This window comes from Panthera tigris, chromosome C1, assembly GCF_018350195.1.
Source record: "Panthera tigris isolate Pti1 chromosome C1, P.tigris_Pti1_mat1.1, whole genome shotgun sequence".
NCBI classification, from domain to species: domain Eukaryota; kingdom Metazoa; phylum Chordata; class Mammalia; order Carnivora; family Felidae; genus Panthera; species Panthera tigris.
The window spans coordinates 194,317,958-195,447,343 of record NC_056667.1 but is presented as its reverse complement, the minus strand read 5'-3'; the positions used below and the strand labels follow the sequence as shown (position 1 = coordinate 195,447,343).

The 1,129,386-nt window shown below is 34.7% G+C and overlaps 1 protein-coding gene, 2 long non-coding RNA genes and 1 pseudogene across 3 annotated transcripts; 3 read left to right on the top strand and 1 right to left on the bottom strand.

Annotated features, from left to right (window-relative positions):
• Window positions 1-182,394: 182,394 nt before the first annotated feature.
• Window positions 182,395-892,647, top strand: ERBB4 (erb-b2 receptor tyrosine kinase 4). Its single transcript, XM_042993912.1, has 28 exons — window positions 182,395-182,404; window positions 183,152-183,303; window positions 364,687-364,873; window positions 516,794-516,928; window positions 545,727-545,792; window positions 581,469-581,587; window positions 584,386-584,527; window positions 588,037-588,150; window positions 589,541-589,667; window positions 597,367-597,440; window positions 598,356-598,446; window positions 600,650-600,849; window positions 623,142-623,274; window positions 628,204-628,297; window positions 634,050-634,204; window positions 641,178-641,252; window positions 677,798-677,930; window positions 682,400-682,522; window positions 686,474-686,572; window positions 725,216-725,401; window positions 846,071-846,226; window positions 849,223-849,298; window positions 853,133-853,279; window positions 855,441-855,538; window positions 857,079-857,249; window positions 887,753-887,800; window positions 888,587-888,884; window positions 891,895-892,647. The coding sequence occupies exons 1-28, from the start codon at window positions 182,395-182,397 to the stop codon at window positions 892,338-892,340; spliced, it is 3,855 nt and encodes a 1,284-aa protein (XP_042849846.1). The 3' UTR covers window positions 892,341-892,647.
• On the bottom strand, window positions 234,790-261,474 carry LOC122241014. The gene is made up of 4 exons (XR_006220921.1): window positions 261,380-261,474; window positions 259,963-260,070; window positions 259,223-259,358; window positions 234,790-234,944 (listed from the first exon to the last, which is right to left on the bottom strand). It is a non-coding gene; the product is annotated as an uncharacterized LOC122241014 (long non-coding RNA).
• On the top strand, window positions 771,798-771,912 carry LOC122241802 (annotated as a pseudogene).
• A 184,014-nt stretch (window positions 892,648-1,076,661) lies between the features above and the next one.
• Window positions 1,076,662-1,083,225, top strand: LOC122241497. The gene is made up of 4 exons (XR_006221662.1): window positions 1,076,662-1,076,819; window positions 1,081,648-1,081,762; window positions 1,082,635-1,082,888; window positions 1,083,163-1,083,225. It is a non-coding gene; the product is annotated as an uncharacterized LOC122241497 (long non-coding RNA).
• Window positions 1,083,226-1,129,386: the final 46,161 nt, after the last annotated feature.

The window sequence follows — 1,129,386 nt, the reverse complement described above, 5'->3', positions numbered from 1 at the left end:
CTCTCTTTTTCCTTATTCATTTTGTTTCTTAAATTCCACATATGAGTGAAATCCTATGGTATTTGTCTTTCTCTGACTAACTCATTTCACTTAGCATTATACTCTTTAGCTCCATCCATTTTGTTAAAAATGGCAAGATTTCATTCTTTTGTATGGCTGAAAAATACTCCATTTTATGCATATGTCCCATTTTCTACATGTCACATTTTCTTTATCCATTCATCTATAGATGGACACTTGGACTGCATCCATAATTTAGCTATTGTAAATAGTGCAGCAGTAAACATCAGGGTACATGTATCCCTTTGAATTAGTGTTTTTGTATTTTGGGGGTAAATACCCAGCAATGGAATAACTAGATCATAGGGTAGTTATATTTTTAATTTTTAAGGAACCTGCATACTGTCTTCCACTGTGGCTATACCAGTTCGCATTCCCACCAACAGTGTGTGAAGCTTTCTTTTTCCCCACATCCGTGTTTACACTTGATATTTCTTGTGGTTTTTTTTTTCTTATTTTAGCCAATCTAACAGGTGTGAGATGATATCTTATTGTAGTCTTGATTTGCATTTCCCTGATGATGAGTGATTCGAAGCATTTTTTCATGTGTCTGTTGGCCATCTGTGTATTTTCTTTAGAGAAATGTCAATGTCTTCACCGGTTTTTTAATTGGATTATTTGGTTTGGGTGTTGAGTTTTATTAGCTCTTTGTATATTTTGGATACTAATCCTTTATCAGATACATCATTTGCAAATATCTTCTCCCGTTCAGCAGGTTGCATTTTAGATTTGTTGGTTGTTTCCTTCACTGTGCAGAAACCTTTTATTTTGATGTAGTCCCAACACTGCATTTTTGCTTTTATTCCCCTTGCCTCAGGAGACATATTTAGAAAAAAAAAATGATGCTATGGTTAATGTCAAAGAAATTACTGCCTGTGCTCTCTTTTAGGATTTTTATGGTTTCAGGTGTCATATTTAGATCTTTAATCCATTTTGAGTTTATTTTTGTGTATGGTGCAAGAAAGTGATCCAGTTTCATTCTTTTACTTGTAGCCCTCCAGTTTTCCCAGCACAATGTGTCAAAGACACTGTCTTTTTTCCCATTGCATATTCTTTCCTCCTTTGTTGAAGTTAATTGACCAAATAATTTATTTCTGGATTTTCTATTGTGTTCCATTGATCTATGTGTTTATTTTTTTGTCAGTATCATACTGTTTTGATTACTACAGCTTTATAATATAACTTGAAGTCAGGAATTGTGATGCCACCAGCTTTTTGTTTCTTTATTGCTTTGGCTATTTGAGGTCTTTTGTGGTGCCAAACAAATTTTAGGATTGTTTGTTCTAGTTCTGTGAAAAATGCTATTGGTATTTTGATGTGGATTGCATTAAATGTGTAGATTGCTTTCGATAGTATGGATGTTTTAACAATATTTGTTCTTCTAATCCACGATCATAGAATGTCTCTCCATTTCTTTGTGTCCTTCTCAGTTTCTTTCATCAGTGTTTTATAGTTTTCAGAGTACAGGTCTTTCACCTCTGGATAGGTTTATTCCTAGGTATCTTATTATTTTCGTTGTAGTTGTAACTGGGGTTGTTTTCTTAAGTTCTTTCTTTGCTGCTCCATTATTATTATATAGAAATGCAACAGATTTCTGTACATTGATTTTGTATCCTGCAACTTTACTGAATTCATTAATCAGTTCTAGTATTTTTTTTTCTCATGGAATCTTTTGGGTTTTCTACATACAGTACCATGTCATCTGCAAATTGTGAAAGTTTTACTTCTTCCTTACCATTTTGGATGCCTTTCTTTTTTTCCTGATTGTTGGTTAGGACTTTCAGTACTATATTGACTAAAAATAGTGAGAGTGGACATTTTGTCTTGTTTTCTTTCAGAAATTTTGAAGTTGGCCCTTCTTGAAATAACAAATATATGGTTATTTTAATATTCCTTTTTTCCCTTTCTATACTGCAAGTAAAGTAGAAAATTTGTTGATGATACATAAGTAAACTTTCAAAATAATCATAATGATGTTTTAACTGTTTATGTTTTTATAGAATACCACAAACTTTGATATAAACCTCTTGGGGTACACTTTAGGATGCTGTAACTTGCCAGTGGTGGGTGTTTAAAGAAAGAGTACTTGAAAATGTATTTAAAAAATGTGCTGGAAAAAAATCCATAAAAAGTAACCAAATTTAAGCAAGGTTAGACAAAGACAGCTTGAAATCTTTTTATTTGTATGAAAACTGAGTACAATATTTTCAATTCAATGCTTTTCAAAACATTCTTGGAAAAATGATCTAAATTAAGTTTGAAAATAATTTGATTACATGCTTTCATAATTCAGTGTTTTAGTAATTGAATATTTTAAGAAACTACCTAATTCAGCCAACTTATCTTGAACTGTGATTTCACTTATATATAGGACCCTGTAGTCTTAAAACTAATTTGATTATATGTTTTACTCTTAAGGTAGGTATCTGGAAGTGGATTTGGAAATTGTAGATAATTTAAATTGAGGTGGGGGGAGATAGCCACAAATGGAAATTGATTCATGCTGAAAAGTTCCTCAAGAACTTTGAGATCCTATCTTAATACGTTAATGATTTAGTAGAAGAGATTGAACAGAAGTTAATGAAATTTATAAATGGATTCTAAACTTGTATATGTTAGCAGAGGTTATTAAGAATAAATATTTTTTTTATGAGACACTAACCAAGGTAATTTAAAAATCCCTTAAATGAATAATCCTAGAAAACAAAAACTAAATTTAAATCCTAATTTTAAATCCTAGAAAACAAAACTAAATTCTGATGTGTAGGGATGGTGTTATCCTAAGCAATTTTATAATATTCACAAGGTGACACATTAATTATGCTTTTATACAGATGGGATAGAAGAACACAGCATTGATTCACATTCTGATATATTCTTTTAAATTGAGGCATTTTATGCTTTGGATTCTGTTTCTCTGTGTCCCTCCCCCACACTCACTCACACACATACTCTCTCTCTCTCCCTCCATCTCTCAAAAATAAATGATTAAACATTAAAAAATTAAATTGAGGAATTTTAATATCAAAATGTATATGTTGCATAGTATCAATAACGTGAGGTAGTTAACAGTAAAAAAAAAAAGATAGTGAGGCTAGAGTATATTGACTTGGCATATGCTGAGGTATATAAAATATATGACAAATTATGAAAAGGAAAAAAATCAAGTGTCACAAAATGAACCCACAAGGGAATAATTTATTAATTTCTTAAAAATTAGTTGTGAGAGCTCTAGTTTGGTATCATTCATTAGCCATAATTGATATTAGGGACAGTTTATACTTTTAAACTTAACTGAGATCAATTTTGTAAAGTATGTTTTGAAAAGCATTGAATTGAAAATATACTTAGGTTCATATGAATAAAGACTTTTTCAAACTGTCTTTGTTTATTCTTGCTTCAATTTTGTTGATTTTTAAGGATTTTTTTCCAAGACTCATTTCAAAACTGTGATGAGTAACAGCATCCCAAAGTATATGCCAGGAGGTTTAGATCAAAGTTTGTGGTATTATCTGAAAAAGAGATGTTACATTTTGATAATCTGGAATGTCTATCAGTTATTTACAGGTTTTGTTATTTTTATTTATTAAAAAAAATTAAGTTTATTTATTTACTTTGAGAGAGACAGAGACAGCCTGAGCAGGGGAGGGACAGAGATAGAAGAAGAGAGAATCCCAAGCAGGCTCCATGCTGCCAGTGCAGAGCCATACGTGGGGTTCAAACTCAAAAAACTGTGAGATCATGACCTGAGCAGAAACCTGAGCAGAGTTGGATGCTCAACTGACTGACCCAGCTAGGTGCCCCTCTTTCCAGTTTTTAAATTGTGTTAGTAATAACATTTAAGCATCAGCTAAAAAATATGTCATATACTGGTTTGTAAATGGGGAACACTTTGGTACATACAATTGATCAAAAAAGTTGGTGTCCAACAGAAATATATTTCTGGAATATATTTTTACTAATTTCTTTTTTACTAATTTCTAAATTGTCTAGATTGTTCATTGTTTCTACCATATGAAAATAAGCTTATCCAAATGTTTCCAGCATTCTTTACTGTACTTTGAATGTTGAAGAAAGTCATTATCTAATTTTTATTAATAAATGTTTTTGTAGTTATGAGATACAATCATAATAACTTTCCAAAGCCTATTTATTTAATTTATGAAATTTCACAATTGAAATAACTTTAGTAATGTTTCTTTATAAACTTGGTATTGTTTAGTTTCTGCTTTGGCTTCTACTGTATTTCACTTTATTATAGGATGTGTTAAAAATGTGAAAGAGAAAATGTGTTTAATTCATTTGTTGGAATTATCTATATCTATGCAATTGTCAGAAAAATATTTGCTCCTGCATTGAGCTGGAATGAATGATAAGAAATTGGAATTATCTTCTTCTTTAGAAACAATCTACTGCCTAAGATTTAATTAATAAATAAAAGAAGAAGGAGGTGGAAGAGAATGAGAAGGAAGAAAAGAACAGAAGCAAAGGAGAAAAGAAGAAGAGGGAAAAAGGGAAGGGAGAAAGAGAAAAAAAAGTTTAGAGTTTTCTACTCACTTTAAAGCTGTTCAGTTTAACATAGTCACAGATATTTTTGCTGTTTGCAAGCTTAATCACTTCCATAGTAAAGAAGAGATAAGAACTATTTTTGTATATATCTGAATTCCATCTTACCTATTAAAGAACTACATATACTTTTTACATACTTAAAAGTAGTTATTTAGAGTAGGTTTACTCTTAATTTGATCATTTACTCATATAATTTAGAGACAGTACCTGCCAACAATTAACATCAGTAATTTTTTTCCAACAAACATTTAATGAGCACCAACTCAAACGTTTGTGTATAAAACATTCTTATTTCTTGGAACTTATAGTAGGGAGGCAGGTAATAAATTCATGGACCAACAGACACATCATTTCTAATTCAGTGACTCTTGAAATTTTACCACCAAAAAGTCTCACAAAATAAGAATAATTATTCAAGGGTATATGGTACAAAACAGGAATTGCTTCATTTTACAGTGCTCGTATTTGAGAAGACAAATTAAGTTTGAATCCCCCTGTTTCACTAAATCAGCAAAATCTTTTTTGGTCTCAGGCTACTCCAGTGCAATTCCTTGAAGGGGAAAGAATCAAGGGAAATTTCCCTCCGGTATCCCTCTCCAACCCATCTGCACTTAAGATATGAAGTAAAGATTCTGAGAGAGACTTCAGGACTCTGCCTATCCAGGAAGGATCTTTACTTTCTTCAGGGTCCAACTGGGTGGTTTTTACCTGAAGACAAAATACTGATAAATGGGTTGAAGAGTTGAGCTGTTTTCAGAGTTGGACTGAAAGTCTTTAAATCATGATCCTGACGATTGCTCCAGGGCATCCTCTGTCTTTCTGTACTTGTTTACCAGAGCTTAGGTTTATGAATTCTTAGATTTGCTCTTATCTTCCCAACAGGTTTCTCTTGTGTGCATTTTAACATGGATGTGAGTGTGGCTTTTCTGCATTTGTCATTTTTGTCCCGTCTAATGCTTCCCACTAAGCAATTCCTCATTGTTTCTTGTCAACCAATAGAATCCTTTTTATTTCCAAATTTGTTATGGATACATTCTTTAAAAACTATTTGTCTTATTTGTGGTTTTAAAAAGATTTCAAACTAGAGGAAAGATTATGTGATCAGTTCACTTTATTGATAGAATAGGGACACTCTCTCCTTTTCTAAGAACTTCATACTTGTTTGCACAAACAGACCTGTGAGTATGTTTCAGTAGAGATAAGAAAATAAAATAGCTCTATTTTGTGACTGTATTTGGTGTTTACAGTTTTGGTGCCTATAGTTTTTATTAATTAGCTGTGTAGGGGATATGACACTGCTCAGGGGAGACAGGGGGATTTAGACCACTCATTGTGAAAGAGGAGACTCTAAAATTTTTAATACAGAGGAGATTATAGTCTGAATGTGGATGTTTAAAGAAACAAATTAATTTAGCCTTTACAAGTAAAAATGACCAGTGGTAAACACAGTGAATTATTGAGATTTATATTTGTCATGGACATTCGCTAGAGGGCCCATTCTTCTCTAAAATACAACAATGTGATGAGAGTTACTCAAACATTGAAGATAGGTACCATTAACAGTGGCTGAAATTCTGCTTCATCCTTCCATATGTATTCTTTTTTTTTTCTATCCTGTTCTACACTTCCTTTGCTTCAAAAGACTTATTAACAAGAAAACAATATAAAATATCTCTTTAATAATTTTATACTGATTACATGTTTTATATAATGTTTTGGATATACTGAGTTAAATAAAATTTATTAGTTAAATTAGTTTCACATTTTTGTTTTACTTGTTTTAAAAAAAAATCTTTTTTTGTTTAACATTTATTCATTTTTGAAAGGCAGAGAGAGACAGAGCGCGAATGGGGGAGGGGCAGAGAGAGAGAGGGAGACAGAAACAGAAGCAGGCTCCAGGCTCCAGGCCCCAGGGTCCAAGCTATCAGCACAGAGCCCAACGTAGGGCTCAAACTCACAGACCAAGAGATCATGACCTGAGCTGAAGTCGGCCACTTAACCGACTGAGCCACCCAGGCGCCCTTGTTTGTTTTACTTTTTAATTTGGCTACTAGAAAATTTAAATTGCATATGTTGCTCATTGTATATTTCTATTGGGCAGTGCTACTCTGTAACCTGTATAGTTAATGCATATCTGCTAATTTTCATGGTAAAAAGTGAACTGTTTAATTTCCTTTTTGAAAATGGGTTTTTCATTTAATTTTTCTCCCAATTTTTTGTTTAGTTTGCAAGAAACTTCAGAACTCTTTTTTTTTTGATAGAGAAACTCAAACATGGAGGCATTAGATGATTTACCTAAGATTACTTAGACATACATAGTAAATGCTAGACATAATAAATAAGTGAAATCTCATGGTTCAAACAAATGTCTGTGTATACTAAGCCAGAAAGAGTAACAAGTATTGGCTGTATGAAAAATAAAAACAAACATTCTCTTACGATTTTAGAAAAGTAGCATAGGTTAATTAGGTGAATGTTTTAGCCAATTTCCTCAAACTCTCCCACAAAGGCAGGCTGCATATTGCTTTTGTCAGTTTCTCTGCTGATGCCACTATTAACTGGCATAAATGTGATGTCCTCAACAATACAGTATAATTAACAGTGTTCAGTGTGATACTGTTTGAATAAATGAAAATGCAAATTGAAAAGATATTAAAATAGTGCCAGTATTAATAATTGTGGTTATAACAGGGATAATGGTGAATTTTAATTTTAGATGTGATGAAATGATTAAAAATAAATACAGTAGTCCCTGTAAGAGACTTTAAGACAATGAGCTGACATTTAACTGAAGAGAAGTTTATTGTACAAATCAGTTTGCTGACAAAGAAAAATGTTTCCACTTCCATGGTATCAGCCACATTTTGCCTTAATGTCTAGAAAGTTAGAATTGTAAGGTTTATGGGACTCTAACCTTTATTTATTTTTTATTTTTTATTTTTTTTTAATTTTTTTTTAATTTTTTTTTAACGTTTATTTATTTTTGAGACAGAGAGACAGAGCATGAATGGGGGAGGGTCAGAGAGAGAGGGAGACACAGAATCTGAAACAGGCTCCAGGCTCTGAGCTGTCAGCACAGAGCCCAACGCAGGGCTCAAACTCACGGACCACGAGATCATGACCTGAGCCGAAATCGGACGCTTAACCGACCGAGCCACGCAGGCGCCCCTTAAATTTTTTTTTTTTTAACGTTTATTTATTTTTGAGACAGAGAGAGACAGAGCATGAACGGGGGAGGGGCAGAGAGAGAGGGAGACACAGAATCAGAAATAGGCTCCAGGCTCTGAGCCATCAGCCCAGAGCTTGACGCGGGGCTTGAACTCACGGACCGCGAGATCGTGACCTGAGCCGAAGTCGGACGCTTAACCGACTGAGCCACCCAGGCGCCCCGGGACTCTAACCTTTAAAACATTGCCCAATATATTGATTTACTTGTATTTTACATTTTTTTTCTTTTTATTATATAGGATGATAAAATCTTTTGAGATTAAATATACTATATAAGTTTTTAGATTTCTCACTTTTCGTTGTTACTAACAATGAAACTCATAAGTTGAAGAATTAAAGTCCTCTGATTTTGAAAAAAAAAAATTCTCAAAGCTTATAGTGGCATTGGAAGTTGTGACACAGATAAATACTGAACATGAGTTGCAAATGTATATAACTAATCTGAAGTGCCTTTCATTATTCTTTGGTTATCGAATTAGTTAACTCATCTTAAATTACTATTACCACTGGAAAGTACATCTTAAAAGTACTCATTGATGGCAACTGGACATATCATGTGGATCATTTCATAGTTATAAAAATTTTAAGTTTATTTATTTTGAGAGAGAGAAGGAGAGGGAGAGAGGGGAGAGAGGCAGAGAAAGAGGGAGAGAGAGAGAGAATCCCAAGCAGGGCCAGTGCAGAGCCTGATGCAGGGCTCAATGCCACAAGCTGTGAAATCATGACCTGAACTGAAATCAAGGGTCAGACACTTAACTAACTGAGCCATCCAGCTGCCCCAATAATGTATAAAAATTTTAAACCCCTGTGATGTACACCTAAAGTTAATAGGGTATTGTATGTCAGTTATACTGTGATTAAAATAAGACAAAACAAAACTATTGAGGTGAATAAATATTTATTTGAAATTAGAAACAAACAAAAAGAATACTCATTCTCTCCCTATACCAGAGAATGATCACAAATTTATTGAGTGCCAGCTATGTACCACTCATGATACTAGATACTTTTATAAATATCTCATTCTAATCCTTTAACACTCATGATAATCTAACAAAGTAATTGTTCTTGTGTATCTTAAAGGTAAAAAAGAACTAAAACTGAAACTGTCTCATTTGTCTTTGCTAAAGTTCCAGGCAATATTTATTTCATAGTAAGTATTCAATAAGTAATTATCAAATATGCTAAAGGATATATTATGCATTTCTTAAGGATTAGATCTTCTATGTGTTTCCACTTTTAGATGATTGGAATGTCAGAACAGAATAACAGTGTTGATAGTTTTATATTTCCTTGGAACACATAAATTAATAAAAGTTCTCAAATCAGTGGGCATTAAATTAATTTTCAGGGGATTTTTAAATATTTTTTTAATGTTTATTTTTGAGAGAGAGAGAAGAAGAGACAGAGCACAAATGGGGAAGGGGCAGAGAGAGATGGAGACACAGATTCCGAAGCAGGTTCCAGGCTCTGAGCAGTCAGCACAGAGCCTGACACGAGGCTCAAACTCATGAACTGTGAGATCGTGACCTGAGCTGAGGTTGGACACTTAGCAGGCTGAGCCACCAGGCACCACCAGGGGATTTTTTTTTTCTAATGGTCATAGTTTTTGTTTTGTTTTGTTTTGTTTTTTTCCCCTCTGTATTTCTTCATATACTGTTCATCTAGGTGAACTCTCTTATAAATTAATATTCTGTGATGCTCATTCTAAGTTTACTAGACCAGAGTCTCCACCCACAGATTGAGTAATTTTTGCTATTTTACATATGTTAAATTGAAAAGGACATCAGGTAGATTACTTGTTTTCTGCTAGGGAGATTTATACCCAGTATTGTTATAGACCCAAATAATGCCTTTAAGTAACTCTTCTAATACAATTTCCCCAACATGCAGTTTTCTTTGACTACCAAAATGATGATCATCTAGCTTAGCAAAATTACAGAACTATAAATCTGTTGATGTTGAACATTGTTTCAACTCATTTAATTAACTTTATCCTCAAAGAAATATATGCCTGAGTTTCATGACCCAGTATCCTGTATGGAGAACTGGCATGAATTAGGCTCACAGCTTTATTCCTACTCATCATTGCTAACCTTTATCTCTTTAACTGAGGAGAGGAGAGAGTTGAAGGGAAGAAATTTTATCAGTATTTATTGATCAGCCTTTGATATTTTAGACAGAAGATGTCTAGGGGTCAAACTGTATGACTTTAAAACACCTTCTGGTATTTTAGTGCCCCTTCAGAGTCTTTTATAGAAATATCATTTAGAGAATGAATGTAGGTAGGAATGAGATGTTTGATAAAGAAAATGCCAACTCTAAATGTTATAAACAAAACTGTTTTCTCAGACTCATTCATTTATAACTGGTGTTTAAAACATGATAGAGTTTTTGGTGTCCAGGATCCTTGATCTCCTCTACAATGCATGACTGAGTAAAGGAGAAAAGGAAATTTCTCTTGAATGCTTTATAACTATCTCATTACTTATAAAAATAATTCTGGATATACTGTAATTTGGCTAGTAACATTCAGAAAGAGGAGTTCAGATTTAGTTAACATTCAGTGCCTTTTATTTGTCAGAGACTGTGCTTATGTTTCTTCAACTATTGTCATTTATATCAAAATCAACAACCAAGTATTTTTTTAAATGTTTATTTTTGAGAGAGAGAGAGAAAGAGCGAGAGAGAGACAGAGCATGAGCGGGGGAGGGGCAGAGAGAGGGGAAGACACAGAATCTGACAGCACAGGGCCCTAAGTGGAGAGCTTGTACTCACAACTGTGAGATCATGACCTAAGCTGAAGTTGGACATTTAACCGACTTGAGCCACCCAGGTGCCCCGACAACCAAGTGTTTTTATTAAGCAATTCTCATCTGGACTGCATTCAACTAGGTGTCATTATTCTATGGGAATTGTGGGGGATATATATGCACACGTTTGGTTGAAATAAAGATAGAAAAAATAGCAGCTGTTTTTCAAAATTTCAAAACAAGTTACCTCTTTCTTCATTATGAAGCAGGGTTTGGGGACTTTCATCTTTTATGTGTTTGAACATTTGAGAACACGTAAAGCTATTGTTCGGAAGTCTTAAGCAGCCTGTATTCCTTGAGAATACTTTGAATCAAGGGGTGATTGGTGGCCTTTTTGGGGTCAAGGAGATAAGTTGAGTGTTTTTATTATCAAGAGAAAATATTAACTTTGCCTCATATCACCTGCTATTTGAAGCAAACATTTAAAATCCCTGTATTTTAGACACTAGCCTGTGACCTCAATCTCATATTATGTATATGATAGCAAAAATCTCTCAGATTGTTATTTGAAAGAATCAGTCCTAGAAACATACTAAGCATTTTTTCAACCTTTAATTCTGTGTGCTCCTCATTCAGGTGAATGACTGGAAAGCAACAAACTTGGTCTATATTACTTAAAAATCTCCTGGGGCGCCTGGGTGGCGCAGTCGGTTAAGTGTCCGACTTCAGCCAGGTCACGATCTCGCGGTCCGTGAGTTCGAGGCCCGCGTCAGGCTCTGGGCTGATGGCTCGGAGCCTGGAGCCTGTTTCCGGTTCTGTGTCTCCCTCTCTCTCTGCCCCTCCCCCGTTCATGCTCTGTCTCTCTCTGTCCCAAAAATAAATAAAAAACGTTGAAAAAAAAAAAATTTAAAAAAAAAAAAAAATCTCCTGGAATGCCTTTTAGGAGAGCAATTTAACATTGTGTTCTTGGGAGAGATAAGACAAGGCTAAATGGTAATTATGCATGCTTTTTTTAATAACTGTCATTGAATATATTTTATTATGTAATTCAAAGTACCACTGTAAAATAGTTGTGAAGAAAAAAGTTTGTTTCTGCCAGTATTCAGCGTGATTTATTTTTGAAGTCAGGCAGTAGTAGCTGTGAACCTCTCAGTGGTTCCCCTTTTTTGCCGGGAGTTTTAAGAACTAATTGTATTTAGTCAGAGAAGCTGTTCTGCTTTCAGTTGAACTGTATGTTTCCCCTCATCTCTTCTTTTCTCATTAAAATAATAGAGATTTTAGAACTAATGGGGACCTGGGAGGTCATGTGATCCAACTCCTTGGTTAGCAAAAGGAGAAACTGAGAATTTGAGAGTCTAAATGATGGAGCCAAGTACACACAGGTAATAAGTAACTGAGTTTTCATAATAAATTGGACCATAAGCCTTCTGGCTTCAAGTTTGAAATACATTTTATTGCTAAGTCTGTTCTCTTACTCATTTTAGTGATTTAGTGATATGATTCAATAATATTTAGGTCTTCCATCTTAAACTATCTCTAGTGGTTTTTAGAAAAATTTTGGAGTAATAAATTGTGGAAACCAAAATAATTTTTAGTCAATTGAAAATGTTATCCAGAGGAGCCCCTGGGTGGCTCAGTCAGTTGAGCGTCCAACTTTGGCTCAGGTCATGATTTCACAGTCCGTGAGTTCGAGCCCCGCTTTGGGTTCTGTGTCTCCCTCTCTCTCTGCCCTTCCCCCGCTCATGCTCTGTCTCTCTCTGTCTCAAAAAAAACGTTAAAAAGAAATAAAAAAAAAGAAAATGTCATCCAGAAATATCTACCATTAAACCTTATTTACATTTACAGAAGACATAAAGGATTTTAATTGCCTTTTAAAAAATTATTTTAAGTCAAATAATAATTACTAGATAAGTAAATTTGTAAGCAAGAATTCATAACAAATTTTTTAAAAGTGATACAAGAAATGTATCTAAACTTTAAGAATTAAATTTGAGTGTTACTATAAAAATGTGATCATACTACTAGGATATAAATTTATTCAGAAACTGGACTGCTTTTACCAGTCAGGGAAATCAGGACATGGGGCTTAATAAATATTGAATAAAATAAGGAAGAAATGTGAATTTGATGAAGTTTGCTGGCAATTAGAGCAATTTATTTCACTATTAACATGACAAGCTCTAAATGGAAATCAGCTATGAATGTAAATGCAGTTTTATTGCCTGGTATTCCCAATGCCATGTAATTAAATAAAGAATGGGGTAGAGGGGGAAAGAGGTGTCCATGCCTGACCGTTGCGGCAAGGCCACCATCCATCATGCACGAGCTTACTGCTGTCACAGTGCTGAGATGGGGATTATTTGTGAGTTTGTATATACTCAGGGAGAGTTTTAATTACAGAGTTTTTTTTCCTGTTTGAAATATTGTATCTCAAATGGAAGGAAAACAATAGTCTTTCTGGGTGTAAAATGGAAGTACAATTAAATGGTGTAGTTTTGCGGGGGAAGGGAGCAGCTATGAGAGAATTTTTACTTTTTTTTAAATTTTTTATTTATTTTTTTTAACGTTTATTTATTTTTGAGACAGAGAGAGACAGAGCATGAACGGGGGAGGGTCAGAGAGAGGGAGACACAGAATCTTAAACAGGCTCCAGGCTCTGACCGTCAGCACAGAGCCAGACGCGGGGCTCAAACTCAGGGACCGCGAGATGGTGACCTGAGCCGAAGTCGGCCGCTTAACCGAATGAGCCACCCAGGCGCCTCGAGAATTTTTACTTCTTATTATTAAAATCAAACTTGACCCGAATGCTACTCCATAGTATCTACTATTGCACATAAATAGTGCAATTTTATGCTGTTATCTTTTTAAAGCATTGAGTTGGGATGTTGTATGTGTGTGTGTGAATAAATATACACCCACAACTTAATTATCTGTTTGTGGATAAGCAGCCTAGGTAAATATTTCATGTTTAGCGTATTTACTTACACAAATATCAGTAGGTTCGCTTTCTTCCCATTTCTCCACTCTCAGTGTTTTCATAGGACATGTTTCAACAGACATTTCTTCTTCCTGTGCTTCTTCCCTAAATCAAATAAATTAAAAATCAGCTATCTCAGGGAAAACATGGCTTCCTGAAGCAAGAACATGGCTGGTAGCAAAGGCTGGCTCTTTTTTTTTTCCCCAAACATCTGTCTTTATTTTAAAGCTCCTCAGCTTAATTTTCAGTTACTGACCAGTAATCTTTAGTTTGCACTCATCAAAACTAATGACACTTTTGGGAAATGTAGTCACGTGGTAAAATATAGTACCCTATGAATTCTATTTCAAAATCAAACTGGAATTCTAAGATATATTTAATATTCGGAGAGATCCTTATGAGACTGATTCCTTCTTTACAACCATTAGAGCTTAAGCAATATTAAGCATGTGCTAAGTAAATACAGCTTGGTGTACAAAAACCAAATGTCAGTGGAACAAATTTCCTTGTAATTTGTGAACTTAAGCCTGGTTGAAAGAAATGAATATCTTTATACCAGTGGATAAAGAACCATACCTATATTTGCATGATCAAGCGGAAGCTATAGTCAAATATAAATAATTAGAGTGTTTTGTGAAGAAATCCTGACCATCTCTCCTGTCTGAAGCTCTATAAACCACAAAGCACTAGAGTTGGCAGTGGGGAGAAATGTTCCTTTTTGCTTGGAAAGCACTACTTCTCCTGTTCATTGTAGCAGTTGCTAAGTGATTATGGGATACATTCAGGGTGGTTTTTCTGTCTGATTTTGGTCCACTTACACCTTGGAATGAAAATATAAATCTTCCTCCTGATAATGAAGGAAAATAAAAATGTAAGTGTCTATCTTTCTCCCTCCATTCCTCATCCTTTCCCTTTCCTTCCTTATCCCCACTTTCTCCTCTTCTCCCTGCTTCCTTATTCCCTCTCCCTTCGCCCCCTCCTTCTTTTCTTCCTAAAGGCCTTTCCTGGAGCAAATCCCCTCTGTTATTCTTTGTCATAAACAGTTGTTTATGTACATGCATGGGAATAATAGCTTCAAAATCAAGGGAAGATTGTTCATTTAAATGGAAATAAAAGAAAATAACATAGTCATGTGCACATGTCTGCTTTCTTAACAACAATGGTAAATGCCGCGTTAAAAAAATCCTGCTAATTACTTAGACAAAGCTAAAATATTTATTCATGTTTTATAGGAGGTCATAATGTTTTTATCCTTTTGGAAATTCACAAGAGCCATTCATCTCTTTCTTCAATTACATAAGTTATTTGACTTTTGAGATACTACTTACCTAATAAAAATAAAGAAGGTGATTGCTTAGGAAATCCTCAAACTCATATTTTGCTAATCCTTTATTATACTGCAATTATATGGAGTAATAAAATGGAATCTAATTCACCCTTATTTTGATGGCTCATAAATTTAAACACGTGGAACTGTGGAATAAAAGTTGTTATGTTACAAAGTTGATTTTATTATACCAAACAGACATAAAGTAAGCTGAAATGGGAAGATTTTGTAGAAATAATTTACATCTACCTAAAGACAAACATACTATTAAATATGTGTATTAAATTTATTATCTTTTGTTCAGCATATATCTAATAACTCCAAGGGAAGGTAGAAATAAATGATGGCTCTTTAGTTTTGTGGGTGCCAGATGACTTATACATTATAACCTAGTGAACAATCCCTTGATGTAGGTGGTAGTGGGTTCCCATTACAATTGGAGAAACTGAGGTTTAGAACACTTAACTAATTTACCCAAGATCACATCTCTAGTAAGCAGTGGAATCTGTCTGTCCAAGTTCAAATCAGGTGCTCCTTCAACAACCCCACATTAGGTAATGGTGATAATGAGAGGGTTATCAAAAGCAGCAAGGCACAATTATACTCAAAAAATGTCCACTCATATCCCTGGTGACAGAGGATAGAGATAGAGCATCCTTACTAATAGCATTACATTTTATTCAGATCTTATATTTTATTTTAAAACTTGTGTATGGCTTTTCTATTTTATGTTTTATGTAAAGCAAATATGATGTAGTTTTATTTACCATGCCTCAACATCATCCTTACCCTGTGATTTCAAATGCTTTCTGATCCACATTATCCATTTTTGAGAAGCAAAGAATTAGAACAACATGTAAGTATTAGGGCACTTAAGGGAAGTTGTACAGATGGGCTTATTAATATTGTCTGTGGGAATGATGATGCCTGGACTTCCATGGCATATAATCTCTGAACTCATATTCATCATCCCTGAGTATGTAACAATTTTTATTACAAAAATTACTAAACTTTCAGGGATTCCAAATTTATCATGTTTACTGAGGTATGTCTAACACCTAGCATGTTACCTAGTCAAAACAGGTATTTAATTAATGTTAGTTGTATGAATGAATCATTTTTGAGACACGTAATGTGGTATAGGCTAAGAAAATTTTGTGAGATATGTATCTCACAAATGTGTTTCTTTACAATAAGTTGAGAAATATTTCTTTATCATTTTTCTTTAGATGGAATATATTGGTCTCTGATTTTTTTGGGGGGAGGCATAGGGAGAGAGAGAGAGCACATGCTCTGGGAAGGGGGAAAAGGAGAGGAAGAGAGAGAATCTTAAGCAGGTTCCATGCCCAGTGTGGAGCCCCACATGGGGCTCCAGCTCAGGGTCATGAGATCATGACCTGAGCCAAAATCAAGAGTCAGACACTTAACCAACTGAGCCGCCCAGGTATCCATAGTCTCTGATGTTTAAATCAATTCATTTTATTCTATTTAGAGCTTTAAGACTATACGTTATAGGGAATTGGAATGGCACCTAAGGAAGACAAGTGATGCTTAAGCTAAACTTTATTCAACATTGTAAAAAAAAAAAATGTAGGCAAAAAGAACACTTAGGAATATTATTATAATATTTGAGGGTTTTCAGACAGGGTATCAACATGATAGGGGAAACTATGATAAGGAAAGTACAAGACATGGAATCAGGGAAGGAAAAGTTTACAATATTTTGAAAATATTATAAAAACATAGCAATATATACTATCTAATAATAATGATCTAGCTAGAGATTAACAGTGGAACTGTCCAAATATTTTACCAAAATTTCTAAGAAACATTTTAAATGAATAATTTTTCTGGCTTAATAAATAAAATCAGAGAAGAATTCTTTCTTTATTTTCTAGCCATCGTTTTGAACGAAATCTATTATGTTAGGAATTAAGGGCCTTTGCTTTCTAGAGACCAAAGTTAAGCACATGCACAAGTGATAGTACATTTTTCTAAAATTTATCTTTATGATGTCTGAGTGAAATAGAAGTAGTTATATTTGCACATTGGAGAAATATGTTTGTCCATGGGTCAAAAGCATTTCTAAGATTAGAACCCAGATTCTCTAAGTCCATTTGTAATGGTTCATCTGAAGAAAATATAAGTTATTATATTTGCTATATGTTTTGATCATCTCATAAGATAACCAAGTGGGTATATTGTTTAACTCTGGCACCTGGTCTGCAATTATTAAGTGGTTTCCTTCACAAGCCCTTATCTCCTTGTTCTATCCCATTTTATACCTTCCTTATTAGTCACTATTAAAAACAATTTTATAGAGCAAAGTTGACCTGTGTGTGTGTGTGTGGGGGGGGGGGGTTAGGATTCTTTTGAAATCTAATCAAAGCTGTGGTCATTCTCACAAGAAAAATGCAGATATGCTATTATACTCAAAATTTTTAGTCAGTTTCATAAAGCTCCTAGTTAAAGAGCAAACAAAAAATGAGCAAACCCTATATAACAACATAAATGTTTTATTTAGTAATCCTATTTATACTAGACTGCTTACATTGCTTTTATGTAATTGTTAAGTAAAATTGAGAGTGTTTTAAAATGCTAAAGCCAAGAGCATGTGAATATGGGTCACACACACACAAAGATGAAACGAAGCATAATGTGCAAGTAGATATTCTCAGGAGACCTGTTCAGCAGAAGGGCATAGTGTTAGATGTAATTTGTTTATTGACAATCTCCGACAATGGTGCAGTGAACCAGCAAACACCACAAAAGTAATGAATCCTTTCCTTTTTTAAGTAATTATATTTGAACAGTTCAAATTAACCTGTGGTTTGAGGCTACTGCTTGGGTGAACTAATTCGCTGATGTAATGACTTTTCTTATTTTTGCTCCAATGATTTAGGTAAGAAAGGAGGATAAATGAAAATATGGGGCCATAAGTTTATACCTTAATGGAAAAAAAAAGCAAAAAAAAAACTGCTGTTTACTGCAAGTCACATATGAAGACTGTCTCTAGCTGATCTAATGTAGGACATGATAGTTAAAATGTCAAACTAAAAACAAACAAAATTTCTGCCATGCTATGTGGCAATACTGTGAATAAAATGAGCTGAATTGAAAGAGATAGATAGTTTGTGAAAACTATTATAAAGATTCACCAATCTTTTCAAACCACAGACTGCTGTTCTGTTGGCTATCACTGCTCATTAGTGCTTGAAATCTAAGTTTGCAGGGGCTGCTGCTTATCCTGATGCCTAGGATGGTGATACCATGCTGGCATTATTGGGGCTATTATTTCTAAATAATGCTATATCATTACCTCTATGTCCCTGTCATTATTATACATAGATATTCAGTAATGAGACTCAAAGTAAAATCTCAGGGGAACTTAGGCAAGCTTTCATAGCACCTAGGACAGGTGTCACTATTGATTGTCACTCAATAAATATTAGTGGAGGTGCCTGGGTAGCTCAGTAGGTTAAGCGTCCGACTTTGGCTCAGGTTATGAACTTGCGGTCTGTGAGTTCAAGCCCCGTGTCGGGCTCTGTGCTGACAGCTCAGAGCCTGGAGCCTGCTTTGGTTTCTGTATCTCCCTCTCTCTCTCTGCCCCTCCCCCACTCATGCTCTGTCTCTGTCTCTCTCTGTCAAAAATAAATAAACATTAAAAAAAATTAAAAGTAAATAAATATTAGTGTAGGAAATAATTCCACTTAAGAATGCATACATGTTGTCTAAAACAAGAGTATTTCATACATCACTTTTTATATTACATACTTGTAAATAATTTAGAGTTTTCCATTAATTATTGTCTTAAAAATGAGACAGTAACCATTGCTTTCTTCAAAAAGGACTGGCTAGCATTAATATCAATATTAAGATTCAATGGCCCATAAATGATTCCTCAATTGATGGCATAAATAATTGATGTCCTTATGAGTATGATCTCCTGCCTTTTTGTAATATAGACAAGCAGTATAGCATAGTGGTTTGACTTGTTAGGTTTGTTTCTTGTATTAATGGCTGTGTGTGATCTAGAAAATGTTGTTATGTCCTGCTTTCAAGTTTGTAATATGGGGCCAACAATTATCATACCTACCTCACAGATTGTTGAGGATTAAATGAGGTTATCTGTGTAAAGCCTTTAACCCAGTGGATAGCACTGAACAACCGAGCTCACAATAATGTTATCTATTATTAGGGTAATTATTATCATGTGAAGAAAAGTATTTCATAGTGAAAGGGAAATTTGGTACAGAATACATAGACTAATATGTCATCCAGGATGAAGAAAATGACATCTGTTCCTTTGAAGCAATCATTTAGGAGCTGGCAATCTAATTTCCAGGACTTAAGCATTGGTTGATCTGACATCTATATCCATAGGTGCTCCCTACCTAATTTCCATCTAAACAATCATCATTTTGCTATATGTCTGACTTTTCTGTATGTTGTAAAGGAAGCTCCCCAAAAGAGCATGTTCTTTAAATCCTTAATTGGAGCTCTTAGTTAATCGTCTTACATATGGGAAGGCTTCATTGAGGATCATGAACAAGTTTAAGGATGGCAGTGTCCTAAATATATGAGATAGGAGTTCCAGGGAGAGGGGCGTCTGGATGGCTCAGTCCCTTCAGCATCCGACTCTTGATTTCAGCTCAGCTCATGATCTCATGGTTTGTGAGATCGAGCTATCAGCATGGAGCCTGCTTGGGATATTCTCTCTCTCTCTCTCTTTCTCTCTCTCTCTCTCTCTCTCTCTCTTTCTCTCTTTCTCTCTTTCTCTCTTTCTCTCTTTTTCTCTTTCTCTCTCAGCCCCTAACCTGCTTGTGCTCACTTTTTCTCTCTCTCAAAATAAACAAATACATATTTTTAAAAAAAGGGGGGCAGGGTTGCCAGGGAGTATATTTTATTTTACCTACACAGAGATTCTTTAATTTTTTTTAATGTTTATTTATTTTTGAGAGAGAGAGATACAGAGTGTGAGTAGGGGAGGAGCAGAGAGAGAGGGAGATACAGAATCTGATGCAGGATCCAGGCTCTGAGCTGTCAGAACAGAGCCCCAGGGGAGGCTCAAACTCACAAACCGTGAGAACATGACCTGAGCTGAAGTCTAATGCTTAACCCACTGAACCACCCAGGCCCCCTACCTACACAGAGATTCTTTACAAGACTCTATAGACTTGGCGGGGGACTGAGGAACTAGTTAAAATAGTTCCTTAAGGAAACATACCTCCAATAAGGAAAACTAGTCCTGAGTTTCTCTTTCTACCAAAATAAAACTCTTTTGTCATAGACATAGAATACTGTTTTCTAATTCCTGACAGGAAAGTTAGAGACTAGCAAATGTCCAATTTTTATCTTCTGAATTAGATTACACAGAAATATAAGTGAACCTGTGATATATTCTTCCATGATGTGAAGCTTATGTAAAACATTTTACTCTATGTAGGAAATGATCTCTTTTACCAGGTGGTAAAGAATAAGATTGATTTTCAAGCACAGAAAATGGTGAGTAATAATAAAATAGTGTCCTGTCTACAGCAGTCAAGAAATTCAAAACTATATCTAGACTTACAGAACTGGACCACATTGTCTTTTAATTAAGTTCTTTTGAAATGTTAATTTCCCAAAAGATTTGCCTCTTAAAATATGTTTGTGAGAATGAGTTATAGTAAGATAATGATACATTTCCCCCAATAGTTTACATTTAAAACAAGCATAATTAAGGCACCAGATTTCAGTACAGTTTTCTAGCTTCAGATAAAGATATATTTTGGTTTATTTGCTATTTCATTATTTTTTGTGGCTAAGATCAAATGGCCTTGTTTCAAAATTCAAATATTTTCACATTGAATTTACATTGATCTGTTTTTTTTTAAGTTTATTTATTTTGAGAGACAAAGCATAGGCAGGGGAGGGGCAGAGAGAAAGAGAGAGAGAGAATCCCAAGCAGGCTCCATCCTGCCAGCCACTGAGCCTGACTTGGGGCTTGAACTCACAAACTGCAAGATCATGATGTGAGTTGGACATTTAACCAACTGAGCCACCCAGGCACCTCTACATTGATTTGTATTCTTATATAGTATTTTAAGGATGTTTGATCACACAAATACCTTTAAAATAAGTAATGGAGAGGTGCCTGGGTAGCTCAGTCATTTGACATCTGACTTCGACTCAGGTCATGATCTCCCGGTTCATGGGTTCCAGCCCCACATTGAGCTCTGTGCTGACAGCTCAGAGCCTGGAGCCTGCTTCAAGTTCTGTGTCTCCCTCTCTCTCTCTGCCCCTCCCCTGCTTTTACTCTATCTGTGTCTCTCAAAAAATAAACATTAAAAAAATCTTTAAATAAGAAATGGAATCATTGCTAGTGACCATTCTATATATAATATATATTGTGTGTGCGTATATATAATTACATTTAATTTAAAATTATATTTGAGTGAACATTATGTATACTTTCCTTTCATCATCTTTCTGTTTTTTTCTGGAAACTTTTTATACTTTATTTGAAATATTATAATATTAAATATGTTTATTAAAAACCTATAAATAAAAGTTATTTTTAAATACCTAGTGACAGATAATGTTTCAGTTGATCTTTCAAGTCTTTTTAATGTCTATTTCAGTTAGGTTTCCCTTTTACAAAATGAAAGTATTGGTTTTAGATATATCATTCCTTTAGCAAAAACATAAGTATCTTGGGCCTGGTGGCTCAGTTGGTTAAGCATCCAACTTCAGCTCAGGTCATGATCTCACGGTTGGTGGATTCCAGCCCCACATTTGGGTTCTGTGCTGACAGCTCAGAGCCTGGAGCCTGCTTCAGATTCTGTGTCTCCCTCTCTCTCTGCCCCCTCCCCTGCTCACATTCTCTCTCTCTCTCTCTCTCTCTCTCTCTCTCTCTCTCTGTCTCAAAAAAAAAACCACTAAAAATTTAATTTAAAAAATGTATCTTTTAGTGTTATAAAATTTGTGACACAATTAATTATAAATTGATAGCTGTTAAGAAACAGGTAAAATGGGATCACACTTATACTATGGAATTGATCTGTTTCGATCACAGAAGTTTCATTAGTGTTTAAAAATGTCATTTTGGGTAGGATAAGAAGTCAAATCCAAGAGCAGACGATTTTTGTTTCAATAAAATGGTTTTTGTGCACATATGTCACATACATATTTATTGTAAGTGAAAGCTAAAACAGATTTATTTCATAATCTAAAATAGAATATGTATTACCACCAATTAATTTTAAGGCTGCTTTTTATATATAAATAATGATGCTTTCAGTCTATGGCCATACCACCCTGAATGTGCCCGATCTTGTCTGATCTCGGAAGCTAAGCAGGGTCGGACCTGGTTAGTACTTGGATGGGAGATTATGTATTGCTACCAATTAATTTTAAGGCTGTTTTTTATATGTAAATAATGATGCTTCCAAACATCCATTTACTCAAGAAATGACAACAGTTCTAAATATGTATTCAGATATGAATAACAACATACTTGTAAGCTGACTTAAAATTGAAATGATGCTTGTGAGAGTCAGTGTAGAAAAGAGAATTGAATGTGAAGAGGTGTGAGCCAGGAAGAGAATGGATAAGGGATGGTGCAGCAAAAATGAGCTACATTAGTGAATATGACTACTCTTAGGGTATGCTACAGAAAACCAAAGAGAACTGGAATCATCAGGGAGATCCTGTCTTGAAGGAGGTATACTTGTTATGGATGCAGACTTGGTACCAAAGATGGGGTGGATGAGTGTGGTTAGTACTTGAAAGTGAGTTCCTCCTTAAATTTCACAATGTGGGCACCTCATTTTACCTCATCCTGGTCCAAGTCTTAGTGAATACTTGCAAGTTTCTGTCCTCTTGCTCTCCAAACTCCTCCCAAAGATTTTCTGATTGTTCACATTAAGATGAAAACCAGTGGCAAACAAGATGGAGTCTCAGCCTCCTTGGGTAGAGAGTAGAGTAGAGAATGGCTTGGGGAGGGGCAAAGGTGCATATTATCTAGTATGAGGACAGAGAGAAAAAAGGATGAAGAGGGTATACACATTTCATTTTGTTCCTTTGAATATACTTATTTTGATATTCCTCCAAGTTCTTGTACATGACCTTGAAATATTTGTGCATGTTACTGAAGAGTTGTTACATATGGCATTTCAGATTGAACATATCGATGTCTTTTTTTCTGGATTTGAAGCAGATGGAATTCCCTTATTGGAAAACATTAGTCCTCTCCTTTCCCCTTGATTAACTTTCTTGTTCTATAATTATCCTACATTGTCATAGGGATATATACTGGTGAGTAGAAATTGATAGAAAGCTGCAAAGGGCCTCTCTAATGCTTTGGCCTTGATCAAGTGTAACTGCAGTCTAAATGCTGGGGATCGTGGTGATCCCCATGGTTACTAATATATTATTATAGCTTAAAATTGTAATAACACTTATAAAGTACCTAATATGCAGATGTTCACATACTGAATGCTCAATGAATAATAGCTGTTAATTGAGTTGTCTTGTCTAGTGATTATCGCAGAATTTGTATACAGTGGCAACAGAGCTTGGGCCATCCATGGATCATCTGATTAAGAGAACTTCAAGCAATAAATTAAAAAGTAAAAATATTGAGTTGATGCATGACATTTGATGATGAATTTTATGAATAGTTAGCAAAAGTTTTAGGGCTAATCAGTCTGAGTTTTATGTTTTGTGGTCTCTGACTAAAATTCATACATTTACTCTGATTAGAAACATTACACTTTTTTTAAAGGTTATTTATTTTCAGAGAGTGTGTGTGAGAGCGAGTGGGGGAAGGGCAGAGAGAGAAGGAGAGAGAGAATGTTACGTAGGTTTCATGATGCCCAGTGCCGAACTCAGTGCGGGGCTTCATCTCATGAACCATGAGATTATGACCTGAGCCAAAATCAAGAGTCCGACACTTAGCCAACTGAGCTACCCAGGTGCCCCTGGAAACAATATACCACATTTATTTCAAAGACTGTGCAAATGTGTCATTTCCCTACATCACAGTAATACAGCTGTCATTTACTGCACAACTACTATGTTCTAGTTATTTTACATATAATTGTTAACCCTTGCCATTTCACTGCAGCACCACTGACATTCGTAGATTAGCTTGTAGAATGCCATAGAACTAGTAAGTGACAGAACAGGGATTTGATCTCATGTTTACCTACCCCTGAAACCCATGTTATATCTACTAGATTGTGGTGTGGTGGTAGACCATAATTTGAGTATATATGTACACACACACATGTACGGCCATACTACTATATGGATTTTCTCATGTGCAACATAGAAATGCATGAAAATAATACAGTGAAAATTCTCTTAAGTTGTACATTTTAAAGTTAAGATCTATGTCATTTGGACACTCAGGAATCTCACCACAGCTGTGCAATCAAGGAATCTGTCTTTCCTTTTTTTTTTTTTTAATGTTCTAAGTTGCATTTCTTAATGTGCTGATTTGTTTATGGGTTCTTCCAGTAATTTTTTATTAGGTAAAGATAGATATTTAAAAGGATTTTGTTATGTAAATAGTGATACTTTAAAAGCAAGGAGTCACCCATGCATTGAGGACATCAATATATCAGACTTTTAATTGACAACTTGCAAGACCTGCTTGTGATTTATAGCTCGATTACAAACTCACTCTTCCCCCTCTGCCAATGGAATTGGCAGTATTTTTTCAGCCCAGATGGTACATTAGCCTTGGCCAGCTGGTTCTCCCCATGCTGCCTCATCACAGGACCATACAGCAAATATCGCCACGTATGACCCAGTTCAATAGGTAACACATGAAGGCTTCATGCCTGGCTTTGCCCTTAGGGCATATGGAAGTGAACCTGAATGAGATTTATGCATCCAAATTTTTACACTCTATCAAGCTACCCACAGTCATTCACTTTTCTGACCTGACTTTTGAAGCTATTTAGAGTAGACATATAGAGCTATATTATTCAGTTCTAAAATTTGGTTGTATTGTACAATTCTTAATTTTCACATTTCAGTTATTTTGTTGACTAAAAGGCAATACTTTTAAAGATCTTAAGCAGTAATAGATATGTTGGAATTATAAATGCCTATTTTAAGGAGTTTTAAATGTTGTAAATACAGTTTCAATAGCATCCATAAAAATAAGTGTTAGGAGAATATGTTTTGACATATTTCAAAGTCACAATTTTTAATAGAGATATTGGGTACAAACAATAGCTACCACATATTAAACTTTATGGATTGAAATGAATATATATATATCTATATATATGAATGAATATACATGAAATGAATATATATATGAATGAATATGTATAAAATGAATGTATATATATATGAATGAATATATATATTAATATATATATATTTTATACTAATTACTGTAATTCTAAGATTTAAGATTATGAATATTGAGAGGAAGTGAGATGGAGGAAAAAAAGGCTATTTACTACCAAAAAAAAAAAAAAATCATCTCCTGAATATATTTTAGATTATGTAAGTATAGAGGCACAAACTTCACACTTTTAGGGTACTTTCAGTTTTCTCCCTAATAGTTTTCTATTTCAAATAAAATGTGTAGGTAATTCATAAATCATTTTCCATGATAGATCATTCTACATAGTTTTTCCATTGGATTGAATTGGATAATAAAACCTTGAATAGGCTCCATATTTGTATGTTTGCAATAGGAAAATGAAATAATACCAAATGATATCCTTAGAAATGTAGTTTTATTTAGTTTGTTTTATTCATATAGTTGTTACAGTGACTGTGCTTATAAAGGATTATCTCTATATTAACTTGGTAAATTCGGTTTTACTGTTGAAGGAAATACATTTTTTGTGTGTTCAATATCAATTCTGATTCTGATTTTCTAAGGGAACTGGAAAAGGAAAATAGTTTTTAGTATCTAAAATAGTATATATATGGGTGTGGTGTGTGTGCATACATATCATCTTATATCATGCATTATGTATATGTGTCATATGACTTTTTCTTAACCCATTGAGTTAATTTTAATTTAAATCTGAAAAAATTATGTATGATAATGGTTCTTTGCATAAATTTTTAATAAAGTTTGCTGTCTGCATCAGTTTGACAAGCTTTTTAAAAAGTTATTTGGAGCTATTTTTCAATATTGAGAGCTACATTAAATTAAAAAAATAATAATGTTTATTTTTGAGAGTGACAGAGCCCAAGTAGAGGAGGGGCAGAGAGAGAGGGAGACAGAATCCAAAGCAGGTCCTAGGCTTTGAGCTGACAGCACAGAGGACCCAAACCCACAAACCCCAAGATCATGACCTCAAAGTCAGAAGCTAAACCAACTGAGCCACCCAGGCTCCCTGAGAACTACAGTAAGTTTTAAAGTAATGAGATTTTTTTTTTATTATGGAGTAGTTTTTTAAAATTATTTTTTAAAATTTATTTTTGAGAGAAAGAGAGAGGCGAGCACAAGTGGAGAAGGGGCAGAGAGAGAGGGAGACACAGAATCTGAATCAGGCTCCAGGCTCTGAGCTACCAGCACAGAGCCTGACTCTGGGCTGGAACCCAGGAACTGCGAGATCATGACCTCATGACCTGAGCTGAAGTCAGACGCTTAACCAGCAGAGCCATCCAGGTGCCCCTAGGGAGTAATTTTTTTAAATAAATCTTTTGGGGAGCCTGGGTGGCTCAGTTCGTTGAACATCTGACTCTTGATTTCAGGTCAGATCATGATCCCAGGGTCATGGGATCGAGCCCCACATTGGACTCCACACTCCATGCTGGGAATCAGTCTCCTCTCTCTCTCTCTCTCCCAAAATATTTTTTTTTTTTTTCTGGAATTCTTATAATAAGAGTTCTTGAGCCTTTTTCTAGTTTGCTGTTTTGATTTCCATTCACTAACTTGCATTAAAAAATGAAAGTGAAGGCAATCTTTTCTGAGTTTTAAACATACTTTTACTTAACATATTCATTACATTTATAGATATATATATTATAAATTTAAGTCCTTATTAACCTTTTGGTTTCATACAAAAGGGTAAAATGTTTATAAACTTTTGACTGCCCTCTTTTCTTTTTTCTATAAACACCATAATACTGTTGCATCAATTGTCACTGATATCATCAATAATCTAAATTGTTTACTACCATGTATTTACAATTAAACATATTTAAAAAATACCTGATTATATTTGTCTCAATTTTTTCAGGTTGGTTGATTTTAAGTCTAAGCTAATTCGAATAGGGGAATCGTCATGCTTGATTATATCATTACTATTTTTTACCTATGATATCTCTCATAGAAATTAACATCACAGTTAATATTAATCCTAGCAATTGGTGGAATATTCAGAAATCACTGAACTACTACTGGTAAGAATTAAGTTCTAGTTACATTTCTGCCACTAAGAAATTCTATTAAGCGCTCTTTTACTTTCTGAAACTTATTCTTTATTTATAAAGTTGGAAGGTTGGAGAAGATCCTTTCAAAATTTATTTCCAATTATAAAATGAAAGTATGATTTTAAACTATGCTTTAAAAGTCTTTGAGTAAGAAATCTTTAAGTCAGAGACATTTTTTAGTAGCTGGGAATCAAGTAGAAGTCAGAAGAGGCATTTGGTAAGTGAAAAAGTTGGATTTTTTGAATTCAAAATTGTTTATTTTCAAACAAACAAAAAACCTAAATTATCTTTTTTCAAAAATTTCTTCCCAGAATTATAGCCAAAGATATTAAAGATTATAGTACTTCAACCTCCTTTTCCTCATCTGTAAAACAAATACTGTTTCATAAAGTGTTGTGATGACAAATTCTATAACAAGTCAAATATTTGGCCCCAGTAAATTTAGTTATATTAATGTTTTCTATAATTATAAATAAAGGCATTCCAGAAAACACACAGGAAATTTTATTGTAACAGTCCACAGAAAAACTACAAACTATTTTCCTTTTTCCTTTTCTCACTGAACTAGTTCTGAAGGAGCCTAGTAAAATACATTTGAAAAGTAGAGTTAAGCATCCTGAACCTATTTACGGTGTTATGAGGAGAATGCTTGTTAAGAATTTGCTATATAGTCCGTTAAATTTGATTTCTCTTTTTAACTAGGTATTCAAATTAAGTTACAAGTTATGTATATACTAAAACTATTCAGACTTTGTAACTCAGATTAAAAAAAAACAAACAACTAAATAGCACCTGTGATTCAACCACACATTTAAAAAATATTTTATCATTCTTGTACAAATGGGCCTAACTTACCATTATCAATGAAATTAGCTTAATTTTAACGCAAATTGTTCACTTTCCATAGGGAAAAAAAAAAAAATCCAGTATAAAGCCTTTATAAAACACAGGATAGGATTATGTTAAAGCTGATTAAAATACATGCAGGATTATACTCCTAAATGTTCCTTAGCATCGTCTGTGTCTCTGTGTTCTCTTTTATTATTTTGTACAGTCTGTAGGAAGTGTTGTTGCCATGGGCTGTGTAAAAGCTGTTTCAATCTTAAACATGCTTGGACAGATAAGGGTATTATACAACTACTCAGGTCTAAATGGCTGGAGCTCTCTTTCCCATAATAGGTTTCCTGCTCCATCAGGCAGTGCAGTTTGGTAGAGGTAATATTTGGAAGAAGTAGCCACAGAAAACACCAGAATATATGGAAACAATTGTCTTTTCTCTGGGGTCTCTTACAGACTTCAACTAGAGTAATCATTTGTACACATGAAAACATATACTCTCATTGTGCTTGCGTTTTTCAGTCTTGCTCTATTAGACTCTAAGCTCCATGAAAATAGTTTTTCTTTTTTGTTTTTTTGTGTATACCCTGCCTGGCATACTGCCTACTACATAGTATATGTTGAGTATTTTCTTTGTCAGCTTTATCATTCCACTGATATACCTTCACTCCGAACATGTACACAAAGACATACACATAAGAAAAGAAACATAGCATAGCATGTAAAATGTGACTGTCACATTTTACAATTGGTGGTCTGTCATTATGGAAAAAGCATCTCACTAGTAAGAGATCTTGCCTCTTTGGAACTCTTCTAATTACTTGTGTGCCCTAAGGAGCCTCTCTTCCCTGAGGCACAGATTCCATAGCTATTAAACAAGAGAGGTGATTTCTAGGCTCTGTTCCCACTGAATCCTATGAATCTAGAATTTTTAATTTACATTCTGGATTTAAAATTTTCATTCCTTTTACTTAATAATTTTACATGGTAAAGACCATTTACAGTCATATCAAACAATGCCTATAGTATTATGTCTATATGCATGCATTTGTATATATAATGGTAGCTGCAAGGTTACTGATCAGACGTATAGTGCTGATTTTGGGGGGTGAGAGAAGAGGAGAGCAGGACTATGTGTGCATGTTAAAATCGACTTTGCTTTCTTCTCCTTTCCTCTGCATTTAGGATACACACACATACCCACACACAAATATACTGCTTAAGTCATTTTAAAAATACAAATATGAGAGTAAAAAGGCTGAAACATGCTAATATGGTGTGGGGAAATAGGTATTTGCTATATTCCTTTTTTATAATTAAAAAAAAGACTGCTAATTAGGTTATATGAATTGTTGGCTCTTAAACTTACATGTGACATTTTTATAGTTAAGGATTTGGATATATGCTAGAGATAGGGGAGATATTTCCCCTCTACTTACATACTGCCTTTTGCAAGGCTGACAGGTTTAGTCTCAGTTAAATCTTCTATAGAATTTGTATGATAGAGAATCTGGATTATATTCAAAACTCGTAGGTTAAAATTCTAATTTCAGGATGCCATCATTTGAGCTAGTCTCTCCAATTAAGCTTTTGTTTGTTTATTTTTTAATCAAAATAATTCTACTTGGAAAAAGTGAGGAAACAAAAAAGCCCCTATAATACTGCCACTTGCTTTGTTCCTTCAAACTTTGTTGTAGTAGTTAAATCCCTAGTTAGTAACTGCCCTTCCAGTAGACTAAATTCTGCCCTCAAATACTCAGACAGAACTCCCATTGGGCCCAATTCTGCTGTCCTCCTTCAGGCAAGAAGTCCCTTTGAATTTAAATAGTCTCACTCAGGTACTATATTAATAGGCACCAAACATGCACAAAGAAAGACAGTAAAGGGGAACTTTCTTGTGTAAGCATGGCTGACTCAGCATCTTGAGGTATTCCAACAAATAATCTGTAAAGAATTTGGGCAATTACAAATTTTCCATCAGATATTCACTAACTCAGAGAATTTTTCATGAATTGTTTCTGTTCTGCTGAATGCAACTTCTATTAAAGTAACTATCACGTATCCAAAGATACTGTAGGCACCACCTTTTAAGAACCCAGAAGTTTACTACTTAGAAAAATGCTATCTATTAGATTGTCTGACTGTTCTAAAACAATCAAAATAAACAAGTGAAGGCAGATTTCAAAGTTAGTAAATTGTTTTTAAGAAAACACATTTTTCAAATTAGTTTAGTGGAAAGCAATATTTCAAATCACCCTCATTTTATTTAAAGGGCATGATGAATTATATAGCTAAGGCTGGCCTTAAGCATAATTGGAGATTCAGTAGTTTTTATCTTCAGTTTCTGTCCTTTCCTTCCCTTCCCTGTGTTCTGCTCAGCTATATAGGAGGCTCCTTGGGTTTCCCAAGGCTCTCAGCCTAGTGGTTCCCTGAGGTCTCCCATACTTTATTCTTTCTGATATCTAAGCTTTCTCCTTCTTACCTTTCTGTATAACATCTGCTTTTAGAAACAGTCCTTCCATTTGATAACCCAGTAGAATAAATGAAATACAAACTGCAAATGAAAGGAGATCTGGTGAAAGCCTCCTTGTAGGTGGGAAGGTCTTTCCCAGAGCCTCAAATCAAGACCTAGAAGAAGCTATAGAGTTACAGTTAACAGTGGAATTAATAAGTTCATAGTTCTTCAAACACATTGACACTTATCTTACACAGAGCTTTTGTGATATTTTCTCTGCCTGAAGCTCTGGTCTATCCCCATTTTATTCTACTATTGTCTTCTGTACCTTTAAATTAGAGTGCATGGGTTGTGTATGATTGAAACCTAGTCTAACCTAAGCAAAGATATTCTGTTAGATCACAAAAATAGGAAGTCCGGAAATGATTTAGTCTTATTTTTTTTTAATTTTATTTTTTTGAGAGTGAGCAGGGGAGGGGCAGAGAGATAGAGGATCTGAATCAGGCTCTGTGCTGACAGCAGAGAGCCTGATGCAGGGCTGGAACTTACAAACCCACGAACCCTAAGATCCTGACCTGAGGTGAAGGCAGACGGTTAACTGACTGAGTTACCCAGGGGCCCAGTGTTTTTAAGCACACATAGATCCAGGGATGCGATCATGTTATTAGGACACCGTCTCACCATCTTACTGTCTCAGCTCTAGTTTTCTCTCTTCTGGCTTTATTCTTAGTCAGACTTTCCCCAAATTGTGATTAAAAAGGGCTCAAAGCAGTTCTGTTCTCCTGTTGTTTTCATAGTTGCGCTCTTACTGCAAAGAACATGTCTCTTGTCAGATAGCCCCCATCACTGTGAATAGGGAAATAAGGTCACATCATTGAGGATGAATCATATGGTTGTTCATGTCATAGGTAGGCAGAGGAATAAGTTTACAAGAATTCTTTAGAACAAATTCACTTTAAAAATGAATTTTTAAAATCCCATTAATAGGGGAGAGGGTAAAAGGAAAAACATGTTGAAGAGACAAAACTATGACCATCACTGTTCATGATAGAGCTTATCAAAAGTTGTAACTATGTATGGGTTTTGGCTGTCTTCTTCACTACAATTCTGTGAGAAATAGAGATTGTTCGCTACTACGTACCAGTGCCTATTACAATTCATTATTTGTATTAAGAAATCAGCAAATATTGGGGTGCCCGGTTGGTCAGCTGGTTAAGTGTCCAACTTCAGCTCAGATCATGATCTCACGGTTCATGAGTTCCAGCCCCATATTGGCAACTGTGCTGACAGCTCAGATTCTGTGTCTGCCTCTCTCTCTCTGCCCCTCTCCCACTTGTACTCTGTCTCTCTCTCTCTCTCTCAAAAATAAACAAAACACTAAACAGCAAATATTTGTTTCTGTAATTGACTCATTTAATCTTAAATATTTTCTTCATCTTAAAATTGGAAACAGAGGCTCAGACAAGTTATGTAACCCATCTTTAGAGATTATATGTTGTGACTTTATATAGCATACAGATTCTTAAAAATTAATAATGTTTTTTGTAAATGTTACAGGTAATATAGAAACCAGTATAGATTTAGAAACTTTGTGTGTTTAGTAAGTTTCAGATAAAAAAAAAATTAATGTTTATTTTTGAGAGAGAGAGAGAGAGATGGAGTATGTGAGCAGGGGAGGGACAGAGAGGAGGAGACACAGAATCAGAAGTAGGCTCCAGGCTCTGAGCTATCAGCACAGAGCGGAACGTGGGGCTCAAACTCACAAGCCATGGGTTCATGACCTGAGCCAAAGTCAGGCGCTTAACCAACTGAGCCACCCAGGCACCCCCAAATTTTTTAACATACTTAGTATGAATCACTTATGTTTCTTCTAGGCCCCCTTAAAATATTAGCACAGCTTTAACAAAATAATTTCCTTTTGAAGTTAGTCACATTTTACAATAATAATGTTAATATTTGAGAAAAGCTTTTGTAAACCGCAAGAACCAAAGTGATACTTCTCAGTTGCCCATTTTGGAAACAAGTTACACTAAACTAATATGTGCCTTTCCCTTAGAAGTATCGGTCTCAGTTAAATTTAAAATCGTCATAAGGGAACAACCAAGGGGACAAACTCATGTCATCCATTATGAATTATTTGAATATGTCAAACCTGAATTAAATGTCCTTAATACTATGAAATGTGAAGAAAAGCAGTCATGTAAAACTTACACATATATGATAAAGCCATTAACCCACATGGAAACATGTAGAAAGAAATAAGGAGTCTACCATTTAGGAAAATTGTTTTTACATACATGCCTGGTTATTTTTGAGCCTAAATATTAAGACTTTGCATTTGTGTGGTATCTACTTCAAAAGCTGAATATTGTAAATGTGAGTGGGCATTGATGCAAAGTCTTACATGATAAATCCATTTCTGATGCTCATTGTTTTGTAATTTTTATGCTCTTAACATAAACCATTTAGTTTAAGTACTTAGCTGATTTTTGTTTTGCATTTATTATAAGCTAAGTGTCTGTTAATAAGTATTCACTGTACATTCCATATATTTGTCAAAATCATTTCCATGATTGTTTTGATTCTTAATCTAGGTTGACTCTATAACTAGTATTTGAGACCATAGATATTTTGATTCCTATACAAATAGCTGTGGCTTAACGCCTAACCCATTACCTATTCAGTCTCCTCGTGGATTTTTGTTGTCATGGCAAAAAAAGCTGTGTGAAATTACTAACAATTTTGGCTACAGTCTCTTTTGGAATGTTTGTTGTCCTTAGAGACTCACAGCAGGCAAAGAAATCACAGTCCCCGTCAACAACCTGTGCTTTCCTGAAATATTGGCTTTGACAAGCCTGCAGGGGTGAGAAATAATTTTGTGTGTGAGGGTTTGCACTTCATGGGTGTCTTTCTGAGTTTATTACCAGGAGGAAATGGAAAAAAAGCCATTCTCACCCTTACCTTAAACCAATAATTACATGACCATGGTGCTGAATGATTGACTCAGCTCTGGGGAAAGTGTATACTGAGCCCTCTTAGATAGAAGCTAGTACCTGGAACTCATCTGATTGATTATATTGATATAAATATCAGCAACTCTAATAATTGGCTACCCTGTCTTCCTAGAACTTCTATCTCTTATGTCTTGTTTTTCTTGTTTTGGACTATCAACTTAGAGCCACATTATGAGAGGAACCAGATTGTCAATATCTAGTTGCTATCACATGTGCTACATGTCTTACTCCTCTTCAGAAAACTCATCAGGAAACACCAAGGATTATTGAAATTCTGTGCTGTTGTTTAATATTCAAAAAGAGCTCTTTCCAGAGGGATCTGCAAGCTATCCTGATCTTTGTAAACACCTTCATGTAGTCTTTTGAAAATAATGTGGTCAGATTACCAAGGAGAAAATAAACTAAAGGGGGAAAATACAATTTCACATATGTCTAGGTATAAGTAAATTATTTTTTTTCCAAGGACAAGAAGCAAGTAACATTTGTGTATGTTTGCTATGGAATACAGAGGTTGAAAGATACTCATATACTCTGTCAAATACTTTGAACAAGTGAGCTGCTAAGCTTAATGCAGACAGAATATTTGAAGTAGACTACAAATTGCAATGCCCCAGAAATCTTTTATCAATTGGGCCTTATGTTCACTCTTGTAATAAAGAGGCTTTTGGAGTTTATATGCCACAGTCTAATAGGTGACTGTTTAATGGGATTTACATTCACTCAAACAAAATTAGGCTGGTAAAAGACAATGCAACATGCTGTAATGTAAATGGACTGACGGCAGAATTAAATGTTTGTGGAAACAGGGCAGCAGATCTATCAAGAGCTAATTAGACAGAGTTCAGAGGCAGACTTGGAAGTAAACAGTATCAACAAAGAAAGAAAGAGAGCAAGAATGGAGGGGAAAAAAAGACCTTTTGTGAGGGGAAGAAAAGGAACTATACAAAAGTTATTTAATTAGATACTCAGATGGAGTCTCTCCCATGAGAAAAACTTATATTGTTATCTGAACCTGTTGATAATATTAAGTTGAATAATAACTTAGATAAATCATTATGTGTCTGAGTAGTTCTTTGTTATAATTGGTATTTGAATATTTGGCTTTAATAGCACTCTTCACACGGTGACTTTCCTAGCTATGTTCAATCTATCCGGAAAAAAAAATTTTTTGGATATCTTTGTGTAACTTTGAAGTTTTTCTAACAGAAAGAATATCTTTGAAGTTTTTCTAATAGAAAGAATAACACTAAGACAAAGAAGTTTGGGGCTTTATTTAGTAAGGAAGGACGAAGGGCTAAATTGGCAATAAACAATAAAAATAAAGAATAACAACTTTGGATTTGAGTTTCAATTAGCATGTGGATAAATATAATATTTTTTAAATTTAAAATTTTTTAAACAAACTCTTTTCATAGTATTTCACTATAGTCACTATTTTTCAGCTGAGCCATTGTATAGGGAAAATAATCCAGCCTTTGGTATAGTTGAGAAACTGCTTTTATGAAATAAATCAGGATCTATATGCTTGATATTTAAAGTAGTAAGGCCTAATTCCTTGATTCACTTTCTTTTTAAATCTCATATTCAGCATTTAAATTAGCATTACATAAATCGTTTTTCATTAAAAAAAGAATTTAATGAATGTGTTAGGGTTTAAAATTATTTTTATGGAGTGTAAGGGGTGGTATATATCTTGTTTTGCATGAAACCAAAAGTAAATCAGATATACCTCAAGATATTTGCATTCTATTAGAATATATTTTAATTATAATCTTTCAATTTGTTTAGAATTGCTCTGTACTTCATGCTCTGTTGCAAGTATCAAGTGGGTTAATATATGTGAAAGTGCTTTGAAAATGATGGAGTACTGTTCACATTGTGTGATATCATTAACGGAGAATCTCTAAGCATTTATGAGATACTATTGCTATGCTGATGGGCATATGGATTTGTAAATGACAAATGTTCTATTGAGTAATTAAACCCAATAGTTCAAGTCAGACCGATTGCTTTTTTGCCTCCTGTACTACACAAACAAGAATTGTTCTGTGGACATGTTCTAGATTGTTTGTGGTTTGGTTAATCCGTAAAATCCATGATCTGCATTACTGTCAGCAGTTAATGCCCTGAGATTGCTTTATTCTTTAATGAAAAGATCAGTAAGATTAGGATTGTTTTGTCCTTGCCATGGAAATAGACCAAGTACGAATGCCCAGTTTCTCTTGGTGGAGTTCCAATCTGTCTCTGACCCAGAAATATAGGTGGTATTTGGCAGTTTTTCTACCCACTTGTGACAAAGACATCTATCTCGCTTATTTATAAAATAGAGAAACTGGATTGGGTCAATTTTAACAGTAGGTGCATTTTCTTTCTAAACATTCTAAAGTTGTAAGGCAGGATCCTCTTAACTTTCAGCGGTATTGCCAGTGTTCCCAAATCTTGGCTAATTATCAAAATCACCTGGGGAGCCACTTAAAAATACAAATTCCCAGGCGCCTTCCTTGGAGATTCTGATTCAGTGGGTCTGGGGCGGAGCCAGAAAAATCTCAAGTGACTCTAATGATTAGCGAAGTTAGCCAAGTTAGGAAAACACTCATGGAATGGAATAAAATATATTCCACTTACATTGGTTCATAATAAATAACAAACATATAATTTACCCTAACTTGCCTTGAAATGTTTCTGAAATAATGTAATGGACAGACTCAAGGTATGCATGTGACTGCATACTAGCTACAGCATCTCCCAGAGCCCGTGTCCTTCCATTATTAATTAGGGTGATAACACCACATCACAGGATGTTGTTATGAGAAAGAGAGATTTTGGAAAAAGAAAGTGGTTTCAAGAGCTCAAAGAGCTGCTTTAGCACTGGTGGTTAGTAATAACTGTGACTGGTATTTGGGAGACGGTTCTAGTCCCAGCCGTGTCACTTGAGTCGCTTTGTGACCAATTTTACAATCATTTTAGCTTTCAGAATTTCACTTCCCTTATCTATAAAATGAGGGGATTTGAAAAAAAAAATACCCCTGAAGTCCTGCCAGGTTAATTTATATAGACAGCATTGAGTTCTGCAACATATTCCAAATGGTAGAAGAGAACTTCAGGGCTATTTAGTGAGCATCAGTGAACATTATGATTACCTGAGAGATTGGACATTGTCCAAAATGTAACTTATAAATGATCAAATTATTCATTATAACTTTGGGTATGACGTCAAATGATTCTTAAATATAATTTTACACCTTGATAAATAATGCATGAATATATGTTATATATACATATATGATTTCTTTGGACTTGTGGTTTTATAAATTCATCATGTACTCAAATTGTATATTTTTTATAGTCTTTTTAGACAATTGATTTTACTATAGCACTTTATGCCACATTGTAGCAGAGTTGCACAAACTACACTTGTTGCTATTTACTAGGCCTAAAATTCTATGCCACACATACAGGCACAGAATTTAAGTGAAGAGAAAGATACTATTTGAGCAATGATGGAAAATTGATACACTAATTTAAGCTCTGTGGTATTTAATGAACCACATAATGTGCCATAGAGACTTCAGAGCTTTAAATGTAGAAATTCTCTAGAAACAATGCACTGCCTTGTAAGGAGAGAACAAGATGGCAAAGAGCTGAAAGAAACCAGAGTGATCCAGATGGCTGGAACACGGAGAGCTTGAGCAAGTGGTATGAATGAAATGGGTAAGTCTGACTAATACAAATAATTTTTTTTAATGTATGATTACAGAGGAACCAATGGTGAGATGGATAATTTGCTTTTCCCAAATACCTATATTTGTCTGGGTTATCACATTCATTTAGAAGGAAATCTTTTAGTCTGATTAACAGATTTTACATCTTTAAAGAAAAAATTTCACCTGTTGTGTGTCTTTTAAACTAGACACTAATTCCTATAACATCTCACAATTACATTTTACAAATAATGTAATTCACATACTACTTTAAATATTGTGGGAAGAGGGAGGCAAATTCACCAGGATCTTTTAGAGAAAATCAGTTAATGAAACTAGCAAACTAATTAGAGGAGGGAAAAGGAAAAATTGAGATCTATGACTCTTTCAAGTGATTTTCAAAATTACAACTGTGCTTGTTAGAACAAGAAAAATGAGGGGCCATTGATATTACTTAGAGGGAATGGGAAGAACAGTTTTAATAAATAATTCCTGAAGGGATGTGATTTTTTCCCATTTTTCATTACCATTCCTCCCCTCAATTTCATTGTTTGAGGGTCAAGCACGTTTAGATTACAGTTTTGAATATGTCAAGTCTACTGTCCAGTTCTGATTCTTTTGATCATGAGAAGCATAACTTCTCCAGCCCCTGTTTCTGATACCTTAAATGAAAGCTTTGGATGAATAGATTTCCAGGGCCCCTCCTCAATTCTAAACATCTATTTCCAAGTCTTCAGTCTATCTTTCAGCTTAATTCCATTCAGTGTGCTTTCATTATATGTTCTGCATGTTTTCCCACTTTGCTTTGCTCCTTTCTATCATCTAATTGCATTGTTCTGAAGTTGACTCTGGGATAAATAAAGTTACCTGACTGACACATTCCAGATGGAAAATGTTGCTCACTTCAGGAAAAAAAAAATGTATAGAAGATATTTAAGGCATGTTTAGGAGCAACTTTTTGTAAGTTTAAAAAGTGGTCAAACTTTGGCCTAATTTATTATAAAAATTTCTGACATTGAATATTGATTTTTTTCGTGTCATTGAGGAAAACTGTTTATGAATCACTTCATTCTTCATCAAACTTCCAGCATCTGTTAAGATTTTTTGTTTCTTTCCCTCATACATTTGTAGTAAATTGGCCATTCTGAGGGGACACCATGTACCCTTACATAAGGGACTTGGTTTTGACAGAATGGATTTTCATGTCTGACCTTAGAAATAGGTTGGTTGCTATAAGATAAATTAATGAACATGTGCTCCTAGAAAGAAAAAATGGCTGTATATCCAACAACTACTACATTTGTGGAAGCAAACTGGATGCCTAGTATTTAAACAGGTAATGAGGTACACCTTTCATTGTTTATTCAGTCTGTGCTGGCATCACATGGTCATTTAGGACCTTATTTTATTTTCAAATAATTTATTTCCCATCTGCTGAGGCAGATTTTCAGGTTCTTTTTAAAGAACATTGCTTTCCATTGTAATTCGGTTACAGACACCACAATTATTTTAATGTTGTTTGATCTTTGTTAAAAATGAATAAGTTCTGTTAGGAGATCATTCTTTTCTAAAACTTTGGAATATAATTACATTACTCTTTTACAATTAAGCATTTTTAGCCTATTCATGCAAGGACTTTTTATACCCTTTACTGGATTAAAGTGTTCTCCTTAATTTAAGTACTCTCTTTAGAAACTAATGACCTGAACATTCATAAGATTCCAATTTAACTTTAAAGGAAAAAGTTTGCATTTCAACACAAATAATAAAACTGATTAAGTTTCATCAACTTTTGAAAGAAAAGCAAGTGTCTTGCATTGGCATATTTGTTGAGAGAGGATGATCTTATACATACTTTGATTAATTAGCAAAATAAAAGTTACCTCATGAAACTAATATGAAGGCAGATTTTGAGAAAAATTGATAGGATGAGGAGGAACGGCAATAAAATATGATTGTCGTAGGATTAGCCTTTGAATCATTATGAACACTTACTGCTTTGATGATAATAATTATGACATAAATGTGCAGCTGATTTTCTTTAATAAAATAGGATCATTAAGTTACAGAATTATGAAATATAAACTGTATCTCCCCTTTCATCCTCTCTCACATTCCCATCACAAATAGAAATCAGCAACATTCTATTAGTTGAATGAAGTTTCAATATTTTCCTCATGAAATTTTAATAATGCAGATGTATAAACCTAAATGGAGAGCTGAAAGAGGTAGGTTTGATGGCAAGTATCAAATCTGATATTTTACAGATTTTTTAATTATTATCTGCAAAAGTTCTAGAAAGCAAAGGAAATTTAGTTTACATGGAGACATTCAGTGTAGAGAAAATTTGATTAATTATCCCATTCTCTTCCACCCTGGTAACATTATTTGTAAAATATTTATTTAATAATTCATCTCTTTATGTCACACTAAAATGTACACAAACTCACATTAAATGGGTTATGTTTAATTGTTCTGATATACTTAAAAAAAAAAAAAACCTTTCCTCAGAGAGGGATGAATTTATAATCTGTAAAGTATATGCAAAAGGAATCATCCAAAATTTTTATGATCCCTGAAGTATAGTTATATCCTGTGTCTCTGACATAGATCCAGAATAGAGCTCCAAAATCCAAACAAATGCTATGCGTGATTAATTTTCTGTATGGATATGAATGTTAATTGGGTTTTTTAAGTGAACAATTATGCTAGGAAGTGTGGCAAATCAACACTTTTTTTCAAATATTGATATATTAATTTTATTAATTTGTTTTTGTAAGGAAAGTTTGCTTTTTTACTTCCATTGTCAAATAACAGCTGCCAGATGTGCCTAACTTTTAATTCTTTCATTTTTAAGGTGTAGTAAAAGAATAGAAAAATTGTTCTGTGTGATTTGCAGATTTCAGCTAGACTGTGTTTTTGCATAGAAGAGTCGTCAAATATGGAATGATAACAAATCAGAATTTAAATGTACAAAGCCATTATGTGACTGGTGTGACCTAAAATGAATCAGGTCCACTTGAGTCAATGTGGTTTTTCTACGTAAAACCCAGAAGCTGTGCTGCTTTTCCCCATCCCTGGAAAGTCCATAAGGCTTTCATTGTGTAAAGATAGAATTGTATCCATCCATCTCCATTTTAGCAGAAGTATAAATTCAATTACATTTGGTAAAGTTAAAAAGAAATCTTCAAATTGTCCATTACACAAAAATAAAATAAAGGACCCTTGTGCTGACTAGTTGGCCCATGAGCAGAAATAAAATGTCACTTACATTATGGCAATTTCTATAGATTGAAGTACTACTATTTTATGTGGTGGATTTTATATAGACATAGGATAGACAAAGTTCCAACAAGAAAAACACACTGCTGTTTTCCCTCTGTATTTCTTGTTGCAGTGTTTAAAGTACAGAACAGGTCATGGCTTAAGAAGCCTTGTCATATTTAACAACATTAATGGCAACTGCTGAAAAGGGCTGAGATTTTTAAAAATAAACAATCAAGAATGGATTATAGTGTTACTGATTTTATCACAATGAAGTCCTTATTGAAGAGTAGTCATCAGATTTTTCAGCTTGTTTCTACTGATAGCATGATGATTTAAAAGTATATATTTTCCAGAATATACCTTGAAGCATAATAGCCATCACTCCTTTGTTTATTAATTTGTACAATCCATTCAATAAGCAACTCTTCTTTCATTCATTTGAAATGAAATGAACCTACCCATGTTTCGTTCCAGGTTTTGTGTCTACGTTGGCATATAAAGGGAAACAGGAAAGACAAGGGACCTTGAGTCTAGGGAGGAAAATCAAGTAATAAACATGTAGGCAGGACACAAAAAACTTCGTTATGGTGGGCATTCTTTTTGATGGGGTGATCAGGGAAGACCTCTCTGTGGAGGTGATGTATGAATGGAGACCTAACGAACAGGACGCAGCCAGCCATAAAAAGATCTGGTGATTTATTAGCACCAAAATATTTCAGGCTTTAGAGTAGGCCCTGGAAATGCAGTGAGGAATGAAATGAGATAATGCCTTCAAGGAGCTCACAAAGAATATATTTTTCTTACTTATTTGGGGATGAGATCATTTGGGATCCATTGCAGTCACAAAGTCCCATTTGTTCAATAAACACACATTAAAACATATTAAATGAATAAACTGGCATCAGTTTAAAACTTGGCATTTACTATTACTCTTGTCATATGTATTGCTTATTAACATGATGTATGATTTTATGTTTTACTTATCAAGGATGCTTCATAGTACTGGAAATGCTTCTCTGGATCTTTTTAGTCAAAGTGTATTTGCAGCCCACTGCCCTTAAATCTCTCTGCCAACTTACTTCTAATATACCTCATTCCCCCTTGCTTGCTGACTATTCTCTCACGTGATAAATAACTCTGCCTTATCAAGGTCAGTTGGAAAGGCCCCTTTTACATATCTCATAAATTTTAGCCAGGTGCCACTGATGTGAGATTAATGTAATGGCACCATGGCAAGCACTCAGGCTTGTCTTAATTATGCTAAGGTTGCTGGTTCACGGTTTCTCTTCATCTGTCTCCTGCTTTAGGGAACACTAAACACTATGTCATTAGATTGTCTGTTCCACAACATTGGCTCTTTGCATTTACAAAGTCATCAGATGGCTTATGACATAGCTTTTCTAAGAAATTAAATTAAACAAATAGTGAAAACAAAAATTAGGGGGAAAGTGCCTGAAAAAGAGGTTTTGAGTTAAAATCAGAAGAGTAAAAAAGAAAAAAAAAATCCTGTGTTCCATAGTGATTTTCCTCTGAGCAATGAGTTTTATACACTTGATCACAGGGAAACTTTTGGCTCTGGGTGATCTCAAGTATGAATAATTATGAGGTTTCTTTACGTTTAAGAATGAAGACTCCTCATGTGTGCTATTGGCCAAGATCCATGTGCACATTCTCAGAAACCTTTCTCTCTATCCTCCCTTCCCTTTGTGAATGACTAGTTTCCAGGGGGAAGCTATCTCTAAGCCATATGTCCTACATGGGTGTTTAATTACCTCATCTATTTTTGCTTAAAGTCCCCATCTACATTCCAAATGGCATTCCAGTTTAGTCTCTTGTTGAATTTGGAATAAAAACAGTTCATTTCCCTGTTTTTGTTAAATCTATGATGATTTGTTTTGAATTTTCTCTCCAGATATTAATATGCTTTTTTATGAGGGAACAGATATCTAAACTGGCATCTTCCCTTGATTTTTTTAAATTCAAGTAAAAATCTTTTTTGAATGGCTGCTATGTTCTAAGGGCTCTGCTCAGTATAGGTAGTTTTATGAATAAAAAGCAGCCAAACTCAAGATACTTGGGATAAAGATAATCTTTTGTATGCAATGAAATAATTTGAGAGAATAATGGTTTGATTAATTATATGGACCCTGGAACCACATTTCTTAGGTATAAATCCTGCCCCCACCATTTGCTTAGTTATATGGTCTCTGATAAGTTAGTTCACTTTTTCATGCTTCAATTCCTCATCTTTAAAATATACGTAATAATATTACTGACCTGCTGAAGTTATTTTAAGGATATTGGAAGAATGTAAAAGCATATGGGTCAATAGTTGATTCGTACTAAATGCTGTATAGGGTATTTGCTATTCCTGTCCGGACTCTTCTTAAGCCACTAGGTCACAATTCACTTCTGTGTGTTTGCTTTTGCAAACATTTTGAACCTTGGAATTCAAAAACTCAATGTATCAAATATGTAGCATTACAGATTTGCTATTTATTTTATGAAAGAATGAGAGATGACTATAAGAATAGGTATGATTATAAGACCACCAATTGGATAATAAGAAAAGTTTAATACACCATATGATAGTCTTATAACTAGGTAAAAATGAATACTAATAAAACTTTCTCATGTCTCTGTAATAAGCCACTTGTTATTGAATCTGGAGTGGAGAATCATATTTTTCTTTCTTTTTCCAGAAATGGTAAAGGAATACCATGAAGGGATACTGTGTTGGCTAGAAATCCACATATATAAAAGTGTAATAATGGCCCTCACTATTCAATGAATATATGTAAATATTTCAGTAAGCAACATACACATTAGTGTAGACATATAGTCCATAATAACTTGCCAAGTAATTCAAATGTATACCTTTTAAGTTGATGCCTTTATTTGATAATTTATATATATATATATATATATATATACATACATATATATATTTGATAGCTGAGTTGTAAATAAAAACATTATTTTCAAATCTCATTTTGTATTTTTGAAAAAAAATTATAAATTCTAAGTTCAATGGAGTTTTAGCTTAGCTTCATATAGAGATGTAGAGAATATTAATGTATAATTCTAAAAACTTGGAATTATTTCCACCCAACCAAAAAAAAATTATCTCATAGTATCATAGGGTATTGAATCAAATTTTAAAACTTAAATTCCTAGTCCTAGTGTCATTTGTGGTGATTACTGCAAACTGACCCATCTGTCAACACATGTATTCCTAGTGGTTTAATCCAATAAAAGTTTTTTTTTTTTTTCTTTTTTACTTTGTAGTTTGATGATGGTCAGGTGACTCTCAATCACCCTGGGGCTACAGGTGTAACACATGACTCTAAGGTTGTTGTAGGAGAGAAAAGTAAAGCTATGGGGAACCACTTCTTTGAGACTGGAAGAGACCACGTCACATCTGCTCACAGTTCACTGGCCACAACTTAATCATATGATCCAACCTCTAACTTTATGGAAGAGTGAAAAACAAAGTCTTCTTGTGTGCCTAACAAGAGGAAAAAGAAATAGAATTTGCTGAACACTTATCTTCTACTTTAAGATCCTTTAACTTTTGTCAATTACTCTTTTTTCTTTTTTTTTAAATTTTATTTTAACTCCAGAATTAAACGCAGTGTTGTATTAGTTTCTGTTGTACAATATAGTGATTCAACAATTGCATATACATCACCTAGTACTTATTATTTTTTTAAAGTTTAAAACGATCCAGATACTGTAGCTACATGTCAGAATCAAATTCAACATCTTTTTGGCAAAGTGTGTATATGTCTGGGGATAGACACACACAAACATATATACATATACATATATGTATGTATATATGTATATGTATATATGTATATGTATATATGTACATACATATGTACATATGTATATGTATATACGTACATATGTATATATATATATATATTAATGTTTAATATGCATGAGTGGGGGAGAGGCAGAAAGAGAGATTGGGGGAGATACATGCTCACAGAGAGAGAGAGAGAGATCCCAATCAGGCTCTGCAATGTTAGCATAGAGCTCGGTACGGGGCTCAGTCTCAGGAACTGTGATACCATGACCTGAGCTGAAATCGAGAGTCTTACCCAGATGGGTAAGGCTCAGCTTTTCACATTCTGTATTTTCTGCTTTGACCATAGGCCTTTTAAAAAAATGGTAATGGGGAATTAGTTAATCTTAAATCTTATAAAGAACTGGACTCTTAAATTTGCCAAATAACCTCAGGAGGAGATTTATCTGAGTGAAACTTTTAGAACATCTGGCCTTTGCGTCTCTTGACTTGGCTTCTGTTCCCTCTAAAGGAGAATGTGGATATCTATCAACCTGGAAGCACTCTCCACAAACATTTGATAGTATTATTACTGAGTGTACCTGGAAGAATTCCAAATCTAAATGTGCAGTTCATATTTGTGAGATAAAAGGAATAGGCTTTTGTCAGGAAAAGTCTATTGGGAAGTGTCTCTTTGATTCCCACTTGCTTATTAGACAAGAAAGAGCACTATAGGAAAGGAAGGTGCACGGACAATTGTAAAAAAATAACATTTTAGAAGGAATGCAGAGCTCATAGAGATGATTTTCAATTACTGAGACTATGCTGTTGTTTTGTGATTTTGGAAAATTAATTTAAAGAGGTAAGAACATAAGTACAGATACTGTGAGGAATCTTTAAGTATGTAACCATGAATTATGAGAACTTTTGGAATCATTTTCAAAAAAAGATATTCTGAAAGTAGCAGATGAAAGAAAGTACTACTAAAATGATTTAGAAAAGATCACATATGAAAAAAATACTTTTCTAACCTATTTTCTACCAACCTGAGTATCACTTGTGTAATAAGCATGGTAAAATGGTTGATTACCAAAAAAGAGCCAGCATTACTAATAATCAAATCACCTCCCTCTCTTCCTTTAACACATAATAATTCATTTTCAGACATTATAATAATACTGAAAGTCTAAATCAGATAGTGATTCTGCCTTCACAGGTTTCTCCACTCTATAAATAGATAGGCACTAGATAAATAAATTAACAGATTTTAAAGTATTAATAACATATAATAACTGCTCATGGAAATAAATAGGATACTGGAATATAGAAAGAATTCTGGTTATCCATTTCTGCATAGCAAACTAATGCAAAAATTGGCTTAAAACAGTTTATAATATGTTTTTTCTTAATTATCCAGGACATGATATTGAGCAAGACACAGTGGGGATGGCTTGTCTCTGCTCTACAATGCCTTGGACCTCAGCGGGAATGACTGTTCACTCTCTCTCTTGCCTTTTCCTCCCTCTTTCCTGCCTTCCACCTTTCCTTCTCTAAGACTGTTCAAATGGCTACCTTAAGCTTCCTCAAAACATGACACCCTCAGGGATATCAGACTTCTTACCTGTTATTTAGGACTCCAAGAGCAAATATTTCAAGAGAAAGAAAAGTGGAAAGTTCCAGTCTTCTTAAAAGTTAGGCCAGAACTGACATAGTGTCATTTCTGACAGCGTGTCATTTACCACCAGTAAACATGGTCACAGTACAACCCAGATTCAAAGGGAATCTCCTTCCATACTTCTCAATGGGAGGAGCAAATGACCCAACTCAGCCAACTAGGAGAATTTCTGATAAAGAATAGTGCCTTAATCTCTATTCTATAGTCACTAAGATAAAAAACAAACAAACAAACAACAGCAACAGCAACAACAACAACAACAGCAACAATAACAACAAACACCCTGAAGAGGAAACAGAAAAAAATTATTGTATTGTTGTTGATATTTTACGTGATACTTAGAGGTATTTGGTGTTATGATACTCCGTTATGGATAAAGAAATCAGTATTTATGCCACAGAAGTGGAAAACAAAGCAAAGAGTAAGTTATGAATTAGTGAACCATCATAGTTGGGCTGAGCATGTATAAAAATTTGGTATTTCTTCCAAAAAGGTTCCATGAGTCAGAGAGAAACTGGTATTAGACATTAGAATGTGTGACTGGTTCCTTGAATCTCATGTTAACACTGAGACAAAAACTTAAAATTTCTGGGCCCATGTTTATTTGCATTGCCCCAGCTATCTCCAAGTAGTTAATCTAATCATCCCATTGAATTAAATTGAGTACCTATCATTAAATGCACAAATAATTTCTAATGGCAAAAAAAAAAAAATCTAAACTATGTACTACAAGACTCAAATATCAGTTGACAGTATATCTGCATGTTTTTAATGGATGTAGATCATGCAGGTTGGCTGGCTTGCTTTAGACATAAATATGTGTGAACATGAATGGCTACAGCTACCTCCCAATTTTATAAATCCTGAAGGTGTGAATTGAGCATACCCATCATAAAGCAAGTTCCTTGGTCTACTCTTATTTCAGCTTCTGATTTCTTCCTGGCATCCTGTTTTCTGGGGATGTGGGCAAATGGCATTTAGGTTGGTGAGTAGTCACTGTAATTTCCAACTGCATAGCTAAATTGCAGGCACATTGAAAAGGCAAGTGACTTTTATGAACTGTAGAAACTCAGGTGGTGATATGGTGACAGATCCCTATAGTTTTGTGTGCTATTTTGCTCTTTCTTTTGAATACCTGTTTATATTGACTCTTTAGTGTTAATTATGTACATTATATAACAGAAAGGATTTTAAAATCACATACATTTTTCTTTTTGCCCACATTTTAAATACTTTCATTATTGTAAGAACAGAAGTGCTAATGGCTTGTTCAATGGGTGTTTAAATCTTTGTATAAGACCGTCAGAAAACAGAAGAGTCAGTACAAATTAGATAAATTGAGCTGATTTCATCTCTGAATGAGAGATTTAAGACAATAAGTTAGGCTTTCTATGATTTTTTTTTTCAAGTTTTCATTTAATTTCTAATTAGTTAACACATAGTGTAATCTTGGTGTCAGGAGTAGAATTTAGTGATTTATCACTTATGTGTAACACCCAGTGCACAAGGGTTACCTTTTCTACACATCCTCACCAACACTTGTTATTGTTTGTCTTTTTGATAGTACCCATTTTAACAGATGTAAAGTGATATCTTATTGTGTTTTTTATTTGCATTTACCTGATGATTAGTGATGTTGAACACCCTTTCATGTACCTGTTGTCCATATGTATGTCTTCTTTGGAAAAAATATCTATTCAGATCCTCTACTCATTTTAATAAGATGATTATTATCATTTTTGCTAAGGAATTATATGAATTCTTTATATATTTTTATCTTAACCTCTTTTCAGATAATTTGAAAGTATTTCTCCCATTCAGTAGGTTTCCTTTTCATTTTTTATAGTTTTCTTTACTGCACAAAAGCCTGTTGGTTTGACGTAGCCCAACTTGTTTATTTTTGTTTTTATTGCCTTTGATTTTGGTGTCAAGTCCAAAAACTTACTGCCAAGATAAGTGTCGAGGTTACCGCCTATGTTTTCTTTCAGTAGCTTTATGGTTTCATGTCTTACATTTAAGTTTTTAATCTGAGTTAAGTTTTGTATACAGTGTAAAATAGTGTTTGAGTTTCATTCTTTTGCATGTTGCTGTTTAGCTTTCCTAGTGCCATTTATTGAAGAGACTGTCTTTTCCCCATTGTGCATTCTTGGATCTTTTGTCATAAATTAATTGACCATGTCTGCATGAGTTTATTTCTGGGCTCTCTATTCTGTTCTGTTATTCTGTGTGTCTGTTTTTATTGTAGTACTATAATGTTTTGATTACAATAGCTCTCTAATACAATTTGAAATAAGGAAACTTTATTCTTCATTCTCAAGATTGGCTATTTGGAGTCTTTTGTGGCTCCATATAAATTTTAGAATTGTTTGTTTATTCTATTTCTGTGAAAAATGCCATTGGAATTTTGATAGGGCTTACATTAAATCTGTAGATTCTTTTGGGTAGTATGGCATTTTAACAGTCTTCTTCCAGTTCTTGAGCATGGTATATCGTTCTGTTTATTTGTGTTTTCTTCAATTTCTTTCATCAGTGTTTTACAGTTTTCAGTGTACAGATCTTTCACCTCCTTGGTTAAATTTATTCTTAGTTATTTTATTCCTTTTGATGAAATTATAAATGATTTTTTTTCTTAATTTCTCTTTTTTATCGTTTGTTATTAGTGTCTAGAAATGCAACACACTTTTATATATTGATTTTGTGTCCTGCAGCTTTAAGGAATTCATTTATTAACTCTTAACAGTTTTTTGGTGGAGTCTTCAGGATTTTCTCTATGTAGCATCATGTCATCTCCAAATAATGGCAGTTTTAGTTCTTCCTTTCCAATTTGGATAACTTTTACTTTTCTTGCCTAATTATTTTCTTGCAATACTATGCTGTATTTAAGGGGTAAGAATGGGCATTTTTGTTTTGTTCACTATCTTGAGGGAAAAGCTTTCAGCTTTTTACCATTGAGTATAATGGTAGCTGGGGGCTTGTCATACATGGCTTTTATTTTGTTGAGTTACATTCTCTCTATACGCACTTTGTTGAAAGTTTTTATCATGAATGGATCTTGAATTCTGTCAAATGCTTTTTTTTCCATTTTTCAGATGATCAAGATTTTTATCCTTCATTTTGTTAATATGGTTTATCACATTGATTGATTTGTGAATGCTTAACCATCCTTGCTTCTGGAATAAATCCCACTTGATCATAGTTTATGATCCTCATAATGTATTGTTGCATTCAATTTGCATATATTTCGTTGATGATTTTTGTGTCTATGTTCATCAAGGATATTGGCCTGTAATCTTTTAATCTTTTTTTTTCCTTTTTTTCCCCTTGTGGTGTCCTTGTATGTTTTTGGTATCAGGGTGATGCTGGCCTTATGAAGTGAATTTAAAAGTGTCCCCACTTCTGTTTTTTGGAAGTGTTTGGAAGGAGTGGTATTCATCTTTGAACATTTGGCAGAATTACCAGTTAAGCCATCAGTCCTAGACTTTAGTTTGTAAGGAGTTTTTAAATTCCTAATTTAAACTTTTTTTTTTTTTTTTTTTTTTTTTGCTAATAATTGTTCTGTGCAGTTTTTCTGTTTGTTCATGGTTTAGTCTTGGAAGGTTGTATGTTTCTTAGATTTTATCCTTTCATCTAGGTTGCTCAACATATTGGTGTGTAATTGTTCATTGTAGTCTCCTATGATCCTTTGTATATCTGTGGTATCATTTATAAGGTCTCTTTCATTTCCAATTGTATTTACTTGAGCCTATTGAAAATCTCTCTGTCTTTTTTTCTTGGCAAGTCTAGCTAAAGATTTCTCAATTTTGTTTATCTTCTCCAGGAACCAGCTCTTGGTTTCATTCATTGATCTTCCCTGTTGTCTTTTTAGTTTCTGTTTTATTTATTTCTGCTTTGATCTTTATTATTTTCTTCCTTCTACTAACCATGGGCTTAATTTCTTTCCCCTGGATCCTGAGGTATAAATTTAGGTTGTTTATTTGAGACTTCTCTTTTTTCTTGAGGTAGGCATTAAGTTCCTTCTTAGAATTGCTTTTGTTGCATCCCATAAATTTTGGTATGTTGTACTTCCATTTTCATTTGTCTCAGTGTATTTATTGATTTTGCTTTTGATTTCTTCATTAACTCATTGGTTGTTCAGTTTTTGTAAACTAAAGTTTTATTGGAAAATGGCCACACTCATTTGATTATGTATTATCAGTAACTGCTTTCATGCTACCACACAGAATTGAGCAGGTGAGTCAGGTGTGCAGCTTTGTGCCTGCAAAGCTTAAATACTTGATTTAGTATATGACCTTTAGCATAACAGTTTTTTGGTCCCAAAATTGGAGAACTAAATGCATATATGAATTAACTCAAACAATGGTAGTAGCTATTATTATTTCAAAAAAACCCACAAATCTTTAATTAAATATGTCCCTGCATATTTTTGTAGATGTACATAGATATTTACATACGTACATTGTACTGTACTGCACCAATGTGAGTGTATCATATAATAAAGTTAATGTTACAAAGAGCTGCAAGGAGTTTAACATGACTTTGTTTCCTATGAGATCTTGATTTTTGTGATATTAAATTTTATCCCATTGTTCTGAAAATGTCATTTTCATCCTATCAAATTAAAGGATCAAGGTTGTTAGTGTAATCAAACAATTTCTTTTCTCACCAATTTCAAGATGTTGTACCAAAACTTCTAGTGAAATTCCTTGGCTATTTGATAACTTTAAGCACACTATTCTACATACTCCATAAATCATCTACTGTGAGATAACCTTTATGGTTTCCACCCTCTCCTAGAGCATGCTAAGTAGAAATTGCATTTGAGAATTGATATGATGGTGATGTTTCAAGCCCTTTCTGCTGGAAAGATTAATTTTACATTGGGCATAGTACACTGTTGATTTTCAGATAATTATAAGTAGTAATTTACAATATTTATAATAAAAGCCCTATATTTTGACATGGTTATCACAAAATATATCCCTGACCGACTAACAATTCTCTAAGATGATCATTAAATTGCTACTGGGCTATAATTATATTCTTCTGTGGGATCTAATGGTGTCAGGTATAGGAATGAAAATGAATAAGAATATTGTGTTTTGGAGTTTTTTTTTTGGGGGGGTGTATTTTATTGAAATATCGGTGAAAATCTGTTATTCAAATCCTGAGTTTCTCTACTAAAACAACCACCTGGAGTTTATACATTGTAAGCTAAGGTAAACTGGCAACGTAGAGCTATTCAACTATGGGTTCCTAAGGTTTTGTTTTTTTGTTTTTAACTTCTATATAAAATCTGGGAACTTTGTTACCTATCAGTTTGCTTTTATCATTATGCATATGTATGCAGTAATATTTACTAAATTTGTATTTGAAATATAATAAATGGGTAATTTTCATGGGGAATTATTTTCTTTTTAGTGATATCTTCTTTCTCCATGTTCTGATTTCACAAACATTATGGTTTATTGAAATGCATGTTCACAAAGCAGCTCTTCAATTTAGCTTTTCCCATTTGATTAAGGCTTGTTGAGCAAGAGGCAACCGAATTTGGTGTTGTGTGATATTTTGACATTTTTATACCCAGTATGTGCACAGCTGTAATTTAGAACAGCTCTGACTAGTGTTTAATCATCTACACTGAATATTTAGGCATTTGTTTATCTGTTAAATCTGGATTTCAAAGTCTCCAAACTTCAGGTAGACACTAGGTACAAAACTATGTGTTAGTACAGGTTTTTTTCATTAAGTTTGGCAGAAACAAACCAAAATTAAAAGTTTTATGGGAATAATATCTGATGCTATGCAAATGAAACTGATATAATTTTGCTTCCTTTTTTCTTTTCTTTTTCTTTCTTTCTTTCTTTCTTTCTTTCTTTCTCTTTCTTTCTTTCTTTCTTTCTTTCTCTTTCTTTCTTTCTTTCTTTCTTTTCTTTCCCTCTCTCTTTCTTTCTTTCTTTCTTTCCCTCTTTTTCTTTCTTTCTTTCTTTCTTTCTTTCTTTCTTTCTTTCTTTCTTTCTTTCTTTCTTTCTTTCTTTCTTTCTTTCTTTTCTTTCCCTCTCTTTTTCTCTTTCTTTCTTTCTTTCACCATTTTCAGTTTAAATTAAAGCCCAATTTCTACTTTTATCTACTTTAGCTGTGGTTTTAACTTCAAACCTAGTTGACAGGTATTCTCTTTTAAATCGTTTTTGTTAGCATGAAGAAGTGTTCTGAAAATATTCCACTAATAATAATAATACTGTCACCAATTTTACTCTTCATTTGGAGAAGGAGGCCTTTTCTTTTCTGCACTTTTCATTCATCTCTAGGATGATCTCCTAGTACAGGAGGCAGTGAGGTTCCATTTGGAAGTGGCATCAGCAGCAGTAGTGAGAGATTAGTAGTTTCCATAGGTAACTGTCTTGAGATCTCACTTTACAAAATCGCAAGTCTCTTTAGAACCCACTGAGCAAGGCCCAAGAAAGAACCGGCAAGTTACCCTGGAACTTGTTCCGGCGTTCCCTTTTGTAACAACGGTTCTTGTATGATTTTTAGTGGAGACTTTTTCCTGGTAGAACTGTCCTGGTTCAAAGGGGAATCTTTTCTGCCTCAGGGCAGAAATATCTGATTAAAAATCATTCCCTTTGGATGGTTATATCTTAATCTTAAAGGAAAGGTAATTGAGAAAAGAAATATTCCTTTAATGTGTTCTATAACAATATCCTTCCTCCTAGTATTAGTTTTCAGGGGGAAAAATGAAAGGAATTTCATCTCTAGGCATAAAGTTAAGGGCAAAGGAAGGAGAAAGGAGAGAGACAGAGGAAGAGAGGGGGTGTATGCAATTGAAACGGAGGCTCTAAGTCACTCAAACCATGATATGATTATTTTTGAAGCACTGGTGTTCTCTTAAAGGGTATTGGAGTTCAAAATGAAAATTGCTTTTGCAGCAAAGTGCACCATCAGGTCTGTGGGGACCGATTAGCAGAGTGGCTCTCTGTGTCCTATATACTATATGCCGCTTCAGTGGTTACTGTAACACATGGGACATGGAGAAGTGAAAACTTTGATTCATAAAAGAACCTCATGTGACTCTCTGCTGGCTTTATATTTAAAATGTGTTTGATCATTTACCACCTACTTTTAAACTAATTCACAAAGACTAAGTAATTGATGGATTAGGTACAGTCTGTTGGTTTGCAGTTTAAGCAGAGAAAAGTTTTCTTGCATCGTGGAGTATACTTTGCAAATTCAGTTTTCAGTCCCTGTCTTTTAAGTTATATTAATAAGTTTTAGGATCTACTCATATATTTTCTGAAGTTTATTTTTTATGTTTGAAAGAGAGAAAGGGAATGAGAGCAAGCAGAAGAGGGGCAGAGGGAGAGAGAAAGAGAGAGAGGGAGAGACAATCTTAAGCAGGCTCCATGCTCAGTGCAGAGCCTGAAGTAGGGCCTCCATCTCAGGACCATGAGATCATGACCTGAGCTGAAATCAAGAGACACTTAACTGACTGAGCCACCCAGGTGCCCCTCGTTATAATTTTTTTTATGCTGAATGAAATTCAGAGGATGATGTCATCTTTGAGCAGTGAGGAGAGGAATATATATATATATATATTATATATATATATATACATATATATTATACATATATATACGTATATATTATATATATACGTATATATATAATATATATATTATAAATGTATGAGTATATTTTAAAGAAACATCAGAAACCCTACAGCCAGTGAGATAGACCCTGCATTTTTCTTACACTGTGTTGCAAGTAAGCTGCTGGGATAGGACCCATAAATATATTTCTTAGGACATGCATTCTCTGTTTTACTATTATTATATCTAGAAAGATGATAATAGATATCCTGATATCTACTCAGATTACTTTCTTTAGGATCCCTGTCTAAGACCTTTTATTGATTAATTTATTTTTGTATCACCTGGTACTAGTCTTCCTACTAGAAAGTGACTGCAATTATAGATCTATATTCACAATTGATATGTAAAAGATTTTAAACTGAGAATAAAGAAGTGCATTATTAAACTGATGAAAGATAAGGCAAAAGTATTTATCATAGTCTTATCTTTTAATACAAAAACATTATAAGAGGGAAAATGCTTTAATTGGCTAGCTCTTGTCATAGAATACTCTGCTTGGAACATCAAGAGCATTTTATTGTAAAAGAATAGCTCTTTTGAATAACAGAAGTGGTGGGAAATCCCATGTTTGGCCATCCAGGGTGGCTCAAGAGATAGTAAGGCCTATCTGTATCCCTGCCCCAATTTCTTTACGAACTATGAACTTGCTGAAACCAAATCTTTGTGTCTTATGTCATCCTGGTGGTTAAAATGGGAGAGCAGTGGGTAGCCGTGCTTCACTGTATACATCTATACTCTGAAATATAATAAAAGTTCTTCTTATATCTACTTGCCAAAATATATGTGAACATGTTATACTATTTTGTCGGAGCATTTTTCTAGTAAAATTTCCTTAAAAATGATATAGCCAACTGGTGTGTACCTGTTAATTTGAATATTATAGAAAGCAGCATTTTAAAAATGTAAATCAGGCATATTATAGGAGATATCTGTATATATACAGATACCTCCTTGATGACAGTTTCCATGACCTTTTGGACATTGAAAATCATTGTCTCTTTTGTCTGTTTATCTCTATTGCACTCCCATGGTGCCCAACATGTGCATGGCATGGGACAGAGACCATGGAAAATACATATGATATATATTAGGTCTTGTCCTCTAGATTTTGAGCTTCTCAAGGGCAGAGGCATGGTATTTTTGATCTTTGTTTTACTGATCTAAATGAACTGTCCTGAGCACTGAATATGTGTTGACAGAATGAACCAGTGAGAGCACACATTTACGCTGTGCCTCTTCTGCAGAATCAACCTTCAATGCCCCCACCCAATGGCGATACTCAGGGGAAGCCTAGACCAATAGGAATTAGCCAAAACTGGGGCGCCTGGGTGGCGCAGTCGGTTAAGCGTCCGACTTCAGCCAGGTCACGATCTCGCGGTCTGTGAGTTCGAGCCCCGCGTCAGGCTCTGGGCTGATGGCTCGGAGCCTGGAGCCTGGAGCCTGTTTCCGATTCTGTGTCTCCCTCTCTCTCTGCCCCTCCCCCGTTCATGCTCTGTCTCTCTCTGTCCCAAAAATAAATTAAAAAAAAAAACGTTGAAAAAAAAAATTAAAAAAAAAAAAGGAATTAGCCAAAACTAATCCAGTTTCACCTTATTGCTAAATAGAAACATGATGGAGGGAACATTACCACCAGGAGCTACCCAGAGTTTGTTTGAGACAAAGAGTTTATAAGGAGCCTGTAGACACCATTTTATTGTTTATTCATATAGTGATTTACTGAGGCTACTTTTCTATTGTCTATTTTTATTTAATGCACTAAAGTTTCATTCAGAAAGTTTCTAAATAATAAAAGTATTTGGAGTTGTTTTATTCATTTCAGATTGATGCATAAAATGCAAGATGAGAGAAAGAGGGTTAATTACTATTTCCTAACATTTATGGGTTTAATAATTTAAAAAACCTTCTTGTATAAAATCAGGATGTTTTAAAACAAAATGAAACTGCATAGTGGTAAGACTGTCTTGACAATTGTGACCAGGGACTCTGTGGAAATTGTCCATGGGAGAGTTGCTGAGGGACACAGACTCCTTGACCATAGAGCACACTGCGGGATTCTCCTTCCAGGAATATACAGTGCGTGTGCTTGGGACAGTTCCACTTGGCCCAATCGCATTTTCCAGGCCAGTGAGCATAATGACAGGGTAGAAATGAGATGTGTCTATGTGCCTTTGGTAATTACTGAATATATGTTAATGAAGAGCTTTTCCTTGGCCTTGCACCAGCACAGTTAAATATGACCAACTAGAGCTTTTCCTTGATGAAAGGAAAGCCACTAGCACAGCTATAGAACTCCATGTAAACAAATTGCATATAGATTTAATTTTGAACTAACATGAATGCAAATCTTCTCAAATGGATTGCTCCATTTGAACTGTAGTTCTTTACAGTTGAAGGAATTCTGAAAGTGAGTGCCCTTCTGTGGAGACATCACATTATTGTTGGTGTAATAAATTTGCCTCCAGGTAGTAAGCATCTATAGTATACATAAGACATGTATACTAGGCATTGTGAGCAAAGAAAAAGTTGCACAGGACCTGGCCACTGCACTCTATGACATTAACATTTAGCAGGGTGGACAAGCCATAGATACTCACTAACCAATGAAAAGGTTTAGCAATTACATGGGCATCTCAGAAGTGATAATTAAGATACTGTTAAATTCTTGAAAAGCAAAGTAAAAAAGGAGAATGTGAGGGAATATAATTACCGAAGAAAAAGAAGAAATGTGATTCCAGTGATCAAGTATTATGTTTATTGGTTTCTCTTCCCACGATGGCCAGTTAACATGGTATTTGGCACTTATTTATTATGGCACGTTAAACGATTTTGAAAATCAGAGAATGATATCAAGTCAGGCATCATATTTTATTATAATGTTTGGTAATATTTCTCATAGAAAAGGAATTTACAGAGTTGTTAACTTTTCCCAGAAACAACACATTAGTCACTTTCCTATTTGATATTCAGTTGCTTAAACATTTAACTTTAGGAGGACTGAGGAAACACAATTTAGAGCATGGCCGTACTCTGTGAAGTGTTTTTGCTATATCCTGAGAGGAACCCCTTTATTCTATGGGTGTTTAGACCCATATAAACATACAATTCACACATCTATTGTCATGGTAACCATCTTGGAGATGTTTCTAGGTAGAGATAGTATATTGGTTTCTTGGTGATAACATAAAAAAGTTACCACCAACTGAATGACTTGAAACAACAAAAATTTATTCTCTCAGTTTTGGAAACCAGAAGTCCCAAATCAAGGTATCAGTAGGGTTGGTTCCTTTGGAAGCTCTCAGGTAGATACTGCCCCACGCTTTTCTTCCAGTTTCTGGTGGTTGTTGGCAATCATAGGCATTACTTGGCTTGTAGATGCATTTTTTCAGTTTCTTTTTTTTTTTTTTAATTTTTTAAAATATTTATTTATTTTTTGAAGGAGAGAGAGATACAGCGTGAGCGGGGAGGGGCAGACACAGAATCTGAAGTAGGCTTCAGGCTCTGAGCTGTCAGTACAGAGCCCATCGGGGGGCTTGAACCCACAAACTGAGATCATGACCTCAGCTGAATTCCGACACTCAACCGACTGAGCCATCCAGGCACCCCAGCATTGTTTCAGTTTCTGCTTCCATTTTCACATTGCCTTCTTGTCTGCATCTCTGTGTCTTTTCCTTTTTTCTTTCTTATAAAACACTCTCACTGGATTTAGGACCCACCCTAATCCACTATGTTCTTATCTGGATCTCTACCTTAATACAATCCGCAACAAAGCTTATTTTAAATAAGGTCACATGATTTTAGAGAGGACAGTATTCAACCCGTTGCAGGTTGTAATTGTGAATAGGTATGATTACCCAGGACATTTCTGAAGTACTAATTTATTTCTTCTTTGATGAGAATTTAAGGTTTCTGACATGCCTTTAGATATAAGTAATAACTAACATATACTCCTTATTACTTTTGTTCCATAGAGTTATCCAGAGAAAATTGAGGCCAAAATATATGATTCTATGTATCCAACTTTATATTTGCACTTCACACTTACTCTTATATAGTTCTAAAATCGAATTTGTTTTTTACTCTATTTCTTATCCTACCTAAAGCTACTTGTATTCAGAGGCAAGTTGATTTTGACAGTAAACTGTTTGGGCTAGTTTCTTTCAAAGCCTTGGGAGGGGCTTTAGCAATGGGTTTACAAAATTATGCTTTTTTTTTTTTTTTAACTTAGCAATGGGTTTACAAAATTATGCTTTTTTTTTTTTTAATTTAGCAATGGGTTTACAAAATTATGCTTTTTTTTTTTAATTTTTTTTTTAATTTGCAGTAGAAAGATAATTTAACTATAGTTAGGTAACATTGATCTCACTTTCTATTCTGATTTTTCTTCCAAAACATTTCTCTATATACTACAGAAATACAAGGCCAAACGTGGTAGAAAGTTACTCATATGCATAATGGAGCCTTGCTATGGATATATGTGGGCAGTGGAGAAGAAACAAGACTTGAAATGTGTGGAGCAGAAGCTATTCTGTGGGAAATTCTGAATCATACAGCTCATATGGAAAAAATCTTGATAGATATTTTTCCAAGGTTGACAGCAATTCTAACAATTTTCATGGCATTACCAATAATACGTTGTGAAGTTAAAAGAAACTACAGGAGAAAGGAAAATCTGAATTATCCCTTTAGATTTTCTATAGAAAAATAGTTTTGCAAAATCTTTGTCATATGAAGAGGTGATCAGACTACACAGCCAAAAATAGGAAAAAAATATTATCTTTTTTTTAAGTTTATTTATTTATTTTGAGAGAGAGAGAGCATGAGAGAGAGAGAGGATACCAAGCAGGCTTTGCGCTGTTAGTGCAGAGCCCAATGTGGGCCTCAAACTCACGAACCATGAGATCATGACCCGAGCTGAAATCAAGAGTCAACTGCTTAACCAAATGAGCTCCCCAGATGCCCCGGAAAGAAAGTTATTATAGAGTTGTATCCATCAGTAATCAAAGATCTACCAGTTGGAATATATGTTTTTGGCATTTGTTGGATTTATAAAATAAGTGATTTGATGGGATTTACACTGTCCTTAAAAATAAATATATACATTTGTCCCTTATTTTGTAAATTTAATTTTATCCTCTTAAAGAGTCCCTCCCAGGGGCACCTGGGTGGCTCCGTCGGTTAAGCTTCCGACTTTGGCTCAGGTCATGATCTCGTGGTCCGTGAGTTCGAGCCCCGTGTCGGGCTCTGTGCTGACAGCTCAGAGCCTGGAGCCTGTTTCAGATTCTGTATCTCCCTCTCTCTGACCCTCCCCTGTTCATGCTCTGTCTCTCCCTGTCTCAAAAAGAAATAAAACGTTAAAAAAAATTTTTAAAAAAGAGTCCCTCCCTAATTTTACAAGCTTCAAGTCCCCCCCAAAAAACAGATTCCATCTTTGCTTTTATCTTTTATTCTATAAAAAAAAAATCCCACTTACCAAAATACAAGAGTTTTTTTAAATAACTTTGTCTCTTGAAAAATAAGATTAAAATGCAAAGCTTTAGGAAGTTGTGCTTTTATTACTACCCTTCTTTGCTGAATCATTAAAACATCTAAATGTTGAGCAGCTATTTGTCCCTCAAAAATTAAGTCATCATATGTAGTTTGTTTTTGCCTCTTAATTCTTTTCTTCAGATAGTCTTTGACTAGAATCATTGGACAGTATTTTAATGTCTTTAATACAAAGAAAACATTAATTTGGATTCTATTGGGGATTTCTTTTGTCAAAGGGAGTACCTACTTCCTGAATTGTCATAGTTTTATAGATTATTTTATTAGGTATATAGAGATGACACAGATTAACATATTTTTGACCTTATCTCTGTGTTTAAGCTGCCTTTATGCAATTTTAGCTAAGAATAATCTTCATAAATTGTTCATTACCATGTGGATTTTAACCCATCAAGAATATCTCATTTCCTTTTCATTTGATTCCTGTCTTTTATTTTTTTTCCATTATCTCTTCATATAATCAAATATATCCATTTATATAATCTCTCTCTCTCTCTCTGTCTCTCTCTTAGAGATGATCTCTGTGTATAAGCAAGCAGCATCTTGGCCATAAAAAAATGTTCCAGATATTCTGGTACATAGAAAACTGAAATTTTACATGCAGAAAGGCTCGATGAGAATATTCAGATGGAACAACTCATTTTGCAGAGATGGAAGTAGTTTTAAACAAGATATTTTGCTTTATGCAAGCAAAGTCAGGATTGGAACCTAGGTTTTCTCGTGTTGAGTCCAAATTTAGTATGCTTTAATATTTACTACAGATACTTGCAATGTACTCACATCCATATGTGGGCCTTAATTTTCAATTTCTACTTTTTCCAAAATAATAATTTCCCATTTCTCTGTCACCTTTTCTTCAAATAACCACTTAAAGCCAATTGTATAAACACTTAAGAGGAGACTCTACCTTCGTAATCCCTGTCATTACTTAACAAACTGTTGCTGGCACTATGGACATGTTAAGGTAAACTAATGATATAGATTGATTTTTTTTGTCCACTGTGAGTTTGTATAAAACTTTGATTTAAACTTTAATTTAATGTTTTTCCTAAGTCCAATAATCTGTAGTCCTTCAGGTGTGAAACCCTGCTAACTTTAAATAGCAGTACCAAATTAAGCCTATCTTATTTTCTCCAATGTTCTGCTCTTTCATTTCTTGTTTCTACTCTACAAGTATTCTTTCAGTCTCCTAATTCTCTAGTTTTCTCTAGCATACCTCATTTCCCCACTTCCTTTTCTAGATAGTTTCACTTAAAAACAAAAATTTAATTTTATGTCTTTTAAGATGGACATTCTAATATGGCACATTTTTTTCATATATGTGTAGAAGAAGTTGATTTCTTACTCTGTACTGTTATTCTTCCCATTAATTCAAATTATAACATTTAAACATAAGAACTTACAGTACAGAAATAGTAGTATTGATTTTGCACAATTAAACAAAAGGTGACTAAATTTAAAACCTGAAACACTGTCTTTATTTATTTAGTAATTTCTATAAACTGGAACTCACTAAATATTTAAATTGTTAATTAATGAAGACATTTTAAAAGAGTTTCTTTTGGTTCACACAATATATATTGTATTTTTTAAAGTCCATATTTGGACTTCTAATATTTAATATGTCCATATTTGTGTCCTAGTTTCTTTTTTCCAATAATTATATTCACATGGTTGACTCATTAATTTCAGTAAGAGGAATAAAAGTCATTGTTTAAACAAGGCCTGCTTTCTTAGGTTTGGGTCAGAGCATTTAATGGGCTGTACCTGGAATTTCTCGAGTGTGTGTGTGTGTGTGTGTGTGTGTGTGCGCGCACGTGTGTGCCCGCATTGGGAGGGAGGCCCACTGGCTTTCCAAGTACTTGTCTCAGAATAAATTTTAAAGTATAATTTATAAGGTGCAGAGAGGAAATGTTGTTTATAGATTTTAAACCTCTTTTTTTACTATTTTAATACCCCATGTTCAAAGACAGTAACACATACTTTGTCATGGTAGTATTGGCATTCATATATTACAAAGTTTAATGATCTGATAAAGAACATGAATTGAGTTCTATTTTTCCAACATTTTATCATGGAAGTTTTTACGTATACACAAAAGTTGAAAGAATTTTGCAGTAAATGCCTATGTACACACTTTCTAAATGCTACTACAGTTGGCATTGTTCACTATTCGTCTATAAATACATCTTTTGTTCTTTTGATGCGTTTCACTGCAAGGTGTAAATGTCAGTAGACTTCCAACTCTGATTTTGTTTCTTGATTTTCTTGACTTTCCTCATGACTTTCCTCTCAGACAATCATTGTTTGAGGCATAGATATGTAATAAATGGAAGATATAAATGCTTTTAGTATTCATCAAAATTGTATATCCCAACTCATGAGTTTTATAATGCCCTCCAAAAAAAAAAAAAGGTGCTAGAAACGCAGGCTGTAGCATTCTTTGTGTACAAGCTAAATAATTTCCAGAAACACTTATCTTAACTAGATGATACTACTTAAGGCACTTTTAACTAAGTAGTTTCAAACCGAATTACTTTTAAGATTTTTTTTTATGTTTATTTATTTTTTAGAGCGAGAGATAGAGGGCGAGCAGGGGAGGGGCAGAGAGAGAGGGAAACGCAGAATCCAAAGCAGGCTCCAGGCTCTGAGCTGCCAGAACAGAGCCTGAGGCAGGCCTCAAACTCACCAATCCTGAGATCATTACCTGAGCCAAAGTCGGACGCTTAACCCACTGAGCCACCCAGGCACCCCTCATTTATTTATATTTTGAAGTTTGGGGAAAAAGTGGTATGATTACAGAGTAAATATAGAAGACATTCAGGGAACTAGAGACTATACTTTTTCAGTTATTAAATAATCTACAGATATATATGTTGTAAAGATTTTCAGAATATTTATTTTTCCCCTTTAAAATATAAGCTATTTATCATTTAATACTCAATTCTTCCTGAGATGGTGGGTTGTATTTTTCATTATTGTTAAAATTCTATGATATGGTTTTGTTTAGGTAAACAAATTTTGAATCTGTTAACAGGTATTTATTCAAATTCTTTGGCTTTTACTAACATAATTAAGGAGGAGTCCTCAATAAGAAAGTTTTAAAAAGAGTAAAACAAAAATATTATTTTGCAACTAGTATATGAAGTTACCCAAGGCTTACGTATTTGAAACCCTTAAAATTTAAATTTTTATTTAAATGTTTATTTATTTTTGAGAGAGACAGCACGAGTGTCAGAGGGACACTCTGAGTGAGGGAAACACAAATCCGAAGCAAGCTCCAGGCTCTGAGCTGTCAGTACTGAGCCAAAGTCTGACGCCCAACCAACTGAGCCAACAAGGTACCCCTGAAACCCTTAAAATTTAAAAAGAAATCTATTTTTTTACTAAGAATAGGAAACAAATCATAACTGTATACTTATTTTTTGCATTTGTATTGATACTAACATTCCTATAAAACAATTTTGTACACAACTAATAATTTATATGCTAGTATATTGAAATATTTTCAAGCACATTCTGAATACTAGAATTATTTGTTATTTTTTTTTCTGCTTTTCTGTCTGTCTGTCTCTCTTTCTAGTAGAATGAATTGAGGTTTTATGGAATAGTGAGGATATTTTCTCAAGGACAAATACCTGAGTTAGTGAAAGATTAGGGACCGTTTTTATTGACTGACAGTCCAGTCCATTAATTACCAGACCATGTTTTCTTCTCATTTCTTCTACATATTCATGCATTTAATGAGATTATGTTTATAACTAGGAACTTAATGTATTTTTCCTTAGATTACCACAGTAGATAATATGTGCACAGTACAAAGTGCAGAGAAATTTGTGTGCTTCATTAAGAGAATTTCATTTTATGTTCGAAGCATGACATTGCATTTAGAGTGAATTCATAACAATTCACTGATTGTTTATGCAACTTTGAGCCAAGGTGGCTAAACTCTGGGTCTTAGTGTTTATGGTACTGAAGTTTTTGTAAATTTTATTTCTTGAATAAAACCTTTTTTCAGGGATATAAAGAAAAAATATACTTACAAAGAACCTGAAACTGAAAACTGATGTTTGGTTTCTAAATTAGAGAAACTAAATTCTAAACAGTGAAAGTATTAAACAATAGAAAATCTGGGTCTCGACCTCAACTGGGAAAAACACTAATTACTTCATACTTATGAAACAATAGAAGTAAAGTGACCATGAAGTCCAAACTTATCTACGATTGCATATCATAGATAACAAAATAAATCTAGATCTTTAGCTAACTGGAAGCAAAATTATTCTGGTTTAGAGTTTCTGGCATCCAGCTTTGTATTTAAGGTGTTAGAATACAGATTGCTACAGATCCCCATTTTCTACACACAAATGTAATATTTTGTGGTGTTTGTATAGGCTGTTATAACATTTTATCTGCAAAATTTGCTAACTTTCTTAGATCCTCCCTTTTTTCAAGTTGTGGGAAATGTTTAAGTTTTGAAGTCATGTGAATCCAGGTTGGAGTCCTGGTTCTGTCTCTAGCCCAGAGGATAATGGGACAATGTGACAATGTGAGGATAAGAATAGCTACCTCATGGCATTACTAGGTAAACTAAATGAAACATATAGTATAGTGCTTAATATATGTAGGTCCTCAATAATGGTTAATAATAGCTTACTGCTATTCCAACCCTGGAAGAGATTTTCAAAGGAAACACATAATTTTTTTTCCTTTTTTTATTCCCATGTTGTTGACACTCCTTTTTTTTTAATTTAAATTTTAGTTATATACAGTAAAATATTGGTTTCAGGAGTAGAATACATTGATTCATCACCTACATACAACACCCAGTGCTCATCATAAGTGCCATACTTAATACCCATCATCCACATATCCCTTCCCCACCCACCTCCCTCCATCCACCCTCAGTTTTCTCTCTATTGTTAAGAGTCTCTGGTGGTTTGTTTCTCTTTCTTCTTTCCCCTCCCTTCCCATATGTTCATCTGTTTTCTTTCTTCAGTTCTACATATAAGTGAAATCATTTGATATTTGTCTTTCTCTGATTAACTTCTTTTGCATAATACATTCTAGCTCTATCCATGTCATTTACACTCTTACCTACAATCCTTTTTTTGTTTCTGACAGTCCAATTAATTTTTGTTTGACTTAACCAACAACAACTAGGCAACTGATTTGACTATCCAACAACAAAGGGCAACTGATAATTTCCTTAAATAATAATATGGTGATGATGATGATGATGGTGATGGTGATGATAACGACAACGATGATGATGATTGCCGTGATGGCAATAAGACAAATGATTTGACTCAGCAAACCAAAAATAATAACACTTTGTATGTTAATAGAAATTGCTAGTTACCAAAGCAATTTTTATGAAGGCAGTTGTGAAAAACCAATGAGATAATATATGGGAAAGAAGTCAAGGATCTCTTTAGCAAAATAAACACCATCTACTTTAAATGTCACAAAATATTCTATATATGCATACCCAGTGATGTGAAAGAGTTAATATATTCTTAAATATTCTTTCCTCAAGAGCTGACAGTGTATTTTGATTTAATACTACAAATGTACTCATTCATATATTTACTCTAGATTTCTTATTTGTACATTAGAGATAATTGGCAGATTAAGTAAACTGTGCCTTTTATAGCATCATATTATGGGGGGTGGAGAATGGAATTGTATTAGTTAAAAAATGAAAATTTGCTGAATTAGCTACTTTATTAAATGGTGAATAACTCTTTTCTTTACCCTCAACAGAATGATTGACTTTCTTGTAGTGTGTGTGTGTGTGTGTGTATGTGTGTATATATACACATACACACACACACACACAATCTACTGGAGAACGGTCTTTTTGGTCATTGGGGTAAAATACTTTTATTTATGTTAATCTTAATGATGATAATTAGTTATATGGTCATTTTCATGAATACACATAATGTAAAACAATGAGAAAGATGTCCTTAATATAAAGTATTATAAAATATTGAACTCTTTATTTCACCTCATTTAATGCCATAAATAAATTATATGTGTGTATGTTTGTTATGTGTGTTATGTATGTGTATAGGTGTGTATGTATGTGTGTGTAAAGGTAGATTAAGGTGTAGCCATATAACTATTAAATTATCTAAGGTAGAATGGATTCCTCTTTGCTGCACTCTTAAATAGCATCTGAACATTCTAATAAAATTAGACTTTTTTAGAGAGCACCTCTCTCACTAACAACATATGACAAAATATTTACTGTACTGTCTGTTACTTGCATCTGAAATTGTGAAGGTGATTTATAGGAACTAGCCCTCTGGACTGACAATTCTTTTGAAATTGGACCTTTATGACCTGCTCCTTATCCTCTTTTAATACATAAACACTGTGTGTCCTGAGTTTTGACAATATTTCAGAGAAATCTTATTGCTTTATGAAAGCAGGTTAGAAAAATTTCCCATATTCAGTATGCTATATTTTTCCTATGCTGTGCTTTTAATATACATAAACAAAATTACAAATTCATGGGGAATCAAGTTAGGAGCTCTTCTGAGACAGCGCTGGCTGCCTGGATATTGCTGCCCTGAGGGGGTTTGTTCAAATGATTGTGATCCCACAGTAGAGCAGATTGAGCCAGTCTAACCTGGCAAGTGGGAGCAGGTGTGGGAAAACCGCACAGCAGAGTCATAACAAAGCGTTTATTGCCACTTACAGGATTGCAATTTTAAATAATGCTATTTGTTTTGTTTGTTCCCTGTGCAGTGTGATTCAGTGTCGGATCCAACATAGATGTCTGCATTTTAACTTAATCTCTCTTCCTTTGATTTTGTTATTTAATGAGTGGATTGGTGTGAAATTAGGCTCTGTGCTGCAGGTAATAATCTGGTAAATAACATAAGGAGTAAGTTTTTTGCATTGAGGGATTCTTACAAATTTTGTTTGTTTTTAATTAGAGGCTGTAACATTTTAAGGAGGCTTTGGAATTGTATGTTTACATTGATATTCTTTTCCAGAAACATATATATATATATATATATATATATATATATACACACATATATATATATATACACACACATATATATGTGTATATATATGTGTATATATATATATATGTATATATATATATGTATCTATAATCAACTAGATAAAATATATTTTTTAATTCTATTTAATTCTGTTTTTTAAAAGGAAGGTCAAATAATCAAGCATGGAATAACTAAGTTATTGTCTTGACTTCTGTGGAAATGCCAAAAGACATAGTGGAGTAACATCCTTGTTACTCCAAATGTGCTCTGCTGACCTGTAGCATGGGCATAACATGAGACCTTGTTAGAACTGCAAAATAATAAAATCCTAGGTAATTACTGTGTACGTAAACATGTGAAAAGCATTGATTTCAAAGGAGAAGAGAAGCAAATTTACTTATTCTTGATTTTTTTAATGTGTATAATGGAAGAACTAATGAGGAAGAATGCATTAGAATCTGGTCATGGCTTTCAGTCTGTCACAGACAACGACCTAAATAGAATTTGGAGATGTTCATTCAATTTTTATTTACTTGAGCATTTTTAAATATTTATTTTTTTCTTTAAAGTGACAGCTCCTATCCTACCTCACTTTTAGAGTTTTCTTGGATCATACCCAAAATAAGAAGACTAATAGGATACTTGTACCCAGTTTTAATTAAACATATTAGTAATTGGGTTACAGATTATGTGGTATCTATGATTTTGGCAACTCCTATCACATGAAGTTTATTCACATTAAATAGAGTAAATCTGCAGGCGTTTTGCTTCTAAGAAGAGTAAGCTAGTGAAGCATGTAATATATAACTGAAGACTTTTTTCAGTGAAAATGTAGGATGTACATGTCACACTGTCATGGATATTAGAAAAAAATGTAAATGATATTATGCAGATTGTCTTCCAAGATGCTCACTTGTGTTAACATATTTTTTGATTACATATTTGAGTGTCTAGTATCTTTAGATAACACCCTAAGAAAATGTGACACTTCTCAAATTTTCCTTTTTTACAATGTACTTATCTGTGTTGGAACAGATATTCTCACCATCACACCTACACACTGTCTGTCATCTGTGCCCCTACTTGCAAAAACATGGGCTTTTCATGCTTCTGATCTAGCCGTCTTATGCCATCTACCCTCACTTTATCCTAAAGACATTGGCCTAACAATTCTCTCCTGTTTGATGTATCATCAGAAAACAAGGATATTATTATTTCTCCTATCTCTAAAAACTTTTTTTTTTTTGGACCCTGCTTTTTCCTCTGGCTACCGCCCTTATTTCTCCTTCCTTTACCAGGAAAATACTTACAAGTACACAACATTTTGCTATCTATAATTTTCCTCCTTCATCTTTTTTTGAAACCATCCCGGTCAGGTATTTGAACTTGCTATCTTCCAAAAACAGCTCTTATAAAGGTCAAAAATAACTCCCATGTTTTGTGTTCAGTTTTAGTTTTCATCTTATCTAATCTATCAACAGTATTTCACATAGAGGGTCATTTTCTTTTCCTTGAAACATTTTCTTAACTTGGCTTTCATAACAACACAATTCTTCCTACTTCTGGTTTTCTCATTTTCTTTTGTTCATTTGCCCTCCCTTCCTCTACTTCCAAATTTGGAGTGCACCCTAGGGCTGAGTTTTTGGACACCTTTTTGTGTATCTACATTAATGTCCTTCTTCATGATGTACTTAATGCAATATGTTGATGACTCAAATTTAGACCTTATCTCGGTAAAGATAAGGTCTAAATTTGGGTGCACATCCAAACACCAAAAATTCTGAGGTTTCTATCTTCAACATATATCTAGAATCCAGTGACATATTAACATCTGCAGTGTTGCACACTTGAAAGAGCCATTCTTTCTCTTCCTTGGATTATTGTGATGACCTTATGTCTAGTCTTCTTTCTTCTACCTATACCCCTCATTAGTCTGTTCTTAATAAAAAAGCCAGAGTATTAAATGTAAATCAGACCATGATACTCTGCTCTAAACTTGATGGCTTCCAAAAAGTCAACATTGCATCTACAAGGAACTACATGGCCCACTTATCACTTTTCTAACTGCATCTCTTACCATTTCTCCGTCACTTTCTTCTCACCTGCTACAGTGACATTTTTATATCTAGAACATATCAGGCACACCCCTGCCTCAGGACTTTTGCACTGGCTGCTCTTTTCTGCCTGTGTACATTCCTTCCATAGTCTGAATGGTGCTGTCTCTCATTTTCTTCACATAGTTTTTCAAAATCCAAACAAGTTCTTGTCTTGACCATCCAGTCAAAAATGGTAACTTCCTGGATATAACTCATTTTCTTGGCATTTTTCCCTATTCTTTACTAGTGTCAAACATATATTTTATTTGCTTATCTTGTCTTTCTCTCCTCATTAGGATATGAGGAATTTGAGAGCAGGGTTTTTGCTTTTGTTTTTGTTTCTCCCCTGCCCCTGGCTGTTCTCTAAGTGGATATCTGGTTCAAATAAGTACGCAGTAAATATTTATCAAATGCTAGTATTCTAGTTTTCAATAAATTTCTACCAAAAAACTCTTTTGAAAATAAAACAGTAAACTGTATCTGTAATTCTTCCTAAACAGAAATTGAGTTCCTTACTGGAATTAAAAATATAAAGAGATTTAAAATAGAGTCACACATACTCTCTCTGTAATAACAACTCTTGAACTTAGAATACTTGGAAGAACTTTATATCCATCAACTTGAAGCTGAACTGCTATTGCCAGGCATAGACTATATTTGATATAGAAACTAACTTTATAATTTGGGCTAGAGTTTTAGAAATTCTATTTCAAAATCTCTCAAAATCTGAAGACTACACAACTGTTTATTTGTCAACATCTTTTTAAAGTTTGTGTTTAAGTTTGTATTAATATTTAATTTTCAGGGTGTCTGCATGACTCAGTTGGTTAAGTGTCTGACTCTTGGTTTTGGCCCAGGTCATCATCTCACAGTTCATGGGTTTGAGCCCCATGTCAGGCTCCAGGCTGGCAGCGTGGAGCCTGCTTGGGGATTTTCTGGCTCCCTCTCTTTCTCTCTGCCCCTCCCCTGCTCGCTCGCTCTCTCTCTCAATAAATAAATAAGCATTAAAAAGTAATATTTAATTTTGAGGAATGGAAATGAGAGAGCAGGGGTAGTAAGTTTTTTTCTCTTTTACTTCAAGCATTTCTGAACGGATATTTTGACACTATAAGGTTATTATTCTTTTGAATAAAAACAAAAACAAAACAAAACAAAAAACAAGGCTGCTTATGTGTGCTTGGCCAGAACATGAAGAGAAGATGATTGAATTAATTCAGATATTGATGTGTAATAAAGAATAAATAAATGCATGAATTTAGATCGAATGTTATATGAATACTACCAGTTCAGATTGTATCATTTTAAATTTGTCTAATGTTTCCTGAAACTAATCATGGTTCTCCCAAATTCAGTATATAATTCTACTACACAATAGGCTGACATTTAAATATCTGGCAATCTTAGCCATCTAGAACATACTATGAATAAAGAAGCAAATTAGGAGTCTCCTGAGCATTCAAAATTGATATCAGAAAGTCACTGAGAGAAATCTCAAGCACTGGATAGTTCCAACAGTTCCCTTAGAGCTAATTTACACATTTTTTTTTTACAATTACAAAAAGCTTCAAACTTCATACACATTTGGAAGTGTAAATTAATAGACATGTAAAGAATTATCTTTTATAGATAGAAACATTGATAGCTAAGACAAATGTCAGCTGGCAGCAAATGATGAAATAGAAAACCCCTAACACGTATACTTGTAATAATAAAAAAGAAAAGAAAAGAAAATATACCTTAGAGTCATTTATATGGGAAGAATGACTTATAAACTCAGAAGTTCCAAAAACATCATTGTGTTACTATACCAAAGAATTATTCCTGTTCCTTATGGTCATCATCAGTTGTCAAGCTATCAAGGAGAGGTTGGATTGTGTTCAGTACATTGTGTTTAAGAAGGCAGGAGAGGGGTGCCTGGGTGGTTCAGTCAGTTGAGCGTCAGACTTCAGTTCAGGTCATGATCTCACGGTTCGTGAGTTCGGGCCCGCATGGGGCTTTGTGCTGACCTCTCAGAGCCTGGAGCCTGCTTCGGATTCCGTGTTCCCCTCTCTCTCTGCCCCTCCCCAACTTGTGCTCTGTCTCTCTCTGCCTCTCAAAAATAGAAAACTAACAAAAAAAACCCTAAAAACTAATAAAAGAAAACTAATAAAATTAAAAAAAGAAGGCAGGAGACCATCCCAAATGTTTTTTCTTTTTTCTTTTTTTCTTTTTTTTATGTTTATTTATTTCTGGGACAGAGAGAGACTGAGCGTGAGCAGGGGAGGGGCAGAGAGAGAGGGAGACACAGAATCAGAAGCAGGCTCCAGGCTCTGAGCTGTCAGCACAGAGCCTGAAGCGGGGCTTGAGCTTGAACTCAACAGACTGCAAGTTCATGACCTGAGCTGAAGCCGGACGCTCAACTGACTGAGCCACCCAGGCGCCCCCCAATTTTTAAAAAAAAAAATGTCGTGTTGAAATAATTAAACTCTTAGCAACTAAATAGATTATTGTATGCGGTTGTTGGCCAGAGGTTAGATGCAATGATTAAATAGATAGTAATATGCATATTCGTCTGGAACTATATAACACCAGATGGACTTTTAGGTTGTGCAACTGATTTCAGTTGCCTGTTAATTGCAAGTCAGCTCTTTGAAATTGTCAGACTTCTTGGCTATATGCATATGCATAAATCAGTGTTCAATTTGCTGTAAATAAAAAATACATCTTAGCAAATCAATTCCCTTTTATATGCAGTGGTGCTTGTGGTCATATCTGTTGGCAAGCACAATAAAATGTTTACGTTCTTTAGTTTGTAGATTAACCCATAAATGGGTTCTGAGCTTCTGTGAAGTTTCAGTTCTTTGATCCCCAGTTGGAGGCAGCAACTTTTATAGCTAAGTTTCCTCTGATTAAAACATTCTTGTAGCGCCTAAGTTTCTGTTTTGCTTTTAGTAAAGTTTTCTCCTTAGGAATGTCATCAATTCCATTTGTTGCCTTATTGTTCTCACCCTAAAATGACACAAAGCTAAAAGAAACAAATAGAAATTGAGCTAAGTGTATGTCTCCACCTTTCTTCTCCATGTCATAGGTGATGATTTCCCCTTTGGTTGTCAGAATCTCTTCCAAAATATGAATTTAATTATGGGGAGTCTTTCTACTTCTTAAGTTCTTTCCAGTCTCTGTTTTTATATGAATAGACACACACATGTATGTATGTATGTATGTATGTATGTATGTATGTATTTATGATGCACAAATGTATTTACATATAATCTGTCTTACAGAACTACCTTAGTAACATATGATGGATTTGTACATATCTTGCTTTTCTGGGCAGGAGATCAAAATACACTAATATTTTAATGGTCATCGACAATGCAGTTGATTTACTTAATTATTATGCTTTATTGTAAACAATAAGCTAGGTCAATGAGTGTTAGCAGAGAGTAAATGATATTCAGTTGCTGGCTTAGTCTCTGTTAAAATAGCGGCTCATACAATTCATTTTTGTTTATTCACATTGTAGAAATCAGGTGTTTGACTATGCAATAGAATGCCCCACTCCCAGATTATATGCATAGTTCATTTAATTTGAAGATAAAGATAAATGTATCCAAGACATTATGGAGAAACAACAACAACAACCAAGTATTTAATGGCTGGTAGCAGAGACCACTTATAGTGGTCTTTTCTGTCTGAGACACTTTTTCTCCTGATCATCCCAAGGCTGGATCTTTCTTGTTTTTAAGTGCTCAGTTTAAATGCCAAGTCCTTCAATACAAACTAATTCTCATCATTACCTGATCTTTGTTGTTGTTGTTGTTATGTTTATTATCTTTACCCATCTCCCAAATTGAATGAAAATCGCATGAGAACAGAGCCTTCTCTGTTTCATTCATTACAGAGGACCCACACTTTTCATAGCCTGTGCTCAGTAAATATGCCAGGTAGATATATACAAATTTTGTTCTTGGCCTTAAATCTAGGGTTTAAAAAAAAGTACATTACAGTTATTTATGTCACTCCTTGTTAGTATAGTCGTATGTGTTTTGTTTTCACTATTATATTTTCTTCACAAAAATTTGGAGACGTGGCTCCAGTTTCATTGATTTAAGGGGATCAAGAGGAGAATATAATTTTGCCACACTAATGTCTATTTCTTTTAAAAAATGCTATAAATAATGACAACATTATTTAGAAACTTTCAACCACAGTCCTCTTAAACCCCGGGATGGGAGAAAATATTTTGAAATGTTAATAGTTTAATCAAAAAACACTAATATTTGATAAGAGAAATGCAAACAACATTCCATTAGAAATGACGATTATGACATACAGGTGAAATCCCAAATGTTTTCTACGGCAGAATCCTTTAGTTTAGACTCCAATCATAGGTTGTGGAGAAATGTCAGATAGTAACTGGAAGATAGGATAGATCATACCTTTTCAGAATTTAAATGAACAGTAGTGGCCCAATAATTATCTTTATTTTCTCTTTTCTCAAACTATGAATCTTTGGTTTCCAGGAATTTATTGATGTGTAAAATTCTTTGACTAAGTATTTGCTAGACAATTTAACCAAAATGATTTTTAAGTGACTTAGATTTTTTGGAGTTTGAGCCGGAAGAAAATTTATAAATCATCTATCAGTTTCTTTCAGTTAAGAAAACTGAGGCCTAGGGAATTTAGGCAGTAAATCTTGTGAAAACTTACCAAGCACCTGCAGAAATCTAGTTACACAGAAAGTAAAGAAACAAGTTGCTGCTACATTTACCCTGAAGATTTCCTTCCTTGTTGCTTTTCTTCCTTTTTCTCTTCCTGTGCTCTTCATTCTCAGCTTCACTTTCCTAATTCCATTCAAGACCCAGTTCAAATACCACTCACTTTTCAAGGCCCTTTCTGATTCCAGAACCGTCATTTGTCATCCTCTGCACACCAGTCACTTTTTAGCTATGTCTCCTATGACATCTCTCTCTATCTTGTATTTTATCTGTAGTCTCTGTGTTCTGACACTAACTTTACGCTGCTACTTAAAGGCAGTGGTTATTACCTCATTCATGTTTTCATCTCCTATAAACTTAACTGAGTCATTTAATTGTATTCAATACATATTTATTGAATAAGTATATGGGATGTGGTGTTGATTTCTGATATTCAAATGTAGATAACATCCCTGTTAATTTTTTTTTCCTTAGGACAGATAGTACACTCAATGAATATATTTCACCTCATGAACATTTATTAGTCATGTAGCCACATTCAAGCTGCTTAAAATGAAATATTAATCTAATTAATTTGAGCTTTTAAAACAAAGTAATTTGCAGTTCTCTTCTTTGCCGAAATGGCCTTATGAACATAAATTAGTCCTTTTATGTTAAACTTCTTTGAGTAGTGTATTGCAGGTACATGTGAACTGGCATTTCCATATTCAGAGAATGGGATTTAGAGAAGACCTAGAGAGGTCATTTAATCTACATTTGCAGAGCTCTTTGAGACAGCCCACACCTAAGCCAGCTCTGATAGAGGATCATCTCTCCAATCTTAAAGGCTCTTCTGAGGTTTGCAAAGGAACACTGACAGATGCAAAGCCTGTTGACTCTGAATGCCTGTATCCTATAAAAATCACAGCCGTATAGCCTTTCGCTTGACCATATACTATCTTCCTCTCAATTTTTCTCCCACCTCCCTTTTGTAAATAGTCAGAAGGAGGGGAAAGTATCTCAGAGAGTAGGAGAAGATGAGAAGGCTTTCTGCACTGTTTCTCTTTCTTTGACAAGCTGGTATTATTAGGTTGAGATGAGGGTGTAAATTAAAGGGCCTGGTTATAAGATTGGTGGCATCATCTAGATTTATCCCGAGATAGGAGTCGTGGTGGTTGTGTCCTTAAACTCTTAGAAACAACAATCGTCAGATTTCATACCATCCTTGGGATGCTTTTGCATAATAGGAAACTTGTGTTTCTACAATAAAATTTCACTTTTTATGGTGGAATTAAATCTAAGGTAAAAAATCACAAAACGAATGGAAGTGATACTACCAAGTATAGTTATCTGAAGGAGGTTTTTTTTTTTTTTCTTTTAAGGTTCAGGCATGATTTTTTTCTTGTTGCTATTGTCATAGATTTTAAGTTGTAAGAGATTATATCAGATATGGACTTCATTATTAGTGGTGTTGTCAATATTCCAAAATATTTTTCCAAACTATTTTCAGTAACACTGGAATGAAACTATAGAGAAAGACCACTTACAAGTTTTGATGTATTCATGTACCATGATGGTAAGATAACTTCTATGCAATTGTTAAAAAAATATATATATTTCAAAACTATTGAAAACCAAGGTAATATTAAAGATACACAGGATACATTTTGGCATGTGTACATCCACAGCAAAACACCCAAAAGGAAATACACTTTCATAGTTCTGGTGAAAAGACTTATAAATGACTTTTATATTTTTAATCTTATATACTTTTCAAAATTTTCTTTAATAAGCATGTATTTATTTTATAAGAGCAAAATGTTATTTTTAAAAGACAATACAGGGCCTCTGTTTTTAAATTATATTTTTACTGAAATAACTTCTAGACTTCTGAGGTCTCAGTGGACCTTTTATATATCATGAAAGTAACAGTATCAATAAGCTATGGGGTCATTTGTAATACATTTAACAATAGCATACACATGCATATATAGAATGTTTTATAATGCCTCTTACCTTTTATCTTCGTAAGAATCTTATCACACAATGAAAAAGGGAAATATATTGAGAAGTTAGGTCACTTGACAAATTCTGTGCCAGTAGTAAATGAGAGACTCAACACAAGTCAGCCTGATAACATTTTCATGTATAGCAATGTTTTGTTGAACCCCAGCACAAAGCTGAACTTAGTAGTTACATACAGACTTTACTTGATTTCTCATGATCTAATAAATATTTTAAAATCCCTGATTACATTTAAAATTTTATGTAGTTTTATGATATCTTGTGAGAATTTATTCATCTTCTTTTAATTTACTTGTATCCCTTCTATGTTGAGCTCAAGAAGAGTGACTATTTGGTTGAAGTTATGATTTTGCCATTTTCAGCCACTGTAATAATTTCCAACTTTGTCTCTCTGTATAAACTTTAGATTTATAATTCTTAATCACCTGTACCAAGCTTTCTATTTTGGTAAAATAGAAAATTGTAATGTTCACATCATGGAACCATTACTGTATAGATAAATATCTTTTAACTCCCAACACTCAACTGTTGGCAAGCAGCCAGCGATTTCATAGGAAAGCCAAATGCTGGTTTGCAGCTCGCATAGGAAAATATAATTTTGGAGTATGAAAGTGGTAAGGATTGTTAATGTCACAGGTACAAAAGCACACATTGTATGAAAGTCTAATATAGGAAAGTCACAGCTTACCTTTGTGCCATGTTATAAATTTTCTTTAATAAGATTAAGCATTTATATTAATGTAGCTTAAGTTCTCAAATCAGCAACTCTGTGGCTGACAGGAATAGGAGCTATCCCGGGTCATCTCTAGTTTCTTGACTAAGATTTGGAATTGAGGGATGCCTGGGTGGCTTAGCCAATTAAGCCTCTGACTCTTGATTTGGCTCAGGTCATGATCTCACATTTCTTGAGATTGAGGTTCCTGAGTTCGAGCCCTGCATCTGGCTCCACACTGACAGTGGGAGCCTGTTTGGGATTCTCTCTCTCCCCCTCTCTCTCTCTCCCTCTCTCTCTCTGCCCTTACCCAGCTCATGTGCATGCTCTCTCTCTCTCTCTCTCTCTTTCTCAAAAATAAATAAACTTAAAAAAAGAAGATTTGGAACTGAGCTCCTAGTTTGTCTTTGAAATATTTAGGCCATTTTAAACATGTGAAAGATGTCATTTTGGTGGGACTTTTCTTGCAGTATAGTTAGTATATGTTTCATGATGGCTCTGGAGTCAAGTGACCTCAGTTCAGTTCCTGGCTCCAGAACTCATTGTCTAACTTTGAGCAAGTCCCTTAACATCTATAGAACGGAGATAATAACAATCCAACTATATTGGGTTGTTGTGAAGATTATATGAGGAAAAATATGTAAATCACTTATAACAGTGAGTGCCTGATACGTAGTAAGTACTTAATTAATTTTAGCTAGAACATAATTATTGTAATATAGGTGAGAGAGCCCAGGCACAGAAATTGGAAGCACTCACATAACAATGCAACCTTGAAAATGATTAAGTAGCACCAATAAACAGTGGTATAGGTATAGGAAATCACATGGAGAGAGGTTATTGAGATCCTCAAGAAATGTTGTGGAAGAGTTTGAAAAGATAGTTTTCTCTGACTTTGACTCAAGGTGAGAGGAATGTTAGCACCTGAGGGAAGTGTACAGGTTGAGAAAGGAAATTTACCAGGGTTAAATAAAAGATATTAGGGCGAAGTATGATTCCCTGGGAAACACCTGTTCTCATGATCCTCTCTTTTATCAGAGCTTGAAAGTGAAAACAGGTTAGAATGAGTGTGGTCACCATAAAGCAGAAACTAAGTGGAAATTATTTTCTCAATGCCCCCCCCTTCCTAATCTTTATCTTCTTAGTCAATTTTGATCTCAGATTTAGTCTTGTGGAGTTTTCAAGGGCAAAATCACAGCCGTATGTCTTCTCAGATGCTTCAGACATGACCTCTGGACTCCATTCTATGTTAACTTCTGGAGTAAAACCCATAGTCTTTTGGCTGAGACTTCTTAAATGTTGCCTTTGAAAACTGGTGGAAAAGGGATGGATTTGTGATGTTGACATACAGTGGGGGAAAACAGGTATTTTATTATTAAATTCTTTTCTTCCATGTACTTCATGAACTTCTAGCATATAATGCAAAACTGTTTTTATAAATGTGCTGATTTTTCATGAATTACACCATTCTCCTTTTTCCCTCCTATATTTCTTTTATTATATTGTTAGAACCATAAGCTTTTACATTGCTAGTACTCCCCTGAAGAGTGTATACATAATCAATATTAAGTATATAGTGCAAAATACTGATCTTAGGACACCTACGTTAAATTAGCTTGAATTACGTTTTCCATTCTTATGTTTTCAAAGCACATCTTTCATTATACATACATGGGTCTTGCTAACTGTAATGAGGTTGATAAAGAAGCCACTTGAAAGAGCCAGAGATCATTAAGTTCATTTTTAAAATTGCTTATTGAATTCCAGTTACTAATGAGAATTCCTGGGCTTTCCTTCCCCCTGTCTTTTATTCTTCTTTTTCTTACTTGTACCTGGGGTATCTTGCTCTATAGACATTATTTCATTCCCTAGATAGCAAAAACATTTGATATTTATAGTATTTTTACCTTAATTCCAGAGCCCAAACGTAATTGATTTGTGTATAACTACACACCAGAACTGAAATTCATAGAGTGACTACTAGAGTAATCCCAGAGTACCTGAAGACTACAATACTCTATAATGGAAAAATAATAATCTTAGAAATCTATTCATTATGGTGGGATTTGAAGAGACATGAAGTCCCTCTGGTTCATCCTATGAATTGATTCTGATGGATATCACTTAATCTATTTCTGGCTTTCAATTTGCTTTACAATTATCACTTTATTTTTCTTTTCATTTTTTGAAATACAATTTGAACATGCACTTATTTATATGTGTTTGAGTATTTGTTACCAACATCATGACATCTGGGTTGTTAGTTCCAACATGCAAGTCCTATTCTATAGTATATTTATTCTAAAACACATCACCCAGTCATAAAGTGTAACTGCGGTAGAATCAGTTGCTTTCATATGTCTTTTGTACATTGATGTTCATACCACTAAGACTAATAGAAAGCTTAAAGTTCACAAACATTGTAAGGTTTTTTTCTTCCTTACAAGGGGATATAAGGCCATTAAGAAAGACATGAGTTTGTTATGACAAAAAAAACCAAAAACCCTCTTATTTCACAGAATTACCCTCACTGTCCTGCTAGAAATCAGAACATCCAAATATGGTTCTTAATCTTTTTTTTTTAAAATAAACACTTTCACCTTTGTATCAGTTGAATGCTTCCTAAGTGGCTACAGTCTGCCAGATGTATGGCTTGCCAATCTGGTCACTGCTCTTTTAAATTTTTTTTTTTTTTTGAATACTGGAAAAAAAAAAAAAAGAACTACATTAGCTGCTAAGGAGGAGCCCGTTCTGTGCCATTGATTAATTGGCATTGATAAATAAGCCACTTTAGTATTACAAGAAAATGGCATAACAGATTGATGTCAACTCAAGCTCTCTAGGAATAAAGCTGAAGAGAACTCAGCACACCATCTGGAAGAGACAATGAAAGGTGGCAAATTTCATGCAATGGGGAAAAGGGGAGGGTGCTTTTCAGATGCCACATATCTGAACTGACACTTTGATATGTTCAAGTGCAATCTCCCCTGTCAAAATATTTCTTTCTCTAGCTGTACTCGGTCTAATGCAATCAGACCGCAATGTGGAAGGCTGCCATATCCTCTTAGGTGAGATTTGTCTTGGAGTAACAAGCCGCTCAGCTTCCAAATTATAGTGCCACCATTTAAATTATAAAAAGAAAACAAAAAATATCCAGTAGCAGCTTCTGTTAAAATTTACAACCTGCTATGCCATCGTTAATAATTTGAAAATTCAATGTAAAACACTCAAGTTTTTTTAATCATAGTAAGATTTTATAAATGAATGGGGATTATGTTATTTTAAATTTATAAAACATATAAATATATAATCAGTTATTTTATCCACTTCATATTAATCTATCTTCCCATTAGAAACTTCTAATAAGAACAAGTTTATAGACTAATTGTCTTGATTTATTAATGGAGAAACTACCTTCTTGAGATGAGGGATTATACAGATAGAACTCATGACAACTTGATCAGATCAATAATACTGTACATATTATATTTACCAGTGCTTTCTGTTCTTTAACAAATGTTTTACTTAATGTAACCAGAGAAATTTGTCTGCTTTGAATCTGATCCAAATAAGGTATGCAGAATTTTAATGTTTTTGGCCAAACATCTTATTAAATTGAGGTCAAAGTTTGTTACTTGGAAATTTAAGATCAATATGATGATAATTTACATTTTAATCGGTAGCATATAAAATTTATTGATGTAAAAATGTTTATGGCTTCATAATCACAAACATTTTTTCTATTCATTCACAGAATTCTGATCTCATTCCTAGTAGACTCATTCATATTGGTCAACTTTTGACCTTTAGTGCTTATATAATATCTTTGAATATCTTATTTTAAATAGTAGTTTCAGTCTGCTGACACACAACACATGAAAACACATATACATATTAAATGAAAACATGATAAAATAAAATGACTAATCTACACACTGCATCCATTTTCTTTGGGGAGATTTAAATGGAAAATATAAATAATCATCGATAGATTCACCAATGTAATGCAATTACTCTACTGATTTATTTTAGACAATATGTCAAATACCTTAAAGGAATGATTGCAAATGTTGAAAATACTCTAGTAAAAAAATTACCAAGGGGAAAATCCCACACCAAAGCAAGTCATAGGAAAAAAACACACAGTTTATATTGGAATTTTTTATAGTTCTCTGTGTATAGAAACAGTGTTAGTATCAGTGTCTAAGATAGAAGTTGATATTAATAACCAGATAAAATTAGACAATGTAGATATTATCCATACTACATATTTCTTAATTAAAGTATGGGTAAGTCAGTAAAATCTTAGAACTGCTCACATATATATCCTATACAACTTAAGATAATTTTGCTGATGTTGTTACCCATTTATACATAACTAGGTAAAAAATTTATAGATGGACATTAAACCTGTCTGTATTTGGTGACATGCATAGTGAAAGTCTGGAATTTTTTAATTTATCCTGTAATGAATATAAAGACTTGAAAATTTAATGTTTAAACAAGGGATTATTCAAATTTACTGTGGACTGGTCAACTCATGCTTTTTTAAAAAATTTTAAATCACTTTATTGGGGTATTATTGACATATAAAAAGGTATACATATTTAATATATGCTATTTGATGAGTTTGGAGATCATTATACACTGATCTCCATTTGATGAGTTTGAATTTGGAGATCATTATACACTGGCAAAACCATCAATACAATCTTTGCTGTAAACATAACCAGCACCTCCATCAATTTCATTCTTATTAATTATTTTTATTCCTCAATAATCATATTAATAATTTGAGATAAGAACACTTCACACAGATCTATCCTCTTAGCAACTTTTCAAGTGTATAATACAGTATTATTAAGCATTAGCTCTATGCTATACAGTATATCTCTAGGATTTTTCATCTTGCATAACTAAAATTTTGTACCCTTTGACTAATATCTTCTTGTTTCTCTGTTGCCCTAGCTCCTAGATCCTGGCAACCACTATTCTATTCCCTGCTTTTATGAGTTTCACTATTTTAGGTTTCTGTATAAGTGAGATCATGTAGTTTTGTCCTTCTGTGTCTAGCTTGTTTTGCTTAGAAAATTGTCCTCCAGGTTCATCCACGTTGTCTCAAATGGCAAGATTGCTTTCTTTTTAAAGGCTGAATGATATTTCACTTCTCACATTTTCTTTATCCGCTCATCTATCAAGAGTCTTAGGGTGTTTTGATGTCTTGACTATTGTGAATAATGCTGCAACAAACATGGGAGTGCAAGTATTTCTATGAGATCTTGATTTCAATTCATTTGGATATATGTCCAGAAGTGGGATTGCTGGATCATGTGGTAGTTCTATTTCTAATTTATTGAGGAACCTCTGTACTGTTTGCCATAGAAACTGTACTAATCTGTGTTCCTGCCAACAGTGTGCAAGGGCTCTCTTTCTCCACATCCTTGTAAAGAACACTTGTTATCTTTTATTATTTTGATAACAGCTATCCTAGAAGATGCGAGATAATATTTCATTGTGGTTTTTGATTTACATTTTCCTGATGATTAGTGATGTTAAGCACTTTTTTATATACTGGTTGATGATTTTTTGTCATCTTTGTAGAATATTTATTCAATTTCTTTGCCCATTTTTAAATTGGGTTATTTGTTGTTGTTAAATTATATGAATCTCTTATGTATCTTGGATATTAACCCTTTATCAGATAAATGGTTTATAAGTAATTTCTTTCATAGTTCACCCTTTTATTTTCTTGATTCTTTCTTTTGCTGTGCAGAAGCTTTTAAATTTGATGTCTCATCCGTTGTTGTTTTCTTTTGTTGCCTCTTCTTTGAGAATTATTATCCAAGAAATCATTGCCAAAAACAATGTCAAGAAGCTTTTTTCCCTATGTTTTCTTGGAGTTTTATGGTTTCAGATCTTATGTTTTGATGTGCTCTATTGATGTGGCCACTGTTTTAAGAGCGATTTTTGACACAGGAGTTTGTCTAAAGAGAGGATCTGGGATGGTTTAGGCACCTGATACCTGGTCTTCAGAAGAATAATTTTAAAAAGTGCAGTATTTATCTTTGAGGGAGAAAATCCAGGGAGAAGAAAGTATCTTCAAATATATACAGTCTGTCATATGCAAAAGGGAAGGGAAAGTTCTTTGAAAATTCCATAAGGGTGGAAGTTGTAGAGAAACAGAGTTTGCTAGTAATAGGAGGGAGTTAATTAATTAATTAATTTCTGTTTAACTGCCTGAATCTAATATGGCCTACTGTGAAAGTGGCAAATTCCTGATCACTGAAGATGGTTGTAAAAAGGTGAGATAGCCTCTTGTTAGGCAATCTGTGGGCTAACTGAATGACGTTTCCTGCCAAACCTAGAATCTGTTCTCCTAAAAATGCTATGACCATCTGTATATTTGTCATAAACAATGAAAAATACAGATTTTTAGATTTTGCTCACATCCTTGCTACACTGTGATAGCATTATGAAATCCCAAGTTTTTCTGCTCCCTACTGTTTGAATACTTTAATTTCATTAATTATCTGGAAATAAATGTAATTGCTAATAATTTCCTGGAAATACAATTACATTTTTATATATGATTTCAAGAAAACACTCAAATCCCCATTGCCAGTTTTTGTAATGGTTAGGTGATAGTTTTTAAAAGCAAACATTCATGTCCTATGTTTGTTCTTACTCTACCTCCATGGAAGAACAATTAAGACTTTAATTTGCTGAGAGCATCAAATCAAGATTTTGTGATAAACAATTGAGCAAGACTAAGGTATCTGACTATGGCCACAAAGCTATCAAGGTGGACATTTTAATCTAAAGTTTGGATTTTAGAACCTCTGATTAGATGATTTTGCTGCTTCCCCATTTTATTTCTTTATGTATTACTTTGCTTCTTAATGTGTAACAATGTTTTCCATTTAACTTGATTTTCCTCCCCTGAAAAGCTTGTTATTCAATCCCTTTAGGATTAGAGTTCTGGCAGATAAAAACATTTTTATCTTTCACTTGTTTTTTGTATTTGTATATTAGCATAATTTTCTATTTCATATCTCTTTATGTTTGAAGGAATGTGCCACATTATCATTATAAAAACCTCCTGATAAAGTTGAATTGTGTTTTAAAGTGGAGTGAAAACCTGAGGTTATGAATAAAAGGAAGCCTCCTCAGCAAATACTTTGGAGCTCAACCAGATAGCTTGAAAATAACAAGTAGCAGAGGGACAGGAAGAGACTTTTAGGATATCTTACTAGTTAAGGTGAAGACAATGGAAACTGCCTTCAGAAGTAGCTTTGGGAACCTGACTGAGGTAGAAATAACTTTCTTGATATTTTGGATGGTGATTTACCCCCTACAAAACACTTTGATGTAAATTGTAACGTAACCATGTCAGAAATGTAGAACATTTTTGTCATATTCCTATTTACATGTAAAGAAATTAAATCTCTAAGAAGTTAAGTAATTTAATAAAGACCATTAATTAATAAGTTCTTAAACTGATAACGCACTTGAAGCCCAGACCGCAAATTCAATTTTCTTTGCATTATTCTTCTTATGAAGATTTTTGTGGCTGGGCGGTGGGGGGGGGGGGGGTGATTTTGCTTCGCACTCTATACAAGACTGAAATGTTACATTTTGGCTTCTTTAAGCCATTATATTTCACGTGAATTATGGGAAAACTAGAAGGGAAAAACTGCAAATGTAACAGTCTTGATTATAGTTGTATGATTTACCATTGAAATTATTAAAAACCCCTTGCTTAAAATTTTCTTAAAAAGAAGATTGAAGCATTTACCAAATTTTAAAAGAAAAATAAAGAGAAAAGTAAGTAGAAAAATAAGCTAAATTAATTTTACTCTAGTTGATTGAAAGATTTGTTCAAATAAATAAATGAATGCCATGATTAGTTGTATTTGTGCAGAAAGGATAAAACCTATCAGGAGAATAAACAGTATATATAATGCTGGATGGTATCTAATTAATTTTTATCATATACTTTTGTGAGAACTAATATGTATGAAGTGTGAATAAACATAAGGAAAATATCCACACCATGGACCATTTCCCTTTTCCAGAATAAACCTTGGCAGGCCATGTTATCCATGTAATTGCCATTTCCTGATGAAAACAGAGGTTTCTTCGAAGACATTTAACAAGAGCCAAATTTTTAATGCTTCTTCTGGCACCTACCTATGGTATCTAGGCACTTTGCCATTTCAATCTGAAATAATGAAAGATGTAAGGAAAAGATCTTCTTTTTTAAGTTCCAGGCCTCTGTAGGTATAAGCACATCGGGAATCCAGACAAATGATTCATAACTGGTTGAAGATCAAAGTGAAAAGGTTTGCAACTTGTTTTTTTTTTTTTTTTTTTGGTCTATTTAGAATGAGTGAATTTTTTTCTTGATTCTTAGTGTGAAATCATTCCTTCAAAAGCTCTCCATAATCTAATGCTCAATTATCTTTGATTTTCTGTAAAATTAGATGAAAATATTGGAGGAACAGAAAAGTGAAGTTAATTTTGGAAGATTAAATCATTGAAATAAGGTATCTTGGTAAGCTTCCCTAGTTTTGTTGATATCCACATCCTAACTGTTTCTAAAGTAGATGAAGAAAAAGAAATCAATTTCTTAAATTTGGGAAAAATTGGCAGTCTTTTGTGAAATTTTTTAAGTATTAGTGAATGAAAATAAACCCCAGTGATTAGTTTACTTGCTGGTATTAATTCTATGCATAATCTCATTTAAAGACTCTATAGTAAATTCATTATTCCCTTTTAATTGCTAGGATGTCACTGCTTACAGGCTTTTGAGACTCCAGAGTCTTTATCATGCTCACCTTTAGTGACAAATTTTTATATAATGATTCCTCACCTTAGATAATTAGGTAAGTAGATAGATAAAAAGATAACCTAAATGAGTATGCATAATTCATATTATTAAGACATAAGATTTGCAGAATAAGTTCAGCAAACTGTATGTACTGTATTCAGCTAGCAGAGCTTAAGAGCTATGTGCATTTGTATGTTACATGTTTTCTGTTTAAGTATTTAAAAACAGTAATTATCCTGAAGATGGTATGTGCTTGATGATTTGTGCGATGGTGTTCAATAATGAGCTTAGCAATTTAAACCAAAAGATATTTTACCTCAATTGCCTCTGAAAGGCAATAAGCTGGATTTTGAATTTAAATTTTGCTTATCTTAGAACATAAAATCCATTGGAAATCAATTAAGTAAGTTAGTAGAAACTGCATGTTTTATTTTGGGTAAAGTATTTTTCGTCTCCTATCTACATTCAGACTTCTTTTTATGTTGTAACCTATATTGGTATGTATTCATTCTGTGGGCTCTATCACACTGTATTTGGGCTTTGGCCAAGCATTATAATCTTCCTCCAGCCATAATCTTAACTTCTTTCTCTACCTTCCATATCATATTAATGAGCTACTGTCCAACCAATGGCTTCAGCCAGGCATATGGTACTCACTTGTCAGCTCTTTTTCTTTTATCCCCACATGAAATCAAACACTATATCCCATTAATTTACTTTACACATTTAACAGGAAGCTCTCCCCTCCTTTCCCTTCCATTCCACTCATTATTCCTTAGATTCTCATTATTTATCACCTGGATAATTGTAACAATCCTAAACATACCTCCTTGTTTTTGGTCTTAACATTTTCTTACACAGACCAAAGAGAGCTCTCTCATTTTAGTGTCACTTGAGTGTGACACTCATCTGCTCCAGTGTGATTACCTCCTTTACCTTCACTGTAAAATACAAAGTTGAGCTTGATTGACTGGCCCTCTGCTATCTCTCTGGTCACTTTTCTTTCCACACTCTGGCCCCACTCTGAAGTGTCCCAAATGGAACAGGCCATGGTATAATTTAACTGTGCGTTTTGCATATGTATGTGGCTCCTTACACTCAGGGCACCTTGCTGTCCTTAGCACACTATCCCCAGTCTTTTCTCAGTTCTAAATATAATCCACCCAGACTCCACTGAGGCATCACTTTTTATTTGAAAAGATGATTCCTGAGCTCCTCTTTCACCTTTTTTTTTTTTTTCCCTTTGAGTTAGTTGATATCATCACATGTTTCTATCGGAATTTCTGCTTCCCTCTTTCCTAATTGATCATCCTATATTATGATTAGTGACGTTTTCCTCATTATGCATTGCACATCAGATTATGTGTTTGTAACTAAAACACTGTACATTATACACCTCTTTTTCACACAAATGTACATATATTCTCTCTCTCCCTCCCTTTCTCTCCACCTTTCCATGAGTTCATGCTGGTATCTCCAATTCCAAACCAACACACAGGTTATTCTACTTTTCTCCTTGGGCATTTGTCAATATTGTTCACTCCAGAGATTCTAAGTCTTTTAAGATACGTATTACAGACTTACCAGCAAACCTCACTTGCACATACAATTTGGCTTAGTTGATACAATTAGTTGAAATGTATTGTCTAGACATTTCTAAACTTTACAGGAAAAAAATGAACAATTTGAAAGCTTTTGTGCATATGGCAATTTGCCATTGTATATATCACCATCTGGTTGGTTGTCTAGATTTGTATTTATTTGTCCAGATGTCTGGTGCTAGATAGAGAGATTCATTGCCACTGTACCATAACACCTAGGTGGGGTGTATTGGGGTCTTTGCTTGATATTCTCATTAGCTACCATCTCACACACATGATAGGCTCTGAAGAATGAAAATTCCATTTTCTGCTTCTTCCTCCTTCCAGTATTGTAATTCTGGGCAGTGCTATGAATACGATAGCCTCATAAAAATGTTCTTGCTGAATGAATGTGTGAATTAAAGTATCCATTGAAGATCATGAAGGCTCATTGGTCTATTGAAAATATGTGACTTTAATTATAAATTATTTCCTTTCCTCTGCTATATTGTACTTGAACATACATCATAACTAAAGGTGCACACACAGATGAGTTTTCTGAGGCGGCCTCACCACTTTATCATGTTTAGGTCCTCTAAGTTAGGTTTAGTGTTTGGAAATCGTCCACAGATATTTACCCTGGTTTTGTTGTCTTCTTCCAAATTGCACGTCACAAGTTTTTTAGATGATTGCCTATGCTTCTTGCTTTTAAGTAAATACGAATGTTAACCAACACTGATTTATTTAAAATATGGGGATTTCTATGGGGCGCGTGGGTGGCTCAGTCAGTTGAGTGCCGACTTCAGCTCAGGTCAGGATCTCGCGGTTCGTGGGTTTGAGCCCTGTGTTGGGCTCTGTGCTACAGCTCAGAGCCTGGACCCTGCTTTGGATTCTGTCTCCCTCTCGCTCTGCTCCTCCCCCATTCACACTCTGTGTCTCTCTCTCAAAAATAAATAAACATTAAAAAAATTAAATATGGGGATTTCTGCTTTTATATTTAAGAAACCAACAGAATGAGCTTCACATAAATTAAAGAGGTGATGTGAAAGGGAATGTTTTTTATTGTTTGGTAGAATATTAAAACAAGTTAGGGATATCTGTTTCTCTTTTGTGTAATCTTTTCTTTTGGGTAACATGATCCAAACAGTGTGACATGCCCTTTAAGCTCAGCTTGATTGGCAGAAAGCCACAAATTCTCCTTGTCTCTGACAGCACAATGCCAAGCATACTGTCTCATCACTACAAATCTCATTATTATTTATGCTATGTGAGTGTGCATTGATTTTCATTCAGAGTAAATTCCCATAAGATTTATATATATATATATATATATATATATACACATACACACACACACATAAATATATACTGGAGAGTAATCTACTGAGTTTTATTTAAACTCTCTCTCTTGTCCACAAGCTTTAATTATATAAGAATCCAAGTTGATAAAAAACAATTTTTTTATAGCTAAAGGCAAGGAAATAGTTTTCCCTGCATAGCACCATTCAAAGACTTGATTACTTGTCATGTATTTCTTTATTTTCATTTTATGGTTTTCTGCAGCTTCTGGATACTCAATTAATGATCATTGGTTATGAGAGGAAAAAAATAGTAAAATAAAACTATTATTTTTAAGGGATTGGTTCACAATATATAAAGTGACTTTTCAAATTAACCATTGATTGTCTATAAGCTGGGAGAAATATTGAGATAGACATGTATTTAGCAAAACTTAGTTCAATGGTGATTAACCTGTGATGGTACAGAGATCATCGTATATTCCCTTTTCTCAGCAAGAAAGACAGTCACTACTTTCTCAAGTTTTGAGCCAGCTATTCAAGTTGATAATGCTACTACTTGCTGTTTGTAATCTTCATTTTGCTATATGAAAATATATTCTTAGAAGCCATTTCCAGTTTCCATGTGGAAACTAGTTTCCCTCATACTTATGGAGATCCCAAAGTGACCTAAAGGAAGTGTGTGAGATTCCTGTCATTCCTGCATGTGTCTGAGTCCCGATAGGACTGATAGGAATTCCAACCTCTCTGATCTTACAAACTTGATTTTTCTGAATTAAACTTTTTTGGTGTTCCATTCACTTTTTTTAGTGTGGGTGTAATCCAATAAAATTTATGAAATAAAGTAGATAATAAAAATAGGTTTATGTTCTACACAACATAGATTGATGTGGTATATTGCAAAATATTAGTAGTTAGACTGATACAAAGAAGTAGTATGAAGTTACAGCTGTCATTCAGCAAATGTTTATCAGTGATTATGTTTTTCATTGGTGAAATTTCAATAAATTTAATAAATTTTCTTAAAATGACATAATTATGTTTCCTTCAGTAGAGAATAATTTTTCCTTTGACTCCGATAAAGTCCTTGGACTGTATTAATCTTCCATTCCCGTGTAACAAATTACCACATACTTAATGACTCAAACAACATACATTTATTATGTCAGTTCCTGTGGGTTGGAAGTACAGGCACAGCATGTCTGTTCAGAGTCTCATAAGGCTGAAATAAAGATACCAGCTAGTGTTGAATTCTCATCTGGAGATTGCTATCCTCTTCCAAACTCATTAAGGTTGTTGGAAGAATTCAAGTTCTTACAGGGCCGGAACAAGATCCTTGTTTTCTTGGGGGCCATCAGCCTACCGTTGATTTCAGAACCTGCAGACTACCATCAAGTCCTAGCCAAGTAGCTTCCTCCATAGGCAGTTGATAACATGGCTGTCTCTTTGGAACCAGACCAGCTTTGAACTGCTCTGACTTGTAGGGGTTCACCTAATTAGGTGAGGCCCACCCCAAATAATCTCCCTTTTTATTAATTCAAAGTCAACTGCATAGAGATATTAGTTACATCTGCAAAATCTCTTTGTCAGCAGCAAAAAGAACATAATTATGAGAGTGAAGTTATAGTTATATGATTATGCACATTCAGGGGGTTCCACCATGGGGCAGAATTTTGGGGTCCGTCTTAATAAGGACCATGTAACTTTGGGAATAGTTTGAAACTAGAAAGAAAGAAATAGGAGGAAGTAAGAGAGGGGGGAATAGAGAGAGAAAAGTATCTTATAGGAAAATATTCAATGTAAAATTCTCAGGGTGGTGAAATGCATATGGATTGATTCATTCAATCTCTTTTATAGAGCTATACATTAAATACATTGTTTTAAGTAAGTCCTAATTACATATACAGGGTAGCTATTTTCATATCATGTGACAAAATATTATAGTGACTTTTGTTTGCTTTTTATTTGTCACATTGGGAATGTTCTTAGTTTTGGCTGACAATGCAGTATTCCATAGTTCAATGTATCATGAATAGTGATGATAGAATGAATCTTTTCAGATTACATCCAAATACTCTATTTCAACCTCATGTAAATGTTAGCAGTGAAGAAATTACATCTCCAAAAGATGAGAAATTATTCTGTTTTTAAAAATATACTGAGTTGTATAGACTTATAAGTTAACATATTCTTAAATAACTAGTAACAAAAATTACTTCAATTACTTAAGTTTGTCACTTAAGGTGGTACTTGGAATTAGTAATAGAACTATTACATTTTTTCCAAAAATTAAAGCTGTAAAAAATGTGTGAATAAATAAGTTTTTACATGTTAAAATCCTATGAGGGAAAGAGGAACAGAAAAGTTTTGCATGACTTCTGAAAGATACCTACAGTAAGTGAAATGACATCCAATAAATCTAATAAAAATGATTCAGAAAAATTGAATTTTGATTGACTTTGATTAGTGTAATTAGTGCAGAATTCTTTTCGACATGACAAAGAACAAGGGCAATATAACCCAAATTCTTACAATTTAAAATGCAAATACAAAATATTGTTTCAAATATCAAAAGGCTTGTTCTTGTGGTAAACTCCATTATATCATTTTGCTACCCCATTTTTTACATCTTATACAAATTCCCATTAAAATAAGGTAGTAACACTAAGTCCATTACTTCTTTGTTTTTTAAAGCCTTATTAAACTGCATGTTGTTTGACTGCCATTCTGTGTGTGTGTGTGTGTGTGTGTGTGTGTGTGTGCACGCACGTGCACGCACGCCTGTGAGGGGAGGTTAATTGTTTACTTGGAGCTGTTGCCAGGATATTGTCAAGAGGTGTTTAATAACCCCACCTTTTTGTTTTGTGTTGGCTTGTTTTTGTGGGTGTGGAGGGTAAAAGAGTAAGCAGAAGAGTAATACACAGGTCTCTCTTTTCCTATTTTTGCTTAGCTGGAAACAGAAGTTAATTTAGTTTCATTTTTGTTTACACCAGCAAACTTGGCTTTATTATGTCCACCGCCCACCTGAAATAAATATAACATAGCTCTGGTGATCCCACCCAAGTTGTTCCTAGGTGTCAAACTCATTATCGTAATGAAAATTCCTTTATTTGATAACTATAGAATAGCAAATATGAAGTCACAGTATGTTGATTTGGCTTCACTTAAGAGATTTAACTTCAACTTTACACACCTTTGAACAATGAAGTTCATATAGGTGAGAAGAGGAGAAACATTGGCTATCATTCTTGAACTGGTGTTTTAATTTGACATAAATTTATATTTAAATAATTCACACACATGTATGTACATATAAATATATTCCTCATATATATTTCTGTTTGTTTATTTTGTAAAAGTATGGCCCAATTATCGTAACTTTAACCCTTTAAGAGTGATTTTAAATTGGGGGCAGGGCTTAGGCACCGGGGGCAGGAGTTGGGAGAAAGCATATCAGAGGAATAAATAATGCCAAGAGTGAATCTAACTGTAAACTATGGACTTTAGGTGATAATGGTGGGCCATTGTAGGTCCATCAGTTGTAACAAATGTACCACTCTGGTGGGAGAGATTGATAATTGAGAAGGCCATGAATGAGGAGGGGCAAGAGGTACATGGGATATCTTTGTATTCTGCCCAATTTTGCTGTGAAACTAAAATTTCTCTTTAAAAAAGTCTACTTAAAAACAAACACAAAACAGAAAAGCATCTTTGCTTTGGATGTTTTGAAGATACTACAAGAAATTTGACCATTTATTTATGCAACAATCATTAAACAAATATTCTTCAGTTATGTGCAAGGTCCTTCTGAACAAAATAGACATAGTATCTCCTCTGCTGGAGATTATAGTCTACTGTGGATGGAGTAGGGGTATCAAACACACAACTACTCAAGAAAATATACAATGTTAGAAAATATTAATCACAACTATGAAAGTGAACTGAAGGATTTTACTAAAGAGGAAAATGCAAATTAGGTAGGAACATCAGGCAAGATTTAGAAGTGACATTTAAGCTGGGCCTAGAAGGGGAAAAAGTGGAAATATGAGGGTAAGAAAAAGCCAAGAGAATATGGTGTCGTGAAAGCCAGGAGACTATATAGCATATCAAGAAGAATGTGTTTGTATTATATATTGCTAAAAATAGTTTATAGGAGTTGAAAGTATCCAGTGAATTTGACAATGAGGAAATCATTGCTGACTTCAGCAAGAGCAGAGTTAGAGCTAAAACCAGACTGCAACGAGTTGATTTTTTAATTTTTTTCCAATATGTTAGGTATTTTTTAAATTATAATCCATAGGGGTGCCTGGGTGTTTCAGTCAGTTAAGCATCCAACTTTGGGTCAGGTCATAATCTCATGGTTTGTAGGTTTGAGCCCCAAGTTGCACTCTCTGCTGTCAGCACAGAGCCCACTTTAGATCCTCTGCCCACCCCCCTCTCTCTCTGCCCCTCCCCTGCTCACGCTCATGTGCACGTGCTCTCTCAAAATATAAACATTAAAAAGTGATTAAAAGAACTTAAGAAAAGAATTTGTAACCTTTGTAATGTTTTAAAAATGTGAATGGGAGGTTTACTGAAGCAGAATGTATGGATGGTAATTATGTAGAAATGTTGAAAATGTTTCCTAGTGGTTTTGACCATTAACTTACACCTCCCTTTCCTGGTTGTGAATGTCCCTGTTGATAAAGAATTAATGTTAATAGCAACAGAAGGTCATAGTTTAGTCATTCAGAACTGCAGGAATATAAAAATAGTGAAACCACTGCACACATGAAAATCCCACAAAACAATTCACTTAAGCACTAAACAAACATTTCTTTTATATGATAATTTTTTAAGGCTGTTATCACAAGTATTTGTTTACTTAATTTACTAACAAATATTTATCAGAGGCTTATTTGTTCTGGACACTAGATATGGGTACCATTGATGTGGCTACTGTGAACAAGAGAGTTAAGCTATCCTTATCTTCACAATTTGTATGTCATATAATATTTTTACAGATATTAAAAGATAGACAACCAACTTTTTTGAAGGAGTCCACGTAATAGATCAGGCATAAGTGAGGTATAATTAAATGTTGATGCTGGGAGGAGGGTCATGGATTACTTAGGAATAGTAGCAATGAGTCTCTCCTGTTGAGGAGGAAAAACTAAGGAAGTAGGGGACTTTAGAAGAAAATTTAATAATAAATTATTTTTTCAGGAATATTTTTAATGGTTCTTTGCATTTTGACAGCTACAGATTGTTTTTCCTTCTTTGTTCAGCAAGTATGAATGGATACTGGGAGAGCGCCTTTACGTGTGAAAGTTAAATGATAGAGTCTGTGTGTCCATGTGTCTTTGGTATAAATGAAGCTATTGAAAGAGACTGTTTTCACCTTTTTGAGGCTCACTGAGATGCTTGTATTCTAAAACCTGACTGTGCTACATTATTAAGTGGCTGACCTCTTATCCATATCTATGATTTTATATTGTTTTTGTGGATTTGCCGAAAGGCAAACATAATATTTTTTTTTAGTAAATTTTAACCAAAGATAGTCTTGTTATAAAAGGAATGGCTTATGTATCAACTGAAGTTACATATTCATTTTATGCTTAGTAGTTATCTGAGTCTCTTGAGTACATGCTCTTTTATATCATTTCAAACAGCTGACACCTGATTGCTGTTACAGATCTATGGTCCCCCTGACCCCATCAACTCAAAGAAGTTCCATTTTTATGCCTAAGTGTATATATTAACAAAATGGAAAGTGCCATTCAAAAATGGCTCCTATTTCCTGATCCATGGTTCAATCAGAACATGAGGTATAATTGTTCCTTCTGTTATTAACAAGTAAAGAGGTAATGTTGGAGTCTACTATAAACTAGATTCAGGATTGGATCATTAATATTTTTTCAAAACAATTGTATGAAATACTTTTTTTTTTTTTTTTTTTTAGTATTACATCCTTTGCTGGAAACAAGATATGCAAAATCAGCAAAAATAAACATGATCCTTGTCTTCATGAGGCTTATATCATAGTGGGGAGTGAAATATGAATTGACCAATCAAACCAATAACAATAGGGTAAATACAGAGGTAGAGTACCTAATTAGGGGATCTGACCTGATAAAGGAGGTCAGAAAGGCTTTTCCCCACAAATTACTACTTGCACAGTGAAGGATAAGAAAGCGCTGATTGGATTTGATGGCAGGGGGGCAGGGATGGGGAGAAATACCTTTCAACAGAAGGAAAAGTGTGTGCAAAAACCTTTTGGCAAAAGGGGTTGATCATTGTTCACACATTCTTTGTTGCTGTCTCAAACAGGGCAGGGGCAAGAGATATACTAGGGAATTTGGAAGGCACGTTGTATGTATTTTCCCAGGAAAAGAGATCTAGGGAACAGTATATCCCTATTTATTATTCTCTGCTGAAGTATCTCTGGGTTAACTGAACAGAGCCAAATCTCTAGTTTTTATAACTAGAGCAAACCATTGCTAGATATTCAGAATGGTGTTCAAAAAGTTTTTCTTTGTGTATGTTTGTGTCTACTTGGCAGTGTGTTGTTTAGACTTAATTTGTCTTCCAGCCCCTTGTGACATTGAAGAATTTTTAGCAAATATGAAATATAGTAGGCAAAAAGGACTCAGTGAATGTATGTATTTATATACTCAAAAATACTGATCCAGTTATAAAAGGAGAAAAATATTTTACCATAGTTCTCATTGTTTGAGGACTTTACATTCGGTGACTAAATTCTGTTTTGATAAGCAAGTTTCTTATTCTTTGAAATGTTACAAAAGTGATTTATTATCCAAAATTAACACTATTTTCTTAAGGTAGTGTAATAGTTGAAATAAATTTTCTACTTCTTTTGTTATAGAAGGTTCCTTGACCTCTGGCAATGCTGATGAAAAATCCATTTTGTTTTTTTGCAAGTGGATAAAAAATATTTTTTTCATTCCTGAATTAAATATTGTATAAAAATAAAAGTTTATTTTTGAAGTTATAAAACAATCACTTTATAATAAAAGGCTATTCTCGGTGCGCCTGGGTGACTTAGCTGGTTGAACATCTGACTTTAGTTCAGGTCATGATCTTGTGGCTCGTGGGTTCAAGCACCATGTCAGGCTCTGTGCTGACAGCTCTGAGCCTGGAGACTGCTTCAGATTCTGTGTCTCCCTCTCTCTGTGTCCCTCTCCCACTTATGCTCTGTCTCTCTCTCTCTCTCTAAAAATGAATACACATTTAAAAAAATTTTAATACAAGGCTATCCTCACTGACACAACTAGAGGCTTTCTACTGGCTTCTATTTTGTTCCTAAGAATGTTTCATATTATCAGTTTAGATACACACCCAATTTACACTAAGGTATAGCCGTGAAGGATACATACTTTCAGAAATGGAAGACAAGGACAAAGGAGATATGTGATATAAGTGCCCATTGGCTCTTAATAGCTTCTAGGGAAGCTCAGTAAGTAGTGGAAGAATGCTTCAGGCAGGGCTAGTATGAATAATTTAATTAAATTGTTAACTTTTCCCCTCAAACATTGCTGTTAGAAATTTAACCAACAAAAGTGGATAAAGGTGATCAAAAGTGAGCTGTTTGGGATCAAAATGTATCTTAATCTCAAGCAGAAGGACTTGCTTAAGAAATATTCTTGATTTTATTGAAGAATATCTATTGAGGAATATTGAAGAATGCTATAATTTAGATCTTTTTGACATGCTTGTCCAGCAGTCTTATTGTGTGAACATGTGTGCATCAGAATTACAGTATGAAGGTGACATTCACCTCTTTATTGATTGCTATGGGAAGGTTTCATGAAAACCTTAGCCCACCAGGTGTAGTTTATATGTATATACTTCTCAGAAGTATAATAATGGTTAGAGGACAAAATAAGAAATAGTCTCAGCTCTCCACTGACTGTTTAAAGTCCTAATTTCTTTGAGTCTCATTCTTTTTGTTTTTAACTTTTGAGGGTTGGGCTATATAGTCTCTAAACTCTGACACTTCATGATTTTGTGATTGTACTAAATCTCCCTTTCTTCCTTAAAATCATAAAATAATACTATTTTATAACATTTTTGATATCACAAAAAGGAATGGGTTCTGGCAGGAATCACACGGTGTGCTTTTTTCACGCCATGGGGAAAACGTGTGTGTCTGTTTTAAATTGTTACTTTTGAGTAGCTAAAAAAAGTGATGTACAACATTGCAGAATAAAAGTTCATGGAGATATGATGAACTTTAAAAAAAGGTGTCATGGTTTTAAAAATGATAAACATGGCTGTTTGGGGGAATTTTACATATTGGGCGTAAATTGAGAGATTTGTGTGGATCTCTCATCTCTTGGAGGCCCCTAAGCCTAGATTACCAGGGTAAATACCGTAATACTAACTTATGCCAGCATGAGCCATTGGCATACTGTGCCAGATGGCTGGCAACCTTGAGCGAGAAAGGAGTAGTGTATATTCCCTCTTGCCCATGTGAAATTCCTTATTTAACTAAAATGGAATGGCAGTATTTAGAATAATGATGAACATTGTTGAAGGTAATTAGCTGGTTGACTAACTCCAGGTTCACGTGGTATTAATTCGAGATGTTCTTTCACAGACTTAAATCTCTTCAGAACATGGCCTGACTTTGCCCTCTATATTCTTACTGGCTTACTACCTCAGTGTCCTTATAAATGAATAAGCAAACGTACAAAACAAAATGATGAATGCTGTAGCCAGGATATTTTACTCTTTGAAGGCCAGAGTTAGGATATTGTTTACAATTTTTTTTTCATATATTATGGAGGATTGAATTGCCTCTGATTTTCTGGATAAGCCCTCCCAATAGAAAAGTTTAATTTGTGCTTCAGATGTTATTAATTAAAGACATGCAAAAATGAAATACTTACCAACTGAAACTCAAAGTAAGTCCTGTAATTATATACAACTTAAAAAAAAAGGTTTTATGCCAATATTTGTAAAGCAGTTCTTCTTAGCAATGCAGTTTGAGATCACAGCAACCAACTGTTTGATTTCTCTAATATTGATTTTGATAATAATCATGTCACATGATGTCACAGAGGCAAACTGATATAATTAAGCATTCAGTAAATTGAGTTATAAATTTTTTTCTTAGCCCATTTACAAAGAGATCTTAATCTTTTTGTATGTGTAGTCATGATGCATATTGGCTCAAAATTCTGACTTAGGTTATAAATGCATCAAATGGAGTCTACTTTTATTGAGCATTTATTATATTCTAGGACCTTAGTGCCTTATGCATATTGTCTCATTCAGTCTTCACAAAAATACTAGTAGTATCATTTTATAGACTAAGATATGGAAGTGTAAGTATATTAAGAAAATTATCTGGGCTCAGCAACATGACAAGTGTCTTAAATTTAAAACTAGTTCTTTATGATTCTGAAGCTTGCGTTTTATTTTTTAGGTTTATTTTTGAGAGAGAGCAAGAGTGGGTACAGGTGCAGGCATGGGTGGGGGAGGGGCAGAGAGAGAGAGGGAGAGAGAGACTCCCAAGCAGGCTCCACGCTGTTAGCATGGACCCCAATGCAGGGTTTGATCTCAAGAACAAGGAGATCATGACCTGAGCGGAACCAGGAGTTGGATACTTAACCCACTGAGCCAGCCAGGTACCCGCTGAAGCCCATTTTTTAATGGCTCTGTTAAACTACTCCCAAACCTAATTGATGTGTTGATAGCAACGTGGTTGTCACTGTGAGAATTGGAATAGTTCCTTCTTTTTCCTTTGGAAATTTATACTCGGATGTGTGTTGTCTGCTTAGCATTTCCCTGGCCACCCTCTATAGACATGTTTTACAATACCATCATATTATCCACATTTTGATTCAAATTAAATTGCCTGCTCTTTTATATGAGGATGGAGTTCTCTGTCTTATTTTCCTCCTGTATTCCTAATACGGGATACCTGACTCAATAAATATTTGTTGAATGAGTGAACACATTTAAGCTGAGTTTTAAAGGTTAGATAACAATTGGCTTTGCAAGGATGTCAAGGAGCTTTGATGAGTGGTGACAGATGTTAGAGATGTGTATTTTGAGTTTGGCTCTCTCAACTCCAGAGAGGGCCCCTTTGTCTTTAGATAAATTAAAATATAGATCTTGTCCTTCTCAGGCTGTTGCATAATAGAGCTAGTATCCATTGCCTTTCTTTCTGTCAAAGTCAAGAGTCAGTGCAAATTATATTCTATCATCCGAAGTAAGAATACAACTATGCTTTAATTTTCCTCAAGCCATTGATTGCTAATTGTCTGATGTTACCTATCTCTTTAGTGTGTGTTCATTGTGCTATGGAACAGATGTTTCGATATGCAGTGTCTTAACATATACAGGAGAGGAGTGTTGCATGGCATGTTTAAAAGTAAAAGAAAGAAATCTGTGGTTACTTTTTAAAACGTAGAGGAGGTATAAGGTTATAATAGTGTGAACTCTTGCTTTCATGCATTTTGATTGCTTTACTTGTGTAAAAAACTAAATGATAGGACTTTTTGATAGCTGAGAATTTTATAAATGTTGTGGATCATATCTGAGTGAGCCCAGAAAATCATATAGTACATGCAATCTGTTATATTGCAATAAGGAAAAATGAGAACCATTATGGTAGAGACAGCTTCATAGGAAGAATAGCAATAAATAGAAGTTTAACAGCCTTATTTGAGTTCCTATACAACCTACTTTTCACCTTTTTACATTCATTCAAATACCTAATTCTGAATGGAGATACTAATTCTCCTGAAGGGATAAATCTTTCATGGCTTCTTTGATTCATAATGTTAAAAACAATTAGATCAATTGTTTTTTAAGACTAGTTTAATGAATGCATTGGAAGATAAAAAATCAACCCACTCTCCTTATAGGATTGGCAATAGTACATGAAGAAATAACATACATCATTCTAAAGAAAATTATTACATTAATAGTAAATTAATGAAAATGTTCTCATGCATAAAATGAATAATATAAACAAATTCACTATTGGTACATCTTATAAATACTGAATTTTTACATCTCACACACACAAACACACACACATATACACAAAATCTGAGGTAATAGGTAATAAACTTTTACTTATGGAGTCCTTGGATTCTGTTGTGAAAAGGATGAGTTGAATAATTCACATCAATAAAAAGGAGGAAAAGATATTATACATAAAGATTATCATAAAATAATATTCTCATTGCTTTATCTATCTGAGATCTATATATGATACAACTGTAACAGTCTTCCACAAATGAAGTGGAAACTTACAACACAAGTATTTTGACCATAACACCAGAGCAAATCTTTTTTTATTAACTGAGTTGAACTTTAAAATTATGTTATGACCAAAAATCAATAAAGAGAAACTGATTTAAGTTCATCCAAGTGTGAAGGGGTTTATTACTAGTGCTACATCACTCTAATGATGTTCTCTTAAAAATTTGTTTTTGTGATATATTGCATCTATTATTGCTAAAAGGATAAAACTGCAAAGCAACCTTGGACATTAATAAATCAATTTAAGAAAAGTAGGCAAATAGCCAAAGGAAAAGTAAAAAATCAGTATAGAGGTTTTAAATGTTAGGTAGTTATAATATATGCAAAGTATGCCATATCAAATTACTAATGAGGATTTCCTTCACAGGAATTTAAGTAACAAAGTATTGTCCTTATTAGTGACTTCACAGCATGCAGATAGGTAATACTTCTAAAGCTTGTTTTCCTTTATAACCTTCAAGGTAAAAAAAAAAAACAAAAAACAAAAACAAAAAAACTGCTATATATAAAAAGTAAAAAAACCAGAACAAAACCCTACTATATAAAAAAAAGCAACTAATGTTGTGTGAGCTGAATTTCAGAAATTATTATTCCTCATGTTCTTAGTCCTATCCATACTATTTAGAATAGTACAGGCTTTGTTAAAAATATTAAGAAATCATAACTCACTTTTTACATTTTGTAAAAAGTGAACCTTACACTACAGAGAGCTTATATGATGAAAAAATGGCAATTTTAGTCCTTGCTAAAATAATTCCCTTAGGCTTTTCATCCTTTATCTTTTCTCAGTAATTTTTTTCCACGTATATATTTATTTACTCACTTTCTCCTAATGGATATTTGGACTGTGACATATACATACATATATATATATATATGTATGTGTGTATATATATGTATATATATATATATGTATGTGTGTATATATATGTATATATATATATATATGTATATATGTATATATATATATACATAAATATATATATATCTTATATAATAGAATGCTTAGGGTAAATGTGATTATTGATTTCACGTATCACATACAAAGAGAAGATTGTTCAAATCCTAAGTATTCATCTCTGTGAATTTCCACAAACTAGGCACACTATCTAATCACCTCCCAAATCAGGTAAACAAAATATACAAACACTGCAAAGTCTTGTCTTACACCCACCACCACACTCCTCTTTTCCCCCAAAGTAACCATAACCTGACTTTAACACCAAATGTTAATTTTGCTTGTTTGGACAAAATATGGATTCATAAAATATGTATTCTTTTGTTTCTGGATTAATTCACTCAGCAGTATATTTGTGAGATTCAATAGTTATTTCAGTAATTTCCCTTGGTGTATAGCCTCGTTTATGTGACTATGTCGTAATTTATTTATTGATTGCACTGTTGCTGAACATGGAATGGTGGCCAGTACAAACACAAGTAGAGCAATGAACATTTTGCATATGCTTTTTGGTGCACATATGTGGCATTTCTATTGGGATTAGATGTCAGAGTAGAATTCCTGAGTTACAGGTTTGCTCATCTTTAGTAGGAAAATGTCTTTGTTAAAGACTTTTCCAAAGTGGTGATATAAATTTACACTTCTACCAACAGTGCACAGGAATTCCAGTTGTTCTTATTGTACATTTTGGCCAACCCCTGATATCATCAGGTTTTGTTGTTGTTGTTGTTTTCTTTATTTGTTTCTTTTATGTCGGGGGGTATGTTTATTTAATATCCACCATTTTGTGGATATGTAGTGATATCTCATTGTGGTTTTAAAATATATTTTCATAGTTATTAATGAAATTTAGAAATCTCTATATACTTACTGGCCACTTGTATATCTTTTATGAAACATCATGATACACACACACACACACACACACAATGAGGAATAAATAGATAAAGTAAGTCAGGTGAAAATAAGAATAGGAAAACCTAATTCAAAGCCAATGGCAAATTTATTATCAATGACTACTCACTTTTAAAGGATGGGCTACAAATTTGTATTAAGCTTCCTAGAAGTCAGAAAGAAAGGAGAGATATACAATAAATTATTCATTTCATGCCTTTTCTTGGACGAAGTCCTATGAAAAATTTATTTCATGGATTTTTATAAAGGTGAAACTATAAACAACATTCTCAACAACATTCCTGAAACAAGCAAAATGGCAAGTTCAATTAATTAATTCTCTTAGTATTCTTCCATGCAAGTGCATGGAAGAAATATTACTTGCATTAAGTTTTGTATACATAGTTATGTAGGTCTCTAGACAGCCATTGAGATATGAGCATATGGACTTATGCAAAAAAGACTATATTCCTAAATATCATGTTATTACTATAAATATCAGTTAGCAATCTTACAATAATGTACATAAGTACAGCAACTATATAAGACAATTTAGTCTATGTCTCTAATTATATTTAAAAACTGTGCTGACCAACAGAGTAGCCACTAACCACATGTAATTATTTAAGTTTAATTTAGTTAAAATTAGATAAAACTAAAAATTTAGTTTCTTAGTTGCATTAGACATAATTCAATTGTCACTAGCCACAGGTAGCTTTTGTGACTATACTAGGCAGCACATAAATAAAACATTTCAATTATCACAGAGAGATCTATTGAATAACATTATTTTAAAGCTTTAAAAGAATGTTTCTTATAATTTACAAAAATGCTGTGTTAATTGGAACATTTAACTTAAACAATCTATTATCTGTTGGTACCAGATAAAATGTGTCATGTATCTAATTGGAAGGATTAAGAATTAAAAGGTTTATGTGATTGAAAGATTGCTCTTGGATCAGAAAACCTCAATTTTAGTCTCAGCCCTGTCTTTACATTGGCTCTGTGATTTAAGGAAAATCCTCAGTGTCAATCAAATTTAGTCTTACCTTTTGTATAACAAATGGATTAACCTACAGACTCCAAAAGAAATCTGAATTCTCTGAATTTCTTTTATCATAATCTTGCATCCAAATGAATGACAGCATAAAGATCATTTAAGGAATTCTGATGCTTTCGATAGAAAAAAAAATCCTCTGAGTTTAAAGACAGAGTCCATCAAGTCTTAAAGATAACAAACAGCAGGGTTCTTAGGAGAAAGAGGCATTCTTCTTGCAGTTAAAACAACACTGTTGAAATATTAGTTGGTTCTTTCAGATATTACAATTTTACCCATTTAAGAATACCTGACAAAGATATTAAGAACATGAAAGAGTTTATTTCAATCTGACTCCAAACTGTAATCTGAAGGTGAGATCAACTGTACACATTTCAACAAAAACATTTTGTCTCCAGATTCAATTATATTCATCTTAAAGATATTAGTTCTGAGATTTAAAAATAATGAAAACGGGCGCCTGAGTGGCTCAGTCAGTTGAGGATCTGACTCTTGATTTCGGCTCAGGTCATAATCTCACATTTGTGAGATCAAGTCCCATGTCTGGCTCTGCACTGAGCACAGAGCCTGTTTGGGATTCTCTCTTTCCCTCCCTCTCTGCCCCTCACCCTCTCATGCTCTCTCACAATAAATAAATAAACTTATTAAAAAATAAAATAATGAAAACAGTGATTTTGGTATATTTCATAACTGAAGCTTTTTAATGATATAAATTTTTATTTTGCTGACTTATTGACAACATTGCTGAAAGTGATGTGGAAACAAAAGCTTTGACTAATGATATGAAACCATTCTATTATATTCAGGTATGCTCTCTCTATTTAGTCAGCGTTACTGAAGTATAATTGATATATAAAATAGTAAGATATTTAAAGCATACATCATGGTGATTTCATATATGTATATATTGTGAAAAGATTCTCCCAATCTAGTTAAAACATCCATCACCTCACATATTTATCATTTTTGTGCATATGTGAGAACATTTAAGTTTTACTCTCTTGGCAGATTTCAGCCATACCATACAATCTTATCAACTATTGTCACATGAGGCCCTCAGACCTTACTTATTTAAAAGTGTGTACACTTTTATCAACTTCTGTTTCTCTCACCCTCCAGCCTCTTGCAACAATTTTTCTACTCTCTATTTCTTAGAATCTGATTTTTTAAAAATAAATTCTACCTATAAGGCGGGGTGCCAAGGTGGTACATTCGGTTAAGTGTCCGACTTCTGCTCAGGTCATGATCTCTCGGTTCGTGAACTCAAGCCCCGTATCGGGCCTGTGCTGACAGCTTGGAACCTGGAGCCTGCTTCAGATTCTGTGTCTCACTCTCTGTCTGCCCCTGCCCTGCTCACACTCTGTCTCTCTCTCTCAAAAAGTGAATAAACATTAAAAAAATATTTTAATAAAGACTACATATAGGCAACACCATGCATATTGTCTTTGTCTGGCTTATTTCACTTAGCATAATGCCTTCATGGTCTATCCATGTTGTTGTAAATGGCAGGATCCCCTTCTTTCTCATGGCTGAATGATATTGTGTAACATATGCACCACATTTTCTTTATCCATTCATCCATTGATTGACATTTAGGTTATTTTCATATCTTGGCTATTGGGAATGCTGCTGCACTGAACATGGGAATGTGGATATTCTTCAATAATCTGTTTTCATTTCCTTAGGATATATAGCCAGAGGTAGGATTGTTGGACCATATGGTAGTTCTATTTTTAATATTGTGAGGAATCTTCTTCTTGTTTTTCATACAGGCTATACCAATTTATTTTCCTACCAACAGTCCACAAGGTATCCTTTTTCTCTACATTTTTAGCAATATCTGTTATCTCTTTCCTTTTTAATGATAATCATTCTAAGATGTAAAATGATATCTTAACATTTTATTTTATTTTTTGAGAGATAGAGTGTGAGCAGGGGAAGGGCAGAGAAAGAGGGAGACACAGAAACCAAAGCAGGTTCCAGGCTCTGAGCTGTATCAGCACAGAGCCGGGTGTGGGGCTAGAACCCATGAATGCGAGATCATGACCGGAGATGAAGTGGGATGCTCAACTGACTGAGCCACCTGAGTGCCCCAATGTAAAGTGATATTGCGATTTTGATTTGCATTTCCCTGATGAATGATGATGCCATATGCTTCCTCTTGGCTGGCCAGGTCTGAAATAACCTGAGTTCTCTTCTCACAAAAAGGTGTCACAGTTGTCTCTTTATGTAGAAGCTGGATAGGTGAGCGATGTCTTCAACAGTCAAGTGCATACTTGACTGTGGGCGGACAACCACAGCAGTGAAAGAGCGTTTTCCACAAAGACGAAGAAAAAAAAGGCTTAAAATGTCATAGTAGAAATGTTACCCTGAAGAATTCTCAGTAGACCTTGGGAGGGCAAATTTAGTTTTCATGGTGTCACTTGCCCCTGAATAAGAAAGAGTTCTGGCTATCTGCAAATTGCCAATTTTTGTTCTTCATCAGATGAGATTATGTTATGTTGATTTCATGCATTTGGCACAGATGCTGCCAGGCCAGCCCCCAAGACTCAAGACTGGGGCTGAGTTAAGTGGGAGTTGTTGTGAGATGGGATAAGTGCTCTCTGCAAGCAGAACTTCCCCTCTGCTCTGCACAACAACTTCTGATGGTGCCTGCCTCCTTCACTCACACACGGTGGAGTTCCCAGAGAGAAGATGGAGCCCTGCTACGTGTTGTAGAAGGGAATCTCCAGGCCTAGCTTGTCCATGAAGAGTTGGATGGTGTCATCACACTTCCCATGGAGATTTAGGGCAGCCCAGTCATCCTTCAAGGTCTACTGCAAGTTCACAACACAGAGTGTGGACCTCCAGCTGGGGAGCTTTATCACATACCAGAAGCAAGAATACTTTTTATTTTAAAATGTTTATTTATTTTTGTAAGAGAGGTGAGGAGGGGCAGAGAGAGGGAAACAGAGACTCCCAAGTACGTTACACACTGTCAGTGCAGAGCCTGATGCCAGGCTCAACTCATGAACTACTAGATCATGACCTGAGCTGAAACCAAGAGTTGGACGCTCAACCGACTAAGCGACCCAGGCACCCCAAGGATACTGTTTTAGAACACTTAAGGTAGAACCTAAACACAGGATTGTGTCTGTTTTGGTGGCAGCTACAATGGCCACCTCCCAATTCAGAAGCTTCCCCAAAATCTCCCTCCCCCAGAAGGCACAATATTGTCCCATTGCTGGGTCCCTCACTTGTCACAGACCGTCAGTGCAGATCAGTGCCAAACTGAGTATAGAGGGAACAGACCTCAGCGTAATAATAAAATAAATCTACCTTAAGACTGTAACATATAAACTCTGCATAAGTTGCCGTCTGTACCAATCCTTCCCAAACTCTTCCAGAAAATTCAAGAGGAAGGAACACTCCCAAACTCGTTTTACAGGGCCAGTATGACTCTGTTACCAAAACCAGACAAGGATCCTACAAGAAAAGAAAATTACAGGTCAATATCCCTTATAAACGTAGACACAAAAATCCTCAACAAGAGATTAAAACCACATTCAACAATACATGAAGGGATTATGGTCCTTTAAATTAAATTACCATGATCTAGTGGAATTTATTCAAGGGAAGCAAGGATGGTTCAACATATGCAAGTTAATCAACAGCATAGATTACATTAACAAAATGGAGGATAAAAAACCTGTATGTCCATCTCAATAGATGCAGAAAAAGCATTTGACAAAATGCAACCTTCATTCATAATAAAAATTCACAACAAACTGAATTCTCTGTTTGTTGATGGGCTGCTCTCATGGCCTTTTGGCTAGAAACCTTATTTGAAATCCTGAGGAATATAGCTAAAACTCAAAATGAAACACAATTAAATAGCCTGTAGACTTTACTAAATGTGGTTACAGAGTTACCATACCACAGACTTGGAGTCTAGTGATTATGTCCATCACCCTACTTTAAGGAAATCTTAACTATTTGTTCCATAAAATTATTTTTACTTCAGAAATTGAATGAGTACATTTATATTTGTAGTTTTCATACAGTTACTCTAGCCTCTTAATCCTATTGATTGCATAAGAAAATATAAACATTTTCAATTATGTAGGTCCTATATTAGTCTTTGGGATGATGTAAGAGGGCTTTTCAATTATTCTAATATCTTTAAACTGCTCTTCTAGATAAAATCTAATTTTTAAAATAAAATCTACTTTTAGAACTGTTCTCATTACACGCATGCAATTAAAGCAAGTTCCTATTAAATGTCTACTAACATCTAAGACAACTGTTTACCACTAAGCCTTCCTAAATAAAACATGGATCTACCTACTATTTATGCCCCAACTCTCCTCTGCAAGGAGGTTTTGTTAAATCATTCAATATTATGCATACTATATTATATTATAAAATATCAACTATATGCCTGGCTCTGAGTTAATAACTAAGGACACAGTGATCAGGAAGATACAGTCAGTTTTCAGGGAAGGCTGATATTGTCACTGAGTAAGTCAAGTGTTCTGCAGCACAAGGGCCTATGTAAAATATTATTAACAGGAGCATCTGCCCGTCAGCGTGTGTGCATGTGTGTGTGTGTGTGCATGTGTACATGTGTGTGTTCATTCCCTCTCCAGTGAAAGCTTTTTTTGCAGAAATAGTGCTTAAATGGATACTTGAGGGTTGAGTGGAAGTTAAGACTGAGAAGCAGAGATACTCATGAAAGCTACAGTAGTACAAGCATATTAGAATAAAAAAGTAAATGATATGTTTAAGGTGTAGAATTTATAGCACATAATGAGTAATTAGATTAGGGAAGTTGGGAGAGGAGTCAAGGATGACCATCACTTTGTTGATTTGGAAAACAGAGTGGGTGGAGATGCTAGTCATTGAAAGAAGGATCACATAAGGAGAAAAAAAAATAGGTTGAAAGTAAGAAGCAAGTGACACACTTTGCTTTGGACCTGATGAAAGAGAAGGAGAGTGCTTGAGGGTACGTGTGCATGTGGTGAGAGAGAGAGAAAGAGAGCGAGTGCAAGCTCTCTACTGCTGCTTCTTATAAGGACACAAATCCTGTGGGAGGAAAGGCCCACCCAATGACCTCATTTAATGTCACTTTCTTATACTTCTGATAGGCTCTGTCCCTAAATAAAATCACTTTGGGGGTTTAATATATGAGTTTGGGGATGGGGGGCACAATTCAGTCCATTGCACCACTAATAAGTGAGAAGGTCAGAATTTTAACCCACACAGTTATAATACTAGCATGCAGTCTCTGAACCTCTAGTATCTGTTTTGTATCCTTAAAAGTAAACCAACAAAAGTACTTAGTATAGAATGTTGGAGAAATATCATAAGATACTGTTTTCTCTAAAGTAGCAGAACAAACATTATATTAAAATTTACCTAGACATATAATCAAAGTAGCCATTTTCATTATGACTTGGTAACTTAATTTCTTTTGATATCAAATAAATAGCATGTATACACTGAGATAAAAAAGTAATATGCATTTAAAAATGGTTATGATTCATGTCTGGGTATGTAGTCTGTATTGCCATTAAATTAGAAGAATGTTTCATTACAGAAAATTCAGTTACACAGAGTTCGTCTGAGTTGGACATTTCAAATGTCTGTGGCAACAATTTTATTTCCATAGAAGGGTTTATGAATTTTTATGTAAAGAAATTATGGGGTCAGGAAATCTCCAATATAGCACAGATGCTATCACAGTTGAGAAAATGAAAAGGATATAAAATGTTTCTTGTATATTCTGATATACATGTAGACCTAAATTTAACCTAATAAAATACATAGGAATTAATTGGGAATATTTTTTCTGTGTTCAAAATTATTTTGAAACTTTATTTGCAAAGTTTTCTGACGTATAATAGGATCAGAGAGAATAAAGATCTTTAAGCTATGTATTTATAAATAAAGGTATTTTTCATCTAAATTATGAAATAAGAAGGATAGGTACATTTTTCCCCTTTATATGAGCAGTTATCTATTTAATGCCAGAAGTGTTACAGTATTGTTCAAAGTGATGCGGTTGCTCTTGGCATATTTTGTCAGTTTGTCTTTTTAATTTTTTTTTAAGTTTATTTATTCTTGAGAGAGAGAGGGAGACAGAGCACGAATGGGGAAGGGGCAGAAAGAGAGGCCGGAACAGAATCTGAAGCAGGCTCTAGGCTCTGAGCTGTCAGCACAGAGCTCGACATGGGGCTCGAACTCACAACCCACGAGATCATGACCTGAGCAGAAGTTGGATGCTTAGAACCACCCAAGCACCCCGTCAGTTTCTCTTTTAAGGTATCTATCTCCCTTCCTTAAAAGTTCAGTAGGCAGTAAAGCTCATCTTCCTAGCGTTTTGAATTCTCACTGCCTCCAAACATCCGTTAACATCCTCAAAAACTTCATACTAAATCTCTCTATCTTATGTTGCATTTCAAGACGAGTGAAGTCTCTTTCTTAACATTGTAATTCTCTTCCTTGGGTTCTAAATATCAATTATATCCTATTCCAATATAATCTTTTGTCTTAGGCATTTTTAGGCATTTCACAATTTATCTCTCCTTTATGTTTATTTCTTTCTATGAAATCTTCCACCAAGACAAGTAAGATTTTATATGTTATACTAATATGTTCTAAGGAGAAAAACCAATGAGAGAGGATATGGACTGAAATTTTAGATAAAGTGATACATGAAAGTCTTCACTGGGAAAATGGATTTGGAGTAAAAACCTAAAAAAAGAGAAGGAATTAGCCTTGTAAGTGCGAGAGGGAAGCACAATCCAGGAAGAGGAACAGTGAATGAAAATTCTACAACAGAAATGTGCCAGGCATATGCAAGAAACTGATCATTAATCAGTTCTTTTTTCGGTTCTAAGCTTCATAAATATTCCTTAAATAAGGGGAATATAAATCCTAAGAAAAAAGAAATCACATAAAATAAAATAAGCAAATATTAAATCCTTTGATCAAGTAGTTGCTTTTTAGGAAATACTGTTTACAGTAATATATATTATCCTCTGAAGGTCAATTTAAAGAAGTGTATGACTCTAATTGGTACAATGTGATTTAATTTTACATCTAATTGTTTAAATTTCATTTAAAAAGTAATACTATTCAGGGGCAACTGCATGGCTCAGTTGGTATAGGGTCCGACTCTTGATTTTGGCTCAGGTCATGATCTCATGGTTCCTGAGTTTGAGCCCCACGTTGGGTTCTGTGCTGACAGTGCAGAGCCTGCTTGGGATTCTCTCTCTCCCTCTTTCTGCCCTTTCCCCACTTGCACACACTCATGAACACACTCTCTCTCTCTCTCTCTCTCTAAATAAATAAGTAAACATTAAAAAAAAATTAAGGGTGTCCAGGTGGCTCAGTTAAGTGGCTGACTTCAGCTCAGACCATGATCTCATGTTTGGGGTGTTCCAGCCCTACATAGGGCTCTCTGCTGACAATGCACAGTCTGCTTGGGATTCTCTCTCTCTCTCTCTCTCTCTGTGTCTGTACCCCTCCCTTCCACTCTCCCTCTCAAAATAAATAAACCTTGAAAATAAGTAAAACTGTTCATAAACTCCTATACTTTTTAGAAAAGAATGGCAAGGTAAAAGAAAGGAACTTGACTATATAACACTAAGTTAAATCCAGTCTAAATTCTTTAAGTAGATGATCTCTATTAGGTAAAAATTCCATCTCTACTAAAGCAGGTAAAACCCTATGCATTTCATAGGAGGTTTGATGTAGAGATTTTTAGTAACTTGTCCAAGATCAGTAAAGTAATAAATTGCAAGCCTAAATCTATCATATTACAAAGTCTGTGCTATTTCATAAGCATGTAATTTGTTTATGGTATTATGTGCCAGCAATCTTATCCCAAATGATCCCTAAGAAATGTGTCAATTCTTGTTCTTGATAGCCTGTATTTAATGTAGCATTGGATAACATTAACAAATTTAGATCCAATTCCACTTCAGTTGAAATAATGTTTCGTTATTTTTTGAGTTCACAATTTTTATCCTTTATAGCACATGGTTAAAGAAAAATTAATTCCCCTTTTGTATATTATCATATAAAAACAGATGACACTGCTTCCCAATACATAGGATTATTCACAGGAAAACAAATAGATAATTCTGTTAGTTGAAAAGTCTTATATAAATAATGATCCATTATCATTGTTTGTATTGACTCCACTTATGTTTCTCTCTTTACTGTGACTGAACTGGCTGCATTTCTCTTATTCTAGCTTTCATCAGAAGGATTTTTATGACATTTTTTATTATTGACAAAAGGTTTTATGTACAATCACTGTTAATTTTAATAGGAACAAAATTAAAGAATTTGAGAAGATGATTTCTTTAGAATATGTTTCTGTCCAGCTCCAGTTTAGGAATCCATGCAGAACAGACATTTATAAACATGACTCTGTTTAATTATATTTCTGAAAAGCTTATTAAGAGTTCCTGTTTCAATACTTGTCAGAAAAAGAAACACTGTGAATTACAAACCATAGAATTCATGATCATGCTACTTACAATCCGTTAAAACTATGATAAAGTATAACTTTTAAAAAAATTTTGAGAGAGACAGAGGGAGAGAGAAAATGAGGGATAAGGGCAGAGGGAGAGAGTGGGAGAGAGAGAGAGAGAGAGAGAGAGAGAGAGAATCAGAGAATCTTCAGCAGGCTCCACACTCAGCACAGAGCCTGACTCAGGGCTCACTCTCATGACTATGAGATGATGACCTGAGCCAAAATCAAGAGTCAATGCTTACCTGACTGAACCACCCAGATGCTCCCAAAACCAATAGTTTTAACTGGTATTACTGACTACTCATCTTGGTTAAAAATATGTGCCTGCTATGGGCGCCTGAGTGGCTCAGTCTGTTGGGCGTCAGTCAGACTTCAGCCAAGGTCATGATCTCATGATTCCTGGGTTTGAGCCCATGATAGGCTCTGTGCTGACAGCTTGGATCCTGGAGCCTGCTTCAGATTCTGTGTCTCCCTCTCTCTCTCTACCCCTCCCCTGCGCATGCTCTGTCTCTCAAAACTAAACAAATGTTAAAAAAAAAATATGTGCCTGCTTCATATTTCAGAATTAGATTTCCAACCGAGATCTTGCCTGTAGTGAAGGCAGCCTTATTACTGTTACTTCATTATGTTTATCTGCATGGTACTGTTAAGATGAAATTAATGCATGTATTTAAATATTTCAGCGTCAAAACATAGCCTCAGTCCCTATTATATGTGAGATATATAGCAGGTCCTCAATAAATATTTATTGAATAAATTAATGAATGAATATAGAAGTGATAAATGTACACTTTTGAGAAAATCCAATGAAAATTAACATCCCTAATAAAAGCACCATTTTAAATAAATTAAATTCCCATTTAAATGAAGGGGGGTAGAATCATTTACTTCCTTAAATGGGTTTATCACGTGGTCGCTGGGGTGGCTTAGTTGGTTGAGCGTCCAACTCTTGGTTTCAGGTGATTTCATTATCCCCGTGGGATTGAGCCCTGAATCTGGCTCCATGCTGAGTATGGATTCTTTCTCTCTCCCTCTGCCCTTCCCCCACTCATGCATTTGCTCTCTCTCACTCTCTCTCTCTCTCTCTCTCTCAAAAACAGAGGTTTATCACATTTCAAATGCAGTTTATACCACAATTCTAGCTTTGTAATCAAAGGAGTATTAATTTGACAAACATTTCTTGAGTGTTGCTATCTCCATTCAGAATATAGGATGAATACAGTAGTCTTTCCCCCATGATCTTCCTTCCAATCCTCCACCTTCTCTCTCTCCCATACATACATGTAAACACAAATAGGCACACATACCCACACATTATAAGTGCCAGCAACAAAAAAAAGGGTAGTAAGGATATATGATTGTAAACATTGGTACACATGACAGTTTGACAAGAGTCAACCACTCAAATAAAACCTTGCTTTCTGGACAGCAAACCAAATGTATAGGAAAATTCTATCGATTGGTTTAGCATGGTGTCAGAGAGGACAAAATAAAGGATGCATAAGAAAAATAACTCCCTTTAGATGAATTTTAATATATGGAATGTGCTTTAGTAATTCTGATTTAAAGAAAATTTGAAGAAAATTCAAAGAAAGTATTTTGACAGAGTTATCTTCTAAATGAAGCAATATTATTATAAGAACATTAGAGATGAAAATCTAAGTTTAGCCAGCTAAGAGTCTTATATTTTTCTCATCACTTCTGAAAATATTTATTGATTAATCAACACTGAAAAAGTTAAATCTATCCCAAATGCACCTTATTGTAACAGTCCAGAATGCCAACCAGTACTCCACTCAACAGGTTCAACCAGCCTGAGCTGTGTTAGAGTTGGGCTAAAAGAAATACTCCCAAAATCCGTTAAACTATTCTAATATATTTGAAATGGATTTCATATAGTGTAAAGAGGAAAACAGTATGCTCCACTTATTTTTATATTTTTTAAGGTAATTTAACATAGTTATGGTTGCATGCTAATATGCTCATAGAAAAGAGAGAAAATAATCAACAAATATGGGGTAATTAAACACCAGGGTAAGTTATACAAGAAGGAAAACTTGGAGAATTAAATTTTAAATGAACTTCCTCAGTATTTAACTGATGAATTCTGAGAAAAAATAAATGTAATGTATATGCATCTGTATTTTTGTTGGTTTTCCTTCCCACATGAATTCAAAGGAGTTGGCATTTTTATAAATTCCTCCTGGAAACATTTGACAAGTATGGCTTTTAGACTCAGAAACAAATACCACCCTACTGACTGACTGATTCCTCAGGCCAGGTTTATAAAATCACTGTGGTAGGGACCATATTTAACACTTTCTAATTATAGGTATGTGAAATACTAATTAAGTAGTCATGTGATACTAATTAGTTAGCACCCCTCAATTGTCTTAAGTGAAAATACATCTTTTTGGAGCTTCCTACAGAGGAAATGTGGTATTGTCTTTTAGGAAGAGAATATTAGTAATTCAAAAACAGTTTTGAATTTGATTTGCTTCTAACACCAACAAACTCTCTTTGACCAACAACTATTGCAGAGTTACTAGCCGTGTGGTCTCATTAACACTGTTACATTTAGTCAAACACTTTTAAGCTAGACAGTGTTCCAAACTCTTTACAAATATTAGCTTATCAAAGTCTCATCATAACTCTACAGTGTAGGTACTATTACTAACTTTAATTAATACAACTTTCTTATCAAGTAGTCTTGAAACTTATTTATACTGTAAATAAAAATAACCAATAGCATTGGCAGTTTTTCCATTTTAACTTACTGGAAAATTTCACAGAAATTTTCAGATGAAAATGCTCAGATGAAACTTTTCTGTAAAGATATATTTAGAGCCAAATACTAGGAAGGGCTATAATACAGACTTTATTATTGAGATATTAGTTTACATATGTTACTTTATTTGTCTACACATTCCTTTTCCCTTATGTCCCTTAATGTTATTGGTTGATTTTTTACTGAGTGTATCTGTGTACATTAACCTCCTCAAAGCAGAGTGAAATTAAATAGATCTTTCCTATTTTATGTGGTCTGGAAGAAGGGGGCCTTGGTTAAACTGAGGCTGTCACCCATGTCTGAGGAGAAATTAATGTTCTATAATCACCAGTTGCCATGCTCTTTTACAAAATTTTAAGCAAGGAGAGTGCACAAAGCCAAAACCTTCAATAAATTTTTTACTTTGCTAAAAATTCTTCAGTTTCAATCATCTATTACATTAACATGTCTGCAGATAGTTGACTATACAAATTAGTATTTGGCCATGTCCCAGATGTCAACTAATGTCTTTTCTTATTTAACTGGCCTGACACTATGCTAGGGACATAGATCAGACTGGCATTCAGTGAATTCTGATTGGTTTGTTGTCTGTCTCTGACAGAAAATAGGTAAATAGTCCTTTTTTTTTTTTTTGTTTTGTTTTTTTTGTTTGTTAGGGAGTGCTAACTATCCATTCCTAATTGAAAATGAAAAGTTTCTGATTGGCATATGCATGAACAGTGTTGAAGAAGCCTACAAATCTGAGGTATAAGGATGGACTGAAGAAGTAGGCCAGACTCTCTATAATGCTTTATGGCCTTAAAGGTCATCATGTATATATTTGTAGGTAGGTTAAGAATACCATATTTTCTGAGTAATTTCAGTTTATGTGTTCTTTCCTCCTCTGTGATGATAAGCATGAGTCTCAAAAGCACCAGAGAGTCCAAAGTTTATCATATATCCACTTCAATTTGTATTAAATAATTAAGTCCTGGGGGTGGCTGGGTGGCTCAGTTGGGTAAGCATCTGACTTTGGCTCAGGTCATGATCTCACAGTTCATGAGCTGGGGCCCAGGGTCAGGCTCTGTGCTGACAGCCTAGAGCCTGGAACCTGCTTTGGATTCTGTGTCTCCCTCTGTCTCTGCCCCTCCCCTGCTTGCACTCAGTCTCTCTCAGTCTCTCAAAAATGAATAAACATTAAAAAAATAATAATTATGTCCTGAGACTCTGGGTAAGTTACTTAACCCTTCCGTATAATATGTAAGGTCTCTAATGAGATTTGTTTATTTATTCAGATTTTAAGGAGCTGCTACCATTATTCTGACATAATAGACATGGCATAATATTCAAGAAGTAAAAACAAAATGATGAACAGAATAATGTATAAGAAGGTAAACAGAAAATTAAAATACTTATCTGTTATCAGTAATGAGTTGGTAGCTAAATAGTTTGGGGTTTCTGGATAATGTGAAATTATAAAAGTTGAGCATTTTCAAACAGATGTTGGTGAAGATATGGAGAAATTGGAATCCTTGTGCATTTTTTTTTAGAGAGAGAGCATGAATGGGGAAGAAAGAAAGAGGGGGAGGGAATACTTGTTTTTTCTTGAGTTTATTTATTTTGAGAGAGAGAGGGAACTGGGGAGGGGCAAGGAGAGGAGAGAGAATCCACTGAGAGCATGAAGCCTGACATGAGGCTTGAATCCATGAACTGTGAGATCATGACCTTAGTGGAAATCAAGTGTCAGATATTTAACCGACTGAGCCACCTAGAACCCTTGTGCATTCTGGTGGGAATTTAAAATGTTATAGCTACTGTGGAAAACAATGTGGTGGGTCATGGGCAATTCTCCAAATAATTCTTGGTGCTATAGACAGAATGCTCACGATGAAACTAATACTCTGTATTTATGATACTAGCCTTATAATTTTGGGTAAGATATTTATCAGTGTTAACCTTCAGTTTCCTTGTATATAAGTTGATAACAACATTACCTTTCTAATAGGTGTGTACTTAGGATTAAATGAGAAAACCCAGATCCACAGTTACTCCCCAAATCTACAATGTTCTGAAAGTTAACAGTTTTTTTCTTTAAGTTGAATCCAAAATTCACTTAGCAAAAAAACAAAACAAAACAAAAAAACCAAAAAAAAAAAAAACAAAACTCTTACATAAATGGATTTAAGACTCTTTTTAGTCTTTATTGATCCCACTTATTGTGACTTTTTTATGTTTTACTGAGAATTACTAAAGTGATTGAATACGGGTGCTGTTCAGCCCAGGGTGGAATCTAACATGATACATGGTAAATGCACTAAATTACCCATCTAAAACTCTGAACATGTCTGGCTCCAGGGATTTGGGTTAAGGGGTTGTGAAAATATATATAGAAAGCATTTAAAATACTTCACACATATTCAGCACTTCATTTAGCTATTATAATTATTAACTTGGGCACATAATTATTAATTTGAAGTTAAAAAGAAACCAAACTGTTTCGTTTAAGATGTAGTCAGAAGAGTCACTTAAATTGATGTAATTTTTTTCCAAATCAGTAAACAAGCATTACTTTATAAGGATTAGCACTTTTTCTTATGAGATACCTGCTTCCTTCCTTACCTTCTAAACTATAAAATTGTCTTGCATCATTTAAATGTTTCAGGCCAAATTATTACAAATTACTACATTAAAATTGCTTGTATCCTTCTCACTAGACACTGACCTTTTTCAAAATAAATTGATATTGTGCATTTCTGGCCATGCGTGATGGACTGCTTTACAAGAAAACAAAACAAAACAAAACAAACAAAAACACTTTCCATTTGTCAGGCTCACCCTTCCTTCTAAGTTGTGGCATAAAGAAAAGAATACTGGCTAGAGGACCAGAAAAGAACACTGGCTTATAGGTTTGGTCAGTGTAATGTTTCCTTGATTATTTACAACACGGAACTTAAACATTTCTGAAAAGTTCTTGAAGTACATTTTTTATGGGCACATGGTTGGCTCAGTCAGTTAAGCGTCAGTCTCTTGATTTTAGCTCACTCAGGTCGTGATCTCATGGCTCCTGAGATCAAGCCCCACATTGGGTTCCACACTGGTAGTGTGGAGCCTGCTTGGGATTCTCTCTCCTCTCTCTCTGCCCCTCCCCCAGCTCATACATGCTCTGCCTCTCTTTCTCTAAAAATAAATAAATAAACTTAAAAATATAAAGAAATCCAGTTTTAAATTTTGATTTATACAGGTGAAGTATGGGGTATGTTAAGCCATCTGTATGTTGTTTATTTTTTTTAAGTTTATTTATTTTGAGAGAGAGAAAGAGAGAGAGAGAGACAGAGTGAGAGCAGGGGAGGCACAGAGAGAGAGAGGGAGAGAGAGAATCCCAAGCAGGCTCCATGCCATCAGTGCAGAGCCCAATGCCAGGCTCAAACTCACAAACTGTGAGATCATGACCTGAGCCCACATCAGGAGTTGGATGCTTAACCAACTGAGCCACCCAGGTGCCCCTCTATGTTGTTTATTTTTATTTTATAAAGACAGTGTTCACAAAAACAATAATGAGCTCATAAATTATATTTGTGTCATATAAAAAATTATGCCCCATTGCATTTTTATTATCTACTATAACCAAGTCTATTTTTTTCTTAATTATGAATCTCAAAATGATTTATGTATTTTTATGAGAACCCCAATTAATTTTTTAAAGCTGTGTATTTTATTTAATTAATTTAACATAAAAATAGCCTTATTTTGAAAAATGTAACTTTGACTATGTAAGTTGTTATGTGATAAACTATTAGCAGTAAACTAAAAATATATTTTTTCAATTCTTTTTTTTTTTCTGAATCTTAGAATATGTCTTTATTTAATTTTCTTAGAAAGTGGCACTTTGAGTAACTATCAGCTGTCTAAGGCAACTTACAAGTCATAACAATTGCTATTCAGAATCTTTTCAAACATTGGTAAGCTGATATCTTCAAAAGAGGAGGAAAAAAATTATACTACCAAATTTATAATGTATTCTGACAAATGAGGACTCTAGTAATACCTACAATGACATGATACTAGTTACATTAATGGTAAATTTATCCAAACATTTTTTATACACTATATACACTTTTAAAATCTTATTTGTATTTTACTGCAATTTAACATACTACATTTTTTCTGCTTCTCAAAATAGTGTGTGGAAAATCCCTGAACTTCCTGTGTTTAATTCTTATGCATTTTTATTTTAATATATCTCAGGTAATCATGACTCCTGTAGGTGAAAAATAAACAATTGTGGTTTATTTTTTCCTCTTAATAATTTAGAATCTCTATACTACTAAAACTCTTTTCCATATGGCTTACTAGATGGAAGTTTATCATTTTGATATTCCTTTTGAGAATGATTACTTTTCTTTCTAAAATCTGAATATGAAATTTTTGGAAGCCTTCAGACATTAATTAGTATATTAATTTTGAAACAGCTGTCTGGAGGATCACAACTTTAATTTTTCAGCCACATGTAACAATTAGATCTGTGCAAGTTAACTTAAACAATGAGCACTTCCAATTGATTAGTATATTATAAGCAACTGCTACCCAGTTGTATGATCCTAGTGAACAAGCCTTGTTGTATGGTCAGCACATATTTGACATGAATGGAATATTATTACATTAGAGAAACAGTAACATGTTACACAGTACTGCTGCTAGAACAGAATCTCCTACTTAATGCTCCAGTCATTTAAAAGAAAATATTTTCTTGACCTTTATATTCATAAAAGATCAATTACAGCCTGTCTTATGAACCAAAATCAAACTGATTATTTTTGAAAGGAAACAAAGTATCCATATATATACACACATGTACATAATTTCCCTTCACTTCTGCCCTGAAAATTTCTTTCCTTTTTCCCTAACACTTTCCTTTCACAGCTTACCTTTGTTCTTTTCTTTCCATCTTATAGATATGTTCTGATAAATCTTCAACATTTTTTAACTTTTATTACTTTGCATGGTTATAAAAAGTTAATAACAGATTTATATTTTTATTAGCATTTATGCTGCAAATACAGGAGACATCTTAAATTCTAATTTAATGCACCTTTAAAGTCATTTTTATTAGCCCGTTAAGCTGTACTGTTTTATTGAAATGTGCACTGCATTTGTGCCATAGTCAAAACAGTTGTATGGATCTAGAATTGTAAAGAAAAAAAATATCTCTAGTAGTTGGATAAAGTACGTACTCAACAGTCTTGAAAGCCTACCATAAACATTACTGGCTCATTGAAGCTATAACAGTAATGACATATCTTTTAGTATTATAAATAAAGTATTCCTCATATTCGTAAATCCATAGGTAGGAGATTTTTATTGGTAGGTAAAGTAAGACATCTATTATTGATGACAATTCTTAAATTCTATTTTAAATACGAATTTTTATGATACAGTTTCAGAAATATGTATGCCTAAAAATCTAGATTCATGTATGAATAATAAGATGACTTGAGAACTAGAATTGTACTGTTCTAAGAGTTCTCATGCATCTCATATGAATGAAAACTTTTGGGTTTGTTTTAATGTAATAAGAAAATATGCATTTGCGATGTTCAATGGCCAACCTAATTTTACTATTTCTCCTACCAGAGCTCAGAAACCATATTCTGCCTTCCTATTTGTATTCCATGTGTGACCCAGTAGGTGTCAAGTTAGAGAAGATTGGAGAAACAGATAGTCCATCTCTAATTAAATACCTAACTCTTCCCCACCATTTTTATGTGCATTACCCCAAATGGAAAAGCATATGGTATCACTTGAGCTTATGTAGCGACAACCTCCTTTTTAAATTTCTACTGAAATGGAAAAGTGGGGACACTGCCAATTCAGCTGTTACAGCTCATTCTCATAATGGACATGATGGCAAATTAGTTGGGAGGGAGTTAGAGCACCCTGGGGGTATAAATATAAGTCATCTTCACTGCCACTGCATCAGTCCGGTCATATCCAAACCCAGGGGGAAAAAACATGCGAGTCTAGCTTTATTTTGTACATAGCAGGAGCTGGCAGTAAAGTTACATGGTAAAATAGATTTCCAACATTTTCCCTGCCGTTAATTGTAATTTTCCAAGGTTTCCTCTGTGACAGAGTTTACAAAAGGGAGCTTTAGTAAACTATCATTAGCTTCATGGATCAATACGGTTTAGGGAATACAAAACAACTTCAGTTGTTTAAAAATAGGAAGTATCAGAGGGTGTCCGTCTCCTCCCCATGGATATCAAATCACACTATTGATCAGTCAACAGTGTAACAGTGAAAAATTTTCAGATACCAGGTGGACTAGCTGGGAATATAAATAAAGCCAGCCTACTAGCAAGTATGGTATATGGCTCCTGAGAGACCTCCTGAGTGTCCCAGTATGAATTCTTCTCTAAAAGATGTGGCTTCTGTCTATGATAAGACCATGGAAAATAAGAAAGTCTTAAGACCAAAGGCATCATTGTTCTATTTTCCCCCCTATTTGTTCTCTTCTCCTATATATTTAACCATTTGTCCAGTGGCTTTTATCAAGTAATTCTGAAAAACAGATAATGAAAAAATGGAAAAATGTTTATGGAAAACCACATAAAATAAAACAGATTGAAATATAATCTCCACATACATGGGATGGTAGTATGGTTACAATGTTTAGAAGAAAAAAAAATTGAAATAAATAATTACAAAAATCAAAGATGTATTGCCTGAAATGCTCAAATCAATATGAAGGATTAGCAAACTTCTATTTCGGTTTGGAATAATGTCTTGCTCAGCTGATAGAATACATATACCTACAAATAGACTGTAAAATTTTCTATTTCTCAATATACTTTATATTTAAAAAAATAAAGTCAAGTTCATTTGTGGCGACAGAAAAATAGGATGATTCCTTAAATAAGTGAATTTCAAAGTGTGGTCTCCAGACCAACAGAATCAGCATTATCTAGGGAATTACTTGAAATGTAAATTTTTTGAGCAGACCTACAGAATCAGAAAATGGGGATAAGACTCAGCTATCTGTATAAGTCCTTGACATGGTTTTTATGCAGTCCAAAATTTGAGAATCACTTCCTTAGGCCTTTATTTTATGGAGCTGCCTTTACTGGTGAAATTAAATAGTTACTAATAAAATTGGTAAGGGGGCACCTGGGTGGCTCAGTTGGTTAAGCATCCGACTTCAGCTCAGGTCATGATCTCACAGTTTGTGAGTTTGAGTCCTGCACCCGGGTCTGTGCTGACAGCCCAGAGCCTGGAGCCTGCTTCAGATTCTGTGTCTTCATCTTTCTCTGTCCCTTTCCTGCTCGTGCTCTTTGTCTCTGTCTCTCTGTTTCTCTCAAAAATAAATAAACATAAAAAAGATTAAAAAATAATAAAATAAAATTGGTAGTTATACAGAAGTATATATTAACTTAATTTTTAACTGCCCTTATTCCTATGTTGATTGATATTTTGATCTTTAAGGAGGGGCAGTGAAATTTAGGGAAATTTGTAGTTATCTAAATCAGCCTAATTCAGATGTGTTTGGCTATTTGGTATGTTGTTGTGTCTATATGCATTTGTTTAATACAAGTCTTAAAATGTTTTCAGAACGAATGGGAACCAGGTTTGGTTTCTTAGTTTTTAAAACAATATCCAGTTATGAATGAGCCATACCAATTTGATAAAAATAGAATAACTTTAATTATCCAATCTATTTTTGTTTAAGATAAAGGTTTTCATCACCAAGATATGACACTGAGTGAATTTTATTTTCTCAGGTTTGTTTAGGTGTCTAGATTTTAGCTGGTTGAAATTGACTTTACAGGCTGCAACATTCATTGCAAAGGATCGGATGGCTGTATTAACAATGGTCCAAAACGTACTTGACTTAAATGTATTGAAGTACGATAGTCCCCAGATCCTTAAAAGATAGAACCTATTCAAGTAGGTCTAACCATTTAAATGAATCTCTAATGAAAGTGCTAGGTCTAGATAATAATTTCATATTTGAAATTTTAAAATCTTTCTGGTTCAGTATATAAGGCTTTTTAGAATGCAAAGCTATCAGTGGCTAGAAGAGAACAGCATTCAAGAATTCTCACTTAGAACGGAGTTACTCTTATGAATATTTTATTATGTTGTATCAATATAAACTTTGCTATCCAAAAGAAATGCTTCCATTAACCTTACCAAGACATGTTCCAATATTATATGTAATATTGTATCTAAAATAGTTTTGCTAGCAGTTAAGATGATCCTATGATAGGGGCGCCTGGGTGGCTCAGTCAGTTGAGCTTCCAACTTCGGCTCAGGTCGTGATCTCACAGTCTGTGAGTTCGAGCCCTGCATTGGGCTCTTGCTAACAGCTCAGAGTGTGGAGCCTGCTTCAGATTCTGTGTCTCCCTCTCTCTCTGACCGCCCCCCCCCCGCCCCCCGTTCATGCTCTGTCTCTTGCTCTCTGTCTCAAAAATAAATAAAAACATTAAAAAAATTAAGATGATCTTATGATATAATTAGTTTACCTCCTTTGGTTCCTGCCAACATAATGTTTTCAACCTGTTCAAGTCAGATTTTAAAATGTTAGCAGGTATGTTACGAGACTGAGAAATTGCATATGATCTAATTATTTAAGGGTGTTATAAATCAATGTGAATCTTCTGTACCTTAATAATAGTGCTTGGATATTTAAGGTAAAAGACCTATAATGGGAGAAGAAACTTTTTCTTTAAATTAGGTTACAGTAGGACACACTTATTTTACCTAATATTTTTGTAGTATGTATCATGTTCCTGTAACATATTTAGTGCACTACACTAGACACTTTTTGGAATATAAACTTGTTTGTAAATTAGGACATTGAAGATTATTATGAGCCGTTGTTATGCCACTCTCAAGAAAGAAACTTGCAGGATGTACCAAGGTTTTTGGAAGATTTAAAATTTTTAACCTGTAATCATGAAGAAAAGAGGTTGACAGAGGTCTTGAAATAAAATGACAGGACAGTTAAGGTGGGGGAGATAAGCAGAAGACATGGCAGAAATAGAGATCTGGATATTTGGAGAGGAAAGAGAACCATCTTTGATAAAATAATCAGAATATCCACAACAGCAAGAATTGGGAACCATGTATATATAGAAAAATAAGTCATTTATGTATCTCTTCAGCTCTCATAATGTTCAACATGCATTTAATAAGAACCCATATGTCAGGCACAGTGGGACAAGTATTGTCTCTATCCCCACGTAGTTTATGTTCTAACGGGGAAGCCAAACAATGAACACATTGCAAGGATGAGTGAGTGGAAGACTGTAGCAGGTAGAATTCACCTAGCAGGGAAAATTAAGCTTAATACTCAAGCTGAGATCTGAAGGATCCAGATAAAGAGAGGAAAAAAGCTTTTTCTAGGTAAAATAAACAGCTAGGCAAAATATGATTCCAATCTATTGAACAAGGACAAAAGTGGCATTAGATGAAACTGAAGAGGTAGGTAGAAGCCAAATTGTCTTAGTCTTTGTGAGGAAGGCCATGAATTGGGACTAGAATTCAAACAGTAAGAGGAAGTGGTGGGAGAGGGGAAGAGGGACTGAGAATGGAGGAGAGAGGAGAGCTATTTGCAAGGGAGGGTTGACAGGATTTGGGGTTTGCCATGAAAAGCTCCTCATCTCTGACCAGAGTAACTGAGTTGATGTGGGCAATATCTACCAAGATACGGACTTCTGGAGGTATGGGGATGAGTGGTGAATTCCTAGGTGAAGATTTTCTTTGTAGTCTATGTGAGATATTGTAAGAGTACATCACTAAAGAATAATATAAGATTGAAATTAGATGTCTTATTTCTAGAGGTTGTTAACTGTCAATGCACTAAAATTAGACTTTAATGGGTGAGAACATATTGCCATATATCAGAACATTAGGAGCTCTCAGTCACATTATTTGTATTTCATAATGTCACTTCTAATATTTCACCTTGAAGATCATTCATGCCTCTGAGAATAATTTGTATCTGCCTTTGCATTATTATTTGCTCTCCTTTACAACACTGGCTAAGCCTCTGAGAGGAATTTATGATATTATCTCAAGTTGGAGTCACTTAAATGTCTCTTCTCCTTTGGAGTTACATGCCCTTAATTTTACAAAATAGTAACAGATTGAGAATTATATATTTCAAAGTCCTCTTTTTAAAAATTGTAACAGGTCTAAGACAGATATTCTGGCTGTCAAATTTATGTTGGTGTATTTCAACATAAGCTATCTTAATGATTCCACATTGTGGAGTATTTACTGACAACACATTTTATAAAGAATAACTTTTTTTCTGGTTGAAATTTTTGGGGAAATGACCAACTCACATACTAGTGATTATAGTATTTTATGTAAAAGCTTCACCATTATCAATAATAATCAAATGTTTCTTGCAACATTAAAGCATAGCACTGTTGTGATTCTGTGTTTATTGTCTGGATGGTAGCATCATCATGTTCCTCTGTGCCGCCTTTTAACATTAGAGTCCAGTAAGCTCCAGCTATTTTTGATCTTAGGGTTCAGCCTCTGAGCAAAACCTAAAATCTGATCTTAGTCTGTAGAAGAGAGAATAATGCAAACCTTACAATTATATATTTAAATTTGATTTTAAGGAGAAATGCTATTTAAAAAGTATACACACATTTAAAAGTAATAATTGCAAATAATGATAAAATAATCCTTGTGAATCCTCACATTTTTTTTAGCTTGTGAAGCCAGGAGACTAGATGCTTTCATAGGAATGTGAAAAGGAAATAGAGCAGGTCAAGTCTGAATTTCTTAGGGTTCTTGAAAGAACCACCATAATGTAAAGAAGTAGCAAACTTTTGTTGTGTGTTATTTGGTTGCACATTTCCATCATTCAGTATTGTTTTGAATATAATGTTAAGTATGTTGAGTTAGGGGGGGAAAAAACCAGAACAAATCTCTCCTTGGATTTCCTTATGAATTCTTGTTGGCTCATATAATCCCTGTTTTATTCTTTGACTCTTCAGTTTGTTCTGCCTAAAGAAACAGCAGAGGGAAAGGAGGCTTATTTAAGACCTTTAAGGATAGGAACATAGACAGTCTCTTGCTCAGGGTGAGAAGGTTGAGTAAAATTTGATAAAAATCAGGGCTGAACAATTTAGTGAGATTAGGGAAGAACCTGATTTATACGTTGTCTCTTCACACCCACACTTGTTTTAGTCTTTTAATTGTCTTTACCAGTGAAGTAAAGCCAAAAATGAGCTAAGTCAGATGAACACCTACATAGTTTGACTGATTTAACTGGGAGATGTCTTACTGAGTAGATGGATTATCTGACACTCGTGACTAGCTAAATCAGACAGAGCGGTTAAACCAGTGTTTAGGCAGACACATAGTTAATGTGGGCAGCCAAGAACTGGGATTGCTTAACAAAGATGGCACAAGGTAGTTAGCCATATGTTTGAAATGATTTAAGTGAAGCTTGCCAGAAGCTGGAATGGACTAAATGACCTCTGGGAGGCACTTCCCAGTCCTATGTTTCTCATTTAATCTAATTGTAATATTTAAATCTATATGGAGGATACGAACCTATTTTATTTCAAAATGCCGTGAGTTTAGTTAGGTGACAAACAATTCGAAAGGAATGTATTTCTTTATAAGCAAGCATTTGAATTCAGTGCTAACATAGCTGTTTTGATCAAACACCAATTACTTTAAGTTGTAGGATAATTAACTTTACTGTTTAAACATTCATTAGACAACTGCCTGAGAAATTTTTATGTATTTATTTGCATTTTTAGAACAATGAAACATATTTATAAAATATTGAAATATGTACTTTATATGCACAAAGAGAAATAGAACTTTTCCAAAATATGCTTATAATTTGAAAATTAACCTACTTTCTTCTCCTCTGTCCCCCATACCTATTCAGTAGCTGAGAAAAAAAAATAGCTACTTTTTAGTTTTCCTTATGTCCCCTGTTAGCCAACTTTCTCCCCACTTCTGTCATTGCTTGTTTTTTCTCCATCCAGTCAGGAACCAGACGGGTCTCATTTCCCCAGCATTTAGACTATGGATTCTTTTTAAGATTTCTTCCCCCTGAGCACCCCACCTTTGTGACCATGGCCATTATGAGTTATGCAGAGCTGGCCGTCACTCTACGGAAGATCTGAAGCACTTATATGTTAGTAGATTAAAACAAAAAAATGAACAAAACAAAATGAAACAAACAAAAATAACAAGAAAACACAATTTCTTTGAGGGATATTTGTATTTTAATTGAGCATGACTTCTAAAAATTTTTTGTTTATTTATTTATTTTGAGAAAGAAAGAGACAGCATGAGTAGGGGAGGGGCAGAGAGAGGGAGGGAGAGAGAGAGAGAATCCCAAGCAGGCTCCACACCGTCAGCACAGAGCCCGATGTGGGACTTGAACTCACTAAACTGAGACATCATGACCTGAGCCAAAATCAAGAGTCGGATGCTTAACTGACTAAGCCACGTAGGCACCCCAAGCACAGCTTCTAAATAGCCAAAAGATTGAAAACCTCAGGTAAAATGGTAGTCTTTGAGTAGTTCCTAGCAGAAGTAGCTCTTTTGTATCTGAGGCTACCAAACACATTCTTGGAGAATAAGTAACTGTGATCTGTGGATATGTGTGTGTGTGTGTGTGTGTGTGAACAAAGACAGCATTCCATGGGCGAAGTTTTCGCTGTATTGGTCCTTGTAAATCCTCACATTTTGTTAGCTTGTGAAGCCAGGAGACTAGATGCTTAAATCAATCAATCAATCAATCAATCATTCCCTGTGAACCTGTCTTTAAGAACACCAAATGAAACTGATTCTCGGGCCTGGCATTAAATTAAGAAAGAATTAATTTGGGGACATTTGTGAAAATGTCCTGGAATTTGAATATCACTTTCTAAAATTGCAATGCTATATTTTACTGTTACTTCCAAACCTATCTAAAATTGTAAAAATCTTTTCAGTGCAGTGAGATTGTATGATTGGTAAAGCAAATGGACAAAAACAAACAAAAACCTGGTTCATTTGTACTCAGTCTATTAAGTCTATTAAGCTGTTAGTGAGCATTTACTAGGTGCTCCAAACTGACAAAACAGATGTTAAGTATTTGTGCTTGAAGGTGTCAAGAGTAAAGAATTTAGGAAGTTATATACGACATAAGCCTCACCTACTGGAATTTACAATTTGTTAGTTAAATGACACCAGCATAACTAAAACACAGTCAAACAATTTAAAACCTTATATGAATAAATATTAGTGTGTGGTATAGCTCTGAGTACTTAGAGTTAGAGGCAGGAAGGGGATAGTTAATGATAGTTGAAATAGTCTAGAAGAAAGGATCTTCTGCTGGGTCTTACAAGTTAAGGTTTCATGAGGGAAAGAGGACCAGGTCATTTCAGGAAAGCATCAAGATTTAAGCAAAGTTCTGGAAATGGGGATTAGCCCCAGGCAATAGCACACTACACCAAGAACCATGCCCCTTGATTCAGTCCATTTCTTACTCTGTGACGCATAAAATGTTTTATTTCATTTTAAAATGTTCAGTCCACTAATGACCTAAGGCAGGAGAAAAGCAGTTATCAAAATTGCTAGTGATGTGTATGGTCACTTCATAAATATGATTTAATGACTTTGAAAACAGACCGAATAGAAACAGAGCATGCTGAAAGCAGTAATAAGGCATTTCTGAAAAGTGTCAGGTTTTTAAATCATAAATCCAAAATGAGAAAGAACAGACCTTTCTCCTATGGTTAATCTGTAAAAATATCTTTGGAAAAATAGAAAAGTAGCTTATTTTCTGATTGTTCTTGACCAGTAGTAGTAAAATTATGCATAAGTGAATTTCATGGTCATTTGGTTTTAGGGATTTTCCTGTTGAAAGAATTTTAATTTCTTTGTCCTCAAAGAATGTCCTTTCATATTTTATATAATGGATTTTAAAAATATTGTATAGTGTACTTTTATAAATTAGCTAAAAATCTAGCAAAAAAAAGTCTCCATAGTATAGTATTTCAGTGCACTTAAAAAGAAAGTAGAAAGCTATATAAAAAGAGATGGCAACCATTAAATTCTTTTAAAAACTCAGGATTAGTTTTGTTTGAAGAATAAAGTTTAAATTTGATATGTTTTATGTCAACTAATTTAGTCATATCTTTTATAACTGAAATAGTTTTTGCTATATATGTACATCTTCAAGGATAATATTCTTGTTTGAACACCAATAACTATAATGTTACCTGCTAGTTAAAAGTTACATAGCAAGTTATCTAGACTACCCATAGTACTACCCACTACTTCTAATACTACAACATGAAGATATGCATGAAGATATAAAACCTACTGAAGTTTAAAGTGTTATGACAATAAAATTGCAATCCTTTGTCTTTCATATCTAGAGTACACATATGTGTTTAAAGAAAGAACTAAAAGACGTTTTGTAAATGAAAAAAATTTTAAATGAAAAAAATTTTTTTAAAGAACCCAATGTCTTATTTCTTTTTTCTAATTACAATCTCAGGTCTCTGTGCTGAGACAACACCTTAGGGTTTCTTTATCAAATTCTGTACTATAGCATTTCTAAAGGGCATATTTTGTGAACATGTCTGTATTATAAAAAATCTTAAATCACACCTAAAATATCATTTTAACATATATATGTGTAATAATTTACTTGAATTTTGTAGCAGATTCTGAATTGGAACTGGTAATGTTTTACAATTTAGATTTTGTCTGTATCATTTCTGAGCAAAGGGCTAAATTGTGTGGTCAGGGTTTGAAGTATGGTTGCCCAAACAAAACCTGTTCTCCCCTTTTTAAAATTTACTAGTCAAAAACATTCATTTTACAAATCAATAAGAAACACACCTACAGCAGAATTTTTACCTGGCCAAAGAATATGAATAGTCCGTGGCCATGATACATGGGGATAGGCTTTTAAGAGGCTTTCCAAAACAGAACAAAAGCAAACAAAGCTAGTTTCTGTCACATGCTGTTTTCCAACATGTAAACACTCCTACCCATGTTCCATTTCACTACCAACTTGATGCCACTGAAGGTGGAGATGGGAAGAGATACTCAAACCCTGTGCAAGCTGGCTTTAGGACACCACTAATTAAAATATGCTCAATCTCACTAGTAAAAAATGTAAATTAAAACAACGGTTCAAAACATCATTTTTCACCTACAAGCCTCACAAAGATGAATGTATATGCCCTTTGTTCCAGCATTTATACCTCTAGGAAGTTTATCCCAAGAAAATAATAGGACAAGTTCAAAATAGTGTGCAGCTCATTGTAACATTATTTGAAATGATGCAAAATTAGAAATAAAGTAAATGTTTATAAATAGGATGGGCAAAAAAACAGTCTGGAATAGTGGTCAAGAATGACAGCTGTGGAGTGACATCACTTGTGTTCAAGTACCATCCTTAATAATTACTGTATGACTTTGGCCAAGTTATTTAACTTGCCCGGTGCTTATCATTAAAATGGGAATAATAATAGTGCTGATTTAATAGTGTTATTATAAGAATTAAGTGAGTTAATAGATATTAAGGATTTAGAATATTTCTGGCATGTAGTGAGTATTTGGGGAATGTTAACTGTTATTGTTATGGTACATCTATTCATTTAAGGACTGTTTCAGTTATTAAGTTAATTTAGTTTTCCATGTGATTAGGTAATTACAGGCCAAATATCAAAATGTGGTAAGGATACCACATAAATAATTGCTAATCTTGTAGTGTTTTTCATAGCATATTCGTTATCTCACAAAAGTGTTTCTAACCTACGTAGAGGAAACAGCTGTGCTAACCATGATTTTCTTTGTTGGTTAGTGCCTCTTTACAGGTAGGGGGAAATTTGAAGAAGAAAAAGCTGAATAGATTTCTCCTTTCCCTTAGAAACCTGAAGACTCATGAATGTTGATTCTAATTGGAAATTGAGTCTCTTGCTTTTATAGGTCTTTTCATAAAACTCTCTCCTAGTTCATTAAATCATTAAATGAATGTAGCAGGTATTGGTTTTGATTTTTATTAATTGTGACTTGTTTTTCATTATGAGATAATTGTCAGTCATGAAACATAACTGCTGCACATTGGAGCAAAAGCAGATTTCTGCTGGATGGATGTAGAACTGTGCAAAATCAGCTGAAATTCTGGGTGGTAACCATATGTGTATGATCAGTAGTAACAATATGTGTTATTATTCATATGTGTTACTATTCATGATCAGTATGATCGATAATAAAAGAGATCACTTAACAGGTTTCCAAGAGTAACTGATAAGGAGGTCTACATTTTGCATGTGTTATTTAATCTTGTCATTTATCAACCTCTCAGAAATATATATGTAATATATACACACAATATATATATTTCCTATATCTAATATTTAATACCTATCAGTCTGGCAGAAAAGAATATATTTGTGATGGCAATTTGATGTGGATAGAACTAAACATTTGAAAAACAGAAAAGCAAATTTATATAAAACCAAGAATTAAACTTTATCCTAAATCAAGTCAAGTTATAGGAGAGTAGTTTAAAGGTATGGTCAAAAACAAATGATCTGGAGAAAGCCTGCCTGTATTCCAATTCTGATTCTACTACCTCATGGCTACATGACCTTGGGCAAGTTGGTTAACCACTCTGGATCTCAATGTACTTGTCTGTAGAACTGAAATAGGAGTTCTGACCTTATAGCTATAGTTATTGTGAGAAAGGATTTATTATATGTGAGGCACCTAGAACTGAATCTAGTTCATAGAATAAACACACTCAATAAATATTAATATTTAGTATAATAAAGTTATTAGAGTACATCTAGAAAGGGCACGATGATTCTGCTGCCATAAGAACTTATTAGCATCAGGGTGCCTGGGTGGCTCAGTTGGTTAAGCATCCGACTTTAGTTCGGGTCATGATCTCACGGTTTGTGGGTTCAAGCCCCGCGTCAGGCTCAGTGCTGATAGCTTGAGCCTGCTTCAGATTCTCTGTCTCTGCCGCTACCCCACTCATGCTCTGTCTCTCTCTCAAAAATAAATAAACACACAAAAAATAAAAAAAAAATTGTTAGCATCATGTACTAAATGTCTCTAGGAGTACAGTCAAAGAATTTAGGCAATATACAGTTGAATTTTCAGTTGAGGCAGAAGATGATGTAATTAGACATATGTGTTTCTAAATACATTGTGTGGTATTAGGAAATGATAAATTGGAAGTGTGCTAATCATGAGTTAAAGAATTGGTGACATTAGAGAAAATGTTCTAGAGGATAGGAATTCATCCTGTGTTTTAATAGGAATCTCCCATTGCAAATATCATATACAGCATAATATTTTGGTTTTGACTAATAAGGTTTTAGACAGAGAGTAAGAAATCTGTGATGGGTGATCTATGAAAATAACCCTGTCACATGGAATGTAATGGTTTTAAAGGCAAATGAGATGGTATATTACAGCTGAGTTGGAAGGGATAGGCATTATTGCCCCTGAAAATTCTTGAGGAGAACGTTTGCTGTCTCAGTAGCCTTGTTTCTTAGATCCTGTATCCACTGATTATAATTTTGCAGTCCTGAGATAATCCAGGTGTTTCACTCGCCAGCCATCTGTCCAAGGAAAAATATGCTTATCCCGAATTGACAGGATATCACATGTATTTAGTGAAGTTTATCTTCACAGTTGGGCAAGAACAAATAAAACAGCAGTGTAGCCCCTGTGAGGAAACACTCTATGCTTCAATTATTGGTCCATTATATCAGAGGCAGATGTTACATTTCAGAACCTAATAGGAAACTTTTTTGATCAGCAAAACCAATATTTTGGTGTGCTCTGGCAGTTATCACCACCATTCTCCTTCAAAGGATGCTACATGCCTTTATAGTACCAATTTTAGATATAAAATTTTACAGGAGTATATGTAAAATAAGTTTTACCCCAATGGGCCAGTTTTCTAGGTACCATTCAGTGAGATTTACGTCTCATTACCTGTCATTTGCTTTCTCATCACATTTATGCCAACAGCATCCCATTCTAAAGGGTTTTCTCAGTATCATAAAAAACAAATATTTTGAGAAATATGTGCAGATTTAGGAGACCATTCTCTATAATGCAACTGGATCGACCTAATGAAATATTTCATCAGAATGTTTGTTTATAATTGGTGCATTTTCCATAGAGAGGAGCTTTCTAGCTCAAACATCTATCATCTTTGATTTATAACAACTCGACTTAAAATAATTTTCACTTACATCCATATTAGCACTTGTAAACGGCAGCTCACAAATTAATGTAAGTCATCATTCACTTTTGAGGAAATGAGTCTGGGCACAAATGCAGCCCAAGGGCCAGCAACGTGATCTCTAATTCCCAACCCATCAGCCCAAGGTAATCTTTCCCGCTTCTGTCTGACTACATTTCATTGTTATTCTTTTCTCCTAGAATCTGTCTACCCTGTTCTTTTTTTTCTCTCTCTTCTTTTTTTTTTCTCTTACTAATTTTAGAATATACTATTTTTAAATCTAAGAACTGTAGCTTACTCTTTGCTCTTTTTGTTTCTTTGAGTACCCTCGATGCTTAGCCCATTACATGCAAAAACAACAACAACAACAACAAAAAGCTCTCAATGTTTGTTGGATTGGACTGTAATGCCACAGGGATGTTTAAATCAGAAAGGAAAATAGGAAAAAAAATTTTACTCCTTAAAAAGTCACCAAGTAGCCCTGTATCTCCTCCAAAATGTCCTCAGTGATGGTAAAACAGGCTCTCTACATTTTGTAGCTCTGAAATTTCCTGTCTTTAGTTACCAAATATAATATTTTACTTATATTTTCATTAATTTGAATGTAATTTAAGAAGTACTGTACTATAAAGGATCATTATGTTATATTTGATTAACTGTGGTGTTTTTTATCATTTCTATAAAAAGGTGAGACTCAAATCTTTTTTTAAATTTTTAAAATTTTTTTAATGTTTATTTTTGAGAGAGAGAGAAACATGTGGGGAGGCACAGAGAGAGAGAGGGAGACACAAAATCCAAAGCAGGCTCCAAGTTCTGAGCTGTCAGCACAGAGCCTGACTTGGAGCTGAACCCAAGAGCTGTGAGATCATGACCTGAACTAAAGTTGGATGCTAAACCAACTGAGCCACCCAGGTGCCCCATTGAGACTCAAATCTTGGTTCAGAAAACTACTTTCTTACAATAGGATTTCTATGGAAAAGTCAGATTTAGTTTACAATCCTGTTGTCTGTAGTATAATTTGTCGTAATTGAAAGGATTGCTTACATGTTTTTTTTTAAATTATTGGCTGGTGTTAGCAAGGGAAGAAGGGTGCCAGCATCAAACAAATAAATGTAAACACCTGTCTTATCTTCAAATCTCTGATTATCAATAACAATGCATAATAGTGACCAGAATTAAAGATTAAAGTTCAGTACTTATTTAACAATATTAGAGTGTTACACTCCCACTTTTTTCTTAAAATGAATTTCATGACATGTATTTTGTTTTCATCCATATAGTGCAGGAATATTTGAGCCCAGGGTTTTTAATACCTACTTCTTTAAGTTTTTCTAGTTTTATTGAGACATAAATTAACATATAACATCATATTCATTTAAGATGTACAACATAATGATTAGATATATGTACATATTGTGAATTTATTACCACAGTAAATTTAATTAACCTCCATCACTTCACATTTTATATGTTTTTTTCATGTAAGGAGATTTACTCTCTGTAACTTTCAAGTATAAAATATCCTATTGCTAACTATAGTCACCCTATTGTATATTGCCTCTCCAGAATTTATTCATCAATTTATGATTGGAAAATTTACTTGTTTATTTATGATTGGAAATTTGTAAGTTTAACTCTCACCCATTTCCTGCACCCCCCACTCCCCTGCCTTTGGCAACACCAAGCATAAAGACATTTCTGTGTCTCTATGAAGTGTTGTTTTTTTTTTAATTCCATGATTTCCTTTTCTCTTTCTTCACCCCTTCCTAACCAAAAAACATAAATAAAGATTCTGCTTAGTTATGTTCCAGGTAATTGGGGTAATATTTTATTGGATTTAGTGCTGAAGTTATCTGTGCTAGGACCCCAACATTTTGAAAGATATTTGGATTCTCTATTTTTGCCTTCATACTGTTGTTAGAAAATACAGTTCATGATAATAAGGTGTTAGATATTTTTTTATGATCATAACTACCCTCAAGACATATACATGTGCATTCACATGAATATACATCTCTACATACACACACACAGAAAAAGAAAGAGAAGATTTAGCTGCACAAATAGGCTTTCTGGTATTGTATAGACCTAGGGTATGTGTTAATTTTTTCATCAATGGAATTAAGTGAGCTTCGTTCATTTTACATTTATTGCCTACTTATTATCTGCTAGGCATTATCCTAACTCCTGGTAGTAAGTTCATATAAAGGTGAAAAGACATTGTTTCTAAAACTGAAAGAGAGAGTGAATAATTCTGTCTGTGACATTAGAGAAAGGCTTTATACACAATATGGTGACATTTACACTGGATCTTGAAGAAAGAGTGAGAACCATCCAGACAGAAAAAATGGAACTGGCATTCTTGGCAAAGAAACAGCAAATGCATTTGTCTTTAGAAATGTTAGACCAATTTGATGTGACTGTAGTTTTGGATGATATGAGTAGAATGGCAAGAGATGAACCTAGAAAAAGTAGATTGGGACCAAATTACTAAGGACTTTGTATGCCATGCTAAGGATTTTGTAACTTAGTCAACAGGAACAATTCAAAGATTTTTTAACAAGAGAGTGATGGTGGGAATTCAGAGGTTCTGTTTATAATATTCCTTTCCCCTCCCCAAGTTCAGAACCACCTGAAAGATGTACACAAATGGAGATCAAAATTATTACCCAATTTAATATGTAGACAAAATGACTTCATAATACTTCACCCCAGAATTGGACTTAGCCCCTCACTAAAAGATAAGTCCCCTTCTTTCAGAAATAAACTTCAAATACTATATGGAGAAACTTCAAATACAGAATAAAGGGCAACCTTAGAGAGACAGAGGAAGAGGCCAATGTGATTTTTCTTTCCTTTTTTCCTTCCAAAGTCTTAATCAATAAATTACCCTTTCCAGAAAGGTAATAAGAACTTAAGTCTTGCTTGGAAGCCTCCATGTGGAAACAGGAAGCTAGGGAATTAGGTGCCCTCTCTGGGGAATTAATATAATATTTACAGAATGGGTGATAAAAACAAACTAGATATAGTTATGTCTAGATATGTAGTATATATATACATATACTATACATATACATATACTATATGTATATAGTATATACTATCTATACACACACACACACACACACACACACACACACACACACACACACACGGGAAACCAACACAGTGGATGAGAAAGAGAAAGAAGACAAAGGGGTCAGGATAGAAAGTAACAGATGCATACAAAGAACTTTGAGAAGTAGAATCGAAAGAGCATAATGACAAGTTAGAAGGAGGTATGTGAAGAATGGGAAGTGTGTGACATTATGAAGATGATCACTTAGTTTGTGCATTGGGCATCCAAAGAGACATGGGGTTTGTCATTCAAGCTGTAATAATGCAGGAGAAAGAACAGACTGCAACAGAGGGGACAGAATGAATGTGGTTTGGGGCAAGAATATATTCCTGAACCTAAATACGAAGCCTGCAGCTATAGACTGGGAGTTATTAGAATAGAATGAGAGCTAAAATTGGATAAGATCATTCAGGGGGAGGAAAAGAGGAGAATTTAGGACAAAACCCTGGAGAATAGTGACATTTAGGGGGCAAGAATGATCATCTAGGAAACAAGATTGAGGAAAACAAATATGAAGAGAGCCAGGAAAGCATTTTCTCTGTGGAAAAAAGTTGATTTTCAGGATGGAATTGATGGTCAACAGTATCTTATAGAAAGGGAAATTCTGTAAAACAGTCTGTGATGACATTTAAACTTATCCATAACAGTGTGTAACTTATTAAAGAAATATATATATATATATATATATATATATATATATATATATACACACACATACATAGACATTGTCTTACATCTATGAAGAGAAACAGATTATACTATGGATTTATAAAAAATCTTTTATAGTGTTAATAAAGTATATTTTAATTCATTTGCTGAGCTTCTCAGGAGAGGAAAATCTGCATTTGAAAATGAAAAAAAAATTGATATTTAGGTAAAGGAATAGTGAAATGAATTTTATTAAAAAAGTCTTACCCAAGTCTTTTTTTTTTAATAATTTTACTGTGATATTTTGGTAACCCAGAGCAATAACAAAACTGATTATAATCTTCATGAAATATGTGTTTAAATATTTTATTGTGTATATATATATGAAATATATGACTACATATATTAATTTTTTTAATTTTTTTAATGTTCATTTATTTTTGAGAGATAGAGATGGAGCATAAGTGGGGAGGGGCAGAGAGAGAGGGAGACACAGAATCTGAAGCAGGCTCCAGGCTCTAAGCTGTCAGCACAGAGAATAATGCGGGGCTCAAACCCACAAACCGTGAGATCATGACCTGAGCTGAAGTCAGATGCTTAACCAACTAAGCCACCCAAGTGCCCCATGACTACATATATTTTTACATTATTATCCATGTACACATTTAGAAATCTTTTGGAAGAAAATGCTCTTCTTAATGGAATAACCGTAGGTATATGGATGCTAATATAATGTAGAATATAATATTTTCTCTAATTTTGAAAAGATTTTTTATGGAACGAATTTGATTTAAAGTTTTGAACAAATAGCATAATTCAGTTAAACAGAAACAATATTTTAATATTCTTACTCCTATGACGTATAGACATCTTTAGCATTTTCCTATAGGAATAAGAAGCCTACTACCAGAGCAGTTCACTCTCCCAATCTGGTGCTTTTTATGACCAAAAGTAGATTCAGAAGAGTATTTGGACAGGGCTCATAGGAAAATATGGCTTTAGAAGATAAAATAGTCTTTGTGCAAAGATTAACTAGAATGTATCCAAAAATGTGGTCTTTTGATCCTTGTAATCAAATAGAATATCTAACATGTATCTTCCAAGAGGAATAATGTGTAAGAGATAAGAGTTTCCTAAGTATCATAAGGCTTTTAAGAGTGCCATGTTTTTGTTTTTTAAGCCGAAAGTAAATAAAAGGGAATGTTGGTTGATTGGTGCTATTTCATATAAAGTTGGTCCTGGGAAGTTTCACCTTGTTCTGAAATCCTTATGTTAACTTATGTTAATATGTATGTATCAGTTCTTATGACTATTGATTATAAGAGCAATTTAAAGAATGTTCTCAGAACTTTCATCAGATATACAGTTGACTCTTGAACAAAGAAGAGGTTAGGGGTACTAACCCCCCCCCAAAGTAAAAAATCTGCATATAACTTTTTCTCATCCAAAGTCTACTGTTGACTAATAGCCTACCGTTGACTGGAAGCTTTACCAATAACATAAAGTCAATTAACACATATTTTATATGTTATATGTATTATATACTGTCTTCTTACAATAAAGTAGCCTGAGAAAATAAATGTTATTAAGAAAATCATAAGGAAGAGTAAATGCATTTACAGTACTGTACTGTATTTATCAAAAAAAAACTTGCATGTAAGTGGACCCTCAAGTTCAAACCTGTGTTGTTCAAGGATCAGCTGTATTATAGAAAATAGAAACTGTACACACTTAACAATAAATATCTTCTATAATTGAAGCCATGGCTTTAGCATTAAATAGCAAAATATTAAGTGTGCACAGTATGAAAATCCAAAATTGTCAAATTTTAAAATAGTCAAATCATATAAATCCTTTTTCTCCTTGCCTCTGAAAAATTTCTCCTAAGTGTTTTTGACATACATGTCTTCCCTCTAATTTTTATCCGTACCTGCAGTTTTCTATCAGTTCAGCTACAGCAGGAATCTGTCTACTTGCAGACCTTTACTGAGACAGACAGTTAATGGGAACAGTAGCAGCCCTGAGGTGTGTTTATACAGTCAGACTCACTTCCTTACTTGTGTGATATATGAACTACTTCGGAAGTTTCCCAGCTGTTTCGGTGGATAAATCATGGCAGTAGGAGCTCATATTTAACCTTCACTGTACTGACTCAATACTTTGTAGTCCTCTTCTTTCATCTCTTTGACTATCTGGAAGAGATTTCAAACAGGCTTGTCCATGCGCAAACGGCATTGTTCTCTCCCTGTGCCCCCTCCCACCTTCTTTCAGCCAGCCCAGGGAAACTGAATCTCTTCTTGTGATTTGCCTTTGTGTCAGTCAAAATAAAATCAACGCTACTAAAGGTCAAGTGGTTTATGGATTCATTTCCCGACATAAAGCAAGATACTTTTGTGTGTGCACATTTAGTGGAAGCCTCCGTTAATGTGGTAGCCATTGTTACAGACAAGATACTGTCTATTGTTTTAGGCAGCTACGGCCACAATCAGTGTACATTTTTTGGCAATAACGGACTGTGACTTCCTATCACCTTTCCCCTGGTTTACTGTCCCTTCACACCCACCTTCTGTTTGTTACTGGATAGTGACTCAGGGCCTTTCCCCTTGCTATTTCCTCAGTTTACTCTACCCAAAGATATTTTCACAGCTCCGTGGCTTACTTCATCCTGGTCTCTGCTAAATGTTACTTTTCCAGAGTAGCCTACAGGCTACGCTTTATTTAACATAGTATCCATTATCTCCTTCTCCTATTGTTTCTGTCACCATGATTAATTCCAATTTGTAATTATCTTGTGTATTTATTTACTTTCCTGTCTAGAAAAGAAATTCCATGAACACAGGGATTTTTCTGTTTTGTTCTCTATGGTTTCACTAGCATATAGAACCATATCTGATATATAGTAACAACTCAATTTTTTAAGGAAATAAAAATTATGTGTATATACACTTATGTAGAGAAAGATTTAAAAAATTACACATGGATCTATACTACATATACAGTTCTGCAGCTGGTCTTTTCCACAAAATAATATATGTCAATTTTGTGTATTAGTAATTATAGACCTTTTAAAAATATCTGAATATTATTATATGGTCATGCCCTAATTTATTAACTGGAATTGCTATTGATGGGTAGGCAAGGTTTCCCTTCTTTTCCCTAAATACATCTTTGTCAGAGTAAATATTTTTGTATGCATATCTTTATATATTCATGCTAGTATTTCTGTAGAATAAATTCCAAAAGTTGGAAATGCTGAGTTTAAAGCATATATGAATTTAAAATCTTAGAGGTACTGAAAATTTTCCCCTAAAGTGGAAGCAATGGTTTGCATATTCTCCAGGCATGAAAGAGTGTACCTGTTTCCTCACAGTTTTACCATCACTGAGTGTTATCAAGTTTTCAATCTTTTACCTGATAGGTGAAATTGTATATGTCATTTTAGTTTTTAAAAAATAAGACTGTAACTGAAAGCTAAAACCTTTAGTTACTTTTATTTGAGTAAAATACAAAAACCCTTAGTCTGACATCTAAGTTACTTTAGAGTAATTCTCAACTCTACCATTCTTTACACAGATTCTCTGTTTCAGGTATGGGCCTTATTAACGGTACAGGTCCACTTTATCATTTCTATACTCTGCAGTTTTCTCTCACTGAAATACCATGTATACTTCATTCTCCAGTTTTTTGAAATCTCAAGTGCATCCGACCTTCCCTGCTAATACTTCTTATATTCATTTACTTTCCCTCCATATGGTACCTGTATTATGATTTGCCTGTATACCTAATTTTTCTTGCCAGATTTTACGGTCATCAAGAATCTGAAATTATGAAATGTACGTCTTTCTCTCCCACAGCTCTTAGCATGGTGCCTTCCATTAGAAACTGTCTGTTGAAAGAATGAATGCATGCATGCATGTCTAACGCTGCCCAGTGCATAAATAAGCACCAGTGAGGAAACAAAGATGCCATGCCAGGAGAACAATTCTAATGAAAACAAATTGGTGTGCATCTTATATAACATAACGCATGCTAAACTCATTGAAATCTGCAATGGGACAGAATTTTGTTCCTTATTCTTGAAAGAGTCATGCCTAAAGTTATCCCAGTGCATTCCTCAAAATTTTTAGATTTCTTTTTTCAGAAATGAAAGATGTCATTTATAAAAAAGAAAGCAGACTAAGTGGCTGCTGCTTCAGTGGAAGTAATCTTAAAGATTTGATTTTCACCAAGTTGTTCTAGCAGTAGAGATTTAAAAGACAAATGAGACAATCTTTGTGGAAGTATTTTGCAAATGTGAAGTACCAAACAAATAAAATGTTACTGTATTCTTTCTACCTGCAGTCAACCAACCACATTAGTTTGAGATGTTCCCATCTACTTCTGTAGTGATAAGAATGTCCTCAAGAATTTCCAGATAGCTAAAGTAAGATACTTTATAAGATAGCTTTGAGCTTAGTACCAAGGAGTGATCACATTTGATCTGTAGGATGCCAAAGGGCAAAGACTGTATTTTCTTTAAAATGGTTAATTTAGTACCCAAAAGAGTGGTTTAGTCAATATTTGTCAAACTGAATTAAATTATGGAAAGAACTGAACAGAATTTGGATCTAGGAAAGTAGAAGTGATCTTATCAGAGAACAGTTTCCCGAAATTTAAATAAGAACAATGTAGTCAAGAAGGGAAATAATAGATGTATATTTATATACATACATATGTACATACATATAGAAAGAGTTGTGAAATAATTCCCATTTTGCAGGCACAATTTATAATTAGAGCAGAAATTAAAGTTTTATCAACAAAAACTGTTTTAAAATAAGTAAGGATTTAATTTGTCTATCTGTATTAATTGGTATTGTGTTTGGCTTTAAGTAAAGGAAAACCTACCTACAGAGGTTTAAAGTTGTTTTTCACCAACAAGTATACAGTGTAGGGCTGGTACCATTGCTCATAGCTGATTGTAGGGAGTTACCTTTTAATATTTCTGTTTCTCCATCCTTAGCTCATTGGATATTTTCCCCATATGGTTGAGAAATGGTTGTTGCATATTCAGAATGATATCAATATTGATGATAGGAAGATACAGAAGGATGAAATGGAGTTAGAGAATGTGCCAGCCAATTCTGACACATTTTATCAGGAAAAGGAGGAGAAAATAAAATAGCTTTCTCAGAAGCTATAATGATTAGTCCACTTTTTCGATTTCATTGGCCACAGGAATGTCATTGCTCTGATTTGTTATGATGAGTCAATATTTATTCATTGTGGACATAAAAGAATTTATTCTCCCTTCAAACAGATTTGTATTCTTATTTTTTTATCACCTGCTGAGCTAGGATTATGGTGAGGTTAGTGATCTATTCACCTCTGATGCAGAATTTATGTGGATGCCAAAAAACTCAGTAGTTAACAAAAATACCTAATGCAACAATAAAAAAAAAAATCATTGACTCAAAATATATGCCTAATTAACAAAATGTGACATTTTTAAATGGGGAAAGGATCCTAATCTATTTACATAAATTATAAGAGATTTGTAATAGGCAGAGAACTGTTATGGTCATTCCCTTAATTACTCAGGATGATAGAAGAAGGGATTATTTATCTAAAAACCAAAAAAATAAAAAATAAAAAGCAATTAGATCAGAGATACCTGACAGATGGTAGAATTAAAAGTAGAAAGAAATAGGATTGATTGGTTGGTTGACTTTAAAGGAAAGAAAAAATTGTTATTTACTCAGAGTAAGGAAACAGGCTCAAAAATATGTAAAATGAAAATATTGATAAATACAAATCAAAGCCAAGATTTTTGGTATGTTAGTGAATTTTGGTGCTTTAGTGAAACATAATTCATCAAATCTTATTTCTTTCCCTTCCTTTTTGTTCTTGTACAGTATTTCAAAATCAAACTGTTGTCTTATGTTTAGATAAAAAATAATTTCTGCCTGGTGACTGATTTCTATATAAGTGCTTTCATTAAAAGTATGAGAGCCACACATGTAACTTTAAATTTCCTGCCAGCCTCACTAAAAAATAATCCAGAGATTGTAAGGGTTAAATTGTAGTGTAGGGCTAATGCTTAGCTTGAAAAATAACAGCTTTGTGTTGACACTGAAGGTTAAGAGATAACAGCCTTGCTTTGCTCTGGTAAACTACGCCTCATACCCTTGTAAATTAGGCTTCACCAATTAAGGAAACAAAAGTTCAAAGAAAAGAGCATCAGAGGCAGGGTCAAGGAGATCCACTGGTTGCAACTTAGAGGCAGAAAGTCTAAAGTAAACACCTCATTAGGCAACTGTTAACTCATCTGAAACCTGTTTCTTTGTTTTGTTCCCAGGTGATGATAAAACGATGTGATTGGTTATAAAAACTCTGTCCCCCGGCTGTTCGGGGCCGCACTCTTATCAAGAGTGTTGGTCCCGATCGGTCGGCCTTGCCTCTCATTGTAATAAACTTTGTTGTGACTGTCACTGGTGCCCGTAGCATTCTGTTTCAGGAGTCGTGTGGATGCAACAAGATGACATTAATTTAATAATATACTTTAATTAAATATACCCAAAACATTATCATTTTAATATGCAATCAAAGTAAAGTTATTAATGACATATCTTAAAAAAAACATAGCTTCAAAATCTGGTGTGTATTTTACACTTACCAGCACATGTTAATTCAGACTAGCTATATACCAAATGCTCAGTAGTGGGTAGTGTCCACTGTATTATACAGTACAGCTCTCTATGTATCTAGCTTTTACCTTTTATATATATCTAATATTAATTTAATATTAAAAATTGCTCAGTTTGAAAAGAAAATTGCTCAGTTTGTCTTGTACCAAAGGTCTTTTCTAAAAATACTGAGCCAAAGAGCCACAAGTTCTAGAAAAGCATCATTATATCATTTGTGTGACTAGCTTTTAATGGAAGAACTCCAGTGACAAGACAGGCACAATGCTGCATTGTTGGGGTTTTTTCTATGAACCACTTCAAATTATATCAGTGTATATAATTCCTTTGTACTATTATTCTTTGGGTTATCATAAATTTTTTGTAGACTAACCAGTAATATTCTAATCACAAGAGAGTCAATTGTTATCACTTGTTTTAATTGTTTTTAAATGTCAATCTCTTATCTGTATGTTAGATTAAGAGTTGAGTTCCAGGGGTGCCTGGGTGGCTCAGTCGGTTAAGTATCCGACTTTGCCTCAGGTCATGATCTCACAGTCTGTGAGTTTGAGCCCCGTGTCGGGCTCTGTGCTGACAGCTTGGAGCCTGGATCCTGCTTCAGATTCCGTGTCTCCCTCTCTCTGACCCTCCCCCATTCACGCTCTGTCTTTGTCTCAAAAATAAATAAGTACTAAAAAAAGAAAAAGAGTTGAATTCCAAACTTTGTTTTTTAATGTTCATTTATTTTTTTGATAGAGTGTGAGTTGGGGAGGGACAGAGAGAGGGAGACAACAGAATTTGAAGCAGGCTCAAGGCTCTGAGCTGTCAGCACAGAGCCCGATGAGGGGCTTGAGCTCAAGAACTGTGAGATCATGACCTGAGTCGAAGTTGGACACTTAACGGACTGAGCCACCCAGGTGCCCTGAGTTGCAAACCCTTAGAACACCAGCAAAATACTGTGGGCTTTGCAGCAGTTGCTAAGTTAAATTAATGGAACATGTTTTATTTAGTGTTCCTCCTTATTAATGAGTGGTGTCTTTACATCATTTGCTTTTTTAAAATTGTCATAATTATAAAAAGAAAAAAACAGGAAAAACCAGTTATAGGATGATGGAGTAACTAAAAGAGAAAGAATATTAACATGAAATATTAGTATATGTAGAGTATTTAAGGCTAAATTTATTTCTCAGCATGCTGATGTTAAATTTGTGGGAAAAGAAAAGGCACAGCAGAAAATATTCCATAAAATTGGCTTTGGTTCTTTCTTATAGATAAGAGATTCTTGTTCTCAGATTCTAACAGAAGGAGATAAAATGACTTATTGCCTATTTTGCAAATTGTTTTCAGAAGAATGCTGATGTCAGTAAAAAGGTTTGGCATTCCTGCCCTCCAATACTCCCAAAAGGAAACAAAAGAGAAACTTTTGTGAAAGCCACGGGAATTACAAAAGAGTTATTGTCTTGTTGTCACTATAGAATTGTTTTACCTGAAATTTAAAAGTATTGATTCCTTCATTTGTATGATTAGAAGAAAAATAACACTGCTATTTTCTCTAAGATTTATTATGAAAATCATCAAACAGAGCATACTTGAAAGACTGTATACACACCAGTTATATATTACCATTAACATTTTAGCATACTTGCATTATCACGTTTCTATCCATTGCATTTCAAAATGAATAGTAGAAATCAGTCATCCCCCAAATATACCAGCATGCCTACTATGTAAATAGAGTTCAGTATCGGCTTACAGTATTTTCCCTTTTAATATAAAATTAATATGCAATGAATTGTACAATTTTAAGTGTACATTCACTGTTTATCAAATGGATACAACTGGGTAATGCAAATTCTTTTCAAGATATAGACATTACTATTATTCTAAAAAAGTTCTCTCACGTCCCTTCCCAGTGTATCTCACCCCTGCCTCCAGAGGCAAACACTGCTCTTACTTCCTTACACTGCAGATTAGTCTTGCCTCTTCTAGAATTTTGTTTGAAGTCATATCATACACTATATATAAAAAAGCAGTTGATGAAAAAAGATTAGGAGGGTGACCCTTTAAAAACTGTAGATTTTTACCAACATGAGACCTCAGAGGTAGAAATGCTCTCACATCAAGACACAAACTCCTAATACAATAGAATTTAGAATTTAACAGAATACTTTTCCTAGTCTTTTTTTTAATTTATTTTATTTTATTTTTTTTAATATATGAAATTTATTGTCAAATTGGTTTCCATACAACACCCAGTGCTCATCCCAAAAGGTGCCCTCCCCAATACCCATCACCCATCCCTCCCTTCCCTCCCACCCCCCATCAACCCTCAGTTTGTTCTCAGTTTTTAACAGTCTCTTATGCTTTGGCTCTCTCCCACTCTAACCTCTTTTCTAGTCTTTTTTTTTTAAATATGTGTGTCAAACTGTGAGAGAAAAGGAGGCACGAACATAGGGGGACTATCCTGATGTTACACAGGTGTAAGGAAGCAAAAATGAATGACAGTTCAGGCAGATGGGTGTGGTAGTAATTTCTACTAAATTGTTAGTATTAAGATCTGTCATGGGAAAGTATTAATAAGTAAAATATCATCAAAAATATCTGTTTTTACTCAGTGAGTATTAAATATAATAAGTAAGTGAAGGAGACTCTACAGATATATTTTGATGTGATCTTTTAATTGCACAGCAGATGGAGATTAAAGAAATTTTTGGTTATTATTATTATTTTGGTTCCTATTTTAAGCATACTTCAATCTCTTAATGCTAAAACTCCGGTATTACAGTCTTTTGGATGTGGCATATATATGAATAATTATGAGATATTAAACATATTATGTACCTGCAATGCATGTTGTTCCTCTTATTTTACTTCACTCTTGGCTTTCTTTGTTAGTATTTGCAGTGCCTCTTTGGAATTTTGTTGCCTATCTTTTGAGTTTGTATTTACAAATATACAAACAGTAATATTTGCTTCTGAAATCAAGTACTTCCTCCTCCCCAATATACTTCCAGTTAGGGCTGTTTGTGTAGACATCTCATAAAAGTTGAGGTTATCAGTTAAGAAGAGGTCTTCAGTATGTCAAAAGGTCTTAGGCCTCAGTAGGAAACAGCTGAGTAACTTGATTAAGAAAATTTATGAACAATCTAAGTCTCTGAACAAAGAAAAGCCTTCAGGCCTAGACCCATGAATTTCCAGTAGAATTCAGGATTTTGATATGTATCTGTCTTCTCTTATGTGGAAAATATAGCATGCTGAAATGTAACCACACCATGATTATAATGTAACAAAACTGTGCATTAGATACTAAAGGAACATAGAGAAGTTATTATATTTTTCAATTCCTCATCCACATTCATATACATTTATAAGACCTATTTGTGTGTGATATGTACAGATTTTAAAAAAATGTTTCATTTTACTACAGAAGAATCATATGGATGAGGAACCAACCCTCTTTATTAGGAAATAAGAAAAGTGAGTGGGAGAGGGTCGCAATTATGAATGATTATAAATCAGTATTTTTATTAATTCTGAGTATGAGTTGGCCATGTCCATCTTCCTCAGTGGTTCCCTATCTGAGTTTATAGCTGTCACATAGGCTCCTGAAAGCTTGGGGAGGAGCCTGAAGCACCCAGCCCAAGGTCCCTTATGCTTGGCATGACACAAACTGGTTCTTTCTTATTTGAATTAATTGAACCCAAAGTACATAAGAAGTATCTACTCTGCTGAGGAAAGGGTGATGATAAAATCAAGAGTAGGGGTTCAGCTGGAGGAAAGAATGATTAATGAAAACAAGAGAAATGGAGAAGTATGAAGACAATGTATTTGGACCTACTATTTGTCTTTGGGAAGCCTGTAGTAAAGGAAAGAGTTGAGGTAAGGCTTCAGATATAGAGTAACCCTAAAAATAATGTCTTTCCTTTTTCATTATTTTGTTAATGTTCAGTTTGCCAGGTTAGATAGAGTAATTAAGAAAAGTATGTTAGCTGTTCATTACATTTTTAATGATAAGTTTGGCTCTGAGTATGTTAAGATTCTTGAATATGGATGTGCACAGCATTTTGGAGTAGTTCCAGCAATTACTGTATTGGAAACTAGTGCAGTAAAATGATTTTAATTTCATCTACTTGTTTAAACTGGTTGTCTTGCCTTCTTCAAGCAGTATAATCTTTTCTTTATTGTGCAGCCTTTCATTAATGCACCGGTGAGGATGATAGAAAACAATTCATTGATGTAATTGCAACTAGCCTGTCATATACAACTTGGGAAAGCAGCAAATCCCACAGCATGGGGTCCACATTATGCAGCTGGGCTGGCATTCAGATGAGTTCCTTTTCATTGAAAATATATTAACTCTAATCCATTTAAGAGTATAAGTAATACATGTGTAAATCTACATTGTACAAATGTAAAATCTGTTTTCTAACCCCAGTAGTTTAGTTAAGAAGTAAATCTACAGTAGCAATTAATTTGCCATTTTAGACACTAAGAAAAGTGTAGGGTCAAGAATATGGAAATCCTTGAAAGATCATGAGATCATAGAATTATGTAATATATAGGACTCAAGTCGGTAGTAGTTATTTGTCTATTTCTGTGTAGAAAAAATTATTCTGAGATTTAGCACCTTAAAACAGCAAACACTGGTGATCTCAAAGATTGTGAGGGTCACATTAATAGAGTAGCTTAGGAATCATTCTAACTGACTGTCTCTGCAGAGGTTGCTGTTTGCTGGGGCTGTGGTCCCTTCTAGGCATGACCAGGGCTGGAGAATACACTTTCAAGCTCACTCACATTGTTAGGTGGAGACCTGCTTTACTTATTATTGGAACACTGCCAGAGTCTACTGCCTCCATAACCTGGCAACTTGCTTCCCCCAGAGTGAGTCTGAAGGAACAAGGGGAAGAAAGAGAGAACATTCACTAGAGAGCAAGAGTGCACCCAAAATGGAAGCCTCATGCCTCAGTCTTCTTACATACTTTTTAACATTTTATTTAAAAATTTTAACGCTTATTTATTTTTGAGAGAGAGTGCTAGTAGGGAAGGGGCAGAGAATGCTTAACCAACTGAGCCACTCAGGTGCCCCATCAGTCTTTTTACTTTCTAATCACAGAATTGTCATTATTTCTACCATATTCTTTTTGTTAGAAGTGAGTCATGAAGTCTAGCCCACACTCAAGTAAAGGTGAACTCAGCTATACCTCTTAAGAAGTATTTAAGAATTTGTGGATATGTTGTGTAAACTACCACATGGACTTGGAATTTTAAACACAGACATGAATTACTCCCATATATTTTCTTAGATGAGAAACTCAAGGCCCTGTGAAAGGGTTTTGTGCAAAGACCAGTAGATATAAGAGATAGAGCTAATGTCTCCCAACTACCTGCTCTTTGAAAAGTAGATGTTTCTATGGGCACATTTGTAAGCAGACCTCATTTATATAAAAATCATCAAGGAATACTTAATTTTCTGAATAACTGATACTCTTTTAAATAACAAAATTGATTCTAGATATAAAATGCATTTTTCTGCCTCCTCAAAAATGCTATGTTGACCATAATTCACCAATGATTCATTCATCATGCAGAGTCATCATTAAGAATATAATGTATACCATCACATGAGCAAACAGTGATATAGTCCTGGTCTATTTTTGCCTTACGTTAATATGCCAGGAGGGGGACATGCTAAGGCTGTAAATGTAAAGCTAGGATCTGATCATGGTCTTGATATGCTGTGTTTAGAAGTATGGCATATACCCTGAGGGCATTGGGATTCCATGGATGTGTTTTCGCAGGAGAGTGATGTTAAGACTTACATTTAAAAGGGCATTATTCTGATGAACATATGGAGAAAAGAGTGAAGAAACAAGCAAGATTAAAACCTAGGAGACCAGTTAGGAATCCATTCCTATAATTTTAGCTAAAATAATGATGGTCTGAACTAACCTAGTAACAATGGGCCTGAGGGAAGTGGATTATTTTCAGGGATATTAGGGAGATATTAGGGACTTAGTGATCTGTTTGGTGAAGGAGGGAAAGGATGTCTTCAGGTCTCTGTCTTGGACAAGAGATTAGAAAGGAGGTATCATTAATTAAGCCAAGAAATTAGAAGAGAATCATATTTAGAGATGAAAATATTCCACTAGTGAAATGTGATAAAATACAAAAACTTATTTGCTTACTTTTACCAAAAAGGCAAACAATTAGATAAGATGCACAATCAACACTGATTTTTCTTTGGTCTTATATCGAAAATAATATTCTGTAGTTTGAAATATTTGAATACTGAATACAATTATAGGCTCGGTTGGGTATGTGTGCTTTCCCCACCACAGGCTGACAGTTTTGATGTCTGTGCTGACTGAGACAATTTAGAGGGATGGACTGAATTATTTTCCTATCCACCACTTCTATTTATACAGAAATTACACTTGACTGTAGTGACACTAATCATGGCAGAACTGATCAAATTCAGCTCCCCTGCTGATGAACTCAGCCAATAAGCCATTCATAACTGACAGGTGTTCCTGTCTCCTTTGCTTTTTTCCCCCCACTCTTAAACACATTGGCATTTTATAAGCCACCTTCTTTTAAGCTCCCACTTCTATGTCCGTTCAGAGGAAATGCCAGGGAGGGTTTGTTGGAGTCAGAGACACAGCTTACATTTAGCTCTCTTCCCTTTTTCCTTCTCTTTCTGCAGAAATACAAGGCCCAGGAGGACTGGGACAGGGGTTCTTGACCTTTGTGTGTTTCATGGACACTTTTGTTCATCTCATAGAGCCTGTGGACACCACTCAGAAATATGTTTTTAAATATATCAACAAAATACATAGAGTGACAAAGGCAATCAGCTATATTGAGACACTATTATCAAAATATTACTTAAAATATTCTGATGTTGTAATACATGTACTAATTTCATCATTCATTAAATTAAAAGCTCTAGCAGTGATAATTTCAAAGTAGGAATAAATGTCAATAATATTTTTAGATATCTATAACCACTGTAATATAATAGGAAAATATCTCTGATTTTTATTGGTGATAACTCACAGATACTTTAAAACTGTGATTTGTTGACTACATTCAAAATCGAAGGGAACCCTAAATTTCAGTTAGAATTCAGTGAAAATTAAGGACCCTTTTTTCCATCTCAACTTCATAGACCCCTGAGTTCTATGGCTTCCAGTTTAAGAACCTCTGATACAGCACATTGCTTCTGAAGTTCTAGTGTGCATGAGAATTATCTGGAGGTCTTGTTAAAACACAAACTCCTCCCAAGAGATGCTGACTCAGGAGGTCTGGGGTGGGGTCCAGGAATGTAAATTTTAAACACATACTCAATGTATTTCTCACATATCAAGTTCAAAACTTATCTTCTGAGAAATAAAACGTTAGGATATAGAACAATATTTGTTAAGACGTTGGGATGGAGTGTAGCTATTGGTAGGTCATAACCCTGTGTCAACATTCCAGCTTTTGAGTATTTTTCTGTAGAGTAATTATATAATTATTATTCATGTTATTATAAAAAATGTATATATAGAAATTTTATATAGGATATTTAGGATATGTATAGAGTATATTACACATTGAAATTATTATTTGTTGCATCATTTTCCCTGAAAGATACAATTTTTTTTTTTACAGACAAGCTTTAAGATACCTAACAAAATATCACTAAAGCATAGCGAGGGGTAATAATCATAAATGCAATGCAGTGCAGTCCTGTGACATTGAAATCATTTCAGTAATTTTACAGTACATTTGAATTGCGGCACCAATTCATCCGCTGAGTTTCCATTAACTTTGCTTAAAATCTCTCTGTCCACAAAGAAGCACAAGTGTCAAGTTTCTCCTTCATGCTCCGGGACCTGGCCTGAATAACAATGCTGCAGAAGATAATTGTTATTAATTAAAACATTCCTATCAGGCTGTGTTTTGTTTTAATGCATATTGAACATGTTCATAACCTCTGCTGTATCCATTATTGGAAAAGAAAAATAAGAGAGTACTGTTCTTTGACTCTCTCCATCTCTCCTGGGGTTTTCCCTGGTGTCATTGAACAGCCTTTTTGATTGGCTGATACCTTTAAAAAAAGTAGGGGCGCAATATTATAACACATTGCAAAGCAGGCTCATTATTGTCAAATTAGGTTCACTGACCTTCACTGCCATTTACCAGGAAGAGACAAGCAGCATATCAAGGACGGTTTGCAGCGAGTAAATCCACACTAAGTGCCACTCAACTGTAACTAGCCTAGACATACCTTTATGTTGTTTTAACATGTGAGCTTTTTAACTTGTAACATGGTCAATGCTATGATTACCTAGGGTTAAGTGAGTAATGTATACAGCATTCTATGCACATAAGTTTTTATTTTTGAAATAAATTTCATTCCAAGGAGCAGACCCCAACACACACACACACACACACACACACACACACACACACACACACACACACAAAATGAGCATCTGTAGGTGAAATCCACAGCTTCCTTAGTTTATAAAAGAGATCAATAGCTTCCACATGCATTAAAGTAGGACTGGTGTGCTCATTTGTGGTTCAGTTAAAAACATCCTTTAAGCCATGGAAATAATTTTCCTTCCTTTCTATTTACAAATTTTTTACCTTTTAACTCAGTGTAGGGGCGCCTGGGTGGCTCAGTGGGTTAAGCGTCCGACTTCAGCTCAGGTCACCATCTCGCGGTCCGTGAGTTCAAGCCCCGCGTCGGGCTCTGGGCTAATGGCTCAGAGCCTGGAGCCTGCTTCCGATTCTGTGTCTCCCTCTCTCTCTGCCCCTCCCCCGTTCATGCTCTGTCTCTCTCTGTCTCAAAAATAAAAAAAAAAAAATTAAAAAAAAAACGTTAAAAAAATTAACTCAGTGTTGAGACTGAAGACAATACCCATGGTAAAATTGCCATTACTGAGGGAATTCATTCATTCATTCATTCATTCATCCATTCATCCATTCATCCATTCGTGCACCCATCATATATTTTTCTGGGACTAATAAATGCCAGAAACTGCTCTAGAAATATATTCTAAAAACATCTCTTTCTGACTACTGTATATAGGAGAGGGCATATACTAGATATGTTATGCTAGATGTTTAAAACAATAGGGCATTAATAATTCTTAAATATTAAATGACTGTGTTTAAAAATGAATATTTTCTGCATGTGCTTACCTTCGTGAGTCAGGGTTCATAATTACGGCTTTACAATCTGCATAATTTTATTGGGATAGAATCACCTGTTCCACTCTAGCTTTCTTCCACCTTATAATCCCTTTATTATGACCACCTGGAGGAAAGATGATCTATGATACTTTCTTCTAAGGTATGGAAAATTTATTATTTTTCTTTTCCCTATCATTTTATTTTTGTTTTTATGGTGATTTTGCAAATTTCAGTGTATGACAGTGTTCTTTAATCTAACACCCCCTACAGGAGAAGACTAAAGAAGGGTACAAAATGTGACCTTTTAATATTTAATTTCTAGGTATCATTCCCTTAAAGAATAGTATATTGAAAGAAATCCCAAACCAAAAGTTCCCAAATTCAGGGATTTCTTTGACCAATCTCTCCATCCCTATGTTCTGTAAGTAATATAGGATATGTATGTATACTATATGTATAGTACATATACACATGCATACATATATATGAAAATATATATACACACATATGCATGAAAAATATATATTCATATGGTTTTATGAAAAACTAATTATATTGTCTTTATTTTCCAGCACTATCAGGGATACACATTTGAGAGACACTGTGGTCTCAGTTGCCTGTATCTATCAAAATAACTTAGACGATGCTAAAATATAAATTCCTGGGTTCCTTTGAGATCCAGTAATCATCGTCTTTTTAATACACATTCTAGGTGATATTTTGGGGTACCGGTTTTGAGAACCACTTAAAAGGTTACACAAAAATCTTAGCTCCCTTCATTAATAATACAGTTTGGTTATTAAGAGTCTGGACTGCAGGGTCTCACTATTTTTTGTATTGTAAGGATTTATGCAATATTTATTGCATAAATGTATGCAAATGTACAAATGACATAAAATCTACCTACAAGCTTACTAGTAATGTGACATACGCAAGTTACCTAAGCTCAGTTTCCTCATCTGAAAATGGGAAAAATAGTAGTCGTGTCTACTTGGGGTTGTAATGATTAAATGGAATAGTTTCTGTGACGTGCTCGGCAAAAGCTGGGCACGTAGAAGAGTTCAATAAATGTTAGCTATTGTTGCTGCTTTAAAAGCCATTTTGACTTATTTTCTTTATCAGTAAAATGTGTTGATTAGTATCTATTTTTCCTACTTGGAGGAAAACTGCAAAGTTTCATATATAAGAATGGGTGTGATCACTCTTTATGAACTGGAAGGTTCCACAAAAATATATGGTATTAGTAAAAACAAGATGTCAGGTTTTACCGTATCATCCATGTGCATTAATTATAATGGTTGAATTTAAAAGGAATATAAAGTAACAGATATAGCATGCACATTATATTTTCCTTTGATAGGATTTAGGATACTCCAGATAAAAATTTGTTAGAGTCCTACTTCTACATCAGTTCTGTACCTTTCCAACAGCCTGGACTGTCCTGAAGGTCAGTAAGTAGCCACTGAAGGAAGTTTCCAGGGGTTCTGTTTGACAGGCTTGTAAAAGGCCTTTGTCCACTGGCAGCCTCTATTCTGTCTTACTTTTGGAAGCAGATGCTTCAATTTTAGGCAGAGGGAGTTTTAGCTATGGACTTAATGTATGGGAAATCTAGAAGAGAAAAAAAAAAAGGAAGGAAAAGAAAAGAAAGAAAGATAAAAAAGAAAAACGGTGAATTTTACCAAGATTTATTTTTGGAAAAGAGACAGATGAAGCTTAAGATTTTTGGTAGGCTACTCTATCAGTTAACCTTTTCCACAGTAATGCAGCATAACAATACCAGAACTCAGTGGCTTGAAACAACTATTTTATTCTGCATCATATGTCTGTGGATTAGCTGGTCTAATGTGGCTTGGTTCCAAGTTGCAGGTTTTCCCCCCAGTTGTCTGCCATCCTCCAAGGGAAGTGTTCTTTGCATGGGAATGGAAGAAGCAAAAGATGAGGACATTAGAACACGCGATGCCTCTTAATGCCTGTGTTTGGAACGAGCACAGTCTCACTTCTACACATATTTTGCTGGCCAGATCATGTCACATGGCCAAACCCAGTATCAGTTGGGTGGGGAAATACACACTACCTTTAGTGAGAGGAAGTACAGAATCACAAGCAAAAGGCATGGATCCCCTGGGGGAAGGGGCAAGAGGCAGTTGGCAGTCAGGATGGAAGAATTAGGAACAAAAATGCAATCCACAGCAGCTCATACCCTAATTTACTGGAACAAGAGGAGTCAGGAATCTGGGAGAGGGAAGTGTGGAATATATTTGGTTGAGCTATGCTGTATTCATTATCTCCTAGAAAGCAAAAACAGTGTGACAGTACAAACCCGTAGGATGAATTGAGGGAAGGTTAGAAACTACAGAGACTACATATGTTCTAGGATTTCTTTGCCCCCACCCCAAAAAAAGAAGGTGAGTTTCCTAACATCCGTGTAAGAATCTGAAATCTCCCTTTTAAAGTTTGTATTTTGCTAGTGGATTTTCAAGTGAATTTAAACAAAAAATTGCTAATGATCTATATAATTTTTTTACACTGGCAGAAAATGAAATTGCCAAATATTGTATGTCCTAAAATGTTGCAGGAGTAAAGAAAAAAATAATGTAAAAAGTCTTCTTGATATTGGGAGAATATAATTAAGAATCTATCCGATGTTACAGTCATTAGGGACATGCCTCTAAAAAGTTTATCTTTGTAGAGATAGATGTTTTTTGTACCTCTTGCTATGCTGGGGACTAAAAAACATTCATCAGCTTATGCTTATTGTATTTTCACAAACTGGTGGAATATGCTGGAACATGTCATCATGTATTTCCTCTTTCAAATCAATATGTGCTTTTTTTCACACCTGGTACTTCCTTCTATAAACTCTAACTTGCCAGGTAACTCTGACTTTGATAAACACACACACACACACACACACACACAAACACACACACATATATTTCATGTGGAATTTGGACAATGGAAAGCATTCTATTGAATTTACAATATATCATTATTCTTGAAAACATTTTTTCAGTGCAGCAAATCACCCTGCAGCATTTAGTGTCCTCAGTGGGACTCAGGAACTCTAACAATAGATTTTGCTTTTTAAAAATATTTCCCCCATCAGCTGAGACCCAAAGATTATGTTAGAAGTTAGTTTAGTGAAGAAGGGGTAGAAATAATAGTGTCCCTGCAGTGAGAAAACTGTCAGTCCAGAAGGTCGGAGAAACTAAGAGAAGTTTGGTTTGGCTGGAGTGAAGGGTGCTAATGGAGCAAGGATGGACTGGGGGTAGGTGATGCTGAATGATAGGCTAGACAGGTAAAGGAGAGGCTAGATGATGCATGACCTTTTAAGTCTTTCATCTCAGAAGTTCAAGGAATCTATTGACAGATTTAAGTAGGAGGTGCTACATGATCAGATTTATGTTAAAAAAAAATCTTACAGCAGTATGTGAAATGGTGTGGATGAATTGTTTAGATGGATGCTATAGTAATCTGGACAAAAGATGCTTAGGGGTATAGATGAGGGTAGAAACAGTGGGATTGCAGGGGAAAAAAGATAGTAGAAGCTATTTTAGATGTGGAATCACAATGACTTGGTGATGTATTTTATGTGGGGCCAGGGAGAAAACTGAGTGGAAAATAACTCAGCCTCCAGCTGGAAGTGGTGAGGTGCTGTTGGTGGTCATTCACCAAACAAGGAAACACAGGAGGAAGAGAAGCTCATTTTGATGGAAGGACACGTTTAATTTTACATCAGTTCATTTTGAAGTGCCTTTAGACTTCTAGGTAGAGATGTGCAATAAGCAGTTAAATGTATGGGTGAGAAGCTCAGAAAAAGTGATGTGGGCTGGATAGAAATATGGGCACCTTCAGTGAATAGGTAAATGCTAATGTAAGCCACTGGGTGGGGGAAGGGATTATTCAAGGAGAGAATAGAGAGATTGTAGAATAGGAGAAGAGAGCTGAAGTTCTGCAGGCAAATATTTAGGTGGAAGACAATGAAGAGTCTCTTTCAAAGAAGACTGAAAGGAAAGCCCAAAGAGAAAGAAGAATACCAGGAGAGTCAACAAATGAGTGCAGTAGGAAGTTATTCAATAAGCTGAATTATTGACCACTACCATTTATTTGAGCCCTAGGATGTGCTAGGCAGTATGTATGGCTAATGCTTTATGTGGGTCATTTTATGTAGTCATCAGAGGAACTCAAGAAGGTTTTATTACTAACTCTCTTTTATAGGAGAAACTGGGTCAGAGCAAAGTTAAGTAATTAGCCCAAGGTCATAAAAGCAGTAAGTAATGGAAAAAAAAAATTGGCTACAGGAAGTCTGATTCAGGAGCCAGCACTCCTAACTACATTTTATTAAAAAGTTGAGTTTCTCAGGATCCACATAAGAGTGAACACATATGGTATCTGTCTTTCTCCGTATGACTTATTTCACTTAGCATAACACTCTCCAGTTCCATCCAGGTTGCTACAAAAGGCCATATTTAATTCTTTCTCATTGCCAAGTAGTATTCCATTGTATATAAACCACAATTTCTTTATCCATTCATCAGTTGATGGACATTTAGGCTTTTTCCATAATTTGGCTATTGTTGAAAGTGCTGCTATAAACATTGGGGTACAAGTGCCTCTATGCATCAGCACTCCTGTATCCCTTGGGTCAATTCCTAGCAGTGCTATTGCTGGGTCATAGGGTAGGTCTATTTTTAATTTTTTGAGGAACCTCCACACTGTTTTCCAGAGTGGCTGCACCAGTTTGCATTCCCACCAACAGTGCAAGAGGGTTCCCCTTTCTCCACATCCTCTCCAGTGTCTATAGTCTCCTGATTTGTTCATTTTAGCCACTCTGACTGGCATGAGGTGGTATCTCAGTGTGGTTTTGATTTGTATTTCCCTGATGAGGAGTGACGGTGAGCATCTTTTCATGTGCCTGTTGGCCATCTGGATGTCTTCTTTAGAGAAGTGTCTATTCATGTTTTATGCCCATTTCTTCACTGGATTATTTGTTTAATGGGTGTGTATTTTGGTGAGGTCTTTATAGATTTTGGATACTAGCCCTTTGTCTGATATGTCATTTGCAAATATCTTTTCCCATTCCATCGGTTGCCTTTTAGTTTTGTTGATTGTTTCCTTTGCAGTGCAGAAGGTTTTTATCTTCACTCTTATGTGGATCCTGAGTAACAGAAGACCATGGGGAAGGGGAAGGGAAAAGAAAAAAAAAAGTTAGAGAGGGAGGGAGCCAAACCATAAGAGACTCTTAAAAACTGAGAATAAACTGAGGGTTGATGGGGGGGGGGGTGGTGGGAGGAAGGGGAAAGTGGGTGATGGGCATTGAGGAGGGTACCTGATGGGATGAGCACTAGGTGTTGTATGGAAACCAATTTGACAATAAATTTCATATAAAAAAAAAAGTTGAGAATTCCAAAAAGTCTAAATGTCCAAAAACCAATACGGCCATGTGATTTATTTAAAAAATGCTTATTTTCTATTTTGTTTTATGCATTTTAACATGAAAAAAAGTAATATATATACCTTTAATTAAAAAATCATACTACAAAGCAGTTTGTAATATGGGATCTCCACTCAGATATATGTGAATGAAGCAACTGAGAATGCCTAGAATGGGAGTGGATTTTCAGACTTGCAAAATTAGTAACACTGACACTTTTAGTGAATGTTAAAGTAGCTATTTCTGGATGGTGTGATTATGCATCATTCTTATTTTTATCACTTTATAATTCCTGAGTTTTCTAAAATTAATATTTATTACTTATATAGTAAAAATATAATTTTTAAAGTTAATTTATTTTGAGAGAGAAAGAGAGCATGAGCAGGGAGGGGCAGAGAGAGACAGAGAGACAGAGAATCCCAAGCAAGCTCCCTGCTCTCAGTACAGAGCCCGACACAGGGCTCGAACTCATGAACCATGAGATCATGACCTGAGCCGAAATCAAGAGTCATATGCTTAACGGACTGAGCCACCCAGGTGCCCCTAAAAATATTAATTTTTAATGGCCACCTAGTTAAACTCCTGGGAAACTTAAATGAGGTGGTGTGCATGGAGTGGAAGAGAAGGGGTAACACACCTATTAGATGTTGGATACAGTTGCTGATTTTATATCACATTGCCATACTGTATTGCTTTAAAAATGGGTAAAAGTAATTCCAAAAAATATATGAAAGCAGAACATAGAAAACTTATGTATTGTTATATGTTAACAATATTAAAAAAAAACTCTACAGCTATACAATTTATCAGAAGATTCAAATGTATTTGTTAAACAACAATATTATGGGCTTTCTATTCTGAACCCATGTATGTTCCCAGTCAGGAGAACAATTGCAAATTAGAAAGCTTAAAAATGTTGAATAAAATATTCCATTTTCATTCATACTTAATAGATGAAATATTGATTTTATTTAATCCAGACTTGATTGCAATAACCTTTCAAAAGGTTGGTACCACGTTATGGAACCAATATTTCTGTTGGAGAAGGTTAGGGTTATGGCCAATATACCTGTCATTATTTTTCAATGGCAGAGACAGCCATTCTTCCTGAGCAACCCACTATGAAGACCAAGCATGCATGAAGAGAGTTTAGTGCCATAATCAAATGAAACTTACACTGAAGGTTATCTCACATGAATTTAATGATATGCATAATTGTTATTCTACTGCATGATAATTAGGCATGAATGTAAGCAGCTCTTATAAATGATGGTAATTTGTATGACTTCAGCACAGCCAAAGCAAGCACAAGTGGAATGAGTATAGCAAAATAATGGGCTATCTCAAGAGGTGAGAAGTAGAACGGGAATCTGTGTTCCTCAGTAGAGTCTCAAAGTGACTCATTTTAGAGGAAGGAAGGTAGGCCAAGGGGGGATGAGGGGAAGAGTAAAAGTGTAGAAGAGAAGAAAATTACTGTTACTAGTTTCTTTGGGTTGACTTGTGTTCCCTAAAAAGATATGTTGAAGGTGTAACTGCCAGTACCTGAGAATGTGCCTTATTTGGAAATAGATCATTGCAAAGATAGTTAAAATTGAGGTCATACCAGAGTATGTAGACTCCTGATCCAAAACGAGTGGTGCCCTTATGAGAAGACAGTCACATAAGGGCAGTGACATAGGGAGAAAGCCATGCAAAGATGGAAAAAGGAAGTGGAGTTATGCTGCCACAGCCAGGGAATATGCCTGGGGCACCGAGATGCTGGAATTGTCAAGGAGGATCCTTCCCTAAAGTCTTTGAGGGGATGATGGGCCTGCCATCGCCTTGATTTTGAAACTCTAGCTTCCAGAACTGTGAGGATAAACTTCTGGCACTCAGTTTGCCATGCTTTATTACGGCAGCCCTAGGAAACTAATAGACTACTTTTGCAAGTTTTATCTCCAGCTCTGATTCGGGGCAAATTTGGGCACTTTATGCACAAACGAGTATTTGTTAAGTGCATTCTGCTTGCCTGGTATTTCTTTAGCTACTGAAGTTAAACATTGCTGAACAAGAGAAACAGTCCCTGCCCTGAAGGGACTTATTGTCTGTGACTTCCGTGTTCCTGTCTCTATGGTACTTCGTGTTGTACCGAAACAACTGTCAAATTGTATTGGAACAATTGATTGCCAGGTTTGTCTCCTCCACAAAATAATGAAATCTTAAGGGCAGGGCATAATAAGTGCTAAAAATGAATGCTTACTGAATTTTTTAAAAAAGAAAGAAAGAAAATGAATGAATGAAGGAATTCTGTGTGAGGGTGAAAGAAGAAAGCTTTTGTTGTTAGTGGAGAAGCAGAGATAATAGAAGGGTGTGTGTGTGTGTGTGTGTGTGTGCATGTTTTGTTATTTTTAGGTATACAAACATGTTGGCCTATTTGTCCATCAAGAATAAGGACATATGAAACATTTCAATTGCATATAGTACTGGGTAGCTGTTTCTGTCTGGAAGTTAGCAAAGTATTTTCCCCCTTTGGTGATATTGCTGACTTTGTTGCTTCAAGTATTACTGGATTTTATCAGTTGTTTATTTTCATGTAAAATTTACAACACCTTTTAACTTTTCATGACCCATTTCATTTTATGAATGCATAAAAAACAATATTTTTTAAAAGAGAAAGAATTCATGTAATTTAAACCTGATGGTTTAAAAGTTCCATGTGGATGTATGTAAACTTTTAAAGATACTTCAGGTAGCAATTAAGGCATGAAAAGGCAAACTCTTGATAAACTCTGCTTTCCATATATTATTCACATGAATTTAAGAAATCAAAATTAAAGATAAAACATAATAGTTTATTTACTATTTATCAAATTGTGGTATGTTCGATTTATCAATTCTTTAAAGAAGTCAAACTTATTCTCCTTATCTTGGAGTTTTCCCTCCTTCTTGAGGTCTCCACCCTTCCTTCAGACCCAGCATTTTGCAGAGTACTTTGTATTTCTTATTGTACATTGTATTTCTTATGTTTCCTTCTTTTGATAGCAATGAAAATGGTGCTATTTGATATGTGTATCTGTCATATTTCTTTTCAAACTGCAAGGGAATTCTGCAAATGATAACTTCATTCTTCTTGTACTTCATAGAGCTAACACATGCACACACACACACGCGCACACACACACACACACACACATACGCACACACACACGCGCACACACACAAAACTCCCTTTTGGGATTATGCTGGAGATACCAACATGCATATTCCTCTTTTTAGATATAATTCTCTGCATCCAGCTAGTTTTTAGTCTACATTCATTGCAGGAAAAAATTGAATAATGCTGTGTATACCTGAAGCTGTAATAAAGTCTGGCACCAATTATGCCATTGTAACTAACTTTTTTCTCTATCCCAGAGTCAAAAGAATGTTCTTTGGGAATGGTGCTGCCCCCTGGTGATGAATGGAGTAATAGAATAGAAACTTCATGTTTAGCAACACATATTATTCATGAATAAGTGCAAACTCTAACACAAAATCTGCAAAAAAAAAAAAATAAAATAAAATTCAGTACAAACTGTAAATGCTATAACTTAATTATCTGATATTACAATAACCATTGTAATAATCATTTGATATAACCTAGAAATGGAAGGACAGGGCAAGAAAGATAAATCACAATAGACAATAGACAGACAATAGACCTGAGGACATTAAGATTAAGATTAAGGATGTCACCCCCTCACCATTGCGGGTGTGAAGAAGTCACTTCCTCCAAGGGAGGGTTACTGGCAAGCTTCATGCAGAAGAGGACAGCAAAACAAAACTTTACCTTATTTTTCAAGCTAACAGGACTTTATTTTAGTGGATTTGATTTTATTTCTGAGAAGTCTTATACCTGGAAGAAGATTGTGAATACATACATCCTCAGTGTCTATAATTCTGCTGGAGAATATGTGTCTTTTCTGTTTTTCTCAGATGTTTACAGAGATTTTTAGAGTTGTGTCCTGTGGCAGTGAGAGAGAGGTGGATACTTCTTTTTTTATCTATGAGTTGCCTTCTTTGAGTTTTATGCTATGTGTTTTAGGAATAATAATCCTCAGTTGATGTCCTGTTATTGGAGTGATATGTAGAGGCTCTCTAGATGATTTTGAACATGAAACTTAGAACTGACAGTGACCTTAGAGATCATCTTATCTGACTCATAAATAACTCTAGGGTGTTTAAGCCCTAGTACTGTATTATGGAGAAATCCAATTATTTCACAATTATAATTATTGTTTCAAAAGTGTGCAAACCATAGCAAACAGGGCTTTTCTGTATCAACAGATATATTTTCCCCAGAAATGCCTGTCTTTTATTCTGTCCTCATATCAGTTTATCCTATTTTAACTAATGTCTTCTTGAATAACGATCCTCAGGTTATGAGGGAGAATTGGAGTGGGGAAGGGAAGTCTGGCAGTATTCTGCTGCTGCATTTCCAAATCTATTGAGAAAGCAAATCCGGGGAAGTGCACAAACTTCACTGCACACACAGAATTGTTGTTTGTGCAATGTTAATTAAAAAACATTAAATAGAGTGAATGCTTGCAGTAGTTAGGGACCTCTCTGCAAAAAGCCCCCTAGCTGTTCACAGATAAATAATGTAGGAGTCGTAGAGAAGTTTAAGTGTTGCTGGCGTTGCTATGGAATTTCACTGCTTTGAGCCAACACGATGCTTTATGCAAGTTAAAGTCCCCGGGTGACACTTGGCCCTCAAGTGTGCTGACTTTTCAAAGAAGAAGGAATGGTACATATTTTCAAATGAAGAATCATTACTTAGCTAAGAATTTTTTTTCTACTCATTTAGTACCATATGCTTCTAGAGTTCTTTGTCAAATGATTTTTGGCACTCCTGTGTTCAGCTGTTTATTAAATGTTGAAGTTGAAAACAGGGTGATACCCATACAAGGCAGAGAAATGAGTAAAACCCAACAGGCAGTTCCCAGTCTGTGACTATAGATAATAAGAGACATGGTGTGCATTAGTGTTATTAATGAGCCTAGTCTAAAAATAGAACTGACACTAGACTGAATAATTAATTCTTTACCTTAGATAAATTTTTAGCCTGAATGCTGGAGATACTGGCCAGAGCAAATTTCAACAATACTACTAAAATACTAGAGTAATGTCATGCTAAATGAAACTGCAAGCTTCCATCAGACCTCCTTTATGAGAGAAGCATCCATATCCTGGACCCCTAGTGGAAACACACTAGGAAGCATATATGTGCTGTGCCCCTTGAGCCCTTGGAGGGTCAGGGGTATAGACTGGGAGCAAGTTTATCAAGCCTGAGTGAGGATAGGGTCAATTCAAGCAGAGTTTTCCAGAGCAGTGCTGTGAAAGGGAGACCGATCCATACAAGGGGAGTGGATTTTAAGGATGAATGATGTGGGGGCGGCAGGGGTGAGATGATCAGAAGCCTGAGAGTTCTGAAACAGGTTGGCAAAGTGAAGAAATAAGAAAATAATGGACTAGAAAGTATCAGAGAAGGAACTCTGGTGTCTTTTTCTTGTATGCTGGCTGTACCGCTCAGGGCTCTGTGGACTGAGTCAAGCTGGTACACTTGACTGTTGAGTTTCAGGTGTCAGCTGTATTGGGTAGCAAGGCAGAGAGTAAGTGGACTGGGTAACTCCGAAGTTAACTGGTCTGTAGCAATGTTTTGTTTTGTTTTGTTTTGTTTTGTTTTGTTTTGTTTTGTTTTAGCACAGGAAGCCTATATAGCAATGTGTAGAAAAGGCTCAGAATCATTTTTAAACATCTCCCTGCATTTATCTTTAGTCCTTATAAAGGTAAGATGATTCTAGTAGGATATGTGAAAGACTTTTGATACTGGAAGAATGTTATTTTTATACTGACCAGCCCTGGTGTTTACAACAATTGGTACCAAAAATAGTATTCATTGAGGAATATGATGGTATAATCATGAGGTAAAAGGAGGCTGTAATAGCAGATGAATGAACAGTAGTTATGCAATCACTAGTCTGGCTATGTCTGGGATATAAAAATACCATTCAGACTGTATGAGTCAGAGGACTGTGGCTTGAGAAAACCTTCCTATAAAACTTCCTTTAGTGTCTGGCATTCCAAATGATTTTTTTGTTTGCTATTACCACAATTTTTAAACTTAGTATGCCTGGGTGATATAAACATATTTATGCTTGTACTCATGTAGTTTTCAGAAGCATTGCAAAAGTTTTGGTATATGCTTACAAAAACCAAATGCCCTTAAATATAGAAGGTTTCTGAGTGAACATTCAATGAGAAAACAACTTTTTTAACTCCACAAAAGTGGTATATGGATTTGAGCTATTGACTGTTAAGTATTTCCAGAGAAATACTAAAACTAGAAATAAAAAAAAAATACTCTGAATTTTAGGGTATATTAAATGCAATGTCTTACTTTGTATTATTTTGCCTCTTAATTTTGTTATTACTTTCAGCTCTACCTGGGTCACAGTAAGCTGGCCTAGGTTTAAATCTGAAAGCCTTTGGAGTGTGTGAGGTACTATATCTGGCTTCCCTAGCTAGAAATAATAGAACACAGAATTTAAGGTCTCTATGAGCTAGCTTACTGTGTAGGGGAAATTGAGGCACATATACTAGAAACAAGAATAAAATATGCATGCATTTGAAAATGGAAAAATCTTTGTATATAAATTTTAGGGAAATGTAAATTCAGTGAATGGTTTAAATGTTTTCAGAAAGAAGAACACTCTCTAGGTAAATTTTGGGGATAATGATGAGTATGATTTTTGTCAAGGACTTTGGGAGTTTTCATGGTAAAGTGAAAGGAATGAGTTAAAAAATTAAACAGACAGTTGTGGGTGAGTTGAATGATGGATGGCAATAAACCATCTTTTGATTTATTTTAGAAAATTCTTTGGAGAAGACAATTTAGGATTAAGATTATCCAAATCTAAAGATATATTATAGTAGGATTCTATTCATGAAAAATCCTTAATGTCAAGCAGGTAATGAGGATTTGATTCAACAGGTAATGAAGAATTAGTAATATTAAACATAATCTCCAAAGAAGAAAGTCATATGTGTACAGATGGTAGTAAAACATATTAGATAATTCATGTTCAAAGTAAAATCATGATTCTGAAAAAATACATAGCATGTATCTAACAAAATCCTCAAAGCAAGCTTCTTCTTAAATAAACCAGGGTTGCAGTGGTGGTCAAATCCATTTCCCAGCACAGATCTATTTCTAGTTAACTTTCCTATGTCTAATTAACTTCTATTTGACAAAGTGCAAAGAGGAGGAAACTGACTCATAATGGAGTCAGTTGAGGATCTTAATTATTTACTCCCACTTTTTCCATAGATATAGAAAAAACTATAACCAATCCATTTTTACTTAACCAATTTCTTCTATTCTTTCTCTGTGAGTTACTCATAATATTAAGGTAAAGATAACTAGTTTTGTGGAAATTTTTATCAGCTTATTTCTACATTAAAAAAAAATTCGGAATGTCTCTTAGAAGTTCCTTTTTTCCAGGGTACCCAAAATTTGAATTCCTGGCAATTAATCTAACAATTTTGGCTCTTATAAACATATCTTAAATAATTTAGGGTCAAAGAAGTTAATATGAATAAAACTGCTTTGAGAATTATGCAATCTTTTATAAATGTTATCAACTATAATAATAGCTCTAATAATAATTTAATATTCTAATCCACTGACATTAAACTGTCATACAATTGTTTGGGATAAGTGCAGGTGTGCGTATATTTAAGCAAACATGATCTTAGAAATCCCAATTTATAAAACAGTCCAATTAAGAAATGATTATTTCCATTACAAAAAGATTTTTTGTTTACAAAATGGTCTTTGTGAGGTTCTTTTAAAGGCAAATTTCAATATTACATTAAAAGTATGACTTAGGGGCACCTGGGTGGCTTAGTCAGTTAAGCGTCTGACTTCAGCTCAAGTCATGATCTTGCAGTTGGTGAGTTCAAGCCCTGCGTTGGGCTGTGTAGTGACAATGCGGAGACTGCTTGGGATATTCTCTCTCCTTCTCTCTCTGCCCCTCTCCTGCTTGCTCTCTCCATGTATTTATTCAACAATTATTGACTGAAAGTCTACAGTGTGCCTGCTCTTTTAGGTGTTGAGCAGACTAACCTTGCCTCCTATGGAGCTTGCACTGTAATATAGAGACATAGAGTAAACAAGTAAGGAAGCAAAATGTATAATGCAATCTCAGATGCAGTAAAACGAAAATAAAGGAGGCAAAGAAGACAGAGCATGAAGGCTGGGAACCACCTACTGGTGGTCAGAGAAGGCTATTTTGAAGGAGTGACATTTGAGCAAAGACCTGAATACAGTTTCTTACAGGCCGTGTTGAAAAGTTTGGATTTTATAAGTATGATTAGAAGCCAAAGAGTTTTAAGGATGCCTGGGTGGTTCAGTCAGCTAACCATCTGATTTTTGTTCAGGTCATGATCTCGTGGTTCACAAGGTTGAGCCCTGAGTCCAGCTTAGAGCTTGGAGCCTGCTTTGGATTCTGTGTGTCCTTCTCTCTGCCCCTGCCCACTCACACTCTGTCTCTTGAAGATAAATAAACATTAAAAAAGAAAGGATGACTTAAAATACATAATTTGACTATAATTCTTTGAAGAATATGTTTATCATGTAATACTGGTTATTTTCAGTATTCATATGGTGCATCCTCTTGTTTAACAGATTAAAAAGAAAAGAACAGCAACAACTTTCCTTTTGCCAAGCTACATTGAACTTCATTTAACCAGGATTTGAAAACAGAAAAAATAAAAGAAAAAAGATGTTGGTAGGGCTTTACTTTCCAATTACATAATCTACTAGTGCTAGTTAGCCAAATTTCATGATATAGTTTTCCTACTGACAGCAAAGCATGATGCTGGGGAATTTTTTCCATAAAGCTGGACAATTTTGTGAAGTCTTCTGTTTAACAGGAGACACTGTGCCCATGTGGATATAGCCCTGAATTAAGAGTCCTACTTCATTTCTGCCCCTGGCCAGCTGTTTGACCTTTGTTGAACACTTTTTTTGTTTTTACATTGGTCTTTGTTATCTCATCTACCTGTATGAACTGGACTTGATGATCCCGAAAGATCTTTGCGGTTCCAACATTCTGAGAATCAAAACTAGCATTCAGGTTATATGTGAGCTGGGAATTCTAGAGAGAATCCTATTACTTCCACAGCCACCTGCCCACCCATCCATTCATCCACTCATTATATACTTAATAGGTGTCTACTATGGGTAAAGCACTTGTAAATGTAAGAAATATAGCTGTGAATAAAATAGAATTCCTGCCCTCATGAAGTTTATATTCTAAATAAAGACAGAAAAAGTGGGTGATGATGAGTGTTATAAAGTGTAACATTTTCAAATATCGCCGCTCAAAGTGCTATACGCAGACCAGTGCTAGTTTGTTTCTGCTGCACAGATAAATTCATAAACTGATAATAAGCATTTAGAAACTTTCATAAATTTATTCAAAGACAAGCAAGATAGTCCTGTGTCAGATCTTAGGAAGTAAAATAAAACATTATGGGAGTTGATATCAGAAAAGTAGCAGAGGTTCAAATTGTATCAGGGCCTTAGGGAGCAAGATAAGGACTTTTATTTTATTCTGATTGACATGAGAAACCAGTGAAGATATTTGAACAAAGGAAATAAATGATCAGATTTAAAAGATAAATCATGTTTTACATAAAATGTCAATGTTTTATAAAATTATAAGATTATCAAAAGTATTGATTTTGAATTCGCAAGCACATTCCTATGAAAGAAATGGTATAGCATAGAGTGGATATCTTGCCTTTCTCAGATTAAAAAAAAAAAGTTTCATGAAAATAAAATTCAATTTTAATCTACAAAGATGCTTATAACTTTTATAAATTTACAAATGACAGGTAAAGGAAAGAAAAGAAAAGAAAAATAAATGTTACTCAGGAATCTTCTGATCAGAGAAAAAACATTTGCAACACATTATTGTATTTCCCGACTAATATTTTTATACACATGTGCATATACATGTATACATATATTCTTTAAAAGTATCTTTGAAAAATAATAGATTTTGAGGTATTTATTTTATTTTTTCACAATCATAACAATAAAAAATGATACAACTGTATGAGACTTGTCCTTCAAAAAGTAATGCATTTTAAAAACAGATTCTTTGATCATTATTTGATTTCTATTGTCTTTATAAATTATAATCAGGTGGTAAATACATCTGAAAACTGAGCATTTGCAAAGAATGATAACAGAGAGTTGATTCTTTATCTTGGCAGAAAATGTCAGTAGAAACTTGAATTCTGTAATGAAAAGATACTTATTTATATAATTTATCCCAATATACATATTAATTTTTGTGTCAGGAAATAGAAATTAATCATATTCAGAAAAGGCTGCTTCACATTTAAAAAAATGATCAAATTTGTGTTGTACTGTAACAAGATTAAAAATAGTAGTGAATATGTACTTCCGTTCCACCTGTATCTCTAGGTAAACAGTGATTTAATCTAAATTTTTATTGACCTTCTAGGAAATATCTGTGTACGTATGAACCCCGCCATTTATATAGTATAATAATTTTATTTATACAACATAGAGATGTTGTGTTTATCTGCACAGGCTCCCAAAGATTCACATTAAACTAAGAATGACAATGCAAATATTAAGAGATTTTAAATCTGTAATTTAGGATTTCTCTTCTTTATTACTAATTTCAGTTTATATAAAGAAAGGAAATCGTAGATCATTCTCTACTTTTAAAATTGGATTCAATGCTATGAAACTATGTGTTATTTTGATACCTGTATTACCAAATTGGTTCAGATAAAGTAAAATAAATTAAGGAAACTTATAACACACTTCAGGTTTTATTCTTTTATTATTATTGCCTGAACGCTTTTGACAAAACCACAGCAAAGATAAAAGACTTAAAATGTGTTATCACTATCTAGCAAATATCCTATATATAGTTATATTTAAAATGTATATATATTTAAAGTATTTCACTTAAATGTAAAAGATATTTCTGAGGTCATGTCCCATAATAAAACGAATTTGTTAAATGTCACATTGGCTCTTTATGTGACATATTGAATGATGCAGATTCCATTAAAAATTTGAACATTTACATTGGTTCTAATAGATTTTGCTACTTACTGCTCCATTTTAATAAAGCCTGTAAGTAGGATATCATATTTTTAAAAATTAATTTAATTTTTCCAGCTGTATTGAGATATGATTGACATATAATATTCTGTAAGTTTAAGGTGTACAGTGTGTTGATTTGATATACTTAGATATTGCAAAATAATTATAACCATTTCTCTTTTGTGGAGAGAACATTTAAGATCTGCTCTCTTGACAACTTTGAAGTATGTTATACAATATGATTTACTATAATCACCATGCTATACGTTAGTTCCCCAGAATTTATTCATCTTATAACTGAACATTTGTACTCTTTGATCAACATTTCCCCATTTTTCCCTCCTTGCCCCTGGTAATCCCAGTCTACTCTCTGTTGCAGAAAATAGTATGGAAGTTCTTCCAAAATTTAAAAATAGAACTATCATATAATCCAGTAATCCCACATGTGGATATAGATATAGCCAAAGGAAATAAAAACAAGATCTGGAATTCTGTATCTTTAAATCCAAAGATTAGTGAAACTTTCATAGGAACGCATTCCACATTAAGTGACTGTCCCTGTAGTTTGGGGTCTCATGCCCCTTTAATCCATGAGATTGTGGAATTAATAAGGAAGTTGCTCGTGATACCAGTAGTGGAATGTCTTGGTTAATATCTCAAAATTATGACATCACATTTCTGAATTAAATAAAATGAAATAAAATGAATTAAATAAAATGAAAGAAAAAAAAACTATGATATGTTCATAGAGTTATTAAGTCATATAGAATGGGACTGGATTGAAAATCAGCCTTAAGTATAACATATAGCTAGACAAATATGTCTAGCCTGTCTGTGTCAAAGCAGTTTCACTTTTTCCTCTTTGACAAGCGAAGGAGGACCTAGGAGGGATATGTACATGAACCTGACTAGGTGGATAAAATGTTTGTGAGGTGTGGTATTTCTTCAGATGTAGATGATACTGATTTTTTTGGTAACAGCATTTCCTAACTATTACAGAGAAAGACTTCCCCAAAAATTTCTTCTCACAAGTGATGTCCACCTTTTATAACACAAAAAATATGTGTATATATGTATACATATAAACACATATATATTATAAATACATGTATACACATAAATTTTTTCTGCTTCATACTGTATTGTACATAAGATGAATTTTGACTTTGTGAATCTCATTGATTCACAGTGAATCAAAATCAGAAAAAAATTTCTTTAAAACAGCTTATCTAAATTTATATACTAGTATCATTTCTAAAACCTTTTACAGAGGATTTCTATGAGAGTGTAAATGTTATAAATTTGAGACACAGATCTTATTTCCTTCTTATTCCTTTCACACTTAGCTCAAAGTCCATATATTGTGGTTCCCCAATTAACATTCGTTGAATAAATGCATGACAGGATAAATGAATGAATGGCAGATATTGTCCTAGTGATGACTATCTCCTTATCAAACACCTAATTACAATTAGTATTTGAAGTTGATTACGTTGTAAAAATAACCACACAGTGCTAATCTGAATCTTTCACAGAGACCAGCCTACTGGAGATTATAGAATCTGGTTTCTAGAAAAATAAATTTGGGGTTATTAGAAAATAGTCTCAAATAAATTATAAGGTGACATTTTATTATGTAGTCTATATCCATCTCAGATGGGTATTTTGCTTGTCAGTTTGTTTTTCATCCAAGAGGGTTATGTGACTAAGAACTGGCTTCTAGAACTTTCAAACATTTTGTTAGAAGGTGATCTTAAATTTGGTTTTACATGTAGATTATCTGAAGATACAGTAAAAAATGTCATCCGCTGCACCCCTTCCTCTCACAAGTCTAACTTTAGCACACTTTTTTTTAAAAGTGATTGTTACTTTTTAGACACATTACCTTGACACAAACATTACCTTGAATAAGCAAGTTTGGATGGAGGACCCAGGACAGTGGAGTGGGCCAGAACTTTTTTCTATAGTTACGCAGGTTCATCACTGCAAATAGGCACATGGACTAGGGTAAAAATGGGAGTGAAACACTGCCCACATTCTTATCACATAGGCAAAGGTGTGTCCTAGTGTGGAGTTTAATCCACCCAGAAGAGAGGTATCTTTCTTCATTTGAGCAAAGACATCTATTGCCCTAGAGCAGCTCTGAGTTGGGGAATGCCTTAGAGGAAGAACCACCTTAAAAAGGAGTGTGTATGTAACAACAATACCGTGTTTCACCCTTGCTATTTCTCAGTTTTGCCAACTGCTTATATAGTTTGATTGAAAATCTTTAGAAAGCACTTATATCCATGTTATCAGCCAAGTAAACATTTGCCAGTGGAGAGAATGGAAACAAAGTTTCACTCTGCAACCAATGCAATACAAAGGCCATAGGGTATTTCTTAATGTACATCTTTATTAATGCTTAAGAAACCAGACTTAATATGTGAGCATAGCTTCACAGTAGGAACAACTAGTCTAATTCCTTCTTTTAAATAGTTCTAATAGGAAAAAATCCGACAAACTCCACTTTAATTACAATGAATGGCAAAGGTCTCATAGTGATAAGGCATCACAAACAGGCTGGTTTTTATTACACACAAGGGGATGGTCGTAGGCATGATAATCTAGGGAAGAAAGACGGTTGCTAATGTTTACATACTTAGCTCCCACTGGCATTTCACCAGCTTGGAGGTTTGCACTGTCCCTCTTAATCTGAGAGAGTGCATCCAGATTCACAGCAAGACCTCAAGGAGAGCCAGATGATGGGGCAGATGGCAGATGACTAATTTGGCAAGCCTTGATGAGTGGAAATTGTTTGCTTTAATTGCTTGTCAAGTCCAGTATGTACATTAAAGTTAAGGACCTAGCCCTTTCACAGAAAATGAAATACTACAAAGTAAATAAGAAGGACTATGTGTAGAGGAGTGGTAAGGGGTGGGAAGAATGATTAGAAAAAAAAAAGGCTGGAGAGATTTGTGGCAAAACAGTGGTAGGGGGAATATTATTTTATCCAAGAATAGATGACATAAATGCAATTTCTAACTCTGTAAAGTCTTTCTATAATGTTTTTTTTTCACTTTGAACATGGGAATTTTATGAAATGTAATTTAAGAAAAAAATACAATGAAATATTTAAAGACAGGAAACAATCAAGAACAGGAACTAAGAATTATATACAAGCAGTTACAAGTCAGATTTTGATGATATATATAATGCATTTAAATTCATTTGTAATGTTTTAAATTTACTAGGCTAATTTTTGAAATATAAAATGGAAAAAAAGAATTAGACCCATAAAAGAATAACCTATTGAGAAGACTGAATTCGAGTAGACAACTTACAAAACATATCATTCATAAACAGGAGACAATCATGTATAATTTTATATCTATCATTTTTTGGTCATTGCCAATGAGATTATTTCTCTTTGCAACATAATTTAGCAGTTTAAACATCTCTGAGGACATTTAGAGACTATTGTGGGTTAACAAAAGTGGGAAAATACAGATCAATTACATTTTAGATGGACCAACATGTAACAGTATACATAGTTTATGGACTTGCCTTTCATCAGTCTGTGCTATAGAATGCCTGTCTTTCCTAGCTACAGCTCTATTAGTGAAGGTCTACAATGCCAAGTGCCCTTTTAATTTGGCTCAAACATCATTTAGAAAATGTTTTGTTAATTTCAGCAGATCCCGTGCTTTGTTATTTTGGGAGTCAATAAAATAGTGATAGAAAATGGATTCAGAGAATACACTAGAAGGTCACTTACTTTTTTAAAAGGATACCAATTTCTACATCAAAAAATATTTTATTTACAGTGTGTGTAATGTAAATTACAAATCAGAACTATAAACCTGTTTTCTTTATTTATCATTTTGGGCATAATTATTCATAAAAGGACCAAAGAAAGCATAAAATACCTGGAAAACAATATAATAAAAATGTTTCATTAATTTCATACAGGAGCATATTTAACTCCATTAGATATACAAGCCAACTTGTGTGTTTTGATTTCCACACAGTAAAATTTAGTAATTTTTTGTTATATAGTTCTCTGAGTTTTAACTGTAGAGATCTATGTAATCACTACCATGGTCAGTATGCAGAATTGTTCTGCTATCTCTCGAAGTTCCCTGGTGATCCTTTTGTCAAACCCTCACTATCCCTCCTCTCCATCCCCTAGCAACCACTGGTTGGTCCTCCATCCTAGTAGTTTTGTTGTTTTACAAAATGGTGTATCCATAGAATCATATGTAGCCTTTTGAGCCTGGTTTCTTTCAGTCAGATAATGCCTTTGAGAAGTTTCCATGTTGATACATCAATCATCTGTTCGTTTTTATAGCTGAATAGATAGATATTAATGGAATATATATACCATAGTTTATCATTTTGCCCATCAAAACACATTTGAGTTGTTTCCAATTTTTTTTGTGAATTTGAGTAGAGCTCCTATAAACATTCCTATACACATTTTTATGTGAACATAATTATTTATCTAGGGACCTACAAATGGGATTGCTGGGTCATTTGATAAGTGTATGCTTAATTTAATTTTTTTAAATATTTATTTTTTATAGAGACAGAGCACAAGTGGGGTAGGTGCAGAGAGAGAAGGAGACACATAATCCGAAGCAGGCTCCAGGCTCCGAGCTGTCAGCACAGAGCCCGACACAGGGCTCCAACTCACAAATTGCGAGGTCATGACCTGAGCCGAAGTCAGACACTCAACCAACTGAGCCAGTGTAGAGTAGGTTTTAAGTAAATACTTTAGAAATAAATTAAATCACAGAATTTCTTAGCTGAGGGGAAACATAAAGATATCCTATTTGAGAAAAGAGAAAGTTGGAACAAATGAGAACAGAATAATTGTTCAAATTTATGTGGCTAGAAAGTGTTGGAGTGATGGAGTCCCAACCCCTACTTTCTTTGCCCAGTATTCATTCCTTTAGATCAGATTTATTGAGTACATCACCTATGCAAGTCTTATATTTTAATTGGATTTAATATATTGAATAATGTGCACATGCTATATACTACATATTTTGATAAATGACAGTAGGTAACATTGAGCTCTGTCAATGAATCAAACATTGTGCAAAGCAAGTTACCCATTTAGACTCACCTAATCCTCACAATAGCCTATTAGATGGTAGTTGTTATTATGTCCATTTTACAGAAGAGGAAATAGAATGACAGAGTCTAAATTGCTCAAGATTACATTGTAGGCCAGTGATTGAGCTAGATTTTTGTGCTGGACATCTGGCTCTAGGCCCTGTGTTCTTAACCTCTAAACTGAGTTTATTGCTAAAAAATACTTAGCACAAAATCCTACTTTGTAGATACAGAAACAGAGACTCTAAAAATGGTGAAATTATTTACTCAAGTTCATTCAGCTTTTAAAAAATGGAAGAACCAGCATATTTGATCCTGGCTCAGTTATGGTTCTCAGTGACTCCAAAGTCCATTCATTTATTCAATAAGTATTGACTGAGAGTCTGTGTGCCTGCTCTTTTAGGTGTTGAGCAGACTAAGCTTGCCTCCTATGGAGCTTGTACTGTAATATAGAAACATAGAGTAAATAAGCAAGCAAAATGTATAATGCAATCTCGGATAGCAGTAAAAAAATAAATAAATAAAGGAGGCAAACAAGACAGGCATGAAGTCTGTGAACCAGCTATTTATTTTAGAGAAGGTGGTCAAAGAAGTCTATTCTGAAGGAGTGATGTTCGAGCAAAGACCTGAATACATTTCTTATTAAATACAGTTTCTTACATGCCATGTTGAAATGCTTGGATTTTATAAGTGTGATTAGAAGCCAATGAGAGTTTTAGGGGCACCTGGGTGGTTCAGTCAGTTAAGCATCTGACTTTGGCTCAGGTCATGATCTTGCTGTTCACAAGTTTGAGCCCTGCATCCGATTCTGTGCTGACAGTTCAGAGCCTGGAACACGCTTTGGATTTTGTGTCTTCCTCTCTCTCTGCACCTCCCCTGCTTGCTCTCTCTCTCTCTCTCTCTCTCTCTCTCTCCCTCAAAAATAAGTAAACACTACAGGCAACTGGGTGGCTCAGTCAGTTAAGCATCCAACTTTGGCTCAAGTCATGATATCATGGTTTATGGGGTTCGAGCCCCATATGGGGCTCTGTGCTGACAGCTCAGACATTTTCAGATTCTGTGTCTCCCTTTCTCTCTGCCCCTCCCTGGCTCTTGGTCTGTCTCTCTCTCTCTCAAGAATAAAATAAACATGTAAAATAAATAAACAAACTAACATTAAAAACAAAAAGAAAACTCCAAGAAGAGTTTTCATGAGGGGAGTGGTGTGAACGATTTATGTTTTTTACAAAGATCATTCTGGACCCTGTGTGGAGAATGAATTAATCAGGACACATAAGGAATCCAGGAAATCAGACAGGAGCCTACTGTCAAGTCAAGGGGAAAGATTGCAATAATTTGTTTTAAATGACGATAGTAGGAGAAGTGGCAATTTTGGCCTCATTTGGGGATATATTTTGAACATAGGGCTGCAGTCTCTGTGTGACTGTAATAGCATTCAGTAATAGTCACTGAAAATGTTTGCTACTCTTTTGTGCCTTTTTAAAATTAATTTATTTTTTCCTCTCTCCTGTTTATTTATTATTATTTTTTTAATTAAATTCAAGTTAGTTATTATATACCATTATATACGGTTAGTAATATACCGTGTATTCTTGGTTTCGGGAGTAGAACCCAGTGATTGATCTTTTACATATGGCACCTAGTGCTCATCCCAACAAGTGCCCACCTTAATGCCTATCACCCATTTAGCCCTTCCCCCCTCTACCTCCCCTCTAGCAACCCTTGGTTTGTTCTCTGTATTTAAGAGTGTCTTATGGTTTGCCTCCCTCTGTGTTTTTATCTTATTTTACCTTCCCTTTCCCTATGTTCACCTGTTGTGTTCCTCAAACACACGAGTTTGACATATGAGTGAAATCATAGGATATCTTTCTCTGGACGACTAATTTTGCTTAGCATAATAAACTCTAGTTCCATCTATTTTGTTGCAAATGGCAAGATTTCATTCTTTTTCATTGCTTGTGTGTGTGTGTGTGTATATATATACGTATATATATATATATATATATATATATATATATGTGTGTGTGTATATATATATATGTATATATATACACACACACACACACACACACATATATATATATATATATATATATATATATATATATATGTATATATATACCTCATCTTCTTTATCTATTCATCAGGTCAGTGGACATTTGGGCTGTTTCCATGGTTTGGCTATTGTTGATAGCCCTGCTATAAACATTGGGGTGCTTGTGCCCTTTGGAATAAGCATTTTTGGATCCTTTGGATAAATAGCTGTAGTACAATTCCTGGGTTGTAGGGGAGTTCTATTTTTATTTTTTTGTGGAACCTCTATACTGTTTTCCAGAGTGACTGCACTTGTTTGCATTCCCACCAGCAGTGCAAAGGGTTCCTCCTCTTTCTCTGTATCCTCACCAATATATGTTGTTTCCTGAGTTGTTAATTTTAGCCATTCTGACCCATGTACGATGGTATCTCATTGTGGTTTTGATTTGTATTTCCCTGATGATGTGTGCTTAAGTATTTTATTTTTGGAGATTTACTATAGCTCCAGATTTTTAAATGCCCAATAATGTGCATTCAACTAAAGCATATTTGTTATGTTCATATTTCTGAGTACTTATTATTAAATCAGATAGAAAAATTAGAGAATTTATTGGGTTACCAAGTATATACATATATTTTTATGCAGATTGTCTCTGAATTATGCACACAATATATGCATGGTTTATGTGTATCACTCAATTGCTTCTTTACAATGTACCTTGTACAAACACATTTAATATATATTTTTTTCCATGATATTGGGTCAACAGTAAGATGCTAAATAAATAATTATTAATTTCTTAATTCATATCTCATATAGGCATTTGATATGAAAGTAAGGGAAAAATTTGATTTTTTTAAGCCCTCTTGTTATCTTTGTTATGTAAACAAATGGAGGGCTGGTTTCCACAGTTATAACATGCCTGGAGGCAGTAATTGATTTTTGGTATTCAAATGGATAATGTTAATGTTTCTTCATTCCACTTCAAATAAATTTTCCCCATGAATCAAACAGATAATTTTGTTAACCTGCCTTTGCGTATTGTTACAAACTCCTAATTATATTCCTATTTTTTTACTGAAGGAGGATTATGTAGTTCACTCACTGTTGGAAAATAAATCTTGTCAAGAAGAATAAAAAGCCCATGTTTGCAACTATAGCTACATTTGTAACAGAATCAATACCAAATAGAAAAATTGGTGATTTTATTAAGGCCTCACATACAACTTTACTGCTGGAGTTACAATTGGAATGAAAACTGTAGGAAGCACAGGCAAATTCAGGATTTTTGAAGCTTGAAGAATTATAAGCTTATAGTTTAAGGACTTCATAATAGTGTTGGCAAAGGGGACTGAATTTTGTTAAACTTGTTTTGGCTGGTAAGGAAAATTTTTCAATTCTGTTTGATAAACAACTTTGTGAAATCAATGAAACTTGATGGTTTAAACATTGTCTTGTATACATTGCCTGATGGTAAAATCAATTGACAAATGGAAGTTGTGAGGCATTCAGTGAAGGCTTCATGAAGAGAAATACAAATGATTTTAATGCATTTATCCAAACTCGTTCTTTTCAGATCAAGTCTGTCTTTCAAGATAAAAGTTAAGAAGAGTATAATAGTCATTATAGACAGCAGTTTGGATCAAAAATAAATATATAGGAAAGCCTCACTGAAACAAAAATATTTCCTAAATTGAACTGTGTGTAGTAAAACCTCCAAAGACCAGAATGTTTGGACAATATTCTAATTAATCAGATTTCCTGTTTATTGGAGGAGTTTGTTGTTGTTGTTGAAAAATATTTCTAAGCATACTCATTCCAATTTTGTTTTCATATGGTATATACAAAACACAGCTGATCATTTATTAAACAATGGAAAATTTTCTGAATTGAGGGTTATTTTATGAATCCCAGTTATAATTGTTTTTATAGAGAGTAAATGAATATTATTAAATGATAATTTCTTACAAAGCACTATGCTATATAGTTCAGCCAATACAAAAGAAAAAAAAAAGAAAAGAAAAAGGGGCACCCGGGTGGCTAAGTGGGTTGAGCATTCTTCTTTTGATCTCAACTCAGTTCTTTTTTTTTTTTTTTTTTTTTTTTACTTTATTTTTATTTGAGAGAGAGGTAGAGAACAAACAGGTAAGGGACAGAGAGAGAGGGAGACAGAATCCCAAGCAGGCTCCCCACTGCCAGCACAGATCCTGATATGGGGCTTAAACTCATGAACTGTAAGATCATAACCTGAGCTGAAATCAAGAGATGGATGCTGAACCGACCAAGCCACCCAGGTGCCGTAATCTCAGCTCACTTCTTGGTCTCAGCGTTGTGAGTTCAAGCCCCAGGTTGGGCTCCATATTGGGCATGGAGCCTACTTTAAAAAAAAAAAAAAATTGTACTGTTTTCAGAGTTTACAGCCTTTGTGGCTTTCTTATATAAAGAGATGATTATAATAGTTAATAACCATAGTAATTTATAGTATATACTTTTTTCATATATTCAGGATGAGAAATATGGAAAAATGCTTAGTGATTACAATTCTATGAATAAATGTTTCTCCCCAAATTCATTCAGGTTTCTATCCAAAAGGTCAGAGTGCAGTCAATATTTTAGAAAACTTTTCATTTAGATGTTTACATATTGACTTTTATATAGTGATATTAAAGTACAGGTTTTATTTCCAATTGAAATAAACTTGTGCAACATAAGTTGTATATAAATTTCAGTGTGGCATTGCATATATTTTAGAAATAGTGCAGCAAGTTTATTAATCGATGTATAATTTCCCCATCAGTAGTTGTATTAAAATATAAGCTTGTTCTCATTGGAATGTAAAATAATGGAAATCTATATTTCATAAACCCATATCATAGTACCTTTCTCAACAGACATTTTACAAGTTTATAAAGATTTTGGTATAAATTTTCTAGGAGCAATAAAAATAAGTATTGTGGATTAAAGGTGTTTCTTAGTCTCTAGAGTATATTGGCAAAAAATTAAAAAAATAGACTTTGATATTGGCTGTTAAGGATCATGTACATGAATCAATCACTTTTGTTCACCTGCTGTGTTGAAATTATTGTACTTATCAACAGAAATTAATTTTTCTTAATGTCTGTTACTTTTAATAAGTAAACCTTCCACAGAACCCGTAAAAATGCTCAAATGGTCAAGAATAACTTTGTTTTTTCTTCAGAAACAGACTCTTAACTACAGAGAACAAACTGAGGGTTACCAGAGGAGAGGTGGGCAGGGGATGGGTTATATAGGTGATAGGGATTAAGAAGGGCACTTGTCGTGATGAGCACCAGGTGTTGTATGTAAATATCGAATCACTAAATTCCACAGGTGAAACTAATATTATACTATATTAACTAACTGGAATTTACATAAAAATTTAAAAAAATAATGGTTTTGTAATTTCATTCTGAATTGAATTTTATTTAGTCAAACAATGTAATGGAATAGTAAAAATTACTTAAGGTCAAAAGCGTATAACTTAACTAGAATTTAGAACTTGCTATGTATAATATTTTAGCAGTCATTAACAAAATTCACCATTATCTTTATGTTAATGATAATAAAACAATGTAAAATCTTAATTGTTTGAAAACCATGCTTACTTTTAGCTTATTTCTCAACAAATATCTAGGATGTGTCCCTAGGTCTTATGGTCCAAGATGGTGGATCAAGGTTTAGCCATCCCATTCCCATTCCAGACAGCATAAGGAAGGTGTGAAGAAGAAAAGAGACAATGTTGACTCCAATCATGTTTTAAATGAAATTCTGGCAAGATAGCATACAACGTTACCTCCAAGAGCAGCAATGAGAAATGTAATCTTTTATTGGGGTGGCCATATGCCCAGATAAAGTTGTGTAGTTATTTACTATGAACGAAGAAGAGAATGGGTATTGAAGATTCAAGAAGTCTTTGCCTCCATCCCTAGCATTCTACAAAAGCTGCATTCTCAAAGGGAACAAATGAATTCCAGCATGGCATGTGAGAGACTCAGCAAGGGAGAACGCAGGGGAGTAGCTTGGAGGTGATAGGGTGACAGGACCCTGGAGAGAGGAAATGAAATTTAACAGTTCTTTAGATGTTAGATTTCAGAAACAGTCTAAATATTATGTATTGGTTTTCTAGACATGCTCTAACAAAGTACCACAAACCATAGAACAATAGCAGTTTATTCCTTCACAGTTCTGGAGGCTAAAAGTCTAATACCAAGGTGTCGGCAGGGTCTCTGAGACTGGGTAGAATCTTCCCTTGGCTCTTCCTAGCTTCTGGTAGTGGCCATCAATTATTGACATTCCTTGGCATACAGCTGCATCTCACTCACATCTTTGAGAGTTAAAGATGTTACATTTTTTTTTGCCCTCCCCGCCCACCATCTATCTTTGTAGTCACATGATGTTTTCCTCTTCTTAGAAGGCCTTTATCATGTTGGGTTTAGGGCCTACCTAATGTCTTCATCTTAACTTGATTACATCTACAAAGACCCTGTTTCCGAACAAGGTGATAGTCACAGATACCAGGGTCTTAGCCTTCAACATATCTTTTAGAGGGACATAATTTCACTTATAAAATAATATTTCTATAAAATATACTGTTTGATAAACTTTAGACATCCAGATGAGGAAAGTTTGTGTCTTGTTTTTATTTTAGCAGTGAACTTCCACTATGGTTAAAGGTCTACATTATCATTCAGTACTTTTAAATTTAGATTTTTGTCATTTTTGATATATCAGTAGGCAACAATAGTTGTTAAGGTGGTCTTAATTATTGGAATGTATCCATCTGGATTTTTTTTTCCTTTGTGTACAGAAACCCATTCCCTTGAATACCACTAAAGCATTATGACTTGTCATTTCTGTGTGCATAACATACAGCTGTTTATGTGACTTTATTACGCAGCTCTGTTTCCAGTGTCTTCAAAGTTTACACTTTATATCTTGCCTTAAGTTGCTGTATATTATGTAACTTACTCAAAGAAGATAAGTTCATATCCTTTTTTTAGACTTTGCATACTATTATTACAAGATTCATAATACAGTTTTTTTCAGGCAATTGAAGATTTGAATTGGTACATTAAATGATAAAGATCTTGTACAGGCAGGTGTACAAACCATGAGAAGTAATAACTAAAACTCTGACTTCTGGAAGATAGGGAAAATATCAACACAGAAAACAAAACAAAACAAAACAAAAACATGTATGTACCCTCAGTGCTCATCTATGAACAGACTCATGATCCATGCCCTCAAAGAAGGCATATGAGATCCTTTACTGTCAGTCTGTTATACCTTAGAATACTCATGAATATGCTAATGAATATACCTTAGAATACTAATGAATGACCCAGTTGATATCAATAAAAACTCATATTTTACAACATATTCTATTTCTAGTATATGTTTACGAATATATCAATCTAAATTGCTTAACATTTGTATTTTATTTTTTTTAATTTTTTTAATGTGAAATTTATTGTCAAATTGGTTTCCATACAACAGCCAGTGCTCATCCCAACAGGTGCCCTCCTCAATGCCCATCACCCACCCTCCCCACCCTCCCACCCCCCCATCAACCCTCAGTTCTCAGTTTTTAAGAGTCTCTTATGTTTTGGCTCCCTCCCTCTCTAACCTTTTTTTTTCCTTCCCCTCCCCCATGGTCTTCTGTTAAGTTTCTCAGGATCCACATAAGAGTGAACACATATGGTATCTGTCTTTCTCTGTATGACTTATTTCACTTAGCATAACACTCTCCAGTTCCATCCACGTTGTTACAAAAGGCCATATTTCATTCTTTCTCATTGCCAAGTAGTATTCCATTGTATATATAAACCACAATTTCTTTGTCCATTCATCAGTTGATGGGCATTTAAGCTCCTTCCATAATTTGGCTATCGTTGAAAGTGTTGCTATAAACATTGGGGTACAAGTGCCCCTATGCATCAGCACTCCTGTATCCCTTGGGTCAATTCCTAGCAGTACTACTGCTGGGTCATAGGATAGATCTATTTTTAATTTTTTGAGGAACATCAACACTGTTTTCCAGAACCAGTTTGCATTCCTACCAACAGTGCAAGAGGGTTCCCGTTTCTCCATAAATTCTCAAGCATCTATAGTCTGATTTGTTCATTTTAGCCACTCTGACTGGTGTGAGGTGGTATCTGAGTGTGGTTTTGATTTGTATTTCCCTGATGAGGAGCGACATTGAGCATCTTTTCATGTGCCTGTTGGCCGTCTGGATGTTTTCTTTAGAGAAGTGTCTATTCATGTTTTATGCCCATTTCTTCACTGGATTATTTGTTTATTGGGTGTGGAGTTTGGTGAGCCCTTTATAGATTTTGGATACTAGCCCTTTGTCTGATATGTCATTTGCAAATATCTTTTCCCATTCCATCGGTTGCCTTTTAGTTTTGTTGATTGTTTCCTTTGCTGTGCAGAAGCTTTTTATCTTCATGAGATCCCAATAGTTCATTTTTGGTTTTAATTTCCTTGCCTTTGGGGATGTGTCAAGTAAGAAATTGCTGTGGCTGAGGTCAGAGAAGTTTTTTCCTGCTTTCTCCTCTAGGGTTTTGATGGTTTCCTGTCTCACATTCAGGTTCTTTATCCATTTTGAGTTTATTTTTGTGAATGGTGTAAGAAAGTGGTCTAGTTTCATCCTTCTGCATGTTGCTGTCCAGTTCTCCCAGCACCATTTGTTAAAGAGACTGTCTTTTTTCCATTGGATGTTCTTTCCTGCTTTGTCAAAGATGAGTTGGCCATACTTTCGTGGGTCTAGTTCTGGGGTTTCTATTCTACTCCATTGGTCTGTGTGTCTGTTTTTGTGCCCATACCATGCTGTCTTGATGATTACAGCTTTGTAGTAGAGGCTAAAGTCTGGGATTGTGATGCCTCCTGTTTTGGTCTTCTTCTTCAATATTACTTTGGCTATTCAGGGTCTTTTGGGGTTCCATACAAATTTTAGGATTGCTTGTTCTAGCTTTGAGAAGAATGCTGGTGCAATTTTGATTGGGATTGAATTGAATGTGTAGATAGCTTTGGGGAGTATTGACATTTTAACAATATTTATTCTTCCAATCCATGAGGACGGAATGTTTTTCCATTTCTTTGTATCTTCTTCAATTTCCTTCATAAGCTTTCTATAGTTTTCAGCATACAGGTCTTTTACATCTTTGGTTAGGTTTATTCCTAGGTATTTTATGTGTCTTGGTACAATTGTGAATGGGATCAGTTTCTTTATTTGTCTTTCTGTTGCTTCATTATTAGTGTATAAGAATGCAACTGATTTCTGTACATTGATTTTTTATCCTGTGACTTTGCTGAATTCATGTATCAGTTCTAGCAGACTTTTGGTGGAGCCTGTCGGGTTTTCCACGTATAATATCACGTCATCTGCAAAAAGTGAGAGCTTGACTTCATCTTTGCCAGTTTTGATGCCTTTTATTTCCTTTTGTTGTCTGATTGCTGATGCTAGAACATTTGTATTTTTAAGTGTAGTATTTGAGGGCTTAGAGGCACAAATTTAAATTATGTAAAATTTTACTTAAGAGTGGCTTATTTAGCAATAGAAAAATATTATTTTTAAGAATAAAATTGTTAGCATTTATATTTTGATTTTTTACTTATGTAGGTTTATTCTTTTAGGAAATATAGTAAATTATAAGTTCTAAAGAAAATCTTGTTTAAATGAAATTAATGTATTTACATGCTTTATGTGTCACTACAAATGTGATTGTTTTAATTTCCCTCTTTGCTCTGTTTCTTTGGGACCCATGCCTTCTTATCCTCTGTCCTTAGAACATGCAGTTTAGTAATAGAAAACCATAATATCACTTATATGTCTTATCTAAAAAAGCTGAATGCATAAAACAGAGAGTAGAGTGTTAGCTACCTGGGGCTTTGGGGGAGATTACCAATCAAAGGGTACAGACTTCCAGTTATAAGATGAGCAAATTCTGAGGCTCTAACATACAGCATGGTGACTATAATTAACAATACTATATTATATACTTGAAAGTTGCTTACAGAATAGATCTTAAATGTCACTGTAAAAAAGAAATGGCGATTATGGGGTTCCTGGGTGGCTCGGTTAAGTATCTGACTTTGGCTCAGGTCATGATCTCACAATTCGTGAGTTTGAGCCCCTCATCAGGCTCTTTGCACTTAGCACAGAGCCCGCTTCATATCCTCTGTCTCCCTCTCTCTACCCATCCCCTTCAAAAATAAATGAGAAATTTAAAAAAAATGGTGATTATGGGACCTAAACGAGGGTGTTAGCTAATGCTATGATGATAATCATTTTTCAACAGGCAAGTGTATCAAATACATACATTGTATACCTTGTATATGTATCAATTATATCTCCTTATAGCTGGGGAAAAATAAAAGTGAGGATGTGTATCAGTGTGTGGTTTATGTGGATTAATGAGATTCAAAATAGTTTTTAGTTCAGGGAATCGGAGTAGAGCATGTGGAGTCAAGAGTTGAGGGAGACTTCTTCACTGTGCATGGCATAGAAAGGTTATATAACTTCCTGTGTATCTTCTTGTCTTGGCAGTGTGTGCAGGAACAGAGAACAAGCTGAGCTCTCTCTCTGACCTGGAGCAGCAGTATCGAGCCTTGCGCAAATACTATGAGAACTGTGAGGTGGTCATGGGCAACCTGGAGATAACCAGCATCGAGCACAACCGGGACCTCTCCTTTCTGCGGGTAAAACTCTTTCTTTCTCTTCTCTTCTCTGTGAGTGGACGGTGGTGTCGCGATGCGTAAAGACAGACCATCTTGCTTCAACTTGATGGCTATGCTCTTTTGCCTGGCAGGGACCATGACCGTAGGCAGAAGACATATTGAGGCATGCCTCGTAAAAGAACAAGAGAAACAATGCTGTCATGACTGAAACCCTGAGTTTAGAGCAGTTACTGTTATCCTAAGAGAGTTGAAAGATTCTGTCAGGGTGTTGTACATGATATCTAGTAAGTCTGCCTTTTTCTGAATTGCATGCAAGAGGAAATGTGTTAGGCTGGGAACTAGAAGAGTCAAAGGACCAATCAGATAAGAATTGGTAACTTTAGTAATCTCACTTTCTGTCCCTTTTCTGTCATTTTGGAAATTTCAGGCTATTCTATATTACCATAATAAGACTAATACTATTATCTGTAGGAGTAAAATGACATTCATTTTTCAAACCTACAAATTAGTAAAATTAGATACAGGGAATTATAAGTACTTATATAGGTTGATATATGCATGTACATAAATGCAGGTGTGTATATAAAAAGTTACTCAGAGACAACCAGTCCTTTTACAAACTTGTTTTGGCTCTCATTTTTACATCCTTAGTCTGCTTAACAGACTATCATTGCTTAATGCCTTCAGTTTCTTATGTTTTGCTTTAACCAGAATAGATATAGGAATATCTGAACTTGAAAGAGATATTATCTTCGCACCTATGAATTTATTCTTTTTACAAGAACTAATAAGATGTATTTTAAATAACAGCATCCCTTTAATTTACTTGAGTTTTTTCAATAATATTTACACATTTCTCAGGAGTACTGTCTTATGTAAATCTAGACAAAAGTGTTTCAAAAACTGATACAGTAAACTATTCAGGAGATAGTGAATTATTTAAAGAACTACGATAATTTAAATAATTCCGTACCTAAATAAGTAGTAACAAAAAGAAGCAATGATCTTTAAATACTTTGAATATTTACTTTAAATACTTTGAAAACTTGAATAAATATATCTAGAAGGGTAACAACTACAGAAAATAAACCACCTCAAAACTTAAACAGCACTATAAAGCTGACAATACATGTAAGCTTAGTAATGACCCATGAACATACCTTTATTCTCATCTATTTATTTAAAGGTAATACTATTTTTTTCTTACTAAAAGCAACATTTTGGTTGTTAGTTCACTTATCTGTTGTTCCTTTGGAAAGTAACTATTTCTAATTGTGACATTTATTTATTCAGTCAACAAATAGTCTTAGCCCAAGAATATAATAGCAAGTAATCTATTGTCCTTGACTTCAACAATCTTGCAGTCTTGTAGAGGGTTACAGGCGTGTGATACATTAAGTATTGTGTATATGTGTGTGTATATGTGTATGTGTGTGTATATAATGTATACAGTATGTATATATGCATATATAAAAATTTTATAGTTGCTAAGAGAGAAATAAGATACCAAAATCTGAATGAAGGTATGGTCTTTTGTTAATAGTAGATGTGGGTGCTGGGCAAAGAAAGGAGTGGCTAATTCTGAAGGATTCAGGAAAGATCTCATCAAAGAAATGCTTAAATTGAATCATGAGAAACGAATAGGGACTTAAAAGGTGAGTGGGTGGAAAAGAAAGGCATTCTGATGGAAGTAATGTAAGGGAAGGTTTAGAAAGAAGGCTCTAAGTCAGAGTTAATACAAGTGTACTTAATGTTTACGGCTTTAGATATTAGACCTTTGCATGTAAGTAAATAACACATCATTCTCACCTTCATGGAAATTGTAGTGTAGAGTGGATGAAGAGAAACTTGTCATGGAATAAAATATTAAATTGGAGAGGTAGAGAACCTTGTACCAAAGATAGGTATCCAGGGGACATCAGCATCCAAATTAACTACTTAACATTTGGGGCTTAGAAAAAATCATCAAGGGGGATTGAAAAGAATTAGACCAAAAAGTAGACCAAGGACTGAACTCTCCACATGCCCCATTCTCTGTTTTTAGGTGAGTTCAGTGTTATAAGTACTTTTTTTGAATGACCCCTTAAAACAGGGACTATGAGCTGAAGTCTCCATTATGCTACTGTATTGGATGAGCCACTCTAACTGTACCTTAGAAAATCCTGAAAGTTCTCCATTTCCAGGTTTTCTCTGTTATTCAAAACTTCGCTTTATGTCACTTCACTGTTATGTAAAACCTATAATACTACGTGTTTTTGCTAACCAAAAGAAATCTGAAGAGGATTTTCGCGTTTACAAAATGATCATTGCTTCTTTGCTTCACACCACTTCAAAGTAGGAAGGGTTTCATAGGAACACTCTTCTTTCAGATAGCAGGGGAAAACTGTAATACAAAAATTTCTCTCTTTAGAACTACATTATGGTTCATTTGTGTTCTTTGTGGTTTCCCTCCAAAGTACCTAATTTGTCCAATATTGGCACATTACAATAAGGTCAGTGCGTGTAAAGGAAATCTCGTGATTTTACATTATGCTATCATGTTCAATAAGTTTTGAATTGTATCAGCAAGTAGTAATCTTACATTAATCTATTCTATTTATTACATAAGCTTCATATATATTTATGTAAGTGTAATTCACTGAGCAACTTCTTACACAGGTGTGCAATTTCCCCTCCTCTAAGAATGACTCAAACCTATAATGTGTTCAGAGAGACATTAATTCTGGAATTAATTTCTTTCTTTAAGAACATAAGAAATTACTTTTGTTTTTAAAAGATATTCCATCTTCATTTTTCTTCTCTAAGTAGTGAGTTCATAGTATTTTGTTTTATTATTTGTTTTGTATGAAACCACTCAAATTTCTATAATTTACGAGAACAACTTAGCTCAGTATCCTGTCTACCTCTTTCACTATCTGAATAGTCAATGTCTAGGACAGTGCCTAAAATATCATGAGCTTTCATTAAGTATTTGTCTGATGGACAAATAAATGAATACAATTTCATAAAACTTAATACTTTATAGATTCCTATTTTGTATATTATATGTTCTCTAGATGAATATGTTCATCTCACCCTTATGTTATTTCTTCATGACACCACCAAAGGTCAGGTGTGTGGGCATAGACACAGACTAGGTCAATCAGAATCTCTTCCCGTGAGTTTCTATACTAGTTTCTTGATTGATATGGGTACATAGTTTCTTGACTATTTGCATACCAGAATACAGTCATCTTTTTTCTTGTGGTTGGAATGTCAGAGAAGGCTGTGCAGACAGCAGAATGGAGCCAACACCCTGAAACAGAGAGCAGAGAGGATGACCATTCACCCCAGATTACTGGTGAGGGAATCATTCATTTCCACATTCCAGTCTGCTTCTCATGACTGGTTGCATTACAGCCAGTGAGTCCAAAAGATACCCCTGGAACTTGAGAGTAACTTTGAAGTGATTTTCCTTTTTATTTTTTTTTCCCTTAAACTAGATGGGTTTTCTATCACTATAACTAAAATATCCCATCTACTCCTATCTCTCAAGATATTAAGAACACAGAAAAAGTAGGCTTTTGAAATGGAATATGTGCTTATATATTATAAATGTAAACAAAAAAAATCAGAAAAAAGATAAAAACACCCTAAAATGTTTTGGAGTTACTTCCTTAATCTCTGTTAGATGTATTTTATTGAAATACTTTGAAATGCATTACTTTCACGATGCTTTTATTACATCAACCTTAGAGTTTATCGCTGTAAGCACCTTTTCACCCAGCTGTGTTGTAACCTCCAAGTTTTTGCATTTCTCTTACGGGGAAAAAAAAATTTAGTTGACAATAGTTAGCATTAGACCCCCGAGACACCACATAGTTGGCTAGAAAAAGGCCCTAAAACTTATTTACTATGTACTTTATCACCATCACAAGGTTAAGACATAATAGAAAACAGCGAGGCATAAAAATCATAGATTTTGTGTTATTGTCTTACACTTTGTGAACTCTCTCAAACGAGGTGAAATATAGCGAATGATGGGAATGAACTTTTAGACCTTTTACCATCATTAGAATTCTCAAGAGTTTTTTCTCTTTTGTCATTCCATTGGACCTCTTTGCTATTGCTGGTATTCAGTAACTCAGCTTTTATAATTTACATTTATTTTCTTTATTTGATATATTCATTTTAAGCAAATAAGTATTATGTGTCAACTAAGTGTAAGACAGTGTGGTATATAAAGTGGAGTATATATGAGGAGTATTAATGACTATTCTTAACAGGCATAGTTATATCAGGTATAATATAATAGGCATATAATTTTTATATAACAGGTAACAATTTTTAATTTTGACTTGTATTTAGTTGAGTGAAACTTGTTTTGGACATAGTTATTTTTAGGATTATGAAGAGCTAAATTTATTTTAGTGGTTGATCCATTGACCTGAGATATTAAAAACATTAGTAATTCATTGAACCTGTCTACACTGTAGTGTAGGAGCCTTAAATCTTGATTATAGATGTCTTTATTACTGAAAGTGAACAAAAATAAATTAATATCTTATATTAATAAATAGCAACATTAATATTTTGTTATTGATAGCAAAAGGCACTGTGTTTGAAAAAGTCAGAAAGTATAGTTTTATAAAGCAAAAATACTTTAAACATATCTTCTCTCAGATGATGAATAACACATGTTGTTATGGGAAAGTAAATTTTATGAGAAAACATTTTTTTTGAAAAAATAGCTGGTTTTTTTTGTATTCTTGGCACAAAGCTATAGGGAATTTTTTGTATATATAAGAAATAATGCCATCTAAAACTTTATTTTTAAAAATAAAACTCCAATATATTTCTTGATAGAAACCATATAGTTCATTTTTCTTTACCATAGAAAATATTTTATTTTTAATTTCAGATATTATCTTTGTCTTTTAGTTAATAATTAACATCTTATAATGCTATGGAACTATCATCCTTCTTTATTAGGATATATATGGGATTTTTATGTTTGAGGTTGTTGCTTTTCAACCAGTCTCCATCGGACATGAAATTTGTGTTGCTTTTCCAGTGCTAGTAATGGACCTATATTATTTCATTTTATACTCACACATTGTTCCTTTTCTGAGTAAGGACGCATATTTGTAGGAAGGCAGATGAAGCTGTAACTCAGAGACTGCAAGATGCTGTCTGGCTTGCTCCCTGGAACTTAAGACCTTGGCTTCATTAGCATGTTTCTGTTACAATGTAATCAGGGATGCTGCCTGGCAGTAATGAGTTTCAAGTTGTAACAAGTAACTCTGCTTTCACCTATTCCTTAGCTGTTTTCAGTAACTAGTCAGGCTTAATATAAAATTCTGAAATATTTGCTTTTCAACCTACTTCTAGCTTCAGGGTCTACCTTATTGTCCTCTGGCAATTCAAAGCAGATGACCAGAATTAAATCCAACAATATAGGGAGTGGTTTTTATATTTACATTTCTTTCCTATATCTTTCTTCCCCATTTAACTCTATCTATGCCTGGGTAAAGCTGTCTTCTGCATAGCATGATTTATCAAAATGCTATGTGGAATAATTCATATTAAAAAAAATAGGTAATTTAGGGACACCTGGGGGGCTCAGTCAGATGAGCGTCCCACACTTGATTTCAGCTCAGGTCATGATCCCAGGGTCGTGGGATTGAGCCCCATGTTGGGTGCCATGCTGAGTGTGGAGCTTGCTTAAGATATATTCTCTCTCTCTCTCTCTCTCTCTCTCTCTCTCTCTCTCTCTCTCTCTCTCTCTCGATGTCTCTCCACCCCCCACCCCCCCATCCCTTCCTCTGCTGGAGCTCTCTCACTCTAAAAATGAATTAAGTGATAGATAAATAAATAAATAAATAAATAGGTATATGAAGTACTTTATTCCTTTGGGTTAGAAAATAATTTACTGAATAGTTTGTTTAAATAATGGTGACCATTGCCTCTGTCTGGTTTTAGCTTATTAAATACTGGATAGAACAACTTGTGTGAGAGAGATTGTGTTGAAAAGATTGATTAGAATCAGGATGTGAAAACTAGTCATATTTTAGAATCATAAAAGAAATTGAAGAGCAAAATACCATTTAGATGAAACATCTATGACATAATAAGGTAGATCCATATGTATATTTTCACATTTGCCTGAAAGATGACATAAATGCACTATTTTCTAATACAGCACATTTATTTCAGCTGTGCACAGAATTTGATTGGACTGCATAGTAAGGGAGAACGAGCCTCAATTTAAGTTTCCCTGAATAACTTTGTAGCATAAATAAGCCATATATTTATTTGTAGGGTGCCTAGGAGGCTCAGTTGGTTAAATGTGCAACTTTGGCTTAGGTACTTATCTCATTGTGTGAGTTCAAGCCGCACATAGGGCTCTAAGCTGTCAGCGCAGAGCCTGCTTTGGATCCTGTCTCCCTCTGTCTCTGACCCTCCCCGGTTTGCATTCTTCCTCTTTCTCTTAAAAACAGACATTAAAAGATAAATAAATAAATAAATAAATAAATAAATAAATAAATAAATAAATAAATAAGTAAATAAATGTGGTATATTAGTAACTCTATCAAATAGTAGATAAGTAAATAGGATTCCTATGTCAAGGGTTGATTTTCTTTGTTTACTCACTGAGCATAGAAGTTTTTCTTCCACGCCACTAACTGGAATAGGTAGCAAGAAAGGACCATGAAATTCAATATCTAAAATACTTAGAATGAATCATCATTAGGTTAAAAGAAACTGCACCTTTAAGCAAGCAGTAGACTAAGGGTATTTCAACTTTTTACTTAATTTTATCTTTCTGTCTGAATTCCATGTAAACTACATATGTGCTGTATTTAGATGATGAAAACTTAGCTGATTGAGATGGGGAATAGCAAAAAGGAAGTAGACTAATATTTAAACGTGTCTGTTGGGCCAAAACAGATATTCTGGGTTAAATGGAATTTTCAAAGCTATGATAGTTTCTGAAAGCTGTTTCTAAGACTGTTAAATATAATACATATGCAATTTTGTATGTATGTATTTACAGCTGGCTTTTAAATTGAAATTTGATTTTGTACTAAGTCTAATCATAGAAGTTGTATTGCATTTTAAAAAGCTATGCAATTTGCACTTGGCCTAGGGAAAAAACAAAATTTCCTCAAAGGTTAAATACCGTTTAATCTGAAAATATACATGACTCAAAATCCTGATGCTCTTCAGCAATCTTACATGATAAATGATGAAAATGTCTATATTTTTGCTTAGGCAGTGATATAAGCATATTTTTCAAACTTTCTTCTTAATCCTTTAAATCAAATACTAAATAAAAAAGATTGACACTCTTCTCTACATGTTAAAAACAAAAAAAAAAAATTAGTAGTGCCTAGAAAAAGATATACATTTAGTAGAAAATAAACATTTGAAGGAGTATTGGAAAGAAGGATAGTAATAAAAATAGATCAGTATAATGTATAATTCTATTATATATGTATAACAAATATAAATTAGTGACTAGTGACTATATATATTATGTGATATATAATATATTATATGTATATAATATATATATTTAACCATTTTCTACGACTGAGTCAAATTACTGTGAAATATTAAACCTATATGTTTCTAAGAGACTATTACTAAAAACTGCTTAGAATAAGTTTTTAAGTCCCTAAATTGTAATGCATTTTCTAGAAAAAAAATGCCCTTGTTGCAAATATACTTAAAAATGAATTTATTAGGATGCTGAGCAGATGCAAAGCATTCCTTTATATCTCTGGGGGCTGTACTATTTAAATTTGGCTTAAATGGTGAGTATAATGAGTTTACAGGCTTATCTTAACCTTAATTAGAGAAATATGCAAGTAACAAACCCATTTCACTCTATGATTCTCAGATACTCTTTTCCCAGGGGAATTGAGTATATACAGGTTATTTATTTACCTCTTTTATTTGTAAGTAGCAAAGATCTTGGCTTGAAGAGAGAACAAATGATATTTATGTGAGTTTTTAAGACTAACTTGAAGCATTTTGACAATGGGCTGCCTTTTAATTCTAAAATCCAAATAGTAGAATATAACCAAATAAAACCTTTAAAAATTTTACAACTGTGTGTATTTTCATTAGCTTTATTTTTCTCTGACTCTTAACATGGAACACTGTTTTCTTCAAAAAAGGGAAGATGAACAATTTTTGTATGAGACCAAATCAATTTTAAAGGTCTCTCTTGAGTCACATAGAGTGTAATTTAAAGTTCAAAAGTGTAAAAATAAAACGTGAAGACGGTTCCATTTAGAGCCACTATAATTATTTCTCCTGATCCCTAATTTGAACCCATTTAACTGTAAAATATTATATTAAAATGTATAATGAAAGTGATAAAATTAAGGCATCTGTTTTAGTAAATATAAGCCTCATTGAAGTAATTTCTATTCAATCTCTACATGGAAATCAGAATATGTAATTGAATGTTGGAGTAAATCCTCTTAAGCAATTTGGTGCCACATGTATTTCTGAAAATAAAAGTACCTATCAGCATGCTTGTCACCTGGTAGCCCATTAGTAAGAGGCAACTCTATCCAACCCTATTGGGTTTCTTTCTTTCTTCTTTCATTCCCTACGCAGCAACTATTGAGCCATACTCTGAAGACCTGACAATAAATTTTTACAAAGTGTTTTTAGAAGTTTTGGATGGTGTGATTTTGTATTTTCAGAGAGGTGAAACTGCAAGTCAAACACTTGGTTGTAAGAAGGAATCAATAGCTAAATATGTACAAGCTCTCTACATAGTGAGTGAGAGTTGGTTCAGCAATCTAAAAGACATCCTGTGGGGCGCCTGGGTGGCTCAGTCAGTTAACTGTCCAACTTCAGCTCAGATCATGATCTCACAGTCCGTGAGTTCGAGCCCTGTGTTGGGCTCTGTGCTGACAGCTTGGAGCCTGGAGCCTGTTTCCGATTCTGTGTCTCCCTGTCTCTCTGCCCCTCCCCTGCTCATGCTCTGTCTCTCTCTGTCTCAAAAATAAATAAAAACATTTAATTAAAAATAAAATAAAATAAAATAAAATAAAATAAAATAAAATAAAATAAAATAAAATAAAAATAAAAGACATCCTCTGATGGAATCATTGGAAGCATTCATGAAAGGAATTGATAAGGCATCAATGAAGCATTGGGAAGAATTCATGAAAGGAAAATAGGTAAAAAAGTATAAGCAAATCAGACTATATGGTATATTATAATACTTTCTTAAAATTTCCCTCCTCTGAGAACAATGGCCAGAATTCTTATTAAGTTCCTATATTATCTGGCCCCTACCTTGTCCTCCACTATTGCTGATGACACTAAAATTCATGGCTATCTTTCAGTATTAGCCAACTTCCTTTGTATATCAAGTTCTCTGTAACGTGATTGCCCTTCCGTTCATTTTCAGACGTTCTCCCCGCCGACAAACATAAATACATACACTTATTCCTGTCTAAGTTCTGTTTAATTTTCAAATCTGCTTTTAAAAATCGTTTCTCCAGCGAAGCTTTACTTACTCTCATATGTTACTGAATTCTTCCCATTATTACATTCATAGCACTCTATGCTTCTTTGTAGGACTTCCTTCATAGCAATTATTTAAGTATTTGCTTAATTTCTGCCTACTCTTCTAAATAATGAATACCTTGAGGGCAAGGGCCATGCCTAGTTCACTGTAAAATTCTAGCACATAATAGAGTGTCTCTCATATAGTGGCTGTTCAGCAAATATTTGTGGAATGAATAAATGAGTAAATTGAATAACAATAAGAATGAATTCTAGTACTCTTTATAACTTTTTTAGTCGGAAAAAAAAATGATTGTACTGGCATTTTTTTAAACATTATTTTTCACTTTTCTAATTGAATCTCCTCTCCCTAGTGCTTCGTAGAACAATGGTGTCTTATTTATGTTTCATGAACTGATTTGTTTTATAATAAATAATATGCTACCTATAGTGGAAACATGGGAAACTAAACTTACATACTTAACATTAATACATTAAAAACCTAATGGGTGGCTAAGTAGTCTATTTTGTGGACTCAGTTGTGTGAAGATCAAAGCCATGTTGAGGGGACTGGGGTGTGTCAGTAGGTTAAGTGTCCAACTCAAGTCGACTCTTGATTTTGGCTCAGGTCATGACCTCATGCTTGGCTGAAGCCTGCTTAAGATTCTTTCTCTCTCCCTCTGCCCCTCTCTCCCACACACATACTCTCTCTCTCAAATAAAAAAAATAAAAGAAAAATCTTTAAAGAAAAAAGTCATGAAACCTTCACAACTTTAAATATCCTCTTCTTTGGACTGCCTTGAATACCTGAGTTTCTGCCCATTAACATGATCTCCGATATCCAGTTACTCTTTTTATTTTTTTTTAATGTTTATTTACTTATTTTGAGAGAGAGAGAGAGAGAGAGAGAGAGAGAGAGAGAGAGAACGCACACACACACACACACACACAAGCCAGGGAGGGACAGAGAAGGAGAAAGAGAGAATCCCAAGGAGGCTCTGAACTGTCAGCACAGAGCTCAATGTGGGGCTTGATCCCACAAACCATGAGATCATGACCTGAGCCCAAACCGAGAGTCAGACACTTAACCAACTTAGCCCCCCAGGTACCCCTATATCTAGTTACTCTTTATAAACTAAGGTTTCTATGCTTTTGTTTTGTTTTGTTTTGTTTTTTTCTTTCATGGTGAATTCCTTTTTAAAATTTTTTAATTTTTATTTTTGAGAAAAAGACAGAGACAGAGTGCAAGTGAGGGAGGGGCAGAGAGAGAGGGAGACACAGAATCCAAAGCAGGTTCCAGGCTCCGAACTGTCAGCACAGAACCCAATGCAGGGCTTGAGCCCTTGGACCATGTTAACTGACTGAGCCACCCAGGCACCCCTGGTCTCTATGCTTTTGTATGTCATTTCCCCCCTCTCTGGAATGCCTTTCCACTCTTCTCATTTTGGAAAATCCTCAGACCTTAACATGTTCCCCAAGTTCAATCTGTATCCCCAACCCTGCCCCCACCACCAAGCCAACCAAAATTCATGTTTTCCATATACTTAGTATATGTCTGTGTGATATCGTATGTCACTCTGTGTAGGAATGTGTTGGACTGTGGGATGTACTTTGCATTCTCATCAATTTATATATATATATATATATATATATATATATATATATACATACATATATACACACACACACACACACACATACACACACACACATATATTGTGTAGAGCAAATGAGAGTAAATGTACAGTCAACTTTTGTTCTTTGAGCAGATAAACTGGCTTAAGTGGTTTTCTCCCAGTGAACTTTGTTATACTGTAGTTGTATTCTCTGTAATAAGAAACACTCTGTATAGGCACTTTTAGAGTAACCTTTGGGTTGTCACAGACTAATACCTGGTAAATATCATTTGTTGAGATAGATGCAAGGCACTGTGCTGATTCTGTTTTCCACTCCTTATGACAATCTTATGTGTAAGTGTCATTGTACTTCTTTTTTATAAGTGATGAAACTTAGGCTATGATAAATCGAGTGACTTTCTCAGAACTGCACTGCTAACGGGCAAAGCAAACACTTTAACCCAGTTCTTTCACTTCATAGTGCAGACACTTTTATTTTTCCTTACTATTGCCCACTATTTGTCAATGACCCATGTATTACTTAGAGCAGGTTTTTAGGGAAATTGATACAAGGCAACTATTTTGCATGTATATGCCAGAGGATCAGGGCAGATAACTCTGAGGGTTAAAAAATTCAGGAGGGCCCAGTCATGGGAGCTCCCACAATAATGGTGAGATTTACTTCCAGGAACTTGAGTAGTTAATTGTCTACTGTAAATATCCTGAGAAAAATCCCCACAGGCTTCTACAGGGGGAGGAGAAAAGGAACCATTTTGAAATGCATTCTTTTCTTCTTTTTTAAACTTAAAAAAAAGTTTATTTATTTTTTGAGACAGACAGAGCATGAGCAGAGGAGGAGCAGAGAGAGAGACACAGAATCTGAAGCAGGCTCCAGACTCTGAGCTGTTAGCACAGAGCCCGACGTGGGGCCCTCAGTCACGAACCACCAGATCATGACCTGAGCTGAAGTTGGATACTTAACCAACTGAGCCACCCAGGCACCCTGTCCTTTCTTCTTAACAAAGGCCTGTCCTCAGTAGAAATTAGTAAGCCAGAGCCTAAGCTAGATATCTGAGTTTAATGACATGGGGAAGGGAAATACCCAACCCCAGCCTAATCTAGCCACCATGTTCCACCTAAGAGGGGGAGGGAAACAAAAACAAAATCACAAACACAAAACCCTGAGAAACGCTTGTGATAGTCACAGTCCAAGAGGCATAGACTTACTAAAAGCCTGAGATCTAATTATAAGGCTATAGAATGCTTCCCCTTCCCCTATAACTTACCACCACATAACTAAAGGCTTATTTACAACAGTTTTTTTTTCCCCATCTTGTCTGGTTATTAAAAAAAAAAATTACAAGGCATACCAAAAGGCAAAAAAAAAAAAAAAGCCACAATTTGAAGAGACAGATAAAGCATCACAACAAGACATGGTAGGTTTGTTAGAATTATCAGACTGGGAATTTAACACAACTATGGTTAATATGCTCAGAGCTTTAATTGATAAAGTACAAAGTATGCAAGAACAGATGGGCAAGAGGGATCTCTCTAAACAGAGAGATAGGAATCCTAAGAAAGAGCCAAACAGAAATGCTACAGATTAAAAAACAAAACAAAATACTAACAAAGCTGAAGAATACTTTTGATGTGCTTATTAATAGACTGAACATGGCTGAGGAAAGAATCTCTGAACTAGAGGATATCTCAATAGGATTTTTCAAAACTGAAAAGTAAAGAGAACCTAGACTGGAAAGAAACAAACAAACCAACAAAAATAGAATAGAATAAATGATGTCTGTGGGACAGCTAGAGAAGGTGTCACAGTCACATAATGGAAATACCAAAAGGAGAAGAAGGCAATAGAAGAAATATTTGATACAAATAGGACTGAGAATTTCCTCAAATTAACGTCATATACCAAACCACAAATCTAGGAATCTCAGATAACACCGAATAGGAATAAATGCCAAAAAAATTGCACCTGACATATCATTTCCAAATCACAGAAAATTGAAGATAAGAAAAAGTCGTGAAAGAACCAGGAGAAACACATTACCTGCAGACAAATAAAGATAGGAATTACATCTGACTTCTCAGAAACCATGAAAACAAGAAGAACATGGAGTAAAATATGTGTTGAGAGAAAAAACCAAACCAAAACAAACAAACAAACAAACAAACCACTAACCTAGAATTATGTACCCTGATAAAAGTGAAAGAGAAATAGAATTTCTCAGACAAACAAAATTTGTGGGAATTTGTTGCCAGGAGACCTGCCTTGCAAGAAATTTTAAAAGAAGTTCTTTAAAGAGAGGGAAACTAATATAGGTAAGATCTACCTAAAGAAAGGAAGAATACTGAAGAAGAAGGGATAAATGAAGGTAAAATAAAAACTTTTATTTTATTATTCTTAATTGATTTAACAGATATCAGCTCATTCAAAATAAATAGAAATAATATATTCAATTACATATGCTTAAAACACACACACATGTGTGGATTCACTTCACACACACACGTGTGTGTGTGCATAAGTGAAATGAATGACACCAATAATACAAAGGAACATGGGGGAGGAATTGGATTATTTTGTTATTAGAAGGTATTCACACTACCTGGGTCACCTGGGTGGCTCAGTCAGTTAAGCATCTGACTTCAGCTGAGGTCATGATCTCACAGTTCATGAGTTCAAGCCCTGCATTGGGCTGTCTGCTCTCAGTGCAGAATTCACTTCAGATCCTCTGTCTCCTCACTTTCTCTGCCCCTTCCCTCTTGTTCTCTCTCTGTCTCTCAAAAATAAATACACATTTTTAAGAAAAGTACTCACACTACCCATGAAGTGACATGTGTTATTTGAAACTGAACTTGGATTCATTGTAAATTTATATTGCAAACTTCAGGGCAACCACTTAAAAAAAAAAGATACCTGATATGCTAAGAAAGGAGAGAGAATAGAAGAGAATAGAACCATATAAAATTTTAATTAAAAGCACAAATGTAGTAAAAGAGTAGAAGACAAAAGTAGGAAGAAAGAACAAGGGCAACAATTCTATAAGAGTAATGATATTAATCATTAATCCAACTATATCAATAATTATTTTAAATGTAAATGGTCCAAACATACCAATTAAAAGACAGAGATTCCCAGAGTGGATCAAAAAGTATAACTCAACCATACGTTGCCTAGAAGAAACCCATTCTAAATGTAAAGACACATTTAGATTCAAAGTAAATTTATGGAGAAAAAAATACCATGCTAACACTAATCAAAAGAAAACAAGAATACCAATGTTGATCAGACAGAATAGGCTTCAAAGTGAGGAAAGTTACCAGGGAGAAAGAAGGGCATTACATAATGTTAAGGGGTGACTTCTCCAAGAAGACATAATAATTCTCAACGTGTATATAACAGCTAACAATAGGCATCAAACCACATGAGGCAGAAACAGAACTTCAAGGAGAAATAGATCAATCTACCTATCATAGTTGGAGACTTTAACACTCTCTCAGAAATGAACAGATTCAGCAGCAGAAAATCAGTAAGGACATCGTTGAACTTAACAACATCATCAATCAGCTGGCTGTCATTGGCATCTATAGACTACTTTATATAACTCCAGCAAAATTCACATTTTTCTCAAGCTCACATGGGACATTCACAAGATGGATCACATTCTGGGCCATAAAACATACCTTAAGAAATTTAAAAGAATAGAAATCATGCAATGTCTGTGTCAGACCTCAATGGAATTAAACTAGGAATCAATAACAGAAAGACAGCTGGAAAAATCCCAAAATATGTGGAGATTGAACCATATATTTCTAAACAATGAATGAGTCAAAAAAATTCTCAAGAGAAATTAAAAACTAGTTTGAACTATCTGAAAATGAAAACATAACTTAGTCAGAATTTACAGGCTGCAACAAAAGAGTGCTTCAAAAGTTTTTAATAGCATTGAATATATGTATTAGAAAAGAAGGAAGATCTAAAATCAATAATCTGGGATGTCTGGCTAGCTCAGTCAGTAGAGCATGTGACTCTTGATCTCAAGATTGTAAATTCGAGCCCCACGTTGGGTGTAGAGATTATTTAAAAATAAAATCTTTTAAAATAATAATAAAAGTAAATAATCTAGGTTTCTACCTTAGGTAACTAGAGAAAAACAACAAACTAAATCCAAAGTAAGTAGTAGAAAAGAAATAATGAGAATTAGAGCTGAAATCAATGAAATTGAAAACAGGAAATCAATAGAGAAAATAAATACACAAACCGGTGCCTTGAAAAAGTCAGTAAAATCGATAAGCCTTTATCCAGGCTAACTAAGAAAAAAAGTGGGCACAAATTAGGAATATCAGAAATGAAAAAGGGAACATCACTGCAGATATCATGGAAATTAAAAAGATATTAAAGGAGAGCTATGAACAATTCTATGCCCACAAATTTGATAACGTAAATGAAGTGAACCATTTCCTTGAAGGGCAAACTCTACCATAACTCACACAAGAAGAAACAGGTGATCTGAATAGGCTTATTTCTATTGAATAAGTTGAATAATAATAGTAATCTTTTAAAACAGAAACTGTCAGGCCCAGATGAATTCATTGGTGAATTCTACCAAACTTTTAACAAAAAAATATACCAATTCTCTACAGTCTCTTTCAGAGGACAGAAGCAGAGGGAATACTTCCTAACTCATTCTGAACCCTGCAATACCCTAATAGTAAAACCAAACAAAGATATTCTACAGAAAGAAAACTACAACTAGTATCTTTCATGAACATAGATGTAAAAATCCTCAACAATATATTTACAAGTCAAATTCAAAGAGGTATAAAAAGGGTTACGTATCATGACCAAGTGGGATTCATTTGAAAATCAATTAATGTAATCCATCACATCAACAGACAAAAAAATCACATGATCATACCAATAAATGCAAAAAAAAAAACATCTGACAAAATCCAACACCTATTCATGATGAGAACTCACCAATTCATTATAAAACCTGGGAATAGGAAAGGACTTTCTCAAGTTAATAAAGACAAAGACTCTCTACAAAAAACATGTAGCTGACATCATACCTAGTGAAGAGAAACTTGAAGCTCTTCCAGTGAGATCAGGTACAATGCCAGCCACACTGAAAGATAGTTTGGTGATTTTGTACTAACCTATATACTCTTACCATATGATTCACCAACTGTGTTCCTTAGTATTTATCCAAAGGAGTTGAAAACCTACGTCCACACGGAAACCTACACAGGGATGTTTATAGCAGCGATTCTTAATTACCAAAGCTTGAAAGCAACAAAGATATTTTTCAGTAGGTGAATGGATAAATAAATTGTGGTACATTCAGATAATAAAATATATTTAAGTGCTTAAAAGAAATGAGCTATGAAGCTGTGAAAGGAAAGACATGGAGCAATCTTAAATTCATATTAGTAAGTGAAGGAAGCCAAACTTAAAAGGCTGAATAACGTATGATTCCACTTATATGACATTCTGGAAAAGGCAAAACTATGGAGATAATAAATACATCAGTTGTTTCTTGGTGGGCAAGATGGAGAGGCAGAGAGAGATGAATAGGCAGATCACAGAGGATTTTTAGGGAAGTGAAAATAGAATAATAGAAATATATCATTATACTTTGGTCCAAACTCATAGAACGTATAGCACCAAGAGTGAACTCTAAGGTAAACCATAGACTTTGGGAGATTTTGATGTACAGGTTTATCCTTGCTTCAAAAAAAAAATTTAGCAGGGGCACCTAGGTGTCTCAGTGGGTTAAACGTCCGACTTCGTCTCGGGTCATGATCTCACAGTTTGTGGGTTCGAGTCCCATGTCAGGCTGTATGCTGACAGCTCAAAGCCTGGAACCTGCTTCAGATTCTGTGTCTCCCTCTCTCTCTCTCTCTCTGCCCCTCTGCACTCACACTCTGTCTCTCACTCTCTCTCAAAAATAAATAAACATCAAAAAAATTTTTTTTGAAAAGTAGCATTTTGGTGAGTGCTATTGATAATGGGAGAGGCTATGTATGTGTGCAGGCAACGGTCTTGAGAAATCTCTATCTTCCTCTCAATTTTGTTGTAAACCTAAACTCTAATAAATAGATACATAAATAATAAAGTGTTTTGAAAATTGCATAGAAAAAATAAAGCTTAAGTTGTGAAAAAAAATGAGGATTATTAGAGAACAGAGAAAAGGGAGAAGGAATTCTTGGTGTTCTTTCACTTGGAATCTCCGTATTTTACTCACTATACAGATGTGCAGGCAAGAAAAGACAAAAAAAAAAGGAAGGATTAATTTGAGGCATGGGGCAGAGTTGAGATGCAAGAGAAACAAGGAAGTGGTAGCCCATTAAGGCAAAAACCAGAAGTCAGAGCCAAACTGGTGAGCTTTTAAGATCTGACAGGTTATTCATATGAAAAGATTATTTGGGGAATTACATCTTATGGGACTATGGGCCTGTTTTAATATCCAAGACATTAGGTTAGTGAAAGCCTGGAAACAGTTGGTCACAGTGACAGTTGAAGGCATGAGATGCATTTAATAATCATTGTAAACAAAGCTTTAATATGGCTTAATGGCTAACTGCATGTAGAAGCTGTGGGTGAAGAAGTAGACAAAAAAATATGTCAAAACTGGGCATTTGGATACATGCATTTTCCTGGTTTAAAAAGGGACGAAGGGAGAAGGCCCAATTGTTTTCAAACAACTAGAGTTTCAGATTTTCAGGAAGACCCTCTCAATGAAAATGTGCTTTGCACAGGTGCACTGTCAAAGCATAGGCAAATGTGGGGTAGGAAGGTAGCCAGAGAATAGAGGAGTTAGCAAAGCATTTATCAGTATAACTTTTACTTACAAGGACTGGACGACTGCTGAAGTTTTCTTTTTTCTTTTTTCTTTTTTTTTTTTTAATTCTTATAGACGTTCAGCAGACAAAGTTAGGCTCCAGCAAATGATTGGTTGTGCTTAAGCCTAATTTTCTTTTAAGGGATGTAATTCCCTGGAAAGCTTGGCTTTTTGTTTGCTGAAGGTAGTTTCAACATATTTACAATCAAGACAGGGAGCTGCATTTTTATTGCAGGAACTAAACTGAAAGCAGTTCTGGTAACAAAATTCACAGATAACTGTGCTCTGAAAAAGTCCCATTTGGATTTTCCTCCTTATTAGTTAAAGGATTTATCGGATGTCACTGGAGTCTGACTCAGTTGGGCTTTTTGTCTCAAGTTCTCATTTTATTTTGGTGACGCAGTACCAACAGTGTTTGCTTTATTAGTCCCCATGAAGGAGGTTGGTGGGAAGGTGTTAGCGCTCATGGGGCTGCAATCTAATATCCTTCCTAAGGAGGCAAAAGGCACAAGTTAACTAACATGTGACACAAATAAAGAGGAATATGGAAAAGAAAAGAAGTTGCATCCTTTAGAAAGGGATAGGGCATGTTTAAAAGCTTAGAAGAAAAGAGAAGCAAATAATACCTAAAAATCTGCGTACAGGATGGGTATGGGTGAGCTGAGAGGAAGCCAAGAGTGCAAGAATATGCTAATAAATAAAGGATGTGTAAAATGGACTCCACAGTGCTTTCCAAATTGCTTAGATTTTTAATCTTTTGAGTGGGAGAGCTTCACCTTAAAAACCTCTGACTCTTCTATTCAAGATTTATAAGGCACCTTTTGCCTCGGTATCTTCGTGTTTATGCACAATTTGTCTTTTTAATTGAGCGCTTCTCACTATCCCTGTGAAGTAGTGGGACAATTTCATTTTGCTGATGAGGGCGTTGAGGCACAGAAAGGTTAACTGACTTGCTCAGGGTCATGCATCAGTCGTTGACAGAACTTAAACTCAGAACATTCTGAAGAGACTTACTTAAGAACTTATAACAAAGTTTAGCTTTACAGATAATTAAGCCCAATTAATGCCCTCTACATCTTCGTTATGGAATTCTTACTATATCTGTGGTTAACTGAAAGGGAAACTTCACAGCAAATTGTTGCAATATGTTTTCCAACAGAAAAAGAACTAGTCTCTATTGATATTTGTTTAATTATATCTTGTGTGACAGACCCACGCCCTGCCCCATGCTCAAATACATGTGAAGAAATCACATATCCTCCTAGCATGAATGCTGCTGAAAGGATAGTCTAACTCACTGGCCAGTAAGCTGCTCAGCACAGATTCAACAGCTTTTTTCAGACTCTATTTGGACTATTATATTCAGATAAAGACCTTACATTTAAAGAGAGAATTGACTGATTTGGATTGTGTTTATAATAGGCAATTGGGACAGTGTGTTTCCAGAAAGCCAAGTCTCAAAAGAAACAGTTTGAAAGAAGTGGGTGTGTTGACCCTGATGAGGAGGGTACTAAAGAAAGGGAAACATGGTAATTGTTTTCAGATATTTAAGGGGCTCTCATAGAAAAGGGAGTGGCCTAGTTTTGAGTTGTTCCAGAACACAGAATTAGGCAGAAGTTAAAAGAAGGCAGATTTTGGCTTAAAATAAAAATGTTGCTAACAATTAGAGCACTCTAACAACATAATGGGGTGCCTTGTTAGATGGGGAAAATAGACGGGAACTCTTAATTGAACACCTTGTGTTTTCCAGGCACTGGGCCATTAGCACCATAAAGCAGCTAAAAAAAAAAAAAAAAAAAAAAAAAAAAAAAAAGAAAGAAAGAAAAGAAAATATGAATTTAAAGAGCTGAGCATATTATAAGCTCCCACTTTTAATGTTCTCTTCCTTTCCCTGAATATTTCTTCAATATATTCACAACAATCCAATGACATTGTTGTTACTGTCAATGTTTTTCAGAAAAGACAATTTGCCAAAGTCAAACAAGCAAGAAAGGGGGTATAGCTAGGACTTGAATCCAGATCTCTCTATGTCCAAATCTTACATCCCTTCTGCTGTGCATTGATGTCTCTGCCATAAAATTTTGCTCTCTTTCTACTGTGGATGCTCAGTTGAGAGACATCAAGAAAGGAGGGACATAACTTTGTGCATTTGATAGGAAATTGGTAAAAGACTTCTAGTCTTTTTATGCTTTATTTTTTTGACTCTTCCATTTTCTTGAGGAGTTATGCTACTTCCCTGGCATATGCTCTGGGTTGTTCAATTATAGGTTGACTTCTCAAAAGACAGATAGTAACATTTTTAACCTTTCAATGATAGATTTAGCAAGCTGTTTAGAAATAGCTGGTGCACTTCTGGGGAATCACAAAAGTTCCTTCTGATTTTCCTCTATAACTTTACTCATTTACGACATTTTTTATGTAGGTTATAACAGGGCTTTGGAGAGTGTTAAGGTATAGCAAGGCCCCTGAGCATACTTGTTATCTTACTTTAAAACTTCATTCCTTTGGTATTGAATCTTTTTCACTTTTCAGTCCTTTATTAAAATGTTCCGACACTGGGGTGGTTTGTCTTGGGAGGGTTAAGACTTATTAATCACCATCTTAGCTATTAGATCTCATCTTGGCTGGAGTTCATTGGCATTTTGTGATCATTCTTGACCAACAGTTTTGTTTGTTGAATGATGTCACAGAAAGCGTCTAGATCTATTTGTTGAGCTGAGCTATTTTTTGAGTACCCTCCATGTTAAGTCTCATGTCACTCTTGCTTTCATTATGTCTTTATACTTTCCTGCCTAACATTTACATATCCATGACTCCTTTCTGCCACAGTGCTAGTTTCGAATAGTTAATGGAAAAACAGAAAACTAGCTTTTTAAACTCTCTGATGGTTTGATATAGTGCAAATTATTGAACTCTCAGAGTTTCTTGTTTCTCCTTTGTAAAATGAAACTATTAGATTAGGATAGTATTTTATAGCTTTAGTCAATATTAAGATGTCTTCATAATTTTTGTCCTACCCACATAAAACTGTATTCTTATTTTCATTAAATTTTTTATTGAATCATTATTCTACATAATTAAATATTATTTTAAAGTTAAATTCAAAATTACTACCAAAAATGAAACTCCAATATCTCCAACATAAGTATAAAATAATAAAACATTAATGCTAAGAAAAGCATGACTGCCAAAGACTTGGAGCCTAAGGCTTTCTTTTTCTCTCCTATAGGAAAGGAGAATGGAAAGAGTTAGAGTATTAAAGATATAGAGACACCACACTAATACTTTCTCTTTGGTGTAATCAGAGGGAAGAAGTTTCACACAATGTGATTTAGTGCTGTTTAATGTACTCTATACACCTGAAATTATCTTGTTTACCACCTTTGGGAAACACTGCACTCAAATATCTGCAATGACCTAGATATGGTCTCTAAGCTTAGAGACCATGATCTGGCAAACTAATTTATACTGATGTTTCAACAGTTGGAGACTCAATGTTTTGTTTTATTTTATTTTGTTTTGTTTTGTTTCAGATTAGAGTTTCCCCATAAACATTAAGCTTTAGGGAATTCTACTGAAGGAGCTATTTTGGAACTAGTGGCGTTTCCAGAAGTCATCTGATCTTATTTCTTAGGTAATTTCCTAATGGAGTCCTCCAGTCCCCAGTTACTTTGAGAAATAGTATCTTTTTGAAAGATAAAGGATTTTGGTGACAGTGACAGCATGGAGCCTGCTTGGGATTCTTCTGTCTCTCCCTCTCTTTTGCCTCTCCTCTGCTCACACATGCTCTCTAAATAAATAAATAAATAAATAAACAAACCTAGAAAAAGTTGTATATCTATTTAGAATTATTTTTATCTTTTTATTACAGAATGCAGAAGTCTGCTGGTCAAAATCTAGATATGCTATAATTATAAAATATGCACAGGATTTTGAAGACTTAAACAAAAAAGAATTAAAAAATCTCATGGATAATTTTTATATCAATCACATATTTAAAAGATAATTTTGATATACCAGAATCATATATATATTATTAAAATTAATTTTACCTAATTCTTTATTTAAATATAAATATGAGAAATTTTTAACTTACATATGCAGCTTGCAGTAAATACACTCACATTATATTCATTGGACAATGCTGATCTAGAAGGTAGAGAAAGACTTAACATGCACGTCATTTCAGCTTAGCTGAAAGTGAAGAATAGAGTAATGAACATACCCGACAGAAGTAACAGAATTTGTAAAGCCTCACGGCAGGAAGAAGCCAGACAGTTTCTGGTAATTAAAAGTAATTGAGTATTTAATATGGCTAAAGCTTCTGGAAGAGAAAGACTACTAGGAAGTTCTATTTATCATATATTGAAATGGATGGATGGATGGATGGATGGATGGATGGATGGATGGATGAGTAAGTGGGTGGGTGAGCTCATAAATAGATAGATTGATAAAGAGAGACAGATATAACATTGTTATGTGGAGAATAGGGTACAGATGGTCCCTAACCTATCATGATTCAATTTATAATTTTTAAAAATTTTATGATAGTGTACAAGTCATAGACAGTAGAAATCATACTTCACATTTTGAATTTTTATTTTTACCCTGGCTGGCAATATGTGGTATAATACTCTCTCATGGTGCTGGGCAATGACAAAGTCACAGCTCCCAGCCAGCCATGTGATCATGAGGGTAACCAAACAATAAATTTATGACCATTCTATACCCATGCTACCATTCTTTTTCTCACTTTCAGTACATATTCAATATATTACATGAGATAGTCAATACTTTATTATAAATAACCTTTGTATTAGCTAACTTTGCCTAGCTGTGGGGTAATGTAAGTGTCCTGAGCACATTTAAGGTAGGCTAGATGAAGCTATGATGTTCAGTAGGTTAGGTTTATTAAAGGCATTTGACTTACGTTATGGTCAACTTGCAATGGGTTTATCAAAATGTAGCTCCCTTAAAAGTTGAGGAAGATATGTGCCAAAGTAGAGAGGAACAAAAGTTGAAGTGGAAATACTGGTTAGTTTATGGTAGATATCTATGTAAGAGATAATAGTGGCTTGGATAATAAAAGTCATTGGAAAGGAGTAAACACATTTGAAACATGGTTGGGAGACAATAGTATTTGCTGTTGAGTGTGGATATTGAGGATGAAGAATAAGATAGAAGGGCAGTCTGGTGGAAGAGGTTTCACTGACACTGAATTGGAATTGATGGCAGAGATACATAGTTCAATTTAGGAAATGTTATATTTGAGATTTCAGTGAAACTCTCAAAGTGATATATATGTCAAGTTGCTTTTGGTATTATTATCTATGATGTCTAAATCATGCCCATATTATGACTAATGGTTTAGCCATATGCTCATGGTTACAGTGTTTATTAATTGACTAAACAATCACATGGTGTTTTAGAAGGAACATGCGTAAACATAAAAGAAACAAGAGGAGAAAGTCTCTTTTGAAAAAAAAAAACATTTTTGTTGTTGTTATAAATGAAATTTTCCCTGGAGATGAAAATGACCTATGGAATTGAAGCAAACACTAAAGCTGTGTTTAAGCTATGAACACCTTATAGTCAAAGAGATGAATGAAATAAAATGACTAATGTTAATCAAATTTATTGAAATCCAAATGAGTTAATTTTGGAAGCAAATTGATTGGATTTTTAATCAGCACAAGTAAGAAAATGAAAAATCACTGAATAAATGAATGATCAGAAAGTAAAATAGTTGCAAAGATCAGATATATATAAAATAAAATTATGAAAATGACCAGTAGTAAGGAGCAAAGAAATATATTTTAGAGGAAGACAGAATTAATAAAATAAATTAAGCTGAAATTTTTGGACTTCCAAAATTTACTCTAGTTTCTCCAAGAAGACAAGAAATAAGGCAAGTTCAAAGTGCAGAATTCTATACATGTAATTGATTTGAAAAGGAATTATCATAACCTGGGAAAACTATAGTGAGAACTAAAATCATGGCAACAAAGAGAAATCTGTGACTCAAAAAAGGTAAATTTAACCCCAAGCAAAAGGGTGGGGGTGGGGATTATGGGGTTGTGGTGAGGATAGAGGGTTGCAAGGTGCCTGACTAAGCTTCTAGGAGCTCTTTACAGCTTTTTTTGTGATTGTTGCAAACATATTTATGAAAGACAGTCTAGGAGTGAAATTATAATCATGGACAATGAGCAGTGTTTGAGTATGAGTTAAAACAAATTTCTGACTTGACTAACCTTCCTTTGCAATATATTATTTCCAGTTTCAGGTAACAGGAGCATTTCAACTTATTTTGGTTTTTTTCAGTTTTAATTCTTACAGCTCTGGAATCATTTGGATAGTGTTTCTCTAGATAGATTGGTTATTTTTGTGGTATGCATGTTTTCATCACTGATTTCACATTGCCTAATACTTTCTCTCTCAAAATCTTGCAAATCTTTGACCCAAAAATTAAAAAAAGAAGAGAAATACTTTAAAGTTTTGTTTTTATGTTAAAAGTAATTTGAATATAAATGAATTTTATCTTGATCCAGACACAAAGCATTTTTAAGAGTAGCCATGTATAATTTTATGCTTAAATTTATTCATTCAGTAATTATATTTCAAATGCCTACTATGTGCCACACACTGGAATATTATCTTTTTAAAATTCATTTTGGTACATTGTACATCTGACTATTAATGCTATTAAAGCAAGCTCATAAGTTACCTCTTCACATTTAAGTTTCATGTGTTGAAGATCCTGATTTCCTAACAGTCTCAGCAATCAGAGACCAGTCCCTTGGCTCTCCCCAAATCTATATAAACAAATAATTATTAAAAATTGACTAACCCACACATCTCATACACAACAACACTAAAATGTCAGCAGATTTTGAAATAAGATGATTAGCAATGCAAATTTATCTACTTACCTGTGGCTTACAATAAGCAGAATAAACAAAAACCTAAATCTCTGGAGAATAGCAGCCCTCCAGAACTCTGCTTTAATGACTCTACAGGACTCAAGACCAATCTAAATGCTTGAAAGGTTCTTTGCATTTGATCAGGACTTCTCTTTTCTGTAAGACCTTCCCCACACCCACTCAAGCAGAATGATTGCTTCTTCCTTAGGATCCCTCTATTCCCATATCCTCTTCCTTTAATTTATCATACCATATCACAATTACATATTTATTTGGCCATTCTCTTGAGGTAAAGGATTGTGAATTGAGATTTATTTGTATTTTGTATCCTGCACCTTAGCGTTGTGCCTAGCACCTAGTGTGGGCATTTGTGGTTTATGAAACTGATTTACTCTGATTGTTTAAGAAGGGCACTCCTATAAATATTTATACACACACACTAGTAGGAAGGGAAACTATCGGTGAGAATGACATAATTAAAGCTGAACCATCCCATCAGTTTATAAAACCAGTAGTAAATAATAATAATGGGGTTTTTTTGTTTGTTTTGGTTTTGTTGTTGCTGCTGTTGTTTTTTTATCAGATATAGTCATAAGGGAGAGGAATTTGTCTTCAAAAACTGTGGCAGCATCTGGGTCTCAGTCATAGGGATGGAACTCTGCTTAGCTTTCTTTCCCCCCACCCACTCTTCATTACCTTACTTTCCACTTTTAGTTGTGGTTTTCTTTTGAAATAAATGTTGATGTCTATAATTGAGGCCAGGATAAGGTCCATTGATGTAACAAACCATTAGCTGAAAACAGCCATCCTGTCAATTAGATCTATTGCAGGCTGTCGATTTACCCTGGGGTTAAATCAAAACAAAACAAAGCAAAACTGTATTCTAATAGTCAGTAATGACTGGAAAACCATTGATACACAATCCCATGTCAGCAGTTCACTTTAATATGGAAATAATCATTCAATCTCAATGACACAGCTTTCTTAAAGCTACCGTATATCCATCATTTATCTCACCTGCATGCATAGATTTGATAGAAGTGGTTGTGTGATGACCAGTGTTATCTTTAAAATAGAATCAGCATGCTTTAGATATCTCACTAACTCTAGATAACCCTTCTAATCCCTACTATCCCCAATACAGGTAACTTTATGGCAGGGGAAAGAAAAAGGATGAATTTAAAGAATGTAATTAAAATCATCCAAGAAAAAAAAAACTTCCCTAAATAAAGCTCTATAGAGCTGACTTCTGAAAGTGGACTAGTAGAATTATAAATTGGCATTGTGCAAGAGCCAAGCTAAAGCTTTGAGATAAGGTAGAGCTTGTAAGAAAGCAAGGACAATGTATTTTTATACCTCAAGGGAAATCATTTCATATCTGTGCCTGTTGCATGTGAATTGGAGATGTGTAGTTAATTGTGCCTTGCTATCAAGGCCATCAAAGTAAAACTATGGCAAGGAATACCTGGATTATTAGTAGTTCAGAAAACACATTCATCAAAATGCAGTGTAGCTATTGTAAGTAGAGAGACATGGCTGTTATTTTTACTACTTAAAAGGTCCTGATATATTTTTTTTATTCTTATAAAATTTCTTGTAACTAGATAGTATGTGACTTACTATTTAATACCATAAACTACATATTATATCCTTATATCTCAAGAGGAAGTTCATGACATAGAATTTATTTCATCAGTAGCTTCTTAATATGCATAGCCAAATGTTTATAAGTATGCACAGTTATGAGTATTACAGTAAGTAGACAGAAAGTGGTTCTCTGCCCATCCCCAGTTTTTCTGTTATTTCATATATCTGGATACACCTGAGTCTTTAATTGTGCATTTGAACCATTTATAGGATATCAATCTTAGGTAAGTGAGTTTTAGTTAAATTCAAATTTTCTTATGTAAATATTAACATCTAGCATATTTTATTGGATATGTTTTAAATGCATCTGTATATCACCTTTCAAAACAAATTTTATAATGTCCATAAGAGACTGGACAAGAAAAGAAAAATCTATTTTTTTTCCCCAAAACATCCTTCAAGGGGCTGACAAGGTCTTTAAAAAAAACGACACTCCATTTCCAATTGCCTGTTAAATAATCAATTTTCATCAAAGTGGAGGTTTCATTTCATCAAAGTCTGTCAACGATTGAACTGCATACTTTTACATTTCCAGTACATTGATAAACCCTAGATAAACATTCAGTTTCTCATTGGCATTTCTAGAAACTGGAGTACCTAAAGTAGAATTTTTCTCAAATCTGGCCTCACTGCCTTTCTCCAACAAATTATCTATATAAAATATTTCTTCTTAGAGCTAGAAGAAAAATCGCCCTTTAGATCCAAGGTTAGTAACTATCCCTAGGTGTTACCTCTTTATAGAGATATTCCCTGCCCTCTTACATTTAAAGGACATAATTTTCCTATTTCTTTAGTGGAACATCCTGTGTGTACTATTACAACAATAATCAGTTATAATTGTTGATTCTTCTGTTGTCTCTATACCCCAAACCTAGCCTCTAAACTGTGATTTTCTGATGGGAACAATATTTGTCTTTTATCTCTGCATCCCCAGTACTTAGCACAGTGCCTCAGTGTGTTAAGGGGACACTAAATAGACATTTGTTAAATTACTTCATCAGGCTGTGTGTAAGTGGGATGAAACTGTCTAAAGGTCACCCTTAAGAACTTCTTGTATATCATTTATATGTATCTGTGTGTGTGTGTATACACACACACACACACACACACACACACACACACACACACAGATACATATAAATATATTTTTTCCCTTAAACATTAACTGAGTAGGAAAGTAAGTAGATACTGGGCATAGTAATGGAGAAATGGAATCAGGATCAATATAGGAGAGAGGTAGGCAAAATGGAAGTTGCTTTGAATAGTAAAGTATTCAAGATTCCAGCAAATGCCCATCATATGATGCTCCAATTTATCTAAGCGCCTTCATCCCACATTTTCCTGTCTTTCTCTGGCCTGTTGGTTGCCCTTGGTTTACAAAGATTGAGCAGATAATTCAAACCAGAGATTTATTTTTCACTATGCTAAAATTATGAGCTGACAAATAGCAACAATAAAATGTTTAATGTGAAAAGGTCACTGCATTTTTGAAAATGAATGAAATGTGTACTATGTGAGTTTCAATGGCTTACTCATTGAGGCAAACTTTAAGAAATCTGAAACCTCGAGTAATCCACCACCTTTATTTGACTTTGAGGAACAGAACGGTCCTTTAAGCTTTGTTTTCATTACTGAGATGAACACAACAGATGTGTCCAAATAAATAACATATGAAATATGTTATTTAACATTTTCACCAAATTCTTTGAGGATGTTCTATAGTTACTATGGTGTTTCTTTTGTTTTCTTTCCATCTCTCCCCCTCTCTCTCTCTTTTTTTTTTTTTTTTCAGTATTTCAACTTTAAACTTGTAACTTGACTCATATAGAGGCTACACTGTTACTAGTCTGCTAAAGTTTTAAAATCTAGGATTTTCTTTTTAATAGTGTCTCAGATTTTGCTTCCTCTATAGTAATTTGTTAACTGACCTCCTAAACCCCTCCTCTTCAATTCATGCCCAAACCTGAATTTCTCCCTCTAAAGCACAATTCACATTTTCCTTTCCTAAATTATTTTTTTTCAAACCACAACATCATTTGCAGTCAGTGTCGTCTTTTTTTTTTTCTCTCTATGAGTATTTCCAATTTTGTCAAAATATTGAGACATGTAGAGAATAGCTCTGGTTTCTTGTGAAAATCTGCCATTGTACATCAAGCTTCCTTCCTTTTGAGAAGTTTAGTCATAAATTCTCTGCATTCTGACACACAATTTCAAACTAAAACTGCATTAATAATTGAGTCACAAGCCTTTTTTTCTCCTTTCTTTGATTTGTATCGCAAAACAATTAATATTCTGTTGCTTTTTATATCTTCCTAGCACTAATTCCAAAACATTTATATAACTTGGATGTTTTCTCTAGGGTTTTATGCAAACTTTGGGGATTTTATTAGAATCTGAGAACTTTCTGAAATGTACCCATCAAAAGTTATCACCTCCATTATGAATTCTTTAGAAATAGATCCCAGGAGAAAGCTTGGCATATAGCAAATCAGCCAGGAACAAGTTTAATAAAATCAATTTAATAAGTAGGGGAATAACACACAAGAGTTGTTTTGATAACTACATGCCTCTGGTGCATAGAGTAACACAAAGCCAAATGCCAATTGCTTTCAGTATCTTAAAACGTATCTTAAATTAGAACTCAGGAAATGCCTCACAATTGCTTTTTCTCAGGCAAGTTCTTATAATGCAGTATTCAAGGCGACAAAGGCAGTGAGGTGTGGGGAGTGCTCTGGGGCAAAGGCAGTCTTCTTCCCCCAGTAACAGTACTTCTGGTGTTTTTGTAGAAAAACAACAATAACAACAGCATACTCTCAGAATCTTAGGAATCATGCAGGAGAATTCCCATATACAGCTAAGCCCTATTTTCTGCTGTTTTAATGAAGGAAAAATACACACAATGCATTTATATCATAAACATTTAAATTTAATGATTAATCTTTCTGATATATGTATGCCTATCATCTCACTAACACAGTTTATGAAGGTGTCTAGTTTTTAAAATGCTCATTTGTGATTGGATCAAGTTATCTCGCTGTGTGTAATAGTGCCTAAATTAGATAGTTTCTTTCTCTGGAAATACATATCCATTTTTTTCCTGATATATCAGAGAATTAAAGTGTGTATTTTTTTTGCCAGTAATCACTAATGGCAACTCATTTCTCACATAAAAGCAATCAAAGGTCATAATAATAAGAGAAAATATGTACATATTTATAATGTTATGCTGATCACTGATTATATGACTCAGTTCTAAGGACTTTATATAGGTTAACTCATATTATCATTGTAACACCATAAGGTCAAATTAACAATTTCCCCATTTTGCACAGGAGAAGACTGAAAAGGTTGTGTAACGTAGGTAAACTGATTTCAGTTCATTAATGGCAGAGCCAAGATTCAAACTCAGGCAGACAGGCTTCATTGTCTTTACTCTTAATTTCTTTGCTATTATTCTTTGCAATATAATTTTTTTGAGATATACTTCTCTCACACCATGGAGTTATAGATGCCAAATGGGACCCAAAACTTTGGTTAGAACATTCTGGGTTTCATTTCTTGTTCCTTTTCCCTACAAGCTTGAAAAAACAATTATTCTTTAACCTTTTTTACATGTATAAAAGGACAGTAATAAAACCCACTTCATAGACATTTCATGAAGTTTCAATGACCTACTATATTTAAAAGCACTTAGCAGTGATAAGTACTTGATAAGTGAAATCAAAAGTGTTATATTTTTATTTTATTATCACATAGGACCTTCTCTGGACATAGTTTCCCTTCGGGTTATACCGTGGTATACCTCAGAGAGTCTGTTCTAGAGTTGTGGTGCCCACTTTCTGGAACAGATAAAATATGGAGGGATTTTTCCATGTGGAGAAAAAGAGAGGAAACACTACAAAACTCAAAATTTGGCGACTGAACAAACTGAGCAGACCAAACATACTAAGTAAGCTTGAATTTGTCTTAATAGAGTTTACCTTTGTATCTCTAATGACTAATTTTGTTGTTGTTGTTGTTAATTTTATTTTTTAATTTACATCAAATTAGTTAGCATATAGTGCTCTAATGACTAATTTTATTGTATATTAATAGCCTAAAATTATTTCCACCAACTAATCCCACTTCATTCAACATATATAACCTGTTCAATCAACATACATAGCCTATTATGTTAGTCATAGAGGAATACAATAGAAGGCAGACTAGATTGGTGTTATTCAAATATTTATATATTCGAATATATGTTGAAATTCTCTTCCTAGGAACAATATAGTTTCTCTCACCCTCATGAGTCTTTACTTCCTGATCTATTAAGAGGCATACAGGTCAGAAAAATTTCAGTGGCTCTTACCTCTTTCAACTTCTTGCCTCACCAGCTTTTGTTAATGTGAACTTGATTATAATATAATAATGATATAAACACTGGTGCATTTCCAATCTCCAGGAAACAGCAATGTTTCTTTTTAAAGTCTCTAAATTTTAATTTCTGAATACTAAGCAAGAGCAGTATTAAATCAATGTGATTGCTAACATATAAATAAGACTTTAATATTATGTGAAAAGTCTATCTTTGTTCTACAACTCTGATAACTATGTATAATTCTCTAATGGCATTTAAGTGGAGCTATTTAACATGTTTTTCACAAAATACTTGAAAATTATGTATATGCAATGATCATAATCAGTTTTAGGAATGAAATTTGCTTCCCTTTGGATATCACTAATAACTGTCTACTTGTGACCTAGAGCTGTAATCATTTTTCCAAGGTCACAGAGGTTGCTTAAATGAAATGGAACTAGAAAGAATATCATACGTGGGAACTTTGAACAGTTAGAAAGAAAACACTGAGAGGAATGAGCTTGCCAACCAGCGTACTGTTTTACTAATTTAAAGAATAGTGGGATACCTGGGTGGTTCACTCTGTTAAGCATCCGACTCTTGATTTAGGCTCAAGTCATGATCTCATGCTTCATGAGTTTGAGCCCTTCATGGGCTCTGTGTAGGTAGCACAGAGCCTGCTTGGGATTTTCTCTCCCTCTCTCCGTCCCTCCCCTGCTTGTGTTCTCTCTCTCTCTTTCTCTCTCTCAAAATAAACAAACAAACAAACAAACATTAAAGAATTTAAAAAATAAAAGAGTGAGACCACTGCTCTAAGTACTGAATTAATCATAAATAAGTTTTTCATCCTTTATTAACTTTTAAAATATGCATTAATAAAATGTTTTCTTGTCATAAAATTAAAAAAAAAAACTTTTGTTAGAAAATATGGGTAAGCAAGACAACAAACACCTTTTTTTTTTAAATTACATGATCTACCAATCTACAATTAGCCACTGTTATTAGCATTGTATTTATATCTTTTTCATTCTTCTTTTTTTTTTTCCCTATGCATATATAAATAAGTGGGATAATACTTTGGGACTTTTAATCAATTTTTGGTCCAGTAGTATTTCTTTAAACCCTTTGTCTACTCCCTCTTCCAGCTTCTAATGGTTCTGAACCTGGGATTGTATCTCACTCTACAAGGGTCATGTAAAAATCTGCAGGAGTATTTGGTGATTTGGAGGGTAAGGAGAGGTGGTTACAATACTGAGAGTATATATACTGCACTTCAATTCCTGATAGTTTCTTTAAGTTTCATGGAAATTAGGTAAAGCTTTAAGGTAAAGTCAGTGAAGTGGGTGTGGGTAATTACCTAATTATTTGAGATTTTAGTTTTTCGTGTTTTTTTAATGTTTATTTTTGAGAGAGAGAGAGAGAGAGAGAGCATGAGCAGGGGAGGGGCAAAGAGAGAGAGAGAGAGCATGAGCAGAGGAGGGGCAAAGAGAGAGAGAGAGAGAGAGCATGAGCAGGGGAGAGGCAAAGAGAGAGAGAGAGAGAGAGGGAGGGAGGGAGAGAGACCGAAAGAATCCATACTGTCAGTATGCAGCCTGATGTGGGGTTCAGACTCACAAACCATGAGATTGTGACCTGAGGCCAAAATCCAGAGTCGGATGCCTAACTGACTGAGCCACCCAGGCGCTCCTGAGATTTTAGTTTTTTTGACTAGTGGGAAAAAGGGCTTTTAAAATAGAACTTAAGTTTAGGTTAAGATGACTTCAGTTTATTTCAAAAACTGAAGTTGTAATGTCTTCCTTACTCTAATTTTGGAAAGAATTTGTGTCAGCCACATCAATCAACTTTATCTTTCTACACCTTCTTTACCTCTTTCCTGCTCTCCCATTTCCCTCCGCCTCTCTCTTACCACAAAAGAAATACAATTATTCCTCATATCCTATTTTTCTTAGTTTTAGATACTTGCGTCATTTTCAATAAGGATATATTTGTCAGTTTTGGGGAAAATGTTAGTTATAAATTCATGCTGGGAACCAAGTGGCTGCTTTTTTTTTTTTTTTTAAATTTTTTTTTTTTAATGTTTATTTATTTTTGAGACAGAGAGAGACAGAGCATGAACAGGGGAGGGTCAGAGAGAGAGGGAGACACAGAATCTGAAGCAGGCTCCAGGCTCTGAGCTGTCAGCACAGAGCCTGACGCGGGGCTGGAACTCAAGGACCGTGAGATCATGACCTGAGCCGAAGTCGGATGCTTAACCGAATGAGCCACCCAGGCGCCCCCAAGTGGCTGCTTTTAAAGCCAAATTAAAAATTCACATCAAAAGGGTGAAGATGACCAAGACAATGTAAGATAGACAGAATTGGTTGGGGTGATGTCAGAGAAGAGAAACATATACATCTGCTACCTCAGTAGTTTAGTTTTCACAGCTGAAGGAAATCATCAAAGATTATGGAGAGAAGAAACAGAGGAAACAAATAAGACTCCTACAATCAGTGTTCCCTAATAGTAAATCATTGTTTTAATTATTAATCTCTTGAGATTCTGGTGAAGATATTGTTACTTTGATGGGACATTTTTTTAAAACATCTATAGTGGACAGACACCAGAAGATTTAAATCAGAGTCTCTAGGGGGGTGAGGGGGGTGTGGCCTGTGCATCAGTGTTTTGTTTTGTTTTTAGGCTCTGAATATGATTATAATGTGCACCTAAGATTGAGAACTGTGGAACAAACATGTGTGAGTGAACAGCCAGTTACAATACTTCAAGGACAGACCAAGAAAGTCAGTTTTCAGGAGTTTCAGGCTCTGGGACAAACTTCCAAGATTAGCCGCTTCTACAGGCTAGACCAACTTGAGCTCACTGTCACTAAAACCTCAGGGTGCGGAGGCTGTATAACACCGCAAAGCTAGGGAGAAATAGAGCTTTGGAAGTTTCCAACTAAGTTGGGCGTAAGGGGAGATTATCAAAATTGTTACAAGTCAAAGAGGTTTCAAGGAATAAAGTATAAGCATTGAATAGCTGATGTAATAACAGTGATTACAAATAATGAGCTTAATCTTTTTAAATTTTGGTTTTAAATTGTATCAAATGTTTAAGTTTGCCGAAGGGTGTTATGTTTATTATTCTCTTGTGAAGACTTCATAGAGTTTATTTTCAGAGGAATAAATTAAGATGTCACAACTGCTGGATTGAGTGTCTGCTGACCAGCCATGTGTTCTGATGGCATCATTCATCAGATGCCAGTTTCTGAAAAACTAACAGGTGCAAATAGAGCTAACGCATCTGGCCAGGAAAGACATCTGACTAGGAAGTGATTGCACTTTGTTGTGATGTCCACAGACCTTTAGTAGTTAAAGCTTTGTAGAAGCTTATAAGCAAACCTTGTACTAGGTTGCTCTAACCAGCTTGTTTTTTCTAAAAGAAAGAGATTTCACGATAATTAAAATACTCACTAGGCACAAATTATATAAGATGTATCTTTTATGTAATATGGATGAAACCAACAAATAAAAGGTAAAGAAAATATTCCCAAGATTACAAATGTGCAATTAAGCCAGGAAGACTAAATAAAGTCTAATACGAACCACCATTTTAAAAGTTTCTTAAATTTTTATTGGAACTTTTCTTCCCTATAATGTAAAGTGCAATCTCTAAAAATCCATTTTATTTGTAATTTTTACTTTATAATTTAAAATTCATAAGTTTTTTATAGAGTCACTCCGAAAAATGGGTATATTTTAAATAATGTAAAATGTGAAATCAGGTTGACATTTTCAGTCTTTTTTCTAGCTTTACTGAGGTATAATTGACAAGATATTTTTAAACAGTCTTATATTAGCTTATAATTTATTTTTCTATTTGTTTTTCTTTGCTAATAATTACCAAAATTAGCATTTACACATATTGATAGTAGATGTAGTAGCCGGTCTTCTTATTATTTGATAATTCTATTTTCAATTGAACAGATTCAGGACTCAAAAGAATGGTTGAGTTTTGTTTTTTTCCTTTTGTTTTGTTTTCCTGAACTGAATCACTAGCAGTACATAACAGCTCAGATTGCTCATTATTATTATGAATCAGACAGAATTTATTATAAAGGCCACACACAAAAATGATTTTTGTTTGACTTATTGTTTACTTAAAATAAACAATAATATACTATTGTTAGAGCATTGCTTCTTATATGTTTATTAGTATAGTATTGTTTACAGCATATACTGATCCTGTGCAGTCTAGTACATGTAAGTGGTGGCAGTGAACAGTTTTACTAAAGGAAATAATCACTTTTGATGTTTTTTTTAAATATAATTAAAACAGCAAGAGCTTTCTAATTAATCACCCATTTACATTTAAAATTGAGTGATGGATTTATCAGAGAGTCCCTTATTCTATGGTTTCCATAAGTATGAGCTAACCTGGTAATCATAAATGTGGTTGGCATCCAGTTATTAACATATTTGTTATACAACTCATCATTTTCCATTTTAGACCCAAGTGTGTATGATATATGAAAAATGAATATGTTTATTCATCGGTTCATATAACAGATGTATGTTAAATATTTCCTATCTACAAGGTATGCTACACTGAGGTTATAGCAGTGACCAAACGTGGCTGGATACCTGCTCATAGAAGCACAAATTCTAGGTTAAGGTGAGGGGGACCAGAAAATACAGAAACAAAACCAAATATGTAAAGAGGAAAAAAGTTTTAGAGCCACAATTGTTATGCAAAGAATTAAAATGAAAGTAATAGGTGTAAATGGTTCTAGCTAATTAGATTGAGGGGTCAAGAAAGGGCTCTAATGAAAGTGCAATTTAAGGTGCAGTCTGAATGCCAAGAAGCCAGTTGTGTGACGATCAAGTTATCATTTCATACAGAGGGATGTTATTTAACATAAGAGCTCAGATGAAAGCCCTGACCTGGATTAAATTTGGCTTGGGGTTGGAGAGATAGGTGAGGATACAGTTGACTTGAGTGTGAAATGTGTAACATGAATAACAGAAAACCTTAGGATATTACAGTAGGAAAGGAAAATAATTAAATATATGCTCTAAAAAGGTAATTCTGGCTGCTGTGAATGGATTGAGGAGGAGCAGGAATGGAGCAGGGACACCATTGCAATAGCTGGAGAGAGATGGTGGTGACTTAGATGCTTGAAATTATAAAAGAAATCTGGTCAAACGTGTGGAACACAGGATCACATTTTATAGAATGCTCTATGAAACTCCCATCTACTATGTACCTAGGGCTTTGGGTCAAATGATTAACTCAATGAATATAAAATAGAAACAAACAAAAACTGGGAATGCTAGGCAGGTTTTTTTTTTAATATTAGTCATTTCAGTCTACTTATAGGTAAAACGAGGATCATATAACCAGATGATCTCCAAAGTAATCTTCTGCTTTGTATACAAGATGAATGCAATAAAAATTTAAAGAAAAGAAAGAGAAAAGTCAGTGAAGCATAGAAGAATCACAGAAGGGTTTCTGAAAAAAATGAGACTTAATTTGGAGTTTTAAATATTTGTAAGAATTCAACAAGTTTTTGGTTATGAAACGAAGTACAGAAAATAAGCCATTATCTTCCCTCCCTGTTGCCCCTTTATGATCAGCCCCATCAGGAAAAACAAAAATTCTATCATCTTGCCTTCTCAATGTATTATATTGTTTGTTAAAGTCATTTAGATCTGAGTTATTCATTTGCATAGAAAGGATGCACTGATTAATTTTAGGAGAATGAATACCTCATTTGAAAACAACATACTGGATACTGCATGATTGGCTACAAAAGAGAGAATCTGTTAAAACCAAATTCATATTCTGGCATGGTGGAGAGTTAGAGTAATTGGTTTTAAAGTGAGGGCAGTTTGCTTGCTCAAACATTCATAGAAGGTGATTATTCAGCTGCTCTAAAAGAAGTTCATTGGATATACACATATGAACTGACTACAGCACCCTAAAATTCTTTGGGAGCCCCCAAAGCACATTCTCTCTGAAAGATACTCTACCAGAGTTCAAGCTGTATTACAAAGCTGTAATCATCCAAGACAGTATGGTACTGGAACAAAAACAGACACTCAGATCAATAGAACAGAATAGAGAACCCAGAAATGGACCCACAAACATATGGCCAAGTAATCTTTGACAAAGCAGGAAAGAATATCCAATGGAACAAAGATAGTCTCTTCAGCAAGTGGTGCTGGGAAAATTGGACAGTGACATGTAGAAAAATGAACCTGGACCACTTTCTTACATGATACACAAAAATAAGCTCAAAATGGATGAAAGACCTAAATGTAAGACAGGAAGCCATCAAAATCCTCGAGGAGAAAGCAGGCAAAAACCTCTTTGACCTTGGCCGCAGCAACTTCTTACTGAACACATCTCTGGAGGCAAAGGAAACAAAATCAAAAGTGAACTATTGGGACCTCATCAAAATAAAAAGCTTCTGCACAACAAAGGAAACAATCAGCAAAACTGAAAGGCAACCGATGGAATGGGAGAAGATATTTGCAAACAACATATCAGATAAAGGGTTAGTATCCAAAATCTATAAAGAACTTATCAAACTCAACACCTGAAAAAACAAATAATCCAGTGAAAAGGTGGGCAAAAGACCTGAATAGACACTTCTCCAAAGAAGACATCCAGATGGCCAACCAACACATGAAAAAATGCTCAACATCACTCACCATCAGGGAAATACAAATCAAAACCACAAGGAGATACCACATCACAGCTGTCAGAATGGCAACATTAACAACTCAGGCAACAACAGATGTTGGCAAGGATGTGGAGAAATAGGATCTCTTTTGCACTGCTGGTGGGAATGCCAACTGGTGCAGCCACTCTGGAAAACAGTCTGGATGTTCCTCAAAAAATTAAAAATAGAACTACCTTACAACCAAGCAATTGAACTACTAAGTATTTATCCAAGGAACACAGGTATGGTGTTTTGAAGGGACACATGTACCCCAATGTTTATAGCAGCACTATCAACAATAGGCAAAATATGGCAACAACCCAAATATCCATTCGTGGATGAATGGATAAAGAAGATGAAGTATTACTCAGCAATGAAAAAGAATGAAATCTTGCCATTTGCAACTACATGGATAGAACTAGAGGGTATTATGCTAAGTGAAATTAGTCAGTCAGAGAAAGACAAATATCATATGACTTCCCTCATATGAGGACTTTAAGATACAAAACCGATGAACATAAGGGAAAGGAGGCAAAAATAATATAAAAACAGGGAGGGGGACAAAACATAAGAGACTCTTAAATATAGAGAACAAACAGAGGGTTACTGGAGGGGTTGTGGGAAGGGGGATAGGCTAAATGGGTAAGGGACGTTAAGGAATCTACTCCTGAAATCATTGTTGCACTATATGCTAACTAACGTGGCTGTAAATTAAAAAAAAATAATAAAATAAATAAATTAAAATAAATAAACATAAAATAATCTTAATAATAAATTTTTTAAATAAATAAAAAATAAAAGATAATCTACAAATGTTTTAAAAGTTGAGTAATTTTACTTTTGCATTATTAATTAGATCTTTTTCCAAACCAGGAATTTGAAGAATTCTAAGATTTTTTTTTTCTCCCTCTACCTACCATCTAGGTCCTGTTTCCTAGGACCTAGATATTTTCACTGGGTCTGCAACAAGCAGAATGTGTTCTCATCATTAGTCCTTAATCAATATGCATTCATAATGATTAAATTCCTTGCATTGCTTTACTTAAAGTATATCTTTCAGTGAAGCTTGTTATGTTTAGAGATTACGTATTTGTTCCTATAGTTTGTATGTTGAACTTAATAACAATGGCATATCTGTTATTTCCAGTAATAAGTTTAAATCAGAAATGCAGTTTTATTCTTTCTTTTTACATGACAAGTATCACACAAGATAGACATATTTGAATGATTCAAAGTATATGGTACAAATTCACTAAACTTAACTGGAAAATATTTTACAATTATTCTTAAAAATTTCCAGGTACTTTTTTGTTTTAAAAATAATTCTTAAATATTCTTACTCAGCTATATTTACCTGAAAAGAGATCCCATAGGAAAGATGGGGCTCTAATAAAAGGGAGGACAGTAGTGGATTATTTCCTTCAGAGCTTTTTTTGACAATTTTAATTATTTCCTAGAAGATGTTCTAAGACTATGAAAAAAGAAAAGTTAATATGTTTTCAAACAAACATTCTTTTAAAAAAAACTTTATTTATTTTGAGACAGACAGAAGCACTAGAAGCAGGGAATGGACAGAGAGAGGGAGAGAGAGAGAGAATCCCAAGCAGGCTCTCTCACTGTCAGAGCATAACCCACTGTGGGGCTTGAACTCAGGAACCATGAGATCATGACCTCAGCTGAAGTCAGATGCTTAACTGACTGAGCCACCCAGGTGCCCCTAAAGACATTTTTGCTAGGTATTTAGGTAATTCCTATCAAGTATGTGCCTTTTCATGTGTTAGATGCCAAGGTTCCTGATCATAAGCACCATGTTAGTTGCTTCCTTGCAGCAATAGTGTTTCTTGAGGTAGAACCATACTAGCCAGAGAAAGCAGGTGATTGGACACTGACATTCTTAGCCATTCCCTTAGGGAACTGCCAGCCAGGGTTTGGGTCTCACTTTTGCCAGTCACTAGTTCGTTGACATCTGTAAGTTTGCTGCACATCCAAGTCTTCGCTCTCTCATATGATGCTCTTGTGTGAATATCAGATTTGTTATGATGGTTGTATCTAGGAAGAGATAGATGAATACATCCTTTATTCAACCCTTCTTCCACAAAGTGCTTCCAGCACTGATGTTTAATCCTTAAAGTCTGTGTCTTTCTTTAATAAACATAATCATTCTAGCCTCCTTTAATATAAGTTAGAATTTCATTTATGCCCTACTTTAAAATAAGATGATACCTGCAATAGAAAATTTCTGTTTATTAGACTGTTCAAAGACTACACAGTTCAATAACACTTTGATGCTGTTACTTGATTTGTCCTTTATGTATTAGAGCTGCAGGGTTTAGTCTCCTTGATGACCTTTTCCCACTAAATTCTGATTAGATGAAGAAATCTCCACTTGTTCCTGGCTCAGAAAGGAGAGCAGATAAATAACAACAAGAACAAATGAACAATACTAGTAACAATAATACCAAGTAATGATTTTTGAGCTGTTAGTGTCAGACACTGTGCCTAGTGCTTTATACACATTATTTCAATTGACTCCCATAACAGTTCTATAAAGTAAATATTATTCCTGTTTAACAGAAGAAAAAACCTAAAATCTAGAGAAGTTAAGTAAATTGCCTGAGGTCACAAATAAATGGTAAAGCTAGGATTCTCACCCTTTTCTGCTTTGAAAATGTACCCATGGCATCTTCCTTGTCATTAAAAAAAAACTTAGAATGTTATTAGAATTTAGCTCTTAGAAATATTTAAAGCAGTAGACATGTTTTATAGATGAGGAAAGTTAATGCCAGTGTCTAGATAGATCTAAGAATCTCTTCCCCTGGCCTCCTGTTTAGAACTATCTTCGCTAGAGTGCATATTTTCACCTCTCAAGCTGTTTGGGCTGTGTAGAGTGCTGAGCGGCTGGAAGTGTCACAGAGAAACCCAGCAGGGTGAGGATTGTTAATAGATTTTATTAATTCACCAAACATTTGTTAAACAGTTACTACGTGCCAGGAACCATGATGATGTGGTATGGAAACAAAGACTGATGACAAAATTATAGCTATAGGGTGTAGCTGATATTGATGACATTAGTAATGTTATTATAAGTTGTATTCGTTGACTTGCATAAATTTATACATACATTCTATTTATCACAGTAAAATTATTTTTACTTCTGTTATTGTTTGCTTTGTGGAAATGTCCTTTAGTCTCTAAGCAATATAAGCAAAAAAACAATGTTGTGTACTCGTTATTTAATGAAGTGTATTGCATCAATGGGTTTTAGAGATTTTGTGTATGTGTTAAAACCTTCTTGTTTATGGCCACATTTTCCATATAGAGGGTTACACTAGTAAAAGTTGATGGGTGATCTCTTTAAGGCACCATTGGTCCCTATCACTGATGCACATTTACTAGTATCTTTCTTAGAAGATACAAGTTGATGTGATTAGGTGAAACAAATTTTAGGGTAGGAGTAAAGTCCCTGGCAGGGTGTATTTGAGACTGTTGGAAGCCTGCCAGTAGTCTTATCTTGAATGTGAACATTTTGTTTGGCTCTTGGAGTTCAGGAGTTTTATCTTTAGAAAAAATATTCCTACCCATGTACTTTGAATGAGAAGGTTTACAGAATCTTCTCATATGATTGAAGAAACAGAACAGATGAACATAGAAGGGGCATAAAAAGGAGAGAGGCAAACCATAAAACATAGTTTTAACTAAAGAGAACAAACTGTGGGTTACTGGAGGGGTGGTGGGCCGGGGCATGGGGTTAAATTGGGTGATGGTTATAAGGAGGATACTTGTGATGAGCACTGGGTGTTGTATGTAAGTGATGAATTACTAAATCCTACTCCTGAAACTAATATTACACTGTATGTTAACTAACTGAAATTTAAATAAAAACTTGAAACTAAAACAAATGTTTTTAAAATAAATAACTATATACAAAAAAAAGAATCTTCTCATATGACTTGTACATATCATCTGGCCATGATCTCTCTTCTCAACATTGCTGGATTTGGAAGAGCAGGGCAAGTTGTTGCTTTAATGTGTTAGCCTTGTCCCTTCCCTCTTCCTCTCTCTATCTGCCCAATACAAGGGACAGCTGCTGTATTAGAAATTCTGTAAAATTAAGATGTGATTAAATACTTAAATCTATCTTATTTGCAGTTTCATGTCTGCAATTTAAAAGTTGTATGATATTGGGCAAGTAATTTAGCTATTCTGGGGCTTTGTTACCTCATCCATAAAATTAAGTGGTTAGACCTAAAGTAGCTTAGGCAAAAAGGGAATTTATGATAGTAATATAAATTTATTTCATAAAACCCAAGGACAATTTTTTTTTTCTTTTTATTGGGGGGCGGGCAGTAGAGCCTCAGGAAACATGGGAATCCTAAATATAAAGACTATCTGAATACTGTATCCATTCCTCATCTCTGTTTCTGAGAATTGACTTCATTTTTTTTTCTTCCAACACTTATGTCATCTGCTTCTCTTACCTACATAGTGGAAAATATGACTACCAACTACTCCTGTGCTGATAGCTCTCAATCGAGATACCCAAAATAAGAATGAATTTTTGTTTGTTTGTTTCCTTTTAATAATTAATTTCAGGGAAGGAGTCTGATTGACCCCTGGCCATGTTAACAGAGGCCAGATGACAGCAACTCCCAACATAATCATGGCAATGAATTATGAAGACAGGACTGGAGAAATTCTCAGAATTGGCATTCTGGACAGACATAATGTGTATCTATTTGATCACCTTTAATAGTTTTTCATGAAAAAAAATAGTGTTCCTATCCCTTATTATCTGTGGAAACAGGTGACCCTGATATAAAGATATTGAAGGCAATACAATAATGCTAATGACAGCTATGTTTATTGGCATCATATTATATCTCAGATACTGTTCTAAATTCTTTACATAGACTTCTTTAGTTATCAAAAGTTTATGAACAAGGTACAATTATTATTTTTCACATAAGTGTTTATAACTATTAGATAATATTGGGATTTTTTTAGAATATAAAATTATTTGCATTACTATAGGTGTAACATGTATGTGCCCATGGACATACATGTACATTCTACATTAATACATACAATGATACATTTTTATTATAATTATCTATTTGCTTATATGTGGAGAGAGAAAAGGGAAAAACTGGGATAAAAATAGCACAAAAATGTTAATAGTGGCTAATATTGTCTTTTTTCCATGTCTATTCTTTATTTGCCAATTCTGTGCAATGAATATGTATGCTTTTATTACTAGAAAACTAAAATCCTTTATATTTTCCATTGAGCAATGGCATCATTTAGTTTAGTGTCTTGGACTATCTTAGCTACTATTGAAACAGCAAGTTGACATAGTAAAAGATGGTAAAAATTCTTACACATAAACATATGGCTTCTGTGTTATGAAAGACTGGAAATAAGAGCCCTCTGTATGTCCCATTGAGCTAAGTGCCACCCCCTTATGCTATCATAACCCCCAAATACATATCTATCTCACTACACTTATCACATCATGTTATAATCTCCTCTGCATTTTTTTCTTCCTTAGTAGGCCTTCTGAAGGGAAGAAACCATGCTTTGATTATCACTGTATTCCCAGTACCTACCACAGTACCTGGAAAATAACCTGGTGCTCAATAATCATTTTCAATTCAGAAATGTTCAAGAAATACAGAGGGGGTCCTTCTTTCTCTTCTGAGGTCCCTAGTGGTGGAAACTCCTTGGAATTGATTCACTCTCAGAGCAGACTCTTTTTCTCAACATTCATTCTATTCTTTTAACGATATGGCTTACATACTCCTGGAGATGGAAAACCACTACTCTGAGAGATAACTCATTCTACCATTGCTCACCTGGATTTATTAGAAAGGTTATATTTCCAGGTAATTGAAATGTTTTCTGTTTAATAAGTGTTTTAACTCAATGGAACAAAACAGTGGGGAAAGTATTGGGTTTTGGAGGAGGGAGGGAGGCACATCTTCCTTTATGAAGAAAGGAACTTGCTGAAGAAATGGTGAAGGCATGGTACTGTATTTAAAGGACATTAATAAAATAAATTTCCTGAGAAGAGGGAATTTCTGCTCTTACAGTTCCCAGTTTTATTTTTAATATACTTCTATTACTTTATAGTTTTTCCTGTGAAGATAACCTACAACTGTCAAAAATAAATATGTAAAGAAGATGACCTAAGCCCAGCTGTCTATTTCCTCACTCTTCAGTCAGATGTCAGGCTCCCCATACTCTGCCAAACTGAAAGGGTCAGGGATGAGCAGAAGGAGGTTGTGTATATGCCTAATTGTCATCTATTAGAAAGCTTTTATTCGTCACCCGTTTGTATTCAGTGATGAAAGACTGAGCGATATAAATATAGCCTCCATCTCTGTGATTTCACAAAACAAAGACAACACATGTAGGAATACTTAAGCTAATAATATGTAATCTTTCCTTAATGTAACGCTCTGAACTAGAGTAATTTCAAATATATTATTTGGTAATTTTTAAACTATGAAAATTTGAAAAAGAAAACATAAACAAGATATAGTTTCTACCCAAAATTGAGTTTGGGTGTCAAGACTGATGATGTCAAATATGCCTGCCATAAGAGAGATGTGCATTAAAGGAAATAAAACAAACAGATAGTGAAAGTAGGTATTGGGTGGGGAAAGATACAGATGAGGATAAAGGAAGATAAATATTTTTTTCTGTATCCACTGTATATCCTTTCCTGTGCCTTATCATCTACTGACCTGTAGTTTTGTAAATTGGAACTATGAGATTCAGGCTGTAAATAAATTACCTAAGTCATATAATTTGTAGGTGGGGAAGTAGTAGTCACTCTTAACACTTTATGATCAGATATCATGCTCTTTCTACCATCTTTCCTTCCAATTAGGGATGACAGTTAAAAAAAAAAAAACAAGTTTGTAATATGGGAAGCATAGGCATTTTTGTATATATTTCAAAACCAAATGTGACTTTTTCCCACTATTTACTATTTATTATTCCACTCTTTAACATTTCAGTGAGTGCCTATTTTCTCATTTAACACATTTGTGAATTAAGTTAAATTTATTATCTCTATTTTTCAGATGTGGAGCTTTTATCACATTCATACATATTATATAAGTGGCAGAGCCAATATTCAAACCTAGGTCTATCTAATTTCAAAAATCACTGTGATTTTCACTAATATCTTCTAATTTGGATTTTTTTTTTTACCCATGGGTAATCAAGACTTGGTTCTTAAGTCGTTAAGAAATAGTTCTACAACAAAAGTCTAAGTCAAAATTGTTAACAATACTTAGGCAATAATATTTTCTCTGAATCATAGTTTTCTTTATCTGAGAATTAGAGTAGGAGGGAAACTGTTCTTATCCCATGAAAAGAATTCCTCTCCTCTTGTAGATTTTCAGCCTAAAACTAGGTGTTGCCCATGTAACACCACTCATGGCTGTCAAATGGACTCAATGGGTTAGCTCATTTAATTGACTCTCATAAGTGGATAGCTTTATTGCCTTTATCATTTTTGTTTCAGTGCTCTGAATTCCCTCTAATTTGTTGAGTTATCCAATAGAAGGGGATAAAGTGGAGTAAAGTAATAATCTTCTCATGGAAGTCATTTGTCTTCCTATTTATCTTTCCTTATATGTGTGTACAATCGACTCTCAATTATTTGCACAGATAAAGAGGGAGCACTGTGCCATTGATAATCCAAAAGTCATTTACAAAAGGTTTACCTTCGTGATTATCTTTTGTGTAGGTGATATTCCCTACATACATTTCACCTGCACTCATGAGGGAAGAGAAGACCTGTAAGTGTGCTCAGTGTCAAAGAATAGTCAAATTATAGTGCCTTTTTTTTCTGCAGATAATCTATATGAAGAAAAATAGAGAATGGAATATGTAAAGTCACTCTTTAAGGATATATATTATCCTATTTGGAGTACCATATCGAACATCAGAATTTGAGTTAAACTATAATCCAAGACTCCTTTCCATTTATAAATCTGTCAAAATTGAGACATGCATCAGAATCTGTGCATACTTATTTAAAGGAGTTTCCATAATGCATTACTTACGGGATTGTGCTCACTTACTTTGTTAACCTGTTTTGCCAGGTTTGTCTGGCTTTGTTTGCTTATAATAAATCCAAACTCTCTTTTAACATACACTTGCCTTTTTAGCATGGGCAGTCTTTTGTATAGTCCCTTTTTATGTTCCCACTTGCATCTTCTTGACTATTTTACTGTTCCTATGTTTATGGTGCCTTCCAATTTACTGTTGTTTTCAAATTTCATTTGTGTGTTGTTTATTCCATATTGCATGTTAGTAATGAAGATACTGAAACCCAAGACCTAAATCAACCTTAGTGACAGTTCACTCCTCCTCTCAGCTCTGTCTTTTGCCATTTATCATTACCCCTTGTTTACAGCTCTTTAAATGGTTTTCAAACCATCTGAGAATAATCATCTCCAGGCCAATTTGAATTAATTTTGTAAGTCAGAGCTTATGAAACATTGAATTAAATACTCTGTGAAAACCCAAATATATTACTTGTACTGCACTCCCTTTATTCATTAATTTTGTACTTCTATCAGAAAAAGCAATCAGGTTTGTCTGTCATGATTTGTTCTTTATATAACCATACTGCTCATTTATTACTCATGGGCCTTCCCTTATCTTTTTCCTTGTACAGATGCTTTATCTTAATGGCTTCTATTAGTAAAAACAAATGATACTAGGTTACTTCTTGTATGATCAATCATAGAGGTGTTTGACTCATTCATTTTTTTCATTAGTAGATGTTGAGGACCTACTGGATGAATTTCTAATGCAAATTTTCATAGGACAAATGAGCATGCTTCAAGTAACACATATTTGGTTGGTCAAGATCAGAGAAGGGATTTCCGACATGTGGTTTCCTTTTTTTTAGTGTATGATACTAATTCCAACATATATTTATAACTGCATGTACATGTATATTAAGTATATATTTTTCACTTTTTTGCTATGTTACTACTTTTTCCTGAGACATTGCTTCACATATGTTTCTCTAACACTTTAAGGACACCATTAATTTTTCATAATCTTCCTAAATCACTGTCAAGAAAATGTCCCTTTCAGGTTTTTAAGACTAAATGTTATTTGAATCTACTTTATGAAAATGGCTATTCTTATAGAAAGTCAGAAATATTTTGAAAAACTGCAACTGTTTTCTTTTATAATGATAGTCTTTAATTAAAAAAAGGAAAGAAACCTCTATACTAATACTCACATATGCCATTTTACTATGCCAACATATGCAAATGCTCTCATAAAATATTATTTTATAGTCATCTTTATTTCTCAATTTCTTTGCTCAGAATCTGCATTTATTACTTTAATTTTAACATAATTCGAACAATACTGCCACATTTAACAAGCAAATAAAAATCTCCTTGAATTTTCTCCTTGTTTTTTAAAAATTAAAATATGCAAGATATTTTAAGAGAAATATTTTATATGAATATAAATATTTAATAGTTTATAATTAATTGAATTAATTGCTACATATATAGTTTAAGTCTATCACCAAAAGTTGTAAACATCTGCATTTCTACATAAATGTGAATGTGTTCTCCTTACATGATTAAATTCTTCCTTTCAAGAGATCATTGGACTTACAGTAGCTCATCCAGTAGAACGTCACTTATAACATTTTTTTCATAAATATGAAAAATTACCTTGTTTTATTTTCTAGTTAGTCTTTCTTTAATATAATTGTTCATTGGAACCTTTATAAGGCAGTTATATAGCCAATTTTTGACCATAGTTTAACTCTCAAAAGTAAAAAACAAAATATCTCAAGTGTAATGAAGGCCGAAATTTGCCAAGTGGACTGCTTTATGATTATCTCATGATTGCTGCCTGTAAGAATTAATGTCACATATGGAAAACTCAGAACTGACATCCCCTTAAATACATACACATATTCTTAATTTTTTCACTGGAAATGCAATATTTTATTCAGTTTTAAGCATACAAGTCATGCAAATGTTTATAGATTCAGCTTCAATCAATGACCATTTGAAAAGAATTACCCAAAATGGTACATCCTGTTGGGTTAGGATGTTAGAAGCAGGGAAATGAGGATATATGTGTAGCTTTTGGATGAGCCTCTCCATAAAGACTTGCATCATTTGAATCAATGAATTTGTTGAAGCTCAAGCAGAGAAGGAGCTCTCATTGACATGTTTAACATTAACACCAGTCAGATGGCAAAAGAAGCATTATGATTTTGATTGATGCCATATGATTTGTACCTTTGATATTGAGTGATGTCTTTGCATGATTATTCCTGTACTGTCCTAAAGAAAAAGTGTTTTTTAAACAAAAAATACTGTTTTCTCTTTCTTGTTTCTCAATGCCCCAATGGAAAAACTCTTTCTCATTTTTGTATGACATGCAAATATTGGAGGAGATTCTAGAACATCTAGAAAAGCATTACATCCCAAGATGTTCAATTGCATTTTATCCCCATAACCTGCATGTTGAATGCAGGAGGCAAAAAACTCCTGCCTTCTTCACCACCTCACTTTTTGTTTGCTTCAGCAATCTGTTGTAGGAGATGTCTCTTCTTAACATAACCTTCTGCAGTTCTTTGAAACCCTTGTTGTATGAGTTATGAATGTCACAAACATAACTTTGTATGAGGAGATCTGTCTTATTGACAGAAAAAAATGAAAAGTTATAGTAGACATACAATGTCCAATACTAACATTAGACTACCAGTTGATACATTTGTTCTAAACTGGGAAAGACAGACTGTAAAGAATGTTTCAAAGAATATTTTTAGAAACACCTTTAAATGACCTATTAAATGATGATGAAACATCTAGAAATAATATTCAGTTTAAGAAGGTGCTTCAAAGCATCTTGGAGATCTTTTCCACATAGTATATTTCACCGTTTTGTCATTTCAGAGGTGACATAGAAAGGGAGCCAGTGCAAAGGGTATGAATAGTTTAAACAATTAAGAAGAAACGTTCAAAAGCAATTCCTAAAAACTTACCATGTAAACCCTTAGAAAACTTTTGAATGTAAGGAATTACTTTTTACTATTTACCATATATCATAAAATGAGATAAACCCTACTGAGGACTCATTTGCTAAATTTTGACCCATGGAGTGTTTCTAGCATATTTTCAGTTGAACTGAATTGGTGAACTCTGAGGCTGTAGGTGCTTTTAAAAAGGAAAACATGCAAATTTACATTTAAAAATATAGTCTTCAAAAGAAATACATTCATAATGCATGGCAAACTTAAGACTGAGTAACCATTACTTGAAAAACAATTTTATTATAGAACTTAACCTTAAAAGATTTATTAAGCCACCCCCTCAAATGTATTATCTTTTCTTGCCTATTTTCTTTAAATTAAAGGATGCCAGATCTGTGTAAAATTCCCATTATGTAAGGAGTTGGTACTCTTTATGATTGATGAGCTGAATAGAAAGTGATTATTGTTTTACAAGTCTACAGGATTTAGAACAATAATCAATGAAAAATCTGTATAATCGTCAGATACTTAGTTATTGGGCTGGAACTATATATATATATATAGTTCCATATATATATATATATAATATATATATATATATGGAACAAGACTCAGGAAATCTGAACCCAGTTGTGAAAGAGTAGCAAAAATGTTCTCTGCATGTGTATATGTTTTTTTCCTCTGATTTATATACTTTGTAAAAATGCACTTAGCAAGTACAAAGATGCATTACCTAACCTGAAATTTCCATGATGATGTGTATTTGTTTTATGATTTATAATAGTGCTGTATAAGTTTCTTCATAATATCCTTACAATTAACTTTCTGTAATGAAGGTTATCAGAAGACTATGGGAGTTGTTACACAGAGAAATAAAGTATAGTCAATATTTTTACAGCACAAAACTTAATTATTAAGGGCATGAACACCTCAAGTTGCTTTCTTAGCAACACAACTGACAGTTTTGGTAGGATTCATCTTTGCTCTTATGTCTCAGCTAGTTTATTTCTCTAGATTTGTTAGTTGTATCAGTGAGGCCATAGGCTTTTAGAAATATATAGAGAGAGCTATTAAGAATACAGATAATAGTGGCTATTGCTGGCAAGCATAAAGGGAATAAAAATAGATATAATATTGGGGGCTAGAATTTGGCAATATCTCTTAGTAATGAGATCTTTAAATTATTTTTTAAAGTTTATTATTTATTTTTGAGAGAGAGAGAGAGAGAGAGCATGCACAAGCGGAGAGGGGCAGAGAGAAGGAGAGACAGAATCCAAAGTAGCCTCCACACCATCAGTGCAGAGCCCAATATGGGGTTCAAACCCATGAACTGTGAGATCATCACCTAAGCTGAGATCAAGAGTAGGACGCTTAACCCACTGCAGCACCCAGGATCCAGGTCTTTAAATTCTTTAAATTCTTGACCTAATGTTTCAACTTGCCCTTCACCACCCCCAAACACACACACACACACACACACACACACACACCCCACACATGTTTATTATAGCATTATATTTAATAGTAAAAAAGGAAAGAGCACAATGGTTGATCAATAAAAGATGGTCAAATAAGTTGTGCTCTGCATACATAGGGAGAAAAATGAAATAGTAAAAAAGAATGGAGTGATCTATAAATATCTACACAGAAAGATGACCGTGTATTAAGTGAAAAAATAAGTTATAGAGCAATATGTATATTGCTCTATTTGTAAAAAATTAATAGTAATAATGCTAGTAGTTTAAAATATATTGGTTTTAGTATATTCCTATTTGTACATCTACAATTGTTTATAAACAAATCAAAAATACAGTTGTAGTAATGTGCACCTAATGTAAATGGTAGTTGTCTGTAGAGACTGAGCTCTTAGTGAACTTTTATGTTTCATGTTCTGCATTTCAATGTAATTGAAAGGGGTACAATGAACTCATATTATCACTTTAAAAAAAATAACATTTATTTATTTTCAAGAGACAGAGAGAGATAAAGTGCGAGAGGGAAGGTGCAGAGAGAGAGGGAGACACAGAATCTGAAGCAGGCTCCAGGCTCTGAGCTGTCAGCACAGAGCCCGATGTGGGGCTCGAACCCACCAACAGTGAGATCATGCATGACCTGGGCTGAAGCCAGACGCTCAACTGACTGAGCCACGAAGTCATCCCTAGTCATTCTAAGCAAAAAAAAAAAAAAAAAAAAAAGAGACCACCAAATAAATTGTATATATGCATATGTATGTTTTAACATGCTTTCTGATCTTTCTTCTTCCCAAAGATTTTTTAGTTGAGTAATTTTTTTCTTGTATTATTACTTTTATGATTAATCTGTGTAAATATTCATTTAAGCTTTTTTTGTTCAATAATAGAGAATGATCTGCACTGTTTCATTTAAGATACTCATAGCTGTCTCCGTTTTGAAAGATAGCATACAACACACTCACATACACAGAATCACACACGCACACACACAAACACACACACACACACACACACACACACACACACACACCTGGTCAGGACTGGATATAGTTTATGCCAGTAGAACCAAGGCCAATGGAGAAAAATACTTTTATGCTATTAGAGAATTATAGATTTAATCTTATTTTTTGGTAATATAAAATTATAACCTCAGTCAGCTATAATGCATTGAGGTTTATTTTATTTACCTTATTTTATTTTATTTTAATTTATTTATTTATTTTAGTTGTGAAGTTTTGCTGCCAGTTTGTTACACCAGATGCAAACTCTGGTATCTAATTTTTGTTAGAGGATTTATTTCCTCCTTATTGAAGTGTCAGGAAATCTACCTTTTTCTAACTAAATTACAGGATGTCCTTAGAATGAATAAATTTATATCTACCATTAAAATGACAAGAGTAGGAACCTAGGAACTTGAGGTTTCTTTGTTCGTTTATTTTTGAACTTGAGGTTTAGAATCAACCCATGTGGATTTGAATCTTCCCTTGGTAGCCTAAAAGCTGTGGGAGTTTCTGCAAAGTATTTAAACTCTCCAGGCCTTGAGTTCCTCACCTGAAAAAATGACAGAGAGAGTTAGTTAGCCCTTACCATATTGACATTGTATGAATGCTAAGATATTAATACACGCAAAATATTTAGAAAGAAGATATGGTATAAATGTACAATGGAATATTACTCAGCCATCTAAAAAAATGAAATCTTCCATTTGCAATGACGTGAATGGACCTAGAGAGCATTATGCTGAGTAAAATAAGACAGAGAAAGACAAATATATGATTTCATTCATATGTGGAATTTAAGAAATAAAACAGATGAACATATGGGGAGGAGAAGGAAAAGACAAGAAAGGGCAACAAACCACAAGAGATTCTTAATGATAGAGAACAACCTGAGGGTTGATAAAGGAAGGTAGGTGGAGGATGGGCTAGATAGGTGATGGGTATTAAGGAGAGCAATTATCGTGATGAGCACTGAGTGTTGTATGTAAGTGATGAATCACTGAATTCCACTTCTGAAATCAATATTGCACTGTACATTAACTAAAATTTAAATTAAAATATGGTGTTGTTAAAAAATAAAATACTTAGAATTCTGGCTGGGATATAGGAAACATTCATTAAATGTAATTATTACAGATGCATAAAATTATAAATGCAACATATATGCTTATATGTAACATACACATATATAACATAATATATATCATATATATAGTCATACACATGCATATATATATATATACATATGTAATCATATATATGTATATATATAATCTGTAGAATCAAATAGTACCTAGTGTATAGAAACACTCAATAAATATTAATGATTTATTGTTGCAATATTGTTATTGTTATTACTTATTAAAAGATGTGGAAAAATATAAGATCTAGGAAAAAATACACCACCACCAAAATACCCAGGAAGCAGAATAAAAGTCCAAAAGAGGAAAAACTGTGTCTGAATGGAATCATGAAGTTCCCTGAGCATCAGGGAGCATGAAACATTCAAAGAAAAGAAACAGTTTGGTAAGAGAGGTGCAAGGAGATAGCCAGGAAAAACATACAGAGAACGGTGATTTCAGAATGGTTGACAGGAAGCAACTAAAATACAAACCCAGGGATCTATGGCTTGTGAAATGCTATAGAATTCTCATGTTCAGAGAGACCTATAGGAATATCGTACTGTTGTAAGTTTGCTTACAGTGCTGCAGTACTAATGAAGAAATGTGGAATTGCTAGTAGGTTTAAACACTACATTTAAACTAAATTATAGCTTGGGGCACTTGGGTGGCTCATTTGGTTAAGCACCCGATCTTGGTTTCAGCTCAGGTCCTGATCTCACAGTTCGTGAGTTTGTGAGTTCAAGCCTCACGTCAGGCTCTCTGTTGACTGTGCAGATCCTGCTTGGGATTCTCTCTCTGCTTCTTAATGCTCCTCCCCTGGTCTCTCTCTCTCTCTCTCTCTCTCTCTCTCTCTCTCTCTCTCTTTCTCAGAACAAATAAATAAACTTAAAAATTAAAAAAATTGTAAAATCAATTACAACTTAATCATATTGAAATGTGTATTGCATTATTCTCAAGTAAGTAACATACAAAATTGAAAAGAACTGAATTCAGGGCTGATTTTATCAATCATATGTCACTAAGCTCCTGTTCATGTAAAATTTCTGAAACTATAGAGAAAGTACAGCATCAAAACAAAAAGTGAGGTTAAAGAGCTACTGAGACAAACAGGAAATTCACTTCATCAAAATGAGGTCCCAGGGGGGCGCCTGGGTGGCTCAGTCGGTTGAGCCTCTGACTTCGGCTCAGGTCACGATCTCATGGTCTGTGGGTTCGAGCCCCGCGTCGGGCTCTGGGCTGACGGCTCAGAGCCTGGAGCCCGCTTCGGATTCTGTGTCTCCCTCTCTCTCTGACCCTCCCCCGTTCACGCTCTGTCTCTCTCTGTCTCAAAAATAAATAAACATCAAAAAAAAAAAATTAAAAAAAAAAATGAGGTCCCAGGTCTGTATCTGAGATGAAAAGTGTAGTATATTTGTAATACATTTTCAAATAATTAACTTTTAAATAATTGATAATGCTATTTTCCTGTAATATGATTTTCTCTAATTGTTAAGGGAATCTTCAACTTCTCTTGGAATTACAGTCCTTTCTTTCTTGGTAGACTATGTCTTACTTTATCCTTAGTCAAGAGTGCAATGATTTGAGTTATTGCCATTTTAATTTTATAATTTAGTAACTGCTGAGTGCCAACAGAATAATAGCTTCCTTCCAAGTCAAAAGCAGAAAATGCTCAGCACATTAATATTTTCAGAAATAAAAAAATGTCATTATTGAAAGATGAGAATTATTGAAAGATGGGAAAGACAAGTCTGAAGTATTATTCTTCCTTTTATAAATAAGTATGAAATATAAGAAATATACAGAAATACATACTAAGTAAAAATGTACAATTCATGAATTACAAAAAAGTGGACACTCCCTTAACCCCCAGTACCTGTCAAGAAGTTTAACATTGCTTTCTATATGTCCCCTGAATGCCATTCCCAATCGCTGTCCTATTTCCTTTCCAAAATAACTACTACCTTGACTTATAACATTATAGTTTAATTTTGTCTGTTGTTGACATTTATGTAAATGGAATCGTATTGTATGTATTCTTCATGTGATCCTTATTTGCTGTTTTTATTATGATTTCTATTCATGTTTTTTATGAAACCTTAGTTTAAAAAAAAAGAATTCAATGCCGTAGAGTATTGTTATACTTATTTCTACTGTGGATGAACATGTGCATTGTTTACAAATGTTGTCTGTTATAACTAACAGGGCTATCACCATTTCTGTACATATCTTGCGATGTTTATGTCTTGTTAAGTATGTATCTAAGAGTTGAATTACTGGATCCTAGAGTATGCATAAGCTAAACTTTGGTAGACAATGACAGTTTTACTCAATTTGATAGTACTGATACATACTTATAGGCATAAGCATATCTTTGCTAACTTGCTATTGTAGATAATTTCTTTTCTTTTTTTTTCTTTTAATGTGTATTTATTTTTGAGAGAAACAGAGTGCAAGCCGGGGAGGGGCAGAGAGAGAGAGGGAGACACAGAATCTGAAGCAGGCTCCAGGCTCAGAGCTGTCAGCACAGAGTGTGACACAGGGCTTGAACTCATGAACCTCGATATCATGACCTGAGCCAAAGTCAGACGCTTAACCGACTGAGCCAAGGGGCCCCTGTAGGTCATTTTAATTGTAGATAATATTAGGTATGTATCTCATTGTGATTTTATTTTTCATTTCTCTGATTTTTAATTAGGTTGCACACATTTTCATATATTAAATGGCCATTTGGATATCCTATTTTTTGACATGTTCATTTAGGACTTTTGACTATTTTTAATTGGATTGATCCTCTTTTCCTTATTCAACTATAAAACTAATTTAAATACTTTGCCTACAAGCCTTTACAGGTTACATGTGTTACAACTGTATGTTCCTTGTCTGTGGCTTGCATTTTCAGTCTTTTAAGCAGTCTTTTGATGAATGAACATTTTGAAGTGTGAATGTTAATCTTATTTCTTAGATGCAAACTGTTTTCCACAAGCCATTCTTCAATGAGCAATTTGTGTTCTGTGACTTTGCACATAGAGATCCCTTTTACCAAAATAATCTGGTTCTTGATCTCACTGCTCCTTATACTTCACCAGTCTATGAACTATCTTATTTCTCTCAAGGCGTTTAGTTTCTCCTTACACTTTGACTTCATTTGAAAATATATATATATTTCTGTTTCTAAATTTTTAGAGTTTTATTTTTATTTATTTTGAGAAAAAGAGAGCAAATGAGGGAGGGGCAGAGAGAGAGGGAGACAGAATCCCAAGCAGGCTTCACGCTGTCAGTGCAGAGCCCAAACTGGGGCTCGAACTCATAAACCTTGATATTATGACCTGAGCCAAAATCGAGTCAGGCGCTTAACCTACTGAGGCACCCAGGTACCCCCAAAATATATATATTTCAACTAGATCACCTATCATACTTTATTCTTTTTTTTTTAATTTTGTTAACATTTATTTATTTTTGAGACAGAGAGAGACAGAGCATGAACGGGGGAGGGTCAGAGAGAGAGGGAGACACAGAATCCGAAACAGACTCCAGGCTCTGAGCTGTTAGCACAGAGCCTGACATGGGGCTCGAACTCACAGACCATGAGGTCATGACCTTAGCCGAAGTCAGACACTTAACCGACTGAGCCACCCAGGTGCCCCCTGTATTCTTTTTTTTAATGTTTATATTTATTTTTGAGTCAGAGAGAAACAGAGCTTGAGCAGGGGAGGGGCAGAGAGAGAGGGAGACACAGAATCTGAAGCAGGCTCCAAGCTGTCAGCACAGAGCCCGACATGGGGCTCGAACCCACTGACTGTGAGATCATGACCTGAGCTGAAGTCAGACACTCAACCAACTGAGCCACGCAGGCGCCCCTCATACTGTATTCTAATTATTTGTTTACCTTTCTGTCTCCCTCACTAAGCCACAGGGTATCTCATGGGCAGGAAATTCTGTTTTATTCATTTTTTGATGTCTAGCCTAGTTTAGTTATTGCTTAAAATAGGCACTTAATAATACTGTTGCATCAAATTGAATTGATTCAGTTTCCTTTATCATGCAGTAAAATCAAATAGGGCAAAGCATCTGTCTTATTCATTTTTATTTCTTTTATGATCTAACGCTTTCCTTTTTACATGGAAGACACTTATCAAATAAATAATTAATGGATTATCTAAAAAGTTGAAGTAATTAAAAGTCTGAAATATAGAATATTTTAAAATGTTTTTTAATTCAAATATAAACTATGATTTAATTAGGTTAATATGGACTAATTAGATACAGCCCTTCAGAAATATTTTTAAATGTCTTAATTAAATTAGATAATAGATTCATCATTAATATACCAATTGATGTGAATATAAAAATTTTCATTCTTTTGGTGTTTGTTTTCTTGGTTGTTTAGTTATTCTAAATTCTTATTTTGCTTAAATATTTTAATAGAATAAGTTACAGCTCTCTGGTTAAAATCATGAGCGAATGAAGACATATTCCTGGCTACTAGATTCTAAATGGATATGGTTATCATAAATATAACAGTAGAAGAAATCAGAATGTCTGAAACTTTAGTTTTTAGCCATAACAAATTTATTTGTGTTCTTTTCCATTTTGAAGAGAACATTTCACATATAATCTTGGCATTAAAATTCAAAAGTATATGAAATTACATTGAAAATGTCTTCTTAGTATGCCCCATGACTGCTATTTCAATAATTTGTCTTTCAATTCATTTAACTCTGATGAATAATATATAAACAAAAAGTAATATATTTCTCTACATCAAGAAATTTATAAACTATGTAACTGTTTAAAGAGTAGAGAATGTGGAGCGCCTAGGTGACTCAGTCAACCGGTTAACATCAGACTTCAGCCCAGGTCATGATCTCGCGGTTCATGGGTTTGTGCCCCGCATCAAGCTCTGTGCTGACAGCTCAGAGCCTGAAGCCTGTTTCAGATTCTGTGTCTCCCTCTCTCTCTCTGCCCCTCCCCTTCTGGTGCTCTGTCTCAAAAATAAATAAACCTAAAAGAAAATTTTACAAAATAAATAGAGTAGAGAACTCAATTTCTTGTCTTTTTCTATTCATATGTAAAGTTACATGAGATTTTTTGCTTTTATTTTTTTCTGACCCTTTGGCTCTGAGAAATACCACCCAAAATGAAATATACTACCCACAGAGATAAGTCTAGTGTACAGTTCCTTTTAGATACCCCAGTCGTTATGAGAAATGCTTAAGGTTATTTAATAAGAATGTTTAATATAAAATTAATTCAATGATTATATAATTTTATTCTTGTTTTCATCCAAGTTATACCATACCATTAGAATACATATATTAAGTATTATATTTAATGTCTTAAGATAGTTAGTGCATGAAACCCTCGATAGCCTGTACCAATTAAAGCATTTTTACAAAATAAATATAGCTTGTCTTGAATGAAAATTGGATTAACTAAAGCCATTAATTAATACTTCTTTTAAAAATCCTCCAGAAAAATTTTCTAAGGCATAACACTTTAGTATTCTATGTGCTTTAATTTTCAGAAAAAAAATCTTAACTTGTTTATGCTCATTTTTCATTATGTGTAAAGAGACGAAAAGATGTATAATGGTGAAAAGAGCCCTCTAATGAAAACTAAGACTTGGGTTTGAATGTTACTTTTGTAGTTTAGCTGTGAACTTGGACGAGTTAACATGGTCCTGAGATGTTCTGGAATGCCTCTAGAAATTGGCAGTAGCTCGTGACTAGTAAGTTTTAAACAAGGTTTTGAGGATTATTTGGTGAAAGAAGAGGAGTCTAAAGCACTCGGTGGATGGCCGTGCTAGGACCAAATTGTAGAACCCAGCACCCCCTTAGAATCGCCTGTAAGCTGCTGACAAATAAATACAAGTTCCTCCACAGAACCACGAAATCAGTGTCTGAGAGAATCTGAACTTGAAAAACAAGATCAAACGACTCTAAAACATCTCTTGAATTCTAATGCCCTTGGATTCTATGAGTATTAGTCACCTTGTAAAATACAGGTAATTGTTACCTGCCTAGACTGTTGTGAAATTTTATTAAGGTGGTATTTGACAAAGTATCTAGTTACTTGCTAAGCACTATACAGACATAGGTATACATGTTTTTAGCACTGATTCAACTTCTAAATATATACTTGTTTGTTTAATTGTTTGATGAAACCCTATGCCCCCCTAATAAATTCAGGCTTCACAAAAATAGAGGCTTTCATTTTTCTCACCTTTGGATCTCAGGTGCCTAGCCCAGGCTTGACACTTAGTAAGCACTTAAACATCCCTTCAGTGGAGGAACTGAAATGACCAATTAGGCACAGCAGCAAAAGCTAGGAATGGGGTCTAATGCTAAGTAGCGGTGCGAGTTCATGTAAAGCTCTGCATAATTTTTGTTATAATAAGATTTGTGTAGCACATCTAAAACAATCTGCAATATTCTAATGGAATAAATTCTTACTGTCAAGCCCTCTCACTTGCTTTGGTAAGCATGCATCTTTCTCCAGGGAACTCATTCCAGAAGAATTGTCCTGTTTGTCCCTTCTACACTCAGAGGTCTACTCTATGTCATAACAGATGGAGCTGTCAGAGGGACAATACACTGTGGATTCAGAAAGATTAAGTTTTGAGAATTTGTGAATTTAGGCATTTCAATATGGAGAATTATCATTCTGCTACACTTCCTATCACTGCCTTGCCACCATGATAGCTAGAGTCTGGTGACTTGGACTGTTTCAAAGAAATAACACAATATCCCCCTGAGACAAGAATTGCAAAAGTAGGGGTAATAATATCCTCTTTTAGTTTAAAAGAAATTTAATGTTTATTCATTTTTTGAGAGAGAGGGAGAGACAGAGCATGAGTGGGGAGAGAGAGAGGGAGGCACAGAATCTGAAGCAACCTCCAGGCTCTGAGCTGTCAGCACAGAGCCCAATATAGGGTTCAAACTCATGTACCATGAAATCATGACTTGAGCCAAAGTCAGACACTTAACCAACTGAGCCACCCAGGCACCCCTACCCTCTTAAAAAAATCCTCTTAATCTCAGGTGAGGACAATGTTGTCTGTCACATTCAACAAAATTTGATTGGAGCTGCAACTTCTATACTCACTTATTGTCCTTTGGCCTCAATGCAAACATTTGGAAGTTACTATCTAGAAAAATACAATGAACAGAACAAAATTTGGAGTCAGAACTAATTTGTATCTAAGCCTTCCTATTCTGCTAGCTGTGTGACATGGACAGGGTATTTAATTCCCTCACTTCTCAGTTTCCTCTTCTATAAAACTAGAGTATCAGTATCAACTTTGTAATGTTATTGGGGCAATTAAATATAACAATAGACAAAGAGCAACTGTCATGGATAGCATTCAATAGCTGTCTATTGTCTTCACTAACATACTCCAACAAAGTGAAATGACTTACCCACTCTAGAAAAGTAGATGTGCCTTTCCAACTATGAATCATTTGGGGAAAGAATATTTAGCCAATGTCACAATTACTTCAAATGTCATATGTTTCATCATAATAACCTTATAACAACAGCAAATTGCTTTAATGACAAAAAACAAGAAAAATGACATATTTTGTGAGTCTATTGTTAAGGTATTCTTTCTCATGAGTAAATATTTTGATTGAACATTATCTAAAACTACATACTTCAATGCAGCAGTTTATAGCTTTTAATGATTTCAACAGTGATGGAAGATTATTGTCTTTTGTACTCAAACATTGCATTCATGAAGCTTCTACTACCTTATTATGCAAATGTTCCTAAAGAACTTGAGACTGCATTACCTTGTAAATGTATTATCTCTTTGATTAGTGTCTAGATGGCCACTTCTTTTAGGAACTTCTTTCTTTATTGCACTTTGAATTTAGTGTCCCAGAAATCAATGAATATTGATTTAAACTGTGTTTCAGGCTTTTTTTTTTCTTTTTAAGTTCTTCTGTTTGCTTTAATTGAACTTGTTTCACATCCATGCAAAAATTAGTGGTAGCTTAGAAATATAGGTATGGATCAATTCATGGAGATCTTTATTCAACAAATATTTTTATATTTCAACTGCCTTTATATGTGCCAAGATACAACCAACATTGTAAAGTTACAGATTCCCAAAGAAAATATATCTAGTGGGTCTTGGTCAACAGCTCTTTAATGTCATTCAGAGACGTTAAGGTAAATGACATGTCCAAGGTGCAGAGTTTATTGATTAACTCCTATGTTTTCTTCTAAGTGTTTTATAATTTGAACTCTTACATATATATGTCTTTGATCCATTTTGAGATGTTTTGTTTGTTTGTTTGGATATTGTGAAGTAGGGTCTAGCTTCATTTTTTTTTGCATGTAAATACACATTTATCCCTGCACTGTTTGTTAGAAAGACTGTTCTTTTCCCATTGAACTGTCTTAGCAGTTAACCATAGTGCATGGGTTTATTTCTGGATTCTCAATTCTGCTCCATTGATCTAAATGTCTATTATATTATGTCAGTCCCACACTGTTTTACTTACTATAGCTTTTTGGCAAGTTGTGAATCTTGAGTCTTCCAACTTTGCTCTTTTTAAAGATTGTTCTGACTATTCTGGGTCCCTTGAGTTTCTATATGAATCTTAATAGCAGCTTGTCAGTTTTACAAGAAAGCAACCTGGAATTTTGATAGGGATTATACTGTGTCTATAGATCGATTTGAGAAGTACTGCCATCTTACCAATTAGTCTTCCAGTTCAAGAACATGAGTTTTTTTTTTCTTTCATTTATTTAGCTCTTCATTTTTTCAACAATATATTATAGTGTAATTTTCAGTTTAGAAGTCCTGAGCTTCCTTTTAAAAATGTATTCCTAAGTAATTCTTTTTGATGCTATTATAAATGGAATTATTTTCTTAGTTTCATTCTTGGATTTTGTATTGTTTGTGAAAGAAATACAATTGTTTTGGTATATTGTCTTGTATCTTGATATCGTGCCAACTTCTTTAGTTCCAATAGTTGTATATGTGCATGTGTGTGTATTATGTAGGATTGTTTGCATGTAAGATCATATCATCTGCAAATGGAGATAGTTTTCTTCTTCATTTCCAGTATGAATGAATGCTTTAAAAAATACCTAGTTGCACTGACTAGAACCTTAGTTCTAGTACAATAGTTCTAGTACAATATTTCATTGAAGTGGCAAGAGTGGACATATTTGACATAATTCTGATTGTAGAGGGAATCATTCAGTTTTTCATCATTAAGTATAATTTGCTGTGGATTTTTCAAAGATTTCCTTTTCAGATTGAGTTGGCCCAATTGTAATCATAGTTGTTTAGCATTTTTTATCATAACAGAGTGTTGGATTTAGTCAAATGCTTTTTCTGTGTCAATTAAGTTAATTATATGTTTTTAATCCTTTATTAATATGATGTATTACATTAGTTAACTTTTGGATGTTAAACCAACCTTGTATTTCTGGGACCAATCACACTTGGTCATGGTGAATAATCCTATTTATAGATTGCTGGGTATGGCTTGCTAATATTTTGTTAAGGACTTTTGCATCTATACACATAAGGGATATTGCACTGGTTTTTACTTGTTTGTTTGTTCGTTTTTGTTTTTTCTTGTGATATTTCATTTGGTTAACATTGGCCTCAAAGAATAACTGGGAAGTGATCCTACTTTATTTATATTTTGGAAGGCTTATTGGTACTAGTTCTTCCATGAATATTTGGTACAGTTTACCAGTGAAGCCAGCTGGGTCTGGATTTTCCTTTGTGGGAGATTTTTTAAATTACTTAATCCTTTGTTATATGTCTATTCAGAATTTGTATTTTTTCATGAGTTGGTTTTAGTAATTTGAGTCTTTCTAGGACTTTTTATTGTCTAAGTTATCTTACTCTGATTATATAGTTAGTTCTTTATATAATCCTCTTAGTTAATTTGTATTCCTATAAGATTAGTAATGGTATTCATTCTTTCTGATTGTGGTAATTTGAGTCTCCTCATTTTTATTTTGGACAGTCTAGCTAAAGGTTTATCAATTCTGCTATTTTTTTGAGAGATATGAAATATGATTTTATTTTTTTAACCTATTATTTTTTTAATTTACATTCAAGTTAGTTATCATATAGTGTAACAATGATTTTAGGAGTAGATTCCTTAATGCCCCTTACCCATTTAGCCTATCCCCCCTCCCACAACCCCTCCAGTAACCCTCTGTTTGTTCTCCATATTTAAGAGTCTCTTATGTTTTGTCCCCCTCCCTGTTTTTATGTTATTTTTGCCTCCCTTCCCTTATGTTCATCGGTTTTGTATCTTAAAGGCTTCATATGAGCAAAGTCATAGGATATTTGTCTTTCTCTGACTGACTAATTTCACTTAGCATAATACCCTCTAGTTCTATCTATGTGGTTGCAAATGGCAAGATTTCATTCTTTTTGATTACTGAGTAATACTCCATCTTCTTTATCTATTCATCCATGGATGGACATTTGGGCTCTTTCCATACTTTGCCTATTGTTGATAGTGCTGCTATAAACATTGGGATGCATGTGTCCCTTTGAAACAGCACACCTGTATCCCTTGGATAAATACCTAGTAGTGCAATTGGTGGGTTGTAGGGTAGTTGTTTTTAATTTTTTGAGGAACCTTCAGACTGTTTTCCAAAGTGGCTGCACCAGTTGGCATTCCCACCAGCAGTGCAAAAGAGATCCTATTTCTCCACATCCTCGCCAACATTTGTTGTTGCCTGAGTTGTTAATGTTAGCCATCCTGACAGGTGGGAGGTGTATCTCCTTGTGGTTTTGATTTGTATTTCCCTGATGATGAGATTTGTTGAGCATTTTTTTATGTGTTGGTTGGCCATCTGGATGTCTTCTTTGGAGAAATGTCCATTCATGTCTTTTGTGCATTTCTTCACTGGATTATTTGTTTTTTTGGGTGCTGAGTTTGATAAGTTCTTTATAGATTTTGGATACTAACCTTTTATCTGATATGTCATTTGCAAATATCTTCTCCCATTCTGTTGGTTGTCTTTTAGTTTTGCTAATTGCTTCCTTTGCTGTGCAGAAGTTTTTATTTTGATGAGGTCCCAATAGTTCATTTTTGCTTTTGTTTCCCTTGCTGCCGGTGACGTGTTGAGTAGGAAGATGCTGTGGCTAGGGTCAAAGAGGTTTTTGCCTGCTTTCTCCTCAAGGATTTTGATGGTTTTCTGTCTTACATTTAGGTCTTTCATCCATTTTTGAGTTAATTTTTGTGTATGGAATAAGAAAGTGGTCCAGGTTCATTCTTCTACATGTCACTGTCCAGGTTTCCCAGAACCACTTGCTAAAGAGACTATCTTTGTTCCATTGGATATTCTTTCCTGCTTTGTCAGAGATTAGTTGGCCATATGTTTGCGGGTCCATTTCTGGGTTCTCTCTTCTGTTCCATTTATCTGAGTGTCTGTTTTGTGTCATCAATTCTGCTATTCTAATCAAAGAAGCAACTTTTGGTTTTGTTGATTTACCTACTTTTTTATTATTTATTTTATTTATTTCCACTTTATTTGTTCCTTCCTCATGCTTGCCGTGGGTTTACTGGTTTTTTGTTTTTGTTTGTTGTTTTGTTTTTTCTAGTTTGTTTAGGTGGAAGCTTAGGCTATTGATTTGAAATTTTTCTTTCTTACTATACGTGCTGAACTCTGCTTCAGTTAAATGTCTTAAGTTTTTATCTTTTGTGTTTTTGTTTTTATTCATATTGATATACTTTCTGATTTCATTGGTGATTTCTTCTTTTTTGACCCATTGGTTATTTGAGTATTTTATTAATTTACACATATTTGTGAATTTCTCAGATTTCCTTCTATCATTGATTACTAAGTTCATTCCATTCTGGTCAGAAAACCCACTTTGGATGTTTTTAATCCTATTAAATTTATTGAGGATTACATGTGATTTATCCTAGAGAATGCTCTATCCACACGAGGAAAAGGTGTATTCTGCTGTTGTGTGGAATGTAGATGTGTAAATTTAGTTGTTTTAAGTGTTGTTCATGTTCTGTATTTCCTTGTTAATCTTCTGCCTAGTTGTTTTATCTACCACTGTAAGTGGAGAATTAACTTTCCCAACTATTATTGTTGAATTATGGTTTTTTCCCCATGACCCTGAGAGGATTCTTGTTGGCTGTATCTACTCCTCCTCAATCTTCTAAACTTCTGGATGTTCTTCTGTATTGCTTATATCAGACCTACCAATCTTCCTTAGGCAGGGAGTTCTCCACTCTCCTTCCAAAGGCAGACTTGCAGAGCTCTTTATCCTAAAGTTCTCTTTGCAGAATCCCTGTACCACTGCACAGGAGCTAGAGATGGGTATCTGCTTTTCTAGGAGTGACACTCTACCCTGAGTGGGCAAATGAAAGGAGACTACCAAACCCTAGTCTTGCTTTGCCCTCCCTGACATGAAACCCTGTCCTGGGCGGGAGGGTGGTTAGGCCCCAGTATTCTTGGTCTCCTGTACTTGTAGTAGAACGTCTGCTATATCATTGAGGACCTCGGTGAGGGAAAAAAGACTTGGACCTCTTGTCTATAACTGTCTGAAACAGAGCCTCTGCAACTTGGGATAGAGTGAGGTGAGAAGATGATAATGTCATAGTCTGTCCCTCCTCAGGTAAAATTGTAGCCCCAGGCTGGAAGCTGGGATAACAGGAGCTGAGCATGCTTTTGTCATAACTTCCATAACACAGAGCGCTGGGGTGCAGGTGGTGAAGCTGGACATGGCTCAAATTCCATAGGCACTTTCTGTTCTTCTAGAGATATGGTAGATTTTCTTATATAAATGTCTCTCCATTCGCTCTGTGCCCATAGGAGAGTATCCATATATTCTAAATGATGGTGTGTTTTAATGATTTTCACCAGTTATATTGTTGTTTTCCTGAACTCCTTACTCCATCATTTGCAAAGTCTCACCTCCTAGAGGATTGTGGAATAATTTTTCAACATTTTATTTTTTACTCAAAAATTGGTTTTGTTTGGGGCACCTGGTTGGCTCAGTCAGTTAAGCATCTGATTCTGGCTCAGGTCATGATCTTGCGGTTTGTGGGTTTGAGCTCTACGCTGGGCTCTGTGCTGACAGCTCAGAGCTTGGAGCCTGCTTCAGATTCTGTGTCCCCTCTCTCCCTGTCCCTCCCCTGCTCATGCTCTGTCTCTCTGTCTCTCAAAAATAAATACACATTAAAAAATTATTAAAAAAATTTGTCTTGTTTGCCAACTCATGCAATAGTAAGTTAAAAACTCTTGTTTTGACAGTTGGTTGCAACATGATTAATTCATTTTAATGAAGAATGACATACTGGGTGATAGCTCCTATTGGACAGAAGTTAAGGACTCTGTAGCAAATTGTAGTATATCAGAACTTGTCTTATTCTTAATTTTTCAAGATTATATGGAACTTTTAAAAATGATGTACTTAATGAAATTTTAACTCCATCTACTGCAAGTATCCTTTTCCTGCCATTTCTAATTATTCACTATTATGTAGTAGTAAAAATGTTTGATTGGAATTAGGAAACCTGGAATTAATCCCAGCTCTGCCTCTCACGAGCTTTTGACCTTGGAAAACCCATTTAACCTTTGTGTCTTTACTTTCTTTATCTGTAAAATTCAGTTGATCAACTAGATGATCCTAAGTCTCCATTCAACTCTGCAATGATTCTAAGATTCAGGTGGGTATCTTTGATAGTTCTGGATTTTCACTGCCTACATTCTTTAAATTTTTTTTTGGTTTACTGTTTATTTATATTTGAGACAGACAGAGTGTGAGCGGGGCAGGGGCAGGGAGAGAGGGAGACACAGAACCTTAAGTAGGCTCCAGGCTCTAAGCTGTCAGCACCAAACCCAATGTGGGGCTCGAACTCACCAAATACAAGATCATGACCTGAGCCATCGGTGTTGGATGAGTAACTGACTGAACCAACCAGGGGCCCCTCACTGCCTACATTCTTAAATCCACACGATTAGACTTCATTCCTAGCTACCATCTTGCTGCTAATCTCTCAAATGTGAGTTTACAGTGCAAAAGAATTGCATGGTTGCTTGGGCCTCATTTTTCTTGGCATTTCTGTAGCTTTTGATAATATCGATTTACTCTAATTCTTGAAACTGCGTCATGGAGAGTTTCAATGACTTCTCAGTAGTCACAGAAATGAAATTATGACATTAATTTCTGAATACCAGACCGGTGTTTTTTCCTTTGATACAGAATGCCAAAGGCAAGATGACACTTGGCTGTATTTCACATTTGTACCCTCTTGGAAATGAAGCAGAATACAGCAAAAGCCAGTAATGCTAAGAATGGATCAAATATGCTTCTCAAAAACGTTTTGATGCATCGATGCGTTCACATATTCATTTTTTTGCTCCATGATTACTGTAATGACAGAGAGACTATTGTGATCAAAATCAGAAATTATTTTTTCCAATATGAAATTTATTGCCAAATCGGTTTCCATACAACACCCAGTGCTCATCCCAACAGGTGCCCTCCTCAATGCCCATCACCCACCCTCCCCTGCCTCCCACCCTCCATCAACCCTCAGTTTATTCTCAGTTTTTAAGAGTCTCTTATGCTTTGGCTCTCTCCCTCTATAACTTTTTTTTTTCCTTCCCTTCCCCCATAGTCTTCTGTTAAGTTTCTCAGGATCCACAGGAATACTACGTGGCAATGAGAAAGAGTGAAATATGGCCTTTTGTAGCAAAATCAGAAATTATTAAAGGGCCTTTGTGTCTTCATTGGAGTAACTTCCTTCCTGGATCAAGGACAGTACCTTCTTCCCAGTGCATACATTAAGATTGTCAGACAGCACATTGCTGGGGTTATGCTATTTTTGCTGGAAATCTGAGATCCATACATGTATGCCTGATCTTCTACAGAATAACATGAATACTTTTCCCCCTTTATTTACCAGTTGTCCTCCCTGTTAAAGCAAGACCATTTTTGTTTTCTCCTACGTAAGGCTGTGAGGCTGAGGTTTGTTAAGTGGCTGTGGAAAGCCACCAAGTTATTGTACTTCCTCAAAACCCCTCTTCATCTATAATATACTTTTTGGAGGATTTTAGGGCCGACGCCAGAGCCAGCCAAAGGGCTTCAAATTTGTTCCTGTTACTCCACATCCAGAGTAAGAGCCTTTTAAGACCTAATCAAATGAGTAATAGTGGCTACTTTCATCTCGAATATTCTTTTTTGCCTTTTGTTAAGGTAAAGAGAAGTCTGTTCAGCAGTCACTTTGTAACTAGTCATTAGAGTTCTTTTTCTGGCGTGATGTTAAACTCAAACTGAGGGAAAATTGCCTAACATTCCTTGGAGACCAATTGCTTCCAACCAGACTGCTTATTAAATAATTCCAGTTCAGACCTACGATTGTTATATGTACCTTCATCCTCAATTCACTGAGAACAAGCACATTTTTATTTCAACTAAGCATTAAATTCTGTAAATTAATCCTGGTTCTATGGGGTTGGATAATAGTTCTTAGAAAGTGACTACACTCTGCTCCCTGACTTTCACTGATGAGCAGTGAACACCTTCACTTATTTTGACCTTGACATCCCAGAGGGATCCTAACGATATATAATCTGTTTAAGTCATTATAGACATTTTCAGTTTCCACTTCCTCTCCCTTTCTCACATCTTGCCAAATATATCCAGTTGCTTTTTAAGAACAAATTTGACACTGAATCAGAGAATTATATAGAAAATAAAACAGTAATCTGTCTTTGAAAAGGAATCTGGATGTTAATATAGATGTTTATAAATCTGCTTGATTAATGCATTGAAATATGGCATATCAAATATATTAGATAATTATAAATAATATTTATTTGACTAAATTGTGAAAAAATAAAATCATTTTCATTTCCATTAGGTTTAGCAAACAAAATTGCTCTTTTTTATAGGCAATTTTATATGGTTTCCTCTACTATATTCAAAGATTTAGACACATAAACTGGAATTCCTTAGCTTATAAAGGAAAATGTTAGTAGTGAAATTAACTCCTCAGTGCTCAGACACTACTTTTAAAATATTCATGGGGCGCCTGGATGGCTCAGTCCATGAAGCAGCAGACTCTTGGTTTTGGCTCAGGTCATGATCTCACAATTGTGAGATCCAGCCCTGCGTCAGGCTCTGCATTGGGGTTCTGTCTCTCTCTCTCTGCTCCTCCCCTGCTCATGTTCTCTCTCTCAAAATAAATAAGTAAACTTCATTTAAAAAATATTCATTTATCAAATTTACATAATTTTCTTCTTATAAGAGGTAGTCACTAGTGCAAAGTACTTTCCAGAGAGGATCTGTCTTAACATATCTCTTTGCAGATACTAAGCAAATAAATACTTGTCTCTAAAGTCCTGATGAAGAACCACTTTTTAGGGGTTTGTCTAGAAGGGGGAATTAGTAATATCATCTAGAGGATTAAGCGAACTGGCTTCTATCATGTCAGCGAAAGAACATAAGACAAATTGAAAGAAAATTAAAAAAAGATACTATGTAGGGAAACCTATAGTTTAAAAAAGAGTTAGACACATGAGGCAATCACAATGCTTATATAACTTTGTATCTGAAATCAAACAATTAACAACCAATCACAAAAACAGCAAAAATCAGGGAAATTTCAATATTAACAGGATATTTATTATTAAGGTTATAGTATTTTTTTTTCTTTTTGTTTTCTCCTCCTCCCTTATCTCCCCCTCCTTTACCTCTTCTTCCACCTTCTTCTGTCTCAGTGCCTTTGCTTGTGCTATTCCTTCTTCTCTCTTCCCTTTCTCTACCAAATCACTTTGCACTCAATCTCTGCCTATGTGCCAAGCCTATTTCAAATAGCATTTTCTCTAGTGTCCTTTTGTTCTCCAGTTTGTGGAAGTAAACACTGTATCCTCACTCATTTATCTATCTGCATCTCTTTCTAATACTGTAGTTACACATGCATGTATATCACACAGACACTCATACAGTTTTAGACTATACTTACTATTTACAAGCTGCATGTTACATACAAGGAGCTCACTGGCATAGGATATGGGAATTATTCCTTTGTGAAATCCATACAGAAATTAGTCTTATGTGTAGTTTAACTGATTATTTTAATGCTGGTTACGTAGAGTTTTGTTTTGTTTTGTTTTTGGTAGAATGGTTGTAAGCGTATCCCATCTGGGGAATCTAAGTTTATTTAGGGAATTGGGAATTCATATGTGTCAGTATAATAAATGCATAAAAATTAGACCTACACAAAGTGCAAAGAGGACAATGGGAAGGAAGACATGGGTTCCAACATGGGACTCAAAAAGTCTACTAGAATATTTCAGCAGAATCTTGAAGGAAAGATTCTTTTTTTTAATGTCTAAACTCTTTCCTCTTCTCCATCCTTCAAGCGGCCACTAAGATTACTTTTTAAAGTTCATTTACTTATTTATTTTGAGAGATAGAGAGGGAAAGTACATGCAGCGTGAGTGGGGAAGGGACAGAGAGAGAAAGAGAGAGAATTCCAAGCGGTTTCCTTGCTGTCAGCACACAGAGTCTGACGCAGGGCTTGATCCCACAAACAGTGAGATCATGACCTGGGCTGAAATCAAGAGTAGGATGCTTAACAGCACCTGGGCAGCTCAGTCCGTTAAGTGTCTGACTTAGGCTCAGGTTATGATCTCATGGTTCATAAGTTTGAGCCTCACATTGGGCTGTCTGCTGTCAGCACAGAGCCCACTTGATATCCTCTGTCCCGCTCTCCCTCTCTCTTTGCCCTTCCCCTGCTTGTGCTCGCTCTCTCTCTCTCTCTCAAAAATAAATGAACATTAAAAAAAAAAAAAAGTAGGACACTTAACTGACTGAGCCACCAAGGCACCCCTAAGTTTCCTTTTTAAAACGCTAGCCTCATAACATTAGCACTTTATTGTAAAAATTTTCTGCATCAACCATAAATAGGATTAAAATTATTTAGCATGGCACACACATATTTATTTAGCATGTGACACACATTTGAAACTTCATTTAACACCATTAATACTCTGTGAACTTCAGTTGTGCCTAATGCCTTACAATATGCTGGACTTCCCTTTCTGTATTGTGCCTCAGGCATTTGTATAGGATGTTTGTTGTTTTTGTTTTTGGTTTATGTTTTTGCCTGGAATCCCCCTGTGATTTAGAGGAATTAATACTGATCCTTCTGAGTTGAGCCTGGAGTGCCCCCTCCTCAGCAAAGATTTCTTTGCCCTCCTTGTTCTCCAAATAAAGAGGGAGGGGTTTTGTTTTGTTTTCTTTTCTTTTGTTTTGTTTTAACCTGTTCTTACTAGTCTTGTACATATCTTTGTTAATAGTGATTTAACTTCATCAAGTCTTAGTTATTTTGTCTGTAAATGCAGACAGTAAACCAGGATAATCTCTAAAGTCACCTCTGTCTTTAATGTTCCTTAACAGCCACTACTCCTGAGGAAGGCGATTTAAGCCCTATTCAAAGCAGTGGTACAGATAGATGGAATCCTCTGCCAAATTGTAATTGAGTCACAACTAACAATACTTTCTGAATTAATCCCTAGCTCCTGTGTTTTTGCAACAGTCATGTGTATACTCTTTTTTTGTTTGTTTGTTTCTGTGTTTAGCCTATTTATGGCTTTTAAAAGTTTTAGTTCATTGATTTTAGTGGGGTTTTGTTTTAATTTTGTTTGTTTTCCCATTATGAATTTTTAATTATTATGTTCTCAATTTTATAATTTTCCCTCTGTGATTGTGGGTTTAATATCATGCTTTAAATGGTGATAAAATCTCTGGACTATAAAAATATGCATCTACATTTTTTCTTGTATTTAAATGTTTCCTCTTTTTATATACTATATTTTAACATCTGAAATGTTTCTTTGTTTAACAAGTGAAATAGGAACCTTGATTTTTTCCTCAAATGGCTAGCCAGTTGTCCCAGAATTATTTATTGAATATACCATTTGTACCTCAAATATTTCAGATAACATGCACATACACACACGCGCACACACACACACACACACACACACACACTTAAATTCATGAGTTTATTTCCATGTTACTAATAATTTCTTAAAATTTATTTTGTTATTCTAAATCATTTGCTTTGGTTCTAGTAGAAAACATCATCCCTACACTAATGTTTTTGCTCTTTTTTAAAGTTCAATGGGAATAAATTATTATGTCTGGTAGCGAGCTTCCTCGTTTGGATGGAAAAAATAAACAAAGTTCCATTTTTGCTTAAAATAGTGTATCAGAGGCATATTAAGTAGGTATCCTCTGTATACATGTGATCACTTCCATTTTGTTAGGCAATGTGCTAAATAATTTATATATTTTATCTCATTTAATCCTCACAATAACTCTGTGAGATCGATGCTATAATCCTGTTTTACATACGAGGACACTGACACTTCTAATAGTTAACTAATTTGCCTATGGAGCTGGTAAATGGTGGAGACCATATCATACACTGAACAGTCTGTTCCAAAGCCAGGGTCCCCTTATAATATTTCATTTAATCTTTTTGTCTACCTGACCTAGGACTCCTATAGTTATACTGGACAGTTGACTCCATCTGAGATACTGAGTTTTCTTCCTTAAAAAATTGAGAAGACCAGGAGAAAGAAGGGAAATCTAGAGGGAGACTACTGTTAGCAGAATTAAGAGACTTAATTAATTAAGAGAATTAAACTAGCACCTTTAGTCTCACTTTTAAATTTACTGACATGTAAATATGGATGTGTAGAAAAGCAGTCTTTTCTACATCCTACTCAATTAATGTACATATAGGTGTTTGAGAAAAAGCAGATTATGTCCTTTATACTATTCTTATAAGAAAATCAAAATTTGTAGCATAAAAACACTTAGAATAGATTCTGATTATTCCTCATAATGAGCACATCTAAAACAAAGTATGTATACGTAATTTTGGCAGATGGGATTCTTTTTAACTGTATAAAGGAAACGATCCAATGTGGTATTCAGGGACCATTTCGTAGGTCCACCTCATGCTTTCCACCCATATCAACCCCCACTCCTCACAAAATTGTCTCTACAATGACTAATTTTAGGGATGGTGTGATGGATATTAAAATGGTTATTGAAGTATAAAGAATGCTAAAAAGCACAAAAGATGGCCTAAAGAAAACACATGTGTTGTTTCTCTTTGTCTGTTTAACATTTATTTGGTGGCGTTGTCTACTGGCCCTGGGTGGGACTTGGGCAGGGTAACCAGGACTTTTCTGCTTACTCTGAGATATGCAATTCCACAGTCACCATTAAGTGACTGTCTCAATTGATAGCATGTATTCCAAGATACTCATTAATACTTTAATCTTCATTCAGAGGTAAAATTCACCCCTCCCTCTGCCAACTGACACCATTGCCATCCCACTGTCATCTAGAAAGGGAGTACAAGAGCTCTTTTTCTTAGGAGCTCTGCCTCAACAGCTTGCTTGCTACAGCTTTAGCCCCTCTAGAACTGCCATTTGAGATGGAAGAAGGAAAAGTGGAAGCTCTTAAGTTTCTTCCTTGGGGATAGCCTGAGGCCTGCCAGCAGAAGCCCTCTATCCTGAATTCTTCAATATTCATATCACTAGATTCCTTTCCAATGGAAACTTGCTTGATGCTCAGGATGCTTCTCAGTCCTTGGGTTATTTAGTCCTTCCAACCTGTTTTGATGATGACTCACTCCATCCAGTCTCCTGCATGAGAATCCTTCTCCCTCCCAAGTTTTCCTCTGAAACAGGACTTGAAATGGCTCTGGACCTCTTCTTTCTATCCTGTATGGCCCATATCTGACCCAGGGAAAATGTTACCATAGAACCAGAAAGTAGAACGGTGGTTGCCAGGAGATAGAAGGAGGGGGGAATGAGGAGTTGTTGGTCATGGAGTGCAAGTTTTAGTTATGCAAGGTGAATATGTTGTATTTATATAACAAAAGATGTAACATACAAGAGATCTGATGTACAACTTAATTGTAGTTAAGGTACTGAAGTACTACACTGTATACTTAAAATTTGCTGAAAGACTATGCCTGTGTTCTCACCACACACACACACACACACACACACACACACACACACACACACAGTAACTATGATGATGTATATATTAGCTTGATTTGGTGATTATTTTACAATGCATATGTATATTAAATCATCAAGTTTGTATCCCTTAAAAATATGCAATTTCTCATTGTCCCTTATGCTGTAATAGATTCCTGTTTTCTTACAACTGGATGTGAATCTAAATTATCCCAAAATAAGAGGTTTAAAAAATAAGTATTTTTGAATGAAAAAAAAATAGTAATTCTTAGATCCTTTTTTCAGACACAGATCAAAGAAGGCAGAGTATTCCCACCACAAAAGCAGTTATCCTGTTTCTACCCTATTAATTGCTTGCATGGGGGTTATACTATCTTTTTCTCTTCCATCCAGTTACATGGATCATATAATAAACTCTGCCATAGCACAGTGTAAACCTACCTTACTTGATGTGAAAGAAGGAGAGGGAGGTTACTGTATGGCTTGCTCTCTAGACATCATGTCTCAAAATTCCCATTTTCTTCCGCCCCGGCCTATTTTCTCCCAGCTTCCCTCCTGTCCACCTCTATACTCTATTGGGGGAAAGTGAGTTTTTAATTGTAATTTGAGGACTCTTCATTCAGAATGCAATGTTAATTTTAGGCTACACTTGGTATTGTAAAACGCCTGTTGAATAAGTAATACTTGCAACCTGAACATGAGTACGATTTAGCCAGGAAGAGAAGAAGTGAGTCTTCCAGGCAGAGAATAGACCTGAGCTATAACTTGAGGAGTAAGGGAATTAACTGTGAGACAAACAATGCAAGAGATGAGAGGAGGAGGAAGCAGGGACAGTCATAGGGTGCCCAATGAGCCTTTTAAGGAGCTTGTTTCCATCCCAAGAGCAAAGGGAAGTCTTTGAAGGTTTATAAGTTGAGAAGTGACATGACACATAGTTTTTTGTGTTTTTTGTTTTTGTTTTTGTTTTTGTTTTTTAATTACTATGGCTTCAGACTGGAGAATGGATATGCGAGGAGCAAGGTGAGAGGCAGCAAGACCAGTTAAGAGGGTAAAGAGCAGTTTGTGTGAAATGCCTGGCCTGGACTGGGGAGGCCTCAGTGGGGGTGGGGAAGAGTATCTTTTGAGATATTATCAGAATGAACATTATCAGACCTGGTGACTGGATGTTTAAATTGGGCCAGTGGGAATTGATCATAATTTAATCTTTTTTTAAAATTTTTTAATGTTTATTTATTTTTGAGAGAGAGAGACAGAGTGTGAGCAGGGGGGAGGGTCAGAGAGAGAGGGAGACACAGAATCTGAAGCAGGCTCCTGGCTCTGAGCTGTCAGCACAGAGCCCAATGTGGGGCTCAAACTCAAAAACGGTGAGATCAGACCTGAACCAAAGTCAGACACCCAACTGACTGAGCCACTCAGGCACCCCAGCCATAATTTAATCTTCTTTGAAAATGTAATGTTTTTGCCCCTTACTAAAAATAGGCATTTTGGGGGAGGTACAAGTTTGGAAAGGGAAATGATATGTACAGTTTTAGAAAAGCTAAGTTGGAGGAAACATTTAAACATTCACTACAATCCTATTAGGTATTATTCCTATTGTATATGTAAGAAAACTGAAGCCACAAATTTTGCAAGTGCTAAGGTTAGAATGTGACCCTCGGTCTGACTCTGGCCCAAATTAATATATTGTAGCTATGTGTTGTTTTGTAGTACTCAAACATCATGGTATTTTAGAAATGGTTAAATATATATAACAATAAGGATATTATGATTATAATAACCACAATGGGTAATAGTATTTAAGATGTCTTAAAATTTAGGGGGCACCTGGGTGGCTCAGTTGGCTAAGTGTCCAACTTTGTCTCAGGTCATGGTCTCGTGGTTCATGAGTTCACGCCCCCGCCCTGGTCCAGCTCTGTGCTGACAGCTCAGAGCCTGGAGCCTGCTTTGGATTCTGTGTCTCCTTCTCTCTCTGCCCCTCCCCCGCTCATGCTCTGTCTCTGTCTCTTTCTCTCAAAAATAAATAAACATTAAACATTTTTTTGAAAAAGTCTTAAAATTTAGATTAATATAAAACTTCACCTTGCAAATAAATAGGAAATAGCGAGTAAAAGAAATAGAAGATCATAGAGAAGGAATAAGGAAGAAGTGAAAGGAAGGTGATCATATTATAGTTTAAGATGTGGTTGTTTTGTTTTTAAATTTTCTTTAGGTTGAGTGTTATATACCAATCCTCATGCTTCCATGATTACTGTAAGAGGGTATTTTTGTTTTCAATAGAGGAATTCAGAAGCTTTCTCACTTGAGCTGCTATAAGAAATTATATCATGCAAAAGATGAAAGTAACCTCAGTTTTAAGTACACTATGAAAATTGTTGAAAATATTATTTAAATGTATATGTAGGAGCGTTAAAAAAATAAAAGCTTTTGTGACTACTATGTGATTCGCTCTATTTAAAGAAAACTCAGTTGATAACAATTTGTCCTCATGCCTCACTTTTAATCCTTACATCTAAAGTTATTTTACATGTTTAATACCTAGAGCACCTAAATAAATTACTTAAAGAGTAATTCAAAGAAATTACCTTAAAATACTTAAAGAAATGAAATGATTTGTATGTCAATGCGAATTCAGAAGCAGAACAAAGAAATAGAATGCTAGGCTCTGACACAACCCAAATATTACCTTTCAAAGCTTAGCCGATCTCCTTTTTACTTTCTGAATAAGAGGTGTAGGCATTCTTTCTCAAAATGTCTGTAGATTTGGGGGAATGTTGGCAAAGAGCAAACACTTGGACTCCTTGTGGCAGTGCCTTTGTTCCCTGGAAGACAGATTGCTATTCCAGTTACAATATTGGTTTGTACAGAAAGGCTGCTGTTCCTTTACATTTCCTGGTTGTCTATTACAGAAGCTTGCAGATGTACCTGCTGTTGCAAGTAAGCCAGAAATTCCCATTATTTGGAGGTGGCTTGGGAGTGGTAGTAGTGGATTATTTTTGCCTGCTTTATTTAAGGATCTAATATTAAAAAAAAAAAAAAACAGAAAACAACTACAGGGTTCTTAGTTATCAGAGCAAAAGAAAATTTAAAAAAAGAGCCAAAAGTGAATGAGAAATCACCCTCATCACAATTGCAGTCCATTTATTTTCCATACTAGCTCAGATAACTAAGAGAGTAATACTTAATTTTACAGTGAAATTTGGTAAGATTAGTTCCCACTTAATTATTTACTCTAGAAGTAATTTCAACAGAAGAGCGTTAATGTCATTTTATTTGTTTATTTTTCTAAGTTTTTGTTTAAATTCCAGATAGTTAATATACAGTATAATATTAGTTCCAGGTATAGAATTTAGTGATTCGTCAATACCATTTTAAACATTCTACCTTTGTTTTATTTTTCAAATGCTATTCTACCCAGTACTGTACCAGAAAGATCATTTAAGTCCGAAGGAGCAAAACCAGAATCAAATCAGGAGGACTATGGCAAGTGGGGAGGAGTGTTAAAGCATTCCATCCTTTTATCACCTGGCGTGTCTGCAAACATGAGGAAAAAGTAAATTTTCTTACAAAGGAATTTAAAGTAATAAAGCGATTATATTAGAGATGTGTGTTAAGATGTATGCATTTAGAAAGTGGGTATATATACAAAAATCTCTTTAAATACCCTAAATCTAGATTTTATGCCAGGAAGTTTTCAGACCTAAGAACTTGACTTAGTCACAAAGTTATTCAGGTAATGGTACCTGCCCTGGCTCAGACAGTACATTAGAGCACACACTACAAAAAGGAGGGGGTAGGGGAAAACAGAGTAAAAACATGAAAAATACATTTTAAAGATTTAAATACTTGAAACTTGATATTTGCAGGAATGTGTTATCAGAATTCCTCCTGTTTTTCTTGAAAAAGTGACCCTGGTTTATGTTTCTCCCCTACTCCCTTCTGGTATTGTATTTCTCACTGTTCTTATCTGTAAGTTTTCTCAAACTTTTAACTCAATTGCCACTACTGGAAAAAAAAATCAAAACACATACGCTTTATTAATGGGTCAGTAAATTATATGTGGAGTGTAGACTTAGAAAGTAGTAGATAACGTATCCCATAGTTCTGATTTGTGAAGTGAGGTGCAATAATTCTGTCTGAAGCCCACACAGGTTTCTCTGACTCAATAGAGTCACCTGAGGGACAAAAACCATTTGAGACAAAGACATCACTTCCTATAAAGCAATTTTGCCTAGTGAGAGCTTTCAGTGAAGAGAACTTTTCAAAATAAGGTAAAAATCAACAGTCAATTGATGTTCTTATAATATTCTCTCCTCCTTTAAACTCACACTCTATTTTTCTGATAGCTTCAAATACTGAGAGATACACAGAAAAAAAATCTAAAATATCACTGTTCTAACTATATAGAGACAATACAAGTAAGCATGATTCTCTACTTTCCCAATTCAAAACATACTAGGATACACAAATACACAGTTGGGTACCAGTATCAGACTTGCATACAAATAGCAATAATAACAAAAAATAATAGGGGAAACAAAACTATAAAAAATAGATCTGAAAAACAATCAGAAGTACCTCTGTATAAATTCAATTATCTTTATGTCAGTAAAAAGTTGAACAAACATTAATATCCCTTAAATATGTCATACATTTTATATTTGATGTTCCCAAAGGTGACTTTAATTTAACAGAGATGCCATAATTATGGTTTGTAGTCTGTGTTTAAGAAATAATGGAAATGAAGAAAGACTTCTACCCCAAATCAAAAACTAGATTTATTTATTTATTTTTATTGCTACATAACCAATTACTACAACTTAAAACAAATTTATTATCTTACAGTTTCTGTTTGGTCATGAATCTGGGTACAGGTTAGCTCAGTCTTCTGCTAAAGACCTCAAGGTGTCTGCCTGGATTGCACTCTCATATCAGGCTCTGGGTTCTCTTCCAAGTCATTGGTTGTTGGCAGAATTCCATGCCTTGTGGTTGTAGAACTGAAGTCTTCATTCTCTTGCATGTTATTGGCTGAGAACTCTCAAACTTTAAGGGTCCACCTTTAGATTCTTGTCACAAAGCTCCATAACAGATTCACAACATGATCATTTGCTTCTTTAAGAAAAAGATGAAATCTCTCTCTGGCTTTAATTCTATCCTCTTTTAAGGACTCATTTAATTAGGGTGAGCTTACCCAGTTCAATCTCCACTTTGATTAAGTCAAAGTCAATTGATAAGGCCTTTACTTACATCTTCAGAATCCACTCCTTCATATAAAGTAACATAAGCATGGAGTGATATCTCATTATATTAAACTCCTTTATACTCAAGGAGGGAGGATTATGCAGGGCATATACACAAGGGGGTGGGAATCTTGGGGCCATCTAAGATTTTTGCTTACTACACTAGGTTTTAGATCTTGAAAGAGTAAATTTCACCTAGCAGCATTGCTCACTATAGAGAAAAGGTCATAGCAACATAAGTGTTCCTTGACCGGTGAATAAGCAAAATGTAGTATATACATACATGGAAATATTATTCAGCCTTAAAAAGGAAGAGAATTCTGACCTGTGCTACAACATGGATGAATCTTGAGGACATTGTGCTAAGTGAAATAAGCCAATCACAAAACACAAATACCATGTCATCCTCCTATATGATATGCTTAGAGTAGCAAATCCATACAGACAGAAGGTACCATGGATTGTTGCCAGGGGCTGAGGGTAGGGAAGAATGGGGATTGTCATTTAATTGGTACAGAGGTTCAATTGTGTAAAATAAAAAGCATTCTGGAGATTGGCTGTACAACAGTGTGAATGTACTTAACACTTCTGAGCTCTATGCTTAAAAATGGTTAAGATCTTGTACATTTTATGTCATATGTGTTTTATCACAGTTAAAAATAAAAGAAGAAAATCAAGTTTCAGCATCAAAAAAATTCAGAGATGTAATAATTCTTTCTCTTTCTGTTCTAAATCATCTGCTAAAAAAACCCACAAAAAGAAACAGTGAAAAAGTGTATCATGGGCTACAGTCATCAAGGGAAGCTTTGTGGAGACTGTAGTTCTGAACTTAGTTTTTTTTTTTTTTTTTTTTTTTTTTTTTTTTTTTTAAAGTAAATAGTGTTTGGATACTTAGAAAAACAGAATAAATGGGACAAACTTGCCAAGACATAGAGTTGTTCAGAAGAGGGAGTTCCTAGCCAGAGTTATATAGAGACAAAGTGGAGGTTTTCGAAGAAAGTTGAGGTGAGAATGTAAAGGGTTTTTAAATGCTAAACTAAAGGAAATGGGTGTTAGTTTATAGTTTGTGAGGAAATATTGAAAATAGTATAATGTATTCTATGATACTGTTGTCTAGGAGTCCTTGTCATATGCCTCAGCTTATACATTCCTGGAGGAAACAGAATGTGACAGCAAGATGTGTGGTTAACAGATTAATAATTATTATTTGTTTTTCTGATAAAATGTTTCCCTATCACATGCAAAATGCAAAACGGTTATCTTTGTTCAAGGAATCTGTTGCACTAAAGAATCAATTACTGATATTGAATAATCTGTATGATTGACACTAAGGCAAAGAACATGTCTTAATTTATCTTTGTATCTTTCTCTAAGTCTTAAACCAGTGCCTTGCATATAGTGATTGTTGAGTTAAAGTAGTATGCTGAAGAATGTAAGTGTTCTGTCCTGAAAATTACATCTATAGAACCTTGCATCTGTAATCCAAATAGACAGCAAAATATAGTGGTAATTCTTGCTAGGCAGTGTAACCTCACAATTCTTCCCAAGTAATTCCATTTGAGACTGACTTTCAATACCGAACACTGGTAATGAAATTGACTATTCAAAAAAGATGAAAAAAAACTTTATTAAGAGAGTATACATATTATTTTAAGAAAAAAAGTTAAATGAAATCTCCAATATTTCAGGGAGAAATCTTCTTAGACATTAAAAGATAACTCAGCTTCTTTGCATTGTTTTCACTCATCCATTGGGTCAACTCAATTTTGAGTTAAACCTTTTTTCTTTTTTTAAAAGACAGACAACACTGGTGGGTCTACATAAATGCACAAAATGAGGGAGTCTGGTTGGTAATTGATTACCTAAATATTAGTTTTGCATTATCTTTAAAATCAAGGCATAGACATGTGCTCATAGATTCTAAGTAAACCACTTTCCTTATTTTATAAAGAATATAATACATGAATTGTGAAATCTACAGAGTATTGAGTGTGAGAAGAATTTATAAAACATATTTGATGAGCTGATATTTACAATCAGTTTATCCAAAGATTCACAGACTGACCACTCTATTCTATACCAAAAAGGTAATATTTTGTCTTATAATTTCAAATAATTTTATCTGTTCATCCATGAGAACTTCTCTTGCAATGTCTTCTGTTCCCCATCATCCTCAACCCTAACCCACTTATTGGAAGCAAATGAGATAAATGTCCATTTCTTGTACTAAAAATGACATGAAGGGGTGCCTGGGTGGCGCAGTCGGTTAAGCGTCCGACTTCAGCCAGGTCACGATCTCGCGGTCCGTGAGTTCGAGCCCCGCGTCAGGCTCTGGGCTGATGGCTCGGAGCCTGGAGCCTGTTTCCGATTCTGTGTCTCCCTCTCTCTCTGCCCCTCCCCCGTTCATGCTCTGTCTCTCTCTGTCTCAAAAATAAATAAAAAACGTTGAAAATTTTTTTTTTTTTTAAATGACATGAATATAAGCATACACATATTTGGGTTACTTAGTTTTTAAATTAATAGCAAAAGCTAGTATATTTTAGGTCAGAAAAACTAAATAATGCCATTTATTTGTAAGTTCTTTGTAGCTAGAATTGATTATACAATATCCTGAATTGTCAACAAAGACAATTTAAAGTCAAGGGTGTTAGGTGATGTAATGAAGTTCTTCAATATAGATTTTCTATAGTTCTTCAATATAGATTTCTGTTGAGTAAATTTTGAGAATGATCAACCCAAACAACTGTGTGGTAGTATATCTTGTGTTTTTTGTTTTGTTTTGTTTTGTTTTGCTTTGTTATTTAGATGACATATAGCATTATATTAGTTTCAGGTATAAAACGTGCTTTGAAATTTATATATATTGTGAAACAATCACCAGAATAAGTCTAGTTAACATTCATCACCAAACACAGTTACAATTTTTTGTGTGTGTGTGTTGAGAACTTTTAAGATGTACTCTCTTAGCAGCTCTCAAATATATAGTACAGTATTTTTAGCACTGGTCACCATTCTGTATGTTACCTAACCTATTATTTTATAGCTGGGCGTTTGATAACAGCTATTCCAATAGGTGTGAGGTGATATCTTACTGTGGTTTTGATTTGCATTTCCCTGATGATTATTGATGTTGAACACCTTTCCAGGTACCTATTGGCCATCCGTGTGTCTTCTTTGGAAAAATGTCTATTCAGCTCCACTGCCCATGTTATAATAGAATCATTTTTTTTTATATTGAGGTCTATGAGTTTTTATGTATTTTGGATATTAACTCCTTATCAGATGTATGATTTGCAAATATTTTTCTCCCAGTCAGGAGGTTGCCTTTTCATTGTGTTAATGATATCCTTTGCTGTTGAGAAGCTTTTTGCTTTGATGTTGTCCTACTTATTTATTTTTTGCTTTTGTTGTCTTTGCTTTTGTGTCAGATCCAAATTATCATCATCATGAAGCTTACTGCTTTTGTGTTCTAGGTAACTACTTTCTTCTTTTTGGTATTTTTTCATATTAAATTTTCCTTATTTTTCCTTAAACTAAAGTAATGTAACAAATTTGGAGAAAAAGTTTATTTTTTAAATGTATGCACAACAGTTACTGCCTTAATAAGAAAAGGAATATGTTTTAGAAGCACTGAAGATACATGTATATAGTATAATTTAGAGTCAAAATTGGGGAGAGGTTTAGTGATGGGGGAATACTTAGAGAAACTCTTAAGGCAAGGTTGTTTATATGAAGCCTCAACAAATTAGGCAGAAAGTATGGAATTGAAAGGTAACTGCTGGGTCACACTTCCCAGTCTCTTTGGTAGAAGAATAAATATGAGAGGAAAACCCTGTAAAACGTTATGTTTCTTGAGGACAGATCCCATACTTGATCGAATGTCCTGTGTAATTAGACCACAGGTGTGACATTTCTACCTGTATCTGTTTTGCTCTTCATGGCCAAGTTTTATAAAAGGGCCACACTCACCAACTGTCCCCATTTTCAAATTCTGCATTTGCTCTCCAACTGTGTAACTCCAGCTCCTGCTTTTATCACCTGACCAGAAATGTCCTTTTTTTGGTAACTGTTTGCTTACCTCTTGCCAAAGCCATTGGGAATTACTTTGGGCGTTATCTTACTTGATATCCATTATGGAAATTTACATTATTTCTTAACTTTATTTTTCTTAAAAAAATTCTCACTATATGTATGTATACATAAATCTTCAGTTAAAAATTCAGAAATATCTAGAAATCAATAGATTATAAACAATACCTGCAACTTACTGCCCCTCCCCAATTCATTGGTATAAGTCTGTTTCTCTCACACATGCAAGTTATAATGTATATTCAGAGAAGCTTACTAATTTTCTTAATTAAGCTTCATATTATAAATATTTCTTCATGCCCTTAAAAATTTTTCAAGCATCTATAATGACTGTATAATATTCTAGTCTATAGATGCACCTAATTCCAACATTTTACTTAAATATATTTCAAACTTTCACAATTACAAATAATGTTGGGAAAACATCCTTGGGTATAAAATTCTTTATATCTACTGTTGAATATTTTCTAGGATATATTTGAGGAAGTGTAATTACCAAAGCAAAAGATATGGCCATTTGTAAGGTTCTGGATACATGAAGTTAATTTGTTTTCCAGAGAGGTGCTGAAATTTTTTTTTTGCCAGGACTGAGAAAATATCCATTATATCACACACTCGCTAAACTTTTTCCAATTGGGTAAAAACATGATACTGGTTTTATTTTGTATTTCTATAAGGTGTGTAATATAGAGTGCAATCTAGATAATTATCTCCAAACCTTTAAAAGTTTTCTTCTCTAATGTTTTTTAATTAAATCATCTATGATTTTTCTTAATTTTTTATGGAATTGCAAAATTCTCTTCTTGATTATGTTACTCTTGGGGGCCTTATCTTTATAGTCTGATTCTCTCACTTCAATTAATTAATTCATTTTATTGTGTTGCTTCATCATCCCACATGGGCTTTTCTTATTTTATATCTAACAAAACATGATGTCAAAACATATTCCATATTTCCATTAGAAGTACCAACTAAAAAGATTATATATACATTGCACTAACTTACAGGAGACGCATGTGATGCACTTACCCTGCTAAGAGATTTATATTTATATTGTTTTTGTCTGATTTGGGAAAATGCCTTTACTTTTTATTCAGAGGATTAAGGAAGTTAAGAAGAAAGGTGTCAAATACGTATTTTAACAGTGTTATTTAAGAGCTATAGTTAATAATATATTTTCATAAAACTAGTTTCATTTTTCTTCTCATACTTAAAATTGTTAAAATTTGAGGAAGTAATACATATTTCATTATCAAAAAAAAGTTAATTGCATAAAATAACAATGATGTAGTCTCACAAAAAATGTATTTAATTCAGTACAATAGGAAAAGGAGAGTTGCTGTTTCAGACTTTTCCATGTCTTAAGAGACGAAGCAAAATCATTGGTGCCATCAGTGTTCACATTTAAATAATCAGAATGGAATACCTGAATAGTTATTGTATTCATCGACTGACAGAAATTCTAGTTGATGGAAAAACATAATTCTCCAGGTAATTACTTTTTTGTTAGACTCTGAAAGCTCCTCTGAATGTGTGAGACTCTCTGACCCAACCATACTAGATAAGCCTACAAGGACTTAGCCCATTTTTCATCCTTTAACAGGTAGAATAGTGCTTCTAATAAAATAAAAGGTCTGCATCCCTTTAAGCACACTGATGAATTTGCTCACACACAAGGAGGCATGAGGGTGAATTTGAATACTGTGTTTAGAGACAGTTGAGTGAGAAGGGTGTAATCTTCAAAAGATGGAAATGTTAGGGTTGGGTGGAGAAGACAAACTAGAAGGGGATAATGAAGATGAAGATATGGAGAGAGATGGGGTGCCTGGGTGGTTCAGTCAGTTGAGCATCTGACTCCTGATTTTGGCTCAGGTCATGATTCCGGGGTTGTGGGATGGAGCCCTGCATTAGGCTCTGCTCTGAGGGTGGGGACTGTGGTGTGGGACTCTCTCTCTCTCCCTCTCTCTCTTTCTCTCTCTCCCTCCCTCGGCCCTTCTCCCCCATTTGCAAACTCTCTCTGTCTCTTAAAAATAAATGGAAGGAGGAGCTAGTGAAACTCCAGCTCTACAGGCTAGAGACGGTAGAACTACTTAGTATAAAGTACCAAGGAAAAAAATCTCTGGGGGAAAGGTTTGCAGATAGCCTTCAAGAAACACATGGGTAGTCAGTAAGGAGGGGTGTGTTCTTTGTCTGTGTTTTACATACGTGTGTGCGTTTATTTTGGCCAAATAATTCACTTGGTATGTGAATACTTATGGCACATGTGTTTATACATACACATCTTTACACATATTTATTGAACCCTTATTTGCATTTGTATATATGTGATGTATTTAAATATACGTAAGAAACATTGTTTTTTCTACTTTAACTATGCCATTATTTTTTTCTAAGAAAATATACTAAACAGCTTCAGTTTCCTTTACTGGAACCTTTTCCTCTTCTTCTTTTCTGCATTTTGAAGTGTCCCAGATGTATTTTATTTTCTGTCAACATACTTACCTTAGACGATGTCATTCAGTCCTGTGGTTTAGGTGTCTGCTGTGATTCCTAAATATACTTCTCCATCCCTGTCAACTCCCTTCAACTCTAGATTTAAATGTGTCACTGCTTCTGTGACATCTTCATGTTGGTATGAAATATGGATCTCAAAATTTATATAGTGAAAACAGAATTCTTAACTTCCATCTTCCCACTGCCAACTAATTATTCCCTAGTTTCCTCTACTTCCTCTAGATTATGGCACTTCTGCCAGCTCAATTGCTTAAGCCAAATATCTAGAGATTATCTTTTATTTCTATCTTCTCCTCACCCACTGTTATGCAAACTGTCAGCCAGTGCCATTGATTTCCCCCCCCCAGACATGTCCTAATCATGTGTACTTGTTCCCAGCTCTCCTACAAGCACCCTGGTCCAAACCACATGGGCCACTATCCTAGTTTCCATACTTTCCAGCCACAACTTTTACAATCCTTACTTTACACAACTGTTACTAAGATTAAAATAGTGACATAAAGGACATAGTGCCATCACACCATTACTTAAATACTCAACATTCCCATTGTATTTAAAGTCCAAATTCTGTACCCTTTTGTAAAATAATGAAATTGTACAGGATTTCATTCTGCTCTTCCTTAACCATGTTGCTCTAGCTTTTTGGCACTCTCTGTATTCCTGTCCTGGGAACTTTGAAAAGTAGTTACTTTATTTTCCTGAATTTTTTTCGTTTCTGATTTTATATGCATCACATCTTTCCTGTCAGGTTAGGGCTCAGCTTAAGTATCATCTCTCAGAGAGACTTTCATGAGCACCCAATAAAACATAACCCCCTTTCCACACATCAACCCCATTATGTTACTTTGTTTTAATTCTCTGCAGAAACCTATCATGCTTTACTTATTATATACTTATGTTTACTATCAGAACACTATAAACTCAGAACACTATAAACAGGGACATACTATCTTAGAACTATCACATATCAAGCTTCCTGTAAATATTTGTTTAAAAAAATAATATTGTGAGGGGTGTCTGGATGGCTTAGTCAGTTAAGCTTCCAAAAAAAAAAAAAAAAAGAGAGAGAGAGAGAGAGAGAGAGACTTGATTTTGGCTTAGATCATGATCTCACAGTTCATGAGATTGAGCCCCGCATCAGGCTTTGCCCTGATAGTGCAGAGCCTGCTTGGGTACTCTCTCTCCCTCTCTTTCTGCCCCTTCCCAAGTGTCTTTCTCTCTCAAAATAAATAAATAAACATTAAAAAAAAAAAACCATTGTGGAGAATCTTCGAGCATGGGCAGACGGAAAGGATGAGAAGATTAAGGTTCTTTTCCATTCTTGAAAAATCCTATGATTTTTGTGAAATGCATTTTATACTTTTGTCCTGCCCAAATCCATTTTAGGTGAGCTATTGAAACTAAAGAGAATATTTAGTATTTTTGGTTTGATTAGTCAATTGATAGATGTATGTTATTCAACGTAAGTAAATATTGAGCTTTAACAATACTGGGTGATTTGGAAATGTAGGTAGATTTTGTTTCGGTTTAAGGAATGTTAGAGGTATGCAATTAAGCATATTTTCTATTTTACTGTAGGAAAACACTAAAATATGCAGTTAAAGCTTAAACGTAAATTTTCTCTTTCCTTAAAATTATGTGTTTGTTTTGAGAAGAATTGTTACGTGGAACAGAGAACCAGAAAAGGGGCTTTATATATGGATTATTTTGCATTGAGGTTTTGTGCTTATTTATTTCTATGATAGGTTTCTAAAGCAAAAGGGAGATAGCTTATAACTAGTACATGAAAGGTATATGAACTCCTGAGAATATGCAACATTCTGTGATGTTAGGCAGAATAAAAGTTGTACATGTTTGGAACGCTTATTTACCCAGAACTTTTGGAAGAAAACACTATTTTCCCATGAAAACGAGCAAATAGAAAATGTTTCATGACTCTTTTAAGATGAAATATCACTCTTTAAAGAAATTTCTCTGTTGGACCTTACAAATTTGTGCCATGATCTCCAAATTTCCTGTCTGTGGAATTTCCCACTGCTTTGCAACGTCCAATAGGTGATTTGATGGAAAAAATATAAGAATCACTGGTCTGTAATACAAAATCTTTCTTTATAGTGCAATCATACTAATTCGCAAAAATGATAATAAATGATAAAAAAAATATCAGCAGTATTTCCAGGTACTATTAAATGCATAAAAGGGAATTTATGTAGGAGTCATTAAGTGTCAGATCTAGACCCTCTTATATGTTTAACTTTTTTATTTTCAAAACTGCACACATTTAATTATAAATAGCAAAATACTCCCTTACTGGTTTAGTTATTGCTTTAGGGTCAGAAAACTGAACTCCCAGCTGTCCTACCATTTACTATGTGGCAAATGTGGTTAATGGCATTCACCTCTCTGAGCCTCAGTTCCTTCCTCCCTAAAAGGAGGGAGTTAATTTGTTCTGTTAGGGCTCTTGCAACACTGATCTGCTGTGATTCTGTTTCCTTTTTTTTTTTTTTTTTCCACATCATGTCTCATAAAAAGTAGGTATCTCCATCTTTTAGACCTTCCATATCTCTATTCAAAACTACCCTTCTTAGGTTCTCTCCTCTATCTCACATGTCTGGAAAACATGATGTGCATTGGGGCGTTTTATCTTTAGTTATTTATCCAAATCTTTTTCAGAGGCAAACTGTAGATGGTGAGATGTGGTAGCTGAGATCAGAGAATCCCTGAATACCACAAAGTCTACAATTATTCATTCCATAGAGTGTATCGATGATGCAGAGTATAAGAGTTTGACATCTCTGTTCATGGCTAGTAAAGTAGCCACAAGTACTCATCTCTGTCTGAAAAATACTACTGGACATTTGTAAATGAAGCATCAGAGAACGTGAAGTTCCCTTTTGAAGTTAAGAGCTGATTGTCACTCTTGGTTATTTCAGCAGACTGCTTTGATTGTAAAAGCTATTCTTGGATGCAGCAGTGGTTCATCTATAAGAGAGACAGGCACCTTTCATGTTCATCTGTCAACCCTAACTCTTATCTGCCTTCCACATTGGCACTGTCAAGTCACATTTCCAGGTACTCTCCACTCTTACTTAACCCTGCCTGAGGCCAGATCTTCAGTAGTAGCTTGGATCTTCTGAAGATGCTTCTTGGGATGGGATTTGGAAACTGAATGAGGGCCATACTACTTACCATGCTTTGGATGGCTATTATGTTACTATTATTACATAACTGGTAACAACAAAATATGAAGACTTATTTAAAAAAATAATGTTTATTTTTGAGAGAGAAAGAGTAAGAGAGAGTGAGAGCGAGAGAGTGGGGAAGGGGCAGAGAGAGAGGGAGACACAGAATCCGGAGCAGGCTCCAGGTGCCGAGCTGTCAGCACAGAACTCGATGCAGGGCTCCAACCCATGAACCATGAGATCATGACCTGAGCCCAAGTCAGACACTTAACTGACCGAGCCACCCACATGCCCTGAAGAAGGCGTATTATTAGATCTTTGACCACATTGCTGCCAGAAACTGTTGATTTTTAATTCCTATCTACTTTGGAGAGCCTTGTCAATCTCTGTAGCTTCCCACCCAAACAGGTAACAGTTGGTACTGGCAAGAAAGGAGGAAAGAAAAAAAATATATATAGTGTTACCAGCTTCATTTGGGAGCATCTGTGTTTCCTGTTTCTATTATTAGGCTTTAGGGATATGAGAGTTTTTCTTAACCATAAGAGCATCAGTTTTAGGGGATATGGAAACAAGTTCCTCCAGATAGCAATAGCAAATCATAAGTATTGCATTTATTTTTGAAGTATTGAATGCTACCATCAAAAGTTTTATGATTAGGGGTTGAAGATTTATGTAGTCTTCAAGAGAATGTGGAAGAGAATTTTCAAAGCCAGTAGATGTTAAAGTTTATTGTGATATAAGAACATCAATTTGGAATATAGCAGAATAAATTCCAGAAGCATTACTTTCATTGTGAAAGTAATAATGGTGCTGTCTGTTTAAAAGTGGGACAGTTCAGTAGACTAGCAAAGAGAACTTCCGTGATGAAGGGTGGCAGAAAAATTGGTATGGAAAATAGAAATTGTGTTTTCTTATATAGAACAAAATTAACTTGTTGATATTATATCTTGAAGAATTAATTACAAGAGCCCAAATGAGCTACAAGTGATTATAAAATTCAAATTTTGGTTCAGGTTGTAATTTTTGTTTATGATTAAAATATGTTTTTTTAAAGACTATCACCAATTATGCATATTTCACAGAACTCTTAAATAAAGTACTGGCAGTGGGGGCACTGCACATAGCACTAACTTGGGCACTAATTAAATGTATGTCCCTAGAAAGTGCCCATAAAACACTTGGATTAAAAACAATTACAATCTTTTCCATATAAAATGTTTTATGAGAAATCATAGCACCTGATGATTATAAACTTTGTATGAGGTGTTTTCCAAAGAAGAGAAAGAAAAATAACCTTTAAGCTGATAATAGCGAATAATGATACTATTTAATATTTATTGAGTGATTACATTATGCTAGGCACTGTGCTAAGTGCTTTACATTAAATTTCTCATTTTATCCTTCCAGTAACCTTACAAGATTGGTACTGCTGTTATTTTATAGCTGCAAAATAGGCTTACGAAGATTAAATAATTTGTTCAAGGTCACACAGGTAGTAAGTGTTGGAGCAGGGCCCGATTCAAAGTTTAGCTACTTCTGCTTTTAACATATGTACTAAGAACCCTATTTATGAGAACTGAAAATAGTAGACATTTTTACTGCATAAATTATTAAAATCAATATAAGATTCTTATCTACAATGTATTAATAAATTTGGAGTGAGAGTCTCAGGTCATTCTAGCTAGCATTCTATCTAAAATCCTGAATGAGTTAGTCTTGATTGCATTTTGATACCTTTTGAACTTTAATATCTGTCACTAGACCAAGTTATATTTGATATAAAGTACAGCCTACCTCTAGTTAGATAACTTTTTTTTCCCCATAACAGAATTCAAAAACAAATGGCAGTACTCACACAGTTTGTCAGAGGTTGACACATCATTTTTGACCAAAAGCAAAATAAACAATGAACCTCTATAAAGTATGAGTCTTTTTCAGTTTAAAAATACCAAATTACGGTTAAGGACTTTGAACATCACAGGATTATCACTGAAGCAGTTGTCACTTAAGTAAGAACTAAATCATTTGCCTGTATCAAGACAGAGGTAACTTGCTTATCATTACTTTTCAAGTATATTGATACTAATAATCCTAAATAGCATTCTGAAGTTAGCAGGGCCCATCTGGTGGCTTTTCTTGGTGAAGAGGCAAGTTCCCGCATATGAGACTGGTGTATTCGATAGATTGTCCTCTGCCTCATGGCTAAGGAAACTAAACTGAGACAACAAAAGTCATTTTATTGAAAGAGGCCGTGCTTTTAAAATGAATTCCACTTTTCTTTCATAGCTCATAATGTTACTCCAAAGTCATTATCTAAGAAAGATTTAGTTCTCATATAAAATATGAACCACACGACAACTGAGCTAGTGTGCCATATAGATGCAGCAAGCCATCGCAGTGATTAAACCATGTGGACACCAAGTATGTTGGAGCCATTAAAATTGTAGTCCAATTAGTTCTAAAGTTTATTGGGGCTAAAATAATTCTTCAGTCAAGGAGAGAGATCTGTTTTCTCATAGGAAACTTACCAAGACAAAGACTAAAATCACAAAGACGGATCATGAGCACATAAGGGAAAACTTATTTAGTGCCTGTTGGATAAGTCAGAAGGATAGATGATTTATTATTATTATTATTATTATTATTATTATTATTATTATTTTATACATGGCATAAACACATGCAAAGAGAAAAAAGAAGGAATCAGTGAATCAGATACCTGGTTGCTTTCACTGGGCAGCATGCTGTTATAGTCAGTTATACCTGACTTTATTATATGATTCATGATTTTATTATATGTTCACCTCTTTAAAGCTCAATTTGAATTATTTACAAAATAATTCAAGAAGGTTCTATTTCAGATAGAATTTAATACAGTTTAGACAGTTATCTTCTAAATTATAGAGAATTTTATTTTTTTAAATAACAAGTGAAAAAAATCGGTATTTAGAAAGAATGACCCTGCAGTGTTTTATTGTGTTATACAGATTTGCAATTCTTTCTATCATAGAAAGAAAATGAAAATAATTTTAAACTTGTCTGTAATGCCAATTTAGTTCTTCGACCAACACCGACTTGAGCACTTACCCATTCTGAATTTGAAATCAAAATGCTTTGAATGCAGCTTATGAGCCTCTTTGTTTTGGGGGAAAAGAACCACTAAAGCAAACTGTAGAGAAAGAGGAGATAATAGAGCTTGGAAGCAACCTCTTGGCAAAGAAGAACAAGAGCAGTGGAATAATTTAATTGCTCATCAGCTAATTATACGGTATTATAATGTTAATGTGTCTTCATCATGACAATGTAATAGGTATAGATTGAAGCATATGAAAAAGAAAGTGTTGATGCAGTAATTATAAGTAAGAGTGGAACTGTTAGAGTAATTATAACGCTTCATCGGATAATTAACGTATTGTTCAACTTGAGATGGGGAACAAAGAGTGAAAAAGTTAAATATTGAAGGACATGCCTTTGACACTCCAGAGATGTCTTTGAGCCTTTGTACAGAATAGGATATTCTGGGTTGATACAGTTATTTCCTGGTTCCCTTTTCCATAATTTATTATTGTTCAGTCACATATGCTACGGAAGAACATAGTAATTTGCATGTGAGATGCTACTGGTGGTTAATTTTTTTTATGTAATATGATCCATGTTGCTATTTCTTTTTTAGTTTTGTCTCATTTTGTATCCGTTATGTCATTAAATAAGCTAAAGACTTTAAAGTCATGCGAGCTTAAAATGAAATAATGCATGTGAACAATTCTATAAACTGAAGAGGGTGATAATTATTCTTTAGCATACCTGAGTAGTTCCTTCTGAGAGTGTTTTGACAGATCCCTTTTATTTTAATATCAGTGAGTAACCTAATTTTTTTTCAAAATTCATTAGCTTGAAAATATCCATTTACTATAAGGCCCTTTGAATGAATTATAAAGAAAAACAGCAACAAGTAAATACCAGCAACAAGTGAAACTGACAACAAATGGTAGGCAGCTACGGTTTTGTATCCCATTTGACATTTTGTTTTGATACTAGCTCAGTGACCACCTATGTGCCACACTGTTCTGAACATGTTATGGATATTAACACATCACTTTTCATTTTATTTCTATTGTTATCCATACATTTTACAGAAAGGATACCTAGCAGAACAGAGGTTAAGTATCTTGGCCAAAATCGCATATCTCTTAGTGGTACAGCTGGGATGTGAGGCCAAGTAGTCTGGTGGTATCAGTCTCTGCTAACCTAACACTGCTCCCAGTTGTTGATTCAGGACGATGTTACGAGACTTGTGAAAGGTTTCTGTATTCCAATTAGAATAGGGTAGGCAAGCAAGATTTAAAGAGCTGATAGTGGAGGATACATAGAGTCTGGTGTGAAGGAGAGAAGACAGCAATCAGATATGAAAAATCTAAAGATGGCAAAGACAGATCAATCTGGTTGCAGTGGAAGGTCCATAAAGAGGAGCCCCAGGAGAATAGACTACAAACTTACATAAGATCCCAGTGACAAGGCCAAAATGAATAGCTCACAGAGAAGCTCATTAACTTATCCTACTCAATGGAGTTTGACCCGATACCTATGATCAGCACATGTAGGAGCTACCATGATAGATATGGAGGTGAATGCAGGACAGTTAGCAGAGGAATTAGAAATAGTGATGCCCTATTATTTTAAGTTATCTTCAAATGAACAAAAAAGGGTTAAGTTTCTAAGACTATAATCCCTGCTGAAATTGTATAGTGTTATTTTGAGATAGGCTGCAAAGCCAATCGATATTAAAGCTTTTATACATTCTTTATAAAGAACTATATTTTTTAAATCTGTTTTCTTACAAATGTTCACATCAAATTGTGTTATGGGATAAATAAACCACATGACTGAGATAAATGTGCAAGCAATTCCTTTTTAAAATCAGTAGGAGGCCGGGGGTGCCTGGGTAGCTCAGTCAGTTGAGCATCCAACTCTCGATTTCAGCTCAGGTCATGATCCCAGTGTTATATGACTGAGCCCATGTCAAGCTCTGCTGTGAGTGTGGAGTCTGCTTAAGATTGTCTCTCTCAGGGCACCTGGATGGCTCAGTCAGTTAAGCGTCTGACTTTGGCTCAGGTCATAATCTCACAGTTTGTGGGTTCAAGCCCTGCATAGGGGCTCTGTGCTAACTGTATTCTGTGTCTCCGTCTCTCTCTGCCCCTCCCCTGCTCTCTCTCTCTCTCTCTTTTTAATTAAAAACAATTTTAAAAAAAGGTTATCTCTCTCTTTCTCTCTGCCCCGCCCTACCCCTCTGTTTCTCTCTCCTAAAATAAAAAATATAAATAAAATAAATAATTAAAAAATCAGTAGGAGGTGAAAAAAATGCAGCTATAATGTTTCAATTTAACAAATAATTGTGTTTTACTTTACATCAGCAACAATTATACTTTAATATAAACTGTTAAAAAAGCAATGCAAGGGCTCCTGGGTAGCTCAGTCAGTTAAGCATCCAACTCTTGGTTTTGAGTCAGGTCATGATCTCATTGTTCATGGGTTTGAGCCTCCCATCAGGCTCTGTGTTGATGGTGCAGAGCCTGCTGGGGATTCTCTCTCTTGGTCTCGCTCTCGCTCTCTTCCCCTCCCCAGCTCATGCTCGCTCTCTCTCTCTCTCTCTCTCTCAAAATAAATGTTTAATAAAGCAATGCACATTTTAAAATAAGCAGAATTTGGGTAAAATACTCATGATGTAGGATAGTTCTGACTTAAAAAACGTTTAAAACAGTGGGTCCTCAAACTGGCATGCACTTTGAAGGTGTGTACTTTCTAATTTCTATGTCCTATTTAGCTTCTTAAAATTAAAAAACAAAACAAGTTAGTTCACTTAACTTTGGTAAACCGCATACTTCAGCAGTTTTGGCAACATAATTTGATCAGAGGTGGAAGATGGCAGGATATGTTTTGCTGTTTAGATGTACAGCTAAAAACATAATATTGAGTCTATAGTTGGAACGACATGGATTCTTTTGGGGGATTTCTGGGGTGACAAGTCTATAGTAGAAGGAGCACAGGCTCTGGAGGCAGAATGATCTTAGCAATTGACTCAATTAACCTCTCTGAACCTTACTTTCCCTATTGTGAGAGAGGTAATAATAATTTCTGTCTTGCAGAATTGTTAGGAAATTAAAAATGCATATAAAATGACTATCACAGAAGCTGGCACATGCTAATTGTTCACTTAAAACTGGCTATGATTATTGCTATTCAGCATAAGAGAGTTACTGAACAATGCTAAGCAGTCTTTAATAAGAAGTTCTTAAAAGTTTAAAACAAATCCATGAAATTATGTTGTGACTTTCTTTTAAGATATTAATTATAGTTGTTCTCAATCTGTAATGAAAGAGGTACTAAGGTTAAAAAAGCAAAATGTAGTCATGTAAAATATCCTGTCGTCAAGACCCTTCACAAAAGATGGAGAATTACAATTGTCAGAGGTTAGTTTAACTAAATAAGAAGGAAACTACTGCTGTTTCTACCTCTTCAGAAAGGTTTTGTTTGTAATAATTCCAAGATAATAAATATAAGGTATATAGTCAGCATTCTTCATAGCACAGTTATAGCCTCTATAACACACACACACACACACAAATACAAATATATGAATGACTTGTAGAATGCATCACATTATAGTTACACATATATTTATCGCAAAAATACATATTGAATATTCACTGATTTCCCATGCTAGGTGTTTCCTCTGCTAGACTGTGAGTATCATGAAAGCAAGAATTATTTATTTCATTTTTATGTCTTCCAAAAATTAACATAGCACTTGGAACATAATAAGTACTTAATACATATTTACTAAATAAATAAGCAAATTTTTTTAAGTTTTTTATTTATTTTTGAGACAGAGAGAGACAGAGCATGAGCAGGGGAGGGGCAGAGACAGAGCGAGACACAGAATCTGAAGCAGGCTCCAAGCTGTCAGCACAGAGCCTGACGTGGGGCTCGAACCCACTGACTGTGAGATCATGACCTGAGCTGAAGTCAGATGCTCAACCGACTAAGCCACCGAGGCACTCCGATAAGCAAATAATTTAACTTTTGTTTTGAAATAGAGTCAGAGTTAAAAAGTTGTTAACTACTTAAGTTTACTACAATTCACAAACCACCAATTTATTTCTTTCTTTAAACTAAAAATGTATCACAATGGTAACAATAAATACACACACATATTTATATTATATTTAATTTTACTTGCCTTCCCTTCCTCTGACCATTTTCTAGAGGAAATGTTTGTGTCAAGTGAAAGAAAGAAAAAAAGATTAAGAGAGCATTTGGTCACTTTTTAAATAACTGAGAACACAATATATTCTGACTCTTATGTTTATCTCAGTCCTCACTTAACTGAGCAATATTACCCATAAATATAACAAAATTGACCTTCTCATCTGTAAGTTGAACATCATGGCTTCTTGATAGGTGAAATAGGAAGGAACCCTGATAATCCAATCATTCCCTTAGTTGAAGCAGAAGAAAAATGCTTGAAAAATATTTCTCTTTTTTCCTTATGGAGGAGAAAAAAAATGCATGAGCAACTCATAATAGTTGTGAGAACTGGAACATTCAATGGAAGACAAAAAAGTCTCAGGAAGAGGTATTTTAGAAAATCATATTTTTGAACTCTTATTCTCTTTATTTCAGTTACATATTTTGTTGGCAGCTTAGCTGGACAGCTTAGTTATAGTGAAAAGCATAGGAGAAGCCTAAATGTAAGGCTATTTTGACTCAACTTAAAGAATTGTTAAATTTTTAACACTTAATCCAATTATTCATAAAATAACCAACCAATGATATTTATATTTAGTTTTTCTCTTCTACATATTTTTCTATGAGGAAAGGTAATTCCCACCGACCAATAATGCAAATATAAGTCATATTCTAGAATAATCAATTTTATGTTGTGTTCATAAAAGGAAATACAGGGGCGCCTGGGTGGCGCAGTCGGTTGGGCGTCCAACTTCAGCCAGGTCACGATCTCGCGGTCCGTGAGTTCGAGCCCCGCGTCAGGCTCTGAGCCATCAGCCCAGAGCCTGGAGCCTGTTTCCGATTCTGTGTCTCCCTCTCTCTCTGCCCCTCCCCCGTTCATGCTCTGTCTCTCTCTGTCCCAAAAATAAATAAATGTTGAAAAAAAAAAAAAAAAAAAAAAAAGGAAATACAAAAAAAAGGTTTCCACATTTTTTTTTTAAGTTTATTAACTTATTTTTAGAGAAAGAGAGAGAAAGCAGGTGGGGAAGTGGCAGAGAGAGAGAGTCCCAAGCAGGCTCTGCACTGTCAGTGGGCAGAACCTGATGTGGGGGTCGAACTCACCAACCACAAGATCATGACCTAAGCTGAAATCAAGAGTCAGACACTTAACTGACTGAGCCACACAGGTGCTCCAGTCTACATTTTCTAAGAGAAATATTACACCTTTCTATCTACTTGAAAGTTATTTTAAAATTGTATATTTCATAACCATTTTGAAAGTGATATGTGGAATATGAATACTTTACATACATGAGAATGATATAATCAAAGAATAGTACTTCCTAAAAATAATTAAATGCAGAGAAATTCAATCTCTGAGATTCTAAGAGTCATTCCCTTGCTGTGGTGCCCTTTGAACCAATGTATTAGAAAATATTTTGGTCTCATTTCCTTAGGTCTATCTAAGCTTTATTATTTGACCTAGATGTTTTTCATCCAGGTTAGAATTTCAAGTGGTTATCTCCATTCTATGAAATTTACCATATCCCTTGGAAAAGTTTAGTTTCCACAGAATCAGGCTGCATGCAAGAAGTTTATGTCAAAATACAAATACATAGTTCTTACCAAGAGAATACTAATTTTTATCCAGATATTAAGCCTGTGACATTTTTCTGTATTTTTTTGCAAAGGAAAATTCAATGTGTTCATTTAAATTTTAGTGGGACATAGAAAGACATACAAAAATCTGAATGTCATTTTTCAAAAATTTTTTAAATGTTTATTTTTGAGAGAGAGAGAGAGAGAGCACGCACACAAGTGGTGGGAGGGGCGGAGTGGGAGGGAGACACAGAATCCCAAGCATGCTCCAGGCTCTGAGCTGTCAGCACAGAGTCCAATGTGGGGCTCGCACTCATGAACTACGAGAACATGACCTGAGCCAAGGTCGGACACTTAACCAACTAAGCCACTCAGGTGCCCCAAAAATCTGAATGTCATTCGCAGTGGAAATAGTTACACTTTTATGTTTCATTAACTAAGTATTTTTTGTACAGTTTGGAATATATTTTTAATGCATTTATAAGTCATTAAAAATAAAAGTTTTGGTGGTGTTTTTGAGAGGCTGTAATTATGTTTTATTGCTAACTCTTATCTACTTGCCACCTTCCTTAGGCCAAGCCTCCTTTCATATATATATTCTCCCAGATATGTTCATTCTCAACTCCCAGATATGTTCACTTTCTGATGTAGGGGCTCCATATTGTTTTAGGACTTGGAAACTTGAAACCGGAGAGGGTCAAGATGGGTGCCAACTTCCACCTGCATTTCGCTAATCTTTCCCAAAGTGAAATGGGTCGTTGTATTAAAAGCAAAATAAAAATGAAACAAAACTTAAAACAACAACAACAAACACAAACAACTAAGAAAAACCCTCATGTTTGACTCTAACCAATAACTGATTATCTGTGATAATAAAAAGGAAAGACATGATAGCCGAAGAAGGTTCTCTACCATGACCTCTATTTCTTTTTCCTGGAAATAGCTGCAAAGTGTCCTTGATCATTTCCAAAATAAAGGGAGGCTAAAAAGGTACTCTGTACTTTCACATCAGGAACAACTACAACTTTCACAGTGTCCATAACTACACAAGAGCTCGAACTAGGATTTAATAGGGTTTGGTTTTGTTTGTTTTTGTGTTGTTTATAAAATAAATCATGACTGGGGGCATTCACACAATTCAGGACAAAGCTTTGCAAAGGAACTCTCAGGGGCTGTAGGCTAGCATTCTTTTCAGTGTGTACAAGTGAACAGTGATGAGGTTGAAAGAGGGGAATCGTCCATATTAGTTTTGTTTGATTTGTGACTGATACAAAGATTTAGCACATTGACTAATTGTTGATGTATAATATGTAGAAAATTTACTTACATTATAAATGAGGAATTGGGAGCACGTTCATAAAATGTTTACCCATGTATGTCCCAGGTAAAGTGTATAACTACAATCATTAAGAAATCAAAAGCATAGTAATAATGAATCTTCCATTTAGGATCTGTTCCATTTGGCCACTTTTTTATTATATGACTATTTGCTTCAGGTACACTGCCAGGAAATTGGAATAAGATCAACTCATTCAATTACCTATCCAGTGAAGTATTTATTTTATGTACCAAGAGCATACATACTACATGCCAAGAACTATTAGATTCTGAAGAGACAGTATTCAATGAAATAATATTTTTGCTCTCAAGTATCTCACATTCTAATGAGAGAGTACAACACATCTTTGCCCTCAAAGAAGCTGCCAAATACACAAATAGGAACATAAGAATGTGATGACAAAGGAGCGAAATGTATTTTGTTATGACATTATTACAGGGCTGGGTGAGAAGGTCAATCCTATCTGGAGACATCAGAAGTGGCTTTGTAAGGTAATGACCTTGAGCTGAGTCCTGAGGGTTGGATATTTTTTAGACGGAGGTCTAGTTATGAGGAGACATCTTAGAAAGAAGGACAAACAGATACAAGCCCTAGCCTTATAAAGCAGTGTGGTATGTGAAAGTAACTAAAAGCTATTTGACATTAATTCACATTAAGTGGGGGTTGAGTGGGGACAGTGGAAGTAGGTAAGAACGTTTACATAGGTAGGATCAAATTATTCTAAGAAGTATGGACTTTATTCTGTTGGAACTGGGAAGCCATTCATGGTTTTAGACAAAATATTAACATGGTCAGGTTTGAGTTTTGGAAAGATCGTTCTTTTAGCAGAGTTGCTCAGAGAGGAATTTAATTCTGTTATTAAATTAGTAACATCTGAATTAGCATTTAGATAATACCTTCATCTGAGCTAGTTTCTAAGGTATTTTTTTCTATTGCTTATCAGCAGGAAATTATTAGATGGGAAAGAATATAAAATAACTTAGTTTTTAAGTATTCATTTCTTACAAAGCATAGAACTGAGTTTTGAAAAAAGGTAAAAATTTAGTTTGTTCTAGTAAAATTGTCCCTTGCCCAAGCATTTTTCATGAGATTTCTTAGAGTAAAATGAGCATAAAATGAATGGGTCTTTTCCAAGTTATTTATATTCGTATAATTTGTCATGATTGTGAAATAAGAGAAAAAGTCTCTAACATTTTGATTATGTTGATAAAAAGTTTAACATTTGATAAAGTATTTTCCCAAAATGTTTTCGTTTATTTATTTTTTTAATGTTTATTTATTTTTGAGAGAGACAGAGACAGAATGGGAGTGGGTTAGGGGCAGAGAAAGAGGGAGACACAGAATCGGAAGCAGGCTCCAGGCTCTGAGCTGTCAGCACAGAGCCCAATGTGGGGCTTGAACCCATGAGCCGTGAGATCATGACCTGAGCTGAAGTCGGATGCTCAGCCAACTGAGCCACAAAGGCGCCCCAAAATGTTTTCATTTCTTAATCTGTACACCTAATTTAACTTATACTTTTAAGTTTATATACTCCCATTCTCTACTACTGTAAATAAATATTTGCCTGTACATTTACTTCCTTTCTGAAGTAGGATATAAGTAAAGTACATTATGCTAATCACTTTGATTCCTTTTCCCTATTAATCATTATCTCTAAAGGATAGCTTTCAGTTGGCTAGATAGCTAAGAATCATAACCATCATCCTTTTCTTATCCCTTTTATGTTAAGGAACTAAAGAAAACATCTGTCAGCTAATGAAGCCATTTTACTTAATAGATATTTATTTCTTATCCTTTTACTTTGTCTGTAAGAATAGCCTAATAGTTAAAAGCAAGTTAATTGTTTGCTTTATCTGGTACCACCATAAAGTAGAAAACTAAAGAAGAAGCAAATAATATGTAAAAGTAGGGGAAATGTACAATTGGTATTTCCTATAGAGTAGTCTCTCTGGATAGTCATGTAAAAGAGAGAAGAAAGAGATGAGTAGCCTGACACAAATAGCTTCTTTAATATGTGGGTGATTATCTTTATTATGGATATAACCAGTGGGAAACATGTTATCTTCAGAGTAGGGCAATCGCTTGTTTGCTCATAACCCTTACTTATTTTAAGAGACACAAAATAAGATTTTTTTTACCATTTCATTAAATCTACAATTGTTTAAGTTTTGTTTCTTTCTGTAGTCAAATGAGGGTACACGCTGATTCATTATTAATTATGATTCATTGAGATTTCTTTTTTTATAGTTTTGTGTCAGTGAGTACTTATTCATTACAGAATCTTCACAAACTTCATTTGGTATTAATATTCCCATTTTACACATGAGTAAACTCAAGGTCAGAGATGCTAAATAATTTACCAAAGATCAAAATAGCTAATAAGTGGCAGAGATGATAGTAAAGTTTCTATGACTTTAGAGCCTTTATGTCTTTTGTGCTACAGTTCTAAGCTATTACTGCTGATAGTGCCCATATTGTAAATGTTACCCCTTGGTATGCACAGTTTTTATCATTCCTTGGACCAAAATTAATATGACAAAGTGAATTTTTAAAACATAGTTAATTTATAAATTTTAAGAACCGTATTGTAAAGATTACATGATTTTCTTGTGCATTTACATAGAAATCTCAGGCAAGGTTTATGCTTTTGGCATTTTAATATCTAGACTCTAAAAATGGATAAGAAGTTTTTGTCTTAATCGTTTTTCATTGGTTTTAATATTCTGATATGATATTGTTTTGGTTGCCTTGAGCTGCATTAGTAAATTTAATAAAATATTATTTAATAATACAAACGACTGGCTGCACACCCAGCTTCTCTGAGCTCCCAAGGGTCCTCTACTACCTCATTAGAGAAGGAATCTTGACATCACTAATTTATTTGTTTTAATTACCCATCTAGAAAGGTATGAAAAATAAATTAAAGATTTGGGAATAGAAACCAGTCCCCTAACATTATCATACATTTCCAAATATACTAAAATGGAATATTTTTCAATGTTTACAAGCTGGTGCTTCCTCCTACCATTTATTTAGTTGTAAACTGTTACAGATCGGGCCAAGTGAGCACACTTCATATTAGTTATTCCTCCAATATACTTCCTGGTCTCCAAATGGAAGTGAAATTAGTCACTCTTGCTCTGAGGCTTTGTTGTTGTTATTGTTGTTTTCAGTCCATTCTTCCTCCATTTCTTTGTTACCCCTTTATTTTTTGGAGAAAAATAAAATGAAATGAACTTCCCTCCTTTATTATACCTTCTATCTCATATCCATATTTCTTCCTGACGCTTCTTATTCCAAAAACCATTTTCTAGCCTATCTACTTCTTTATCTCTGAAGTCAGGAATCAGTTCTATTTCGAAACCTGTAGGAAGAGGGATAGTAACAATATCCTCTCCCCTGCCCTCTCCCTCAAATCAAGTGCTACTAGTAAACAAGTACTTTCTTTTCCATCCATAATTTATTGTGAATAAAGAGAAATCGGATTTTCTCTAAAGACTATTTTCTGAAGAGTATGTATATATCTAAAATATTCCATCTGGTAGAAAACAGATGCTTATCCACATACTTATAAAATGTGGTGAAGGTGCTATAGTAAACTGGTCTCTGTATCTGTTTATATTTGTTAGAATTTAAAGCTATGAAGCTAGGTTTGTGTGTGTGTGTGTGTGTGTGTGTGTGTGTGTGTGTGTGTGTTTTGTTTTTTTGTTTGTTTGTTTGTTTTTTTGTAGCCTGTAAGCTGATTTCAACCATGTGTTGGTCTATTGTCAATTTTTATTAAAATAGCTTGCTAAATTGTTCTCTTAAAATTATGCCACTACTGAATGTATATATTGGCATTCCCATTTTTATAATAATATATCAAAGTAAACAGTCCCAGTCCTGAATTTAGGGGGGAAAAATCACTGCCTTGCAATATTCATTTATCTCCTCTTTTCAAACTTTCAGTAAGGGTGGAATAAAATAATTTTTGTACATTAACAAATTGTTCAAAGTGCTTGGATGTTAAAAACCATAATCAGCAGAATCCATATATGGCATTTCCATAATGCTTTCTAACATCTTGAGTTTATTAGTGGGAGATTTAATTTGTGCTAATCAGCCTGAGGCAAAAGAAGTGCAAAATGAACTTGACACATATATTAGATGTTTTTTAGTATTTCTCAGTTTTGCACTGCGACCACAACGTGGCACCCCAGAATAAACACACAGGTCTGCACTGTCACTTCCAATTACCACATTACTGTAAAGGGCTGTAACTCACTGAAAAGCCAGCCGCAATTCATTATCTTGTTGGTTTTATCTGAGAAGGCATGCAACAACACTGCTTATGAAACGGCATGTTTGAAAATTCCAAACTTTTATTAATGGTCTAAATCTTGATTTACAGTCTCTTTTCTAAAATGAACTTTGGCAATTGTAATGTACTTAGCAGCGCCATTCTTGTTCAGGCTCAAAGGAGGGACCAAAAGAAGTAAAAGTTCTTTGCCTTTCCAGAATCTCTCTTCATTCCTATTCTACCTTCACCAGGAATTGGTGCAACAGGAAACAGGTCAGTGAGTAGGGAAATTTCCATAATAATCTTCATCATCACTTCTGTGTCTTTCTATGAGTCTTCTCTGCTATATGATTTAACATACAGTGTCAGAGAATAACTACTCTAAATATTTTGAGATACATATATTCAACCATCATTTCTTCTAAAGGACAGTGTTCTCAAATAAATAGGTCTCCATAAGTAGGGTGACCATTTTTTTTTTTTTCAAATGGAGACACTTTTGATAGTGAAAGAAGTCACTATTGATAATTATATCATGAGAACAGGTATAAATAGAAATCATCCTATCATACCTGGGGATTTGGTCATCCTGCCATGGACTGCTGTAAAGAGAATAATTTCATGCGTTTGTTCATAATTCTAGGTTCTTGGAGCCCAACTACTGAATCAGAATCTCTGGGTTTATAGTCTGGGATCTGCATTAAATTTTTTTTTAATCGTTATTTATTTTTAAGAGAGAGAGAGGGAGAGAGAGACAGTGTGAGCAAGGGATCACAGAATCCGAAGCAGGCTCCAGGCTCTGAGCTGCCAGCACAGAGCTCGATTCAGGGCTCAAACTCACGCTCGTGAGATCATGACCTGAGCCGAAGTCAGACGCTTAACCGGCTGGGCCACCCAGCCGCCCCTGGGGATCTGCATTTTTAGCAAGATTTCTAGGTGGTTTGTGACTGTATTAAGTATCCAATAATAGACAAATATTATGGCTACCATGTACCTGGCACTCTCCTAAAGTCTAATACATATCATTCCTTTCATTCTCACAACCACTACCTCTGAATGATAGAATGATATATGAATCTTTCAAGTATAAAAAGGCACATTTCTCAGAAATGTGGCCACTTGGAAATATTTGGATGATTGATCAAAAGATTTGCATCAATATAGCTTTTTTGGCTCCATGAAGGACACAGCCAAAATTTGATAATCTGCAATCTTGATAAGGAATTAAAAACTTGAGCGGAAAGGCCTTAGTGAAGAAGCAACATTTCATCTGGTTCCTAATGACTCTGGGCGGCAAAGAATGAGGCCAGAAAAAATAAGATGGGTGTAGTCATGCAATTATGAAAATATCTATCATGTCTGAGAAAAGTGAGAAGCGTCATGTGGCAGGATCTGGGTAGCTGGTTAGAGTGTGAAAAATGATGAGTCTAGAAAGGTAGCCTGGTGTTCACCATGAAAGGATTACAGATGCTGTTGGATGTGTGCTCCCTTTTGCCCTCCCATGTCTTCTCAGTACAATGTTGTGGCAATTTTAAACTGCCTCCTCCTGCAATTCTCGCTTAATAGTTTTGCCCCCTGGAACCTGCTGTGGCTATAGTTGGGAGATGCTGGCAAACTAACCCCTTAAGGAGTAGCCCACAACCAATTACCAAGTTTGGTGGTAATACTTCCACTTCCCTCATCTAACCAAGAGACTGAGAAGTGTTACATTACAGCCAGAAAACCAGCAGCAGTAAGGAGAGACCAGCCAGGGAGAAAGTGGTGGTAGGTTGACAAGCTAGTTAGAAGGCAATTGTAGGATGATGTTAGAAGGACCTATAGTGAAATAAGAAAAGGAAAAAGAGGAAGCAGTTTTTGAAGTAGATTGGATAGGATTAAGTGATTGATTGAATATGGGATGAAGAGGGAAATGATTTGTATAAAACAGTAAGTCAAAATTTGGGGTTTGGCAATCTGGGTATATAGTATCTAGGGATACCTCTACCTACAGCCATGATGCAGATTATTCTCTGCACAAGCCCAGCAACTGCTATTTAAATGAAATATTCACAGCCTAGTATACATGAATGGCATCCCTTGGTAGTACAGTGTGACATAGAAATGCAGATTAAGGTAAGGAATGTAGGAGGTGAATGAGAAGGCTTGTTGGAGGGGAAATTGTAGAATTTGATTTAAAATTTTGTCACATCATTTCTGATAGGGTATAGATCAAACACTGTATTATGCTGAGCATTAAATATGTAGGTGAGCTTAAAAATGTGTTTAAGACACATTAATGAAACCTCAGAAATATGAATACAAATAAAATTTAAAAAATAGAAATCGTCTTTTGGAAGACTCTATTAAAGATGAATGCATCTAAATTAAGCCAGCATTCTTGTCTTTTAAAATCTATAACCTAGACTTGCAAATTGTAGAAAGCATGATATCATGAATATTCAAAATTCATCCCTTTGTACATGCTGATTGCCTTAGGAAGTTAAGCCCCAAATAAAATCTTGAATCATATTTTAAATGTGACTCCTAGGAAAATCTTGCCCTTTGTAATTTAAACATTAGAAGTCAGTTATGTTTGTGTGTTATTCAAAATTGCTACTAAATATAAGTGTAGGAATTTGCCACTATGATCTTACTCTAGGATGTCCCTCTCCCATCCGCTTGCTTTTTGTAGTAAAAATTTCACATTTACGTACAAATTTCTGTGGTTGTCTCCTTGGCTCATATAAAAGTGACTGTTCTTAAGAATGGTGACTTCCATAAAGGAGGTGTTGAGAAGGAATTGAGTATGTTGTGATTTTAAAGTGTGAGGAAAGGAAGAAAGGGCAAAAATTGTGGAGATGAGGGAACTAAAGACAGTGTCACAGTTTCGCTAATGCCATCCATCCCTGCATGTAGCCTTTTAGCTTTAATACAAAGTAGCTCTTAAAGTAGTGGTGACCAACCCTTGAAGCCAGTTGAGTTCCCCCTGCCTAGAATGGAAAATAACAAATTGTTTTTGTAATTTTAAACCCAACTGAGAAGGCTTTTTGTAGTTTCCATGGCATTATTTCTGAGAAAATTTGTGTGTCCTAAATTTAAAAGTCAGGGTTCTTTTTGAAAACTACAGAAGGAAGAAACCATAATTGTTTTTGTGCCTCTAACACTGCCAAACAGGGATACTTACAATAAAGGTGAGGCCAAGTATGACCATTTAGTTTACTTTAATATAGTGAGTTGGTTAGTTGTGGGCGTATTTGCGAAGAGTTTGGCTTAACACTTCCTCAGTTCAAAGATTTGGGGAAAGAAGGAATTCAGAGGAACCAAACTTGTCAGATGCCTGATGTCACAGTAATGCCCCCAATTTCGAATCCAAGAGACCACCAAGGAGCCGATTCCGATGCAAACACACGAGGGTTTATTTGCAAGCTCGAGCTTGGGCCCAAGTATACCTGACACAGCGGAGCAGGGACTTGGACCCCTAGCTTAAGAGGCGTAGCAGTTTTATAGGGGCCAGTGGCCAATGAGATTGTAGCACACACAGAAAGTTGCATAGTCATGCCAGTCCACACGCAGGTAGCCAATTGAATTACAATTTACCCTATAGTAACTGTTTGAACTAGCCTATCACTCTGGTCAGAATTGGCGTGCAAGTTTGGCGGGCAAAAGGCGGGGTTTACATTCTTTGGGGGTTAGGGGTTCCGCATTCCTATATGAGCCAGTTTCCAGTAAGGCTGTGCTCAGCGGCTTGACTAGGGTGGGGGAGTGTCTTAAGCAATAAGTAGGTCACGTGGGGGTTATACACGAGATGGTGGGTGTAGCACAAAATGGAGTTAGCCTTGCTCTGCTTGTCCAGGGGTAGGGGATTTTTGTTAAATTCCTTGGATCCCACAGTCACAAGACTGTACTTTTCTTACTGATGTGACAGCACATCACAGAACATGCAGAGCTTAAAGCTGAAAAAGAAACCAGGGGGAACTGCTGATTAATTGAAGGAAGTATTGGTATTCACAAGCAAATCAAGTTTCTATCTGCTAGTTGCTGGAGAGCAACTGATAACTTGTCTAATTTCCTGTTGTGGAACTTTTCCTGGGCTCTTTGCAATTATAGATTTTGATTTGCAGAGCCTCCCTGGATTCTGATGGCTGTGAGTCATACACTGAGTCCCCACATCTGCCCTTGGAGTACAATATTCCAAATGCTCTACAACTATGGAAGTTTCTGCTTAATCCACATGACTCAGACATAAGAAACATTAAAAGGAGAGAGAAAAAGAGGGACAGGAAGGAAGACTGAGCTGAAAGCTGACTATGTTCAGCAAGAAACAGAATAACTACAATTCTGAGGATAATTATGCAAACCCAAAATCTATCCCAGATTTTTCTGGTCAACGATCCAAACTCTGGAAAATGTGTACCTATAACTATCACATGAAAGTATGTTCTCTTTTCAGCCAGTTGATTAAATGGAAACTGACAGTTCAAGAAGGATAGAAACCGAAGCCAAATTAGAATTGAGATATCAAAGTCACCTCTTGTTCTCAAAACTTCTCCTTAATTATCCACATTCTCATTGATTTACAGAATTGTTCAGGGATGAACCGTGTGCTTGTATCTCTTACCTTTGTACTAAATATATATATATATTAATATATATATATTATATATATAAATATATATATATTATATAATATATATATCACTCTTGTATACAGCAAAAGCCTATAATTAAATAGATAAAGGCCTAAATTCTCCCACTGCTATGAAATTAAAAACAAATGAACAAACAAAACAAAACTAATTTGACTTTTGCATCTTTGAATTTCTGGTCCTGTGACACACCACTAAAAACCCCGAAGTCTGTTATTATATCAGTGAGTATATGCACTAACACATACCAACAATGTCACCAACATTGTATTCTCCATGGCTAAATTAAATAAAAACTTAAAATATGATTTTGTATGCATCTATGTGAGTGTTATGCATAATTAACCTCAATGTATAGATGAATAAACTGTAGCTCAGATGATTAAATAGTGCAGTTATTGCCTTCCATTTATAGATGAATAAACTGGGCATAATGCCTTGCACTATATACCTTATGTTGATGTGACTTAAATGAGATGTTGATGTATGGCACAAAATTTGCAAGTATGAATACTAGAAATTATAGCTAGTATTAGTTTTCATTAGTATTAGTTAAATATTGTAACATTATTAACTGTATTGTTTCTAATGGAAATGTAATTTTGCTCGCTTATTGTAATGAATGCATCCTTCTTTACCTTGTTGGAAAAAATAGCTTGGAAAATACTAGGAAGACTTATTTGTAGCTTCATTTGCATTGAAACAGGTTATACTGTTTGAAATAGTTGAAACAGGTCGAAAATAATTTCCTAAAAGATTACCTGAGATTGCATAAACGAACTGAATTTCGGCCAGTGGCATGCATGTTGCCTCTAGAAGAGTTAGTGCAAGCACATGACTAAAACAACAATATCAAAAACTGTATGTTTCAATAATCTGAGAGGAGAGTAATATTTAGTTTTGAAAGACTATACTCACCTTTTGGTCATGTACACAACATGTCACTGGTTTTCAATACATTTTAAATGGTGTGCTTACAGGGGTCCCTGGGTGGCTCAGTCAGTTAAGCATCCAACTTTGGCTCAGGTCATGATCACATGGTTCATGAGTTTTAGCCCTGCGTTGGGCTCTGTGCTGACAGCTCAGAGCCTGGAGCCGGCTTTGGATTCTGTGTCTCCCTCTCTGTCTCTGTCCCTTCCCCGCTCATGTTCTGCCTCTCAAAAATACATAAAAATTAATTTTTTTAAACATAATGATATGCCCCGATTTGAGAGACCCCCGGAAAACAATCCACCAGAGTCCAGAGTCAAAGCCAAGCGGCAAGGGTCATTTATTGCAGGTTCGAACCCGGTCCTCCGGGCACTCGTTGCCGGTGACGCTAAGAGGCCCCAAGCTAGGATCTTACAGCTTCTTTTATAGACAGGCACAAACAAGTTAGGGATTTTTTTGCGGTTACAGAGCTGTTATTGGTTGACATTTAAATTTGAACACTCAGCAGAACTTGATTGGTTCCCGCCTTTTTTTTCAAACCACTCAGCAGAACTTGATTGGTTCCCACCTTTAGGTCAGACCACAACTGGGCACGCCCTGGCTGGTTCCGGGAAGGGGGCGGTGGGGGGGGGGGGGGAGGGGGGGGGTCTTTTCTTTGCAGTTGTGAGTACACCTGGTAATTTTTCTCTTAGTCTCTCAAAAATAAATAAATGGTGTGTTTACAGTAAGTTACTACTAATGTAGTTACTGACAAATTAGTAGGTTTAAAATGCCTTTTCCTACATTAAGATTGTTATGAATATGAAAATTTGCCCATCAGCTCATTCAGTATTCTTTACACAAACAGTTACAGAGACTAGTGTCTATGTATAAAATAGTGTACTGTGGAGCTCAAAAGTGAATGCTGTACTTATAATTTTAAATAAAAATATCAAGACAATATTCAACACCTAACCTTTACTTTCAGGACCCATTAAGATGACTGGAAAACATTTTGGTATTTTCATTCATGTATGTTTCTTACTGATCCACTTATGAATATTCACTCATGCTTTTATCCAATAAATATTTATTAAGCATGTGTTATGTTATAAAGGCCTATTTTTTGCCTTTATTTATTTATTTAATTTCCCCCATCATCACGTTTCATCTTAGGACTATTGCTTGTTCTGGCTTACGTATCCATTTATTTTTAATATTGATAATATTATTTGTAACCTGTGTTATTTATTTTGATCCCCACTGAAATTTTATGGGAGAGTCAGTGAAGTTACTCTTTAAAAAAAAGTTTATTTACTTATTTATTTTGAGAGAGGGCGAGAGAAAGAGAGAATCCTAAGCAGAGAGCAGAGCCTAATGTGGAGCTTGAACTCACAAACCTCACAAATAATAAACAGTGAAATCATGACCTGAGGTGAAATCAAGAGTTGGATGTTAACTGACTGAGCCACCCAGGTGCCCCAGGGCAGTTATTCCCATTTCGTTCTCATAAACAAGAGAATGGATTAAGTTTCAGAGAGGTTCAGAGATTTGCTCCAAATTCCACAAAGAGTAGCAACTTGTATGTACTTTGTTTTCTAGGGTGGCCTTTCAAAAAGTATAACTCTAATTGTGTTTTGAATAAAAGAAGAATTTCTGTGAATTTTGACTCATGGACACACCTTAGGGATTCTTTCGTAGGTGACCAAGACCTGTCCTAGGAAATAAAGAGGAATATTAGTACACTCACTAGTTGTCAGTTTGAATATTTTTCTCATGGAAGCTTTGATTGCCTAAACTGTGAATTTCTTGATAAGTTAATACATTCAAGCATGTGATATAATTAAGTCTACAGACTTAGGAATATAACTGAATGATTTTATGTCAATTAGAAAAGAAAACAATCTTACAGACTCAAATGAACTATTCACATTTTCTAGTGATATGATGGGCAAGGAAAATTATCTGCATTTTTCAGGAGTGTATTTTCAGGATCTGCATTTTTAAAAACAATTTCCCTTTAGATAAGACTTTCTACTTCTTTTATGCATCTATTAATACAGGCACACAGAAAGTAATATGGCAAAATAATTTTCTAATTTCATTTCTTGGCACTATAAGAATAATACTTTAAAATATGTTTTGGTGGTTCTCAGGTAGTGGCCTATAAATTGAGTGATTATCAGAGCACTTTTCAAATGCCTTCCATAATTAGCATGATACTAGAAATGATTATAATTTACTAACTACACCAATTCATAGAAATGCCCTCCTCATTTTCCTGTATAAATTCTTTTTTTTAAGTTTATTTACTGATTTTGGAGAAAGAGAGAGCACAAGCAGGGGAGGGGCAGAAAGAGAGAGGGAGAGAGACAGAATTCCAGGCAGGCTCTGGGCTGTCAGTGCAAAGCCCAGTGTGGGGCTTGAACTCACAAACTGTGAGATGGTGACCTGACCCGAAATCAAGAGTTGATGCTTAACTGACTGAGCCACTCAGGCACCCCTCTCCTTTATAAATTTGATTCATTTTTCAAGGATTTACCATGTATCAATATATGCCAGTATGTTTATTGTGACTGACTCCCCTTAATCTACACTAATTAAATACTAGTAATATTAAATGTCATTTGTGAGGCATATACTATATTCTTACATTAATGTTACATGTTTGCCTTAGAAGAACTCTTACAGAAGGTATCATTAACCCTTTATTAAAATGGAGATCGCCTAGGGAGCTTAATAATTTGTTTAGTGTCACACAGCAATTTGAACCTAAATTTTCCTGAGTCTGAGGTCTTTGGTTACTGTAACACCTTGACCATTCTGCACATAGCAGTATATGTATGATAGGGGACTCCATCTCGAATCTTGTTCTTTAGAGTGCAGATATTAGGACTGGTGTTAGTCCAGATGCTCAGTAAACCCTTTCTGTCTGAAGGCTTGACTCTTGTTCCTTTCCATGTGGTTGAACATGTCACTTAATTTATTCACAGATATGGAGGCCAACTCATAGACAGAGTTAGACAGGAGTGGGAAGCGGTAGGTGTTGTTAGATTGTCAGGAAAAGACTAGCCCTAATCATAAAAAGAAAAAGAAAAAGAAGAAATAATTTTGGAGACAGAAACAGAACCTTTTGATCTGGCTCCTTTTGAATGTCAAAATGACACAAGAAATTTGGCAAGGGATTCTAAGAAGTCTGAAGATCTAACGCACAACTTGAGTCCATTTCTGTCTTAGAACTTGTGTGCAAATGTATGTTATGGTTAAATGAAGGATTTTTGTGTATGTTCATTGCTTAGTATGATTGACTTTCTGGGGGAGAGGGTCTCATAAATAAAGCAGATATTTTTACTGGCAATCTTTTAAATATAAAGTTAAGAGGGTTCTTTTTATTTTTAGTATACTTTTCAAAAAGTTATTTTGAAGAACCATAATTTATTTGGAAATAAAAACAGAACTGAAAGGAGGAAAGGAGTGTAGAAGAAAGAGCTATAAAAAATCTGTAGATATTTTGCTTAGAATCTCTTGGCAGTTGTGTCATTTGGGCTAAGTCGTGTTCATGAACAAGAATGAAATATTCTGTGTCTACTTATGCTTGATCGTGCAATTTGAAATATGAAGAGTTAAATTGCCCCACACCTAAAATATCCTGAATCTGGAGTATGTGTACATGTGAGAGATGAGGGGAGAGGAGAAGGGAAAAGAGCAAATATGAAAACTAATTAGAATTTTAGGGATGAAGGGTAAATGAAAGCTAATCATGCTATAAAGGGAGACACCTGTTTTGATTATTTCAGTTATAATTGATGTGCTTTACCTAAACAAAGCCAGGATATTTGTGTGTCTAGTATCATCCCAGAGCTATCTTCATTCCCTAAGTATTATTAAGAAGCTATATATCCTTCTCAGTTACTGGGAATTAACTATTCAGACAATAAAGCTGTATATCCTTCTCAGTTACTGGAAATTGTCCTATTAGACAATAAAGTGTTTTGTTTTTTTTTTCAAGAGAAAAAAATGGAAGTAGCAGAAACAGTATTGATATTATTCATTTTAGTAAATTCTGCTTGTTTTATTTTATGTTTGAAAATGCTTAATAAGTAGAGAATGAGAGAACAATTGCATTGATTTTTAGCATTTTATTGATTTGTCTATTTTTAAATTAATTTTTATAAACACTTTTATTAAACTGATCCTGAGTGGACTCCTTTCTATACTTGAGCAATCCCCACCTACCATTTGAAGTTTCTTCAAATTAATAAATTAATTAATTTTCGTTGGTTATTATGGATTTGGATCTGCTTCCCACTGGTTATTAAGTTTTTCCTATGCTGAACCTGTTCCTTTTTTTTTAAATTTTTTTTTTAATGTTTATTTATTTTTGAGACAGAGAGAGACAGAGCATGAATGGGGGAGGGGCAGAGAGAGAGGGAGACACAGAATCTGAAGCAGGCTCCAGGCTCTGAGCCATCAGCCCAGAGCCAATGCTGAACCTGTTTCTATCTGTTTATCCAAGGGTTCCCCTGATGTGAACCTGATGAAAACCATGTAGGGGGCATACAAACTGAAAAAAAAAAAAAAAAGTTAAAAAAAATATGTCAAGCCATTGTTGAAAGAAAAAAAACTGTTTAGCAACTATCAACACTTGCATTTTGTATTGTCTAATATGTTATTTCTGGTCCCAGTTCATTGGAAGTTATTATTGTTATTATTTTAATTAGAAGATGAAATGCAAATTCAGAGGTTCTGGCTTTTAAAATCTAAACATAGATATTCCTTTTTACTTAGGGAATGCTCTATTTTGGTACTAAACAGACAGAGGTAGCCAGCTATTTAAAAATGGTTGTGTTATCATTAGATGTGTGAAATCCAGAAGGATTATCTCACAGCCCAGTGACCTTGTATTCCAGAACTATTCAAAACCAGGGAAGCCAAGGTCAAAGGGGCTCTTGTAATAGCATTTGGAAGGTTAATGTAAGAGGAGAGGGATCATCCTCTGTTGGAAATGTTAGACACTGGAGTGGAGGTAGAGAGTGAGGTGGAATTTAATATTAATATTGATAATTGTGGGCATTCCCCTCATTTGAGTTGGTGGATTGAGAGATATTCAAGGAACTCGAAATTATGTGAGGAAGACAGACACAAACGATTACAAAGAAATTTGAAAAGTATTGGTATTATTGCCAAATGCTGGCTGGAAAGACTCCAAGAAAGGAGCAGAGGTAAGGGCAATTTAGTGTAAGGGGCCCAAGCCCCAAAGTTGTGAGACGTAAATGTGTATAAAAGTTGGTTATTCATCTTGTAAAGCCTTTCTTGTTTTTCTTGAAATCCCCAGTCTGGGTTCAGACTCTATCCCCAGGGCAATAGACAGACATTGAATACTGAAGACAAAAAACATATTTGCATTTTAGAAAAAAATCTCTCTTGGCAGTGAATTGGAGGGGGAAGAAAAATATTTAAATAAAGAGCAAGTTATAAGGTATGAGTAGATATAAATAAAGGTTGCAGAAGAAAACAATATTTTAGTCACTTATTTACTCAACATTCAGTGATAGTTTATTAAATGCCAGCTACATGTTTAAGAATTAAGTTCAGTTATTTCTTGTTGATTATTTTTTTCAAAACAGAAAGAATAGTTGGAGGGTACAGGATTTATTTGGTGAGACCAAAACACTGTTGTCTCCATGTTCAAATGAGATGGTGTAGGAGGTGAGTGTGAGAAGCATTAGACAGCAGTGATAGGATCATGAACTCTATAGCTGGATTGCTTGTGTTGATCTTGGCTTCTCAACTTACTAGCTGTGTGTCCTTGGACAAGTAACTTACCCATTCTGTGTTTTAGTTTCTTCATTAATCAAATAGTAATAATGATAGTACCTATTTTGAAGTTCTTTTAAAAATTAAATGAATTAAGATATGTTGAATGATCATGTTGTATAACACTCATATTAATTGCTTTGTGAAAGTGTTAGTCATTATTTTTCGAGCAGGCAAGAAGTTTTCCTTTAAAAATACCATTCACACTTGTCCCATATCATTAGAAATAAAGGATTACTTTTGAAAACAGGTAACTATACTGTTTCGTTAATCAAAAAATATTAAGGATTTTATATGTTTATAGAATCCTAATATATTGAGGACATTTTTATAAGCCTCTGAAGTGATTGAAAACAATTATCAAAATTACATGTCATTTAATTATACACATTTTACAATCTTTTTTTTTAATGTTTATTTATTTTTGAGATAGAGACAGAGCATGAATGGGGGAGGGTCAGAGAGAGAGAGGGAGACACAGAATCTGAAGCAGGCTCCAGGCTCTGAGCTGTCAGAACAGAGCCCAACACGGAGCTCGAACTCATGGACCGTGAGATCATGACCTGAGCCAAAGTCGGACGCTTAACCGACTGAGCCACCCAGGCGCCCCCATTTTACAATCTTAATAAAAGAAAGTAAGTAATAGTAACTGCTTATTTGTGTGAGAAATTTAAAAATATAGGTTTTTTTAAAAACCTACAAAACATTAAGAAATTCAGATTAGTTGAATTTTCTAAATGGTATAGGTTTCCATTTCCATTTATAGAAAATATACTATGTAACAGACATCGATTGAGAGCCTACCAGGGATTAAAAAGATTAAGCCCCTATCTTTGACATCTGGAAATTTACAGTTTTAGGAGGCAAAAAAATGCAGAAATGCATACTTACAGGCTGTGTGACTTTAGGTAAATTACTTAATGACTGGTGTAAGTTTTTTCATCTGATTAAATGAAATTTAAATATGTATACACGTATGTATAAGTCCATTATATATAACATTTGTAGTATGCCTGTGTAGGTGTTCTATAAATCATAACATTTTGTGTGTGGAATATTACTAATATAATTCACAGAATATATCATTAAAAGTTTTATTAATAATGCACAATACAAATGTGTCAAAAGTATTTAAAGGGACGACTATACAAGGAATGTAACCTGTAATGGAAAACAGGAGGTTTTGAGTACATCTAGAAGAGTACTAATGGAGGAGAGTAAATTCATCAAGTGAAGAAGAGAAGGGGGATTCTCACTAAGGAATAAAATGTGCAGAGGTATGTAGAAAGAAAAAAGGTCAATATGATTTGTACCTGAGTTTGAAAGAGAAAACAGCTGATTTTCGATATTTATTATTAGGAAAGTATGTATCTTTACATCTATCTGATTTATAAGTTTTACAAGAATCAGGAGTTAATTTTAATCAGGAAAGGAATAAAAAAATAATGATAGAATAGATTTTCTGTGACCCTTAAGCTGAGTGTTACACTTCCTCAGGCAATTTCTTTCACCTTTGAATTGTTCTGAACTGCATACATCACACCCTTTGTATTCTTCAGATTCTTTTGAGGGGAGGAGAGGGTAGTGGGTAGAGAAAAGCTTCTAGTTCAAACATCCTAATTTAATGGAGTCAAATAAAAAAAAATAATGTATAGATTTGATCAATGTAACCATCCTCTACAGATAACAGATGTCTTAAAGTTTGTCATTGACCCTCTGTTTATAGTGGAATAAAGCATACATCCTACCATTTTTTTCCTATGGCATCCATATGCAGATCTCTGTGTTGCATCTTGAATAATACAGATTTAATTTTCCAATTTCATTGTATCACTTTTACATAGCATATTTCTATTTGAAGACAGATGTTTATTGAATGGTTTTATTTTAAAGTGAGTTGTTTTGAACTGTATTCCAAGTAGGTAAGAGTTTGCAGTGGATTTGTACTTGAGCGGCATTAGTGGGTGCCAATATAATAATAGTTTTGAGATGGGTCACATGAAAACCCAAGCTCATTAAAATCAGTGTAGCAGGAATGGCTGGATGCATATTCACTATTTTGCTGGCTTTAAACATTTCCTTGGCATTATAGTTTGCTTGTGGGAGATGATGAAAACCTAGTTTCACCAAAGGAGCTTTTACATGGATGAAAACTTCAAAAAGAATAAAGTTTTATATATAAAAGCAAGTTTACTTTTTTAGTTTCTAAATGCCCTTTGCTATTATTGAATGCATTTATTTTTGAAAACGTTTTCTTGCCTTTCATCACCATTTGTGTTTCATTTTTCATGAAAGCAAAATAACTTTTACTATTTAAAAAACATATGTAATATACACACAAATATATTGTTAAAAAATAAAATTTAGGTACATTTATCTTAATCTGCTGGTGTAAAGAACTTCAGAATTAGAGGCATGAATTCTACCTATTCTATTATTTCCCTAAATTAAAGATTAGAATTCAGTCTTTTTTTTTTTCTTTTCCTACTGAATTTTCAGTAAAGATTTCAGCAGTAGGTTAATAGGGAGAATTATTTATCAGGATTGAATTATGTGGTTGATGACCTCATGTTAATAACTGTCCTTGAGTTTTCAGATATTTTCCTCTAACTTGGGGATAATTAACCTATGAAGTCCCTGGTGAAATATTGCCTCCTCTGTGAAGCCTTCCTCATTCTTCCATTTTTTACGTACACCCATTTCTTTCCTAACAACTACCCTTTCAAGTGTCCAAAGCTACTTAAAGACTAATTCATCTCCTTGGAGAAAAATATGTCAGGAACCTTGGATTCAATGAGTCTTATCTTCAAGATCAGGCTTCTTTCTTTCTATTACTTGAACCATTTGCTTTATCTTTATTCCTAGGGCTAAGGCCTTTGGCTTAGGTGTCTCACTCTTACTGACATCAGCTCTCCTAGGTCCTCAGTCTTTTATTGTATACAACTACTTAATGGGGTTTTCAGTGGAGCTTATACTAATTTGAGGGATGCGGACATGGAAGCGTAAGCTTTAACTGCTTCCCTCTTCACTTTTTTATTTTTTTAATTTTTTTTAACATTTTTATTTTTGAGACAGGGAGAGACAGAGCATGAACAGGGGAGGGTCAGAGAGAGGGAGACACAGAATCCGAAACAGGCTCCAGGCTCTGAGCCGTCAGCACAGAGCCCGACGCGGGGCTCGAACTCACAGACCGTGAGATCATGACCTGAGCCGAAGGCGGCCGCTTAACTGACTGAGCCACCCAGGCGCCCCCCGTCTTCACTTTTAATAGAGAGGTTCTTCATCACAGATGTGTCATATTAGTTCCCACATCCATAATATTAAACCAAACTTGATATTTTCAGGTAGAATTCAGAGGGGGCAGTAGATGAGAAAGGACTAGAGATCCATTTACACATGTAATTAGAGGTTACATGGAAATTATAAAATGCCTTGATATAATGAAATAGCCTTTTAAAATTCCCTCTGTGTTTTATAGCAACATGGATGGAGCTAGAGAGTATAATGCTAAGTGAAATAAATCAGAGACAGACAAATACCATATGATTTCACTCATACGTGGGATTTAAGAAACAAAACAAATGAGCAAAGGAAAGAGAGACATAAACCAAGAAATAGGCTCTATTTATTTATTTATTTATTATTTAGTTAGTTATTTATTATTTATTTAGTTATTTTTGAGAGACTGAGAGAGACAGAGTGCAAGCTGGGGAGGGGCAGAAAGAGAGGGGGACACAGAATCCAAAGCAGGCTCCAGGCTCTGAGAGGTCAGCACAGAGCCCAACGTGGGGATTAAACTCAGGAATCCTTAGATCATAACCTGAGTTGAAGTTCACTGACTGAGCCACACAGGTGCCCCTGGATTCTTAATTATAGAGAACAAACTGATGGTTATCAGAGGGGAGGTGGGTGGGGTTGAGTGAAATAGGTGATGGGGATTAAAGGGTACGCTTATCATGATGAGCACTAAGTAATATATAGAATGTTGACACCTGAAACTAATATAACACTGTATGTTAACTATACTGGAATTAAAATGAAAAACTTTATATAAAAAAATAAAATTTCTTCTGCCCTTAACCCAGCCTCTCACACATACTTCAGTTGAGACAATTTAGGGAAGCAGAAAATCCAAAGATGGCATAAAGCATGCTTCACATTCTGTTACTCACTTTCACTAGGTTCTAAACCTTAGTACTACCAGATGATGAGGTTTTTTTGGGGTGACAGTGGGGTTCATGGGGTCTGGAGTTGACGACCAAGAGAGAATTCTTGAAGACATCTTCGGTGCAAAAAAAAATGATTTTATTAGAGCATGGGACAGGACCCGTGAGCAGAAAGAGTTGCCTGGGACCATGAGGAGAGACTGTTTTTTATACTATGGGGTTGGGGGAGGTAAAGTTCAGGGAAAGTTTCCAGTGAGATTTTCATATGCTAAAAAAGACTCACAGGATACTGGAGGCCTAGCTATTGTCACGCTAACGTTCTTTTTCCCTCTAGCAAAGCATTAGCATTAAGACAGTAGGGAGTTCCTGGAGAAACATTTTACTCTTCCTGTCTCAAGTATTTGTCAATGGGCTGCAGGTTATAAGGCAATTTAGTTCTATGTGCCATTTCCTTTCACCTTTGTTTCCCACCTTACTATGGAGGGGTGATGGAGACTTAGGTCCTGCAGGACTATACTGTCTATCAGTTAACCATTTGTTTTCCCCCCTTTCTTTGTTCTTGGGGAGCCAGGAGTGCTGGAGGGGTATCACACATATCCCACTTGGTTGGAGGTGGGGGTGTGTGTGGCCTATAAGCTTGCCTTATGCTCCCTCATCACCAGAATAGTGTAATATTCCCTGAATAAGCCAAGGTTTCTCATATTTGCAAACATGACAAACTCTGTAATGTCCCATCATAGAAAACTTCTACATAGTAAATTTTCAGACAGCAGTTCACATATCACTTCTGAGAGGTCTTCTTCGACAGTTATAGATGGTCTCTTGTATTTCCAAAGCACTTAGTGCATATCTTTTATCAAATTTAATCAAACATTATTTGTTCACATGTCTGCTTCATCAACTAGATAGTGAATCCTCTGACAAAAGAACATATTTCTTTTTGTATTTCAAAAATTCTTCCCCTTCCCCTGACTTGTGGCATGCAGAAGATTCTCGTAAAATATCTATTGAATTAACTAATAGCACACTTATGAAATGAGAATTGTCCTTTAAAGATAATTTCTTTCATGTTGGCAACTATTTTGTGTTCTCTTTCGTCATGTGAATAATGAAACAAACAAGTCAACATTTATTGAATGCCAACAATGTACTAAACCTGCTTTTTACTAGACAAAGAGTATTAATATAGTGTTGTTGAAAATGATGAGCTCTTTGTTCTCACTCAGATGTGCTTAACTAAGATGTATAGCTCTCAAAAATCTCATCCACTTACTCTTGGTAGAGCCCAGAGATGTGTCACATAGGCTGTGTGTGTGTTAACATTATTTTGTAATCTTCCACTCTGACCTTCTCTTGTTAATGTTGGCTGTTCTTGAAACCACTTGAGAATCCCATCAAACAACTGCTATTTTGGCCAGCATCCATAGTACAATGCTGAGTCTGGGTCAAGAGAGCTTTTTCTGTAATGTTCCCAAGGTTACAGATCTTTAAGTCCCATGGCATTAAATCTAAGTTGTGTTCCACACAGAAATGGGTGTGGGGGGAGTCCCTTCTCCACCCTCTATCACATTTAGTTACTGGATTCATTCCCTAAGGCCACTGTAACAAAGTACCACAAACTGGTTGCCTCAAAGCAATAAAACTTTATTCTCTAGAATAAAGAATGGCCAGCAGAAAGAGGGGATGTTTCATATATGAGAGATGTTGTATGTCTAAGGAGTAGGGAAGGATAGAAGGGTAAAGATTAAAAACAAAACAAAACAAAACAAAACAAAACAAAACAAAACAAAAACATTTAGGAGCAACAGGATGTCAAAGAGATGGAGATGGGAAAGTGTCTCACTCAGTTAAAGCTCCCAAATTGGGAACTTATTGACATGATGAAACCACTCACTGGGACATCTTGAAGTTTAATTCAAATCCTACACACCATCCATTAAATCTCATTTAAGTAATACTCTGACAACCAACTTTCAACTCCCTTATGTCAATGAAAATAGACTTTTGAAATGTTTTTATTTGGCAGCTGTATTAGTTTCCTTTGCCTGTTGTAACAAAGCACCTCAAACTTGATGGCTAAAAACCACAATCACTTGTTCCCTTACAGTTCTGGAGGCCAGAAGTCTGAAACCAAGTTGCTGCTCTCTCTAAAGGCTCTAGAGGAGAATCCTTTCTTGTCACTTCTAACATCTGGTTCCCTAGGTGTTGCTTGGCTTATGGCTGCATACATTCAATCTCTCCCTCTATCTTCACATGGCTTTCTTCTCTATATTTCGAATCTCCCTCTGCTTTTCTCTTATAAGGATACTTGTCTCTGAATTTAGGGCCTGCTGGATAATCCAGGATGATTTTTATCTCAACATCCTTAATTTAACTACATCTGCAAAGACCATTTCCAAATAGTCATATTCACAGATTCCAGGTGGACATATCCTTTGAGGGGTTTATCATTTAACACACACACACACTACGGTAGTAGCTAAAGTAAGAAAGTTTTAATTATTTTTATGTTGATGAACATGTAACTACAATTTTAGCTCAGGAAAACTCGTAAGGTTTTGTTTCTTAGACATTCTCTTCCAAATCGCCAAAAAGAGCCATGGTCAGTATAAACCAAATCATGTCAGCTCTCTCCCTAAGAGTTAAGATAAATGTCATGTCAAGCATGAAGCTTGTGCTCTGAGTAAGTGGGAGCAGCTGCTGATTTCTGTGCCTGTGACTGAATGACTAAATAGAGGGATTCTAAGGGCAAATACAGACTTTCGAATCCTGTCAGTTTCCTAATTTTCTCTTGGGAAATGATTCTGTTCACACTCATGACAACTTTGAAGTACTGTGCACCCCTATTAAAGTTCTAATATTTTAGATGGCACTAAATATGCTCCTATGAAATTAATCTAATTTAGCCAGCAGAATCCATGAACCTGTTAGTCATTTTAAGATACCAGGTTTCATGAATAGACTACAGCGCTGTGAACTGTTAAAATGAATGTAGTCTCTGCCTTTTTATCTCTGTTTGTAAATGCAGTGATTGAAAATACACTGCTTTCTAAATGTTTATATTCATTTGGTCATTCAACAAACCTGTATTAAACACCTACTATGAGCTACTCAAAGATAAGACACATATTTTATTCATCTTCATATTCTCAGAGTCTAACGTAATGGAAATCAGAACACATTTGGTCACCGAGTGATTGCTTCAATGAATAAATGAGTCTTGACTAAGTGATGGGGTATTTAAAAAAAAAAAATGATGCTCTCTTAAACTCAATGTGCTGATTTTAACATAAATTTTAAGATATAATTATTTACATTTTATAACTTTTCAAGACCTTCTTAAGACTGATAAAAAAAAATAATGCTAACTAAAAAGTAAATAAATACAATTAAAGTTAGTGTTGTTCTTCTTTGCATAGTTGCAACAATACAATTAACTACAAATATCTTTCAAATAAAAAGATATTGAAAAGTTTTTGAAAATGACATGCATGAACACATATTTTTTCATTCATTTATTCATTCATCTAATCATTCATCAATATTTTCTACATATTCAGTATATGTAAGATCTTTTACCAGGAGCGCTGTTGTGAGCATGTTGTGAAATATTTTGTGTTAAGAAATAATGCCATTTTTTTTTAATTAAGAAAGGCTTTTAGCTTAGTTTTTTTAATGACATTTATAAAGAAAACTTGGAAATGTCTATGTGTAATGTCAAATACCAATAAAATTGATCAAGAGGCTATTTTAGTAATTATGTTCCTTATCAATATCTTTGACTAAGTGACTTAAAATTATCACAGATGTAAGCATAAATTTTATTTGATTAGAACTGTACAGAGTTTAAAGATTAGATAAGTAAATTATGAATACGGGGAATATTAATAACAGAGCTTCTATTTATGTCTGATACTGTAAAATCATTAACAAAATAAGAAAATATTTCTAAAAAATTATTTCTAGAAGGTAGTTATATGGGGGATGACTAGTATTAAATATTTTTTTCAAATATAGCAGATTATTTTCTCTATTAATTAAAAAAATATAAAAAGATTTATATTAGATATAATATATTGATACTTGATGTATAATTATATTTAGATATAAATGGTAAGAAGGTAATTTACTATAAGAAGAATTGACAGTATATGGTCATTGTTTTATATTGTAATGAACAATAGAGTAAAAAATAAAGAACACATGTTGATTGATATTTTTTTTTTTTTTTGGTGACTTGGATAATTTTAAGATGGAGTAGTACAGTTAGTACAAGTATCTTCCTGATCAAATTTAAAAAGATTTTTCTTCTGCAAATGAAAATGGAATCTGAATTCCAGAAGTAATCAAATAGATTTATTGCCAGTTCGACCACACTTTCATTAACTTCTTTCTTCACTGAAGTTTTTAAGGAATAAATTATTTAATACAAATAATATAACCAAGGAGCGTCTGGTACATTGAGACCAATCAATGAATGTTAGGTACTTACTAGTTATTACTGTTAACATTATTAATATTAACAGTCATGGTAGTATAACAATATTTCAGTAGATCTGAAGCCATTCGTTTTAAGTTGAATTGTTACTTTAGGTAATAAAGAAAAACTCTGTTAATTAAACTATGACACAATGCTTTCTTATCAATTTTAGTAATGCATCCCAATATTCACAAAGTTAAAATATGAAGGGATGTTCAGATTAGAGTTGACAAAATGAATACATTGGCAGTGGAATTCTTTTTTATACTGGTAAGGTATGTAATCCTAGAGGATTACTATGACAAGATAGTGTCATAGTCAATACAGAGTCAATACAGAGACATTGGGTACACTGAGCGTATTGATGTTTCTGAACCACAAACTATAAGCCAGGGGATAACCAGTGTTCTATCAAGGAATTTATTTGACTGCCTTTTAGGCTTTAGGATTTTTTTTTTTTTTTTCAATTTTCAGGTTAAACTTTATGCCCTTTGGCAGGTCAAAGTTTTCAGGATAATGTACAGATATCACAAATCTCCCTACCATGTTTGGGGGGGTTAGATTGTTTTTCCTAGGTATATCTATAATAGGAGCCATATTAAGTGAATCTTTTAGTGCTGTCAGGGGAGATTATAACTAGAAAAGTATTTATATACTTGAACATTATCTCATATTTTTGAATTAAAATGAATCTTGATTTGAAATTTATTAATTTAGATTTTTTTAAAAAAATACATAGCATTATATAGAGAAGTGCTTTAAATTTTTTTTAAATGTTTATTTAGTTTTGACAGAGAGAGAGAGAGAGAGAGAGAGAGAGAGAGCATGAGCTGGGGGAGGGGCAGAGAGAGAGGGAGACATAGAATGGGAAGCAGGCTCCGGGCTCCAAGCTGTCAGCACAGAGCCCGACAAGGGGCTCAAACTCACAGACTGAAGATCATGACCTGAGCCAAAGTCGGACGCTCAACCGACTGAGCCATCCAGGCGCCCCTAGAGAAGTGCTTTATGAAAAATTTTACAGGTGTAACTTAATGAGACAGATAAATGTTCAAGTTTAAATGTTTAAAGTTTAAAAGTTTAAATGTTTAAATGTTCAAGTTATGGGGCACCTGAGTGGCTCAGTTAGTTGAGGTTTCAACTCTTGGTATCAGCTCAGGCTATGATCCCAGAGTGATGGGATCGAGCCCCGTGTCCTCCTGCTTGGGATTCTTTCTCTCTCTCTCTCTCTCTCTCTCTCTCTCTCTCTCTCTCTCTTCCCCTTTGCTCCTCTCCCCCATTTGTGCTCTCTCTCTAAAATAAAATAAAATAATAAAAATAAGATAAGATAAAATAAAATAAAATAACATGTTCAATTTAGTCTTCCTGGAATAGAGAATGGTTTAAAAGATTCTGGAATTTACAGTCTTCTAAATATCTCCAAATACTATCTTATCACAACACTATGAGGTAATATTTTCTATGGAACGTTAGTTGGGTGATAATTTTTGAACATTCGTTGTAGTACTTGAGTCAGTTTATGCTTGTACAGATGTAAATAAAGTTAACATTTTTTTCTTTCTCTTTTCTTTTCAGAGGCAGAATGTAGTTTTATAGAAGCACTTTTTTTTTAATCCTACCCCAATATGTAATTTTTAGTCTAACACATGGAAAAAAACATAAAAAATGGTTGGCTTGATAATCTGCAAAACCTTCTTTAATGCCTATTTTAAGATTATTTATATATATTTCTCCCTTTAAATCCATCAGATATTGTTGTTATAAGGAGCTTTTCTGAACTTCATGTGGTATTCCTACAGTATCATCCACCTTCTTAAGTATCTGTTGCTCTTATGGTTTGGAACATTCCCCCCAAATCCCTTGTGGACTAATTTATACCCAGTTTAGTTAACACCTCCTCCAGGAAGCCTCCTTTAATCTTCTAAGGCACCTCTTATGTATTCCCTGTACCTACCCACTATTATGGAATATTATATTATAATGTAATTTGTTTTTTATAGTCATTGATCATACATAGTCTATATTATTATTATCATCATTATGTGTACTAGAACTTTGCATATGTGCAATAAAAATGTATGTGATTGTAGAGGTGAATGGTTTTAGTACTCAGTTCTCTATTACTGTGCTCTAAAATGTGGTGCTTTAGATGTACCAGGTCTGCCCTCTGGAGGTCATGCTATAAGGATTCAAATTCTGCCCTTTTTTTTTTTTTTTTTTTCAAACTCCAGGTAATGAGCATGACTTTGACAGAGATGTTCAAAAGGATTTTGTGCTTTGCAAATCTTTTTCTTTTTCTTTTTCTTTTTCTTTTTTCTTTTTCTTTTTCATGTTTAACTCAAAGAACCATATGTTTAATGTCTACGGCATATTTTATTTATGGAGTTGAAAGCAGATTATAGTTGACAATTTTGTTTTTTTTAAATATGAAATTTATCATCAAATTGGTTTCCATACGACACCCAGTGCTCATCCCAACAGGTGCCCTCCTCAATACCCATCACCCACCCTTCCCTCCCTCCCACTCCCCATCAATCCTCAGTTTGTTCTCAGTTTTTAAGAGTCTCTTATGTTTTGGCTCTCTCCCACTCTAAACTCTTTTTTTTTTCCCTTCCCCTCCCCCATGGTCTTCTGGTAAGTTTCTCAGGACCCACATATGAGTGAAAACATATGGTATCTCTTTCTCTGCCTGACTTATTTCACTTAGCATAACATTCTCCATTTCCATCCACGTTGCTACGAAAGGCCATATTTCATTCTTTCTCATTGCCACGTAGTATTCCATTGTGTATATAAACCACAATTTCTTTATCCATTCATCAGTTGATGGACATTTAGGCTCTTTCCATAATTTGGCTATTGTTGAAAGTGCTGCTGTAAGCATTGGGGTACAAGTGCCCCTATGCATCAGCATTCCTGTATCCCTTGGGTAAATTCCTAATGTATACCTATTGAAAATTCAATTGCATAGTCAATATTAAGATAGCTTATATCAGAGAAACAGCAATTAGGAAATCTTCAAATGAAGTACTAAGTAAGGACCTGTGAGAAGTAGGACAAAAGATAATTAATGAAAAGATGTTGTGAACATCAACTTTACTGAAATAATTAAATATGAAGTTTGGTTAAATAATTCAATCTCAGTAGGAAAAAAAATGTATATGTAGAATATCAGCTGGGCTCAAATGGGAATGGTGTTAGAATACAAATCAAATTTTAGTAGATTCTTTGAGCTGTATGGTAACATTCAAGAAAATTTTAACTGATTAACACATCTGTATGGTGCAAATAGAAATATGTCTTTCTTCAACTATGTGCCCATGGCTCATTTGGTTTGGCCAAGGCAGATGTGAGAAATTTACCTCAAAATTTCATATATATATATATATATATATATATATATATATATATATATATATATATATATTTTACTCCAGTGCCAGCTAAATGGAAATCTCAGCATCCTGAAATTAATCAGTCAATTTGTTAAACATATAAATAAATTTAGGAGACTGGCTTAGAAATAATTCCTTAGAAATGAGTCAGCAGGGTTATTGAAAACCCAATTGGCAGGGACAGGGAATCATTCAGAGATGAGAGAATTTCACAGTTCAAGATTTGAAAGGACTTTAAGTGTCTGTAGGAGTCAGGATGCATAGGATGTCTAAGTGGTTCAAACTAACATATTTACTCACTTTGGGAGAGGCAAATGAGATTTCTTTCTAGAATTTCATAGGTGTCTTATCTGGTGATAGCTGGTGTATTTCTAAAAGTAGGCTCATGAATTTGCAGGATAGCAGAGTTAACTTGGTAACTCAGGATACTGGCTGAAAGATAAAGATTCAAAATCTATTGTCTGTTAATACATAGAAAAATTTATGAATGGTTTCCTTTTATCATTTTAGCTCTACAAATGTCTCTTATAGTTTTCATTTCCCTACTGTAATATTGATACTGCTAGAGTCCATTTTTATCTGGATTATTAAACAATACTATGAATAATTTTACTTGTGGTAAACAAGTACAACTTAGTTAACATTTATCAAGGACTCACAACAGATCTAAAGTGTACACACTACCTGCTCTACATATACTATCAGTTTAGTTTTCACCGTGATCCTAGGATGTAGTGACTTCTATTGTCATCTATATTGAGGGGACTGAGGCTCACTCAGAGAGTGTACAACCCACCCATGTTACCTGGCCAGTGAGTGGAAGAGTTGGAATAAGAATCCTAGTCTTTTTGGCTAGGAACTCTGTATGGTGGACCCCTCTGCCTTATCATGAAAGCACTCTGGACTGGACTGTGGCAGGGGGAAATTAATATGTCAGTCATTCACATTCAATTGTTTGAGTGTATAAAACTAAATTACTGATCTTTGCAATTTACTGCAGCTCTGTGTTTGTAGTTAAATTATAATGTTGCTGATTTGACTTGATTTGTTAAAAATTGACCTCAGCATAGTAACAGCTGCCTCTTCCTTGTCTTCATTGTCATTTAGCTTCTCTGCTAGGATAGTAAACCTAGAACCAAAGGGGGAAAAATCAAGTATCATAAATCTGCCAAACATTGTGGTTCATTGGTTCTAATGTCCTTATTCGTCAAAAAATTATGCCTAGATTAAAAATAGAAATACAATAAAATACTTACCTGTTACTCTTCACTGATGAACCAAGAATTTAAGTATCTGTTTGCTGAGATTTAATCAATGTGATAGAAGATATGGATTTAATTATTAGTGGTTTGCACAGAATGGTGGTAATTAAAGATGCATTCTAGGACTGAACTTTAAAGTGAAAAAGAACCCATGTCAAGGCTACTTGAGTTTTCCAAGTCTTTAAATTTTTAATTGCTTTAAGTTTTATTGGATTTCTTGACAACTTATGTAATATAATACATTTTGGAAATTTTTGATCCATGCTTCTTTCTTTAATTTTTAATTTAAATTCAAGTTAGTTAACAAACAGTGTAGTATTGGTTTCAGGGGTAGAACCCAGTGATTCATCACTTATATGTAACACCGTGCTCATTCCAGCAAGTGCCCTTCTTAATGCCCATCACCCATTTATCCATCCTCCACCCACCTTCTCTCTAGCAACCCTCAGTTTGTTCTCTGTATTTAAGAGTCTCTTATGGTTTGCCTCCCTTTCTCATTTTATATTATTTTTCCTTCCCTTCCTCTATGTTCATCTGATGTGTTTCTTAAATCATATGATATTATCTTTCTCTGCCTGACTTATTTCACTTAGCATAATATACTCTAGTTCCAACTATGTTGTTGCAAATGGCAAGATTTCATTCTTTTTGATTGCTGGGTAGTGTTCCATTGTGAATATATATATATATATGTGTGTGTGTGTGTGTGTGTGTATACATATACATATGTGTGTGTGTGTGTGTGTGTGTGTACACATATACACCACATCTGTTTTATCCATTGATCATTTGATGGACATTTGGGCTCTTTCCATACTTTGGCTATTGCTGATAGCTCTGCTATAAACATTGGGGTGCATGTCCCCCTTCAAATCAACATTTTTGTATCCTTTGGATAAATACCTAGTAGTGCAGTTGCTGGATCATAGAGTAGTTCTATTTTTAATTTTTTGAGGAAAAATTTTTCCAGAGGGGCTGCACCAGTTCCCCTTTCTCTGCATCCTTGCCAACATCTGTTGTTGCCTGAGTTGTTAATTTTAGCCATTCTGACAAGTGTGAGGTGGTATCTCATTGTGGTTTTGATTTGTATTTCCCTGATGATGAGTGAGGTTGAGCATCCTTTCCTGTGTCTGTTAGCCATCTGGATGTCTTCTTTGGAAAAGTATCTATTCATGCCTTCTGCCCATTTCTTCACTGGATTATTTGGTTTTGGGTATTGATTTTGATAAATTCTTTATAGATTTTATATACTAATCCTTTATCTGATATGTCATTTGCAAATATCTTCTCCCATTCCATCAGTTGCCTTTTAGTTTTGCTGATTGTTTCCTTCATTGTGCAGAAATTTTTTATCTTGATGAGGTCCCAATAGTTCATTTTTTTTTTTTTTTTTGTTTCCCTTGCCTCTTGAGACATGTCTAGTAAGAAGTTGCTACAGCTAAGGTCAGAGAGGTTGCTGCCTGTTTTCTCCTCTAGGATTTTGATGATTTCCTGTCTCACATTTAGGTCTTTCATCCATTTTGAATTTGTTTTTGTGTATGGTGTAAGCAAGTGGTCTGGTTTCATTCTTCTGCATTCTGCATTCTTCTGTCCAGTTTTCCCAGCACCATTTGCTGAAGAGACTCTCTTTTTTTTTTTCCATTGCATACTCTTTCCTGCTTTGTCAAAGATTAGTTGGCCATACATTTGTGGGTCCTTTTCTGGGTTCTCTATTCATTCTTCTTTCTAATCTCTCCTTTTTATGGAATTACCATTCTCCTACCTAATCAACTTAAAAATGTTGATGATACCTTTTTTTTATTTCCAACGTTTTCACTGTCTCTCTAACTCCACATCTAATTACCTACCTTTAAAACATTTCATCTCTCAATATTTTCCCCCTCCTTCTCATTCTTGTTTTTTTTTTTCTTGAGTCTGTCTGCCTCATGCCTGGATTCCTATTTTGTTTGTAAACGATCTCTCTTTTTCTAAAAAGATATTCTGCAAAGCATAAGTTATTTGTCCCTAAATGTTTTGGCCATTTCTCTCCCCTCTTCACATTCCTGTACTAACTCACCATGCAGCGTGATGATAAAACCCAACTTTCTTTGAGGTAGGATTCAAAATCCTCCATAATCTACTTCAGAGATACTTTTCCAGCAGTATGTCCTGCTAATATTTACAATTCAATTTCATTTATTATTTTTTAAATTTAAAATATTTCTCAGTCTTGTGCTAGTACTAAACACTTGTGGTTTGCTAAATCATGATTATTTTTATCTTAAAAATAATGATGACAGCAGTCAATGTGTATGAGAAGTGAAATAAATATACAAACATTTTTATCCCTCACTAGCTCTTCATTCCTTTCTCGTTTATATTTTTTTAAGAACAGCAGTTTGTTAAAGTTTATGTTAAGTATGAATTTAGCTTCTTTCAATTAAAATAATTTATTTTAGGGGCACCTGGTGGCTCAGTCGGTTGAGCGTACGACTCTTTATTTCAGCTCAGGTCATGATCCCAGGGTCTTGAGATCAGGCCCTGTGTTGGGTTCTGTCCTGGCTGTGAAGTCTGCTTAAGATTCTCTCTCTCTCTCTCTCTCTCTCTCTCTCTCTCTCTCTGCTCCTTCACCCTGCTCTCTCTCTCTCTCTCTCAAAAACACAAAAAACAAAAAAAATAATAATGTGCTTTATTGTCTTTCTAGCATAGTGATTTATTTATTCCAAAGTCTGTTTTAATTTATTAAATGTCATCTATTTATTTTTGCCTTGTGATGTTATTCTCCCTCAAGCATTTTGTAATTTGTTCAATTTATTTTCTTATTACCTTTTAATTTGTTTCTATTTTCTTTATCACAAAAAAGCACATGCTAGTTGTAAAAAGTATATATGTGTAAGAACATAGAGTAAAAGTTGAATGTATCCAATTCCCTATTTTGTCGGTCCCATTCCACTTCCCATTTAGGACTTTAGGCTTAGATTTTAACATATGCATTAGCACATACTTTGACTTAATCGAAAGTTCCATTTGTTTCTTCTATTAAAAGATGATATGTACTGGGAGATATACTTTATTACTTAATTAAAAAAGAATTGTTTAAGAATGTCCTTATTTTGCTGTCCTATTTGAATATTATTTTGTCTAGATTTAGGATTTGGAGTTCAAAGCCATTCCCAAGTTTTACTAATATCGTCCCTCTATCTTTTAGCATATGGCCCTGAAACTTGATAGCAATCATAAATATGTTTCCAGAAAACAACAGAATAATAGTGGATAAAAATATAGACTCTAAAATTAGTATGCTTCTGCTGAAATTCCTTTTCCACAACTTTTTTGCTTATGACTTTGCTAAAATTAATTAGTTGCTTTGTTTTCAGTTTCTTCAATTGTAAAATGAAAACAATATGATAATACTGTAGTCATTGTATAAGGTTAAGTATTATACTACACAACACCCAATATACACAGTAAACTCTGTAATATTAGGTAGTTGTACCTGTGATTTTTTAATTATAGTTAAGATTTCTCTTTGAGGCCTTAAGATTTTTTTCTTTGTAATTAGTATTATGTTAAATCTAATTGTGGCTCTTTTTTATTTCATATTTCATTCTGCATTGAGTTGTAAACATACAAACAAACCACCTTTTTAAGCTCCATTTCGAAGTTTATTAGTACTTATGGGTCTATTCTCCAGATCTGCTTTGCTCATATTGTTTTATTTCCTTACCTCATCATATTGTGTTATAGGAGAATACTTTAGCTCAATCTTCCCAGTTACTATTTGCTTTATGATTGCACCTTAATTTGACCTTCAGCTGCTCAACTGAGATTTCTGGGGTGTGTGTGTGTGTGTGTGTGTGTGTGTGTGTATACATTTTTTGTTTAATTTCCAATATTTTTATTTTTTCTTTACAACATATTGTAATTACTTTATGGAAATGCAACATTCTCTTGACTCTCCCCAAAACTATTTATTTTAAACTTATTTGTATTATTATCTCTGTTTCTCTTGATGTCAGTTCTATTTGTTGGTTATCTGCCTTATAAAGGTTACTTTTTCTGAAATATCTGCTATGCTGTATGTTCATTTTATCTTTAGAATTTTTTTTTGTTGTTATAATTTGCCATTGAGTCTCAGCTTATCTCAGGACAAGCTTGGCTATTTTCTTCTGCTCATCTCAAGTGTATGGGCCTGAGAAAAGAATGATAATAGTGAGGCTACACTGATTACAGTACAGTGAGTCATTCTGGGGAAACTTATTACACTAACCTCTGTTCCTTGTATTGGTTGATTCATCTTGTAGCAACCTTGTACTACTGTCACCTTTGGAACCCTGGGCTTATTTTAAGGTCTGGCTTTCTTAGATCTTTCAATACAATTGATTTCATCTGCTTTCTGGTTTCTAGAAACTTTTGGTATATTTTTTTCTTTGTCAATACCAGTCCTAACTTAGACTTATTTATTTACCTTAGCATCTTTTGGGGGATCATATAGTGGAAAATGAAAGTGGAAGAGAGGAAACAATTATACACAGTCTACCATCTTGATACAATATTATTTTTGATCACATTTGTTTTCTTTCCCTAGCATCTGTAGAGTAGTCAGATCTTTAGAAACTGATACATCAGTTTCACAAAATTATCAGTGACAAATTCCAAGATACTACTGAGAATGCAATATGTAATGGTCACCATGCTAATGTGAGACCAAGTTTTTATTTGCTTTTTTATTGGAACTTTTTAAGTGCATTTTTTTTCTGAGATGGAGAGTCTGTTTCCTTAGAAGATAATGATAATTCTTGGATGAAGCAATTTGTACATATTAATTTGAATGCTTCATAAAGTCTCTTTTATAACAAGAGATGCTATTTCATCTTGTCATGCTTCTTCTCCACCCCACCCCACCCCCCACTGCATCACTTTGGAGTTTATTTTACAGGGCTGAGATCTGTCAGGGAAGGATAGACAACTAACTTTTTTTTTTAATGTTGTTTTTATTTAACATGCTGTGCATGGCACATCTTCCTGTGGTAATGAGCTGTTAAGGATTGCACTAATAGCAGTTTAGTAGCTGTAGCTAAGGATTTCCCTACCAATAAATACAATTTCCTTGACTATTAGGCAGAAAACCTTGCATAGCCTCTTAGCACAAGTGGCATTGATTAATGACCATGGAAAATAAGTATTGTACTCAGGGAACAAACATAGCAACCTATGAAACAATTCAAATCTAAGGCAGAAAATATAGAATTCTAATATATTTGCAAAAGATACAGGAATCTTAGGAGATGTGAGCAAGAAAGATAAAGAATTGAACTTAAAGAAATTTAAAAAGTTTAGGAATACCTCCTATTGGTATGAAGTGAAGCAGTAAGCCTTTTTCTTCAACAACCACAACCCATATCTAGAATTTAGAATAATACCCTGAAACAATCATTGCTTACAAAAAAAAGTTAATAACTCTTTAAATCTAGTAGAGGACATTTATAAAGATTTAAATTAGTATTCAGAAACCTAAATTTTAAAAATAATTTAATCTAGGGAACATTGAAAGCAAAATTTATCTGTTTGAAACTCATATTTAATATAAAAACAAATAAGGCATCTTCAAAAGTTTATATGTTTATGTAGTATTTATTTTCCACTGAAACATACAATATAAAAATGAGAGATGCCAAAATATTCTGCCTTCAGTGTGAGTTTGTGCTCAGTGTATAATTTGTTTTTCCTCTTACATTTAGGATACACATACATTTTCTGTTCTTTGTAATGTCAGGATTAATACTGCAAAATGTTTATCACCTTGTAGTTTCATATAAGTGAATATATGTTATGAACTATATATGCATATGTAATTCTATTTATATATAAGTTTTCATAGTTGTTTTTGGTTTTGTTTTTCTGATCTTATTAACCATATTGCCATGGTTTTATGAACTGTTTTTAATTTAGAATTTGAGTCAATTTAAAATTTAGCTTTAGAAGGATTGTCCACGTCCCTATACTAAATTGCAGCATTCACTCTATTTTGCTTATGGGCTATTAACTCAAGATTAGTTTTCATTCTGACTGCTATTTACCACAGTTTAGAGGGTAAATGATTACTAAGGAAGGGAAAATATAATTTCCTCTACAACCTTCTTTTAAGCCCCCACCTGACCTTCATATATTGTTTTCACCACCAGACCGGCTCCCTTGACTATCAATAGCTGAAGTAACAGCCAATTAATATTGCCAAAACATTCCTGAACTTTGAGAATATCCATGTAGCACAGGAAAAATGTGTGATTTCTAACCCCTCATTTCTGTGAGGTCAATGTTATGTAGCTAATGTCAATGTAATAACTCCTGGGCTGTATGAGAATCAGTCTTAGCACTCAAATGTTGTCAAAGATAACATTGACAGAATTGAAGTGATGTCTATCTGATGTAATTTTCATTTCTTATTGACATGAAAAACATGAAAGATAAATGGTAGTGTTAATTTATTTATTAATTTAAAAAAATGAGGTTATAGAGTCTTCCTTTCAGACAATGTCAGAAGATTAGAAGCTGTAACACTATATTTTAGAAACGAATTACAAAATTGTTCACATGTTCTATTAGTGGCTACCATTCTATAACTAGAGACAACATATAACATTTAATTTTCATAGGCTCATAATAACTACTGGTCTAATATTGAAAGAGAAATTCTTTAAAATTAGGCAGAAATTGGGGCACCTGGGTGGCTCAGTCGGTTAAATATCCAACTCTTGATTTCAGCTCAGGACAAGATCTCACGGTTCATGAAATAGAGCCTGCTTGGGATTCTCTTTCCCTTTCTCTCAGCCCCTCCCCTGCTCACACTCTTTCTCTCCCCTCTCTCTCAAAAATAAATAAATAAACACTAAAAGGAATACTTTAGTAAAAAAAAAAAAGAAATGAATCAATGATTGTTGACCATCAAACTAAATCTTGCTATAGTAAGATGCTATATGCATGTCAGATGGTTCTAACCCCAAAATATTAGCAAAGTTTTAAAAAAGAAAATTAATTTCCGACACAAAATAAATTGTAGGTAGCAGCAAAAGAAACTGAAACAAAATGATCCATTTATATTTACAATTGCTTTAGCGTATAAAGGAATATGTTTATCTCAAAGCAGTAAACATTGGGAATTTCTGTACATATGCTGTTTTACACAGATTTGATCCCATTCTCTTGATTGTTCTATATTCAGTTGTTTGACTTTACAATAACATGTTAATGACGTGCCTAGTTCAAAGCATCTGCAGCTAATTTGAATTAAATATAGTTCAGGAGTCTGAGCTATTCAAAGATGTTTGAGTTATTCAGACCACTATTGACTTAAAGAAATAGGGAAAAAGCATATTTTGTGTACTCATCCCGCCAAGAAAAGTTGGATTGCTGTGTTTTGTATATCATGACCCAAGAGCATGAATTCTAAAAAGCAAAAATGAAAGCTAATAGAGAATTGATTTATGTTAATGATTTTTAAAATAATTAATTACAATTACATACTTTATCACAAAATCAATTACTAATATATTCTGTCTCTTTAATTAAGGCGGTGAATAAAATCAGATAAACAGAAGGCATAGAATTATAAGGGAAAAACTAATTTTCATATTTTAGTCAGCCGTAGGTCAGAAAAGAATAAACTGTAAGTTATTAAATACTCAAAAAATCTACTTATGCCCCTATTGAAATATTTGAGCTAGTTTAATTAAAATAAAAATATCTTCAAAACTGGAAACAAATTTTAAACATTTTAAACCTGGAATATGACTAAATGTTTTTCCTTTAAGTTTTTGTTAGATGCTTAACTATTAACTTGAATAATACTTAATGTTTTTGTTATTTTATTCCCTATTGAGTCAAGAAAATTTGACAATAAGGTAATCATGGTAGTGATTTATAGTGCTTTCTTGTAAATAGCAAAATATTATAGGGGTGTGTGGGTGGCTCAGTCAGTTAGGCGTCCAGCTTCAGCTCATGTCATGATCTCGTGGACTGTGAGTTCAAACCCCACGTTGGGCTCTGTGCTGACAGCTTAGAGCCTGGAGTCTGGTTTGGGTGTCTCCCTGTCTCTCTGCCCCTCCCCTTCTCACACTCTGTCCAAAATATAATATAGTGCATCACTGTATAAAAGGTAATATATTTAGATCTCAGTTAATCTTCACAACAACCCCAAGGTATAATTGTTGTATAATAATTCTCAAAGAAATTACTCAGTTACTAGTTACTCTAGTTTGCTCATAAACACTGAGGTTTTAGATTGACTATTAACATTTGTTATAGGGATCTCACTTCAAGGAACTAGTGTCATTTTATAACCTAAGCAGGAAAACAAAATCTCCTCTTACATAAAAAAAACGGTGTTTTTTGTTGTTGTTGTTGCTGTTGTTTGTTTGTTTGTTTTCTTTCAGGTCAGGGACAGTTTTTAATAGAAGCTATATTTGCAACTTTTCAGGTCAGGTTGTTTTTTGTTTGTTTTTTTAATTTAAAGTTTATTTATATTAGAGAGAAAGAGACAGAGTGCATGTGGGAAAGGGGCAGAGAGAGAGGGAGTCACAGTACCCAAAGCAGGCTCCAGGCTCTGAGCTATCAGCACAGAGCCCAACATGAGTCTCAAACCCACAAATAGTGAGATCATGACTTGAGCCAACATCACATGCTTAACTGACTGAGCTACCCAGGTGCCCCAGGAATGGTTTTTAATAGAAACCATATTTTCAACTTTTAGGTATATTTGAATTTCATATTTATATTCTACCTAAACTTAGACATGTGTGTGTGTGTGTGTGAGTGAGTGTGTATGTGTGTGTGAGTGAGTGTGTGTGTGTGTGTGTGTGTGTAGAATAATCTCAAGATTGGTATAATGTATGAAAACAATCCATAACATTTAGATTCTGAGGTGGGAGTAGAGAGATGAATAGATTAAATATTTATCAATTTTATTTTATACTGAGGATTAAACAAAATAGTATGAGTAAGGCAACCAGTATGTTGTTCCTAGCTCTCAATAAATGTATTAGCTTATATTTGGTCTTCAATAGAAGAAAGAAAGTGTGAGAGAGAAAGCAGATACCTATTTAATCGATGACAAATAATTTGTGTACATATGAAGAGGCTGAGGTTGGGAAACTATTGATGAATTCACATTAAACCAACATTAATGTCATTAGGACTAAAGTTGTCAACATTGTACCCATGGTATAGCATCTTTTTAAGGAGGGTTTGATACTAATGTATATAAATTTTTAAAATATATAAAGTTTATCTTTTAATTTGTATATATAGACATCACTTAACTTATTGTGTCTACAGCATCAAAATATTATCACTATAATATTTGACATTAAAGCAATGTTGTATATTAATTAAAGTATGACTTATAATGGTATTATTAAAATTATTCTGCTTATTTTAGAGATGATAGTGGTAAACCACATGTCCAAAAATTATATTAAATATAATTATGTATTTGGCATGAAATCTAAAAGTGACAACATACATACAAATATATTCATGTGAATATGCCCACACACACATACATTGCTACCACTACCACCACTGCTGCCACCATGACACATGTGGAAATTATGGACACTAAGAAATTATAAAATGTTTCGTGGGCTCACCATGTAAATGTTTACTAACATATCTAACCTTTCATAAATCATCTTTCTATAATACATTGACCTGAGTATTTAAAAAGTAAAAGTTTAGGACAATCCAATGGGATATATTAGCCTAGGTTCTTCACATAGGGTCTAGTCCATGTTTAGTTTAGTTTAGTGTATTATTCCATCAAACAACAGGCCAGATTTTCATGCCTAGAAATAATAAGAGAATACTTTTTTTTGTCCAACTTATCAAGAAATAATATCCAGACAGAAGTAATTCTGCTAAATCTTTAAGAACAAATTCTCTCTAGTGTGGAGAACCATCTATCTTGCTAATAGATGTCAAAAGAGCGCCAGAGTAACCAAAGTTATATCACACAAACTAGATTTTAAATTTTTTTCATGTTTATTTATTTTTGAGAGAGAGAGGTCAGAGAGAGAGGGAGACACAGAATCTAAAGCAGGCTCCAGGCTATGAGTTGTCAGCACAGAGCCCAACATGGGGCTCAAACTCATGAACCATGAGATCGTGACCTGAGCCAAAGGGAAGTCATAACCGACCGAGCCACCCAGGTGCCTCCAGACAAACTAGATTTTAAAACAAAGAATGTGACAAGAGATGAAGCAGGGTACTATATCACAATTAAGGGGTCTGTCCATCAAGAAGATCTAACAATTGTAAATAGTTATGCCCCCAACTTGGAAACCCAAATATATAAATTAGTTAATATCAAATATAAAAAAATCACACTGATAATAATACAGTAATCATAGGGGACTTTAATACCCACCCACCCCATCCCCGCTTACAACAATGGACATATCACCTAAGCAGAAAATCAACAAGGAAACAATGGTTTTGAATGACACACTGGACCAGATGGACTTAACAGATATATTCAGAACATTTCATCCTAATGCAGCAGAATACATACTATTCTTGAGAGCACATGGAACATTGTCTATAATAGATCACATACTGGGTCATAGATCAGACCTCAACAAGTACAAAAAGATTGAAATCATACCATGTTGTTTTCAGATGACAACACTATGAAACCTGAAGTCAACCACAAGAAAAAATTTGGAAAGCCCTTATACACATGGAGGGTAAGGAACATCCTACTAAAGAATGAATGGGTTAACCAGGAAATTAAAGAAGGAATATAGAAATACATGGAAGCAAATGAAAATGAAAACACGACTGTCCAAACCCTTTGGGATGCAGCAAAGGCAGTCCTAAGAGGAAAGTATATTGCAATCCAGGCCTATCTCAAGAAGCAAGAAAGGTCCCAAATCCACAATCTAACCATACACCCAAAGCAGCTAGAAAAGGAACAACAAATAAATCCTAAAGCCAGCAGAAGAAGGAAAATAATAAAGAATAGAGCAGAAATAAATAGTATAGAAAACAACAACAACAATAAAATAGTAGGACAGATCAATAAAACTAAGAGCTGGTTCTTTGAAAGAATAAACAAAATTGATAAACCCCTAGCCAGACTTGTCAAAAAGAAAAGAGAAAGGACCCATATAGGTAAAATCGTGAATGGAAGAGGAGAGTTCACAACCAATACCACAGAAATACAGACAATTATAAGAGAATACTAGGAAAAGTATGTGCCACCAAATTGGGTAACCTGGAAGAAATGGATAAATTCCTAGAAACTCACAAACTAGCAAAACTGAAACAGGAAGAAATAGAAAATTTGAACAGTCCCATAACCAGCAAAGAAATTGAATCAGCTATCAAAAATATCCCAACAAACAAAAGTCCTGGGCCAGATGGCTTCCCAGGGGAATTCTACCAGACATTTAAAGAAGAGCTATTTTGCTCAACTATTCAAAAAAAATAGTAATGGAAGGAAAACTTCCAAACTCATTGTATGAAGCCAGGATTACCTTGACTCCCAAACCAGACAGAGATCCCACAAAAAAAGGAGAATTACAAGTCAATATCCCTGATGAACATGGATGCAAAAATTTTCAACAGGATACTAGCAAATTGAATTCAACAGCATATAAAAAGAATTATTCACTATGATCAAGTGGGATTCATTCCTGGGCTGCAGGGCTGGTTCGGTATTTGCAAATCAATCAATGTGATACAACACATTAATAAAGGATAAGAACCATATGATCCTGTCAATAGATGCAGAGAAAGCCTTTGACAAAATACAGCATCCATTCTTGATAAAAACTCTCTATGAAGTAGGGATAGTTAGAACATGCCTCAACATCCTAAGGCCATACATAAAACACCCTCAACTAATATCATCCTCAGTGGAAAAAACTGAGGAGCCTTTCCCCTATGATCAGGAACATGACAGGGATCCCCACTCTCACCATTACTATTTAATATAGTACCAAAAGTTTTAGCCTCAGGAATTAACCAACAAAAAGAAATAAAGGGCATACAAATCAGCAAGGAAGAGGTCAAACTTTCACTATCTGCAGACAATATGATACTCTATGTAGAAAACCCAAAAGACGGCACCAAAAGATTGCTAGAACTAATACATTAATTCAGCAAAGTTTCAGGATATAAAATTAATGTGCAGATATCTGTTGCATTTCTATACACCAATAATGAAGTATCAGAAAAAGAAATCAATTAATCAATCTCATTTGCATTGCACCAAAAAAATAAGATACCTAGGAACAAACCTAACTGAAAACGTAAAGTATCTGTAATGTGAAAACTATAGAAGACTTATGAAAGATATTGATGAGGACACAATGAAATGGAAAAATACTCCATGTTCACAGAATGAACTATTAAAATGTCTAGACTACTCAAAGCAATCTACACATTTCATGCAATCCCTATCAAAATGCCATGAGCATTCTTTGCAGAGCTAGATCAAGCAATCCTAAAATTTGTATGGAACCACAAAAGACCCCAAGTAAACAAAGCAATCCTTAAAAAGAAAAACAAAACTGGAGGTATCATGATTCTGGATTTCAAGCTATACCACAAAGCTGTAGTCATCAAGGCAGCATGGTACTGGCACAAAAACAGACACATAGATCAATAGAACAGAATAGAAAACCTAGAAATGGACCCACAAGTATATATGGTCAACTTGTCTTCCAACAAAGCAGGAAAGAGTATCCAACGGAAAAAAGACAGTGTCTTCAACAAATGGTATTGGGAAAACTTGATGGAGACATACAAAAAAATGAAACTGGACCACTTTCTTACACCATACACAAAAATAAATTCAAAATGGGTGAAAGACCTAAATGTAAGACAAGAAACTATCAAAATACTAGAGGAGAATACAAGCAACAACCTCTCTAACCTTGGCTGGGGCAACTTCTTACTAGACAGATAACAGAAGGCAAGAGAAATAAAAGCAAACTTTATCTACTGAGACTTCATCAAGATAAAAAGGTTCTTCACAGCAAAGGGAACAATCAACAAAACTAAAAGGCAACCTACAGAATGGGAGAAGATATTTGCAAATGACATATCTGATAAAGGGTTAGTATCCAAAATCTGTTAAGGAACTTACAAACTCAACACCCAAATAACAAACAAGGCAGTTATGCAATGGTCAGGGGTTGCCTGGGTGACTCATTCAGTTAAGTGTAGGACTCTCGATTTTGGCTCAGGTCATAATCTTACAGTTCGTGAGACTGAGTCCTGCATCCAGCTTCATGTGCTAACACCGCCGCAGAGCCTGCTTGGGATTCTCTGCCTCCTGTCTGCCCCTCCCCCACATGCACTATCTGTCTCTCAAAATAAACAAACTTTAAAAAATAAAGTGAATGGATGAAAGAGTAAATAAATAAATAAATTTTAGCAGTTTTGCCATGTATTTTCCAAGATACATGGGTTTCCAATTATAAACTTGGCAGACATTTTTAATCTCAATACACTTGACTATTTGGATTTTTTTTTTTTTTTGAGAAGTCAGAATGTTAGAGTTGGGCTAGGTTACTTGCTTTATTAAATAATTTAGATATTTATTTTCAAAAATGAAAGTTACCAGAGGGTTTAGAGAATGTTTAAGAAAGGAAACATAATATAAAGTGAAGAAGTTTGTTTGATATGGAATGAATTCTGTTCCTGATGCTGCTTGAATATTAGAATGCTTGAGTAGGAGGGAATTAAGATCCATCAATTCTTTGATAGACAAGAAGACAAAAACTCCCATCTAAATTTGCAGTTAATGTAGCAGATGGGGGATTCATATCCACGATCCTAGACACATTGCCCAATACTCTTTTCATATTGCTTTCTCAGTTGGACAGACTGAAAATTGCAGACCTTACATTTCTATTTCTGCCATTTTGCTTCATGGCTATAGGCAGTTAAGGATGTATCCAAACTTTCAGCCCTCAGAGCAATGCTTGTTACTTAACTAAGAGTAACTGTTCTTGTCACAAACACAGTGAAAACCTCATTTTGATCTTTTGTAGCATCCAGAGTCTATCTTAGTTTTAGCAAGGCATTTATGTTTTATGTAGTGATTGATTAAAATTGAACATGGGATTGCTCTGGTTAAATATGTTATAATATCTCTGTGATAGGTATCAACAGCAAAAATAGGCAAAATCTTATTATAAATACTCTACCAGGTTACATTCTTAAATCGAGGAGAGGGAGGATTCAAAATTTTTGGTAAATTTTAAATACTGCCCAATACAGGAACATATTGTATTAACAGTTAGTAGAGACTGATGAATAATAAAACGAGTACAATATCTAAATTTGAGGTTTTGCCACATGAAAAAAATAAGAATAAACCATCTTTTGCCTTTATAAAAAGATACTAAGCCTTGCATATAAATGACAAAAGTGACAAAATTCTACCAAAAAGGGCTACATGGTAAGATTATTTTAACTTATCTTTAAACTATTAGGAAGAAATAATGATACTAATTAGTGTCTACCTCAACAGTCTCCAGAGTTGAAAAATGACTGCTTTATGTATAACTAACATTTATTAGGATGGCAAGGAGAAGAGCTTACTAAATCTGATGTACCCTTTAAAATATAATGGAATCAAACAAGAATACCTTAAGGTACTCCTCTTCTAGGGCCTGTTGACTTCAGTATGGATATCAAATGTCTTTTTATCTTACTTTATTGCTAATTTATTCAACAGTATTCATTAAATCCTTGATGTATAATATATATGCTCTCATGGATAGAAGATGAGAATACACTATATAAAGCCTTCCTAGCTGCCAAGATTGGACTAAGACAAACATCTTTATATAGTGTATTCAGGTAGACACTAATTAGTATCATTTCTTCCTAATAGTTTAAAGATAAGTTAAAATAATCTTACCATGTAGCCCTTTTTGGTAGAATTTTGTCACTTTTGTCATTTATATGCAAGGCTTAGTATCTTTTTATAAAGGTAAAAGATGGTTTATTCTTATTTTTTTCATGTGGCAAAACCTCAAATTTAGATATTGTACTCGTTTTATTATTCATCAGTCTCTACTAACTGTTGATAATACAATATGTTCCTGTATTGGGCAGTATTTAAAATTTACCAAAAATTTTGAATCCTCCCTCTCCTCGATTTAAGAATGTAACCTGGCAGAGTATTTATAATAAGATTTGGCTATTTTTGCTGTTGATACCTATCACAGAGATATTATAACATATTTAACCAGAGCAATCCCATGTTCAATTTTAATCAATCACTACATAAAGCATAAACACCTTGCTAAAACTAAGATACCTGAAGGAATTGTACTTTATGTAGGTGAGCTTAAGAGCATGTGGAGGAGTCAGGGGGTTGGGGGGGTATCTGAGATACAGGCAATATTGTGCAGGGACTGATAGAAGCACAATATATTCAATAATTATCAGGAATTCATTATCTGTGCACAATTATGAAGAGTACGATTTTAGAAGTGAGCAAGAAAAGGCAAAGGGCTCAACAGCAATGTTAAGGAACTTGGATTTCAATTCTATAGGCCAAGGGAAACCACTGAGAAGTTTTAAGGAAATTTATCCTTATGAATTATTATAATCATCGCAGTTTACCCAGGTGAGATATAATTTTTAAAAAAATATGTAAGCAAATTCCTCAACTCAAGAGACAGAGCATGAGTGGAGGAGGGGCAGAGATAGAGGAAGACAAAGAATCTGAAATAGGCTCGAGGTTCTGAGCTGTCAGCACAGAGCCTGATGTGGGGCTCAAACTCATGAATCGCGAGATCATGAACTGAGCCAAAGTTGGATACTTACCTGACTGAGCCACCCAGGCTCTCCCAAAAGGAGGATTTTTTAAAATATATTTTTTATTTGCTTAATTTCTATCCACAGCATTCATCACCATCTACAGTATTATATGTTTTAATTGTTTGCTTATTGTCTATAAGATTTTTTTCTGTTTTCTAGCCCTAATTCTAGAACATTTTCTGGAACAGTCAAAGCAAAGGCACTCAATATGTATTGGTTAAATAAATGGGCATGAAATCCTCGACAAAACTCCTACTGTGTCAGACATATCCATCACTAGAATTGAATTTTAATGGCCTATTTCAAAATAATGTTGAGTATTAACCATGATATGTTTGCAATATGCTGAATTTCTAAAACAATTTAGAAATTCTGTGTGCTAGAATTTGCATTTCAAATGAATTTTGCTGTTTGAAAGGTTTCTATATAATTATTGAAATAATATTTTCATTTAAAATAGTTTTAATTTAATGTTAAGAAAATTTCTAGTCACATACAAAATCTAGACTCACTAACTTCTAACCCTGTACTCTTATTGAGTCACTACATTATTCTCCTTAGTAACTTATTAGGTTTTCATCTTCTAAATTTTGCAACATTGGGTATCCTCAAGAGAGGCTGCTACAAGGTACTATTTGCACGTCTCAACCTGTGCTTTTGGCTTGAGCACCTGAGAAGCAGATTGAATGGCAGTCTTCTAAATTTATTTATAAGTGTCCTTCCTTCTTCAAATAACATGGGTGTGACTATCTGAGTATTTTAAATTTAACAAATTACTAGAAGTTGAATTGTTTTAAATTGAGAACTGCCTGAATAGTCTATTATTATTATTATTATTATTATTATTATTATCACTATTATTATTTTTGGTTATTGCCTTTACAATCTGGTACAATGCTACATACATAGTAAACACTCAGAAAAATCTTGTTGAATCTTGTGGAAAATGCAGTTTTTCAAAATAGCCTGGATATTAGGATAACTTTCTAAGAGTAATTTATTGTGCTTTGTTAAAAATAAGTAGAATGCCTACAACATATGCAAATACATTGAAGTTGCAGGAACTCCTACAGCCTTAACTATGTTAATCCCACAGACATTTTTATGGTTTTTTATTATAATAATGCAATATAAATTTCTAAAGCATTATACAATTCACTGCCCACACAAAAATCCACTTTCACATTTCTTGAGTAGACATTTATTCAGATGCCTAAAAATTGTTTAGTGGCTGGCAGATTCATGATTGGAAATGATCTGATAAATACTCTCTTTTATTTTGTACAGAATTTTTAAGGGGTTTAATGACCATTAATACTAATATTGTATCTATTTCTTTCCTAAATTAATTATACTTATTTTCAGAGATTATCTTTACTTGCAGATATTACTTTTATTGATGTTACTAATTTGTATTATAAATATGGTAGTAAATACAAGCTAAAAGATGCATGATTCTATTTTGCCCTAATTTCGTATACTAAATTCATATTAATAAAATGAATGGGAGGTCTGTTTTTGAGGAAGATATTCAAATAAACCATGAGTAGAGTGAGAAAAGTTTGCGCAGTACTTTTTCAATATCATATCATTAACCACTTTCACAGACTTTTTTATGCATCGAGTAATGATGTCATTAAAATGTTCTTCTGCCAGAATAATTAATATGCTCTGAATCATCTAGTGGGTATTCCCAACTTTTGGTCCCTATTAACAGCTGAGAAGTGGATACTTAATATAAGATGGTAGTCTCTGTGAAGGAATTTTAACGCATAGTGTAATTGAAGGAGGGGATAAGAAAAAAAATCCCTTACTGTTTTATTTATTTAACTTTTTCAAGTTTATTTGTTTATTTTGAGAGGAGGAGGGGCAGAGAGAGAGAGAGAGAGAGAGAGAGAGAACCCAAATCAGGCTCTGTGCTGTCAGCGAAGAGCCTGATGCTCCTCCTCCAGGAAGGAGCCTGGAACTCATGAACTGTGAGATCAAGAGTCAGATGCTTAACTGACTGAGCCACCCAGGCACCCCAAAAATCCCTTACTGTTTTAAATTGAATAAATGAAAGACTGTATTATAAGGAACAAATAGAATCATTGGAATATAGGATGAACCTAAATAATGACATTGGTTGGCAGTTGTGTAAAACATTAATAATTATAAAATTAAAATGAACGATGTATTGAATTTTAGGAAATATTTTCAATTATAACAGGTCAAGTTAAAAAAAAGGTAAAAACAGAAATACCTTGCTAGGGGAGCATATTAAATAGTACTCGGTAAAATTGAGGACTTTGCTGGTTCTTTCTTGCAAGAAGATAGAGGAAGGACTTACAGGGACTTCAAACATATAAATATCTTCTTGAAGGCCGATTCTAATTAAAGTAGGTCATCTAATAAATATTTGTCTTGCCTTCCTGTGATTTTCATATTTCAGAAGGCAGAAAAAAAAAGAGAGAGATCTTTAGGGATGTCTATTATGGACATAGTTCCATTTAAAAAAAATAAGGAAAAATGGAGATATAAAATAAAAAAGAACCTTGAGAAAAATGGCAATGTCATCATAGAGGTTGCATTAAGAGAACAGTAGTTGAATTCACGCGTGGGTTTTTATTTTAGAAAAGTAGATTTCAAATGGGCCAGATCAATTTTAAGCATGATCATAGTGGCATGGGATTGTATGAGGCCCTTTGAGATAGTTAGGATATTAGGATTTATATCACTACTGCAGGTGACGAGAATGAGGCTTGGAGAGAATCCAACGTAAAATTAGAAAACTGTGGAGTGATGTGAGCCACAAGTATAAGCAGTGATAGAATAAGTAGTGGTAGTTTGAACTCACACTTAAATCCTACACCTTTAATAACAGCAGGTCTTAAGATTAATCTATTCTAAGATCATAGGTAACTAGTATTAATTAATAGTATAAATATTTGTACTCTAGAAAATATTTTTCTTCTGCCTGATGTTTTTTTTTTTTATTTAATCAAGTCTGATAATTAAAAAGACCTAATTAAAGTTTGCAAAGAAAACTAAAAATAATCACATTGTTATTTTTCATATCAAGCAGATTTTAAAAGTTTTAAATGTCAGAAATCTGTAATGTCACTAATAATACTTCATTTGAGAAAGATGAAGTCACAAAGGTATGGCCCTTAAAATCCTGAACTTTAGTGGTGAACCTAACCTGGTTATATGTTTTAATAAGTAAAATCTCTTTTAAATGCCCAAGGTGTTCAGCTCTTCTTCCTTTTTTTTTTTTTTCCCCCATAAAACTTCAAATGTTAGTTCTGGTTGAATGTATTATAAATCATTTTCAATTTTAAAATGTTTAAGTGATTAGCAATGCACTTTGTAACTTTAAATTAGAAGGTATAAAAAATGAGAAAAAAAATGTTGCTTTTTTTGCCTGTCCCAATATTATTATTTGTAGCCTAATGAGATAAAGATGCAAGAAGAAAAATTAGGACAGAAAAATGTATGTAAAAATAAGAAAACCTTTATCTAAATCGACTTTTGATGATTTTAATAAACTAGGAGCAATTCAGCTAATCTGAATCTAGCTGTAATTACTATTTGTTTTTGAAAGATCTCAACTTACCTCCTGAAGCATTTAGTGATGTAATCACTTGATAAATAGGAGAAGATAGTCGTGAGTGAGATTTACTCACATTTGTGGCTGGAACTAGTATCTAATATTAGTACTTATATTTTTTATGTTTTTATATTTAAGAAAATATTATTGATGTTCTTTGCCTTTTCTTTGTTAAAACCTAATAAAAATATCACTTGCTTTTAATTTCACTGTAATCTGTGATGACCAAGTATAGTTTGCTTAATCCAGAGTCAGTTATTTGAAATGTTTAGCTATAATTAGTGAACATTTTTGGAGAGAAAACAGCAAACAGTAACATAACCTTTGCCATGTAGCAGGCAATATTCTAGGTGCTTTCAAATGTTATATCATTTAATCTTAACAACAACCCTGTATCACAAATAGGCTTGTTGTCCCTCCTCTACTCATAGGAAATTGAGATAGAGTCAAACCCAGGAAATCTGGCCCTAAAGTCCAGGTTCTTGATCAATAGGTTTTACTACCTCTGAAGTGTGGAATTAATATTATTTAACTTGAATGTGAAAGCAATTTTGATGTAATGCTTCCTCTGACATTGTGCTTTCAGTTCAATATAATCTCACTTATAGTGAGTCTAATAAATAATTAACCTAGTAAAAACTATCTGGTATATAACAGCTTCTCATCCTGGTTCTAACAATAATTAGCTATGTGATCTTGAGTAAATCAATTATCCTCTCTAGATTCAATTTATTCATCTACACAATAAAGCCCTTAGTTTCCTATATCTGTTGGAACAAATTATTACAAACTGACTGGTTTTACGAAACAGAAACGTATTCACTCACAGTTCTGAAAACCAGAAGTCCAAAATCAAGGAATCAGTGTAGTTGGTTGCTTCTGGTTGCTCTGAGGAAAAATTTGTTCCATGCCTCTCTCCCTAGTGTCTGGTGGTTCCTGGAATCTTTTGCATCCCTTGAGTGGTGGACACATGGCTCTGATCTCTGCCTCTGTCTTCAAATGGTGTACCTTCTTCACTTCTGTCTCTGTGTCTCTATTTTCTCTTTTTGTAAAGACACAAGTCATTGCATTAGGACCTAATCTTAACTGATTAGATCTACAAAGGCCCTATTTCCAAATAAGGCCACATTCTGAGGTTCCAGGTTGGGCTTGAAGTTTTTGAGGTGGGGACACCATTCATCCAGTAGAGACCAGATGATTTCAAATATCCTTTCAGTTATAATATTTTAAGCTGGTGGTTTTAGAGCTTAGCATTTTCACACTTCATCTCAGCAAAATTTTCATTAAGACTGGACTTAAAATTAGGGATTATTTGATTACATTTAGGAAATTTTAGTTTAGATTTGGTGATCTTGGAAAAGAAGTGGTAACTTCTTAGCAAATATTTACCCCTACCTCAGATGCTTAAGCCACAAATATGGTATTTTATGAAAGGTTCTAATGTAATGATTTATCTTATATTGATTTAATTTAATTATAGCTCTCCTTTTCCTCCTAATACATAATAGACTCTGGCTTCATTGGACTAGAGCAGTTACTTTGCTGAATGAACATTTAGAAATTTCTAGTACTTAATAATTTGTTCCATTTACACTCATCATGAGCTCTGTATTTGTCATCTGTGAATCCTGTTACTGCTGGCTGATTTGGTGAATGAGCTAGACTTTGAAGTTGTTTTGCTGGAGTTATTCTAGAAAGCAGTTTTAGACATATTCCCATGTTTATGCTTGAATTCACTGTACTCAGCAAATAGTATTACAAATACTGGAAATTTAGTGATTTAACAGTGAAACAAGAGTAAATAAATGTACTCCTTTTGCAATGGGTTTGTTTTTTCTCCTTCCTTCCTTTTCTCCCTGCCTCTTCCCTTCCTCTTCTCCTCTCCTTATCCCTTCCTTTTTTCCTTCCTTCTTTTCCCTTTTCTTTTTCTTTTCTGTTTCCCTTTTTCTCTATCACATCTAGACAACTATTAGTATCATTGTCAGTACTCAAATCTGGGTAATTTTAAAGAAAATACTTATTCTAGATTAACATAATAAATTGTTTTTTGACAATTGCTAAGAGTCGTCTTTGCAAAAATTAAAATGTTTATCAGTAAATGTGTTAGTATTCTTAGGTTACAAAAATGCATTTTTTTCTAATTTTTTTGAACTATATTTATAATGAAAACAATAACACCTTAAGGATTATATAATAAATCTTGAATGTGGCTTGATGTTGTTTTGTCCAATAATATAGAAATAACTTCATTATAGCACTGGTGTTTTATGTAAGTGATGAATTACTAAATTCTATACCTGAAACTACTATTACATAGTCTGTTAAGTAACTGGAATTTCAATAAAAACTTGGAAAGACAGGGAAAAGATAACTGCATTAATATTCATTTTTAAAAATTAACATTCAAGTGCCTTCTTTGTCCTACTGAAATACTAGGCATTGAGGACAGAATGTTGATTCAAGGAATCATTTCTACCTTTAATAATTCATAATCTAGTTAAAGACACTGGTACCTAAACACATGACAGCCCCAGGTTTGGGGTTTATACTACTTCTGTTACTTACCATGAAGGAATCTTAAAACTTTTACTCAACATTTGAAAATGGCTCACTATAACATGAATTGTGACTTTCGGACAGAACAGTATGTTACTTTTAAGGATATTTCTTTAATTTTTAATTATCTTAATTATGATAATATCTGAATTATAGATAGATAACATCACTATTGCTTCGTAATGGGAAATAAGTATTCAACATTTTATAAATTATAATTAGCATAAAGTATGTTATTGATTAACTTCCACAGTATTCTTTTTTTTTTCTTCCAAGATTTTATTTAAACTCAAGTTAGTTAACATAGAGTGTAGTATTGGTTTCAGGAGTGAAATTTAATGACTCCTCACTTACCTATAACACCCAGTGCTCATCTCAACAAATGCCCTTCTTAATACCCATCACTCATCTAGCCCATCCTCCCCACAACTCCCCTCCAGTAACCCTCAGTTTGTTCTCTGTAATTAAGAGTCTCTGTTTTTATAGGGGTGCCTGGGTGGCTCAGTTGGTTAAGTGTCCGACTTTGGCTCAGGTCATGATCTCATGGTTCATGGGTTCAAGCCCTGCATTGGGCTCTGTGCTGACAGCTCAGAGCCTGGAGCCTGCTTCAGATTCTGTGTCTCCCTCTCTCTCTGCCCCTCCCCTGCTCGTGCTCTGTCTCTTTCTGTGTCTCAAAATAAATAAAAATGTTTAAAAACATTAAAAACAAAAAAACAAAAATAAATAAATAAATAAAAATTAAAAACAATTTTTAAGAGTCTCTGTTTTTATCTTATTTAATTTTTCCTTTTCTTCCCCTATGTTCACCTGTGTTGTTTCTTAAGTTCCCAATATGAATGAAATCATTTGGCATTTTTGTAGCAGATCTATCTTATTCTTGGTTCTTTAGAATATGTTTAAGTAAATGAAGCAGTTAGTTGGCTCTAAGTGGCTATTATCTCAAGTGCTTAGGTTTGCAAGTTTAATTAACCTAGAATTCTAATACTTTGAGTCAAACTCAGTACCCTCTTTTCTTAGCCATGATTTCTAAATACAACATGTTATAGACATTATAGATTGGTATGTAGTACAAAATACTCCAATTTTGGTTATCTTCAGTGTGTGCTTTTATTCTCAGAAGTGTGTACTGGATATGACTTGGGGATATTTTAATAATGCAGGACAACAGAAGCTAACAATAAAGAAATGTCCTTCGGATCCTGATTGAATAAACTCTATAGCTATGCAAAGATCCAACTGAAAATCAAATTAATGCTTCTTACACAAGCCTGCTTTCCTCTCACTAAATGGAACTACCATCCACTCAATTTATTATTCCAGAAGTTAACCTCCTTCCCTCTTCAATTTCCTTTTCTGCCAATACTAGCGTGTTCCTCCTTAAACATCTCTCACACCATTCTGGCTTTTCTCTGTACCCTACTTGCCTCCGCCCTTCACCCATTTCATCTTATTTAGATTCCCACTGGGGTTTCCTAACTTTTCTTTCCACAAAAATTATCTCTACCTCCAACCCATTCTTTACCTTACACAACTGATCATTTTATGTTTGTGTTCAGAATCTTTTAATTACTTCTTATTCCTGAGATAAAACTCAAACTTCATTATAGGGTACAAGGAAGGATTTGCAAATGGTAAACAACTTGCTTCCAAATATAAAATCAAAACATATCAAAGATTTCACTTAATGCAAGATGTTACATCTGTTTCAAAGGAGAATCAGAGATAGACATAGACAATAAGGAAGGCTGAAACAAAACTTTTAATAGACGCAAAACTGAATCCTATAGCAAACTATAATGTGGGAATCATCTTTTCATACAGGACAGAAATCAATGGTGTCTTTACTGGGCAAATTTATTTTCCTTTTTATGGACAGGAATCATTTCGACCTCCATCAACTTTCCATAAGATAACTTGAGTCTCTACAATGTGGCAAAACAGTCCAGCCAGATATTAAGGCACAGAATCACATAACCTGGAAGGTTCCTCTAAATCTCCTACATTCTATTGAAGGGAATGTCAGTATTCTTTTTGTCCAAAGTCCTTCACAATTTTTACTGACAGTGACTTGCAAGGCACTTTATTTTGTCTCCATCCTTCTCATATGATAGTATCCTGATTTTCTGTCCTCCAGACCTCTTGGAGTTTGATTTCCAAACAGTTCTTCTCCCTATTCTCAGGGCTCTCAAATTTGATCTCTTCTTTTCTTGGAACTTTCTTTCCTTTGCCTAACCCCCCTTTTTAACATTTTTCTGTAGACATTTGTATAAAAGATTGCTTTCCCATGGCAGTTGCCATGAAACTCTATTCACTTAGGTCTCCTTTGGTATATTCTTATAGTATCCAAACAGTTAACACTATTTGTTACTTAAAATTAGTTAAAAATCTTATAACATCCAAACAGTTAACACTATCTGTTAGTTAAAATTAGTTAAAACTGCCTGATCACTGTTTATATGACCCATTGGTCTGAAAATTATAGAAGAGAAGGGACTTTCTCCTTTTATTATATGTCTCTTAGCTAGGCATATAGAAGGCACTCAATATGTGTTTATAGAATAAATTTGTATTTATAAGAAATATCTATTTTATATATTTTTCTTCTTTAAAGTTTTTTTTTAATTTCTTCATCTTTTTTAAACATTGTTTTCACAATTTATATATTTCTTATAATAACTAATAGTCTTTTTTCTTCTAATTATGTTATCAATAGTAATCATGTATTATATTTTACTTTATACATTATTTCTCAATACTAACTGACTAGCTAAATTTATAAAGTTTGGTGCATTTCTTACCAAGGAGATACATGAGCTGTCATATTTTTCACCCAGACAGGCAGTAATATTTACCAGGCAACTACCCACTGTGTTAGAAAGTAGGAATTCAAGGGGGAAACAGAGTGAGAGGGAGAGAGAAAGAGAACACTCATGTGCACCTTCTCATGTGGATTTCAGAAGTTAATGCAAATATTTATAAGATCTGTGGTCAACTTCAGAAATAGCGCAGTCGTGGCACAGGAAAGAATGGTTAGTTCTGCTTCGGTGTGTCATTAAATTGTCCATGGGGAGAAATCACTGGAAGTGACATGAGTGTTGCAAACACACCAGGATGTGAAGAAGGCCAATCCACACAGACTATGGAGGAACAGTGTTTTTGGAAAAATGAAATAGTGCAGTGTCATTCAGCATAGCATGCATTTTAGGTAGAGGACAGAGGCAGATCCCAAGTGGCCTTGAATACCATATAAGAGATTTTGGGATTAAAACTGTAGGCAAAGACAAACCACTAAAGAGTTTTAAATAAGGTTGGATTTTGGAAATTCACTCTGTTTGAATGTAGGATGGCAGTTACCAAAGGGTTCCTCACCACAAGATCATCTGCTGGAATTTTGTTCTTTATATATATATTTTATTTGAAATAATTATTTTTAAAGCAAGCTTTCCTTCCATGTGGTTGACACTGGTGTGCTTACTTAGTCTGCATGCTAGTCAAATGTCCCGTGCAAAGCACTTAGCACTCGGTGCTCTGAAGGAAGAGTAGGCATCCCATAATGCAGAGCGGTGGGCCATGGTGCTCTTCCTCACTTATTACTTTGCTTTCAGCATACTGCCAAGTATTACGGATAATATTACTGAGTTTCACTACACTAACACTTCACAGGAGAAAATGTTATTTTAAGAAGTTTTAGTGGAAGAGAAATGATAAGTACAAGTATGGGGGCAGTGAGGGGAAGTAGCAGATATAACACTTCTACTCCTGGCTGTTTTTCGGCTATACTGTAAGGTTAAACACCAGTGATGACCTAATCAAATCTGACAAGAAAGTAGCAAGAAATTGACATGATTATGAAGACTATATGAAATACGGATTTCCACATACCATATTTAATGATGAACTTTGACCTACTTTATAGTGTGTCTGAAAGCATGAGCTAGTCATAGTACATGGCCTTCAACATTTGAATGAAATTTTCCAAGAAAGTATCTATAATATAAAGACAAATATAGAATTTTTTTTCTGGAAATGTTTGAAGTTTTGCCATACCAAATTAATGTTTCATAAATGACACTAAACTGAAAATGAATGTTTGTAAGTTTCTTTTGAAGTTTCTTATTATATTAATAAAGTAGTACATCTGTGAAATGCATGAATAACAACATACAGACACATTAGGGAGGCATGCTCAGAAACCTTTTCACTATGAAAGATGTGTGTGATTTTTAGATAGTTGAATACTATTTAGTAAATGGAGCAAGGAAGAATACAAAGGGAAGGGATCTCATTGAAATACTTTTTGTGAAGCGGGTGTTGAGAGCACTTTGCATCTTTTGCTCTATTTATGTAGCAATATATTTGTATAGGAAATTCATAAAAAATCTTTCTTCATTGCCAGCAAACTTAATAAATAGATGAAATAGACAAAAGGTATGAACCACACACTTTATATCCAAGCTTTCATTTATAAGGAAATAAATTGATATAGTAACATGGAATGGGTGGTTGATGAACAACTGCTGTTGTTTTATCAGGCTCTGCTAATGACTCAAGTTTTTTTTTTTCTGCTGATATATTCATAGAAGAGGAACTTAGATAGGCTTGCCAAGTTAAAATAAGTCCACAAGCACATGGGAAAACATGAACTTAAAATGTATTAGAAGAAATAGTTCTACTATAAGTTACCATTTGTTAATGAAGGAATGAATTGAGCAACTCCTAAAAGTGGCCATCCATCCAGATTCTATCAAGACAAGACAAATTCTAAAATAGAAAAGATAAAATGTATGATATATACCTGGAAATGATTTTTTTTTGCCAGTTTACTATTACTTTTTTTCCCCTCAGCTTTTATTCATACCACTCTTGTCAATCTTTTTTTTTGAATTTTCTTTTATGTTTTTATTTTATTTTTGAGAGAGAGAGAGATCACAAGTGAGGAAGGGGCAGAGAGAGATAGAGAGAGAGACTAGAGTCCGAAGCAGGCTCCAGGCTCTGAGCTGTCAGCACAGAGCCTGATGTGGGACTCAAACTCATGGACAGTGAGATCATGACCTGAGCCGAAGTCGGATGCTTAACCAACTGAGCCATCCAGGCACCCCTACTATCTGTCAATCTTAACTGCAAAAAAAAAAAAAATGTACGTCTAGACTTCCACAAAACTTATCACACTGCATTTATTGCATTTATTGTTGTTCATGTTTTAGCTCATTTACTGGAAAATAAACTTCCTTGAGAGTCAGACATAGTTTTATTTGTTTATGTTTTAGCCACCAAGTAGTCTAAGATTTTGTACCATAGGTATTCACTGGAACAATTTTGAATTGAATGGTTTGTCATTAAAATATTGGCCTCAGGAATATTACATGAGTCAGTCAAACTATTATTTATGTTTATGCTACTGCAAACTCTACTCACATTTGTTGAAGAGAACCTGAATTGAAATATAATTCATTTTGATACTCAGAATTTTCTATGTAGTTCCAAACATATATGTACATCTACATGCCTCCAAAGAACAAACAGTTTGCAATATGCAATTGTCTATCACATTCACCATCAAAAGAGAGAGATCAAACTATTAAACTACTACCATATGGAAGCATGTATGCTTTCAAAACTTTGTATATTACTCTCTTGCTGAATGTAGACGAAGTTAATTTGCAAAAACAATGAAAAAGAAGAGTATATTGCAATAACTAGATCTTCTAAATATTGAAAACTCAAACTGAGATAAACTAATATCAAAAAAATGATTAATTGCAGAGGTACATTTTGTGACAGCATATTTTCTGTTTACCCATATTTCTGTATGAATTACTTGATATGTATTAAAAAAAAGCCGTTTCATTTTATTGATATGGATACCCAAATACAACGTTTAAACTAGCAGCTTCTTTTTTTAATTGGAAACAATATGTGGAATTTATTATTTCTTTTTCATTATCGAATGCTGTCATCCCACTCCATCTCTGTCAACAAAACCCAAAATGTAACAATAATTTACTACTTGGAACACAGAAATAGCTTTTTCACATTGTTCTGATTTATATGATATGTCTTTTGTACATATGAGTTGGTTAAGTAGGGAAGTTTGTGATGTTAATCTTATTTTTTATTTTTTTAAATTTTCTTTTAATTTTCTTGCCTTGGACACAGTCCCTTATATACTTACATTATTTAAAACAAATACACAAACAAACAAACAAGTAGCCTCTAGAATTGAAGTTGGTATCTTCCCTAGGTCTATAAATGAATACATGTGGTAGTATAAGTTGTGCTCATTATCATATTTTGAGAAGAAAAGGTTCAATCAGAGCATGAGGTACAGAGAAAAATTTTCCACCGCTTTACATTATCATCACTTCAGTCAACTCAATTGTTGGTATCGATGCACTGCAAGTCAGACTTTGAAGAACTTCTCAATAATAATAATTTGTTAGAATGCTTGCCCAGACCTATAGAGGTCTAGTAAACCTATGAGACTTCACTTAAGTTTTAAATTGACCACAAAATCCTTTAGTTTTCAGGAATCTTCACAAAAGCTGACACTAAATGTCACCTTGCAGAATCCCATCGCCAGCACACTGCCAACTCTTCTACATTGTGGTATTTGTGGCCTTGCCTGATTGGAAATACTGTTGGACACATATATTAAAAGAAACCATCCAACAGAATTGGTTTGATAGTTGTGATTGGGAAAGAAAATAAAAGGTAATGATATGGTGAATTTGCAGTGGGAGAAATGTCTGTATCATCTGATATTACCATTAATAAATATTATTGAGTCAGGCATAGTTGTAGGTAGTTGGAATTGGGGATGAACAGAGAAACAGATCCTTTACAGAGCATGTATCCTTCTGTTAAGAGACATTCATTTAAAAGTAAAAGAGAAATTAAACATTCAAATAATAAACTTCTACTTCTCCCCTTTTGGCTAAGACTGAGGAAGTGACCTAAGGCAAAGAAGATGGTAAAACAACAACAATAACAAAAACAACAGCAACAACACCTTTTAAAATACTTTCCTTTTATATTGGCATAATTTTAAATAATTTTCAGAATTACCAGCAGTATAAATCTGTCAAAAATAGAACCAAGGTATAGAATAGCCCAGGAAAGAAAAATGAAGAATCTTGCTTTTGGTGCAATAATAAAAGCTTTTGAAATTATATTACAAGTCAAGTATTGAAGTAGGTAAAACAAACAAAACAAATGAAAATCTGTAAACTTGATAAAAATTGTTACAGTATTTCTTTTTATTTCACCCAAAGCAAATCTGATAATTTCTTGTCATTTTTTGGATAACCATTTTATGCCACCAATGCAGTTTTCTAAAGCCTATCTTGAATGTAAGTCTAGTAGTTCCAAAAACTACTTTATGTATAGTCATAACTCCTATTTTTATCCCTTAGAAATATTCATATACTACAGAAAGGTGTTTTGTATGTTTATTTGCTTGTGTTTTGGGCTATTGTGTTTCGTTGGGGGTGGTTACAAAACAGGAAGTTGGTAATATGAGCATTTGCATCGGTATTGTTACGGAAAACCTTAGGATTCTGAAACACTCATGTTTTTCCAGGACCTAGAAATCAAGCCTGGTCTTAAAATCATTGTTTCATTTTTTATTTTGTTTTCCCTATGTGTAGCATAATTCAAGAATAAATGTTAGGTGATTTTCTAATATTAAAACGTTGAATTAGAGAAAAAAATGCAATTCCAAACCAGTTGATGCCTAAAATGTTGTAATATTCGATCACTTTAGACCAGGTTTGCATGAGATGAGAAATGACTCCTCTGTGAAGTGAGTTGACCTTGATGTTCAGCAGTTTAAGATGTTAAAGTATCCTCGGGTCACCAGAGGAGTAGTTGATGAGTATGGTACTTAAGACAAACAGGTGTTTAACAGGTCAACACTAAAATTTTAATGCTTAGCCCAAATTCTTTTTTCTTATACATATAAAGTCTAAAAACAGATATTCCTTATCAGAAGATGATCATTTATAGTTTAGGTTTCTTCCACTTTCTGGCTCCACTTTCTTTAAGGACTTTGGAGTCTTCTGTGTTTTGCTGATGGCTGGGGAAATTGAACATAAGATTCCAAGTAGGAAAAGAGGCATGAATCCCTTTCACTCCTATTCAGTTGTTCTGTATTTGCCTGACTGCAGGGAAGACTTGGAAGGGACACTATAGTGAGTTTTCCAGTACCCAGGGGCCATAAAGACTAAATGTCATTTCCCCAAATGCCTAATAAGCTTAGGCATTTGGAATTGTTGAGTTAAATGGTTGAAAATAATGATCTACAATCTGGGAGGAGGCAGCCAGGTACATTTATGAAGGCTAGAAGTCGTGGGCTTGAAAGATGGAACAGAGACTGTGGGATTGAATGATGGCTGTTGGAATAGCCTAAATTTTTAAAATATGAATGTGTTTTTCTGTCTTTGCTCTTGTCAACTTCTAACTAGAAACTAGATGTTCTTTTCAAGTTACTTTAAAGCAATCTCTTAATGAAGTGATGCCTGGAAGAGAAAGTATGAAGAAGGAAAAAAGACATGCAGAGAACTCAGGACCAAGATTAGGGAAAGTTACCAAAAACACAAAATGAACAGAAGATCATTTTAACAACTGGCTTGACTGAAAGTCACAAATTACTATTATCTATGTATGCATCTGTTTACTTTGAGATCTTCTTTCTTTCTTATATTCTCACTGTGTTTTTTTAAGCCAAAAAGGGACTTATTTTGTTCTTGTAACTGGGAGTTTAAGGGAAAGACTTCCACTTGGCTCTATCCTGGGGGTACAAATGATGTTATAAAGGCTCAATTTCTTGATGCACTTCAGAAAGATTGTCTCCTTGGTGTCAGGCAGGATGGCCACTGGCAGCTACCACTTTACTAACCTTTGCGGAAGTCATTTTGACCTCAGCTGACTTGTAGAGGGTATATCCTTTCCTGCATTTCCTCTTTTTCTTTCTTGATTTTAAAATTTTAGTGTCATCACATTACCCTAAATCATCTTTACATAAAGACATCATTAAAAATTATAATGACACTCATTTAATCTTTATAGTCATTCTGGAACATATAGGCATTTTTAAAAATTCTCTGTCTTACGGTGGAATTAAGTAACTTGCTTGAGATCACACAAATATGAATGGGTATTTTTTAAATCTGTCAGTCTGTTTATTTTCTTTTCTTGAAATATGTAAGCCATAGATTCATAACAATTGATTTTTTGATACTTGTTCCGAAGCTTAACATCTTTTTAGCTCAGCCCTTTAGATATTAGAGTTGACTTGTTGGCTACAAATGATAGTTTACAACTTATTTTTAAAATATAGAAGATATTTGGTATCACCCACCAGATATATACCAAATAGATATATCTTTATAATTCTAGAAAGGAGCAAATGCAGGGCATGTATATCACTGAAGCAGATTTAATTTCCTTCTGATAAAATTTCTGCAATGAAACTATGAATGGTTAGTTCACTCAAATCCAAATAACCACTAAGGAAACGGATTCACCTTCCATCCCTAGTGGTAGGAACTGTTTCTGAGATATCCTGCAGCTTAACAATAAATAAATATATATATATATATATATATAATGGCTTTTTGGCTAAGATAAGGGATGCAAAAATTTTCAATTCTATGAATGAACAGGAAAGAAGCTAATTAATTAAAACTGTTGGGAATTTATTTAAAGAAGTCTGTGATTAAACACAAGGCTTTATCATGGAACAATTAAATAAATTTGGCCTCAGGTATCTTTGCTCATCCCCCAGGGAATGAGTGATGAAATTCTGGCTTAGAGTTATACTTTATTAGAGATTTATCTATTTTAATAGATTCAGCTTTTGGTCTAAAGCTCCAATGGAATAGCTAATGCAAATGGGATATTATGTGAATATATAAGCCTCTCATGAGTTATCTTCAATTTCAACAAAAGATAAAAACATAACTTGTCTATTCTGTAAAAATGAATTCAAAATAGTAAAAATTAAATGAACTATTAGAGTATGTATTATCAAGAATATTTTCTTATGCTAGATGAATCTTAAATAAAATATTCTTAAACACACACAGGTAGGCACAGAAAAGATTCAGAGTAAAATTTAAAACAAGTATTAATTAAGAATAATTGACCAGTTGGAAGGGGACTTCTTTATTTTTTGGTTTTTTTTGTTTTGTTTTGTTTTTTTGTTTTTTTAATTGAAGTGTAGTTGAAACACGATATTACATTAGTTTCAGGTGTGCAACATAGTGATTGGACAAGTCTATACAGTATGCTAGACTCACCCCAAGTGTAGCTACCATCAGCCACCCTATAACACTGTTCAATACTATTGACTATATTCCCTATGCTTTACCTTCCCTCCAAGTCACTTATTCATTCCTTAACTGGAAACCTGTATCTCCCACTTCCCTTTATCCATGTTGTCCATGCCCCGTCCCCACCTCTCTGGTCACCACCAGTTTGTTCTCTGTATTTATAGGTCTATTTCTGCTTTTTGTTTGTTTATTTATTTATTTATTTTTAGAAATCCCATATAAGTGAAATAATATAGTATTTGTTTTTCTCTGAATTATTTTGTCTAACATGATACCCTCTAATTCCATCCACGTTGTCACAAATGGCAAGATCTCATTTATCACTGAGTAATATTCCATATCTTCTTTATCCATTCATCTCTCGATGAACACTTGGGTTGTTACCATATCTTTGCTATTGTAAATAATGCTACAATATAAGGGTTTTTATATCTTTGTGAATTAGTGTTTTTGTTTTCTTAGGGTGAATACCCAGTAGTGGAAATACAGTATCATGTGGTATTTTTATTTTTTAATTTTTTGAGGTATCTCCATACTGATTTAGGAGATCATTTTTCTTTTTCTTTTTTTTTTTTTTAATTTTTAATGCTTATTTATTTTTGAGAGAAAGAGAGACAGAACGTGAGCAGGGGATGGGCAGAGAGAGAGGGAGACACAGAATCTGAAGCAGGCTCCAGGCTCCGAGCTGTCAACACAGAGCCTGATGTGGGGCTCAAACTCATGGACTGTGAAATCATGATCTGAACTGAAGTCGGGCGCTTAACCAACTGAGGTACCCAGGTGCCCCCACTTAAGAGTTTTTAAGTACTATCTCAGGGTTGTTCCACCATGCTCTTTTTTTTAAATTATTTCATCGCTTCCTTCCCCGCTACTTCTTTCCCTTTCTCCTTCCTTCCTTTCCATCTATATTCATGGAGTTCTCACTATGAGCTATTTTGGATGTTGGTGTCATAAAGATAAAGAGTCTGGTCTGGTTGTAGACACTGATAATGAAAAGGTAAGTGTGATCTGAAACTTATTCAGACAGTAGTTTAGTTTAGCAATGCTCAGTAAAAGCACCCTTACAGCCACTGGGCAATAGGATAAGAATTGCCTTATATTTAATTCAGATTTCCATTTTCAATCACTCCTAGAGGGTGTCCATAACCCTCAATTGTGTGAATACAGTAAAACATGAATTGTATTGAGAAAGATCTAATAGAAGAAAAAAATATATATAGTACACAATTAGTATAAATATTCTTACATACAGTAAGGTATAAATGATAAGCAGTAGTTTCAGGCTCTTCTCATTAAAGAACTTGAACATTTCTAGGTAAAGAGAAATTATTTCTTCAAACCTAGTGGATTTGTATTTCTCTAACATATTGCTGAGATTCCTGTGGGCATCCAGATCTGCATATAATGGGATAGCTTTTTAAATTTTTTATTGGAGTTATTATAATCATTGGCAGTTGTCTTAATTTTTGTCACTGTCTTGCTAAAAAAAAAAGCATACTTTCATATACTTTTGAAATACTAAGTGACGTGAAGCTTCTCTGCATCTGTTTGGATTTAAGAATTTTGTGAGGGAGTGGAGGGAGGGAATTAATTTTGTGTCCTAAATCTGTTTCAGTACTGCTTCTCCAGTTGTGTTATCTAAAGTGCTGAAAGAAAGAAAGAAAGAAAGAAAGAAAGAAAGAAAGAAAGAAAGAAAGAAAGAAAGAAGGAAAGGAAAAGAAAAAATAAAAGAAAAAAGAAAACAAAAAGAAAACTTTAAAGTATTTTGTTTAACAGAAAGTATGTACTACTAATTTGAGTTTGGCTTTAATTTGAATGGGTCCCTCTCTGGGTAGAAATGTCACTTCTTTTTGAATTAGAAAGAGCAAGATGAGGGGATGAGAGATGAAAAATAAAAAGGAAACAGTCGCTTGGTCATTGGACAACTACTTATGTGATAGTTCAGTGTCACCCCATCTCCCCCCCAAAAAAATCCTGAAAAAACTAAGAAGCAAATATAGAACTTAAGCAGAAGTCACTAATTTTATTTGCTCTCATTGGTATTGTGATGTGGAAACTTAAATAAACCTTCTGTGGCTTTATCACTTTATCCAATAAAATGGTCATTTCAGTTTATGATTTGAAAATGTTCAATACATATAGACAGCTGACAAAAGTATATCAGAACAATAAATAAAATATATCTACAATATTTTTAATAAAGGCTAGTTTAGTTAAAACAATCAGGAACTGGTAGGATAAAGTATTCTGAGGCAGTCTTTGCTCTGTGTATTTCATATTCCACACTAATTCACAAAAAATGTCCTCATCTGAATCATGACCTTTTTTGGCCTTGACTAAAGACTGCGTTAAAGCTTCTGTTCTTAATATTTGTCATTGTAAAATTTGAGGGAACTGGCAAAGCAGTTCCTGAAATGATGCTTCATTTGCTTCACTATCAAACACTAGAAAAACTATTTTCATGAACTGTGCTCCCAAACCATTCACAGTAAAAACTTGAGGGTGTTTTCATTGAAGCTTGTGCTGTACATCTGAAAAACCAATGATGCCTAAAGGAGTTTGGAATCACAAGTTTGTGAGATGGAAAAAAAAAAAAAAGAATATTCAGTTTGAAGGAGAAAGCACAAGAAAATGACTTAAAACAGATTGACATTTTTTTAAATTATATTACTTTAGTGTGCAAGTAAATATGCATATCCCTCATAGATTATAGGATTTTTAAATGTGTAATTAATGTAATTTAATGTAATATGTAGGTAGCCTAAATAGAGCCTAAAAATTCTTTGATATTTTATCAGTCTCTAGCTTGTTTTACATAGTTTGGATCACTATAGGGGAAGAAAAAAAAAAGTATGTTCCTATTCCAAATGATCGAGTAACTTTAGCATATTATTGAACCAAGGATATAAAATAATATATGCTATGTATAACGATAGCCTTCACAATTTTAGCTAATGAATATATTACTAAGATGAAATGTTCCAATTTCATGAGAAAATGATGTAACTGAATTCAAATCATGCTAATTTGGTTTCTTCTTGACTATACTTTGATGCTGGATGGTACTGCATTGTATAGTTATGATCTTTAGAACACACTTCATATATTCCTTGTATCACTATTTAGCAACAAAATGTACTTTTGGTCCTTTCCTAGTGTGTTCTCTGTTGCTTTCTTAGCAAAGCTGATTTGGCCATTATCACATCATCCATGGCCTTTGCTTATAAATTTTCAAGATGTTGCTATTTCTTTGGCATTTCTCCATTTTATCTACCAAGTTGATGAATGGTAATGAAAAGATTGGAAGATAGAAACACTTGAGTTTTTCTCTGCATTGTGTCATAATTTGCTGATATATCTCCTCTCGAAATGATCAAATTCTTTATCAGTCTATCACATTTACATAACACTTTCTACCTTAAGTATAACTACTTAACATTCTTATTGCAGTTCCCTATTACATGCCAAGTTTAGACAGCAGATTTTTGGTTTTATTCATTTAGATATTCCCCGAACAAAGCCTAGGCTTGGCACTTAGCAAGCACTCATTAAATATGTACTGAAAGAGGGAATAAGAAATGAATGAATGGTCTATTTTAAACAAATTCAAAGTTAAGATTTTGAACAATTGTCTCTCTATAGATGTAAAATATATTCAGAGGAAATATTCAGGCATATGTCCTCTTAGAACCCTGTGGCAGATGAGTTGAGGGTTATAAATGGAATCCTGAGCCCATTTAGCCTAATGTAATAAATATTGAAAAATTTTCATGTCATATATGTAGTATATTGCTAGGCACTGTACAAGAGATAGCTGTTTAAAAGCAATAAAAACAAAAAAACAAAAATATATATAATCTGCTACCTAAAGCTCATGACCAAGGTAGTGAGGCAAATAAAATTATACAAAACTTGGATACTAATGATCCTAAAATTCATTTTATTCCTATGAACATTCATTTACTCTGTCTTTTCTATAATGATGTGAGATAGTTCATATAAAAGTGAGCGAAATGTGTTCTGAAGTCTATAAGGCTCTTAGAGAAATGCACAGTATTAGTTTTTTAAGTAGTATTTTCAAAATTTTAATATAATACTTAAAAATAAAATACTTAAAAATAAAAATATATAAAAATACTTAAAAGATATAAAAATTTTAATGTAATATTTAAAAATACTTTAAAAAACTTAAACATAAAAATCTGATAGAATTTAAGCGCCTATGTGAAATAGAATATTTTCTAATATTTAAGAAAATATAATTTGCCTGTGTCACTAAAATTGATGTTTTTTTTTCATTTTAGTGTTTTTAAATCAATTTAATGCTGAAAGGTTTTTAAAATTTGAAATTATTGAAACGTAATGATATTTTGCATTTCTTCCTTAAATATGACTTTATTTTATTTTTTGTATATATATATATATATGTATATATATATACACACACACACACACACACACACATATATATATATACATATATATACGTGTATATATGAATATATATATGAATAGAAGTTTACTAAGTTTATGGAAAGATATATAGAAATCAATAGCTTTTTAAATTATATGATATATTCTGGGATACCTGGGTGGCTCACTCAATTAAGTGTCTGACTCTTGATTTTGGCTCAGGTCATGATCTCACATTTTGTGAGTTCAAACTCTACATCAGGCTCTGCACTGACAGTATGGAGCCTGCTTGGGATTCTTTATCACTCCCTCTCTCTCTGCCCTTCTGCCTCCCTCTCTCTCTCTCTCTCTCTCCCAAAATAAATAAATAAACATTTTAAAATAAGTAAATAAATTATATATTCTGTGGGAGGGATTTTTTCTCAGTGTTACCTCGATTGAATTTCAAATTCTGTTTTTTTCATTTGTTTTAAAAATGGTATTGACTTTATTTTTTACTTTGAATTATCTTATTTAAAAAAAAAAAAAACCTCTGCACATAACAGTTTGGTTGATTTTAGTTGTTTTACTTGTACTCCAGTCTCTGAAGCAAAATAGAAAAGTAGAGTTGTTACTTCAGGAAATATCTTTCAACACAGAGCATTTATTCAAATGTGATTATTTCAGACAAATATTTTTTTGAAGATGGTATTTTTATATCTTTATCAAAATAAATAAACACAGATTATATTATTTAAATCTTTGAGTTATAAAACTATTGTCAATTGTTTAAATTATCACTTTTTTACTTTTGAAATAAGATATCACTCCTAATATATGTGGAAGATTTTTGGGTAAAACACTGAGAATATTGGTCTAATGTCAGAAAACGTAAAGAATATTTTCAATACAACCCTTGATGTTTTTATATGCTGGCCCTATTTCATGGTATGGCAGTGTCATTAAATATTTTGTAGTCATGCAGGAGCACTTAATCATAAAAACTAGGTAATCAGCAATGGCCTTGTGTTTGTGCAATATACATGACCGTCTGTGTGAAGGAAGTGTAGTATAATTGAGCAAATCAATTTTAGATATGTCTTTAAAAGAAAATGTATGATTGTGAAAATAGCAATTGATGTTCTATGTAAAAGCATTGAGCACAGAGTATAGTAGGCGCTCATACAAGTACTCAGCTGTAAAAGTGGTTGTAGTGATAGTAAGAGTAATACTAGTAGCTATAGTGTGAATAACAGCAGCAGAAGTTAATTTGAGCAGCAGAAAAACATCCTCCTGCAGAAAACTTAATCCCTGTGACCGAACTGGTTTTATCTATCTTTTCATTCGTGAACACTTTTTAAAAGGAATTTGAGGTAACTGTGTCAATTAAACAGATATTAGCATGAATTATTTTATAACTTTAAAGCAGGCTCCACACCCAGTGCGGCTCGATCTCATGATTATGAGAGCATTACCTGAGCTGAAATCGAGACTCATACGCTTAACTATATGAGCCACCCAGGTCCCCCAGAATTATAAGTTTTATAGCCATATATGAGCTAGTAGAGATTGCATCAGAATATTAGGATTGGGATCCGAAGGGGCACATGCACCCCAATGTTTCTAGCGGCACTATCAATAATAGCCAAATTATGGAAGGAGCTCAAATGCCCATCGACTGATGAATGGATAAAGAAGATGTGGTATATATTTACAATGGAATATTACATGACAGTTAAAAAGAATGAAATCTTGCCATTTGCTACAGCCAGGGTGGAACTAGAATGTATTATGCTAAGCGAGATAAGTCAGTGAAAGAAAGATAAATATCATATGATTTCATTCATATGTGGAATTTAAGAAACATAACAGATGAACATAGGGGAATGGAAGGAAAAACAAGATAAAAACAGAGAGGGAGGCAAACCATAAGAGACTCTAAAATACAGAGAACTAACTGAGGGGTTGCTGGAGGAGAGGTGGGTGGGGAGATGGGCTAAATGAGTGATGGGAATTAAGGAGGGCACTTGTAGGGATGAGCCTTGGGTGTTATATGTAAGTGATGAATCACTGAATTCTATTCCTGAAACCATGATTACACTGTATGTTAACAAACTTGGATTAAAAAAAAATATTAGGATTGGGACCTACAATAAGGAAATTAATGTAGGATTAAAAAAGCAAGATCTAGGAAGGGGATGAAATGTTTTTCAGGTGTATAATTCAAGAATATTAAATCAAATATCTATATCATAATTTTTATGTAAGTTTATTTATTTTGAGAGAGACAGAGACAGCATGAGCAGGGGAGGGACAGAGAGAGAAGGAGAGAGAATCCTAAGCCGACTCCCCACTGTCAGTGCAGAGCCCAACATAAGGGCTCAAACTCATGAAACTGATGATGACCTGAGCCAAAACCGAGGGTCAGATACTTAACCAACTGAGCCACCCAGGCATATGTCATAATTTTATTAATACAGGTCCTTTCTAAGATTCCTACAGTTTATGAACTTAAAGCCTCAGCACATTTTATAATTTAACATAATTCTGGAAAATTCTATGGAAATTTAGTAAATTATTTCAGAATTTGCCAATCACAGGTTAAATGTGATATTTATGTTGAAAGGCTTTGTAAACTATAAGGTGCTTATAAAATGCTACTGTTATGATGATGTTGATGAACATGATTAATTTAGGGGCTGGAATGAGACTGAGTCAGTGCCCATATTCATTCTCTAGGAGATATTGCTGCCTCTGGAACTACTTAGTAGCCATTCTTGGGAATGTAATCCAGTGTTGTCAACCACTAGTGCAGCCTGCTGTGATTTATAAATCATCCCCAAGAGGAAAGTCGTGAAGTTGAGTTAGGAGAGACACCCACCATGTATCTTGGTTGGTTGGTTTGAAGGAAAGGCCATAATGAGAAAAAACTAAAGAGAAGATTTCAAGCATTTGTCTATTGCATGTGCAAGAACTTAGGAGGAGACTCTTCATTTTGTTTCATTTGGTATTATCAAAGAGACATTGTTATTTTTATATTTTACTTAGTTTGGTTACTGGTACAGCTTGGAGAATATAACATGTATTTTTTTCTAGTGAAAAATACCTTTTTAGAGAGGAAGGAGAATTATGCCTCTTAAGGAAATGGCTGACATTGTTTGTTTATAAATTTGTTTATAAATGTAACCTCTTAGACTTGATGTCCATGAGTTTGCATTAGACAAGCTTTTTAACAGTGAATGAAAGAAAAATCAGTGTAAAAAGATTTGCTGCTGCAACATTAGGTTACAAAGTGAAAAAAGAGGGAGGAAGAGAACACTTACTTTTGTATAATTCACCCAGGTGAATAGGTATTTATTTATGCATCTACTCACCATTAATATAGCCATCTCTACCCATCTGTATAGCTATCTATTTTTCTACCTGCTTACGCTTTAGGATACATATAATGATAAATTTAGGTCAAGAAAATGGATATTAATGTAAGAATATTAATTTAAATCTTCATAATGTATATATATTTTATGGAACATGTTAACAGACACTTTCACTACTTCTAGAAACCCCTCAAGGCAACTCTATAAGCAATAAAATTTAGTAGTTATGTCAGCTTAACAAGTCTATGCCAGGGTTTCTCAATTTCAGTATTATTGACATTCTAGACCTGAAAATTCTGTGTTGGAGGCAAGCAAGAGCTTCCTTGTGCATGTATGATGTTTACTTGAATTCCAGATCTCCACTCACAAGATGCCAGTAGCACCCTCCCCCTCCAAGTGTGGCAACTATAAATGTCTCCAGATAATGCCAAATGCCCCCTGGGTAGCAAACACCCCCAGTTAAGAACCACTGTTTTATATCTATGCAAATCATAATCTAAACTGACACTCATAAATATATATGAAGTCACAGGGGCTACATAATTTAATTTTTGAAGGGGTACCTGGGTGACTCAGTCTCTTAAGTCTCGGACTCTTGATTTCAGCTCAGTTTGTATGGTTTCACAGTTCATGAAACTGAGCCATGTGTTGGGCTCTGTGCTGACAGCAGAGAGCCTATTTGGGATTCTCTCTCTCTCTCTCTCTCTCTCTCTTTCTCAAAAGAAATGAATAAAAAACCCTATTGTACACTTGGGAAATCATATTAGACAAATGTGTCTACCTACTATCCAGATGTAACAGATATACAGATAATAATATAATTTAAAAGAATTTGCATAAAATAGCATGTTAATTTAGCTTCCAGTAACCAAAAGTCCTTATAGTATTAGGAATAATTTTCTCCACAAATGTGTTATTTACCCCAGTTAATGATATACCACCTACCAAGTCTCCCAAGCTAAAAACTGCAGGCATTTCCTGTTTCTTTTCTTCCTTCGTCCCCATATCTGGTAAGTTACTAAAATATTTGTTATACCACCTCAGAAAGATGGCTTCAGTCTCAGCTGTGTATTACTGCTGTCATCATCTCTTACCTGGCAAGAATTTCCTAAATTTTTACACTGTAACTAAGCAGAGAATTCTACAGAAAAACCATAGCCTAATTCCCCTGTATGTAGCATCATTAAATCCCCATTTCCTGAAAGAGAAAATCTGAAATCCTACATTACTTTTTCTCAGTTAAGTCCTCTGGCCTCCTCACTTGATTTTTGCATTTGGGACTTTAAGACCTGTGAACACATCAGACTTTCTTTCTCAAGGCACTTTCCCATTAGACATGTTATATGCCTAGATTGCACAAGTATGCCTTACTAACATATTCAGTTTTTGAACTGGACTAGAGAGAATTTGATAGCAAGGAATAGCATGCAGTCTGAAATTGTTCGACTCTTAAATTTTAGATGTCAAATGATAAGATGCAGAGATAGAAAGGAACACTTTTATATGCTTCCCTGCTTTTTTTTCTACCTGATGATTTCTGTTTCTAACCTTTATATTGCAAATATAACACAAATACTGAACGTATCACAAAACAAATGCATAGGCTAAGGAGTTTTTAAGACCATACCTAGTCATAACTTCCAGTCTGCCTTAAGAAATAGTACTTTGCTAGCCACCCAGGAGATTCAACTCTGCTTCACCCCAATCTCAAACCCTTTTTTCTACAAAAGTAACCACCATTCTTTTATAGAAATTTGCTTTCTTGTGTTTCTTTATAGTTTGATAATTACCCAAGTAGGCATCCCTGGACACTATGATTTGGCCTTATACAGATTTTTAAGTCTCTTTTAAGACTTAATTACAGGTTCGTTCTCTCTCCTCCACCCCTTAGAATTTTTCTATCTGATCCAGGGATATTTTTCTGGAGAGTGTTCCAGAGCCTGAGTGTTGTAGGTTGCTTACTCATGATAAAGTTCAACAGGGTGTCTCTGTTTTTTGTATGTCCTTCCAATTGGCAGTTGGATCCAGACATTTTATCCCATTAATGTTTAATCCCTCTGCTGAAACCATAGGTGGTGGCATGTTTGTTCAGCTAGAGGCATACAATGACTGGTTGTTGTCAAGACCAGTCAAGGGTCTGAGATTTTAGTCTATTTCCAAGCTAACAAGTTAGCCTGCCTCTTGTGTTGGCAAAAGAAATGAGGTTCCATGGTGCAGCCATCAGCATGAGCTTCATGTTACATTGTTTCCCCTTGCCCCTGGACCAGTTCCTATGGGAGTGACTGGGAAGTGGGCACAGGTGCATGCTGTACACAAAATGGATCTGTGTAGACTTGAAGAAGTCTGAGCTTAGGAAACCACAGTCTTCTAAAGGGAGCTGTTGGCAAATTTGCCTTTTGCCATGAGAGAGAAACTATCATTATGTCCCAGTGCTGTTTGCTATCCGCATATCCTTGAAAAAATAGTCCGGAACAAAAGCTGATACAAGCCATGCAGAAATGCCATGGAGAATTATCCCCTCTCAATTTGCTCTGTTATTGTGTTGTCATTTTCAGTGACCAGCAACTGATGCTGAATACTTAAATCAATTAGTTCACGAGGAATTTCAAAATGATACTACTCTAATTTTTAAAGTAATATCATTTTCAAGAAAAGTTTTGGGTTCACAGGGAAATTGTGCAGAAAGTACAGAGAGTTCCCATATAGCCACACTCAGTTTCCTCTATTGTTAACATCTTACATTTGTATAGTCCTTTATTATAATTAATAAACCAATATCAATCAGTGCTCTAATTTGAACTTTTTTTTCTTATTTACTAGTTGGAATACTTTACAAACATACTTTAATCTGTTACTTAGTTACCCAGTGTTACAGTTAATATTAAAGAAAAGGCTAAATGCTTGATTATTTTATTTACTGGTCTTTAGGAAAATTAATTGGTTCTGTATTCTTGTCCAAAGATGACAAATTAATTACATTTAATATTATAAATTAATATATTTAAATATATATAATAGGACTTAATCATTTGTAAGTCAATATACTTTGTTCCTTGTAAGTAATATATATGCTATCTTAGAGGACACTTTAGTAATGTCTTTACTGTAAAATCCCAGTAAAGGGGGAAAGGATGGGAAATGTTTGATGATGAAGGAAGCAATGTATGATAGGATATGGGATAATTTTATACAAGATGAAGATGTTTTTAATTCATGAAGTTCTAAAATAAACAATTTCATTAAAGAAATGAAGATATGGATTAGCGTTCAAGTCACTGTATATATTTCTTGGCTGAACTTTTTTTTTTTTCCTCTTTAGAGCCAGTCTTGTCATTAGATCAAGATTGAAAGTGATGAAGGAAGGAACCACTATGAGAATGGAACTATATCTGTATTGTGCACCACTGTGTCTCCAGTACTTAGAATAGCATTTCTCAGATGCCACATGGCCAATAAGCACTTGTGGAATAAGTAATTGGATAGATGAATGAATGAATGGACTGATGCATGGATGGATGGATGGATGGATGGTTGAGTGGATGAGGCTGATAGCACAGGAATTTAATGACTTTTCTTGAGGAAAAGAAGACAAGTAAATATTTATTAAACACCTACTATGTGCCAAGTGCATTTTAGATATTAATTTGTTTAGTTTCCAAATTAAACAGAGCTAAAAGTTTTTGGGGGTGCCTGGGTGGCTCAGTTGGTTGACCGTCCAACTCTTGATTTTAGCCCAGGTCATGATCTTCCAGTTGTGAGATCAAGGCTGGCATTAGGCCTGTGCTGGGTGTGGAACCTGCTTAAGATTTTGCCTCTCCCTTTCCCTCTATCTCTTTCCCACATGTGTGCACACTCATGCGCACTCCCTCTCAAAAAATGAAATGAAATGAAATTAAGAAGTAACAGCCTTTTAATTTTCTTTTTCAAAAATTTGATTAAAAAACAGAGGTTAAACTGAGGCAACTGGGTGGCTCAGTCGGTTTAGCATCAGACTTCAGCGTGGGTCATGAACTTGCAGTTGGTGAGTTCGAGCCCCTTGTCAGGCTCTGTGCTGACAGCTCGGAGCCTGGAGCCTGCTTCGGATTCTGTGTCTCCCTCTCTCTCTTTTCCTCCCACCGCTTTCACTCTGTCTCTCTCTCTCTCTCTCTCTCTCTCTCTCTCAAAAATAAATAAAGATTAAAAAAAAAAAAAGAAGAAAAGAAACACAGGTTAAGCCAAGTACTATGACATAGGTCATATAACTATAGAGCAGCTCTCCAAATGCAAAGAATTTGGTTTTTCCACCTCCATTCCTGGTGGGGCCAATAATGGTACTCAGTCACTTTCCATTAGGATTATTTTGTCATATTTTCATTGTTTGTTCATGTTCAGAATCTCATTTGATTTAAATGCCCTTTTGAAAAGACCTCTAGTTTCTTGATACCTATTAGAATGCTATTTTAAACTTTTAGGGTTTTTTTGTACATTTTAATATGTTTTGAATTTAGAAAATCAGAATCATGCTACAGTTACTTTTGAGAGGTGTTCAGGCTTAGATAATATTTTTGTCATAAAAAAGAGTATGTTATTCTCAAGTTCCAACTTTAGACCATGTTGCAAGTGGCTATTACTTTCACTAGGGAGTAATTGTCACCAATTTTTGAAAGAAATATCTCAAAATGATTGGGATTTTGAACTCTGGAATAAGATATATATTATTTTTCCTTAAAAAAAGATCGTTCTTCCCTTGCTTGTCTATGTGATTTTAGGCCAGTTATGTAAATTATTTTCTTTACCTGTATGATAGTACTTACCTGCAAGAGTTGGGTGTTACCAGGAAATAATGTGAGACAAGTGTCTCACATACAGAAAACACTATGTAAATAAATTAATATAATTATTACAAAATAGTAAATAGCCACTTAGAAAGTTGTGGCTTGAATAAGGACACTTAAATGTGAAAACATTTTGATTTCTAGCCTCCAGACCCCTGATCGCAGTTTCAGTTATTGTCTATAGTCCTGATTATACTCACCGATGTCCCTAGAATACCTGCTATATTTGTCTGAATTGAATATTAAGAACACATAGGTAACATAAGACATTGTTGTCACTGGATGAGATGACTCAAGCAAGTATTTATTCTTTATAAATTAATTAAGCCTTTTGATTTCTGTTTTTACTGCCAAATATTTAGACATATTAAAACGTATCTTGGCAGTCTTGTCAAATCCAAGCTTGATACTTTGGCTTTCCTATTTCTGAAATTGCTCACCCTTTTCATTTAAAAATAACAACAGACTAGTCACAAAAGCAGTCACCTCTAACTTCGGAATCATCAAAGGCCATTTCCCATATGCTTTTCAAAAGAGACAGCTGTTGTTATACATCATTTCATGAAAGCCCATTTTCCTCCTTTAAATTTCGAGAGGGGAAAAATCTTATAACAGATCTCAGACATAAAACTGTCACTCTCAATTGTAGATTGAAATGGTATCAGGCAGTTTTCTCATCTAAACTTTGGTGATACATAGTTATTCCTTTAGACATAGAGAAACACAGTTTCTTCTGCCATGCAGAAGAGAGAGTGTATTGAAGAAGAGGAAAGATTCTGGATTCAGAAAATCAGTAATAACTAATACAGAGAGCCTGTTATAAGCCAGACTTTTTCTTAAGTAACCTACAGGGATTTACTTCTCAGAATACTCTTCGGAATTTGAGATCCTAATATACTATTTTACAGATTAAAAAACTGAGGAATTAAAGAATAAATAATTTACCCAATAGAACACTACTAAATGCTAGATTAGGAACCTAGGTAGTTTATTAGTTTGCTAGGGTTGCCATAATAAAGTACCACAGATTGGGTGGCTTATGCAGAAATTTATTTTTTCATAATCCTAGAATCTTTAAATCTGAGATCAAGATGTAAGCAGGGTTGTTTTCTTCTGAGGCTTTTTTCATTGACTTGTACCTCACTGTTCTTATGTCTCTTCACACTGTCTTCTCTGTCTGTATGTCTGCCTAATTTCCTTTTCTTTTAAGGACACTGGTCATATTGGATTAAGGTCATCCCAATGATTTCATTTTAATTTAATGAACTTTCTAAGGACCCTACTCCAAATGTAGTCACATTCTGAGATACTGGGAATTAGGATTTCAACATATGGATTTTGAGGGACATAATTCAGCCCAGATGGGCAATCTGACTTGCATCCACACTTGTATGCACTATATAGCACCAATGGTTTAACTAATAGATTTTAATATCAAATGTATGTTTTTGCATATTATTTACTATTCCTAAACTCTATAACATATTTGCAAATATTTGCATAATTACATTAACAATAATAATATGATGAAATTGTTTTTTGTAGATCTTCAACTTTTAAGCACTTAGGAGGTATTTGTCCGATTTTTCAGAAGATAAATTAAAGTTAAATAACTTGTGCAAGGTCAGTAAGTAATGGAGACAAAAGTCAAATTAATGCCTATCAGAGAGCAGCACCCAAATTTAATCGATGGAGTACATTGCCTTAAGAGGTTTGATTTTCTATGGAGGAGAATACTCACCACACATACAATGTATATAAAAGTTACAATGCTTTTAGTTCATGTGTAGCCTCAGTTGTATGAAAATGCTGACAACTAATACTTTCTTTTGGATTTAAGTTGTATCTATAATTAATCAAAGTTTAATTCAAAGGTCTCCAGATATTCTTACTAGTTTGCATTTATGCAGTGTATCTAATTCAGTTAAAATTCAATTCCCTAAATCACTGAAGCTTAATGTGTATGTCTGATGGGGAAAAAATGAATTCAATACTATATTTTAAATAGTTTTAAAGAGTGTTAAAATGGCAATTTGGAATTCAGGTTTAAAAATGTAAACCTATCTGTATAAATACATAGAAAGAAAAATATTTATTTATTTATTTATTTATTTATTTATTTATTTATTTATTTATTTATAGAAAGCGTGAGCAGGGGAGGGGTAAAGGAAGAGTGAGAGAGAGAGAGTCCCAAGCAGGCTCCACACTGTCAGTGTGGGGCTCAAACCTACGAACCATGAGATCATGACCTGAGCCAAAGTCAGATGCTTAACAAACTGAGTCACCCTGGTGCCTGTACATATATATTTTTTAAATTATAGATAAGGAAATTTTAATAGTACAGGTGTGTTTTTTTTTTTATATAGAGACACTTAAAATTGAGATTTGTATATGATTATGTAAATGAATCTACAAAAGCTCCCTACTTAATTTGTGGAAACCAGTTCTAATGTAACAAGTCTACGATACAGGGATGAGGTCAGGAGATAAAGGACTATTTGGGAAGAGGGCCTATTAAAAACTTTATGGCCAGCTAAGACAGATATAAAGGACAAAGTAAAAGATGATAACTTTGGGAGAGGTGAGTTAACTTGTCCTCTTTTCAGTAGGATTAAGGTATTCACCGCTAGGGTTGTGAACTGCTTAAGGGGCCAGTGATGATGAATGAATAGCCGGTAGAGTCTTACAAAGTTAAGGATTGTAATAGCACTAGGACCCAAAAGTCTGCCTAGCAGTGGCTGAGGGTTAGCAGCTTTGCTGGGAAGAATTGGATCAGACTCCTGGCCTCTCAAGTACTATTTCATGCTGTGTAAAATGAGCATGGATTCAACTGTACCACAGTCAGGTACATGACATTTCGCATTATTCTTTTTACCGTATCTAATTGAATCAGACTTTGAGTCCCTGCATGCCAGAGTAGCATAATGATTGGAGTTTTAAGGCAATGGGGAAAACTGAAAACAAGACTCCAAAGCCAAATATGACATTGCGTCTGGAGATTTCACATGTGACTGAAGTATATGGTGAGTCCATCTTTACCTCTACATGCAGCAGGAATACGTCATGTTTGCTATTTGCTTGTTAAGTATTTTTCAGTAAATTTTTTAATATTGTGTCGTAGTTAAGAATGTTCCCTACCTTAGAATTCCCAGTCTTGTTGTAAGGGGCAGGGACATAAATTAATTGCCTAGGGAAACTTAATGGAAAGCCTTAGTGATAGAGAGGTTACAATTTGCTACTACATTTGTCACTGTCAGAGAACACATAAATTCTACAGTCATTACCAGATGAGGGGTCTTTCCTCCTCCTCTTCCCATAGTTCTTTGTTCCCCACTCTTCTCTGTGATATTATAGATTTAATTTCAAGTCCACTGATCATAAGTAATCACTGTTTTATTTGTGGATGTCTTGACTGATGGAATTTGTTAGTATTATATCTAATTGGGTATAAGTACATAAGACACTGGAGAAGAGGATAAGAATTCAGAGTTGTTTTGAGTTCCTACAGAAGGTCTTAACAAAAATAAATGAGTTTATTTTCAAAGGGATGCTTATATTAAAGAAAAATAGCTGACATGGATTTGATGCATAACTTGAGTAGGAAAAAAATCTAAGAAACAGAATGTTACACACATAGGCAAGGATATATTAATGCTTTTAATGTGAATAGCACTGTTCCTAAACACTGACTAAATATTGAGGAATGATGGGGCACCTGGGTGGCTCAGTTGCTCTTGATTTTGGTGCAGGTCATGATCTGGTGGTTCATGGGTTCAAGCCCCGCATCTGGCTCCGCACTGACAATGTGAAGCCTGCTTGGGATTCTCTCTCTCCCTCTGTCTCTCTGCCCCTCCCTGCTTGCATGTTCTCTCTCTCTCTGTCTCTCTCTCTTTCTCTCAAAATAAGTTAATAAACTTTAAAAAAAATTTCAGGAGTCATGAGGAATCATTCAGGTATTCTGCAACCACTTAAATCTTAATGTAGATGAAGGAACATTTAAGAGCTATTTACTATTCTCTTTAAGGATTAAATTAAAACCCACTAAAATAAAAGAAAAAGGAAATTGTGTCAAATAAAAAAATAACAGTTGTTATAGGAATTGTGAAAAGAAATAGAGATTGAAACATAATAAAGAGTTATTTTTTTCTTGAATGAACCGGGAGGTAAATGGAAAGTACAGTGAAGCTGCCCTATCTCTTCTAATTTTTGATTGAATGACACCCATTGAAAATCCTGGGAACTTTATTATTTCAGATTTCACATTTTTTTCTTCAAATATCTTATGGGAGAAAGAGTAATAAATTTCTGTTCTTTAAAACAAACTGTATTTTTTCTTGGTTTATTGTTAATAGGATAATATGGGAAGTTGGTCAAATTTTTTTTCTTTTTCTTCTTCATTCTTGTGGTTTCCATCATCCAATGCCCTAAGCAGAACAAATTCTCCCTTGGGTTGGAAGAGTTTTGAAGCATTTAAGCCTTTAATGATCTTCAGTTATATTCACTTCTTGAACAAAGCAGCTGTAGAAGCATACATTGACAATGGAAATCAATCAGTTTTAGGCAGCAGAAACTTCCACCACAAGGAGAGAGATATGTCTTTAGGTGGGTACTCACTCTTCGGTTGACAAAATAGGCAGTTTCCTGGAACTAAATGTACTGAACCAGAACCAGAGTCAGGATTTTCTTTTTGCTGGGGCGTTCTGATGATTTCTACTTACCACTGTGGTCCTTGGGCAAAAGTCATGATTATATTGTTCAAACGTTTTTTTATTAGGAGAAAGTTAGTAAAATCATTTTCAATGGAAAACAATATATAAAAAGACCTTAAGCATTGTTTTCTACTTTTCAGTTCCATTTCATTCAATAGCCATTATTGAATGTTGTTCAGTGCCAGAGTCTGTATTAAAGGTGATAATATAACATACACACAAACAGCTTAAGGAACCAGTTCTGTAATTTAGGAATACATTACAGATTGAAGAGGCAAGATATAAACACGATATAAAGGCTATATAACAAATAGATTAAAAGCAATGGTTCTTATGCAATAATGCTATAATAATTTTTATTTTCATATAAGATTGTCTACAGATAGTTTTGGCTATTATCAGAGATAATAATATTAGTAATAGATAGCATCTGTTGAACACTATTTGCCAGACACTTTCTTATATCGTCTTAATCCTTATAAAATCTTTGTGATAGAGGTATTTCTATCTTTTATTTCAAGATGAAGAAACTGAGGCTCAGTGAGGGTAAACAATTTTAGCAAAATAACAACTTAGTAAGTTTGAAGGCAAGTAAGTGTGAAGTGTTTTGAGCCCAGCTTTGCTTGGCAGTTCAGCCCACATTTCTTACCATTATACTAAAAGTCTAGACTCAATTTCCAAGGAAGTTGGAGCTAATGGTGAGTGTGTTAGGAAGAATGATCGATGCTATGACATGTTCTAGACAAAAGATTGACATTACATCCTCCATCCCCAGTGTTTATCTTTGTGCTATCATTGTGACTTAGACCACTTAATAATTATTACATACAAGTTAAAGGATAAAGTATTTTTGTAATGAATGAGACAATTTTACTGTTTGGACCAAATGGTATTAGAAAATGTTTTTGATCTCTCTTCTAAGAACACAAAGGGATAAAAGTTCAACCGTTGGAACAGTGATTGAAGGAGTATTTGTAAGGCTCTAGGTCTAAACTATTCCAGGCAAGTGCAACTTCAAACAAAAGTGGTATGCACACAATGCATGCAACTGTTTACTTTTCATCTCTTTTTTTTCTATTCCCCAAGCATTCATCTCTTTAAGCCAAAATGCTCAGTGTACTAGGGATGTGAGAGCAAGAGTGGCTTAGGGTTCCCAATCCAGTGCCAGACATGAATAGTTTCATGGGTTCCTTGCCCTTTCATCTCTACCTTTGCTTCATTATGAGTCTACTTTTCTAGGTAATCAGTGGTAGCAGGTTCATTCCTAACAATTGTGGGACCTGAGGTGAGAGTATAAATGAAGGCCTACACATTTTGTGTCATTATTATTTATCATAAATCAAATAATTTTATTAAAATATGACCTATCCTCCCACTTTGACAGAAATATCTTTATAATAACTTGGATGGACAGGTGAAATGTTAGACTTTTTGGACTCCTCAGGAGTATGATGGCATGGGGAGAGATAGACTCCATCCTTCAGCCACTCCTCCTTTAACTAGTTCTGTCCAGTATCACAGGAGACTTTGAACACAGTGAAAGGACACTTAACTCACACATCCAGCATCCATGCATTCTTTCCTCAAACATCTACACCTGGCCCACCCATCCTTGCTAGGTATATACACATTGATCTCACAGTCTGCTGACTGGGAGACAGAACTGGAAAGATGATACCACAGGCTCTTGATGTGGGCTTAGGGGAATTTGGGGATGAACTTCTGGGATCACAAGAATCTGAAGCATGTCTTCTCTAGAAGGAGCGCAGGTCCACATGGGTACTTCTCTGTAGACTTTGCCTGTTGGGGGCAGGGTGTGGGGTATGGCCAGAGAAGAGCCAGAGTCCTCAGCAAATATTTATTGGTTTCTCTCTATGTGTCTGTACTGTGGTCGCATGAGACATGAGTGAACAAATTGAAGTGCTTGCCCTTGCAGAGCTTATATTCTGAGAAAGGGAGAGATAGATTATAAATTACTAAATGTAGTAAGTGTATGCACTATATAGTACATTAGAACATGAAAAGTACTGTAGAGACAATAAAAATTAGAGCAGGAAAAGGTGGGAGAGTTGTCATGTTAAGTAGGTCAGTCAGCATTGGCTTCAGTTGAGAAGGTGAAATTTGAGAGGGAAAAAAAACAAAAACTTGAAGGCATTGAGGAAATTAACCAAGAAGATAACAAAAGGGAGAGAAACTCAGGCCTTTAAGGTTATAGTGAGCACCTTGAAGTAGGACCACACTTGGCATGTTATAAGAACATGGAGACCAGCAAAACTGGAATGGTGTGAGCAAGGTAGAGAGTTAAAAAAAAAAAAGAAGTTATGAAAAGAAATGATGACCAGATCATATGGTGCTGCACTGTGCATCGGAACTATAATGATAGCCATAAAGGTATAATTTTAAATTTTTGTGTAGCCATAATAAAAACATAAAAAGGAAGGTTAAAATGAACTTTAACAATGCATTTTATATAACTCAATTTATCTCAAATGTTATCATTTCAACCTGTAATCTTTGAAACCAAGAGTACATTTTATACTTACCACACTTCTCAATTAATACCAGCTACGCTGCAATTGTTTGATAACCAGATGTGTCTAGCTGTTGCTACACTGTGAAGAAAAGATAGATTTTGACTCATCATTGAAAGAATTTTGTGTGTTACTTTGAGTGACTTGGGAGATGGTTCAGGTTTTTAAGAATTGAAGTGTCATGATTTGATTTGTGTTTAAAAAATGATCAGGTCAGGGGCGCCTGGGTGGCTCAGTTGGTTAGGCGACTGACTTCAGCTCAGGTCATGATGTCACAGTTCGTGAGTTTGAGCCCCGTGTCAGGCTCTGTGCTGACAGCTCAGAGCCTGAAGCCTACTTCAGATTCTGTGTCTCCCCTATCTTTACCCCTCCCCTGCTCATGCTCTGTGTCTCTCTGTCTCTCAATAATAAATAAACATTAAAAAAATGATCAGGTCCAGCCTTAATTGAGAATGCATGATAAGGGATAAAAAAATAGAGACAGGGAGACCTATTGCAGTAATCTTGATAAGGAACAATCATGGCTCAGATGAAAACAGTGGCTGACATAAGAAGTGGTTGAACCTCTGATCATTTTAAAGGTACAACAAATAGGATAGATTGCATTTGGTGTGTGAGAGGGGAGTCAAGAATGACCCCAAGACTTTGGCCTAAATAATAGGAAGGATGGATTGACTGAAATGAGAAAGACTGCTGGAGGATGGGGGCAAGGAAGATGGGTGTTCAGATTTGGATAGGTGTATCTAGGAAGTCTATGAGGCATTCAGGTGAAGATGTGGGGTATGAAGTTAGATTTGAGTCTGGAGTTTAGCAGACAGGTTAGAGGCAAAAGTTTGGAGATCATCCAACTTGAAAGTAGATAAAGTCACCAAGGGAATGAGAGAGGATAGATAAGAGGTCTAAACTGACATGAAATTGATATTAAAATAACATCAAACAGGAGCGCCTAGGTGGCTCAGTTGGTCAAGCATCCAGCTCTTGGTTTCATCTCGGGTCATGATCTCATGGTTCGTTAGTTGAAGCCCACATTGGGCTATGTCATGACAGCTCAGAGCCTGCTTGGGATTCTCTCTCTCTCCCTCTGCCCCTCCCTTGATCGCTCTCTCTCTCTCTCAAAAGAAATAAAGTTATTTTTTAAAATAACATCTTCAAACATTTTACCACTTTTGTATATTTATTTTTTTAAATCTTATTGCATATGTTCATAACTGTCATGATCTTGTTTATTTTACTGAAAAACTGTAACTTTAGATGAAGCCTGAAGGCTGTATTTTGTGACTTTTTTTGCTTTAAAAAGGTGTTACCAATCCTTCCAGTCATTAGCTTATATTATATTAAACAATAGACAATAAAAATAAAAATTGTAGTTGTAATTAAATTAGAGACCATTATCAGTCTTTAAAACGTATTTTTCATATATGGGTTTCCCAGAGATGTATATGTTAATTTGATAACTATATAGCATTAAGCACCAATAAGGTTTAAAATCTGTCCCGTAGTCTACAAACTAACGCAGCTTTGTTTTATTTGTGATAAGCTCATTAATTTGCTTTTTTTTTTTTTTTTTTTATAAAAAGTTAGGTTGATGGCTAAGTATTCTTACCGAACTTTAGTCTTTCAAAGAATGAGATATTTATTCCTTAAATTATATTCAAATTCTAGGTAGGAAGAATGTTTCATCAAAAATATCCATTATTTTACTGTAAACACACTTTGGACTTTTCTAACCCTCTGTGATCTGTGATCTTATATTATCCAAGTAATTATTTACGATATAATGTGGAAATTAGTGTATTAAATTAAAAGCTAAAAAGTAGAATTGAATAACTCATTTTAATCTAAATGACAACATAAACATACTGACAAATAATCTCTAATTTTTTAACAAAAGGAATTGTTTGTGTCTTTTCAGTCTATTCGAGAAGTTACAGGCTACGTGTTAGTGGCTCTTAATCAGTTTCGCTACCTGCCTCTGGAGAATTTACGCATTATCCGTGGAACAAAACTTTATGAGGATCGATATGCCTTGGCAGTATTTTTAAACTACAGAAAAGATGGGAACTTTGGACTTCAAGAGCTTGGACTAAAGAACTTGACAGGTAAGGAAAATACACAAAATTTCAAATATGCTTTCATTATCAATATAATGCAATAGGCATGCACATATGTGTGTATGGTTACTGTAGTATGTGTTATATTCAGGAACACTATAAATGACTTAAATATCTACTACTTACTCATTTTATGGGAAATAATGCCTTGTGATGCCCTTGCTTTTATTTACAGGTATTGTAAGTGCAGTCTGAAGGATACCATAATACTGTATCTCAGCTGAACAGAAGTACATACTAAGGAAATGCTCAGTGACTGAAAACTGAGATAGGAAGCAGGTTTAAGAATGCTATGTTTGGTGGTCTCAGGTGAACAGTGGACCATATCATCAAATCTCTGTAATAAATAACACCATAACCCTCACTCTCGTTGGAGCTCAGTAAATATACAGCCTTTATATCTATCTCCACTCATCTAGTTTTTTTTCACAATCCCTTATTTTTGGAAAACATAGCTAATTTATTAATTTAATTTTGACTTATCTTATTCAGTAACTCACTAAATGCCATTAGAAATTGTTTCTTAGAATGCTTAAATTTCATCAGTGATTTACCCCCAGCCCAAGACAGGAAAAAGGTAATTGTTAACAACCTAAAATTATCATCCTGCTCCAAAAAACAAACAAAACAAAACAGAAAAAACACTTTGTAGGAATTTATTTTGTAAGCTGGTTCTCACAATCCTGCAGATATCTTTTCAGTCTATGTAGTTCATAGTTCACAAAGGCTATGGTAGGATGTTTGGAACAAGGTTTCTAATCATGAATTTTGCTATTCGTGCCTATAAACAAGTAGTGCTAATTAGTAACTATCATTTCATAGTGGGATAAAGGAGTTTAAACTATGAATTTAACCTAAACTAATATCATATATATTTTTCATCAAAATATGTAATGATTTTATGTGTTTTTGAGGCCACTCAGTGGTAATGTTTCTTGATATTAAGATATTTAAATTAAAATTGCCTTCAAATACTAAATAAAAATAAGATTGATATTTTCAGGTTACTAAAATTATTTGTTTTGTTCATTGACAGTGGTTATAAATATATAATTTTAAGTTAGAAATAGCTTCATAGTTGGCCAAACATGTGAACTAAATTTGGATATTTTGGATGAAGAAAGGAAGACTGATTATATAACTTATTTTGATCATGATTGCTATAGAATTGATGACATAATGGTAAATGCAAATTATTCAGAATTTATAGAATCCTTCATTAACATTTTACTTTTTTATTCTTTCCTTTCAAATATAGTTTTCTTACTGAAGAGCAGAGTTTTGGCTAAATTGCTACTTGCATGGAAATAATGATAGGAAGAAGAATTTTAGAAATGCAATGGATAGAGAAAAAATGATTAAAGTAGGAATCTAAAAATAATATGATCTGGTTAAAACTTTCATAGGAAGAATTATAGTTTATTAAATGATTTTTCCTCTATTTACATTAAAGAAAGAAATGAAAATATTTTAAACATTTTATAGTACATGAATTATGTTATTCTATAATATGTTCTATTGGAACAATCTTTGCATACAGAAAATCAGTCTTTAAAGAGCTTTCTCCTTGGGATGCCTGGTTAGCTCAGTTGGTTAAGTGCCTGACTCTTGGTTTCAGCTCAAGTCATGATCTCACAGTTTCTGAGTTCAAGCCCTGCGTGGGACTCTGTGCTGACAGTGCAGAGCCGGCTTGGGATTCTCTCTCTCCCTCCCTCTCTGCCCCTCCCCCGTTCATGCTCACTCACTCTCTCAAAATAAATAAACTTAAAAAGAAATAAGGAGCTCTCCTACTTATTATTAACTTAACATTAGTACTACTAAAATGTGTTTTAAGTTATTCAATCAAAATTATGCCACACTTAAACATACTTTATTTATTGAGCTCACACTGTGATTGCTTATGATTATGACAGTTAGTTTATGTCATACCAAAACACAACACTGTTATTTCAAGAACATTATTCCCTATTCTGCCGGAAAGTCTTATAATACTTTTGGTGTGTGCATTAGTAGAAATGAGTAAATAATAAGTGGCTAAGAGAATGAGTTGATTGTTTAGGGAAAAAAAATAATGTATTTGTTCAAGAGTTATTATTCATTTCTTTTTGAATATGAAGAAAAGTTCAATATAATAAATGGTGGAAAATTTAGACAATTTGGAAATGTTCCAGGCATATTATATATTTATTACGTGGCTGCGAATTACATTTGAACATCAGTCTAGAATCACTGATCTTATTGTATGTAATTGGGTCAATAGTGTAACTCCAATTTTGAAAATCAGAAGTCACTCAGTAAGCATGATTCGGTTTGTGTAAGAATATATGAGGAAGGATTGAAGACACCTAACTGTTCATATAAACAGGAATTGGGGAAGAAATGTGCTCTTTAGCAGTATCTTAAAGAGCTAAGTGCTCTAGGTAACCAGCAAACATTGCAGTTGACTTCAGATAAGATTGTTTTGTGTTTTGGAAAGGTATTTGTTTTATCTTATTTGTTTATATGCTATACAAAGCAAGCTGACAAAAATTAAAAACAATTTAAGTGTTATATTAAGTGTAGGGCTAGAGGGCTGGCCTTAATTTTAGGCTTATCTTATGTAATATGAAGGTAAATAGAGAACATGCTGAGTAGTCAGATATCTCATTATTTAATTGCCCTACTGAATTAAAATTTTATCCCAGTCTTTTTTGTTTGTTTAAACTGTTTATTTTTGAGAAAGAAAGACAGTAGGTGAGCGGGGGAGGGGCAAAGAGAGGAGACACAGAATCCAAAGCAGGCTTCAGGTTCTGAGCTGTCAGCACAGAGCCTGATGCAGAGGTCAAACTCATGATCCTTGAAATCATGGCATGAGCTGAAGTTGGACGCTTAACTGACTGAGCCACCTATGTGCCTCTAAAATTTTAACTCAGTTCTTAAAGCACCAACTGCTCCTCAGTATCACCTGGGTACAATTACAAATGCACATTTTTGGGCCTTACCTGAGACCTAATGCATCAGAAAGTCTTGTGGTGGAGCCCATCAATATGTGTTTTAAGCATCTTTTCAATGATTCTAATGACCACAAAAGTTGGAGAAACACTGTTCTAATTAAATGTATGTTACCAAGAGATGGTAGTATAATGTCTAGTTAACCTCTTTACACTTACTTTCTAAATAATTTTCATTTACTTATCATCCCCTAGAGAATGGGACAGAGAACAGATAAGTCTGTGCTTTAATGTTGGAAAATACTCCTTTGGTTGTGGTGAGAATGGAAAGAACATACTAGGAACCTGGATGGAAACATGGGTATGAAAGAGCTCAGAGAGAGGAAGATGCTGGGAATAAATTTTCTTCTGTATTGCCATTTGGCAACTTTGCATAATGGTAAACTGTTACAGGGACAATAATAATCATGGTGAATTTTCTTTTTAAGCACTTTCAACAAGATAAATAACAAATACTAGTTGTGGGAATAGGAAGTATGCAATGTTGTGACAAAGAATTTTGAGGTTAAGATTTCAAAGCTTTTGTATATGTATATATACGTATGTATGTATATGTATATACATATGTATGTATATGTATATACGTATGTATGTATATATATACGTATGTATGTATATATACATACATACGTATATATATACATACATATATGTATGTATATACACATACATATATATGTATACATATATACGCATATGTATTGTGTGTGTGTGTGTGTGTATATATATATGTGTGTATATATATATATATAATTTTTGTTTCTCCTGAAATCTTTTTACAGTGTTGACCTTGGAATAATACACCTTTATTATTTATTACAGTTGTCTCCTTCAAACTATCTTTGTGTAAAATGGATATTCAGTTAACATGAGGACTGTCATATATAAGGGTTAATGGTTGGATGCCACTTAACACATACATAAATTAACTTTGACCTTACACATTCTTATTAATTAGCTTGATGTTCGCCAAAAGCTATTCTTTGGACTATAAACATGACTATAGATCTTACTTAGATACTTTCATTTTGGTTGTACCCAAAGACAAGAAATACACTTAAACATATTTTCTGGATAAAGAAGAAAATTTGTTTGACTGCTACTGCTCACATTTCCCTGATCCGTTATCAGTTAGGTCCAGGAGAGTAGAGAAGAGTCAGATTCTCTAAGCTAAGGATATGCCACACAATCTAAAAGGGAATGACGAACTGTCTTGGCAGTCTCTAGGTGCCCTATTATGCTGGGTCATCATTTCTGATCAGGGGCGAGACCATATTTCTGTCAATGTGTCCTTCAGGCATGTGATCATCTTGAGGCCATTGGGAACGACAGTACTGAATCAGAGGAGCACAAAACTGGAGAGATTTCATTATTTCCTTTGTTAAGGTCACTTGCATATGGCTGTGTGGATTTTATTAATCATTCCCACAATGATGTTCTGCTGATTTTTTTTATCGTATCCTTCTTAACCAAATATTCTTATTCTGAATTCAAACTATCTAATATATTCAAACATAAAATATATTTACAACTTTAATTCTATGAGCTTCTACTTATTTAGTTACCTGTCTGGCCAAAATTTAAAGATTATTTTACTATATGGGGCATAAAAAATGCTATTATATTCTCCTTTCTAGAATTTTATAAAATTACTTAATCTGGATAATATTATACAGTTTTTATCTCTATGTGCTATTGTAGATATGAAGGAGTTTTTGAGAAATACATACGTTCATATCTATACTACTGCTCATATTCTATTTATGCAATGATGACCCAGGTACAAATTTAATACATAAAAAAAGTGCATTTTTCTCATCAAATTTCACCTTGAATATTTGAATTCTCGTTTTATTAATTATGAGAATATCTATTTTGAGTAGATGAAAATTGAGGGGATATCAACATACAATTTATGTTTCCCAAATATTAGCCAAGTACTCTATATATTTTCAGACCTACACATTCATGTATTAGTACCTTTACTATTTTATTGCTATTCTAATTGTTTGGTTAAGTGTGTACTGCATAATCTTGATTAGATTATTATTTGATATGTCAACAAACATTTTAAACAAAAAATAAAATGCTTAAGTTTTTTTTTTTTTAGGGAGCCCACAATAATAATGGAAAGACATATTAAGTTTACTGAGTTCTGGTAGAGTGAAAACAAAATGAAATGCTTAGTTCAGGAGATACATCTGATGTAACAACATTTACGTCTCTTAAACCCTTTCAGCATTATTCAGTGGTGGTCAAATAAATAACCTGACTTTGAAATGGACAGGCCATCTGCAATTGGCTCCATGTATCTCAAATGGGAGTGCAATTTAAAAAAGACCTGTTCAAATGTTAGATCAGAACTTACAAACTGAGTGTTTCTCTGAGGCCTAGATTCTTCATCTTTAAAATTGAGAAGAAAATTCTACCTCACAATGTTTTTATAGACGTTAAAGAATTAAAGCTGAGAGCTTGTCAAACACAGTACCTTTCACATAGAGTAGGCTTAGAAAACCTTCGTTTTCTTTCTCTGCATTGTTTTGTTTTTAGCTTTTCTTTGTGTCAACACACTGACAAAACAAATGTACCAGTTTCTGCATATTCAGATAGGTTTCTCTTGCTTCGATGGGGCTTTGAAAAGCGAACTGTTTAGACAAAAAGATGCTCCAAATTTCAATGTCTCTTCAGATACCACTTTGAAGCTACTTTATGTATAAGATCTATTTTTCTGGCAGGGGAGAAGCCTGAGGCTTTTCTTTGTCTACTCTCAGTATGATCCCTGTCTTCGGTACTTCATAGCACTTCTCTCCTGTCTTTCAGCGCTCACGCCAAGCACCTGTTACCCCAGCTCTTCATTTCAAATCTCCATCATCACGTTTCACCCTTCATTGGCCCTGACATTTGCCTTGACCTAGACAAGAGACATATCCATTCTGAGTTCGTTTTCTGATATTAGAGTTGCTAAGCATTCTTCAACTGTTCTGTGAAAGGTCTTAGTAATGTTTGAATGAGTTCAACCAGCCTAGTTCAGGGGTTATTGTTAAATACAGTGTTTGACAAAGGTACTGCTAATATTTACATAAGAAGAACTACTCAGCATATAGTGAATATCTGAAGACAAAAACAATTCCAAGAGTACTACTGGCCTAAAGATAAATTACTTGGAAAATAATTTGATCAAAACTAACCTATAGTGAAAATCTTGGAGACAGATGGTATCAGTGAGGAGTGGCACATTCTTATGAAGGCATCAATTTTTAGATCCGGTCTGCAATTTCTAAAAATGATACTCTAATCTTCCATACTTTTAAAGAAGACTGCTTGCCTGTCATGTCAGACAATGTGCATTAACTGGAAGAAGGGAAACCATAATGATATATTTCAGTGTATAGGCAAAACAGAAACATATTTGAAAGTAAATGTTTTAAATATGAGATAAGTTAGAGGGGCCATTCCAGCAAATTTCTAGGACCCATTCTTGGCTTCAGATAACTGATGAGTGAATTTGTGGAATTGAATGAAAGTAAAATGGGAATTCCTTCTCCTGTGGTACCACTCACCAGAGAGAATATTCGTACTAGAGAAATAAGGCATGAGATGGTGGGATTTCCAGGGAATGGAACCATTCCTTCTCCTCTAACTCACATGTTTTCGGTCATGAGTATCAAGATAATCTGCTCAGGTCATAAGCAACCTCGTCGATTAATGTCCCGTTCAGGGATCCTGAAGTGGTCCTATTCTCTGACCTACATTCTTTTTAGCATTTGTAGGAAATGCTAAATATAGCATTTGTAGGAAAAATATTGGAAGAAACCTAACATTATGGAAGTCTTTCAGGAAAATTCTCTCCTTGAGACTTTAAACCTCAATCATCATTCTTTGTTGTCCCTAAGATACATGAAAATCTTAAGATTTCCTTTCCTAAGAGAGAAAGCATACATATTCTAGGGGAAAAAAAAAACAAACAAACATATGAAGTCGAAAAACTCCTTTATTAAAGTTCATTAGTTGGGAAAATGTGCTTGTTTGCTTATAACATTTATAATATAGAGGAGAATCTTTGCTCCTCAGGGTCCCAAATGCAATAAGGGAAATTGGCTAGTGATCACTATATGTCCATGATTTCACTCCAAGGAAAGCAGTAAAGACATTAGAATATCTACCTCCTTACCCTCATCCCAGGACATTATCTTTGTTGGTACTGCAGACACTCATCTGTAAAGAATTGGTAAATTATTGTCTATCTATTTATCTATCATCTATCTATAGTGATAGATAGACATGGGTATATAAAATATAATATGGAGAAATTGATTCACACACAGCTTCTTCATGCTGACCTGGGAAGTATCTTCATTGTAATTTTACATCTGAGAAACTAGACCTAAAGTCTTGTGGCTAATAAAGGCTCCTTGTTCTAGACTTTAGATTTATTTTCCATCTCCTTACATTGTGTCATTCCTAAGAAATGTTTAGGATAGTTTCTCCAGGTTAGACTATACTCAGTGAAATATTAAATTGGCCAAAAGCATACATAATTCAAAATTTAAACAGGAGGCCTTAAGATTGTATTTTAGAAAGAACTTTCTGACTTTACTTGTATAATATTTGAATACATCATGAATGTATGTGTGAAAAATGGTGGTAAGTTGACAATAAAACAAACAAACACACAAAATGACACTATTGTATATACTGGATTTGATTTACAAATATCAGATCTATTAACTAATTTTATAGCTACTGCCATTCAACTATGAATTTTTATTTTTTGTTTTTTTAAGTTTATTATTTTTGAGAGAGAGACAGAGCGTGAGTGGAAGAGGGGCAGAGAGAGGGAGACACAGAATCTGAAGCAGGCTCCAGGCTCTCAGCTGTCAGCACAGAGCCCAACATGGGGCTTGAACCCATGAACCACGAGATCATGACCTGAGCCCAAGTCAGATGCTTAACTGACTGAGCCACCCAGGTGCCTCGATTTTTATTTTTTAAAAGTTTTTTAATTAAAAATTTTTTTTGTTTACTTATTTTAAGAGAGAGAGAGAGAGAGAGCAAAATCAGGGGAGGGGCAGAGAGAGAGGGAGAGAGAGAATCCCAAGCAGGACCTGCACTGATGTGTGGAGCCTGACACATGGCTCAAACTCACAAACTGCAATATCATGACCTGAGCTTAAACCAAGAGTTGGGCATTCAACTGACTGAGTCACCCAGGCACCCCTCAACTATGGCTTTTTAAAAATCAAGGTTATTATATATTTAGTCATAACTCACATTTATTAATAGACTCAATTTTACTGGTAAAAAGTTAAGGATTCTTTTGGAAAATTTACTCCAATTCAAATATTTGTTAGCTTTGTTTTTCTCCACTTGTAAATTCAAGACATTGTGCTGAGATAGGAGTTATTCTAAATTATCTCTACATACCTGTCTTCTCTCAGTAAATATTATATTTCTGACAAATATTTACCTACCAACTGCAAGGTGAAAACATTGGGAAAGCATTTTCCCCAATTCTTATATTATTTATAGGCAAGCATTTCCATGGGGTCAAGAGCCTCCATTTTAATCTGTTTTACCTTGAAAAACATCACTTGTCCTATAGAACTCTCTGTGATGATGGAAACAATATGTCTGCACAACTTAGTAGCCAGTAGCCACATATGTCTGGCTACTAAGAACTTGAATGTGGCTAGTACAATGGAAGAAATGAATTTCTTCTTTTATTTACTTTTAATTCATTTTAATTTAAATAGCCACATGTGGCTAGTGGTGATGATATTAAACTGTGTAGCACTAAAGGGACAGCATCTTTTACTGAACCCAGTGCAGTAGGTAAGGATATTTACAAGCAGAATCGTGGAGAATCAAAGCATAGGATCTGAATTGAGACCCCTTCCCTTCAAATCCTCTTATTCAGCTTTCTAAACCTCAGTTTCCACATCTTTAAATGAGTATAATGGGAGCCCTCTGTTTGTAAGATGGTTGTGAAAGTTAAATTATAAATTATAAAAATAGCATTGAGTGCAGTTCCTGCAATAAGTGATATTTATTATTATTTGAGAAGTATGCTTTTGGTAAGATTAATAGGCATGGCCTATTTTTACAATCATTGAAAGCATGTTAGGCTTATATAATCAAATTGTGAGATACAAAATGTGTCATTTATGATTTGGGACCTGACCAGATTTTATATTTGAGTAAGCTGGGTTCTGGATAGCATGAGCTGTTTCTTAATGTGCGTTAAGCTCTAGTTATTATAAAAGATTTTCTGTTTGTCAGAAATGTGACTTTCAAAACATGAGATTTTTACTCTCATCTTCAGTTTCCACAGTTTAATTATCTAGTTATAAGTAGGTCCCAATGTCAATTTCTTAAATGACTTTATTGAAAGAAATAAGAATTAGGAGATTAAAATAATTTTTTAGCAGAGAAACTATATTGAAAATTCTGTTGAGGATTCTTTTTGGCATAAACAATGCCCATATATTTAGGAGTCTCTATAACATAGTATTTATTTAATAACAAATAAGTCACAAAAATTCTTCTATAAAATATTTTATCAAATAGAGGTCTGCCATATTTCATCAAATCTAAGTCACCATCAATTATAAGAAATATTTATTGGTCATTGTTTGCAGGCCACACTAACAAGAGAAAAAGTGAAAGCTCAACTTAAATGTAAAAGATTTTATGATGAATCAGGAGTTAGAGATATTAAATATGAAAAATGCATTGTAGAATTGATAATATACAGGAGCTCCTTGGTGGCTCAGTTGGTTAAGCATCTGACTCTTGGTTTTCGCTCAGGTCATGATCTTATGGTTCATGGGATTGAGCCCTGGGTCAGGCTTCATGCTGACAGCATGGAGCCTGCTTGGGATTCTGTCTCTCCCTCTCACTCTGTGCCTTCTTCTCTCAAAATAAATAAACATTAAAAAAATAGAATTGATAATATACAATAATATGTAAAGAGATAGAGGTATAACAAACCTCTTCATTTCCTACAATTATAGCAACATAGCTGCTCTTCTGATGGTAAAACTGTTTACTGTGAAAGTATACCAAACAAGTTATAATAGAAATGGCCAACATTTCATAAATGATGAATGGAATTTTCCATTTATCTGTATCTATCCGGGAATAGATAAATATAAATTTCCATGGCTCAACACCTTTTGATCTAATAATTGTTACTAACCTGGAAATTTGAATTATGTTTTTTTTCTGTTGCTCTTGTGAGTTACTTGATTTATTGACTCCATTGGCAAAAAAGATGAGAATATAGTTCAACGGCAAAAAATAAAATGCTTATTCTAGGAATTTTCCTTAAACTTTGTTCTCTTAGTAATACACATCAACTGGAACTTAGGATGGTTATAGGATATCAGAAGTTAAAGAGGGTTTTCAGTTGTAGCTTCTTTACTAGTCTACCTGGAAGTACAATACAATGCTATTCTCATTATAGCTCTCATAATATTTTTTCTCCCCTTACCCTTATATTTGTTACCCATTTTGGGAAATATATTTTCTATTTTTAACTATAATTTTCTTATAGGCTAAGTCAAATTGTTTTGGTTATTGAATCATAACAACCATGACAATTTTGAGGAATATTTACAGAGGAAAGTGAAGAGAAATGGTAAACCATAACATTTTCCTTTCTTCTAAGACCATTCAAATTACTCAATTTCATTTGCTCTGAGATGCAAAATAGAGGTTTGGTTTTGTGTATCAGTAATGTTGTACAAAGCTGATATCAGAAAAAGCACTTTTGACTTTCAATCTACTATGAAATAAAGGGATTTCAAATTTTAATTATATTTTTAATGACATTTAATGGGTATATTCTGGCAACTGTTGACAAAGAATATATTTTAGTTTTAATGTTCCCCAATTCTGTAAACACTCTAATATTTGGAGGGGTTATTTTATATTGTATATATTATATATCTGGTGATGTCCCATGAAAAATCCTATTATAAATTCCAGCTTTTAACTACATGTATTATCAGAATTCTTTTGTTTTGAAGACTTTACCTGTCCCTTTTAGCATAATAAATCTAGAACACAAACTAAAAAAAAATATATGGCTTAGTAGAGCCCAAGATATATGTGCTATTAATAATAATAATATCCATAATTAATATGAATTTATTATGTAGAAGTCAATTATTTACAAATTACCAATTAATAGGTCATTGTGGTTATTTCCATTTTGAAAATAGATAACTGCAGTTTGAAAATAATGGACAATATGCCACAGAGTACACAGTGATTTATGGAGTTCAGAGTTGAAACCAGGTAGTAGAATTCCAAATTTTCCTTGTATCACCATGTTATAGAGATTATGAAAAGGAGAAAGATCACATGAAGCTGAACTTTTTCATCTTCTGCTATGTGTTAATTAGCTGAGAATCTAAAAATGACTCATATGATCCAGGTATCACTTCTTCAACGTAGTCTTACCTTTTTATTTCTTAATGAGACTTTATTTAGTATAGATACTTTACCTAAAAAGTTAAATGATTATAGAAGAGATTCATGTTGCATAAGTAGGTTGAATTATTATAATATTGAAAAGTATCTTGTTAGGCTATTTGTGTTTACTCCTATAGATATGAGAAACTAAAATGAGAGAGTGTAGTAGCAGAATTAAATTAAATGCCCTAATTGGGAATTGACTTCATGACCTTTCCTTTATTAATACTAAAATTAAAAATAGCAGACAAATAACTGTATTTGGGGTATGCTTTACTTTGTTTTGATTTAGCTGTAGAAGTTGTGTGTTGTGTCAAGATAAGCATTTTGTCCTTGTCTTAGTCTAGTGATCTTTCTACCATATTATTCCAAAAGTATGATTTTATTCAAGGTACTAGAGGGAGATAGCAATTTAAAAGATTTAAATATATATATATATATATATATATATATATATATATATATATATATATACATATACATATATATATACACACATATATATACACACACGCATATATATATATATGGATATATATATATATACACACACACACATATATATCCATATATATGTGTGTGTGTATATATATATATATATATATATATATATGGCAATCTCTAGGTGCTTACATATGTATTTGCGTTTATTAATGGGAAGAAAATGAAATAATAAATTCTGGAGTTCATGTGTAACTCAATTGTAATCCAAATTCACCAATTATCTACAAAAAGCTATGAAATGTGACGTGAGCTTTATAGTGTTGTTTAAAGAAAATGGTTTAGTACGTTTTGAAAGGAAAATATGGAAAAGATAATGAAGCAGGACTTGGCATATGTATAGATATATCTTTTATATAGCATAGGTAGAAAAGTGAAATGAAGCAGGGAAGCAGCCTATGTTATTGCTGTCACTTTTCACATAGTGAATGTGTGGCTGAATTTCACACCTATGCATTACATTGTCATTTCATGTAGTTAGAAATTACATGTCATAATGATAAATCTTTGCAATTAAAATTGTATCATGCTTCAAATTCAGGCCTGTGGTGCTCAGGGGAAAGGGGTGAATCAAGAATTAGTGTCTTGGTTCAAGTGCCTCTTAAAAATTAAGAAAATCTAAATATCATCTTTGTAAAATAAATACATCAGAGGACACAATATAGGTTATCAACTCCTTTGTGATTTCATTGAAGATCACCTGCATAATTTAAATTGTTATTCAATTGTTTTATGTATTTAATATGTATGACTATGCACAGTGACTTCTTACATTAGAATTGGTTGATTACTAAATGTAAAGTATTTAAAAATACTTGAAACTTAATAGTATTTGTTGAGCCAACTCATGTCAGTTTTGATGTCTGATTTAAATTTAATCAGGGATAGACTTAATGTAAGTTTTCAGTTCATTTACATTTTAATCCATAAAAATATGGCTAAGAGATTTTCAATACCGGAGAAGACATAAAACATTTTCCTTCTGAATCACAAAATCCTAGATTTTTAAAGAAGAAATAAACAATAATATGTAATCCTCAAATTAATAGAAAGAAAAGTTCCAAAACTGTAGTGTGTTTCTAAATTTCACATGTATAGATAAATACAAAATGTCAGGCTCCAAAATGGTTTTCTTTCTGAAAAATATATCTAATTATAATTGCAAATGACCACTTAAGCCACCTAGTTTGTCCTGTAGAAAAGTCCTTTGAAAAAAATGCATTAAAATCAGTGAGATACAAAGGGCAAACAGTTGAAAATCCATACATGTCTATAATGTTTGCGTAAGTTAAGAGCCAACTCTGTTGCATTTATAGTTCTCTGATTAGCATTTCACCGATGAGAAAATGTAAGACAATCACAGAGAATTAAGTGCCTTTTCTTGTATCCAAGACATACTCTACATTTCAGCATAAAGTCAGAAATAGTTTTGGGGAGGGCAAAGTAACAAAAATGGAGCTCAGAAATAAAATGATTGAAAGATACTTGATTCAGAAGTATAACTTTTGCTTAAGAATGTGGATTTATTATCACAATTCAAATCTAGTCTGTATGTTCTAGATGAGAAGGTATGTTCTAGAATATGAAAACATTTCGAACATACTTTCTTCTTGTCCCAACAGCTTGAAAAAGTAGAAAGAATCTGAACTTTGAAACCTGATACCTTTAAAATTTCATACTAGCACTACATATGATAAGGGAAATGTCAAAACATCTAAGTGCTGTCCATCAGTTTCCTCATCTGAAAATGAGAATTGAATGGGAAAAAAATGCATGCAAGCAACCTATAATAGAGATGAGCAAAAAAGAGATGTTAGTACCCTTCCCATTTCCCCCTATAGTATTTAAAAGTATGAAGTTTTGGGGTGCCTGGGTGGCTCCGTCGGTTAAATGCGTCTGACTTCGGCTCAGGTCATGATCTCACAGTTCATGAGTTTGAGCTCCACATGGGTCTCTGTGCTGACAGCCCAGAGCCTGGACCCTGCTTCAGATCTGTGACTTCCTCTCTCTCTGCCCCTCCCCCACTCGCACTCTGTCTCTGTCTCTCTCAAAAATAAATAAAACGTTAAAAAAAATTTAAAAAAGTATTAAGATTTTTAGTTGATCTTCGCCACATCTATATAAGCTGTGTTCTTTATCACTTCTTCGTTGACAGATGAATTTGATTTTATTTAGTAAAGCCTAATCTCACTAGCAACCAAAAGATTCATATTCTCATCCCACTTTACCTTACTTAAATCACCTAAGACCTCTTGCAGTGAGTTATCAATTTTGAAATGAAGGAAGATTTTCTTCTTCTTCTTCTTCTTCTTCTTCTTCTTCTTCTTCTTCTTCTCCTTCTCCTTCTCCTTCTCCTTCTCCTTCTCCTTCTCCTTCTCCTTCTTCTTCTTTTCTTTTATCAGTTATAATACCAACCTGCTGCCTATCTTCCTGGAAAACTTCTAAGGGAAAGTGTGAGTCACTTTTTCTTAGTGGTCCACTTCTGTTTTTCGCACAAATGAAGACATGATATTAACCCTTCCAAATCAGTAGAGAATGATACTGCAGTTTTAATTTCTGGACACTTGGGAACTGAGGCTCAAGCGTTTAATTAAAAATGCAACTCCATGTGGATATGTAGGGATCTCTGTTAGGGTTTAATTGTTCAGTGTATATTCATTTCCTAGCACAGGGATAACAACATGCTGTAGCAATGATATCCACATACATTTACATTTAGCTATGTGTCATTAAAGGTAGACCTATTATTGGTTTAATAAATTGTTTTGCTTCCTTGCTAAGGCAGTGAAACCTCAGGAAAACAAAACAAAACACCTTTGGATGACTTTTAGGGAGGAAAAAAAAAACCAAAACATTAGCTGAGCAGCAAAACCAATTTAGTTGGTTTTAAATACGGAGTTTAAGCCAAGGTGTCCCAGTGGTGCCAAGCAAATCCTATTCGTTTTTGTTCATTTCTTAATTTCTTAGTTCCTCTCAAAGTATTCAAATGTCCCTGCTGGGGAGAGCTACCAATTCAGCTAAGAATGTGTTTCCCCAGAAATTACTTTTATACTGTATCTAAAACTCATTAATCATTGCTTCCTTTTAAATCCCCATTACACAAGAAAGCCTGGGATTTGAATGCCTAGATATTTCATACTTAGTTCTAAATAAGCAGAAACAATACAAAGTATATTTTTCACTTCTCACATGCTGAATTTGCAGTAAGGATATTTTGATGACTTATTTTAAATAGCTAAGATCTATTTAAAGGGTATTGTCTGGGGGCTTTTAAAAATAATTAAAACACCTACTTATTGTTTGCTTGAGAACTTGAACTTATAACGAAAGGGCAGGTTAGTGCTAATAGTGTTTTTGGTAGCTCAATTGCTTTAGCATGGCTGGGTCTCTCTGTCAGTTTGTGAAAAAGAAGTCAACCATGTGCTGTGAAAACAGTGGAGATGTGAGACACCTGCAGAGAATCAGCTTGGTTTCCAGACTCAGTAGCCACATGAAGCTTGGGGTTGCGTTCTAAAATTAGAATCCTTACTTCAAAGATAAAGGCTTAGGGAAGGCATCATGGTGGTATTTTACATATGTTTGTAGACTTATTTCATATGTTTGTATGTATTATTTTACCCCATAAATAAGATAGAGTAATCGACAGCTTAGAACCCTGATTGCATAGAACTGCTGTACAACTTTCAACATAGGTTTTATTTCTACATGCAAGACCAAGGCTTTTTAACATAAAGCAAATAATGACCGTGGCTCTCTTTTTTGATTGGAGTGAAAGCATATTTAATAACTATTTCTGTATTTTTGCTTCTAATCAATTCTGCAACTGAAAAGTTGTAGTATGTAAAACATTACTCTTTGTGTTAGATTACTGAATCAGTTTTCTGTAAAATGATTGCAATAATAAATCCATACAGGTGAGCAGGTCCTATCCATTTCAAAGTTTTAAAAAGAAAAATAAACACTGACACATGCCCAGAACAAAGCAAAAGACAAATTAAAAGACCAAAGAGAGACATAGAAAAATAGGTTCATAAATAAATAATAGAAAAAGAGGCTATGTGTGTATGTGTGTGTATATAGATAATATCTCTCTCCATATAAATATAATATATAGGTATGTGAATTTGTTTTTATACATATATGCACACATACACAGATACATACATATATTAATGTGTGTGTATATATATAGTTTCTAACTATGATGTATAACTGTACACATTGTGTATCAGTGGCACATATCCAAGGCACAAGATAATCAAAGAGCTATAACCCTGCTTTTCTAATCATGATCTGAAATAATATTTGGCTTCTAAGAATTCATCTTCATATAAAATTAATTTTATAGAAAACAGTATGCAATTCAATACATGGAATGGCAAATGAGTAATCCATATGTGTTTATATCTATCAACATGGCACTGAAACCTTTTGTTTGTTGGGAAATGTGCCCACAGGCTGAAATGAATGTACAAAGGCATCACATGGGGAGAACATGCTGGAGGGGTTTTATTTGATGTTTTCAAAGTGCTCTAGGGTCTGTCTTGCAAGAGCCCTTTCGGTTTTCTTTCTTTTTTAATTTTTTTAAATTTTTTTTCTTTTTTTTATGTTTTTAAAACACATGGCTTTCTTTTGAAACATCCTGGCAAGAGAAAGAGTAAAAGAGTATATTACAAATGAACTATGAGGTCGTATTCTCCCCCTCTCTCTCCTATCTCTTTCTCTCACAAACACACACAACTCTTTCGCTCTCTGAGACTCCTCTTTTGCTTTCTCTCTTCCTCTCTCACCAAAGATAAATACCCAACTTCTGTTTGTGTATCTACAGAGATAGCTGCCACAGTCTATGGTCAGGATTTGTGAAATCACATACCCAGAATTTGAGATCACAAACTGTTAACTAAGGACGGAGTAAAGTCAGATAGCACTGAAGTGAATGCCTATTATATTCACCTAAGCTTTCTTTTTTACTTACTGGTTTATGTACTTATTTATTTAAAACCATTAGAAGATTTAGGGGCGCCTGGGTGGCCCAGCTGGTTGAGTGTCCTACTTCAGCTCATGTCATGATCTCACAGTCGGTGAGTTCGAGCCCGCGTCAGGCTCTTGTGCTGACAGCTCAGAGCCTGGAGCCTGCTTTAGATTCTATATCTCCCTCTCTCTCTGCTCCTCCCCCTGGCACTCTGTCTCTCTCTCAAAAATAAGTAAACGTTAAAAAAATTTAAAAAATATTATAAGATTTATACTTATCTTCTAACAAAGGGGAACAGTTAAAAACACTCTGTCCCTTGCACACTTCATCTAAATCATCAAAGGTTGAAACCAGGCTTCAGATCATCCTAGAACATCCTAAAACATTGTTTTGAGAGCTATAGATTAGGAGGTCATGTTCTGCTAAATGTCTTTTTCAACACACCATATAAAGCTAAGGTTTATTTTTAAAATGACAAAATTCAACATTTCTAGAAGTGATTTGTGTAATTATTACTTTGCAAGACAAAAATAGTTTGTTACCATACTAATATCATTTTCTTGTCAGAAGTCCTTTATTTTAAAGCTGGATGACCATGGAAAGCTTAATATATCATTATTCATAATACTGAGCTTGCAAAGGATAAATGCATCTTGAAAGTTGATGGTAAGAGAGGCGCTCTCTTTCCTCCCAGGAAGAAAGCATGCGGCTAAACCTCTGTTTGCACACAAAAGATTTTTTCCGAAGAGTTTGTTGCTCTGTGGCTTCTGGCTTCGAAGTCAGAAGTCTCTTACCAGGGTAGCCCCTAGGCTGGCATTTGATAACAGTGAACAAACAGGTGCAGTCCTCTGTTTTCACATTGCTGGCTCATCCTCATGACAATGCTAACATTGTTCCCTGGGGTGGGTCATGGAGGCCGTGGGGGGGGGGGGCGGGAGGAGCTCTGCTGAGAACAAACCCACTCTTGATAAAAGGTTATAATTATTATTCTCAGGAAAAATTCAAAATTAGAATTCTACATACAGATGAAGTTCAGGGCATGAAATTTAACAGGACTTTTTTCACTCACACAGAGGTCTCAGTGAAATTTAACAAATCATCAGTGCCCTGCCTGTGTCCTTAGTGAATCATTTTTGCCACTATGAGGTTGTGTGAATATTCTAAGCGTGCGACCCATGTTAAATGGTTTTGTTTCGGAGCTGACCTGTTTCAGAATTCCAGAAAGATAGAAAATACTTAAATTTTCTCTTCTCTGTCTGAGTACCTTAGAATTATGTGTTAAATGAATGTCACTGATGTACTACTGTATGCATTATAAAAGAAGATTGATCTATTTAATAGAAGAGATTACATAGTAAATACTAACATTATAATGGGCATTATATATGCTAAAATACTGTGTACTATTAGAATATTTACTGTGTAAATACTGAAGATTGCAAAATAAAATAATATTGTTATTTTGCCAACAGTTATGCTGATTGAGTAGTATTTACATTCTGAAAGTATCCTATGCTAGAGATGGAAGGGACCAACTCCCTAATTTACAAATAAAGAAAACCAACCAACCAGTATAGTAAGGCCTAGAGTAGAAGAATGCCTTTTCAAAGGGCACACAGTTATAGTCATTGTGTAAAACTTGATTGTTTTAGACTTCATCTAATATTTTATTTTGCTCACTTTACATTAGTGCTTCCCAGAATCTAAAGTTTATATGGCTGTCATACTTTTCTGCTTGAAGGCATTTTGTTGATGTGGAGCCTGGTGATTGTCTCTGTTTACTTTAGAATCTCATTATTTGCAGAAATCGTCCAGGAGATGAAACATTCTCATTATTTCAGAAGCCAGGAGTAAACACAAATGTCCTTTCCTTGCTTTGGTCATAGTATTATACCTTTACATTCTGAAAAAGTGTAGTACCTATTACTTCTAATTAATGAAATGAGGCTAAACACATATTTTTTGTGTGTAAAATAGACAGATTATGTTCATATTATATTTAAGCTTTCATATTAAGTCATTTATTTTAACTTATTAAAAACAAATATCTTCGGCATTTACTTTTAAATCCTGGCACAATATGCTTTAACCAATAAGTCATTGTTTTCATTCTGCCCTTAACCATTCTGTCTTCTACAACCTGAACCTATCAATAATTGCAGCACGTGTGTTAAGAGATATAGTTTAGTCAAGTCCTACTTGCAGTCATCTACATTCCTATAATTAAACCAAATACCACCTCTATTAAAATTTTGTACCCCATTTACCTTCAAGTCCATGTTCTCATCAAGAAAGTAGTTTGGCTTTCTCGTGCATGGCTTAGGAAATATTGCTCATTACATTAAAAGTAATATTCAATGTTTGCAAGGTCTTTGGTATTAGTACTCGGTGGTGTAGATTAATACCATATTGACTCAGTATCACCTAAGACAGAACAGCTCTGGCAAGGGAAATGAGTAAGCAGTGACTAGGGAGCAGGTTAGGAAACTTCTGGTTTGCTGGTGAAAGAAGGGGTAACTGGGTTGTATGATGATAGAAGGGGCCTCTCATGGAGCAAAATAAGAGTGTAAATTACCTCGGCAAGAAACTGGATTGAGTGTGTAGTAAATGTTCTAAAATAAGGAAGTATAGATAGGGATGGGATAAACACAAAGTGATTTTTTTCCTCATTCATTTTTAGGGGTTGAATGGGTTGAGTAGAGATGGAGAGGCTTGTAACAGCTGTCATATAATCATATGTCTGCGTTTACTGAGTCTTTGGGCAGCATGTATGGGTCATTAAGAAGAGGACCTTTATGAAAGAAGATTGAATTAAATTAGTTACTGAGATGAAAGGAGTTAACTTCTATAAAATTCCATTCATGGTAGCCAAAATTCAACATCTTATGTCCTTCTACTTATAATGTATTTGAATTAGGGCAAGTGGCATGGGAGCATATGGAAGGGTGGTCCTAGAGTAAATGGTGAAGATGCTGTGCTGAGTCTTAAGGAAATATTAAGACTGGGGTAAATTCTTGTTAAGTCAGATAAAAGGTTAAAAGTAGGTATGGTGGAGACAATTAGTTGCTCACCAATATCTTTTTCTTTTTTTTACCCCACTCCGAGGAGACAATTAGAACAAATTTCCCAGTCTCCTTTTCCCTTAAGTTTGGTTATATAACTAAGTTTAAGTCAACTAAATGGAAATGGAAATATCATGGGCCACTTTTAAACCTAGTCTATAAAAGGATTTAGAGTATGATCCCCCTGTCCTCCCCAACCACCCAATGGAAATGACTCCTTGAAAAATCATAGGTTCAAGGCTACAGAGTGACCATCTGCCTTGATCCCTGAAAATATGTGGAGTAGAGGTCCCTGTCTGCTATGGCAAACCCTTGCCCACCATACCCTTACATACCCCTTCCAAAAGGAGTATGTAAATACTTCTTAGATTCACGTAAGCAATTTATAACTCATATGTTTGGGCCATTATGTATTTTGAATTTTCTTAGCACAGCAACTAATGTTACCCTAACTAATTCTGTGGCTGTGTAGGAAATAAGAAACCTTAACTCTGCTAAAATTCTGACAGTGGAGCAGTGGTGTACCAAGGGTAGACTTGTGAGAGCATACATAAGGGGGTACATTGTTGGAGAATATAAAACAAGAAAAGCCAGTCTTTTTTAAAAAAATTCTTTATGTTTTCTTTATTTTTGAGGGAGAGAGAGAGACAGAGTGTGAGCAGGAGAGGGACAAAGAGAGAGGGAGACACAGAATCCAAAGCAGGCTCCAGGCTCTGAGCTGTCAGCACAGAGAGATCATGACCTGAGCCGAAGTTAGATGCTTAACCAACTGAGCCACCCAGGTGCCCCCAAAAGCCAGTGTTTTTAATTATTATTATAGACTATGAATTTTAAACCATGTTAGATATAAAATACACTTTAGTGAAAAATATTGTTTATTGGTCAAAATTCTAAAAACTGCTATGGTAACTGTTGAGTTTTAAAAATATATATACAAGCTTTAAATTGACACAACTTATTTATCTTTTAGTAAATATTGTTTCTATGGAAATAATTTGGAGACCTCCTGGTTCTACAACTGACCCCTTTACACAGAGACTTGATTGAACACTTTAAAGAGTAAATTTGGGGCACCTGGGTGGCTCAGTCAGTTGGGCATCTGAATTCAGCTGAGTTCACGATCTCGCGGTCCGTGAGTTTGAGCCCCGCGTCGGGCTCTGGGCTGATGGCTCAGAGCCTGGAGCCTGCTTCCGATTCTGTGTCTCCCTCTCACTCTGCCCCTACCCCGTTCATGCTCTGTCTCTTTCTGTCTCAAAAATAAATAAACGTGAAAAACAATAAAGAGTAAATTTGTTCAAAATGATTTAAAAGTTTTCTGGGTACAGTTCATGTGACCAGCCTGTGTGCTATTACATATCCCTGTGTTTAATCCCTCTGTGGTTATGGTAGTACATATATAACTGTAGTTTCAAAATTAACAATGAAGGCACTGCTGCATGATTATAAAGATGAAGCTTGAGTTATTTCAAGTCTATTATTCTATGTGATTACTTGGGGTCCTTTGTGGTTAAATGTATAAAATAATAAAACAGTGCAAACTACAAGATATAATAATTTATTTGGTAACTGACAAATTCCAGGTCACATGTAAAACTTGTTTAATTGATCTTAAATAATATCTTACAAATTTAAATTTATTCTTCATTTTCTACCAATTATTTTAAACCAAAGAACAAATCAAGAAAATAATGATTGCCACATGATTATTGATGAAAATAATTTTGTCACACAGAGAAAGGTGTTTGTTCAGAGTATCAAATGCATTAGATACACCACTACATTAGAGAACATTTTTTTCCTACTTGACACATTCTTTAAGTTCTACTACAAAATACATATAAAATAAGTATAAATATAAAATAAGTAAGTATATAAAATGGCTAAAAACCATTGTCCACTGCAATAGATTGCATAATGAATGTTCTACATTCGTAGCATTTGTTTGTTTGTTTGTTTTTTAATTTTTTTTAATGTTTATTTATTTTTGAGACAGAGAGAGAGCATGAATGGGGGAGGGGCAGAGAGAGAGAGGGAGACACAGAATCTGAAGCAGGCTCCAGGCTCTGAGCTGTCAGCACAGAGCCCGACATGGGGCTCGAACTCACAGACCGCGAGATCGTGACCTGAGCTGAAGTCGGACGCTTAACTGACTGAGCCACCCAGGCGCCCCTCGTAGCATTTGTTTATATGGGGCACTGGGTAGGGCACTGTGAGTACAGCTTTATCAACACTACTGTGGGACTTCATTCAAAAACATGTTAAATTTGACACTAGTCAGTATTATCAAGGTAATATAATATGTAGTTAAACAGTCAAGGGTCAACTTCCAGCTTGGCTCTAACTTCAATATCACCAAATTTTAGAGGCTTAAAGTAGGATCTGTAGAGGGAACCAATGTTTCTTGAGTGTCTACTATATATTCCCTTTCATTTGATTTTTCTCAGTGAACGTATTTATAGATTAGGTTTGCTTGTCACTTAGCATAACTGAAATTGGATATCAGACCTTCTGCCTCCAAGGCCCAAGACCTAGCATTGCCTGACTCACATTAATGTCTCATAAATGGCACCTTTGGAGTGCAATCATTTGCTTTCTCCACTCTGCCACAGATAAGCTGGACCACTTGGAAAATCCCTTGGGATGAAATAGGTCCCAGTAAATATTTGCTGAAAGCTTGTAAATTGTGGCCAAGAAGACTTAGATGAATTTGTCAGCTTCACATTGTTCCTTTGCCATCTAAAAAAGAGTATAATCCATTTCTATTGATTCTTCACTTACAACATTACAGAAAATCATTTGCTTTTGAAGAGAGCATATGCAGGAGACATAATTAGGTACTTCGAAATGCCAAATATTCTGTTACAACATGCACATGTTATTTTTTTCAATTTAACAATTTTGCCAATAATTTTGAAGTTTCTAAACCTTACATGATAAAGGAAAATAAGCCTACAAACTAGCAGTAGTTCTAGTCAAGCATGTTTTATTGGCTTTGGTCACCAAACTGAAGTGTTCTCTATCCACAAGCTCAACTCAACATTACATTTTAATGAATTTTGCACAACAAACAGCTTCGCCCAATATATGCTCCAACTTTTTCAAGAAAAAGAAAATATCTATGGCAAAAGAATTGGTAATCAGTGCATTAAATTAAAAATAATAATGCAATGATGTATGATTTATAATAATATAAATATTATAAATATATATTTATAATAACATAATATAAATATAATATCAATATTATTTATAATATTTATAATACATTATTTATAATAATGCAGTGATGTATTATTTAAGATCATGATAGGAAAAGGAATGAGAACTTACTACACAGAAAGTAATTTGGTATTCACAGAAGCAAAAATGATTTCTTAGTCTATATTTCAGAGAGTCTAAATTCAAATTGTAGTATTTTCCACTGTAAATATTTATGTGCCCTGTGTGAAGTTGGTTCTTAGTTTAGAGGTACTTAGTTATGCCTGACATTATATTTTCTGGTAATGTCTACCAGCTTATGGCCAACAACATAGAATTGAAAAGATAGCTAATATATAAGGAGATGTAGAGAAAAAATAAGTTGTGTGTGTGTGTGTGTGTGTGTGTGTGTGTGTGTGTGTGTCCTGCTGACTACACAGCTGTGATATCAGCCTTGTCAAGGCTGGCACTTATGTGGCCTTCAGACATTCTTCGTCATAGTCGACTGACTTAACTACCTCCCTTCAGCAATTCTTTGTCTCTCCCTCCACAATAGATCACAGTTTTCTTTGGCCTTTGCCTTCAGCTGGCTGTGAAGCTTGAAATTCCTTAGCACTGCATTTCAGTTTTATCTGGTTCTACTTAATTGAGGCAAGGAGTAGAGTTTAAGGTTAAATGCAGAATATTACAAGATGAGTTCCTCCAATTAAAAAGTAAGTTTGTTGCATTCTGGAATCAACAGTACAAAAGAAAAAAAAATGGATGAAATTGAAATGCCTTCCTATTTCACTTTTCTCTATTTATTGTGAAAGAGTATACATATTGGTAAGATAAAACAAAAAAGCACCATAATCTCAGATAATACTAAATATCACTGCATATTTATTTACATGATTTTAAAAAGCAGTCGTATTTTGGTTCCAGTGTGTTTTCATTCCATCTTTCAAAATAATAGGGGCAAGAAAAGGTTAGCAGTGTTTACATCTTTGACAAAAATACCAGGTCACCCTTTCCAGGGTTTATCTCTCGGTAAAATCTCACTAATATTAGTGCCTGTTTAGCAAGGAAGATTTTATAAAGAAGTATTTTTCTACCAACTAGATGGCTGATAGTAGTCAGTGTCTTCTCTCTGTGCAAATGATTTCCAACTGCACTTGAATTTCAAAGCTTTATTATTACCTTTGACTTGAAGACTCTTATTGGTTATATGATGCAAAAGAAATGTTCCACAATATTTATTGTTCTGTCATTAAGCAGTTATTACTTATCAATTTTTAACCACCCTCTCAATCTCAAACACACCACTAATGCCATGAAAAGAGAAAAAAAAACACTTTTCATCCAAAGATTTAGAAATAACGGTAGCTTGGAGAAGGAAATGGATGGATGGGAATAAAGATGAGGACTCAGTCCTAGCCCTTTTTCTGTCTCTGTTAAGATCACTTTAAAAAAAAAAATTAACGTTTATTTATTATTGAGAGACAGAATGAGACAGAGCATTAGCATGGGAGGGGCAGAGAGAGGCGGAGACACAGAATCTGAAGCAGGCTCCAGGCTCTGAGCTGCCAGCACAGAGCCCAATGCAGGGCTCAAACCCACCAACTGCGAGATGATGACCTGAGCCGAAGTTGGACACTGAACCGACTGAGCCACCCAGGCACCCCTCTGTTAAGATCACTTTTGTTTCACTTCCTTTACATTGAAAGAACTGATGTCAGTTATGTCATTTTTTCTTACTAGAAATATGTGACTCATAGTCATGTGACCATGACCAAAGAGATACTACCAACTTATTCCTGCTCATATCCCACACTTTGTCCAGTGTTTTTATTTTATTTATTTTTTTATTTCTCTCTGTATACCATGAGGTGTATTACCTTTGTTTCACCTGTCTAAACATAATCTATAGCAAATTACTATATTCATTTTACTGAGTTAGTATGTATCTAGCAGTCTTGATGAAATGTATGTTATATATAATATTAAAATAATAACTTTAATTTTGTATCTGCTTTCTATTTTTTAATATCTAAATTTTACTGGATAAAAAATGAATGTAATATAACCTTTTCTAAGTGAAAATTTATGGCATTCCCTGTTATCACACGAATCCCTGGAAAACTATCTGATTGCAAATGTGTCATTCTTCAAGGTCTGGTATATGTTATGGCCTCCTTACCAGCAGCCTCAAGATACCCAGAGTTACCACTGGACTGTAGAGAACTAATTTGAGCAAACTTTTCCAAAAATCTATTAATAAGAGCCCAGACAAAGGAACCTAATATGGGGTTTCCATGAAAATGGCAAACTTGATAAAGCTGCTCTTTTTGGAACAATACTCAGTTTAAACCTAGGTTATGAGTAACTCTAAGAAGCCAGATTTGCTTCTGGACATTCAGGAGATGGCATGTCTCTACACACCACCTCTTAGATTCGCTTGAGCATGTTCATTTTCTGCTGCTCAATAAGACAGTACAAGGTATACTCTCCCTTCCCATCTTAATAAGGCCTATTGCCCTAAGCCTTGCCTAATGTTTGTAGTTTATAACTCTTTACTTTGGATTTCCCTGTGGCTGTCCACTGTCTTACAACCAGACTTACTCAGAGTTATCTGTTACCATTTTCTCCCATTCTATTTTCACACCATTTGACCAAATTATTTTTTTCAAGTATGCTAAATTATTTTTTTCCATGTTGTAAAATCCAATGGGACTGTCATCTCCCATCACCTGTTAACATGTTATGCATCCTCTGATGGATGGATATCCTCTCAGGATATTTGTGTTCAGTCTCTTTGACAGGCCTATTCTCCTCTATTTGATCTACAGACATTGTACTTATTTGTTTGCAAAAAAATTAATGTTGGGGTGCCTGGGTGACTCAGTTGGTTAGGCGTCCAACTTCAGCTCAGGTCATAATCTCTCAGTTTGTGGATTTAAACCCCATGTCAGACTCTGTGCTGACAGGTCAGAGCCCGGAGACTGCTTCAGATTCTGTATCTCCCTCTCTCTCTGCCCCTCTCCTGTTCACACTTTGTCTCATTCTCTCTCTCTGTCTCTCAAAAATAAACATTTAAAAAATTAAAAAAAAAACATTTAGTATTATATCAGAATTTACTTCTGAACTTCAGACTCATAAATACAGATGTACATGTAGAATTTGCATAGGATGACCAACATAATATTCTGGATTAACATCTTTAAAGCTAAACTCCTGAACCTCATTTCTCAACTCCCGATCAGTTTATCCATTGGTTTTACCATTTCAGAAATTGGTATCATCATATACTTGAATGCTTAAATTAGAAACCTCAAAGTCATCCTCATTTATCTTCAGTCTCCATCTAATCCATTAGTAAGTCCTATGACTGTCAAAAACTGTAACTAGAATCCATTCATTTGTCTTGATTTCCACTGCCACTATCCATGCCTCAACCATAATTTGCTCTCACTTGACCAATTATAGTAGCTTTCTATCTGGTCTTCTAGTTTCCCTTGCCTACCTATAAGCCAGTATTTTGAGGGTATCCAGAGTGATCTTTTTAAAACATAATTCTGATGATGTCATTCTCCCAGTCAGAATCCCTCAATACCTTCCATTTGCACTTGGAGTAAAATAAAAAATTCTGAATCCTATCTACAATGTCCTGCATGTTTTGCCTCCCATGCATTTCACCAAATCCTAACCTTTCCGTGCCAATTCTCCCTTCTTTTCTCCACAAATAAGCCTTTCAGGCTTTTTCCATTCTTATAATACACCAAACATTTTACTTTGTATATGCTTTTTCCTTTCCTTGAAATGCTTTTCTACAACCCTTCCCATGACTGACTCTTCCTTCAAGCCTAATTTTAATTTATAGCCTCTGACAAGCTTTCTCTGACAATCTGTATTCCCCCACAACCTAAATTAAGTTCACTAACCCACCCTGTTTTTCATTTACACACTTATGTGCACTGTGTGTAATCATTTTTATTGTTGTTTTCCTAGTAATTATTGCAACTTGTAATTACCGATTTATTAAATTTACTCAGTTGTATTATTTTTATTCTCTACTGGGTTGAAACCCCCATAAATGTTGGAATCATGTCTGCCTTACTCACTAGTATATAGCAGAGCTTTGGAAAAGGCAATAATGTCAGTATTTAAGACACCATCAATTTTAAGATGAACTGTTATTTTATGTACCATTAAATAGGAAAAAAAATTCTGACAGTTAGACTATAATATAGTTCTTTCATATCACTTGACATTTTTGTCATATATTCAAAGAGCTTTTTAATAGAAGTTTAGACATAATTTTTATCATGTCATTCTTTTGCATACACAAAAATGTTAAAACTAGCAAAATAAATTGGTTCAGGTATCCTAAGACTTTATTTACATTGAGATAATCTAATCCATAGTCACTTTTCAACTGTTGGTTTTCATTGTACCATCAGATAATTGGTTAAGCACCAAAATCTAGTTCTTGGAATATTCTTCCACACTGTTGACAATAATTCTACAATGTTTATGCTAATGATTTCTTGATTTTGCCAGATGGTGTTAGTGCAAGGTTTTTATACAATGAATCCCTTTTAACTCCTATTTCTTTCTCAAATGGTCCTTAACTAGTGTGTTCGTTTAAAAACCATGGCATCAAAGTTATGCCATCATAGCATCAGAAATAACAAGGAAGCCCTCACATGTGCAGAGAGTTGCTACAAAGTCATGACTATCATCTGTCTAATAATAATTCTAACAGGCACCCCAATTTAAGAGATATTTTTATATGAAAAATATGCACCTTAAAATAGATGAATAAGGTAGCAGATAGTAAATGACTGTTCTTCCTTTGTCCAACTCTTTCCATGACTAGTTCCTACTTTTATTATTGCTATTATTATTTTAATTGAAGAGTAATTAACATACAGTGTTACATTAGTTTTGGGTATCTGATAAAATGATTTAGCAATTCTATACATTACTCAGTGTTCATCAGGATAAGTGTATTCCAAGTTCCTTCTTATCATTCGATTTTCAGTACAAAATGATGACCCCAGGGGGACCTTCCCTGACAATCCTATGGAAAGTAACCCAATACTCTTACCCTTACCCTGCACCGGTCACTCTCTATAAAATTGTGTGATTTCATTTGTAGCCCTTATCTTTATCTGATTTTTTTTAGTTTATTTATGGATTTATTTTTTTTAATTAAAGAATCATATTTATTTTATTGTAACTTGTTTATTGGTTGTTTGTTCCCTTTACAATATTTGTTTGAAGAGAACAGGGACCTTTTCTCTCTCATTCACAGATGTAATGCAAATTTGCTAACTGGATAGGTAGATGGAAAGATGGATGGTCTTTTTTACTTGATTTTTAGACGTATGTATGAGTTGGACAGTCTGTTTAGTGTTGTTTTCAGTTTTGATCCTTTCTTTTGCTTTCCGTCTCAAAAACAAGGCTCATCCTATCCCAATTCTCAGTTCATATTCTTCAGGTACCTAATCCACAGTATCAGGCTGGCACTCCAAGCTGTACTTATGGAATGATAGGGTGATACTGGCCAGCAAAAGAGTTTACTTTCCTAGATATATATTATGATGGTTAATACAAGAATAAGAGGGAAAAAAGAAGGTTCTGAGTAAAAGAAATTTGTGGTGCAGCTGAAGTTCAATCTAAAGATTTGACTGTTATGGAAGGAAAGGAACTGATTTTAGTAATGTCTGTGAGAAATAATAGTATTTATCAGGAAATTGAATATGAGAAAAGACACCAGATGATTAAAAGGAAAGTTTGCACCAAAGGTTTTATTATTTCTTGCACAGGCAAAAAAAAAAAAAAAGTGACTACCTTTTAAAAAAAATTATTTATGTTGAGGGAGAGAGAGAGAGAGAGAGAGAGAGAGAAAGAGAAAGACACTGGGAGAGGGGCAGAGAGATAGGGAGAGAGGGAATCCCAAGTAGGCTGCATGCTGTCACGGAAAACCCAGTGTGGGGCTCATTCTTACGGTTCATGAGATTATGACCTGAACCAAAATCAAGAGTCAGACGTTTAACTGACTGAGCCACGCAGGCATCCCAGTTCTGATTATCTTAAAAGCATATTTATATTGAATGCCTTATTCATTTGTACTTAAAAATATATTTTTGGGTTTACTGTAATGTGCCATGTAAAAAATACTTCAATATTGAGAATAACACAAAATATATATTTCCAGAAGCTCTATGTATTATATCATAATCATGTTCAAAAGGATCTGTGCATGAGGTGATAAACATGTCACCCTGAAAATACAAAGGAAAAGACAATTTTGCAAGCATATAAAAGCTCATAGGTTTAAGTCAGTTCAAAATTATAGCCAGAACACTGTAAAAGAAGTCATGACTTTCCCCAAAATGTCAACAGCTTACTAATACCAGCTACTGGCTTTTTGTTTTCCAAGTGATTTAAAAGTACTTACCATGTACAGATTGGTTTTGTGTAGTATATTGGCAACCTCATCTTGCAGTATTTTAGTCAAGGTTGAAATGTGCCATGTTAATACATTCATATTGCAGTTGTAGTTTTGTTTTGTTTTCAAGTAGGTTCAATGCCCCATGTGGGGCTTGAACTCACAACCTTTAGATCAAGAGTCACATGCTTTACCTACTGAGCTGGCCAGGCACCCTGAGCTGTAGGTTTTTAAATTCTTTGATTTCACAAAATAATTAACTATATATTGGGGGTAATAAACAGCTCAATATGAAATTTACCACCTTTCAGAATTTCATTGCATGAGTAAATACTCTTATTGAGACCCACGAGATCTATCATTTACCATAGGAAAAAAGGATGATACACATTGGTTCAATTTTACGAATGAAAATGAAAATATTCAATAAAGATAAACTTGACTTTCATATCTATTAAAGGTGAAAGCTACAGAATAATGTAAGAGTTTAGTAAGAAGTTCATTATGCTCTCTAATTTGCAATAAGCCTGAAGGACTGTTTTAGGGTTGGACATATTTGACTACATTCTTTATTATACAATTGTCTGTAAATTAAATCAAATGACATTTTTATGTCCATGCTTACATCAACTGCATTTTTAAAACAATAGTAATTTGTGCCAGATTTTTGTCTTTTAACCACAGTGGATTAATTTAGAACCAAGCTTAAATCAAAGTTATGATTTATTACACACACACACACACACATACACACACATGCACACACATGCACATACACATGGAGACAGGTGGGTCCTTAAGTAAAATGGAATAGTTCTCTGCACAATTCAAAAAGACTGGTGATTGTTTATAATATTATGTATTTTATAGGAAGATTTTGCAGAATAGATATTATTTTCCAGGATTGTGATCAATGGTCTTGGTGGAAGTCACGAAATTTTTCTTTGCAGTGTATGAAAGTATGTCTACATATTGAATTGCCTGCCTCAGCCCTATTCCAGCTATTCTCTGAGATCTGTTTATCACAGACAACGCATAGAAATGGAACCATAAACAACTTCACACCTCTGAGAAGTCTGAGCACTGATCACTTTTATATTATGCCAGATAAAATCTGAACACTAAATGCTGTGGCTTAAAAAGATTAAAAGATACTAATCCTTCCTGTGGCCAATGACAATTTTAAACTGTTCCATTTTGGGAGTCCCAGTGGACTTGTACTGTGAGAACTGATGGGATTAAATAAGAGCTCTGCATGTTCCTATACATTAGTTTTTCTCTATTTCCTTCACCCATTCTTTTATTGCTTTTAATTTTTTAAATAGTGTTTTAAGTTTACTTATTTTTAGAGTGTGAGCAGGGAAGGGGTGAGAGGGAGAGAGAGAGAGAGAGGGAGAGAATCACAAGCAGGCTCTGCAGGGTGAGCACAGAGCCCGACATGGGGCTCAAACTCACGAAACTGTGAGATCATGACCCGAGTCAAAATCAAGAGTTGCATGCTTAACCAACTGAGTCACTCAGGATCCCCTGTGTTTAATTTTTATTTAAGTGACTATTATGCCATCCGATGGCATAAACCTCTATTTTGCTGACTTGTTTTTGTGTTTCTCCCTATATGATATCATGTGGCTCTATAATTTGGGGGGTATTATCATATTGAATATTATATGAAGTTTATGAAGCCTTCTAAAGTAGCCCATCCACTTAAAATGCAAATGATTTTGAAAGTCTACTTTTATAGCTTATTTGGTAAACAAAAATAGTCAGGCATAGGGCCAAGCATATTATAAATTTTATTTCACTTAAAAGTGATAAAAAAATATTAGGACATTTCAAGCTGTTACATTTTACAGATGAGCACCTCAAGAGTTTAAATAGCATACCCCACACTGTTTAAGTGGTTGATTCAGATTTCAAACCCAAGTGGTCTGGTTCCAGAATGAGTATACACTTAGCTTTCTATAATAAGAGTGTCTGAATATAGTTTTTTTTTTTTTGTAAGTAATTAACTTTTCATCCTTGTATTCCATGTCTTGGGGTTGCACAATAGAAGATTGGGATAGAAGCTGAATTACAAAGGAAAATGGAAATAAGAGAGCTTTTTTTCCCCCCACTATTTCCTTTCTTTCACATAGGGAGATGCTTTTAGGTAAAAAGTCAGCTGACCTAGGTAATCATGTTAGCCATTTGCTCCCCAATTTAACATTTTTTCTCTGTTGGTAGGAGCTTGGAAATCTTGAGGGAGGATTTATTACTTTCTATTGTTGACAAATGTGTTAATTACTATGGAAATTGCCATATGAGAAGTTGAATCTCAAATGTGATCACTCACAAATCCAGCTGGAGCTCTTCTACTTGTTGATTCGGGATTGGGAAAGGTGTAACTGTGGGAAGATCTAGGGAATAAAATAACCTCCATGGGAAGGGGAAAAGGATAAGAACTACATTCAGAAAAATCTATAAAATCTAGAGCTAATGTAAGGAAGTAAACCACTCAATTCCAAACATTTTGAAGACATTTCACCTTGGTTTTATTCTTCTTAAATCTTATTCTAAAATTTTTTAATGTTTATTTTTTGAGAGAGAGAGAGATGACAAGCAGGGAAGGGGCAGAGAGAGGGAGACACAGAATGCAAAGCAGGCTCCTGGCTCTGAGCTGTCAACACAGAGCCAGACTCAAGGCTCAAACCCACAAACCAGGAGATCATGACCTGAGTCAAAGTCGGATGCTTAACTGACTGAGTCCCCCAGGCACCCTTTAAATCCCATTCTATCTCCACTGGGAGGTTTGCAGAGGGTCTTGGATTTAAGATCCTCATGCCAGCCTTGACAGCGTCTCACTCAATCCTGAGATTGATCCACCTCCCCCGCCCCGCAATTTACCAACTTGGTAAATCTCTTTCTATACGTTTTCTTTTTTGTTTTCGTAAGCAGGTCTTGGTAATCCTTAAATGTTAACACATACAGACCTACCTGGTTCCTTTTCGCAATCTATATTTTGTTGAATTGATGTACCGTGTGTGAAGACATAATCAATATTTTCATCAGGGTACCTAGACGGCACAGTCAGTTGAGCATCTGACTTTGGGTCAGGTCGTGGTTTGTGAGTTCGAGCCCCGCATCCAGCTCTGTGTTGATAGCTCAGAGCCTGAAGCCTGCTTCTGATTCTGTGTCTCCCTTCTCTCTGCCCCTCCCCAGCTCATGCTCTGTCTTTCTCTATCTCAAAAATAAAGTTATACATTAAAAAAAATTAAAAAAAAAATTTAAATGAAAATAAAAATTCTCAACAGAATATTTATTTCCAGTGTTTTTCCTTAAACATTCTTCAGCACACCTCCTTATGCATGCACATGTGTAGATATTTCTTTAGAATCCCTGTTGAAAATTGATACATAGGCATCTTAAATTCTAATAGATATTTTCAAATTGCACTGCAAAATGGCTAAACAGATTCACATACATACAAGGGATAGATGAGATAATATATTTCCACATTTACATATTTTTTTGTTTCATACTATTCCAAGGCTTTTTATGCCATTCATTTCTCTATTTTTGTGAATATTTAATTTAGATCAGACCCTAAAATTTTTAACCACTTTGTAGGATGAAAATGCCTTTGTTTTTATTTTTCAAGTTCCTGATAATAATGTTATATAACATATTCTAACACGTTTTTCCATTTGTTTTTCTTCTGCTTATATAAAACCCATACATTAATATGAAATATTCACATTAATCTATTTAAAAATAACTTCATCCAATGGCAATAGCACCTTAGATATTTTAATTTAGCATAGATTATGTAAAATGATAATTAAATTTGATTACACGTCAGTAGTTTAATAAATGAAATCATAGAAGCAAATAATACAACATAAATTTAGTTTACTATTAAATGCCTTGTGTATAGTTTGTTCAAGTTCTTTGTAAAAAAATCCTTCAAAACATTGAAGAATTAATGTTAGTATTTTAAAAATAATTAGTACAGATCTTGAAACTAAGAAGGTTTCAAAGACATGTTAGCAGGTTGATTTTTTTTAAATGTTTACTTCTTTGTTTTGAGAGAGAGAGAAGAGAGCCGAGTGAGGTAGGGGCAGAGAGAGAGAGAGAAAGAGAGAGAGAGAGAGAGAGAATTCTAAGCAGGCTCCGTGCTAACAGTGCAGAACCCAACACGGGGTTCCATCTCACGAACTGTGAGATCGTGACCTGATCTGAAATCAAGAGTCAGACTCTCAACTGAGCCACACAGGCGCCTCAGCACATTGATTTTTAATGTTGCTGTTACTGTTATCATTTTCATGGTTATTACTTAAGCTAGGTAAATTAGAACCACTGATCAGTTTATAGCATTTTAGATATATACAACTAAATTAAATTATAAACTTCAGTTTTAACTGAAATTAACTTCAGTTAATTTCATGGATAGAAGTTGTTCCGAAAATTACAAGAGTGTTGAATTTCCATACATACTTTGGTCTCTGTCAGTTTGGCTGCTATGTCCTATTTAAAAACAAAATATTTAGGGGCGCCTGGATGGCTCAGTCAGTTAAACATCCAACTTTGGCTCAGGTCATGATCTCGAGGTCCGTGAGTTTGAGCCCTGCTTCAGGCTCTGTGCTGACAGCTCAGAGGAAGCCTGCTTCAGATTCTGTGTTTTCCTCTCTCTCTGCCCCTCCCCGACTTGTGCTCTCTCTTTTTCTCTCTCTCTCTGTCTTTCTCTCTCTCTCTCACTCTCAAAAATAAGTAAACATTAAAAAATTAAAAAAAAATTTAGTATATGGTAATGTCTCTGATGAAAGTTTGGTTAAATGGAATTAAAAAAATAATCTAATACAGGATAAAATGTTGTGGCGTTTTAATTAAATCATTATTGAAGAAAGTAAATGATTGCTGTGAGAAAATGGTGTAATCTGTGTTGCAAAAATAAATCATTAGCCACCAAGGAATACTGGGCAGTGCCACCTTCAACTAAGTACTAAAAGCCATAGAGTTATGGCTTGATGCTAATGTTGGGAAAAAAATAAAAAAAGAACATCAAATATTTATATGAGAGGACTATTCTTATTTAGTACTAAGTCTAAAGAGATGAAATAAATTAAGAATGACATATTTGAACAGATATATTTGTATCAGAAAAGAAGCCAATATTATGTTGCCTTCTGCTCTGAAATCTTTGTCTCTACTCCCTGCTAACCTTTCCAAAACTCTTGGAAGTCTTTAATATAAAGATGGAAGATATTCAAGGAAACATGATTGGAATTTTAAATAAAATGCACATACTAATATGTTCTATAGACCAAAAAAGACACTCCTCTGTTCTGTTACCCCATCCATAAAATAGATGTGGCGGTATTATCAACCAATAAAATTGTAAGAAAAAATATTTAAAATGGTGAAACATGTAAACTTTAGGAAACTAAGTTTATGTTTCAAATTATTATTTTATTGGGATTATTTTATGTGAGATACATGTAGTATGTATATTTATGTGCACTCTTATGCATATGTTTCCATTTTTATAAACGTTTATGTCTATACGTGCATCTTTATCATTTTTCCTTTAACAATGTTTCATATCTGCCTACTTACTTAATACCTCCTCAAAGATAGGTATGTGTCTCATTTGTCTGTATCTCTGAACATTATTGCTGTGTTGTAGCTATTTGAAAAATACTTAATGAATTATCAAAATCCTTAAAAGAGAAACTTAAATTTGTTTTTTAATGTTTATTTATTTTTGAGAGACAGACAGAGCACGAGGGGGAAGTGGCAGAGAGAGAGAAGGCACAGAATCTAAAGCAGGTTCCAGGCTCTGAGCTGTCAACCCAGGGTCCAACCTGGGGCTCAAACTCACTAACCATGGGATCATGACCTGAGCTAAAGTCAGATGCTTACAACTGAGCCACCCAGGAGCCCCTAAAAGGGAAACTTTAAATAAAAATTAAAAAGCAGATGGCCTAACTAAGGGCCTCTAAAAAGTCTGATTGTTATACAAGAATCAGTATGTTAAGACTTATAATGCATAATATGAATGTAGGGCAAAGTTTTGCTCTTTCTATTGGCATGTGGAAAACTTAGGTCACATAAAGTAACTCCTCCTCCCAATGTGTAATTTCACACTTTTCTTGTATGTCTTGGCTTCCTGGCAAATGGATTATTCATTTTTTTCCCTCCTTTGAATATTTATTTTCATTATTGATCTTTCAACTTGGCCTACACAGACTCTGTTTATGTGATTGTTGTTTCTTATTATGCCACGGCCTTTTGTATCCTTTTACTATCAGATTATATCTCTTGGCCTTGAGTATTTCACTGCTTTTCCTTATTTTCTCCATGTATTATTTGATTCTAATTTTCCTTTTGGGTGTTAAATTATTTCTCTTCTATTCTTTTATTTGAGCTACTCTTTTCTCATTTAAAACTTTCTAATTTTATATGCTAACCACATCTCAAAGAAAATTTTTGGTTTGATTTATTTCCTAATTTATATGCTTATAAGGATTTAAAGATGATTGCATTTAATTTCCTCATTTTACAAATAAGAAAAAAAATCCCCGTATGTGACAAATTCTGTACTGAATAGCTAACTGGGGTGGGTAATGAGTGGTTCTGAGTGTGGTTTCACTTCTGTTATACCAGCAAATATTTTATTGCTTTTAAATATATGTATATTTTGAAAGCATGCATTGAATATCTCCAATAGGCCACATTCTGTGTTTAATATTTTACATAGATTCCCTTATTTATTCCTCACAACATCCTCATGAGATCACATTGTATCTTAATTTTGTGGTTGCACAGCTGAGAGAGTCAGAAGAAGAAGCAATATCTCAAAGAGTTTTCCTAGTTTCTTTCCTTTTTGTTTTTATTTTAACCATTTAGGGCCACTTTCTCTTCCACATTAGTTATTCTTTTGAATTTACATTGCCTTATGCAAGTCACTTAAACAGATGTTGACATTAAAGAATATTTAATAAAATACTGACAGTCTAAATTGTGAAGTTTGGCCAAATGAAGAATTTCATCCTTTCATCAGAGAAATTAAATTCACTTTAGAAAACAGTCTATGGAGTTCTCCAAAGTGACATTCATTTTTAGCTTATACCCATTTTAGAATGTTTCTGAAATATAGACAGCAAGCTGCAAATATTCCTTACATAAATTATGGAGTCATTTTCTAGGGAAAACAGATAGTTGGAAATCTGTAACAAAATAACTGTATTTTGTTCTTACAAACATTGATGGTGCAGGCTGTGATGTTCCTAAACAGGGATGATGGTTATTACCAAGAAATGGTTCAATTTGGTTGGCACTACTGTGTTTTGTCAAGTATGAAGAAAAAAAAAAGAATATAGTCACATTGTTTTTAGTAAAAGTTCTTTGAGAAGAAAGAGTTGTGATATATAGACCTATTGTTCCCTTAAGAAATAATTTTAAACACTTTAGTTACATAGGTCCAATGTTGCTCCCATTAGATAATGGGAAATGGGTTTAAACAGAATTCGAAAATCTGAATATAAAGTTTTGTGACATGAGGGCAAACTGCTATAACTCTATGAAAAAGCAGAATCAAATTGCAAGCCAACCATCTACAAGATTTGGCCATTTAAAATTACAGTTTATTTGTAATAACTATGTAAGGGTTATACAAACTTTAGAAAATATATTAACTGTGTGGCACCTGGGTGGCTCAGTCAGTTAAGCATCCGACTTCGGCTCAGGTAACAATCTCGTGGTCCGTGAGTTTGAGCCCTGTCTTGGGCTCTCTGCTGACAGCTCAGAGCCTGGAGCCTGTTTCAGATTCTGTGTCTCCCTCTCTCTGACCCTCCCCTGTTCATCCTCTGTCTCTCTCTGTTTCAAAAATAAATAAATGTTAAAAAAATTTAAAAAAAAGAAAATATATTGAGAGTTAAATTAAGACTTTCTTACTAGTTTATCTTAGTTATCTTCCCCTCACACCTAGTATTTAAATTGAAAAATAATGGACACACACACACCCAGAGATGCATGGATATATATCATCATAATCTTACGACAATGGTGGGAAAATAAAAATATTAAAGGAGTAGAACACATAAGTCAAATCTACACTGTTGCACCTCCCTCACTGCCAGGAGATATTTGTCAAAAAGAGAAGTGGAAAAATATATGATTTTCAAATGGTTTGTGGGTATTTATTGCAGAGAATATTCCTTCTCTAGAAATTCATTGCATACTACCATAACAAAGTAAGCATATATGAATATTGGTATAGAGGGTAAATTGCTTATTGGCTTACAATATTCTAATAATTTATGTAGGATATAAACTTACAGTTTTAGTTAATATTTTACATTTGGAGTCCATCTTTAAGTTACAGATAAATTAGTTAACACATGCATTTTTTCCCTATTTTTTAGCTTCCACATGTTTTTTAATTTGCCTTGTAAAATATATGAATTCTCTATTTTTGATACTATTATTTCAAGATGAGCTAATAAAGAGGCTAGGCCTATGCTGTTCACACACTTCTGGACACTCTTACTACACAAAAAGGGGAATAGATGTCTTCATGTTTGTACTACAGTCGCCTCTGTATTTTTATCACTTATTGGTGAGAACAATTTGCTACATAGCAATAATAAAACAGAATGTAATCAAATGTCACTAGGTCTGTTATACTGCAGTAATGTCAGATAAGAATAATAGGTTTCATAAAATGCTGGGCGAATCTTGGAACAACCTTATTCAGTTGGTGTTCAGATTCATGACCCAATAAAACGTATTCATATACATTTGGTATACACACATTGATACACAATAAGCTATGTCTGTGATTTTATTTAATTGTATAGATTCTTTCCCCATAGTGGATTATTGAAGGGCTTTATTAAGTAAGACTTTGTGAGCCAAAATCCCTCAATAGATTTGAAATCATGAGTATAATAATAAGGAGAAAATCTGTTTAATAGTTTTTAATTCCAGTGTCCCTTACTAGAGCAGAAACAAGAATCAATAGTATACTCTATTTGTAGTCCCAAGATACAGGGTTTTCAAAAGATACACTAATGTCAGGGAAATTTAGGTAATTACCTAACATAAATTCAAAGACAAAAGTGTCCTGTAACTGTGATATCCTGAAATGTTTATGCCTGCAGTCATCAATACCCAAGCTGTCTTTACCCTTTCTGGTCTACTGAGACTTTCAGAGCTCAGACCCTGGCTTTCAGTTTGGTGAAACCTTAATCCCTTCCCTCTCTGGTGGTAACTGTATAAAGCGATATGCCGTGTATGTGAAGGAGATACCTAAATATGCCTCCCCCCACCCCATGCTTCAGTAGAGAGAGAAGAGACAATGCATGGACTTAGGCTATAAAGTTACATTATGAAATTTAAGTGGCGGGGTGCCTGGATGGCTCAGTCAGTTAAGCATCCAACTTTGGCTCAGGTCATGATCTTGCTGTCTGTGAGTTCGAGGCCCCCATTGGGCTCTGTGCTGACAGCTCAGAGCTTGGATTCTGTGTCTTCACTTCTCTGTGCTACTCCCATGCCCATTCTCTGTCTTTCTCTGTTTTCTCAATAATAAATAAATGTTAAAAAATTATTTAAAAAAAGAAATTTCAGTGGCTGATGTATACAAAGTAAACAAATATTCAAGGTAAAACATGCTGTATAACATTTTGCAAAAGGATTCAATTCCTTGAAATTATACCATGCATACTTTCAGACCACAATGCTATGAAGCTTGAAATCAACCACAGGAAAAAGTCTGGAAAACCTCCAAAAGCATGGAGGTTAAAGAACACCCTACTAAAGAATGAGTGGGTCAACCAGGCAATTAGAGAAGAAATTTAAAAAATATATGGAAACAAACGAAAATGAAAATACAACAATCCAAATGCTTTGGGATGCAGCGAAGACAGTCCTGAGAGGAAAATACATCGCAATCCAGGCCTATCTCAAGAAACAAGAAAAATCCCAAATACAAAATCTAACAGCACACCTAAAGGAAATAGAAGCAGAACAGCAAAGGCAGCCTAAACCCAGCAGAAGAAGAGAAATAATAAAGATCAGAGCAGAAATAAACAATATAGAATCTAAAAAAACTGTAGAGCAGATCAACGAAACCAAGAGTTGGTTTTTTGAAAAAATAAACAAAATTGACAAACCTCTAGCCAGGCTTCTCAAAAAGAAAAGAGAGATGACCCAAATAGATAAAATCATGAATGAAAATGGAATTATTACAACCAATCCCTCAGAGATACAAACAATTATCAGGGAATACTATGAAAAATTATATGCCAACAAATTGGACAACCTGGAAGAAATGGACAAATTCCTAAACACCCACACTCTTCCAACACTCAATCAGGAGGAAATAGAAAGCTTGAACAGACCCATAACCAGCGAAGAAATTGAATCGGTTATCAAAAATCTCCCAACAAATAAGAGTCCAGGACCAGATGGCTTCCCTGGGGAGTTCTACCAGACATTTAAAGCAGAGATAATACCTATCCTTCTCAAGCTATTTCAAGAAATAGAAAGGGAAGGAAAACTTCCAGACTCAGTCTATGAAGCCAGTATTACTTTGATTCCTAAACCAGACAGAGACCCAGTAAAAAAAGAGAACTACAGGCCAATATCCCTAATGAATATGGATGCAAAACTTCTCAATAAGATACTAGCAAATCGAATTCAACAGCATATAAAAAGAATTATTGACCATGATCAAGTGGGATTCATTCCTGGGATGCAGGTCTGGTTCAACATTCGCAAATCAATCAACATGATACATCACATTAATAAAAGAAAAGAGAAGAGCCATATGATCCTGTCAATCGATGCAGAAAAGGCCTTTGACAAAATCCAGCACCCTTTCTTACTAAAAACCCTTGAGAAAGTCGGGATAGAAGGAACATACTTAAACATCATCAAAGCCATTTATGAAAAGCCCACAGCTAACATCGTCCTCAATGGGGAAAAACTGAGAGCTTTTTCCCTGAGATCAGGAACACGACAGGGATGCCCACTCTCACCACTGTTGTTTACCATAGTGTTGGAAGTTCTAGCATCAGCAATCAGACAACAAAACGAAATCAAAGACATCAAAATTGGAAAAGATGAAGTCAAGCTTTCACTTTTTGCAGATGACATGATATTATACATGGAGAACCCGATAGACTCCACCAAAAGTCTGCTAGAACTGATACATGAATTCAGCAAAGTCGCAGGATACAAAATCAATGTACAGAAATCAGTTGCATTCTTATACACTAACAATGAAGCAACAGAAAGACAAATAAAGAAACTGATCCCATTCACAATTGCACCAAGAAGCATAAAATACCTAGGAATAAATCTAACCAAAGATGTAAAAGATCTGTATGCTGAAAACTATAGAAAGCTTATGAAGGTAATTGAAGAAGATATAAGAAATGGAAAGACATTCCCTGCTCATGGATTGGAAGAATAAATAGTGTCAAAATGTCAATACTACCCAAAGCTATCTACACATTCAATGCAATCCCAATCAAAATTGCACCAGCATTCTTCTCGAAACTAGAACAAGCAATTCTAAAATTCATATGGAAACACTAAAGGCCCCGAATAGCCAAAGTAATTTTGAAGAAGAAGACCAAAGCAGGAGGCATCACAATCCCAGACTTTAGCCTCTACTACAAAGCTGTAATCATCAAGACAGCATGGTATTGGCACAAAAACAGACACATAGACCAATGGAATAGAATATAAACCCCAGAACTAGACCCACAAATGTATGGCCAACTCATCTTTGACAAAGCAGGAAAGAACATCCAATGGAAAAAAGACAGTCTCTTTAACAAATGGTGCTGGGAGAACCTGACAGCAACATGCAGAAGGATGAAACTAGACCACTTTTTCACACCATTCACAAAAATAAACTCAAAATGGATAAAGGACCTGAATGTGAGACAGGAAACCATCAAAACCCTAGAGGAGAAAGCAGGAAAAGACCTCTCTGACCTCAGCCGTAGCAATCCCTTACTTGACACATCCCCAAAGGCAAGGGAATTAAAAGCAAAAATGAATTACTGGGACATTATGAAGATAAAAAGCTTCTGCACAGCAAAGGAAACAACCAACAAAACTAAAAGGCAACCAACGGAATGGGAAAAGATATTTGCAAATGACATATCGGACAAAGGGCTAGTATCCAAAATCTATAAAGAGCTCACCAAACTCCACACCCGAAAAACAAATAACCCAGTGAAGAAATGGGCAGAAAACATGAATAGACACTTCTCTAAAGAAGACATCCGGATGGCCAACAGGCACATGAAAAGATGCTCAACGTCGCTCCTTATGAGGGAAATACAAATCAAAACCGCACTCAGATATCACCTCACGCCAGTCAGAGTGGCCAAAATGAACAAATCAGGAGACTATAGATGCTGGAGAGGATGTGGAGAAAGGGGAACCCTCTTGCACTGTTGGTGGGAATGCAAATTGGTACAGCCACTCTGGAAAGCAGTGTGGAGGTTCCTCAGAAAATTAAAAATAGACCTACCCTATGACCCAGCAGTAGCACTGCTAGGAATTTACCCAAGGGATATAGGAGTACTGATGCATAGGGGCACTTGTACCCCAATGTTTATAGCAGCACTCTCAACAATAGCCAAATTATGGAAAGAGCCTAAATGTCCATCAACTGATGAATGGATAAAGAAATTGTGGTTTATATACACAATGGAGTACTACATGGCAATGAGAAAGAATGAAATATGGCCCTTTGTAGCAACATGGATGGAACTGGAGAGTGTGATGCTAAGTGAAATAAGCCATACAGAGAAAGACAGATACCATATGTTTTCACTCTTATGTGGATCCTGAGAAACTTAACAGAAACCCATGGAGGAGGGGAAGGAAAAAAAAAAAAAAGAGATTAGAGTGGGAGAACCAAAGCATAAGAGACTGTTAAAAACTGAGAACAAACTGAGGGTTGATGGGGGGTGGGAGGGAGGGCAGGGTGGGTGATGGGTATTGAGGAGGGCACCTTTTGGGATGAGCACTTGGTGTTGTATGGAAACCAATTTGACAATAAATTTCATATATTGAAAAAAAATAACATTTTATTAGGAATTACCTTAGAACTATGATTTTGTGCAACAAACATTTGAAGGGTTCGTAAATGTCTAAACGCAAATAATAAAGAAATCACTTATGCATGAAAAAAAAAGGATTCAATTCTTCCAAGAAGAATAATTTTTAGCCTACATTCTAAAATTCAAATCCTATCCTAACCAATTTAATTATATCCATGTGTAATTTGGAATGATGAGGATTATCAGGGATAGTTGTGGGCTTTGATGGGTTCTAGAAAGATGAAATTTTGCCTGAGTCACTCAGATTTAATTTTAAAAATAGGCATTATCTGATCAAATGAAAATTCCTGCCTTTTAGATTCTTCAATAGGTGACTTGTGATAGAAAGAAGGTCATGGGATTTATCACTAGGACTGTAATCCTAAATATCCAAGAAGAACATAAAAATGAGTCTGGTCTCTGTATGGTAAAATAATGAATAGTAAAATAAGGTGCTTGCTCTTCTTCCAACGTGAAAGATCAGTTTCACACTCTGGGTTTGATGGCTATGTATGTCTTCCAGTAGTTTGTATTATGAGTCTGAGGAGTGACAATCAAAGGACAAAAATCAAGGCAAAAGCCATGCTATTCAGTGCCTGTTTTGTCATCATGGAGTAAACACATGAATGTGGAGAAAATTGATGTTTGTTTGAAGAAAACGCTAGACATCAGTACTTCATCTAGTCCCCTGACTTCAAATACCATCTAGATGCTAGACTCCCATTTGTATGTCTCCATCCTTGAAATCTCCCCTGAACACAGACTTATATAGTACAATAGTCAGCTGCCTGGTTGATATTTTTGCTTAGATGCTATATTTAGTTAAGCATTAGCTAAGCTGCTGTAAAAAAGAGACCCCAAAATGTATCAACATAAGCAATGTATCAGTTAATCTCTCTGATGGAGATGGTTTGGGTTGGTAGGACAACTCTTAACAACAAGTGACAAGAACAGAGAAACAGAGGAGCACATAATTCTTTTGAGGGCACGATCTGGAGCTGCCATAGTTTTCTCTTATACTCCAATGTCCATTACTAAGTCACATAGCCAAATCAAGCTTCAAGAGAGACTGGGAAATATGCCCGGCTAAAACTCAGGAGATCTGTTATTAAGGAGAAAAGAATGAATATTGACAGACTATCAGTACTGTCTGACAGAAGATATCCCCTAGGTGTGTCTATCAGCTTAAGGGCTTGATTTTTCCTTGTAGACATGCTTCCCCTATAGTTTGTCCCGTTTTCGTAAATATGAAGTGTATGTTCTTCCACTTGCTCACAATAAAAATGTTGGGGTTGTCTAGGATTCTTTCCTTTTTTTGCTTTTTCTGAATTTAAATTCTTTACACCAGGAAATGTGGCCAACCCCTTCCTTCTATAAAACATTCATCCTATATGTTTCTTTCCCTCCTCTGCTTCCACCATGATCCCAGCCATTATTACTTCTCAACTGGATTATTAGGTGAGTCTTCAAACTGGTCTTCCCGCTTCCAGCCTTGCCGGGCACACAGAGCAGCTGTAATGCTGCTTTTCCAATTGTGAGACTCTTGTGCTCAGATATAACTCACTCTTAGTTAAATAACTCACAAAGATCTACATGTTCCACCTGTTTTCTCCTCAAACTTCAACCCCCAATCCTCCCCCCCCCCCATTCCAGCCAGACTATCCTGTCCTCTTAGCTATTCCTCAAGAACACCAAACACCTTTCCTCTTCATGGCCTCTGAAGTTACTGTTCTCTTTGCTTAGAATCGTTTGCCTATTCTCTGTTTCCATTTTTCACTTCCTTCAAGTCACTTTTCAAATGTTAATTCTTCAGAGAGGCCTTCTATATTTCCTGTTTTACTACTTTTCACAAAATATATATGCATGTGAGTACGTATTTGTAACACATTAAAATATTAAAGTGCTCCAAGTGTAAAGTGTAGTAGTTGCTCCAAAATCATCAGCTGAGAGGTCGGTCGGAGTCAGAATAATGGCCCTTCAAAGATGTCCACATCTGAATCCCTGGAGCTTGTGATAGGTCACACTGCAAAGGAAAATTAAAGGTGTGGATGGAATTAAGTTTGCTAATCAGTTGACCTTAATATAGTAAGATAATCCTGAATTATCTTGGAGAGCCCAAAGTAATCAGAGAGTTCTTAAAAGTGTAAGAGGGGGACACAGTGAGAGAATCTAGATTATGGCAGAGTAAAAAGGACTTGGTCCTTGTGCTGGCTTTGAAGATGGATGAAAAGGCCATGAGCCGAGGAAAGCAGGCAACTTCTAGAAGCTGAAAAAAGCAAATAAACATTCTTTTCCACACCCTCCAGAAGGAATTTAAACTTGCTGACATCTTGATTTTAGCCCAGTGAGACCCGTTTCAGACTTGTCACCACCAGAATTGTAGATAATAAATATATGTTGTTTAAAGTTACTAAGTTTATAATAAACTAATATAATAAGAAACTTTATAATAATATAACTTTTTAAAAATTTAATATAATATGAATATTTTCTCAACTAAGGTAAGGTATTTGCTTGAGTTGGTGATTCTTATAACATCTATGAAGATCCTTCTGTTTACTTTTGGTAATAAAACAAAAACAAAAACAAAGAACTTGCCTCACACCATTCCTGTGTAACTTAAAATAGTACCTGTGTTTCCATAAATGCTAATTCTGCATTTGTGAGACAGTGTGATTGTTTTCTGTTGGTCAGTGAACCAAGTCTTTTAGTCTGACATAGAAAAAGTAGATTTGGGAACTACTTTTCTTTTACAGATTCTACAGTGAAATTAACAACTCTATTGTTTAGTTTCATTTAAAACTAGTAAAATAAATGTAGTGATCAACTAGAAAATTAGTTGAAAAGTATGCTTTTATGAATTCAAGTAAGATTTGTGATAATAAAGTAAATCTTAATTTTGTGTTTTACTTCTTCACCAAAACCGTTAATCAGCTGTGGGATAATATTGGTAAAGTAATAATTAAAATTTATTTAGCGCTATGAGTCAAGCACTGTACTATTTTATATGCATATATTATGTCTGTATGCAATCAAATAGAAAGCATTTGTGATAAATTCAATTATTATAGGATGAGAAAGCTGAGGCAATGAAAAATTAGGAAAGATGCTTAAGATCCAACAGCCAGTAAGTATTTTGAAGAAATAATTTTCTCTTAGAATTTCAGCCTAAGTATGTGTCTATTGTGTGATTTAAAATCTTGGACTGTTAGGAGTTAAAACAATCACAGGGAAATGGAGGGTTAGTGTTCAAGCATTTATATGAGCTCATTACTCTTTGAGTTTTCTGTGTTTACAGTTTTCCATTCTCTGCATTTCAAGAGAGTTAGTTTATATTATGCTCCGTGTGCATGTCTATGTGTGAATATGTGTGTATGTGTGTTGCCTCTGCAGCTGCTGAACATGCACCTGCATCAGCCTGAATCCAGCTAAAACCCACTATTAGTGTGTATTATCTGGGATACTTGGAATGGTATTTACTTGCCTTTGACATTAATGGCTGACCCTAATGTTCTTTATCTTTAAACAGCCCATCTTCTTTTTAGAATATTCTTCCTATAGACTATATTTAGCTAATAATTTGACGTGTTGTCATTTTATTCTCCAACTAGCTTTGAGTTTTAGGAATGTAAAATAATTTGATATAATGAAAAACATGTGTAAGAACAAATCTCTAGGAGATACTGGCAGTTGTTTCTTTTCTTGTTAAATCTGTTCATTCATACAACTAAGAAGGTAAGCTTTAAGTAAAGGTGCTATTTTCTGTCTTTTTTTTTTTAATTTATGTAATCAGTGTTGCAGAACAAAAGATAGTTTTTGTTTGTTTTGTTTTGTTTTTTTTAAGCAGGCTCCACACCCAGTGCAAAGCCCAACGTTGCACTTGAACTTACAACTCTGAGATCAACACCTGAGCTGAGATCAAGAGTTGGATGCTCAATTGACTGAGCCACTCAGCCACCCCCAAAATACAGAATTTAACACAAACTTTTTTTTCCTGATCAATATATTATTTAGGAGAAAAACTAAATTAGTGCCACAAACAGATAAAATATTATGGTTCTGTGTTGAGATTTTGTTTGGTTGTTGTTTTGTTTTTGAAAAAAAGTCAGTCACCTACATATTTATTGAGTATCCATTTCAATAGGAGCTATGTATGAAACTTAAATATTTATTCAAGTACATGAAAATATTTAAAAGAACAACTGCATTTCCACACATGAATGGAAGACACAGATTTGATATTTCATGTATCTGACACCAGTTAATTGGCCTTTCTTCCAAAGTGAGATTTCTGTTGTAACTTGTTTATCTGGAACTGGAATTTTACATTTTGCTTAGATTCTGCTTTGTTTGTTTGGTCCCCAACATCACTTTCCATAGATCAATTCAAGCTGGTCAAATTTGGCCAACTAATGTGAGACATTAAGATGTATCTTTATTCAATATGATGTTTCATAAATCATTGTAAAATTTTTTTTGTTACTTTATTTGATTTTTTTTTAAAGTTTATTTTTTTAATTTATTTTGAGAGAGAAATAGAGATCAAGTGTGGGAGGGGCAGAGAGAGAGAGGGAGATGGAATCCCAGGCAGGCTCTGCACTGTCAGCAAAGAGCCCAGTGGGGGGCTTAGACTCAGGAACTGTGAGATCATGACCTGAACCGAAGTCAAGAGTCCAATGCTTTACCCACTGAGCCACTCAAGAACCCCTTTATTTTTTTAATTAATTACATAATGAGTAATTATTGGGAACCTATTCAAATAATGCTTTTGGAACTGTGGGTGAGAACATTTATCTCACACTCAAGAATCTGACTGATTAGAATGAAGTCAGGGGAAATTACAGGGGATTTGGAGGAAAAGAGACTTATAAGTTACTGTAGTAACAGTGAAAGAGGAGAGAAGAAATGTAGTAGCAGGGTTATATATGAAGCATTCTGGAAGACACTTCAACAAAATAATTTTTTAATATATTTGAATAAAATATGGTATGTGGATTGAGGTTACAGAGATCATTAGTTTCATTGAGTAAAGTCTTTTATTTTCCTAAAAAAATAGTTTTTTTAAGTTAAGGTATATTTTAAATAATCAAAAAGTAATTGGTTTTAAATATAGTTTAAAAGCACTTAAACTCTCAATTGGTTTTAAATAGAGTTATTTCTCTTTGTTGCTCTTATTTCTAGCTGTTTATATTATTGTTGATTAAAATATCTAATTCTGTAATCTGTATATTTTTTTAAAGTCCACAATAGTCTGGTAATACATAAAGGGAAAATTACTCAATTTTGAGACTTTAATAATCAATGTAGTAAATCTGCTTCTCAACACTTGTTTGCAACAGATATTCAAAAATATTTGCAGAGAGAAGCATGGGCAAAAGAAATCAAACTCTAGAAAATTGATTTAATAGCTCTTTTTTTCCTTTTAAGCATATATAGAACAGATATTTTAGTTTAAACTAGTATTATATTTAAATTACTTTTATAAGCACTTTATTATTATATGTCAGTATTTAGATGTCAATAAATAATTTGTGCAGTGTTATCTGGTATAAAATAGGGACAAAATCTCTCACCAGAGCTAATCGTATTGTAGAAATGTTTGTTATTTGCTGAAATGTTTAATGTTAGAAAAAACCCAAAATCTCTTAAAATGCTGTCAGACCTTTTCATTAGAAGCAAATTCTATTTATTTATAATTTAATAAACATTTATTGACTGCTTTTGCAAGATAAGGGGAAAATCACTTTGGGGCACATGGATAAACACATTCCAATTTCTGCCCTCAAAGAAGCATATATTGTCCAACAAAGACATCAGAAATTTAAACTAAGCCTACAACTAAGCAAAACAATACTGAAGAGGAGTGAGGGAATTGCATGTATATGAATTTGGAAGATGGTGAAGCTTTCTAATTAAAAAACTATTTTGTAAATTCTAAAACCTAACAATAATTATAACAAAAAAAACTGAGATGGTATACAATTTATTTTTTTTTAAATGTTTATTTATTTTGAGAAAGAGAGAGTGCAGAGGGAGGGGCAGAGAGAGAGAGAGAGAGAGAGAGAGAGAGAGAGAGAATCGCAAGCAGGCTCTGCACTGTAATTGCAGAGTCCTTTGAAGGGCTTGATCTCACAAACCGTGAGATAATGACCTGAGCAGAAATCAAGAGTCAGACGCTTAACTGACTGAGCCACCCAGGTGTCCCAGTACATAATTTCTTTTTTTAATATAGTTTTTTAATGTTTTATTTTATTTTTTGAGAGTGAGAGAAACAGAGTGTGAGTGGGGGAGGGCCAGAGAGAGAGGGAGACACAGAATCCGAAGCAGGCTCCAGACTCAGCTGTCCCCATGAGGGGTTTGAACCCATGAACTACGAGATCATGATCTGAGCTGAAGTCTGCTGCTCAACCGACTGAGCCATCCAGGCACCCATCAGTACATAATTGCTAAAAGAGCTACCCAATATCAGTACCTATACACCCATTTCCAAAGGGTTGCATTTCTGTAAAGAGAAAAAAATATGTATGTATAAATTAAGTACCTCTGACTATCATGTTTGTGTAAAAGCCACATTTTCTGTTTTTTTTGGACTTTACAAATGATGCTCACAGCTATGGCATCCTGTATTCATCTTTACACGTGCCCATCTCAAGTAGAGTTTTAATATCAAGGGCGATAAAATGTAGAAAAAAGTTATTAGGCTACAGGAGCTGTCGGTTTTCTTTGACAATTCCAAAAATGCCAGATGTGTTCATAGTAATAAATACCCCCATTGTGTGTGATACCTTCATCCTCTGAGGTGATGATGTGGGAAAACACCCCAGATGGCATCTTGAAATGGGGAAACGTAGTGCAAGTGCTGAGAAGGCCATGGTGAAAAGCACAGTTATGACAGTTATCATTCGGCAGTCATTGGACGAGAATCTCCCCCAGGTGGGTAATGCTTGCCGAAGGATATTTGGAGCACTCCTTCACATTCCCTCCATGAGCTACCACAGCAGGCCGCTCACTCTTCTTGCCAGGATCAGCGCCCACACACGGCGTAACACCATGCACCTGTCATGCTTCCAGACAGGAGCTGATCTATCTACTTACCAGACGATCTCTTCTCTATCACAGAAAAATCCCCATTTACAGAATGTGATCTCTATAAAAAGAGAGCAGAAACAATTAAAGGTGAAGAAAATGAGTTTAAGAATAGCTAAGTGAATCTCTCAAGGTCACAGGGCCAGCAAAGAAAAAGCTACGGCACGTACTCGAGGTTTTAGGCATTAAGAACATGGCACTTCCACCCTATAGAGCAGCCTATTTTGTTGTTCATCATTTTTACCCATTTGCCTGCCCAAATGAAAGAAAGATATTAAAGAAATCCAAATTTATTTCAAAATAAGTAGGTGAGTATATAACATTTGTAAAACCAAACTAAGCTGCTTAATTGATTTTTCATAACCAATGGTTTCCTCACCCCATTGACAGTGGAAGGGGTAAATATGATCTCATTAAACATAAAGACTGGATATTGTTTAGTCATTCCAGTTCAGATTTGAGATACTGGCTTGAAAGATATTCTTGAATTCTAATATGTAGCTTTGAAATGGAAGAAGTAATAGGCCTGTAAATATTTCTTAGGAAAATAGAAAATGTCACTACATTTCAGGCAATCCTGCAGATTAAACTTCAGTAATGGGTATTTATATTGCTAGGAGGAGGCATTGGCAGTAACTAGTAAATAAACAGGGTTACTTATAAACAGTGGGCATGTGACAAATCTTGGGGAGACACAGTCATTCTAAGTGCTCTAAGAGTTCATGTCCTCTATAAAGCCTTAGTAAATTGCTAAATATAACACCAGGATTAGAAAATATAATTATCCCTCATCATGAATAATCTAAAGAGTCACCAAATCCATTCCTAAAGGGTAATCACTTAAAATAGAGTTACTTTGAAAACTGGTGTTTTCATAGAAAATTTGAGTTTGACTAGTTGACATTATTCTTTTGAATTTCTGCAAATACCTTTTTCTCTCATTTCAGACTTTCAAAGAGCAGTGAAGTTGGTTTTACTTCCATCTATGTTTTATTACATTAGGAGAAATGCAAAGTGGAAAGTGTGCATGCGTGTGTGTGTGTGTGTGTGTGTGTGTGTGTGTGTGTTTAAACATAAAATAGTAATTAGACCCTGACTGGGCAGCAGAAAGGTTAAATGTTCAATCTGTTCTATTTTAAGATGTGGGAACAACTGCTTTCTCTGTGTTGATGTATTCTGAAATCCCAGCTAATCTGAGGAGAATTTCTAATTGAGAATGTGAGAGCCACTAACTTTTTTGAAGTTCTCCTTCTTAAATGTGCCCTGTGTTTAGGAATCAGTTTACAGTTCAGGACGTCCTTGGGCGTTTATATTTGGAGTACAGCCCGTGATGGAAAGCTCAGGCCTTGGATTAGTGTGGGCAGAGAACCTCCTTCTGTAAGAACAGGCATAGGGCACCTTGTCTGCTGATGAAAGAGTAATGTTAATGTTATGCTCTGGCTGTAACAGGAGTTCTCAAGAAGCTTACTTGAGGTAGACAATATAAGTTGATAAGTTTGGTTAAGTTTACATTTCTGTGGACCTAATACTAGGGAGTAATTTTTCACCAATGAAATAGCACTTGATTGGTTGTCAAGAAAAACAAAATATTAGACTTGACAACAGCCACTTGCGTTGTATCATGTTACTATCTTTAGGGATATAGCAATCTGTAATTAAGGAAAATAAATGATCATTTTTGGAAAACTCTAGTTACAGGGATATTACCTTTTCTATTAAGGAATCCTGGAGATAAACTAGGGTTCTGGTCTTGAGCCTTTCTTAAAAATTTATTCTACAACAAATAAATTATAACAACTCATGTCAATGGAAATACAATTTTTAATCAAATTTAAATACTATAAAAAACAATGTGTGCAATTTGCAGGTCTGTTTGGCAAAGTACCTCATTTAAAAAATTCTATAAACTGCATTGTGGTTAGTCCTTTCTATTTAAAGATAACAGTCTGCTAACTTGCTCTTCATTTCAACTTTTAACAGGATAAATACAATCAATGTCATATAAAATGTTACCAATGGGTGCATCATCTGAATTTAAAATATGACTTTATGACACATGGGTGACTCAGTTGGTTAAGTGTTTAACTCTTGATTTCAGCTCAGGTCATGATCTCATGGTTCATAGGATCAAGCACCACTATGGGCTCTGTGCTGACAGCATAGAGCCTGCTTTGGATACTATCTCTTCCTCTCTCTCTGACCCTCTCTTCCCCTCTCTCAAAATAAATAAATAAACATGTTAAAAATATATGACTTTAAGAGTCACCTGGGAGGCTCAGTTGGTTGAGCGTCTGATTTCAGTTCAGGTCATGGTCTCACGGTTCATGAGTTCAAGCCCCCACGTTGGGCTCTGTGCTGACAGCTCAGAGCCTGGATCTGCTTCAGATTCTGCATCTCCCTCTCTCTCTGCCCTCCCCCACTCATTCTCTGTCTCTCTGTCTCAAAAATAAATAAAACATTAAAAAAATAAAAAAAAATAATATTAAAAATGCATGACTTTAGAACTTAAAAGACATATGACCTTAAGAGAATAGATCACTAATGCCATTAAAGAAATCAGTGGATGAAATGAAGGTAGCCTAAAAATTTTCAAACCATAGATTCTATAGTCATTTTAACAAAGATAACAAATGAAATGCAAAAGGAATTAATTTCCTGTGTGCTTACAAATTGCCCTATGACAGATGAAACTTTCAGCTTTAATGGCTGATGATTAGAACTTCCATGAATCTCATGATTTTTTAATAAATCTTGAATATGTAAGCTTTCTCTTGCTTCTCATCTCTTTTCAAATGTCCAAATTGATTCACGCAATAATTTAGTAAATATTGAGGGGTACAGTATGTAACGTACTAGACCAAATATGGTTGAAGTAAATGTAAAAAAAAAAAGTAAAAATAGTAAATGCTGAATAGGAAAAAGAAATCTTAGAATAATAGGTTGGTTGGTTATGTAAAGATGTTATGTCTCTTGTGTTAATACTGGTCTACAAATACATCTGTGAGTTTGTAATTTAAGGTCAGTAGGCCCCCCACCTTGAACAATAGACATGTGATTTCGACACAAGTGACTGACTACAGGGCTTTCAGCAGCAAAAGTAATTACTAATTCTATTCCCATTAGAAGAGAAATATAAATTAGTTAATGATTTTCTTTCCTTATCATTTTTAATTTAATGATCCTGAAAATGTTAGAGAGCTGTTTGCTCTTAGAATTACAAAAGAGTCAAATAGTGAAATTTTTTAAGTCACTGTGTCGTGAAAGGTTAGTAAATTTCTATGGTCATCCTAATTTAAGTGCAAAAAATCCTTTTTGAATAGATGTCAGATAGTTTTAGAAATACTTTTATACAAATCGCTTTTGTCAGATACATAGTAACCTACATTTATAATGTGTAGACACTTGAAAATTTATTGTGCCTTTATGATATCATTTGTGGCAGTGAACAGGTAATTTCCTAATTCTTTTGTGCTAAGGGCACAAATTAAATATAAAAGGAATACCAATGGAATAGTATGTATGTTTTATTCAGTCATTAATACAGTCTTTCTCTTTACACAGTGTTTTTATCAAAATGATAAAACCACTTTACATTAAAAACTTTTAGCTGGAAGACTTGAGGTAGATGAAGATAAGCATTTTTTTACATTAAAAAAGTAAAGACAGGGGCGCCTGGGTGGCTCAGTCGGTTAAGCATCCGACTTCAGCTCAGGTCACGATCTCACGGTCCGTGAGTTCGAGCCCCGCGTCGGGCTCTGGGCTGATGGCTCAGAGCCTGGAGCCTGCTTCCAATTCTGTGTCTCCCTCTCTCTCTGCCCCTCCCCCGTTCATGCTCTGTCTCTCTCTGTCTCAAAAAAAATAAACGTTAAAAAAAAATTAAAAAAGTAAAGACATAATTCAGTTTAAAGGAAAATAGAAATAGAGTTGATAGTGTCATTTTTTAGCCTTTTGAAAGCTACTGTATATTGATAGATATTAATATGACCTCTCCATTTAAAAGTTTATTATGCTTATTAGGAAAAAAAAGATAAGAAGCACTATTTATTTATTTATTTATATTTATTAATATAATTTATTGTCAAATTGGCTAACATACAGTGTGTAAAGTGTGTTCTTGGTTCTTGGGGTAGATTCCTGTGGCTCATCGCTTACATACAACACCAGTGCTCATCCAAACAAGTGTCCTCCTCAGTGCGCATCACCCATTTTTCTCTGTTCCCCACCCTCCCATCCACCCTCAGTTTGTTCTCTGTATTTATTTATTTATTTATTTTTAATTTTTTTAATGTTTATTTATTTTGAGGGAGAAAGAGACAGAGTGCAAGCAGGGGAGGGGCAGAGAGAGAGGGAGACATAAAATGGGAAGCAGGATCCAGGCTCCGAGCTATCAGCACAGAGCATGATGTGGTGTTCGAACCAACGAACTGTGAGATGATGAGCTGAGCTGAAGTCGGACACTTAACTGACTGAGCCATCCAGGCGCCCTGCTCTCTGTATTTAAGAGTCTCTTATGGTTTGCCTACCTCCCTCTCTGTTTGTAACTTTTTTTTTCTCCATTCCCTTCACCCATGGTCTTCTGTTAGGTTTCTCAAGATCTACATATGAGTGAAAACATATGATATCTGTCTTTCTCTGACTGACTTATTTCACTCAGCATAATACCCTCCTGTTCTATCCACGTTGCTGCAAATGGCATCATTTCATTTTTTCTCATTGCCAAGTAGTATTCCGTTGTATATATGAACCACATCTTTATCCGTTCATCAGCTGATGGACAATTTAGTCTCTTTCCATAATTTGGCTAAGGATAAAAGGTACTTTGTAAAACAGGGTTGAGCCAGATAAGCAAAAGAGGATCCTTTGTATTATTTATCTTTAGGTTGAAGCAGGGGCAAGGAGACCTAGCTGTCCCTCTGGGTCTAATTCAGAGGAGCCAGCACAGGAAAAAGAAATAGATATATCAGCCAAATTTTGCAGATCTGTTTCCATATACTTTGCTTTCTGATTTTTCAATTGTGAGAGCTATTAGTTATAAAGTTTAAAAAATGCTTTATGATCTTACAGCCAGATGAAAATAGTCCTTGTTAGGCATGATTATGAAGGTAATATACTATTGTTTGATTTATGTATATGCCTATTTACTTAAATATCTATGAACCTCTAGAAATAATTGGTTTTTAGAGTGGCTTAACATGAGATAAATATGGGAATATTTTCATGAAATGAAGTCCATATTTGAATAAAATAATTGTGTGCATGTATGTTTTTGTACGTAGTAAAGCATATGTTTAGACCGTGTGCTTATGTAAATGTTTATTTATATTTTTTCTTTTATTTATCAATGCTATCTTACTTGTATCTATCACAATAAACAAGAGATTTAAACTAAGATAATGTTTATATAATGCCAAGTATAATTTGTATATGTATTATATATTATAATTTATACAATATTAAGAGAATATAATTATGGAGCATACAGTATATATTGCTGGAGAATTTTTACTATTTAAATTATTGCTAAATCCCCAAGGTAGTATTCTAGCAGGTTGGCAGATTTGACTAAGGAAATTAATTCTGTATATTTTGTTAACAAGGCCAAATAAATAGGATTGTAAACTGTGATGGGATTATAACTTCAAAGAGCAAATGCCACTGGTATGTTGATTGCTGTTGAAAAGAGCTTTTCAAAATTATTGTAAAAAATAGCTCATTCCATACTTTTTTTGATTTATTATAGCATATTAAGCAGTCTTCAAATTTCAAAAGTTGATTGAATATATATATATATATATTATATATATACACACACACCTATATTTGTATATACTCACACACACACATACATATATTTGTGTGTGTGTGTGTATATATATGTATATATATACATATATATATGTGTATATATATGGAGTTTAGAAAAGTGATATATATAATCTGATTACCATGTAAAAGAATAATTCTGGATATAACAATTGAACTGATCTCCTTAAGAGTATATATTTTTAAAAATTTATTTCTTCATTTTTTGAGAGAGAGAGAGCACAAGTGGGGGGGAGGGGACAGAGAGAGAAGGGGATGGTGGATCGAAAGCAGGCTCCGTGCTGATAGCAGAGAGCCCCATGCGAGGCTGGAACCCATGAACCTGAGCTGAAGTCTGACACTTAACTCACTGAGCACCCAGGCACCCCAAGATTATAAATTCTTAAATAGATTACCTGGACTTCTGTGTGAATGGCAGACTTCAGATAAAAAAAGGTAGAAATAAGGAAACCTGTTAGAAACTGATTGCAATAGTAAGAGATAAAAGATGAGGAAATCTTAGACCAGGATGATAGCAGCAAAAGTTGTTGAGCTTTGGGCTACATTTTTTTTTCATGGTTTTTCTCTCTCTCCTCCTTTTCTCTCACTACTCAGAAGCCTTCAGGGCTCCCTCCCCTGAGGGGCATCAGTGGCTCTTTTCTTTTCCCCCCGTGCCCACAAACTCTATGAACTCCATGCTGTACCTAGCTTCCAGGGGTCGTTTTTCTGGTTTGTAGATGTGCAGCTTTGTTCTCTAAGACTTCCAATAGATTTCTTGTTCAGAATGATTTGATATTTATCTAGCTGTGTTCCAGGGAGGAGGCAAGCTTAGGGTTGTCCTACTCCTCCGCCATCTTACTACCAACTCCCTGGGCTACATTTTGAAAGAAAAAGATTTGTTGCTGATGGACTGACTATAGAGTGTGGAGAAGTGTAGTCAGAGAGAATTCCACGTATTTTTTGTTTGTTTGTTTGTTTATGGATTATATCTGGAAGAATGAATTTATCAATTACCAGAGAAATTAATTAGGCTCCGTTTGGAGAAGAGAACCAGGAGTTCGGTTTCAAACTTGCTAAACCTGAGCTGCCTGTTGGACAAAATTACTCAGAAAACAGTTGGACCTATCAGCCTAATATCCAAGTGAAAGGTCTAGGCTACACATATGTCTCCTAAGTCATCTGTGTGTTTTTGGCATTTGAAGACATGAAGCTTTATGAGAGCCTTTATGTGAATATAGAGAAAAGGAGTTTCTGTGGGCATGCCAATAGCAGAGACGTAAGGTGGGAACACTAAATGAGTGACAAGGTATGAAGAGAACAAGAGGGTAGTGCTTGAAAGTCAAATGGAGACTGGGCAAATATGTCCACTGTTTAGGAGAAATCAAGTAAAATGAGACTGGACAGAAAAAAATATCCTATGGACTAAGCAGTGGTTCATTTGTGACCCTGAGTAGAGTTATATTATGACAAGGGTAAAAGTCTTGATTAGAATAGGGTCAACAGACAACCAAAGGATCTTAAGGCAAACTGTGGATATAATATTTCTATAGTGGAACTGTACTATAACGGAAGCAGAGAAGTAGAGAAAATCTGCAGATACATGTGAAATTAAAGAGATGGATATATTAGTATAGGAAATATTACATCCGGTTTGTGTACCGATATGGTAAGAGTCATGAAAGAGAACACTTGATAATGTAAGAGAGAAAGGGACCATTGCTTAAGTGTCATAAAGCGGTGAGAGGGTTTGGGAAACAGGTCTGAGTTACGTGGTAGAGTCTATCTGAGAGCAGTGTACATCACTTCCAGCTCACATTCAGCTGGCAGAACCTAGTCATGCGGTCTCACCTAACTACAAGGGATACTGAGACATATAATCTAATTGTGTATCCAGTAATAAAGGAAACAGGGTTAGTGGCCACACCTTGTTATCTCTGTCATTGGAATGAACGGATCCTTTATTTGCTTATGGCTTTCTAAATTATACTACATATCTTTGATACATTAGCTTAGCAACCAGGCAATTGACGTTAGTCTGATTTGATTAATTTTTACAGAAATTGTGTTGGACACTAGTAATTACTATTTCTTCTTCTCTGTGTTCTCAAATGACTTCTTAAGTTATCCATCTTAGTCTATTACCCACTGATGTAGTTTATAAAATATGACTTCTCCCCATACTTTTTGAAAATTGAAGCAGCGTTTACTCACTCTTAGGATTACAAAATAACTTCAGTGTTCAATGACTGCTGCAGAATCACAACAGGAAGTTCAGTCTCTTCAGTAAGGCTGTCATAGCCCTGGGCTGGAACTCATTCATGCCAGAGTCTTTAGCAGATTTGTTTTTCTTGAAATTGTGCATCATAGCTCACTAGTGTTTTGCGAAATTAATTCTGTGAATTTTACCCACATAAATGAAACATAATAGAATAAAAATGGAATTGCATGTAGTAATGACAGGGAAGCATGTAGTAATGTAGTAGTGATAAAGATCTCTTGGGGCGCCTGGGTGGCTCAGTCGGTTAAGCGGCCGACTTCAGCTCAGGTCGTGATCTTGCAGTCTGTGAGTTCAAGCCCCGCGTCGGGCTCTGTGCTGACCGCTTAGAGCCTGGAGCCTGTTTCAGATTCTGTGTCTCCCTCTCTCTGACCCTCCCCTGTTCATGCTCTGTCTCTCTCTGTCTCAAAAATAAATAAACGTTAAAAAAATTTTAAAAAAAGATCTCATTGAACTTATGAATATGAAAAAACACACACAGATGTATATATCTTTTTTTAATTAGTGTTTTTATTTTCTTTAGATGAGTAGCCAAAAGTGGAATTTCTAGGTTTATATAGTAGTTCTATTTTTAATTTTTTGAGGAATCTCCAGTCGCTTAAAAAAACATCAGTGAGTGAATGTTTATTTCTTCTTCTGAACTTCTTGAATTTCTGGTTAGCTTAACATATGATTATTTTCTAGGTTTCTGTCCTGTTTTATTTTTATTGAAACAAATTCCAATTGAGTGCCTTCCATGTGCTACACATTCTTTTTGTTGTTGGCAATATAGTGGTTTAAGCAAAATGAAAGACACATCTTACTCTTACAGAATACTTTAGTGCAAAGAGAGATATAAGGGCTAAGAAAAATGTCAAGGAAAATATAGGAACTGGTTGGGTGAGGTTTATGATTTTAGATAGCATGGAAGAGGAAAGTCAGAGTAAAGGTGTATTTGAATTAAGACTAGAAAAAGCAAAAGAGAAGACATATAGACACCTGCAAGGAATGAGTTCCAGAATGAAGGAAGAGAAAGAGCAAACGTCTAATAAGACATAATCTAAAAAATGATTCATTGCTCTTGGCAATAAAATTAAAACATGTTTTCACCTGTTTGTCTTCTATGTTTGATATAATTTTAAGCTAGTAAAAATATTCAAATTATAGAAAATTTATTAGGAGCACCTGGGTGGCTCAGTTGGTTAAATGTCCAACTCTAGGTTTCAGCTCAGGTCATGATCTCACAGTTTGTGGGTTTGAGCCCTGCATTGGGCTCTGGGCTGGCAGCGGGGAACCTGTTTGCAATTCTCTCTCTGTCCCTTCCCTGCTTGCATGTTGTTTCTCCTCTCTCTCTTAAAATAAATAAATAAATAAATAAATAAATAAATAAATAAAACATTAACAGATTTATTTTTCAGATTGTTTTCTCCCATCATTAGATTCTTCCTGCTGGCACATACTACATTCTCTATAATTTACCTTTCTCTAAAATACTGAAAGATAAATTTCCATATTAGAATAGTGACGTGAAAGTTAAAGACATTTCATTATAGACTGTTTTTGAACTAATGCTGAAACTATGTAAGGGTGACTAAAAATGATGAAACTCACTCTGGACTTAAACAAAAACATCATAGCAGTAGGTTCTTTATTTTCTCTACAGATCCTCCATTATTCTTCGTTCTGTTTTCTAAATAGGTTCAATTTCAGAATAGATTTTCTTCACTATCACTAAAGATCCAGCTTGTCTGATGAAATCTTCAGAGATTCATTTATTGACTTTCTTTCATGCCTGGGAGGGAAAATGTTAACCTTTGGCCTCTCTCTGGTATAATACATGAGTTTCATTTTTCTTTTATTTGTCGTAACAAATTATAATTTGTGGTTGGGCTTTCCCTGGAAAATTATGGCTAGATTGAAACTGAAGAGATGTTTTAGAACTCATTACCTTTGAAAGAATTTTAATTTCCAATATCTTTTCAATAAAAAAGCTATACATAGAGTAATAAATTTTTTAAAAGATTAAGGAGAATTCAATATACTTTTAAAATTATTTATTCAGCCTATTGTATGAATTGATATTTATAGAGTGAAATTAATCTATTTCTCTTATTCATTTTGTTTCTATAAATAAATAAATAAATACATACATACATACATATTTTTTATTTTTCAGAAAAAGGGAAAAATTGCATTATTATTGTTATTCTAATTTTATTATATTTTTGTTTACTTTTTTTTCAGAGTTTGTCCTATACATAGCAGGAAAAAGAGAGAGAGAGAGAGAGGTAGTGTTATGGTTAATTTGTTCAGCTTAATCTAATTGGAAAATTACAGTCTTCATAACGTGTAGCTATTAACTGGTGTTGTGCAACTGGGGTGACAAAATGGGACAGATCAAGAATAGGGAAACTTCACACTGTGGACAAACAGGTGTTAAAGACAGAATGATATGGAGGTCCTTCAATTTTTATTTTTTAATGTTTTATTATTTATTTTTGAGAGAGAGAACATGAGCAGGGGAGGAGCAGAGAAACAGGGAGACACAGAATCTGAAGCAGGTTTCAGACTCCAAGTTATCAGCACAGAACCTGATGTGGGGCTCGAACTCACGAACCACGAGATCAGGACCTGAGCCTAAGTCAGACACTTAACCAACTAAGCCATGCAGGCACCCCTTGGTCCTTCAAATTTTATGCATCTTAAAAATGGACACATTTAGAAAATTTTGGTTAGGCAGACATTATTAATATCTGTGGGTACTCTCTGGGCAAGATGGTCCTTTTGGAAGAAGGTTCTGGATTTACAATCTGGATTTAGGGGTCAGAAACTTAGAGGAAAGCCAAAAGCAGGCAGTTCATAAATGATGATAGAGCAAAAGTAGAAAATAGATTCTGAGGGCACACTTTCATAGACAAGGTTTCAGGAAAGATAGGCAGGAGTGCCAGATATTAGAGCGACAATGAGAACTGCCAAGTTTCAGAGTGCAGAGTTGATTATTAATTAATATTAATTAATATTAATATCAATTATTACTGTATAATACTAATACTATTACAATATTAAAACTAGAGAGAAAGAAGGGAATTGGTTAAGTAGGAAAAAATAACATTGGCTTAAGTTCTTGGAAATGAACTAAATAAAACAGGAAGAATATGAGAGCAGAAGAGATAAATAGGAAGGTTACAGGGAACAGGTATCCAGCGTATGCTGGTTTTGGAAGGAAAACATGTAATAAAAATAGAGTGAAAGGGAACTGAGGAACTTGTAATAGATGAAACGCTAATATTGAAAAGCAATTATGTTTATATTTTATTGTTCCAGAAGGGAGAACTTAGAACCAATAGATGGAAATTGTAAGGAGATCATTTTACTTCCAGTTTTGAACTTTTCCTCTCTTTAATGCTATATAAAATTTGAATAGAGTCTTTACCAGAATGTGAGTCCCTATCAATAGAATCAATAGAATTATGTACATAGGCTGGATTGTCACTCGTTAAGCATATTGTGATTTTCTACAATGTATAGAAGGCACAAGGAAATAATTTCTCAAAATCTTCCAATTTTTAAAAGAATTTTGCTTTTTTTTTTCTTGGGTGGGGGGCAAGGCAAGAGAGTGATCAGCAGGTATTACAAACCAACAGTGATGATAAGGTATTAAGTAATAGATGTGGTATAAGTGATGTGAAGATAAATTGCATAAGGATTGGCTAAATGTTGATTCAGTTTTCTGTCCTTCTCTTAAATTGCTTTGAATGGTACTTGAATGTAGCATTTTAACCTCTGACCTGGAGTCAGGTGGCTACAGTTAAACAGTTTTAAGAACTTCAGATTCCCCACCTTGTTAGCTTGACAAGAATTTTAGTAATAAAACACTTTTAATAAAGACAGTTTTACCACTGCATTAACACTGAATATATTTCCCTGGGGCATTATTTACCTTAAATTTGTTTAAATATTAAAAGCATTGCTGTGCCTTTTGTTTTTATGAAAGTCATGTTAATAACGATTTTCTCGGAGAAGAAATGAGGGCAAACCTCACTGGAGATAAATTACCTGTTTCAGTAATTAGCAAAACAGTCACCTTCATTACCATTTCATTTATCATTTGAGCTGTCTAGTCAATCTAGCAATGCATTGAGCTTTTTATGGCATTGCATGTACATGCTTAAGGACTCACGTGGTAGAAGGATAAGGAGATATAGAAGATTCTGCCACTGAGCAGCCTATAGCTTCCTAGACAACACATATATATACACAGATTAATGTAATATATTATCATTTTGTGCTGAGGTCTCTAATATTTTTTCTTCTCTTTTGTATGGAAAAAACAGAAAATAAGTTGAATGACTTAAGTAGCATTTTGAATAGCTACTATTAAATGATTTTTGGTAGGCAGAATTGGGAAGAGGAACAATCTAGGAATAGAAGAAAACAAGCATTGTCTTGGGCATAAGAATGAAATCTTGATCCAAAAATATAAGAATTCTGCTGGACCTCCACTAAGAATCAGATTTAGCTGCTGAATGTAATGAATGGCAGGAGGAAGGAAGAAGTAGTATTACGGAGTACATATTTTTAGTTAGTTTCTTTTTAAGATGAAAATATTTCCAGCGTTTTATGTAATCTATGTAAGTAATTTTGTTTTCATAAAAGTAAAACACTATAGTCATAAGTAGAAATATAACTCTTCTCTAATCTTTCTTCTCACCCTCATCCACATCCTCTGCCATCCTACCCACTCTGAGCCAATCAGTGGTAAGACTTTCTTGTGATGTCTTCCTGACTTTAAAAAGCAAACCTGTACACATGTGTATTGAAATAAATAGAACCATCCAATCCATATTACTGTGTAACAATATTTTTTGCTTATTAGTATACCATGGACTTCTTCACATATTACTATTATAAGTGTATATGTCTTTTATATGACTGAGTGACATTCCATTGTGGGAATGTGCTTATACTTTGCTTCACCATCTCTGTTAGGTGTACACTTAACTAGTTTCTAATTTTTCACTTTTACAAAATGACTACTGCAAAGTTCAGTTGTCAACTACATTTTTCCATTTATTTAATTAGACCACATTCTTAAAAGGGCACTCTTACCACAAAGAGGATATACACAATTTTAAATACATACATATTGTATATTGCCCTTCAGAAAGTCTAATTAATGTGTCCTTCTAACACAGTACATCAGAGCGCCTGTGTTGCCACACCCTGGCCAAAATGGCAATAACAACAATTTCAACACCAGTGTAATAGATGAAAAATACCACATCTTCACATGCTTAATTTTGTGAGTATTTGATAATCCATGAAGTTAAACATCTTATTTGGTCATCGCCCATTTATATTACTTTAATTAAGAGTTACTTATTTGTGTCTTTTGCTTATTATTCTATAGAATATTTATTTTTCATCTGTTTTCTTACTGAATTGTGAAAACTCCTTAGGATTATTGTTCTGCTGTCATGTGTGCTGAAAATATTTTTCTTGGTGGAATTGAACTTTTTTATGCTGTCTTTTTCCATACAGAAATGTGTGATATGTTAAGTAATCATTTCTGTCAATCATTTCATAGGTAACTACTGAAAGTAAAAAACAAAGCTAAGTGTACAGAATCTTGAACCTCATAGCTTGGGTTAAAACATACGCTCCAGAATTCACCATGACTCAGTCTCTCTGCACCTTAGGTCTGCACCTCTCGTATGTATCAGTTCCTTTCTCACAGAGGTTGAGAGGACACACATAACTCAATACATGCAAAATCACTTGGAAGAGTGCCTGTTGTAATTAAGCATTTAATGAATGTTACTTTTCTTATTATTATCTGGTAAAATAAGGTTACCTCAACTCAAAAGTTACAGAATTCTTTTCATCCATTTTCTTCTAACTCCGTTTTTGCTTCAATTATGTAAATGTTTAATTTATCTTGTGTTGTTTTTGAATGCTTCAAGGATACATCATACAAAATGAAAAATTTCTCACCACCACTTACTAGCTAATTTCTTGCTTCTCTGCTAACTTGATATTCTCTCTAAAAACTGTAAATCTCCACATCTATTATTAATGGAATTTTTGAAATTAGGTTTTTGATGTGATAAAAGAACTTTTGATTTCTGCATATTTTTGTGAATTCTACCACCATGCCAATCAGTTACATTTTATTAGTTTATTAATTCTATATTTTCAATGTTTTCTGTGATATCAACATACTACTTACAACTGACAGAATTATCTATATTTCCAAGTTTATATTATCGTTTCTTTTTTCCTTTCTTCAGTTCATTGGTTAAAGCCTCCAGAACAGTGAGGAATGATTAGAATGGAAGTAGAAAATTTTGATTTGTTACTGTGACGAATGGAACTGACTTTAGATTTAAATTATAAGAGAAATTTAAGTTTTATGAAACCACAGAGGGCTTTAATCTCTTATTTTTGAAAAACTCATTTGTTTAAACTACTGCAGTGATGCATTCTTATTGTAATAGGTTTAGTGAATTCAGAAAAATACAATACAAATGCAAATGTTATCCATTATTTCATAATACCAAAATAACACGTATTTATTTTTTGGTGGCTATCTTCAGGTTTTCATTTGCTATACAAATTGACATTTCATTTAAAAATGCAGAATCAGGTTTTGCATTCTTTTTGTAACATGATTGTTTAATGACAGCGATATTATTATGCCTGGACTCCACACTGACAGCACGGAGCCTGTTTGGGATTCTCTCTCTCCCTTTCTCTCTGCCTTTCTCTCTCACTCTCTTTCCCTCTTGATCTTTCTTTCTCTTTCTCAAAATAAATAAATAAACTTTAAAAATATTATTATGCCTGGAATAATAGCAGTATCCCTGGAATGAGAAGAAGGAATTCTAATGGAGGAGGGAACATGATCTGATATATTCTTAGAAAAACTTCAATGATATGCTTGAATGTTGGATTATAGTGAGAGAGCGTTGATAGAAAAAAGTGTATATATAAAATATAATAATTTATATTAAGCTCAGTTGCCAGTGACCAAAAAATAATGCCCATAAATGAAATGTGGCTCAAATAAGATAAAACTATATTTCTCTTAAGTAAAAGAAATCTAGAGGTAGTTATTTTAAGGCTGATAAGGTTGTGTGAACATTATGACCTTACAGTTCTTCTATCTAGTTACTCCTTTATCCTCAGCACATAAATTCTGTCAGTCCAATAAGGATGCTTAAGCTCTAGTCATCATGCCATTAGCCAAGAGAGGTTAATGAATGTAAGAATCAGGGAGAACAAATTATGAGCCTTTGCCTCAGTAGGCTTTTCAATGGTTAAGGTGTGGAATAAATGGAACTTGAATTGAAACAGTAGATACAGAAAGAAGGAAGTGGATACAAAAGTTTATTGAAATTTCTCTTTCCTTGAACTTTTTTCAATATTTGTCCCAGGTATTATAATTTTTTTTAAAAACAGTTTCAAATTTTAAAATTGAGTTTTAAGTTTAAAATTTAAAATTGAGTTGTAAATTTCATAGAAGAAAGTACGCCAATCTTAAGTATAAGGCGCACACACACACACACACACACACACACGTAAAGATGCAAAGTGCTTTCATCACCTCCAGAAGATTCCCTCATGCCAGTCAATACCTGCCTGTGTAGGACCCACTATTTAAATTTTATCAGCATAGACACATTTTTCCTGTTCTTGATCTTCATATAAATGTAACCTTAAAGCGAACACTTATGTGACTGGTTTCACTGAGCATGGTGACTTTAAGAATTATCCAGAAAAACAGCATGTTGGTAAGGGAAAAATATTTATTAACTAAAAATAATTAAATTTAAATTCTCTATGTAATATGGTAGAATATCCAAACAAACAGAACTCTAGTATACATACACATAAGAAAAAAATGCAAAAATGTGTTTCATTTTCCCTCTCTGCCTCGCCATTCTTTAAGTGAATGTGGTATGATCAGGAGCATGACCATAAGTGAGATAGGGTTAGAGATAACTTAAGAATTGCTTTCATACCTAAATCCAAAATGCGTACCTGTGTATGTAAGGAATTACTCAGAATCAGCAGAATTGGTATCCTTAGAGTGGGTAGAGGATCTGAGCACTTCAGGAAATTTTAACATTTTGGCAAAATGTAATGATATTAATTTGTTGGCTACATTCCTTGATCAAAAATTGTATGTGTCACTGGGGAAAGTGGGACGAAAAAGGCTGATACTGCGAATGTTAAGTGCTTGTGTATTTTTTCATTCTTAAATTTATTTCAGAAGTATTTATGTACTCATGTTTTTTTGTTTAGTTTGCTCATTATTATTCTGAAAGGGTTGCTAAAGGAATGCATCTAAGTGGGAAAAGTATGAGAAATAATTAAAATTACCAACAAAACAGAGAAAGCTTAAAGACCCTTTGTAATCATCAAAGCATCAGATTATTCAGTTTTTTAAACTAAAGCAAGCACTCAGCACTCTTAAAATTTCTAGGCAATTAAATGGGTTCTGTAGTTTGGCTACTTTGACTATAATCTTGCTGATTTGGATGGTATTTTATTAATGATATCTCAAGGGGACTATGCAGTTGCTTGAAAATTAATGAAATATTAATAACCAACAACCAAAGAAATGCAGATATGTCTGCTTTGGAAAAGATGTGACCTGCATGCTTCTTACATTAAGCACACTTTATTTATTTTGAATTTGCATTTGTATTTTAAGCATGACACTGCATGTTGTAACTTAAAGAGTGGGTATTTCGTTGGAAATTTAGTGTACATGTCCTGTGCTTTTCGAAAATTATTGGTGAAAAACATTATTTTGGAAATTTGACACATTGTGGGGTTGGTTGGTGAAAATAATTTTCTGCAGTAAAAGAAGTGATTTGTATTTTCATGTAACATATGACATAATTCTGTAATCAGAGAGAAGTAGCTAACCTTTTTTGACTTCAAGTAAGAAACAGATGTCTCATGTACAGAATAGAGGATGGTTAACCTGCTTAAGAGGATTCTCTGTGCTAATATATGGCAGGGCATATAAGTAGCAGGTGGTGCAGATCAAATTTTCACTCATAAAAGGAGAGGACTTACCTGCCCTAAGGCATCACTCTAGTGATCCCTTGAAGGGATTATACGGATAGAATGTGTTAAGAGTAGGGATACAAAAATGATATATGGTCAAATCCTAAATTTTACCTGGTTTGGGAAGAAACGTAACCTTTGCCAGATAACTGAAAATGTATTATATGAAGACACAGCTTTGAGCAATTACATAAACAAACATTAAGATTTAGTTTAAAAAAGACCAAACTTCTGAAAGTAAGAAGTGTGGGTATTGGTCAAGAGCAGATAGGGTAGGAGAAGAATAAAGTTGAACACAAAGCTAAAAAATAAAGATAGACTTCAATGGTTTCATCAGATTTTTAAAGGGTTCTTATTGGCTGAGTAAAAAGAATCTAGAGGCTAGCATCAAAATACACTATTCATCTTTATATAAATATAACTAACAAAACGAGAATGTTTATTTTTGACAAAAGATAGCATTATATTTAATTCATTTGATATGATTTTAAAGTCTTAATTTAAATTGTGACCATTTGTCTCCAAAATTCTTCAGAGTGAAGATTTTGATGGCTGTTCACATGGACTGAGAGTTGTAATTGACACATCATTTTGGAAGCCAGGGTATCAATATCTGGAACTTATGCCACAGAAAACTTTATACACTGGGCAAAAATATATGTATTAGAAATGTTTGATTATAATGAAGATTTGGAAACAACCAAACTCCCATCCCCAAGTAAATGGTTAAATAAATGAAAGTACATTTATACAACATAATATTGTGCAGGTATACAAAAGAATTGGCTAGTTCGGGGCGCCTGGGTGGCGCAGTCGGTTAAGCGTCCGACTTCAGCCAGGTCACGATCTCGCGGTCCGTGAGTTCGAGCCCCGCGTCAGGCTCTGGGCTGATGGCTCGGAGCCTGGAGCCTGTTTCCGATTCTGTGTCTCCCTCTCTCTCTGCCCCTCCCCCGTTCATGCTCTGTCTCTCTCTGTCCCAAAAATAAATAAAAAAACGTTGAAAAAAAATTAAAAAAAAAAAAAAGAATTGGCTAGTTCTACTTTGACTGAAAAGGAAAGGTTTCCTGCAATATATAGTTAGTGAAAATAGCAAGTTGTAGGACATAGGCAACACTTTTGGGGAAAAGATGTATGGATGTATATAGATGGTGGAAATCACATAGGAGTGGAATTTTGGAAATGTTTTGTATTCTACATTTATACATTTTTGTAGGATGGAGAGAAATTACAGACATAGAATCATATGTTGACACTTCACCCAATATAAAGTTTTAAAAAACAACTTACTAAAATTGCAAGAGGCTAGTGACCTCCTCACAAATTCTTAGAAAACTTCTAGATGAACATGTCTGACACGTTCTTAGGTTAATGATACGTCAGCCAAGAGTTGCAATAGATTTTTTCTGGAGTCCTTCCAGTTCTGAGTATGTGTGATTCTGAGAGATGGGAGAGAAAATCTCAAAACTGCTATGTTGAAAAAGGAAGACCTTACCTACCCATGAAATTCCAACTGCAATTCAGAATTCACTCTTGTACTCTTTTTCTTGGCTGAATAATTCTCGCTATCTCATCACATTTGAGGAAGCCAATTAAGATTTCACCTGATGACAGATCTATTTCAAAGTACAGCCACAAATAGGGTGGCTTTGCATTGTTAATCTGATTAAGAAATGTTCTCTATATTGTAGGTCCAATGACAAAAGTGGATCTACTTTCTGTCTACCATATGAAGTTTATCAGAAAAGTCATTAAAATCTAATGAATCAACATACACATGATAAAAATTGTATCACTATCAGGGAAAGTACATTCATAATAGGAAAACTACAGGAAGTAAGTACACAGCAATTATTTTTAACTGGATTTAGATAATTGTTTATTTTTGGTGGACAATTAGCATACTAACTTTTAAATATGTTGACCTGCTGTCTAACAAATACATGACTTAGAATTCATTTTCACCAGGTAAGAACAGAAAATAAAACAAAACAACAACAACAGCAACAACAACTTCTCTGAGAATCTGTTTTCTCTGCAGGTTCGGGAATTTTTATACTCATAACTCAGATCATGTTAACAAAAGCCCACATTTTCAGAATAGTTAGTGGTCTCAAGAGAGATTAAAAAGAAAAGTCTCTGCCCATTTTTTTTTAGCTGACAGTCACGTAGACTTCCATGCAAACTCTTAGATTGATAGGCATAAAATTTTATTATAAGGCTCATTGAAAAATAATTCATTGACAATATTTTCTCTGTACATTATGTCCATTCATGAATCTGAATGTTACAATTTGTGATGTGGAAATGTTCTAACAAACAAAGCACTAGTTATAATAAGATCAAATAAGACTTTACAGAAGTATTAATGATGTGAAAGGTTTTAGCTTTCTATAGAAAGAATGTTATTTAGCAAGGATGGAATGATATTTTTAGTCTAGAGAGTTAATTAATAATTCATTCATGAATAATTATTAAAGACAATTATTAAAATGTGTTTCTAACTTCACAAAGCATACTATTGAAATGTGTGCTTGTTTAAAATGGTGATTTTTATTTTCAGGACTGTTTCTAGTAGACTGTACATTTCTTAGTACCTTTCTCCCCTTTGGACATCTCCTCTCTCTCTCACCATATATTTGTATTAGAGTGGACACATGGCTTATGAATTTGTGTTTACTAGGTTTTGCATTACCTATAGGAAGAATAACTAGTAAGCATAGCTGTTACCTGAAGCTATAGTCACCATAATGTAACTTTAGAAAGAATTTAAAGAGTTATTTGCAATAAAAATGTATATTCTTTGTTTATGAATGAAAACACAGGTTACAGAGCTTTTGCTTAATTTAGATTTACTCTATTCATTTTAGAAGTAAGGTTTTAAGTGCCCTCCTATACTTACCACTCAGAAATGCCATTTTATATAGATGTTCCACATGAATATAGATATGACTCCATGCTCTAAAATTAGCCCACGATAGTCTGAATGGCCCATTATCATAGGTTTTTCCTTGTTATCAAGGTACTACTTTTTTTAAAGAGTGAATAATAAAGGAATAGTGTCTTCTCAATTAATCCATTGGCACAGATCAAATTATTTGCTACTAGAAATTATTAGCTACGAGAAATTATTAGCTACTATCAAATTATTAGCTACTAGAAAACATGGACCTGATATATAGAAGTAAATACAAATGATATTTTGATAGCTTGAAGATTCTGAACAGACACCTCCTAGGTCCCAATGTAGTTTTTTCTTCTCTCTCCAGATTTTATGCTCCTTTGTAGTCTGCCTTTCATAGTTTCTCCAGAAATTATTTACTTTCTGTCCAATGCTACTAAAATATTATACAACTTTGATTATAGCACTAATCATAGCACTAATCACACTATGATATGGTACTTATAATTATGTTTCCACAAAAGCTCTGAATTGTTAAAAGTCAGCCCAGGTCTTAAATAACTTTGCGTAAGGGCCTAGCACCATGTTTTCTATGTCACATAATAGTTGCTTGTTGCTTAATAAGTGAATAACTCCCTTATAGTGTCCCAGACAATGAAAAATCAATGTAGGGTAGGTACTCTTGATCAAAATTCAATATTCTTTCTTTTATAAGACATGGATATAGGAATTCTCACTGGTGTTCCTGAAGTTCACAGAAGTAAACACTGAGAATATATGATTTTCATTTTGTTTTGTTTTGTTTGGGTAGACATCAGACATTGTAATAGAAATTACCTGTAAGATTTGATATAGCTCTTTGCAAATAGAAGTTCCACTCTGATTTGGAAAACTCTCTTTCAGTTCTACTGTTTATGTGCTTCATATGTATTGCAACATTTTATTTATGTGAAAGTTATCATAGAATCACAAAACGTGCTACTGATTTTTGCATCAGAGTATTAGTGCATATTGCTGATTGATATTAGACTACTGATCTAAAAGTAATTTGTTTTCTAAGTCTTTAGAAAATTTGCTTCAATTCAGCACTAAATCTTATATTTCTTTATTATAAATATCTAAAAATAAAAGGCATATTGTTAACTTAAAAAAAATTGGCCATAGCAGTAGGAAAATATTATTTTAGTACCAGAACCCATTATTAAAACGTAAAAAGAAAAAAAAAAGTAAAAAGATGTAACGTGTGCCCTCAAAAACACAAAACATATGTTGGGGGAGGGTACAAAGTTGATCTTTGGAATGGTATCAAACTTAGTTGTTACTGACTTAAAATAGACTGTTATATATAAGTTGTTATAGGTAAGCCTCATAGTAACTACTAAGCAAAACCTTTAGTAAATACACAAAAGATATTGCAAAGGAATATAAGCATACCATCACTGAAAGTCATCAAACCACAAAGAAAGAGAATAAGAGAAGAAAGGAACCCAACAGAGAGGTACTACAAAAATAGCTAGAGACAATTAACAAAAGAGCAGTTAAGGAGATACTTATCAAAAATTACTTGAAATGTAAATTGACTAAATTTTCCAGTCAAAAGACACAGAGTGCCTGAATAAATAAAAACAAAAACAAAAACAAGACTTATCTATATGCTGCCTATAAGAGATACACTTTAGATGAAAGGACAAACACAGATAGAAAGTGAAGGGATGGAAAAGATATTCCATGCAAATGGGAACCTAAATAAAACTACAGTAGCTATGCTTATATCTGACAAAGTAGACTTTAAAACAAAGGCTATAATTAGAGACAAAGAAAGATGTTACATGATAATAAAGAAGTTAATCCAAAAAGAGGGTATAACATTTGTAAATATTTAGGCACCCAACATAAGACAACGTAAATATGTAAATAAAATATTAACAGACCTAATGGGAAAATAGCAATACAATAATAGTAGGGAATTTTAATACCCCACTTATATGAATAGATGGATCATCCAAACAGAAAATTAATAAGGAAACATCAGGAAAATTAATGAGGAAACAACATGTTAGACCAGATAGACTTAACAGGCATTTACAGAATCTTCATACAAAAGCAACAGAGTACACATTACTCTCAAGTGCACATGGAGCATTTTCCAAGATAGGTAATATATTAAGACAACAAATCTCGATAAGTTTGAGAGGATTGAAATCATATCAAACATCTTTCCCAACCACAATGGTATGAAGAAAACTTGAAAATTCACAAATATGTGGAGATTAAACCACATGCTACTGAATAACCAATGGATCAAAGAAGAAATCATAAGAGAAATTAAAAAAAATACCATGAGACAAACAAAAATGAAAATGTAACATACCAAAATGTATAGGATCTAGGAAGGAATGTATAGCAGGTCTAGGAAGGAAATTATAGCAATAAATGTCTCCCTCAAAAAATGAGAAAATTCTCAGGGGTGCCTGGGTGGCTCAGTAATTTAAGCATTCTACTCTTGATTTCTGCTGGGTCATGATCTAATGGTTATGTGGGTTCAAGCCCTGTGTCATACTTTGTACACTGACCTCCTGGAGCCTGCTTGGGATTCTCCCTGTCTCCCCCTCTCTCTGCCCCTCCCCACTCATGTTCTCTCTGTCTCTCTCAAAATAAACTTTAAAAAATAAAGTAAAATTAAAAAATAACGGGACTTCCTTTAAAAAAATGAGAATACTTTCAAATAACCTAGCTTTATACCTCAAGGAACTAGGAAAAGAATAAATGAAACCCAAAGTTAGTAGAAGGAAGGAAATAATAAGGATTAGAGCAGAAACCAATGAAATGGAGACTAAAAAGACCATAGAAAAGATCAATGAAACTAAGAACTGGTTCTTTGATGGGGTGCCTGGGTGGTTCAATCGGTTAAGCATCCCACTTCGGCTCAGGTCATGATCTCACAGTTGTGAGTTCGAGCCCCGCATCGGGCTCTGTGCTGACAGCTCAGAGCCTGGAGCCTGCTTCAGATTTTGTGTCTTCCTCTCTCTCTGCCCCTCCCCTGCTCACACTCTGTCTCTCTCTTAAAAATAAATAAATATTAAAAAAAATAAATAAAAATGATTGTTTGAAAAGGTAAACAAATTGACAAATCTTTACCTAGACTCAGCAAGAAAAAGAAAAAAAAAAGCTAGAGCTCAAATAAATAAAATCAGAAATGGAAGAGACCTTACAGCTGATAACCGCAGATATACAAAGAATCATGAAAGACTACTATAAATAATATGCTAAGAAATTGCACAACCTAGAAGAAATGGATAAATTCCTGGAAACATACAAACTTTAAAAACTGTATCATGAAGAAATAGGAAATGTGAGCAGACCAATTACTAGTTAGGAGATTGAATAAGTAGATTTAGAACTTCCTAAAAACAGGGGCACCTGGGAGGCTCATCAGTTAAGTGTCTGACTCTTGATTCTCGCTCAGGTCATCATCTCATGGCCATGAGATCGGGCCCTATGTCGGGCTCCTCACTGAGCCTGCTTAAGATTTATTCTCTCCCTCTCTCTCTACCCCTACCCCACATGCCTTCTCTCTCTCTAAACAAACAAACAAAACACAAAACAAATAAAAACTCCCTAAAAACAAAAGTCTAAGACTAAATAACTTAACTGGAGAAGTCCACTAAACATTCAAAGAAGAATTAATACCAATCCTTCTCAAACTCTTCCAAAAAACAGAAGGCGGGGGGGGGGGGGGGGGGTCACACTCCTAAACTCATTGTATCAGACCAACATTACCCTGATACCAAAACCAGACAAAGGTACCACAAGAAAAAAAAAATTACAGGCCAATAGCTCTGATTAACCTAGAGGCAAAAATCCTCAAAAAATATCAGCAAACCAAATTCACCAATACATTAAAAGGATCATATACTATGATCAAGTGAAATAGGGAAAATAATCCTAAAATTTCTGTACAAAAGAAGACCCAGAATAGTCAAAAATATCTTAAAAAAAAAAAAAAGGAACAAAGCTGGAGGCATCATGCTTCATGATATCAAGCTATATTACAAGGTTATAGTAATGAAAACAGTATGGTATTGGCACAAGAACAGACTCATAGATCAAGAGAACAAAATAGAGAGCCCTGAAATATATGTGCAATTAATTCATGACAGGTGAGCCAAGAATATACAATGGAGAAAGGATATTCTTTTTAATAAATGGTGTTGGGAAAATTGGACAGTAATATGCAAAAGAATGAAAGTGGACCACTATCTTACACCATCCACAAAAATTAACTCAACATGAATTAAAGATTTAAATTTAATATGTGATAAAAAAATGAGCAGAAGGATCTGAATAAACAGTTTTCTAAAGACCTTTATATGGCCAACAGACACATGAAAAGATGCTCGACATCATTAATCATCACGCAAATGTAAGTCAAAACGGCAGTGAGATGTGACTTCACACCTGTTAGAATGGCTGTTAGAAAAATAAATACAAGTTTTAATAAGGCTGTGTAGAAAAGAGAAACCTCATGCACTGATGGTACAAATGTATATTGGTGCAACCTCTATGGTAAAAATGAAAAATATAAATACCATACAATCTAACAACTCCATTTCTAGATATTTATCCAAAGATAACAAAAAGATAATTTGAAAAGATATATGTATCACTATATTCATTGCAGTATTCCTTACAGTACTCAAGATATGGAAACATATCTTGTGAATGGTGAATGGATAAATTGTGAGTGAAACAAGTCGGACAGAGAAGGACAGATACCATACAATTGCTCTTAGATGTGGAATAAAAAAAAAAATAGAAAAGAAAAGAAAAAGTAAGTTCACAGAATCGGTTGGTGATTTCTAGAGCAGGGGTTGGACAGATGGGAGATACAGGTGAAATGTCTTTTTTTTTTTTTAACTTAAGTAACTTGAAGAAAAACTTTTTTAAAGATTCAGAAATTAATCTATAGATACAGGTATATCCTCCCCCTGAATATTCACAGTATAGTTCAGCGAAGAAAAAAAAAAGTCTGTATTTTATTCCCCGATCTATGGAATACTAACTGGGAAAAAAAAAATAAGTTTTTAATTAAGTTCCAGTTAGTTAACATACAGCATAATATTAATTGCAATACAAAATAGTGCAATATAGTGGTTCAACACTTCCATACAACACCCAGTGCTCATCACAAGTGCACTCCTTAATACCCATCACTTATTTCAAACATATCCCCACCCACCTCCCCTCTGGTAATCATCAGTTTGTTCTCTATAGTTAAGAGTCTGTTTCTTGGTTTGCCTCTCTCTTTTTTTTTCCCTTTGCTCATTTGTTTTGTTTCCTAAATTCCACATTTTTCTTTCTGACTGACTTATTTCGCTTAGCAAAATATACTCTAACTAGTCTGCATCATTGCAAATACCGAGATTTCATTCAGTTTTATGGCTGTGTAATAGTCTGTTTTGTGTATATACTATGTATTCTTTATTCTTCAGTTGATGGGCATTTGGGCTGTTTCCATTATTTGGCTAATGTAGATAATGCTGCTGTAAATATCAGGATGCATGTACCCCTTTGAATCTCTATTTTTATATTCTTTGAGTAATACTTAACAGTGTAATTACTGGACCATAGCGTAGTCCTAGTTTTGAATTTTTGAGGAATCTCCATACTGTTTTCCACAGTGACTGTATTAGTTTGCCTTCCCACCAGCAGTACAAGAGGGTTCCCCTTTCTTCACAATCTTAAAAATGTGGAATAATTTTTTAATGTTTATTTATTTTGAAAAACAGAGAGTGTGTGAGAGAGAGGGAGAGAGAGAATCCCAAGCAGGTTTCATACTCAGCAGGAACCCCTATGCAGGGCTCAATCCCATGACTGTAGCCTCTATAGTCTAATAAGTCAAATTTGTAACATTAGAGAAAAAATCTAAACATTTCATAAACGCTCCTAGCTGATAAAATGCTACAATAAAGACTGTGAGATCATGACCTGAGCTGAAATCAAGAGTCAGATGCTTGACCTACTGAGCCACCCAGGTGCTCCTGGAATATTATTTAATTAAAATTTTAGAAGTTCTATTAGATTCATATAGCTAATCCCAGAATGAGTGGTGGAAGAGACAGGAAGGAAAAGGAAACAATTTGGAGAAAGAAAGACAAGAAAGGCAAAAATATATATATATATATATTTTTTTTTTTTTTAAGTTTATTTATTTATTTATAGAGAGTGTATGTAGGAGGGGCAGAGAGAAAGGGACAGAGAGAATCCCAAGCAAGCTTTCCACTGTCAGTGCAGAGCCTGACATGGGGCTCAAACTCACAAACCTTGAAATCATGATCTGAGCTGAAATCAAAAGTCAAATAACATTTAACTGACTGAGCCACCCAGGCATCCCAGCATAATTTATATTTTATAATACTCTTAAAAAATACAGTAAGTACATTCATAATATAAAACTGTCAAATACATATTGGAGCTGAGGCTTTTGTTTTTGTTCAGTGTTTTTATTTTAAGCAATGTGATTTAATTTTTGTTTTGTTTTGTTTTGTTTCGTTTCACCTAACTTAGTTCAACAAACTTCTTATGTGTCAGGCACTTTCCTAGTACTGGGGTTACTAAAATGACAAATTAGCCTCTACAGTCTAATAAGTCAAATTTGTAACATTAGAGAAAAAATCTAAACATTTCATAAACGCTCCTAGCTGATAAAATGCTACAATAAAGATGCAGTGATTATTATAGGATGGCACCTGGGAAGGCTGGAGATACCACGATGAAGTTACATTGAAGCCAAATCTTCCAGGGTGAATAGGCATGCCCTAGAGCAGGAGGAAGGTAGGTTTAGCAGACACAGAGAGAATAGAGTGATTGTATATAGTAGTAGCTATCATATTGCTGTAATTTGCCAACTTTGTGCTGGCTTTTGTTGTCAGCTTACATATGTGTGGCTTTAGGCAAGCTGGCTTCAAAGTCTGGGCTCTTAACCACATGTTATACTGCTTTTCATAATAACATAGCATGTTCTGACATAATTGAAGCCATGCAGTGTGATTAGATCAAAGGATTCATATAATAGAATGATTAAAAATCAAGTGAAAAATTGTTGAGAGAAGATTCTAAAGGGACTTATGTGCTCTATGGGGGATATTTAGACTTTATCTTAGAGGAAATGGTAAGTCATCAAACTTTTTTTATTTTTGTTTTTTGTTTTGTTTTGTTTTTGGTAGCGAGTAACATAATGATTTTTATATTTTAGGAAGCAATCAAGGAAGAGGTACTTTTTAGGAAGCTGTTGCAATAGACCTTATGAGGGGTGAGCAAAGTTGGTATTTGTACACGGTAAAAATGATTAAATTGAGGCTTTATTTCAGAAATTGGTGAAAAATTGAGTCAGAAAAAAAATTGAGGGATATAATGAAAATGAAAAGGCATGGACCATGACACCAAATAATTTTTAAAGTGCTTATTAATTAGGCATTCAATGTATTGTAAAATAGGCAATGTAGATTATCAGGCACCAACCGTGGAATAAAGGAAAGAAAATAATAATTTAGGGTTTCTTTCATCAAAGAACAACCCAATAGCTGAGCTACAGGACATATAGTATCAATTTAAAAAGGTAGAAATGGTCACTTATGAATGTTATTTATTGGTTTTAAAAGATAATTATGTATTTTTGCCTTCACACTTAACAAATTCAGTATGACTCCTCTCCACTGTGGCATCTAGTGTATAGATTCATATAAACCATTTCTGTTTCATTTCTTTTTTTAATTTTTTAAAAATGTTTATTTATGTTTAGAGAGAGACAGAGTGTGAGCAGGAGAGGGGCAGAGAGGGAGGGAGACACAGAATCTGAAGCAGGCTGCAGTCTCTAAGCTGTCAGCACAGAGCCCTGTGGGGAACTCGACCCCATGAACTACGTGATCATGACCTGAGCCAAATTTGGACGCTTAACTGAGTGAGCCACCCAGGCGCCCCTTTTTATGTTTCATTTCAAAGGATCAGTCATATTAGGAAAATTTTGTTGGCTAACCCTAAAGCTGTTTAGCAATATCCATTTAGGGATACAAGAATGATCTGAGTTTGCAAAACCTGAAGATAGAAGCATAGTTAGAGGTCAGCAGAGTTTCATTGATTTCCTAATTTTTATTGTTTCAACTCTAAATTTTCTGTGAGATTGAGTTGCCTATTTTCTGGAAACCCTTTATCTTCCTCTCTAGCTTAACTTTCCACTCCCTCTAGGACAGACCCTCAACAATGCAAGGAGGCATATTTCACCCTTGTCTAAACATGTGAGGTTCTTTCCTATCTAAAAAATCTGACCTAAAGTCTGCAAGGATGGGTATTAATCAGAGGAAGAGCAGCCACCCAGGAATGCCCTTTATATACCCATAAAGTCCTAGATTTCATCATAAGGATCTCATAACTTTAAACAGTTATATGGGTATCGTTCCATTTTTAAGTGGATGCTATGATTGTAATGATGCTTTTCTTTGAAAAGTGAAGAGGGCTAGTGATTTCTAGTTGAATTCCTCAGTCTTGGAATTCATTTTTATGGGATGGAATGATCATGTGTAGTGCATAGGCTGGAAAACAGGATTCTAATATGAACATTTGTTAAGTTATTATGACAGTTTAAATTGTCCCACAAAGATTGAATCAAACAGTTGACTTCATTAAAAAAAATGTGCTTTATAAGGGGCACCTGGGTGGCTCAATCAGTTAAGCGTCCAACTTCAGCTCAGGTCAAGATCTCCCAATTTGGGAGTTCGAGCCCAGAATTGGGCTCTGTGCTGACGGCTCAGAGCCTGGAGCCTGCTTCAGATTCTGTGTCTCCCTCTCTCTCTTCCCCTTCTCCACCCCCCACTCTCAAAAATAAATAAATATTAATTTTTTTTAAAAAATGTGCTTTATAAGAATATATATACACATATAAAATGGCATTCCATGTGATTTTTAAAATTATGTTTAAAGTCTTACCATTTCTGATGTCATTCCTCTTTTGTAAGTTTATAAACTTTCTTTTTAAAATTATATATCTATTACTATTTTTCTGCATTGATGTGATCCTTATCACTTAAATCTGGATGATGTGTATGTTTATATAATTGTAATTTTTGCCATGTGCAGATCTTTATTTTTGCAGAAATGTTCAATTCTTGCAAATGATTATAAGATGATTTCACTGGAGAAAATATGAGTTTCAGGCCCATTTGCCAATTTTCTGCCTGGATTGTTGCTTTTCTGTAGCTGAATCAAAACCCTCAAGGAATATAGTGTATAGAAGACACAATGATTTAACATTAACTGTACTGTTTCATTCTTTATCCACATTGGACAAAATTAACAAGAATCTGAAAAAAATATCGACTAAGTTGCCATTTTATACATTTTATATTCTGTGACATTTCAGAATACTTGTATTCTTCAAATCACATTAGAATTACAGAACACTTAAAAAGCAAAATAAAAATTTTAGGTAATTTGGTCAATGTGTTTGTTGTCATAGATCTGTTGGTATATTTTAAAATTTATGTTTGCTTTTATTAGCAAGTAATTGAAGGTTTTTGTAGGAAAACAAGCTTAGATAATACAGTTTAAAAAGAATGTGATTCACATTAGTTCCAGAATCAACAAATGCTGTTTTGCTGGCTCACTTTTTAAATGTCTATAAAAGTCTGCATTTGCTCCTTCACTTAAATAATTCATACTTGATTATAGGACTGAAAGGAATTTATAGCCTTTAAGTTTCAGATCTGATCAGAGCAATGTTTGCATTATCAGAGGACTTTGCTTTGATTGTCCTACTCTAACAATCTCTCTGAAGGCCTATACCTGCACTTCCACAGTAATACAATGCATATTATAGAACTCTGACCAGTTTGGGAATCTTCAGGCATGACTTTGTTAGTTTTTGTTACTAGATTCTACAAAATGTGTGTTGAGGCAGGGCTTTGCCTAGGTGTTCTCAGACAGTAATAAGCTAGTCATGATCATGAAACAGAAAAAAGTCCAAAGAAGAAAAGTGAGTAAAAGGAAAGATAGGAAATGAGGTCAAAGAGGAGTCCAGGAAAAGATCATAGAATACTTTTTATAGATCACAGTAATGTTTTCATTTATTCTAATTGTGACAGGAAGTAATTGTAGGGCTTTAAATGGGCATACTTTTATTATTATTTTACATTTCGTGAACAGGAGATTCTCACTTTACTCCAAGAGAACATATCAATAGAGATGGAAATAACGTAGCCATTTTATAATGTATTTAGAGCTAGAATTGGTAAGACTTGTAGGTGAATTGGGTTACAAATAGGAATGACTTCTTGCTCTTTGGTTAGAGTATGTAGATAGATGATGGTACCATTAACTCTATGGGGAAGACTGGTGGAGAATTATGTTGGGGACGATGGTTAGTTGTGACTAATAGACACCAAAAAGTCACAAATAGAATGGATATTCGTTGTTCTTTGAGACTCCTTTTTTTTTTTCAACGTTTTTAATTTATTTTTGGGACAGAGAGAGACAGAGCATGAACGGGGGAGGGGCAGAGAGAGAGGGAGACACAGAATCGGAAACAGGCTCCAGGCTCCGAGCCATCAGCCCAGAGCCTGACGCGGGGCTCGAACTCACGGACCGCGAGATCGTGACCTGGCTGAAGTCGGACGCTTAACCGACTGCGCCACCCAGGCGCCCCGAGACTCCTTTTAAAGTAAATCACAAAATCTAATGTGATTTGGTTTAACATAATGCTTTCTAGTCCCAGCATTGCACATAATTATGTTATGACTTATTAAAGCAAAATTATGTTTCCTATGAAGCAGATAAAATTATTATCAACCTATTTTACTTTTGCAAAAGAACATCATCTAAGTATTTTAAATGGAATACCCCCTTTATTGTTAAGATAATCCAATAAAGAAATTGGATGACAAATGAGGGGATACCAATCTATAATAAACTAGGAAAAAAATATGTTATACATTCTATAGAACCATTTAATCTTATGGTCAGGACAGATTTTTCCAAGTCTTCTGAGCAATAATAGATAAATCTTTTTAATGTATGTATTTCATTTATATTTTATTTACAAAATATTGAAAGGTCTTGAGACTTTTTAGTGGACAGCATAGGATGAAACAGGGTACTCATAATAAAGCTTTGCTGTCTAATTTTTTTTCAATGTTTATTTTTGAGAGAGACACAGACAGGGCACAAGCAGAGGACGGGCAGAGAGAGAGAGAGAGAGAGGGAGATATGGAATCTGAAGCTCAGACCCTGTCAGCACACAGCCTGACATGGGGCTCCAGTTCCGAAAGGCGAGATCATGACCTGAGCTGAAGTTGGACGCTTAACCAACTGAGCCACCCAGGCATCCCTGAAAGCTTTTAAATTCCTTACACAATGTATTGTCATTAAGGCAATTCTCATCAGTCTTTATCATTTTACATCAAGACAGAGATACAAAAGGATTTGCCATGTGTGCAATTCTTCTTTCCTAAGTCTCTTGATGTATAAATATAGAACATTTAGAATGGCTTTTCTATATTCAAAATAATGACTTCCCAATGACTGTTTATTGGACAATCAATCCAATTAAATACTTGCAGTGTGAGCTCAAAAATCATATGTAGATGCCCAATCATTGCTTCCAACAAAATGTCCCAAATAAAGCTCATATTTTTTATTTTTATTTTTTGTTAAAAAATTTTTAATGTTAATTTTTGAGAGAGAGATAGAGTGCAAGTGGTAGAGGGGCAGAGAGATAGGGAGACACAGGCTGAAGCAGGCTCCAGGTTCTGACCTGTCAGCACAGAGCTGGACACGGGACTTGAACCCACAAACCACGGGATCATGACCTTAGCCAAAGTCAGACGCTTAACCAACTTAACCACCCAGATGCCCTTAAAGTTAATATTTTTTAAAATCAGAGATAAGATATTCTGTTACCTGTACTTTACGTTAATATTACCACATTTTCCTATTCAAGATCAAATTATGAGTAAAATTAGAGGTTTTTTTTTTACAACTTTCTTGTCATATTTTGTAACATTTCACATTTGTCCTCTTCTGTCATATTTATTATTATAGAGTAAAGACATTGAAATATAAATATGGAATTACTATGTGGATTTTCTAGATGGTTATTTTGATTGTAGTATTGTTCCTCTTTAACTTAAACCTAATTCACAATACATGTCTTCCTCAAATGATTTCCTTAACAAATATATACTGAGCTCATCTATCTTTTAGGTTCTATTCTGATTACTTAGAGAGACAGACAAAAATGTGTGCCTTTCATTAATATAGGTGAAAAAGCTTTTTGCTGACTCTCTTCTGACACCTCTCCTCTGCCCCTTTTTTTCTCATACCTCTTCAACCTATGCTTTAACTTTTCTAGTTTGGATATTTAGCTAATCAGGACTTAACATTATGTCAGAGTATTGGGAACTAAAAAGAAACATTAATGTTACAATGATTTCAAGAATAAACATAAGAAAAAGTATAGGGTAGAGAGAGATTAAAATAATCTGATGTGGTAAAAATAAGTGACATTGTTGGATAAATACAATTACCTAATTGTTAAGATAGAAAAAATAATAATTATCTAGTCCAGGGTAGATTTTATTTGATAATGATCCTAATATTTTGCTTTTGGGACTTATTTTTATGTTTTGATTTGATGTACTCATGTTTTAACACTGCAACTTAGTATTTTAAATTGTGGGACTTTCATTAGCTATTGCTCAAAAGTCCAAAATTATAATTCCTGGAAATTAAAACTTTTTAAAAAATTTTTTTTAACGTTTATTTATTTTTGAGACAGAGAGAGACAGAGCATGAATGGAGGAGGGTCAGAGAGAGAGGGACACACAGAATCTGAAACAGGCTCCAGGCTCTGAGTTGTCAGCACAGGGCCCGACACCGGGCTTGAACTCACAGACTGCGAGATCATTACCTGAGCCGAAGTCGGACACCCAACCAACTGAGCCACCCAGGCGCCCCATGGAAATTAAAACTTTTTAACAAACTTACCAAAATAAAATTCTGCAAGAACTATAAATATAGAAAATATTTTTGAATTTTCCTATTTGTTATCTCCCATAAAATCCTAAACAAAGACACACTGTCATCTAAATGTTTATGTGTTTGTAGTTGAGTTAAGAGTTTGAGTGAAAAAGAATTCTGGGGGCGCCTGGGTGGCTCAGTCGGTTAAGCTGCCGACTTCGGCTCAGGTCATGATCTCGTGGTCCGTGAGTTCGAGCCCCGTGTCGGGCTCTGTGCTGACAGCTCGGAGCCTGGAGCCTGTTTCAGATTCTGTGTCTCCTTCTCTCTCTGACCCTCCCCCATTCATGCTCTGTCTCTCTCTGTCCCAAAAATAAATAAACTTAAAAAAAAAAAAAAAGAAAAAGAATTCTGATCAAATCAATGTATATAAACTTTATTTATATCTATATAAATATATTCATCTATATGAATTCATCTAATAAATTCATCTAATATATTCATCTAATAAATTCATCTATATCCAACATTGTGCATGATTTTGAGTTAATCAAAAGACTACTTGATTTATTAGAGTTATTTAGTCTAAAAGATAATCAGAGTGGCTGCTGAGGATCCCTCCTAAAAGTTTCAGGGAGTCTGGGCCTATGGACCACAGTAGCAAAGCTGGGCAGGGGGTCAAGATGGCTTTGGAGGGCATTCTCAGGGCTGCTACTGGTTTGAAGCCACCGGCCACCTGGGATGACGGTATTCTGGGCCCACTGGGCCTGCCCTGACTGCTGGCTCTGTGGGAACCAGTCCACTGAGACCCCTGGCACAACATCAGCCACAAGCTGACCTACCTGGGTTTGGCTTGCTGCCTGTGCTTGGGCCACAGTTTCAGCAGCCTTGTGCTCAGCCCCATGGGTGGCCTGCATATGTCCCCCACAGACAGGCAGCTGGTGATACAGTCAGAGGTACCTGTCATGGACTGCTCCTGTGCCAGGGTGGAGGAGATGCCATTTGGGAAGATTGTGAAGAGCCTACTGCAGCTGCTGCCCCAATAGGTGGCCACCAGCCCTGTGAACTATGCCTGGTCCTGCAAACTGCTCCCTGTGGAAGATTTGTTGCCACCTTGTACACCTTTGGAACTTACTGTCATTTTGCTGCAGAAGTTTAAGAGGGGCAAGGACTTGCTGGACCTGAACCACCAGCCTCTGAACAAGTACATGGCCTGCAGCAGCCTCAAGTGGGTGCTCCAGGCAGAGAAGGAGTTCAAGAGCCCCAGGAGGAAGAAAATGTTCCCTGTGATGTGAATTCAGAGCAGGAATTTGTAAAGTCCCACAGGCCCATGAGCAGCACCTGACTGCCCATGGACTATGACAAGAGTCATGAAGACTGAGTATCATGGGCTTGATGCCAAAGACCAAGGACACTGCAACAGCCCAGAAGAGGAGAGAGGCAGGGAAAGGGGGCTGAGGCCAGTGCATCAACAGGAGTTTGGAAAAGAATTAAGAATTGACAAAGATAGTAAATGTATAGACATATTTTTGGGGGGCTGGGTGTTGAGGAAATCTCAAAATGGTGGCAGGACTTGTGGGAACTCCTGACAGGCCTGGTCGTCTAGGCCCCTTCCGGCTGCCAGCAGAGCTGGACTCACCGCATTCTCTCTCAGTGCTTCTGACGCTCCTCACTCTGGCTCCTGCCTCGGATCCCTGACAGTGAAACAGGGCATCAAGGAGGAAAACCAAAAAAAAAATAAAAATAAAAAAAAAAATAGGATAACCAAAATGATTGGTTCTTTCCATTTCTACAGTGAATGTGCAAAAGCCTAGGAATGTGGGAGATCTCCACAGGTTCCCATTATTGAGTCAGAGTGTTGCTTCCTATTTTGTTCCATGCTCAGGTGCTTTACGTTATCTTAGGCATACTTTGTTGTCTTTAGGTTTACCACATGAAATTCCCTTTTTCTAGGTAAAATAATGATCAAATATTGACCATATTATACGGTTCAATTTAGTATTTCGAATTCTTTGAGGAAAGTGTCTGTACTACATATTTACAAGTTTTCTTCACCCATTCTAAAAGCTCTGATTGTTTTTGCCTGTATAACACAAACATAGACAAGAAAACAGCATTAATTTGAGATTAAAAAAAAGTTTCAAGTATACAGTGTTCTCCTCATGAATTACTCTAATTAGTGTTAACTTACGAATATTTTCTGTCAATGTGTGAATAGGAATCTATGGGAAATAGCTTTTTCTGATCTATGACACCAAAAGAAGATGCCATCATCCCTTAGAGAAAAATATTAAGAATAAAGTAATATTTTAACTGAAAACATAGTGTGAAAATTGTTTTTATTTTCTGCTAACAAGAAACACACTTTATAGTATTAATTTGGCTTTAAAAACTGTTAATTGTGATTTTTAGCATCATGCAATTATTGTTATATTGTAAAATTATTGTTCTGATCCCTTTAGCAAATAAACATGGGGCATACTTTAAGTCAGTGAGGAGAAGTGTGGAGTCCTCTCTTGAACACTTTCTAGATTCCGTGATTATTCTACGTGCTGTCTAACCAGAATTGTAAATGAGGTTTTAAAGAGATGTACAGCTCTTTTTATTAGTGTCTTTGAATATTTCAATAACAGTGAGGTCAATTAAAATTTTATTGAATGATTATGTTTTATATTGACTCAGACACAAACAACTAAGTAATTTAAAATGGTAAAGTTAGAAATAGAAAAAGAATTGCCCTTTTTATAACATATTATCTATTTATGCCTTAAATTAAAAAAAAAATCCTTTCTTGGCTTTGAGAGTAATCAAAATTTAATATGATCATTCTGTTACCTCGTTAGCCAGCATTACAAATCCTCTCTTCTAGTTTATTGGTCTCTTTATTGTTTACTGATCATATACACTTATTCCACCTACTAAGTTGTTTGGTTTAGTTGTTTTTCCCTTGTGTCTCTGAGCCTCAAACCCCACCTCTTCTAGAATAATAAAATTCCTTTGTTTTTTATAACTATTTTAATTCTTACAAATAACCCAAGACCTAATTTTTCTATCCACTTCAGTTTCCTCTCAGAAGTCAGATTCCTTTGTCTTTGTCTCATTACTCTTTAGTGAAATGACAGTAATTCCTAGCTAGCCAAATCATATGGATACACTGTTATCAGTATGATAGAATGATCTCTGCATGTAACATTGACAGAGAATCTATGTATATCTTCTCTACAACTAAGCAAAAGCCAGACATCTAAGTACTCCATAAATGTGTGAATTTCATTATTGTTTTTCTAAAGATGCTTCCTTCTAAATATATATTTTGATTTTATATCAGTACTGTCCCCAGTATTCAGAATATAAAATATGGTGCATGTGTATATACACAGGAGTGTGCGTGTATGTCTGTGTGTGTGTGTGTGTGTGTGTGTGTGTGTGTGTATACTACATATATCACCTATGATAGGTGAGGAAAATTACAAAAACAATTTACTATTAGTGTCTAGCTAATATCAGTAAAGTGTATTTTTTATAATGTTGGTGGTGATATTCAAATTGTTTTTGCATTCTATCAACGTTGACTTTGGTTTTTCCCTAATTATTTTTTTAAATGTATTTCCTTTATCTCAAAAAGAAACAGCATTAAGAAATAATTTTTTATACCAAATTATTTTTAGTAATTATTTATCATAGAGCCTAACTCTGTGCTAGTGTTAAAATATTCATAAATATTCCTATTGTACTTAAGATTTTTGTAATTTGGAAAGTCACCTATCAGTTACATAGCACCAAGTATTTCTATGGGAAAAATAGAAATTTACAGTATTTACTGTCAATAAACTTTAATTGTGTCAGCAAGGGGCAGAAATGCAGAAAATTACAGACTTTTAAATGTGTGAATCGCTTGCAAGTTGGAAGGCCTAGCTAATTATTTATCTTAGATGGGTAGTGAACAATAAAACCAGGGACAATGATAATTGAGGTGACTTCATTTTGCCTCAAATCTCTTATCACATAAAAGGAGCAATCTGTTTTTAATCTAAAATTTGACATGAATAAACTTGTTTTATGAGTTTCTTGGTGCTTGCTAAAATGAAGAAAGCAGCAATTTCAGAGAGTTAGGCTTATAACAGTCTTTTGAAGACCCTGTAGCCAGAAATTAATCAGAATAATGTTGAACTATTAGAAAATAATTGGAGTAATTAAAAAGCACAAATCGAGTCAAATTACAAAGAGTGAAAGACAATATCTTCTTTTTTTCCTATGTCCAACATCATATAGCCATGGTATCCTTTCCTTATTATTCATGAAAGTTTATGACTTACAATAGAAATTGGCCAATGGCTTTTCTCACACAGACTTCCAGAATCAATATTGATTTTTGATAATTGATAAATATTTAGGATGAATGCCAAGAGACCTTTTATAAATCATGGTTATACTTTTGTGCAGTTATAGAAACTTACGAGAGAAGTTTAATAATTGCATCAACAACTTCATTTTGTTTCATCATTTACATTGTAAGTTTGAAATGAATTACTAATTTGTGATTCATCTACATAAATAGGACAAGAAATATTAAAATTTTGAATTTCTTACACACTATTGCTAACTATTTTTGCAAATTGCACATTGAAGTGAGTCTTACAGAATTGATCATTTCTAGGAATGTAACCTACTAATTGCACATGTCATTTGCATCATTATTACCTTCAGCTTTTACATTCCATGTGAGATTCACAATGAGCAATTCAATTCGCAAACTGAGTCACTAGTTCCTATTTCTATCATAAAACCAAGAGACTATTCCCTAGAAAATCAGAATTAATTGTGTATTTTTTTTTTACAAAGGAAGACATAGCTTTTTAACCTTAAAATGAATTTAAAATTCACTTTGGGAAGTTTTAATACTAAAGTTAATCATACATAGTATGTTTGTTTTTCTTTAAATAGACATTTACCTGGATAATATTATCATTTCAGCTTATAAAATAAATATATATATGAGACCATTAATGAAATTCATCCTAAAAAATGGTGAATCCAAATATATTTATAATTTGACAACAGTTAAATAATGTATGTGAACCAGATGGGGAGATTATGATTGGCCTAATCTTATAAATTACAGTCATTGTATATTTGTGAATTGTGCCTACAAAAGACCTTGTCTAGAGCAAGAGATTTCAAGGGAATGAATGAGGAACAAGGTAACAGCAATGGTTGTTCATTTAGATTTCAGTGTTTGCTGAATAAGTGAACTTAAGTTTTTAATTATTCAAGTTGAATTAGTTTTAGCACTACAATCTATGAGGGGGGTGGAAGGCAGCATTATCATTGCATACATTGTCTCTTTGGACCACAAACATACCAGACTGTAATAGAAAGTATATTTCTACGTTCTATCTCAGAATTTTATTCTCATATGAAAGTAAGTTTTTTTGTCATAGCCAACAAAAAGAATGCTAAGCAAGTTGCTTAGGACTAGTAGCAAAACTGTCCCTTTGAGAACAATGATGTTGTTAACCCTCCAAGCTCGGTTTTGGTTACTTGTGTTCCTTATTTAAGTCAGTGGAGAATCTTGCTAAGTTACAAAATGATCTAAACTAAGTTCTATTAAGGACTTTTTTTTTCTTGATTAGTCTCTAAAATTTTGTTTTGACTTTTAATTTCATAAGTTCTGAATTGCACATTTAGGAAAGTGAACTTTTTTCAGTATATTTTTATATGCTAACAGCAGTGGAGAATCAAAACAGATAATCTTGGGTATGCAATTAGTCGTGGTAGGAGAAGCGTAAGTGGTTACTACTCTGTTCCCTGAACTGGCTTATTGCTTTACATTGATGCTCGCATCACCACGTCCTCTTCATTTCCCATTCCTCTGTCTGTTGGTCACTATATGGCTCTATGTTCTGTCCCCTTTTCTCTGTCCTTTTCTTTCCCCTCACTTTCTCCTGCCTCCGCCTCAGCCTTATTTCCGAAATAACAATGCAGATGTGTTTAAACCTAATTGCAGTTACATCCAGAGGTGGGTTTATGTGTGTGTTACATTGAGAAACACGTGCGTACCTTCAAATTACAGAAGTCCAGACACTTGCATCGATCACACCCTCCAAGTAGCGCATTTTCTCAGATCCTAGAGGTACTCACCATTTTCCATAGAGAGATGACAGAGGATTTATTGTCGTGAGTTTCTAACCCATGTACTTTAATCCTACAGTAATAAATACATGTATTTCCCTATAGTGAAGAGTGCAGAATCTTCACATTCCTTCTCTTAGGTAATTATTTTACCCCTTGAGATACTTATTATGATATGTGAAACATTAAACTTTAATGTCATATTTACCTTTAGAATATACTTTACCCAAATGAAACGGTTAAAGGTAAAATAATTGTATTAAAACTTGGCAACTAATATATTTGAAAAAATGTTTCTAACTTATTTCTCAGAAGATATTGAGGCTTCTAAAATTTTCATTTGGTTTTATTCCAAGTTGGCTTTTCTGTTATCGCTTTTGCTCTTTATTTTTATGTTTTGATTAAAATTCAGAAACTATACTAAAGAAAAACTGGTGGAGAGAGAAAAAAAATTTGCAAGTTATTTTAGCAAGAATCTATGTCATATAAAATATATTATTACAGCTGCTCTTTGAGTCTGCTATGAGGATGTTTTAGAGTGAGAGGCTCTTTTTAGGAGCAGAAATTCAGGATATATGCATGGATTAAAAGGATTCTTTACTGCAACACTTCCCAGACTTTTAGGTTTTATGGACTAGCATTTTTTTTTCTTTTAATTGGAGAGACCAGGGTAAAGTTGCCAATTTTTTATTTAGTCAAGGGGGATGCTTAAAATATCAGTTGGCAAGTACTATGTGAGAAAGAATATTTCACACACACACACGTGAAAAGAACATAGACAAAGTCCGTAAACTCGGAATAAAATATAGGCTTTTCCAGGTAATGACACCTGGCAACTATATACCCATATATTTTTAATATAGATGTTTTAAAAATCTGAATGCTGAAATGTTTGTAATGTAAAATTACATTACACATAATATCTTCATTAAACAATTTTGGTTACTCCAAGATCTAAATTTGTTGACAATGCAACACCAAGTAGTGTTCTTAAATTATTTTCTTCCTTTCTGCTTTGCTTTCTGTCAGTGTTGAGAATCTACTTTCACATATTAATAAAAATAGAAATAGTTCTGTGAATAATAGTTATATTCAATTTAAATACTTTGGGTAGAATGAGATATGCCATGGAAAGATGACCTGTACATCTCCAGGAATCTGCTTTCTTTCCTTCAGACTAAGAAAAAATTACAAGACTAGCTAGAGTTCAGAAAAGTGACTCAATGAAAAGCATTTCCCAAACTACACAGCTCTGGGCTTTAATTGCCTAAAAGAAATCAACCACTTTGGGAAACTGTTTAGCAATAGTTACCAGTAGTAAAAGATGCCTATCATGTATTTATATCTATAACTATATCTGTATTTATTTCTACCAAAAGACAAGTTCAAGAATGCTCATTACAGCACTATTTGGCAACTTAAATTTCAATCAATAGAAGTATGGAGTAATTAATTTTGGTATAGACACACAAGGAATACTAGATAGCAAATAAAAGTGAATGGATTACTATTTTCAGTATAACATGGTTGAATCTCATAAAGATCATGTTGAACGAAAGAGAACAAAGCATCTGTACTCTATCATTCAGTTATATGATTTTATTTATTCATGGTTTAAATTAATCTGTGCTTCTAGAAGTCAGGATGGTGATCGCCTTTTGAAAGGTGAGCTTATTAGGGACTGCAAAGGACACAAAGGGAACCGGACACTGACAGTATTTTATATCTTAACTAGGTGACCACTATACAAGGGATTTATTTACCTTGTGAAAATTTTTGAGGTGTATAATTATATATATTTTTTACTCATCTATGTATGTTTCAAAGAAATATTTATTTAAAATTTTAAATACACAAAATATATAGAAGATAATATTAGAATATTAGTGAAAGGGTTATTTTTCCTGCCTAATGAACTGGGTTTCTAACTATAGACTCCTCGATTTTGTAGATAATAAAACTACTCTGACAGTCATCTCTGTATTTCCTCCCTGATAATGGATTTTTAGTTTCATAAAATCTAGGTCGAAGGCTGATTGCTTTTCTTGTTATTAATTTATATTCCCAAGCCACAGATTGAAAGAATTAAAAAACTGTAACATTGTTCCTTTGGTGAATAAGATCTACCTTTTCTCCCAGAGGTGTAGGTTTCTGAATGGTATATTGTTAATAATAAGAAAATATCTATTAAACAATGAATCATAACCTCCCTGTCACACACAACAAAACTCATAGAGGAAGACGACTCTTTTTTGAGTCACTGTAACTAATGGATTATGTAATATTGAATCTTTGTTGTCCTCCTTTATATGAATGCTAACAAACTGAGGTAAAATAAAATAACAGGATTATTGTCTATCATTCAGCATAAACATTGTGAAGTTCTAAACAGAAAAAAAAATCTATTTCTGATAGTTACAGGAGAATTTTTGATTGTGTGCTTGGGGATGGGGTAAAAGGAATGATTTGGGAATGCATCTAATTGTAGTCAATGATGAATTTTGCATAAACTCAGTAGTTCCAGCTGTAATCTCCTTGTAACAGAGAAGTCTGTTTTTTGTTGTTTTTTAGGGGTTTTGTTTTGTCTTTATAAGAAAGAGGCTAATGACCTCTAGACCTAAGTAATCAAGAACTAATGAGTTTACCTAACAGAGTAGTGATCTGAATCTGCCAGAGGTCACCAGTAGATGATGAACAGCCATGAGAGTTGTTATTTTTTAATGTAAGCATACAAGTAGACCTAAGAGATTTTATGGAATCCTATGACTGCAGTTGTTACCTTAGAATAAAGGTCTTGGCCTACAATGAGTAGAGAATAGACTCTCCATTAAAATTAAGACAACGCAAACTTCTTACCCTGAACCTATCAACTTATTGATGGAGTATAGGCAAGTGAAAGGAAAAAAAAAAAAAGAACAATATCTATGGGTGGTTCATTCTCTTTCACACAGTTATGTGAAGATCTAACTGCATTTCCAGCCCCAAATCATATATGCATTCAGAAGCTTTGTGGAGTCTCAGAGGCTACCTACTTAAAACTATCCTTTGTATCACCCTCAGATATAAAACCTGTCTTTTCAAGCAGAGAAAAGGATAACAGTGGAAGGGAAGCACAAACAGTACTAGATTCAGTAGTCAGCTGTAGTGACAAGACTCTTAGGACAGTAGTTACATTTCAGAATTTAGGAAGTTATTACAGCATGTCAGCAGTGGTATTGGTCTCATTATTTATCTATCTATCTATCTATCTATCTATCTATCTATTTGTTTATATTTTATGGAGCAGATATCTACATTCTAGCCACCAGTAGCAGCCCAGAGAAGGGAATTTGCAATCAATCCACTTTCTCTTTAGATAGTATTGAGCTAAGAAAATCCTAATCTCCTGCAGCCAATGGTAGGATCCCAAAGGTGAAAGCATGAAACTTTGTTTATTTGTTTGTTTTCATTTATTTAGACACATAAATATATACTATCAGAAAATAAATAAAAGCTTTGCTCAGTGAAGAGTAGACAGAACACTTAGTGATGACAGTGACAAAGTGTTGACTATTGTCCTATGCACGGCAGTGGGCAGAGGTCATTGTTATTGAACTCTATCCTCAAATACAATGTCAAAAATTTTACATACGGTAGTTTTTTCCAGTTTAAAGATAGTGTCAGTATAAATTCAGGATAATACCTATCATCTTCTCTATAGTAAAATATATAACACTGTTCCTGAGTCATTAACAGAAAGTTTAAATATGTCCCTCATCTCTTGTCCTTTTACTGTAGTCATGGAGTTTTTCCATGGCTGGCACAATGGGTGATGTATGGAAAATAATGGTTTTGGATAATTGATATCCTAATAATCGGTAGATTGAAATTTGAAGATATTGGAGGCTTCGAAGACTCAAAAGAGAGTGAGATAGAATGATGAAGGCCTAGACCAGAGTGGAAGCACTAGGGTGGACACTGAGTGAAAGCAATAATGAGAGCCATAATATAGTGCAGGCTGAGACTTCATTAATATTTTTATTTATTTGTTTTTTGTGGCTATTTCACAAAACATGACTACAGCAGAGAATATCAACACAGATTCCAACAATATTTACCTAACAAAGTGGATGTGCAGAGTGCTTTATAACAATAAAATGTGGAATGCCTAGCCTCTGGTAGAATCTCTTCTGCTTTTGATGAGAACAACAATAAGAGTAACAATAAAAAATAATTATTGAGAATCTATCCTCAAGAAATTGATTTTGAAACTGTCATATTCTAATCACTTAATCCATGTATCTCTTGTTTGCTTTTCCCCATACCCTCTTATCACAATAAGACCTAAAGCATCTTGGAGGTGAGGGTCATTTTGTGTCCTCTGTGGTACCCATGATATAGCATGTGATTCTGATAAATATGGTCATTTTAACATATGGTTCAGTTTTACTATAAGCATGTTACTTAACTCACATGTTTTTCCTATTTAACATTTTTTTAAAACTTGTGGTAAATCTTGTTACTATGAAGATGAAAAACAAGCAAGGGCTTCTAATGTAGCAAAGGAGAAAACTATAATGGATTCAAAATAATTGGACCACAAAATTTTGACCCAGTAGATGCTTTATTTCTGCTATTGTGATCTAGTGCAGACTTTAAAATTATTTTTGGATTGAACTGTATTAAGGCAACTTAATTTCTGAATATATTTTTGACACATGATTTTTCTATTTTGACTTTTTTTCTACCAATTGTTTTTTTAATGGATAAATTATTTTCTTGGTAGATCATAAAATAGTGGTTTATTTTATTAGTTAGCATTATCTGATTGGTGCTGCTGTTTGGGGATTTTCTTTACAGCTTTAATTTCTTACTGAGTCCCATTTTCTCAGATCAAATTTTGTATATCCTTTACCAACCTTTATTCAGAATTTGATGCAGGCCATTTTATCTGTTATTATATTGCAGGCTGATTAATTCTAAGATAATTTATTTTGAATGAGACTCTGAAACAATTTAAGATTAGCTGCAGTCCAGTAATTGTATTGACTATGAGGCAGAGAATTGTTGAAACAACCTTTGAGTCAGATGGCAAGTTCTCAGTGTCCTTCTTCAAACCTAATATATAGAAGTGTGAACACATCAGAACCTACACTCTTCAGAATCTTCATATAATTGCTATTATCACTTAGCTTTAGATATTCTGCAGTTCTAAGAAAAAAAAAAGAAGGTAATTTTTAATAGTGCTGTCCTACCTATCTGTGAATTCTTGATTAATGAACCATGAACTGACCCATTCATTAATTACATGAATTAATACACATATAAATTTATATTTTCAGCTGTATGAACTAATCCCATCTTCAAACACCTTATTTTTTCTACTATTCATCCATGAGAGCTCTACCGTCCAAAATGATCTTTTCCACCATCTCTTCCAGCTGTCAGCTCATTGATAAGTCTTCTTTGCTTGCCCCAACCAGAGATTCTTTCTGTTTTCTGAATGCCTGTAGAAAACTATACTTGTGTCTTTCAAATACTATTTAGTACCTGAGGTTGTCTGTAATTATCTCTCTCCTCTGTTTGATTATACGTTTATTGAGAGTAAGAATAAACCTTATTTATGTTACTGTTCTCTATAATCCTTGGAGCAATTTCTCACCTTTTTCGAATAAATAAATACATATGTCAGTGAATAATTTTTTTTTAATTACTGCTTAGATAGAGAATAAGTGAACATGAACTTGCAGGTGAAGAACTCAATTTTGTTATACAAAATTTCAGCACAGAGTTAGACAAAGCATTCTAGAATTCCCAGAGGATAATTATTAATATGACAAGTTGCTGCTTATCACTGTAGCTTAAATGGGAAGGGAAGGTAATTAAAAACTGGCAACTATCAGTGAACGAATACGTAATTTTGTGAGAACTGTGATGGAAGCTTAGAGCTTAGGTGGAAGATGGAAATGTTAGATATAAATGTCACAGTTGCAGGCAATACCCTTGAGACAATTTGATCAACCTTGGGTATATTATTGAACAACATAGCAAGAGGTTAATGAATAAGCTGAGCTCCATGGAGAAACTTTTATTAGACTATTTTATGGATTTCCCTTGCAGTCATTATTAAAACCAACATATGCTATTTGTGCATAGAATGTGCTATTCTCCACCTTCTGCATATTTGTACTTTGCTATGCCATAGGATATTATGTTTTTGCTTATACTCTTTGGAATGCCAGTGTAGAAAGGTGACCTTAATAACAATGTCATTCAGAGTCTATATATGCTTTTATCTTTATAAATAAAATCTCAGTAGCTTAGCATATTGAAAATAAAAAGGAAAAATCTTGTGTTTTTTTTAAAGAACATAAAAATAACGATTAGATTGCTGCAAAGTCTTAAAACAATAATAAGAAGCAACTTTAAATATGTCTATAAAGGCATATTTAGAAGATCTAAGACTAGTACCATATGCCTGTTTTAAAATGCTCTTGTTTAATATATATGTCCATTTTGATAATTAAACATTGGATAGAAAAAGTAGTTATTCTATGTTATTACTATAATAATTCAGTACCTCTATTGTTTCATTGAAATTTCTTTAATCCATTGTAATAAAGAAGTAGGAATTATATTTCAAACATTGAATTATGTACAACAATAGTAGAAATTTTTCTGTAGTACTTTATAAATATGGTGACCATATGTTTCAGTTTGCTCAGAATACCCCCTTGTCTTCAATGTTTGTCATTAGTGTGTATTTTCACTATCAAAATTGTCCTGGATTGGTTGATAAATAATATGTACATACTAAGTTTTCCATGCTGATATTTATAGGGAAAATACCTGATTTCCATATTCCTACAGAGAAAAAGAAAACTGTGCTTACTGTTTATATACCAGTAATCATATTTTTCCATAGTCTAAAAATTAGCAAGGATATTTAGAAGTAGATGAATGTGAGAAGTCTTGGATTATGCAGAAAACGTGAACCATTACCTGCTGAGAAAAATAATTTTATATGTGGTTTGCTCAATGTCACACCAATCACTTATTTGGAGGTAAGTTTATGCACTATAAAGACTAAAGTATGACAGATGTCAACCTCAGCTGTGTATCGACTAGTAGCGTGCCAGCTGATAAACTACTGATTTACTTGGGTGCATTTGTGTTTATTGCTCATGTATTACTCCTGACTGCCCTTTACATTTGGAATCTTTAGAAAGAGTTCAGAGAAGATAACTATATTCTGTGGGTAACTTCTAGGTACCTAACTCTAACCCACTGGGTTCTTCCCTGTATATGATTATGTGCCAGGATTCACCACAAAGACCAAGGTATTTTCATAATACTACAAGACTAACAACTTGGACCAGGTTCACGATTGCTCTCCCTCCAGTTTACCTTACCTAAAAAACAGAGCAATAGTACGCAAGGATACAAATTAATAGGTATTGCTCCCTAAATACGCCCCAGTTCTTTAAGAGGCAGGTGGTCAATGCAGCCTACAAACTTGAGAAACCCACAAGGCAAAAAAGCACTGGACTTGTGACATCTTACTCCCTTAGGCTAGATTAAGGGCCAAGTCCTGATTCAAGGTTCAACTTCAATCTTTATAGAAGGGAAAATTCTTGCCATACTGTACTACTTGCAAACTTCTTTGTTTCGCTTCTTCCTGTGCTCTCTAGGCTACAGTGTGCCTGGCCATGGCCTATCCTGTACATGACATAAAGGGGGTACACCCTCTACACAGAACTGGATCTACTTATTCAGGGTCCGGATATCTAGGTGTTTCACCTGTTGGGCCTAATATTAGGGAGATAACATTTCAAACTCTAGGTTTCAAAGTACATTGTAACCAGTAGAGAATTAAATCTCTTACTTGCCATGTGACCTTGTTCAAGGTATATAACCTCTCTAGCTCTTAGTTTCCTCTCTGTAGTGTGAATAATTGTAATAACCACATATATCATAGTTAGACAACAAGGTCTAGGTGAGACAAGTTTATAATACACACTGAACAACATCATAATGCTATTATGAAGAATTGTAAAATAATGCACATTGAGCCTCTCAGGTGAAGGCCTCAAACATTAAAGCCACCACTAGCAGTAATAGCAGCAACTGTTATAGTATTTTTGTCTGTGGCAGTTTCCTAACCTTTAAAGAATAAACAGACAGTTGTACATTGCACCACATGAAACCTTGAATCTCCTTGCCCTGCAGTATCTTCATGTGAGGTCAGGTGGGAGCATAATAAGTAGCAACTGAATAAATTACATACAATAGATTTTAACATTATTGCAATAATCACTTGATTACTGATTAAAGGATAATAATAATGCATCAATCAGTTGCTTGCTTTCACTTAAGGTGGAAACATTAGAAATGAAAAAGTTAATTTTTTTTTTTTTCAGAAGCTAGCTCATTTTTGGAGGAAATATGGGGCAAACTGGCTCTATGTGTAATTGGGCCATTTACAAATTTCACAATCTACTAAACGTTAAGGGAAGCTTAAGGACCTAGTACACCTGCATCTTTGAGTAAGTTTCCCTTACTCCAAGGATGGATTTGTCAGGGAAATCCCTGAACTCCCTCCACTGCTTCACTTAACTTCCATATGTCTTACAAAACTCCAACCACTTTGTTATAGCTAGGGTATAGATTTAAAAGAATCAGCAAGCTGTTTCAAATCATGCTGTGCTGGACAGCTCTTTATTTCAAAGGTATTGTTACAGTTGAATGCTATTAGTTGTGAAATAGAAAATTGGAGGAATATAACCAAGATGGACTTTTTTTTTTTTTAAATTGTGGGACCACTCTGCATGCATGAAAAAACCAACTTCCCTTTAAACATTGCAAATACTGAATTTGGAACAATAGACTATTATTTTCAAATTCAAATTGAGACTCAATTGAGGAGGTGTGTAGGAAGATATACCTTTGACATTTAAAGTAGGATAATGATCCCCTAGCCACTGTTTGAAAGCGTAACTTTAGAATTCCAAGTGGTCAAATTATCTGGTCATATATAAGACAAGATTTCAGAAAGGGTCCAATTTGAACTTTTTCTACTGAAATAAGTGAAATATTTCTCCAGCTCATTTTTCATAGTGCTTTCCCTTTTTAATATTTAGCAGAGAGGACATTAGCCTAGGGATCAGATGGTTTACAGAGTGGAAAAATATTGCTTTATAATAAAAGGAGGATATTGAATAAAGCCCAGATTTAATACCCAGCCTAACAGAACACCCTGATGAATGTAATTGCATTTTAAGCATTCTGATTAAATTTTTTGATCCATATTGCATTTGTTTTGCTTGTGAATCTTTTATGGAAAAAAAAGTGTCTGGAGATTAAAGGATTAGTGAGTTCTTAAGAAGCTGGGCAGCTGCTAAAGCATCTGAATATTCTTGCTTAAAGATGGTTGAAAAGCTGCATTGATCTCAGCTGTTACAGTGAGTGATACAGCTAAAACTAGGATAGAGAAAGGGAAATGCCCTAGGGATAACTTAACTTATTTCTATAGTGGACAATGTGAATGATATCCACTGTATATGAAAAAAAAAAAAACTAAACAAAATTGTAGTTGAAAAAGCATTCATCATCTTTGCTGATTTGTTGGGAATAATACTTTGCCTCCCTTTTCATTTTGTAGGCTAATTGACAATTCAGGGAATATATGAAGATTAAGAAATAATTTGCATGCTCTCAAATCCTAAGTGTCATTCATGTCTTTTGATAACCAGACAACAAAAGGGCTAGCAAATTAGCATAGCTCTTGTACCTTGGAAGAGGAGAGGCTTATGTCAGTCTGACAAAAAACACATAAGTTCGAACAAGTTTGCAATAGATCAGCATGTTTTGTATAATGATCAACTTTTTAAAGAAGCAGCCCAACATAAAATATAGAGTCTGCTATTTTGTTCAGAAACATGTTTCTAAATCTTTTACAAAAATTGAATGTGCTAAAGTCATATTGGGTTTCTCATTCGCAAAGAACTAAAAATTATTTATATTTCTTAAATGCCTAATAATCATGGTCTGCACATGCCTACCAACCTGATGAACTAGTGAGAGGTTTATACATACCCTGAAAGATTGAGGCCACTGTTAGTTGCATTAGCTGGCTGCTGGCCCCCAAACAGTGAAGCGTAAACAAAAGCTCTAAAATTCGTATTTGGGAAGGATACTCAGTCTTCTATAGGTGTTAGTGAACTTCCATGGGATTTTACCTACCTAAGATGGGTTTATTGAACAGAAAAGCTTTATATGAATGGTTCTTAACTTCCCATTAAAATAATTCAGGGAAGAGTTGTATAAATACTGATGAAGGGGGAACAGAATAGGGGCAAAGGGAGAGAGGGGTGGATTCTGATTTGATTTGTCTCTGGCATTGCTATTTTTAAGAACAAATACTCTACCCTCCTCGGGAGATGGCATGCAGCAGAGGCTTTGGGAAGAACTTCTACTTGATACTCAGAGGAGAGAATGGGCTGAAATGAAAACAGAGCCCACTCTCAGTGAGGAGGATACTGACTGCATTTCATCCAGCTCAGAGCAGAATTGCCTTTATCACTTTTGTAAAGTACCACTTCTTGCTCCCAGTGCAGTGCCCCTCACCTGTCCCCACCATGCCTAAGATGGCTTTGCTAGAGAACCCTAAGAACAAATTCACACTATGAAATATGGGGTGCCCATTATTTAAATAACCTCAAGCATTGAATATGCATGATTAATTAGTGCTCAGTTTAGTCTTGACCTTCCAGTGGATTGTATTTGAGATTCAGTGTCTATCTGGAATACTGAAGAAATATCGTAGTCACATGCCATTCATCATTGTAAATGTAACCAATCTAAACAAACAACAATTGAAAATATGTAAAACTATTAGATTTTTTTTTTGTATAAAGAAGTTGTCTGTGGTTCTTAAGAGAATTGAATTATCAAATCTATTGAGATTTATTTAGAATCTTATGGAGTTTATATTACAAGAGTACACACACACACATAGAGATATACATATACAATTTCATGGATTCCCAGATTCCTAGGATAAGAGTCACTAATTCTATGGGAAGAAATAAAATGCTTGATTAAGATATATGCTCTGATACTTGCTAGATTTGGAGTATTTGGCAATTGGCAAATCACTTATACACTCAGAGAATTAATTTATTCATCTGTTATTGTGATTTTTAAATGAGCCATATATCTAAATGATGATGAAGATAAATGAGAAAAAAAATCCTATGTAATCCTATGTAAATACATTCAAATAGACAGTGGTAATGTTAATAATTTAAGTGATCAAACTGGTCAATCACTTTTCAGAGGGTCTACTTACTTTTGAAAGCTTCTTTGTTCTTAGTATGATGATCCTTCTATAGAGTAAGTATTGTGATATAGAAATATTATATTACTTACGTCCATTCATCTAGTAATCCAAATATTAGTGTTGAATATTTTCATGTGTCAAACTAACACAGGACTTGAAATAGCCAGAGTTATTTTCAGGGGTTTTATCTGACAAAATATAATACTATGTGTGAAGGGGTATAGTTTGAATAAACAAAACATTGGCATTAGTGATACCCTGGATTCAAATCTCACTTTAGACTCTTGCTCTCTGAAAAGTTGATAATTCATTGAAGCCTTCTGAATCTCATTTTCATCATTTATGGAGGGATTCATCATTACCTTAAATCTTATTATTAAGACATTTACATGTTTCCTTAGAAATATTGTCAAACCTGCTGAGGTTTTTACATGCAGTACATTTATCAAGTATTGGTGAAATACACTATAGAATGATGGAGTGGGCACATTTACTTGCAATATTTATACAGAACAAATAACCTTTACTTAGTTGGTAAAAAACACATTAAGAATAACTTTTATGTTAGTCAAAACTTCACACATCATTAAAGTGAAAATAGAACAAAACTAAGCCAAATACCATCAACATAACTAGTTTAGAGATGTCTAGAAAAACATTTTTAATCCCCTTTGCTGCTACCCACTAACTTGTATAGAAGCTAAGCCATCACTTAACCTATTTCTTTAAAACTATATAAGTTTTAAAACTTATATAAGTTTAAAACTATATAATTTTCCGGGTTTTTGTTTGTTTTTTTGTTTTGTTTTGTTTTGTTTTACTAATCTTTCTCGATTGGTGGTATACCATTACCTCTCAGCCCATTATGTAAAACTGTTCTGCTTTGAAGTCTATGTGTGTGTGTGTGTGTGTGTGTGTGTGCGCGTGTGTAAGTAAAGCAATGAAAAATAATAAAATCATGTCATTTGCAGCAACGTGGATGGAACTGGAAGGTATTATGCTAAGTGAAATAAGTTAGTCAGGGAAAGACAGATACCATGTTTTCACTCGTTTGTGGATCTTGAGAAACTTGACAGAAGACCATGGGGGAAGGGAAGGGGAAAAAAATAGTTACAAACAGAGAAGGTAGCAAACCCAAAAGGACTCTTAAATACAGAGAACAAACTGAAAGTTGATGGGGGGAGGGGGAGAGGGGAAAGTGGGTGATGGGCATTGAGAAGGGCACTTGTTGGGATGAGCACTGGGTGTTGTATGTAAATTATACTAAAAAATAAATTTTTGGATGATAAATTATACTAAGAAAATAAAAATAAAGAAAGCTCTAGGACTAATTATTTATTCAGACTTTTTCAGAATGGCATTTCTTTCTCCTTTCACAAGGAGGTCCAGTATTTTTAAAAAGTTTTAGAGATACCTCTAAGAATTCTAAAGGAAGAGAGAGAGTGAAAATCAGAAAGAAATATGAATACAGAGGCAAATCATTAAAAAGATATTCAGAATAGCATCATAGGTAAAAGTGATGTTACCTACTCCATTCCTTTTAAGTTTTCACAGTGTTTCACATATGAGAATCCTTGTTATAACTACAAAATATTCCACTGAAGCCTTTTAACCATTTTATAATTCTAAGGACAGATGGACCAGAAAAAGTGCGAGGTATTCAAGATCATGTGATTGTTGGATATTTTATAAGAATAGTATATTTTATTTATTCCACAAATATTTGAGTGCCAATTACCAGCCAAGCATTGTAATAGTCATTAAGGATTTAATAATGAAGAAAGGACAGATATGACCCGTGGTTTTTTTTTTTTAAGAATTTATTTAGGCATATTTTAATTAAAAAAAAATTTAACGTTTATTCATTTTTGAGAGACAGAGAAAGACAGAGCATGAGCTGGGAAGGGGCAGAGAGAGGGAGACACAGAATCTGAAGCAGGCTCCAGGCTCTGAGCTGTCAGCACAGAGCCTGATGCAGGGCTCCAACTGGCTCCCCTAAATTTTTTTAATATTTATTTATTTTTGAGAGCGAGAGAGACAGACAGAGACTGAGCGTGAGCACAGGAGGGGCAGAGAAATGGAGAATCTGAAGCAGGATCCAGGCTCTGAGCTGTCAGCACAGAGCCCAATGCAGGACTCAAACTCACTCACAGTCCAGCGAGATCATGACCTGAGCTTAACTGACTGAGTCACCCAGGTGCCCCATATTTAGCCATATTTTAAATTTGGATTATTCATAGTGTGAAATTAAATGGATATGAATAAACCTGTGAGGAAAAAGGTATTCCTAATTTAAAAGACTATCCCTGAATAACTTAACAAAATAAAATGTTTCGGTAGGGTTTGATTGTGGTTCCATTGAATTTAAATATCATAATGTGGCCTTGAAAAAGAAAGAGGAAATGTTCTCTGTTGTACCCATTACCTATGCAAAAACACATCCACATAAATATTTTGAATTGTGTAAAGCCCTGATAATTGAGACAACCTACAATCACATGTAGAAATAATTTATTTCTTGAAAGGTTTTTTTTTTCGGAATAGATTTGGTAAATTTTCACCTTTTGAATGAACTATCATATGTGTTTGCATATTTATATCAGAAAACTGAAGACTTATCTGAGATCTCTATCCCATCATATTAATACAGAAAGCATTTGGCAATATAAATCCTGTTACTTTCTGTCAGAAATCACCACACACACACAAAAAAACTGACAATCTTGTTCTGTTTTGAATTATCAGAAATTCAAAAATACTGTTACTTGTCCAGCAAGCAACAATATTTGAAAGAATTCAAAACTGGTTTAAATTATTTATGTTAAGAGCAATCTATGGACAGGAATCTAATTCAGGAATTGGTAAATTGCTATTTTCTGCCATCACTTTTGACTTAATAAAGAGCTGTTCAGGAATTTGGGGCAGGACTGTAAATAAAACATGTTTCTTTGAGGATGGTAATTCTGGGACACATTTGAAATAATTATTGAAACGTGAGTTGTCAGACAAAAAAAATGACCATGTATAATTTTAGCTGCTGAATTAGCTCTCATTAACTTTTTATTATTTGTCCAGCTTCTCTAGGCTGCAAGTTCCCACTGTTGAATTGATGAATACCTACCAAGTAATAACAAATTTCATTTGATTCCAGTCAAATGCAGCTGGTAATTCTGCTTTAAAAATTCCATGTAAAGGGGCGCCTGGGTGGTTCAGTTGGTTGTATCTGACTTCAGCTCAGGTCATGATTTCACGGTTTGTGACTTGAAGCCCTGCGTCAGGTTCTGTGCTGACAGCTTGCTCAGAGGCTGGAGGTTGCTCTGGATTCTGTCTCCCTTTCTCTCAGCCCCTCCCCTGCTCACATTCCGTCTCTGTCTCTCTCAAAAATAAATAAACATTAAATTTTTTTTTAAATTCCATGTAAATGTGTTATTGGCATGTGAGAAGTAAATGGAAGCCACATTTCATTTGAGGAGAACATTTCTGAAGACTTTACATAATGAATATTCTCATAATTTTCTAATAGAATAAATGAAATAAATGAATTAATAATGAAATAATATATAAAATATACTAGAGAATAAATGAAAATAATTTTCGAGATACCCAAATACGTAACAGTTGTGGCATACTTTGCCTTAATGCCACGTTTTATTTTCTCATCCTTAACTTTGATATTCAAAGGGTGCGGGCTTCTAAACTACATACAGTGTGTCGTGGCATAAATTTTGCTTTCTCCAAAGCATTTTATCACAGTTCATCAATGTTATTGATTGCCAGGGATATATTTTTTTAGAACTATGATTAAAACTGTCACTTGATAAACATTGGTTGACATTGTTATAAAAGTAAATTTTGATTGTAATAACCATTTATATTAAAATAACCCAATGGTCATGGAAATCACTCAGAGAAGTCCCTTCTTCTATAAACAAAAGTACAGAATTGGAAATTTGTAAAAGTGGTATTTGTCTAAGTACAATAACAACTTAATTTAGTTTGCTAGCTTTAAAAGTATGAGTCTTGATTTTATTTTTTTGAGAAGGGAAGTATCTAAAAATTTCCATATAAGGTAAATTTATATGCTGTAGTATTTCAAATTCTCCGTGCTCAAATTTGTACAAAATTTGCCCGTGTGTATTTGAATTGAATTCTTCATTATAATAGAATTGACCAGTCTAACCAAATATTTGTGTATGCAATTAGTTTAGGGAATGTGGGAAAAATACATTTTATTATTTAACACTGTTAAAATGTCTGAGTCTAAAGCATTTCACCAGTTGCTCAGTTATCTCAAGTTTAAATTGATTTCCCATTGCTAACTATATATGTATGTATATATGTATTCATATATATTATTCATATATAATTTATGAATATATTATATGTGAATATACATAGTATATATATTTATGAATACATATATTCATAAATTACATAAAAATTCACTGTTATCAGTAGCTAAAACTTCAAGAACAAAACCTTGCTGAGGCAAAACTTGTCATTAATGATGGTGGACACAAATCCATATTGCATAGTTTACTTGATATTGTTGAATTTTTTGCCAACTTCCTGTCAGAGTTGATTGGATCATCATGGTTTCTACTGCATCATGGTGGCTGAAGAACGTATATGAGAAGTAGCAGCTCATTCATTTTCTTGCTCTTTCCCGTGCTTGCCTTAATAGCATTTAGCTCCATAATTTTGAAGAAATTTTTGAAAAGTCATTGTGCCTTTCTTGAGGGTTAGTTTAATTAAAACTAAATAATATAATGTATAAACTCCCTTAAGCAGGCCAACCCGTATAAAACTGCAGCAAGATGGAATGTGTTGCAAGCAAACATGTCAACTGAGGGTGAGGCACCATGGCCATCCTCCATTCTCTGCAGCCTCAACTTTTCCCTTGGGACCCAACATCAGTCCACACATTATGTATTAGTAAAGCTTAGTTTTATTTCTACTCAGTTTTAAATGAAAACAATGAATAGAACTAGAATTTACAACATTTTTTTAATTTCTTGAAGCCGCTAAATCCCTTTGCACACACTCAGGAGTGCTTTCAACCACCCCCCACCCCCACTTGAGGACCATTGCTCTAGAGATCAATATGGAATATGAGTATGAAACATAAGTATTCAGTAGCACTTAAATCAAGACATGTTTTTAATTTACACTAGTGTTTTGAACATTTTATCTTTTTGCACGAATGCATAGAAATATCTCAGTATATTTAGAGAGAGATTTGGATTACAGAAACTTTGTATGATTTTGCTGCAGAAAACAAATCAAAGACATGCAGTTATAATTTTTATGTTATTATTATGCTGATGTTGATAATAAATGGAGACCCATGACTATCATTTTGTGGTATGGATGTATTGTGCTATGGAAAATAGAAGCATCTGGATAAACTTAGTCAAAAATTTCTGAGTCTCTTTACCTTAATGTTTATATAGTCTTCTCAGTATTCATCATATAAGTGCTATGTATGCCCTAAAGGTTGAGTTTTATTTCTTGTTATCCCTTGCATATCTATTCTCCATGAAAAGCTACTTTTTAAATGAACCACTGCTCAAGGCACAGAAGAGATATATGAGAGTAAAGAAGGATGATTAGATTTTCCTTCTTTTTTTCTTTCCATATTTTCTCTTTGTTTTGGGGGATGCATTATGCAAAAAACCATCTTTATGCCAATGCAGAGAGGTGGTCCATTGTTGTATTAAGCATTAAGATTGCACACACACAATAAAATTGCCTTGATTTATTCAGTTGGTAAATCATTTTTGCTTTTCTTTTTCCTTGCTGTAAGCAAATTTCACAGTAGAATGCTTAGAAAATAGCTTTTTCTTGGGTGAAAAATCAGAGTTCACTAGCTCCAGTTCTATCCAACATGTTTGAAGTTGATCCAGTTTACACTATACCTTAAAACAGGAACAATAGGCTCCAATTTAGTCATAGTCCAAATCTCAGACTCACTGCTATGTTTCTGGGACTATTTGTTTCAGTTGTGTTTTCAAACATAAAGAGTTTATTGCTAAGAAGATTTCAATAATATTATTTAACATAGTTTATACATGATGCAATGCTAATTGAATACTGACATTTTTACATATGCCCACATAACCAAAAATGCCTAGATATAGATTTTATTCACTTATGAGGGTTGAAATGGGAAGGACAATGGGAAAAAAAAAAAACACAACATTTTGCTTTCACGGTCTTTGTCTTTATAGCAGCTATTTTCTAGAATATGCTTGTCCCTAGTAGTTAATTATAAGTTAAGAAGTAGACAATTTTCTGAATTTTAAGGAGAAAATTGTATCATATGTAATACTTAACAGGTTTTTTTTTTCAAGTTACCACTTAAGTTAAACACTGAGAGGGAGTGGCTGAAGCAGAGGCCATGTAGAGATGGTGACCTACAGTGATTATCAGAAGTCAAGAGCTTGGATAGCTTTTGACCAGGATCAAACAATAACCACTCTACACACACACACACACACACGCACACGCGCGCGCGCGCGCACACACACACACACACACACACATTACCTACCTAACCAAACTTTTATAAACTCACTCAAATAAGCTGGTGTAAACTATAGCAATCTGCAATACACTGCAAGCAAACACATTAAATGAAGGCGAAGCAGGCTCTAACATTGGCTCTCCAAGCTCTGAATCCCCACTTTTTTACAGATGATTGCATGCCACTGCACATGAAACAGCATGATCTAATTCACCAGCTGAATGATGGCACCCATGTCTGTCCACTCTCACACTGACAACCCTCAGTACCAGCTCCCAGAACTCCCTTTTCTATGATATGTAGATGCATTTGTGACCACGTTTTCTGTTACTTTATGAGTTTCCTAAAGACGAGGAACCCTTTGTGGCTCATCTGTCTAACCACATTGCTCCATCATTCCTCTTGATTTATCACCCACATAACAAATAATACTATGTTTTCCATAGAAGATGTGGATATTAGCAAATGTGCACCCAGTACCCAGAGAGATGGCAAGGACAATTCTGGGGCTTTTACATGTGTTTTCTATTCATGACAACACAATTACCAGCTCACTCGTATAGAAGAGTAAACTAAGGCACAGAGAAGTTAAATCACTTTCCCAAGGCTACACCGTTAATAGGAGTTAGATTCAAACCTAAGCAGTTTGGACTGAGAGTCCAAGATTTTAAATTCTTTGCTACATAACCCTTTTAGTCTTAATGTTTCCAAGGGAGAATCTGTGATACATATCTGTGTTAAACAACTCTCACTGACCATAAATTTTTTTGCTTTTATCTAACCTAAATTCTCCATGGTTTAGATTAAGCCTCTGGTGCTTTACTTGGTGCAGAGAATCTATATAAGGGCCCTTTATATACTTAAAAAGAATTTATGAGTCCTTCATTTGACTACCAGTTCAATAACTCAAGTACTTTTAACTTTCCCCTTTAGATCTTATGTCTGAATTTTGTAAGCATTTTAGGGGCACTTTGGTGGGAACTCTTCAAGTGTTTTTTTTTTTTTTTCCATTTTTCTTAGCTGTGAATTGAGCAGACTCAGTGCCAAATATATGGGGGTTAGGATTAACCTATCAACAATTTAGCATTTGCAATATATGATATGGAATCATAGAATTTTTAACTATATTTTATAATCTTCCTACATTTGAGGTTTAACCACAAAAATTTATTATCCAGCTGCATTTCATAACTAAATGCATTTGGAAGCCTAGAAGTCCTAAAGTTCTTAAATGACATTTTTCCTGTATTCCCTAAAACTGGCCTCCTTTTTATTGAGGAAAAAATATATTTTCTTTTATCTTTCTCTTGCCTCTGTTATGTTTATTTCTTTCCCTTTTTGCCTTTGTTTCACATTACTCCTTACTAAAAATGAACTCTTATAATTTAATAACATCTTTAAATCGCCTTTATTAACTTATATTACTACTTATTATTTATCTTATTTATTAATTTTATTACATATCAATATATGTCAAGTTATTTTGGAACTATTAATATATAGAGAAGAGTTAGAATAACATACCTGAAACTGCTATTCATAGAAAATCCTGCTTGCCAGGTTAGTCTTTGACTAGTGTCTGGGACCTTAGATTTGGGAGTGTTCCCCCATTTCCCAACTGAGAAGAATGTTTTGCTATGCCTATGTTGTGTAAACAATGCGTTTTATGCTCCACACCTGCTTTCCTTCAAGGAATCTGGAATTTTAATAAGTACTTGGCAGAAGGTACCTGCTATATCACCAGCTTTATAAAAACTTTGGGCATCAAGTCTCTAATGAGCTTCACTTGAAGAAACATTGCACACATACCCCTGCCTGTTAATTGCTGGAGGGAAAATACTGTCTGTGTAACCCCTCATGGGAGGGAGAAAGCATAAGGAGGCTTGAATATGGATTCTTCTAGATTCTATTTGTGTCTTTTTAAACTGTATATGCTTACTATGGTTTCTGTAATCACTTGTAGCAATGAGTACAACTATATTCTGATTCCCATTAATACCCACAGTGAATCTCCAAATGTAAGATAGTCTTGGGAAATCCTGGCATAGCCATCCTTTATAAAATATTTTCATACCATGAACTCACTGGGTCCTTCCAGCTTCTTCATAAATCCCCATGAAACAGGCGAACTAGGGGCGCCTGGGTGGCTTGGTCGGTTGAGCGTCCGACTTCGGCTCAGGTCACGATCTCGTGGTCCATGAGTTCGAGCCCCGCGTCCGGCTCTGTGCTGACAGCTCAGAGCCTGGAGCCTGTTTCAGATTCTGTGTCTCCCTCTCTCTCTGCCCCTCCCCTGTTCATGCTCTGTCTCTCTCTGTCTCAAAAATAAACGTAAAAAAAAAAAAAAGAAAAAGGCGAACTATATATAATACAATATATTTTTAGATAAAGAAGTAGTCAAAAGTTATTCCATGGTTTGTTGGCCTTATTCTATTTGTACTTAACATTTCTTTGTACTTTTAAGCACAGCTGGACATATGTGATATTGTCAATTTCCTCTTATTTACTTTTTGTTTTCTTACCAACTCCAGTTCTAAATAGCTTGTTCACCAAACCTGGAAACCCTAAGGCACCCAGTGCTGTCCCTCAAACAGAGGCTCCCACCTTCCTTGCAGGTCAAGCTTCCAATGGCTTTGTATCTTTACAATTGCCTCACTTAGTATCAATATTTGTTTATGGTTTTTAATACAATCATGACCCACTCCATGTTACTGAATCTTTCTTTTTTTAAAATATTAGTCAAGACATCCATAGCAAATAATTATCTTTATCAGAACCTAGCAAACAACAGAAGGCCAAAGTCACAACTATAGAGAAGGGAATTTGAGGAAGTGAACAAGTTGATTTCGATTAAATGTTCTGGGATCTGGCTCAACTTAGGGATGACTTCACTCTCTGGATGTCACTTTAGTTTGATCATAAGACAAAATGTTAAGGCCACTCAAAGTAGAAATTTATTCAAAGGTGAAACATGCTCGCTTTTCCCCAATCAACTGAAACTAAACTAATATTTAAACATTCCCTGCTTAGCTCATTAGTCCTTTTCCTGAAGACATGAAACTTCAAATATCAGAATGGTTTTAGGTAAAGCACCTTCATGACTAGCTCGTAAGAGGCAGGCAGATAGCATGGCAGAGGCCTAGGGAATCACATTGGGGCCATGTGTTTTTAGAAATTCATCTGGATGATTTATTCCATCAGTCATAAAAGATATATTCTGGTTGTTTTTCATAACCTTTTGAAGAGCTGGAGTTGTTGGAAGGTGGGTGGAGATGGTTAATAAAGAAGAGATTGGAGTATTGATTAAATTCCCCATGATACAATATTCTATTTGTCTTTGCAGGTTTAATTGACTTAAACAAAGATCTCTCCCTGAAAAGATCAAGGATACATATTCCATATGAGGAGATTGTAGGATCTCTCAATAAAGGATTGAGCTTAGCATGTTTATGCATTACAACTGAATGCCAAGTGTTGGCCTTCATCCACTTAGAGAAAAGGTTTTAAAATATATCAATAAGTAAGAAGAAATTGCTGTATGACATTACAATTGGAGATTCAGTCCCCAGTGGCAAACTTCAGATTCTCCTTAAGGCCAGCATCTTCCATGATCTCTCTAGATGTCACTTCAAATAAGCAACTGCATATTATTCTAAGTTTCATCCTGCTAGTAAGCAATTGATGTTAAGTTCCACTGTTGGTGAGATTCAGAGTCAATTACAAATTTGATTAATATTTACTGAGTTTTCTTATTTTCCAGACCTTGCACTGGCCACTTTTCATATTTACAACATCAAATAGATAATGTTTCAATCTTTTCAGAAACTTTTGTTAGCTAGATTTTCTCCTAGTTCATTTTGAATAAGGTCATACTTCTTTTCCCTATTTTCCTTATATGGTTTAATTAATGAATGTCTCCATTTTTGCTTAAAAAGCAATTGCCTTCTCTTTTAAAAAGTTACTTACTTGTTGATAAAAGCAAAATTCACACAGAAATGGCTTAAAAAATGCCACACTTCAGGCTATCCATATGGGACCTACCCTTGATCTGTGATTAGCAGCTGCAGGTATTACAGACTTCACTGCTTTGAGATCTGCTGTTAGAGTCTGTGAATTGATGAACAGCCTTGGTAACTTCCCCATCTGCCTTTCTAGAATATCTGAATTCTCATGCACTGCTTTTGGTATTGCTTCAGGGTAAACTCACAGTGAATTTGTTTTGATTTGGTTTGGTTTTGATTTTGCATTTTCCTTGCAACTAGCTTATTTCCATTGTTATATGGTAATTTGATATTTTTGTATCATCCCTTTGTCCTATCATAAATATATGCAGCCTAGCAAAGGCATCTTGGAGTAAACTAATGTGCTAGCAAATTGCTGCAGTGTGACATAATGGCAATTTCCTAGACAGAAATTGAAGGGCTAGAAGGGACTCTAAAGATCTAGTACATGGGTTTTCATAGTCAATATTCTGAATAGATGGCTCAGGGTGCATACAGCAAACTGCCATTAGAGCATGCCTGCTTTATTTCAACCAGGGCAGATCTAGCTTTGTTTCTTAACTACTTGAGATTTGTCTAGAAAATTTCATTTCAAAAAGGGATTCTTCAAAGTAATGTACTTTAAAAACTACTAAATCTGGTTCAATCCATTCATTTAGCTTAATGTTACAATGTCGCACATTGGAAACCTGAGCACTGTTAGCTAAGAATGCTTTTTCTGCTTGAAAAGTTATGCTAAAGCATAAAATGACTACAGGGAAAAATTAATGTATTTATGAAATTCAGTGTGAGTAAAGCTAATTGGTTGCCAACCCAAAACCATTACCTTTTCTCCCTGCTTATCAGAACAGGGATATCAAGGATATATATATATATATATATATACATACATACATACACACCCTGTGGCTCAAAGCTCTAACCTAAGTCTAAACAAATCATGATAGTCCATTCTCCTTGCCAGGTCTCCATTAGAACATGGAGAGATACATGGAGATTACTTCGTAATTATGCTTAAGAGTTGTGAAATGAATCTGCTGATGGACTTCTGGGAAAGATTCCCTCTCCTGTAAGATGAGACCAATAGGAAGGGGACTACTTTTTCAGTGGGGCAAAGAGAATTGCGGAGCAGAAAAATGAAGAAAACCTGAGATCCATAAATTAACCAACTATGTGTCTGCCTTACGCCTGGAGAACTTATTATATACAATGAGAAGTTCCTTATTTTAAAAGCCATGCAAGACTTTTTTTTAAATGCACTTGACCAGAGTCATACTGATTGATAGACTGAGATCACTGGGGAAAAGGGTAAAGAATTTTAAGATGAACAGGGAGTCTGCTGTTGGTTAAAATGGCACTATTTTTTAGGTTTATTTATTTATTTTGACAGAGACAGAGAGAGAGAGAGAGAGAGAGAGAGAGAGAGAGAGAGAATCTCAGAGAATCTCAAGCAGGCCCTGTGGTATCAGCGCAGAACCTGATGTGGGGCTCACCCTCACAATACTGCAATCATGACCTGAGCCAAAATCAAGAGTTGGACACTTCACCAACTGAGCAGCTGCATAGCTGTGCTTAGATATTCTTTTTATATCTATTCTCATATATTTGTGAGAGAAGTGTTATTCTCACTTCACAAACCAAGTATCTGAGACTCAAAAAATATTTGATCCTTTTCTAGAGATTTCATGGCTGTCAAATAAAAATTTGAATCTAGGTTTTCTAATTTAGAAGTCATTATGTATATCACAAATATATGCTGCTTAGCCAGTTCAATGCTTAAAACTATTTTACTTTATTTTTATTGATATATAGTTGACATATAACACTGAGTTTTTAAGGTATACAGCATGTTGATTTGATACATTTATATATCACAGTATGATTATCACTGTAGGTGTTACCTAGTACCTCTGTCATGTCACCTAATTATCATTTATTTTTGTGGTGACAACAACTAAGATCTAATCTCTTAGCAACTTTGAAGTTTAAAATACACTATTTTCTTAACTTTTTATTGAAATTCTAGTTAGTTAGCATATAGTGTAGTATTGGTTTCAGGAGTAGATTTTTAGTGATTCATCACTTGCATGTTTATAATATACTATTATTGACTATAATCACTTCTTATGCTGTGCATTAGATCTCCAGAGCTTATTTAATTAATTGCAAGTTTGTACCCTTAATCAGTATCTCTCCAATCTTTCCACACCTCAGCTGCTGTTAACCACCATTCTACTCAATGTTTCTACAAGTTTGCCTTTTTTAGTTTCTACTAAAAAAGTGAGATCATACGGTATTTGTTTTTCTCTGTCTGACTTATCTCACTTAGCAAAATTCTGTCAAGGTCCAGCATGTTACACAAATTGCAGGATTTTCTTCTTTATCATCGCTGAATAATACTCCATTGCCTATATATACCACATCTTTTTCATCCATTCATCTGCTGGCAAACAATTAGTTTGTTTTCATATTCTTCACTGTTGTGAATTGCGCTGTAATGAATGTAGGAGTATGGATTCTGTTTAAATATCTTGTTTTCATTTCCTTTGGATGTATATCCAGGAGTGGGATTGCTGGAGCATATAGGAGTCCTGTTTATAATTTGAATTGAGGAAACACCATACTGTTTTCCGTAGAGGTTGTACCAATTTACATTCTGACCAACAGTGTACAAGTGTTTTCTTTTCTCTGTATCCTTGCCAACACTTGTTAATCTTTTGTCCTGATAATAACTATTCAAACAGGTATGAGGTGATATTCTCTGTAGTTTTAATTTGCATTTCCCTGATGTTTAGTTATGCTGAGCCTCTTTTCATGTACCTGTTAGCCATTTGGAGGTCTTTGGAAAACTATTATGTTCCTCTGCTCATCATTGGATTGTTTGTGATTGAGTTTTAAGAGTTCTTTATATATTTTGAATATTAGCCCCTTATCAAATATATTGTTTGCAAGTATTTGTGTGTATATCGATATCGATATAGGTAAGTGTGTATATAGATATATATTGTGTATATATGTATATTGTGTGTGTGTGTATATATATACACACACACAAACACACACACTAGCAAACATATTTTCCATTCTACCATTTCCATTTTTTGTTTTCATTTTTTAATTCCTTCTGTTACTATGCAGAGTCTTTTTAGTTTCATGTACTTTCACTTGTTGATTTTTGCTTTTGTTGTGCTTTTATGTCATATGAAGAAAATTGTCAAGATCAATGTCAAGGAATCTCTTTCCTTTGTTTTTTTTTAGGAGTTTTAGAGTCTTATATTTATGTCTTTAATCCATTTGAAGTTAATTTTTGTGAGTGCCATAAGACAGGGGTCCACTTGTTTTCTTTTCTTTTTCTTTTTTCTTTTTTTTTCTTTGCATGTGGTTATCCAGTTTTCCCAATAGCATTTATTGAAGAGACTGTCCTTTCCCCCTTGGGTATTCTTAGCTCCCTTGTCAAATATTAGTTGACTGTATATGCAGGGGTTTATTTCCAGACTATTCAGTTCCATTGGTCTGTGTGTCTAAAACTTTTTTATTGTGAAAAAAAGTTTAGACAGGGCATATGTTCTTCACCTCTCCTCAGACCTCACCGCTCCCTCTTTTATCTAGTGTGTTTCATACATTTACCTTTTATTCCTGATACATTTGGAAATTGTGGTCAATGGAATCTGAGCCCTTCCAATACACAAGGATGGTGGTTTTTAAAATTATTATTTTCAAGGAGGGAGTTTATTTTGGTGTTTCATAAGGACAATTTTATCTTTAATGCATTATTTTGAAGAAATATTTTGTATGTTAAATAATTATTAGAGTCAAAAACTGTATTGTAGAAATAGAATCATATTTGTGATATCTCTTAAAGGGGAGAGTGTCTTTTTTTGATTTCAATAATGTGTTTTTGGAAAGAGTGCTATGTTCCAAATATTTCTTTATAATTTTTAAGATATAAAAAATTGTTTTCAATAGTGACAGAATACCCAAGAATAGGTATCACTTAAAATAATCAACAGTCTTTTCAGGTCTATGGCTTATATTTCAAATCTGTTGGAGACGCTATCAAAAGAGTGAGGCATAACAGTTAATATTTACTGAAGACTAATCTGAATGCTGGGCCATAATATGTATAAATGCTATAGTAGGTATATGAATTTTTACATTCACATAGTTATTCACCCTTTGTCGTTTTCAAGTACAGACAACTGAAGATGTTCTTGGGAACAACAAAAAATGAATGTGTCACCTTGACCTGACTTCACATTTGTCCTGTGATGGCAGAATTGCTGTTCTAGTTTCTTGTTAAAAAGAAATACATGGGGGCGCCTGGGTGGCTCAGTCGGTTAAGCGGCCGACTTCGGCTCAGGTCATGATCTCACGGTCCGTAAGTTCGAGCCCCGTGTCGGGCTCTGTGCTGACCGCTCAGAGCCTGGAGCCTGTTTCAGATTCTGTGTCTCCCTCTCTGTCTCTGACCCTCCCCCGTTCATGCTCTGTCTCTCTCTGTCTCAAAAATAAATAAACGTTAAAAAAAAAAAAGAAATACAAATAAGTATCTCCAAATACAGTTAAGACATTACTATTAGCTAACTAAGCCATATTCAATTTTTATGTTAAGAAATATGAAATTCTAATGATTCATCTTAGCCTTTTTTCTGTAGGTACTAATCCCATTGGTAGAGGCAATAAAAAAAAAAAGCAGTTGCTAAGATATTTGACTGTTAGACTACTCATCAGAACAAAGGATGTTTTATGGTATTAAAATTATTGGTGATGACATGGGGTAACATTAAGCTAAAATTTTTAACAATCACCTGAGGACCCCTATCATTGCCCATTCAATGTAGGGAACACAGTGAATAAAACACATACTATGAACCTTTATGGCTAAACAATTTCTTTCAATATTAGGCTGCACTTGCTTAAACTTGACAAGAAAGATATCTTTCTTTATCTGGTGGATTTTTTATAGTCACTGTACTGTCATAGACCTAGTAGTCTGTTAACTCTGAAACTTTGAAAAGCCCTCTAAGCAGAATTCAAGCTAAACTGAGTTTCTTGATGATATTAAGAATTAAATCATTACAATGCATCTAATTAGAGGTGTTTTAAATTATAATTTTATTCACTCACCTCCAAATTTAATACTTAGTCAATAACAAGTGATATCTGGTGTTTTTCACTCTACCCTCACCCCCATATCCCGTTCAGTGTTAACTTCTATAGTTTTTTTAAATTTATTTTCTAGCATATTTTTTAAATGTCTTTCATTTAAATTTCTTTCCTTGTGTATGTTAAATTTCACAGCATAAATGACCATCAGTGTTAGATTCTCACATCTTGTATAACTGCATTAAAGTCTCAAATGCAAGGTCTTGTTAGATGTTCTATCTCATAACCCTATTAATTAATGGTGCAAGAACAATAAAAATGTAATTAAAGGATCATGTTGGTTAAATGAAATTTCATTTCACTTCCTTGTTATAAAGATTTCTGATCTCTAGGTTATATTGTATTCTTCATGTAACATACTAAACATTAAGACATCTTTGATGCATTGGCACAAATGTGAAAATTATACGTATATTGATACTAAACTAGTTTCACTTAGGGATTATGTTTACTGCTTTCAAGTATTCCGTGTTAAGTCATTTTAATTTTTAGCAGCCAGTATGCAATGAACTTAACATATATTGTAAGTAGTAAGAAATTTAAAAGACCAAAGACAAAGAAGCAAATTAAAGGTTCAAAATTAAATTAATCTATAAGTCAAAGATGTAAAATAGAAGTGGTATGAAATAAAAGGGCCCATGATAAAGACTGGGTGTCATAGGAAAAATTTAGTTAGTCACCTTGCCACCTAGAGCAGGCTCCTCAAATTTAGCACCTCTTTTGAGTCCTTCATTTCTATATTCAATTGCTAGCATGCAGCTCAAGAAAGCAGATATTGTTTGTGCCTGCAAACGTATCAAATCCAGGGTGGCTTACATTAACTGGTAACTGGAATTAGCCTTTAAAGGGTGTTTGGTGAGCATGGCATCAGAGGAAAGGGGACTAGTCATTCATTTACAATATTCCCTGAGACAAAATGTTTATAGCTTAGTTGTGGTTTACATGGCAGATGTACAGTAACAAATTCAGAGCAGTATGCTACGTGTTAGAACGTGGCTACATACACATTATAATAGAAGTATGCTCAGAGAGCTATCCCGAAGGTGATGGAAGCTGAGCTGAGTGTTGATGGATGAAAAAAATTCCTCAGGAATGGGGGTTATATTCATTCCAAGAAGTGTGGTAATAGTCACAGTAATAGGAATAATTATCGCTATCTACTGTGCATTTAGTATGGGCCAGGCATTTTATATAATTTGTCTCCTTTAATTTTCACAAAATACTTCTATAGTATGGACACTTTCTCCATTTTAAATTTGTAAGTATAGGTAGGTAAAAAGAAGCATGCACATGTTAGGTGGCTTAAAATCACAAACCTATTAAGAGGAAGAGCTAGGGTAGAGAAAACAGGAAGGACAACACGTAAACAACAACCAGCAATATAGGGAAGTTGCAAGGAATCCAATTGGTCCAGTGTGAATAATTCATTAATTTATTTATACAGTATTTGTTAAATGAGTAACTGGAGATATTGTGGATAACACATGCATTTATGTCCTTAAAAAAACTTATGTTTGTATGGTGACAGACAATAAATAGGTAAAGAAATTAATAAATTTAGATATTGGTACATCCTATGAAGAAAATAAGACAGGGTGATGAAATGGCAAGTAATTGAGAGAGGAATAAACCACAAAAGGAGATATTCAATAGTAACCAAAAGGAATGAATAAGAGATATGAATCTCAACAATCTAATATTAGGTGAAAACAGTAAGCTTTAAAATATAACATGAAGCCTGATACCTATTTAATGAAGTTAAAAACAACTAAAATAATATATATGTATGTGTGCATATATATGCTTTTTATAAATACATGTAGATGCAATGAAATGAAATATAAATGAAAGCAAATGAATGATAACCACAGGGTTCAGGTTAAGAGAAACAGGAGGGTGGGTTGGTAGAAGTTATATATGTAGATTATTGCCAAGGTCCTAGCTTTTGTTTTGTGCAATGGGTTGACAGGTAATTAGTACATTATTTAAAATAACTAATGAAAATAAAGGGACAATGCATGGCTCCAAGATGAGAATGTTTTAGGAACCCAAGATGAAGATTAATATAATTCTGTGTACCTTAGTCCTCAATAAAAAGAGAGACCAATTAGTGGGAACAGATTTCCTGAGGAGGAAAAACCTAAACAAGGAGCCACATCCGGGCTCTGTGGCAGCAACACTCCCAGCAGAGGAAATGGCAAGTGGTGCTGGATGGCGCTTGATGGGTGTGAACAGGTGAGACCTGAGAGGAGTGAGTGTGGGCAAGAAGGGCCACAAACGAGTCTAGACTCTAGGCGTAGACCATGGTGAGGACTCTGAATCTGGCCTTTTCAGTCTCTGCAAAATGGTAAAAGTAAACCTGTGGAGCCCTCAGGTTCATTCAGGGAAGATAGTTTCTGTGTAAGTTTGTGTTTGAAGTAGAGTCTGTTGCTTACTGGGGAGAAAAAAGTGTACAAATGACTGCCTTCGATGTGTGCTAAGTTTCTTGTCATCTGCTTGATTAATTTCCTTTTGGATTTGAGCCCAAGAGTGAAGATTATGATACCCACCCACTGTCCCTTCCAGAAGAATTCTAGGGCCCAGACACAGATTACTCCACAGATTCTAACTTTCCGGGTAATTGTGTCCCATAGAAGCTCTTTTTTTTTTTTTTTTTTTTTTTTTTTTTGAGACAGAGAGAGACGGAGCATGAACGGGGAAAGGTCAGAAAGAGGGAGACACAGAATCTGAAACAGGCTCCAGGCTCTGAGCGGTCAGCACAGAGCCCGATGCGGGGCTCGAACTCACGGACCGCTAGATCATGACCTGAGCCGAAGCCGGCCGCTTAACCAACTGAGCCACCCAGGCGCCCCACCATAGAAGCTCTTAACCCCACAAAGTGCGCAGCAGATTGTAGAGGCACACATACATTCTAGAAGAAAGTCTGATACTAATAGAAGAGTCTGTTATGTCTTCCTTATCTGAGAATTATGTTTGTTTTCTGGTCAGAAAGTGATAGCTACAAAACCAAGCTAGTCAATGCTTAACTACAAAATTCGTAAGAAAAAGCAAAGAGTGTTTCACAATTTTTGGAAACTATAATACCATGAATAAAATGTTAAGGAAATGTTGCTGTCAGAGTCCAAATGCACATATAAAAGTCAGCCCACCTTAGATAAAATCACCAAGATTCAATTTCAGTCTCATTAGTATTGTCCATGTTTTTTGAAGTTCTGTTTTTTTCAATTTTAAGTTCATCTATTTTCCTATAAAATGGAACCCTGGGATGAACAGAGCACAGACCAAATGTTCAAAGATGTACATTCTAGCATAGCACTGCTGGGGCAAGATTTCTTTCTGTTGGTTACCTCACCTGTAAAATGTAGGGGATGGCCTGGAATGATCATGAAGATATCTTATAGCCATTCATGTAAAATTCTATGAAGATAATTTTAAGAATGAAAATATTTCTTTTTCATTTTATAATGAGTACAAAATGATTGCAAAGTTTAGAAGCATCATGCAAATGAAGAAAATTGGCACATCTAGATTTATTTTTTAGCAAGTACAGATGGATTGAAGGTATTTTTAAACTTCCCAACTAAATTGAGCAAATCCAGTGGATTGTAAAATTTCATTCATCTAAGGTTTTGGAAATTTTGTCATTAAAAATATGTCAGCAAAATAAAAAGATACTTTGTCCTACCACATCAGTTTTAAAAAATAAACTCCCAAAATGTATATTTTCAGTGCTAATAAACTTAAAAGAAAGAACTTTTATTTCCTCAGAAAGTGTCAAAATAAATATATCTATGAATTAATTAGAATGTGGATTGTCAATAATGATGAATAACAACTGGAAAGCATACAAAACAAGACATAATAACCCTTGTGGTACATAATAACCCTTCCCCAACAAGAGGTTGAGAGGAGCTCTTAGATAACTCTAAGTCTTAGAACAGCAGTCAGTAAACCATCGTGTGAATGAATGAAATGGATGGATGAGGGCTTGGGATGATGGGGAAAGGGTGTAACTTAAAGTCATCTGCATAGGGCAAGAAGTAGAGTGGGATTCAAACATTCTAAATTTACTTTGAATTCCCAAATGTAACCAGACTTACAAGTGAACAAATTTCTTGTAAGTTTTTCCATAATAAACTGTATTATATATGTCCACATGTGTTTTATAGCCCCCAAGATTCATGTTGTGTGTATTTCAACACAAACTTAAATGAATATCTTGTATTTGCATGTGTTTAAACACGCACATACATATGCAAATGGGAAGCACAAATTCTTCAAAAGGAATATCTCTGAAAATAACAGTTGAGGCACAGAAATTGAATGTATTCCTTAAACTATCAAGATTGCTTCAAGTAAAACACATTAGTTTTTTTTTTTTTGATGAATAAATAAACATGGTTCATCATTTTGTGGCTATCAGGGTAATACTTGTTTGCTGAATTTCAGTTTCTAGTTTTCATTATGCAAGGCATCATATTGTTATTAAGCAAAGTCAGGCCATTCATTCATTTAATATATATTTTTCTAGGTTTGGGAGAGGCACTAGGTAATAAAACAGAGATCCATACCCTTGTGAAACTGATATATTATCAGGGGAAGATAACCAATCAGTAATAAATGTAATAAGTAAATGACAAAGTACATGAGAAATTGAGAAAGGCTATGGAAAGAAAGACACCAGGGATTAAAAGATTATTGTTTTCCACAATCACTGTTTAGTAAGATTTTTGAACATTTTCTCTTTGAATGGTACACCCCATGAAGGCAGGAGCAATATATGTTTTTTTTCTTACAATTCTATCCCTAATCACAGCACAGTACCTGAAATACAGTAGGTATTGATTCATATTTTGGGTTACAAGGAACAAAGGAATAACAGAATATTATGTACTTTATAGTTGTTGATCAAGATACTATTTAGTGTAGTTCTTATGTCAAACCACTTAGTTTCAAAGAATCTTCATAATATATTGAAATATTAAAGTTCAGAGTTTGTTAATGTAGATTATATTTTATTCCATTCTCTTAGTTTTCTCTAGAAGCCCAGAAGCTCAACATAACTTGATCTCCATGTTGTCTTTAGGATAGGTTGATTTTAGAAAAGTTATATGCATATAGTTAATATTCATAATATTAGTCTGATTTGGGGAGTTATGATCTAGAAAAAGCTTCCCCAAAGTTGAAGTCCCAAATTAACAGAAATATTTCATATACATTAAATATATTTATATGCATAAGTATAAATATATTATGACAAATATATTACATTTCTATCCAGACTGCTTTACACATTGTATTTAATTCATCTTTGTTTTATAGAATTTTAAAAATCTACTTTTTCTCCTAAATTATAAACTCCTGGAGGTCAGGGACTGACTCTCAATAATTTGTGTATCTTCAAAGCAAATGGCACACACCTATTAGCTAATAGCACACACTGTTAATAAAGTGATATGAATTGCTAAATGCTTAGAACAATTAGATCATCAGCTGGAGACTAGAAGCCATTCTGTTAAATAGAAATTTCATAATAGTGTTACAGAGAAGCAGGATTTTAATATTTAATTTGTTGCTAAGTTATAGAAGCCAGGGAAGACAAAAATAAATAAGTAAAAGACTGGATTCATTTTGCTGTTTATACACTGTCATCTTTTGCTGTTTTCATTGGGTCTATTCAGAGTTGAACCATTAAGGAAATAATAAAGGCTCATAAGTATGTGCTCTCAATTGTTTCGTCTCCTGAAAGCTTTGGAAATAAGTATTAGTATTTTCATTACTGTTAAATACTTATTATCATTATGATGATAATAAATCTACATGTTTTGATTTCCTTCAAACTATTCAGTAAACTTAACATTTTGAAACATACTTGGTTCCTCTTCTAAAGAAAAAATGTTTTTTGATGTGAAAGAATAATCCTTTTCCTCCTTTGTGGAAAAATTTATATCTGTTCTGTCATCCTGCAGTGGTTGTGTTTCTCTCTTTTCATTTATCAACTTTATTCAAATCAGTCATTCATAATCCAATCACAACAATCTTTTAAACAACATTAATACCTGGCAGGTAAGATACAGAAGATTTATTATACACTAATGTAGAATATAGAGATATTAACGAAGGTGATGTCAAATATATATCTTGAAAAGAAATTCACCATTACAGAAAACTTTGGAAATAGGAAAATAATACATATGATTGTAGTGCAGAGTTTTGTACAGTCTGTTTTCCCTCTTTTCTATTATTAGGTCTTATTTAATTTTACCCATCAAATAATCATTGCCAAATCTTCACTTCTTTTCTACTATAAACATATATTTTAAAATCAGATTTTCTCATATAATAAATGTAAAGAGCTTCTGTATTCTACTTAGGAAAAACTTGTGAAAATATGAACTTTGAGCAGTTGTTTGATACAGCATTTTATCTTTTCAAGGAAAATAAATTAGTATTATGAGTTGAATTTAATTTAAAGGGGTGTAGTTTGGTCCTGGGGCAGATTGTGTATAAGTGAAATAGCCAATTGTCTAAATGGTACGATGTGAAGCAAGCTACAAAACGTCTCTTGCCTAAATTATTTCCTACCTGTCACATTGCCAGAGATACCCAACAACAGAATTTCATTCATTAGTAATGCAATGTATGTACATACGCTTTGCTAAATTGTTAAGTATTCCTAGACCAGGGATCACCTAAAGTAGTCTGGACCCTAAGGGGATTTAGTCTCCTAGATAATGTTTTCTAAACCAATAATTGAAAAGGAGTGAGAATTAGGGCAGTTTAAACTTTAAAAGGAAGGATGAAAGAAACCTATGAAGTAGAAAATATTGTTAAGCAGTGATTTTAAAATGCTTCAGTGGAGGGATATTGGCAGCTAGAGGGCAACATGAAAACATGGCCACATGAGGTGGAGTCCGCAGATCCTGTGGGCATGCTACAAAGGTGGGCCTGGACAGCTAGAGCAGCTTTCCTCAACATTCTGCACAAAAGTGGTCTTTGTCCTGATAACTCTCATTCATGCTCTTCATGCTGTTGTAGACATTTTCTTGTTTATCCAATTTTACTTATGTCTATTCCATCACACCACTCTACTTCTCTATGAATGTAAACATTGAGTAACTAACCAGGACTTGGACAATCGTGTCCTCAATTTTAAATGAAAGAAATGGTAAAAAATATAGCATTAGCCAGTTACTACGAAAAGTTATTAGCAGATGAAAATCACATACAGAACACAGAAGCCCTATCTTTGATCATTGATATTCTCAAGCTGTAAAAGTATTTAGAGTTACCATGCTCTGAAAAAATCCTAGAAATATGGGCCCTAATTGCCATCGAAGTCACCACAATAGTATGGGGTATAGGGAAGATGTTTCAAGTTAGGATTGTTTATGGTTCCATAGATTCTCCATTTTGGAGAAGATAGTAGTAAAGTTAATTTTGCTAGGAATGATTTCATATTCTGTTTAAAGGGGAAAAAAGTATTAGTAAAAAGAAATGTAATCTAAGACAAAGTAATGTATCTTTTATTTTCAGATGTAGACACTCAAAATTGATCTTTCTTTGTGTTTGATTTCCTTAACTTGAAAACTCAACTTTCAAGGTGTTCTTATCCCTTATATTGATTGCCGTTCAGTTACATAAAAATATTTAATTGAGCTTTCTGTAATTTTGGCATCTCACCATTCCCAAAGCTAAATACATGACCAATTGTAATTTCTAAGTATTTCCGTTTTACCATTTTGCATATGAATCTCTTCACATAATTGTTCTTTTAGTTAACCCTGAAAATGATGCATCAAAAACCACCCTAGTAAAAGTCAGTAACTTAAAACAACATTTATTCTTATGAATCTATGGTTAGCTAAGGATCTGGTGTGGTGATACATATGGGCATGATTGGGAAGCTGTGCTTTGAGCGTCAGGTCTGTCTGGGATGCACTGAGGCTGTTTTGTTTTTGTGCAATTTGTTCTGAGGTTCAGGTGATGGGATAACAGCATTAGCATTGAAAATTCTTACCATGGCTATGGTGCAGCCCATGAGGGAGAGCAAAAACCTCATGATGCCCCTTAAGGCCTGGACAGAAATAATACATTGTTATTCTAAATGGCAAAGCAAATTATATGGTCAAGCTGAAAGCCAAGTAGTAGGGAAATATCTTTTTCCTACAGAGAGGCATGACAAAAGTTTGTACAAAGGGATCAATAATTTCGGCTAGTAATTCAATTTACCATATTATATTCATGAATCATTATATTATGATTTTTATGTAATATTCCATCAAATACTCAGTCCATAATTTTATATAACTCTTTCTAACTACTTGGATGTTTATATGGATTTTGGCTTGTTGTATTACTTACATAATATATCAATGAACATATTTGTGCATTTAGTGTTGTTGGTTTTTTTTTTTTTTTTTTTTTGTTATATTCTTTCATTAACATACTTTCCCAGAAGATGGATTATTTGATTGAAGTGAGTGGAAAAATGTATCACTCTTGAGAGTCACTGCAATATCGTCAGCTATGAATAAGGGACACCTTTTCATCCCAATTATACTGGCTTGGGAAATCTCTAATTCTTGGTGGTTGTTGTTGCTGTTAAAAAAAGAATGAATTAGCACCTCTTTGTCTTTGGTATTCCACTGATGTGAAAAAGTTGAACACATTTTTTAAATGTATTTTTGAGTTGTAAATACCTGCTTTTGAATTGCCTGTTTGTATCTTTTACTCAGTGAACTATTAACAATAACAACTTGAATATAAGATATTTTCCACAAGTACCTCAAACTAAACTCCCATCTAATTATCAATTTATCATTTCCTTTCCCAAACTGGCTAGTCTCATCTATCCCAAAGTTCAGAATTTATTCAGAAACATGGAATTTGTTTTTCAGTCTTCTTTTTCACCCACATATGAGAACTATGAAATTGTTACTGATCCTATTTCAAATCTACTCATTCTTCCTTCCCCCTGCACTAGCCTAGCTCAGACTAGCCATCCCCAGGCTATTGCAATACCCTTGTTACTGTTCTTTTGGCCTCTAGTTTGACCCAATCCTTTCTCAACATTGCTTCCAGAAATTCTCTACTAACATGAAAATTACAACATACCACTTACAATGGACATTACATCTGAATTACCCATAACACCTTAGAAAAGACATTGAGATCTTTGCGAAAGTCTTCCTGTGTGTCTGCTCTATCTTATGTCTGTGTGCCCTTGCCCCATTTGTGCTTGTGTACTCTGGAGACACAGAACTACTTTTAGTTGGTTACTCGTTATTACCACTTTCTCACACGTCCCTGTCCTGCAGACACTGGGCATCTTCCCATGTCACCCACACCCCAGTCCTTGTGCCAATGCTGCTCATTCTATAAGCTTCAGACTAAAGCCTTTCCTAATTCCCCCTAGCAGATTCCATACTCTTTTTATGTTCCCATTCAGTTTATAAATATCTTCATTATAGTGCCTTATCCTGTGGTCATTCATCTATATGTCTTTCTCTTTATTTGGATAATGTTTGCCTTGTGCTCAGAGACCAGGTCTTTTCATTTTTATATATCTAGCTTTTAGCACAAGGTCTGCCACAGAATGGATAATCATTAAATGGTCTCCAAATTAGAAAATAAGTGAATAATAACTAAATAAATAAATGAAAAAAAAATTATTGTGTCTAAATAATGATACATTTATTCTGAGTGACAGACAAATAATGGTATGAGAAGGTTTTAGGAAAAGTTCAAGTCATATTATATGAATTTTATCTTATAGCATCTACAAATAAATAATTCTGAAAGTTAGGTTTGTTACTTTCAAACTTAATGGAAAGTTGAGAAAAATAGTATTTTAAAAATATTACCTTTAGAAATTTAAAACTTTATCACTTATTTATTTTAAAGCAGACATTTTATAAACATATTTGGGATTTTTTTTAATTAAAGACAAGAGCTATATTCTCCCCGTCTTTCTGCTCTTCTTTGTGGCCTTACTTCCCTACTTGTCTACAAGATATCTGAGCACATGATTCCTCACATAATTTGTCCTCAGTGTGGGCCTGTGGAATAAGTATTTAAAAACATATTCAATGTTTCTTTTTGTAAATAGTTAGATATTTAAGTTAATGTAAATATATAATTTAGTTTTGGTGTACTTATTGCAAGAAAAATGTCTGAATTGCCATTGTTTTAAAAATTTTTTTTTCAACGTTTTTTATTTATTTTTGGGACAGAGAGAGACAGAGCATGAACGGGGGAGGGGCAGAGAGAGAGGGAGACACAGAATCGGAAACAGGCTCCAGGCTCCGAGCCATCAGCCCAGAGCCTGACGCGGAGCTCGAACTCACGGACCGCGAGATCGTGACCTGGCTGAAGTCGGACGCTTAACCGACTGCGCCACCCAGGCGCCCCTTTTTAAAAATTTTTTTTCAACGTTTTTTATTTATTTTTGGGACAGAGAGAGATAGAGCATGAACGGGGGCCATTGTTTTTAAAAGTCAGACATATTATCCTTTATTGAATGAGAGATTATCTTTATTTCATGCCCATCTCAGAGTAGTTTTAAAAAAGTAGATAAGCGTTTCATGATGTGGGGACCATTGTTAATTGGTATTTTCATGTACTGCAACGCCTTTCTGCTCTGATCACTACAGTCATCTAAGCAACAAATACTAGTAATTCAAAATTGATCTGAGACATCTTGTGGTGTATGGAGATTGCTTGAGAAGATGGCTCTCCTCTATTCTCAGCATACCCTATTTTAGGTTTTACCACATTGTATTTAATGAGTATGTGTGAATAAGGCACTGAACAGAATACCTAGCATATAAAAACAGTATATATTTATCAAGATCTCAATTTTCATTTGATTATGATATAAAGAATTTTACCAGCAGAACAACCAACTGTTATATGGCATTATTTAATGGACGAAATGGGATGAGATAAAAAAGATGTCATGTCATCTTTATTAGTTAAAATGCAGACTCAACTGAGAAATAATGAACCACATTTTTTTTTCCTCTTATATAACAGCCTAAAGACATTCAGCCTACCAGTTCCTATAGCTGACACACATTTACATAATTTGGGGGAGGCCAATTATTTCCATTTTGTGGCACCAACCCGTTGGATGTTGCTGTCATACGTATAGTTGAAAATCGCTCTCAATCATGTGCTCTTGAGGAAGAGGGAAAGGGGAAAAATAAGGAGACAAAATCCAGGTTTAGCACATCTTGCTTCTGCTGACATCATCACATTGGTCAGGACTTTGTCATGTGGCCACTCTTAGCTTCAGGGAACACTGAGAAATTTCATCCTTATTTTGATGACTATGTGGCCATAAATCTCCATTACTGTGGAAGAAAGTGAAGGAAAGAATTTGAGGAGACAGAGAGCAATCTCTGTCATAGCATTAAGAGGTGAAGAGTAAATTTATGATACCTGTCCCAAGTTTGTTCTGGAAAATAAAAACTATCTATTTTTGCATGGTTTATATATATGTGTACATTTTCTATTTGGTATTTGGTAGAATAATAATCAGATATATTGCAATTGTACCTAAGAGAAATTGACTGAATATACTAGGATTGCTCACCTTGTCAACCACTCCCCCTCCTTTAACAAGAAAGTACTCTATTCTGTTGAGGCTCCAAATTTGAGAGTTTCTTCCTGTCTTGGGGATTTCCTAAATTTATAGGAGTATCTGAAATGTCAGTATCAGTTCAGTTCTCAGGACTCGAACTCTTTGAAGTCTCTGAGATAGATGCTAGGCAGGCCTAGGTTTTCATGTTTGTTTAAAAGAAATGATCAGCAATAAGAATTCCCCCTGTAACTTTGTGAGATGGACTTTTCAAAGGAAGATCCAGGCACTATAACCAAACAAGGAAAGTACACTCTCACATTAAAACAATCTACAATTATCTAGGCAGGCTGAGTGTAATTACTTAGTTGGATTCAAGCCAGGACATTGAGGCAAATACTGCTACTTTCTCTGAAAGGTACCTTGGGATTTTTAATGGCCACTTATGGTCAAGTCTGGAGTTTTGCATCTCATCTAGAAAATAGTACCTCTGGGAGCATAATGTTTCCAGCTCCACTACTTGCTAACTACTGACAATGTTTCTACAAATAGGGGAAGTAAGTGTTAAATACTGATCACAAGAGTTTGTTCTGTTAATTCATTTCTTGGTTATTTGTTCAGGAGAGTTCTGTGTGTTTATAGGTGTTTTATGCTTGTTATGGGTGATGGTTGAATGGTATAGTAAAACAATTCTGTTTAAAATTAGTTGAGATGTGCAGTTGTGTTTTTTCAGTATCACTGACATGTTTGATAACTTTAAAAAAGCTATTATTTTTTGTAGAAAATGATGTCAATGTTTTATCATAAACAATACACATTAAGATATATGTATATAATAACAGTATTTTATTAACAGGTAGAATTTTTAGATTTTTATAGCATTATATACCATTAACAAAAAAAACAGAACTTTAGTTGTATGCTACATGTAACGAATTAAACATTTGTTTGGATAAAATTTGTCATGATAATGGAGTCTTTCAAAAATGGAATTTTTGAAGAGTTGAAATTCCTAAAGGGAAAAAATTATTTTAGCGTTGTTACTATTTCTTAACATTTTTGACAGTCTCTAGAAATTTGATAGATTTCTTTCTACCTTACTTTCTTGATCTTTTCAAACTGCTGAAGTTTTTGGCAAAACAAGGAAACATAACCCTGAGGAAAGTCAAACACTTTTCTTCCTATAGGAAAGTTATATTTATGAAAATATATTTTTTATTGTAAAAATATTTTCATAACTATAACACTATATTTTTTAAGTTGTATGTCAAACCTAGTTAATAGATGCACTGCTATTATTCTATTTGATTGTCACAATAACTTTTAAAAAGTTGTTTTTCTTTGCCATAAATTTGCTTTTCTTTGAAATTTAAAAGTACTTAAATTTGACCTTGACTTTTCCACTTGTGAAGACCATGCATATAGAGAATATTTTACACTTTTTTAAATGAATAGGATCACCATACTATTTATGGTGGGAGGAACAAGAGGCACTATTTATAATTACTCTGAGGGGCAAACATGTATCAACTGACCCTAGAAATCAGGTGGATGACCACACTACCTGTGGTGTGTTCAGTCACAGTTTGATTTCTGCATTCATGTGTGTGGATATACAATTGAATAAAGTCAGATGATACAGTGACTATGACCATAAGCTCTAAATGCTGCCTGTCATTATATTCTGACACAATAATGCTGGAACATAATTGAGAAACTTTTAGGATGATTTGCTCATTTATTAAATCAGATATTATAGACATCCAACTCAAAGACTATGATTCACTGGGGGAGTGGGTTTCTACCTCTTGTGAAATCTTTACATTAATACCTCTATATTATTCTACTTATTTTCTGTGAAATTTCCTATAATTTTGAAGATTTAATTTTAACATCTTACCTGAATATTCTGCATCTGTTATGTATATGATGTAATTATAGGCTACATATTAGTATACTTATAGTAATTATATATACACATACAAACATCTCATCGTTTAACAGTAATTATGATGTCTCCATAAACATCATCTCATGTATCCTTATGTAGCACTGAGTAGCAACACTATACACTTTTTCTGATGACTACAGTGAAGCTCAGAGTTTTACCAACATTATCTGGATGATAAGTAGGGTATTTTGTTCCAGCATTAGATGTATGTATTATTATGTATTATGAATGTATTTTAAACCATTTGCATTCAAACTGTATTTAGACTTCTGTATTCTTGATTTTTTTTTTTTGGCTCATGTATTCATGAAGTTATTTGTATATTTTAAAACTCTTTAAAAATATGTTTATAATTGCTGCATAGTATTTAGCATATGTATGCCCCATATTTTATTAATTAGCCCACTAATGCTGGACTTTTTGCAAATTTTTATTTTAAATTTATATATAAACCTCTTAAAATATTCATTTATATGATTTTTGTCTAATTCTCTGATGAAAAGAGAGTGGCCAATCTATTGTTCTTGATGCTTATTGACAAATTAATTTTGAGAGTAGTTTTAACATTACTATTTTTAAAATCAGATTTTCTAAAAAGTTAGGAGACTCAAGTGGCAAGTTTCTCAGAGGAATTATGGAGACTATGTCACTGTCCCTTCCTGAAGGGCTAAGTCAATTAACTTTTACAGTTTTATAATAGGGACAGATTTCAGTTTTAGAATAGGGACAGTACTATAGTATTGACAGTACTATATATATATAGATATATATAGATATATATATAGATATATGTGTGTGTGTGTGTGTGTGTGTGTGTGTGTTTAAATATTGATGTGTTAAAAAGCATTCATTGAATGCAAAAATATATGGGATAACATCTATGTGTGTTAAGCACAAAGAATTTCCTTGAAAAAAAGACAACATATGAAATAGAATATTGACTATTTCCTGTGACAATGATGTAAGCAAAGAAGGTACCATAGAACTAACTGATTCCTGTTAGATTTCTTTCTTTTCATTTTGTACCTCCCAAGCTTTAGTATTTCAGAGGTTTCAAAGCAATCACAGTATTCCAACTCAAGAGCCACGTGTCACTATGATAGTTGACAACATATTACCCTGGCCTCAGAGACTTCCTTATACATGGCCAATCCTGAACTGTTTCACTTTTTTTCTCTATTTATTTTAAAGACAAATAATAACAATAGAGAGTCCAGAAATAAACACATATACATATAATTAACCAATTTATGACAAAGGAGCCAAATATACGATGGGAAAATGGCAGTGTCTTCAGTACATTGTGTTGGAAAAACTGGATAGCCACATGCAAAAGAAACTGGAGACTATCTTATACAATACACAAAAATTAACTCAAAATGGATTAAAGACTTTAATATAATACCTGAAACCATAAAACTCTTAGAAGAAAACATAGGTGGTAAGTTCCTTGACATTGGTCTTGGCAATGATTTTTTTCTTATCTGATACCAACAGCAAAGTTAATAAAAATAAAAATTAACTGGCGAAACTACATCAGACTAAAAGCCTCTTCACAGGAAAGGAAGTTATCAACAAACTGTAAAGGCATCCTGCTGAATGGGAGAAAATATTTTCAAATTATGTATCTGATAAGGGATTAATATCCAAAATATATAAATAATTTATACAACCCAGTAGCAAAATAAATAAATACATAAATAAATAAATAAGCCCTGATTGAAAAATAGGCAGAAAATCTGAATAGACATTTTTTTTTTTCCCAAAGAAGATGTAACAGATAGCCAACAAGTACATGAAAAATTGCGGTACATCACTAATCACCAGGAAAATGTGAATCAAAACCACAATGAGATATCAACTCAAACCTGTTAGAATGCCTATTATCAAAAAGATAAGAAATCAGTGTTACCAAGGATGTAAAGAAAAGTGGACCTTTATGCACTGTTTGAGGGAATGTAAATTGGAGCAGCCACTATGAAAATGTACGGAGGTTCCTCAAAAAAATTATGATCTATATGATCTTAATTATATATGGAATCTAAAGCAAAACTAAGCGAACAAAAAAACCAAGCTCATAGATACAGAGAACAGATTGTTGGTTGCCAGAGGTGGGAGTGGGTAAAAGGGGGAAGGGGGTTGTATGGTACAAACTTCCATTTATGAAATAAATAAGTCATGGTGATGTAATGTACAGAATGGTGGATATAGTTAATAATACTATATTGCACACTTGGAAGTTGCTAAAACAATAGATCTTAAAATTCTCATCACAAGAAAAAAATGTTGTAAGCATATATTGTGACTAGATGTTAACCTCATATTTTTGTGCTGGTCATTTCACAATATACACAAATAGTGAATCATATGTTATATACCTGAAACTAATATTAAATGTCAACCACATTATAATATTATATTAATTATATTATATCATATCATATTATGTTATGTCAGTTATGCATCAATTTAAAAATTAATATCTTCACCTGGTTAACATAAGCAACCTCTGCTTTACTTAATGTCTAGCCCCTTAAAGCTGTTTCTTCTGATGGTTATCAATGTAGGTCTTGAATATGTTTTTTTCTTGTTTCATCCATCTTACACATTATCTATTAAAGAGAATATATCATCAACCTTGACAATTTTGTTCTTTAACTATAAAAGATACTATATCCCTTTGTTTAAAAATTGAAAATCAATATAGAGTATGTTATCATAATTTTTGAAAGATCATTTGTGACAGAGGCAAAAAGAAAGAACTTTATATTTATTTTCTTGTGCAGTCTTTTGTTTGTAGTGATGTTTTCGCTTGACTTCCATTTTCTTTCAGTATTTGTTTTTAGTATAGTCCAGTGTCAGTTCCCTTTCTTTCTGAAGACCAGTCTCCTTAGACTTGCTGTGTTATTTCACCAAATCTATATTAGTTTGTCCAGGTCTGCTACATGCTGTTACTTTAATCACTTTCTGCATCATATATTTTCTATTTTGTTGCTTTCTCCCTTATTATCTTGAAGAATATCTTCATTCATGTTCCTAAAAAAAAAAAGAAAGAAAGAAAATATGAAGGGTAAATTTACTAGGTAAATTTACTGTATCTAAAAATGTATCTTTTTTTTTTAAGTTTATTTAATTATTTTGAGAAAGACAGCATCAGCAGGGAAAGCATAGTGGGGAAGGAGAGAGAGTCCCAAGCAGGTGCTACACTGTCAGCACAGAGCCCTATGTGGGACTCAGATTCTTGAAAACCATGAGATTTTGACCAGAGCAGAAACCAAGAGTCAGATGCTTGACTGCCTGAGCTTCCCAGGTGCCCCTAAAAACGTATATTGTATGCTAATAATTTATTGATGCTGTTGAATGATTGGTTTAGAATGCTAAGCTAAAAATAATTTTACTTAGTATTTGAAATATACTTTTTAAGATAGAGTGCCCCTGTTGAGAAGTGTAATATTATTTTCCTATTTCTTCGATAATTCTCTATGTGGTTTTGGTTCTCTTTCTGGAAACTTTCCTATTGACCTTGGATATATCCTTTATGTCTTTCTTTCATTTTTCTTTCTGTGTTTCCTCTAATTTCTGGAAGAGTTTTATGCTCAATTTTATGCTTCAACATTTCTATTATTTTTTATTGGAAATGATATCTTTAATTTTTAAGAACATGTGTTCTTTCATTGGTTGTTCCTTCTTATAGGACTTTCTTTTTAGTTCCCACAGATTTTCCCCTAAATGATCTGAAGATATTAACAACACATTTTTTAAAGTTTTTTAAAATGTTTATTTATTTTTAAGAGAAACAGAGACAGAATGTGAGTGGGGGAGGGGCAGAGAGAGAGAGGGAGACACAGAATCCAAAGCAGGATCCAGGCTCTGAGCTGTCAGCACTGAGCCCCATGTGGGGCTCAAACTCATGAACCACGAGATCATGACCTGAGCCAAAGTCTGACATTTAACTGACTGAGCCACGCAGGTGCCACTAACAATATAATTTTTGAAGCTCCACTACTTATGTTTATTTGAAATTGGCTTCACCACTTAAAAAATCTTGGCCATTAATATTATAAAGATTATATTTTGGTTTTGAAAAGATTACACTGATAGACTGTGGTAAATTTATTGGTCAGAAACAAAAGAATAAGCAAAGAGACATAGTGCAATTATCTAGCCAAGAGTTTGGAAAAGGGGCCATCCATCTCTTGAAAGACAAAGGACAAATCATATATGTTGTAAATGGTATATGTTGGCAAAGTATTTTAAATGAATACTTCTCTCTTTACTCTCTTTATATTTGTCTATCATCATAGTCTCTATACATATTTTCTTTCTTTGACTTTAAATGCTCTTTGCTTTCTCCAGAAACTACAGTTAACCTCAGGTATTTCCTTAGATCTTTGTCATAACTTTTCTCTGTAATCATATCTGAAAAAAAAAATGGCCTTAGAGATCACAGACGCATGGCAGATAAAGGCTGACTAGAATCCTTTTGAAATGGCTCTACCCTCTGCTCAGAGGTAGAGGGAACACTCACTATTGGGAAGAAGAGTTGATGCAGAAGGACTCTCTACAGCCATATCCCATCAAAATGGACATGAGAGGGAAACTATAGCATGAAAGCAAAACAAAACAAAAACCTGAGATATGGATCTAGTGGAAAGAGCCCAAGCCTCCTAAAATTTCTGTCGTCCTAAGTATAGAGAAGAAATCAGTGTGTGGTTCCCAGAAGTCTTCAGGTAACCCTGACATTTTGGGGGAGCAGAAGTAAAAACAACTGGCAGCTAAAATGTTGCCTTCAGCCTACCTCTGGCTGAGAGTATCCTACTTGTCTGATGTCAGTGCTTGAAATTTCTTTCTTTTGAGACTGATTAATGGAATAAATTCTTTGGAATTTTTTGGCCTTTTGATTTCAGTGGTGGTAGGATCTGAACATCTCTCAATTCATTTCTTCCCAAAGAACAAGTGCATATTATGTAGAAATCAATATAATTTTTTAGCAGAACCTAATTCAGAATTATGAAATATACAGGTTGAAACTTCTTTCCTCCTTTCCACCTGTACTCTCCAAGGATCAAGTATCTATCCTCACCTTATTGACTGATTCAGGACCAACAAAGTCTGGGAGTATATTCCTGACTGCAACTATTTTTTTTTTCTATTTTTGCTCCCTTTATCTAAATTATAATTTAACTTTCCATTATCCTTTTTCCTTAGTTTTCTTTGTGCTATTAAGTTAATCCTATAAATAAGCCTGTGCTAATATAACAGCCAGTTACTGAACTTCATCTTTCAGGTGACATATAAGCCTTCGCCTATTTGAAATTCACATGTGGTTTCAGCGGTGGGAGTGTGATGTGATGTAGTGATATTTCAGCAGCACACATCTCAAACCTTCATAACATACATAGCAGAGGCTTCTTCCACCTCCATTACAACAAATGGGGATCACAAACAGAATGAAAAGGAGGTATAGAATCCATTGCATTCTAGACTCCGTTCTTCACATAAGTATAGGAAATTTTGCACTTTTCTTTCCTCTTTCATGAGTTATATATGTAACTTCCTCACTTTCCCTTTCCATTCTATATCAGTAGGTAGAGGAGCTAATAAGACTTGATGGATGAGATCTTATCTCAGTATGGTTATTGATATAATTATTGAGGAATCCCCAGATTTATTTACTTAATACACCAGATGCATGGGGCGTCTGGGTGGCTCCGTCAGTTAAGCATGAGACTCTGGATTTCAGTTCAGCTCATGATCCATGGTCCTGAGATTGAGCCCTGCGTAGGGCTCTATGCTGGTCATAGAGCCTGTTTAATATTTCTTTCTCTCCCCCTGCTCCACCCCTGTTAGTGCACATGTCCACACCCTCTTTCGCTGTCACAAATTAATTAATTAATTAATTTAAAAAAATAGATGCAGTAAACTACTAGCTTTGCTTTGCATAGAGAATGTTTAAAAATTGGGGCACTTCCCAATAAATTCTGAATCTGGGCCCCTGTAAACAAAACTGAGCTCCAGCAGCCCGAGCCCTGATGTCACATAGTCTGTTGGTAACGTTCCTGTTGAGCTGGGCAGCCACTGCTCCTTTGTCTGCAACAAGTTTGCTCTCCATTGTGTCACACTTCCAACCCACTCTCCTTCACCTTATGCTTTTAAGACAAACCCCTAGAAGATGTTTGAATTTAAGTCAGCATTTTGTTTTTAGCATTTAATTTTCAATTAGGGCATTTAAAAGAGGAGGTGCTATAGAATTCATTATTGTCTAGACTGTTTAGCAATAACTTAATATAAGCTACATACATAAAAGTACAGGACATTTGTGATCCTTGCTTTTCACAATATTTTTGCCCATCTACTTTTTCAAAAATAGTCTTTTTAAAAATCTTTTCAATGAGTGAGGATGTACTTCGAATTGACTTCTCTTTACTTCTGAAATTTTGGTTTACATAAAAAATTTAATGGGATACATTTTTCTATTATTAATATGCATATGCCACCTGTCAGCTGAATAGATCCAAAATTGCTTTTTAACAAAATTGAGTGAATAAATGGATAAAATGTATAAATAAATGAACTTCTACACTTTAGGATGTCTACATTGTGTGGAAGGATTTTCCTTGAAAATGTGCCAACTTTTTTTTTTAACTTTTGGATCACATCTTATTATCCTAGCTGTAATTAGAAATCTTGTGAAATTAAGAACCATTAAATTCAATGAGTTTTCAGCATCGGAAATTTGCCCAGAGGCACCCTGCCGATGGGACTGCCTAGGTTTGGGTTTTCATAGAGTTCTCCCTCCTCTCCTCCTATTGATTCTAAAAGGGAGCGTCTCTTCCACTTAGCTAATTAATTACACCTGCCAAAAAGCAGATGGTTCTGCAGGCTTTGAAGCATGGAAATAGCTAGGTGCATATCAGCTAGCTTAACTCCCTTCAGTTGGAATTTAGATTATGACTCTTGAAACTGCAAAGAAAATAAAGTATTACATAATTACAAAAAATATTTAAATGTTTTTATTTAAAAAAATATATACTTTAAGGTATAAGCTGTCCTTTTTAAAAAATCAACACAAACACACTTTTAAAATAATTATGTTTATCATCTAGTTTGGAACAATGCTTGCCAGATGTTGCCATCTAATTGTTCTGAGCTCTGAAATAAAATGAAACTAGAGGAGCAGGGCCATTTAGAAAATTGTTAAAAACAGTTCTCAAAATATTACAGCTTTTTAGTAAATAATGTTCTTGTGTTGTTGTTTAATGATAAGAAAACATATATATATAACAATGGTAAAAGTAAAAATGAGGGCATTTAGTGATACTCCTACTAATATCCCCACTTGTATTCCACATTTTTATGCTAGTCTGGTTAGTCTTCTTTATTTTTCTTCCCCCTGTATTTCAAACGAGGTAGCTTTAAATAAAGATTATCACTGGAGCTTAATTTTCTATGTAAAATTCTTTCAGATATGACATAGTTATATAAATACATCCTACAAAAAAGTAAATTGGGCATAGAATATGAATGCACACAAGATAATCTATGAAATATTCTCTTTAGTAAGGTCATATTAAATTATCTCCTTTAAATCTTTCTGAATTCAAAATTATTTAGTTTCATAAAATTTCTAAAAATATTGTCTTTAATTCTACTTTATGTGTGAAAAGTTTTAGTTTAGGACTTTATACTTTGAAAGATGATGTCATTAAAATTGAACATATTTTTTGTTAGAGGTTGAATAAAAATAAAAGTTCTTCTACATACAATATGTTATTACTTGCTTTCTCAATACATTTCTATAATTAATGTAAATAAAATTAATATTCCAAACTCCCAAATAAAATCACCTCCCTCCTTTTCCACTATTTTTTTCTTTTTCACTATTTTCAATAAAAGCAATCTGATAGATATGTCTAAAGATGGATATATTATTTCATATTAAAAAGGATATTTTTTAAATTTTTTTTTGTTTTTTTTATTTTGAGAGAGAGGCAGTGCAAGTCGGGGAGGGGCAAAGAGAAAGGGAAAGAAAGAATCCCAAGCAGGCTGTGGAGCTCAAATTCATGAAACGCAAGATCATGACCTGAGCCAAAACCAGGAGTTGGACACTTAACCTACTGAGCCACCCAGGCACCCCAGAGGATGATTTTTTAGAATGTATGCCTTAAGAAGATACCTCAATCTTCTTGTACTATTGAGGGGTGTGCAATTTAATTCATTAAGTTTGCCTACAGAAAGGATTTGTGATAAAGCTATATTTAACCATATGTTTTAATTTTGAATTCATTTCTTTTCTACCATATGAGCTTTACTTCATTTGCCTTTAAAATTAACAGGATATTAAAGTTAATGTTAAAATAAACTTTCATTGATTTGACTTCACTAATTTGAATGCTTTGTTCTTTTGCTCTCTTTGTATTAATTGTTCAACAGCAATAGGTAAAAACAAAACAAAACAAAACAAAACAAAAAAAAACACAGCATTATAAGGATATTGCAGATTTGGCTAAGAGACCCAAATGGCCTACACATTTAAATTATCCATTTTCATATTTCAGAAATGCAGTTGCAAAGCACATAAAGGCAGATTCTACTCAGGCTATGATTTTGGGTAAGGTAATTAAAAATCATTGTGCCCTATTCATTAAAACAGAACTTCCAAGGACTAAGCATAGATAATGTTCCCATAGTACTTGAAAATATTAAAGTTGCCTTTCTTTCTTTTTTTTTAATTCAGTCTTTTTACTCATTTGCAGGGCTTTTCCTTAAGTAGGCTGAATTCTTGAAGTTTTATCGTGCTGCCTTTTCCTATGTGTCTACTTTCAACAGAGCCAAAAGGAATGCACCTCCAATGATGAGGTTGGGATATAATCCAAATATCTAACAGAGTAAAGATTTTTTTTTCAATGCATAATTTTTCATGTAGAAAAGAAACCTTAAAAGCATAATTTTACCTTTCAACTCAATAAAATATTTTCAGAAAGGACTTCAGGGAAATTACTTTCAGTTCTTAATCATACTTAGAAGTAGATTATATAATTTAGAGTTGTACCTCCTCTCTGCTTAAACTTTATTTTTCCCTTTAAATCTCTCCACCTTTTCTTCTATTGTGGAAGAATAAAAGGTTTAAAAGCAGGATCTCAACCCAGCAGTTAATGAGTTGGAATCCTAGTTCTCTAGAACTCTCACCAGTTATTTAGCTCTCTAAACTTCTGTAAAATAAGACTAGTAATAATTACCCGGTAGGACTTCTGTAAGGATTAAGAGAAATATTGCATTATAAAGATGTTCAGGTAATGGTAGCATTTACCAAGAGGCACTAGAGTGAAGTGGTTAACCATGGGCTTTGGAGCCTGTTATGCAGGCATTTGAATCCGAGCTTGACCCCTATTGTGTGAAGTATTCAGCACCTTCCTTAATCATTTTGTGTCTCATTTGTTATGCCATTGGGGCATAAAGTCCCACCCAGAAAAAGAAAATTCTGAATGTAAGGATGTTAAGTAATTTTATGGATGTCCAGAACATTCTAAAAGGCATCTGAAACTCATATAAGTTGAAACTAATTTTTTAAAATGAAAAATAATAAATAAATAAATAAATAAATAAATAAATAAATAAACAAACTTTTAAAAATAAGCAAACACAAACCTACATATTCTAATTTTGCCTAATAATACTGCCCCTGTTCTAGCTCTCTCAGAAGTGTATTTATTTATGAGAGCAAACAGAAAAGATAGTTAAGCAGGATAGAAGAAATTTGGTGGCCAGAGAACTTTTCCTGTTTTCCTAATAATAATGATGCATCAATTGAACAGTTGCTCTATAACAGACCCTATGGTGAGCATTTAAGTATGTGAACTCTTTCTCCTTACACTTGCCCTAGCAGAGAGGTATTATTAATATCTATTTTATAGATAAAGGACTAAGGCTTAGAGAGAATAAGTGATGTGACTGAATGCCTACAGGTAACTTTGGTGGAGACATGGTTATCCTGTCTCACACAATAGCCTGTGCAGAATTTGTGTACTAGAAGTCTTCTCTTCTTGAATGTTGGTAGTTGACTGACCCATCTGACATTGTGAGGCATATTGACACTTGAATCATTTCTTTATGTCCAGCCTCAAAGAGCAGCCAAGTATCTGAAATAAATTTTTAATCATATTTATTAACCCAAGAAAATGGAATAGAAATACGTCTAGAATAAAAGTGCTTCTTGGGGTGCCTGGGTGGCTCAGTCGGTTGAGCGTCTGACTTTGGCTCAGGTCATGATCTCACGGTCCATGAGTTCGAGCCCCGTGTCGGGCTCTGTGCTGACAGCTTGGAGCCTGGAGCCTGCTTCGGATTCTGTGTCTCCCTCTCTGTCCCTTCACCACTCATACTCTGCCTCTGTCTCTGTCTCTCTCTCTCTTTCAAAAATAAACATTAGAAAGAAGAAATTTAGAATAAAAGTGCATCTGAACCTAGAAGACATGATAATAAAGTTACTCAACTATACCAAGGCTAGCAGATCCTATTCTGACATCGAATGTCACGATATGAAACTAATATTTATAATGGGGAAAAATGAGAGTGGTTCTAGGAATCATAGGATATAATGATTCATTAGAAATGATATACATACTTTCTGCAGAAATTTTTTTTTCCCTCAGATATTTTAAATATCTACCTTTAACTCTTAAAATCTCTGAGCAAATATAGTATTTGATTACATTTTGTCTTTCTTCCAGAGTAATGGCCTTTGTTTCCTTATATAAAGCAGCGATATTATTATAGTAATGCTTGTTACGCATCTAATTTTTATTATGCATTTTATTGATTTAATTTTAAAAATTTAATAAATTTAAACAGAACTGTGGAGCAGTCCCACCTCCCTGCTCAACCCTGAGCCACACAGATGTGTTTAGTTGCGTTCTGTGTTTCCTAATTAATCCATCCTGCTGCAGTAAAAATGTCAGACCCTTGCAATTGAAGAGGAGGGCTCAGTTTACATGCCTCTGTCCTTTGGCATTTACTCTCATTTCTTTGCAGCACAGTAGTAGTGGCAATGAATGGAAAGGTCACCAGGAAATTGCCAGCAGAGACATTGCAACCTGTGATCTATGCACCACCCTGAATTAAACAGAGGGAAATCTAACAGCTCTAAATGTTGTCACAGAATGTAGTTACCGACATGACAAGAAATGACTCAAAGGGTTAACTCAACTAGGTATCCAGGATTACTCAGTCTGGGAAAAATAGTAGTTACAGAATTTATGTTCTTGTTCTTGGGAACAATCTGTCTTATGAAATACAGATAGCCCCATTTTTTATTAACCAAATTTGAAGTACATGTAATAATATTTTAGTTCAATGTATCTAGTTCTAAAATTACTACACTATGCACCAAACTTCACGTATGAAGATTTCATGTGATTCTCAGACGTTTTCACTTGGTCTTCTCACCTCCCAAAAGATCCAGGCTTCAACCAATGTGTATATATTTGTAAATGCTTTGGATAAAGGAGGTTCCTGATGTACATTAATAAATTAATTTGAAATAGCTACCATTTTTTGAGTACCAGATGCTTTATATACATAATTGTAATTCTCAATGTAACCAAGCAAAGTAAATATTATTGTTCCTATTTTATAGATAGTAGAAAAGAAACTGTAACATGTCTGAAATCACACAGGTAAAAAAAAATAACAAAGATGTGCTTAAAAAATTAACTAATCTATAAATAAATTGTGGCATATTCATACAATAGAACAGTAGACAATAAAAATGAACAAATTACTAGTACAGGCAACAGCATAAATAATCTCAAAAACATTATTTTGAATAAAAGAAGGCAAGAAAAAATATGTAGTGCATGATTCCACTTGTATAAGCTTAATACACAGGCAAAAGTAATCTATGGTGATGGAAGTCAGAACAGTGGCTTTGGGGGCTTGATTGGGAAGGAGTAAGGGAAAATTTTTGAAGTGGCAGCAATTTTCTGTGTCCTTATCTGGGTTGCGGTTACATGGATATAGATGTACAAACACTGTATGCATGCATACATGCATAAAATTAAAGATTCATGTAGTTGACTGCATGTAATGTATAATAATTTAAAACTTCATACAAACTAATCTAAGTACAAAGATATTTCTGTGTTTTGCCATGCTATTTGATATTTCACATTTTGAAACCAATGCTTTATAAAATGATACTCCTCTTTAATCATTTTTTCCTAATTTTCTCCAGATTAAAACTCTATTTTAAAAAATCGACTTAATTTGATTTAGACATAAATGTGAGTTTTTAAAGTGTTATAGTATCAGCTTCTGGGAAATCTTATTTTGTGACTTATTTACTTTCTTATTTTGTAAAATGGTGTTTTTATTTATTATTTTTAACATCACTTTAACAAATAGACCTTTTAGGAAGGACACCCAGGTCTCCAAGCTATGTATTTGATATTTTTAGTATTTTAATATAGCCTTTAAAAAATCCTGATGTTTGAAATAATATTATAATCATTTTACAAGATTAAGTCATTCTTCTTTCTCTTTCTTTACCTTTTATTTCAAGTCTTAGCTTGCCAGCAACAAATATACATAACAATATTATTTGTCATTACTGTCATCTGGACAATTATACTTTTCTGAAATACTCTAAAGAAGTAGTGAGGAAATCACACATTGTAAGAAGAATTATTAAAACTATACAAACTAATATTGTAGGTGAGATATTTGAAAGTGACCTTGCAGCATATCCCAGGCTTATTGTATTAAAGCCTATAAATAAAAGGGACAAATCATTTCTGGGTACTAATATGACTTTCCCTCTTATTGGTAATGAAAACATTGAACTCTACTGATTTGTTCTACTGAAGCTATTACATTTTCTGGAAACTTGGAGCAGTTATTTAAGAGGATTGTTGTCTGTAATGAGGGTTTTCTAGTAGATAGAGGAATAAAAATATTTGATCTTTATGTAAAGATCAAAAGATAATGAATTTCTCAGTCTTTTTATATACCTTTGATTATGTTCATCTTTATCAGAGAGATATTTACTTTGAATTTTTCATTCATCTTTCAGAATTCATACTTTTTTCTTTGTTTACATAATTATTGGTATAGTTTTAATATATTTTCTAATATTTCTTAAAGTATTATTTTCAAAACATTGAGTCACATTCCCCAACAAAAAGCCAAATAGTTAGGAGGGGAGCATCTGGTATGTTAATTTACTCAGTTGTTTGTTAATAACCTCAAATAGAGATCAGGTTTTCCACAGTGCTTTGTGGAAACACAAAGTGTTTCACATTTGTGAAAGTGTTTCACTTACACACAGTAAGTGTTTCACCATTGAAAGACCCTTCCTCAAGTAAACAACAACCTCTTACATGAAAACCACACTTTAAAAATAATATTTGAGACTAAATTAATAATTGGGGAAGTGAAAATTAAAGTGATACCACATCACACCAATCAGAATGACTACCATGGCGGCTGTGTGGGGTGGTGGTGGGGAACAAGAAAAAAGAAAGAAAAGAAATAGGGGTTGACAAGATTAAGAAGCAAGTATATTGCTCAAACACTACTGATGGGAATATAAACTGGTAAAAAGTACTTTGGAAAACTGATTGTCACTATGGTCCAACAATTACATTTCTAAGTATGTACGCAGTATAAATGTGTACATATGATTACCAAAAGTCATATTCTAGGATGTTAATAGTAGCACTATTCGTAATAGCCCAAATGTGGAAGGTATTCAAAGGTCCATCAGTGTAGAATGGACAAAGCATTCAGTACCGAATAGCAATGAAAATGAACAATGTGGATGAATTTTGTAAACATAGTGCTGAGCAAAGTAGAGCCAGATAAGAAAGAAAGATAAAGATTCCTTGAGGGACTGATGTGAGGAAGAAAGTGTAAGGAAGGATTCTATGATGATGGAATATTCTATTTCTTGATCTGGGCGCTGGCTACATAAGTATGTTCCGTTTGTAAAAATGCATTGTATATGATATATGTACATCTGTGTACATATGTTATACTTCAGTGATAAAGTTTGAAAAAAAATATTTGTTGAAGTTACAAGATTTATGTTTTATAAGTATCCAGAAGATGCAGGGAGCTTTCTTTTGAGTCAGTATGACAGAAACTGCTTGTTGTGTCCCAACATCCATTACCACCGACTCGCTTTTAAACAATATATGAAGTTTAGCTAATCATATGACCACTCATGAATAAATTCACGTACCTAACAGCTCGGCCCAAGGAAGGTACGGAATTAGTCCTTGTTCAGTGACTGTTTGCACGGACCTTCCTTAAGAGACAACCTGTGTTCATCCTCTATTCTTCATGCTTTCCTTCATCTTTTGCATGGGAGTTACCAGGTAGAAATGCCTCTTTTATTAAAGATTGTGGAGCAATAAGATGGAATGGATTCTGGGACCCTGATGACTGTGAATTATCCATAATAGCTTTGAATCACCAAGACAGACTTTTATATGAACTGAAAATAAATAAGTAAATAGTGTTATGTTATATTTTAAAGACATTAGAGATTTAAATAAATAAATAAATCTCTATCTAGTAGTTGAGTAAACAACTACTTAAGTAATTACTAATTATAAAGTATAGTATAATCAACAACTGTGTGACTGATATTGTGAGTACAATATTTCCATTACTTCCATTATAGAGTTGAGCGAACTGAGTTTCATAAAGGCCTTCAAGGTCATACATCTTGCAAACAGAAAACTAGATTTTGAACTTAGTTTTACCCAGTTATCTAGATTCAGTGTTATTGCCTTTGCACTCAAAGCCCTGAAAGTGGAAGATAGATTTATCTATCATCTACCTATCTACCCAGCCACCTACCTATAGCATATGTATCTATCTTATCTGACCAGCCACTTACTTATGTAGTATATGTATCTACCTACCTGTAGTATAGAATGTATTATGACTCTGATATGCAAGATGAATTTGTGGGGAGGGTGATCTAGAAGGAAAAAGTTTAATCTGGTATGAGGTGGTAGAATCTGAATTAAGGAATAGCAGTGGATGTAAAAAGAATGGGATAAATCAAGAGACATTATGAGAAATTTTACATAGAATATCATGACCAGTTAAATATAGAGTTGAATGAATTAATGACAAGTGTCAAGTTTGGAGTCTAATTGACTTTTACAGCATGCTATTCTGATTTTAACTGAAATAAGGAACAGGGGGAGTACAAGTTTGGGAGAAATTATTAGAGGAAAAATATTAAACATGTTGGCACATACAACAGAATTATGTAATGAAGTTAGAGAACAATTTGAGAAGCAAATCTCTTATTCATAATTCAAAGACAGTTACAAGACAAAATTTATTTTTAAAATTTTCCAGAGAACTCCAGTGAGTTTAAGTGGATTACTACTTCCCTGATAGGAAGAATTAATACATTAAAATTACACTAATTTTATTCAACATTTTATGTGACTTCTAATGTGAGCATTATCTAGTACATGAGGAGGAAATATCACTTATATTATGCCACCAAGTCAGCAGCTAACGACTTTTTACACATGTCAGTCATGTTCTCAAGATGTTGTGATTGTCATTATAATTATCAAAAACATTTGAATTTCTATTTCTTTTTTGGCACTAATGCCACAGAAAGATGTATGTCACGGTTCTTATCCTCTAGAGGTTTACAATAGGGGAGATAAGACAAGTACACAAAAGAATAAAGAAGGTGGGGAGTATTTGCTCTGTTAAGTGAGTGGTTCAGATAATCAGTGTTATAAGTAGTTAACCTCCAAAAACTAGACAGTCATAGTGGACTTCTCAGAGGAGTTAGGACTTGAGCTGAAACATAATGAAAGCTACAAATTATACACTGAAACATTTTGGAGAGCATTACTGAGCTCCATTCAATTGGAATCAAGATATTTTTGCTATTATTTTCTATTTTAAGCTGATTTTCAGCCAATGAATCTAATCATTTCCTTTTGAAATTGCCTTGCTTGGGTCGAAAAACTGTCCACTGTTACTTCCTAGCATTCATTCAGAATCCGCATCCATGAGCTTTTGACTCTGATCATTGAGCTGAAATACAGAAGGTTACATCACTCATTTACATTATCACCCTCTCCCCACTCCCAATACAAATGTGACATTTCAATTTTGCACACTTCAACTCTCCTTAAATCATCTGTATAAAAACTTCAAAGCTTGATTGATGATGAATGAGCCATTGTCTCCTCAAGCACCCGCTTCTCATTAGCCTTTAGAGTCTCAGCTTATTAATAATGAACCTTGAGGGCTGACCCAGTGGGGTAGCAGCAATTCATTGTGCTCCCAGCTGAAAGGTCTGGGTTTGAGAAAGATATGGGAATCTTTGGACCAAGTCCATTCCAGAGATGATGTATTAAGTATCACAGGTGGATGATGTGAGCTATATTACTTTTGTCTCATTATCTGCCAACAGACTTGTGTGGCGTAAGGTGATGACAGTGAGAAAGCTACATTGCTTTATGTCTGAAAAACCCAGTGACTTCTTCCTATAGCTTCATCTTGGAAAATGGACTTTTGCCACTTTGGATTTTGATTTCATGATTGTGACCTTTGGTTTGGATAGGCAATATAAGTCTGATATATGGATTATTCAGACATTCCCATGGTAATTAGACAAGTGCATTATCTCTAATCTTTATTTATTCTGATTATCATTTTAATTCTAAGGTTGACCTGTATCTGTGCCCATGCAAAATAAGGCATTTAGATGTATAATCAGGGATTGAGGTTAAATATTTCCTTCTTGTTTATTTGACTTTCTTATACTATTATCTTTGGAAGCTTTGTGAGTAGAAGTAAAATGTTTACTGTTGATACCAATCATGTAGACTATAGTGGAATATGGCAAATTGCATTTAAAATTATCATCTTTATTTTGTAAAAAAAAAAAAGAGAAAGACATTCAATCTTATTTATTTTATGAAATAGTTGCAAATTGTGCATGAGGTCAAAGCAATTTTGTCGACTTCTTAAACTAAGTAAGGAGGTCATATTAATCTGTATTTTCAGCAGGGATGCTACATCACAATTAGGCTATTCCAAAAGAGGCAAGGGGAATAAAGCCATGATTTGGTATTTTATCACATTTTCTTTTGAGAGAATATATTTGCAAAATGTCAACGATTGTCTTAATGGTTACTCATCCTCAAATTCACTATAATAACTAGCATTTGAAAAGAAATGAAGAATGTGAAAAACTTATTGAAATAACACAAACATTTCCTTCTTCATTAGACTCATGCAAATGGGAAATCAAGGGAAGTAATGGTCAGTCAAATGGACAATCTTTATGGATTGGAAAGCTAAGACGCAAGTACTTTATGTCCTTTGTAAAATGTCATATTGGCACTTTACACCTTTCTAAAAAATAATTTAAGGAACCATATGAGGTAGATTTACAGTTCAATATAAAAACATGCTTTTAGACTTTGTGTAACATATGGCTAGATAATTTGCACAGGTTTCAGGAAATTTGGTGTGTCCAGGATAGCTCAAAACCATCATTTTTTACTTGATAAATGATAATAGAATTTGATGCACAGAATAGGTTTAGAGATACCAATGAATGTAACTAACTGTGATTTAAAATATCAAACATACTACTTGCATAATTTTTTACATTATCAATTATAAACATTTTATATAATAAAAGCTATTTATCTTTTAACCTACAAAAACTCTACCTTCACATTTATATTTTTAATTTTCCCTATATTCAAGATACTATATATTTATTGGCCTACTCAAATATGGTTTTCTATAATCAAGATATTATATCTTATTTCATGAAGCAAATATTTATCATGTATCTGCTTTTTGCTCGACACTGGGGATACAGTTTAGACCAAAACAGAAATGACCTCTGAAAATGTAGAACCAGTTCAGATAACCTGTAGTGTTTATGGGAAAAAAAAATAGCTTCCATTTTTACTTTGATCTGATCAGAATATAATTTAAAATTAAGAGCTACAACAGAAGTTAATTGATCAATGTTGGTAGCAAATTCCACGTAACTTTTATCTTTAAAGTTCAATTTAACAAATATTTGTTGATTAGCTATTGCTTCAGGTTTGATATATATAGATACAGCACTGAAAAATATCCCTTGCCTTCATGGAGTTTAGTCTAATATTTCAAATATAAATTATGTACTATATATGTTAAATTCAACATATTGGAGAGTAATGTGGATTACAATTTACTTATTCTATTTGCAAAAGGATTCAATTTTTTTTACTTGACTTGCATGCATTAATCTAGTAGGAAATATTTGAGACACAAAACTGTTTAAGTGTTTACATGAATTTTTAAATAATTAAATGATACTTTTTCATAGAATATCAATTTCATATGTTATGATATTCAATTGTGGCAGTTATTAAAAAGACACAGTTCTGTTTTGTAAACTTGCTGGCTATGATTTAAAAAAAATTATACCAGTTTTTTTTCTATCAATTATTGCAATGACCAAGAATCTATTTGTGTTTTTTCTGAATTTTCTGTGATATATTTCCTACCATGGAAGTCAAATACAATGGAATGGGATTTACCTTGAGCTCATTTATTTATTCAACATTATTTATGTCTTTTCACTTTTCTAGGCTTTGTGCATCTTTATTTGAAAATTATACATTTGCACAACATTTTCTATCTTACTTAGAATTCCTCTTTTTTGTCATGGTTTAAAATTTTAATAATCACTTTGTTGCATTATTTATTAAATGTTTATTTATTTATTTATTTATTTGAGAGAGAGAGAGAGAGAGAGAGAGAGAGAGGGAGTGTGTGTGTGTGTGTGTGTGTGTGAGAGAGAGAGAGAGAGTGGGGGAGGTGCAGAGAGAGAGGGAGATACAGAATCTGAAGCAGGTCCAGACTCAAAAACTCGCAGGTTCCAAGCTGTCAGCACAGAGCCCGACATGGGGCTTGAACTCACTAACCAGTGAGATCATGACCTGAGCTGAAGTCAGACACTTAGCTGGCTGAGCAACCCAGGCACTCCTTACTTTATTCCCTTCTAACGGAAGGGAAGTTCTTGGTGTAACACAGATGGTACCGTCCAATAAGCCTTTCATGGAACTTGTATACAACTCTGCTGTTCTTGTATGTTGGCAAAGAAATCTAAAGTATAATCAGACATTCTTCTGGTATCTTCCTGGATAAATGTCTTACCAAGCTTTGTTTTTCTAATCCTTGTCCCGCTTTCTAATCTAAAAATGCAGCTTGTAGTCAACCAAGGCAAAAACATTAGGGATCCCTTTTGTCTAGTAAATAATCTGTGTCCTTAACAACTTTCTTACAGGTCAGTATATTCCCCTAGCATCTTCTTAGTTCAGAAATAAATCCAATTTAATATTTCACAACAAAACATATTACATTAATGTTTAAAAAATTGTATAACATTATAAAATCAATGTAAACTATACCAATGAATAAGTACAATATTAACATTATTTCCTATCCTATATTTAGGTAACTGAATTGATCAAAAGAAAATATAAGATAAAGTATACATTAAAACTATGCTATAAATGTCAGTAAAATATACATTTTTCTGATTATGGTGTTTGACACTCACCAACAGAATACAATCTAAGCCAAGCATGAAGGAAAATACTATTTTCAGGAAAAATACACACATACACGAACAGACTATATGTGCCTTATAAGTACATCATTAAATACTAGAAATTTATAAATCTTCCTGACCAGAATTGTTACCAGATGGTTGGTTTTGAATTTAGGGTGTTATCCAAGTTGATCATGATTGTAGTCCCAGTCTGAGATTTCAACTTGAATTATTATTAAAGATTAATTAAAGATTAAACTTGAATTATTATTGCTTCCTTTCTAAATACTTTTCCAAGTAAAAACCAAGCTCTTGGGCGGAATATTTCTGAGAAACAAATGTCAACATTGGTAGCAGATTAATATTGTTGAAGAAGGGGATTTGATGAGATTATTATTCAGTATAATATAATCTGATTCTGTTTGAATATTTTTAGATAGGAAGTTACAGATGGATATTGTGTTCCTTCAGTATGAACTGTTTGAATTATAATGTGAATCCTGAAAAATATACTCTTTCTACAATATTTGAGCTATTATCTTTTCTCCTCACATTTCTTTTTAAAGTAGAACTTTTCCAAATGTAAACTGAAAAATAACCTTCATTTCCTGGATAGCAGTTAAAATCTTTCTTTGTCACCTAATGAAGAATTATTCCTAGAGCAGAAGAGCATCACCTAATGTCTCATGAGAAAGCTATTAGTATGAGATCGTCACATTTTATAGATAGAAACTTAATGCCAAACATTAATGTAGAAATCCATTTCACAATCTTCTGTACGTCTTACATCTCCCTTCTACTTTGATGAGGATTGTATGGTTAGGTCATGAAAAATAATGAACTGGGCTTTAGAAGTGGAGAGATGATCTAATTTCTTTTTGTTTCCTTTTTTTCCTCACCTGAGAAAATGGAACCAATAGTCAGTGAAAGGATTGATCATGAGAATAGGAGATTTTAAATGTGGAAAGCCTGGCAATGTCAAAATTAATTTGGTGCATTTTATACATGCAATGCAATAAGGCAATTGAGATGTGCTCACCCATCTCACTTCTACAAATACCCCTCTTATGGTGTCACGTGTTCCTTTCATTCTTTTATCACCCTCTTTGGCTTAACGTGACTCTTACAATTTTTGCTTGGGATACTGCACAAGAAAGATTTTTTTTTTTCAAAGCCATTATGGAAAATAGAGTGATTGCCTTCTCAATATTTATGTCCCTCTCCTTCCTCACTAATACTGCTTCTTGAAGTTTTGTTCAAGTAGCAATATGTCCACTCAACCTCTTGCAGTGGGAATGGTCAGGGGATATTGTTCTGACCAATAAAAAGCAGACATAATCCTTGGAGAGAGCATCTCGTCAAAAGAATGTCTCTTGCTTGCTCTTCTGTTTTCATCTTACCTTGAATTCGATAGACACCTTTTTTTAATATTTATTTTTGAGAGAGAAAGAGAGTGAACGGGGGTGGAGGGGCAGAGAGACTGGGGACAGAGGATCTGAAGCAGGCTCTGCATTGACAACAGACAGCCCGACATGAGCCTTGGGCTAAAGAGCTATGAGATCATGACCTGAGTCCAAGTCAGAAGCTTAACTGACTGAGCCACCCAGGTGCCCACAGACATTTTTAGATACAGCAACCTTTTTGGGCTTGGGATGAATAAAAACCAGGACCCAAAGCAGATGTAGGTACTCTGGACACTACTACCTCCTATAGGTTTCTTATTATGTGAGAAAGTCATTCCCTATCTACATAAACTATTGTTAACTGTTTTTTGTTACTTGTAGCAATGTTTAATGGACTCAAATATAATTTCTCTTAAGAGATAAGAGAGAAAGATGTGGTAAATATTGGGTAGGAAGATGTTATGTGTATTTCTAACCAACAGTTTCTTCAAGTAAAAGAATGGTATTTCACAAAAAAAGATTAGCATTTGCAGAGGGAATATCTACTTCTTTTTCTTTTTTTTTTTTTTTTTTTTTCGTTCAGGGGAAACAAGTTAGCTGATCAAAGCCAGTGATAAATAGAGAATCAAGTAAAAATTGGCTTTAATGAATTTTATCCTATGGTCCTGTCATTGTTCCAGTGAACCATGGGGTTTTCATTATGTCTTGCTTTGTGTTCTTCTTAAAGAATAATTGGCAATTCTATTGATTCCATTTGAGAGGATCAAAGAACATTTTTATGATTGAGACATTAATTTTAGCTTTCATTTTGTTTTAATCACTTACCTACTGACTCGTCAATGTCACATTGACTGAAAGAATTTTTTCCTAAGAGAGACAGATGAGTTAAATGACCAAAAAAAGAGGATTAGTTAAATAAATATTATTTACTTTATGTTCTGGCATATTGTATTCTCATTAGAAATAATGTAGAATAATATTTAATTAGCATTAAATACTCATCACTTAATATTAGACAAAACTAGTACGTTTTGAAATATTGCATGCCATGTTATTCCAAGTTCAGAGGATTAAAAAAAGGAAAAAGACTGAGAGTATCTATACCAAACTATGAAGTGTTTCTCTGAGTATTTGTGTTATGGATGGTTGTTTCTCTCTGTATTTTCCATTTTTTTTTCCAATTTCTTCAATCAATTTATGTGACCCAGTAATGATCTTTAAAAAAAATATGTTGGCTATTAACAAGATAATTCTAATTTAACACTGAAAATCATTTAAGAATAAATAACTTTTATTGACTTTCTTTTCATCAACAAAAAGTTTGACGAGAAATATGTTTGTTTGTTTTAATACAGAAATCCTTAATGGTGGAGTCTATGTAGACCAGAACAAATTTCTTTGTTACACAGACACAATTCATTGGCAAGATATTGTTCGGAATCCGTGGCCTTCCAACTTGACTCTGGTGTCAACAAACGGTAGCTCAGGATGTGAGTAACATTATCCTTTTGAATGTCTCAAAATGTTCTTCTACTTCTTGTAAAAACAAACAGCTAATGTTTATCATGTCATTAATAATATTTTGAATTTTGATCGCATACATTGAAATGTTCAGTTATATATAATGGAACAATCTTTTGCTTCTAGTTAACTCTCTTTTCAGAGTGCTAACTTCCCTTTTATAAATTCTTCTCTTAACATGACTTATTTTGCTAGGTCTAAATACTTTACCATATTTGTAATGTCTAAGTATTCTAATGTCCAAATGTTTAAACATGCCCCATTGCCCATAAACGTAAGGCTGGTGTCGAACTCTGGCTTCAACTCTCTGTGTGAGTCATGTACCACAGAGAAAAATGTGGTAGAAGAAAAATATTACTTCCTATTCACTATAATATGTTAAATTAAAAAAAAAAACAACAACAACAAAACACTGATGAACATTTTAGAATTCCGAAGCCTCCATTTGCCCTTGAAACCTTCATGGTAATACTGTATAACAATTCCAAGCACCTTAAATAGAGTGGAGAAATACAGATTTCATAGAAGAGATATATGTTACATTCTGGTTTTAGTCATTAGCCTAATAAACTATCCAATTTCCCATTCGCAAAGTGCAGTGTTTCTATCACAGAGGATTTATCAGATTCAGAGTGTTTAATATGATTAAATGACAAGCAAGTAATATTTGAAATATATCATTAAAATCTTAGAAAATTATTCTGTCTAGAATCTGTTTCATTTTCATAAAGCAGGCTGTGTGGTCCCCACATTTATTACTACTGACATTTGTATGAGAACAGAATCTTTATCAAGTGTTAACCTGGGTTTTATATTTCTCATCTATTATTTTATATTTCCCGCCTGAAATCATAACTATCTTCACACTGTTCAATAATTATTTGCCATAGTACTGATTGTGTTATGACACTTTTGTAGAAAATCAAGCTCCGAGGGACAATTATTAAATTTCATGATTGTCCTAATAATATAATGGGGAAATAGGAATATATTTGATCCAAACTGACAGCTGTGTTTTTAATAATGGCTAAAACTTTTTTTAAAGTAGAGTAAAATAATTTTCTTGTCACTTTTGAGCAGAAATTTATATGAGATTTCATCTTTATAGTGTTCAAGTTGCCTACCTTGTACAATTACGTGTGAATAAAAAATTGAATCTATTCATACTAACAAGACAAATAATGTGCTTTAGAAATGGCTTCTGTTTTCAGTCTGCTCATACTATGGTACATTTTGTATATTTGGAGGGGGGCAAGAAGCATAATGGTTGGGGAAGAGGAAAGGCCTACTGACTCTTCGCTTATTAGAGTGGCCAGCCTATAATTGCATGTATGAGATCAGGAAAGAATGAAACCCAGGCAAGACAGAAGCCACAGGGAAGCCTTACAGGATGCAGAACAGGAAAGGTCTGGGGGGTTCCTGCACTTTCACAGATGGCATATCTTTGTGCTATTGTTTGTGGGCAATTTTGGATGGTTGTGCCTGTAATTAGGCAACTGTAGCTGCATTTGTCTTGCATGCAAATAATTGCAGGTGCAAAAATTACAAATGCAGAGTAGAGTCATAACAAATGGTCCTTTACAATTAACCACCAAATGCTTGTTGAAGTTTTATTCTTTACATACTAGTTTTATTTGTTGATACATTAAATATATTGCATGACACCATAGCTGATAATTAGAATTGGCTAATCTTTGAATATTGGTTTCAACGTAGCCTATTTTTTCCTCTACCTTCTCCCTATGGGTGATGACAGATACTCTCATGGTTTTAAATGCAAACTTCTGCACTGATGACTCCCAGAACTACATACCACCCAAGTTAAAAATCTGGTGGTCATCATGGACTTCGTCTGCTCATTGGTCATGGCATTGATTTAATCATTAAATCATACTGAATTTGTCTATTTCTTGATTTTACGTGTTTCTTATTGCCATTGCTCTAGTTTAGACTTCATCCATTGTCTGAGTTACTGAAACAATCTGAATTCTTAATAAGTTTTGAGGCTACAAACCCTGTGTAGTCTGGTGAAATCAATAGCTCCCTTCTTACAATATGTTTAAACTAATAAATAGGCAAAGAATAAACATTATATATCATAAATGCATAAAACCAATATGTTTATAAAATACATTTTAAAGTATTACATACAAGGGAAATGAATTATACTGAAACACATTTATCAACATACTTAAAAATAAATATGTGATATGGTAATATGCTTCTTCATTAGTACATTAAATAAAAAAAATTCTAACAGCAGGATTAACAAGCAATGTAGTTGTGAAGCAGTGATAGGCCTAAATATTACTTTAAAAAGGACAGTCACTTTAACAAGTGGTGTTGGAAAAATTGGATATTCCCATGTACAGTATTGAAGTAAGACTTTTACCTGACACTATATATAAGAAATTAACTCAAAATGAATTAAAGACCTAAACATAAGACCATAAACCATAAAAATCCTAGAAGAAAACATAGAGGAAAAGCTTCATGGCATTGAATTTGACAATGATTCTTACAGCTGCCACCAAAAGCAAAGACAACAAAAGCAAAATAGAAAAAAACGGGGCTACATAAAACTTAAAAACTTCTGCGCATCAAAGGATGCAATCAACAAAGTCAAAGGCAACTTACAGAATGGGAGAAAAATTTACAAGTTATATATTTGATAAGGGGTTAATATCCAGAATATATAAAGAACTTTTACAACTCAGTAACAAAAACAACCTGGTTCAGAAATGGGCATGCAGTTGAAATAGCATTTCTCCAAAGATGATATACAAATGGCCAACAACAATATGGAAAGATGTTCAATATCACATTGATTTGAAATCTAAATCATAACCATGAGATATCACATTATACCCATTAGAATGACTATTATCAAAATAGTAGAAAGTGACAAGTCTTGGTGAAGATGTTTGAAGAATCTGAAACCTCTGTACACTGTTGGTGGGATTTTAAAGTTGTAAAATAGCAATGGAAAATAGTATGGTAGTTCCTCAAAAATGAAAAATAGAACTACTATATTATCCAGCAACTCTACTTCTTGGTATATATGTAAAGAATTGAAAGCAGTCTCAGAGCAATATTTGCACATGCATATTTATAGTAGCACCCCAATGTTCACTAATGAAAGAATGCATGAACAAAATGCGGCGTGTGTGTGTGTGTGTGTGTGTATACACACACATTGGAACATTATTCAGCCTTAAAAAAGTAAGAAAATTATGACATGTTACAACATGGGTGAACCTTGATGACATTTGGCTATGCAAAATAAGCCAGTCACAAAAAGACTGTATGTCCACTTATATGAGGTATCTAAAGTAGTCAAATTCATACAAACTGAAAGAAGAATGGTGGTTACCAGGAGCTGGGAGAATTGGGAAATGGGGAATTTCTGTTTAATGAGTATAGAGTTTCAGTGTTGTAAGATGAAAAAGTTTTGTAGATCTATTGCACAACAATGTAAATATACTTAACACTACTGAGTTGCACACTTAAAAATGGTTATGAGAGTAGATGTTATGTTGTCTGTTTTTACTATAATTAAAAATAGAGAAAGAGGTAAAGAAAGAAAAAGCAAGCAAGAAGAAAGAAAGGAAGAAAGAAAGAAAGAAAGAAAGAAAGAAAGAAAGAAAGAAAGAAAGGGAGCTTTTATGATACTGCTAAGTACCAGAATAGAGTATGAATGCATCTTTAGTTTCTATTGGTCGCAGTGTGGTTGGCACTGCCCATATTATCAGGACCTTATATTTATAATTGATGAAAATCATATATTTAATAAGAGATTAATGTGAATAATAATGTGACAATTCCTCATTCATGTTCATGGACCTCCTAAATTCCATGCATAAGCCCTTTAGGGGCCCCAGGCCTCCTCGTTAAGAGGCCACCTGTCTTTAACTATTCTCCTTGCCCCCAATTTTGACAAATCCACCTGAGAAAGTGCTACCAAGAGCACTGTTTAATGGGTATCTAACTATGACCCTGTCTAAAAACCCTGTCACTGCAACTGACTAATGTGGGGTCAGTTCTTAATAAAACCAGAGGCTTGGAGATTTTAGCAGATTCCTGCTTATTTCTCCCCTCAATGGAATGAGTTCTTATAATTTCTTTGTCTGTACTGCCTTTGCTTTTCTGTCTGCCAGACTAAATTTTGCTTATACGCATCACACTTATCAATTGTTACCCCTTCTAAGAAGTGTTCTCTTCTACAGGCTGGATTAGGTAACTTTTCCCACATAACTGCATAAAGAGCAGGGCTAAATCCTTCCATTCTGTCTCACTCTAAAATGAAAGTCCTATAGGACAAGGCTCAGGTCATCATTTTGTCCTCTGTTTTAGCACATAATGGATGGATAAAAGTTTTATACTGAATAAATGGATAACTAAATGAAACAATCAATTCATAATCAGAAAATCAGATGAATCTAAGTAATAATTTCTTCTGTTCATCATATGTACAAGAATGGATGTGAAGTAAAAGTTATAATCCATAGATACGTAGCTTATTCATTTTAAGTCTTTTTCAGGTAAAAATGGCAACCTACATCTGTGTGCTTAATTTAATTTAAAACTATATAATTATGGGGGTGCCTGATGGTTCAGTTGGTTAAAAGTCCAACTCTTGATTTTGGCTCACATCATGATCTCACCATTTGTGAGATCAAGCCTGTATTAGGCTCTGTGCTAAGAATGCAGAGCCTGGCTGAGATTATCTCTCTCTCTCTTTCTGTGCTTCTCCCCTGCTTGTGCTCTCTCTCTCTCTCTCTCAAAATATAAATAAATAAATAAATAAATAAATAAATAAATAAATAGAATTTATAACTATATATGTTATACTATTTATATTATATTTATGTTATATGTATATTTTATTATATTTATAAGACATATATGTGTCATATATATATATATACACATATATATATGATATATATATATATATATATATATATGACACATATATATATATGTATATAAGACATATATATATGTGTACTTTTCCTTTGGTGTAAAGAACCTAATTTGTGTAGGGCTGGTAAATCCACAAATCACACAATTTTGACCAAGAATTTAAGAATATTTGATTCTTCAGTGATATTTTGTAAATTATTTTTCAATAAAGCTTTGGTCTTTTTGTATAGTACCAATTCTTAATGTAAAAAAGCAAAATCTTTTCAAGAGAAACCTGGCTTTTTTTCAACATAACCTTTAGCAACATAACCTTTGCACTATAATTGGAATAATGAAGGAAAGGTTTGAGTGTCTAGAAAAGAAATTTTTAAATAATACCAATCCTTTAAAAATATGAGATTTAGGAGTAATTACAACCAAATTGTATTTTCCAAAAATACTTGAGGTATGTTGACATAAATTTCAGCAAAGTAAGGGAGAGAGTATCTTTTTTATTATAGGAATCCCTAGCAAGACGTACCTAACATTCTAACAGTCTTGGATAGGTTTGTCAACAGGGCTTATTAAATAAACTACCTTCAGAGCTAAACAAACAAACAAACAAACTAATTAATAGTAAATGACGTTTCACTTACTTGGAGTACTTCTAATAACTCCCATCACCACAGAATGTCGAAATGATGGAAATTAGTTGCCCTAGAAAAATTAAGCAAATGAGAGTATATCAGAACATGAATATGGAAAAATAGACAATAATATTTGTCTGGAAGAAAATTGTGTGGTTAAGGGAATGGCTCCAAATGGACTTGTTGGGAACCTTGCACTGCCCAAGTGACCTCGGGCAAGTCACTTGTGCTCTCAGTACCTCCATTTTTGCATCTATTAAATACGAGTGTCAAGAGCTGAGCTGAGCTGGTAGGTTTCAGGGTGGTCGATTAAGACAAAGAACCAATAAGAAGGTAACAGTCAACCTTTCAGTCCCCTATTGCAGTAGCATAAGCAAGTGGCTAAACTGGAGAAAGCACCAGGTCTTCCACTGTCCATTTTTCCCCATGGAACAGCTCCAGGTCAGGGTCAGGTGGATCAGACTGGTCAGCACAGACAAGGGGAATTGTCTCACTGCTGAGGGAGCCCCAAACAAAAGCTCCTAAAGTTTTATGGATCTAGAAGCCAGAGGGTAGGTTTGAGGCAGCAGAAAAAAAGCTGAGTGGAAAAGTTCTGAGTAGTGAATCAGAGTAAAGAAAAAGCATCTTAAATGTTCCCTCCGGCCCGTGTAAGGACTTTCCAGCAAAGGCACCTGAGGAGAGCCTCTGTCAAAGACGTTGGATAAATGGAGGCATCCAATGGAGGCAACTGATCTAGAAATGTAGCTATGCTTAAGAGCATGGCTCGTTAGGAAACCCTGAGTTTGCCCTGAATTCAGAGACCACAGTGCATTAGCTGTGTACCAACTCTGGTGTGGATAGGGCAGCTTTCTGTTGTGAGACCTGCCAGGGTAAGCCTGTGGTCAGGCTTGAAAGATCACGCATAGGTTTTTGGCCAGAAACTAATATATCAACTTCATAGGACTATTATGAGGAATAAATAATTTGCTGTGTGTTAAAATCTGAGCTATTTCTTATGATAAAGGAAGAAAGCGACTTCCAGTTATGATTTGTGTTTCCATAGGAATTAACCATATGTGGACAGAAATAATTTTATAACATGTGAGTTACATTTTTATTATATATTAGTTAACATTTTATTTTGTTTCTGTTTCTCATGTGTCTAAGCAGAATACAGTATTTTATAGCCTGAGCTCACTGAGGCACCAAAAAGAAGAAACCTCGGATGTTCCAGATCCTACAATCTTTTCTTTAGCTTACACCAGATGTACCACTCATTCTCAAATTGCTTTCCAAAACCAAATACAGGTGTCCCCCACTGTGCAGAAGTAGAAAGCTCCTATGAAACTTTTCAAACCAAAATGGCCTAAAGTAAAGAGTGTCCCCCACTGTCCAAAAGGTTATATTATGTTGCTCGCTTTTCCAAAAGACCAGTGTTAGTGCAGCAATGCCTTTTTTTGTGAAAGTGAAAATCCTCTTCCATTTCTTTCGGATAATAAAACAAGTACTAATGTAGGTCTTCACAAAAGTGAAGTGGCCTATTGTGAACTTTTGGAAAGTGTGGGATACCTGCATCACCTATGACAGAGGTACAAATGTGGGGGAATTGGCAAATTCATAAAAGCATTATATTTATTAACATAATTCCATTTGTTTTTTTGGTTTTTTGTTTAATTTTTTTAATGTTTATTTATTTTTGAGACAGAGAGAGACAGAGCATCAACGGGGGAGGGTCAGAGAGAGGGAGACACAGAATTTGAAACAGGCTCCAGGCTCTGAGCTGTCAGCACAGAGCCCGACACGGGGCTCGAACTCACGCACCATGAGATCATGACCTGAGCCGAAGTCGGCCGCTTAACCGACTGAGCCACCCAGGTGCCCCATAATTCTGTTTGTTTAAGCCAGATAATCTACCTGCTTTAAAACCATTAGTAAAACTTAAAAAAAAATTAGTAACACTTAAAACTATATTTTTTCTTTTAATGACTCTCCCCCATCCTAATGACTGCCCACTCCTAACTAATACTGAGTGCTGTGTCCCATGTACGTAAACTGTCTTGAACTAGAAAATAATTAAATATCAAGATACAGTAGAATTAAACCTGATTTTAATTTATCAACTTCTGTTACTCCTTCAATCTTAAAATGTTTATATAAAATAGATGCATTCTTCTAAGCCTGGAATTTTGTGGTAGAGTAGAAAACAAAAATAGCAAGAAAAATTATCCATGGTGCAATTCAGTACAGCTTCAGTTTCCATGTATTATATATGCACAGATCCACTTTTACATAAATGCATTTTATTGAAATAAGTCATGTGCACTGTTTTAAATGATTTTTAAAAAAGTTTTAATGATAGAAATAGAAAAATGTGAAAACCAGAAAAGATAAATGAACTCATATAAACCTAAAAGATTTGTTTTCAAAATAATTTATAAAATAAATTCTTCAGGAATCTAATAAAACAAAAAACAAAAGACTTAAAGATACTTTACGAATTTAAATCAATTATTCTAAACAAAATATTGGCAATAAGAACGAAATAATTTAGGAATGTATTTAAAATATAAAAGCAAGTGGTAGCTTGCTCTTTTAATACTGTAAATGAAAAAGTTTTTCAATACTGTAAATGAAAGAGTTAGGACTTGTCAAGGACCCATATCAGAGAAGGCCTTTATTGATACATTTATAGAAAGACAATTTCCAGGTTGACTGAAACTCACTCCAGGATAAATTTTATGTAAGAAAATTCATTATAAGATGGAAGCACAGCATACCTGCTAGCTTGGTTTTTATTTGTTTGGTTGTTTTTTTGTTTTTTGTTGTGTTCCTTAGCTTCTTAGGGTAAAAGTGCATTGCTTTACTTTTTGAATAGATTTTTCATGACAGATCTTTATTTTCATCATATGGAATAGCTTCCTCTAAAATCAAAATTTTAATTAGGTGTTATATATACAATTAAAGAAGTCAGTACCTCAACCCCAAGAGGCAGAACAGAAGATTTTTCCCATAATATACCTTTCTTAGCTCAGCTCAGTCCCTATATATATATGTATATATGTATATATGTATATATATATATATACATATATATATATATATATATAGGTGTTTGTACATAATAAATATATACATAAAGTATATGTATCCACACACATCCACATACTTACATAGATATACATTGGTCTCAAAGTTTGTGATTATAAATTAATTTCTACTTTCCTTTTACATATAAACCACCTAAAATCTGGGACAAATTCCATAGCCTCTCTTCTCTGCCCTTATCCTCTTACTGCCAACTCCAGCCTCTGCTACCAATGATTCCAATAACCACACAACTGTGCTTGGCTCTCCCTTAGCTGCTCTTAAGACCCACTGCATTCCCAATTTCCTCAAAGCATAAATGAGACTAGTCATTAGCATTTGTTAATAATAATAATGGTTATTTGGTGGGGGGTTGCAGAGAAGACCAAACTTGACTTTGTGTTCCTGCTTATGAAGTCAGGATATTCCTCACTACTGAGACCTTCGCACCATTTCCAAACCTTAAGGATTGACTCCTTTGTTTCCCCCTAGCCTTTTTTCCCTTCTCAAGGCAGAGGCTCATTTCATTCTCTGCTTTTAAACTAGAGGAAACATCAGTTTGTACATAAGGAAATGCTCACTTCAAACAGAGAATATACATAGCGTGGCTTCCTTAGAAAAGTTTTAATAGTGCATTTCCCAAAGCAGTGCTTCTTCAGTCTAAAATAATACCATGTCGGTGGAGTGCTAGTAAATGTTTAATAACAACTTTTCAAAAAGTAGAGGAGTAACACCCCAATTTAAGGAGTTGCTAATTTCCATGGTGTAAACATTCTTAACATTCTCCCTTTTAAGCAATCGATGTAGATTTTGGAAGAGATGCCCAGTGAGTATACCATTATGTAGTGTTTCCACCACATAGATTCAACAGATGTAAATAAACTCAATCATGTAAATAATTAATCATGTAATTGTGTAATCATGTAAATAACTAATCAGGAAATAGTGAATTTTAAGTTTATATTTATTACCTTTGTTTCAATAAAATTTAACTGTGGGTTTATGTAATTTAATATTTAGTAATGGCTATATTCAACAACAAGGTCTGAAAATTCTAGAAAATCTGACAGTCTGTTGTATACACTGCTGCCATGTGTGAACATCAGAATCCTGTAGAGGTAAAGGCTGGGCTCTGCCCAGTCCAGTGCGGATCATTTCTCTCTATGACAATGCAAAGAGAAAATTAAGCTTACACATCATGCATGGTATGAACTGGTTTTGCCCCTTGTCTCCTCCAGGTAAATGCTGAATAAAACACACATATACACACACAACTCAATAAAGAACAAACTATTTAAGAACAGGGCAATTTAACACAGAATGTATACAGGGAAAATATCTGACTCTTCAGGGTCATATTCTGCTAACATTTGTCATTTACATTATTATATAGTATCCCTTAGGTTCTGCATTCATGTTAACTTCTTGCACTAAAGATTTCCTCAAGAATGTTGGATAGATGTTACCTTTATTTGACTAAAAGACTTAATCAAATGGTCCCTCTCCGAGTGAACTGTTTCCACCTCAAAGATCAAACTCTCTGTACCCCACAGACATACTGCTCTAACTCTTAAGAAGGTTTAGTTTTCTACCTTCAAATAAATCTTTATGACCACAGCCTGTTGGAAGAAAAATTATTATGTAAAGTGACAGTAGAAGTATTGTGTGGCATTAGAAAAGAACAACATTCTCTATGTCCAGAAATAAGTAGATTAAGAGTTTCCAAAGTTGGACATGCATCAGAATCTACTCCCAGAGATTCTCCTTCAGTAAGTCTGGTTCAGGGATGGGAATCTACCCATCGTCAAAATTCTCCAGTTGAATCTGGGTACAAGTATAGGTAGCACTGGCTTGGTAGAGGATGTCTATGCTAATAAAATAATTAGAAAAGTCTGTATTTCAGACCACATGCAGATTCAAAATTGCCAGAGAACATATGATGAGTTTGCTGCAAATGAGCCAACTGACAAATGTATGGTCCCCTCTTAGAGAATATGTAGCTCTCTGTCATGTGAGATTTTTGTCACTAATTGCAACAATAGCAATCACAATGCTCTAAGCACCTGTGACCTTCTAGGCCTTATGGATCATAGGCACTTACAGAATCTTATTTCTAATTCTTGAAGAAATTCTGTAAGGTAGGTATTAAGAGTCATATTTAGGAACAATCAGAGCCTTGGTGTCTCAAATTTTTAGTAATAAGAACTCGTTGTCTTCTACTGAATGTTGAAGAGATTAAAATTTCGTAAATAGAAGGTCATGGGGTTCAAATTGTCCAGTTAGGGACAGCCTTCATATTTTGTTGTTTCTCTGAAGCTTATTTTAGAACAAATTTTAATAAGACTTTTCACTATATGAATTTTAATTGAAAATATATACCATTACTTAAATAAAAATTGCTGGTATTATGAAGAAAGTTTTCACACTGTTCAGACAGAATGGAGAAAGGCCAAGGAATCATAATTATCAGATTTTCTTTGAAAGTGTAACTCCTAACATTTTTTTGAAATGGTGAGTTTTGGGAATTGGAGATTCTTGTAACTGGAAGGCATCTTTCAGTTACACACTTTGAAAAAAAAGTAATAAGAGCTACACACACTGTTTAAATTGGATGGCAATCAAAGAAATCTAGTCCACATAATCTAATCAAAACAAATGTTTTCAAAATGTTTATGGATGGATGAATGGATATGCAAAATGTGATATATACATGCAGTGGAATATTATTATGCCTTAAAAAGGAAGAAAAATTCTGGCATTATGCCAAGAATGTTCAACATGGATGAACTTTGAGGGCAGTATACTAAGTAAAACAATCCAGTCATAAAGAGACAAATGCTGTATGATTTCACTTATATGTGATACTTAGAGTAGTCAAAATCATAAAGATAGAAAACAGTGGTGATTTTAAGGGGCTAGAGAGGGAGGGGAGAATGGGGAGATTCTGTTAATAAGTAAATTATTTTAGTTTTAGAAGACGAAAAGAGTTATTGGAATAGATGGTGTTGACTGTTGCAAAAATAATGTGAATACAGTAACTACTACTGAACTGTACAACTAAAGTGGTTAACGTGAGGGGTGCTGGGTGGCTCAGTTGGTTGAGTGTCCAGCTCTTGATTTCAGCTCAGGTCATGATCTCATAGCTTGTGGGATTGAGCCTTTGTCTGGCTCTGTACTTAGGATTCCCTCTCTTTCTCTCTCTCTGCCCCTCCCTCTCTCTATTTCTCAAAATAAATAAACTTTAAAAAAAATGGTTAAGATGGTAAATTTTGAGATATGTTGAGATAGAGAGAGAGAGAGAGAGAGAGAGAGAGAGAGAGAGAGAGAGAGAGAGAATCTTAAGCAGATTGCATGCTTAGCACAGATCCCAACAGGGGGCTCAATGTGGGGCTCAGTCCTATGACCTTGTGATCATGACTTGAGCCAAAATCAAGAGTCGGAGCCTCAAATGACTGAGTCACCCAGGTACCCCCAGAGTTTTAAGTCATCCTGCTGTATGAGGCTGTGCAAATAATTCTAAACCTGGCAGAATTAGCTGTAGGTGTTGAAATGATAGATTGGTAAAACTGACTTAAATTTTCACAAAGGAAGAGACTCATTGATTCAAATAACAAGTATCTGATTAATGTAAAAGAGATTTGTAAAACATTCCATAGTTGATTTTTTTTAATTTTAATTCCAATTAGTTAACATACAGTGTCCTATTAGTTTCAGGTGTATACTATAATAATTTAGCATTTCCATACATTACCAAGTGCTCATCACAAGTACCCTCCTTAATCCCCACCACCTGTCTAGCCCACCCCCCCACCCATGTCCCATCTGGTATCCACCACTTTGTTCTCTATAAAGTCTGTTTCTCGGTTTGCCTCTCTCTCTTTTTCCCCCTTTACTCATTTGCTTTGTTTCTTAAATTCTACATATGAGTGAAATCATTCCATAGCTGACTTTGTGAACATAAAACCCTGATTTTATATTTGGTGTTTAAAGCAGCTATGTAAAATTGAATGAAAATGATGCTGAATCCATTCAATATCACCCTCTTCTATTTTTCTCTTGTTCGTTTACTTTAAAATGGGTTAAGAGTGATTATGCATGTGTCTGTGGCTTGTTTTGCAATGCTCATTCATAGGTTTGATTACCATTCACATATTTATTCCCATTTACTAATGGAAGTGGTTTTGTGGAACTTAGTTACACAATTAAGTAAAATTTAAAGAGCTTACTATTTTTCTTTTCCTTCTATAATTTGTCATCACTTAGAGAAGCTAGGAAGTGAAAGGAAGACGTTTACAAGGAACTGAAAATCGTCTATTCCAGTTTCCCAGTCAGTAACATTTCCAAAGAAGTTTTACATATGTCCTCCCTCTCTTATTGGTGTCCTCCTGCTAAGCCATTTTTATTTCAAAGTTCGGAGAAAAGATGGTTACACTGGAGAGTCAGAGCAGGGGAATTGGTATCTCCACAGGTAGCTGGGGAAAGATGAATAAGGAGGTCAAGCTGCTAATCCACTTTTCAATCTTTCATGTCTAGATTATTGCAAGTAGCCGTATGCAACCTTTATTTAACTCTTTGCTGCCTGGCAAGAACACATTATGTTCTATTTGGAGGTGATTCTTTTGGAAATTCTAGGTGCTCTTTCTATGCAAGGAAGAAAAAAGATGGAAAGGAAATTATGCAGTAATATTTCTCTTAAAGTTCTTCTTTAAGCATAATAGAAATAAATGTTTTAAAGCTTGATTAAAAAATGCACAAAGTTAAAGTCATCTCAAAATTAGATGTCCCACACACTTTAGTTCTCCTCCCTCCTTATACTTTATTAAATAAAAATTTTGATCTAGTAGTTTTTTTCAAAATCTTTTTCTATAGAATCATTTTAAACTGTACTCAAGAAGGAGAATACATCATTAAACTAGTTACCTGTTTGCCAAGTTACTAGTTACTTTGTCAGTAGTTAACTATTACTAGTTACCACATGCCAAAGTGAATTTTTCAGGATAAAGAAACTTGCTTTACTAGAAAATAAGTCAATGATAAAACTAAAAGTTTTTACAAATGACGGAGTGTTGGATACCCATCACTTCATTTCTAAATTTCATTAAGTTGAATAATTTTAAATATCAAATATTTTATTGCAAAGATTTGTTGTGCATTTCTAGCAGAATAAACAAATATCTAAGGGTCCTTAGAGCTGTAGAATTGACAGAGCTCTGCTTGGTTTGATTCAGTAGAAAAAGATAAATTAAGGTCATGCAGTTTTGTAACATTCTCATGAAATAGTCAATCATTTCTATTAATCCATACAGTAAACACAAACATTTTATGGGGGAGGGGGTGACCCAAAACATTATTTCAGGATTAATTTGCATTATTACTGAATTAACTTACAATAAGTATAAATATACGTTACTTTAAAATATGTAAATGGGCAATCAGAGAGAGAGAAACCATAGATTTCATTGTTCTTCCTTTCCCCTCTTGTCTTCCTCCCTACCAAAACCTTTTGCCTGACCCCACTGCAGGGCAAAGCCCCTGCATCTTTATTGTCTTTGCACAGTTACCCTTCTGTTTCTTTGCTTCAAAGGGTAGCCTAGTGGTTGAGTTCGGGATATGGATTCTACATAAGTTCTAATCTTGACTTCAAAGTTTCTTCTGTCTAATTTAGCCCCTTTATCCTTCATTTTTCTTACAGTGAATTGGGATAATACATGAAAATGTTAAAAACAGCCTAGCACATAAGTGTTCCATAAATATTTGTTGTTATCAGTTTTAGTGTTTATAATTAAACACTATGAAGACACTTCTTATTCTGTATTATAGCCTAAAACTGGGAACTGTGATCAGCCTTCTCTTAGCTTCGCATCATCATTTATAAGCAAATACATCTATAATTTTGTGGGCATGGGGAGCTGTGTGGTTAAGGACACCCATTCTTAATGTTCTTGGCATCTGTCTATGATACCCTCCACCCTGCCCATTTAGGTCATTTGCTAACTACTACTCATTGCCCACATGCATTAATGATTTTGGCAAGTGACCCTGAGTCTTTTTTTTTTTTAACTCCATGTATGTCATTCCCTAGGTGACTTTGAATAAGTATCTGTGTTAATGATCTCATTTAACATTATTGCCTAACATTTTCTTTACCTCCTAAAATCCACTGAACTTATCAGTATTTGTATTAATTCTGTAAGAAACAGGGATTTGTTCTGACATAAAGTTTGTCTGCCTATGAGTATTTTAATTCATTTTGTGTGTTCGGTCCTTCTCTGTCCCACATGACTGTTCTTTTCTTATATCTGTTAAAGTAACAGATGGTGAAGAACATGGATTCTGGCTCAGATCTCTGGACTATTTCAGGCCTGTCCCATTCTGTGTGACCTTGAACAAGTTATTAAATTTCTCTGTCCTCAGCTTCCTCATCTGTAGTAGCATTTTCCTCCTAAGGTTTTCGTGGGAAATAAATCACCTAGAACAATTGCCACTATATAATAAAAATGCATTATGTCTAACTCTTTAATATGCTAGTTCATAAGGATTTTGACACCTAGAACAATTCCCACTATATAATAAAAATGCATTATGACTCTTTAATATGCTAGTTCATAAGGACTTTGATTCTACCTTGAGGTTTATATTTCAGATGGTTACAAGACTAACAATATATTTTTTTAGAAAACAGAGAACTAGGGGCAGATTGATAGGTAGTGAGGCTAATATTTAAGGCTAAATCATTTTGTGATAGAATACAACAGATATATATGCAGGGGCTTGCAAATCATTTATCTCTTTTTCTTTAAATAACTCAATTTCCAGATCAGTCTAGTAGTACATCAGTAAGAAATGCCATTGAAATACCTGGTTGATGGAATCTTTTTTTTTTTCAAAAAATATGTTATAAATCCATTATTCTTGAATTTTAGCTTTTGTGTGTGAACTTCAAAGGCAGATTAATGAAAACATTTTACATCAAGACATTTTAGGCTTATTACTTACTCTAATGCCTTTTGGGTCACTTTCTTATAACCTTCATCAATTTTAAAATCACATTTCATTCCTTAGGCTTGTGGTGGCATTTTAGAAGTATGCCTATTTGTTAATGTGGTTGTTTTTATTTTAAGTGTGAGGACTTGAGGGAGATACACACACACACACACACACACACACACACACACACACAGCTAAATCCCTTTGGTGGATGAAATAATAGTAGGGATGTAAAATGAGACTTCTGGCTGATACCTCAAAAGAGTTTGTTTAATACAGTGCCATGGAGCTACCTAATCTTCCCCAACTTGTTACCCATTTTTCTTTGTTATCTGTCTCAGTGATGTCTCATCTCCCCAACTGACTGCTACAGGCTAGCAATCTGTAACAGAAACTCAGTCTCAATCTCAGATATAATAAGAAAGAGAGGCTACAAGATTAATGGTGCCAGCCATAATTATAAAGTCTCAAGCCACAGACATTATAAGACCTTTCAAAACTGACTTAAGGTGGAAGAAGCTGGGTTAGCACTATAGTGTGAAGATACTGGCCTCTTAGTAAAGGAAATTCAGGGCTATTGGATCTGGGAAGTCTACTGTGTTTTTAGTACTGTTAGGAACTGTGGAAAATAAATGGTTTTTTTTCCCTTAAGGAGCTTGTTATAATTTTATCCATTTCAGTTTTCCTATGATAATACCCATTACTTATTAATTCGTAGAGGAGATAGATCTATTCTTGGAGCTGACAAATGGAAGCCAGATGAAAACAGGCTGCTTATGGAGACCATGCCACACATAGATATTGGGAATTTTTTATGCTCATAGTGAAATAGAACCAGTACATTGCCTTTCAAGTAACAACTACTCTGACAGGATTAAAAAACAACAAATGTGGGAATGTTCATGGTCTTTCTTCCATATCTGCTCAAACATTACATATCTGCCAGCCTGATCTCTTTACCCCTCTGGACCAAACTGTCTCTCTTTCTCTCTCTCTCTCTCTCTGTCTCTCTCTCTCTCTCTCTCTCTCTCTCTCTCTCACACACACACACACACACACACACACACAGTCTTCCTAGAATGTTGGAATTCACACTTAGTATGTTAAGATGGACAGAAAAATTGTTAACGAGAGAGCTGAATGAAATAAAAGTATTTAGGGAGAATGGCTAAGTCAAACCAATGACATGAAAGTGATAGAATGGAAGAGAGGAGATTGTGAATGCTTGGTGATGGCAGAAAGGCAGGAGAGAGAGCTAGTGAGCATCCTTGGGCAGGGGGTAGCCTGTGGTGAATCAGAGGCTGAAAGTAGTGTGAGAAAAGTGAGAATTAAGAAAAGGTTTGGAACTGTTGCCACGGGCAGTGCTTTGGATCCCATTTAATGTCCTCTGAGACAAGTAAAGTTCTTGTGGTTGAATTTCAGCTGCTGACCCATGCCTCTTAAATGTGACACCACTCACATACTGAAAACACGGTGGTTACAGTTCCTCAGGGATCCCTTAGCACCTCTGACTAGCAGTCTCACAGATGAGGGTCATGGAATGGGCAGGGATCCCAGCATTGATGACATCTAATCCTCTCCAGCAATTCAAATACCGTTTCACCATGGGTTCCTCTCTTCTTTTCTGTCACATACCTTGAAATATTATCTGCCCTCTTTTCCTCCTTCCATGTACACTAGGCTGAAAGGTACAAGAATCTGATATCCCAGTAGCAGAATGAGCGTTCACTGTACTTAGATTATTAGCAGCATTCCTGCTGAGACTGCGGCTTCTCAAGCTTTGCCAAAGCATGCAGAGACCTCTGAAACCCACTTGTCCCTTTCTGCCAAGCCTGTCAAAGTTTCTAAGACATTACAGCCTCCCCCTTTCCTATTACTTGACTATGATGCCTTACTGATCATTTCAACTCTGTCTGCATAAACACTTCTGTCTCCAGATTACTTGATTTGTCTGCCATATCACTTCTGCTGACTGTCTACAGTTCTTTGTCTCTCTTTGTTGTTCTTTAATGTTTTTAAATACAATATTTTGAGGGAGGGAAAAAGGAACTAGCATCGATTGATGTATATTACATGCCAGGTGTTTTACATATGTTATTCCTCTTAATCAGCCCTAGCATATACAGGAAGTATCATCATCTATATTTTATTAATAAAGAAAGTCAGCTCGTAGGTAAAGTTCCTTACTCAAGATCCTACCAATTATAAATAATGGAGACTGAATGCAGATAAAAAGTGATTTCAAAGTTTATGTTGTCTGCTTTTTACCAGCACTTATGTGAACACTTAAAGCAGTGAACAGCAATATTGTAATTTGGTTATGCACACAATACTTTCAAGTTTTTTATCTTCCCTAAACCACAGGCTATAATTTCCTATCACAATTATAAATGCTAATTACTAAAATGTGTTTATATTTAACGGCATTTATTTTAGCCCCATTTACTGATGAACCTTAATAAGCAAGTAATAGAATCAAAGTAAATATGAATTAAATTTTTAAAAATGTACAAAAACAAAAATTTCTGACAAGCAAATATGCTTGTAAAATAAGCCCGGCATGATATAGAGAGACAAGTTTCTGGTTCCACTTACACTTCTGTTTTCTTACCTATAAAATGAGACAAATAATAGTACTTACACTATACTGTTGTGCAAATTCAATGAGATACTAAGTGTAAAGCGCTTTGTCTACAAGCTAGAATGTAGAAAGTGCTCAATAAATGGTGAGATTGATGATATCGGTAACAATGTCTAAATTTGAGTATGCAGCACAGTGTGAACCTCCATGTACAAGATAAACACTTAAATAAAAAATTTAAAAAAAAAGAGTCAGAAAAGTTAACTTATCTACCTGAGGAATGAAACAGTTCTAAAACCAGAGTGAGAACTGAAATTCTAACCTGTCTCATGACGGATAGATCCTGTATGTGTGCATAGCTGTTGATATTTGCATGAAATACTCATTTAGAACCACAAATGCAGAAATTTACATTGATCCTGTTAGATCCTGTATGTGTGCATAGCTGTTGATATTTGCATGAAATACTCATTTAGAACCACAAATGAAGAAATTTACATTGATCCTGTCAAATTTTATATTGTTACTTTTGGCTCTTCATTTCGTTTACCAAGTGCTTTTTTTTTTAATTTTTAGAAGTGTTTTTAACGTTTCTTTATTTTTGAGAGATAGAGAGTGTGTAAGTGGGAGAGGGGCAGAGAGAGAGACAGAGAATCTAAAGCAGACTTCGTGCTGTCAGCACAGAGCCCAACGTGGGGCTTAAACCCATGGAGTTTGAACTCACCAACTGTGAAATCATGGCCAGAGTCAAAGTTGATTGCTCAACCGACTGAGCCACCCAGGTGCCCCACCAAGTGCTTTTTAAAATCTGAATAGTTATCCTATGTATGAACAATTGCTACCCCTGCCTGATGTTGTCATTTGCAGATGTGATAAGCATATTTCAATTGTTTTATGTAACTCAGTGATTAAAGAGTCAAACATGATGGATATGTACAGAGGCCTTTGGTAGACTCCTAGTATCAGCACATCAGTCTAGGCCAGCCCGTTCCTTTATCAAATGTTCTGATGCATGTGCCAGTTGTCTACAAACCTACACAAGTGGTCCAGATGCCATCAGTGTTTTCCAGAAGGACATAAAGAATGGCATGGTCACGTTCTCTCTGATATCCAAATCAACCTTCCATGAGCTACAAATCTTCTTAATAGTATGATATGAAATTAGTGATATTTTCTTAATGTATATTTTCATTTAAAAATATTTATTGGTTCTCTTCATGTACCGGCAAAATATTCCATAAAGCAAATGGTTAATTGAATTATGGTATGGCTATCTAATGGGAGGCAAATTGACCAAAAAAAAATTGCATCTACATAATATAACCTGATAATGTTTAGGATAAAATATAATGTGAAAGCAGCAGGTCACAAAACTAGACAGACTATTATACTATTCAGAAAACAGTGTTACTATACATCAAAAAATGAAAAACACCAAAATACAAAGTTTATAAATGATTTTTATTTTCTTCTTTTATATTCTTCTGCACTTTATAACATTTCTAATTCAAACATGTATTAGAAATAAAATCTAGGGGCATGTGGGTGGCTCAGTTGGTTGAGTGTCCGACTTTGGCTCAGGTCATGATCTCACAGTTTTTGAGTTGGAGCCCTGCATCGGGCTCGGTGCTGACAGCCTAGAGCCTGAAGCCTGCTTCGGATTCTGTGTCTCCCTCTCTCTCTGGCCCTCCCCTGCTTGTGCTGTGTCTCTGTCTCTCTCTCAAAATAAATAAACATTAAAATGAAAAATAAAAATAAATAAAATAAAAACATTAATTAAATTAATTAATTAAAATAAACATTAAAAAATAAATAAAATATAGCAAATCAGTGTGGGTCAGAGAAGACCTCATTGGGAGGTGGCATCTAAGAAAAGCAAGTAAGCAGATGAACCATGTGACTGTAGCCTATCAGAGAAAGAGAAGCTCAGGGAGAGGGCATGGGAGGGCCCTAAGTAGAGGGTGCACCTTGTACATCCTGGGAACAGCAGATGAGAGTGCTCAGAGGAGTGATCCAGGAAGAACATAGTAGGAAGTAAGGTTATGAATACATGGAGAAGGCCAAATATCATACGGCCTTCCAGACCATTAGAAGCACTTTGTGTTTTTTACTTTGAGATGGGAAGTTATTGGAATTTGATCTGGTATGTCTAAGAAGATTGCTCTGGTTAATATATTGAGAAGAGATTATATAGAGGCCAGGGTAGAAGCTAGGACACAAGTTAGGAGGTTGTTGCATTAATGCAAGCAGGAGACAGTTGTGACTTAGTGGTAAGGGTGATGGGAAATGATTGGGCTTAGCTGTATTTTGAAGTGAGTGTTAACTGGATATGATAATGATTTTGAGTTTGAGCTGAGGATGAGTCCAACTTTTTCAACATGAAATTCTGAAAGGATTGATTGACATGAAATATTGTTATGACTGACTGAAGAAGACTTTAAAGGATTTTTCTGGGTTGGGAAGTTGAAGGATTACATTTTGGACATGTAAATGTTTGCATGTCTGCTAATTATACAGGTAAAAATGTTTTAGAAGCAGTTTGAAGCATAAGCCTATACCCCACATGGTCAGGACTGGAGATACAAATTTTGGAAGGTGTCAGCCTATTAGTGTTATATGAGGATTAACAGAACTAATATATATAAAAACTTAGATATTCCAGGAGGACCACCACCACTTAGAGCTGAACAGGTTTTGCACTGTCCACTTACAAAGAGGTATAATCTAGGTAGACTATAATCATGGATGCTCTTGATGGCCTTTGCTGGTTCACCTTAAATGCTAATAAACATACCTGTCATTATTACTGTTGATTGAAAACAGCAGACACATGTTAATTTATTCTTTAATTCTGCTGGTAAGGTTTTCCAGTTTGTTCAGACCCCTTATTTGTGTTTAGAAATGTATTTGACATTGATTAGAACTAATTCTGTTCCACAGTAGGTAGAATTCCTGTGTTCTGCTCTGTGCTAACGACTGTAAACAGTGATAATTAATGCTTTCTAATTACATGATTTGGAAGAAACATGAAATATGAGTATGATATATGAAATATTTAAATGTATCAATATGTAATAGTATGAAATGCTTTTTCAGGAAAAATTTAACCTTTCCTTATAGTTTGAGTCATTTTGTATTGTTGATACATTTGGGAAACCATTTGGGCCCCTTTACTATTATTTTTTTTTAAGTTCTTTTCTATTGATTACAGTAGCCTAAAGAATTGTGAAGGTGTGCTAGAAGTATAAAGTTTACAGAACAGTAATATAGATATTGTATCAGATCTTTCCATTCAATGGGAAATATAATCCCTTTAGTCTATTAATGTGTATTTTATTTTGGCACATGTATGCCATTACTTCTATCAGTAACTTATAATCATGTAAGACTATAAATGTGAGTGATGATCAATAATATTAAGTTCATAATAGATTCTCATCAAATTTCCTTTTGACTGAAATTTGTGCAGAGCTAGCCATTCTACTTAATACATGGAAGCACACCTAAAGTCAACATGCTGATAGAGTAGCCAGTTGCCCCCATGCATGGTTAAGAGGTTTTAAACAGACATTTTTGGAATGTCTATCCCACCCCACCCCACCCTTCCAGCTTCTATCTGCACATGAGATGTCTGCCATTATGATTTCTCCTCTAGATTGATTTATGTTTACCGAAGGCTTCAGGAAAAATGAAGATTTGCTAAACAGGCTCAATACTTCAAACTTTTGCACAATTCTGTGTGCCTGATAACTGGTCAGTTCATTAGCCATCTGTCTGTAATCCTATCTGAGTTAGTGCTAGGGAGAGATACTGTGTGCTCTGGCAGTTGCAGATCAGCAGTGGGGAGTTGAATCCTTGAGAAGAGGGTGGATAGAAGTATCTCATACTGAGCTTGATGTATTTTACACTTCTGTTCAAAATTAATCTTGATCATATGAGTATGTAGGCTAGTCTAAATCCTTGGACAATAGGTTGCTTGACTGTATAACATGATGGCACTTGTAGAAAAAAAAAACAAAACAAGTTTAATGATGTTGACATTACCTACTTTTCCAATCCAGTGATTACTTAACGTAATTTAAACTGCTAACTCCTGACTTAATTTATTGCTAGATGAAAAATTCCACCCATATGTATTTTTACTTTAACTTTATCTTCCTAGTTAGTGAAAATACTTGCCCATCTTTGTTTTGAATAGCAAGTGTATAGAACTTAAAGCTTTCATTCAGTAATTAACTTGCAAATCATGGGCAAGATAGGAAGATTGAATTGAAATTGGAAGAAAACCGTAAAGTCATTTACATAACGAAATTGTGGGACCAAATAAACACACATGACAATGAGAGTTGTCAGATAAGAACAAGCCCAATATTAACTTCTGATTAAAAAAAAAGAGCAATTCAGTAATATCATTAAATAATGATGCCAATATATTATTTGCTGGAATCCTGTTGAGACTTTACTATCAACAAGGTGCTTTATAATAATTTAAATTTGAAAAAAAGTTATGTGTTTTTTAGGACTGCTGGGGTAGAAATGCAACCTGATGGAAATATATCCACAAATCAAGGAGGGAACACTGGGAAGTGAGAGACTGCTACATGTTTACACCATTTAATCCTATAAGTTTGGTTACCAAGCATCTGATCAGATCTAGCACTTAAATTTTTGTCTCAAAATATGGCTATGATGTTTGGAATTACATGCCAAACCATTATTTCTTATCCATACTTACTCTTGTGGAACCTTCATCATCAGAACCCCTGGGATTGCTTTTTTTTTTTTTTTAAATACAAATTCCTGTACCTCCCTCTCCTAGACTGTAAAATCAGCACCTTGCACAAGTTCTCAAATCTCAACACTAATTTTGGGAACCATAACCTGAAAGTCTCTTCTACCATGCAGATCAAACCACATAATTTCAGTGTTTAAAAACTTTGACCAACTCCATGACAGTTTCACAGAGTAAACTCTAACCTATTCAGAAGACTTTCGAGATACTTTGTAAGCTTACACTCCAGATGCTGTCCTAATGCAAACAGCTCAAAGGACTATAAACTATTCATTATGGCCCCAAACAGTTGTGTGCACCAATGCCTCTGTGTCATTGCTTAGGTTAATTATTCAGCCTGGAACTTTCTTCCCTTTATCTACTCACAAAGTAGAAATTCAAGCATGTTCTCCATGGAGCCTTTTTCAAATACATCCTCTCCATTTTATGCATACTTCTATTTTAGCAAGTATTATGAATATCATGACTATTTGCCCATTTTTCTACTTATTTCCTGGTCTTTGAAAGCTCCTTGAGGGCAGGACACTGATTTATTCATCTTTTTATCATCCATTCAAGAATAGGGACTAGTTTAGTGTAGACTTCCAATAAATGTTCCACTTCCCTTTCTGAATTATGGGATCATGAAAAAGATACTATTCTCTCACTCTTTCCCCAGTAAAAGAAATTTTAAGAGGTCAAGACTGCCAGTTTTTTTAAATGGACTGAAAGAAGAATCCAGGCAATGTAACTGCATTGCCTTTAGCTAGAGGAAGTTTGAAGATATAATCTTTTGTGGTTGCCAGTGACCTCATGTTTTGTAACTCTTCAACTGTCCTAGCATATTACTTGCAGAAAGCAGTCCAGAGGTACATATTAAATCCCATCTCTACTGTCAGGTAGTCCTACGAACAAGCAAAACTTCTAACATGAATTTATGACTCTTAAAAATATCGAAGTGGCTCAGGGACTCTAGTTCCTACAAAAAAAAAAAAGAATGCAAAAGCTACATTTTAATAACTTCTGGACAAGCATAAAAGATAAACTTAGTCATACTTGCTAGCTTCTGCAATGAATAATGCATTGTCAAAGCAGAAATGATTGTGAATTAAAATAATGCTGATGTGCAGTAATCAGCACTTACTTTAAAAGATTAAAATGGTTGCTAAAGTGACAGAAATATTTGTCTGAAATTTTGTTTTGTTTTATATTTCACTTCTTTGAGTCAAAATGACAGGAGGTAGAAATATTAATTTAAATAACTCTGTTATCACTAAGTTGAATGGAAATGTCAGATTCTTATTTTTAAGTAGCATATTTCCTCACATAGTTTTAAAAGAATTATTGAAATAAACAATGGAAAGGAATCATGTAGCATACTGAGACATGGAAATAAGACATATTTGGACAGCACTGGCAAAGTTTCAGTGCCCCAAAACTTTTCTTCCATTTACATAGGCTAGTATGGATTTTGTCTTTCTGCTGTTCTCATTTAAAATACATAGAGAAGTGATTTATAAAATTAATACACACTAAAAGAGTGAATACATGGCCTTTTTTTTCCTCTTGAAATCAGGCCTCCTGAGACACTGCATACCTGAGAATCTGAGAATAGAAGACAGAAATTTCTCAGTAAGATGTTGGGCCATAGTTAAAAGTATTTTTCTTTCTGTAAAAGACAAGGGAGAGATCCGTCATGGGCCATACTTATCCTCTCCACTGAAGTGCTCTCCCCTGATCTCATTTTAGATGTCATATAAATAAATTACCCTATAAGGAATGGAGTGGACTTCCAAGCCACCAGGCATTAACTTGGAAATGGCCCAGCTCAACCTGACCCCATCCAACTCTTCTTTCCTGAGCTAGAGGACTGTTAAAAATTTAGATTTGTTGGCTTCTTTCCTTAAACCCCATAGAAGGTGAATGTTAGATACAGACTAATCAAAACCCTTTCCCTTTAAAATAATGCTGAATTAATTCTAAACTCTTATTAGAGAAGTAACCATATCTGTTTCAATACTTTACATGGTTCCTAACACACAGGTATAGAAGGAACTGAAAAAATACTTTTAGATAAATAGATGGAAGGAAGGTAGAGGAAAAAAGTATGTAGTTTTGTTTTGTTTTGTTTTATTTTGCTAACCTAGATAGGTAATTACTCAGAAAACCCCTTGTCTCCCTTCTCATTTTTTTACATTTGTGTGCAGCAGAAATGTTGGAAAGAAAAATCTAAAAGCATATTTTAAAGCATATTAAACACATTAGTCCATAAAACTACACTACCCAGTTGTCTAGAAGAATCAAACTAAGGTTGCAGGCCTGAGAGTATGGCAAATATATTAATTCGGGAATACCTCCAATCCGATTTTGGCCAGATATTTTGATACTTAATTGGAACAACTTAGTGAAAATAGTATTTGCCCAATTGCCATATACCGCCCAAGGTTGAACTGAATGTGGGGGCCGATTCCAGAGGGTCAAAGACAGTCAAATGAAGGGCGAGCCAGAATGAGAAACCATTTGTGGAAGCACACATAGGTCATGGCCCTCCAACACATGTGTAGTAATAGAATTCTGGAATGTGTGTGCCAAGTGACCCTCTTTCTCTTGGTTTCCAAAAGGAGTGAAGGGAATATATGACTGAGTAAAATCTCAGTAAGGAGGCAGATGTTGTTAGCTTCCTTTTACAGCAGTAATACATATTTCTATTTAAATATGAATGCAAAATGGAAACTGCCAAACAAAATTTCCTAACAGCATGATAGTCAAGGTTAAATTGTTTAAACTTCGTGTGTGTCTGGCTGGGGTGGCACACTATATCATTTGTTTACAACTAGGTGGGCCTTGCCATGATACTTTGTCAAGAACCATAAACCTAATTTCTAGTAATACTCCTTTTCGTATTGGATCCAGGCAAAAGTCTTCGGTGGTATATCAAAACTACAAGAATAAGAAGGTAGAAAATATATAATCCAATAAATGAGGAATACTGAGTGTATTAAAATAATGTTGCTTAGCTCCCCCCCCCCCACCGCCCCCCACAGCTATAATAGTGTTCTGGTCACAGTGAACACAACTAAATATTTCATTGGCCGCTAACACAATTAAAGAAGTCATAGATTAAATAGTAGATGATCATCCTCTGTTTCAGATATCTTTAAATAACAGACCACTTAATGGGTCGATTTAAAATATTTTAACACATCTAAAGAAATATATTAACATTAGTTACTTTCTCATAAAAAGTTTGTACTCAAAGTTTTCACTGCTTCCCATTTTGTCTCACAGCCCTTTCTAATTTCCGCTGGTATAAATCAAATTAGATTTATTAGCATTGTACAAAAGAGCTCCAGTAGGTTTTTAATAATAATTATCATTATCACTGATTAAAGTTATATTGTTCAGGCCAGATGGAGTCCTTTTCCTGTCAGTGAGAATGAGCTTGCATTATGTAGTCATAATGTGTTTGGATCTAAATAAACAGATGGCAGAGTGACAGGATATTATACACTGGTGATGTCAGCAATAGTGGTTCACAAACAGAATTGCTCTAGATAAACTCTATTGTAGCAAGGATCCTCATACTTTTAAGAAGGTGAATGGAATTGAGCCTAAGTGTTATCTTAACTTGGAAATCGTACTGTTCACTTGCAGAAGGGTAGACCATTTGGATGGCCTGAGGTTCAGCCTGAAAAAGTGCATCTGCTGAATCTGCTCTTTAACTGTGAAAGCATTTAACATAACAGCTTCACTCAGGCAGTCTCATAGGGAGAGAGAAAGAGAGAGGAAAAAAGAAAAAAAAAAGCTGCCCAAGTTATAAGGTCTTTCAAGTTGAAGAGTTAAGACCTGTGGGTCAAGAAAAAGAGGAAAGATCTGATACAATCTTATTTCATAACTTTCAAGATATAGTAAAACCTTGGTTGTAAGTATAATTCATTCTGGACAAATGCTTGTAATCCACAGCATTTGTATATCAAAGCAAATTTCAAGAACCATTGGCTCAGTTTGTGATCATGTGACATTCAGCATCACGTACCACTTGTATTGCAAGACATTGCTCATTTATCAAGTTAAAATTTATTAGAAATGTTTATTTGTCTTGCAGAACACTTGCATAACAAGTTACTCACAATCCCAGGTTTTACTGTATAATTATGTTAAAGTAAACATCTTTCTTGTAGGGGTGTATACTCATTCATAATAATGTTAGAAAATTAACAGAGAAGGTTTAATAAGAACTGTTATAGAAAAGCTTTAGTCTTTAATAGATTTTCATGTATACTTTTTATTCTAAAAAACCCCACTCTATATACCCTTATACCCACCAATATTAGGGTGAACCTATGAAATTCAGAAACAAACTTCAAAGAAAATCATTATATGTGATTTCTTCTAGCTAATACTCTATGGTTGTGTCCTTAGGAAAATTTCTCTGTAGGATAACTGTATTTGCTGAGGCAAATACTCAGAGTAGCAGAGTTCTTAAGAGCAAGATAGTGCTACAGAAGATAAAGGCTTGTATTTGAAAATGAAGATGGTATCAATAAAATGTTTAAAAAAGGATATCAAATAATTGAAATTAAACTTCCTAAAAAATTTATCTGTTTAAATGCTTGAAACTTTTATATAAAGATGTTGGTTTGCAAATTGGTCCCTATGCATGGAGGGCAAGGAAGACTGAATACATAGGGAGACCACTCCAGATTGATAGGTGGCAGGTATAATAAGCAAGGTAACTTACATACAAGGCTGGTCTTGAACATATCCAGGGTGATCTTGGACAGCCACAAGACAAGTATATCCCCATAACTGCCTACCAGACTCTTAAGTTTATATGAAGGTTTTAAACGGGTTCAGTAACATATTCAATTCAGATGGCCCCAGTATCACCTTACTCTCTCAAAGTTACATCCTTTCAGACTGCTAGCAGGGGAATAGTAGGCAGGATGTTCATTACAAGGACAGGGGAGGGAGCGAGGAGCCTCCCATTGGCCAGGTCTAGCTCAAGGGTCAACCTGTTGTCACATCCTCTTTATGACATCCTCCCTCAAATGAGACTCTAAGTTATGTGTATAGGGGCTCCTGGATGGCTCAATCAGTTAAGCCTCTGACTCCAGCTCACATCAGTGTCTCTCAGTCTATGAGTTCAAGCCCCACATCTCACTGTGCACTGACAGCTCAGAGCCTGGAGCCTGCTTCAGATTCTGTGTCTCCCTCTCTCTCTTCCCCTCCCCAACTCATGTGCATGCGCACTCTCTCTCTCACAAAAATAAACATTAAAAAAATTAAAATAAATAAATAAATAAATAAATAAATAAATAAATAATGTATGTAACCTTTTCATTCTGATGGTTTGTCATGTGTTTGTAAAAATATATTTTTGTTTCCATAGACTTCAAATTCTTTTTAACTATTGATTTATTCCTTAATATCAATTAGCCATGAACTATTGAAATTATACCAAGCAGAATAGAATCACATAGAATCAATAGAACAAAAATATTCAATAGTCAAAGTGAAAGTTATTTCATGTAAATATTTACAACTATCTGGGACAATTCACAAATTCAACTTATTTCCTTTTCTTATAAAATAATGAGAAGATTTTGAGTATCAGGAGATTGTATTTCAGCTTCACATGTATTTGACATTCAGGTTTTGCTACTTAAAGGGGGCATTTTATGAGCTATGTTTCAGCTATAGGAAAATATAAAAATCCTCAGAAAGGAGCAAGACTATTTGCTTTGAAGAGTTACTCCTAGTCAAAGAGTGAAAGATGGTAATGTGTGTGTGCGCTCTTTCCTCTCCGACAGGTGGACGTTGCCATAAGTCCTGTACTGGCCGATGCTGGGGACCCACAGAAAATCATTGCCAGACCTGTAAGTGTTCAACAGTGAGAAAGAATAGGCTTGAAATGATCAAGTGATTTTAATAATTCATGTTTTTCACACTTCTGGTCCTCAGAAACATGAAAATAAGCTTTTGCTTCTTTGTGGTAGATTTGCTCCTATTCAAGTAAACTGCCTAATTTCATTGCTTGCAAATGAAACATAGTATGTAATTGCTTCTTATATTTCTTTGTGGTTTTCAAGTTAATGCTATTAACAACACTGATGTGGTGATATTAACTATGACTTAAGAGTCTGTATATCAGAGAAAGCAAGAAATTCAAATGTGCACCAAATGGTAATTCCATTTCAGGTTATAAGTACTGAAATCTCAGTAAGTACTGAGTACTTACTGAGATTTCAGTACTTATAACCAGTACTTATAACACCATCCGTTCATTAGGAAAAGAAAAAAAGAAAGGAAAAAGAAAAAGAGCACTGTGTCCCCACTTTTTTCTAGGCACAGAAATATTAACTGTATGAATTATGGATGACTGACTATATCTTGCCCTTTGTGTATATTGTTTCTTGTATTAGTCATTAAAGTAAGTATAAGCTATCATCACTGCTAAGACATTTACAAAGTATATTGGATACAAAGACAAGTATCTTTTTTTTTTCAGCATTCTTAAAGCCATACTTAAATCAGCACTGAACTTTCACTAATCTTAAGGATAAATAGTTTCTTTAAAAAGGAAAAACAAAATGCTCCGTATGAATGGTAAAGATATTTCTTCTTTCCTGCTACAATAACAACAGCTGGAATAATATATGAAAAATAGTGTAGTGGCAATTTGAAATGTGTTCCTTTCATTAGCATAGAAGACAGAGAAAATGTTATTAAAAATATGAATATACAAATATTAGATATTGTAGAAATTTATTATACTATTGGTTGAAAGTTTAGATATTTCTAATTTGTCTCAGTTCATATTTGTTAGATTCTCTTTCAATAAGGAAATGGAAAATAATTACATTATTGTGAGCCAACAAAGAAAAAAGATAGAGGAAAAATATTTTCTCACTGGTAAATGATTTCTTTCTTTTTCTTTTCCTTTTTTTTTTTTGTTTTAATTCAAGGACATTTTCATGTCTAACATTGATAAAATAAAAAAGAACATAGAATAAATTTTTTTCCCACTTTTGTCCTGCCTCTGTCCTTCAGCCATCCCTAGGCAACAAATGTTATTGGCTACTTTTGTGTATTCTTCCAGAGACAATTTATGCATACAGTAGGACATATGTATATGTTCCTTCCCATTTTTCACTCAAATGTTAGCATGCTTTACATGCTATCATGTACTTTAATTTTTTTTTTTAATCTAAGCATATGTGAATGAATTTACTTATAGTATTAATGCCTAGAAGTGGTCATTGCAAGGTCAAGGACACATATTTATGTAATTTGATAGAGATCACTAACATGGAAATCTTGTTTTCTATAGAGTTTGTAAAAGTTTTCTCTGCCAGGAGCAATGTATGTGAATTCCTGTTTCCCTATTCCCTGGGCAAGGCAGTGTATTATCAAACTTTTTGGTCTTTGTCAAGAAGTTATATAAAACATAGTGTAGACTTAAATTAACTTTTTTGGTAGAAATAATGTTTACGACAGTTATATTTTGGCAAGAATTTTAAGCAGGATTGTAAAGATCAATGTGTGAAATAAATTTACTACAATTATTTGTAGACAATATTCTAATAGCAAAGTAGTTGAAACCAAGTTACACGCAATGCTGAAATAACATTGATGTGGCCTTTTGCACAAAGTTGAGATTTCTAAAATATAAAAGAATCCTTGTAATACTTTGTGATGAAGTGGCAGGTAACCGTGGAAATTGTTAAAGTGTGCAAATGTCCATAGGTCCTCTCACGTCAAAAAACTTCTGAGATGTCAAATTAAAAAATGAATTTTACTCACTCACCAACTTACTTATTTTCCAAAGGATCAAGGAAACTTTGCAGCCTGGCTGCTTGCTGTGGCTGGGCCCCTCTGGTGGATCCACCCAACTACCCCTGGTCTTCTGGAGAGGGGCCTCTCAGGCACACCTAGCTCACCTAGCATTCTTGAGGTCCACATGTTAAATCGGGGAACGTAGGAGCCTACTTGGGCTGTTTTCTGTGCTAGCCTACATTTAGGAAATGCTAGTTTGGATTCCTTTCTTCTGTTGGGTAGGGAAACATAGATGCCTACTATTCTGTTGTTTGTCCAGTTCAGGGTTTCAAACTAGTTTGCCTTGGCTTCAATGCCCTTCAAATTCTCCTTTGCATTATTGCATTTTGCATTATTTCCACAATACAGCTACTCTTGGTAAGGAAGAAATAGATTTATGCCATCTTTTCTGGACCAGAAGTCCCATATAGTACTTTTAATAATACTATTAATGAATGAAATCAAATCAAACTCTTAAGTAATTTTTGCTGCATTTTATATGAATTTTGTAGAATAGAAAAATGTAGTGTAAATTACTTTCTTCTCCTTCTTCTTCTCTTTCTCCTCCTCCTCCTCCTTTTTCTTCTCATTATTATTATTATCATGATCATTATTATCATCTTAATGCTGAATAATCATTCTCTAATTGATAGGGATGCATGAGCCAAAATCTTGGAAATCACTCTGTTAGGACAGAATGAGAAAACAACACACATGAGTATTCTCTAATTTTGAAAGTTAAATATGCCTTTAATTCATACAGTGCTCAAAATTCTGAAACTTTTAATTAATTTTTAGAGATTTATTTATGTTAGTAAAAAATATACAAAAGTTAGTAAAAAAAATCATAATTTTCACCAACGTGTTATTCTTATAGTCGACAACTTGGAATAATGTCCAAGTAGACATCTGTCTTTCTTTGGGAACTACCCACTTCTGGAGGGGTGAGTCACTGTGGCTATGTTTGTTTTGTGTGATGCTCTAACCCTTAGTCACATGACAGTGTTTCTCAACCAGAGGTGACGTTGCCCCCAGGGGACATTTGATAATGTCTGAATATTTTTGGTTGTTACAACACTGAGTTAGATTAGGGGGAGCATCTATTGGCATCTAGTAGGTAGAGGCCAGGGATGATACCTGGAGCGCACAGGATAACTTCACCCCACCCCCATCCAAACAAAGAATAAGTATACAACATAAAACTTAAAAAGTACTGAAGGTTAAGAATGAGAAATCTTGTAATAAGAGTAAATATTGACCAATGTTGGGCCAATGAGATTCTTGCCCCAGGGAATTTGGACTTGAGATCCAGAAATTCTGGTTATACTACCTTAGAAATTTGAACTTGAGAAGATATTAAACTTAGCGGAAGTTTCCATTTTGAGCCTGTTAAATAAATCTGTCATGCAGAAGCAAACAAGAATCAGAGACAGAAACAACTCTTACCTACTGGTTCTCAGGCCTTCTTGAGATCCAGCCGCATTTCTACCCTTTGGTGCCTAAATAAACACAGTATTCTTCTAGTATACTTAAATGCGGATTTTTACTTGCCGCCAAGTGGGGATGGTCTTGGCTAGGACCCCACTAAGACTTGGCTTAGGCAAGACAGTGTTTTTTTTTTTTAATTTTTTTTAACGTTAATTTATTTTTGAGAGAGAGATGGAGCGTGAGTGGGGTCAGGGCAGAGAGAGAGGGAGACACAGAATCTGAAGCAGGCTCCAGGCTCTGAGCCGTCAGCACAGAGCCCAACTCGGGGCTTGAACTCACAAACCGTGAGATCATGACCTGAACTGAAGCTGGATGTTCAACCGACTGAACCACCCAGGTGCCCGTTAGGCAAGACAGTCGTGACTAAGAAAATCAGCAAGTCACAGCTCATGTATCAAATCATCAGCATGAAATCATTTAATTCACCTAATTTTTTAGCATAGAAATTACGCTTACTGTAATGACCTAAAATTGGCTTAATGGTCACTATGCCTACTCCACAGAGCCTATCAAAGTGAAATTCAATAAATATCTACCTATATCTGATATATGCAAATCCAAATTTTAGAAAAATATCTATTTGCATGGATCTTTATGGTCTATAAAAGATTTCTATTGTATCTTTTTTAAGTTTATTTCTTTATTTTGAGAGAGAGACAGCATGAGCAGGGGAGGTGTAGAGAGAGAGGGAGAGAAAGAGAGAGAGGAAAAAAAATCCCCAGCAGGCTCCACGTCAGTGGGGCTTAAACTCACTAAACTGAGATCATGACCTGAGCTGAAACCAAGAGTCGGACCCTTAACTAACTGAGACACCCAGGCACGCCCCCCCCCCAAAAATTTCCCTTTTAAAATTTACTTTCACCATATTACTGTGAGTTAAACAGAATAGTTAACATTTACCTCATTTTATAATTGGGGAAATGTATGCTGAGGAAATGATCAGGGAGTTGTTAAATTTATGCAGCTAATACTGGGGATTTCACAACCTGAGTGTCTTGAATTTAAAGATAAAACAGCTTCCTGTATACCACATTGTATAGCACAGCTTAGTGGACAAGGACATTGGATTTGAAATCAGACAAATGATACAAATACCAGTTCTTTCCATTTCTTTGTCATGGGAAAGTGACTTAATCTTTCTAAATCTCAGTTACCATTTCTGTAAAATGGAGATAATTGCACTTACCTCAGAGAGTTGTTGTTTTGGAATCAGATTCAATAGAATAGTGTAGTTGAAGTGCTTAAATATCTTTTGGCATATACTAAGGACCTAATAACTAATAGCTAATATTTTAATACATTAACGGAGATACTGTTAGAACACTTAATCCATCCTAATTCTGAATGAATGCATGTAGAAGTGAAATTCCTGTAGTCCAGTTCTATCCTGTGAAAACTATTTTATCCATTGAAAACTGCTGATACCTGTGGATGAGAAATGAAAAAGCAAAAACCCTGGGAGTGAAGTGGAGGCTTCTTGCCCTTGACATTCGTTCCTGTTCTCTCTCCTTGTTTGAGCTACTTGAAAGGTAAATTACTCATCCATATTTAAAGAGCACACTATCCTGAGGCAAAATGTATTTTGGAACTACTCAAAGGCATACTTATTTTAAGAACTGAATTTTAGAAATACGATCTTTTTTTTTTTTTTTTTTTTAGAATTAGACTTTGTGAGAGATTCCGTAGAGATGTAACATACATGATCAAAATGTTTTAAAATTGTAAAATTTTTCAGGCTTCCTTTAGATCTCTGATAGCCTTTCTATTAGTTACAATATATTACTTAACCTTAGGCCCATTTGACAGACACTTCTCTGAACCTTGACTGAACTTTTTAGAAATCTGAAAATCTGGGCTGTGCAAGTTTCTGACAATATTCTGTTTTTGTTGCTTGACCATACAAAGTACATTATGGGATCTAAAAGATGTACTCTTATATTGTTAGAAAGTATTTCTTTTCCTATGACTGAAATAAATTCACTTCAGTGAAGGCTTCTCTGGAGATATTCAACTTTATGATTTGTCAAATATTTCCCTGTCTTCTGTGGATATTTTTGAGAGTTTTTATACATTAGGGAAGGAAAGTAAAAGTGTTTAAAAACTCCACAAGTCAGCTAAGTAAACTGAAGAATCCATTTCACTCACCACACCATATCAAAGCTGACATCTTCCCACAGGTGTCTCTTCCTAAAACAGCAAATGTGCCAGAATTTTCCTTAGTGTCACTAAGTGGCAAGAAGCCTTGGTAGAGACAAAACATTCAGGCTCTGAGAGAACAAGCTCCTGATGATGAATGCCTTGTTAAGGTGAAATGAAGCAGTGTTGATCAGAGTGAAAACATCCCCGAATAGAAAAATGGCAAAACAAAAATGCTGAGTGCAACAATTGTAAGCTTGAGGGGAGGTCTGCCGGAGGCAGGAGTTTTAAAAGAAGAAATGAGGAAGGAGTTTTGTTTTTTAATAGATCTAGTGAAATGGAGAGTGTGAATAAATAGACAGCTTACTATGGACAATAGTTCACAATGCGTACTTCTAGAAATTGTAATAGAATTGTGTACATTTTAAGTCAAATTTAGTAGCATTTTGCAATAAATTTTGTGTACTGGACTGGAGGCCACTGTGAGCTTTGATTAGCTGTTGAATAATTTAAGTGTGTCATTTTCCCCTTATAGCATTTAATAATTAATATTCACACTGTCAACTCTAGAGACAGCAGCTATTTTATTTAATGTTTTTTTTCTAAAATAGAAAATATTTTTCTAAACAAATTCCTTAAAAACATATCCTTAGACAACGTAAAGAATTTTTATAATATTAAAGTAAGTAAATTTTGCCTGTAGACTCTAGCTAAGTGTTTTATTCTTACCTGCTTTCCTCATGAATCTGACTTTCTAAAGTAACTTGAATTTCTTCTCCATAAATCCTTTGTCATGTTAAATGTAGAGCAGCCTTCCCCTATAAACTTAACAGGAATGTCTCTGACAGTGATGCTGTTTAAAAAACAAAACAAAACAAAAACAAAAAAAGAAACAAACAAACAAAAAAACAAATCAGCTGAGTAACTTTAAAGATCTAATTGGCTTTATTCAATGATTCATGAACCAGAGAGCATGCCATTAGCAAACAGAAGGGTGCTCTGAGGAGCTGTACAAAATCGAAGAATTTTATAGGCTGAAGAAGGGTGGGACAAGCAAGTTAAAACAGTGGATTAGTTCAGGCAAGTTTGCCTTCCCTTAGAGGAAGGCCAGGGGTCTTAGGGGGTCTTATCTGGCAAAATTTTCACTAGTGCTGACCAGGAAATTACAGACTGATTGCTTTAAAATTCCACTCCTGGGAGAAGCTGAAACTGCAATTAGGCTATGTATTACGCCTTGGTGGGGGGTTAGCAAAAGTGACTCCATTTTGGGCCTGTTGTTTCTTTTTAACATTGCAAAAGGTCAAAATAAAACTTAGGATGGGACCCTGAGAGCTGCGTTACATGTGGAGCAGTGAGTCAAACTTGAAAGTACTTTGAAGCTCAGTTAAATCGTGGCCGCCTTGCTCCACAGCACAGCTTAAGTAAATTGATTCAGTGGATTAATGTAGTCATGTCAGGGGAGACAAACTTATCTGCTATGTGAAGTCTGAAGCTTATAGAAGTATTATTTAGCAAGCTTACTGGTAAGAATGACAACTCTCTCTATTCATAAGAACTGCGTCCTAAGGTCTGAGCTCTAGAAGTTGGTGTGTGAGAGACTAAGCTTCAAGGAATAAGTAATAATGATTAAAGGGACAAAGTTATCTCTTTCCCTGCAAGATGTATGAAGCACACTTATCTCATTTAAAATAGATACTGCATGTCCTTTTTTATCTTTAAGCACAGTATCAGGCCAGCTGTCTCCAGCCTCCTATTATCAGGCAGTGTGTTGTTTCATTTTACACATTCCTTTTGCCCTTCTAGACCTGGTGCCATCTGAGTTAGGAACTGCGTTTTGAGGTAGGAGGGAGAAAAACATGTATCAAAATATTACAACTTAATTCTCCTAGCCTTTGCACACGTTTTGTATTAAAGTAGTTATGTCTTCAGCTGCTGATTATTTAACTAAAATTTGCTAGGCTGATTCCCTAGCAAACACCCCTTTGTCTTCTCAGTTCCTTTACAAGGAACATTTCTTGCTTAGAAACTAATTGAAAAGTGTAAATGCATTTGACAATGGGCTAAAAAAATTGTCTGTCTCCTAAACCGAAATATCACACCACAAAAATTAATGAGGAATGTATGTTTCAACTACTGGAGTGAACAGATAATACTTCTGTCCCTGGAAATGTCCATTAAATCAATTAAAGCTAAGACATTATTTTAACCAAATGAAACCTTCTGGTGTAATTCACCTCTTACTTCTACAGTATTCTTCCTAGCTAGATTATCTCATAATCCTTTATTTTAATTAAAAATAGAATGTCATTGGGGCACCTGGGTGACTCAGTTGTTAAGCTGACTCTTGCTCTAGGCTCAGGCCATGATCTCACAGTTTGGGAGATCCAGCTCTGAATCCCGCTGTGCACTGACAGAACAGATGACAGTGTGGAGCCTGCTTGGGATTCTCTCTCTTCCTCTCTCCCCCTCCCTGACTCTCTCTCTCTCTCAAAAAAAAAAAAAAAAAAAAAAAAAAAAGTCATTGAAATTAACACGAGCTGCGTATTTGTTCTGTTATTAGATAACTGTAAATGAAGGGTACTACTATATTGGCAAAATAAAAACTTGTTCCAGACAACACTCTGTATTAATGTCTCTATACAGACATTAGAGAATATGCTAGATAAATTTTAAAAATATTTAGCATTTTCCTTAGTGATTTGCTATGTTGTGCACCAAGAGTATTACTTTCAGTAGTTGCAATATAATAAAACTTTCAGTTTAATAATAGAAAAAAATAAAACTAACTTGGCCTGGCTTATGGATTCTATTTACTTTTAGAGCGAACTTTAGAAATATATGTATACGTGTGTATGTGTGTGTGTGTGTGTGTGTGTATCCTTTTTATTCTAAAATATATCTGAAATTTATTGAAGTAAATATTAAAATCTAAGAAAACAATTAGGTATTTTTGTTCCTCAGAATTTCAACAAGAAATTGTAATAGCTAGAAACTAAATTGTACGTTTCCCCATGATATTTCTAAAAGTTTCCTGTAGCTTATAACATCAAAGTGACAAATTATGAAAATAAAACACTAATTATACTCATGCACATGCATACACATACAATTTGTCTAAAGTGTAATTGTATTCACAATCTTTGTGGAATAAATGCTGTTTAAAAAGGTAGTTCCGATGTGGTGAATATCCTATTAGGCCAGAGAAAAGCAAGTGGGAGCTAATGGGGAAAAGAGAAAGAGCTGAGCCAGCAGGCTCGATCAATCAGCATAACAGGGAGCCTTTGTAAAAAGGCAACGTCTTTAATTAAAACTCTTGTATTTTACGAATAACTTTGCATGACCATAAGCCTGCTTATCGATTTCAATTATTTCCTATTTTCCTTTTTTTGGATTTGTAGTTTCTGGAGATGTTGTAAAATTAAGGGAAACATTGCAATGAATTGATTACTTGCATACATTTCTAAAATTGTGTTCATCTAAGACATTTCCAAAAGTGACCCAGTAATTAACTTGTAGAAAATCAGAGAATAATCTCCCCTAATATGTGTTTGTTTTGATTTAAGTTGAGAACATTTGCTGTAATTTGATGATGTTTTTCAAAGATTTAAAAGAAATGGATGTTTTTGTTTGTTTTAACTACAGGAGATATAGTTGTTTGAAATGCTCCATGTAATAGAGTTAATACAGATTTAAGACCTAGTGCTCAATGTCATGCTAAAGATTAAGGGAGTATAAAGGAAGTATATAAACTTGTGCCTGTTTTCTGGAAATACTCTGGGTACAAGACAAAATGAAGAATGTTTGAAAAGGCCAAAAAGAATACTGAACTGGGGGCATCAGGAGACCAGAGATACAGTCCTGAACAAATTCAATTTCAAGAACCTCACTTTCCTCAAGTTCTCTCACTTATACAATGAAAAGATTGAAAAAGATGATTTCTGCTCAAGGTGTCTTTCATGGTTGGTTATTTGTGTATGTGTTCCTGTGTGCAGTAATTAGCTATAGATATACATGTTATGGACACAGATAGACATAGATAGTTTGAGGAAATTGTTCTGTGTTGGTTGCAGCCTGTTGGTAGTGATGCTCTTGGCTAGGAAGGCTCTTAGGTACTTACCTGGTCCTGTGAGCCCCCAAAGCTAGATATTTCCCTGACCAGAGCCAACTTTGCAGCTTGACTTGCCCTTGGTGTTCTTATTATGATTACAAAGTGCACCACTGCAATGATTATAAGGGAACTTTGAAAAAAGAAGGTTACTTGTTTTATTCACAAGTCCTGGAGAATACATGGCCTGTCCTAGGGCCACACATTAAGGTCGTGAGTAGAGAGAGATAGTAAGTGCAGACCCAGGGCTCTCTGCCTTTACTGGGGTCAAGGCACTTGAAATGAAAGTGCCAACGATTTGACAAGTTCACTCTTCCTTGGCAGATTTAAAGCAGAGGAGTGGGAATCAAGGTGCAGGAGGGGGAAAGGTCTGTGGAGTGGTCAGTTTTCTAGGTAACCCAGGGCTTTCTAAAAGGGGAACTTCATGGTTGGGGGCAGCCTGTCTTCTCTAGGTGTTTTGCAAGTAACTGTGTCATACAGCTGCCATATGTTTATTTAAGATAGATGACTTTGAAATGGATGTATCAGCAAATAAAAGCTTAATGTCGGGCACTTACATTATAACCAAAAAGCTTAATGTCAGGCATTTACATTACAGGAGTGCAAACTGTGGAGATAGGCAATCTAATCAGAAAGATTAGAGAGTGAATGGTACACATTTGAAGGATTATTGAGAGGACATTGAGAAGAAGAGTCATAAATATCTGGAATTGTTACCACTGGAAGAATTTTGTTATAGTAGTCATGACATTTTATTTTGAATGACATATCTTTGCAGCCAAAAAGCTGACTGTCATTAGGATAACTATATTTGACTATTGAAAAGAAAATTTCAGGGGCACCTGGGTGGCTCAGTGGGTTAAGCCTCAGACTCTTGGTTTGGGCTCATGTCATGATATAATGGTGCCTGAGTTCGAGTCCAGCAACAGGCTCTGTGCTGACAGCATGGAGACTGCTTGGGATTCTCTCTCTCCCTCTCTCTCTGCCCCTCCCCTTCTCATTCTCTCCCTCTCTCTCTCTCTCTCTCTCAAAAGAAATAAATAAGCTTTAAAAATAATTTAAAAAAAGAAAATTTAAAAATTATCTACAAGTGACATCAGACTGTCCATTGATAAATAGAACACTCATACTCACTGTTTGCTACATAAATAGAAAAAACTGTGAGATTTCACACTTAGAAAAGCAAATACATACTACTCTCCTGGTTAGGGAATTGGGCAAATCTAGAAAAAAATATCCCCTTTAGAGTACTGTGCTGCATTAACCCAGGATGTATCATTTATTTATTGACTTAACTGGTCTAGTTGGAGGAGAAATTAAGTAAATGGCATGGAAATAACAAGGAAAAGAAGGGATAACTGGATACTTACCATTTTCTCTGTGTTCAGCCACATTTTTTCACATTATATTAGAAGAATTGTGAATTGTCTAGTATCAGACATATTCCGTTTCTTCAGCAAATACACATTTTATGCATTATTGAATAACTTATAATATTATCATGGCTGCTATTCTCCATTTTCATGAGTATTTTCAAAAGAAATAGTCACTGTATTAATTTATGGTGAAGTTATAAAAAATTGACCCCAAATATAGTTTTTGTATATCACTACTTCATTGATGATGGTTATTTTTGGCTTATCTAAAGTTCTTTTGCCTATGAATTTTGTTATGATGGAGCTGATAGACCATTATCACTACAAGAATGCCTTTAGCTTTTGTTCTAATTTGAGTGTTTCTTGAACTCAAATAACTGTTATTGGAGGTAATAATTTTCCTGTACAATGAGGATATTGTATGTTTCCAGGACATATTTATTATATTCACTGACTAGAACACAGATAAAGGTGGAGGGTAAAGGATGGGAAGAAAGACTGACATAGTTACTGATCATTTAAAATAAAAATAAAACTACCATATTTACCAAGACATAACAGAAAACTTAAATGATGGAGAATTACTACATTCCAAAATGAGAAGATTCATGCTATGAAAATGTCAGTTCTTCTAAAATTTAGCTACACATTTAACCATCTTCAGTTTGCTTATTTATTTATTTATTTGTTTGTTTATTTATAAGCAAAAATAGTCTAAAGCATCTCTGGAAAATACAATTAATTGGGCACCTGGCTGGCTCAGTTGGTTGAGTGTCCTACTCTTGATTTCGGCCTATATCATGATCTTATGGTTCCTGAGATGGAGCCCTGCGTCAGGATCTGTGCTGACATTGTGGAGTCTGCTTGGGATTCTCTCTCTCTCTCTCTCTCTCTCTCTCTCTCTGTCTGCCCTCCCCGGCTTGCTCTCTCCCCATCTCTGTCTCAAAAATAAATTTAAATTTAAATGTATAAAAATAAAATACAATTAATAAGATAGCCATACATTTGAAAAGAAGAGCTATGTGGAAGGATTTTCCCATCAAGTATTAAACTATTATCAAGTAATTTAAAAGATGTTAAACGATAAAAAGTCAACTAAGTAAATTAAAGATCAGGTTGGCTTTATTCAGCAATTCATGAATCTGACAACATCATACCTAACTACAGAAAGGAGCTCTATCAAGCTGTAGAAAAGAACAATTTTTAAAGTTGGAAATGAGGAAGAAAAAGGAAATTTTTAGAAAATAATGCATTTTCAGGCAAGGTTGCCTTTCAAAGGGAAATGGAAGGGTTCTGACAGATTATTTCACTAGTGTTGACCAGGTAATTCCACATTTACTGGTTCAGGTTATGTTCCTGGGAGTTGAAACTGCAATTATGTTATTCTTGGTTTGCTGATGTGGAGTTTAGTACAAGTGACTCCATTTTGGGCCAGCTTTCTCCTTTTTAACAATTTGTCCCATTTTGATCAGACTCTCACCTTAACTGAGAAGTATGATCAAAATTTAAAGCATTAGCACCACTCTTAGCTACTGCTTTGTAGTTCTCACAGCATTGGTGGATCCTTTGTGTGGTATTCATAGGCTATGATGTGTTTTGCTTAATCTCTGTGATATTCATAAGCCACTTCAGTTTAACAACTTTTAAGGTAGCTATTCTCTTCTTTTTTCTTTTCTTTTCTTTTTTCCCCTCCTATTCCATTCTTAGGGAGATCATTTGCTTGGTGGATAGCACCTATGAACATGTATTTAAAGCTTTTGAGAGAATATAACACAGCAGAGAGATTACTATGATTCTTATAAGCAGAATAATTTTCAATGTTTCAAATGCACTTCAAAGCCATGTTCCCCAAGACCCAAACCAATCAAAATCAAATAAGGCAAACTAAGACCCTGTGGAAAGAGACATCTTTTTTTGTTTTGTTTTGTTTTTGTTTTTGTTTTTATTCTTTAATGTTTATATACTTATTTTGGAAGAGAGTGCAAACAGGGAGGTGCAGAGAGGGAGAGAGAATCCCAAGCAGTCTCCACACTGTCAGTGCAGAGCCCAATGCAAGACTCAATCCTGTGAGATCATGACCTGAGAAGAAATCAAAAGTCTGACGCTTAATCGTCTGAGCCACCCAAGGCACCCCAGGAGACACCTTTTTTAAACCCAGTGGCTTGCTCAGTGACTTTATTTAACTGAGTTTCAGCTTCTCCAGAAATGTTAGTACAGGTAGAGCAGGTAGTGTCAGCACTAGCACAAACACTTCTATGTTCAGATAAAAGACAATCAAGGGCTATTCTGTTATCAAGGACAACTTTGGTCAGAGAGTCTATGGATATTTCTTGGGCGGTTATGGTCTTACCAGCAGATTCTGCAATATTTCAAGAATTAAGGAAGGATTTTTGAACCCATTCTCATTTAACTTTACTCCTAACCAGGGAAATATAACCCTGCCAAAGGAAATGAATCCCATCATGAATGCCTTCTGGTAATTCCTTTCTAACTCAACAGTATAAATCCAGGGGAATCAGCCAATGAGATATCTTTGTAGAAAGTTGTAGGCACACTTAGATTATCTAAAAGACATTGTCTGGCTATGTGCCAGGTATCTGGGCTTTAACAAGCCCAAGGAGAATAATAACAACCACAAAGATAAATGCTGTCAGGACACAAACTCCCATTAAGTGGCATGTTAATGGATTCACTTGCAGGATTTTTTCATTTGTCCATTTAAGCCAAGAGTCATTTAGGTTTTCTGCTAGCCTGAAAAAAAAAGTTGTCGTAAAATCCAGAATCTGGGGCACCTGGGTGGCTCAGTTGGTTAAGCATCTGACTCTTGATTTTGGCTCAGGTCATGATATCATGGTTCATTGGATTGAGCCCTGCTTTGGGCTCTCTGTGCTGTCCCTGTGGAGCCTGCTTGGGATTCTCTCTCTCCCTCTCTCTCTCTGCCCCTCCCCTGCTTGTGTGCATTCTCTCTCTCTCTCTATCTCTCTCTCAAGATAAATAAACATTAAAAAAATAATCTCACTTAAGACCCAGAATTTAACTCTCTACCCTCTTTGCAATGACAAAGGCAATATGGATGGTGGCATTATCTTTCCAGACCAATACTAGAGTTAAGGAAAGAAAGGGAAGAAGGAAGCATTCCAAGTTTAGTTTAAGTATGACATCTTGAACTGGCATGTTGAGGGAAGCAATCTACCTCAATCTGATTTGGAGTTCTCTAGCATTTTCACAGGACCAGGTGTCAGGCGTAGACTTCTTCAACTGTGAGATGTATATCCAGGATCCATGTCCCTGATATTTGGCTACCGTACGGGTTTGGCCACCATATGGGAACCTTCCAAGGAGGTTCAAGGGTAGTCTTTGTTCTTAGTGATTCCATGTCAGAAGACTGTGAGAAAGTTGGACACGTTAGTTTGGAGATTCATAGCCAGTTTGTTTGTTTGTTTGTTTGTTTGTTTGTTAGAAAACTAGAATAATTCAGGTGTCAGTCTAGTTTACAGGTATATAACAAAATCTCAAAGGCAATTAACAGGATTAGAATCTGATATAGACAAAGGTGCACACATAATTTTTTTCTCCTAATTATCCCCATTTCTTTGTTCTCTAAGGATAATCATGGTGAAACTGATTTGTTTGCATTAGATTTGGCCTGAGTATTTACATAAGTGCAACAAGATAATGACAGACCATATAAGCTTTTTTTTAAGATTGCTTTGCTGGTGCCAGGCTGATTTTTATAAGCAAGGTGCCAGGCTGATTTTTTCTAAGAGGATTTATTGCCTCTGTAAAGTCAGTCTCAGCTCCTTAAAACTGCCTGGTCAGTCTGAGTCTGTGCATATCTATTTCAAATATGACATTCTAGTAAAACCTTGGTGATATAATCAATCCTATTACAAAGGGAACAGAATCTCATTGAACTTATGCAAATTACTAACTATATTGCCATGAAAAGAATGCTCAAGAGTTTTCTAATTCTGGAGGGATTAGGTAGGGAGAAAATGTAAATGTCTCACCTTTGTTCACAAAGGTATACTTTACCAAATTATTGATAGCTTAAGAGAAAAGAGAAAAAAAATTCTTAAAATCTGAAAAAAAAAGAACATTAAAGAACCAGCAATGTTTCAGATAAAAAGTCCTCGTCAATTCACTCAGTCCCATATTAATCCTTGTTCTGCCTGAATCTTGTTCATTTTTCTGGAAATTCTCACCCAATTCAGTTTTGCGATTTTAGATTTATCAAAAAACATGAACTAGTAAAAAAAAAATCCTTTCCATGAATCTCCTTGGAGATGAAGTACTTTTGCAGATGAAGTACAAGAATACTTGTGCATAAACATTTGAGTAAAACTATAACTGTCTGTAAATGACAAAAGACTTTTAAAAATATCTATTATTAAGATCTGATAAGAGTTCATTTTAATGAAATTAACAAGAAAATTTTGCAATTTTTGTGATATACCACATTTTAAGATAATAAAAAATTATGACTGATAATACCAGATTTCCAAGAATGTCATATAATCCTGGAATATGTATAACATATACCTACACAAACACAGCATAAAGAAGGCTTCGTAGTGATTCTTTTTTTTTTTTTTAATTTTTTTTTTTTTTTCAACGTTTTTTATTTATTTTTGGGACAGAGAGAGACAGAGCATGAACGGGGGAGGGGCAGAGAGAGAGGGAGACACAGAATCGGAAACAGGCTCCAGGCTCCGAGCCATCAGCCCAGAGCCTGACGCGGGGCTCGAACTCACAGACCGCGAGATCGTGACCTGGCTGAAGTCAGACGCTTAACCGACTGCGCCACCCAGGCGCCCCGGCTTCGTAGTGATTCTTATTTGACAATGCTTCCCATGCAGTTTAGCATTTCAAACAACCCTGATTAGTTTAACATGATCCTTTTTATAAAGAGAGAAAACAAATCTTTTGAAATGTTCCAGAGACCCTGTGGGAAATCCCAAAGTTAGTTTCAAATCAAAAAGACTTCATATAGGATTTGATTTTGGGGAATTTTGTCAAAAATACCAAAAACGTTATTTTTAAATTTTGTTTATTAAGCTTTTACTTTAATTATTTTAATTTCAGTATAGTTAACACACAGTGTTATATTAGTTTCAGGTATACAGCATAGTGATTGAACAATTCCATACATCACCTTGTGTTCATCGCAAGTACACTCCTTAATCCCCATCATCTATTTCTCCCATCTCCCCATCCACCTCTCCTCTGGTAGCTATCAATTTATTCTCTATAGTTAAGAGTTTGTTTCCTGGTTTATCTCTATCTCTCTCTCTCTTTCATTTTTTGCTCATTTGTCTTGTTTCTTAAATTCCACATATGAGTGAAATCATAAGGTATTTCTCTTTCTCTTGCTGGCTTAATTTCACTATATATATGTATATATCACATGTTCTTTATCCATTAATTTATCGATGGACACTTGGGCTGCTTCCATAATTTGGCTCTTTAAATAATGCTGCTATAAACATAGGTGTGCATGTATTATTTGAATTAGTGTTTTTGATTTTGGGGTAAATACTCAGGTTTGTGATTACTAGATCATAGGGTAGTTATATTTTTAACTTTTTGAGGAACTTCCATACTGCTTTTCACAATGGTACCAGCTTGCACTCCCACCAACAGTGCAAGATTATTCCTTTTTCTCCACATCTCACCAACACTTGTGGTTTCTAAAAATATCAAAAAGTTTTTATAGCAGTTGGGCAAATAGGAACATAGATCACCTTAAAACAGTGCTTAATTTTTAATTTAAACATGGTGCCAATTAAAGACTTTGCAGGCAAATACAGAAGTTAGTTGTTAAAAAAAATCTTTAGCTCTTTTAAGAGAAGATTCAATTTTTTTTACATCATCAAAGACCTAATTAAAAAAAAAAAAACACAGGAAATTATTTTGACAAAACACAGAATACTTGTTTTCTGGATGCATTACTTTAAAAGGTAAAGAAAAACCTTTTATAATCATTTCATTTTATTTATTTTTATTTTATTTTATGAACCAGTGAGCACAGGAGAGGCAGACAGAGAGGGAAAGAGAGAATCTTCAGCAGGCTCCATGTTCAGCACAGAGCCTGACTTGGGTCTCAAGCCAAGGCTCAGTCTCACAACCGTGAGATCATGACCTGAGCCAAAATTAAGAGCTGGTTGCTTGAGGGCTGCCTGGGTGGCTCAGTCAGTTGAGCACCAGACTTCGGCTTAGGTCATGATCTTGTGGTTGATGAGTTCGAGCCCCACATTGGGCTCAGTGCTGACAGCTCAGAGCCTGGAGCCGGCTTCGGATTCTGTGTCTCCCTCTCTCTCTGCCCCTCTCCCACTCATGCTCTGTCTCTCACTGTCTCAAAAATGAATATAAACATTCAAAAATATATATTAAAAAAAAAAAAGAATGGGTTGCTTAGCCGACTGAGCCATCCAGGTGCCCCCACCCCCACCTTACAGTCTTTTATCAAGAACAAAACAATATTCCAAGAAAACTTTGTCCTTTGAGAAAACTGAATGATAATTTTGTACCAGGTTGCTTTTGATATTAAAACTTTTTCTTAATTAAATTCATTCCAAACTTAACCAGTCCTGATGCACATAAAATTTCTTTCCCCTATTATTTCTAGTAGTTTTAGTTAATATATTAGAATTTTAACCCTAAGAAAATTTTAACTTTTGGTGAAAACTAAGAAATAAGAGATTATAAACTGTCTTTTACATTAACATTCTATAGATTACCAGATTTGGAAACTATTTTTTTATAATTTCTAGAAACCTGCTTTCTCATAGAAAATTTCTCAGCATGCCATAAAACATATTTACTAATAGACTCAAATATTATTTTATTAGTGATTATAATCCCAAGCAGGCTCCACACTCCGCACAGAGCCAAATGTGGGGCTTGATCTCACAAACTGCAAGATTATGACCTAAGCCAAAATCAAGAATTGGGTGCTTAACTTCCTGAGCCATTCAGGTGCTCCTACACCCAAATATTTTTAATTCCTTTGTAAAAGGAAACAAAAATGGGTAAACCTATGTTGAGTAATTAGTGTTCAATATTTTACCTTATTTAGAAATTATCTAGATATTCAATGAATTTAACTTGACATTATTTAACTTAACCTAGCAAAACTTTTTTTAAAGTTTCAGGTTACCAAATATTTGAGGAAACTATTTAAAAAGTTCACCCGGGGCGCCTGGGTGGCTCAGTCGGTTGAGCGCCGACTTCGGCTCAGGTCACGATCTCACGGTCAGTGAGTTCGAGCCCCGCATCGGGCCCCTGTGCTGACAGCTCAGAGCCCGGAGCCTGTTTCAGATTCTGTGTCTCCCTCTCTCTCTGACCCTCCCCCGTTCATGCTCTGTCTCTCTCTGTCTCAAAAATAAACGTTAAAAAAAAAAAAAATTAAAAAAAATAAAAAATAAAAAATAAAAAGTTCACCCAAAACCTTTTTATACTACTTAAATCTACTTAACTTACTTGTTCTTAACAATTATGTTTGGACTACACATAAAAACTTCATGATACATCAGGGAAAGTCAGCTATCATCTCAAGCTATTTTTCTTGCTGACAAATTTTGTAAGATACATGAACTTATTTGACTCTTAGAAGCCTAGATAGAATAAAAGTATTATATTTAATGCTGATAACTCTAAAAATATGCCTGTTTTAATTAACCCAACAAACTCAAACTAGCTTTAATACCAACTATTTCCTGAACCTGAAAGTCATTTGGATTAAGTTTCTATTATATTTTTCAGAATTTAAGAATATTATATTTGTATAAGTGCTTCTTTGTTTAAGCCAATTAAATAGTTTCTTTTACAAATTAACTTAGGTAAAATACCCTCTAGAGGTAGAAAAATACCACACATCTATAACACGTATATATGGACTCATATAAACATACAGGTAGAAGTAAACAGAGACCTTATAGCTTCTGTGGTTCAAGCTTTTTATTACTAATATTTGTGGAGAAGTCATTTAGGATTTGAATTTGTCCTTAACAAGTAATCTTGCTGTAGAGCAGTTTGTATTTCTATTTTTTTTTAAGTTTACTTATTTATTTTGAGGTAGAGCATGTGTGTGAGCAGGGGAGAGGTAGAGAGAAAGGGGGAGAGAGAGAATCCCAAGCATGCTCCACACTGTCACCGTGGAGCCCAATGCAGGGCTCCAACTCATGAAAGGCAAGATCATGACCTGAGCCAAAATCAAGAGTTGGATGGTTAACCAATTGAACCACCGAGGTGCAGTTTGTATTTTTAAATAGACTTTCTTTCCTTTAGACTTAGGAGTTGGGGATGGTCTAGGTAAGAATTAACAGGGAAGGAATTCAGGTTTCTCCAAGAAGGACTTTGGTTTTCCTAAGGCCATAATTTACAAGACTTTTGATAAATACGGGTGGTTTGGGGGCTCCTAAAAAAAGAATATTGAAATTGAGTAAAGAACTTCAAATTGATTCAAGAGCTGCATTTCTAGTTTTATAGAGAGTTGTAAGATAAGGAAGCTTCTAACTCCTCAAAGAATTGGGTTGTGGCTTAAATGACATTATAGGCTGGTCCACCCATCCAACTGCATTATCTTCAATTTGCTTAGGGATGAAGCCATAAAAAAAAAAAAAAAAAAAAAAAAAAAAAAAAGGTTCTTACCAGGCTCTGAATATCAGCTTCCAATTTGTCCAGCTTTTGACTACAGAAATACTTACACATTTCTTTTAAATATCTTGTCAGGTTTCAGCTGGGACAAGCAGTACATATATCTGGCAATATTGAATGACCGCTTGGACTCAAGAGGTATCCCCAAAGAGGATACAAAAGATATTTTATTTTCCTTTATCTACTGACAAATAAAAGATATTTTATTTTCCTTTATCTACTACAGACAGTGATATAGGGGGAGGTGACCCTGGTAAGAATTCTCACTTTAGCTGGCCTCTGCCAGTTTTTCCAGATCCCATCTGTGGGTTCTGAGTGGAGTTTAAAGTGAAGCATGTAATTCTGATATTTACTAAAATTTGGCAAGGCTTTTAAAATTAATTTTAATTTAGTTTCCCCTTGGCTGCTTAGGGGAGTAAATATAGCAGTTTAATAGAAAAACTCTCAGAGTCTCATCAGCTCTGGGAGTGGACTGTATGGAGGCCCTCCTTCAAAGGTAGATGCAAGGATGCCTATAAAGCCATTAACTTGGTGGACTTTTGTTTAGGTCTTGTGTCTCTTCAGAGTGGAAGTGCAATTCAGACATAGTGTTACCAGATTGGCTGCTCAAATAAAGGAAGATAGAGGGGAGCAGTAGAAGTTAGAACAGTCTTACAATCTTTGTTTTAGGTACCTCTTTGTCTTTAATTTTTCATCAGCTTTTTGCAATTAAACTTTAACGAAGGTATTTTTTAAAGCCTTTTAGAAGCTTCTGCATACCAATTAAAATATGTATTCCGTTCCTATAGGTTTGTGTGATTTGTGAACTGTTACTTTTAAGAACACTTCCTAAATGAATGATCTCATCTATTTGGAACATTCCTTCTAATGGACATTGTCATTCCCTGGAGGGATGGCAATAGTTTAATAGGACCCTAACCACAGATGGAGTTCAACCCACATTTCTATCTGGTCATATTTTGGAGTCCTCAACCTAAGAGTTACCAAGCCACATTTTCATGACACAAAACAAGCTTAGGAAGATTTTGCCATTTTTGCAGGTATTTATAGTTTCCGGGACCATAATTCTTAGGTATAAAATAAGCAGGTATACTAGAATGTGTGCTTGATTCTTTAGAGTTTAAGGATCCCATTAGCTAAGGGTTTCTCTGAGCCAAACTAATACCTAAAGGAGATGTGCCACTGATTTGGGGACTGTGCAGTGTTTACAGTGTACCTTTTCGGACAGACATTTTATAGCATTTGCCGTTGACCTGTGGTCAATCTAACTTGTTCCATGGCCAGCGTATTCTAACATAGGAGTCTTTGGGTCTGGTGGTGAGCACTCGAACAACTCTTCAGAGCTCCACCCATGGCCACCAGTTTTTATAGCTTTTTTTTTTTTATCTACACAAAAACAAGGCAAACGAACATGTGTACCTTAATATGTCAGCAGTAACCAAGAGATGTTAGTCACTGCGTCCTGGCCCAGAGAAGGCCCTGTGTGTAATACCGGTAATCCCTGTGGAACCTTGGACTCAGGAAAGAATTACACCAGCAGACTCCAACAATTGCAGACTGTGGAATTAGGGGCTCAGTATGGATGTGAACTGTGCAATGGCACTAACAGTCTTTTTGTGGATCTTGGGACAGACAGAATTAAAGACTGGGAGTTTCCCGTTCAAAAATCTGCAGGTTGTGGTCTGAAAGGCTAGAGGTTTAGCTCCAACTCCAGCTGATCTGCCCTGGATTGGAAAGCCAGATAGGATTGGGAGCTCCGTGCAGAGACAGTGGAGCTGCGAACCTAGAAGGAATTTAGCCATGGCCTTTGGAAACAATGAGAAAGACAGTGAACTCCAAGTATTAGTGGGTGCCACCCTGTGTTTCTTGTTCCCAAAGGGGTAGGTGGTCTCCTTCCATCTTGCTGCTGCCACCAAATCCGTTAACAAAAATTAAACTAAGTAGGGATCAAATTGGCCTTATTCACTGATTCATGAATCTGGCAGCATCTCATCTAGCAATGGAAGAGAGCTCTGCTGAGCTGTAGGAAAGGAAAGCTTTTTAAAGGCAAAAAAAAAAAAAAAAAGGGTGGAAAGGAGGAAACTGTTAGTAAAGAATGCATTGTTTCAGGCAAGGTTGTTTTCCTAAGGAGAATGGGAGGAGTCTATGGGGCGGATTATCCCACTAATGCTACCCAGGTAATTCTGTGTTGACTGGTTAAAGTTTACACTCCTGGGGGGTTGAAACTGCAATTAGATTAGGCATAAAGTACTGGTTTGCTGACATGTGGTTTATCAACTGGACCCCATTTTGAGCTTGCTGTCTCTTTTTTTAACAAATAATATGGTATTAGTTCAAAATAGAATTGGCTCAATGGAATCTAATAGAAAGTCCAGATGGAGACTAAAATCTATATAGTAATTTAGTTGTATAAAGTTGGCATTTCTTTTAGAAAAAAGTAACAAAGCATAGATTATTCAATAAATAGGGTTGGAACAAAAGGGTCATAGTACATAATAAAATAAAGTTAGACCCCTACCACAGAACAAAAGACACGGGATGAATTATACATTAAAAGTTTAGGGGCACCTGGCCGGCTCAGTTGGTAGAGCATGGAACTCTTGATCTCAGGTGCTAAGTTCCAGCGCCACGTGGGCTTGGAACCTACTTAAAGAAAAAAAAAAAAAAGTTTAAAAAAGCATGAAATAGACTAAGGATTATAGAATTGTAGACAAATTTTTTAAAAAGCATACAATAATTGAAGCATTAAAAATGTAGGTAAAAATTATGGGATGATGAAGATCTTTTTAAACATAATTCAGATTTAAAAGGAAGAAAAGATCGTTTTAACTACATTATAATGTTTTTTGTTTTTAATTTTTGAAGAATTTTTTTTTTCTTTCCAAGATTTTACTTAAATTCAAGTTAGTTAACATATAGTGTAGTATTGGTCTCAGGAGTAGAATTTAGTGATTTATCAGTTACAAATAACACCCAGTGCTCATCACAACAAATGCCCTCCTTAAAACCCATCACCTATATAGTCCATTCCCCACGCATCTCCCCTCCTAAAACAATTTTTTTTAATATTCATTTATTTTTGAGAGAGAGAGAAAGAGAGAGAGAGAGGGAGAGCAAGCAGGGGAGGGGCAGGGAGAGGGAGACAGAGGATCCAAAGCCCGCTAGGCCCTAAGAATAGCAAGCCCGATGTGGGGCTCAAACTCAGGAACTACAAGATCATGACCTGAGCCGAAGTCAGCTCAACTGACTGAGCCACCAAGGTGCCCCCTAAAACAAAATATTTTTAATAAAATTAAAAAGAATTAAAAACTTACACAGGAAATTTGTAAGAGTGTTTGGCCTCGCTTATAACCAATGATATAAAAGCTATGAATTTTCACTGTTAGATTGTCAAAATTAAAAAAGAATGATAATTTCTGGTAAGGATAAAGTATGGGGCCAGAAGAAATCTTGATTAGTATCTCAAATTACTTTTGGCTGTGTATTTCGTGCTCTCTTAACTGTTATACTACCATAAACTGTAACAGGGAGGCAAAGGATCTATAGAAACCCAAAAATTGGCATTGGTTATTGCTCTGTTTTTTTTTCTAAAAAAAATTATATCTGTAGTTACGTATATTTCTCTAAGAGTTTGTATTATTTATGTAATTTCAGAATCTTTAAAAGGAAAGAATAATAAAAAAATATATTCTCTTTATCACAAAACAAAAAAAAAAAAATTGGGGGATGCCCAGTTCTTTCCACATTACAGAAATGATAATTTATTTTAACATATATTAATAATGCATAAAAAGCTTTATTAAAAAAGCTTTATTTAATATCTATAATGTATTGTTTTGTATAAATATGTTGCTCAAAGAGACTCCCAAATGTTGTTTTATATTGGCTCACAGCTTACCATACTGTCATGTAGGAGAAATTCAGACTTAACTGCCCCAAATTTCCAGTTATGATAGTAGAAGTAAAATAATCCCCATAGTCTTTGGCATCCTAAAAATGCAAAGAAAGGAAATGTCATCTCCAATGGCTTTAAGTTCCTGAATTCATGAGAAGGCCAGTTTGGCTCACATCTGTATTTGGCTCACATTTGTAAAAGGAACACCAGGACCATTTTCTCTACTTTCCTATTTTGACATTTGTCTATGCAGTTGAGCAAAGCTTTCAAACTACTGTTTGCAACTCATCAGTGGATTATAGTATCACTTCAGTGGACCCTGACCAACATTAAACTTATGTTGAAATAAACTAGACTAGAATAAATAGACCACATTAGAATAGAATAAAAAAAAAACTGTATCAAAATGCTTTGCACATAATCCAGGTTAATATAATTTTTAAAACTTTTCATCATGTATATGTGTACTGACCCATGATATAAAATGTTGTTTGTTTAGTTTTCTGTAGTCTGAATTGTGATTTAAAAACAAAACAGAAACAAAATTCTTTTTTTTTTAAATATAATTTATTGTCAAATTGGCAACACCCAGTGCTCATCCCAACCAAAATTCTTTTTGAAAAAACACTGTAAAGAAGTATAATTTAACTTTTAGGTAGGCATGATTAACATTTTAACAAAATCTCAAACATGTTCTATGAGAAGAAAAGTAACAGTTTGAAAATAGCCTTCCTGCTATGCTTAAAGAATGTTTGTGGTGCAACTCTTTTAGGTAGTTCCACTCTAAATTTTTATTTTTATTATTATTGATATATGGACTTGAAAAATGGGCCCTATCTGGGCCTCAGTTTCCTCCTCTGTAAAATCAGTAGGTTGAACTCAGGCATATATGAGATTTCATAAAATGCTAAATATAAAATAATCTTATTTGTAGGAGTCTTGTTATAAGCTTTAAAATTATTTGAGTAATATCTTAATTTTCATTACTCACCACTCATAATTGTGTTGTTAGTTAAAATGACTCGAAAACAAACTATTTTTCAAGAATGTAAAGAAGGTTCATGCAGATTGTTATTCAATGTTGTACTTAAAATAGCTTCTGAAACTATTTTCCTCCCACCTCTACCACCTTCGGTTTTTAAATTTAGACACTCATTGTTTGAGGTTATTAATGTAAACATATTGATGAAGATATATAGGAGTCTGGAAACGAATTTAAAACCCTACTTTATAATAACTTATCCTGTGACCTAGGATAGGCTAGTTAATAATTGTTAAATGTTAACCTCTTCATCTGTAACACAGGGATAATTAACTTGGATTGCCAACTTACAATACAATGGGATAACTGCTAGACTAGAAGTCTGTATGGCATTAAGTGAGGTCACCAAGAAAGAAGGGGGAGGAGATACAGAATAATGGGTTCCAGTTAAGGGATTTGGTGAAGAGTTAACAAAGGAGATTTTTACCAAGATGATCCTTGAAGAATGTATAGACATCAGATGGGCAGAAGAAGGACCTAGAACACGCCATACAAAGAACCAGGATGAGAAGGAGGCAATTTAAGAGATAGAGAATACAACTTATAATAAGCCATGGTAATGAAGCTGATTTGGTTGTAAAGGAAAAGAGGGGGATTTGGCATGAATTCCAATTTTGAGTTGGAGCAATTGAATCGATGATAGAAATAGTCACTGGGACTGAGTATATAGGGGGAGAATAGTGTTGTGGCTGAACTGAGAATGGGAATAAGGGAGTTTAGCTATGTCCTTTCTAAGTCTTAAATATCCCTGATTCATCCACGTAGAACTGCCCAATAAATAATTAGTTAGTAAATGGAAACTCAACTGAGATATTCACAGATATTGTAAAGAAGGACTGGGGATAGATACTTGAGACATATCTGCAAGTATGTGTTATAGGTAACTCTTGAAAATGCTTGGCTCTCTGAGGGTAATGAAGATCATGAGGTAAAGGGAAGATTATTTTTTTTAACTTACTTAAAATACAAGAATCTTGAGTATTGTCCTTGAAGGAATGGCCAGTAAAGACATTAATTGTAAAAGAGAGAACATAAATAATTTCCAATGCAAGAATTTGGCCTTGAATATTATGGGACTGGGCAACCTGGGACTCAGGAATAACCTAAAACAGGAAAATGAGCAACCCTTTATTTGAGATAAAAACAAAGTGAATGAGTGTGGATTTGGATGAAAAAGGAAAAAAATTTGACATTAGAAAGGGGCACATTAATTTAGCTGACAATAGCTTTGAGTTTGCTAGTGCTATTAAATGTAATATTTCTCCTAGCATTTCAGCATCATTTGGTATTTTAATTCCCAAATTGATTACTAGGCATGGGCTCTGCTGTGATGTGAGCAAACTAGAAACTGCCTGGAAAACCCTGAACACATAGTGTTAATCCCTTAGAAATGGTTGGATGTGATTTTGGATTTGTCCATTGGAAAGTCAGTTTAGTTCAACTCCAGTTTTTTCATCAATAAAATGAGAAATTTAGACTAGATAGCACACATTAGGTCAGGAAATCTTTGTTCATTGTTTAACTGATGTGTGGCTCTGTCTTTTCCATTTTAATATTTGTGATTATTTTCATCACAAAATCGGCAGCATTTCCCACCCCACCTCTCTTTCGAGAAGGAGACTCATCAGGTGTTTATTGAGTAGGAGAGGTTATCTTTATCCTCATTCATTGATATTTTGGATAAGGACATACTTATCCTGATATACTAATATAAGCAAAAAAGGTAGGTTTTGTTTTGTTTTGTTCTTGCTAAATCTGGATGTAGAGATGTGTGGTCAACCATAATTTGAGGTGATTCAGAAAAATTCAATGTTAGATTTTTCCTGATTTCTTGGTTTGTGACAGCATATCATTTATGTGTGTGGTATAGGTGCAGCTTTCAATTCTAATGTAAAAACGTATTCTTTAGGAGTCTCTTTGTGGTTTTCTTATGCAGATTCATATGCTTCCTTTATTATTTTGAAACCTATATATATATAGAAGAATTTCAAGAATATTTTTATAATTAATGTAGTAGAATGCTATCGGCTTTTCGAATTCTAACTCATAAACTTTGGTAATGTTAATAGCGTATTAGAAGGGGAGAATTTCCCTGATGCCCAAGTGTGTATTTTAAAATCAGTTTTAAGTTCCCTCAATGAATCATTGAACATGTCATTAAAGAAATAGGTTGAATAAAACTTCATTAAATAAATGAAGAAAGCAGCTAGTGATGAAGAATGGATGTGACAAGATTCCTTTCCTATTTAACACAACTAACAACATTATCATGTCATACCCCATGGGTCACCAGGGATTTATCTGGGACAAGGGTCAAACCTCACTAATAGCTGCTAAAATCTGAGCATACTTTATTAACTGACTCTGAATGTCAGTTTCAGTAATGGCTTTGTGGGCATTTGCCATGTTTTTCAGGTGAACTATGGCAGTTACTGCACTTAGGATTAAACCATTATGTCACCTACAGGAGTGTATACCTCATGGTATGGCCTAGCTAGTTCCCACTAATTAGGAATTAGGAATAAAAGATAGTAAATTGCATTTTCTTCTGTGATGTGAAAATGGGTATGCTTGCAGTAATTTGGAAGATACAGACACTTTTTTTTTTTTAATAATTCTGTTTTCCTGGACTCCATTATTTAAAATAAATAAATAAATAAATAAATAAATAAATAAATAAATAAATAAATAAAAAAAATAAAATCCTTCCCTGAATGCCTTTTTCCAGTGTTTAAGTCTTATGTTATTGGTTGAAAGAATTGATAAATTATTCAAGGTTCAAATTCCTTCCTTGTCCAAATTAGGATACAGCCTAATGTATCTTAAGGGCTTACTCTGCGTGGCAGCAATTACTGACTTCATCATTCTGTGATCTAGCTAGCATGAGATAGGAAGCAGCAGTTTAAGACCCATTTTCACCTCTGCCTTCCCATCTAAATAAATGCTTTACCCTTCCTAATGTAACCTCTCATTAGGGAGAAAAAAGGGTCTTACAGCAGAGGTTTTGAGTTGTTGGTTTTCAAGGCGAGTTATGAAAACCTCAGGGCTCCTAATAAGAAAAAAAAAAAAATTCTGGCCCTTTCTCCAGACTTACTAAATCAAATGTAGGAGGAGAGGCATCTTTATTTTAAACTTTCCTATGTGATTCCTAGAGTTAACCTGGCCCTGGACACACAAACGTGTCCAGTTGTTCTCCTTTGGGAAAATGAGTAGTGGTCTATAGTTTGGTGTTAGTTTCATTAAACTTGATTTTCTACTCATTTCAGCAAGCTCTAGAAGTAGTGTGTGTTCTTGGATGGTTCATAGGCTTTATTTGTTTCATTAAAGTATATCCTGATGATAGTAGCCTTCTAAAAGCATGTTGCATAACCCAGAGTGTCCTTTTTTTTTCTTTTTTTTTTTTTTTTAGTTACAATTTTACCACTCGTAGGAACAAGTATTGGATCATAGAACTAAAGGATTACCTCTAGGGAGCATTTCATCAAGCCCCTTGTCTGTAATTAAGTGGATGTCTAAAGCATCCAAAAGAGATTTCCCTTAAATACTGACAAATAGGGGTTCAAGAAGCCCTTTTAGTTGCTCATTACAGTGTTTTTATCACTCTAATAGTCAATAAATTCTTCTTCCCATCCAACCCCAATCACCTCTGCTTTAACCCAAGCATTTTTCTTCTTGTTCAAAACGCCAAGTATGTAGCTGAACACAGCCTAACATTACAACATTCCACTGAAGCACTGTCTATTTAATGGACATAATGTGCTTCATGGACACAGAAATTTGGTCAATAAACAGAAATAGTATAGGCAGCATAGAGGTGCAGGTCACTGAATATTAGTTGAAATAGAGAAAAATAAAAATAAAATCAATGTCCTTTAAAGTGTGTTTAGCAATGCAATTGGGGACTGCCAGGATACTTTTTATGTAGGCAGCTGCTAGGTGAGAGAAGGGAACAGCTTTCTGACAGTCTCATACTTTACTGTCTGAAAACTTCCCACTTTAGGTTTTTTTCTTCCCAACTCTTCCTACCTGCTTGCATATGGATTTTTTGCTTGTTTGCTCTCCCAATTAGTGATAGAGGGCTTAACAACACAAATAAGAAATTAGAGCAAGAGGTCAGTCAGTGTGGTAAAATTTCAGACAAAGAATAATCAGTCAGTCAATCAATCAAATGGTATAAGTAATCTAGAGTTTTCCCCATTTTTATTGGATAGAGTTACGATTTTCAACTCTAGACTGCATATTGGAATCACCTGGGGAGCTTATTAGAAGTGGCAAGTTCTAGGGGCACGTGAGTGGCTCAGTCAGTTAAGCGTCTGACTTCTGCTCAGGTCATGAACTCACAGTTCAGGGTTCGAGTTCCGCGTTGACCACTTGGAGCCTGAAGCCTGCTTCAGATTCCGTGTTACCCTCTCTCTCTGCCCCTCCCCCACTTGTGCTCTGTCTCTTTCTCAAAAATAGATAAACATTAAATAAATTTTAAGTGGCAAATCCTAGAACATTGCAGGTAATTTTGATTTACTAGGAATTAAATGATTCCTAGGTATTTTTTAAAGTATTCTGTATCCTGCTACTCAAAATGGTCTATGGACCAGCAGACAGTGACGTTACCTGGGAGCTTATTAGACTGGACAATCTAGGTTCCCACTGATGTTGACCAAATGAAAATCTTCACTAACACAGGAATTCCCATATTAAAGTTTGAAAGGCCCCATTAGATGTTCTAATATACAATGTGGTTCAGAAGCACTGGGTAGAGGAAGTGAACGGAACCAAAAGTCCCTCCTGAGGGTAAGGATATGGAAGAAATGAGGAAAGAAGAAGCAGATAAGAAAAGAAGAGAAAAGTGGAAGAGTGTAAAAACACAAGAAGACACTTATAAATACTTTGCCTAAATTTAACCTTATTTATTTTTTAATGGGCAGAGATCTTTTTGTTTTGTCACTGTTATGTCAGCACCCTGTTTTGCATTATTTATGAATGTTCTTTATCCTTTTGTAGCTCACAGGAAGCAGTAATAAATATTTAACTAAATTGTCAAAGTTCTTTAAATAAATTTCTAAGGGAGTAACTTTAAACATGGTTATTATTATAATTAAAGAAGAAACTCAGGGCACCTGGATGACTCAGCGTCTGACTCTTGATTTGGGCTCAGGTCATGATTCCAGGGTTGTGGAACCGTGCCCCACGTTGGGCTCTATGCTGAGTGTGGAGGCTGCTGGAGATTCTCTTTCTCTCTCTCTCTCTCTGCCCCTCTCCTCCACTCGCACTCTTTCTCTAAAAAAAATTAAAAAAAAATAAAATAAAGAAGTAACTAGCCACTATTTTTATGAGTGATGTACTGACATGATAAAGCTACTTACTTTAATTTCTTGAGATGACAGATATTCTTTCAACAGTATCCCCTTACCCTGGAATGTATGGTTCCTTAAACTTTATCCAATTCTTTTTTAAAAAAATTTTAAGGTTTATTTTTGAGAGAGAGAGACAGACAGAGCATGAGTCGGGGAGGGGCAGAGAAAGAGAAAGACAGAATCCGAAGTAGGCTCCAGGCTCTGAGCTGTCAGCACAGAGCCCGATGCAGGGCTCAAACCTATGAACTATGAGATCATGACCTGAGCTGAAGTTGGATGCTTAACAGACTGAGCCACTTAGACACCCCTCTCCCTCTAATTCTTATGGATATTTTGGATGAATCTCCATTCCTAATCTCAAATTTGCTGAGCCCAATATAATAAACACCGTAACTTCCCAGATTTTATCTTATATTACACAATCACAGTTAGTGATGTACCATCAATGAATAAGATAGTTAAAATTCGACCCAAATTTTTTTTTTAAACGTTTATTTATTTTTGAGACAGAGAGAGACAGAGCATGAACAGGGGAGGGGCAGAGAGAGAGGGAGACACAGAATCTGAAACAGGCTCCAGGCTCTGAGCTGTCAGCACAGAGCCCGACGCGGGGCTTGAACTCACGGACCGTGAGATCATGACCTGAGGCGAAGTCGGACGCTTAACCGACCAAGCCACCCAGGCGCCCCTCGACCAAATTTTTAATGCACCCAATGAAGCAATTTAGGAAGGATACTAAATATGAGAGGGGAATATCTAATGAAATAATATTCAGGCAAGGGTGGAAATTAATATAACGAAAGCAATTATAACTCAATGTTCCCATGGAGACTAAGTGAGTTATCTCATTGATTTCAGGAACTGTTGTTTTGTTTTGTGTTTCCATCATAATAAAATATGAGTACAGTTTGATGTGTTTAATTCATATTAAGTAGTATTATTAATCAATAAATGCCATTAAATAGATTATACAAAGGGAATGTTTTCTTTCTAAAAATAAATCTCATATAACAATGTGAAAAAATGTTTCTTAACTGTGTCACATCACTGTTTAGAGATTAAGCTTATTGTTTTGTTCTTTTTGCTTACTTATATTTTTACCTGTCAAGCAAACACTTCTAAATATATTTCATACTTACTGAACTTTCAATTGGAATTAAGGCATGTGAACGCTGGGATAGCAAAAAGTGCTATTTACTGTTGAATATATCATACTTTTTTTTATTTTTAAAATGAATTATAGACTGCTTCTGAAGAAAAACCCATAATTCTCTTTTTAATATCTTAAGTCAAAAGTTTCAAAAGTAATGACTTAGAGAGATGTTTCTTTGCAGGTTCTTGAAATGGAATGGTGTATCTAAGATCAAAGTGTCCTGAAAAAAGTATGAGTTATGTGAACACTTGATAGATGAAATTGCTATTTTGAACAATTTAAAGTTGACTCAACATGTATGAATGAATAATTTCATGTACATGCTTTAAAATTTTCAGAGTGTAGGGGCACCTGGGTGGCTCAATCAGTTGGGCACCCAACTTTGGCTCAGGTCATGGTCTCACGGTATGTGAGCTCAAGACCTGCATCGAGCTCTGTGTTGACAGCTCAGAGCCTGGAGCCTGCTTTGGATTCTGTTACTCCCTCTCTCTCTGCCCCTCCCCCACTCATGCTCTGTTTCTTTCTGTCTCTCAAAAAAGAATAAATGTTATTTTTTTTAAATTTCAGAACATAATAATTATTATTGAACTTAAGATTGAAGTATGATAGATTAGATTTTAAAATATTATTTTCATACTTAAATAGTATACTCAATAAGAGAATTGAACTCAATAGGAACATTTTATATATAATTTTAAAATAAATTAATAGTTAATTATCTTTATAAACATTATCTACATTAATTTTCTCATTTGGTAGGAAAGACCAAAATATATAAACAAAGAGAAACTGAAACATTTTGCATACTTACCTTAAACCACCATAGAGTTAAAAATAGAAATTAACAGTCATATGTGTTTAAGATTAAAATATGGTGTGATTTATATGCTATTAATGCTGACTCATTTTGTGCTATTTCCAGCTGAGCAATGCCTGTCAAGTTAAAGCAAGTTAATAGACTATACTGGGCTAATACTTATTTTAAATCTAATAATTTGTTTACTTAACATATGTCTGCTATTTCAGTTAACAACTTTGGTACATTCAAAAAGGCCTTGTTAAATCTGGAAGAGAGGAATTATATAAGAATTTATGTTTTACAAAATATCTATTAAAAGTATTTTCTTTATATGGTATAATTAGAATATCTAAAAATATACTACTTGGATAAAAGATAGGAACATCAACATAAGTCCAATGTATGAATATGAAGAACTAATGAGTAGATATAATTTATTTGGGTATATTTCATATATGTAGTGTATATGTATATGTATATGTATATGTATATGTATATGTATTGTGTATGTATAATGTATATGAAATATAAATAACCATTACATGCATGACAGGTACAGTTCTAAACATTGGAAAACACCAACAAAATATGTAATAAGTGAGTTGTAAAATATGTTAGGTGGTGATCAATGCTATAACAAAGATGAAAGAAGGAAGGAAAGATGTAAGGAAGGAGGGAAAGAAAGAAGAGAGGGAGAGAAAGAGAAAAATAGAAAGAAAGAGAAAAAAAAGAGTAGCGTCCATCAGGAATCAGTAATTTGAAACGGATTCAGTATTAAATAGGGGTAGACTTCACTGAGAGAATGAGATTTGAGCAAAGGAAGGTAAAAGAACAGGACAAATTGATTTACTATGTAGAACTTTCTATTAGAATACTTACAAAAGAAATAATTTATTTCAAAATTTAATGTGACCCAAGTTGCAAATACAAAATACACTGTCACAAATCCAGGCTTAAAAATCTGTCTTTCAAAATCCTCTATATCAGATAACTCTATTTTTACAAAATAAAAGCAAGACAGGGAATTAATCCAAATGTTGTTTCAGTTTAAACTCTATTTGATGTTTGTATTGCTTTTACTACATAGGTAAGAATATAATCAAGTCCGAAAAAGGAATATAGTTCATACTTAAATATTATATATTATTTTATGAATATCATAATCATGTTCAAATAAAAAGGGTCCAAGTGAAAATGTAGAATCATGAAATAATAACAAAATTTAAGGAGTATTTAAGTCTAATGTATGAATTAGCAATAATTCAGTTATTTGCATTTTGATATGCTGTGTTTCTGGCTATTTTAATATTGTCTATTTACAGGGTTTAGTACCCTACCTCTTTAGTTCTCTGCATGTTTTTCTTTTCCTTTGATATGTCCATTAAGCAGTAACCAAATGCTTTCACTAAGTTGGCAATATATGATTTATTTAGTTGGAAAGGATACTTACTTTCTTGTATAGGAAGTGTCAAGCATGTACCAGTCCCTAAGGATAAAAACATCAATAATAAGACAATAGACTTCAAAAAACTACTCTAATAGTTTAGTAGAGGGAACAAACCTAAAAAAAAAAAGATACAATGTAAAGTACAATAATAATATCTAACCTGAGAACTATTAACAGGGGCCATGTGAAGCACTTTATACCTATGTCTCTATTTATCTTCAATTCCATTAGACACAAATGATTACTAAATCCATCTTAAAACTGGTAAAATGAAATACAAACATATTCAATAACTTGTTCCTATCACAAGAATAGAGTTAGGATTTGGGCGTAGTCCTTCAGACCACACAGTCTGCATTAACTTTCTCCCTTGTTCAGAAGAAACAGTGATAAAATAACTCATCCTAGCAATGTATCTGGAGTTTTCAGAGAGGAAATGGCATCTGAATACAATCTTATAGATGAATATTTGCCAGGATAAGAAGACAAGAAGGGTTTTTAGCATGGATGAGAGCATTATAAAAAGGCAATGAGAATCAAAATTGCAAACGATGCAAGAAATCAGGAATCACAAGTGGTGTTTGTGTATGGATGGATGTGAAAAGCACAGTGAGAGACACCAGTATAGATAGAGGTGGTGTTTAATTGATGAAGCACTTTTATCCCTTGTTATGGGTTTCCTCCTTTAGTACAGGGATGACAAGTTTTACCTTGCGAAACAACACTGATTTATAAGCAGTGGCTTGTATTTTCAAGCCATTGCTTTTAGAGCAGCATAGAGGATTAATTGGGATCTGAGAAACCTTTTAGAAGGCTATGTAATAATTTAGATATATGTTTTTGAAAAAGTTGGAGTAGAGAGGAGGGACAGTCATGAGGACTGTTAGTTAGCAATTTTATTTGATAATTTTGTTAGGTATGCGAAGTGAGAGTGAGGGCAAAGGAGAAATAGAAAACACATCCCAAATTTTTAACTAAGCTACTGGATGGGTGGTACTAATTAAGAGGAGTGAACAAAGGAGACAGATATGCTCAATTGGTGGAGGTGAGAAAGTGTACATTCCACATTGTACATCTTGAGGTATCTAAATGGGTCTTTTGTAGGCACCTGGTAATACTTGCTGCTGCTCAGTAGAAAATTCAGATTTGGATCTGATGTCATCTATCTATAAGTAGTGTGAAAAGTAGGGAATTAATGGTTTCATCTAGGCATGAGCCCATAACCCAAAGAAAACTGTCAAGACCAACTGGGGGAATACTACTGTTTAAAGGTCAGAGTCTTTCTACAGTAGCAATGAAGAAAGCTTTGAAGAACTATTTAAAAAGATGAAAGGAAAGCAGATTGAAGTGGAAATATGGAAGCCAAGAAGGGATGTGCTATATATATTCTGTAACATTTATTTCTCTAAATACTTAAAAAGTATCTCTTTGGAATAAGTGAAATAAGTGTCCCTCAGTGCTATAATGTTGATGCCCAGCCTGTTGCACTGATTTTACTAAAGCATACCTCGATACAGTGCTGTCAGCTTGGATCAAAGGATGTTGTTAGAAAGACCAATGGAAATTTTTGTTGTGTCCACTATGAATGTGCCCCTCCCTTCCTTTCCTTCCTTCCTTCCTTCCTTCCTTCCTTCCTTCATTCCTCCCTCCCTCCCTCCCTTGCTCCTTCCCTTCCTCCTTCACTTCTTTTGAGGATATTGCACTGTTCCTTACATAGGAATCTTGGTGGAAATTTACTTAAATCTCAAGAATAGAAACACTTATGCTACTATTGACCAGTTATCTATATCTGTATCATTATTTATATATCTACTTGATATGAATCATGTAAGATATAATGTGAATCATATAAAAGTTTATGTTCCCTTGACTACTAAAAAGCTTAGATTATTTGTGGGGATACCTTCTGCCATAAAATCTTACTGTGCACATTGTGAATTGACTTCACTGCTGACTCCATTTTTTGCACCCTGCCAAAATGCCTTACTCAGTTACTTCAAATTTGATTCTTTCCTGCTAAGTTGTACAATATTTTTGTAAAATACGAGAGGTGCTTTCTGGAACAAGAAAGAAGATAAAAACAAAAGTATGTATTAATTTTTGAAGGTTTTTGTACAATAATTTTGACCTGTTGCAGACTTCATTTGGTACATATTAGCTGAATTGAGTCAGTGGTGGGTTGATTGTTGTTACCTGAGAGCTCAGCCTTTGTCAGCTACTCCAAAGCACCTTAGAAGTTTCTTTTGGTGGCTGACTTTGATCAAAGTCTCATCTCTGCCTTCTGCAGTGACAAGGACGGTGTGTGCAGAACAGTGTGACGGCAGGTGCTATGGACCCTACGTCAGTGACTGCTGTCATAGAGAATGTGCTGGAGGTTGCTCAGGACCAAAAGACACCGACTGCTTTGTAAGTCTTGGAGATCCCCTTTTAGTCTCCTGATCACCCTCCTTTCTAGTTGGATTCGGGCATACTGAATCTTTAACTTCTCATTAAAATAAGATCGAATTTAACCATTTTAGGATTAAGAAAGATGTTTTGCCTTCCTATAATACATCTCCTCACTGGGTGGCTATTGATTAACTATGATATTTCTGTTATAGTAAATGAATTATGTCTTTCGGACATAATTTATATTACAGGTGAGATGTATTGGAGAATGAAAAGGGGAAAAGATAAAAAGATATTGAGATATCTTTTAAAAGCTAATAGTTCCCTTCCAAAATTTACATTGATTACCTGTTTATGTTGTTGCATCATTGAATTTTCTGAGTGGGGGCTCTTGAATTTTATTTCTTGAATTTAAATTTCAAGATTATAGCTCTTGATTTCAAGATTATTCATAAATTTATTCATTTAACTATTTCCCAGTATATTTTGTTTACAAGTTAATATTATTCAAAATTTATAAGATTTACAAACGCATGCTGAAAGCAATTTATATGCTAATCAGTGTGATTTTTATTTTAGAAAAGGACAGTTTTCTTTCCTTAAAATTAACATTTATAGCTTTTTGGGGACATGTTTTAATTACATTTTAATATCCCCAATACAGTTATTTCTGCTCTTTAGAATCAGACAATTCTGTGAACTATAGTTACCACAATTTCATAAACACAGACATTGTTTTCATTTTATGCTAAAAATAATAAAATAAGTAATTGTTTTTGCTATTAACAATGAACAGAGATATTCATTTTTTCCCATTCTGAAATACCCAGAGAATACACATATATATTAAGGATTGAACATTTTTTAAATGACACAACTCTGAAAATAGGCAAAACATAAATTAAACCTCTTATGATATAGTCATTTCTTAATTTTCTTAATGTTACAAGAAACTTAATTTTTCTACCCTAATCCTATATTGAAACAAAAGTATATATTGCAGAAGTGAGTAGGGAAGAAGAAGTAAAGAAAAGAAAAATGTCAAAAATTTAAGGAGGATGCTCAGCAGGTTTTGAAGTGAGACGCTTTCCCTTGCCTATCACCTGATACGGGGTAAAGCCTGATGCCGGGGACACCGAACAGGTGTTATAGTAACAATTCCAAAGCAGTAACAACAAGAAACACAAACAATAGCCATTCTTTCATGGTTCCATTATCATGATAAGCAGAGTGCCTGGTGAGCCTTAGAATTCTCATTTCATTACTTTTATGGAATGGTCCAATGACTCCACTTTGGCATTTGGTACAGAATGTTCAAGAATGCCAGACCGAGGCCTTGGTGTAAGTTCCGTTGTTTTGTGTGCAGTCTGGAAGGTAAATTTGTTTGATTCCTCTGGTTTATGTCCCTTTGTTGCCAAGCAGTCTGTGCACAACACTGCATAAAGTATGTTCGTAAAGCAATTATGAGGACACATGAAGTTTTATAGCCATAAATTAAAACTCACTGAGTTTTCCTGATTGCTTTTTAATAGATTCTTCCTGGAAAATGTCATCGTAGTGAATAATGTATCATGAGTGAGTCTCGTTCTGATTATGCATCTAGTAGGCCATTGTCAGGGAATTGTCATGTTTGTGATGAAGCACTTGCTAAAACAACAATTGATGAAGAAAATGTTTTGAAGAAACAAAATGAATTAGTGCTTATTAATAACCATACATACAATTTATGATGAAATATAAAATATAGCTAGAGTTCATATGAGCTTACCTTCCAAGGCCTAAATTATTCCTCTGAAGGTTTAAGTTGTTCAATTAAGAGAATTAGTTCATCCACTCTTTTGAAAGCCATGTTTGTATGTGTGTGTGTGTATATATATATATATATGTGTGTGTGTGTGTGTGTGTGTGTGTGTGTATAATATATGTAACGTACATATATATATAATTTGTATGTATATGTACGTTACATATATTTTATATCAAATACCTCTCAGGTGGCAAAATTGTTTTTAATTCTTCTCAAATGCATTTGAACATATTAACAAATGAAGTCTCAATGCAAATAGGTAAGTCAGCAGAAACAAACTGTTTTATTTGAACTTGATGGCTTTTACTAAATGGTGTGGTATTATGATGAAAGCCACACAGGAAATGGCAGCACATTATTTAATCATGAGCTAAGTATGTCTGCTTCCCTTCATTTCAGCATCAAATACTCTGTATTTATATGGACTAGTCACCTTCCAAAACCTTTTCTTCAAGTCCAGTGTAAATGGCTCCTCACCAATGATTCCTCACCACACAGTGATGACCAATGTACTTCTCATGCTGCTTCCGGCACTGAACTTTCCAAACACCAGCTTTAAGGAAAATCTAGATTGTAGAATTGGGAAGTCAGTTGCCAGTGCCAGACTCTGAGACTCAGTATAAACACTTTGAATGGTGTGAGTCAAAATTTGTTTTCACTGTGAGCTAATTTTAATAACTTAAACCAATTATTAATTTGGAGATCACTGGACAGAGACTAAGTAACTTGAACATCAATAACTTTGTAGAGATGGTATATTCATTGACACTGGAAAACAAGTTTTATAAAAGTTTAGAAGTCCAAAACAAGTTAGAACTTAACACTAAGCACTTAATGACTACAAAGTATCAAATTTTATACTTTTTGTGAAATAAGTATAGAACACATGTGTAAAAATATAAATATAATAATAAAGAATACATCCTTCTCACAAAGCTGTTACAGCAATGTTCTTTTAACAAGTTATGAAGGTTATTTTTAGATGAAATTAATACTTGCTATGTTGCAGGCCTGCATGAATTTCAATGACAGTGGAGCGTGTGTTACTCAATGTCCCCAGACTTTTGTCTACAATCCAACCACTTTTCAGCTGGAACATAACTTCAATGCAAAGTATACATATGGAGCATTTTGTGTCAAGAAATGCCCACGTAAGTAACAAGATGAGAATAGCCAATTTAATGAGATCATCATTTAAAAACAGAAAAATTTCATATAGATTTATTGTAATTTAAAACTTGCAATAATATTGTTGGATATACTTGGATTTAGGTCCTATTGCTACCATTTCACAAATAAGAAAATTAAAGTTCAAAAAATTAAAGTGATTGGTCCAAAGTCTCAGCAAAGGAGTGTCATGCTTAAAGTTAGAATGTAGTGTCATTGCCTTCTAAGCTCACTGTTTTCACTGTACCTCAGTGTATTTGTACATGATACTGTTTCTCAAAAAAGTGATTAGTTAAGTGGCAGCAAGCTTTGTAATCAATGAGGTCTGCTTCTAATCACAATGAATTTTTACCTAATACCATTTCTGATTACTTATTTGTAATAGATTGTGTAGCATGATAGTTTTAATATCAAATCTAATCTTAAACAATTACAATAGATGTGAAGGGCATGTTGACAGATCTTTACAAAATTGATAACTCATCCTGGGAATTCCAAGTGACCAGCTTCACTTTCATCAAGAATTCAGTATAATGTATGTCTTCACGTTTGCTCCAGAGTGAGCAATGGGACATTATTTCTTCATTGTTTTACCAGGAAAAAGAATGACTACATTCGTCCACATACTCATTTAAAAGAAGAAGGTTTTACAATCTACATCATACCGCTATTATGGTTTCCTTATTTTGTGTCTGTGATTGAATAGGAAGTGTGAAGGACATAGGATTAGAGTGGTTATGGTTTGTGGCTCTGCCCACTTATTACTTATGTGATTTTAAATGAACTATTTAGTTTTCTGTATTCTCCTTAAGAGTTGGAGAGTAATAATCATGGTTCTGTCTTTCCTGGAGTTATTATAATCATCAAAGGTTTGGGGAATAAGAATCAGAGGGACAGTATATAAAAACAAGTGTTTGAAAACAATGACAATTCTCGTCATTATTATTACATACTTTTATATTGGTTAAAAGAATAGTTATGCATATAAGCTTTTAACACCTAAATTGTGGCAAGTGGAGAACTATTTTGTGAAATTACACGCCCAGTTTCCTTAGATAACTCATAAATTTCCTTTCTTGGAATAGTTTAGGTCAATCAAATTACAGACTGATTTAAAAACACTTCAGTGTTTATCTATGTAAAATTCAAATATTTGAAGGGTCCTGCTCATGAGGCATGAACTATTTTGGGAAAACAAAGACATTTAGCTTTTAAATACTGGTCCACAATCTCCAACCCAGACTTCTAACATTCAAAAATTACAGACAAATATTTTTTGCAACTCGTTTGGCTGCAAAATCTGTACCTGACTGATAGGAGGGTATTTATAATTTGTATTTACTCCACTTGATATATATCGCTGCAAAACTGTAGAGGTGTTTAAATATGGGGTATTTCTGCAGACCTTGCAGAAAGGATGGCCACATAATATGCAGTGTATTCAGATGTTGCAGGCTTGGTTCTCCTCACACAGAGATTAGGTCCTTAAGGAGGAGTGTTCTCAGAATGACTACAGAAGGAGAAAGAGAAGGAAGGGAACAGGCTGCAATGCAGTGTCAACAATGTGCCTTCTGTTGTGGTGGATGCCCTCTGGTGGATGTTAACTGGGAATGCAAAGATCTTCACTGCCCACTCCCATGGGATTCATATACATCCCTCCACCGCAGACTTCCTTCAGTCCCAGACTTCCCAATATTTCTTCTCCCATGGCAAACTACTGCTCATGAGTCCATACTTACTGTAAGTCCATACTTACTGTGTGTTCCGCACAAAGTAAGTGATCATCTGAACTATCCAGAACTATGCCCACTGGTAGGTTTTTTCCTTGCCACTGTCTTTCAAGTCTGCTCCTGAGTGAGCCGCAGGGCCACTGCCATTCATTTTGAGCGGCTTGCACCCACATAGCAAACTTAATTTTTGTCTTCGTCTGTTAACTCTCACAAGTGCCCTCTTTTGGCCCCCACGCAGACATAGGTATGAGCTGAGTGAGAGGTGCCAGCATGAGGAGTCTGGGCTACCTGCTTATGTGTTTACTTAGGCCTCTGCCATGATTCACATCCAATCTTAAATATACTGCTTCTATCTTGGGGTGGATTCCTGTTGAACATGGCCAACATTATGACATCACGGTTCTAATAAAACCTGATTTATGATGGGCAAATCTTTGTTTAATTTTTTTAAGTTTATTTATTTATTTTGAGGGAGAGAAAGAGAGCAAAAATGAGAGTGAGCACAAGTTGGGGAGGGTCAAAGAGAAGGAGAGAGGATCCCAAGCAGGCTTTGTGCTATTACTACAGAGCCCTACGTGGGCTCGAACTCATGAACCAAGAGGTCATGACCTGAGCCGAGATCAAGAGTCAGACATTTAGCTGACTGAGCCACCTAGGTGCCCCTGTGATGGGTAATTCTGACTAGAAGGCCAATCAATGACCCATGGTTAGGTGCTCTATCTCTACCAGGAGCCAGAAGTGTATCAGGAGTTGTTTAGTAAATAGCATACGATTATGTGCTACAGATTGCGTGGCTTAGCTATAGAATTGTGGAGGTCTCAATATGATTTTCCAGCTAGGACTTGCCATAACTCCACATGACTTATTTTCCCACAACAGACACTCCTACTACCGATAGCCTCTTGGGTTTTATTACCCAAGTCGCATAATTCCTTGCATCCCAGACTGGACTTGCACGATATGCCTTTCCTGATCTTCCATACCAGTAAATATTAGGCCAGAAGCAGTATTCCCAGACATGGAAGGATACTGCCTTTGAAATATAAAGTGGCCTAGCAGGTATTGTGTTTTCTCTTTATTGTGGGAGGCTTTCGATGCAATGATTTGTTCTTTTTTTTGGGAGGAGACAATGTCATGGCATATTCCAGATCACTGGACCCCTAAACATTTTACCACTGTATCAGGTAATTGGATATACCTGGTTTATTTAGTATATCTTTCCTAAGATGCTGCCTTTCAAATCCCATTTTGTTTCTTCATATAAAACTAGGGAACAGTTTATATGACATTCCACTGAAAGATAGAACACATTTTAAACATTCCCTCCTGGATATGAAGTGCACTTTCTTGATCCAAGGCAATTCAACTTCAGCTTCATTTGTGCCTCATGTAACTTGAAGTATTTTTAGACTTCAAACTTGCATCATGACATGAAATGAAGTGGAACTATTGAAAAACACAAACTAAATGTCATGTAGTTTCCTAAGTCTATAAAAGAAATTCTCTCTATCTTGGGGGCAATTCAGGATGTGGAGCAGTAGTCAAGCAAGTACTAACCATTGTTAACACATGCTGCCCTTGGATTTGAATGTGGGTGCTCATAGATTCTATTTCAGGCTGAGATATTTAAACGGAGATGTTTTAAGGAAAGAGACGTGTATGCTACCAATGATGCTAATCATTGTCAAGCCCTAAAATACCTTATTTTAAAGTTGTTTGCTGAGCATCACCATTATTGCTCATTTTACCTTTTTTAAAATCAGATAACTTTGTGGTGGATTCCAGTTCTTGTGTGCGTGCCTGCCCTAGTTCCAAGATGGAAGTGGAAGAAAATGGGATTAAAATGTGTAAACCTTGCACTGATATTTGCCCAAAAGGTGAGTGATAGCTGAGATTATTTTTGGCTAGAACTGGGACCTACACCAAGGTTTTTCCTTGTACTTCTTAATGGACCGGCTAAGTTCGCTTCTCTGAACACATCACTCCCATACCAAACCTTCCCTCACACACTTTCCCAGGGCTTTGAATAGTTCCCCAAAGTACTAACTGTCTCAACAGTGTGTATTATTGATTTTGTATGATCTATAGTAAATGATGCAGGTAAAATTCAGAGTTCACTTTGATAGAAACACAGGAAAAAAGTTGTGTTTTGTTCTATATGTAGCAGATCTTAGAAGTATGCATATAACAAGGGATCACATGATTATTTTAACATCAAGAACCCATCTTAGTCGCTTGCCACTCTACGCTAAACGATCTGCTGTATATATGAAGGGGTGCAAAGGGACAAATAACATGATATTTACTCTGCAGGTCTTCAAAACTATTTTGAGAGATTATAAAATGACAAGAAAGTTTACTGTAAGTATCAAATAAATGTTTCAGATAATCCATGTCATAGAATATTAGTGGAGAAAGAAATCCCTTCTAGCTGCAGTACTCAAGTTCCTCACCAGAATGAAACTTAAATTAAGCAGGATGAAAGTAGAGTCCAAATTTTCTGAACGATATTAAGCTCTCCAAAGTATCAAAAAGTGCCTTTTAAAAGGGCAAACTTCAGACTTACTTTTAGACTACATTCTCTCTTTGTCTCTTCTCTCTCTCTCTCCCTCTCTCTCTCTCCCTCTCCCTCCCTCCCCCCTCACCCCCTCCACGCACCCACACAAATACACATACTTTGTTTTGTTTTGTCTTTAAGTAGTGCTCAGAAAGTATAGATAACACTCAATTTAAGAATTTAAATGTAAATACTTAAATGGCTCTTGATTCTGATTACAACTCATTTCACTAGTACTTTGTTTAATATATATTCTTAATAAGACCAATATTTTTAAAACCACAGGTTGTAGACCATCATTAGGCCATGAAATAATTTTCCTCAAGTGATTTAAAAGTATTAAAAATGATATCTTAGAACAGATGAGAAAATAGTTGACTTTATGTGGCAAGGGCTAGTGTTGATTGTTAAAAGTTGTGTTTTAGTTATGTATGTGCTGTGTGGGTATACTGAGACTTGATATAAGATATGATTTTTATGAGTCATGGTCACTAGACTATAACGCAGGGACAATATTTTAAAGTAGGCCCATCAGTAAATGTTGCATGAATGAATGATTATTTTATGTTAGAAAACAGTTTATTTCTTATGATGAACTTTTTTTTCCCATTTTATAATTGAAAAACGGTTATTTTACAATAAAAATGCAATGATTTCTTGACTGAGATCAAAGTTTCTCACCTCCTTGACTGTGAGTCTTGTTTCTACAGCTTGTGATGGCATTGGCACAGGATCACTGATGTCAGCTCAGACCGTGGATTCCAGTAACATTGACAAATTCATAAACTGCACCAAAATCAATGGGAATTTGATCTTCCTTGTCACTGGTATTCATGGGTCAGTATTAAATTTTTGCAGAAAATTATTTTACAAAGTGTAGACAAAGCTTAAAGGATTATTTAGCTTTGTCTGTTTGACTCCTTTTGACCCAGATGAGTTCTGCCCGACATTAACGCTCCTCTTCAGCAAAGTCAAATGCCGGATTTTACCATCAGTGATAGTAAAAACCACAGTTTTGAGGTATATTCAGACTATGAGTTTAGTAACTACTTATATTTGACAATATACATTTATATATTTATTAAAATGTATTTGTAGGACATTCTCCTCAAATCTACAAATTTCAGAAAGCTTGACATATTTTTAGATATGCTTAGGGAAACTGTATCAATGGGAACAGTGAGGAATTTCATTCAGACTCTAACTGATTAGTTCAAGGAAACATAAGTTAATATTCCTTTTTTTTTTTTAAGTTTATTTATTTGTTTTGAGAGAGATAAAGATAGAGCACAAGCAGGGAGGGGCAGAGAGAGAGGGAGAGATAGGATCCCAAACAGGCTCCATGGTGGCAGCACAGAGCCCAATGTGGGGCTGGAACTCACAAACCATGAGATCATGACCTGAGCCAAAATCAAGTGTCAGATGCTTAACCAACTGAGCCACCCAGGCTCCCTTAATGTTTCTTTTAAAATGTCTCTCATAGAGTGGCGCCTGGGTGGCTCAGTCGGTTGAGCGTCCAACTTCAGCACAGGCCATGATCTCGCAGTTGATGAGTTCGAGCCCTGCATCAGGCTCTGTGCTGACAGCTCAGAGCCTGGAGCCTGCTTCAGATTCTGTGTCTCCCTCTCTCTCTGCCCCTCTCCTGCTCATGTTCTGTCTCTCTCTGTCTCAAAAATAAAGATAAACATTAAAAAAAAATAAAAAAAAATCTCTCATAGAAAACAAATCAGTAAGTTGAAATTCTCTTAAACTTTTAGAAATTCTCTTTGCCTTGATGTATCTTTTTCTCTTTCCTTAGGTTAAGAAATTAGTATTATTATATGAAATCTATTAAATGAATTTCATTTTAGCAATAAAAATTGTAACATTTTCTTGGCTCCTTCATTACAGAACCACCTGCTGATTTTAACTGGGAAAACAACCAAGTTTGTATTTTTTCAATTGTAATAAAAGTGTCAATATTTTTACTTTATATTTTATCTATTTATCTATATTACTCTTAATCCCTAAATATTAGTGCTACAGGCTACAGATAAAGAATATTACTCACATATTTCAATTCAAAATCTTAACTCTAAACATATATCACATCATTTCTAGAAGCAAAATAATTTAACACATCATGGATAAATGTGTCCAAATAGGAAAAGTGAGAGAAATAGAACAAAGTATTTCTTCCCATACAAATAAATTATAGTAGATCTTATTGCATAAACCATTACTTTAAAATGTAGCTTTTTTTTTTTTTTAATTTTTTTTTTCAACGTTTATTTTATTTTTGGGACAGAGAGAGACAGAGCATGAACGGGGGAGGGACAGAGAGAGAGGGAGACACAGAATCGGAAACAGGCTCCAGGCTCCGAGCCATCAGCCCAGAGCCCGACGCGGGGCTCGAACTCACGGACCGTGAGATCGTGACCTGGCTGAAGTCGGACGCTTAACCGACTGCGCCACCCAGGCGCCCCAAAATGTAGCTTTTAATATGGGTTCATGCCAGATACTGTAATGGTATGTCCACACTTTCTGCCCCAGCCCAAACAATGTTTACAAAATAAATAGATATCATCAAGATTTCTAACTTCTCATTAAAAATATGTAGACTTGGTTACCCTTAGCACATCCTCCTATATGGCAACAATCTGTTGGAGCTGTGTAGTTCTAGCCATTTAAAAAAAAATTTTTAACGTTTATTTATTATTGAGAGACAGACACAGAGTGTGAGCAAGGGAGGGGTAGACAGAGGGAGAGACAAAGAATCTGAAGTAAGCTCCAGGCTCTGAGCTGTCAACACAGAGCTGACGTGAGGATCAAACTCACAAACTGTGAGAACATGACCTGAGCTGAAGTTGGTCGCCCAACCAACTGAGCCACTCAGGTGCCCCAGTTCTAGCTATTTTGAGATGGGATAACCAAACTTACCATAGTTGCTACTGACCCTCGAACCCATTTGCATTGCTATCCTCACCTCCGTGGCCCTACTGGGTGGGAGACCTGGGTCAGCATTTAAGGGCACCTATATAATTGAATGCATGTATGACATTTACTAAAACAATATATCCTCATTGTAACTATTTTCAAAAGCACATATCACCATGAATGAAAGATCATATCATGTTCACAGCATCTTCTGAGAACTAGGAAGACATACCCACTTAATTCACGTTGCCTGCTTTAACATGGGCATAATAAACGAATTGGCCTCAGGTCCATCAGTGTGGGGAAATATTGGAAAATATAATGTCATAAATTGCACTAGAAAAGTTGTTTTTGTTCTAATCAGGTGCAACATCCATCTTATACATAGTATTTTCATACTTCCTTTTGAATTCTGAAATAAAAATCATAGATAATATAGCCTACCTATATCAATAATTTTATGAAGTGATTATAATTCTCCAATTGTAATTTAAAGAAGAAATACAACAAAAGTAATGTATAATAAAATGTGTATTGATAGGAAAATGCTCAGCTTCTACTTTGTAATGAAAGTTTGGATTTATTAGAAATAAGAACAGAAGTCATTTTGTGCCAGAAGTATGGGGAAATAAAGAGCAGAGGAACAGCTGACCACTGAAATAGGTAATAAGTAACAGACATATTGTTATATGACAAGGGGAAGATGGAATTAAATATCATTGAAATAGAGGCAACATGAATACAGAATTACACACCAAGTATGATCAACTATGAAGTTTGTGCACATGAGTCCTTAATTGGGTGGGACATTTTAAGGTTGTTCAAGACATAAGGCAAACCTTTGCTGTGAAGGACATTTAATTTTTTGGTGCTTGGGGTTATTACTAAAAGCCTGTAGTGTCCCCTAATCTGTTACAACTAATACACCTCTACAAATGTCCCAGCTTCCCTTCAGTAGGGTAATATTGCCCCCATTGAGAACCACAGCAAGAATTCTGTGAGTGTAGAAGGATAATGAAACCAACAAAAGCACCCACTGATTGTTAATCTTATAGATAAACCATGCATGGGGAGGTTTAAAAGACCATCTAGGGCAGTTCGGAATTGTTATTTTAGTTTTGGCTCCTTATGGAGCATATTTATCAAAAGACTGGATTTATACTAATTGTAAAATGGTTTTACATATCCTGAATGACCTAACATCTAGAATAGGGTAAATATTAATAAAGAAATGGGAAAAAAGGGAAGCAGATATGTCAAGATATAAAAATATATTGAACAATAAAAAACATATATTGCACAATAGATGCCATATATTCACAAATGTATGAGAAGAATCATTACAAAATACTAAATGCATCCTGACTTTCAAGGGAAACAACCTTGCTAACTGATTCAGGTGAAAATGAATTATAGAAAATTGACTGACATGATTGAAAATATAATGGTAAACAAAACCTCTCCTAAAAAATGAGCTCAGAAAGTAAGAGTTAAATTTCCTACTTCAGTAACTTGATCCAGACTAGACTGATTTGAATCTCCACTGTAGACAATTTTACTGAGTATGTGGCTTCCATAATATGTCAAATGCTCAGTTTCTTATGTAAAGTTGAGAGTTGAGTTTATTTAAATAAACTTCTCTGGCTGTTGTAGGGATTAAAATAAATACCTACCTTCTCTGGTTGTTGTAGGGCTTAAAAACAAAAATTATTTTTAAGTGCTTAGTCAAGTACCTGGCATATTGTAAAACATTAAATGGTACAAAAAAAAAAAGGAGACAGAGAGAGAGAGAGAGAGAGAGAGAGAGGAGGAAAGGGGAGAGAGAAAGAAAGTAACAAAGAAGGCAGTGCTAAACAAAAATCTCAATGACTATATCCAGTTTATAGCACAACATACAGTGTAACAGATTATTTTGTAGACTATTGAAAAACAAATAAAGACAAAGTTATTTTCATGGCAATAAGTCATATCCCTTAGTTCAGAAGATTATTATTTCTTCTTAATAATAGTACATAGCTTGGAATATTTTAATATTAACATTATAATTAATATTGTTATGTCTCAACTATAATATATAAGGGATTTCCAGGACAAATATATATGTGATATGTGATAGTTCTCATTCCCAGTCTCATGCCAGTATGAAACATATATTCTGAAGCCTTTCTCTTAATCTTAGGAAAGTACTGATACAAAGTTAATTCAGTAAGCCCAAGACATCTTATAAACGTACAGGCATTATGTGTATTCATGCATACAATGTGTGCATGTAGAGAGAGACTTTAAACGTGAGTAACATGGAGTCCTTTAAGTAAAAACCTTCTAGTAAATTAAAGACATGTTTTCCCTCAATTCCTATTACCTTCAATCTTCCCTCCCTCTCTTTTTTTAATTTAAATTCATGTATGCTTTGGGTAAAATAGCTAAGGTATTTCTTTAAACTGATAGGCAAGGGGCGCCTGGGTGGCTCAGTCGGTTGAGTGGCCGACTTCGGCTCAGGTCATGATCTTGTGGTCTGTGAGTTCGAGCCCCATGTCGGACTCTGTGCTGACAGCTCGGAGCCTGGAGCCTGTTTCAGATTCTGTGTCTCCCTCTCTCTGACCCTCCCCGTTCATGCTCTGTCTCTCTCTGTCTCAAAAATAAATAAATGTTAAAAAAAAATTAAAAAAATAAATAGGCAAAAATCATAACTAGATGAGATTATACTTTTCAGAAACAAGTTTCTGCAATAAGTAAGCTTACTGTCAATTTGTCAATTAAAATTTTAATATATAAAAAAACTCAATAAAGTTTTTTTTTTTAATTTTTATTTATTTAGTTTTGGGGGGTGGGGCTGAGAGAGGAATAAAGAGAATCCCAAGCAGGCTCCTACTCAGCACAGGGCCTGATTCGGGGCTGGATCTCATGAACATGAAATCATGACCTGAACCTAAATCAAGAGTCAGACACTTAATTTACTGCCCCACCCAGGTGTCTCAAGAACTCAAGAAACTTAATTGGCATGTTTATAGACGAGGCACTCTTGCTCTTTTATTTAGAATGGGAACCACAGGCAAACCTGTGATCAGTGTTATCCATAGGAATGTTCACCTTTCATCTTTTGTCATGTTTGACAATGGTCATGTGCATGTACTTAGAGTAACAAAATGCTCACCAGATAAGCATGTTCATGCTGTGTCACAGTGAGACACAGACACAAAGTGCTTAGATAATACAGTATCATGATGATAAACAATGGAAAAGAGATAATGGGTTTAGTGAAAAATAAAGCAATTTCAGTGGAATTGTAAAAATATGTTTCTCTCTGTCCTGAGCTTTATTTTGGATCACCAAATACAATGACAGGGTGGACATAATGTTCTTTCACATGGCTCTGAATTTAGCTAGGGAATTTCTTGATTTTAAAGCACTATGGATTTCAAGTGGCTATAAGATGCAACTCCCTGTAGGTAGTTTGAAGTTGGTAAGCAGGATTCTGTCAACTTATTTTATGAGAGTCCTGAATCTCTCAAATTAAGTATATAAAATTTCTGTGGTCCATTGGGCTTCATATGAACATTCCAGAACTCATTTCATTCCTGGCAACTTAGAAGTGTTCTCAGTATAGGTTTGGACTGACCCCATTATTGTGTGCTTGCCCTGAATTTTGAGTGTTTCTCAATAAAGCCAAGATATTTGATTATATGACCAGAGCTGTTCTATACACTGCCTTCTATCAGAGAACAAATGTTGAAAGCTTATTCTACTGCAGATCTGATATGTCTATGTACAGAAGTCTCTGCATGTTAAAAAATGGTAACAAGATTTTTCCCCCATGGTGAACTAATTTTTTGGCTTCATATTCAGCAAAAGCATAGTTACTCATTCAATGTATCTTCATTTATAAATAGAACAAGTTTACCAGAACATTTAATTTAGACTTTAAGCTTTTGAGAGACATTCATATCACATTGAGGAAAATCTTAATTATGTGCGACTTATGGGGGGAACTACAGTGTTTCTCCAAGCCTTCCATAACACTCCCCGTTAAACTAGTATTACGTTGTGTCAATTGCACTTCTTAGTTTGAAACTGTTTTTAATCAAGCAGAGTTTCTGTAGTTGCCTGTTTGTTTTTTGTTTGTTTTTTAAGATATAGGATGCTTCATGGTATAGGAGCATACCCAGATGAACCAAGTTGAGAGAGCCAGTACAATGGGGTTCCAGAGATCAAGGTTACTGGAGCTAATAGTGTTTTTAAGGCTCTAATGCTAAGATGAATAAATGTCTGTAGGTTCAGACTCAGATTCCTAAGATAGACCATATGCCTATCTGTTTGTGGAGCACCTTGATTGATAGCCCTATTAAGGCTGCATCCAATATATCATTCTATCCAATTGTTTACTCCCCAAATAAAAAAGAAGGTTCTCAAAGTTGTAAAACAACAGATGTACACAGCAAGAATAAAACTCAGTTGATTGCAACAGGTGGATACATGCTTCTAAGAAAACCTGTTCATTGTTCTTAGATTTGCTTTCTTTTTTCTTTTCTTTCTTTTTTCTTTTTTTTTTTTGAGAAGTGGTCAATGAATGTAATTTTTCTCTGAAGGGTATATAGTGATATGAGGTCTCTACTTGCCCAGGATTTCCCAGGTTGTCTTTCAAAGTAATAAAACTTAAAAATAAAATGTATTCCTTAAAACAGCATAAGGTATTACTTGAATTACTGATAAATGTTTGGTATTGTGTTTATGTTTAAGATTCAAGTTTGTAATTATTTTGAATGTTCAGTATATTATACATGAAAGGCATCTTCCTAAGAAGAAAACTTCTGAAAAAATCCATTAAATATTTAATTTTAAAAGGTATCTTATGTTCATATTTTTAAAAGACTGGGCATCTATATGTCAATAACGTTAATTGCCAAAATATATTTATGCATTAGGAAATGGTATTTTTTAAATCTCCAAAATTTACACCTTTGGGATATTATTAAATTTGTTATACATTTTATTTCAGATGTTAGTATGATTCATAAATATGGAAGCAAATATTTCCTGTTTTTATGAAAGCAAATATGAATAACCCGGATAAGAACAAGACTGCTCTAAATAATCCTTATGAAGAGTAGCTTTCATACAATGTTATAAAAATTCGCTAACAAATGTAAGGATACAGCAAAAAAGAAAAATTTGAATTCATTTTTTTAAATATACATTTGATGAAATTGTAGGTGCTGTTAGCAATTTAGAATGCTTTGAGGCGCCCAAAAGGCAGTTATCTCACCATAAGTTATTCACAGAGTGTATTTTTCCTAATTGAGAACAACCTTAAAAGGCAAAATGAAATAAAATTGTTTATAAATGGATTTGTTCCATTTGGAGGCTTCTTTAGGATAGTCAACCTGGACCATTCCTCTAGGTCTAGAAGAGCCTTCAACAAAGAGCTCATATCATCAAAAAGGTCCTCAAAGCACCTTTTAATCCTTCTCCCTCTGTAGTGTGGAAAACTGGGCAAGACATTGCTAAGCTCCCTTTGCTACTTAAAATTGAATTTGAGTGCAATAACTATAGTCACGATTTCTTACGTTTTCACTCCTGTATGTAATTTAAAATCTGGCTGTGTCTCTTCTTGATGCGCTAGGGACCCTTACAATGCAATTGAAGCCATAGACCCAGAGAAACTGAATGTCTTTCGGACCGTTCGAGAGATAACAGGTAAGTTTTAAAAGTGTGATTGCTGTGCTAGGAACTCTGTGAATGTTAGTGTTTTGTTGAAAATATTACATGATATTGAAATCAACTTATTTTCAAGGCCAATTCTAATTTTAAAAATGCATGCGATTTGAAATGTTATCTGTGCACATTTGGAAAGCCCACGGAATTTATAAAATAAAATATCCTTGAAATTTTTATGTTACTTTTTTGTTGTCAACTGGTCTTTGAATCCATGTTTTGCTATTTAGTTTTCACAAGTACTGTTGGGCACGGATGACATGGAGCGTTCATTTAGCACATATTTTATTGAGCACCTAATATGTTCAGGGCTGTTATATACTAGCTGATAGGGGATTCATAGACATAAATTGGATATGAATTTATGTCAAAGAATGGCAAATTAAATGAGAAAGGTTAAATATATACATGAATGCATTAGGATGCAATGTAGACAAATGGTGTTATAAGTGTAAAGTAGGAAAGGATTTCCAGAGAAATTAAAGCTGTGTTTTTCTCTTTATCTAATTGGACTAAGTATTTTGATTTTAGAAAAATGTTTCAAATTAAGAATAATTGAAATCTTTTAATATGTATAGTTCTATGATTCCATGTGTCTGAGAAACCTAGATTTTTGGCTCATTAGTTTGATATTCATTATATGGAGTATTGTTGGCCCGGGAATTTTGAGAAAGGCCCTCAATCTTGGAAGAAGAAATAGGAGATAGAATGACTCAAAATAGGAATATTGAGTGTTTTTATTTTTACCTCCTATCTTTCGATACATTTTAACCATATTTCAAGAATAATCAGTATTAAATATGGTTACTAAGGCAATGATATTCTGAGTTTTGGGGTTTTTTTTTGTTTTGTTTTGTTTTGTTTTGTTTTGTTTTTTTACTGCCCTTATCTTTTTAGGTTTCTTGAACATACAGTCATGGCCTCCAAACATGACTGACTTCAGTGTTTTTTCTAACCTGGTGACCATTGGTGGAAGAGTACTCTACAGGTGGGTGTATATATGTTCAGAGATACAAGTATTTCATATTTCAAAAGTAGCATCATGCATACGTATGTCACAGTTGCAGCCTCCTTTATTTTATATTTATTCTACAAATATTGGTTTCCATTTTTAATTCCAAAGGTAAGCCTAATGATAAATACCCCGACTGCGCTTTACAGTACGGAGGATACCAAATAAATAAACAAATAAATAAAGTATGCAGAATAAACAGTTTGAGTTTCAACTCCTTATCACTTAAAACAATTACTAGTGTTTTGTAGGATGGAGTACATAATAGGACCCCATAAAATCAAATGTTTTTATTCCAAACATGTGTTATTATAACTAAAAAATGGCATTGGATGACTTGGGACTGGCTTACATGTGTGGGTTACACATGCTGTTTTACCAGAAGGCTCTTGTTCTGTTTCTGGTGCCAGCGTTTGAACCATGTATCACAGGGCTGATATTTCAGGATTTGGCTCACCAGTCTAAGTGCAATGCAGGTTAAAAGTGGACAGAACAATCAGGGCTCAGAAGGACACTGTTCTAAAGGCCCAATATCAGTATTTTTATTCACATAGTAAAAATGAACAAGTTAATATTTATTAAAGCACTGCTTTATTTTATTTCAGATTTCATCTGTATGAGATTCTTATTTATGAACAGTTAAAAGTTGATTTACATAAAAGGATTTAGTTTTTTCTGCTTAAAAAGGAAAGATGCCTTAAATCAATATTATCATCAAATATTCTGTAATAATATTTCACAGAAATATTATTGAATTTTTTCTATTAAAACTGGTATATCTGTAAGAGGTTTTACACTATAAAGGGGAAAAGTACTTAATAAAAAAGCATAGTTGAGAGATACAGTCTATTCAAATGCTATATGCAACCAACTTTTATTATCTGTTGAGTCAAATGTTAAAAATCTGTCAAGCATTATTCACACTGTAATAAACAGCACAAGATGAGAGCACAGATTTCAGAGAATGAATTACATCTCAGTTTAATATGCACATACTAAGTATATATATATATACATACATATATATATATATATATATATATATATCAGCTTATTTTCAAGGCAAATATATATATGGATATATATATATATGGATATGGATATAAGAATATATGTATATGTATATACATGTATAATGTATAATATATGTGTGTATGTGTGTATATATATATATATATATATATACACACACACACACATGCATGGAAAAACTTCTGAGCTGAGTTGACAGCAAAGTATATTTAGATTTATAAATAAAACAAAAGGGGACAGCTTTGATCTCCAAAATGTAAAATATTGTTCATTAGTTGATTTAAATGTGGGAAACACATGATTCTTTAGAGAATGGAAAAGGAACTTAATTACAAAATGTGGGCTATGTTAAAACAATTTCCTTGAAATGATAATTTGTTTCCACACTATAGTTGTTACTTAATTTTTAGAGATGCTTTCCCCAGTTGTCCAAGCCTTCTGAGTATTTTTTTTAACTTTTAGCTTAATTTCATTCTTCTCTTCAATTTTTAATGTCCCTTATCCTTACTTATACATTATTCAACTATTACAATTACACTTTGGTTTCTGAGGTATAAATTAAAGCTAAATATCTGTGGTCATTCTCTGCAATATTTACCCTCTGAAAGCATATATAAATTTATTAAATAGAGTAGAATTAAGGTCTTACTTTAGGTAGATGAACAATCATTCCATAAACATTTATTAATTATTTAGTATTTTTAGTTTTATTTATTTAAGTAATCTCTGCACCTAATGTGAGACTCGAACTCACAACCCCAAGATCAAGAGCTGTTTGCTCCTTCAAATGAGCTAGCCAGATGCTCTTAATTATTTGGTTAGGGGATAGTGGGGAAAATAGTGAGCAGATATACTCATACTAAGTATGTAAATAGATATACAGATATCATTAATATTTATACTTCTAAAAAATGAACATTTTCCTTTTGGGGGTCAAATGATTACTTTTGAAACTTGGTATATAGCATGTAAATAAATAATGTTCAGGTCACAGTTTATTGACCTCTTTTTTATGATCTATTTGCATTCTTTTTGGAGTAAGATGTGACATCCTTATTTTACTTCAAGAATGTAAGTCATGGCCAGAAAATATTTATTAATATATACATATAAATATTGTTCTGTTCTCCCCCCTCCCTCTCTTTAGTGGCCTCTCCTTGCTTATCCTGAAACAACAGGGCATCACTTCTCTACAATTCCAGTCCCTGAAGGAAATCAGTGCAGGAAACATCTATATTACTGACAACAGCAACCTATGTTATTATCATACCATTAATTGGACAACACTCTTCAGCACTATCAACCAAAGAATAGTGATCCGGGACAACAGAAAAGCTGAAAACTGTAGTAAGTACATTATTTGGATGTTAAAACAGAAACTTTGAACATTTTCTCCCATTTTATGTTGGACCAAACACTTAAAAATAACTGATACAGGATTGTTTCCCTCTTTTTCTCAACCTTTAAGAAGGGGGGTAGTTAATCAGCATAGGGTGACTTTTTATAATCTATTGAATATTTTTATAACATACTGCGTGCTTCCAAATCTTGCCCAATCATAAGAACCTTCCTGTGGAGACTTAGATTCAATAGATATAAATGGAACTGGGGCTTTTAAATATTTAACAAGCATCCTGGGTAATTCTTTGGACGTGATCAGTTTGTGGAAATCTGCCCTACTGAATTTTCTGTTTGCTTTTTGGTTTCAGTGAATTTGGTATCATGGGATAACAGACTATTTTGGGGGGTGGTGGCAAAAATGCAGATGTGTTCTGAAATGTGTAAAAGAGGCTGTCAAGAAAGTTCATTTCATAAATGCATTTCTGTAGCCAGTTCATTGTTTCTTTTTTTCATTTATTTTGCCACTTACTGATTCACTCCATCATTTCTTTGTTACACAGAAGCAAATAATGTTTTCATGGATATATAATGATACATTCCTATCTTAAACTTTGATATTTCAATGATTAATATTTAATTCTTCTGTGTGTTTCTACTAAGTACTATTTTCTTCTACATCCTACAAGCGCCACTGCTAAGCATGTGTGTCTGCCTTACTTATGATAAATATCAAATAAAAAGACTCAGAATTTAGATTATCTGTTACAAATACATATACTTACTGTGGTCATAATGCATCAGTCCTTTTAAAAATCACAACCCCTAAGAAACATTTTGCTATTGGATGTTGTCTTATTGGTTTGGTCTGATCATTGGAACAGTCACAAAGTTATATTTATAAGTGAATGAATAGTAAAGGACATTTTAAAAAAAATATGAACTCTCAAGAGGCTTATATATTTCAGTTTACCAAGTTAAATAATGACTTTACTTATGAGTACCCCACCTTGTTTTTGAAAGTGTTTAAGGCAGTTCAGGGTGGCAGAATTCATAAAATATGACATAATTTGTGAGGAACTCACATTTTAGCCGTTTTGTACCCTTAAAAATACTTTTTGCAGAAAAAAACCTATTGCAACCTGAGGTTTTGTTTCTTCTGTTCCACATAGAATCAAGAAATGTAAAATCTTATTATATATCGAAATATGCATGTTTTTATTGAATAATATTTATCCTTTTATTTAGCCTGCATTCTTTGCATAGTTTTATACCTTTTGATTTGTAACATAAAGCTTGTTTTTTTCTAATACTTAAGCTTCTTATCCCATATTTTTATATGTGTGTTTGTACGTGACCCAGACAAAATAGATTATTCACAGAAGTAAAATAGAATCTTCTTCAACACAAATTTTTAACTATTTCCCTAAATTAGGATTATAGTTATAGTCTCCTATTTTTCTACTTCATTTAAAAAACAAAATAAAATAAAACAGTAGTACTACTAGGAAAACAAGAAAACCTGAACAAAACATAAAAGAATCAGAGAAACACATTCCTCTTTCACCCATTTAATCATTTTGCAAATCCCACATTTACTTCTTTTTATCTTTCATAAAGCCGAATAAAAAGCAAACGGAAAGAAGAACATGCAAAAAGAAATAAAAATGTAAAAAAACAAAATAAGGTAAAATATGTAATTATTCCATACTTCTTTAAGACTTCTAAGCTTTTTGAGCAACCAAAAAGTAAATAATAACAATAAATTAAAAATGTAACATTTTTTCAATTTTCAGTATTACACTTCTTAGACTGAGTTTATCCTTTTTTCAGACCATGAACGTTTTTGTTTGTTTTGTTTTGTTTTGTTTTTTGTTTGATTTTTTGTTGTTGTTGTTGTTGTTCTGTGCTCTTAGAGTTGACTTTTCAGTTTGGGGAAGAAAGGAAGCAGTTAGAAGAAGCAGTTTTATGGTGCTCTAGTATAAAATTAAGCATTCTTTTTTTTTTTCATTTGTAATATTTTAGAGAAAACAGTTTTGCATGAAATCCTTTGATCACGATTTGAATTTCAGTCTAACAGTACACTGGATCCTGAATTTTCAGAAATGTAATTACCCTATAAACTTGACTTGAGAGGTGATGCTGCTGCTGTTTACCTTGAGCCTACAGGGGTTGCCCACCTGTGATTACAGCCTTTTCATCATCCATAGTACTATTTGCAAATGGGAAAACTTAAATATTTGCTTCATTTTAAATGCACTGCACGTATCGAATTTTTAAGATATTCTCTCTTAATAGGCTTTGCACATGCAATATACACGAGCACACACACATATTCACCACAAGGTACACACATACATATGCATATGCACACACAACACATACACATGTACACATCCCTAGAATACACACACATGCATACATACACCATCACCATAAAATCCTCTAAATTTGAGCATTGGCTTGGTAACTTAAAAGACAAGGTAGCCTTGATTTTTAACATTGTTTTTGGAGTTCAACATGATTTAAACAGTAATGACAATAAAAGAAAAATTTCACCTCATCTGTACAGTGTAAAAGTGGCTTGAGCCATCTTACACTTTTAAGTCAAAAATTTCAAAGCAGACTTTATAGTTTGAAGAGATTGAGACTGAGAGAAACTCTAGGATATGAAAAGCTAGAACATTTTCTGTCTCCTTCATTTGTATGGCTATAGCATGAGCAAAATGACAGTGCTCGTTGGAAGAAGTTTTTGGGTAGGTTAATGAAAGTGTTTGAAGTTTCTTAAAATATCTAAATATAAAATTTAACTCTAAAACATAAACAGTAAAGAGATTATATTACATTAACCCTTCAAAATCTGAGTTATATTTAAACTCATACACCTTTATCTTAAAAATATTTGTACATATACACTTAAACTAAACATAAACAAGAGAAACTAAATTCATAATTAACTTTTCAAAATGAAATTACATTTATTTTTCTAATTATCATTGTTAGAACTCCAAACAGTAAAAACATGGAAAAAGAATATGTAATTTTTGTTTATAGATATATGGGTAGTGAAGCATATCTCTTCACATAGAAACAGTATCATAACATATAGATTTAAATGGTCTTCAGCCATATGTCTCTGTCTAATATATTATGAGCATCTTCCATGGTGGCGTTCTTATTGTTTAAAAAGATACATATAAATACATTTAGCCAATAATTGCCGTATTAATGGTCATTTATTTTCTATTTTTTACGTTTTTAGCACTGCCATAATGTGGATCTTAGTTCATAAAGTATTTTGCAAGTACAATTATTTCCTTAGGCTAAACACTTAGAAGTGGGATTCCTGTGTAAATGAGGTAACATATGATAAATTTTGGTGTATTTTTCTACGTCATCTTTCAAAAGTGATAGGTCAGTTTACACTTCTCCTAAACAATGTTTTATACATAATATTTTCCACTGCTCTTTGTAACACTGGGTATTATCTATGGTTTTAAATTTTGGTGATCTGAAATGTGAAAAAGAGGTCTTTTAAATTTATAATTTTTTAGCTGACAGAGCATTTCAATTTTCTTCTTTCGTAAATTAGTCAGTCTGAGTTTTGCTTATTTTCAACTTGGAGTTGGTCTTCTCCCTTTGGATTTGAGAGACCTCATCACAAATTAAGTATATTAAATTTTTATCTCTTGAATGTGTTATGTATAACTTTCCCTCTCTTAGGTAATTTTAAAAAATTGCCTTTTGATAAATATTTTATATTTTTATTTAGTTAAGTGGATAGATTGTTTTTCTTTTCATATTTATGATCCTGGCATTGTCTTTGTCTTTTATTTCTAGTATATTACACACTCTGTTGAAATTTCTAATGCATCTAGAAGTTTTGGTGTAACATGATTTTTTTAAATCCTTAATTGATTAGGATGCTGATGAAACATAATTTATTTTATTTTATTTTTTTAATGTTTATTTATTTTTGAGAGACAGAGAGAGAAAGAGCACGAGTGGGGAAGGGGCAGAGAGAGAGAGAGGGAGACACAGAATCTGAAGCAGGCTCCAGTCTCTGAGCTGTCAGCACAGAGCCTGATGCGGGGCTCGAACCCACAGAATGTGAGATCCTGACCTGAGCCGAAGTCATGCTCAACTGACTGAGCCACCCAGGCACCCCTCAAACATAATTTATTAATAATTCATCTCTCCTTTACTGATCTCAGGTGTCTGCAATATATGTTGTTATTATTTTAAAGAAGTCAGGGGGGAGGGGCAGCTAGAGAGGAGCAGAGGGAGAGAGAGAATCTTAAGCAGGCTCTGACATAGGCTCAATCCCATGACCCTGGGATCATGACCTGAGCCAAAATCAAGGGTCAGATGCTCAAACAACTGAGCCACCCAGGTGTTCCTGCAGTATTCCAGCTAAATGACAAAACAGTGCCAGGCTCTATCTCTTGATCTGTATAGTTTAATTTCATCTTTACCACCACCTTGTAAAGTATAATTATCTCTATTTTGCAGGTGACTATACAGATGATCAGTAAGTTGAATAATATTCCCACTGTTTTGAGCTATTAAAAATCATATTCAGTATTTGAACCCAGCATTTGTCTAGTTTCAAAATCTATGCTCTCCATTTCACCTTGATTTTCCCCCAAACAAAGAGAAATGATGGATTTTCATAAGAAAACCTGAATTACTGAAACATACCCAGTGCAGCATCACATTTAGGAGCACACTCTGGAACCAAATGGCCCGGGTTTTAATCCCAAGAAAACTATTTATTAGATGTTTGGTCTTTGGTAAGCTATTTAACATTTCTGAACCTCAGTTTTACCATTTGGATATGGGGTTAATAATAGTACTGACTTCACTGAATGCCTGCTTCAAAACAAGTGCTATATATATGCTAACTATTATTATACAATTACATTTTCTTATTAAAATAGATTATATAGTACATAAATACATATAAATACATAGTGTAAAGATGCAATATTTAACTTTTTACTTAATGAAACATTTCTTCTTGGGGAAAAAGAAAGAAAGGAGAAATATCAAGGGCCTCATTTTTTTAAAAAAAACCAGTTCACATCATCAAGGTGGTGAGTTTTAAGTGTGCAAGTAGCGCATAAGCCACTGGCAGATATTGAAGAAATGAGAGTTGTCACTAGAAGCCTAGATGTTGAAGAATTTAAAAATGGCCTCCTGAGATCTTTAATGGATAAAACATGTCTATGCTTGAGACTCCTCTAAATACTTTCCCTCTTTACGCTTGTAATTAAAACATTTTAAAATCAGCTTTACAAGTAACAGACTTCATGCTTTATAAAAATATCCACAAAATATTAATTTTAGTTTAGTGTTTCAAGAGATAAATATTTGGTGATGAGGAGTAGATTTTTTAGACAAAGAATATAAAAGGAATATAAATTTATTCATTTATCTATGATTTTTTTTTACATTTATCTATGATTTTGGTGTTCCTGAAATGTGATAGTTATAAAATCCTTCTCATTGGACATGCATCTAGAAAAAGGTAATAGTGAAACTATAGTCAATTGCTAATAACTGAATCCTCTGAATGGCAACATGATCCAATTTTTTGATGAATCACTGAATGTCCAGAATTTAATCAGGGCAAAGAATTAATGAGTAGGGAATTAAGGGTATTTAACACTGGTGTAGAAAAATACAATGTTTGCTTAACATATTCTTTTGTTTTACTCTGGTGAGAGTGACAATAACTACAAAATAGTAAGCATTTTAGTGTTTATGACATCATAAGTAGTGTTGACTTTCTATAAAATCACAATCCCATTGGTATTGTCATCATTATCACCTCTAATACGTTGTATATTATAGAAAAATGAATTTCAATTATAAATTGAGGTTTACCTTGTTTTTTTTAAATTTTTCTTTATTTATTTTGAGAGGGGGAGGGGCAGCGAGAGAGGGAGAGAGAATCTCAAGCAGACTCTGTGCTCAGTGCAGAGCCCTACACTGTGAGATCATGACCTGAGATGAAATTAAGTTGGACGCTCAGTCAACTGAGCCACCCAGGTGCCCCAATGTTTACCTTGTTTTAAGAAAATATTGCTAAGGTTGCTGATTTTCTTACTTTCTCTCAGTCCCCTATTTTTGTCTTTAATGTGCACATTCCAAGCCCAGCCCATACTATCTTGGGTAAATGTACGTTTCCCAACAATGGCGACCATGTTAGAGAATTGTGCTATGGGCCTCACAGCCAGTCTTCACTGGGAAATTAGTCAACCTTGCCACACTTTTCAGTAAAACATAGTGCAGTACAAAACTTATAGTACGTAGCTTAGAATATAGTGAAGTCATTGTTCTAAGTAATCAGAAGATAGAAAATCTTAATTGTACTTCTAAGATTTTCTTCTTTATACTGAAGAAATACATTAATGCACTTTGTAAAAAAATGCAAATAGGAGTTTTTTGTTGTATTTGAAATAACACAGTATCTAATTACTAACAATGTTCTAAAATGTTCTTCGTGTTCTTATTAAAAGGGTAGTAAGCAGTTATAATTTCAGAAATGGCGCTCCTTCCATTTTGTAAACCAGAAATTCTGGAAGAACTGATGGCGTCTCAACAACAAAAACCAGAATGACTGCAGGCTTCAGTGTTTATCACAAATGGCAACATTTTAACCTGACTCGCTGCTAGATCAGTAGTTGGGGAATTTTAAGGCACCAGCTTTTAACTATTAAAAATGCAGAAGTCTGTGTGTCAGTTTCCAGAGATTATTGCTTAGATAAGTGTTGTGGCTTCTATGGTATCTCCCCAAAAGATGTATTAAAGTCCTAATGCCTGTGAACGTGGCCTTATTTGGAGATAAGGTCTTCGTAGATGTAATTAAGATGTAAATTAAAATGCGGTTTACACAGGAGTGGAGTAGGACCTTAATCCAATATGGCCCAAGTGCTTGTAGGAAGAGGAGAGATGCAGAGACAGACACAGGTAGGAGAACGCCACATGCAGACATATACACGCGCTCATAGGGAAAAAATCCAAGTGATGGCAGAAGCTGAGACTGGAGTTATGCAGCTGTATGCCTAGGAACACCAGGGATTGCTAGCAATCGCCGGAAGCTAGGGAAGAGGTAAAGAACAGATTCTGCCTCTGAGCCCCCAAGAAGGAAACAGCCTGCGGACATTTTGATTTTGAAATCTGGAACTGTGGGAGAATAAATTTCTGTTATTTTAACCTGCTCATTTTGTGGCATTTTGTTACACCAGCCCTAGGAAACGAATATATACAGTGGTTTGAGGCCCAGGATTCTGCATTTTTAACACATACCAGATCATTCTGAGGCAGATGTCTGTGGGAAATCATTTGAGAAACTACTGTCACACCCCCCATCATTCTTCCTATTGTTCTATAGTCAGAAATATAATTAAAAACATATAGTCCTGATAATTCATTTCTTCTTATGATGATTTATTTCCTCAAAAAGGATGTACGACAGGAAAATTCACAGTTGAGTAACATGAAACTATATATTTAATAATAGTTTGGGGAGACAAAGATAAAGAATGAACTTTAAAAGGCATCCTATGGTGTTTTTTTTTTCCTTTTAGTAAGATAACATAATAAAACAAAGGAATATTTAATAATAGTTTAGAAATTAATTGAGTAATTATAGCACAATATATTGTACTATTAAATTTTATGTATTTAGAGTTTCAACAAAACACTTAGAAATTTATTTTACTCTATTACAGTTAATGTGCCTCCTGAGAGGTACTTTATAATGTGCTCAGTGTTCTAAGAATATTCAAGGACTTTCTAATATTTTGTCACTGTTGTCCCTGCTGCCTGTTATCTTCCCCATTAGAATTTCCTTCCCAGGTGCCATCAAGTCAGAGATATAGTAACTAGAATACTGAAGATTAAACAAAGCTGGGGACACCTGGGTGGCTCAGTCAGTTGGGTGTCTGACTTCGGCTCAGGTCATGATCTCACAGCTAGTGAGTTGGAGCCCCACATTGGGCTCTGTGCTGACAGCTCTGAGTCTGGAGCCTGCTTCGGATTCTGTGTCTCCCTTTCTCTATTCCCCTCCCCCGCTTATGCTCTGTCTCTCTCTCTCTGTCACTCTCTCTCTCTCTCTCAAAAATAAATAAACGTTAAAAAAATTAAAAAAAAGATTAAACAAAGCTTTGGGTCATGTCTGTTCAACCTATTCAATATGGTGAGTGAGTGGGTATGTCTTATCAATTATTCCCCCATTCCTATCCCTCCTAACTTCTCTAGTTTTAACTCATTCTAACATGTTACAAAGACTACACTCTCATTCCACATATATACCTAATGTTCCCTACTCCTAGACGTCACTGCAACACAGTCTTATGATGATCCTCTTCCCAAGAGGACTTCTGACCTCCAGAACTCTAAGGACTAAATTTGTGTTGTTTTAAGTGATTACATTTTGTTATTTATTACAATAGCAAAAAGAAACTAATCCAGTGCTCTTTTAATGGCAAAAACCCAACTCAAATTATTTTAGGCAAAAGAAGAGAGCATATTATATGGAAACCAAAGAAACCAGGTCCAGTTATATTAGACAAAATAGACTTTAAGTAAAAAATGTAACAAAAGACAATGATGGTCATTATGTAGTAAAAGAGGGGTGAATTCACCTAGGGGATATAACAATTATAAATATATATGCAACCAACAACAGAGCATCTGAACAGATCTGAAGGGAGCAATCACTAACAATACAATCATGGCAGGGGACTTTAATGCCCCACTTTCAGTGATCATCCATACACAAACTAAGGACTTGAACTATAAGGAAATAAGGAAACACTGGACTTGAGCTATACTTTAGACCTACTGGACCTAAAAGACATATACAGAACATTCCATCCAATAGCAGCAGAATATATATCATTCCAAGCACACATGAAATATCCTCCAGGATATATCACATTTCAGGTGACAAAACAAGTCTTAGCAAATTTTAAAAGATTGTAGTCATGCCAGTTATCTTTTCTGACCATAATGGTATATAACTAGGAATCAGTAACAGGAGGAAAACTAGAAAATCCGCAAATATGTAGAAATTAAACAACACACTACTTAACAACCAATTGGTCCTTCAATGAAATTAAAAGATAAATCAACATCTTAAACAAAAATGGAAACACACCATACCAAACTAATGTGATGCAGCTTAACAAGTCCTAAGAGAGAAGTTTATAGCAATACTTACATTTTAAAAGAAAGGAAAAGAAAGATCTCAAATAAACAACTTAATTTTATACCACAAGAATTAAAAAAGACAAGAAAAAACGAAGTCCAAAGTTGGCAGAAGGAAGGATAAAAAGGATCAGAACTGAAATAAATGAAATATAGAATGGAAAAACAATAGAAAAGATTAATGAAATGAACAGTGTTTTTTGTTTTGTTTTGTTTTTTTTAAGATAAACAAAAATTGGCAGACTTTCAGCTACATTTACCAGGGTAAAAAGAGAGAGGACCCAGATAATATTAGAAATGAAAGAGGAGACATTACAACTGATACCACAGAAATACAAAGGATTATTAAAAGATTACAATGAGCAATTATATGGCAACAAGGTAGACAACCTAGAAAAAATGGACTAATTAATAAAAACATACAAGTTTGAATTATGCTTTGAAAAAACAGGTAATCTTAACAGATAAGTAAGGAGATTGAACCAGTAATTAAAAACCTCCCATCATAGAAAAGCCCAGTTTTATTTATTATTTTCTAGTTTTATTGGTGAATTCTACCAAATATCTAGAGAAGAATTAACACCAATCCTTCTCAAACTCTTCCAAAAAAATGTGGAGGAGGGCACACTCCCAAATTCATTTTACAAGGACAGCATTGTTTGGATACGAAAGCCAGATAAGGACACCGTAAGAAAAGAAAATTACAAACTGATATCCTTGAATAAATATGGATTCAAACATTCTTAAAAAAAATATTGTAACACTGAACTTAGGGGCACCTGGGTAGCTCAGTGGGTTAAACATCCGACTTCAGCTCGGGTCATGATCTCACAGTTCCTGAGTTTGAGCCCCTAGTCGGGCTCCATGCTGATAGCTTAGAGCCTGGAATCTGCTTCAGATTCTGTGTCACCGTTTCTCTGTCCTTCCCAGGCTCACACTCTGTCTCTCTCTCTCTCTCTCTCTCTCAAAAATAAACATTAAAAAAAATTTTTTTTAAGAAAACTGAACTTAATAGCACAGTTAAATAATCATTCACAATGATCAAGTGGAATTGTCCCTGGGATGCAAGGATGGTTCAGAATATACAGACTCTTATGCTTTGGCTCTCTCCCACTCTAACCTCTTTTTTTTTTTTTTCCTTCCCCTCCCCCATGGGTTTCTGTTAAGTTTCTCAGGATCCACATAAGAGTGAAACCATATGGTATCTGTCTTTCTCTGTATGGCTTATTTCACTTAGCATCACACTCTCCAGTTCCATCCACGTTGCTACAAAAGGCCCTATTTCATTCTTTCTCATCGCCACGTAGTATTCCATTGTGTATATAAACCACAATTTCTTTATCCATTCATCAGTTGATGGACATTTAGGCTCTTTCCATAATTTGGCTATTGTTGAGAGTGCTGCTATAAACATTGGGGTACAAGTGCCCCTATGCATCAGTACTCCTGTATCCCTTGGGTAAATTCCTAGCAGTGCTATTGCTAGATCAATATAATGATACACCATACTAATAGAATGAAAGACAAAAATCATCATCATCTCAAGAGATGAATAAAAAGCATTTGACAAAATTCAACATTTTTTCATGAAAAAAAGCTCTCAACAAATTAGATATAGAATAAATAGAAGAAACATATCTCAACATAACAAAGACTGAGTATGCAAAAGCCACAGCTTAGGAATACTTGGGAATCAATTTGATGAAGGAAGTAAAATATCTATACATCAGACTACATAATATTGATCAAAGAAATTGAAAATGCAAATAAATGGAATGATAACCCACATTCATGGATTGGAAGAGTTAATATTGTTAAAATGTCCACAGTACCCAAAGTCATATATAAATGCAATACACTCTCTATCAAAATTCCAATGGCATTTTTCACAGAAATAGAAAAAAAATCCTAAAATTCCTACAGAACTGCGAAAGATTCTGAATAGCCAAGTCAATTTTATGAAAGAACAAAGGTAGAGGCTTCATGCCTCCTGATTTAAACTATATTACAAAGCTATAGTAATTGAAACAGTGTGGTACTGGTACAAAAACGTATACATAGACTAATGAAGCAGAATCAAGAGCTCTAAATTAACCCATACATATATAGTCAATTAATATTTTATAAAGGAGCCAACAATATTGAATGCAGGAAGAAATAGTCTCTTTAATAAATGATGTTTGGAAAGCTGAATGTTCACATGCAAAATAATGGAATAGGATGCCTATCTCATACCACTTACAAAAATTAACTAAAAATGGGTTAAGGACTTAAACATAAGACCTGAAAACATAATGCTCCTAGAAGAAAACATAAGCAGTAGTAAGCTCCTTAACATTGGTCTTGGCAATGATTTTATGAATATAACACCAAAAACAGAAGCAACAAAAGCAAAAGTAAGCACGTGGGATTACATCAAACTAAAAAGTTCCTGCACAGCAAAAGAAAAATCAATAAAAAGAAAAGGCAACTTTAAAATGGGAGAAAACATTTACAGATCATTATATCTGATAAGGTGTTTATACAAAAATTATGTAAGAAACCCATACAACTCAACAGAAAGCTGCAAACTTTTCCTGTTTAAAATTGGGCAGAGGAATGAAGAGAAGTTTCTCCAAAAAAGACATGCATATGGCCAACAAGAGCATGAAAACAGGCGTTCAACATCACTAATCATCATGGAAATGCAGATGGAAACCGCACCTCACACATGTTAAAATAAGAGAACTTACTACAAGTGATGGTGAGGGTGTGGAGGAAAGGAAAATTTTGTATAGCAGGAATGTAAGGTTGGAGTGGCTACTATGGAAAACAGTATAGAGGTTTCTCAAAAACTTAAAAAAAGAACTACCATATGATTCAGCAATCTCATTTTTAGGGATGTATCCAAAAAATATCAAATCAAGATCTCAAAAATATATCTGCATGCCTATGTCCACTGCAGCATTATTCAGCCATAAAAAAACAATGAAATCTTACTATTTGCAATGATGTGGATGGACCCAAAGAGTATTATGCTAAGAAAAACAAGTCAGTTAGAGAAAGACAAATACCATATGATTTCACTCATTTGTGGAATTTAAGAAACAAAACAAATGAACATAGTGGGGGAGGAGAGGCAAACCAAGAAACAGACTCTTCACTATAGATAAAAAGCTGGAGGGGAGGTGGTAAGGGTTGGGTTAAATAGATGGTAGAGATTAAGGAAGGCATTTGTTGTGATGAGCACCGGGTGTTGTATGTAAGTGATGAATCACTAAATTCTACATCTGAAACTAACATTACACTGTATGTTAACAAATTGGTTTTTAAATAAAAATTTGGAGAAGGAAAAAAAAAATAAGATCCTTACTCTGTTGTTTAAAACCTTCCAACAGCTTCCCATAACTCTTTGGACAAAGCAGAAAATCTTGTAAATGACCTGTAAATCCTATGTAATCTGGCTCTTGTATACCTCCACTATCTCATCAGGTACCACTTTCCCACTCACTGCCCATGTCCAGCCTTTTCTCTATAATCACTAATCTTATTCCCTGCTCAGTCTCTCTTGACTAGAGTTGTGATTCCCAAATTCCCCCAGCCCTCTTTGCTTTAATTATTCCTATTTATCCTTCTCATCTCAGTTTCTTATTCCTCCTTATGTGGGTAGACCTAATGCGATTTACTGATTAGGTTAAGACAAGTGCTATATTCTCTCAGTGCATTCTCCCTCTCTCTCTCTCTCTCTCTCTCTGTCTGTCTTTCAGCGATTATTTATCTCGTTTGTCTTCTCAACTAGACTGTAAGCTGTAGATAAGAGAATATGTATTTTATTTCATGTTTTCATCATATCCTTATTTGTTAGCAGTGTCTAGCATAAAGTTAAGTAGTTTCTCAACAAATATTTTTAGAAGTAAACACATGAATATACTTGTATGTTTTCATATTTCTCTTAAGTATATTTATTGAGGGCTTAATTTAGCTAAGTAATCCTGCATTAAATACTCTGCTAATATGAGGTCTATTCCTCATCACAACCCTGAAAGGGAGATATTATCATTCATTTTTTCAGGTGAGTAACATGTAAATAATTGCCTGAGGCTACATGGCTAGTCATAGAATAAGGATTTGAATCTATACTGCTCTGATCACAAAACTGAGCTACTACAACTAAGTCATGTATTTTAGCCTTAAAAAAAAAAAGGCTAGTGGTATCTGTTCAAATATATTTCAAATAAAACCTATGCCTCTATATACAGTAAGTAATACAAAAAGCATGGATGGTTTTGTATAATGAAAGAAAAATATTTTTTCTGCATTTGTGCCTCTAGACAGGTATTCTATTTCAATATTTTGAGCTAGTCCATTTACTTGAACACATGCAGTACAGCAGCAAGAACCATTATTTAAGCTTGCATCTATTTTAATGAAAGCAAGTTCAATACTCTATATAAAGGTTGAAATACTAAGCACATTATTATCTCCCCACATTTTTAACAGACAGATAACAATTCAGATGAGATAAAGAAAAATCTATTTTACAGCTTCCAGAGAAAACACAGAGTAAGTTAAAGGTTGCCTAATCACTACATTCCTAAAGTTTCTTTAGTGAGGCTTGTAATGGCCTTTTGAACTGTAAGCCATTGAATAGGCCTTCTACGCCTTCCCCATGTGACTATCACTCTGGGAGGTCAGAGAACTGTTGAATTCTGGGTGCTAATCGAAAGTTCTTTTCTCTGAAGAATTTCAAAGAAGAAGCTTCCTTGGCCTTTTGTTCTATGCTGTGTGAAGACACTTCTCTTGGTTTCACTCTGGAGAAAATGATCAACACAGCCTTCAATACCATCGTCTAGTGGTTTGGAAAAAAATGAGAAGAAAGTAATTGTTTTCTGTTTATTCTCACTTTCCTCCAATAGATAACTTAGTGTTTTCCTGGTCTAAAACTGTTCTGAAATTGAGGATCTAAAAATTCAGAGTAAGGGAGGCATTAAGCAGTTGAAAAGAAGGTAGGAGCTTGGGTGAAGCTAAAACTCTCCTGTCCATATAATTCAAAGCATGCAATAGAAAATCAAAGAAGGCAGCTTTTATCCTTCCCAATATTAAAGAGTCCATCTCTCTTGGGAGAGGAAAGGAGAAGGGACAAGAGTGTGAGGCTTTGAAACCTGAAAAAAATGAGTAAGAATTGGTGAAAAAGACCAAAGGGTGATAGGATATCATGAAATTGGCAGTAACCAGGGGATACTAATGACTTTGTCAACATTCTAATGGAAGAAATTGAAAATGCATTTGAGAGACTTAGAAGTTGGCAAATTTGAAGCCTTGATTTTATTTCCTATAAGGATTTGAAAGTGATGAAAGCAGAGAGCCAGATTCATAACATTGCAATGTGATTTTGTCTGTACTCTGCTTGTATTTACAAGTTGCTTTATTAATGTAACTTTTTTTCCCACTTTTGGGGATTTATTCAAATGCAAATGTGTATTAGAAGTGTATATAAATGTATACATGTTGCAGAGTGTGAAACTCTATTAATAACTTAAAATGGCTGAATGTTTATAAAAATGGGTATTATAACTTTATATTGGTTGATACCATAGATCTTTGGCTTCTTTCTAACTCTATGAAATAGAATTTGAACTTACACATTTATGTTCAGTCAGCTTAACTGAACCAGTTTTTAATCTCCTTACATCTGTAAGTTAGTACAAGTCACATATACATGTAAGTAATCAGTGATATGAAACCTATGTAAAGATTCCATTTCAATTGACTTTTCTTTTGTATGGTGAGAGAACCCTCTTTCTCTGCATTATAAATAAATAAGAAAGAAGGAACTCTTGCTATTAGTTTAAAATCAATATAGCAGATAAATTGTCAGCCTTTCCCAAGTAGAACATAAAATCATTCAAGTTTTGAAGAGTCTCCACACGATATGAAGAAAAAAAAAATAGTTACAATATATGGTGTTTAATTTAATAAATCTAAGACGTGGAGAAAACTGTAATTAAGCAAAGTCCACAAATTTTATGAGTTACTTACAATAATAATATATTTGAGAAGAGGGACAATCTTAGCTACATAGGAAAGCACTCTATTCAGTCTCTGTTCTTTCAGACTATCTTTAAAAATTACATTTATATATTATTTAGGATTATAACTATAAAGTAAATAAATTAAAACAGGATAGAAGGAGGTATACTTTTTTTTTAGTTTACTTATTTATTTTGGGGGGGGGGCTTTCATGCATGAGCAGCGGAGGGGCAGAGACAGAAGGAGAGAGAAAATCCCAAGCAGGCTTCACACCATCAGCATGGAGCCCTAGGCAGGGCTTGTTCGCATGAACCATGAGATCATGACCTCAGACGAAATTAAGAGTCAGATGCTCAACTGACTGAGCCACCCGGGCACGTCAAAGGAGATATACTTTTTAATAAAGTTTTGTGGGTGTTTAGAAGCTGTTTTGGGGAATTTTGGGGAAATATTCTATGAAAACTTTTGTCTCTAAACAAGAAACAGCAAGTGATCCCATGTTGCATTTTTTAATGTAAATATGGGATGTCCTTTTCTGGCCAAGACATAATAGCAGGGATCAGATTTACTCTCCCTCATGAAACAACAAGAAGAAGAACAAAATGTATGAAATGACAATTGACAAGAGAGTAGATATTAGATAATGAAGGAGAGTGATTCCTAAGAGTGCAGAAACAAATGAAGTGAGCCTGGCGATGGCTCTGACCAACTACTTTGAGAGAATTTTTAGACCACAGCATAGTCAGGAGGAACCCAGAAGAGTCCCAGAGACTGCTTGAGTTGAGGGGGCAGAGCTGAGATTCCAGGGAGACCAAGGCAGCTGGAGTACAGAGACAGAGTGCCAGAGAGAGAGCAGCACCAAGGGAAAACCACACTGCAAGAAACATCAACAGAAGTCCTTTGTTAGGAGTAAACAATACCAGATGGATGAAAATATGGTTCTACATATGGGATAAAGAGCCCTACATGGATACATATATAGAATCTTTGTTTTATTATTTAATTCTCTTAAAAGAGCAATCTAATGTTTAGACTAAAATAATGAGCGTGTGGTGAATAGCATGTAGAAAAGTAAAATGTATGATGGTCGTTCAAAGCTTAGTAATGGAGAAATGGATATATCCTATCTTAGGGTTCTTAGGACATACATTAAGTGCTAGAAAATACTGAAATAGTGGTAGAATATAATGAAAATAGGCCGCAGTAAATTAAAGATGTGTACTAGGATTTCTGCTTCTGGTAAGATGAATTACATGTACCTTTGCCTATTCCCTTTGCTAAGGACAACTGAAAACCTTGGACATTATATATAAAAGAAATGTAAGATTTTGATACTTGGGGAGAAGAAGGAAGACATATTTGGCAACTTGGAATCCAAGAAAGAGCACAGATATGAGTCCCCTAGGTTTTCTTTTTGTCTCCTACCTCCCAGATTTGGAGGCAAAGAAACTGAAAACTCAGAAACACTACCAAAAAAGCTGAAATGAAATCCTGTTCTCTCTCTCCAAAGCACCAGGAAAGGGGCATACTAGCTGTATCAGAAATCTTGTAGGCAACAACTACTCTACTCTAGCCAAACACCACAGAAATTAACCATGGCCCAACTTCACCCATGGAAAGGAATGAGAAGTGTGGGCTTCTACCCTCACAAGACTAAAACAAGGTGCCCCAACCTCCCTGGCATCTGGTGTCACAGAAGGTGGGGTATGGAGCTGGGACTTTCATCCCCACTTGGGTAAAGAGAACAAGGCAGGACTGCATTGAAACCCCTACTCTGACACTTGTAGCCTGAGGCAGTTTAGCCTCTCTGAGTCTCTGCCCATCTGTAAAATGAGTAATTATTTCTACTTTGCACTGATGATTTTTAAGATTAGGATACATATGTGAACAAAGAGTACCAACAAACAAACAAACAAACAAAAGAAATAAATGAAAGAAAGAAAAAGCAAGGCAGAAGGACAGAAAGAAAGAAAACTACAAACCAGTGTGTTTCTCAGGAATATAGAAGCAAAAATCCTTAGCAAAGTAGAGCAAATAGTATTCAACAATTCAACAATACATAAATTAATTATACAGCATAACCATACAGGGCTTATTCCAGGGATTCAAGGCTTATTCAATATAGAAAATCAAACAGTATATCAAATTAATAGGCTACAGAAGAAAAATCACATGACTATATTAATGAATATAGAAAAAGCATTTAAAAAATTATTAAGAGAAAATATTTGGGACCTATGGCTAGACAGAGAATTTAGAGTTGTCACAAAAAGCACAATCTATAAAAGGGAAAATTGATAAATTAGATTTTAAAGTTAAAACAATTGCTCTGAAAGAGATCTTATTGAGAGGACCAAAGTGCAAGCTGCAGATTGAGAGAAATTATTTTTAACTCAGATGCAGAGAGAGAGAAAAAGTTAGATGATATATAGATATAGGTTAGCTGATAGAATATATAATGAACTGTCAACATTCAACAATGAAAGTATGTAATTAAAATGGACAAAGACAAAGATACGTTTTACTGAAGAGGATATATGGATAGCAAATAAGTGCACTAAAAGATGTCAATATTATTATCCATTTTATGGAAATTAAAATTAAAGCCACAATGAGATATCTATATACACCTATCAGAATGGCTAGAGCTATTTTAGTGACAAAACCAAATGCTAGAGAATATAGCAGAAATGAGATCATTCCTACACTCCTGGTGAGAATGTAAAATGGTTCAACCACCTAGAAAACAGTTGAGCAGTTTTTCAAAAACAACAACAAATGTTCACTAAAATGCCCAATCATATGACCCACCAATTATACCGCTGAGCATTTATTCCAGACAAATGAAAATTTATATTTACATAAAAACCGATAAGCAAATGTTTATAGCAGCTTTACAGTGCAACATTAGGGATCATTGTGTGATGGAAATCTTCTGTATCTATACTGTATCAATGTCAATATGCTCTTTGTGTTATTGAACTACAGTTCTGTAAGATTTCACTATTAGGGAAAATTGAGTAAAGGGAACATGGATCTCCCTGTATTACTACTGACAACTGCACATGAATTTATAGTTATCTAAAAATAAAAACCCAAACAGGAGAATTTCTGTATAGATGAAGCAGCCTTATATTGGAAAAAGATGCTATTTAGGATTTCATAGCTAGAGAGGAGAAATCAATGCCTAGCTTCAAAATATCAAAGGACAGTCTGACTCTCTTGTTAGGGGCTAGCACAGCTGGTGACTTAAAGTTGAAGCCAGTGCTCATTGACCATTCTGAAAATCCAAGGATCCATAAGAATTATGCTAAATCTACTCATCTGTGCTCTCTAAATGGAACAACAAAGCCTGGATGACAGCACATAGTGTTTTTAACAAACGGTGCTGGAAATATTGGATATCTATATGCAAAAAAATGAATAGAACTTTAGTACTTGTGATGGTGAATTTTATGTGTCAAATTGGATCGTGGGGCTAAACATTATTTCTGGGTGTGTCTGTGAGGGTGTTTTTGGATGAAATTAGCATTTGAATTTGTAGACTGAATGGATCTACTGCAAAATAGATAGGCATCATCCAGTCCACTAGAGGTCTGGATAGAACTTTGGGGGGCCGGGCCCCGGTGCCAGGCTGAGACCGGGTCGAGCAGCGTTCCCTGTTGACTCAAGCCAACCTGGTGGTTCCCCCTCCCATTCCCCCACTTTCAAGGGCATACGAAAGCCTTGTCAAGGCCGAGAAGGTTAATTTCTGAAGCCTGTGGTCTGCAGGTGTTGGCAGTAATGCTAGCTCCCTTTTTCTACCCCGAGTCAGATAGAAACAAACATGGGAATTGTGCTTTGCTAGCAATCTTATCAACAAGGTCTTGTGACCCGTCTAGAAAATGCACAAGAAACACAGAACTAAATGTTTTGGTTGGCAGCAATTATGTGAAACCTGTTTATTCTTAGAATGACCTAACCCTTAAGAGTCTGGTTGTAAAAGATTGTGTACAGCAACAATAAAGCCGTCACTTGGGCCATCAGCCCAGGGGACCCTCCTGTTCCCAAACTTTCTCTCTCTCTTTTTTCTTGCATTCCCCTACCCTCAGGACCCTGACCTCGGTGTTTGTCGCGCCGGCCGCGACATAGAACATAAAGACAGACGGGAACATTCACTCTCTAAGTATGACTTCTGAGCTAGGATATTGGTGTTCTCCTGCCCTTAGATGGCACTTAAACCATCTGTGCTCCTAGTTTGCAGGCCTTTGGATTGAAACTGGAATTATGCTATAGGCTTTCCTGGCCCTTCTGCTTGCAGGGGGCAAATGGAGGGACTTTTCAGCCTCCAGAACTGTGTAAGACAATTCCTTAAGACAAATCATATATATCCTATTTGTTTTGTTTCTCTGGAGAGCCTCGACTAATACAGCACCATACAAACTAACTCAAAATGGATCATACACCTGAATGTAAAATCAATACCATAAAACTTCTAAAAGAAAACATCATAGAAAAACTTTGCTACCTTCAATTAGACAAAGATTTTTTAGACATGATACCCAAAGCACAATTTATAAAAGAACAAATTGATAAATTTGTTTGCTAATTAATAACTTCTAATTTTCAAAAGACAGTGAATACGTAAAGAACGCTTAATACTAGCTAGTATGAAAACAATCAATCCAATACAAAATGAGAAGATTCAGTAGCTCTTATCCAAACAAGATATATGGACAGCAAATAAGCACATTAAAAGATGCTCAGTGTCTTTAATCATTTTGGAAAAGCAAATCGAAACTTTAATGAGGGGCACGTGGATGGCTCAGTCGGTTAAGTGTCGAACTCTCGATTTCAGCTCAGGTCATAACCTCATGTTTGGTGAGTTCAAGCCTCACTTGCGTTCTGCTCTCTGACAGTGGGAAGCGTGCTTGGGATTCTCTGTTGCCCTCTCTCTCTGACTCTCCCCTCTTCACTATCTCTCTGTCTCAAAATAAATTAAAAAAAAAAAAAAAACTTTAAAAAAATAAAAAAAACAAAACCGTAAAGAGATATCACTACAGACCTATTAGGAAGGCTAAAATTAAACAGACTGACCATACCAAATATTGTCAAAAATGTGGGGAAACTTTCATTTTTGAGTTCAGTTTACTGCTATTGGGAATGTAAGATAGTACTACTTTGAGAAACAATTTGATCATTTCTTAACAAGTTAATCTTACACTTACGGTATCATCCAGCCCTTTTACTCCTAGGTGTTTACTGAAGGGAAGTGAAAATACATGCCTATACAAAGATTTGTACATGATGTTTATAGTAACTTAATTTTAGTAGCACAAAATTGGAAACAGTCTAAATGTGTAGTAGTAGGTGAATGGTTTATTTAACAAACGCTGTTTATACATACAATGGAATATATTCAGTGAGGAAAATTGATACACACAGCAACATGGATGAATTTCAAATTGGGCTATTTTGTTTCAGTGTTTTAAAACTAGTTAGCATCATGGATGCTGGCAATTCACTTTCTCAAGCATATGTTAGAGAAGGTAACTTTCACAGATATGTTTCCTGCTTATATTATACTCACATATTCAATTCTATCCCAACCCACCTCACAAATGCTCTTGTCATGACAATTTGCATCCCATAATAATTAAACTTGGTAACTAATGGGAAGATAAGGATGTTTTTGATTTTTTTAAATCTTCTTGGAAATTCTTAATATTTTATGAAAACACAGAGTTGTGTTTCAGATGCCACAAATCAACTTTTCAGACACTCAGAATAACATTTGAAGTCTCTATAGGCCCTTCTTATTCAACACCTAGTATCCATTAACTAAAATTATGTTATTCTATATAAGTAATAATATACTGAATAAATGTTACTGAATATAAAGGGAAACAGAGATGGCAAACTTAAGTAGAAAATAATTAATTAATTAATTAGTTTATTTATTTATTTTTTTATGTTTATTTATTTTTGAGAGAGAGAGAGAGAGAGAGAGCGAGTACCAGCTGGGGAGGGGCAGAGAGAGATAGAGACACAGAATCTAAAGCAGACTCTGGGCTCTGAGCTGTCAGCACAGAGCGGTAAACTTAAGTAACAATTTTATTTTATTTTATTTTATTTTATTTCATTTATTTTTTTTTTAATTTTTTTAACGTTTATTTATTTTTGAGACAGAGAGAGACAGAGCATGAATGGGGGAGGGTCAGAGAGAGGGAGACACAGAATCTGAAACAGGCTCCAGGCTCTGAGCTGTCGGCACAGAGCCCGACACGGGGCTCGAACTCACAGACCGTGAGATCATGACCTGAGTCGAAGTCGGACACTTAACCGACTGAGCCACCCAGGCGCCCCTTAAGTAGCAATTTTAAAAAGTCCGAATTTTCTTTGGCACTTTTCTCCCCAATATACAGAGATAAAACTAAATTTTAGTTTGTTATTACTTTATTCTCTTATACCTCCTCATGAATGACTACTATGATTTGTTTCATATATTTGCAAAATGTTTTTCTCACATGTGCCATTTTGGCTAAATAGCAAGGCAAGCAGAGGCCTATAAAAAACTTGTATTTTATTTCCATTTCTTTCTCCCCTCTTATCTTCCATATATTATTCTTTTTCTTTCTCTGTTTAAATTTTGTTTTGTTTTGTTTTAAAACAAAGATGATTTGTTCTATATCTTCATGAAGCTCTCATATGGAATTGAAGAAATTTTTGGTGTCATAATGGAGCAAAGGTTTGGATTGAGAAAGGTGGTCTGTTCCTTACCTTAATTGGAAGATTAATTTCTTTCATGCTTCCTCCCTAGAATGTTGATGTAGACAATTGATATCTGGTCATTCTCATGAGAAATGTAGTGGTTATATACATAGGCACTGATGGGGTCTCTGCAGTATGGAAGAAGGTGACAGTAGGGTGGGTCATGGTGACTGACTGGGTGGGCAGACAGAGTTATCTGCCACAGATCTCTTTCAATCCCACTTCTTCAGAAACAGCATTACTTAGGAAGAGTCATATTAAATTGGTAAGTTTTGACACAGCCTTCTGTTTTGTTTCTTCCTTGAATTTGGTGTGCTTTTTAGCTGCTGCAGGAATGGTGTGCAACCATCTGTGTTCAAGTGATGGCTGCTGGGGACCTGGCCCAGACCAATGCCTGTCCTGCCGTCGCTTCAGCAGAGGAAGGAGCTGCATAGAGTCTTGTAACCTCTATGATGGGTAAGGCATCTTACAATGTTGCCTTTACCTCATAAGTTTGACTACTGAGTGTTTCAGATTTTAAAATGATGAGAAAATGGTAAAATTGCAGAATGTGTGTGCTGGCCAAGATTTTTCAGGGGAGTTCTTGTTGCATATTGACAAGAATAGAATTGTTTTAAGGGAAAGACTTTTATCTGAAATAAGTCTAAATATATATCAACTATTATACACACTTTAAAAAAGTGTACCAAAATAGATCATTCTTAGTAAATTATGGCAGTTTGTACTTAAGCAAAATTGAAAAATATATTCTTATTTTCCCTATGAAGGAGATTATTACAAGTAATCTTTCAGATGTTCCAATAATCTTTTTTTCACATGCTTTCCTATTAATTTTCATCTGGAATACTATATACCTATTGATTTTTTCCATCCAAGTTCTGTGTCTATTTGTGTATTAGAAACAATACATGTTTCTGCGTCTCTGACAACTGCTTAACCCTATAGAAAAATTGCCTTTGTAGTTTCTATTTGAAGAAGTTTTTGGAAGTGTTCTCCCACTTTCTAAAGATAACCTAAGCAGTATTTTAAATCAAGTATTTTAAATTCCTGCTGGTGCTATAATAATCACATTGCCAACAATAAAACCTGGCATATATCTTGTTGCATGGCATTTCACATAGTCATAAAATCAGTTTATCATAACATATCATTTCATGCATCACAGTTGTCCTTCATTAGTGTGATAATACATTTTTTAGTACTGTTCCTGATTCAAATTTTCTCATAATGCTCACCAAAAGGATTTTCAACAGTTCTGTAAAAGTGTAGTTTTGAAGTTCTTTATTTCATTCCTTCTTTTGTTTCATGAATTGTCTCATTTTATCTTTTTTTTTTTACAGGTTTGAATTTTTGTTTTAAAATTCTACATGTCTTGTACAATTCAATATTATGGTATTTAAGTGACCTGTAAATGGTTAATGTACAGTGCCTTTGCTTTTGCTGAAATAAAACCATGAATTATGATTTCTTCAATGCAGTTACAGAATTGTCCCATTTTAAATAACTGTTTTCATGATCCGAGGAAACATTGCACTTTTGCATTTTATATCAGAAAGATAGAAATCTTTGGATCATAATAATATTGATACGTCTCTTCTTTGAAAGAAACCAATTCCCTTCATGAAATTTAGGAAAAAAAAATAAAATGAGAAATTTAAGTATGAAACAATTTAAAATAAGAATTTAATTGTTTTTCAGGAAAATTTCAGCTTATAATTTTGTAAATTACAATCAACTTATAAATTTGATAATGGATAGCAAATTCTTTGTTTCTTTTCTCATTAAATTGTATTCATGCTTATTCTCATTATTACAATAGAATGATATTATCTGAACATAAAATACTTGATTAAAATATGATTAAAATACGCTTGTTTGTTGTTTAGCAATCGATGCCATTAAAGTGTAACTAATAGATTTTAATTCCATTTAGTGAATTACAAGTTTATTTGTGTATATATATATATGTATACATTTATATATATGTATACATGTGTATATATATATATATATATATATATATATATACACATACATACAGTACTGAAGAGGAAATGGGGCTGTAGCAATCCTGTCTTCTAACAGCAACATCTTATAAATAGTGAAAACTGGTAGAATTAAGTGTTGGCCAGTGTCAGAACACTGTAGAAACAAGCCAACACTAGAATTCAGACCATCTGATTTCCATCCTGTATCTTTCCAGATGCTATTGTTTTTAACATTTCCATTTTCAACGTGTCAGATATATGAAAATGATACATATGCAAATGCATATACTATTCTCTGTCTCATGTCTGCAAAATAATGAAAGCTAAGGAAAAATAACCTGTTTTCTAAAAAAAGCAACACTGATTACCAGACTGTTTTTGAAAGTTTAGCATTTTACAAGTCATTAAATCAAACGTATTAAAAGCTATAAAGTTTTTCATGTATTTTGCAATAGTAATAGGGCTCTAGGAAATCATATACAAGAATTAGCTTGAAAGATAATAAGTGAAAGTACCTTGTAAAAGTCTGATGTAATTCTAGTCTATGCGATGATAGGTTTTCCCACTTCCAATCTTGTGGCACTGGCTAATTTCTCCTGACATTGCTTGGCAGTTAGTTAAACAGCCTTTGAGGAAGAATTAATTCAAATCCTAACTTCATCACTTCCTAGTTTTAAATCTTGGATAAATAACCTAATTGTGCGAATCATTTCCTTTTCGTGTCAATTTATCCAAGCTAATTAGATGGCTAGGTAGAATAGTTATCTTAAAATTACTGAAAACAAATACAAATGTGACATTTACCAAAATCAGGGAAACTATTTTTATATAAAAATAGTTTTGACTATCATATGAGAAGAAATCCTAAAAAGAGGACTTTTTGAAGGGGACTAGAAAACCAGTTAATTCCTGGCTGTTAACATTCAAATCCAGGTCATAGAAGCCACTGTATTTCAGCAACTCAGAATTAGAGTGCACAGGCATTTAAAATGAAAGAGAAAGCTCATTACAATGCAATCTTAAAATTGTTCTTATCTGGCAACATGGTTAAATGTTTTTGAAATGTTAAGAACAACATTGAAACATCAGAAAGGGTGCCAATCTAAGCTCTTTGTAGGCATTTTTTATATTTAACATTCACAACCTCTCACTGAAACACAATTTTTCCCTTTTACAGAAGATATTTACAAAATTAAGTCTAGAGATGTTAAGGGATTTAAGTCCTAGAAGGAACACCAGTGAAGTTTAGGAAGGACTTGACTGCAGAGCATTGGTTCTGGCTCACAGGATTGGCTAAGGCAGCACACACAGCATGTCTGTGAGAAATGTAGAGTAGCAAAAACAAGTGACAAAAAGCATAGTCTGCAAAACTCACCTCAGTAGACAGTGATTTGCTAGGTCAGATTCAAGAGAAAGGGAATCTCTGGCAGTCATAGTATAATCAATAGGAAACGGGGAAGAAAAAGCAATGATGGAGACAGTGACAATGAAGAGTGAAGAAATAGTAAAAATTGTAAGAATGATCCGTTCTGAGAGCATAAAGGAAGAGAGCCCAAAGCCATACAAATAGACGTCTAATCTGCAGAAGAAAAGGCAGCTGGGTTGTCTCCATGACTTTTTATGACATATTCACCTTACTCCTTAACTCTGTGTGTAGGGAAGGGTTTTGAAGAAGTGAAAGAAAAGAATGACCTATGTTTTAGTACCACAAAAATTATGACCTTCATTTGGTAACATAACCCTTTAGTAACCCAAAACTCTATTCTTAAAAACAGGAATTTGCTGACGATTGCAGGTTTTGTTATAATTTCATGTTAATTATTTATAATTTTATAATTCCATTATAGAAATAATACTTATGATTCTCTTCACAATTGAGGTACCATTCCCACTTCCCTCATACCAGGTCATTTTGACTTTTATATTATGAAGATTTCCTCTGTTGAGTGCTTTATATCACTAATGATGAAACATGCAAAAAAAAAAAACAGTCTATGTAATTGAAATTTTAAACTCAATAAAAAGCATCAAAAGCTTAGTCCGTAGCAAACCAACATCACATTTTAAAAATGGAAAATCCATGTAGATAAATATGTGCACTGATATATAACTAAACCATCAATTTATGCCATGTGTTTTGAAAACCCAATATTTTGCTTTGAAGTAAGTGTAGTTTTAATTTAACCAACAGAAAATATAGCCCACCTTTTAGACTTCTATCATTTATTAACACTTTACAATAGCCAAATGGGGTAGTTCACTGTAAAAATAAGTGAACACTTTAGGAAAAATAAATTTAAATTTATCATGCAATTAATCCTTAAATGCCATATTTGCAATGCTTTGAGTATGGAATGATAGCTCATGATACATAGACACACAATAATACAGAAGCTATAAATATTTAGCCATGTTTTGTTAATGACTTGTAACTGACGTTCTAAATTGTCATTACCCAGTGCCTCATCCACTCACACATTAGTTGGAATGGGGTGTATAAACATGATGTACATGAATGATAACCAATTATTGAAATGAAAACTTTACAATAGGTATTGATTGGAAAACTTACATATTGATAACATTTAATATTGAAATGGCCACAAAATGTTAGGTTTGGAAAGGGATAACACCATCCTAGGTTTTAATTAAAAAGTTTTAGAATGTTACCATTGAACTAATTTTTTTTAATTTTATACTTTATAGAATTACTTCAAAAAGATTTTAAACTGAAAAAAGATGTTGTGATATTAGATCAATAATCTAAGAATATAAAATCTGCCATAAAAAGCTATTTTTTCTAATTCTCCAAGGCAGCTGTTTTAAAAGAAGAAAAGAAATCAAAGCATTTTTTGAAGTTTCACCAAAAATAAATTGAAGAGTCTTGGGATTTGAAGGACAGGAATGGGGAATATCATGTAACTTAGCAACAAGAAAAATACAATAGTTCTTTCAGAATTTAAAAAATAAAGCTCGGCCAAGAGTAACATTTTATATAGAGACAAACAGGCACAGCTTTACTTTAAAAAAAGAGTGAAAATAATTCTGCTGTGTCATCGGAAGAGTCATACTTTTTTTTTCTTCTCTCTCTCTCTCCTTTTTTTTTTTTTTTTTTTTGAGACTGCTAGAATATCTCTCACAAGAGAGATGTTTCCTGAATGAGTCTATCGTTGAATCCAGTGGAGGGCAGGGAGAGCCATCTGGCTGCAGTTTATCTTTTCTCCTAATGGAGAGCTTATTCCTTAATGTACAGGGAAATGATTCTGATGCTCCTGGCACATTGAGAAACAAACTCTAGAATTTACTCTGCCAATAGGACTTTTAGCAGATGTTACTTCATTTGTTAAGTTGACAGCTTGTTTGCTTATACCACCTCATGCAGCTGATGTTTTCACAGTGAATTTCGAGAGTTTGAGAATGGCTCCATCTGTGTGGAGTGTGACCCCCAGTGCGAGAAGATGGAAGACGGCATCCTCACATGCCATGGACCGGTAAGCTTGAAGACACCTGTGGTTGTGTTGGCTTATTTAGTTACATGTGTGAATGTTTATTATGTCATTGCTTTATCGTCTATCCATCCATTCAGCAGGTGTTTATAGCATACTAAGGGGAATCATGTTTGATATTCTGCCCTCAAGAGGCTTACAGTTTGGTAGTAGAGACAAAATATTTACAAATTAAGTTTCTTAAATACTTATGTCCCATATAATGTATTTAAAAAGAGAATATGAAGATGCCCTTGAAATTACACAGTGTTGAAAAGATGGATCTATAAGTAATTAGATTGAACCAAAATAATTGATAAAATATAAATATGTGTAAATTGTTATAGGAACAAAAATGATAGAGAGAAATTTATCTGTCTTTGGGATGGAAAGTAGGGCATCAAGGAAGCCCATAGAGAAGTGATATTTGAGCTCTACTTTGAAGAAGAAACATCTGGAAAGAGGAGGCATACAAGGAATGCAAATGTAAAAATTCATGGTGTGTTTGAGGTAAACTATAACACATTCATATTTGTGTTTAATTATTTAACTATTATGGATTTGTGAAGGACATTAAGACAGACTGAGAAGGCAAACATAAACTAAAATCTAAAACAGTGTGTTAAATACTATGGCAGAGAGAAATATTGAGCTATGAGAATGGAAGGAGGGGCTATGGGATTAGGAAAGTCTTGATGGACACACTGGCATTAAATGTTTGAAGTTAGCCTTATAGAGAAAATGGTAGTTCCTTTTTAGATCTCCCTTTGTTTCCCATCATTCAGGCTTTTTCTTAATAATGAGGCCAATATGAGTTTGTCATTCCAAAGTGTCACATTCATCCTTCTTTAGACAAATTTCCAGGTGTGTGTGTGTGTGTGTGTGTGTGTGTGTGTGTGTGTGTGTATGTGTATCGAGTCATTTCTCAATAGATGATTTGGTGACCAACATTTGGGTGTAGCCGAGAGCTCAACATTGTTCCATAAGAATTTATGTGTAATTTAAATAGTACTAATTTTTCTACTAGAGTGCTTATTCAGCACTTAATAAGCTTAGAAAAAAGATATCGTTGAGCCCTCCAAACTTCCATTAGGCCCCAATGAGCTGTTCTGGAACTTCATCTAAAGAAGGATGTGTAAAGCTTGGACAGTTCAGAGGACTACCATAAGGATGATTAAACTTGGAAAATCAGACCTCTGAGAAAAAGAAGTGGTGTGATTTGGCCTCAAGAACCAAAGTCTAAAAGACAATTCAATATGTAAATGATCTCCAAGTAAGTATGCAAAGGGCATATACAGCTCTTTTCTTTCTCCACTGAAGATATTAGTGGAAAGGGCAATTAAGCCACAGAAAGAGAAATGTGGATACTGTAAAGAATGACATGAAACATAGGGAAGTAAAATTCTGAAATGGGTTGTTAAAGCAAGTCAAGCTATCCATATACGACTTCTTTAAACACTAACATACTTAAGTACCAAAAGTCAAATAATGAAAAACAATGTATCTTTCAGAGACACTGAGACTTCAAAAATGTGTAATTACAATAACAAGGAGACTGCAAAACCAGTCCCATTCTTTTTCTATTCCTCTTGCTGTCTCCTATGGTATAAAATTTTCCTGCTGAGTAACTAGTTTATTAATTTATTTCAATTTGTATGTTTTCACAGTTTATTTGTTCATTCTTCTGTTACTCAAAAGATTGAGACAGTTTATAAACTACACACTAAAAAAACCCTAATAGTTAATGTGTTTTTTTTCAATTTTCAAAATTATTTGATAACTAAGAAAGAACAAAAAAATTAAGTTTTTAATGAACACATTTTGTTTTCATATTGACAACACTGTTGAGCCATATACTTAAAATTACCACCCAGTGTGAACATTGTCAATTAATATGTCTAGAGTTTAGGAAAGGCATTAAGTCAAAAGTAGAAAAGATTTAGTAAACCTGAGTCACTTATTTGTAGAAAATTAGAGAATGGAATCAAGAAAACCTGTTTGATCACTCAATCAGTAAAACTTGAAATGCTAAGCAGGTAAGAATACAATTTAGGTTATGATGTCAGAGAAACTGGTAGGACTGAGCTCAAACAATGACCCATCCTCCTTTCACTAGGATGTTGCTTGCTTTCAGCTTTTACAGTTTATATGAGGTTTTTGCCTGTTTCTGGGTTTATATATTGATTATCACAACTATAAACAGAAGTGTTTTGTGTGCCATGTCACAGGCATATATCATTTAAGATATCCAAGAGGTTCTCTGTGAGACTGACATTGTGATGATATAGAGAAGTCATGAAGAGGGTTGGAATTCCAACACCTGGCCTTACCATTTCTTCTGTTGGAATCACACTTTCCTGACCTGTCCATATTTTCCTAATAATAATAATTGGTACACATTTATATTTGTCAAATACTGTTACATTTGAAGCATATGATGATCACTTTTTCCATTTAAAATATAAAGAAACTTAATCTATAATAATTAGAAAGTTATACCAAAGAGTCAACAATCTATAAGATGTGGAGCTGGGACTCAACTGTTGAAGTTCTGCCTCCAAATTTTACACTCTATTCATTTCACTCCCCACCCCACCCCCGCAAAAATTCTGTAATATAATAAGGATAATATGTTTTCTGAGACTATAACAGCTACATGTCAAATGGGATAGTATTATACTATTTAAATGTGGCAGAAATCCAGGATAATCTTGAAAGGGCTAGCTTTGAAATAAAGCAAGCCCCTGTTTTTATAGCCTTGTGTGTCTGCATGTGTTTTTTACGTTTTATTATTTATTTAGCAATTTCATCCATTCTGTCTCACTTTTACTACCCTTGTTTGGTCCTGTCAGGAAAGATAAAGGAAGGGCATGTGAGAAGAAAGAGAAGTAAGGGACATCAGAGGAGTTGTAGGAGATTAAAATATAAGCCAAAGAGGTGGCATGCAAGAGAAGAGATAGGGAAAGAAAATGATAAAAGCTAAAGTAGTTGTTAAAGTCAAGTTCATAAAGGGGTGCTCCCATAACAAATAACCCCCATATTAGGGTAGCTTATAGGAAAATGTTTAAATATTTTTCATGTAAAGTGCACTGCAAGTCAACTCTCCTCCCTGAGATGGTCTAGCATTCTGAGATGCTTTGAATTATGGCATCTCCACATTCGCATGGGATCCCCACATCATGGCAGCAGGCAAAGAGAAGGCTGAAGAGTTGAGCCCTGACAGTCTCATAAATCATTTCTACTTAATTTCATGGTCCAGAAGAAAACATACCTCACCTCTGGTGGGAGGGGAATTCCAGTCTTCCATGTGGCTAGGACTGGAAGAGAAATGGATACTGGTGAATATTAGCATTGTCTCTTAGCAGTAGTTACCAGAGAAAATCATCAATTGTTACTGAGAAAAAAATAATATTTCTATCAGGATTTAGCTTATTCTTTAGTTTTCTGCCTAGATAATTGAATCTAAGGATAGCTTAAAATCAGAGACAAGGAACAATATTGCTTTCACCTCTGTTTTTTATCATTGCATTTATCAACTCATTCACTGAACTTAGGTTCTTAAAAGCTTTGGGAATATAATGATAGAAGAGTAAGCATTAGACACGCGTATTTCTTTAAATCTTTTTTATGGAAATGAGTCGGAGAACTAGTATATTTCATTTCTTTTGAGATTTGTCGGGATTTTTTTTAGTTATGTCAGCTTAGAACATTAGGTTTTGTATCATCACACAATCAAATAGGTGAGAGGGGCTTAAAAAACAAAGAAATACACAAAAAATCTGTTAGAAGGACAGTTAAACATTAAATATGATTTTCATTTTAGTTTCATAATTTTTGTGTCTTCTGATTTTACCTGGACATTATTTTACATTAGAAGAATTTTATAGGAAAATAATTCCTAATTTCTAATTTTCACCATGCCTAATTTACTCATGGTTAGTTTTATTCTTCTGTTCTGCAGGAAGACATCAGCCTGTCTCTTGTCTTGTACAATAAGTCATGCCACTGAGCATACTTGCACAGTAAATGATTTTGTATAATAGATGGCATTACGTGCCTAAGTACCCATGAGCAGGTGTTAAAATTGGAGACATGTGAAATATTCTTTTTTGGTAGGAAATAAGAAGTTGCCAATAGCAAACTCTTCAGGTTGAATAGGGATTAGGTTTCATAGGATAATTTTCTTTTAGTTCTAAATCTCACATCAAAATAGCGAAATAGTGCTTGATTGAACCTCACCAGTCCCAGAATTTCCAGAAACCTCTTCCTGATTATTTTTTCTTCTTTACACCACTGTTCTTCGTTAGCAGCCTCAATCTTTAAATTTTACAATGTTATATTTATTGATTTCCTGATGTCTTATATCTCCAACTTGTTATGTCTGGCCACTTTTGGATTAACATTTGTAGAAGGATGTAATACACTCCTGTGAATGGACACTCCCTGCCTAATACATAGTTCTGTACAATGTCTGCTTGTTGTTGGCCCCCAGATTCACCATGTTAATTATAAGCCTAATAAAATTGATTATCTCCCTTTATACTTACTATATTTCATTTATCTAAATTGTGTTTAATGTGAACTGTCATAATTGTTGGAACTATGTGGACAGACAGATTTTGGGGAGAGATGGGTCAGGGGAAGAAGTTCCAGAGAGAGGTCAAAGAAAAGAGGAACCTAAGACAATATGATGTTCAAAAGGGAAGGCCAAAAGTCAACTTTTTAAGTAGGTAATATCACTATTCAAAATAGTTAAATGTGTAAATATATTGGCATCTCTTAAGAAAATAGCATTTTAAGAAAATGGTTATCTATTTATCGAGAAAGAGAGAGAGAGAGAGAGAGAGAGAGAGAGAGAGAGAGAAGAGAGAATCCCAAGCAGGCTCCACACATTAGTGCAGAACCTGACATGAGGCTTGAACCTACAAACTGGGAGATCATGACCTGAGCCAAAACCAAGAGGAGGACTCTTCACCAACTGAACCATTCAGGCGCCCCAGAAAATAGCATTTTTCATAAAAATATTCTCAATTTTCTTTGATTTGGTGGTAGACCCCTTATCATTTTGCATGCTTACTATCCCTAGCACCAAATTGAAACCAGTTTTTTCTTGTAAAATTATTTTGTTTAATATGAGTTTTAAATTTTTACTTTTTGATATTTAAATATATTTGCATGCTATTATTGCTTAGTAACATTCTACATATTAGAAAATGGTTATATATTATCAACATAAATATATGAAGTGAATTAGTGCCATTAAAATTTATTTTGCTCATATTTATATCACCTTTACTATTGGATAAATTTTGCATGCATCTATTTCACTATTATGGGACTTTTGATATTTGCTTATCAGAGTGTGCCTTTATTGTGCTCTCAGTACTGTACTGTTATTTACTAAAATCTCTATAGACGTGTGAGTTTTAACTTTATCACAAGCTGATTTAAGATGGAGTGTAACATAGAAATTAATTTTTATTTGCCTAACCTGACTAATTCCTAATAATTCAACCATAGTAAATTTTAAAATCCATTGCTCAAATAGTCATAGTACAATCAAAGGAAAGTTTACATCTCGTTTTTACATTGAAAAGCTGCCATAGTGACATCCCCACTTGTAGTTCTGAAAATGCTCTCCCGTTCCTTAGTGCAAGATTGACTACTCACTGAAGTCTCAAGGACTAATCCACATGAATACCAGAGGAAACCGCACCCATTTTTCTTTCTCCATTGTGTTTTGTTTTTCACAATTCAGGGACCTGATAACTGCACAAAGTGTTCCCATTTTAAGGATGGCCCGAACTGTGTGGAAAAATGTCCAGATGGCTTGCAGGGGGCAAACAGTTTCATTTTCAAGTATGCTGATCAGGATCGAGAGTGCCATCCATGCCATCCAAACTGCACCCAAGGGTAAGCATCCTTGCCAGCCAAGGACTCCATCACACGTGTTATCTTTACCCCTGACACCATCTACTAACTATATAACATGCTCATGTAAAACTCGATTCATCTTTATATTAACATGTTGATTTGAAGAGGAATACTTTCTAAGGAAACAATTTATGTAATCAAATGTACACTCTCTGAAATATTCTGTTAAATATTTACCTAAAAGTATTCTATTGACACCTTTATGAAGCTGGTGGGAGGTATACTTGTAGGGAGTCTAGAAATTCTTCTAAATTTTACTTGGTATTGAAGATATCTTATAAGAGACAAGATAGCCGTCATACTTGGAGATGTGTGCTTAATCAATCTTTAACAGAAGTTTTCTGATTATGTTTCTTTGTTCTTACAACCAGCTTAAGTTGTGGTTAGCTCTCTTTGATAGATATTGCCTTGGATTACTCCTTCAACAAAACATAAGCAAAATAATGACAGAAAAAAAGGTGGGGGGAGAACTTAGTGATATGTATATTAGTAAAATCACAAATACATTTTGTGAAAGTAATTTTAATACAGGTCAGCCTATAATCTAGAAATTCTTTGACTACTATAGGACAACTCAAAGATGGGTACCCAGTTTTCTATCTTTTTTTCCAAAAGGATGCATTATAAAATGAATAATAATTATATTACCTTTGATATTGAAACAGTTGTAAAACAAAGACATATTACAGAAAGAAAAAAAGCACTGAACTGAAAGAAATAATGCCACTCATGTAACCAATCCCAGAACCTATTTTTTTAAAAGATAGCAAATCTATTTTAATAAGGGCTTTTCTTTTTCTTTCCTCCAGAAGATGACTAATTTCAGACTTGAGAACAATTTAATATACTCTATCCTCCTTCTGTCCATAAATCCTCTTCTTCATTATGAGTGCACACACACACACACACACACACACACGTGCAAATACATACACTTGTTTTTGAGAATTATCTCAGGTACTTTATATCTGGCAGGAGAGTATGAGATTCTATAAAGAATGTTTTCTGCCACATTAAGAGCTAGTTGCTAGGGGATATTGAAGAAGTTAAGCAAGCAACAACATAATTTTCTGCCAAGAGGACATCAATTTGCAGATGCTGCTACAATTTCCTGCAGGTCAAGAAATCAGCTTAAATCACTCTGTGAAGTGGTAGATCCTCAAAAGGTAAAGTAATATTCTGCCATTCAAATTTAAATTCAGCTTAGAAGAGCTAACGCCATCTCATTGGTTTACACATAAGGACACAGACTGAGGATACTGAAATAGTCACACGGGCACCTAGCTTCAAGGAAACTACAAGGAATAAATTTCTCCCCTTGCGAGGTTTTGGTACACTTGGGTTAAGAATATTTCATGAACAACTGGTGCCACTGGAGCAGAAGAGTCAGCAACAGAAAGGGAAAACTTTGCCTGCTATAGTAATCATCCACAGGAGGGTTTTATTGTTTTGCAGCTAAAATTAAACCAGTAAATTATTCAATATAATGTTGATGTCAACAGCTGTTGCCATTCAAAATGAGACCTTTTGCTATTTTTGCAAATCTAATTACAATGAGGCCATTAGGGAAATGAAAGTGAGATCGCAGAGCCATAGTCTGGATGTGTGGCTGGTGTGTCTTCCTCTCAGCCCTTTTAAATCATGATTATGTAATAAAAGAACACATCTATAGTGGGGGAAGTGGAAGTAGAGACAATGAAGAGATACATTTACCACAGCAACAAAAGCCAGATGTCAGCAAAAAGGGAGGATGAAGGTATAAATGGAACAAATCTGACCAGGCCATTTAGGAACTCCAAGTAAAGAGAAAAATGTCTTTAAATCAACTGTTGCAGAATGATGGGGAGACAGAATTGGATGTTGTATTCCCTGGCATCTTCCAAGGTAAATGGATTGTAAGGAATGACTTAGTCCTGAAGGATTTGTGTGTTTGTTTTCATTTAGCTTCCTGCCATCCTTTTCCTAATATCCTCCATATTGTCCAGGTTCACTCCATGAGAGTTTTGTCATCCCAATCCCAGAACTCCTAAATTCCTAAATTCCTAAATCCTATTCTATATTACTGTTGTGTAGCACTGTGCTCTGAGATTCTTGAGTGAAGCCATGAGGTGCTCTGTACACTTAGTCCCTTCTTTTCAAATTGCATGTAGAAGTAGGATCTTTGTCTAGAAAGATCACAGGGCCAGTGGAGATGACGTGACGAGTGACTATTTTTATTCCTAAATACATGTAATAATTGACCTGTCTGTGCGTGTGAGCTCACCATGCCAACCCCACTTTGGAAAACCGCATTCCTTTTATATGCTGATATTATGTCAGCTAGATAATTCAAGAACCAAGTTACTGGAAATAGTCTTTTGAATCACATTTTTTAGAAGGAAAGTTCTTACTTTGAATACTGTTCAATGATTTTCTGAAAATAAAATTATGTGTGTAATACCTTAAAAGCACTTTTATTACTCTGGAAGTACATTAAATATATTGGCTCTAATAAGTTCTTTAGATAATTTTAAAATAGGTTATCCATTTAGCACGTATCAGGAGATTCTCATTAATATCCCTAGAGGGGTGGGGAATAACATTGTCTCTTCTTGCCTTGACTAGAGAACTTTTATTTTAGCAGGCTTTTCTCGTTTCATTCATTCCTCAACTTGGTTATACTGAACACCAACTGCACATCAGAGAGAGTGATAGCTAAATTCAGAAATGAGTAAGATCCCCATATTTTGAAATGATGAGCAAGAATTTAAAACTTAGGAATGATCTTCATATTTGAAAATAGCAGGATAGAATTAAAAAAAAAAAGACTTGTAAACTAAATTTAGTATGTAATTAAGTTCCTGTAAGGGGATTTTTTTTTTTTTTGTGGTTTCCACACTAAAATCTAATCCATGACAAATATCAATGCAGTTTTGGTTTTTAGTCATGGACTAGAATATTTGTTTTTCATAGGCGTCTTTGAAAATTTGCATTGAATATTTTTGTTAATGGTAGAATCATGGTTTCCATATTATTAAATTCCCTGTATGCGTTTATCTTTTTTTTATCAACCCTTTTTATATATTTTTAAATTTCTATGGTGAAAGAATTTTCATTTATAAAAGGAAAGAAGAGCTGTTTGTGAAATTATTGTCTATACTCTTTTAATTGAAATTTTAAAATACTCCACTTTCATTTCAAAATTTGAAGATCTTGTCAAAATATCTCAACTAAGGTAGGTGGGTATATCAAAGTGCTTACAAATCAGTAAATAGTGGCAAATGTTAAACACAACTCAGTGTTCAGAATTGCAGATACTTTTGTAATATGTTATATTGACATGTTATAGTTTCTGATCTTCCTTTAAATTTTTTACTTTGTAACACTAATTTTGTAGAGTTACCTTATTCCTTATCTGATTTTGATCTCATATTTGAGATTTTGACTCTTCAAAAGTTTAATGCTTCCATTATTCTGTGATCTTGCTGAATCAATATAAATTACATGTGCTAATTAGTTGCTTATATGAAGTCCAAAGGGTTGAAATAGAGTATACATCTTTAAATACACAGTGACTTGTACTTAGACAGGATGGTGCTGCTTTAGTCACACTTTTATTATTTGTCTTTCATTGTTTCTTTCATCTTTAGCTTTTAAATATGTCTACATCTCAAATATTCCTCAAGAGTTCCCTCAACAAACTTTCCTGACCCCACATCCTGCCCCCTCAGTGCTCACTTTCCTTTTCCCTTGCTTTGCTTATGTCCAGTATGCTTCTCAACTCACAGTGGTTGAAATTCTGCTGACCTTGACAATGACAACTAAAATGCTCTCAGTAGTTCTTATTTTATTAGACCTCTCTTTGCATTTGATTTTGACAGTTACTCCTGAATGTCTCTCCTGATTTGGCTCCCACAATGATGCTGTAATTACTTGATTTTACTCAATATTTTCTCATGCTTCTGGCATATGAGCTTATCTTAGGTCATTTACTGGTTATCGGAGTTCTTTGAGTTTCAGTCTCAGTCTCCTCTTTTCTCACTTTATAGATCCTTCTTCAGCTATCTTACCCATTTACATGATTTCAACTTTCTTCTGTATGCTGTTTCAAAACTGATCATCACACTGGTGCCTTCACACCCTACAACCACAGGCCTCTCTTTCCAGCTGGCGAGGAACATTCCCTACCCAGATGTAGGACAACCACACTGGATGCATACCATACTGTAGATCCATAAAGCTGAAATTATCAACCCCTCCCCCCCCAACACACACACAAGAAAAGGTGTCCCTCCTCCCACCCAGTGAGGTGTCATTCCCTCACTGATGGTACTGCATGTTTAACTCCTCTGATCCTACTTTTCTTTCATCAAATCAGCCATCAACTTCTCTTCCCCACCCCACCCACCATACCTTTGAAGGCATTTCTTGAATCTGGCCCCCTGCCTCTATCCTAGTTGCCATTTCCCCGGTGTAATCCTTTTTCATCTTTTACATACACTAAAAGAATCTTGGTGCCAAAGGAATCTACCTGGATCCCAGCTGACTAGCCTTCACAGGGCAGAGATCCATGTAAAATACAAATCTAGCAAATCCACTACTTAAAAACCCTGCAGTGGTTCTCCATTAAGTTTGCCCCTAAGCAAATAGCCTTCAAATTCTGGCCCCTGTCTAAATGATCTCGCTTCTTTCCCTCTTCCTGTCACCTCATGTTTTGTTTGCTTCCTGACTATTCAGAATTATTTGCAGTTTTTCATGTGCACTCTAAATTTCCTCAGATCTATGCTTTTGTTCCTGCTGTTTGTTACCCCTTAGAAATGACTGCTACTCCAACCCAGGTTATCAGCACCCTGCATTTCAGCTTCCTAACTTCTCCATGAGGATTAACATGAATTTCTAAAGCTAAGTGTCCCTCCTCTATGCTCCCTTAAGCCACTCTTTCATGTCTCTTTTTATATTTATCACATTAAACAATATACATCTGGTTATGCATCTATCTCCTATTATGCATTAAATTGTGAGCTCATTAAGAATAGGAAAAGTGTCTAATTCATCATCCCCCCCCCCACTGCCCAGCTCCTAGAAGAGTAGCAACACTTAGTAGGCCTACAAGCATGTTTTTTTAATGGATGAATAAAGATCTTTAATTATTCACACTTTACCCTCAAGTTGAATTTCACTTTCAAATATTTTTATATTTCAAATGTTATTGTAAAGACACAGATTGCAAATTAATCATAGCTTTCAGATTCTCACTTGGAAATAAGAAGTAGACTATTAATTTTACCAAATGGTAATACTGTATAAAAAAGCACTTGGAAGAAGATATAATAGGAACCTAGGAAAAAAATAAGCTCTTCAAAATAAAATAAAAAGAATATCATATAAGACAGTTTGAAAACATTTTTAGTAGTTACTTTTTCCATTTCAAGAAATGGTTTTGGTTATGGATTATAGTACCAATTCAATGCTATGTGCTATATATTTTTATTTGTATTTCTTATTTGCTTTTTTAAAAGACTTTTTTCACAGTGTATTCCCCATTTTTCTGTACATTAAATTTTTTCTGGGCTATTCAAAACCAATGCTCAAAATGAAAACAATTTTCCACCTTGTAGAAATGTTATAGCAGATATTCGTGAAGCAGGGAAATATTGACTTAATTATTATTATACATAGTTACATTAGTTTATCAATGTTGAGAGTTATCTAAGGATATAGTAGACAGTCTGGCCTTATACATGAGTCCCTTATTACTTCATTATATGGTGATTTTAACTTCAGCTTCCTTTTCAGTTTCAGAAATTAGAGTTTGGAAAAAAACATTTGTGATCAGCAGAATTAGACAGTCCTATAAATCATAGCTGTGGAGGGAATCTTGATAATGCACCGTAGATATATGTATTTGATGAGAGAAAAGGGAAGGAAATAGAATTTGTACATTGGAAGATGGAAGAAGTAATATTTCCATAATACCTCAAAATGAAATTCTAGGGACCGTACATCCGGATTTTGTGTACTTATATAATTCTAGTGAATTCTTTAGTTACCTGCTTCTCAGTTTGTTCTTTCCTTGGAGAGTATTTGTTTATTATTGTTTGAGTTAAATATTATGGCACTTTAAAAACCTATTGTTTGTCTGTTATGGCACTGTGCTTTTAAAATAGAGCGTCAAGATAAACTGCAGTCTTGGTAAAACCAGTTAATTTGCTTTTTAAATGAATTCATGTTTAAAGATAAGTATGTTTTAAAAACCGTCACAACCAAGGAATGGAATAATATGATTATGTAAAGTATCCATAAGAATAGCATTAAAGTATGTTAACTCATTTTCTGCCATAATCCATCTTTAATGAGTATTAAGCATCAGGTTATTATATTGAATAGCTCATGTTTCATTTTTTATTGACTTTAGTTTTTACTTAAGTGTTTTTAGAAGAAACTGTATACATGAAACCATTTATAACCATTGAAATGTCAAGTCATTCAGCAAGACATGTACTCATGATGCAAATGAATTGAGTATTGGAAGTGAGTCATATGTGTTTAGAAGTTATCCACAGAAACAGGGTACAGTTTCCTTTACTGTGGACATGTTTCTTTGCATTCCATGCGGGTGGTATTTGCAACCTATTTCTTTGTATCCATCAGGCAATAATCTTCTCACTGGCTTTAAATTCACAGTGTTCCAAAATTGTCTAATAACCGTAATTATGAATTTGACACAATTAGTGTTTATCTGACTGATTTTTTTTTAAATGACTAATTTTTCTTTCCTTGTATTTTTTAAATTTGGATCTTCTGCAGGTGCATAGGCTCACGTATTGAAGACTGCATCGGCCTGATGGATAGGTACTTGGTGTGCTTGCTTCCCATGTTCTTCCTCCAAGGCTCCGTGTGTGAGCACTGGTGCATGTGTGCGCATGCCGCTGTGAATGGAGAATGATGTTTTCTGTTCTGTAATTGCCTGCAGGTGTAGCGGCCCCACTAGTCATGACTGCATTTACTATCCTTGGACGGGCCATTCCACTTTACCACAACATGCTAGGTAACATCTACCATGTTTCCATTTTGTCACTCAAATCCTTTTCAAATGATCATGTTTACAAACTACTAACCAGTTGGGTGAAATTGATAATATGTTAAATTAGGGAGTTATGAAATAGGCATATAACACTACTTTTCAAACCACATCCCTTACCTCTTTTTCTTTACTGATTATGATTTTAGCATCCAAATTAGTAGTGTCATTGGTTTTCAATTTTGTACAATTTAAACAGGATTTCGAATTATTAACCTAGAACTTTAAGAGAATTTTTAAAATTAATTTTGTAGATTATTGCAAAACTAAACATTTTTAAGAGAGGAATTTATAAAAGTTGATCTATTTTCGTAAGATGTTTCTTGTTTGATTTGATTCCTTTTCTGATCTTATATTGTTTTGAGCTGTTGGTATAGTATTCTGTAGGCTTCTGAATTACCACAGACTAAAAGCACTATAGAAAATATTTTGTGCAGGTAAAAGCACAAGTTGGAATGAAAACAAAAGAAAACAAAACAAAACAAAATATATCACTTAGATTCATACAAAAACCTATGCATGAAGGTTTATAGTGGCTTTACTCAAAATCACCCAAAACCGGAAACTACTCAAATGTTCTTCAGTTGTGATATATCCATACATTGCAGTGCTACTCAGCAACGAACAAACTATTGATACATGCAAAACACAGATGGATCTCAAATGCATTTTGCTAAATGAAAGAAGCTATACTGAAAAAGAATACATACCAGATGATTCAATTTATGTGGTATTAATTCTGGAAGAGGCAAAACTCTAGGGACAGAAAATTGATCAGTGTTGCTTGTGGTAGTGTTGCCAGGTAAGCCTGGCAAGGGACATGAGGGAATTTTGGAGGAGGGTGTTGGAGCCCTTCTCTCTCTCTTGACAGTGGTGATGGGTACACGAATGTAAGTGCTTGTCAAATGTCATGGTTAAGCACATTAAAAAGGATGAATTTTACTGTCTGTATTAGACTTCAATAAGTTAGACTTTTAAAACATTTCATTTTAGGAACATGGTAATTTACAATGTTACGTAGAAGTACTGTTTGCTTTCTTTATGAAACAAGTTAATTGTATCTTCTGGAAGTGAGAAAGTAGTGCTAAATTACAATAAGCAAGATGACAGTTTGGGATGAAATATTGCCTTTTCATGTACATTTTTAAATTCAAATTTAACATCAAATTTAACAGTATAAAAGTATACAAAGCATAGGTGTAAAACTCAGTGAATTTCTTCGAATGAAACGTTTATATAACCATCAGCCCGATCAAGAAACAGAATAGTAGTAGAAACAGAAACACCCTTGTGCTCCACTCCAAGGGAACCATTGTCCTGAGTGCTAACAGGAGTTTGCCTGTTTTTGCACTTTATATAAATTGAATCATATATATGTATTCTTTGTCCCTGGCCTCTTTTTTTCAATATTATATTTATGAGGTCCATCTATGTCATTACATTTAGTCATAATTTTTCATTTGTATGATATTTGCCTTTTAAAAGTTTTTGGAAAATATCAAGTAAGTGTTATCTCTTATTAAAAGGTTATTTAATTATATTAAAAATAAATTCTTTTTTTTTAAAAAGGGTGCAGTAGAAGTAAATGATTTATACAACAGTGGCACTTTGGCACTTGGGATCAATTCAGACTAGTTAATACAGTTCTTTAGGGCAAAGTTTAAAGTATGGAAAAAATCAGCAAGAGAGAGAGAAAGAGAAAGTGCATGTCTTAAGGCCCGAAGCTCAGTTTTATAAGCCAAGACCCATTTTATATTGTTTCTGTATTGATGAAATAATTTTCCTCCTTGAGACTTTGGTTGAGTCACTGCACTATCATTATGAAGAGTGTTTTCACATCGTTTTAATGACTTTCTTATAATTATTCCAGCCAACTAATGAGAGGCAATATAATGTGGTAACTAGGTGTGCTGTCTTTGGAATCAGATTTTCTAGGTTCAGAGCAAGGCTCTATCATTTTTTAGATATGTAACCTTGGGTAAGTTCCTTAATTATCTGAGCCTTACTTTCTTCATGTATAAAATAGGAATGTTAATATAGTTTACAAATTGGTTGTGAGCATTGATGGAGTCCATAGAATATGCCTAGCTCAAATATCACCCAGTAAACGTTGTTATTTATTATTTTGCTATGTATCAAATGATTTTAAATGTTGGACATGGGGGAACATAACTCCTAGAGGGAGTAGGAAAATCTCTCAAAGTCACCCAGGAAAGTTTGACTTATACCTCTACTCCTTCTGGTGGGTCCCTTGGCGGAAGGGAGGGCATTTATTTCTTCACCTCAGGAATCACTGTTTTAAGAGGTCCACTGGTATCTTTGGCAGTAGGTCACAGGCAGAGGCATATGAAGAGACAGAGAAAGAGTTAAAACCATAGTGGTAGATCCCTAGTGGTTTTCAATTCTGGTAATTAAGGTTGTATACCTCAAAATCATAGTGTATCTTACTATAGATTTAATATTTCCAACATGTTTGGGGAATTTTCTATCCTATTACTTGCCTGGGCTCTCAGGCCATTTCCTGTATTCTGAGACTAATACCTAATTCAGATTAGCTTTGTCATAAATAGGTAGGTGACCATGTCCAGTAATAGAGTACAATTCAGCACAATTCAGCCCATGATTCCTATGAAAAATCATCTGTAGGCCTTTGTACAAGTAAAGAGCAGAAGTTTTTGAATGTGAAAGCCTGGGTTCAAGTATTTGCTCTGCCATGTTTCTTGTCTGTAAAATGTGATGATAATTTGATAATTTTTAAAATGGAAATTCTTATACCTCATAATATTGGTATGATGATTAAATGGTTAGGAGATATTATCAAGTATATATATTCATTGGTGGTAGTTACATCTCTAGTTGAAATATTGGAAAAAATCTTTTTTAAAAATCTCATGAGGTTATGTTCTACTAGCATATATATATATGCTATCAGCAGGGCACAAATATTTATATATCAGCAGGGCGTAAATCCAATAGTTTATTGACTACAAAACTGATATATCGGAATTTCTAAGCTTTTAAGCATCTAAATTGTGCATCCTACTTCTAAGCATAATGACTCAAAAAAATTGGTAGTAGGGAGCTAAGTATTCCTTTTAGAAACTCTGGATATATTTAATTAGTATTTCTTTTGAACTTAAATTTAAAGCAGTATGACTCTTCAGTTGTGTTGACTTGTCAGAATTAATGGACTTGTCATAGGCTGCTTATAAGCAGTTTGGAATTTACAAGAAAGATTTAGCTTGGACACCTTGAAAAGTGTTTATGACCATGGAACATTTTGACACGGATTGGATGAGAAGTGAAAGTAATAAATATTACCTTTTTTTCAGGTAAATGCTTTTTTCAGTAAATGTTTACCTCTCTGAAATGTGATGGGTACACAGTTAATTGAAAGCAGGGGACTAGCTTAGTAATATTTCAGTTTATTTTCCATTTTTAAATTCTGTGAATGTTTTTTTTATGCCTCCGTCTTAATTGATTAAAGTAAATCTTACATAATAGGGAGATAAAAAAAACATGGTAGAAAGAAATTGCTTTCAGTTTTGTAAACTATGTTTTAACTGGGAGATTACCCAAATGCCTAGTTTTCTTTTAGTCACACAAAATTGCACTGAACATGGCAATGTGGCCATTTCGAAATATTTAGGATTCATACTCCCTACTGCCCCATTATGTTGTATTCTGTTTCCTAAACCAGAAGGAAAAAAGATTGAAGACTTAAATGAAAACAGGTGAAATGCTTACAATCTTGATCGACTTTCATTTTCTAAGCAGTGTTACTCTTTCCCAAGCCTGCAATTTGTGAATTGGTTTTCCACACTCCATTTACCTTACAGGCTGTTGCTGGAATTTCTTCCAGGAAGATAGGATAGGATGGAAAAGATCGTTGCTGTTGTTGTTGATTTTCTTTTACCTGTAATCTCCTAGAATATTCTACTTGTAATGAAAATAATACTTGAATTTCAGGCCTTTTCCATATTTTCCTTATCTGAATTCAATGCCTTACAACTAACATTTACTTGGATGTTCTTCTTTTTCTTATAAAGAATCTTATGAAAAAATGTGTTCAGCAAGTTTTTTTTAATTATTCTTTTTTATGCTATTTATTTGAGCTTGCACATATGCTATTTTCACATAGATTGTAATAGAACAAAGCATTTAATTCTATTCTATTTTAGTTTCTTTGCCAACCATATATCCCAAGCTTTTTATAATCTTAGTCTCTCACTCCATCAGGGCCAACATGTGTTCATCTAAACAAGCAAAGGCTCTATTGGCAAAGCATTTCTTTTTATTAGTTAGAAGTCCAAAATATAAACTAATAATTCTTTTTAAATTTGTGACAGGAATTGTGAAAAGTACTAGATTTCTGTTCAAAATTTTTTATCTGGCTATCTGCTCCAATTCAGTTATTCTAGACACTTCACAATATGAAGTAAGGTAACTGAAATCAGTTTAATTCTCTAAATCTCATCTGGGCAGATATTTGAAACGTTTTATATTCCTGTCACATTTTAATGCCTGTATCACACCTTTACTTTCTGGTGTGGTGGTTATTACCTAAGAGGTCACATAACAGTTTATTCTTTAGCAGTGTGACCCGTGTGTGATAGATGAGGGAGAAGATGTGATATTCTTGGCACGGCTTTCACAAATGGCACAATCTTTTTTCTTTGTTTGTTTGCCCTCAAGGAACTTGGTTCATAACTTATGTCCGTATCAAATGGTCAAAATAGCCCATAGATGGTTTCCTCAGATGAGTGGCAGTTATGTTATGATCCTTAAGTCCAATAAATATAAGTACACAGGCTTTTTATTATAAGTCTATCCTCAGTCCACCACATTCTGTATATTAAATTTACTTTTGAATTTAAGAGAGTTCAAAGAGGTGAAGGAGAGTGTGTGAATTTCTTCTTTTCCAGCTGATTTGTGTCCCACAGTTTCCAGTACATATAAAATACCAAAAGTTACCAAAGAATTGCAAGAGCAAAACAGTTCAGTTTTTGTTAATTACTGTTCATGGAGTTTCACATGGTTACTTTAAGTAGAAGTATTTAATGGCATAACGTTGCATCAGTGGCTTTGTTTCAATATCGAAATGCCCACACATTGTTACCAAAGCTTTTAGGGATCCTAGGAACATTAATATTATACTCAAACATGCTAACTGTAAAAATGTGACCAGAAAAAGTCATACTTGTGGCTGAAAGTCAAAAGAGATTTTTTAAGAGCATTGACTTTGGACTGTAATAGAAAATCTAAAAATAGCATTATTGAACTGAGAAGATGCTGATTATGCTAGTTAAGGGTCAGATAAAAAATTCAGTGAGTTGAGTGATCCATTATGAATACTTCTTCAGTCTTTCTATGAGCATCATTCTCTGGTGTAGAATTTACAGTGTTCTGTAACTATTAATCTCTGATTTGTAAAGATGTCAGGACTGCTTATACTCTATGATCTCAAAGTACCTTCAATGTTGCTGAAATTCATTACTAAAATCCAATGTCTTTTATTAAATATGAAAGCAAATGAGTAAAATATGGTCCTGAAGCCTCTGCCCCTGTCTTTAGGCAGATATTTATAGTTTTAAAAGTACTCATATGTACTACTCCAAGATTTGACCCTGGCATTATTTTCTTATAAAATACAATTTAGAGATATAAGTATATGATCAGTATTACTCAGGATTTTTAATTGGGATTTTATTATCCCAGGAATATTAAATTCTATTTCATAAGATCTCATTTCTAAAAAATAACTTTTCAATGAAGAGCCACCTATAATTTCAACCAACCAAAAATAAAAAATCTTTGCAAACATTTATAGGTATTTTATATACTCCTTGACAAAATGCAAAGGAAGTGAAAAAGTAGCATATAGCAAAATGAACAATATAATTCCCAATAAAGAGAAATTACCTCATTCTGTCAAAGAACTAAGAAGTAAATATATTGAACAAGTTATATGTATGTATATAGAAAGATAACATCTGACTTGGTCCCCTGGCTAACATCTGACACAAGTTATCAGTAAACTAGGGAGAGTCATAAGGTAATGCCTTTCCATAGAAGTGAGTGCTCAAATACTATTGGTTGCATGATTTGGAATTAATATGCTATAATATGATGAGGCTTACCACTTACAGCATATTATCTTTGATCTTATACATACCCCTGGTGGTCAGTCCTTAGTTTGTATGTGAAATTATTTCAGTGTTTGACAGAAAAAAAAAATTATATAACAGTGAATGTATTCTGGTTACAGAATGAATAAATTACAGGGATTGAAGGTACATCATAGGGATTATATTGATGGTATTTTAATAGTTTATCATGACAGATGGTAGCTCCACTGTGGTAAATATAGCATATTCACCTGAATGCTATGTGGTGAATATAGCATATACGCCTGAAACGAATGTGGCATTGAGTATCAGCTATAATGCAATAAAAAAAATAAATAAAAATTAATTAAAATGTTACAGATAAAAAAAGTGAATGTATTAAAATAAACTTCTTCAGTGTGACAATTTTGGTGAATTAGCATCTAAAACTATCATAATTTACCCCCAAACCTATTTGGAAATTCAAAATATTGTATATATGGATCATATATTTGATAACTAAAATTGTAAGGATTGAAAAAAACAATAACAACTCTGTAATTAGGTAAAGTGAAGGAATTGCTCAATTGCTATATAGTTTTCTATTACTGTGAATAATTGCCATGAATTTAGCAGCTCAAATAACAAGACAAAAGCACAGTTCTATAGGTAAATATACAGGAATGGCTTGGCTGTGTTCTCTTCTTAGGATCTCACCGGGCTGAAATCAAGTTTCTGTCTGGGGTGTGTTTCATCTAGAGGTTGGAGTTCTCTCCCAAGTTCATTCAGGTTGTTTCAGTTGTGGGTCCTGGTAGTAGGACTCCTATTTTATTGTGTTCATTGCCAAGCACATTCTTTGTCATGTGGCCCGCTCTATATTCCAAGACAATTGTGCATCCAAACCTTTTCATTTTTGAATCTCTTAGTTTTCATTTTTCTGACCTCTATATCCAGATTTAAAAGCTCATGTGATTAGATCAGATCCACCTGATTGAATCTTAAAATCAAATGATTTGGGACCTTAATTACATCTGCTGAATCCCCTAGAGTAGCACCTAGATTAGTGTTTGACTGAATAACTGGGAGAAGGTGTGTTTATATACCATAGGATGGAATCCTTATATAACAGAGACCCATCTTCTAATTCTGCCTACAGCATCCATCATGGTGACTTAAGCATCCGTTAACCTTAAAAAAAAAAAAAAAAAAAAAAAAAAAAAAAAAAAAAAACAAGAGTTCAGCTACTTTACCATAAAAAAATGAGTTTATTTGGAAATACCAGAGAATTGCAATTCAGGGCAAAATATGGCAAATCATTGGCAAATTCAGAAGAGAGGAGAGGGGCTTGCTTTTATGGAGGCAAGGAAGAAGTTAGGAGGGGCTGTTTCAAACTGTTCAAGCTGGTGTTGGCTTCTCATTGGCAGAGTGTGACAGCTTCTCATTGGCTGGGTCATTGCCAGGTGAGGAGAAATTCTTTCCTCCTGCCTGGATATGTAAAGTAAGCTTCCTTCTGTTTGGGGTCTGAGTGGTAGTGCTTGAGAATTCCTCCTTCAGCGCTTTGCAGCTCCATTTTTAGTAAGGTTTTTCTTTTATTTATTTTCACACATATTTCCTTTTAAAAAATGTTTATTTTTTTGGAGAGAGAGAGAGAGAGAGAGAGAATGAATGGGACAGGGGCAGAGAGAGAGGGAGACAGAGGATCCAAAGCAGGGGCTGGAACTCATGCACTGGAGATCAGGACATGAGCTGAAGTCAGACTCCTAACTGACTAAGCCACCCAAAAGCCCCACACATATAACATTTACAGTGATCCTTCACATATTTTTGTCTTGACTTGTATGGAAGGAATTTAAATTTCTGTGACTCACACAACTTTGCCATATAAGGATAACTTTAAGTCTGAGAGAAATGTGTTACTATCTTCAAATAATTTATTCCTTGTTTTTTACAAAAAGAGCCAGAAGCAAGCAATTAAGTATTGCTTTGGAACCAAAACCAGGGATTCTTTGTACAGTTATATGCTGTAGGATGAGGTCTCAATGTACATGTTGGCTCTGAGTATTCAGTACTCCATTTGTGACCAGTAACTGACATATATAATTAGGATCAAACCATCCCAATATTAACACCAAATTTATGGCCTTTCCATTTATTTTCAGACGGTGAGTTTTCCCCAAGAGTTCTCTAGACCTGTTCTGTCCAATATGTTAACTGCTAACCACATCTGGTCATTGAGCACTTTAAATATGGTGAAGACAAACTGAGATGTGATCTGATTGTAAAAGGTACATTGGATTTTAAAGACATGGCATGGAAAAGGAATGCAAAGTATCTCATTAAAAATTTGTCAATTGATTACATGTTGAAATGTTAATAATTTTGGATATATTGAATGAAAATTCTGTTGTAACTAATTTCATCTCTCACACACCCCTAGAATATTTTAAATAACATATTGACTTGCGTTACATATCTGTTGGGCAGTGCGGCTGTAGAATTGTCACAAATCTTTGAATACTGTTACCAACACCTTAAAAAAAAAACCTTTCATTATGTACTAATCTATGCAATTATATAGATAGTATTTATGATAGGTATTTAAAAGGATGAAATAAGGGGTGCCTGGGTGGCTCAGTCGGTTAAGTGTCCGACTTCAGCTCAGGTCGTGATCTCACAGTCTGTGAGTTCGAGCCCCGTGTCGGGCTCTGTGCTGACAGCTGAGCCTGGAGCCTGTTTCAGATTCTGTGTCTCCCTTTCTCTCTGACCCTTCCCCGTTCATGCTCTGACCCTGTCTCAAAAATAAACATTATTTTTTTTTAAATAAATAAAAGGATGAAATAAAATGTAATATAAACAAATTACAGGGTGTTTTGTTTTGTTTTGTTTTGTTTTGTTTTGTTTTTTTGCCTCCCACTCTGGAGGTAACAGATTTTGATTCTAGAATGTGAAGGGTGTTTATCATCTGTTTAACATCTAGAAGGGTGTTTATCATCTGCAGTAGATTGCAGAGGGGATGAGTTAGATCCAAGGAACACATTTGTTTGCCTGAACCGATTGCATATACCTGTATATTTAATTTATATAAGCACACAGATCTTATGAACTTCCACAAGAGCAGACTAAATTATGATAATTTGGGTCTGATTTATAATTGTCTATGTTTTTTTTTTTAATTTTTAATTTTATTTAATTTTTTTTTATTTTTTACGTTTATTTATTTTTGAGACAGAGAGAGAGCATGAACGGGGGAGGGTCAGAGAGCGAGGGAGACACAGAATCTGAAACAGGCTCCAGGCTCTGAGCTGTCAGCACAGAGCCCGATGCGGGGCTCGAACTCACAGACTATGAGATCATGACCTGAGCCAAAGTTGGTCGCCCAACCGACTGAGCCACCCAGGAGCCCCAATAATTGTCTATGTTTTAAATTAAAAGTCACTCAAGGTTTGGAATTGTGTAGCTTCCCTTAAAATTGCATTTTGTAGCCAGTATTTCTATTAAAATATTGTTTCAATTTTTGTGTCATGAAGGAAAAACACTTAAGCAGGAAGAATTTTTAAGGGTAAGTTAAAGTTTCTATTTGTATGTTTGATATATATGTGTGTGTGTGTATATATATTCAGAAAAGAATCAAAACTATCCCCCCATTTAACTTAGGAACACATTGTATTAGACCCTAAGTATCTTTTCTTTTTTTATATTTCCTATTTAACTAAAGGAATCTAATTAAGTGAGACCCCCTTCTGTGATGTGGTTACATAAAATGATGTGTAGATATTAACTCAAATTGCTCTCTTCATGCTTTTTTTTATTACCTAAACACATTTCCTAACTAATCATTCTTTCATAAACATACAATTATTTTTCCATACTATGTATGTAGGCAGAAGCTAATTAACAGAGAACACTTTGATTTACCAACGAAATTCCTCACAGTGATTTCATTCTCCTTTACCATCCGCCCTCAAACCCAAAGTGATATAATTTCATCATAATTTCACAGTAACTCAGTACTAAAGAATGAATGTTAAGGAAAGGGAAACCCACCTCTAATAAACTCTGAATGCTTATAGCCATTGCAGTTTTTATGGCATTCTGTTCGATTGCCCAGAGTAAAGCATTCCATATGCTTGAGTCATTTATGGAATAATTATAGTTACTTTTAGTAGAGTAAAAATAAAACAGCAATAGCAAAAACCTCTCACCATAAAAAGTTTACTTGTTGAAATGAAAAAGATTTTTTTTCAATGAGCAAAGAAAATTCCTTTTCCAAAGTGTCTTCATTCTTGAACCTCTGGATCCCACTTCCCAAAGTTCAAGTCCCAAGTTCAAATCCAAGAGTGGCTAGCACCATTGTTCTATGTACCAAGAATGAAAGGACCAATGGGAAAACCAAAGCACCAAATCAACCAAAACCAGATCTTGCTTTTTTCCCAAAATAGTGTTGCTTTTTATAAAATCATCTCATATTTAGAGCTTATTTATGCGATTCTTTAAAAGAAAAATCCTAATATATACCAGGTGTGCTACATTATCACACCTAATTTTCATGATAAGCATATAAAAATAGTTATTACCATTATAATTTTACAAATGAGGAAACAGGTTCAGACTAATTAGGCAACTTACCAAAGATCACTTAGCTAGTAAATGGCAGAGCAAAGATTTTAGCTTTAGTGTGTCTGATTGATTCTAAGGACCACATTTCTTTCTTTCTACTAGGCTGGTTCCCAAATGGAAAAACATTTAAGAGCTATTCTTATGATGAGAATGATTGAATATTTTATAGCCTACTTAAACAATTTTATCCATTGTCTTTCTTTTAGTCCTTTTACCTATCAAGCCTTCCTGCAATGTATAGGATTTTATATTGCTTGCCCTCAAGCAGTATATTTTAGATTAATACATCTGGTATTGCTTGGTTAAGATAGAACAATGCTTCCCATGATCTAAACACATAAGCCTGTGTAATGGTAACATAATGTAAATATATTTTTTTATATTATTAATGTAGCAGTGACTAATCTAAGACATTTACAAATAAATGTAAGCTCAATTAAAAAAATATTTTCTAATGCGGAAGTTATTTATAAATTCTGGAGAGATTTGTTAAAACTATAATGGTTCCATATGAAAACCACTTCCATGAGACCTGACACTTATTCCATAATGCAGTTACCCCCAGACTTACCTATCAATGATGGAAATAAGAATCAAAATTTCATGAACACTCAGCAATAAAATAACAGATAATATAGTGCTGGGCTTTATCAGCCTTTTTGTTTAGATTTTCCTCCCTAATTCGTACTGTAGAATGTGTGGGATGGGGCAAAGTTGATTGAGAATAGAAATGAGTTCAGATGGTAGAGCATGAATCCTAGACTATATATATATATATATATATAGTCACTTTGTTCTGTTTGATAAGGTGAAAAGAAAAGTGATTTCTGCTAAAAAAATTCCCCACTGTTGATACAATCAAACTTACCATATTTTATTTGTTTTTGAAAGAATAAAAAAAAACCCACATTCTTATATATATAAAACCAGCCAGTAAATATCTGTTAGGTTTACTCCATGTTAGGAACTGAGGAAAGAATGGAGAGAAAATTAACATAATCCCTAATACTGTAAAATTTACAATAGAGTGGAAGAGAAAATACAGTTTATAATTATATATTTGCATGATTATTTACTATGAAGAATACTGTAAATAGATTCATTGGTGTGGTTGTGGTAAGGAGAATAAAAATATAAACAGTGATACCTGGCTTTTTGACCTAAGTAACTGGATGAAAGGTGATATCATAAACTAAAATGAAGACTCAGAAGAAAGTAGAACCAATTTTCTTTTGGGGGGGGGAGAAATGAAAAGTCATGTTGGGACTGTGATAAGCTTGAGATGTTTATTTGATATCTGAGTGAAAATTTTGCATGAGCAGATAATTATAACGCTCTGCAGCTCAAGATTGGGGACTGAATTGTCGGTCATATTTATATCCATAACACTGGATGAAATTCCACAAGCAGAAAGTGCAGATGGATAAGAAAACTGAGCAATGAACTTTAGGCTACTCCATTATTTAAAGGGAAGAAGAGAGGAGAATATAATATAATTGCAAAGGAGATTGAAACAGAGGGATTAGGGGTAGGAGGAAAGCCAGGGAGAAAAAATGCCTGAAGCCAAGTGAACAAAATGTGCCTAGACAGAGAGGAGTGAAATGCTACAAAGGAAGGAGATGATGAAATAAAGAGAAAAGAGTTTTTGGGTTGTTTTGCCTTAGTTGGGAAACATTGTAACATATTTATAAACTGATGAGAATGGGGGCACCTTGGTGGCTCAGTGGGTTAGGCGACCGACTTTGGCTCAGGTCATGATCTCACAGTTCGTGAGTTCGAGCCCCACGTCAGGTTCTGTGCTGACAGCTCAGACCCTGGAGCCTGTTTCGGATTCTGTGTCTCCTTCTCTCTCTGCCCCTTCCCTGCTCACGCTCTGTGTCTCTCTATCTCTCAATAATAAATAAATGTTAAAAAATAAATAAATAAACTGATGAGAATGATTCAAAAGAAAGAAGAGAATTATGTTCCAGAAAATAATGAACAACTTCAGGCAAAATTTTCTTTAGTTATCAGAAGAGATGGAATTCAGTACTAAAGTGGTCATAGAAAGAAGTAGAGATTGTGCAACCATTGTAACTGGAAGGGATTCAGAGTGTCTAGGTAAATATGCAGGTAGATAGTGGATTTGATGGTGAAGAAGATGAGGCAATGCACAATGTGTCCTCTTTTTAAATGAAATGTAAGATTATGTCATCATCTTAGACGAGAGTATGGGAGGCAATATTGGGAATTTTAGGAAAGACAAGATTTGATAGTCTACCAAAAGTAGAAGTACATCATCCTAGAAGTATAGTAATGCTGGGAGTGCTGATGGTCCACTTGAGATTTCTGGTTATAGATTACAGTGATTCCAGTTAGCATTGTTATGTTTAATTCAGCTATGGTATGATTGTTCCAATTTAAGCATGGGTACTTGGAAATTGGGTTTACCCAGGATTGAAGTTTTGCCAGGTGAGTACTTAAGACAGAAAGTAGAGACCAGTGTGTTAAGGATATATGAAAATAAATGACAACAGCAAAAGCTAACAAAAACTGAGTTGCATAATGAGAGAAATTGGTTTATAAGGGAGATTGATGTACAATGAAAACACGGTAGGGTCAATGGCTGTAGTTCCCAGCATTATCACGCATTGTTGATGTAGGGATACCAGTGTAGGCATACGAAAAAGAGAGAAGCTGAAAATGTGCAAGTCGAATACTTGAAATAAAGATTCTGGAGGTGGTACAGTTATTTATATATATATATATATATATATATATATATATATATATATATATAGTGTGTGTATGTGTGTGTATACATACACATATACATATATATGTATATATGTATACATACATGTATACATACTATATATGTATACATGTATACATATATGTATATATATGTATACATATATGTATACATATATATACTTATACACATATATATGTATATTTATATATGTATACATATATATACATATACATGTATATATACATGTATATATATACATATATATACATTTATATGTATATATATGTATACATATATATATAGCTAGTACAATGAATGGGAATGGGTGGTTGAGACTATTGGCAGTGAATAAGCAGGGAATTGGGAAACCAGGAAGCTGGATAAAGATGGAGAGAAGTGGGAAGTTTCAACAAATATTTAGAGTTTAAAATTAATTACTGGGCCTGGTGATTAAATGGATATGAAGTAATTAAGGGAAGAAATTATTATTAATTATTCTGGCTTGCAAACTAAAATGAATGTTGAGGTGGCACAAGTGGAAGGGTACTAAACTCAACATGAATTTGTTTTTTGTTGTGCTAAATTTGGGGTGATTTTTACAGATCCAAGCGATGCTAAATGGGAAATTTTAACATAGAGATATGGAAGCCTCTCCATATGTAGACGTAGAGTGAAAGTGAATTAAAATTGTGGAAATTTAGTCAAGTGTTGATATCTCATGGGAAATTTACATGTGAAGGAAAGGAGAGAGGGAAATAGTTAGAGAGGGAATATTATTAAGAGAAAAATAGTTTGAAGATGGATGAAATTTGAGTCTGTTTGGGAAGGCCCTGTAGAGAGTGAAAGGCTAGAGATACAGGAGAGAGAAGAGATCATCAATCATAGCATTTTCCTGAAGCTAGCATTAGGGACAAAGGAAATGTGAAAGGACTACACTTGGAGATCAAAACCCTGCAACCATCAGAAGAGAATAAATACAGGATGGAGAAGGATGCAGATAGATGGGCAAAGGCTGAGGGAGTTTCCCTTCAATATTTTCTATGAAGCTATAAATTCATCTTGCCAAAAAGGAAGATAGTGTTTAGTGTGTGTGCATGTCTAAAGGGTTGGGATATTAGTTTCAAATAGAAGCTGTGCTAATTTTTGCATTCAAAATATCCTGATACTAATTCTCAAGTCATCAATAATTTGCAATGTGTTGCTTTACATGTATTCAACTGAAGGTCACCCTCTTTTATTTTTGCATGGAAAATAACAGGTTGTGGTTTGCTATCAGAGACTCTAGACTCATTAAATTAGAAGACTGTTAAATATTTAATCAGAATCTAACAGCATCCTGTATGTATTCTGAGAAATTAAAAGATTTCAATATCTGTAGTGATAATTTCAATATGCTGATATATAACAATTACTCCAAATTACATCATTACAACAAACATCATCAATTTTGTATGTGTGTGTGCAATCGTGCAGGTACAGAACATTAATATATCAGGAAATTATACGGAAATGTTTTTCCTATTCCATGCTTTTGAAATGCTCTTAAGTAAGGAATTATGATAAATAGTCTCTTACAAATAAAATATCTGTGAGTCTGATTGTTCTGATGTAATTAAATCTATCCTCAAGCAGTGATTCTTGTTTTAGCCATGTGAGCTATATGCCCGTTTCAAATCTAAAGCAAGTAAAGGTAGAATTCACCATCCTATTGGTTAAAACTCACCAGCTATAATTCAGTTTTTTTCCCTTTTTTTCTTCTTCCTGTTTTTCTTTAATATTAATTATTGTCTTCAATGTATTTTAAAATACAATTTAAAATTACAAAAAAAAACATTCCCCGTGTTTAAATATAGATGTATGTGTGTATATATGTATGTTTATTCTTCCACGTCTTTATCCATGTACTAATACCTATTTACAGTAATAAAGGTTTTGTATGGCAACAGAATCCACACATTGCTCATAAGGTTGCTCGACTCCCTTACTGATATATTCTAGACAGCTTTCTACATCAAGAGCTATAACTCCTTTTAATGGTTGCATTATTTTCCTTAGCATTCATTTACTACTGATCCTGTATTTAAAGATAAGCAATTCCTAATTTTATGATTTTTACAAATTAGAAAATAGCATGTATGTGTGTGTATCTGACATTATATAAAGTATATTTAGAGAGATGTCAACTAAAGTACATGGGACTATTCAATTTTATCATTCAAATTTGCTAAACATGGTTCAAAAAGCCAGATAAGCAACACATTAAAAATTATGGAACTAAACATTTGAGTTAGAAAACATTTGAATTACAGTCTCATTTTAATTATATATATATATATATGTGTGTGTGTGTGTATATATATTTATATATATATATATATATACACACATATATAATTTATAGCAAAGCATTTTTTAAAGTTTATTTGTTTTGAAAGAGACAGAGACAGCGCAAGGGGGGGAGGGGCAGAGAGAGGGAGAGAGAGAGAATCTTAACCAGGCTCTGCACTGTCAGCCCAGAGCCTGATGTGGGGCTAAAACTCAGGAAACCAAGAGTCGGAAGCTTAACCAACTGAGTCACACAGAGGCCCCTATAGCAAATCATTTTTATACTTATCTAAAATCAGTTGAGTTCCATTAAAGCGTGGCTGAAAGTCTTTGACCAAAAGTTGCCAAGAAATTAATGATTTAGAAATTTCTTCTAATAACTTTATTGTTTTCTTTCTTTTTTTAATTTTTTTTTAATGTTCATTTATTTTTGAGAGGGAGAGAGACAGAGCACGAGCGGAGGAAGGCAAAGAGAGGGAGACACAGAATCCGAAACAGACTCCAGGCTCCAAGCAGTCAGCTCAGAGCTAGGCACGGGGCTCGAACTCACCAACCATGAGATCATGACCTGAGCCAAAGTCAGATGCTCAGTCAGACACTGAGTGATGCAGGCACCCCATCTTTCTTTCTTTTTAATGTTTATTTACTTTTGAGAGAGAGTGCGCATACAAGCATGGGCGGGGCAGAGAGTGAGGGAGACAGGATCTGAAGAGGGCTCTATGCTGACAGCAGAGAGCCTGATGTGGGGCTAGAACTCATTAACCCATGAGATAATGACTTGAGAACCACCCAGGTGTTCCACATTTGTTTTCTTTATGGTGCCATCAATCATGTTCTAGAGAGGACTTACTTAATAGATAAGGAAGTTTAACCTTTTTTAAAAGTTTGTTGATTTCCTAATTGATTGTAGGTAATCCCGGATGTTCAGATATACATGAATAGATCTTTAATATTTTAGCAATTTAGTAGGTTTGAAATAATAAATAAATAAAACATTAACAAAAACTATGACTTAGTAAGTCATAGTAATGTTTAAACTTTTTAAAAAAATACTAAGACTATATTGCTTCAAAGGGCTTCTCTTTTTTTTTTTTTTTTCTCTCCCTTTCTCCCTCTCTTGTGCTCTTGCTCTCCTTATTGACTATCATTACTTGATATAATGAATAACTGGCATGAATTTTACAAGTTCGTGCCTGTTGTATACCATCTTAAACTTACAGTTGTGTTCTTTAGATTGTTTTGTTTGTTTTGACTAGTTTGTCAATCGCTAAAGTACTACTATATTCAGTCATCCCAAAATGTACTCAAGAGGAGATGATAGTGTTTTCCAATAATCAACTCACTGTCAGAGAATGAAGTTAGGGACTATTTACTGCTATCTCTTGTTCTTTCTACTTGCCCTAAGAAAAACTGAAAATTTGCATGAACGTGGATGGTATGATTATAAGTAAAGTTAAGCCATTTGCTTGGGTAGTATCTCAGATGGAAACATAAAGATATTTAGTCTGAAAAAGGAAAAGACCAAGAAGAAAGTTAATAGAAATGCATCGGTCAGGAAATTTAAAATTGATATGTCTAATCCATACTACTTTTAGATTATTTCCATAATGACCATATGCAAAATAAAGAGATTTTGATATATCCTCTCCTGGCTGTCCAAAGAAATACATAGCATCAAATATGACCTACTGTTAATAGTATACATAATTTCAATAACAGCAATATGTTTAAAATGTGTTTAAACACATTTAAAAAATTAATATTCTGGCTAGGAAGAGAATCTGGTTCGTGTAGATGTGTTTGTTTGCCACAGTCGTAGTGATTTCTTTTACATGTTAAAGAAATTGCAGGCAAAGTGTAAGTGTAAGATTTTTTTGCTATTATATTAGTTCATTGTTGTTTGAAATAATATATATATATATGTATATATATATATATATACATATATATATATTATGGGCTCTAAATCTGTATTCAGAACATCTGCAAGTTTATAACATCTCCACAATGGCTTTAGGAAAAAAAAATGGGTTTCCCCATAATTAGAAATGTGTTCTAATTAGGGATTGGGCATTTATATAAGTTTACAAAGGAGTTATATTGCTAAACATTGTTGTTAGATGCTTTAAAATGCATCTCTGTGAACTCAGTCACAACAAAACTCCCCTTAGAATAGAAGAGTGGTTCGTTCTATGCTAAAAACATTAAAGTGGGGTGCAATGACCAAACATTTTTGCAAAAGATTTGTCTTTTCTCCAAGTCCCCTGTGTAGTATTTTTAAAGAGATAGGAACAGTCCCACCCTCTCATTTCTCCCCCTTGGATTACTTCCAATGCACTATGGACCCAGAAATTAGAAAAATTAGATATTAGAGTTTTCCCAAGTTAAATGCTAATGAAAAAATGTATTTTCTTTATGTTCTCTTTATTAATCTTCCCATATATTTACCTGAGATTTATATGTAAGTTAGAAAAAACATTTTACTACTTTTGAACTTTATCATTACTTAAAAATAGGACAGTGAACGTGCTGTGCTCTTTATTACAACACAGTTCAGAAACTACATTCTTGAGGAAGCTTTACAAGCTTCTACTTAGTGTTTACTTGTAAAAGTATAGGACATTTCGCATCCCCCTAAAAGTGTCAGTCAAGACTGATGTAGGTACAGCATAATGAATAAGTAGGAAGCTAGGTTAATTAAGCAGACATACTAGAAACAAGGGTTATTAATTGTTATTTGGAAAGGAAAGGACATTTGTTTCATCTTTTGTTTTTAAAAATTTGATTATCTTGAGGGGCACCTGGGTGGCTCAGTCGGTTAAGCGTCCGACTTCGGTTCAAGTCATGATCTCATGGTTTTGAGTTCGAGCTCTGCTTCGGGCTCTGTGCTGATAGCTCAGAGCCTGGAACCTGCTTCAGATTCTGTGTCTCCCTCTCTCTCTGCCCCTCCCCTGCTCACACTCTTTCTCTCTCTGTCTCTCAATAATAAATAAATGTTAATTTTTGTTTAATTTGATTATCTTGGGATAATGTTTTTGACAGTTCAATGCAAGAAAAGAAGGAAAACTTGGAATATCTGGGCACAGTTCCTTTTTTGTTTAGGACCTTACTTGACTACAAGTAAAATAAAACCTGACAATAGTGGTTTCAACACTATTCTTTAAATTATTCTGATATTCTTTAAAATACAGAAGTCTTAATAATAATAGCAAAACTAAAATAAGTAAGAATAAATAAAACAGAAGCCTAGAAGTGAGGGGGGTGTCGTCATTGACTACATGGATCAGTAACATGAGGGCTATAGTCAATGTCATGTTCTTATCTTTCTGTTTTGGTAGCAAGATAGCAAGATAAACACTACATTCACAGACAGAAGTGGAGGGACAGGTTCCATCAACCGTACCTGTTCTATCTCAGAGTTCTGTTAGCCGACTTCTGCTTTCCTCCCATTGAAGAGAAATTAGTTAGTTATATATTCACACCAAGATGCAGTGAGAATACGGAAGTTATGTAGCTTTTTAAAAATCACTAGATTAGGGGCGCCTGGGTGGCTTGGTCGGTTAAGCGTCCGACTTCGGCTCAGGTCACGATCTCACGGTCCGTGAGTTCGAGCTCCACGTTGGGTTCTGTGCTGACAGCTCAGAGCCTGGAGCCTGTTTCAGATTCTGTGTCTCCCTCTCTCTCTGCTCCTCCCCTGTTCATGCTCTGTCTCTCTCTGTCTCGAAAATAAATAAACGTTAAAAAAAATTTTAAAAAAATCACTAGATTAGAAGGTGCTGGGGAGCAAGGGGTTAGGAATGACAGTTGGATTAGTCAACCAGGGGCTTTGATGCAGAGTGATGAGGGGTGCAACAAGCAAGTAAGAATAACAACTGGTCTGAGGATTCATTTTTACCATTTTTTGGAGAAAATGCCATTTTGCAAACAACTTTGAAATCAGGAATAAGCAAATATTAAACATGTATCTGCTTCAATCAGAGGAGCATTAAATAAATAACTCTTCCCATTTTCTTTTCATTAGAAATCTTTTAGAATTGTGTTTTTTTAAGCTTAAAAATATATAGGAAGCTCTGAAACTGTTGAAAATGTATGTTCTTTTAAAGAGTTGATTTAACATAAAAGTATGTAAATATATAAGTAAGCTATTCATTTAATTATGTATTTTTGTAATAATCATTTATTCAGTGCTTCTTTTTGAGACACAATAAACTAGTTCCCAAAGAAATATAAAGATGTTTGTGACATAATTTCAGCACTTAAAAAACTTATATTTGTACTGTTAAAAATAGAAATGCCATTATTTTACCTTTAAGCTCTGAATATGTGCACATAGCTATTTCCCTTCCTAAAGTTATTTGAAAGTTATACATTGCTCATGCTAATAAAACCCTCAAAAGGACAACTTAATTCTAGAACTCCGAAATAAAGTAAATTATACTAGGAATCAGTATATGCTATGGGATATGTTAGCAGTAAATGTTATAGATTAAAAATAAATGAATATCTGTCCTCAAAATGATAGATTATATTTAAGGGAAGAAGAAAAGAGTAGTAAATGAGCAAGAATCTAATTATGTGTTTGTAAATTTTTTGCCAGCTTTAATATGTGGAATGTGGAGGAAAATAGAAAGACAAAATTACCATTTGCCAAAATAGAGAATCAGGGAGAAGTAGGAAATGCTTTTTGGGGGGAAAGGGGTGTTAGAATGAAGTTTATTTTGGAGTGGCTAAAGCTGAGAAATTAAATACCTAAGTGGTATTGGCAAGTAGGCAATTGAATGCACAATTGATCCTTGAACAACATGAGTTTGAACTGTGCAAGTCTACTTATATGTGGATATTTTTGTATAGTAGAGTACTATAAATGTATTCTCTCTTCCTTATGTTTTTTTTAACAATTTTCTTCAGCTTACTGTATAAGAATATGGTATATAATACATAAAACAAAAATATGTGTTAGTTGACTGTTTGTGTTGGTATGGCTTCTGGTCAACAGGAAGATATTAGTAGTCAAGTTTTTGGGGAGTCAAGTTATACATGGATTTTTGATAGTGCAGAAGAAGTGAGCATTCCTAACCCCTGCATTGTCCAAAAGTCAACTGTACATGAATTCAAAGGAGGGGTCTAGACTGAAGATATAAAATTGCTTATCATTACATAAGTAGATAGGTGATATCACTATGAAGTAAATGTGTAAGTGGAGAAGAGAAGAAACCCAGTATTTAAGTCCTGGGACCCTTCAGCATTTAGAGGTCAGAGAGGTAAGGATGAAGAAGCAAAAGGGACTGGAAAGGACTGGCCAGACAGATCAAGAGAAACTAGAGAAAAGTGGTGTGATGGAATTCAAGTGTTTTAAGAAAGGGGACATGATCACTCATATGAAATGTTATTAAGTGATTGCTTAAGATTAGGTCTAAGAAATGACTCTGATTTAACAATAAGGAAACCATTGGTAACTTTTGACAAGAGCTGATTTCATGGAGAGGTAGAGAATAAAAATGTAATGGCAATTAGTTCAAGAATCAAGAGACTGTAAGTGAAATGTACGATTACAGATAATTATTTAGGAGATAAATGCAAAAAACATTTTGCTATTTTCACAATTGTCCCAAATACTAAAAAGTCTCATCAAATACTAAAAAATCTCATCAAGTGGAGCAATTGCATTTGTCTTAAATATACTATCACCTAAATATCTCATTTGCTGTTTGATTAATTTAATGATGACTGTTGAGAATTTTTTAGGGAATGTTATTAAAAGGTGTAGAGCAATAAAAAAAAGTAGAAATAATGGTTACTAACCTTATGGGGCTTATAATTTACCTAGAAATAAAAATAATCCAAGAGGAATAATTATAAATAATGAAATCACATTTAGTCTGGAATGTACAAATGAGACACAGAGTGCTAAGGAGAAATACTCTTGTAAATATAACAGCAAAATTGAATGAATTGTGTCACAGACATGGCAATAAGATTGAAGCCGTTTATTAGCACTTAGTACTTTATATCTGAAACATAAGGTTGTTATGGACATTACCAAATCTTAAAAATTATGAACTGGCCTCTTTCAGAATAGTTATATTTAACTATACTTTTCAATTAAATAACTTTCTTTAAGTTTTAATTTTTAATGCCAAACTTTAAATTCTCTAAAAAGGAATGCCAGCAAGGCTCAAAATTAACAAAGGTGTCCATATAGGCTTACAAAGGCATCTGACTCCATCCAGCCTGTGTTACCCAAGGCAAAGGTGTTCATGTTCAACAGTATGAACAGGATATTTCAATGCATTAAATAGTTTTTAAACAATGTTTTTATTTTATTTTTTTTTAATGTTTGCTTATTTTTAACAGGGAGAGAGAGGGCACGAGCAGGGGAAGGGCAGAGAGAGAGGGAAACACAGAATCTGAAGCAGGCTCCACTCTCTTAGCCATCAGCACAGAGCCCCATGTGGGGCTTGAACCCACAAACCATGAGATCATGCTCTGAGCCCAAGTCGGACACCTAACGACTGAGCCACCCGGGCACCCCTAAACAATTTTTTAATATTTATTTATTTTTCAGAGAGAGAGGCAAAGCGTGAGTCGGGAAGGGTTAGAGAGAGGGAGACACAGAATTCAAAGCCTCCAGGCTTTGAGCTGTCAGCACAGAGCCCGACGCGAGGCTCTGACCCAAAGACCGCGAGATCATGATCTGAGCTGAAGTCGGACACTCAACCGACTGAGCCACCCAGGCGCCCCTTAAATGCATTAAATATTTTAAAACTATATTTTTCCTACAAATGATTGGTCTCAAAAGGTTAGTAAAAATATATGAACAAAACTAGGTTGAAACAGCAGAATCCACCTTAATGAGAGAAATCAATGTTAAATAACAGTCTCTCAGAAAAAAAAGGAAAAAAGAAAAGAAAAAATTCTCTTGAATCATGCATGTTATCCTTTGCATGTTTAGTATTCCCAGAGAAAAAATAAATTATTGGAAAAATCCAAAGAAAAAGACATTATGGTATCTGTGACTGTCTTTAATTAAAAAGGTAAAGATATTAATAAAATCAACACAGATATCTATCTTGAAATTAGAGGAGAAATAAGTGGATACAGAATTTTTTTTTAAGTTTATTTATTTATTTGAGGAGAGAGAGCACAAGTAAGGGAGGGGCAGAAAGAGAGGGGGAAAGAGAATCCCAAGCAGGCTCCAAACTGACAGCACAGAACCCGATGCATGGCTCAATCTCACCAACTGTGAGATCATGTCCTGAGCCGAAATCAAGAGTTGGATGTTCAACCGAATGAGCCACCTAGTGTCCCAGATACAGAAATGTATACCCTTCAGCACCTCAAATCCATAGATCCAGAAGAACTCAATAATACTCCCTTCCAAATGTTGTCTTTCTCCTGATTTTCTCATGTCTGTGAATGGCATCATCAGCCTACTCACCTAAGGGTGGGACTCCTCCTTTGTGTCTTATCATTGTTGAGTTTGTACTTTTTATAATATCTACTGCTGTGATACTTTTCTGTCTTGTCCTCTATACTTCCCTACTCTGACCCTCATTGCCACTGATGAGAACTATTAAAATAGTCACCTAACTAGTCTTGAAAACATCCTCTTTTTCACTCTTATCTACCTTTCAACCTGTTGCCAGAACAATCTCTGTAACCTATTTTGTGTGGGTGATCTTACGTTTATTTTTCAAGTATGTGAAATTTTAAAATACTACCTTTTATAAATCTATTACTCCTTATTTAAAAGGAGAAAACTGTAAACTATTCTTTCTAAACATTTAACATTTTTGAGATAGAATTGATATAAAGCATTATTTAGTTTCCAGTGTACAACATAATGATTTGATATTTATATTACTGCAAAATGATCACTGCTATAGGTCTAGTTAATATCAGTCACCATAGTCACCAAATTGTTTCTTATGATGAAATCTTTTAAGATTTACTCTTTTAACAACTTTCAAATATGCAGCACAGTATTATTAACTGTAGTCATCATGCTGTGCATTACATCCCCATATCTATTTATTTTATAACTGTAAGTTTATACCTTTGACTCCTAACCCTTTACCCATTTTGCTTCCCCCAACCTTCTGCCCCTGGTAATTATTAATCTGTTTTCTATATCTGTAAGCTTGTTTTGTGTTGTTTGTTTGTTTGTTTTAGTTTTAGAATCAACATGTAAATGGATTATGTGGTATTTGTCTTTCTCTGTCTTAGTTCACTATGTGTAATTCTTTCAAGGTCCATCCAGTTGTTGTAAATGGTAAGATTTAATCCTTTTTATAGCTGAATAATATTCCATTATATATATATATATATATATATATATATATATATATATATATACCACATCTTCTATATCCATTCATCTGTTGATGGACACTTACACTGTTTCTGTATCTTGGATACTGTAAGTAATGCTGCAATAAACCTGGGGGTGCATATATATTTTTGAATTTTTTTTTCATTTTTGGGGGATAAATATCCAGAAGTGAAATTGCTTTATTATTTCTGGTCTTTTTGATAATTGTCATTCTAACTGGTGTCACATGATATCTCATTGTGGTTTTAATTGGCATTTCCCTGAAGATTAATGATGTTGAACATCTTTTCATGTTCCTATTGGCCTCCTCTGTATCTTTTCTTAGAAAAAAAGTCTATTTAAATTCTTTGCCCCCCCCTTTTTTTTTTTTTTTAATTTTTTTTTTCAACGTTTTTTATTTATTTTTGGGACAGAGAGAGACAGAGCATGAACGGGGGAGGGGCAGAGAGAGAGGGAGACACAGAATCGGAAACAGGCTCCAGGCTCCGAGCCATCAGTCCAGAGCCTGACGCGGGGCTCGAACTCACGGACCGCGAGATCGTGACCTGGCTGAAGTCGGACACTTAACCGACTGCGCCACCCAGGCGCCCCGCCCCCCTTTTTTTTTTAACAGGAGCACTTGATTTACTTTTTAGAAGTAAGGAAGTGTTTTTGTTGTTGTTGTTTTTCTTTTTTTTCTTTTTGTTTTCTTTTTGAGAGAGAGAGAGAGACTGAACACACAAGTGGGGGAGGCACAGAAGGAAAAGGAGAGAGAGAATCTTAAGCAGACTCCATGCCCAGCACAGAGCCTGATATGGGGCTCAAACTCAACATGAGATCATGACCTGAGCCAAAATCAAGAGTTGGATGCTTAACCAACTGAGCCACTCAGACGCCCCTCTCTGCCTGTTTTTTAATTGTTTTTTTTTTTTTTGCACTGAGTTGTATTAATTCTTCATTTATTTTACTTTATTTTACTTTATTTTATTTTATTTTATTTTATTTATTTTTTTAACCAAAATAATGTTTTACTGTCCATTTGCTTCCAAATCTTTTATGCAAGTTTCAACAGATTACCAAATGATAGTGATTCATTTTATTAACAAGAAAAGTAGTTCTCATTCTTTTGATTAAAATGATAAAGGTTAATATTAGGCAACAAAATAATCATAGGAAATTGAGAATGCCATCTTGCACTTAATAGAAAAATTCTGAGTAGCAAAGAGCAAGATAATCAGGCACTAAAGTAATTTTTTTTTAGTTTTTATATTTTAAATTTTTATTTTAAATTTAATTTTTAAATTTAAATTTTAATCTTTAAATTTTAATTTTTTTATTTTAATTTAATTTATTATTTTTTTTAGCTTACATCCAATTTTGTTAGTGTATAGTGCAACAATGATTTCAGTAGTAGATTTCTTAATGCCCATTACTCATTTAGCCCATCCCCCCTCCCACAACCCCTCCAGTAACCCTGTTTGTTCTCCATATTTAAGAATCTCTTATGTTTTTGTTGCCCTCCCTGTTTTTATATTATTTTTTCTTCCCTTCTCTTATGTTAATCTGTTTTGTATCTTAAAGTCCTCATATGAGTGAAGTCATATCATATTTGTCTTTCTCTAATTTCGCTTAGCTTAATACTCTCTAGTTCCATCCACGTAGCTGCATTTTCTTCATATATTTTAGATTGTAACTCATTATCGACTATGATTTGTAAACATTTTCTCTTATTCAGTAAGTTGCCTTTTCATTTTTTCCCCTGTGGTTTCCTTTGCTGTGTAGAAGCTTTTAAGTTTGATTTAGACCCATTGGTGATTTTTGCTTTTGTTGCATTTGTTGTTGGGGTCAAATCCAAAATATCACTGTCAAGACCCAAGTCAAGGAGTTGACACCTGTTCTTGTTTTGTTTAGTTTTCTAGGAGTTTTGTGGTTTCAGGTCTCTCACATTCAAGTTTCTATTCTATTTAGAATTATTTTTTGTATATGATGTAAGAAAGTGGTCCAGTTTCATTCTTTTGCATGTGGTTGTCCCGTTTTCCCCACATTATTTATTGATGAGACTGCCCTTTCCCCTTTTTATATTCTTGGCTCCTTTGTTATAAATTAATGGACCATATATGCATGGGTTTATTTCTGAAAACCTATTCTGTTCCATTGATGTAATAAACTCATATAATCGTTAATGGAAACAGACAAGCTTTGGAGCAAAACATGCCAAGATTCAAATCCTGATTATCCACTTAGAATGTTTTTGACCTTAGGCAAGTTATGTAACCTACCTCAGATTCATCACACACAATCCATTATGTTGGAAGAACTATTTGACATAACACACATAAAACACCTAGTAAAAGTATCTTTGTTCTTTAATTATGCAAGAAATGTTCAATGACCCTACATGGATGTCCCAAATTCTGACATCTTCCTCAGGACTGTACCTGTTTCTTAAATTCTCGGTGCCCCGCCCCTCCCCCCCATCTCACTCCATCCAAATGTCAAGAATTTTTCAAGGCTGCCAACTCCTCTGGAATATTTGGAGATCCCCAGAGAGGGAAATACGGCTGCCAGCAGGGCAAAAAAGGTAGAAAATGTTTCATCTAAATTAAAAGGAGTAATAGGTCTTAAGAAAGACATTTCCTTACCCCATCCAGTGTTTTATGTAAAAAAAAATAAAAAAATAAAAAAATAAAAAGGTTTTTAGTCTAAGGTAAGACTTGGGATGTCTAAAAAATACATGCAAAATATTTTTAAGATGCTTCATGTACAAAATTATATATAAAGAGAACAAAACAAATCATTACTTAAAAAAATGGTTTGTGGGGCACCTGGGTGCCTCAGTTGTTTAAGCGTCTGACTTTGGCTCAGGTCATGATTCATGGCTTTGGGAGTTGAGCCCTGCATTAGGCTCTCTGCTGTCAGCACAAGTCCATTTTGGATCCTCTGCCCCTCTCACTGCCCCCCTCTGCCTCTCTCTCTCTCTCTCTCTCTCTCTCTCTCTCTCTCCCTCTCTCTCTCTCTCTCTCTCTTTCTCTGCCCCATTTGTGCTCTGTCTCTCTCAAAATAAACTTTAAAGAAAAAATTGGTCTGTGACTCCTCTGAAAATGGGACTACTTTATTTATTTATTTTTAACATTTATTTATTTTTGAGAGACAGAGAGCACAAACGGAGGAGGGGCAGAGAGCCAGGGAGACAGAATCAGAAGCAGGCTCCAGGCTCTGAGCTGTCAGCACAGAGCCCCATGCGGGGCTGGAACTCAGGAACTATGAGATCATGACCTGAGCCCTAGTCAGACGCTTTACCAACTGACCCACCCAGGCACCCCAGAATGGAACTGTTTCAGTCTGTATTATGTAATTGTGCCCAATAAACCTGACACAAATGTACAGTGTGGTGCTTTGATAGATAAAGATAGATGCAGTTTACTAATAGAATGTAATCTCTGTTAGCAACACAGGCTATCTGCAGTTACAGAGTCTAGAATGAATGGGGGTTTCGAGGTGAAGAAAAATCTTAACATATGGGAACATAGAATGGTGCCTACCCTCCCCCTCCTTTCCTTTATAGTTGTTTTTATATGCCATTATCTGCTCTATTATAAAACTAATAAATTCCTTAGCATGTTAAACAATTTTGATAGGAAACATAACTGAAGTTGTAAAAAATCCTCAATTTTTTTAATCCTTTGGCATATTTCTGCTGATTACCATGTCTATGTAATGAATAAGTAATAGGTTAGAGTACTTAGTGGATAACATATTTGGTAATGAAATGTTTACAATATTTTGCTTGTGGCAGTAAACATATTTCTATATTCTATCTATAGATAATCATAAAAGTGCTGTGCTAATATAGACATTGGTGATATTGTATAATAGGTAAAAACTATGAAAAAAAATGTAAGTGCCAAAAATTCACCTAAGCTCTAAAAAGGACCTATTAAAATAAAATTATTTCTAGTATAATTCCCTTTCAACACTTTATTTGTAGAAATCCATAGGTATTTTTCTATTTTACCTCAATAAAGCTGAAAGATTATTATGTATATCCTCAGAATGGTGTCCTTAAGCATGAGAATGTCTGTCCCCAAAATCAAACCAAACATGCATACTTTCTCAAAAGTTATAACAAGCAAACAATAACCCATAGATAGATATAAACATTGCCAATACAGAGAAGGAAGAAATTATCATGAAACTATTAGAAATTTTTCTCAGAGACTAATCCTAGAGATAAAAGAATCCAAGTGATATTTACATATTGCTTTAATGGTGATATCTCTACTGAAATACTTTGTAACACCATTTTAGTGAATAATCTGTAACATTCATATATTTTTTTTAATATTGGGAAAAAAGATCTTATCACATGAAGACAAGTCAATTTGCTTAGGAAGAGGGAGAGTATGTTGTGATTCATTTGCTTTAGTACTTACTTTTCTGGTAATATTTAACATATAAAAGAGGAATCTAGAATCCTAATCAAAGGATAGAGGCATACTGTAATACCCTAGGTCTCATCAAGTAAAAACTGTAACTGTCAACTGATGTCTGCCTCAGAGTCTGACCCAGATCACTTTTATTTGTTCAGAAAGAAAAGATGTGTCATATTTATAGAGCAGGTGGAATTCTGGGTCACCATAAGCACAGTTTGCAGGAGAAGAAACAAAACAAAACAAACCAAAGAACATTAATGTGGCTCTCCTTGCCCTAGGCAGTAACACTTAAAATGTCTTCTGGGGAATTTCAGTGTTTCCTAGTGTTTCAAGGTCTCTTGTTTCAAATCTGAACCTCTTTGGGGAAGACTGCACAGAGAGTATCACTGTAGTAGGCACAGACACTAGAATGGTACATACTGCTGGTCTTTGCTTTTCTTAAAGGAAATCCAGGTTGTGTTTTGTTTTTTTTAAGCCAAACAAATCCTCTTAACTATTTTCTCAATGAGAAAATAAAATGAATCTAAGAATAATATCACTTATAAATTTCAGTAAGGACATAAAGTATTTAATAAACAGAAACCACAATGAACATAGCAATGCAGATAAAATGATAGTCCAGTAAAAATTACAATAGTAAGATATAGCTAAAGATAAAATCAAAGAATCTATTGGAACCCCTAAGTGAATTTATATGCCTTTTCTATTCTCTACTTTCAAAGAGATATTGAAGAAAAAATCTGATGACTTGTATATCTGCCTTAAAAAACAATTCTAATGAATCAACGTTGGAAAATGAGACAACATAATATAGCTGAAAAGTTAATGGACTTCAGAGTCCAATATTTAGAATGTTAGCATTACTATTATGTTTGACCTTATCTAGGTGTCTTAACTTTTCTCAGAGTCTGTTTCTTCATATCTTATATGAAGCTTATAAGATCTACATTGTATAGTTATTATGAAAATATACAGTGTATGTAAAAATACATTTTTAATTAAAAATATACAACTATTATTAGAATAAAAATGTTTATAGTCAATTTATTTATTTATTTTTTGAAGTTAAGGACCAAATAAATCTCTGATTTACCTCCATAAAAAGGAATGTTTTCTTTATCAGGATAAAATGTCTTTAATATTTCCATTTCTATTAGATTATTTCCCATTGAAACTGAAGTGAATTTTTAGTGACATTCTTTGCACTATAAAACTCATGAATACCTGATGGCAGTCAAATTCCATGTCCCCCTTATTTGAGCAGAACTTTTACTATGTTTAAACTGTTTACCTAATTAATAAAATATTAAAAATGTTATTTTCAAAGTTGTATTCCTTATCTTAGCAACTGATTCTAAGAATTTTCTGTCAATAAAGAGTCAACTTTTTTTTTTAGTTAAGGAGTCAACATATTTTTGATCAACTATATTTTTCTTATAGCAAGAGCAAATTAGGAAACATGGAGCACATTGCTGAGGATACGTGGTAGACTGACACTTTTGTCTGATGACCACTAGAAGATATTCAGAAGGAAGACAGGGAACAGTTGATCATAGCCAATATTATGTAATTGTATTTTTAAAGAAAATAGCTAATGCTACCTAATTATATGTTTTAAAGAAAATATAAGGTTATAGAGAATCCTAACATCTGACCCTAATTTATGCAGCATCCATTTAAGTTACATATGTGATTACTACAGGCAAAAATTAATTTACCTTCCTAAGAAGTAAATCTGTTAATATTAATACTCTCTAGTGTGAATGTGTGTAAGTATACACACACACGATGCATACACTCAGACACATTTATATGCGTGTTATATATAAAGACTTGTTAGCTGTTATATGTAAAGACTTGTTAACTTGAGGTACCCTAATTTCTCTAAATTGGGCTACAGTTAAGATAAATATTGGGTTTATCACTCACACAAGGTTGCTTTTGAGAATCAGTGGGATACTATTGATATTTACACTGGTACAAAATATGGATTGTCCCGACCAGAGTGAGGCATATGATTCACTAATGCTTAAGGGTACGTTATTTAAATTTTATTTAATTTTTAAATTTCATTTATTTGGCAGGATCTAGAGGCAAAATCATCAGATCTCAGAAATGTAAGAAAGACTATAGAGTTCCCTGCTGTGTCTATTTTTTATTACCATAGGTGAAGAATATATTTATGGGTACTTAAGCTGAGTTATTTGATAGAAGAACTACACTCACAACTAGTTAGAGGCAGACACATAATTAAAACTCAGATTGGTCTGACTGTGAAGCCTCTTTCCAGCACAATATGCCACTCTAAGGAAGAATCATGCAGATTTGAAAGGTAAACAAAAAATTATAATGTTAGAGACACTATTTTACCATGTTATTTAACATTTATTATACAAAAATGCCTTGTTAAAATTATCTGACTAGCCTGTTGTTTTTTGTTTATTTTTATTTCCTATGTAAATTAAAAAAAAATTCTATTTCGGGGCGCCTGGGTGGCTTGGTCGGTTAAGCGACCGAGTTCGGCTCAGGTCATGATCTCACGGTCCGTGAGTTCGAGCCCCGCGTCGGGCTCTGTGCTGACAGCTCAGAGCCTGGAGCCTGTTTCAGATTCTGTGTCTCCCTCTCTCTGACCCTTCCCCGTTCATGCTCTGTCTCTCTCTGTCTCAAAAATAAATAAACGTTAAAAAAAATTTTAAAAAAATTCTATTTAGCCTTTAGTGCCCATCAATAGTGAATTCACTCTTAAGTCTGATCCAATGAATCCTGAGACCCATCTCCAAATTATTTAACTTAATTTAGAAGTTTCTAAAAGTGAACTCGCTGATTTAAAGTCATAATGTTGGTTGCAAATTGTACCATCAGTGTTTGATAGAACTTTGGGTTGTTTCCCTTATCTGTATTGAAAATTATTCTGGATTCAAGAAAAAGAAAAAAGAAACCTATATCATAAAATTGAAATCCTTTTATTTGGTGAAATACCTATGAAAGAATCTTACAGATTTAGCATTCTTTACAATGACTACATTAGGCAAAATACCAGTTTAACTAAGTTTACAATTTTATTTTTAAATTTTTTTTTAACGTTTATTTATTTTTGGGACAGAGAGAGACAGAGCATGAACAGGGGAGGGGCAGAGAGAGAGGGAGACACAGAATTGGAAGCAGGCTCCAGGCTCTGAGCCATCAGCCCAGAGCCTGATGCAGGGCTCGAACTCATGGACCGCGAGATCATGACCTGAGCTGAAGTCGGATGCTTAACCGACTGAGCCACCCAGGTGCCCCTACAATTTTAAAGAAAAATATTGCTGTATATTTTTAGGAGGATGGCCTGCCCTTGACATTAAATGAAAAATGGTATAATAGTTTGAGAGCCATTGAGTTTTAATCATAAATTATATTGACTTTAATACATTTTTTTCTGACTAGATCTGGAGAGAAACAGATCAATGAAGGAAAAATGTTTGGATGTTTATAAAATCAAATTTCATATATTCTCTCACATTTTATATACTCCAGTGAGGATTAGCGTGGTTCAAATATAGCAATAAATTATAAGAATGTATCTTATTATATGAGTAATATAGTTTTGGGAGGCACTACTCTTTTATAGATAACTATTTAAGACAGGTAATTGCATTCAAGGCAATAGAATATAATACACTATGTTGTCTCTGAAATTCAAAATGAAATTATGAAAGCCAAATTATATGCTTTTAAATAAATAAGCCAAGTTCATTTGTGACTAAAAATCTTTATTATATTAGTCTCTATTAGTAGTGGGGGAATATCTGTTTCATTGTAGTATTTCCGAATCACAGAATAAGGTAAATTATAATTTTATTACATCCTTTTATTTATTTTTTAATTAATTTAACATTTATTTTTGAGAAACAGAGAAGAAAATGAGCAGGAGAGGGGCAGAGAGAGAGGAAGACACAGCAGAATCCAAAGCAGGCTCCAGGTTCTGAGCTGGCAGCACAGAGCCCAATGTGGGACTTGCACCCACGGACTGTGAGACCATGACCTGAGTCGAAGTCAGATGCTTAACTGACTGAACCATCCAGGCACCCCTGATTACATTCTCTTAATCTAAGCTTGGAGCTGGCACTTGAAGTGTCCTATGTCTTCTACTTTAAGGGTCCCATACATTTGTAATGTACAGGCAAATGACAACAAACAATACTCATGTTATAGATAACAGAAGACAGAACATTTTAGGTCCCTTGGTGTTTGACCCTTATGATCTTGTTAATAGTGTAATATCTCAGCCTTTTAAGAGGTTGCTGTGACTCACATGTGAAAGGAAATGCTGTCTTTCAGAAATATAGCTGAGTTGGCAATAGCCAGCATTATACCTAGGAGGGATATACAGCAATTTAAGAAAAGCCACTTAAATGGCTATTTCCTCTTTATCCAAAGGGTTCTCATAAAGAGTTGAAGGATTAACTCTTAGGGAAAAATGGGCATGTATCCTATACCTACAAATATCTGGGTTCATCAAAATTTCATGGAGTAGGAAATGTGTAAATAATATTAACTTTTCAGATTAGCTTGGTCTGGCAAAACATAATGTTAATTGTACAAAACATAGTGAATGGGAAATGTCTCAGACACATTAAACGGTAATGATTAGAAATATGTGTAGAAGTACTTCCATTGTAAAGGTGGACAGGGGATAGCAAAATTAAGTCTTAATTGAAAAAAATACAAAGTAAACAGTAAAGGAAAAAATACGGTCATTGTTATAAAAAACTTTTACACAATGATTTATTTTTCTGTGTTTTAGTTACATTTAACAAACTTGTATACCCAAAGAAAAATACATTGTATCAAATTTAAAAATGCCCATTAGTAAAAATGCAAAAATAAAAGCACTATAATCATACCATCCAAAGACAAGAACTGTTTAGTGTCTTATTGTATATTCTTCTAGAAATTTTTACACACACACACACACACACACACGCTTCTCTAATTGAGATTCTACTGTTTGTAGAACCCACTCTTTTAAATCTATGGCCTATATCTTTACATGGCAGTACATTTTTATCTCATCTGCTACCTAATCAGCCCATAACAAAACTTCTCAAGTTATCTGCAACCTGTCCATACAAATGGTGGTCAAAACTAAGGTTCACTGCAAGATTGCATTTCACATCTTGTTGTTATGACCAGTAAGTCTTTTTAATCAAAACAGTACCTTTTTTTCCCATTCACTTATTAAAGAAACATGCACGTTGTCTTAAAGAATATTCCCCCTTCTCAGTTTGACCAGTTGCATACTTGTGGTTTATGATTTATTTTTCAAGAGCAACTTCTAAAATATGAAGGATTTGGCCACCTAAAATATCCAACAAAACATTTATGTAAGATTTTAAGGTATAGAAACTAGTTCTTCAAGCTTGTACATCTACCATTCCTGCAGAGTTGTAAGAAAGAAAAAAGATAAAGAAAGGCAAATCAACCAAGGAACTTCTTTGGGGGAAATATTGAATGTAAATGCTAATGAGAAAAACATAGAAATTATTGTCTATTGTGTTTTTGGGTGTTTTATGTTTATTGCCATGACCAAGGTAAGTAGTAATGACTCAACAATTGATATCCACCCAAATTAGATGAAAACAATGGAGGCAGACGTCTCATTTTATTCTATTAAGTGGTTCTTCTTGGGGCACATGAGTGGTTTAGTGGATTAAGCGTCAGACTTTTGGTTTCAGCTGGTGAGATTGAGCTCCACAGGCTCTGTGCTGACAGCATGGAGCTTACTTGGGGTTCTCTATCTCACTGTCTCTCTTCCCCTTTCCTGTTTGCACACATTCTCTCTCTCTCAAAATAAATAAATAAACGTAAAAAAGAAGTGATTCTTCTTAAAATGGAAAACAAAAACAAAATAGAACATTTTTTGTTACAGTGATATTGACATCCATTTTCATAAATCCATGCCACTTATTTTTTGCAGAATAGATAAACAGAAGAAGTTTAGAGTTTAGTTCAAATCTACAACTAACAAAATGTTGGGCACTATTCTCAGTCATACATAAATCCTTTGCAATAAAAATATTCGGCTGAAGAAACAAAAATACAACTCTTTGTGTAGTAATGGCTTTTTCAGGGATATGTGAAACACTTGAGCCAGAAATTATGCCTTGGACTGAAATCTTAAAATGTTTTCTTGAGATACATATTTAACTGCCAGGCTCAAAAATATGATCTTACACATGCCAAAACACATCACAATGATGAGTTTGTGTCCATACTACAATTTAATTTTCTCAGCATAGATTTTTATATCTTTATAAAATTCCATTTAGGAAAATCTAGTTGAATTATAGCAACATTCCAGTATGCTATAGTACTTTCGGCTGTCAGGAAACAACCTTTAGGATGAAATACTTCTTAAGGTTTTTCTGTAGTTTTATACAGCAATATAACAGTCATAATCTTTAGAAGACATGGCTTCATTTATAGAAGTTACACAGATTTTATTCAAGAGCTCCTTAAAATTTTAAAATTTTATTTAGGATCATCTGCTATCATTATTTTTGATGTGTCTTTGAACAGAAGTTTATTTTGCAAGAGCAAGTAATTTTTTTTTTCTAAAAGAATGTAGCTGTATAGAGTAAATTCCTGTAAAAATGGGAACATAAGGCATAAAAAAATTTACTATTGAAAGCATGGACATTCAGGGAGTTCTTTTTTACTTTTCTTATCTATCATGTCTTATTGGTCAAATATGTATTAGGTAACACCTATGTGTTTTACTCTGGGCTATTTACTGTGATGAATGAAATTAATATATCTCAGGGCTATGACCACAGAAAGCTCATAGATACTACTCTAGAACAAGCAGTTAAGATCATAAATATTACTTTTCAAGCAAGGAAAAAAAATTAAGTTAGAAAACAATGAGTGATCAGTTTCAAAATTATATCTTAGCTAACAATGTATTAAAGAAACACTTTAAGAAGAAAAATCTCTAGGAAATCTCTTCTAACCCCTTCTAATCTCATCTTACTAGTTATATCTTTTAATGTAATACTTAATGTGTAGACCTCTTTTGTAGGTATATGATGCTTAGGCACGCTTTTGATAATAATATTTACTTCTGTCCTACTACAACTCTGAAAACGAATCTGACTCAATTCTTCATTTTTTCCTGCTCTATATCTTATCAAAGTTCCAAGAGTTTGAAACAGCACTTTTGTTAATACATCTCTCTTATCAGTACCATCATGCTCCAGAGGTGTGGGGTTCATATATTTCCAGACCATTCATTTTTGCGTTAGAGCAGTAGTTCTCAAAAGGCAGTGATTTGGGCAGAGATTTGACAATATCTAGTGAAATTGTCGACTGAAGGATGGGGGTGCTACTGGCATCTAGTGGATGGGGGACAAGGATGTTGATAAACACCCTAACATGCATGAGACAGTCCCCCATAACAAACAAGTGTCCAGCCTAAAATGTCAATAGTGCCACTGTTGAGAAAGTCTACTTTAGAAAAAATTTTGGAAATAATATTATATACCACAACATTATTAAAATATATTTCCATTTATTTATAGATACAAGTAAAATTAAAACAATTTAAAATGCTTAAATATCAATATTTTGGCATATGTTCTTCATTCTGTTACTAAGTGTAATATATATATGTATATGTATACACACACACACACACACACACACACACACACATATATTCATTTTTTTTTTTTTTTTGGTCAAATGGCATGCTGTGGCTGCTCGTCTCCAAAGATTAGTTGTTTGTGCATGGTTTATTTAAAAAACAAAGCAAAACAAAAAGCGTAAAGTTTTTGTCATGAGAAAAATTTTGTGACAGCTTTAATGCAATTTTTTCTTTGTTTTTCTTCTAACTGACTAGATCTGTGGTATGTGGATAATGTATCCTACATCCACTCTTTTTCTTCCTCTGTGTTGTCTCTCCTCTTACTTGTTTTTTTCCTGTTTCCTTCGGTTGGCAGAACTCCTCTAATTGCAGCTGGAGTCATCGGCGGGCTCTTCATCCTGGTCATCGTGGGTCTAACATTTGCAGTTTATGTAAGAAGGAAGAGTATCAAAAAGAAAAGAGCCCTGAGAAGATTTCTGGAAACAGAGGTGAGGTGTTTATTTCTTCTCTGCATGTGTTTGGGGCTTTTCATTAGGTTTAGAAGGTTTAGATGATACTCAGCTTTTTAATCCAAGTGAAATGCTGTTCAATTTCCTGCCAAGGGCTTATAGTTCATAGTATGTTATACAAAGTTGATGAAAAATCAGAGTATATAGTAAAAGTAGTCACGGCAGTTTCATGGCTTAAAGAGGACAAATACCAAGGGCGAGGCTATTATCTTCTCGAACGACAGATCTTATTGAAAAGACATATCTGTTTCTTTTGGGAGAGGAATCCCAAAGGCAAGCTCTAGGATATTACAGTAGCAGAACAGAAAACATCTGGGTGGATGAAGTCTCAACAGCAGAACTAGAAAAATGTTAGAATTTTTCTGTTTGAAAATAAAACCAGATAGGCCAGCAATTTATGCTTTAATTACCGTCATTAAATTGGTAGCCACTGATCCCACTATACTAGTGGTAAAAAGCTGAGCTTACAGGATGAAGCTTAGTACTGTAATCACACAGACCTTACCACACAATTTATGTGAGTCATTTAATATTATGCGTGTTAGTTGTTGTGAATATATAAATTACCCACAAATTATTATAATTTCTTTTATATTGCCACACTGAGTTCTCTAGTGTACAACATGATAGTTTTCACTGTACAGGTTACAGGGGAAAAGCAATTACAGAAAACTATGCATTTCCACATCCTTCTCAACTCGCATCTTACCTCTTTCTTCTGATATACACATCCCTGGCTGTCTGAACAGCTCACAGCAATTCTGTTCTGAGACTTAGCCTTCCCTGGTTTGTTTTCTTGCTCATTGTCAGTGTGACAGTCTGACTTTTCCTCTTACTACTGACAGGAATGAGAACATTCATTTATAAATTTTGCAAACTGATAGCAAATAAAATTTAGCTCTCTTTCCTTAGAAGTTGAAAGTAGATAGAAGAATCGTGAGAAATGTTCAAGTACCTACAGTTACACGGAGGAAAGAATTTCTAAGAATTGGAGGTGTCTAAAATTCAAATGGATTGTCTCATCAATAGAGATGGCTAAGCATAAGATAGGTAGTCAATTATATACATGAGAAAAAATAGTAATAACTCTTACTTGAGCTGGATATTTACAAATAGATCAACTTCATCATTTTCAACCCTGCACATGAATACAAGTTTGGACACAACACCTGTGCTGTGCTTATTTTCAGTTTAGCTAGGATGCTGTAGGCAGGTAGAATTCTCCCTCATGGCCAGCTTGGGGCAGTTGTAAAGAGAATTCTAAAGAGTGAAGTAAATTAGAGTTGGAAAGGAACTGAAGGCTTGGAACAGCAGTGGCTATTTAAGTGACTGAATAAATAGAAAAAGAGTTCTGTCCCTTAACCACAGGCAGAAAAATCTCATTGCTACAAAAATAATTATTTTGTGTGTTTTCTTTTTTTAATATGGTGCTAAGAATGTCCTTTAAATTGGCATTTAATTACTAAATAAGCAAATGCTGATTAGTTTTATAAGCAGATTCTAATTTTTATAAAAAATTATTGCTTAGTACTAAATTAGATAATTGTAGAAGTCCCATCTTTCTCTCAGGAGAAGTAAATAACTATGATTTTCTGCCATCTAAATAGAAGAGGAGTTCTTAAGAGGATCAACTCAAATCCTTAACTACTGAAGCTTGAAATCTGTCTCAGATGTGAAAAACTTGTTAAAGCATGATATATTGTTGGAATGTACTTAGAGTAAATATGCTTTTCCAAAATCGTTTTGCTCCAGATTGTCTTGTCTTCTGTTACATGAATAAAAGTAGAAAATATGTTTGTTTTTATTTAACATACACTTACTGAGATGCACTGTAAGCTTGATACTTTGATAGATACTGTGATTAAAAAGTGTTAATGGGACATGATCCTATCCCGTGAAGAGTGACAGCTTCAGAGCTTACAATATGGCAGGCAATATTCCAAAGTTTTCCAGCTATGTTATACCCCATTTCATCTTTTGACACTCTTCGAAGGTAATTATTGCCATATCTATGTTAACGAGTATGAAATGAAGGACAAGGAGGGATAAATTGCTTTCTAAGCCTGTGAGTGGCAGTACTAAGATACAAACCTACAAATTTAAACTTGACCCTCTTTTTGCCATCTTGGCATGCAAATGAAACAATGCCTCTTTTAAAGACATCATTCGCAAATGCCTGGAAAAATATGTTTGTAAAAATTTTAAGTGACATCTAAGAAAATTGCAGAAGACTAAACATTTCAGGTAGAATAGTGAAGTTCTCAAAACATGAAATTATGGCAATATTATGTGCCAAAGCATCTGTTTTAAATACATATAGCCCATAGTGCTAAAATTTAGTCCCCAATCTTGCATATGATTTTTATATAAGTCTTTATATGATTTAAAAAGATAATTTATTAAAGTTCCTGATTATATACATATAGTGTGTGTATCAAAATCTACTGAACAAATGCTGCACAGCAGAGTTGGATTCGAATAAAGGACATTTTCTGAGGGAGATTCTTCTTCTAGTTTTTCAAAAAATTTTGTAATTCATTCTGAGATTTATTTTAGGTGACTTGAACACAATTGTATGCATTTTTTGAAATATAAATTTGAAAATGAAATAGAAGCATATTTGTGGTCAAACTTTTAGACCATAGCCTAAATTTATTGATTATTTTATCATCTTCTCCAAATTCTCGTTGGTTTTCACTGCACTTACCTATACTCAAGATTCTGTTCAGCTATTGAAATAGACCATTATGTTCACAGAAGCATAATAATAACCAAGCCAGAGGGTCACAGTGCACTTAGCATTGTAAACAGACATTGTGAAATACTGTGATGGTTTTCAAGGCAATTTGAGTAGGCGTCGCTTTTAATTATTTCCTTAGGCTGAGAAAGAACCAGTTATTTGTCTGAGTTTAAAGTTTAGTTCCTTAATTTAACTTTTAAAAAAGAAACTTCTATTTCTCTCACTTGCATTTTGACTCAAGCATAGATAAAAACCTAAAATTTTAACACAGGATGTAGACTATTGGTACCCACAGTCTATCTCACGTTTACTTTTTTTTTTTTTTTTTCCTCCCCCTCACATAAGCAGGAAATTGGCACATACTCACATATCTTTCCCCTCCTTACTCATCCTCTCTGGCTGAATGGCATCTAAACTGAACATCTAAAATTATTTGTATTTATATCTTTTGGCCACACCCAGCCCACTTTACAGTCTGGTGTTTCCCATCCTGATCTCATCCTTCAGACCTGTCCCACCCCTCGTTGCATTCTTCTTTCTGTCTTCTTCCTCCTCCCTGATGCTGTGTCCAAACTGTTCTTTACATTGCAAACCCTCCTCCATGTCAATCCATTTTTATTATCTCAAGTCCAACTTTAAAGTGTACCTCGTTGGGGCGCCTGGGTGGCTCAGTCGGTTGAGCGGCCGACTTCGGCTCAGGTCATGATCTCACGGTCCGTGAGTTCAAGCCCCGAGTCGGGCTCTGTGCTGACAGCTCGGAGCCTGGAGCCTGTTTCAGATTCTGTGTCTCCCTCTCTCTGACCCTTCCCCGTTCATGCTCTGTCTCTCTCTGTCTCAAAAATAAATAAACGTTAAAAAAAATAATAATAATAAAAAAAAAAGTGTACCTCGTCCAGGAAGCCAAAACTAGCAAAGCTTACTTGCTCCTGGTTATTTTATTCCTTTGCATTCCAAAGCATTCACGTAGGATCTAGAATGAGTTCATAGAATTTTAGAATTTTTTATCTTTAAGGTACTTTAGGGCCTTGCTGCTTAACATGTGTTGAAGGACCATCATCGTACATAGATATCACCAGGAGTTCTGCAAAATGCAAATTTCAGCCCCAACTTTAGACTTATTGAACCAGAATCTGTATTTTACCAAGAATGTCAGGTAATTCAAATGTACACCAAAGTGTTAGAAGCAGTGCCCTGGGGCACTGGTATTGTGCTAACTTACTTTATTTTCTTCCAACCATTTGTTTGTCCTGGCTTCCCAGTTAGATTTTCAATGCTACGAAGACAACGTTTTATTTTTTTTTATGTATCAAATCTCCTAAAACAAGAAAGAAAACTTTGATAGAGTACATGGACATAACTAAGATCTCTGAGTCTTAGCTGGGGATACCAAAACTGGAAGCACTTCAAAAAGTAAGATTTAGAGCTCCTAATCAGCCTAAATTTCTTTAAAAATAGGGAGAAAAATCCCCTACCTTAGTATGCCTCAAGGTAGGCACAGTTTTATACTTGTGTTCAGCTAGGCAAAAAGCATGGGAAGAGAAAAGACTCTGAAGGAATCGTGAGTGATCCATACTACAAAAATATTGTCAATGAAAGTGTGTTTGTGTGTTTTTGTATGTATGAGAAAGAGAAGCAGGCAGAGGAAGAGGGGGAAGCACTGACTGGTGAATGGAAAGCTGTATAACCTGTATTCTTTTTTGTTTTGTAGTTGGTAGAACCCTTAACTCCCAGCGGCACAGCACCCAATCAAGCTCAACTGCGTATTTTAAAAGAAACTGAGCTCAAAAGAGTGAAAGTACTTGGCTCGGGAGCTTTTGGAACAGTGTATAAAGTAAGTAAAAACCCATACCATTAGTTACTTTAAGTTTCCTTTCAGACTTGTCTTAAATAATAGCCAGAGTTAATTGCTCTTGCCAACCTAATTTCCTTTTAATATCCAGAGAGTGGAACCTTTATAGTATAGTATAGTATAGTATAGTATAGTATAGTATAGTATAGTATAGTATAGTATATATAGTATACTTTATAGTATAGTATAGTATAGTATAGTATAGTATAGTATAGTATTGAGAAGTTGCTGCACAAGTGAATCCATTCATTTTCGTTGAGGGCTGGGATGGGTACAGTCACGAGAAAGCAGGAAACTGTCACGGAAACCATGGTATATAGTCTTTCTTTCCACGCCCTTCTGAACCCCTTTTGATATGATCTCCCTATTGGTAAATTTGTCCTTATCTAAAATACACAGCTCTCACCCGCTTTCCTTCTCCGTACACAGCGCTGCGGGGAATCCCAGACAGGCCTAGCGATGTACCATAATCCTTGCTCTTCTTTTCTTCAGCTCTTTCATCCACATGTCTCCCCACCAGGACGTTACTAGCCTATCTTTTTAAAACCTACACAAATGTGCTGACTGGTTAACAGGATAGGACTAGTTCCTAAACTACTTTTTGCCTACCTGTTAACATATATGATTTAACAGAAAACTTTCAGTTTTGATGTCTTCACCATTGTATGCAAACTAAAAAAGTGACTTTATTTGTGAAATTCAGGTCGGAGAATGAAAGGGTGACATCGTGGGTTTCCAATAAGAGACATCTTTTTGGAAAGGGAAAGCTCAAATAATGTTATCTGCGTGTTTACTTTTTTAGTTTAATTACAAAACCAATTCAGAGGCCAGGCCCAAGGTTAATTGTGGTGAAATTTGTTTTTCAAATTCAAATTTCTGCTGGGTTAGTGCTAAATCCTTCTTAGACTGTCCATTGTGACAGTTCCCCAAATTTTACTTGACAGTTTTATATATTTCTTAAAGCTATATGCAAGCCTACAGTTATTTTTACAAACATTTTTGTTAAAATAGACTGGATCTTAGAAATTCTGTATTTTACAATGTTTGGTTTTTTTTCTATGTGAAACAGGTATTTACTTAACAAAAAATATTAACAAGTAGAATATTAATCTTAATTTTCTCTCCTGAGTGTTCCAAAAATAATTTAATCTCTTTAGAATAAAATTGTTTTATTCTAGGGCCAAAATGCAGAAATTTCTTAATCTAGTGTACATATTATGTTCAATTACACTCAAAATTAATTGAGCACCTAATTGGAATAGAAACTATTCTAGGCTGGCTTGGTGCTTTCTAGTCTTCAAATTCTTTGTAATGTTGAAGAAACACAACTTATCCTGTTTTTCTATTTATATATATGCTAGAAATAATGGACTTCCTGTTTGAAGATAACTCAGTTTTAGATTGTTCCTAGCATATCACCACCCTTTTATTTTAAAGATGGTATGATCTGGAAAGCAAAATTTTATTTTAAATCATGGATAACATTTAGCTCAAGGACAAATATGATCTAGTGACCTCAGCAGGGAAAAATTACCCATTTAGACATTTACTAATAAAGTTATATGAATGTTTTTATTATGAACAATTATTTGCCTGTTGTCCATGACTTAATGCCTTTATTGAAATTACTTGTATTGAAGGTTCCATAAGTATGTTTAAATTTTATGCCTGCAGTGTGTATGGTTGACCCTAAGTTTTAATTAGTATATAAGTTCCTACAAAGACATACTGTCTTAAAATGTAAAGAACTATTCTTGACCACATAAATGCAAATTAGCTTAGCTAATTATTTGGTTAATTTTTCCTCCTGGTTGGAGATATGCTGTGTTTAAACATAAAAGATCTGAACCAATATTGTGGGTATTAACATAGTTGAATTTTTGTCTGGTCAGGCCTAGAAAATAATGACTACTTATTTAAAAAGCAGTACAAATTAATTCACACTGAATTTATATTCTTATTTCAAAAGTATACTTTAGGAATATTTTAATATTGATGATATATCTTTATAAAGTAATCCCCTCTTTAGTTACTTTATTGAGTAATGGTAAACGTGTTCTCTACCCTAGATACCATCACTAAGAAAATGTAGCCTATGGATCTTGGACTTTCACTGCCTCTCCTACCCCATTTCTGCACTAATAATTAAAAAAAATAATAATAATACCACAGGGAACATGGCTTATTTCTTTGTATTTTTTTAAATCTTTTTCAATGTTTATTTATTTTTGAGACAGAGAGAGACAGAGCATGAATGGGGGAGGGTCAGAGAGGGAGACACAGAATCTGAAGCAGACTCCAGGCTCTGAGCTGTCAGCCCAGAGCCCAACACGGGGCTCGAACTCACGAACTGTGAGATCGTGACCTGAGCTGAAGTCGGATGCTTAACCGACTGAGCCACCCAGGTGCCCCCTTTTTTGTATTTGACACATAAATTTCCCTATTCACTCTAAGAAGAATATAACCCTTAAATTCACCTTCTAATGGTTAAAGAGTTTTTTTCTTTATTATTCTGATTTTTTTAAAATAATTTTTGTATTTAGTTCTCCTCTTGTATTATTACAACTTTTGATAATACAAATATACATGTTTTAAAAGTGAAAAACTTTTTTTTTTAATTTTTTTAATGTTTATTTATTTTTGAGACAGAGAGACACAGCATGAGCAGGGAAGGGGCAGAGATAGAGGGAGACACAGAATGTGAAGCAGGCTCCAGGCTCTGAGCTGTCAGCACAGAGCCCGACGCGGGGCTCGAACCCACGAACTGTGAGATCATGACCTGAGCCGAAGTCGGACGCTTAACCGACTGAGCCACCCAGGCGCCCCAAAACTTTTTTTTTTTTTTTTTTTAAACTACAACCAGTTGATATTAGGAAAGACTAGAAATTCTCTTTAGGAATAAGAGATTGCTTTTCCCCCTTTCATTTTAATGTTAAAACTGGACTAAGAATACTTTTGTTTTTGGTGTCAGGGCTAATAAGTTAAAATCTGAGATTTCCATTTTTTCCATATAACCTCACATTCGTTTCTGTGTTCATTTGGGACAATGTGCTTCAAAAAAAGTCTCATGTAATCGATGCATCCCTATGTATCTTATCAAAATTATTGTCCTAATTCAAATAGCCGTTTACTCAGAAATGCTGTTATGTTCCTTAATGTTGTACTTGACTCAAACCTTACCTACTTTATATTTTCCCATTGTATAGATCTTGCTCAGGTATTATATTTTTGTAGAAGGAGAGAACTGGCGGTGACCAATATAAATATTTTATATTATTTCAGAGCTAATAAAAATCCTTGACACACACATACACAATATTTAACAATCTAAACAAATTAATAGGTGGTCAATACTCCCTAGTACTTTCCTTAGAAAACTAATTCTTAAATCAATCTGAATTTCAGGAATGTGAGACTATGCTATTTTCATGTTTTTGTTTGTTTTAGTTGCAGAATAATTAGGTAATATTAATGCTGAAAAGAACCTCCAAGATTACTTAGCCCAGTCTTCTAAATTACAAATGAGACATTTGAAGACCAAAAATTGGAGCAGCATTCTCAAAGTCTTGAGAAGTTGACTTTTATCCAAATCTAATATTATTATATTTTATGTCATTTTTTCTCTATTGAAAGCCTTTTTCACACATACAAATTGAATTTTATAATGTGATACTTTTTAATATAATAGTAAACACCTTGAAAGCAGAATAAATGTGTGAGTCATTCTCAGATAATGAAAGCAGAAAACAAAGTTGCTATGTAACTTGTAACATATAGCAGGTACTTGTTAAATTTTTGTTGATTGAATAAAAAGATGTAAAACTTCTAAATTATTTTTTTAAAGAAATTAATAGAGTGGTTAAATCAAATTTTGTCTCTGGTATGAATTTGTATATGTCTTCATATAGGTTTTATGTGATTTTTCCCCCAAAGGGTATTTGGGTACCTGAAGGAGAAACAGTAAAGATTCCTGTGGCTATTAAGATTCTTAATGAAACAACTGGTCCCAAAGCCAATGTGGAGTTCATGGATGTAAGTATAGACACCAGGCAATCACATTTTTATGCGTTATTAATAGACTGCTTTTAGAATTAAATAAAGACTTCACTACTTACAAATGGTATAATATTTATAGTTAAAGCCATGAGCAGGGGTCAGCAAATTTCTTAAAGGACCAGAGAATAAATAGTCTTTTTGTGCAATGTGGTCTCTATGGAAACTAGAGACCACAGCTCTGTCCTTTAGGTGGGTGAACATCCATAGGTACCTAAAAACACAACACACAAAAATGGATTTGCCTGTGTTGCAGTAAATTTGATTTACACAAACAAGATGAAGGCTGAAGGCCTGAAGACCAAATTCTGCTCTCACAAGAGCTCTGTGTTTAACCACTATGCAAAGAAGGGCAAATTGCATTTGGGAGTAGTAATGATGATTTGAAAAATTAATTGTGCTGCTTTATTTTATTATTGTTATCCACTTAGCAGAAAACATCAATCAAGGTTAGTTTCTATAGTAAGTCAGTTTGTGCTAAATTTAAATTAGGAACCTACCCAAGTCAGATAATTACCGATGGAAATTTACTTTTTTCAGTTCAAATTCGGAAGACAAACCTTATGGGTAAAAAGCTCCAACTATAGAAAAATTAGAGCGTTCTGAAGAATAAAAATACTTGATAAGGTCAATGAGAACTTTAAGATTCCCCCCCAGCAAAGATTGTAGATTGAGCTGTTCAGCAGATTTCAGAAGGTAGTACAGATAAAATGTATACGTGGCATGCTGTTATTTTTTCACATTCAATATAAGCTATCCTGTGAGGGGTTCTATCAAGGATACATATGTTCTTTCTCTTTTAGAATGATAATCTTTTAGAATAATAAGAATGATTTTGATTTTCAAATGACCTTCATACGAAAGATGACGCAAGCATATGCACTTTGATTTTTTTAAAGATGGATTGCTATATATTTCTACCCAGTTTCTCTTGTAAGCTCTTTTGTAAGTTTTATAGGAGCTCAGTTTTTGACCTTGGATAATTTATTTGGGCATAATGCTTACCATCATATATGGGACTGCTTTTAGTTAAAGAACTTCTTGGCTATTATATAACAGGACTGATAATTAACCGGTGCAAGCCAGCTGCTCTGATCAGTCAGTGCTGTGCCTTACCAGTTGCTAAATATTTTGAATACCAACCTTGTTACACCTTGTTGTTTATCTACCACCACCTGACAGACACTGAGTCCAGTAACTAAATAATATTTCCTTCTGCAGGTGTCTAAAAGTTCTGACACTCTCTGCAGCTACCTGTCCTGGCTCATATAGTAAAATGTAAAACTGAAGCTTTTTCCAGTGAAGTCACAACCTATTTGATCTTGATTATAGGTATACAGTTGTGAAAGGAATTTTCAAAGAAACTAAAAAATATTAAGAAAAAGGACAATGAATATAAAGAGTGTAGGTTAATATGTAGAACTGATATAAAAAAAGATCTTGCCCAGACTAGACTGCAGCCAAAGCTGAAATTCACAAGAATGCTAATAATCTCTGCTGGAGGCTCGGACAGCCATTTTTGTCATATTTCCATGGAAACAGACTGGCAAAAAGGGGTTAAGAGGCTACAAAATAATCACCTAAGAAAGAAGCTTTAAAGGCTTCATCATGATTTTGAATGATTATTTGAAAGCTCCTAACCCCATCCTTTTTATTTTTTTTTTTTTTCCTGATCTGAAGTCTATTCCCATGGAAACAGGAGTGGGGATGGCAGCTTGAAGTCTTAGATTTCTGCTGAATTTTAGATGAGGTTCTGATTGAGCCATGAAAGGAGTCATTTTCCTAAATCATTGGCAAATTTGGTGACCAACAGACTCCAAACCGTATGTTCTTTTTAGAAGTTTAAAAAAAAAAATTAGGGAAAATGTTTTGACTGAGCCCTTCGTACATGTGGATAAATGCCAGATTAATAGATCGATGGACTGCCATCGACAATTTCAATAAATATCAAGCAGAAACATTCAGTACTATTTCACATCTTCTTTCAAAACATTAGTGTGGCTTCGCAATAATTAAAATACAGTTGCACTGGAAAAATTAATGGTAAATTCAGTATTTTAAATAGACTGGTATAATTTTAATGCAAAGTATACCTACATTGCATAACAACATTTTTAGCTCATCTATTATGAATGTAGATCATTGTAAGTACTTAAATAATATATCAAACTATAATAAAAAGCTTCATATCAGCAAATTTATTTGTAATTTGGACCTAAGAATTAAGTTGAAGTTGCCAATATCCCAGGGTTATTAAAATGAAGGTCATGTTTGGCATATCTCCTAGTTTGGGTTCTTCCATATGGTAGAGTACTCCCGGTTTAACTTAGAAATTAATATAACATCTGCAACGATGCTTCATGTCTCTTGCAAATTAATGTATATGTGTATTTGTTTCTATGCATTTGTTTTATACCATTTTGAAGAAGGAAAATAAAGCTTCCAAAGATTATGGAAACCGTACACTCTTATTAAACATTAGATCTCTGGGCACCTGGGTGGCTCAGTCAGTTAAGCATCCAACTTTGGCTTAGGTCATGATCTCAGGGTTCGTGAGTTCAAGCCCCACATAGGTCTTGTTGCTGTCAATGTAGAGCCTGTTTCCAATCCTTTGTCTCCCTTTCTCTACCCCTCCTCACCCCTTTCTCTCTCTCTCTTTCAAAAATAAATTAAAAAAAAAAAACATTAAGAAAAAGAAGGCATTAGATCTCTTTGCCCCACTTCACCTGACAGCATCCAGCTTTATACTTGGGGTAGAATATTCTAAATTCAATAACTGTTAATATTAAGTTTATTAGATACAGCTATGTTTTACTGGTTATTATAATAAATGACAAAATACAACTTAAAACTCACTACATCCAATACTTCCATTGATATCCAGGGCAAAGGAGAGGACTTTTACATTTTCTTAGAATTTTTACCATAGGCAAAAACAAATAAGGAACAATTTGTGTTCTTGTAAATGCTATGCTAAAAGTAAGAGAAGGAGAATTTGGTCACAAGGCTGTTATTCAACCCACCTGGATATGTCTAATAGATTTATAATGACAATAATAACACACTGTTATTGAATGGCCAGTATGTCTTTAATTCCAATAAAGGAAGATCACATTGAACAACGTTATAAAATAATGACTCTAAAGGTGTACATTCTTAAGAATACCTATGTTTATACACACTGCTAGTTCTTGTTTCAAATAGCACCATTTCGTTGGAAGAACACGGGGGTATTTTTTGTTGTCGTTGCTTTGTTTTGTTTTGCTTTGCTTTGCTTTGTTTTTATCCATAAAATGATAAGGAACGCATGCCAAAACATGATGCTATTGAGCAAGATTCCTAGAATTGGGGACCATGGTCTGGTCAAATCAGACAAGCTCATTAGTTTGTCTGAATTTCTATTACTGTGTTGTTGTTATTGTTTTCTCTGATATTTAAGTCCCACTATCACTTGACATTATTACATATAACTTGAAAGTGTACAGGTATTTAAATGTTTTATTAGCCAATATGCCTTATTAAAAATAATCTTGAGATTAAAAAATATATAATTATTCTAAATTCCAGTGACTGAACAGTAATACTTCAGCTTATTGCTTCAGTTTCTTGGCTTTAGTTTCAGCTTTCCCAGGCCAAATCAACCACCTACTTCCCAGTAAGGTGCTGCAAGGAGATATGTTTCAAATCACTCAGATTTATTGTGTAAATGGTCATATTTTTATTAAAAGAAGAATAGCTTGTTGTCCTCTCCCTATACAGTGGAAAAATTTATTCATCTTCACACAACTGGCATTTTATCATTTTCTGAAGAAATGTCCATATGAATTGTGCTTATATGTTGCTCTTCTCTATATTGCCTTAATAATATTCACTGTCTTAATGTGAGTTGTTTCAGATCTAACTGATGTCATGTTAGTGGGCTGAGACAAAAGAATTTATTAGTAGAGTTTTTCTCTCACATTATGGCAGGCTTGCAAAATGATTTAAAAAGATATTTTGTACAATAACATTAATTTCACATGATAAAAATAACATTTGTTATGCCTATGACTTCACAGGTAACAGTAACTATTGGCTAGCTCCCATATCATACTAATAATTTTTTTAACTCATATAATTTAATCCAATGATATATTTAGGCCTTACAGATTTGCTCATTTGCATTCATGAACAAAATTTCAGAGGTGAAAAAATGCAAAATTTCTTTTTTAAAAAAGCCCATTATTTAGATGTCACAGGATTCTATACTGCTGCCATGATCTTGAGAAGTCAATTATAAATAATCCTCCTTTCCTAAGAAAAATTACAGCTAAAATAATTAAGAAAAGTTTTGGATAGTTACTTTGCTTTTAAAAACTTGGGGTGCCTGGGTGGCTCAGTCGGTAAAGCCTCCAACTTTGGCTCAGGTCAAGATCTCACTGCTTGTGAGTTCGAGTCCCATGTGGGGCTCTGTGCTGACACTTCAGAGCCTGGAGCCTGCTCTAGATTCTGTGTCCCTCTCTTGCTCTGCCCCTCCCCTGGTCGTGCTCTCTCTTTCTGTCTCTCTCTGGAATAAATGAAATATTAAAAAATATTTCAATAAAAACCAAACAATATCTTCAAATAGAGATTCTCTGAACTCCATTAGAAATAGAATTTAGTCTTTCAAGGCTCTACTGAAAAGAAAAGAAAGGAAAAGAAAAGAAAAGAAAAGAAAAGAAAAGAAAAGAAAAGAAAAGAAAAGAAAAGAAAAGAAAAGAAAATACAAGACAAGAAAAGAAAAGAAAGGAAAAGAGAAGAAGATTAGAAAAAGAAAAGAAAAATTTACCAGTTAACTAAAGTAAATCATTTGTTATGGTTTATTTCATTAGCCCTTCTTTACCTCCTGTTATTTGTATAGAACTTGGTCAGAAATGTCATCACATCTGAAATCACTATTTCAAACACCGCATTGTCCAACCACACTCTCCTACACCTTTGGTTTCTTACCTATAGTGCCTTCTTGAGAAACATTGCACCTTTTTAGGTATCACCCATACATTTGACTCCTCTATTTCTCACTACCTCTCACCTACCACCTTTCCTCCACAAACAACTTGGATTCATCACCCGCTGTTATAATCACATTCTTTCAGAAACCTTCAACTTTCTTGCTTCTCAAAATCATGCTGATGTTAAGCAATTCTGGAAATACTGAAATGTCTCAGTGCCATGTTCTAGACCTCTTTCCAGTCTGCATATTTTCCCTAGATCATATCACTGGATTACTAAATTTCAACTCCAGTGTATTTTATGAATCTGAGCTCATCTCTATCTTTGATGTCTCCAAATTGAAATTTCGGGGGCATATCAAATTTAACACATTTGGAATGTATCTCTTTGTCTTCTTGTCTATATCTCTTCTGCTTGTAAATAATTTGTATATTTTTCCACCCTGTTGTACTCTATCAGAAATTTGGTATTTGTCCTTGAATGTCACAATCCCTCAAACTACTCACTACCAATTCAAGAGCACATGATGCTATGATTTTTTATTCTATGCCAAAAACACATTTAGAGAGCATCCTTATCTTTTTATATTCCACTGCTACTACCTTAATCCAAATAGTCAACCTCTTTAGCTTGAATTAGGAGAATAGCTTCCAGTTTGATCTACCCACTTTTTAATATAAGACTTGAGTTGTGTAACTCCTGTGCATAACAACTTACAGTAGCTTCACTAGAGCAAAATACTAGATCCTTGCTTTCTGAGCTCCTAATTACTATCCTAGCCTTCTTTCTCTTCACCGACTTTTTTTTTTCAACTCCTACAAGTCAAGCAAGACAGTTAGTGCCTTTGCCTGGAGTGCCCTTTTCCCAATTATACCTAATGAACTCTTAGTTATCCTTATTTTCTCAGTTTAAGTATACTTCTTCAAAGATTGTTTTCCTGACCCCTTAATCTCAATTATAACCTGCTAACAGTACTTAGATATTTTCCATTGTGCATCAATCATGACATTATTATACAGTTATTTGTGCTAGTTATTATTATAGAATCCCACTCTACCACAAGCTGATAGGATCTTTGATGACAGAGACTGTCTGTTGACCCCACCAGTGCATATTTAATAGCAAAATAGCTTGCTGTGCAAGCATGTATTTAGGAACCAATAAATACTTTGTTAATTGCCTGAATGGATTTTTTCCTATTTTTTAAAAAGACTTTTATTCCTCTTTTAAGCCTTCTTCATTTCAGTCTAATTGATTTCTCTACTATTTTTCCCCAATAGTCTTATCTTTTTTGGCAAATTGTACTTGGATCATTTTTCTTAGGTGTTTATATTGTTTATCTCTGATTTATTTCTACAAACTCAAATTTAGTAGCTGTCTTGAATCCAGAGTAACAACATATCTCTGAAAAATAGACCTATATTGACTCTCTAAGTAGGACTCAGTGTGCTCTCTGAAAGCCTGTTAAGAAGGAAAACACTTTGTAGATTATCCATGCATGCAGGAAGCCAGTAACTACCCCCTAGTCGGAACCTTTTGAATACTTCCCTGCAAATGTTTCCGTTATATATGGGAAGATGGTACTATGTTTCATGTTTAGCTTCTTTTTAATCTTGAGTTCCTGAAATTTTATATAGTAATTTTGGATAGAGTTTGCTTCTCCAATAACAATCTGTTACTAGTGTTCCCCTCAGATCCACCCTTGTCACTTGCCTATTGACATCTATTCCAATAGGAACAAGGACGCGAGGATGGAATCCCATATAAAAAGGAGAAACAAAGTTTGATTTTTATCACTGATTTTTGCAAAAATAAATGTATAAAAATAATTGACTGCAGTCATAAATCACTGCTGGTATTAGTTATCTGAATTTAATAAATATTATAAAACTTGAGCTTTAATTATTGTCCTAGGGAGTACTAAAATGTTAGAAAATAGGCAACGTACTTGCCAAGTTTTATATTCTAACAGGCTTTTTTTTTCTTGAAGTACCTAAAAGACACCTCCTAAATCCAAACCAATTTTCTCTTTGTAAGCCTCAACATGTAACTTAATAAGTTTTCTGCTCCTGTTTCTCCAAAGCATTTCTTGGATTTGTGTGAATGAAAGGATGTTTCTCAAGGGCACATAGTATACTATACCAGTATTTAAATTTGATGAGTGAAAATTAGTAGTTTGTTAAAGGCATTGGCTTTGCATATTGTAGATGTTTTCCAGCTTTGTAAATTCTACAATTTGGTGAATTTTATAAATTGTTACGGATGTATTGCTTTGCCACCACAGAGCTAGAGGAGAATTACACTGATCATGTACAGTTTCTGACTCCAATCTGAACAGTATTTACTAATTATGATGGTTTAGGAAGACTCCTCGCTCAGTTTGATTGCACCAGTAGAAAGATCTGTTTATAATATGAAACTTGTTCCTAAAATTCAGGTAGAAAACTCGTGCCCACAGGGCAAGTATATACCAGAAAATAGCATTTCCAAAAAATTAGCAAATAATTTCAGACCTATCAAACCTTGATATGATTGGTTTTGTTAGTGCTTAATGTTATGTTTACAGGTTCAAGGTTACAAAATATTGTTTCTGCTAGAGGAAGGGACTAGCTGAATAAAATCCTAGTTTGCATTATGTAGCATAAGGTGATTTTAGTTATTCATATAGCAGGGATTTGGTTCAGGAAATGAAGGCTTAATATGCTGCGACATTTTCAGTAGCACACACACATACAATTATGTGTATCTACATAGTGGAGTGAATATATATTTACATATTAATGTATACTAATATATATTATAAGTATATGTTATAATTATATTATTAACGTAAATAAATTATAAGTATTATCAATACTGTAAATACATATATTTTAATGTCATCATTACCACCTTGCATAAAATGATTACCATACAATTTCTGTTTCTTTAAGCCTATTAAAATAATGAGTTGTACCATACCTACTACAGAAAGAGCTCAATTGTATTTTTTCTCGGTAAAAATAAAAGAATCGAGATACTGTTTTGAACATTTCTAAATGCTGCAGCAGCTCCTAGGAAGCCATGTTTTTTGTTCTCATAGCTTAATCGTTTACGTATAGCTTGGCACAGTGTGATTAGAAACAAGAATGAGCACCTCTGAGGTAGTAAAATTATCAGACCAGTTTGATAAAAAGCTTAGCGTTTTCTACAGTGATTGTAGTGACTACAATTTTATCTAGGGTTTTGATCCACTTAAGAATTTCATCTAACCTCTCTGAACTTAAATGTTCCATTATCTGTTCGAAAATAATTAGAAGCTGTAAGCAGAAGTCTTCATACATGGAGTTCCTTGGGAGTCCCTAAGCTCATGGAAGCAAGGAGTGTGATGGATGCTGGTCAGCTGATATTGGACCAGCAGCTATAATAGCAGGAAATGCTGCTTAGCTAGGTGAGAAAGTTAACGTGGGGAAAATCAAAATGAAACATTTGGGATTTATGGTTGGAAATAAAGGTACCTTTTTCGCTTGTTTCCTGGTTAGAAAGTAGCCAAGGGAGCTAGTTCCTTTTTTCAGTTGTTTTTTGAAAATTTATAATTAAGATCTAAAAGCCCACGTGATCTCAATCATATTCAGTGTAATTTCCTTCATCCTCACAAAGAAATTTTGGTGAATTAGGAAAATGTTTCGTACACTGCATGCAGATAATAGGTGAATCTGACCAGTAAATTAAAAATTGTCTGCTTTAGCAAACATGTGGTAAATAAACCATAGGAAACATGTATAAGCTTTTTGGGAGGGTTGCAAATACAAGGGGTTTGAGTACAAAGCCAGAAAAATACTTTCCTTTCGTGAGTCAAGTAATGAGCCACGTTCCTTTAAAATGAAAACTTAATTTCAAAATGAAGAATACATATTCATTTAATAAACGTGTTACTATAGTCTCAGTAATGAAAAAGTATTTTATTCTTTTGCAGAGAGATGCTACAAAATACAATATTCTCTGGTTTTTCATGTCATGTTGCTTTAAAAAGGAGTGAATTCCAACCTACATTAGTCTATTTTCTCTAATTTCCACTAAATTTATAACGCATGTACTAAGGTATAACTGTGCGTTATTTTTGCATCCCCAACAAAATTGTTAATATCTTTTGGTTAATAGCTACTCCACTCTTTGTAAATCCCACAATACCCATTAACTGAGTAGTAATATTTCAGTAAATATTTATTTTTAGTTTGGAAGGATGGATATATTTACTTCATTTGTTTTTTACTAAGCTTTAACGGAGTGCCTACTATGTTCTGAGTCCCATGCTACTCTAGGGATTGTAAAGATAACTATCATGGCTTAAACTTAGTGATATTTCTCTAGTAGCATTAAATTAATAAAACAACATTCCTTAGGTTGGAACAGAAGAAGTATGTTAGGGGATTAGTAGAAGAAAATATGATCATTAATGGTGGGTGGGTTTAGGGATCTTTTACACTCTTCACCAAGGCAGGAATACCAAGGTTATTTGACCTTCCAGTTTATGTGGTTGTGTTTGTCTAAAATGCATGCACTTTATGAAATAAATTGAACTTTGTTTCAGTTTATTTTTTACCCTGATCTTACTTTTGCCATATATATTTAATATATTTATTTTTATATAATTTATGCCATATATGTGTGTATGTATACATATATATTTCCATTTTGTGTGTGATTAGGGGGATTTGTTGGTTTATTTGTTTGAGGGGGTTTAAGTCAGGAGATAATGAATTAATATACAAATATTCTCCTATAATTTAATTAACACTAACTCCCTCAAGGTAGGATATTAAAGTGTAACACAGTTTTCAGATATAGGTCTTATATAAACCCTGACATATCTGTTTCAAATATGTTTATTTTAAAAATGTTTATAAATGTTATATTTCTATTTTATTTTAAAGCAAGAACTTGTTAGTTTCCATTTTAATCTGGGGATTAATTTATTAAGAATATTTGCTTATAAATGCTATTCACCCAAAAGGCCACAAGTTCTCTCCTATTTTATTGGGTTAGGTATGAACATATTTTGAAAAGGCTCTGTTCTTTTTTTTTTTTTTCACTTATATACACAATTAACTCTCAAATAATGTCTATGACAATATTTTTGGTTAATCTTTATATTTTTTGGAGCTAGGAGATGATAGCTACAGATTCACTAAAGATAAATCAACTCTTCTGCTTGATAATCTAACTATAATTGAAGTAACTGCCTGTGGAAAAAGAATTGCCAATTTAAAACAATATTCATTTTTTCCTCCTCAGATTGTATTCCTTTATAATATCTATATATCTCTTTAGTAATATTTTGTACAGTAAATCTGTATTTATATACATCATGGACATTTGTAGCTGTTAAAAATGACATTCTTATTTACAACTAGGTATTAAGATACTTATAAACAGTGTGGATATAATTGTGTTGGCAGAGTTTTCTAATTGAAAATGAGTAAAGGACTTTTCTAATAAGGCATAAACTCTTTCCACTGCTTGTGAAGCAAACAGAATTGCTATTAACAGACTATCATCCCTTTATTTAATGTGTCATCTGTTGTCCAGAGGAAATTAACGACTACCATCTGCATCAAAAAATACACAATTTAAACTTATAAGTTAGAACTGCAGCAGAACATATGTTGCAGTGAGATGGGCAGCGTGTGAGAATTCCTGTTTCCCTAATGTGATCCATCTGAAATCACTATTAAGTATGGAAAGATCCCGATCTCCAGGTTTCCTTTCATAGTGTTCTTTCCATAGGCAGAACAATACACCATTTCCTAGTGTGAGTGAAGATGAAGTATAGAACATTTCTCCAGTAAATTTAATTTTACCTCTCTACAAGGCTCAAGCATCACTGCCCATTTTTAATCAATAAATTATTTTCTCCCTGTTAGATGTAGACTTTGATTAGCTTGAACTTCTTAAAGTAGTATCAGAAAAATAAAAAAAGAAACAATTTATGTAAAATCCGTTAATTGTGATCCAGGTATGTTGAATAAATTTTCTTCTATTCATCATGGTAATAAAGCAACAAAGACCAGCAAAGTATATTCTGGCACAAAGACTTGCATAATTAATGCCAACTTTTCATAACAAAAAGATGAAAACTTATGTTTAAGAACTTCCTATTATTTAAGTATTTTTTTTCTGCATGTCTCTTTTCCCATTAGCAGTTCAAATAGACTTCTATTTCTAAAGGTAATGCATATGCCAGATTATTATTATGTGGATCATTAATGAAGGCTTTTAGGAGTCTGTGTTAATAATACAAGATATTATTTTCATCACCATAAGTGAAGTGCTTTTTAAAAAAGCTACTGTTGGTTAAAGGTTAGTAATCAGCCAATCAAGACTTGATGAAAGACAGTTCTAATATTTAAGTCAACCAACCAGTCCGTTTAAAATATGTATTTGCCAGCTAAGCCATTTTTGAAGTCTGGTTCTCTATTATCTAACTGTCCTTTTTATGATGAGATATTACATTGCAAGGTCTCTGTGCTATGAGGTTGATAAGGCTGAATGTGAGCACTGGCATACAACTAAACTATTTGACTTACAAATCAGCATTAGAGCATAAAGTATTCAGGGACAAGGGGCCTTGGCAGATTACTAAGTGATATTTATCATTTGGATTTCTCCTTCTCAAGTGCTTAAATTTAGGAACATGTCAGCGTTTGATAGGGATTAGTGGCATAATCTCAAGGTAAAATTTACCTGTAAGAACAAAATTAGTTTCACCATTAAATGTGTGTGTGTGTGTGTGTGTGTGTGTGTATGTGTGTATATATATATATATATATATATACCTCAATTAAGATTTGGAGAAATCCCATGACCCACTAAGCTCATATAAGCCAACTCTCAAATCATGTTTCTTTCTCTCAGGGTGTTGATTACTATATACCACTCTACAGAGAGTAATAACATATTTTCATTTTATCCCTGATAACTGGCATTTTTAATTTGCCATCACAACATCAGTTGACCCCTGTATTCTACTCCAAGACTCCATCTGTGGTTTATCAAGGAGAAATTAAAAAATGTTATAAACTAAGGATACTTTAAGAGAGTTGAGAGAATGTGAGATTCTGTAATAGTTCACTCAAAAAGTAAATTAAATAAGTCTACTTGAATAATAATGACAATCTGTGGAACCCAAATGGCAGGAATACCACTGTACTTCAGGAATGACCAGGAAAAAGACATTAAAAGCTGTGAGGATCCACAAACACATCTCTCCTCTCAGCTTTTACCCAGCTTGTGTGAAGTGCTTCACTAACCCCTTACTCTGAAGAGCAGGGTTTAGGAAAAGAGTCTCTTTGGCTTATCTTGGGAACATGCCTATCCCTGGATCAAGGAAGAGGGTAGAGTCCCATTGTTCCAAGTGGCTGTTGATGGTCCAGCAGTTTTAGCATACACATTGAATAGACACTAAGATTCATAAAAGGAAAAGGGGGAACTAGAGTGGAAACCCAATAAATGATTGCTAAAAAGAGTTAATACCTTTGGTTCAACCAGATAAACCAGAGAAATTTTTATTTCAAACTGCATAGCCTCATTGTTTTCTTTTGCTTTCCTTTTTATTGTTTCTCTTTTTTTTTCATAATTCACTTTTCCCTTTTAGTGGGAATTTATGAGATTTTTCTCCGAATTTTTTAATCAAAGTAGTATATATAGATAGAAATATAGACATATAACATCTATGTTAGTATATAAATATAAATATATATTCATCATATACATAGTGCTATATATGAAATCATTATTTGAAGTCAATAATCGCTTATTGAGAACAAGAGCGTTCCTTAAGCATACGATCTTGTCATCACCACATGGAAACAAGAAGGACCAGAAGCATCTATATTAAGAAATGATAGATTACAACTCTACCTAGGGTAGTCACTACAGGGAGAAGTTTCTAAAACATCTAGCCCTAGATTACAGTTAAAAATGAAGTTCCTCTTTGACTTTTCCCTTTGGTTAAAATTTTTAAATACTGGAAATATTTAGCTAAGAGTTACTGTCTTTAAGTATAAGAGAAGTTTTATAGGAAACAATCTAAGTTGTCTAAGGATGGAAGTTGGCTGTAAGCTCTCCAGAAATATTTATGGTACCCTTTACTTTCATATATTATAGAGTTATAAAAGAAGTTATATAAAAAGTTTCACCAAAGTAAAAGAAGACATTTAGCAACTGTAGGATTCTCAGTAGAAGAAATCTAAATGTTAACACATGGAATCTATCTAACTTAAGAGTTGGTAAAGAGAAAAAAAAAACAAGAATTTGTTTTTAAGTCCGATAGTTCAAAGAATATTTCCTTAACACAGGGCTAGACATAATTGAAATTAGCACTGCTAGTCATCTTTTTTTTCAAATATATTTTCTTTGTAAGCAGAAATGAAAAGAGCCTAAAGCAGGAGTTCTCACCATTTTTTTTTTCAGTTCAGAGATTCCTTTGAAACAACTGATGAAAGCTATGAAAACTTCGCTCAGAAAAAGTGCACCTCCATGTATATTCAACCATGATTTTGATTCAATATCTAGGGATTTGGATTCCCTCTGAAGTTCAGATACACAGTCAAGAATCACTGGCTTAATGTCTTTGCTCATGTTATAACCCTAAGGGAAATTTAAGTGGTTAATATCTGCACTTAGACTGCCCAAGAGATTATTCTAAATCATTAGTGTTTCCACAGTGTATTAAGACAAGTACCGAGGTCTCTGTGTATCTCACCTTGTTTAATCTCAACAATCCAGTAAGAGGTTTTCTCCAATTAAGAGATTGGAGTTCTGAAAGGGGAGATAGATGAATGATCCAAAGTTCCGTATAGCTAATAAGTGGCAGGATTCAAATCTCTAACTTGATTCAAAAATGTTTCCTTCTGCCAAGTTATAATGTTAAAAGTGTTGAATACCTTTTGTGAGAAGTAACAAATTTTGGGCCATAGAATCTATTATGTGTACGACCATAAAATATTTGGATAGCAGGAATTCAATTCAGTCCTGGAGAATATGAGCAATCTAATAAGTAGCAGGTAACACTAACTGGAAGGAAATAATGTCCAGTTTCTCTTTTACTGTTATATGGTGTATTTTTAAATAGGTACAAATGTTCACTTTACTAGAAGATTTTTAAAAATAAAATAAATAGGTAAAATTAACTTAGAGTTTTTACAGGAAAAATAATTTAAATGGTAAAAATATTTCAGGCTAAAATGAAAAATCAAATAGATTTCCCAGATGTTTGCCCAGCGTTTTGTTCTATAATTTAAATCAGAATATCCAACTGCTTACTAATTAAAACAATATGGAGGGGCACCTGGGTGGCTTAGTTAGTTAAGCGTCTGACTCTTGGTTTCAGCTCAGGTCATGGTCTCACAGTTCATGGGTTCCAGCCCCGCATTGGGCTCTGCACTGACACTGCTGAGCTTACTTGGAATTCTTGCTTTCTCCTTCTCTCTCTGCCCCTCCCATGTGCTCTCTCTTTCTCAAAATAAATTAAAAATAAGCTTAAAAATATTTAAAAAAAATGGAGGATTTCATAAGCCCTCAGTTCAGCATGCCCCAAAACGATCTGTTCTTCAATCCTAAATGTGACTTTTTTTTTCCTGTGCCCCTGTGTTTAATGAATGGTGACACCATCCACCATGACCCAAGCATCTCCAGCTTTTTGCTATTTCTCAACCCAACACCAAATTGTAAAGAACTTTATGGTCTGATCTTTCCCTGATCCTTCTGCTCCTAGGCTTAATCTGTTCTGGTTCAAGATTTGCAAGCATGACAGAAAAGTCCTTTGAAGACATAAAGCTGATTGACAATCTAGCTGCAGAGGTCCTCACTAGAATTTTGGGATGAAGGAGTTTAGAACCATTGTAAGGGATGGGAGCCTGGGAGGGGGGCATGGAGAGATTCATAATTTAAAGCTCTCTGGTCTTGATGGTCAGTATTCATATTTTATATAAAGGGCTACAGTGAGTCTATCAGCAGTACTATGCCATGTACCTACAAACTAGAGGTTGCAAGAGCCATCAGATGGCTCTAGCTAAAGTTCTGTCCTATTCCCACAGGTATGCAAAACTGCCACTTTAGTTGAATTATCCTTTTCCCTGTTTTTACCACTTACTGATTAATATCTAACATTAATGAAATAAAATATAAAATCTCATCAAACAATAACATTATAAGAATACACAAACATTCTATTTGGATAAATTTCACTTAATCTTAAAATGTTGGAATTTCTTAAAATTATAAAATCCACTGATGGCATTTATTTATTAACTGATCATTTTAAAGTGATAGCTTTACTGTCACATGAATGTTTAAAAAATAAAAAATTACATGATTATTTGTGAATTAATGGCTTAATGTATCCTTGCAGATTTGACAATTTAGATTTTAACTGAGTATAGCTCTAATGAAAATGAACATGTTAAACATGAATTTGTATTGTGGAATTTTTCTAAATTATTATATAATATAGTCAATTGCCTTGATAGAATTTGACCATACTCCATATTAATCTTTGCTTGAATTAACATTTTGTCATAATCCAAAAATTCTTTAACCATCAACATTTACTTGATACATTACTGGACAGCTTTGTTTCAATGGAGAAAAACATTATTCTATCAATAGTTGTATACATGGGGATTGAAAGGGAATGTTAATAGATTCTGTACCAATTAATCATTTCTTTTCTTATGCTCTGATAAAAATGAATAAGTATTCATAAAAATGCTGAAAATACTTAAGTAAAAATTGATAAATATCTTAATTAAATGTGGGTATGATTACTGTCAAGGATTTAATACATATCTTTGAGAATTTTTTTTTCTTAACTGATTAGATGTCCCCCATTTCCTTAACCATACATATCATAGACAATAATGTATTAATATATGGGAGTTTAGTCCAAAAAAGTTGGAATCCCTTTAAATGTACTCAAGTGAATAAGGGGGTTTTGGGGGGTGGGGGGAGCTACATTCTCTAGTTGCTTCATGTGCAGGAGAAAAGGTGATATCTAGGAGGCAAACAGACAAACAAACAAACAAACAAAAAAGACTATCAGAGGACCAAAACCACACAATTAGAACCTAGAGAAAGTTCTTTAGTGGTAGGAAAGAATATCTCAGGAATTTCAGGGTGCTAGAAAATAGAAGAGAGCATGCAGAGTTATTAGAAGTTTCTACAGATTATATTTTGGGACCACTTTAAACTTTGGGAAAAGTGGTAATATAAATATTTTTATTTATGTTGATGCTTCTTAAAAGAGATGTTTTTTAAGAACCAAGCCACTAGCATTAATGAGTTTATAACTACTTTATAACTCAATTACCAGAATATATTTATTTATTTTGGGACTTCTCTTTTGTTTCATTGACCTGTCTATACCTACTTTAAAAAATGAATTGAAACACTGTTTCATTTACTTCCCCTTTATTGTATATTTTGTTACAGGAAGTAAACTGTCATTATTATTCAAAGAATTATTTTTTTATATTATTTTTCTGGTGAAATTTTTAATTGTTGCATTATTTTCTCTTCTTCTTCCAAGTGATACCTTATGTTTATTTATTGAAATAAGTATGTAGTTTAATTTTGAAGAAGCTGACCCTTTACAATATTGAAACTTCTTATGCAGTTGAGAAGTATATCTCATTCAGATATACTTTAGTGTTATAATTTTCTTAAAATATTATTGAATTTTTCTTACTGGAATAACTTCTAAGTATTTTGTTTCTGTTTTTAGTATAATTGGAATATTATCTCTTATTTATATTTTTAATTATATATTGTTGGAACAAATGAACATTTCTGGTTTTGCATATTTATATTACATCTAATCTGTTATTTCTAATATTTTGTTTATTTCTTTGGTTAAAAAAAATACCACTGATGGCTAATACTAATTTTATCACTCACTTCCTAATATTCAAATCCCTCACTTCTTTTTCCTGTCATATAGCATCGTCTGAAGCCTCTAGAAACATGTTGAACAATGGTAGTGTTGAACATGAAAACAGTAATGTTTTCCTAATATTATTGCAAATCCTTGTAGAAACTATGATGTTTTCATCTTGCTTGTTTTATATATTTTCTTATTCAAAATGTTTTCTATTGGTATTTTTCAGTTCTCTCTCTAGATCAGGGTTTCCAAAGTACTCTATTACTATAAGACCATATTTCAACTTTCTACCTCCATTTAATATTTTTATTATCTTTACATTTCTATCAATTTAGTGACCTTTTTCTTTTTAGTATTTGCATTTTTAATAGTGTTTATTACTTATTTTAGAATTCTAGACATATAAGGAATCTCTTCTTTTACACTTTAAAATGGTTTTACCAAATGCTCTTCAGTAGCCAGCAATATCTCTTACCATACAGATTCTCCAAGTTGTTTGATTAATTGACTTTTCTTGGCAAGTAATTATCTACACCTTTAAGACACATTATTACCTTACTCTGTGAAAACTTATTCCTAAAAATATACTATACTTCTTTTTTTATGTTTATTTATTTTTTAAAAAATTTTTAAGTGTTTACTTATTTGTGTGTGTGTAAGGGGGGGAGGGGTATAGAGAGTGAAGGAGACACAATTTAAAGCAGGCTTCAGGCCCTGAGCTGTAAGCACAGAGCCCGACGTAGGGCTCGAACTCACAAAGCATGAGATCATGACCTGAGACCAAATCAAAAGTCAGATGCTTAACTGACTGAGCTACCCATGTGCCCCTATCATATTTTTACTATTATATCGTTTTCACCATTTCTGTAACTACAGTAGATTTCTGATGTAGTATGTCATGTCTACCTTGGTCATGACTCTAATTTCTTGTATAAAGTAGGATGTAGTTAATAACTATTTTATGAAAAAAAAAATTCTCAGCTGCATTGATAGACATTCCATATTTGGTGTCATAGCTATTTCTAAAAAGTCTACAAAATTTTACTAAAAGCAAATTATTTCTTAGTTTGTTTTCAAGTGGTTTGTGTTACAGGCAGGATTTCCCAGGAAGGATAGTCTGAGATGGAATATAGTACCCAAAGTGTTCTTAGGAAGTGCCCTTGGGGTCAGCAGTTGTGGTCGGGAGGATAGAAAGAGGCTATGATTTAGGTTTAACACCACTTTTTCTGATTCCATTGGTAGCTCTGGAGCTAGAATGATCTATCAAAGCTATCCTGAGTTGACAATCCAGCAGTCTTTATATGCATGTTGCTCTGGGAAGGGGTATAGACTTGAGTGAAGTGGCTTTCTGCAGCTGAGAAAATTCTGAAGTGTGGGTTGGCAGGAGGCAACCTTCTAGCAGCTCTCTCAGATGCTAAGGCAACAAGTCCTTCCTTGAAGGGGGATCTGGGCAGTGATCATTTTATGCCATGTTGTATCCACAAATCAACCGATGTCTGGGCAACATCAAGCATGTGACCAAGGAGGTCAGGTGTTATTTTTGTGTAACACAAAACACAAATCTGAGTTAATATGGTTAACTAACTCTGTATGTGATAGGAAAAGTTAATATACTTAAAAGAATGCAAGATAAAATAATACAAAATGTTATATTTTGTGCTTCAGAGAACAGAAAGCTTAATAAATACAGGGACTTTAGAGAAATGTGAAAAGATAAGATTTGAGCTCATTCTTTTGATACAGGTTTGGTTTAGGTAGGTTTAGGGAACAGAGAATTCATTGCATGTTATGTGTCCTTCGGTAATTTAGATTTGCCTTGTATCAGCATGGTGAAATGGAAGAGCCTGACATATTTGAATGTAGCATCAAAAAGCTTATCTGGAAGCATAGTTAATTAAGTGAAGTGACAAGAGATAAAACCAGAAAGATAAGTTAGAAAAAAATTAAGAAGAGCCTCAAATGTTCAACAAATGTGTCTTCCCTTCCCTATCCTACTTCCCCTCTTTGGCAGACAAACAGATATTTGTAATGTATAATTTGAAAACTGAAATAGTGACTTTTCATGTAATTCTGATCAAAATCAAGGAGCTTATTTGAATAATTAAATAATGATGTTGCAGTTACCTGAAGGGTTCAAGTTATATGTAGGAAGAATCAATATCTTTATTCATCTGCTTAATGGCCTCTAGAAAATGTAGTTTTAGCATTTTGGTGCTAATACCATGGTAACAGACCCCATGAGTGATTTTTATAAGGAAAGTGTAGTCATTTACTTTGCTTAATGTTTTAGGATCATGTCTGGTGAATAGAATTATATTGTTTAGGATTATTATCGTTATTGTAGAGAAAGTTTCAGAAAGTGCTTAAGTTGCTGCTTCTTCTTCCCCATGACAGGATAACAAATTTTCAGTTTGAATGTGTAACCTATGGACATTTTTAGCATAAATTACTTGGAAAATGTGTTTATCCTTAGATCAAGAACTCTTCTTCGTTCCAAGAGTTTACAATTTCAAATATACATATACATCCCATTTTTTCTTAACCAGACATTTCTTTTCTAGGAACAGAATATATATATATATATATATATATATATATATATATATATATATACTCAAAAATGGACAACATCATTAACATCTCAAAATCATAGCTCAATAATTAGGAATGATATCTATTGGCTTGATTAATAGTTTTCATAGTGATGATTCAGAAGTAAATGCTAAACACAGGTCATCACAAATTGATCAGATGTTCTGTTGTGATGATTGAAGTCAGATGACTTTTATAGGGCTAAATTTTAAAAGGACATTTTGACTGTAACTCTCCAATAGTAATTAGCTTTATGGTAGGTATTTTCACTTAGCAATCAATTTGAAATTGTTTGGACAATGGAATTTTCAAATATTTGGTTGACATAATTAATTATCTATCTAGTCCTTTTGAAATATAGCATCAGTTACAAACCATTATATATTATCAATACTTAATCAGATTGCTGCTTCTAAGGCTTAAAAGTTGGAAGTGACTGAAGATTTTTATGAGGAAGAGGACAGTATGAAGAAGAAAGGCTATACTGAAGGCTATGTCATAAGAGCTACTCAGAAGGACTATACGTTTGTTTTATTTGTTTGTTTTTGTTTTTGTTTTGTTTTAGAGAGAGAGAGAGATCTGGAGGGAGGGGCAGAGAGAGAGAGGACAGAGAGAGAGGGAGAGAGAGAATCCCAAGCAGGCTCCATACTGTCAGCAGAGAGGGTGATGTGGGACTAGATCCCATGTGCCATAAGATCATGACCTGAGCCTAAATCAAGAGTCTTACACTTAACTGACTGAGCCACCCAGGTGCCCCCATGCTCGCTCTCTCTTTCTCTCTCTCTCTCTCTTTTTTTTTTTTTTTTTTTTTGTTTTAGTTGGGTTGGTTGTCTTACTTCTTAAGTTCTATAAGCTCTTCACATATTAGAGAGACTAGCTGTTATAGTAAGTGTTGCAAATATTTTTCCTTTGTCATGTGGGTTTTGATGTCTTTATGGAATAGCATAATATGCATAAATATTTTTAAATCAAATTTATTAGTGTCTTCATTTTTGTGTTGACTTGTGTCTTGGTTAGAAAGCAGTTTCCTAGTTTAATTTTCATTGGTTTATTGCTTTTGAAAATTTCACTTGTGAAGTTCTACTTCATCACATTTGATAGGGTGAAGAGATAATAAAAGCAAGGCAAGAAATATTTTGATGTAAATTTCTTGAGCTGTGGTTAATTATGATAAAAATCAGCTATAGAAATTTAAGTATTTTGATACTTAAAAGATAATTCCAACCCCACTAAACTGAAAACCTACAACTGATTATTTCACCAACAATAACTTTTTATTGACACAGATGCTGAGAGTTGGATTTAATTATCTCCACTTTATTTTGTAGTCACTTTTCCATGATAATATTTATAATATTTATTAGGTATTTAAAAATAGAGAGACCGGGTCTGAATAATGACACTTAGGCACTTGTTCTTTACTTGATACTAATGTACTATACAGTTTTAAAAATATTTTCATTAAAACTTATGTGTTCAAATGCTTTATTTCTCAACTTATGTTATTATAGTAAGTGTATATATTTAGGTTATTTGTGAATAACTGCAAAGTGCATTGAAAATTTTAAAAAATCATTTTGAAGTTAATAAAGTAATTTGATATTTTAACTTATCTCTAATTTAATATTAAATATTCTGAATTTTTTTAAATTGTGACTCCTCAAAGATATTTTATTGTCGTTTTTTTGCTCTCAATTGTGACTAAATTAATGTTGATTGAACTTGCTAAACCATTAATTTCATTTAATTATGAAAGTTTAGTATATGTGGCTTAAATAACAACACATTTTCACGGAATTGGATATCTTTCTACACCTGAACCAACCCTTTTATTTTTTTCCTAGTTTCATAAATAAGTTTATAGCTTTGGCTTACTACCTGATCATTATAATTTTTAGGGATATATTATATTAATGTGGAATATAATGGTAAAAAGCATTTCACTTCATATTGTAAAAAAAAAAAAAGTCTGAAGTACCACAAATAAATAAACATGGCTAAAATATTTTAAAAGAAAATGTAGATTTGTGTATATATTATATTAGGAAGAAAAAATTGATATAAGTAAATTTAATAAGTTATATATTATATATGCCCATATGTATGTGTGTGTGTGTGTGTGTGTGTGTATATATATATATATATAGAGAGAGAGAGAGAGAGAAAGAGAGAGAGAGAGAGAGAGACTATATATGTATTTTATTTAAGTCAGGATAGATGTATCCATGTTTTTCTATTTGAGTACTTAAACATAAGGTATGTTTTCATGGTCTGTATTCACATATGCAAGTTTAATCTCTATGTCCAGATTTTTGGACGAAGTTTAAAATTCAGTAATAAAGAAAAGTAGTCTAGTACTCAAAATATATTTTGTTCTATGTTCTTAATCAAAATATATCAGACTCTCTCTAGGCATCAAGAAAGAAATGCTAAGTTGCTCCAGAATACTTTGCAAATGCTAAATATATGGGTCCTGGTCCTTATTATAGATGTTGTTCTGCAAACATTTTGGTATCCCAGTCTTCTCTTCTTGATGAAATATTTACCTTCAAATGTATAAATGATCATTTACCCAATAAAATGCACATCTATAACAAAACGTTCTATATATGCACCTATGAATAACAACAAAAAAACCCCACTAAATTCCAAGAAATTATCCTAATATATTTGATAATAACCAGCTGAGCTAAAATCTATTATGGATTTAACCAAAGAGATGTTTCCTTTTGGAGGTACACCTGAATTAAATATGCAAGCTATGTGTGTTGAAAACATATCAGTTTGTAATTGGATCTTTCTTGAGGCCATTCAGACATGCACAATAGACATGGCTTTTGCTCTTGCAATTACTTTAAAATTAATGGGGAAGGAGACTATCTAGTGTACTATCTCTCTTTTCATAATACTTTTTTTTTCTTCTCAAGGTAATGAAAAATATACATTCAAATGTTCTTTTAAATTATTTGAATTCCACTATTAAAGGAAACCTAGGGACAAAGTCAAAAATTAATTTCTTTCTTTCTAAGGAACATTTTTAGAATCTAGGAAAAAATAGATGTCACTAGTTAGTATAATTGACAACAGTAGCCTCTGTGACCTCTCTCTAATCTCTGTGTATCAATTATATTGTTTATATTAACACATATTTATAGGTAATATTTTTCTAAATTTTATTCTTATTGCATTTTTTATGAATTCATGTGATATGCAGTTTGTTTTCATTTTTAGAATATGACTGGATATGTGTTAAATGCTGAGTAAATCTCTGTGTTTGTTGATCAAATGAATTCCAATGCTGGATGTTTTCTCCAAAAAGTACACTGTCCCATTAGAAACTCTTAGCTCATAACCAGAATATCTGTAGGTATTTATTTTCAAAGCCATATAAAGTAATCCAATAACTACCAAATGAAGTATTTAAATATTTCCATCACATTTGCAAAAAAAAAATACATTAGTTGTGCAAAAATGCCTTAATGGTAAAAAGCACATAATTCTGTACTGATATTGCAGATATTCTCAAGTGCATTGCTTCTTTAATCACACTAAAATTTAATTGCACAGTTTGCATTTAAAAATCATTGAAATTGGCTTAGAAGAACCTTCAAATACTTGCTTTCTCTATACTATGATTTTTAAAATTGAAATAAATTTCAGGTTATGATGCTGCACTACATGTTTTAACATCTGTGAATTTTAATTGATATAAATTTCAATTAAAAGGTCTAAAAAGTGAAGAATTTATTTTTTACAAGTGGATTTTGCATACCATTTGAAAATTTGATTAATAATTGTTCTGAATATATGAATTATTTTAATGTAAGTAACCTATGTAAGTGTTATCATAAATAATAATTTTCTGGTGCCTCTGATGAAACACACTGTAGCAAATAACTCTTGAGAGTTGAAGTGCCACAAAAACGTTTTCTAATAATCCAAAATTTTCGTAATCATGACTAGTGACTTTAAATGTTTAATTTTTACTCTCAAAATGATCTTATATTTAGGTTTCTAGTAGTAGATCCATCTCAGTTCATTCTGGTTCTTAGAATGAAAACTTAGGTCATGGTCATCAGATTCTTAAAATTAGATAATATTTACAAGAGGACTTCAGAAATTCTGGAAGCTATAATATTATAAAGGATAAAAAGATTAGTAGAAAAAGTCGAAGAGTTTGTTATATATTCATACGTGGGGATAGAACAATGACATCTCAACAATTAATAGACACCACAGACAAAAGTTATAGCATGCACCTTTGGAAAGCCGTCCCTGTGTGTATGTGTAAAAAAACAAAAAACAAAAACAAAAACAAAAAAACGATGGTATTAGACAGTACACTGAATGTTGAATACCATAAATTCTTTTGCCCTTTTCAGAATTATTTAGCAGAATGGTCAAAAAGTAATCGTTATGCAGTCATTAGGCAGGGGATATATGAATAAGGCAATGAGCCAGACTGACCGACACTTACATGGAATTTGATGAAAAGAAAGCCATCCATATAGGTTAAGTAGATTGTGAAGAAAGCATAACCAGTTGTGGGAATGATAAGAATAGAGATGATGAGAAGCACAGGTCTACTTATGTAGGATGCAAATCATTTCCCACAGCAGGGAGGAGGACTAAAAAGAGGGAAACATTTTTATCTTGACTTGTAGATTAAGTCTTCACCTTCAATGAGACAAATTCCTCAAGATTCTGTTACTTAATGAAGGACTAACTACAACAACAAAAATGTTGACACGGGAAACCCCAGTTCAGACATGAGAACACATAAGCTTTAAAAATGTATCTGCCTTTGGCAATTCAGGGCTTGATTTCAGATTTCTCAGGATTCACTGTCAGTGCTAGGATCCCATTACCTCGTTCATGGACAACAGCTTCCCAATCTCTTGGTTTTCAGACCTTTTCCCTATGATTTGTCCTGCTGCTAGATTGAATGTTTCTTGGGCAAAAACTTTGAATTGATCCCCATTTTTGATAGAATAAAATCTAAATGTCAGACATTATTTAAACTCCTCCAAGCCCTACTACCAGCCTGCCTTTCCAGTTTTGCTGCTTACTCTATTCCGTCATGTACTGGGTGCCCATAAAGCTGATCTAACTGTATTCCTGATACATGCAGATTTTCCCACTTTCCTAACTTTAGAAGGAAAGGAAGCTAATTATATTGTATACCTGTTATGCCCCAGCCCCTGTGCTAGACCCTTTTGTACATATTATGTGAAATTATTGTTACACGAGACAGGCAGTATTGATCTTTAGCTGTTTATAGCTGAGGAACCTGAGGTTTTGACAGTGTAAATGATTTGCTTCTTATCATATGACTAGTAACAGACCAAGCAGACTTTGGAAAGAATTTGCATGAATCAGTGTCCACACCTCTTTTTCCTCATGATACCACCCGGCCCATGTTATTTATTCTTTTACAACGTGTTCTTCCCACATACTAATATCCACATTTATATTTGTCTTCCCAACAAAGTTTTTGTTTTCCCGCATTCAATATCTTCTGTCTTCAATGGATTATTAGAAAAAACTTGCATCATAAATATTTATCATAACTATTATTAATATTCATAACTTAGTTTCACTCAATTTTAAAGACTTCTACTATGATATTAACTCCTTATAAGTAGAATGTATGTCTTTTTAATTTTTGTGCCCTTGGGGAGTGTATAGAGTAACCCTCAGACGATACTGGGGATAAATTGGTGAATGAATGAAAGCTTGGCTAGCTATTCTCTATGAATTCTCCTAAACTACATACAGTCATTAATAAGGTAATATGTAACAAAATAAGTATTATAGTGCACTGCACTGCTATTTGAGTTCCCGGATGATGTATGTAATGACCATGAGTTGACCTTTTCTAGGGTCGCCATTATAGAAATCTAAGATACCATTCCATTTCTAAAATATTGGTTAATTTTCAGTGGCTGGTTTCAAATGCCAGATCATGATTAGATGCCTTCTTGCAGAGATTCTTTCTGAGGTACTTCTTTTTGCACTGCCACTTTCTAAGCCCTGCACAGTGTGTGTCTAACCACAGAGCCACACATTCTTATGACTCATAACCTCCTGAAGCAAATACAATAACAATAGGGGTCTTCTGTGACACCATATATTTTCTTTCAGGGTTCATTATAACTCATTTTGCCTGAGTGGGTGGTAATATCATTTACTGCTACTATATTAAAAACATAAAAGCATAAATAACATTAATGCAGACTTTTTCTGCTTATTGCCTCTAACTGAATGCCCTTGACATCAGGATCAGTGTAGAATATTAAAATAACATTGACATGAATATTTAATAGAAGAACTTGCATATAAATCATGGTTTCAAATTTAATATATCTGATGATAATAATTAAGTTCATTATAAAAAGTAGAGGAGATAAGAAAGAAATAAATGATAGGGCAAATGATTTCTATATATGAATTATCCTATATGAGCCTGAGACTAGAAAGTAAAAAATGGAAGATGTAATTAAAGTCACTATTGTATCTTGAATAAATCATAAAGAACACAATGCAGCCTTCTCCTTTATCAGAGGTATATTTGAGATATTTTAGTAGGTATTAAAGGAACACCTAATTTTATTTAGTTGTTTATTATTACATACCTTTAATATAATTGTCATTAATTAACAGATTATTCTTGCAAATTAGAAACACAATAGATGTCTTCCTTTAAAGAAGGTGCAGTATCTAGGAAAATAGAATTGAGTATTAATTCCCCAAATTATGCAAAATGGAAAATTATAAGATCCTAAGTGACTAAATAAGTTTTATTACCAAAATTATTAGATTCTGATCTATTGGAAGTCAAATTTAATTTTAAAAATAATTGATGGAACATTCCTAGAAACGAGTTATCCTATGCAGAAATGAGAATAAAGGCATGAGTTAGTCCCCTCCTGCAAAGGCTCTTTAGCATTTTATTATTGGCAGATTAATTCTAAGTAGTTGAGGATAAGTTGTACTCACTTGATTTATGCAAACAATGGCTAGTGAGTATCTATTAGAATGTCAGTTCATAAAGATTCTGTTAACAGGTTAATCTGATCAGTGATAATTCCTGTAAGGACGCTAAGATAATGAGCACAAAATCTTCTGGTTGTACCTGGTTGCCTAATAGACATTAATAGATCTTGAAGAGATAACATGATAGAAAGAGTCTTTGCTGTGAATATAATGAGAACTAGACTTACATCCCAGCTTAGCTACTTACTAAATTTAGGATCTTGGCAAATTGCTTATCCTTCTCAAACTTGTCTCTTTATCAGTTAGACATAATAGTATCTGTTGGACAACATTGTCCTGAGGACTCAGTTCATGTGTAAAATCATCAGCATTGTGCCAGGCACCATTCAACAAAAAGTAGCAATTATTATGATGATCTGATGGAATTCTTTAATAGATGGCTTTTTAAATTTATTTTTAACAGGTGACTTTAGAAGGATAATAATGTTTACTAACACCTAAAAAGCTATAGCTAAACTAAATACAGGTCTTATAGATTAAGTAACTCTTAGAGAAACTGAGTTTCATTTATAAAGAGAATTGAGTTTCATTTATAATTGATTTCATTATATATAATGAAATCTTTATAAACCTAAATAAATCATTATTTTGTTGATAATTATTCCTTTCCCCCTGGTGGTAGACTCCATGGCTTTGGATGATATATTTAGTTCTGGTATGTTTGTGCTTTCATTCTTTTTTTTTTTTTTTAATTTTTTAACATTTATTTATTTTTGAGAGACAGACAGAACGTGAGTGGGGGAGGGGCAGACAGAGAGGGAGACAGAATCTGAGGCAGGCTTCAGGCTCCGAGCTGTCAGCGACACAGGGCTCGAGCTCACAGACTGCAGAGATCATGACCTGAAGTCATGACATGAAGATCATGACTTGAAGTCAGACGCTTAACCGACTGAGCCACCAGGGCGCCCGTGTTTTCACTCTTTATAGCATATTGCAGTGTCCTCTCCAGAAGATTCATGTTGGACCTTCCTGTGCTTGTTCCTCCATATCATTTAGGAAATGTGAATTACCGACGAGTCTGTGCCACATTTTCGGTAACTTTGCTAAGATTAATCAGTAGGCTATAAAGTGCTTCTGCCCTGAATACAAGCATTCACTAGTACCTCTTGGTCTCTATTATCTACTTTAACCCCGATTGCTATTTACTGTTAGTACTGCTATCATGGATACTGTTTGTTACAGAACAAATTTATGTAGTCCTTGAAGTTCTCTTGCAACTCAATAAGCCACTTTTGGCCTTCTCCTAACTCTTCTTGACTGCTTTATGTTGAAGGTGGGAAGAGAGGTTTCTAGCTCTCCTTGGGCTTAAATAGGAACATAATAGCTTCCAAACTGCTAACAGTAAAACAACAACAACAACAACAACAACAACAACAAAACAAAAAACAAAAACAAAAAACAAAAAAAAAGGTTTTTTTGATCAGTTTCTCTGAATCCCCCACGGGACTCAAAAAGATCAAAGTGACCAGTCACCCTGAAGCTACAGCTTTTTTTTCTAGACTGTTGGCCATGCCTTTACTACTCAACAATAACATAACTTACTGATACAATTGATTTAATATTAATGTAATAATAACTAAACTTTTAGAGCCCACTAGACATTATAAGTTCTTTTCCTATACTATATAATTTAGCTATTATACATATATGTTAATTTGTAAATAAATTAAAAGAATCTGCATCATTTATTTTATTCTTTTTAAGTGTATTTATTTATTTTGAGAGAAGCAGAGAGAGCACAAGCAGGCAAGGGGCAGAGAGAGAGGGAGAATTCCAAGCAGGCTCATGCAATGCAGGGCTTGAACCCACAAAACTGTCAATCAAGACTCTGACACTCAACCAACTGAGCCATCCAGGCACCCCTGCATCATTTAGATTAGACTAATATAGTACATCCAAATTAAATAGGTTTGGTGGCAACATTAATTGTTAAAATATGTATAAAATCAAGGCAATGTTATTTAATCTAACCTTTATATCCCAATATATTCGTTTAGGTTGCTTAAAGAATTGAGAAGGATTGTCAATCTTCATTCAGTCAGGAAGGAAAGACTGTAGTAATTGTATTAGTTTCTGTGGCTGCCCTAACAAATGACCACAAACTTGGTGACATACAACAACAGAAAGTTAAATCACATTTCTGGAGGTCAGACTTCTGAAGTCAAGGTGTTGGTAGGTCTGTGTACCCTCCAGAAGCTCTAAGGAAAAACCTGTTCCCTGCTTCCTCTATCTCCTGGTGGCTGCAGGTGCTCCTTGGCTTGTGGCTACATCACTGTCATCTCTGCCTTCTTCTTCATGTTGCATTCTTCTCTTTGTGTCTGTATCTAATCTCCTTCTGCCTCTCTCTTATAAAGATACTTGTAATGGCATTAAGGCCCACCTGGATAATCTAGGATGATATACTCATGACCAAATCCCTAACTTAATCATATCTGTGTAGACCTTTTTTCCAAATAAGGTAATATTCACAGGTTCCTGGGATTAGAATTTGGACATACTTTAGGATTCATCTACAGTGTTTGTTTAGCAATATATCCCATAGGCAAGAGGAATGGGTGTTGGTATAGCATGCATGCCATGTTTTGTCATCAGTGACCCAATCTGTCATTTTACAAATAAATGTTAGGTTATGTGACTTGTCCAATTACTGCATCAACAGAATCCCAGAAGGACTCACATGGTATAAAAAGTTGGAGTGATGATAGAGAGTTTAGCAAAGGAGTTTTAATAAAGGTATGGTCAGGGTTGAGGAACACCAACAAAGATTGTTGAAGTGTCTCAACACTAGTAATGGAACTGCTAGGCCTGAAGGAACAAGGAGAAGGTTACCTTGAACTGACAGCAGTGTGGCCTTTGGGGGCTGCAGGAAAGGGGAGGTGAAGGGTAAATACTAACCTCACTCTCTTCTCTCAATATTCTGCTCTTGCTTTTCATTGGTTGACCCCAAATGGAAGCTAGGAGACAAGGTAACCTGTTGTCATCCGTTTGGTTCAATTTCACTGGATACATGGAAAAGTGAAGTAGGATGGAGATTGGATATGGAGGGGCAAAGAAAAATAGCAGGCCAGTCCCACAGATCATTAGTATCATAGCTGGAAGCAAAGTCGAAGCTTCTTTATTACAAAATTTATTATAATTTTCAACATGTCAAATTTAATTCAACAAATATTTATTAAATACACGCAATGTTAAAACTCTCTATGTGACACCACAAAAATGCCTATAATTTTTTATAGGTAATAACTAAAATAGGCTGGAGGTAATGAAAAGAAATCTGCATTCTTTTTAGAGTAGTGATGAGAGTCTGAACTTAAGTGGATGTCAGAATGAAAATACATAGAACAACGTATATTTAAACTCCAATAGAATAAACAATAGAACTTTGCAAAATGTTCACTATGAGTAGAATGGAAAACAATGGGGATAGAATGCCAAATAGGAATTGAATATTTGAAAACCAAATTAGAAAATGTTTCTGAAATATACAATATTAGCAGTTAGCAGATAAGCTCTTATGAAGAAATTTACTTTGTACCTTAAATTTGAGGTCTGTAGGAAATTTATGTCAAGATGACCAGAAAACATTTGAACAGTGGGTTGATTCCTGGAATGATGTAGGGTGAGAGGGGAAGAATATAAAAAAATATAATAATGATTCTGTTCATTTGTTAAGAAAATTATATTGTTTCCTTACTATGAGTCATATGCTCTACAAGAATTTGGTAATGGACTAATGAATATGATCAAATAATATTACCGCTTTCAGAATAATCATCAAAGGTGGAAGATTTAACAAATAATAAAAATTAAATAGGAGATATACATTTATAAAGAGCTATTTGTTCCTTCTCAGAGATGACAGATGAAATTGCAGTAATGGAAAAGAAAGCTTAGAATATGGGCACGGTGTATTTTTTTATAAATTTTAATTTTATTAAAAATTCTTAAATGTTTATTTTTGAGAGAGAGAGACAGACAAGGAAAGAGAATGAATGAGCAGGGGAAGGGCAGAGAGAGAGGGAGACAGGATCTAAAGCAGGCTCTGTGCTGATAGCAGAAGAGCCCAATGCGGGCTTTAACTCACGAATTGTGAGATCATGACCTGAGCTGGAATTGGACGCTTAGCCAACAGAGCCACTCAGGCGCCCCATTATGTTTGGAATATTTTAGACAGGTATTTTGCAAAGATATTTTGGATATGATTGTAATGAATTTTGTTTTGTTTTGTTTTGTTTTTCTATCTTGTAAATAGCAATGCTATTTAGAGTTTCAAACTAAATCAAATCATGAAAACTACACAATTTTATACCAGACACCATGTATTTTTGATAACTCTGTCAAATTCCTTAAAGTTATAAAATTATAGATGCCAGAGATTATAGATGAAAGCAGAGAATGTTAGGGACAAAATCACAGTTGCATTTTGACATTTAAGGTATGGAAGGAAAAAGCAGGTACCAATAATTGTAATAAGAGCACTCAGACTGAAGATTTAGGATAGAATAAAATATTAACATCAGCAACAGGAGGGCTTTCAAAAAGTAGCATTGTCAGTGAGATAAAACAGTGCAGAAGCTCAGGAAAATGTAAAAATGAAAAATGGGAGAATTAACCCATTGACTGGGAAAAAGGAGGTTATTGGTGCTTTCTTCAAGAATGATTTGAATACTAAGAATATAGTAAGTGGTAGAAAAACTAGAGCCCTAGTAAATGACTATAAAATGTAGAAATAGACAAAGTGAAAATAGCAAATACTCCCAAAGTAAAGAAGTGGAAAATTTAAGGAACTTTCACTTTTAGCATAGAGGATATCTAAGTATACAGTGAAGTTTCCAATATGGAGTGAAGATGAGTTTGTACTAGAGATAAACAGTGGCAGAATCATTCATGGGAACAAAACGGGATGATGTCAGGTACACATTATAAATACTAAATATAATAAATTATAATTTAATAATAATATACTATAACATACTATAATAATATAATATAATATAATATAATATAATATAATATAATATAATATAATATATATAATATAAATACTATGAAAGGTGAAATGTTGTTTTGTTGTTTGTATTGTTTTTTTTTCCTGCCCAGAGATACACATCATAATAAATGTAATAGAGTCAATAAGAAATTTAAAAATATACCAAAGGACTATTTTTAGAAGATAAAATGAGGAGATTGAGGACAAATCTCCATGGACTTATGCCTTTCTCTAACAACATTTGAAAGTTTGAGAATTCAGATGGTGGGAGTTACCTCTGGCCAAAGAGTGGCAAAATGGGAATATGAAGGGGAAAAATATATGATGATGGTAAATGCTTTATTATAATAGTCAACACTGGAGTTCAGGCTGAGAGAGGAGCAAATGAAGCATAACAGAAAGCAGACATGAAAAAAATTATGATTAAATCCAGTCTTCTTCCCGCTACTGCAAAACCTTTCATGATCTGGCCCCTATTTGCATTTCTAATTTTATCTCATTGCTATCACAACTCTTGCTAAATTCCAGACCCTTGAGTCTTGTCAGAGCTTCCCAAATTTGCCAGATTCTTAGGCTCTTATATTTGTCCACCTGGCTGCTTCTCATATTTCAGATCTCAGGACACATTTCCTGACTACCCTTATTTAAAGTGGCTCTGCAACCACTATCCTATTATCTATTACAATGTTCTATTTATTTTGTCCATACTGTTTAAATGATTTATAATTACTTATACATCTGTTTTATATTTATTTGTTTTTCCTGTGTATTGGCTTTCTCTCCCAGTAGACTGAAAGCTTCACGAGAATAGATATGGTGTTGCAGACCCAACTGCAGTAACAGTGGCAAGCACATTGTAGGTCCTCAATAAATACTTTTAAGTCATGTAAATACATTAACATGAGTAAATGTCTAACAAAGGGATAGGAAAATGTAATAAGGATGAGGGGAAATTCAATGTAAATAAGGGTACGGGAAGGTAGGAAACAGCCAGAACGTGGAAATCTACCTAGTATAGAATTATTCATGAAGTTCTACATTGTGCAGCACTGTTAAGTAATATCTAAATCTAAGATCCAGCTACTCAATGGGTGAATGGTGGAGTATGGAAATGGAACATTTTGACAGCAAAAGTTAGAAGGATCCTAATTTTTATTAGGATAAAATAATGTAAAACTATAAAAAGGATAGTAGAGATTAGAAAAGAGTGCTGAGGCCACTGAGCAATGTGGAGAAACTTAGATTCAATGGCATATTAATTCACTCTAATTGCCACTCACCTACTCACACAAGTAAATTAGTATTTATTTTAGATGTTGAGGAAACAGATGTGGATTTCATTTATTTTATTATCTAGATACCATCTGCAGCAATACATGTTTGTAAAACATTATTATGGACCGATCATTTTATTTCACTTTTCATCACTGCTGTCATCATTATTTTCTCTGGTTTCTTCATCACCATCATCCTCACTATCTTTAGGAGAGGAGTTTGTGCCAAGCAGTCACAAATCCGCTGACTGTTGCATTAAACGTGGTTTTATGTCTACATTAATTGTTTATCTTTTCTTTTCCTCCATCTTCCTTTTTATCGTCCTTATCCCTGATACAATGAGATTTTACCCATTTTCAGCTGGAGGGTATTGAAGTAATGGTCCATAGACATAATGAAACAGTGAAAGCTTGGCTGAAGTTAACATTAAAAAAAATAGCCCGTAAGTTTTCACTGGCCATATGTTTTTTTTTCCTTTTTTCTTTTTGTAAAACCACTAACCAACATGAGTGAAAAAACAAGTTTAAGTGGCAAGGTATAAACATCTGAAGGCTGGGCAAAATGATACCTTAATATGACAAATGGTATTGCTTACTTTCATTATTGTACAGAAATGTCTTCCCTTCAGACACAAATAGAGATACAAATAGCATAGGCAAGAGAATAATGTCACACATGCTTCAGAGCTTTTTGTCTATGCCCTGGTCGTCCTTTGATAGTTTAAAAAAAATGTCCTTATTCAAACCAGACTTCATTACAAAGAAAAATGTTCTTGCTTTAGAGTTTTCACTGTAGCACCTGTTACATTCTTCCCCTCTGTCCATGAGAAAACTCTAATTCACCTACAAAAAAAAACATTATAAAGCAAAAGGGAAAACAAAGACAGAAACTAATTTTATTTCTGAAAAAATAGATAATGCACCTGTCAACTTGTATTTATTCCAGTGGCCTTCGGTGACATTTTCTAGTGACAGCAGCAAAGATTCCAAAATTGCTTCCATAGGCCCCACACAGAGATAGGTAACAGGGGACATTATTAACTTCAACACAGAGCAATTTATTGAAGCCCAACACTCCATTATTAAAATATTGGAATTTTTTCCCTTTCTATCCCACTCATCACTCTAAATGAATCCACATTCTCTTTTCTTTATCTCTTTTCCTATCCCCCAAAAAAGCCATCTGCTATTTCCTTTATGAAAAAAATAAAACCTACAATTAGTGTCTTGTTCATCTTTTCTTTCTCAAAAAAAGAGAACTATTATGCAAATACTCTGCAATTTGGTTTCAAATACTCTTTGTAGTGTGATGAGCAATTTTCCTTAATACAACCCCAGCTTTTTTGCCAGGACTTACTAATAGATTTTTTTAAAAGAAAACTTTCATGTGACTTTTTTACACTCTTCTGATGTAAACTTTTTGCATGCATATGTAGAATGAAATTATCATTACTCCTTGAGTTGTAAAAGAAAAAACATTGTTTATACATTTTATCCTGAAAAAGAAGCCTAAAATAACCTCGAAATTGTTCTTTTACCTTAAACTTCATCATTTTCTTCCTCATGCTTTCTGAAAGCGCATTGTGTGCAATGGCAGTTTACCTGTTAGTGCGAATTTGTTGGTTGATTTTAGTGTTTCTTCAGGAACTTAGGTATAATTTGACCCAATTCTTCAGGTACGACTGATATCAGGTGTTTGGAGCTGTCTTCCTCTTAACAAGATAAGCATCTACAGTGAGAGGTGCTGATGGAAGTGAAAATTTAAAAGTACAGTATCAGAAGAAATAGCACTGCACTAAGAATCAGATATCAGGAGTCTTAACCCTGATCTGCCAGTTATCATAAGACCTGAGGCAGTAAGCCCACCAGCCTTGGTTTTCTCCTTTTATAGCTGAGAATCACTGCCTCCTTTGACTGCTACTAGGCTTATAATGAGGATCAAACCACAGTTGCAAGTTACTACTTTTGCAATGGATTCTAGATACATTTCTTGGCAATGTTTCAGAGGTCCTCAATTTCCCTGTTTCCTACAGTAGCTTCACCTGGAGAGCTTGCTACAAATGCAGCTTTATGATCAATTTCTAGACTGGATTATCTGGGAGTGGGACCAGGATAACTACTTGTAATGACAAACCTAGGCAACTCATGCTCATGAAAGACTGAAAGCCACTAGAAGAGAAAGAGAGAAAATGCAATCAATATAAATTTAATGTAATTAGATAATATCTAATTTTGTGCTTGATTAAATTTGCTATTTAATTTGATTACATGTTCTGCTTATTTGTTGGTGTATATGTGTATATTTATATGTGTGCATATCATAATTCAGTGAAGGAACCCTGTGGTTTACACTTTCAATATTAATGTTAATATTTAATTAATGAATAACAATACTGGATTAAATAATAGGTAATATTACTTGCTAACATTCCTATCTGTATTCTCCTTATAACTACATTGATTTCCTTTATTTCAAATGTTTACTAATGTTTCAAATGTTTTCCAATGTTTAAAATATACAGTAAGTGAAACCAAAATGTTTCTACTTTTTTGGCCATATTCATAGTAATGACTCAAATTTCTGGCCCTGCTCATTATGCAGAAACTCCAGCCACCAGAGAAATTTCCCCAAATAGTTCGGGCAGTTGCTGAGTGTCTCATACGTACCTATAAACTACTCAGTGCTCTCTGGGCTGCTAGTCCTCAAGGCATTGCTGTGGTGACAGGCTCAGCAAGGAAACATAGAAACCGGTATCCTCCCCTGTTCTATGCTTCTGGTTGCCTGGGGCTTCTGAGGAAGGAGGAATGTCAGCATCTACTCAGAAGCCATCTGGAAAACAGCAATTTCTGCTTCTGCCCACAAAGACTCAAAACAGTCTTTTGAGTTGGGCTGATAGTATTTTATCAGCTTATTTTTTTTTTCTGTTTGGCCTTATATATCTTCTTTCTCAAAGACAGGTGCCTATTCTGCCCCACTGTTCCTCACTCATAAAAGTAAAACATTATACTTGACTAAGAACCTAGCTAGATCCAGTAAATTCATATACTCCATCAGATATACACGTAATTGTGAATCATCTTTAGACTCAGCTGAATTCAACACCGCTAAAGTAGCAGTGGAGTTTAAAAGTTAATAATGTCTTGGGGCGCCTGGGTGGCTCAGTCTGTTGAATGACTGACTTCAGCTCCGGTCGTGATCTCATGGTGTGTGAGTTCGAGCCCCGCATCGAGCTCTGTGCTGACAGCTCAGAGTCTGGAGCCTGCTTCAGATTCTGTGTCTCCCTCTCTCTCTGACCCTCCCCCACTCATGCTCTGTCTCTTTCTGTCTCAGAAATAAACAAATATTAAAAAAATTTTTTTAAAGTTAATGTCTTCTCAAATAGCTGTAAAGTAATAATAGTAAGTCAAATACTTCTACAAGGCGAATAGTAAAAGACAGAATTCTAGAGTGACCCTCCATTCCTTTTCCTTCTCATTTTCCACAGCCCAAAACAATCACTTTCAGCTTCTCAGCAATTTATTTTTTCACTTAACTCTATATCTAAATAATATGCTAACACTGTCAACTCTTGATTTTTTCCATTTTATGCATCATATGCTAACTTGTCACTAGGAACAACAGGAATGTACCTTTCACTTTCTTCCTATCACCCCTTTGCAGAGGTACACCTCCCTTCCCTTCAGTTTTCAATATAGTTATGTGATGTCTGCATATATCAGCATTTGTACTTATGTCATTATGTTTCTACAACTATTCCCTGCCATGCTCTATGGCGAGTACAATGATTTTCTTTTTCATGGATATCTTTGTGTTTTACCAAATCAATTGCTTCATTTTATTTTTGCCTAGTTTTCTGTGCATTGATCACTAATTTGAATTTCGGTTTCTGATAAATATATATGCTCTTCATGTATTTTAAAGTCATTAGGTATTCTATCATCTCCATCTTCTTGGATCACCTTTTCCAGAGCAATATGCCCACTCAAGTCTGGACTGACTGCTATCTCGGTCTCTTGAACAGCTTTTATTCTGGAATATCCCTTCACTGTCGTTATTCTGTTTCCTCAATTCAATGTACTCTTTTAATTGCTCCCTCTTATTTAGTGAGCACAGCTAACAGAGAAAGGAGGCATCTGAGAGAAGTTTCTTTAAGAACAAGCATGGTTGAACATGTGTATATATCCACTACCTTGGTTGAATTTTTGCTGGCTTTGGAATTTGAGGTTTAAACAATTTAAGTTTCAGAATTTCGAAGTCACAGCTCCATTTGGGAAGAGGAAGTAGAAGGGGCCCCAATTTTCCCTATATATAAATTTACATAATCTTATTATTTTCACCAGAGTACTTCTCTTTCTATTTTGCCTAATAGCCATAGTCCACAATCCTTTTGATTTAGCTTCTCCCAAAGACGAAAGAGAGGAGGAGATCTGTCGTCTTAAGTGCCTCCAAAATACACTTTGAAACGGTCCTACTGAAGTCAGTTTCTCCTCCCTGTTCCATTTGCACAGATTTGAGGCACTAACACTACTTGAGCCTTCGGTGGTGACACATGTGGTGTAAATTGGATTTCTTCTCAGTTTCCCTACCTGCTACATTAAGCTTCGGATGTCTTATGTCTGTTAATTTAGTTACTACTATTAAGCCACATTCTACTCTGTATTCTATCTTTATTGCCTCCTTTCTATGATTGTTGGTTTCTGCCTCTTTATTAATGCCCTTATTGTTAATGTAGTGGAAATGAGAGGGAATGGAAATAATTTGTTTATTCAATTTTCCATGTCATCTTAAATAATAGATCAGTAGAGCTTTCTGTCCTCCATTTTTAGTCTTGAAAAATTTCAAAGGCACAGAAGATATACAAGAATGCTAATATAAACATTCTCATAGCCTCAAAGTAGGTACACTAATTGATAATAAATTGTCACATCTGTGCCATCCCCCTTGTGTGTGTGTGTGCATGTGTGTGTGCACATGCATGGAAGGTCCTATTTGTTTTAAATTGTAGTAAAGATACTTAAAATAACTATTGGAGAGTAACTTTAAGATGCACTAAATGACTATCATATGTCCAATCTTCATTAAACAAAAATGACATGATTATGATAAAGAAATTAGAGCTATTTTCTCATTTCATGAAATGATAAAGTTGGAGTAGACAAGTTTTCATGGTCTCACTCAGCTATTATATTTTATGATTCTATAACTAATACACGACTTATAAATTTGGAAATGAAGTAGAATTGAATAAAGGCAAATGTATGGAGCAAATTTAAAGGTTTATTTTTCTACGTAAATCCCCAATGGGCATAGTGCTTGTAATTGTTTAAGTTTTGATATTTATAATTTATTAAATTATACCTGTGTATTCTATCTGACTCCACACTAATAACAGATGACTTACCTTTGGTTCACCTTGTACTATGTACAAATAATTACATTTGTATGGATTATTGTACTCCAGAACCAAGATCAAAAGTTAAAAATCCATGGTATAAGTCAAGATTCAATATCAACTTACTTAGCAGTAAATAAAATCAAATATTGTTCATACTACAAAAGACAAAACACTAATAGTAATTTTATATTCATTTAATTTTATAACATTGTCCATCTTAATAAATGTATAGTCCTTGTTTTTTCACTTAAATTTACTTGAATTAAATCACTTTAAAAATATAATAGCTGCAATAATGCCTTTTCATTTTTAATGGATTCCATTGAATGAGAGTACATTTTCAAAATTATTATCAGCACCATTAATATAGTGAGTGCTATAAAGGAATTTGAGTTGAAATTACATTAATTTTTTTTTTTTTAATAGGAAGCTTTGATCATGGCAAGTATGGACCATCCACACTTAGTCCGGTTATTGGGTGTGTGTCTGAGCCCAACCATTCAACTGGTTACACAGCTTATGCCCCATGGCTGCCTGTTGGATTATGTACATGAACATAAGGATAACATTGGATCCCAGCTACTGCTTAACTGGTGTGTCCAAATAGCTAAGGTAAGTTCCCATCACTTTTGATGGCAATGACTCTCCTCTCTTATCTCCTAATCTAGAATAGTATGGATACTGAAAATATGTCAAGTCTTTCAGTATATTTAAATAAAACAAATTACTTGTGCTATATTGAAAGATGTAGGGAAGTATTTGCATTCAAATCACAGATCAAACACATGATATACTTATATATTTGGGGAAGTTTTACTGCTATTTGTGTTATGTTAACCAGATGCCAAAACAAATAGATTACTGATCAGAAGAAAAAAAATGTTCTACCAAATTTGTTTAGCTTTTTGTTTGTTTTGATATAGTTTAATTAACAAACAAAATCCAAGAAAGAAAAGATTGAATATAAGAATTATCCCATTTTAGACAACTTTATTAAGATAGTATGTACATTTAATTCTCAATATTAGAAATGATCAAGTTCTAAATATCCTCCTAGACATTTTGATAATTCTCAGTTAGTCTTTAATGGTTGGGGTTTTTCAGCCTGGCACACCGTCTCGGGCATGTAACATGCATAAGGAAGTGGCATGGATCTCAGGACCTGAGGTGATGGGGTGGGGGCTCTGTGGTGACCTAGAGAACACCATTGCCCTCTGAAAGGACTATGGTTTTTTCCACCATTCTTATGTGTTCTTCCAGTGTTTCCAAGGGGCCAAAATTCTGGATTTTTTTTTTTATGTGACTTCTCCAAATTTAAATCTTGGCTCAAGCTGCTGAAGTGTTCTAGAAACGAAAAAAAGCATTTATGCCTTGCAGTCCACTGGTGTGAAATTTCTGGTGTCCATGTTTTACATTCAAATAACCCATTTATGATCACCTATACCAAGAATATTTCTTGAAAATTTTCTCCGGGATAAATAGATGTGAAATGAGTTTTAATTCTCTATTTAAACCTCTATTTACATCACAAATTGACCTAATGTTCAGTTAATTCTATAAATGTGTTCGTCTGCATTTGTATTAGATAGATGCCAAAGTGTTAATTTAGTAATTCTAGTCTATTTCTTTTTACAGCCTATGAATGAATAAAAATTCATTTCTTAGAGTAGAAATTTGAGGTAATTCTTAAAATTCCAAAAATTATCTAAAGGGAAAGTCCAGTTTAGTTTTCATACCATAAATTCCATTATAGTTTCATTATGGACCATGTATTATATTTTTGTTACTATTACATGTTGAACTGACAACTTAGAGAATTTTTTACAGTAATGAAGTTTGAAACACAACTCTTCAAAAATTGATTTACTTACTTACCTAAGAACTCCAATAAATTATAAGGTGAGCTAAACATGCAATAGAAATTCTCAAATCATTCTAGCAGTATAAATGAGAATAAAACTAAGTTTCAAATTTCTTTGCTGTTTTCTATGTTTCCCGCAGTATTCTTCATAATTTAGGTTTTGTCCTTAGAGATTCATGACATCAATATATCATTTATGCAAAGCTGTACACTCTAATAATAGAAACTACTTTGAGTTCCCTGAATAATTGCACTGTTTTAATCCATTTTGCCTTTGTGAATGCCATCCTTTCTGCTTAGAAATCTTTCCTCATAGCTTCTTGATCACATACGATGGTCCTTTCATCCATCAATGCTGACTGGGTTCCTCTGCTTACAGAACCTTCCCTACTCAACCTTTTTCTCCAAACAGAAGCAATTTCTGCATTTGTTTGGTCATTGGTATCTTGAACACATTTTTATTATTCAAGTTTTATACAATGTAGTTTATATGATTGACTGTATGGCAAGTTTCTTTAGTCATTAATCTTTTAATAAACATCTATAGACACCTTCCATGTATCAGGTACTATGCTGCCTGAATTGTCTAGGGGCAAACAACGTGGACATGGGCCTGGTTGTCTTTGTATACCCTAACGGCCAGAATAGCCAACAGATAAAACAATTAAGTATAGTATTATACTTAATGCTTGGGTTCACATTTTGACGAAAAATAATTACAGAGCACACTTAAGGTAGACACCATTGAATCCTGAGGGAGAATATTTGGCTATGGGATGAAAATTTAGGCAGAGGAAAGATTCCACAAGAGCTGTATAGATATGGTGACCATGTAATGTATCATCCAGCTGGAACATTTTTAAGAGTGAAAGAAGGCTCTATCACTAGTTACGCGAAGGCAACAGACACACAAATGTGTTAAACAGAACAAGGGATGTGGTAACCCTGTGTAGCATGAAAGGTTTGCATTTTATTATAAAAACAGTAGATATTGAAGTATTTTACGTTCTAATGGGACATTGCCAGTTTATATATGGAGCTGAAATCAAGGCAATCCAAAAATGAAAATGAAGATACCAGTCAGAAGTCTGGGGGTAGTGAAAGTAAGGAGAAGTAAATAGGATTAAGATATATTTTTTAGACAAATATAGGGTTCTGAATATGATAAGTTGTTGGGGTGTATGGTGGTGCTCTTTCCTGAGTTGGTGAAGGCTGAGATTTGAACAGAATTGTAGAAAAAAATTTGAGAGTTCAGTTCCAGACATGGCAAATTGCAGAGGTTTATACAACATGAAACCGGAGCTTTCGACTAGGTGGTTGAATTTGGTTGCGACTCTCAATATAGAGTGAAGAGTTTTGGGTATTTAAATATATGGGAAGATTTGTAATGACCTAGCTACTGACTCAGTCTGATTCATATTTCTTCCCAGCACCGAAAATTGGTATAGTAGCCATTCAATAAACATTTAATAAATACTTTTAACTCATGACGAATTTGAAAAAATCTTTATGGGAAAAACCCATAAAGAGAGAACCCTTCCTTCATCTTTTTTTTTCTACTTTGGGGGCACAATTGTATAGTGGAAACAGCATTAGGATCTGAAGGACCTGCATTAATATGATGGTACCCACTTTTTAAAAAAATATATGAAATTTATTGTCAATTGGTTTCCATACAACATCCAGTGCTCATCCCAACAGGTGCCCTCTTCAATACCCATCACCCACCCTCCCCTCCCTCCCACCCCCCGTCAGCCCTCAGTTTGTTCTCAGTACTACCTTTTTTTCTTATTTGCAAAATGAGCATAATTGTATCTACTTCTGGTAGGCTGAAACTCCCTACCCTGAAATATGTTATATCCCATCCACGGCATCTGTGAATATGTTACTTCACATGTTAGAAGGGAATTGTGAATGTTATTAAATTAAGGATTTTGAGATGAAGAGATTATCCTGGATCACCAAGGTGGGCCCAATGTAATCTAAGAATTCTTATAAGTGGGAGGCAGAAGGATCAGAGTGAGTGAAGATATAAAGATGGGAGCAAAGCTGGAGTGATGTGCTTTGAAGACAGGGAAGGGGACCACATGCTGGAAAATAGAATCTACCTCTAGAAAGGAAATAGATTCTCCCTACAATGTTCAGGCCTGCCACATCTTGATTTTATTCCAGTTTACAAACCAATTCAGGACTTCTGACATCCACAACTGTAAGAAAATAAATTTGTATTGTTGTAAGCCATTAAATCTGTGGTAATTAGATACAGCAATAAAAAATTAATATACTTCCTCATAGTGGCTTGCAAAGATTAAATAAAATAGTCCAATGCAACTTCCTTGGCTCAGCTCCTAGAACATGAAGTGCTTAAAGGCAATTTGTTTTTATTACGTATAGGTTGAAAGCCTCAAAACAGAGAATTGTTTTAAAAATTTCTGTAAAATATGAGTAATATGGTCTGAGTAAACACAAGTATTTCACAAATAGTTATTCCAGTAACTTAGAGGCTTTGTCTTCTTTGCTTTCAATTGTTACCAAGAGTGGCTCAGGAAAGTAAGATAGCATCATAATTACTTCAATACCCACTTTGTTTTTTTCACTGATAAAGTTGGGGTTGTTGGGGGTAAAACTGTAAAGTAACTTATCTATATTTGTGTTATAACATACCTGTAGAAAATACAACAATACATAGGAAAATAATAATTATAGCTAACATCAAGCAGCTCTTACTCTGTGCAAACCACTACTCTATATTTTATTCATTAATTAATTTGTCTCATCACAAACCTATGAAGTATCATGATTTTCATTTCACAGATAAAATCGCAGAGAATGTAAGTTACTTGATTAAATGCACACAGCTAACACATAAATAGTTGAACAACTAATCTGTGTTTTTGTATATAAGGGAGAAAATATTTTTAACAAATTTTACCCCTATTCCCAGTTTTATTTCCATTTTTCCTTTGGTATGTCATTCTACAAAACCTTATGTCATAGGAGACAGAAATTTAAACACCAAAATTGTTTGACTCTTATAGGTAGCCATATTAACTTTGCAAATGCTGTATTTGGAACTTGATTTAATTTGGAAGCAGAGCAGGATATATTATTATTTAATGTTTATATAATACCATATGCCCTCCTGGTGCTTTATGAATCCAGGATAGAAATAATGATGAGAATCCCTTCTTTCATACTTGTTGCTAACATGTTGGGCAAGCAGTTTTTAAGACAACTTAGCAGACTCTAAAAAGTGTATGTGAGTTTAGAATGACGGAACTTCCTGGTAACACCAATAATGACTGAGTCTATGTGGATAAAGCATGTCTTATACACTTGGCATCTGCTTGGTGCTTTAGGCACATTGTGCTATTGAATATTTACTGAAACTCTAGTAGGTATGGCTCATTATTCTCCCAATTTATAGATGAGGAAAATAGGGGAAGTTAACTCCTAATGGACAAAACGGTAGGTTGAAATGCCTGTGTTCTAACCAGGGAACTCTGGTGCCTGAGCAAGGTCTTTAAGCCATTCAGCACCTGCCTCTCCAAACACATACACATCACTGCAGCTTAAAGCCCCTTGCTGTCCTCAACAGCACTTCTGAATATGGAGAGCATCGAGGAGCAAGACATCTGACACCATGAGACAGTGGTGTCTCATCATTAATCCCATAAAAGAAAAGGTTCTATCATGAATAATACTTTTCATTGTCTTCATGAGAATTTTTTTTATTGCCTTCTCATCAGCATGTATGTTACATTTTCTGGGAAAGAACTAGATAGTCTTTCAACTTAGGGGGATTTTTTTTGAACCAATGTTTTAATTATAAGTTCTTTTGATAAAGCAAGCTCAACTGTTCTGTGAACAATTATGCAGTGTAGATACTGATCACAAGTACCACTATAAATTAGGATTAAAAAAAAATAAGTTTATTCATTTGTTTTGAGAGAAAGTGCACATAAGGAGGGGGTGCAGATACAGAGTGAGAGAGAGAGAGAGAGAGACAGAGACAGAGAGAGAGAGAGAGAGAGAGAGAGAGAGAGACAGAGAATCCCAAACAGGCTCTGAGCCTTCAGCCCAGGACCTGAGTGTGGGACTTAAACCCATGAACTGTGAAGTCACGGCCTGAGCCAGAAGTCAAGAGTTGGGCGCTTAACTGACTGGGCCATCCAGAAGCCACAAAATTAGGAATTTAAAATGTGTAATTTGGCACTATCTTGTGTTGAGCATACAGATTCTAGAACCAGTCTGAATGGGTTCTATTTCCAGACCCACCACTTGTCAGCTGTGTGGCCTTAAATAAGTTGATCTCTTGAGTCTCCTGAAAATGGGGATAATACAAGTAGTTATTTAATGGAGTAATTATGAGACTAAGGTAATATTCTCTGCTTAAAACACTGTGTAGCATACAGTAAGAATGTACATTCTGTGTTATTTTGAATATATTTGATATGAAGGCAATAAGGAAAGGCACTTACATTCATAGTTAGAATGCCTTAATGATGTTATTTTAAAAATATTCTATTTTTGAATCTCAGCTATAAAAGACTTAGCATTTGTTCTTAGATGATGCTGGGGATAGGAGGAGAGAATCCTATGTTTAATATTTAGTATTTCTTATTTTTGGAAAAAAGGACCTGAGTCCCCTATCCTCGTGTGTTTTCTTGCACAGATTCCTAAGATGCTGTCCTGTATTTGCTGTTATTGTGACCTCTAATTTTCATGTTAGAAAATTGGATTATTGGTAATATTGAAAACATGGGAAACTATCAGGGAACTGGCAAAGAGTTGAGTTTTGGGGTATTTTGAATAAGATAGTCCGTTATTGAAGAGGAATAAAGAGAAGATTCTAACTTTTCAATCTCAAGCTAGAAAAGGTTAACATTGGTTTGACTTCCTGTTGCTGCACAAATTTTAGCTCCTGACTACTTTCTAAAGAAAAGCTTATTTGAAATATTTTTGTTGATGTTGCTACTGTATTCTAAATTTCAGTTCAATTCAGATGTAGGGTCTCAAGGGCTTTTTTTTTCAGTAGTTTACCACTGAAACTAGTTAAAGAGATGATTCTAAAAACACATGTCAGTGGTCCACTATAAACTACAAGATAATTCATTGCCTGATTAATTAATAAATTGTACCATCCTTAAAATTCTTCTGAAAGAAAATAGAAATAAAAGTCACTCAATATTTTAAAGAATAAAAAATTGACCTATTATGTTTAAGCAAAATAATTTAGATTTTTGCCTCTAAGACTCTTTAAGTTGTATTTTTATAAATAGATTGATTCCATCATTTATGTTTTTGAAGAACACTGTATCATTTAAAGGTCAGTATAATTTTAGGTTAATTTAATATATTTTCTTAATTAAACTGTAGGTTTTTTTTAAATTTCACACTCTATCCCTGATTTACTTTTCATGTCATATCATATTCCTGTTTGAAGCTAATGAGAATTCTACTGTGAAACCTGACTTTTTGTGGCCATTAAAAAGTATCTGTGTACCTTAGTTTAATTTATACTTTGTGCCAGAGTAGGAGTTAGTGTGAGGCACAAAGTGGAGAGAAGAACCTCTCTCAGTTCAAAAACAGTTCACAATGATGGAAAAGAGTAGATTTCTGTGTTAAGAAATTAATTCCTCTTCCACACACAGATGCAAAGTCTTCGGGCTTGAATGTGTTACATGAGCAGAATCTTCATTTTCTTTCTTTCTTTCCTCTTTTCCATTTTTCTGCTCACAGTAGCTACACAGAGTGATAGGAAAACTGTAATTTTACCATTGGATCCAGCCATTTTCTCTTTATGAATAAAATTAGATTCAAATCTGAAGGTCTGATGTCAGTTAAATGCATGAACTGGGCACCAAAATTTCTGCTTTGTTTGTGGTCAAGGCCAAAGTCTATATGCAGATACGACCTCAGTCACTATACATGTATACATTATATATGTGTACTGTATATATTATATAAATGTATTATATATATACTAATATATAAAATTTTGAAATAGTAAATAGTCTAGAGAAGAAACAACACTACTAACCTTCTAGGAAAGATAATTGATACTTATTATATTTAATAATATAATAATGACTTTTAACACTTTTTAGAAGTTTGTGAATGTCATTTGAATGAATAGATTTGGAAGGTATGTTTTGACATAGCAAAATTATTATATTTTACAAAGATGGAGTAGAAGGGACATATTAGAATTAGAAGCCATGGTGTTAGTGGCATAGCCAAACCTCATTTAATAACAATTCCCAGTTTAAATGAAAATAGAGATTATTTTTTTCTAGTCATATAGCCACATTTTGAGAAAGACAAGGACAGCCTACATATTTATCTTCTTAATAATTTACATTTACATCTTATATCTTATTTAATGTATCATTTTTACTGCTATTATATAACTTTAAATGCATTATATATTCCAATAAATTATCATTAGATCTTTAGAGAAATACAGTAGCATGAATCTGAGTCAATGATAAAATTATATTCAGAGTATATACCTTCAGTGACTTTCCCAGGGTCACGTTGCAAACTAGTCCAAGGATGAAAAATAATCTCCAAGTCATTGATTATCTCATGAAGATACATCATTCAATTTTTCCCCACTAAAGAAGCAGCCTGATAAGTGAATATTTTCAAAGTCTCTGTCTATTGTTTAGATCTATGTTTTCATTAGACATTTGAGATTTAAATCACAAGGGAGAATATCTGTGGTCTTTAGGAAAGATTCATTTATTTATTCATTTAACATAATATCAAGTTATGATGTAGTAGTTACCATCCCAAGATCAGAGGTTTCAAGAAAGAGCAACAACCATAAGCCCCTCTGTCATGACTTTTATATTCTCTTGGGGAAGGTAGATACAAAAACCAAGTAGACAAAAAACATCACCTCATATGGTGAGAGATGAGAAACGGTGCCATCCATTGGTATTTTAGGGAAGAATTTAGAAGGAAGTAGTGTTGTGCTCCTCTTTTAGTTCTACCACTTATCATCTGTATGACTTAGGCAAGTTCCTTACTGTGTCTAAATCTGTTTCCTCATCTATAAAATGGGCAACAGCCTCCATTTGTCCAGCTGTTGTGAGGTTAAATAAGATCGTAGATTGACTTTGCACATTTACTACTGAAGCTTTAGTGCTTAAAAAGTTATTATAATATTTAGTAAAATTATACATTATTTAATATTTATTAGCATCAAAATTAATTTAGACATGGCTTTTACAGAAAGACAGCATAGTATAACAGAAAGAACATGAACTGTAGAGAAAGACAATCTGGGTTTAAATTCTGAATCATAGTTGTGAGAACCTGGAGACCCATTTTCCATTTTGCTAAATGAGAATACTTGTGTCTGCATAAAATGAAGCAAACCTATGTTTTTAAAATTTAAATTAATCAATAAATAGGAGAAACTGATATTAATCTGAAAAATCAGAAGTTTTTACAGAACAGGAATATATGTATTTCTTTATTCATTTGTACGCATTTATTATATTCTTTTATCATTTGTACTCATTTAGTATTGTACTCATGAATATTGAAAATTTCCTTTGAGACCCTACTATGATTATAATGGTTAAGGAAAATGGATTTTGGACTTATAAATATTTAGCTTCGAATGACAACTACCAGTCTGTAACTGTAAACTTTTTGGCAAGTTTTTTAAACTCTCTGAACTTACTTATCTAAACATTAGAATAATAATATTTAGCTCATAGAGTGTTTATAACAATTAAATAAAACAGTAAAATGTGTCAGTATATTAATATATTGCCTAACACATAGTATCCCTCAATAAATATTGACATTGTTTTTTGTTGTTGTTCTTGTTGGTTTGTTTTTGTTTTCTTAAATCACATAGAGCAGTGCTCTCAAGACCATCCATTTCAGAAGATTGCTATATTTTGCACAATTAAAGAGTTCACTTGAAATATTTTTTCCAGGACAAAATACAAACGTGCCCCAGAGAAGTTTGTCCATCATTTCCTCATGTTAAATGAAAATGAATTTGATCTACGATAACACATTAGAGGAACATTACATTATTTTTTTTCTAAATTAAAATTATTCCAGTTTGGTGCACACCTATCAAAGTTGGTTAGAAATTCCATTTTAATCATGTATTGGGAAGCCCCCACAAGGATTTTTATAGGGATATTGAAGCATCTGATGAGAGATATATGATTCTTGGCAGACAGGGGCAGTCTTCACTTTTCTGACCTTTATAATCGGTACATAAATGTGTTCCTTGTTCAGCTCCATGGAAGCTGAGCTCTCCAATCTCTGCATAGTCATAATGGCCTCCAAATCATTTTCTTTCTCTCTCTTTTATTTTTTAAAGTTTATTTATTTTGAGACAGAGAGCACAAACATGGACACAAGTGGGCAGGGGCAGAGAGAGAGGAAGACAGAGAATCTCAAGCAGGCTCCGCTCTGTGAAGGCAGAGCCCAACATGGGGCTCAATCTAGTGAACTGTGAGATCATGACCTGAACCAAAATCAATAGTTGGACACTTAACCGACTGAGCCACCCAGGCATCCCTTTCTTTCTCTTTTATTTGGCACATAACTTAATTGTTTATTTCTCATGACTTTAGGTCTGCTGGGTGGGTCTAGGATCTTGGCTGGACTCATTGACCTATTGGGGGGTTGGCACGCTGTCAGCTGATCTAGACAGGGCTGATAGGGTGACTGAAAAGATTGAACTCTGCTTCACAGAACTCTCTTCCTCCATCAAGCCAACTGGCTCTGTCTGTACAAATCTCTACCTCATTCTGTTCAGTCCCCCAGGTCCTCAGCATCCATCCACATATCATCTCATGAGAAGCCTAGCATCTCTGTGAGTACAGACTGAGAGTAGGAGCATAGCCTCCCCCCACCTCACTCTAAGCTCTCTTCTGAAATTGTCACCATGATACCTTCTTTTCTTGTTGGTCTTGGAAAACCTAACCATTTTTCTCTAGGTTGTTGTCTTCAACCTTATCCACATGCCACCCCATCTCCACAGCTAGATAGAAATAAGTCAGGGGCGCCTGGGTGGCTCAGTTGGTTGGGCGACCAACTTCGGCTCAGATCATGATCTCACAGTTTGTGAGTTCGAGCCCTGCGTTGGGTTCTGTGCTGACAGCTCAGAGCCTGGAGCCTATTTCAGATTCTGTGTCTCCCCCTCTCTCCACCCCTCCCCTGCTCACGCTCTGTGTCTCTCTGTCTCTCAATAATAAATAAACGTTAAAAAAAATTCAAAAAAGAAAAGAAAGAAATGTCAATTTCTCAAACAACAAAACCAATACAGACTTTTTCCTGGGTGCTGCTGTCTTGGAATTGCAATTTTAGGTCCTGTAATGCAAAAACTCCTTTAAGATGAATAGCCCTGGGGCGCCTGGGTGACTCAGTCAGTTAAGCATCAGACTTCGGTTTGAACTCTGCATCGGGTTCTGTGCTGAGAGCTTGGAGCCTGCTTCAAATTCTCTCTCTGCCCCTCCCCTGCTCATGCTCTGTCTTCCTCGCTCTCAAATATGGATAATAACACCTTAAAAAATGTTTTTAAAAAGATGGAGAGCCCAAATTAGAAATACAGGTTTTCCTATTTATTCTAAAGAAGCATGCACAAAACACAAACTGGTATCTTAATTTGCTGTGTATACAAAAATAAAAGAAAACAATAGAAAAATTGCATGGAAAGGATCCAGCCCAGAAGAGTTAGTGTGTGGAGGTGGTGAATCTTTAAAAAAAAATTAATATCAGAATTTGTTGAAATTATGTCATAGCAAGGAGCCCTGAAAGATTATCTAGTTCAGTGATTAAAAAAAATTAAAGAATGCAATTATTTCAAGTGAAATCTTACTTGAAAATCTAAACAAATAAAATCAAAGCGTAACTACAGCAGCAGATGGCATTGAGAGGGCTCCTTGGGACCATGAGTCTCCCGTGGTCTTCACAGAGACTAGCTTTAAAAGCATCTATCTGATGAGCTTGTGTTGAAGATGGAGAAGCATAAACAGGTGACAGAGTTTGTTTGAGGACATAATTTTCCATAGTAAGAAAGCCATGATCTGAATCTATATATCACCCTGGCATTCCAGATCCCCCAGCCTACGTCAGCTGGCAGGCAAGCACCCCTTCCCTTCGCTCTGTAAGATTTGTGGACTCTGTGTTTACAATTTCAGTGAAAATCACTACTACCGTATTAGAGAGTTAGTCTAAAAATTATATATTTTTTGTGATAATTTTTAAATGATGCTATGGACTTTTGCCCCCTATAGAATATTAAATGAGAGCCAGCTAGATTTTTACTTCTATGTGCTTTTATGCTTTCAGTTTACCATCTGAGTTTTTTTTTTCTAATCTCTCTTTTCCAACGATAGTTTTCCCTCTCCATCTTTATATCAGAATGTCTAATAACATTGCAACCTCCCAAATTGGTGATAAAGCACCTGGCTGAATTTGAATTGTGTTTATCCCTTCCCGGAAACGACCTCATGCTTTTTATTTATGTGCCAAATTCTCATTGCCTTAAAGGAGGGCGATAGAAAAGGGGTAGTAAGGGATAAGAGAGAATCTCGAATGTGCTAGATGAAAATGAAGTTTATTGATGCAGTTTCTAGAACACAGGTCCCAGAATTGCAATGAGGCCTTAATTGTTTCCCGGGGTTTGCATGAAATATGAAGGCCTCTCACTTAGAGAAGGAGTCATGTAGGTTGTTTCTTGTCGAACCTATAAAATAGCAAGTTTCCCTTTTGCTTTGCCTGTGGCTTTGTTTGGCATGCTGAGCAACTCTAATTCAGCTTGGAAGTTACTCCATTCTATAAATGACAGAGGTTTTCATTCAGCTACCATACACATCCAGAAAGTAAAGAACTTAATTTCTTGACTGTAAATGTATGCATTGGCTGGTACTTTTTTTTTGACAGAAAAGTGAAAGCTATCCAGCCCAAATAGATTAAATTGTACTTCATGTGTGTAAAGTGTTAGCAATTACATCTATTAGTCATGACTCTGTGAAGCTTGGTATTGTAGTAGCTTTTAGGAGCACAGTGATTTTCTCAAATGGAGAATCAAAGTAGCAGGACTGGGTGTCTACTTTATGGCTCCCTGTGGCTTTTGTTTCTAAAACTGTTGCCTTAGAGGGGTGTTATAACATTGCTCTAAGGAAGTTGTGATATATATTCAGGATCTTTTAGATGTATGCATGTAATGCCATCACCCTCCCCCCAGATTTCAAGATGCTTACAGTAATTTAGAGAGATACGATTTGTCTTTTGCTGCACATGGAGGAGACAAAGGATGAAGTCAAATGGTTTGGCTGGAAACAGAAAAAAAAAAAAAAAGCATATTGAGACTGAAGGCAAAACAAAAATTTACTTCCTCTACACCTGCCCAATTCTTTCTCCAAATAGCATTAAATAAAAAAACAAACAAACAAACAAACAAAAAAACGACAAAAGCCCCACTTTTTATTTTGAAATAATTGTAGATTCATAGAAAGTTACAAAAAAAAAAAATAAAGTGCATTTCCATGTCTCCTTCACCCAATTTCCCCATCAATAGCATCTTGTGTAACTCTAGCACAATATTGCAACTAGGAATTTGACATAGGTACAACCCACAGAGCTTGTTTAGATATTTCCAGTTTTACATGAACCCTGTGAGCATGTGTAGATCTAAGCAAGTTTATCACGTGTTGGTTCATTGTACCACGACTACAATCAAGATATAGAACTATTTGATGACCTGTGCCATCCCTTTGTAACCCACACAAACCTCCTAGTTCTTTGCTTTTAATTGTACTTAAGTCTTGCTGTGATCTATATTTGTAATAATTTATTTTTTCAAACATTTTTTTAAATCACTGTGTTTAGTACATTACAATGGATATATAATACTCTGAACGCTGAGTCTGACTCTAGCATTAGTATTACCTCTAGCATTACTTCAAAGGATATCCTCTATAGATTGGCACATATAAATTCTAGAACAGTGGCTATAAAGAGGAACTGAGTTCTGTGTAGTTTTTGACCTAGGAGGGACCCAGCAATCAAATTGTAGTGTTAGGTCCTCTTGCAATTACTTAGAGGGAACATCTACACTCCTACTTCCGCACCTGCTAATTACCATAGGAAAGTGGTTTAGCAGGTCACTGGCTACAGAAGAAAGATAGCTCAATCAAACCCAGAGGGCATGGAGCCAGAAGAGAAGAAAATTAGGTTAATAATGAAGACAGACTAAATGAGAGAAAGCAGTTAAGGCTTTGTGCTGATTTTTCTATCTTCTGAGGAAGTTCAAAATTTTGAATTATTCTATTTAGTATTATACGCAATGAAATAAATATACACACCTTGTATGATATTGTATCTGTGTGTGTATAAAAACATAAATACACACAAATACATGTATTACATAGAGCTGATATTTTAATAACTTGAATGTAAATGTATTAGTGAGGAATTTATATTTTAAATATAGATTAATTATATGTAGTCAAGATTTCACAATATCCAATTTAGTATGTATATATGGAAAGGAGCATTGAGTGGGGAGATCCATTATTGTCATGATTAGAAGTAATAGGTTAAGCACTATTTGTACAAAATTTCACTTTCTATCATCTAAATTTGATTGATTAAATAGAGCTTGTTGGCAGATGTTAGTCATTTTTCTTCGGGCTAAGGTGTGAGTGGAACCGAATACATGGGCAGTTGGGGACAGGAAGGGTGAGGTGAGTGGTTATGAGCACATGAAAAAGAATGGTTACGGGTCAAAGATTTTATCCTTCATTAAGAATCCTTTTCCTAAGCTCAGTATCTACCCCATCACAAAGTGAACAAAGGATGAGCTTAATGACAGTCATATATCAGCTAGCCACATTTTAAGCTTCAGGATCTTGCTATCCCCAATGCTGCATGCCTTGACAAGGCTAATTGTATAATTGCAATACTACATCACCCACTCCTGGTGCACTTTCACTGGCAGGGACCAGAACTAGGGACTCGGATGATTATCGCCCCAAGCAAGTACATTACCATGAATACAGTTTACTAATTGGGGCTGCTCTTTTAGAAAGTGTAGTATATAAGGCTTAGGCCAACGGTTTTGTTATGAAGTCTCTTGTAGATTAAATGTAAGACTGACTTGAGCTTTAAAATTAGAATTGTTTTTTTTTAAAACAAAATGAAAGATTCCCTCATAATTTCATCTTATTTCTATCATGTATTAAACTGTCAAAGTTATAATGCTAAAATGAAGTAGAGTTTAGAAAGCTTTTACCAATGATACATTAAGTGCTAAATAAAATGATATCCTTTAGCTAATTCATATATAAGGTTAAAGAATTCCATAAAAATATAACTAACATGGGTCAGAGTAGCTTTTGTGATATCAGCACTGCTCTTAATCTGGGTGCTGGTTTATGTGTTGCTTTAAAAATTTCAGATGGGGGCGCCTGGGTGGCTCAGTCGGTTAAGCGGCCGACTTCAGCTCAGGTCATGATCTCACGGTCCCTGAGTTCAAGCCCCGCGTCGGGCTCTGTGCTGACTGCTCAGAGCCTGGAGCCTGTTTCAGATTCTGTGTCTCCCTCTCTCTGACCCTCCCCCGTTCATGCTCTGTCTCTCTCTGTCTCAAAAATAAATAAACATTAAAAAAATTAAAATAAAAAAAATAAATTAAAAAAAAATAACAATTTCAGATGGCTAGGGGAGCCTGGGTGCCTCAGTCAGTTAAGCAGCCGACTCTTGATTTCAGCTCAGGTCATGATCTCACAGTCCTGAGCTCAAGCCCCACCTTGGGCTCTGGGCTCACAGCTTGTGCAGCTGTGCCCCCTCTCTGTGCCCCTCCCCACTCTCTCTCAAGAGAAAATAAACATTAAAATAAAAAAAAAAATCAGATGGCTATTTCTTTAAGGATTTAATGCACCAAGTCAGAACATCAATGACTCAGTTTCTACTCCAGACTGGAGGAATATATGGCAATCTCTAAAGCAAGAGTGTACAGCCAAAGTCCCTTCCTAGTGGGGTTGTGAAATTTTCATGAATTGCCCCCTGTCTTGGTATGCAACCAACCTTGACTGGAGGTGATTGGAATTTTTGTAGAACAGGTTGTTTTGCCATAGTTTGGTTTCTCGTAGATTGGCAGTTCACAGCAGTAACAATAGAATAACAATCAATAATGTTAGCTAGTATTATTATCACTCTTTTTATTGTCCATATTATTCCCATTTTACATGAAAATAGTGAGACTTAGAAGTTACATAACTTGTTCAAGGTCATGTAGCTAATGGGCAAAGAAGGTGTGATTCTGGCATAGTCTGCTCTCAGCCTGACCTAAGCATTTCTACATACTGCTTCTCTCAGGGCCACTGTATTGTACAACTCTAGGGACAGGGCCAGGCAGTGACCCCAAACTGATAGTACCCATGCCTAACTAGTTTTCCATCTTGTTTAGATAACTGAAGAAAATATTTCTTATTTCCTGTCATAAACAGTAAAATTTAAAGTATACAAATTGACCTGTGTTAGGTAACTTGTACCTTAATTTTATGGCAAATGTGGGAGAGCACGCCTGTGTATATCAATAAAATGACTTGATTACTTCTAGAATCACCATCTTTGCAGTTACTCCTATTCTTATCCTCCAATAAATTTTTGCTATTAAAACATAATTAAGTGGGCTGATAGTTTATTCCATTACTACCTTTACCTGAGAACATACCAGTATGATCCTTATGAATCTATGGACTATCATTATATCAAAACGTCTCTGTGGAGTGAGATTTTAAGTGTAATTTCTTACAGTAATCTCCCCATGCTTATTGTCCAGTTACAAATGCCCATTGTCTTTTTCACAGGTGCCCTGGGGTATCTGGCCACAAATTCCTCACATTTTTATCAGTCACTGAGGTAGTAAGAAAAAAAAAATGTTTTAACTTGCATTCCCCAAAAGATTGGCTTGGAAAGACGTTATTGAAAACTTCTTTTAAATCTGATTCAAGATATTACAACAGTGCCTGCTAGAGTCTGTCAACATTTCCATTATAAACCTATATTTTCCAGGTTTATTACTTAGCTGTAAAATTTTCCTGTGGACTGTGATACAGAATACAGAGTTTTAGCCCAAAGCAATTTTTATTATCATCGCTCAAATATTGAGATTTTTCAAGTTATGATTGTTTTAAAAAGTGTCACAAAAATCAAATACTTTTGGGGACACCCACACATTTTAAATCCTTTATAAAATGCAACATTAAAAACAATTTGTTCCTCATAAGAAACAAAGAAACAAATAACTAGAATCACAAAGCCTGAAGGGGAAATTTTGTGAGCCCACATGGATTTATTTCCTTATGATTTGGGGGCTTATTTGATATTTAAATTGAGATTTTTAATATTACTACAATAAGCTTTCAAGAAATTGGCACCATATGGGTCTGAAAGAAATTGGATTGTAGGCAAGGGAGAATCACAATAAAGATTGAAAATGCAGCCCACAGAAAGAGTATTCTCAAAGCTACTGATGTTGCTGCCATTGGAGATAGTGTCGTGTTTTTGTTTTGTTTTGTTTACCCTCCTGGTGAGTCTAAGAAAGGTTGATAATCAATTTATAAACTGTTAAAACCTTGGATGGACTACCAGAATCAGGAATTTTATCAGCAAAGCAACCCCATCGCAACTTAATTAAATTTCTTGTCAACAGAAATTGCTATATTGGAAGTTCTAAATTTTTCTAGCCCCCAAATACATATAACACTGGCAGGGGAAAAAATATGGATTCCTTATACTGTCAGTTTGCTTTTCTACCTCTCTGAACAAGAGGTATTTAACAGGAAAGTACTACCTGGGTGTTCTTCCCTGTTGGGACTGAACGAATTTAAAAAACTTCTACTTTGGGTGAGATAAGGCAGTTAAATTAAGTGTACTTTATATCTTCAAAGGATTGTGATTTCAGGATTTAAAAGGAGTCACTCCTGAGGGAGTTCAGTTCATTAATAATTCTAAAGCACTTGAAAACACATTCTTGTGTGTGTAAAGGGGGAACCTGTATTTAAGTACAATGGAGAAACCTAGACAGAAGTTTTACTACCTTGGCCATTCTTAGTCAAAGCTATCAAATAATGTTCCCAATTCCCTAAAGTAGATGGAATAAAATTTAAAATACAAAATTTCAGGACAACCTCTGACTTTTTTTTTCTATTTTCACCAATATATAATTGTAGTGATGTCATTCTGTTAAGTTTTATCTATATCTTAGCAAACATGGCCTAGAGCATAGAGGAAATAGGTGTGGAATCATTAGACTTATACTGGTCATAACGAAGTGTCTTTACATGTACATCACTGGCAGGCATAAAAGCCAGATTCAAATTCTTTACACATTCAAATTATGAAAGCAAATTCAAGGTGTTAATCTAAATCACACAGAGGTCAGAAGGGAAGTTGCCATTGAAATATGGGCATTTAAGATCTTTTGCTAGTTTCTTTCTAACCTGGTGCCCAAACTGCAAACATCTAAACAAAGGGCATCAGGGACAACCCTTAGGAGGCTATTTAAACATCTGCTTGAGAAATAAATGAGGATCTAAACAAAGGCAATATCTGTGGGCATTAAGAGCAGGAGAACAAGAGGCTCCTACATTTACTTGATGAAAAAATGAATGATTATATTTAGTAAAATGATTTTTAATTACTATCCCTAAATAAATGGCAAATACACTAGTTTACCTCTAATTTTCAGAGTTTAGCAAACTTTCAACATAGACTGTTAAAATTTGCTGTGTCCCCTGGCATAATGATACCTCTCTCTGTTTCCCTATCTGTGTCTCTGTCTCTCTCTCTGTCTCTGTCTCTCTCCTTGTTAGAAGAACCAATGCACAGCTTATTCACCTGATAACCTTCCCACCTTGGCTTACATGTCATATTGAGTATTTAGTAGTATAGTCACCCAAATTAGCACAAAACATTTAGTTAATATTTGTCCCCAAAGGCATAGAAATATGATAGAGCCACAAAAAGAGCTTCAACAAGTCCTATGAATCACAGTTACATGGGGATGGAGTCAGACTAACTGGGAAAGGAGAAAGGAATGGGAAGATTGGGATGAAGTCAGGATCCAAGGAGTGCCTACTCCCTTCTCTTCCATTCTAATGTGTCACAGCCAGCATCCCAGAGCAAAGAGGTATTTTTCCTTGACTGTTTTAGAGAAGAGTGTCTAGGGGAAGCAAAGCACTGCTTCATTTTGATGCCCCAGCAGTCAGGCACTGGGGGAGCTATTCTAGCAACCTGCAGGCCATATGCTATGTTTGTCTTTCTGCCTAAGGCATTCACCAATTATATGTGCTATAAATATATGCTGATCTCCCTTACTGAGGTGAGAGTAAAGGGCTTGGGGAATACTTTCTATGCTCCAGTTTATTAAAGAGAACGAAGTGGAATGAAAGCTAGACTCTAAGAAGAAATCCAGAAAATCAACATAATCTAAGTAATGGGACCAATATCAATATAAAAAAGTGTGGACCCTCCCTCCACCAATTAACTTTGGTTCAGGTAACCTTTCTAAAATTCAGGCTCCTGGTTTGTAAAATGGTGCTAACAGAAGTACTTACTTGGTAGAGTTGTGAATGTTAACTCATAGGTCAGTTAACATATGTAAAGAATTTAGTTTAGCACAAAGTCTGCTGGATAGTAAGATCTTAATGATGCCTCCTACTTAGTGAGAACTAGATGAGCTTTGCAATGATCTTACTGGTAAAGAAACTAGTGTGAAAAGACAAAGAAGATAATATGCACCATTGGAATTGTAACAGCTATCAGCATGAGTACTTACTGCATTGGATAAAGGCCTGATGAAGAAGAACATCTTCTGTGCCATGGATTCACACAACCATTTGCAATAGTGTCTTCCCCAGGATTGAGTTGTGGTACTCATTTAACTCTTGCTAAGGAATAGAGAGGCAGCTACACAGATATGAAAAGAATATTTAGTGGCAGTGTGTCTTTCTGAGAAGACCAGTCAAAGCAACCAAATTTAACTGTATGTCATGGTGGAAAAAATAATACTGTTAAAATAACAGAGCTGTATCTCCAGGACTTGGACTTGAACTCTTGAGTAGGAAAATACACAAAAGACAGATTTCTTCTTATCATTTTATTTTGAAACGAAAGAAGGATGTTGGAAGTGAATAGTTAACTATATAGATGGAATCCAAGAGCAGATTTTAATCTCTTTAAAAACATATGGCTCATCAAACCCTGGGGTCTTGATGAGTAAGTAGCCTATATCTTTTGAGAACCAAGCAAAATGCATTTGCCTGGAAATTCCTTTATTTGATTAAAGGCTATTTAGAAAAATATCACATTGCACCCACCACACTCCCCAAAGAGAAATGCAAGTGTACCAGTTTCTTAAACATAATCACAAAAAAAGAGGCAGAAAGTGGCCCTTTCCTTCCAGAAATGAGTATATATATAACAATAAATAATGAATAATATATATTATGTATATGAATAATAAATAATATATATATTTAAATTCATATATGTATAGATTTAAAAGAACCATGAGAAAGATGCTCAAATATTTTGGAAAAAATTATTCTCTAGAGGTCCTGTTTAGGATTCAAAGCTCACTAAACTATATCAGTATATGCTATTATGCTACTATATAGTAGCATTGCCCACTATAGCACTGTATACAATTTCTCATGTCATAATAATTCAGCAGTGGAAAAACAAAACAATACACACACAAAAATTAAAAAATACTTTTCATTTATCTAGCCAGAGAATTAAATTGCTCTCTTAGAAATAATCAGTGACCAAATCCAAAGATAATTTTCTAGTTCTTATCCTAACCTCTCTGAAACATTCATCAGTCTGAGCTCTTGCAATTCCCTTTGCTTAATATCTTTTTGGGGGGGATCATCCTCTAGTGATGCTATTCAGGACTTGAAATTTAAATGCCATCCTGTCCTTACACATTATCCAGTTCCTTCTCTGTTCCCACCAGATGTTTGCTCTCTCCTGGATATTGTCATAGGACTAAAACATCTATTTCATGTATTCCATTGCAATGTAGTTACTTGTGCATATTTTTCTTCTCTATGATTCTTAAAGAATAGATACTATGTATTGTTCATGTTTGTTTCCTAACCAGCCAGGCCAACATTTATTACAGAGCAGGTGCCCAGAATAAGTACATAGTGAATACATACTGTTATATATATATACATATACATATATATGTATATGTATATAAATATCTATACATATATATAAATACATACACATACATACACATATATAGAAGCAGGTAGGTCACAGACAATATTTATGGGGGCCTATATCTTCATAATAATACTTAGAGAATGGATAATGAGCAAAATGAGCTTGAATTGTTAATACAAGGCTGTAAATTTGATGTCAGCAATATTGCCAAGACTTACCAGACTGGGACTTCACAGGCATTTTGCATGACTTATTGGTGTATCAAGGACATGTACAAGAAAACAGCATATAAAATCAAGGTCAAGTGATGAAGCCTGGCACAAACTTGAAAATAACATTTGCACAAAGGCTACAGTGCAAACTGAGTTGAGGCTATGTAATGTGCAACTAGCAATGGAAAGCATTTCCTGTTAGTGCTGCCTCTGTCTTATGGAGGATCATCTTCACACTAGGAAGGTTAGAAGAGGCGTATGAATAAGCCATTGAAATAGATTGATACTTAGTCCGTTAAATGACTTCAGGTGAATTATATTCCAAAGATTTGTAGTGTGCTCCTAGATCTTTAACCAGAATTCCTGGAGTATTAGAGAAAGCAGGAAAGGAGCCAGAAAGCTTTAAGTGTGTGAATGACTTTTTAATTTTTTTTCTAATGCAGACTATGAAGGCAAACCATATCCAAGTCACGAGTTATTAAACAGATGGTTCTGACTTTCCTTATGTAAGGAGAGAGTGATCAGACAGAGCACTTTAAATGTGCTCATTTAAAACAAATCAGAACCACAGGTTTATTATATGGGTGGATCAAAAAGTTCTATAGACAACATATCTCTTATCTGGGCAAGGCATTTGAAAAGTTTTTACAGTTGATAGGAGAATGAAAAATTGTGGTGCATTTAAGATTTTTTTGATGCTGACTTGTTAAGAATAACCTTACCAAATATCTTTGATTAATATACCAACATCAACCTGGATGACGGTGGTAGCGTTTCACAGAATTTTATTCATAGCCCCATTAGGTCAAATGTTTTATTGATTACCTGGGTGAAGACATAAATTATGCTATGAATTAGATAAAGCTGGCATAGATTGATTACTTTTCAGATGACGAAATCAAGTATTCCATGTATCTGCAGTTTGTATGTTGGTAAGTGAAAATAAATTTCAAATTCCTTTTTTTTAAACGTTTATTCATTTTTCGAGAGTGAGAGAGGCAGAGTGTGAGTGAGGGAGGGGCAGAGAGAGTGGGAGACACAGAATCAGAAGCAGGCTCCAGGCTCTGAGCTGTCAGCACAGAGCCCGACACAGGGCTCAAACTCATGGACTGCGACATCATGACCTGAGCTGAAGTCAAACGCTTAACCGACTGAGCCACGTAGGTGCCCCTAAAATTCAAATTCTTATACTTTGCTTCATAGAGTCAGTGCACACAGTATGAGGAGAACTAGTTCAATAGTAATGCATATTAAAGAGTCAATGGTTCTTAAATGCATGGGAGTCATGAGCTCAAAATAATCTAAAGTAAGTTGTATGTTTTCTGCCTTAAAACATACACGTATTCGTATTCACATTGAATACATAGCAATCACGGATTCTCTGGATATTACATCTATATATACCACAGGTTCCAAGAAACCTAGATAAAGAATCTTTTGTCAGGAGTAATTTGTTGTGGGGCTTCAAAACACTATTTCACATTGTCCCTCCTTAACAAATATGCAGTGTCCAGAATAAGAGTGTTTGCTGGTCTTGTACAGATTGCATACGTTAATACTGTGCTTATTTCTGGGTCAAATTTAGGTATAATGAAACTAGACGGCGAATAGAGAATCACACCACCTGGGAAACACGTGGGGAATTTTATAGCTTAGGAAAGACATCCCCAATAAGGGATACAATAATTGTCTTTACAATTTTGAAGATTTGTAACTTAGAAAGGGAGTTAGATTATTCTGTCATTCAAAATTTCGTGGAAAAAAAGGCCAAAGGCCAAAATGACAGGAAGGCCAATTTCACTCTTAACTGTATAAGGAAGAAACATTTAATATTTGGATTCATGTAAAAATAGATTGGGATGTTTTCACTAAGTCACAATCTCTCTGTTAGTAGAAGTAATCAGATAAAGTTTCAATTACCTCCTTCCCAACCTATGGTGAAAGGGATATCTACAGTGAGAGAAGGGATGACTGGTTTATCTTCAAAACACATTTCAAATTTAAGACTCAGTGATCTGATGATATGTTTTAAAGAATAATAAATGACTAAAAAGATCATTATTATTTTTGTTCAAGAGAACAACAAGCAATAAACCAGTATGAATACCTATTATTAATGTTTTTGTATGTGTTTAATTTATATCTGTTACTCAAATCCTCAATTTTATTTCTCAAATTGTATTTTGAAAGATGATGGCAATTTGCTAATGCAAAAACATAGAAAAAAAACTCACTTTTTTTTTTTGGCTCCCTGTCAGAATGGAGACATAAAAAAATCTCACATTTGAAGGTTTTTGTTTGTTTTTATTTATTTATTTTAAACTGTACTTAACAATGATTAAAGCAAAAATAAAATTAGGGAAATTTACACAGAAGTTGCCTTGGTATTATAACTCATTACACATTGATAAAATATGAAATGAACTTCCATTTTGACTTGTGTTTCATTACTTTCCTTAAGGCCTGTAACTCAATTCAGCCTGTGTCTTATGAGGTACAGGTATAAATTTTAAATTCACTAAAGAATTTTTAATGTTGAGTTGGACTTTGATGTTATATTTGGAAGCTATATTTATCTTGATATCAAAGAATATACTTTAAGGAAACATACTTTCTTCAACCATCTTCTCTTTTTTTCCTGAATAGAAGTTAAAGTGACATAAAAGCAGCTAGAATTATAAAGCTTTCTTTATGACATTAAATGATTTAAAAATGAGGAGTCTGACTTAAGAAAGTGGACAGTTTAACATTTTATATTTCTGCAAAATGCTTTCCAAATTATCTGTGCTTCCACCTCTATTACAAAACTATATGCTTTTATCCTTCCTCTTAAAATTTTTTATTTTAATTTTTTTAAGTTTATTTTTGAGAGAGAGAGAGACAGCTCACAGGCTGGGGAAGGGCAGAGAGAGAGAGAGAGAGAGAGAGAATCCCAAGAAGGCTCCATGCTGACAGCACAGAGCCCAATGTGGGACTTGAACCTACAAACCATGAGATTATGACTCAAGCTGAAATCAGGAGTCAGACACTTAATCGACTAAGCCACCCAGGTAAGCCCATCTTAAATTTCTTTTTAAAGAAATACATTTTAGCACTCTCTTTCCTTTTTTTTTTTTTTAATGTTTATTTTTGAGACAGAGAGAGACAGATTATGAGCATGGGAGGGGCAGAGAGAGGGAAACACAGAATCTGAAGCAAGCTCCAGGCTCTGAGCTGTCAGCACAGAGCCTGATATGGGGCTTGAACCCACGAACTGTGAGATCATGACCTGAGCTGAAGTCGGAGGCTCAACCAACTGAGCCACCCAGGCACCCCGCATTTTTACTTTTGAGAAATTTCAAATAATTAAAGAAATTTCCAAACGAATTGATCTTGCCATCTTATAGAAATTACCTATTATATTCTCTGTTCTGTTTATACACATCATTATAAACCATGTAATAGATGGAAAAATACGTATCTTTACCATTGAACTAGTTAAGAAAATGGTGAGACCCTTGAGAATGTCAGGATCTCAGTAAACAGAAGTGGGTACAAACCATTGGAAAGATATATCTCCTTAATTTTAGTTTTACACTTATTTTCAGTGTAATTTTAAAAAGCTAAAAAAAAAAAAAAAAAAGCCTGGGTGGCTCAGTTGATTAGGCGTCCAACTCTTGATTTTGGCTCAGGTCATGATCTCATGGTTCGTGGGATCAAACCCAGAGTCAGGCTCTGTGCTGACAGCATGGAGCCTGCTTGGGATTCTCTCTCCCTTTCTCTCTGCCCCTCTCCTGCTTGTGCACACTCTCTCTCTTTCTCAAAATAAATAAATAAACTTAAAAAAATTTAAAAATAAATAAGCTAAAAAATTTCACTCTTATTTTAAGTGTATTCAGTTTCTAGTATTTCATCTTTATAACGAAATTAGCACTGTGCCACTACAGAATAAAGAAAATTTTTTCCATAAAATGATAACTTTAATAACAGACATCTTATTTCTCCTCTACCATATGTGGCTGGGAGAAGGGCCAAGGGAGAGAAAGGGCAATTGATGTTATGGTGATGTTATGGTTCTCTGTGAGCCAGAAAACCCTAACTGGAGTCCATAGGCTATCCAGGCATTCATCTGAGCCCTGCAAACTCAGTTAGTTGAGTTGCAGGCCACAGTCATAATATGAGGGTACATGCCTCAGCTATGTGGTTGTTTATTTCCCCCATTCCTTCATGGATTGTTTCTCTTCGATTTCCTTCTCTTCTGATTTTTTCTTAATTTCAATAATTCTCCAGCTGTCTTCCCTGATAGTGTATTTTTTTTTCTTTGCCTTCTGGATTCTTACTCTGGGTGTCTCTGCTACTTCCCATCCATTCATTCAGGCATCTCTGGACTCCAGGGTTCAGAGAGTGGGACTTTTCTAAAGCTTATCTTCCAAGTTACGTTTGTTGTGTTTGAGGACCTACCTCTTTCCCAGTTCCTAGCACACAGAATGTCCGCTGCGTGATTCAAGGGGACCTCAACTTTCACAATCTAGAGTTAGTTGGTTGGTTGGTTTGTTCCCATATCCAATGGCCTCTATCCATTGTGTTTTTTTTTTTTAATGTTTATTTATGTTTGAGACAAAGAGAGTGTGTGCATGGGAGGGACAGAGAGAGGGGGACAAAGGATCCGAAGTGTGCTCCATGCTGACACAGAGAGCCTGATGTGGGACTCGAACTCATGAACTGCAAGATAATGACCTGAGCTGAAGTTGAATGCTTAACATACTGACCCACCCAGGTGCCCCTCCATCAGTTTTACCAAAAAAATTTTAATAGACTTAGAGTTCACTTTAGGTGTGGATATTGGAAATGATGGGAGTGTGGAAGGGGGAATAATTTCATTATCTTGTTGGACAGATTGATTCCTAAACATTTCCTTTTAGCTTGAAAACTTTAAAATTCTAGAATGTAGCTCATTTTTTCTTGGTGTTCATTTTAATATCTTCTCTAGGATACTAAAGCCAAAAAGAAGGTAACGGAGAAGAATCACTTTTCAAATGAAAATAATAATGATCATTCAATATTGTATAGTTTATAAATATTAAATATGGCCTAGACCTCCAGTCTACTTGCTGCTTATTAAAGACAAAAAAAAAAAAGAAAAAAAAGAGAAAAAAGAGGAATAATGTTATCTTCAAAAATATGTGTAGGCTATTTAAGATCCATAAATGCTGTTCAGAAATAAAAAAGCATATAGTGTCATAATTTCTATCAACATTCTAAGGATTCTTAGCCTATCTAATGTAGAATACATTCAAAAGTTTTTATTTTTAATTTTTATTTATTTTGAGAGAGACAGAGTGAGTGGGGGAGGGGCAGGGAGAGAGGGAGAGAGAGAGAATCTCAAGCAGGCTCCACACTGTTAGTGTGAAGCCAGATGTGGGGCTCGAACCCAAAAACTGCAAGATCATGACCAGAGTTGAAACCAAGAGTCAGATACTTGACCAACCGAGCCGCCCAGGCGCCCCCCATTTTTTTTAAATAGTTGTTAATTGACTAGGAACTTCTGTAATTTCACTGGAAATAAATCCTACACAGAGTCCATCTGAATTTGGTAATCCAGATTTTATACCTTCTATACACATACATTTTTTTCTCATATGGTTTTCACAACAGCACTAGAGAGACTATGTAATTTCCTTTGTAGAGATAAAAGAATTTAAGCAGAGGGGTGCCAAATTATTTCTTAGTTCACTTAGCCTTTGCAGTATAACCAATACTGGCATCTAACAGTCTTGTTTCAGGCCCAGGGTGTATTTCAATACACCATGAACATGAATTTGGTAGTTGAAAAGAAATTAAAACTTTTAAGTCAGAAGGAGAATAGGATATAGGTAGGAGTCCATTGTGTATAGTTCTAGGAACTCCCCACCCGTCAGAATCAAAGATATTTTGCCACGAGCGAAGTTTTTAATAATATAGTCATGTTCTCAGAATAAATTTGTTTTTCTTTTTCACCACAGCTCTTATTAAGTCATAAAAGGTGCCACACACTATAGGTTTACCAAAGAGGATCTTAAAACAACACCGGGATCAAATTTTCCCTGTTGGAAACAAAGGCTACTCTAACAATAAACTCCTTAACCGTTCAGTAATACACAGCTTCTAAAAGAAAGGAGTCCAGTTAGAATGTGTATTTTCTGGATCATGATTAGATACTGCATAAATTTCCCTAGTGATAGTAACAATAGAAAGACCAAGGTTAGCCTGTTAAATGAAATGTGAGTGAGAACTGGGCAGTTCCAAGTGGCTGCTGGCACTTTTAGGTGTCCTGCCAGCGTTGAAACCCACAGGGTCATTTGGCAGTCAGGTGTCATTAGTCACCTCTCTCCCTGTCTCCCTCTTCCCATCTGTTTTCGTCTAGCCTATTTGTGTAAATTACCTCTCAGTATGCTGCAGGACTCAAACTAGTCATGTATTTTCCTCCTACTCCTTTGTCCTTTTCATCCCTGACTGCTCATTTAGACTTATACCCATCATTTGACCCAAAATTTAGCGTAAGAGGCAAGATAATGGTAGCAATTAATATTACTACTGTTACAAAGCAGCATCCCTTATGACTATGGTAAAAAGACCACTAAAGATAGTATAATAAATGTCAAAGACATAGTTGCCACTGGCCATTTCAAATCATGATGATTATCATCACAGACCAAAATGTAATGATGCCCTTTAAGAGAATGGAGAGTTTATGTAATTTTGTGCAGACAATTTCCAAAGTTAATATACAAAAGAGATTCTTGAAGGGAGTGCTGTTCCTCATAATAGCGAGACCTTTCAGAGAGGATGAGAAAAATAAAATCTGCTTTCTCCTGAGTTGACCCTGCCATTTACCAGCAAGCTGAATGCCCACTTCCCTTTTATTCCAAGTCATAAGTATACCTTTGAATTATGTCTCAATGCTATGAGAAAGGTAGGAGTCTCAGCCTGTATTACTCAACCAGTATACTTACTGCACAAAGAGAATTAAAAGTAAACAATTGTTTATACAATAGCAACTGATAATAAGGAATTCCCACTTTGAGAAGGATTTAGAACTGAAGGGATTATTTACTAAGGGCAGATAAGAATAAATCATGACAAATAATTCTGCAGCTGCATTTCAATAATAAATAATTAGTCATGTTGGAACAATAGTTATGGGAGTACACTATTGATATCTAATTCTAGTTTACATAAAATCATAGAAAAGTCAATTTTCTGAGAACTTTCCACTCTTTACTAATCATGGCATGAAAATATTTGGCCAGATTTATTGTATTTGTCAAGTTAAGTAGGTTTTATGGCCTATATAACTAAAGATTTCAGCCTGTGTTTGTTTTGTTTTGTTTTTTTTTAGTTCACTGTTAACTTGTCATATGTGGATGAATTAAAAATAAAATGTGAACAGTCATGAATTTCAATGAATTAGCCCTTATTTTTCTTTCTTTCTTTTTATTGTTTATTTTAAAGTATCTTAAGGTTAGAAAGTCCCTAAAAGTAATCTAGAATTACCACTCATTGAGTACTTTCATCTCCACTGGAACGACTCTGTAAATAGATTGTCTGGTTTATATTTAGATATTTCTAATGACAAGGGAGTCACCATTTTCTAAGACAGATCACATATTTCGATAATTCTCTATCTTTGTCTATGAATACCATATATGCATTGAAACACATTACTCAGCATTTGCCAAACGATTTTCCTTTCCAAAGTCTCACTTTAAAATAATGTAAGGATTATAATTCTTCATTTCTTTAAAAATAATAAGAGCCCTTTTAGGAAAAGTGCTTAAGAATAATGACAAAATAAAGTAGGCAAACATGCATTTGAAAGTAACAACTGAGCCTGAGATACAATGAGAGGAAATTTTAAAAGACATGGGGCAAAAATCTGTATGGTATTCATAATAATAAAATAGTCAATTATCTATATATCTAAAAGAAGAAATATCTAAAAGAGAAGAAATTAATTATGGTACATATCTGGGGAATTTTGTGACACAATTAAAAGTAATGGAGTACACCTATATGTTACTAATATGGAAAGATCTGTAAGACCTTGGCATCATATAACACAAATAACAAAACAAGGGAAGGTACTGAAAATTCTGTGTAATATATTCCCATTTGTGTAAAATAAATGAATAGCAACCAACATTTTATATATATGCATACATACATATACACATACACATAAATACATATTTATATCAATAAATACATGCATCAAAAGATTTTGAAGGATATATAACCTACAAATTATTAACAGTGTTATCTCTAAAGAGTGGCATAAATTTGGGAAAGATAGAGAAGGAGATAACTTTGTACTCCATGTACTGTTTTATTTGGGTTATTTCTCATTTTTAAACGCAAGATTGAACACTCTAAAGGAATTTGAGTAATAGAAATGCCAAGAGTGAACCTTTTGGAGCATAGATATCATTTCTTTTCCCATTTGTATTGCAATTTTCTGATTTTGTTGTTGTGGTTCAGTTTGGTGCATAAACTCACCTTCTGTCTGTGAAAATCACCATTTGATTGTGGGAATCACCTATCTGTGAATGTCATCATTGATATAATCTGGTAATGATAGAATGTTTAATATGGCTCCCTTTTCCTCCTACGTTATCACTAACTGCTATATACAGTGCATTTTCCTTTTGGTTAAAACCATGATATAATGTCCAGCAAGTTTATTATTCTCTTGTCTTTCTTACACATAGCAACAATTTTTCATGTTACTACACTAAGATAATTAATGCACCTTAACATCAAAACCCAAGTTAACTAAAATACTCCTAGACCAAAAACTTCAAGTCTAAATATCTTAAGTTTTGTGGTCCATATATGATCTCTAGTCTCTATCATATAGTCTTCTTTTTCTTAATATCCCTTTAAAAAGCTAAAAAAAACCTATTATTAGCTTGTAGGCAGTACAAAAACAGGCCACAAGTTAAATTTGACCTAAGGAATATATTTTGCCAATGCATATACTAGATAATCTCCTTTATTCAATATCCCTTTTTTCTTCTCTTTATTATAGATATTCGTAGGACAATATGGAAAGATGATAAATATTATTCAAAATACAATTTTATAAACATAAAGCAAATGTCAGTGGAATTACCACCTACTGCTGAAATGGTATCTTCTGATAAAATCTTGAAAAACAAACAAATAGAATAAAATGAAACCAAAATTCATTCCTTTTGAATTATAGAGATGGGCATTACCAACAAATTTATAACTGAAGCACACTGCATACATTTTCAAAATAAAATTTATTTTTAAATTTTTTTTAATGTTTATTTGTTTGAGAGACAGACAGAGTGTGAGAGGGGGAGGGGAAGAGAGAGAGGGAGACACAGAATCTGAAATAGGCTCCTGGCTCTGAACTGACAGCACAGAGCCCAATGTGGGGCTTGAACTCATGAATCGCGAGATCATGAACTGAGCCGAAGTCGGGTGCTTAACCAACTGAGCCACCCAGGTGCCCCTCAAAATAAAATTTCTAAAGCTAACTACCCATCTTTCTAGTTGATTCTCATATCATTTTTTTTTAATGTTTATTTATTTTTGAGGGAGAGAGTGTGATCTGTGGAGAGGCAGAGAGAGAGGGAGACACAGAAACCGAAGCAATTTCCAGCCTCCGAGCTGTCAACACAGAGCCCGATGCAGGGCTTGAACTAAGGAGCTGTGAGATGATGACCTGAGCCAAAGTCAGACACTTATCCAACTGAGCCACCCAGGCGCCCCTTCTCATATCTTTTCTAAACATAATTCAATTAGAAATCAATTCAGACAAGTGGAAGAATAGATGAGACCTCAAGACAGAGGTGCATTACAGTCTTTTCCTCCTTGAGTGGAAGAGGTATGGCCAATCCACTAGGACTTTAGGAAAATCATTTTCATTTCCTCTTATCAACAGAAGGCCATACATACAAGCATGGAGTAAGCAAGCCTTCTTCTGTGCTCAAATGGACAGTGTAGCTTTCTTGTGTAAGAGTATATTTGTATTTCTAGTACAGCTGAATCAAATTTAAAATATAGTTGATAAATATAAAATATTTATAAAGGATTTGTGTTTGTCTTTTCATGATACAGTTAGAAATGCAAGTATGAATGCATGCAAAAATATTGGACTTCCTCTTTTATTCATTAACCCCATTTTAATTCATGGTCAACTTTTTCGTCTGGGAGAATTTGTGACTTCTAGAGTCAGTGACCTTTTTCTATACTTATTTTGGTTCCATGTGTCTGAAATTTGATATATTACAACTTCTCAGGCTTAGTTTCTGTGAAAGTTAAACTATTATTCAAAAGCTGTTCTGGATCCATACTGCAACAACAATAGTGTGACGTCAGTAGCCATGTGCTCCAAGATGGAAGGTATTTGGTACCCATCACAGTGGAGGAGGTGGGAGAGGGCTTTAATTATACTTGTTGTACAACTATGCCAATTTGATCTACAACTTTGAATGGAAAAGAGAAACTCAGAGTTTATTGTGTGGATTAACTGGATGTAGCCAATAAACTAGTTCAAGTATTTGATACTATGCATTACAAATATGGATAGCAGTGTGGATAGAAGAAGATAAGATTAGTTGAGGAAAAGACAGGTGAGTTTCCACTTGATAAGATTGCATCTTCGATCCCATTTTTTTGGTAATTTTTATCTGATTTTGCACATTGGCATCATTCCATATCTGATGTTTTATTTACTTTTGGAAGATTTTCCTATTATTGAACTTCTTATATAATTCACTTCAGTGGGGCTTCATTTCTCTTAAGCTTAATTGTTATACAAGGAAATAATTTAAAATAAGACAACCTGAATTGACTCTACGTTAATTCAACGTAGCTTCTCCTTACACTCATCTTAGATGTGGCAATATTCAAGAAGCCAAAAATTGTGTTGTCAGTTTTGGATAGAAATCATATCTACCCTACTTATTTTAACTTCCTTTGAAACAAGAAAAGTGTTTTGTTCAAAAGAAAAATAAGTGTTTTATTTCACAGTTAACTCTTTTAGAAATAATTTTGCTCACCAGGTTTAGTTTTTTGGCCAAATGTTCAATCTCTTATATTCTTCATAAGGCCCTACAATATTAATCCTTTGTGCTTTCTATGTTCAATGTAGATAATTTCTCAATCCCTTGTTTTAAGTTTATTTAAAATTTGTTTTGATAGAGAGAGACCCCGAGCTGGGAAGGGGCAGAGACAGAGGTAGAGAGAGAGAGAGAAGCCTAAGCAGGCTCCGCACTGTCAGCACAGAGCCCGACGTGGGGTTCAATCTGACAATCTGAGATCATGACCTCAGTGGAAATCAAGAATCAGATGGTCAGCCAACTGAGCCACCCAGGTGCCCCTAAATTCCTTATTGGATTGTTGATTAATTAAGCATTCTCATTCAATTTGATAATAAAGATCATATATGACCTTTGTCTTCCATTTGATGTTCCCTATTGTGAGATATCTTTCTTGCTTTAAGAGGATGTTGAAATGTGTACAACCAGATGGCAAAGCAAGGTTGGAAACCTGGTTATTCTAATATTAAAAACTTAAATTATTACACTCTCAATAAGCCACACACTCTAAGCTATACAACTAATAAGGAAGATAATATATTATTATGAAAATAGATCTACATTTCCAAACTGGTGGGTTAAAGTTACATTAAAATAATTCAGACAAATTTATGCAATAAACAAACATTAAGTCACTATATTAAAATTGTTTCTAACTCTACATTCATGCAATGAGCATACTTTTCTGTACTCCAGTGGTTTAGAGTATACAGGCAGCTTTCTTCCACTTAGCTTAACATTATTTACCAGGATGTTTAGATAGAACTCCTAAGAGATAAATTGGGTGATTCAAACTAATTCAGCTTCACTTGGTGCAGACAGCTTAGGGAAATAAGATGCTGTGGTCTTCACCCATTTCCAAATCCCTACTGATACCATCAGGACAGGAAGTTGCAAGGGAGAAAGGTAAAACATTCCCTTCAAAGGAAAGCTGGCTGAAGACTAATCTTTAGGGAATATGGGAGTTTTCCAAGGGTAAATTAATAACAAAATGAGCAATCAAATTAACTAATATTTAGTGAACTCATGCTAAACACTCTACTTGCATTAAAAAAAATGTAAAGTCTGAGAAAAGCCCTTTAAAATTAATTTTATAATTATGGTCATTTTATACCTTTCAGAGTTCATGTAATATCAGACCTCAGATAAAGAATATACTTGAAAACCCTCTGCAACCTGATATGGATAAATAAATAATCTGATAAACTAAGCCACTTTACATAGACTCACTATAACTCTTCTCTAAATTTCTTCACCTAATGGTATTTTCAAGGGAACAGAAATTCAATGACAAACTCAATAAATCAATCTTATCTCCACTGGTAAGTAATAAGTAGATAACATTTATTGAGCTCTTGTTGAATATAAGACTTTCTGTGGACTATTTTATTTAATTCTTGCATCAATACTATGAGGTAGGTAGATTTTTTATCTCCATTTTATAGGTATGGAAAACTGAGACACATAGAAATTATATAATTTCATCCCAGATCTCTCCCTAGCCCATTTTCAGATACTATGCAATAAGAGAAGACATATGAGAAACAAATACAAAGAATTACAGAAAATAAAAGTAGGTACATACATGGTGTACTCATAAGTGAGGGCAAATCACTAGACTTGTCCAACTAGACCAGGCAGAAATGAAGGGATAGGTTGGTGGCAGAATGATGAGTGTCTGAAGGAAAACTATTTAGAGAAGGTAGGATTTGAAAGCCTGCTTGAATATAAAAGGAAGCTGTCATCTCACATTTCTCTGTGATTATCAACAGAGGAGACATCAAAAATAAAATCCACCTCCTCTATTTTGTATCATTATTTACCTTGGTGGGAATGGCAATTAATTTCCTGGATTTCAAAAGTACAAACAGCTTGCAAATGTCTCTATAATGCATGTCTTGGATTTTTATGTAATTTATGTAAGCACAGTGATTTGCTTTTTTGCAATGTATACAAATTCAGTGTTTTGCCAGCCAGGAAATAACATAAATGTCAGAGAAAAATCTCTCTTCATTTAGGGATATGCCTAAAGGTGTGACTACATTTCACAAGGACCAAACACCATGGGGAAAAACTGCCACCCTCCCCTCTCCCCGAAAAAAAAGAGCTATCTAGCTATCAGCAATCATCCATAACATGTTCTTTTTCCAGTTTGTAACATTGCAGAATGTTAGATTTGGAAAGATATGACCTTGGAAAAACTCCTTATTTTCAGGTGATAAAGTGGGAACCCAAAGTAGCCAAATGACTAGCCCAATATAGTCAGGTCATTGAGGTGCAGAATTTATAGGTATCCCTTATTATTTTATTATAAAACTTATAAAATTTGGCCAAGCAATTTTTATTATTCCCATTTCACAGATAATGATACTTACTCTTATTTTTATGATTAGAAAGTGTAGATTTGGTGCTAAGACCAAAGTTTATGGGATGCAGGTACAATAAGCTTTCATTCTAATACATTCTCTTCAATAAGTTATGGAAAATATCAACAGAATTTTAAGCAGGTAAAGTGGGGACGTTCTGATTCCTTTGCTGCTCTCCTATTCATAAGGGAAAAGTTTTTTCCTGCATAGAAGCATCCTTAGAAGCATAGTGAGGAAAGTGGTGAGATCCAAAACTTGATGATAGGAAAGAGTTGGCTACATAGGAGCAAATCCAATCCCTCTGCCTGAGCCTGAGAGCTAATAGCCTAACTAGGAAAGAATCAACCATCAGACCTAACCACGTTGCTGCTACTCTAGGATTTCTTACTTTCTTTGCTTCAGAGACACTAGTTCTTGCTTCTATCACTGGATCCGTCCCTTTGAGATGCAATAATTCTTTTATATGCTCTGACTACAGTGCAGGAAAGCCTCATTTCTCCCTTATTTAGTTTCATGTCCTCTTAGTAAATTTTACTAAGTAATTAAGAGGGAAATAAAGTCAAAACAGAAATGCAAAAGGGATCCAAAGAGTAGGGCTGAAATTTATGTTACCTACAGATATGGCTATTTGGTGGTAGAAATAGTGAAATATTTTTCAAGCCACTTGGTACACAGTCACTGTTTCAAAGACCCTAAATACATACTGTCACTACTGTCCTGATCTACTGGCCAGACACCTCCTTCTGTGTATTCCCCGACCAATTAAAGGGAAATGAGTGGCACAGTAGGGGGCAGCCAGGATCACATTACAGGGCTGTGACCAGCATTCGTGTCCTTTGCCTTGCCATTCTGAATCAATTATGCTTAATATTACCTTTGCACAATATTGGACACATGGATGTCTTCACGGAATGAGTTTGCAACCCAGTCTTCTTCAAGCCAGTTCTAATATCTAACAGCCTCAGGCACTTATGTTCAATGTGACAAAATGAGCTCATTGACTTCCCAAATATTTTAATCTCTCTACTAATCTCTAATCTAATCTAATTCTTATGTTCTCCTACTCAACAGAAAGCATCCTCATCCACCGTGACACGCAAGTCAGACATCTGGGATTGATTATAAACTTCCCCTTTATCCTGTGTTAGGGAAGCTTCAAAGTCCTATAGTTCATCCTCTGGTAACAGTTCTGTCACCAGAACTGTTTCTTAATAGGTTTCTTAATAGTTTTTTAATAGGTTTCCTAACATTTAAGGCCCACACACTTTAATAAAAAGCCCAAAATCCCTAGTATGGGGGACTCGTACAATCGTCCTGCTTCTCTGTTCTTTTGTGATCCAGCTTCTGCCACATCCTACAATTTGCTGTTCTTGAGGAATGTCAAGGTGTTTCTTGTCACCATCCATTTGGAATATTGTACTTTTTGCCTGAAACTCCCCCATACCTTTGCCCCCATGGTAGAGCAGGCCTTCTAATTTATTAAGAATCACCTGTCATGTGAAGCCTTTCCTACTCCCCATCAGCCAGTAATCATTCCCTTCTTCATTCTCTACTGAATCTTGTGCATATATCTATCAATGCACCTGTAAACACTTATTGCAGTAATTTGTTATGCCTGTCTCTTCTTACTAGACTGTAAGCTCATTGGAAGCAAAAGTGTTCTAGGCAACTTTCAGCAGGGACTAGACATATGAGATATGTAATAAATATTTGCTGAGTGAGTGAACAAATGATTGGAGTAGTCAGTTTGGATGCTCCAAGTAGTAAAGATTTCTGTAAATCATTGATTTATCAAACTATTTTTCTGAATATACTCATAATTTTTACCATGATACGTTTATTATAGAGAAGTTGGAAAATGATGGAAAGCGTAAAACACTAATCATTCGTTAAACCATGCCTTTTGGCAGAATTAGAGGTAACTCACTCTGCTCAACTGACCATACTTTGATTTTTTCAACTGTAGTGAGTCCTGTCATCCCATCCCTTTCATGACTCTCAGATGTTGAGATACATTTCATATTTAGGTGCAACACTTAAGCAAACTCGGCTATTAGCCTCATCCCTTATTTTAGAAGTTTTGAGCCCTTGGCCTGTACTATATTGCTTACTCCTATTAGAGACTAACAAGGTCTGTGGAAGGAGCTGCTCAAGACCTATTGTTCTAGCAACTGAAAGGGCTGCCAGGGTATCTTTTTCTGTGGTTTGAAAGGAAAGTTTTGATAAAAAATGTTTTCTCATTATCTTCCCTGTCTCCAATCTAAATGTTGTTAGATTTTGCAGAGCAGAATTTTCCCCAGGCAATATTATTAGACCTGAATCATAGGGACTAGATGAACCTAAATAATTAGGAATTCCATAGAGAGGCGGAAAGATCCCTAAACAGTATGTTTAGGGTCAAAAACTTTACACATACTTCACAAAAACTTTACACATACTTCATTATATATATATATATATATATATATATATATATATATATATATAGTAGATAATCTTTCCTAGGGACAGTGTTATAATATTAATATTTTTTTTTCAATTTCATGAACAGGAAGTATTACATAGTTGGTGTCCAGAGTAGTCAAGATACCTGAGAGAAATTTCTAAGAAACTTCTGTAAGACCCACAACCTGTCTTGATATAAAGCAATAATATTCTTAGATAGACATTGAATTCTATCACAAAATTTTATATATACACATATATATACCTATCTATCCACACATACATGTCTGCTTTTTAATGAAATATTATAATTTTAGTTAAATTATCTTGCATAATTTTAACATTCCACACTTGGATATGGAAGAATTTACTTAGCTGTATAAACCTAAGGCACCATACTTCTATTTTTTTTTTCTTGCTATCATAAGTAATGCCGGGACAAGCATTTCTGTGCATAATTCTTTGAACAAATTTCTGGTTATTTCCTTGGGAAAGATCCTTCGAAGTGTAATTATTGGTAATTATTGGCTCAAAAGATTTTGGTATTTTAAAGATTTTGATAACATATCACAAAATTGTTTAGCAGAAGGTATGTACCATTTCACATTCCTGCCAGCCATGTATAAGAATGCCTGTCTCTTTCCACATTCAATGAGACAGAACTTTACTTATTCATTCCCTTCACAAAACATGTAAAATCAGTCCTGATGCCTATTCTTCTCTGAGGTCTCCCTCTTCTCATTGGATATCCAGCTCTAATTTTGCTCCACTGATTTTTCCTAATTATTTGTTCCTGATTTTTCCTAATACTAAGTGTTTAGCTCGAGTTCCCCTCATCTCCACATAAATATCCCAGTGTCCTGCATTGACTAGTTGGCTTTGCAAGGCAATGGTCTATCACTAGAGACTCCTAGATAGTCATTTGTTCCCACAAGACCAGTTCCTGATTTGATGTTTCCAGTGCACTCCCATTATAGACCCACTGTTGGGGCTCACCATTCCGATAGGAATGGTTGAAAGTTTTTTTTTTTTTTTTTTTTTTCCGCAGAGCTTGAGAGAACAAATGCATAAAGCAACCATTCCTGCACATTCAAGTAGGCCAGTGTTTTGTGTAAGATCCTAAGAGCCAGATCTCCGACCAGAGGCAATCAGTTCTGCTCAAATCAGAATACTGTCTAATGTTTGAGTCTGACCCAGAAACAAAAGCCTGACCTCATCATGAAAACTTATTTTCCAGTCAGTGATTAATTTCTACCTCGGTGCTTGCAAGTTCCTTTATTTAAGCATATTTTCAAGAACTTGTGAGGTAACTATGGCAATGGATACCTAGAAGGGAGAAAGACCTTTGTTAATAATTTCTACATGCAGAGATGGGTCAGGTGTTTAGTTGTGCTATTATGCAAATCTCCAAACATGGCAGTGGGTGACCTGCTGGGAATGTTCTTACCCAGAACAAAATGTCCTTTTACAGAATTGTACTTTGAGGTTAACTGTTTTTGTTAAAACTTAAAGGCATAGCGTTCTTTGAAAATGAACAGAAAACGTGTTTTGCCTACTATTAAGAAAATGACAAATTTTTATTGAGTAGGAGGGAAAAAATTTGTGTGCTCAGAGGTAGTTCTGAAAGTAGGAACTTTTTTGGGAGGTGGTGGTGTTCACTTCTCAGAGGCGATAGTCATTTCTGATATAAATGTCTGAATGTTATCAAAATTTACTCTTCTATAGAAAAAAATGTTTGTTGAGGTTTTTTTTTTTCCCAAGAGTAAACCAAGAGAATCCTTCATCTATGAAATTAGTGCTCTGTTAAAAGGACCCAACTTTTGAAATTTGTTTCAACCAATCTCCAAGAATGATGGAGGAAGATTTAAGATGATATTAATAGTGGAAGGAAGAACTGTATGTTTATGATTTACAAATGGACAGATCACATTTAATTTAGACTCAGAGTTCCTAAACTTCTATTTTAAAAAAGAAGACAAACGAGTACACTCTGGTTCCTGGCCTTGTAAAACGCAAAAGCCAGCCAACATCCCAACAATGTTTCCAGTGTTCTTCCAAAGAATACCTTTGAATTTTGCATTTCAAGTCTATAATAAGGTTGTAACATAGAATAATGCCTTTATGTAATATTTTAAAAATTAAGTCAATGCTTTATGAGGGTTCTTTATGTCTACCCAATAATTTGGGTACCCTCTGGCATTCCAGGTCTCCATGATTTATTTTCAGAAATATGAGAAGAAGTTTTTATTGTTTCATGTAAGCCTCATATTCTTCTGCCTTTCAATGACACCATTTTAAAGGATTATGGTTCCATGAGCTGGTAATCAACTAACCAGTTCCTCACAAAACAATGGTATAGGGAAAAAAGACTTTTCTGAATATTTTAGTTTCAAAGTTACCATGGTAACAAGATACATTAGCTTTATTAACATAATCTTTTCATTTTTTTTTAGTGCTTTTGCTCTCTAGAAAGGATTCTTCTTTGATATGATCACAATTAAACAATGGATTCTGAAATTGAACTGGCATTTATAGAAGCTGGTAACAATGTAAAACAATTTTGCTTATCTGAAAAGCATACTGCTTTAAAGAAAATTTATAGATAGCTTTTCAAGGTTTGTCATTTCTTATTAGGGTCGATTTGGCTCAAGTTTTTCTTTCTCAGGGTATAACATCACAGGAATTTTCCATTAAATTATTCTCTTTCAGTAATACTCATGGTCCATTTTCATTTTTGTGTCACTTCTTACAAGAACAGTGTTGCTTTTATGTAATATTTCTATCTGTATTTATTCAAGAACATGAACATAATCATGCTATGTAACAGAATCATAATAACTAAAAACTTTGACATTGCTGTTAGATCACATCACTTATAATTAGCTTAACATTTTTTTCAAGCTCCTATACTGTGCGAAATACAATACTAGACAATGTTGAGGATATAAAAAGCATTACATATAGCTTAATTAAAAATTAAGAAATTTTTAAATATGCCATTTAAATTATAATGTATTCTATTTTAGCATGGCCTCAACTAGAGAGTTTTAATCTAATAATACATTGATTTAATAATTAACGTGGAACTTATTAAATTAGTGGTGACTAGTCCAGTAAGCAATCTGGTCCCTCTGTTTTGTTTTGTTGTTGTTGTTTTTGTTGTTGTTGTCGTTTTTTTGTTTTATTTGTTTTTTATATAATTTCTTAGTGCTTTAATATTAAGGTATACAATTTAAACCATGGATTTTATTTACTGTTTTACATATTTTACAATGTGTTACTTTAATATTAAAATAATTTTTGGGGCTCCTGGGTTGCTCAGTCAGTTAAGCATCTGACTTCAGCTCAGGTCATGATCTCGAAGTCGGCGAGTTCAAGCCCCATGTCTGCGAGCTCTGCGCTGACAGCTCAGAGCCTGGAGCCTGCTTCAGATTCTGTCTCCCGCTCTCTGCCCCTCCCCCCTCACACCTCTGTCTCTCTCTCTCAAAAGAAAAAAAAATTAAAATTTAAAAAATAAAATTAAAACAATTTTTGAATACTGGTTTGAGATATAACTGTACTACAGCAGTAAATAACCCTATATTAAGACAAAAGGGAAATCAACTAGATGCCATTTTTTCTTAAAGGATGAGATATTATTAGTATTTCTGATCTTGGAAATTTCTCAGGGAAAACAGCAGGCCATTGAAACAATGGACATTTATGTTTAAGGGGTTGATAATAGAAAGATCTGGAAAACAGCTTGTTGAGGCAGGTTTTTTTTAATAATTCTGAAAAGTAATACTCTCTTTACATGGAAAAAAGCAGCATTAAATCATTCTAACGAAGGGAGGGATATTAGTACATTATTAGATTTCAAGTGATTCCTTTAGCAACCTGGTTTTCTTTAAAAATAAATAAATGTAGGGGCGCCTGGGTGGCTCAGTCGGTTAAGCGGCCGACTTCAGCTCAGGTCATGATCTCACAGTCCGTGAGTTCGAGCCCCGCGTCGGGCTCTGTGCTGATAGCTCAGAGACTGGACCCTGCTTCAGATTCTGTGTCTCCCTCTCTCTCTGACCCTCCCTCATTCATGCTCTGTCTCTCTCTGTCTCAAAAATAAATAAACATTAAAAAAAATTTTTTTTAAAGAAATAAATGTAAATATAAATATAAGTAAATATATGAGGAACAAAAAGGCTTATAGAATATTATCTTTTTCACATTGAAATAAAATAATTTTCATTTAAAAATTGAATATAAGTACAATATCTACAGCGACAGTTTTAGAATGTATATATACACACCTTCTGTATGTATGATTACACAAAATGATTATTGTGTGAAAATAACCTTATTACTCATTATTATTTTCTCAAACATCTCCCTGTGTCATGTAGACTATATTTTGCCCCTTTGTTAAGCACAAATCATTCATTTGACACAGTTTGGCCATATAGAAGTAGTTTGTACTCCCAATTCCTAAATATTTCTGCAGATAATTTAAATATGTACATATAGATGCATTCTTTAAGAAAATGAAAGAGTCCATCTATTAGACTTAGAAAGGTAATTTTCCATCTCTTTCTTTTCCATATAAATAGAGTATTATCCACAATGGCTTATGGCTGCATGTTTCAATCAATTCACCTGCCTTATGATCCAGCCCAGTTTTGACAAATGCATGTGTGTCAATGGCTGGAAACCAAATTTTCCTGGAGAGTAAATGAGGATTTGAATGGACAGGTTCTTCCACACGTTCTTATTTTGCACAATTTCTGTCTCTTGAACACAGGGTGCTTTTTGAAGAAATATAAAGTACTCTCTGTTCTTAAGGTAAGTTTATTCAGTCTTATGGAAAAGCAAGTTGCTCATTTCCTCATTAAAGTACATTTTAAAATACATAAATGAAGTAAGTATATAGTGGCATGGCCCTTCAGGAAACTCTTATTTTTTTTTTACCAATAAAATAATTATATTTAAAAGTTGTTTACATCATGATGATTTCAACTAATTTTAAAACATAATATATTTATTAAACTGAGTAAATATAGGTCTTCTAAATTATTACTTTCAGCCATTATGTGATGTATCTGTAAGGAATACCTTCAGTGGTTCATTATTGTTTATATGGAAGATGTAATATGTAAGACCCAGTTGAAAGCTCATCTGTAATTCATTTTTTATCTACCCTAGTTTCAGTTACGGTGTCTCACCTTAGTGGGAGTACAATAAATATTTGTTAAATGATTGGGTGAATAAATAATGTAAGTGCAGAACAGTGATCTATGTAATTAAAGATGGGTCTAAGGTGTGGACCCATTGCTGATCTAATTCTACCCTGAATCCGTGTCCCTCTTCTCGAAGAAGACACTGCCAGAAAAGGGCAAGATTCTGCAGCAGGACAGATGCCAGCGGCTGCTTTTTGTTGGCTTGGTGGAGCCTCAGATTATATTAAATATAGATAACACTATATAAGTAGTCTTTTATATTTCATTCGACTAGCAGTGTCTTGCTCCAAACTTAGAAATTAAAATCACAGCAGCAGCAAAGAAAAATTGGGTTGCAAAACTCACACATGTTATTTTGTATTTGAGCCCTGACTGATCCAGATACTTGCATGTAAAGTAATCTAGAAAGGCAGTTGTACTGAAAAATGATAGTTTCAGGTAAGGGAACAGTATGGAGGTATAACAAAGGAAGAGAAATAGTTAATGAATGCTCTGAGACATTGAATGTGGCCCCACACTACTCAAGGTCCTGAAGGCATTGCTTTATTACAGCAGAGTAATTGATGTCTATAGAGATGGGATTGGATTAACAACATAAAATATTGGATTATATGTTGTATATTCTATTTAATAATTAAAAGAGTAGAATACATTTTAGAAAACTTTTAGTACCATGATTAATATAAAAGCAAATGAAATGATTATTTTTATGAGAAGTATGGTTATATGCATTCTATCATGATTTGATGTAATTAAATATAATATTGTGATAAATGCATATATGTATTAAGTACGTCTGTATATACACTCAGAAAGAGAAGTAGAGAGACAATTATAAAACAATTGTTTTCTCTACTGCAAAACAAATAAGTCAAATGTCTTGATTTATGCTGTTTGTGTAATAAATCTTTTTTTGAGGAAAGATTGTCTTACAAACAATCTCATTTCAAATGAGGTATATAAATGCTTCCTTCCATTCTACATTCTATTGGATGCTTATCTTTTTATTTATTTTTATAGATGGTCTCTTATAAATTAACTAGGTAATGTTCTTAATGGAATCACACATTATACACAGATAATGGCCTTCCAGTGAAATATGCATGTCAAATCTTAGCTAGAGTAATGAGAGGAAATAAACTTGAAGACAAAAGAAAAAAATGTTTATTTTTGGAATGTTAGACCATTATAGCTATGCAGTCACAACCTTTAATTTCATTAATGACAAACCTATTATACTAAGGGAGTCAGTCTTTAAAAATGAAATAATTAGAATGACCTGGCAAACCAGTGTTCACAGTGGGAGATACATACAAACACTGTTTCCAAAATTTAGCTTTCAAAAACAGTGAAAAAAGGACTAACCCACAAAAAACTAATTTAGAAATATTAACCATAAAATCTTACAGAATATTAAAATGAAAAAGATTCTTATCTTTTATTATTCCTGGCAACTGCAACTCCAGATGTTTATTTCCATTTCTTTAAAGTGACCTAAGAGAAACATGGAGTCAATAATTCAATCATAAACTAATAATAGTTAAGAAGCAGTTTGATCATTTGACTGAAATGAAAAGTGACTTTAGGTTATATTTTTAATGAACTGCATTCATATTTTTAAAGAATCTAGACTATTAATAAAGAAAAATGTAAATAAATTTTCTTTACTGTGGTAAATAAGTCAGTTTTCAATCAAATGATTTATTTTTAAAGTTTGGGGATTTTTTTGTTTCTTTTTTGTTTTTATGGTGTGTGTGTGTGTGTGTGTGTGTGTGTGTATGTGTGTGTGTTTAGTAAATAGGCTTTAGACTATTATTTAGAGTTCTGTTAAATTGCTCTTCTAGGTATAAAGCAGTGAGAATTTAAAAAAAAAATCCGTGCTTATTCATACACCAGTGGAAATGTTGTGTCAAATATTTGAATAAGTAAGGCGGCTTAAATTATACCCTTTTAAATGACTATAAGTGAGAAAGAAACTGTGAATAAAATTATGATTCTGTCATTAAAGAATCTATAAAAGTCCAGGGAAGACTATGCCATGTGCAGATACAGTAAATGAACTCTGAGTACTTTTACTTCCTTTAGTCTCACTGTACACATTCATATGTTTCAAAGATCCATGTAGTGAAGATACCATTGTCCAACTAGAGAAAGTAGGGATTAACACCATTACATATAGGATGTATCATTATGCATTATTTTAGTCTTGCCTTGTCCTTGAGTGCCTATGATTTAGAAATACCATACTCCTTCAACATTCCTTGAGATGAGATACTGAAGTCAAAACCAACAAAACCTTTCTCAGAAAGAAATTTATGATTGTCGTGCCTCAATTTGGGAAAGCTTGTACACAGGCTCAGAACTAGAGCTTATTTTTGATGTGTTGGTGTAAGAAGAGCAGAGGAAAATACCCTGAAGCAATTGTGAGTTCCCTAATGTTCATAAGTGAGTTCCCTCCTCTAGTTACATGTTCTGGTGACCCCAGACCCCAGATACATCCTCTCTATCCATGGAATTACCAACTCATGGAGCTCTGCCTCTGAGTGTGTATGTACATCATTCAACTCCCTGAGTCACAGTTCCCTCATCTCACAGTTCCCACATCTGTTCAAAGGGGAGTTCCAGCATAAAAGGCAACTGGCCGAGGGTGTGGCACATAAAAGGGGCTTACTAAATGGGAAGAATGATGAGGATTCAGAGGGGAGTGTTCATTTGTTCATTCCTTCATTTAAGTAAACATTTATTGCATGCATGCTCAGTGCCTGGCTCTGTGCTACTGCTGGAGTTACAGAGGAGAATGTAAGAAATAAAGGCTCCTCATGGAGCCTACACATGGCATAGCTGCATTATAACCTTCATTGTTGGCCAATCCCATAGGATTTCCTCATCTGTGTCCCTAATGGAGACATCAGCAGCTATGCTGTGTCACCAGTTGTAGTCTTCCTTAGAATCTCGCCACTAACGGTGCTCTCTGGTTATATTTCTACTAGGAGTGACATCTTTGCTCATATTACACAACTTTCTAACTTCCATCTCTCAGCACTTGTAAACATCTCAGGACCAGCTTCTTTCAAGACTTCCCTATCCATAAGGTCTCTTTATCAAGTGTAATGTTAATGTGACTGAACGAAAATGATTGTTGCAGGCAAGACCGCCTTTCCAGTTTCCTGCTAAGAGACTTAGAAAGTAGGAGAATAGTCATTTGAAAAAGCATTTGAAATTTCTACTTTGGACTCAGCTTAGTACTATTTACGATGCTTGAAAAAACAATTAAGAAAGCTTAAAGTTTAAAAATAGCTTGGTGAATGTGAAATATGGACAATATATCAGCAGTGGTGTTTTTTTAGAAATAACTACAAACAAATTGTTCTGATAGTAATATTTATTATTATATTTATATATTGATATTATATAGATATATACATTAATATTAATGTACCAAATTCAAACGAACCAAGGATTATCTTAAGACAGACAAGTAATTCTTTGAGTTGTAATTATATACCAAGAATGGGCCATAAATTCTATGTGATGAAAAGACATGTTCTACCACCAGTCAGGGCACAGATAGCTATATATCAAATAGCCAACAATTGCCAAATAACAGCTATGGAAGTTCCTGGGTTGCCAGAAGCCAACAGACCATACTGTGAGGGACCATTGAAGTCTTGGAAAGCTGTGGAGAACAATAACACATGCATAAACCTCTCACCGAGGGAATGAGTAGGGTTTCCTGTGGTGCTCTACACAGGGCACCAACAATATCTTTGTTAAGGTATGCAGATGTCTTGGTATGGTACACAGGGCAGACACCGATGGATGAACTACTGACAGAAACTTGCCCATAATATATCTTTCATCATGCATGTTTCATCCCGCTGATGAACAACTTGAACAGACTGCTTTTGAAGTTTCTTCTGCCGGCCTTTTGTGGGTCAGCAAAAATTGATGTCATGTGAAAAATTAAGCAACTTTACACTGTCCTGCCTTTCAAACCCAGATATTTGCATAGGGTAGGTTTCATGGTATACATTTTTTTTTTTTTACTTTTTCAAATATGTGGACATTCCATGAAATAAATAATCTCTCTCACAAGAACATCATGTCTCCTTTAAATGTGCTATTTGCCATCCCTTTATTCCCATATTGTATTCATTCACTTATAGCAAATCTTATCTTTTCTTAAACTAAAGTTATGTTCTTCCTTCCTTATGGCAGTGTTGTTTTAGAAAACTTTTCCGTAATGTGCTTCTTTCCTCCGGGTGTCCCTGTTGAAAGAGATGATGCCCTCTCTTCTTCTCACATATGTCATTTTCATATCAGTGTTTTTGGGGGGTTGGTAGTATAATTAGATATATAACTCAACAAATAGTGAAAGAATACCATGTGTCAGGAACTGTCTGAGGCACTAGGGCCATTGTGTTCATTCTGCTTTCTTAGAAGTATTTAGAAACATAAAGGAAGGAAATATAAAAGCAAATGCAAGCAAACTATTGTACTTTACCACTATTTTATGCTTATCTTCAATTTTTTTAAGTCAGGCTTTCATCTTTCTCTTTTCGAAAACTTTTGTATTCTTTAAGAATTCTTTAGATACATCGCTTCGCGGCCTTTTGGCTAAGATCATGTGTAGTATCTGTTCTTATCAGTTTAAGAATTCTTAAGATATATTTTTATTATAATATTACATGCTAATAAGTTGGTCAATATATATTTCATTATAACTTTGATTTTGCTATTTTTGAAACAACATGTACACTATGTAAACAATTCTAATTCTGGTCACATATGCAATCAATGAATATTTGTTAAGTACCTACTATGTGATAGGACTATTCTAGGTGCTAGGACATGTTAGGGTACACAACAGCCAATTAAATACTACCATTGTGGAGTTTATGTTCAAGAGGGGAGGAGCAAACCATAAACAAGTAAATAGAAATGTGCGTGTGTGTGTGTGTGTGTGTGTGTGTGTGTGTGTAATTTTAGAATGAATGGACCTAGATGGCATCACTGAGAAGAATACTTGAGGAAAGACATAAACGTTGTAAGGGACATAGGCATGGATTGTCTGGAGGATAACTGAAGCAAAGGGAATAAGTATAAACAAAGATCCTGAGGCAGGAATGTTCCTGGCAGATTTGAGGAACATCAAAGTGTACTGTGTGACAAGTGCAGAACGATAAGGAATAGAGTAACAAGAGATGAAGTCAGAAAGTAATAGGGGCCTGTTCTAGGGCTTTCTAGGTATTATTAAGGACTTTGGATTTTACTCTGCATTAGATGACTAGCCATTGCAGTGTTATATACAGAAAATTTAAATGAGATGGCTAGCATCTTAATAAGATTACTGTAGCTTGCATATTGAGATTAGACTACAGGAGAAGAGGGTAAGAGATTATTTTTTAAAGGTGTATTCAACAGAGAATATGCGGTGTTAGAGAAAGTTAGTTTTCAGGTGTGATACCAATGGCTATGACTGGGCAACTGGAAAGAGTGTTACTATTAATAGTTGGAAAGGACTGGGCATAAACTTGTTTGGGGAAGAATATCAGGAGTCCAGATTTGGACACATAATATTTGAAAGGCTCATTAAAGTCGCAAGTAGGAATGTCAAGTAGGGAGTTCAATATAAGGGTTGGAATTAATGGGAGGAGTCTGGGCAGAGGGTACAAATTTGGGGATCATCGGTATTTAGGTGCTATTTAAAACCATGAAACAGTATAAAATTATATCTAAGGAGCAACTAAATTAAAAAGATACAAAGTCCACTTCTTAACACCAGGGAACGCCAAATTAGGATTTGGAGAGAGAAGGAGAAATAGCAAAATAAACAAAGGAGGACCTGTGTGAAAAGTGGGAAGAAAATTGGGCTGATTAAATTTTTCAAGAGGAAGGGAATGATCAACAATGTCAGTGCTATTGATGGATCAAGCAAAATGAGAATTAAGAAAGGACTGATAGATTTACCAATATGGAGATTATCAGTGGTAATGGAAGATCATAAGCTCTATCTCTAGCATGTTATCTAGGTTCCCCTTTAAGATATAAATGATCATGTGAGCGGCACCTGTGTGGCTCAGTGGGTTGAGCATCCTACTTCGGCTAAGGTCATGATCTCACACTTCACGGGTTCGAGCCCCACATTGGGCTCTGTGCTGATGGCTCAGAGCCTGGAGCCTACTTTGGATTCTGTGTCTCTCTCTGTGTCCCTCCTCCATTCACATTCTGTCTCTCTGTGAAAATAAATAAATAAAACATTAAAAAAATATAATAATATTAATAAAGGATTATTTGAATATAATTTTGTAAATCATAAGGTGCTATACAAATGTATTATTATTTTGACAGTATATTAATTAAAATCTGTTATAAGATTATTTACAGGCAAGTTCATTGATTATTTTTAGAACAGTTTAATGCATTTTAATGAAAATGATTTCAAATGTTAATGTCCATCTCCATGCGATAGTTTATTTTAGTTGGCTTCTAGAATGGACTGGTGTTTGCCTAATAGAAAGGACAATGTATTTTGTCCCTAGCTTATATTGGAGAGATTCAAATATCAGACAAAGCACTGAGTGATATTATGAGGTTACAGGAAGGTTAATGCTATTTAGGCAGATGGTGAATTGCAAATTCAACCTGTTGTCACAATAACGAATATGTGAAGAAACATTGGTGTTGCAAATAGGAGAAAAATGAAACAGTTTTCTTTCACATGTGTACACAAATTTATTATTAACGGCTCTCTCATAGTAGAACTAGTTATTCTTCACAAAAGACTGATTTTTACAATCTGACTCATCAGTCATTACAAGAAACAATATTTGAGATTATATTCAGTGTATCTTTAATAATTACTTTGATATATCTTTTTCTAGGTGGCAATGGCTTAAGCATTTAATCTAAAGAAAATTTATCTTATGTGTAATTTCCTATTTATTGTTATATATCCATCCTTTTGTCTCTAAGAACAGATTCCATAGTGTTTATTAATCCAAGTCTGATAAATATAGTTCCTATCAAGAAATTAAATCATATTCTCTTTGAATACTGCTTTTCCCTCATTTTTGCAGATATATTACATAGCTAAAACTCTCATGTGTACTTGCTGGGATATTCTTATTTATTCAAGAATGTACTCTAGTCAGGGCCTGTAGGTGGCTCAGTTGGTTAAGGCTCTGACTCTTGATTTCAGTTCAGGTCACGATCTCACAGTTCATGAGATTGAGCCTTGTGTCAGGCTCTGTGCTAACAGCATGGAGCCTGCTTGGGATTCTCTCTCCCTTTTTCTCTGCCTCTCCCACGTTCATGCATGTGTGCTCTCTCTCTCTTTTTCTCTCAAAATAAATTTAAAAAACATTAAAAAAATAACACACTCTGGTCAATATGGTTACTAAATCTTAAAGAGAGCAATGCCTATGTTTTCTCTCACGTTTTAAAAAATGCCATAAATTTTGTCCATGTTTGCTGTTATAAAATGAGATGTGTTTTCTAGAAAAAACTCCCAGAAACATGAACAGTGAATCCTAGTGTACCTAAGATGACTATCAGAGGATGAGCTGCCCTCTGAAAGCAGCCGATTAAATAATACACAGGTTTGGAGCTGTCACTTGAAAATACTGCTTGCTTACCTAAAGTAGTAAGTGATTGAAAACTCACAATAAACACCTTTGAAATGGGATTTATGAAAGCTTCTTTCAAAATTTCAGGGAATCATTAGATAGCAAGTAGGTCATTATTCTGAAGTCTTCTTTCTAATATAGAGGTTCCTCAAAACAGATTGGCAAGGAGGAAAGAGAGAAGGGCAGCTGCCTAGGGAACTGAGTTATGGACTGAGTATGCATTGTCAAAACAGGGTCAAGTCAAGAGAAACTGATGCTACTGTATTTTTTAATCTTGCAGAAAAAAATAGCAAACTTTTATTTGGTAGGCAAGTTCCCTGCCCCAGTGTTTTATAGCCTTAGAACTTCAGTCTGACTCGTTTCAGAGCTACACTAACACCTTCTGATGATTTTGTTAGCAACATTTCTAGTACTCAAAATGGGAGATCGCAGATGCAACATGAACCTTATTTTTGTTTTCCTACTTTCCTACTACTAATAGTGTATTTATATATATCTACATAGACACACACAAGCATGTGTTTGTATATATACATACAAATATACATGTATACCTATGTGTGTGGTATATACACATTTACACACACATAAACACACACACACAAATTACCTGTCTTGTTACTCAGTACTAAAGTGATTAAATACTATGAATTCTGTAGATTTTTTTCTTACATTAAATCTAAAATAAGTGTAAGCGAGGCAATTATATGAATAAATTTGAATGAAAATTGAATTAAATGAATTGATATTTTGTAAGTTTGTGAATTTTCTTTAACAGAAATTAACTTTTCACATTCCAAGGAATGTATGTATAATACATTTCTATATCCAAAATGGCCTAAAAAGAAATGTGTGAAGTAATATAATTTTAAAAGAATACATCCTTGAAATTGAAGTAAAAACATTCCCAATTTGCTTTAGAATATATTAAAACATTTAAATTAAATGTAAAACAGAATAATTGTGGTTTTGTTCTTAGTATATTACATATTATAATGTGTAGCACTTTCTAATATCAATTTTTATACACTTCAGATTCTGCTATGCTAAACATTGGTGTTGAACAAATATTTATTGTGTCCCCATTGCATCCTGGGCATGTTTGTAGGTTCAGGGGAAATGGGGTGGCTAGGGAACAGGACAGTGGTGGAAAATATATTAACCAAGCTTTTGCACAAATAATTACCACTGGGAAAGTGTTGCACTGAAAGTGTAGATAGGGCTATGGGCTACCTAAATAGGAAACTCCACTAGTCTAGAATAACAGTGGGTTTCATTGTAGAAGTGGCATTTAATTGGTGAGAAGTAAAAGAAGTTCTTCCTCATGTGAGGACTTCCTGCAAACAACCTCTCTCTCTCCTCTGGACCTGGCACCGTAACCCCCTACACCATTTTCTGCTGTATCTTAACTACCACCCTCAGCCCCAACATATACAACAACCAACCACTGATTATTTTTCAGAGATACTTAAAAGCTGGACCATAATGAGCAACTTCATAAAAACTACTTTTTTGTTGTTGAGAAACAAGTTAGGAGACTTTTTCTGTGCTTCAACTAAAAGGTTATGGTGGCTTGGTTGAAGTTGGGTATGCAAACAGAGAGAAGTGGATAGGTTTAGACAATATTTAAAAAGAGAGCTGAGGTGATGCAATTGAGCCTTAGAAAAGGCAATGACTTGTCCAAGGTCACAAGTTAGGGAACAGTAGAGCAGGAAGTTTTATCCACTTGACTTCTTGGAGACTGAATGACTGTTAGGGGTAAATAGAAGAGACATGTGGTGCTGGGATGAGCAACTGGATGAATGATGGTGCCATTTACCAGTACAGAAACACAAGAATAGCAACAGGTTTGTGAGGGATCACAAGGAGCTCCCCATTTGATGTAGTATGAGGTGACAGTGAGACATCAAAGTAATGTCGGATATATCCATCAGGACCGGAGGGTCAAAGTTATGGGTCATTGGTATACTGATGGAAAATAAGGTTCTATGAGTAAATGAGATCATCTGGGAAGTGAATGTGGAAAAAATAGTGAAGATGGATTAGGGCAGTGGTTCTCAAACTTTGGCATGCACCAGGATCACTTGGAGGGTGTGTTAAAGCACAAATTTATGGGCCCCATCCCTACTGTTTCTGATTCAGTAGGTCCGAGACACTTGTGTGTTGAAGACCAGTTTTGAAGAGCTTGCCAACTCTGACTATACATGCCTTCCCCACACTGTATTGGAAGAAGTAAGGTTGGTAGCTTGAAATTGGACATGTTGAAGTTTTTACATTATGGAAATCATTAAATGCCATAATTTAGGCCTTTATTTTCCAAAAGCTAGTTTACAGGCACATCACAGGTCAGTGGAAGCCTGATAATTTGCACTTCTGGCATATTCCCGGAAAATACTGATGTCATCTGGAAACCACATTTTGAAAAATGGATTAGAGAAACATTTTACATAGCCTGAAATATTTCCGTTAATAATCTTAAGCTTTTGAAAAGTAGAGCTCCTCCAAAAAGTGATTATGTCTTAAGGGGCGCCTGGGTGAGCGTCTGACTTTGGCTCAGGTCATGATCTTGCGGTTCGTGACTTCGAGCCCCGCATAGGGCTCTGTGCTGAAAGCTTTGAGCCTGGAGCCTGCTTCAGATTCTGTGTCTCCCTCTCTCTCTGCCCCTCCCCCTTTCATGCTCTATCTTTGTCTCTCAAAAATAAATAAATGTTAAAAAAAAAGATTATGTCTTAAGATTTAATGGTAATGGTGAAAGCCATATAAGATGTATGTTTTATACCAACTGTAAAAATACTGACTTTCCATGGTTATATAGCTTAAATTGAATAAAATAATATAATTATAAACTGCTATGCAATGTTATTTTTTTCCATTTGGTTATCATTGTGTTTTGGTTGCTCAGAATCTCATTTTTTTTTTCATTTTATACTATACAAAAATTATTTAAGATTTTTTTAATAAATAGATTTTTCTCCTGATACATGAGTAGTAAATTTAGCTAGACCAAACATTAATTGCAACATTTCAAGATTAACCAAGAATGGGGTGGTGGAAAGAATATATTTTAAATTGGGCATTTTTTTTCCCTAAAGCTAATTAGCTTTCCATCTAAAAGAGTAAATAAATTGTTTGCTTGAAAGACATTGGAAGTATAGAGACATGAAAAAGTACGTTATAAATAACTGAGATAAAAATTCATGGCTTGGCATTCTTTACTTAGAATCATGCCTCCACCTTTCTGGACAGACTTAAACTAACTAAAGCCATTAATGATATATAAAGTTTGAGTGTCAATTATTAATTCACAAAATATAGTATCAGGAAGCCTAGAGTGCTGGTGTCTGCATGATTAGTGATTCTCTTGCTGAAGATAGATTATTTGGAAAGTCAAATCTTAGTCACTAAATAATCTTTAGTGAACAAGGATCAGAAACAAAAAAACTAGTAAGATGTGGTGAATACGTGGGGGACATCATTAGAACAGCTTGCTTTTTAAATTTCTATTATTCCTATTAGTATTATTAATCAGTTATTGAATGTTACCCCTGTGTCAGCTGCTGTGACTCAAGATCTAGGTAGGCAGTGTGAATAGAGATTAAGAGAGCAGGTTTTGCAGTCCAATAATGAGGTTATGATGTAGGGTTTTTTTTGTTTTGGTTTGGTTTTTTCTTGGGTTTTTTTTTTTTTTGATACTTCTTAGATAAGCAGAGTACAAAGTTACTGAACACCATATTTCTAGCTACTTTAGTAGAATCCAACTCACGGGGTTTTTATGGGGATTAAATGAAAGTATACATACAAAGTGTTTAGGAGAGTGACACTCAGGGGTGGGTAGGTTTTTATTATATCATCTCATTTAATCCTTACAATGAACTTTATTACTATAAACATTATTAGCTCAATTTTATAGATAAGAGAAATGAAACCCATACATGCCACATTTTGTTTGAGGTTTTACTGGCAGTGGTGGAGCCAGAGTTTGAACTTTGCTCTATATAAATTTGAAGCCTGAGTGTTCCCAACAGAGTCAAAGTAACTCAATTTATTAGCGAAGATTTCCCCTTCCTTTGGAAGTGCTTAGTATTTTTACTGTGCTGTCGGTATTTTTATCGGAACTCAACTTTTTCCAATCCTCTGAGCTGACACTCTTTTTAGCTATGATAATACATCCCATTCGGTTACAAACAAGTCTTACTTAGGTTTTTATTTTTTTTCCTAAGACAAATGTGCAATCTTTGCTGTGCTTTATTATGCCCTGAATTTGCCATTGCATGACAACCACCTTCATGTTCTTGATAGTACATGTTATGGAGGCTCCTAAGTGCCAACAACAATAACAAAGTATTATGGTACAGAGAGTCTGAAATTCTCCCTGTATCAAGCCCTGAATCCTCAGGCTTTAATATTATCATTATCATTAAATATTTACCAAGTTCCTACTGTGTACATGACCCAAATGAGGCGTTACGAAAAGAGTTAGAAATGATACAGAGAAATGCAAGCAAAACAAAACAAAGATGTTTCTGTAGCCAATTAACATTTTTAATGTTTTCATTGATTTTCTTTGTGATTTATTTAAAAAAATGCTAAATAATTTGAAGCCCACTTCACTTTCGAAAGATCCTAATTCTGTTTAATTTACAGTATAATCACCATTCCAAGGACCTTTATAATTTATTATTTATAGTTTGATATAATTACCAAACCTAGCACAATTTCTTAACCATAGTAGGTGTTCAATAAATATTTGATTATATATATCTATATCTATATATCTATATATCTATATATCTATATATATAGATATATAGATATATATAATTAAAGCGGGATTTTAGAACACAATAAATTGATACCCTACATATTTATTAAATGTATTAACCACTCCTGAGTATTTTTGAGGAATATTAGTTTTACTGAAATGAATTGTGGTGATGTTCTTTTTGGTCTCCTATCTAAACTGAACAGTCCTCAGTTTCCCATCTAGATTCTGCCTGATTCCCATCTAGATTCTGCCTGATTCTGTCGCTGCATCTCTCTAGACCTCTTTTCTTCATCTATAAAATGAAAGAATCAAATAAATTCTTTCTAAGACTTGGTCCAGATCTCAAATTTTGGGATTTATTCTATAAGATTTAAAAGAAAAACAAGAACAAAAACAAAAAACAGGCCCTCCATAGCAAATTACCACTAAACTGTTAAGATCCCTTCTGCAGAATCAGTCTTTGATAAATCTTCCCTTTCATGTGCACACTTTATGTCCTAGAAGTATAAACATTATTACCTGATGATTTAGGAGACTTCACAAATTCCACAGGAGATCCTGAAATAGACAGCATCACATTAAAATCCCAGCAGGGTTTAGTGGTGAATATGGATTTAACAATGAGGAGTCTCAGCTTTCGAACAGCACACATTAAATGAACAAGTCCTGAAACACTGTACAATTTCTTATTTTTAATCTATACACAACTGCAGCAAAAAATAATATGTTCTCATATGTGATTATGTAACAGTTTTCTAGAGAACAAACAACGAGCATCAAAAATGTCTCTTTCTTCCCCTGTGTTTTATAAAGGTGTCTTATCAGTTAAGGGTAAAATTGGAAGGGGATGTGGTTGTAAGAGAAAGAAATTGCAGACTGCCTTTAGCACACTTTCCTGTCTCCTTTCAGTTCTTCCACACACCCTCATCTCACCAACCACAAACAAAGAGACATGTTCACTTCCTGGAGTTGATGTTAATCCTGCCGCCTGGGCCCACTTCTTCATTCCTTCATACTTCCTGAAGGTCTTTCTCTAGGCTTCCCATGATTTTCAAGAGGTTAGTTAGATAAACTAATTACCAATTTACTTTTAACTCAATCATTTATTTATTAATCATTCCTTTATTGAGTTTCTACTACAGATGAAATGCTTTCACGGGTGCTGGGGTTTAGCAAGAAACAAATCACCTCCACTGCCTTCATGGAACTCATAGGCTAGTGGGAGAGATAGCCTATCAAGGAATAAATGGATTAATATATAACTTACTTATGCTAAATACTATGGAGCAAAAATCAATGTTTCATGAGAGATTCTAACAGGAAGAGTTTAGATAGTTCAGAATGCTTTCTCTGATGGGCGGATCTGAAGGATAAGTAGCAGTTAGCTAAACTGTGAGGAGAATATCAATTCCTGGAATGGGGACATTGGAGGAGGAGATGAAAACCCAGTGTGAGTGGAATGTAGTGAGCAATTAAAAAGTGGGCGGAATGCAAGGAAGAAGGAGCCAGACCATTTCTTGAACTGCAGGACCAAACTTAAATTCCATGGGAAGGATTTTAAGTACGAAGTTAACATAATTAAAGTCACTTAAAAAATGATTATCCTGGTGACTCTGTGGAGAACGGATTGGAGGATGATTTAGGCAGAATGAGTGGCAGGGGGAGCTGGGATAGAGTAAAGGGATTCAGAATATAGAAATATATTATTGAATTAAAATGGACAAAATTTGATGTGAGGGATATTGAAAAAAAAAAAAAGAGGAATCAAGGATGAATGCCCTGTTTGTGACATGATAGAGAATGGATCATATTTTTGACCTGGTTGGATAGAGTTGTCATTTATTAAAATGGAAAAAAAAATGAGAAGTTGAGTACATCTGGGGATTTGGGGAGATCAGTTTTGGACACGTTATATTTGAGATGGCTGTGAGACCTCCATGTAGAGATGTCAAGACCTATATATGTCTCTCACAGCCCTACTCCAAGATCCAGACATGTGCCTCAAAGAGTCATCACCAGGGGAAGGGTGAACCTGGACAAGCTCACCTAGAGATGAAGTATGAAGCGGGCCAGCACTGACCTATAAGGACTTTAGTGTTAAGAAATCAGAAACAATTCACTGTATTGTGCACCTGAAACTCTATGTTAATTATACTGGTATTAAAGTAAAAACTTAATTAAAAAAAGATAGAAAGGAATCAGAAACAGGTGCTAAAGTCTGCAAAGGAAACTGAAAGAAGAAGCCAGAGGAAAGCCAGGAAAGCAGCAGAAAATGTTCCAGGAAGGCATGGTCAACAGTAGTACATGGTATTGACAATTCAATTAAGAGGGAGCACTTCTTTAGAGAACAGCAACCTTGCCCCAATTAAAATGCAAGAAAACTTTAATGATGTTAAGAATATCAAATCCACTGAAGTAGTCAATGAAAGTTATTTTTCATGTAGATGAGTGTCTTGGGACTCTGGGTGATATTGTAGGTGGATAACTTCACTGTTAGTGAAAAAGCATGGTATTTGAAAATAATACATTTAACATGAAATTTCTCTAGTGGAAATTCCTAAGAACTGCACTATTTAGAGTGATCCAACCCACTATTTAGAGTGGGTTGTTAGAGTGATCTTCAAACCCACAAACCAGAAGATCATGACCTGAGCTGTGGTCGGACACGAAACCAACTGAGCGACTGAAGTGCCCCATATAATAGCTACTATTTCTAATACTGAATATGATGACCAGCCCTGGGTGTGACATTGCCTTAAGTGATCAGATGACTATAAGTTTTGTTTTGTTTTGTTTCCCCACTGAGATCTGACTATTTTTAAGGATTTAAAAACTGTGAGCCTAGAAGCTCTCTAGAGTTGTGTGAAGAAAGGATTTATATGGGGGAAAAATAATGGTTTTCCAGGTTTTAAAACAGAAATGACATGAAAGACCAGACCAAATGTGATTTCTTTAAGGTATGAGAAGTATGCAAGGTAACTGCTATGATTCATCTCGCACTCATTAGAGAGTTTTTCTATTCTCAACTCTCTAAAGTCAAACCTTATGTATCTTGATCACCATTTGTATATCCTGGATATGACACACAGTTAGCCCTTGAAGTATATTTACTGAATAAATCAATGAATAGATGAATAAATTAGTACTGTGTAGCTTTCTTTCATATGCTATTTGTCATAGTATATGTACATGTATTTATTTATTTTTTAAATGTTTATTTATTTTTGAGAGAGAGACAGAGGCAGAGACAGAGTGTCAGAGGAGGAGGAGCAGAGAGAGAGGGAGACACGGAATCTGAAGCAGGCTCCAGGCTCTGAGCTGTGAGCACAGAGCCCAACGTGGGGCTCGAACTCTTGAACCATGAGGTCATGACCTGAGCCAAAGTCAGATGCTTAACCAACTGAGCCATCCAGGCGTCCCTGCATTTATTTGTTTTTAACTTGATATTGTATAGCCAGTATGTTCCATGAGCCCTGAGGTCCTTTTGTTTTGGTCTCCACTGTAGTGACCAGCACAGTTCCTGATATTAATTATTCATATTCATGTTTCTGTTCAATTTTATAAGTGGTGAAGATGTTGTAAAATCATATCAATAATAGCCAACATTTAGTGTTATTCAAGGTATCTTAGATGTTTAGCCAATATAATTCTCTCAACAGTGCTTTGAAGTTGTTTAATATTCTTCCAGATTTGTAGTGGAGGAAGAGTTAGAGTTAAAATCATTTTCCCAGAGTAACAAAGCTAGGATTCAAACCCAGACATTCTAGCTCCCCAAATTCAGCACATCACCACCACACTAAACTGTTTTATGGTATTTATAGTAAGTTGTTGCAGTTAGAAAACATTTTTATTACCCACTTATTCTTTTTTAAAAATTATTTTTAATATTTATTTATTTTTGAGAGAGAGAGCAGGAGCAGGGGAGGGACAGAGAGAGAGGGAGACACAGAATCCAAAGCAAGCTCCAGGCTCTGAGCTGTCAGCACAGGGCCCGACGCTAGGCTTGAACTCAGGAGCCATAAGGTCATGACCTGAGCTGAAGGCAGATGTTTAACTGACTGAGCCACCCAGGCACCCCTCCATTTATTCTTCTTATAGAATTAATGAAAAAGCAAGCAGTCAACTGTAATAAAAAGAAACGTATTCAGAAATCATGATCAATTTAGTTTTCAGCTAAAGTTCTCTCGAATTAATGACATATCTTGTTCATTCTTGGGGTTCAGTGTTCTTTCTGAACCAAAATATGTTTTACCTAGAACATGCAGAAGATTAGCTTTTGTTTCTTTCCAACTATAAAATCTACTGCTTTGGGGATGTAAATATTTACCTCTAATGCAATCTGATTAAAGAGCAAATTGGAGAATCAAAGCTACAATTAACCATATAGACACAACTGCTTAATTCAAACAGCAGAGTAAATAAGTTAGAATGGTATAGATGAAGAGTGTTTGATTTGATTAGCCTCATTAGTACAGGATTGGTGCTCTCACCTTTTTGCTCTGAGATGTCTGTGGTTTCATTTCCTTAAAAATCTCCTTCTGTAAGAAAAATTGCTGACATTTCATCATATGCAAGATGAGGACAACTTTTTTTTGCTAAAAAATTTGAAACATTTACATAAATCTACTTCTTTTTAGCAATAATGTTTGAGTAATTATTTTTTACCTTAAATTCAGTCTACTAAAAAAAATTGTAATTTTTTTTGTGTACTTCAGTGTGTAGCTTCTCCTGGATACTTTTTACTTTTAAATAAAAGTGGTCACTTTGATCTGAGGACTTGGCCTCTTAGGATGGATGTGAGACTTCATATTATATTTCTCTTAAACAAAATGTTATTCTTAATTTATTATAATTTAAGAAATATTTATTCATAAGTGACTATTGGCAGATACCCTTTCAGCTCTGGCAATGATTCTACCCCCATGGAGCTAAAATCTAATCAAGTGACACATACATGAGTGTATAAATAAATAATTTCCAATAATGACAAGTGCCAGGACAGAAATAAAATAGGGTTATGTGACATAGATAGAGTAGCTAAGAGAGGGGTTGGAAAATATAGAATACTTCGGATACAGTGCTCAGAATAGTTTCTATTTAGCTTAAGTGTGGACAATCATTTGTTTACATATAGGAGGTGACTTATTCATAGTTCATTATTTTGAACTGAATGAAGTACAAATACTGCTTTGTCAATATTTTAGAATAAAAAAAAAAAAAGAAAATCTCGTTCTTCTAGGGAAAACACTCTGTGGTATGAGTGCCAGATTTTTTTCCAGGGAAGCACTGACATTTCTTAATTACTCTCTTCATGAGTGGTCATGTGTAGCGATTACTGAAGGCTCAGCAGAGCATTATTCTTCTAAAGCCTTGGAGAACAATAATGCTGACAGGACAGGGCTTCAGTGTCCAACACACTTCTCCTCTCTCTTCATTACCCCAGCTAATTACTCTGGCCAGTGGTTATTGTGTAGCTCCTCTCCCTTTCTCTAACCCCCACAACCCTCTACTGTCAGTGTAATTTACAGTAATTGCATAATATTCTCTTGCCGCCATGATTTTCTGTTGGTTATTTAAAGGCACAGCCTCCTTTTTATCATATCCAGCTTCTGAAATACCTTACCAATGGGTGATGTCCAAACTAGATTAATGAAAACATTGCAATGCCATTTGTTCTTAAAAAAATTACCTGTTTTCCAAGGAATTCTTACCTTTACATGAAATAGAAAATAATTTTTTAATGTCAAGTTACTATGGCTGAAGAAGATATTTTGAGCATATGTCTACATGATGCTTAAATATTTAGTCAGTTCAGTTTTTTAAAAAACTAGCCAAAACAGTTCGGCATCATGGAAGCAAAACAATGATATAGTGATTATTTTTTTTAATTTATAAATTTTATTACGGGGTATATTAATACAGTACATAAGCTGTCTCAAAGTTGGATAACATAAAAGTATACCATTTTTAAAATAGAAAATCGGGGTTTTTTCAAAAATATTTTGAAGAAAAATTATTTGGGGAATAAGTTATTTGATACGCTGTTATATTCTATATAAAGACACTTTGTACTAAATCTACTCATCAATCAATAAAACAAAGCTATTAACTTTTTATTGCAAATATTTTGATCTAAAGTTTACTGAGCAGTTACTATGTAGTGAGCATGTTCTTATTATTTATTTAAACTTCTTTAAATGTCATCCTCACTTTTCACAGGAGGATAGTTGAGGTTTGGAGAGACTGTATAACTTGCACAGAGGCACAAAGAGTTATAGTAAATGGCTAAAATGGGTTTTGACACCAGATCTAAAATTTAAAATCAAAACTGAAGCTCTTAACCTACACACATCATCTCGTACATACAGAAGTGAGGTAGCTATAAGGTGGTAAAACTCATTTCCACATTAAAAAAAAAAGTTTACTTATTTGAGAGAGAGAGAGAGAGAAAGAGAGAGTGAAAGAGCGGAGGAGGCCAGGGGAGAGGAGGGGGAAGCGGATCCAAAGGAGGCTCCAGCTGACAGCAGAGTCCCACCCCGGGCTGGAACCCAGGAACCTTGAGATCCTGGCCTGAGCCCAACTCGGACACTTAGCCAATTGGGCAACCCAGGCCCCCCTCATTTCCACATTTTTAATAAAAAACAATCTATCTGAGAGGTACCTGGGTGGCTCAGTCGGCTGGGCTTCCCGACTTCATCTCAGGTCATGATCTCGGGTTCAGTCTGTGAGTTCCAGCCCCAGGTCAGGCCCTGTGCTGACAGCTCAGCCTGGAGCCTGCTTTGGATTCTGTGTCTCTGGCTCTCTCTGCCCCTCCCCCGGCTCATCCTATGTCTCTCTCCCAAAAATAAATACACATTAAAAAAAAAAAAAAAAACTATCTACCTTAGATACTTTTCAACTGTCATTTCTGTTCTGTTTAAGATTTTTTTCTGGGCTGAGTTTGCTTTAGAACAGAGGATGTATACAATGGCTTTTAAAGTTTTGAATGTCTTAAAGAGTCAATTTACAATGAGGTCAGTAAAAGAAGTGCCTTAGGAAAAATCCTTCTATGATATTGAGGACAAAAAATGGTAAAAATTAATATTTAATGTTGTTTCTTATTTATTAATAGCACTCATTAAATGTCTTTTTTTTTCACCTGGGAATGAAAAGACATCAAGCAGCATTAATTAAGGGGCGGAGGGGGAAGCAAGGTATAACTTTTCATTGAATCTACAGTTGTCAGCACATACAAAGTTTAAAAAAAAGATGATGTAATTTTTGCAAATAGCTATAAGCTTTTAATAATTTATTGTAGTGTGCCTATTTGTGAAATCTGATTATAGATAAAGCTGTAGGGTCAAGCTTCTTACGTATGAATACACTTAACTAATGATATAGAAAAACACCAGTGTAAAATGAGTTGAGTTGGCAATTGTTGATTTACAAACTAGTTTGAATTCAGAGTAAATTCTCTCATAAAGCAAAATTATAAATGAATTCTCAGATCTTTAAACCAATGCACAAATCTCTGATGATTTATTATCATTAAGGAATATTTATGTAATACCTGTTCTTTGCAGGACTTTCCTGAGTTTGGGGAGGAGGGTGCTCTAGGATATTCAAGACAGACCCCAGTCACCTTATAGAACTTACAGCCTGAATTAGAGGATAAGGCATACATATAACAAAAAGGGAAAATGGGCTAAGTGTCAAAATAGTGGTAAAAACCGTATGGCCTATAGGACTTGAGAGAAGAAAATCATCCCTGAGAGTTGAATTGATCTGGGAAGTCTTGTTTGAAGAGAGAGAATTTGAACTGGGCCAGAAAAAGGAAGTGAAAAAAACTGAGACATGTTTTCCAAGTAAGGTGAATTATGCAAGTAAGAATATTCTCTGCTGGTCTACAACTTTTATATGGAGGAAGAGCGAGTGAGCAAGAATAATGATAGGTAATCAAGACAGCATCTTAGAAACCAGACCAATACATTCGGACTTTATATTTGTATGATGCATGTCTTTCTGTGTTGCTTTGGAATTCCAAATCATAAACAGGTTCTAAGATATTTCACCAAGTCAACTGAGAGTTGACAATCTTAGAAACAAAAAGGAGAGAGATGCAGGTATGTATCAGGAAAAGAACCAACAACTAGAATACTGTGGACCATCCCTTTTGTCTCTTATCTCTCCTTATTTATCTGTTTTCATAATGGTCCCCTAATACTCAGATCCATGGTGGAAAGATGAGTGCTGACTGCCCCTGATTTTGTATTTTAACTTCAACCAATTATGAGAGAGACTGTGTTCTATCAGTCAACATTTCAAAATATTTGAAATTTTGATTATATCAGTTTGAGGAAGACATGGTACCCACTACTGGGCTAATCAACTTGTCCAGGTGGTGAAGATATATATAGGGATAGATAGATAGATAGATAGATAGATATACTAATAAGGAATATCTCCCTAGGTATTAGGTCAAGTCACCCGATAGTGTTTAAGCCTTCTGTTTCCATATTGATTTTCTTTCTATTTGTTCTATCAATTACCGAGAGAGGGACCTTGAAATCTTCAATTATACTTGAAGATTTGGTGGGTTGTTTTGTCCTTCTAGTTTTATTATTTTTGTTTGAAATATTTTGAAGCCCTGATATTAATTACATAAATATTTTGGATAGTTATATCTTCTTGAAATAACCAATTTATCATGATAAAATATACTATTTATCCATGTAATATTCTTTGCTCTGTCTCATAATAATGTGGTCATTCCACTTTTTAAAAATTATTAGCAAGTTATAACTTTTCCATCATTTTACTTTATTATTATTATTATTATTATTATATTATTATTATTTAAATCCAAGTTAGTTAACATATAGTGTAATAATGATTTCAGATATAGAATTTAGTAATTCATCACTTACATATAACACCCAGTGCTCATCCTAACAAGTGCCCTCCTTAATGCCCATTGCCCATTTAGCCCATCCACCCACCCAACACCTCACCAGCAACCTTCAGTTTGTTCTCTGTATTTAAGAGTCTCTTATAATTTGTCTCCCTCTGTTTTTATCTTATTTTTGCTTGGTTTCCTTTACGTTTATCTGTTTTGTTTCTTAAATTCCATATATGAATGAAATCGTGATATTTGTCTTTCTCCGACTGACTTACTTTGCTTAACATAATACCTTTCAGTTCCATACACATTGTTACAAATGTCAAGATTTCATTATTTTTGACGTCTGAGTAATATTCCATTGTGTGTGTGTGTGTGTGTGTGTGTGTGTGTGTGTGTGTGTGTATATATCTTATTTATCCTTTCATCAGTCAATGGACATTTGGGCTCTTTCCATACGTTGGCTATTGTCGATAGTGCTGCTATAAACTTTGGGGTGCATGTTCCCCTTTGAATCAGCATTTTTGTATCCTTTGGATAAACACCTAGTAGTGCTATTGCTGGGTCACAGGGTAGTTCTATTTTTAATTGTTTGAGGAACCTCCATACTGTTTTCCAAAGTGGCTGCACCAGTTTGCATGCCCACCACCAGTGCAAAAGGGTTCCTCTTTCTTCGCATTGTCGCCAACATCTGTTGTTGCCTGAGTTGTTAATGTTAGCCATTCTGACAGGTGTGAGGTGGTATCTCATTGTGGTTTTTTGATTTGTATTTCCCTGATGCTGAGTGATGTTGAGCATCTTATCATGCCATCCTTTTACTTTTAACTTGTGTCACTTTGTTTAAATTGGGTCTCCTATAAGCAAGATATCAAAGTATTATCAAACCTGACAACCTCTGCCTTTTTACTGTTGTGTTTAGGCCACTAAATGTGATCAGTGGTGTCATTAAGCTTAAATCAACCATCTTTCTCTTTGTCTTCTATTCGCCCCATGTGTTCTTTGTTCTATCTTGTTACTTTTCTCCTTTTTAAAAAATTAACTAATATTTTTATGACTCCAGTTATCTCTTTTGTTGGCTCATTAACTATAACTCTGTTGTTTTATGTTAGTGGTGTCTTTAGGATTTGTAGTGTATATTTTTAATTTACCATAATTTACCTTCAAGTTTTTACTACTTCACATGCAGAATTAGAATCCTACAATCATATACTTCTTTTCCTCAACCCGCTGCTTACGCTATTGTTATTCATTTTACCTCTATGTAAATCCCACAATTCAGTTACTCTTTTTAAGTATTTGATTATCTTTTAAAGAGATGTTAATAATAGGCAAAACAGCATGTGTATTACCCAAGTAGTTACTATTTCTGGTGTTATTAATTCCTATATATAGATCCATATTTTCATCTGGTGTTATTTTCCATCTGCTTGAAGGCATTTCTTTAACATTTCTTATAGTGTAGGTTGGTTGGCTTTAAATTCTTTCAGCTTTTATATCTTTAAAAAAAGTCTTTGCTTCATCTTTGCTTTTGAAAGAATTTTTCTGTGTAAATAACACTACGTTGACAGATTTCGTTTTCTTGTAGTACTTTAAAGATATTGTTCTGTCTTCTCACTTGCATTGTTACTAACAAGAAATATGCTGTTATCCTTATATCTGTCTATCTATCTATCTATCTATCTATCTATCTATCTACCTATCTATCTTCATTATGTATATGTATTCCTATGTATATGTATTGTGTCTTTTTTCTCTGGCTATTTCTATGATTTTCTCTGTAATATGCATTTTAAGAAGTTTAATTATGATTATGACCTGGGGTAGTTTACTTCATATTTGGGGGGCTGGGGCTCATTGCAATTATTGGATCTGTAAGTCTGTAGTTTTCCTCCAATTTGTAAAAAATGTGGTCATTATTTCTTTTTTTTAATGTTTATTTTTGAGACAGAAAGAGAATGCGAGCAAGGGTGAGGCAGAGAGAGGGAGACAGAGGATCTTAAGTGAGCTCCGTGCTGATAGCAGAGAGCTTAATGTGGGGCTCAAACTCATGAACTGCAAGATCATTACCTGAGCCGAATGCTTAACCAGGAGCCACCCAAGCACCCGGTCATTATTTCTTTAATAATGTTTGTTACCTCATTTTTCCTCTGTCCTTCGGGGACTCTAACTGAACATGATTTGGCTGCTTCAATTGGTTCATCAGCCCACTGATTCTCTGTTAATTTTTTTTCAGTTTACATTTTTGATACTTTTTATTTCTGCATCTTCAAGGTCATGAATTTTCTTTCTGAAATATTAATCTACGTTTAATTTAATCCAATAGATTTTTTTCATACCAGATGTTTTGACTTTCTCTATAGAAGTCATTTTGTGCATGTATTTTGGGTTTTTTTTGTTTGATTTTGTATCTTTGATCTCTCTTGCCTCTTAAACATATGAAATTTAGTCATAATAATTATTTAAATGGCATTGCCTGGTAATAAAATCACTTGTATTAATTTTGGTTCAGTTTTGATTACATAATTTTTCCTTCAGTATACATTTTATTTTTCTGCTTCTTTTTATACTTTGTGATCTTTGATTGGATACCAGAATAGGAAATTTAACTTGTTAAAAGCTAGATTATTTTTATTGCCATACATATTCTTGAGCTTTGTTCTGGAATGCTAAGTGATTTGTAAAGGGTTTGAATTTCAGGTCTTGCTTTAAGCTTTGCTAGATCATTACAAGAACTACATTTACTCTAGAGTTAATTTTTTCCCATCACTGAGGCATGACCCTTCTTAGTTCTTTAACTGATGCTTTCTGAATTGTGAAGTTTTCTACTATAGCTATTGAAAACAGGAACTATCCAGGGCTTATGTGAAATTCAAGTACTGTTCTCTACAATCATCTTCACACATGTGTGCTGATTAGTAATGAATTTTCTAAGAGGGACATTCTGTTGCTCTCTGAATTCTCTGTATGCAGCTCTTTTCTCTTTGCCTATACTGCCCTCTGAACTCTTACCACCTTGTCACTCCCAAGGTCTCGGCTTTGTCTTTTCAACCCAGGCAGACCATTTATTTCCACCTGGGTTTCCTCTTATGTGTGGTGGCCTGCAAACTTACTCCAAATGGTAGGCTGGAACAATCTTAGGGTCCACCTCATTTGTTACTCATCATTTTCCTTCATTGCCTTATATTCAATATCCTGAGTACCATGTTTGATATATTTTGTCCAATTGTTTAGTTGTTTCAATCCTATCACTGTCCTTCTACTTTGGCCATAAATTTTAAACTGAAGTGAGTTTTTCAGAGCAAATGAAATCCTAAAGTAATGTTTATTCAAGAAATTTTTCCTGAATATATTGTGAAAGGTATGATGTTAAAGATCATGGGAGACACAAAATTACTTAATAAGCACCTCCTTTTCTCATAGAATATGTAGCCATGATCATATATCTACTTTGTTCACAAGCATGCCGATGCTTCCAGAGATTAGTTTGTAAGGTGTGTATGTGGGGGGGGGGGAGTGATTTCTGGCCCTGATTCTATAATTTTATGAATGACCTTGAATAAGTTCTTCAGCATTTCTGAACTTCCATATCCTTATCTAGAAATACTTGAAGTACTAGTGTTATTTTAACTTTATCTTCAGAATACTGTAAAAAATTAGTAAATGAATGCAGGAGGGAAGGGAAATATATGGAAATTTCAGTTAAAAGTTGGAATTAATAGGATATCATTGATCTCTTGAAATTTGTACATGTGTGTTCACAATGTGGCTGTTTCTCATCTTGTGATTTCCTCCTTCATATTATATCTCTTTATTATTACTTTAACATTACATTTGAAATATGCCATTGAGCTTTGTAGTAAGTTCAAAGTAGTATCCAATCACTTTGCACCCAAGTTCCTATGACCTCTTTTTTTTTTAATTTTTTTTCTTACATTTTATTTATCTTTGATAGACAGAGAGAGACAGAGCACAAGTGGGGGAGGGACAGAGAGAGACGGAGACACAGAATCCAAAGCAGGCTCTGGTCTCCGAGCTGTCAGCACAGAGCCTGACACAGAGCTTGAATTCACAAACCACAAGATCATGACCTGAGCTGAAGTCAGACGCTTAACTGACTGAGCCACCCAGGCACCCCTCTATGACCTCTTAATGGAATGCTAACAAAAAAAACAAAAACAAAAAACTAATGCTATTTAGAATGAAAGAGATATAGACTACTATAGGCATGTAATTGGTGAGCGAATTGACTGGCAGATGTGAATCCCACTTAACTGTCTTTGAGTAGTTATGTCATGCTGATACATGAAGCTGATTGAATAATAGAAATGAAAGTTTATGAATTAACATTCTTAGTAATAATTTAAATAATGACAATGCTATTCCTGACCCAAAAACTAAAACAAAACCAAAACTAGTTTTCAAATGCTTCATTAAGCCTTCCAGGAGAATGACATGTTACCTATCATACAATGGAAGCTCAAGAGAGGGAGAGATTTATGAAGTGCTAGAGATAAATGGAACTTATCCCTCTCCATCATTTGATGTGTAAGGACTGTGAAGTCTAATAAGATAAAATATTTCATCAGCTAGATAGGAGTAGCAGCAAAACTAGAATACAGGACTCCCCATTCCCAGACTAGTCTTCTAGCATACCATGCCCATTAACTAAATACAGCAAGAAGGAAAGCATGAAGATCAAATGCACTTACAGAGTGGTTGAGTGTGATTTGAAAGAGAAAAAAAACAAAAAGAAAAAAGAAATAAAAGATTAAGTCCATTCCAGTGATGGCAGATGGATCAGATATCTGTTCAAAGTGTTCAAGTGTTTTTGGCAGAGGCAACCAGTTATGCCACAGTTGAAGATGTTCGTTGCCTGCCATTTTGCATTCCCCATGAGACCATGAGATATCTTATTAAAGATCACTTTGCTCGGAGATTTATGTCTCTGAAGAAAAAGAGAAAACAGAGTTAAATATGTGATATTTGGACACCAAATACTGCTTTCTCTTTTTTGTCATCAGATGATAGAATACTTTGATTAAACTGCTTAAATACTTTGCCCCAATACTTTGCCCCAAAACATTGTAGTTGGTTCCAGCAGATGGAAGCACAGCAGGTGTCTCAGATTCATTGGCAAAACATGGACACATGCAAAGTGAAAACCAAGCTTTGCACCAAAAGACAGCTTTATATTACCTTTGCCAGTTTATCTGCCAGTAGATATTTGTGGTAGAATCATTATATCCTTTGTCAGATGTATTTATTTACCAGTCAGAAAACACTTATTTTATATCCACTACGTAAGAAGACATCATACTTTGCTCTGTGGATCTGTAATTTAAAAATTTTAACGTAGATACTTCCCTCAAAGAGTGTGTAGTCTATAGGGAAAATTAAATTCTACCACATGACTAGATGAAAAATAGGCTATTTTATTTACTATAAGACAGAACTATGGCACTATGGACAATCAGAGAAAAGAGAAGTATCTTGATATCTTTGTACTGGGGAAATTTGACCAGAAATAGGAAGAAGTAATATTGAATGGAGCTTTAAGTGATGGGTTTATAGAAGAAATAGAGATGGAAGGAACATATTTAATTCAGCATTAGGTCTCAAAATGTGATCCCCAGACCAGCAGCATCAGCAACAACCCCCCGCCAAAAAAAAAAAAAAGTGTTAGAAATGTGAATTTCCCCACCCCAGATCTACTAAATCAGAAACTCTGAATCTAGTACCTAGAATTCTGTGTTTTAACAAGTCCCCCACGTGATTCTGATGCATGCTAAAGTTTTAGAAGCACCAAGTTAGAGAAGTCAACTAGGACAAAAACAAAATGGTAAATGTTGGAGTATCTACAGGAGGGGGCCCAAGTGACTGAATGAAAGCTAGCAAAGGGCATTAGACAGGTGAAAACGGACCTGTATTTGGGGAAGCTTGAAAAAGGCTTAAATGACCAACCTAGTTTTTAACATTATGCCATGGATAATGCACATGTGAAGATGTTTTTTCTTAGTTTTAGTTTTGTTTTTGAAGGAGAAAGGTGGCATCACTAGTACATATGAGAAATATTGATAATTTGTTATCAGAGGAGTTAGAATAGAGGTATAAGAGTGTCGTGAAGAGTTAGGAGACTCTTAGTAATCCACACAAGGCATATAAAAGTTTCAATTAGGACACTGAAAGCAGGAATGGAGAAAAGTGAATAGATTCAAGTGGTATTTTATTCACTAAAGTGGAAGGATGCCGGAGGTATTTCAAGAGCTTCAGAATCAAATGTTTTTGACCTCTGGGCCTGAAGAGTGAGGAGAAAGAAAGATGACTTTGTTTCTAGATATTCAGGTGGAGATTGTGCCATGTACAGAGATAAGGATGTTAGGAAGGGATATTATTTTAGAGGAAGAATATGAGATTCCTTTTAAACATACACATTTGGAGGTGCTTGTGATGCATTCAAGTAGAAATAATCAACACATATCTGGAACTTGAGATCTGTCTTTGCTATTGGATCATTAACCATATAATCATTCTTTGCTTGGTACCACTCCACCACCCCAGCTATTATATTATTCATTTAGGAGCCCTTAGTTGTTCAGTAACTTATTCTTAACTGTAACTTATTGGTCAATGCTGGTATAGATAATGGGTCTAGTATAGATGCTATCATTTTCCCTAATACCTTGTTCTTTTCTCACCCTGAGACTATTATAGACTCTTTTCTAGAGATCCCATAAATATGGTTGGCATGTCTTTATTTGGCTAATTATACAACTGCAGAAGCCGGATAGTGGATATAGCTTCCTGTTGGCTACAAGTGCCAAAAATTCATGGTCCAGGGGATGGTGTAGCTTGGACTGCTCAAGGGAACTTTCATTAGCTGATTAACTACTTCTCACCATAGACTTCCCAGGAAGCCCAAACCAGAACTTTACTTATTACCTATGTGATAATAACTTAGAACTGTACATTGTGGGGCACCTGGGTGGCTCATTTAGGTAAGCGTCTGACTCTTAATCTTGACTCAGGTCATGATCTCACAGTTCATGGGATCAATCCCTGCATCAAGCTCTGCACTGACAGTGTGGAGCCTGCTTGGGGTTCAATATCTCCTTTCTGTCCCTGCCCCACGTTTGCGCTCGTGCGCTCTCTCTCTCTCTCAAAATAAATAAATAAACAACAAAAAAGAAATGTACATTGTTAATTGCATATCTATCTGATTATGTAACACTTGGAATTTTTTCATGGCGCCTCAAATTCAACATGGCAAAAAATTGAATATATCATCTTCCCTGATTAAAAGATTATAAGTTCCTTAGTAAATGGAACTACCATACACAAGAGGCTAAGTTATAAATATTGAGTCAACATAGACTCTTTGCATCCACCTCACTCCCTAAAGTCATTCATTAAACTACATTAAATGTAGTTCTGATGAAATGAAAGTCTTAAAACCTCAGTTTTGTCATCTGTAAAATACAGATGACAATAATAGTACTTGCATAGGGTTGAAGAGATGTTTAGAACATAGATGTTCAGTTTTTAATGTTTATTTTTATTAATTTTATCTTCATTGCTCACAGAATGTTCTAGATCAGAGGCAGATTAGTTATTATCTATGTCATAATAACTGAGTTTGTCCCCTCTTATCCCAGCCCTTTCCCCTGGGGCAATATAGTAATAGACATTGAAAAACTCTCTTTTGTAAGTGGCCGGATATTTTATAAGTGATGACAGATCAGAAAAATGGATTTTTGGTCACTTATATACAGGAGAGAGGTAGGTGCCCCATACCCTTTCTGAAAGAAGGAAAAAACCAAACCAAAACAAAATAAAACAAAACAACAACAACAAAAAACTTTGCTTCTTAGAGACAAAATGGAAAAGATCCTGAGTTCTTACTCTAACCCAGGAGCCTTTCCAGAAGCCAAATTTCTCCATGTCTGGATAGATGACCTTTCTATCTCTGACTTTTATTAATGACTTTTAGAGATGCCTGTAACTTCAATTCATTTTCATATGAAAGTACTATTAATAAGTCCTATTATTGTACTAATAATAAGTACTATTAGTATCATTCAGATTCAGAATCAGCTGATAACCATTGGTCAGGTATTTCCTGCAATGCCAAGTGTCCTGAGCCTCGTTCCTAACATATACTTAGGGAGATAGAACCCCAGTATGTCCGGCTTATTGTGAGTGTAACCTAGGGGCCTAGTCCAGGCTGTAAACATGTGGCCCTCTAGGGAGATAAAGAAGGCTTGTTATCCTTTAGATCAGAGCATTTAACTTGACAAATATCTAGAGATCTAGTCCACATGGTATGTGAAAGTAAAATGTTTCTAGGAGAAATAAAAATAAATTCTCTATCATTCTTTTTCTTTTTTTAAGATGGGGATTTTATTTTTCTCTCTCTCTTTTTTTTAATGTGACATTTATTGTCAAATTGGTTTCCATACAACACCCAGTGCTCATTCCAACAGGTGCCCTCCTCGGTGCCCATCACCCACTTTCCCCTCCCTCCCACCCCCATCAACCCTCAGTTTATTCTCAGTTTTCAAGAGTCTCCTATGGTTTGCCTCCTTCCCTCTCTGTAACTTTTTAAATTCCCCTTCCCCTCCCCCATGGTCTTCTGTTAAGTTTCTCAGGATCCACATAAGAGTGAAAACATATGGTATCTGTCTTTCTCTGTATGACTTATTTCACTTAGCATAACACTCTCCAGTTCCATCCACGTTGCTGCAAAAGGCCGTATTTCATTCTTTCTCATTGCCAAGTAGTATTCCATTGTATATATAAACCACAACTTCTTTATCCATTCATCAGTCAATGGACATTTAGGCTCTTTCCATAATTTGGCTCTTGTTCAAAGTGCTGCTATAAACATTGGGTTACAAGTGCCCCTATGCATCAACACTCCTGTATCCCTTGGGTAAATTTCTAGCAGTGCTATTGCTGGGTCATAGGGTAGATCTATTTTTAATTTTTTTGAGGAACCTCCACACTGTTTTCCAGAGTGGTTGCGCCAGTTTGCATTCCCACCAACAGTGCAAGAGGGTTCCCTTTTCTCCACATCCTCTCCAGCATCTATAGTCTCCTGATTTGTTCATTTTATCCACTCTGACTGGTGTGAGGTGATGAGGAGTGATGTTGAGCATCTTTTCATGTGCCTGTTGGCAATCTGGATGTCTTCTTTAGAGAAGTGTCTATTCATGTCTTCTGCCCATTTGTTCAATGGATTATTTGTTATTTGGGTATGGAGTTTGGTAAGTTCTTTATAGATTTTGGATACTAGCCCTTTGTCCGGTATGTCATTTGCATACCTTTTCCCTTTCCATCGGTTGCCTTTTAGTTTTGTTGATTGTTTCCTTTGCAGTGCAGAAGCTTTTTATCTTCATGAGGTCCCAATAGTTCACTTTTGCTTTTAATTCCCTTGCTTTGGAGATGTGTCAAGTATGAAATTGCTGCAGCTGAGGTCAGAGAGGTTTTTTTCCTGCTTTCTCCTCTAGGGTTTTGATGATTTCCTGTCTCATATTCAGGTCCTTCATCTATCTTTCTATTGTATATATTTCTTTTTTAAGTGTTTGTTTATTTATTGTGTGTGTGTGTGTGTGTGTGCGTGTGTGTGTGTGTGTGAGAGAGAGAGAGAGAGAGAGAGAGAGAGCCAGCTTGTGTGCACGTGAGCGGGAGAGGGGCAGAGAAAAAGGGAGAGAGAAAATCCCAAGCAGGCTCTGTGAGATCATGACCTGAGCCAAAATCAAGTCAGTTGCTCAACCAACTGAGCCACCATGTCGTATATATTTCTATGTTCCAGGAGGCCAATCCTGTTTTATAGGAGCACTGAGAAATTCAGGAATATTTATTTCCATATGTGTTAATTTCCTCTGGCTGCAATAGCAATGTACCACAAATTGGTGCCTTAAAACAACTGAAATTTAATCTCTCATTCTGGAGGCCAGAAATCTGAAATCAGAATCACTGGGATTGAAATCACTGTGTCTTCATGGACATTCTCACTTTGGTGGCTCTCTTTGTACAAGAGAATTCATTCCATGCTTCTTCCATCCGGTGACTGACAGCGTTCTTTGGCTTACAGCTATATCACTTCAAGCGTCTGCCTTTGTCTTCACATCGCTTTTCCCTCTGTGTGCGTGTGGAATCTCCTTTTGCCTTCCTCTTAAGAGGATGTGTGTGGTTATACTTAGGACCTGTTCAGATAACCCGGGACAATCTTTCCACCTGCAATAACGTCTGTTCTTCCACATAAAGTGGGATTAGAGACTAGAGCATGGACATTTTTGTGGGGAGAAGGAAGAATTTTTTAGCCTACCACAGCAGGAAATAATGAATATTACCTATTATTATTAGTGTTGTGATTATCGTAGCCCTTGTTACTATCACCAGAATGTTTTTAGAGTACTGTTTACCTTCCTTGCTACAACTATGTCTTTCCTGACTGTTGCAAAAATCTCCACAATTCTCTCCCTGCTTCTTTCTAGTCTAAAAATCCTCCAATATATCCTCACTAAAGTGAGTGATCTGAAACCTAAGTTTGATCAGATATAGTTTGTCATCTTAAAAGTTTGCAATAGGGGCACCTGGGTGGCTCAGTCTGTTGAGCATCTGACTCTTAATTTGGGCTCAGATCATGATCACAGGGTCCTGGGATCAAGCCACATGTCAGGCTCCTTGCTGAGCGTGGAGCCTGCTTGGGATTCTGTCCCACACTCTCCCTCTGCCCCTCTCCTGCTTGTGCGTGTGCATGCGTGCTCATACTGTGTCTCTCTCACTCAAAAATAAAAATGTTTGCAATGTCTCTCCATGGTGCAAAGCCTGCCCCTCCAGAATTACCTTCAGTTATTCTGTCCTGCCACTCTACTCACCAGTGAGCTATTCTTGCATATTGCTCTGCCCTGTATCTGCTGTCCCCCTTATTGACATTCCTCCCCCACTCCATACTTCTTCACTTTTCTGATTCATACATTTCTCAAGCCTCAGTTCAGCCATCTTCTCTATTGGGAAGCTTCTCGTAAAATGTCATTCATTTTCAGCTGGGTGCTCTTGCCTATCGCTTTCCCTGGTATTAGCCACTCTTGGCTTCAGATGCCAGTTCCACCTTTTATTAACTGTGAGATCATGGACAAGTCATTGAAGTTCTCTAATCCTTTTGTCCTCATTTCAGAAATGCAGTAAATTTTAGCATTTACCTCACATAATATACATGATTCTATCTATCTATTTATCTATCTATCTATCTATCTATCTATCTTCTATCTACCTACCTACCTATGTATGTATGTATGTATGTATCTATCTATCTATCTATCTATCTATCTATCATCTATTAGAACATTTCTTAGCTGTATGGTTTCCATAACAACAGGAACTCTTCATTCACTTCTACAGTCCTTGGGCCTGCTACAATGTCTGGCACACAGTAGGAATTTATTAGATGTTTATTAAACAAAGGATTAAAATGATGATTTCCCCAATAAACTATGTACAAGAGAAAAAAAAAGCACATGACATTTACTTTTACTTCTCTTTGGTGCAATGGAGAGGAAATACATATTAAGTAGAAAAAAACCTCAAATATTACCACTTAATTTATGTAACTAAGTGGTGTTTTATTTTTTGTTATTTTTTAATTTTTTAACGTTTATCTATTATTGAAAGATGGAGAGAGACAGAGCATGAGCAGGGGAGGGGCAGAGAGGGGGAGACACAGAATCCAAAGCAGGCTCCAGGCTCCAAGCGGTCAGCACAGAGCCCATCGCGGGGCTCGAACTCACAAACCATGAGATTATGACCTGAGCTGAAGTCATACGCCCAACTGACTGAGCCACCCAGGCGCCCCGGTATTTTGTTTGTTTTTTTTTTAAATAAGAATATTGGGGCACCTGGGTGGTGCAGTCGGTTAAGTATCATTTTAGGCTTAGGTCATGATCTCACAGTTCTTGAGTTCAAGCCCCACATCAGCCTGTCTGCTGTCAGCACAGAGCCTGCACCTGATCCTTTGTCTCCCTGTCTCTCTGCCCCTCCCCCCCTCAAAAATAAGAAACCTAAAAAAAAAGAATATTTATTATCATTATCATTTTAGAGACTGCTACTGAGGTTTTGAATAAATGCAGTTATGATTTATTTCAGTTAAATATTGATGTAAAATCTATTTTTTCCAGGAGTGCAAAAAGAGAAAATAGATCACCTAAGTCTTTCTTTTTTTGTAAATGTTTAAGTAGCATATTTACTGAATATAAATAGTTTATTTATTTATTTATTTATTTAGCATTTGCAATCCACTCTATTATCATTGTTCAAAATACAGAATATAAGCCTTCAAAAAGCATTTGTCTGCTAATATGATGTGGGAATGATAATTTCCACAGTTTGGGGGCCTGAGTTCATTCTTTCAAAATGTGTTTGTGCAATTGCATCCCATTTTGGGGAAGAGTTAGCTCTCCTCTGATGTCTGTGAAGATTTCTTCACTTCAAACACATCAACTGACAAACACATTAACTGGCATTCTCTACTTCTAACTGTTGCTGTAATGAAGATACACCAGGGTTTCACTTCACTGCCACCTCTCTTTCCTTAAAGAACAGTTGGCAAATTATTTTATTTATAATATTTAGAAGATTTTTAGTTTCAATACAGGGAGAAGAATGATGTTCTGAACACCTATTGCATGAGAACTTACATCAATGTAAATATCAGTGGCTTTAAAATGCTAGCCTTCACTTTTTTTTTTATTTTATTTTATTTTTTTAATATATGAAATTTATTGTCAAATTGGTTTCCATACAACACCCAGTGCTCATCCCAAAAGGTGCCCCCCTCACTACCCATCACCCACCCTCCCCTCCCTCCCACCCCCCATCAACCCTCAGTTTGTTCTCAGTTTTTAACAGTCTCTTATGCTTTCGCTTTTAAAGTCTGTTTATTACCCACCTTGCTTATAAATTCTGATTTATTTATCTATTGCTGTGTAGCTGTATATTGCACAGTTTAGGTTCCTAAACAATTATTTTAATTTGCTCAAACTTTGTGTATCAGAAATTCATGAAAGTCTTGACTGATGGTTTTTCTAATCTATGTGGTACCAACTTGGGCCAAAAGATCCACTTTAAATATGGCTTCTTCACTCACATGACAGGTGTCTGTGTGCTCTTTGACTCTCTCTCTCTCTCTCTCTCTCTCTTTCCCTCTCTCCCCTTTCTCTCCTTTCCCTATGCCAGGCAGTCTCATTCTCTCATTCTCTCTTTATATTTCTTGAGCTTCTCATAGCATAGTTTGTCCAAAGGCAGTTACACTCCTTTCGTGGTACCTGCCTTCCAAATCCTGGAAGTTTGAAGCTGCCAGGCCAGTTAATGTCACATACATATCATAAATGTCACAGCATTAATTTCACCATAATCTATTTGTGTAAGTTATCACAGGGGCTGCTCAGATTAAAGGAGATGGAGACATAGATTCTACTTGACTTCTAGGAGCAGTAGGAGCAGATTTACATCACCTGCCATAGAGTATGTAGCATGAGACATTTCTGTTGTAGTCATCTCTGGTAATTACGATTGGGCCATGTGTGTTTTAGAACCTTGCTACTCCAAGGGTGATGCATAGATCAGCAGCATGGTCATCACCTAGAAATATAGACTATTGGCCTCCTCCCAGACCTAACTAAATCAAAATTTGCATTGTAACAAGATCCACAGATGATTCACATACACATTAAGGTTTGAGAAGCATTGTGGTAGTGTATTACAGCTTGCAATTCTTCAGAGTTATAGAGATCATACATGACTTTTTTTGTTTGTTTGTTTTATTTATTTATTTATTTATTTATTTATTTATTTATTTATTTAGAGAGTGTGCACACATGAGCGACTAGGGGACCAGGAGAAAGAGAGAATCCCAAGTAGGCTCTGTGTGGTCAGTGCAGAGCCCATCACAGGGCTTGATCTCATGACTGTGAGGTCATGACCTGAGCTGAAACCAAGAGTCGGACGCTTAACCAACTGAGCCACCTAGGTGTCCTGTAATCATACGTAACTTTTAAAGTCGTGACTTAGAGTCATCTTAAAGCTTCCCTGTAAAATACGCTGATGCCCATTTTATGGATTAGGAGGCTGAGGCATGCAAATATTATGTAAGTAGATGAAAATAGAAAACCACCTATTGCTAATTCATAGGGTTTTTCTATACTTAGCCAACATGTGAGACTGGTCATTTTCTTCCCTTAACAAAATATCTGCCTTCAGATTTTATATGAGAACAACTGTTCAGTAATATTGCCCATTTTGACATCTTAGTTCTAACATGCAGGGAGTCAGAGAACTGAAGAGGGTGTGGTCTGGGGTGCAATCAAGCTCCCAGAGTGCCTGTGCTACTAACCCAGTCCTCCCTTTCCCCACAGGGATTTAGCAGTGCTCTTAAAAATGGCAGTGTTGATTAAGAACTTGATTTTCAAATTCCATCTCTACTACCGTTTACCATTTACATTAGTGGGATAAGTATTTCTTTCCATTTGAATATGAACTTTTTGATTGCTGCAGCAAAGCACTGGTGAAGTTTTTTTTTTTTTTTTTTTTTTTTTCAGAAATTACTAAGTGCCTTTAGGAGGGATTAATTGCTAATCATAAATGTTTTATATTTTAAATAAAGGGAGGGAAAGAACTTGTGCTTTGTCCCTCATGTTTTCAAGTATATGATTATAGCTAGAACTCCCCAGTTCCTCAGGTATCCCTCTCTTAATAAAATTATATGATTTAACACTTGAGCCACTCTCCCAAGCCCACTTAAACACACTTAAGGTTGACTGGTTCCCACTGGGAAGCTGCCAGGGAGCAGCATTTTTGTTCTGCTAAACCTTTTCCTATTGTTAAAGAGAAAAGAGTAGATATGCAATTATACTCCTTCCCAGTTATATTCGCATGACAAAGGTTTATATAGGATGAAGATGTGATTTAGATATGTCAAAGATTCAAAATAAGGCCTCGCCAAGCCAAATGGTATAACTTTTTTTAATTTAAAAAGACGTTATTTCCTAACCCGTATTAGGCACAAGGCCAAATTCCTTCCCTGGATGCCTTTCTCAAGCTTTAAAGATAAAGAACCTAGTAAACATATATATCTTTGACTAGGTTATTGTTTGCCTCAAAATATCTGTGGAAAGAGGATTTAGCTGGCTCAGAATGTACATGTATTTGTTTATATCTGTACTTCCCCCAGCAGAGCAAGGAAGCTCCCTAGTGAAAAGTCTCTGTTATTTATCACTGCATCCCGACCACTCTGCACTATGAGAGGCACATGGCAAGCTTTTGATAAGTGTTGAATGAATGGGTAAGTGAATGAATATATTTACACTATGGCCTACGTGGCTGCTGACCTGAGTGTAAGATACCTCAGCCTGGTAACGGCGTCCCGACTATAGCCAAAGAGGAAGGCGGCTGAAGGGGAAGGTGAAGCATGACAGGCAGGCAGCTGGCTGCCTGGTTCTTTGTCTGAGGGGGCTTGCAAGTGGAGTTCCCTCCCAGCTCTGTTTGGTCTCATTACATGCAGGATCAGGTCTCTGCCGTTCCAGACTTCTGCGCGCAGCCTCGGCTCAAGCCCTCCAGAGGACTGTCAGCTTTCTCATCTCCGCCAGACGAGTTGACAACGCTGTACATGAAACACAGGCCTCACCACCTTTAAGGGGTTTTTTTCTCTCTCTTTACAGAAGAAGAATATACATGTATATTCTGTAAAAGAGTAGCTGGGTGTTTGTTACTGTTGTTTTGTTGTTACTCTTGGTGCAGGAGACAAATTACCCAGGGGCAGATATTTCCTGAAGCTAATCATAAAAGCATCACTGTGTTAACTTCCATTATTTTATGTTTTGGGGGTGTAAAATATTAATCCTACTTTAACTTTCCCTGTTTATCAATCCTTCTTAAACATCAAACACTACTACTCTCCTTTGTCACCTTTCTTTGCTCAAAGTCCGAAGACTAATAATGATCTCATCTGAGTTGGTGTATGTAGAATTGGGGGCCTCTTTCCCACCCCCTTATGTCTCAAGAAATATACTTTTCCTGGCAACCTGACTTTTCTGTGTCTGTAACTTCTAGGTTTTCATATAGGCTTTTTATAAGCACAGTGCTGTTTTCTGTCAAACCGCCCTCATCCTTTGAACATATTCTTGTCTGTCTCACACACCACGGCCAAAAACGCCCTCATGGGTTGGCAGGCTCAGCCACCTTGCTGTGCTGTCTCCCTTTCATAAAGGAGGGCATTTGATCTGGTCTTCTCTTAGTGGAATATATTCTGCTATATTTTCCTTCCTTTCCCTCTCTCTGCTGAGGTGCTCTGATTTGTGGGAGGTTCACAAAGGTGTGTTAGCACATCCTTGTCTGTATGTAGTTTTTCATTACTTGACATTTGCTTTCTTTTTTTTTTCTTTTGCCTCTTCCACCTTTCGGTATCCCCAAAACACTTCGTGGGAAGACTCAACTTGGTGTGTGCAAAAACCTACTTGCATATAAATACCTGCCTTTCACTGGCTATGATCTGTCTGTTGAAAGCTGCATTCTTTACCTCACTTTCTTCTTCCGGTCCTCTGTCCACAGCTCCTTCAAATGTGGGGGTGGAAGTGCCCTTAGATTACCCATAAAGGTTTCCCCAAAAGGAAATAATGCATGACTTTTCCATTCAAGCTAAGAGCCAGATAAGTGCAGTGTCCAGGGGTATTTTGGTAATCATTATACCTCCTGATCAAGGATTAAAGAAAGTCACATGTTTTACCTAGAGATTACCCCCCCGTATATTGAGAGGGAAGGAGAAATGGGTTTACAGATTCCCTGGAAATTTAGTGTCTTGTCTTCAATATGGCTTAGCATTACCTCTGCTGTTTTTAGTAATATAAGCTAGGATAACTAATATCATCTTTTGTGTGATAATGAGTACCCTTCCATACTTCCCACTTCCATTGCCCCCAGGCACTCTATATTATATATGAAATTCAGTCTGTTTAGAATGCTTTTCTTTTTGGTTTTACATTCCAAGGAAGGTTTTTCCATAAGATATCCCCAAGGATAAGGTTCACTGCATGGACAGACAGGTAGAGACATTGCAGCTTGTAGGTGAGCAATTATGGCCTAAGATAGAAAACAAAAATAATTAGATGGAGCCTTCTTAAAAACAACACTTCTAATAGTAAGCCTGCACATATGTATATTACTTTGTCGTTTTGTAAATCATGTTTATAAACGTCATCGAACATAAGCGTCACAACAACCCAGCGAGGTAAATAGAAGAAAAACTAACACTCCCATTTTTTAGAGGAGGAAACTGGTAAGTGGAGGTTGAGTCAGGAGGGAAGAATAAGAAGCCAGTTCTCTTTATTACCAATTCAATGCTCATTCTGCTACAGGACTTTCTAGTCTTTCCAGAACTGTTTTTACTTGCTTTGGAAGAGGAATGCTGCTATAAAATGAAAAGTAGTACTTCCTAATGAATAATCCAACAAGGGGAAGTTTTGATGTTCTGTCACTTCTAAAGGAATAATTTTTAGAATAATTACTCACATGGACATTAGAGTCTGGTCTGTGGCACATCTGAAAATCTGAGTAATATATATTATGTTATACCTGAAAAAAAACATGAGTTTTTATTTTTAAAAACATCAAGAAACTTTATAATACTGTCACTTATTATTTATTACATAAAGCAAAACAGTTTATATGTAATTAAGTGCTGGTGAGAGACAAAGAGAAAAAGAGGGAGGGGGATTTATCACCATTTATAATGTGGGAGTTTTTTCTTAGTAGAGCATAGTACTTATATTTGAGCACTATAATTTGTAGCCCCCCATAGATTTCCAGTAATTGTCATGCCTTCATTCAATGACTTCCCTCTTTTGGGATGAGTTTGTAAGGGAGGAAAAATAATTTTTTCTTTACTTTTCTGAGTTATTGGCTCAGACACCTATAAGAGACAGATTAGGGGCGCCTGGGTGGCTCAGTCAGTTAAGTGTCTGACTTCAGCTCAGGTCATGACCTCATGGTTTGTGAGTTCGAGCCCCGCGCCGGGCTCTGTGCTGACAGCTTAGAGGTTGGAGCCTGCTTCAGATTCTGTGTCTCCCTCTCTCTCTCTGCCCCTCCCCCTTCATGCTCTGTCTCTCTCTTCTTCAAAAATAAATAAACATCAAAAAAATAAATAAATAAATAACTGGGGTGCCTGGGTGGCTCAGTCAGTTAAACATCTGATTTCAGCTCAGGTCACGATCTCAAGGTTCATGAGTTCGAGCCCTGCATTGGCCTCTGTGCTGACAGCTTAGAGCCTGGAGTCTGCTTGGGATTCTGTGTCTCCCTCTCTCTCTGCCCATCCCCCACTCATGCTCTGTCTCTGTCTCTCTCAAAAATAAGTAAAAAAAAAAAAAATTAAAATTTTTTTTAAAAAGATTAACAACAGAAAACCAAACATAAGTTTATTAACATGTGTACCTCATGTGTGCATAGGAGATAGGAAAGAATTTACAAGTCTTAGAACTCAGAATTAAATACCATCTTAATAGGGAAAGGGAAGAGGAGAGGCAGGCCTCTTACAGAAGACTAAATGATTTTTAGGAAAGTTCAATGGGTCCTTGGAAGAACAGCTGGGAGGTATGACAGTTTGCAACTGTTCGTCTGGGGGGTGATGTTGGCTTCTAGACTCCTCTCCTATGACAAGAATCAATCATCCCCAGTTGCTGAAACTCCTGGTGGGGGAGATATCTGAGCACTTTTTGGAAGACTCATCTTTAGGCAAGTGAGGGGAATCCAGAGAAAGTGTTTCCCCCTTTTGCTGTGCCTACAGTTCAAAATAGTCAATATGCCAAAGTGGCATATTTTGGCATGGCCAATTCTGCTACCTTTCAAGCACTTGCAAAAAAATTTAAACCCTAGGATTTTTTTCTGTCACTTTTGTCTTTTACGCGCTCAAAGCTTGCAGGAGAATTTAAAAATACACTTTTGTCTCTTACTCGCTCAAAGCTTGCAGGAGAATTTAAAAATACTAGGAAGTCACAGGTGTGCTTTTCTTCTTCTTTCATTTTTTTTTTTCAGCCACAGACTATTTCAGGAATAGCGCAAGCAGTTTTTTGATGCATTTGAAATTTTTTGGAGACCAGTTGTCACGTATAAATAACTACCAAAGAATCTAGCTTGGCATCCTGTCCTAGAGACAGCAAAACCTTTTCTTCTGCGTCTTGAGTTCCTCAACAATAACAAGGATGTTAACCACAAATTTGGAAAGGAAACTCATTCATATTTCACTGCATCATTGAATGTGTTCCTTGGTTAAAAAAAAAAAAGCGACAAAAAAGATGAAACGTGTTACTTACTTGTAGTAGAAGACACCTTTTACCTCACATTGAAAAGCTTCCCAACCTCGGTGCTTAGAAAGTGAAAGCTATTGTGCTGAACAACAATGCAAACACGAGGACACAGGTTTCAAGTAAAGGGTCAGCAATGTCTCTTTTAAAAATGTCAGAGCTCTTTCTGAGTTGAGAACCTTTCTCAGAGAATGATAATCAAGTGCCCTGTGACTGCCTACGCTTTCACAACGACTCCAGTCCCTTGCTGCCACCCTTTTGCCAACTGCTAGACAAAATGCTTCTCAACGAGGTCCTTACTTACATCCAGAATCAGAGCAAAAGGGTCTGACCTTTGATTATCTGAAGTTCGCTTCAGGACTGATTAAAACTTCAGCTGAAATTCCAGCAATGTGTTTTATTCACCAAGGTCTAGTTCCCCACTGGTAAATCTGGCCGTTTGCTGGGGGATTTTGCTTCCTTTGAGAAGTGCTAATCATTAACAATAGACTCCTGCCAAGGGGTAACTACTCTAACTTACAGAAGAAAAGTTCAAAATTGCTCTGGTAGTGGGTAGGCTACTCTCAATGGGTAAGTCTTAGAAAAATCAGATAGGAAGTTTCTGTGGATCTTATTTTTTTTCTTGTTGTTTGCTCAACATAGATTTCAATTTATGGTGACTTACATAAATGACTCTATTTCTTTTCCCATAGGAATAAATAGCACTTATACTTAATGGCACTTATTCTTAAGTAAATTATATACTATCTGTCATTAGGTTTCACAAGTGAGTGAAATAGGTCAATGTCAGATTTGATTTTAAGGATTTTCAAAAGCTTTTCCATATCTCCCCCCCCCCCCCGCCACATTATCTTGTCACCTACTTCATACAGTGTCTAGAAGTCTTGCCATTTTGGGCTATGATGTCTTTTTCAAACACCCTGGGATTTCAATTATCTTTGCTGCATTACAACCTATCCCCAAATTTAGTGGCTTAAATCAATAGCTTATTATTTCTTTTGATTCCTTGCTTTGCTTGACTGGACTCAGCGAGGAAGTGCCTTTACCCAGCATGGTGGATCTGTGGCCCTTCATACATTCAACCAGGAACTCACTCAGGCCCAGAATATCCAAAAAGCCTCTCACGCACTAGTGTATATCCTCCTGCAGTGTATATCCTGCAGTGTTTCCTTACTGAGAAGCTTAGTGTGAACCTCTCTATAGCATTGTAGCTGGCTTTCAAGAGTACAAGCTCCAAGGTACAAGTGTTTATTATACCTCTAGTTGCTTTCTGCTTGTTGATATTCCATTGGCCAAAGCAAATCTCCTGTTCAAGCCCAGAGTCAATATGGGACTATACTGATGCCCTGGGGCATGGCTCACTGATAGCCACCACTGAAAGAGTCTGTCACATTAGGTTAAAATGTTGTTAAATGTGAAGGGTGATAACTATAAACTCACACTTACATAATACTTTATTACATAAAAGTGTTTTTCTTGCATTAATTTTCTAGATTCTATAAGGTGGGAGAAGCATTTGCTATTGTTGTCTTCTTACAGATAAGGAGAATATCCATCAGTGAGGTGGGCAATAACACTATTCAGATTGAATCTTTATGTGATTTGACCAAGGCAACATAGATAATAAATGACAGAGCTGTGGACAGAACCCAGTTTTTCTGATTTTAAGGGGTGGTTTGGGCTCTACTATTCTGCATGAATCATGATATATTTAGTTCACAGCAGAAATTGGCAAAATATCAGCCTACCATACCCAGCTGGTCCTCAACTATGCATATTGGCATTGCCTTTTGAACTTTTGATTAGGTTGTTGAAATGGATGAAATTTAGGAACTCTAGTTATAGCTGTAATGATATTTTTCTGTCAAAAGAGCTTATATGGATATTCCCCAGTTGCTTCTAAGTCCACAATATTGCGTGACTCCACGCACACATCATCATTAATTCATATGTTCAATAAATACTTGGTGAGTGCCTATTACATATGTCCCAGAACCAAAAATGTCCTGCATTCGTGGAGCTTATCTTTTATTACAGAAATCAGAAAATAACAAGATAAGTGCTGAGGAGAAAAATAAAACAAACAAAAAAAAAGTGGGAAGAAGTGTGGAGAAGGTTTGCAATTTTAGATTAGGTGGGCAGAGCAATTCTCCCTGAGACAGTGACATGTGAGATAGGACTTAAATAGAGAAGCTACACATGCAGATAATTGGGAAAAGAGTTCTTTAAGATGAAAGAAGAACAAAGCCTAAAGCCCCTGATTTGAGGGGCATGCCTAATATTTTGGGGGTACAGCAAGGAGGCCAATGTGGCTGGAGCAAAGTAAGTAATGGGCTAACCTTAGAGATGAGGTCAGAGGTACTGAGGACCAGAACATGTAGGGTTCTGAATGTCATTGGAGGGACTATCCACTTTTGCCTTGAATGAGATGTGAAGCCACTATTTGATAGAAAGTCCATTTAACCTACTGTTCAACTTCCAGAAAAGACCTGCCAGAGGAGGTGGGAGGATACTTATTTAAAATGCTGATACTAACCCAGATCTGAGAGTGAGAATCTTTGGGAGTGGGGTCATGTAATCTGCATTTTAAATTGCTCCCAGCTGCATCCTATGTCCACTAAACTTTGTGAAATACTGCCTGACCCATTAGCACATTTCGGCTTCCAAAGAGCAGATAATCAACCTCAATTTTACCATCTGGGTAATGCTAAATGAGGCCCACTTCCGGTTAGATTAATGAAGCTACCAGGAGACTGACCCCTGCTTCTGCAAACCAACACTGATCTAGCACCTGAGAAACTCCCCATAAGATCCAGGAAGAAGGATTTGCAAAATCCCTGAGGTTCATGTATGGAATCCATAAAGCAACATTAATTAGTCTTCTTAACTAAATGAGCAGCTTTGCAGTCTGTACATGAACCCTGCTAGAATTTGAGCCAGAACCCTTGGAACTAAAAACTATAGCTCTGCTTTTTGCAGATGAAGGAGGATTACCAATTACACAGAAAAGCACTGGGTTTCCTAGTTCTTTTCTTAAGTCTGGAGTCGTTATCAAGCAAGGAGTAACACCGCATGTAGCTGAAGAGCATATTTCATCAGAGAATATGGAAGGAGCTTAGAAGCTTCTTTTTCTAGGATCATTTTAGAATAGGTAAATTACTGCTACAGCTAGCCATGAAGTAGCAAAGTACTTTATTGGTGTTTATTATCCCCGAGGAACAACAAATTGTCTTCTATCAGATTTAATTTTGGTGCAATCTTGGATTCATTAGTTTTTCTCATTGAACAGAAAAGGGAAACTACAAAATACAGTTTGGGGACAGTTTGGGGCTGGATTGAATAGAAATGAAAAGTATTGTTGGTTTTGAACTTGAGAAGTATAATTTCCGTTTAAATACCAAAGTATGGGGCGCCTGGGTGGCTCAGTCGGTTAAGCGTCCGACTTCAGCTCAGGTCACGATCTCGCGGTCCGTGAGTTCGAGCCCCACGTCGGGCTCTGGGCTGATGGCTCAGAGCCTGGAGCCTGCTTCTGATTCTGTGTCTCCCTCTCTCTCTGCCCCTCCCCCGTTCATGCTCTGTCTCTCTCTGTCTCAAAAATAAATAAACATTAAAAAAAAATTTTAAATACCAAAGTATTTACACACAGACTAAAATAAAACATTTGGAAATTTGATTACATATTTTCCCCTTAAAAATTTTTTTTAGTATTGACTTTCAGAAAAAGGTAGCAAGGTAATTGCATACTTTGGGAATGACAATTTTTCAAGAATCCTGAGAAGCCCAACATCACATTACAAAGTAAGACCTGGAACAATCTAGATTAAATAAAGAGCTGTCACTTTTGGGTTGTGATGCACCAATCATTTCCTTAAAAATCAAGCAAACAGTTAAAAGTTAGTTAAAAAGTTTAAAAAGTTTTAAAAAAATTAAAAAAAAAAAAGACTTTTATTATTCCACCATTTGGACCATATGAAACTCACTTTCTGTGAGGATGCTATTTGCTGGGCCATCCCAGTTAATTGTCATAGGTAACTCTTGCTCACTTATTACAAATCTCCTCCAGCCGGTTTACATCCTCACTTGTATTTCCATTTGCAAATTAAAAAATCATATATAATCATTCTTAAAATGATTGTCCCAGAGTGCCTTAAAAATACATTACCACTGGGGCGCCTGGGTGGCTCAATCGGTTAAGCGGCCAGCTTAGGCTCAGGTCATGATCTCACGGTCCGTGAGTTCGAGCCCCATGTCGGGCTCTGTGCTGACAGCTCAGAGCCTGGAGCCTGTTTCAGATTCTGTGTCTCCCTCTCTCTGACCCTCCCCTGTTCATGCTCTGTCTCTCCCATTCTCAAAAATAAATAAATTAAAAAAAAAAAAACCTTTAAAAAAAAGTACATTACCACTTCCTTTTTTTTATCTTCAAGATTTTCCATTTAATTAACCTTTTCATTTTTAATAAACTCTTCATTTCTCTTGCCCATTTCCCCATTCCCCAACCAAAAACACATTTTCTGAGACAGGATATAAACAGTGGCTTTCTTGATCAGTATCTGTATCTTTATTCCCAATTTAAAACAGTTACAAAAAATATATTTTCTGGGGCGCCTGAGTGGCATTAAGCATCCTACTCTTGGGTTTGGCTCAGGTCATGAGTTAAAACCCCGTGTCCGGCTCTGCACTGGCCGCACAGAGCTTGCTTGGGATTCTCTCTCCCTCCCTCTCTCTCCGCTCCTCCTCCACTTGTGACAACTCTGTCTCTCTCACATAAAATAAAATACATAATAAAATTAAATTAAATTAAATTAAAATGTAAAAAAAATATTTTCCTACAGGCCAGATATTGAGATGTGATACTACAAAAGAAAAAAAAGTGGTGGAAAAAGAAATTACCTTAATGAGTTCCTCTGCCATCTCTCATTTTTTTCCATTCCACTTCTTTATGAAAGGAAAAATCACTCTCCATTTGTGTTTTTCCTCCATATTGTTTCTTCTAAATAATCTAAATAGTCTTCTAAACTGTGATTGTCTCTAATTTCTTTCATGTATTTAGTATTGATAATATTAATACAAATACCCCCTAATAGAAAATGTCTCCTTTGTTTTTTGATTTTTTAAAAAGAACAAGTGGCTTATGTACTTTGTCTTATAGTGTTTTTAAATATGCAATAATAAAATGTTTGTCTTTTCAAATGACACAGATAAGTTGTCAAATACCTTTTAAATTAACTCTAAAGTAAAGATGACCTAATCAGGAGCAAGGATTTCCTACCATCTCTAGGAAAAATACAGGTGACACAGTGAGTACTAACTCTCTAACATCAACTTTATTATCAGGTCAGAACTTTCTTGGACTTCATTTTTTACTTTGTAAGATGGAATAGAGAAAGTTACCAAGGAGAACAGCAATACATCTGTTCCATGAAGCCAGTGGAGAGTTTCATTAACATAATTAAGATCAATTTTTTCCTTTTTTTAAAAAAAAGTTTTACAGTCTCCAGATTGGGTCTAGAATACACAGCCTCGAAAGTGTGTTCTAACTACATATTTTATTTTATACTAAAAGTTCACAAAGATTTAAGTAACATTGAAATGGGAGGAAATGCAGGAAAATTTTTAAAAAAAGGTTAAAATAATTCCCTTGAATCTAGATTATATAATTATATAGGAAAGCAGGCCCTGGCTCTCTTCTTCAAAATAACAACTTGAAATATAAGAAATTATCTATATAACACACAATACAACCACATACCTAGAATTTATTTTATCAGATTTTTTACCAAGATGAAAGTTCTACTGACAAATTTTGCAGATATGAAAACTGTGTTAGTGTGATTTTTAAACAGTGATTATGCTTAAATTTTGCATGGTCTGGTCCCAGTTGTTTTATAGTGAATATATTATGGAGACGTTCAACTTTGAGTTAATAACGGTTATTAACCCACTCTAAGAAATTAATGTTCTGGCAATGCATAGTCTAAGATTCAACAAAAAAACACATTAATTTATCTAGGAAATATTTATTATCCTCTTATATGCAAGGGACTATGTAGAACACTGAAGGTTTTACAAATATAAATCTGTTAGTTCTTTTGAGGTATTTATAGTTTAGTAGAAATTAGAAGGCCATTATCAGCAATGGCTAAAAAGTATTTGACCTATAAGAGAAGTATAAAGTGCTGAAGGAGACAATGGGGGCTTACACTATTGTTTTTACTGACAATAAAAAAAATAATTTTTTAACAAAAAGTAATTTAAAAATTTGCAAAGTAAGTTTTTATAATAATAGTGTTGGCATTTTCAAACATTCCTACAAGTCTGATCTAGAATTGGGTGAGGAGGTCATGAAACGGTAATTATTACAGAGATTTCAAAAGCGAGGGACTTCTGGAAAAAGTGGAGCTTTTATATGCATTTTTTTTTTTAGCTTCCACTGTGGTCCTAACTAAACTTTGTATTTATTCCATTCTTCTTTTTCAACCTTAGTTACCTGATGTTGACTATTAACCATATATCAAGAGGGTGTGCTGATGTGTATATAGTGTAAGGAGTAATGTAGAGAGTATTAGATGGAAATTCAAAAGTTGACTAAGTCATAGTGATTCAGTTCAATGTTCATTATATAGATATGAACAACCGTAAAATAATAGAATTATAACATTTTTATTCCTGGAGACAAATGTGCCTGGATTATTTTCTTTTTGACTTTTGTCCGTTTTCCTAAAGAAAAGTGGTGGGATTAGTGTTCTTGGTAGGAAAAAAAAAGTGTTAAAGAAACATAAGCTATTCAAATAGAGAGAATGTACCCATTGCAAGAAAGCAGCCCATTGACTACAGTTGCATTTTCTTACTTGGTTGTCCTAAATCTTTTCTTAGAACACTTCGGGCTATAAATTATTAAAAAATAAATGTCTCTTATTTCAGCATTTTTTGAACACTGCCACATACTGGCTTAGGATGTACTTGTTTTACACTCAGTCAATTATTTGGGGTGAGGTATATATATATACATATATATATATATATATACACACACATATATATGTAGATTCAACAAAAAAATATATATGTTATATATAAATATATATTTTATATAATATATATTTATATATAATATATATTTATATAATTTATATAATAGAAATTTAAAATATAAATTTAAATATAATATAAATTATAAATATAATATATATGATATATATTATATAATATAATATTATAAATATAAATTTAAAATATAAATTATATATTTATATAATATATATTTTATATAATATATTTTATAAAATATATATAAAATATATATATATGGGGTTTTTTTGCCAAGGAAAACAAGATTTATATGTTTCTCTAAAGTATAAGGGCACCTGGGTGGCTCAGTGCATTAAGCATATGACTTTGTCTCAGGTCATGATCTCACAGTTTCTGAGACCTGCATCTGGCTAACTGCTATCAGCACAGAGCCTGCTTCAGATCCTCTGTCCCCCTCTCTCTCTGCTCTTCCCCCACTTTTGTGCATGTGCTTTCTCTCTCTAAAATAAATAAATAGTAAGAAAAATCTTTAAAGCAGAGTTTGTGCTTTTATGAAAAAAGCTAATGATACATGAAATCAAATTCTCAAATAATTCAGAAGATTAAAATAAATTGCTAATCATTTCATTACTATGTCAGGGGAATAAAGAGAAAACCCCCATATTCCAGAATGTTTGATTGAATCTATAACACCTCTTTAGACCTTTCTTAGAGCAGTAGAAAACTGTGACTTTGCTCATTTCAATGTTTGCAGGGGATTCTGCAAGTATTGGAGACGGCTAAGGGATTTCACCGTGTGTTTGGTTTGGATTTTCTATTTTTTAGTAGTGTATATTTTAGCCTGGCTTCTTCTGAAAGCCAATTTTGAAGCAAAGACTACATGTTATTTCCTTTTGGAGGAGTACAGTCTCAGGAAAGCCGAAGTCAAGGAAATCTTTATTCATCTCTTGGGGCAATCCTTTTGTCTTCTGAATGATTGAATCTCAGGACAGAACCTCTGTGGGGAGAAAAGCAAAAGAGTTTATTCACATTGTCCTGTCTCCCGCTGGTCAAAGGCTTATCTTCCAGTTGGCTAGCTCCTTGCTCTTTAGGGTTGTGCAGACAGGATACCGTGCAAGTCTTATAGCTGCAGTGTCAACTGGGAAGCCCAGGGCAGGAGGCGAGAAGTGAGAGGTATACAGAGCAATAAGGAGACAAAGCACTTTCTGGTTGTCCAAAATGAAACTGACTGGAGTCCACATAGAACTGGTCACTATAGTGGGGGCCAGAATCAAAAAGTTCCAAAGGTCCAGAATACAGGTGAAGCAAAAGGATCTTTAGTAACACATATGTTGTGTGAGATTTAGTGAGTTAACATGAGACTCATACTGGACCAGTGGCTCCTCTAACTGGTGAATTGGTCTCTAACAGTGGCATGAAAAGCTGTGGTGGTAGTATTTGCTGTAACTGTGATTTAAAATGGCTACGGATAAAACCCAAATTTCAGAAATCCAATCATTCTTGAATATATCTAACTATTTATAGAATCTATTTATAGTTGAAAATTCTGAGAAAAAAAAGAAAGAATAAAAAAAAAAGCCATATCCCTTTCCTTGTGAGTTTAATCTTAACATTATCTTGTAGGTTAGGCCTGTATGATTCAAGTGTTCTTTTTACATGACCTTCAACTTCCTGTGCAAAATTATTATTTTATTTTTATTATTTATTTAATTCTTTTAAGTTTATTTATTCATTTTGCGAGAGAGAGTGTGTGTGTGTGAGTAGAAGTGTGGGAGAGACAGAGAGAAGGAGAGAATCTCAAGTAGGTTCCATGACATCAGCCCAAAGCCTGATGCAGGGCTCAAACTCATGAACTGTGAGATCATGACCTGAGCCAAGACAAAGAGTCAGATGATCAGATGGTAAGATGCTTAGTGGGCTGAGCCACCGAGGGGCCCCCTCCTTGTGCAAAATTAGAGAGCAGCTGGTTGACACAGGGAAGGCACTGGCCCATCAGCTCATATTCAAGTCTCCGCTCTGACCTGGAATGTTTGAGGTTGTATATTCCTGTATCTCTAAGCTAGCTGGCATTTAGATTATTGTGTTATTCCTCAGTGATGATCTTAGTGAGGATGATAGCAAATACGATTGCTTCCTCTGCCTGTCACTGCAATGATTAATACCTATGGTACTTAGTAAAATACAGAGGGGAAGACAGGTAAAGATATGTAGTCTACAAAGCATAAAGGTTTCTATGGCATCAAAGGGAATACTAACATCAGTAAAGAGGTAGATCTCTCTAAGTGGACAATTTCAAACTGATTTCAAGAATATTGTATAAACCAAAGGTATAGGCTTAAATAAGAATAATGTACTGGCCAACTGTTACTAAAACTGATTGCTTCTATGGGTCCTTTTCACATGATATAAAAAGATGATGACTTGGAACAAGACCTGGCTTCTTTAGCTTTTTAAAATTCTCGAAGTTTTAGGTTCTTCAGTATTAATATCTTTAACTTAATACTAATCACAGAGATTAAACGAGATCATGTGTATTTTTGTAACAGCTTTGTAAACAAAGTATGTATAAATCATCACCTTTGTGATATTATGTGAATATTTTAGATAGCTACTAAACCATTGGAAAAAATATATATATATACTATGTATATTTATACATACATATATATAAATAAGTAAGCTACCTTATCTGCTAGAAGTTGAGCTCAAAGTAATGAGGACCTCATTGAATGTTGAATGAACAAGTGGATTTTTGAATTTGCTTCAGTAATTGATCAGCTTCATTTACATTATAAACTCAAATGTTCATTGATTCAAGAATACATTTATCGAGTGCTTAAAGTGTGTTTGACCCTGTGCCAAATGCTGGGAATACAAAATAATATATGATATCCTTACATTGTTTGACTAGGTTACTGCCTAGTGAAAAGACAGGCATAAAATGATTTTTAAAAAGTTATTCTGATTGCAGAATACTTTAAATACGTTACCATCAAACCTATGGTATCCCCCACTAATACCATGCTTGAAAAATAGAGTCTTACCTCAAATTCCTCAGTTATCTCAGGTGGTTTCACAAATGCATCCTCCTCAAGAACTTGTACACAATAAGTTTATACCTTTTAGTTGCACACGCTTAAGTGTAAATATATGATACTGATAAAACAAGAAAATTACCATATATTTAAACCCCTGAACTTTCAAGAAATTGAAACTATTCTATGAACTGGCCGAAATTTCTGGCTGGTCCTTAAAAATTCATTCAAAGCAGGTTCATTACTAGTGAAATTGGTAAACTTAGTGAATTGTGAAGAATTTGAGAAGATACAAAAGAATTCCCTTGAAACCAACAACTAAAGATTAGCACTAATTTCAGAGCACTTCACTTGTGGACATATTTCACTTTTGCCATCTTTACTTCAGACAGTAAAAAAAAAAGGCAAAACAAAAAGGTAATGATCACATATGAACAAGCTAAGAAAAAAAGCATGAGAACATGAACTGTTTTGGGTATTTTGATTCTTTGGTAATCATTTTAATTTGCACTCCCAAATTATGAGAAATCTGTATAGGATATGGGAATTATATGTGAGCATTTGGACTTCTGAAGATTTTTCCTTTTTTTCCCTAATGGTGAAGAAACGGATTTCAGTTGGCAAAAAAAGCCAAACTAAAACAAAACAAAACACAAAAACAAAAAGACTGCTGAAAAGTGCTGCCACCTACTGTTCAGAGAGCTGTCAAGCACTCTGGTGAATTCATTGTCCCCTGAAACGCATGGAATATGAATATTTAAGTGTTGGCGGCATTCACATAACACATCCATTGGATTACCTACAGAAATAATTTCTCATATCATATGGTGAAAAATCATTATTATAAAACTATCACAGAATTGCTGCTTTCATTCAATAATGAGTAGACTATTGCAATGCTCAATTTTGTGTTTCACCCAATCAAACATGTAAGCTGTCTTTGTGTATGAGTACTTTTTTTTGAAATAGATGGCCATACTAAATAGAGTAATTTATGTTCCATTGTGTAAATGAAGTTTATTGGAGACAGAAATAAAAAGTACAATGAAGGAGCATCACTGAGGATAAAGCACATTCTTTGCTGTGAGTAGCAAAGACTGATACCTTCAGCAAAAGAATGGTTCGTGGAATTTCATAGAGTTTTATTTAGGAGATTGTTTTAAAACTCACTAGGTGATTTTGACAGCACATTACACAAGTGAGGAAGCAAAACCCTCCTGGCAGGAAGGTTTATTAACAAGCCAAATGGAGAGTTGGCCAGTCTCTGCTTGATAGAAAAAGGTATTACCTTTGCTTATTTCCCAAGAAGGCTAATGGAGCTCTTGTGGGTCACTCTAGACACTAAATAACATCAATTACAATGATCCCAATTAAAACAGGGAGTAGGTCATGTGAAATTCAAAATTTAACTAATAACCCCTTGACTGACATTCTCTGTGACTTTCTCTTGTCACACATACTCTTTAAAATTCTGATTTCTTGCATCAACTCATATCACCCTAAAAATCTTTAAATTGCTAAAAAAAAAAAAAAAAAAGAAAGTATAGAAATCCACCTGCCCTAGTAATCTTAACGTTTGAGGTCTTCTAGCATCAGTGGAATTGGGTGCCTGGTTTTCTGCATACTACATCCAAAATAGAATGTAAGAGGTGTGAAGCATGAAATGAGCAAATACATGGATTTAGAATAAACTGAATTTTCAACTTTGTAAAATCTTTTTTTTAATGTTTATTTATTTTTGAGAGATAGAGAGAGACAGAGCGTGAGCAGGGGAGGGGCAGAGAGAGAGGGAGGCACAGAATCCAAAGCAGGCTCCAGACTCTGAGCTGTCAGCACAGAGCCCAACGCGGGGCTTGAACCCACAAGTCGTGAGATCATGACCTGAGCCAAAGTCCGATACTTAACCAACTGAGCCACCCAGGGGCTCCTTAACTTTGTAAAATCTTAAATATAACTAAAATATTCTATTTGATACTTACTGAACTTTTATTCATAAAATCTTGTGTATTAGTAGGTTATAATTCGTATTCCCTATACATGTATTCTCGGGTTCCAAATGTGCTTGCAGAAGATATTTCACATATTTAGTCAATACATAATTTTTATTGAAAAGATATCAAGATAATAAGAAAAGGCTAGTTTTTTTCTCATATAATCTATATTTACTTTTTTAAAAAGGCTGCTAGAATGAATTTTACTAGTTGTAAATGGCAGGAAATCTACACAGGACAATTATACACACGTGTCTGTAGATTTACTTGCAAACTTTTTTTGAAAAGATATTTGAAGACATTTGTATTCTAATTAAAATCAGAATTTTTATAGTTGACTATTGGATTTTCTCCACTTAGAGAATATGTAGAGTTTCCATACTTTTACTGTTTCTACAACTACTATTGAACTTCAACGATTTAGCTTTTTTTTTTCCTCCTGCAACAGTGCTAGTGCATTTTGTAAAATGGGATGTACAGGTACATTAAAGCAGATAAACAACTGTCTACAAAGAAAGCAAGTGAACAGATGGTTTAGTTGCCATAGACACATTTTTAACGGTAGTTAGCCTGATGCAACACAAAATGCACGTACTGTCCTGGGATCTGTGTCTGCTTCTCTGCTATTTCCTTGTGAATGAAATAATAGTATTGATTTATAACACATCTATGCAGTTAAGATCCAAAGCACTCTAAAGCTATGAAATGAATTTAGAAAAATGTTAAAGCTTTTCATTTAACAATATGTCTAGTGGATGCAGTCAAAAACACATTGTACACTGTTAATTCTCACATCCTTTTCCATTTTCTTGTTTTTTTTTAAGATAATTAATTAGTGAAGATACTCAAGAGTACTAGTGTATGAAAAGGAGAATATCATGGAAATTTAAAGAGGAGTTATAAACAAGGTGAAATTAAATAAACCAAAGTTTTATGTGAATAGTACTCACTGGAGTTGTGTTACCTAGTGGCCCCAAGTAATACCTACTATTTCGGGATCTCTAACATACTTTTTTATTATTTTTTTAATGTTTTATTTATTTTTGAGATAACGAGAGACAGAGCACAAGTGGGGAAGAGGCAGAGAGAGACTGGGGGGACACAGAATCCAAAACAGGTTCCAGGCTCTGAGCCATCAGCACAGAGGCCAATGTGGGGCTTGAACTCACAGACTGCGAGATCATGACCTGAGCCGAAGTCGTACACTTAATCAACTGAGCCACCCAGGCGCCCTCTAACATACTTTTAAAATGAGCTCAGGACTTCAGAAACCTTAAACTTTAAAGATGTGAATTTAATTATGCTTCTAGTAAATGAGAGCAGTATAATTTTTTATTTGATTAAATATTAATTTGGCCCTTTCTTGAAGTGTTACCATTTCATTGTTGAAACCATTTACCTAGTTCCCTGAATGAAAAGGCACATATGATAATTAATAAAGAAAATAGAAAATCACTGGATACCTAGGCTACAAATTTTCTCCTTGCAATCTGGTATTAAGGATAAGAAAATAAAGAGAGATTGCATGAATGTAATATACTAAAAGGGAAGGATAAGTTCCAGTGATTTTAATTTTCCATGTTTTCTTTCAAACAAAGTTACACTTTGAGAGACATATTAAATAATTTATTATTTTGGGGGGGATGTAATTATATACATTTTACTCTGTAATTTTATGTCAATATCAATTTTTTAGTATTCATAAAGTATTATTAGAAATAATGAATGATTTAATATGACATCTAATAATATCATTATAGGTAAAACTCAGTTAAGTTCCCTACTATAATGTCTTTGAAATGAAAGTAAGATATTATGCTATGATATATATAGTGTGTGAAGATTTTCAAAGGAGGTATCTGATAATAATTACCTATTATGACTTAATTTGGCCAATATCATTATCTATATTAATCTATATTATCTACATTAATATATATATATAACCTGCTAGAAGTAGAGATAATTGAAAACAGACCTATTTTATTGTTTTTATTTTTTGCGTCTATCAATATTTAGTTGATCCATGAAAGAACATATTGAGCAATACTTCAAAGAGTATACATAGTGATTATTTCCATTTATGAAGAAAATGGGAAGAAATAAGTTCTATTCATATATTTTTATTAAAAATATATTTCCTGAGACATAAACCAAAAATTTATTTCTTAAGCAGAAATATATTTGTTCACCTTTAAATGAACAATTTTGCTAACCTGGAAGCTTTGCAAGAGGTCGCATTTAGTTCAATCTGGTTGCTTAAATAACCTGAAGATAGTTTAGTCTACACACTAGGTTCTGTATGTGCCTCTACCCACCCTTGCCCTTCTTTTATCACCCAAGCTCTTTCTCTGCTAAGCTCTTGATTACCATCAAGAAACATCTCTGGGTTCTGAAACATCTCTTTTCTAATATTTCTTTGCACATCCTCCTATTTTCCTCCCTCATTGATGCTGTGCTTCTCTTTACTTCTCCATAGCCCTCCCTCTTGAGAGAATAGTCTACTTGCTTTCTCTCTATTTCATGTCCAATTTCTCTTTCAAACAATTGTAGACTACCTTCTGTGCCTAACACTTAAGTAAAATTTTTATCCATAACACTCCTAAATGTCAATTTCAATAGCATCTCTTCAGTCCTCTTCCTATATTGACATGCTAACCTTTGACATTTCATTTTTAAACTTATGTATTTCCTGGATTTCCACTGTGATGCTCTTTGTTGGACCTTCTCCCACCCCCCCTAACTTTGTCATCTGTTTCCTTCCTTGTTTCTTCTTTTTGCCTTCACTTACCTACATTTTCTCTCTTTGGTCTCTGTGAAGGATTCTCATCCATATCCACAACATCAACCATTTCACATATTCTGGTGGCTCTCACATTAATTGTTCATTCAATAAGTACTGATTGTCCACTTGGGATGTGCAAAATGCTGTTCTAAAGGGTAGAGAATACAACAGAAGTACCAGTGACAAATTGACCTCATAGTGCTTTCATTATAGTTGTGTGAAAGACAATAAATAGGTGAAAAAACAATATGCTAATATATTGTCAGGTAGTCAAGTGTGCTATGAAGAAAATAAAGCAGGATAGGATTCAGAGACTTAGAGGAAGATGATACTGAGAAACTTAGAGAAGATTCAAACCTTCAAAGACGACTTCTCAGGAGCTATTTAAGCAAAAACCTGAATAATGTAAAGGCTAGTCCTTCATCTATTATCAACCAGTCAGCAGCAGTAACTAAAACTTTGAAGTTATCCTTGATATTTCTTCTTCCCTATGCTCCTATTCTATCTGATATTAAGTACCATTGATATTGGCTCTTAAATATCTTACAAATCGATTTACTTCTCATCTCTCCCATCAGTTCTACCACCACCCTAGTACAGGCTACCATCATCTCTCACTTCAACTATAAAATAGCCTCTTAGCTCTCATTTTTACTTTTATCTTCCCCTTCTAATAAACCTTGAACACTAAAGTCAATAAGATTTTCTCAAAATGTAACCCAGTTCTGTTACTTCCCAGCCTTTGTAGTTACAATGCCCCAATGATTTTCACTGCTCTGAGGATAAAAATCAAAATCCTGAACATGGATCTGAGATCCTCATGCTAGCCCCTGCATACCCCTCCAGTCCCATCTCACACCATGCTCCCATCTCATTATTTCTGCTTAGCTACATTGGCTTTCTTATAGACCTGCCAAATTCCATAATCTTTCTAACCTCAGTTCCGTGCATGCTGTTCCATAGACCTGAAGCCAAATTGCCTAAGTTAAAATTCCAACTATAGTGATTACTGTGTGTCTTTGGGAAAATCACTTTACATTTTCATGCCTCAGTTTCATTACCTGTACAATGGAATAATAGTAGTACTTGCCTCACAGGATTGTTGTGTAAAGTGCTTATTACACTGCTTATCAGTTAACAAGTGCTTTTTGAATGTTTACTGTTAGACATACCCTTGCAATTATATCACAGTGCCTAGAATGTAGATTTCCCATAAAGCCTCGCTGAATGCTTATCGATTCCCTAGTTAGCCACTGGAGGCTCCTTCCTGTCTTCTTTCTAAGAACACTTATCTCTCGGCCTCTAACTTACAGGTAAATCAAGTTATCCTTCCCCAGCCAAAGAATGTTGTAGCTCACATTTATAATATTCCTGTAGGTAATTCCTCATTTCCATCAAATTAACTTTCTCTTATTAAACCCAACTTTATGTTTTATAACTTGTCTTTAGTAATGAAATGGGCTATAATATTGATACATATTTATTAGGGATGAGGATATTTCTTCACAGATGGTATGTGTGCCTTCTATTTCATATTCAGATTTAATCTAAATTGCATATGAGCTATATCTGTTCAGTTCAAAAACTGGTTATAAGCTCCTGTCCTCAACAGAAAAGAACAATTAACACATTCTTGAGTTAGAATTCAATTTATGGTTATATTATAATGAATAACCATTTGCTAATTTAATAAACTCTATGCCTTAACTGCAAATGTTAATAGAGGAAAATAGTAGCTGAACTTTGGACTGACTATGAAATACAAAATATTAGATTTTATAAAGCTGTTAAACCTTTGAGGAAACATCTTATTTTCATACCAATTTTAATATTCTGCTAGTAATACTATATCATCCAAACCATTTCAGGACAATACTATAATAACATGAAAATGCAACTGGCTTTTAAGGTATATTCTGTCTAGTTTTGCAAATGATTCTTAACCATTATTTGTCAAACTGTATGTGTGAGGTGCATTATCAGGTAATAATTTATATTAGTATCTAGGCACAAACAATTTTTGTTCATAAAAATGATTAAAGAGTATGCTAGAAGTGAAAATATAATACCAGTTAACTTTGTTAGGGGTACCTGGCTGGCTCAGTTGGGAGAGCATGCAATTATTGATTTCAGGTTTGTAAGTTCGAGCCCCATGTTGGGTGTTGAGATTACTTAAAAATAAAATCTTAAAAAAATAAATAAATAAATAATAAAATAAGATAAATTTATTGATTGGTCGTCTTATTTGGGAACACTCAAATAGACCGAATGTGTATAGTTGAATATTATAGTTTTCCCAAAGAGATTTTAAATATCGCAAGAGTAGAAACAGTGCCTTTAATTATTTATTTATTTATTTATCTGCTTGTGTTTTAGTGAACTAACATTTATCTTGTACTCAGAAAAAAGTATATGATATATGATCTCAGTGCTAACAGACATCTAGCATTGATCTACAATTTAAATATTTATTAAAGTAATATTACATTTTGGAAACTATCTTACCTATTCTTGGGTTTAATCTTAAAAGAATAAATGGGCATATTTTGTCTTAGCGCAGTATAGCTCTGCTAAAAAATATTCTAAATGTTACTGGTCCTTCAAGATATATTTCAAGGCTTACCTTTGTTCACAAAATTGCTAATTCCTCTATTTGGAGTTTCTCTTTTACCCCCATGTGTGCATAGGTCTTTGTACCTCTAAACAGCATTATCACAATCTGTATCGCATTCTGTGTGTGTGTGTCTGTGTGTCTGCGCGCGTGCGCGCGCGCACGTGTGCACACGTTGTTGAGTGGATGTGCACAAGTCCAATTGTCCTTCCTTGTCACCTCTAGAAGACTGTGAGTGACTGGTAGAGTATTTTCCCCAAAGTTATCCTCTGACAATATTTTAATTAAAATTCATCGTGTCTGGGATGGAAAATCAGAAGAATCTCCCTCAGTGATATATTCTGATTTAGGTTAAAAATAATAATGGTAATAATAAAGCTAAACAAATATGTATTCTGAGGTTTCCCCTCACTTGTCGAATCCCAGCCATGTTCCATGTAACCATATTCTAAACGAAGTGGTCAGTTTTGTAAAGAATGTTGTTTAAACAATCTAAGAAGCACTTGTGCCCAAAGTTGGATTGTGTTTCTGGGTAAAATCTTATGTAGCATTTATTTTTAAGCTTTCAATAGCTTGTATCTCCTGACACTGACGGTCATTTACATGTAATCATAATATACAGAAACTACATTTGGGTGAAATGCACTAAAAAAAAAATACGTTAAATCTGAATTGATACAGAGCTGATTTATAAAAGTATCAGTCATATCTATAGATTTCATGAGTTTCCAAAAAGTCAAAATTAATATGTAGTCCCAAAATGCCTCTTTGTGGCTGAATTCAAATAAAGAATCATTATATTTTAATAGACTTTCATTTTTTGCCGAAAATGTGGTATTTCTACCAGAATATTGATACAGAAAAAATTACTTCATTTTATTTTCGTATCTTTGCATAAGATTGTGTTTATAGTGCCATTATCCACAAAAGCCTTCCATAGAGTATTTTTTTCTTGTAATTAAAACAGTAGGAATTAATGACAGGCTGGGGATGCTTGCTGTTTTTGTAATAATGAATTGGACTATTTGAATGGGTAAAAAATGTTAATACAGTGATTATTTCAGTCTGAGCTAAGTCTTGTCATATAAGATAAAAGTATTAAATTTGCATTAGATGTTTTAAAATGAAATTGAATACTGTGAAGCTGTATAAAGGTAGTCCAACTTTGCCAAACATTATTACAATTGTAAAGATATATAGAAGTTACGATTAAAATAAATTCATTCTGACAGCAAAATAAACCCATGGACTTTTGTGACCCAAGGTCACTGGTTTCATTAAACCCATATATTCAGTTCTTGGCTTGTGTGTGTTGCTTAATTGTCCTACTCTTTCGGTGGTTTATAGTTTTCTTAAAGTTAGGACGTTTCAGCTCAATGTTGTATATTGTGACATGGGGGGGGGGAATCACTTGTTTAAATGATATATGATAGTTAAAAATTAAATTCTGTAGGAAACATGGATAATTTGTTAATAAACATATAGAGAGGATTATCAGAAGCCAAATTATTAAAATCAATCAAATAGTAAGAAATGCCTTGTTCATATGGTAAAAAACAAAAAAAGTCTTTTTTATTCTCTCATTGTTTTAGAATATACATCTTTACCTGATGCTATACAATTATAGCCTGGTACTTTCTGGTTAAAATAAAGTTTTTGAAGGAGAAACTGATTTTACTTTTTAAATGTTTAGATGGGAAGGAATATTTTGTGGCCTATGTGTTTGTTGGTGATAGTAAAGCCTTTGTAGAAGAAACTATAAGACACATGCTAATGTCTAGAAATCACTCTGAGTTTCTATGAGTTTTTCTAACATCCATGTATTTTTACAAAGGTTTTGTTGGCTTATTTGTCCTGATCTCTGTCTTCCTGTCTCACTTCCTTGATAATACCTTTCCCTGGATGAACCCAAATATATCCAATTACTCTCTTTCTCTGCTTCTTAGGACAATAAAATACCCAAGCCAGTTAATACAATTACAAGCTTATGATTTCCATCTGATATTGCCCCTCAATATGTGTGGTGATCTTCACCCTGATATGTGAGGTTTCTTTCCCATTCTCCATGGATGCCTGCTTGCTGGTTCACACAGCAAACTCTGAGAATGTTCTCCTTTGGGCCATTTCAAACCTTTCTCTCTGTCTCAAATTTTCTTTCATTCTCAGCATGTGTTACTGCTTCCTAATTTACCAAAGAAAATAATGATAGAAGGGTATGAACTTCTGCACTGTTGCTCTTCTCCAGCTTCCAGCTTTTCCTTCATTGCTGATTCAGAGAAAGCATTGCCTTTCTTCCTTTACAGAGCCTACCTTTTACCTACACTCTTGATCCCATCACAGCTGCAGTATTTCTTCTTATCCTATATCATCAACCTCTCCTGACTCACTGCCTTCTCTCATGCATCTTACGTACCAGTTCTCCAGGGGTGGTAGATGAATGGCCTCAAACTTGCTTCCTCTTCCTAAAGTGACTGCCTATTTATCCACATACTTTTAAAAGGAGCACAATTTTTTGTTGACCAGAGTTCCTCAAAACCTTGTTTACCCGAGTGTACTGCAGTCTAGTGACCTTCACCAAGGTGACCAATTGCTATGGACTGATTGTATCCCCTAAAGTGTATGCTGAAGCCTGTTAACTTTAAACAGATCAAAGAAAAATTTTATTTAAGTAAAAGAAAAAAAATGAGTTTATGTGGGAATAGCAGAGAGATTGCAACTAGGCAGAAGCAACCTGTAGTGAATCCTAGGCAATCCTGAAGGAAAAAAGGAAAGGTCAGCTTTTATTAGGTTTTTGGAGGAACGTAGGGAAAGTTGTTTTGAACAAAAATTTATTGGAGAGGAAGAGTTCAAGGTTGTGACATTTCCTCACTAGCTGCAGGCAGTGGTTAATACATTATTGTTGGGGCAGAGAGGGATCTTCCTTTTCTTAGAAGCAGCAGGAGACACTACAGGGCTGTCTTCCTCTCTCTCTTTCCATCTTGTGAGGACACAGTAAGAAGGTGGCCATCTGAAAGCCAAGAATAGAGCCCTCCCTAGGTAACTGAATTGGCTGGCACCCTGTTCTTGAATTTACCAGTCTCCAGAGCTGTGAGAAATGTTTCTGTTTTGTAAACCACCTAATCTACAGTATTTTGTTATGCCCCCCTGAGATGACTAATACAGATTTTGATACAAAGAATGGGGTACTGTTGTCACAAATATCTAAACATGTGGAAGCAGCTTTGGAATTGGGTAATATGTAGAGGCTGGAAGAGTTTTCAGATGCATGTGAAAAATATAATTTTTAAGAGTGATTCTGGTAAGACCCTAGATGGAAATGAGGAATATGTTGCTGGAGACTAGAGCAAAGGTGATCCTTGTTATAAAGTGGCAAAGAATTTGGCTGAATTGTTTGTGTCCTAGTGTTTTGTGGAAGGCAGACCTTGTGAATGATAAAATTTGATAGTTAGCTGAGAATAAGCAAAGTGTTGAAGGAGAAGCTTGATCCCTCCTGACTGCTTATAATAAAGTGTGAAAGGAGAGAAATGAATTGAAGAAGCAAAAACTAACCAAAACTTGAAGATATGGAAAAATTTCAGCCTACTCATATTTAAAAAATTAACAAAGTATGTTCTGTTGTGAACACCAGGGGTACGGCTAGAGTATTACTCAATAAAGAGTTCATGAGATTATATGAGCTGAAACATTTCCAATATGAACTAAAGGGATGGATACAGGACAAAATGAAGAAAGGCTGTTGAATTTTGCAAGCAGTTCCTCAGAGTAATGGAGATATTTGGCCGTGAACGTGCATTCTTCTTTAAGAGGGAAAAATGCCCACCAAATCATTTCAGAAGTTACAGGTCCTCTGTCTTGGTTTTCACAGGTCAGATAGTCTATGTCCAAAGCCACAGGGGTAGACTACCCTGTGGAGCCATGGGAATGAGGTAGGACCCTTCCCAACTCTGCTTTGGAGATAGGGCCACCACCCTTATGGATCCTGAAGGCAGATCATTGAACCAAAGACTATTCGTGAGCCTTAAGAGCTGATGAAATTCAGCTTGCAAGGTTTGAGATACATCACCCTTTCCTTCTTTCCTATTTCTCCCTTTTGGAATTAGAATATCTATCCTATCCTAACCCCCTTTGTGTTTTGGTAGCATATAACTTGTCTGGTTTCACAGGTCAATAGATGGAGAGGAGTTTCGCCTCAGGATGAATAATACCTAGGGTCTCATCCATATCTTAAATAATACTCAGATGAGGTTTAAGATGTTGGAGTTTAGAACTGATGCTGGAACAATTTTGAGCACTGTTGGGATGGATGAATGGATTTTGCACATCAAAAGGACATGAACTTTGAGGGGCCATGGGCAGAATGGTCTTTTTTCTAAGATGACTAATACACCAGTATTTCCATTTCCTAAACTCAAGAGTTTCCATTCAGTTATCCTTTTTTGACCTCTCTATTGCACTTGGCACTGTCCCCAACTTCACCTTGAAATTCTCTCAATTCCTCTCCACCTCCCCAATACTAGTCTATCCTTTTTCTTTTTCTTTAAATCTGACCTTTACTTTTAGTCACTTTACCTTTTTTTTTCCCTCTTAGCCTTTCAGTTAACAATGATGTTTCTCCTGAATTTGATCTGGAAAAACTGAATTCTCTCACCCTGTCTTATGATTTTATTATCAGTGATAAGCTCCCATCTTTATTTGCTGCTCTCAATCCAAAATTAACTCTCCAAGTTACTGCCTTACTGAAACCCTCAACCATCATTATATGGGCTAGTATTTCATATCCTAATCAATCTCCTTGATTCTTTCCAATCTCTTTCATCCTTGTGTATTCTTCACTCAGCTGCCAGATCTGATCACACTAGCTTGTTTCATCAAAACTTTGGATGGCTTCTCTGTACCTCATATCAGGTAGTTACAATTAAATTGGACAATCGTGGCACTTCTAGCTTTTGTCAACTTATGTCCCATCCTCATAGAACTTCTTGTATTTTTTTCCAAGCATACTATTACCTTTTAGGACTCTGTGTTTTATTTTATTGTTACTTTTTTTAATGCTTTGTACCGTGTCTAGAATAGTCTTACTATATATTATAGCCAAAAATTTAAAGACCTATTTTTCATTTAATATCAAGCTCAAATTCCACCTTTTCTGTGAGACTTTCTGTAACAACACAGAAAGTGTCACATTCCCCCTTTTCTGTACTTTCAGAACATTTTCTTTACATTTTCTATGGTGTCCGTGTATATATCTCACACTAGAATGAACAACTATATGTAAAAAGTATCAGCAGAGTGCCCAGTGGTGCATAACAGTTTTCAATAGATGATTGTTGAGAGACACAAGGGAACTTTTTTTTAAATTTTTTTATTCTCAAGTTAGTTAACATACGGTGTAGTCTTGGCTTCAGGAGTAGAACCCAGTGATCATCCCAAAAATGCCCTCATTGATGCCCGTCACCCATTAACACACCCCTACACCCACCCACCCCCATCAACACTCAATTTTTTCTCTGTATTTAAGAGTCTCTTATGGTTTGCCTCCCTCTCTGTTTTTTATCTTATTTTTTCCTTCTCTTCTCCATGATCACCTGTTAAGTTTCCCAAATTCCACATATGAGTGAAATCATATGATAACTGTCTTTCTCCGACTGACTTATTTGGCTTAGCATAATACCCTCCAGTTCAATCCACGTTGCAAATGGCAATATTTGATTCATTTTAATTGCCAAGTAGTGTTCCACTGTGTATATATATATATATATATGTGCGTGTATATATATATATATATATATATACATATATATACCACATTTTCTTAATTCATTCATCAGTTGATGGACATTTGGGCTTTTGCCATAATTTAGCTATTGTTGATAACACTGCTATAAACATTGGGGTGCATGTGCCCCTTTGAATCAGCATTTTTGTATCCTTTGGGTAAATACCTAGTAGTGCAATTGTTGGTTTGTAGGATAGTTCTATTTTTAATTTTTTGAATAACGTCCACACTGTTTAAACCCAAAGCTGGAGTCATCACAATCCCAGACTTTAACCTGTATTACAAAGTTATAATCATCAAAACAGTATGGTATGGGCACAAAAACAGACACATAGATCAATGGAATAGAATAGAGAACCCAAAAATGGATCCACAAATATGTAGCCAACTAATCTTTGACAAAGCTGGAAAGAGTAGCCAATGGAAAAAAGACAGTCTCTTTAGCAAACGGTGCTGGGAGAACTGGACAGCAACATGCAGAAGAATGAAACTGGACCACTTTCTTATGCCATACACAAAAATAAATTCAAAATGGATGAAAGACCTAAATGTGAGACAGGAAACCACAAGGAAACTTTTTTTTATCCTGTTCAACTATATGTAGAATGAATTGTATACTCAAAAAATATTGTATGCATAATAAGCTAGAAAAGCATCAAGAGAGTTGGGTGCCTGGGTGGCTCAGTTGGTTAAGCCTTCGTCTCTTGATTTTATCTCAGGTCATGATCTCACTGTTAGTGACTTTGAGCCCCACATTGGGCTCTGTGCTGACAGCTCCGAGCCTGCCTTGGATTCTCTGTCTTCCTCTCTCTCTGCCCCTCCCCTCACACTCACTATCTCTCTCTCAAAAATAAATAAACACTTTTTTAAAAAGTATCAAGAGAAAATAAATAATACTTAGTCTTTTTTTGTATTCTTTTTAGTAGCCTATGACCTAATGGAATATGCATACATATATACAAATATAAGGTAGCCGCAATTTTCATACGTAATTATTCATAAAAAAGGCAAAAGTAGAAATCTTAAACGTAAACAATAGATCTACATATTATAGCAGGAATTCAATTGTAGATACCTTGAGAGTATCATAAAATATTTAATTTTTCTTTATCTTTACCTCTCATGCATAGTGAAGTATTTACAGCCCTTTCTCCATGTACTTTATTTTTCTTGTTTTAAAAAATAATATACAATTATTTAGCTTAAGTTCAATGAATATACATACCGTAGTTGTTGAAGACATGCTAATTCCAACATCCTTACTGATTTCTCTATTTGTCTTAATTTTATTAGTTTCATGAGAAAATTTTTCATATCACTTTTATTTTCCACCCTATTTTCTTTTGAACATCAAACTGAAGTGTCGTTAAGATAATTATATGAAGAAAGAAAAGTGTACAGGCACAAAACAAAGTTTTGTTGAAGTCAAACTGTTTATGAATGATGGCAATACCAAGACATGCAGTTGTTGGTTGATAGATGATCTTTTGTATCTAAGTATAAAAGTCTGTTTGAGAATGTCTGAGAAAATGATAAGTTGCTCAAAAGCTAAAATTTTCAGGGGCGCCTGGGTGGCTCAGTCGGTTAAGCGGCCGACTTCTGCTCAGGTCATGATCTCACAGTCCGTGAGTTCGAGCCCCACATCGGGCTCTGTGCTGACAGCTCAGAGCCTGGAGCCTGTTTCGGATTCTGTGTCTCCCTCTCTCTGACCCTCCCCTGTTCATGCTCTGTCTCTCCCTGTCTCAAAAATGAATAAAACTTTAAAAAAAATTAAAAAAAAAAAAAGCTAAAATTTTGAAAAATAAGAATCATCTCTAATGCAAGATGCTAGACGAATGGGGCAGTGGCAATAACTAACAATGTTGAGTGTTTACTACAGACCAGGCACTGTGCTAAGAATTTTACATGCACCAAGCTCATTTAATTTTCATAACAAGCTTATGAGAAATGTGCTATTATATTATTATCTCCACCTTGTGGATGAAGATACTGGCAAACTGAGAAGCTAACTGACATGGCAAAGGTGATGCAGACAGTTGCATTTAGAGTGGTTGAGTTAATACTGAAGCCTGGGAAGTCGTATTTGAGAGCTGACACGCATACTGTACTCAGCTGTCAGAGATGAACAGGAATGGGCTGAGAATGACTCTTTAGAGCATGGCTTGTGTGATGTGTATCTGCAGATTTTTTTCCATGTGAAGTATTAACTTCATAAATCTGTGAACTGGAGAGAAGAGCGAATGAAAAGGGCAACTTTCACACACAACTTTGGCAGTGTGCATGAGCAGCGCCTCAATTTCCCTACCTTATAGAAAAACAGGTAGCATGTAGCACAAAACCCCCAAATTTTCCAGAAGTCAAAATATTCACTACTCAACCTGTAATACACATGCAAGGAAGCTGGAAAATTAGCAGATATTTAATATCTTAGAAAAAAGAGCAAAGGGATGATATATAATAAGAATAATCACTAACAATACAAAATTGTTTCCAGTAATATTAAATATTTATTTTCCTCTTTCTTCTTCCTTTAGTTTTAATTGTTATAAGACTATGTGTTTTGTAAGTATTTTTATTATTACTGGGAATTCCGTTTCTCCTTACCTGGTGATTCAAAGGCAGTAGAAGGCATATGGATGAATAGATGGAGGACAGAGGGGGATATCAATCAATTGACCAGTATTTATTGATTGTCTACAATGTGATGGGATTGGTAAATGTGAGAAGGATCAAATTGAGTTAAGTCATCTCAGCAGGAGTACACTGTTTTCAGCTTCAGGCAGTTAAGGATTCATAAGGGTTTAAAGCAAAAAAGTGAAAAGTGGTCAGATTAAAACTTTAACTTTTAAGACTTGAACAAGCCAAAACACAACTTTCTACTCCCATCCCTCCCTTCGCTGTTTCTCTTAAAAATAATCTTACAAACAAATCAGTTTAGTACATGAGTGTTCAATTGGGAACCAGATGTTTTCGAGTCTTCTTCTATTATTCACCTGAAACTAAGATTGTATAATATGCAACACAGTATTTCTAAAGCTTGAACGCAGAAGATGCAGCCTAATTTATAAATAAAAATTTATGTTACTTCTGCTTTATAAATAAAGTAACCTTGATTTAGCCTTACACAAAAAGTTATTTTACACAATGCTTGCTAATGTCAGGGTTTAGTTTTAGATAGATGATAGAAGATAGATAGGTGATAGATAGATGATAGATAGATAGATAAATAGATAGAGAAAATGGGACATTACTAGGTCATACAATAGAGGGACATAATCTCCTTGGGAGTGAGGGAAGACTGTTTGGAGGAAATGAGAGCTGATTTGTAATCTAAGACAGTATTAGATCTACCCAAATCTGTATCTGAAGCATACTAGGAGGAGTGTAGCAGTGTGTGGTGAGGGGCTGTTCCAGGTGAAGGGAGGAATAAGTGCAAAGACAAAAGAGCCAACAGAATTTTCCGGTTGGTTTGAGCCATGGAGTTCCAGCTGAGGAATCCCTAGAAAAGAAGCTAGAGTGACAGGGTCAAGTTGCTTGGAGACTTTTTTCAGTTATAGGATAAATGAGGCAGTTGCACATGCACATGACAGCGTGTGTGCGCATGTGCACATGTATTGGGGGGGGTAGTGGAAAATGAGGAAATGATGGAAAGTGCATGGGGTCCAAGAGGAGAATTAAAGAGGGATGCATTAGTCTTCCCTCCTATGTCTTGGACTAAGTCTGAGCCTTTATGGAGTCAGGAGCTAAATCATGGAAGAAGTTTTTAAGGGAACCATCTGAGACTAGGGTCTCAGATACTCTCAAGACTATTCTCAAGAATAGAAATTAATGTCGCTGGGGGCAAATTATGGCACATGTCCAGAAGTGCATAGATCTCTTCGCTAAGGCAGTATGGAAGATCGCAAGGTTCTCACGGGTGAGGAAGCTGGAAGGGCGTCATTCACTGTTTTCAATTATCATAAGCTCCAACTTCTCAAGCACCGAGAGACAGACACCACTAGAGGGGCAGTAACATTTCCACAGCAGCTCCAGCTGAAGGTTTAAGGAATGCAGAGCCCTGAGGAAAATAACCAAGGAAGTATTCACGAACATCAGTGAGGCTCACTGGGGAACCCCACAAATATCTGGAAATAGCTTCTAAGGGGCAAATGGCTACAGGTACTCTGCAGGCAGGTTGGGCTAAGAAACAGCGAGGTTTGTGTTATGACTATGACACCCCCAAACTTTAAAACAACAAAAACTCAGATGACAACGTGTTGCCAGTTTAACGTTTATTTATTTTTTTTGAGACAGAGAGAGACAGAGCATGAATGGGGGAGGATCAGAGAGAGGGAGACACAGAATCCGAAACAGGCTCCAGGCTCTGAGCTGTCAGCACAGAGCCCGACGCAGGGCTCGAACTCATGGACTGCGAGATCACGACCTTAGCCGAAGTTGGCCACCCAACCAACTGAGCCACCCAGGCGCCCCTACGTGTTGCCAGTTTAAATAGAGATAAACTATTCTCCTTTTATAGTTATGTGTTATCTGATACATTTATGGTCATCTTGGGCTAGAACGTAAGCCAAGGCAGGGGCACCTGGGTGGTTCAGTTGGTTAAGCATCTGACTTCAGCTCAGGTCATGATTTCCCATTTCGTGAGTCCGAGCCCCACACTGGGCTGTTTGCTGACAGCTCAGAGCCTGTTTCAGATTCTGTGTGTGTGTGTCTCTCTCTCTCTGCTTTTCCCTGGCGCTCTCTCTCTCTCTCTCTCTCAAAACTAAACATTAAAAAAATTAAAAAAAAAAGATGAGCCAAGACAAAAATCAGGCATCTTATTCTCTTATGTCCTTAGGCAGAGACTAAAGACAAAGCCCTAGCATTCTGTTGGAGGGAGAGTGCAAAGTTTGAAACAGAGGAAATGCATCAAAATGGGCTTCCAAATCAACTGTAGGAGATTGAAATGAAAACTTAAAGCTGTGGTTCCAATCCTTCTCAGAATTTTAAAGAGAAAAGAACCCGAGCAAGAGGAGCATTGGTCAGAGCAGGCAGATGGAAGTATCTCAGTGACTTCCAGAGAGGAGTATATGAGTTTTACATGTGCTGGGGAAGCATATGTATAGATGGGCCAGGTCCACTGGCATCCAAATAAGACAGAGGCAGAACTGAATTGAATGATACATCATATGTGGACAAAAAAATTGGCTCAGATCACATGAGAGCTTTTAGTGTTCTAGAAATGTCACATTTTTTCACAGGAAGACACTTATTTAAAAATATTCAGCAACTATAAATAAACTCAACTGCTTGAACTCATAGATGAGTAAGCCACACTTAAGAAAATAGTTATTGGAAATTTTTAGTTCTGTATGATGGCAGTTTGCTTTTTAATAAGTATAGCTCCTAACATTGATGTAATTGTCTTAAGAAGGGAAGTTGTATGCACATGTTCCCACCTACTGAACTTTATGGTTTTCAGTCAGTGGCATGAGACTCTATGAAACTAAAGAATATTAGGAATGATTTGCTTATGCTCAATTATAACAAAGGCGTCAGACACTCAACCTCCTCCCTATAGTGTCTGAATGTATTTGCACAATATGAATTCTCAGAGAAAGGCTCAGCTTTGATCTGTTAATCTAGAGGTTGCTGTATTAATAGTTTGCACACTTCATTGATTTTTAATTAATTTCTAAAGAGGCACAGAGGATAACTACTATAGCCCACAGACATCACGGTTCTCATTGCAATCCACATCTTTATTGATCGGCTGCCTAAGGAGCAGAAGTAATCCATTTTAAGTATACTTTTCTGAGAGAGCGTGGACACTATACAATTCACTTCTGTCCTTGTAATCATATTGGCAAGAGGTCAGTGAGGAGGAAAACCTATAGCATGTTTAGTATTCTCTTGATCCAGGCAGATGAGCTTTTTGACCCATTATTCATTTGGTAGGGAAGCAGTGACTTCTCACACATGCTTTTTTTTTAAAATTTTTTTTAACGTTTATTTATTTTTGAGACAGAGAGAGACAGAGCATGAACGGGGGAGGGGCAGAGAGAGATGGAGACACAGAATCCGAAGCAGGCTCCAGGCTCTAAGCCATCAGCCCAGAGCCTGACGTGGGGCTCGAACTCATGGACCGCGAGATCGTGACCTGAGCTGAAGTCGGATGCTTAACCGACTGAGCCACCCAGGCGCCCCTCACACGTGCTTTTTAACTTACTTTTTTGTTTCTTTATTATTATTTCATTTCTGTAAGACACTCTGGAATCCCAAGCAGACTATCCTGCACATTCTTGCAATGGAAATTTCCAAAAGCTTGTGAAGGGTGGTAAATGAAATTTCTGGAGAAATATCTGAAGAGAATGTAGAGAACCAGAAGAAAAATTTTGTTTTCCCAGCCAGCCTCAGGAATCTGTAAATGTTGTCTTCATTCATTCCCCTTGGTATGCTAATATCACCAGCTGGGGTTTGGCCAGAGTGCTGAAAGTCTGGCTTCCTTCCACCTATCCTAAATATTGCAGACTTTTAAACTTGCCCCACCTATGCTGCAAAGAAAAATTGCTACTGCCTGAACAGGCTTACAAGATTTTGGTATTATTGTCCATTTAATCCAACTACAAACATCTATTGAGTAATAGTTAACTGTCAGGCAATCTTCAAATTGCGGAATACGTAGTGAATAACAAGTAGGCAATGCAACTGTGTCTGGAGGCAGCATTCATTCTAGGGGATCCCAGCAAAACTAAAGAGATTTGTTTATTAGGTATAAGAATTTTCTCTTCATTGATTTTAGAGCACCCATTGTTTACAAAACAATTATTCAGTTATATATCCTGTCTTTGTTAGTTTCATATATGGTTTTATAGTCTATTGACTATAGTTGTATGTATATGGTCATATAATGTAATAGTTAAATTTGTTGCCTCTGGAGCCAAGCTGCCTACAGTCAAATCTTGCACTGTCACCTTTGGGCAAGTTATTTTATTATTTCTCTGTGCATCAGTTTCATCATCTTAAAATGGAAATAGTAGTAGTACAGATCTCTTTGGGTTCTTGTGAGCTCCACTAAAACAGTCCCCTGGCATGGAGTGCTTAAGTAAAGGTTAGCTAGTTTTTACCTACAAATATAGGAAGTGTTAACATGCATAGTTATATTGTATTCCTCATACCATTTCAGTGCTCCCTTAACAAAAAACTACATGTTCCATTTTCAAGAGTGACTATCACTATTATTGTTTGTCTAGATTCTCCTACACTAAAATTAGTACTGAACAGATTTTTTGTTATATTGTGAAGCAAATTTATATCATTTCCACATGGTGTTAGTGTTAAATGTAGTCTTGTTTGTAGTGTCAAAGAGATGGAGGTAAGTTTAGTGCCCACCCAGTGTGGAATAGACAATAAATTGAGAGTGTTTGCCTGTGTTATATATGTGTATGTGTTTATGTGTGGATATAATTTAATTCAATGACAAGGAGTAGTGAACTGGATTTTGTTTAGCATTATGCTTGAATCTAAAAACGTATGATGAGTAAAACATGTTTTTATTTAATGCACAATACTATTTATGTGTTAAAATAATACACACCAATTTAAAAATAAGTAAAGATAAATAAACATGGATGGATTGGAAGGATGTGCATGGAAAAGAAAAGTTGTGAACACTTATGATGGATAGGAGAATGGGATGGGGGTGGAAGATATAGGGGAGCAATGATAATCACACTCATGGATTATGAAATATGAGTAACTCAAAATTCTGTGAATCTGAGATCCTAAAAGAAACCAAAGACAAAACCCACAGATATTGCCTTGAGTTGGCTCCTAGAAAACAGTGTCTGAGACAGATTTTCATGCAGGAAGTTTTTTTGGCAAGTGTTCTCAGGAGCAATCCCTGTAAAGCCATGAAAAATATTAGGTTAGAGGAAAAAGTTGAGCCGTGGTGAAATCATGACAGAGATCTCACCCAATCTTAGGAGAAAGCCCTGGAACTTGCATAGTTTTTCATAGTTGTCCAAGCGTGGATGGACTTTGTAACTGCATCAGCCAGTTGTTGGATGTGGGTTGACTCTGTGAGAGGACGAAAACCCCAGCAAAGCAGCAGTTGGGGTGGGGGTATCAAGGCAACCAAAATGATGTAGCTGAGATGAGAGCGACAAGCAGCCAACACTCCCAGAAGCTGACAGTGGGAGTCCGCTGGTCCTGAAGAAGTTTCTGGACGATACACCACAGCACCTCCTAGATGTGTGTGTGTGTGTGTGTGACACAAACACCCACTCAAATATATTATTGGGGATATTTGATAAACACATTTCAAATATCAACACATATTGTTTTCATTGCACATTATTAAACTCATGTAAATTTAGCCCTCAGTATTTCAAAATCTCCATAAGAACTGCAGCCTAATCACATTTCGTAAAGATCATCAGTGCAATTGGAAGATGTAAGAATTAACCATGACTATTAACTCCAAGCTAGTTTAGGAGAGCCATGTGAATCTGCTTTTCTTCCTCTGAGAAGAATAGTAGGAGAACATCTGGGGACAAATAGAGTGAGAAAGAAAAGTTACTTTGCCTAACAGTACTGACTACCTTTTCTTTCTCTTAAGTAGTCAAATTGTATTTTCAATACAATTAGAGGTTACTTATTTAGAAAACGCATAGTATCTTAGAATATTGAATGTACTAGGTGTTTTTACAAACATGAGGACACTGATTCCTGAAGACAATCTTCAGGGTACATACTATTATTGTCCCCATTTGATAGATAAGGAAATTGAAACGCACAAATAAATTGACCAAGGACACAGACCTAGTAAGAGCTGGGGTTTATTTCTAAAGTCTGTTATTTTAAACATTGGATGCATGATGCTGACTTTTACTAAAACATATTCACGGCTCTTGCTAAACATTTGAAGGAAGGCACCTAGTCTACATCTTTCTTTACTATTCTGTGTGTCTTTTATTGGCCCACAATTTAGTATTTTATACAGATCTATTGTACAATTCCATCTATCATTGAATAAAAATTTAAAGCTGGAGGACACCTCAGAGATCATTTAGGCCAATCTGTCACTTTTATAGGAGAAGTGAAATGAGTATCTGAGGTCAAAAACCTAGTGAGCAGCGTGTCTGGGACTTCTGACTCCAACATTCAGTTCTGTGTTCTTTCTCCGCTGCCATGAACAAGCTTTTGCTAGTTGAAAAGGCTTCTCAGTTTATTTAATTATGAGCCCCCTTAGTCTCCCTTCATGAGCTATTTGGATAAAGTCAGTTACTTCATCCAAAAAGGCTCCTTTCTTCCCTTGAACATGCTCATATCTTTAGCCCTAACAGAGAGCATTATAGTTGAATTTTTCCCCCCTCAGGCATAGAATTGCTTTTAGAAGGAAAAGTAGAAAAGAGGAGTGATTTTCATTTGCGGCTAGCTTTCCTGAAGCTTCCTGTGTTATTAAAAAAGCTTGAGGTTATTAGAATGAAAACAGGAAAAAAGTGTACTCTTGCTAACTCCAGAGAATTAATGCCTGTGAAAGCTGACTGCAGCTTGAAATTTTTAGCTCCACACATGTTTGATGAAAGTGTCACATGTCCTATATACGGGAAGCAAATATTTATTGTCAAAAATAGTCTGGTCTCTCTTGACTTGTGTTAGCTTCCTGCAGCTGGGCAGAATACATTTTCACATTGGATTAAAACATAGAAATAATGCATTTTTGCTAGACAGTTGTGATTCAAATATAATATTGAGAAGAAGGTCATTGCCAGGTGTCCGTCAATACTGTTATTTTAAAATTAAGTCAGTCACTGATATTTTTGTTTCCACAGAGCAGTTTATTTAGATGAGTCGATTTTAACCAGAGATTAAAACTTTCAACTCAATTGTAATAAAATTATCCTCGGATTTGGTATTAAAGTGCATTTCTGAAAGTCAGAATCAGGTTTGTATTTATTAAAGCACCTTTTGAGAGGTATAAGCAAAACATAAAATGAGTAAGAAAACTCATTACAGCATATAGAGCAAGTATGAAAAATGGTAAAATACTGAATGGTTTGGATAATGGTAAATTCTGAATAGTTTGAGTAAAAATCAGACTTATAGCACCTGGATCTAGAAGTAGACAAAATGCCCCTAAAACATGTCTACAGAAAACTCCCGTCAGTGCTGATGAAAGACACACACTCCGGTACAAGTGGACTATTTTATTCACCCTTCCTGCAACATGGAAAACTCTCCAACCTATCTTATTAATTACCTTCAACTTCACTAAGATCCTAATTCTGTGATGTATTCATGGAGGGCACCAAATCTCTTAGTAGATTCCCTGTTTTTTTCTTCTCTTTATATGACAGCATCCTCAGGTGAATCATTACTAAAATAATACTTTGAACAGTAATTATTTGGAATTTGTATCCACGCATTAATCATGATGGATTGGTTGTGGGTATATATATCACCATTTGTAAACATTTATTGAGCGCCTACTGTGATATATTAGTTGGGATTCACAGATTTTCTGGAATAAGCAATTCAAGTTAATGAGGGTAAGTTATTCTTGTTCACACTATGACTGTTGATATTTATCTGTAGAACAGTAATAAAAGCTTGCATGCCCTGCACTTACTATATGGGAGTTACGATTTAAGCTCCTTACATATATTAACTCATTTTATCTTTACAACAATCTGTGGTATAGGTGCTATTATGGCCATTTTAGAGATGAAGGTGAGTGCCAGGTTAATTAACTTGTCAGCGTCACACAGCTAGAACATGGCAGAGTTGGGGTTCAATCCAGGTGATTGACCCCAGAATCTGCACTCAGACCAACTCCACCATCCTTCATATCCTGTGGTCAAAGCAAGAATTAAGTTTCCAATTTATATGATTCAAATTCCCACTAAATAAGAAAAAGGTTCTATAATTTAGCTGAATTTTAAATAAAAATACAAGTCAGTCACTTGCATTATTCCCTGAAATTCACAGAAATCTCTTATAATATTTTGTTCCAAAAGAACTAGGATCTTCTAAAGCCATATGACTTCATTGTGTACATTAATTTCTTCATGCTCACACAACCCTGTAACCCACCAAGAGAGGGGGTAGGCTTAAAAACGCAGACTTTAGAACCCCACAGGAACCAAATCCCAGTTCTGTCACTCATTAGATGACTTGGAGGAAGTAAGTTGACCTCTCTGAGACTTGGTTTTCTCGTATTTAAAATGGGATGAGGGGCGCCTGGGTGGCTCAGTCGGTTGAGTGTCCAACTTCAGCTCAGGTCATGATCTCACAGTCTGCGAGTTCGAGCCCCGCGTCGGGCTGTGTGCTGACAGCTCAGAGCCCGGGGCCTGTTTCAGATTCTGTGTCTCCCTCTCTCTCTGACCCTCCCCCGTTCATGCTTTGTCTGTCTCTGTCTCAAAAATAAATAAACGTTAAAAAAAAAATTTTTTTTTAAATGGGATGAAACAGTACGCTTCTCAGAGGATTAAGTTAACCTGCCAATGTAGAAGCATTTAGTTCTGCTGTGTTCTGAGTACTCAGTCAATGTTAGCTGTCATTATTGTCAGTGTTCATAGTCCCATAATGTACTCCACCCAGGCAGACATGGCACGGACATGGGAATTGCTACAAGGGAGAGTAAGTTTCTTTTCAACCAACACAGCATTATCCCTTCAGTGATAATGAATGGCCCTTCTTTTTTAATCATCTTCAAACTTCAAGGGACTTCATCCAGTTTATTTTTGTCACTGCTATTGCTAATAACTGCCTCCTTAATTGCATCACGCTCCGATTTAAGGAGTGATTTTATTTTGAAGGAATCTAACGGAGACTGTGATTCTAATGAAATCATCCACCAAGAAAATCCTATCTTAATAATTGCAATGTGGAGAAAACTATCATGAACAATCCAATAGATGATTCAACACTCTAATTCAGGTGTGAAAGTAGAACTAAGGTAGCAGTCATAATTAATGATCTAAAAGCAGTCATAACCATGATGTTCCATAGTTACAAAGCAACCATACAAGTGTATTTTGATGATTTGGTAATGATATAGATGCTTCTGTTTTTATATTTTAATCATGGTCAGGTGAGTGAGGGAAACTATACATAAATTACCATCTGGTTGCCTGAATTGAGTTTTCATTATGTTGAAGAAAACATTTTTTTAAGACAAATAGAATTGAGGTTCAGAGGTTCAGGATAGTCTATCACCTGCTAAGACTTGGCATATAGAATATCAAAGAACATATAGAGTTTTTGAAGTTTGGCTTGTAATATGGATATGTCATTAGGGTCTTAAGCTTCTTGGTGAATGTTAGCTCCCTATTGGTATAGAATATATCACTATTCTTGCACATGGTGAAGAAATATATGTGTATTTGCATTAGGATAATATTTAGTTAAAGGAATTATTATCCACCTAAATTACAAAAGTCGGAAAATAGAATCATTTGTAATTTATACTCCTCTTCGTTATTCAATTACCAGGATGGTTACTTTACTGTATAAGTGTAACTTGAAATTGTTCTCTCCCTGAAATTTCTTGTGGACTAGTTTAGTTGAAGATTCAGATGATCATACATGAGGAGCTAGACGAGTATCATAAATGAATTCGTGGGTAGTAATAGTGAGTGGTGGGATCCTGGCCAACTGGAGGTGCCCTCAATGGGGTACAGCCAGTAATCAGCTAAAGAGGATGTTTGAGAGTTTCCCAGTGTGTGGGCCAAAAATATATATGCATATAAACTGCATATAAGCTGGATATAGCTCAGACTGCCAATCTGCAAACTTTATCTCTCATCCTTTTCCACCTCATCACTTCTCTTCTGCATTGTGGCAGTGGCTCCTGACTTCTGCTGTATTTGTGTCCAGTCCTTTGTTTATACACCAGGTGATTTTTTTGCAAGACTCCAGTGATCACTGTGTCACTCTCCTTTTTCAAACAACTTCTGCATCACCACAGTGAAGTACAGATTATCTACCACAACACGTAAGAGGCCCTTTTTGAATCAAGCCTCTTCTTACTTTGTCAGCCTCACCACTCATCACTCTCCCTCCTTTATGAATAATGATTTAGAAATACAGAATTACTTACCTTTGTCCCAGTACACCGTGGTATTGGTGCCCCTGTGTGTGTTCTCTGTAACTGCAATTTTGTCCTCATCTTGCCCAACTGATGGACATCATTCAAACATTACTTAGGCCTCAGGACCTCTCTGAAGGCTCCCCTCTCGTGCACATTTCTAGGCTATACTACAAATGATCCTTAAAACACAGCTCTCCTTAAATGCCTTACACGTGTCACATTGATCCGTTCAAGCCTGTATTCCACGTCTGCCCACTTTATTAACAGCTCTGCCTTCCTGCAATGAATAGATCTTCTCTGACTCTTTTTTTGTTCCCTGATGTCCAGCACAGTGCCTGGAACATAGTGTGTATTCTGTCATTGTGTGTGGATCTGAATATTAACTTGTTGCAAACACACTTTCCATATTCTGATATGAAAGTGGTAGGAAAGATAATGATGAATGTTTTTTTGGACATTTCTTAAAAGGGCAAATAATTAAAAATACTTTATCTCCAAGACAATAAATCTATTTTTTTGATCCCTTAGTCGTATAAGGGTTATATGTTTTCAGATTCAATTTATTCTAGGAATTTATTAGTTGGCATAATCGAAGAGAAAACACTGTTTAGGAAAGAGGACGAAACCTTATAAATCTCAGTTGTGGACTGATTTCAGAAAACACAAATACACTACTGACTAGTTGGACCATATCAGGCAGTACGTCCACTGGTTGTGTTGAATGGGCATTTATAGTATAGTGTTTGGCTCACGATGCTGTTTGAAGCAATCTTCTCTTTACACTACACTGAGTATATGGTTCATTTTTTTTTTTTTTACCTGTGTGATTTATGTGTCTGTTTTCCGCAGCTTTTGTTTTGATATCAAAAACCATTAATCCTTCAAAGTCCTGCAATTGTGATATTAACTACCAACAGCTTTGATTTGGAATTGGCATGAGAGTATGCTTTAATGATTTTATAATAATTATGATTTGTTTTTAAGCGACAATGTTTTTTACCACTGAAATCCTCAAATACAGAATTTCCTCTAACACTTGAATAAAAATATGTTCGCTCCCATCTAGGCCTCTGAGTTTGCTTCTTTTCATCAACCTTTAGTTAAGGCTAATGTTTAATGATTCTTAGTTTATTTACTGGCAAAGTACAATTTTATTTATTGCTTTTATGAATTATGGAGATATATATATATCCCCATATGAATATATATGGATATATGTAAATTGTTGGCAATCAGTAATAAATTTTATTTTAATAACCCTATATGTTTTTTGAAGAAAACATATTAAAGGCTAATATCAGGGTCATTATAAACAATGTAATTTCACTTGCGGGTTGTTCTAATGAATACTATTGTCATTGACACCATTTTAAAAAAGTATAGGCTTTTCATGCCTCTGGGGTATAATTCATTTTTTGCCTAATTAATAAGAATAATATAATTATTCAGCTTTGATAGAAACTATGATGGTGATTTTGGTGCCATTAAACCTGCATATGAAGTTTTGGGGGTTTTTTTTGTTTTTTTTTTTTAATTACGATTGGTGTGTTTGGAGAAGGGGTGTAAGGGGAGAGTGACATCAAGCAGGAGTTATTGAGAAGAAAACAACTAGAAATGTGTGGGTCTCTTAGCTTATCTGCTGAGACGCACGTACACTTCACTAATGGAAGTGTTTGCAAGAGAGTACAAAATCTCTGGGGAAAAAAATGATCTAACATTTAGTTCACATACAGGTAATTCATTCTTTACAGGACTTTAGGGGAAAAGGCCAAAAACTATTTGCCGTTTGCTTTTTTATCCCTTTATTGGGTTTTTCGTAATTTTGAAAAATATTCCAGGATTCTGGCTTCACTTAGAGAAATCAAGCACTTGCAACTGAAGGCAAAGGAACTACTTTTTAGAAAATAGAAAAGCCTAGGCATTAACTGTCTTTTTGGAACTTGGTGTTTTTCAGGGAATGATGTACCTGGAGGAAAGACGGCTTGTTCATCGGGATTTGGCAGCCCGAAATGTCTTAGTGAAATCTCCAAACCATGTGAAAATCACAGATTTTGGACTAGCTAGGCTCTTAGAAGGAGATGAAAAAGAGTATAATGCTGATGGAGGAAAGGTGGGTATCTTTTTAGAACAATATTGCTTGAAAATATAGTATGATATCCTTTTATCTCCTTATATGTTGTAAGAAGTCAATAAGCCTGAGGTTAAGAGATTATAAAATCTCAACTCTACCATTTGCCTTCTCTCCCACCCAGGGTCAAATGCATATATATGAACCAACTTCCATTTCTCAAAATTAGCCAAAATAAGACAATTCATCTCTAGTGGTCCTTATGTCACATCCAGTGTGGGAAGTAGGTGGATCCTTTGGAAATCCAGATATTACACTTAAGGGCCATAGACATTATTTCATTGATCCTAAGAACGCAGGGCTAGCTACTACAGAGAGACCCAACCATTCTTTCATAGTAACCTGGCTAGTACCAAGAACCATAACTCACTGGAAAGTTCATCATCCTATTTAACTTCGAATCCTCCTATACCAGGTACAACAGATTCCTCTTAATATGGTTGTATTTTTTTAAGCTTTTATCATAGAATGTGATTGGCCAATTTACTTTATTTATTTTTTGATTCTCTCCACCAGAATGCAGACTGCTATGTCCCAGGAATTTTAACAGTGCCATTGCCTCTTCTACTTTTCTGATTCTCTAGTCTCAGGCCCTGCCTGACAACTGTATTCCTGCCATATGGTCCCAGCTCATGCCTTAGTTCCGGCTCTTGTTTTTCTCATTAACCTGATGCTAAGGTTGCTGGCCTTGGCTATACAGTGAGGATATCTCTTCTCCATCTGGAGGTCCCCCTAGCTTATGTGGCAAAACTTGGACCAGGAGAGGCCAAATGAAATAAGCAAATGCAACCTTAACCTATGTATAAACTCCTGCTAACAAAAAAAGTTATTAAAGTGTCATATAAATATATTTATCGTGTGCCTTATTTATCATGAGCCATCCAAATATATGTTATAAATATTTTGCAATGCTTTTAAATGCTTAGCATTGATTTTATGTATCATGTAGTATATGATTTTTATATAACTTTGTATGATATCTTATATAACTATATATCTTCAAATCTTATCACAAGACAAAAGAAAATAAAATTTAAAAAAACTTAAGGTTTGTAGTATTTCCTGACCTTTCCTTGATTTTATTAGACTATTTTGCCTGTTTACTACCAAATTGCAGCAGTTTGAGACCACAGCTTTGAAATTCACTACAAGATTGCACAGTAGAAGTCCATAAATCACATGACTTGACTTGTCTTAAGAACATACAGCTGTAGGATTTGTCTAAAGCAAGATTCATTATAGCTTTAAATGCCTAGTTACCATTAAGTCTTTATCAAGCCACCTGTGATTTAAACTTACTTCTTTAACACAATGTCCGTAGTCCATAAAGTCAGCTAACTCCTTGCCCATAGGGAAATTACTTTCAATGTGTCTTCTGTTCCCTTTCACTGAATGCCATGATTCTGTCATAGAGTTACCTTGATGTCACCTTGGTGAGCAGCGAACCTCATGATTTCAAAGGCCTATTTAGTTTTAAGCTTTCAACTGCAAAGTAGAAGTGTTTATCTTTATTCTGTAGAACCTAATTTTATTTTCAGCTATATAATGCTGCCCTTCCTAGTTGAAACTTACTCTGCTGACCCATCATCAGCAGGGTATGTGAGTTGTTTTTCTTGTAGTGGTAATAGATTGGTACTGATCCTCTCGTATCCTTTTATATAATACGTATTTTGGTATGTATTTTCAATACTGGCTAACCAAAACAAGGGAGACCATTTGTGGCTGGGGAATAAAGCAAGCCTAACTTTGGAATACATTATTGTGGGTGTTTTAAGTGACCAGATTATATGAGAGGAAAAAGGAAAGGGCAAGTGTAGAAAGAGTCCATTGTACTGGTGGTCAGAAATGTTCTGAAGGGATAACTGAAAATGTAAGGAGTCTCGTTTTGGGGGCAAAAATGTAATAGACCATATTTTTAGAAGCACATATCTTAGATGTTTAGAATAGTATTGAGAGTCATAATAACTAGTAACTGAATTAATTGCTGAACATTAAGAAATAGAGAAAATGATACTTATTTTATTCTTTTACTTGTCATTGTTTTTGAAGCTTTTAAAAATATATCTTTAGGTTATTTCACTTTTAGAATTTTATAAATTTCAATTTGTTGTTCCCTGTATTAAAAAATAACATTTATTATTAAGTACTGCTGGTGGGAATGCAAACTGATACAGCCACTCTGGAAAACAGTATGGAGGTTCCTCAAAAAATTAAAAATAGAACTACCCTACGACCCAGAATTTGCACTACTAGGTATTTATCCAAGGGATACAGGTGTGCTGTTTCAAAGGGGCACATGCACCCCAATGTTTATTGCAGCGCTATCGACAATAGCCAAAGTATGGAAAGAACCCAAATGTCTATCGATGGATGAATGGATAAAGAAGATGTGGTGTATATATATATATATATATATATATATATATATATATATACACACAATGGAGTATTATTCGGCAATCAAAAAGAATGAAATCTTGCTGTTTGCAACAATGTGGATGGAACTGGAGGGCATTATGCTAGTGAAATTAGCCAGAGAAAGACAAATATCATGACTTAACTCATATGAGGAAGTTAAGATACAAAACAGATGAACATAAGGGACCGGGAAGGAAAAAATATAAAAACAGAGAGGGGGGAAAAAACATAAAAGGCTCTTAAATATAGAGAACAAACAGAGGGTTGCTGGAGGGGTTGTGGGAGGGGGGATGGGCTAAATGGATAAGAAGCATTAAGGAATCTATTCCTGAAATCAATGTTGCACCATATGCTGTTGGTTGTAAATTAAACAATAAATAAACTTTAAAAATAACATTTATTATTATTATTATTATTATTATATTTATATTTTCTATACACACAATCAAAAAATACAACTGAGGCAAGCCTAGAAGCTCATATTTTGAGAAATGACTATAGAAATGAATTTTTATATAACTAAAAAAAGTTAACTTTTTATTTCTCTTTTTATTTCTCAGATGCCAATTAAATGGATGGCTCTGGAGTGTATACACTACAGGAAGTTCACCCATCAGAGTGATGTTTGGAGTTATGGTAAATAAATCTTCCTTGTGAATTAAGGGTTTTAAGGCAAAATTAAATATATTAGGTTCACGTGAAATATCTTAAACCAACTTATTTTATTGTGTTGGAAATACTTATAAGCCTTGTTTCTTAAAGGAATTAACTCTTTGCTATTCCATAAAAAAAAAAAACCTCAATAATATTGTTATCTGCCTTTTTTTTTATTCCTTCATTCTCTAAAATGTAATATGTTAATATCTCAGTTGAGTTGTCTACCATAATCTTTGGTTTGGTAGCAACTTTTGTGATCATTTTGACAGGAAAAAAAAAAGTCAACTTTAGTTTAGGAACAATGTCATAGAACCTCATGGCCTTAATTATCAAAAACTCTTTGAAAACGTGTTAAAAATGAAAGAATGTCTGTTCTATAATAAGAAAGAAGTTATTGTAACAAAGAACAATTACTGAAAGCAAATAGGTGAGAGCACTAAATGTGAGGGGAGAGATATGAGAAGATTGCTAATTGCACCTTTGATTTTAATTTACAGATTACTTTGGAATAAACAGACCTATTAGAGAGTGAATAATATGAACTGGAAAAGAGTGGTCTTTAAACTTAGAACATTCATGTAATGCATTTAATTTAATTGTTGAAATGAGATATTTAGCATCTGTCTATTCACAACCTAAGTCCATCCAGATATTAATGAGAATGAATCAATAGCTTTTCTAAGTTTAAATAAAACCAGTATTTCTTACAAATTAAAAGCACAATGTCCATTTAAGGAAAAAGGGAGTGGTGGGTCTTGAAAGCATGATACAGTTTAGTTCACTCAAATTTAAAGTTTGCTTTATCTTTATTATTGTTTTTTTAGGCAAAAGACTTAAGCTATTCAATCATTAAAGAACTTACACCTCTTATCTAGAAAAGCACAAATTATCTTTAAAAAAAACTTAAGAGGCTCTTGGGTGGCTCAGTTGGTTAAGGCTCCTACTTTGGCTCAGGTGGTGATCTCTAGGTCCATGGGTTTGAGCCCCATCTTGGTCTCTGTGCTGACAGCTCAGAGCCTAGAGTTTGCTTCAGATTCTCTGTCTCCCTCTCTCTCTGCCCTTCCCCCATTGGCGCTCGCGCGTTCTCTCTCTCTCTCTCTCTCTCAAAAATAAATATTTTAAAAAATAAAAGTAAAATAAAAATAAGACATTTCTTTAAAGTGTTTTTTTTTTTCCTCCTCTATACATGTATGCTATAGGTTTAAAATTTCCATGTAAGGCCTCATGTGTTCTACTCAGCTTAGAAGTAGAAAGTGTGATGTGTTTGAGATTTAAACAAGTATAGGAAAATGCTTGTAAAATTTAGTTGTTGAACTGTAAGGACTTAATAGAAACATAAATCTATTATATATATTATATGGTACAAATTAGCTTATATATTATATGATAGAGATAAATCCATAGATTATATTTTATATGATAGATTTATATATTACACATATATTTTGATATATGTCATATACTTTTTTCTTTTTCTTTTCCCTTTTTCCTATGTATGTTTCCCTGAAATAAATGTAACAGTCTACTACAGTCAAATTTTAAATGGCCTCTAAAATAAGTAAGTAGGCAGATAGATGATAGATAGATTGATAGAAAGATAGATGATAGATAGATAGATAGATAGATAGATAGATAGATAGATAGATAAGTAGTACTCTGCTTTGAAATATAGCCCAGGTCATCAATCCATACCCATAAGGCATTTTAGGATTTTTATGATATATTATAGTTGATTGCAAAAGGTATACAAGACAGAAACATAATGTTGTTTACAGTGAAGCTTTGTAAAAAATTGCCACTGGGTTCATCTTTATTTTTACAAAAATAAATATGCATTGGCTATGGTTTATATCTCTGAATGATAGAATTGTATGTTTTGAGAATGTTTCTGATTCAGTTTTCCTGTAATTGTCCTTCTGCATGAAGCCATCTCTGTTTAACCCTATCTTGTCACTCCTAAAAAGATTTAATTAAATTATTATTGGCAGAAGTAGGGGTTTTGATGTTCCTGATTTTGTTTTTGTATTTATGTTTCTGTTTATTATATTTTCTATTATTTTGATTTGTAATTGCTTTGCATTTTTCTTGTAAGTTCTGATAGAGATATGAGGGCATGTATTCTGTCTTTTATAATTGCATACATAAGTTCATAAAATGTCCTCATTAAATATATATTCTATAAATGTGTATTTATATTGACTGACTGAATAGAAATGGACAGCCATCCAGTTCTTAACTTGTTCCAGTCTGCCTCATGGACACTGAATCTTAATTATTGGCTCTAGGAAGTCATTTTTTAATATGCAAAATTAAGTAGGATTTAAAAAAAATTAAGTTTATTTATTTATTTATTTTGAGAGAGAGAGAGAGAGCAGGGGAAGGGAAGAGAGAGACAGAGGGACAGAGAGAGAGAGAGAGAGAGAGAGAGAGAGGGAATCCCAAGCAGGCTTCATGCTGACAGCATGGAGCCCTACATGGAGCTCGATCTCACAAACCCATGAGATCATGATTTGAACCAAAACCAAGAGTCACTCAACTGACTGAGCCACCCAGGTGCCTCATAAGTAGGGTTTAATAAAGATCAATCAATTAAATTGTGTCACTAATTACATTTTTATATAAGAATTATAAGATATAAATATTAACCAAAAAATCAGGTAATTAGTGATCTTTTTATAAAGGATAATTGGCAATTCACATATACTTTTATACTTTAAGCTTTGTATTTTTATTATTAGTCAATGATAACTGTTATGAACTAAAAATGAATAAATAATTCATTACAGATGGACATGGAAAAGAAAGCACAGTCCTAATTAATGGATTTTATATTAAACCATATTTTGCATATTATATGCACCAATCAAAATTCACCTGGTGAGACTCCTATACACATACAGATCTTTCTGAACTTACAATCCTTAACCTTAAGAAATGATAACTTCTTCATTGTATAATTATTAGATCACAAAGAAGAGGTCTGTAATATGTATAGTATTGTTCAAATCAGAATCATTTTCATCAATGCTAGCTATTTGCATGTTAATATTTAGGGTATTTGCTTTTACAGAACAAATCACTCTTCTAGTGATTCAAGAAGGTGATTTCATTATCTAAGGGATCAACTATTATTGATTCCTTTCAATTTTGTGATGCCTACTTCACATGTATTATGGTATATATGGATCATTCCTCACTCAGGGTCTCACAGGTATTAAAGAAATAAATCTGTGTGTGTGTGTGTGTGTGTGTGTGTGTGTGTGTGTGTGTGTGTGTGTTTTCCACTTGTTCTCTTTGTGTGAGTTAAAGAGAGAGCCATGATTATTTATCATAACATAAGGTATTCATTCTGGCACCACAGCTTAGCCCATAGGGCTTTTAATAGCAAAGAGGTTAATGTCAAAATTAGTCAACATCAGATTTTGCCTGCAATCATATTTACTTAATACTGGATACACATGTTTATAGTAAATTGTTTGATAGACTCTAATGTGGTGTAGTGAAAATTAACTAGAATCAGCAAATGTTAACATTACTTAAAAGTAGACATGGGGAAAAGATTCTGTGTTCTGATACGCACTCTGAATTGTCTCTGCTACTCATTAAAAATTTCAAGACAATAATAAGATAATTGAATTTCCCACAAAGATTTTGTCACTGGGCTTCTGCTAATGAATATAGAAATCTGAAGAGCTTTTCTTTAGTCTAATTTTGATTGCCTTCTAGGGAGCTTTCTTTTGTCACTGGCATACTGCTGGTTTATTCAAAGTATGTTGTTAATATGCTTATGTAAATATTTGATCTCCAATTTAGGAGTTACCATATGGGAACTGATGACCTTTGGAGGAAAACCCTATGATGGAATTCCAACCAGAGAAATCCCGGATTTATTAGAGAAAGGAGAACGTTTGCCCCAGCCTCCTATCTGCACTATTGACGTTTACATGGTCATGGTCAAATGTAAGATTGCAAAATAATTTCATCATCACCATCATCACTCTTAGTAAAGCAATAGTACAGATTAATCTACCTGCATAATGTTTTTGTATATTGAAAAATGTAAAAGTCCAAAAATAATTATGAAAAGATCATGTAAACACCTGCGTTTTTGTGATTATTATGAATAGGAAGCAATATCATGCTTCCATGTTATGAAGTCAAAATTATATGACTCTTTCTCTTCTGATTCATTTCACTTTGATTCTTATCATTTCCATGACAATCACATTGTCTTTCATAAAGAGATGTAATTAGTTACAATAATGTTAGTAATCTTTATAGGAAAATAGCAGTCTAAACAAATGATCTGATATAAAGAAAGAAAGCTTGAAGCTGATAGTTGAAAAAATGAATTAAATGGAAATAGGTTTACCAGTTTTAGTCAACAGGAAATTAGCAGGACAGAATGGAAAGTAGGAAGACATGAATCTATAGTCAAATAAAAAGATTATGAATGTTTACTTTTTTTTTCAATTTGATCATTTGTTTACATCAAACGCTCTTACTTTTTTTTCCTCCTTTCTATGCCCCAGACACATACGTATTATAAATATGTTTTGGCAGCCTAGGCTCTTAATTTAAATAGAATTAAGGAAGTCTCTGGAGTTTCCTAGTTAATTTAAGTGAGATTAACATTCAGCAATCTTTCTTGTGTAATCTGGGGTTTTCCCCTTTCGATTTACACAGGGTTAGCAAAGAAACAAACTGGTGAAGGTGAATAAGCATCTTATTAATAAGAGACTTTGGACCCAGGTCTACTCAGATTTATATTCATGACATGTGTGATACATTCTGACAGTGAGGAAAGAAATAAAAAATGTGCCTTCCAGTTCAGGTCAGCATGCCCTTTTCTCTAAGCATAGTTCTATTTACTCAATATTTAGTTAGAAAGAAACGGATACCTCCCGGTGAAGTTAACCTTTTTAGGTTCTAATAATTCCAGAAACACCTATTTTCTCATTAGCATCTTGGTATCAACAGCAATTTTTTGTGTATGTGTGCAAATGGATGCATATAGTGCAGCTTTATTAGGAGAGAGAAAGAAATCAGGTGATATTAATGATACATGAAATGACACCCAAAGACTTCCCAGAACAAGAATAAAAATTGAACTCCCAGAAAAAAGAAACTCACTTTATAACTTTATTGAATCAAGCATCTTCAGTAGTCATCTATGCAAAAAACCTTAAAAACATGCATACATTGTATAATTTGATCTCCTAAGTAGCATAAGAAATGATTTATATACTTCATTTTGATACTCTGATGAAACAATGAGAAATCAGGAACAGATTTTGCCTAATAGAGAGTTTTACCTTGCTTTTATGAGTTTTAATACCTAAGAAAAGGGTCACTTGGCAAGAAAATCAAGGAAAGCTTAGTACTTGTATTCTTGTGATCTCATCAGCTAAGCAGAGCCTGGGGAGATAAGACCCACTTTATCTAGACTCCCAGCTAAATAATAATACATACCTTGAAAATTGCTGATAGTATTTTTATGCTGCAAAGGTTACTAGTTAGATAAGCTAATGGCTAGTGCTGAACAAACATTACCAATTACTTTGCATTGTTTTTTTTTTTTCCCCCACCAGGAAAAAAAACAGCTTGAGAAAGTTGCTTTCTATTTCTTTCCCCACCCCCACCCCCTCCCCTGTGCTGGTGCACTGCATTGTAACTAAAATTTGTATTCTATGTCACTCCTAATAGAAAATAATAAATTATGTCCCCATCACCTCCTCTATAGCCATCCAAGAAAAATTTTAAAAAAAGAAAGAAAGAAAAAGGAAGCATTCTCTCCACTTAAGAAAAAAATATAGGAGATTCTGTAAGTTCCTATAGTTAGCCTAGGGTTATGTTTCATAAGAAGAAAAATTACTTTTAAATTAGATCAACAGAATAAAAAGTTTCTCTTATTCACATTTACTTATGAACATCAACAAACTGCTTGAGATAGAACCTTGCCTATTGGATTATTTCTTTCTTTAGCTTTCTTTGTTTTTTTTAGATCATTATTACTAAAACAGTATTTTTCACACAGCCTATGTTTTCATAAAATTTACATCCTACTTCTTCCTAATTATGGATAGATACAGTGACCCTTTTACTGTGTGTGAATTTCTAGGCTGGATGATTGATGCAGACAGTAGACCTAAATTTAAGGAACTGGCTGCTGAATTTTCGAGGATGGCTCGAGACCCTCAAAGATATCTAGTTATTCAGGTTGGTACATATCTGGACACTGGAACTTTGTAAATCACCATTCATAAATCGATTAAGCAGAATATCATGTGAAATGACTTATGGAAAAGAGGTTTCTAGTTGATGTCAGAACTCCTTCTAGGAATCTTGCCTTAGTATCCAAGTGCCTCTGCTATTGAATGGCCAGATAATTATGATTATCCATATACATAAGAAGTCCTTATCCTCAGATAAACCTTCTAGCACTCTGCTTTTTGTTAACATTATGCGTTAAGTCATGTCCATTATGATAATCTTCCCTTTCAGAATAAAAGGAAGATGGATTTTTGTTTTAATCTTGTCCAGGTTTAAGACAGTGAATTAAAAGTGTCAGTATATTGCATTCAATTTCCTAAAAAATATTTATAAATATATTTTGTTTTGTTAAGGGAGATATACAGTATCCAAGCAATAACTCAGATTCCAGTGAATGGACGTACATATGAATCAAATAACAGTCCAAAAGAACATTTTATATTAAACACTAGAAACACTGGATTGGATAATTTAAAAATTATAATATATTTCTCTATGATTATTTTGCCTAAATCATAAACAAGTGGACCTTGGGTTACACTGAACTAATTTTCCTCAATGAAACAAGGTAGCATCTGCCATGAAGATAAAAGTCAGGACTTAGAATCTAATAGTTCCTAGTTATTTTTCTCCCAAATTAACTTGCATAAACTGCTTATATACAAAAATGTCACATAATTTTGAAAAATAGAAAAAAACATATTTAATAAATATAGGAGGCAAAAAAAGAGTAGGGTTTTGGTGTCTCTCCCACCCTTGTTTATATTATTTGCCACTTTTGCTGTGATTTTTAAAGCTATCACTTTAACAGTGTCATTCTATAGAATAAATCATGGGGATGCCTGGGTGGCTCGGTCTGTTAAGCATCTGACTTTGGCTCAGGTCATGATCTGGTGTTTCGGGTATTCGAGCCCCGAGTCAGGCTCTGTGCTGACAGCTCAGAGCCTGGAGCCTGTTTCAGGTTCTGTTTCCCTCTCCCTCTGCCCCTCCTCTGCTCACGCTTTGTCTCTCTCTCTCTCTCAAAAGTAAATAAACATTAAAAAAAAAAAATCATGGAGCCTACATGTCCTGATAACTCTACCCTATCAAACCAACCAAATAAAATACAGTAAAGATTGAGAAGTCAATTGCCCTTTATTACTTACTCTTAAAGTCACAGCTCAAACAACATCTTGGCAATGAAGCCTATACAGTTATTCTCACGTCTGAAATAGATTATGCCTCCCTCAAAAGAGCCATAGCATACTGCTTTAATTACCTCTAATGGCGTTTATCACATTCTATTAAATGTATTTATCTTACCGTGTCATATCTAAGTATGTTATAAGCTCCTTTGTGACTGGTAAATGTGTTAAACAGTTATTTTTTAAACGAGTGCCTGAATTTTCAACCACTTGTTTTGATATTACATAAATTTGCTGCAAAGTCCATATATTTAAGATGAAGAATCTTTGTTTGTTTGTTTGTCTGGTGGGCAAACTTTTAGGGTGATGATCGCATGAAGCTTCCCAGTCCAAATGACAGCAAGTTCTTTCAGAATCTCTTGGATGAAGAGGACCTGGAAGATATGATGGATGCTGAGGAATACCTGGTCCCTCAGGCTTTCAACATCCCACCTCCCATCTATACTTCCAGAGCAAGAATTGACTCAAATAGGGTAAGAAATGATTATATACCACCTCCCATGTTATTTCTGAGAAACAAATCATGCAAACATATTATAAGCACTGGAATTACAAAATAATTATACAGCTCAATTCCGGGTGATTCCTAGATTAAAAACATACTATACCAGGGAAAAACATGCCATATATAGTTAATTTTGAAACACAAACATAGGTAATAGAATATGTACTCCGAAGTATTTTTAAAATTTCAAAAAGAGGAATGTTGCCTTTGTCGTATGTTACTTAAATCTTAGTTTTAAAAAAAAATCTACAACCAATTCAAGCTAATAAAACTCTGTTTATATAAATGAAAATTCTTAACAAGATAGGCTCTTTAAAAAAGATGATAGGACTTATTTATTAGTCAAGAGGTGATACAAGTACAACCTCTTTCACTCAAGAGACTTTAAGTATTTCCTGTCACTTTGAAGTCGAAATAGAAAACTGCAATACTTTGAACTATATCAATCCTTTTGGGGGGACTGCTGAACCAATTCTAAGATGTAGATTTAGGTTTTGAAAGAAGCTTCTGAAAAGAATTTGCATTTAATTTTAAATATTAAGCACACTCTATATGACTATCATTCTTCTTCTGAAAACTGTCAATCCATGTGTTCATTAATTTATTTTTTTAAATATTTAATGTTCACTCAACATGTATTGAGTACTCCTACATGTAAGGCATGATTAGACACTTGAGATTCAAAGTATTTTGACATAATCCCTGGCTTCAAGAAGTGTCCAACCTCCTTCATTTAAGAACATTATCATAGCTGGTGGAACAGACAGCATTCTATTTGTCTTGACCACAAGCATAAGAAACCTTTCAACTTGCTGCTCATTTTCATAAATGAAGTTCTTTGCTTTATTTCAGATCCACAGCAATAACATAACACTTACCTGGTGTTTACCCCGTGTCAACATATATATATAAACCTGGTGTTTACCCTGTGTCAACACATATATATTAAGTCTCTTATTCCTTGCAACAATATCATTAGGTTCTATTATCATTATTTCCATCTTAAAATGAAGAAACTTGTCACAATTAAGTGATTTGACTGGTGTCCTACAGTTAGCCAGTGGGAGAGTAGGATTCTAATGTAGGCAGCCTGCCTCTATCACACATACTGCTGCCTCAAAGTTATTGGAACATGTTATTTTCATCATATGGTTATTTTTCTTGACATCGACCTCAATGTCTGAGATACATGCAGTATGAGAAATCCCCCGGGTGATTATGAAATGCATCCTCCAACCTCTCCCATACCTTTTGCTCATTTGCTCCATTTAGAAGGGCTGATATAGAAGAAGGCAAAATAAATACCTCAATTTTTCTTTTCTATGAAAAATATGTCAGTGCATCCCAATGAGGAGAAGACAACTAAAAGGTTTGCAAATTAAATCAATACTCATTGAACATCAGTCTTGTTTATGGGAAGGAAAAGTCCTTAAGGTGTATAAAGGAAGCAACTTTCCCCCCTCCATATACTTAGCAACATGGCCAAATTATAACTTTGGTGATTGTAATTTTATGTGACAAATGTATTGCTTTTCTTAAAATAGAGACGTTTCAGAAAACAGTTTTCCTTCCTTAACATGAAATGCTATAGGGCCAAGAGCTTGAATCTTTTTCTTTTCATAAGGCATCTCAGATTTCAACTTTCTGTTCATTTTAATTTATGCTCAATGCAAGGAATTCTTAATAAAGGTTTGAATTAACTAAATGAAATTAGTGAGACAAAGTAGAAGCCACATGAGAAATTATTTGGCCTTCAGTTATCATTTCTTATTCCACATTATTATTTAAACAATGTTATCGGTAGATTTCTTTTTAGTTTTTCAGGTCTTTGTTAGGGGAATTGTGCTTAAATACCATTTTATTTTCAGGCATTAAGAGGCCTGATTAATCATCTGTGTTTTCTTATTTTAAAAAAATCTGGTTTTATGTAACTTCATCTGTGTTTTCCTATTTTAAAAAACTTGGTTTTATGGCACTTCCATGGTAATTTCTAATTTGTGCAAATGCTATTTTCCCTTTTTCTTCCTAGAAAGTTAAGTTATATTATTTTATAGTTAGAAAATAAATTACTTCAGTTTTAGGTTCTGTGGCCAACTTATGTGGTAAGGGAATATCTTAAAGCGAATTTTAATCAAGTGTTTCTTGAGCATATTTGCTAAACTTTGAAACCAAAAACTAATTCAGCTTTTAAATATAGATTCTTTTGCTCACTAGCTGATAAATTTTACATGTTGTTCTTAATAACTTTACAACTTGTTTCTTCATATGTAAAATAAATACAATGGTAGTTAACTTATGTAATTGCTAAACAATTACCCTTTAAAAAGTGCCAGGCAAATACATACTTATTCTCTTTTAAGAATCACTCAAATTTCATTTGTACTTATTTCCTTTTCAATATCATACATCACAATGTTTTCTGCATATTATCTAGAAAAACCCTATTGATTCAATCACTACTTGACTGAGTACTTCTGCAGATGTGTTTTTTTATAGCAAATAAGATATAGATGTAATTTATTCTATGGTGCTTTTATTTCAAAATCTGTATGTATTTTGATACATGTCATGGCTTTAAAGCAATGAATCAATTAAAACTACAAACCTGACATTTATCCAGCAAGTTGATAGATACAGATGCAAGTGTTGCTAAAAAACACCCAACAAATTTAGACCTGTTGTTGTTATTATTATTGTTATTGTTAGTACCTTTTTAATACTATCTCAAATAGTATTTTATCACAATAATATACCAAAAATGCTTACTCTAGCATGATGAAAATGGAAGAACATGAGAAGCTATCTAACTTCTACAAACTTCAGGTCTGTACATCTGTAAAATGAAGATTTAAAATCTACTCAGAAGTGCCTGGGTGGCTCAGTTGGTTAAGCGTCTGACTCTTGGTTTCAGCTCAGGTCATGATCTCAAGGTTTCGTGGAATTGAGCCCTGAATCAGGCTCTGTGCTGACAGCGCAGAACCTACTTGGGATTCTCTCTCTCTCTGTCTCTCTCCTTCTCTCTCAAAATAAATAAATAAACATCAAAATATCTGCTAAGAATATTGTGAAGGTTATCTTTTTAGGATACCTAAGTGTGTTCCCCATTGATGGATATGTAGGAGATGCTCAATAGTGTGGAAATTAATGAAGACCAAACAAATGAGAGAAGCGAAGCCTCTTTATTCAGAGCTTGTTATAGCAAGGGACTTCGCCGCTGCCACTTGCATTTTGGCAGAGTCTCAAAGGCACACAAGAGTGGGAAAGCTTTATAGTGGAGAAAAGTGAAGGCTTCAAGTATGCCTTGGTTGGAGGCTTTTGGCGTGGGGAAACTATAAGAGGGTAGGTAATTAGAAGTGGGACATCCAGTGTAATTAGTTGCAGGTATGTATTTGTCTTTCTCTGGTTTGTCCTAAATTGAAAGTGGTGACAAAACTTAGAGAAGCTATTAGTTACACAAGGCCTGACAACTTTGGTTAAGTTGTTACATATGTTATTATTTAGCTTCCTAGATTGCTGCTGGAGGTAAGAATCTGGCTTCCTGCAAAACTTATATAACAGGACTGGCTTTCTGGCCTGTTTATTATAGATACGGTTTCCCAGGTAAATTGCTATTAAGTTGGGGATTAGACTTCTGTTTTTATGTATGATCTAGCCATTATCCATTTGTGTATTCAGTCTTTCAATAGGTTTTGGGCTCCATGACTGCCTTCTTTCTCTCTTGATATATTTATTTAAATACATAATGCCTGATGTTTTGAATTAAATCCGTGTACAATTTTTGAATTTCTGTGCAGATATTTTTCTGTTCATGTGGATAAAAATTGTCTTTTTCTTTTGAGTTACCTAGATTTATATTTCTCTGGCATAGTGAATTGTATGCCAAATACAGGAGCAATGATAAAGATAGCTAATAACTTGATATGACTAAAAATATTTTAGCTTTAATGATATTGGAAATTTTAATTTAAAATCTTCAGTACATTTTTGTAGAGAAGGTTTCAATTGTTGCAGGATCATTCAGTCATTTGTGATGAATAGTTTTAAAGATGCAGTATTCTACATCTTTCCAAACATATCAGCTAGCTCTCAATTATCCAGGCCAGGGGAAGACAAAGGAATTATAGCTGCTGCACATTGGTGGAGCAGGTGACCCACAGTGGTTCTCTCATGACAATTTCCACTTCTTTCACATCTGCTAAGAAATAACTACATTAACAGATCTGATTTTTTCCTCCTCCTTTTGCCCTCTTTCTTCCAGAATAGGTTACATGGATAGGTTGAGAAATGAATAAAATGTAAGCAGAAGAAACAAAGGATGAAGAAAAATAAAGGAGCTTAGTATCTCAAAAATGTGATCAGTTTCTATGGGGCGCCTGGGTGGCGCAGTCGGTTAAGTGTCCGACTTCAGCCAGGTCTCGATCTCATGGTCCCTGAGTTCGAGCCCCGCGTCAGGCTCTGGGCTGATGGCTCAGAGCCTGGAGCCTGTTTCCGATTCTGTGTCTCCCTCTCTCTCTGCCCCTCCCCCGTTCATGCTCTGTCTCTCTCTGTCCCAAAAATAAATTAAAAATGTTGAAAAAAAAATTTAAAAAAAAATTTAAAAAAAAAATGGGATCAGTTTCTAAATAATTGGTTGTAGGCTGAATATTTGACTGCTCATAAAGTGGGATCTTACACACTTTATTTTGTGCTACTATCACTTTTCCCTCAAATTAAATTTTGTAACTTTGATAAAGATATCCTAGTAAGGCTACCACACACATTGTAATTCCCATTAAGAGTTTTACTAATTCATCACTTAGAAAAAATAGAGGGGCACCTGGGTGGCTCAGTCATTAGAGAGTCTGACTCTTGATTTCATCTCAGGTCATGATCCCTGGGTCATGGGATCAAGCCCCACATCAGGCTTCATGCTGAATGTGGAACCCACCTAGGAACCTCAATCTCTCTCTCTCCCTCTCTCTCTCTCTCTCTCTCTCTCTCTCTCCCTCTCTCCCTCTCTCCCTCTCTGTCTCTCTCCCTTCCTCTTTTCTTCTTCTCTGCTCATGCACACTCTCTCTCTCTAAAATTAAAAAAAAGAAAGAAATGCAAAGCACTTTGGTTTCCCCTATAGGATTTATGATATCGTGCCAAATATGCTTCCTAATGATATATATAAACTAGAAGAAATTCAAGCAAAATGATGATGCAGGGACAGGGATATAATGATGTCACTTTCCATAATGACATTTGACAATATAAGAGTTTCAATTACATTTGTTTTTACTGTTCAACAGATCAAAGCTATGATTTCTTATTTTATGGAATCATAAAACTAGTAATAATAGTATCAGCTAAAACTTATTGACTGCTTACTATGACCAAGGTACTATGCTAAGTATTTTAAATTTACTGTTTCACTTTTATTTCACAAAGCCCTATTAGGTAGACACTAATATTCATCCCATTTTAAAACTTAATAAAATTGAGCTGTGGAAAGTTTAGATAAGACAAATGATAAGAAGCAAATCTAGAAATTGAGTCCAGCTTTCAACAATCCCACACGGAGGCCATACGTAAAATAACAGTGTGGTAGGGGAAAGTTCCTCATTTCAAGTTCCTATTAAACTTCTTACTATGTATGAAACTAGCACTTTTCATTCACTTAATGGTAATTGTAAAAAAGAAAATAAATCGGATGTCAGGAATGCCACTTTTTAGAACAAACTCTGGCGTTACAGCCCTAGTTATATCATTTAACTAAATTCAGTTTCTTCACTTTAACGATGAGAAAATTGAGCTATATTGCCTATTAAGTTCTTTCTAATTTTAAAAGTACCTTATTATCAAATGACTGTTTGAACTAAGTATTATATTTTATGAATTTATATATTATCTTCTGGCAAATATTTAATTGGAAAATGTCCCAAAGCATTTTGTATTGCCTCTGCACCACATGCTTGTGTCCTTATGTGATTGAATATAGAAGAGAAAAACTTAAGGACACAAGTTAAGGAAGCATCTCATAGCTAAATGATGTAGTGGGAGAGTTTTGTGATGATATAACAAGGTTACTCTGGTTGCAATTTACCAAGGATCAATATCAATTCTAACAACAGCTGCTACTTGATGATAAATGATTGTAGTCTCAGGATATTGGTTTTACATTTCTTCCAAAATATGTCAAGGATTCCCATATCATATCTTAGATGTGATTGGGATTTCTTTTTGTTTTTCTTTCTTTCTTTTTTTTTTTTTTTACTCTATTAAGCCAAAAGAAGGAGCTTTCTTACTATGACATGCCATTATCACTAAGTATTTTTTGTCCCAAAGTTTTTCCCATCTAAGTAATAATTTTTATATTGTTCAAGTTATTAATTAGGATGGAAGGGTAAATGAATTAATATGTTGGATATTTATCATGGGCTAGGCACTGTGTTGAACAATGAGGGTGCAGAGTTTCAAATCAAAGATTTGCCTAAAAAGAGTTTATATTTTAGTTGGGGAGATAGTATTCTGCAAGCAATATGCTAAGTATTTTGGGAAAAAGACAAAGGAAACCAAATTAGCCTAAGATCGTCATTCTAGCTGCATCATTGTTAGAGTATGAGGGTGTAGCTTGCAACAGAAACAAGAGTTTCAGTAGTGCAGGTCTGAAATGGGTCAGAAGGAAGGCTGAACAATAAAACAAACCAAACAACCAAACAACCAAACAAACAAATCCTATGTGAAAAAAGGCAAGGAGATGTTTTTTTAAGTATACTTTAAAAATCTTAGGTTTTGTAATATTTCCATATCTATACATGCTTGAGAGCTCTTATGTTATCAGAGGAGATGGGGTGAGCTTCCTCCCAAATTTTCTATTTTTTTCTTTGTTATGAAGGCTTGAAACATGACTTTGAAATCTCTTGCTTCTCATTAAAATCATCCAATTCAAGCTGATTAAAAAGCATCTGCAATCCAAAGTCAAAACAGTTAATAACTTTAATTTAAAATTTACTTGAGACACAAATACTGAGTTAGTTCCATTTCAGGCTGACATAGCAGGGTAATTTTATAATGTACATTTATATTAATAGTTAAATACTTCATATTTTGTGTGAGAAATAATTGTTTAAGGAAACTAAAGAAACTTAAGGAAATAAAAAAAATCATCCAATTCAAAACAAAATCCTTTTTGGACTTCCTGAAAAACAACTCTTAAATTTCTCTCTTCTGTTTCTTTTGTCATCACCATAATTCAGGTCCCCTCATCACTTTACAGAAATTACTACAATATCTCCTTAACTGACATCCACATTATTTTTTTTTTTTTTGGAAATGGGCTCAATATATATAAATATATATTGTTTTGTAAATATATAGTGTTTACGTTGTACAAAATGAAAGACACTATTATTTTGAGCACCTGACCATTTATCAGCACTAATTCTTTTCATTTTTTATCCTCATTGGTTTAGAGTATACCTATCATTTTTATAATAGGATAAATTTGAATGATCTATGTTATATTAGATCTCTCTTTATATGATATATAATCCTATTGTCACCAATAGCTGAAGGATTTAGAAAATTCCATGGTCCTTCCAGTTGACCAGTGTCTGCAATTTATTTTCTACTATTCTCTGGCTCACATACACACAATTTCTCAGAGCTCTAATCTTATCCCACATAGTTGATCTCTTTCAAAATATAGATCATGTTGGTGCTTTCTGTTCTAGTTCAAAAGTGTGGGTAGGTAGTTAATTTAACAAAGAGGTATCTTTCCTTATATAGTATAGATTTGTCTCTTTTTTCTTTTTTTAATTTTATTTTTTAACATTCTTTTTAAAGTTTATTTACTTAGAGAGAGAGAGAGAGAGAGAGAGAGAGAGAGAGAGAGAGGGAGTGGAGGGGCAGAGAGCTAGGGAGACAGAATTTTCATTCAGGCTCTGCACTGTCAGCATAAAGAAAGCCCTGTGCAGCGTTCGAACTCATGAACTATGAGATCATGATCTGAGCAGAAATCAGGAGTCAGATGTTTAACCAACTGAGCCACCCAGGTGCCCCAGGGATATTTGAGAATATCCCTCACCCTCTCAAATGATAGTATTTATGCAGCAAAATATCAAGTGACCTTTTTGTGCTATGTTTTCTGTACCATGATTTTCTTAAAATATGGATATATTATTTTCCTTAGACTACTTTTTGTAAGCTTTTCTTTTCTTTTTATTTTCCCCACTGCTATCATTCTTTTATATCTTGCTAACTTCCTATGGATTTTCACTGAATTTAGATTATGATATCTTGTTAAACATAATGAGAAACCCTCTATAGTACAAGCTCTAGATTCTTCCTTTAATCTTTTATTTAGGTATTACAAACAAAATCAATCTTCAAATTCTTAAGTAATAAAGAGATAATTTTTAGACCTCTTTCTCTAATTGTGTCTTCAGGTATCATAAAAATTACTTCTGGCAGATTTAAACTTTGGGTGCATCTCCTTGTTGTAGTACATTCTAGCTATGTATTATGATCTCCTCTATAGTTGTTTCTTTATTCTGCAGAGAATCTGCTTTTTCTGTTAGCAAATGATTGTCTATATTCCCTTCAACATTTTTTTCTTATCATAAATTTAGTTATTCTCTTCTTCTCCAATCTGAACACAAGGTCTAGTTCTCCTCATGTGTAAAACTAGGACTAATGCCTATAAATGTGTGCTTACAAATGTAATAGAGGCGGAATATTTCCTATGTCATGGTAGATCAGAGTGATTTCTCCACTCGCGCTACAGGCTGAAGTGGTAACAAGACATTTAGAACTTCCCAGCTTCAACCTTGATGGAGAAAAGAGGTTGGCAGTACACACATACATACAGACATCACAACATATTATTTCTTGCACTTTCAAGTCTCATGCTCCCATTTCTACATAGACATGAACCTTCCTGACCACATCAACAATATAATCTTCTTCCCTATCACTTGCCAGTGACTTTTCCTTCCTTTCTGCTAGCATGTATATCCTTTTCTGGTTTTCCCTAATTGAAATATAACCAGTAGAATAGATATATAACCAGGGTGGTTTTGTCCTTGACCCAAGTAAATAGATCAAATAAATATAATAATTTTCACCACTGACATGCCCCCTTGTAATATGAGATGGATGCCTAAGTAATTATAAAATCATGGAGTGTCAGAGCGGGAAGGGGTCTTAAAGGCCTTCTAGCACAAACCCTGTCATTTTATAGATGCATAAACCAATGCTGGAAAAAAGAAAACCTATCGCTCAGCATTCTTTGCTTTTAAGGGAGAGGTGGGAAGCCATGTTGCAATTTTTCATGTCTAACATTCAATCCTCTGTTGGCTCTGTCTGGGTTTTTTTGCTGGTCAAACCATGGAAATCTTGATTTTGACTTCTAGTCTAATGAGATTTAGCATCAATTGGTTTAAAGGCTCCTGCTGGGAGTGCAATGAGAAGCCAAAGACCCTGCTGCTGTTTTGCCTCTTCTGTTTATTCTTCTGTGAGACTCCCTGTAATCAAGAGTTAATGGTTCAGGAGGATCAAATGGAACCCATAGTGCCAAGAACAAAAACAAAAAGAAACCCACCAAAAACAAAAAAAACAGGGACAATGACTGTCTGGGGACTTAGTAACTATCATAGGCTTGAAAATAAAATGATCCTTACACGTTTCACAAATGTTTCAAAAATTTTACCTGCAAACCTAAATATAGCCACCATTTATTGATCCCATTTTTATGGGTCTGGTTCTGCTCTGAGCTTTTTACCTTATACCCTTAATCTTCACAACAAGGGTAGATAAAAAGCATCACTGTTCTCATTTTATGAAGATAGAGACTGGAGATAGAGGTGACAAATCTTTTTGTTGAGATTTCCAGCTTGTATGGTAAAAAGTGAGATTTGAACCCAGATATGTCTGGTCTACACTCTTTGCTTTTAACTTCCACCTTTCATTTGGGGAAAGAAATGTGAAATCAATATATCATCTCCAATAAATAATAATTAAAAATTATTTTAAAAGCCTAATTATTCAGATGAAGTTCATTAAAAAATAGTTGGTACACATGTCTAGTTACAGTTATTTTAAAAAAATATTTAGTACAATCCTTATGAAAGCATTTTTACTCTAGTTTACAAGGTAATATTTCAAAAAGTACCCTCACCTCCTCTTGAACCTTTTGGAGACTCAAAGTCCACTACAAAAAAATATAATTATAAAATCAGAGAGTCTCTTTCATTCTTGAAACCTTCTCAAAAATAAGTGATAGCAGAAGAATGCTTTGAAACTTACAAATTTGACATATGTAGCACTTTATTTTCACACCAGAACCCTCAATTCAGAGTAAACAAAAGTCCTGACCTAGTAAATGACTTGGGAAATTAGTTAAGCGCTTGGTTATTCAAGAACGAAACCAATGTCAGGTCTTCAGACTCCAAACTGAGTGACCTATCTATTAAATAATGATTCATCTCAGAGAACTTGTATTCATTGTTGTCTGTAGCTTTTTACCAGTACAGGAGTGGCATACTGCCAGTCTCCTACAACACTGAGACACCATGGACCACAGCAATGCTGTTTGTTTAAGAAGAATCTGGTGTTAAAGAACGTTTCGGTGATCTTTATGAAATCATTTTACACTTAAGCAATTGTCGACTGGCATAAGAAACCTTTTTGAATAATCAGAAGAGGCTTTTTCCCTTCTTTGTTCAAATGTACTAGAGAAGAAAATCAGAGCTAGGAAAGGAAACAAAGAGGAGGGCGGGGCAGCTGGAGATGATACTTAGATTTGGAATGTTAATGAATGTTTTATCTAAATCATTTAGGCGGTTATTTTTTGGTATTATTGCCACAAGATTCCTAGCACTGCTGTACATTATTGGAAACATCTCATCAAGAAGCCTATTCTTTACTGTACTAGACCTGGGGAGCACAATTGTGAGTTTCCTTACCCTTTATACAATAGAATTGGGAGATTATCATCAACTTTCTATTCATATTTAGTGGAGATTATTTAATTCATGTATATCTATGTTTATTTATTTATTTTTACAAATCCATCTTTGTCTGCCAGAGCTCCCTGTTCAGGCCAGCCTGTTAGGGTGATTACTCCTGCAAAGGCTTGAGAAAGAGATGTTCTATTTCACTCTCAATAAGGATTGATGGCATTTTGAGAGGTTCAGAATATCCTTTGATTACTCCGGGAAACGGAATGGAGAAGATGGTTGTGGATAGTGGGGGGTGGGCTTGCTCATCAGCTTCCCTTTGTGCACTTCCTACAGTTGAACGTACCCTAATCATAAGCATCTTGTGTTTCAGCCCCTTTCCTCGCTCACCTGCCCAAACGAAAAGTTCCCTTTTCCAGTTCAGAATTCTGAGATACCAGAGTGATCTAAAGAGAGGCTAATTTGTGCCCTGTAGTTTTCACTCAGACACTGTAAATGAATGGCTGCGGACTAGCCTCTCATTACACTTGAGCAAAAGCTGAATTGAGAGATGGGTAGACCACCGTGGGAAAAATTCCAAATGCTATGACTGTATTCCTTATTGCAACATGTTTTTCACATTGTGATGACAGAAGTACTGCAAATCAGAGAGGGAAAGAAATTGAAAGTGTAATTCACAACTAATTCGGTTTGCTTTTTCCAACAATAATCATACACATTGGTTAGTAACATTCATACTTAAGTGTTTTCTGTCCCTGGAAGAAAATAATAATGTTTAAAATCCTTAGCATATTGAAGATGTAGAATATACATAATTCAGATTCATCTGGAGTCTGGTATGGTCTCCTTTTAGTTGGAGCCAGGCACTGCATTAGTACCTGTGGTAGAGAGACCTGGCTATTGGATATTCTGGGTTGAAATTAATAAACTCATTCTTTTATTCCTAGTAATCCCATATATTTGTAAGAGTATGAGATGATTCAAAAAAGAAAAAAAAAACAAGAGGTGATATTATTATGTACCAGGTATCCTATTAAGTTTCTAATGTTTATTAGTTTATAGAATCTCATGAAGACTCTGTGAGGTATTTGCTATTATTATTGCCTATTTTGTATGTGAGGAAACTGAGGCATGGCTGTTAAATGACAGAACCAGGCAACCTGGCTGTAGCATCTATAGAGGCTATGCTCTTCACCACAAGGATGCGTTGCATCTCACTCTGCTTTTGACATTTTTTTTCTGTTTTATTATTGCTAGAAGTTCAGTACTCAGAACTTTAAAGATGAATTGAGTACATCAGTAAAGAATTTTGACTTTTCTTGACATTTTTTATCATCAAATTCCTTTAAAGGCTAATCTCGATCTTTAAAGGGTTTTCTGAATAGTCTTACTAGTAGCTGCTTATCCACTAATTCAGAGATTTTCACTCATCTCTGTCAGATAAGATATTATTTCAAGCAAGTAAAAAAGAGCAGCTGTCCATTCAATCTTATATTCACTGATCAAACATTTATTGAGTCATCTACTATGCATGTATCTAACCTCATGATTACCTTACTATAGCCACACCAGCCCTGACCTCAAGAAGTTTACAGATAATGAATGGGCCAATAAAATGCAATGAGTAAAGTGTTACAATAGGGACAGAGAGTGCATAAAGGGTCATTTGAGCATGCTGTTTTTTTTTTAAGAAGGGAAAGTGATAAGGTCAGATTTGCTTCTAGTGAGAAAATTCTGGCAGCTTTTTGAAATGTGAACTAGAGACTGATTACCTGTTAAGGCAAAGGATATAGTATGTAATGTTTCATGTATGTGATGGGTTTTGATTTTGGTTTGGTTTTGGTTCTGTTTTCTTAGTTGGTATGAATGATGGTTTTGAGATAGAATCAACAGAATTTGGATACCAGTGGGACATTAGAGAATGAGATAGAGAAATCAAAGTGACAGCATGTTTTCTAATTAGAATATTGGGAAGATGTTAACATTATTATTAGTGTAGGAGAACAGAGGATGTAGAATAAGGAAATATAATTAATATTTTGGAATATAAGTAAATACCACTCTTAGATCCTCAGAAATATGTGTCTAGAGCTCCAGTGAAATTAAGTCTTGATTTGGAAGTCACTATTATTCTGTATTCATGACATATTATTATTCTTTTTGAGAATAGTTTCAATAGAATATAGCACTAGCAGAGAGTAGAAAACAACTGACCAAAGAGTAAAGGCATGAAGTGGGAATTTCTTTGAAAAATTCTTCCATGTGTAGGAAAGAAAGGAGGCAGAATGTGAGCTCAGAGAGAAAATGGTGCCTTCAGTAGGAGCAAGTTCCTTCATACTTCACGTAATCCCTTCTTTCTTTTTCCCAACAGCAAAAGTAATTTTCACCAAGACTTTGTGATGTTGGTCGATTTGATGGAAGACAGACAGGTGGGCAAGGCTCACATCTAGAGAAAAGTCTTCTGCTGTCTTACCATTTTCTCTCCTTTTCACCTCTTTTAGCTCTGTTTTCTCTCAGATTAATCTGGGTCTCCATCATTTTCTTTCTGTGTTGTGTAGTATAATTTTTCCTCTTTTATCTGAAGCCTTGGTGCTCAGCTCTTGGTTGACTTACCTTCTACTCCAAACATTTCACCAACATTTTTTGATAATTTTTTACAAAGTCAGTTAGTTGTCTCCCAAGGGATATTCAGACAAGTTGTAATAAAAAAATAGTAACAAGTGTTCCACTGTATTCTAATTTTTAGAGTAAACTGACAATCAACATAAAGCCATTTAGATTCTATTCTCTCTATTATATGGAAAGCAAGGTTGTCAGAGACGGAGGAGAACAAAGACAGGTTAGGGAGCTTAAAAAGATTGTCTAGGGGCACCTGGGTGGCTTAGTAGGTTAAGCATCAGACTTTGGCTTAGGTCATGATCTCACAGTTCATGGGTTCAAGTCCCATGTCAGGCTCTGTGCTGACAGTTCAGAGCCTGGAGCCTATTTCAGATTCTGTGTCTCCCTCTCTCTCTGCCCCTCCACCGCTGGCACTCTGTCTCTTTCTCTCAAAAATAAATGCAGTGGTGAGGCATGTGAACACAGACTAATAAGGAGCCAATAAATCTGAGGACTCCTAAAGGTAGAAAACATGGCTTTTTAGAGGCACCATTCTCCTTGGATACATGATTGTTCAGTCTCACCAAGAGAACTAGGCATAAGGGAGAGAAAAAACGTGTGAAATATCAAGAGTTGAGACCTGGTAGGGCAGCTGCACCAAAATAATATGGAAACTTAAGGCACTAAAGGTTATATTGAGGGTCAGTTAAGTAATTAACCATGTGGTACAAGTTATTTTTTTTCTTAATCTATCATCTACCTAATTATATATCATTACTTACTTACTATAAACTGAATGTGATATAGGTTCTTTCTTTATAATCATTCACATATTAAAAAATGCTAACAAAAGAAGGAACATCTTTTCTCCATTTTAGGCTAAGGAAACTGGGACTCAGAGAAGTTGAGTAGCTTGTGACAGAGCTAGTAAGTGGCACAGGATTCAAACCAGTATGTAGCTTACTTCAGAGTTCATGCTGATAAAATAACGTGTCAAGCAATTAAAGAGCACAAAAAATAAAAAGTCAGAAGATCTGATTGAATCAGAAAAAGGGAATCACCAGAGTGAATGAATACAAGGCTATGGTCAGAGAAAGATATTTTTTAAAAATCTGTAATGGGAGTTTTTCCTGTTTTTATGATATAGCCGTGTGGTAGTAAAATTGAGGTTGAGGTCACAGGCAAGGAGGAAGCTCAGAAAATTATATATTCAGTGGCATTCATGGTGAAAGAATTAAGTATGAGTCAGATATCACGGAACAATTAGAACGATACCAATGAACAGTCTAGGTGTTGGAAAGTGCCTGCAAAGGCTGCAGAAAATCACAAGGATCAGGACCTGTTGAATAGTCATTCAGTATGAACCTCAAAAAGAAAAGGGGTTTGAATGAATTTTGAAAAGCTATGATCTGGAACCTTGTAGGGTTCCACCATCAACCCTGGCTCTGATGCCTGAGTTGAATCATGGAATGAACATTCTTTACTGGAAAGGACGTTCTAAGGATGTGCAGCCTTCTGATTGCTCATGAATACCAGATTTTTGATAAGGAATAAACTTAAAGAACATTCTTAGTAAAGTGAGGGTAAAGCATCAAGGTTATGTGGAACCAGACACATCCTTGGGAGTAGGGGTGGAGCCTCTTTAAGGAAAAGAATGCAAAAATAAAAATCTTACTTTTTCAGAATTTACCAAATTCCAAAACCATGTGAACCGATGACGGACTCTGGCCTTGGAAGGGGCTATACAAAGCTTTAAGCTTTATCATTTTAAAGTGAATTCATTCTGGGCAGAGAAGGTGAGAAACCATGCAAGAGTAATGGCTGCCAGGAATGAATGTATTCTTGGCTTAAAGAGCATATTAGTGAAAGCTTCCTTTGGGGCTTCTGGTATTTAGAAACTCAAGATGGATGGTGTTGGCCCTGGAAATTTAATGTAGTAACAAAGAACTCTTTATTTATTGTGCTTCTTTTCTCCCTCCTGGAGAAGGATGGTCCAGCATTTTTAAAAATTTTATTTGTGGGCTGATAAACATTTTATGAATGTTCACCTGACCATATGCTTAGGATGTGCTTGCTACTTGCTTTTGCTCTTCTCTTGACCAGAATTTACAAGCAGAAGAATATGAAGGTATTTCAAAGCAAATAATTCACAACCTGGGCTTATGTCTAGCTCTCCTGGAAATATCTTCTCCTGCATAATTGACATCCAGTATGCTTTTGTATGGTAACAGGCTGAATGAAAATCCTAGAAGTTCTGTCAGAGTGCTAATATTACTTTTAATTTTTCTCACCTGAGCTTTTGATTACCTACTTTTCAGTAAGCATTAAGAGATCAGTCTTAGGAACAATCAAAATTTCTTCTCACTTACTGTTTTTGGCAAAATCTGAGTATCTGCTAGGTACCCTTTTAATATTCAAATAAGTAAATTGGAGACGAAGAAGAGAGGTGAGATACTAACATAACTGGTTTCTTACATATTTAAGGAGTTTGTTTTCCTAAAAGATGACACAGATAAATTAGAAACAGTTTCTAAAACTCTTGGATAATTTGTAAGTAGTAAAAACGGTAAAGATTCTGAAGAGAGCCTGGGGGTGCCTGCCATTTAAGCCTTACAGCAAGAAAGACAACCTTCCTCTCCTTTATGATTTTATTTGTAAGATCAACCATTAATATTTTATTTTGTCAAAACACAACTGCATGTTGGCTTAATATCTTCCTTTCAAAATGATAAATAATAATTGTGCTAGTGTAATAAAGGACGCAGGGGACTGGGAACTATACCAGGGGCTTTTCTTACCTGTCTAGTACTTTTTTGGCTTGTTGGTAGTCCTTGGGAGAAAGCCCAGGGTATATAATATGTGGGAAAGTTCAACCTTTTTATTTTTCCCAACTCCCAAGTCATTTATCAAATTATTTCAAGTTGTAAATCTTAGGAATTTTCTGTAACTTAGCTACTTTCTTTCCAAGATGTGTCTTTCTTAAAGATGTTTAGTATGCTTTTAAAAATCTATAAAATGCTTAATGTATTAAAGAGGGGACACACAGGAATTGTCTCTCCACCAAAGTACAAGAGTTCACACATTCCCTGCATTACCATGTGCCTCTCTTAATGCCTCAGCTTTCCCTGGAAAGATCAACAATCACAGGGAAGAAAAAAAATCAATCTAAGCACAGTTCAGCACTGAGGACTTCTTCTTGGCCTGTTGACAATGCCTCGGCATGAATTCTGAGACATATCTTATTAGGAGTCTGTCTGGATGCATTCAAGTGTTCAGTAGAAGTGATTCAAGAAAATCAAGGCCAACACATACTCTGCAGAGATGTGAATTTCTAATGTTTGTGTTTCATTGACTTTCTCACCCCCATCATCTAAAGAAAACAAAAGTAATGACAATTTTATTTCAGTTTATCATAATCACCACTGTTAGATCACTCCATTAGTTTATTTTAGTGGTTAAGGAATTTATCATTGGACATTTAATATGCACCTTTCTGTGACTAAGTGGAGGAGGAAGAGTTCCATGGGATCTTGTTTTGATTTACTGCTGCATTGAGAAAAACATCATTTTTAATTTTCAAAGTAATATTTTATAATGGCTTTAAATGATATATTAATCAATATACATTCAAAGGAAACCTGTAAATAATTTCCTACCATTTTATTTACTTAAGTAACACCAATCATTTTTGACAGTTATTTCGATTGAAATATGTGATACCAAATTTGCAAAAATAGGCTCTTGTTTCACACAGATACATATGTAGCTTTATGATTATTTTTATGATTATTTTTATTCTGGTATGCAAGAAACATGTGCTGATTTGAAGTATTTAGTGTGATTTTGTGTGAGTGATACTTGGACAATTCAGGATTTAGCTGCATTATCTTTAATTTAGTAGAAAAAAAGTACCAAATCTCACACACACACACACACACACACACACACACACACACACATACGTGTGTGTGTGTGTGTGTGTGTGTGTGTGTATATTATGTTACGTTTTTAAAAAAAGTTTTAATATTTATTTATTTGAGAGAGAGAGAGTGAGCGAGCAGGGGAGCACAGACAGAAAGGGAGACACAGGATTTGAAGCAGGCTCCAGACTCTGAGTTGTTCAGCACAGAGTCCAACATGGGGCTGGAACCCACAAACCCCAAGATCATGACCTGAGCCAAAGTCAGACACTTAACCGACTGAGCCACCCAGGTGCTCCTATATATTATGTTACTTTATTGAGAGATATTTAACATTGACACACACCTGTAAAACTCATAAAGCAGGCGGGACAGACATTATTGTTCCCATTTTACAGATGAGGACACTAAGGCCTTAAGAAAACTTACCTATGGTAGCAGAGTAGTAGAATGGCAGTGCTTTTGCCTCAAGTGCTCTCTTCCTACAGCTTCTTCCCTTCTTGAGACACACACTCTGTAACTTTGGTGTAAAATTTCATTTACTTATAACTTTGATTTTCTATACTACTGAGTCATAATTATCCTAAAAATGCTTTTTGAAAAATTTAAAATGACCCTTCCCTGTGGGTGTCTGGGTTTGCACCACAGTGTAGAAATACAGGTGGGTGGCATGTACCACTTAAAAGGTACTGGTAAGGGTTGTGTTTGACTTTACAAGGCAAAACTGCATTTTTCATCTTCCTGACGGCAATTTATTCACAGGTATGTCTTTCCTATTGTTCTTAATTAACAATGTATATCTTCAGGGATAAAGCTGAAGCCTGAGTTTGCTAGACCTCCAAAGCATTAGGAAATACATAGATGTCTCATGAGAGTGTTGTCATACTAGAGCTAGAATCCTGAAGTTTTATAACTACATGTGAAATGTGTGTTGCATTTGGAACCGTTCGGTGTTTACCAGAAGACATGTTTTGTTTTGTTTTGCCATTAAAAGTAAGATTTTAAACAATGCTTCCAGAAATAGCAGCTGATTGATAAGAAGAATGAATGTATTAGATGAGCAATAATATTCAGATAACTATATTGGGGTTTAATTTCAATTTAGGACTCACTGTAAGTATCTATAGGCTGGGATATGTATAATATATAATTTGAGGAATGCTAAAATCCCACATTCTTTAAAACATATCTTGCTGGCTGGCTGCAGTCCCTGAGATTCTCATTAATAGAGCCACTCTGTCTGTGGGTTCAATATACCTTTCTATCTATCCATTCTTTGATCCGGTACACCTTTTACTGAACATTCAGTTAGTCCATGCCCTTGGCCTGTGTTAAGCATCAAGGATACAGTGAGTATTAGAGGAAGTCCTCTTCTGAATAGCCTTACAGTTTATGGAAGAAGGCATACTAAGGAAGTAAATAAACAACTAGAATGCAGTGATAAGTCATCCATATAAGGAACGTGATAAGTGCTTAGTGAATTTTTAAATCAATAATTAAACATGATCAGGGAAATGATAATTTCTCATGGGGTTAACATGTAGTCAAGTCAAAGAAGCTAGAGAGAGCATTGAGGAAATGATTAGAGTTTGAATAGAGGCCCAGAAGTGAGGGAGAGAGTGGACCCTCAAAGGAAGTGCTGTAATATTTTTGCCTCGAGGCTTGTGTGGAGAAAGTGCAGAGGTGAGGCTCGATAAACTGGCGAGGACAATAGCTACCAAAAGTCTTCAATGCCACAAGAAATTGAGATTTGGTTTGGCCTGAGGCAACAAAGGATCTCGCAGGTTTTTTTAAGTAGGGAAATGAATTGTGAATATTAGATTGGGGTGAAGGGAAGGACTAAGATCCAGGAGATGAGTTAAATATGCTTAAAGATGCTTAAACATGAAGAATGAGACATAGAAGTTAAAGATGATACTAAGATATCTGACTTGCACAGGTAGGTAAATTGTTGATACTATCCAGTAAGCCAAGAAAGATAAGAGAGTTAGGTTCAGTGTGAGGAAAAGAGATGTTCATTTCAGTTTTGAAAAAGTGACATTTGAAATGCCATGGAATGTTCCAGTAGAGACATCAGGCCAGTGGTTCATTGCATGCTGAGGGTTGGCATTCAATCGTTCAGTGTTACCTGAGACAGGGCCATTATCATCTAGTAGCACTAATTTGAGAAAATTCCCCCACATTATTCAAAATAAAGAGATGCCCTCTGCATTAGTTACTGACAAATTCCCAAGGAAAGAATGAGAGTGTATATAAGAGAGGATGTTTCAGGGTGGGAGTTACTGACTCAGAATGGTACACTTTCCGTAGGGGGAGGATATAGATATAGTCTCATTTCCAGCAGAATCAGGGCAGGAATCTGTGGGCCCTGGAGTCTGTTGGGGAGGAGTAAATGATCCTGGGGCAGAAACTAAGAAGTCAACTATGGTGAGGAAACTTTGAGATCAGACCTCACCTGCTATAGAGTTTCACCTATGTTTCCCCTTACTCAGGCAGACATATTCAAAGGACACCAAGTAGAGTTTTTTCTACCCATAATAAATCATAAACCTATTTCCTAATTAGGCCTATGGATTTTGGCTTGTTAGTAACTAGCTGTGTGACCTTGAGGAAGATCGCTGGGCATCCCTATTGCCATAGCTGAAAATCAAGTGTGATTGGGTGATCTCTGGCATCCATGTAAGATTTAAGTTAGATTCTCTTACTTCAGGCTTATTATATATTTTGACTTCTTCATACATATATATATATTTATATACACATATGTATATATATTTATGTATATATGTATATAAATATATATGTATATATGTATATAAATATATATGTGTGTATATACACACATATATATTTTATTAAAGTGTCAGCCATTTTAGAATTTCAAAGAAAATTATTATGGCCATGGTCCTGGCTAATTTAAGTTGACTTTGGCAGCAAAAAGTGTAAATGGGAAACTAAGAAGTACTGTGGTCATTTTTTTTTTTAATTTTAGGAAATTCCAATGTGGTTCCCAAATAGGTGCAGGAGTTCTTTGTATATTTCCTTCTCCCTTTTTATATGCAGCAAAATCAAATTTAAAGGATTTTTGAGAATGGTAAAACTGCTTAGACTATAATCAACAAGTAGCTCTTGGGGAAAGCTTTTTTCTCCTGGGGTGCTACCTTCAATCTGATATTCATTTTGGCTCAGATCAGTTGTAAATACCATCCTGTTTCTGCGAAATGTAACTGGTGTTTGCTCTGGGCTGATGGGACAGCCATGTGCTGTTTGCTCTGTCAGTAGCTGTACCCGAGTATCCGCAGTACATTATTCAGATCAGCTCTCATGAACCAGCTGTCATAATTCCAGGTGGACCGTTCAAAGTCTTTTTACTCACAGCAACAGCTGTTGCCACGCTGGTAGCTTAAAGAGCAGTAGTTGGATGAATCAGCCATTGTTACAAATTCACTTTTTATCTAGTAAACAGTTTGCACATACTAGCGTGACTGAAGATATTTCCAACCTGGTCCGCACTGAAGTGGTATGAACACTGTAAGCCTTATCTGTATTTTGTTAAATTGTTTGCTTATTACCAACACTTATCTTTTAAGATACTAAATAAAATCTACATGCCAACGTTAGATTTACAAAATTTGTAATTCTATTTCCTGTAATATTGCTTTCAATCTCTCAGTACACAACTACACCCTAGTTTTTTGGTTTTTTTTTTTACATTTGCACACATAGATTGCTCAAAATATTGTTACTGTTATTTTAAATATGTGATAAAATTTCCAGAGCTTGAATTATTGCTAAGGAGGAGATTGAAATATAGAATATTTCACTATTGCATCATTATTTGCAAGTAAAAGAAAACTCCAAACAACCACTAAAGAAATATTTTTAAATAGAGCTCTCCTACATAGTGTGTTAGTTAACAAGATTCATTTGCTGATAAATGATATGCACATATGAAAAATAGTAAAAGCAAAACAAAACAAGCCCACAAATGATCTGGCAGCCTGTGGAAAAAAAAGTATTAGTTTGAATGGGTTAAATAAGCCTTTATTATTTTGTTTGAGGCTATTAATTTTCTTATTGTGTGTATGAATACATATATACATGCATGTGCATTTGTGCGCACACGCACACACACACATGCACAGACACACACAAAGCCTAAAATTGTGATTTAAGTGTTTACTAATATTACAAACAGAAGTATGTGATACCAGGGCCAAGGCATAGCATTTTAGATTCAAAAGTAATGGCATTGAAATTCATAGTACTTATAGTTTTTGGCTTTTCTCATTCTCAAACCTGCCTATACTTAATTTTTTTACTTCATTTTTTAAATGATTTCTATAATCCCAAACATTATCTCATCGTATAAATAGTTATAGGTAGATATAGCTATAGATAAGCATTGTTAAGGTAAAAATATATCAACTAATAAGCTTATTATATGTGGATATATATATATACACATGATCAACACTTATATAAATATAAAAATCAATATGCATTTTGCATAAATATAAATATAAAAGAAACATGTGACTATTAATTTATTTTTAAATATTAAATAAAATATTAAATATATTATAAATACAATATTTAAATATTGAATACAATATAAATATAAAATTCATTGCATAAATACAAAAATATTTTATATAGATACAAAATCAATATGTATTTATTTTTAATAACTTTTATAGCTAGAATGTTTAAATAACATATTCCCTCTGTGGAGGGCAATTTGTATTGTAAATAAAGTACTACTTTAATAAGTGCTGCTTTTAATTAATCTGTGTGTGGATAGCTTTTATCAAAGTATTTAATACTATTAGAGTATTTCTTTTGTCTAATAAACTTATAACCTATTTATTAGGAAAAATTGACTTCTGTCTTATAATCAAAGCACCATTAAATTCACTGTAAGAGTATATCAATATGTAATTCAACTGAAACCAAATGCCATCATGGTTAAGGCTCATGCTTTTGGCTATAGTAAGGAAATTGTATTTTACAGAAAAACATTAAAAATGTATCTGACTTTTTATCATTATTAAATGCCGTTTGAGGCTGTAAGGTATAATGGGATGTACATTAGATGGAGACTCTGGGAACCTATTTCTAATACTGTCAGACATCTGATTTGACAATTAACCTAACCTCTTAGAGAATCAGGGTTTCATGAGTAAAATGAAAATTTTAAATTATAATACTTCATTTTACAATTGTATTTTCATTAGTCACCATCCAAACATGGTCTTGTTTCCCAAGAATATGCAGTCATATATTGTATATAGGGTAAGTAATACTTTATAAATACTCCATTTAGAAAAAAAAAAAAAGAGGGGCGCCTGGGTGGCGCAGTCGGTTAAGCATCCGACTTCAGCCAGGTCATGATCTCGCGGTCCGTGAGTTTGAGCCCCGCATCAGGCTCTGGGCTGATGGCTCGGAGCCTGGAGCCTGTTTCCGATTCTGTGTCTCCCTCTCTCTCTGCCCCTCCCCCGTTCATGCTGTCTCTCTCTGTCCCAAAAATAAAATAAAAAACGTTGAAAAAAAAAATTAAAAAAAAAAAAAGAAAGAAAAGGTGCTTCATATACTTTGAAAAGATTTAAGTAAGAAGAGTGTATAAGATGCTTTTACTATCATGTTAATCACATTTTACAGTATTTAACAATGGTGTAGACTTAAGGCAGAATATTCATTTTATATACAAATAATTTGTCAGTTAAAAGTGCGTTTTCTCACTACCTATCCCATAGTCCAGTTTCTCTTTTCAGAGATAAATAAACTGGGGGCCCAGTAGATTAAGGAGTTTGTTGAAGGTCTCATGGCATAGTGGCAAGAAGTTCAAGAATACAACCTTCATGGCAGAAGCCCACAGGTGACCACTTGTTCCAGGACTATGTGTTGTTGTCTTCAGAGTTTCCTGACCTCAATGCATTGTCTGTGTACTAAGATGTCTTCATTAAATAATCTTCATGATGTTAGGTTATGAAACACTCAAGCAGAGAGGCAATTTTAGGATTCTCTTGAAGACTTAGTCAGATTTCCCAAGAATTTGGACATGGTAAACTCTTAATGATTTCACTTTTACTCTTAAACGTAGATACTGCAATTGAACCAGATGTTCTTATGGATAGGTTAAAAAATTAGGAAAAATATCCATACTTTTTCTAACTGAAATGAACTGGTAAGAGGTCTTTAAGAAACCTCATAGAAGTTCTCTTTAGATTTCTAGCAGCATGTGTTAACTAGAAGCTAAGTGATAACTAGGAAATGTTTAAATACCATAACACACTTCTGAAAAGAAATATAGACATGCAAAAGAAAATTGCCAGAAACCAACCAACCAAACAACCAACAAAAAAATTTAGAATATGCACCAGGATAAAGAGATATAAATTCTATGTGATTACTAATCTCAAGAAGGGTGACAAAAGTCTTATTGTTTATCTTGAATGAAGCTAAGGAATGTTGGCACTTATGTAAAATCATGTTTCCTTATACCCTTTCTTTTTTGACTGTGCTAATAATGTCCTTTGACTTTTTCATATAACAGCAGCAAAGACTTAAAGAAACAAGGTACAAAATGAGGAATTTTCAGCTTCATTTTATTGACTCATCTAGCCATGAATATTTTAAAGGGGAATATCCTCTTGTTTTATGGATATTTGGAAAGAGTATAGGAGTTATTTCTTGGAGATATAATAGTTTACTTACCTTTAGTCAAGTTGGAAGAGGAATTTATTGACTAAGCCGTGGAGTAGGAATAATAAATCATAAGCAATTGTGCTGTCACAGAAAATCTTTGAATCTATCTATCTATCTATCTGTATCTATTTATCCATCATCTCCTCTATGAGCTCTTCACATTCTACTTATAGTTTCCTTTTCAGCTTAAGGCCTTGTAGTTCATTAAAATGCAAATAAGCTGGGAGGAGTGGTACTATAAAGCATCATTAGTATTTTATGGCTAAGGCTAGTGAGTCAAAGTCCTCCTTGAAATTAATTTTTCATAAGAAAAAGAAACCATGAGAACTCATGTGAGAGAAGAGTTGAAGCACTGTGCAGGGGCAGAGAGGGGTTCTACATGTGGCATAATAAAAGGGTAATAGATTTAGATAGCCACTAATGATTGTGTGTACATGGGAGGAACTTATAGCTTCCCTGGTCCTCAGTTTTCTCATCTGTAAAATGGACATCATGATTTTTAGTAACGATATGTACCTTGAAAGGTTATGAGAATAAATAAAACCTAAAATAGTCCCTGGCGTATGGTCTCTCTTCCTGTTTCTCAATTGGCCTAAAAGTAGTCATTTATTCATCTACAAAATAGAATACACATTGTGATTAATTGGACTTCAAGATCTGAGTTAGGAGAGTAGAGTTATTAATGTTGATAAAAGGCACCATGCCTCTATACTTTGTAAATTCTGAATTGTCTCCCATTCATATTTACTGATTCCACTCATACCCTCCCTTTATTAAAATTTCTTTTCAGTAATAGAGTAGATGAGACATACAAGAGGGATAAGATGTTCCAGGGTTAATGAAAACTGAACAAAGGATAAGAGCCCAAGTTAATATTCCTTCAACTGAATCACAGGCTTATTATTAACTATTTGTTTATCTATTTAATATTATATGGTTTTATATATTTTTATTTATTATATCATTATTGCTAATTTATTTATTTTGTGAGTTAGAGAGTAAAAACTTAAATTTTTTTTATTTTTTAATTTTTTTCTTCCGGGTGATTCTTTTTTTTCTTCTTCTTCTTTATTAACGAGTGTGAATCATCCCATATTTAAGTTTGCTTTATGGTTGATTCTGAAATTTGGAGTATAGTTTTATATTTCTCATGATGTTCCCAATGCTTTTTTTCTTGATTATCAAAGACACATAGAACTTTTTAAAATAATATCTATAACAACATCCATGTTTTTTTATTGAAGTATAATTGGCATACAATATGTATTATTTTCAGATGTACAATATAGTGATTTGACCGACATTTGTATACATTGTGAAATGAGCAGCACAATAAATTGTAGTTACCATCTGTGACCTTACAAAGTTAATATGGTATTATTGACTATATTCTCCATGCCGTATGTTACATCCCATGACTTTATTTTCTAACTGGAAGTTTCTACTCCTTGATCCAAAAAGCAGCATCTCACAGAATCAAACCAAGTAGGTAGATGAGTCCATTAGCCAATAAACACATAACATAAATAAGCGAAAGATGTTTTGTGTGATTTATATATACATACGTGTGTGTGCCTGTGTGTGTGTGTGTGTGTGAGCCAGCTGCCTAGATTTGTTTGGTTTCTCTCAGTTCTTACTGGCTTTTTGTCTATGGACACATTTTGTTTGCTTTCTTCTGGATTCCAGCTTTATGAAAAATGAAGATTCTAAATAGATGTCTCAAACTCTGTATGTTGAACTCAGTTGTGAAAAAAATATATGCTACACCCATACATCAGAAATCGTACAAAATGCAAAAACCATTTTATTTGTCTACTACCTGACCTGTAAAAATATGAAAATGCCCATCAGAGTGTTAAGAATATGTGACAAGGAAGATAAAAGATTGAGAATCCTTAATAGTTACATGTGGAAGTGTTTTGGTAACAAATTAGTGCTGATGAATTGGTAACATCTTACAGAGACACACTCTGTTTTAGTTAAAAGGATTTAGCGTATTTCTTGGCCCTAGAAACTTTATTCCTATAGTTAATATTGATAGGAACAATTATCTGAAGTTAAAAAACCAAACAAAACTCTCATTAAGTGCATGGTTTTTAAAAAATTTTTTTAATGTTTATTTATTTTTGAGAGAGACAGAGACAGAATGTGAACGGGTTGGGGCAGAGCGAGAGGGAGGCACAGAATCTGAAGCAGGATCCAGGCTCTGAGCTGTCAGCACAGAGCCTGATGCGGGGCTCGAACTCACGAGTTGTGAGATCATGACCTGAGCTGAAGTCGGACGCTCAACCGACTGAGCCACCCAGGCACCCCTAAGTGCATGTTTAATTTAGGTAGAAGTTAGTCATTAAGTATGTATTTTTGTTAGTTTCCTAAGAACATAGATTTGTATCATATTTTTTAAAAAATATTAAAGAGGAAATCCATCTGGTTTAAAATTTCCCAGGGATAATATTTAACAATATAATGTTTTAATGAACACAATAAATATGAGAAATACAGTGGATGTAATAAGACGAAGTTTTGCATTTTTATCATTCAAATGAAAGATAAATTTCAGGACATGATGTATGTAAAGTGCATTTAACACTGTATTTGATACATTTGCTGATGTTTGCCTTCCCTATAACCTCTGGCATTTCAGTCCAAGTTAATCATACAATGTCCCAGTGACAGGGCCACAAAATTAAACTTGACTCTCTCTATCACCCTTACAAATCCCCCCACCAGAAACAAACTCCCTATCACCTGCCAGTTTATAACCAACCTCTTTCTATCTCTGTCCTACTGACAGTAAATCCCCTCACTAGCTAATTGAACAGATGCACCCAGTATTTCCAGAAGATCCACAAAGCTGGGCTTTGATGGACAGCAGAAAGTGGAACAATGAAAAAACAAAAGCCTTTAAACTGAGAGCACTGCTTTGTTCTGCTTAAAACTTTAAGGTCACTCCAGCTCGTTCTGACTATGGGGATCTTAATTTTTACTCCACCAATTTACTTGCAGCTGTCATTCTTTCCGATATTAAAAGTTCAGCTCTTCAAGTGTGGGGAATTGGGGGGAGAGGGGCGGGAAATGAGAAGAGCTTGTTATAAACTAAAAACAGCAAAAACAAGTAAAATCTGGCTTGGCTCTCAAGTACAAAAAGTTATTTTCAAAGCCTATAAATTATGACATAGTGATTAACATGTAATTTAAATATATTTAAACAACAATTATATCACATTTCCAGCCCAGCTAATTGGCCTCACAGATGTTCCCTTGTAGCTGCATTGCCCTTCCAGGGGGAAATGAATGAGGTGCTTTTTATCATGGAAAACAGAAAAGAAAAAAAAAAAAAAAGCAAATGAAAAAAATGAAAACAGAAAAATAAAAAGCAGCCAGTAACCCTAAAAACAATGAATGCTTAAGGGACTTTGCCTAGCATTTTTTTTCCATTTTAATGCAGAAAACTAGGAAAAGCATGAAGACACTCCTATTACTGTGATGGTATCTGGCAGTGTGTCCAGATATAGATTTGGCAGGTTGCTGACGGAAAGACTTGTCAAAGCAGGGACAGTGCCTGCATTCTAATATGGCATGGCCTCTCTTCAACAGATCTAGTTATTTTTAACACAACATCTTTACAATTGAAGGCAGTCCAGCTCACGTAATGAATATATATAATAAAGTATTTCCTGATGAAGAATGACTTGTAACTTGTTCCTTTGATCATCTATCCCTCAAGTTTTATAAAATGCAAAATGGACAGCAGTCAGTGCTGTTTCCTAAGCTGTGATTCTAGTCAAACACGAACCAGTACAGCAATTGTTGGAAGGTTAGAGGCCAAAGGAACAGCAGTAATTACTAATATTTTGGAATACCTTTCTTCTAATATGTAATCTTAGAATTCAAATAAAGTCACCGCAGTTTCATTTTACTCTTGCCTTTTCTTCTAATAATCTCAGGTAATATTTGATCATTCAGTGTAAATTGCAAAAGGCCAGTGGTCATGTCTCTCCTGGTGCCTAATTGTATCTCCAGCATATTCGTTAAATGCTTGCTCAATAATCAGGGTTGAATGATAGGACAAGACCAAGGTTGATGATATGATAAAGTTCCACTAGGCAGTTGCTGTATTTTTCCCATACCATCCCTCTGTTTTGCATATCACTGGCAGCAAATTCCTCTCAAATTTTACGAGCAAATGTATTTAGCTTCATTTCTAAAGGATAACAAAATATACCTGTATTTAAGGTGATGTAGAGAACAGGGAAACATTTTTAAATGTGTCTTTGATGAGTAGCTCTGGCATTTTGATTGCTTGACTTTAAAAATCTGATTTAGCATATGTGAATATTTAATTTTTTATATCCTCTTCATTTGCTTAGTAGTGCAGAGCTTACAAAGTTCACTTATATATACCATTTTACTTTGTATTCACTAAGAGTAAGACAGAGGACAAGGATAAAAATGAGGGTCTGAGATGTTTCTTGACTTATCACATCACTTGTAACTGGGACTGGGGCTAAGATAGCTAACAAATCATAAAACAATGTGTCTACTAGACAATACTACCTCCTATGTATAGCATATTAAATATATCTCTACTTTTCCATATCATGATCTTCAATACGTTTCTAGTTATGTCATTAGAGAAGGAAAGAGATTAATATTTTCTATGCCATCATGTAGATGACTCAGTTATGGGGAGAGTTGAAATGTAACCTTAATGTAGGAGTTCAGACCTTGTCCCTTGATTAGTCCAGTTAATTATAGGAAATTGTGTTATCCAGTTGTTATTAATTTACATTAAACAGTTAATCTCCATGGAACCACATTCTGCTTAGAATGTTTTATGAACTTCTAAATTGTAAAAACATTGGCCTGGAATAATACTTAGCCAAGTTTCATACATGTATGCAGAAAATGCAAGCTTCATAACATCAGTTGTTTTTACCTGCATTATTTATGATCTCCAGTGTCTAGAAAAGGGCCTGGCTTAGTAGACTAAGGTTCTCAAAAATTGTATTTAATGGATATGTATATTAAGAAACAGTGTTGATATTCACATAACCCGCTCTATTTACCCCAAGGAATATTGTCCTTAATATTTTCTCATATTCTTGTATCCACTTTTTTTAACCCATAGGATGGAGTATTAAGTTATAAGAATACAGATGCCCTTATTTTAATGTTTATTTCTTTTTTGAGAGAGAGACAGACAGACAGAGCCTGAATGGGGGAGAAGCAGAGAGAGAGAGGGAGACACAAAATCTGAAGCAAGGTTCAGGTTCTGAGCTGTCAGCACAGAGTCCAATGTGGGGCTCGAACTCATCAACCATGAGATCATAACCTGAACTGAAGTAGGATGCTTAACCAACTGAGCCACCCAGGAGCCCCAGATACCTTTTTTTTTTAAGTGAAGTCTAATTTTAACTGATTCTAAATACATGAAAATAATATATATAAAGCATATTTCCAGGAAAGGAATTAATTTTCCAAGATTTCCTTCCTTTTTTTTTTTAACTTACAAAAAAAAAGACTCTTTGAAGAGAAAATAGGTGTACCTTTTTAGTTTTTTAATTAATTTATTTAAATTCAAGTTAGTTAACATACCTTGTAGTATTGGTTTCAGGAGTAGAAGCTAGTGATTCATCACTTTCATATAACACCCAGTGCTCATTCTAACAAGTGCCCTCCTTAATGCCCATCACCCATTTAACCCATCCCCCCACCCACCTCCCCTCTAGCAACCCTCAGTTTGTTCTCTGTATTTAAGAATCTCTTATGGTTTGATAGTATGCACCTTTTTAAAGGAAAGACTAAGAAGTTGACCCTTTGCTGAAATGGTGAAAAACAAATGTAACTTGATAGTAAAAATTATTCAAGGAAAATTGAAATTTGCTTTTATCTCCTTCTAGATAAGTTTCTTTTTACAAGGGAAAATCAATGCTGTGGCATGTGGCCATTTCAGTCATATAACATGTAAGGAAGGAAATGGTTCTTTATTTAAAACTATATTTAATTATTTACTGTCTTTATCTTTCTTCTAGGGTTAATCAGAAAAATATTCATGGTCAACTTAGTTTTTAATCCATTTAAAAATTTCACTTTTTCTGTATATTTTTTTCTTTCAGGGATTGAATTAAAATATTTCATATTCTCAAAACACATAAATAAACTCACGTGTAGTCAGGATGCATAAAAATTTTACCATTTAGCAAACTTCACTGTTGTGCATGTTTTCCTCTTTGGTTCATACAACTCATGCGGCTTTTTTTTTTCTTTTCATTCATATTACCTCTTATTATATCCATCATTCCATTTTTCTTTCCTATTAGAGTGAAATTGGACACAGCCCTCCTCCTGCCTACACCCCCATGTCAGGAGTAAGTATTTCACAATCAACCTTCATCTTTTTTGTATTTTTGGTCTTCGCTTATCATGTTTCTTCTCTCTTGTCTCTCCATAATTTCCTCATTTTGCTTTTGCCAACAGTGAGTTCATAATTTGCTGTAGATTATATAGCTGGGCTTTGTGGATATGTTTTATCTCAGGAGATAATCCAAAGTTGAGATATCATGCATCAACAGCAGCTTTTGATTTTTACCTGAGGGATTTACCTGGACTCATAAATTATGCTTCTGGTTGAGGAGGTTACCTTTTATTCTCCCCATGATTACAGGTTGTGTGCGAAAAAGTCAGAGTCTCCATGAAGATTCTCTCGTTAGGTACTTGGAGACTCAAAGTCAGAATGACCACAGAAGAGAAGGCAATAAGGAAATATCATCATCCAAATGGCATCACTGTGCTTCTGTTCTTAATGGCGACTGTCTACAATCAATAGTGTTTCCATTTGTCACGAAATATGAATTTTATATAAAAAATTGGCAACTGTAGGGAAATAATATGAGATACTTTTTATTAGGTCATGTGTTAGGTGGTCAGTAAAATTTAAATATTTATTTCCAAATTGTTTCCCCATGATTTACTTTAAAAACCAAATTGGAATTTTAGGTGTTTGTAACCCAAGCTTGTTAGCCATTCAGGGAAAAAACTCAATTAAGACACTCTGACTTTTATCTAAAAGACAAGATCTCATATCCTTTGGGTTGTTTTTTTTACAACTATTCCTAATACTAACTTCCATCCAAATGTGTCTCTCCTATTGACAGAACCAGTTTGTATACCGAGACGGGGGGTTTGCTGCAGAGCAAGGAGTGCCTGTGCCGTACAGAGCCACGACCAGCACAATCCCAGAAGCTCCAGTTGCTCAGGGGGCTACAGCCGAGATTTTTGATGACTCCTGCTGCAACGGTACCCTACGCAAGCCAGTGGCACCCCACGTTCCAGAGGATAGCAGCACCCAGAGGTACAGCGCCGACCCCACGGTGTTTGCCCCAGAACGGAGCCCACGAGGAGAGCTGGATGAAGAAGGTTACATGACCCCTATGCGAGATAAACCTAAACAAGGTACAAACAGAATGTTCAGAAATGATTGCCATTCAAAATTCACTCCCATCCAAATAAGCAAAGTATAGAAGGGAAATTGACAAACCACTGGACTGGGTAACATTTGTGACCCAGAGAAGGCCTAAGGTGCTGCCCTATGTAGTATGCTATCCAAATCCACAGCATTACATCATCTAGAATTGCATTCTGATTTTTTAGAAATCAAAATCTCAGACACCACCTGAATAGAAATCTGCATTTTAACAAGATCCCTATGTGACTTTTATACATAATCAAGCTTGAGAAGCACTGATCTAAACATATCTTTATTGAAATATTTGAGTGAGGTAACATATCACAAGATTTCACAACCATTACTTTATTGGACTCATATTGGAGATCATAAAGACTGGTATTTTCATGGCACCAATAAAATATTTGGTCAATTCTTTAAAATTTTGTGTCATCAGAATGACTTTGTTTATTATAGAATATTATGATTTCTTGTATGATGTATGACACATTTCAAATGTTAAAGTTCTGACACTGTGTTTACTTGTATGTCTACCATCATGTCTTGAAAATATTCAGTTTGTGGTTCTACAAAGTACAGTGATAACTTTACAGAGCTGGTAGTAGAAATGTTAGACATCCAAATCAAGTGACATTTCACTTTTGAAAAAGCCACTCTCCTTCCATGTTAAACAGCATCACAAAAGGAGAAGATGGATGATTGTTATTTAAAACAGATTACTGTGTCCTAGAGTCTTTGGTGTCAAGTAAACTTTAAGACTCTCTACAAGGGTCCATTATGTTCCTGATTATATGGTTATATTCACTTTTATAAAATGCAACTAAGGGATCCCTAAGTTCAAACTGTAAATAACCTAGTAAAGTTTATCTATCTAGATGTATGTAAGATAGTAGTGACACACACGTAGGTTTCGAGAAGATTTGGCAGATTCCCCTAAAAGTAGAATACTCTCTGGGAAGATCCTCAGCTCAACCATAGAGTTGTTCCTCCATTTATAGCTGCATGGTATGCAAGTTTGAATCAGGACAATACATAAGTAGATTCCATTGGTGAAAAGTAACATGAACTTTCTAAGAAAACACAAGCCAGTCAATATAGACTCAATGTAGAACCTCCCTAGATTTTGTCTCTGAATACAAGTTTCCATAAAAGATTTTTGTACTCCAGCCTGCTTCTCAGACACTAAAGAATTTTAGTATAGACACTCCTCCGCTTTCAGGAATCTGGTAGGGAAAATCAAATTCTGCCTCCTGTGTAAGTTTTTACATACATTGTTCTTAAAATGACAGTTGCTTTGAGAACCGTTCAAATTCCAACCATTCAAATTCCAACAAGTGAAAAGTTCTCCCTACTTCTTTAGGGACAATAATGAAAACAGTTCAGTAGAATGAGATTGTTCAATAGGAGTTTTAGATCTGAATTCTATCTAGTTCAATACTAGTTGTATCCTTAATACATCGTTTAATCTCAGTTTCCTGTTTATAAAACTGAAAAGCTACAGCTTGTCCTTCCTTGCTCATAGGATTGCTGTGAGGATGATGTTAGTTCCTTTAATTCCTGTATATGATTGTGGGCTAGTCATTACTATCTTTTAACTTGCACAGGATGTTAAATACTTAACCATATCCAGCAGTCCTGTATCCAGGGAAAAATAACCCTGAATTGATGATTTTTTTTTCTTTACTTGTCAAGCTAAGTATGGAGGGTAGAAAATTTGTTTCAGAATGATGGCATCTCAACAATTGTGCTCTTTCCCTGGCCCAACACCAAAATAGGAATAGGTAAAGTGTCATTTCTGTGGATACAGTGAAAAGAGAGGACAAAAAGTGGGTCTACTCTATGTAGATGTGTAGACTATATACACAGAGGTGGAATTAAATTTAAGGAGAAAAGTATTGGTTAACAACCTTTAAAAAAATTCTGGGTCTGGGGCGCCTGGGTGGCTCAGTCGGTTAAGTGTCCGACTTCGGCTCAGGTCATGATCTCACGGTCCGTGAGTTCGAGCCCCGCGTCGGGCTCTGTGCTGACCACTCAGAGCCTGGAGCCTGTTTCAGATTCTGTGTCTCCCTCTCTCTGACCCTCCCCCATTCATGCTCTGTCTCTCTCTGTCTCAAAAATAAATAAACGTTAAAAAAAATTAAAAAGAAAATTCTGGGTCAATTCCTATTTCATATTGATTTATTAGATGGAATCATACAATATAGCCACTCTGTGACTGGTTTCCACCTACAAAACAGTCATTTCATATGATTCAAACTAATAGTTTGCTATTTTGTGATGATGGTCAGCACTTGGAAGTAAATGTTATAATTATACTTTATTCTTAAGCATATGTATTCTTAAACATATGTAAGGCATGCCAATTTAATGATGTTAGATGTCCATCAGGTATTTTTATCAGTTGAGTCTTTTCCTTAGATATTTCTTTTCCTATGCATCAGGCTTTCTATGAAACATCTGTAATCAAATCTATTTTACTTATATGAGCATCACAGCAAACCACACAGACTAAAAACTGCTATTCCTTCACTTCATTCATCTTAGCATGGAGTTAAGCTATAGACATTTTGATTTTTCAATATCCTTTTAAAAATTCCAATTTCTTCGCATTTAAAAGCTATTTAACCCTAATAAATTGTCTTGTTTTCCAACAAAAAGAATGCCGACTTTTAGAAAACAGAAGCTTTAAACAAGTGGCCCCATATATAGGAGATAAAAATACAATTAGGAAAAAAAAGGAACAATTTAGGGGACAGGAACTCTGCTTCTGGCCTGCGGTGCCTTATTTAGTCACTAAGAGTTTTGGCCCACTTACTCTTTTTTCATATGACAAAAGTAATCAACCAAGCAATCAACATAGGTAATCAACAAAATAGTTTTCGTGAGAATTCATGAAGACAAATCTGTGGCTTCATTGTTCTGGAACAAGAAGCTAACCATCCTATATAAACATTTTCCAGAAAGTGGATATTAACTGATATTTTTGTATTCCATCAGAATACCTGAACCCTGTGGAAGAAAACCCTTTTGTTTCTCGGAGAAAAAATGGAGACCTTCAAGCTTTGGATAATCCCGAATATCACAATGCTTCCAACGGTCCACCCAAGGCAGAGGATGAGTATGTGAATGAGCCACTGTACCTCAACACCTTTGCCAACGCGTTGGGAAATGCCGGGTATCTGAAGAACAATGTACTGTCTGTGCCAGAAAAGGCCAAGAAAGCATTCGACAACCCTGACTACTGGAATCACAGCCTGCCACCCCGGAGCACCCTTCAGCACCCAGACTACCTGCAGGAGTACAGCACAAAATATTTTTATAAACAAAATGGACGGATCCGGCCTATTGTGGCAGAGAATCCTGAATACCTCTCTGAGTTCTCGCTGAAGCCAGGCACCGTGCTGCCTCCTCCACCCTACAGACACCGAAACACTGTGGTGTAAGCTCAGCGGTGGCTTTAAGATAGAGACAAGCCCGCTCCAATTTCCCTGCCGCCTCTCTTTCTCTTATGGTCTTCCTTCTATTCCCAAGGCCAGTAGTTTTGACACTTCCCAGTGGAAGATATAGAGATGCAATGATAGTCATGTGCTCATCTAACTTGAACATTAGAAGGAAGAACTGAAAGAGAAAGACAGGAGGAACCACACTGTTTCTTCATTTCTCTGCATGGGTTGGTCAGGAGACTGGAACAGCTAGGGAAGGACCAGCAAATATAAGGCAATACTGCCTGCTGTCAAGGTAGTTCTCAACTTTTTCCCTTTTTTGTCTCTTTCTTTCTTTTCCTTTCTTCTTTCTTTCTTTCTTTCTTCCTTTCTTTCTTCTCTTTCTTTCTTTCTTTCTTTCTTTCTTTCTTTCTTTCTTTCTCTTTCTTTTTTTTAATGCAGATGCTTGAAAGACCCATGCTATCTGTTCCTATCTACAGGAACTGATGTGTACATTTTCAGTATCTTTGGAAATCCTAATAAAGTTTCCATTAGAAAAAAAAGGATAAACTTTTCTATAACATATGATAGTAACTGAGATTGAAAATCTAGTTTCTTTCTCCAACACTTTCTATCCTGACAAGCAAGAATGGCCAACTCAGCTTCCATAATTTTTAGATCTCTCTCAAAGTTATAGCTAGTAATTATGTTTGGAGGGTTTTGTTTTCCTTTTTTCGGTCTGTCCTTTTATATTACTTTTATTCCTATATTTTGACTTTACTTTCTAATTGCAAATATTTTTACATCAATGTTTCTCATGTGTTGCTATAAATTGACAGCATTGTAAAAAAAATATTTTAATATGGTGGAATGGCCATTATTTTAAATATTATAGTCTTTAAAATTAGAAGGGGAGGCCGAGATATTAGTCAAGTGTAACGTAAATCTATTGAATATGTACCCCCCACATCCTCTACATTCGTCAACATTTTCTTCTCCATAAATGACAGTACTCAATAGGCAGTTGGAATATAAAGAGTTAAAGGGAAACTAAGAGACAGTTCTGTGTGGTTCATGAAAACTACTGACACTTTCAGGGGTGGTCCAATGGGGAATCCATTGAACTGGAAGAGACACACTGGATTGGGTATGTCTACTTGACAGAAACTCAGAAATGTAGTTTGCACTTAAGCTATAATTTTATTTGTTCTCTTTCTGAACTCCATTTTGGATTTTGAATGAAGCAATATGGAAGCAACCAGCAAAATAACTAATTTAAGTACATTTTTAAAAGAGCTAAGATAAGGAAAGACTGTGGAAATGCCAAACCAAGCAAATTAGGACTTTGGAACAGTATCAAGAGAATATGGTGAGAGGTCCAGCACATTATCTACAAGTGATATCATATTTGCTACGCAAAGAAAATTATCCAGTTTGTATACTCCACACGAAGGAATGCAAGTAAGGATTGGCTTGATTCCATGGAATTTCTAGTATGAGACTCTATTTATATGAAGTAGAAGGTAACTCTTTGCACATAAATTGGTATAATAAAAAGAAATACACAAACATTTGCAGTTTATAGATAGGTTCTTGGGTCAAAAGTTGTAAATAAAGGTGAAAAATTTCTCATGTAATTATTTTAATATCCAACATACTAATCTTTTGATACTTTGTATAATAACACTCTCTTCTAACACATCATCCTACTTCTAGAACCATCTTTTTATGTATCTTTTTAAAAGAATACCTACTGAGTTAAGATGAGCAATGTGAACAAATAGTAGGAATGAGTCTCCAGGAACAAGAGACCTAATCAGGTCAACAGTTAGGAAAATTGGGTAGTCTCTCTAGGAAAATCTGTGTGGGCAGTCATTCAGATTATTTTTTTTTTCCCAACGTTAAAATGTTGGGATCAAATTCAAGTATATTACCAAAAAGAAAGCAACAAGACTAAAAATCTCCATTGGTAAAACAGAGTTTAGAGAGAGAAAAAAATGGAAAGAGATTTAGGTTTCTGCCTGTTTTGAAAAAGTAAATCAATCCATCCATTCAACACCCTAATTTTTCAACTGATATTTATTGAGTCTACTAAAAGCACTGTGTAAATGGGGAACATCAACATAAATGCAATATTATCCCTAACTTAATGATTTTAAGTCTGGATTTATTTGGAATGACATTTGAATTTCCCCATAAGTCCAAGGAATAAGATTTTATGGACTATTTTGTGAGTGGTCATCATAAAATCAGTTGTTTGTTAGAAGATCTGCCATGAATCCATTTGAAACATGAATTAAACAACCTACAAGTTACTGAAGTTGACTAACATGACCGTTTCAATGTTACCATCCAAACACGTACTGGCCTAGAAGGATATTGCCTCACTGGCTAATTGGCCTATCTGGATTCTCAGTCAACAGCAGGTTTTTGGTCTTTGGCCAAGAACTTTGGAGGTGTTGGGACTGGTTTCTTACTAAGTTATGAGAAATCAGGTAAGCTATAAGAGTGAAATAGAGCAAGGGAGAGGTTTGTAAGAACCCTTCCAGTGATGTTCAACCATGAACTTTTCAGGGCTGAAGACATGGAATGACTTAGGGGCTAAAGTCCAACATCTTCAAACTTTCCCACTCATTTAGAGGAGTCTCCAGAGGAAGGGGACTTCACATCAGTTCTTATGAAAATTTGGAAATAAGCCTCCCTTTCTAGATAAATCTATAACAACTTACCACTGACAGCACCCTTGTTGGATACTAGAACTTGATTTTTTTTCTTCTGATTTGCTATATTCATATGATTTTTACTGGGAAATGGAAAACAGAATCACTTATTTTGAGAACGAAAGGAAAATAAATGTTTTACTGTGAAGGTAATAGAATGTATTCAGTGATGTAGTCTCTATTCTGAGAACACAAAACACTTACACATCAGGTAGTCTATGACTAGTAACTAGAAATAGATTCAAGTATAACCCAAGATGACCCAAAATGCTTCACAAAAACTTTTTTTCTTTTGAATGCTTTCTGTAGTACATCTTTGATTTCAGTTGTTTTAGGATTTCTCTTTTGTTTTATTTTTGTCTCCTAGAAAAACATACTTGAGAGTGAATGAAAGGAAGAAAAAACTAGTTTTATCTGTTCTAAAACAATAACTTATTCAACCCAGTAGAATGAAATTTTAAAATGCCAGTTGAAGCCTGCAAAGGACATCAGGATATCAAATCCCAGAAGCTGATTGTATCAATGCAAATATGCAGAACCAATTAAGAAAATTAGTAGTAAAATTACACAGACTATATTTTTTTAAATCACCAAATTTTGTAGCCTAGCCTATCTTGGGGAATCCTATTTACAGACAAGGAAACACTGTACAACTAAATGGTTGCTTAAAGAACCATTCTTTAATTCTTAAATGAGAAAAGATGTTCTCTAGACTAGACCCAGAACCACAAAGCGTCCTGAACCATAAAGAGGCGCTTGGATGGCTGAGTAACATTTGGTTTTCCAAATTTTAGTGGCATGGGTTAGGATGAGGATTCTTTCTCAAGTAATATTCTTGAAAGAGAATGAAAACAAAAATACAAGCTGAAATCACATTAACATGTACAAACTAAAAAGAAGAGATTCTTCCTTAGTAGATCCAGAAGAATGACTGAACATTTGTATGTTGAGATGCAGAAAAGAAGAGACAGTGTTCTAAGTGTTACAATGTACGTATCAATACCTTCTAAAAGCAGGATGTGACATGGAGAGCATGCATATTCCCAATGCCAAGGACAAACCAGTAGAAGAACTGGGAGGTTCTGCTGCTAGATGAAGTCAGAGGGGCTATCAATGTGCCCCTCACTTTCTGAAGTGTCAAAGTGAAAAGAAAAAAAATAAGATTGTTTAAGCCCGACAGGGAAGGATGTAAATACATGTTTTCTAGAACTATCTAACCTTTATTTCAAAACTTGAATTATTCATCCATCTATAAATGTTGATTATTTAACTAGTATGTAGTTCATAAGGTAATAGAAAAGGTGATCATGAGAGCATGTATATAACTGGGCAAAACCATGATAATGCTGTAAGACGTAGATTTAGTTAGGTTTTCAGAAAATAAATGATTTTAATATTATTAAATAAATCAAACTAGAAAACTAACCACAGAACATTATGTAACAAAATAAAATGCAGGATATGAAAATGTAGGATGGATTTTGCATAGTATAAGATAAGTTTGCCACTTAAAATTGTTATTTGTTAGGTTTAGCTGAAAGTAGGCATATAAAGAGCTGGTTCCACTTGTGAAAACTTGATTTAAAGCATTGCAATTAAATGTTTTTCTCATTCTCTTATTCTTTTACCATTTTTAATTGTATTAAATGTAAGAGAAAAAAAATTTAATTTTTTTTTGCAAACACCACCTTGCAGAGTTTAACAGGAAAATATGTTACGTGACTTTAAGTAAGAGGTCTTCAAAATGAAGTAAAGGGAATGTGAATGTTCTATTACCTTATGCAGAGACAAAGATTGAGTGATGCCATTTAGGAACCAAACAAAATACATTTAATTTGTAAAATGTCGATTTTTCCCACGATACCCTCCCATTTTCAAAAACAAAAAGAAGCAATTAATTGACAAATTTTTGATAACTAATGCTAAACGAAGCATTTCAAACTGCTGTATTTTCATTATTTTGGACTCTAGTTATTAGACCAATGATTTTTAATATTGCAGACAAGAAGTCCAGGTGTATAAAATTCTAGTTGTGAGAAATCCAGATAAACTAACTTCTACTGTATATGCTATAGGCAAGAAAATTCTGCTGTTCCTCTAACTGTGTATATGGACTTCGAAGAGCAGCCTTGAGGCCATACAGACACTGAAAGCAGACTCATGTCTCCTGATTGCCATTTGCGTAAGAACGAATGACATTATATAGTTGTAGGTTAGGTGCGATTTTAAAATAACAGTTATTAGTGGGGACCTTGATTTTACTGATATCACAGTGAGGATAGCTTTTGTACATCTGGGTAGAATGAATACAATTTTTCTAATCCCAGAGATGCCTTTGCAAGAGTAGTTCTCTCCATACTTGCCAGCATGAAGCTATTGTGGGCACGATGTTGGGTCAGGAACCCTTGTGTTTGTATGGACAGATGGCTTTTAACACCATGGGCTGCTTCATTCTTTTCATTAAAAGGAAAGTCTCTAGAAAATAGTCAAAATATCAGATACTCTGTTTAAGTCCCGCCTATTTTGTAGAGGTACAAAAATGTAGGATGTGTCACTTTTGCAGACTCCTGCCTCACCTCTTTCTAGCCAGCTGATATTTTGGGCAGAAGAAAATGCTTTTCTTTCAATTATGAGCTGAAAACACTCTAAGCCCCAACCTCTTGGGGTGTCTCCTGCTTACCTTGGAAAATATTCCTTGACAGCTTTGCAAGTAAGCGATTATCTTGTTAGGAACACAGAAAAAGTAATATCTCTCTAGACCTTAAAGAAAAAGACCACCCTTACTTCTTTCCGCATTGACACAGCCACCTCTGTTCTCTTCACCTGTCTACAACCTTAATTCAAAGTGGCCCTCTTGATGCTGTACCTCTGTGAAGCCATAGTGGGTCTCTGAGGTCCCACATGTTGCTTTGTGAAATACTGACTTAGCCTCTGCCCTCAAATGCCTGACTTCTGTGTAAAAGATTCTAGCAATGCGGACATTGTTTAAATGTCTTCTCCAATCGATTACTGCACAGAGTATGCTTTATGATATTAAAATTATGTTTTCCCATAAAGACCAATTCTCTTACTATATCCTTCTCTGCAGAAACTTGAGTCAGCCCAGTGATGAATCTTGAAATTCACATTTGTGCACATACCCTTGGTAGGTCTTAGATTTAATCTTTTCATAGAAAACTTACACATGAGAAGTTAGTTTTGCAAGCAATTAACTTATTTACCTTACATATTTATTTTATTCCTGATCGCAAATGTTTTACAGCTGCTGTAACTTTTTTTTTCACAAACGAAGAGTCTTATTATCAAACAGGTAAAGGTTATTCAGCTTTGAGAACCACCTGCCATTCCTTATTGGATCATTCATCTATCTGACAAATACATAATGAGGGCAGTTTCACTGCAATGAAAATCCATGTAGTCTAATAAGTTGCCACTTTTTCTCTACTTTTAGTCTTTAAGGACATTTTTATTTCAATGCTCTAATGAATTTTCCCATATGATGAGAAGTGGTTATATTTGTACAAATATACAAATATCAGAAAACAAAGTTTCATACCTGTAGGTAATAGTCTAACCTGTCCAAACCACTTTGCCTTTACTGCTATTTTTTATCCCTGATGTGATGTTTCCCCCAGGCCTGCAGCTCTCTTGAAAGAAATCATACCTCCTATATATTGACATAAACTGGTTCTTGAGTACCATTTCCAGATTCTTCAGTTAATGGGGGTTGTTCCTTTTCCCTAATGTGAGAGTCGTTTTCCTGTATATTTCTGGATCTCTCAGGGGCTGGGAGGGGGGAGTGAGGGGATGACACCATAGCACTCCAAGAATCCTTTTGGGATTACTCCAGTAATCAAGTATGGAAGTTATTTTCTAAATGTAGATATGTAAGTGGTTCTTTTAAAGTAAGGTACTTTGAAAAATGTAGCATAAATTGGTACTGCTGTTAAATGGGTCGATTATTAAACTGAGCAGCTGTGTGAGGGCAGCTAACTTTGAATGCACACCTCACTGGCTGGTGTGTCTACACTTCCTGTTGTGAGCACCAGGGACTTGCATCGCTGCATGTCGAAACTGCATCTTTACATGGTATATGACTAGTTGTTCATCTCTTTCTTAGGCACCATTATAACAAGATCAAATGGAAGTGAGATCAATTTGCAAGACAAATCATAGCACAAAAAAATAAGTCATGTTAAATCTTCTCTCAAACACTCATCTCATACATGCATCCAAGTAGTTGACTAAGATCAGTTCAGGTGATAAAGGGAGACATTTCACGGAAAAGGCAGAGGCTTAAGGTATTATATACATTCGTATTCATTTCCTTATGTTCTTAACCTGTAAACAGAAAACAAGCCCTCTCTCTTGTGAAGTATCTTCAGAGGATAGGGGTGCAAAAATACCTAGCTGGTAAGCCATTGATGTTTCATTTAAATCCCAGTGTTCAAAGTTAGCTGCCTTTTTGAAATAAACAAACAAAAATTACTACTGTATGTTTGAAAATGTGAATAGTATTTTTATAGCTTGTTAAAGACATGGCTAGTTGCATTTGTAAATAAGGGTCATGTTGCTTTGATTTTTTTTTTTTTTTTGTGGACATCCTTATTTGGGACATAATGTCTTTAGGATTGATTTGTATATAAGTAATTGGCTTGTGATTGTTTCCTTTTGGTTGGAAGTTATCATTTTGACATTACTTGTGATTCTGTGTTCAGCGCTATTGTGATGTGTTCAACCTCTGCACTCGCTTACACAATAGGAGATGCCAATTGTGTGTGGTGTAATGTTATTTTGATTTTTTTCTATTTTATCTATGAAGGATTATGCACTTAACACATACTAACTTTTTTAATGTTAGGTATATTTTAGTATAATTTCCCTTATTCTTTCTTCTCCACCAACCCTTCACCCCATTCTCCTTTCCTTCCCCCAATTTCTGTTGTTATTTGAGAATGAGGGACAAACAGTATTTTAAATTTCTGTAATTAGGCTTTTCAGTTAGTTCCCAAGGATCCTCTCTTGGCTCTTGGGAAAGGATTGTACCTGTACAAGGCAATTCTAGAATGCGACCTGCTTTGCCTCATTCCGTACTGATCATCCCAGCTGAACAATTTGAAAACTGTTCTGCCTTTTTGTTACATGAATCTGTCAGAAATATATTTTTAATTTAATATAAATGAAATTCAATAAAATATGAAACAAATGTTCTCTTCTGTGTCGGAAATTTGTTATAAGAAAAACCAGTTGGGAAAGAGGAAGATGTGTTCTAGATTTAATAATTTGAAGATGTGAATATGGATTTATTTTTGTCCACATTTATGAATGCCAATTATTATTCCTTGAAACTCTTTAGTTCTTTGGACTGAAGCTCTTCAGTTGTTTGGAATGTGATACATTCCATAGGTTTTGCTCTAGTGCATATGCCTATTGATGTGTACATACTTACTCCTCTGCACAGACTATGCTTAATTAACTAGTTGGAGTTTTTTTGAGTATATATACACACACACACATATATATGGAATATTTGGTAGGTTGTGTCCAAATAACAGTAATATTTTTATAATTACTTTATTTCTGCCCCCATTGCAATTTACAAAAATATTTCTGGCAAAGCTTTTGTTAGAAAGAATATCATATGTTAGTACCATGCTTAAAGAGCAGGAGAGGGACTGGGTCTGTAAATAGTGAACTGATGAGTGACTTGAGATAAGCCCATAGAAATGTGTAAGAATAATTTCAGAGACATTAATGAAGTGAACAAGTTCCTCTCTCAGCTTCTTATTCTAAATTTTCTATTTCAAATATTGATTCTTACTCCTTCCTACCCCCAAAAGTGTAAGAACTTTAAGATTCTAATAGCTTCTTATTCAAGATTCTATTATTCTTTCAAACTACCATGGTTATTTGATGACATATGATCTTAACTGAATCAGTGGACAGAAAATATATCTTTCAACATAATAACTGGAGTAAGTTCTCTTAAATCTGTTCAGATATGGGCCTTTAAAGATCCTGTTGATTGCACCACCTACTATTTGCATGGACACAAACACATTCTCTTCCTTAGATGTTGAGACCCATTAGTTTGGAATCACTGTCATTTCATACCTTTCAGGGTGAGATATGTCAAGGCACCATGTATTTTAAGTAACTGATAGGCTGAAGAAGAGGGAGAAACAATTTATGTTTCTAATGCTCTAAAGTACAGTTGACATTTCCTGTGACACCATATTACTTCTGGTCATCTAGATAAGGAAAGTAAGACTAAAATAACAAATTTAGAGTCATGTGACCTTTATTACTAAGTGGTTGTAGCCACCCTCAAAGCTGCATCTTCTGACTTAAATATCTTTCTTCTACTTAGTTAACCACTTTTCTTTCTTCCTCTGCAAATAAGAACCTCATTCTGATCACACCACACTTTATGCTGACACATTGAATCAATTTAAGACCACCAGTCATCTTCATCAGTCCCATGAGAACTGCTCTTCTGATAAAACTGAAAACCTCTCTTTGCCCCCTCAAACTACACAAAAGCAACTCACCCATGATGGAGAATCAGACTCCTTTCATTCAAGAAAGATAAATGCAGCATAATAATAAGTAGAATTATTTTTTTTAATGACCATGTAGAGAGCCTACTGATTGCCTCCCTTTCTCAGGGTCTTATAAATCTGCCTAGTAGGGGCACCTATGTGGCTCATTTGGTTAAACGAATGACTCTTGACTTTGGCTCAGGTCATGATCCCATGGTTTGTGAGCCCCATGTGGGGCTCTGCACTGATAGCACAGAGCCTGCTTGAGATTCTCTCTTCCTCTGCCCCTCCCTCTCTCTCTCTCTCTAAAAATAAATAAATAAACAAGAAATAAATAAATCTGCCTAGTGAAAGCACCACTTGTTCCTTACACATGTCAGAGAAAATGGCATATAACTACACTTATGTCTGGCAATATTATTACATACAAGAATGTTCATCTAGGTGAAATCTCACATGAAAAACTGAATTTATAAATAACTTGACAGATTATCTACGATTTACTACATGCTAACTTTTTATGAAGTATAGCACAGAATCTGATACTGATCCAATGTCAAAACTTCAATTAAAATGATATTGGTAAGAGGAAAAACCTTATGGCAAAGTTGTGATGTATATAAGGGAATAGAAGGTTAGAATCCAAAATGAATGTCACAATTAAGACTTGAATTCACAATTTAATTTTATAAGTCCTGTGGAAAGGTACACACATTTTTATACAGATCTTCCTTGACTTATGATGGGGTTAAGTTCTGACAAACCCATTGTAAGTTGAAAATTCTGTAAATAAAAAATGCATTTACTATACCTAACCTACCAGGGGCACGTGGGTGGCTGAGTCAGTTGAGTGTCCAACTTTGGCTCAGGTCATAATCTCATGGTTTGTGAGTTCAAGGCCCACCTCAGTCTGGGGCTCACTGCTGTCAGCACAGAGCCTGCTTCAGATCCTCTGTCGCCTTCTCTCTCTGCCTCACTCCCACTCATTGTCTTTCTCTCTAAAATATATATATATATATATATATATATGTGTGTGTGTGTGTGTGTGTATGTATCTAACCTACCAAACAGCATAGTTTAGCCTAGCCTATCGAAACTTGCACAGAGTACTTATATTCACCTATGGTTAGGCAAAATCATTTAACACAAAGCCTGGTGTTTTATAATAAAGTGTTGAATATATCATGTAACTTATTAAATAGTGTACTAAAAGTGAAATCCAGAATTATTTTACGGGTCCAGAATGGTTGTAAGTGTATCAATTATTAACTCTGGCAATCACATGGCTGAGTGGGAGCCATAGCTCACAGTCTCTGCTGCTCAGCATCATGAGAGAGTATTTATCTCAAATATCACTAGCCCCAGAAAAGATCAAAATTCAAAATCTGAAGTGTGGTTTCTACTGAATGTGTATCAATTTCCCACCATAATCAAGTTGAAAACTCTGAAGTAGAACTATTATAAGCCAGGGACTATTTGTATATACATATACATGTATTTATACATATACGTGTATTTATACACATACATGTATTTATACATATACGTGTATTTATACACATACATGTATTTATACATATACGTGTATTTATACACATACATGTATTTATACATATACGTACACATCAAGAGAGAGAATATAGAGACACAGTATATTTAGATATTTTTATGTATTACAGATTTCATACAGAATCTCTATTTTCAAGTGATTTTACTACAAACCCCAAGATGTATATCATACTACAACTTACACTCATAAAATTGTAAACTGAGCAGGTGCATAGTTTGCTAATTGTATTTCCCTCCACAGTATCATCAAGCTGCATGATAAACCATGGGGAGCAAAGCCACTAGACAACCATCTTAAGATTAGAAACAGAAGACTGTCACCCAGATAGCAATTTTAAAGCTATAAACAGAACAATTCACCACAAGATAGCAATCAGGAGACTGTAAACCAAATGGTACACATGAGACAAGCGAATATTGAAATACCTGCTGTTGCAAGTTACCCACAGATTTTTAAAAGAAATACACTTATCTTGCAAACCTGCTTATACCTCCTTATACTTCCAAGAGAAGTAGCATGATATACAAAATGCTACAATCCAAGTTTTTTGCCTTTTTTAGAAACAAAGAAAAACAAAGATTCCAAGTTTTAAAGACATATTCTATTAACTGCCCACTGATTCCTGTAAGAGGCACATATGTACCATAAAATATCCTGAAGATAAAATCTTAATATGTCATTCCAATTATGTTAAATATCTTCTTATGTCATCTTCTTCCATGTATTACAGGGATTTGATTCATCTTGCCTTTACTCACTGCAAAGCTATTCTATTTATGTGGATTTCTCACCATTACAACAACATTAAAATAATAATAAACATTGAATATTTCTCATATGTCTGGCCCTATATTAAGCACTCTGTATAGATTGTCTCTTTTGATGTTCGCCACATCACTGTAAGTTGGGTGCTATTATTCCTCTTTTCGTAAGTGAGAAAAGCAAAATCTTAGAAAGGTTGAAAAGCTTGTACAAGGCACACAAAAAGTGACATAGCTGGGCCACGCATCCACTTGACATCAAAATACTTTATCCCTTAAACTGTACTGTATTTATCTTGTAATAGTAACAATTATGGAGCAGGTGTGGTTTCTTCAAACATTTAAACTCAGATGTGCAATAAATGCAATTTTACTTTTTCTGTAACAAAACTTAGTGTCTTTTCCAAATCTCAAGTTTATCCAGAAGTAGCAAGCACAAACTGACCAATTAAGGACTTTTCAGAATTAATTCAAAATATGTTCAACCAATTTAAGGTTTTTCCAATTACTTTATCTCAGGGGAGACATCTAAATTCTGGGGCTTATATTAATAAAGAGTTGCATGTTGCAAGATAAATTAACCCTGAAACATCATTGGCTTATCACTTAAAGGCTTATTTCTGCTATGGGTCTGACAGCTTTCTTCCAAATGATTCTTTAGGAGACTGACCATTCTAGCTTCATCTGTGGCTCATCTATCTCAACATGTTACCTCTATGATTGCTGTAATAGAGAAAAGGATGTTGGGGGTTAGACAAGGGCCTTCACTGTCATAGCCCAGAAGTGGCATAGCACCTCTTTTCATGCACCATTGGTTAAAACTAGTCACCTGGTCCTACTCAAGTTCAAGGTAGTTGTGGGAACACATACATATATAGATACTGAATGAACATAAAGTTTTCTGACACATGGCTAATGTAGCATTATGTCAATGAAGGGAAATAGCTAGTCCTTGGCCAATATAGGATGATGGCATCTTTTAGGATATACAGTGTAGTTCATATTATTGATCATGATCCTTCTTCTTACTCTGACTTACACCAAAATGTCTACATTCCTATCTGATATCCAGCTATTTGGTCTAATGCATATTCCACCGTCATACATCCTGAATGTGACCATGGTTCCTGTAGTCTCCTATAGACTCCTGGACCTTTCTAGAGAACACAGTAAAATTTGCTTGCTCAGATTATTTTGAGGCTCTAGAAACTTGGTTCTGCTACCTGAGATTCCCCATGCTAACACATCTACCCTCTTACTCCCAATTCAAGGGCAACTGCAATTCTGTGAAGTCACTTTTCAGGATTCCAGAAGAAAGTGAGTTATAATTTTCATTTCCAAATTTGACCTCAGGGAGGGTGCAGAACCAAATCATATTTCTATGAATACAATCGAATTCTATTCATGGGCACTCACCCAGAACCTGTCATTTTTTCTCTTCATCTTAATTTATCCTCTCCAGGTCAGAGTTTTATTGATTGGAAAGTGGGATTTGTGGGGAAGGAAGAGTAATGTGAAGTATTGGTTCTATCTAATCAATATTTTTCTAAATAGTGAATTTAAAAGCCAAGGTTTTGTTGTTTTTCTGGTTCTGTTCCTCCATGGAACCATGGAGGTTTCCCATCTTGTGGCCTGGAGAGTTTCTCACCGGGTAAAAAACAAAACACAACAAAAATTGTGTGTGCTGAGGGGAAAATAAGTATGTATTAGGTAGTATGCTAAGCAAACTACATGCATCATGTCACATAATCTTTATAAATTATAAAGTTAGTGCTGTATTTTAATATCTGTTAGGTTCAGATGATGGTGGGACATAACAAATGGTCCCCAGTTAGAGAAAAGGCAGAATTCTTTATTACTTACAGTTTTGTCTGTGAGAATACTGCCATGCAGGGCCACACAGAAGGGTGCACCTAGAGAAAAGAATAATAGCAACCTGGAACTCTAGGGCAAAGTTTATATGTGGCAAGCGAGGTGGAGTTGGAGAAGTTTCACGGACTTTCTGTAGGTCATTTAGAATAATTCCTCAGGCCTAAGGAAGAGGTATGTTTGTCATCTGGGGCCTCAGTCAGTTGGATGTGTGTGTTGTAACCCAGGAGTGCTAGAGTCTAAGGAAAGAGATTGGCAAACTTCTCACAGAATATTGAGAGTTTCTAGCGATGATCGCAAAACTGGGTCAGACAGCACTTGTGAAATATTCTACTACAAGCTGTCATGTTTCCTCTTTTCAGTCAAAGTAATTGAAATGTAAACATATTCAGTTGCTTAACCAAAAGTTGCACAGGTGGATTTTGGCTATACCGCTAAGTGAAGACGATCTCTTTTACACCTTCTCTAGGAAGGCCTTATTGGGCTTTCTTTTGACCCTTCAGCTTGGATCTTTCTTCTGTCTTGAACACCATGTCATTTGCATAACTGCTAGAAGATATCATGTGTTAGTTTCTATGCATTTACCTCTCTAGGCTGTCTGCCCAGACTTAAACTTTACCTTGGCACATTTTGCTTTCCAAACTCTCAGTGCGTGGTATCCAGTTGTCCCCCTGGATTTTAACAGGTGGTGAAGAATGTGTCTGGGAGGAAGAAGAGAAACTGCTCTTACATTATTTTTAAAATAAATTCAAAACTTTTTTGAAAAAAATCTTCATATTAATAATAAAAATACTGTGTTTATTGACATAAATCTGGTAAAAGAGCATTTTACTATCCAATGGGTTAGATATAATCTGTTACTTTGCAGGGTAATTTTAAAGCATTTTATCTTTGTCAATAAGAGCATAATTGCTTAACACTATAGAAAATAACTGACTTCATTCTTTTACATGCTATATTCCCCCCCTAACACTCAGTGAGTGACAGATCCAGTAGAAATCATCCTCAAGGCATTTAATACTCAAACGGTCAGATGGGTCAACTTTACTATTGTGTGACAAATATACGTTTCTGTTCCAATGTTATTTAATTGTCTGACCTAATTCAAAGATTGTGGAAGTTGAAGAATTATAAGATGAAAAACATTCGTATCTTCCTTTTAGAATAGAAGGGACATTGCGTAAAAGATTTTAATACTGATCTGGATTGAATTGGAAGTCTCACTAAATATAGTAACAGTTCAACCATTGTTGTCAAAGAACAGATAACAAAGTGCTAATCAGATGTTCTGCTGTTTCCCTGCTTACTCAGGAACTCATCTTGAATTTTAAGGTGAAGAGAGAAGAGAAAATACCAGAAAACAGTTCTAGTAATATCAACCAAAGGAATAAGATAGAGACAATTTAACAAAAATAAAATGGCTCTAAATGAACTCATCAGCTTGAAGAAATTTATTCAAGCATGAGTATTTGCTTTTACTTTTTTTTTAATTTTAGTTTTCTGAGAAAGTTTTAAATTTATTTAAGAATAATGACTAAATTCACCATTGTGACAGTAAAACTCATTATTATAATCTGATCCACAGAATTCAAATTACAAATGCCCACAAAGCAAAACTATACTGTCTAGTCACCCACTCTTGATTTTCCTATTTCAGGAGACTCCCAGAAATCTAAATACTTAGGAAAATTCTATTCACCCAACTATCTGAGACATAGGAAAGATCTGTGTGAAAAGGGGAAACATATAAATGGAAGTTGGTTTTCCAATAGATCTATAGCAATAGCTAAAACAATAGTTATGTTATTAAAGGAACTTTATACTTTAAAAAAATATTTTAATGTTTATATATATATTGAGCACAAGCAGGAGAGGGGCAGAGAGAGAGGGGGACACAGACTCTGAAGCATGTTCCAGGCTCTGAACTGTCAGCACAGAGCCTGATGCAGGGTTTGAACTCATGAACCGCGAGATCATAACCTCAGCTGAAGTCAGATGCTTAATGGACTGAGTCACCTGGGTGCCCCAAAGGAGCATTATACTTGAAGTATAGTATATAAAACTTCAAAACATCTCAGAGACGTTCAACAAATGATTAATGACTTAAAATTGTTTCCTAGGAAGAAAAGCTGAAGGAACAAAATATAGAGAGGAAGGGATAAAACTCGGAGGAAGGAACCAATAATTCTTCAGGGACAAAAGGTATCAGATGAGTGACATAGCATCAGTGACTAGTCTAAATAATTCCCCAAATCAACTGACACCAAAGAACCAAAAGAACCAACCAAAACAGCTGCTGGGGTACTAGATACTTAGCTTATTTCTGTTGGTTTTCTCTACAGCCACCACGGTCAGTCTTCTGCCTGTGCCCCTTTCTGGCATTCTGTCCTTTATTCGGGATGGAGATCTCACTACTGTTTATACTGCTGTCTAGTTCACAATAGCATGTTGCTTCTCAAGTGTCTCAGTGAGGTCTTCATCTGGGGGTGTAGAAGTGCAAATTCCTCACATGACAAAAAGAGAAGGCCACTGAGGTAAGCCTCTTAGATTCTGTTGCTCAGTAAGATTATTAAACGGATGAATTCTAGGCAAATATCAAATGCCATCTTGGTAGGGAACAGAAATGACAACAGACTATATGTCTTGGGAATTGTAGGTGGAATAGAGAGGTTATATTGTGGGGGTCTGACTACCACCTTGAAGCTTTCTGATTCACTAGCAGGACTCACAAACCTCAACAGCAGGCTATATTCACAGCCAGGAGCAGGACAAAGGTATTCATTGGAAGGAGTCCAGAGAAGTCAAGCACAAGCTTCTGAGTCCTTCTTCTTTGATCATACAATATGCATTTTCCCCTCTAGCTGGGAACTGTGGAGATGCATGCAAAATGTCTCTGCCCAGGGAAGCCTGCTCAAGTCTTGAGATCCAAGGTTTTCATGGAGAATTGATACACTCTTCTATGCAATCAACCATCGTAACTGAAATTCAGAATCCCAATAGTGAAATGAGGAGCATCCCCAATCTTCATGTTTGCATGAATCCATGCTGACAAGTCCTGACAAGCTGGTGCAGTATGCCCCATCCCTCCAGGGATACATAACAACATCATCAATTAGTAACATAAAAGAATTCTGAGGGCCACATTTCCAGAGTTTAGCCAAGGATCAATCATGGTTCCAGGCTCCCCTGGAAACATGCAATGAATGATTAAGCCTGATATTCTAACTCTTCCCCCAGATAGTGTTGACATGTTTGGGAACAGAATGAGAATGTGACCAATGATTACATTCCCCTGCCTGCTCTCTTACCCAACCCACAGCTTGAGGGAGGCATTGTTGAGTGTTATTCTTTGATGTTGTAAAATATGGCAGGTCTGATATCTAGGAAAATTTTCTCCTGCTACTTGGGGATGGTAAACTAGAGGAAGGTGCTATGGAGAGCTGCTTTTTCTTTTTTTTCCCCAATGAACAGATGAACCCAGGATGCCAACTTTGTATTGAAGTTCTTAAGAGAGAGAGCCAGGTTGTTCTTTCCGGGCATGATGGAAATGATCCCAGAAAGTCAGCAGATATAACACAAACTCAATATTTTAGCTATCTTGGGCAAATTGTTTTTTAAGTTACTTTAGTTTTTGCTTTACAAATATTTCATATTTATTGGTTAAAATGAGAAAATACATATGCGGAGAATAAAAATTAAAAGTCATCATATGGCGTATCATATACATAAATTCTTAAATCCAAACAGACTATTTTGCAAATTGGTATTGTTTGCTATATGTGGGGGATAAGTTTAGGAATCCCACAGGCTTACATCAATGGATTAACAAGGCATAAAGAAATACAAAGTCATAAAATGCTCATACCTGAGTTTGGGTAAACCAGATTGTCACTCCAAGAATAGGGGGTGCAAAGGCACCCCAAGAATAGGGAGGCACAAAGGTGCCAGGAATAGGGAGGTGCAATGGCACCTCAAAATAGAGAGGGGGTGTAGATCCCCAGAATAGAGAGGGAGTGGCAAAGGCCTAAAATAGGAATGAGCATAAAGTTTCCCAATACATAGGTATATGAAATAAACAAGATTAGATATTCAGGGTGGAAGCACCTCCAATTTAGTAGTGTAGCGGAAAAGCTGCTTTCACAAGAGGATAGAGCCAGGTTAGATAAATTGGTGAATTGGATTATGGACTGCTGTGCTGCAGGCAAAGCAACCCAGAGCGGAAATGGTTAACAAAGGAAAAGGTGCCTTGTCAACCCTGAGGTTACCCCACCTGTCTCATCCCTTAGGCTAGTAAAGATAAACAGATGTGCTGCCTCATGTCTGCTGTAAGCAACCTTCCTCCTGACTGCCCGGCACCTGGATTTTGTTTTATATTGACCCAAACCCCAAACACTGTATATCTCCAAAACCCCCTTTTTCCCTCACATCCCCAAGTTAATGTTCACAGTTTCTTTGTTTCTTTGTACATGCCCATCATTTCTGTAAGCCTTCTTATCTGAATAAATACGGGGCAAAGACCCTTATTTGGGACTCTTGTCTTTTCCTGGACAGCCATCTCTTGCTTTAATCCTGCATCCGCTCTTTTGCTGGCCAAAAGAGAACTTTAGACTTAGAGTCTATGACAGCTATATATGTTCCATTAACTTTTTCCTCCTTAACATATCATAATCATTTTCCAGGTCCATAAATACTTTTTTTAAATTTTTTTAATGTTTATTTATTTTTGACAGAGAGCGAGACAGAGCATGAGCAGGGGAGGGGCAGAGAGAGAGGGATACACAGAATCTGAAACAGGCTCCAGGCTTGGAGCTGCCAGCACAGAGCTCAACGCAGGGCTCGAACTCACAACCGTGAGATCATGACCTGAGCCAAAGTCAGAGACACTCAACTGACTGAGCCACCCAGGCGCCCCTAAATACTTTCTAAAGGTTTGTTTATAACAGGTGCACATTCTTGCATTGTCTGGAAGTACTATATTTTTAACAAATTATTTATTGATGACATCTACATTGCTCTGGCCTTTCATATACATCATACATTATTTTATTAGGACAAATTATTAGAAGTTGAATTTTGGAGTCAATCAATGTGCACATTTTGTTAAGAGACTGTGAAAGAATATTTTAGTTTGCCGTAATTTACACATCTGACTTTGGGAAATCTTTGTGGACACACTCGGAATCATGTAAGACAAAATAAATACCCACAGAGTGTCAATTTTACCAATTCAGTTCCAGAACTCTGTGTGCCAGTGTTGCTAAGGATGCTGACTTTGAGCTTCCTTTTCATAGAGACAACGTTTTATGATGAGACCTTCTCTATTACAGAGCATGTCCCCATCCTCACTAGAAACATTTTACCCTAGTGACCCTGATTTTGACTCCCCCCCCAGTACTAGAGAAATGAGCAAGTTATGGGTTAATAAAGCAAGAGAAATTTGATCTGAGATCTGAGGCCAAGATGCTTTTCCTCATAAAGTTGTCTTTAACCCAGGAGCCAAATGAACCGGGACACAGATTTTGAAATCATAGAAATGTCTTTTCCTCATTTGATTTACTTCATCACCAACCACAAATAGTAACTCAAGAGTTGCATTAGTTTTGTGTTTGGACCCTGTGGTTCTCCCTTAAGGGATATGAAATATATTCCTTCAGCATTCTCTTGCTATGTCTTTTGGCTTTCATTCTTTTGTTTTCAATTTCCACCTGCAATCACCACCAAAGATACTATTGCTGCTGCAGCAAATCAGAAAAGATAACAGATTACACTTAATGTTCTATTTTTAAAAAATAGACATTTATTAGCTGTACTTTGAAGACCAGGTCCTTACATTTACTTACATAATTTAAAAATGGAACTGTACAGTTTATGCAAATATATTCACTCTCCTTATGATAGTCTTAATTGCTTAGAGCTCTTTGAGAAGTAACATCACTCATTCCCAACAGAAAATCAAGCCCACACGAACAATTATAATGTATTGGAAATACCAATGAGACCATTCTATCCATTTGAAAGGAGTTGGAATTGAACTTGCCAGCCTTTCATACTACCACCAAGACTGCTTCCATTCCATTATATACCTTTTTCCAATAGTAGACAAAGCTACTATTTTAGATTATATAATTTTTCCACATTGATAAGTATGCAGTAGGAGTGGTATCAGTTGAAGAATTTAAGATGAGAAACATTCAAATTATCTAAATAAATGTCCATTTCCATTATGGTCCATACCAAAAGTGCTCTGAAAAAAAAAAAAAAACAGAGGAAAGCAAAACACTGGAGAAAAGGGGAACTACTCAAACTCTAACAGGGTTCTTTTCTAAGACAGCAAGAACAAAATCTGGATTTTGTAGTAATTTTTTAAATTAATTTATTTTTTTTCTATTTATTGAGTAGGCATCATTGATTTTTAGCATATAAGTGAGAAATAATAATTTTATGACATTGAAGAGAAAATGCTTGAGAAACAGTCCATGACCCAATTATAGAGGCATTACAGAAGGACCCCTAATTACCTGTTGATCAAAATGTGGTGTTAACAAAATTGAAACAATGCAATAGCTCCAATGGCTGATATAAGCCCCTAATTACCTGGCCAAATTAGAGGAAAGGGGAAACTACATCCTTTAACTGCAAAGTTGTTTGCAAGTGAAGATGGAGGTTGCTTTGTGTTTTATATAAGTGCATTAGATCATAGTGAATTTCCATTTGCTTTCTCCTGGGGCGTTAGCTCTACAGATAAAAATTTTCCCAGCCAAACTCCTCTTCATTTTTAATGCTATGAGTTTTGGTAAGTCAAATGCCCTAAGTCTAAATGCTTGAACACCTCAAATCAAACTTTCCTAGTAAATGTGTAATCTGGACGCAGGTGAGCATTTTATATTTAGTGAGAAAAAGTAAAGGTCATTTAGCTCTTCAAGGCATATTTTTAAATATTCCAATTTCCCTAGGTGCCAACTATTTGTTTCTTGAACGACCTCAATATTTTACATTCACTAGCCTGGAAAGGTCATTTCCTAGAATGTAATTCTCTTAACTGGAAATGTCCATGTTTCTCATTGTTTTTTCGAAATATAAAATATGTTAACTTGCATGTAACATGCCAGAAATAGATGTGGTGCTAATTTACACAAAGTTCACAGCCCCAAGTTGTGTGTGGGATGAAATTTATGCCTTTTTTTCCATATCTTTACAATACTCTCCTACTGAACACTGGTTTTCCAACTTTGTTCTTTTAGTCATCTAATATCGAAATATTCAGTTGATACACAAGATAAAGTTCTGTTAATTCCACATCCTTATCGTTTTTGGATGCACATGCATCAAGAAAACCCCAGCAGCATAAAATTTGACTTCGTAAAGCAGTTACGCAAAGTCTTTAAGAATATACTTATGAAATGGGATGAGATGACAAAAATGCCTTTCTGTGCCATTAAAACTTGTATTTGCAAAACAGTTGATAAAAATATTGCTTTGGACTGCACAAGAAGTGAGGTAAGGGCAGCATGGATAACACTGAAAAGTCCGATGTGCATCAGATGTGGCTTCTTCCCCCTCCTGCTTCTTCAGAGACTGATTTCTTGCAGACCTATCTGCCTCTTTTTGTTTTGCTCCCTTTTTCTCCTTAGTTTGCACATTCTTGTCTGATGATTTATCTTTTTCCACTGCCTTTTTTGGCCCCTCTCCTCTTGGGTTCTCCTTTTACTGCCCCTTAACTGACTTGAAATTCCTTTTGGGCCCATTGGCAAAGGTTATGAAGGTTGGGGTGGGGGGCAGTAGGGCCAGAGCCTTTGAGAATCTGGGCTGCCTAAGGCACTGCCACTGCCCTTGTTTGTTTTAGTAGTATCACTTTCTGCTTCACATGTCAAGATATCAAAATTTCCTTGTAATTAGGCGGCTATTAATATTGAATCTCTTCAGTTTGAGGGAGAAATAGATCCCCTGCAATCCACACTGGGGTCTACAACTTTGGCATATAATTCATCTCAAGATGACTTGAGCTTATTGAATTATTTTTCTCTTTCAAATAATATTATTTGGGTGGGGATATTTTTCTAGGAAAATTCTTAAATATTTTTAAATTCATTTCTGATCTACTTGTCTGCCTGAAGGCTTGTAGAGAATTTATTTTCTAATAAATTCTATCACCTTGCTCCCTTCCATCTCTCCTTTCCATTACTTTTTCTGTTACACTCAGTAACTCTGACCTGAAGAGTTGACCTGTAGCATTAGAGCCTGCAAAGTTGTTTCCCTGACTTTGATGCAAAAATGCAACAAGAAGTCCTGGTTCTAATCCCTGCGTAATCTCTGTGTGATATTTGCAAATCATTTAACCTTGCTGAGCCTCAGTTTCTTCATGAAGGTAGTAAAATATGCCACCCAAAAATATGACTTTTGGGGGCACCTGGGTGGCTCAGTCGGTTAAGTGTCTGACTCTTGATTTCAGCTCAGGCCATATTCTCAGCTCAGGTCATGATCTCAGGGTCACAAGACTGGGTCCTGCATAGGGCTCTGCACTGGGCATGGAGGCAGCTTAAGATTGTCTCTCCCTCCCTCTCACTCTACCTCTCCCCATCCTGCACATACTCTTGCTATCTCTCTCTGTCTCTCTAAATAAATAAATAAATAAAATAAAAAATAAAAGATATATATGTACTTATATGACTTTGGGGGTATAGGACTTGCCATTCCAAAATACACCATCTTGATATATTGCTTATTTTGAGCTGCAGGCACTTGAAAAATAACTAATGGAGGGAGAAAATTCTCTGAACTCCCCTTATCTGCCTAGAGACAGATTCTCCAAAATCAACCTAAATGTCATAATTCCTCTCCCCTGGAGGTTTATCAACCAATGAAGACTGAATCATAAGATTAGAAGTCCACATCACACCCAGATAAACTGTCACAAACTATCAATCCTCCTATCCATTTTTCTAAGGGCTCATTTCTACGAATCAGTCACTTTCCCCTAAGAAGTCTATCCTTTCCCCATCAAGATGGTATGTGAGCCTGAAATCTAAGCCATATTTGAGAGTTACTCATTTCCCCCTAAGTATCTCCCAGGTATGTACGAGGTACGCATGTTAATAAACTTTTTAGTTTTCTCTTGTTAATATGGCTTTTATTGCGGAGGTATCAGCTAAGAACTTATAAAGGTAGAGGGAAAATAATTTTCCTCCCCTACACTCATTTATAAAACTTTGGAGGCTTATTAGATCACTGCTTCTCAACCTATTATCCCTACTAGTCCCAACTGACCTCTCAGTGGACAAGATCAGCTCTTCTGAAGTATTACTGTGCATGGGCATTTCCCAGTGATCTGTTGCAAGGCAAAAGCATCCTGCCATTGTTCTGGTCCACAGAATGCCCTTAGGCTCTACTTGCTACTTGTCTACTTGCTCATTGCCAAACTTGTATGATCAGGGCTGCTCCTTCTTTCTGGAAGGACTTCTCTTACTTTCTGTCAGGATCATCCCTAACCTTCAAGTTCCAGTTCAGTGTCATCTTCTTCAGTAGGTCTTTGCTAATCACTTTCTTGATCATTCAAACACACCGAATTCTCTTATACTGAATTCTTGTGAAGTTGTAGGATTACTTACATGGCAACTTTATGGCCTTCACTTTGATTTGTGTGTGTGTGTGAGCTTCTCTTATACCTCTATTTGATGTTAAACTCCTTAGGGAGTGTTACCCATCCAACTCACTGTTATTCACTCTCCCTCATTATGTTTAGAGCTGCAGTTCTCATACTTCAGGAGCACCAGAATCAACTAGAGGGTAGAATGAAACAGATTGTTGGGACTTATCCCCAAGAGGTTCTGGTTCTGTTGGTCAGGTGGGGCCAATAAATTTGTATTTCTACAATCTAACAGTACTTAGTGTGCTGGTGTTTAGGGAATTATAGTTTGCAAAGCCCTGCTGTGCAGTAAAACTCTTGGCTTTAGAGTTAGAAATGTCTGGACTTGTATCTCCATTTTTTTTTAATGTTATATCAGGATATGCCTGGAATACTTCTCCTTTCCATTCTTATTTCTTCAACAGAATAAATATTTTTATTTATTGTAGGAATTGGGAAAGACAAATTAAAATGTACATATAAGTCCTGTTTGTTCTTCATTAATCTCTTTCCTTAATTCATAATCAGATCTTGATGTTATTTCTACTAGGTTTCTTTCATGCTCATGCTTAGATAAGACCAGGTCTCTTACAATGGGGTCCATGGCTCCCAGGAATTCCCTCATCATAACATTTTTTACCTACTTTATTGTAATCACTTCTTTAATTATCTATCTTCTTTATCTTCTTTGATAAATTGTAAGACCTCTGAGGGCAAGAACCATAAATATGCTAGAACCTGAGAGTATTTGTCTGTAATCTTGATTCTGTACACACTACAAAGACTGAGCATAATAGTTATTGAATAAAAAGAGAAACAGACAGAGATGAAAAAGAAAGAACGTTGCATCCAATGAAATGGGAATCACCATAGCTACCAGACAACATTATTTCCAAGAAAAGAGACTCCTGGGTGGCTCAGTCGGTTAAGCATCTGACTTTTGGTTTTGGCTCAAGTCATGATCTCACAGTTCATGGGTTCAAGCCTCGTATCAAGCTCTGTGCTGAGAGCATGGAGCCTGCTTCAGATTCCCTCTCTCCCTCTCTTCTTCCCTCCCCACTTTCTCTCTCTCTCTCCAAAGAATAAATAATTTTTAAAGAAAAAATGTAGCATACTTTTAAACATGCTAAATGCATCTAACAAATATTAATTATCTTTTCACAGTAAGATACCTCATTAGCATATCATGAGGATCACATAAATGATGCATGTATAGTGTTTCAAATAGTGTCTGCTACATATTATATACTCAGTAAACACTGATCCCCTATAATAATGATCATAGTTTGTATTAAATATTTGTTGGCTGAATTAAGGAACACAGAATGTTTATTACCTCGATCAGAAACTTAGCCAAATGATCAAGATGAGTACAAAAGTGGAAACCATATTTATTAGGAACTACCATGTGTCAGTTATTATGGCAGATTGTATTTTCTCAAATTAGCCACAACAGTATTTCCTATCATATGTAGTCTTCTGACAATTTGACTTTGGATTCCTTCCATTGAGAGGTAGGTCCTTATATTCATACCCTTGAATCTGGATGAGTTTGTTACTAGAACTGAATAAAGCTATGTGACCTCCTCAGTCAGGTCTTAAATTATGCCACTCTTCCACTTGGTTCTCTTGGGATACTCATCTTTTGATCTCTGAACTATCATATAAGAAGTCTGAGGTCACTATGCTATGAAAAAGCCTAGGCCACATGGAGGGGTTACATGAGTCTTCTGCTTCACAGTACTGGCTGAAGTCCCTGCCAACAGATCTACTGTCAGACATAAGAAACTGACATATGTGACTCACACGAAGATACTTCTTGACAACTCCTGCCTCCAGCAGACAGGTTACTCCACTCCATCTTTGAGTCCTTCCAGCTAAGGCTCCAGACAATGGAACAGATACAAACTATCCTGCTTGAACCCTTCCAAATCCCTAACTCACAGTTGTTTTACGCCAGTAAAATTTGAGATTATTTATTACATAATTATAAATAACCCTAACAGTTGATATAGACTTAATTAGCTTATTAAATGTCCACCACAATATTATGAGGCTGTGTTTACTACACCCAATTTGCTAGTGAAGATACTAAGTGTCAGTAGTAAAAACACATTTTTACAAAGGCACCAACAAAACAGGGGTAAAGCTGGTATTTTAACCCGATCTTTTTTATTTAAAGGCTTATATAATTTTTAATGCTGAGGGGTAGGGGTGGACTTCTTATGTCCTCAAGACATCATTTTAACAAGGAAAAATTTTTATAAAGTCCCACTCATTATGTTAAGCTGTGCTTGATTTCTCTTATGTCCTAAGAAGATGGTAATTTTCACAATCAACCAGAACCATCAATGACAATTGTCTTTCTCAATTCAAGGATTGAATTATCAAGTCTAAAGTGGTCACATGACTTTCTGGGTGTGTCCACCAGTGCCCAACTTAGGGAGGGTAGACCTAAGCATTTATCTGTGGTGAGCTGAAGTGATTGCATTTTAAATCATGTGGATAAAAAACTGCTCAACGGATTCTTAGATCTCACACTAGGAAGTATTTGTAGTATGTACAATGAGCATTCATGGTATCTGGTGTGTGTGAAAGAGAAAGAGAGAGAGGAAATGAATGTTCACTTATGATTCAATAATACCTTGCAGCCAGACAAAGGAATCCATGGCACTTTAGGCCTGACAGAGGTTTCAATGAAAGGAGACTGCAAGTTACTCTATTTGTTTAATTTATCTGCTCAGTACTGGCCACTGCCGACAGAATAAAGTCTACATTCTTCACTATGGGCAAAACCTGCACTAACAGCTCTAGTGCCATGATTCCTTGTCCTCCACATCGTATTCAACACTTGAAACAAGTACCCCTTTCTCTGGAATTACTTATTTACATTTCAATCTCTTTGTACTGTGACCTACTTAAGGCCAAGGACTATCTATTCTCTTCAACTTTAAATTTGCAACATCTCACTCAATGCCTCATAAAGAGGTTACCAAGAAATAATGTTGAATTAACAAGTCAGTCGAGAATAAATGTCATTCATGATAAATAATAAAAATATCAGAAATTTCTCTTCCCTTCTTGTCTTTCCCCCATAACTGAGGAACGCTCCTTTGGAGAGAAGTTATGAAAAAATTATAAATTACTTGAGATGGAGGACAAGGTCATATTTTGAACGGCTGTCTCTACTAGTTGGGAACTAATTTGAGATTCCTTCTGCAGTGGTCTTCCTCTACTTTGGGAAAAGGGAGTACAGAGCAGGATTGCCTTTTCTAGGGAAGATGGCTGTGCTTTGCCAAGCCAGTAGAGCCAGGGCAGATTTTAGAAAGGAGGAAGCCCTGGCTGCTCAGGACTGCTTTTATTAATATAATGATAATACCAATCTACTGAGCACATAGTATGTATCATACACTGAGATAAGTGGTTTATATGAATTGTCAGAGTTGATGCTCCCAAAAATCCAATAAAATACGTCCCATTGTTATATCTTCCTTACATATGAGATTATACCCACTCTACAGAGGGACTAAACTACAGAAGGATTATCAGCAGTCAAGACTGAATTGGGGCACCTGGGTGGCTCAATTGGGTAAGCATCCAACTTCAGCTCAGGTCATGATCCCAGGGCTGGTGAGTTCAAGCCCCAAATCGGGCTCTGTGCTGACAGCTCAGAGCCTGGGGCCTGCTTTGAATTCTGTCTCTCTCTTTCTCTCTGCCCCTCCCCTACGTGTGTTCTACCTGTCTCTCTCTCAAAAAGAAATAAAACAAAAGAAAATTTAAAAAGACTAAATCAATTAATGCTGAAATACAAGGTAGGCCTTCTGTGGAGAAAGTTGTCTATGAAAGCTTCTAGCTTTAAGACCTACAGATCCAAAAGCTCTTACCCATATTTCCAAAATCCCTCAAATTCCCAAGTCTTCAAAACTTGGAAAATCAGACACATTTTCTGAGTTTATGGAAAATCAATTGGTGAGAAAAATTGGCCTAAACTGATAACAGGCTATTGTTAAAATTGCTTTTTCTCTTATTTGGTGTAAAAAGCCATAAAGTTTGCTACAGACATACTAAGTGTTTGATTGGAGAAGTTTTTGTTTGTTTTTTCCTAATCCTGCTACAGTGTGCATAATATACAGTATATTTGCCCAGTATTATCTAGCTAAACTCCAAAAAAGTATGATATCCACAATACATCTGGTTCCAAGGGATGCAGATCAGTAATTATGGATGTTATTCTTTACCTTTTGTTGTTCTTTTTCTTTCTTTTTTCCTTTTTATTTTTATTTTTTTCATTTTTGAGAAAGACAGCATGAGCAGGGAAGGGGCAGAGAGAGGGAAGCACAGAAGATCCAAAGCAGGCTCCTCACTGAGAGCAGCAAGCCAGATGCTATGCTATGCTATGTGGCGGGGGGTGTTCAAACTCACGCACCACGGGATCATGACCCGAGCCTAAGTCAGATGCTCAACAAACTGAGCCACCGAGGTGCCCCTGTTGTTCTTTTTCTATATGGATGCTACCTATTGGATGTAACCAAACCTTGCTTTCTTTATCTTGTAGCCCTCCTTCATTCTTGTTTCTACACACTATTTCCACACAATAATTCCCTCTATCTTTATGCAAATATTCCTCCTCTTTCAAGAATCAGGCATTTTAACCAGACACCTTCTACCTATCACTGTAATTTCTGGATCACTTTCTACTGAAGATTCTAGCACTGGAACACAGTTTTCTCTGTTTCTACGTCTGCCCTCATATTAACTCTCAAGTTTATGTTTATGTGGTATTTCTTGTAACATCTCAGCCTTAGTATTTTCATCTCAGCTTCTCATCCTCATTATCACCCTTTTTATAAAATCACATCCTAGGGGCCCCTGGGTGGCTCAGTCGTTTAAGCATCTGACTTCGGCTCAGGTCATGATCTCACGGTCCGTGAGTTCGAGCCCCGCATCGGGCTCTGTGCTAACAGCTCAGAGCCTGGAGCCCGTTTCAGATTCTGTGTCTCCCTCTGTCTCTGCCCCTCCCCTGCTCATGCTCTGTCTCTCTCTATCTCAAAAAGAAATAAAAACATTAAAAAATAAAATAAAATCACATCCTAAAACTTGGCATCACCTAGAACTGTCTCCACATCTAAAAAATTATGCTTCAAGATTCTTCATCCAGGCCCCAACACTCCAGCTCTCCTTTTCCATTTTGCCCAATACATTTGTTCTCAGATCTCAATACTCTCATTTTCTCCCAGTTGATCAATGTAGTGCCTTCTCCTCATTTCCTTCTTGTCTATTCTAAAGTCTATCATTTTAACCTCTTTCTTGAATGTATTCTCAGCATCCTTGTTCCTATTCACCCTCTTCACCTTTCCAGAACTTTCTGAACGTACTGTGATCTTAGTACCACTATCCACAAACTCTTCATGTTTGCTATGTTGAATTACTTCCTGTTTCCCCACAGTACATTGCTTTTTCTTTTTTGCCTAATAATCTGTGTACTTTGTCTGCTTAGGAAGCTTCTCTCCTCTCCCTTATTTTGTGTGTCAGGGTGTAGTTTAGGTGTTACTGTCTCTGGGAAGCCTCTTCTAATCTCTCCTTGGTTCCCAGCAGTAGCCCCAGGAGATACCACTAACTTTCACTCCCTTAGTATCTAGATTGCAGCTTTACCTTGCATATTCCCCCTGGCTCTCTTGGGCACTTTTGGACTGGGACTATGTCTTTTTTATTTTTGAATCCTCATCTTCTAATACTTAAAAATGCACTGTATATAAATGAAAAGAATGGCTGTCAGGAAAGATTCTGTAAAAGTAATAAACTGCCAATTTGCGTGAAATTTATATTTTATCTGTCAGTAAAATGAATCTGGCCAAGATAAGTGTACTTTGAATGCAAATAATGTAGGTTTTGTGCAATTCCACCTACCTAGGTCTCATCTAATTCTCAGCAAATGTTTAAATTAAAAAAGAAAAAGAAAAGAAGGAATGGCTTTCTGTAGCCAAAGTAATCATGAGTAAGTCTTTGTCATATATAGAAGTGGAACGTTGCAATTATGCCGGGCATGGCTTTCGAGCGTGTCACTCCATAACTCACTTTCTGTTCCATCTGTCATGATCCAGCACCCTTGCCAGAGTTGGCTTGACCAGAGTTGGCATCTGACAAGAATGTGGCCATCCAGGAGCTGGCCACAAGCGCCAATGTGACCTGATACGAAGCTCAGCTTCACAGGCCTGCTCTGTGTCATATAGCAACAGGTGATCTAGTCAAATAGTCTCCCGGGAATTTTCAGAACCATCCAGAGACTAAGTAAATGAGTCAGAGCAGAGAGGTGACTGCACTGAATCCTCAACACCTCAGACCACTAGTTTAGGGAACCCCGCATCAGATTACTAAGCTCCCAAGGGTCCCAGAGCTGCTGCTGTGGCCTGCCCACACAGGAAGGCTGGCTGTGAAGCTGCGTGGCTCGGATCCTCCCTGGCATTTTTTGCCTTCTATGTTTCCTCCTATCAACTGAGACAATCACACATGGCTTTATTCCTTACGCTCTAAAAATATCTAACAGATATTTGAATACAAAATCCATTAAGGTGAGGAACTTCATTCCTCTCATTTACAGTTTAGTTCCAGTGCCTAGATCAGCATGTAATACCGGGAATCTTGGAACTTAAATATTTGCCAAATGAATAAATAACTAACATGTTAATTTAGTCAGTTTTCTATAATTCAAGAAACTGAGCCCCATTAAGTTGAGCTCTTCACTGACTGCCTGTGTTTAGACAGGAAATCCTCCTCTTCCTAGACATATGACTTGACTCCTTCTCTCTGGGGTTTAGTTGAGCTTAGTTTAACATACAAAATCAGAAAGCTAATGTTACTTATCTCATAGAATTGCTGTTAACATGTGATGAGAAAGTCCAGACAGAGTTGTGCCTGGCATATAGTAAACACTCAGTAAATATTGGTTATTAAGATAATATTATCATTCACTGCTAGTTTTTTCACCAGGTATAATTACCCTGGATAAAATCATCTTTACAGAGATAGGGAATACAACTTCACAACACGAGAGGAAGAATAAAGGCCGAAAGTTAGAAATCCCAGATTCAAATCCTTCTGTAATGAGCTTTGTGACCTGAGATAAATTAGCTAAGTTTTTGGTTCAGTTGTTCATACTCCTGGAGAGGGGAGTCAGAGTTAGACACTCTCAAAGGTCACTTTCAGCATTAAAATTCCACAATTTTACATGAAAAGTGATGATTCCATTTAGTTATATCATTACTTATTAACAAGTGTAATTAAAATGTTGTCTGGAGAATGATGATTGATTCAGGCATGGTTTGGACATTTCTTTATTTGGGCACATATTTTCCAGGAAGGGAGGTAGGCCCACAGAGTAACAGCTATTTAAATTATAAGTTAATTCAATTACCATGCAATAATTAAATTATTCTCATGCTCCATGCTATGTTCATGGAGGATGTTCAATACATATTAACTGACTGGTGTGATATCTTAAATACATTTGATTGACCAATTAATAATAATTAAATCTGCTGAAGCCATCAGATTGGGTGTAGCTTAGTTTTGGCAAGTAAGAAGAGGTATATTTGCCAATTCAATTGACTTCCTTTTTATTATTTAATTTAGTTTTTAAGACACATCATAATTCAAGTGGCAAGAATGAACACTTTGTAAAGTGAATCTAATTTTCACAATAAGTGCTGATTATGCTGGTTAAGAAGACAAATGAGGCCAATTGGCGCTGTCCCCTCTTGGAGGAATGGACCTGTCTCTGGCTTAGGCCCTGGGGAAACCCCTTTGGTTGGTATCAACAGCCCACACCTTATTGACAAATCATGTATTGTTCCAGTTCACATGATGTCCTCAGGTCTCTGACTGCAATGTTTGCACATGCTTGAGGAAGAAGGCTTTTTGTACAGTTGGAGAGCCAGGCAGCTATTTTTTCTCTGAGTTCTTGCCACTTTTCAATGTGGTGCCAGAATCAAAGCGTCAGCTTTCCATTTTCCCAACTCCCAGATCTCTGGCCCCTTGCTGGTCTCCAGTAATCCCTTAGAACTAACTTAATGACTCCCTCAGAGGCACTAGCTCTTCAGATAATTCTGAAGATTATTTCATGTAATCCTGTCAGTGACTTAAAGTTCTGAAAAACAAAAACCAGGAAGTAAAATTGAACCCTACATGTTACACTATCACAACCCTCCCAAGAGGCAAGGGAGCACTTAGCATCCTATCTGACTAAATGGGAGTAGGAAAATACTAGAAGCAAACGCAAATAAATATCTTTAAAAATGATTTTACCACAACAGGTACATATCCATTAAGTCACTTCCGCTGAGACCTCTGGTAACATTTGTTCAAGGTTCTCCTTAAAATTGTCTTTTCTGGGGGTGTCTAGGTGGCGCAGTTAGTTAAGCTCCAGGTCTTGGTTTTGGTTCCGGTCAGGATCTCACAGTTCATGAGTTTGAGGCCTATGTTGAGCTGCACTTTGCCATTGCAGAGCCTGCTTGGGATTTTGCTCTCTCTCTCTCTGCTCCTCTCCAATTCACACTTTCTCTTTTTCTCTCTCAAAATAAATAAATAAACTTTAGAAAAATTGCCTATAATTTAAAAAAATGTCTTTTCTTGCTTTATCTTTTCAGGATCATTTTGGCTAGGAAATTTTAAAATGTCTGGGGCTATTAACCAAAATTTATCCAGCCAGATGTATTTTACCTTAAACTACAATTGTTTCTTTTATTCTTTTATTCAACTGTACCAGGCATTTGTATACCATATATTGATTGGTCACTGTGATCATCCTATACTATATGGAATGCAAGCATTATCAACAGATTACTAATACTATTTGTAGTAAGATAAACATAGAATCAAGAAACGTTAAATGACTGAACAATCTCAAAGTTATTAAGGTACAGAAACAGGAAAGAGGGTTTCAGATTCTGGGTTCAACCCCCGGCACTTCTGTTACTCATCTTGCCACAAGGGGCCACTGGCTCACTTGCAGGAGAAATTGAATGAGCTAAGCTGTCAGAACATGAGCAATTAAATTTTGCTTGACTGGATATAAAGAAGAAACGCTATTTCTTAGACACTGAGAGACATAAAGGATACGAGAATGAAACAAGGACGATCAGCTGATAGATTAGGATATGAAGTTCCTCTTCGAAATATCCTTCTTTGTCATCTTCACACTCCCCACAGGAATTAGCTGGGTATAAGCTATTATTTTTAACACCTAGGAGGTTCAACCTGTGAAAGAAAGGCATAAGGAAAGCTTCATAAACAAGTAAGCTGGCCTTTAATTTAAAGCTTAAAGTGTAAGCACCAAAATCTTAAACTCATACTGCTGTATCCCTGGGTTAAAGTATTGTGTACAAATTCATGGATCTTGAGTCATACCTGAAGCCTCCCATAGGAAATATATCATGCTTGTCTTATTTCTGTCAGAAAATTCTTGTTGGCTTCTGAAAGGCACTAAAAGTTTTAAAGATTCTAACTATTAAATGTATTTCCCAACATAAAGCATATTTCCAAACCATTAGAAAATATGCAATTTGTATAATGTTCTCATTCCTTAAAATGAGATATTTAACATTTGATTGATTATATTCTGACAACATGCCAAATATTTGTTTCTTCCTATGGGTAGAGTTTACGCTTTGGCTCCTAACCCCCAGTTTCCATACCTGCTGCCATATTCTAACCAGCCTACCTTGGAATTACCATTATTTGGAGGTGGCGTATATTATTTTTTCCTAGATTCTGGAAATTACTCTAATCATTTTTAATATATGTATGTATATATATAAAATAAATATTTTAAGTATATATATATTCAAATATATATGTGTGTGTGTGTGTGTGTGTGTGTGTATATATATATATATATATATATATATATAGTGTTTTATGTACAAAACGTTAAGTAAATGGCCCAACTGGGAATCCAATTACATGATTTTTTTTTTTTCCCACCCATCTACCTCCTTCACAGTGGATGAAGGAAGAAAATGATAATTCAGGTAATCTTTCAACTTCTGACTATCCCAGATGACAGAAAAATGTATTCGGATGCTAATTTATATTTTGTTTTCTCTGTTGTGAAAGAACCAGAGCTATTTGTACTTTGTTCTCTGGATTTTCTCCTCTGCCATTCCAGAAGGTACTGCCTTATTTTTTCTTCTCAAGGACTTGTACACATTCACCTTCATAGCATTTATGAAAATCTAAATCAATTGAAGCATTTCTCATAAGACAGAGGAACTCCTCCTTTCGTGGCACACTCAGAGCAAGACAACGGGGAGAATGTTCGAGGCTAGGAAAGGGGCAGTGTTTGGGGACCACAGGTATCCTCATAGGGGCTTGAGACAATGGCACAATTTCTCAGGAGAATGGATACACCAGACACTTAGGAAAGCTGATCTGTGACTCCTGGCCTTGGCAGTGCTCCCTGTTTTCAAATTAGCAGAGAAGTAGAAGAACCAATGGTTATCACAGAACCATGTGGATTTCAGTAATGAGCGCACTGGGTTCATGTGTGTGGACTGAAAGTGGAGTGGTCGTTCATGAATGTTTTGCTCTGCATAAACTACATAGGTCAACTGGAATCTTTAGAAAGACTGACCTGAAATTTACCTTCAGGGCATCATAAAGCAGAGATGAAATCAGATTAGTTTTATCTAAAGAAATGAAGTGCCATAAGCTTTCACACATGCCTGTACATGTAGCTGCAAATTCATATGCCCTAAACTATGCTACCACCCCAAAGGCTGAGGGACTCAACTTTCTACTCCCTTCAAAGTGTGTCTGACACTCCCTCATCTAAATGTCTGGTCCATAGGGTTCCTGAAGCTGGCACTGACATATTCTTTTTGCTTCTGGAGGAGAGAAAAATTCATGCTACTTAACATTAATTTTTTTTTTTCTCCACACCAAACATTTTCTTTTTTGTCTTCCATCTCTTTATAGGACAGAGAAGAAGGCTGGACAAATGGACAACAAAACAAGCCAGTCTCCCAACTGTGGCTAGCAAATTAAATTACCATTCAGTGACCCTTTGCATTTGGAGTTCTTCAACCCAAGTGCAGCTAACGCTACTACAGTTCTAAATTACAACCGTATAGGGTACACTTATTTCCGAATAAATATTGTGGTAAATTTCTTCATAAAACAAATAATTCCTTTAACATGGGGGTAGGGAAGCAAATCACTATTGTTTAACAGTTTTTAAAGAAGGTATGCCATTGTGTAATAAAACTTTGGATCATCATACTAGTAAAAAAAGCAATATTAATTATGTGTTTATTAGAATGATAAAAATCCAAGGTGAACCTGGGCCCATCAGTTTCTCAATATTACTTCTCATGAAAAGTGGCTGTACCCCAGGAAAGAGCAGCAGGTGTTATGCTAGAATGTTGAAAAAAGTTGGAGAGTACTTGGCAGGCTCTTCTTTGATATTCTTCTCTTTACTCAGACCAAAGCTCACACCAGTAGGGGGTGGAAGGCACTAAAGCAGGGTCCTTTAACAACTGAGGCTTAAGAAGTGATTTCAAGGACAGTGGGGAAGCCAAAACCTGCTTTCATTAATAAACCCCAAGTCTCCTTTGAAAAATCTTCCCATCTCCTGTTTACAGTCCAATGACCCAACATGATCCATATCCAGACTTTTTCCTACACCAGTATCTTAGATTCATTTGTTGAACAAATAAATTAGTGAACAAAGGCACACTCAGACAATCTATTATTTTCTTCTTGACAGCTGAGCATGTAAAAGAAGAAAGAGAAAAATAAGAAATTCCTAACATACAGTCACATTGACTGCTCATGGGGGAACTAACATCTTTGCAGTTATGAACAACGTATCAAATACAAATCTTAGATTAACAAGAAAGCATTTTCATTCTTGCTTAGCTTGAGTGGGCTCAGGCAATGTTGAATTTTACCTGAGCCCTGCATTCTTGGAAAACAGTGACATGCAGGAAATTCTCCATCTTTTCGTTTTCTGGAAAATGGCTTCCTGCCAAGAACCACCTTTCACATATGACTTAGGTAAGATTCCAAGGTGAGCCCTAGTTACCTAAGACCCTGAAAATTACCATACTTTGTCTCATAAGTGATTAGCTTCATTGTTTGTCCCTACTGTTCAATCTTGACAGAACCCCCTCGAATTTAACCACACTTTAATCGAGCTTCTCCTTTTCCAAGACCCCTGAAGTCTGGCCCAGTCTTAAGCATAAGCAACCATTACAGAACAATTAATGAAAATGCGCTGACAAAAAACAAAAACAAAAAATATTCTGCTCAACTATCTGATTGTGCCACCTGATAATCGTACATACCCACCTCTGGTTCTTTCTAGTCTTATTGACTTCCCTTCATAAAGGAAAAACCCTTTCTTGCTGGCTTGCTTGCTTTCCTTCTTTCTCATTTATTTATTTATAAAGAGAGAGAGAGAGATAACAAGTGGGAGAGGGTTAGAGAGAGAGGGAGAGAGAGAAACCCAAGCAGGCTCCACACTGTCAGCACAGAACCCAACGCAAGGTGCAATCTCAGGAAAGGTGAGATCATGACCTGAGCTGAAATCAAGAGTCAGACGCTTAACCAACTTAGCCCTTTCTACCTGGCCTTTGAGATAATTCTACATCTTATGGTTGGAGTGTTTTTTTCTCTCTTTCTCTCTCCCTCTATTAAAATAGTTCCCCTTCTTAGATTCAGGATCCTCCTTCTCCTATCGCCATATTTCCCCTTTGTTGCAATAATTCACCTCCTCTGTTTCAATGGTTTTTTTTGAATCAGCCTCTCCTTACCTAAGTCAAGATTAGCTTTTTATGTGATATCCCTTATGCGTCAGCTAAAGCTCAAGCTTAATCATTTGAATGAAACTCTCAGTGAGGTGAATTTAAACCATGTTTAATAATTCTATGAACTTTAGCAAACATTTAAGAAAATTGAATTTACATTGATTGTTATTTTCCCTCAAGCACCCAAAGGGAAAAAGAAAAACAAAAAATCCGTACCATTTAAGGGTGTCATTAAAATATAATCAAACCATCTGCTTCCACCTGGATGTTGAATTATTATAGGAATATAGAATAAGTGATATATTTAAAAACCTAATTTAATTAACATTTCCTCTGCCACCTTATTCTTGGACTCTCACTAATTGGTTTTATCTTTTACCTATGAAATCTCTCCCAAAAAATGCCGTGACAGAATCAATCATTCCCAAGAACATGTAAGAGTAGTTATCATTAAAAATATTTGCACACCACAATACAATTATTAACAATTTTTATTTTGATAATGTGAAGTTGGTGACAATGAGAAAGCAGGGAAAATGGTATATTTGAAGAAGCTTTGCTTGATTTTGAAAACCATCATTATTATTTTTATATAATTGATGAAAAGACATTCTTAAGTAAAATGACTCTGGAAGATGACATATCCATAAATTCACTAAAGAAGTGTCCAGTTTTGGCAAGAGCATTTGTTGAAAAGTCCTCCTCATTTATGAGGAAGACAAAGAGGAAAGAAAATGATATGAGTATAGGTATAAGACTATGGGGTTAAAAAGGCCTGAAAGTATAAAATGGAGAGAAAGTGTGTGTGTGTGTGTGTGTGTATAATATATATAAAATTAATATAGATTAAATATATATAGATTATATACATTTTAAGGTATCTTCCTTTCAGGTTACCTTAAAGGTATAATCTTTCATTATTTCCAGATAATTCTTCTAGTTTACATTTTAAATAAACTAGGTAAAACAACTAAATTTTCTATTGCTTAGTGAAACACATATTATACCAAAATTTAGCAACAGATTTAGATTTTGACTTATTATTGTAAACAAATATATCTGCTTTTTGCAGTAATTACATGTAGAATAAATCTATCAGATTTGATGATAAAGAGCACTTTAAAAAGACTTTAAAAATAACTTCCTTTTAACTTCATTCTCAATATTTTTTATTTATATTTCAAATATTACAGGAGAGTTAACTGAAGAAACGTAGAACATTTTATCTCTATGGCTTCCAGAAGATTGAGAGGACCGTGGTTGAGAGATTGATGAGAGGCGATAATAGAACACCAAGTTGTTCTCCAAAGTCAGTTTCTTTGTTCCTAATGTATTCTGTATGAGTTTCTGATTTCCCCGAGAATTAGGAACAAAAATCTCTATGCCTTCATCCAGAAGCATCACGTAGACACAGACCCCCAAGGAAATGGTAATGTGGAAGACACTACACTCAATCTCAGTAATAAAGGCTCTGGGAAAAGAAGGTTGGCCCCAACTAGTCAAACAAAATTTAGGTTAGCAGTGAGATAAGGCAGTTGCACAGGCTCTGAACCACAGGCAAGATAAATGTCTGATCCAATCAGCACCTGCTAGTTCAGGCAACTGCACCCATATAGAAGGTGACTTTCATGGAGGAGCCATTGTGCCTATATAACACCATTCTGGCCCCACAGCATAGCAGTGAGAGAATAAGAGTCTTCACACATGAAATAATAAGAATACAAAATTTACAAAGACTACTATTATCTGATGCTTTCTCTAAACAGCATTAGCACTCCAATCTTATCTGCCAACTCTTCAGACCATGGGAAGGATATCTACTGATTTTAAAGGCTGTCCCTTGTTTGAGTCTTGAAATTTGGATTCTAAAACTGTGAAAGAGTTATAGCTAAATTAGTCATCGTATTGGATCACATAGATGAGTTCACAACTTTGATATTTGTTTTTACCATTTCACCTCTCCCTCACTTTGAGATATAATTCACATGGAATAAAATGTACTCATTTAGTGTACATTGTGATAAACACTGATAATTGTATGCAACCTTATAGTCGCCACCAAAAAGAAGATATAGAAAAATCCCCAGCATTCTAAAACTGCTCCTTGTGACTCTTCATTGAGGATCCCCTTCCCCATTTCTGTCATAGGCAACTACTGATCTTCCATCACTATAGTTTTTCTTTTTTTAGAATTTCATATAAATAGAACAATGCAGAATATGACTTTTTTTGTTTTACTTCTCTCACTTAGCATGGTGTTTTTTTTTGAAATTCATCTATATTGTTGCATGTCTCAAGATTTTGCTCCTTTTTACTGTTGAGTGATGCTATGTAATATAGATCACAACCAACATTTACCAGTTGATGGACATTGAGTTGTTTCCAGTTCTCTGCTTTTAGGAAGAATGATATATTGAATATTTGTACACAAGTATTTGCGTTTTCATTTTTTATTGGATAAATACTTAGGAGTAAGAGTACAACCCAATGCTGGGTTGTAGCATTCATGTATGCCTATTTTATAAGAAATTGGCTTCCCATTTTTTAAAGTTGTACCATTTTGCACTGCTACCGGCAACATATGAGGGCTTCTTGACAACTTTTAGTATTGTCAGCCTTTTGAACTTTGGTCATTCTCAGAGAACTAAAGGGTATCTCATTGTGGTTTTAATTTTCATTTCCTGGATATCTAATATTGTGGATTGAATTGTGTCTCTTCAAAGAAATATTGAAATCCTAAGGCCCTTTACCTCATAAATTGACCTTATTTGGAAATAACCTCACTGAAGATCTATTTAGTTAAGATGAGGTCATACTGGAGTAGAGTAGGCATCTAATCCAATATGACTGGTGTTGTTATAAGAAAACAGCCGTGTGAACAGGGAGGTACAGTTCAATAAACAATATCTTCTTAACTGACTGTATGTTGTCTGAAATTGCCCCAATAAGGACTTCATTGAAATTAAATGCTTTTAATTACATTCAACAAATATTCATGGGAAGACTTATGTGGCCAAGTGCTAAAGAGTTTTAGTGCTGCCTGAAGACATGTTCACTGCCCCGAAAGCTTCTAGCAAAATTAAATTTGAGCAGATTACACCCAAATAAGAATAGGAATGAATAGTTGAATGTAAAAAAGAGTAAAATAAACTCTGAGAAAGGAATTTAATGCACATAGATTCTAAGGAGGAGAAGATGTAGCTTCTAGTGTTGGAGATAAGAAAGTGTTCATGCAGAAAGTATCTGAGGTAAGTTTTGCAATATAAGCAGAATTTCAGAAGATCTTGCAGCTGAAAATAAGGTATTCCTACTTTACATTTCCATCTGGAGGCACATCTTCATGCCTCTGAAACAGAACATGTACAAATCTGGACACAGGTCCTTCTGCTTATGCTCTGTTCTGTGGTTAATAACATCAGTGTCGGGGCCTGAGGTTACAAATTTGAGATTCGTGTTTAACTACTCCTCTTTTTCAACCTTCTGCATTCAAACTGTTCTTTTGATTTGCCTCACAACCATCTAATTATCATTTTATGCTTAAAAGAGATAAGTACCTTGATGTCTCTCACTCCAGTCTCCCCCTGTGGTGTGGCCAGCCTTCAGGATGGCCCCCAGTAATCCCCATCTCCTCTTATTAAAATTCTTAGGTTGTACCCTCTCACAATGTCACAGATCTGACAAACATCATGATATTTGTATTCCTTCTGAGATTAGATTATAAAAGACAATCCAATGTCTGTCTTTGTTACATTGTTACTCCCTCTTTTTCTCACCCTATTGGGGTAAGCCAATGGTTATGTCATAGAGCAGTTATGGAGAGGCCCATGTGGTAAGTAACTGAGAGCTCTTGTCAACAGTCACATTGGAAGTGAATGTGTTAGATAATAAACTGTGTTAGAATAATAAATATTCTAGAAACTGTGTTAGATAATAAATATCTAACTCAGAAACTGTGTTAGATAATAAATATTTATTGTTTCAAGATGTAAGTTTTGAGATAATTTGTTATGCGGCAGTAGTGTCTAACTAATGCACCCTCTATGTCTCTTAATTTTCCATACTAATACTAGTCCACTTCTTATTTAATAAAATAATAATCAACCCATTCCCTAGCACTTTTCATGTTGTGTTGTGATTTCATTAAGGTGTGTCTGTATTTACTGCAGAACTAGATAGATAACTACTCAAAGGGTTGGGAAATGGAGCAAAAGACATGGAGGGCAAGTATGGGCTATATTTGAAAAGTTGTTAGACTGGATTCTAGAAGAGTAATTGAAGATGCCCTGGATAAATTAATTTGCAGATATATTGCAGAGATTATTGGCTCTGAGAAGGAAGGAATTTATAACGAAATTTGGTTAAGGCCTGGACTTTGCATTAACCATGTCACCCAGTAGGGAAGAGAAACCTGAGGAATATGTTAAAGTACTAGCAACTTGAAAGGAAAATGCAAGCAAGGGAAAGAAAGGCTATACACACAGGTCAGGGTCCAAAGGATGCGTGCATATGTATGTGTGTGTATGTGTGTGTGTGCATAAGTGTGTTCATGTGTGCACGTGTGTCTGTTGTGGGCATGGGATTGGAAAAGAAGTGTAAAGGAAAGGTTTCTTATAGGAGGTAGAGAAGAAGTGGAAATTGCAGAAAAATGCTTAAAAAAGTAGAGAAATGTCAGAGATTCATTTGCCTTTCTTTTTAAGTCTGATTAATGGAGCAGCAGCAGCATGATAGAAAAGGCTACAGTATTAGAATCCAATACACCTGTTTGGAATCCCAGTTTGGTGTTTAAGAAATTAACAATATCCATGAATTACAGTTTTGTATTTTAAACTTTAAGAATAAAGCTTTCTTTCCAGGTTAAAAGTATTAAAATTAGCATCTGCAAAGGAACTTGCATGGTGGTGGGCCCATCAGCATTCACAGGAAAGCCCGATGAAAGTCTCCCAGCATTTTCCATACAGGCCTACGTGTGTCTATGGAGTTCTGATTTATATCCTATGCTTACTAAAAAGTACACAGAAATGTTTAAATTAATGCATTCCCTTCTCTGCAGCAAACATTTGCTACAAAAAAGAACTTCTCCAAATGAATATGACAATACTCATTCTGAAATTTTAGTGCACCCCATTTTTTATAGCAAGTGGTCATTATTAGTATTTCAATTTCTAGATCATACAGTTGTCCATTCCACTATCCCTTGCATTCAGGGTGCTTCTCAATCTTCTATTTTTTTATTGCTTTCCATTTGACCCATGCTGTTCATGAGATCAGCAATGGCATCTCTGAGAATTTTAATGTACTGATGGAAAGGGGACTAGAAGACCTCCCTTTCCAATCATAAATTAAGTCCTGGGGCAATGGTGTCTGTTCTTAAGACCTTATTACTCTAATGGGACCCACCCAGGATTTTGAATTAAATGGCCGTATTATTTATTTAGTAGAAAAGGTTTTTAGGAGTTAGTATTTCCTAGCATAAAATCTGCCCATTATTTAATGTATGCGTATAGAGAATTTGATTTCTCCCTATGTACATACTTTTCAGGACACTATTTGTCAAATTGGAATTTTAAAACGCTAAAGCTATATATTCGGATTGACCTAGATCACCAATGAACCATAATAAAAACAACACATGAGCTGTAATTCTTTGCAAAGGAGCAGCAATTCAACACCTCATATTCCAGCTGCCTGCAATGATATAATAAAATAAATTGCTTTATTATAGGCTGGGTATATGAAAGCAAAAACCCTAGTCCTTCCTCTTTCAGTGACTAATGACTGAAATTCATCATTGATCAGCAGGTATCCCTTTCAGCAAAGAAAAGGTTAATGCCCTCTCTTGCTTGCCTCTGTCTCCAGGTGAAATGGAGTCTTTGTCTTTTACTTTATCATACAGAGTCCTTATATCCTGGAATTTCTTCATACCTTTCTGTGACACAAATTGGATTTTTATATACTATTTTTTTTGAATTCTGTTTATAGATTTATATTAAAAAAATGAAACTAATGGGAGTGGTGTGGGATGGGGGCTTAGATTTTTCCCCTGGCTTTCTCTTTTATTAGCCATCATAAAAGTTTTTTTTTTTTTTAATCCACAATTCATAACCAGAAGCAATAACATAAAAATCAATAAGCAAGAAGTTAGGGTCTCACCAGCCATCCCAAAGAATTTAAACCCTTTTTTCACATCTAGTTTAGAAGATGCCAGTTGAAAGCTAAATCAATGCCTAGATGTGTGACTTTCTTGAACTCTATGCTGAGGTAAAAGAATTGTGCTTCATTTTGTGGGTACCTTCTGTCAGGACAAGGATGGAAAATCCAAAATCAGGCAAATGTCTCTTTACTTCTTTAAAGGACTGACATAGTTCTTCCTCTGTCAATTGTTAATATTATCTGGATAAAATGCTAGCTGATAACAAATTTAGAAAAAAGATCCCTCCCAGGAATGTTTGTAAAGTCTTTCAGATCCCAAGGATTGAGGATGGTGTGGGGCTGGAGCTGCGGGAGATGGACCAGTGAGTGGTTAAGGAAACAGGCTCCGCTGTCGAAAGGTTCCCCACCCCAGCACTAACCAGAGGAGTATACCCTGGTTGTCTAATGTATAAATATTATTTTTATTTCTGCCTTACAGAATAGTTGTGAAAATTAAGAAATATTATTCATTAAAAATACCCAAATTCGGGTGTTTGGGTGGCCCAGTCAGTTAAGGGTCCAACTTCAGCTCAGGTCATGATTTCATGGTTCTTGAGTTCAAGCCCCACATTAGGCTCTGCACTGACAATGCGGAGCCTGCTTGGGATTCTCTCTCTCTCCCTCTCTCTAGCCCTCCCCCACTTACTTTCTCAATCTCTTTCTCTCTCTCTCTTAAAATAAGTAAATAAACTAAAAAATAAAAGTACCCCTGGCACCTGGGAGGCTCAGTTGGTTTAGCGTATGACTTCGGCTCAGGTCACTATCTTGTGGTTTGAGGGTTCGAACCCTAAGTGGGGCTTTGTGCTGACAGTTCAGATCCTGGAGCCTGCGTCAGATTCTGTGTCTCCCTCTCTCTGTGCCCCTCCCCCACTTGCACTGTGTCTCTCTCTCTCAAAAATAAAGATTTAAAAAAATTAAAAAATACCCAAGCTCAGGGGTGGCTGAGTGGCTTAGTAGGTTGGGGGGGGTGACTCTTGATTCCAGCTTAAGTCATAATCTCATGGTACGTGAGATCAAGCCCCAGGTCGGGCTCCATGCTGAGTATGGAGTGTGCTTGGGATTCTCTCTCTCCTGCTCTCTCTGCCCTTCTCCCACTTGTGTTCTCTATCTTTCAAAAACAAGCAAACAAACAAACATTTAAAAAATTACCCAAAATCATATCAGCAGGGGCACTACTTTTCCCTCCCAGTAGCCACCCTTGCTAGGGGTTTCCTTCTTCCTTGCCTCTCATGCTTCTCAAGCCACCCAGGTTGTGCTTCCGTGACTTGGAACCAAACATAACCTCACTAATACACATTTTGCAAGGAAAACACACACACACACACACACACACACACACAAACACACACACTCTAAGGGAATACCTAAAGTGTGTGAAGATTCTAATAGTGGCACACAAAGCATTTTAAGTACAAAATTGACATATATTGTCAGGAAAACAGAGGTTTGATTAAGTTTAAACAGAATCATATCAATCATTTATTGAATTGCTTCAACTGCTGTGTATGTCTATCGTGCTATTATATTGTTATGCTGGCTCTTTTTTTTCACTAAATAATAAGTACTTTTTATCATCGATAAAATAACTGCAATTTTTATATATACACAGAGTCATTTTGAATATGAACAAAAGTGCATCTTTTATAAACCAGACCTCATTAGACAAAGAGCTGGTAATGGGGAAAATCAAAATAATTTGCCTTCATTCCTTCACACTTTTCTTTTCTCTATTTTTTTCTGACCTTCTAATTCCTCTTTATAACCTTCTGGAAAGCAAATGTTTCAGTTGTAATATTCTATTTAAATCTGCCCCAGGCTCATAAAGCTCCGTACATTTTCCTTTTCACTATCCCTCCCTTATTATAAATACTATTATTTTATTTATAAGATTATAGCAAGCTTCTAGGGGAAAAGACTGTCCCCAAAGTAAGTCATATTAAGGTGTTAATGACAGTGCGCACATTCCCAGGTCGCTGTTATTAAAAAGATAATATTTTAGGAGAATTGCTTTATTAAAATACGTGAAATGGGAAGCTAGCTTTTTTTCTGGGGTCTTTTAGAAATTCAGCGCTAATTAAGTTGATTGGACTGAAGGATATTTAACGATTTTTGCCATTCTCATATCTTATGATTTTTCTTACTCCTAGTTCTTGAATTCTTACAAACTAGTTACTACATCACTGAAAAAGTCCTGGCCAGTGTAAAGTTTAGTGGGAAAAATTAATCATCAGTGTAAAGTACTGCAAAATGTTAAACAGTTTTATTTGCATAAGATTATTTCCCACTTATTTTAGACGAAGACTGTGAAAGCCTGTACATCTGTTGTATGGCATCTTGGAGAATATGTTGGCAGTTCTCAAACTTTACTATGCATAAGAATCACCTCGATAGATCAATAACAATTTTACCTTCCCCTCCATCTTCGCCAATATATACTTTCTTTCATCCTTTTTTTTAATGGTTTTTCCTCCACTTCCCTATGGTCCCCTGTTTGTCCTGCTTCTCTCCCCACTCCCCATCTGATTCAGTAGTCTCTGTGGGACGAGGAAACTGCATTTTAACCACTATCTCAGTTGATACTCAGAGAAGTCGAAGATCCCCAAATCATTCTTTGAGAAGACTAGAGAGTCCAATCCCTTGTTTCACTACTATGGAAAAAGCCCAGAGAAGTTGCTACGTATTGGAGTGATAGCTAATTTTAAAATTGGAAATATAAAGACATGTATAAATATAGGTAGAGATCTACAGATCTTAGAAAACCATAAAAGGCTTGCTATTAGCCATTTTTCTCTCATACTTATTTGCTCTTGTTTAGATTTCCACCCTTTGACTCTGGTTCAGTTTAACCTTTAACATAATTAACACCAGCTGAAGCTCAGGGAACTTCTCCATACCTCAGAGTAATTGCCTGAAAATGAACCTCATCTTCCAGGTGCTGGCTGCACTGTCCATCGAGACCTCACCCAGCCCATCCTTGCTTTTAAGGCTTCACCTAACACCGACCATTTCCAGCCCAAGTTCATACCAACCCTCACTGTTCTTTACACTGGCCCCTCCCTTGACCCAAAGCCTTTCTTTCCCCTTAGAAAACATAAGTTTACTTATGAAATTCTAGACAATGCAACAAAAAACAGAGAGGCTAAACATCTTTTTTCCAGATGCTTCATATTCTCTTTGCAATAAAATTTCTGAGAAAATGTGAATGTAAGGTTAGTTATCATTTCATTTTCGTTTTTTTGAAGGTGAGATGTGCCCAATATGTCCTGAATATTTCCCTCAGCTTGACCAAGTTTCTTTCTGCCTCTAGACCCCTGACCTCCCTTTCCTTAGAGCATTTCCTTTGGAAAACTTATAATTGCAAATTCTTTTTCTGCCCCTTTGAGATGTGAATCTTTTAAAAAGCTTCTTGCCCATTTCACAACTCTGGACAGTCTTTTTCAAGGATCTAGGAACCAACTTTTTGAAATGTAATCAGTAGGGTAACGGGTCCTGCCGTCTCCCAGCCTCTATTCCCTGGTCTCTGCATGAGGGTGGGAGCCTGATTTCAGTGGACACCTGGCTCCAAATTATAAAATTACCCCTTCTCATGAAGATAAGAGAAAACTTATAATCCTTTAGATACGGCCAATTAATGATCACAGATGGCCTCCTCTTTCTACCCTACCTCTACCCCTGTCTCTGCAGGGGTAGATATCCCAAGAGTCCCAGACGTAGCTGCACAAAACACAAAAAACAAACAACAGCTACCCCAGCTCCTAAAACCTCTTGAGCACTTTGTTTTCATGGAGTTGAGCTCAAACTGAGTTCTGGCTTCTGTTCCCTTTTGCAACAGCCTTGATTAAAGTTTTCCTTGCCTGTTTAAACTTGTTGCAACTTTTCTTGTGGTAGGTGCTAAATAAACATTTTGAAAAATCTTCCCACTCCATATTGGGATGGTGCATGAAACAGGTATGTGCCTGCCAAATAAATATTTTAAGGTGGGAATATTTCTTTATTTGAGAAGACATATTTTTATTCACACTGAAGAAAAATACTGGCATACTTGCATCAATTATTATCATCCACAATAGCATACTTTTAGAAGAGGAAAAATGATCATTTTAATTTTAATTTCTATTTTACATCTCTGAAAGAAAAGGATCTAGCTTTTTAAACCTTAAACTCAGATCCTTTAATTCCTTCTGGAGATGTTCCTAATAGGTAAAAAATAAAAAAAAATAAAAACCTTTATAATTTGTTGCCTAAGAGGCAGTAGTTCATTTTAATGGCTAATTTCAAGGGATTATCATGATTAGCCTTTGATTCTAACGTCCAAAATTGGTGAATTCCATTAACTTTTAATGGTATTTTTTTTCATCATCCAAAATGGACAGACTGTAGTTTTGTCTTTTTTTAGCTCTATTGGGATGATAATTGTGTTTTTATTTTATAGGACTGAAAGTTCAGAAGTTTGACATTTTGCTGTTGTTTTTAACTCTTGTCACTGACTCATGGTTGGATTTTGAACAAATCAGTTGATGACTTTATTGTTACTGATTTGCCTCCCAAGATACTCTGAGAAATCAGAAACTACCTGAAAACTGCTCTCTGTTAGTAATAAGAGTGAAACTCCTACTATGTTAAATAAAGAAAGAGAAATGTGTAAATAAGTTTAGGTTTTAGTGTACGAGCCAAAGAATACTGCTTGGTTAATGCTCAGCACACATTCACATCAGATCTCTGGAAGCTACTAGTTGATATTCTAGGTGAACACTGATGTTTACAATTTTATTCAGCGAGGTTAAATACAAATAAATAAACTAGCAAATATTTCTGTGTCTCTGTGTGTGTGTACAAACACACACACACACACACACACACACAGGGATTGTTGGTGGATTATGTTTCTTTTGAGTGATAAAAAAAAGTAGAATGCATAACAACAATCCCATGTACCAGATATATGACTGAAAAATTTTGGCATCATCTTTACTCCATTGCTTAAATGTAAGGTAACCAACAATGCCAGATTTGAATTATATCAGCACTGTCTTTGCAGGGGTAGATATCCCAAGAGTCCCAGATGTAGCTGTATAAAACACAAAAAACAAACAAGAAATCATCAAAAAAATAACATAAACAATGATAGGTTTGCATTACCTTGAAAAATATCATGTCAAGATTTAACTAATGAAAATACTTTATGACTAATTAATATTCAGCCACATGTTACACTTGACTGTTCAAAAAAAATAGTCCTAAATTTTAGCAGATTGTAATAACTTGGGTTGGTGCATTTCTTCCCTAGGAAAAGAGTAACCTCTGACCTATGTCTGTTATATGCAGTCATAAATTGCTAACAAAGAAAATCAACAAACAAAAATGTATTCTGCTAGCACTATGTAACATGTTTTTCTCTTCTTGGGAAGTTGAACACCCGAGCTATTACATACCTTTAGTAGAAGCCAATATGTGGTATATTTTGTAACAAAGATCTTCAACAGTCTATAGTGCATGGATTGACATTCTTAAAAGTGTGTGAGTATCTTTGTGAAAACTAATTTTGCAGTGTACCTTCTGCTGAACGTAACTCCAAATTGGTCATGGCTGATTTGTGCCATAGTCTATGCTATCCCAAGTGATGGGGGTAAAGGGATGGTCATTAACACTTAGAGCTTTTTATTTTGTTGCTCTGATGTTTAAAAATATTTTCATATATGAATATGTAAATGATGAAATATTTTTTCTTGTCCTTAGAAGAGTTTCGAGTAATGTTTTATTAATAGGATTCCCTGAAAAAAATTACACTTCCTAAAGACCAGCGTATTTTAAGTGGGAGTTCACACTTCAGTTAAATGCAATGATTTCCTATCATGCATTTATAATCCTAGAATTTTGCATAAATAAAATAGGTATTAAATATTCTGATCAGGAAAGGAAAAGCTGTATTGGTGCTTTGAAAATACAATAATATTTTAAAAGACAAAGAAAATCAATGGTTTGAAAGAGAAGCAGTTTGGAACAGATCAGCAAACATGAGTGCTATAATCACAACCACTTTTGATGTTTTTTTTTTAGTGAAGTTTGCAATAAAAATTATCATACAGAAACAATGATACAAATAAAATTTATTATAGGGTTCTTTTTCCTTGTACCCATGAATCTCCAAATAAATGTATTTTTTTTAACCACAGGAGATTCCAAGTGCAGAATAAGCTACATATTTTTGTGATTTCCAATAAAAGATTTCTACAGTAACCAGTTTGTTGAAAGATGGGGTTTAGTTTACATTTTCAGTCATTGTAGGACTGAAAGTTAGATATCAGTTAACATTAATGCTGGGCCAAAATTAATAATGATAAGGTGGTGGGGTTGTGTGAGGAGGGAGGGGCAGGGAGAGGGTGGGTGCTCTGATGAAGGCACAGAGGAAAATTTACTGGTTTAAAATGTGGTTACTCTCTGCTATCAATTTAATAAGCATACACTTCCAGCAAGGAACATTATAGAAATGTTAACTCTTACAGAAAAACGGATCTTTACGTGTTCACCAGAAAACAGGCTATGGGTTTAGAACTTGTCAGAATGATGGATACTCTACTTTTCAGAGGCTCTTCTGTAAATTTCCACAACATGCTTTGGTTGGGGAAAAAGAAAAACTCTGCCTCTTATAATAACATGGATAAGTAATGAAGTCAATAAACAGTTTCTTATTTTAGTTAAAGCAAGTCAACTTCAGTGGGCATTGTTGCATGTTGTTGAGTCCGAATTTCAGGACATTCATTGGCTTATTTAAAAACTTATGTCCCTAAAATTTATATAAAGATTAGAGGATAACTCTTCCTTATGCTTTCTCAAAATATTATTTTCTTCTAAAAAAATTAGGAAAAGAAAATTGAAGTTAAAGGGGAGAAAAAGAAGAATGTTTACAAAAATTGTGAGCCTGGTGACATGCAGCCCCTTCATGTACACCCTCATTGTCTAATTCTTAAATTAACAGGATTTTTAGGGGGTAGAAAAATATATAAAATCTCATGACATTTAAATATTAAAAACAAACAAATAAACAGAAAAAATACTGAGTCAAGTATAAAATTCAGGTCACAGTCTATTGAGGATGCAAAATAAAGAAGTTTTTCTCAGTGACTGTTGATTTCTTTTGAATGATCTTTAGTTACCTGACAAATTGGGAGATATGTTACTCTTCCTCACACCTATTCTTAAAGAAACTGCTTTAGATAATAAAAAACAAATGGTTATAAAATGTAATTTTCCTAATGTTATGAAAAGGGACCCCCCTTTGCACTGAGAGAAGCTCTCATGAGGCTTCTTAAGTCTCAACTGCACTTTTTGAGAATTTTTTTCCTAATTTAATTTAAACTTTAGTTAGATAATATATAATGTAATACTGGTTTCAGGAGTAGAATTCGGTGATTCATCACTTACATTTGACACCCAGTGCTCAATACAACAGTGCCTTCCTTGAGGCCCATCACTCATTCTTCCCATCCCCACCCACCTCTCTCCCAGCAGCCCTCAGTTTGTTCTCTATTGTCAAGAGTCTCTTATGGTTTTCTTCTCTCTCTTTTATTTTTCCCTTTGCATATATTCATCTATTTTGCTTCATAAATCCCACATATGAGTGAAATCATATGGTCTTTGTCTTTCTCTGACTGACTTATTTCATCTAGCTCCATCCACGTTGCTGCAAATGGCAAGATTTCAATTCTTTTTGATGAATGAGTAATATTTATATATATATATATATATATATATATATATATATATTCTTTATCCATTCATCAGTCAATGGAAACTTGGGCTCTTTCCATAGTTAGGTTATTGTTGATAATGCTGCTATAAACATCAGAGTGCATGTTCCCCTTTGAATGTGTTTTTTTTGTATCCTTTGGGTAAATACCTAGTAGTAAAATTGCTGGATTTTAGGGTAGTTCTATTTTTTACTTTTTCAGGAACCTCCATACTATTTTCCAGAGTGACTGCACCAGTTTGCATTCCCATCAACAGTGCAAAAGGGTTCCCCTTTCTCCATATCCTTGCCAACATCTGTTGCTTCCTCGGTTAATTTTAGCCATTCTGATATGTATGAGGTGGTTTTGATCTGTATTTCCCTGATGATGAGTGATGTTGAGCATCTTTTCATATGCCTGCTAGCCATCTGGATGTTTTCTTTGGAAAAGTGTCTATTCCTAGGGTCTTCTGCCCATTTCTTAATTGGATTATTTGTTTATTTATTTGTTCTTTGTGGGAAAGGGTGTTGAGTTTGATAAGTTCTTTATAGATTTTGGATAATAACCCTTTATAAGATATGGCATTTGCAAATATTTTCTCCCATTCCATAGACTTCCTTTTGGTTTTGTTGATGGTTTCTTTCACTGTGCAGAAGCGTTTTATATTGATGAGGTCCCAATAGTTCATTTTTGCTTTTCCTTCCCTTGCCTCCAGAGACATGTCTAGTAAGAAGTTGTTTTGGCCTAGGTCAGAGAGGTTGCTGCCTATTTTCTTCTCTAGAATTTTGATAGTTTCCTGTCTCACATTTAGGTCTTTCATCTATTTTGAGTTTATTTTTGAGTATGGTGTAAGAAAGTGGTCCAGTTTCATTCTTCTGCATATTGCTGTCTAGTTTTCCTAGCGCCATTGGCTGAATAATCTTTTTTCCATTGGATATTCTTTTCTGCTTTGTCAAATATGAGTTGATCATATAGTTGTGGGTCCATTTCTGGGTTCTCTATTCTGTTCCATTGATCTATGTGTCTGTTTTTTGTGCCAGTACCATACTGTCTTGGTGACTACAGCTTTGTAATATAACTTGAAGTATGGAATCGTGATGCCTCCAGCTTTTCTTTTCTTTTTCAGATTGCTTTGGCTATTTGGGGTATTTGGTGGTTCCCATGAAAATTTTATGATTTTTTGTTCTAGCTCTGTGAAAAATGTGGGGGGTATATTGATAGGGATTGCATTAAATGTGTAGATTACTTTGGGTAGTATGGACATTTAAACAATATTTGTTCTTCCCATCGATGAGCATGGATTTTTTTCCCATTTTTTTTTTTGTCCTCTTCAATGTCTTTCATAGATCTTCTATAGTTTTCAGAGTACAGATATTTTACCTCATTGGTTAGGTTGATTCCTAGGTATCTTATTGTTTTTGGTGCAATTATAAATAGGATAGATTCTTTGATTTCTTTTTCTGCTGCTTCATTATTGGTATATAGAAATGCAACAGATTTCCATACATTGATTTTATATCCTGTGACTTTGCTGAATTCATGTATTAGTCTTAGTAATTTTTAGGTGTAGTCTTTTGGGTTTTCTATAGAGTATCATATCATCTGCAAATAGTGAAAGTTCGATTTTTTCCTGGCCATTTTGGATGCCTTTTACTTCTTTTTGCTGTCTAATTGCTGAGGCTTAGATTTCCAGTATTATTTTAAATAGTAATGGTGAGAGTGGAAATACTGTCTTTTTCCTGACTGTAAAGGAAAAGCTCTCAGTTTTTCCCTTTGAGGATAATTAGTTGTGGGTCTTAGTATACAGCTTTTATGAAGTTGAGGTATGTTCCATCTATACATACTTTATTGAGGGTTATTATCAAGAAAGGATGCTGCATTTTGACAAATGCATATTCTGCCTCTATTGAGAGGATCATATGGTTCTTATCCTTTCTTTTATTAATGTGGTGTACCACAATGATTGATTTATGAATATCGAACCACCCTTGCATCCCAGGAATAAATTCCACTTGATTGTGGTGAATAATTCTTGCATTTTGATTGAGACTTTTCTAGACCCTCAATGCCCATTGTGATTTATTAGTTCAAGTCGATTTGGGCAACTTGTAAACTCTGTGTATATATTTGTGTGTGTATGTATGTGTGCATGTGTATTTATGTATGTATCTATCTAATACTCTGCTCTCAATTCTAATGTATGGGAGGGGTTGGGGTGGGATTTCTACACCATCAACCACTTACTTCTTGGACACCAGCTGGATGTCCTACTATTCAGCTCAATTCTGACACTATCTACCTGGACATAGCATCTAATACCACAAGTTGAAGATTCATTTCTACAAGATTGCCCACCCCAACCAATGTCCTTTCAGACTGGACCAGTTGCAAGTCCAGTGCCTCTGCGCTTCTGACTGGCATGCTATTATAGATCAGAAATTCCAATGATGCCCTCCTTGGGTTACATTAATTTCCTAGAAAGGCTTACAGAACTCAGAGAAACATGTTACTTACTAGAATACTGGTTTGTTATAAAAGGATAGAACTCAGGAATGGTCAGATGAAAGAGATGCATAGGAAAAAGTATGTGGGAAAGGGGTTCGGCTTCCGTGCTCTTGGAGAACAACATTGTCTCCCAATCTCTACATGTTCACCAACTCTGAAGCACTCCAATCCCCAACCTTTGGGTTTTATAGGAGGTTTTATTACCTAGGCATGATTGATTAAATCTTTGGCCATTGGAATTTATTCAACCTCCAGCCCCTCTGCACTCCTCTTAGGTTAGAGAGATGGGACCGAAAGTTGCAACCCTCCAATCACATGGTTGATTCTCCAGGCAACCAGCCCCCATCTTTAGGTACTTTACAAAAGTCATCTGATTAACATAAACCCAGGTGTGGTTGAAAGGGATCTTTTGTGAATATCAAGACACTTTTATAGCTCTTACCAGTTAGGAAATTTCAAGGTAGTTAGGAGCTCTGTGCCAGAAACAGGGATAAAGACCAAACATATATATTTTTATTGTACATCAAAATATCATCATTTACATCTATCTATCTATCTATTATCTATGCATTTATCTCATGTATCTATGCATTTTTTAAAAGATTATTAACCGCAATAAATTGAAAACTAGATTTTCTTGTGTTTGATTTGAAGTTTGAGGCATTAGAGATGCAGTTTGAGATAGGGAAAAAATGCCCATGTCCTAACCCTCAAAATATGTGAATATTTTACTTGACAAGGCAAAGAAGACTTTGAAGATGTGATTAAGGATTTTTGAGATGAGGAAATTATTCTGGATTATCTAGATGGACCCACTGAAATCACAATGGTCCCTATAAATTAGAGGCAGGAGAATATAGTGTCAGAGAAGGAGATGTGGTGATAGAAGCAAAGTCACAGTGATGCCATTGCTGGAAGGGGGCCATGAGCCTTTGGAAGATAGAAAAAGTAAGGAACAAATTATTCCTTGGAGCCTCCAGAAGGTTGACACCATGATTTTAACTCCATAAGACTTCTTTTAGGATTTCTCATCTCCATAACTGTAAGAAAATAAATATGTGCTCCTGTAAGCCACTAAGGTTGTGGTCTTTTTTTTTCTTAATATTTATTTATTTTTGAGAGACAGAGAGAGACAGAGCATGAGACAGAGAGGGGCAGAGAGAGAGGGAAACACAGAATCTGAAGCAGGCTCCAGGCTTTGAGCTGTCAGCACAGAGCCCGACATGGGGCTCAAAATCCCTACCCGTGAAATCATCACCTAAGCTGAAGTCAGACGCTTAACCAGCTGACCCACCCATGCACCCTGGTCGTCGTTGTCTTCTTCTTCTTCTTTTTTAAGCAGCAGTTACAAAATCAGCAATTGGAAAGCTAATACACTATCCATGAAGTATCACTTCCAAGAACTTCAAGAGAATGAAATTTTGTATTTTCATGTTATATTGGAAAACAATCCCATATTATATCAGAACATAAAGCCTGATGAAGGGCTCAAACCCACAAACTGTGAGATCATGACCTGAGCCAAAGTTGGATGCTCAATTGACTGAGCTACCCAGGAGCCCCTGGATTTCTTTAATAATTGTAATTTTGCATACCCAACCTCAGTTTCATAAGCATGGTTATATAATTCTGTAATATGTTTTTAAATTTTTTAAAAATTTTTCTTTATTTTTGAGAGGCAGAGAGAGACAGAGTGCAAGTGGGGGAGGGGCAGAGTGAGAGGGAGACACAGAATCTGAAGCAGGCTCCAGGCTCTGAGCTGTGAGCACAGAGCCTGACGCAGGGCTTGAACCCACGAACTGCAAAATCATGACCTGAACCTAAGTCAGATGCTTAACCAACTGAGCTACCAAGGCACCCCTAATTCTTTAATATTTTTGCCCATCTGTTATGTTTAAGTCATTATTCTAGGCACTATTGGTGATACAGAGAGGAACAAGACTTGGTAACTGCTTTAAAGATAAGGTTTAAGTAACAATCATTAACCACGATAAAAGAAATAAGTGCTAAATTACTAGCTTGTGATATCAGTGGTGATTAAACATGAACTGATATTCATGGGCAAAGCTAGAGACAGCTCCCTAGAGAAGGTGAGCTACACTGGTCCCTGGGATTGGGAGAAAATGTGGCCTGAGGCTCAGAAATCAAACTTTGGATTTGAATTTACAACCCCACCTTGATGTCTTCCCTTTAATGAGATTCCATTTCTCCTAAAAAAAAAAAAAAAACAGGGACAAATGAGATACTGCATTGATTAATGCATGTAAAATCCTTGGGATAATTCCTGGCACATAGCAAACATTCAGTGAATATTAGCGGGTGATAATAACAGTGATAAGGAAGAGAGAAAATAATTTATTAAGGTTTCACATCATAAATATGAATTCTCATTCCATCTTTGCCTTTAGCTTCAACAATTTCTTCTCCATCTATACACACACACACACACACACACACACTCACACACCTTGCAGATGTGTTAACTAAACACTGTGTTAGAGACCAAGGATAAAAATCAATGCTGTATGAAACATACATATCTCCTGCTGCGGTGGAGCTCATAGTCTAGCGGCGAAACACACAAAAGTCAATTTGCAAGAGTATTAAGTGTGATAAAGAAGAGTTATCTGGTGCTATGAAAGCTTGTAATGGAGAATTAGAGCCCGTCAGGGTGGTCAGGGAAGGATCTCAAGGAATTGATGGTTGAGTTAAAATATGGAAGGGTAAGTTGTAATTATTTGACTAAATAAAGGAAGAAAGGGCACACGAGTGAGAGAAAGCAGAAGATATAAAGGGTCAAGCCCAGGAGATTTTTGGTCAATAAGAAGAAAGCAGAGAGAAGTTTGAGACGATGCTGGAAAATAAATAAAGCCTAGACCACATAGCCCATTAGAAATCAGGTTAGAGATTCTGATCTTTCTTCTAAGAACAATGGGAAGTTATTGAAGTGTTTAAGCAGATGACTTAAATGATCAGATTTCCATTTGGGTAATCTCTACCCCCAGTATGGGCCTCCAACTCACAAACTAGAGATCAAAAGTTGTGTGCTCTACCAATAGAGCCAGCCTGGTGCCCCACAGTTGAATTTGAAATCTACAACTCTATCTCTATGCAGAGGAGAGTTTAAAGGGTGCCAAAGTAGAGGCTGGACCAGTTAAGAGACTATTTGCAGTGGTCCATCTGAGAGATGGTGGGAGCTTAAACTAGGATGGGAATGGTGATATAAGGGAGTAAAGATGATAGATACAGAGGCAAATATAGATACAGATACACATATACATACAGATATAGATATAGATATAGATATATCCTCATAACTGGATTTGTTAATGAAAAAAAGGTGTTAAGGATGATTCCCGAATTTACGGTTATTGTAACTGGATAGATGGTCCTGCCTTTGTCTGAAATAGGAAAAAAAAATGAAGTACTTTATTGCTTGACAGAGATAACCATAGGTTCAGTTTAGTAGACGATGCCTTGAGATACTTTCTTAGGCAGTTCAATATGCTAGTTCAGTGCTGGGAGGAAAGTCTGAGCAGGAGATACAAATTTAAGGACAATCTATTTTATAGGTGGCAGTTGAAGTGATAGTCAGGAATGGGATCCCTGATGAGAAATTAAAAATGAAAGAGGTGGGAGACCCAAGAATGAGCCCCCTGGAAGTCCCAGCACAGGTAGGGGATAATGAATTATTAGTGGAATCACTCTGACCTGGTTTTAGTAATGATGGCTATTTAAGTCTAAGTCTGGAGAAAAAGGATCACTGGATCCACTGAAACATGTACTTTCAACAAGCCGGAAAAAAAAAAAATCATAAAATAACGAGAGTTAACAATAATGATAAAAAGTGTAATTAAAATAATAACCATGAAATATAATAGAGATAAGAAAATTGTGAGGATGGATTGCACTTTCGAGAGGAAAAGTTGATGTGCCAGTGAAGACCTGACTCTCTAGTCCATACTTAGGGCCTTGAATATCTTACACATATTCCAAAGTACATCACTTGACTGGGTAGTGGCTCTGCCTATGATCAGAGAATAACTCAGCAAAGGAAAGAATTTTAAAGGTCAATTTGGCCAGAATCTAGGAGAACTCCAGGGTAACTCTTGTAAATGGTTTTGACATCTTAACACTGAGGCATGAAAACAGTGACTAGTTAGCACATAAAACCCATTCTGTATCTTCAATGCTATTCCTAAAGAAAAATTCTATATCTTTACTTTCTCAGCTTTTCAGAAAAGTTTGGATAACATGAAGGCTAGACATTCATGACTAGAGCAACTTTTATATATGTATGTGTATGTATATATATTTATATACATAAATATATATAATATATACAAAAATTATATACACACATACAAACACAATCACTTCAATTTACTGAAGTAAGCTGTCTGGAAGTAATAAATGGATGTAGAAAATGTGAACAGCTTATGGCAGCAAATGAAAAATTCAGAAATAATGTAATGAAGACAGCCTCTGTGAACATTGCAAAGATGGTTTTAAAATGCGGTCATGAATTTATTTTTGAGATTTATGAAACATTAGTCAGAAACACTGACTAATGTCAGATCTGGGTTTAAAGAAATCTAACTCATCTGGTGGACACACACACACACACACACACACACACATATATATATATATATACACACACACATATATTAGATCAAGATTTTTTGCTTCTTTTCCTTTAACTTAAGCTATACGATTTTTATTATAAATTGGGCCTATTTCAATAATATTCACTAAAGGGTTGATGAACTATATATCTCAGGGGAGGTTAGCATAATACAACCAAGAGTACAAAAAGAATCAAAAGCTTTGATACAGTATTAAATAGATCAGTCAGTCCTGCCATATGAGTTCAGACTCTCAAAGTCATGTCAATGCACCCTACTGGGAAATTTTACCCAGTCTTTGGAAATTCCATTCTATGTACTAATGAGCTATTGGGATATATTCAGTACTAGATAACACTTTACATTACTTTGGGTCTACTTGACCAATGGACAATACTTTCCTTCTGAAATTGCTTAAAGTTTTTCTTGTTTGTTGTTTATTTTAGATATGGAATCTTATTTTCCTCTGCTCTTGTTTCTGTTTATTTAAAGTAACATTAGCTCTAAATTACATAAAGCCCATAATTATTCCCTCTGGTTTATTTATTTTAAAACAGAACTTACTGTTCAAATAGTAGGTCAGAAACCTACTTCTTTGTACTAGGATATGCCATCTACAATAATTATCCAAAGGTAACCAACCTTAGAAGACTAAAATAAATAAGTTATTTGCAAATAGTTGTATCATACAGACAAGGACACTGTTGGAAATCGTTACACAGTTATCCTAGACATCCTCTGAGTAACAGAAAGTCACTACTTAACAGTTCATTATTAAAAACTTTTATTTTAGTTCATTGTTGCCAAAAGGAATTACTATAAAATAAAAGAGCATTAATGGACAATTAAATAAGGAGGTATAAAATGTATAATACAATAAAAGCAATCCACTACAGCAAGGACATTTAAACTACTTTCAATACACTCTAAAGGATTGCTCATCCTCTATTTCCCACACATATTTCATCTACCTGTAAACTATAATTTTTTGAGTTTCTCACTGATTGGTGGTTTAATAGCATGTGCGTTTCTAAGGATATGGTGGGTGTAAGTGGTGCAACAAGAGGCCAGGAAGGGAAGCAGCTTTAAATACTCTACCTTCACTGCCTTAGATTGGAATGGGTTAGGTATTCTCCGCTGTGTGTGCCCAGGGATGCTTACGAGTGGGCATCTTGCACACTGTCTTTGAAGAAAGGTGTTATGTTTCATCTGGAGCATGGTCGGCAAAGAGAGATGGCCTATTGCTGGTTACCTTTCACGTTTAATCAAGTGCTAAAGAGCAAACCCTGTTAATTAAAAATTAATAGCATACACCATTAATGAGTCTTTTGTGTTAATGTTCACAGCATTATGTTATTTTTACATTTTTTAGAAAGAATTTACAAGTCTACAAATAAACTAAGGTCAACTTGCTCTTTAATATATAGTTTAACTGTATGTTTAAAAATATTTTCATGACCCCATTTTACTGTCTAAAGAGTCCAATTTTGGATAATAAAATATATAGTTGTCTTTGCTTTCTCAGCTACATTGCTGTAGAATTTTCCGATGCTGTGGACTCCATGTATGCTGCTCCCTCCATCTGAAAAACCGTCCCTCCAAAATCCATTGCTTCAAAACATATTGTTCCTTTAGGGAAACTTCTCTGAATTTCTAAAGCATGTCGGGTCCTAAAGGAGAGAAATTCTTTTTATAACACTGTTTTGTTTTTCTTTCAAACACTTATCACAGTTTAAATTGGATATCTATTAGTGTTATTATTTTCTTAGTGTATATCATGTCCTTATTTTATTTGATATTTTACTCATCAGGGTATCTCCAGAGCCTAGCACAATGCCATCACATGTTAAATACATTAAATTACTTAACTGAATTAAATGCAAGGAATGATGAATACGTGCCTAGATGGAAGATACAAATGGGGGCTAAGGAAGTGTTTGATTTAAAATTCAAAAATTCAAGTGTGCATGTGTTTATAGAAAAAAGCCCGCAGAGAGGAAAAGCTTAAAGATACAAGGAAGAGCAAAGCTCCCAATAAAAGCATAAATTTGAGATTGGGCTGACACTGGAGACATAACACATTTTCCATTAGAAATAGAGAAGAAAGAAAGATTGCAGATGTAAGAATTTTGCTAGGTTATTACAAGAATTTGCAATAATACATAATAATAAATCCTATATTTTTTTTCTGAAAAAAATAGAAAAGGGAGGAAAGAGGAGGAGATGGGGGCACAGAGTTTAGAAGAACTCTGTAGAACTTAAAACGAGTGATAGGGAGTGTCCAGGGTCAACTGAATAAAAGACTGGATTGATAGTGGAAGACCTAGCTCCTTGGTCATTTAATATTCTCCGGTAGCTCTCAGTAGCTCAGTGTAGGAATGGAGACAAACTATTGACGACATTGACAGGGAATTGCAGATGTTGGCAAAGATGAAAGACTTGTCATGTGCTATGGTATCTTTCCAAAACCATTGCATTTGCTTTCTCTCTTACTTTATGGGAATCTCTTCTCAAATGTCATTTTATCAGAGTACTTTCCTGATGATTCCATTCGAATATTATTTCTTTTTTTGGTTTTTTTATACTTAATATAATTTATTTTCCTTTTAGTTCTTGCCTAAGGGTGATTTGGTAATTATGATTCCTCTCCCCTTCCTTCCTTCTTTCCTCTCTCCCTCCCTACCTCCCTCTCTTCCTTCCTTCTTTCCTTCCTTCCTTCCTTTTTCATATTTATCTCTTCTCTTTAAAATTTTGCCATATGATAGTAGAAACAATTTACAAATTGCTAAACCCCAGCCCTAACTATACCCAAAACATAACAGGAGGAGCTCAGACAATATTCAAATCCATTCGTTATTTAAATAGTTATGGCAAAGACACTGAGCACAAAGAACTTTATAGAAAGAAATTAGGGGGGAAGTGGGGTAGGGATATACAAAGTGATAAATTATGTTTTTAAGGCTGATCAGAGTTCATTTCACATGCAATTGTTTTTAATTTATGTTAATCTCTGTTTAAAGTTTTTAAAATTTGAAGTAGTGACATATTTGTTGGCTCATTTAACTGTCACAATAACTCTTTGAAGTCTCTCCTTTCTTTGCAAATTAATAACGTGCATTTAAAACTATAGGGTGCCTGGTGGCTCAGTTGGTTAAGCCTCTGACTTCCGCTCAGGTCACGATCTCATGGTTCATGAGTTCAAGCCCTGTGTCAAGGGCTAGAGCCTGGAACCTGCTTCAGATTCTATGTTCCTCTCTCTCTGCCCCTCCCCGGCTCACACTCTGTCTCTCTCTCTCTCTCTCTCTCTCTCTTAAAAATGAACATTAAAAAAAAAAAAAAGACTAAACTCTTCTATGAATTTGTCCTATCTCACTCCCTTTCATAATTTCATATTTCCAAAGCACTTTTTCATATATTGATTGCTGTCATCATATTGTATTGAATTATTTATTTATAGAACTTATCTCTTACTATATAATGAATTCTTAAGCTAGTCATCATGTACATACTGTTATAGTTGTCACCTCAACAGAGTCTGGCCCTATTAAACATGAATAAATATGTGTCAAATGAATGAATGAATGAATGAATGTCTATTTGACAAATAAGGAAATGAAGCTCCTGGAGTGGTTAAATGGTTTACTCAAAGCCACAAAAATGACATGCCTTTTGATAGCTAAATAAAGCTCATTGTCAACTATGTTATACTTTAGCCATGGGTTTACATTCTTAGAACTGCCATGTGAATTGAATATTTTCAAAGAATCTAAGTATGAGCCATTAAAATTTCCAGCTTAAATAAAGAGCCCACTAAGACCTGTATTTTGTTTTGCATGTTTCATATCCTTCTTTGCAAATGTTTTTCACATTAGTTGATCTAAAGCAAAGCAGCATGATTATACAAAGCAGTACAGAGCTGGTGTCATGCAGCCAAATGGGAGGCCCTTGTCCCACAAAAATCCCTGAAGGCTGAAGAATTCAAAATAAAATAAGAAATCTCCTCAAATAATTTAAATCTTTCTCACAAGAAAATTTTCTTCCATAAATATTGATATGAAAGGATTTGTATAGTAATAGAGACACATGGAAGTTGTTTTGGGTTATCGGTTCATTACTTTAATGATTTTGTAAGCCAGGTAATCATAACTCTATATAGAATGCTATTCCTTTTGGGGGTATTGGATCAAGAGAGCTTTGGCAAATGTTGGGGGATAGGTAAAAGCCACAGGTCTTATAATCAAAAAATGGAGGCATAGTTCAGAAATGTACATATTTATTCTCCATAAAAGTAAGTCAAGTAAAATCTAAGGATTCCATGAGGTGGAGAATAATAAACACACAGATCAAATGGACAAAGCCAGGAGTCCAGAGATATAAAAAAAATATCGAATAAAGATAATCTCCATATGCCTATTTCTAGGGTGGTGACTTTTGCCCTCTGAATTCTTTTTATAATCCCTTCTTAACTAAAAGTTAGTCTGTAGGGTTTGGTTATCTGGACCTACTCTTCTTGAGGTTCCTCCCTATTTCTAATTAGGGAGTACATGAAGGAAACAGTAGGTATAGGTGTGATCCAATTTGTTTGGGACCTAGGGCAAGAGACCTGACTTCTCTACTCCTCAACTTTCCATCTAATAAGCTTGTGGTGAAAAAAATGAGATGAAGTAGTCAATACCTCCAACCTCATAGAGCATGGCAGGTAGTTAACCTGGGATAATTTGCCACAAGCACTGAATGTAGACAAGAGACATAAGGATTCAGAGGAAAATTACTGCAACAATGCAATAGCATTCACATGATCCCTCCAGTTGCCTTACCCCCAAGTTGACAGGACAGCACAATGGACCTCGATGGAAGCCACATGTGGTGGATTAATGTTGCTGCTGAGAAATCTGGGTCTCAAGGAATCCCCTGCTTTTATAGAAAGCATAAGCAAGCCAGTTACATAAACAATCCTGGAAAATGGCTGAACTGAAAGAGAAGTCGGGGTCTTTTAATTTTGATGCAATCAGTATAAATTTTTGGAGCACAAAAGGCCCATGGAGGACTCCCTCACAACAGAAATTACTTAGAAAATATAATGCATCATTAGCAAAGAGAAATAAAAGTGTATGACCATGCAAAAATGTGTACGTTTTGCATGTTCATAACAGAATTGTTCATAATAAACAAAAAATGAGAACAACTGAAATGTCTATCAGCTGAAGGATGGATAAACAAAATGTGGTACAGTAAAACCTTGGATTGTGAATAACTTGTTCTGTGAGTGTTCTGCAAGATGAGCCAACATTTCCAAAAAATTTTAACATTATAAACGAGCGATGTCTTGCAATATGACTAGTATGTGATGCCGAATGCCACATGATTACAACTAAGCCGATGGTTCCTCTCTCTCTCTCTCTCTCTCTCACTGTGGAATTGTGGGTGATAGTCTCCCATGCTCCGATGCTTGGCCTCAGGCCTTGGTGTTTGGCAGAAATCAGTGATTTTTCAGAACGTTGGAAGGTGCCCACAAATGGCACCAGTGTATTTTTTGTCACATCAAAGCACCTCTGGACAGTCCTTCGCTTTTCCATACAAGAGTTTACATTAGTTTACTTAGGAATGTTTTGCTTCATTCTAGGTCAGGCTGCCTGCAGATATAGACTCTCCTCTGCTCCTTATTGCCAGTTATATTAATACAGTATATGACAAGAGTTTATTAATACTGTACTGTAGTCAACATCCATGGGAGTGCATACAATGGCCCCCATGCAGAAAGATTCCACTGAGCCAACAGATAGCAGTGATTCCGTTAGTGATAATGAAAGTCCTTCCTCTCTCCTGTCTCCCTCACAACAGTCACAAAGGTTTTCAAAGGCAAGTGCCGGTTAATTTGTTTATTTTTCTTTATATTTTGTATTTTCTTTATTGTTTTGTATTATATTATGGTCCTATAATCATTTTTATATGAATATTTTGGGGTTCTGGAAAGAATCATCTGAATTTCCATTATTTCTTATGGGGAAATTTGCTCTGATATACAAGTGCTTGGGATTACAAGCATGTTTCTGGAACAAATTATGCTCACAAACCAAAGTTTGACAGTGTATCTGTAAAATGGAGTATGATTCAGACATAAAAAGCAGTACTGGTACATGCTGCACATGAATAAAACTTGAGAACATTATACTAAGTAAAAGAAACCAGTCACGAAAGATCAGATACTGTAATAATTCTATTTATATGAAATGTACAGAATAAGCAAACATATAGAGACAGAAAAATTGTGGGTTGCCTACTCCTGGGATGTGGGAGATAGTGGAAATTGGAGAATGACTACTAATAGAAATGGGATTTATTTTTTAAGGTGATGAAAGTGTTTAAAAATTAGATTTGGGTGGTGATTGGATATGTATATATACACATACTGAATTGTAGTCCTTAAGTGGGTGACTTTTGTGCTATGTAAATTGCATCCCAATAAAGTTTTGTTTTTTTAAAGACTCATTAAAGATGTCAAGTGTGTTGGATTGTCACTGTCAATTCAATTCAATGTTGCCACCACTCCATTATAAGGTATTGCACAACAGAAGCAATCTCCCGCCTTTCAGTTCCTGGTTAGACTATGCCAATGAGAGACTCCTCAGTGATATTTGGAAGGTGAAAGAGAAGGAAAGGTCTTTACTTTATAGAGGCAGTTGCAGCCAGAGGCCTGAAAAAAAATTTTTTTGAGTAAAAAAAGTTAAAGATTTTCTTGAGTCAGCTAGGTCTTGACTGCCTTCAGCTCAAAATAATCTATGCCAAAGTGGCATATCTTGGGGTCACAAATTCTGCTCCCCCTCAAAGCAATTCTATACCATAGGGGCTGAGAAGAGGTTCAGGAAAGCAAAAACCCATATAGTGAAGAAGCTATGACTGCGTTTCCATTTTTAATTATATCATAAAGCTTTGAGGAGAAGAAAAAGGGATAAAAAGTAATGGAGATTAAATCTAAATTCACATTCAGAATCACTCCAGCTGAGTAATGAGTGATAATCAATAATCAAGTTCTTCCACTGTGTTTATCCAATTCACTGCAACTTGCTAATTGAGAGGGATTGCTCCCTGTTAAGAATGTTTGGTTCTTGATATTCAGTCAGACATAAGAATCTTCTCACTACAGGAAAAAAAAAAAAAAATAGGTAATGGAGACTCTGGGGCATATTGGGAAATAAAAGGAAGCTATTAAGTTGGTAATTTTATGCAGAAAGAAATCAAAGCACCAGAAGAGAAAGAATAAGAAAAGGGTAAGACTTTCAAGAAGTGCCAAGCTGTCTCCTGTGATTCTTTCACATAACAAATACAACTTTTTTACTTAATCAACAATGTAGAGAGTAAGTGTTAGGATGACTATACATGAGCAGAACATAGTAGAAAATACTGTTGGGGCGAAAAAGAGAGAACTTGCTGATAATACAGTACTTGCAAAACAAGCCTTTGCTATTTCCCTCTTGACAACATGTCTGTTGTCTACCAGGGCAATCATATCCAACAGTAATTGTCTAACAATTGTTCCGTACTGAGAAAATACTTCTGATTACAGACATTAACACGTTTAGGCATTAAACCTCCTCACTGTAATTACCCTTGAGCTTATTCTCACAAATGAATTAATATGCTGATCACTTGGACTAATACAACCAGCAAAAGGGTGATGAATTGCTTCCAAATCAGATAAAATGAAGCATGACATCATTTAATTAATTTCATGGAAGTGGGGGGTTGAGGCAGAAAGAAAACATTTCCATTGGGGCTATCTTGCCAGAATGGGGTTTGAAGTAGGGGCAGGAGGTAGGGAAAAAGGAAGATGAGTGTTTCAGTGTTACTGAAAGCTTCTTTGTTTTTGAGCAAGTGGGTTTGCATGCTCCAAGGCACCTTGTGACAGTGATACTTTTGTAGCCAATTGCCCAGAGCACAGCAATTGAGTGTGTGTTGGGGGTGGGGGTTGAGAATGCAAAATGTGCTCTCCATTCCAATGCAGAGAATAACTCGCCTTGTTAAATGACTCCCTTGAACTAAAAGGATACAAGTATCAAAAACTTGGTTCTGAAATAAAAAAATCAAACAGGCAAGAAAAAAGCAAAGACAGGTGGAATAAAAGATGTGCTAACAGGATGTGATTAGTACACAAAATGAATTCTCCTTCCTCACTCATACCCAACAAGTAAGGAATAATGGTAAGGAACAATGTGACTGGGTAATCAAGTAGTGAATGTTCCCGATGTGGGTCCAAATGTGACTTGCTTGTGTAACTGTGAGGATAGTAATCCATCTTCCTGACTAGTGCTCATGTTATTTAGTTACAAAAAAAAAAAAAAAAAAAAAAAAAAAGGAGCTGTAGCAAAGCTACTGACCAATCAATAGTACTTTATTTAGATCATGGCTTGATTTCTTCCACTATCTCCTACCCATTTCTATCTTTGACGAAGCTGAATTACCTAGGTAGGGATTTAAAACAAACAAACATGCTTGATTTAATGTGGTTTCGTTCAAAATTCACGTAAAGCTATCGTTAAGATATAGAGCTGAACTATATCTATCTATCTATGTATCTATCTATCAATAAGTCTTATTGATAATAAGAGAAATTAAAAACTTGGGATATTTGAGTTATCACTTTACCTTCTGTATTTTTACACACAAAAAAATTGTATTCTTATTCTATTACATACTAAATGAAGACTTAAGATTTTGTTCGGTCATTTCTTTTCTCTTTTTGAGTAATAGTGCATAACCTTGCCAACAACAGGCTCTCAGCAACGCTTGTTAATTAATTAAATTTATATATGTGAGAGCACAAACTCAGTAATCCTACTATCTGGTTTGGCTCTCGGCTACTTGCTGTGTGACTTTCGGCAAACTGTTTGGAGTCTGCATTTTTTTTTTAAACTGTAAAATGAGCTCAATCTCACATACTCATAGGCTTGGGTAAAGATCTGATGTAGGAAACAATATAAAGTAGCTTGCATTCAATAAATATTGGCTTTGGGGGCTCTTGGGTGGCTCAGTCCGTTAAGCTTCAACTTAGGCTCCAGTCATTGAAAGGGCGGGCCTACTCCAGCCCACTCCATCTTGTTCTGTGTCCTTCACCTAGACCACACCTCCTCCCCTTGAGTAACCTCCCGCTCAACTTCCTGGTCAAAACACCCCCAGCGACCTGCGTAACAGGACTCCGACCCTTCCCCAGCCAATCAGCTGAGGCCATAGCCATTACCTCACCAACTGCCCCTAGGCCCCAATAAAACCTTTGTCCTTTTGAAACTCGCTCTCTCTCCCTGGTATCTCACCGCTGCGTTGGTGCAGGTAGGGGATTGAGCTCGAGCTAGCTCGAATAAAGGCTCTTTTGCTTTTGCATCGGACTCGGCTCCCTAGTGGTCTTTGGGGATCACGAATTCTGGGCATAACAGTCATGATCTCATGGTTTGTGAGTTTGAGCCCCATGTTGGGCTCTGTGGTGACAGTTCAGAGCCTGGAGCCTGCTTGGGATTCTGTCTCCCTCTCCCTCTGTGCCCCTCCCCTGCACATGCTCTTTGTCTCTCTCTCTCTCTCTCTCTCTAAAATGAATAAACATTGAAAAAAATTTTAATAAATACTGATTTTTTTTCTTCTTATCATTGTTGAAATTGCCAGCATTTATTGTTAGCATGATTCTATCAATTCAACATGTTGATCTCACATCCATTCGAAGCACACCCACTCCTACACCCATACCCACCTCTCTTCCTAACGTCCCTGTGCTCCCACTCTTACCCACCCTCAAACACTTTTTGTAACAGTGAGAATAATCATCTCAAAGTATAAATAGTATTTGTCACATTCTCTAATGCCCTTCAGTAATCTGAATTTATACTTAAAATGAAACCCAAACTTTTTTCCATTCCTATGTTCTATAGCTCCCACCTTCCCAATTCATCTCTACTGCTTTCTACCTAAATCATTCTATTTAAATATTAAAGAAAAACTAAAGGCTGAGAGTCTACAGAATGACTCTTAGAGTGGAAAATTTCAGTGTCCAATAAGAAGCCCAGTTTAGCAGAGTCTAAGCTCTGGATGAGGGGGTTGGACAAGGGGAGAAAAGGTAGATCTTATAAAGCCAAAAAGAAGAGAAGGAACATGTCAGGGCCAAGTGAGCAAAGTCTCTGGCTGGATGCAGAGGATCCAGGCTGGATGGCTGGTATAGTCCTGCTGGTTTAGGCGACTGCTGCGGACTATGTGGTTTATGCTCAGCGTGTGGAGAGTCTTCCTGGGTTGCTGGGGTCTAGCTGCTTCTGCTACGATGCTACCATGCCAGAGTCGAGATGGTGTCCAGGGACTTGGCCCCCAGGCTGGGCAACCAGGTCGCCTTTATCACAGCCCTACTGTCCTTCTTTCAGCTCTGGAATACACATGCCCGCCTTGAGGCTTTTGCAGACTCTCTTCTTCATCTCTCTACTTCTTCTTCAGCTCTCACCGAAAACTTTACCTCTTCAAAGAGGTCTTTCCTGACCACTTCTTTATCTTCTAGTATCATTCTTTACTTCAGCTCATGTGTCTTCATTGCACAATAACTTCAACCACTCTACTCATTTACTTACATATATATGTGCTATACACACATACAGGCGTATATGTGTCTCCATTTGTCTTTCTATTTATTTGTTGGTTAGTTTATGGTCTATTAGACCATAAACTGCATATGGAGAGTGAGCTACAGAAGGGAAATAGGCTCATTCCCCACCCCACCCCCCATTTTCTTTAATTCAATGTGCAAAAAGAAAGCTATGATGACCAAATGAGTGTCAAAAAAATCTAGTTATATTTAATTCATAGGTATTACATAAAGATGCCACTCACATTCTTCAGGCGTATTAACAGTGGATCAAATTGAATATTCCTTTAGTAAAAAGCCTAAAACTTCATTTTTTGTATGCACAGTGTTAATATTCATATATTTGTATGCAGTCAGCCTTTGGAGCAAGCAAATGTCCTTTAACTGCAATTTCAGACTGGTCAAGGTAACAGACCTTTTTCATTAAGTACTTCCAAATTTCTAATCTATCCATGAACGTGAAAAATCTGTGCTAATTAAAGCCTGTCATATAGGCCAATAGTGCAGAGAGGACCTGGGAGGTTCCTAAAATTTAAAGGGGCAGACTCTGCATTAAACATAACTAGGATTTTCTGTACCATAATGCAAGATGTTGCTTCTTTCTGATTGTGTTACCCGATTTATGAGCCACTGTTAAAATGTTCAATAGGATTTTCACCTTGTAGAATGTTGATCAATTTTTGTAACTAGAAAAAGGGAAACTACTCAATGTAGACAACATTTGCTGGAACAAATTTAGTGGGTAAAATCCCCACTTCTTTTACATCATCCTATCATGCGCCCCAAGGATTTCAAACTCAAATGTCTTCAGAGGTCTGGCAGAGTGATTTTACTTTTTATTTTATATGGCTGTGCAAAATGAAGAGCTCTGAGCTAGCTAAGGGTAGCCACTGTCAGTTCCAGCGAATTCTTGCTATTCAAAAATAAATCCATGAATGCAGTTTTGTCAAATTTTCTAATTTGTCAAGAGAAGCCAGATGTGACAATATTTCAAAAATTCTGTATAATATAAAACATAAAAATTACACATATACATCTATATGTGTATATAGATGAATATATTTTATATATACACATGTATACATACATATATGTATGAATATATATATATATATATATATATATATAGCTGGCAATTATGTGAGAAAATTTAAAACACTGCATGGACCAACAATAGAAGTCTGTGGGTTAAGCATTCTCAACCAGTTTATGGCTTCTGCATTAAGTCACCCCTTTATTCTCTAGGGCAGCACTTTTTATTAGAAGTATAACGTGAGCTACATATGTAATTTTAACTTTTTTGGTAGCCACATTAGAGGAAGTAAAAAGAAACAGGTATATTTAATATAAATAATGAGTTTTGGGTGCCTGGGTGGCTCAGTTGGTTGAGCTTCTGACTGTTGGTTTCAGCTGGGGTCATGACCTCAGGGTTCGTGGGTCCCAGCCCCGCTATAAGCACAGAGCCTGCTTGGGATTCTCTCTCTCTCTCTCTCTCTCTCTCTCTCTCTCTGCCTCTCCCCCTCTCACTCCCTCTCTCAAAATAAATAAACTTAAAAAAATAACATACTTTATTTAATATATATCTGAAGTATTATGCTTTCACCAATCAATATAAGAATTATTGATAGCATATTTTACATTCATTTTGTTATACTACATCCTTGAAATTCAGAGTGCATTTTACACTAACAATATATCTCAATGTACAACAATCAACAAAGTGATACAACAAGTTATCTCCTGCTCCATATATCATGCTGTGCTCACCAGAATTGTAGCTACCATCTCTGTTGTATTTTTAGTGGCCATGTAACATTCATTGCATCAATAAAGCATTATTTATTTAGCCAGTTCTTGATTGTTAGACCTTTAGGGTATTCTTCACTAAAATGGACAAGATTGTGATTAATATTCTTGTACACAGTTTTTCTGAGGATAAATCTCCAGAAATTTAATTTCTGAGTTAAAGTGGCCAAAAAAATTAATTTAAAAAAAATGTCAGAGGTTATGCCTATGACAATTTACATTCTGAATTATACCTTATGCGGAAACCCCTTTCCTTAATCTGACCATAATTTCTTTGTTTAGCATTACTAATCTCCTAGGAAAAAACTGTTGCCTCATCATTTTAATTCTTATTTACTTCATTAGAATGAGTTGGAATACTTTCATGTTTATTAGTCAAATGAAAATTTTCTTGTCAAGATGGCATCATTATTCTCATTTGATGTATTTATTCTAAAAACAGCAATATTAAAAAAATACAGGTGGAAACACAAATAATTGTTGGATTAAATGCAAATTTACGAAGGTAAGTAAAATCTGTATTTCTTTTGCTTTCCTTAGAAACTACCCACATGGCAAGGGTAATGAAAAAATGGAAACACAAATTCCATCTTTGTTGAAGTTAGGGGAAAAAATAGGTGGAAATTCTATTATAAGAATTGAAGATAAAACAGTGGGAAAAACAGAGAGAAGACAGGCATGAATGCATATCTCAGGAAGAGCAAACATTTTTGCAGTTCTTCAAAAGTGAAGCTCATATACCAAGTGAAAAGTAGAAAGTTCTATTTGCAGAAGCCGGTACTAGATGTAAGGGGCTGAATTATGGGTCTTCTTTACCAGTTTGCTTCCAAAAAGCAGAAAAAAATGAGTTGAACAAAGAATTTTTTTGTTTAAAAAAGGCCAAAGTTTCAGGAATAACTGAGCTTATGTTGAAGGTTCGGGAAGTAGAGAAAGTACTGAAGTTTTGAAGTTTTGTCAGTACTTTCAGTACTTTTGAAAGTCAGTACTTTTGAAAGTACTGAAAGTATTGAAGTTTCAAAGTTGTCTGCCTTTCACTATTGTTAATGTGAAGAAAAGATGAAACTAACTCATACAAATTTCTTGTTAGCCAAAACCACAGTTCCAGGCTGTTCAGCACAACAGCCTTCTGCTAATAGCTGGTCCAGGAAAATTCACCTTATTGAAAGATGCGTTGGAGGATGTGTTCAATGCAGGATCAATACAAACATACTGTCAAAACACTTATAAAAACAAGCGGAAAACAAATGACATCGGAAAATTACTCAGAAGAAAAATTTGCCATAAGTCAGATGAAAAGCATTATATTTTCTCATGAATTAAAAACGTAAGTAATTACCTCTGTAAAACAAGAGTATAAAGTATATATACAAGGATTCAAGTAGTAAATGGTGAGAAAACAGAAGGAATAAAATATATGCTGGCAAAACTCAGACATGAAGTGAAAACAAAAATGAAAACTTCAAAAAAATCAGCAAATTGGATAAATTATAATTAATGCAGAAAACACAGTAAGGGACATAGAGTAAAAGAAGAGTGATATAGAAAGAAAAGTGAGCAGAAATAGTTTGAAATGACTAGAAAGAAAAATATAGATATGGGGGGGAGGGATGAGATCTAATATGTGTATAGAATTCCCAATGTAGGAAACAGACTTCATGGAGTAGGGAGTATAATCAAATTAAAAAAAAAAAAAAAAAAAAAAAAAAAAAAAAAAAAAAGAAGAAAACTAGAAATGTTTGCAGAAATAGAAATAAAACATTTTAAATGTACAGACTGAAATGGTATACTATGTTCCAGGAAATACTAAAAGTAATTTTCAACTTTTAAGATAAACAAGGAATGGTTTCGATAATCAGGGTGAAAGATCAATTCATTTATTTATGAAGAAAAAAAAATCAAGCTGACCTCAGACTTTTCCATAACACCATTCAATGTTGAAAAGCATGGAATAAAACTTTGGATATCAGCAAGAAAAAACCTATGACTAGACTCGTATGTGAAGCCAAATATCATTCAAACATGAGAGGGGCCATCAAACAATTTTAAAACTGTAAGAGTTCAGGGATATTTTGTCTCTGAGGCTTTTGGCAAAACAACTGAAGGATCACTTAAAATCAAGTGTAATAGGTCTTTCAGTGAATGTTGAATCTCTGTAACAATACAGCAAATACAAAAATAAATAAGGTACAAAGGAAAGGTAAACATGTAGATAACTATAAGTGAATATGGAGTATACAAAGCTATAATGATGAGACCAGCATGTGTGAAGTACACGTGTAGGTACAATTAAAATACATGACAAAAGAAATCGAAAGTCAGGGGTAGAGTTTGTGGAGATGAATGTGTTAAGGTTCTAGCATTGTCGCAGAAGTGGCAAATGTTGTTTGTATTACATTATCAATAGCCAAGGATAAATCCTGTAATCTCTTGAGTATCAACTAAGAAAACATTTTAAAATCTGTAAGTTCAGGTTAATTAAAAGAAAACCAAGAAAAGAAAGGAAAACGGGATCAAATAGAAAATAGTAATATGGTAGATGCACACAGGTCTATGACTAAGTACGTTAAATGTAAATGGACTTCACAATGCAGTTAAACATCTTATACATCAGCTTAAAGGAAACAAACTGCAAATAAGTATTGCACTCTGCGTTTTGAATTTTACTTTTGAAGTAGCATAGCTATAAGAATTTTGAAACTAATTGGATGTATTATGGGATTTAGCGAATGAGGAAATCTGGTTGGGAACCTGGTTCTCAGAGTGGAAGAAGGATGACACAGACACTGGAGGAATTTTACAGGATTAAATCGAAAGTATCAATATTTTAATGAATTTCTATTAACAAATGAGAATAATTTTTTTAACGTTTATTTATTTTTTGAGAGACAGAGAGAGACAGAGCAAGGGCTAGGGAGGGGCAGAATCAGAGGCAGTTCTAGTGCCTGAACATAAGATATAATAAACCAATATATAGAACCAAATAAGTGTTACATCTGTCTGTGCAATGGAATACTACACAACCAGCTAAACGCACAAAAAAATCCACTCTTTTTGTAGTGATATGGAACAATATTCACTTTATGTATCACTCACTATAAAAAGCAATATGCAGAATAAATGTAAACAAAATCTACCTTTGCTTAAAAAGTTTAAAAAATATGTTTTTTGTTTTAAAGGCACAAAGAATATTTCTGAAATATTTTTTTAAGAAACTGTTAACAACACTTGTCTCCATGGAGAGGATTTCCATAAGTATACTGTGTGTACGCTCTCATACTCATTTAATTTGTACTGAATAAAATAAATAAGATTATGGTTATATTTTAAAAGAATGGAAAACAACAAAAAATGATTAAGAAAATGTATTGGTTTATCATATCTTATGTTCCCAGGCACTAGAATGTTTTTTCTAGCACCTGGGAAATGCACTAAAAGCAATGGAGTTAATTAAAATGCCCTCTATATGTTAAAAAGTGGGTAAACAAGCCCAGTGGGCCCATTTTACTTTAAAACTCCATTATTATGTGCTTGAATAAATGCTAATTAATCCCTTAGAATAGGGTTTATCCCTGAATGTCACCACCTATATGTTACCACTACTAGTTTATACAGTATTTTAGTGTGTTAATTAAAAGAATGTCATATGATGCACTCATTTAGCCAATGGCTTGTTTCTAGGTGAAAAACACTTTCATCATTGCCCTTCATTTCTGGTAGGCTTTTAATATTTAACAAAAGAACTCTCTACAACTAGTATTTTTTATAAGAAACTGAAATTTATTTCTATATAATTTCTAAATAGCCATGATTTCTTGATATAAACAGTTAGTTTTTAAAAAATTATGTCTTCTTAAAAGCCGTGTGAATTAGCAATAGCACTAGAAATTCACGGATTCTAGAATGGCTGCAAATGAGAATCAAGAATGAAAATGCCCTTCTTAATTCGTAGATGCATGTATATGTAGACATTAATTTTAATTAAAAAAATAATATGAAATTTATTGTTCAATTGGTTTCCATACAACACTGAGCACTCCTCCCAACAGGTGCCCTCCTCAATGCCCATCACCCACCCTCCCCTCCCTCCCACTCCCCATCAACCCTCAGTTTATTCTGTTTTTAAGAGTCTCTTACGGTTTGGTTCTCTACCTCTCTTTTTTTTTTCTTTTATTATGAAATTTATTGTCAAGTTGGTTTCCATACAACACCCAGTGCTCATCCCAACAGGTGCCCTCAATACCCATCACCCACCCACCCCTCCCTCTCACCCCCCATAAACCCTCAGTTTGTTCTCAGTTTTTAGAAGTCTCATGTTTTGGCTCCCTCCCTCTCTAACCAATTTTTTCTTCCCCTCCCCCATGGTCTTCTGTTAAGTTTCTCAGGATCTACATAGGAGTGAAAACATATGGAATCTGTCCTTCTCTGTATGACTTATTTCACTTAGCATAACACTCTCCAGTTCCATCCATGTTGCTACAAAAGGATCCACATAAGAGTGAAAACATATGGTATCTGTCTTTCTCTGTATGACTTATTTCACTTAGCATAACACTCTCCAGTTCCAACCACGTTGCTACAAAAGGCCATATTTCAACATGTATGTGCACACTATGTGAATATATTACTTTCTATGACAGGTAAGGCTGGACTCCATGTAAGCTCCCCATTTTCTAGAAACTTTAGAGTTTGGTAGTAATTTCAATATGAGCCAGAACAGAATCTGAAAGAAGGTATTGGAAATATGAGTATCGGAAGTGAGAAGCCTAGGAAAGGGAATTTTCACTTATACTTATGGCTGAAAAATCTCTGTGACCACAACACAGAAGGTTCTTTAAAAAAGTAGGATTTGAGTTTCATGGAGATGGGAGAGTACAGATTTCAAAACAAGAGCAGTTCCATTGTAACTAATTTAAAGGCTGTTTCATTTCTTAAAATACCTTTGATTAAAATTTTTGTTGGGGTGCATGGGTGGCTCAGTTGGTTGAGCATCCCACCTTGGCTCAGGTCATGGTCTCGAGGTCTGTGAGTTTGAGCCCCCCGTCGGGCTCATGCTGACAGCTCAAAGCCTGGAGCCTGCTTCAGATTCTGTGTCTCCCTCTCTCTGCCACTTCCCTGCTCATGCTCTCTCTCTCTCTGTCTCTCAAAAATGAATAAATGTTAAAAAAAAATACTTTTGTTTTTAAGCAATTCACAGGAATCCAGCATTATTACACAATGGTTAATAGCACAGGCTCCAAGATATAAGTAGCCTAGATTTCCAATTCCAGATCACCCACTTATTATCTGTGTACTTTTTGGACAAATTACTTGAGTTATTGGAAACTCAGTTTCCTAATCTGTCATTGTTTATAATACCACCTACTTCTTGAGGTTGTAAAGTTAAGTGATAAAAATTACATTAATGATCAAAGTATTACTCAAAAACTATAGCTATTAGTAAAATAAATTAGTTACCCAACTTTGATTAATTAATTCTATTTTATATTAATATTTAGATTTGCTCAAGTATGTCCAGGTACTCATTAAGTGTGTAGTCATTTAATTAGATTATTGATGGAACATCAATTAATAAAAACAACTTTCTTCTCTTTTTTTTCTTTTTTTCTTTTTCTCTTTTTATTGGTTTTGTTTAAGTGATGATGAATCTTATTCCATGTCTTTAGGGAAAATGTTTTTTTTCTATGTATGCCAAAGACAAGAAACCACTATTGATTCTCCACCTTGATCTTTAATATTTAGACATAACAGCTTTCAAATATTCCTCAGAAATGATATTGGTAGAGGAGGAATAGAATGTCAGAATGCTTTAGATGGGCCATAGGACTACTATTTTAATTACTTAGCATCTTAAGTTCTGGTAAATAGCTGTCTTGACTGACTCATTTTTTTATAAGCATTTTGATCTAATTTCCCTAAGGTGATATTCCAAAGGAGAGAAAAAAAAACCCTCCAAATATTAATATAAACATGTTTAATTACTGTTTGACAGTTACCTTGTAGCACTTTGCAAGAAAAGGTGCACTGGGGAAAATAATAAATCCAGGAGTGAGTTGGATTAAAAGTATAAAAACTCGATAAATCAGTGATGGTACAGATTTTTTCCATCTATTCTCCTAAAAAGTAAGAGAAACAAGCCCAAATATAGTATCCAAAATAGCGCTGTTAAATTAGGTGGAATGACAGCACGACTAATATCTAAAGCAGTCCATGATGAGTAGGAATCCAGTAATGTTCCTGAATAACAATAGTGTACTAATTATGAAAATTTTCCAAGATTTTCAACCCTCCTAGTAGGCACATAATTTTCAGTGAAGGTTGTAATTCCTCCCATGAAAAGGTAGCATCTATTTTCCTACTCCTTGATGTCGGCTAACTTATTTAGCTGAAAAGAATGTGGCACGCTAAAATGAATGGTTTGTGCTAAAAAGAACTGATGGTGTATCGGTACTGAGTCTATCCCTCAAAAGGCCTTGAACTTCCTTATTTCTCTGGAATGTTTGCCTTTTCTGTTAAGAACAAGCCCTGAACAACCTGCTGGAGGAGAAGTTAGGTACACCCACTCTAGAACCTGATTTGCAGCTGATTGTAGATGAGTGACCAGCTGAGAACGAGCTAAGCCTAGCCTAAATTTCTTAACCCCAGAATTGTGAGCTAAGTAAATGTGTCGTTAAGCCACTATGTTTTGGAGTTCCTAACAGAGCTGATAAAATTGTAATAGCTATGGTTAAGAAAGGGGTTTCTTAACAACCCAGATAGTCCATCTGAATTAGAGCTACATCTTAGCTAATGTTTAGGGAGTGGGATCTTGTTGCAATAAGAGAGAAGAAATTGTCAAGAGCTAGAAAATTTTTTGTAGCTCAAACCAGCAGACTAAGGGTAAGGGCCAGGACGAGGTTTCAAGCTCAGCAAAGAACTGGAGTAAAATCAGTAACCTACAGTTTAGACCTGGTTACCCAGTTAGAAAAAAAACGATTCCTATCGAAGCTCAGTGGGAAATAGGGTTTCTAGAGTTTCAAACGATTGTCAGCTTGACCAATTCCAGACATTCAGAGGCTGACACCAGCCTCACTAAGAACTGGGCAGACCTGAGCTTGCAGGTGGCAGACTTTCAGTCATTAAAACCGAGAAGGGCGCCTGGGTGGCTCAGGGGGTTAAGCGGCCAACTCTTAATTTCAGCTCAAGTCTTGATCTCAGGGTTCATGAGTTCGAGCCCTATGTCAGACTCTGTGCTCACAGCACAGAGTCTGCTTAGGATTCTCTCTGTGTTTAGGATTCTCTTTCTGCCTCTCCCCTGCTCTCTCTGTCTCTCTCTCTAAATAAATAAACAAACATAAAAACAAACAAAAACCTGATACATCTGTCCAAGGCAGAAATGAGGGAAATAATGAGACAGTAAGGAGAACCAGAAAGTAGGAGTACAGTGCTGTTCAGAGGTGATAGGAAGAAACTTCATGAACATGTATCTTCCATCTGCCCCCAAGTGTTCATATCACCACTTTCCTCCTTAATCCTCCCCACATGGAGTAAATTTTATCTTACTATGTTATTAAAATGTATGGATAATTTAAAAGGCAGGGTATGATCATCATGTAAGTCAGTGTATGGCTATTGTGTTATTTATAAAACAGATGGAAAAGGAGAAATGAATAATGTACAACAACATAGACTTATAGAAACGTACGACAATTTTGCCTCAAAGACTAAAAGCAGAACTCTTTAATGTTTGGAAGAATCAATGAGGAGCCCCAAGGATTTGAATAGATAGCATCAAGTTAATGGATATTGGACAGAATGTTTAACTTCTGCTCTGGATACATCCTCATCTGGAGTAATTATGTTGAGTTCTGGACAGTAGGTTTTTAAAGTTTTATTTATTTTATTTTATTTTATTTTAGAGAGCCCACACAAACAAGCGCGAGGGACAGAGGCAGAGAGAGAGAATCCTAAGCAGGCTCCATGCTCAGCCTGATGCGGAACTCAATCCCATGGTCCTGGAATCATGATCTGAGCCAAAATCAAGAGTTGGCTGTTCAGTCAACTGAGCCAACCAGGTGCCGCTGCACAGTAGATTTTAAAATATCAACCACACTTAGAACAAATGAAGAAAAGGGAACTCGGTATTCAAAAGGTCTTGCACCCTATTTGAAGGGCTTAGAACTTTTAATATGAAAAATAGAAGACCAAAAACCTGGCCATTGTCTTTGATTATGTGAAGATCAGTAGTGTGACTACAGATTTATTCTGAGTTTCTCTGTGGCAAATAAAGTGGACATGAAAATTCAGACTGCAAAGGACACAGGCTGTAGAAGGGATAGAAACCAAACTTTACAACAAAATTGAATTTCGATTGGATTATATTTTGAGATTGGAAACTTATTCACTAACTGAGACTGTTTTGTATGACTTAAAGTTTAGCTACCTAGATAAAACCAGGAAGCATCAACCTACACAACAGATTTAAAGAGACAATGAGAGGGAAAAAAATAATGCTTCCTGACTATTTTAAGAAATACTTGTTCCACGTAATAATTACACACATTTGTATGTTTTCTAAAATAATGCTTTGTTCTCCTATGCTTATTATTATTTTTTTAAATGTTTATTTATTTTTGAGAGAGAGAGAAAGAGAGCATGAGCGGGGGGAGGGGGTGGGGCAGAGAGAGGCGGAGACACAGAATCTGAAGCAGGTTTCAGGCTCCGAGCTGTCAGCACAAACCCTGACACAGGGCCCGAACTCAAACTCACAGACTGCAAGATCTTGACCTGCACCAAAGCCTGTCACTTAACTGACTGGGCCACCGAGTCAGCTTATTATTTTTAATTCAGTTGGTCAAAGTAAATGGCAAACCAAGAGATGACATCTTTCATATACTGGATTCTAAACACTCCCCAGTTCTGATCTGTCAGCAGATGTTGACAGCATAAAATTCTACCCTAGTAAAATATTCATTCAACTCATACACGTTAAAATCAATTGTCTTACCAAGGCACCATAATCACCTGAAAAAAGTCACTAAACCTTATTTTTATATCATTTTGATTACACTGTACACTATGATTTTCTGGGATTTTTCTTTAAATTCGTTGGGCATTACTTAGAATAAATTGAAATATGGTAGTTTATTATCAAGGCAAGAGCCCCATTTGCAGAAAAAAACATAAATTCAAATGAGGTATTAAGGTCATTTGGCTACATTCTAGAAAAGAATTCAAGCATATATATACCACCACCGTGGGTTGATCCCCATTGAAAGAAGCTAGAGAGTACGAGTTTGAATTTTGACCGTTAAGAAATAGAATCTGTATAGTAGGGAATCATATCCAGCTGTACTGCTGGCCCAAACAAAGAAAGCAGTCTATTATCTAGGTTTTGCAATAATAAAAGACATTTCAAAGGAGTTTTCTTTTCCAGTTACTTCTCGAGCATACTTGAGGCCACTTCTCTGGGCAGCAGAGTGACTGGTAGTATTTGAAATATATCTCTCTCTTTGTCAGAATGTTTTTGTAAGTATTTTTTATACTTGAGCAATTTGATTCATTTCATGAATGAGGAGAATCTTCTTCACCAGAGGAAAAAAAAAACAGCTTACATTGGGAAATTAATTTACCTTTCTAAAAAGCAATCACATTCTGTAAAAAGTTGTAAGAAATTATTGTGACTCCACTGAGGAATAAAGAGCCCTCAATGTTGAGCATAATATACCCATTGCTCTCCTAGGATTTACCTATTTTCAATGCTAATCAAGGTTATAAAACTTTATGTTTTAGTTGCTTAGGAAATTGATGGAAGGAAAACAAGTTATATGTCTTTTCATTTTCTACTTGGAGGTGTGTGTTTGTGCAGCTTCAGGAATCACTGTCTAGCACAGAAGGAAACTTCTCTATACTTTCAGTCTTAGGTAGAATGTGTCAGGTTTTGAGGGGGGGTGGAAGGGCAACATTTTAGCTATAAAAGATGAAAGAAAAATAACACAATACTTGCCATATCACACTATCATGCCTTGGAAAAGCTGACTCATCACCCTGATCCATTTTGTATTTAAAGTTTCCAAATCACTGCTAAGGGATTTGCAAGTTACACGTATTTTTCAGGGAAATCATCTACACTATTTTCTCTTAAAATTAGGAAAAATTATTTCCAAAATGTTATTGATACCATCCATAATCCTCGGGCAATATTTGGGGAAAAAAACTGACTTTTCTTTGGGAAATCTGACGCTCTTTCCTTTAGAGACCCTTTTGTAGTCAACCTTAAAATCAACATTAAGAGAATAGAGCAAACATGTACACACAAACGTGAAGATTGCTTTCAGCTGAATTACACAAAGATAAACAGAAAATGAATTGGTCTTAAAATCAGATGTCCAGAGTCTCACCTGGCTTTTGTCTCCCTGCAAAATATAATTATTATCTTAAAAAAAGATTTTTAAACCTAGATTCTTTTTTTTTCCTTAGTAGGGCAAGGTTTCTTTTAGTTTTATATTTAACAGTTACAAGTCAGATATTATCTGTAGGATATTTTCTTTCTCTGATTATTATTGTGCTTTTTAAAATACACTTTTGAGGTGCCTGGGTGGCTCAGTGGGTTAAGCGTCCGACTTCAGCTCAGGTCACGATCTCACTGTCCGTGGGTTCGAGCCCCGCGTCGGGCTCTGTGCTGACTGCTCAGAGCCTGGAGCCTGTTTCAGATTCTGTGTCTCCCTCTCTCTCTGACCCTCCCCTGTTCATGCTCTGTCTCTCTCTGTCTCAAAAATAAATAAATGTTTAAAAAAAATTAAAAAAATAAAAGAATACCTATTTCAAAAGATGCTAGTATTAGTTTCTACTGTTGCTGTAACGAATAGGCACAAACTTAGTGGCTTAAAACAGCACAATTATATCATCTTATAGTTCTAGAGTTCAGAAGTCCAAAATGAGTTGGCATGGCTGTATTCCTTCCAGAGTTTCTGTTTCTCTCTGCCTTTTCTAGCTTTAAGATAGCATTCCTTGGTTTGTGCTCCCTTCTTCTTTCTTCAAATCCAGCAGCATAGCATTTTCAAATCCCTCTCTCCCTCTCTGACCTCTGTTTCTATCATCATATCACCTTTTTAAACTCTGACACTCCTTCTCCCACTTTTAACAACCTTTGTGATTATGTTGGGCCTACCTAGATAATCCAGGATAATCTCCCCCCCCTCAAGAACTTCAATTTAATCGCATCTGCAAAGTCATTTTTGCCACATAAGGTGACATATTTACAGAATCTGGAATTAAGAATGTGGGCATCTTTGTAGGGTTAATACTTTGCCTGCCACAATGCCAGAAAAAAAGGACGTTGGCCTAGTTTGGGTCCTTGATGATCTCTGTCTTTACTGTTGTTCCTTAGGGCAGGTTATGGTACTCCAAGTGGTACAGATTCCCCACAGGGTTGTCTTCCCCACCAACTGCGAACCTAGCCATAAACCACTTGGAAGCATTGTGAACACCTCGACATGTGCTTAGCAAGCATCCTTCCTGTTATCATTTCCCTACCGATGATGTTGCATGCAAGTAGATCACAGGTTCCTGACACATAAACTCCCCAAACTTCATCATCTTCCCATTTCACAAAAGTAATCAACTTCGTCTGGTTAGCAGCCACTCCTGGCTTTTCCCCGCCTTCTTTTCCCTCCTGATTATAGGTTACCCAGCTCCATTGCTGAAATGAGTCAGATTTTTTTTTTTTTTTAACATAAAGACTCGGATTGCATGGAAAATTCTACTTCGGGCACTATTTAAAAAAATAACAAAAAACCACAAATAAAACTCTATTTAGGGACCCAAGGATTGAGTTGCCTTCTTAAGATGGGCAAGCATAATTTTACACCAATCCAGGGGAAAAAATCATGCCGGTTACTCAATTTGCCAACCAAAGTCACTAATATACGTATTATTTAAGAGTTTCATTCATTGTCTCAGATGTACTAGCTTTGTGAGATCATGAATAGTAACAAAGATGTTAAAATCATGGCTGGACACAGGAAAACCTACCAATTCAGATTGCATGTGTAGTCTTAATTATTAATAAGCTTGGATGTACGGATTATCAGCTTTTTCTGCACCTTGTACCAGTTGGCAAGCTTTTTCTTCTTTTTCTTACTCTGGTGGAATGCAACTGATTCTAATGCATTTTCTTTCAAACAATTTTTTAGTTCACCTCTGATTGGCTTGTGGCTCCTGCTGATTGACAGGCAAGTCCACAGCTGTGGGTTCTCTTTTGAAGCTATTTTATCTTTTCTCTTTGACTTTCCTTTAATTTGATTGGATTCACTCTTGGAGCACCCTGTGGAAAGAACCCTGATTACTCTCTTTTCCGCTGTGAGTTGGTAGATGGCAAAGCACACTCAGAGGTCTTATCCCTTCTTTGTTAGGACCGGCTGCCTGTTGAAGCCCCAGGAGTGCTTATCTTGGCTGGCAGATAACTGCTCCCAGGTTTAAACTTCAAAGGCAAAACCCAGGCAGCCCCAAAGAAAGAAACTTCAGTCAGCTTCAAGGGGTGAGTGAGCTGGTCCTGTGGCTACTTTTGGAAATGGGAAAGGCACACTGAAAAATCAGGCTAGCCTCAAGATCTTGATGTCACTTTTTCACATTTGGATAGTAATTGCAGGGTCCTGGGAGAACATCAACTCCATACTTCTGTGGGCAAGGACAGTGAGGCTCAGTGGGTGAGCTGTCAGAAAATGTTCTGACCTCATAGCCAGACTCCTCAGAGAGTAGTAAGATGCAGCGAGAAGGCGGTTCCCCAAAGAAATGCTCATTAGCTGAAGCCCGAGCAAGAATTTTGTGCTACAATGGAATGATTCATGTCTGAAACTGACAAATCACATGCACTGAACAACTATGACTCAAGATTCCATGGGAAAAACCCATAAATGTGTTTTCCTTCCCTCAAATAGATATCTGTTAATGTCTACAAACTATTTTTCTACTCCTGAAGTTAGAATGGCTAGAATGTCAAAGAAAAAAAAATATTATTTTCTCCAATGATAATAAAATAATGACAATCCATTTTTCATTCTCTCTTCCTTTCCTTTTTTCACACTTGTGTATACACACATGCACATACTTTTAAATTGGATTCACTCATGGAGTACATAGTGGAAAGAACCCCAATTATTTTCATCTTCATTGCTACTCTCTATATATGAAAGGAAGAGAGAAAATAATATTTAGAGAAAACCTTTGCTTCTTAATGCTCTGTGTCTCTGCTTACTTGGTAGTAGGGTTTATCTTTGGTCAGCTTTGTGACCTCTTTAAGCATTATTTGTTCCAAGTCCTCCCCCCACCCAACATTGAGCTTCATAGTGGTGTCAACCTTGTATGGTTACTGAGAGTAGTTAATGAAATAATATTAAGTACTCAATAGATATAAATTATTAGTAGTAGTAGTATTATACCCTTCCTGATTATCCCTTTTAGGTCTCTCACACAGTGTGTGTTTATGTGTATGGGAGTTGAGACTGGAAAAGGGGAAAGAGATTAATCTGGTTCCCACACCACAATAAATGCCCATGCCCATGATCACTGTGCCCTGTTGTCCTTTTTGGCCACTTTCCTTTTGTTTCTTTGAGATTTGGTCTCCTAGTTGGTTGCTTTTTCTTCATTGTCAACCTCCAAACCACAGATCTCCATGAAGCTCTGGGTGACTGTCAGTGCTGGTGCTGATTCTGCCAAACTTGTCTGCAAGGCTTCTCCTGCTTAGCTAGCAGGGAAATGCCTTTTGTGAATGGCTCTTTCTTGGGGAATCTACTACCAGAAGCTTGAGGCTTCAAATGACAGCTCTCTTCTTTCTGAGAAGCATTATAGGTAAGGAGAGAGTAGAACAGAAGACCAGGTTGTTGGATTATCAGGCAGAAACAGCCTCACATGAAACCTAAAATCATTGCTTTCTTTGCTATATGGGATACTCTTGCCCAGTTGGCCTGTTCTACTAGACCCCTACATGAATAATAAATTTCTCAAAAGGCCTATTTTATATCCTACTAGTCATTCTATCCATGGAAAAGGTAATTATACATCTGAATCCCAACTTTGGCAAAAGTTCAGAATTTCTCACAGGGCTCCTGACACTAACATTTGTATTATTATAAAAACATCCTCAGGGATGATGCCAAACCACACTGAACAATCCAACTATTTCTGATGGTTTGCCAAAAGAGATGCTAATACTTGTATAAGTGCATTGCAGTCCTAACTCAGGGCTTAGGGTGTAAGAGGCACTCAGTAGATGTTGACACTCCCTTTGTGAACAGAATACTTTACAATATGGTTTTTAGTTTCTATTTTAGAAATGGTGGTAGCTATTTGGAAATAATATGTAATGAGCTGAGACTTCATGTGAATTTAATTCTGTGTATCTGGGGTCCAATAAAATAATAATTAAATAAAACATTAGAAAAGAGAAATCTATAATTCCTTTCATGACATGGCCACTGCTGAGACACTGAAGCCTATCCAAAGACTTTATTTATATGTGAGTGAGTTCAGTTTTCCCCTAGAATTGCCTCTTCTTTTTTCTTTACCTCGTATTTCATTATCCACACACATCACATATCCTTGGAGCTCAGCTTTGCTCTGAGTTACTTTCAGGACCACCATATTTGCAGATAAGTGGATTGAAACTGTAACTCAAACATAGTGTCTTTATTAACCCTCAGCAGTGAACTCACCTTTTTGATCAGGGGCTACTGAAGCACATCAGTTGTCTTCAGACTATCTTTACTTTTACTACTTTCATTATAGAATAATCATTGTAGATCTCAAGGATGAGTGCTGGACACCACTCAACAATCAACGTAGAGTGTTAACATTCACAACCAGTTAAAATTAATTTTCCTGGGTTTGAAGAGATGTAGAGGGATGTAGTTTGAGAGGTTTTTAGCCATGCTGGTGGTGAAGGGGACAGGGCTGATTCTATTTCTCCTAGATTATCATTCAATCAAGAAACAGTACTATTGCATGCCAGGAAGTAGTCAGGGAGTAGACATGTCACCAACCTTGAGTAAGAGAGACAAGATCCCTGCCCTGGTTGAGTTGATCATAAAGTGGTGGAAATGCATGAAATTAAAGCTGTTACTTCTACAATATCCTAGAACACGTTAAGTCTTTTCATGTAAAAGTGCAGGGTTCTAAAGGATCATGAATGAGGAATGCCCAAACTTCTTTAAGTTTTTGTGTATTGGGAAAGTGTTTGGAAGAAATGCCATTTAAGCTGAGATCTAAAAGATGAGGAGGAATTATTCAATACAAGAGGGAAGCATGTTCTAAAAAAAAGAAATAATATGTGAAGGTGAGAGTGTGTGGCTCATTCAGGGAGTTGAAAGTCATTCCATAGTGTAGAGTGGAGTGATCAGAGAGAAAATTGGGATCTTGAATAAGGCTAGATACATATAGTCTTGGAATTCAGGTTAAAGAATTTCAATATCATTCTAAATTATAATTAAGGAGAGTAGGAGGATAATGTGTCAGATCATTCTGGTTACAGTGTACCAAATGGATGGGAACAGGAATAGAAGGGAAGCATGGAGACCTTTCAAACTAGGGCTGATAGAGGCCAGAACCATACTTGTAGGTAGTATGGTAGAATAATGGCTTTCCAATGATGTTCACATTCTAATCCCTGGAACCTGAGTCTATGTTAGGTTTCATGGCAAAGGAAATTATAGTCACAGATGGAATTAAAGATATTATCAGCTGACTTTAAAATGAGATTATCTTGGATTATCTGAGTGATTATCTGAGTGAGCCCAATACAATCACAGAGATCTTTTAGAGTGGAAGGGAGACAGAAGAGGAGGTTGGAGTCAGAGATTTGAAAAATGCTACACTTCTGGCTTTGAAGATGGAAGAAAGGGACCACAAACTGAGGGATATAAGAAGCCTTAAGAAACTACAAAATGCAAGGGAATGAATTCTACCCAGAGAAATGCAGCCATATTGACACTTTTTAAAAAATGTTTATTTTATTTTTGAGAAAGAGAGAGAGAGAGCATGACCCGGGGAGGGGCAGATAGAGAGGGAGACACAGAATCCACAGCAGAGCTGTCTCTGAGCTATCCACGCTCTGAGCCTAATGTGGGGCTTGAACTCACGAACTGTGAGGTCATGACCTGAGCTGAAGTCAGATGCTCAACAGACTTAGCCACCCAGGTGCCCCCAGCTACGTTGACAACTTGGTATTGGCTCAGTGAGACCTATCTTGGACTTCTGATCTCCAGAACTGTAAAATACTAATTACATGTTGTTCCAAGGCACTAATTTTGTGGTAATTTGTTATAGCAACAATAAGAAACTCATTTGGTAGAGATGGAAAAAAGTAGGGAAGGTTGGGAAATGTTTAAGTGGTAGGAATGAGAAGATGTAGCATTCAGTTTAATATGCAAGAAGAAAGTGAGGTAGCATGAGTTATTTTTGGAAAAAAAAAAAAGAATTCCAGTGTTTTATTAATTAAAACTGGAAAAGTCTTCTTACTAATATGACCTATAACTATAAATTCAACTAGCATATTTGACTCAATATAACAGTGAATAGTATTAAAGACAAAGATGGATAAATTTCATACAAAAGACTAACAACTTATTTCTCTGGGTATTTTAACATCAATACCTCTGTATTAGATTGATGCTGGATTCACATGGTTCAGATGTTGATATTCAGCCAAATGCCATATATAGGTAAATAAAATTAAATGTTGAATTTCAGGGAATATTGTGTAAATAATAACTGCCACAAAGTTGCAAGATTTTACATGTTCTAAATGGTCCTGTGACTCTAAACTGTGATGAACATTATTTAGACACAAAAAGAAAATAAAACTATTTGGGGAACTTAGTGAGACTTAAATTTTTAGTTGAAAAATATAAATGCAGAACATATGATTCAGGAAACAATGATTGCTATAACTTTAGGATTTAATAAGCATGTATAGAAGCTATTCAACACCAATGTATTTGCTAGGTCAAAGGTCACCTCTATCTTAAATCTTTCATGCTCATCCTTTCCCTCTTCTCCCAGAATTATTCTTTTCCTTCTCTGTGGTTCAACAACATGTCAACTGTACTTTATCATGCTTTATACTCTTCACTATATTTCAGCTATTTCTACATTTGTCTTTCCATAGTATTTTCAACTATTTGAAGACAGGGAATGTGTCCATTTTATCTTTGTATTCATCACAGTATCTATCACAACGTCTCATATAAAGAACCTAGTGAATGATGGAAAAGGTAGATTCAATAACAGAAGACCTGGGTCAATGGTTCACTTTCAGTTTCACTAATTACTTGACGTAAACCTGGAGAAAATAATTTCATATCTTGGTGCTTAATTTTCTATTTGAAAATATCATGATTCAGAACAAGGTATTAAGATTAAAACAAGCAAATGTGCTTGGATAAACTGAGACCTGTTATGTGTACCTAAAGTTTCAGCACATAGTCACTAACCAGCAAGTTAAAGATGCGGATGTGCTATTTGGCCACACAACTGGATTGCTCAAGGGATTTTTATAGCTGGTGGTGAGATTGAACCCCATGTTGGACTCTGCTCTGACGGTGCAGAGCCTGCTTGGGATTCTCTCTCTTCCCCTCCCCAGCTCATGCACATGCTCTCTCTCTCTCTCTCTCTCTCTCAAAAATAAAGTAAATAAACATTTAAACAATTTAAAAAAGAAGATTAAATGAATTAGTCATATTTTTTGATATTCTATATGTTTACTGATTTTTGTATAATCATGTTTTCATATGTTACTGGGACATATTTAAAATATATTCTAATGGTAGATATTACCTCTTTTATTGTTTATTTTTGCTTTCTATATTTTAAATCTATGTTGTTAGCTGTATATATATTTAGAATTGTTACATGTTTCTACTAAATTATCTTTTCTGATTTTGAAAATCTTTCCTCTAATTTTAATATGATTCTCACCTTCAATGATATTTATCTGTAAGTAGAATAGTTTTTTTTCTGGTATATCTTTTTTACTCTTTTATTTTCAGCTTTTATGTTTACTTGTTACAGATTCTATCTTATAAAAATGTATAGTTAGGTAGTGTTTTATTATCAGTTTTTAAATTGGAGTCCTTAGTCCATGTGATGTAGTACTGACTTAAGTCTAACTATAAAATCTTGTCTTCTATGTGTCCCATAATTGTTTTCTTCTTTTTTGCATTTTGTGAATTGATCAAGTGTTATTATTATCATCATTATTATTATTCTCCTCTTACTAGCTTTTTTAGTTAAAATTATGGTATTTTCCTATTAATAATTTCCTTAGAAATTATAGTATGTGTTCTTAGTTTATAATCTCTCTGAAATTAGTACTTTTATCACTTATCTAATTATGTAGAAATTTATAACAGTTTAATTCCTTCAATCATCCTGACCTTTGTGCTGTTGTCATATTTTTGTTATTACACATATCACAAATCCCATAAGATATTTTTTATTATTGTTGTTTTAAGCAGTCATTAAGTGTTTATATTCAAGAACCATATCCTTTTTGCATCTCTGTGCTTCCATCCAGGATCATTTTCCTATGACTTTTACTGTTTATGGAAAGACAGATCTTTCGATGATAAATTCTCTCTGCTTCATTCTCTGAAAACGTCTTTACTTCCTCTTCATTTTTGAAGGACATATCGCTGGATATAGTATTATTCCTCTTCCTTTCCTAAGAAACGCTCTCAGTCCCATTGTGGCTTTCAATGTCATTTATCTCAATCTCTTCATTCACTCAACTTTAAAATCAAACAAACAAAAATAAAGGCAACTTCTCCTTTTAGCCCCCTAACTGAAATTACTCATGAAACAGGAGACTATAAAAGACTTGGTTATCATTGATGGAGGAGGATCAGGAAATAAATGGGAAAAGAAAAAAAAATATTATTTCAAAAACATGACAATGTAACATGCTTGTGAACAGGATATGTAAAGTTAGGAAATATCATACACAATGGCCTGAAATTTTCCCTTTGAACTAAGAGGCAAGTTATCTGCTTGAAAATGAGGAAAATAGCTGTGAAATAAGAAGTATAAAGTTATCGGTTTTGTTTAAAAATGGCATATATGAGAAATTGGAGAGAAAACAGAACCAAGGACTCGAAAAAAGAATTGCTGAGCTCCGCTAAAAACCCATCTGGAGAGCAAATAGTTGGCACTAGTTCACACAATGGTTTATTTTCTCTAACAGTATTCACGAGTCTGGGAACAGCAAATAACAAGATGGATGGTTGCATAGATGCGAGATAGATGATCTGAAAATTATCATGATTGTGAAGTGAAGGAATGGGAGTCTTAGAACACCAGTATACAACTTGTTGAAACAAACTACCAAGGTGTCAAGTAGAAAGAGACTGTGAAGGAGTGACAGACTGTGAGTTAGCAGAGGGAAAGAGAATCCATAGTTCTTCATGAAAAAGAACAGGAGGGAGAAACTGAAAAGGGTAGGAGAATTGGTAGGATGATGACGTTTTGTATTTTAAGATCTCATGCAAGAGTTTGAGTGATGACATCCACAGTACTGTCGTGGTGGTGGAATTGGGAGTGGAATTGGGATAGAGATACTGATATTGAAGTCTAGATACTCGAGGTTATTTGTCAGAAAGATTACATACATGTAGAAAGTGAACAATTGATGATGACTGATTTTATTGTGGAAGTAAAGAAGTCTGTGAGCTAGGTTTCAAAGCCCAGGTGAATGAATAAGAGTAGTCAAGATGACAGAGGATGACGTCAATAATGAGAAATAAATGATGGCGTATATAGTTATCATGATCCTTAAAGAAAGAGTGGTTTTTGCTTTATGATAAAAAAAAATTCAGGAGTTAGGATATTATCAGTACTAACTCTAGGCCATCATGTTCCTTGGGCTTGAAAGTGTAAAAAGCTTTCACTCAATTTGGAACAAGGGAAGAGGTATTTTCAGGGAAGATCCAGGTTCCAAATAAATAACTAGGCAGCAAGATTTTTTTTTTTGAAGAGATTAAGGCTACAGAGCAGTGTGGTAAGAGTATGTGCGTTCCAGCAGCCACCGTTAAAAGGGGGAATTGAACTGTGCTTGAATTTGGGTTGGTGGAAAACCATAAGAGGGAAGAGAGGCATAACTGAAACAATTATCTTCAAAGTCACTGCTCTGATAAGAATAGTAGGCAGCAGTCTTTTGTTGAATATTCTAAAGGATTGACACTGGATTTGTGTTTCAAGAAAATTCTTGAAGTAAGGAATTAACTGTAGCAACAATGTAATCCAGAAGTATTCCTAAAGAGATATTGTCAGGTTTATGAAATGAGCCTTCCACAGAACTATCTCCAATATCTTTAGGAAGAATATATTTTTAGATCCCCTAAGAAGCTCATACTGTAATTTAGTTTGGAACTCATTATTTCTAATTAGTCAGCTTTTCTGGATTTACTTGGAGCATGCTGGTGGCAGACACCCTTTGGGTCTAGTATTTTGCTAGCAACGTGGAGGAGTGAATGTAATGTGATCTCCACATTAATATACACTGCTTAAGGAAATCATAATGATTTAAGGTGACTGGAAGTCTTTCGGGGTCATTGCAATGGGTTGAGGAGCTTGTAAATGTTCACTCAATCCCTACTGGGAGAAGAGAAGCCTAGGGAATTATGTTTACCCTGCAGAAAGGGTCTAACACCCTGCACAAGTCATGTCTAGTATGTAATATCCTTGGGGAAAAAAAAGAATAATATATGTTAGTTACATCATTTTACTAGTGTTTTATAATGTGACCTGATATCATGTTAAAAATTAGAGGCAAGGACAAAATTCTAACCCTTCTCACCCCTTGTATTGGCATGCCTGGCCAATAAAACTTACCCAAAACAAAAAACAACACAGTATACATAGTAATTTTTTCCCATTATGACTTCATCATCAAACCTAGAATCAAGTTAAATCAATGAAGAACACCATATCTTCAAACAAGTATGGATCTTTCTTAATTTTTGAATTATCAGATAATTCCCCCAAAATTCAGGCAGGCAATATGGTATAAAGGCATTTTATTAGAATGTGTGAATAAAAATAAAAGTAGATTTCAGATATACATTATACTGACAAATATAAATCCCATGTCTGATACATTAAAAACCAAGAAAGAAAACAATTCTTGAAGACTATTTTTTTGGTTATTATTGAAGGCCTGGCAGATCAAGAATCATTATCTTTTCTTTATACATTGCTTACACCTTCTCATCAATCTACGTCTTTAGTCATTTGCCCTATTTTTTAGAACAATGAAATTATATTTATCATTTTAGACTGGAAAGATATTTTTTAAATAATATGAGGAAAAATGAAACTACAATCAGATTAGCAATGATAGTTGAGCAAGGGGCAATGATTAAATATACTGTGGGTTGTTTAAATCATGTCTTGTGTGAAAGATGCATAACCGATTTTTACATCATTTAAAAGGGAGAAAAAATATAAATTGTATTTATTATGTTAACAAAATCAAATTACCTTCCTTTTTCTCTTCTGTTGACAAATCAAAGAGGTGTATATATCTCAGAGTCTTTCTTAGAACTGAAAGTAAAGGACAAAAGAGGAGTCACATGTTTTACGCCCAAGAAATAATCTAATTGCTACGCAAGAAATAAAACAGGTTGGGAAGAAAAAGAGACAAAAAAAAAAAAAAAAAAGCAGAACATCAGAAAGAGATCATGAGTTATGACTAATTTATAGGTAAGTGAAATCCTATGGCATTGAAAAGAATTTCCAACAATTATTAGGAAATAATACTGGCATATGGAAATTACTACGTAAGTATTATAACTAGACCTCTGAAGATACGTTATAAAGAATAAAAAACATAATTTCTTATTTATAGCCTTTTTCAGTATATATTTAGATAATATTGGGAACAACAATCTTTAAACATGATACGTACGAATTGAAGCCTAACATCGCAGTGGCTTTAAGAAATCATTTGCTTTCTATTTAATTGAGTTTCTAGATTATTAACTATTTCTCTGTTATACATAGTTTTCTCACCTTAAAAAAAATAACTCACAACACAGACCAGTGGAAAAGGAAGAATGCCTCATGCTACCTATTAATTGAGAAATAAAAAATAAGTCATGATATTGAGGATGTGAACAGGAAAGTGACTACACAGATACTTCATTTCTAACAATTCCTTTTATCTTTCTAAATCACATTTGCTTATAAAATAGGGAGAATAATGCTGACCTTACAGGGTGAAATGAGATAACATAGGCAAATCACCTTACTCAATACCTGTTTGGCACAGAGCTAACTCTTAACACTAAGTCTTACCTTTCTATGTCCCAATCCCTAACTTCCCTTAGGAAAATCAGGTAAAAGAGAGAGGTCTCTGTTCCAAACACCTTGAGAGCATCACTGGAAGACCATCCAAAGATTCACTGAAGTGAGAAAGAAACAGAAGACAGCATTGGCCAGGAAGAAACTCAGGGGATAGTACAAATCAGTTTGTGAGTCACCATAAAGTGTCCAACCAAGGACAAAAGGAGAACTTGCTGAAAGATCAGCATAAATAGGCAGGGATATAGGAATGCCATATGAGAAAGATAGGGATCAGACTGTAGAGAATCCCAAGCCCAAATTGATGTTCTTTTGTTGCAACAAGAGTGGGTCTTGCCAGGCTTGAGCATACCCTTAAAGAAGATACACTGTGTTAAACATAATATGGATCTTCCTCCATGTATGATGGGTTAAGTCCCAATAAACTTGATGTTAAGTGGAAAATATCATGAAGTGAAAATGCGTTTAATATACCTAACCTACCGAACATCATAGCTTAGTCTAGACTACTTTAAATATGCTTAGAACACTTACATTTTTTCTATAGTCTGGAAAAGTCATCTAACACAAAGCACATTTTGTAATAAAGTGTTGAATATCTCATGCAATTTGTTGAATAGTGTCCTGAAAGTGGAAACCAGAATGGTTGTATGGGTACAGAATGGTTATAAGTGTATCAGTTGTTTACCCTCGTGATTGCATGGCTGACTAGGAGGTGTGGTTCACTGCCACTGCTCAGCATTGCAAGAGCGTATCATGGGGCATATCACTAGTCTGAGAAAAGATCTAAATTCAAAATTCCAAGTACACTTTCTACTGAATGCATATTGCTTTTGTACCATCTTACAGGTGAAAAATCATCAGTCAAACCATCAGAAATCACCTGTATCAAGGACTCTCGAGTTCAAGATGAGATGGAGACTTGTAGGATTCTGCATGGGGTAGAGGGTCACTCTGCTGTCACCAGTGGACAGAGGTATGCCTTCCTCCTATCACATATCATGGGAGATCACAATGATTCTAGATTCCAGCTTTGGCCATTTCAAGCAGCTCACTTTCAACAACGTTCAAATACCATTAAAAATCTTTTTTTTTTATTTTTTTTAAGACTGTGGAAATTTTCAGTAAAATGGAAACAAATTGCTATAAGTAAACCATTTGTCACAGTCTGATTACTTTGCAGCCACTCTGGGAACACCCATTTGTCATGCTAGATCAAGATAACCACAGCCTGACTAGAGGAAATGGCTTTTTGCCTACTAGTTGTGGGTTTTTGTTTTTTTTAAACATTCACCCAGAGAGACCTGCTCCATAGAATCTTCAGGTTCCACTCCAGCTATGTGACCAAAGAGAAAAGCTAAGGCATTAGGAACAAATTGCACCATCTACAAGGCATTAAAAGGCAAAATAATTAACTATTGTTAAATGTAAAACTCATGATTCGAAGTAAATATACATTTAGAGTATAGTGCTTCATTGTATATGTTTAAGTTTTTTAAAAGAAAAAAAAGTTAAAAAATGATTACTCATTTGGAAAAAGAAGGGTGGAGAATAATCAAATAAATGCTTTCAGCTACATTAATTTCTCAGCATGAAGTAGGCACTTCAGAGATGCTTGGTGATTTATTAGTTGCTTGATATGAAAGAGACCACCAATTTGTCCTCTTATTTTCACTCCATTTTCAAGTTGAGTTGAGAAGGTTTTAAAAATTAGATTGCTTAATTGCCTGCTCTGAGACAGTTTAAGTGTAATTTGGGCTCAAAGAGAAGACAATTATTCAATATTTCTTCCATTTTTTTTCTCATATAAATACTCAGAATATAATAAAAATGATGTTAGGTGAGTGAGACCTACAACTTGCTAAAATACCACAGGTCAAAAGCCCTTATAAATCAGGTCCCTAGAGCGACTTTTGTAAACTAAGAGTGCTTTTAGATTCCTTTTTGCATCTCTGCTAATTCTTACCAGGACAATGGTCACTTTTTCCCAAGAATAATGCTAGTTCACCAATCATGTTATCGATCGGAGTTAAGTTTAGAATAGTAAATGCACTCATTGCTTTATTAAACTCATAAAAGATGAGACTGTCTGCAAAGATAGTCAAGTCTTTTTGCAAAAACCTGTTTGTTAAGTGATCCTTCAACATGGATATCCAGTATAATATCACTATTGCATTTTGCCTGCAAGTGTACCTTTCAACATATATTTTGAAAGCAATTTTTTATAGTCACAAACTGAATGGGTGGCCTTTAAAGTAAATATTAATATTTTTAATTCACTTATTCTCATTTCAAATTTTCTTCATAAGGCTTTCCTTACATTTTCATGGAGGCACGGGCCGGTTTGACATAGGGTACTGTTTTCAGATTGTTTGATCTTGTACTAATAAACAAACTCAGATATTATTGTATTCTAAGCAGAGATATATCTTATTCCATCAACTCTTAGAGATAAATTTTTCCAAGAATCATTGCAGAAGTTAAATTTGAAACCCAAATATCTTCAAAACCTTACCAGATTATTCACCTCTTCGTCTTGGGTTTGGGACTTCATAGGACTCTAGTGAATGAAAGTTGGTAATGGAAGGAGAGGAAGAAATTGTTTCACCTAAAAGTCATCACTATTAGCTTTGCAAACTCTCATCTACATTGTCTACTGCATCATTCTATATATCATGGAAATACTGTCCTTTGCGTAAACATCATTTATAGCTAGAGGCTCTTTGTTATCGTAACTATCACCCTAAAATATTCTATCATTTGATATAATTTACATAACTTCAATAACTGTAATATCAAGCTATGTAATATCTATCTGTATATCTACCAATTTATCACTCTATCATCTATAAGTTTTCAATTCAAATATTTTTGAGAATATCATCTGCAAGGAACACCTGGGTGTCTCAGTCGGTTAAGCCTCCAACTCTTGTTTTGGCTCAGGTCATGATCTCAAGGTCCATGGGATTGATCCCTGCATCGGGCTCAATGCTGACAGTGTGGAGCCTACTTGGAATTCTCTCTCCCTCTCTCTCTGCCCCTCCCCATTCTCAAAATAAATAAGTAACTTAAAAAAAAAAAAAGAAAATCATCTGCAAAATGGGGATATAAGATAACTTGCATGGTTTTTAATGAGTTTATTTAAAAACCAATTAGGGCAGTTTTAGGTTCACAACAAAATTGAGAAGTTATATAGAAATCTCTCACATCCCTTCTGCCACCATGCATACATAGCTTTATTTGTTACCAAAGACAAATCTATCTTGACACATAACAACCACCCAAAATCCATAGTTTATATTACTGTTCACTCTTGGTTTGGTATGTTCTATGCATTTGGAAAAGTGTGTGATGACATATATCCATCATTATAATATGATTCAGGGTATTTTCACTGCTCTAAAAATCCCCTGTGCTCTGCCTACTCATTTTCCCACCCAAACTTTTATTTTTCACCATGTCCACAGTTTTGTCTTCTTAAGAATGTCATATAATTAGGATATACACAGCATGTAGCCTTTTCAGATTGGCTTCTTTTACTTAATAATATGCATTTGAGTTTCCCCCATGTCTTTTCATGGCTTGATAGCTCATTTCTTTTTAGTGCTGAATAACATTCCATCTTCTGGATATACCGCAGTTTATTTACCCATTCACCTACTGAAAGATGTCTTGGTTGCTTCCAAATTTTGAAACTTATGAGTAAAACTGATGTAAACATCCATGTGCAGATTTTTGTGTGTCTCAATTCCTCTGGATTAATACTAAGGAGAGTACTGGACAGTATGATAAAATTACATTTTAGTTTTGTAAGAAACTAAACTGTCTTACTAACTAAACTGTCTAAATAAACTGTCAAACTGTTTTCCAAAGTAGCAAGACCCCATTCTAATAGGTATAAATTGTTTTAATTTGTGTTTCCCTTATAATATATGATGAGGAACATATTTTTATATGCTTGTTTGCTTCTATTAAGATTTTTGACTAATTTTTAAAAAAAAATATTGAGTTGTCTATTTACTTACTGTTAAGTTTTAAGAGTTATGTACACGTTTAGATAATAGTCCTTTATCCAATGTATCTTTTGTAAATATTTGCTCCCAGTCTGGGGCTGGTCTGCTAATTCTCTTGATACTGTCTTTCCCAGAGCAGAAGTTTTACTTTTAATAAAGACTAGCTTATCAACTATTTCTTTTTTGAACTGTATCTTTGGTGTATCTATAAACCATCACCATACCCAAGGTCATCTAGGTTATCTCCTTTGTTATCATTGAAGTGTTTTAAAGTTTGCATTTTACATTTATATCAATAATCTATTTTGAGTTAATTTTTTTTGAAGAGGGTAATTTCTGTGTCTAATTTTATTTTTTATTTTTTTTTGCACGTGAATGTCTATATGTTCCAGAATTGTTTGTTAGAAAGACTATTTTGATTTCATTAAGAAGGAGCCTTTGCTCCTTTGTCAAAGATCTGTTGACTCTGTTCATGAGTTTCTATTTCTGGCCTATTTTGTTCCATTGATCTTTTTGTGTATTCTTTCACCAATGCTACACTATCTTAATTTTTGAAGCTTTATATAGTAAGTCTTGAAATAGAGAAGTTTCAATAGTTCAACTTAAATATTGTTTTAGCTATTCTATATCTTTTGCTTTTCCACATATAATTTAGGTATGTTTTTAAAGATTTATTTTTCAGTTATCTCTACACCCAATGAGGGGCTCAAACTCACAATCCAATGTCAATAGTCACATGCTATATTGACTGAACCAGCCAAGAGCCCCTGCATATATAATTTAAAATCAGTTTGTCACTACCCATAAAATAACTTGCTGGGATTTAATTTGTACAGCATTGAACTTATAGATCAAATTAGGAAGAACGGACATTTTGACAATTACTGAGTGTTTCTATCCATGAACATAGAGCATCTCGCCATTTAATTAATTATTTGATTGCATTCATTGGAATTTTGCAATTTTCTTTATATCTTATACATATTTTGTTAGATTTATAGCTAAAATTTCATTTTTGAGAGTGCTAATTGTACTGTGTTTTTAAATTCTAATTTCACTTGTTCATTGTTTGTGTATCAGAAAGTAATTGACATTTATTTAATCACTTTTTATCCTTGTAACCTACAACCTTGCTAAATTGCTTATTAGTTCCTGGAGATTTTTGGTTGACTCTTTTGAATTTTCCACATCAACAATCATGTCGTTGGCCAACAAAGACAGTTTTATATCTTTCTTCCCAATCTGCATACTGTTTATTTCCTTTTCTTGCCTTATTGCATTAAGAAAGACTTTCTGTAAGATGTTGAAAAGAATAATGAGAGGGGCGATCCTTGCCTTGAACCTGATTTAGTAGAAAGCTTATAGTTTCCCACCATTGAGTATGATGTTAACTCTAGGTTTTTTTAAAGATCATATTTATGAAGTTAAAAACTTCATAAGGTATGAGAAAAGGTAATGAATATAGAATGCATAGTATTCTGTACTTAGCATATAATAAATGCTCAATACATGTTAGATATGGTGATGACAATGATGACATAGTAACCAACACTGTAATAGACACTTTAGATATGAATTCATACAATTTACTAAACCTTCAATAAGGAACTTTACTCTATCAGCTGAAATAAATTTTAGATGTATTCTTCACTTTCTAGTGATCATTTCCAGTGATCAGTAGATTTTCATAGATTTTTGCAAATTCTCTAGATACTCTTGGACATATTCTCTCTGCATACAGGACATCTTTCCAGCAAACGTGCTAAACTGCTTGCTCTAAATTCTTTTCCCCTTAACAGGGAGTTGACAAAAAAGGCTAAATGTATCTTTCTTCCCGTAACTTCTCCACCATACTTAGACTTGCTAATACTCATTTATCTGTGGAGCTGTATAAATCTAGAGCACAGGTTTGGGAGATTAGCAAAATTCTAGGTATAAATTTTAGGGGCAGCCCTTCCAGATCATCTGATTGGTGTGCAGGGGGATCTTAGGTAAACTCTTTAAGTATGATCTTTTCTTGCTCTCCCAACCTCAATAAACAAAAGCAAAACCCAGAAATGTGTCTTCTAAGCACAAACCACAGAAGGAAACCAAGGTCAACTCTTCACTGTTTTAGGCACTGGGAGATGTACCAGAGGCCTTAATGAAGAGACTTGATTTTTAGCAGTGAAAGAAGAAAACATGGAAATTGCTGTCAGCAAAAATATGTGGAATAATAATAATAATATAATAAAAATAATAATAACTAGGATGTATATGAATTTAGAAAATATTTTTAGAAGTAATGATTCACTTAGAATGCTCTGGGCATTTTAAAGTACAGCTGTGAGGATGCCTGGTGGCTCAGATGCTTAAGCGTCCTACTCTTGATTTCAGCTTGGGCCAGAGTCTCACGGTTCATGGGTTCAAGCCCAGCATCAGCCTATGTGCAGGCTGTCAACGGAACCTGCTAGGGATTCTCTCTCTCTCCCTGTCTCTGCCCCTCCACTGCTTGTGCTCTCTCTCTTTCTCCCTCTCTCTCTCAAACTAAGTAAATAAGCCTAAAAAAATAAAGTACACCTGTGAATTTTTATTTTAACACTAGGGAAAAACAAACTCCAAATTCTTTGATGTCTTCCACAGTTTGAATGTTAAACTGGAAAGACAATGACACTTATTCAGAATGGCATTTTTTCTATTTGTATGTTATCTAAAATATTTTAATTTTTCTTTAATATCCTATCATAACATTCTTGACTTTTTAGTAATCTAGAAAACTGGCATTTCCAATTAGAATAGTAAATTACAGGTGATGTTATTTGGATAAAACACCTAAATAAAACAAAGCAAAAAATATGTATATTTATAAAATAATATTACTTCAACTCTTTGAAAATTAAATCACACCTTACTTTCCTTGAGGGAGAAAACATATTGAATCCTGCAAATTAATGAAGCTGATAAATAGGTAGGAACATACAAGAAGAAAAAGATGTATATCAAACAAATTTAAGAAATTTCTCAGAGTTTATATTTCTACCAGACATTACCCATTCCCCTGAAAAATATCTCTGTGATAGATTTTCAGTCTCTCAAAATTACTGACATTTATTCAATGTTTTGAAACTCTTTTCATTTTAAACTAAATGTCAACTTCAGACAAGCTTTCTGTTAAAAAGAAAGACAGAAAGTTACAGTGGAGAAAAAAGAAGTTAATGATGAGACATGTATAATTGAAACTATATTATAATGTAAAAAAGATAAAATGTATCCCATACAATATATCCCGGCTTTTATTGTGATAAAATACAGCAGGTAAAAAGATCTGTGCTTCTCATTTTAAGAACAGATCTATTTGGATATAGGCATGATACATTTTGACTATCAATGGCTTACCAAATGTTCAAGTACTACAATTAAAAGGCCAATGATTAATCTACAAAGCTTACTATAGCAAGATTTTAAACTGGAGCTGTTTTAACACATCACTGTGTGGTCATTGTTTTAAAACCAACTAAAGCATAATCATCGAAGCCCTGGTTTAACTTCTACTTTACTGAGAATGATAGTTATATATGAATAGTTATATATGAGAAAGTAGATAACTACTTTTGTCTTTTATGATGCCAAATTTGGGATGAATTTCCCAGACTTTTAACCTTTTCTGGAATTCTCAGTTATCCTCAAAGCCCACGAGGGGCTACATCTTTGAGCTACTATTTTGCTACATCTAAGAGCATATGAAACACCTCCCATTTTGAGCACTGCACAGGCTGGCAAAAATGATGAACTATTCTGAAATAGCATTTGACTGAGACTCTACCACATTTGGTTCTGCACAATATTGATCAGTGTACTCGCTGGGTTAGCAACAAAACCTAGCATCATTATTCAGCACTATTTAAATGTAACCAGAGGAGCTCATTTTGTTTCTTTTCTTGTTTTTCTTTTCTCTCCTGATAAATTGCACCAGGCTACTTTTAAATTCGGCAGGACAGCAGGTGGGGCATTAGTGAACATCCGTCTGCATTTTTGAACTACATCTCTTGGCTCACAGGTGACTTATGGAAGGAAAATGAACAGTGAATGTGATTCTTTCACTTTACCTGTTGAAAGTTGCATCTGCAGAATATAACTGTGAGATTTTTCTCTTCCTAGTTACTGGCTTCTATCTCACTCCAAGCACTCCTGATGCTAATATGATAGACTCAGCCTCTGAATGTTCTTGGTTTAAGATAAGATCTACTCTGTTCACCTGGAGTCTGATTGCCAACCATGCAAAAATAATTACTGTTAAGCTTATTCAAATCTTTCCTGTAAAACACTATCTTCTCTAATATTTACCTTAATTAACTTAATACTACCACTACTCGCTGCTCCCTCCAAAACCAAAAATAACTGCAATTTAATAATATGTCTCCAATCAAATGTAATCTTCTGCCAATCCTTTTGCAAAGACTATTTCAGACTGAATGAGATAAAAATGTTCTATCTCAAGGTAAAGGGTTTTTTTTAACTTAAAATTTGAAGATACCGATTGCTATTTGGCTTTTGACCAAAATCAATAATCATACTTTTATAACTTGCAATTGGTCTGTAAATTCAATTTTTAAAATACTGTATTTCTATTGGAATGCACCTTATACACTGTCTCACATCCCGTTGGTTCACCTTTTACTCCTGCCACTGCTGTGATGTAGGTGTAAGTAGAAGTTTCCTCTTTTCAATTGTACAAAGACCCTCAAGCCTCCCGCCTAGATCTTCTCCTGTGCATGGGACTCTTACAGGAACTTGCTCAGAGCTTACAAATGTACCACGTGGGAGAGGGATGGAATTTAACTATCCTTCACTCATGAGGAGAAGCCTATAGTTTGATCCCTTCTGTGGACAGTGCTATAATGCACCTGGGATGGTCTTGGAAGGATTGAGCTTGTGACCAACTTGATAATGTGCATCTGTTTAGACTTTTCCCCTTTCTCTTTACCACTCTGTCTACTCCATCTTTCTTATTCCTTGAAACGACTTCTCAAGTAAATCACCAGCATGGAAGCGATTGCCTTAGATTTTACTTTCATGGAAACCCAAACTAATGGAGTATCCTAATTTCATTTTAGAAATTGCAAGCTTTAAATTGGGAATTATGAGATTGTATTCCTTGATGCCACTAACTATTAACAAAGGGTTATCTGATCAGCATAAGGGAAATGGCTAAGGGAATCTTCCTGAACCTATCATTTATGCTTAGCTTCAAAATAAGGTTAATTATCCAAAGAACTTTAATACCAGACAAGTTGCCAGGTAAAAAGAAATACCCATCAAAATTTAGAATTTTGCTTGAGAGTTTTCTCTGGTCCCATCAGCCTGAGGGATTTAAATAAAGGAGCATAGACCAAGGTAACAACAATAAAACAACAAACACTCAAGCATATGTCAGTGGATGTGCTGGACCCTCAGCCTCCTTTAGGTATCATCCACTATGGTCAGGTCCTGAAGTGGCCCAAGAAGCTCTGTAGCAGTTTCCTGTCTGTTAACCTGGATCTCTGCCCTAAATTGGTAGGGCCTCTACTCTTGACTACAACCTTCTCAGTAGTGGCCAGTGTCACTGGAGCTATGGCTACTGTACTAAGTCTCTCTAAGGCCAAGGCTAAACTCTGGACATTGCCTCTTCCGCCCATGATGGTCTCTAGCTAGACACCCTGTATACCTACTGTCCTAGGCTTCATAGTGAACAAAGACAGACAAGCTCGGGGCTAAGGTACTGCTCAGAGTCCACAAAGGCTCCTTCCCAGTGGCATTTCCATGTATTTCTTTTTTAAAGGTAGCTGAACCACTGAAAAGGTTTATCAGGCCTCTTCCCAAGAAAAGAGTCTGGCTTTTTGGCCCCCCTAGGTACTATGGGCCTTCTGACTGCTGTTTCTCTTTCAGATTCTAGGAAGCTAATGTTTTTTCCCTTAGAAAACAAAAAGAGGCTAAATTTAATTTCCTAGCTATGCTTTAGTCCTTCTTCCTGTACATATCAGGGTCATGGGCAGATCAAGTGTTTTTAACTTTAGACTGCTCATGCCTTGGCTAGCTGCAAAGCTTAGCATATAAGTGAAGTAAACAGGTCTGTATGTCTTCCATTATTTTGTCTGTAGCTGTGTTGTTTATAAGTGATTAAAGTAGCACATTCACTTTAATTGCTTCACAGTATTTCATTGTATCTACATGTGCAAATATCTATATATGCCAACATGAATAAATCTTGCAAGTATAAAATTGAATAAGACATAAAATGTAAAGAGATACACAAAGAGATGTTATTTATGTAAAAACACAAAATGCTAAGAGACTGATACCACATGCTGTCATGGGTACAAATGTATCTAGTCAAAAGTGTACAGACATACCCAGAAAGAATAACTTCCATCCTTAGGGTGTTGGTTACTTACTCCTGTGCATGAAAGAACCGTATGAGAATGGGACAAGAGGATGCTGTAGGTGTAACTACAACCTCATAAAGTAAATAAAACCAAAAACGCCCAGAAAGAAATATATCTGAAACAAACATGACTAAATATTGTTAAATCTGAGTAGGTGGCTCATGTATATTATATATTTTCTTATTAAATTTAGCGTATGTTTAAGGAACTTAATATTTAATTATTCATTATTTAGTTTGAAAATATTAAACTAAAGTAAATAGTTAATAAAATATTATAAGCGTAATGCTACAATTTTTTAAAACTTCACATTCGCTATTGGACCTCACCATTATCCTTACCACAGATACCATTAGAAAACTGTCACTGAGGGACATCGTACATCCTCAAAAAATATACTTCTCCAATTTTGTTCTTTATCCCATTTACTTCTCATTTGTACTTTGGTGGAGTGCAAATGAGTTAACTGTAGCTTCTATACAAGAACCGTTATCAAGTTTCTCCTCTTATTTTCCAAATATTTAATTGTGTTCAAACTCTCTAGATCTCAAAAATTGATAATGGTATTCTAACAAGGATCCGGCCTGCCCCTTTGGAGGAAAATTCCTTTTATTTCATCTCCTCCTTTCTTATTTATCTTTCAATGCTGGCTGCTTTTTCTTTATTTTATTTTATTTTTTAAAAAATTTCTAGATATAATTTATTGTCGAATTGGCTAATATACAGTGTGTAAAGTGTGCTTTGGTTCTTGGGGTAGATTCCCGTGGTTCAACTGGCTGCATTTTCAAAGTTGCCTTTGTAGGTTCTTTACTTGTGTTCATCTGGACCTGAGTATGGCCTTGGACTTAAGGCTATTTATCTTATCTGTGTTATTATTTGTCACCTTTCACTATCCTATCAAATAATAGATTAGATTCCCTCATTAACCTTTTCCTTTTAGAATTTTTTTTTATCTAAGTCATATTATTGTGTCTATTTTTTCAACATCACCAACCTGTTGAGAAGGCATTCTAAATTCTATATTGTAATTGCAAAATTTGTTATTTGTATTTAGTCTTTTTTTTTAACATATTAGTCATTTGCACCAAGAAACAACTATCATGTTATATTGTAATAAGGAAGAAAGAAAGATTTAAATGTTTGTTCCCACAGAAGTGTTTGCTAGTTTCTTTGACTACTTTCATTGAGACGGAGGGCAGCTGCTGAGTTTCTGAAGTAAAGCATCTGATTCAGCAAAAAGGTTTATTCAGAGGAGGTTTACTTTCCACAGCATCTTAGGAAAAAGTTGGGGGATACACAAAATATCCTCACTGAGGAAAATATCACAGAACCATCCTTGTAAAAAAAATAATTTGAGTGTGTGTGCTCGTATTTGTAGTGTGATCACGTGTGCATGTGTGTGCATATGGGCCACTCCATTTTCTATGGTATGAAAGATGAAGTAGAATCATTTTTTAAAAAAATTTTTAAACAAATTATTCCTGTGCATTCAGAGAGGTGTCACCAAATTTTCTATGCAACCCTTGATGCTAAAAAGTATTTAATGACATAATATGCATCGGATTCGAACAAAGGTTGCTCACAGAGCCAAGGTTGAAGGAAGTCCATCCCTATGTGAAAGAAACAACAGGTTTTGGTCTGATCCATTTGGAGAATAGGGAATTCAATCTGATGTTAAATAATAAAAAAAATCGAGAAGCCCCCTTCAGCCTGGGCATAAGGCAGTACTTGAAGCAACCGTGCCCAAAATGATATCGTCTAAACTTTTATGTACTAGGGCCATGTATGCGTGATATGCAGTTACTTCACGATGACATCTACTCTACTAAAGTGGCACTTAATTTTTTTTTTTAATTTTAACAATACCATTAAACTTGGAAGCATACAATTTGTACCGAAAACCCTCAGATTTAGTCTGTGTGTGTGTGTGTGTGTGTGTGTTTAGTGTAAGGAAAGAAATGGGAGTGGCAGACAGGGAAAGGGAATAGTTTGAAAAGCATTCCCAGTATTTTAAAACAATCTTTAGGGGTGCCTGGGTGGCTCAGTCAGTTAAGCGTCCGACTTCGGCTCAGGTCACGATCTCGCAGTCCGTGAGTTCGAGCCCCACGTCGGGCTCTGTGCTGACAGCTCAGAGCCTGGAGCCTGTTTCAGATTCTGTGTCTCCCTCTCTCTCTGACCTTCCCCCGTTCATGCTCTGTCTCTCTCTGTCCCAAAAATAAATAAACGTTAAAAAAATAAAAAAAAAACAATCTTTAAATTAAAACACACACACACACAAACTAGTCAGTGGTGTGACCTTTGGTAAATTACTTCGGCTCTCTGCACTTCAATTTTCTCCTCTATAAAATAAAAATAAGAATGGCATTTACTTCACAAGGTGGTGAAGGTGGCGTCAGCTACTGTTAGCAAGACAGACATGGTTGTTGCCAAAACCTACCTGCCCAGTGGGGGCCTTGAGAAGATGAATTCGTTGTAGCACTGGGGTGGGGGTGCTTTCATAGATGACTGAGGTGTGGTTTTCCTGGCTTCACCACTTACTAACTAAACAATTTATACACATCAAACCTTCTGTGCCACTGTTTCCTTTTCTCAAGGATAACAGTAATAATTAAAACCTATTGCATAGGATTAAATGACATAGTTAATGTACAATTATTTGCATGGTCCCTGCCACTTAGGAAGTGCTCGGCAAATTTTAGCTGTAATGATAACCTTTCAATCTTGTCAATACCAAGACAGATTTCAAGCCCTGAAATCTTTCCAATTGCATTGTCCTGAGATCCCCTCTCATAGTTCTTAGCTAGGAAACAGGCATTTTCCAAATTGACATGGAATTAACTCTAGACCCAACAAGCGGCAGGAAAATCTTATTTGTTTCACTGAAAGTAATGAATGGTGAGATTTTAAATTGTTAAGTGGATAATTAGAAATGTTAATTGGCCATAAATACCACTTGAAGCTCTCTTATAACAGCCCTACCAATTGCACCATAATAGGAAACTCTGACTTTACTAAAAATTACCACCTTACCTGCCACACCTCATTTGCACAGATAGCTCTCTCATAGAAATATTTTACTCTATGATCACCATTCTTAGCTACCAGTGATTGGATAGAGGCCACCTACTCCATTCTGGGCCTATGAAGTATTCCCTCCCAGAAATTTGGAATTAAATCTATAAGTTCTGTTTTGTTTTGTTTTGTTTTTTTCTTTTCGGTGTCACAAATCACTCACATTCTTATAATAAATTTCTTGTTTCTGCTTAAGTTGGTCTGTATTATTTTCTGTAACTTCCATTTAAAATATTCTAAGGAACATCCAAACATATTGTACATTTTATTTCAAATTCCATCCAACCCTAAGACTATGTCAGCAAACAGATGGATTATTAAGGTTCTATTAATATTATCTTAAAAATATCAACATTCACACTATAATACGATTATGTAAACACAAAGCAGTGAATGATTAACAATAATTATCTTCATCTTTAAGACAGGAAAATAAAGACATCAAATTTCCTTGAAACCAGGTATATGATTTTCCCACTAGACTTTGTCAGTTACTTAAAATGTCTGGCAGTTACAGGCATCATTGCCAATTCACATCCTTGGAGATCATAAGGCATTCATTTTTATTGGTGATCACACATATAGAGTCCACATATATATTATAGGACAAAGCTCATGAAAATAGGAGACAACAAAGGAATCTGATAGATATGCCTAGCAAAATGAGCATGACATTTAGAAAAAACCTAAGTTTAAAGTCTTGGGCAAAATAAATACATAATTCCAGTGTATCTAACACTTTTTTAAGGCCTGACCTTTCGTTAAGATAGAGAAGTACTATTATGATTGCTTAAAGGGCTTACATTTAACCGAGGAGTGTTGCTAAAATATTAAATCTTACAACTGACATGCAAAGAAAGAGAAGGAAATGACCTATGGAAGGTGCTTCGCTAGCTATAGTAGTTTTGATGTTAATCTGATGGGGAAAAAAACAAAACAAATGAACAAAAAACCCACAAAACATGGGAAATGAAGTCAACCATATAACATACACAAAATGGAAATTTAGAAATAACAAAGTTAGTAGAAGTAACTCAACTTACTTGATCTTACAAATTTGGTTTTCTTACAATGAGATGACTTTGTATTTGTAAATTAATATAACAACTTTCATTGTAGATCATTATCAGCTAAGTACATTTAGAACTTACACCCAAATCTTGTCCATTATTTGAACATCTTTTTTCTTCCACTGTTGGTTGAAGTTATTGAAATTCACTTTTACTAACCCACAGGAGAACTATATTAGCACTAATTTTCATTCTGAATACCATTTAAAAGGGGCTTTTTCCTATTATTAAAAAAGAAAAAAACTGCTTAACATATCTAAATGAAGAATATACAGTTTATAACAGAGTACAATAGCAATCATAGAAGGCTACAAAATGGTATTATTCTCTTAAGACTTCCATCAAATCAGCCATAGAAAGTGAAATATGATATCTAAGCAAAAGTGTTCAGACAGCCATGCATAGATGCATATTGTAAATACTTCTTTTCAGCTTATTAGATGTTTCCTTGTTGTCTCTCTATAATTTGTGGTTGTTTCATCAGCAGAGGCCATTGTCTTTAAGCTATAGTGTGCATCGCTTTTAAGAGTTAAAGGGAATGGAGAGCATGAAAAAGCTATGAAAGCAAGCTGACTAATTTGTGATAATATCGAATTGAATAAAGGGCTGATTTTGTCAAAGGCAGATGGAAAGATATTTCTGGTTTTTCAAATGTTAATGAATAAATAGCATTTAATTTCATAAATTTTCAAAGTACTCTGAAGATAATTATTTCATAAAAATTTCTCATTTCCACTACATGCACACAGCTGCACCGAAGACCGTGGGAGACGTATGCATGCGATTCTAGGCAGGCGGTAATAAGTCATTACCATAATTCAGAGGTGATTTCTGTATGCTATGAAAGTTATCACAGAAGAAGGCTTCCTGATGAGAACATTTCTCTGAAATCCATGTCCATGGATACTGAACAAGATAAGAATGTATACCAGCGAAACTTGGCCAGTTTTGCGAAGGAATCTGTTCCCCTGAAGCAACACCCCTAACTTTCCCTGTCCTAGAATTAACCAATTCATGTTATCTAATTTTGGATTATGTATCCTGAGTCAGGACATCCTTCCCCACGTGACATGCTGGCTCCTACATACAGCAACAACTTGCGAAAAGAGTGTCAGAGTGTCAATAACATGCGATAGCTCACAAGAAGATGCAAAATGCAGTTACTTAATTGTTCAGATGCTGCATTTAACCTCAGCTGATGAATAAGAAAGAGTCCCTCCTTTTTTGTCTCTTACTCATTTAGTTCCCAATCTCTTCTTGGCCCTGCATTATTTTTATTCTATATGTTTATAGGAAACCTTTTTTCCTATATTGACTGTCCTTTTGTCCTTTTCCTATATTGACTGTCCTTTCCTATTATTGACTGTCCTTTTGCAGTCAATGTATGTTGGATGACTAGCTATCTATACATTCATAGAATAGAAAAGAGCTGGAATGAACGTTGAAAAAACAATGACATTTCCAATGTCACATGACCAATTTGTGCTAGAGGCCAGATAAAAACACACATGTCTGAATTCTTTAGACTACATTTGTTCTTATAGAGGGAGATCCAGGACTATGTGAATTGGAGTAAGCTGGGGTGATACCGGAAATATGAATTCATAGGTCCCTTATAACTAGTGAGTTGAAATCTTTGGGGTACAGCCTACAATTTGTACTATTAACAAGATTCTGGTGATTATTATTTTTTTTTTTTTTAATTTGAGAGGGAGAGAGAGAGAATGTGAGCAGGGGAAGGACAGTGGCAGGGAGAAAGAGGGAGAAAGAGAGAGAGAGAGAGAGAGAGAGAGAGAGAGAATTCCAAGCAGGCTTCATACTCAGCACCAAGCCCTACATAGTGCTCAAACCCACAACCCTGAGATCATGACCCCAGCCGAAATCAAGAGTCAGATGCTTAACCAACTGAGTTACCCCAGTGCCCGAAGATCCCGGTGATTCTTATGAATAATAAAAATTTTGAGTTACTATGATGCACTATAGTACCCTCTTAGATTGCATGGGATGCTAGTGAATTTGGGGGAGAGGATTTTAGAATATCTTAGTTCCAGTTTCTGTCCTTGGTGGAGTTTGGCATGAACAGATCTAATGTTTTAAAAAAATGAGACAGGGTAAATTCAAGACACATGAGTAAGAAAAGAAAACAGCAAAGAAACATATCTTGAAGATATAAAATATGATCATGATAATGCATTTGGTGGTGCATCAGAGACACACATTTCAGAAGAAAAATGAATCGCTTTATTTATCAGAAGTATGGAGTTTCATTAAGAGGATAGAGGATATCACATGTAAGGAAGGCTATTTTTGATGATGTTTTAATAATGATGGTGTTTTGATATTATCTATCATGAAACTGGATTGATGAAATCAAAGAGATAGGAAGAAGGGGTTAGGATGGGACCAGAGGAATAGGTTATAACAATTGACCCTGAGACGTGTCGAATCCAGTCAGAAGGACAGAGAGTTGGGTGTGATCGTGTGGAGCTTCTGTTGGTGGTGGAGGACATTTTACGGATATGCCACAACCTAAGAAGCCCTCCTTAGCCTCTGGCACGGGTGCCTACTGAGCTAAGAATTATCAATTACATCTTTATTATCTTTGTCTCTTTGTGCCAAGGTTTTAATACAATATTTAGCTTTCAAGACTCCAGCTTCAATTTAAGCATCCTCAGGAACTGGAGGTGCAAGCCTCTACTCACCTCCCAGAGGAAGGGAACATCTACAGTCTCTTTGGTATTTGGAAATAGGGACAGAGGATGGCTTAGATCTTTGTGCTTCAGAGTCTGCAGACCAGCAGTGTGAGAATTGGCATCTGCTGTTAGCTTGTTAAAAATGCAGAATCTCAGTCCTCACTAGATCTTACTGAGTCAAAATTCTGCATTTTTACCAGCATCCTCAGGTAAATCCTAGGTACATTAAAATTTGAGACACTGTTAATCTGGGGTAGATGAAGATGGACCTTGACTCTAGTCTTGTCATTTTCAGTTTGTGCTACTCATGAGTCTCATTATCTTATTTTAGAACACATTTTGTGTCATGTCTCTCTTTTTTAAAAAAAAAGATAACTTCCAAAGCGTTTTATTAATAAGTCATTTTTAAGGCATTTGGAGTCCTCACAATCTAGTTTCGTCTGACTTATTATATATTCTCCTACCCATTTTCCTTTTCCAAAGCTTCAGTAAAATTGTACTGTGTTATTACATATGTTGGCACTTTCTGGTTTCCTTTGCCCTGATCCTGATGTTATCTAAAACTTAAATGCTCATGTACCTTCTTTGCCCATATTAATGTAACTTGCAATGTCCAATTTATCTACTACATCTTCCATGAAGTCTTCTTTACTATTGCCATGTGTATCTTTTTTTTTTTTTATTTGAGAGGGAGAGAGAGAGAGAGAGAGAGAGAGAGTATGCTTGGGAGAGAGGCAGAGGTAGAGAGAGAGAGAGTGTGAGAGAGAGAATATCTTAACCAGGCTCCATGCTCAGCTAGGGGCTCAATCCCATGATCCTGGGATGACCTGAGCCGAAATCAAGAGTCAGACACTCAATCATCTGAGTCACCCAGGTTCCCTGCCATGTGCATCCTCTAATAATCTCACATCATGTTGTTTGTACCTCTTCCAAGATCTGTATCATATGCTTCTTTTTTTTTAGTTTTTTAAATGTTTTATTTATTTTTGAGAGAGAGAGAGAGCAGGGCAAGGGAGAGAGAGAGAGAGAAAGAGAGAGAGAGAGAGAGAGAGAGAGAGAATCTGAAGCAGGCTCTAGGTTCTGAGCTATCAGCACAGAACCTGAAGTGGGGCTTGAACCCACGAACCGTGAGATCATGACCTGAGCCAAAGTCAGACACTTAACCTACTGAGCCACCCAGGAGCCCCTATCATATGCTTCTTAATACATTCATTAAAAACTGTACATTTAGATGGTCTATGTCACCTCTCTGAACCTCAGGTTACTCATCTGTAAAAAAGAGATCCTTACATACCTATTTAACAGGGTTAATGTGAAATAGTTGATGGAAAATCCCTAAAAATATGAAGCATTATGCAAATATAAGATATTCACAGTTTCTAGTCTCTTCTCTGAAACATAAGACACTTGAGTACATGGGTCATGCTTGTGTTCGTCTATATTCTCCATAGATTATGTACAATATAAATCACACAAACGCCAAAGAAATAAATTCATATTTAAGTATAATTCCATTTTGACTAAGTTTTATATGTGTGGAAAGATATGTACAGTTATATTGCTTTATTTTCTTTCCAAGTACCTATGTGTTTATGTATTTATTCAAAAGCTTCAGTTTTTATGACTTGGTTTCTTTTGTTTCCTTAAGCATTGTCTTTGCAAAGACAATCCCAACCAGCTGAATTATTTAGCTTCCATGCTATGGTTATAATTCCTACTCCATTTCTACTGAGACGCCCTCAGCACTGGAAGGCTTATTTGCTCCACGATTCCCATCTTCTCAGCTAGAAATAGTGGTTAGAAATGCAAACTCTTGAGTCAGACTGCATTAGGTTGGAATCTCAGTTATGCCACTTAGTACCTGTGTCATTCTAGAAAAGGAGTTTACTCTTTGGTGCCTCAGATTCCTTATTTTAAAAAGAGGGATAGTAATAGAACTCAACATTGTTGAGAGATTAAACATGTTAACTTATGTAAACTAAGTAAGTCTAACTAATGTTAGCTATGATTATTCCGTGAAAGAGCTTTGCAATCTAGAAAGAACTGCACCAATTTTAGGAATTATTATTATTGTTTAACCCGGTCTCTTTCATAGGTAAATGAAGAATTTCAACTAAAAACTATTATATAAATTTTATGAATTTTTACATTATATCAACAAATAGCGTGAATCATTCTAATGTTAGGAAAGAAAATGTTTTCATTGATACCAAAAGTTGATTTCTCATACAACGATCAATTGGACAATGCTGTTATCAATGTAGAGACTGCGAGTGGCTTCTGTTGATGAAAGTAAAGAATTGATTATGATTCCGGTTGATTTGTATATTCATACGGGAGACTGGTAGAGAAAATGTAGGATGAATCATTTTATTCTCCAATTTACATCAATATTTCCAAACAAATGTGTCTATTAGTATAATATTATAGTGAGTCTTTATAATAAACTAGCACAGAAACATTAGATTAGCTATATTTATCAAGCATTTGGAATTTATTCAAAAGCAAAATATTATACATAGCACTATAGTTTTGATGCAGGTACTATCATCCTCCTCTTTTAACCCGTTGAGAGGAATAATGTGGAATATAATGAAAAAAAGAAGTATAAGGTAGAGAAGTGACCTCTAAGTTTCAGGCAGGTTAAGGTATATGAGGTGGAATTTTTATTGGACTATTTACAAAACTTGAAAAATTCTAGCAGAAAAAGGTAGCTGTTGTTTGAAATAAGATTTGCAAATTCTAAGAGGTGAGTCTTGAGAAAGGTATGACTGTTTTGAGACAATAAAATGGAATCTCTAAGGAAAGAAAGTAGAATAAGTGAGCAGTCGCCAAGCATAACTTTGTTCTGGGACATTTGGACCAAATGCAATGAGTATTCTGGCTTCACAACTATGCCTCCAACCTTTGAAAACTGCTACCTTAGCAAAGCAGTGGTTTCATTTTGTTTCGTTTTGTCTTTTTTTTTTTTCTCCACATAGTCTACTCAAGTGCTGCTTTAAAAAAGAAAAAGATAAAAACTAGTCATTCAACTGCTACCTTCTGAGGAAACTCATGGTGTAATAGGTGAGAAATCAAGAAAGATTGAGGGAAGAAATAGTTTTGTACCTCTCCCAGAAGTCTAGGTTTTTATAAATAACTTTTTATAAATAATTCCCACTGGCTTTATCAGAAATATTACATTTGCAGTGTTGCTTGATAGCGCGCAACTTTCACGTTTTAGTGACAAAAAAGTTGAAGTAATTATCTTGGTTTGAGTTCTTAGTGAAATACAGAGGCTTTCTGTGAAGTCAGAGTGCTGGAATTGCTTTTGTTACCTCCCTTCAAGAGGGATATTACAGTTCAAGGAACAACTTCCACTTAAGACAGAATTAAATAAAAAGCATTCACTGTAGTCAACACAAAGCAACCACTAATAATTTTAGGGCTCGATTTCCTTAAAAGATGAAATAATTTTAGGTTAAAATACAGAAGTTCTCCTGTAATGATTTCACTTGCAATTTCTCTATGGGGAAGCATTCATCAGCTCCAATTGGTTTCCCAACAGAGAAATGTGCTAGAAAAACAGAAAAGTGACATACTATGGCAGGGCAGGAGGAAGTATGCTTTAACAATAGAGAAAGGTAATGAATATTCTAGACCCAATCTATTTCCTATTACACTCTTTTTAGTTTGAATTTCTCAGAAGGCAGAATGCATGTGAATGCTGGAATGTACAATACAATGACCCACACCATGTTAATATACTATGTCATAAATTTTACTATGTAAAATTTAATCCTTTTTATACAATGTGATATGGATATATGTTAAAATAGCTTATACTTCTTGGGTACATATAACTCTTATTCATGAATACCCTATTTGTTTTATGCTTGTAAAGATATAGCCAATGTTATTTACAATATTTGTAATGGTTTTTGAATTCTAAGATTGCTTTATGGATAGCAACACAGGATTGCACTAAAGAGATCAGTATTTCAGCAAAAGTATCATTAGCTTTTGACTTGCGATATGCAAAATCTTTCCACTGGGCTCAGAGTGAAACGTTTCCTTTTCAGTCTTATGGAAGCAACCATTAGCACATACCTCCAAATTGCATGGCTTTTGATTGTTCCCTATGTGTTTGCAAGTGTAACTGAGAATTACTTATACACACCACCTTTTTCCCCTCTTTGCTCCATCTCTTCTTCTTCTCTTTCCTGACCCATCATAAGCAAATTGTCTTAAAGTCTGGGCTATATGACACCTTCGATTGTTCCAATGGAAGTCTACACTATACATCTGTCTTACATCTTGCCTAGAAATGTACCTGCACTTCCTAAAATGACACATCCTGTTCACCCAGCCACACTCCCTATCTATGCAGACAGCTTTCAGTTTAGCCACTACATGCCTGAGAAGAAAGGTCAAAAGGACATGTGGGCTGTGATTCTTTTGAGAGAGAGGGGGGAAAAAAAGTCAGGGTTGAACAAGGACATTCCAAGCTTCTAAAAGAAAGAAGAAAAAGAAGGCTAAATAAATATAAAGGCTTGAGAAAGAATAAAAATCCAGAACTCTGAGTATTACAAATTTGAGAGTCTGAGGAGTCTTTATAGTGAGGTCAAAATGTTTGTGTATCCAGCAAGCAGCTGGAGGGCAGAAAGTAGGTTACTCAGCGTCCATTTGTTGGTTGAATAATGGACTAAGAAATGAATGAATATATTATTTCAGTCTGGATGCAACAAGTGAAAAGTATCATTCTTAAATGCTAACTAAGGTGAATACTGCTGCTATTCCTATGATTACGGTAATAATGAGGTATTATCATCTTAACCCTATAGATGAGGAAGCTTAAGAGTGACAATATCTAAGCAACTTACTCAAACCTTACTCTTGTTAGTGGCAGGTCTCCAGTCTCATTTAGACAGTCTCTATTTGAACCCATCATGGTTTGTCATATGGCCATCAGCTGCTACTGTGTTCGAATGAGAGAAGCAGCTGCCACTATCCACACTGCATTTACTTTTTATTGCGCTGGAGACGGGCTAAGTAACCAGTGACACTCTTGATACCTGGATTCGTACCCCTCTCTGGTGCTCATGGGCAGATGTTGCTAACACAAAAACACAAAGGAGACCCTCCAGCACCATTCTCCATTTTGTGAGGGATCAAATAGCGCTTTAACAGAGTCTTGGTCTAGTCTTTCTTGTCCATGCCCCCTGCTGTTTTTCATGGGATGGTAGTTGTTACACGATGTGAGAAGAGATGTGAATTGGGAGGGACTAAGACTTAGTTCAGTTTTATAAAATACCTAAGAGTTCAGGCTCTGGAGGCTAAGTGCCTCAATTCAAATACTAGTTCTTCTTGGGGTGTCTGGATGGTTCAGTTGATTAAGCATCCGACTTTGGCTCAGGTCATGATCTCGCAGTTTGTGAGTTTGAGCCCCATGTTGGGCTTTGTGCTGGCAGCTCAGAACCTGGAGCCTGCTTTGGTTTCTGTGTCTTCCCCTCTCTCTCTGCCCCTCCCCTGCTCACTCTCTGTGTCTCTCTGTCTCTCAATAATAAATAAACATTAAAATTTTTTTTTAAAAAGAAAAAGGAAAACAATTGTAATAACTTATTTAAGTTTTGCTCTATTTTATTTGTCCATCTGAGCTAGGTTTGAGATCTCTAGAACCTGTTGCCATGAGGCTAAGAGTCACATGAGGTCAATAAAATCTCTTAAAATTCTGCAACAAATCATATTGATCTATCTTCTTTGGATTAGCCGTAAACCCAGAGGCTTCAGAGAGGTGGGAAACTTCTGTTATCAGTTTTAACTGGACATATCTTTAAGTTCTATTCCACCTGCACTTTGATTGCTCTTCCATTTAAAAAACAAACAAACAGGGGCGCCTGGGTGGCTCGGTCGGTTAAGCAGCCGACTTTGGCTCGGGTCACGATCTCGCGGTCCGTGAGTTCGAGCCCCGCCTCGGGCTCTGTGCTGACAGCTCAGAGCCTGGAGCCTGTTTCAGATTCTGTGTCTCCCTCTCTCTGACCCTCCCCTGTTCATGCTCTGTCTCTCTCTGTCTCAAAAATAAATAAACGTTAAAAAAAATAAAAAATAAACAAACAAAAATTCCTAGACACCAGAATCAATCAAAATTGGCCATACCCTCCACAATCCATTTATTTGCCCCTATAAACTCTCTTCCTAACATTTATTGACCTCTTATTAAGGAGTCTGTTATGGATTGTTTCTGTTTTGAGTTATATCTACATTCCATGTTTGATATCGTAGTATTTAAAATAGCCAGCTAAGCTTTAAGTCAAACACTGTAGACACCCTTAACCAGAAATTCTCACATAATTTTCCTTGTGAAATTTAAGTGAAGGTTACCCAGAGTCAAAAGTGCTATCTATGTCTGTGTATGTGTGTACTTCTCAAATAAATAATAAAAATTAAATATGGCATATCACAATAAACTTCCTTTGGGTAACCTATGTTGCTTCAATTCTCTGAGGCTTCCTATGCATAAAATGAAGTTGTTGGACTACACAATTTATATATTCATTAAGTTTTACATTTTAGTCACTAAACATATTATGTTATATCACCATACCAATGTTTAAACCAGATAATTTACACTATGTCCTTAGAAAATAGGATTCCCAGGTATTTATGGAAGACCCACTACGTGCTAGGCAGTATGCCAAACAATTTTAAATTGTTAATTTAAAATTAAATTTTACTAACATTATTTACTGAATATTCATAACTCAGTGAAGTGCATCTTATCATCTGTGTCCTATTAGATGAAAAAATGAGTCTTAAAGAATCCCTTGCCAAGGTCACAAACCTAAGAGGCATCACACATCAGTTTGACTCCACATCAATGCTCTAGCTTTCAGTCTCCTGATAGAATCCAAGTCAAGTAAAACGGAGTATAGTGTCATTCTGACCAGGGAAAAGTCCCTATCTCTGTTCAGCTATTCTAATAAAATTTTGGAATAAGCTAGGATATCTTTCTCAGAAAAGATTATTAATATGTTAGGAGACTATTAGGGCAAAATAGGCTTTCATGAAATTCCTTTAATACAATATTGTACGTTAATCCCCTCAAGCAACGGAGTTTCCTAGAATTGTGATATCTTTGGATACATCCCATAATATTCTAGATATAATGTGTCTCTAATAACTAAACTCCAAGAGAAGGATAATCAAAAATTGTTCATTTATTCAACAAATAGTGGACTTTTGCTGTGTGTCAGACAGTAGAACTATAATTAATTCAAGTCCTCAACTTGAAGGAAGAACAAGTGTGTATGAAGCAGGAATGGGAGAGCAATTCATGTGTCTCTCAAGTGAAAGCAGCTGTAGAAAGCAGTAAGTCAGCCACTAGTGCCAACAAAAGGCTAATCTGGGAATAGGAAAAGATCAAAGTCGGATATAGATTTTAACCAGATTATAGATGACCTTGAATGCCAGCCTGAGGAGTTTGGCCAATTTCCGTGAAAAGATGAATGTGCAAATCACCCTCAGTGTTATTTCTAAATTCAATTCAAAATGAGAAAAATCAATGGTGATTAGCATAATCAAGCATCAATCCTCTAGTGCTATTTTTGAAAGAAGTTAGTTAATTCTACTTTGTCAATTTCTACTTTTGAAAATGAAATTTGCCGTCTTCTTTCCCTTCACATACTCAGCGTGATTAGGCCGTCAGTCTGTTGATTTACCCTAGATAATTAGATCCAACATAGATTGAGAATTAAGTCAGTAGCATTCTAATACTTTCTCTGTCACTGCCCCCTATGGCTGTTTTGCAACTGCTCCAGCCTACTGGTGTCATCTCCACAGGAACCCTTTCCATAGGGATCTATATCATGACATTGGTGATAGGGGAGAGTAAGTCCTATCATTCATGTAGAAAGTTTTTATTGGAGATGGAAGGATTTGAGGCTTTTATTAATCGGAATCCAAAACTGATTGTGGAGCTCTGCATTTTCAAAGATGCAGGACACTAAGCAATACCTAGTAGGGCTGATATGCCAAAAAGAATTAATAAGAAGAATTAAAACTCCAGCAACACATCTTCATATTCTCAGTTCATCCTTGTACTCTGAGACCGTTTGATCTCTTTGAATTTACAGTTAGTTTATAGGCTTAGTACTATAAATTATGAACTCTCATTCTGGAAAAGAGTGAAGAAAGCAGGTTAGAACCAACAAATTTTTAGGAGATTTCTTCATTGTAGATAGTAAGGGATCTTCTTTCTTTTTCTTTTTCCCTATGTAAGTTTATTTTTGGTAGACTGTAAAACCAAGTGATTTTCTACTAAGAAAAAGAAACTCTCTGTTTCCATCTCCACTTGGCAAAAAGTGAGATACCCCTAGCACATATTCGGAGAGCAACGGGCCTCCTGTATATGAATGAACAATTTAGAATAATTTAATGGGGTTGTGTGGGCTATCCTGACAAACATAAATTACTTAGATCATACTCTATGATATAAGGGAGTTGGTCTACCTTATACATTTTGGTAGAATTTATTTTTTACTTATTTGTTCATCTATTCATTCATTGAGTAGTATGAATTTTGGATTAGATGAACCCATGTTGAAATGATAGCTTTGCCACTTAGAAAAAAATGAATTTATTGGCTTGATCAACACAGTAATTACAAGAGATATGCCTGAGAAATGTTCAGTAGTTTATCTTTTAAATTCTTCTTAACTGGGTGCACTAGTGAAACAAGTTGAAAAAAATAAAATTATAATGCAATGAGATAAGTACTTTAAATGTAATGCGAGTGCATAAGTGGATACCTAACTAACCTGAGGCATAAAAGGCATTCTGGGCTGTGAATTCTAAAAGTCTTTAAAGATAAGAAGCATTTAGGTAAAGGGGACAAAAGGATAGGGATGTTGGAAGGAGAAAATATATCCCTTCCAAACCAAAAGAGCAGAGATGCCACAGCCCAGAGTAGAGAGAGGAGGGATGGCACAAGAGGCACTAACATAGCTGCATCTGGCAAAAAGTTAGAATGCAAGGGGGCATAACATGGTAATCCCAGCAGCTGTTTTCAGAACAACACCAAAGCCTTTAATTTTCATAGTAAGACTAAGAACAGAGTGCTCTCACAGAAAGATCTTGTATATCATTGTTCATTGTAGCCTCTTGTGATCCTTTGTATTTCTGTGATATGTGTTGTAATGTCTTCTCTTTCATTTATAATTTTGAGTCGTTTCTCTTTTTTAATTTGTAGTCTAACTAAGGATTTTTGAATTTTGTTTATACTTTCCAAAAAAAACCCAACTTTTAGTTTCACTGATTTTTTTCTATTGTCTTTCTGGTCTCTATTTCTGCTCTAATCTTTAATATTTCCTTCTTTCTGCTAACATTGAATTTAGTGTTTTTTTTTCTAATTTTTGAAGTGTGAAGTTAGATTACATACTTGAGATCTTTCCTTTTTCTTAATGTAGGCATTTATCACTATAAACCTTTTAGAACAAATTTTTAGAACAGCCCATAAGTTTTGTATATTGTGGTTTTTTTTTTTGTTTTCATTTCTCTTAAGATACTTCCCGATTTCCCTTTTGATTTCTTCTTTGACCCATTAATTGTTCAAGAGTGTGTTGTCTAAGTTTCTAAGTGTTAGTGAATTGTATAGTTGTCCTTCTGTTATTTATTTTCACTTTCATAACATTACAGTCTGAAAAGATAGTTGATATGATTTCAATCTTAAGTTGGTTAAGACTTGTTTTGTGACCCAACATATGACCTCTCCTGGAAAGTGTTTCATGAGTGCTTGAAAAGAACGTGTATTCTGGTGCTGTTGGGTGGGATATCTTCTGTCTGTTAGATCAAAGAGTCTACTATGAACAATTAACAAGTTGGATAATCTAGAAGTAACAAATTCATAGAAACACACAAAATATGAAGATTGTATATGAAGAAATAAAAAATCTGAACAAACTAATAATGACTAAGAAGATGGAAGCATAATCAAAAACTCCCAACAGAGAGAAGCCCAGGATCAGATAATTGAACTGGTGAATTCTACCAAATATTTAAAGAATTAATGACTATCCTTTCAAAATCATTAGAAAAAAAATGAAGAAACACTCTCAAACTCATCTTAGCAGGCCAGAATTACCTTTAGATCAAAGCCAGATGAGAACATTGAAAAAAAAAAAAAGAAAAAGAAAAGAAGAAAAAAGAAACAGAAAAATAAAACTATAGACCAACATCCCTATGAATATAAACACAAAAATTCTCAACGAAATACTAACAAACTGAATTCAATAACATATTAAAAAGATAATACACCACAATAAAGAGGGACTTATTTCTGTGAGGCAGGGATGGTTCAACATATGTAAATCAATAAATGTTATATACCACATTAAAAGAATAAGGATTTTTTTAAGCGATCATTTACAAAACGCAGACAAAAATGTTTGATAATATTCAATACCCTTTCATAATAAAAGCTTTCAACAAGTTGGCTGTAGAAGGAACATACCTCAACATAATAAGGACCATATATGATAAACACACAGCTAACATCATACTTAATGCTGAAAGGTTGGGAGTTTTTCCACGAAGATTAGGAATAATAAAAGGGTGTCCACTTTTACCAATCCTGTTCAACACAGTACTGGAAACCTTAGCCAGAGCAATTAGGCAAAATAAAGAAAAAAAAGGCATTTTGATCAGAAAGGAAGAAGTAACGTTGTCTCTGCATATAATATGATTATATATTATGATATATATATATATGTGTGTATATATGTGTGTGTAAATACAATATAATATATAATATATAATATATAATATATAATATATAATATAATATTCTAAAAACTCCACCAAAAATGTTAGAAATAACAAAAAATTTTTATAAAGTTTCAGGATATAAAATCACCGTACTTTACAGAAGCATTAATTATTTCCCCAGAGGGCAAATAGCAACAGCAACAAAATTTTCCTTATTTAAGTGGAAATTTTTTGAGTATTATAATTTACATAATTTTTATGGTATTATAAAAGTTACTTCTTTATTGTAGTTCAAATTTTACTGAATGCCCCAAGAAGGGAATTAAGAAACAACTTTAGGTTTTTATGGCATTTCAATCTCCTAGAAATCACTAAACTTGTAATTAGCCAGAGAGACTTCCTTGTATGTTTGTTTGTTTCCCTTCTTTTCACATACTTAATAGACTGTGAGTTTCATTCATTTTTTAAAACTTTTAAAATATTGTGGCTACTTGGTCTTTTAATATTTTGAGAATTACTACTTTTGCACCATGTTTTTTCTCATTTTTGTTACTGCTTTTATTGTGGTAAAATATATGTAACATAAAATTGACCATTTTAACTATTTTAAGGTGTTCAATTCAGTGACATTAATTGAATTCATAATATTATATGACATTATCACCATTCTTTCAAAACTTTCTTCACTCCAAACAAACTCTTTAGCCATTAAGCAAAAACTTCCCATACATCTCACTCTTCAGCTTCTGATTATCATCTAATCTTTCTATGAATTTACCTATACTAGATATTTGACAAAATATGAGGAAGAAAAGAAAAAAATTAGATAAATTGAACTTCATTAAAAAAAACAAAACTTTTGTGCATCAAAAGACATTATCAAAAGATTGGAAAGACAACCTATGGAATGAAAGAAAGTATTTGGAAATCATATACCTATTAAGGGTTTAATATTCAAAATGTATAAAGAACTCCTAAACAATAAAAAGATAAATAATCCAATTAAAAAATGGGCAAAGGACTTAAATAGATATTTCTCCAAACTACAAAAATGGTGAATAAAGCCATCAAAATATAACAGCTTCAGCCATTAGGGAAATAAAAATCAAAACCACAATGAGATACCACTACACTTGTACAACAGTAGCTATAATCAACAAAAACTTAAAATAACAAGTGTTAGGGATGATATGGAGAAATTGAAACCCTAGTACATTACTGATAGAAATGTAAAATGGTACAGTGACTGTGGACAACAGTCTGGTGGTTCCTCAAAAAACTAAACATAGAAGTACCATATGACTCAGCAACCTCACCGTAATATATATCCAAAAGAACCGAAAACCAGGCCACAAGTAGATTGCTTATATGCAAAGGTTCACTGAAACACTATTCACAATAGCCAAAAGGTAGAACAACATAAGTGTCCCATCAATAGAAGAATAAATAATGAAAGTGTAGTAAATACCTACAATGAAATATTATTCAGCCATAAAAAGAAATAAATCTCTGAGAGATACAACATGGATAAACCTTGAAAATATTATGATATTGACATAAGTCAGACACAAAAGGACAAATATTGTATACTTCCTGCGTCATTTTTCTTTATCATCAGCACCATGGACATTGTTTCAGAGAGTCTGTCTTCAGCCACAGTTGTCTCTGAGAGTCCAGCATTGTTAGTGTTTATCTTTTAAATTGGGGGGACCTAGGTGGCTCAGTCAGTTGAGCATCAGACTTCAGTTCAGTTCATGATCTCAAAGTTAGTGGTTTGTGGGTTGAAGCCCCATGTCAGTCTCTGTACTGACAGCTCAAAGCCTGGAGTCTGATTCAGATTCTGTCTCTGTCTCTCTTTGCCCCTCCCCTGCTCACACATTGTCTCTCTCTCTCTTTCTCTCTCTCTCTCTCTCTCAAATATAAACATTTAAATTTTTTTTTGTTTTAAATTTGACAGGACTGTGCATGGATCAGCTTTATACTATTTCCATTGTATCCTTATGACATAAAACAGTGTTCCTAACAAAGAATACTAGATTTTGAATGATAATGTATATTATAACCTTCAACTGTTAAAACAAAACATGCAAACATAAACATGTGTCTTAGTCCATTTCGAGCTGCTATAACAAAAGTACCATAGGCCAGGTAGCTTAAACAACAAACTTTATCTCTCACCGTTCTGTAGGCTGAAAAGTGCTAAGCTGCCTACAGGTTAGTGTCTGGTGAGAGCACACTTAATGGTTCATAGATGGCTATCTTCTTGCTGCATTCTCACATGACAGAAGAGGGGAGAGAGCTCTCTAGGGTCTCTTTACTAAGGGCACTAATCTTACATGTGAGGGCCCTGTCCTCATGACCTCCTAAAGATCTCTTTTCCTAGTATTGTCACAAGGGGGTTAGGGTTTCAACATATGAATTTTGGAGAGAACACATTCAGTCCATTGTAACATGTATATTGAAGTACTGTGTATATCAAACTCTAATGAAATGGAGTTTCTGTATTGATAGTTAATTTTTTAAAATATTTTTTATTTATTTTTGAAACAGAGAGAGACAGAGCATGAGCAGGGGAGGGGCAGAGAGAGAGAGGGAGACACAGAATCTGAGGCAGGCTCCAGGCTCCGAGCTGTCAGCACAGAGCCCGATGCGGGGCTCGAACTCACAGACCGCGAGATCATGACCCAAGCCGAAGTCCGACATTCAACCGACTGAGCCACCCAGGTGCCCCGAGTAATGATAGTTAATTTTAAGAAAAGGTAGGAGCCACTCCTGTTGGTGTTATTTTATAAAAGGCATTAATTCAAGTGAAACTAAAAGTGGAAAACTAGCCAGAGAGAGAAATAAAGAGAGAAATAAAACCTTACTGTGAATGTTCATATTCATTTTATACTTATTAATGTTTTGCTAAATGTAATATTGAAATATTTTTCAGGCAAAAATATGAGGCTTCTCAGTTTTAAAATTTTTTTCTTAAATTTCTTTTACTAAATAAAAATTTGGTATTAGGTATTGGGAAATAATGGAGAATTAGGTATATTTTCTATATAAATAGCTTCTTTTGTGCATAAACTATTTTTATGTTTTTTTTTAATATTTAGTACAAACATATCAAGTTTAAAAACCATATTTTATAATTACGTTAAAATTAATTAATATATATGTGTAATCATAATCGTGTTACATTGCATTTTATCAACATGAAAATTCTAGAATCCAGTTTTTCTGATTTTTTTTTTTTTCTGGCTAAAAATCTCCAGTCTCAGAACCACAGCTGATGCCAAAGATAAGTAGAATTAATTCCAAAGCAGCCCAACAGGCAATGTAAAAACCATTTCTGCTGAACATATTCTTTCTCCTTTGGGAATCCAAAGCCTAATCTTGTTACATTTGAATGTGTAACCCCTGTCCTGTCACAGTCTGATAAGCATCTTTTAGTACCAGAAGAGCAACTTTCTCTTTAGCTTTACAAACGCCTGCCTTTACTATAAATAGCAAGTGATTTATTGTCAACTCGCAAAGCTTATTTTTGAATTCACATTTATTTTCATTTGTGTGAATATTTTTAGGTGTTGGAAAGACATTGAAGTTTGAAGTGGTTTTGATGCACACATGAGGTCTTGCTTCTCTTATGTATCTCACTCACTCTAATAATAATTCCCTTTATCTATATGTTGTCCTTCAAAACTCCTGACTTAGACTTTCCATGGAGAACTATTTGGAGATACTTGGTTTTGAAAGAGAGGTAGGAACATTGATCAAGGACAGACCATCTAGACACAACATAAATTTATTCTTTGCCAGTGAATAATTTCAATTATCTTTTTTAAAGTTAATTTATTTTGAGAGGGAGCATGACAGCAAGCAGGGAAGGGGCAGAGAGAGAGGGAGAGAGAATCCCAAGCAGGCCCCAAACTGCCAAAGCGGAGCCTGACGTGGGGCTTGAACCACAGCCATACACCAAACTTAGCAAATCTATGATGTGATATAAATCTATGATTTATAGTCATTAAAGGAAATACAGGATTGCCTCAGGTCATGCATCAAAGTGTTCTTGCAGTGATGGACTATATACTACCTTGTTTTTGCCATATGCATTTACTCTCATCAAGTAAGCTGACCCATTTTACCGCTATGGTTCTTCCTACACTTTTGGGTGACAATTGGCAATGCCATATTGAGCAGGGTGCACAGTAACAAATGATTGGTAAATTGTTCTTACTATTAGTTATTCAGTACATATAGCTCCAGAAGGAACATGAAATTAAACTTGGTGCTGCAGGTGAAAGGTACATGTGATGAGCATGCATCAGAACTGAAAACACCATGGTAGATGAGACCAAAAAATTAAAATAAAAGATGACATTTTATAACCAATTACAAAATAAATCTTCATATTTATAATTTATCAAATGCTATTAGGGCATAAAACTATAAATGGACAAAAACCAGGACTCTTCAGGATAAAATCTAGATATTAACCTCTATAAAAATAAAACATTAATTAACAGGTGATGTTTGTTGCCAAAACAAACAGAAATAGCCCTTTGTAGATCCAAATATACAAGTTTATCTGTTGGTAGCATCTTAAAATTAAAGAAAAAAAAACATCTAGTGCTTGAATGAATAGCATGTGCCACCTAATCTTAATGTAGCTTAACCTATTAAATGCATCCATATTTCAGCCTATAAAACAGCTTTTCTGCCTTTTTCCATGATGATACGAGAGAAAAATAAGCAGCTATTTTAAGTATATATTAAATTACGGATAGTACAAGAACAATAGCTACATATTCCTAAAGCTTATTCATAGTTTTCTGCCAAAAAGTGCAAGCTTTTTGAATAAGTGGAAAAGATCAGCCACACTATATTTTTCTCTATTTACAAATGTCAGTGATCCTTGTGTTCAGGAACTTGAGGGTCTCTAAATACTCAAATGACAACTTACATACTGAATGTAAAATACATTCTGAAATGCACTATGTACTCTTTTCTTAGAAATTATTGCAAAATCCTCTGGTTTGACTTTATGACATTCCTCATGAATGCAGGGCACAAGGGGTCAGCTGAGATAAGTTTCTAGGTGAAACCCAAGTGCAATGAAAGCTCTCATCCTCCATGGACAGACAAATTCTTTGGAAGCAAGTTCTCTGACCCTGGCATTTCTTTCGAGGTCCTGTCACTTCTGTATTAAAACTTGCATGAAATTTTCAAATTTAAAAAAAAATGTCGTTTCCATTTCCATAGGTCTCCTGTAAAGTACACAACATCACATTCGTATTTCTACCCTTGTTGACCAAGTCCACGTTTTATCCAAGGAGGCTCTAAAGTCTTGCCTTCTCAACCAGTAGTTCTCAATTAAAATTTCTTTCAAACTTCGAGCCCTTTCCTCAGCCAGTTCCAAAGGACTGCTTCATTTAAATATCAACTCTTACAGAGATGATCCCTTTAAGCTGCTTTTACCCTTATTTAAATAGCACTACATCCTTTACCATTTTCCAGGAAAATGCTCTCATAGAAATGAAACCTGAGAAAAGTAAACTAATGAAAATATTCCAAGCCAAACAAAACTACTAATAAAGAGCACCCAGTTATGCATAAACTAGCCAATGCTAAAAGCTTGAGAAAAGTAACTTAACTGTAAGAGGTTAAGAAATGTGTAGTCATCTGGGCTCATAATGCTAGTTGTCCCCAGTTGTAATGTTCTCTTAGCAATGAATAATCAACACTTGACTTCAACCCCCTTTTTGTAATTATATGACTTTAGATTGACTATCTAAATTTCTGAGCCTCAGTTTTTTAGTCTATAAAATGGGGCTAAAAATAATCACAAATGACTATCGTGCCAATTAAGTAAGATAACCAATATAAAGTACTTAGTACAATACCTGGATTTTGGATTAAATGTATATAAATCCTTCAAGTGTATAGATATACTCTGAAAATACTTTAAAAATAAATGCATGGGGGGGTGCCCGGGTGGCTCAGTAGAATAAGTGACTGACTCTTGATTTCAACTTAGGTCATGATCTCACTCTTCATGGTATCGAGCCCCACATCAGGCTCTATGCTGTGAGGAGCCTCCTTGGGAATCTCTCTCCTTCTCTTTCTTTCCTTCCCCACCTCCCAAAATAAATAATGAAAACTTAAATAAATAAATAAATAAATAGTAATAGTAGTAGTAATAATAAGAATCATTTATATAATGCTTACTACTATTCTAAATAATTTACATGAATTATTATATTCAATCTTCATAACAATCTTATGAAGTGGAGCCTATTATCACCTTTTAACAGGAAACAGATGCAAGGAGAAGTAACTTACCAAAGGTCAACCAAGTAATTTGTTGAGGTGAGATTTAACCTAGGTAAACTGATTCTAGAGACTGTGCTCTTAGCCCCTTTGCTCAATACCTCAAGTTCACAGAACATTTGTATCACACATGTCTGGTCATGACCTGGAAAACCTCTATTGGTTGCTGATCATTTTAGCATTCGCTTAGAAACTGGGTGTGAGCAGATTGATATATCTTTAAATGTACCACACTTACTCTGCTTCATATGAGGGCCCTTTTATTCTTTGTTCTATGAATACACTGAATTTGCTAATTTGTACACAGTTTAAAAACAAATGAAGTGTTACAGGACAGAGAGTTCATTCCTGGGGGATTCAGCATGGCTATCAGATATTCTGAAGCCATCTAGGGTTCTTTCCTCTTTACCAGTTACTGATATTTCTAACTTATTCCAAGTATAAAGAATTACAAGGTCTTTATTAAAAGTAAGATTTCCAGGTCCCTTTCTTAGAGATTTGTATTCTGAGGACACTGAAATCTGTATTTTTAACAATCAGTCTGGATATTTCTTATGACCAGGCAAGTTTAGGAAAATTTAATCTAATCTATTAAAAAATAACAAGAAAACAGGGTCGCCTGGGTGGCTCAGTTGGTTGAACTTCAGACTTCGGCTCAGGTCATGATCTTGTGGCTCACGAGTTCAAGCCCTGTATCCAGCTCTGTGCCGACAGCTCAGAGCCTGGAGCTTGCTTCAGATTCTCTCTCTCTCTCCCCCTCTCCCATTCATTCACTCTCTCTCTCTCTCTAAAAAATAAACATTAGAAAAAAATTAATGAAAAAACCAAAACAACCATATGGTAAATTTAATAGGTAAATATTAATCTGAAATTTACAAATGAAATGAGAATATTATTTCTAAGGTAAGAGCTTTGAGTAAACGCCAAAATTGTCCTTCTTGTTTCAAAGCAGTTGTTCTATTGGAGGATTCACATCTTCAAAATATGACAGGTAAAATCTAATTTTCCAAACCAGGTGCACTAAACTGATCTAGAAGGAAACTTCTTAAGAATTTTGTAGACTGAATTCTTCCAAGGGAGTTGTTTACATGCCACACGATTTCAGTACTCAACATCTGACCCATTAAAGATTTACTTTTTATTGTTCCCCAAGGAGAAGTGATTTAGTTATTTAGGTCACATGTGGCTAGCAGTAGATGGGAGATGTAGTCCTAGCCGTGGGCGACTCCAGAGATCTCAGTAACACTCAAGGACTACTAGCACTGGTCTTCACACCCTGTGTGCCGAGCTCCTTCGTCACATCAAGATGGTGTTTCTATGAAGAACTTAAAGATGTTCCTTTTCTCACATACAGATTCATCCCCCAGTCATTCTGACTTGGACTCCAGCTTTGATCTTTCACTTTTTTCTAATTACTAAGCCTCTTGAGACCAAATCTCGACATTTGAACCCATTTCTCCTAACCAGAGATACTCATTCATAGCTTCCTCAGTCTCTGAGTTAAACTGATTTTTCTCCACTTTCTATAGTTGAACCTTTTGTTTATCTATTTTAGCCTTTCCCGTGTTACAGTAAATGTCTTTAAAGCTCTAAAGTTCCCTCTAAATACAGCTTTAGCTGTGTCTCAAAAAATTATCATACACTGTTCTCATCATTATTCACCTTTAAACAGATGTTAATTTTCCTTTAAATGTAAGAATTATTCAATGAGATATTATTTAATTTCCATATATTGGATTTTTGTCATTAATCTGTTTTTAATTCTTAATTTTATTTCATTGTGAGCAAAAACATAGTATATGTGATTTGGGTATTTGAGAATTTATTGAGTTTTTAATGATTATTCATTGGTGAGCTAGCACATTTATATATATATACACATATATATATATATTTGTTATTATATTATGATTTATTTTTGTCATCTTAGTTCATATTTCTACATGCTGTGCTTTTTGTCTTTCCCTGATCCCCACCCCTGCCACCAGTGGAGACAGATTTTTCTTCTTTGATTAAAAGTTGTACATTTTTGTGCTTTTATTATGAATAACCATAACTTAAGACTCATACTAATTATTTTATCTTTTTCGATTTCTCAAACATATCTGCCACTTCTAATTCCCTAATCATTTAGCTCATCTTTTACATTTTCTCCCTTTTTTCCTTTTCTGTTGCTTTCTGGGAGATTTCTTATATCTTATATTTATTGATTCTTCAGTTAGTGTAAATCTTACTATTTGTCCCTCTGTTTCCTAGGATGGATCCAGGAATGACAAGACCACCGTTTACCATGACTATTTGTTTCCACTTCCTAGGCAATTACTCTCAGCAAGTTTTCATCTTTATTTTTTTTCTCCTTTCAAAACAGCAACAGTGGGCGAAGGCAGTCACTTTGGATTTGTAACCCATCAAGCCTAGGGTTGAAAGGAGGGAAAGAAGGAATAAATGCCAGAAGGTGGCACCTCAGCCCATATGTATTTTCTTCACCCTTTCAAAGATATTTTCTTGTTTCTCTGATATTATAATACAGAGTCCCTAGTAGTCTAGTTGTCTCTGACAATTTCTGAGGTGAAGGGGGAAGCATTGTCCAAAGGCAGTAGATGCTACAGCACTAAAACTTTTCTTGCACTCCTGCACATGGTTACCTCTTACCTTGGGCCTCAACTTTTTCTTTTCACAAACATGGCACATCAAGATAGCCTTTGTTCTCCCCACATCGCCTTATTATTTTATTTTATTTTATTATTTCATTTTATTTTATTTTATTTTATTTTATTTAAATTATTTTATTTATTAATAGAATTTAAGTTTCTTTTAAAAACAATTTTTTAATGTTTATTTATTTTTGAGAGAGAGAGAGACAGAGTGTAAGCAGGGGAGGTGGGGAGAGAGAGGGAGACACAGAATCTGAAGCAGGCACCAGGCTCTGAGCTGGCAGCACAGGGCCCAGTGTGGGGCTTGAATTCATGGACTATGAGATCATGACCTGAGCGAAGTTGGACGCTTAACCAACTGAGCCACCCAGGTGCCCCTGAATCTAAGTTTAACTGCTATAATTTAGAGTTGATGTTGTACGATGAAGTCAGCAGTTGGGCTATTTTACCATCTGAAGAATTCTTAAGTTTATGTATTAGTTACTGCCTTGGCTTCCCAAGCATTTGGGGGCTTTAGATAAACTGGGACCTATCTTATTCTTGCTCACCAGGTCCTACATACACACATGCACACTCATATATACACATCATGGGACTAGAGTTCCACCTTCAAATCTCAGAGGTGCGTTTAGGTTTCCATTGTTGACTAATGGTCTTGTGCATCTCCCTTTTTGGATATTTGAATACAGCTGCTACATTCACTTTAATCCGGTCAGGAAAACTGACATTTAATGTGAGAAATTGGGTATATAGGTAACACTGAGATCACAGCTGCAGGAAACATCTACCACAGCTGGAGCCGGGAGAACGAAGAATAAGGTTGGGGTTGTCAGAACACAGAATCTTGGAGTGGGACCCTCTGGAGCTCATACCAATACCTCTGAAAGAATACATCAGCCTACTGGGCTGATACCTCTGAGGGGTAAAATGAGAGTATAGAAAAAACGGGAAACTAGACAAGGTGTTGCAGCCAATGTGATGCTAACAGAAAGGGAAAGCAGTCAGGAAAGAGCAACTTCTTTTTCTCTCCTCCATCCTTCCAGTCTTCCTCTAAAGCTCTCTATACAGCAGAGCTTAATAGGGAGTCAGCTGGGTGGGAGAAGTGTGGTTTGCACACTTCCAGCTTCAAGATCACAAAGAAGAGAATAGGAGGATGGGTTTGGAGCCGAACAACAATAGTTTCATTACCAACTGATCCTGGATTTTCTGCCTAGTTGGTGGATAACACTTACAGTTACCTGTATGGGCTTTTTCCACTCACCCACCAACTTGCCTCCTCATATGCTGTAGAGTGAACACTAGTAAAATCCCAGGTTGAACACCCAGTAGAAAAGCAGTTGACTCTGGGGATCCTTCTTAAAAGACTATTTTCTCTACTTACAAGAGTAGCTTCCAGAGAAGACCATGACTTTGAGACTCTGATTAAAGCTGGCAGTAGCAGGTATTTTTGCCTGAATAAGGGACCTTTAATTCTCCCTATCTCTGAGAGAAAGTGGGGACCGAGCTCATTGCTCATTTTATATTTAGGTAGCTGAGTAAAAATATCATACATGGACTAGAAGACTTGATGCCCAAAGAGATTGGATAACTTGCCTCAGGTCACATAGCTCATTAATGCCAGAGCCATATCACACTCTTGGCTTACTCCTGTATTTTTTTTTTCTGTTACATTACAGTATCAATTCATTTTCACTTTAATTATAGATGTAGAAGATACACACCTTCACTTATACATATAGTTATATATGCAGCTCTAATTTCCAGAAATTTGGTTATGTCAGGATATATAAGGTTGAAAAGGGCACATTTTTTCTCTGCAGTTTGTAATCTAAAAGGAAAGATAAGGCATGCACATACATAGCTATAATCCAAGGTATAAAGGGACATTCTCTCTTGAAGCAAGGTAAATAAGTAAAAGTAGAGATTACTAATACTTGGGAAAAAATAGAATCTATCAAAACCTCTCAAAATGGCCATTCCAAATAGTCAAAGAATACCAAATATCATTTAATGCAGGAACTTTCAATAATTTAAATAAAAGTATTATAAAGCATAATAGTGAAAAAAATCAGTGCTTCTCTTACATCAAGTGTAAGTAAACTGAATTTTCTAATTTAAAATAATTTTTAAATGCTATTTTCAGCAAAATAAGCAAATAATTCAATGCACAGAAGTACTTTGTAGCCATATGGAAGAGCTCTCAGTTTTTGAAAAATGGGAGGGAGTCTGCACCCACTAGAAATATTATGAAATTGTATTCTCATAAATTTTGTGTTAGAATCGTTATCAACTAAAAGGATAAGTTGTTGCTCAAATGCTGAAGGATTCAAACCAACTCCAAGGAGTCAAGTATAAATAAATTTCAAATGGTATAGTAATAAGTAATAAGTAAAATGTAAATTTTGAGAAAATCAGCCAAGATTTTTGATGTTAATCAAAAGTTTGCTGGTAATATTAAATACTATAAACTTCACTGATGAGACTGAAGACATAATATGGTTATATGAAGAAGATAATTTCATAACCAACAATAGTAAAAAAAATCAACAATGGTAAAAAAAAAAATAGTAAAAGAAAATAGGAAAGTGAAAGAAAACCAGAGCAGTGACATATCTTCTGGGTTTTGCTTACCTATTTGGTGAATTGGTGTCTGTTGTTCGCAGAATGCTAATAATGTTATAAAAATCCTGAAATGTTTTCGTATTTTCTCCAGTGCCTTCAGGCAGGAATGTATTTAAAATCATTCAAGAAAAATGCCTCTATATCCTGGACATTTGCTGAAACAATTTAGACCCAGAAAGTTCTTTTAGCTAAACAATCCATCTTTCAGAAATTTAAGCTTTTTTTTAAATGTAAATTGATAATTCACCTGTATCTTTGTTACTTAACCATACCAAATATTAGCTACAAGTCTCCTTTAATTTGTTATTTTTAGAATTCTCTACCTTGGCACTACTGATATTGTGGGCTGGAGACTTTGTTATGGGTGGGTGGGAGAAGTTGTCCTATGCAAAATAGGGTGTAAAGGAGCATCCCTGGCCTCTACCCACTAGATGTCAGTAGCATCCACACATCCAGCTGTGACCACCAAAGATGCCTCCAGACATTACCAGATGTGCCCTAGAGGCAAAACCCCTGTGGTAGAGAATTACTAGTTTATCTTTTCCAAGCTTGTTTCTAACTCAAAACATCTTTTAGATTGGCATTTCATTCTACTAATTAAATCTATTTAAGGTAAATATAGGGCATTAAGTTTGGAGAAGTTATAGGTAAAAGAGATGTGGAATTGGAAAGATGCCAGTAACTTGAAGAATATACGACAATAAAGCATTTTACTATCAGTATTCTCCATTCATGCACTTAGTAGATATTTAGATGTGTTTGTCAAGTAAAATAAGCATTAAAGAGGAAACAGGCTTGGGAGTTTCTGGGATATGGGGATCAGACACCTGGGAAGAAGATTGGAGTAATGTAGTTAAAGAGGATATACGTGTCAGTATAATACTCTGAAATAGGCATTGCAGAAAGTTTGGGGCCTAGCAAGACTTTGCTGGTGTTCAAAGATTTTAGAAATGATACCCAATCTTATGGAGTCTGACCATCAGATGAGAAATAAGGGCTCTTCCAGTGATCTAGGTAGGTCCACTTGGGACCCTGAGAGTCCTGAGAATGACAAGAGCCTTGAGCATTACTGGGGTTTGGCAGGGAAATACATGCAAAGTACAAAGTGAGGTTCATAATAGATTATAAAGAAGAGGAATATGAGGGGCCAAGTTTGTGGTCAGAAGAGCCTGAACATTGAAAGTGTACACAGAGAGTAGGAAAAGTGCTGGGAAGCCTGCAGAAACTTCTCTGGTGGTCAAAATTTTACTTCTCATCTATTACACTGTTATTTGGTCATGAACCATCCAATATACATTGAACGTTCCAAATGTACCAGTCATATACTTGAAACATAATGAGTTTGATTATAAATATTAATTTAAATAATCTATGTGGGAGTGCCTGGGTGGCTCAGTTGGTTAAGCGTCTGACTTGATTTCAGTTAGGTCATGATCTCACAGTTCGTGAGTTTGAGCCACACATCAGGCTCTGCACTTACAGCGCAGATCCTGCTTGGGATTCTTCCTCTCTCTCTGCCCCTCCCCCACTGTGGATGCACTGTCTCTTTCTCAAAATAAATAAATAAAAACTTTAAAATAAACAAATAATTAATAAATAAATAAATACTATAACTGTATATTATTTAGGTATTTTTACTATCGATATATTGTGAGCATCTAGAGAAAATGTAATTCATCTTTCATCTCTCTATTCTATTTTTAGATGTCTTAAATATTATTTTTTACTGTTCAATGAATTTACTAAATTGTATATTCTACTTGAAAGATTGGCTACTGGAAAAACTAATTATACATTGTATTACCCCAGGGAAACTGTGTTTACACCATGATGTACAGCTGCATTTTTCTTGATAGTGTAGTACTTTGAGTTCTCTGTTATGATACTAATCACAGTTGACTATATATTACTAGTGTTTATGTATATATTTTTTGAAGTTTATTTATTTATTTAGAGAATGCATCAGTGGGGGAGGAGCAGAGAGAGGGGGAGAGAGAATCCTAAGCAGCCTCCGTGCTGTCAGCACAGAGCTCAATGTGGCGGCTGAACTCAAGAACCGTGAGATCATGACCTGAAACAAAGTCAAGAGTCGGAAGCTTAACTGACTGAACTACCCAGGCACCCAACTAGTGTTTATCTATTTCTGTTACTAGATTAGGAAAAGGAAATGCTATATGTAGCCTTTCCCCTTTCCCTTGCCCTTGACAGGTATTGCTAAGTACTCTTACTGCTGAGGCTAGACACAACCTCAGAATCCCACTGAATATGACTCTCCAGGCAGCCATGAATAATTTGGGGGGTGAGACTTAGTCTCTGTGGTGGTCAGTTTCATGTGTCAACTCGACTATGCAATAGTAACCAGTTATTTAACCAAACACTAGTTTAGATGTTGTAGTGAAGATATTGTGCAAATGTGATTCATATCTGCATTTGGTTGACTTTGTGTAAAGAAGATTCTTTGTTTAATCTGGATGGGCATGATTCAATTTGGTGAAAGGCATGAACAGAATTGAGATTTTCCTGACAAAGGAAATTCTGCTTGTTGACTACAGTAACTGCTCTTGCAGAAGTTTCCAGTCTGCCTTTCTTGATGGCCTGTCCTATGGATTTCAGACTTCCTGAAATGACTTCCAATGACTACGACTTAATCCAATTTCTTATAACAATTCTCCTAGTCTATCTATGTATCATCTCTCTATCCATTTATCTATCTATCCATCTGTCATCAGCATCACCATCATAATCCCCATCGTCACTGCCATTATCACCACATCACCATCATCATCATCATCATCATCATTATCATCACTATTATCTCTCTCCTCTCCTATAGATCTGTTTCACTGTCATATACACTTTCATTATCACAAAAATGGGATGTTAATGAGCAAGAATCAAAGAACACCATAAATTCATTCTACTATATCTGCTTTCTAAAAAGGAAACAAAGGTATCTAACAAATATTAAGAAGTATAATGTCCAGAAAAAGCATACTTTATCTCCACTCTATGTAAGTCTTATTTCCAAATCAAGGGCCTTCTTTTAAAACGATTATAGTCCAAGTGGATAATATTCAGAGAAAAGCAAACTGGCTGATGAGAAATAAACCATACTACACAAAGGAACTACTGGAACTACTTGGGTTGTTACCCTAGAAATGGGGCTACAAATGAGGCAGGGCTATCTATGTCCATGGTGACCAGCAACTAGCACGACAATAATATGGAGAAGTGACTCCCACTTACAAATGAATTCATGACTAGTGGTTTGTACAGGTGAATTCTAGCTTTATGTCAGGTCTTAATGCATAGCCCATCTTTCCACTCCCTGTCAGAAGAAAAGTTCCCACCTTGCAGTCCTCTGCTTGAATGACAAGCTCTTACCTGAGGCATGGGTCCTGCTAGAACTAGCAGAAGAATATATCTGGAGTTCTGCAGCCAGGGTCATGGCAGTCCACACCACTGCACATAATCAGAGGGACATGTCCTGCACAAATGGCTCCAATATTAAATTTGCTCACCCTAAACAATCACGATAACAATACTAGAAAATATTTATCAAACATTTACTGTCTATTAGATCTACCATTTCACCCACCCTCAATCATTATACATATTGAATTGTGTTTCCCTAAAATTCATAGGTTGTAGTTCTAACCTCAGAATGAGACTTAGAAGTAAAGTTTTTATAGATGATCAAATTAAGATGAGGTCATTATGCTGGGCCCTAATCTAATATGACTGATGTCCTTATGAAGAAGGGAAGTTTGGACATAGAACAGACCAGAAGATAGAGAGTGAAGTAATATGTTTATAAGACCAAGAACACCAAAGACTGCCAGCAAGCCACCAGGAGCCAGGAGAAAAACTTAGAACAGATTTTCTTTCATAGCCAAGAGATAGAACCAATGCTGCTGAACCCTTGATCGCAGACTTTTAGTCTGCAAAGATGTAAGACGATACATTTCTGAGTATTTTTGTTTGTTTGTTAAGCCACTGAATTTGTGGTATTTAGTTGTGGCAGTCCTACCCGATGAACACAGACATCCTACTCTGCTTGTATTTCAGTCAGAGTCACTCCCAACTATAAACAATAACATAAACAAGGAATCAGACACTCTGTTAACATTTCTTTGTTAAATAACAAGACAAAGTGGCATAGGCTGTATATGCTGGGTTGTTTTACAGCCCTTACATGTTACCCCTTCCTCTTAGGGTCCAAATGGGACACCAGGGCTTGCTAGCTCCCTTGAGCTATCATATGGAAACCAGATTAGACGTATTTCTGATTGGACACAGACAGAAAAATGAGAACCAATGAATAAAGGCTTCACAGAAATAAATTTTGGCAAACTGAAAGAAAAATCTTCCTATTAACAAAGACTGGCCAAAATTGGAATAAGACTTCTTGTGTGGCTATGGTGTCCCCATTATAAGAGATATCTGGGATGTTAGGAAGGGTCTAGTCCTCTGTAGACAATTACTCCCTCTAATCCTTAGAAAGCAGCTCCCATACTACCTTGCTGTCTAGGAAAAAACAGGTCAAAGGTGAAAATTAGTTTTTGATATGAAGAGGGTTGACTAGACTAGACCTATTTGTGGGGAACTTACAAAGGAGCACCTGAGTGAGTCTGGAAGAAATGCAGCAGGGAAGATAAGCCCAAATGAAGTTCAAAGAAAACTATTATAGCAACAAACTCTGAGAAAGTAGTGTAAGGAGAGGCTTAACAATTACCCGATAGAAAGAAAGAGGTGGCAAGAAAGACTTAATGGTGAGTATTTCATTTCCTCGTGATGAGAGGGCTAATAGTGAAGAATATCACAGTTGTGGAGATCTGATTAAAACAGAGGTAGCCATCACTGCTCAGGTCATAAAATGAAGGTGCTCTACTTCCCAGGACTATAGACACTTTACCCCCCCACCCCAAACGTATAGAAACCAAGAGCTGTTGGTGCATTTATGTGTCTAAAGAATATAAATATGACATAACTGCTATTTAAGAGCAGGTTTTTTTTTTCCAGAAATAAAAAAAAAGGCATAGGGAATGCAGCTGTGTGGTTTAAGTGCTAAAATAAGATATGAAATCATCTGCTCTGGTTATTTCTAAACTAGAGCAGTGTTAGAGGTGCTCTCTGAAGAGCTTGTCTAGATGTTTATATAAAAGGAAAATGAAAACTGAAAATACGGTGCTCAGAGCAAATCAAATTTTGCTCAGTTTTTGGTATGAAACCCACCTGAGACCACCAATTATTTTCATATGTATACTTCATAATTTTGGCTACACACCAGACATTTTGACATTAAAATTTTATAATATTTTATAAAGTAGTGCCTCATCTCCAATCTTATGCCATATTATTAGAAGCCAAAAAAAGGACTCCCAGGTCTCCCAACTTCCAATCTAGGCTCATTTCTACCCTGAATTGTTGACAGTGAATTACTAAGAAAACACAGGCAGGTAAAATTTCATTCCCGAGTTGAGGAAGACAGCAGTTTGGAAATGTTTGTGTTTTGGGAGATTATTTTCATCCCTCACTGTTCTATTATTTACTTGTTTATGTTCACATTTTTACAAAACTTGGTCAGGTTCCCTTGTGCTAAAAGACAGTACCAGAGTTGTCTACATTATATCTAAGCTGGGAAGAAGGTTAGAGGGAGAAATAATTTCCATTTCTTCATTAAGATGAAGAGAACAAATAATATCGATAATAAAACCAAGCAGACTGCATGTGTTTATTTTACCATTTATGAGTACAAACACATTAAAACATGATGATGATGATGATGATTTTTGCCTACTACTGTTTCTAAAACTGATTGAAAAGTAAAGTCTCTCAAAATAAAAAATTCTCTGTAGTTTTCAGTTCTTCCAAGGTACTAACTTGAGGATTTTTTCAGGCACAAAGATGAAATTTTCCTATAAAATATTTTTTTTCCTTTTCAATTTAGATTCAACTAAACCACTGGAAGCAAATTGAGTTCTTTTTTTTTTTTTTATGAAATTTATTGTCAAATTGGTTTCCATACAACACCCAGTGCTCATCCCAAAAATTGCCCTCTTCAATACCCATCACCCACCCTCCCCTCCCTCCCATCCCCCGTCAACCCTCAGTTTGTTCTCAGCTTTTAAGAGTCTCTTATGCTTTGGCTGTCTCCCACTCTAACCTCTTTTTTTTTTTCCTTCCCCTCCCCCATGGGTTTCTGTTAAGTTTCTCAGGATCCACATAAGAGTGAAAATATATGGTATCTGTCTTTCTCTGTATGGCTTATTTCACTTAACATCACACTCTCCAGTTCCATCCACGTTGCTACAAAGGGCCATATTTCATTCTTTCTCATTGCCACGTAGTACTCCATTGTGTATATAAACCACAACTTCTTTATCCATTCACCAGTTGATGGACATTTAGGCTCTTTCCATCATTTGGCTATTGTTGAAAGTGCTGCTATAAACATTGGGGTACAAGTGCCCCTATGCATCAGCACTCCTGTATCCCTTGGGTCAGTTCCTAGCAGTGCTACTGCTGGGTCATAGGGTAGGTCTATTTTTAATTTTTTGAGGAACCTCCACACTGTTTTCCAGAGCGGCTGCAATCAAATGGAGTTCTTAGAGATGAGGATAAAAATAGAAATCCATTGTACCCAAGATTCAACCTCTGAGTCTAAGATTCCTTGGTAGTCAATGAACAGCTACATTTTATTTATTTATTTTTGTACCATGCATTTTGAAGAAATAATGATGAACAGAGAATGGTAAGTAACAACACTCTTCCAAGATATGACCAAGCAAGGGCTTTCTTTTTTCTTTCAAAAAAAAGTTATTTGGTTTCCCTAGAAAAGTTATTTCTTTCATATTTGTCTTATTTTAGCGTTTTACCCTTGCCTTTATTCCCTTTTCTGAAATATATTAGCATTTCATAAGCATCAGCAGGCTGGATCAAGTGAGACTTGTTAATGTTATTTGATTCATGTCACATACTGATAAATTTTCCCTCAAGAAGACAAAATGCAAATCAATAATCTGAATACAATTATTGAATCATATTTTGTGTTTTTGGAGGGTCGATATGAGTGTTTTATTATTTTTATCTCATGATAATGTGCTGAAATAGAAAAAAATAATGATTTATCAAAATTAATTCCTCTATCATTTAATTTCAGCTTTCTTCAGCAACAAACCTAGAATAATCTATAATTAGTAAATATCTCAATAATAAGCATTTGTGTTTGTTTTATCTTAAATTAACTTTTAAATTAAATCAACAACCTTCCATTTTAATCAAACGCATATTTAAATATATATTGACTCAATGGCTAGTATCCTACAGAGATAATTTTATATAAATATGATAGCTACCATTTATCGAGTGTTTAATTTGTTCAGTTGCCGTGATAAGCATTTTCAAATAAGTATTCTAATTTTACTGATGAGGAAATGGATTCTCTATTAGAGAGCTTAACTTAATTTTCCAGAGTCACACACTACTTGGTTGAGGATGGAGAATTTGAACTCATGTCTGAAATTCCAGCTGTTTGTGTGTGTGTGTGTGTGTGTGTGTGTGTGTTTCAAATTGTTCTAGAAAAATTGAATTCCAATTTGACTGAGAAATAAAAACACAAATACATTTACAACAGCCACCTTTCTTCAGGGAGAATAAATATTTGAATCCTTATTTGTTTCATTTCAATGCATATTTATTGTTTTCTCTTGAGCACCATTGAGATGGGAACCCTAAATAATATGGAAATTAGAACAGCATGGCCTAAGTTCTAAGGCAACTTTCCTAACAGTGAGTTCATGTTATGTTTAGATCAATATTATTATTGATGATTTACTTTTCTCCACCTTAAGAAAAGGCATTTAAAATGTTAATGGGCTCATGTTGTGTGTACAGGGATAGTTCTCAATCTCCCTTGTGCCCCAGTACACATGAGAATAGGGTATTCATTTTAGTACCATTAGATCATAACAGTGGTATTTCTTGGCCTGAAAAGAGAGATGATATTTGCTTCTTCTCTCCCATTCTCCATCTGCCGGTTACGTTTTCCAGGAAAAAAGTAATCAAGGCAGGCAAGGTCCCTGTTCACTTGTTGCTGATCGCCAAACAGCTACAGAATCTTTAAGGGAGATTTTCTCTATAGTCTCTGTAGTTAGGAAATGGTACCATGTGATTCAACTATTCTTTTCCTCCATAGCCAGTTGAAAATCTGCTGTAGAGTATGTGCTTCTCATTAATGACTAGGTCACAACAAGCCCTATCGATAGGTTTCAAGAAAACCAACATGCTCACTTGTTCCCAAATATAACAAATAACAGGAGGAAAAAAAGGAAAACAAGAAGTCATGAAACTGGAAATGTTGCTACACTGCTCATTACAAGATTAACTATGAAAAGAGTTAATCTTAGAATAGTGGATAGAGGAGCACCTGGGTGGCTCAGTCAGTTAAGCATCTGACTCTTGGTTTTGGCTCAGGTCATGATCTTGAGGTTCGTGGGGTTCGAGTCCCACATTGGGCTTCACACTGACAGTGCAGAGCGTGCCTGGGATTCTCTCTCTCTCCCTCACTCTCTGCCCCTCCCCTGATCTCTCTTTTTTCTACTCTCTCTCTCAAAATAAATAAACTTTCAAAAATATTTTAAGGCAATGCATAAAATCTCTTCTTCATGTGTAAGTCTCTATACTTTAATGAATTGAGCCAGAACACTATCTCTAGCAAACTTTTCATTTTTCTGTGTGTGTGTGTGTGTGTGAGAGAGAGAGAGAGAGAGAGAGAGCAACAGAGACAGAGAGAGCAACAGAGACAGAGAGAGCAACAGAGACAGAGAGAGAGACAGAGAAAGAGAAAGAGAGAGATCCTAGGAGATAGGGATTGAGAGAAAAGAGAAACCAACAATAAAATTAGGGAGAGCACTGAAAATATATCTGCTATGGTCAAATTACCTAACTTTAAAGTAAACTGGGACAGCCTTAAATATCGTTATCTATGAATTCTTTTTAAGATAAGCTATTCCTCAAGAGATAATCCTGAAATGACTTGATTTGTACGTCTGTGGGAAATCATGGTCTTGAACAACTTTTCTCAGAATAACCCACTCTCTGTCTCCTTCAATGCCAAATTTATCAGACACTCTTACTATCATTTGTAAATGTTAATATAAAGCCTTGTAAAGGCTCTATTACCTAGAAAATTCTGATGGAAAAAGATACATAGTACTGTCAATGATGACACACATAAAGCAGAATAATTCATTTCTATAATGCATGTTTCTTCTTGTGAACTCAGCCTATAGATAATGCATATTATTAATTCCATGTCATACAGGAAACCTTAAAGAACTCAGGTTTATTTTAGGGCCATAGAGAGATTTTGGCAGTGTTAAAAAATACTAAGAATTTATGCTCCTAGATTTTTTTTCTTATTTCTCAGAATCCCAAAGACAATGTTATTCTCAAAGTCCAAGAACAGAAATCATTCACCACCACCCCCAAAAAACATACAGTGTGTCTGGCACATGGATAAAATTCCATTATTCATAGCTCTCTAATCTTTCAGGTTTTGTATAATGGCAAGTTTGTTATGACTTGGTGTCTAGAATACCACTGATCAGAACCTTTTGCTTTAGTTGCATGATCTAATAGCAATGACTTCTGTTCGCTATGTGAATGTGTTTCAGGGTCCAATGAGAGTGACAAGTGTTTCCCAAATGCATTATGTGGAACACCAAAGCTGCATCCAGCTTTCAGCCAACTTCTTATAAATCCAATTATTAAACTAGAGTGGGAGGGGCAGCTAAGAGAAAAGAATGGCTGTGAATCCCTCATCATTTCTGCAAATGATAAGTCATGTGCAGAATTGTGTTCCAATTAACTCAGTAGCTCTTCCATCTGTGAAACTGTCATTCCTCCTCTTTCATGAAATACATGAAGATCTAGCAAAATGCCCTAGTCAGGTAATAAAACATTTCTCAAAATAATATTAAAGATAAAATTTTTCAGTGTATGAATCCTGTATATTTTCTGTTTATCTTCAGGTATATGCCTAAGTATTTTATTTTCTTTTGGAGCGATTGTGTACAAGAAAAATTATTCTGATGCTTGTTAACATGATAAGGAAGACTCTATTCAAAATAATTGCAAAAAAGGTCAACTGTATTCCAATATGGGAGAAAGATTGAGCTCAACTCCAAACACAAAAACAAGCAGGAATTTATAGCCAATAAACAGAATGAGGGGGTCAATGGATAGTAAATTATTAAGAGGAGACTCCAAGGATAGGAGGAATTCTTGCTAAACTGGCCTAACGGGACTTTTAGTAATATCTGGACAAGGACATACATATACATCAAGAGTGAGGGGTGCCGAACTTGATCAGATGTCAACAGTGATCAGACATCAAGGGCAGGAGGATTCTTTGTAAATTGACTTTAGCAGGATTCTTTGCCACAGGCAGGCCAACAGTGAGGCCCAGTCAGGAAGGGGGCTCAGAGGAGCTTAAATAAAGTTTTGTCAAGGAGAGCATCTTTTTCAATTATAATGGATTTTTAATTTTCATTTTTATGTATCTATTGTTAGTATGTAGAAATGTGATCAATTTTCGTGTATTGAATTTCTATTCTTCAGCTTTATTGAATTCGCTTACTAGTTCTAAAAATATTTTTGTGTGTATAACTTTCTTAGAATTTGTTAAAATGTAGACAATTATGTCATCTGCCAATAGGAATAGCTTATTTCTTCATTTCCAATTTTTATGCCTTTTATTCTCTTCCTTTCCTTATTTAGGGCTAGAATTTCCAACACTGTGTTGAACAGGAGTGGTGAGAGTGGCCACCCTTGCTTTCTTACCAATCGAAAAAAACAAAGCATTCAGTCTTTCATACACACAAAAAAATATAGCAGTAGGATTTTGGTAGATGCTCTTTATTGAGATAAACCTTTTCTCTTCATGATGTGCTTTTATTATGAATGTTGGATTTTATCAAATGCTTTTTCTGTGCCAATTGATATAATCATATTTTTCTTTTATAGCCTGTTGATATGGTCAATTACAATGCTGGATTTTCGATGTTGAGCCATCAAAGCTAGAATAAATTCCACACGGTCATGATGCGTAATTATTTCAATATATTGTTGGATTCAACTGGCTAATATTTTGTTATGGATTTTTACATCTAAGTTCGTGAGAGACATTTCTCTGTAGTATTCATTCTTTGTACTGTCTTTGTGTGGTTTTGTTTGGTATCAGCAGAATTCTGGCTTCATAAGCTATGTTAGGAACTATTCTCTTTTCCATTTTTTTTCTGTTACTTTGTATAATATTGGTGTTGGTTCTTTATTATACATATTTGTAAAATTCCCCAGTTAAACCCTCTGGACATGGGGATTTATTTCTTGGGAGCTTTTTAGTTACAATTTCAATCTCTTTAAATTAACCATTTGCAGTATTCAGCCTAGGTTTTCATTTTCGTTAAGTTTTAGTAGTCTGTAGTTTTCAAGAAATTAGTCTATTTTATCTACATTTAAAAAAAATTTTACTGTAAATTTGTATAATGCATTCCCTTATTATTCTTTTATTGGCTGTAGGATCTATGGTGATAGCCCTTTTTTTCATTTCTACTGTTGGTTACTTATGTCTTCTTTCATTTTATTTTTGCTAGTCTTGTCAGAGGATTATCATCCTTACCGATTTTTTTTTTCTGAAAAAACAGATTTTTTGTTTTGCTGATTTTCTATTTTGAATTTTATTGATTTCCACTCCTATATTTATTATATCCTTTCTTCTTCTTCATGCTTTGGGTTAATTTGATCTTCTTATTCTAGATAAGAACTTACATAATTAATATGATGTATAAAATTAATACTTCCTAATATAAGTACCCCAAGATTGTTTTGGCTGCATCCCACATATTTATATATTTTCTTGCTATTTTCATTAACTTCTATAGATACTTTATGTCCTTTGAGACATCTTCTTTGACCCTCAGACTATTTTAGATGTGTGCTTTTTACATGTCTTAGTGTTTAGGGATTTTCCTTTTATCTTTCTGTTAATAATTTCCAGTTTGATTTTTTTTACAGTCAGAGAACATACTCTCTATGATTTCATTTCTTTAACATTTTTGAGGGTTTGTGTTATTACCATGATATGGTCTAATTTGGTGAATATTCCATGGACACTTGAAAAAATGTATATTCTGTTGTTATTGGCTGGAGTATTCTATATATGTCAATCAGATTCTGTTGTTTGTACTGTTGAGATTTATTGCCAATGTTTTATGTAGAAGTTCTATGGTTTGTAAAGAGGGGGTGTTAAAGTTTACAATAAAATTTCAGCCTTCTTTTTACTCTTTTAAGCTCAATCAATTTTTGTTTCTTGTATTTTGAGAATCTGTTACTTGGTGCATATACATTTATGATCATTATATCTTTCTGGTGTATTGGTCCTTTACCATTATACAACTTTGTCTCTAGTACTTTTCTTTGCTCTGAAGTCTATTTTATCTGTTTTAATAAAGCCACACCTGTTTGGTTTCTTTTTTTTAATATAATAATTTTTGGATGGGCACCTGGTGGCTCAGTGAATTAAGCATCCAACTCTTGATTTCACCTTAGGTCATGATCTCGGGGTTCCTGAGATTGAACCCTGCAGTGTCAGGTTCTGAACTAATAGTGCAGAGTCTGCTTGGGACCCTCTTTCTTTATCAAAATAAATATAAACTACAAAAATAATTTTTGCACAGTATATCATTTCCATCCTTTTGCTTGCAATCACCCTGTGTCAGTGAAATTCACTTGAGTTTCTTTTAATTTATTTTTGTTTTTTATTTTATTTTGAGAGAGACAGACAGAGTGTGAGCAGGGATAGGGCAGAGAGAGGGGGAGACACAGAATCCAAAGCAGGTTTCAGGCTCTGAGCTGCTAGCACAGAGCCTGATGCGGGGCTTGAACTCACGGACTGCGAGATCATGACCCGAACCAAAGCCGGACGCCCAACTGACTGAGCCACCCAGGTGCCCCTACTTGAGTTTCTTTTAAACAGCAAGTACAGACAATCTTTATTATTCCAAATTCCAAATTCACCTACTCGCTAGAATGTATTTATAACACCAAAAATAATACCTATAGTATTTTCATAGCCATTTGTAGACATATGCAGAGCGCAAAAATCTTGTCATCCAACATGTACATTCCAGCTAAAGTGGAATAAGGTGAGGCTCTACATTCTTGTCTGGGCTCTCTTGTAAACAAGTATCTTTTTTATGCTTTATTTAGTGCTACATTTTAGTTTTGCATTTTTGTGCTTCTTGGTGATTTTACTGTTTATAATGGCCAAGCATCACATCATGTTGAGTGCTAGTGTTCCTAAATATAAGAAGGCTCTGAAATGCCTTCTGGAGGAATTACATGTTAGATAAGCATCATTCAGGTGTAAGTTAGAATACTGTTGGCCATGGGTTCAATGCCAGTGAGTCAACAATATATATTAAATAAGGTGTCTTTAAAGAGAAACACAGATAAAACAAGATTATGTTTAATCAGTTAACAAAAATCTGTGACTCAAAGCTCACAAGAACCTAACTTTGTATTTCTCCTAGAAGCAATGGTTTAATATTTATAGTGACTTTATAGAACATAACTGCTCTGCATATGAGAATTGACTGTAATGGTTTATGTTTTTTAAAATCAATTCTGGGGGCTCCTGGGTGGCTTGGTCAGTTAATTATCTGACTTTGGCTCAGGTCATGTTCGTGGGTCAGAGCCCCGCGTTGGGCTCTGTGCTGCCAGCTCAGAGCCTGGAGCCTGCTTCGGTTTCTGTGTCTCCCTCTCTCTCTACCCCTTCCCCACTCATGCTCAGTGTGTGTGTCTCTCTCTCAGAAATAAATAAACATTAAAAAAAATTTGTTTAAACAAAATCAATTCTGTCTTTCAATTGGTGTATTTACACTCTTTATATTTAAGGGAATTATTGGTATGTTAGGTCTTTCAGAAATCTCCTTTTGTTACTTTTTTTGTGTTACTTCCAGGGTTTATAATTGTACTTAGTGGAAACAGACAGAGAAAAACAAGTGTGTACCATATTGCTCAGACCAGAAGTCTGTACCATAATATTTCAAATATTTTTTAGGGTATAACAGGAATCATATGTTTTCAGTATATTTTTAGCTGAACATAATCCATAAGTAAGAAAGTAGACAAAATATCAAAACAGTGGAAAAAATGTTGTGGCAATGAGGAACTGGAAAATAAGCATTATATATATATTTTATATACTTATACATATATATTATATATATTTATCAAAAATAATCAAATTTGGCCACATATTGTAATATATTAGAAGCACCTACTATACTAGGCTGCAAAAAGAGAACTTATAAAAGAAATTCAGCAAATTGTACTTTTGAATAAAATAAACTTTTGAAAGAAAACATAAGACTGAAAACTTGCTTTAAAATGGATTCATAATGAGTGCCTGGTGGCTCACTCACCTAAGCATATGACTTTTGATTTCAGCTCAGGTCATGATCTCACAGTTTGTGAATTCGAGCCCAGCACCAGGCTCTGTGTTGATGGTGAGGAATCTGCTTGGAATTATCAGTCTCTCCCTCCCTCTCTGCCTCTCCCCATCTCTCTCTCTTTCTCTCTCTCTCAAAATAAATAAATAAAAACTTTAAATATATACATACATACACACATAAGTGCATACATGCATACATACATACATACATAAATACCTAAATAAATAAAATGGATTTGTAAGATTCTAGAAAATCATGTTCTCCTGAGTCAGTTTTATTTATGACTCAACAACTTTGTTTGCAAATTATTTTTTAGGTATGCATAATTCTACCCACAATTTTGAACCTGTTTTCAAGTTTGATGATAAGAGTGCACTCCAGAAAGGCTGGTTTGGCCAGTTGGAGACCTTAACATTGACAGAGCCTTTAGCTTCTTCAGGTCTCAGAGTTGACCTGACTCCGGAGGCTGACTGAGGTGGAAAAAATCTTAATTCTAAAGTGGGTAACATGAGACAATGATACAATACTTCTGTTTCTTGACTGCAGTGGTGTTAATGTAAATCTATGTGATTCAATGACAGTAAACCAAATGCACATACTGTATTAATGCTAATTTCTTTGTTTTGATAGTGATTGTAATTAAGCAGGATGTGACCACTGAGGTAAATAAGGGGGAAAAACACAAGGAACGTCTGTACTCCTTTCAAATTCCTGCGGATCTATAATGATTTTAAAATAAAAAGCTATAAAGGCGGGTCTGGGTGGTTCAGTTGGTTAAACATCTGACTTCAGCTCAGGTCATGATCTCACTGTTCATGATATTGAGTCCTGCATTGGGTGAACACAAGCCCCACTTCAGGTAAACACAAGCCCGGGTTCTGGTGAGCTCCATTTCTCTCTTTCTCTCTCTCCCCATCATGGGATTCTCTCTCTCTCCCTTTCTCTCTCCACCTTTACTTACTTGTACCCTCTCTCTCTAACAAAAAATAAATAAAATAAAATTAAATTAAATTAAATTTAAGAAATATAATAAAAAGCCATGAAATGTAGGCTTTTTTAAAAATTTATTGAGAACAAGGACAATGAACATTAGAATTATTTTGTCAAGTCCTAGAAGTGAAAACAGATTTTATTGACCTCATGTTACATTGACAGGTTATTTGAAGAGTGGGATTGCAAAGCTTTCCATATTACCCTCCCACCCCTGTAGTTACCAGGTAGAACAGAAAATACCTATGATCTCTTGGACACTGTAGCTTCAATGCTGCAGACACAGAGTCTAGCTGAGGAAATGTGTGCAACGCAATTCACTATGGAGTATGACATTTTTCTTTCATTAAAAAGGTAGTCTATTGGAGTCAGATAAGTCCAGAAAGTGCTAATAATGAACTGTAATTAATGTGTCAAAAAAGGTAAGCATCTTTATGAAACTGATATTTGGTGAGATGAGATATTGTCGCTCTCCTGCAGAGATTTAATAAAATTCTCTTTATTAATAATAACATGTTTGCAAATCATAAAATATTTGACTGACATAAAGAGATGGAATTTGCAATCCCTTTAAAGTCATGGTCATTGCTGTGTCCTTTCTCTAGCTCCATAATTCCCCATGCTTTAGTTTTTATATTAGTGTTTTAGTTACTTAAATGTTTTGGGCCTTCTATAAAAGTTAAGCGTGGGATCTGGAAAGTGTGGGAAATACCCGTTGAATATAATTCTAAGCATTGACCAAATTATCACTGATTAAAACTGTCTAGCCATTAGAGAATTAAATCCATTCTTTTTACCATGATCTAAGACATCCTATGAAATGTGACCCCTGCCTATCTCACTGATCTCACCTCATGCTGACCTTCTTTTCATTCTACAAATATTTTTTAATGTTTATTTTATTTATTTTGAGGGAGACAGTGTGAGCAGGGAAGAGGCAGAGCGAGAGGGCGAGAGAGAGAAAACCCCAAGAAAGCTCTGCACTATCAGCATGGAGCCTGATGAGGGGCTCAATCCCACACACCGTGAGATCATGATCTGATCGGATGCTTGACCAACTGAGCCACCCAGACACCCCGTCATTCTACCAATATTTGTTGATTACCAGCTGCATGCCAGCTACTTGTCTAACTGCTGGACACCAAGAGTGAAAAGACAGGACCCATGTTTTAATGTCTCTCATAGAGTAAACTTCCTAGTAGGAAGAGTTAGATCTGTCAAATCAATGAATGTTTGCTTTTCTATGCATTTATACCTATAAAAAGCTATTGAAGAAAAAAATCACTTACTCTGTTCCCAATTGATTGCCAGTTTTTATCTGCAGCCTTTTGAATAAAGGCATTCAAGGAGATTGTAGCCATAGTACTGTTGTTAGAATGAACCAGATACACACATCTTCAGACTTTGTCACTTCGTTCAAGTTTAAGGGAGTTTCCGATTGGTATGCCATTTTGTCATGTGTCTACAACTTGGCCAAAAAATATTGGTACATCTTGACTGACTATGTTACCAAGATCATTTCGAAGGTGGGAAGCAAATGTTCCCACAAGAAAATCAGGGTGCCGTTTCAGGTGTGCTAGCTATCCTGACAATTAAAATACTAAGCATATTTTTTACCTTTTTTCTCCTGGGAAGAAGGGCATGCCTTATGGTGTCGATTTTACAAGTTGAGAATCTAAAAACTCGGAAGTTCAAATAACACAAGGCTAAAGAAGTAGCAAATGGCATGACTAAGACTTGAACCTATTTTAACTACAAAACTAGTGTGTGTGTCACCCTCAGGCATCATTAAACTAAGGCTCATAAGGAATTTTAAGGAGTTTTTGAATCACTTGAGATAGCATGCAAAACGTTTATGTATTTGGATGTGATTTACTTGAAGAAGAAGTCTGTATATTTAATTAGAGTCTCAAAAAGCCCGTGACCAAAAAATATAATAATAATAATAATAATAACAATAAATGATAAAACTTAAGAACAACCGTGTGCATACTGCACCTACTGAAAGAAAGTAAACAAATATGAGTCCTGTACCACTATGCAGCCCACATCTTTCTCCTTCATGTTTGAGAAACTGACTTTTTAAAACTAAGTCATGAATAGAGTAATGCATTCTACCATTTGCCACTAGTTCGGGATGATTTACGTTTATGCTCTCCAGGAAGCATCCCTTAGGAATGTATCTGTAAGAGAAGGGCTGTTTTGAGAGGTGAGGCGTCTACTCACTTCTAAGGTTCTTTGCATTCTCTCCCCATGAAGTCACAAAGGATTCACATTTAACCTCTATTCCTTATAATACTAGCATGAGTGGGAAAAGAAGGTTGCCAATTTGTCCACTGCTGCAGACTGGCTTGTTTCCTAGCTTCTTTAGTTGCCTCCAGGGAGAGGTAAGTGCTGGAGGAGATTAGCCTTAAAGTCTGTACTTAAGTAATTAGATGGGAAGAGGGACTGGAGATTTATCCTGCAATAAACCCGAACTACTTTAGGAAATAGAAATAAGTCAGGGATTCCCCCAAGAAACCAAAACAAAGCATTTCTTCTCGGATCTAAATGTAAAATTATAAGTATAACAGATGTGAAAGTGCTTCAGAAAAGTAGTTAAAACACTAGGAAAATGCGAAGGTTTATGATCCCCCTGCCCCCTCCCTACAATGCTACATTCCAGTTTTCGTGCAGAAAACTGGTAGTAACAAAGTGCTTATTGAATAAGAGCACATAAGTAGGGGATGATCAAAGAGTGATGAGTATTATAATTAAGAATTAGCATACTTTGGTAGGATTACCTAAATTTATTTTTTCAGTGATTTTTGTTTTGGGTACTTAAGAATGATAATTTTCCCTTTGGAGAACAGAGATTAATATAGGTTAATTCTATTTGCATCTGGCTGCGTGTTCCAAGACTGTTCCTGTGGGTTCAAGAATCAAGCAAAGATGAATTCACAAAAAGCCCTTCTTTGTTGGCTCTATACTCATTTCTGACTTATTACCCCTAGATAATAGTTAAAACTCAACTCAAAAAAAAAAAAAAGCCTACTTTTGCAGCTTCAGAATTCTTTCTTCTTCAATTTTGGCATCTGTCAGATGATTCAAGAAAACAGGATTTCTCTGTGATTTACTAAGTAAATATATTATTAGATTGAGGAATCTACATATATAAGCCTCAAAATTGTGTTTTATATCCAACGGAGTGTACAAGGGACCAAAATTAATGCAAAAATTGGAATTAATTCTCTTCTTGCACGTATCAAATTACATACAGGTATAACCAATGACTACTTTTTTTCGCTCCTTCCCAAAGCCACTTACTTTGTGGATTAACTGAGCCGCTTTTACATCAGGCAAGGTTTTTGTTTGTTTGTTTGTTTGTTTCCCTTAGGAGATATAAAGGGACAAAATAAGCTTGCAAATATGGTGGGGAAGGACAATGTTGTGATTACTACATTTTCATAATGTTTGTCATATCCCAAGCATCTTAACCAAAGATCTATTAAAAATAAGCTCTGGTACAAGAGAGGGTTCGGTCAATCTAGCATTGCAAGTGAAATATTCTACAGCAGGTGGTTGTCAAAATGTGGGTCCCAGGTCACAGCAGCAGCTCACTTGGGAATCTATTAGAAATGCACACTTAGGTCCCACCCCAGACCTACTGAGTAATTTCTACTTTAACAAACCCTCCAGATGATTCCAGTGCCCACTAATGTTTAAGAACATCTGCCTATTGAAGAGCCTTTTTCTCTTTCCCTTACGGTACATGTATGTATAATTTAAGCTTCTGTCCATTTATTCACTGGGTTATTTAGTTTTGAGGTGTTGAGTTTACTAAGTTTTTTTTATAAATTTTGGATACTAACCCTTTATCCAATATGACATTTGCAAATATCTTCTCCCATTCTGCCAATAGCCTGTTAGTTTTGTTGACTGTTTCCTTTGCTGTGCAGAAGCTTTTTATTTTTATGAAGTCCCAATAGTTCACTTTTGCTTTTATTTCCTTTGCCTTCGGAGATAGATCAAGTAAGAAGTTGCTGAGGCTGAGGTCAAAGAGGTTGCTGCCTGTTTTCTCCTGTAGGATTTAAAAAAAACATTTTTTTTTAAATATTTTTGAGAGACAGAGATAGACAGAGTGTGAGTGGGGGAGGGGCAGAGAGAGAGGGAGACACAGAATTGGAAGCAGGCTCCAGGCTCTGAGCTGTCAGCGCGGAACCCAACGTGGGGATCGAACCCACGGACCGTGAGATCATGACCTGAGCTGAAGTTGGACGCCCAACCAACTGAGCCACCCAGGCACCCCTCTCCTGTAGGATTTTGATGGTTTCCGATGTGGAGAAAGGAGAACCCTATTGTACTGTTGTTGGAAATGCAAACTGGTTCAACCACTCTGGAACACACTGTGAAGCTTCCTCAAAAAATTAAAAATAGAACTACCCTACAACCCAGGTATTGCACTATTAGGAATTTATCCAAAGGATACAAGAATTCTAATTCAAAGGGGCACATGCACCCCAATGTTTGTAGCAGTGCTATCAACAATAGCCAAATCATGGAAAGAGTCCAAATGTCCATCAACTGATGAGTGGATTAAGAAGATGTGGTAGGGGCGCCTGGGTGGCTCAGTTGGTTAAGCATCCGACTTCAGCTCAGGTCACAATCTCGCGGTCTGCGAGTTCGAGCCCCTCGTAGGGCTCTGGGCTGATGGCTCAGAGCCTGGAGCCTGCTTCCGATTCTGTGTCTCCCTCTCTCTCTCCCCCTCCCCCGTTCATGCTGTGTCTCTCTCTCTGTCTCAAAAATAAATAAACGTTAAAAAAAAAAAGAAGATGTGGTATATATATATATCCATATATATATGTAATATATAGAGAGATAGATAGATTATAGATATAGATATACAAGGAATACTACTCAGCAATGAAAAAGAATGAAATCTTGCCATTTGCCACAACGTGGATGGAACTAGAGGGTATTATGCTAAGCAAAATAAGTCAATCTGAGAAAGACAGATATAGGATTTCACTCATATGTCAAATTTGGGAAATTTGCCAGATGATCATAGGGGAAGGAAAGCAAAAATAAGATAAAAACAGAGAGGGAGGCAAACCATAAGAAACTTTTAAATACAGAGAAAAAACAGAGGGTTGATGGAGGTAGGGACGTGGGTTAAATGGGTGATGGGCATTAAGGAGGGCACTTGCTGGGATGAGCACTGAGTGTTATATGTAAGTGATCAATCACTGCATTCTATTCCTGAAGCCAAGATTATACTCCATGTTAATTAACTTGAGAATTAAAAAAAATCCTGTATAAATATTTTTAATAAGGTTAATTTACTTTCATGAGTCTTTCAATTTTTAATATGACAACTTTTGGTTAAATCAATATTCACCTTTCATCTTATTTTGATTATATTCACATTGTTCTCTTCCAGGCTGTTTTCTATGATTATGTTTGCTTCCTTTTATTTTATTTTTTAATTTCCTGGAGATAATTATTGTGATTTCATTTGCTTCATTTCCTGTGTTCCATTGGTAATGCTTCCCAATCCATCTGTGAGAATAGGTCTAACCTCTACTTTGTGTTTGCTCATGTATATCCACCTCTGCTCCCCCCTTCCCAGTGAGGGTTTCCTCCAGGAGCCCTTTATGCTCTTACTGGAACTATTGTCCTCTGAGCCTTAGGCAGAACTCTCAGTCTTCATTTTCCATTTTTCTCTCCTGTGGATCTCATTTCTCCTGTATCTACTGTTTTTCAATCCAGGTGACTCCTGTCTCCTCTCCCCTGGTAAAAGTTGAATGCAAGTTAAACATTTTGAAACTTTTTAATGGGAAAGTGTTTTTATTCTATTCTTTCACTTGAGAGCTGGTGATTCTTTTGTTGTCCATTGTTTTAAACACAAACCGTTAAAAAATGGCATGAAAGCTCTGTGTTTATGGAGGAACTTGTCCATTGATGGGTGTTGCTACAAGAAGATCTGATCCAATAGAAACTCAGTTGATGTTTACGTCGGTGCAGGTGTTAGGGTCATGGATCCACAGGTGCAGTGGATGAAGCTGTCAGTCATCTAAGCTTCTTGAAGCAGGATTTCTTGAAGAAGATGTGAGAGGCAGATCTTAGAAATAGGAAACTAGAAAGAATGGTGGTACCAAAGACACAAAGTGAAAGTTGTAGGTATTATGCTCACAACTTTTCTGTAGAGAGAAATGGTGGATAAATCATGTTAAAACTGTAAATTTGAGCCTGAGACTTTTCCCTGTGAAATCTGTAGTTAATAGTCATGTGTAAAAATGTGCATAATTGGAGGCAACGTTAATACTGGGGAAAACATAGTTCTGAAGAAGATGATGGATTGGCTTTAAAGTTTAGAACCATTTATAATGTTCAAATGTGCACTTTGAGTTGATTTGAAATATTTCATACTTGAGTTTCCTAATGAAGTTAATTAATCACAGCCGATTTCATTGCAAGCACAGCACCAAGCAGAAACAATGTAGCCACAGCGCAAGTGGAAATCAAGGCGTCTCACTCCTACCTATTTAGTGATGAGGAAGGGATTTTTTTCCTAATCTTTCATTCTTACTTTATTACTATGGTGTATTCCAATATGCTTAGAAACTCAGTTATTACTATAGATTTCTTACAACCACAACTGCTCAATTTCTATATTATCTTCCTTTGGGAATTTTTAAATTATCACATTTTTCTATTATTATAGAATTATTCCTTACAAAAATGGGTCCACATCTTAGGAGCCCTACTTAGATCATATATCTGTCAAGCAGTGGTCCAGAAGCAGGGATCCAGTTTCAGAAGTACCGTGTGTTGTTTTCATCATTTATACACAATAGCACAGATATGGAGTTTAAAGAGGCCAAAGTGAGAGTGGGAATAATCCCTATTTATTGCATGCCACTTCTGCACCTGCAAAGCTGAGTGATGACTTCCCTGATGACCATGACCTGAGAGTGTGATTGAGGAAACAGACTGTGGGTGTGTGGGGGCGAGTCCAAAAAGGAAACCATGAGACTTTGGATGGCTAAGTCCTGGAGTGGGAAAAGACAGGAGATAAGGGACAGTAAGACAATCAGTTCCAGGAAGCTGAACACCATGTTTCGTTCTGCTATTTGTTTTATCACCAGCACAATGCTGGCCTATTGGCAGAAATCAGCAATTTGCATTTCACATGTTCAAAATTAAATAGTTTTTGTTCTCAAATTGATTTATGTTTTATCTTATTTTATTTTTTTATTTTTTTACCATTTTATTTTTTGAGAGACAGAGAGAGACAGAGTGTGAGCAGGGGAGGGCCAGACAGAGACGGAGACACAGAACCCAAAGCAGGCTCCAGGCTCTGAGCTGTCAGCACAGAGCCCGACGTGGGCTCGAGCCCACTAACTTGAGATCATGACCTGATCCGAGGTCAGACACTCAAGCAACTGAGCCACCAGGCGCACCATCAAACTGATTCATGTTTTAAATCTAATTTCTGCAATAGCTCAGAATATAAAGTACCAGACAGCACTTCTTTCTTTAGTTTAACCTCGCAGAGTTAGCCCTGTTCTGAACACTGTGTAGGTATTTAAGAACCATTTGGTAGGGGGTGCCTGGGTGCATCATCAGTCCGTTGAGGGTCTGACTTTGGCTCAGGTCATGACCTCAGGGTTCATGACTTTGAGTCCCACATTGGGCTTTCTGCTATCAACACAGAGCCCACTTCGGATCCTCTGTCCCCCTCATTCTCTACCCCTCCCCTGCTTGCATTCTCTCTGTCTCAAAAATACTAAACATTAAACAAACAAACAAAAAGAACTACTTGGTAGAATTGTATTGCTGCACAGTTTTATAGTTACTCTCTAATATGTTCAGCTTCCATAATGTGGTCACTGTTCATATCCTCTTTTGTTTCTGGGATCATCTTATTAAAATCCAAACTGCCTCATTAGGGACCTGACTGGATATACCAGCTAACCAGGCCTAACAAATTCTTCTGTAGAAAATGTCTATGTGTTGAAAGACATTCAAGAACGGGACAAAAGTGTATCCTCACACCCACCATAATCTGAACTCCGCATGGCATCCACTCTTTTGGGTTTACACAGATCTCAAAATCACCAATGAAATAGAATTATATTACTTTTTAAAATTTCTAGAACGTGTTAATTTAGTAAAATTAGAATGTAGGGTTAGTATCCAAACAGAGAATACTTTAAAAGGATAACTCAGCTCTCCAGTGATCTCCATTTTCATTTTTTTAAGGACCAAAAAATTGTGTGTATGGAAATGTTAAAGGACATATAAATTAATGCATTATATATACATATATACATATGCATATTTATATAATATGCATATTACAAATGCATATAAGTATACAGTTGACCCCCGAAAAATGCAGGGGTTGCAGGCACGGACCCCCTGCACAGTTGAAAACTTGCATATCACTTTTGACTCCTCAAAAACAACTAATAGTCCACTGTGGACAAGAAGCCTTAATGACAACATAAACAGTCAATTAACACATATTTTCTATGTTATATGAATTACATATAGTATTCTTACAATAATCTAGAAAAAAGAAAATGTTATTGAGAAAATCATAAGGAAGAGCAAATATATTTACATTATTGTACTGCATTCATCAAAAAAATGCACATATAAGTGGATCCACACAGTTCAAACCCGTGTTGTTCAAGAGTCATTTGTACATATACATACACATACACATCATACAATTGTGGTAAATTTCTAGATACAGACCACAGTTTCAAATTTTTAAAAATATTATTAAGCAAGTCTTGTGTTTAGCTTGTTTTTGGTTTTGATACTTGCACAGATTTAAAATACTGAAGTGGAACACAATTATTTTTGTTACAATTGTGACACATATGAAATTAGAGTGCTTTTAGGGACATATGTGATGATGAAAACAATTGAAGTCATTAAGCTTCAGTGAGCTTATTAAAGTGTTTACAGACCAGGGTGATTTTGTTTTGAGCTGAATTCAGGTATATCTCTAGAGGTGGCATCAGTAATCCATCTGAATTTTCCAGTACTGCTAACACTGAAAAAAAAGGAAGAAAAAGGTAATTAAAATTATAATTAAACCAACGCTGAAAAATAACTTGAGACAGAAGAAGTTTATGCAAAAGTTTTCTATTTAGAAAGGCCTTCAGATTTTCAAAGATAAAATAACATCGGTTGGATATTGTGCATTCTTCATGATGATTGAGTATTCCCTGTTTACTCCCTGTAGACACTCCCACAGGCATCAAATTGAACATGCAAGTTTGAGTTATTTCTGGACTTCCATATTCTGGTAAATGACAGAAGAAGCTGAACGGCAGAGTTAGTAGTGCAATTCTTTTTATGTATCAAAAAATTGATATTACTAGTAATATAGATATATAGACCCATAATTCTGTATACATGAATATGTGAGGCATAAAATATTAACATTTGGATGAGTAGTTAATCTTGGGGTGGAGGTTTGTGGGAGATGATAGAAAGCTTTCCAATTTCATGTTCTACCTTTTAGTACTCTGAATGTTTTTGATCATGTATTCCATTGCTTTTATTTTAAAAAGTCAACAAGGACTCTCGGCTCTTTTTGGTTTTCATCTTTACAACATTTCTTTTAAGATGAAGAAGAATGGTTTCTAGCGCTGTTCAAAAAGAATTTCTCCTTTTTAAAAAGGCTCTAATTTCTTTCCTAAATCTTTTCAAATTGTTATTATTTTTCTATTAAACTCGTTGTGACACAGTTTATATGTAGGGAATGTGAAAGACTTCTCACTAGGGAAAATAGAAGAAAGATTTGTGAAGGACGTCCCAGAGAAGAGAGGGAATTGACAGATTTAGGGAGATGGAAAGAGGGTACAAGGAGAAAAGAATGCTTCTGGGATAAAGCAGCACGTTTCTTCTCCTCACAACACCAGAAATGACTAAAAATATGCAGCAGGTAAGTTGGTTTCTCTGAGGAAAATGAAGGTTGAAGGCGCATCATGTAATTTTCTCAGATGGGTGGAAATTGAGCTCTCTAGTGAAGGCTAGAGATGGAAATGTCTATCATTATATACGATGGATTAAATACATAGATCTCGACTCTGTCTCAAGACATCATTATGCTGGTAAATGGGGGGAAAGAGGTAGAAATCCTTAAAAATGAAGAGCCAAGAGCAGACAAGAGGTAGAAGCTATTTTTTTTTGTCCAGTACAGTGAATGGAAGTTTGCAGAGGACAAGGGTGAATAGCAAGTGGCTGCAAGGTGGACTTCAACGAGAGGCAAGCCTATTCACAAGGCAGAATTCCAAAGTCTCAAGAATTAGAGGTGCCACTTAATGCTGATCTCCTATGTGAGATGTGGGATTGAAAACGGGAGGTTATTTGTACGTTTGTATAACAAGAGCTTTAGATCTTCCTCACCTAGGTGACTGCAGGATCCTGGGGAGCATTTCATTGTACAAATACCTAGCTCCCATGTCCAGGAATTCTGATTTAAGTTCCTCTGGATGGCACCCAGATATGTATTTTTTTAAGTTCTTGAGACGATTATGAGTGCCAAGGGTGCACCAGCTCCCATACAAATTGACCATTGTTCAGAAAATGAAACACTATGATTTAGTGACCTTACCTAAGATTTTCCATTCAATAGGACTGATCCAGAATGAGAAACAGTTCATTCCCTCTAGCTTTTCTTTTCATTGGCTGTCCTGTCTCCAGTCTTGCCTGCTAGATAGCGTGCCTTACCCTTCGTTAATCATGGCACTGAGTCTCCAGATAGGGCAAACAGAACCCCAGCAAAGAAAATTTTGTAGGTCAGAATTTTTTATGTATTAAGAAAAAAATCATTTTCTTGCACTATTAAATTACAATCCTGAATATATTTTTTCTCTTGTTTACACATGCCTCTGTGCTTCATGAGAGAAATAGTGCATAAAAAAAAATAAGAAATGCTGGTGGTCAAGGAGTTGGATGCCCTTTGGTGCTGATTTTAACACCCAGATAGCTGCATTTGAAAATGAGAACGCAGGGTTTTCATGCCATGCATTTTCATATCGTTGTTTTCATACCATGAGAGTAATTTTGATATAAATCAATATTGCTCTGAAAATAGAGTGCCGTCCCTCAGAATGAAGGCAAATGAGGATTTAGAACGCTTGCAGGTTGTACTGTCAGTACTAATTTGAGTGCTAAAGTTCCATTTGCAAACCTAAGTAAACAGGAACGTAGACAGCTTGAACAAGATGAAATTGTGATATTGCCCAAAGGAACATGCTGATCAGGGAAAGCTCAGCATGAATTTGAATCAAAAGCATCTGCAACAACTTCAACTGTGCTTCGTGCTGTCAGGGCTGGACCGTGACAAGGGAGGTTTAACCCATCACACCTGGGATGGAGGGACAGCGTGCCATACACTAGCCATTGTGATAGCCTCTCCAGATTTTTGCAGCACGTGGGGACTTGTGCTCGACAATGACTACATCCAATTCTCCTGCAGCTGTCGATCACAGTAGGTACTGGCAAATTCCGGTTCCTGAACTCATCAGCAGTAATAAATATTTATTGCATGTTTAGGGAGCACATGGTAGCAAGACTGAATTTGCATTAAATTTGAGTATTAAAAAGTCTTCCAATCTAGCCAATACACATAAAGACACGTGACAGAATTCTTTCCTAAAGAAATGACAGATAGTGGCTTATATAATAAAAGGCCAGAGCCTAGTAGCATCCATGGTCTTCTCTGATTGAAGGAAAACCTATGGAAGTCACAGGAAGATTTCCTTTTACACGAGGATTTTGGTCCCTTATAAATCCAGCAGTATTATCTCAGTTAGCCAGAGCTCTCTGCTTGAGTAGACACCCTAACTAAGGTGGCAAAGCAGTGTTGTTTGGACTCAAAGTTTCAGTTTTATAGAAACCACCTGAAAATAGTTATTGAGGCAAGGCAGAGAGTCAGAGAGAACAGATGTGACTTCCTACATGGGCAAGGTTTGGCTTCAGGGGGCATCGGACAGTGTTTCAACAAGCATTAATCCAAGAGAAGTAATCAAGTTGAAGAGTGAGATACATGCTGAGTATTTTAATTCCCTGTGGGTGATGGAAATGAAGCCATCACACACACACACACACACACACACACACACACACACACACGAGAATAAATAAAAATCCTCCTCTCTCCTAAGGGATCCCAAATCTCTTTTCTCTTACATAGTCTGTGTCCAGACCTATGTGGACTACAAAGTAATTGTTCTAACTAACTAAAAATTGACCTTTCATCGTTAGACTTTAGTCTCTAGAAAGAAAGAGAATCTGGCTTGCTAAAATTATTTTTCTCCTATCTTGATCACAGATGGCAAGTTGAAAACATGAACAAAGAAAGAACCATCTCCCTGAGTGGGAATGGGATTGAAAGGAAGGAAAAAAACACTAGTCCCAGCAATATAAGATTGTGATTTTTAATTATAAAAATTTCTTGATTTGGTGTGGAGGACGGGGTGGTGAAGGTAGTGCATGTGTGTATGTGTGTGCACTCATTTTTTCCCATGTAAGTTTTCTTTGTGCTCGCTGTACAAAAATGGGCAATTTAGAAGTCCTAAAAAGCAGGGCAACAACTAATAACTCTTAATGGAAAACAGACCCTTCTATGCACACAAATCAGAAAAAAAAATGTCTTCATTGTCCAGGCTAACTGCAGCCCAGCTACAGGGCTCATGAATTGGTGATTTCAACCCTCACCCCATTTGCATCCCCACTGCCAGGTGCTTTTGTACGGGGCACAACCTTAATAGTCTTACTGGTTTACCATCCTTGTGAGCAAAGTTCATGGTTGTCCTTTCTCTCTTTTATCTTTAAATTATCTTATGGAAAACAAAAACCAACAAGCAAGCAAATAACACTACTTGATAAATTTTCCTACTGCAAGGGGTGACATAGTTAAATAAGGGTGAAAGCCAGAGATTCTAAACCTAAGGCTTTAAGTGCCCTTGGAAATAAAATGTCTTTTGCACATGTACATTTGCATTTTTCCAGGGACAAAGGGTTTGCAAATATGTCAGTGACTCCAATGAATTAAGCCTTAAACTAGAAGTATAGTGGAATTACTAATTTAGAAGCAATCATAGAAGAATAAATTAGCTTTTAAAAGCTGTCCCTGGATTATCCAGACGAATTTCTAAGATATTAAGGTCTGATTTCACCAAACTTACTTGAAACATTCTGTTTTTAATAATTATAGGGGATGATTTCAAATGAAAAGTTTTAAAGTGGTTGTTTATAGTCTAAAATTCTAACCTCAAAAGCTAGATAAAGGTACCAGTCACTTACAATAAGATGGGTGTTTTCCTCCATTTGTCATTAGTGTATCCCTTACGTTCCCTTTAGTTTCTTTTTTTTTCTTTTTTTATGTTTATTTATTTATGAGAGAGAGAGAGACAGAGAGAGACAGAGTGTGAGCGGGGGAGGGGCAAGAGAGAGAGGAAGACACTGAGTCCAAAGCAGGCTCCAGGCTTCAAGCTGTCAGCATAGAGCCAGAGCCTGACGTGTGCTGGAACCCAGGAACCTTGAGATCATAGCCGAAACTGAAGTCGGATGCCCAACCCCCTTTAGTTTCTACTTTTCCTTTTAGTTTCTGGCTTCCATTTTGAAAAAAAAAAACAAACTATTTAGTGACTGAAAAGTTCACCGAATTTCAAGTGATTTTGTATATTCCCCGCTCCTGTCTGTCCTAAAAGAACTACAGGTTTGGAAACACTGGAAATCCCTTGCCATTTTTTCCTTTATGCAAGATTATACTCCACTGGGCTGAATTTTCTTTTTCCATTTAAAGATTAATCAGTTAAATGTTTTCCCCCTGTTTTTATACCATATAAACCTAAGAAACATATTCCATAAAATAGTATATTAATAAATTAGCTGCTTATCCATGTGAAATACATTGTGATGTCTGCATTGCTGTATTAGAGCTCTTGAAATTCTCTAAATAATAATTGTTTTATTGTAGTAAAACCTCATTATTTATGCTTCTACAGTTTAACTTTTATAAATTTTCTGAGGGGGCTAAGGCTGAAGTTAACCTATATGACTTTACAGTAGCATCTTTGTTTTTTTATTTGCTTAACATGTTTCTTTTCCAGAGGCAGAGCAATTAATTTCATAAACATCCCTATATAAAACAGAAAATACAATTTTATTGAATTTGATAGAGCTCATTTGATGTATTTGTTTCCTGTTTTTAACAAATGAGCAAAAATGAGCTTTATTCTTTGGCCTCAAAATGATGAGCAATTTGCTTTACATAAATATTACTTGCTATTCATATACATTAATTTTTCAGAAAGAATTAAAATACTTTCTTGATTTTATAAATTCATTCTCTCAAAATGTAAAAAAAGTGGAGCAGTGATATGAGAGAGTATGTAACAACACCCATTGTTCCTTAGAAATCTCCTAATGAGGATCTCTCTTTACCCCAGTTCTGGCGGAGATTAGAATTCTGATTATCTAATTAAAAACTCTTTTCTTTCTCCCCTTCACCCAATTCATTTTTCCCCTAATATTAGAATTACATAATTAATGTGTGCCTGTTTTAAAGCATGTCATTTAACCAATGTGATATTTATAATTGCTAGAAACCAGCTACTTTTAAAATAGTTTTAAAAAACTGTTATATATTCGTTTCAGGTGTGCAGCATAGTGATTTGAGAATTCTGTACATTACAAAATGCTTGCCACAGTAAGCCTAGTCACCATCTGTCGCCATACAATGTTATTACATTATTATTGGCTCCCCTCCCTATGCTGTATCTCCATCTCCATGACTTATTTATTTTATAACTGGAAGTTTGTACGTCTTAATCCCCTTTACGTATTTTGTCATCCCTCTACCTCCCCTCCCCTCTGGAAAACACCAATTGGTTATTTGTGTTTATGAGTCTTTTTCTGTTTGTTTGTTTGTTCATTTTGTGTTTTAGATTCCACATGAGTGAATCATACAATAGTTGTCTTTCTCTGTATGACTTATTTCACTTAACATAATACCCTCTGGTCCATCCATCTGGTTGTAAATAGCAAGATCTCATTTTTTTCATGTCTGAGTAGTATTTCACTGTGCATATACCACAAGCTTTTCATGCATTCATCTGTAGATGGACACATTGCTTCTGTATCTTGGTTACTGTAAACAATGCTGCAATAAACACAGGGGTACATAAGTCTTTTTGAATTAGTGGTTTTGTTTTCTTTGGAAACAAAGTAGTGGAATTACTGATTGTATATTTCTATTTTTAATTTTTTTTTTGAGGAACATCCATATCGTTTTGCACAGTGGTTATACCAATTTACAATCCAACCAATAGAAACATGTGTTTTTAAAGGTTCTTCTAGGGTAGAGCATTTCACCTGGGAAAGCAGGAGGAGAAGCCACATGGGGCCACACTAGGCACCCAGCGGTGTTCAGTCTGATGCATCAGAGGCATTCCCCTGTACTCCCTAGTCCTCATTTGTGACCTCAGCCTTTCTTGGGCTTTCATTTGGCCAAGTGCTCTGACTTCTGCTTTCTGACACAGGGGCAATGGCATCCCATCTAGGTTTGATCTACTTTGATGTTCTGGCCTTGACTATGGTCTGCCTTTAAAACGGTGGTAATTTACGTTTGGTTTCCATACAGCTTGGCATCTAGCTTGGAATTTTAATATTCTCTGGATGCCCCTTTTTACTGTCTCAGGTCTATTCTACTTACATCCAGAAATACCCGTTTCTGGGCTCAGATACTAGTTTTCAACTTGGTACCCACTGAGACCAGAATTGTCTCAATAGTGATTTCAATCATGTGGGGAAAACACAAACATAACTTGTGACCATCTGTCAAGTTCTTTTATGTATGTATGTATGTATGTATGTATGTATGTTTGTTCATTCATTCATTCATTCATTCATTAAGTTCTCTTATTTGGCAAATACTCAGAATGCATCAGACCCTCTTCTAGGAATTATCCCTATTGGAAAAAGAAAAAAAAGTAAGACATTTTATTTCAACTCTTAAAACTAGGTAAGGGAGTGTTATGAACTGAATTATGTTTCTCCTAAATACATATGTTGAAACTTTAACTTTCAACACGACTTCTCTTGGACATAGGTCCCATAAGGAGGTTATGGAGGTTCAGTAATATCATACGGTGGGAACTTAATCCAGTAGGATTGGTGTCCTTGTAAAAAGAGGAAGATACATGGCAGATTTATCTCTCTTTCACTCTCTCCATATGCACAGAGGACAATCCATGTGAGGATTGTGAGAAGGTGAAGGTGAACAAACACAGAGGGGGGCTCTCAGCAGAAACTAACTCTGATGGCATCTTGATCTTGGACTTCTGGCCTCCAGAACTATGAGAAAATTAATTTCTGTTGTTTAAGTCACCCACTCTGTGGTATTTTGTTATGGCAGCCATGACATACTAATACATGGAAAATAAGAGACAGAAAAAATTGTGATCGAAGTGGTATGTGAAAAATAATGTAAGACAAGAGAACCAGGGACATTCCAGAAAAGAAAACTGTATTGTATCCTTTCCCATACTATTATTTCTCCCAAGTATCAAGGCTCAAAAACTTCAGGATACCAGGAATAAAGGTATTTGCTCATCTGAAACTAAAACTAAATATAACTACTCTGTTCCTTTGTTGTTTTTTCTTTTTTCTTTCTGGCTCTATCTCTTCCTGCAGCTTTTACATTTTTTGCTATCAGCCTCTCATGTACACAAGGAAGTCCAAGTGTACATCCCAGTTACAGTTAAATGGTTATTGATACGTGATGAAATAAACAACTTCTGAAAAGGAAGCAGGTCATGAAACTGGGAGAATTGCCATCATTTCTAGTCTGAATAATGTGTGACCTCCATATTTCTCTAAAGGCAATTTCTCCTTTAGAGTGGAAATGGCTAAGAAATAAAATAGGACAGTACCTCCCAGATTAGGAATTAAATTAAACAGATCTCATAAAATTAAAAAAAAATAGTAGTAGAATTGGTCATCACCATTTTTTATAAAATTGGGACCTGTTTCCTTCTTGAATTTCCTTGACTTTTTCTCCCATTGGTATTTATTAACATTCCTGTGGAAATTATGAGCCTGAGCCTTTTCACCAGGGCTTGGGCTAGAATCTTCAACAGAAGGCAGCATTGATGGTGTGAGTTGAGAGTAGCTGGGAATATGGAAGTGGTGTTGAATGACAAAATAAAGGGAGATATCATGTATGATGCAGAGAAGAAAGCCTGGACATTTTAGGCCCTGGGTTAGGATACAGATTCAAATTCATTTGATCGTCCTTGGATGCAAGCATTTTGGCAGGTTATTTTTTTACTTCTAACATTATTGTATCTTTCACAAAAAATAACCCTGAGAGATAAACTCAAGAATAGCATTATTTTGATACTTCAATTTTGCTTCATTTTGAATTCACAATAAGTAGAAGTTACATTGTTACCTGTTTCTTTTGATGGAGCATTGAGAGTAATGCCAGAGTATTTAAGAATAGTTTCCTTGATGAATATAATTAATCATGAGTTGCTCCAAAATTCAAAAGACACTTGTGACTTAATCAGTATCATTTTGTTTCTTATTTTGATACATTAGTTTTTTAATTCAAAGACATTTCTGCTAATATATTTTCAAAATAATATTTTAGTGCATAGAAAAATCACTCCATTTCTAAGCATTTATGAGGATAGAATATAAGCAAAACTTGCTAATTATAAAAATCATTAGGGGCACCTGGGTGGCTCAGTCGGTTAAACGTCACACTTCCGCTCAGGTCATGATTTCACAGTTTGTGAGTTCGAGCCCCGTGTCGGTCTCTGTGCTGACAGCTCAGAGCCTGCTTTGGATTCTGTCTCCTTTTCTCTCTCTGACCTTCCCCACTTGTGCTCTCTCTGTCTCTCAAAAATAAATAAATGAAAAAAAATTTAAAAATCATTGGAGTAATTTATACTGCAATTGATTAGTAACTTCATGCTATATGAGACAATAATATGATACAATAATAATAATAATATATGATACAATAATACAAAAATAATAATATGCTACAAATTGGTTAAGAAGGAAAAAAGACAGGGGCCCTTGGATGGCTCAGTTCGTCAACTATCCAACTTCAGCTGAGGTCCTGATCTCACAGTTTGTGAGTTCAAGCCCCGCACTGGTCTCTGTTCTGACAACTGGGAGACTGGAGCCTGCTGCAAATTCTGTATCTCCCTCTCTTTCTGGCCCTCCCCTGCTCATGCTCTGTCTCTCTTAAATACAAATAAACATTAAAAAATATTAAAAAGAAAGAAAAAAGACATTGTTTCACATGAATTACCTCTGAAACAAAGTACATAAAGACTATGAAAGTTGGATAAATGAATCAAGAACACAAAAGTAAAAACATTAGGATGCCTGGGTGGCTCAGTAGGTTGAGCGTCCAACTCTTAATTTTGGTTCAGGTCATGATCTCAACATTGGTGAGACTGAACCCCTGTAGGGCTTTGGCTGATAGTGTGGAGCCTGCTTGGGTGTCTCTCTCTCTCCCTCTCTCTCTCTGCCCTTCCCCTGCTCACTCTCTCTCTCTCAAAAATAAATAAATAAATAAATAAACATTTAACAAGTAAAAGAATTAATAGCCACTTTTCTGGTAAGTTTGATAAATCAAGTTTTATCTATAAATTATTATTAAAAAGAAAATTCTTTATTATTTCTTATTATTAAATAATGAATTCATTAATATATTTATTGTTGTTAAAACAAAATATAAAATATTAACATTAAAAGTTAAATTTCTTTTATTTGTAAAATGAAACGTTATATCTGCTCTGATAGAATCTTTACACTGATACTGAACCATTTCTCCTGCTATTAGGAAAAGTAGTTTGTAATACACAGGCATTTACTTAGAAGAACACATTCCAAACTTTTCTCTTGAGTAAAATGTTTCTGATTGAAAATACTAGACAATTATAGAACAGATAATTCATACATGCTTTATTAGAGAATTCTGAGTTACACATTTTGGTGCTGTAGATACTTGGCCTCTGGAATTCTCTTAAGAACTCTATTTTCTCAATATTATTTCCCTTCTTTCTTTCTTTTTTTCTTTTCTTTTCTTTCTTTTTTTTTTTTTTTTGTATCAGCATCTGTGCTTCTTACATTTCTAGGAAATATTGATCATCTTTAGTAAAATAAGTTTCCCAGTGGTTACAAATGACTTGTGGATGTGGTGAAAGAAAGTTCATTGATCTCGAATCCAATAACCCCATATGTGCAGACAGAAGCCTTTATGAATCCCATTTATTTATAGGTTTCTATTAAGTCACTCAGCTCACAGGACTCAAGGTACTAGTTTATCATTATGACTATGCCTTTGAAGCCAATAACAAAAATACCAACAGCAGATTATGAATAAAATCAGTTTTACTTAGACCTGCATTCATACAATAACACTATCCCATTAAAATAATCGGTCTCTTCAAATTTCAATAAAACCTTGCTTCTTTGGTGTTTCCATCTATGTGATAAGTCATTTTTCCTCAAGCTTTGTTGCACCATATACTTATTTAAATTATAGCCTCATCTTTTTTCAGTATCCATCTTTTATTAAAAACAAAACCAAACCATGAAAAGATGTTCTTAAAAACTATAGCATCACCTGAAACCATCTCAGGAGTGGCATTCATTTATGATAAGGTTCTAATAGTATCTGAACTAATTAGCTAATTGAGAGAAGTAGTTTCTGTTGTAATAAATATAAAAATATGTTCTTAAAAAATTCTCTTTCCTTCAGAGTCTGTTCTTCATAATCTAACATTTTAATCATGGGGTGGGAGATATGTTTAGGTAACAAAAAGCTATTGAGAAGGTATAGCTACCAAAAGGACTCACTAAACAGTGAGTTTATTCTTCTAAAGATTCAACTGACTGGCAAATATGAGACATGGTCAGAAAATAAATGGCCCCTATTGTGCTCTAATTGTCTATTCGTCATCTTGCCAATGAAGTCCAGCTGTAGTGTTCTCGGGGTGATTGAACATGACCCCTGGGGTACATCTGCCATTTCAAAGCAAAGGAAAATTCCACCCCAAATAATTGATAGTCTGGGGTCTCTTCCTATATCTGTTCCTTCTTTTCTGCCCCAGTCCTTTCAGATTTAACACTCAGGCTCAATGCTTTGTCTTAAAATTGATGCTTTGCTTATTCCTCCATTGCCTTTCTTTTGCTGCCATAATTCTTCACCTATGGGGAAATAAAGCTCACATATTCAGACCCCCTTTCTGTACTGACAATGAGGTGGATGTAATCTGCAGTTCAGGAAAGGTCTGTGTTCCCATGTGAATCTCAACCGAACTGCAAAGATGCATTTCTCTTAGTGATAGCATTGGAACAAAATTGCAATGGGTTGCAATCAGCTGTTTTTCAGAGAAGTAGCATATTGATTTGAGTAATATACATTTCTTGCTAATATCAAAAAGTTAATGTTACTAAAACAATTGCATGTAGGTATTTCAGCCACTATGTAAATGAACAGTTTTTAAAAACATAATTATAAATCCAGACAACTCTGCGCAAATATACTGTCAAAACATGAAGAGACAATAGCATTAGATAAAAAAATTAAAAGATACGTCCTGTATTATAAATATAAATCCTATAGTATTGAACACAAAAAGGATGTGAGGCACAAAGAAAATTCATATCAAAATTATTTTGACTTGACTATCAACAAACCAGTACTTTAAGAAGATTATGCTGCCAAGAGAAGTTTCTAGGCTGCTGTCAGCAAGTATTTGGCAGGAGAAGTCCCCAGTTCTGAGTTAATGGCAGACACGGCTAATCAATCATGGCGCTCTCTCTTGCTGAGTCCAGATTCAGCCTTAGGTATCATCACAAGGGCCAAATCTATTACTATTTATAATAGCTGCCTGAAGAATTGTGTTGCAAAAGATTGTGTCTGTAATTCCACTTTTGAGTTTTGGGTTGCAACAATCAAAGATCCCTGTTATAAACAAGATGGCTCATAGTATATAAAAGTAATTCAATTTCAGTGTCTTGCCCGTTGAAAGGGACTAATTTACATATGCCAAAAAGCAATAATGACTGCTAAAGTCCCAACTACCCATTTTTCTCCCTTGTCATCACCTACTTTTCTTGCATGCTTTTCTCAGTCAAACCATCTAAAACAAGTTTCTTTTATGTATTATCTGTATTTCCTGACATCTAACCCCTTAACTTTCTTTCATTTGGTTTCCATCTCCACCAATCAACTGAACTTTCCTCACTTAGATTAGCAATTACTTCTATGTAATTAAATCCAGCAGATAATTTTTAATCTTTATTTTATTTCCAAGCAGACTTCAGTACTGCTGATCACATCCTCCTCCTTTAACCTTCTCTCTCCTTAATATTCATCATACCACACACTGCTAAATTTTTTTCTTTCTTTGGCTTTCTCAGTCTCTTGTCACTTCCTAAACCTGTCACCAAATTTGAATGGTTGTTTTTCAGGGGTCTGTCCAAAATTCTTCTTTTCTTGTCTTTTTGTACATTTCCTCCTCATGTACATCTATTCCATATTTTAAATTACTTTCTGTACACCAATATCCCCTAACTCTGTATTTATAGCATGAACGTGTCTTTTGGGCTCCGATTTATATTTCAATTCCTTACTTGGCAATCCTACTTGGTTCACAAGTACCTAGGACAAACTGAATCAAAACAGAATGTTGTGTCTTTCTCCAGACACCTTGCTGCTTCTTCGGTGCACCTTTTCTCAACAAATGTTTCTGCCATCTACCAGGCTGCTCAGGACAGAAATGGGGAAACCTTGTTGTTCTTCACCTATCACCATCCTTTTAAGCTCTTCTGTCCTTTCTGCTTTTTAATATATATATTTTTTCATATTGTTCCATTTCTCTTAATTCCTATGACCAATGGTAGAGTTTGTCTTTCTATATCTACTTACGTTCCCTCTAAGCCATTCTTCATGTTGCCACTAGAGTGATTGCTATAAAATTCATAAGCCACACCACTATTTAAAGCCCTATGATAATTCACCCTTGTCATTTACATTAAATCCAAAATCCTCACAGGATTCTCCCTGGCCTGGCTCCCCTCCAGCTCTTCGGCTGCATCTTTCAGCCAGTTCTTTTCTTCACCACATCTATACTGAGCTTGTGTTTGCTCAGTAATGGGGCTTCATTGTCTTGCCCGAGGACCTTTAGGCACATTTTATTACTTTCTCCTGGTACACACATTATCCCCCATTATTTAAGCAATCTTTACTCCTCTTACAGGGTCCAGATTACATGTGTATTCTTCTCTGAATACCCAAGTTGAGTTAGTTACTCCTGTTGTATGTTTTTACATTATTCCCTACTTGTCCCTTGGGAACACTTACCACACTTGCACTTTTTATTAAATCCATCAGAGCAGATTTCATGTTTTTCTGGCTCTTGGCTGTATTCTCAGTGTAGACACTTCAGAAATATTTTGTAAATATTGGTAGCTCTGGAAATTTTGTAGAGGAATTTGAAAATATATTTTTCCGTCTTAAGAGCAGCACTTTTGCATTGGGGTAATTGTCTCTTCTCCATGGGATGCAGTCCAGTTGGACTGAATACATTACATTATGGGAACATGTAGAACATGAGGGTTTGTTCTACCAAAAGTGATCTTGGTACTCCTGTCTCTCAGCTCCGTACCTTCTCATTTCCAAGAGTGCTATCCCCACCCGGAAGTTACTAATGTCTTAGGGCTCTGTGTTTGTAATGAATTGCTTATTTCTTAAATCACTAAAGTTGTTTTCTATTATTTACAACAAAAGAAACCCAACAGTCTTTACTTTGTTCTTTTCTTTTGTCACATCAAAAATTCATGATGATTCTGGATTGGGCCCTGGGTTTTTCTGTAGCTGGTATTTTAAACTGGTATCACTCAATTTATAGCCTTAATCCCTCCTTGCCTAGATGTTATGTGTTTTTTTAAGTATCGCCACTTCTGTCAATCTATATTCATCCATTCATTTACAAATTTCCCCCACAAATATTTATTATGCTCTCTCATTATATATCAGAGTGGCTAGATACTACATAGGTGATGAAAACACATCACTTTGTATCAAAATATTACTGAGAAGATACACTAATAAATAATTTCAAACTCTCCAGATATGATAAATGTTACAAAAATATTATATACAAAGTAAGTATCCTATTATGGGCAAAGGAGAACTAAGGTTCTGTGATAGCCCGTGTATAATGGAACACTTCTCAGAGGTGTGGCAACCAAGCTGTGAATGGAAAAAGCATCATATGCTTGTGAGGACATATAGCAGAGTAGTTAAAAGCAGACTCTGGAGCCAAACTGAGTTCAAACTCTGGAATAGTATTGATGACATAGGTTTTTAAACCAAGTAATACAACACACACACACACACACACACACACACACACACACACACTAATATTAAGACTCTAGATATAACTACCAGTTTACAGGGAACACAGGAGACAGAGGAACATATTAAAAGACATCACAAGGATGCAATCAGCAAAATTCAGAAGTTAGAAAACTCCACAGAACAAAATCTGCTTTTTGTATTAAATAAAGAACCAATGGAAATTAGAAAGAAAGAGAATCTATAAATTAAAATAAACTTATGAGACATAACATCCATATGAAATATTTGGTGCCTGTTTAGATGCTTATTCAAACAATCCAACAGAAGAGTACATCTATGAGACAACCATGAAAATTGAAACACTGACTGGATTTTGAGGAATAATTGCTAATTTGTAGCTTTGACAATGGTATCGTTGTTATGTTTAAGAAATATTCCTTATATTTCAGAGATACATGCAGAAATATTTACAATAAATAGTATGTCAGAGATTTGCTTCAAAATGATTTATAAAAAGAAGGAAACTGAGATGTTGATGGATGAACATTGGATAGTTAAATTACACTAAATTTATATTGAAATTAAAAAAAATAAAAGTAAATAAAAATCCTGGGTCTGCCACTTACCCACAGACTAGCTGTGTGATCGTTGACAAATTATATAGTATCTGTTTTAATTTTAATTTTCTTTATTTGTTAAAATAGAGATAATAGTAAACTACACCATAGGATTATTGTGAGCATTAAATGAATCCATTTATGTGATATGTTTAGTTATGCCTGACCCAGAAGTATGCTATATATATAGTGTTTGCTATTATCATTACCAGTTGTATAACAAGAGGATGAACTGCATGAGAAAGAAAGACTGAAGAGGAAAGTGAATATACTAGAAATCTACAATAGGGATGGAAGTTAATAAGGTGAGAAATTAAGTTTTAAGCAAGTATAATGATATTTTTAGGGAACAGTGAATGCATTTGACCAATTCCCATATAATGAATTTCTAGTTCTAGAGCTTGAACTCCATATATAGTAGAGAGAATAGCAAAATAAATAATTTTATCCTGTTTGTTTTAATTGTGCTAAACTAGAAACCTCTAGAAAAACCAAACCTCTAGAAAACAATGATGGTAATTGTACTTTACTATTAACATTGTAACATGGTTCATTCATTTAAAAATCTTATGGCGCATTTCCAAAGGGACCAAGTTTCACTATGATAAAGTTCTTTAATGCTATTGCCTTCATGAGAACCACATTTCATAGTTCACTACCCATGATGCTTTTAATCTTCCAAGTTAATGGCTTTACCTAAATTCAGTCAGCCTGTATAAATCACGGAAAACATATATTCCTTTCCATGTGAAGTATGATTTATTATATTATTATCATTAATATTATGATGATGATGATAATTACCTCTCTGTGGATTGAGTCCATTTTCAGGTTGGAATGTTTCTGCCTATTTGTGGTGTTGTAAGTGATAACTTCAATAACCACCTTAGTTATTACATCACTGATGAGCTTGCATGTTATGGAAATGATTTTCCAGAGGTAATGTGTTTCTGGCCTAGCTTGTCTCATTGTTTTATTGAATGTATGAGAAATGTTAGAAATAGCAACACTTTAAATTAACAAAATGATCATTTATGGTCACGTTGGAATATTGAAGATGAAAAGCAACAAAATATGGCCACGTGCCTAGAATAAATACATAGACTTCTTTTTTTAGATGCAATATTGACTAATTTAGTATTTATACAATGTGTTTAATGGAGGCTTTGGGAGTGATTTATAATTGTTTTTAAAAGCACTATTAATTTCAAAGTTAATTCGGCATTTTTTTTTGCTTTAAAAGAAGCTCAATATGAATTTTGCTTTCCACTCAGAAAAATATTACAGGTTAAACCTTTTATAAATGTATTGGTAAAATCTTTACGAATAGAAATATTAAGGTGTCTCATTATTTAGGCATATTACATAATATAAATTTAAGTCAAATTAAAATTAAATAAAGTAATTTGTTTTATGTGATGAACACCTCACCAATATTATGAAAATTAACAATTCCTAATAAAGAAATAAAGAAAGGAGGAAAGTACACTGGATGTAATAATTAATATTAATAATTACTGCTACAATTTACAAAGTGTTAATGATATGGCAACACCGTGCTATCTACACTGTGTGCATCACCTCATTATTCATCCTTGCAATCCTATTAGCACTCATAGAACCTTTCCCCTTAAATGACACAAAGTGGAGTCTAAGTAAAAACTGTGCTTGTTTCTGAGATTTAAGGAAACCTTCCATTCTCTTCTCTACTTGTCATTAGAGTGACATGCAAACCCTTCCAATGTAGACAGTCTCAAGCTACCCCTGCCTATAGTGGAGATCCTATTAGGACATCCATTTTGCAGAGGGGGAGGTCAATTCTGAGAAGATTAACTTGTCTGAGGTCATACATCCAGTGAAAGTCAGAGATGATGCTCGCGTCCCTGCATAGACACTTTCTCCACCTAATCTTCCTTTTACTCATGTTTCTATTCACCTTACTTCTCACCTGCTGCAGAAGGTAATTTCTGGCAACAGTTAAAATCATTAATTCATGTAGTGTCCCTCGCCCTACAAAAAAAGCTGTTGTCACTTGTGCAATTTTTACAACTCAGGCTTATTTTCCTCCCGCTCGTCCTCTGGAAGCTTCCTCAGTAGCTTGATCCATTCTAGCTCCCTGAGTGCTTTCAAACTAGTATTTTCCAGCAGTGGTTTGCCATTCCTGAAAGCAGGTGGCAGAAAATAGGTGAAGGGTAAGTGCTGAAGGGCCATAGCAGCTCCCAGAAAATAGAAGTGCAGTGTAGTGACTTGAGACAAAACCCACTTTAAAAATTGTATCTACATGAAAAGATGCTCAATATCGCTCTTCATCAGGGAAATACAAATCAAAACTACCTCACGCCAGTCAGAGTGGCTAAAATGAACAAAACAAATCGGGAGACTATAGATGCTGGCGAGGACGTGGAGAAACAGGAACCTTCTTGCACTGTTGATGGGAATGCAAACTGGTGCAGCCGCTCTGGAAAACCCTGTGGAGGTTCCTCAAAAAATTAAAAATAGCTCTCCTTTATGACCCAGCAATAGCACTGCTAGGAATTGACCCAAGGGATACAGAAGTGCCGATGTATAGGGGCACTTGTACCCCAATGTTTATAGCAACACTTTCAACAATAGCCAAATTATGGAAAGAGCCTAAATGTCCATCAACTGATGAATGGATAAAGAAATTGTGGTTTATATTCACAATGGAATACTATGTGGCAATGAGAAAGAATGAAATATGGCCCTTTGTAGCAACATGGATGGAACTGGAGAGTGTTATGCTAAGTGAAATAAGTCATACAGAGAAAGACAAATACCATATGTTTTCACTCTTATGTGGATCCTGAGAAACTTAACAAAAGACCATGGGGGAGGGGAAGGAAAAAAAAAAAAAAAGGTTAGAGGGAGGGAGCCAAACCAGAAGAGACTCTTAAAAACTGAGAACAAACAGGGTTGATGGGGGTGGGAGGGAAGGGAGGGTGGGTGACGGGTATTGAGGAGGGCACCTGTTGGGATGAGCACTGGGTGTTGTATGGAAACCAATTTGACAATAAATTTCATATTAAAAAAAATTTATTCTGTTCTTGTGTATGTTTGCAGTTGAGATATTGTGTCACCTTCCTATGTTTTATTCGAATGGATAGTGAGATGGGACTGGCCAGGCACCTGTGAATTATAAATGCTCTAAAATCAAACCCACGCTTTTTGGATGAGAGCTTATTTGCAGGGGATGTTGTGTAATGCTTTATGAATCTAAAACATAATGATTTTAAATATTCTGTCAGAATTATTAAATTATTCTAATTCATTTAGAGAGTGTAATTCTTTTTATCGATAAGTGTTACAAAATGATGTTAAGCCCTTCATTTTGAACAGTGATGCATTTTTGCATGATCTGGTTATCTAAATAATAATGATAAGTAAAATAAAAATGAAACATACTTAATGATTGACCTTTTGCTCTGCTCCAAAAACAATGATTATGATCTTTATATATAAATCATAGAATAAGAAAATAATATAGATTACATAGAAATGGGTACGGGGAAGAGGGGAGAGGCAAGGAGGGAGAAAGAGACTGTGGGAGAGAGAGAGAGAGAGAGAGAGAGAGAGAGAGAGAGTGAAGCAGTTGGGAAGAGAAAATAACAAGTAGTCTAGAACTCTATAGGAACAAGTAAAATATATTCTCTCTCAGAAAACCTCATTCTTGGTTTTAAGGCCTTCCTATAGATTCAGTTGGGTCCACCCAGATTACCCAAAATAATTTCCCTTGCCTAAAGTCACCTGATTATGGGCTTTAACTATATCTGCAAAATGCCTCCACCAAAACACCTAGGTTACTTTTTGATTGCTCAGCTGGGGACTATAGCCTAAGCAAGCTGCCACCTCAATAAAGCCATCACATCTGTGAATTCCCTCCCCTCTTTAAGAGTTATCACATTGTCAAATTTGAAGGTCTCTGTGAGCTCCTACCTGTTCATATTCTTTTGCTTTTCCTTAGAGCACCATCATATTAAACCACCGTATTGGATTTTAAAAAAATATGATCTTGCTTTTTCCTTGCCTTTGAAATTTATAAAAAGTGGTGACACTCTGTATTTATTCGAGGCATGCTTTTCCCACTTAATATATTTCTAAGACACACCCCAATTTGGTGTGAGTAGCTGCTATCATTCCTTTCAAATCCTATGCATTACTGGATTATTTGAATATTTATTATCCATTCTCTATTTATGGTCAATTCATTTGTTCATAGTTATTTACTACTTAATAAGTTTTGAAGCTTTCTGTACATATATATTTCTTCCCTTGTTTAAGGGTTTCTCTAGGTAAGTACTTAGAGTTGGACTCCCTGGATCTTATGTTGTAAGTCCAGGTTGAATTTACAAGATAGCTATACAGTGATACTATCCATTCACTTTTCTTCCCTTAGAATAAAACTGTAGACTTTTATCAACACATGGTTTTATCAGACTATATTAGTTTCCTATTGGGGTTATAACAAATCACCATGATTTAGTGGCTTAAACAACACAATTTTGTTCTCTTTGAATACTGGAGTTCATAATAAAAATATCCGTTCTTCTGGGCTAAAGTCAAGGGTGCTGATTCTTTTTGGAGGCTCTGAGGGGATGCATTTCCTTGATTTTTCAGCTTCTAGTGGCTGCCTCTATTCCCTGGTTTGTGGCCCCTTCCAATGGTCAAGAATTAATATATTTCCACATAAAATACCTCTATAGAATGATCAACAGTTTTTCAGAACTTTAGAGTGCTGCATGAAATTCAACACAATACCATTATTGAGCGCCTGTAAATGTTTATTTTACTTTTATAAGTGTAGTTGACTTCATTTGATTAATTTAGGCAAATTCGAATTTCAAAAATCAATATATTTGATCATGATTTCATGGAATATCTTAAAATTATCAGACACTTATTTTTATTAGATGAAGGTAAATTATGTGCAACGACATTGCTAATGTGAATATAAATTCACACTTATTTTTAGTCCATGCATTTATTTGTACCATGTTAAAGGTATTATTATACCTATAAGGTTAAAAATAGGAAGGAAGGAAGGAAGGAAGGAAGGAAGGAAGGAAGGAAGGAAGGAAAGAAAGAAAGAGAAAGAAAGAAAAGAAAGAAAGAAAAGAAAGAAAGAGAGGAAGAAAGAAAAAAGAAAAAGAAAGTAAAAGAAATAAAGAGAAAGAAAGAAAGAAAGAAAGAGAAAGAAAAAAAGAGAAAGAAAGAAATAAAGAAAGAAAGAAAGAAAGAAAGAAAGAAAGAAAGAAAGAAAGAAGGAAGGAAACAGAAAGAAAGAAAAGCTGTTGCTGCATGTATCGCTCAGGGGGATAACATTTGTTCATAATTCAAAATAGCCCTGTTTTGTTCATAATCCAAATGCCCACGAATAATTTTTGCAAATGGATCCCTCCATTGGGAAAGACTTTAGAGCTTATGTGCTTGACCTTTTCTTGTTTTTTTTTTTTTTTTTTTCATTTTTTTCTATGTATTGTCTTTTGGAGGCTTAGCAGAGCAATTCATGTGTTGTTAGTTCACAATGTAATTTTTATAATGCTTTTTTTTATAATATCTGTTGTTGTAATCAAGACTTCAGACTTTGTAAAACATAGATAAAAGTTAATCCCATCTCTATCACATTTGTATTTTGAAGCAAATTTTGATAATAAGTCTCATTTTGCTTATGATTAAAAAAGAATAATTATTTCTTGTTAGAGCTCTTGTATCCATGGTGTTCATATTATACTTAATTTTAAGTTAAAATTGAGAAGAATATTATTATAATTTGTGGATTCATTATTTGATTGTGTTTCAATTCAGATCATTGAAAACTTTGAATAGTTTTAACACAAAGAATTGACACATTTAACACAAAGAAGTGAAGAGAAAAGAAAACAAGGCAATACAAACCAACAATCAACAAATAACAACAAAAGCCTGAACTCCAAGTGAATATACCACCTACTAGGATGTAAGACATTTGCAAATTATGTGTTGAGATTTAATACCAGTTCCCCTGAAATTTTAAGAACAAAAACATATTTTGACTTTGAAAGTATGACTAGAAGTTTATATGTGCTGTTTTTATTCATTTTAGGACCTAAACAAGTTTTTGTACTTTTTTAAGTCAACTTGTTACAGGGAAATCACACCTTTCCTTTAGTCACACATGTTATCTCTAATTGTTTGCAAGAAAACAGACCCACTATTGGCAGGGTCAGAAATAATTAGTGGATTGCTGCATGTTTTTTCCACAGAGAACATCTTGAAATAAACTGAGGTAGAGAAAATGGACTGAAACTACCTAACTTCATAACCTTATCATTATAGTAAAGTGTTTGGAAGAATAAATTCTTATTTTTAATGCAAAGATAAATTCTAGATTAAACTTGCAGGTCTCTGACCGTTCCGTAGTTCTTTTGATTCAGATCCTACGTATCAAAACATTTCTAAAACAAAATGATTGTAAATAAACCTTTAATATATATTTTGTTTGGTATAATGCAGAGAGTTTAAATTGTTTTGCTGCGTTGTCTTACAGAAACCCTAAAGGGCTATTAGTTTATTTTGAAAATTGGGCCTTTTCAGGTAGCCATATGGAAGTGCAGAGTTTAAATGCAGTAACCTGGAAAACAAAGCAAAACTCAACTTTGTTCTCCAAGGAGCATACACAGTTTAAAATCTAAAGAACAAAGCAGGATTTTTCCTTAAAGACTGACCACATAATACTTACTCAAATTAGTTTGTTAGCTGTGTTATGAACTATAAAAATAGAACTATAAAATAAAACTATAAAAACAAAAGATTTAATAGTGAACCAACCTAATGCCTGCCTCTCAATGAGCCTGAGAAAGGACTTCTCGTTTGTTTATATGTTTTTAAAGTCTTACAAAAAGTACTCAATGGAAATTAGAATAGCCTTTTTGGAGGACAATTTGACAACCTCTGTCAAGAACTTACATAAGGTAGACTCTTGATCCAATAACTCAACTTCTAAGGTTTTTTTTGAAATAAACAATCAAGAATTCATTAAAAGTTGCACATTCAGGGTTTTGATTATTTTAATAGTCTAAATAGCTTAAGGGTATAGAAATGGGAGATTTATTAAATATAATTTCTTCATACAATACAATACTATAAAGCACATATCTAAAGATTGCTTAAGGTTATGAGAATACACTCACAACATATTGGTGATAAAAAAACAAATTTTCAAAAGGTTATATACGAGTTATAAATCACTCACATATATATATGTATATATATGAATGTGATTTTATGAATATATGTGATATAAATGGAAGAAAATTCAACACGATTTTAAAATGTTTAAGTGGAAAAATTATAATTAGCTTTTTTAATCTTTGTGCATTTTCCAAATTCTATGACAAATGTATGTGCTAACTTTGATTACCTAGTAAAAATGTTAAATTAAAAATTTCTAAGTCTATAAAAAATGTAAGTATAAAAAACCCCAGACTCTCCAAGCATTAATTTTGGAAATCTTCCCCAAATCATGTTGTATAAATATAATGAAATACACAGAACAGGACTAAAGGGGACTTAGTTTGCTAATTTATTAATTTATTAAATGTGACTTATATTGCTCTTTGAGGTGAATGGAAATGAATAAATCTTGGTCCACAAACTCACATGGGCAATAAATAGCTTTTATATTTGAAATATATTTCCATTTCAAGCACCCTAAGGTTTCAGAGAAATAATGTTCCCAGTGAAATAGCATCTAAATCTCAGTGGACAAGGTGTTGTTTTGTTTTGTTTTTTTGTTTGTTTGTTTTGTTTTGTTTTGTTTTGTTTTTTATATAGCATCAAGGGATTGGTAGAAAGGGAAATTATTTGGTCCTGGAGATATCCAGGAATCCAGTATCTTTTGGTTACCTGTCCTCACAAGCTGCTGAGTTGTCCCTTTTCTCTTTTCCAAGACACGAGGCTTATGGATTCTTCTCTTCAACTACCTTCTTCTCCCTCCACTCTTGCTTCAGTCCAAGACAATCTTAGAAGTGGTATTGGAGTGGTATAAAGACAGTAGTTATGAGCCAGGCTACACTTGGTTAGAATCCCAATTCTGTCACTAAATGGCTATGTGACCTTTATAAAGTTATTTATCATCCTTATACCTCAATTTTCACTTCTTTAAAATGGGGGTAATTACAATGCCTATTTCATGGGATTATTGCAAGTATTACATAAATTAGTGCCTAGTCAAGTATCTAGAATCATTTTGAAGCAGGATGAGTGCTCAGTGTTAAGTGTTATTATTATTATGTCTATTCTTATTGTGGTGAAGAAAGTAGAGGTGGGGAATGAGAGGGACAAAGGATGTTTTCATAACATTCTTATTTTGTGGTTTCTGTTTCTACTGGACTCATTACTGTCCCTGAATTTCCCAATGCCTTTACCCTGACACACTCTTCTCTATTTTCTTCTCTGCCCTTTATCACTTGCCATGTTGGTTGTGCAGGGTTCTCTCTACATTAACAACTTCACTTTGTTGGAGGTCTCAAAGGAAGCTTGGATCTTGAAAAGAAATCTCCTTTGTGTAGAAACTTTGAATGTGTTCTATTTACTGTGTTTTATTTCTATGATATGCTGACCCTGAACCATTGTCTTTAGGCAAGGTCTCTCCCAACTTTGGTGAGCAATTAAGGGCTGGAGAATTCTTTTTTTCCTCTTCTCCTTCAGAAGGTTTAACTCTCAAGTCCAGGCTAAATAATTGATCAAGTTGTTTTTATTAAGAAATCACCAATGTTTTAAGTCTTTGTAAAGTATAATTTAGACTGGATACATTTCCTTTACAATTCAATTCACCCAAATATGAATTAAAGAAAGAGCAATAGTCAGGATTTGTAGAGCGCTGTGTGTCAAGTCCTACAGTAATCAACAAACACTGTAACAGTTAATCATTAATCAGTCATTATAACATGACTATATATATGACTATATGACTATAAGATAGACAGTCATTATAACATGTCTATGAGATAGCTGTTAATTTTTCCATTAATGATTTTCTCCTTAAATGAGGAGGTTAAGAAACTGGCCAATACAGAGGTGCCTGGGTGGCTCAGTCGGTTAAGCATACAACTTTGGCTCAGGTCATGATCTCATGGTTCATGGGTTCGAGCCCCATGTCAGGCTCTGGGCTGACAGCTCAGAGCCTAGAGCCAGCTTCGGATTCTGTGTCCCCCTCTCTCTGCCCTCCTTTCTCACGCTTTGTCTGTCTGTCTCTCTCTCTCAAAAATAAATAAACATTAAAAAAAAAAGAAACTGTCCAATACTTAATGGTTGGTAAACGGTAGGATCAAGAATGAAACTTAGGTCTGGCTGGGTTTCAAACCAGAGTTTTATCCATCTCATTTTACTGCCTCTCAAGTATTTATTTACTGCTTAATATGTGCAAGGCTCAAGCAAAGGAAAACATGAAAAGGAGTCACTGTATTCCAGAATTCATATTTACTGGAAGAATTTTTTAATAATCAACTAGCTGCACTAAAAATCAGACTTCGATAGGTACTTTAGTAAAGGATTGACAAAATTGTATGATACAATACTGGACAGAAAATTCATTTCGATGATTGCAGAAGGTTGTATCAAGGACATGAAATTTAATACGGGTCTTCCAGATAGAGGAAGAATGAACATAGAGAGAAAAATGATTGGCAAAAAGAAATGACAGTAAATGGAGCAGGAGCTGGGTAGAAAGTGTGATTCAATCAGCATTCAGCTATTAAATAAGCATGACATTTAGTGGGACTCAAAAAGGGGTAGGGGACTATGTTTTGTAGTATTTCTGGGGTCTAGACAGTTAACTGGCCACTGTTACCCCAGATTCTTGGAATTGTTAAAGGTCTCTCAGGTAAGAATTTGTTTGGTCTTAGAGATAAAACATAGAATAAATGATAGTACAAACACAGCTTTTAAACCAAACCTTTTTGTGTGACATAAAGCTTCTTATAATGTTTTTTACAAAATATTGGTCACAAACACTTCTCAAAGAATGCTGCCCTGAACTTTAATACTGTTTCCCACTTTTTGACCTGGACCAAAAACAAAACAAAACAAAACAACAACAACAAAAACATTTGATTTTGAAAAAGCTCTTCTTGCTAACGGAGTATAATTCTTACTATTATTAATTTCTGATATTAATAAAGTTTAAAACATAGCAAAATGGCATGGATTCAGCTGTAAAATGTCTTTTCATCATGAGGATTTATACATTGTCTAAAAGTTGCGTTTTCACTTTGAAGAAAAGACCAGTGATATAATTGTATGCATTGCTGTTGAGGTTGGCAGGTGGAGAAGGGAAGTGGGAGGCTGTGTATGGCCAAACATTAAAGTGTGAGAAAACATAAAATTAGTAATACCCTGGCCCAAGTTATGAAGGATTTTGAAACAGTAGAAGTGTGGCATTTTTATTAAAATTTAAAATATGCATACTCAACACCAAATAAATCAATGGTGGGTTATTATAGCTTTCATAGCCTGAAGGCCAATGTTACCAACGATACAGAATTTGCTTTGATAGAGCAATAAAGTAAGACTTCAAATTGCATCAAACCCTCCAATTAGCCAGTGAGAGTCAGACATGGGCTTCTCTGGTTATCATGATTCCTCTATAGACTAAAACTCCAAATAAAGTAAACCTTCAGAATTATTTTACAAAGCTGAAAAGGATCATCCCTTGATACTAAAATTAGTAAGTATGAAAGATGGCATTCCTTATATCAACAAACAGATTCACTTAAGAGGTTTAGAACTGAAGTGTACTGGGAATGGGATATTTCCAGGTTTCATCAGGAAAGCTAGAGTTTCTTCTAAATTGGGAGGCTTTTCCTTAGCACATTATCTTACCCTCTACTCTAAGCCCATTTCTCTTGACAGTCAACTTGCAAATTCGTACTTCCTCTTCAGGGCAGCTCAAATTCTTCATTCTCTATAAATTATTTTCTTTTTGTTTTAAAGTTTATTCATTTATTTTGAGAGAGAAAGTGTGAGCAGAGGGAGGGGCAGAGAGAGAGAGACAGAGAGAGAGAGAGAGAGAGAGAGAGAGAGGATCCCAAGCAGTCTCAGCACTTCAGTACAGAGCTTGACGTGGGGCTCGAACTCATGAACCTATATCATGACCTGAGCCAAAATCAAGAATCGGATGCTTAACTGACTGAGTCACCCAGGCACCCTTCTAGAATTTTTTTTCTAGAATTCAGATGTTTTTTGGTTTTGTTTTCCCTTGTGATTCTCCTCTACCTTAGGTTTTAATGACTCCAGAAATTATGATTGGAAATTAGAAATGTTTGTGGGCCTCCCCTTCTTTTCCCTGAACCATTCATTTTTTGAAAGCCAGGACTGGTTATTTTTGTCTCTGACAATGCCTGATGTGACAGGTAATATGTTTGTTGAATAAATCTTAAATGGACATACAAATTGTTCCCTAGCATGGCCAAGTTAACAAAGATTTATTCTGAGATCAGATGTACACACACACACACACACACACACACACACACACACGATATTCTTAAGTATATCAAAACATATTCAAAGTAACTTTAAGCAGTTAAAAAAGAAGGGAAGTTGTCTATATGATTTTGTAATTATTTTGATTTTTAAAGAGAACCAAATAGTAGAATATGCATATGTTTCCACAGTTCTGAAAAGAGAAAGTGTGGCAGTTTTTAAAGACTAGTATCAATTATTTGGGTGAAAATATATTTCAAGAAAAAAAATTAAGTTATGAGTCAAATACTGAAATAACCCTAAACTATATGACTCTTGTTTTAGTCCAAGGCACACAGATAAGACTTCTGATCTATAATTTGGTTCCCCTGCATTAATTTACCCATCAGGAGGGAGAATCCAAGGAAATGACGGGTGCTGTTTATCTAGCCAGATATCTTTGTCATTGTGGTTGTATAAATTGTCATTCTGGTTTATCCCTCCCCTTCTTTGTGAGATTAGCCCCTGAATCAATTCCTCAGAGCATAATCACTTGTGGAACAGTTGATACCACAGAGTAGTTCTTGGGCTGAATACCTAAAGACTGAATGATAGATTGTGGAAATGCTACTACTACTGAGCCTTACCTGAAAAGTGGACCAGCCAGTCAGTCTCCATTTATAGTAGCTCTCGGAAGCAGCAGTTGGTAGCTGAGTGTTCCAGGTTCCAATCCAAATTTATGTGGCGTAATTGCTCCCATCAAAATTTTTTCTTCTTAAACCTACAGATGATTGTAGTGTCCTTAATTGCAATTTATGATATTATAAAGGATCACTATATTGTACACCTGAAGCTAATATTATACTGTATGCTAACTAACTGGAATTTAACTAAAACAAAAAAAGAATTACTGCAATGAACATCCTTTTACGTGTCTTCTTAAATATATATTTAATGTATATTTTTAATATTTTAAAATATTACATATATATAATTTAGTTAGAAGATACATCAAGAGGTAGATTTTTTTGAATCATAGAGTCATATCCAAGAGTATTAATAAGCTGCATGACAGAGGTATTGTCAATCAGAAAGGTATTATCAATCAAGCAGCTATGGGAAATGTAGGAATTTATATTAGTCCTGGAAATGTGTTATACCTTTATTGTAGGTTACCAAATTATCCAAGGAAGATTATACCAATTTATTATTCTCCAGAAGTGGAAACTCTAAAAATTTAACTCTCCCTTGAAGTTTGCATATGCTCTCAGCTTATTCTATCACATTAGATGATCTTTATTTAACTTAACTTGTATTTCCCAATGAAGAAAAGGGAATAACTAAGGCAAGTATTGGTTATAAATTCCTGTTCTAGAACCTATTCTTTTTAAAATTTTTAAAATGTTTTTATTTATTGTTGAGACAGAGAGAGACAGAGCATGAGCAGGGGAGGGGCAGAGAGAGAGGGAGACACAGAATCTGAAGCAGGATCCAGGCTCAGCTGTCAGCACAGAGCCAGACGTGGGGATTGAACTCACAGACTGTGAAATCATGACCTTAGCTGAAGTTGGATGCTCAACTGACTGAGCCACCCAGACACCCTGAACCTATTCTTTATAATACCGTAATAAGACTTTTACACCAGTGACTTGTTAAACAAAACTAAAATTTAGTTGAAAAGACTAAACCTATACAATGTAATGATTGTTATAATATATAATTTATTAAAATATCATAAAATATAAATGTATATGTATATACAACTAGAGTATGGTTCTGGAATTAAATACCAATTTTTCCTCCTTAGTATTTCAATGTAACATTGATAATGAATATCTGTCTCAGTATCTGTTTTAGTCCTAGTCCAAAATGTTGTTCTTTTACTGTATTTATTATTATTTTTTTAACCTACATTCCAGATAGGTTAACCCAAATATTATTTTTTCTTAATATCAATGCAAACATGCATGCATATTCATGGATAATTACCATATTACTTCAGTCTATGATCTTGCATAGTTTTTATGCTTTTGTAATACATTTTATTAAAATTCTTTCTAATTCTGATTTTTCAATTACAGATGCTCAAGATAGGTTTTTCCAGAACTAAATAAGAACTACTTACAAGATCAGTACCTAGCTCCTGGAGTCACTTCAAAGGAAAGCATAATTACCAAAGAATTCATAGTATGGGGTTTGAATAAGATCAGAAGTCAAGAAACCGAATCAGATACCAAAGGCTATAAGGTAACTAGTGGGTAAATTAGGTTAGTGGTATTAGATAACAGAGCAATCAAAGAATGAGATGTTTGAACCATAAGGGAACAAAGATAAAGTGATGTATATATCAGTAAAATAGATTTTTATTAAAATATCAATAAAATAAGTTTTTTAGAACAAATACCTATTGTCCACTGCAACTCTCAGTTGAGCATGGAAGATAGGTTTAGACACACAACTTAGAGATTTGGAGAAAGATCTTTAAAGACTTAAACTAAGAGATATAAATATTTCCAGACAGAGAGCTTTTTGAAGTCATCTTTGCACACCTCCAATCATATGGTTATTGTATATATAAAAAACAAAATAATGTTCCACATAGATAATCAAGGTATAATTTCCAAGCTGCTTCTCTGTGTTTACTATACATAATTCAGACCTAACATCTTTGAACCCCAGAGAGAAATTTAAAGTTAGTCTACATTACTCAGGATGCAAAATTATTATTAATTTCCTAGCAATCACATCTAAGGACAATTATCAAAAATTTCCTAAAAGAGTTACATTTTAGCATTCCATATTAAAACTCACTGGTCTGACTCTGGAATTAAGTGTGGGCTTGTTTATCTAAATATATTATTTCTAAAAGCATAATGGCATTAGTTATCCTCAAAATAATATAGGAACTGAGTATCACAGATGAGTTATTGTATTTATTTTGCTGTTAATTAGTGCTACAGGGATTCAAAAATGATATTTTGATATAATTAACAACTAAAAACAATTACTTCTATGTAAAAAATAGCATATCTACTACATCACTACTTTTTGGTGGATATCTCAACTAAAAAGCTGAAAGGCAATAGTAAAATATTAAGTGAATGTGAAATTATATAGTGAAATAAATATTGATTCAAATGTTTCACTTCAGTAGAAGAAGACAAATTGGGGTAAAATATCATTAGTTTATTTTGTTTATGTAGTTTTTCTAGATTTCTGAAAAACATAAATATCACACATTGAACTCTAACACAGGTGAAAATAAAATACATTTTCCACTTTGGGAAAACACTTTTTTTTATTTAAAGGAAATTAAATTATCAGTATGAGTTAATTAGTAGAAGTAATTACATAAATAGGAGTAGCCAGAAAAACAAAACAAAACAAAACAAAAACTAATTCTCAACTCCGGCTTATTTTCTCTCACAGATGTTGAAATAACCAGTATCCAATTCTTAAATCACCCAGTCATATCAATTATTTATTTCTTTGATGGATGCTCTTTACTTGGTCTCACCTATTCTGAGTACAATGAAACAAATAGGACTATATTCACACATTTGATATATGCATAAGGATTAAGCTCCAATTTCAATAATATCAAATGATCATAGCATTACTTAGTTTTCAATAAAATATAAGCACAAATTCTTACAGTCACTTAAAACTGAGTTTTAAGTCATTACTCTAACATTTGGATAGCATCACCTCAAGATAGGTTACACAAACACATTCAAAAGTGCTCATAATTCGTACTTAAGTAGAATAGAATCTAATGCTCAGAAAATATTTATGTTTCTGCTTAAAGCCATAAAAAATTAATGAGAGGATCTAAGATGGATCTGAAATTCAAGGTGCCATGATGTCAATCACTCTTTATTGTTTGAAAGTTAAAGTCCCTCTGGGGGGCCAAATAATAAAGGAGAAAAGGGAAGACCAAGAGAAAAATAGGAGGGTTGCAAACCTTGTCAATGGTGCATATGTTCCCAGTTACCAAGTCTGTAGCTCCCATTTCAGTCTTCAGTGCTTAAGGTCAGTGTATGACATGTCTCTCCATCAAATACTGTCAGTTTTCCTAAAAGTTTTCAGAATGAGCTGGAGAGTCATCAAATGCTTTTCCTAATGTACAAGTTATTTAAAAGCTTATGATTTTGGAGTGAGTATACTAAATGGTTCTCAAGTAGGACTCCTACCCGAAAGATTCTTTCTTTCTTTTTTTAATGTTTATTTATTCATTTGGAAGAAAGACAGAGAGAGAGAGAGAGAGAGAGAGAGAGAGAGATGTCAGCTTAGAGTCCCACGCAGGGTCTGATCTCACAAACAATGAGATGACCTGAGATGAAATCAAGAGTCAGGGGCTCAACCAACTGAGCCACCCATGTGCCCCCCCAAATGTTTCTTAAAACACTTATTTAGCCTTTAAAAGCAAAAGATGCTTCTGAAATAATTTACACTTGTTATATTAACTGACTAACAAAACATTTTTAAGTGGATAAAATCTCCACTTGTTAAAAAAAATTAAACTTTCTTTCTAGTGAGATATTCTACAGATAACTTCCATTTTCATTCCTGAAGTGCCTTGATAATGTCTTTAGAGATTCTAGTTAACATGCTTCTTATTTATTCCCAGTGGCAATTTTCACTATCCCCCAAAGAATTATATAGCTTAAAATTTTTAAGTTATTTCAACATTTTTAATTAACAATTGATACCTATGAAAGTATAAAAATTTTTTTAACCTTAATTATGTGATTCAGGCAAAAATATAAGAAACAATTATTCTTGATAAAGTATAGAAAATATTCTTGGTAAAATGAGGATTCTGGCTACCATGATATGTAAAAAATATTGGTAGAGCCAGAAATGCAGCTAAGCAATTATATTTGAATTATTTTTCTTTCATTAAAATATAATGCTTCAAGGAGTAGAAAGTAGTCAGAAACTTTTAAAGAACAATAGTCATGCCTCATCGTGTCTTTGTCCCCAGTGAATATATGGACACACTCAACACACACGCATATATAAACATATACAGGTACATATATATGCGCACACTTATCTTTCTCCTCCTTTAACCTTATTGTATTGTACATCATTAAGTCTAGTTTTATTCTTGTGAATAACACAATTCATTCCGCTAATGTTTAGTGACTGCTTATTCTATGATAGGCATAATTCTAGACAATGAGGAACAGAACAGACAACTTATGATTAGAAATGCAATTCTCCAACATAGTCAATGTTCAATAATATTGAAATAATGAGGGCCCCTGAGTGGTTCAGTCAGTTAAGCATCCAACTCTTGATTTTGGTCCAGGTCATGATTTCAGGGCTTGTGCAATCCAGACCCAAATAGGGCTCTATGCTGACAATGTGAAGTCTATTTGGGATTCTCTGTCTCTCTCTCTCTCTCTCTCTCTCTCTCTCTCTGCCCCTACCCTACTCATGCTTTCTCTCTCAAAAATAAATAAATAAAAACTTTAAAGTAGAAATAATAATTTTCCATGTATTTTATTGTGGCTTTTTTGGTTGAAAGTAATAGCACCTAACTATAACAGTTTTTTAAAAGGAGAAGGATTTAAGACACGCAATTGAAAAGTTCAAAGATTGATTTGAATTAAGACCCAGCTGTATACAAGATTTTGACTGTTATTTTTTGGGTTTTTTTTCACCTCCAGAATGCATGCTTTCCTCTTTATGTAAGTTCCTTCCACGGAAGGCTTTTTCTACATGGCAGGAAAGATCGTAGTTGATAGCCCCAAGCCTATATTTCTATTGCTTTGTGAGTCAAAGAATGAGAGATATTTTCTCATTTAACATTATAAATCTTAGGAAAAACTCTTGCTGTAGACCATCCTTCAACCAATCACTTTGGAAAAAATTATCTAATTGACTGTGTCTGCATTACATGTCTGCTGTTGTGGAGGCAGTGGAGGGGAAGAAGGAGATTGAGGCACAGTCCCTTCAAATTGTAGACATAGATTTGCCATGGGAAAAAATGCTCAAAAATTAGACTAAGTGAGGAATGTTTGCTGGGCACAAAATAATAGTCATTCTGTATGGTAATTTTCAGCACAATTGAGATGTGATCATTTGCTTGTTGGTTATTCACTTAAAGTGCATACCTCATTGCCTTTTCATGATCTCCTATGTAAGTGCTATTATAATTATGCATTCCCCAGATTTAGCTATTGACTGGTAGTCTTCAGAAAACCCAATTCAAATTGCTTCTGATATTGCAAATAAAAGTTATATAATTTGATAGTCAAATACGTATTCGTTATCTAAAACTACCATAGAAATAACTGTAAATGTGAAATAATTTCTGGGTATGAAGAATAGAAGCACGTTGAGGAAAGGATGGGGAAATATCTAGTATTTTTAAGACCAATTATTATGTACTGGGTCTCAGTCTGGACAAATATTTTACATTATGTCACCAATTTCTTACAATTCCCTCATGAGAGATACATTGCCACTTTAGTTTTCAAACGGGAAAAGTAGATGTGGACAGGCAGACATCTAACACAGATTAACCTGACTCTCAATTCCACATTTTTTTCTCCATACAAAAGAGTGTGTTTAAGAACAAAAATCTAGGGGCACCTGGGTGCCTCAGTTGGTTGAGGGTCTGACTTTGGCTCAGGTCATGATCTCATGCATGGTTCATGAGTGCGAGCCATGTGTTGGGCTCTGGGCTGGCAGCTCAGAGCCTGGAGCCTGCTTCCGATTCTGTGTCTCCCTCTCTCTCTGCCCCTCCCCCGCCATGCTCTGTCTCCCTGTTTCTCAAAAATGAATAAACACTAAAAAAAAAGAACATAAATCTATTTGAGTGTGCATGTGTATATGTGTGTGAGAGGGAGAGAGAGGGAAAGTAGAGAGAGAGAGAGAGAGAGAGAGAGAGGTCTCAGCTTCAGAGTTCCCAGTGTCATCAGTGGGTTTCCTTGACACTAACAGCTCAATTTATTTTTCTGCCTAATCCTGCTTCCCTCACTTCCTTATGAGTGTTATTCCTAAAAGCATTCTTCAATAAACCACTTGTGTGCAAATCTCCATCTCAAACTCTGTTTCCCAGGAAACCTAACTTATGTTAGTTGGTGCTAAGAGTAATCCTAAAATGCAGAATCTAAGAAGCACTTTGAAGCTGAATTACCTGCTGGTTGGTTGACATAAAGAGGACCCTATTACTGGTAAGTAGAGCACGGAGTAGTGCCTTGCACAAAGTAGCAGTTCAGCTCTTACATCTCTTCCTTGTGGTTTAACTGGTATAATACAGCAGCGAAAGGAAATGTGATGGAAGGTGCAATATCTCAGGCATTCGAGAGATCTGAGGGAAGTAATTATGAGAACTATGACATTAAATGTCGTTAATGAGCTATGGATGCACTAAATAAACACAATGGAAGGCTGAGGTTGATTAATCAACATTGTAAGAATAAATATAAAAACTGACAAAGGCTAAATGTGGTAGATATAAATAGATGATCATACATGGAATCTAGAAGACAGCAAAAATTCAGGATCAGCCCTAGGATAGACATTAAGAATAGCAGAGCTCCAGAGACAGTAAAATTCTCAATGCCAGAAAGTCTGCTATGCCAGAATTATGTCTTGAAGGAGCACCCTGATGGTGAAGGAGTGGGACCCAGAAACAAGAGGTGGGGGCAGCTGAGCTTATGCACTCAAAACATTGAATTCTCAGTTTCCCCTGAACACCTGGACCTGTGAAAGCATTGTTCTCTTCCTGGTTAGAAACTTTTGCTTCCTCTGCATTGCTTGGAAATAATGTAGAGGAATCTGTTTTATTAAACAAATGAGCCCTCAAAATCTTCCTCCTCTTCTGGACACAAGATCAAAAACTAACATTAAGTCTAAATGTGATCTAGTCAGGGAAGTCCTGTGTCTTCTAGGAAAAGAAATGAACCACAAATAATCTATAGAACCTAGTCAAAATATACTGGGATGCATAAAGCAAACCACACAAAAATCATTTTGTTTATTTAATAAAAGTCAACTTTTAAATTCATCAAGTTAACTCAACTTTGTTCCTATTTTCTTGGAGGAAGAAGCATTCCAACAGTGTTTTCCCAGAGAGGACTGAATTGGAAAGACCTACTAAAAGAGATAATCATCAAGGAACATATAGGAGAAGATCTTCCTAGTTGCTACATATTTTCTTTTTCCTGTCCCTTGGAAGCCCGATAGTTAATGATTGTTCATCAATCCAAGTTGCTCTTGAACTAGGCTCGAAGTGATGGCTTCCAGGACATATGATTATCAAATGAGCTATTTTCTGGCAATCAGGGTTTTAGTCAGGTAAGCTGTATAAAAAAATGCATATAACATGGATAAAAACTTTAGTTTTAAAGGCCATAGTTGATAAAAATTGATAATACCTAAAGTACTTATAAATTTTCAGCCTTCCAAGTAGTTTTGGATTTATAGACATAAAAGATAGTCATGTTCATAGTTTTAGGGTTTCTCATATGCCATATTGTTAACTACATGATGACTTTAATGTTGTCTTGGTTGGGGGAAAATATCTGAAAGAGAATAATCATTTATAAATAATTGCATTCAATTTTTACAGACATGAAAATGAAGACGGGTTCTGTGAGTTCCAGTTAGCACAATATTATACACCTTTCAGATCACCCATAGTAATCATATTTTAATTGTAACACAAAGTGAATAGCTTTTATTCTAAAGGAAAAGCACTAGATGCTAATGAGCATCACGTAAGTATACTTGATGAGCTCACATTTTCTGAACGAAATTAAGTCTTTGGTTAGTTCTTCCAGTAACTTTTCTTTGTTGAAAATTTGGGCAAGTTATAGGAATAGGGAAGAAATAGGAAAATAGCCAAAATTCATGATGAGAAGGATGGAGGAGTTGCAATTCAAACCAATGTCCCTATGTGATGGTCTTCTTCCTATGTAAAATGAATATGGGAAAAGCATTTCTATGAGCAAGTTTTAGAATTAGTGAATTTTCATGGAAGGTAGGAAGATGCTGATCGTTTGGACCCATTTATAAAATAGCACTCAAAAACAGTAAGGAAAAAATGAAAGGTAATATTAATTACCTTTGGTAATAACAACTACCATGGCAGATTGATACTGCCATGACTCATTAGATGTTTCCCAAAGGTGAAAGTCATCATAAATTTCACCTACAAATGTCTATATTTATAATGAAACCATGATTAAGCATGCTTTTTTTTTCCTTCTTCACAAAAGTTTCTGCTGTCCTAAGCTTGCTTAAGAAAGCCTGGGAAATGCTTAATAGGTTTATGACTCTGAAATTCCTGGCTTGACTGTCCTTGTAGTGAATAATAGAACCAGTTGAATTATCCTCTTTTCTCACTGGATAAATAGAGTATAAGACAATTTTATCAGCATCTCCAGAGACCAGTGACCTTATCATTTTGGACTTTATCACTTTCCTCAGTCTCTCTAAAGATAATTTTGTTTTCCAAATTACCTCACTAAAGTTTCCGGAACTTTTACTACAGTTGGTTTCCAAGTAAAAAGTTTGTAAAAGGAGCTACAGTAGGAGTATCGCAGCAGTATAATTCAGTACCTTCTGCCTTCCCCCAGCACCCGCCCCCGAAATCAAAGGCAAACAGAGGACAATAATAAGTACAAAAACAACACCAAGACTATCAACCTTAAAACACTGTTTTCAGTGAAAATACATTGTTTATAAAAATGTAAATTGATACATTTACAGGGGAATTTGGCAACATCCACCAAAATTTTAAATATAAATACCCTTTTGGCACGCCTGAGTGGCTTAGTCAGTTAAGTGTCTGACTTCAGCTCAGGTCATGATCTCATTGCTCACGAGTTTGAGCCCCTGTAAGGGCTCTGTGCTGATAGCTCAGAACCTGGAGCATGCTTTGTATTCCGTGTCTCCCTCTCTCTCTGCTCCTCTCCTACTCATGCTGTCTTTCTCTCAAAAATAAATAAATGTTAAAAAATTAAATATATACATATATACACATATATATACATATATATACACACACATATATATACACACACACATATATATATACACACACACACACACACACATATATATATATATATATATATATATATACCCTTTCAAATGAAATAGCACTTAAGCTAAGAATTTATATTGCTATTACATGTATACATGTAACACAATGTATATATGAAATTAATGTTAAAACATTTATAACAAAAAGTTGGAAGTAATTCAAGTATTCATCAAAAGATGAAAAGTTATGACGACCCCCCAATTTTTATGATGTGCATGAAATCTTTAAGTGACAAAAACAAAAATGAGAACACTGTACTTTCATATAAAAAAAACCTGCTTATATGCAGAACCTCTAGAAGTTCACTCATACAATTAAGGAAATTTCCTTGAGGTTTGGGGGATTGATAGGTAGGAGAAGCCTGGTAAAACTAAAGCAGTGGGTCTCAACCAGGGTCAGTTTTCCCCCAGGGAACATTTCACAGTATCTGAAGACAATTTTGTCATAAAATGGGAAGACGTGTTTCTGGTATCTAGGAGGTGGAGACCAGAGATGCAGCAAATCATCCTAGAATGTAGAGGGTAACCAGCACAAGAAATTATCCAGCCCAAAATGTCAATAATGCCAAACTACAGAATGTTACACTGGAGTCAGTAAATTACTTTATACCTTTGTATACAATTTTATCTTCTTATATTTCAAAAATTAAAACTATGATAACATTCTAGTCTTCAACCCCTGCAATTTCCAATATAATATTATATTAATAATATTCATAGATACAATAATTAAGTGGGGAATTGGCAAGTAATTGTCAGTTTTGCAGAACTTTTTTTGTTAGAACAGTACCCTACCTTATGTGGCACACATGAAATAATTTAAGTCTCATTTTGGGCTTACTTGGGGAAACAATAAAAAACAAATATTAGTGCTATAGAAATATCTATCAAAAATTATGAACAAAATGTGTTTTTCAAAATTGGAATTTTAATATTTTAATATGTTCATTACTGTGTATGTTAGATTCGTTTATCTTAGATAAAGTTGGCCTTCACTTTTATTCTCAACTAACATGAGAATCTAGGCTTAAGCAAATTCTACATGGCCCATTAAATAGCAAGGATTTGGTGTTTGACATACATCTTATCTAGCATTCCACTCCTTTAACAACACTTGGTCTGTTCTTGGATGAAAGAAAATAGTAAGAATGTTCATATTCTTCTTCTTTTTTTCCCCATGTTTCAAGTTTTTATTTAAAGCCTAGTTAATTAACATATATAATGCTCATATTCTTTAACAGGCAGCTCAGTGAGTCAGTCTTCTCTTGTGGATGTCAAGGTTGAGTCTATCACTGCCAGATCCTTTCACAGAGTGCAGCAGTTTGAACCAGCTTTTTTTGCTATAGCTATGGGGACATTTTGATGTCAAACCCAAGACATTATTTTATAACCAAACATTGTGCATAATAGATATTCCTCATCAGGAATGAAATGGGAATCAAGCATGTTATACAAATCATTCAAAAGTATATTGGCCTTAATAGAATTTGGGTAAATATGAAGACTATTATACCTTAATATCCAAATTACCAACATTCTTTGGTCCTAAATCCATAGTAGCCTTCCTTGTTAGCCCTCCTTCACTATCCACCCTAGTTTGTCAAAGTTATGGAAAGGGATACCTTATTCATGTTTACAAATAAACACAAGCCTCCATTTGCTAGGGACCTGACCCAGAACCACCACCATCACTTCCAAAGACCTTGGTTTTTGTACCAATCTAAAAGTCAATAGCAACCAAATGTGAAGTTCTCACCTATATATAATTGAGTTTCAAAGAAGAGAGTGTAGGGAAAATGGAAGAGATATAGTATTTGAATACATAATGTTGGAATTTTTTTGAAAAGATAGAAGTCATAAGTACCCAAATTTATGGAGAACAGAAACATGAAATAAAAAGCAGATTACCCATAGTTGTATTTTAGTGGAATTGCAGGACACAACAAAGATAATCCTAAAATCATCAAAAGAAATATCATTATCAAGTAGCAGTTTTCTGAAGGACATTTATGAAAACCATAAGATAATGCAGAAATATTTTCAAAACCATAAGATAGAATAGTTATCAAACTAAAGCAGCATTCTCTTCCAAATATATACTGAACTAAGTATTCAAAAATTCAAAGGGAAAATGTTCAAAATACTGTAGGAACCTCTCATCAACAGTAAAAGAACTGATCAAGAGTGTACATCAAATTGGGGTTTCTGGGTGGCTCAGTCAGTTAAGTGTCCAACTGTTGATTTTGGCTCAGGTGACTTCAAGTCCTGTGCTGGGCTCTGAGCTGGTAGGGCACAGCCTACTTGAGACTCTTTTCTCTCCCTCTCTTTCTGCCCCTTCCTGCTTGTGCTGTCTCCTTCCCTCTCTCTCTCTCTCTCTCTCTTTCTCTCTCAAAATAAATAAATAAACTTAAAAAAAGAGTATACAAAAAGAAATAAAATGAATCTAGAATGAAGATATGAGACACAAGAAAGATGAGTAGCAAAAACATTAATAAAAATATAGTTAATATAAAAAATTGAACAAACATACGTCATTGTTTTTAGTGAAAAATACAAATTGAACTAAACTTTTGAAAAAAAATTATATATAAGATGTGAAGAGGGTAATTAGAGTTCAGTACTTTGAAATCATTTGATTAATCTGAAGGAAAATTGAGCTATTGATTAACACTATGCTTTGTTACTATGTGATCAATAGTATGTGTGACAAATAAAAACCAGAAATAGAAGTAATCACTTCCAATTTAATAGAACAGAGAAAAATGGAATAACTTTTTTAATTACTAAAGAAAACAGTAAAAAGTTGTAATATGGGCAAATCCAGTAAAAAGGACAAAATCCAAATATATTACCAATTACTATAAATATAAATTCACTAAACTATAGGTCAGCTAACTTTTTCTGTCAAGGGACAGATAGTAAATATTTCAGGCTTTGATGGCCATATGGTTTCTGTCATGATGATTCAATTATGTGCTTGTTGCATCAATTGACAAAATATAAATGAGTGGGTGTGGTTCTTTCCAATATAACTCTATTTACAAAAACCAACTACCTGCCTCACTTGACCTGAAGGTCATAGTTGGCTCTATTGTTGGTCATAGTTGGTCATAGTTGGCAAGTTAAAAGAACAATATTACCTCATTAGCTGGTTTTCTTTAAATTTCAGCTAAATGATCTCTATAATAGAAAAATAAAAAAAAAAAAAAACATAAGGCAAAGAAAATTTGAAAATAAAAGAATAGAAAAAGGTCTGCCAAGCAAATGTTTTTAAAATGAAAAAGTTGCTATATTAATGTCAAACAAAGGAGACTTTAAGGCAAAAAAAGAAAAGAATACAGAATAGGACAAAAAGCTAGGCTAGAATGATATATAATTAAAATATGGATACAGCTAATAGCATAGTCTCAAATATATGTATGTCCATGCGTACATAAATAATAAAAATTGACCATCATAATGGAAGATTTTAATATATTTTTCTCAGTAACGGATAGATGAGGTAGATATAAACTTAATAAGGATATGGAAAATTTGAGCAACACAACATTAATCTAAAGGACATGTGTGGTATCCTGCAGCCAACAATTAGAAAATTGATATCTTCACAAAAACATGTGGAATATATTTGAAAACTGTCACATGCAATGCCATAAAACAACTTCAGCAAATTGCAAAGCTTAGCATCTTAAAGATAAATATAGCGCAATAGATATGATAATGATAAATTGGAAAACCATAAACAATTAAAAATAAAACACACTTATTTATAATGCAAAGAAGTATTTAAAATTTAATTCAGAAAATAATTTAACAATGAAATAAAATATACCAAAAATATATACCAAGTATACCAAATATATACCAAATTTGTGGAGTATGAGTGAGCTGTAAATAAGGAGGGAAATTTATAACAATAAACACCTATGTTAGAAATAAAGACTGAAATTAACAAAATAATTCAGTTTTAAAAGTTAGAAGAAAGAGAACAAACTCAAGAAAATTAAAAGAGGAAAATAAATATAACAGCTGAAATAACTATTATAAACAAAATAACAGTACAGGTTAGAGGTTTAACAAAGCCAGAAATTGGTTCTCTGCAAAAACTGGTTCTACCCTGAAAGCAGTCCCTAAGGTAATTCTTCTACATTTTATGAGGGAATATGATCCCTGGGTACAAGAGTGAGGAGCCAGGGGACTGAAGCAGCCAAAGAGGAGATTGTCCTATTCAAATGGCCACAGAGCAGAGTAATTCATTGATTCCATAGACCATTTTCGAGAAGACTTATAAAGTGCATCTCAGAGTAGTACTTCCTGAAAGCGAAGGCACACAAGGAGAGGTAGACTTTCACTGGTTCCTATAGCCCTTGGCTATCAGCTTCGCACTTTCATCTTCCTTTCTCAGCTACGTATTCATAAGTGCCATTTGTTGCCCTACCAACTCCCACAGCTCAGCACAAAAGATAACCTAGAACAAGAGGCAGGAAGTGCCAACACCAAGGCACTGTAAGGTCAGAGTTGGTCAACTTCCATGGAGAGCTGGTCACTGTAGCAGCTGAAAAAAAATGGCCCAAGACTCCAGAGACCATTTCAGGCCAAGAGTGTCTGAAGTGGTGCATAACAATTATCTGACATAATAATAAAAAGATCTTAACTCTAACAAAGTTTTATTCAATGAAGGTGAGATAAAAGCAAAAGCAAAAATATCAAAGAGCATTATGCCAATACATTTGAAAAATGAGCCAAATGCATAATATAAATGTTTTTAGGTTTTAAAAAAATTATTTTTTTAAAGCTTACATGTGCTTAAAAGGAAACTGAAAAATACAAGAAGCAAAGAACAAAGTTGTTCATAATCACAAGCAGTTAGACTTCTAGGTCCCATGTGTGTATCTACACAACTAAGCATTTCAAAGTAATTAAAATCATACAGTTATGTGTCATAAAATGCATATTTCTTAAAAATATACAATTTATTACTCAAAAGGAATTAGAAATGCTGAATAAAGTTATACCCATGAAAATGAATTACATCCACAGTTTAGAATCTGTCCCCCAAAATCAGCTTTAACAAATAAAATATTCTAAACCAAATCCATCTATGTATCTCTGTGTGTATATATACACTAGGCATGGAGACTGCTTGGGATTCTCTCTCTCCCTCTCACTCTGCCCCTCCCTCACGCACACGTGCACTCTCTCTTTCTCTCTCTCTCTCAAAAAATAAATAAATAAAAATAAAATTTTAAAAAAGGAATATAAATTAAAAATAATCAATTAATGTTAACATTATTCAACATTAGTTAATCAGTCAATATCAATGTCGAGTCACCAAGAATGTAAAATCATTTCCTCTTTATCATGCATTGTCTCTAGTTCAGACCTTACCCCTAACAGACATAGGATCATAGAAGAGTTTAAAACCTGAATGTGTCACTTGAATCTATAATTCCCAAGTGGAAATCATTTCTCCTGTTTTGAATTTGCTCTTAGGAGGAAGATTTACATAGTGGGATTTTTCAAAATTATTTCCATGGTAACCAGCTATAATGATGCTCATCTAGAAATATTATGCCATATGCTTGTGTAGAAATTATACATTTAATAATACATACATAGAGAATATACAAATATAAAGACTAATAATAAAAATATTCTTAATTTGTTTAGACACCAATTTGCCTTAGAAAAACAAATAAACTTAAGTGAAAATATCTGCAAACTTTCTTTACTAGGAAAGTTCTAGAAAAATCTTTATCATAACCTCTCCTCCTCCAATAAAAAAAGGACTCTTTAAAGAGCAATAGTTGAGAGACAAAGAAATAAAAATTAAAGTATATCTGAAGGCTTGACAATACCTCTCTGTAGCAAAGAATTTGATCTCTTGGCACCGGGAGTTTCAGTAACAAACAATTAAAATACTCATTGTAATGTACAATCGGTTTATTAAAAATCTACTTCAGGGATTTATTGTACCCCTCAGGATTTGCAGTGAACTTTCCACTCTTCATTGTTATTCAGACTATCAGGCTTTGGGGGACAATCAGTTCATTAGCTGGGTTTAGGAAATGACCCTCTTGTCACCTTCTTTGTTTGGTTTTGCAAAGGTCACTATGCAAATGTGCATGCTTTACACCAAGATAAGCTCAGAGAAAGGGCTGGAATCTGACATGTCTTGTGGCTCTGTGACAAGTTCTGACCCTTCTTTCCTCCAAAAAGCCCTGCACTTACAAAGGTACTTACTTTGAGGGCACAAAAATGTAAATAGAACAAGTCAGATTGCACCTAAGAAATAACCATAGGTAGAAATCCGAGGCCTTTTTTTCCATGTTAATAACAAGATATAAATCGCAATTTAATACAAGAAAATACATTTAAAATATCACTATTTGCACAGTTTTTTTCGTAAATATTCAAAACATGACCCATTTATCTTAGCCCACAGGACAAATTTAACTGAGGTAATCTCTCTTATAGGAAACCATAAGCTATTATATGGCTTCTCAGCTGATGAGAGCAGATGAACAGATGAAAACAGTAAATGAAAATAGAAACCGTGTGCTCTTTCTGAACTAGTGATATCACTGTTTTGATCTACAATGGCAAAGTAAAATAAAGTTATTGAAGTTATTTCGAAAATTCAGGCCCGTAAGCCTCAAATCACTACTTCCATCCAAAATTACCTTTAGAGAGTAAAAATGTACACTTCTGTCTACATTTTCAGTATAATTCCACAATGTGGCTTTTAATTTATAAAGTATAAAATACATCAGAATAATTGGCTTGATGGTTAACACCAGCAACAACAAAATAATAACACATTTACATCAGAATTGATCAAATGGGTTTAGAAATAGCTGAAACATGAGGAAACAAAGTGGATTCAATTAAAGCATGACATGAATGATTAGAACAATTTTGTAAGAAGTGATTGACTATCTCCATGTTTTTTGTTCTAACTTGTAAAACATTTGGAAGATGAGATCGAGAAAGGAATAGGGAGAGTTTGAGACATTTTTTCAACTATTGAGAAAACTTTCAGATATTCAAAATAGTATAAAGAATATTACTACAAAAGCCACATACCAACCCTCAGTCCAACTTGAGAAAAACTTTATAATAATTCAAACCCCTTCTCCCTAATCACATCTTCTTCCTTACTGTCTTTTCTCCTAAATCAATCACTACACTGCATTTTGCATATATTATTAAATTATTGGATTATTATAGATCGTCTTACTCTGTTTAATTATATTAACCATGAATGTATTAAACTAATAATTACAATGATAAACACATATATATTCTTTTTTCTAAATAAAATATTTCTCTAACTAATTGACTGGATCATTTATGTGTTTAAATTCAGAGTATTATATAAATAAACCTATTATTAAATAAAGGATAAATTTCAATCTGTAAAGTCTATATAAATTTGTTGATTGTTGTAATATGAAACTTCCATGTGGGTAATTTTCAGCAGAGTGGTGGTGATTGATTGAGAGATGCCAACAGATACAAGCAAATGGCACAAGTACTTTTTTTTTTAATTAAGATATAATTGACATAAAATATCCTCTTAGTTTCAGATGTACATCATAGTGACTTGATATTTTTATATATTATGAAATGATCCCCATGATAAGTCTACTAACCATCTGTCATCATATAAAGTTATTATAATATTACTGACTGTATTCCCTATGCTGTACATTACACCATCATGACTTATTTATTTTATAACTGGAAGTTTGTATCTCTTAATTCCATTCCCCTGTTTTGCCCACCCTCTACCACCCACACCCCAACCAACAATTTGTTTCCTATACCTGAGTCTTCTGTCTTGTTTTGTTCATTTTGTAGTAGACAAGAATTTACCTTTTTGAAAACTGACTATAAAGAAAAAGTCATATTCCCTCTCTTAGAAAGACAAGCATCCTTGGCTTTTAAGTCCCAACAGAGCACTCATGACATGTCTGGACCTGGTAAAGTCCCCTTCAGACCTTCTGTCTGCTCTTTTTTTCTAATATTCTCCTGACCCCTCCCGACCAATTTCAAGACTCCCTTTGCCTTTTATTCCAGGGACAAGGAACTAGTAATAACTCCAGCATATTCCACAATAGTTTGAACAGAATGAGTGAATGTAGGGTCAATTTCTCAGGGTCAGTTACTAAAAACACATCCTTCTATTGTTCTCCTGCCTGATATATATTTCTGTTAGGCAGAATATAATGTTATATGCATTTTAATAATTGCATGTCCTGATAGAGTCTATATAGGGAAAAGAAGACTGTCTTACAAGGTGAATAATACAAAATATATTAAGCCCTTTAATAGACTTTATTATGAATTGACAACTTTAAATGGCATATTGCAATGTTTATTTAAATAAAAAATTGCAGGGGTGCTTGAGTGTCTCAGTCGGTTAAGCATCTGACTTCAGCTCAGGTCATGATCTCACAGTTTGTGAGTTCGAGCCCCAAGTTGGGTTCTGTGCTGATAGCTCAGAGCCTGGAGCCTGCTTCAGATTCTGTGTCTCCCTCTCTCTCTCTCTCTCTCTGTCTGTCCCCCGCTGGTGCTCTCTCTCTGTCTCTCAAAAATAAATAAATGTTAAAAAAATAAATAATTGCATACATTTTGCTCTTCCATTTTTTAAAAAAAAATTTAATGTTTTATTTATTTTTGAGACGGAGAGAGAACACAAGCAGGGGAGGGGCAGAGAGAGAGGGAGACACAGAATCCAAAGCAGGGTCCAGGCTCCGAGCTGTCAGCACAGAGCCCTACGCAGGGCTCGAACTCATGGACCCTGAGATCATGACCCGAGCCGAATTTGGACGCCTAACCGACTGAGCCACCGAGGCGCCCCTGCTCTTCCGTTTTTAAAAACATCGTGTTTTGAGCAAATGTAGAGTATTTTGCTTTCTGATTGGACAGATAAGATAGTTTTTCTTTCTTTTGAAGAAAATAAATCCAAATCTGCCAAGCTAAAATGAACCCCAATGACTTGTGCAAAGAATTACATGTTTATCTCATAAAGCATTCACTATCTAAAGATAATTAAGAATTGATTTCATTGAGGAAAATGCAGAACTTTCTAATTTTCTGCTCTTAATCACACATCAACACAATCACTTCACTGTTGAATAAAAGAGTATGAGGGTAAAAGAGCACATGAGAAGATTGGATGGCAGGAGAAATTGAACATTTAGATGTGCCAGAGTAGTTTAGGTTATACTGCTTAACAAACAGCCCACAAATCTCCGTGTCTTAAAACACAAAAACCTTACTTCCTGGGGAGGGTGCTTCAGGTCTTGGCGCACTTACTTAGGATAACTGACCTGCGTGTGATCTTTCAGCTCTGTGCCTCCATATGGAGCTGTGATTTCACTAACCACTGCAGCTGGGCAGGAGAGAGATAGAGAGTCATGTACCAGCTTATAAATGCATCCACTAAGAAGTAATACTTCTTAGTTTTGTCCACATACCTTTAGCTAAAGGAAGTCACATGACCATTTCTAAATTTGAGGGGATAAGTGTGATCCTAATTCATGCCTGGAAGGAGGTAAACTGAAAATAACAGGGAGCAGTACTAGTGTCTATAATACCAGACTTCAGCACTCTAGCTATCAATACAGTCTTTGGTAGAACTAAATAAAGCTCAATGAAAAGAAAGAAAGAAATTGCAGCAAGTATCAGGTAGCAATTCATGTTCCATTTTGAAGATCAAATTCAAGTGTCACCTATTGGCGATGTTTTCTTGACCCACCTAGGAAGATTTAGTGCCCTATCTTTACAATATATTATTAAAATAACATTTACTGTATTATGTAATCTATTGCTTTCCTCCATATGACTATGTGAGAGAGGAAATGACTTATGAACTGTAGTGCATAAGGCAATACTTGACATATGGAAGCTGATAAAAAACAAGGAACAGGAGGAGATGAGTTGGATGAAGAGAGGGCAAGGTTAGGAAGGAACAAAGGAAGAATGTGCTTAAGACAGTCCTACTTTGCAATGATAACATTCTCACAGATGTGCTACTATGTCTTTGGATTTCCTCCACATAGTAATTGTCAAAGCAGTCCAAAGTAATGCTAGAGTATATGACAGAGGCTGATGATTGGGTACCAATATCCATTCTGCTCTTCTCTCTTCAGTAATAGAAATTTTAATTTTAGAAAGGCTTATGCTAAAGACTTTATTTCCTAGTCTGTCTTTAAGGTAGGTGTGGTGAAATGGTTAAGTTCTTATGAATGAGGGAGGAGAGAAAGGTATATGAGCAATTTCCTGGTCATAGTTTTAAAATGAAACTTCGTGCCCCTCCTCCCCCCACTGTTCCTTTCTTCCTCCTGCTAATATTGCTAGAGGACCCATTTAAACTTCAAGGTGAATTTGCAGGTTAAAGATGGTAAAACAAGAAAGAACCTAGATCCCCAAAATTGCAGCTACAAAACAGGCCACACACTGCTTAAGTCTGGACAATTACTGAGAAAGAAATTAATTTCTATCATACATAGTAGTTATTTGCTCTTAACTTAGCAGTCAACTAATTCTGCATCCTTCCCAATACAGAGTTTAATATGTGTTTAAAACATGCATACACCAATGCACATTTTTTCTTCTAGTGCTAAGGTATCAACATTGCAGTAGAATACAGTCATAGGCAAGTTGAGATATAACTACTGTAATTATAGATAAATGCTTCAGAAAGAACAATAGAACAGAGAAATCATTTTTTGTCTCATCTTAATATCACAAAAACTATAGAAAGATTTAACTAAATCAGAGCCCCTGAGATAAGCAATCTAAAACCTTTGTGGAACATGCTTAAAATCTGAGTTATCTGATTAAAAGCATTCATAATTAATCCTAAATAAAAATTAATAAGATGTCGCGGTTTTGTTTTTGTCAACCTCTCCTGTATGAAATTGAATTGGTGCTATGGGAACATTTCATTCACTGACTTGGCCACACAGACCATTAAGATTCATCATATTGTTGGCAATTTTGCCCTTTTAGTAGCAGCTGTATGATTTCATTGAGGGCATTGCCACATTAATAGTCTCACATGTGTGAAAATTTGCATGAAATAAGCAGTCATCAGCAATTATGATTTGCCAGGAAAAGATTCTTTAAACTCTTCTCAAAGCCAATGACAGATGTATGTTCTCTGATTTTAGGATCTAATTTACTGTAGTGCTGGGCAGCAGTGTAAGGAAAACATATTGCATATCTTGCAAATCAGTTTGCCTAGACATCCGAAAGGCAAGGCTAACTGAGAGAATAAATGCAACAAATAAATCGGATGTTCTTATTCAACAAGTGTGAAAATGCTAAACTTCTGCTCCCAAGGGTGAAAGAAGACCAATATATATATATAAACATATATAAAAAGAGAGAGAAAGAGCACCTAAATGTTTAGTTCTTTAGAATAGAATAATAATAATAGAATGACCCAGAGGGCAACCTATAAAACTTAAATCTAAAGTCTACCTGCCTTGTAACATCACCTACAGAATATTCCATATTTATCATAGCCAACATGTCCAAGCTGTATTCATTTTCAGATAAACATGAGCTCAGGGAAAGAAATGGCTTTGAAAGGCTAAGACCTAAATCTGTTATTTTTCTTCAGCGGGATTGAGAATGCCTTTGGGTACTGCTGGTAGTGTTTGTTTGCTTTCATGGTTAAGAAAGTCCAAGTAATCCTTTCTGATTATATGTCAGGAGTGAAAGTACCATAATCAGATAGTACAGTTAAGAAGTTTTTTTTTTTCTACAGGAGGAGAGGGTTAAAAAAATATATTCACAAGTTTTTGAGCAGAACATTAGTAAGCTAGTTAGTACAACATGGTGTTGGTGTTGATTCTGCATAAGTTTTGCACTGGCAAAATCTTAATTTTCCAATTCTCCCATTATATTATCTGCAAAGTGAAGGTAATACAAAGAGTTATGAATATTCCCCTAATACCACTTTTTAAGTTTTTTTTTAATGTAAAGATTTTTGAAAAAAGTGAAAAAAAGAAATAACTTTCTGGTGTCTGTTGTAACTTATTGCCATGGATTTTACTTGGAAGTAATCTGCATAACAAATTTCAATTAGGGGATATTTTAAACAAACCCTGTTCAATGACCAACACATTTTGACCCCAGTGTTTCACTATCACGTGTAACTGAAAGCCGCTTTGGTAAAATTTATTCTGACACAACAGCCAGTATTTACCTTAGCAGTGGGAAAAAGAGGTTAAAATTTGTAAGTAAAGAAGATAGCTTCTTTCTTTTATCTATTTATGCTAAACCAATGAATGAGCACATCATAGTGCTAAAGAAGGACAGAACAAGATTCTATCTAGCAGGTTCTCAGTCTGGTCTATATAGACAAAGCCACTGAATTTAGTCCTATGCAGCTCTGGTAGAGGTTGCAATGATCCACAGATATTCAGTGTGCTAGTGAAAATAACGGCCCTCCAAAGATTTCCACATCTTATCCTTGGAATCTGTGAATATGTTACCTTACATGGCAACGGGGACTTTGTGAATGCAGAGAAGGATTTTGAGATGGGGAGATTATCCTGGATTACCTGAGTGGGACCAATGCAATCACAGGCTCCTTATAAAAGTGAGGTAAGAGAATCAAAATCAGAAAGAGGAGATATGATAATGACAGTCAGAAAAGAGACTATAAATTAAGGTGTGTAGGTTGCATCTAGAAACTGGAAAAGTCAAAGATTGTCCCCTACAACCTCCAAAAGGAACACAGCTGCAAGGACACCTTGATTTTAGCCTATAAGATCCATTTAAGACTTCTAATATCTAAAATGTAAAATAAATGTGTGTTATTTCCCCTATTGAGTGTGTGGTAGTTTGTTATAGCAGCAATAGGAAACTAATATAGTCTATAAGAAAAAAGAAGGATGATCTCATTTGCTTTTTTCTTAAGAAGGAAACATGTTTTTATCAGGACCAAAAGTCATATAAAACTTTCATGGTTTGTAGACAAGGCCTGGCTCTTTCCTACTGCCCTCCTATAGGCTCTTAGTCCTGTATAGCTGACTTACAGGAGTCCCAGAGTGTGCCCGATGCATGCCCAGCTTTCTCCAAACAAGCCTCTACTGTTGCATTCAGAGATGCAAGCCTGATCCTACTACTCCTGTCTTTACAATCTTTTGATATCGTCCCCAGAGCACTCAGGATGGAATGCACATAGCTGAATACATAAGATTCCTCCTGAAAATCCTCTCTGGCTTTGTCTCCACTCTTCCTCTCCAGCTGTCAACAGACATTTGCGCACACACACAAACCTCTCTCGCTCTTGCTTGTGTGTGCGTGCGTGCGTGTGTGTGTGTGTGTGTGTGTGTAAATTCTGATATAGAATATAGAAATAATTACTTAAACTTATCTCCCTTTTTGGATTTATATTGTTTTGTAGCTTACTTCTAATTCTTCAAAATTAAGGTGTCATTTTCTCAGTGAAACATTGATGCCTCATTATGACCATTGTAATGTAAATCCCCATTTTTCTCTTTCCACAGAACCCCTTACTTACATCATTATTATAAGGCATATCAATCCTGGCTGCAACAATGCATAAAGTGATTCTGGCTAGACAATTCTTTGAGAGCCATGATTGCGTCTTTCTCAATTATTAATTTTGTATTGGGCATCTCCCACAGTGTTAATAATCTATATGATCAACAAATATTGTACAAATGAATGTATGCAGTTGTAATCATGGAGAAGGTGCTATTCTTTGAGGGTAGTAATTATTTCTTGAGAGTTTTGGTTGCTGTTTTTTTGTTTTGCTTTGTTTTGTTTTTGTTTTTGTTTTTCAGTACCAATGATCTTAATCCCTTCTTTAAACCTTGTGAGGGCCTCTGGCTGGGTCATTCTGTGGAGCATGAGACTCTTAATCTCAGGATTGTGAGTTTGAGCCACATTGGGTGTAAATATTTCTTAAAAATTAACAAAAAAGTTTAAAATTAAAAAAAAACTGCCTTGTGATAAAAAGCCTACTTTCTAAGACAATTTGTGAGGGAAAATTTAGCTCTTGGCTATCTTCCAGATATTTTGTGTCTATAAATCAACCACAATGCCTTAACATGGAATTCTTCAGTCATCAGTATTATGTTTTATTTATTTAGTTAACTAGTTAGTTAGTTAATGTTATTTATTTTTGAGAGAGAGAGACAGAGCATGAGTGGGGGAGGAGCAGAAAGAGAGAGGGAGACAGAGAATCCGAAGCAGGCTCCAAGCTCTGAGCTGTCAGCACAGAACCCAATGCGGGGCTTGAACCATGAACCATGAGATCATGACCTGAGCCGAAGTTGGTCACTTAACCAACTGAGCCACCCAGGTGCCCCTCATTTATTTATTTATAAAAAAGCAGTATAAATTCTTAGGAAGAGCCCACCAATAAATGTAAATGATCAAATGCATCACTGCAAATGTAAATGACTAGAAAACACGAAGCAAAGACATGTGGTCAGAACAGACTATGCTAATCTAGGAAATAATTTTGAAAAAGATTCATTGTTAGGGAATCATTTAAAAATACCTTAGGGCTAGTTTTATCCAAAAACAGAGGATAAGGATTTGGGGAATTGTATAAAGAAACATTCTTGAGTTGTAAGAGTCCTAGAAATGTATTAGCCACATTTATACAGAAAATATAACTTAGTTGGGAGAAAACAAGATGTGTGAAGGTGCAGTGAAAGATTGGATCTGGCTAGACTGAAGAATCTGAGTGGAAAACCTGAGATACATGGATCAACTTCTTGCCTATTATTATATACTAAAAATTTAACTGTACCTTGTGACATTATTTAATCTTGGATACAAATAAAATTATTATTTCATTCAGTAATTAAAAATCAATTTGCCTTTCTTAAAAGACAAAACAAAAAACAAACAAGCAAACAAACAAACAAAAAAACAGCTCAGTAATGCTATGAAGTACCTCCATAGGATATCACTCTCACATTCTTTATGCTAAAACCAAAGATCCTCTTTCTTCACCCAAATAGACTATGTAAAGTGGTATAATCAAAATCTTAGTTTTACTCTTTATGGGTAATTACAGCTTTTCTATTTGGAGGCAAGTAGATAATGTTACCTTTATCCAAATGTGTATTCATTCCATTTCAAACTTGTAGGGAAAAAAAGACTGGGAAAATTCCCTTAATGTCTATAGTGGGATCACTCCTATCAACCTGCAAACATGGTGAAATGTCTCCCATCTGAATAAAAACCCACCCTCAGTCAACATCCTCTTCCAGCCTTCCCACCAAGCATATCTGTTCTATAAAAAGCAAAAGTTGTCAAAAAAAAGTTTAGTCTAATTAACTCTATTTTCTTTTTCTCATTCTCCCATTGAGTCACTTCATTCCAATGACTCCACTGAAGGTTGAATGACGAAGTTGCCAAGAACTTTTGTCTTGCTGAAGCCAGTGTTCATCCATTGATCCCCATCAACAAAAATGACCACACCTTCCTTTTAGTAATACTTTTCTTGGCTTCCAGAGCATCAGACACTCCTGGTTTTTCTCCAACTGCACTAGCAGATCTTTCTGAGTCTCATTTGCTAAATCTTTTTCGTCTTCTCAACCTCAAAATCTTGGGAAATACCTTGGGATAGCTCACATTCTTAGAATAATATACTAGAACTCTGTCTTTGATTTTTTTTTTTTTTTTTTTGTATCATTTCCTTACATGCACTCACATTTTATATGGTCTTACCTGGTCCTGTGGCTTTAAGTCCTATCTAAACCCATTTTGACTTTCTCCAGAATTCTATACGTAAAACCACTGCCTGCATCTCTACTAGAATTATAATAATAATAAATTCTTACAATGTACTAGAAATAATTTTTATATTTTTTATATGGATTAATTTAATCATCACAACAACCTTAGGAAGCAGGACCTATTATTTAATTATATTTAGTAGATCCAAATAAGACACAAAAATGTTAGGCCATGTCCAGTTAATAAGCAGCAGGGCAGTTAAACTCTAAAATTCCAATCTTAAACACTACTTATAGGAGTCTCAAGTTTAACATGTTCAAAACTGAAGTGTTGAACTTTTTATTTTTTTCCTCTCTAGTCTTTTCCATTTCTTTTAAAAAATTCCTGGTTAACTATCCTTGACTCACCTCTTTCTCTCTCAATCAATATTCAACCCATCAGTCAAGGCTAGTCCACTTGATTTTTGAAACATTCCAAATTTGACTTGAAACCACCTCCTCTGCTACCACCCTATTTTGAGCCACCAAATATCTCTTTCTTGGACAATGTTTTGCCCTCACACCTAATTTATCTCTATATTCCATATTTCACCCTCCCTTTTGTATTCTGCCCACTGTCAGAATACCCTTTAAAATATCATAAAATGATGGGGCGCCTGGATGGTTCAGTTGGTTGGGTGTCCGACTTCAGCTCAGGTCATGATCTCATGGCTTGTGGGTTCGAGCCCTGCGTTGGGCTCTGTGCTGACAGCTCAGAGTCTGGAGCCTGCTTTGGATTCTGTGTCTCCCTCTCTCTCTACCCTCCTCCATTTATGCTCTCTCTCTGTCTCAAAAATAAATAACCATTAAAAAAATGAAAAAAAATCATAAAATGACATCAATCAGATTATGTCACTTCTCAAAAAACTCCAATAGCTCGTTATTCAATTTCATAGCCTACAAGGTACTACTTAACCTACAAGTTGCTTATCTTACTAACTCCCTTTTTGTTCCAGCCTTCTTGATGTTTCTTAAACATGTTTTTTATGATTAACATTTACTGTCTTTTCACTTGATTCCTTCACTGGAAAACTACTTCAGATATCAATATGATTAGCCCATGGATAAGGGGAAAGTTTCTTGGACTTAAATTCCCTAGGAAAATAGAGTTGGTGAAAGTTTATTCGTTCATTATATATATATATATATATATATATATATATATATATATATATAGTGTGTGTGTGTGTGTGTGTGTGGGTGGGTGGGTGTGGGTGGGTGTCTGTGTCTGTGTGTGTGTAAAGCCAGGAATTGTAAGAGTCATGAAAGTCTAAAAAGATAAACATATGCCAGCTCTCAAGGACAATACCTTGTATGAACAACATTTATTCACAACTCACCTTTGCATAATACAGTTCCTCAACCATAGGCAATGACTTTTTTCTGAATAAATAATAGAGACATTGATTTTGTACTTTTTGGTCAACTTAGGGAAAACTATTAGAACAGGATCTGATAAAATGCAAAGGAATCCAACTGGCACCCATGAAATGTAAAGGATGTCAGTGCATGCCTATACTGTTGGGCAGAACTATAGCTAACACTCAAGACTACAAGTACAAAAGGTACAGGTGCCATATTCAAGAGAATATGACAGGAGAAACATTGCAAAGCACTGGCAAGTAGATTAGTAATGTCTGTATTACAGTCATTGTTTTATCCAATGACTTCATTTCATCTGCCAATATACACATATAAATGTTTGAGGCTGCAATTTTAATGTTTTAGGAAAATTTTTGATTTTGTGATTTTTTTTGTAGAAAAAAGAAGATAGTGAGTGATAATGAATAACTACATAATAGAATCTTTTGATTACAACAAATGCTATAGTAATTCAAATAATAACTTACAGTCTTCCACATTTAGCCTATGCATTTATTAAGCAGGATCATTCTTGCAGGAGTAGAGAATAAATCCAGGATTTGAATCCCCCAGAATCTTTTCAAAGTCCTTGAGTTCAGCACTCTTCAGTCATCTCAATCATTTATATCCATATCTATAATCTGTCATCTTTATCTGTATCTATGTCTACAAGGTTGGGTGAAGGAAATAGCATATGGGAAATGTGGTAAAATATGAGATCAGGTATAGCAAAGAATGGTTCAAAATAAGTAGCAAAAAAAGAGAAATTTTTATTTGCAAAAGATACTTAGACATCTAAAACATTGGTCTCCTGGGCACACTTAGACACTCTCAGACCTCCCCAGGGATACAACACACAGTTAAAACAATACTGATATGATTAACATGTGGTCTTTAAGGTGAATAGCAGCAACAGAGGCAGCAGTCACTGTAAGCATTTATTGTTGCTCCTATGCATTACATATTGTGTTAGGCTCTAAGGAGATACAGATAAATATGAAATATGGTCAATGATATCCCAATGTGGACATACATTGCACAATTGTTCAGGATACTTGTAACAATGGAGATCCATCATTTATAGTGTTATGGTAAGTATGTATAGATTAGGTGATGCTATAGAAAAGTATATAAAGCTTTTTCTTTTACAAAGAGAGCTGGACTCAACTAAAGAACAGTAAGTTGCTTTCCTCATTTGGAAAACACATATAATTAGTGACAATAATAATAAGTGTTGGTTTCTACTATGTATTAGGTACTATAATATACTTCTATTAAATCAGTGTGGCAGCTGACTAAGATGGATGTGTGACCTTAGCTGAGACAAGAGGATCTGCTTAGCATAACCTACAGAATCATGACATGTTGGAGAGGTTTGCTGTACAATAAAAGCTTGGCTGAAACACAAAGTAGAGCTCAGAAGACATTTAAGAATATTCCATATTCAGATGATGGAGTCAAGAGTGTCACTGAGATATTAGAGAGGGAAAAGAAAGTGAAGATACAAGAACAAACACTCGAGATTGACCCATACCTAAAAAAGTAGAAAGAAGGAAAGGTGGCAAAATAGGAAAAGGAGTCAGCAGCATCTTGCAAATTCATTCTGGCTTTCTTCAGCACGTTCTATGGGAAGTTCCAAACCCATTTCGTCTTCTGGTAAATCTACCACAATATTTACCTGAGGAATCACCCTTCCCTTAGTATAATTTCATTTGACCTAGGTTCCCAATATTTCAGGCATGGCTAGCCAGTTGAAGACCACATTCCTGTGGACACTGGTTGATTAAGGAATGATCGACAGGCCCACTCATGGCCAGTGGGTCATACACAAAAAGGAACTCTGTTTCTCTTTTCTATTGTACTTGAATCTGACAATGAGTAACTGATCTCTTGTTTGTGGAACTTGAAAATGAAAATAACATGGGGATGAGTATAGCGAAGAAATAAAGGAAGACCAGCACGGGGCGATATTATTTAAGCCTCTGTCACAGGTCATGACTGAAGCCAGTATTTCCTTTGAACTTTTTAGTCTGCTGAGGGAATAAGTCCTCTTTTTCTTAGGCTCTTTGGGGTTTTGCTGTCCTTTGCTACCAAAAGAATCCTCATATTTTATGAAATTTTTAAAAGTATTTGTTTTACTTTTCCTCTACATTTTATACAAATAAGGGAAAAAAAAACATAATTAAAGGTCAATTGGACCATATGTTTTCTCTATCTCTGATAAACACAGAAATAAATTTTAATCAGTTTTTTTGAATATTTTCTACAATCATTATCAATGGTGACAGTAATAACTAACAACCACTCCCATGCATTAGGCATTCCGACATGCACTTTATGTATATAGACATATAAAAATTTCATGTAATCTTTAAAACCAGCCTGGAAGTTAGCTGTTATTATATTAATTTTGAAGATAAGGAAAATGAAATACAGACAGCTAAGCCAAATTGTCTATTAATAAATCAAATCAAAAACTATATTTCTGTATATAGTACAACTAATCAAGAGAAAAAAATGTCAGGATTTAGTAAATCATATTTTAAACAGAGGTCATCCTTATTATTCAATTATTAAAATATGGAAAACATATTTGAGTATCTTGGTAGCATTTCAAATGTGTTAAAGGCTTTTGAATTATCAGGACTAAGAAATGAAATATATGATATATTCAAAATCAGCCCGATTAAACAAGGTTATGGCTTCTCATGTGTGAAGTATGGACATTATTAGTGATCTTTAAGATGATGTAAAGTATGAATGAGATTCACACACTCTAGTTAACAAAACATGTTATTTTTCTGAATCAGATAATCATCTAAAAGTAAGCTGTTTCATTTTATTCCTGTTAAAATTGGGTAAGATGCCTGGATAACTGGAAAACCTAAAATGGTGATTACCCATTTCTGACCATAAAATTGCTAGATCTTTATTAACTAGCTGTGGTTTACCACAGAACATTCATCCAACATATCTTTCTGGAGTATATTTATACGGTAAGCATTTTTTGACTGATAGACCATTTAGAAATAGATTGGAGTATTCAATACTTAGTAGAATTTCTACAGAATATTATAAATATTATATTAAATCAGCTATAAAATAAATACATGTATGGTTACAGACTCAATTACTAAGACAATGATTAATTTGTTTTAACCCTTGGATAATTAAATCATGACATAATTACCATTATATAACAGCCAAGGAAATTTCTTATGAATTCCTTTTCCCTAAACCAATATTCTCCTTACCTCACACAAAAGAATTTAAAAACCTGAACCTAAGTCATCATTTTAGTTAACTATTATCTTCACAAAACATATTTTGGAAACTTGAAAAGCGATCATAAACAATAGGGGAAGATTGTTTACTAAAACAATACAACACTGTTTAATAAAATTATCAATAACATCCAGGTGACCCAAGGTCAGTAAAATGTGAATCACTCTAAATCTTTTCCCCAGATGCATCTTACACATTCTTAGAATACAAAGATTGTGTTTTGTTTTATTTTATTTTTTGTTCCGTATTTCAGTAATAATGGATCATTTTCTGGCTTTAAGGTTACCATTATTTGTTAAACAATTTCTTTTGGGCATCAATATTTCACAGACTTTTTCGACTTGAAAGTGGGTATTCTGTCATCACAATAAAGTACCTACCAGGCACCCTCTCTGGGTGCATGTGCTCATATGAGGCTGGTTTGGTTGTAATAAACAAGCAGAGACCTGTGCCCCTGACAAACCTTGCAATCGAAGTCATTAGCTTACCACTGTTAGGCTCAAGTTAATGCCTTCAGGAAACAAACTTCCATATTTGCAAAATGCAGGGTTCAATATTACTTTACCGAATCTTCACTTTGTCCAATCTATTGGCATTGCTATATATATGCGTCTTAAAAGAAACCTAGTCACATACTTGTTATCCATAGTGGGAATATTCTTTTGGCCATGAAGAGACAACCCAAAGTGATTTATACTCAAAGGACTGCCCTATAAAAACACTAACAATTTTCAAGACTTTTCTCCTATATATACATATTATTTGCAAGGGTTTGTACCCCCAAAGAATTCGAGTTTCCACTCCACAACCCCATGTTAAGAGATGATTTAAAAATGAAATGTATTAGAGGAATGTAGATCCTTAAACTCTTAGATCTAACAGAATAGTTTTCACAAAATGAATCCTTTAAACAGTGGCTACAAGCTGGATGAAGTTCCCGTTTAAGGCAACCAGGAATATTCAAAAAGGGATAGAAAATAAGTGAGGCAAAATAATACTCTTGTTGCTTTCCAGCTGGCAAGAATTGAAGGGAATAAAGCCATAATATTCTAATGATAGAGAAAGAACAGAAAGAAGCCAAATCATTCAGGAAGAATTGCCATATGGCTAGAGCTGAGAACAAATGTGGGTGTGACTTACACATTAGGCAGTTATGCAGGAGCGGTGCCATCAATAATTGCGGTCCCTACAACTGAGATCTGTAGGTTCCATTCCAAATTCTTCCTCTTTTGAGTTTATCCTTTCAAGAAGTATTTATTATTTTCTTGGAACAGAGTTAATGAGAGTCAAACGAAGTTATTTATATATAAACAATTAAAGTTGGCAACACATACTTTCAGATTGTAATGTGCAGCCAAGTGCACTACATTTTTAACAGCTGTATTTTACCATTTTTTAATCAATCTGTACTCCTAAAATAACAAGTATTCTAGAAGTGCGAAAACTGATTCATTTTGACAAAGTACCCAAACTTAAGCAAATTGAAATACTACCAGTAGCTCTGTAATTAATTAAATTAATTCAGCTTTTAAAATAAATTAACTTTGAAAATAAATCTTTATTAAATCACCTGGGATTTGAAATCCAAATATTGGGTATTGATAAATAAAGATACTTTTATTATAGCTTACCTGATGAAGTTTCTTTTTTTATATGTAGCTATATATGTATACATCTAAAGCTGTTTTTCCTTTAAAGTGAAAGAATATTACTACGAGAAAATAAGCTTCTAATTTAATAAAGTTCATAAGCTTCTTATTTTTCTTTTTAAGGTATTTTTTCAACTTTTTTTTTAATCCGTTTTTTTGGGGGGGGAAAGGGAGGGAACTTGCACTCATGACCTAGAGATCAAGAATCACATGCCCTACTGACTGAAGCAGCCAGGCACTTTTCTTTTTAAAATAATTGTTGAACTTTTCTCTGTAAAATATTTATTTTTATTTGTTAATGAATGGTGCGGTAAGATATATATACATAGATATATACATATATGAATATTTGTATATGTATATTTACATATTTTATTTATATACATATAAAGTGAGACATAATTCTTGTTGCTTATGAGGGTGATTAAACTTTTTAAATTAAAGATCATGAAGGAAATGTTAGTTTTGGTTTCCTGGGTAAGCTCCCAAACAAAATAAACACTTTCTTCTATGGTTTATTTGTGAAGGCTGGGTGAGGTTAGATAGACAATGCCTTGAGATTCCTGCCATCTCTACTGGTCAGAATACTTTTGCCACATTTTTCCTAAAATAAATGTTGCCCAAGAAGGAAGACTACACATTTTGTAATTCAATAGACCAAAATTCAATGAATGCATAATAATAATGATTATGACAATGGTTGTAGCAGTGGCTAACGTTTATTGAATACTTATTATGTGCCAGGTACTTTTTAAAATGTATTTCATGAAAAAAAATGCATTTAAACCTCGCACAGGTGCTATGACATGGGTACCATTGTTGTGATGATCATATATATGAGGAAACTGAAACAAAGAAAAATTAAGTAACTTTGTCCAGGTAATATGGCTAGTAAGTTTCAATATGTCTAGTAGGCTTCAAAACCTGGAATCTGGTGTCCCTGCTCTTAAGAACTGATAACACTGCCTTCTCCATAGAACTATAATAAATTTGCTAATTAACAAGGCTAGGATAGATATTCTTCCCAATCGGAACATAGCTTGATTTTATAGTAGAATAAACATGTTTAGCGTTTATCGTTATGCATTCAGTCTTAAGATAACTTTTGGTTCAATTCAATATAATTATGACTCAGTTTTAGGAAATAAAAAGACAGATAAAAGGAACAAATTTGCAGCTCTGAGTACCAGTTTCTAATTTTCGGAAAAAGATCTAGTAGAAAAGAAAACAAAGAAGAAGAAAGCAAGTAGATAAGAATGTTCACATTCCCGTGAAGTACACAGGCTTGGGTTTTTTTAAACTTTCCTGTATTTGGGGGAAACAATGTAAACCAAGAAAAACAAAGCCAAGACTAGTGGGCAAAGAATGTTTTCCTTATGCAGGCTGCACACAGAAGCAAATTTTCACCCCCAAAAATGTGAGTCTTTGGAAGACCCTCCAAGAAGCCATTGAACTTCTGCCAATAAATATCCCTCAACACTCTGGAATAAACAAGAGCATCTGGCACTACTCTGTGTGAGCTGTCACCTTTACTCTGCCTGTTCATAGACTTTCTGGAAAAGAAGGTGATGCTTCCATCTGGTCACAGCAGCAAAGAAAGCAGAAAGCACTGAAGCGCTTCCACTGAGAATCTGAGACTAAATCCTACAAGATTCTGTAATCCGACGGGGGAAAAGAGAGCATTGGATTCTTCTCATAAGGAATAGTCCCCAGTCTAACCCCTAGAAATAAAGTACTTGAGTGGCTACAGAGGGTTATAACAATTTTCTCACTTTCATATAGGATCGGATTATGCAAATTCGTAAATTTTTAAATTTGTGATTTTCTTCTTAGTAGTAATATAAAGACTTTTGAAGTGTTCTGAGGACTGCTAGGTAACCAGTTGTATTGGCTTCTTTCGGACCACTGAAGCTTTAGGATTTTTCTTTTAAAAATTCATTAAAATAAGTTAAAACTAAATAAAATGGATAAATAGATGATGGATACATGAATAAATAAAAAAGAAGGAAAAGGAAGGTTGGCAGAGAATAAAGTAATTTTAACCTTAAAATTAAACTCTACTTTGGCAGTGGGAAGGATATTTAAGAGTAATATTTAAGATTTGAGATCGCTAGTTGTTATTTCTGGGAATGGCGTATTGAAAGGGTTTACTTCGTGTGAGGGAATATAACTCCCATCTGGAGTTATGTGTTTGCTGACTCAAAAACCTAACCATGTTTCCTAGAACAATAGCCATATGTTAGGGCTGCTTTTTTTTTTCCTTCCATTTCTACCCACTTCCTTTAGACCAAGCATTCTTAAATTTTGGCCTTTGGGCTTTCTGAAATTCTATGCAAAATTTGCATGAGGGTGTGTACACAGTGTGTGTGTGTGTGTGTGTGTGTGTGTGTGTGTGTGTTCATTTTTCCTCAGGAAGGGTCCAAAACTTTATAAGACACCAAAGATTTTAAAAAAATATTACTTTAGATTCTTTCCAATCACTTGGTTCCTTGACCTGAAATAGAAAATTTCTTTCTTTGCACCACACCTAGAAATACCCTGTACGTGCTTTACTAAAGGCTTAATGAAGAAAAAAGATGTTTATATTAAAGACGGCAATGTTACAGTTATAGACTTAACAAACTCAAGTGTATTTGCTTAAGCTAATTTCAAAGAGCTGTTTCGTGTGTGTGTGTGTGTGTGTGTATGAAGGTACTAGATTTCAGCTGAATTTTTATGATAATAAATTCAATTTTATAAAGGTAATAGGCCTAAGGGAAAACAAGTTGAGATGCCCTGGTAAAACTTTCATGTCATTGTCTCAACATGTCAGTTATATTATCTTCAGCAAAGTATGGAAGTGGGAAAAATAGAAGTAGAGAACTATTCTCTTTCTACTTAATTTTCAAGAGTCATTCCTGTTAGTGCTTTCAAAATCTCAGTGTCAAAAAATTAAGAAAATAATATGCCTGACTAGGAGCCAGGGAATCCATTTTATTTTTGCACAAGCGCTGTCACTAACCGGACATATAATCAATCTAGGACATATCACTTAGGTTTTCCTAGTTCTCATCTAACATGGAAAAGTGTGAGTGATTTTTGAAAGTTTTTCTAGTTATCTCATTTTATGACTTAATAATAACAATCATGGTCCCTTAATCATTGTATTTTATAATTTTCAAAAGTCCCTATATTCATTAGCGCATTTGATATTTCTGACCACTTTTTTAAAACAAGGCGGAGAGTTAAAATATTTTTAATGAATAAGTGTGATGCTTAAAGGAGTGAAAAGCAGGACAAAAACCTGAGACTTGAACTTTCTTGCTTCGGGACCTATTCCTTTACATTCTTTTGACTCTCCTTTGACTTTCTAACCCTTTGATTTAAACTATATTATAATAAATAGTAGTTACATACATCCTGCTTGCTTGCATTTATATATGTAAGTCGAGAGTTTATTTGCTCTAATGAAAAGGAATAATTTCCTTCTTAAATATCAAATATTTCTTTGGAGTCATTCTTCTTGTTCATGAAATATGTTCTTTGGAATTCACTAAGTGGAAGTCTAGTGTTCATATATTTTGCTTTTGTTTGTCTGAAATTTGTTCATTTCGCCTTTGCTCTTTCTGAAATCTCAATTGTGTATCCAAATACATTTAAAAAATATGTTTTAATAGCTCATATCAAAAACATAGAAACTTTCTACTATTCCAGAAACCTTACTCATGTGTTGTTTGAGTCCTCCAAGGGTAAACTCTATTCTGCTTTTTAAAACTGTAATTGTGATTACTTTTGAAATTTATATATATAGTAGGTACACTTTGTCCTTGATTCCTTTCACTAAACATTATGTCTATGGAATTAATCTATGCATTTCAGTGTAATTGTAATTATCCCCATTCATTGCTATGTAGTAATTTGTTGCATAAATATAAACAATTTTTAGCTTCTGTTGTTGAGGTAATGTAGGTGGTTTCTAGTTTTGGATAATTATAAGTAAATCTACTATGAACATTCATGTACACTTTTTTGTACACTTATTTATATTGGATATATGTTCAGGAGTTGAATTGCTGGGTTATAGTTTACATGTAAGGAATATTTTGGTTGATTCTACCAAAACATTTCTAAAATATTTCTACCAATTTAAAATTCCACAGGAAATGTAAGCCTTTCAATTGATCTATAGCCTCACCAAAACTTTGAATACTCAGCCTTATTAATTTTAGCTATTCTAGTGGATGAGCAACAGTATTTCATTGTGGATTTAATTTGTTTTTCTCTGATGACTATTTTTCATATGTGTATTGTCTTTTATATTATCTTTTTGAAGTGCCTATCCAATCTTTGTCCATTTAAAAATTGGATTATTGGGGTGCCTGGGTGGCTCAGTCAGTTAAGCCTCTGATTCTTGATTTCAGCTCAGGTCATGATGTCACAGTGGTGAGATCAAGCCTCACACTGGGCATGGAGACTGCTTGCGATTCTGTCTCTTCCTCTCCCTCTGCCAATCTCCCACTCGTGCCTGTCAATCTCATACAAAAAATTGGATTGTTGATATTTTCATTGATTTATAGTAATTCTTTATATACTATGGACATAAGTCCTTTACCATCTGTAAGTATTGCAAATATTTCTACTTAATATTTGATCTATTACCTTTGTTAAAATATCTTTGGATCATCCTGACATTTATCTTTCAATTTCCTCTTTCTTTCTTTAGTAATTTCCAATAGTTTGTTTAAATTATCAATTGAGAATTCTTGTTATAGTTATATATTTTGTAATTCTAGAGGTTTTTTTCTTCTTTCTTTTTCTTTTTCAAATGTATCTTATGTCTTGGTTTGCTCAGGTTGCCATAACAAAATATCATAGACTAGGTGGCTTAAACAATAGAAATCTATTCCTTTACAGTTCTACAGGCTGGAGAGTCCAAGATGAGCTTCCAGAAGAGTTAATTTTCTGGTAAGAACTCTCTTCCTGGCTGGCAGACGGCCACCTTATTTGTGTCCTCCCATGGCCTTCCCTCTGTGCATTTGATGGAGAACCCTATCTCCAAATACCATTACCATGAGAGTTAGGACTTCAACATATTTCAATTGGGAGGGACACAATTCAATCTGTAGCATCTTGTTAATTTTAAGTTTCTTGTTGTGTGTTCGTTTTTGTCAGTTTGTTTTATTTTCTTAAATAATCCATAGATGTTTGTTTTTTTTTATACATCTGATCATTGCAGTATCTCAAGACCTTTGAATATAAATCTGTCTGTTTCCTACTGACTTTCTATTATAGAGTTGTTTTCTTGTGTGTTTGATGATCTTTGGTTATAAGTTTATATTTCAATAATTTTATGGGAACACTGGGAGCCTAATTTGAGAATATTTTCCTCTAGTAAGGATCCATGCTTGTTTTCACCATTGAAGAGCTTCCCTTATCTAAGACCATGTCAGCTCACTTTCATTTTTCTAGTTTAATAGAGGAGTGTTAAGGTCAGTACTACAACCTGCAGCTGATATTCTTATGTATCTCCATGAAACTGTGCATTTGAAGTGTGCTTACATTTGTTGTTGCTAATGGAGTAAAAGATTCCAAAATCTCCTTTCTTTTACTTTCTTTGAGCCTAGCAATGCCATAAAGGATCTAGTTTATCTAAAATTAGGTTAATATTTAGTAGAGATGCTTTGGAACATATGTCATCCCATATTATTAGAATGTAAAATTTAGGACTCCCTATATCTTGCAAATTCTAGATGCTGCTCATACTATCTCATAAACCTAAACCCCATGGTTGAAATCAAACCTGAGCAGCTGATAATATTCTATCTGATTCAACTTAGTTCCCCGGGAATCCAAAAATATATATCTGAAACACAACAAATGCATTTGTCCTACTAGCTTTACTTTGAAGGAATGTCTTGAAGACAAAGGTCAAGACTTGTACTAAAAGAAAAAAGGTTACATCTTCGTAATATTGAAGTTGATCAAAGAAGAGCATTCATACCCAATAGCTATGAGTAAGCAGAGGCAAATGTGCTAATTAAAATCTCTATCTGTTCATTATATATATATTTTTAAAATTGCATAGTTATCCAATCTATGTACAGACATTTTAGAGAAAGTCACAAAAAAAATCTTTGAGAAACATAGCTTCTTATCTATGGCATATGGCAAACTTTCACACTGTTGGTCATATGGAGATCATCAGTTTTCATGTCAGATTTAGATTCAGGAATGGTTTTAACTTATACAGAATGAAGTACATAGTCTTACAGGGTTGCAAGGATTAAAATCAAATTATTATCTTTCAAAAAACTAAGGCAACAATTTGCTAAGTAGTTATGTAATAACTGGAAGTGGTTAAGTATGTTGAAAAATACTATCTCATATAGTAGTAGGAGGAGGCTTGACCCTATGGTAATTGGCTGAGATTATGGCTACTGTTATGTGGTAGGTTCTTTTTTTAAGGCATGTTTGGTATTTACAATATAATTAATGTTGAATTGTTGCTTCATATTAATTTCTGTATTAAAATTGAAAAGACAATTTAAAGTATAAAGCAAAAATCACACATATTTTTAAGAAAGTATCTTAACTGAAAATTACAGAATGGGTTTTCCTCTAAAACTTAGAGAAAATCAATATGTTGACTTGGAGAACTTGACTGAAACCAGTCATTTAAGAAAAAAAACAAAATGTGTTAGAATTAAATCTTGTTCAAACTTCCATCTTAAAAATTTTATCTTCTCACTTTGAAATAATTTCTAATTTACAGAAAATTTGTAAGAGTGTTACTGAGAAAGGCTATATACTTTTTATATAGAGTCCCAAGTTTTGAATTTTTGCCTCATTTGCTTTTCATCTTTTCTGTATGCATATATATTTTTCTAACCATTTCTAACCATTTGAGAGTTTTTCTATACATCAGAACTCTTAACCCCTTAATACTTCAGCATATATTTCCCAAGAAAAGTGTATTCCCTTACATAAGCACAGTACAGTTACCAAATTTGGAAAGTTTTACAGTGATGTAAAACCTTAAATTATCATTATATTCAATTGTCTGTTGACTCACATACACCTATAGTGTACAGAGATTCAGGATTTCTGTTGCTTATCTCTTTAGTTTCCTTTAATATGGAACAGATTATCAGTCTGTCTCTTTTAGGCTTGACATTTTTGAACAATACAGGTTATTTTGTAGACTATTTCTCAGTTTAGGACTGTAGGATTTTTCCTCATGTTTAGATTCAGATTATGCATCCTGAATTATAGTACTTTATAAGTGATAGTGTATTCTTTCCAGGACACCATTCCAAAAAGCAATTAGTATATGTGCCTCATTGGTGATGTTATTGTTTTGTCTTTTTATTTTATTAAGGTATAATTTGCATATAATAACGTTAACGCCTGTGTACATATATTAGGATACATGTACATATATGATGTGTAATCACATCAGAATCAAGATATAGAACATTTCCATCACCTCAAAAAGTTTCTTTGTGCCTCTTTCTTGCCAGCTTCTCTCCCTTCTCAGGGCCTAACTAGCAACTACTGATTGGCTTTTTATGTCTATAATTAGTATTGGCTATTTGAGGATTGCTAAAAAAATAGAATCATACAGTATATCATGTTTTGTGTCTGGCTTCCTTTACATAACCCGATGGTTTGAGATTCATCCATGATGTTTTATTATCAGTAACACATTGATTTTTAATGCTGAGTAGTATTATACTGTATGAAATAATTTGTTTATCCTTTCAACTATTGATGGATATGTGGCTTGTTTCTATTTCAGGATTTATAAATAAAGCTTGTAGCTTCTATAATCAGCATGTATAAGCCTTTGTATTGGCTTTTATTTTGAATGTCTACCTAGCAGTAGAATGACTGAATCATATGGTTGCTGTATTTTAAATTTTTAAGATATTACCAAGCTGTTTTCCAAAGTGCTCATAAAATCTTATATTCCCATAAATGGTTGAAAGTGGCACTCACAACTTATCCTTGTCAATCCTTTGTATTATTAGTATATGTATATTTTTAAAATTTTGTCCATGTTAATTGATGTGTGTTGGTATTTTAATTTGGTTTCAATTTACATTTCCTTGCTGACTAATGATGTTGAGCATCTTTTCATGTGTTTATTGGCCATGCATATATCTAATTCTATGAAGTGTCTGATCAAATACTTTCCTCATTTCATAATTAGGCTATGTGTTTTCTTATTACTGAGTTGTAGGAGTACTTGATATAATCTGGATACAAGGATACAAGTACTTTGTCTAGGTATGTAATTTGCAAATATACTCTCAAGAGTTTTTTTTTTTTTCATTTTCATTTTCTTTGAAGTTTATTTTGAAGAGCAGAAGTTTTTAATTTTCAAGAAGCTTAATGAATTATGCTTTTCTTTTTTGGGTTCCATTTGTATCTTAATGAAAAATCTTTGCCCAAAGTCACAAATATTTTCTATTTTTTTCTTACAGATGGTTTTCCTAGAAATATATCAAGTAAATTCCTTTATTTATTCATTAGTGCCATGTGATTTTAATTATAGAGATTTTATAGTATATTTTAACACCTGGTAGAAATGGGCTTCTCTAATAATTCTTTCTTTGCAGTTTTCCTATTTCTGAATGTTTCTTTTTCCATATGAATTTTATTATAAACTTGTTTAGTTTCATTGATATTTTTATTAGAATTGCATTAAACTTATAATGACTTAGAGAGAACTGACATCTTTATAATGTTGGTATAGTCTAACCAAGAACAGTGGAGGTCTTTCTCCTTTTTCAAGTCAGCTTCTTGTGTCTTCAGGAGTATCTTAGAGCTATCTGTATAAATTTTAAATATTTATTAGGATTATTGTTTATTTTAGTTTATTTTATGAGAGCACAAGCAGCAAAGAGGGGTATGAAGGAGAGAGAGAGAGAGAGAGAGAGAGAGAGAGAGAGAAACTTAAGCAGGCTCCACGTTCAGCACAGACCTGACAAAGGGCTTGATCCCACAACACTAGGATCATGACCTGAGATGAAACCAAAAGATGGATGCTCAACTGACTAAGCCATGAAAGTGCCTCTGTTTGTTGTTATTTTAAATGGGATTTCTGTCATCTTTATATATTCTAAGTGGTTATTATTTGAGTATACATATGCTATTGATTTTTGTAGGCTATTTTTTTTGTAAATTCTGCTATTATGCTGAATATTTTACTGTTTGAATTAGTTTTATCATTGGTTCTCTAGTATTTTAGGTATGCCATCATGTCACCTGGAAAGAGTTTCATTTCTTTATTTCCAATTCCTAAGTCTCTTGTTTCTTTTCCTACTTTTAAATCACATTGGTTATTACCTCTATAAAAAATTGATTGGGGCACCTGGGTGGCTCAATCGGTTAAGTGTCCAACTTCAGCTCAGGTCATGATCTGGCAGTTCGTGGGTTTGAGCCCCACATTGGGCTCTGTGCTGGCAGCTCAGAGCCTGGAGCCTGCTTCCTATTCTGTGTCTCCCTCTCTCTCTGCCCTTCTCCCACTCACACTGTGTCTTTCTGTCTCTTACAAATGAATAAAATTTTTTAAAATTAAAAAAAAAATTATGAATAGTGGATATAGTACACATCCTTGACTTTTCCTAACCAGAGTGAAAAGATTTCTAGTGTTTCTTATTACATAGAATGGACCATAGACTTTATCACTTAATAAAAAAGTTATGCATTCTTATTTTCTCAAAAGTGTCTAATAACAATGAGTGTTGAATTTTGCTATAAGCATTTTCTATATCTATGAAGATAACCATATAATTTTTCTTTTTACACCTGTTAATACAGTGAATTTATTTTAATAGATTTTCTAATGTTAGGTCATAGTTTCATCAGCGGTAAAGAATCCTAATAAATTATGGCTCTTTTTCTTTCAGTGGTTTTGTAGTCTATTTGCTAACATTTTATTTAGAATGTTTGTACCAATATTCATAAGTTATATTAATTCATAATTTTTGTTCTATTTTTATCAAGATTAGCTGTATGTATTATACTTGCTTCATGAAAAGAATTTGGAATTTTTCCTTCATTTTTAATACTCTGAAATGATTTATATAGTTCTGGGACTATCTACCAAGTCTTAGTTCTGAGTTCAAAAATGTAGTACTTAGAGTCTGACATTCTCTGGGGCTGATTTTTCCCCAGTATTTTCTAAGTATCTCCCTCTCCTCCTTTTTAAAAAATTTTTAATGTTTTATTTTAATTTGAGAGAGAGAAAGAGAGCATGAGCAGAGGAGGAGCAGAAAGAGAGGGAGACACAGAAACTGAAATAGGCTCCAGGTTCTGAGCTGCCAGCACAGAGCCCAATGTAGGGCTCAAACTCATGAACTGTAAGATCATGACCTGAGCTGAAGTTGGATGTTTGACTGACTGAGCCACCCAGGCATCCCTCCCCTCTTCTCTTTTGTGTGGATTATCTAAGTCCCATCTCTTCTGCTATGAACTCAAAGTCTTGTAGTAGCAGCCAGAGTTTTCAGTAGTAACTCTGTTGGAATTTGGGGTTTATCCTCTACTTACAAGTAATTTGAAGTACTTGATATTTCTTGGCCCCTAATAATGATGAATGGTCAGGTGTGGTTTTATTTGCATTTCTTGTTGATCCAAGGTTCTTTATTTTGTCAGATGGGGAATGATTCAAATTCAGTAAACCACCATTATCCTCCAGACATTAAAACAAACAAACAAAAAAGAAAACAAACAACAACAACAAAAACTTAAATAACAGGGATGCCTAGGTGACTCAATGGGCTGAGTGTTTGACTCTTGATTTCAGCTCTCATGATCCCAGGATTGTGGGATTGAGCCCCACGTCAGGCTCTGTGCTGAGCTGTGAGCCGGCTTAAAATTCTGTCTCTCCATCTGTCCCTGTTCCCTACTCACATGCTGTCTCTCTCTCTCTCAAAATAAAAATAAATTAATTGAATTATTTAAAAATTAATGAATAGGTAACTCTATACATACATTCAAAGAAATTTTTTAATTAATTTATTTTTATTTAAATTCAAGTTAGTTAACATACAGTGTAGCCTTGGTTTCAGGAGTGGATCCCAGTGATTCATTTCTTTTTTTTTAATTAATTTTGTTTAATGTTTATTTATTTTTGGCAGAGAGAGAGAGACAGAGCATGAGTGGGGAAAGGGCAGAGAAGAGAGGGAGACACACAATCTGAAGCAGGCTCCAGGCTCCGAGCTGTCAGCACAGAGCCCAACGTGGGGCTTGAACTCACAGACTGGGAGATCATAACTTGAGCTGAAGTTGGACACTCAACTGACTTGAGCTACCTGGGCGCCCCACCAGTGATTCATTTCTTACCTGTGACATCCCAGTATTCATTCTTACATATGCTCATCCTAAAAAAAAAAAAAAAAAAAAAAAAACTCCCCGTTTAATCCTATCACCCATTTAACCCATCCTTCCATTCATCTCCTTTCCAGCAATCCTCAGTTTGTTCTCTGTATTTAAGAGTTGTTATGGTTTGCCTCCCTCTCTGTTTTTATCTTATTTTTCCTTCCCTTTCCTTATATTCATCTGTTGTGTTTCTCAATTTCTATGCATGAATGAAATCATATAATATCTGTCTTTCTCTGACTGACTTATTTCACTTATCATAATACCCTCTATTTCCATCCACATTGTTGCATATGGCAAGGTTTCATTCTTTTTCATTGTCGAGTAGTATTCCATTGTATATATACCACATCTTCTTTATCCATTCATCAGTCGAAGGACATTTGGGTTTTTTCCATAATTTGGCTATGGTTGATAGGGCTGCTACAAACATTGTAGTGCATGTGCCCCTTCAACTCAGCAATTTTTGTATCCTTTGGATCAATACCTAGTAGTGCAATTGCTGAGTCATAGGGTAGTTGTATTCTTATTTTTTGAGGAAACTCCATACTGTTTTCCAGAGTGGCTGCACCAGTTTGCATTCCCATCAACAATACAAAATGGTTCCCCTTTCTCTGCATCCTTGCCAACATCTATTGTTTTCTGAGTTGTTAATTTTAGTCATTCTCACAGGTATGAGGTAGTATTTCCTGATGATGAGTGATGTTGAGCACCTTTTCAAATGTCTGTTAGATACCTAGATGTCTTCTTTGGAAAAATGTCTGTTCATGTCTTCTGCCCATTTCTTCACTGGATTATTTGTTTTTTGGGTGTTGAGTTTGGTAATTTTTTATAGATTTTGGGAACTCACCCTTTATCCAATATGTCATTTACAAATATCTTCTCCCATTCTGTTCATTGTCTTTTAGTTTTGTTGCTTGTTTCCCTTGCTGTGCAGAAGTTTTTATCTTGATGAGGTCCCAATAGTTCATTTTTACTTTAATTTCCCCTGCCTCTGGAGACATGTCCAGTAAGAAGCTCCTGTGGCTGAGGTCAAAGACGTTGTTGCCTGTTTGTCCTGTAGGATTTTGATGCTTTACTCTCTCACATTTAGGTCTTTCATCCATTGTAAGAAAGTGGTCCAGTTTCATTATTCTGCATGTCACTGCCCAGTTCTCCCAGCACCATTTGCTGAATAAACTGTCTTTGTTCCATTGTATACTCTTTCCTGCTTTGTCGAAGATTAGTTGGCCATATATTTGCAGGTCCATTTCTGGGTTCTCTGTTTTATTCCTTTGATCTATGTGTCGTTTTTTGTGCCAATACCATTCTGTTTTGATTATTACAGCTTTGCAGTATAACTTAAAGTCTGGAATTGTGATACCTCCAGCTTTGGTTTTCTTTTTCAACATTACTTTGGCTATTTAGGGTCTTTTCTGATTCCATACAAATTTTAGGATTGTTTGTTCTAGCTCTGTGAAGAATGTTGGTGTTATTTTTATAAGGATTGTACTGAATGTGTAGATTGCTTTGGGTAGTATCTGGATGTCCACTCTCACCACAGTTGTTCAACATAGTACTGGAAGTCCTAGCCTCAGCAATCAAACAACAAGAAGAAATAGAAGGCATCCAAATGCAAGGAAGAAGTCAAACTTTTACTCTTTACAGATAACATGATATTGTACATGGAAAACCTGAAAGATTCCACCAAAAAACTACTAGGGTTGATACATGAATTCAGCAAAGTTACAGGATATAAAATCAATGTACGGAAATTAGTTGTATTTCTTTACACCAATAATGAAGTAACAGAAAGAGATATTAAGGAATCAGTCCCATTTATAATTGCACCAAAAATCATAATATACCTAGGAATAAACCTAACCAAAGAGGTAAAAGATCTGTATGCTGAAAACTATAGAAATATTATGAAAGAAAATGAAGAAGGCATAAAGAAATAGGAAAACATTCCATGCTCATGGATGAGAAGAATAAATTTATTGTTTAAAAAGAAGAGTATTTTTAATAATTATAAAATCTGCTTGGAATTTATTAACTCACTAAACTTGTTTAATATGTTGCTTAAAGTTCCCTATACATGATAAATGTAATGGAAAAAAATGGGAAATCTGAGTTTATCAACATGATAATATTATTCTGCTTTTTATTTAAGAACACACTCATGTGTCAGATTTTCAGATTTCATTTTGGCTATCACAGTCATAAATTCTAAAATAAGTTACCCATGTCAATAGTCTTTCATTGCTGTATTTAGATACTTGGCGGGGGGGGGGGGGTGGGAATCCTGTTGTTTTCAAGTTAAATTTTAATAGAAGATCCTGAATATTTATTCTGATATATATTTAGGAACTGATCAGGCATTCTTCATGCCAATTAAAATATGAATAATTATTGCTTGGGTTTAAGATTTAACTTTCAGGGATAAAATTACAATTTTTATATTATCTTCTTGCTTTTGGAGAAAATATAGTTTTTATAAACATGTTTATTAATATTCAACTAAATGTCTACTATTATGTTACATTTACCATTGCTGATACTAACTGTGATAGAATCAAAATGGTCACAATTTACTGAAATCTACTCTTTTGAGTTGTGGATATATTGGAATATATATTTCAAGGGGGAGCCCTTGAGTTTGGACTGACTTGAACTGAACAATACAATGAGACAAAAGTGGCATTATGTGACTTCTGAGGAATACTTTAAGAAGCCTTGTAGTTTTTACCTTGTCCTTCTAAGATGCTGCTATCCTATATCTTGTAGGACATATGAATGAGTATATCCAGAATCCAACAGCCCTTAATTAGCTTGTCTCTTAACTGCAACTGTATAAGTGATCTAAGAAAGTTCTGCCTAGGAACCACCCCACTAAGCCCAGCCCAAATTGAATACACATGTAAATAAATTGTTGTTTTTGACCACTAAGTTTTGGGGTGATTGAATATGCAGCAATAAAAGACTGATCATTGATATAGTATTGAGAAGAAAATAATAATCATTTTGCTGGTTTTTCCTTAGAAGTGTTTTTTAGTAGGTCTTTAAAAAAATACCTGAAAAAGCCCAATGGAAAATTTCAGCATGTACCAAGGAATGTTGAGGTTAAAGATAAATTTTACATTAGCATAGAATTTTGAAAAGGTCTATAAACTGTATTGGCTAAGTAACTTTAAAAAGGTAAGTTTATTTACTTTCTTATATTAAGGACAACAAATGGTTTATATAGAAAAAAAAAATAGCCACACTGGTAACCAAAGATATGTGAATTAATGCATGAAAATATGCTTTTGCTATTACTACAGATTAAACAAAATAATGATAACCTGTATTCACTATAGTACAACTTACAGAGATTCAGTCACTGTCAAAAACTGAGTTTAAAATCAGACAACTTAGTCTTTTACCCAACTAAACAATTAAATTTTATAAATGCATATGCACTCTTTTGATGTATTTAATTGCTCTAAACTTTATGATAGATGAAAGTATGAGTATTTTAACTTGGCGATTGCATCTCACTATTCTTGTACGAATTGAATATAGGCTTGAAAAACACTTCTAGGAATGAATTGACATCAGGAAGTGAAAATCTACATTATTCCAAATAAAAATGGTAAACATCAAAAATGAGAAGGCTATCATAATTCTCTAAGAAAAAGTCTGTTTTGATCCATACTGTTGCTGGACAGATAGTTGCTACACTGTTGGTAGCCCATGTACCAAGTTAAGTGCTTTAATTTCATTAATCTCTCAAAATGGCAAAATGATAACATGGTCAAACCTTAAATATTATAGCACCAAGTAAGAGTGGATAATCCTGTCCATATGCATATTCTTTATTAAAATAAAAAATAAAAGGAGCATGAGGCCAGATGTACTCATTTTATTTGTTAATGTAATGGTGATAGGAGGACCATTCAATGCTGCTTATCTCCTTCCCAAAGTCACATTTCATGTTACCTGAGATTCAGTCGGCCATGACTTTGTTTTCTTATTGAAGAAGATCAAGAACTTCTATTTGATAAAAAGAACTTCAAATGTTCTTCTATGTGGGAAACAATGAGGTTCACTGAAGTTCATTAAAAATATGCTGCAATGCTGAGTGGATGGAATGTTGGTTACTGATGTGGCAGGGATCCAATGACAGGAAGCCTACCTCTGAAGAGCTATGACTCAGTGTTCAAGGACAACTTCAGCAGAGACAAGGGTGATATCTTTCTTTTCTAATTGAACAAGACAGATAATTGATCATCAGAGGTGTTAGAGATGCTGTTATAATCAAAATGAATATCTATATTTGGAAGGAAAGTTTATGCTCAATAGCAGCACTTAAGGGGATAGCATATTATATCCACCCTGATTTTTATATACATCGCTATCAAGAAAATGATATTTTTATATTTTCAACCTCATGAGAGCAAACATTTTGGTTGGACTCCTTGAAGTCATGACCATTAGGTTTACATTCAATAGGGTATTATTTTCAAAGCAAACATCCCAGTTGCAGACCATGCAATTTACATGTATACAGAAGCTGTCTCTTAGATCTTCTCTTTCTGTTACTTCCTCCCTGATATAACTCTGATTAAGGAAACAATGTGCAACATAACTTATTCCTCAACTCTGCTCCCCTGACTTCTAAGATATCTTATCTTTCCTCTCAGGTGATAGGACATATCATTGTAACTTTATATAATGTTTACTTAAAGTATTTGTCTTACTTTTCCTGGACATGTTTCCTACATCAGTTTTAAATGATGCAACTTGAGTATATTGTTACATCCACCACTGAGGAAAGTAGGATTCACAGGTGATGAATAAACAATGGTTAAACACAGAAACTCTCCCCCTAGGCATATCTTGGTTGCTTCTGTCAACTATCCATTCCCTGAAAAGACCACCAAAACAACGTCTTGATAAAGGAAAATAAAGTAACTAACTTGTAAATAAGATTATTGTGTATCAAACCAAGGAGGATCATTTTGTTGTTAGAGTCTTAATACTGTCTGGAGGTGGGAGGGAACAAAAACAAAATATTTATGAGGTTTTTGGCATTTGATGTAAAGTAGGTCTTTCATCAGGAAGGTCTGTTTGGGATTGGGCAAATTTTGATAATATAGAATTGTGGACACACTGAGCTCAGTGTTTTAAATCAAGTCTTGAGAAGGAAACAGTCATTTGATGAAACCAGTTGAGCTAGCTATTGTTCTAGGTCGTCTTACAAGGTGTGGCTGAGTCCTCCAATGCTCAGATAAATGAACTTTCATAAAGCCCTAGTAAGATTATTTACAATTTCATCTTCCTGGGCAAGAAAATTTTGGAATAGTCAAGTCATGTTATTATCCATAATTAGCTGAGTGACTGCAGATGATTTTTCTTCTCACTTTCAGAGATCAGAAGAAATCAGTTTTTTACAAACTGTAGAGAGAAAAGTTGAAAATCAAGGTACAAGCCTGTCTGAAAGTTATTATGTAAAAATTTATTTCCTCTGGAAGTTTTGGACAAGCCCAGAAAAGGACTTAAATTTAACCTACTACAAAAAAAAAAAAAAAAAAAAATCACAATCTCAAGGGCAAAGGGAAAGAAACCACTAAGCTGTGAAAACTCTTCAAAGGCCTGTATCATTTGTTCACTAAGCACTCAAGGCTATATAGCATTATTTGTTACTGACTCTGCAGACAAAAAATATATAACAAAACATTTTCTGAGAAGGAAGCTTGTTCCAAGGTAAGACTGAGTTTAATAACCAACATTGTTCTTGACCCAAATGTCAAAAGCTTTGTGTTCCTCTTCACTGTAATTGAACTAGCACTGAGACACATGAAAAAGGATAAAACACTTTGGAAACAAATACAGATTTTTGCTTGAATAAAATTTAAAAAAAGAAAACTGTTTCGAAAATCACAACTCATTACAGGGAAACCCCACTATAGATATGACCAGCAATAACAGAGACTTCATTTGCACATAGCTTCTCTATCCAAAAAGATTTAATTACTGAGACTATTGCAAATATTTTATAGTAGTAAAGTCTTAATTGTAATATAGTCAGATGAAATAATTAATCCTAAGTATAATATTATAGTACATTTACATGATTCCATTTATACCACTAAGACTCCTCAAGGGGCATATTTAAGAAACAACAGTATCCACATTCTGCTAAACTAATGTTTTGTTGTTGTTTTTGTTAAATGAGGTGTTTTAACTAAGAAGAAATGTTGCAGTGCAATGTAAAGAGAATTTTAGGCTGTCTAGGAAGAAGAAAATAATGAGTTGGATACTCTGGCTGAGAATCGGGGGATGCAGATGGCAGGTACAGAGACTAGAAATGTCAAATAAGTTGTCATAGGCAGCCTGTAAGATGACCGCCAAAGATCTAAGCCTACTAGTATTCACAACCTGTGTAATCACCTCCCTTGATAGTGGGGTCATTTTAGAGCCTGACTTCTAACAGAGAGGCTACAGTAAAGCAAGATATCTCACTAAAGTGAGATATCACTTTAAAGATTAGATTATGGAAGGACTGTGGCTTCCATTTTGAGGGATCCCTCCTCTCTTTCTCCCTAATCCTTTGGTCATAGGGATACCACCTGCCATGTTGTGAAGAGCCCTAAGGAGAGACCAATATGGTTCAGAACTTATACCTCTAAACAGTAGTCATTGAGAACCTGCCAGCAACTACATGAGTGAGCTCTGAAACAGATCCTTCCCCAGTTCAGCCTTGAGGTGACTGCAACCTTAGCCAATGTCTTGACTACAGCCTTGTGAGAGACCCTGAAACTGAGGCACTCAACTAAGCCATGTCCAGATTCTTGGCCCACAGAAACTATGAAGAAAAAAAATAATTTTCAAGTTAATTAAGGTTTTGGAGTACATTGTTATACTATAAGATGTAACTAATGCATAGGTATTTGATTAAATTTTGCTATATAGCATTTGATGTGAATTCTTTCTTCCACTCTCACAACTCCCAAATTTTACATTAAAAATCCATTCCTCCTTAATTGATTTTGGGGTATGCAATAAACAACTAAGTAATGCCTCCATATTAGTGAGACTTTCAAGAGAGGCTAAGTGCATTTAGAATATACATTTCTAATTGGTTTTTATAAATCCCAAAGAGATCTTTTAGGGACACAAAAAAGACAAAGTAGGTAGCAATGTCATTTTTGAATGAGTTGGCAAGTAAGATATGGTCTTATCTTGTATAAATCTACATCTGACCTTTTACATGCTAAAGTTTAATCAATGCCTTATGAAGGAGCAATTTCACTTACTAAATAAAATGACTCATTGAGGCAGCAGTGATTTTTCTCTTTACATCTTATAAGCAATGGTCCTAGAATGTCACAAACCTAAGGGGAATTATGATCAGCATCCTACATTTTTAAAATACAGTAACTGAGTTGTTATATTAGATAAATAAATTAAAAGCACATATATGGCAACAAATAGAGAATGTTTTGCTCTCTTTCTGAAAATAATTTATAAACAAAAAATAAAATAAAACCTATGGGCTTTTGTTAGAAAAAATTCCACAGTGTAAAACTGTATGGGAGAAAAGCCAGCCACCCATTCCCAAGAGGTAATGAGTGGAGAGTGAAGATTGTATTTTTTTGGACACATTCTATGCCAAGAACCATCTATGGCACTCAATAAACATTTGTCAAATGAGTATGGAAGATATTTGCTGGATTTTATTTATTTATTTATTTATTTATTTATTTATTTATTTATTTAAAGTTTATTTATTTCTTTTAGTAATCTCTACACCCAGCACGGAGCTTGAACTCATGACACCAAGATCAAGAGTCACATGCTCTTTCAACTGAGCCAGCCAGGCACCCTTATTTGCTGGATTTTAACTGAGTTTTTATTTGAAAGTGAATGTTGTCTGAAGCCCAAAACCCATAAAGAGAAGTAATTTCACATTCTTTTTTTTTAAATTTATGAAATTTAATTTCACATTCTTAAGAGAGGTTCTGGATGACCTACAGGATGTGAGACAGAGAAATTCTCCATAATTTGTGTCTAGAGGATTTAGGGTACAAAAGAGCAAGAGAACCCCTGCCTTTTGTAGGAAGGCCTGTGTCATTGTCCTCCCATACCCTGGGAAGAGGAGGGGGTTGCTTGTCCCCATCCACCATCTCACCTTCTATACCTCCTCAACACCCAATCTCACCTCCAGCCCAGTAAGGGCTTCAAGAAAACCATGAATAGTGACCAGAGGAGAAACTTATGCTTGCTGAGCCTCCTGGTTGGATGCCTGCTAAGTTTCAGGCTGTGGGACTAGAGCAGGAAAAGTTTACAGAGGTTTTGGTCAAGTTTGAACTGTTTTCCCTGGAGTTTGAGGATCTCTCAAAGAGGACTTCACACAACTCTCACCTGGAAAGCCTAAAGGAAAGAGGTTAAAGGGAGCTGCTTTGATTACAAGAAGGGAAGGTGATGGTCACTGTGGGAAAGAGAGACCCAGGGGCTCAGATCCTGGTAGAGTCAGTGTTCCCACAACATGGAAGAGAACTGAGTTGGAGACATCTTAAAGCACTGCCCTATTGTGATGTCTCTGTGACATTATGTTTACATTCCCTAGTTTAAACTTTAAGTTCATGGCCATCATTTTGTGGTGTTCTGATTTTCTTCAGGATGTCTATGAGGAAGGGCATCTCCAGGTAGCCTGTGCAGAGCTAGTCAGTCCAGAGGGATTAGTGTTGCTGGGGTTTGCAGCAGGAGCAGAAGGTCAAGTCTGTGAGGTATTGCGAAGGCAGCTAAGGGAGGCTGTGTAGAGGTCAGAGAGGGGAATGAAGTGCCTTGAGAAATAGATGGAGGTGTGGAAGGTGCAGAAGATGCTCCCCAGCAGAGCACTGAACAAGGTCTTGGTGATGCACCCCACTTCCTACTGCTCCTTCTTACAGGCATCCCACACCAGCCTTCTTTTTAACATGCATAGTAGATGGAGTAATCCTGTGGAAACTAAGTCAGAAAATTCCTCTCCTCAAGACCTACCATTGGTTTACCAACTTAATCAAAGTAAAACCTAAAATTTGCAATATAATTCATCCCTCCACTCTTTCTCCTTCTCTGGCCTCATTTTCTACCACACTCAGGCCACAATCTCTGTTCTTTTCACATCTATCCTTCCTTCCCCAATTGCACTATACATTCAATTTCTCATTAGATAGATGATGATAGGTAGATGATAGATATATAGGTAGGTATGTAGGTAGATAGATAGATAGATAGATAGATAGAGTTTTTAGCCTCTTAAGACTTATGCCCAAAATGGAACATCTGATTTCACCCACAAACATACTCCTCTTATAGTTGTCCCCTGAACTATGACTGAACATACAAATTTCTACATAAATGTTAACTATTGATTGCTATAATCATTTTTTTCTAGCTTAATGGGAAGGATTTCTGTATTGGTCACTGTTGCATTTCAATGTTTAGTGTAATGTCTGGTATGTTGACTCAAATATTTTTTGAACAAATGGAAATCATTTATTTGATTTTTGTATATGCAAGGTAAAAGGTTAACCTGTGATAAATTAGTAGCTATGCCTTAGGCTAATTTCAATATATTTTGTTTTCTATTTTGAGAATATTTGTATTCATGGTTTTAAATTATGTGCTAGCATATGCATGAGCTACTTTGGGATGAAAAATATTTGTTTTGCTTTGCCATCTTGGGTGTTTGTATTAAAGAGATAGTCATTATAAACAAATTTAAGAAGAAGAAAAAGAAAAACATGACAACTTGGGCGCTGAAACAAAAAGAAAATTAACTTTGGTAAATAAATAGGTGGAAGAGAACCTTGAAAAAGATATTTGTAGGATGAAGCCCAGTGGGAAATCTGAAACTGCATTTACAGTAACTTTTTTATCCCAAAGATATAATACACATATTCCAAGTTCATTCCAATTTGCTTCTCAGCAAGGTGATGGTATGATACTATTGTGCATTACCACTGACTGGCTTATATTGTTATGAATTATATTTAGAGTTATCCTGAATAATATTTTTTTTATTTTGGCCCACATATATCCTTGCTATAAATGTCAAGACCTTCTTGACTTTTAGAATGTGATACTACTACAAGAAAATGAAGGTTCATACTACCTCATTAAGGTTGACATTGATGATCTGCCACTCACGCTTGGAAATTCTCAGAGAACAAGGAGATGGTTGAGGTTGGACTGATCCATTCTTTTCCTATCTCTTCATATTTCCCAGAAAGAAGAGTATACATTCTGAGGAATGTTTTTGTGTATCCTAAAGAATAACTAAAAAAAAAAACCAACCCACAACAGAGTCTAAATGTTTATTATTCAGTATGGTAGCCCATAGCTACATAAGACTCTTTAAATTTAAATAATTCAAAATTAAACAAAATTTAAAATTCAGTTATTCAGTTATCCTAGCCACATTGTAAGTACTCAGGAACCACATGTAGCAGTGGCTACTGTATTGGACAATGTAGATATAGAATATTTTAATCATCACTGTTCTATTGGACAGTGCTGGTCTAAAACTCTAATCACAATATTCCTAATTTTTGAAGGGTATAGGAGTGTAATGTTGGAAAATACAGACTTTGGATCCAGTGCTTGAATTCTTGAGTTTGAATCCTAAATCCACTACTTTACCAGTTTTGTGACCATTGGGCAAGTAACAATTTTTCTACACCTTAGTCTTCCTGTCTTTTAGATGGTGATGGTAACAATAATCTACCTCATAAGGTAGTTTTTGGAGATTAAATGTGTATTGTATACAAAGTATTTAGCACATAGGAAATGGCTTTTTAAAAATTGAGGTGAAATTCACATAAAATAATCATTTTTAAGTGTACAATTCAATGGCATTTACTATATTCACATTGTTGTGCAACCACGGCCTCTATCTAGTTCAAAACATTTCATTACTCCCAAATAGAACTCTATATCCATTAAGCAGTGACTCCTATTGTCCCTTTCCTCCATCCTCTGGAAACCACTAATCTGCTTTTTGTCTTTATAGATTTATCTGATGTAGATATTTCATATAAATGGAATCATACGATATGTGACCTTTTCTATCTGATTTATTTCACTTAGTATGGTTTTAAGGTTTATCCACATTGTAGCATGCAGCAGTCTTTATCCTTTTTCGTGCCTAAATAACATTCCATTGTATGTAAATATCATTTCTTGTTTATCTCTTCATCCCTTAATGGACACTTGGGTCATTTCTACCTTTTGGCTACTGTGAATAGTGCTTCTATGAATGTTCCTGTACAACCATCTGGTTGAGTCTCTGAT

Coding starts and splice junctions, on each gene's coding strand:
- ERBB4 (XM_042993912.1), top strand. Junction 641,253..677,797: donor ACTTTACCACAACATGCTAG/GTAACATCTACC, acceptor TTCGGTTGGCAG/AACTCCTCTAATTGCAGCTG. Junction 677,931..682,399: donor GAAGATTTCTGGAAACAGAG/GTGAGGTGTTTA, acceptor TTTGTTTTGTAG/TTGGTAGAACCCTTAACTCC.